This window comes from Motacilla alba, chromosome 13 (assembly GCF_015832195.1).
Source record: "Motacilla alba alba isolate MOTALB_02 chromosome 13, Motacilla_alba_V1.0_pri, whole genome shotgun sequence".
In the NCBI taxonomy this organism is placed as follows: domain Eukaryota; kingdom Metazoa; phylum Chordata; class Aves; order Passeriformes; family Motacillidae; genus Motacilla; species Motacilla alba.
In genome coordinates, this window is record NC_052028.1 from 3,501,558 (window position 1) to 4,381,596 (window position 880,039).

The 880,039-nt window shown below is 42.2% G+C and overlaps 8 protein-coding genes across 24 annotated transcripts in view; 4 read left to right on the top strand and 4 right to left on the bottom strand.

The window, feature by feature from the left end:
- The window catches only part of DOCK2 (dedicator of cytokinesis 2), a 161,370-nt gene extending 28,239 nt beyond the window's left edge, over positions 1–133,131 (bottom strand). For both annotated transcript variants that reach the window (XR_005258503.1, XM_038149792.1), the window contains exons 1-34: positions 132,810–133,131; positions 125,343–125,426; positions 122,522–122,562; positions 120,833–120,888; positions 120,593–120,689; positions 119,394–119,542; positions 117,620–117,755; positions 116,107–116,261; positions 115,422–115,503; positions 114,787–114,922; positions 114,193–114,268; positions 113,165–113,241; positions 112,716–112,841; positions 111,445–111,569; positions 108,922–109,020; positions 107,442–107,514; positions 107,263–107,366; positions 104,941–105,124; positions 104,741–104,838; positions 103,681–103,770; positions 103,342–103,442; positions 100,755–100,889; positions 98,421–98,529; positions 91,974–92,044; positions 91,604–91,710; positions 76,229–76,377; positions 69,648–69,740; positions 33,500–33,598; positions 32,342–32,436; positions 18,611–18,689; positions 10,363–10,463; positions 10,162–10,220; positions 8,736–8,884; positions 3,404–3,489 (exon numbers count right to left, since the gene is read on the bottom strand). Coding sequence is in view for 1 of the 2 variants with exons in the window: in XM_038149792.1 (XP_038005720.1) it covers positions 3,404–3,489; positions 8,736–8,884; positions 10,162–10,220; positions 10,363–10,463; positions 18,611–18,689; positions 32,342–32,436; positions 33,500–33,598; positions 69,648–69,740; positions 76,229–76,377; positions 91,604–91,710; positions 91,974–92,044; positions 98,421–98,529; positions 100,755–100,889; positions 103,342–103,442; positions 103,681–103,770; positions 104,741–104,838; positions 104,941–105,124; positions 107,263–107,366; positions 107,442–107,514; positions 108,922–109,020; positions 111,445–111,569; positions 112,716–112,841; positions 113,165–113,241; positions 114,193–114,268; positions 114,787–114,922; positions 115,422–115,503; positions 116,107–116,261; positions 117,620–117,755; positions 119,394–119,542; positions 120,593–120,689; positions 120,833–120,888; positions 122,522–122,562; positions 125,343–125,426; positions 132,810–132,846 (3,458 nt within the window). In the remaining variant the exon portion in view is untranslated. The remainder of the gene's footprint in view (positions 1–3,403; positions 3,490–8,735; positions 8,885–10,161; positions 10,221–10,362; positions 10,464–18,610; positions 18,690–32,341; positions 32,437–33,499; positions 33,599–69,647; positions 69,741–76,228; positions 76,378–91,603; positions 91,711–91,973; positions 92,045–98,420; positions 98,530–100,754; positions 100,890–103,341; positions 103,443–103,680; positions 103,771–104,740; positions 104,839–104,940; positions 105,125–107,262; positions 107,367–107,441; positions 107,515–108,921; positions 109,021–111,444; positions 111,570–112,715; positions 112,842–113,164; positions 113,242–114,192; positions 114,269–114,786; positions 114,923–115,421; positions 115,504–116,106; positions 116,262–117,619; positions 117,756–119,393; positions 119,543–120,592; positions 120,690–120,832; positions 120,889–122,521; positions 122,563–125,342; positions 125,427–132,809) is intronic.
- INSYN2B (inhibitory synaptic factor family member 2B) lies at positions 33,631–69,635 on the top strand. Of its 2 annotated transcripts, none has more exons than XM_038149793.1 (4): positions 33,631–34,832; positions 54,137–56,274; positions 58,932–59,006; positions 62,462–69,635. In XM_038149793.1, the coding sequence occupies exons 2-4, from the start codon at positions 54,899–54,901 to the stop codon at positions 62,646–62,648; spliced, it is 1,638 nt and encodes a 545-aa protein (XP_038005721.1). In that variant the 5' UTR covers positions 33,631–34,832; positions 54,137–54,898; the 3' UTR covers positions 62,649–69,635. The 2 variants fall into 2 exon arrangements, with proteins under 2 accessions (XP_038005721.1, XP_038005722.1); XM_038149794.1 differs by having other exon boundaries at positions 62,467–62,601.
- Positions 133,132–136,737: 3,606 nt separating the features above from the next.
- SPDL1 (spindle apparatus coiled-coil protein 1) lies at positions 136,738–157,285 on the bottom strand. The gene is made up of 13 exons (XM_038150405.1): positions 157,066–157,285; positions 155,921–155,968; positions 153,991–154,169; positions 151,771–151,947; positions 151,269–151,463; positions 150,816–150,965; positions 150,029–150,127; positions 149,106–149,216; positions 146,157–146,297; positions 144,537–144,646; positions 143,794–143,981; positions 142,387–142,732; positions 136,738–137,573 (listed from the first exon to the last, which is right to left on the bottom strand). The coding sequence occupies exons 3-13, from the start codon at positions 154,147–154,149 to the stop codon at positions 137,426–137,428; spliced, it is 1,824 nt and encodes a 607-aa protein (XP_038006333.1). The 5' UTR covers positions 154,150–154,169; positions 155,921–155,968; positions 157,066–157,285; the 3' UTR covers positions 136,738–137,425.
- A 56,695-nt stretch (positions 157,286–213,980) lies between these two features.
- SLIT3 (slit guidance ligand 3) lies at positions 213,981–689,700 on the top strand. 3 transcript variants are annotated; one of them, XM_038150221.1, is made up of 37 exons: positions 213,981–214,303; positions 214,487–214,735; positions 235,735–235,806; positions 238,362–238,433; positions 258,268–258,339; positions 453,730–453,801; positions 478,791–478,862; positions 500,084–500,155; positions 504,436–504,599; positions 519,019–519,160; positions 532,922–532,993; positions 538,189–538,260; positions 547,351–547,422; positions 559,345–559,488; positions 561,989–562,152; positions 575,499–575,649; positions 576,763–576,837; positions 584,603–584,746; positions 587,192–587,335; positions 592,279–592,442; positions 594,599–594,731; positions 603,270–603,338; positions 604,403–604,474; positions 604,655–604,726; positions 610,094–610,165; positions 614,620–614,783; positions 618,579–618,703; positions 633,987–634,084; positions 640,121–640,260; positions 654,563–654,656; positions 659,501–659,638; positions 665,103–665,343; positions 667,883–668,013; positions 682,412–682,566; positions 684,765–685,050; positions 687,160–687,368; positions 689,373–689,700. In XM_038150221.1, exons 1-37 carry the CDS (start codon positions 214,215–214,217, stop codon positions 689,612–689,614), a joined length of 4,719 nt encoding a protein of 1,572 aa, XP_038006149.1. In that variant the 5' UTR covers positions 213,981–214,214; the 3' UTR covers positions 689,615–689,700. The 3 variants fall into 3 exon arrangements, with proteins under 3 accessions (XP_038006149.1, XP_038006150.1, XP_038006151.1); XM_038150222.1 differs by having other exon boundaries at positions 689,376–689,700; XM_038150223.1 differs by having other exon boundaries at positions 213,981–214,735.
- Positions 689,701–701,344: 11,644 nt separating this feature from the next.
- Positions 701,345–724,343, top strand: PANK3 (pantothenate kinase 3). Of its 3 annotated transcripts, none has more exons than XM_038150047.1 (7): positions 701,345–701,950; positions 710,589–710,941; positions 711,756–712,009; positions 712,117–712,293; positions 714,222–714,345; positions 716,592–716,717; positions 718,008–724,343. In XM_038150047.1, the coding sequence occupies exons 1-7, from the start codon at positions 701,911–701,913 to the stop codon at positions 718,056–718,058; spliced, it is 1,125 nt and encodes a 374-aa protein (XP_038005975.1). In that variant the 5' UTR covers positions 701,345–701,910; the 3' UTR covers positions 718,059–724,343. The 3 variants fall into 3 exon arrangements, with proteins under 3 accessions (XP_038005975.1, XP_038005976.1, XP_038005977.1); XM_038150048.1 differs by having other exon boundaries at positions 701,346–701,855; XM_038150049.1 differs by having other exon boundaries at positions 701,869–701,983.
- A 15,676-nt stretch (positions 724,344–740,019) lies between these two features.
- LOC119706386 (rho GTPase-activating protein 7-like) lies at positions 740,020–786,338 on the top strand. Of its 10 annotated transcripts, XM_038150014.1 has the most exons (13): positions 764,466–765,010; positions 771,093–771,164; positions 772,644–772,725; positions 774,063–774,126; positions 775,315–776,666; positions 777,021–777,191; positions 777,892–778,051; positions 779,369–779,567; positions 781,594–781,813; positions 783,517–783,631; positions 784,031–785,129; positions 785,835–785,913; positions 786,199–786,259. In XM_038150014.1, the coding sequence occupies exons 1-11, from the start codon at positions 764,719–764,721 to the stop codon at positions 784,046–784,048; spliced, it is 2,745 nt and encodes a 914-aa protein (XP_038005942.1). In that variant the 5' UTR covers positions 764,466–764,718; the 3' UTR covers positions 784,049–785,129; positions 785,835–785,913; positions 786,199–786,259. The 10 variants fall into 10 exon arrangements, with proteins under 10 accessions (XP_038005943.1, XP_038005950.1, XP_038005941.1 ...); XM_038150015.1 differs by lacking the exons at positions 764,466–765,010; positions 784,031–785,129 and adding an exon at positions 740,020–740,339 and having other exon boundaries at positions 786,199–786,338; XM_038150013.1 differs by lacking the exon at positions 784,031–785,129 and having other exon boundaries at positions 764,465–765,010; positions 786,199–786,338.
- RARS1 (arginyl-tRNA synthetase 1) lies at positions 786,166–802,805 on the bottom strand. 2 transcript variants are annotated; one of them, XM_038150025.1, is made up of 16 exons: positions 802,710–802,773; positions 801,127–801,226; positions 797,484–797,618; positions 796,782–796,970; positions 793,471–793,582; positions 792,388–792,488; positions 791,849–791,970; positions 791,415–791,535; positions 791,009–791,138; positions 790,579–790,683; positions 789,535–789,713; positions 789,084–789,193; positions 788,356–788,461; positions 787,461–787,633; positions 786,664–786,911; positions 786,166–786,315 (listed from the first exon to the last, which is right to left on the bottom strand). In XM_038150025.1, exons 4-16 carry the CDS (start codon positions 796,932–796,934, stop codon positions 786,206–786,208), a joined length of 1,770 nt encoding a protein of 589 aa, XP_038005953.1. In that variant the 5' UTR covers positions 796,935–796,970; positions 797,484–797,618; positions 801,127–801,226; positions 802,710–802,773; the 3' UTR covers positions 786,166–786,205. The 2 variants fall into 2 exon arrangements, with proteins under 2 accessions (XP_038005953.1, XP_038005952.1); XM_038150024.1 differs by lacking the exon at positions 801,127–801,226 and having other exon boundaries at positions 802,710–802,805.
- Positions 802,806–803,386: 581 nt separating this feature from the next.
- Positions 803,387–870,283, bottom strand: WWC1 (WW and C2 domain containing 1). The gene is made up of 23 exons (XM_038149978.1): positions 869,878–870,283; positions 839,885–839,994; positions 834,807–835,010; positions 833,088–833,164; positions 832,098–832,177; positions 831,067–831,196; positions 830,572–830,718; positions 829,469–829,542; positions 824,110–824,352; positions 822,572–822,661; positions 819,744–820,282; positions 815,595–815,703; positions 813,806–813,886; positions 812,833–812,919; positions 811,324–811,516; positions 810,386–810,538; positions 809,823–809,923; positions 808,921–809,068; positions 808,084–808,248; positions 806,560–806,652; positions 805,484–805,714; positions 804,642–804,763; positions 803,387–804,140 (listed from the first exon to the last, which is right to left on the bottom strand). The coding sequence occupies exons 1-23, from the start codon at positions 869,994–869,996 to the stop codon at positions 804,074–804,076; spliced, it is 3,363 nt and encodes a 1,120-aa protein (XP_038005906.1). The 5' UTR covers positions 869,997–870,283; the 3' UTR covers positions 803,387–804,073.
- Positions 870,284–880,039: the final 9,756 nt, after the last annotated feature.

An 880,039-nucleotide genomic window follows, 5' to 3' on the forward strand; every position in this document is an offset into this window, starting at 1 on the left:
AGAGCAGTTTGATCTCTTCTGATAAAAATACAAGAAAGGGAATTTTATAATTTGGTATCATCAGTTTTCAATTTACATTAACAAACATTAGCATATACTGCTTCTAAAAAGTGCTGAAGTGATTTAGGAGTAGAGATTTCACTTTACTGTCAGAGTTTTGTTTTCAATATTTAACTGTTTAAACATCATTAAGTGATTACCTACATCTCGCTAAGGAGTATTTTTTTTCTTTGCTTAAGAGAAATTATTTATTTCATTGCTTTTCTTTTGTTTTCTCTACTTAACACTGTGGTTTTCCATTGGGATCCTCTCTGACAAATTGCATTTTTAATATATAATATATATATATATTTATATAAACACACACATACATTTATTTTTCACATATATAATTATAGATACAAGCACTGGGTCAGGCAAACATGCAGTTAATTTTCTCCAAGGCAGTCCTGCTTTGTGTTGGTAGCTGGGAAGGTTCTGACCTCTTAGTACTCAACCATCCATTGAGCTCTACATCATTGTTTTCAAGACACCCAGGTAAAAAAAAAAAGTTAGTAATCTTTAGGCACAATATTTTTTAAAACTCTAAGTACTAAGTATACTGTTTTAATTAATAGCAAACCAATTTTTTTTACTCCTCATAATTATTTCAACCTTTTTCAGAAAATACATATTCATATTGACTTCAATTGCAATCCTCAAAACTCTGGCCTAGAATGGAACCTCTGCAGAATACTCAGGAATAAAGTTCCAACTCAAGCGAGATAAAAGCAGCATCTAACGTTTATTCCTTGGATTGTGCAGCTCCAGTGGAGTCACTGTCCTGACACAGATGGAATGTGTATGTGGATGTCTGAAAGAACATTTATGTTGTGTAAGAAAGGAGGGACAGAGGCCAGCAGATAAAACCAGAATACTCCAATTGCTATTGTCTGAAATATTTAAATCAATAACTGACACATGGCTTATAAAATGCACTGCAAATGGAATGGAAACACTACCGGGGCTAAGAGCTGACAACTGACAGAAAGGGTTGGAGCACATTAAAAGGTGTTTGTGGGAAAGAAAGTAAGAAAGCCTCAGAAACACATAGGAGACTGGAATATTATACAGGAAAATGTGTTGTTTCACGTCTACAAGTATCAGAAACTGTGTGAGTCACTAATGAAGGAAAGTACAGCCGCCATTCAAGTGACGATTATGGATTTCTGCCACAGGTTCCCTGGGAGTAACAGCAAACAAGGCAGAGCTGTGAACGTTCCCTGACTGCACAATGAGCACAAGGCACCAAGACATCACATTTCTTCCCAGTACAAGCTGAAAAACATTGACATAAACCACAAGCTATTGCTGGGTCTCACCCAGCACGAAGTACATAACTCCAGTCACTAAAGAAAGGTGAACCAGAGTCCACATAAAGAACTACAAAAGGAACAGGAGTGAAGAATGCTTGTCTCTTGAGGGAAGATTCAAAAAGTTGTATTGCTCAGCTTTATACAATAATCCCAATAAAAAGGATCACAAAACTTCAGAAGATTTTTTTTTGCCCCCAGGAGAGAGGGAGAAACCTTTGAATTTTTAAACAGAGCCTGAAAAAATTAGAAAATTTTAAATAAAAATATATTTGCGATAAAGCTCGAGAAAAACAACTGCGTAGCATGGGCCACTGCAATGCTGGGGAACTGGGAATCTGCCAGGTGCCATTTCCTGTTGAGCCTGTATTAGGAACTAAGACATGCCAGAACTAATTTTCTGAGCCTGAGGACAAGTGGCATGGCACAACTTGTGCACTGATTCTCCTGCATTTCCCCAGGCAGGGCAGCCTTGTCTACTCTGCCTGCTGAGAACAACCTCTCACCTGTCCCACATCCCCCACTTCCCCTGGGCTCTGGCTAGGATGGGTCACAACCCCTCCTGGACCTCACTCACATTTAGGTCTAGGGACAAATGCAAGGCACTGCTTAATTAAAGTACAGCTGAACCTGTTTAGTTTATTATTATAACAAATAATAATATTATTTATGGGCATGGGGAAGTTCCCAGCAACCGGCAGCGTGGGCAGATGCTGGTTGCAGAGGTGAGCAGCAGCACAGCAGTCAGTGAGTGCTGTTAATATCTGCCTTCAGGTGACACCTGGAACGGTGCAGGGCTGCAGACAGCTACAGGAGAGCAGCTGATGAAAAAATGACCAAATGAATAAACGTGGAGGCAAATTTAAGTGGGTCTCACTCCAGTTGGAATAGGGAGTTGGGAACAGGGGCTTGAAATCCCTGCTTTGAAAAGTGTAAATGGAGGAGGACTTAAACCAAACTACCTGAGAGAACAGATCCTACCACAGGCAGGTCACCAGCCTCTGCTCCAACACTCATCTGCAGGAGTCATTCAACAAAATCTGGAGATAAGATGAATTGTCATCTTTAGAAATGTGGAAACTTTGAACCTGAGGCCTTCTAGAAAGTGGGACAGTACCAAGGGGAAAAGCCAGATCTGTCAGAGCAAGAAGGGGGCCTTGCAAAGGCAGGAGATCAAAAGCTCTGTGCTGTGTTTGATGGCACTCCTTGACTGCGCTGCTGAAAGATGGGGTTTAACTGGATAGTGCCACTTTCCAAGAAAAGCTCTGGAATGAAAGAGCAAAGTGCAAACAAGGCAAGCAAATAATGTTCCACAGCTCAGAAAGAGTGAACTTCAAAGGGTCACATACACAAGATCTGAGGGAAGCTTTGCTTTTTGCATAGATAAATCTCAGTTTGAACACTCTCTCCAGCTTTAAGGCAATGTAGTATTTCAAACTAGATGGAGACATTGTAGGAATGTCCAGAAAACATATGATAAACTGAAATGCTGGGGTTGTTTACCCTAAGGGGAATCCTGAAGGAAACGAGACAGCAACATTCAAATTTGATAAAAGCTGCTGCAAAAAGAAACAGAATAAATAATTCTTTATGTCCCCTGTGTGTGTACCCAAAGCTTTCATGGTTCATCTGATGAGAGATGTGACTTTGCAAAGACTGCTGCCCCTACCCAGAAATACAACCCATACAGGGTAGCAGGCTTTGAGGAAGTAAAACATGCACACAACATCACAAAGCCTTATCTAAATTCAGACTTGTCTGAATAATCTCTTGGATTCCAACCTAGACATGTAAAAATGCAGGTTAGCTATAACTTCGTCATAATTCAGCTGAAGCACAAAACAATGAAAAGCAGCCAGGAAAATAGTTTCAATGAGAAAAACTGCAATGCAAACCAAGTGTAGTGAAGCATTATAGTATTTCCAGTCCCTTCATGAAAAAAGTTGCTAAGATTCTATTTTAGGTAAAGTTACCAAGCTGAGAACTGGGAACAATAAGATAGAAACACGACCTGAAGGCATCTGTTCTATTTATTCTCATGCACTACTTACATGGACTCAAACAACTGCATGTAGTGTTCATCCCCTCGTCCTCCTTCCACCTCATGATCCAACTTCAAAATGATTTCATTTTCAAACTAATAAAGAAAGAAAAATCAAAACACTGAGCAGCTATCCAGAGATCAACACACTTCAACATGGCATCAAAAATGTATCTTTTGTACGTATATAAATGTATAATTATGTCTCATATTCCCAAAGGTTAAATGCTTGGGCATATTCTGGTCTGGGCTTTTGGCATGGCTGAAAGCCTGGACACAGATTTTCACAAAGCTTTCCCTGCACTGGGCACGTGAGACACAAGCTCAGTGTGTGGCAGCTACAGACACTCTGCCCTCGTGCAAACAACTGCACCCTGCTCAGAAGGTAGGAAAGATCTATCTCGGGGTTCTTGACAAGTCATTAACGCATCAAGAGGCACACAGAGAGCATTAGTGGAGACCTACATCGAAATAAAGCTCAGTTGCTTTACATAGATCTAATTATTAAACCGCTGTAAAAATGACAGAATTCATTACTGTGCTAATGCAGCAAGTTTTCACGTTCTTCTTTGATACAAAATTTCACACAATTGTCAGTACATGAATAATTCTGTTTCTCCCTGGAGTGTTTCTGTGTAATTGAGAGCTTTGGCAGGCTGGGATCCAGATCATCCCATCAGAGGACTGGAAGCCTCTCATGGTACAAAGAATTACTGTAGTATTTCAGATATGGCTCTTTCAGATAACTGCAATGCAAAATATTTTACCTTATTTCAATATATCCTCATCCAAACATTCAGCTCTGAGCTGAATAAGCCAAGCCAGAACTACATGGAGGAAAGCAGTCCTTCCTCTTAGAGCATCAGGCAGGTCATGCATCTTTTCAGATGCGTTTTTAGAATTTCTTCAGTTTTAAAGAACATGACATTCTAAAGGAAAATATGTTACTAGATGTACTTCCTTCAAGTAGGTCATGATTCAAACTCTCCACACAGAAAAATGATTCATCATTTTTCAAGAACAAAGGCCTAACTTTCTTTCCTCTCCTTCCTACATTGTCCAACCCAGATCTATTGGCCACCCGGATCCTGCAAAACTGCTCTTGAGGCAGAAACTGAAGTCGCTGCTGCTTCTTTGAAGGAGCTGTGAAAGAGCATCTTGAGCAGCCAAACTTCCCCAGCGCTCACACCAAGAGCAAAACGTGGGCTCAGAGCAGTGGCAGTGCAGGTACTCTCTGCTCTGGAAAGGGGCAGGGAGGAAGGAGCCATTTCCACCACTTTGCTACTTGCAGGTTTTGCTGCTCTAATATTAATTCTTTCTCTGTAATTAGAATACAAATGAAAGACTGCCTGTTGAACAGACTATACTAATTTAGAGAGTAAAGAGCTATCATTGAAAAATAGCTTAACAGAAAAAAAGTAAAATTGCTCTGTCTCGTCCTGGCTGAAATAGAAGTATAAAGGGCTCAGAGTTAATTTTTATGTGCAAGTAGGATGTGTATTAGTATTTAATGTGGGTAACACAGGTGCATGGTAGTTTCAGGGCAAGGAAATATGGAGCAAAAACATCCAATCCAGCCATTTTCTGTGGGCTTACTGCAGTAAGACAAATCTGTGAATATAGTGCAGGTCAAGCAGCAGTTAAATCCACCTCTTAAATCCTTCCTAGTACTTATTCAGCAGGTAGAGAATTGATTACTTCTCAAAGAGGCAATAATTTCACATTTCTGGATCTGAACAAAAAAACTCTTCCTAAGCATCTTTCCTGCAGTTTCTCAACAACCTGCAAGAAGTGAAAACATCAGTTGCTTGGATCAAATGAAAAACTTGGCAGAAATATAGAATAAAGTTTAAAAGTTTCTTTGCCAACATTAAGCTCTGGACAGCATCCTTCTCCTCACTTAAACAGGGTGTGCCTAATTGTCACTGGCACCAATTTAGCTTTAAACCCACCTGCTTCTCTAACAGATCCAGGGAATCTCCCGTTGGAGAACATGTCCATGGATCTCTCTGAAGCACCAGGCTGTACAAACTCAGCCCTGCTGCTGATCTCACATCCTTCTGAAACCTTACACATAGCAAGATTTTGAGAGCAGGGAGAAAGAAATGTGGCTATTTCCAGCAGGTGAATGTGCTGTGCCAGAGGAGCTTGCTGGGGACACCTCAGTCACCCTCTCAGACCCTGTGGGAGCTCAGGACACTGCCCTGGAGTCAATGGCTGCCCTCCAACATGAGCCTGGAAACCCTAGCACACAGCAGCAGCCAGCCCCAATTTCTGACACTGTCCCACAGCAGTCAGGAAGGAAAGCAAACACAGAAGCTTCCCCAGATGGCTCCAGCAGTTGGCAGAGCCCACGAGAGATACTAAACTGAAAACGCTAAACACAAACAGAATGATTTATTTGAGCAAAAATATAAACACAGATGAATTAATCTTTCCTAAGCCAAGTTAAATCCTCAATGTAACTCAAATCCATGTTTATCTAAATGATATTTTCATTTACTTTGCAAAGAGCTAATTTTCCTTGTTTGTTTGTTTATTTGTTTCTTTAAGCAAGCATTTTCTAACTCCTGGCCTCAGATCACAGTTAGAAGAAGCAGGAAGAGGTCTCTTGATGATGTGTCTTCCTTTGGGAAGTCTCAATAAAATGCACAACCTGTTCTTTCAAGGAAAGGAAAGGTTGGCTATCAGCATTTGGAGGATGGGACATTTTTAACACATGAGCAAAGAGCTTGTCTCACATAAGCAATGAGATTCTCTTTTTATTTGAAGGAGAAAAGAATACATTTAGAGGACTGAGTCTATCCACAGACACTGAGAGATGAATAAATTGGCTTTCCAAGATTCCCAGCTCTCTGAGCTCATGATAGGCAGAGCCTCCATAGCTAAAATTAGTAGATATTAATGGTTCCCTCTCTACATCTTCAATTAGAGTTAAAATTACGAGCTTATGTAACACTGCTCTGGGTGAATGGAAATTACATGTGCAAAGTAGAAGAAAGGATTGCAGGAAAGTGTCTTACTGTGTCCTACACCTACATACAGATTCCAAGCCATTAAATGTATTTGTAGAGCAATTCATTCTTGAGATAACCACAGGTGGAATTTTGTTTTCTCTGGGATTAGATGATTTCCTAGAAACAGCTAAATAAAATTAAATTTTTGCTGGAAAAATTTAAATGACTTTACATCCTTACTGCCTGTATGTTGTGTGCATAGAGCAGAACACAGCCCCCAGCTCCAGCACACCCCCTGTGCCCCCAGAACAGAGCCCTGTCCCAGCACAGCACAGGGATGTTAACACAGGCAGGATTTTTGGGAAAGGTTATTAGTACCTTGTGTTGGAGGTACTAGGCAAGCTCTGGTTCCTGTGCTGGCACAGGCTCAGCTCACAAAGATGTTTCTGTTTGTGCTTTTCCCCCCTCTTCTCTCATTAGAGAAGATTAGATTAGAAATAAATTATTCATTTTAAAAGTTCCACAAAATTATGTTTTAAGTGAATGTCATTCTGGGCTCCTGAGTGCCCAAGGCACTCTTGAAATAACATGTTGTCGTTCTCAAAATTTTATACTAAAGCTTTAAAAAACCATCCTTTATACTACGAAATGTCAGTTTGCAAATTAAAATTGCCCACTACCAAAACCTGGAGTTTATGTGTTTGTGCACCCAGTAACCATCCATTCATGTTACTTATTTGCTCCTTTAAATCAAGGTGGTAACAATTTTAGAACATAGAACTTATTGTGCCTTTCCTTTAAAACACTTATTTTAAAAAACTTACCAGAATGGCTAAACTTACAGAGGCAAGCTTTTTATCTTAATTACCTCATTGATAGCAAAGGAGAGGACAAACCCCATGATTCTTGATGAGCAAATGATCACAATTCCTAAAGCAGAACATTAGAGTCCAGTGAGACTCAGCTGCTCAATTATGAAATAGTTTTTGCACCATCTGATGAAAACTCCCCTTTTTCCTTAAGCTGCAATAAACCCAATGTCCTTGTTCCCTGGCACTGTAAAATACCACCTGAAACTTCTTTTTATGGCAGGAGAGGTGATTCAGTGGGCACTGGAGTGCTTGGCCTCTCTCTGCCAGGCTCCCAAGCTGCTGCTCCTGTTAATCAGGCAGATGAGTGATGAGTTTTCAGGATTCCTGGGCTGCACAGATCTCTGTGTCTCTCCCAGGAGATGAGGTATAAGCCACGAGCAGGAAAACATTTTTAAGAAGGCAAATATAGGACTATCAGGACACAGAGGGAACAGATGCACAGAAACAAAGTGGTTTTTAATCTTGGCCTTGAACCAAAAGCTTTGCACTGTGGAATACAGACCAAAATGGAAATTCCATCTGCTCATTTGTTCCACACTTCATTGACACAGAAATGCCCCAAACGATTTGAAGTATTAAACATAGCTGGGTACACAAGATATTTATATTTACATGTGTCTAAAATGATGCCTTTTTGTTTGTCATTTTCCCTTACACAGATTGCTCTGAATTAATTATTTGTGTAACTGCAGAGCTGAATATCCAGTTTATAATTTACTGTGGGAGGCAGTGTGCAAACACTGAACAAGGTGATTCCATGCCCAAAGAGCTTGAGGAGAATGGAGATGTCAGACAGGGATGAATATTCCACTGCCCAGGCAGACACAGCAAGCAGTGGCAGGAAATTTAGATTACAATCCCTAGTGCCCTGCCTCACCATCCCCAGTTCTATTCCATCAATCAAAAATATTTCAGAATACTGACCTAAAAATTCTTTTTCCTTCTCAAAACGACTGCCAAAAACCCTCCTGGAATTTCAGTTCCTCACTGATTATTTTTTCTCACAACAACATTTTAAAAGTTACAGTTTCCTGATAAAGCTGATAACATATAATTAACTATTCACTGCTACTCCTGTCAGATACTCTGTATTAAAACCTGGAAGTTTTGGCTTACCAATATCTATGTCACAAGGAAGGGGTATAAGGAAATATTTAGATTATAGAGGATCCTTAGAGGTCATTTAATTCTATCTCCTACTTAATGAAGGGCTGACTTCAATGTAAGTCTTGCTGCTCAGAACCTTTTCCAGTAAAATCCTGAAAATTTGGATTAAGATCCTGCAATCTCTCTGGATCTCTTTGCTATTCCATCTATTTCTTGCTGTCAATGCAACAAGTTTTGCCTAAGTCAAACTAAGTCACTCTGGAGATCCTGCTCTTGCTGTTTCTTTGGTTCTTAATATTTGGGATTTCACTTTGTGTGAGCACAAAAGCTCACTTGACAAACATTTACCAGAAATACTGAGCACATGACATTTAAATGCATTTTCATGCAGAGCATTTGCAATTACCTTTTTGAATTCTCCTGTCCTCTGATATTCACACAGCATCATGTCAAAGAAAATTGGGATCGTGGCTTTTCGTAGCTCAACTTCTGGAATAAGAGTCATTTCCAAGATGGGCCCAACCATACCCGGAATAAAGCAAATTTTATTCTGGCCTGAAACAAAACCAAAAATTGAATACTTGAAGAGCAAACTGCATATTTTTAGGAAGACATCTAGGAGCTGCAATCATTTAAAGTAGTGTTGAATCCATCTGTGTTGGTCAAGTCTTACAACTCAGTCACTTCCCTTCATTTCTTCTCAAAAGCTGGGGGCCTGTGAATGGACACTGTCTCCTTCTAAGGTGCCAGAATGCAGTGCCAGGAGTAAGCAGGAATGCCAGAGAAGTTGATATTGTCAGTGAAGAACTCGATTTTTAAAGTTTTTGATATCTCCTTATAAATATTTAGAGTAGAAAGTAATAACTTAACCTAAGACCCTCCCAAATTCTACCAGCAGGACACGGTAATGTGGAGTAACCTTCCCATGAAGGAGAAAACCATTACTGACTTTTACAATACAATTAGACATTGCAACAATGAATCAAACCAGTCAATGCACCAAAATCAGCAGCAGTAACAGAAACACCATCCACTGAACTCAGCTGCTGACCCCACACGGAATTATCCGGCAGCACCAGGGTTCCATCAGCTGCAGCAAACACCCAAATGTGCAGAGCCCAGCCAGGCCCCAGGCGTGGCTCAAACGCTGCCCTGGTAGCTGGAGCAGAGCAGCAGCAAACCCAGCAGCTGTGAGTGTCAGGGCTGCCTGAACCTCGTGAGGAGACAAAAACCTTCTCATCGATAAAGGTGACACTTGTTCCACACTAAGGAGTGCCTGAGTCTGATGTTCCTCTCTGGTGTGTGCCATGTGAATTGTCATTGCGAATGCCACACCAAAATTTAGCAAGAGAAAACAAATCTTCTATCTACCTCAGTTCAGTTAATAAGAAATGATCCCAAAGGAGTTAATGAGAAACTCTCAAAGGAGGAGCAGCAGAACCTGGCTGGATGACAAATGTAAAATTTTTTTTTTGAATTTTAATCCAAGCAGATTCCAAATCTGAGTCTCCTAATTTGCAGAATCATAGGCTCAGGCTGAGCAATAACCTTCTCAGGGAAAATTCATCCAGTTTCAGTCCTGCAAAATAAGGTTCTGAGATCTGATTTCAGTCATGTTTGAAATCTGAGAGAAGGTTTCGAGTTCTATCTTAAATACAAACCTGGCAGTGGTCCAACTTTATCTCGGCTCCAAGCTTAGTCACAGGAAGGAAAACATATTTTAAGTTCAAATAGCAGAAATATTTTCAAAAGCACTTCATGTCAGATATTTTTCAATAGAAAAAACATTATGTGACAGATTCAGTTGCAGTGAAGCGCAGTTTGCTACTCACCAAGTTTGTACCACATGTCACGGATTGCAAAGCCAATTAAACGTCTCATATCTCCATATCTGGGAGGAAAGAAATAGGAAAGGTATTTTTATCATTACCTTTTTATCATTTTACTACAAAAGTAAAGATATAGATATAAATATAAAAATATAAAGATATAAAATATATAAAGATATAAGATAAAGAATGTATTTTGCTTACTTGCTCTGGATTTTGTTGTATTTTGCATGGGAAAAGTTTTCTAGCTGTAGTGAATCTTGGGTAATAAAAGCCACAGCCAAATGAAAATAGTTGTTCCACAGCTGTAAATTGAATATAAGGAAATTATAATAATTTTGAGGAAAGCAGGAATAATATTAAATGATGCATAATGCAGAATAATTTATGAAACCAAACGATGCAAGCAATATGATATTTTTATATTATGCAGAGATGTACATCATTAGTATTATGCAATTAGCAGAAAAGCAAGAAAGATGAATTTTAATAACCACTACTACACATTTACTCTTGATAACAGAGCAGCTGAATAAATATTGTTTAAAAAAAAGATTCACATGAGATTCATTGGCCAACAACATTAAACCCTGACCCAAAGCAGGACTGGGGGAACACGTGACACGTGCTGGTGGAGCTGTCCAAACTGGAGCTAAGGCACCTATGTAATTACACTGCATTTGAGCATCACTTCAAAAGACATCTCCTGCCTCCTCTTGGATCCTAATTCAACAGCCATTTGTATGAAATTCCAGTGTAATTTGTGAAGAGCTCTCCATATGAAAGAAGGACAAAATACATCCCTAAATGACAGCTGATAGTACTGAGTCTGTACTTGAAGTAGACAAAAAGCCTCTGTGCTTACAGTGCACAACCCTTCATTCCTGAAAGCAAACCATTCGTTCTACAGACAATTAAAAACAAGCACTTCTCACACTAGAAAGGGAAAAGAGAAACTTCCCTAGGAAACACAAATTTAAGGAAGGAAATACAATTTTCAGAAGCTTTTAGGAAGTCAGCAGCAGCTTTAAACACTTAAAAATGCAGCTGTAGCTAAAACCAGTGGTAGGGCTCAGTGAGAGAGCAGAAGGCAATGGGAAATGTATTCACTGGTGGTTCAAAGGATGGAACACAACACGGGACTGAGCTCTTCATTTTGTGTGGTGCAATACAAACCTGGGTTGGGCACCTACACTGAACAGCCTGGAAACAAAATATTCCATCAAAAACTTTAGTGGCCTCTGCCCTTCGTAGCCTGGAAATCTCTGGTGTGCAAACAACCAGGGAAACCAGATCCCACCACACAAAACCACACCCAGAACCACAGACATTTCCCATCATAAATACAATTCTCAGATGTCCTCTGTACTTCAAGGATGATCCTGCTGTTAATTTATGCCTGCCTTGGAGGCTGTGCCCAGCAGAGCTGCTGCCCTGCACACACCACCCAGCTCTGCAGCCAATGCACAGCCTTGCTCAGCAGCACAAATGTTGTTTATGCCCTGAAAGACCTGTTTTACTCTCTCACCAAATCTTTTAAGAGGTTATTTTGGCCAGTGTGGAGTTCTCAGCCCCTTGAGAAGTTGTGTTTATTGGTGTGCAGGGAGCACACTCTGTATGTGTCAATTAGAGCAGCGAGATGGAAAATTCCTCAAATTGTTCTAGACTGTGGGGAGAAAAGTCAAGGCTTATTCCCAAATGGTCTCTTATTTCATTTAATAGCTCCAAGTTCAGTGCCACCTTTGTCAGAGACACACCCCACAGACTCAATCTTCTTATTTATAAAAACTTTTCCTTCCATCCCCAGAGTTCCACAAAATGGCTGAAAAAATGGGATCCTTTCCCTTTCAATTGCATATTCAAATTAAGGGCTCACAAGATTTTAAGCACCAAAACTAACTTTAAAACTCTATGAGACAAAGTAGTCTCTCTCTGAAGTAAAACAATATGGAAACAGATTTTAAAAATGCAAAAAATATTCTTATGAGACACGTTTTGTTTTCTCTTAACCCCATAATAACATTCCAAGGTGTTTTGGACATCTGTCGAATTGGAAAAGGTGGAATTAATTTAGCGGGAAATTTCCAGCCATCTCACGAAGAAGAGATTTGTTAGTTATCCTAAAAAATCATCCAGGAGTAAAGGCTGCAGCCTCCACCTTCACACACCTCTGAAAGCTGATATTTGCTGGTGGAAGGATCAAACATGAACTTCAAACTCTGTAATTTGATAATTTTACAATGCAGAGTATGATATGTAATATATAAAAATTTAACACTTTAATATTTCCAGTATAGTTAATTCTAGCTAAATTTCCCAATGGTTTCATTCCCTATTAACCTCTGCATTGTTTCTGCAATGTCTGTCACTGTCATACATAGATTTTTGCAGTGTGCATTTTCCCCCTGTGTATTTGTAGTGCCCGGAGGGTTTTGATTTTGGGGTTTCTAAAAGAAGATTTTAACATAAAAAATAAACTGCACAAGTCTGTTTGTGAATTGTGTTTGTTGAAATACATTTCATTACTGCTGAGTTATTAATGGAGCACAGCTCATACAAGAAGGGCAGGAAAACACAAAAGTAAGCGTTTTCTTTCAAATCAGACTGACATTAGATTTTGGATTATGCCTTTTATAGTAGAATTCTGTGGCATAGGTGATTAATATATGAATTACAATCACTCTAACAGCACGGATATAGAATTATAATCCTTTGTAATGCTCTGTAAATGTAGTGCTAATGGAGGAAGGGAGGGAGGAGAAGGAATCAATAACCTGCATTTCCAGAGCAGAGGCTCTCCAGCAGCTGTGTGAGCACAACAAAACGATTTGGGTTTGGTCACCCTGCCCTGCCCCGGGGGTGTCAGGCGCTGCCATCTCCAAGCAGGGGCATTCCCGAGGGAATCCTGCTCAAAAGCCAGCAGGAATCCAGTGGCACCAAGGGCGGGATGGTCACAGGGCAGGTGTGTTCCCTCCTGCATGGAAACCCCTCCTGTGCAGAGCAAGGCTCCAAACCAAAGGTGGTGGAGCCAGGAGGCAACAGGGACAGCAGAGTGAAAATGCTCTGTCCTGGACAGGGTAACACCTAGCAATGACATCAGCTGCCAGCAGAAACAAAAATGTCCTGGAATTGTCCTATTTACCACAGATGGCCTCTTCTCCCACAGCTGTTGAGGATACCATGCATGTGTTGCATAAGTACAGAAAATCACATAGTTCTTGTCACAATTAAAACAAAAACACCAGGGTGACCTTCGGGGAACACTTTTTCAAAAATATATTCCACAATTTTTAAGATTTTTTGTTTTTTGTTAAGCCTCTTTTGAAGAGCCCATCTCAACTCCTGCACCCTAAATCCAGAATTTGCACCTTTTGATGGTGTAGCTGTTCTGCTGCCCTGCACAAGCCCAGCTGCAAAGTGGGGTCTGGGCATGGTGTCCAATCTTCACATTTGAAATTGGCAAATCCCCAAAGAGCTGTTACTTGATACAAACCAGCAAAAGTCCCAACACTGCGATATCTTTTAAGACTGGATGTTATGCCAGTGGCTGAATTTCCTTTGTCTTTACTGGGAGAAGCTGATAATGAGCCCTACACCACCAGCACTCCCCACCTCCAGAGAAAAGGAAATGTCAAAGGCAGCCCACAACAAATCCTCATACAACTGCATAATGTGGTCCTGGCTGGGGGCACCAGTGGTGCAGATACTGCCTGAGACAGCTCTGCAATCAACTAAAGAGAATCACTGGGGATATTATTTTAAATAATATTGAGAGCAAACAGACAAAAAGATGGAAAAGAGAAAAAAAAAGGCAATTTGCTGTCACACTGGTCAGATTTTTGTTGACATGAAATGCAACAAAGAAGTCAAATGAGCAATAAGACATTGATTGTCATGGTCTTCAGGGGAAAGTCTAACCTCAGACCTGCTTGCCTTTTTTTCCTGTATACCATCAATATATCTCCTCCTATTCTCTCCATAGGGTCATTCTGAATTGTCTTAGGTTGGAAATGGGGCTGTGTATTCTATTCCTATCTGTCAGAGCTGGGGCAGTTCTCTGCTGTTCATGGGGCAGGTTTCTTTATCTCTCCCACAGCCAATCCTCCCTCCAGGAGATCTCTGCTGTCCATGGCCACTGAGTGTCCCTGCATGGCTGATCCAATTCCATCATCCCATGGGGAGATGCTGCGCCCAGGGCAGGAGCCAAGCATTCCTACCTGGATACAATCTGAGCCTGGAACACCCCAGCAGCCTTTGCCCACTGCATTCCCAGAGGAGCAGCTTTCTTCTGCCCTGCATTGCCAGAGGAAGAGCAGGCCCATCTCCAGCAGCCCTGGACCTCCAGAGGAAAACTCCACCCTTGTCCAGGATCCCTGCTCCAGCAGAACCACAGCTGGCACTGCAGGAGGGCTGAGCCACCACGGAATGGCACTGTGCCACCACCCTGACCCACAGGGGTCAGCTCCTGTTCTGACTCTGGCAGTGTTGTTTTGTACAACTGCATTGTTTATTTTATTTTTTATTTTCTTCCCTAACAAAGATCTGATATTTCTGCTCCCATATCTTTGCCTGAGAGCCCCTTAATTTCAAAATTATTACAATTTGGAGGGAGGGGGTTACATTTTCCATTCCAAGGGAGGATCCTGCCTTCCTTAACAGACACCTGTCTGTTCAAACCAGGACATGAATACAGAGTCTTAAGCTAGAATACTTTCCACAGTTGCAGGCCTTCAGACTTTTCCTTATAAGCTCTGAATGTGTCCCTAGAAGGACACCTGACAGCTCAGCTGCTCCAGCTCCACGTGCCAAGGCAGGAGCTGCTAAACTGCTTCAGACAGGGCAGCTGCTGAATTCATTCTTCAGAATCCTGGAATGAGAAAATATTCCCTGCCTTTCTAGATAACCTGTTTCAATATTTAACGTAACCTCTTTATAGCTAACATAAATACAAGAAAATAACTTGTTTCAAATCCAGGGACATGAATAGAATAGAAACGGCTAAATATTGAGGGCTTTTACCTACTCCAATAATTCCTGCTGAAACTCCAGATTTCTGTGCATTAAATCCTCATGTTCCAGTTTATGTTCAGTACTAAAGAATGCAGAGTCATGCATTATGCAAGATTCTGTCCCTGTTTGTACTGTAGGCACCATGAATATTGGGAGCTCTCCTTCACTCCTACTTCACGGTTTATTTTTGGTCAATCACTTAATGAAATTTCACTCTCTTCTCTCCTGCAAAATTATTTTCTCTGGAGCTAACAGCTTTGTTTTATCACCACAGCAGTAAATATTCCATAACAGAAGCCCTCCAGGCAGACCTGGTTTTGTTGTGTTAGGTTTTGCTGTGTGCTGACACTGGAGAATCTCTGCAGGACATGACCTCTGAGTGCCACCGATGTACTGAATCCACCCTTTGTGCACTCTGCATGCAAACACAGAAAAAAACCCAAACCAAGGAGAACCACACCCCACCCAGCAGGCACAAAACCTCAGATATCAGCTGATTTTTTACCTCCAAGACCAAAGATCCCCAAGCCAAAGGCCCATTGTGGCCCTTGCTGCCTTCCCAGCGTGATGGCAACCTTGGTGTCAGAGCTCTGGGCTTAGGGAGGGGCTCCCTGCCAGAATGGGAGGGTGGATCTGTGGGAGGGTGGATCTGAGGGATGACTGTGCTAAGGCAGGAAATTTAACAGCCCTTCACTGCTGTGCTGGGCAGGGGTTTGGCATTTTTCTCCCTATCCAACAGCCACAGCACTGAACCTCTGGCTTTAAGGCAGTGCTGAGCTCTAAACTGGAGGGACTGGACCCACTCTGGCTCAGACAGAGCACATCCTTGCCCTAAATAGCCCTAAAAGGTAACACCTCTTTCCCTGCTACCTGAATCACATAAATGAAAAAAGCAATTTGCTTTGCAAACAAGAAAGAGGCCAGGAACCTTTTTGTTTTCCTCCATTTAACAAGCTCAACTAGGTAGAAAAAAAATTCTCACATTCCTTTAGATTTAAACCATGCTTTCTTAGATGCTCAACTGCTTCACAGCTGACTTGCTTTGTTTGCTTTGGTTGTCTACTATTTATTGCCATGGAACCACTCAGCCAAGTGAAAATCCTCAGATCTATTTCCCTGTGCTTTAAACAGCTTTTCAAATTTTCCTTTTAATTAAGACTTTGCTCCGAATCTTAATAATCTGATCTGAGAACACCATCCTGCAAACAGTAAAAATCATGCACTTGTTTACACAGAACTTAAAGGTGTGGCATCTTTTTATTTTAAATAACACTCTGACAGATTTGCATCTCCATTCTCCCCAGCCCACTCAGTTCCTCCTGCAGTGGGCTCAGGGACCTGCCCCAAACCCACCTGAGGGTTGGGATGTGAGGGGCTGGAGATGGGGATGAACAGCCCGTGTGATTATCAGGCTGCAGCTCTTAACAAACATGAAAGTTACACTCTTCCAAATTTTTTCTCAATTCAAAATAGAAAAAGTAAGTTTCTTTGTCTCATTCTCTTTTTCTTTTTTTTTTTTTTAATTGGAATGTAAATAGAAATACAGCTACACAGTAGCTGTACTGTAAGGTGAACTATCTTATAAAATACAGGAGTTTCTCATTTACTTTGTGTCAGCCACTGCTCAGGTTTGCTTACAGCCAAGATATATTAATACAAAAAATACGTACTGTGGGAAATCAAATTTAAATTTATACTTAAGGATATTAGGCAATGTGCTTTGCACTATTCAGACCTTTTTTAGTCCAGTAGCAACTTTTTGAATAATTACATTTAGGCAACTTTTAGAAAGTTTGCAGAGTGTTTATTCATGAAAGAAAAGGAAGGTAACACATTGATTTGTACTTTAAAGTCTCTCATGAAGACTATAAGGGTATTACAATTCTTTACAGGGCACCACTTATTTATTGTAACATTGTTTACTTTACTCAGAGCCTCCAGGTATTTGACAGGTCATGAATAAAAGAGCGTTAATGTATCCCCTTGAACTACAAGGTGCAGTGTTGAACCACAACATCCCTGGTTGTCTGATAACCCTTTGGAAGGCACAGAATTGCCACAGGAAAAAGCTGAAATAAAGGCTCCAGATCAAACTGCTGCTTTCACTTTGAAAAAAACAATGTACACCTTAATAAAACTTTGACAGATCCAGTCTTTATTAATAGTCTGTGTGATTCTGGTACCCTGCAATGTGATGTCTTTCAGGCCTTTGTTATCTACTTTTAAAAATTACTGACACATCGTGCATTAAAATTGATCAAGTGCTACAGAGACAATAGTTTATAAACTGCTTGTTAATAAACTGATAGAGCCTAAGACAGATTATATCATAAATATGTCAAGGGCCTGAGAGTTTCCAACAGGGATATTTACAAAAAAAAAATCTATTTTAAGTTCGCTGGAAGAAACATCTTTCATTGAGATTCAAAAATCTTAATTAACATCATACATATGAACATTTGTACAATCACACCTTTTGAAGGTAAAACATTTTAAAATGAAATAAAGCTGGAAAAAGCTCTACATTTCCTGCTTGGGGCCACTGTAACTGAGTGTGAATCTTTCACCTTTCTGCTCAGTACTTTCTTCCTGTGCAGCCACTTCTGTGGCTCCTCTGCAGCTGTTTGGGACCAAGGGGTTTTGTGTTGAGGACCAAGAGACCAATTCCCAAGCAGTTTTCAGCACAAGTGGAATGATTTAAAACAGATTGAAAGCTGTGAGATGAACCATGAAATATAAAGCCCTGAACTTTATGTAAAGGGTGGAACAGGATAACTTCACACACCATGATCAGGCAGCACTTCGTGACAAATCCTGAATCTAAAAGTGTATTTACATTTTAATACCAATTTAATGAATGAGAAAACTACAGATAGTTTCATTTTTATCTAAAGGAAGCCAAACATGATAAAATGCATAACAAAACAGTTCAGTTGCACAGAATGATATTGAATAAACAAAAAAACCCAACTAACCCTAATTAAAAATGATTAGAGAAAGAACTAATAAAAACAAATAGATGAAGATAGACTTGTCAGGGAAGACTACAAGTCAAAAACAAATTCTAAATGCTAAATACTCTAGGAATCAGCAAAGTTAAGCTCTTTCTGTCCTACATCCATAGCACTGACATTGCAAAGGCTCCATGTGTTACATCTGAGATTGGCTTGCTGAATTCACTTGGCTAACTAAGAAAAAAAAAGTTTTCTGCTTGCCAGTCCTGAGCAGAGTTACAGAAGAAAATAGCCTGGTTGGGTAGCTTATCATAAATAAGCAAAGCCCAGCTCGGATGTCACATGGAAGATGGTCCAATCCTGCCCCACCCAAATCCACAGCCCATCTGAAACTGCAAATATCAGTCTGAAATGGATACTGGCACCAGGAGGGGCTCTGGAGACGTGCATGTGCTGCTTTGGCTCAGCTAAGAACCCCAAATACTTACTTGGACTTCAAAATTCATGTTCTCCAAAAATTTCTGGTTCATTGTCTCTGCAAATTTGTTGATGGCTCTCAAGAAGACCCTAAAAAACCAAAAAAAGCAGTGATGCAGATGAATGAATGTAACCTCTGGCAATCAATACCCACTGTGTGTGATACTGGTTGCAGCACATTTGGCACTGAGCACACTGGGAGCATCACACATGAGCACAGCAGGTGTCAATCTGGACAGTGGCACGGGATTTATAATGTTACCCATTAAAAAATTACACAACTGTCAAAAAAGTTTCTCCACCTCTGTTGTAAAACTCAGACAATAGAATTTTGTTTCCCCTGCTGCACACTCTGCTGCATTCCTGAGAAAACAGAGCAATTCTTTCAAATCCAGTGTCACCCTCCACCAAACCCAGGTGGTTCACAAGGGTGGCATCACCTCCTCTCGGGGTCTGACAGCTGAAACAGCTCCTGTGCTCACATCATCACTTAGGAACTGCACTTCAAAGATATCAAGTGCAGCTTTTCAGTTTTCTTACAGGTGGGGAGGGCAGGACAACACCTCTGCCCACCTTCCTCCCCAGGTGGGTTATAAAAACATTCCAAACAGTGAAAATACACATTCAAAATACTATACAGTTACTCCTTCCAAGAGTAAGAGCATGAGCATTACCCCTCCAGCCTGAAAAGCAGCACCTATTTAAGCTCTTGATTAATGTAGCATGATTAAGTCATGTTTCTAAAGCTAATTTCTTTGTCTGACTTCCCAGCACGGGACATTCGTAAAACAAAAATCAATTGTATCTTTAAATATTTATAAAGTTTATTTTAATAATTCAGTTGTTTTCAAAATTGGAAATTGACTGAAAGTGATCATTTGCCTCTGCTTCATAGGTAATTTTTTAAAAGCTATTAAGTGGAAATATTTCTATGGAAAACACTGTAAGGGCAAACAGAATGGTGAACACAAAGGAAAACCAATCCTAATTGTTCAGATATAATGATTGGCTGTCAACTAGATACTCCCAATCAGGAGAAAAATCTAATAGTTACAACAGCCAGGTCCAGAAATCCCCACCATCTCAGTGATTAGCAACATCAGAGAAAGCAATAATTCAATAATTTGGATTATCAGCAAAAGATTAAGAAGCCACAGGATATCCATATGTTGCTGTCCAAGGAATGCTGTGTCCTTGTGCTGGGTTCTCTGTGGTGTTTTGGTGTCCCATCTCAAAAGGATAAACAAATAGAAAAAGAAAGAAGAGAGAAGAAAACACCCAAATAATTGTGACACAGAAATGACCCTCAGGGACAGTGTGACACAGGAGGGAGGTGACAGGACCTATAAAACCCAAAGTAACATGGAGGTGAGAGACTGAGTGCTCACAGCTTCTCAGGGAAACACCAGAGAGCCCTGAACACAACCAGGGTGTGCATCCAAAACCAAGCAAACCCAGGTTCTGTGTTAATTTTGCTCAATTCTGCAGCTCAGTGGTACAGGGTACAGTACCAGTCCAGGCAAATGCCTGGATTTTACACTGGCTCAGAAATGATCAGACACATCAAAGACTAAACTGAAGGGAACACCATTAAATGCCATTGGTCACTGGAGGCTGGTAGAACACAGCAGACAAGCTCGGCTGTTTCACTGCTCCCCTGGCAGCCCTCTATGAGCCACTGGAGAAACAGAACAGTCAGGGAACGGAGTTTTAGTCTCATCACAAAAAAAAGAGATAAATCAGAAGGGCTAAGTTCAGTTTCTTAATGAGGGAGGTAAAGCAAAAGTTCAGCTTTTGGCAAGCTTACAGCAGGGAATCCCACGCAGCCACTGAGCAACCACCCCCAGGAGCTCCCTGCTCCATTAGAGCAGTGACTGGCTGGAGTGAGATCCTGTGTTGGGGGTGAGGTTCTCCAGGAGGAAAGTGTTCTTTGTGAAAACCTACAGAAGAATTTCTTTCCATTTGTGTAACATTCCCCCGTATTGCTGATGGGATCATGGAAATTCAGTAATTGTGCACGTTGTCACATCTTGCCAAGTCCTTTTTCTTAAGGTGACCAGAGGGACTGCAGGAGCTGTGGCAGGGGGAGGTAGCAGATTTCTGGTGGTGCTGTGTCACTCCCACATCACCCCACACACTCAGCTGAGCTTCCTCCCCGTGGTCCAGGGCATCCTCTGATCCCATCTTCCAGACTGGCTCAGCTAATCTTGCCAGCTGAATTAAGGGGCTGGTTTGTGACAAGCCAAATGGCATCAAATCTCCTCCAATTCCAGAAATCTCCTTTTGCTCAGTGCTGCTCTTGCAGGCTGTCACTGCTCGGCTGAACACCTTGTGCTTGCTCACGGGGCTGCTCTGTGCCCCCAGTGCCACTTCCCAGGCTCTGCCACCTTTATGTGACCAGCTCCTGAATGGGATTCCTGCTGAGAGCTGTCCTATTGTATTTGGGTTCTCCCAGACGGAGGAAGGAATGAATCTGACTCCATGTTCTCAGAAAGCTAATTTAATATTTTATGATACTACATTATATTAAAGAAAACTAGACTAAACTATACTAAAGAATACAGAAAGGATACAGACAGAAGGCTAAAAGATAATAATGAAAACTCGTGACTCTTTCCAGAGTTCCAACGCAGCTTGGTCCTGATTCGTCAATAAGTCAAAATAATTCACAGCAGAAACCAATAAAACAACCACCTGTGGGTAAACAATCCCCAAACGCATTCCAAAGCAGCAAAACACAGGAGAAGCAAAACAGATAAGAATTGTTTTCCTTTTTCTCTGAGGCTTCTCAGCTTCCCAGGAGAAAAATCCTGGGCGAAGGGATTTTTCAGAAATTATGAATGCCACACTGTCCACAAGCAAATAAACACATTCTTCCCTAAAGCTCCCCTCACATGGGGACATTCATCTCCTCCAAGCTGCCTCATACTTGACACAAACAGTTTAAGATGCTGCAAAAAGGGGGATTCTAGAAGAGTGATTTATTTTAGGCAGCACAAAACCCCACACAGCTTGGCAGAATCAAGGCAGGTTATTATGTTTCATCATCATCAATATTCTTCTTCTGAACAGGAATTTTAGGTCAAGGCCTTGCCAGTGTTCAGTTTTCTGTAGCTCTGTATTGCTCCAGACCCTTGGATTTACAAAGTTTATTTCTTGCCAACTCACATAAGCAAGTTCTTGAGCTCCAGCTGCTCAGGGAGAGCATTTCCCTTCACTCAGAGCTTTTGGCTGGAGCAGCAGGGGGTGTCTTCCATTTCTGAGGCTTTTAGAATTCCCAAATTCTCTGCATTTCCACACTGCTCCAACACCATGGCAAACCACATCACCTAAATATCCAGTTTAGGCAGAATCTGTATAATCTGGTGCTAATAACTCCTCTTCCAATAATAATAAAAAAAAAATCCCACATTTTTCAGTACTTTACTCTTCAAACAGAAATATCAGGTGAGTAGAAATACTCATACCTTAAACACACATGAAATTTATTAGTGGTAACCTATTTCCTAGTATGGACATATTACTGGGTATAATGAAAATTTTTGTGAAGAGCTTTATTCTATTTTACTTTTAGCCATATAGAAAAACCTCAAGGACACCTAAGAAATACTGAGGTATTAATGTCAAGTAGACATCACAGAAAATATTAACAGTATTTACAAGTTTTTATACAATAAAATTATATGTAAGCTGTCTTCTGTAAATATCCCTTTCACTTTCACAAATATTTTTATCTGACAGACTGAAAGCACACATTTTCAGGGAGCATGCAATATTTCCAGGCTGTCAAGTTGCAAATATTTTCATTCATTTGTGTTTTGCCTAAAGGGTGTATCTATTCCTGTCATTGGGAGTCACTTAGGTTTGAATGCTATTCCTGCCTCCTGCCAATGCCTCAATGATTTCACTGTCCTGCCCCAGCCCCCACTTTCACCACAAAGGGGCATTAATTAAGTAGCCACAAGTATGAAAATAAACAGGCACTTGTAAAATAGCGTGAGATTTTGTTGAAAAAAAGGAGAAAATATAATTTCAAACACTAAGTTTTAAAGACATAAATTAAACTGTCACATTTTCAATTAATTTTAATGAAACAATAAATTTTCTACAGTCACAACAGAATTAATTTCTCATCAGTTTAAATAACTGTGATCTAAAACTGCTGAAATTCCTTTACCCACAATAACCTCAATGATATTTCCTGAGTTTATGAGGATTGATGCTTCTAATGTACAGCTCATATAAAACTCTTGGGCCTAAAGATTTATGGAAGATCTTCAAAGTCCAAAGTCTCTGGGCTAAATCTGGGAATAAAAATGCAGGGTTTTGGCTTAGGACAGCAACAAAATTGTCATGGTTCAACTGCTCCTGTTTCCTCTCTCTCTCTGAATTTCCTGCTGTTTCTGCTTTACTTTATTATATTGTCAGAGACATTTGTTAAAAATTTTGGCCAGAAAGGGAGCCCAAAGAATAGAAACCTGTGCAGCTGTACTCAGTTTCACACACTTAGGTGTCTGTTCAGAACAGGGGAGAACAGTACCTTAAGTAACACAGAGAAATAATTTGAGGCAGAAAAACCTGAAAATTCATGTCACCCTAAGATCAAAATTTGATTTCAAGCTGATTCTCCCTGAAAATAAAACAGAGGGGTTGAGATGAAGCAAGGAAACAATTCTGTATTAATAAAAAACATATTAATCAAAACAAGATTTCAAGGCTATTTCTCAGTAGATGATGATTTTGTCTAACAGTAAAATAGGTCTGCATGTTGTCCTTGCTTTTGAAGTGCAAATAGGTAATAAACCTAAAATTCAGATCTGCAACTCCAAGTTATTTTTAGCAAACTAGTTAGAATTGTTACATCAGCTTTTTGCAACATAAAACAGAGAATTTAATCAAACAAACAAACAAACAAACAGACGAGATCCCCTCCCAAAACCCCAAACAAACCAAACCTTAAATTCACATTGACTGTTCTTAGGTGGCTTTGCAAAATCTGTGCACCTTGTTCCAAACAAAGAACATTTCTGGGTCCACAACATGATTTTGGGAAAGGTGCATAAATCACATCCAGCACTAGAAACATTTCCAATATAATGAACAGCCCTTTCCTCAGACTCTTCAGGTGAATTCTTTTAAAGCAATGAGATGCTCTTCAATGTCTTGTCAGGTTCACATGACTCTAAAATCTGGGAGTTCACTGCTTCAGCTCTGAGCTGAGTAACCCAGATCCTGAGGTGAAGGCTGAATGAATTCACTCAGGAATTTATGAACCTCAGCTCCAGCTCCTGCCTGCTGTGGCTGCTCACGCCGTGACTGCACTGAGGGAATGACAGGTGCAAAAAATGAATCAAGTTCAAACTTCTACTGGATAATCAGACACACAAAAATAAATTTTAAAAGAGCCTATTTCCTGTGTTGTGAAAACTTATTCAAAGAAACCATTAAAATGATGGCATATATGGGGTTTTTTAAGTCACATCTGGAAGCCAGTGAAGACATGAATAGACTTTAAAATTCAGAACTTCTTTCCACAAACCCAAAGTGCTTTTCCTTCAGACAGTTGGGTCCAAAATTCAAGCCAGAAGGAGTTACACTAAGTTCAATGGTTTTCTTTTAATCCCGAAAACTGGTCACTCAGGATTTTCATCAGTGAATCTTCTACTTGAAGAGACAAGTATGAGGGAAGTTCTTGCAAACCCTGGAGGATGTACTGACTATTATTTTTAAAGATCTTTCCTGATTTTGGGTAGAAAAAGTTTGGCCATTATGCCAATTCTGTGAGATGTGGAGCAGGGAATAGCAGAGGCAAAATAATACTCGTCCATAATTTATAGCAACTTCTTAGTATCATCCTCAGAAAATGTTGTGCAGAAGACACCTGATGGGTACTGTAACATAAGGGAAAAGCAGCTGAAGTCAAATGACTCTCCTGTGGGCTTCTGTCACCTTTTCCCTTCCTTGTTGTGTGCAGAACATGCAGAAGAAAGCATGTTACAGAATGAGAAGATTCTAAGTGTGGGTCAGACCCAAACCCCAATGCTGGTCATTGTCAAGGACTGGAACAGTGAATGGCAGCTATAAACTAATGCTGGAAGGTACAAAATACACAGAAGGAAGACCAGGCAAGCAATCAGTGTGACAGGAGAGATTAAAACACACAGGCACTACAGGTGAAACAACAAAAATCCCCACAAAGCAACAGCAGAAATGGTCTCCTAATACCATGGCAATGGGTGATTTAGAAATGAAGGGTAATGCAGGATGGAAAGAATATTTAAAAACCTTGTGGCTACATGAAATCTAATTATGAGAAGCACAATAATGGCAACACTGGGGAAGAAATCCACTTCCATGGTAACTGGAAAAATATGGCCAGTGGCTCAGAGAAAGGAGAATAATTTCATCATATTTCTCCCTTGTGTCAACTCAGCTCCGCTATAGACCGAAGAAGAATTTCTTGAACCATTCATATTGAATTCTAATGATAGAGCAACTGCCATATTCCTAAATTCTCTCCCAATTTACACCCAGAGTGTAACTAAACAACATGGTCAGAAAGCAACAGCTTCAAAATGGCTGTGCCCCAGCTGCTCCTGTCTCAATTATAATATTGGGGCTTGTCTCAATTATACATTGTGATTTTCCTTATTAGCATTAGCTGAAAATGTGCATTAAACAGCTATGCCAAGCATCCAGAATACTGCATGCTGTAATGTGTCAGAGTTACTCTGACAGCAGCACAATGAACTCCCAGAGGAAGTCAGCAATGTGCAGTGGTTTTTTTTTGCCAGAAAAGCCAAGTTTCCATGTGAGGGCCTTCAACAGGCTCTTTGTATGTGGCTTTTCCTTCAGCATCTACCCCAAACTTGCTTTAAACACTGTGTAGCTCTCATTTAGGAGCCAAAATAGATTTTCAAGTCTGCAGATTAGGTGCACATTTTATGTCAAACTCCTGGGAATGGGATGTTTTGAATGCTTTAAGGAACTTCATGGCTTGAAAATGAAGTGTACAAGGAGCTGCCAGAATGGGCTTTAAGTAAATCAGCTTGAGAGCTCTCAGTACTTCATTACTTCCACTAATTTTGCTTGTATTGTGACTTCTTTCTCACTTCTGTCTCCTTTGCTTTTCTGTGCATTCCAGACAATTTTTTGCATAGTAGAAATATTCTGAATTAATGAAAAAAAATTAACAATCACATGTTGTCTTTAGTGCTAATCAAGAATGGGAATCAGACACAAAGCTGAAACCCTGTTCTTAAAGATGAATGTAATGTCTTAACATGGTTGTGTCAGGATGTCACACAGTAATTAACTCCCACAGCCTTCACTTTTGAGAGAAGTTTGAATTGATATTGCAAAATTGCTTCTCCCTCCTTCCACTGATTTTCGTTGCATTGAACCAGCAGACTATGAATTTTAAAAGAGATGATTATGCAGCAAATACATAATACACCAGCAGGGTTATTTTGTGATGCTTCTGGTAAAAAAATATGAAAATTAACTCTTCAAAAATAATGTTAAATACAAGGAAATTGCATGTATTTTATTTCCTGAAAATCCCGAATTAGATGAATTCCAGTCAAAGTCACTCAGAATGGGGAACACAGAAGGATTGCTCAATTGCACTTACAACTAATGAAAATTGTGAGTATTGAATTTTTAGTCTTTTCTGTAGTGACAAAGAACAGTTTGTGAGGGTAATCTCTTCAATGTCTTTTACTCATTTGCACACATATTCTACAGAGGGCAAAATACTGCTTGTTGTCTTAATCCCCAGATGTTTTATTAAAATTAAAATACTTGAAAACATTTTATAGCAGGCCACATAGCAAAGAACCTTAGGGGTTTCTATCTGCAAGTCAAAGTTGTATCTAGGAAAGTAACAGTTTATCTCACTGACTTCCTGAGAACATCAAATTACCAAGATATATATGGATAAATAGATATATTAACAATATAATATATTATATATTATCATTATTATATACTATTATTATCTAACATATAATGATTGTATATTATTATATGATATTGAGGTTTGGTTGGGTTTTTTGTTGTTCTTTTCATTTGTTTGTGGTTTCTTGTTTGTTTGTTGCTGTGTTGAGTTGCTCTCTCCACTGAGGGCTTTTCTTTTAGTTCAGAGAGCTCTCAGTGTGGGAGTGTGAGCATCCCAGCAGCTGGTATCAGGAAAGATGAGACACTCTGCAGTGGGAGTGGGAATGGGACATCTCCCTGCACGTTTTCTCTCTGCATTCAGATAAAGGATGAAATAAATGACTGCAGTTAAACCCACCAGGCATCCACTCTGCTCCATGACCGCCGTGGGCAGCTGCCTCCCTTGCTGAGCAGATGATCTGCTGCAGCCAGCACGTAATGAAGTGTTTGGATTCCTGGTAAGCAGATAATTCCAGGACACTGAGAACAACCAGCAACATGCAGAGCTGGTGCAGAATAAGCATCTCTGTGCTAGGAGGATGCAGGTGATGGCAAGGCAGGGTGACATTGGCCCAGGCAGGTGGAAGTGACTCTGTGCCAGGCTGGGAGCTGCCAGCAGCACACGGAGGGATCAGCCACAGCTGGCAGTGAAATTCTCCACAGAAGCAAAGCACAGCCCACAGGGAAAGCCAAACTACTGCCTCTGCTCTCACCTGCCTCACTCCCTGCCCCAGGACTGCTTAATGTCATTTCCCTGATTGCAGACATTGGCTTTTGTAGAGACTGAGAAAGACAATGAGGAAACAGAAGAAGCTGGATTTAATGGACAGGAGATACAAAATACTGAGGCATTACGTACCAAATAACCAGCATGGGAAGAAACAACAACAAAAAAATTTCCCTCTGAAAGGAACTTTATATTAACAGGTAAACTGCATTTCAACAAGGGCATTTTTAGTCTCATAACAAAGCCAAACTGTCCAAGGACACATCCTGTCACTGTACACAATTAAATCAATGACTAAACAGTAACATTTGTTTGCACATGTTATAATGCCCTTTGCACATGCTGTTTACCCTTTTCTGCAACTGTGCATAAAAGAATATTTTTGTTAGACGTTTATACTTGTTGCTTAAAATATTTTTTATACATTACAATTGCAAAGTTCTGCAATATGCCATAAGCCTGTGTGTAAATGTATTCTGCTCCCCTGAAAATTCAAGCCCTTATAAAAACAACAGCATTTCTATAAGAAAATGTTTAAATCAGTCAAAAGTTGCAGAGGAAAACAAGATCAAAGAAAAGAGTTACTTGTATGCAGCAGATCAGCCTTCTTAATTCTGCCTTATTTGCACAAAATAAACCATAACACTGCCATCCAACCTTAGTTACATAAATGAATCAGCTTCCAGGGTAAAACTAACCTAAACTATTCATCTGGGGGTTGGTATGGGTTGTTTCTTTGTTTGTTTTTTGAATAGATAAGTTTTATGCCTACCAACAGATAAATGGAAGACTGAGAAGCAGCTCAAATATTTTAATCAATTTGAGGTTTTTCTCCCTTTCAGCTTGAGTTCATTGAATCCCAGATTGGTTTGGGTTGGAGGGGCCTTAATGCTCAGTTCATTCCACCCCCTGCCATGGCAGGGACACCTTCCCTTGGGGCAGGCTGCTCCAAGCCCTGTCCAGCCTAGCCTTGAACACTTATTCCGAGGCTGTGTCCAGGACCATGCATATATATAAGTGGAAAACAAGTTTTTCAGGAGCCACATAACCATTCTCTGGTGATCTATGAAAAGAAAAACACAAAAAACCCCAACAAAACCCAGGCCTGCAATCCCTAGTGTCCTCTCTTGAGCAGAAGTCCCAGCAGTCCCTCTCTGGGCACCAAGGAGGAATTCCTTCTGCTCCCTTTGCTGCCTGGCCAGGAGCAGGAGAACTGAGAGAGCCCAGCCCTGGCAGGCTGAGGATGCAGAGTGCCTGGGGCTGCAGGTGACACTGATGTGAAGGCACAGTGAGCTTTGCCTGAGTTAATAACAGTGCTCCAAGGGTGAGCTCCACGAGAGCCACGTCTGGAGGCTGGTACGAAGCAGTTCATCAGCAAGTCAGCAGCTATTTTTAGTATGTATAATGAAAGAAAATTGACAACAATTCCAGCTCTTTTGCCAAATACCTGCAGTGCTAAACCTTTCAAGTTAGACTTAAAAAGCACTGGGGAAGACTTGACTCTGACAGATGTCTGAAAACACTCAGATACACAGGTAATGAAAACATATTTTAGAACAAGCCAAACTACTGGTGCTAGAAAATACCCTTCAGTGTTATCTTGCAGGACTTTTTTCAGGGAGTAGGATCTGACCTTGAAATGTGCTGGTGAAACCCTGTTTCCCTTTATTTATAAATACCTTAAAATAATGTGGACAAGGCTCAAAAAACCAATCCAAATGGACACGCAATCAAAGTGCTCACAGCCCCTCCAGACTGGACACCAACCCAACTGATCCTAGGTACCAATTGTGATAAGATCAAATACTTTCAGACTGCCCTGAGGAGTTACCATTTCAAAGCCTACAGGACAGGAAGGGATGTGAACACTTTCCCTGCAGTTGCTAACCCTGCTAACTGTTCCTTTTACTCAGCGAATCTCAACTCCCCATGCACTTCATGTTGACAATAAAGTACATGAATTTCCTGGGAGAAATTATCTCTCTCTAAATTAAAATTATGAACAGCTGGAAGATAAACAGACTGTATGGTATTGCCTAAACCAGCCAAGCATTTCCCCACAAATGCCGTGTACTTAGGAATTACTGCTTTTAATAAGTTAATAGCCAATATCTGAGTGTCATGAGTGGAATAAAGTGCACATACAAGCAGTAGTAACTAATAAGAAGAAAGCAGTAAGCAACTTTAATTAGAACAAAAGTTAATTAAATCCACCATGGAGGATCACAAAAACAACTCAGATATTATATCCTCATGACCTCAATGATGATGTTACTGTTTCCCAAAGTGTTCTGCCCTACCTAGCATGCCATAAAAAAGTGTTCTTTCCATCTTGCTGTTAGTGGAAGGGGGGGGTGGAAACAGGAAAAACAAAAGATATTTAATGATTTCATTATTTCTTTCCCCCTTTTCATTCTCTGTTGTTCATTGAATACTGCCTGTCACACACAGCCTCTGCCTCCCTCAGAAGTGCTTTGGGCTGAGCATGCTTGGGAAGCAAAGAGCACTTTGTTTATCTTAATGATTTAAAGTAATTTGAGTTAAATCATTCCATCCTGACACAGACAAAGCTCTATTAGTAAGTTTAGTCAGTTAAGCTTCTACTCCAATTCTTTCAACTCCCCCACCAGAATTTCTCCTGGACAAGAATGTGCCCATTCTCCCTTCCTCTGGACCCTGTAAGTAGTCACTCTCTCATTGCGTGCCCCCACCTATGCCAGACACCAAACTTTTAGCTGAAATCTCCCTGATATCATTCAGGCACTGCCTGGTTTTACTTTCAGATATCAGGAATTGTCCTGCTCAGCAAACAGGACCAGACCTGCAGTGCTGATGATGCTCTTCCCTCTGCCCTGCTCTCTGGAAATGCACAGATTTCACATCTCTGTGCTGCAGTCCCTCCTACAGCAAAACTCCTCCAATTCCCACTTTCCTTGCAAGCCACAAAACACACAGGATCATGCAGGGGAGCTGCCAGGCTGTGCTGCACTCCCTGAGGGCACCAGTGCCACCAGCTGCACCCTGCCAATGCCCAGGTGACACCGCACACACAGATGTGCCCCGCAGCCCTCACCAGGCTCCTTGCAAATGCAGAAAGGGGAGACTCGAGGCAAAACACCTCCTCAGGGAGTGAAAACCCTGCATGGAGCCTCCTGTTCATAACAGGGCAAGAGAGAATGCAAAGCTTGCACTTGCTGGTATTTTTTGTGTTTGGTTTGTTGGGGTTTTGTCTTTTCTTCTCTCGGTGTTATTACAAGAGACCTAAGCCTGATCCCCTGTGACTTTTTCTCAGCTACTTCTCTGGTTTGTGGTAAACAATGTTAACAAGCCAAATCTAGAAAACTAAATTAATCTTCAATTTATTTTGTAGAATATCCATTCCCTAAAAAAAAAAAAACCACCCCAAAACCCAAACAAAGAAAAAACCAAAACCAAAATTCTATAAAGACTGATAAAAATCCTCCCTCTCAGTTGTTGATATAACATAAAATTAAGACATAAAGTAAGATCAATAACTCATTTCCTTATGCATTGCAGAGAACAGCAACATAATCAAGGAGTATAAACAGTGCCAAGTCATTTTAGGTAAGCAATGTGTTTACAGGAGAACTACTAAATAGCTTCTAAACAAAATTTTTTTAATGCTGACTTATTTCTTTACACAGGATAAAGCTTCGAGTGGCAAAACCTGCCTGGAACAACTCGTCCACAGAGTTCAGAGTCATTAGGAGGCACATGAACACAAATACAGTCCCCCAAAGCAATTTTACCTGTCAGGACCTGACTCAATACAGACACCACCAGGTGAAGCCCCAAGCCCCAAAGACATTCTTTGACCAAGGACAGACACTTCCCATCCTCACAGAATAAAAGAATCCCACACTTGTGGGTAATGCAGGTGTCAGCAGCATTTTCTAGATAAGTGAACCAGTTTTACATATGAAAGGTTTGATGTGCTGACATTGCCAGATGATTGTAAGTAGTTTAGTACTAAACTGTTATTTTTTAGAGTAACCCTTGCTACATCAAAACTAATTGCAATCACAGCAGCAGCAACATAGGAATGTGCAAGGAGTTAGAGTTTACCTGAGAGGCCAAAGACTGGCTCAGACAGAAAAACCAAGAAGGATGAAACTCCTGTAATGTACAAAATATTACCTGAATTTACACATCCACCAGCACATCTGTACCTGCCCTCCTCAAAGGAGTCAGGGATCCCTCTGCATGGTCAGAGGGGTCAGGGATCCCTCTGCATGGTCATTAATGCCCATGAGTGACAAAGTGAGGTTTGGACACCTGACTAGAACCATCTAGAACATAATCTTCACTTCTGAATCATGGAATACAAAAAAAGCCCCAACCAACCTTTTCATTTAACTTAATTCCATTCAAATCCCAGATTAAAACATATCCAATATTGAAATCTGGTATCACAAAACTGTACATTTTATTGACAAATCTTTTCCTCAAGACTGAGCACTCACAGGAGATAATGAACTTTATTAAGTATCCTCAGTCCTCTCTTTTTATATAGTATGAAAGTGGAAGAACTGGGTAACTGTGACATTCAATAAACAGCATCTGTGGATTAAGTTCATTCAAATGTATGCAATTTTGACACTTAACTCTCAGACCTGTCTCTCTGCAACTTCTAGAAAACTCAGTGTTACCACCATCTCTACAAAAGTAAAATAAAGACAGTACAGGTGACAGAAATCCTGCTTAAAAAATGTATTCACTTCATAACACAATCCAGCATCTAAACTCAAAGTGCTTCTTTGAAAACAAGAAGCCAGAATAAAAGCAACAGTAAAGGTAACATCCAAATAGATAAAAAAGTATGTAATTTTCCCTTTCCATTTTAAGTGGACAGGCAATTTTCCCTTTCCATTTTAAGTGGACTTGAAGCACAGGCAACAAGCTATTTAATGGGTTGTTTCATATGACCTTCTTGGCATTCCTCAGACTGGAATGATAAAGCAATCCTAGGCCTCACTGAAAATGTTTTGTAGGGTATGAAAGGAGTGACTCTCCAGCAGCACAGAGAGCAGGAGCTGGGTGCTGCTGCCCTCCTTACCTGTTCTGCACCATGCTCATGGCCATCCAGTCCGAGGGGTACACGTTCTTCCCGATGAGCTCTTTGAACATGATGAATGTTTCCATCAAGAAGTCCTGGAACAACAAAATGCAGTCAGGCTGGGGCTGTGGAACACACACTTGGAAGAGTTTCTGTGGGATTAAGGAGCCAAGATGGGGGGGTTCCACTTTGCTCTCAGTGAAGTCAAGAGAAGAACTCCTGGTGATATCTCAGTGAATCTGAGATTGGAGCCAAAGTTCTGTGGAACAGCAGTCTCAGCTTCCAAATGGAAGCTAAAAGCCATTACATTAAAGTCATCATACAGAGCTCTTCAGAAAATAGAAGGCATAAATGAAGGGAATGAAAAAGTTGTAGTACTTCTGAGTAAAATTTGGTATCTTTATGAATTAGTATCACTATGTGTAAGGATGAATAGGCTTGAAAAATGCAGATTTTTTTCCTTTTTTACTCCATTTAGTCCATACTTAAAATTTCAGTTATGGCACCAATCTGACTTTAATGAAGGAAGGAAAGTGATCACTTCTTGACAAGTGCAGATATTTCCTCCATGGACTAATAGCAGATGTAATCCAAACCTGTGCCACTACCCTGACAGCTACAGCAGCAGTGTAAAAGGACACACATGGGACTATGGAAACCTTCTGGTACCATTAAATTCTGGCAGAAAAAAATTGCAATAAAAGGATGCACTACAAGAATAGGGCATTTATTGCATTTAGCTTACAATGTTATTTGCACCAGGAGTTGACTCAACAGTGAAAATGGAAATGGATCACCAGGTGTGAAGTGTGGAGGGAATGTTCAACTAGGTGAGGATAAGTTTTGCTGTTGTTTTGTTGTGAGTTTATTCTTTTTCTTTTCCCCTTTCTCAAAAGAGTACAGCACAAAGATCCTATTACTTATTCTGGATCATTACATCACCCCCTCAGTGTCAGGATCAACAGAGAAATTTGTTTCTTTCCAAATTTCTGATTACAGTGCTGTCCACTGCCACCATTAGAAGAGGGAGGAAGTGCAATAACACAGAGGCAAAAAAGGTGCAGCAGCAGAATTCATTCTAGGATGAGTCAGACAAGAGATTCCAAAAAAAAATCTGCTGATTTTTCACTATCAACTCCATGATCACTTAGTACTCACCACTAGTTCTGAACTTGTCTGGAAAGTTTCAATGTACACTGAATAATGCTGGTCGTTCATCTGGTTTAGGATTGCTGTCATGCACGCCACAAAATGACTCTGAAAGCAAACCAGGAAGAATCAACACATGTGGATTACTGAAGATATTGGATTGTATTATTTCTAAAGTTGAAGCATGTGAAACGTCTGAAAATCCCTTTATGTATGTAAAAATAAATAATATTCAAGCTTTTGCAAGCCCAGATGAAAGAAACAAACTAAGAACTCCAAAAGGATTATTCTAAAACTGCCTTGGCAAGGACAGGCTCTGGTGAGAAAGCTGCATCATTAATGAGGCACCACATAAACACACATTGTGACAAGAAAACTTATATAAAGTGCAACTCACTATCACCTTAAGACTCCAAAAAGGCATGTGATGTCCCCTAGGATTCTTCTATTAAGAATTCATGGGAAGAAAATATATTAGAATAAAAAATTTCTAATAATTCTATTATTCACAGGAAGAAATAGTGCAAGAAATGCCATTTTTCACATTCTGCAGGTGTTTAAACAGCTATTAGGGAACTCTCAAACCTCTATAGAGCATTATGACCTTGACATCTCAAAACTTCATTCAAACTTTCTCACAAGGAAATACTTAGTCTTTCTCAGTTCCTAAAGTGAAAATGCTGAAAGACACAGTGAAAGCTCAGGGCTGGAAATCACGTATGTTACTGAAAGCCACAAAGACATTTCTTTCCCCAGCAACAATAGTGAGTTTAATGATTTGCACTCGTCCTTTAAGACGGAGAAGATTCCTCCTCACCGATTCCTTTTAATGCGCTGAAGTTGTAATTCTTGCACCCTTAAAAACAAGCCTGCTTTCACTGCTTTGATTTCATTTTGACGACAACATTGCTGAGCAGGCAGAATAATTTCCTGGATGTCCCGGGCTCCTTCCAGCGGCCCGGGGCTGCGAGCGCTGGGGGCGCCGCTCGGATGCTCAGTGTCACCCGGTGCCGCTCGGGCTCGCTGTGTCCCCGCATCACAGCGGCACCCAACCATTTTGTCCCCATTCCAGAGCAGGAGCAGTCCCTGCTCAGCTCTGCCTGTCACCACTAGAGGTCTTGCGCTTCCCTCCACGAGCCGCTCTCCGCTCCGTGCTGCTGGGCTTTATTTATTTATTCCTACGCGAGCAGACCCAGCACACCTCTCGCATACAAAGAGTGAAATTACAACCTAAAGGACCTATCGAACCTTCTTTTGGAGTAACCTTAGTGCTAGTGAGAGCCTTGCCTACTTTTTAAGGCTAAGAAGACTCATTTTCTGCAGGTAAACCCAAAGCTTTCAGGTAAGGAATCGTGTGCTCTCGGGTACTGATGCTCTTCTCAAAGAAATGCTGGATTTCCTGCAGTAGTACTTCACTTTTACAGTTCTGGGGCAGACAAATCTTTGCTGTGGTGTTAAATGCATAGCTGAAAGGAATAATGAATTGCAAAGGATTCTGTACTGAAATTGTGTGGGGGTTTTCTTCTCATGTCTTGATTTTGAAAAAAGATTACCAAGTTAGGGAATTGACACAAAAAGCAGCTTGTATTTTTAGTAGTTACACATTCACCACTGAATGCCTTTCTAGACTCAAGTTAAATAATCACTGCTTGAAATAAGCAGCATTTCTTCACAAGCATTGCATAGATGTATTATGATGCTTAAGGGCAAAAAGACTTTAAGAAGGTTATTTCTTTTGTTAAAACCAACTTCAAAAATGTGTCTAGCTATATCTGTGATTGTGGTACAGCACAAATGCCTCAGTGACTGCATGTGGTGATTTTAAATTTAACAGATGATATGCCTTGAAAAAAGCCACTAGGAAAGATCACATCTTGCTGGCCAGGACCTCGCATCAAACCTGTCAAATTCACATCAGCTGGACTGAATGATAATAAAAAAAGATGTCAGTAAAGATGGTCTGCTGCAAAAACTTCCTCCATCGTTTCCATGTAACTGTAAAGCAGGGAAATACAAATACTGTTTGATCTTTATTCGTTTTCTTGCCAGCAATCTCAACTATCAGAAATCATCTGCTAGCATCTTTATAGGTTTAAAGCTTGCCCCTCCCTCCTAATCCCCAAATGGCAGCAATGAATATTCACTTCTCAGAGGCAGCCTCAGATCTCTGAAGTGCCCCTGCACCCCCAGCACTGCCACTCTCCCTGGCAGGACTGAAGGGTGGCTCAGGGCTCTCCACAGCTCTGCTCAAACCTGCAAATGCCTCTCTGCATTCGCTGAAATTCTCCTCTGGGGTTTAAGTGCCTCTCACTGGAGAGTGCAAAGAGCACAAACTGCCTGTGAACAGTAAGTTCTGCACAAAACCAGCTCTTGTGCCTGGCCACAGCCTGTGTGTTCACAGCATGGGCAGAAGAAATTCAGAATCACACAAGAGTCTATTATAAAACTGATTTCATTAAAACAAACGTTGTACATAGGGATGGAATAGTTAGAATAGGTTAGAATAGAATAGGATAGAAAAGGTTGTGGCAGACAAGGTGAAGTTCAGGTAGAATCCTAGCAAATCATTTTAGCTGTGCTCAAGCTTGTTAGGATTTAGGCAGTGAATTACAGCAGAAAACATTGATTAGAACTAGGTCAAATGTATGAAAAATGAATGTATCAAATAAACACTTTAATGCTGAGACAATATGAACCGAAAAAACCCAGAAACAACTCTGCATGACTGTAAAGAGCTCTAATGAAATATTTCCCAATTTCAATACATTAATTTATTTATGAACACAAAAGAATCCAAAACAGTGAATGCACTGAATTCTATTTTTAAATGATACCATTTCCTGCCAGACTTTAAAAAAATGTGTAAAGAAATAGGGCAATTGATAGTATGAATGCTGCACTGCTGTAAGGAGCAGGAACATGAGTAAATAGGTGTCAGATGAAAATGAAACAGAGGAGAAAATGGGCAGGAAACATTCAAATTCTCTGTTCACTTAAAATCCCCCATAATTAGTACCATATATAAATGAAATAAAGTGCTGGCTTTAGTATAAACACTGCAAAGTAGTGGGTAAGGTGAAAGAGGTGTTGTTTCACTTGAGTATATACAAAGTACACCAAAAGGAATTGCAGACTTATTCTGTAAAACAAACAGGGCTTCCTGAGGTCAAGCAGGAAGATGTGGAATCTCTTACACTGCTGAAAAAGTGCAGATTAGCTGTGGATGCAACATGTACAGGAAAAGAAACAGCTGAGGAACATCAGGATCATATGAGTAAGATGACAAACTTCAACACCTAGCAACTAAGCCCAGCACACTTTATAATAGCAGATGGTGACAGGTTGCCGTAGTAACTTCAAATAGAGCAGCAGCACAAGGATGAGGCAAATGCACTGGAAAAACAACAGAAATAACATGGAATGAAGCTACATTTTGATCTAATCTAGTAGAAGGGTTTCAGTGGCTGCAGGGTAGGCAATCCTCATGCAGATGCACTTCTGGAAGGACTCAGGGGGATATTTATTTAATGTAGTCACTTAAGTAGCATTTACCTCATTAATAGAGCACTTTGCCAGCACAGAGCCTGACTGTAAACACAAAACCACATGGACAGGCTCGTTTTGCTCACCCTCACAGGCAGGGGGAGGCAAGGGGGCTCTGCAGCATCCTCACAACCTGTGACCCCACACTAATGATGGTTCATGTTTGATTAACACATGACTTTCTGTGTGAGGCAAAGAAACTGATTCAAACAACCCAGCATTCTCGTGGTGTTTGCAGCAGTTTTAATAGCTAAGATTTAATTCTGAACTCCCTTTTAGGGTAAGCCAGAAGTTTCAAACTTCATTGCATGTTAGAAACAGTAATTGTAAAAATAATAGACATAAAGAGAGTGACCAAGAATTTCATTGGGCCAAAGAGTTCTGCTTTGGTTGTTTTTTTTTTTTTTTGTTGTTCAGAAATAAGTACAAACACATTTCTGGAGGAAAAGTGAGAAATATGTCATCTTGAGTGTAATTAAAGAAAAACTAACCAATCACCTATTTTAATCAAGTGTTAAAAATCATCAATATTTATGTTGTACCACAAGTTTGTTATTGAGAATATCTCCAAAAATACTGTCTTCACAGAATCATTGAGACATCACAGCTGTTCCTTGTCATGAGCTACAGAGCAACACGAAAACAAGTATGGAAGATGCTCAGTGATGCCACAAAGAACCAGAGTAGCTTGAAGCCACAGTTCCTCAGAAAACCCCATTAAACTTTGAGAACTGTGGCATATGTAGAGCTTGAGACAAACATCTTGATCATATTATGCAAATACTAAACAATACCATTCTGAAAGGAAAAATAAGCAGAATTTCAAGTGAATTGCTAATGCAGTAGTTCTGTTTCTCTCCAGAAATAGATGTCCCTGCCAATGCATGTGCAGTCCTAAAATGTAGTGTTTTGGGCTGGAAAGGCACAAATACATAAACATTAGGACAGGCTGCTATGCAGCAACCTCGAGTATCCATCACGTGTGAAATGGGGAATAGCTCCCAATCCACGCAGACTTGGAGCCTGCCAATGAGCACATGGTGCTAATAATTCACTTACAGTAACATTCATCTACTCTTAGTGGATCTGAGTTTTTAATTTTGCATTTTTACATTCATTGGTTCTGTCTCCTTGTGTTTTATAGCTGACTGAACAGCATCCTGCTTCAGCATCTCACTGACAGCCTTGGATTTCTGACTGAAAACATGCTGGGCTCTTTTAGCTTGTCCTACCATTTCCTTTATAGTCACAAGATTTAGCTAAAAGGATGCACAACTATAAAAGCAGCAGACTTCCAGGTAGAATAACACAGAACAATTTGGTAGCACAATGAGAGAGTAACTGCAGCTGCTCTGTGCGATTTTAAGATTTGTTACAAGTTAGACAAACACAACAATTTCAGTATTATTTCATTCAAGACTTTTCCAGACACAGATAAAAGCAATAAAATAATGGTTCATGGTAGGACATAAAAGTAGCTTGATTTTCGTGGAGTATATCCTTTGCCATCCTTGGTTGTTTTTTTCAGGGTTTTTGTTTTAACGTTGTACTGCTTTTCCAGCAATATTCCAAAAAAGAAGATTTTTCATTCTCTGCAATGTTTTTTCTGCTGCTGGGTTTTGTTGTTTGGCTGGTTTTGTGCCATAAATCCTCTCCAGAATTTCGGCTACTGTCTCTGGTTGATATGAACACTCCACTGTAATTGATTTAACTTCTGCTGAAGTCTGTGTTCAAACACAGTTGTCTAATTTACTACTTTCCTGTAATATTAACTTTATGTTCATCTTCAAAGCATATTTACAAATAAATTATGAATAACAATAATCAGTGGGGTCAGAAAGCACTGAGTTGAGCTCAGCTGGTCAGAGCATGATGCTAATAATGCCCAGGTTGTGGGTTTAATATCTGTGTGGGCCTAAAGGGTCCTAAAGGGTTGAACCCAATGATCCCTGTGAGTCCCTTCCAACCCAGAATATTCTGTGATTCCTCTATGTGCTGTGATCTGGAATGAGCAATCATTGCTTGGAAACTGAACTAGTCCAGGGCACAGTTATCAAAGACAAAAAGAGAGAAAATAAAGGATCTGTTTCACCTCCTCACTTAAGCACTGCTGCCACACTCCTGACCTCAGCTCTGCTCTAGCAGATGAAATCTGCCATACTTTGCCTGCAGGGATCTGTGCAGCTTTTCCCTCCTCCTCTGCATCCCACTGATTGCCTCCCCACAATCCCCTGACCTGGTCCCTCAGGCCAGAAGGACCTTCCTGCCCTGGTCCATGAGATGTGCACTGAGACACCTCCGTGTCCTGGGGCTCTCAGGCTGCTCATTTCCCTGATTTCTTATCCCAGGGCTGCTGCACTGCCCTGGTGCCACTAAAGCAGATGGGCAGCCAGGCAGGCAGAACGTGGCTGGTGCTGCCCAGTGTCCCAGTGCACTCATTCCCAGCTAGAAAGGATGAGAAGCACTGAACTACAGGCAAGGAATCAGATTAAAAATACCACCCGTGGTTTATTTCCTGTACAAAGATTGGCCAATCTCTTCCATTTGATAGGACTGGAAACCAGCTTGGGAACTTGCAGGAGGTGATGGAGGGGCTGGGGGAAGGGTTCCCTGCCCTGAGGTGCAATACAGAGCAGCAGGAACCAACCCAGCCAGGGCTGCAACAGGAGACTGCAGAGCAGAACAGAGCAGCTGCCAGGGAGAGCAACCCTGGGGTCAAAAAGAGCAGAACTGAGCAATCCAAGCTCTTCAAAGTGCAGTTGCAGCTTTTATTGCTAAGCCATGTACTTTAAATTTACACAATGTGAAGATGAATGCCTTGGATGATGATTCACTTCCTTAAAACGAAACAGAGCCACCTCCTGTATTCCCAGAACTATACCACTCTATTGGATTTTGTTCTTTTTCAGCTGCACTTACTGAAGACAGAAAAATTAAATTAGATTTCAACTACTTGATCAGAGATGAGACTAATAAAATATATTTGTGAATGGCAAAAAACAAAGCTTTATCACAATAGTTCTGCTTAAAACTGTTGAAAGTCATTTCACTGCAGAAACTTCCTTCTTACTTTTAAATTGATCTTATGGAGAAAACAGGGCCCAATAAAAATAATTTTCCAACAAATTACATCCATTAGACTAACCAGTCTACCCACAGTGTTTGTTTAGGATTGATTAATAGCAACTAGCAACTGTTAGAACAGTTTTAATTTGCATCTGAAATATTTTTCATATTTAGATGATATCCAGTAGGGGCTTCTATGAAGTTTTTAAATGGTTTTGTAACAGTTTTTAAATGGTTTTGGGCTCCACTTTTTAGCTTGAAAAAAATCTTGAAGCCTGGTTAGCAGAGTAATGGGCAAAACCAAAAAATTCATAACAAAACCCAAAATCTTTCTAAAGAGAGCTTGTCATACTGAATCTTGGGCAGGTTGCTTAATGGAAAGCAGAGGGGATTCTCCATGAAAGAAAACCCTGTGGAAACTCGTGTATAAAGATGAAAGGATAAAACTCCAAAGATTACAGAATGACCTGCCAATGGACACAACCTACAACCCACAACCTATAGCAAATGATGCATCCTCCTCAGGGGTGGGTCTCTTCAAGGGATGTCACTTATGTCCCAGTTGGTTGAATTTCAATTGTAATGTAACATAAACAGGGAATCTTGATACTCTAATAATATGCAGATAGAAATTTCCCAAATAGCATTTTCGGCATCAATTATTTGTGCATATGCTAATCTGTATTTTTGAGGGAGATTCTAACACATTATCCCTGGGCTCTGGCAGAATAAGGAATACTCCTTTAATAACTTAGCACCAGCCCAAGGGCTGGATTCATTAAATACTTACAATATAAGTAGAATGAAGAGGAGAGTTGAAATTTCTTTGAATAACTAAATCAGGGATTATTTTAGCTCTTGTTTTTACTTCCTTTTCTTTTTTTTTTCTTTTTTTTTTTTTTTTTTAATGAGAAAAAGAAAAAAACAGTTAAAAGCCTGTAAAAGGTAAAGAATTCCAGAGTGCCCTGGCTTAGGCTCCATCAGGGGTGTGACTGCCCTTTGCTTTCTCAGTCACTGCAATCCAGGAGCCACTGTATCCTAAAACCACAATGGGACAAGACTGAACTCCAGCTCTTGGGCTGTTTGGAGAATGCACCAGGATAGTAAAAGCCAGCACCTCTTCTCCCCAGGCATTAAACCCCTCTGACATAAAATGGTATCCTTATTCTGAAATTAAAACTTGCTCCCCCCCAAAAAAAAACCAAACATAAACCATCCTCAGAAAAATGAATGAGTATTGATGTAACAGCACTGTGTTACAACAGGTCCTGCCCAAACACAAACTGGGCTTCAAACAGTTTTCAACAATTTCCCAAGCATGATTATCAGAATGTTTTGTGGTGCCACGTCATCTGACCATCTGAACTCCTGAGGATGATGGCTGTGTGCCAAAGGGACACTTCTTTGTGCTGCTTTACTGCCAAAATATTCAAGGCTATCAGCAGAGATTTATTTTTCCTCATCTCTAAGCTAGGATTTCATTCAAATAGATTGTCTTGCTAAGAAGCCAGGGTACCAACACCTCCTCCTGGACAGAGCAAACAGAAATAATGAGTGTAGATACATGTTAGGGAATTGCAATCCTAACAGGAAACAAACAAAAAGCAGAATCACATGCATAAAAAAGCAAACTTGATCAATGAGAGTGCCAGAGAAATAGAATCTGTTATGCCTCTGATATTCAGAGTTTGCATCACCTGAGCAGTCTTAGAGTCGCTTATTTTTATGATTAGTCACTGCAATACAGAGTGTGTGGGAGCATCAGTACATATCTAACAACACACACAGGGAAAAGGTGATGATTAGAAACATTAAAAACTACACCTCCACTGTATTTTCCATATTAGTGCTGTTGGGTTTGATAGCAGCTCCAGGACTGTGCTACTGAAGCTGTTCAGAAAAGCTTCTTAGATCATGGTTGGTAGTGTCACCTTTGTTCTAGTCCTCTCCTGAAGTGCCACCAAAGGACCTGTTGGGAAGCAGGTTATTTTCTGTCCTTTTAGTTCTAGAGAGCTGAGGGACAGGACCAGCATTTGGTAGATGCTAAAGAACTTCCAAGATATTTCAGGAGAGGTCTCATATCTTGACAACATCATTGTGGTATGTTTTATAAACAAATTCTTCTCCCATATTAGTTAACATAAAGCCATTGTGCTGGATGTTCCTTTACAGCTTCCTAGACCTGGATCTTGTGATCTATTGTGTGGTTCCTGGGCAAGGACTCTCCAAACTATGGCTGCGACATTATCATATTAAGGCAAGAGTCTGGGAAGCTGGAGGGACTGGAATCAAATTTTCCATTTAGATTATTATCAGTTTTCAAGGCATGTTCATTAAGAAGAAAAAAAGAAAAAAAAGTAACTTGTTCTGCTCAGTTTTTGTTTTAAAGGAAGTCGCTAATATTTTAAATCTTAAAACAAGATTTCCTAGACTGCAGAGCTCAGTGTCAGGAATCCAGTAACGGAAAGTATTACTTTCCTAAGTATTTCCCTTAAAATAAATTGTATTTCTTATATTCAGAAAATATGAAAATAAAGCATTTTCTACTAGATCAAGGCCATTTGTCTTTTTTGAAATGGCTCTGTAGTCACATAAGGTGAAAGTGTCATTTATTTGATCTCATCTTGGTACAAGGTTTTGACCTCCAAGACTGTTAAGTACAACAAACATTAAAATACTTTAGTAATATTTAGGAAATAATTAAAAATCATTTATCTATGATAAAAATATATAAAAATATATATATTTAGAAAAAGGTTATAACCAAATAAGGGAACTGATATTGTTCATAAGTTGATTCTGAATGAACAAGGCAGTAGAGAAGGAGGGAATTTGGGACACAGGAGCAGTAGTGGAGCTCCCTTAGCCCTTCCAGATTATCCCAGAATTCTGCCTGTGCTGCAATTAGAGAGTTCCAGGACATTAGGTCGGCCCTAGCAGGTTGTGCAGCTCAAGGCACAGATGCTCTGGAAGAACAGAGCATCCAAGCATGAAAACAGGAAACCAGTAATGTGGTCCCAGGGATTTGGGAGAAGACAGAAAAAGGAACTTGCACTCGGCTGAGTTAAGAGCACTATCCAGGATTTCACAGCAGTGTGAGGGGAGCAGGTTCTTAGGTGGCAAGGAAACTGGGAATGCAAATGTGCAGGATGTGGGCATGGGCTGGCAGCAGCTGCAAAAACCCAAAGGGAGCCCTTGTTCAGATGATTTCCCTGCTGCTGCCTCCAAGCCCTACATCAGTGGTGGCCCCAGAGGTTTGGGCACCCCAGTGCTCCCAGACAGGCTAACAGGGAAACAGCCTGATGTGCAAACCTGGGGGACATCCTGGGGACATGCAAAGGGCATCAAAATAAGCCTTGTTAGTCTGCTAACAAAATCTTAATTATTGCAACAGAAATAGCTCTGAGAGTGCTGTGATTTTCTGAAAGCTCTTCACAAAACAGATGACACCAGGATTACAAACATCTCAATCAACATATGAAACATATTGTTTTTAAAAAGGAAAGGTGCTCCCACTGAATGAGGTCGCTTCCTATTATACAAGGATACACATGCCCTCAGGCTGCCAGCTAGACATTCCTGCCTCATAACTCTTCTTCTGGACTTAGGGGAATAACAAGGCAATCTTGACAGATTACACATGGCAACATTTCTGGGGCTTCTGGCATTTTTTAAGGTGTTTAGTAGTTAGTTTAGTTCTTTTTTTTTTTCTCTCTTTTTTAAAAATTATGTTTAATTTTACAAGACAAACCAACCTACCAACCAAAACCTGAAGCACACACCTCATTTTATGCAGCTAACACATTATATAATAACCCTAACCCAAGCCTCTGTAACAGCTTCTGGGTTGCCTGCCTGCCTCAGCTTTGTTGTAAGGTATTAAACTAATTTGGTTTCTTCTTTAACTTTTTCTGGAAAACGTTGGAAAAACTGCATGTCCAGTCATGTCTGAATTGAGACACAACCACACCTATGAGCTCCATGTTTTACTTGCCTTTTTAATAACACAGGTTTGCATTGCAGTATTTTGCTTGAATCGCACTGCTACTTACCCAAATTAAACCTGAAGCTATTCCCAAGGAGACCTTTTACATTGAAATTATTCTTTAAAATAAAAAACACCACAGTTTGCTGAAAATAACCTCATTGCAGGGCCATTAAAGCAATACAGTGCTCATATGGAATAATGAAGGAAGGAAGTAACTTCTATAAAATTGCTGATATTTCACTAACAGGCCCTGGGAGATCATCCCAGGGATACAAAAAAGAAGAAAGGTCATCTTTGTTGCTGAGACAGGGCAGGCCATATTCCGTATTATGTAACAACTTCAGAGACTGCTCTTTTCTTCTCCAACTAGAGATGATACAATCATGTAAAATACTCAATTACTTGGGCCATTCTGCATTCTTATGCTTAGAAGAGGATCAGAAAGTACAGGGAAAGTGAGTTTAAGCCAATATTTAGCTTATGTAATTAACTTACGTATTACTTTCAAAGGTCTTCACATATTTCAAAACATAGGAGGACCTGAAGTTGCCATTAATTTGTACAGAATGCTGCATGTCTTCTGTCTCCTGTTTTCTTTAATATTAATTGACCTCACTGGTGCAAAAATAATTTGAGCATACAAAAATTTCTTGAAGATACTTATTTCCAAGCAGCCTTTTAGTTTAGGCTTATTGCAGTTCCCAAATGGAACTTCTGGACTTCTTCAAACTGCCAGCCTCAGTAAAGACTGAATAACAAAAACCCCAACCCTGAGTGACAAGCAGGTGGCACACAGCTCAGGACACTGCAGATTTATTAGACAAATCATCAATTATTAACTTCTCTGACTATCTCTGACTATAACTTTGTAAGCTAAAAATAAAATCTGAATTTATACAAGATATAAAATCAGATATAAGCTATTGAGAAACACCTGAAATGGGAAAGGCAAGGAAACAAACAGGCTTTTGTTTTGCCCTTGACATCACTGGGACATGAGCTTGTGTTGCCCAGAGAAGCTGTTCATTTCTCCAGCAAGGTTCAGAGCCCCTTGGAGTGTCCAGAGATGTTCATCTTCCCTTAGTGACCATCAGTAGGTCACCAAAGGGTCACCTCCCTCCCTCTGTGGTGCCATCTTCGAAAATTGACAAGGTGAAGCATCACCTTTCCCAAGAGGAGAGTGAAACGTTTATCTACACTTTGTGATTTATTTTTGTAAACCACAATTGCAACTTGGCTCTTTGGACACGTTCCAGGACAGACCAGACATAAGATCCATGATTCTAAATGTGCCCAGCAGACAGAAATAAACCTGTGGGATACTTTAGTGTGTTACCAGATCACTCTCTCTTCCCATCTCAACACAAAATAAAGCATCATCATCTCACTTTTTCTGCTATGGGACTGAATTCCTTTCAAATACAAGTGTTATCTCACTACATGCAGTAGCTCCTCCTCCTAAGGCCCCAGAGTTTCAGAGAATTTCCTTCATTCTCTGTTTCTGCAGGAGTTCTGCTCTGTGCCAAAGACCCCCAGCTACTGAATCTCAGCCCTTAACTGGAGGTGTTGTGGCTTCTCCAACAATAACCTCAAAGTGCAGAGTCTCCACATGGAGAGTTTATAGATTTAAGAAATGATTTACATTAATATTACTTGGATATTAGGAAATAAAGATTATCAAGTTTAAGCGCTGAATAGGGAGGAACAATTACTTACAAGGTTGATAAAAACCTATAAATTTATTCTTTTACTTTTAAGGTTTTTTTTTAAGATGTCACCTAAGCCCTTCAGTCATCAGGGACATCTGAGTTCCAGCCAAGTGTCTGGTCCCTTTGTAACTCTGTTTCCAACTTCATGATACTATACAAGCTTTGGATAAAGGAGAAACACACATTTTCTTTTAAATACCAGGAGAAAAAGTTGCTAGGCATTTTTTGGAATGTTTCATCTTCCACAATTCCTTAGCACCTGTTAGTACTGAGACAATTTTAGCTTTCATAATCTGCCCCAAGCCAGCAGTAACCACCAAAAAAAGTAAAAATAAAAGAATATTATTCAGATAAAGTGTGAAGAACAAATTAGTCAGTTGTTTGTCTTACCCCAGTGGGACAAGTTTTGACTGAATTTTTATTCAATTGCTTTGAAGAAAAAACAGTATCTAGCCATAAATATTTTAATAATATAAAATAATGCTACACATGGCAATAATGCTGTAATTTAGAATGGGTGTCTCTATCAAAGCAGAAGCTGCAGAGAAACTTTCATTTTCCTGGTGCTCCGTATGTGGGGCGTAGTGCCAAGCTTGGAGAGCAATTGTAAAGCTACATTATTTTTCAGGCTATAAATAATTAACTGAAGTGGGATTCTTTTAAATCCTCTCAAAAAGCAAGGCTTTTCAAAAGCAAGTTCTCTCCACCTTTAGAAAAGGTAGTCAGGCAATAATGATGCTACAATTCAAAAGTAAAGGCACCTGCCCTGCATAATAACAATCTGTGCATCTCTCAAACAACATTAAGCTGCAGACTGTTCAAAGATACAGGGCAGAAGTGGTGTATAAATTGACAGCATAAAGTCAGAGAGAATTATGGATAAGTTGGTGAAGCAGACTTAAAACACAACTCTAAAAACTACCTTTACAATGCTCATAAAAGAGAATAAACCTTTCTCATGGATTTAGAGAGAAGTACTGCACAAGGGAGCAGACACAAGTTAAACATACCTGTCCTGTCCCTTCCCATTATTCTATTGCAACAGATTATTCTATTTAACAACTCAGCTACTGAGTTGTTAAATAGACAGTCATGATACCAAGAGTTGTGTTCTTACCAAATATTTGTCTTATAAATCTGAACTGTGAATTTCCTTAACGCCTTTACTATTGATGACATGAAACAGAACTAAAATTTGCAACTGCAAAGTCAGAAGAAGAGAACAACCATTCAAAGATTTATCATGCAGTTCTCCTCCATTTAATTGTAACCCCTCAAAAGACATGTGACTCAACTCTCCAACATCAGCAGGCTGGTGTATTTTGATGTAAAATAGCAGGGACTCAAAATAAACTCTACTCTTCACTAATCCCCCTTCAGAGTGGATAATTCTGGCTCCTGACAGGTTGAGGATAGAATGAAACAGATCCCACACAAGAACCTGAACTACCAACCTTGCTGCCAATCATACCACAGCTCCATTTTGCAAACATTCCAAAGGAGATGTGCCAAGGCATCAGCCTGGTGGAGCAGACCACACTGCAGGGTGATAGAGCCTGAGAAAAGCTTCCTCTGACACTGAAAACAGCCGTGGCCATCACTGAGCAGAGATTTTCTCAGAGGACTCCCCAGCTCCTTCTATCCCCAAGCTCCATTTCGCCTCCACCTGTAGCTTTTTGTGCCAGACTTTGGGAGCCTGTGGGAAGTGCCAGTCTCTGCAGACACCCTGCCAAAGCCAATAAGCACAGTTCCAGTCTCTCCTGCATTTACTGTCAGCCAGTGGCTGCTAACCCAGTCTGAGCTGCCCTAATTCAATTCCCCCACACCAAAAATATTTTTCAAAACCGACATCCGGGAAGGGGCACAGCCAGGTGCGTTCAGCTGAGAGCACAAAACACATCTCTGGAGGATGAAATATCCAGTTACTCACATTCCTGATGTCATTCACTGCTCTGGAGGAACACAGGTAAAAAAGCCTCGGGATGCAATTTTAAATTCCAGCCCTATTACCACAACGAGAGCTGGCACAGTGTTCCCACCCAGGTTCCAGTGCTTCCACAGGGAACAGAAACCATGGGACAGTGAGTTTCAGTGAGAGCTTGGCACGGTTTCTGTGGCATTCACATTCACTGAAAAAATTCCTTCGCCCAGGATTTTCTCCTGGGAAGCTGAGAGGCCTCAGAGAAAAGGGAAAACAATTCTTATCTCATTTGCTTCTCCTGTGTGGAATGTGTTTGGGGATTGTTTACCCACAGGTGATTGTTTTATTGGATTCTAGTATGAGTTGTTTTGACTCATTGGCCAATTTGGGCCAAGCTGTGTCAGGACTCTGGAAAGAGTTTTCATTATTAATTTTTAGCATTCAGTAAGTATCTTTGCTGTATTCTTTAGTATAGTATAGTACTCTTTAATATAATATAGTATCATAAAGTAATAAATCAGCCTTCTGAGAACATGGAGTCAGATGCATCATTCCTGCCTTTGTCAGGGCATTCCCAGCAAATACAATGCTGGTTTCTTCTCTCGCTGCTTCCCCAAGTACCCAGGTTTGTGACACAAGTGAGAGTAACAGTTGACTCCTTACATTTACTGAAACTCCCACTTACTGAAGTGGCAAAAAAAGTTCTGGACATCCTAAAGAAACATAACTGAACACCCAGTGCTTACAAGGCATCCCACACAGCTGCAGCGCAGCAGACTGCTAAATACTCTTGGATGAAGCTTTGCCATGTCATTCTTGATCTGAAGTGATGAATTCATTGGAAAAAAACCCCAGAAATTAACTGCAAGCTAAGGGGCTGCAGCAAGTACACTCAGAACTTGTTTTTTAGGATTAAATAAATGCTGTCATGATGAAAAAAACCCAGTGTAGAAGTCACAGTCTTTAGCAAGCACTTTGTACTGGTTTTAAATGGTGTTTCTTATGGCAGTGTCTCAACAGGAGAAAGGTGCTGGGCAGCGGCAACCTGTCACACAGGAACCATGAAAATGCAGCTTTTAAGTTTGCTGCTTGGGGAAAAATAGTAAGATTTTCTGTTTTAACAGGCATAGTCAATATAATTGACAATCAAAGAAAAAGTTCAAGAGGTCGAAGTTCATTTTTATGAACTAAAATTAGTTCATTTTTATGGTCTAATCTGTCTTTAACCAAGTGCTGAGGCCTGCAAGGCAGCACAGGGTGCAAACCTGCCTTGCACTGGTTACCTACAGATCTACATACAGCTCTGTTAACATTTTATAAAGCCTGAATAAAAACCTTCAATAATCTAAAGTGTAAAATGCGTGCACACTTTGATACAAACATCAAGTACTTAGCAATATTTTTTCAACTGATAAGATTTATACAAGGAAGAGCACTGAAATTTTGTGCTGTGAACCAGCTATTTGGACACTTTCCAGCTCACCAGCCTGTCACATTGGATAACTTCCCTCTCCCTGTAGGCATTCAAGCAGTTCTTCAAGAGAAATTTCTCAGTTTTAAGTACACTCATCTTTGCAAACTAACACTGAAAAAAAATCCAACTTGTGTCTGTATATAAGTATGTGACTGAGATGCCTCACTCTAAAGTGAATAAAGAGTATCTTACCTCCTGACACTAAACCTTGCATGAACAATTTCCAGCATATGCTGCAGAGGAAATACTGAGATAAAAATATTGTCTAATCCATGAAGACTTTTTTTCTGACAGAGCAAATGGAATATATCATCTTTTCATAGGAAAAGAACTTTTATTTTTATTAAAGTAGAATAGAGGAATTTCAAGTACCATGGTTCTGAAAGTTATTTCAGAAATAAGATCATCATGGTTTTAGCTCTTCGTGCATCTTCAGCACTTCATGTGCAATGGCATTGCATCATCTCAATCAAATCATAGGCAAACCAGACCCAATTTTCATCGCTAGAACTTGCTTAGCTAAGTCCATTTTCTGCTGCAGTAAATATCACAGCATCTTCTCTACCCAGTCTCACCAACCTGAAGTAATTTTCAGATTTTGCTCTAAAATTAATCAGAGACAAAATCCTGTAATCTCTTCCATTACTGAAATGTTCCCTTTCTGAGGACAGAAGCTTCCATCCTACCCTGTATTCCCTATCTCTGTTAGATTCTCTTCTCCAGTCACCTTGATCCCCCCTGGAGGTGGCTTACAAAACCCACCAGTAGGATTTGTATAAAAGTTCTTGCCTTCTTCAGTCCTTTTTGCTCAAGCAAATTTCCTCCAGCATTACCAAAGCACTGCTGTAGGGGAAAGCTGAGCCCATCCAGGGACATCCAGAGAACTCCTCTGTGGCCATGCACACCAACAGAAACAGATATTCTGTGTACTGCCCAACTAGAGTAAGAAATAGAAGAATATTGCACTAGACAAGCTGTGCTCTGGAGAAAACTCCAGGTACAAAACTATATTCCACAAATTACTCCATCTCTTATAATAAACACATTTACTTTCATAAATAGCTTTGTGCTTCATTCTGTGGGACCCAAAGCAATAAGACTCCTTGTTGTGATCAACAACAGGCCCCTGTACAGAGAGGCCATTTAAAAATCTCTCTCAGCAGTTTAATCTTTCCTGTTCCCTGCCAGCTTTTCCTGTGTATCACAATAAGCTGTAAATTTGCACTTCTGGGGGACTGTTTCTACTTTATAGGCTCTGCATCTGTCACCCATTTTCATCTGAAAATATTCCCTTCAGAGGCCTCCTTGCATGCAGTTCCTCTGGAGCTCTGAGCACATTTCCATCCATTTCCCTCTGCAAGAAAGAAGGACAGGAAAAAGAGGTAATTTCAGCATCATCCAATTCCAATGGTTTCAAATCCATCTCTGGCTCTCTGTGCTAGCTGGTGATGTATGTTTCGCTGCAGTCTCCAGGGATTTCAGAAGCATATCTAAACTTATCCTCAACACATCTCATTATTTTGAGGGAAAAAACCCAACATGACTTTTATGCAAAGAAGAGTTATGAGTGAATTAAGCAGCTTGGCCAACAGCTATTGCTGAAGTTTCTGATGGAGACAGAAAATGAAATGGAACAAAAGCAACATCCAAACCACCACAATTAAAGCCTTAATTCAGACTTGTTAACTAAAAATGGTGCATTTCCGATATTCATTTTTTGTTTTGAAAATTGAACCTGCACAGGAGGAGATGTCTGCAGTGGCCAGGCTGTTTGCAGCCACTGACAAGCACGCAGTTCACAGCAGCCCCCACATGCAGCCTCTGATCCCAGCAACACTTTAGGAGCCCTGGAAAGATTTGCAACATGAAGGGAAAGTGAGAGTCACACAAATTTCTTAGAACCTGAGAATCTCCTGCCTAGAAAGCAGCTTATTATCAAGCACAAACCATAATTAAATACAGCATGCTGCCTCTCTAAACTGAAAATGTCCATCAAATGTGCACCGTGGAAAATCTGTTTTCTACAGGACAAACCACAAATCAGACATGACAGAAAACTGTCCAGTCAGAATAAATTATTACAGTTATTACAGCTGTCACCTGTCACAGAATCAGAACAGTTTATGTTGGACAGCACCTTAAAAATCACCTTGTTCCAACACACTGCCATAGACTGAGTTGGGAAATTTAAAGTGAGGATGCTCAAAATTGGAAGGCCAATGACATTAATCATCTTCCTGTTGAAAGCCCCCACAAGCTCTCTCCAAGTTCCTTTATTTATTGGAAAGGTTCTGTTTAAACATTTAGTTTCAAGAAATAGTGTTTTTAAAACATGCATAAGGGAAAACCAAAATTCTAAAATACACGTCACACTTTTATTGTGATAAAAACATTTATTTTTTTAACCAACTTCTCAAATGAAGACTTAAGGTTTCCAACTACAGCTGAAAGTTTGAAAACCATGTGAAATAAGTAAATTTTGCCACAAATTGCAGAAAGCCCCCAGAACCACCACTCTCACACATCTGCACTCTTCCAAAATCCCCACTGTCTGTTGCTGCATGGTTTTTCACTCCATGCAATTCCTGTAATCTCCATTTATCCTCACCACTGCACTTCTCTACCCACGGCTTCAGCCATTAACCTGAAATATGAACCCAAATATACGTTTGACTCTGTTGAAGAAACTGGGAAGGCAGAGGCAGGAAAGATGGAAGAAAAATTATATAGAAAAATATCTATGTCTTGTCAAACTTCCTCTGCCTGGCAGACTGACTAAGCTGTGTGTGCATTTCTGAGAACTTAGACCCACAATCCCCAGACTGGAAAAGCAGTTTTATTGCTGTTTGGAGGGACAGGCTTTGCACCTGAGTGTTTTTTAGGGGGTTCACTGGTTACACCCTGGGATAGAATTTCAATGGAGCAAGGATAAGCTTACACTGAAGAGGGACTACCACTACTAAGAGTTGTGTGTGCAAAGCATGCAGAGATCTTAAAAGTCAAGATTTTCTTTCACAGCACCAGCCAAGCCAAACAGAAAAAAAATGCAACATCAGTCAGATTCACATATTCAAAACATTGAAAAGAGGAGCGTGAAATGTGCACATTTTAAAAATAACATCCAGCACCTCATGGGGCACTTACCCAACAGGGGATGGAGGGACTGGAAAAACCCACAGAGTTCATGGAGCAGAGCAGCCAAGGAACAAGGAAGAGGCTGCAGAGCTGGATCCACGGAACATTAAACACCAGTAAATTTTTTCTACTGAAACTGTTAGTATTACTACCAGACATTAATTTAAAACTGAATTAATCTTTCTTTATGAGTGAAATAAATTAATACATTGAAAGTGCTTCTATGAAATGGGTCCTTAGGATTTTTCCTATTTCAGTCAATGTCAAATAATGAGCAAAACAAGAACTTTAAATTGCTGTGTCAGGAAAGAATGAAGAATTAGATGCTGGGCAAGGGAAAATGTTATTTAAACTTAGTAATTGGCAATGTTGAACTGATTTGTTAACTCAAGAACAGACATCTATAACTCATTGAAATTCACCAGTCTGGGTTTTCAATCCAAATATTTGAACATTCCTAGCTATGTATTTTTTTTCCTTTCAGCTTGATTCAATATAAACAACAGCACCAAAATGTTCATCACAATTCATAGTAAACCCCGAGTATTGGATGACAAGGTAGCTAAAAATCAACAGAGTTAAAACAGCAATTTTCAAATTAAGAATGCAGGAATGTAGCTCAAATGCCTCTACAGCCCAAGGAGAGAGCTCTCCTAAAACCCTTAAGGGCTTTTTACTTTTATTTAAAACACAAAGGATTAGCTTTCTAAAGCTTCTTTTGGAATTTAATTGGGCAAGTATAACTCTTAAAGTAGTCCATCTGCCTGGAGCACAGCAGCTGTGATGGGGAGAATGCTGCTGCAATATTTGGATAAATTCTCAAACAGAACTGTTAAAGTCTCTGGTAATTAGTGGGTGAAATGAGAACTCAGAACTTGGCACTGGAAGGTTGTTTGCAGAAACTGTTGGACTTGTTTACTGTGATTCTTGTTTCCAGTGCACAATCAGCACAGAGATTTCCATGACTTCATGAATATCACAAAAGTAAAATTTGGTATTAATGCACATATTTATTTTCTCAATATCTTATGTGACATTTCTCTCTGCAGTGAAATAATCCAACACTCATTTTCTTCTAAAACTTTATAATAGAGTAATATCACATTATTACTTTGCTTAAATTATATTACAGTGCCTAAATGTTACATGATGCTGCATAACAGTTTGCTATATTCTGTAACAAGATCTTTCCCACAGCACCTATCTCCTCAATTCTTGTAAATTAAATATGGTAAAATCTGTCCAATGCTTAAATAAAAGGTTCTGAGCTAATGGAAGTAGTAAGGCTAATGACATGACCAGTGAATTAACAGGGAACAGGATCAATAGTAAATTACCACTGTACCAGCAATTTAGCTGCAATCTTGTACTCAAATCTCAACACCTGAAAATTTATGACTTTAAAAACAACAACAAAAAAATTACTTTTGTTCAAACGTCAATTTCCTCCAAATTAACAACTCACATTTGTATTGTTTAGTTTTGGATATTTCATCCATAACAGGATTTAGTGGCTATTCTCAAATCTAACTGCCTAAGTTTTAAGATCTGCATTTGGGACCAGATTCGGGCTTATGATATTTTGTATCTGTTCTATATAAATATATATCTCCATTTTTTGAGCATTGTATTTCATATGAAAGAAACTTGAGCCACTTCAAAATTCTGAAACATTTTTCAGTTTCCGTACAAGTATCTCCTTGCCAAAGTTACAGAAGCAGAGATGTTGGAAAGTGCCTGGGAGACAGCAGCAGGAAATCACACCGTTTGCCACTTTGCTCAGCTACAACTGTTGTCTTTTTATTTTCAGGAAACGCTTTCTGCTCTTCTGCTTTTTCTGGTTATTCAGCCTGGACCTCTGTCCTGTTTACAGAACTGAGGCAAGCCCTTGGACATGATCTGCCTTGTGTTTGCAAGAATGGCAGTAACAACTACACATCAATAACTTTCTCACTGAATCCCTCTGGATGCTGTATTTTGCCCTGGTCATAAGTGGTGACATTTTCCTTACCTCTTTGGGAAGATTAGTTTCAACAGGACATTAAAAAGATGGCTGAAGAAGAAAAACTATCTCTAAAGAAAGCAATTCAGTTTGGTACTAAAGGATATATTCCATCAGGACAACTATGCATCAGAAATGAAAATTCCCCCAGAAGTTATTCTGCTTGTTTAGACAACATGCAAATAAAACACATGTGACTGGTCCATCAGAAAAAAAAAAGCTGGATCCCTAATGGAGAGCTGCTGTCAAATGAGAGCCTCCAGGAAAGCCATAGACTCAACCTTACCTTTAAATTAGTTCACTGAAACAGCCTGTTGCAATTTTGTAATACAAAGACCATGTTAGCTGCAGGTAAAAGGATTTCTGCATTCCCGAGCGACAAGAAATCTTTCCTTAAATTTTATATTTAATTTATCTTAGTTTTGGTCTAAACAGCAATTAAATTTGAAAGAGGATCCCTAAAGAGAACATGCCAGTTGAAAATATAGATAGTAACAAGGAGAAGAATGATAAGCTCCAGGAGTAAGGTGTTAATTTGCATCTTAGGAACAATATTAACATACAGGTCAAATGTCAAATGAAATGGGTCGCAAAGAAACACGTTACTTACAGACTTTAAATTGTGATTCAACGGCCCAGCAAAACATGAAAATGAGACCAGTGCTACTGAAAAGGAACAGTCTGGACTCAGCAGATTTTATGAGGCACCCCCAGCACCGCAGGACCAAATCCCAGCAGGTCCGCTTCAAGGATGATGGTGTCAGCACCAAGGCAGAGCTGGAGGCTAATCCTGCCCCAGACACTGCACTCACTACTGGCAAAACAGAAATATTTAGGGATCACAATTTTTTGCTAACTCAGTCTCCAACTTTTCCAAGGGCTCACAAGGGGCTTCGGAATATTGCCATACAAACTTCTCCCAGCCTCAGGAAACACTTCCCTGTTTTTAAAAGGAAAAAGTTGACAGTAAGCAAATCACTGACAGAAATGCCAGCAGAGCCTGCAAACTCTATCCAGGTAAATGGCAACCTTTGTGAACCAGACATCCTGTCCTCAGAGCTCTGCTACTTGAGGATAAGTCATCACTTGGAGGATGGGTGCAGGAATAGCGAGGTGGGCTTGGGTCAAAGGTCATCAAAAGCACAAAGCAATGGACCGAGGTACTCGGGGGATTTCTCGGTGTCAGACAAGACAACTGCGTCCACACAGGTGCCTGAATACATTCATGTGAGTTTCCCACAAGACAGAAACGTTCCCCTGGATGCACCAGACACAACCACAGCTTCAAGTAACTCACTGCATTCTTCTACTGTCATCAACAGCCACGAAAGTCATGAAAACAGCACACTGTCATCTGATTCTGACAGAGCAGAGCCTTGCCTGAGCAATTCTGGGAACTGCAGTGAATGTAACCCCCACTCTGCTGCTCCTGAAGAGCAGAGAAGTGATTCTGAGCTGCCTGTAGCCAGCAAAGATGCCAGCAGTAAGGAAGGAACTCCACTGTCACCCCCATCAAATCACAGCTCATCTCCTTGTTTCCTCAGAGACTGTCACCAGGCAGGAGAGCACAAGCCAGGTTCCAGCTGTGTGACGTTCCCAAGCGATGATCACCCACCGGTGTCAGTGCCCAGCAGCAATGCATCAAAACCGTGTCTGCCACGTCATGCTGAGATCCAGAACAATTGCACCCAGTCAGATGTTTCCCAGTGTAACAGCTGTCCAGAAGGATTTCACACAAAGTCTTATCCGCCAAGGAATGAAACAAACCCGCAAAGCAACAAAGAGATTAATGAAATCAATCAAATTCACTTGGCACATGGAGAGCTCTGTGCCCTACAAGGCAGGCTGCAGTCTGTAGAGGAATCCTTGCAGTCCAACCAGGAGAAGATTAAAGTCCTTTTGAATGTAATCCAAGACCTAGAAAAGTCCAGAGCCCTCAGTGAAGGGTATGGTTCATTTTTAATATTAGTAATTCATCAGAAGTGTAAAGTAGATGTTAGCATTCTTTTAACCTTTGCTACTGAAAAGCACAGCTCTTCTGATATTTAAAGATGAGTTTGCAAAAAGTATCTTATACCCTTTTTGTGATGTTTGGGCCTCAGCAGAGAAGCAAGTCCCTTTATAGCTTGGCTTTAGCTGACACGGCCTTTAAAAAATCCAGTGCGAGACCCAGCTTAACAAATCCTTCTTGTATTTAGATTTAGGGTGCTCAAAGCACGGCAAGGTCAGACACACACAGAGTGCCAGACTGAGAGCTCAGGACAGAGCATGAGAGGGCTGCCAGCAAGAGCTCACTTCAGACTCTCAGGTTTCAGAGTGGGTCCCTTCTCACACCCACAACAATGTAAAAACCCCTGTATTTATTGTCACTATGGTGACATGGACTGTGGCAAGGCTAAAGCAGTTTTCATGCATTATTATGCATTATAAATAATAATACCATAAATGCAACTAACATCTAAAGGCAGGACAAAGTTAAAATAGAATTTTAAACATTTTTATGCTCAAAACAGGTTTCAAAATATCCTAATAGAGCTTTCCAAGCTATCAACAGCATCTCTTACTTACATAAGTGCATCTAGGGCACACTTTAAAGTTCTGTTTTGTTATAAAGTAGTATATCCTTCAAACAAATTTTCTTTGAAAAACTCAGAAAAAAAATCAAGGGAATAAAGGTTCCATTTCATTTTTAAAGAAAAAAGAACACAAAGAGACTATGCTACCATAAATTTAATCTTTTGCACAGGCATCTCATGCATGTAGATAAATCACTTATGCATGCAAAACTGCTCTCTTAATTCTAAAATTAGATCACGTGTATCAGCTGTATTTGCTGGTTACAATAATGACCAGATCAGGTATTCCACATTTGCACAAACCCTGCAGACACCACAACAAGGAGGCTGCACTGAGGGTTTTGTGCAGGGGCAGCTGCAGAAGGAGCCCAGAGCACGACGGTGCCTTGCTCACACCACCTAGCATCAGGACTCTGCCCTTGCTGCCATGGGGGCAGAGCTCTCAGGAGAGAACTAACAGATGCTACACTTTATATACCCCAATCATCTTACAACTCCCGAAAAAAAAAGAAAAAAAAATCTATTTTGAAGAATTCTTTCTTTTTCCAAGTATTTTAGCTTGAAAATGAAGTTAACGTGTATTTCTGTTGAGTAACATTCCAACTCAATATTCAAATAAGAATTTACACTCATTAAAAAAATAAAACAATATAAATCAGGTTAGAATGTGATTTTACTCCACATATATTATCATTTTTTATCTGGAAACATTAATTGGTAATGTCCATCTGGCTGTTAGCATGAAAATACTTTTATTAGCTTCTACTATGCCCACAGAAATTCTTGTTCTAGTTAACATTTCTCCCATATAATTCAGCTCCTCCCTCAGTGTTACATACCCTCTCTTAGAGCCTTGTTTCATATGATTTTCTAGCACCAAATTTGTAACTGCCTAAACACAAGAGACAAAATCCACGTAGACAGACTAACAGCAGAAATGCAAAAAATATTTACAACACTCCAGACCAAAAATTCAGGTAAGAGGCATGATTGGAGGCAGAGATCCAAGTATGTCTCAAACCTAAGCAGTTATTTCTCTGTCGTAATCTTCATCCAGACACCACCTGACTGTGGTTCCACAGGAAGGGACAGAAAAGAACAGCCACTCCTTCTGCCCTGCATGCTGCTCTCTAGGAAAGAACCTGAGTTTCAATTATGTTTGTGAATCTGCCCATGGCAAAGACTAATTTGCAGTAAAGCACTGTCAGATTATCCAACAATATTTATAATCCGTTTCTGTTTAGTTACCACTGAAATAGAAAAGAAAAAAATTGTCAAATATCTTGAAGTGTCGCTCTGAGATTCAATGAGAAGCTTCAATCCACCTTGGCAGATTCACCTCACAGGAACACTGAATGTTCCAAGCACTTTTATTGATAGCACAACAATGCACATGAAGAACTCCCATTTCTCCCAAAGCAATCAGAAAATTATTTTGGTACCAACTGATGTCCCCTAATTCAAATAAATCTGATTAAGAACATTCTTCAGATGTAATGAGCCACCAATCTCAACCTGTTTCTAATGCAGGCCTCTCCATCATAAAAGTATTTCAGCTCTAGTTAGTGTTAAGCATGAAAACTTCCTTTTCTTGTTTTCTCAGCACTACAAATCTGTAACTTATCAGCAGTAAAAATGTGACTTGGTTATACTCACATAAGGAAACATGAAATGGGAAGACTGGAAAGCATAAGGACAGAGATCAGACTGATTCAGCAAATTGCATGGATTTTCAAATACTTGAAAGTGTGTTTGTTAGAAGCAGTCTCATGTCTAAGTGTTTTCATAACAAGTATTCATACCAGAACCAACAACCAGAGCTCTTAACAGCATGAGGTGGGAGAGGTCAGGACAAGGCTCACAGGGTTTGTGTGTTTTCAATGAAACCTTCCAGCTTAGAATTTGATACTAGAATTTTTAGTAGAGCTACCAGAAGGGGTGAACAGAATGGTTTTTGTTCACAAACAACTCAGAGCTCTGTCACTGGGTCTTTAACTGCACATCTCATGAACTGCTGTCTGTTCCAGGAGGAACTTCTACCACACTGGGCAGGACCTCAACAACTGCAGCACCTGCCAGAACACGGCGTGCATCATCTACAGGTACCCTGCTCCCCCCCACAGTCCCGTCCTGCCTGCACACCCCCAGCTGCACAAAACACTGCTTTGCTCACACCTGTAAAATGTCTCAACTGTGACTAACCCAGTTCTTAAGAAAAGACCAACTGGTTTTTATGAGGTGCTTGGTTTGTTCCCCAAGTAGAAAACTATTCACAGAGGTGCTAGCTGAAAGGAAAGAGGGACTGGACCTGGGAGAATTCAAACAGAAACTTCCCTCTAAAGTTGCACAGTGTTATTACTGGCATGCTTTGAAGACCTGCAATGCCATTTCTGATGATGGAATTCCTCTGTGTGGTATGTTTTTAAAGCTAGAGTTTCTGTAATAATTTTAAATGTTGGAAAAGATAAACTCAGTTCTCTCAATGCCAGCGAGCTACAGCAACAATTCATGTTAACCTGCAAAACAAGCCCAAAATTCCCACATTTTCACCTCAGCTGTTAATAATTTCAGAGCATGCAATTTGAGTGTAGGCTACTTCAGATTTAAAGTGCCGTTTATGCTAAACTCTTATGGCCAGAGAGATTTCAGGGCCGTGTTCTGAGAGCTGCACGGGTTTCAAATGCTGTGTCTGCACAAACACACTGTAAGAGCCTTCACTTGTCCAGACATCAACCCCAAAGGCAGCAGGTCCAAAGTCTTGCTTGTGCTGCACATGTACCTTGTCCACTCAGCAAGGGAATTTATAAAGACATTATCCAATCCCTGCAAGCTCAGTTACAAGGCAGAAACCCCACACAATGGGTTACTTGATTACATTTACAAAAATAAGGAGTAAGAGAATTTCTCCTTGAGGCTGAAAGCTTTTCCTTCATTTCAAAGAACATGGCAGATCATTATCTTCAACAGCAATCACTATAACTTCAATTTTTTAATGGAAATAATTTAAAGAAAATACTTACATGGAAGTGTTTTTCACACTGCATGTTCTGCATGAACCAAATTTACTGAAGAGCTTTATAAACTAGACACAGCACTGGACCCTATTGTTCAACATGCACTTCAGTCCCATCATCATGTCCTAAACCTCTGCTAATGAAATTTCCAAGTAATTAACATGTCACAAATTAAACACCACAGCTCCTCTGAGACAAAGCTGTAGGTCTTCTTCACAGCCCCCTGGATACCCTGGGAAGTTACATGACTTATCCAAGAGCACAGCCTGTATCCATAAAAAAAAAAAAAAAAGAAAGAAAAAAGAGATTTCCTTTACTTGATCATGGTCTCTGAACAAACAATCTCTGTGTGTTTTATGGGCCTAGACATGAACAGGTCACTCCCCAGAATTTATGTAAGACCACCCTTGACCACAGGATGCCTTCTGTCTTTGCAAAAATACCCTTTGTCTGTAAGTTTACATGGTTTCAGTGCAGAACAGATCTTGAACAACAAGCACCATCATTCAAAGGAAAGAACAGAGGAAGTAAGAAAAAACTCAGGGGCCTTTTTGATTTACCAGGTAGTTTGCAGCAGTAATGGTGCCTGGAGGCTCACACTGCAATGATTAATAGAACGTGTACAGAACACAGGTGCTCTAAAAAGTTTCTACTTTTAAGAGACAAAGAGGAAACAGTAAGGAAACAATAGTTTTTGATTTACAGAGGTGTTCCACAGGATGTGGTTATGAAAAAAGCATTCTGAGTGACTAATATTTGAAGTTCATTAGGCAATATTCTAAGAGAAGCAATTGTTGTCAGTGTTTGCTCCAGGAAAACACACAGTTCCTGTGTTTTATGTGGCCTGAAATGTCCATGCAAGTATTTTCCCCTAAGACAGCATCACAGCTGTGATTGAAATCAAGTGTTTTATCTTGCCCCCAGTTTTCCTGCTCCTAAAGAGCCTCACTCCTCACTGCTGCAGGCCCTGCACGTGCAGAGTGCTGGCTGCTGTCACTGAACCATCTTTATCACACAGTCCTGAGTCAAACAATGCATGAATCTCACAGAAATCCCCCTGTGGATTACACTGATCACTAAAGTAATAAAGAGCTTTTCAGCCTAACAGTGGCTGTAAATTTGGCTTTATTAACTACCCAGCAGGGATTCCAGGCTTGGGATTTTCCATCCAGGTCGTGTAATAGAAATGTTGGTATTGTAATAAACAAATGCAAGTAGCAACCCAAACCAGTTGTCATGGGTAGTACTAAATGAAGACTGAATTGACCTCTTGCCTCTGCAGATGATATCTCCAATATTAAATTAAAAACTCTGAAGAAGGGTGGAGAAAAGGAACATGAGCAGATTGGATGCTTACATGTTCTATAAACCAAACATTTCATTCTCCAGCACCCTTGGTCTGTGAATATTGAATGGCATTAAGTTGCAGTTTTAGTAATAAGCTGATGAAATGCAAGAAGCACTGATTTTATATCACTTCTTTCTACCTTTTAAATATTTATTATGCATTGCTTCTTGTTCAAGAGATCCTTCTAGTCTTTTCTAAATGAAAATTATCCTCCTGCTTTCTGTTTACCCATTGAGTTATATGATTTCATGAAAAATCCCAAGACACATGAATTAAGGGAAACAATCTTCTAGTTAATTCCAACACACTATTTAATGATATTTATTGATTTTATATAAAAATACGATTAAAAGTTTTAAAAGATTTGCACATTTACTAACTTTACAAATGTCTTCTGATCTGGGCCAAAATCAGCTTCAGTGCCTTGAAGGGACTTCCAAACCCCCTTAAATTATGCTCTTTTCTTCCCATCATGGCAAATTCAACTTTTCCACTCCCCTCTAAAGCCTTCACAGCAGACACAGCTGATACAAATCACTCTCCTGCCCAGAAGAGATGATTGAAAAAAGGAAAACGCACACAATACTGCTTAAACCCTGTCCACACTGACACTTCTGAACCTTACATTTATGTCTATGTGCTCATCTGCTCTTATCTAATTAACATCTTGGCTCTTGTTTGACATCAATGATAATTAGGGCTTTCAATTGAGGGAATGAGTGCTACTTTCCTCTTAACTAACACCACTTATCTCAAAGACTTACATGCTGTTTCATTTCATACATTTTTGTTCCTAGCCTGTGTCCTAGTGGCAGACATTCACATTTAACAAAGTTAAGCATGTGAGAGTTTTTAATTACGAGCACATGACTGTCAGATTATGGGATCAAAAGCTGACCTCTGAATAAAACGTATTGAAAGGTCATCCTGGTACGTTTCATTTTTGTCCCGTTGCTTTGGGCACAATGTTGGAATTCTTAACTCACTTAAAGTCACATTTTTCACTCAAAGAAAAAAAAAAAAAAAAAGAGGTGAACTTATTTTCAAAGGAGCAGCCCCTTAACCCCTTGTGCTCACCCCAGGCTGTATCACTGAATAACACCAAGTTCTTCTGATGAGGGACCAGCCTTTGACATGTTCTTTTAAGGGGGAATTTCTCACTTACTAGCATAGGTCTCTCAATTTTTTTCCATAGTGTAGAATATGACTTCAGACAACAAGAAGGAAGATTTCATCAGATTTTGAAAACACTGGACAATGCAGAGCAAAATGCAGCTTCAGCTTCACCGCAGATGCCACCACCTGATCCTCCAGCTCCCGAGAAAAAGGAGTTAAGGAGAAAGACAAAAAAAGTGAAAAGAAAATGCTTCTGGTGGATTTGACTTCCTCATGCATCCTTTTACATTTCAAAAGACTCTAAAGCAGAAAGAGCTTGAGAGCACACACCTGAAAATGTACTATTATGAAATCACACAGGTTAAAAATGTTTAATTAGAGTATCTGAAAAATCAAAATAATTAAATTTAATTAAATTAGCTCACTGAACAAAGGTGCATGAAGATACTATTTTCAAGAAAAGAAATGGATTCTTTGAAAAGGAAGTTCTCTTTTTTTTTCCAAGGACACTTTCATATGCTTTGTAGAGACCTTTTTTCAACTTTCCAAAAATAATAAGGTTCAAATCTTTACTTTAAAAAGCAATGGTAGACAAAGCTAAGCATGCCACACAGCCTTTATTTCCCATTTATAAGCAACATTGACTAAAAGGAAAAATCTGCATCAAGCTTTGAACAAACCACATTATCAAGAACAAATTCAGGGAAACCTAAATTGTTCAAACAAATCTCTCCTCAAAGGAGACAATTATAATTATTTCACATCCCCACTGAAACATTTTTGTTGCTGTCATCTAATATTAAATAACAAACAAAATATTTCAGTTCAAGTTTTAACTCTATCCTTTTCTTTGTTCATTATAAAAAGACACCATTTAGGAGTCATTTGATGGACTTCTCTGAAAAGAACTGGGCAGAGAATGTCACAGTAATGCTTGTCTTAAACCCCTGCTCAAGCAAGGTCCAGTTCAGTGAATTTGAGTTGTGAGTATCTCCAAAGACAAGAATCCTCAGCTCCTTGGGGAAGGCCGTCCCAGGGTTTTTTCCCAACACCCAATCTGAATTTCCTGCATTCTGATTGTGCCCATTACATCTTGCTCTGCCCAAGTACACCTGCAAGAAGAGCTACATGGATGATGAGACCTCTCTCCTACATCTTCACTTCTAAAAGACTGAACAAACCCAATTTTCTTTGCCTCTCATCTCCCATGCTGCAGCCACAGCCACCCTGGTGGTGTGAGTTGATGTCTTTCATACACCTGGAAGCCTAAAACTGGACAGAACCCCTCAGAGGTCACACCCAGTTGCTGGGAAAAGAGGAATTACTATTTTGGCTACTGTCTTACTGAATCATCTGCCCAGTCTATCCATTTAATACCTGTATTGCTGTACCAAAATATCCTGAGAATTTTTTTTTTTTGCCTTAAGATGTAAATTAATAGATGATAAAAAACGGAACATAAAAATAATATTTAGTGAACTGATCTGTATTGCACAAAAAAGATATATATATATATATATGTTGAAAAGATTTTATCAAATGTCAATGCAGCTACTTCTTCCCTCCAAAAATACTCAAGGTACCATTAGCACAGGGTGTGCCAATGGAACCCAATTTATGACTGGTGATCCCATTATTTTACTCATGAAAACATGGTCACCTTTCATATGGGGGCAGGAGGGAAAAGGTTTTCCAAAGCAAGTTGAGTGGAATGTACTGCAGACCTTTTCTTAGAAGTGGCCCTGGTTCAGGGTATTCATAGATTAATCCCTGCATCTTATTTTTCTAAGTAATCCTGTATTAATTGTGCAATGTTAGTTTTAAATGTCTGTACACTTTTTGTACACTTCTGTGTTCCTTGAATTCCTAGGGTTAATTACACATTTGAAAATACATTAAAAAGAATTTTGCACAGAAGAATTTTGTCTGGAGGAACTAATTTCTTTATAAAATGAATCTTTAAGAAGAAAATTTGCAATATGCCATGGCTTAATTTATCAAAATTCTAAAGGACTGGCACTTAAAAACCATTTCCATGTTAATTTCTGTTAGTACAGAAATGACAGGAACAAAACTATTGTTACTTTAGAGGCTTTTCAGAAGGAAATTATTTTTTTACTAATATCTTTCGATGCCTTGAGTGAAACAGAAAAACTCTTCAATAATAAGTTGTGGTTATAAAAAAGGTAAGAATTAAATGACTCCATCAGAACACATCACTATGTTACACTCAAGCACTGCCTGTGCTGCTGTGCCAAGAGCATTCCTTTGTTGCTTTAGTATTTATAATTGATGCAGTGAAGGATTTATTAGAGTATAAATTATTCTTGTGCATTAAAATAATACTTTAAGACCAATATCCCTTGTGGCAAAGTATAATAACAAGGAACACCAAGAGTTCTAGCATAAGTAAAACCAGCAAGTTTTTTTTTTCTGTATTGAACCCATTTTTACTAATTTATGATACAAAAGCCATCCTTTTGCCTTTCTTTTTGTTGACAAGCACAAAAAGTGCTCATTTTAAGCTATTTGATTTTGGGTTTGCCCATATAATGCATATAATTTATTTTCAAAGGTCCAGATAATTTCATTTAAACAAACCACACCCCTTTGGTTCACCACATGGCACCAATCAATTCCTGGGGTCAGGAGAACTATGCAAAACAGAAACACTCTCTAGTTTAAGAAAGTCCAAGCAAAGGTTGTTACAAGTAAGGTTCTAAGTCTTTCTTATGACCTGAAGAATCATCAATACTCACAAAAATCTGAAATACACTGATTTAAGTGCTAAATCTGAAATACACTGATTTAATTGGTTACAGGTATCATATTTTAACATCTGAGCTTGAAGAGATTCAGAACCATAACCAATCTTTAATCCTTATCCTCCCAGTGACCATTAGCTTTTGTTTTCCAGATTCCTGAGTTGGTGGGTTTTGATTCCTCTCAGTCAGTAAAGGCTGGACCAGGCAGGTGTGGATGTGAAATTCTGTTTGTGACCTGTGCCCCCAGGGCAGCAGGGAAGCTCAGGAGGTTTCCAGGCCAGCCAAGCCTCAGCCCTGCAGGAACATCCACTTCTCTCAGCCTTCCTGCCCAGAGTTTTCAAACTCAGCCCCTCAAGGCATCTGTTTTCCTGGACAGAAATATGGAATTTCAGTGCTCTGGAAGCACCTTCCTTCAGGAAGGCTCCCCACAGTGCTTGACACTTGAAAGGTTTTCTACATCAAACGTGACAGAGATCATTGGAACAAAATGTTTTTGTCCCACCAAAAGGTGGTGGTGAGGAGGTGTCAGTGGTGGGTACAGGAACAGGGTAAGGCTGCTTAGCTGCTGTTTTGTTTAGATTTTAAAATGTGCACTCCTTAGCAACATGAAAGAATTAAAATCTAAAGCTCTGTAATACTCAGCTGGAGAATCTTGGCTATATGAAAATATGATATGAAAGCACTGGGGTTTTTTATTGTTTAATATTTAAAAATATTTTATTAACTAATTATTAATTCCTATAGGAAATAAAAAAGTACCAGATACACACCATGCAATTTATAGTGTGAAGATTGGAAGAGCAGTAGAAATTGGTAGACTGTTGAAAGATAAAAGTACTGGCTACAAAAAACTTTCCTAGTTTACAAAATTACAGCATGATCCCTAAAACTATCTCACAGAGTAGGAAAGAAATGTTGGAAATAGAAACACATTCCTAAATAAAATTTAAAAAATACCATACAAACCCCCCATAAACTGTCAAAAAAATCCCACCAAAAAACCCAAACCACAGCTACCTGACAGCACTTGATTACAAAAATATTGTGAGTTTCTGAGAAATATCTATTTAAATGATATATGCTATATATAAAACATTGCACAGAATGCAGTATATTCCAGAATTACTGTATTTGAAATTGTTGTTTCATGGAGTCAAACCAACCTTCTTTAAAAATTAAAAATATATGAGTAAAATACTGATTTGTCTCCTGTAACAGCAGTTCCTGTAGGGCTTCTGAGGGTTCTGTGCACTGTAATAATCCTGCCAGCATAGACACACATCTTCCCAATGGCACTTGATCTGTAATGTATGTTTTGTATATTTCTAGGCCTCTTAAATGTGGTATTATCTTTTGCAATAAAAAGAGATTTTTTTTATTAGGTTTCAGGAGTCAATTATTAATAAACAACGTTTAGATTACAAAGGAAGGGAGCAGCTGTTCTTTGGGGAAAGAAAAATTAATGGAAAACTAACAGGCATGTTGTGTAATCATTCTGCAGCATTTCTAGGCAGAGCAAGGATGTCAGTTTGAATACCAAACAAAAAAGCTGTAGCTTTTAGCTAGACCATGAGAATATTTCATCAAATTCTCCAACCATGGCAGCTCTGCTAATAGTTTCTGTGGTCTTTGTCTTCTCTAGAGTAGGTCTGTTTAACAGAGTTTTACCTTCTGGGTAAAGTTTTATTTGTACAACATTATATACAAATACTGTCTAAAAACATCTCTGTGTAGCATAGCTACACTTACTTCATCATGTTAAACTGATATTGTGAGCAAAATGAAGTTTGGAAGTACTAAAGGCAATCTTTAGGGTGCATATGGTGGATTTATGATATTTCTATTTGTTTAACCAGGCCAAGACTGAAAATAAGTATCTCTGTGTTCTATATGGTTTATAAATTTGACTTCTATAATTCCTGTAGGAGGACTTGACTGCATGACAATGACCTTTATCTAAAAGTCTAAATCTTGTGAAATTTTCAAGGTAAAGCTTGAATAGCCAGCTTCAGACAACAAACTTGTCCCTCTTCATGGAAGTGTAGATGCACTTTGACAACTACAAACAGTCAAGGTTTTGTGGGGTTTTAAGAGTGAAAACAACCAAGCAGCTGTTAAAGCCTTCAGCTGCTAAAACACCACAGTGAAGGCAAGAATGGCATTTAACTAAGTTCTCCCTGCAGTAGCTGCAGAGAGCCAAATTACCTTTCCACCACCACCTCCTTCTCCTGGGGAGATTATTTCTTTCTGAGCCTGACTCTTCTCAGTAATTACACTAACACAGCTCCCAGCAGGCACTTACCAGCTAAGCCCAAGGCAGAACCTCCCTTTCCCTTAACTGGCATCACAGCACGAAAAGATCCAGGCAACTGTAAACCCAGATCTCTGCCAACAAGCAAGAAGATTGTGAGAAGAACACCTGAATATGAAATTTAACCTGCTTTTCCCTGTCAGAAAGCAAAAAAACCCTCTCAGGTAAACCAAATCCAGTTATCTGTCAGGCGCAAGGCATTTAAACTTGCAAGGAATTGCAGGTACTGTAAATGGTAACCATTCTTATCAGGATAAATCAGTGTTTGCATTATTTTCCACAGCATTTTCAAGTTATAGTAAATGACACTGTAGAAGTTAATAAAAACACTAGCAATGTTCACAAACACAGTAACAGATTTAAAACCTAAAGAGTAACCTCCTGTCCTCCTGGAAGTGATAGATTTAGCCCCATTTGAAATGTCTCTTGTACCTGTCTAACCTCAGCTACACAGTCCAGCTGCAGAAACTCCACATGTCTCACCCGTCCTTGCAGAATTCCCCACAATTTCAGCAACTTGAGCTCATCTAAGCATTCTCCAGGACATCATTCTTCACTAGCTGCTTAATTTTGAAAAGATCAAGCATTCAGGCTTTCACAGCAAGATTGACCCTCTCAAAAGTGTTAAAGCAAACCTGAAAATTAACTTGGTGAACTAAAGTAGCACACAGAGCATAGTAAAAGCTTCTTTTGCCAGTTCTTTCTGAATACAAAACACTTTTGTTCGTTAAAAACAATTTATTTGCATGTGAAAGGCTCTTCTGTTAAGAAGTGGTGCTTCAGCTGTAGAAAATGTAGCAATTTATTGGAATAGCCCTTTGAAAAACCTCTAAAATGCCCACTATACACATATGCAGAGGTGCTCATGAACATAATTGGAAGCAAGGGAATGACATTTCAAAATTCACACTGAATTTGTTCTTTTCAGGTCAAAACAGCTGAAGAAATTACAGTAGATGGGAGGGGGAAAAAAGAAACAGATTTTCCAAGCCATTTCAATTTACTGTAACCAGCTTGTTTCCTACTGGTTTCCTAATGGATCTTTTATGCAGGATTAAAACAGCTTCATTTTGCTGTTTCATGTGCTGTTTATGGTATCCAGAAGTACTCCTTAACAGACTGGTCAGGTCATGCACAGCACTCGTATCATGCTTTCCTTGTACAGAAAACAATTTCCAACACCCTGGAGAGCTGTAAGGGTCACTGGTCTTCGTTTCAAACCATCTCCTGTTGTGCCCATGGATGTGCCCAAGGGTTCCACATGAACAGCAGCAGCCTGGAGCTCAGATAAACAGCTACAGAGATGTCTCAAACCTGCAGATGTACCACCAGGGAGTTCAAAGCTCCCACTGGCAAATACTTCCTCTGAGGAACTCGATTAGTCTCCTCAATTATTAGGAGCCTAATCATTAGGAGGCACACATGCTCTGGCTGGCAATGATCTAAAACTGTTGTTTTCCAATAGAAGTAAAGAGGGGAACACAGGACGTTTCAAAAGGCACAAAATGTACCTCTTGAGGCCAAAAATCATCAAGTAAATGATGCTATGATTTTGTAGAATAAAATAAATCTCCAAAGAGAAATCATTAAAAACCATCTTGCCACAAGTGAACAGTCTGAAGGGCAAGCTCCAAATTCCTGATGAATCCTTTGCATTCTCACAAATAGTCCAAATCCAGAGGAGTGCTCAGGGGATGTGTACTTAAATCTGAATAAATTGCAGAACCTATTCTCCAATATAACTCTTAAATCATGGAACCTCCACAAAAAAAATCTCTGGTAAGTATTTAGTGCAAGCACATGCCCAGATATTTTTTTCAGTTTTACTCCTACAATTTCACTTTAGGATTTGTAGAAATACTCTTTTCAATGTCTTAAACCATGTCCTTTATGCAGGTTTATAAAACTTTCTTTTTTGCAAATATCAACTAACTTTCTATTTATCATTTGTTCTCTTAAAGAATGCTCAAATCTTGCAACTACACTTCAAAAGACTGTGACTACAGTGTCACAGCTGAACGAAAAAAAGAGTAAAGCTTGAGACTTCTAAAATTAAACAAATAATTCACAAATATATTCACAATATGCTACATTTTTTCAATAATTCACAAATGCTATATTTATATTTTTTCCAGGATAAGTATAAAATGAGTTTCAAAGCACTGAAAAGGCATTAAGATATTACTCACAATTAATGGATCTCGTCCCATTGTAATAACAGTTCTGTTCACTGTGCGTAGTAGCTGCACCATTATTTCTTGAATGTGGTGATAAGTGGAAGCCTGCAAATGAAAAAAAACCAGAGTTTTGATATTAAAATCATATCTCTTTGAAAAGTAAGAAGAAACTAATTATTCCCATTTTGACAGTTCAAGTTGTGCAATATAACAGCCTTATTGAAGGAGCAACTCTAATTCTTCTTGCTCACACTGCTCCTTAATTCCTGCAATTTCAGTGGAATACCTGTGTCCAATTGCAGCCCAATCTACTCCACAACTGTTTTTTGTTCCAAACAGTCACTTCATGTCTCTCACTCGGAGGATTCCTGTTCTGCCCATAACTGAGCAGTCTGTAGCTTAACCCTGGTACAGTTAACTTAAAGCAAATTCTCTCACAGCTCCCCACTTCTGTCAGTGCTCTCAGGGCAGGCTGGAGCTCAGGAATGTCACAAATAAATAGCTGGCAGTCACAAATACAGAGTTATTAAAGGAGAAAGTTGTCCTCATTTACCTGAGCTGCTCTGGGAGGGCACAAACTGGACACGGTGGGCCCACGTACTGCTCTTGCAAGCTGAAGGAGGTTTGGTTGTTTATCCTAAAACCCTGAGCAGATGGGAATGACATTCTGCTCACCAGTTTCACTGACCTTACTCTGATCACTCAACAACTTGGGAAACCAGCATGCAACAAGAAAAAGAAAGTCTAAGCAAATCCAGTGGAAAAGAGTGAAAACAGATAGAAAGGGCTATTTAGCTTACACCAAGACACTTATTTAATGTCATATATAGCACAGAAAGAACACCAAAATCACAGAAGCCATGCTGAGCTCTTAATATTGTTTTAGGTATCTGAGCCCCAGTACTATCCCAGGAGAAATTGCTTCAGGTCCTGTTTTCCCTCTGAGTCAGCCAACACTGTCTCCTTTTTCTTTCTCCAACTCTGATTGTTCCAGGACTTCCTCACACCTGGCAATTTATCCACTGTTACATTAAGTGCTCCTGTCTTTGACTGTCACAGCACATGTCACAGTGGAGATGGCCACATTACAGAGTGTCACCATGCCATTTCAGAAGGCTTCAATCCATACAGAGTAACATCAGACCACATCAGAAGGCTTCAAGCATCTGCCCTTCTTGTTCTTCAGCCCAGCCTTTTATCCCCTCGTGTTGATGCAGTGCCCCTGTGTGCCCTCTGCTCCCTTTGGTGGTTTCAGTGTCCCTGGGCACTCCATGGCTCATTGCTGTCACCTGCTCCTCACAGCTGTGCCCATGGGGATGGGGCTGGGCCAGCCCCGCTCCCAATCACACAAACTGTGTGCCTGCATTTGACAATGACACACACAAGCTGAAGCGATCTCCTCACCTGTGACAGCATTTCAGATGTTGTATTCTATAAATGAACAATGCAGTCACAGAATAATTTGTGTTTGGTGTTTCCTTCTTTAAAATTTCACTTTCTCTGGTACTGTCTATAACACAACTACACTTGAGAGTGGCTGCACTGAAGACACATTTGTTGTTCTTATAACATTGTGTACCACTATAATTTAAAAAAATATTATCAACAGCCAAGACTGATAAACCATGTAGGAGCACTTAGCAGAGGGCTGTAATTTGTTCATTAGTTTCCTGTTTTTTTAAATTCAAAGATGAGGGCTCATACACTGTAAGTTCACTTCCACATTTCAGTATGTGCTATACCATAATTAGTAACAGTTCAGAACATTGCATAATGAGTTTTAACATTTAGCCCTGACTCCACCATTACAGATGAGCTCTATTCTTAATTTACAAGTAGCACATAACAAACCTCTCCTGGAAAGACTATTACATATGCTCAAGCACACAAAGGTTATTTTCTGCTAGACCTTTGAATTTTCAGAGAAGCATTAGCAAATGAAATAAAATGGTTTCTCTATGAAACTGAGACTTTCCTTTCTTCTTGATAATCTAAGAAGCAATTAGGCATTCAATACCGACACTGAGAAATTAACAAAAATTGTCTTCACACATTGTCAATACATGAGATTTCAGCTTTTATCTTACAGCTTCTAGCTTCAGAAGATAGTCTAACAACCAACTGCAACATGTTCTTTTTCAGATCACACTTCTCTTCACAAGGATGACATGGGAAAACCCACCATCATTTGGCTTCAGTCCCCTGATTAGGCATAAGAATTTTTTAGGAGCTAAATTAACTACTGGTATCATATATAAATGTTCCCTTGGAAAACATTAATTGTATTATTCCATTTAATTAAATACGGTGATCAAAAATGTTTGTCTTCCCTGTTGAAAAGATTTGCCAAGGCATGGAAGAAGCAGAGCTCATGCTGTGTAGGCAGGTCAGCAGGAGGGAGTGTTCTCACAGAGCTCAAACACCTTCAGGTTCCTTCTTGGGCTGGATGGCACAGCTTGGTACACAGATTAGTTAATAGAAAATCCAAACCAAACAAAATTTCACTCTCTTTCAAAAATAACTGTGTAAGGTAAAAGCAGACAGTGTTTGATTTAGCTCTCATCTTCTATTTAAACTGCTACAGGACTGGGACAGGAAAAGCAATTCTGTTGTTACAGAGTCAACCCTGCACTTCAGGTTCTGATGGAGTGTTCATTTATTTGGACAGTGGCAAACAGGGACTCACTGAATGGCTGTGTGGAATTACAGCATTACACCACCTGTACTTGAGATACCCACTGGGAGGCACTTCTGTCAATTCATTGCAGCTGTCCCTGCTCTGTGCCCTCCCAAACTCTCACCAGCTCTGCCCTCCTCCCTGCCGTGGGGCTCAGTGAGAAACACTGGAGGCCTTGGCACTGTGCACTGTTCAGCAAGAACTAAAATTTCATTGCTGCATGGTCAAGACTGTTCTGGTCACAAATCTAAACCATGGCACTGTGTGGGCAGCCACAGAGGAAACGGGCTCTGCACCAGCCAGATCCTGTGTGCTCACTCCCTGGTGCACCCAGTTCTGTAACTTATATTCCTTCTTTGAAACACACACACAAATAAAGGCACAAATAAAAGGATAACAATTTCTTTTTTAAACCATAACTCATAATCCTGCATTGTTCTGGCTGAAAAGTCTCTGCAGAAGACCTTAAGGTAATTGGCCCTGAAAGAACATGCAGAACTCCTGACAACATTCCTTTGAAATTCTCTTTTGTTAAAGCCTTAAGATCTGCCATAAGTTAGGGAAATGCTTAAAAATTTCTTTACAATTCTAAAATGCTTCCAGGCTTGTTTGCCAGCTTAAAATGCAACTGCTACCAATTACTGACAATGCAGAGACCAGGAAAGGATTCTTCATCTCTCTTGCACTTATAGGCAACCAAGATTTCGCTGCATATTCCAAGACAAGGCATTTACCATTACATTTAATTTTGTAAGCACTATAAATAAAAAAATTGTTCTGATTCAGTAAATATTAAAACATAGCATATATATCAGATTAGAGACAAAGTCACCTCATGAAGGACTGCCAGACTGCATGAAGCAAAGTGTTGTAAAGAGGGAAAAGGGAAGTGGTTTTAATTAAAATAGAAACAAAAAATCACTGATTTCACCATGACCTTCATCAATTACTCACTTGCAGTTCTAAGATTTAACTGCATTTCACAGGTGCTTGAAGCCCAATCTCAAGCTACAAAGCTAATTTCAGACATGATTAAATCAAAACAATGCCATTTATGTCCAAAAGTTGTTTGCTGAAGAGGAATCTTAAAATCAAACCTAGGCATCTCACTGAGATACCCAACAGTGACTGTCTAGTCATAAAAATAAACATACAAAAACAACACAAACCAGAGACTTTAACAACATGCTGGCTACCTGCAGAACCCAGCAGTGAGGCAGCAGCTGAAGAAAATAGCATTTGAACACAAGGATCTGATGATTCCCATGTTCCCACTCGCTAAACAATGTGAGGCACAACAGTAGAGCAGAGCTGGTAATATCAAAATATCCTTTCCTTTGACAAAGAAAACATATTCTTCAAAAATTCTATAACTGCTTCAAAGATCACCTCACAGTATAAATTTTCACCACATGAAACAGAACAACTACTGCTGTTTTTTCTTCCCTGTCCTTTGTGTGCCTTCTATTTCTGGTGACTTTCACAGAATAAATGCAATGCAAAAATATCAAAGTTTCCAAAAAGTTTTGAATACTAGTCTGAAACAAGGTTTCTCGACTGAGACGGAAAAAACAGAAGAAATAGGGACAAGACATTAGTGTTATTAATATTGTAACATGATTCTGCCAGTAAAGGCTGAAGTTTTCTCCCTTAGCAGGTCAAACCATCCATTTTCTTAGAAGGAGGCTCAGAAATGGTAGGGAATGAATTGTTGAATAGAAAACTGCATTCATCTTAGGGTTCAAGTGCTCAATCCCAGCTGAAACAATTTGGTTAATTCCCAAACCAAGTGTCTGTATCTAGATCACAGTGAATAAAGGCATCCTGAAGGACACTGCCCAAACAATAACTTCGCCATATGTGAACTCTTTCGATTGCCTACAGGTTACAAAGTATTTACTGCTGCAAGGCAAACACAGCCTTGAAACAAGAGTTCTCACTTTAGCTGGAAAATAAACATGTGTGTTACACTCCAGAGAAATCTGTAGTGGCTCTTAAAGACAAGTGACTGTGTGATCCTTGGATGCTGCTGTGTTCCCATCCTTTGCTCCTTTTTCCTCCTTCAGCTAAGTCATCTCAATAGAAGATTTTCATACTGAAGCAGGATCAGTGTTTGGTGAAAAAAAATGAGGTAAGAATCCATGGATTCCTCTGTCAAGGAAGGAGAAAGCTGCACATTTGCTGTTGTGGTTACAAAGGCCGGTGTTACAGTTAGTGACACATGCTTTATATATTTTAAAATCCAAATTTGCTCCTCTTATTGCCAGAGGCAGGCCAGGGTATGGACTTTCTGCAACAGAAGCATCTGGTTCTTTTGTTGCTACCCCAACTATTCTACAATATTTCAATGGAGTACGATGCCTCTAGAGGGCTCAGCACGTTCTGATACCACTGCTGGACTTACCCTTATCCCAAGGGGCTTTTCTCCTTGTATCAGAAATGCATCAGTGTTCACTGCAAGCACTCTGCAGATAATGGTGACCCAAACACCTCACAGAGAATCTCCAGTCTACCTTCCTTGAAAGAAACTATTGCAGAAATGCCACTTCTGTTGAACAAATTTCAATATCTTTTTTTTTTAAATGTATGTATTTTAAATTCTCAGCAATTCTGCTGTTCTGCATAATGTTCTCACTCACACAAAGATGAGCTACGAAACCATATTTTCAGTAGGCTTTAATGAGTCTTTTACATGTCAGCAACTGCTGCTATGGGCAGCAACTGTTAAATTCAAAAATAAACTTCAATTATGTGGCACACACAGAGAAAGTATTAGTGCATCTTGCTTTACAACTGTGTTTTACCTTACAAAGGATACAGTGACAAAACTGGTTACTTTGCATTATAGCCTTATGAGATGATGGCTTCAATTTTTGCCCTATCACGGTTTCACCATTTATCTTAAGAATTACATTTCAGATTTAAATGTTCCAATATTTCTTTTGTATCCCCTTGGATCAATCCCTCCTGAACTGCTTAAGTCTAAACCAATGAGGCAAATAGCTCATAATACACATGGAAAGATTGCCCTGTGCAAACTGAAAAGCCTCAGCAGTATCAAAGATTTTTATGAAATCAAGATATATGCTGTAATGATTTCATTTACTAGGAAATGATCCAGGGAGCCACAGTAAAAAACTTCTAAAATGACAGCTTGCCTTAATCCAAAGTCTGAAAAGTTTGAGCACCTGTATCAGAAAACTATAGTTGAGGAAAAATCAGCATATATTCACAGGTTAAGGAAATTACAGCTTTCTTAAAGCAATTTATTATAATGTTTTCTCAGAATAAATTCCTCAAATTATTGAGAAGTTTCACTGAATAACCTACTGCTTATTAAAAAGTTAGGGAATAAAAAGTCAATTGAATGTTCTCTCAAATGAGGAAAAAAAGAACCACCCAGATGAAAATTTCAGTGATCCAAAATGTCAGAAGTCTGATAAAGAAACTACAGTCTCCAAGTGAAGTATAGTAAAGAGTAATGTGTTTTATCCAGACACTGCTGAAAGCAGAAACCACACCCTACAACATTTGTACAGTGAAAAGCATTTGTTTCAGAAACTACAGGGTTTTTTAAAAAGGAGCAAGATGAAATTTGAAATTTATTCTGTATAATCAAAACAATTACAGAATAATTGAAAAGTTGTGGTTGGAAGGGACCTTGCAAGGTTGTGTAGTCCAACCCCGTGCAGTGAGCAGAGACATCTTCAACTGAATGAGCTTACTCAGAAGTCAGTATTCATCTTCAATACCTCAACTGCCCTTTGGTTTGAGTTTATGAAAAATAGAAGAAAAGTTCAATTTGCCACTGACTTGTACTAAATATTTGAAAGAGATTAATCATCATCAATAATTTACTTCCTAATCAGCTCAGGCTTTCTACAGGCTTGGGCTCTACATCATCATCAATACTTACAGGGTCTTGACAGCTCAGAACCTCCAGGATGCTGTTAAGTAATTCAACACAGTACTTCCTCTCCTGCACCTGGAGCTGCTGATCCTCCTTCTGTTCCAGTAATTCCCTCAGCTCTTTTGTAATCACAGGAAGCAGAATGTCCCTGCATTCTGAAAGAAAGCAAATTATCTTAACTACAAATATCAATGAAATAATATGTGCAAAGAAACCCTCCCCCAAACAGTGACACAAAATATGCTTTAACAGCCACAGTCCCAACGTGGAATTGTTGATTTTCCAGTCATGCCTTGGGAATATTCCAAACTTGTGTGGTATTTTCATAAGTCAACAGTATTTTCATATATCAAAACCAAAAGTTCCCGATAAAAATAATTTTCTTCAGTTAAATTCTGAGCGCTGTTCAGCTTCTATCAAACACTTGGAGATAAATTACTCATGTACAAAGCATCTTGAAATCAATTGTGTTTAAGTAATGGCATGATTTTAGTGCAAGAAAATTACTGTATTTATTAACTTACTTCTGAAAATAAGATTCAAATGGCAGAACTATGTACATAATTTTTGAAACCTTTCTTTTGAAGGCACATAAAGGAATGCAGACAAAGAAAAGACTAATGAAAGGCATATCAAACCTGTGCTAGTGAGAGCTGTGCATACATTCATCCTTATTTAGATTTAAGGAAGCTGACTCAAATATGAAGTTATGTTCCAAACTCACACATACACTGACTTTTTAAGAGGGAGGTGCTTATAGGAAATGTCAGGAGTACAAAATGCACCCATTTGAAATAACTTTAATGACAGCAATATCCATCCAGGAATAAAAAAACCCCAACAAAATATACTTTTAAAAAAGAATGATTTAGAGCACCTGGACACACAGTGCACTCCCTGATAAAGAGTGGCAGGGTGAGATATGGTGAAACTTTATCCAATGGGATTTAAAACAAGCCAGGGGCTCAGAATGCCCCCAGAATAAGGGCATTAGTACAGGAAGACAGAAGGGTGAGAGAAGGAAGAAAAGAAAGAGACAAATAGAGAGAAGAGTAAAGGGAGAAAAATACAGGAACGGGGTGGGGAGAGAGAGACAAAGGGAAAGAGAGAGGAGCCCCCGGAGTCAGAGATCAGTCCTCATGGAGGTAATGATCAATGCTCAGTTTATTGCAAATCTGAGGGCACATTTATACTAGTGGCATGGGAATATACTTGACTGGATACAAAGCAAGGCAGAAAGCTAACATAGACTTAGTCACATAGCAGATCTTAGTAGAGGTATCAGTAGAACATTTTGCTCCATATCTTCTTTGCTCATCCTCGGAACATCCTGCTTCACATCCCTTCTCCTTGGGCACATCTTGGCAAGTGTGTCCATATTGTCTGTCCAAGGGCAGCACATCTCTGCTAGCACGTCTCTCTGCTAGCAAGCTCGCACGCAGGGTTGTGCAAGCAGGCCTCTCAGAGTAGGGTCTGCATAAAATGCTTTCTTCAGAAGAGAGAAAGAAAAAGAAAGAAAGGAAGAGGGAAAGGGGGAAAGGAATGGAAAGGAATGGAAAGGAATGGAAAGGAATGGAAAGGAGGTGATAACTGTCTGAATTTTGCAGATGAAGCAACAGAAGCAGTCTCTGCAGATTATTCTTATTTGGAGTAACAGTTCCAAGCTACATGAAGCCAAGAGCCTTTAATCATGTCTGAAGAGCAGCATAATTTCTTGCCTCAGAAAGTATCTCTACTCTTGGTAACTTTTTCTACAACTCTTATTGCAAGCTACAAGACAAATCGAACCCAATAACTAAATTACAAACTCACCAGTAAGACAGCAGTTAAAGAGCACATATCAACATAAGACCTGTTTGAACAGCAGCATAAAAATGAATTTCACAGAGCCTACAGTTCCTCTATGTGCCCAATTCTGCACAGGCATGCTGCCTGCTCTTCCTGCAGGCCACAGGCTCCCCTCTGCAGCAGCAACCAAAGGGCTGCTCTCACAGAGCACAGAGTGCAGCCCAGCAGCAGGGGATTCCAACCCTCCTAAAGCACTTCTGTGTGAGTTTGTGCTCATGGACACAGAGAACCTCCAGAAGGCAGGACTGGGAGCTTTGTGGTCACCAGCTGCAGACAGCAAATGTTATCAGTTTTCTGAAATTGAGATGTAATTCAGTACCTAGCAAACACTTTCTTGATTTGCTCATATGAACCACTTCTAACTAATTGTGAATGAAACAAATGCAATGTTATTAGCTGAAGCCAAAACTAAACCAAGGAAACAGCATTAGCAACAAATAAAGTTACACGCAATACCTAAAAAACTTGCTGAAATGTGATAGAACCTTTTAAATAAAGGGTTTATACATTCAGTCAACAAAAAAAGTGCAAGTTATAAAAGAGATTATTAGCTCACTACTCTTGGAAAAGCTACTAAAAAAACCCTGAAGTTCTGTTTTCACTATTATCTGTGGAAACAGTTCTTCAAAAGTCTAAGGTTATCCAGGGAGGAAACAGATCTCACTATGATCAGTTCAGAATTAATTCATTCAGATTCTGACCAGTCAAAAATATTTAAGCTATATTTTGGATATTTTGGATATAGCACTTACTGCTAACCAAGTTCCATTTAATGATGCTTAGCAGAAGGACCACAAGTGTAAGAGTCTTACTGAAAGATGGCACAGGTTTAACAGATTTTAAAGTGGATCAGATGAAGTAAAAAATGGAATCACAAGCCAAGCAAGCAGTTCAGGCTGGATGTAAGGAAAAGCCTCTCCCTCACAGGGACAGCCAAGCTGCAGAACTAACAAGTTGCACAGTCTGTCCTGGAACAACCTGCTCTGACCTCAGAGCTGACCTCATGCTGAGCTGGAGGTTGGACTGGACACATTCCCAGATTCCTTCCAAGTATTCTTCAGCTATTCTAGGATCCTTGATTGCCAAAACTGCTAATCAGAGGTGGTGTGGCAGGAGCTTGGTGCACTGCAAATGACCAGCTTACAATGAAAATTCAGGAACTGAACAGAGAAGACAAGGATAGCAACTAAGTGCCACAACACAGCAAGAAATTGACAGGAGATCCCGAATCTCTGCAAAATGGACCGAGACTGTCAGGAAGTTTGGAACAAAGTTACATATATGCCTGTATACATAAATAATGACATTTTTGGAGCTTGTTACTGTGGTCTCAAACGTCAAGGTGTCCTATATCAAAAGAGATTATATCAAACTCATTACTCTAAAGGCAGATAGGTGAAACCCATTTCTGGTCATTTCAATCCCGAGAACTTGCACAGCATCTGTAGTGAGGCATAAAAACTGTTTCACATATATTTAACCTGTATGGAATTAAATATATAGTGAAATTTCTATTTCCTGGTCTCCACTCTGCTCCATCCCTGTGTTCCTTTCCAGATTCTCTGACTGTGTGCAGGACATGCTGAAGGAATGATTCAGCACCAGCTAAACCCCACATTCCTCTACAGCATTGTGGATCCCATACACCAAGCAAACCCTGGGCAGTAAAACTCACCTGCATCCCCCTCCCTACCTGAACTCTGCAGTTACAGCAGAGTTCTACCCATGGCAAGACTGTGCCACAAGTTCTCTGCTCTCAACGTGCTCTGTATAAATTACACTTTGAATAAGGATTCATAACCTACTCTAACAATCTGCAACAGACACAGTAACAGCTACAACTAATTCAACATGAAGATGAACATATTTAGACAAACACATTCAACCTTTAACTAATCTGCAATGACATGTAGAAATACAGATTCCAAATCAGCAGCATGTGAGAAATTCAGCTGGCAACTCTTTCCCCACAACTACCATTCTTAAAAATAATGCCTTGAAAACACTTGCACTTCAAAAGGCATCAGTAGGGAGTGCTATGCTAACAGGCTGCTCATAACAGCAAAGTTCAAAGCCACATCACATTATGTGACATCTCAGCCACTTTTCACCTCTCACAAAGATGATGGAAGATTCTTTGCACATTCCAGTCTCATATCTGCCAGGATAAACATACTTATTGCTCTCACTCCTTCAAAATAATATCCAGCTCAATTTTAAGCTATTAGATGTCCCTTTGAACTGTCTGACAGTTAGCAAATACAAAAATTCCTTTGGGGTAGCTTTCAAAGTTACCAGGAGCAACTGGATAATGAAAACCTATACCTAATGAGCTTTATTTCAAAAGCAAAGTAAAAGACTAAACTGAGAAAAGTCATTGACAAGAGGAATCCTTTCTTCTAGATAAAGTACATTTTTAATTTGTCCTCATATAGAAAATAAAACCCTAGGATTCAAGGTAAGTGTTATGGGTATATTAATCACCAAATTACACCTGACTTCACATGCCAGGGATGCCCATTTGATCAACAAGCAGGAAACATAAATGAGATCTTAACTAACAACTTGCACCAAACACCTTAAAAAGGAGTGGGAGCAAACTATATTGAATTTAAAACTCCTCCACAGCAGCCTTCAGAGGTCACTTAAAGCTTCCTCCCAGAATGCAAAATGCCTGCTGCTGTCTACAACTCATTTAAAACCCACACACATGTATTTTGGTGAAAGAATCAAGTCTTTGACATAATTTCTCTCCCATACAGAGCCATTCCATACTCTTTAAACATGGAGAAGGCAAGGTTTCTTGTCCTGACCAAATTTTCTTATTGTACTGAGGGAGCAGCTGAGGCAGAAGGTACAATTGGTTTCCCCCAGTTTTTAGAGCTAATTATTCTGCAAGCTTCAGCAATCCCAGCTGTACTTGGCAATATAAATTAAGATTGTATCCATATTTGATACATATAGAATCTCTTAAACGGACTTAACATATGCAGCTGATCAATTATTTACAGGGTATTTTCAGATGTGAACAATGTTGAAGTGTCAAGCTACATGGAAATTCAAAGGTTGTTTAACTCTTCTTAGCTATATTATTTCCTTTTACAAAAAGTCAAACTTTCCATCAATACTAATATGAAAAGAATCAATAGATTTTAGTAAGAAAATTAATTTTTGGTGTTAATTAATTTGGTTAGTATTAATGCTTTATGTATATATTTTTTGACTGGCTGCTAGATGAACTCAGCTTTTTGATTTTACAGGAAAATTACTTAATTTTTGTAATGTACTTCTAGGACATTATTCATAAATAGAAGAAAAGGAAAAACTAATTAAGTTTTAGAAGATCCCTACCAGTTGAAATAATCCCATATGAGGATGAACTTCTAAGATATTCTGAAAAACACATGCTATCCATTTCCAAAAATGGAAAAAAACCCAGTATTAGTAGCAAGATAGGCCTGAGTTCAGCCCAAGCCTGCAGGTGGACTAAAGTAAATATAGACCTGTAGTTGCTTCCTTGTATCTTTGAAAACCCAGCTAAAACTATTTCACTAGGGCATGACATAAAATATGAAATTCTTGTACTATCTTGGGGCAAAGAAAAGGTTATTGAACCAGTTTATAAATTTCTGATTCCAATACTAAGGTATCACTGCACAAGTTACGTAAGGAAAACGAGCCAAGTGCTTGTTTAAACATCAGCAATTCACTGGCCTGGGAAAAGGAGAAAAGAAGAAAAGAAAATGGTGGAAGACTGTAATTGAAAAAATAGCTAAAATAAAATTCAATGTTATAGTTGATGATTTAGGCTCATCACTGGATGCACCCCAGCAAGGCTGCAGACGGCACTGAGCTGGGCAGGAGGGCTCTGCAGAGGGACCTGGCCAGGCTGGAGGGATGGACCAAGCCAGCAGGGGGAAGTGCCAGGTGCTGTGCTCCAGGCAGGAGGGACCTGGAGAGGCTGGGGACACCTGAACATGGCCCAGGTGTGCCCAGGTGGACCAGAGGCTGAGGGCACCTGGCCTGTCCCAGCCAGGGTGTGGCAGCAGGAGCAGGGCAGGGACTGTCCCCTGTGCTGGGCACTGCTCTGGCCACACCTTGAGGGCTCTGCCCACTCCTAGGGCAAGAAAGGCACTGAGGGGCTGGGGCCAGGCAGGAGAAGGGGATGGAGCTGGGAGTGGGCTGGAGCTCAGTCTGATGAGGAGGGGCTGAGGGAGCTGGGGGGTTCAGCCTGGAGAAAAGGAGGCTTGGGGGGGACCTTCCTCCTCTACAACTCCCTGAGAGTGTAGAATGTTGCTCTTCTCAAGTAGCAGAAACTGCCTCAGGGGGTGTCCAGTCCTGGCCCAGGCTGCCCAGGGTACTGGTGGAGTCACCAGCCCTGGAGAAATTTAAAAGATGGGTGGAAGTGGGGACACGGTTTAGTGGCAGACTTGGCAGGGTTATGTTTACAGTTGGACTCATTCTTAAGGGTCTTTTCCAACCTAAACAAATTTCTAAGTCTGTGATGAAGCAATTCACATTCTCACACCTCCTTCCATGCCCCAAGAAAGCTCAAGACAGACAAGGGAGAGACATGGAGAGGGGAAGATACCTATTTAAAAACTAGCTGCTTTCTTTGCTGGTTGATAAATAATGTAAGAACATTGCCAACAATCTATTCTTTAATGTTCAAAAGCATGAAAAATCCCAACTGTTCTGGCTGGTTTTATTCTAGCTGCCCCAACTTTTATTTGAACACATAAAACATCAACATACAGTTTGAGCATCTTGCATTTTCTTCATCAAGGTCTGTCAAAAGATTTAGTATTGTGCATATTCATCAATCCCAAATTCCAGCCACTTCTTGGAGAGGTTCCCTGGCAGCACCTTCCTGCATAAGGACAGGTAGATCCATTGTTGTCCAAGATTAAGGAGTCATGTGTTTTCTATTTTGGGTTTGGTTGGGGTTTTTGACCCTTCTATTCACCTCATTCCCTTTGGAAGATACCTAATGATTTCTTATGTACCAGGTAAATGAAATTCAAACTCTTAAGTCATTAATGCAATCATGTCATTAAAAAAGACATTTGGGTCTCCTTCAGCAAAAATCACAGACGGGTTTCATTCCTGACTGCCTCATACGTGCAGCCAAAATGGTAATAAAGATTTAACACCACTTTTGTCTCCCTTAGGAAACACTTCTCTTGATTCCCTGGCATGCCTGTAGTCATATCCATCTGTTAGGATGGCTTCATGCCCACTTAAAAACTGGCATGCCAATTTAATAAGGACATAGGTGTCATCTGAATACAGATTTAGAACAAAGCCTTAAAAATAAAGCCAGTGAACAACATTCTTTCAATGAGGTGAGACTTCTGATGGCAGCCAATGCTCAATTAAAGCACTGTGCTTCTTCACAAAGGACATCTGTTCACAACTGCAGCAATCTTTCTGTTAAAAGTCTTCCCTCTTTGTTGCTTGCAGTTTAACTCTTTGGTTTACTGGGAAGGCCCAGAGTAATGATTTTAAAATGGTATATTTTTCATTCATTGTTGAATCCTAATTAAAAATTCACAGCTTAGATAAGAGCCACAGAAAGGAAGGTATCACAGGTTGTCTCTGTCATATTTTCTGAAAATTCCCTTCACCAGGATTTCTTCTCCTGGGAAGCTGAGAAGCCTCAGAGAAAAATGAAAACAATAATTATCTGACTTACTTCTCCCGTGTTTTGCTGCTTTGGAATGTGGTTGGAAATTGTTTTATCCAACATGTAAATTGTTTTTACTTAATGACCAATCACTGTCCAGCTGTGTCAGAGCTCTGGAGAAGCATGAGTTTTTCATTATCATTCTTTGTAGCCCCCTGTAAGGATCCTTTCTCTATTCTTCAGCATAGTTTAGTAAAGTAGAATAGAATAGAATAGAATAGAATAGAATAGAATAGAATAGAATAGAATAGAATAGAATAGAATAGAATAGAATAGAATAGAATAATAAATCAGCCTTCTGAGAACATGGAGTCAGATTCAGTAATTTCCTTCTTCATCCTGGGGACCCAGAAAATACCACAGCAGGTCACCTACAGATTCTGACAGCACTGCAAGATGCAAATTCTCTTTGTGCCCTGGACTCTAACAGGAACATGAAGGCAGGAGAAACACAGGATGCTGGGAGGCCAGCACTCAGCAGCTGCTGGCAGCTCAGTGTCAGCAGGTGAGGCAGGACACAGAGCAGCACCCCCAGCCCAGCTCAGCACTGACCCAGGAGCAGCTGCACTGGTCTGCACCTGCCAGCTTGCAGGTGTGTGTTGAAGTGTCCCCACTTGTGAGGGCTGAGCAATGCCAGGCACTCCAGGGCAGCCTGGACTTCCAGCACAGCTCTGCTCTAGCCAAGAGAGCATTCCCAGCTCTCGGTGCTTTTCCAGCTTGCAGGCATTGCAGGCTGCCAGGCAGGCACAGCCTTGTCAGCACATCCTCTCTGGCACATTCACATCTTAGGTCCCTTCCAACCCAGGCCATCCTATGATTCTGCGAATTTTCACATTTCCTCATTTCATTTTGCTGACACCCAACATGTGTCATTATCAAGTGCTTTAATATGTTTTTGATCTCTCTTTTCTATTGAAAGTAATTATAAACCACGTTTTACACATACATTTAGAAGTTCATTGTTAAAACTAGTTTGCCTAATTTGATTCTCCTCCACACAACAGGATTTTAAAAAAATGTAACTGCAAAAAGGCCATAATGGGTCAAGTCTAACAAAAAGTTATCAGTTGCAATATCAAGCAAGTCTCCTACTCATTCATAAACACAAGTAATGACTTTAGTCCACATATGTTCATCACAAATGTATGCAGATAAACACCTACAGATATGTAGGTATTTATGCCATACTTATCTATACCAAAATATTGCAGCAATAGGACTGGCAAAAGATGAATGCTTGAAATATAGGACTTGAAGTAATTTTTCAGGCAAGGTACCCCTGAAAAGCACTCCAATAAATAAAAAGCCAAATGCAAAATTCAAGACTGAATCTACAGGATAGACTGAGTTTCTATACAGAACCTTTTTAAAGCAATATATGATCAGTGACTGATTTCCATTTTTTCCCAGTAGCTAAAAACAGCAGAGTCAGATGCAAGTTCAAGTATTTAAAAAATGTTTTGAAGTTGTGTTGAACACAGGGAAGGGGGAAAAATCAGAGAAAACCCCCAGAAAACCCCGAAAACTTAGGCTTAGGAACTCTTGTCAGTAGGAACCAACCTGTAAGATCATAATAGTAAAAATCAATATCTGACACTCAACCCTGACCAAAATAACTAAACTGAAAGATGCTTAACCAGAAATTACTTCTCCTTCTGCTTTTTTTAAACCTTTTTTCTTAATAACCCTGAAGGTAAAAATGATATGCTATACCAACACAAACTAGCAACCATATTCAGTTTGTGAAATGAAACCAAGTATTTCACGGGTAAAACTCAGTAATGTCCACAAGTTGGGAAATCAGTGTGGTTAGGGGTGTGTGCAGTACTTCTCTTGTTTAAACAGTAATTGAATAGAAAGAGTTCTTCAGTGAGGAAAAAAGAAATTGCTACAGTCTCAGCATTTCTTCTGGCAGCTGGCAAATTAACCCCTGGTGCTAACATATGTCTGTTGCTGCTGTTCTTCCAAAATCAGCAAGTGGTTTGCATATGCTGAACATGCAGCAGCCGTGTCTGGAGCCACAGCCAGCACAGGGCCTGCATTTCCAGCCAAGACAAGTCCAATTCCCACCCTGCCAGTGACCATCTGTGTGCCCTACTTAGAGCTCCTGCTCCTTGGGGTGATCTCAGCTCTGCTGCAGCACAAACACCTCTGCAGGGCTGGACCATGAGGGAATACATCATCCAAAGCACCACTATCAAACATACACCTTTCATCCTGTGTTGAAGCACTTCATATTCATTTCTCACCAATAAAAAACAGTTCTCTCAAGGCTATTCATTGACAAGTTTCAGCATGACATTGTGGCCTCAGCTTTCTTTACAGAGAGCAGCAGGCACAAGTTTCCCAAGGATTTTTCCTGGGGAAGGCAGTGAGAACCTCAGAGAAGAAGGGAAAACAATTCTTATCTCTATTCACTGCTCCTGTTGTTGTTGCACATGTGGAATGTGTTATGGAGATTGTTTACCAAAATTGATTTGTTTAATTGGACACTGGTGGGTGTTGTTCTGAGTGATTAGCCAATCACTCAAAGCTGTGTCCTGGCTGTCTCACACAGTCACAGGATTTTCTTTAGTGTAGTATAATATGATATCTCTTTAGTATAGTTTTAATATAGTATTAGTGTATATAGTATGGTTTTAATAAAACAATTCAACTTTCTGCATCATGGGGTCAGATGCCAATCATTCCCTGCATTGGGGGCTCCCTGCATTCAATATAATGTCAGTAAATATTCCAGGCCCAGTTTAGAATAAACAACTAGCTCCAAATGCTGTAAACTCAGCAGCACTAACTACAATAAAAACTCCATGTGATTTATGCACAGCTATATCTTAATTTGTTATTTTCTCAGAAACAGAAAGATGGTGGGAGAATTTTGGCAATAACTTTCCTAAAAATAAACAAATGAAACAGTAACTCTTGAAAAGTAGTTTTACACAGAAATTAAACAATTCTAACAAAACCTCTTCACAACAGGGAGAGAATAATCCATTACATCCTACTAAACAGAGTGACAGATATGACAGGAGACAGTTTCTTACATCATAAAAGAGACTCTAAAATCCCATTAGAGATGTTTATATGAGACAAGGCAAGCATTTCTGTCACTTTGACATTTTTAAATAATAAAATATCAAATAATCTAAAAGCAAAGTGTCAAAAATTAAGCAGATTTCTTCTGACCAAAAATGACTTAATATTTTCTAAAGACAAAACTGTATAAAAGTCTGCTCACACATCCTGTTAGAACATCCCTAAATGCCTCTGTGAAAGTGCACAAGCAGTGGAAAGCATCCATCATCCTGCACTCAGCCCCTCAAACACCTGCACCCCCATAACTTCTCCAAGCTGTTGTTATAGTTGCAGAGTGGGAACAAGAAATCAATGCCTCTACAAAAAATGGCAATGTGATTTAAAGGTGTCTAAAAGTGCCTTAGTGCTGCAAGGCCTTTGAAGATCAATTACAGCAGAGGTGCACGGGACCATTTCCTATCTGATGAAAGCACTTCACAAGTCTACAGTGGAAATTTTGAATGCCTGGGAATACCTAGCAATAAATTCAGTTTACCCTCAAGGTTTCCAACTTCAAGTTCATGTGTGACTTATTTAATAAAGGCAAATTTCACTGACTTTTAAAATTTTTCTTCTAAAACACTTTCCCATGTTTTCACAAGTCTGCTTCTTTAGAAAATTCTGTGAATATCAATGGGTCAAAGAATAGAAATGTCAGTATATGCACCAATCGAATTATAAAGATAACACCTCTGGGAATGGATGTAAATTAATTGACCAACTGCAATGAACTACCTGGAAAGAGACTAAAGTCTGGAGGAAAAATGGATAATCTGAAACATACTCAAATTAATAGACTTCGCTGTAATTAGCAGTGTAGTTAAATATATTCCATATTCATGGCAGAAAAAAATACTACCTCTTCTAGATAAATGTGAACTTTAGTTAATGATACTGTTGGCAATCTTACCTTAATTATCATGCTGCACCCTATTCTGAGATAGCCTACATGTGCTTTCATTCTTGTTAATGACCTTCCAGCTCATTGAGTGCAGTAATGAATCAGGCGGTGTCTACACCCCCCACACACTTGGTTCTCTACCCAATTAATTTGAAAATCAATTGTATTTAATGTACAGCAAAAAAAAAGCACCTTTAGAATCTTCTATTTTAAACCACAGCATTGTAAATGAAAAAAGATTTGTTTGCTATTTACCGTGCACAGTATTACAACAGCACGGTACAGAAATGTTTCCATACCACTATAATATTATATATTGTATAAATAGATTTAATAATAATGTAATAATATTACATTTTATATTATGTAATGATATAGATACTTAATTGTGTATTGGTCTTTTCACATTCTTCAGTGCCTGCACTTAAACATGATGACTATGGTATTATACATATTATATATATATATATATATATAGAGATAGAGAGAGAGAGAGAGAGAGAGAGAGAGAGAGAGAGAGTATATATAGAGTATATATACTATATTACCCCTAGGGTAATTACAATGTGAAGGTTGAAAACAAAACAGAAATGCAAATAATCAAAAATATCATTTAGATAAAAAACCACCCTGTAATTATTTAAAGGATGATTTTCTGCTGTTAGTGATGTAGGGGGAACTCCAGAATTAAATACCCTAAAGGGTACATGGTGACAGCACTGAGGCAGCAGGAGCATTGTTAGCTGGCCATTCTGTGTTACAGGAATGGCAACTTCATGGAATGGCCTCAGGAAAAGGAAAATATTTTGGCAAGAGTCTATTTGGCCCTGACCAGGTTGCTCCAAGGATGGTGTAAAGGTATGCCTGCTACTCCAGTAAGAAAAAATAAAGTAAGAAAGCAAAGTTGTCCATTTCAGGCATTTTAAATTCTAAAATAATGACACTTCTAAATCCTACATTACCAGCATGGAGTGTTTTATTCTGTCACTTCATCAAACTACTGACATGCAAAATGTTTAAATGAATATTTTCTAGTTGGCAAAAATATTCTCTTGTTAGTACTATCATAACATAAGTCATGATATTGCTAAAACAATATGTCATGATTAAGCTAAAACAAACAGGGTATATTTAAATTTTATTTTTAAATGACAGCAACTTGATTTCTCTATTTTGGGCAAGTGCTTCTTCAGAGGACTTCTCTTGTTTTAATCTAATACATGAAAAAAAAAAACAACAATCCATTTCTCCAGACTCCTCTGAAAAGAACACAGGTAAGTATTATTATGTAATTATATACCAAGTATTATCAATTATTAATACAAGTATTAAGCGTCACAGTAAAAACATTTTAAGGTAGATCTTGCACATGTAATCCCCACAAGAACATAAACAAGCAGTTAATTTTTACATATTATGTAGTGGAGACGCTTTAGCTGCCAATTGCTAATGCAAGTTTGGATCACAATCCCCAGATATGCAGGATACAGGTGAAACAGCAGGGCTGGCAAATCCATCCAGTGTGATTTGCTGCCTTCATGCTCTCAGCTGCTTGGTTCTGCTGTCAAGTGCCTGATGTTAGCAAAAAAATGCTGGAGAGCTTTTGGGCAATACATTTTTTTATCTACAAATTTAAGACTAAATGAATCCACTAACTACCTGTCGGGGAAAAATTAAAATGTATTAATTATCTGATCAGCACTATGCAAAACCCACCATTTATTGGTTTTATAAAAGGTCCCCAGAATTAGAAATCCTCCTAGCAAAATTTCTTATTCATTATTACCTAAAAAATACAGAAACAGAAACTGTGCCCTCTGTTTAGAATTCACAATGCATCCTGAGGTAGACAATGCCATGATAGACCAGCTATTTATTTCAAGACATCAGACAAGCTGCATTTACAAGCAACCAGCAATCTATTATTATTATTTATCTGCAGTAGTAAAAGCTTGAGAGAGTATTTTGCATTAACAGACCTCAGCTAAAGGAAAGGCCTGTTAAACACGTGAAACAAGCACCACACTAAGCAGACTATAATGAAAGATTCTTGGGAATCCAAACCTCACTCTTTTCTCTTCTGGAACACACATGGGGTGGAAGAAAGGAGGTGTAGGATGCACACTAGTGAATAGAACTGTGAAGCACACAGTTATTGGATGCTCAACTGTTTCCCTTCTGAATATTTATTAGTGTTTATTCCTTATTATACAAGCCTGGGATCTGCTGTCCTGACCATCACTCCTGCTCTGTGAACCAATAACAACTGAGCTTTTTAAAGAAAAACTATTGAACAAAAAAAAAAAAAAAAAAAAAAAAAGTTTATAGCTTACACCTAATCTCTCAGTATTAAACACAGGGGAGCTGTCTGAACTCTAGTAAGATCAAGAGTTCAGGAGAGTGCCTTATTTATACCCAAGAGTCTTTCACTCTTGTGAGAGGATGTTTCTCCTTCTGGTCTTAATTCTGCTCACCACAAGCACCACAGATAAAACTGAGGCTGGCACTCCTGAGTTTAGAAGCAGCAGCAGTAAAGGCACCTCATACTGCAGTGATGTATCAGACTCTGCTTGTAAAACAGAAATACAGTCAACCACCAGAGCAAACTGGGAATGCAGGACTAAAACTGTTTGAAAATTAATTAGAATCTGCTCTTAATAGTTTGGATCAATGTCTGGAGATACGTAAGCTGCAGCTACTTGTGTTTCACCAATTCAAAGCAAATGTGAATTTACACATAGTTAAAAAATCACAGCTGTTGACCATGAAACTATTAACATAAAGAAAGGTTAAAATATTGTTTAATTTAATCTAAACATTAAAACCATCTACACTATTTTCTTGACTTTTTTCCCCAGGAAAACTACAATGGTCTTAAAACATAGCAGACACAGCTAGTTCTTGTTAAAGCTTACAATGTACAATTCAGTCTCAATGGAATGCAACACAGGTCTGAAAATAAAGTGTAATTTTTTATCTGTCCTGGCTACTTAGAACTGCATCACTCTCCTGGCAACTGAGAATGAGGTGAGCAAACCAATCCTCTCTCAATCTACTCACACACAGCACTATTTGCAGCCCACTGTTGTACTGTCAAGTTCCTGGAGTCATTATCTCTAAGCTGTCAGAAATTGGAACTCATCTGAGGAGTCCGTGTGCCTTTCAGGTTCTGAAGGTTATCTACACAGCCAAAAGGTGCAGAGAGAGAAGCAGCCATCCAGTCCACAGGAGAGGAGTCAAAACACTTGACACTGAGCTGAAACTAATCATGTAAAACTTAGTTACTCTGATAGGATTTCTTCAGCAAAAATTCACTTCCTGTGATAATATGAAAGAAAACTGAGCACAATGGTGATAAAGGCATTTCAGTATCATTAACACTCCTGAGAGCTGAGAAAGACACTAAGTTCTGTAGAGGGTGAGAAGCATTGTAATTCCTGTAAGTGGAAATGCTGCATTGCAGCTCAGTGTACCACAGCACAGTCAGATATTTTTTTGCCCTCATCCCAGGTAGAGGCCTTATACAACATCTGTGTTCACAAGGTTTCACTTCCTGTTCCTATTCCATTATAGACCTTAAAGTGGGTTGAAAGGGTGTATAGCTCACCCACCTAACCGCTATAACACAAGAAAACCACACAAAACTGTTCCTCTGAGCCCCACCTGTTCCTTGCTCTAGGCCAGCAATCACACTTTGCACAGCTCTTGCCATCCTGTGGAAAGAGCTGAATCCCCTCCAGAGCCCAGGCTCCTGGCATTCACACTCTTTCACTCTTTGTTTCACTCCATTTCAAACGTGAATTGCACAACATGTAAGCCACTGAAAATGTTCACACATTTATTCGAAGCCTCACAGGCATTTTGTATTTACCTTGTTTTTTAAAAAGGTTGCTGCGTACGATTTCCTTCATGGACTGCACTTTCTGCTTCTGCAGTTTCACTGGTGGAATGCAAGTGTAAAATTCATATAGGAGTTGGCTGCATGAAAAGGAAAAATGTCATAAATACCATACAGATGAATTCATCAGGTGCTAATAAGGACAGAGAGACAGAGCAAAACATAACATATTTCTAAACATTTATCACTTTTTAAGACTTATATTTATTTATCTATCACAAATATTGACAAGAGACCAGTAACAAACTGTCTTGATCAGTAGGAACTGGTGTAGCTTTGTGGAACTAAACTGATATACAAGAATTAACTGCTGACAACTAGGAAATGTTCAAGAGTGACTCACCTCAGTAACTTGGCATCAAAAACCATTTCAACATCATGAAGAACTGATGGTATGTACTTCAAGGCAGCAACCTGCATCGACAGACAGATCATGTTAATCCTGTGTGTTTATACATGCACATGAACAGCACAGACCACACCACTGAGACACAAAACAAACTGATAAACTTGGACTTCTTTCCCCAGGCTGAAGTTTTACATCACATTTGAATAAATTTCGTCACAGAATTGCATATGCTGAGGACATACAGAGGAACTTAACTACCATAGCTCCAAGTGGATCTGACTCTCTTTGCAAGAGTTAGACCAACCCAACCTGTGAAAGGGTCCAGGCTTTGGAGCTTATCTCCTTGCAGACCACTAAAAGTGTCATTATGATGCAAATAAGTAAACCAGGCACGGATCAAAGCAGGAGCTGTATCAATTCCATGCCAGAAATGTGCCATGCAGGAGGCAGAAGTCAGGGTAGCAGTCGCCCACCCCCGCCAATGCCACCCTTCCGGAATAGATGAAAAGGAGTGTCATGTCCCTGCCCAACCATCTGCAGCCAAGCTGTGGGGTGGCTTATCTCCTCCTATCAGTGCCTATTGAGACAGCATAGTGGCATAATCAAACCTTACTCTGACAAGGCTAAGAGACAAGTTACTCTTCTTACATGGACAAGAAAACTTCATCAGGCAATTTCAGGCTCAAAATCACCACTAGCACTTAAGGCTAATATGCATAAAAACTGACTTGCAGTACTTTACTTCACTGTGGAGCTTTAGGGTATAAATTCCTACCAACATTTTGCTAAAAAACTAAATTACAGTGATGTGAAGCCTTGTATTACTGATTATTCTGATTCTTTTATTACTTCTATCTGATAGAAGCCTATCTAGGTTCAATATTTCTTTTACCTGTACACAGAAAGCTCCCTGTTTAAAGCTTAGTCTCTTTCTTGAGAGTAGGGGCTTTGAAGACAATCAGAGCACAGCTTTCTTTGGCTCTCTTTTAGACCTTTTAAACACAATAAAACTATAATTTTATTTGTATGAACTTCCACTGCAGTAGCCAATTAAAAAAAACCACAAAAATGAATTATGTCTTGATTGAAAAAGAGAGATTAGTCTGCAGCATGAGCGAATACAGTATTTCAAAGAGACTCAGTGCTGGTTTAGGACACCTTCAGATAAAGTCCTTCTCCTGCAGATCTCATCCCACACTCATACACAAACCTAGAAAGGTTAAAGGAGTTGTTTAAAAGCTGTTGCAACTTAGTTGATTGTACCTTCTACTGATCTGGGGGAATCCCTGGGCTATTTAAAGCACCCAAACAATCACCTGTGTTGGCTGGGAACTGCCTCCAGCTTTAATTCAAACAGGTGCTGCTCCGTGCTTTTCAAGCAACAGATACTGCTTGAAGAGACTGCACAGCAGCATCTGAATTTCATTTTACAGCAGTTCACAGGTACTGTGAAAGATATTTGATAAAAGATAGAGCCACCAGTGGCTACAAAATATTTCAAGCAGTACTTCACTGACACCTGGGTTATTGTGCTGTCTGACTTTCACATATTCCCTGTTCTACACTTGCATAGGAGGGAAGGATAGAGATGCAACCTCTCTGCAGATCCACAGTTCCAGCTGAAGTACAATAATGAGTATATCCCCTGCACTATTTTAGACTCCCAAGTTTCATTTGCAATAATTGCTTCAAATGATGCACTATGGACACAATTGAGCACTGCCCTTAATGAAGCCATAAAAATCTCCTAGTCAGCAGTACAAGATGTTCTGCATTCTTCAAACCTTAAGAGATTAGGTTTTTAAGCAGGATACAGATAAACCCACAGCACTGCAGAAAATTATTTCTTACATATACAATGTACAGTTAAATTTATTTTAACCTTTACTCCTGACCAAGCTTATTTTTAGCTGCCCTCTTTTTGCAGCATTACATTATACATATTCATGAAATTCGAGTACCCATGAGATGAAAAGTACATTCGAAGAAATCACTGGTGCTCTGTTTCTTAATCTAATTTTACTGGCCATCAAGGCAACTTTAAGAAGTTCCTGTGCCATCCCCCTTTGTGCACCACAAGCAAAGCATCACTATCGGGACCTTTCTAGGCTTGCTCTCCCTTAAGAAAAATGTACTGAGATGCATCAAGTCCTTAGAATCTACCGCAGCTGTAGGGTGGATCAAAATTGTGTGGGGAAGAATGAGAGAAAGGCAGCAGCTTCATATTCCATTATTTTTCATATTTTTCAATGCCACAGACAATTTCTTTTTCTAGGTTTCAATGACCTTGAGAACATGTCATCTAAGGTTTCTGAAAGCACGCACAGCACAGGGAGCTGTGTTTTCTCAAATCAGTGCCTAGGAGCGAGCTGGGGAGAGCTGACATTTGCAGCAGACAGGACCATCTGCAGGTCAAACGTGGTGTGTCAGCTGGGGAACAGAACAGTTGGGAAGGGAGCAGGGGCTTGGTTTGTAAATTAAAGTTGAGAGCACAAGCTGGTCAATGAAAGGGCACACTCATAGATTACAAATCAGAAGTCAACAGTAGGACAATCTAAAAAACATATAATCTGAAATTTAAAAATCATTCATTCAGTTTTATTCCCAGAGATAGAGGGTGATTTAAACAGACACAAAACACATCCACTAAAAATGATGGTTTTTTTTTCCCTGACTGCTCAGGCAAAGAATAGAAGGTACTGATACCTCCCCTATTCCTTCACCAAACTCTTTGCAGATTCTGGAGACTGATTTCCAGGTTTCCAAATTTCAAGGATTCTGTCCCCCAGAAGTACAGACTTAATGAAAAAATCTCTCTAAAATCTACAAAAGTCATCAGTAATGGCTACAGAAAAGCAACTGATAAATGCAACCAAGCTGTAACATCATCCCTGCCAAAAGGAATTAAAGAAAGGTTTACATCTCATGCCTAGAAAGGCCTACCACTGTAAGGACAGTGTAATTATGAACTAATTGTTTTAAATCATTACAAGAAAAATCTGGTAAAAAAACTCTAAAAAGGAGGAATCCTTACCCTACAGCTGCACCTTGTTTCTTGTACTGGTGAATTGAAACCAGTCCAACCTCTACCCCAAGGGCCAGCCTTGCAAAGCACCAGGACCTGTGCCCAGGCCCCTCTGCAGTTCAAATGGCTGCTCTTAAACATCAGCACAGTAGGAATATTGAAATTATAATCCTAATTGTAGTTTATTTACTTCATACAATGCTGAAGCTGAGAAGCATTGTCTGCATCTTTAAACAAAAAAGATAACTTGACCAACTCCAGAAGATTTTTTTAAAAAAAGGCTAAAGTGTATTAATATGTACATTTCCAGTTTGCCAACAATAAATTAACAATTCAGTCTTCAGCTCTTCAAAGCTTATATAAACAGTACTCAGAACCAGATATCTGCCCTTCCCAAAGCTCAGGCACTATAGTAAGACAAAGTCTCAACCCACTTCAGTCAGCTTTACAACAAGGACTAAAAAGAGATTTTTTACTTTTTGTAAATGTATACAGCATTTAACAGATCAGGAAGTAAGATATCACTCAGTAGATAAAGTTAAATTGAAACAATAAAGTGCTTCTGGCACAGATGAGGCTGTTCCATATAACACATTATTTTATAAAAAATCTTTTCCTGAGTGAATTAATTTTCCACACTGTCTGAGGGTGATTCTATCAGTAAAAACAACTGGGAAATTACTACTGGCTAGAATACCAAGTTCCAAATTTAAAAAAAAAAAAAAAAAAAAAAAACAGAGACAAAAAAAAAACCCTTCAGGTTTCAAAATAGTTATTTAAATAATCTACAGTTAAACCTGATACGTATGTGGACAAACAAGGATGAAATAAGAGTTAAAAATTCATGTTCAAAGGCTCTGAAATATCCTGAAAAACCCAATTTAACTTTTGTCAGGGCTCCTAAAACTTTCTTCTCTGATATCTTCAGACCATAATCTACTTGAACACATTCAATTGATCCTACCAATCTATGTTCCACTTATCAATGATAATTCCAAGTGTGACAGATTTAAGCCAGTTTTAATATTCTGATTGTTCCTGTACTTTTCCAGCAAACTCTCTGAACTTCCCCCTCTGGGTACCCAAACTGTAACATCCATGGAGTCCCGTGTGTCTGTAGAATCACTGAATAACCACCTGTCCCTTACTCTGCAAAGTTAATTTGTACTACTACAACATCCATCATTGTCATCTCAAATTCCCCCAGGGAAATCAGTGTTGGATTTAGGCAGAGACAGATTTATGGATTTCTTTCTACTACTCTCTCCTCCCTCCCTGCGGAAATTATCTCCATTTTCTGGCCTGCATCCACCTACCAGAGTAGGAGTCTCAAGTGTCAGCACTGAAGTCTCCTCCAAGCAGGCACAGAAATACTGTTCCCTGCGAAAGCTGGGGCTGCCTATGGAGTTCATGATCAAGTGAGAGGGAGTGCTAATTTTATATTTTTTGCCCCCAATTAACTTATTTCCAGCAGCCAGCACTAAACTACTGAGCAGCTGGACATTGCTCCTTCCATGCCTCTCCTATCAGAATTTTGTAACATTGATACAGTAGTTTTTATTTATTGTACCTAAAGCAATTTCTTTGTAGGCTTCTCTCAGAGACACAGCTGTGTGAGTCATTAGTATTTGGAACAAGAGCAAAGTTATGCTATAAACCAGAATTTCACATCTGCCATAACAGGTTCCTGCTAAAAAGAAGTTTTTCAGTACCTTATGCAGATTTAGAGACCCAAAAGCCCACCAGTGCTTCAGGATTATGAATAAATGGGACCCATTTTGCACAACTGATGGCACTCATTAGAAATCAAAAATGTTGATTTTCAGTATGGAATTGATCAGAGCACAACTGTTTAATAACTAGTCTGTTCATGAAACACACTAATGTGCTCTTTAAAGTTAGTGTAGATTTCTTTCTATTAGTCCTCCTCAGAGATGCTCAGCTCTGTTTTCAAGGTTCTGCTGTTTCTGAGGAGCACCAATCAAGATGCCATGAATGTTTGCCAGTCAGGTACAACACTGGGAGCTGGCATGAAACACGGAAGGATGGAAATGAGGCACAGTCACACTCTTCAGTCCATGCAATGCTGTGGTGCCACTGGCACTACAACCTGCTCTGAAACACTCCCAGCAGCCCTTCAGGTGCACTGCTGCCCCTTGCACACCCAGAAATTGTTAAGGAAGAAGTTTCTGTGAGCCTTTCTTGTCGCTCTCAAGAAGAAAGTGTCCTGCTCATCAGAGGAGACCCAGCTGGACAATCCCACACAGCCCCTCTGAGATCAGGCAGGGCAGAATGCAGGGATGTGACACACTCTCCCCAAAGAGCTCCAAATCCTCCAAGAGCTCTTAATTAGTACAAGTACCATAAGAGCAAACATTATTATATAAACTCTTTCAGTATAACTTTAAAGAAGCCTTTTTTCTTCAGAAGTTTCTCCTGTTTCTGATGCAGTATTCAAATGTGTAAACTATTCCCAGGAAGGCCCCTACAGAATTATCAAGTAACAGAGTATCTGATTGATTTTTAAATGCATTTAGAATATTTCTGTAACCATGGTATTATATAATTAACTTGGTATTTACTTTCTCAGCTCTTTTGCAGTTGCATGTTAAACACTCCATGCAAAGTGCCAGCTGATACAAATCTCAACATCAGCCACCTGAAGTTTTATTCAACACAGACTTTTTCATGGGTTTCCATCTCTAATCTGGGTCATATCAAAAGGAATCAAAACACAAAAGCAGAGGAAAATTCAAGTCCAATGCATACAATGAGGTTTTAATAAAGAATGTATGAAGCATCAATATTGCAGCTGTCTAATAAAGCTTCTACATTTTACAGAAAATCTTGATAGTTTTTCATCTTCATATAGAACTGCAAATTATTTTATATTAGTGATGTTAATAGCTCCTTGTTTTCTCCTTTTCTTTAAAACCTTTGATTCTGAAGTGTTAGAATAAATGAGATTGACATGAATGGCAAAAAAAAATTCATTTTTTAACAATGTAGCTCCCAAAGATTGAGACAATAAAATTTCTTTTCCCAACGAAGATGGTGAAATCCCTGTTTAGCATTATCTGGAGAAGCTCAAGAATTAAACATTCAGGTCCCAGGAGGCCTTCATGTCATTAGATTGCTTGAAATATTCCAACATCTGTGCCTTGGTTCTTTCCTTGACTACATTCACTGAATTTCTGTAAGTGTATCTTGTCCTGACCTTTTCAAACTCCAAATGCTCCAAATGCTCCAAATTTATCAGATAACCTGCTCTTCCAACAGAGGGTAATTACAAGAAGACATATTGGATACATTTCCCAAGTGTCTTTTCCTCGATTTAAAAAGAACAAAAATAAAAAGGCGATGTACAAAAACCATACAGAAAACCAAATCCAACTGGTTTCTGAGAACACACCAACCTGCAACAAAATGGCAGTTTTATGCTGGCTTTTCATCAGGTTGTTGATGGATTCAAAGAGTCTCCTCATTGATTCTTCAAATTCTGTTTGTTCTTTGCCTTCATATAATCTGTTGAGAGATGCATTAGGTTATCCTTTCAGGTTTCATTCTCCCAAATGCAACAGATTTAACATTAAATATATATTTCAGAAGCTGATCCAATATTATGTACATAGATATTTCCCCAACGGGTTATAACTGCTATTTACTGTATCATGTGGGAATTCTTCAGTTTGAACACTACAATAAACACTTTCAATTGTTTTAAAAGCCTCTAAACCATGACACTCCCCAGATTGGAGCTTATATAAATAATTTTATTTTCAAAGTGACTTACATGCAAAAAAAATTTGTTTTGTTTTTTTTCCTCACTACAACTGAGCTACTCCAGGATATTTTTCACAAATTATGACAATTTCTGTCTTCTGCTGCTGTTGCCACTCTTCCAAGAGCTATTTTTACTGGCCCCATTAACCAGTCTGCTTTTTGAAAAAAGTTTCTATTTGACACTTTAAAAGTGCATTTAAATTGAGCTCACTCCATTATTTCTCCATTCCCTGTTCTAAAGTTTGAATCCCTCAGATTATCTCTCCTGTATTGTTCATATTGGCTCTTAGTACTAAACACTGCCTACATAAAAAGTAAAAACACGGGTGACATGTGAAATTAGTTATGTGAAACAGCTGTCAAGAGTTAAAGAAAAACAAGCTGAGAAAAAAGCCAAGATGACAAGAGAATCCTGAAATGGGAGTAGGATACTGTGAGCTGAGTGTTGCCTCTTCTGCTCCATCAGAAGAGAAAAAATCTCTTTTTAAAGTTATATATTGCAGTGTAATTTGATTTTCTTTTCAACTTGAAATGTAAGACTGCCTACAATAATAATAATTGTCCAGTGAATTTAGAGTTTCAGACCTCTAGTTAAGCAGGAGTAGATAATACGTAGCTGATCACCTGAATATGCTACACATTGCAATAACCTACTTTATGACAGACTGTCTAATGAACACTAAGCTGCAAGATAACATGAGGCATTAAAATGAGGACCAAAGCTCTCCCTGAAACAAACCCCTTCTGCTTTCTGACCTTCATCCCAACATGAAATTTTCCATAATCCTCTGCACAATGCTTCCTTCCCCAAAACTCTAATATACCCTTCTGCCATGACACCCATGATCAAAATATAAGATGAAGTTGAATTCTGCTCTCCTGAGCACCTTATCCATCCTTATACAGCTTTACACCTTGTTTACCTGTATCCATCTATAAACAGTAAGTTCCTAGAGGCAATAATATTTCTAAGGTACTATCCATGGCAGCAAAGTCCTTCTGAATCTGGTACTTCAATCAAAACATCATAATCCAGTGAATAAAATTAATTAAAAAAACTATAAATCTACATGGATTTTTTTTTTTTAATGGGCAGTGCAATATCAGAGAAAAATTGTATTAGAGTACCCATTGAGGACAAGACAGCTAGAGCAGAACCTTCCTGTTCTGGTGCATGGCAGCCACAAACATGACAGCCAACCTACAACTCTCCCTACAGGTCTGAGTCTGCCCTGCCTGACCTCTGCCCCTGCAATCCCTCAGCCACAGAGCAAAGGGAAATCAGAACAAGCTGAAGGGAGAGACCAGCTCAGGATAAATGGAGAAAGGTGCAGCAGAAAGCAATTGAGGAAGTGGGTCTGGGGTATATGAGGAGAGCACAGTTACCAGTGTGTAAATTTTTTTCCTTCCACTTTTCATTTCCTTCGCTCTCCCCTCCTCCTTTCCCTAAACCTGAACACCACTTGTAAACACCCCACCTCAGTTTGCCTGAGCTACACACATCCAGTCCATGGAGTCCTCCCTGTAAATTCCTCAAGAGGAGGTGCAAAACTCTAAATTCAGTGTGACATGGCTGCTGCAATGACTCTGCTCTGTGCTCAGTCTGAGGGGCTGAACACGGTGTTCTCAAGGACAAGTCTCCAGCCTCCAGCCATCTGTTGAGACGTTTGGCCATGCACTGGTCTTAGGCCAAGCCACCTGACACAAAGAATAATCACCCTTTGAAACCTGCTGCTATTACTAAATACATCTCTGGAACTTACACTGAGAATCAGAAAGCAGATTTTTTAATATTCCCTCTACAAATCGTATCAGCATTATTTGTATTTTAAAGCAGTTGCCAGTTTTTATGTTTTATTTCTAAAAATAAAAAACCAGCTCTCTTCTAGAATCAACTTTTTCTGTTTCTCAGGTCTCCTATGCCTGATATTAAACAGCTAATTAAATGCCAATATCTGAGTACTTACTGGGAAAATAATGTCCTTGATCTAACAATGAACTTGAAAACATATTCCAGTGCTTTCAGAGTTCTGAGGATAGGTTCACATTGCTCTCCTCGGCTGGAAGTATCCAAGTATGTCTTCAGAACACTCATTAATTTCCTGAAGTTTAAAGACATTTAAAAAATAATTTTCATTATTATTTATTAATTACCTTCTTTAGCTTCTTTGGCAACTCTAAATATATGTTCGTGCTTGGTCAAGCACATACAAGAAAACAGACTGTGTGTATTTCTGGATTTATGTTGCACAAATTCTGTCAGTATAAACAAATGAGGAACAAATTCTTGTCTGCACAAGCAAGAGAGAAATCTGAAATCCCAGCAGAGCAGCATGACTTCACACAATTCTGGAAGCACCTTTACAGATGTTTGTAATACACATGCGCAAGGTATCGCAAAATATTCCTTCTGCCCACCTCCACTGAGCAGTGATTAAACACCACTGCATGCTCTAATTAACAGCATGTAAATATTACATGTAAATAAAGCAGTACACAACAACATCTGCTTAAATTATTTATTTCATTTAAACACTTCCTTACTCTGTATTTAAAAGCAACTTTTTGCTAAAGACACAGCTGGCTACGAAAGAGCAGAAGTTAATCTAAAACTAAGTCCCTTCATTTGTAGTTATGGAATCATCTTAAGTGATTAAAGCAATACTAATGATGCAATTTTGATCTTAATGCAGCCATAAGACCTAAGATAAGGGTGGTTGGGGGGTTTTTCCTACATCTTTACCAAAATAGAGACCTGCTGTCCCCTGCCCTAAACAAACCAAGCCAGCAACCAACTCTCTGTGTAACTAATACACATCCCCAGCCTAACTCACATTTCAGAACCAAAATGCTGTGCTTTCAGCCTCTCAGCCTCCTGGGCATGACATCCATTGTGTGTTTCCATTTGCTCCTTTTTACAGCTTCTCTGAGTTGGAACAATATCTATCCAACTTGAACGTAGGAGTAGTGCATGTTTAGCCCTCTCAGAGCTCTCTAAAAGCCAGGAGAAGGGATGACTCAACAGGAACTGAATAAATGGGTAACAGTTTGGCCAACCAACCATATCATGACATGGTTATAATATGTCTGGGACACAGTATTTCCTTCCTAGTTAGGAGTTAGCCCACACACACACTTGTTTATTTCATAAATTATTCTGGAACCAGAATAAATCTTCCATGATGCGCCTCGAATCAATAATGCCAAGAAAACACATGATATGGGGAACAATCATAAACATTCTTATTTTGCCTCTACCACATTAAGTCATCAGATACTTCCAGCCAGGTAAGTCTTAGAAATATTTTGTGCAAGTAAGGCTGTCCTGAGAGGTTCTGCACCCTTCCTTTTCTTCTTTCACAGTACTGTAAAGCATTAAATTACGTGTGCTTATTACTGATGGAGTGAGAGAGGATTGAAGAAGAGCACATAGTTGGTGCTTGAGCTTTCTGAGCCCACTAATGCTCACTTCAACTTTACTGAGGTGTGAGAAAGGGCTGATTTTGCACTGCTGCCGTTCAGCTTTAGGAAACTCATGGTCTAGTGCATGATTTTTGTGACATTTAGTGTTGAGTTAGAACTGATGCAAATTCAACACAGATAGTGGAAGATAGCCCCAGCTATTCCAAACCTCCAGCTCAGGTCTTTCCTGTACTATTCATGTTCCAAATTAAAGTTCTGCTTCAATCTGCCTCTCCATTAAGCTGCCAGAACGAGACATCAGGTAGATTAAAAATCCACATCCACTCTCTTCGAGCACATCACAGAGATCTGCATCAGCTGAAGATGTTACCTTCCTTCATAATTCAGTCATTTTATCCTACCATCATCTGCAAAAGCCTATTCTAAATAAAGCAGGGATCCAGGATTAAATTTGGTGTGTAACATTTCTGCAGTTTTCACTCTTTTCTATGAGTCCATGTCTTCCCATCTGGGTGTTGCGTAGAAGCTCCAAAAGTTGAAAACAAAGAAATAAACAAGTTCATCCATTGGCGTGACCATGTAACAAATACTAAAACTCCATTTCACAGCAGGACACGTAACAAATATCAAAATTCCACTTCACTGCACTGAACCCCTCCTGACACAACATCAGACTAAAATGCATATGAAGACTTGACAGCTCCCAAACAATTCTTTTTCCTTTGAGTCTGCTTGATGTGGAAAAAAATGTGGAAAGCTATGTAAATGGGCTAAGGAGAGCCTCAAGTCCTCACCTGAGGCATTTCTCCTTAAGGCCAGGGATACAAATGGAGAGGCTTCACAGCAAAGCATCTTCTGATAAATTTGACAGGATACAGGTGAAATGCTCAGACACAGCAAAATCCAGGTGACAGAAAACAAATGCCAAAGCATCATTTAACCCCAAATCATTTGCTACGGGTTCATTAATTCCACTTATAATCAAATATGTCTCAGAGGCAGATAAGCAAACAGCAGCATCAAAACAACAGTCACCATAAATTACATCAGAAAAGTCACAAGCAGGATTTACTTATTTTACATGATGGTGGAGGTTTAGGAAAGAAGAGAAAGAAGAGAAAACAAACTTACTTGTATGCCAAGGTTGCACTAAAGTGCTGTTGGATGTATGCTTCCAAAACAGTGTTAAAGTGCTGAAACTTACGGTCTGCAATGAGCCCTATGATATAGATCTAAACAGACAGAGACACATTGAGTCACATTGCAAACTTAAATATTCACTTTCTTAAAACATTTCTGGTAATTTTCTATTTAAATTTTTAAAGAAATTTGATTTTCAGTCAATGAGTAATATTCCTCTGTTCTATAGAGACTTAAAGACTGATTCTCTGAACTGCAAAACTTGATAGTTTGTTCAAAATTCTAAGGTTCTTTACTTTGACAAATAAATTCGTTGGTGCTGGTTCTTACCAGTGCATCAAAGACAAGGATGTCATACTCATTACTGTGGGAATGTTCCATCATGATGTTAAACAGGGCATCCAATGTATCCTGGAGAAACTAGAGAATGTGAAAAGACAAACTGATAACCAATTCAACTTGAAAACCTCACAAGAAAATTTTCTGATACCAGACCTGGTTTCCATCAAGTTAGAATTTTACTATCTTTACTGAAGCATCACTTAAATTGAGAAAACATTTCCAAGGGTTTAGGCCCTAGTTGCTTTAGTTTTAAAAACCTGCATCCTTAGACACAAGCAATCAATAATACATGCTTAGCTCAAAGCTTATGGAAAAGATAAGAATATTATATAAATGACAAAACTTGTTGAAACTATGCTCCTTAGTGACACAGATTAGTGGTTGCTATTTTCACATATACATGTTGATTAAAAAGACTTTTCCTGCTTCTGTGATCTGATTCAAATTCTGCTTTAAATCAAAGAAAAGTATCTCACTGACTTGGGACACAAATCTCTGGTTAAAAAAACCCCCACTCCTCTTTCTTCCTCTTTTTTCAAATTTAATTCTTATTCCTTCTCTCTGGAGACATCTAATGTTTATGCTTAAAGACACAAAGGTAATGATATATGCCATTTTCTAAAATACTAGCAACTTTTATTCATATACTCATTAAGTTAAGCAGTGCTTTGTTGGGCACATAACACTTCTTGGATTTAAGATCAACATGTAAATTAATATTAAGAACTGCAAAGAAAGCAGTAGGAATTGTTTGTGATACTTCAGATAGACAAAAGGAAACAGATGGATAGAAATTGTGGAAAATCATCATTACTATCTTCATCTGCTAATAATAATCTTGGAAATCTCCCAGGCCAGCAATAGCCAATACCAGAGAATGAAATTAAAAAGTAGGAGCAAAGCTGGCCAGCCCTGTGAAGGATCCTGCCCAGGTGTTGGCCTTCTTGCTCCCTCTAATGAAGAGCTTTGCTCATGAACTTTGCAAACTAACAAAGGCATCATGTGCCTGAAGAATAACTATTATTAGAATAAGGATTTAAGGATTTACCTTCACTACTTCCTCTCCATCCACAATCTTCAGCTTTTCCAGGTTCTCCTGGAGCAGCTCTGGCTTCATGCGCCACTTCAGGAGACCCAGCAAGCCCACTAATGGAAAATGAACAGACAGACATTACAATTTAACGTCTGATTTATCAACTTGTGCACACGTTTTCTTTCTCAACTCCCAGCTGTTTAGAAGGTACATACCATTCTGAGTTAACTTTGTAGAACAAACGAGAGTTGAAATGTAAAATGAATCTCTTGTGCTGACTGAAAGCCCCCCAACAATGCTTGAGCTCCTGACCAAGGTTGCTCCCTTGTTTTCCGTGTGCAGACGTGTAGAAGGCAATGTCAAATAAGCACCAGCATCCTCCATTTTTTTACTGTCTCCCTGAAAAACAACACACCATTCATTACATATTTCATACCCCTGGATTTATGTCTAATTTAAAATTAGACTTATTTTGTACTTTTGTACTAGAGAAGTAAATAAAACTGAGGTGCAGGAGGGGACTTTGAGGGTTGACACCCCATGCAGAGTAAAAGCAGGAGCCAATCTCTCAGTAAAATGTCAGTGGGTGTGGAACACTGCAGAATATTGAGCATCACCTTGAAGACTGTACACAGGATATAGACAACATGATTATATTGTCTGCACACAACTTAAAAGCAGAAAGCAGGACTGAGTAAGGAAAGAACAGCAGCGCTGTTTTGATATCCTCCTTATAATTTCATACCTGGACCTTGAACAGAAAAGATCAGGGCATGGTAAGATTATATTTTAAATCAGACAGTATGCTGCAGTAACTGAATGACATGGAATATGTACTTTTCAATAGAATGAACAGTACAAAACCAGAGAGCCAACAGAGATTTTTCCCTCCTCTTTTTCATCAACATCTGTGCCACAATCCCACAGATTTTCTGGGTCTTATCTTAGGATTCCCCAGACAGGAAAGAAGTCTTAGACAAAGACAATAAAAATCACGCTCCTCACTGTTTAAAGAACACAGTGTTTCTTTAACAAAACTCCAGAAATTTTCCCTGATGATGATGTCTCTTAAAGCTACAACTCTGTGGCAGATATGACTCAATTGCAGACCTTTAGTCTACAAATGTGGATAAGCAAGGAGCTGCAAAAACCATTTTAAAGTTTTGGAGTTTTATCTGGTTCAGTGACTGCTGCTTTCTACTTTGTATCAAAGAGGCAAGGCTAAAAATTGACTCTAAGAGACCTAGAAAAAAAGAAGCAAAACCTTTATACAGCAAAACACAGAGCAGCATCAACATCTATGATTGTATCAGGCTTGCTAAATAATTACTTCCCAAATATCTGGAAGCAAAATAAACTCTTGACTTCCTTCTTTTGGGACAAATCATATAGACAATGGGAAAAAGATGAAGTTTTCATCCAAAAGTCTCTCAAAAAAGATCCAATGCCTAAAGACAGTTTAAACTTAGGAGTTTTCAAATTACTTATTTTGAAAGGCCAGGTGTATGACTGCTTTAAACACTTACAGCTTACAATTACTGTTTTTAATACTAGAATAGGCAAGCATATGTCAGAAAATCTGTTTCTCACAACCATAAAGTAGGTCATTTCCATTTAGCATTTCTCACCCATGCTGTCACTTCAAAAAAATTACTGAGCTGATGCAGAAATGAATTAGGTGGAATTTCACAACCAACATTAACCACACAGTCCACAATTTTCCTTCTAGTCTCAATATTTTAAATGATAGTTTCAATGAAGAGAAGATAAATAACTATATGCTGCCATTAATCTCTTTTGGCTTGCCTAAGCAACTTGATTTAGTTGCATGCATCTCACTTGGTATTAATGATACAGCAAACTTGTTTACTGAGAAGAGTGCTGAGAAGCAACTGAAGTGTCCTTTGTACTGGAAGTGATTTCTGGTTCTTAGCTCTTGCTAGACTCCATTCTCCAAGAGGAGAAAACAAAAAACAAAACAAAAGAAAAGTCAAAACATCTGTTCCCTGCTTCCTTTGCAAAGTTAAAGATGCTGTTTCTAGCTAGGGCCAACTAAAGCTTTTCTTCACACCCAAAACCAAATTGCTGAAACTTTCAATTTTGTACCTGAGGAACTACGCAGCAGTTTAAAACCATCATTTTCCTAAGACTGCATTCCCAGATTATTCATGAGATAAAGATTCCAAGTGGATCAAACACTTCCCATATCCAGCAAGAGGAATGGTACCCACCCAAGCACAGAGCTGCAGCACAACTTTCTCTATGCTACAGAAGGCCAAAAGCACAAATACCAGTAAAAATAAATCATCTCTCATCTCTGTGCTTGGATAATATCTTTTTGTCATTAAAATTCAGAGCAATATTTACTGACAATGGAACAGAGTACACCTTTCCATTTTGTTCAGATGGAAAACACAGTATCATCTTTGATAGAATAATAAAATCAATCTAGCAGTAAGCAAATACACAATGCAGTCAAAGGCAACAGTGGGAGAAAAGATGTCTTGTGAATGAAAGAAATAAATCTGAGCCCATACCTTTAAGACTAACAAATCATGGATGCCATCATGGAGAGTTGTTCCATCCTCCTTCATTAGTCTTATGTAGGCCATTGCAAAATTCTTCTCTCCCTTATCTTTAGCTGCAAAGCAAAAGACTTTGGGTTGACTGCCCATCAATGAATTAAAATTCACGGAAGTAAAAATTCCCTACTTACACTCCTGAGCCGACCTGTGCCTGAACATGAAGCGCAGATGGATCCTCTGCATGTCCTCAATGGGGACTGCCACCTTTGGTAAAATCAGAAAAGAGTGAGGAGAGTTATGAGGGGTGGTTTCACATGTAATGGCCCCCAATTTTAGAATAAATAAGCCCCACTTCTTCTGTTTCCATGGTGCCTTTTGGAGGCCATTTCAAACTGTTGAGCCTGATAACAGAAGCAATGTGGGGTTTGATCAGCAATGATCTGTTAGACTTTGCTCAAAGTCTGGCACCAGCAAAGAAATGAAGCACAGAATCCAGAGTTATCACACACAGGTGTTAGAAAATAATCACAGTGCAGTCCTACTGCTCACCCTTTTAACCCCAGAAAATTAAACACCCCTGCACTATGCAAATCCCACATTTCAGATATAGAAATTGACAACTAATTTATTAAACAGGTGAAAAGGGTATGAAAATTCCAGCAAAATAAATTGATGATATTTTAGTGATTAAATTAATTGTAAAGCATTGAGGAGAATCACAGGAACTTGCAAGTGCTTTATTCTTATAACAGCATACTTTAAGTCAAACAAGCAACAAAAAAGGCCAACTGTGTAAGGGAAAGCACAATTTTTCATATTATCAAGTTCCTAGTTCTAAAAATTTAAGGATTTGAACACCTTTGTGTGCAATCACAACTTCACAAATCTTACTAAACAATGCCTTAATATTAATGATGTTTTTAAAAAAGATCTGCTGTTAGTGATCCTGTACACAACATTGAATTACAGAATAATTTAGCAAGGAACTAATATAATAGGCAATAAAAAGAATGGGTCAATGTTTTCAAAACAACAAATAAGCTCCTGTTTGAAATCATGCTTCCATTCCCTCCCTGTCCTTCACCATCATAGGTAGCACACCCTAAGGTAATAATTGCAAGCTTGTCATACATATTTATTTTATTTTGTCTTAAAAAAAGCATGCAAGCCTGTCATAGTTTGTAAGAACTGTTTCTGGCAGCTTCTGGGCATATTCCAATCATGGACATTGAAGCTTGATTAGGTAATTATTAGTGTGTCTCTAAAGAGAAGTAAGACAGTTTTTTCTTTTTGAAATCAGAAGAGGAGGTTGGTGTTTTCATTTGGGTTTTGGTTTGGTCTTGTTTGTTTTTTAATTGAAGCTCCTCGTATCCATCGCTTCGCCAAAATAGAACAAATGCAGTATTTCATTTTTGGTGAGCCCTGTTAGGACATAAGGTTGTCTAAGATGATCTCATTCGTTTTGCTGAACAAAACCTACACATCTCTTTCTAGGCCAAATTTCAAGCCTCAATGACCATGTATCTCTAATAACTGATGTATGACTAAGGCTTCATGCTTCAGCTGTAGTCAGGGACAAGATGGTTTTTGGAGGGAAGCTGATACTGTGCAACTTTTCTGTGTGAGGCATTAAGAAATGAAGAAATAAAGTGGGAAGTTTTCACACCATACCTTCAGTGTCTCCATCCATCGTGGCTGCTTGACCTGGTAGTAAACAACGGATCTGTACTCGCTCACGGGCTTGTCCCCTGCTCCCAGGCACACAGCATTCTTACAAAAGGAGGGAACAAACACTGCTTAGTGCCCCTTCATTTGGGTACGTTTTGGAGCAGTTTTGGTAAATTAACTTGAGCTTAACCACAGAGTCCCCAGAGAGCCTCCCCTGAGTCCTGAGCTGGGAGTTCTCAGCCCTGGAACGTGGCCTCCCCTCACGGCTCTGCTCCCCGCCCTCACTGCGGGCTGGATTTGGGTATGGCATCGTCCAAAGTTAAATAATAATGACAGCACCAAGAGAGGGGAAGCGTGAACATGAAAACACTGCATTTTCCAAGCCTCTGAACACAATGGAAATAAACATTTACCATAATCTATGGGTACAGCCAGTGTAATTGCATTTTACAGGACCCACACACAGTGGGCTCTAGAAGATGTGTGAAGAACATAAAATTGACTTGATTTCCCCATCTGATAAATTTAAGTAACCAACATCTCAATTAGCTGAAGAAATACAAAAGGAAAAAAAAAATCTAGCTTCATTATTCTCTTTATTTCTCCATTTATTTTTAAATATTTTCTTCCAGCAGAGTCTCAGAAGCTCTAGGCCGGACACCAGTGGTGACTTCCAAACTGGACAACAATAAACAATTAGAATTTCCCATTCTCCAAAGACTATCTGAACTAGGATAGAGCCAAGTGAAAGACTTCATCAGCTTCAAAACTTGTGGTTTTCCTTAGTGAGTCTGTGAAGACTTGGCCTGCATCTGTTTGCCCTGGCTGACTGCAGCTGGGCTGTACACGCAGAGTAAAAGTTACTGCTGGACAGGGAGGCACCAAGATCCTGATATCTGCCAGACATGAAACCAAAGTCCCTGAAGGAAGCAAACGTTAAATTCTCTGCTGAAGGCACTGATTCAACTAATCCAATCCAGGCTGCACTCACTGCTGCAAAGGTGCAATAATCCTGCTGAAAATCCAGTGAACCTTAAAAGCCTGCTTCAAACACCAGGGTGCCCTGTGACCAGAAGGGTGTGATGCTGGTACCTGAAGATGATTTGTATGGTCTGGTCAGAGGGATTTAACTGCAGAAAGCAATGTCTCATCTGCCTGAGCAGATATTTTTCAAGGTTTATGCACCTACTTGTTTGTCACCTCTGTGACATTCACTTGGAACAAAAGTCCTGTTCCTTGTAACAGTAAATCAAGGGCTAGCTCTGCAACTGGAACTCCTTTGATACCTGAACAGAACCAACCAGTTTCCTGGGTAGTGAACACATTCCTGTTATGAGAAACATTGATATAAATTGATGGGTTTGAAAGCCTATTGGTTTGGAGTATCTTTATAGGCCAAAATGAAAAAACAGCCACTTTTGTTACTACATGCATTCAACAGCATTTCAATGACCTCCTCAAAATTGTTGCTTAAATATATCCAAGGCATATTAGCCACAGAAAGCAGGTGTGACATTTCACCTCAAAGAAAAGGAGACAAAGTCACTTTCTCCTAAGATTTGCAGAAATTCTGTATCTGCAGAACTGAGCATGCATAATATTGAAATGCAAGATTTAATGCATGGTAATAGGTTTATTTCTCTAAGGAATATTTTTGTTTATATGTGATTCGATGGAATACAGAATAGAGTTAACGTCTGTGCATGTGAGTCATGGTCAGGTGCTGTCATAGGTACAGGCACTGTTTTGTAATCAGGGCTAGAATTTGTTGTGTGGACCTTAAACCTTATGTGGGATTAGAATTTTCTTTACTCAAGCTTTCAACTTACATTTTAAGCAGTTGCAGTTCATAAACAAGTCATGAACCACAGTGTTTTACTCCATCTTTATTTTATCTCAAGAATATCTTAATGATTTCACCCTCATGATCCCAACACTATAAAGCTCAGAAAATGACAGGTCAAAAATCCCCCTGAATACCAAACTAGTGACAAACCCTAAGGAAAAGACAAAGGATCTTCAAAATGGGAACAGACAAGCAAAAAGACACTGTAAATATTTATGTTGCATTTGTAATTGTTGTCACTAATTTCATTCTTTGCCATCTACTCAATTCAGTGACAGTGACACAGACTTCCTGGCACAAATGAAGCATTTTTTATGTAGCAGAAATGGTACTTCTAACATTTCAGTGTGCAAATTGCATTCCTCTGGGAATTTCCTCAAGAAAAACCCTAGAGTAAGAATGCAGTAATTGTCAGAATCAGCACTTGCTCCTTGGCACAGCTAAAATAGGTCATTCAATGTTATTCCTTGTTACATTTTATACAAGACTTTTATAGGGCTTTAATAGATTTTAATTTTTTAAAAATCATAAAGCTTATTTGTCACAATATGTCACAGGATGACACAAGGAAATTGAGTTTTTGAATAGTGGTGTTTTATTAAATGTGTAAGTTAAGCCTTACATCAAAAATTCAGCTCATGTTTCTATGCTCCTCATTAGAGAAAAAAAGGAAAACTTACTGGCAACACTTTTCCTTCTTCATCACAGACACACATTATCACTTCTACATTTCTCTGATTTGTTTTATTGTATTTATCAAAATCTCCATACAGCAATGTAATGTATATGTCATTTCTTATGTCTCCTGAAAGAGAAATTGAAAGGTTAAAAAGCAATTAAAATGCTCTGAGAGCATAGGATCAGCTGAACTGCACGAGTACCTGATTGTTTGCTGTGAAACAGATAAAAATGTTATTATTTTCCATCTGAACTTAAATTTTCAGTTCGTTATCTTTGCTAAAGCAAAACTAGGAGGTGAGGAGAAGCAAATGAAAGCTCAGTGTGACTCGATGCAATTCTCGTCCTGCCCCGACACCTGCTGGTGAGGTGGCAAACTTTAAACCTAAACCACAATATTTCCCATCTTGCACAATCTCTAAAACTTGAAATGGACTCAGGCTTTTCCAAACTTCTGAAATGTACAATCCAGGAATTACCAGTGAAAGCATTTGGAAACTCAGAATTCTTCAGCAGCAGACAGCAACAAGATCTGTCCAAGCTTCCCTTTGCTTTTGGTTTCATTCCCTTTATTTACACGTTCTCTGCATTATTAGATTATTACAGCATATTGGCAACTATTTGAGTTCATTTTGGCCAGTTCCATTTGCTACTCTTCTGCAGTCAGAGGAGGAAGAAGCTTTACCTTCTAACTCCCATCAGGAATTTCCCCCAAATATCCAGCTCTCTCTCTGGAGGGAGCTTCCTATTTTAATTCTCTCCTCTGAACGAATCCAAATGAGTTTTAAAAGGATTGAGATTTTACTCGAGTTGGGAAGAGGGAGGATTTCGTTGTTTGTTTTTTAAAAAGGAGCCCAGCAGACAGTGAGTGATTTTGATTGGAAAATATCTTGTCATACATACAAATGAAATGAAGATATTTCACAGTGCTTTGTTGTTATTATTTCAAGGACAGGAATAACTTTCAATAAAAACAAGGTTCATTTAAAATTCAAGTGACATCCACCATAACCTACAAGTTAAGCACAAGGAGATAGGTTTATCCCTCACTGTCTGGATTTTATTTTTCCTGCTTAACTAGTAGAAACGACTTTCCAAGGATTTCATTATTTTGTATAACAATGAAATAATATGGAAAGAAAACTAACCATGAGTGAATTCTAAAGATCCTCTGAGTTAGCCATTACAGAAATCAGTAAGGCAGCAGCTGATGCTTATTAACATGGGGAATGAGAAGAAATCCCTTCCTATCAGAGAACAAAGCACCTCCTACCTGGCATGATTATTTCAGGGAATCCCAGCTTTCTAGCAACAACCGTGGTTCTGTCTACAAGGTGTGGGTAATCCTTTCTAGTCTGAATCACGTCTCCAACCAGCATTTTCACTGTTACCCACAGACCTATGAAGTGCAAATAAAGAAAAAAAAGTTACATTTTTTGGTAGGAAAAGAAAGAAAAATCTGTCTTCAAATGATTGCCTCTTCTACCCACCAAAACAGGGATAAGAATTTGCTTTCCCACTTCCTGCAGATGAAAGTAAAAGCTCTATAATGCAAAATTGTCACTACTAATTTAAATAGCCCCTAAGATTCTTTAACAAACTCATGGTTCCTCAATTCCAGCTTCAAAGCTGACTCACCTTCATGGTGGTACTACAGCTCCAACATAAAGTTTCACAAAAATACTGTGTTACTTAAAATAAAATAATAAAAATGTGCTTTACCTTGTCCACCACTGTCTCCTTTTGATGCAGTGATTTTGCTTAGGAGACTGTGTAGAAAGTCATTCTCTGCCACTACCCTGCAAGAGAAATAGCAATGTCTGCTCAGGAACTGAGTGCTAAATATATCAGACACTATTTAGAACATAAGAGACTAACAGCCTCAGCCTTTGCAGTATTGCCTGATTGTGATATATTCAGTATTTTTATTATCTCTCACTCAAGTGACAGCCCACTCACATTCAGTTGTGTGTACACTGAAGTGAGGAAGATTCAGTCAGCCACCAAGAATGGCGTTTTGTGACAGTGACAATGTGAGTGCACTCACCAACCTGCCACTCCAGCTCAGTCCACTTTCCCTGACAAACAGCCAGATAAATGAACTTGGAAATTTTATCAGCTGCTTTTGAATTTAGAAAAAAATTCTCACAGAGCAAACCTGTTGGGTCAAATTAGAAACAAGTGAAATGGTGTGTCATACCTGAGTCTTTTAGAATTAAATTTACTCTCCACAGTACATAGCAGCAGTCCAATGTAGGACACACAAAGTTATTTCCAGTATTTCCACTGGTATCTCTGCATTTGATCTGTGAGCATCACATTTTTAGGCAGCTGCTCTGGTATTTCTTCTGAAGATAGTATATGATAATTCTGTTACTTTTTAAAGGAAACACAGATTTTACTCAGATTTTTCTCAAATTCTAAACAGAACCAAACTCATAAAATAGTAGTTATCCTTGCTTGTAAATCTCACTTGTAACTATTTGACGTGGGTTTGTGAAATCAGACATGATACCAGCTGTCTGAAGGAGCCCATTTGTGGAATAATTCATTAATTTAATGTGCTGTGGTACCTCTGCAAGCCTTAAATGCCATTTAAAGTCATACCTAAATAATTAGCACTATTGCAACATAAAATTTTTAAAGGAAAACTCTCTTATTCTTTAACCATTTCACAGATTGTTTCAGGAACAGAGATAGATAAATAAATACTTTCACATATTAAAAAAAGATATCTATGACACTCTTACGGATGAAAGGGAATGAAATGCTGCTTCTCTTCATCGCTTTCAGATTTTCCTTTTATGATATCTGTAATATCCATGACTAGAAGAATAAAAGAAAATTCATCAGAACATAGAAGAGCATCTCAGAATATCTTCTCTTATCTATGAACATTGTGCCTCAAGGTAAATGTGGATTTTCCAGCAGCAGGGCTGGGTTTGTGGGGCAGAGCATTTTGTGCAAAGCCCTCACTAAAACCATGCTGCTGTGGAGAGAGAGGGAGAATTCAGAAAAACTTGGGAGTACAAGTATCAGAGCTTTGGGGACATAAGCACTGACTTTATTTCATCTGCAAAGGCATCTGTTATTGAATTGGTTCAGTGCTTTCACTCCCACAGCTTGGCACTCTGTGAATAATTAGGAAATGAAATTCAAAAGTGGATTTTGGACTTGAACTAAAACGTCCATGTAAGTGCAGTCTTTACAGACTTCAAAAAGTACAGAAACCAATTGATAGAGCTGATGGGTATTCCGACTCATCTTGGTAGAGACTTTAATAGTCCAGGGCTGCAAAAATCACTGATATGTTGGTTCAACCATAGCACAGGAGACACCAGTACCTGCCACGCCGAAGGGCCGCCGCAGCCCTTGTGTGTATTTCTTGGAGTTACTGTCCCTCAGGTCCATCCTGCCCACTCGTACTATCTGGCAAACTAAATAAATTTTGTCTCTGCTAAGGTCTTTATTTCCAAGATCCTAAGATACAAACAAAAAAGAACCATGGTGTTACTTGGGTAAAAAGCAAGTTGTGAAATTGAAACAGGAGCTGCAGCAATAAACTGAATCTTAGCAATCACTGGGGGGAAAAAAAGTAAACAAAACCAAACAAACACCCAAAAACTCAAAAAATTAAAAAATCTGAGCACATCAAAAGGAGGAAAAAACAGACAGTTTAAACTTTGATAAAAATATAAGGTAAGATAAAGTGACAGAATAATAACAATCAACAGATACAGCAGATAAGACTAAATAAATCAAGTCATCAAAAAATTCATGAAGCAGCAAAGTGATCTAAAGAAAGGCCACTGAATCATTGTCACTGCCCTGAAGAACGTAGTGACTTGTCACCTTGCTCTGTTTCTGGGATTACCTCTCCCTTCTTCATCTTGATTGCTCTTTATGAGATCTGACAGTGAGCACAGAGAGGAGAATGTCATTTGCAAATACAAAGGGAAGCAAACTGGAAAACACTTACTGTGAACACCACTTTAAGATTGTTGAGCATATCAATTTCCTTTGGAAAGCCTCGACTCCCCCATCTCACCAAGTAGTTCTCACTGTTTGGAAGATAAATATCTCACTGTCAAGGGATTAAAAAATTCTCCCTTTACACAGTACAAAAGTTGCATAACAGACAGCCTGTGGTGATGATTCAAGTCTAAGACCAGACTAAAAAGACAAGAAAAACACTATACAAGTATCACCAGTAAGTTTTAAAAGAGTGACTTGAACATAACACAAATGGGCACCTTTTTTTGAGGCAACTTTACCATCATGATAGTCTGTTTGATGGGAATACTCAAGAGAATCTTAATCTACCCATAAATTTATAAATTTAATTCTTTTCCCTCTCCTCCCCCTTCAGAACTTTACTCCAAACACCACAATATTTCCCATCCAGAGCAATCTCTAAAATTTGAAATGGACTCAGGCTTTTCCAAACTACTGAAATGGTCAATCCAGGAATTACCTATGAAAATAATTGAAAACTCAGAATTCTTCAGCAGCAGACAGCAACAGCATCTGTCCACGCTGTGCTTTTGGTTTTATTCCTTTTGTTTACATATTCTTTGCTTTACTACAGCACATTGGCAATTAATTGAGTTCATTTTGGCCAGTTCCATTTGCTACTCTTCTGCAGGCAGAGGAGGAAGCTTTACCTTATAATTGTTGACTTCTGGGGGTCGTACAGGGACATAAAGAGCTCTGCATCCTCTCCAATTCTGCAGACAAAATTCCTCACAAACACATACAGGCTGTGGGTGGGGGATGAAGACAGCCGGGAGTACGATGCATAATCTGGCTGGTCCTTTGACTAATCAGGAGGAGGAAAATCAGTTAATAATAACCCAGGAATTAAAATGCTGCTATACTACAAGCAATTTTACATTAGGTATATGTAATAGTTAAAATTGAAAAGGAGACCAGGGAGTTGGACTTAGTAATTATCATAATTCTCTTCCACATTGAGCTGTTCTGTGACTCCCATGGCTTAGGCCAATTCTTCAGCCAGTAGGCAATGATGTAAAGGGGGAAATATCCCCCCCACTCTTAAAGGAAAGAGCAAGTATTAAGATGTCAGCACAGAGACAAACCTACAAGCCTGAAGGAATTTATTTTTGAACGCAGTAGGCTGCAGCAGAAGGCCTATGATCCACATCACAGAGGGGTTGCAGTGTGCTAGAGCAGTAGCAAAATGAAGTCAGTCTCTTTGAAGAGGAGACAAATAACATGCTGAGATCAGGACACAGCTGAGCAGGTTCACTGCCTCAAAAATAGGCTCCTGAATTCTTCTTACCTCCCATCTTAACCATCAAGAAGCAGCTTCTTAACATTTCTAAACCTATTGTTTGTCTCTGTTTTAAAAATAAGTCACCACAGTCTACCACAGACTTCCAAGTTTCATTTTCCTTATATTGTCAGTTAATTACAAGGTGCTTTCCAGTGATTTGTCATGGGTGTTATTGAAGTGTCATGACAAACCAACTATTTTCTCTTTAGTGATTTACTTGCTGTTTTACAGTTCACTTTCTCATAAATGGAGAAAAGAACCAAAGAGGCTTACAAATCCTTGCAGAGGTTTAATATTGCAAAAGGTCAAGGAAGTGGAGTCACCTGCTTTGCATTTAAAAAGATTTAATTCATGCACTTGTCAGCTTTGCTTTGGGACATGAACTTCTGGTGTCCAGAAGACTATGCTGAATTCACTCTAGTTCCTCTTCAGTGAGCTTGAATTCTTCAGCTCCATCAGACTGACTAGCAAGCAGCAACACTTAGCAAACAGCCGGTGTAGTCACAAGAGTTTGTGAAAACAAGTTGTGGTCAAGTGCTGCTTTGCAGCCTGAACTCCAAGTGTGTGACTATTCCCTGTGCAATTCAGACTATTGAGTAGTCCAGGGATGGAGTGGGGACATTTTTCAATATAGGAGTTCAAGAACGGATTTAGAACCAGCTTTAGACACGAGCTTTGAGCCCAGCCCACAGCTCAAACCCAGAGCACAAATGCAATTCAATTTGAGGCTTAGCCATATTTTTTTTATAACACAAGACTGTGGATCTTGTGTCAGAGGAAAAAATTTCCACCAAATTTTACAGTTCCATCCTTCAACCCTTACACGAGTTTTTGTTTGGATTTTAGCAAGGGAAGAATCAAGTTTAGCCAGCCATTCCTACCATTTCCTCCTTAATTCTCTCAGTGATTTTATTAGTTGCTTCTTCATGTGCATGAAACAGGCTGATAACACTGGTTTTATCTGGATCCAAGATATTTCCATCCTCATCTCTAACTATCAGGTCGAGCTCAAGTACTCTGTGAAAATACAAAAGGCATAATGGTAGGGTTATTTCCTTCCCAATAAAGAAAGCTTAGAAATGTAACAAACAAGGAGACACTTAAAGATTTAAAGTTATAAAATTTAAATACATGCAACAGTATTTAATGAAGAAAAATCTAACTATACCCCATGATTTTTTAAGCTGCTGTCCAATACTTAGGAATTTTTAGAAATGTCACCAAAGCATTGAAATGCCTCTCACACAAAATAGATTCACCCTGCTCAATGATTTCTAGCAGTCTTCATTGCTTTTTGCTTTCAACACTCAATGTTTATGATCAAGATGTTTAGGGTCTTCCTGTTACCTTCTGCTTTTATGTTGCTCCCTCACTCTTTCTGTCCCAATGCTTAACCCTGCTGTCCTCTGCCCTGCTCTCACACTAATTGTGCCTTTTTTTCTGCCACTCTTTTTCCCTCTCCCACAACGACCCCTTCAGCCCTCATTGTCATTTCCCCTTTTTTCCTTCCCCACAGTTTGGCAAGTTTCCTTCACACCACACAACTCAACCCCATGCTTTCAGGAGCTTACAAACACTTTCCAGCTTGCAACCCCAATTATTTTAAACATCCCTTTCACCCTTACTCTTCCAAAGGAAGCACTTCACTGTCTCATAACACGGAAAGAATGTAAGACTGACAAAACAGAAGTCTGAAAGCAAATGAATTTTAATGTTGTTTTAATCTCAGCTGGGCTTCTTTGATTGGAGAACGTGAAAGTGAATTCTGGTTTTGAGTGAGCATTCAGCTCCACACAGTGCTGTAGGATATTTCACAGTGTGCTCTGTATGAATGCAATGTATTACAAATTTGCATCCAAGTCACAGTGAACAAGTTTAGAATGTTTTAACGCCTTGTGGTCATTTTTATGTGCAGCCACAGGTAATTGTAGACTTTCAGCTGCACAGAGGCCTTCAGGCCACAGCAACCACAGTCACTTAAAACAGCAAATCACAGTTTATAAGCAGATTCTAATGCCTCTAAAAACAGTACTGTGAAGATTTTCTTACCAAGCTCTCTCTCCCCAAACCTCATCAGATGGTGGGACACCATTAACCTCACACAACCCCGCAATTTTTGCTAAAAAGCATGTTGTGTTGCAGTGACTTTTTATTAGCAAGGAGCAGACAAGACACTTTGTCAAGTAACTTTTCTGTCCCTGGTAGTTTCACTTCTATTACCAGAACCAGAGTTCTGCCTGGAAATTCCCTAGTGAATTGGGTGTGGATGTGCTTGTTTGCACACTTACTGCAGTTTGCCAGCACCACTTTTGAGGGTCACTTACTGGACACAGGCCATGTTTGTGACAGATGGACAAGTTTTGGGCCCCAAGTACGCTGGTAATACAGGTACACAGAGGCTGGTTATCTAACATCAAATCTTCCCAATTCACAGGCTCATGCATTTATAATGAAGAAAGAAATCAGTATTTTGAAAAAGCATTTTGCTATGAAAAGCCTCATGGTATCCACTATCAGCACAGGAGTTACAGGGAGAAGCCTGAACATTCTATATGAACAACACTTTTGAATTCCAACCTGTGAACATGAAAACTTTATCCTCATCTCTTTGGTGCTGTGCTTTAAACTAAATCATGCTTTCCAGAAGCCACTTACTTGTTACCATAGTCAATTTTGGATGTGACTTTCTGCTTGAGTTCTTTGAGCTCATCTTTTGGCAAAGTCCCAGACAGAAGCTGTGACCGCCACTCCATCAAGTCACACATCATGGACTGCACCTGCTGGAACCTGGCTTTCTTGTTTGTCTGAGAGAGAAAAAAGCATCAGTGAGTTTCAGGCTTTGAGCTGAAGTGAAACACTGAGCCTGACAACTAAAGGCCACATGTCATATTAGTGCTAAATGATGGCAGGAACAAGAAGTAGGCAAAATAATGATGTCTCATCCCACAAATTCTTAAGGACAGAATATCCCACATGATCATAAAGAAATAACATGACATTTTGTATCAGGATAAGGAATTATGTTATTTGTATTTTATTGTGTTGTTTATTGTATTAATTGTGTTGTTTTAAAACTCTTGAACAAATTCTTATCAAGAGAAAACATTACAAAAACTATTAATTTCTGTATGGAGATACTGGTGGGAACAACAACACTTGAGTGTGGTATTAATGCATTTAAGAGATAAATGAGAGAATACACAGAAGTGACTACAGCAGTTCTAGTGTTATTCACTGAAAATAAAGCAGAGTTTTCATTGCTGGCTTAATCAAAAAGTGGCATGTTTCAGGAAACTACTGCACATTCAAGATCCCTTTGCCCCAACAGAGATAAAGAAAAATCCAGTGGCTGGGATCCTGGAACAGTCAGCACAATTCTTGAAATTGCCAATTGTTAATGGCTACTTGCACCCAGTAACCCTTGAACATCTTCTGTTCTAGCAGTCCCTGAGCACCAGGAATCTTTTTCAAATTCATCCCAATTATCTTTTATTCTCCTACCTGGAAACTTTCCAATGCTACAAATCAAAATTAAGAAGAATTTATCATGCACAGGATACAAACAGGCATGAAGCTACACCACTCCCCAGCAATGCCAGCTTTCCCTTTACAGAACCACAGAGCCACCCAGGTTGGGAGAGACCTCCAGCATGATCCAGTCCAAGGCTGATGGCTGGGCTGGATTTAAAGTCACTAGGCATTTAAAGCCACTGAAGAAAATCTTAGTGGTGAGAAAGCAATTTCTTAAATCCACCCAGAGCCTGCCCCAAATGTAGGAAGAGATTAATTTGAACAAGGCCCCAGTGTGCATAAATAGGACTGAGAGGTAACAAACAGCATGTAAAACGTCCTACCACATAGAGCTGCTTCCAGATGCTTCCCCATTCCCAGAGAGTAGTGGTAACTTCTTGGACTAAGGGAATCTCAGCAGGTATGACATTTTCTGTATGTCTAGGAAAGGGAAGGAAAGAGCAAAAGAGTGTCTGGTTTCATGGGTGTATCTTATACTCCCTGTGGGTGAGGTAAGAAATGCCTTAAAACTCATTCTTTAGCAGACAAGCTCAATAATGTAAAAAACCAGATAAATTCCATACCTTTTCTTTTCAGCAGCAGCTTCCTTGATGTAGATGAAGGATTTAGGAAATATTCCCTGATGAAGCAGAAAAATTTATAAATCCACATTTATTCTCCAAAAACATTTAGGTAACAACCATGGCTGTGAACATAAACTGTAATGACAAACTGTAATATCCAAACTAACTCCTGGTTATTTAGCTTTCTGTTCAGATGGATGCATTTCTATTTGACAGACAAATAATTGAAGTTTTTCATTTCTCTTTAGATGTAGAATGCATAGGCATCTTTCTTCCTAAGAAACACCATTTTCCACCCCAGATAACAATTCAATTAAATAAAATTTAATAAAATACAATTTAAATTCAGTAAAGAAACATTGTGTCTGTGCATCCTCTCATATCTATTTTAACTGATCTCTGTAGAATACAAACGGGCACCAGACCAGAAGTTCTAATGTGACTTTCCTTGCTCTTCAAAAGCTGAAACGTCTCAAGTCATCCTGAAGGAATGTTTGACAGTCACTCTGTCCATGACAATGCTCCCCTGAACTGGTAACCTCACCATGGTAATCCACTAGATCCTTCCTGGATTCTCTATTCAATAACTCACATGTGGTACTTCAAGTACCATGATAATTCAATAATTCAAAGAAGTATGTGCTTCTTTAGAAAGCCTTTCTCTGAATCAGTTCGCAGCTTTTATAACCATTTTCTTTTAAGCACTGGATCTTAATCAAAACACAATTGTGTCTTATCACTTCCACTTTTTTTTTGTTAAGATTAAAGTTCAAAAAAGTCTGTGAAGGACCAAAGCAAAAGAAGAGGGGCCCAGTAATGGTAATTTTAGTGATATCTTAGTACATGAAATTAATAATACGTTTTAAAGAATGTTATGCATGATGATCTTGAAGCCCTTTAGCAATATTAGGAATTAATCAGGAATTAGTTAAAAGGAAGTTGTTAGTTCTGGTAAATATTTTCCCTTTTTATTTTTAGGCTAAATTTTAATCTATAAAAATAGAAATGTTATGTAGAATAAGTAGTTATAACATTTTCAGTCACAAGAAATGTCAAAGTAATTCAAACACTGGTGCAGTGTTTTAGTACATTTGCATTTCTGCTCCCTAGAAAATATTATACTGAGAAGAAATTACAAAAAATAATGCTTTTCTTATAGAAAAGTGCAGTTGAAACTAGAAGTAATTTTCTTGCTACTTGACTCAGGAGTCATCATACTCAGGGTAAAAACTTTGCCTCTGTGGCTTTCCATTTTCAAGTCTAAGAATATTGACCTTTAAAAAAACTAATATGATTTTTGTACATAAGAGATATTTAAGAACTTAAGCCTCATACAAGTTGTTTGTGCTGTTTTTAACTTAAACAATCCTTGGAAAAAGTACAGAAACAAGCACATCTAGCAGCAAATTGAGTCAAAATTCAATTGAAATGGTGGCTTCAACAGCTGTTAACCTGAAGGCACAGTCATTCTTCTTCATTGATCTGCTCTTCCCAGCCCTCACTTCTATTTACCAACACCGTCCAGGATGGATGCTGATCATTTTATTCATCTTGAAAGGAAAGAGTGGAAAGAGCTGACTTGAGAGATCAGAACAGAGAGATCAGGACTATCTAGGCAGAAATTTCAAAAACCCACTTCATGGGCTGCCCCCTTCAACAGTCTCATAGGAAAGGACAACGTGATCTTACCTCTGCTCCTTTGTACCTCACTAGGTAACCCCTGTACCAATCTAAAAGGAAGAAAAATCACTTGGTATGACAAAAAAACCCGTGCATTACAAAGCACACAATAAAGTCATGGGGTTTATTTCACATAAAAAATACTTAGCATGGTATTTATAAAAATGAATAGTTACTTTAAAGATACAGAGCTTCGAGTGAGTAGCAGGGATTATATTGAGCATGACTTGCATATTATCAGATATGATTGTGTTGTCTGCTTTCAAGCCTTGCACAGTAGGTACGGATAATTGTACACAGAATTTAACACCCCATGCTCACATAAAAAAGGTAGAATAAGATATTTGTTTTGCAGAGTGATATATGCACCCTTAGATATCTACATTAGCCAAAATCCCCCATGGTCCTGGGTAGCCCATGAAGCTCTTACTGTTCCAGGCCCAGTATTAATCCAGGGCAGCACATGGTTGTTACAGATCCAATTTCCTTCAATGTGATCAGGTTAAGTCATTTTTGTGCCATGAGAAACTATGGCTTTTGGACACAACCATAATAAGCAGCTTCTTGGTGTAAATTAAAATTAGAATGTCAAGAAACCTCAGGGCCATTATTGGGCTCCTGCTGCATTTGTAGCTAGAAAACCTTTCTGAAATGCAGGAGTGCAGAACTGCAGCAAGTTAAAAATTCATTCAGGGTTTCTTCCATCTATTCCACAGTTAAGTCTCAATAAACTACAAAACCCACAAAAATCTTGCCCAATAAGATCAGGGGCCGCACCCACTGTGCATACACCCCTTCATGAAAAATCACCTGCACAGCAACAATGTTTAACTCTGTTGAATACTACGTTTTTCATCCACAGAAAGAATTTATGACCAAAAGCAGACATTTTCTAATTGTAATTTCATGAGCAGATATGATCTCTTTGCTCTCACCCTTTCTCTCACAGGTGTTGCAGCCACACAAGCAAAGCATAAAACAATAAAAATAAATCCCAACTGTCAAACAGTAAAGTCAGAAAGGCAATGCTAAAAGTCACAGGATGATTGCTAACCTAAAAGAAAGACTCAGGACAGATTTTTTAGGTTGTTCTGCAGTGGGATTATTTTCTCTCAGTGTTTTATCAACAATAAAATTCCATCTTACTGCTAAAACTGAATTATTTGCACATAGACTCAATTTACAGCCAAGTGTGTAAAACTGGTTTCATCCCATTTGCTGTGACAGCACATATGTGTTCTGTGCATAAATTTTGTGCCTGCAAAACCAACTAGAACAGGACATAAAAGGAGCACAGGAAGAATCCTGTCACCGTTGGTTACTCGCCAGCTGCAGCTGGCAGCACATTTTAAAGATATCTGATAAAAAATGAACCTCACTCCCACACTGAGAAGGATTCCACTTCTTCATTGACATATTTCATAAACATATATGTTCATTATAAACATATATGTTTATGAAATATGTTCATAAACATATTTCATAAAGCAAGGCATGACAGAGCACATCAAGGGCAGGGGATTCAGAAAAGACTTTTAGATAAAAAATAACCCTGTAAGATCAGCACTTCACTCACTAGGCTGGGCTGACAACAAATGGACCCTAGGAATCCAAAGCCTGAAATGCTATTTCTGCAACTAACAGACAATACAGGGATGAGGAGGTTCCTGGTTTGAGTGGGTGTCTTCTTATTCATTTTGGCCAAAATGTTTAGAATGGAGGCTTGAAGAATTACTTTTTTTATGAGAGGACATTGTGACTCCATTGTCTTCTGAGTGACACCAATCTTTTCACTGATGCTTAAAGATATTGAATTAATCTTACAAACAGAAGAGAAACAATTATGTTTTTGTCCTCCAGGGCTTTGTAAACATGGTTTTTCAGGTGCTCCTCCCTCAAATCCTTTGCTGTTTCCGGATGAAACAACCTAGAGCTCTGTGTGGTGGAACAGGCTGGGGTCAAACTGCCTCCAAGTCTTTGCAGCCTGGTGCCCACAACACACCAGGTGTCTCAGCACTGAGCTGGCTCTGCCACTGAGCCATGCAGCCATTGGCCTCTCTTTAACATAACTGCAGTCAGTAAGACACGCGTTCTATCAACAGAAGTGGGTTGAGGAAGATAATTTTACAATGTATTTTTCAAAGCTTTAAGCAATTTGTAATTTTTTAAAAACTTTTGATGTGGTCAAATAGAAAATAAATTACCCTTGCAGTGCCATTTGCAGGTACCTAACTGCTGAGTCAGTAATAATAACTCCACTGTCCTTCCTTTATACTAATGAGACCTCAGCAGCTCAGTCAGACTTACAGAGAATCAGTGGGATTGGGAAGGTATTGACTGTCCATCATGCACAACTTGGCTTGGACTTCTGCTGCTTAACATGTTCAATATTTTGGATGGCTTTCAGAACAGTTTCTATCATGCTGACACTCAGATTTCTTTAACAGGTTTTCCTCATTATACAACAGGATGATGAGGGTGCTCAATATCTCCTAGCAACAAATATTTAGTTTAGAGGCTAAAAGTGTACTCCTTTCAATCTTAAATCAAATTTAATGTAACTTCCCTGAGGTATATGACAAGCTGGCACAAACTCCACAAACTCTACATTCACCTTGATGACTTCCTCATTTGGTAAAGGCATCCCTGAAAACCACATGTACTGTAATATATCTAATTTTGGCTCTTCAGAAAAAAATAGGTTCTTCCTCAAAATACAACACACCACAAAAAATAAGGGCATTAGAAAGCTACTGATGTAATAATACAGGGAACTGCTGTGAGGTGAAAGGATTATGTTATTCACAAAGAAATGGAAAATGTGACTTACCTTCACAGGACTCCAGGATATGGACCACATCACCAATCTGTAGAGATAGCTGCGGTACCCCTGTGCCTTTGAAATTGTATATAGCTGGAAAATTAAAGGATGAAAACAATATTTTTCAATACAGTCACAGAGCACAGCGAAAGTGAAATCCACACGTGGTTATTAAGGTTTGGGTACTGGGATCAATACACCAGGCTAGACAAACAGAACTATAATTCTATCAAGAAGCTCCATTTGTCAGCATTAAATAATCTCTTTTCTCATGAGAATGGAAAGGTGGTGAAAAGGGCCAGTGCTGAAAGCAAAAACCAAACAAAAGAACCCCCCAGAAAACTCAGCAAGCACAGGGACACCAGCTATTGGGCAGCACTGCTCTGCACAGGATTTAGGAGCCCTGTTTAGATGCAGGTCTTTGATAAATACACAGTCACAGTCCTGGGGAATTGTTTATCTACTGGCCCAAGGATTTAAGCACACTGTTTATAGAAATTATGGCTACACTGGTACGAAGGGTCACAGAGATGCCTGTGAAAACTGAATTTACTGAATTCTTTCCTTGGTTTAGATGCTTTAATTTAACATGAAACTGTGTTTCCTATGGAAACAGAAACAAGGTTCATAATTTTCTGTATTCTCTGTATGACTCTGAAAAGAACACAGGAGCAGTGGATTTTGAAAATGTTCTAATCAGAAACTTATCTACATGTGGTTAAGAAACACCAACATTTCAGAGAGAACTCAGAAAATGAGCTCTTCACCAGTTCTGTTCCAGGGCTACAGGATGTGGGCTCCTATGGTAACCATGCCTCTGTAGGTTTTTTCCTCCAGCATTACAGCAGGAGAGATGATTGAAGCTGCAGTCACAGAGGGAAAGTGACTAAAATACAAACATCTGAAACCCCAATTCAGGTGTGCAGGTGGGAACAGCTGCTGAAGGTGAGCCCAGGTGTGCAGGAAAGGTGCTGGGCAGCAGAGCTCTGCCTTGGCTGCTGGCAGTGCTCCCAGCCAGCCACACCCAGCAACCAAACCTGAAGGATTTTGGATGAGGGAAAGCAGATCCATAAGGCAGAGTTTACTATCAACACCTTCCTGCATTCCTTTTGCTTCCCCTCTCCAGGTTTCTAATGCAGGATATTCATCTTCGCTAGTCCAACATGTATAATGATACATTTTATTTAAACATTTTGCTTATTTTACTTAAATTATTAAAGTCTCAAAATAAATTGCCTTCCAGGAAAATGACTGAAGTAGGAGTGTAGAGCTAAATAGATTCATCCTCTTCACTTTACAAGTATTCCATAAATTATGTGTTTTTTTTTTCTTTTGCCATCATTTTATTTGTTATATTTCTGGAACAGAAACTGGAAGGAATTTCAGATTGAGGAGGCATATTAAAACAAGAATAAATTCTTGGTTTTTTTGACATAAAGAGGTTCCCAGCAGTTTCTTCTTCTGAGAGAGGAGAGCAAGGCTTGAATCATTCAACATATGGGGAGCAATAAAAGAAATATAACTTTGAAGTGAGACTCTGCTGCTCAGATTCAGCCATTTATTCAAAAGAATGTTGAAAACACTTCCTTGGAGCTGCCTTAGCCCAACACAAAATTGAGTTTAGGTGGTGTAGTACACGTGTAATTCTATTCTGACTGGTCTCTTCCAGAAGTGGAGGGTGACAAACAACCCTGCAAAGTTGTTAAGATACATTTCCCTGGAGTGTTTGGGAGGCGGGGGGATGTGGGGGCATTCCCATGCTCTTATCCTATCGTCCTGAAAAGTCCATGGAGATCAGGATTACTGTTGACCAGTAAATACTTTAGATTTCAAAATATGCACTGCTCTACTTAGTTGTAGCTGTCTCAAAATGCAGATGCAAATGACTGAGTCATATGTTTACACTGTACTTCAGTTTTGCTCTCTTAAAACTTCATTAATAGCCCTGAATGTATTGAAAGGCGCAGCAACAAGCTGGCAAAGGAAGTGGCTGTATCAGCTTAGATATTTCTAAATGAGTAAGTGGAAATTTAACAAGAGATATTTTACTGTAGAACTTGGAGCGTTTGGTAGGATGAGTTAAAAAAATCCCTGTACAAAGTTTTGGGCTATAGACCTACCTACCAAACCACATCCCAAACCACCTTGCAAAAAATGTAACAAATAACCCAACACCAGCAACTACATCCACAGGTCTTATCTACAGCACCAGATAGCTTGATCATCACACCTGCTTTTCTTTTAGTTATTAACTGTGAATAAAATTTTGACTATTATATGCAGTTATTATGTTTTCTGTCAGGTGTAAGTGGTGTCATTTCCCTTACAAACTGGGTGATGTATTTGTGTCACCTCAGAGCTCACCAGCCAAAAGCAGGGCTCCTTTCCTGCACCCTCTTACAAGATCCTCGGGGCTGCACAAACACATTTCACTCATTATTCTCTTCAAAAACAGTACATGAAAACCTCATGAGGAATTCAAGGTTTTTTTGGTGGGATACTCACAAGGGGTTGTTGGCTTTTTTAAAAATCAACTCCTCAGTGAGTAGAAATAAAAGCCCTTTCAAATCACTCTGAAGACCTCTCCTGCTACTCCTCTCCCTGGCATCCTGCATCCCAACCACAGATAGAAAATGAGTCAGCATCCTCCAGGCACAGTAGGGACCTGCTTGAGGGTCACTCCAGAGCCTAACAGCAATTAGTGACCTCAGGAGCTGCTGAAGTCATGGCAATAAGATTACAGGGAGAGATTTGGGTGGCAGCTGCCCTCCCCAGCCCCAGGCTGAGGTGTCCCCAGCAGCAGTGGATCTGCACACAGGTGCTGCAGGATTCCCCCAGGATGGCACAGAGGATGCCCAGAAACTCCAATTTTACAGCAGCATTCCTGAACAGGGACTTTACAGTTCACTGACAACACAGTTGGAAGATTTTCCCCTGAATGAGCGAAGAGGGAAACCATCTCTTCAGAGCTCACCAGAACCTCTGTGGTGATTTGATGGCACGCACACAGCTCAGCAAACAAACAATCAAACAAACAGCCCGGTGCAAACCCCTGGGGTTGTCACCTCCCTGGGAAGCAGAGCTGAAGGCCAGCACACCGCAACATCTGTGTTCCTCAGAGAGCAGGGGGAAATGCCAGCTCAGAGTGCTGACAGAGCCAGCCTTCCAAAGTGACTCCTGTTCCAGCCCAGGGGGCTTTGAATTGTCCCTCAGGGGTGGGAGCAGCTCCCACCGTGTCTGTGAGGAGTGCCCAGATCCTTTCCTGCCCAGCCAAACACAAAGTGCTGCAAACACAGTGACCCTCAGCACCTCTGGGGTTTTTCTGTCAGCCTCACACCCAGAGCTCGAGCAAAGACATCTACCAGTGTCCATCTCAGCAGGAAACACTGAGAGAAATCCCTCTGTTTCCATTGAACTCCACTGCAGCCAGAGCTGCTGGGTCTGATACACGTTCTCCTCACCAGACAAATATGTGAGTGCCCTCCTGCACAGATGGATGTGGAGACAGAAAACAGTTAACCGGCCCTAATTTAAATTACATGTCCTCAAATTAGAAAATGGCCAGGAGAAAAAAACACCCCAAAAATCCCTCATACTGTGGACCTTGTTAGGGAGTTTTCACACACAAAACACTCTAGAAGAGCCACAATATCCCAGGTAACAGAACCCCTTTCTCAAGAAACTACATTTACTCAGAGTTAAAGCCCCGCATTTTTGCCATTTACATGATTAACCTGTAAGCTACTGCAAGATGGGAATGGTAAGTGAGGAAAATCCCACAACCTGCAACACTGAAGCCACTTATTAGCCCAATAATTTTAAGGGTCTTTGCTGTCTGTCTTCCTTCACATGCACCCTGTCCTAAGCTTCATAAAAAATACAAGCATTACACTGTTTCATTTTGAGACTCACCTTTCTGTCACAAGCCATGTTACAAGTTGTTTTCCTTGGCTACTTTTCCACTCTTACAAAAAATTCTAAGGTATTGCAGAAGCAGCTCCTAAATTCACTTTATCACAACAGAAGGACAATTTGGTCTGATTCTGGTGCAATAACTCATGATGTGTTCTGTATATTCAAACAATTGCTATTTAATAGGCTCAGCAAGCACCCTGTTTTATTTAGTATGCTGCTCCACTTTTGGGAGCTTATGGGTAACCAAGTACCCATAAAAGATTAGTTCTTGGTGTTCAGTTACCATTTCCTTCCCGTGAGAACAGGGTGAAATTATTCAGCAAGGACTCAAATAAACCCCAGGTGAAAATATTATACAGTCCAAACAGGATTTCTTGACTTCTGGAAAGAAACCTGGAAAAAATGTGCTCCAGTATTCCAAGTTAAGGAAATCCCCCTAAAATCTCACATAGCAAGCGTCCAGAACATGGCCACAGCTCTAAGACAGGCCAGAAACTTGTCCTAAACCTCTGAGGGGGGGAGTTAGAAGCTGATTAAATGTATTGCAAATCATGCTCAAAGGGTAACTCTGCAGTTCTCAGGTAATGAGAGAAAACAACTGAATACAGATTTCCTTCCTTGCTCACCCATGGGGCCTGATGGAGGTTTTAGCTGACCTGAGCAATTTATTTTCCTTCTTAAACATGATAAAACCAGGATGGATTACAATAAGCATGAAAATCTAACATACCAAACTAGTCATATAGAGATATTATCTCTGACTCTTTACCTTCTCAGATAAAATTGCAGCACAACCACTTTTCTTAGAACTCTTCATGAAGAACAAGATATTTAGCTGTGATTTTTCCTTTCCAGGAAGGACCATGGATACAAATATTATTTCCCCAGCTTTTGCTGCTTCCCAAGGAACTGGAACAGTTTGTTGGGTTCAGAGGGTGCATTTCATGGAGGAAGCCTGCCCTGAACACAGCTCTGCTCCCTTACATCTCAATCTATTCAGCTTTCAGAGATGTAGAATAATCTCAGAGGATTTCAGCAGAAGAAATCAGACAAACTGCTCTCAGCCCTGTGTACTCAGGTTGAGCATGTGCTTTTCTACACCTTGAAAGAAGTCACCCACTCTTCCCCGTAATTTTACTTCAAAAGGAGACACATTCATTTTGAGATTCAGCAGAACAGGAGTAAATCTGATTCTTGAGTTTAGAATGCCAACATTTCACCAGTTTGTAACTTTGCTCAAAGTCTGAGCAGATGGCAAAGACTTTCCATCAGGAAACTGCCACGCAAAGCCACCAGCCTGCCACGACTATTGCATCCTGTCCTGTCCATAGGAATAACACAAATTTATGCTGGAAATGCTGCAAGACTAAGAGCAGGTTTCCTGTGTAAAATCGGGATTGTATTTTCCTAGTACAAAGCTGAGTATCTGCTGCCTGGACTACTCTATTTTTAGTTAAGTAAAACACAAAAGTGGGCACAACAGACTGCAATTTACCATGACCAGGGGATGGTGAGATCTTCCAGATCCACCCTGCAGTGTACTCTGCTCATCCAGAGCATGATGGGCCCAATGTTCTCAAACTGAAACTCTGCTCATCAGCAGAAACTGAAGGCATCAGGCACACTTCTAAAAAGAGACTTGAAAATTCAACGTGAGGTTTGTAATCAGAGACTTAAACCCAAAGATTTTAAAAAACACAGAAGACAACATAGCCCTATATGTTCAAAAAGCTTCCAGTGTGAATTATTCCAAAAGCTCATCAACTTTCACAGAATTTATGACTCAGAAGACTCAGTTTGCCCATTTTTCTTATTTCCCTCAGACACAGGAGGCATGCTTACAACAGACTGTAAATTCAAAAGCCTCTTCATTTGTGACCATAGCTGTCAATACCCCTTGTTCAGGCCTCACTATTCTGTGAGTTTAATTTACTTGAAATTTGGCAATCACACTATTTTCCTTACAATTTCTAATAATATAAATTTAGTTAATTTCTGGAGCAGGAGAGCCAGTGATGGTGATACATGCTTGTTTGATTGGTTTAGTTATTCTGGGTGCAAGAGTCTCCCATTTTTTGTCACCAACATATATAATGAAATACATTTGGTTTCCAAGATAGAGCAAAATAATCAGTGAGCCAACAGTTCAGCTAAGAAAAGGAACTTCTAGGTATAAGCTAAATGCTGTTGAATTTGTTGAAATCTATTAAATCTAGCAATTGTGCAAAAACAGACAGAGAACTCTCTTACTGAAGAAAACCTACCATAAGCCACACGTATGCCCACTTCCATTATTACTCTAATAGTGTTGGGAAGTCCATTTGATTGCTGTTTATTTTGTTTTGTGACACACTAAACCACAGACACCACTACAACTGTGATGTTTACATACAAATATAAGGAGCTTTATAAAGTGTTTAATGGAAAATCTTTCTTTAGCCCAGGACATGGACCTGGGGCCCTCAAGTGGCAGCAGTGTCCCCACACTGCAGGACACAGCGTGCCCAGATTGTCCCTTACACCCAACTCTGCTCCCAGTGAGAGCAGCAGGGGAGCTACAGAGGGGAAAGGAAATAGCAGCAGGGCTGCAGTGTCAGTTCTTCCCAGTGACCCACTCTAGAGTAAATTGTACTGCTTTGGACGTGAAAACAAACATTGCTGGACTGTCATTGGTTTTTGAAAGATTCTATTTTAAAAGGTGTTTTTTTACTGTGTGAGGTCTGCTGTACCTTTCAAATACCACAGAGACTACTACAAGTGCAAAAATTATATGCTTTCTACTATTTGTAAAATTGAAACAGAAAATTGACACCTTTTCTTTTGTAATGTAAACTGCCACCAGAACAGGCTACTTCCATTTTGCAGTTCTGCTACTGCTGGACATAGACATTGAACACCACATCATTTTCTTCTTATTAATTTCTTGGTCTTACATTTCATTTCATGAAGCCAGTTGGGTTTTTAATGCATATCACAAAAAACTATGGCCTACTTAAAATAGAAAATTTCTTTTGGAAGCATTTCGAAGGTTAATAACTAAGTAGTAGCATGCATCTTTCAAGTGCTTTGGCTTTGATTCCTACTTGTTTAAGGCTTTTTTAAAACAGCAATTCCATCCTTCATACAGATTAACATAATTCATTTCAAGATTACTTTCCTTCCAAAAAGTACAACTTACTAACTCAGACACAGATTTCTTCTGTAGCACTGACCATAAGTGATAATTTTGCAGAAGCAGCTGTAGGATTCCCCTTCCCCTGCATTTGTTCCCCATAACTTCTGGCTGCTGCACATCACAGAGCACATTATTTATTCAGTCTGCTTCTAACACACCAAGGCGGGCAAAGCTGCGTTACTGTCGAAGTGGGAGAGCTGACTCTAGTGTACTTCGTGCCGTTCTCTTTGACAGAACAAAACTTTGTACAAATTGGATCCTTTCAGTTACTCCCCGCTGGTGAAGGGGACGCTGCTAACCCATCACAGCAGAGAAACACCTGCCCACATCCTGCTCGGAAGACAGAAAGACACAATGCTCAAATGGCAGCTCCCGGAGCTACTTACCCACGCCGCTCTTGTCTGTCCTGTGCCACTTTGCCATGGCACGTGAATCCGAGAGGCTGCCAGGGATGGGCACCCCGAGAGCCCAGGCTTGGGGGTGCAGAGCTCGGGGGGTGGCCGAGGCAGGCCCCGGAAGCGCAGTGGTTCCCCAGCCCCGGGACGAGCTGTGAGGGCTCTGTGAGATCTGCTGCCTCTCTGAGCTTCCTTCCTCTTTCTCAGCTCAGATACCCTGCCCGTGTCATGGGGGAGGGGAATCCCAGCCTGCTGTTGCTCGTGCACCGTGGCAGCTGTGAACACAGAAGCACAAAAGGACCAAACCCACGCTGGGACCATGTGGCACCACCCCTGGACTTCAGGTTGGTGCAGTGACCATCTCTGACCACGGCTTGGGCCAGTGCTGGAGATCAGACAGCACTAGGCTGGAAAGCGTTGACTTCAGAGGATGCTACCTCTTAAAAACTCTGCTCTTCTAACCTGTCCTCAAGCTCGGATTTGAACTTTTCATGTCACCTCTCCAAAAAGAAACGGAGTGAAGACAAAGCCACATTTCAAACCACACCCAGAGGAAGAAGTATGAGACTCTCTCTTCTCTAAACAAAGCAGTAGCTTTTACTAAAGACTTATTGTCAATACAAAACTGCCAAAAGCAATTTTCAGTATATTCCATGGGCTGTTGTGGGAATCAGCTTGGGTGCAGACATCTTGGATGTGCAAAAGACCAATCCAAGTTGTTTGGAACACGAATTAAGAACAATATATGAATTGAAGGCACTATATCACCTTAAAGCACAAAGTCTGTGCTTCACTCATAGTTTAGAGTTTAAAAAACTCAAATTAAATCCTTGCAAGATTTACTGTTTGTTTGATCTGCTCAGTACAACAAATTCAGCTGACAATCCTGTCCTCTGGATATACCACTGCAGTTTAGCAGTCATTGTTTATCCAAATTGTTTAACACTGCCATGCTACATCCATCTCCTGATTTTGGACAACCATCTCCTCTGGTTTTGATAACACGGTATCTTATTTCTCGATTTTAACTAGCAATCATGGAGCACAGACTGCCAGTCTCCCTCCTTGCATGTGGAATTCTCATATATATTTCTACAGGAAAATCACTTCAACCTTTACCACAGATTTGTTTGAATTGGTCTAATCTTAACCATACTAGCTTAGAAAGGATTCAGCTCCTTACTCTGCCCTAAAATAACTCAAAGTCATGTCATGTTTACTAAAGTCAGCTAAATTCCCAGCAGCTCCTATTATTTCCATTTACAGACAACAAGCTTCATCTAAAAGTTCTTAATCTTTTCTGTCCCTGGAAAATCCACTTTGTATTGTTATTCTGTCAAGAACAGATCTTGAGGCTGAATGATTTCTTTTCGTTATTCTGGGTTGAGTAGTAACTTCCTAACCAGTGGCAGTTATCTTCCTCACTCCTCCCAATCCCTGTTGCAGCGAATTCCTTCTTCCCATTCACTACTTGGCCTAAAGGTTGCCTTGTTTTTATTTTCTTGTTCCACCTTGCTCTCCCTTACTGTGCTTCCCTGTAAAGCAACAGCCCAGAGGAAAACTGGCACTCATTTACAAACCTGCTCCTCCATGGATGTTTAATATATCTAGTTAATATTATTGTCATTTGAAAGTAAATTACCTAAAATAAAGACATTTCACCTGCAAACTGGGATCCAATTTACACCACCTTTCTGATGGCCTGATGTGACTCTGCGGAGCACAGTACAAAGGGACTGAGCTCTGGCTAGAGCTCACATCCCCTCTTGTACCCTCTGGACTCATCCCAAAAGCCAACTCCAAGGCCAAAACTCCCACAGGAATTGCTGCCTCCCACTGTCAGCCCCTTCCCCTCTCAGCACTGCACAGCTGCTGGAACTTCCTCCTGGGCAGACTTCCCTGATGATGCTTTTGCAGCCCCTCAGGCACTGGAACCCACTGCCACTTCATCTCGCTCAGCTCCCACCTTGTCTGGCTGTGTCTGAAAATTCCTGCCTCTAACTCCAAATGAATGGACTGGGGAAACAAATCCTTCCTTAGCTGCAAGAGGAAAGTGCATCAGAGCAAAGCACACACAATAACCCCCAAATCCTGTTCTTACAGCAGAGAACAAACCCCAGCACAGGTCCAAGGAATCAAGGTGGGCAATAGTTACACCCTTTGTCTGTGGAGGTTTTCAACCCAAGTTGGTTTATTTGTGCAGTTATTTCCACACTGATATTCCACAGAAAACAGTGGGCAGAGTCATCTACCTCACATACCTCACCATTCCTTCCTTAAGTCTTTTTCAGGACAGAAGGTTTCCTAAGGAAAATAGAAAATTCCTTGTTTCCCTGGAAGATGAAACTCTCTGTGGAGGAAGCTCACAAGAAAAAATTACCTTTTGGGGGCTGGGGACAAGCAGAAGAGAGACAGTTCTTGCTTCCTTCAATATTGCTATCAGTTCCAGAAAACAAGACCTTGTAAGATGATGAGTAGCCAACCACCCATTTTTTAGCTAAGCTAATTTCCATTATAAAGAATTTGAGCAGAACAGAGAAGTTGCATTTAACTGCCTCTAAAATCTATTCTATGCCAAGATCTGTGAGCACAGTTGCAGAAAAGCAACTGATGAGACAAACCAGAACCAAATAAGAAAATACAGCAAGAACTCTCATGCACAGTAACTCAAGTGTGTTACAGCAAACCCAAAGCCTGGACCCCAGACACATTCCCCCACTTGCCCTCCTGCAGGAGGATGTGCAAACACAAATCCATTGCATAAGATGGTAAAGGCTGCACACTCCAAGTGAATTCCAGCAGCACAGACTGTAAAGCAGACCCTGGGGGTAATTAGATAATCCTAATCAGTTTCACTTGCTTGTTGAAATGACATCCCAGTTTTGTTTGTCACATAAATTAACAAGTTGTTTCAACCTAGAAAAATTTTAGGAATGCCACAGGCCCAGTAGCTCAAAATAAAGTTAACATAAATCAACACACAATTAACAACATATAATTAACTATCTTAGTAGCCAGTCTACAGCTCAGTACTCATTTAAACACACCATCCCTTGTCAACTTACCACAGGTTATCCTCTAAGTAGAACAATCATGTACCTCAGTTGTTTTAGGCTATTTGTGTCTCACAGTAGTGACAGTAAACAAATGTAGCTTTCATCATTTGCACAAAAAAGGATTTTTCTAACATTTTGTAGCATAAAAGCCTTCTTTGTTAAGTCAAGAAGAGCAAGAACTATTTCATGGCTGTACATCTGCTGTCAGTAATAATACCTCAGTAAAAGTTAACAAGAAGATATTCTGTTTATGTAGCTTCATTAACAGACTGAAAAAATCAGCTACATAGCAAATTTCTTACATCAGCAAAGTGACACAATCTGATTCCATGACTCACAGATTTCTGATTATTTTGTTCAAAGGCACAAATGTACCATGGGCTATGTCTAAACAGAACTGTGGAGAAATGATCTGATAACGAGATGGAGCTGCCTGGAAAGGGAGAAGATGGGGTCATTCAAGGTGACATTCCCACCTTTTTAGTCACTTCTGCTGTGATCAGAACCCAGTTTTTGCTGAGGTGACTGATGAGCTAAAGCCACCCACATGGACAACCAGAGGTAACAAAATCCCAGCACCACTTCAGACCTGGCAGAACTGTCAATAAACCAGGGGGTTGCAAGATTGCTCCCCAATGTATTCTTTTCCATGATGGATTTTTAAAAAAGTCTCTTTCACCTTAATTACTGAGCTTTTCACTTAGAAACTGGCTAATCCATTCATCTCAGTGGGCTCAAACTGTAGGGTCAAGATTCAAATGGAACAATCCAACTTCCATACAAATACCTATCTTAAAAGGTCGCCTCAGAATTTTTCTTCATGAACTTCAAGAAGCTACAGATTTGTCTACTAAAAACATGACACACAGCACCTGCATTGCACTTTCTTATCGTTTATTGAGAGGTACTTTTTTTTAAACAAAAAGTTCTACAAAAGACATCGCCCTCATTTTAAAAATGGATACATGTTTCTTCTCAAATACAATACAGGCTACATTTTATAAAGAAAGAAATAAACCTTTATTTTAATTAATAGTACAAATACAAGAATCCATAACATTTCAAACACTGACCAACAAAACACATGGAGTGATTCACATGCACTTTTGCAAATAGGTCAGCCTTCAAGTTGAAAAGTAATACATTAGGAAGAAAAATATGAAGAATTCTGAATCTGGAAACTGGAAGAAATTTAGGAGCACATAACTTAGCTGAGTTCTCCATCAACCCTGTCTAGTCTGTCTTACCATATAATAAAACCTCTCTTAGCCAGAACTTCTCCACAACAGCCCTGTGCTTCAAAGAAAGAGCAATGAATGTTTGGAGACTCTGCCAAGAGTGGAGAACAAGCCACACCTCCTGTCAAGGGCAGGGAACACAAGAGGTGCCCTCAGGGAAGGCATCAAAGGTGCAGCTCTGCCAGGCAATCACCTTCACAGCAGCAGGCAGATCAATATGCAAGTTAGCAACCTGTGCACTGATGTGAGAGCTCACTCAGCAGCTCCTGCTGAAGCAGGACCCCAAGGTGTCCAGGTTCCCTGCAGAAGTGACTTACTGCTGAGCACACTGAGTTTCAGAACTTGCCTTAGAAGATACATACAATGTGGAATGTCTTTTCTTCTGTGTTTTCTTCTCTGTTGAGATTTTAGTTTCTCTCTTATCTTCTTCTGTAGCTTCAAATCTGGATTCAGCTGTTAACCTATAGGCAAAGCAACCATTCTAAATACATATTTAGTTAATATAAACCAGGACTAAAATAAGAATTTTAGGCAAAATCAACAAGCCAGCTGGCAAATAAGACCATCCATATACAGAGACAGAGCAAGCACAGTTTAAGAAGAAAATGAGACTAAAACAAAGCATTTTTATATCAGTCCTAACCACATTTCATCACTTAAAGCCTCCCCTCCACACCTCAGCTGCTGAAATGTTTGGTAAGAAAGAGTATTGAATATGTGAAGTGGCTGAGATCAGCCTGCAGAAACACCAGTGAATGTGTCACGCACAGAAAGGAGATCCAGTCCCCAAAAGCAGAACTCCAGGTGAAAAGTCTGAGCAACATCATACAAATGGGATGAAATCAAGCTTCTTGCTTCTACACCACCAAAAACCTACCCTTAAAATAATTTGCTCCTTTCAACCTCATCCTACACTACTATTGCCTTCAGCTTAGTGCTTGAATATCTTCAGTTGGGGGAAGATTTATTTTCAAGCTCTAAATGATATCATTTGTCCACTGACAGGTTTTAATTCTGCTATGAATGTAAATGGGGATAAAACTGTCTCATTGCTGTTAAAAAGATAATTTTGAAATCAAAACATCAGATTGTGCTCAGATGCCTAAATCTTATTTTTAATTTAATGAACATGCAAACATGCCATTAGAACAATTGATGAATAGTGATATTTTACCCAACCAAATTATCCACAGCCCATTGACTGTTACACATGATTATTTTCACAAAGACAGAAATTATGGAAAATGAAGTTCCAAATTAAACATCACTTTATATAACAACACAAACTCTACACTCGTTTATCAGCACATACATTAAAGCAATTCTCTGGTGACCTTGAGGATTTTTAGTGATCTCAGGAGCCCTCAGTGAGCAACCCACACCATGGACAGCTGCTTTCAGTGATGTTTTTTCCAAAACAAATAGCTGTTACTCAATTGTTAGAGACTTATTCTCAATACAGAAAGGTGCAGCTGAACATGAGGACTATGAAAAGAGCTGTAACAAAAATATTTGGGGAAATTCAGCTACAGATTCAGACTGCTGTTCAAGTATGATGCATTGCAGGCCTTGTGCATCTTATTCCCTATAAGCACTGTCTCAACAGGCTGAAGAAAACCAGGCTGTGCACCTCCTCAAGATCAGGGTTTGCTCCACCATGTGCTTTGCATTAAGGCCACATCAGTAACTCTGAGGCTGAGCACCTTCTGTCCATGGTCACCTTCACTTTGAGCTGGACAAATCTGCATGTGGTTACAGCCACAAGGAATTATTCCAGGAAGAGAGAGAGTGTTCTCAGTAGCCATCATGTGGTTTGCACTTCCCCAGCAGCTGCTGTCCATGAACCTGCTCCTAAGGCAGACTCCCTTCATTAGTACCTCCCACTCTTCTGCCTTTAACAACCCCTGTCCAAGGCCACCAAAACCACTACTCTAGTGGTCAAAATTACCAACGGAGTGCCCATAAACCAGCAGAAAGAACTCAAACCAGAAGAACAAATAAAACCCACATTCACTTCAATTGCATCCCAAAGCAGCACAAGTGGATTTAGACACAACATCGCCCTTTATGGTATAATACAATTATCTTAGCCTGTAAGGTAACAACTCTGGCAATCACATTCGCCCTGTGCCTCCTGGGGAAGAGGAGATAGAAGTCAGGACTGAGGGAGTGAAGCTGAGCCTGGGAAGAAGGGCTGGGGCAGTTTTCTCTCTTTCTCACTGCCTCACTGTCTTTAACTGGCAGGAAGTTAATCTTCCCCAAGTCTGGTTTGCCCATGACCTCTGTCACCTTTACCCACAAACTTTTTCCATCCAGTGCTCTCATTTGTCTATGGAAGAGAGGGAGGAGCAGCTGATGTGCTGCTGGCAGCAAGCTGAGGTTCACCCCACAGCCCTCAGACAGCACCCCTTAGTGCACTGCCCTGGTTCATCAGGTGTCAGCACAGGGGATGGATCAGAAAGAACAGACAATGGTTAAACACTTCAAGTAAATGCTGGTGAAATTACAGCATGATTCAAGCTTTGACTCTACAGACTCCAACACCGAGATATAACTGAGGCTCCTTCCACCTGTTTAAGGATGATGAACTTGTTTCCTCAGGTGGAGCTTTACCTCCCAAGGCTGAGGGCTGTGCCAGAAACCCCAAAGAGTATTATTAGTTTATCCAGATCTCCTGCTGAGCCAAATGACCACAGGCAATTGGACAAAGCCCAAGTGAAGTAGATTTGGAGTATGTAATCCAACGACATAATTTAAGGGAGCAAATAAGCTCTCAGACATCCAAGCTCTTCTTTAGATCAAACTCAGGCAAACAACCTCAAATCTCAATGCAATATAAACCTCAAATCTCAATGCAGCGAAGGCTAGAGTCTGCTATTTCAGTTTAAGAAAGGAAGAAAGGCATTTCAATAGAGAAATGTTTATTTCTATTGAACAGTTAGTTGGCCAAACAAAAGATATCACTGCACATAACCTTCGCATTGCCAGAACTCCAGTATGCATTGAGAAGCAGTAATCACCACCTGAATATTTAAATCTGTAGCATCAACACTCATATCATAACCTGATCAGTGTCATCACCTAATGAGCTGCTCCAGTGCTGGCTGCAGCCCTCTGGAGGGACAGAGGTGCCCTGCACACACAGGTGTTGGCTGAGATTATCCAGGTGTACCTGCTTAAACCACCTCAGCAAGGAAGTCTCTTCACACAAGGGAGTTTGTCACCTCTACAAGCACACCCAGATCACTTCTGACCACTTCCTCATTGCCTCTTGGGCTGAGATGACAAATTCAAACCCCACTTTCTAGAAATTGGGTTTGCAGTCCTTTCACAGCTACAGTGGCTCTGTTCTCCCACAATTCATGGGCCAATGTCAGAGTTCCACTAATTACTGCACAAAACCAACCCTCAGAGATCACAACAACCTTTTTAGCTGCAGCATTACCTTTTAGTTAACACAAGGTGAAACACTGACAATTATCCACCCTTATTTTTTCCTCCCACAAACTCTCTCTTTTCAGGTCCCCACTCCTGATCAATTGGCCAATATTTTCTGTGCCCAAGGCTCAGCCACATCCATCACAAAAGAGTCCAGAGATTCTTTCAGTGTTTAGAAATCCAGCTTCTCAAATACTCAGATTTCAACATGACTTCCTATTTTACAGCACATCATAGCAGATCAGGGGTAAATAAATCCCTAATGCTAGCTTAATATTATGACCAGGGGTTTTAGTAGTTCATTAACACAATCAGAAACAAACAGAACTTTCTGCCTGGATTTGCCTTTTACAGACTCATACTATCATTAAAAAAGCTTAACAGCTTATATGGAGTTTTGTGGCAGCTTAATTGTGTTCGTGGTTTTTATTTTTCTAATATTTTTCATCTTTTGTTCCTTATTTAAACCAACAGCAATGGGTACAAGATTAGAAACCTCCCTCTGAACTACGGTTTCACCTTCCTCTTCCACTTTTTCTACTCTCTGTGCTTTCCAGCATCAACTCCATAAATAATTTCCACTCCTCACCCCCTCTCCAGTAGGTTCCCCCTTCAGCTCCCATAAACCATTTCCAACAGTTTCCTGTAAGCAGACATTACATCTTCTTTTCCCAAAGCAATACGAAGAATTAAGTTAAACTTTTCTTATCAGGTTACATTCTGCCTGTTCCTTTATGTGTAGAGGACATTATCAAAACCCAATACCATCACTAAATTATCCCAATCTTTCCTCTCTACTTTCATCCACATCTGACCTTCCTGATCTTCCCTCCTCACTAACAATCCCACATTTTAACACAGCTGTTAAAACTGCTGTTTCTGCTATATCCTCTCCACAGTTTAAGAAGACTGCAGTGTTGGCTACTTTAAATCTGTTAATTACATCCATGCAACCTTGAGGAATTGATCCAAGAGCCAAAACATCAATCCAATTACCCTGAATGCCATGAACATTGGCTATTTCTTCCAGCAGATATTCGCAAGTTGCAAGCCCAAAACCTCTGGACTAGCTTAGACTTTTTTCTACCCCCAAACACTCTCGTGTGTGTTTACCAAGAATGTGAAGAGAATACAAAAAGCATTAGTTGAAAAAGCAGAAAATCAAAGTCAGCATTGTTTTCACTAGGATAAAAAAGCTGGAGATAATGACTGTTCTCAGTTACTTGACCATCTAGCAAAAAGTAACTTCGATTCTCAGTTCAGGGGAAAAAATTCGCCTTAATCTGGCAGTTGTGTTTCCAGCTATTGTGCATCCAGACCCTGTGTCTGACAACACAGCCAGCCAATTAATTCTCTATTATCTTGTACAATGAAAGTTAACACAATTCAGGTGAAGAATTACTTAAATAATTTTTAGGCTTTTGGCTAAATCTGGAAGTTGCTGGGGGCTGAAAATAGGTATGAAACTGGAGCATGACTCCAGCTGCCTTTATTACCTTGAGCTGTAACAGCTGTGTGGCAGTTTTGAGAGGACCAAGAACACAAAGTTTCTGATGCTGGAGCAAACCAAGTGAGCTACCTGCACACCTTAAATGTCTTCAAGCAAGGGGAAAGTTATTTCAGAGACTGTTTCGAGAGTCTTTTTTATTAGTCAGTGCTTTAGTCCTTCTAAAAGGTAGTGAGAGGCTGAGCGTGGGCAGCCGGAGCTGAGGAATGACACTGCATGCAACACTGAGGAAATAGATAAAGCAGTGGAGAGCACAGTTCATGCAGCGAAAGAAAAGAGATGCAGGTCTGTGCTGAGTGCCTTGGGCAGAGACAGAAGCTGACACTGACCTGGGGACAGCTGGAGATGAGGAATTGTTTCCACTTCTGCTACTTGAAGTAAAGGTGATGTGATTCTCATCTTGAATTTTAACTCTCTTTCTTTCTCTTTCAGGTTCAACAATGTTTCTTATTGCCTGGAGAGCTGTATGCAGTGGGGATGCTTGGATAGGCTGTCTTTTTGGAGAAGCATCACTTTGCTCCAGGTTCTTGGTAGTCATCTTTTTCCCTTCCTTACTTGGCAACTGAGTGAGTGCAGTATCTTTCACTGGAGTATTTTTGCTGTCAAAGTATTCACAAGTCGCATTCACTGGAATTCTCTCCCTCTTCTTTTTAATTTTAGAACCTTTAAGTAATTCTAAAGAAAAAAATTGAATATATTTTTGAACAAAAGAAGCTGGAGATGACTTGTCCCCCAACACACTCACAATAAAAGTAGGACTATTTCACACAACTTAAGAGCTTGGAGTAATTCTTAATAAACAATTTATATCCCTTAAAGAATGTTTCTTCATATAATCTGATCATCCCAACAGAAGTTAACTTGAAAAAGAGACAACATCTTTCTCCTAATCTACTCTGTCTTTTCACCAAGGCTTTAAATTAAAGGCTCTGAACTGCAGGTTGCTGAGGTAAGCTTCCACAAGTAACATTTTAAAGGTAAATCCTTTGGGTGTGGACAAAACCAACTTTCCTATCTGGTTCATGGAATCCCAGAATGGTTTAAGTTGGAAGGGACCTTGAAGCCCATCTCATTCCCTCCCCCTGCCCTGGACAGGGACACCTTCCACTAACCCAGGTTGCTCGAAGCCTCATCCAACCAGGCCTTAGCCACTCCCAGGGATGAGGCAGCCACAGCTTCTCTGGGCACCCTGTGATATATTATCTCTGACCTAAACTTGCTTCCTCCAGAGCTCCCTTGCTTTGCCCATTCTCAGGTATCAGCTGTTTGTCAGGTAGGTCTCTCTAGCCAAAATTTAATCCATACAACCTTGAGCTACTAAACTGGTTTCCTGTAAATGCTTTGCACCTTATTCCAAAGCTCCCATCCTACACCCAGAGAGCCGAGGCTTCTCATCACCACAAAGACACTGCAGCTACTATGGGAAACCACTGAGATTTGATCCCACCCACTTGAGTCTGGCTATCTACCTGTGCTCTATAAAGCCCCTGAGCACTGCCATTTTTAACTGTAAAACTGCATTCTTTAGTCTCCTCCAGTCAGTGTCCACATATTCAAGTGAGGTCTTGAGCACGGCAGGGCTTTTCTACTTCAGCTCAGCAGATTTTGCATCAGGTTATTTCAGAAAGTCAGCTATTTAAGCATTAAATTCTGGAACTAAACCAATGTCTTCCTGTTGAATGTCATTCCATTTCTAAAGAAATTTATATTTTCCCAGATAGAAAAGAAGTATTTACCTTCAGGTTCATATTTCATTTTCAGCTCATCCAGCATGACCCGCAGGTTCATATTCTCACTCTGACAAGCTTGCAAATGCCTCTCATTTGTGAAGAGCTTCCTTTCAAATTCCAGGACCCTTTGGCTCTCATACAGAGCTTTCATTCTCTGTAGGGATAGCTCATTTTTCAGTGTTTCAGTTTCCTTGCTGGGATGGGAGGAATATTATAAAATCAGTCACACTTGGACTAGTTTGGGTTTTTGTCTTTTATCAAAGCAAAAGCGAAGCACTGAACTTCACCTTAAATTGATATTTATACATCAGTAGGAAAAATCAAGCTTTTTTGTCCTATAAAACATTTTGAGTGTTATTATCTCACTTTTTATAAGAGAAATCAACATACACAGCCTAAAGACTAAGACTTTTTGTACAGTTTCCTTGGAGATTAACTTTTAATTTATTCAAGTCTCAACTGCCCCGTATCTAGGAGTATTGATGACATTTATGGAAGAAAGCAATAACCAAAAACAGTATTTTTGCTGTTATCTTTTAAAATATAAATGAAACTACAAAAAAACCCAACTCTCAGTCCTATAACGAAGTCAGGTTGGTTCCACAGCATTAGAAACTGCAACAGGAACAAAACCCATCTGCACATGGGTATGTGCAGTAAAATACAACAGTAACAAAAAAGGCAGGATAAAAACAAGTACCTAGAAGATAACCCTGCCACAACCAGGGCCTCAGGCTGGAAGCACTTACTTTGAGTTGTCAAGTTTAATTTGCAGTAAATCTGCATAGTATCCATTTTCAGAATCGCTTCCTTTCGCTCCATTAGCAGGTCTGGACTCCTCCATATTTTCATATAAACTCTGATAAAGAACAAGTGTCAGCTTGTCAAGCAGTGACCTTTCAGAAGCACATTAGCTTAGTTCTTAGGAGACATTTTCTATGCATTTTGATGGTGAAGCCTTATCATAGAGGGATTTAAACACAGATGATAAAACTCAGCTGCTCTGAGAACTCTCATTTGTTACAAATGTCAAATAGCACTAAAACTGACAGCTCTCTCTCATTCACTGGAAAAAAGGAAAAAAAAAAGTGAGTTATCTCAGCTCCAGAAGGTTTGCAAGCAGCACTGCAGAGCAGCTTTCCTGTTTTTCACTTGAAAATACAGGGTATTTAGTTAACCTACAGGGAATTTTTCTCAGCATTTATTTCTAGGCTTCAGCAGCTGGACCCCAGAGGAATATCAGCCATGCTAATCAACAGTCAAAATCTCAAAATCAACTACATATTTCAGATGAGGAAGTTGGTTCATAAAAAAGATGTTATAACATGTGACACTGGGGCTTTTGTTTGGTGATTTTTTTTCCTGAACAAGCAGTACTCAAATTTAATCCTGTCCCAGAGACCTCCCAGGGCTCTGTCAGTCACTGCCTACAGATAATTTTGGTGGTTATTGGAATTAATCATTCCATTTCCCAACACTGCTTATTTATGGCCTAGAGACAGAAAAAGTACAGATCAAGCTTAAACATGACAAAACTGGTAGAACAATCAGGCTTCCTCAATTATGGCTAAAATGGGTTAAGCCTGGCTTCACACCAGGTTATTGGGTTAAATACAGGAGGCTGTCCTGGAAAGGACAGTCCTACTGCACAAGCAAACACATCTCAGTTTGCATTCCAAAGCTCTGATAAGAAAGGGCCAAACAAGTCCAGAAACATGCCAGAATTAAGAAAGGCTGCAGTTTTCCACTCTGCAAACACACAAACATCAGTAGTATTACACTGGTGTATATAGAAATCCTCACGTGCTTCTCACCTCTCAAAATACTGACAAGAGGTTTTCAAGTTGCATAAGAGGGCTGAAAAAACTACTTTACAAGGATAATTAGGCACATCAGTTTTGCTGGAAAAGAGCATGCTTCAGCTGCAAAGTTGAGACACATCAAGAAAATAAATACCCAGGAAATTTCATAGAGCTGAGACATTAAAAGGCTAAAGCCTAAGCACACACAGTGAAAGAGCCAAATGACTACACCTGCCCAGAGAAAAATTGGATGTCACAGCTCAGTGAGCTTTGACCAAGTAACTGAGTTTAAAAGCTAGAAGTGACTATAAACGATATGAAGGTGCTTCACACAGGACAAAAAAAATTGTTTCTTCAACCCAGGTGTTGCGTGGGGTATAATTTTCTGCTTCTCTGCACTTGAGGAGTCTAATATTCTCCAGTTGCAAAATACAGGTCAATGATAGGAGTCAGCATTTGGATCCCTTTTCAAACCTGAGCATGGACTTCAGATAGTTCTCCTGATTCTTCTTGTTTTCATGTTTTAGCTTCCAATTACAATTTTCTACTTAATTAAAAACCACATACCTTAAATTTTTCTAGCTGCCTCACTTTCATAAGAAGATCTTCTATTTCACCATTCTTTTGCTCGAGCATGGACTGTAAGCGTTCCAGCTGATCAAATTCTGCCTGGGAGCCTTTCAGCTGCAGCAGTGTAGCCATCTGCAGCTGGAAAGAAGCAAAAAACTATTCACAACAAGTACTGGGATAAGTGACTGAAAATCCCAGCCTTTTACACAAAACTGTTTAGGTACTCCAGCCTTGTCATTCTAAACCTGAGTATAGAAGAGCACTGGATGCTTGAACTCAGTCTCCATGACACAATCCTAGCAATTATCAGCACAGACACCCCAAGGCACGAGGCCAGCTGAGATCTCAGAGAGCAGTGCAGCCCTGAGGTGTCCCACTCATCTCTGCACTGGCTGAGGAGCACACAAACACTCTGCCAAGGACACACACAGCATTCCACACCCACACCATCAGCACCAAGCCAGCCAGAAGCCAGTCTCAGTCCAGGCTGATTTGTCAGAGCTGAAATGCACCTTGAGAAGTCACTTAGGAAAACCCACAAGCTTAACCCCCTATTTTTTTCAGTTCTGCTTTTCAGGTATAACACCACCATGTTTGCTTTCTACAGTATTAACCAAGAATTTCAGCTTTTTCTGCTTCTCCAATGGAATACCTCCTTTGAGGCAAAAGAACACCCTCTGTCATTATAAAGGAGAAGTTATAAAAATCTTACATTTACAGCAATATTTCTCTTGGTGTTAATAATATTAAGGTACAAGGGTCTTAATACATTCAGTTACAGGTGACACATCAGACATTTAAACAACAAGAAACAGAATAAATGAAAAACTTCACAAGGTGTTAGTGAAAACTGAGGCATTTTTATCAGTCTAGTCAGTACGGATAAGGTAACACTGGGAGAAATCACAGGGAAAGGATCAAGTGAAAAATTAGATTGCAGAGGGAAAGCGAGAAGAGCATTGACCCTATAGAATCTCTTATGTCAGCTAAAGGGTATTGATGATTCTGTGCACAAAGTAGAGCTAATGAAAGATTCAATCATCTCCTCAGAGCTTCTACAGGTTGTAAGGGAGGCAAAATTGTAAGCTCCACCTCACTGGCTGACTAAAATTACCCTCATGGCTCCCAAGCACAGACACCCAACCTTTTTCCCTTTTCCCTGAAAAGCCCTCTTGCTAACTGTCAGAACTGCAACTTGCAGCTGATCTACATAACAAGAAACTTCAAGAAACTGGAATGGATGCTCTGGACTAGGAAAAATACACTAGCGGTGGGAAAGCTTTCCCAGGAGTGCTGTGTACATTCTGTTCAGGAGTCAGATCCTCAGGATTTACCAGTGACTACCACAAAATGAGATTCTTCAACTAAAGATGCAACAGCAGTTACCTCTCCTGTGGGGTAAGCAGCTTTGAGCGGAGAGATCAGCTAAACTCAGATTGAGCTTTAACTGGCAGCATCTCAGTGCAGCACAACACAGAGAGGATGCTAACAGGGGTTTAAGACAGCAGCTAAAGCAAAACAGCTGTCCTAACAAACTACTCATCTCCAGTACTATCAGAAAAAATTTAAAAGAACTCCAAATAAAAGCATTAAGTACTAGTACAGGGATACCAATTCGCCTCCATTTTTGGTACTTTTAGTATCAGGTGTGTTTCTTACGCCATTCAATCGGCATGTGTGAGTGTGTGTGTGTGTGTGTCTCTTGGGGCATTCAATCAGCGTGTGTGTGTGTGTGTGTGTTTCTTAGGCCATTCAATCAGCGTGTGTGTTTCTTAGGCCATTCAGTGTGTGTGTTTCTTAGGCCATTCAATCAGTGTGTGTGTGTGTGTGTTTCTTAGGCCATTCAATCAGCGTGTGTGTGTGTGTGTTTCTTGGGGCATTCAATCAGCGTGTGTGTGTGTGTGTGTGTTTCTTAGGCCATTCAATCAGCGTGTGTGTTTCTTAGGCCATTCAGTGTGTGTGTTTCTTAGGCCATTCAATCAGTGTGTGTGTGTGTGTGTTTCTTAGGCCATTCAATCAGCGTGTGTGTGTTTCTTAGGCCATTCAATCAGTATGACTGACTTACCCCATATCACAAAGAGAAAATTTCCAAAGTGATCCTACCCAATGACTGTTCTCATTCAAATCTTTGCTGTATCATTTTTCTTGTCCATTGTTTAAACTATTTTCAACTTACTCCACAAAATCTAGCTAATTCAAAGCTTCAGTGCAACTGATCATAATCACCCTTGTTGTTTCAGCACTCTCCTCAAACTGCATGACCAAGAAGTTGATCAAAATGAAAGGACCCACTTTAGCATTGGAAAAATCTTGAGACCAACATAAAAACAGTTGGCAGCTCTGCAGCATTCCCTTGGCATTATCGTGTAAATCAGTTTCTGCCAACTAGTCCTCAACAATATTAACCACCGGGCTCCCATCCTATTTAACTTAGTTATGAAAGTTATGACTTATTCTCACACCAAAAATAGAGAAAAGCAAGAAGAAAAATGGACAAAGACAAGAAAGCAACAGAGAGGTAGAAAAACCCAAACCCCTAGAGTGTGATGGTGGTAAAAGCATGTCTTTTTCTTTATGCTCATTCCTAACAACCACAGTTAATGTACAAATACTTGATTCATGTAGTACAAGGACTGGACAAGAAAAGAAAAAACAATAACCAAGACAAACGGAATGCTAGTTTGACTGACAGGAGTTGTGTTTTACTTTTATCCATTAAACAACTACTGCCTAAGTGAGCAAACATGGTGCCTTCACTGTAAGGTGGATGCTGTTGGACTGTAGGAGTCAAACAGCACAACATCATCTCACTTGTTTTTTCTCCCGTTTCCCTCCCCCCAGACTACTGCACCATATTTTAAAGATAACAAATCCCCTGGCCTGAGCATTACAGCAGTGCCTTATCAGACCCAAGGACACCCTGGAGTATTACAGGAATCATCCTACCTTCATTCTTTGCAATTGTTCTCTACTGAATGCATGCTGTTTTTGTAGGGCCTGATATTTTACTTTCACACTGATCAGCTGTCGTTCCATTTCTGCCCTACGGTCCTCCACCTACAGAACATTGTGAACAATTATTACTGTGAAATCACAACACTCGCTGTCACTTGGATGATGAGTTTGATAAGGACATGCTGCCTAGCAATTGGTGTTCAGTCTGCAAACACTGCTTTTCCAGCAACAGTACTTAAAAATACAGGCTACTGTCTTTGCCCTGTGATAGAAGTGAGTAGACAGTACCACTGAAGCCCAATCAGTGAAATGCAACAGATTTTTCTTTTGATATCAAAATAAAGCAATATATCATACACTTCAGCGTTGCTGTAGAATGGTTTTGTCCACTGCCACAGAACAAACAGTTTAAAATAATCTGAACTGTTTCCCAAGTTCATCCATCCCCTGGATGCTGCCATGAAACATAATGCTCCCTATGCATTTAACTCTTACTCAAAAGCTAATTCCAAAACCCTCCCAAAAGCTCAAACATCCAGATGTTTTCAGGAAGTGTGTCAGGCAGCTTTTAACAGCAACTGTTAATATTTCACATACTGTCTTCTACATTAAAAATGGATTTGTCAGCTGAACAAAACTTAAAATCAAGAGCTGCAGACAGAACCATCATGAACCCTCAGTCACAACTTTTGATTTGATAGTCAGATAACTTGAAGTGATTCCATTAAATTTACTAACTTCTTATCTTCAGGGAGAGCATGAAATGGTTTTCCACATGTCAGATCAACACTGAAGTCATATTTGAGGAATAGAGCTACATCTGGCCAGATCAGGTGCAGATACTCCCATATTTTCAATACAATATAAGAAATAAAACTGAAAATACTTCTCAGGCATCTGTTGCATAGTTGTACCTCAGCAAAGAGAGAATTGCCTTTACTTGTAGGGTCCAAAGATTGTTGCACTGCATGATCCAGCTGAACCCGAAGCTCCTGATTAGCCTCATGAGCTTTCTAGATTAAAGCAAAGAGGATATTGGTCATTTAAGCATCTGATGTACTGCATACACAAATTTAATCAGATAGCTTTAACTCTTTTTGATTTCCTATACTTTAGCAGAGATTATATTGTACTGAAGTCCTCAACTGTACATACAGTTCTAGTAACATGAAGTATGTGTACATAAAGTTCTAGTCCTTAGCTGTACATACAGTTCTAGTAACTGAGAGACAAATTAATTTCATTTCACTAGAACACTTAATATTCCACTTGTTCTTCAGGACAAGAGCAGAACTAAAAGCCTTTAAGGGTAAGCTTTGATGTTTGTCAACTGGATTAATGATATTTAGATCACTCTCCCAGCTGTGACATTAGTGACAAACGCTCTACTTCCCCCTACAAGATTCTCCAAGGAATTCAGCAGAAACTTGAAATAAAAATGAGAATCCTGCCAGTGGCCTGTGAGAAGGTCCCCAAGAGGCAGAACAGTGCCATGCAAAGGCTCTCCTTTCACAGCTGCCACAAAACAAGGCCAACAGAGAGCTTTTACCACCAGGCAACACCAGATGTGACCAACCACTATCCTTCTCTTTCCCCTCCCTCTCACATGTCCTCAAAACTCCTCATTCACCAAAAACCTGGCAACACAGCTTGTGCAATTTGGGGCTTATCTGCCTGTGAAATAAAATTAAGAGAGAATACCTCTAAAGCATTGCAGTAAAAGACAACTTCTTTTTCTCTCTCTTCTTTCTCCCCCTGCAGCCGCTCCAGCTGGTTACGTAAGTTACTGTTCACAAGCTCTAACTGTTCCTTACTGCACTGCAGCTCATTCAGCTTTTCTGCATCGTTGGCCTAAACGAAAAAAAAACCAAGCAGGAAATGAAAAATATTTAAAACAACTGGAAAACAAGCAGGCCTAAGTAAACCAAAGTCATTTGTTAGTAGTATTTAGTTTTAATACAAAATATTATCTTGAAGAAGAGAGAGTATTAAAGCCTAGCTCTTAAGGCTGTAACTTTTTGCTGTGCACACTGTCTGAATAAAAGTCAATCCCAACATGGCACTGTAGACAGCACACTGAAAAATGAAATGAGCACAAGGACAGAATTTCATCTTCAACTAGTCTACACTGCAAATTTAGTGCTACTCACACACCTTCTGACTCTGGAGCTCAGTGAGCTCTATCTGCAGGTTGAGCATTTCTGAAGACATGGTCTCATGGACACGCTCAGACATCATGTGCAGTTCTTCTGATTTGGCAGCAATGATTTCCTTCTGATGCTCCACTTTTTGCCTCAGTTGTTTCTCTGAGAGTCGGGTTTCGTCCAGTTCTGCTTTCAGGTTCTCCAACTTAAAAACAATTGATAACTAAATAGTATCATTTAATGCTAAATTCTTGAAAAGCACAATACTTCTGACTGCTCCAATTACAGAAAATGTCTTGGAAACACATGAGTAGCTTTTAAAAGTAAGCATTGAAATTCAATGCAATTCATAAGTGACTACACAGATATTTTTTAAAAACCAAACCAAACAAGCTACTATACATTGTAACAATTTAATATTTCTTGGGGTAGTTAAGAGTGCAATTATAAATTAAGCAAATAGTATCTAAAATAGTATTAACAACCTTTCAGCTATGTATTAGTCACCAAACCTTGTTTTTAAGGTCACTGATTTCTTGTCCATAGGCTCTGTCAAGCTGTTCTTTCTGCTTATCCAGTTGCACATTTTGCTGCTGCTTAAGGGAATCGCACTCAAAATTCAAGCTTTCCAACATTCGATTCTTGAGTTCAATTTCTCTCTGAAGTGTGTATTTCTCTTGTTCAAATTTCTGAAAGAAATGACACACTAATAAATCTAGATGTAATTGCACACTGTTCCCTAAGCGTTTATGAGAAGCACAGGCTCAGAACCAAGATGCTTGTAGCTCATTTAGTCTTTTGCTGAGAGTGCCAATTAGAGTTGTAATATCCATGTTTTAAAAAAAAAATAAAAAGAACTGTTCTAAAACATTATGATTTATAAATGTTGTGTTTATAGTTTGTTTGTGAAATATTCTCTTCTTCATGGAAACTCTGTATTTCTTTGCACCTAACATGAAAGGTGTGGATATCTTTTCTGCAAGTGCCATAAATTTAGCCAGAGTTTACACTCCCCTTCTACCACTACAGAACCCAATTATGTCAAAAATTACTACAGTCCATCAGGCAGAACAGCTGAGTTCAACAGTTTTTTTAAGACAGCTAAATTGTCTGTTTCATAATAAATCCCATCAATTCTTCCAGACTGAAAAATAATTTTTTAAACAGCTTCTATCTATGCTTGATTGCATGTTTGCTAATTACAAAGGGTGGCTTCATTTTACTCTTCCATTCAGCCAGCAATTAAGGAAAAGAAAAAGAGAATTTTGAAAGCAAAAATGTAACAAGGAAGCCAAATTAATCTAAACACCCAGATTATTTTTTTTTTCTTTTTCAAAATAACCTAACTCTTGAGACACCAACAGAATTAAATAAAAGACTGAAAGCTGTCAGGTATCAAAGTGACCTCTGTGGCCTAGACACAGCTTATCAAGGACAGCCTTAGCTCGCAAATACCCAGGGCAGGAGCTTTAACACAAAGATAAAGACTGGCCACAGGACAGGTTTGGGAGTGCACTGCTTGGCCAGAGCCAAGAACAACAAAATCCCAGCAAGAACCTGCCTGCACACTGCTACAGAAGAGCACACAGAGCTTTCTGAGATGCTTTTGTGCCTGCTGGGAGAACCCACACTCGTGTTGACAGTAACTGCCTTGAATTACTTGCCTCAGAGTGCACAGAGGAGAGCCAGAGAGAGATTCAAAAGCTCTAAAGAATCTCTTGGGTAAGCACAGCTGCCACACAAATGTTATTCTACTGTATGAAGGCCCACAATTCCTACCCTCCACTCCAGGAATTCAAGTTACCAGCCAGGCTCAGAAGGTGGCTCCAGCTTCTCACAAAGGATCACAACCTATGGGAGCAGCTCAGTACCTGCCCTCTGTGCTGGTCAGCACGAAGGGATGATCCTGCCCTGGCTTCCTTGGAACCTGTGCCTTCAGCTGCCTCTCACACAAAACTTACTAATGGTGAACCAGAATAAAACATTCTGTCCATTCAGAACAGCTGGGTGCTGCCACAAAACAAACCTTTCATCTCTATCCCAGGAGAAGGGATGGATGCTCAACCAGAAACAGACTAAGTGAAGATGAATAATTTATCTGAAACACAAGCTGGCTGAACACAAAGATGACCATGAAAGCCTTCATGAAAAGTGGAAGAGATTTTCCCGACTGAAATTTTCTCAAACAATTACTAAAAAGAAAACTGGTCAGCTAAATAACACCTCAATAATTCAGCACTATACTACTCCTTTTTCTGAGCTGCAAACAAATGTGCTAAAAAGTTCAGAACCTCTGGGTATTTGGAAATTTTGAAAACTTCTCTAGTGAAGAAATCAATTTTACAGTCTTGCTGCTAGCATTCTTCACATAGCCTTTAAGTGATATAAAGCTGACTGGGAGAGCATACATAAATGGATTGCTAAACAGAGGAAAAACATGCTCTGAAGCAAATTTACTTTAGCATTTAGCACTCATTTTACATTAAAGGCAATTAGTCCTACATGATACTGAACACTCGATGCACAATTAGCTATGAAACTCTCTCCCAGTTAGATACAATTATGCTCAGTGTCTTATAGATGAGAAAAAAGCCCTCTCTACAACTACTCAGAGATTTATTAAAATTAATCTAGATGCTAGAAGGCATGTAAAACACCTGTGCCTTTCAGAAAACAGTTAAAATAAAACAAAGTTCTGGTTTTGAACTTTGAGAAGAAAAGGCAGTCATCACCTCAGTTTTCTCAGTCAATTCACAGCGTGTTTGATCCAGCTGATTTTGAACCTCACTTTGGGACTCCAGTAAATGCAAACCATATTGTGCTGCCTTTCTTCGCTCATTCTCCGCTTCCTTGAGTTGCTGTTTAAGACTTAAAATGGTCTCTGCCTCCATTTTTCCTTTTTTATTCAACACTGCAAAGAAAAAAAAAAATTAAAAAATATATTGTAGTAAGTACCTTTTACAGATAAGAGCAGTTATCTCGAAGAAGTTATTGGATTTCCTTTCTTAACCAGGATAGAATCATGTATTTTTGCAATACAAGAAAATACAAAAAAAAAGCTCACAAGCAGACCAGTGAATAGTAAAATATCAGTTATTTCTTCATAAACTTGGTTACTGCCTTATTTTTGATTATGTCTAACATGCAGCAAAAGCACTCCTGTGCACCCAGCCTGGTTTCTTAGAACAGCACAACCAGAGTTAATTTAGGATAGAGCTCTCTTGCCAAGTACAAGACAATTAAACAACCTTAGGAAAACACTGCTATGCACTTGGCTGACACTATTTTCTCTGCATTATAAACCAAGCCCCACTAAGTCCAGCATTTCTTGTGTACACAAATAACACCTAAGGTTGGCGTAGGCAGCTGCCTTAGCAGGACAGTGTACTCCTAATAACATTACGTGGGATAGAGAAACTGATAAAAGGTAAGGAAGAGAAGAGTCAAAAATAGAAGCCCTGTTAAAATAAATGGAGTTTAACACTCTGGGCTTTGCATTTCTTTAAGTGCATAATGGAGTCTTTCAAAATTTAGTTGTTGCAGGCAACTTGTTGGTAGATAATCACCTCCTTGTCACATTTCAGAAAATTCATCCTTTTCTAACTGTAGAGCATAACGGAAGGCAGAAGGTGAATTTTGCAAAAAAAGTTAGTCAAAGTATATCCAACAAACCAAACATTTAAAAAAGATAAAAGTCAAGTCAAATTAAGACTGTAAGCTTGCATGACTGCTTGCTCCCAAATCTGCCTAATCAGCCTGCTGCAGAAAGATCCTATTAAGACAGAAAATGCTAAGTAACTCGGGTTTCTGAACAACATATGCCGAGAGTTTTCTCAGAAAGTAGGAAATAACAGAGAGACCAACACACAAAAGAATTTGCAGTTGATTTCTCAAAGTCAGGGCCCATAACTTTTATATGATTTCAGAACTAAAGTACTTCTGTATTGAAGATCTGACTCTTGTTTTTTGTTCTCACAGTAACAATTTATTTGTTGCCATTTCTTACTGGCACGTACATAATTCTTATGAATGCTGTAATATCCATCCTTCACTTTTTTTTTTTTTTTGCTAGCTTTTATTCAACATGAATAATTCCTAGGGGAGTTACTCAGCTTCTCCTAATAGAAAAGAATTTAATTAGCATGCAGAAGTAATTGTGCCAATACCGTGCCCATTCCTTTCCAAGGCACAAGATGGAAGTGATCACATTCTGATTTTTGCATCTCCTCCTCACTTGTTGCTATCCAGGTTTAACACATACAAAGAGACTTCATCCAGCCAGGCTTTGAAACCTCAGTTTTCACCTCTAACCACACTGCAATGCCTGAAATACTAGTTTTGCACTTATACTAAAATAAGCCAGTGAAACACAGGAATTTTGCATACCAATAATTGAGACTCATCAGTATTATACTAATGCAGGGACACCACACAGAAATTAATAATGAAGTGTTTAAGGCAAGGTGTAGCAATGCAAGAACATAGGCAACAACTTCTGGTGTGTATTTCCACTAGTAAAGAGGATGAATGGATCATTGTTCACTAACATAAACAGAACTTTAAAAATAGCTTTATTTTCTGATCAGACAATAGTATAGAGGCAACACAGCCATTTGGCAGCTTCTAGTTTACTAACTTAAATGAATAACATGTTTGACTCACCTCCAGAAGCCCACTGAAGTATCTCTTGACCTTATTCTTCCATTCCACCTTTAAAGGAAAAGAAAGCAACAGTTGCCTAGTGTGGATGAGTCTGAGCTGCCAGCACAGCCCAGCCCTTCAGTGCAGTCCCTTTTCAGAACAGGCTTGACCCTGCTGGCTGCCTCATGAACATGCAGATCACAAGCTAAGCCCCCACATAAATGCAAATCTTATTCAAATCTCAGTTAGGCAGCTGTCAGACAGCTTAGAAACAGCCAGATCATGCAATTCTGCCAAAGGATGGATGCTCTGCAATTTGGCCAGGGTCATCTTCTTGTGGTACACCTGTAATTTTTAAGGGGTCTTTTTGTCCCACTCTCTCCTACTTCTTCAATCTCTTTTGCATTTTTCTTCCAGTTTCTCATACAAGAACTTTGAGCTCCTAATAAATTATTTACTAGACAACAGAAAAAAAAAAAAAAGTATGGTTCTTTTCTTAATTTTGTAGTTGAGGTATGGAGAAAAAGAGAAATAGCTTCCCTATTCACACATTCCTGCTGACTATTAGGGAAAATAGCAAGTAAACCTTTTGGAGCACAGCCAACCTCAATTTTTCCTTGTCAATTCTGAATGAATCAAACAAGTCCAGGTAGTTTTGTTCAAGAAGCTGTACATTGAAATAATTGCCAGTAATTTAATATTATAGACGAGGCTAATAAATTACTCTGAAAATGTTTTAAGATCAATTGAATGGGGAGCAAGGTGAGTAGGCAGGAGGGAGGAAATAACAGACATCAGTCCTCATTTATTCTACTGAGCTACAAGAGTTACTCACTTCTGGCTAAATATCTTCAAACATTTAATGAGAGATTCTATGCAGAGAGCTGCACACCTCGATTATTCAACCATTCAAAGCCTTCTTCACAAAAGTAACAGGGTAGGAGATAAAAGGCAGCCTCCTGGCAGGCCAGCTTTCTTCTCCCACTGTAGCACAGTTCTCTGGTTAAACTCCTATTCCCCAGGGCCACAGCTGGCTGTGCTCTGATCCTGTAACAGCTGGCAGTGTTAGCAGCACCTGGGCACTTTTCTGATCAGGGGCACAATCACCAGGCTGGTTTTTCTCCCTCAGCCCAGGCATTCCCAAACAATTCCAGCCAGTTACTTACACAAGCCCGTGTCTGCACTGACCACGCCGCACACTCAGGCTGAGAGCTTTCCGGAGCTGATCGCCTTCCACAAACAGGCTCTTGGGAGGGTCGGTACTACAGAGAACAACAAATATCACACGACAGCCTCATCGCTCAGCCAGCACAGAGCAGGCTCCGGCAGCGCAGTCTGTCACAGCGCCATGTCCCCTTGTCCCCTCCTTCCGGGCCCGACCCGCTGCAGACCGGGTCTGACCCCCACGCCCGGTACGGCCCGAACGGGCTCGCCTCACTCCTCCGCGGGCCGTGGGGCACCCAAGGGCCCCACCCGCTGCAGGGAACGGCGGCCGGCACGGCAGCAGCGCCCCAGAGAGCGAAGCCCGCTCGCCCCCGCTGCCCGCCCTCACTGGCCGCCCGCACCCGCCGCTGCTGCCGTTCAAACCGGGCTCCGGCGCACCGCCCGAGTCTCGCGAGATCCGCCCCGCCCGCTCCCGCCCCGCCTCCCGCGCAGGGCGGCCGTGAGGGGCCCCGTGAGGGCGGTGCGTGCCCGCGGCTCCTGAAGCGCTTGCTCCCGGGGCGCTCGCTGTGACCCTGTCTAGCGCTGCCGCCCCGTTTGTTGCTGTTATCACGCCACAGCGTTGTCCCGACCGCGGGAGCACACCGAGGAGAGCGATCTCTGTGTTTTATTCGAGTTTGCCCGCAGTAGGAGCTGGGTGGTAACACGCGAAAGGCTGGCTCGCCGGTCAGCACGACTTGGCGCACTTCAGCAAAGGCGTCAGCACTCAGTGGTTACGAATTCCATAACTTTGCTATTCGTGAGTTCTCAAACCGCTGTTTGCTGTCACGCCTCTCGTTTCCATTGCCGATCCGTCAGCTCCCCTCCTGAGGGGATGTCACCTCCTGAGGGGATGTCACCTCCTGCCTGCTCAGCCCAGCCTTTCCCTCTTTTCTGTGCAGCTTTGCTGTCCAAGCTCTCTAGTTTCTCTCTAGCTTGCTCTAGTTTCTACTCATCCTCACTTCCGTACCAGGGAGGGATTTTATAGTGCTAAAATGTCTACTATTCACAGATTTCCTAAGCAGTGAAGACCTGAGTGATATCCACAAAGAAGACCAAAATCCATCAGCAGGAGTGTTTCACCATGGCTGTTTGGGAATTCAAGCACAAGTGTCTACATTTTTTGGTTTTGTTTTTGTTTTCAACCTCAAAAGAAAACTTTAGTAATTTTTACTTTAGCCAGTGATTAAATTTTTAATCTGTTCTGCAAGATTCATATATTTTTGTACTTATTATTCTCTCGATGTGACATCCCTAACCAAAGTCACTGCACGTAAACATGTGATAGCAAATTCTGCCTTTAGTGAAACATCGAGTAATGCAAGGTTAAATTCAAGCAACAGGCTGTAAGTAGGTGCAAGGATAACAATCCTATTTGGAGCAACTGGAACAGAAATAGATGCCCTAAGAAAAAAGGGGATTGGAAAATAAGCGGAGTCTAAAATTTGACAGAGGGAGCCAAAACACTACCACTATCAAAATTATGCTACTTGTACTTTCCTATCAAAATGGGAGTCTAGCTTTTGTCAATGGAAACGGGATTAAAAATTAATTACAGAATGGTCTAGACAGGCGAGAATACCAAGTTGATTAAAACAGGGACAGGAAACGAGACAATCCTGTTCTAATCCTGATTCTGCTGCGTTCACTGTGTGATTAACCACTGCAAATACCCACAGCTAACCCCCCTTGTTTTAAAATAAGGATAAGAGTGACTTAATTGAGAGCTCCATATAACTCCACTGACAGGGAGTGAGTACATCTCAGAAAAAATAAAATGCTTTGTAAATTCTAAATATTAACATGGTTACTCCACCCTCATAGCCTGCTAAATTCTAAGAGTTAAAATAGCTGCTGCTTCCCCCTCTTTGGTTCCACAGTCATCTATGATAGTTGATGTTTAATACATGGAATATTTTAGCAAACTCCATAATATTTTCCTCAGCTTAGAATTTCCGTTTATGCTTTAAAGCAGAGTTGGGAGCTTAGATGCAAAGTAACCAATTAATTATTTAAATAATCCATTATCCTCAGGCCTGTTCTCTTCCCCTGGCTGAAATGGCAATCACAAGGACAGGTTTACAGACCGTATCTCCAACCTGTGAATAGAAAATACAGGCACGGGTTGCTAGCAAGCTGTCAGCGGTCTGTCAGGGGGAGTGACCCTCCTGCCAGGGTGCCGCAGGAGCATTCCCTGGTGTCACAGTCTCTCGTTCTGATACACACCGGTGTTCCTTAGCTCTGAAGCTGGAGTTCGCTTTAAGAGGCTGTGAGAACACAGGATGACAAGGTCATTATGTATTGCGTGGGTCTTCAGGGCAGTCAGGACTTGGTGAAGGGAAGGAGAGATCTTGACTCCATTTCAGAAGGCTGGTTTATTATATTATGATATATATTACATTAAAAAAACACACTATAACTATACTACAAAGAACAGAGAGAAAGAATCATCAGAAGGCGAGACAGGAATAGAAAGGAATGAATAACAAAGTTCTGTGACTCCCAGAGAGTCCGAGAGCTGCTGCCTCCTGGATTGGCCACCAAGCAGAAACATCCCACACTGAGCAATGGAGGAAGCACCTGCTGCATCCCACAGCAGCAGATAACAAATTGTTTACACTTGAAGCTGAGGCCCTTCAGCTTCTCAGGAGAAGAAAATCTTAGCAAAGGGATTTTCACAAAACATCACAACCACAATAATGTCCAGTGGTTGTGGTAAATATGGCGTTATGGAAACAAAAACTTTAGTCCTACTTTTCCATGACAGGACTGTCACTTTTCATGGTTTCTTTTCAGTTAAGTTATATTTTAGTCCCTGGCTTGCTACTGTAACCATAAATTTACTGTTAGGAACTTTTCCCCTGCTTCTAACCCCAAAAACATCTGCTGCCCTTTAGAGATTCTACAAATCCAGTAGCTCCTGAAGCATAGATGTTTTTAAACTGTGGAGTTTGTGTACTTTTGTTTATTGACATTTTGTATCAGCACTGTTAATTAAACCTGTGCACTGCTGACCCTGTATAAAATGGAAATCCATGGTTTGTGAGTCTTCTCTACCAGCAGGCAAGAATTCCACATAAGTAAGGGATTAATTGCAGCAAGTAAATGTGTTGGTGGTTCTTTTTTTTTTTTTTTTTTTTTTTCCTCTAAGGAGAAGCCTTGTTGCTTTTATCTGCATAAAAACCGATGAGTTAAAAAAACCCTCTTGGTCTTTCCCTGCTAATTGCTCAGGGTAACATATGAGCTGACAAATGTTTCACTAACTGTGCCTGAGATGCCAAATGCCTTCTCTGGTGAGAAGGGCTGATGACTGCCCCTCACTTTGGCACAGCTCACCCAGGCTTCACCACAACCATAACTTACTGGAGCATTAGAGGGTGGTTCATTTGTTCGTTTGTTTTTACATGTTCTTGCTCTTCATTACTTAAGAACACTTAAAGCTGCACAACTTAAAGCCGTGTTATTTACTAGTGCAGCTTTGTAAAAACCCAGGTGCAATTCTATCCAGGTTTTTCAGCAGGTAAATATGAAAATGTTCTGGTTTTGGTGTTTGGGTTTTTGTTTGTTTGTTTTTTGGGGGTTTTGTTTGGTTTTTGTTTGTTTGTTTGTTTGTTTGTTTTTTGAGATGGGACACTTTCACCTTCCATTCAGCAGAAGCCAGAATATTAATATATTCTAATTAATTACTGTGAATACCACGAGCAGTACTACCAATACCTGAGTTGTTCTGTGGGGAGCTCGAGTAGCTCAGTAATTACAGCAACAGATTGAGGGCCAGTGACTGTTTCTAATCCTCTCTAAACTATTAGACACTGACCTCATCCAAATCACTCCATCTCACTATTTCAGTCATCTTAACAAAACACGTCTTTACTTAGCATTTTTCTCACCGGTCTGACCTTAAATAGCCTTCTGTGGCCACATGTGATCACTGCAAAATCTGTCAAGTAGGTGTGAGAGTTACAAAAATAAACTCGCAGGTTTGTAATTGCCTTACGAAAAGTTTCCATTACTTTTATTTAGATTGGTCACATTTTTACTGCTTGTTTGAATGGGACAGGAGCCTCACAATCAGCTTCCTGGCTTTATGTAATCGAGGAACCCAGTTATGAAAATATACTTTCTTCAGTGTGCAACATATTCTTAAAAGAAAGGGTAAAATTTGATGCATCTTTAATATTTTCCAAATACCCAGGCTTAAAGTCACAATCGCAAGATGTTGCTAAAAACAATAAAATAACAATACAAGTTTTCTGATAACCTCAGGGTTGATTTTTTTTGTTGGTTCATATCTGGTAGCTCAAGTGATCAGTGAATCCCAGAGCAAGGTTGCCAGATCCACATGCAACAGAATCCGGAGCGTAGGGTGACTTAAAGTTATTTTAACATTTTTAATAAAGTTTTTTAACTTTTTTAATAAAGTTTTTAAACTTTATTTTAACTTTTAACTTTTCTTTAGCAGTTTCTCAGCCACTTGAACTTCACACCCAGCATAACTGCAGATATCCAATATTACCATAACGGAGGGTCAGAACCTACACTCCTTTCTCCCTTATGTGTTAACTTGACACAAGTTCACATTCAGTTTGTTGCACTGATGTATGGCTAATTCAGCGTTTAAATGCTGCTCTCCTGTGGCAGCAGCATCGAATGAATACATAAAAGCCAGATTTTGCGATATAAAAATACTCACATGTATCACCACTTCTAATTGCACAACCATGAGCCAACCGAAGCAATACCCATTCTCTGAATCTCCTTATTAATTACTGCAGTTCATGTGCAGTTTTGACTCGCCGCCGATAGCGGAGCTCTCTATCCCGTGACCCGGCCCCTTGGTGATCCCGGCACTGCCGAGCCGGTGCCGCGGCTCCGCGGTCTCCAGCCCCACCTGGCGGCCGTCCCGCGCCATTGCGGCTCCCGCTGCCGCTTCCCGGCCCGGGAGCCGAGCGCGAGGAATCCGATTAATAACAAATATAAACGGGGAAAATTCTCTCATCAGCTAATACCGTTCCTTTGGAGCGAAGATATTGTTCAAACTAATTGTCATGGCTGCACTTCCCCCCCTCCCTGCCCGCTAAACAGTTAGACAAAGGGATTGTCTTGAATTTTAATTGAATTAAATTTCATCTAGATCATCGGCTACATTGGGACGATAACTTTAGCACAGTCACTGTGAATTTCTAATCAAATTGAGTAAAAAGTTTAATCAGCTTTGCCAGCTGAAGGTCATTAGCTATTTCACCATCAATAGCTTTCACCTGGAGCTCGTTTCAGGCCTCCTATGAAAGAGCCTGTCTTCCCCTAGAAATGTGATAGCTTACGTAGGCTGTGTTGGTAGCTATGAAAAGCAAGGTAATTTTTGGTTTTTTAAATTTTTTTTTAAATATATAGTATTTTTTGTGTGAAATCTGTTAAACTGTAGACCTTTTCTTAAGCATTTTGAAATGTGGGATGGTATGATTGTGTTGGAGTTCTTGTAAACTTATTGCATCAATTTTTTAAAATCTATTCTGTAACTTTGAAAATGTCTGGTTATTTATGTATATATATATTTGATGCTTACAACAATAAAGAAAAATTCAAAACAAAAAAGATAAGTAAAATGTATGAAGTTAAAAGAGCTGTAGGTCACTGCAAAAATATTTAATGGCTTGAAAAGTGTATTTTACTTTTGAGGTCAGCTTTTACTAGAAAACGGTGTTAGAAAATGTTTAAGCTGAGCTTATTATAAGTTATCTGTGTCTAAGGTTGTTTGTAACACTGGTTTTATGATTACTGGGGATCACATTTATAGCTTAATTTAGATCCTCTAGATGCAGGCTTATATAGAAATACATGACAAATCATCAGTTATGTTTTCACCAGTTGGGGTCTTTTGATCTACAGAAACTAAAAGATTAAACTGTAGAACACTTAGCTGCTATTGTGTTTTTGAGGTATTATTCTGTTGCTGATAAGAGAGTAATGAATTGTCTTGCAGTAGTTTAGCTTTGTCTCCATTCTAGGCTTTCCATTTTTAAGACTGCTTTTAACAATGATTTTTTTGTTTTATCAGAACTCTTGATTCTGAATTTCACCCCAAACCCTGTCCTACTCCATCCCCCTTAAAGAGTGAACTCAAACCCTTTATTTAGCTAAACCTGGGGGGTGTTTTCTTATTCTTGAGGGAACTTGGCTGGTCCTGTTTGTGGCTAAGCAGTTCTGCTCTGACTGTAGAGCTGTAGAAATTGATGCTTTAGAAGCTAACTAAACTAACAGTATTTGATATCTGGTTCTATAAAGAAGTAGCAGATGCAGAGTTTAGTGGCTTTCAGGGACTTTTCAGGCCTGTAGGCACCAGTTTTATCTTCAGCTGCCTGTTTTCTGCCAGTCTCCATCGTTACCCACAGTGCTGGCCAGTCTCATTCTGGGACTGCTGGGCTAAAATGACCTGCCCTGTTAAGTCTCACCACAAAGCAGATAGATTTTTGCAAAGCTTCTCAAAAATGTTTGTTAAAAACCAAACAACCCCCAGCCTTTTTGTGGTAGTTTGGGTATTTTTTTCCTTGGTGTAATTGTTTTCCCCATACACTTACTTTTGAATGCAAAATGAAAAATAAAAGCAGTGAAGTGAACATGATCGAGTAAAATGGGGCAATTTGGAGAGATGAAACAGAAGGGTTTAATCACTTAAATATGTTCCTTGTTCTTTCTATTTGCTTAGCATGGTAAAATATTCTGACATTGAGAATCCCAGATTCATTTTCTATGTAATTATACTAATTAATAGCTTTACTGGCAGATCAACAGCTTGGAGCTTAGTTTTAATTTTAAACACAATTGGCTTTTATTTCATTGTTAAGTATTCATGCTGTATTTCAAAATATAAAGCTATTTCATCTCAAGTGCAAGATCTCACAAAATGCTTCAGTGAAGAGGGCCTGGAACCATATTTAGTGCTTTGTGTCTATGATTTTGGTACTTTAATAATAGAATTGATCTGTTTCCACGGACCAATTGTGCTACTGAATGGCCTAAAGTATGTGCTCCAGCAAGCTTCCCAGTCAGGGAACTTACCGTGGCATTTGGTGAGAAGCAGCGTGTCACACTTTGCAAAGTCTTGCTTCAGCCAAACTCAGCCTGGATAACCTACTCAGACTTTGGTGGATTCACCCGAAGCTTTTAGGCTTAAAAGTACCTCTTGAGCAAACTTATCACTCTATACCAACCCTACTAAAATATCAAGTTGCACACATTTTCTTGTTTAAGTCTTGACTTGGGCAGTGTTAACTGAAAAATGCCAGTGCGAATTTGAGCAAGTTCTCATAGAAAATCTCAGCAGCAATGGCTTGTAGCTGTTTCATTAAATTAAGGAGAAATGTGAATAGTTTTGAGCACTAAAACACTTTTCTTAAAATACTGCTTTTAAGGATTCACTCAGAATTAGGAGCACAGCAAAATAACCACATTGTTCAGTACTCAGGGCTAATTTTTGGTGGGCCGAGTCTGCCCCATCATAGAATGGCTGAAATTAAATTGCTGGGGTGCTGCTTTCTGCTAATTAGTTCAGTATGAAGGGAAGCAGCTCTTGTAAGATTCTCACTAGTGATCAGTAAGGTAAAAGAGTAGCTCAAGCATAAATGGGTGCAATAGAAAAATGAAGTGAGAATGTAGGATTTACCTGGGTTCTCCCATACTCCTTATAAACATTGGTGTACTCTGGGGAGCTGGGCAATAATACTATCAAAAGGTTAATTTCCACTTCATTTCCTTATCTTTTTATAGCTTTTAAAATATTTGCTTATTGCTTTTGTTACATTATTTTGGATAGTACCAAATTAAAAAACCCCACATATTTATGTGTTTTGAAGCTATTTGTTGAGCTTCCTAATAATCTTGGCAAACCCTTAACATGGTAGTAGTGCTGTGACAGGCACTGCAGCCTTTCTCACGTGGTCAGAACAGAGCACTGAAGGTGCCTTTTCAAGGGTAACTAAGCAGCACAGTGAAAAGCTTTTGGCTATTTGATCTTTAGCAGCAATATTCCCATACTAAATATGCATCTAAACCCTGAATTACAAATTAGGGTACTTATGCATGTCTTCATTAAATAACTGTTTATTCATGATCATAGCAATGAGAGCAGAGTTAACTTCTGTTAGGCATTTGAGGTCGAATGCTCTTTATATTTTAATTGTCAACAGATTTTTTCACACTGATTATATCAAAGAGTACTAATATTAAAATTACAATAAGCTGCCTCTTTTCCTGTGGTATGCAGAATGCCTTTGTAGTCTCAGGATCTGTTTTAAATTGTGTGAGCTGATTTGAGCAGCTGGGATCTGGCTTTTGTTTAAGTTATCATGTTTAGATGAGTAATAGGACTTCAGAAATACTTTTGAAAATGGCAATTTTGAAACACATTCCTGATTTAAGTAATGAACCATGGGATGACACTGTCCTTATCCAAGTGAAAAGGTCAGATTTTCTTTGATAGTGTGGTAAATGCTGGCAATTACTGATCTTGACTTCTTGTAGACATGGCTTTATATTCAAAGGGGTTATGAAGAAAGCTTATGGCTTAAGGTTAACAACAGCAGGCAAGGTATTTTGACTGGAAAAATAGTAGAGACCTGCTCTATGATCTGATGTGTCACAGATGTGTCAATGCAGGGAGCTTGGTTAGGAGATGAGGGAGTAGGAGACAGAGGGATGGATTCCTACAGGAAGGCTGCCTGCTTGGCTGGGCCTTGCCTGTCCCCATTTCCTATGCATAATCTAAAATTAGAATACAGGTTCCACTGGACTTCAGTGCCTCATCAAAACTTTTTATTTTATTATTAGCGTGGATTTTTATATCTGCTGATTGTGAGGTTTGTATTCATGATGTTTAGTTACTGTTGTAGTTCCTTCTAATACCTTGGTATTTGTTATATTTGGGCAACTATTTAAATTAGGTGTTTTTATAACAGGTTTGTGCTTTGCCTTTAGACTTCAATTTATTGTATTTTATTATTCAGAGTTGAGTGGGGTAAGACTGCTCTGCCTGTGTCGTTCTGTGCTACTCAGTTTTCAGTAACTTCAGAGGGAAATTCTTCTAATAAAGTTTTTCATGGAGAGACCGCTAATGTGAATGAAGTTAAATCAGGTTTCTTTTCAAAAAGATGTATAAAAAATCCTGTTAGTTCAGACAAAAGATTTGCCAGTTTAAATGCTGCTGCTACTGCACTGATTTGCCAGTTTAAATGTTGCTGGACCAGATGAAATCATGAAGAAAGCATTGAACGTGCCATTTTTTGCTGCACAGTGCATCATCTGTCCAAGGTGGTGAGACAGGTGTGCTTTCCCCAAGTAACTGAAGTTCTGTGTGGCTTGGACCTCAAGTTGAAGGCTGTGTTTGTCCCTTGAGCTGTGAAAATGTTTTCCCCCTCTGCTATGAAAATATGGCAGGGTGGATCAGAACTGGTACTGTTTCTTTTCTAGTATCAATTCAATTGTATATTTAATTTCTCAGTCAACTTTCAGTAGTGCTGCAGCTGAAGGGCTTGGCCATTGTGTTGGCTCTTTCCTGTTCCTGCCTGGTTGCCCCTTCAACAATTTTAGTGAGAGATTTCTGTAGCTCCTCTGTGACTTAATTTAATTTACAACTAACCATGATTAGCTTCAATTATGATACAGGGTAACTGTGTAACTGGAACAATTCCTTGCTGCTTGAATGACTGATTGTGAAGATAATGTTGGGTTTGGCTTTTTTTTTTGTTTTTTTTTCTGTATCTCACCTTTCTAAGCTTTACTGCACTGCTGTATCATTTCCCACAAGACATTTAATCAAGTCTAAATCACAATACAGGGCAGGTAGTATTTTTTCACAGTAAATAATTATATACCACATGAAGTTATTAGAAATTTTCCCCTTGGATTCTATATTCTAATGATGTTTTAAGTGATTCAGGCTTCAGAAAGAGCAGCTCAGAGGTTTTGAGAGTTGTGATATGCAAGTATTTTATGTGAGCTGAGTAATGCTTTGCTTCGTGCTCAGGGTTCATGTGTGCAATCAGACAATAGTTTATCTGCCATTGACTTGTTCCAAAACAAGTTCACAGACTAATCTGAGCTTTTCTGATCTGCCTTGGAGTTGCAAGAATATATGAAAAAGAGGAGGGAGAAGAAAAAATACATCTTGTACAACACAAACAATTGCTATTTTTGCCGTTATCTTACAAAGAGTATTGGATATTAAAGCTGACTTTCACAGGAATTAAAGCCCTTTTGCCTTGAGGTCTCTTCAGTGATGTAAAGTATTACTTTTTATTTGCAAAATTAATTAGAAGGCAAGGTTATCAAAATCGAAGATGTAAAGCTTTAATCTTTACAGACAGTGAGCTGGGCCTTTAGTATCCATCTCTTGTGAACTTTAACTGCAGCTGGTTTTTTTTTTAAGAGGTTTGCTTGATCCTAAAGTGCTGTTTCATGGTGTGTCATAGCTTGTGACTAAAGTTAGACTGAAACAGGTTTTATTTGGAATTACCATGAGGGTTATTCCCAAAAGCTATTACTATACAAAAAGTAGAGGGTACTTCTGATATTGTGACTTTATTAGTGTGTAAGGATGCTTCCAAGAGGTACATCTAAAAAAGACTTATTTGTATCAGGTAGTGACAGCTGCTGAAATTAGGACTTTAAGTCTCCATTGCTTCTTTGGGTTTCTGTGGCAGTGAATGCTGTGCTGTGCACCGGCTTTGAAAGCAAAAACTAATTAAACCCTGATGTAGAAGAAGAGTCATCAATTGCCAGGTTTAGGGGAAGAGATGATTCATTTGGCTGCTTCTAGTGCCCAGCCTGGAAGCTGCTCATCAGAAAACTCCCATCACTTCTGGGGGGGAAAGTGTGCAAGTCCCGTAATTAGTTCCAGCAGACACTCATTACCTAATGTCTTCTGCTGAGGCTGGTTTTTACACACTTAGCAGATTTTAACATTAAGATTTTAACTCTTGAGGTGTAGATTCTGTACAGTTGACGAGATGAATTTGCTTAAGCAATTCACTCTCTAGACCTTGTGATCTCGGAGTATTGCAATGCCTTATCCAGTTTGATCCTATTCCCTTTTTAGCTTTGACTACAAGGTTTTCAACACCTGTATTTGAGAATTAAAGCTCTTTTGGAAACTCTATGCATTTCCTATCTGAATCTCTGCTGTTCTAGTTTACTAGTTGAAACATATTGATACTCAGTACCTGCAAGAAATTTGGGGCCTGAAGGAACAGACACTCCATAAAAGTTCTTCATACTGAAATTTCTAACAGAAAAAAATCAGTCTAGGGATTTTTTTATTATTTCAGATGCTTTTACACTAGACCTTGAGTTATATCTCCCTGCTATTGCCATAATTGTGGAAGATGGACAGCCTAATCTGAGCTTCCTGAATTCAACCATATCACTATATATGATCTATATGAATATTGAATGATACTTTTCTGTCTTGTGCTTACTCTTAATTCAGTGTATTCTTATGGTTTCAAGGTTTTCTTCTGCTGCTGATTAGCTGGGCAATTAATGAAAAGTATAATGAAGCTTAAATTCAGAAACTTTTCAGCACAAAATGTGAAACTTTAATAAAAGAAAATCTATGAACATTGTATTGTATATATGAAGTTAGCAAAGATTTTAGTTGTAGTTCAGTATATTAGAAACCTGAACTAGAAAAATTACTCTGCTTAGAGCTGGCTTGAATTGTGGGAGATGGATGCCTCTGGAAATACAGTGGTCAGACCTCAGCTCTGCTGAGCACTGCTTTCTTTCCTATAGTGAGAGGGTAGGATGGATCTACACTGCCACTGGAATACTTCCATGAAGTAGGTATTGGGTAGATTATTCTCACTTCTGTCCTCCTGTATTGCACAAGTACAGTACACTACCAACCAGAAGAATAACATAGATTATCTCTCTCTTAGTACTTAGGCCCTACCTTAAATTAAGCAGCTGCAGTGATTTTAGGTCACTTATATAAATTAATTTTTTTTTCTAATGTCTAGCAGAAGCAGTTTTGGCAGTTGCTTCCCAGTTTGAGGAAGCAAGCCCAAATTAAGGCTTTTCCTTAGGCAAACTTTTCATGTGCTGGGCGGAGCAGGAAGACTGATCCCCTGAGTCAGTTGTTTACCACAAGTTTTCCTTCCTTGGAGAGCACTTGTGCTGACTCCTTATACACCTTTGTAATGATAGCTGCTTATTCCTGCTTTTCCTTCAGGGGAGTAGAACTAAATGAGCTAAAGTTTTAGGCAGAAAACTGGCAAAAGTTGATGCAATTAATGCTCCTTCCAACAGAATATGAATTAAAATGAATTGGAGCACATTGGGTTTAATCTTCTTGGCTGACATCTTCAAACAAATGAAGTGTTTGACACAGTTACATGTTGAGCACCTGCCTCTCCTCAGGACTCCTGAAGATCTCAGCCTTTAGCTCAGTCACATCCTGATTGAAGATGGCTGCCAGAGAATTCCTTCTTTGCTGATTTTTTTTTATTTTTTTAGCCCATTATGGGCAGCTAATATCCATCACAGAGCTTGTGTTATCTCTTAGAGCTGCCTCCTCCTCTGTCTCTGCGTGTAGTCATCTTGCTTCTGGATTTGCAGGTGAGTAAAGCAGGTTAAAAATTACAGAATGGAAAGCAGCTGGATTTTAGCTTCATTATAAGTGTGGTTTTGCTCTTGAGGATAGAAGAGCAGAAGGACCTAAAAGGTATTTACTATAGCAGACTTGTCAGGGAAAGGCATTCAGACTATTAACAATTAGATTATAGTGGAGTATGAATGAGAGGAGAATTTGTATTTAAGCTACCATTCATCATTTAGTACACTTTTATTAGTACAGAAACTCTCTGAAACAGTTCTCAAAAGACGGCTGTTTGGAATCATGAAGATACACTTTGTTTTGTAGGCATTTGGGACATGACTTGGTGTCCATTCTTTATCTTCTTTTTCTGCCTCTGTCAGGGATGGGATTGAAAGCGCTCGAGATGGTATTTTGTGTTTGGACTCAGATGTTTATTATTTCTTATCTATATCCCAGTCTTACTAGCGGTGAGTTCTACAGCATTTCACTAACAAGCTACAAAATGCCCCATATATATCTATAAAAGGTATTTTAAAGAAAAACTATCCAATTAAGAAATGACACCTAAATTATTTTTAATCCAATAACTGATCACTCATGTCCCACTATGTGGGCTTTTCTGTCCAATTACAAAATGCCACCCTAACTTCAGAAGAAGAAGGACCAGCCACCACCCTAAAACCTCCATCTTAGCCTTGTATATATTACTGTATTCTAAAACCTTAAACTAATTTTTCCACCCTGTGATATTACACACTTCTATTCAAACTACACACCCATAAATCCCAGTGCTATCATTCAATTTTGAAAGCCTTCTCCATGGCCTCAGGTCAAATGTAGTGCTCTCTTGAGGGTCTGTGCCTTTCAACACAGAAAGTCTAAAATTCTCAGCATCCAGGGTTCCAACGACTTGGAATGAGCAAAATGCGTGTGTAAGTCTGGATTAACTTTAGCACCAAGCTGGGAAATAGTGTGCTAACACTGAGTACAGAGCCTGTATTAGCAAAGCTACTTGTTTATACTTTTAGTACCTTGTGCTGTGTTTTTACTCCAGCATGTCGTGTTACCAAAAGTTAATGGACAGCTGTGCTTCTGCACAGGCTGAGGAGCTCTTCAGTAATGTTGCTGGAGTCCTAGATGATGTTTATATTGATGCAATTCTGAAGTATTAGGGATCAGCTTATCCTGACAGTCTGTCCACTCCAGTTTTCAGTACAGTACTTTGTTGAGTGTAGGTACTAAAGGTGGGAAATGAAACTTCTGCTTTTCAAGAGCGGTAAAATGAAGGATGCTGAATGGAAGCTGGGGTTTGTATCCCAGTCTGTTTGAAGGGTTCACTCAGTACCAGTGGTGTTTTAATGACTTTCACAAGTGAAGTGCATGGGTTTGCCAGTCAACATGGAAATAATCACCAACTGAAGCAGCAGCTCAGCTGTCTTCTGCTTCAGATTGTTTGTTTATTCTACAGAAAGGGATGTGGCTCTAGTAACTAACATGGAAGTAAAACATTGTGGAATGGATCTTTTCATTAAGCATTGACGTACCTCATTAAAAAACCCCCACAACTTATTTTTCAATATTAAATATGCAAACAGGGCTGAAGAAACCATATTAAATATCCAGTGACTTTGTGCCGCAGGTGTTTTTTGTTTGCTGTTTTTCTTCCAGTTGAGATGTATTTTTTTCAGAAATCTGTGTGTGCTGTGCTTTTCCTTACTTATATAGCTTAGTGTGGAAAACAGCAGTCAAATCCTGAGTTAAGTGTTATGAGATCACACTCCATGCAATAGCTATTTCCTTATCACTAAATAGATGAATTGCATTAAAATGTTGTGCTGTGGCACCATTTCATTTTCTCAGCAAATAGAGTGAATAAAGCTGAAATGGAACTGCTCAGAAAGATCTTTATCTTTCAACTGCATGCTAGGAACAGAAATGATAGCTGTCCATCAAATGTGACCTTGGTGACATGCCACGGAGATGGCTCTTGATCCTGAAATTTCATTATGACCTCGTATATTGGCAAAGGGGTTGCTCATTAGGTCAACAGATTGCTTGAGATTGTGACTGAATTATTGCATTTATTAGGAACTCGGGAATCTTTGGGTGTAATTGCAGAATATTTTATTGTATATTAGTCAGTGAAGTTACATTATCAGACAGGGAGTTGATGAAACTCAGGTCAGTTCACATTTTATCTTGCACGCTGTTGGTTTGCACTGATCTTTGTGCTGCTGTTGTAAAGGAACCAGTTTAGGGGTGAGTTGAGAAGATCTGCACAAGTTCAAACCCATGAGTGGTCTCACTGCATACACTCAAGGGGGTTAAAAAACAACAAGAGACCTGTTGTGATAAAATTCTAAACTTTTTAACATCTATCAGCAAGGTGTGCTCCACCACACTGCAGGAGTACTAGAGACGGGTGTGAAGAAGAAATCAGTATTTTTCATGGACTGTATGTAGTGGGCAGTATTGGGGGATTATTCACTTGCCAGAGGCTTCTTTTTCTACTGAAGAACAGAAATGAGTTTGTTCTTGGGGAGCATAAATGCTGTAAGGTTTTTCAGTTGTCCTCACAGATTTGGGCATTTGGATATTCCTTGTGCACCCATAGTCCATGTGCAACCTTCAGTGTTTCTCCAAGAGCTGCTGTTCAGTGAAGTATTGGCCCTAGTACAATGTTTAGCACTTTGCTTTCTCTGAAGGCCCAGTAAAACCATTTTAAGTTTGTTAGCTCAGACTTTTGATAATATTTTTTGCTCTTTTATCTATCTTTTGATAATATTTTTTGTCTGGAAGCTAATCTGGAGATGGGGAAGTGAGAGAAAAATATTTAGGCCTAGTGCAGTTATGGTGGACATATGATTTACACCTCAGCTGTTGTTGAAGTGTTTCCTGGCAAATGCTACTTTTAACATATCTCCTTTTGCCATAAAGTCACCTTTGGATTCAAAACTTTATAGCTTGGAAGGAGTTCTTGTCTGCCTTCAGCAATAAAGCTGAATAATGTTTTTACTGAATGACAGAAACTGAACATTGGATTTCATGGGGAATTTTCAGCTGTTCTACTGAACCTGTCAGTATCTTCTGAACACATATTCAAATATTTGTGGTGGTTGGGTTTTGGGATTTTGTTATTGCCAACAAGAGGCCAAGAGCCAGTGAGATGTTTGGCATTGGTAAACCTGTCCCACCTAAACAGCGTTAGCTGAATTTCCATCTCTGTGCAAATAATCCTAAATGATAGGCAGCAAGTGCTGCCTAAATACAGCATTTCAGAATGTTTAGTCGGTTACTGTTTCTTTGGCATCTGTTGATTATTCTGACCATAAACCAAGTGGGAAGAGAGGGCATATCCTAGGTCATTCTGGAGAATATTCTGTGAAAAGTCATGTCTGAGACATGTTTGACTAACACCTATCATGGGGGAATATGAGAAAGTGCTGAAGTTCTGTCACAAGGGGAGACAAGTATAACTGGGAAAAGGTCATGTTTTGCATTATCCATGGTATGATTTCTCCTTGATCCTGTGAACTCTTGCAGTTTCCAAATAGAGTGTAATTAGAAAGCATGTGGATGTCCATGTGGTGTAATTGAGAAATATGTTTAGAAGAATAAATCCCTACCAGCTAGCTTTTTTAGCTGGTGCTTTGAAATTCTCTAATTGGATTATTAGCAGATGGTGCCATTTCTATTGTTTTGCCTCACAGCAGTCTTTTCTGAAAAAGGAAGAAAAAAGTGCTGTATTTCTAATTAGAGGACTGTTTCATCTGGAAAACGTTGCCTTTAGTAATCTGCCTCACAGCTATTGTCAAATAGTGCTAGATAAGGATTTCACTGATTCACAGATCTTTCCTGGAGAATATGGATTATAAGTTGTTTCCAGTGAAAAGTTCTCTGGTACTTACATTGAGAAATGATGCCACTCTAACGTTTGTGCTGAAGGCCTTTTGACTGACTCCTTTTGAAGCTGAAATGTAGCTTAAATTTATTTTTTTTTCTTGTATCTACTTCACTAACAGCTGAAAATACCCTTTCATTTAGGAAATGAGCTATCTGCCACATTCAGGCACCAAATAGCTCAGACTATTTCTGTTGTAAGTTCTGTGGAGGTAAAAAGTTCTGCTTGTAACTAATTAATCTTCCTGAATGCTGTACAACTCATCATTTGTTTTTTGGATATACATAATTAATCTCAGCAATTGGAGCATGACTTTGCAACAAGACTTGGGATCTAGCCTCAGACTGAGATCTTGATTTTAGTATGATGGGAGCAAACAAGCAGAAGTTTAATCTTGAATCAGTTACTTTATTCACACTCTATTTACTGATCAGTTTCCATTTACTTTACCCTATAAGCCTTGGTTTTAATTTTTTTAGTGTGTAATAAGTTCATTTTGACAGTCAATATGTGGGCTTTAAGATGCCTGATAGAGACACATAAGTTTACCTGTCAAGTTAGGGCTAAAAGTTCTTGTGTGTTTTCAAAACCTTTTCTTGCAGAATGCTGCCTTTATGAAAAACTTCATTAAAGTTTCCTCAGGGAAGCAGGAGAGTCCTGTAACTAAAATGTACAAGAGTAGAGAGGATGTGCAGTTGCCACTAAAGCAGCACATGAAGAGCAGACATTCCCAAAATCCTGAACAACCTAAATTTTCTAAATGTCAAGGTTAATTGCAGTGTAAGTTGCTTAACTGAGTGAGAGTCTGATAGTGTGCATGGTTGGGACCTTTGGGGTCCTGACAGCATTTAACATTTTCTGTCCTTTCTAAACAGTGGCAGGACTTAGATGTGTTGTTTGGCTCTGCCAGTATTGATGCCGGAGAAGGTTGTGGTAAGTCCTCTTGCCAGCTGGAAAATAACTTGGAAAACAAATGCAGCTTTTAAGCAGTTCTGTTAGAGCTGTTGCTTACAAATGATAGCTTTTTGTGTTAGGGATTCGACCCGTTTTGATTATATTTGCTCACTAATCTGGCCACCAAAACTGTTAGAAGTGAAATGTGAATACTTGCAGCTGTTCATATTGCCCACATCTCATCAATCACTTGTAATGATTGTCACATGGATACAGCATCAAGCAGTTATTAAATATTGCCCATTTAATCAAATGCACGTAGAACCTGTTGCAGTGCTTGCAATTTCTGTAATGGATAGGGAAGCCACATTTCTTTTCCAATCCCTTATATAGATGTATTTTGCAATGAAAAGGCAACATTGCAAATTGGGGTTGTTTACTGGAGCGATACCTGTGATAAAGCTGGAGAGGAAGAGCTCTATTAAAGTAAGCCTTGATGGAAACGTATCAAGAAGCCTGCCATTTGTGGTGTTGACCAATAATCTTTTCTAGGCTTTGTTACAACTTTCTAACCTCTGTGTCTGGGAATAGTCTCAAAAGGAAATATAATGATTCCTTTTCCTTTTATGGCTCTCTGGTGGGCTGTGAGCTCTGGAGTTTGTGTTGGTGATTAAATGGTCCTCACTACCTAGACACTGATTTTTACTGTGGAAAGGCACTGCTGTCATGTCCTTGTCTGTACAAACACTCGGCTGTTTGGCTGCAGTGAGATCCTTTGGTACATCCTGGATGCAGAAGTGGCTTCCAGGGCCTGATCTCTACAGCATCTGCTCCTGCCAGCAAAATAGGGTTCTGAATGATCAAGGTCAGGTAATGAAATACCACATGAATTCACCTAAACAAAGCACCTGGACTTGAGCTGGAAACCAAAGATTTAGAATTTGGATAAAATGAGTGAATTCTATTGTTGTGTGCTTGTGAGTTTTTATTGTTTGGAATTAAGAGTTACTTTAGCTTTATGTTGTCATCTGCTCCCTTCTGAAGGATACAGTTATATTTCTTTTTTGGACAGCTGTAGTAGTGACTTCATTGCTGCAGCATGTGTTTATGGAATTATCAGGCTTCAAACCTGTTATGAAGGTTTTGTGCCTTGGGTCACTGTCTGGTTTTTCAGGACGTATGCTGGGCTCTCTGAGGTGATGCTGCAAAACTGGCTGTTTGATTTGGATACTGATGATTTGGAATGTCCTGTTTCAATGGGTTAAGCAAGCAAAGTAAGAGCAAGTTTTGAACTTGTGTTGAATTTGTCTGTACATACTGGAGTTGCTCAATGTTTCTTCTAGCCAGATCCAAAGAAGGGCCCTCACAAAGGCCAAATTGCACCAGTAGGCATTGCACTGTGAGTGCCACTCCAGCTGTGCTTAAATATCAGTGCTCAAACTGGTGCACATTGCCATCCCATTTGTTGAGTGACTTTTTTGCAGTGCCCAAGAAAGTATTCTAGGCAAGAGAAGTAAGCTAGACAAGTACAGAATGCAGCCTGATTTTTCTTTCAGGAGCTGGTAAACACTTTTGAAAAGAACTTGATGGTTGAAGCCCCAAAGACAAAAGCTGCTTTTAGGTGGATCCCTGGGGTTGGTGGTGGAAGGAAGGGAAGTGAATACCCAGTGGGAAGAAAGGATAAGAAAGAAAGAGGAAAGGGCAGGCTCACAGCACAGGTAATTCACATGTGCTCCCTCATGCAAGAGGAGGGGCTGGGACTCAAGCAGCTGTCTGCAGAATGAAAAGGAATCTGAGAATTAAACAGAGAATGTTTTTACATGCTTGGTTTTGTCCTGATATTTTCCTTTCTGATGATATGCTGTTTTATTAAATCAATCAACTTATCAATTTCCATTAAGGAAATTAGTTCACTCAGAAACCTGTATCTTCTATCAGCTTTCCCACAATTCAAGATGGGAATTTCACTGAAGTTTGATAGCTGGAAACATTTGAAATCTAGACCCTGTTGCTGTCAAGTTTAGCCTGAATTTTTGTTGGGGGATGATGCTTTTGTAATGATAATGCTATTAGAATGTTAGTAAATCCTAAGTCTTGAATTACTTCTGGAAGTTTGGCTGTTACTGATAGAACAGCAGACCTCTTTCTATAGCCTGATTCTTCCACTAAGTCTGAGTATTTCAATAAATAGTTAAATTTGGTTGATTCACATCTCCTCCAGGTCAGGGTGAATGGTTTGCCTGGGCATCTGTGGCAGACCTTAGCTAGTGCGTCTCAGTCACTTTTTGTTACTAGACTAAAACTTTCAAGTGTTGATTTTCTCCTTTATTGGTAGATTAAAATTTCTGAGTTCAAAGAAAATTGTTGATACTTTGTGGCTGGTGACATAAAACTCTCCCAGCGTTGTTCCACTGTCTCCGCTTTCTGTAGTGGTGTCTGCTCCAGGACCAGCCTAATTTCCTGGACTAGAGCAAACTTAGAAGATCATTACCCAGGCTGGCCCTGCTACTGCTACACAAGGTAGCCAAACAGTTATTATTCTGCATAATTGTTCCTGTACCACTTGGCTTCACCAGTTCATGTGAATCTGCATTCTAGAATCATTAAGCACTTTTTCTCAGGATACAGAAATCCAAATTTTTACCCAAGAGAACTGGGTCTCTGTTCTTGGCAGTTCACCACACTATTTCTAGTGTAATTTTGAGTCTGATGCAGATCTGGTGTTGATCTTAAAGGGTTGAAATCTTTTCACAGAGGAACTTTAAAATATTTGAATCCTTAATGGATTAATTCTTTTCAAGCAATCCAACTCCAAAAGCTGAAAAGTGAATCACAGACAAAGTGCCATTTCTTAGACAAAGACAGATAAAGATATGGATGTGTGCCTGAATGAAAATTCTGCTGAGAGCTTATCTCCTGCCTTCACCTCTATGAAATTGTGCCAGTACCTTGAACAATGAAAGCTTTTCTTCCAGCAGTGAAGTCATGGTACTATCCTGCAGCAAAAATCCCCTCTTCCAGGTTCTGAAAGCAATGTTAAGTAGTATGCTAAGTTACTGAAAAGCTGGCATAGCAAAATGAAGGTGTAAGACCTGATCAAGCAGTTTGAACCAAGTCAAAATGTTCAGTTGGTTCTGTAGCTGGCTCATCTGCAAGCATTGTGGTCATGGAGAAGGGCTTAGAGCACACAAATGGGAAGAAACAGAACACTCGTGTTATTTATCCCTGTTCCTCTGGAATATTTGTGTGCGATAGTAAAGCAGTGTGTGTTTTGAAGGAATTCTTGATATACATTCATGTTGTTTAAGTAATTAGTGGTGGTGCACCACCAATTATCACTATGCTTGACCCTCATTCTGTGCTAAATTTCACAACTGGCTCCTTTCATTGAGGTGTGAAATTCGAGGAAAATGCCATAGTACCTGGTAAATCAGGTATTGCTCTGCTCTCATGTTTAGCAAGCTTTATTTGCCAGCTCCCCAAATCAGATAGTTAGAACACGTGCAGCTGTTGCCAGAAATGTTTAACACCTTTAAAGTTCTGCTTTTCTGTTTTTCAGTGTGTGTCCTTGCTTTCTGATAATTTTTTTATGTTATCAACTCCCATGGGACTGGAACAATTGCTGTGTAGCAGGCAAAAGCCAATCTGGAGACAACAGGGTTGCATCTAAAGCTTTGTTTTAAGACAAGGCCCAATAGATAGCACTACTTGTGCTTTTGAAGCTTTATCTTGCTTAATCAAAACTCAGGCAAGATGAAAATGCTTTTTCCATGCCAGATGCCCTGACTGGCAGATGTCTCCTGATCCTTTAGGGGGCTGAGTGGGTTTTGTCTCTCTTTTTTTGTTGTTTTTGTTTTCTTCACAGAACTCTTTAATCATAGCAAGTGTGACTGAGGTCTCAAACACATAATACAGAAGTGTTCCAGTGCTTATGAATTTTTAAGATCTTATCCATCTTATGAAAATGTAATTAGCTCTGCCAACTCCTGAATTTTCCTTCCTTGGGTTCTCTTTAATGTTAGTGGGGGGTCCAAAGCCATTTGCCTTTGTGTGTCTGTGGAATGATCTTTTCATCAGAGTTGGTAGGTACTGGCTGTTTTTCATGAGACTGAAGCCTTGACCATGCACAAAAGGAATGCCATGGGCAGGGCAGTGACATAAAAAAAGGGTTTAAGGAGGTGTATAGAGCCTGGTGAGCTAGACTAGACATAGTGGGGTGGAGAAAAATGAAAATAATAAAAAGATTGTATAAGAGGATAGCATGAATTGTATTAACATCACAACAAGCTGTTTACTGTAGAGCTGTACTAAAAATTGATCATGAGTTCTTCAATTTCTGCTCCAAAATGCCCTGCCAGTGCCAAGTGCCTCCTGCAAACTGACATCAGCAGTGTGGGGTGGTGAGTTTTGTTTCATAGGGAAAAGGGCTGGGGTTCATGTCCAGGGGCTTGTGGCCCTGAGTGGGCTTCTGCCTCCTAAAATTCCCAACGGTGCAGGATGTCTCCCAGCCCCAACCTGCCACTGTGGCCATGAATGCTGTGCTGCATGTCTTGGGCACACCATGTCTAAGGCTGTGATGTGACTGATGTGCTGTGACTTTGTCTCCAAGGGTAGATTGGTGAAATAAGAATTCATGGTTTTATAAATGTCTATAATGTACAAGGGACTTGTGGTGCTCAGTGCACTTGTAACGAACAAATTCCCCAATTCTCTGCAGCTGATTGACATCCCCTGGCTTGTAGTGCCCGGTGAATGCTTTTGGAGTGACTGGAGATGAAGGCAAGTAACTCTGAGGACAGTTTCTGCCTGCTTGAATGTATGATAATCTTCTGAGTGCCATGATAAATCAGGGCTGTCACAGCTTATTTGACATGGCATTACTAATGGAGAAATAAGTCTTTCAAATTAATCGAAGTGACACAGAGTTTGTCATCTTTACAGAACTTTTTGACGATGAACAGAATTTTGAACAAATCAGAGTATCTCAGATCAGGATCCACAAGAAAATGTGTTAGGCAGTTATCCATTATCAAAGCTATTTTTGCCAAGTGTGGTTTAAATGGGATAGTAGAGATTACTTAATATACAATATTAGGTCTCAATTATCAATGTGAATTACTCTGCTTATTTTCTTTATTCTAGCCAATGTCTGTATATCTGTATGTGGAAAATCATAGAAATTAACACACATGTTTAACTGGCTCTGAGGAAGGTTTTGACTTGGAACAACATAATGTAATATACCTTCAAAAGCCGTAAGTTTTACTTCCCATTTCATAGGCAAATTTGAGACCGTTAATAGCCAATTATCTTACTTCTACCCTTCTATTTACCTTTATTTTTACCCAGCTGCCACCTTACTGTCTCTCTCCCCCAACAAAAAGAGAAAGTCTTCTGAATTTAACTTTCTGTTGATTGTTTCCAGGAAAAGAAGATTGATCCCAAATTACTTATAAACATGATTTCATCAAGGGCTGAACTTGTCTAATGACAAAACAAAACTTGGGGCGTAGTTTGAACTGCACCGTTAAGAGGGCTTTAATTCAGAGAAATATTTTCCTTTAATCTTTCTTGCCTCAACATGTGTCCTGTTCTTCCTCCCATCATTTTTTAAAATCCTGATATAGACTTATATGCAATATCCTATCTTGTTAATATGTTGAAGTTCTGATGAAAGGAAATAGTACATAAAGCAATTTGTTTTGGCAAGAGTGTGTGCCAAAGGCAAGCCCTCCCTTGATGTGTCAGTAGAGAAATAAACACAGGAGGGAGGAAAAATGCTGGAGAAACAAACACAAATAGAGTTTGGATATAGAAACACTATAAGTTTACAAATAGTATCTATTAAACAAACATTAAGACTGGAAAGTTAAACAAAATGAAGTTCCCCAGATACATGAAAGCCCTCACTAGTAAGCCTTAAAACAAAACAGAAGATATGAAATTGAACTGATGAGGTGATTGTTTCTCTTCCCAGTTTGCATTCTTGGAAGGCTTTAATACATGAGTTGCTCACATATTGGGGAAAATTCAAGATTCTCATTTGGGCTGTGATTATAATTTTCCTGTCATGTCTATCCATGAGCCAGCATTTGGCTTTGTGGAATACTTTGAGGACAGAGGTTTTGGTTTATTTCATATTACAATAATTTGCTTGCAAATCAGGCTTTGTGGCCTGTTGAGTGTGTGGCTTCTAGAAACATACCTGTATCTTGTAGGAGTGTTGGGTCACATGAAAAGAAATAACCTCCATAAAAGGTCTGTGGTCATGTGAGGCTCTCCAGGACACACAGGTGCCTGAGAAATGGTGGAGGAGGAGGTAAGCAGTGAGCAGATCACCTCCCCAGGGACAGCATGAGCCACAGTCTGAATGGGCTTGGCTGCTTTTTGCTTCACAGCTTTCAAGCACAGGGAGAATTCTCTCGAGACCTCTGGAGCCTTGTTCTGGCACAGGCTATAGCAGAAGGTGCTGCCACTTTACCATCATCACCTCAGCTTAGAAGGCACTGAATTTCAGGGTGTCAGGGCAGGTGAACTCCTAAGTCTGTGCTTTGAGCTGTAAATGCTTTGACATTCCAATTCTAGTCCTTGAAGGGCTTACCAATGCACTCCCCATTAATACAAACAATGTGAAAACACAGGAATAACCCCTAGTTTAAGTGTTACAGATATAAGAGTTATTCAATGTTCACAAGAACATTGCAAAGCAAATCAAAGGAAAGATAAGCCATTTCACCAAGATGGTCTCTTTTCTCCGCAGAAAGACGTGATGCTGTCGCTTGGTGCCACAGAGATGTACTAACCTTAGTTTGCCAAATGAATACCCTGGAACTTACCCTGGTGTTTTCTATAGGATGAATAGTTCAAGTGAAAACAACTTTTCCGATTTTGAACACCAAGTGATTGTAAAAGAATTGAATCTTAGAGAGAGTGCTAATTGCAAATATGAAGACCAAAAAATCCCAGGAGCCTGGCTCCTCTCTGTACATTCCTTGTGCAATAATGTAACATGACTGATGTGGATTTAGCTTGCTGGAATTAAAGAAACCCTATGCAAAGGGTTCATTTAAAGTTCTCAAATGCTTTGAACAGTTCTTTAGCTTGTATTCCAACAAGTGTGGCTGCAGCATGTCAGCCTCTTTGGAGGCTGCTGAGTAGCATGTGACTGCTCCATGACCATCAGCCGTGAGACCCTTGCAGTTCATTTTTTACTGCCTGTAGGTGTCTAGTAGGGTTTTGTCAACTTGTTGGTTCGAGGGATTTGCAGAATTGATAGTTTCCCCTGGGGCCAGCAGTGTTGGGGGAGGGGAGGAGAGTTTTGCCTTTTATTCTACATATCTGTTATCATGATAGCATTTAAGCCACCACTCATTCATGCTCTTGAGAGGACTGTCTAAGATGTTCTCACCTGTTTTGCTTCTTGGGGAGATACAAGTTTTAGGAAAACAGGCTGTTTGGCTAATTTAGGTGCATGGCTCCTTGATTAATTTCTCTTTAAAAGCAACAACTTACCTGGGAAAACTAATGAAATTGTCTTGCTTTCTGTAGTGTCTGCAAAATAGACTGGGAATTACAGCACCAGGAATTTTCATCTTTGCAAAAAGTCCTGTGTATGTACCAAAAATCCTTACTTAAATGAGCTGGTTTTTCCTGCACAAGAGGGAAGCTGTGATCCTGCCTAGTTTTATAGTCATGTATTTGCTGTTCGGGTGCCTCTCCCTAAAGTAAACTGAACTCAAATGCTCAGTTAGGACACTTCACTCCAAGAGTAGAGCCCTGAAGGGATGGGAGGGAGGGAGCCTTGCCTTCTGGGAGGTATTGTACCCACAGAAGGGCTGTGAGATCAACAGGAAGGGCTGCTCCAGAAAAGGGCACCAAGGATGGATCAAGCAACCTGTAGATGTACCTTGAGCAAAGCTTTTCAGTGTGACATTCCATCCCCACCCTCCCACCACTTCTCACTGCCAAAAAGAAAAGGGCTTTCTGGTTCAGGACTTTATTAGAAGTGGTTTGGAACTATAAACAAAGATTGTCTTTTTTGATTTCTGCTGTGTTGAGGGAAATACAATAGTGTGATGTAACTATAAAGAGGAGGGTAGCATCAGATGCCAGATTCCATTATCTTCCTGTGGAACAATATGTAGGCACTGCAGGTTTGGCTCCCTCAGTTGAAAGTGAGATGACTCATGTAAAATCTTAGCCTTAGGAGTCTTGTTCATTCTGATAATCAGTAACTTAATTAATGCAAATCTCTGAAAACTAATGAAAAGCAAACAGAAATGTATTTGATTTCCCACTCCTGTAACTGACTCTCCTTGAGTAGGAGCACGATTAGTCAGCTGCACTGCAAGATGCAACAGGCTGAGCTGTGCTTGCAGGGAAGGTGATCACTTGGAGTAATTATGAGACTCTGTTAACAGATAGCAGTCCAAAGACTTATCCACTGATGATAGTGAGAGAAATTGATAATCCACCTGTTTTCTTTTGCTTTAATCTGTTTATGAGTCATGGCTAGAGTGGGCTTCTGTGGCAGTTGACCTAAAAATGGTCAACAACTAACCAGGCACATGTACCAGCTGTGCATTCCCAGAACTGCATTCTTCCATGTGCTGGCTGTTGACTTATTCATTTCCTGGGAATTACCAGTTTCTGATGAAACTAATAGTGGTAGAGGGTGGTATCAGGTTTTGATATGGAAGAATCAGCTTGCATTGCTGCTGTCACCAAATTAATTATAACTGACAGGTTTTCCTTAATTTAGTTTTATTTTAAAGCTGCTCTATTGCAAGTTCTTGATGCTGAGCTGTATCCCTCCATCTGTAAAGGTAGTGCTTAACTATGGAAAGAGCACTAGAAGGTTTCTACTTTAGGCTTGATAGGCATCTTTCAAATAAGAATAATTGTTCAGAAGACGTGTTTTTTTTCAGAAGCATTAAGCATAAACAAACCTAGACAGATGATATCACAGAGTTTGAAATCACCGCACTGGCTCTAGTAGGTGCTTTTTACATGAGAATTGGTTGTTGGCTGATCTTAGCATGAGATTGTTTTTTTCTTAAATCCCCACTTTTTTAACCTCTATTAAGCATTTAGGATAGATCAAATACATACCAAGTCTGTACAAAGTGTTGAAATGTACTTTGAGGAGTTTGTCCCACCTAACCCTGACCAATAAAAAAGGTAAAAAATCCTTTTAGTGGTGGAAATGGGGTAAGCACAACATGATGTGGGGGGAAAGGAGCAGTGAGAATCACTTACTCTCACAGGAATAATGAAGTGCCATCTCTTCTAATGCTCTTTGCTGCTGCTTCTGTCACTTTGCACTGATACAAAAATACGAGACAGACACAATGGGCTTAAAACATTTTGGTGTCTGCAGCCTTTGTGGCTGCTGTCCTGCAGCTGAGGAAAGTAGGAAAATATTCAATCTCTTAAATGAACAGTGTAACTACAGAATATCCTGAGTAGGAAGGGACCCACTGGGAATGTCAAAGTCCAACTCCTGCACAGGAGAGCCCCAAGAATCCCATCCCACTTCCCTTCCATTAGCCTTTCTTTAGCCATTAACATAGCTTGGGAGCTTTGCCAGCTCTGATGCAGAGTCAGAGAACTGCACACATGACATGGATTTTTCAAGTATTATTTGCAGTTGTTTCTTATGAGGTCCTAGTCCCTGCAAAATGTACAGCAGCTCTCACTTCAGTTAGTTTAGCACATAGCAAAATGTCATCTCTTGTGTGGGTCCATCAACTGCAGCACTGCCAGAATACTGATGTTCAGAACTCATTTGCTGAAGTGTTAGGAAACAGTCCCTGGCTCCAGTGTCCTTCATTTTTATTGCCTATCTTGTTTGGAAGCACAATAAGCTCGGGCTTGGCCCCTGTTATCAAATTATTGTACGAGATATTGACTGAGCAAAATGTTCTCCTTTTCTCTTCTGTGCTATTACCCAGATAAATTTTGTATGTATTGAACCTCTTTGCAAGTACTGATAGAGACTTTTTTTCCCTGCAAACATCAGTTACCCTGGGATAGATGCTGCAGATAAGAACATGAGCTGATGAGAAACAGTAGTGTGGAAAAAAATTCAGTAATGCAGAAATGGTGTGTTCTCTAGGAAGAGTTTATTTTTCAGTTCTTATCAATGCTTATCACTTTCTACAAGAAAGTGATTTATTTTTAGATAAATAGAATGACAGCAGTGGTTATTATCTTTGTCTCTAATATATAGGTTTCAGAGGTTGTGTGTAGCTTTCAAGGAGTTGGAATGGCAATATGTTGAATTGTCAAATGTATTTTGAGTGTTTTTTTCTGACTCAGAGCCTTTGGGGAGAGGAGGACACATCCTTTTGGCTGAAAAGTCAAAGGGAACAAAAATGCACATAAACACTTAAGGTGTGACCCTCGGGATGGATCGTGACACGGGGTCCTCCTTTAGTCCCCTTAAACCCCCAAATCACTTATCGAAGACCTTTCCAGTTTCTAAGAACTGCAACTATGGGAGTAAGCTGCTAAAATCCTCCTCAGCATGGTCATTTATAGCTTGTCGATCAGGAAGGGTGCAGGAGAGGAGGGCTTTAATGTCACAGTAAAACTCTAACAGCAATCAAGACGGAGCTTTTAACTGCTGAAATTTGAGCATGGGCTGAGGAAGTTTGGAGAGGTCAGGTCAAATGGACAGGAAAAAAACCATAGCTGCTTGTAACTCCATGGGACTCACTGATTTGAATGCCCTCCCCTTCTTCCCCGCTTAGTAAGGGATCAATAAATACTTCATAGCAAGTCTTGGAGATGTTATATTTCATAATATTATTGGATAACTATACTTTTCCAGTTAATTCTGAGCTAAATAAATAATTTAGTTGTAATAATTTTACACTGAAAAGTTGACGTGAAGCCTTATTCTCAGAAGTCAAAAATTCCTTCAGTGGTTCTTGGAATGACCACGATGAAATAAATGCCCATTAACTCAAAAACAGACATGGATCCATTTGGCCCCAGTGCTGTGAATTCTGGGCACTTTGTTATCAGCCTTTCCTGCTGTTTGCAGTAGCTGAAGCATATTTGTTTGTTTTTCAGTTGTTATCAATGCTTATTGCTTTCTACAAGAAATGGATTTATTTTTAGATAAATCGAATGACAGCAGTGGTTCTTATCTTTGTCTTTAATAGATGGGTTTCAGAGGTTGTGTGTAGCTTTCAAGGAGTTGGAATGGCAGTATGTAGAATTGAACAGGATGAAGCAGCTCTTGTTGAGAAGCTTGACTCAGAAAAAGCAAAACGTTTGCATGACTTTTATCCCATGCGCTCGGTGGGCTCCTGGATGTCCTCATGTCCCCAAGTGCCACTGACTGAGGTGCAGAGCTTTCACTGCAGTGCAAAGATGCACCTTTTCTGTTTGCACGTGGATCAATGTGCAGAATGACAGTGCAGGGCTTTTCTGATGATCTCTGCAGCTAAAATGGGCTTTATTGACTGCTTCCATTGTACCCACGTAACTGAAACATCCCAATGGGAGGGGCAGGAGACACAGCTGAACTCTTTCATCACTTTCCTGGTCGGTTGTCCCTGCCTTGATCCCCCTCCCAGCCTGGACACCAGCTCTATCTGCCCCCTCTGCTTTTAGGCTTCTATGCAACATTTAACAGAGGAACTTGGTAGCTTTTTCTTCATGTCTAAAAAACCCATAGATTTTATTTCTGTGAAAAATGGTGTTGATCCAGAAGCTTTTAAGGTTTAGTTGCTGTGATCTGGAGCTTAAAAATGCTATCACAGGACATTCTCCTCTGTAACTAACAGTATAATTTATGAACTGTTATTAAACTTAGTTTTCATATTGAAAGGAACAAGAAACTGAATTCCAACAGCTTCAGAGTTCAAGCAATTGGGTAAAATATAAAAGATAATTTTAATGTATAGTCTATGAAAATAGTTTTTTTCTGAAATTTTCTCGCTCAGACCAAAATATGCACAGGTCAATTTGAAGAAAGCATTTAGGAGCTGTCTGCCACATGCACTCTAGTGATGATTGCAGTGCTGGCAACTCCCATTCCATGGAAGGATCTGATCAGATGATCCTCCAAGGAGTGTGCTGCTGATGGCTCTGGGCAGTGTCCTTGGATTCCTGCACTGAGCTCTGGCTGTGCTCCTCTGCAGAAGAGTCATTTGCGAGTCTCTCTTCCTTCATCACCTTCAACAATCTCACCAGTGTTCCAGAATTTTGGCTGTGCTTCATCTTAGTGTCCATTTGTTTTCCTGCAGTCTGTCACTTTAATGCACAGCAGTTAATAAAATAACAAAAATGTCAAAAAGAAAAATACAGTATGAGAGAACTGAAAATGAAAATTGAAAAATGAACTTGAGCAGATTCTAAAACAAACACAACTGCCAGCAGAGAACTGAACAATTACCAGGATCTGGGCAGGGGCACTGAGAGCTGAACTTTCCCTTTGGTTGTTTCTGGGAAAGTGTATTTCAACTACTCACACTGGAGGTAACCAGGTACATTCTTTCTCACCTGCCCAGAACATGGGGCAGGTGAAACACCAAAACACCTGGATTGATGGAAGTTGGGAAGATCCTAGATTTCACTGAACTTTTTGTGCTGTGCTTCCTCACAACTGTGACTTTGAGGATGCAGCATTCACAAAGACAATTTACTGATTTTTTTATGATTAAATCAAAGTTTGATCCATCTTAAACCATAAGAAGAAAGTGAACAAATGCTTTAAGCAATTTAAATGGGCATCAGCACTGTTACAAATGAAGCTGAAGGCTCAGTGGATGTGGATGCTGAGGTTGGAGTTCATCTCTCCTTCACCTTCAGGATATAATATTGCCAGTGAATAGAGGCATGGAGGCTGTGACTAATGCAACAGGGAGGGTAGGTAGGTTAGGAAATTACTTTGAGATAACTTGGAGGTCAAGAATAGTATGAAATGTTTGTTTTAGGGGTCAGGAATTGTGATTTTTCAGGTACAAATGGCACCAGCAATGCTGGTGATCCCCATGGGGCTGTAGCTGCTACAGGTAACAGCTCCAAGGTTTAAACCTTTAAACAGATCAGCAAAAGTATAAAGGTGTCCAGAGGGAGTTATTCTTTCTGTATTATAAAGTTAAGTAAAATTTCCCAAATAGAAAGTTAAATCCTTGGCAGCTTTCAAAAAAGACATGTCTGACACCTCTTCCGTGGTGTGGTGTAATTGCCTTTTATGAGAGCTGACACAGTGGCTATGCAGGAACCAAATTCATTTTAGAAAAATGGCTGTGTATGAATGACATCAGCTCTGTCTTGCTGTGGAATGGATGTCTCAGGGACTTAATGGATGGAATGTAACAGCAAACAGAGAACAGGGAGAATTATGAGCTTTTATGGTTTTTGTAAATACATGAGCAATATTTTGAAAAGCCAATTTAGTACTCCACTGAATATTGATGTTAGTAGAACTATTTTAAATCGTTCACTTTATCGAAGTAGAAAGTGACAAACCATTTAATCTTACATTGTGCAACAGAAAAAGCATTATTATCTAATTTTCATCTCTCTTTTAAATTGTCCTTAAGTCAAATAGTTCAGTGCATTTGTGCCGGCCCCATTCAATTTTATATCCATTTAAGAGAAATAGAAAGCAAAAATGCTTTTATGAGATGTAGTTGTGATGATTGGAAGGCCTGAACTGTGGCCAATTTCTGTGCCTCAACTGAGGTCAAAGAGTGTGAAACAGTTAAGGCAGCACTTGATCAAATTTAATTTAACATAGACCCATGCACAACCCACTGAAGGGTTAAATGAGTGAAATGAGCTTTTCTGTTACAACTGAAAAGCTCTCATTGGCTGGAAGGTGCAAATGAAGTGTATCTTTGGGAAAGGAAAAACAAAAGAGAAAAACTTAATTTTCCAACAAACCATTCTCTAAGGCAGGACTCTGCCAGGCACTGGTCCCTCCCTGAGCTGCACGGGAGGTGCTGCCTGTCCTGAAGGAGGTTTCAGATGCACTTTGGAGCATCTCGTGCAGAGGTTTAATGGCTCTTGCTGCTTTATTTCATATATAACACTGCTGCTGTGGAAATTGAGAGCTCAGAACATTCACGTGGACAGAGGTTAGGTGTTTCCTTGAAGCCATCCTCAGCTCTAACTGGTGTGTGTGCCAAGTTACAGGGAGAGAGAAGAAAACTTCTTGGTTTCTTTGTATCACTTGCTATGTGAGAAGTAACAACTAATTTTCAATTCTTCCTTGTTGTCATTAATTTCAACTTTCATTTTAATGGATGTTTATTAGAAGTGATGATTCTAGTGCTATTATACATTCTTCTTATTAAATATGTAAGTTCTATAAGCAATAGAAGCACTGAAGTGATTTTATAGAGGTTGGCAGGGTTTTTTGAGGTTTTCTCTGATATGGATCACTTTCCAGCCTTTCCCCCCCCACTCCTGAAAGCTGGATTTCAGGGTTTCATTCTGCCATGTCAGGATAGCTGTGGTTTGTGTGAGCCTCCTCACAAGCATGATGGGCAGAGTCATTCCAGCTGAGCTAGAAATACTCAAAACCAGGAAGATTATTGCCATTTGGTAAGTTAGTTGTTAGTGTAGTGAGTGGATTATAAATGTAGTACAGAAGTTTCAGAGTATTAACAGAAGCCTTTATCTTGGGACTTGGTGGACTGTGTGAGTAAGTAGCTGGCAATTTCATTGTCAGGCCCAACACAGTGCTAAATGAAGTGTTTAGATTATTAAAAAATACATCAGTGTCACTGTGTTTATTACCCAAAGGTTTTACTCATTCTCTCATTTTGGAGAGGAGATTTTGGCTCTGGGCAGTGCCAAAGCTTTGGAAATATTCCCTCAAGCTCTGAGCCTTAAAGCTTCAAACAAATGGAGAGCCACAGTTCCATACCAAACTTCAGTCTCAGACTTCACTGAGATCATGACAGTGGTCACTAGGAAACTTTGTGAGATGAGCATGGCAATGTAAAATATTCCTAAAGAATACCCAAACTCGACATTTCTGATGGCAAAACCAGGCTCTGCTTAAGAGACAACAGATATTTTTTCATGTCCCATAACTCCAGTGTTTAACAATACCCCAAGAAGAACCAACTAGTTGTCTAAGGTCTTCTTATCCTCCAAAGATGAAAAATAACTTTGAGGCTGGGCCAGGAAAACACAAAATTGATTTGTATAACATATAGGTAAAATATACATGGGACAGCTGTGCTTTTGGACTTTGTTTTATCCAACTTCTATTCTATTTTCTCAGTGGGCTGTAATTGTACAGTGCCACTTGGGAGGTCTGCTTCCACCTCCTGGCTCTCAAAGTTTAGGTAGGACTTTGACCTGTAAATGCAAACACAAAAAAAATCTTAAAAATATATGGCCACTTCAAATACTGGCCCATTTTTATCATTTTCTCTTTGATAGTATAATCTGTCTGCTGAATACAGAGTAAGAAGGAAGTATTGAACAGTTATTACCACATTAACAATAAATAAAAATGTGTTACCAGGAGATGGAGATCAGTATTTTAAATAAAGAGTTGAAATAAAAATTAAGAGTTTTTCTGCTGAATTCATAGTGGTATAACTGTAAAATCTTGAAGCTTGTGGTCTTCAACTTTCAAAGTGAGATAATCTATGAAAAAAATCTAAATTAAATGAATCTGTCCTTATGCTGTACTTATAAAAACCATCTAAGTACCCAAAGCAAAAACCCAAACTCCAAACCAGAACCCTAAAGGCTGTAGTAGTAGAGTATATATATATATATATATGTGTGTGTGTGTGTGTGTATCTCTCTAATACCTACAAGTTAGGATGTTGTGTCACATTCTCAAAACTAATAATAATTTGAGTAATAAAATGACACTGTGCCTTTTTCTGATTTTCTATTCCTGAACCCTTCCAGAGGTGTTTACTGTGTGCCTAAATGCTGTTCCCTGGTGGTAAACAACTACTGGAATTGGTATTTCTCTACCCATATTGGACTAATGTTCCTTAACATTAGTCAAGGATCTGTCACAGTAGCAGATGAAAGTAACTCCTGGTGCAGTGCTGAGTATCCACCAGGCAGAGAAGGAGCTCTTCTGATGTCTCCCGAAAGAAACCCTGGTGTGTTTATCTCTGTTACCTCTGTGTGTACTCAGGTTTGCCTCCCCTTAGGCTACACTCCCACTCAGTGGGGGTTGTCTAAGTCATATTTTGGTGCTTGTTCTCCTGCCCTCTTTGGAGTGGTTCTCATTTCTCTCATGAGCTTGGCTGGACTGTATTCAGGTTAGGGTGGGTGGGTGTGTTCCAGCAGTAAGCTGGTTCCCTCACTGCTCTCTCAAGGGTATCATCTCAGGGTTTGTTATCCCCTATTGCCCCTAACTATTGTTCCCTCATTTTGCCTGAGTTCCTGATTAATTGTTTGCAGGAATCCGGACTCATCATTCCTTAACAGGCACCATATTCATCCAGACTATCTGGTTAGTTGTGCATTTTAGTATTGTTCTTTTCATTAATTCCAGATACTGCCAGCAGCATGCTTATGAAGTGTGTTTGATTGCATATAATTGGTTGAATGAAAATAAAAATCATTACTGCCTTGAATAATATTGGAGCTATGTGGAGTTCCTAAAGGCAGATACTGTGTTAGTGGAGCAAGAGGGAGCCTGGGGAGTTTCAGGGGCTGTTGAATTAACTGCACAGGGGAAAAGCCTTTAGGTTATATAAAGAATCCATAGGAATTCCTATCCAAGGTGAATTTCTCAAAGATGTTTTGAGCCTTGGTAGCTTGTAGACTGTGATGCCCAAGCTGAATCTTAGTAGATTCTCCCCTATCTTGTTACAATTTCTTTATCTCTAAAAATACTCTCTCTGAATGAAATGGTAGTGCAAGAAAACTCATTTCTTGCACTTCGCAGAGTTTTTTGTGGTTTTGAAGCTCTATTCCACATATTCTTACCAAAGGATGTGTGCAGTAGGTGTTTCCCAGTATTCTGTCATTTACCTGCCATCCCTGAGGGGTGAATTGGCACCACTGAGTGTGACACTGGCTTCTGAGTAAGATTCTGCTTCCCTGACAGGATTTCTAGAGTTCTGAAAAACATTCACACTTGCTTTGTTGTGGCTTCTACAGCTGTTTGTGATGAGGATGGGATTTTTTTTTACTTAGTGCTAATAAGTTAATTAGATCTTTAAAATTATTTTCAGCCTGGTTTAGTTCATGTCCTGAGGGCACAGGAAGAAGTGCTCAGAAATCAATTTATTGGTTGCTGATTAACCCACACCCTCAAGTGGAAGCAAAGTTCACCTATTTACATGTTGGTTACTTAGCAAGTTATCCTGTATGTAATTTTTTTCCTTTTTTTTTTTTCCTTTTTTTTTTTTTCCTTTTTTTTTTTTTTTTTTTTTTCCTTTTTTTCCCTTTTTTTCCCTTTTTTTCCCCTTTTTTTCCCCTTTTTTCCCCCCTTTTTTTTCCCCCTTTTTTTTTTCCCCCTTTTTTTTTTCCCCCTTTTTTTTTTCCCCCTTTTTTTTTTCCCCCTTTTTTTCCCCCCCTTTTTTTTCCCCCCCTTTTTTTTCCCCCCCTTTTTTTTCCCCCCCTTTTTTTTCCCCCCCTTTTTTTTCCCCCCCTTTTTTTTCCCCCCCTTTTTTTTCCCCCCCTTTTTTTTCCCCCCCTTTTTTCCCCCCCCTTTTTTCCCCCCCCTTTTTTCCCCCCCCTTTTTTCCCCCCCTTTTTTTCCCCCCCCTTTTTTCCCCCCCCTTTTTTTCCCCCCCCTTTTTTTCCCCCCCCTTTTTTTCCCCCCCTTTTTTTCCCCCCTTTTTTTTTCCCCCTTTTTTTCCCCCTTTTTTTTCCCCCTTTTTTTCTTTCTTTCCCCCCCTTTTCCCCCCCTTTTTATCCCAAGTTTTCTTCTCTTCCTCCTGAATTCTGAGAATCTTGTCCTTGTGATCCTGCTAAGATGCCTTTTGGAAGAATGGATGTTTCCTATCTTTGGGCACGATTTTCAGTTCAGACCAACACGTTTTCTCTGTTGGTTGTGTTTCCACAGCCCTCTCAGTGTGTCAGCCACTGACCCTCAATTTTGCTGCCAGCCCTGTGTTACCGTCTGGTTTTGGCAGAGACACGTCTGCCAGCCTGGGCCACGTTTCTGTGAAGTAGCTGTAATTCAGTCTACACAGATAAATCACCATTTCTAGAAAAACTGTTTTGAAGCTTTCAACTCTCCCTGGTGAATTTTTCCTCTAATATTCTAATTATCTGAAATAGACTAGAAGTGTAAACATAAAAATAATCCTGTCAGCTCTGAATTCCTGATTCTCAGGGTCTCTGTTGAGTAGAACAAAATTATTTCTGGGTGAAGATCACCTGAGGAAAAAAGTTTAATGCAGCCCTTACTGTCTTGAGCTCCCTGGGCGTCCTTTCAGTTTTTCATTTAAAAAAACTGAACAAGCAAGAACCCTGAATCTGTTACCTTGTTTTGCTTTTATTAATTTCTAAAAGCTCAGGAAGAGTTTTAGTTACAGCGGCAACTTGTTAGTAACAAATATAAGGAATGTTACTTTCAGTTGCCTTTGTTTCATTTTTTAGTGCATTTCAAACTGTGAAATGTATCAAAGAATAGCCTTGCTATGGAAAAGATGGCTAAATAGTGCTACGGAGCAAGAACAGAAGCATAAATATGTATTTACAGGGTCTCCATATCCCAAAGTGAGCCTCAAAGTAAAAAGGTAAAGGAAGTTGGAAAAGGGGAGGTGTTGGAAGACCAAGGAAATGGTTGCAGCAAGCTGCCCTGGATCCGGGGAAAAGGAAGCAATTGGCAAGGGATCAAAGTTTCTCAGAAACTGTTAAACTGTCAAAAAACCACAGAAGAAATAGTGAGTGTGAATACTTTCAGGGTTTAATATTTTGGGGTGCTTTCTTCTTTGCTGACTTTGATTTTATGTGTTTTCCAAGATAATAAATTTTCAAACTGTGCTGTTGTACAGCTACCTTTGGATCTAAGCTTCTTCTAGCTCTGGTACAGAGTTGGGGAAATGGGCTGCAGCGTGTGTGCATCAGTTCAGAGAGCACAGATAAGCTGGGTATACCTTGGTAGAACTCTTTTCTTGTTCATGTCTTACAAAGGATTGTCCTTTTTAGGTTGGATGGATTTTGTCTGGGTTTTGTTTCCGTATTTGGGTTTTTTCCCATCCCCATGGAACACAAATTTCCTGTAGCAGGCTTGGTGTAGCAGCTTTATGAGCTCAAAGCTGGATAAAAGTGATCTCATAATTAGGCTCACAATTACAGTAAACAACAGGGCAATAGAAAGCTTTGCAGCACTAGGTGATGAGTATTCATGACTTAAGAAACACAAGGAAGTCCTACAACTATTAGGATGTGAAATTGACTGATTGTTCACAATATAATGTTAGAAAAGCCCCCCTGACCTCTGAATCAGCACTGGGTGTCATTTAGCAGCAGTGCACTAGTTAAACTCCCAAGCAGTTAATGAACAGAAACTTTATTTTCCTGTTCAGTCAAGTCTAGGATGCTACCATAGAAGAGAAGTAAATTTGAGCTCAATTTTAGTCTTTCTTGTTTCAGCTGATAACTCAGTGTCTCAAAATTGGTTTGCGATTGTTTTAATCAAGGTTACTTTTTTGATTTCTGCAGGAAATTGCTTTTGGTCCTGGTATTAAACTGTCAGTGATGTGCTACTTTAGCACTTCATAAAGGAAGTAAACATTTGTCTTGCAAGAAGTAGTGAGAGTTTGTGAGTGCCAGCTGGCTCTTCTGGGCATTCCTCAGAAAGAAAAGGGAGCTTGAAAGAAAGAAATGACTTTTTTTCCCCCTTTCTCTTTACCCAAGATGTATCAGTAACACATCCATCAGTAATTAGAGGAATGTCATGATCTGAGAACTTTGCTACTTTCCTTGACTGCTACAGCTGACAAGCATGTGAGGTATCTTAGACTTACCCCCAGGTTATGGAAGCAGGAGTATATTGGCCAGTTATATTGAAATGTAAATGCTGAAAGAGTTAAAAAGAAAACTTATCAATTGCACACACAGTAAGGATTTGGTGCAGAAGATGCTCAGCTGTCTGCGTTGGATTATTTTGGGTCATTGACCAAAATATGTGGAGAAAGGAGAGTAGAGGTGCTTGGAGGAGCTACAGATACCTCATGCTACCCACAGTGTCTGGATTTGTGACTGTCTGTTACCAATTCACATTTCCCCACTCCCTGCGTGTGGTTTCATTCCACTGGAACAATGAGGGAACTCGTGCTCCCCAGTGAGCCCAGAGAGCAGGACCCATCCTGCCAGGCTGGCCACGACTCTGGAAGGTTCCTTAGCTGAGAACTCCTCCTGCAGATCTGTCAGAGGGATGTGGAGTGAGGGATGTGGTGTGTGCACCGGCTGAGAATGGGAACAAAATGGTGTGAGCCAAGTGACAAGGACAGCCTCACCTGTGTGCCCCTCACCTGCTTGTGGCACCCAACACTCAGCTCTGTGTGCAGTGGGTGTAGGGATGTGCTTGGTTAGCAGGAAATTCAGATTTGCTGGGTAAGAGACCCATTTCACTCCTTCCTTCCTGTCACATTTACATTTTCTGAAAAATCCCTTCACCCAGGGTTTTCCTCCTGGGAAGCTGAGAAGCCTCAGAGAAAAGGAAAACAATTCTTACCTCATTTGCTTCTCCTGTGCTGTGCTCGTGTGGAATGTGTTTGGAGATTGTTTACCCACAGGTGATTGTTTCATTGGATTCTGCTGTGGGTGTTTTGATTCATTGGCCAATCTGGGCCAAGCTGTGTCCAGACTCTGGAAAGAGTCACAAGTTTCCATTATTATCTTTTAGTATTCAGTAAGTATCCTTTCTGTGTTCTTTACTACAGTATAGTATTCTTTAATATAATATAGTATCATAAAATAATAATTTAGCTTCCTGAGAACATGGAGTCAGATTCATCATTCCTTCCTCCATCTGGGGGCAATGCAAATACATTCCCTTCCAAACAGGCATGGGGTGGGGGCTCTGCTGGGGCAGTGCCAGCCCCGAGTGAGGCACAGGCACAGACCAATATTCCCCTGTGCAGAACAAAGCCAGCAGTGCCAAACTGGCAACTGTCGGGTCGTGTTGGGACCAGAGGGGTCTGAAATCGGCGCTGCTGGCCAGTGTGGAGGATTTTGTGGACAGTTGGTTGGCTGAGAAAGGTCACACAGACATAATACTGTTGGTTAAGCTAGAAGGAGACAAGTATAGGAGTCAGCAGTCAGTGTCCATATAAGGCAAGGGCACTGTGCCCTTGGTGCAACAACAGGATAAGGAAGAGGATTTTTGTTTAGAAATATGAAGAATCTGCAACAGAATAACTACAAGAACGCAGAAATAGGCATAGTTGACTGATAAGTAACTAACCAGTAATGAGCTCGCCTTTTGCAATATGCATTAGCCTGATTAACACCAATATAAATATGTGTGCCTATCAATAAAGTTTGAGACTTGCTGATTGCTCATATTGCGTGCTGCATTTCTCCCGCCGATCCAACAGGCCAGGGCTGGTTTCCCTGCTTATAGCAGGTGTGTAAACTGTGTCATTTTTTCCTCAAAAGATAATATGTAGCTACATAATATGTAGCTACAAACTAGGAGTAGTCTTTACCTCAACCACACCTTCAAAAAGGCCTATTATGGGAATAAATCACATGGGACTCTCTTTTTTTTCATGTGGATAAAAAAGCTCTTCTTTACTCACAACTCCTTTTTTATACAGTTTTACAGACCTGTGTGTGACTCCAATCGGTCAGCAGCCCTCTTGTCAATTACTTATTGGTTAGTAACAAGTTGTTATTCTGTATTCATTGGTCACACAAACCCCCGGTGTGTCCGTGCAGGAAAAGTTGTTTGTGAGAGATAGTTTTTTCCCTGGTTTAGATGGAAAAATTCAAACAGTTTATGGAGGTGCTGGTTGTTTTTCACACAGGAACAGATTGTTATGCTAATGAACTGCTCACACCAGGATTGCTTTCACATGGGAACTTGCAAAGTGCTAGTTTTGACCAAGCCAGCCATTGATTTTACCAGAGCAGGCTTGATTTTATGAGGCCTTTCTTTGTAATTTTTTTACCTTACTACAATACCTATGATCAACAAATGAAACTGAAGTTTTCAGTGTCCCTTCAACTGTCACATTTGGAACACTGTCACCACCTGCAGTCCCCCACTGTTCCACCACCGCTGGCATTTCTGCAGCTTCTTTCATGGCTGGATCAGTATTGCTTAGATGGAATACTTGGAGACACTGATTTACAATGTCACTTGTAGGAGCTGAATGACACTTGAAGCAATAGCTCTTGCTGTCACTTTCCTCTGCAATCTGCTGGGATAATTTCTCATGCCCAGACTACTGTATAAACATTTCTGATGGGAACATCCATCACTCATTGCTTGTTTAGGTGTTACTAGACACTAAAAAAAAAAAGAAAAAAAAAAGAAAAAAAGGCAAGCTATTTATCCTAGTAATTAATTAAAATCTTCTTAAATCTTAAACCATTGGAACTTTATGGAAGTTGTGTATCCTGCAATTGGATGTGGTTGTATGGACTTTACCAGCATTTTTCAGTCTATAGTAATCCAACTGGTTTTAATATGAAGTTGAAATTTCACTCTATTTCAACTTTGAAGTATAGCTTTAGGAGTCTTCTTTAGAGTTCATGTAAAGAAGTAATTCCATATGCAGTGTGTCTCCATAAAAACCACCAGTGATTCTACTAAATATTTAGACTGCATGAAGTGTTATCATTCATCCTGAAATTTGATAAGCACACTGAGAGTTTTTCAGTGCAGGAAGGAAGGAAGGCAGATATTTATAAGGAACACTTAGCACAGTTTTACCTTGTGTGTTTTTCAAAAGCATCATTAATGAATAATTTTTTTTCAGTAACACAAGAGTTATTATTTGTTAACAAGAAAGAATGAGAATAGTATGAGCATTGTTGTAGGAGGTTTTATTGTTAGGGGTTTTTTTCCCCAAAATGAGAATTCTGCATTATCTCTTAAGTGTATGATGTTTACAATTTCAGATAGTTATCTTTGACTTTGGAAGTAGTTTTAAGGCTAAGACATGTGGAAGATAAGCCAAATTTTCCCTCCTTATTTCTTTTTAATAACAAACCCAAAGACAACACAAACATGGTTCCTATTTGAAGATTACTTTTGCTGGCTGCTTTGGAAGTGGCTGGTTTAGGGGGTGAGGCTGGATACCTCAGTGACTTAACAACTGGCTTCAAAAGGAAACTCCAAATATTCTGACAAGTCTCTCCTCTCCACAGTAAGTGTGTGTTCACCCTGGTAGTGAATGTTTCCTGTCTGGTCCAGTGAGGGTGTTCCTAGGATATTTCCCAGTCTTTCTGCTGTGTTTGTGCCTTGTTAATAACAATTGTTTGAGATTTCATGTAGGTATTTATTGTCAGAAATCGTGCTTTTATTATGCCAAATACCTGCTTGTGACTACAAGAAATTCCCATTTGAAATTGGAGGAAAAAATTGTCAAGTGGGAAGTCCATGAAGATAGGTGGACAGAGCTTGGCCAGGTCCTGGAGTGTAACGGGAGATTAACAGATCCAGTTTCTTGTGGCCAGAATCAGTGTGGGACAGCCTTGTACACCAGGAGAGCAGAGAAGCAGGACTCTCAACTCTGATTACTTGGTTCAGTTTAAGATTCATGTAGAAATGTCTTAATCAGACAGGAGAAAAAGTGTGTAATCACAAGAGAGTGCTGGTTTTAGTTTGAAATTTCCAACACCTATTCTGCAAATTCAATGCCATTAAATGAAAGTCTACTAATACCTGGTTCCTTCTCAGGTAAGTTTTTCTTATGGGGTAGGTCAATACATCTGAAGACATCAGACCCTCAGCTGAAAGATGTGTGTGAATAATGAAAGCAAAGCATGCATCTGATCTAGTTTGAATCGAGTATTTTCAAAGAAATCACCTTACCACAACAGGTTGGGTTTTTTATTTTTTGTTTTTTGCCAAAAGCAGTTCCCTCATGGCAATATTTACCCATACTAATGTTCTCACTCAGAATATTGTTAGCATTGTTTGGTTTTGGAGGGGTTGCTATTACAGAAGATGTGGTTTCTAGTAATATAGTAAATTAATTTTACCTTGGAGCAGGATTTAGTGCTAAAGCTGAGCCTTTCAGTGGCTGTTTGTTCTTGCACTGTGAGAGTCGTGCTGTTCTGAGGGTCCCTCCTTGTATGATAATTTTCTTTCCATGAGCGTTGGACCAGGGAACTGAAGTGCAAAGCTCCTGCTGTGTGTTCCTTGAATTTGTCCTTCATCACTGTTAAAGGATTTGTCATCCTGCACATTGCTCTCCTGCTCGTTCACCTTGAGGCATCTCTGCTCCTTGGGTCTCACCTTGCTGCTGTGCTGCTCAGGTGAGAAGTGAAAAGGCTTCTCTTCTGGGCTGTTGTGCAGCTGTGATCAGGACAGGTTCTTTTAGTTTAAGCAGTGCTTGTGCACTAGGAATTAGGATCTTTCTGTCGCAGTTGTCCCCTGAACATGAACTCCTGTGAGGCTGTGGAAGAGCTCTGTGCTGTTGTACCACGTGCAGCTCTTCAAGGAGAGGCTGGGGTGAGGTAAGGAGGCATCAGCCCAACAGCTGGGGCTGCTGGAGCTGTGACATGGTTCTGGGAGCAGCCTGAAGCTCCAGAGAGGATGCACACAGCAGCACACATCTACCCTTCGCGTGAGGCAGGAAATACTGAGTCACGTGTGGAAAGGACTTCACCTCTCTTGCAGCACATTGGGCTGTTACAGCTCATTCCTAGAAATATCCTGGAGCAGAGTGGATCTGTAAAATCTGAATTCATGGCATGCAGCTGAAGGCTTTGTTCTGGTGTCTGTGCAGGGGCACAGGGGTTCCACATTCAGGCAGATGGGATTTGGGTGTGTGCTCACACTGAGAACAGGGCACAATGACTGGAAACTCACAACTCTGCCTTGGTGGTGCTGCCTAACCTTGGCATTTCTAAATTCAGAATGGAGACTTGGCTACAGTGAACTGAGTCTTAAGGAGGTTTGTGGCATGAGACTGAAAAAATAGCAAATGCAGGCAGAGAGCTGCTGTTGGCAGCATATCAAATGCTGAATTCATTCCTGGACTTTGTGCTCATCAAAACGCTCCAAAGCAAAGAGCAACCCTGAGCTGGGAGGGCCCTCTGGGATGGTGAGAGTAGCTGCTGGAGGCAGGTATTGAAAGAAACTTTGAAAAATTATCTTTTTCTAAAGTTCAGTGAGCCTGGTTGATAACCTGTGATAGATTAGTAAAGATCTGTGAAAAGGGCTGGTTGTTCACTATTAGTGAACCTTGCCATTCCTTCCATAAGCCTTTAAAGGCTAAATTCCATGTTTCCATTTACTTTCTATAGTTTCCTGAATATTTTGGTAAAGAAAAATAATCTTAATTTTCTTCTATTGTATCAATGTGATGAGCACTGATCGCAAACACTCTGTACTGAACACAATACAGCAGTGAAAATGATCATTGTCAGGGCAGTGAGTGCAAAAATTCAGGAACAAGTTGCAATTTCTGCATTTTTTTCCTCCTCATATTGGATGGAAATAACTTGGTGGAAAGTGTGAAAAGATCTAGTTATGGTATTGATTTTTATTCACATAGGTGATGCATTGTTTTTATTTTTACACTGCATCTGAGGGCTTTGTTTTTACATGGAATAGATAAAAGAAAAAAATATATCTAAGAGGTAGTTAAGCAATAGGTAGTGAAAATTACATTACATTTTTCACCCAGGAAGGCATCAAAAGCTAATCCAGATGGGTGCTGAAATAACTCTGCAGAATTTATTGGTTAGGGCATTAAATGGGCTGAGCTTCCTCTGCAGCTCAGGAGCACCCTGAAGTGATCGTGCTGCAATTTTGGAAACCACTTTCAGATGAGTGATGGCTCAAGATTTATTCTTTTTGTGTGCAAAGATAAATAATGAGCACATACAGGTACTCATTAGTTTGATCCTAAAATTTTCCAAGTCGACAGAGTTACAAAGCAGGTAATTTAGATGCAATGCACTTTGAATATCTTGTTCAAGGAAAGCTCTAGGTATCTATTATCTGAAAAGCAATTTGTAGCAATGCATTCAATTTGACAGATGGATGTTGAACTGGTAGCAAAATGATGATAATGGAACTTTGATAAAGTAAAATACAACTTTAATAGTTAAAAAATAAAGCAAAAAAAAAATGCCGCTAAAAAGAAAAATCCCCAGAAAGCCACAAACTTTCTTGTGATTTTTATGAACTATTTTCATGTTCCTGAAAGTATTTGCAGTCTGAATAAAGGTAGTCTTACAGTTGTTAGAGTTCTTAGTTTCCTTCAACGTCTTTGAAATTATGTCTCCAAGATCTGAAAAAAGAGTGAAGTAATCAATAATTACAACCAAAATATTTACATTAAGCAGATCCAGAACACTTCAAGATTTTGGCAATAATTCTATGGAATGGGTCAAGAGGCCTACTACAAAATCTGGGTATTTCTGTGTCTGTATACACAAGTAATACCCAAAGTACACAGCTTAACATATTTCATCGTGGTTGCATTTCTTCTTAGTCTGCATTTTGTAACTCTGTTGCTCTCTAAAATAATTCTCTGTCATTTCTTGGAATAGCTCTATTATTGCCAGGGTGCTTAAGAATTTTAAATGAGGCTTTATGTGTAATAAACTTCAGCAGGAAGAACAAATCTTTTCCTGGTGTATAATCACAGAACTTAAGGACTGAGGAAGAAAAATCCCTATAATTCTAATATGTACTTATTTAGATGAGTGATTTCAGAAGTTTATTTTGCACAGTTAAAGATCTCTTTCCACGAAGCTTTCTGGGGCAGCAATAAGATGGTAGAACAGCGCTTTCAAACATTGGATTTAGTCTTTGTAGTGTTGTCCAGGTTTAAGGGGAGGATTCTTCCAGTTCCTTCTTTCTTTGAGAGATGATGATCAGGATGGGAAAAAGAAAACTGAATTTGTGGTACCTCCTGAACTTAGCCATGATCTCTCTTGCACTTGCTGTTTAGATGATGCCTCTTTAATATTTGTGCATACAGAAGATACTTGTGAGCTTTCATTTCTGAGTTTTCCATGCTCTCTTTTTATCTGGACAAATGGTCTGTGCAGTGGGAGCACAATGAACTGCTTGGTATTTAGTTCTGCAGCAGCATAGAAGGCAGAGAAGTTTCTTTCAGAGGTGAAAATTCTGGCTCTAATTGCATTGAATTCAACCTTGCTCGTGTCTTGGAGCTCAGCAGCATCTCCAGATGGCTGTCCTGAACCTACTGAAGGAATTGCAGGTTGGTTCAGAGCTGCAACCCTTATTGATGCTGAAAATTCACTGTGGTTCCCTGTTACACTGTGGGTCATCATTTCCAGTAACATCTCTGTCTGGGTTGCAGTGAGTGTGAAAATTCCAGATGTTCCAACACCTAAAGCCTGTTCTGGAGGTCAGATAAAAATAACTCCCAAGTGCACCATGATGGAAAGCTGAGGGAAACTGATGTTCAGGTGTGAAAGAATGGCTTTGTGGCAGCAGTGTGTGGTGTCAGCACGGGTAACTTCATGAAACTTCATTTCAAATACTGTGGTTTTAGTTTATGTTTGGAGGGTTGAATGTACACAGGAAGCCCTTTGCTCTGGGTGTTCTCATTATCTGCTCCTCCTTGTGTAACTTTGGTACAGAAATACTTCACTTTTCTGGAGAGATTTAATATTCTCTAAGGAAAAAAATGAAGTAGAGCAGGGCATTATAACCAGCATACATCTCCCTAAAATGCTACTAAATATGCCTTTCATTTGAGTTTTTAGAAACCTTTTTTCCCCCTACTCAGTCCAGTCTCTAATAATGCTTTTTGATCACATCAATCAAATCACAGGAACAGAGGATGGAACAAGGCATTGGCACCAGCCCAGAATTCAGGAGCAGCTTGTTCTGGTCAGGCACTAACCAAGGTCAGCAAGGGAGAGCTGAGCCCCTGCCTACCTGGGCTGCATCTCTTGCTTTAAATACCCAGCTTAGGGAGCAGGGGTAGTGTTGGAACCCTGGATGCTGAGAATTTTAAACTTTCTGTGCTGAAAGGTGCAGACCCACAAGAGAGCACTGCATGTGACCTGGGGCTGTGGAGAAGGCTCCAAAATTGATTAATAGCCCTGGGATTACGGGTGTGTAGTTGGTTAGAAGTGTGATCTCACAGGGTGAAAACACTTAGATTTGGGGTTTTAGAATATGGTGATATATGGGAGCCAAGATGGGGAATTTTGGGTGTGGGTTAGTTGTCTATTTTGCACCTTCTTCTTCCTTCTTCATGAATCTGGGTGGTTTTCTCTAATTGGATAAAGGATGTCTGCATTGTGGGTTTTGGGTGATCATAACTGGGTTAAAAGCATAAATAATGTAGATGTCAGCTGTTTATTGGGTAACTGGGCTTAAATAGCCTTGAACAGACACCATTTTAGCTCACTTTCCCAACTTGTGAGAGAGAGCTCACAGCTCGTGAGTTTGTAATAGACAAGGATAATAAACTTCAGAGCGAGACTTCAATGTCTCCTGAGTTTTATTCACCCTGACCTTGGAGCACCAAAGGGCTTGAAATTCCAACAGGGTGGCAGTGACAGCAGGGATGACCCAGCTTCAGGAGCAGATTGACCAAGAATTTGGTGACTGTGAGGGCACAGAGGTGCTCTGGCATTGCTGGGAATGTCTTTCTGAAATGCCAGCAAAAGAAGGAATAGCAGTGAGGATCAAGGTGAGTACCTGGAAGGAAACCTTGCAGTCTAATTTGGTTAAGTGCTGTCTCAAAATACACGAAGTACAAAGACACACTTCCTTTGTCTTTATGTGGACATGGTAAATTTGACAGCACTAAAAGGTGATGGTATTAAATCCTGATGCCAGGCTCTACAGAAAGGTTTGTGACAGCAATGGCTGAAGCTGGCTGGCCTAAAAGCTGCTTTGAGAGAAAGCTACTGCCACAATACCCACCCAGACTTGAATGTGTCTAGCCTCAAGAATGATTTTGAGTTCAGGATGTATTTTGTACAAACTTCAGGAGTTAATGTTAGCTGAACACTGGAAAGTGATATGTGGGAGAGAAGTGAAGCTGATGTTGAGTTTGAATAATGGAAGTTAGAGCCATAACATGGAACCAGCCAGAGTTGTTGGCCTTTTACACTTGGGCAGTAGTAATTTATGTCCTGAGGAAGAGACTTAAGGTGTCAGTCAGCAGTGATGTTGTTAATTGTAGTCAAAATACTTGACCATATCCCCACTGGATATGTTGTTCTGATTAAAAAAAAAGTCTCCAAACAAATCAAACCCAACACCCTCTTCTGTTCAAGGAGCTGGCTTTTGCCCCTGCATATTTATTCTGCCTAATTACACTGGAAAGATTTCCAATTCAAAATGCTGGGTCAAAAAAAAATCTTGTTTGTGTGAAATGGAGAAGTGAACAGTTTAGACTTACAACTGAAACTTCAAAGTCTTTGTTTGACATTTTCTAAATCTGTTTCCTGGCTGTTTTAGGCTCTAAAAATGCTACTTCAATAATTAGATTGCCAGAAAAATTCCCACTAACCACATAAATTTGCACTTGATGCACTTGAACCTGTTCCAGGTTGCCTGTTTACAAAGGACAAATTCTGTCCTATTTCTGGAATTACTGCTTGCATTTTGGCACAAGGAAGCAGTTGGATGACAATGAGATGGTGGAGAAACATTCATCCTAATTCAAACTGATCAAGAGTGACCAGGAATCCAGGCTTCCTACAGCAATTACTTTCCACTTTCTTATTGTAATTTTTCTTATTGTAATTTTATTGTAATGTCCAGTAACAGAACAACTCTATTGCTTCCTTTTCATGGTCATATATTTTGGATTTAGTTCCCTGAGATCTCCAACTGCTTAATGCTTGTTTAGTCACTTTCTTGGTTGCTATCTCCTGTTCCATCTACTTCGTGAGAGTTAAATACCAAGCCCAAGTGGCCCAGCTGGTATTTTGAGCTCAGCAGCTGGTGCAGAATGAAGGCAAAGCTGTCACAGCACAAACAGCCCCGACCTGGGAGCTGCCTCCCACCCCAGCCTGCCTTGAAACTCCAGATAATTTCAGTAATAAGGGTAATAAAAAAGTGGATCTTTATTTGAAGGCCTTTAGGGGCAGTTATGGAAAGGTGTCCACAAAAGCCTTCAAATAAAGATCCACTTTTCTATTCCCTCCTTGCTAAAATTGCATCAAGTTTCATTTCTAGATTAGGAGAAAAGGCAAAAGGCTCAGTGCTGAGCTGTGCTCCCTGAAACACAGAACTGTTGGGCATGGTGTGGGGGGGAGGGGCAGTGCATCCTACAGAGTGCCACCGAAATTCTACTGGCCAAGCTAAAATGAGAAAGAAGAGGCATTAAAAATCAGATTAATGATGCAAATGAAAATAATGATTGGAAGTTATAAGTAATTGTTTGACAGTAGTTATGGAGGAAAAAGGCTGTTGCCTGATATTTAGCTGCTGTATTGAAACTTAAAATATGTTTTCTGCACAGCATCTTGGAAAAGAATTCCATCTGTGATGTGAATTTTGATTTTCTCCATGTTTAAGGGTAAATGATTGTATTTGACAGACAGTAAAGAAGGTACAAGTTCCAGTAGAAGACATTTTAAAGAAAGGGAATAATAAAGCTACATCTTTTAGACTATTCATAATGAGATAGTAATCTACAATATCATTAGAACAATTTTAGTGGTGTAGAGTAGGTTTCTAAGGCATAAAGCCTCAAGCTTAGAAATCACTCTGGCTATGAAGCCAGGGTTTAGAGTCACTATAGGCTAAATTGGTATTTTGACATTCAGAGACCTTTTTCAAGAAGTAAAAGGTTAATAGCACAAGGCCTTTTCTTTTGTAAATTGTATTCTCTGTGAAGAGGGTTGTTGAGGGTGAATCATAAAATGCTTCAGTACTTCTTGAAGAGAGAATGATAGAAAAGCAATTAGGTTTTGGAATCCTGAGAGTTCACATATAAAGTTACACAATTTCAGGATTTTTCTCCTATTTCTTCCACAGTGACACTGAATGATGTCATAAAATTAAACTGTGCTTGAAATTAGGCCCACTGCTTGCCACCAGCAAGAGAAGCTTTATTTTCCAATTCTGGTCGTTTCTATATTTTGTATGCTCATTATAGGAAGCATAGTTGCCCTTTTAATCCCAACGTTTCTAAACAATTTCCCTTGAGAAAAGACAACCATGATCACAAGGAAGTTTTATTTCAAGGCCCAGCACATTATTTGCTGATCTTTTTAACAAGGAATGTTAGCATTTAAGGCTTTCATTTGTACTTTAAACATGTTTAAATTCTCCTAATACTTCAAAAGTCTGAGCAGATCAGTCTTTTTGTGCCTGAAAGTGGAAACAAGATTGGAAGTAGCACTTTGGAGTCTTTTGTGCCCATCAACCTCATTAAACCAACAGCATCTGGTTTCCAATTAGGAACCACATTGAATACAGACTGCTCTCATTCCAATGGGTTTTGCAAATTTTCTATAGCAAGTGCAAGATTGAGCTTGAAATCTTCAATTCCAATGCCTTAGAATAACCATTATGGCGTTTATTTCCAAATTCCCTAGGAATGAATTAATGTGAGGAAGGCTGTGCAGCCAGAGACCAGCCAAATCCTTTCTGCTCTGTGCAGTGGCTGGTCACAGTATTGTCCCGATGGTTTTGGTTTCATTGGGAAATTTCTTGTCCCTTTTTTTCCCCCTGGGGGTCGGGGATGTGAAATCAGAAAGCTCAAACATGCAGAAACCTACAAAATGAATTAACTAGATATGCAAATCTTTTGAAGTGGAAAATTCCATAAAATACTCTCAGATCCTTCATTCTTTGGTGTTCCATGCCTTGCATACAACATGCAGAGCAGATATTGAAGGGTGCTGTTAAAAATACTGCTCTACAGCCTTCCAGATCAATGTACATACATATGTAAGCACTTACAGGGAAAAGTTGGAATTTTTTACAGTACTTTGCTTTCAATTACCATATCCATTAAAGACATCCATAAGGGAAAAAAAATTTTCTACTGTCAAAGACCACAAAATGTTCACATTAATAAAACATTGCATATTTACAAAATACTTTTAGTTCTTTATATTAAATGTAGACTTTAACTTAGACAGAAAAAATAATTCTTGAAACACGCTTAGAAAAGCTCGGACTGCTCTATAACCTGGTGTGTATTATAAATCTTTACAAACTACTAAATGGGGGCCAGAAGGCTGGCTTGCCAAGGTCATAGCCCCTAAGTAACACAAAAACAAAATCCAGGTTTTCTGGTTCCTGCTTTAAGCACTAGATATTTCCTCTCTGTGCTCAGAAGAATTTTTAATGTGAGTGTGTTGGCAAAATGGGGATTTAGCTGCCTTAGCTTTGCACTGAACATATTTTTTAACTTCTGACGTTATTGAACTTTTCAAGTCAATGGTAGGAAACCACTCTGTTGTGAGTAGGTGAAGACCTACACCCCTGCTGCCAGCATATGCTAAATGATATTTTAACTTCTCTTTCTGCATCTTTTGAAGCAAACATTCTAGGAAGGCACTTATACTTCAAAACCAGACAGTTCTGCTCGACACATTGGTCATGTGAAGCATCCAGGGTGAGGTAATGGAACATTTCACACTGTGGCAGTGGCACTGCTCTAAGTGCTAATAACATTCAATCACAATACACATGTGATTTATAACAGCTTGAATGCTTTATTTTCTCCAGAGATGTCAAAATTTGTAGCTTAGTTTCATCCTCCAAGACAATGCAAGGTAATAAACACTTTCTCCATGTGAAAAGGCCTTACTTAGGGTACATCTTACCCCATCTTTCTGATTTGGGTTATAGTAGAGGAAGTAATCAAATATTTAAAACTTTATAAAGCTGATGGTCTCTATCCAAAGCTTGGAGTTGTTACCTCTTGTCCAAGGGCAGTGTTCACTTCTGAGCCTGCAGCTCTGAAGACTTCAACATTTAACACCCTTCAGTGGTGGAGCAAGAAGCCTGCATTTAAATTTCTAGCCGTGATTTGTGCCCCTCAAACTGCTTGGGAGTTTTAACAACTGCTGGTGTAGACAGCCCTGAATAATGAATTATTGCCTTGAATAATGAACTATGCCTTGAATTAGAAAAACAAAATTAACTCTAAATGTCCTCTGAGGCAGGATCTCTCAAAATTGCTCAGTGGCAATTTCTAGCTGAGGCAGAAGAAGCTGAAGCTGAGGAAGCACTCCTTCATGTGGTGGTGGAGGTCATGGGTTATACACTTTGGCTCTCCAGTCTCTCCTGTAACCATTGCCAAGCCTGCTATGTTCTGTATCCAAAGTAACACCCTCAAGCCTGAATGGATGCCATGCTGTGACCTCCTTGGCCTTTTCTATGTTTCATAAGTATTGAAGTTATTTAGATTTCCCAACTAATTTGGTACTTCCTTGCAGGATTTTATACTCCCTGTAAACAGAACAAAACGTCTCGAGTATTGCCTGTTACATGCAAGCCATGTTCTTATTGATTACAGATTTAAGAAGAAAATGCTCATTTACTAGGAGGCTTTTCTGGGATAAAAGCATATAATAGTAGGCTTTGCTTCCTGTCTTTTCCTCCTTTTGGTCATTCATTTACTCAAATGCTGAGCATGAAGCAGAAAAAGCTGTAGCAATTTGTGTGTGCATCAGACAGGTCACTCAATAGTTAATGCTCTAGAGCTGATGGAATATATGGCAGGGTGAGCGGCAGAGGGGATATAATGTGGAAGGCTTGTTTCTGATATAGGATACAAATCTAATACAGAAAAACCTAATTGAATTTACTAAGCTTTTAGTGGAACTACTTTTTGTTTACTTCATAAGCTGTAATTTAAAATTCTTTAACACATTTAAAACATTTTCAGCAGCTGTGAAGGTGCATGATCCCATCTCAGTGTTGGCTCTCTGGTACTTCCCACTTTGACTACTGAAGCAATAGCAGATTAGAAACTATCATAAGGAGCAAGTGAATTCAATACCATCCATTATTAGAATTAAACTGGCAGAATAAACTAATTTCAAATTTCAAGGACAACTGCAATTCAGTCTCTGAATCTAAGCAAGAGAGAAAATAGATGGTTTAAGTTTCATTCATGATCTTCTACATAATTACTGTGCATGAGAGCTCTGTTTTAAATGGAAGATATCCCATTTAAATTCTTTGTTGCCTAAAGTTACCACAGTTTTTGTGTCCTCTGTGGTGAATCCCAGGTGTGCCAGGGGACAAAGTGGCAGTACCCTTCTGGCATGGAGTCATCTTCTCTCAGTGGGAGTGCATTTATGAGCAAAGATGTACAGGTTGCTGATATTTTAACCTGTTTGAAGGGCACATAAAGCTTCTTTCCTTGGCTGGCCTTTGTAATCTCTTTGCTATTTCAGAGGAAGCAGTAGCTTTCACTAGTGTCTCGGATCCGATGACTGCTTTCATTTTACAGTATTTCAAGAGCGGCACATGCTTATTTCATTTAAAAACGGAGGCACGGGTGCAAACACTGTTTGCTTCGCTTAACTCGCCCTTAACAAAGCAAACAAATGGCTGTTTTCTCGGCGAACGCGAGGAGCGGCGGCGGGAGGGCTCGGGGCCAGCGCGGCGGCCGCGAGAGGGCACCGCGACCCCGAGGAGCGGCGCGCCCGGGCCGACCGCCCCGAGCCGGCTGCTCCCGCGGAACCAGCCCCGGCTCCTCGGCCCGGACAGCGTGCCCGAGGGCTCGCCTCGGGTCCCTTTTAGGCAATGTGCTCGGAGACTTGATTTGACTCGCTGTATGTCGCTGCTGCTGCGGTGCTTGCATCAGGGGCTTCAAAATCGGGCGGGGTTTGAAACGCACGCATCAGCCTGGTCATTGAGGAAGCACCGAGCGATGTGTCTGATGGGCCTGAGAGCTACTCTTTGAGCCGTTCAGAGAGCCTTGTGACTTGTGATAAGATTCAAGGCTTGATTCCTTTGAAATGATCGCAGTTAATAATTTCCTCTCCACCCTCCTGGCTGCTGCCGCTGGTGGAAGCTCTGCTGTGCAGGCAGTCCTGCAGCACTGATGCTCTTTTGCTCTTCAACCAGAGTGCCCCGTGCTTGGATTCCTTTAACGGGTCTTACTATTTGCCCATAAACTTTAAGATTTCAGGATTTCATCCAACTGACCAGTTCCCACCAGGCCTCTAGACAACTGACTATTGTGCATGCTAAAAAATGAGCATTTGGGAGCCATCGGCTGTCCTGCACATGTGCAGGCCACATGCACAGCACCAGTGCAGCGAGCCCTGTGCTTCTCAGACAAGCCACACTTGCTGCACAGCGTGTGTGCCTGTGCACGACTGCCCAGGAAGTCCCCAACAAGGGACACGGTGACGTTATGCATGAGACACCATGTAATTTATCTTGAAATTAACTGCAAACACTTGTGCTTGCGTGTTTCACAAAGAATGTGTTGGAAGCTCCAAACTGTCCAGATTTTTTTTTGGTTATTTTTGGTTCTGTTGGGTTTTTTTGTTGTTGGTTGGTTGGTTTCACCTCACCTCTCCCCTAGCAGCTGCTGTGATGGTTCTGTCTGGTTCTGCCCACCCTGCTCCCAGAACTCAGCTTTCCTAGGCTGGTATGGAGGGTGCTATTTGCTATTGCGAGGTAATGTTGATGGTGGATTCTCAAGAGAAGGCAGCTACAGAAGTACTTAGGTGGCAGCACTGCTTGAATGAAGATATACTCTGAACATCTGCTTAGTAAATATCATCCCATGCTAAGGGGAAAAAAAACAAAGCTATTTTTTTTCCTTACTTGGAAAAAAATATTTATGTATTAGTCAGTTTTCAAAGATGTTCTAAGTAGTGAACTACTAATTTACTAAGAGAAACTAAATTTCTTTGTAGTATATTTCTTATTGCAGAAGCAGCAGGCAAGATTTAAATCCCTGCTGAGCAGACAGCACACCTTTGATAGTAATCTTCTTTGTAAGGGGTTTTACATATATGGAAATGTTGGTAGTGTCTAATACTGGAGGAAATAGTACAGATAAAAGCTGTCCAGCTTTAGATGGCTCCTAAAAATAACTTGCCTAAATTTGTATTTATATTAGGAAGAAACACTTTCTTTATTCAAATTATTCAATAATTTGTAGCTTAGTGCAGTTTTGTGTTACACTTGCTGTGCTGACCTCTGCCAATGCCCTAGAAAGAGAATGAAGAGTGACTTGTTTGCCAGCCTGTGGCAATTGCTGTGAGCCAGGAGCCATAGGATGTGTGTGAAGGAAAACCAACAGAGTTAACTCCCTGCTCCACTGTGGGGTGTCCTGATATTATGTGGCCAGCTCCCTTTAAGAGCTGTTTTAACTGGAATGCAGGAGAATGTGCCTCTTAGCTTTTATAAAAATTAAATATGTTTCAAGGATAGGCTCGGCTTTTGGCTCATCCATTTTCCTGCCGTTTAATCAGGTTCACTTGTCTTTCAGGGAAATTTTATTGTGAGGGATTACCACTGAAGCATGGAATATGTCAACTGCTTTGGATGACAGTGTTGAAGAGGCTTTAGGGATATTGGTTTTTGCTATGATGTCTGCATTACCTATAATCTTATTGACTGAACATCCAACTGCTTCTGTACCCCATCCTGAGGCGAGGGGTGTGTGCCTCTCCTTAGGGCTATCTTCAGGGCTGGGAAGATGATTGCTAGTGAACTAGAAGAGGAAAAGAGCCTTTCCCTGGGATGATGTTGCCTGGCTGCCAAGAGAAGTCAGGTTCCAACAAAAGTATTTTCACTGTCAGAATGAGCTAAGGGCGTACACCGTCAGTCTGTGCAGAGGAGACTTCAGAGCTTTGCGAGCACTTTGTCTTCCTAAGCAGTGCAATTTCTGTCTTGCCTGGTCTGAACCAGCTGTTCCTTGTTCAAGAGCTGATCTCTTGTAGGCTCACACTTGACAGAGGGTGCTGGCCTCAGAATAGATAGTGCTGAGTGTCGGTGACATGCCTGGAGCTGGCTGTGCCTGGGCCTCTGGAGAGGGAAAAGGAGAGGGACGCGGCTCGGGCCCCCTGGTTATCTCTGCTGCTTTGGGCACCGTGGGGCTGCACAGGGCTCTGGGGCTTTGCCCCTTTTCTTCTGCTCACGCTGCTGGCCAAAGTAATTCCCCCCTGCCTTTTGATCTGGGAAAGGAGAGGTTAATTTGGGAATCCAGGCGGGGTGATGCACGCCTTCCCAAGCTTTTGGTCTCTGTGGATTTGGGATGGATGAGGGGATAGTGTTTTCTAATAATTTCTGAAGCAGCATAAAAAGCTCAGGGGGTGACAGCCAAGGCCCTCTGGGCATTTTCCAACCTTGTGTCACTTGCCACTGAGCCTCTAGGGCTGGATACTGCTGTAGAAGGGCCACTGCACTGAGCTTTGGGTTCTCATGTAAGGGGTTCAAGGCTTGATTAAGGTGGTTTCTATAAACAAATACAATTTTTCATGCAAATAATTCACTTTTATATGAGAAAACAACTTTCTTGCCTTTTCAGACAAGTACCAGGAGAGTTGAAGGTTAACTCGTGGTTGTGCTCTTTGACAAATTTGCCTTCACGGAGAAACACTTGAGTGTCAAATGTTTGCTTGTTATAGAAGGCAGTAGACAAGTAGCTGCTTTGCTGGCTGTGAAGGGGGATGCTTCACTGGTTTGGGCAAAAAGAGCCATCCAGGAGGGCAGGAATGCCTCAGGTAATTCCAAACTTCAGTAATCAAAACATGAGGAAAACATTGCCAGAAATGAACAGGTTATTTAGGATCTGCCGCTGCAAACTGGAAGGCCAAATCCACAGCTTGTGGTGAACTACTAGCTACTAGCCCTTCACCTAAAATACTAAATATTTGTAGAAAAAAGATGAGCACGCGTTTTGGGCACAATCTGAGACCCTGAGTCCTAATGTAACTTAGCCACGTCAAATCTTTGGAGCGTTGTGAGGGTTTTGTGGTAATGCTAGCCATGATCCTTGTTGAAAACTTCCTTACCCACTGGATCAGAGCCTAGACTCCATAGTCATGGACCACAACTTTGTGATGCAGATAAAGAACAGATTATCTGTGTTGCAAAGTAAGTTAGTCATAAACCTGTCTTTTGAACTATTTTTAAGTCTGTGAAATAGGAAACAAGGTTTATTGAAACAGGCAGATGTTCGTGATGCGCAACCACCAGCTTTATTTTGGGTCAGGAGGTCACTGTGTGTATGGTGTACTGTGGGGAGACCCTATCTGCTGAGGGGCCAAGACTTACCTTAAAAAAAAATGCCTTGTGGGAGGACTTTGGAGGTGTGCTGCCTTTTTTGGCTCTCTTTAGGTAAAATATCTGAGCCTTAAACCACACCAAATCAGAATGACCCTGCTTTTGTCTTATTAAGCAAATTTTTCCAAGTTTCAACTTTAGGTGCTGAACTTCGGCACTCGAAGCCCAGCAGTGACCCCAGCGGAGTCCCGGGACGGGAGGCGGGACAAGGACGGTGCCGGTGCGCGGGGAGCACAGCCCAGGTGTCCCCGGCGGTGCGCGGGGAGCACAGCCCGGGTGTCCCGGTGTCCCCGGCGGTGCGCGGGGAGCACAGCCCGGGTGTCCCGGTGTCCCCGGCGGTGCGCGGGGAGCACAGCCCGGGTGTCCCGGTGTCCCCGGCGGTGCGCGGGGAGCACAGCCCGGGTGTCCCGGTGTCCCCGGCGGTGCGCGGGGAGCACAGCCCGGGTGTCCCGGTGTCCCCGGCGGTGCGCGGGGAGCACAGCCCGGGTGTCCCGGTGTCCCCGGCGGTGCGCGGGGAGCACAGCCCGGGTGTCCCCGGCGGTGCGCGGGGAGCACAGCCCGGGTGTCCCCGGCGGTGCGCGGGGAGCACAGCCCGGGTGTCCCCGGCGGTGCGCGGGGAGCACAGCCCGGGTGTCCCCGGCGGTGCGCGGGGAGCACAGCCCGGGTGTCCCCGGCGGTGTGCGGGGAGCACAGCCCGGGTGTCCCCGGCGGTGTGCGGGGAGCACAGCCCGGGTGTCCCCGGCCGAGCAGCCGCCGCCAGGGGGTACTCGGGGAGAGCGAACGCGGGCAACAAAAGGCGGCGCAGCCTCGCCGGCCGCAGCGGCAGCGCGGAGCCGCTGCGCTCCCGCTCCCGGGCTCCAGCCCGCACATTCCTTCCCGAAACCCGAACCGGGGCCGGGGTGGGGGCTCGCCCCGGCTCCGGGAGCCGCGTTCCCCCACCGCCGCGCCGGGCGGGGAAGGGAAGAAGGGGCTGCGAGGCGCCGCCGAGGGCCCTGCGCGCTGTCCCCGGGCCGGCTCCGCTCCGTGCTGTCCCGGTCCCCGTCCCCGTCCCGCTCCCGCTCCCCGCGGGTCTCGAACTCGCGGCGCTGCGGCCCGGCCGGGCGGGCGGTGACGTCAGGCGCGGCGGCCAATGGCGCGGCGGGGGGGGCGCGCCCCGCTCCATCCCCGCTCCGCGCTCGGCAGCGGCGGCAGCGCTGCTCCGGCACGGCTCGGCTCGGCACAGCCCGGCTCGGCTCGGCACAGCTACAGCACAGCCCCGCACGGCCCCGACACAGCCCGCGGCGGGGGCGGGCCCGCGGCGGAGGGGTCGCTGCGAAGCCCCGGCCGTCCCCTCCGCGGGTTACCTGCCCGGCCCAGGTGGGGCGGTGCAGAGCGGAGGAGGCTGTTTTGGAGGTTGCCGCCGCTCCTGATGGATGTTTTGTGTGTGTTTGCCTCCGCTCCCGGGTTCTCTTTCATCTGAGGACGCATCTGGCTCGAGCTCTGTTAAACTATCTGCCTTCTGGTACCGTTCGTAGATAACAGAAAGAAACCTGAGCCCGAAAGGCAATTCCCCACCTTCTTCCACCTAACGTGACCTTCTCGGGCGCCTTTGAAGCTTTGCTGGTGCTCCGGCGATGATGGCAGTGGTGGGTTCCCTTGGGCTGTACTAAGAGCCTCTTGTTTTCTTTTCCCTTTTTTCTTAGAGGCATTTCATCTTTAAGGGCCGGCTGCTCGCCTCACTTTTATACCCACTGAAGCGATCGAGAACCATGTTGCTCGGTGGGAGAAGCGCGTTTCTGTGCCTCGGAACGATCCTGAGCTTTTGGAGCTCCGTGAGTTGGATGCCTGTTGGAGGATGCCCACATAAGTGTACGTGTATTGCTTCCAACGTGGATTGTCACGGACTGGGACTCAAAACTGTGCCGAGGGATATTCCCAGGAATGCGGAGAGACTGTAAGTAAAAACCGTTAAGGGCTTCTCGAGCACTCGTAGGAACACCTGGGACGAGTTTCCCAACACCTGCCTATCAGTGCAGAGCGCTCGGTAACAGGAGTTTCAGCAATCCAACACGGATTAATGTTTTCAGGGGGGAAGGGGGAGGAGCTTTTCGGGAGTTCAGCGCTCCTGCCGCTGTGCCTTTGTACGAGCCATCGGTTTCAGAGTTTCACGGCAACTTTCAGCTGCCGCCCGGTCGGGTTTTGCAGTGACTTGCTTGAAATGGAGTTCGGAGCTGTACCTGGAGTGCTCCCGGCTGTAATCGCTGTCAGTGCAAACACCAATTTAATATGCAATTAGAAACCTGGATGTTTTCACCTGGCGGCTGGTAGCAGTTTCTCCTTACTTTCTCAGCATGGTGATTTCATCACCATGGAAAACCGACTGCTTCCATAAACTAATTCAAACGGAGAAGTCACATTAAACAGCCTCTAATTTCTGTTTTAAACTGCTGCGGGGAAGCTGGGTATTCAATTTTTGATCTGCCTCAGGGTTTATGATAGCAACGTAACGCTGTGGGGAGCACGGAGAATAATGAATGTGTTCGTAGCGAATCCCCCGTATTGTAAGTTCTCGGGAGTTTTTTTAGCTGACTGTTTTTACTTGCTCAGTGAGTTCCTAGGGAGAAAGCTGAAAGCAAAGTTGAGTTTTCTGATAGAGTTCTGGCACTCGCTCGGTGCAGGGGACGGCGTCTCTGACGTGCCTTAATGCATAGCAGATGGCACGGCTCGGAGAGTGCCCGGTGCGAGATAGGGACACGGCCTGGGGGGGGGGTTGTCAGAGGGACACAGCCGGGGGGGGATGCCAGAGGGACACGGCCTGGGGGGGGGATGCCAGAGGGACACGGCCAGGGAGTAATGTTACAGGGACGCGTCCAGGGGGGGATGTTAGAGGAACACGTTCATTCCAGGGGGGTATGTTAAAGGGACGCGTTCATTCCAGGGGGGTATGTTAGAGGGACACGTTCATTCCAGGGGGGTATGTTAGAGGGACACGTTCATTCCGGGGGGGGATGTTAGAGGGACACGTTCATTCCGGGGGGGGATGTTAGAGGGACACGTTCATTCCGGGGGGGGATGTTAGAGGAACGCGTTCATTCCAGGGGGGATGTTAGAGGGACGCGTTCATTCCGGGGGGGATGTTAGAGGGACGCGTTCATTCCGGGGGGGATGTTAGAGGGACGCGTTCATTCCGGGGGGGATGTTAGAGGAACGCGTTCATTCCGGGGGGGATGTTAAAGGGATGCGTTCATTCCGGGGGGGATGTTAGAGGAACACGTTCATTCCGGGGGGAATGTTAGAGGGACACGTTCATTCCAGGGGGGATGTTAGAGGGACACGTTCATTCCAGGGGGGATGTTAACCGGAGCCCCGGCCGGGCTCCGCAGCGCGCTCCGGGGTGACCCCAGGAGAGCGCACTCGGCTGTGCCTCGTGTGGGTTAGCCCCTGACTTGAAATGGTTTTGAACTTGAAGTCAATGCTGTAGATTGTATGGCCCGACTTCCTGTTTTATTTCCTTCTGGGTCATAGACTTGGGGAAACTTCAAATTCTCAGGCAGTTTTTCCTCCGAGGAAGAAAGCTGGATGAGGTTACTAAGCAAACAAAGTTTGTGTGCAAAGAGCACTCCTAAAGGCTAAGGTCTGTCCCAGAATGAAATTTTATAGAATGCTTGGCTGTTTCTAAATGCATTTTATAGCGCTGAGAGCTCTTAAATGATAGCAATATGCAGCTTTCTTACTACACTGTTCTACAACCTTTAATGTTTTGTGGCCATATCAGCCCTCCTTTTAACCTCAGCTGTGTGAGCAATAGCTTTCAGATGTCAGTGCTAGAGAAACCTTCTGTGCCTGAGATCGTGTACTCCAAATTGGTGGGTAGCAACCTGGCATCTCAGAGCCAAAAAACCCCCAAATCTGGAACAACAAACCCCACAACAAGCCAGTACCAGGGGAGCATGCCAAGAACGTGTGATAACATGGGTGGTTTGTGAGCTTGACTGGTGAAGCGTGTGAATGGTTTAAAGAGTTAAAAGCTAGAATTAAACTTTTAAATTGCAGGTTAAAGTGATTCACAAGCACAAGGTTAGTTGGCCACCTGAGAACCATTTCATAAATGGTAATTTGTTGTAGCTGGCGTTTCAGGGGGGCTGAATTCATGTTGTTACTGGGTTTCATTTGCGAGAACGAACATCACGGAGATGTGAACTTTCCTTGCCTGCTGCAGGAAGCTGAGCCAGAAGAAGAAGGCTCTTGGCCTTGGCAGTTAAAGTGTTAAAAAAAAAAAAAAAAGAGAGCATAATCACTGTCTTGGTCTTGTTCTTTTTGGTGTTATTTACAGATTTAAATTTCAGATTAATGGCTTCGAAAAGAACAATAGTAGCGATTTCACAATATTCAGTTTGAACAGTTAACCTCAGAGATACCACCACTGATAAATGTGAAATGTAGCTGTGTTGGATGGTTTGTTTGGGGTTTCTTTACATATATAAATAGTGTATTGATAGATCATTCAGTGGCTGAAACCTTGTGGAAATAGGATACAGAAGGTCATGTGGTAACACTTTAATCTGTATTTTAAATACTGTTTTCAGTTTTCATTTCTGTCAGTCCATTGTGAGCCTTTCACTGTTTCTGTAGCGTTCACCAACATCTTCATTACAACTGTTTTAAAGCTTGTATCAGTTTCTTCAAATCTAGATTTCTACGAATTGCACCAACTTAGGCTTTATGATATAAGCAGTAGAGAAAGACTCTATTCCTCTGAGTGTAAATTCTGCTCCTAGGTGAAACATCAGTCAGCCACAGGATATATCAGAGTATCTCATTCTGCCCCGTGGTCCGCTGCAACCTGTAACTATTTATGACATAACAGTGGGTTGATGTGTAATCTTCTTACTAGTATGTTTAGCATGTAAATAAGACCAAATTGATCATATCTGAAATCACAAAAATATTTTTAATCTCAGAGAAATGTTTATATGTTGGGAAAATAATTGTAACAAGTTTCTTGATGGCCACACACGAAGTGCCTTTTTAAACTGTTGTGCTCTGGAAAGGTATTTATTTCTCTCTGCATTCTCCTGAGCTAAAAATTCCACATACCTGTGTTCAAGTCGGAAACTTTTTGCTTTAATTAGTAAAAGATCTAATGGCTCCACTTAAAATATTTTGCCACCAAGCTTTTAGAGTTATGTTTGGACAAATGTTACAGATTGTTTGGGCTAATGGAGCCAAGTTAAATATTATTCAAATTTGTGTTAATATGAAACCCAGGAAAACTGAAAATATAACATAAAGGAAACAATGGGAAATATCTTTAGGGGAAAAAGAATTTCTTATTGCGAAGTTCTGTGAAATGAACTAGCTTTGATTACTGATTTTTCATGAGAAATGAGATGCATGCTTGATTTCTTTTTTTTTTCTCTGAACACTTTGAAGGCCTGTAGGTTTGTACCTGTGATTTCTACCTTGAAGGAAATCCACAGATTAAGCAGTGATCACAGAAACAGAATTATAAAACAATCCCATACTTGTATTTTTAATTTTTACACAGACTGATCTTTAATGGTAACTTTGCAAATCTAGCAAGCAGTGTTAGGTTTGTGCTGCAGTTTTTACCTTGTGATTACATTCTATGATAGTCTCCTAATTGTGTGGTTGAGATGGAAGCTTTGGCTCACCTCTCACGAGGAGCTAAAAAGAGATGAAAACTGTGCTGCTGCACAATGAAATTACTCAGTCTGGAGAAAATAAGTGGTGAAGCAAATCCTTGTCACTTCCAGGAGTGACTTCCAATTATGCTTGTTCTGGAGAAGGAATGCTCAGGATAGCCATCATATTCCATATTTACAATATTTCCTCATGTTGCAGAATGTGATGCTCCTACAGGGGTCCTGGAGCAGGATGGCAGAGCTGCTCTCGTGGTTGTTGTTAGTGTTTACTTATCCCTTCCACACTTGTGAGCAGCCTTGCACCTTACCAAAAGTAGAAGTTGATAGAATTTTTGTGTTTTGGAGAAAAACTGGTAATTTATTAGCTAACTTCTGGAGTGGACACAGTGATTCTTATATTTTAGCTGGGCAACTGATAAGACATTTTGACCTAATACAGGAAGAAAATTTAAGGATATGTAAACATATCCGTGAGAATTACAAATATTTTACCTTTTTGAAATGTTCCTTAGGATTGCTCCATCAAACTCCCATAATCAGAGTTTCCTTAGCTGTCCTTCAGTTCTCAGATGTGGTTATTTATATAGTTTCCTTCAGTGGAAATGTTTTCTATACATGTAGACTATCATGCATGTGGCTCTTTATAACATTAAGAATGCTGATAGGCACGTTGTGTTGGAGATGATGCATAAATGCAGATCAAAGCCTGACAGCTGAGTTTTTCAGCTCTGAAAGGAACCAGTGATACTGAGAAAGTGCTCAGAAGTCTTCTGGGTCAGTGTCTGCCTCCTGTTTGAATGTGAAGCATGAGCCTTTTGATTTTTCTCCCGTTCATGCCTGGTTATCTCCAGGTCTGTTAGCAGCACATTACATATGTATAAAAGCTTATTTGGAGAATTTAACCGTGTTTGAGTTCTTGATGAGTTTGTTTGGTGACTTAGGCTCTTGTTTAATTGATAGCTCTCCTGCGTTAGTCATTGCTTTGTTTTGCCTTTCATTTGAAGGATTCTTTACCTTGCTAAATTGATAAAGCTTGCAGGACTAATCTGTTCTGTGCTTTGTCTGAGCAGCTAAATTGAGTGTGTCCACATTTAGGTGCAATTTAGAAGCTTAGTCATCTGCTTACTCCTGAGTTTTCATGTGGTCTGGGGTTTCTGTTACACAAATATATTATTATGGTGGTTTTGGCCTAGGTGCATGGAGCTGCTGAAGTTGCACTGGCTTGTAATAAGTCTTCAACTTCCTCAATTCTGTCTCCAAATTAAATCGAAGCTCCTGTCTTGAATGCTTCCATATTCCTGCAGAAGGCGATGTTAAACACATGCAAATATAATTATGTGACTCTTACACTGACATTCTGCTTTTCTAGAGTTCTTCCCACTAGGGATTACCACTCATTTGTTTGTAGTAATTGTCTCCAAAACCTTGCATGGAGCATTTCTCAGATAGTTTTTTCCCTAGGTCATGTGTCAGTGAGTGGATGTACATGGCTTTAACTTGGAAAGCTTACTCTTGGAGGGACTGATCCTGGGAAAACTCCACTGAGTTCTCTGATTTTATGGGGATAATTCCCTTTCCCAGTGTAACTCTGACTAGAAGTGCTTGAGTGGATGTTGGCACAAACCTGGGTAGGATCAGTCTGGTGCTATTAAATTTGTGACATGGTTTTGAAGTGTTGGGAGCAGGAAGGAGGATGGAATTAGCTTTTGTAAATTGGTAGCTGCAGAAGCAAGTAGTGGCCATTGTCATGTTGCCTGTATTTATTTGCACAAATTTGGATTAGATTTTGAGATGAAAGAGACCAGGCTACTTCCTGCAGAACTTTTAAATGAGCTTCTCTGAGACTATTTACTTTTATTCATATTCTTTTGCAGCTGAGTATTGATTCATGCAAAGGAATTAGGCCAAAGGAAATTTGCCCCTCTAAAGAGCAGCTGCTGTCTGTTAGAAAGTCCTAAAATACAGATGATGAGTATTGTTTTTATATCCCTGGAATTTGTATGGGTTTGGGGGAGCATGTGGCCAAGAATACAGATACAGCTTACCTGTAGGGATGTGAGGCCAATAAAAGAAGTCAATCCTGATACTCTTTTATTGGCACTGTAATTGTATAAAATTCCTTGTGTTTTACACTGTCACTTGACCTTTATAGTGGGAACTACCTGTCATCTTTTGCAATGTCACTGCCAGGGTACAAACATTTTCAGTCATGTTTAAAAGAAGTAGCTTGTCCTGCATGGGCACTGGGTTCTGGTATTTGTTGTCTGTGTTTTCAAGAGTTTTTAGGCTACTCCTCAACCGACACAGAGCAGAGAAAAATGATTTTTTTTCCCCCAGAAATCTCACAAGATGCTTGGGGATAATGATAATAGGAGAAAAGGACTTGGCTCTAATAAGGATATTCAGTGAGTAATTTCAGTGACTGCATGTAAAGAAGGGAGTTTGTTCACTGCAGAGACTATTCAGAAGGCTTAAATCAGGGTGTGTTCCCTCCCAGGAGCTAACACCCCAAATGACTTGAAGCTTAATTTTCCCAAAACCCTTGATAAAGTTTGTGTTGCTGGATTTCCCACAGTGTGGAGCAGCAGTAGGAATCCACTCACACATCCTGTGGTCCCACTGCCCTCTGAAAGGGCTTCTCTTTTCTTGTTGGGCTTATTTTCCATCCTGCAGGACAAAATAGGGAGGAGGAGACACAGCAAGTTTCTAACATAAGTTTGGGGAGCAAAGCCAAAGTGAACCTCAAATGGCAAAGCTTTTCCAAGAGGAATGGTGTTGGCAACATGGTGGAGAAGGGCTGACTGCAAGGGACATAGGGCAGAGCTTCCTTCAGGAGATGGTCAGTCTGTCCATCCTGTTACTGGGAGTAGATGGAGCAGTGGTGTTCAGAAAATGTTATAATAATATTTTTTATATAATTTTATATTAGTTTATAATAGTTTTATTCCCTGTCCTCTTGTGAGGTCTGAGGGACAGGCTGGTGGAAATGTGCCTCCTGTCCTTGGCTCCTTTGTGCTGCTGGGGTCCCAGGAAGCTTCCAGAGTTCTCATTGATTCACTGCTTCAGCATGACACAGTATGGATTTTGATCCAGGACTGCTCTGGTGACTCCCATCCCTCTTGTGCTCACCAGCTGTTTGCCAGTGTAAAGCAATATCAGTTCCACTTTTTTGTTTGTTGTGTAAGTCATACTTAGGATAACAAAAGGCTGGGTTCCAGTCATATTTGGGTTGCAATATGGCCCAGGCTCTGTTTTCAGTATTTTTCAAGTCTTTTCTTCAGAGATCTGTAGTGCTTTATTTCCAAGTCTGTTTTCAGTGTTTTCTAGTCAGACATATCATCATTTAAGATCTTGAATGGATCTTGTCAATAGCAAGAACTGCTGCTTCCCCATTAGCAAATGGCCTTGTAAGCAGCTGACAGTTTGTCCAATGGTATTAAACACATCAAAGATAGGGGAGCAGGTCTGTGCTCTGTACTCAGTCAATTTGAGATTGAGTTGCAGGCCATCTCCGCAGAAAAGAGAATTTAAGAGGCTGATTCTTACCTCTGCCAGTTATTTTCAGCTTTTTTTTTCCCCTGCAACTGAATCTGGTCTGTCAGTTGTCTCTGTCAGAATAAATTTTTGTATTTTGCTTTTACACCATCTGCTTGATGGCTGCAGTGTATGATTTTAATCTTATGATTGATAGATTTCTGGAGCTTTTAATTAGAAAAAGTAGTAGATCACAAATAAAAAGGTAAAAATCTAAGACCCTAATTTTGTCTCTCAGGTAGAAATGAGACTGTAGCCATTGCTAAAATCTGCTTTGCTGTCACTGCTGAAGGGAGCATTTACAGTAAACATGAGCGTGGTTTAAATGGGGCAGAAAACTCAGTTTTAAAGCTGGTCTTGTCCTGAATTTCCATTGATCAGCTTTCAAAATCTATATAAAATTTACTTCTAAGTTGCTTATAGAATTGATGTTCCCAGCAGTTCATGTTTACCTGTTTTCCTCGACAGTTGCAATACTGTTGTAGAAATGATTCTTAACTTTCTGTCCAAGGGACTCCTCAGGAGAGTCCTGTGTTCTTCCTGCCTGCAGGATGCTGTGCCTGTCTTTATTCCTGCTTCAGCTGCCTGGAGAGGGATCAGCCTGGTGGAATTATTACCAGGATACTGATGAGAGCTCTCAAACACCTGTAGATGCTGTTGGAGTGCAGGCAGCACTGAGGATTTTGGGACACATTGTCCCTGCTGGTTCCTCGCTGACTGCCCTGGTCAGTGTGGTTTGGGGCAGCAGTGTTGTATTTGGGAATTAATTGGAATTAATGTTGTATTTGGGAATTAATTGGAATTAATGTTGTATTTGGGAATTAATTGCCCCTCCTCTGTGGTGTGGGACACAGTGTGCTGTGTCTGCATCCCTGCAGTCACTCACAGCACAGGACACAGGAGCTGCCTGCTGTTCTTCAGGATGTTTTCTCTGCACCTTTGCTTCTGCAGAGACACAGATTGGTGATTCTGTTTCAGCCAGGGCTCTGTGGAAGGGGAGGACAGGCTGCTCTGGAGGTCAGTGATTTGGGGAGCAGTAACCCATTTTTACCAGCCTGTCAGTGTGCTTGTAGAAAATGTGGGGAGGATGGGGCTGAACTCCACTTCTGATAGATTTATTCTTTTGTTCCTTCTATTCTGATGCTGTTTCTGGAGAGGAACAGTCCTTGTTAAAACAAAACAAAACCAACAACGACAACAACCCACAACCCCCACAAAAAACCAACAAAAAAAAACCCTCCCAAAAACCCCACAATAATAACAGTTTGTTTTACAAAACTTAAAAGGTACTGTAATTTTAATTCTATCACTTAAAAATACAGAGTACAAGTTAGACTGTGTTGGATTGAGGACAGTGCCTGCTGTGCTCACCAGTTCTGTTTCATCTTGTCTTCATCCCCTTGCTCTTTTTTCTTTGCAGAAAATCCCTTGGGAAATCTTTGTTTGCAAAGTGCTCAATGTAAAGGAATCTTGAGCTATTGTAAGGGTGCTTCTAGGCATGATAACAGAAATGCTAATAAATTTCATATTAGTGGAGCTGAGGTTCTGATCTCCAAAATCACAGCACAATCAAATGCAGCTTTTAATGTGTGTCTCCAAACTTTATTTCAAGAGCTGGATTCTGTCAAAGTTGGCTATTTCACTGGGGGAAAGAGGGGCACAGAATAGAGGTGAGGAGTGTGGAAATCAACTTTCTTGTGAAATGTGTCAAAAGATAAGCATTTAACTGTTAGGAAGATAACATTTTGAGAGCAGAAGCAAGGCGCATGCTAATAGTTAGGGGTCTACTCCTGAATCCTTGGGCATTGTTTTTCCATTGGTCTTTTTCCTTTTCTCCAGAGGCAGGTAAGAATGGGATAATTAACTGGTGCAGAATACAAGTGTTAATGGACTGTGAGGTATTACTAGTGTACCTAATAAATAATCCTGAAAGTTTCAAATTGATACTTGAGTTGTGAGCCTTCCTCACTTTCTCAGGTCAGAGTAAAACCAAGTATTTTAAGGCAGTTTAGCAAAACTGTCCTCCTCAATTGTCATCTCTGACATTTTCTCTGGGTGTGCACTGGGCAATATTGAGCACTTCTTCAAATATTTTAGCAGCTTTTTTTACTCTTGGAGTAGTACTTGGTTGTCTGTCTGCCCAAGAGGGTTTTGGGTGTGAGCATTAAATGCAATGTCACATGTTACAGGATACCAAGCTAATGAAAAAATGTGACTTGGAAGAGCTTTTTTCCACAAATAATTTGTCCCAAAATAGAAAATTTTCCAATTCCTAACTGCAGATTTCCTTTGAAGATTACAAAAGGCTTATCCAATAATGGATGACTCTTCCTTAGAATTTTATATTGTGTTCCTTGGGAAGGGCTGTCTTATCCAAGGTGAAAGGACGAAGAAATCCTGCATTGTTACTCATTCCCCATATAAGAATATAATTTAACTTTGCATTAATGATTTTTTCTGCTCTCCCAATAAGGAAACAACAAACGGCATTTTGCCCATTCTCTCTGGTTTAGGACAGAGTGTGTAGCATAAAAAGTTCACATAACAGCTGTGATCACAGGACATCCAGCCCATTAAAGTAATCCTGCATATGTATGTACTGCATGTCCACAGCTATGGAGACAGCAATGTTTAATTCAAGCAGTTGTGTTGTTTAAATATGACTCTGAGAAATTTCAGCAAGGAGAGGATGAGTCTGGAAAGCAGTTTGTGTCTTGTCCCTTCCTGTTTGTCCTGAGGCACGTTTTGCCTGGACTTCAGTGGGAACTTAACTTATGGATTTTCTCCAATTTTGTCTTTTGTCTGTGTGATGGCTTTGTTTAGGCTGGGGAGGCATTATATTGGGAAGGTTTTTTTGAAATGCTGATTTTGGCAAAACCTGGATGAAACATCTTTCTTTGGGGAGGGCAGCAGTGGTTACAGCATCGCTGAGCAATGTGGGAGCCTCTGGGTCACAAGCTTGTGTGAAATTGTTGTAGAGTGGTGAGAAGAGGCCCTGGCAGTCTCATCCTCTTGAAGTGGTAGAGCTGGTTAGAGGTGGGGTTTGGAGAGTACAGCTGGGCACAAGAGAGAGCTCATTGGGAGGCAGTGGCACAGGGAAGCAGTTGTGCATTTCTGAAATGCCTAGAGAAATGCAGCAGGGAGGTTAGCTGGAGACCAGAAAAAAGAGGTGAAAAAAAATATGATGGAAGGGAAATTCTTGAGCAAAGAGAACTTGTTTTCCAGAAGTGGAAATAGATACTGAGAAATAAGGCCCTAAGGGAAAGGCTGGTTCTTCAGAGAGATGAAAACACACATCTGGATATAAGTTTCTCAGATAAGAATGTGAAAGTGTAGGAAACAGCCCAATGATCCTTTGGAGCTTTGAGTTTTAATAGATAACATGTGAAAAGGCAGCAGAAGATAAGGAGCAATCAGAAGGGTTTTATGGATTTTTGGGGGCTGTTTGGCATTGGTTTTGGTTTTATGTTCATTTTTTTCCCTCTGGAAAGTTTTTTAGCTAATTGCTTATGAAGTTTTTTAGAAGATGAAAATGGATTGTTCTCAGTTAATCCCAGTTAACGTTAAGTTCATTTTATAGAATAGATAATTTATAAGCTGGTTCTTCCATAGCCCTCATGTATGCAGCAGGGTTAGTACAAAGTGGTTTTATAAGCACGAGGAGTTTCAGTAACTTGAAACATCAGATTTCTGTGCGAAGGCTTTAGGAAAACTTGAGTTTTGTGTTCATTTAGCAAACACTGTGAAATCAATTCAGCTTTACTGCAGCAAGTAAAAAACCAAAAGTGGGATGAGGATGGGGGACAAGGAAGGTGGGAATCCACTCAAGAGTGAAGAAAATTGCTTGTAAATTGGTTGCAATGTCTGGTTGCTAACATCAAGTCAATACAACCCTTCCTTCAAAATTCATTTTACATATTAAAACTGTCCTACGCATTTTATTGCAGCGTTTTGGCTTCCTCTGCTCCTCAGTGGCCTCTGTAGACATGTTACACTCAGCGTGGTGGTGCTAGGAATGAAGAGAGTTGGTGAAACTGGATGCTTTTTACATTACAAAACCAAAGCCCTGAACGGCAACAAAAAGAAAAACCCCAAACATAAACAGAGATCTCTCTTACCTTTCCAGGAAAAGATCTGGGAAGGGTTTCTAGTCCGTGCATGTCTGAAAGTGAGCAGGGTGATGAAATCGAGGCTTGATTTTCATGCCAGGCTTCACTAAAATCATTTGTTTGTTAGTAGGATGTCTTTCCAAGTTTATCAAGAATTTACAGCAGTGAGGAGCAGGTGTGAAATATTGCAAGTGTGAAATATCAGGTTGCCTGCATTAGTGGAGGGCACCCAAACACTGCAGGGTCTTCACTGTGATCTGTTCAGTCACACACCACACTTAAGTGAAATACAAAATTAAAGCAATGTGTGTTTTGCTGACGTTTGCAGCAATGCTTTTTGCCCAGATGAGTCCAGAAGTGTCAAACACTGAAGCACATCTCTGTTGATATCCTGATGAGGCTGTCCATGTGGTAGCTGAGGGAAAATATGGCCCAGAGAATGCTTGGCCTGGTCTGATTTCTGCCTTTGTGGCAGTCTGAGCTTTGGAACAGCACTGGGCTGGTCTGGCCACCTGAAATCCCTGTGACCAGCTGGTCCTGCTGGACATGGAAGAAGAGCTCCAGCTGGAGGAGTTAAGTAGGAGTGGCTAAACAAGGTCAAGAATTGAAAAGGAGTAAAAAAGTGACCTTTTGTATGTGCAGTTCTTAATCTTAGTGTTGAATTTTTAGCATGAATTAAAATGATGCTTGAGCTCCTCTGACACAGAACTGTGCTTGCTCCTCTTTGTGATGTGCACATCCTGCCTTCTTCATATTAAACCATGTCTCTGTAGCAGCTGTACTCTAAAGCATTTTCTATTTTTTTATACTTCATATTTAAAGTTTTTTGCCATTCCTTCAACTCCCCCCAAAACAAAAGACAGCAACTACTTGTTTTACCTTTTCCTTAGCAGGAAATGTAGACTCATGGAACCACTAAGGTTGGAAGGGACTTCATGAGGTCTCCTGATTCAGGCTCTGCTCAAAGCAGAACACGTAATTCAGACAGAAAATGTCTGTTTGTGTCTTGAAAACCAGAAGTTGCCTCCTGTGCTATTTTCAGTGACTTTTCCAGTGGCAAACTGAGGCTGCTGCTGAGCAGCCTGCCCTTTGCCATTTTGTGCTTTTTAACCTTTGCAAGGCAGAGGTGACATTTGCCTGTGCTGGAGGTGTCAGGGCAAGGCTGAGCTGGATCAGCCTGACCTCTGCCCCAGCTGCTGTGTCCTGTCTTCCTGCAGGCTTATTCAGGTCAGGAGCTCTCAAGAGATGTTTGACTTGATCCCCTGCCACTCCTGGCCTGTTCCTCTCCTCTTGGACATGAGAACATGGGAGGCTGTGCTGGTGAAGGCTCTGAGCACCTCAAACTGTCACTGAGCCATCACATCTTGTTTATTATTATTTTAGTTGAGGTGTTAGGGCATGGGTTGGACTCGATGATCTTGAAGGTCTCTTCCAACCCAGTCATTCTGTGAATTCTGTGAATTATTTTATAGCACTGCTAGGAGCTTTTCTTGGTGACCCTTGCCAGCTTGAGCTCCAGATGAGCTCTGACTTTGCTCAGACCATTACCTGAGGTTTGGGCACTGTTCCTGCCCCCCTGGGTGCTGTTTGTGCTCTCCCTGCTGTGCTGGAGCTCCTTCACCAGGTGCCTCTTCAGCCCAGGTGTGCACTGGCCCACGAGGAAGTGCCAGGACCCCCGCTCCCCTCTCCTCCTTCCTGCAGTGTCTCTGTCTTTCAGCAGGGCACAGGTGACACTGCTAGGGGAGATCTGGAGCACATCAAGAGCAAGTTCAGACTCTGGGAACAGAGGTGAAGGACACAGAAGTGTAAAATGTACTGTTAAACATTATGCTGTCAGCATAAGGATTCCTTTATGTGGGTAATGAAACCTGTACACTCTGATTATTAGACAGGAATTCCTGCAGGCTGAGACAAACATGGATTTCCTTGGAAGAAGCAGAATACTTGAATTACTCAATCCATTATGCTGCTTTCTGTGGGCCTTGGTGTGACATCCACTGCAGTCTGCTGTAGGGAATTCAGCCTGGAATTCAACTGTACAAGTTGCAGAAAGTGAAGGGTTTTTTTCTCCTGGACATTTCTTAACAGTTTGCCAAGTCTTTTTTTTTTTCTTATTTTTATAAGGATGAGGGCAGAAGTGTGTTGTCTGCAAGCAGTTCCAGATCATTTGGACACTTAATGTGTGTTATTAACCAAGCACTGCTGTAATGGGCTTAAGAGTGGACAGCTTATTCACAAAATTAGGGCACTTAACCTCGAAGGTCCCTTTTTCTCATTGTTCAGACAGAAAGAAAACAGTCTGACTCATACCTGAAAACCTTCTCTAATCAGAACAGAGGATCTAACCTTTTTTGAATTAAAAGCTGTCGTGTAGGTGTGTTACAAAACTATGATGGACTGCAGCATGGGATTTGCACACTCCAACTATTGTGTGGCTGTTTAATTGCTATTTGAATTTTCCTGAGGACTGAAACTGTCCAGGGTCACAGCAAAAATTCAGAAATGTTGAATAGTGAGTTGATTGTTACTCTTGTATAAGATGTCCACATTTCTGGATCCCAGTGTTGCTGTGTGGATCTGGGCAGTTCTTGTTGCTGAAACTGTGCAGAATATTTGGAAAGCAGTGGTGGTTGTAGCAGGGCTTGTTTTTTTCTCTCTTAATATTTCTCCACCTGTGTCTTGTTCTTACTGCACATCAGGGAAGGGGGGTCTGTAGTCTCCAAGCTGCTGGTTATAGTTTGCAGTAGGATCTCCCCTTAACCTTTCTTTAAGTTCAACAAACCCAGGTGTCTCAGCCTCTGTTCAAATGTCACCAGACAGCTTCCTGAGAATCTCTTTCCTGTCCTGAGAGCCTGCACTCACCCAGGATTGCAGATAGGCTGTCAAAAACCCACAGGACAAGACAGCTGTGAAGTCTTCCAAGTTCTCAGCCCCTCTGTCTGTGGTTCAGGTGGCCTTTGCTGCTCCAAGAGCCACTGCTGGAGTTTTGGGGCACAGTGGGGCTCCAGGAGACTTTGCTGCAAAGCACCTTCCTGCTCATGCAGTACCCCACCTGGGCTTGTGGCATGGGTTTATTTCCTCTTAGATGGAGGGCTTTGAATATTTTTCTTCTATTGAACTAAATGATGTGAAAGGTTCAGAGTGCCAGTCTTTCTACAGCTCAGTAGAAATAAAAATAAATTCTCGTGCTCCTTTGCAAAGTCAGCTGATTAGAAGAAAAAAATAACAAGTCTTATAGAGATGAAATGTACTATTTTTTAAAAAATTGAATTACCTCAGCTGAATATGATTTTGAAGTTTTTGTCTCTCCTTAGAAGTGATGTTCATACTTGCCCATGTGATTTGGAAACTAGTGGAATTTGTGTATTTCATAAAACCCAGTCCCAAGAATTCATTTCCTGCGTTGCAAAACTTGAGATGAAAATATGTTCAATCTGAAGATATGCAGATTGTGCTGCCAGAGGGCTTCAGGATAGTGTTATAATTGAGTAGTTTATCACAGTAACTTTGAAGTTCTTGGATTGAAGGCAAAAGAGAGAATTGCCAAATGCTTTCTGTTGGGAATTATGGTCATTTAAGGTTAAGAGGCTGGTGGCAGTTCATAACCATTAGAGAAAATTAGCTGCACAGCAGAAATCATGGAAAATGGTTAAAATAATAAAACAGATACTGGGTGTGTGAAGACTGGAAAGGGCAGCCAGAATCTGCTGTGTGGGTACATTCACACATGGGAGTGCATTTTTGTCCCTTTTCTGGTCCTGGTTTTAGCATGTTCCCAAACCAAGAACTAAAGCACTCCTAAAGAGGGGAGGCTTTACTGAACCTTCAGCTTTTCCTCCAGCTTTCAGCTTTCCTAAAAATCAAGAAGGTTTTCCTCATGGCTTTAAGTTTCTGGAGTGCGAGAGATAGCCAGGTCAAGAGTGGAAAATGCACTGCTGTGGAAAATGCAGGTTTGTTCCAGCTCAGGTGCTGTGTGTTACCTGGGGTGGGGAGGGGATGGGGAGAACAAAGCACAGAAAAACTTCCAGGGGATGGCTCAGCTGCCACTCAGGATGCTTTGGGCTGACAAAGTCCTTTAGCAGTGCCGTGGCACAGAGAAAGCCTTGTTTCTCAGGAGTGAGGGCTGCTTCAGTTACTGGGAGGAATTGGGCTAATGAAAAACATCAGCAACTCCTTAGATCCAAGAATCTGGATTAATTCATTATCACTTGGATTTTGGCTCCCATGTTTTCAATGTTGATTTGCCATTTAAAATAAACCCTTTGGAATGTGGTACAGATTAATCATAGCAAAGGATGTGTGCTGTCACTTCAAAACAGGTGCTCTTAAGTTTCTTGGGAAATTATTTTTCTTCTGTTCTTCATGAACATTTGGAAATTGCATGAATTCTGGCCCAGGTGAAGTTTGTTTTGATGGGAATTCTAGATGGTGTGTTGGATCCTGACCTGTTTTTGGGGAGAACAAGAGAGGTTTTTATTAGTTCCTAGCTTTGTTCTGTGACACACAAATTTTATGCATTCCTTCTTGGAAAATACAAAAAATGAGGTGAAGAGAAATTCATCTTCCCTGTAGATTGTGGGCTGTTGGTGGCATCAAGATTCCTTTCAGTGTTGGGTTCTGGGCTGATTTGTTTGTCCCCACTTTGAACTGGTGTGTGGTAACCACTTTGAAAAGGTAGCAGGAACAGAAACTCAACTTTGTGTTTGAGGTTCTGTGACTAGAAATGAATATTTACCTTACTTAGGAAGCAGCTGGACAGGAAAGAATCCTAGTGCTGTTTAACTTGGGTAAGAGCTGTTTTTTGAAGTGTATGGCAGTTCATTTTTCCTTAAATACAGTTTCCCTACTGCTCTTATTGCATTCTTTATTGATGTAAATGAAGAAGTATCTGAGGACTGCAATTAAGTCTGGTGCTCCTTCTCCTTAGATGGCAGGTTATTTTTGTTTTCCATGGATTTTCATTTTGTATAATGTTGTCTTAGGTTGAAGACAAATAATATTAATTAGATAGTAGATATTTTTCAAAATACTGCCCATCTAGGACTTGTGTTCGTCGCTGAAATGCAAAATCAGCTACTGCCATGAAATTATTGGGCATCAAGGATCTTCACTTTTGTTGTTAGGAATGTCACTGTATGCCAGATGGGCACCTGAGAATTCTCGGAAACAGAGAGAAATTTGTTGTTCTTGAGCACTTACTGATAATAAATGGCTTTAACCAAGTGCAACAACTGTGTTCCTTCTAGAAAGGGAGCTAAATTTAGGCAAGTTCTTTTCTGACCAAAAGGTAACAGAATTAGGCCTGAAGTCTGGTAGTTTTTCAGATCAGAAAAAAATATGGTTTTTTGGGTTTTTTTTTTTTTTTTTGTTCTTTTTTTTTTTTTTTTTTTTTTTTTTTTTTTGTTTTGTTTTGTTTTGTTTTGGTTTTTTTTGGTTTTTTTTTTTTTTTTTTTTGTTTTGTTGGTTTTTGGTGTTTTTTTTTTTTTTTTTTTTTTTTAACAGAAAATAGAGCCTTGTCTTAAAGCAAGCACAGCATTTACAGTAAGAACATCAGAATGAGTGTGTTTTGTGCCTGTGAGCTTGTGCCCATGTATCAGAGGCTGCTACATTACAGAGCTGTAGAGAGAACACTGGTTTGTGCTTTAATGAGAGTCTTCAATTTGGCTTCTGTGCGCCTGGAGAAGCACAACTGGGCAACCAGAGCTCTGAAATGAGCAGCTGAATGAAGGACCCTAAACCCATAATCTTGAAGATGTTGAGGAATTAAGTTAGGGATTGACCTGAGTATGTTTAAGATTCACAACTACAAGGAGGGTCCAAACTTTATTATCCAGTTCTCTTGGATATTATAATAGAGAGAGGGTTCAGATGGTAGCAGAATAACCTCTGACTACAATAGGAGCTTGCTACAATCTAGTAGTGTTGCTTTGAATTTCTGCATCCTTGTATATAAGAGGATTTGAACGTTGTATAAGGTATTTTATTTATACATACCTACTGAATTATTGAGCTGAAGATTGTGCAAGACTGCAGCTGATTGCTGTTGTTATTGGCTCTTCTGTAAGAGCTGCTCTGCTCATTGTAGGGGTGATGGGGTGTCAGACTCAACCCTGGCTTTGTGCATCAGGGAGGGGAGGGAGGCTCCGAGCTGTCCCGGGTGAGGGGCTGCGATTGCCAAGGATGGAGAGCCTGGAAGGCAGAAGCCCAAAGTGTGAAGAGACAAGTGGATTTACCTCTCCAGTCATGAGCTTCATCCAGTCCAAGGAAGAGGGTGGGGGCTGAGACAGCGTCCGGATGTTTTGGAAGAGTTGAGTGGCTGAGCAGAGTAATTATCAACTGAAATTTAAGTAATGTAGCAGAGGAAATCTGTGCACTCCTGGGAATGCTGGTGCTTTAAGACATTGAAAAGTCTGTCTTAAATTCACTTGATTGTCTTTAGAGAAGAATGAAAGATGAAGCAATTCAGAGGAATTATTGCAATGAAGCAGGATTTGCTCCAGTTGCTCGAAGCATCCCTGTTTGTAATAAGTGTGTACGTTGTGTGACTCAGTCTTCAGCATCTACAAAATATGTGTTGAATTAAATTGTTATTAGAACATAGCAGGGCATGTTTATGAGTAAAGCTCCCTTAATAGCTCATCTGAACTCACTTTCATGATGTCTTGTACCATTCTAGTCCAATTCATGTTTCTATTCTCACTGAACTAATTCCTTCCACGTCTGTTTTCTTAAAGCTACCACTGTAGCTGCACTGTTCTTAGCATGCTTTATCCTACAAATTATGCTAAAATAAATTAATAAATTGACAAGGCAGACCTAATGTCAAGAGCTTTACCAAAGCTGCTATAGATGTCATTTCTGATTTATTTTTAATGGAGTGATAATCAACTTTGCTGCTGACACTCCAGAAGAGACCTGTATTCCTTAATGGAGTTTTCTGAGATGTTTTTAATTGATCATACTATCTTATTTGAATGTGACATGACCAAGAGTAGTAGCTGGCCCTGTGGGAGAGATAAATGTGTTGAGTAGGATTCAAGATCTGCTTGGCCACACATATTACCCAAAATGCAGGAATTTTACACAATAAGAATATTATGTAGAATTATTTCATCTGGACATAGATACATGTTGAAGTGAAATATAAATAAATTTCCCTGCATAGTATTATTTTCTTCATATCTTAGACCCAGATGATTTCTTTTCCAAGAAATCTGTTTGGTTCCAAGAGTCCTTTTGAACACTGATGTGTTTGAAAGCCAACCAAGATTACATGTTAAGGTTTAGCTCTTTGTAGTTGAAACCCACTAGTGAGCCCATAATCAGCTGCCAAGCTTTATAAAGGAAACATAAAGTATTATGTTGCCCACAAATACCAGCTGTAAACCACTAATGTCTGCATTAGTTCAGTAACTTCAGAGTCACAAAGTTTAATTGACTAATGGGGTAACCTGTGGCAATCTGGTGCTTTGCAGCAGCATTAGACCTACTGTGAACAGGAGGAGAAAATTTTACATAGTTCATCACGGTTTTAGTCTGTTTTTCTTCAAATGGCAGATAAGCCTTGAGGCAGAGCACGCTGGAAAAAGCAAATGTTCAGAAGGTAAACACTGTTTTTTAAAACAGACAGAGGCTGCAGTTATGGTTTGAGCAGAGTGAACTTCGTGAGGAATGTTTCTCTTAAGGTTAGGGCATGGTGCAAGTAATTGGAATAACAGAAATGGAAACCTTTCACTTAGACACTAAACTTTGAGAGTGATTAATAGGATGATTGATATTGTGTATACAGGATAGGCTGTGCCAATCTGCAGGAGGAGAGGAAAAAGCAATCTGAAGATATGTGTTGATCAAGGAATGTTGAAGTCTTTCAGAACAGAGAGCTGCAGATTTCCCCAGGGGAAGAATGCTGAGTGTTCCTGGGAAATTGTGCTCGTGTGTGGGACTGCTGTCTCAGACTGGGTGTGGTGGAGAGCTTGCTGTGTGGATGGCAGGAGTGGTGGTTCTGCATGCATTGAAGCCAAGTAAAGCTGTGCTGGGATCAAGTCTTACCAAAATACACAAAAAACAGGGCCATGGACACCGTGTTGCTCTATGTCCCTTGGCTGGCTCCTCTCTGCCTTGGGGGATTCCATCCAGCTTAATGCTGTGTTTTGCTAGAGCTTCTCTGAGATAAAGGGAAGGCTTGTGATGGAATGCCATGAAAAGCAGATGGGGAGCAACATGCAGGTCAAACACCAGCTATTTACGCGTTGCTTACTCCAGACGTAATTCTTTCCAGTGTTTCTTGCAATCAGCTCACTGGCACACCAGCGAGTACTTAATGATGCACCAGGGTAGAAGAACTGAACTGAGAACAGAAGAGGAAATTAGGCTGGAAAATCTGAAAGATGTAGGCAGTGATTCAAAGGTATTCTTGGGGAAAAGCATGACTCAGTCGGGAGGACAAAGACAAATGGAAGAGAATGGCTGGTATGGGCAGTGAAAGTGCCCTGTACAGGCTTGGTGGTTTCTTTTCTTCAGTGAGCCTTTTAAAATACAGCTGACATAAGTCAAATAGGGGTACAGGCTGTCTTATTCGTATAGCTGAAACATGGGGACCTTTTTCCCCTCATTTCCTCATCTTTATCCTTACTTTCCATCTGTGCTTTCCTGACAGGAGCGTGTTTCTTGAATTATAGAAATGTCTCGTGCTAAGATGCACGGACTAAGGCCTATAGTTTGTGAAATCTGTTTATAATCCATTTTATGACTTAAGGATTTTATTAGTATTATTTTGATGTCTGTCAATAACCATTACAAGTAGATTCCAATATGCTTAAACACTTATTTCTGTTCTCTAGTGCATTACATACTGCTCCAATCCAGTTAAGGTCTTGCTTGTATGTTAGACGCATAGAAAGCTTGATGTCAAATGTTCAAAAAAGTTATGCCAAAAAATATTATACATTTTGTATCTACATGCCATATTTTTGATGGCATGAAGACCAGAAAGGAAGACCAGCTTGTCTTGTCCCTGTTGGATAGCACTAGGTCAAGGAGAGCAGTGTGGACAGGACTGAAAACCATCAAATATCTACAGCCAAGTAACAGGACGTGCTCAGCTGGCAGAACTTCAGGGGTGCTTGGCAGAGGCAGGTCTAGAGGGGACAAAATGGCAAACCAGGTCCTGTGGCACCAGTGAGTGTTCCAGTCAGCTGGGTAGGAGCACACGAGGAGTCACTGAACTTAGTTGTCCTCTTTTCAGGCTCTCTGTGGCCAAAGTTCCTGCAGCAGGTTGGACTCACTTGGGTTTAGAATAATAATTTTGGGGCCCTGTACACTTGTTTCAGCTGTTTTGTACTAATTTGGTCTTGGATATGCACAGCCTCTTATAGAATTGTAATCTCAGAGGGAAAGAAGCATATAGTGAGCACTGACACTAGAACTAAGAATGGGAGAAACTTCATCTGTGAGAACAACTTGGAGGAGGAGGAGGCAAAATGCTTTGGGATCGATGGCTTGTTATTTGGGATTTTGATGCTTTTAATGTTTGTTTGTACAGTTTGAGCAGCTGGTGGGTGCTCCAGTGATGCAGATACTTTCTGCTAATGTAATTTTGAGTGTCAGTTATGGTGTCTGAATGCTGCTTTCTTTTTCCTCTGCAGGGATCTAGAAAAAAATAACATCACCAGAATCACAAAGACGGATTTCACGGGGCTGAAGAATCTTCGTGTCTTGTGAGTATAACACAAAACTTGTCTGGTTTTTGCAAGACTATTTTAGGGTGCTACTAAGAATTTCCTTAATTCTAGGGATCAAATTCTAGTAACTTTGGCACATTATTCAGTTGTTGGTATTCTTTTAAACCAGGCAACCTGAACGGTTTGCCATGTGAAACAGTAAATTTTAGTTCTATACTAAAGTGACTGCAGCTTCAGAGCTGTTCAATTGTTTTTTAATAGCTTTGAATAAGTCATGTGCTAAAGTTTTTGGTCTACTTTGCAATCACTCAGGCATAAATCACTTACATTGTGACACTAGCAAATGGGACTTTCAGATTTTGGCCACTCTGAGGTACAGACCCATTAACAGCATTTTGCAAGGTCTTAAGCAGAAGTTGATCAAGAATAGCTGTAGAGCTTGAAGACAAGGAGACTGGTTTTTGGTCTAGAATACAGTCATAAATACAAAGATTTCAGGTGGTGCTATCTCTGTATCTCTCAAGAGCTTAGCCATACCTGTAGATAGGCCTTGAACATCGGTCTGCAGACTGTCATTCCTGGTTTCTGTTTTCTCTGCCCGAACCTCAAACAGCACTATTGAGTTAGTGATGAAAAGTTTTCCTCTGAGTATCTTCTAAAACAAACCCCTAAAGCTGCAACTATTGAACTGCTACAGTTCTTTAGTTATAATTCAAGTAATATTTAAGTCCTGCTAAGGAAAAGGTGAGTCTTTGCTCCTGCTACCTTCACACTTATGAACAAGTTGTCATATTCTAAGGAAACACCTCAAATCTATGGGAAGGCTTTTTGTTCTTGTGGTGTTTCTCTCATCTCTAGCAGAAGAGTTATTTAGATTTCCTTGGCTCCCATCCCAGCTGTCATTATCATTTTGAGAGTCTATTAAAATACATGTTCTATACTGTAATAAAGCTAATAGTTCTTTCACTTTGGTTGGGTTTTCATAGTGTCAGACATTGCTTAATGCTGCTGCAGTCTTTTGTGCCTTCAGGAATAACCAAAATGTACAACTGCCACCTTAGAGCTTTTTTTGAGCTTTTATCCTGTGCTCATTCCAGGTCTATGTAATTCATTTGCTCGAACTTTGAGTAGTGTAGTGTCTGCCTCAGAAGTCATTGGAATAAAACATCCTTCAGATTTCTCTTAACTTTTCTTTGGCTTCTCTTATGGTTTCTTCATAACTCTGTTACTAAACCCCTATTTTTCCTTTTTTCCTCCCTGCCTTGTTTGCTGGGAGGTGCAGTGGGAATACAGAAATCTGCAGCCTGTCCCAGTGTTCCTACAAAGGTAGCATAATTCTGTTTGCACACATCAGAATGAGGACTAGGAGCCAGTCACCTGGAAACATAGCCCTGTACAGCAGAAAAAAAATCCTCCAGTCCCAAGCAAACACCACACATTAAAAACATCTCTTTGTGCATCTTCTTTCATCCCTTCCAGCTTCATCTTTTTCCCTTTTCCTCACACAGTTTTCCTCCCTGTCCTTTAAGCAGCATGACTCTCTTGTTCACGTGCTGGAGTTTTGTAGTTTTATATTTTCATCTCCTTGGTGTGACCTGTGCAAAACTCTCTTGCTGTCTGTGCCCTCAGCTCCGACCCAGTCCAAAGCTCTGAGCATCCTCAGAGGATTGAGGGCAGAGGAGTGGCTGTTGAACAGGCAGGAATAGTGTTTTTCCCTGGGTCCAGACTGTTCAGAGGTGTTTACACAGAATGTTCAGAGGTGTTCAGTGCTCTCACAGAAGCAGGTATGGGTGAGTGCTGGAGGGAGGGAAAAGGTCACCTCAGATGGGACTGTTGGAGTCTCTCTTCCTTGGCTTCCTCTTCACCTGTCAAGAGCACTTCTGCTGTGGCAGAAATTTTGGCATTTCTGAATGGCAGCCATCCCCTGAACACTGCAAATCACAGAGAAATCAGTCTCCTTTGCTTGTACCGTGTCCCAGTGTTGGTGTCAGGTGGAGAGAAAAGCAGGATCAGCCCCAGTGGAAAGCTGGAGCTGTCCCAGGTGTTCTTGCACCCTGTCCCAGGTGGTTTTGCACAGTTTTTGTACAGTAGGGCTGTAGAGTTGGGTCACAGCTGCTGTTCCTGAGGGTGGAACCCCTTGGGAGCACTTAGAGAGGATTTGCTCCAAAGCAAGCCTGAAATCAGTGCAGGGCAGAGTCTGGACAAAAAAAGGACATTGCCATGGAGTGGGTTCCTGTTGAGGGCTGTGGAAGTCAGTTACCTCAATCGTGGCACACAGATATCCTAGAAAGATGAGGAATGTCCCAGGGATGTAACCACCAGCCTCCAGGCCAGCACCTTTCTGAGCAAAATGTGGTTACAGGGGTTTAGGAACAAAAATATTTATCAAATTTGGAGGTCAGGAGGAAAATTTGGAATCAATTTCCTGTTAGCGACCAAGAGAAACAGTGTTCTTCTGCCCTGATTATTTTAATAATCTCCAATTAAAACTAGTATTGATTCTTAGGTGAAAAGAATTTTGATAATGTTTGACGAGAAGTGGGGATGCTTTTCTATTTTGTTAAAATTAACTGGTATTTCTGGAATTGCAGGCACTTGGAAGAAAATCAGATCAGTGTGATAGAACGTGGAGCTTTTCAGGATCTGAAACAACTTGAACGGCTGTAAGTATCTGTATTTATACCCATGGAAAAGCTGCACATTTTCTACCTCACTCTTAATGCTCATCCATAATATATAATGATAATAAAATTAACTTTCTTTAAGAAAGAGAGAGATGAGTACCCACCTAAATTAAAATATATTCTTAAAGACAGCTGAATTTGCATTACATGATAGCTAATACTTGAAATTAAATGTTAGAGTGACTGCCAAGAAAATAGAACTGGAAGTGAAACCAGAGTCTCAATAACATTACCAGAAGGACATTATCCGGGCAAGTCTTAAAATTGGTATGTGGGGGAAGGATTTTTTAAAATAATAATTTCATATTATTGTATATTTTTGTATTTGATATATGTCTATGCTGATGGAAATTTAGTTTTTTTTTCCTTTGAGAACCACAGTATTTCTAAAACTGCCTTTATATTTAGTTTTCTGATTCACTTCATTTCCTCTGAAGTACTGTAATGCCAATGATAGCAGTGGATTCCAGGGTATCAAGGAGGACTTAGTAGAGGATGGATTGTAGAGTTGCTCTGCTTTTGATAGCAATTAAGTTAATTTCTTTTCTTTTTTGGAGAAGGTGAATATAAGATATCTTTTAATCTGGAATCAATTTATAGGAAACTCCTGGCCCTGCAGGAGTATAAATTTAAATATTAAAAAGGACAAAGTTAATTCTGCACCCAATTGCTGCTCTTAGGTGGGTGTGCTCCTTTTCATCATCATTAATTCTGTCTGTTTATGGTGGGAGCAGAACAAAATCTCTGTAAAACTGAAATACCTTGGAGAATTGTTCTTTGTTAGAGGTAGGTGACCAGGACAATATCCCAAGCTGGTTTGGAATGCAGGCTTTTTATGCTTGATTGGTAACTGTTATCTGCAAGGCACTTCTTGTAGGACTTGTTATTTTCCCATTGATATTTCCTAAAGCAGCTTTCAAGAGTTAAGTGCCCACCAGCCATGATTCAAGAAAAGTCTGGAGTATTGAGCTAATGCTGTACTAAAGCTGTTTCAGATGATCTCAGGCTTAGATTTGCATTTGAGTTGTTTAATGAGTACGCTGAACATTTAAAATTAATTTACCCAGTACTCTTTTCATGAATCAGAAAGCTCCATCTATGGCAATAAGGGAGATGAGTTTTAAATTCTAACAGATTTTCACCTATATTCAATTAAAAAGTACTCTCAGGTGCAGAGTTTTGCCATAGCTGATTTATTTCAGCAAAAAAAGCTTTAAAACCTAGCTTAATTTTCTAAAATTAGACATAGCCTGACATTGTAGAGTAGTTTTTCACATTATATCTCATCTTGAAGAGTCAGTATCCTAACTACCAACTGCTAGTTTTAAGCCCATTTATATACAAGTGTATACATACATAAATAAATCTTTCTCGTACCTATATTTAGATAAAGATCCATGTAGTTTTCTCATACCTTTATTTAGAGAAGGGTTCACGTAGTTAAATTTTGAAAGAGTTTTGAAAAGCTTCCAGGAGCAAGGCTGGCTATTGGTAGCCGGAAGCAAAACTCAAGTGTCGTCTGCGTGTTCCTGCAGAGCCTGCTCTGCCAGCAAATGAAAACAATACATATTGTGAAAGCAGAAGGCAGGAAACATGATACCTTTAATAGTGTCTCTTTAAGTCTGTGATGTTTGAAAGTCTCAGCTTTTTTTTTTTTCCTTCCCTGTACGAACTCTTAACTTGGCCTGTTCACCATACTGCATCTCTGCTTCTCTTTTAGGATTGCCTGTCATTAAAATATTTCCTAAATTAATGTAGTATGAAAGGGAGGTCTGGAAACTTGCAAATTTTTGGTATTTTAGCTTAAATCATTTTTAGGACAAAACTATAAATCTGGTTTTTTTTGCTATGAGTTAGCTTTGGAGAATGGACTGTGGAAAGTTTGGCGTAACTCACAAAGGCTAAATTGCAACATTTTAGGTAATATTAAAGTTATTTTATTAAGTATTGTCAAACATTGCAAAATGTTAATGAAGAAAGTATGTTGGTTGCATTTAAAAAAAACCCTGGCTTTTTTCCATTTAATTTCTTTCAAATAACAAATAAAAATCACTTATATTGCTTCGATTTTTGGAATAATGTTCTTTTTTGATCTATTGAAGTGGATGCAAAAGTAATCATTAACTTATTTTTAAACAAAGCAGCTGTACTGGGTCAAACTTTAAAGAACAGGAGTAATTTCTATTCCTGGCAGAATACCACATATAAAGGTTTTCATTCAAAGTAAGAGGGGAAGTATGTTCCACTCATGGTAGGCTTCCAAAGGGCTCAGGCTCAGGTGAATATTGGAGCTCATTTTATTTTCACTTGTCTGGGCATTGAAGCACTTCCATCGTTATTATCTGATCAAATTAGCAGAATTTTTTGTCCTGTAAAAGTAAACTTTAAATAAAATGTTTTTAGAGGTGATACCCACTGCTGCCAAATCTGCCATGAGGGTGGCCCTCCAGTTATTTGGATTTCCTCAGATTTTTTTTTTTTTTTTTTTTTTTTTTTTTTTTTTTTTTTGGTGGGACATTAATGCCTAAAATGCAAGTAAAGGAGAATATTGTCAGAATTGAATCTTGGCTCAAAAAAATCTGGCCATATCAGTTGAAGAAAGAACATCATCCAAGGTCTCTCGAATTGACAGACAGCACAAAGCTGAGAAATGAAGCATTGTGGAAGTGGAAGGTAGAAACCACTTCTTTTTTTGGCATGTTTGTACTCAGCACTTGGAAAATGAAGGACTGTAACCCAAAATTCAGTGTAAGTTCTGCTGAATGCTAAGATCCAGAATCCTGAGAAAGACCAGTGGTACTCACCACAGCGGAAAAGCCAAAACGTTTCCAGTGCTTTTATTGCAGCAAGGTTGTAGAGCTTTATTCCAGAACATAAAGATTAGTGGTGAGGTAGCTGACCCCTAGTTTGGATTTTAGCATTTCACTTTTATGCTTTGCTATTAACACAGTGTAGGATTTTAAGATGAATGATTATGAAATTTCACGTGCCAGGAGGATCAAGAGGCGAACTGGTGGGCCTGAAAGATGAACTGACATTTCTTCCAGAGCCAGATGTATGTCACACATTGATGTGAAAAATGAGGCAGGATATAAGACACCAACAGATCCTGACTTTTCCACGGCCAACTGCCAGAAATTGTCACGTAGCTCTGTAATCTTCAAAAGAATGGACTTTGGCTGATGGCTGCTTCTTTCTACTCAAATTAGTGTCTTTAGCAAGCATAAAAGATCTCAACATCTGAAAACACTAAAACTGTGTTTTTGTTGTTTAGGGGAGGGGGGAAAAATGTATAAGCGTGGCCAAATCAAATCTTCTCAAAGTTGGGAAAAATAATTAGCTCTAAGAAAATAGCAAAAAGCTAGAATCCAGATTTTAACCCTGGTATGGTTTTGGTTTGGTGTGTGTGAAGACACAGGTCAAAATGGAAATTAGGTTTGATTTTTAACTGCAGTGATGCTACTGTGTGTTGAGTCCTTGCAAGCAGCTTCACAAATGCTTGATTGAGGTATTAAAGTGTATTTATTTGGCACAGTGTACTGTAAAATTGCTATTAGTGACCAGAGATGCTAAGGAAAAGAAGAAATTGTAATGTGGTGCTTCACAATCTGGCTTTCATAAATTGAGATTGGACAGGCTTTAAATAAATCATGTGATACAAAAAGCATCTTCCACAATTACCATGCTGAGTGGAGAGATTGGTAGGTGCTTCAGAGTAGCTGGGAAAGAAATAAAAGCATTGGGCAGCTCTTCTGCTGTAAACAAAGGCAATCCTTGGCAGCATGGAGGTGTTTACACAAGGTTGTGCAGTTTGGATGTTCCTGCTGGAGCTGCATGCACTCCACGTTTCAGAGGCCACAAGGAGCTGTGAAGATGTCACACAGGTCAAATGTAACCTGTCAGAAAAAAAATCCTTCTTGTTTTCAATCCCCATTTTCCTGTGGCATTGTGGGTAACACATCCCATTGGAAATCCATGCTCATAAAATGCTTATCTGGAAATGCAGGAGAACAAAGACACCCCAAAGGGGGTTTAGAGCTGTGACTGGGGATTTAATTGGTTTTAGCAAATGTGTTTCTCTCTTGCTGCTCCAGCTACCACAGGTGGGTTGGTTTAGTAGCAGGTGTGCTGCCAGCCTGCCCAGGGGCTGCTGGAGGTGTCTCTGCACACTGGAGTGATGGATTTCTCTGCTTTTACACCCAAGACAGCAGCATCCCCCTGGCTGCTGAGGAACTGGGTGTGGGATATTCAAAACCTGAGCTGCACTTCCCTGCTGGGCAGAACTACTGCTGCAGGAGCTGCCTTCATGGGAGAAAAACACTTCTGTGGTGTCTAATCCCAGCTCACAGTCTGGGTGCCATCTTTTGTAAATGGGGGGGGGGGGGAAACAGTTTTTATCAGAGACCACTTGGAAACTGAACCACTCCTTGTGGGAGCTGAAAGAATAAACAACACTGAAATTCAGGTTGTGACACCTGGAGGTGTGCTCTGGTCTCCTGGTTAGAAGGACAGATTAGCATTTAGTTCTTGAGCTGCCTGCAGCTGTGAGCTAAGCAGTATAAAGCTTGTTGTTGCATTGGCTGATGCCTGCAAATTTAAGTAATATTTATTGATATTGGTTAATATTTAATTAATATTGTTCATAATTTTCCCCCACATCCTCTGAGAAATTATTCGAGTCATCAAAAAAAAATAAGAGTCCTGTAACCAATATCTGACAAAACAATCTCTCTTACCTTGTATTTTCAAGCCAATTTAGCTTTGCTTTCCAAATGAGTGTCTGTGTGACTGTTTACGTTGTGAGAAGCCCAACATGAGGAGCCAGAATGTTTTGGGTGGGAGTATCTGACAGGGTGTTACTGGTTTTATTCCTGGATGCTGATGGGACAATCATGGAGATTGGAGCACTTGGTGCTACAGAATTTTTATAGTATTATTTGAGTACCTTCCCTTCATTTTTACTCTCCAGTCTGGGGTTTGTTCAGGGCTTCCCTTTCAGGCAACATCTCTGAAAAATACATGGTGAATTAATTAATTTATTGGACGGGACTAATTGTTTTTAACTTGCATGGGTAGAGCCTGACTACTTTGTTCAAGAATTGTGTTGATTTGGAGCGTGGCTCTGCAGTTTCTAAGGGCTGTAATGCACTTTTTACTGCTTAAGGATGGGCCATGTCATCATCACCACTTCATCTGCTGTTTTCTGACCCTGATAGCAATAGAGTAGCAGCAACACCCTCATGTAGCAGCTTTCCATGTTCACGAGTTCCTTCCTCACATTATTGCCCAGAGCTGCCCAGTTTGATCCTGCTCTGGCGGGAGGCTGGATCACACTCAGTTGTACCCTGGGGGATGCTCACTTACCCTTGCTACAGAGTGCACAAATCAGACTCTTCCAGGGCACCTTCCCTGAGTGCACCAAGCCCCAGCCAGCTGAGAGACCCGGGTGGGAAAGGTGGAAGGCTGGCAGAGGTGTAGAGGAGGGTGCTCCGTGCTTGTCCTGTGTGCAGCTGCACATTGGCCCTGCTGGAAATGGGATGTGCAGCTGGCTGGGCTGGAAGTCAGCCCCAGAAACGGAGATTTGCTGATTTTCACCTGTTGCAGGAAACTGAAGTGCCTCTCTTTTCCCAATCTAATTCTGCCCTTTCTGGACCAGCTGACCACCACTAAAGTCTCAGAGATGGTCTGTCCATTCCATGGGGCAGGGTGAGGTGCTTTGGCAATCCTAAATAAAATTTTAAAATAAATCATGTTTTATCATGCCCGGAGCAGAGGAATTTAATAGCCTCCCAGCTGCCCTTCACCCCTGCAGGAGCTCACACTGGATATCTGACTTTAGAGGAAGTCACCAGTAAGGAATTCCTATTTCTTATAAGACTTGCTTAACAAAACCCAGGCAAAATCAGCAGCTTCCCTGAGGAATGTGAATTTAAAACAAGAAGATAGAATAATAAATATAAATTTTATTCATGAGGTATGATGGAAACTGCTATGCAAGAGGCAGAAGGTGGATTGCTGAGCTGTGTGGTTGATATTTTACCTTTAGAGTCACTCAGGACAAAGCCAGTAGTGAGGACAGAGTAGCTCTTGAGGATCTGTATGGGGGACTGTATGGCTACAAATAAAAGGATAAAATAGTAAAAGAGATATTGACAGATGGATTGTAAGTAGTGCACTTCAGCCAGCCACAGGGGAGGAATGCAGGTATTGCATCCAGTCTCGAGCTGACAGCTCACCTTCGTTAGTTCTTGGAAGGAAGGAGGAAGCTCATTAATTAGGTATTGCTTTTGATTCAGCATTATGTGCTGCTCTTGGCTCAAACAGGCAAAATAAATGTTGCAGGATATGGCTCACATGCTTCCCTTATCTGCCAATACAGTGCACTGGCTGCTCTGGAAGATTTCACCGAGATGTGTTTTTCTTGCACTGTTTAAGTGCCAGTAATTGAGAGAAATGTCAGTCCATCGTGTGAGTGATGGATCAGATACGGTCAGGAATGATTATTGTTCTTTTTTCTTTAAAGGAGCTCTCTTTTTGCTGTTCCCACACTTCAGAGATACAATCCATACAAAACTGGGGGAGGAGGGGGATTTGCAGCTCTTAGTACAAAAAGTCATTTTTTCTGCAAGGGAATGTTGCAAGATGCCTGGTATGTACATTTCCATATAGAGTAAAGATTCTCACAACAGCTCAGGATGGGAGAAAATACTCGAGTAAGGGCTAGTTCATCCCAGTTCATATGGGGAATAAAGTATTCTATAATTTATATTAATTTTTCAGAAGAAAGTATTCCCTTATTTTGGCTGTAGTACAGTGATAGCAACCAGGAATGATAAGTAATTTTCCATGTACTGTGAGCAGTAAATGCACATCTCAAAATGAAGCACACTTAAAGCTTTAAAACTGTCTTAACATTTTTATAGTCCAAAATACGTGAATTTCCCTTTGAATTTTGTTGATTTCATATCGGTAGCCACCAGTTTTGTCAGGAATTATTCCTAGCAACTTGCTGAATTTTCTTCTAAAGATATACCACGGGGCTGAGGTAACTAGAACCTTGAAACTAGAGAATTCATGTTATTTTTTAGAAAAGCCAAATAGAAAAATTGATTTTTTTAAAATTTAAACTCTAATGATATGAATTCTGTTCATGGTTAAAACTGAATACTGTGTGATATAAATGTGTCCCATAATAACCAAGTGGTTATTCACACAGAGACACTTCTGTAATGCCCATGCCTCAGTATCTCCAGATTAATTAGTGTTTACCTTCTCCTGCCAATAGGGGCTTGCAGGTAGAACTTGTTTATTTTTTGGGAGACACAGTGGTTCAAGTGTAAGTATAGATCACTAGTGGAGTAAGACTGTGGTGAAACCACAAACAAAAAAAAGCTTGAAATGATTTCTAGAAGCAAAACCTGGGTCATTTTCAGGTGCCCCCAGTCTGCGTTTTGCTTGTACAGAAAGCCACTGTCCTGTTCAGTGTCTTAATAAAGCTGGCTGTGGTTCTGTTCTAAGTATTTCAATAGGTTAAACCACATTGTGAAAAGGTCAGCTGATTTTCAGAAGCATCACTAGGAACAACATGACTTACAGAAGCGAAAGGAAAAGCTGAAACATGAAGAAAAATATATCTGGGGCTTTTTTTGGAGGCAGACTTGGTCATTCTGTGGGCACTGGGTACTTGGAAAAGAGCAGTGCTCAGCTGTGGCACGTGCTCTGGGCAGGGTGGCACCTCAGATGAGAGGCATCTGTGGCTTGCATCTTGATGTTGGGGGTTTTTCCTTATATTAAAAATCATAACTTGAGTTTTTATTTAAGTTAATCAAGCATTACTGCAAGCATTGAAATATCTATCTTTTCTGCACGGGTGAGCTGGTGGTGTTGAGTACAGGTTGAAAATATTCTGTATTTCTTATCATCCATTTAGAAAAACCTAAAAATTGCCTTTTCCTGTTTCACCCTGGTGAAATCATGGCAAGCTGTCAATTTGCCAAAAAAAATCTGCATTGTCTGCACTTGGAGTTTGAGGAGTGCAGATAGGTGCAGATGAATGGAGGAAATCCCCCAGTCAGCCTGGCAAAACTTGCTCCGTGTGTCAGCTGTGGGATAATGTGGGTTCCTGCACCCCAGACACTTTTACTGGGATTGTGCTTGGTGTGAGGGGCACAGACATCCTGAAATGGTACAAATTTTATCCTCCTGCTATTGATGAGTGCCTTGCACAGGGCAGGGCTTGTCCACACAATCTGGTGGTAAAATGGAAAGAACAGGTAAAAAAGGAACCAGAGAATTTTGATCAGCTGATGCTTTGTGCACTACCTGCTGCTTTGGGTTTCTACTGGACCACCTTTATTTAGCAAAACAAAAAAGCCCCAAAGCCAACCAACCAAAAAACCACTCCAAAAATCCACCACCACCAAAAAAAAGTTAAGCCTGTGTTATAAATTAATTCAAAGATTAATCCCTCCACTCTTTCTTGTCCATGGGTTTTGTCCAAGAACCCTATTTCTGTGTTTATTGTCATGGGACTCTTGTGAAATAAACTTTAAAATGGTACAGTAGCTGTCACTTCCTTACCCTTTGGGGACTTTTCAGTGAATGAAATCATTTAATCATTTTAGGAAACCACTTCTTTGAACATGTGTGGAGGTGATGTTTTCTAATAGGGTATGTGCAGTTGGAAAAATGATAGTTCCTAGTTACTGTATTTATGTCCTGTGGGCTCCTAGAGGGCACTAATACCATCAAATTTCATGGCTTGCTCTGTCTGTAGCACATAATTGCATAGTTACACATTACTCAGCCATTGCTGGACAGCCAAGCTCTTGGTTATGGCTGGTCCAAGAGCAAACCTTTTCTTTCTTTTGCAAACATTATTTAAAAAAAAAAATTAAAAATTGGTCCCTCTTTTCCAAGGGAAGCCATTAGCAGCTCTGTCAATAGGCCAGCACAGGAGGAGTCCAAACACAGGAAAAGTTCAGGGGAGGCTGAGGGCAGGAGCAAGGAGCAGGATGCAATGCTTCAGTGAGAGGGTTTGGTTTGCATTAGTACCTCCGACCAGGGCCACAAAACAACGAGGTTTATTTTAACAACATGAAAATAAATGAACCTGATTTCATCAAAAACGTTTTTGTAATAGGTCACTGACCCACAAGAACTCATGGAAAAACAAATTTGGGTCTCATTTATGCAGACAAGAGGTTCTGTAACCACAGGATTGTTGAGCTTCCGAAAGCAGTGGTTACAGAGCAAGTGGGATGAGGACACTTCCACTGCAGTGAGCCACAACTCACTTGGAATAGCTGATCAGCACTGGACATTGCATCAGAGCTTTTCAACATTATTCTTTTCTGTGGCTTGTTTGTTTGATTTTAGCAGGTTTTTTTGTTCTTGGTGAAGATTTATGAGGGTATTTGTTTAAGCAAAACACTTCAGGATTTAGCAGTCATTTCTTCCAGATCTGTAGGAAATGCTTAAGTGTCTGTGTTATTGTTGGGTAAGAATTGCTGCATCAGTGGTCTGGAATTATTTGGGTGAACTTCATTTAGCTTAAATAATTTCATCAAAAGGGTTTTGCTTCTTTGAGCTTCCTCATATTAGAAGGATTATGCTGCTTGCAGTCCCAGAAATACCATAAGTGTTGGCTGAATTTCATGCTGTGGAGCACAGCAATCCTTAAATAATCCTGCTCCTGAGTGAAATGATGATGAATTCAAAGCACTTAACCTCCTTTTGTTCTTGGAGAATACATGAATATGTAGGTCTTGAAGTCTCTCTGCCATGGAGCAGATCAGTGCAGTCTTGACTTTGCTTTTCCTGTGGCACAACTCCATTTTAGCTGTGTCTGTTGAACTGGAGCTCCCCTCAAGCTGCATCTTCCTTCCACATGGAACAGAACAAACCAATCCATGTTGGCTAAAATTAACTTCAAGTTAGTGTCATGCTCTCAGTTCCTTGGAGATAATCTCTGGATCCTTCTGCTTGTGTCAAAGCGTTCTAGTATGAGGTTCCCAAAAAAAAGAGAGGATTTTTGGGTTCATGCAGGTGTTGTGGATGTTCCATGTACATTTTCATACTTGTGTTTGTGACTCTGAGTGGAATAGATGTTCTGTAGTATGTCAGGAATACAGGAGAGAATTGGGAGCTGCTGGGTGCTGAAACACCTCAGAACAGCTGACCCCTGCACTTGAAAACCTTCTGGGAAAGTGGAAGTGGATCAGAGTAATTATCACAGAAACTGGGAGCTCAGCTTTTAGGCAAGGTGGATTTTGTGCCTGATTACCCTTGTGTCTTCCTCAGGAGATGCTGTCCTTTGGCTGAGTTGTGACAGGTAATTCCACTGCTGACACAGCAGTTGAGAACTGTTTCTATCTGATCTGTTTGAGCAGGGCAATACCTTCTTGGTACTGGCTTTCTGCTTGTCACATTGGACTCAAGTGTGCCGTGTGCTCCTTGTGCCACTTCATCATTTCCTTGTAGTCATTCCATGAGCTGTTTTTAAAGCATCCAGTCTGAGATGATCCTGCAAGTCTTCCTTTTTCCCTGGTTCTGCTTGGCACAGATCCCTGGGAGAAGGAGCACCACAGTGCCCTGAGCATTCCTTACTATATATGGGTGGTGTGGGGAGCAGGGCTGGTGTTGCCTTGTTCAAACAGGAGCAGGGTTCTGCTCCTTCTGCTAGAAATGACAGTAAAAGTTGTACTTAGAAGTTTTCCTGCTAATTGTTTGCAGCAATTTTGACTTGTAGAAATAATATAAACTTTTAAGGCTTGTCAATAGGGACAGCATGGCTTGGAGAGGTGAATGTTAAAACTTATTTTTTCCTTTCTTCATAGGCTTGCAGCCCTTGCAGCCCTGACCTGGAGAGATTACTCACTGGTGTAAAAAAATGGTTTAGTCATGTCTGTGTTATTGTCTTTACAAAAATTGATGAAATATTAAAAGTTATGGGCATTTAGGGGTACTCCAGCAGATTATGCTTCTGTTCTTTTCACAATAGTCAGTGGAGTAATGAAAAAGTAACCCTGTTTTTATCATTCTACAGGAGTGTTTTGAAGTTACACAGTGTGAGTTCCTAATTTTTTCTGATTTGAAATAGGAGAACTTTCTAAAAGCTTTTCGGAAACTGAGAAGCAGCTTCAGCAGAGACCATCTCTGTTTGAGGGTTTATGGAGTTTATGGATCAAGCTTTTTTGGCTTCTTTGAATAACAGTTGTTAATTTTTTTTACAATAATTTTTTCTGAATACAGATATAAGCTACTATAGTGCATGTTTGTAACTCAGTAGTTGTGTAAACTTGCTACTGTGTTAAGAGACTGGGCTTAAACCTCTGCTTGCCCCTTCTGGATGTAAAGGATTTTCTTGCTGTTGTCATTAATAAACACTCTGACGCTTTAGAGTCTTTATTCTCATCTTCACTTAGGTTGGTACTAAGGATTGTGTCCATTTCTGTATCACTTTAGGGCATTGATAGCAGTTTTTGATGATCACAAGAATGTAATTAGGATGTTTTTGTTTCTTCACGTTGGCTTTGGGAAAAGCTGAAATTGAAACCTGTCCCTCCTGCTTCCCTTGCCAGTGTTAGTAGTTTGCTCCTAGCCAGAGACCATCTGTGTAGTTCTGTCCTCCATCCTAATGTCAGATTTTTTCATATGAGGAGATAATTAGGAAAGAAAAGAAAAGAGAAGATGGATTCTAATATTGAAAGCTATGAAGTGTTACAGAGCCACAGTTCCTGTGCTGCTGAAATGCACAGACATGTACTCTGCACTTCTGAGAGAGGGGAGGTAATCTTTCTCAGTCTAATGAGAAGTTGGTAATAAAGGTTATTACTTGTGACAGCTTTGAAAATGTGAACCAGGACCACCCAGCCTGCTAAGTTTCTAATAGGGGATCTCAAAGTTATAACTATTATAAACAGTTTTCCTTCAAAAAATGTCCCTTAGCAACTTGCAGTGGTATCTCTCCCAGGTTTTTTGTAAAAGCTTCTGAAATAACACATCATGTGGATGAAGAAGTTCATTTATGCCACACCATAATCCTGTAATATGGTTGTTCTGGGCTTCCTCAGAGTGCCCTTATTGAAATTCCATTATGGATCGTCTGGCTTTATTTCCTAGGGCAGTAATATAGAGGTGATGACAGAAAGTAATGGATAAGGTTGACTTTTTTTTACTGGGTGCTGCATCTTGACTGTTTTTCCTTACCAAGAGGAAGTGATATGGAGCAAAGGAGAAGTTACATTAATGATCACAACGGATTTCTTGACCCTAATAGGATTTTCTGGTGAAACCATTGCAGGCAGTTGGCTGTGCTCCTGTTCCTGCTTCCCAAGCCAGTGCTTCCAAAGAAAAACTTAGTTACTCCTTGGAGTTCAGTAACTCCTGTCTTTCTGTTTGAGTCTTTTATGCATTAAGTCATTTTTATTGCTTATTGGTTCTGCCCAAGCTTGTGATGTAACCACTTCTTCCTTAAAGTAACTTGTAGGAACTCTTTTAACTGCATCATGTTCCCTGAGCCACATCTCCAAGGATGATAGAGCCATAGAGCTCTTGACAAGAAAGGAGAAAAAGGGACCTTGCTTAGTGCCAAAAGGGAGACACGGATGTGTTGAGTGTGAAATAAAATAAATGGCCAAGCTGGGAAGTGAACCCAAAGTTACTTGGATAATTTCTGGATATTAAAGGCTGAAGTAGCAGGACTGGTCCCTTAAAGCTACCCATTAAAAATTTAAAACCACTGTAGTCTTTATTTTTCTGTTGGAGAATGAATTGTGTAATAGGCAGCAGTGTGAATATGGATGTTGAACTTGAAAGTTGTTGAACTTTTGTGGAGAGGAACTGATTGCTCCTAACTTCATGAAAAATATGAAGTGCTTTGATCTAGGTCAAAGCTGGCAATGCTCAGTAGAAAGGCAGACAGGATTTGGAGGCTGATGGGTATCACACATTTGTGGGGTTAAAACCAGGTAATTGCTCTGTTTGGAGACAATAATAAAACTGTCAGGTTTAAGTCAGCCTGTGTATCAGCTTAAACTTCTGGGTGGAATGTGTTCACTAATTTTAGTGTGATACTGCAAGATACTGTAAATGAAAAACACAGATGTGCAGAAGAGATTTTTGCTGTGAGATTATCTAGCAGAGCCAGGTGCTTTGCTTTTTCCTCCATAGCCATGTAAATGTGGTGATTTCTGCTCAGGCCATGAATATTTGCAGTTTGCCTGAAGTAACTCATGTTATGGTATTCAAAATTTTCAAACTGAGTCAGTGGCATGATGAGAAATCAAATTGCTTTGGAAAACTGCACAGTTTGCTCAGTTTGAATAAATGGTACTTGCATTGCTTTTACTTTGGGATTTCATGTTGATTCCATAGTCCATGGGAAGCAGGCAAGTCTCTCTTTGGAGGAACTTTGAAGGAGGAAATTTCTCGGGGAGTGAGTGAGCATCAGCTCACTGAAACTTTGCAGAAAGGGGGGTTTGGGTTTTCTCTCATTGTTTCTTACTCAGAGTAAAACTGTCCTGAAGCTGTGAGAACAAAGCATGAAGCTGAAAAAGCTCTGTCTCAAAATACTGGCTATGGATATATTTGGTGTCATCTCCTAATGTTGCTTCTCCAACTCTCTCCTTGTACACCTTGTGAATTAATGAGTGAGAAGTCAAGGATAGTGGTTGCACTGAAGCTTTTTCATGTTATCCCAACTAATTGTATAAGAAATGCATAAGTCTGATATTTTAGATGTTCTTTTTACCTGGTTATTTTTGAACCCTGAAATTCTGATTTCTGAACCCTGAAATTCTTCTGAACCTTCTAAAGCCTTGCTCTGGTGATATTAGCCCTGAGAAGGAAGGGAGGTTCTGCCTGTGAGGGGTAGAACACTGCAGGATTGCTGGAACGTCTTCTTTTGCAGTAGCAAAAAATCTGGTTTAGATTGTTCTTGCAAAAAGATTAAAATAGCTGCAAGTTGAGCAATGTTCTCGTTCTGCTTCCATATGCATTTTGTTCTTTTTAATCTATGCTGATCATGCCTTCAGTAGAGATTAAATTTAGCTCCTCTTTGCTCTTATTGTGAGTGGAAATCTGTGAGACAACAGAACCAGAATTGGATGTGACCCTTCCAGTGGTGTGAGCATGAGGGATGCAGCTGAAATCTGCAGTCACAGGAAGGCTCTCCTCCACGAAAAGATCACCTCTGCCTTGAGAACAAACTGAAAATTTTCCTACCAATATTGAGGGTTTTTTACTCACCCAGAAGTTATCCAGAAGAAAAGGAATAAAGCAAAATTATAGTCAATATTAAAAAGTGTAGGTCTTCTGCTCCATTTGTTTCAGAGAATGATCCTGATAAACATCTTCGGGCATCCTCTAGTCTGCTAGCATTGTTTCTTTCCAGGCTTCAATGGTTGTTTTTCACTCTGTGTTTTAATAATCAGGGGAATTTCAATAGTTAAGTTTCTCTCCTATCCCAGCTTCAGACAGAGGAAGGAATATGATTAGCCTGGTTGGAGCCAGGAAGGCAGGAATTTCACAGTTAATAACTTCTCCATTGTTTTTTTAAGGGCCCTTGATATTCTGTGATTGACACCGAGGTTGTTTCCCTCTCCCCCTTTGCCTTCAGGACAGAGGAACCCCCAGGTGGGCAGCAGGCTGAGGGAGCAAGGGGAAAACCTGGCACTCGTTTATATGAGCAAAATGGCTTTGGGAGGTGAGAGGAAGTGTTGGAACAGTGTGTTTGATGCTGTGTGGGGCTGCTCTAAAGAAAACATAATAAACCAGAGGGCAGCGTTGTATGTATGGACTTAGAAAGGTCACAAATACTACAAGTCTGCATTTTAGGCCATTTGAGTTACAAAAAAAGAAAATGCAGTTTGTAACAGGATAAAGCTGTGAAGTACAGGCATTTATGTACTAATTTTATGTGAGAAGTCAACATCCAGTATTAAGAATTAGCAAGCAGCCATTATTAAGAATGTACCAGTGATAGATAATAATTTCAGAAGTAGCAATATTTGACTTTTGCACTGAATTCCTGCAGAGAGAACTATGGGCTTTTAGCTTTTATCCTTTACAGCTCCCTAAACATGTTCCAGCAGAACCAGGGTGACTCTGAGCCTCGTGAGAGAGCAGAGTCCTGCTCTGAGGGGCTCCATGGAGGTGATGGATGGGCTCCTGGAGACCCTGGGCTTGCACACCGAGGACTTTGCGTGTACTTGGTGCCTGGTCAGCTCTGTTGGGTCACTTTTGGGGACCTGAGGAGCAGACTAACAAAACAGAACGTGCCAAGTTCTATTTCCTGTGCGTAGCAGTGGTTAAAGGAGTCTGGAAGATGGAGGGAGCTGCAGTGTGTGGGGATTGTTGACTGCACAGCCAGCATGTGTCTAATCAGAGTTAATAAATTTGACTCAATGCAGGTATTGCCAGAGCTGATATGACTCCTGGAGAGCCTCTCTGCACAGTTCTTCAGCTTCCAGGAGGCTTTATTAGTCTGGGCTCCATGCTGTGCACATCCAGAGCCGCTTCTGATCCAGCACTGGAGCTAATCTGTTCGTGGCACTCGATGATTATGCATCATCCTGCCCAGTGCTCCGAATTCCAGGAATGCTTTGCAGGTCTTATTAGCTGTAAAGCATCCAGTTTGGAATACACTGGAGACTGAGCAGCTGCTTTCCCATCCAGCAGTCCCAGGTCACATTATGTGGAGCAGATCTTGGCTGGCTCTGTGCCCCAGGTTCTCCCTGCCCTGGGTGTGCCTGGGTGCTGGGCTACTGTGCTCCCAGCCTGAGGGAAGAGCTCAGTTCCAAGGGTTTCTTTTTTGTGCTGCATCCCAAGTGGCCTTCCTAGTCTGAACAGTCCCAGGGATTTAGTTTGAAAATGACATTTTTTAAAATTGTAGTCTACTGTTCATATTCACAAAGCTGATCTGACATTCCTCCGTGATGTAGCCAGTTACAGCTGCAAAACTGGCTTGGGTTTAAATTCATTTTCCAGGTATGTCCTGATGTTGTTTCTATTTTAAGTCACTAATTTAAAATCAGGAATATCTATATTTGTTAATAAAGTACAGACCCAGGAACAATGTCCACAGAATCATTTTACAAAATTCTGGCTCATTTTGTTTATGAACATTTTACAGGGTGTTTTTATTTCACTGTTCTATGGCTTCACCATTTCCAAGATACTTGTTATAAAATCAAAAATAGTGCTGCAATTAAAATTGGACAGCTGACAGGATTTAGATTCGTGCAGTAATGTGATGGTGACAGGTCTAGGCAAGCAGGGGGCATTTCTGTTCCTCTCTGAGGATCGCTTGGTGTGGAGAGGGGCTGCAGCCCTACACATCCCTCAGTGTGCCCAGGTGTGCTCTGCCCCTCTCCCGAGGCACAGCTCCATCCCTGTGCTGGCATTCCCAAGGTTTGCTCCACCTTGCACTGCAAGTTTCCCTCTCTGTCCTAGAACTGACACTGAGAGGTGAGGATAAACTTCAGTTCTTGTCAAATGATGTGTTAGGAACTCGTCCACTGCATTTCATCCGTGTTTGGCACCTCTTTGTCAAACCAGAGGAAACAGTGCTTACAAATGGCCATTCAGAACATTTGGTCTTTTCATTAAATAATCTTTAGGCATGTCTCTGTCTCTTTCTTTGGAATTCAAAAACATCCTGTCTGGTACTTTGATACTCGGTATTGAGGACTTTCTTAATGGCCTTTCTCCCAAGCCCAGGAAGAGAAATAAGAGGTGTATTTGGGATTTTTTCCTAGGCTATTGGTGGCTTTCTGGCACATAATAAATAGGAGCATGTTAAATATATCCTACATCAAGTGTGTCTAAGTTTCTATGAGGTGATCTAGTCTTATATTTCAGTAGGTATTGCAGTAGGAGTTATAATACAGTAGGTGATGTTCAGCAGAAACACCCCCCTGCTCATTCCCACAGTTCCCCTGAGAATCAAACTATGAGTAAAATGACTTTTGGTGGAAGTTTAAACTTGAAATAAATCTTAGGAAGTGGTGGAAGGTTTGGAGAGTCCCATAGCTTGAAACAAGGCATGGATAGACACTTGTCTTCAAGTGTTTGGTGTTACATTAATTTGCTTCATTATCAATTAATAACATAACCTGGCATTAGAGATCTGTAGACTCTGGCTTGTGGCAGATATAAAACTCACGTGAAGCTTCTGGAGGATGGAATCTGTGCAGGAGCACTGACCAGCAGTGCTGGGGGAGTTTGAAAATCAAGTTTACATAAGTTAAAGGCAGAATTTCATTGGGTTCTTGGCCTTGATACACAAGTTCGGTTTGCTTTCTGCTGCAGTGTAAAAAGCATTTCATTTATAACAATTTCATATTAAAAATATTAAGTACATTTAGACCCATACCAAATGTTTAGTGCTAGTGCAGAGCAGCTCACAGTGGGAGCTTTGCAAGGGTCCTTGTGTGGATGTTACTTCATATAATGCTTGAAACAAAATCAATATGGAGGGAACTTCAGGCTGAGATATTAAAATGCTTAGGAGAGTTAACAAGGGCACCTGACAGCTTGGTCCTTTTGCTATCACAATTAGGAGAGTGTTGGCCCATATAAATAATAGGAAATAATATAAGATATTCAATCTTCTGGATTAGTTTGATAGTAAATTAGAGAAAAACCCTCGATGTTAGGCTTTTTTCCCCCTCTGGGTTGTTTATGTCACTGCAAGTTGTAAATGTTTCACTTCTCAGGCTGAAGCTTGCTAACCTGGAAATACTATTTCTTGTTACTACATATATTTTCTTGTCTGCTTGTTGGTGTGAAACCTCCTGTTCTAGAAATTTATTCTGATTTTGATTAACTTCTTTGGCTTAGAACAATAAGCATAAGCTCAGCATTTGTGAAACCCTTACAAGTAGAGAAAAGAATAACCTTAAAACATATTCCTGGGATGTTGCTGAGATGAGTCAGATGACTTTGGGTTGACAGTGCATAATTATGTGTACATTTTGAGATCTGAAATGATAATCAGACACAGGAAAAAACATTTGACACCGTGTGTAATAGATGCATTTCACTGGCACTCTCGCATTTTGGATGATAAATGAGTTGATTTTGTTCAGTGTGTCTCAGTGACTAGTGGTGGCCTTGGTGAAGGAGGATGGATGAGGAGCACTAAGCCCTGAATAAGTTCTTTTTTTGTTATATTTCATCCTGTTATTCTAAAAGATAAACATGATTAACCGAAGCAATGACTCCGATGAGGGCTAAGCAGCACATTGCCATCAACCTTGAATTAAATAAGATTGTTTACTTAGGTATGAAATTGTGAAATGTCACGTGGGTGTAAGGGAATCCAGTTTCAAATCTTCCCATGTACTTTCTCAAATGCAAAAGTAGCATCTCTCATATTCTTTAAAAGTTTATTTGCTGTTTTGTCCATTTATCTCAAAAATGTGATTGAGTAGTTGGTAGAAGCCACAGAAAGTAACTTCAGCAGATACAAACATTGGTTCTCATGTGGTGTGTGTAATGCACAGTGCTCAGCTCTGTGAGCCTGCAGATGCAGCCTTTGATCTGTTCTAGGTGTCAGAAAGAGAAGTTGAAATTCCCCTCTCCTCCATCACCCCTTTGTCTCACAAGACACGTTCATATGGTGGCCATGTGAAAACTCTGCCATATGAAACCCCACAATGTTAGTTTGATCTCAGGAAGGCCTTTCAATTCCAAAAATTCTTGAATTCTGATAGTGAAATTACTCAGCATGCAAGAGAACTGGAAAGCAGATATGGGGTGCTAAGCAGCAGTGGGTTTATAAAAGTTCCAGGAGTCTTTGGAGATCAAAACTTCACAGAAATAGATCTGCTATCAAAGTTAACCTGGAATTGGGAACAAAGGGGGCACAAAGCTCATAGATGAACTTAGAGAACAACTCATCTGCCCCTTTATGCAGTGGGGTTGTTTGTAATTAGCTCAGGTCAAATCATTATGCAAATAGCATTCATTAGGACTGTGAGAGCAGGTGACTTTTCATTGAAAAAGAATTGAAGAACAGGATTGTGTTTTACAAGCAGAAGTGCTTGCAGATTTTGCAGGGCTGTCACACATTTTATGGAGAGGAGGCTCATGCTTTTTATAGTTACAGGGCTGGAATTGCTTGGAATGGTTGTTTGCTAAAAACTGGCAAGTTGTCACCAGAGTAAAAACTTGTATAGTGAGTGAGTAAAAGGGACTAATGTATAAACACTAATCTGTTCTTTAAAATGTTCCTGGAAGAATCTTCAGAATTAATATTCTATTTCAAATCACCATGTAGTCATCTGGTTACCCATATGTTCATATTTTCTACAACAGTGCTCAGGTTTTCCAATTGAAGTTTCAAGAAAATTCTTTTAAAAAAGCAATTATGTATACTACAGAAATAATGGCTAATCTGGGAATAATCTTGGTTGGTCAAGTTACTGAGTTTACTGTGCCTACATTTTTTGAAGAAGAATGAAAATCCAGATTCCTGCCAGCAGCTGTTCCTGAAGCAGAGTGAGCTGAATGTACGATTTTCAGTAGGCATCCAGAGGAAAATTTAGAAGTCAAGTTTTTGTACTCATCCATATTAAAACTTTGTGGTGCCTGTCCCTTGACTCCCCACCTCGTGGATGTGGGCAGGTGCTCTACAGATGGCACAGTTTGGGCTCCTGTATGAAAAAATGCACAAGGCATCCAGTGGCAGATTCACAGCATGAGGTTTAATGCAATGGGAGCTTCATGTGTTTATGCATAATAGAACAAACTTCTTCAACTGGAAGATAATCTAATCTATTTTTTTATTCTGTTTATAACTGTTTAGGCGTCTGAACAAGAATAAATTGCAAGTTCTTCCCGAGCTGCTTTTCCAGAACACACAGAAGTTAACCAGGCTGTAAGTATAACCTGATTTATTTTTCTGTGGTGTGTTTCTATTTTATGTCCCTTGTTGTGCAGATTCACATGTTTGTGTTTTGACTGCGGCGAGAGGTTTAATTTCTGTGATATTAAGCTGCCAGTTAGTAAGGGTGTTTTAGGGGATGTGTTATATTTGCTTGTGTGCAGTTGTAATTTGGTAGGACATAAATATCAGAGGGAAGAGAAACCACAGAATTTTCGTGTTCCTCATCTATTCACCAGGATGACGTCAAGGTGACTTATTTTGAACTCTGTCGGTAGAGCTACAGAAGCCATGGAAAGTGCCAGGTTCACGTATGTGGTTCAGGCTAGGTGTCCACAAAGAGAGGGTGAATATACTTATTTTAAAATAACGGGGGTAGCTACAAATTCTTTAGTTTGGAAAATTATCTTTTGAAGTGAGTCAAGGCTTTGCCAGATAAATCAGCAAAGTTATGGCTGCTGCCTCGTCAGGCAGGAAGAGGAGAAATTTTGGAGAAGTAAATAATTTTTAAATTTGAAATAAAAAAACTGTGTTAGAAAATGTTTAGATGGCATCAAGGCCCACTTCAACAGCAAGAGAAGGATATCATGAACTTGGCATTATTTGGTTTTGGTGGGAGGAGGGAGAGGGTGGTGTTAGAACAATAACTGGATGATTTACAAAATATGTATTTTTAAAAAGTGTAAAAAAATAAAATGGGTGGGTAGGTGCCTGCATAGTTACAATCACATAAGAGTCACCTGCCTTTTTAAAGCAGTAGTCAAAACTGTTCAAAATAATTTTCTGGATCCTGCTGAAGTTAAACTCACGGTCTGCACTGGCTTTTTGAAATTTGGAAAACTGATCTTTTAATTCTTCTGTTTGTTGATGGAAAATCAGATCCTAAGACTTGTGATTTGGTCAGTGAAGTTGGGAAGTTATTACAGGGTGGCTTAAAAAGTTCTCCATTCATGTGGGGATTTTATAATGGTTTTAATGCATCGATGTGCAATCAAACCATTTAGACAGTAAATTTTTCTTCCTGTGGAAATACAAACCACATGGTGATAGTGCAGTATAATTTTGGAATCAGATGACTTTAAAGAAGTAGGATCTTGGTTTGAGTTTAAAAGAGACAAGCTGAAAAGTGCTGTGCAACAAATGAAACTGAAATTTTGAAGAAATTTGCTAATGAAATGTGTTGCCCAAACTTGCTCATGAAAAACTGTACAAGTCACTGCCATTATTCTGCAGATGTAAAAAAATATATTAAAAATATAAGCTGTAGATGTGTTTTAGTCTTAAAATCTGCTTGGAAAAATCTTTGTTGGACTTGTTTTGCAAGCTTTGTCATGACTTCTGAGTTCCCTAGGATATATCTGCTGAATGGATTTGCTTGAGCTGGACAATTTGGTTGCATTTCCTAATGTTCTTTGCATGGTTTTGAAATTTTACATCTTCAAACTCTGCTTGAGTATAAAGTGTGAGCTGGGACATAATTGCAGATACCTTGATCTGGTCTTTGGATCTGGTGCCAGTTGTATTTATTTGTTAGAAGACTCGCTTTAGGTGGATTGCTTCTCTAAGGATATGATGATGCTTTCCAGAGAAAAGCTTTTATAGAATTTACCTGGATCTCCACAAATTCCAGCTTTGTTGAAAATTGCTCTGTGAGTGGTCTCATTGTACCTGGATGTCATGAGAGGAACTCTCTGGTAATTTGTGGTTTCAGTGGAATGCTGTGTGTGTTGATAACTTGTGTGCATCTGTCCTCAGGAACCTCGCACAAGGAACTGAAGTGAAAGTAGCTGAGGCTGCTGAGTACCACAGAGTGTGCTTTTCAGTAGGTCATGTAATCATGACACATTATAGCCCTTAACAGCAAGGGCAATAATTTTGGTTTTAGAATATAAAGATTGTAATAAAGTTCCATAGAATGGAGTGATTAATCTGAATGCTGTGTTCTGTAATGCCTCCCAACGGGTGCTGTCGGAACATTTGTCTTTATTCACTGACATTCATTCAGTCTTGCTTACTGTTGAGCAGTGCATTAGATAGATCACTTTAACACTGTTTGTCAGAAGAAACTCGCTTTTTCTTTTGAAGATACAAGTGTTATATAAATACAGTGTGTATTATAAGCAAATAAATCTTAGCTCAAGTGAACTGCTACAGTTCCAAGGGTAGTTTGGTTGCGTGTTTTTCCGTCATGGGATAAGAATGAAAAATTTGCTTCCTACTAGCATTTGTAAAAATACACCCACTCATATATATGGTTGCTCTCTATTGTTTCATGTTACTCTCTTGGTCCCACTGCTGGTAGATTCAGAGCTGTTGTTTCTTGCTTCTGCTCTGACTTGTCTGAATCCAGCAGTGCCCCTCTGCTCTCAGATGCTTGAGTGGAGGGGCAGTGGTGCCTGCATTCCTCCCTGCAGCTGCTCTGACCCAGCCTCTCCAGAAGAAAGCAGAGCTGAGAAAGTGATGAAAGGGCATAAAAACAGTGAAAAAAAATCTATAAGACAGGCTGATGCAGGGGTGTGGTAGATTGTGTGGAATTTACGAGCAGTGAATTTAAATGAACATTAAAATTGTAGATAACGCTGGTCTTAATTTTAATTTTCCATGGTATAGCTGTAGTACTTCTGCTGCCATATTTTCCAGCTCTTGACTCTGAGCTACTCAGACATTACTCCATTATTTTCTTAATAATTATAATCCTCATAAAATAGAAAGTCCAAAATTTTAATTGTGTAAACTTGCTATAGCTGAAACAATGCAAAATTTCCAAGAAGTAAATTTTGGTGCAGTATGTCCGGGTTGTAAGATTTGGGTTTATTCATTGGACTGGAGAGCTCCTGCTCTTGTTTATGAAGGAAACAGAGATGAATTCTGTGATTCTGAAGCTGCCCTCTCCAGCAGGCATGCAGTGGAGGTAACAGTCCACGGCTTTGTTAATGAAGGTAGGAGCTAGAATTTTTCTAAGATAAAGCTAAATAGAAAGATAACATTCTAAGTTTGGTTGCTTCATGAGAGTATGAAAATTGAGCATATTTATTATCATGGCTAAAATTTGGTGAAGATGGAGGGACTGATCTCCTTAAACATGCAGGAATTTTGTGCGCTGGAGGGTTTTTGGGGAGGACCCCTGTTTCAGGAGTAGTTAAAGGCTGAAAAAGGAACTGAGGGCTTTTCTGTGTGTTCTGTCAGCCAGGCTGAAACCTGGGGCTTTACTGGAGGAACCAACTTTGTTTCTGTAGGTTGGTATCACCAGAATCTCTTCAGCCCTGCTGCTGCTGGCAGTCAGAATGTAGAACCTGTTTTCATGTCCATGATGTGCTTGAAAAGCTGCTGGACCAACCTGGGGGTTCTCGTGCTGCTCCCTGTGCACATGGCTTGGGACAGCAGTGCTGTTGTCCCTGATGTCCCCATGTGTGTCACCAGGTCATGCACGATGCATTTCCACTGCAATCCCCTTTCTGATAACTACTGAAATTGAATTCAGAATATTTCTCAGATTATAACCTCAACCCTCACTTCAACTCCAGATACCTTTGGCTTTTTTCTCCAAGCCTCTCCTAAATTCTGAGCTTCAGGATATCCTTGCATCTTTTACAGGGCTGGTTGGGCTTCGTTGTCACATCTGGTTGATATTACAAGCAGGAATATATATAGTGAAATAAACCTTAAATGGAATGTGAGGCGTCCCACAAAACGAGTTTCTCATAAGGCTTTGAGCCTTTTCTTCTAGAAAGAGTGGCTTTGAGACTCATGGATTTTGTTTGCTTTGGTTTAGATAAGGGTTTTAAGTTTAAGTTGGAATGGTGAGTGAGCCCTTGATTGGATTCTCTAGTGGAAATGTTTCTCATTGCTCTGTTGCCTTCACTGCCTAGGTTTTAAAGCTTCTCAACTGTTTTATCTGGGATAATTATCTAATAATTCAAAATGCAGGCACTTTTAATGAGAAAACTGAATCAAGGAAAAGACATTTTAAATGAATTGAGAAATAAAAGCATGAAAGATAATTTTTAATAGTTTCAGATACTTACTAATATCTATCCAAAAGGAACAGGTATTTTTAATACAAGTGATTAAATGAACAGAAAAAGTATAATAAAATGAAACATGTAATTTAACAGCTATGAAACTAGATTTGGATTCTAAGTCAATTATTTTCTTATATCCAAAACAACTTGTGAAATTTATCCACAAAGGTTGTAAGCAAAGATTTGTGCCTGCTTGGATCCTGTTTTCTTTGTATGCAAATCTGGTGTATAAAATGATTGTAGTGCATCTGCTTTTCACTAAAAAAAACAAGTATTCTAGGGGTCCATGAGATACTTATTTATCCTTGAAAACAAAGGGGGGAAACAAGCTCATTTTCCCACAAACACCCTGTCATGTAAGAATATATTTGTTTCATTGTTGAAGCCTATGGACCTCAGGCTAGCTGCTAAGTAGTCATGGTAAAGCTCCTTTGTGTGTGTGAAAAAAACCTCTTAAAAGGGCTCTAAACTCAAGTCTTGCAGTGAGAATTAATGCCTGTACCAAATTTATAGCCATGGACCATTTGTTAGGTCTATTTACTTTTAATGAACTGTCTTAGCTGTCGCTTGACTGTGCAAACCAGGCTCTGGAAACTCAGATACTGAAATCTGACACCACAATATCGGGATAATGGGAGCACCATTAGACTCTGAAATGAATTTGTTTAGTTTTGAGTACTATCAGAATCTAGATTTTATTCCAAAAACGAGTGTCTCAGTGTGGGAGCAGAGCCCTGTGATCCTGATCTGGGACAGTTTGGGTCCATGGCTGAGCGTGCCCAATACCTTTGTGTTTATATTTTCTACTCGTGGTGTTCCAATGTTTTATCATATTCATTTACAGTTATTTCTGAAGTAGGTTTAAATAGCATGGAAACATAGACAAGTTATTTGTTTTAATGAAATGGCATTTGCTCTCAGTATCAGGAACAGCCATTCTGTAACGAGTTCCATGCTGTTAACATGGTGGAAGTATTTGCAGCACTGTGAGATTTGTCAGAGCTGGATCAGTGGGATGCTTATTTCTTCTCTAGTGGAATATTTTGAAAGCTGATTGATGGATGGGTAAAATAGTGAGTAGGTACTTGCAGCAGACTTTGCAAATTCCGTGAGTAGCCTTAAAAAGAGGCAATATTCAGTTTTAGCAGAATCCCAGAATGGCTAGGCTGTGTGCTGGGCTGACCCTGGCAGGACGCTGCTGCCCAAAGCTGCTCTGTCACTGCTCTTCTCAGCTGGGCAGGGAGAGAAAATATAATGAAAGGCTTGTGGGGTGAGATCAGAGCAGGGAGAGATGCCTGACCAGTGTCTGTCACAGGCAAAGCAGACCTGACTCGGGGATATTAACTTTATTGACAATGAAATCACAGCAGGGCAATGTTTTATTTTTAGAAATTGCTATTTGCCATCTCTTTCCTTGACTTGTTCACTTCCTTAATATATCAGTGTGTGTGCAGTGTGTGCATTTGATTTTGTGTAAGTACTTTCCTTGGATAATTCCTGGTAGAATCAGCTGGATCTATTTAGTTAGTGCTCTAGTTAAGAAGCTGCCCTGGTTAGATGTAAATATGAAGGTGTTCTCACCTTCCCTGAGGGACATTGCTGTGCTGCAGTGCCCAGGTGAGTCAGTGCCTCCTGCCTGGGACTGGATGAGTGCAGTGTGTGTCAGATTTTCTCAATGTCTGCTTTCCTCTGATTCCTGTGTAGCTCAGATATTTATTGTAGCCAGGGGCTTGCTGCACATGGCTGTGGTTTGCCCAGGATTTGCTGCTGGAAGCCCTCTGAGAGGTGTCACTTGTAACCCCTCCTCTCCAGCCCCATCCTCAGCCAGCTCAGACCATCAAACCACAGCTCCTGGTCAAACTCAGCCTCTTTCATCTTGGGGGTGTCATTAGAAGCTGTGCTTGGAAAAGCAACCAGATCATACATTTTCTTAGTGTCCTCTTTATTTCTCTGTTTGTTCTCTTTCTAGAAAGAAAGCTCTCCCAGATTGCTGCCTCAGAGCTCCATTATCATTTCCCATGAAAGCAGGATCCTGACAATTCAATTGTTGCAGGAGTTTGAGTTAGGGTGTTGCCATGACAAAAGAGCATGGGCTTGTAACAGGGTGTTTTTGTGGCTTCATCCACATCCAATAATTGTAGTTTTACTGTGTATAGATCACAGCAGCTCTTTTCAGAAGACAGTAAATAATTACAGTAAGTGTTTGCTGGTCTCTGGGGTGCACTTCTGGCTTGGGAAAATGTGCATTAGGTCAGGGGCTTGTGCTGCAGATAGCTGGATGACATTTACACCATTTATCAAGCTGAAGTCATTCTACATCTTCTTTTGGGCTCTGCTTGTGAATAATGTATTTAACCTTGTTTTTTAATACAAGTACACACCAATTTTATTTGAAGGGTCTAAGGACCTTCTGTCTAAATTAGTGCAGAAGAATAATTAAAAATATAAAATACTTTAAACTTATTATTATTTTGAGAGTAGAAAACAAAGGAGAACATGTTGAAAAGCCAGAAGGCTTCCTCCTCAGCGCTGCCTTTTTCCCCTGTGTGAAATTGGTTATTTGAAATGATAGTGTGCAGATGTCTTGTTTCCCCTCTTAGGGGAAACAGGCACGACTGGGGAGGAAAGGGTGTTTTCTGTGGAAATTACTGCTGGGTTTTAGTGGCGTCTCCCTTCTAAGGAGGCTTCTATTGCCAACTTCTGTGATCAGGTCATCTTATTACAAAGCTATTTAAGGGAGTTTGTGGCAAAGGATTATACATTTCCAGAAGAAATGCCACACATGCAGATTAAGCTTAAGTCTGCTTTGGAAATAAGTTGTTTTACTGTGTTAGCTGGGTAACTACTGCCTTGCATTTCCAATGTTTTTTCCTTTGCTACTTGAAGGGTGACATCTTTTCACTGATATTCAGCTCAAGAAATCAGGAGGCTCCAAATTAGTGGGATTAATTTGCCTTTTAAGTATTTGATAATTATTTGGTAGCCTTAGCCATGCTGCTGGGTGCCCACTTTCCTGAATCTTGGGGTTTTTAAAGCACTCTCAGATATATTCAAGTTTCAAATCACATGGCTTGGAGATAGAACATTAAAATACTGTTAATATACTGTAACTGGCTGCTCAAAGCAATCCTGAACAGCAAAATGCTAACACCAAGAGCAGCCTTGTGAGCTCACTAAGTCCACTTCATGGTTTTGCATCGAGTCCTTGTAAGTAGTTTCTGATGCTTCTTAAAATTTGCCATATTCTCAGTATCAAACAACTGAAAAATTCAGTGTGTGCTCACAATTAGACATTAATTCCCATTAGAGTTGATTCTTTTTGAGAAGATCCTGGAGGTGCTTAGCAAAATCAGGCTTTTCTGAACTCCTGCAGAATCTGCTGCTGCTTTGAACGAGTCCCAGCAAGGGCAGCTGGATGGGGGCTCCATGGTCAGTCAGCACCTGGAGAGCTGCACATGAGGGTTCTGGGGGTGGCTGTGCGTGCTCTGCCAGCTCTGAAATGTGTCCTTATTAACTGCCTTCAGCTTCTGTCCTCAGAGTGATGAGTTTAAATGGGGGAAAACCAGTGACAGCTTCTGGTTACCAGGGCTTCCACATGACTGAGCTGCTATGTCTCAAAACACAGCAGTTGTGGGTGGGCATTATTGGCTTGCTGGTTTAGATTAGTCTTCAGAATTTGGGCGTTTTTGCTTCTGTGAGCAGCAGTCCAAGTGCTGTAGCTCCCTGCAGTGCTGGGTTCTGGTTCCTGGGGTTTGATTTGTGGTGGTGGCAGGGCCAGGGAGCTGCTGCTGCTGGTGGCCCCCGCAGGGTGGATTTGTCTGTGGCACTCACGGGCTGCTTTCGAGCCTGACGGAGGATCGAATGGCTGTGGGTTTGCAGCTGGAGATTCATTAGGTTGTATCACAGGTATATTATTACTGGGGGATTCTGACCTGATGGTTTATAGGCAGTTTCTTTTCCGGAAACTGGATAACCCCGATAGTCTGGGCAGCTCGAAGTTTGTCAGGGTCAGATTTACTGCCTTTGCTTTGTTAATGTGGCTTTTTTTGGCCTTACCATTAGAGCTAGTCAGCAAATCTCAGCACATCACGGTGTACTTGCACTCAGTATTGTGATATGGATATTGCTTTTCTTGTTTGAAAACTTCCTTTGAATCAATTAGTTGCTATGTGAATGTTTTTGCCTTTCCCCTTTGGCTGTGCCCTGAAAAAGCTGAAAAGTGTTTTCCTGAGTGTTCAGGGCTTCAGAGCTGCTGGAATGTTGTCCATGGTTAGAATGAGCAGTGGGAAATTCACTTGTAAATTGTCATTACTGCAACTAGGAGACAATGCAGAGTGAATATGACTGTCTTTTCCTTCTGGTGAACAGAGATTAGAATGCATTTGGCATTATTTTCACACTGAGGCAGTTTCCTCACACAAAGCGAACGTAGGAACAGATTGAACTGATGACCTGAAGTGCAGACATCTCATCTACGCAACAGGAAAAATATCATAATGATAATGTAAATATTTCTGCTGCTTTCCATAATAGACTGTCATCCTGAGGCCAGAGAGGAGTTTACATTCATCGTCTTGTAAAAGTCCTTTCAAACACTTTGGAAATATGTTGCAGATAATGAGAATTTCTTTTAGTCTGTGTGTATGGTAGAAGTAGGGGGCATGATCATTGGTGCAGAGATACTAATGAGTGTTAAATTACAAGTGCTGTATGGGAAGTCTTGATTTCCATCAGTGTCTTTAGAAAGAAAAGGCCATTTCCCATCAGCAGTTTTCTGGCTTTAGTTCTCTTGGTTTTTCATGGCAGCAAAACCCTGATTTACCTACAGAGATTTATTGCCCAGTCAGAGTGCCCCATGAGTTAAGGGTTTGGTGGGTAAAATGATGCAAGGCTAAATACTTCTGTGTTTTAATTATCATTTGGTTTTCTTCTTGAAATCTGCAATGTGTACAACGGGAAGTTTAAGTCAGGCTTTCGGGAGCTTTTCCATGTGTTTCACAGGGGTAACAGGCCATGCCTGTTTAAAGTATTTCAGACACTTAAAGGTCTTGAAAATGAAAGCTGCTATTACTTTTAAATGCACTGGGTTTGCTTTTGAAATACAGTCATAAATGATCCAGGATTTCATTTTGATTCCAGTCCCTGCAGTTGGGAGAGCCGTGGGATTGTAGCCTGGGGCGTGTGTGTGCCTGTCAGGAGGGTCAGAAGCTGAACCAGGGGATTTGATCTGGAGCCTGACACAGCTCCACGTCCCCAGTGCCGGCTGCACCGTAAAACTTACAAGGGTAGAAAATATTCATGAAACAAAATTAAAATAACCCGTGCAAGTCATTAAATGTTACAGTGCTATGAGAATAGGTTGGCAAGGCTGGTTTATCATCAGCTTGCTCTCATGGCTGAGGCAAGGATGTTGTACAAGGTGTGCCTTTGAACTGCTTTTATTTCTTCACTCAGTGTAACACACTGAAAACAAAAAGTTACAGCATATGTGTTACACAAAGTCCATGAGCTGATTTTTAATGTTTCCCTTATATAATACTTTGGAACTTAGTGAGATTAGTCAAATATACTGTAATTGCCACTGTTGAATATTGAGATTTTCTACTATGAAAATGCAAATACTATTGAGAAAATTGACTGAAGCATATTTGAAATTAAGTACCTGCCTTTTGCTTTGCTCTGTTAAACTCCTGATGGGCTGTTGCTAAAGACATCTATGAAATGTTTTCTTCAGGAAACAGCTGATATGAATTTAGTCCATTCCTACTGATCTATGAAGGAATGTAAAGTTTAATGTTTTGAATGGTTTCCATGCATGGTACAACATCAGTGCTCGGTGAACTGTGAGGGGAAAAATGCTGACAAGAAAAGCATCCAATATGAAACCAAATATTATTCTTATACAGTTAGTTTCTTTTGTTGAGAGAATAATCCTGTGTCCTGCCAGACAGCCACAGCAACAGAACTGCCTGTGAGTTCTGATAATCATGAGAATCAGATGAAAAATGAAAAATCAGCCAGCCCTGCCTTGCTGTCCTTTCTGGGAGTGAAGAGGGTTGCTGAGTGCGCTGGGATATTCAGTCTCTGAGCCCCAAACTGATTTCTTTACAACAAGCATATGCACTAAGTGACTGTATGTTCAAAAGCACTGGATGGAATTTTTGCTTTTCTCACCTTGAGTTTGTTCTACCCTGCTCTACTTTTCCCCAGTAATTACTCGATTAACCCCATACCTTGGAATCCCTTGCCGGGAGCAGAGCTGATGCTGTGCTAGGTTTTTTATTAGGACTTTTTCTGCAGAAGTGGCAGCCTTTGCAGTGTCTTGGTGTTATTTGATCCCAGAACTTGCTGGTCTACAGGAGGTATTTCTCTTAAACACCTCCCCTTCCTTGGCTCCAGAGGCCTCCCGTTGCTCCTGCTGTAGGAAGGGCTGCACTGGAAGCACCGCCCTGGGACAGAGCCTGCCACTGGGCTGGCTGCAATAAAACCCCTAAACCCGTGTCCTTTGCTGGGTTTGTTGGGAGGACACGATGGCACATCCCAGTGCGAGCCAGGCATCTCAGTGAGGCTGTTCTGGTGTTTCCCATGGGATGGGAATGCTCAGCTGTGGTCCAGAGAGTCCCTGCCTCTGACAGGAGCAGAGTCAGGCTGACATTGCTCAGGTGGCTGCTCACTTCGGACTTTCAAGGCAACATTTGTAAAGTATTTTGATAAAGTGTAATTTACATGCATCAGTAATTGCAGGCTCCAGAGGGACCATGGTATTTTTTTCCTGACAGGACAGAAAACAAATTTCCCATAAGCCTGGGGAATGCAACATGCCTCTTGCCCCAGCTGGTGGTGAACTTCAAAGGAAAACAATGTTTCTTTTTTACTGGCCTCGGGTTTTGCACTATTTTATCTTCAAAACTGGCATTTCAATTGCTTGAAGGGAATTATTTTTCTTCACTGCTTGTTGCTCTATTTTTCCCAAATGGCATTGCTGGTTTTTAAAAATGAGGACCACCTCACTCCCATGCAGCTGGAGCTTATTCCAACTCCTCTTTAATGAGGTAAACCCATTTCATTGTGTTTAAATAAGCACATGAACAAAGGGCCAGTTGCTGGGTCGGCCTGTGGATAGCTGTGGCTTACAACAGGCCATGTGTCGGGCGTCAAACTTGGCAAAAATATCAGCTAGACTGTTTTTCACTTTGTAGTTAGGGTTTGTAAATAAATGCAGTTTTATGGAAAGTGTAAATGATATACCTTTAAAAGTTGAGACTTCTTTATTACCAGTCTGTTTTTTTCATTTCTCTAAATTCACTTGAGAGAGTCCTTGCTTGCTAAAGGGTGAAATGAAAAGGAGAAAAGGATTCCCCTCTTCCTTTAGGGCATATTAAACATGCCACACAATATGGAAAAGTGAGGACTTGTCACTCTGGCTTGACTCTGTAGCCTTGCCCTGAAAATGAGGAGGGAGTTGAGTTGGCAGAGACTTTCTAAGGCATTTTTGTGTGTGTGCCCCAGTGTTTGAGTGTCAGATTGGCAGGACGAATTCCAGAGTGAGCTGCTCTTTGGGATTTCAGCCTGGCCTCTCCCTTACGTACGGTGACCCGAAAGATTAACACAGTTAAATACTGAGGGGAAGCAATTTTTCTGTATGAAAATGTCCAATATTCATAAAGAAACAAGCTCTAGCAGCTCCCAGTGAATATTCAGGAGCCAGAGGGTTGCTGGGGATGCTGCTGTGCTGAATGGCCAGTGACAATGCTTCTGTGTAACTTTGAACTGCATTTCTTAAATTATGCAGCGCTTAGATACTTCACTGAGGTTTTTTCTAAGTAAATTTCCACAACTGCCTTCATCTGCACAGGTTGGGGGGGTTAGCTGTAGAAATAGTCAGTGGCTTGTCTTGGATCAGCAGTCACTAGCTTGTTAGGAGTTGTTTCCCCACTAATGTGCCTGCTTTTTAAGTTTTTCGTATTTAGCATTGTGGTAGCCAACCCGTTTGTTTCTTTCTCCTGTAGGAGATTTTTCTGGTTTTCTTGCCAGAAATACAAGAATATATATACAACACAATATAAGAAAGAATGGAGCATATTAACCTCATCAGCACTTGGCTGTGTTCTGAGTGGGAAGTTGAACCATATGACCACAGAGGTCCCCTACAACCTGAAGTATTCTGTGGTTAAATATGTTATTTGCAGTATTTAATGCTAGGGCTTGGAAGCTTTTAGCTGGTTCAGGGTTTGGCAGATACTGTGGATGGGATGCCAGACTGTGGAGTTTTTCTTTTTTTGTCTTTCTTCTATTCAGAAGGAAAGATTAAATGTAGTAGACAGGGTTTGTGGGTGCTGGAAGAGCCTGTGCCTAAGAGGTGCAAGATTGTGCTCATCATCAGGATGTTAGAGTATGAGATGTTGGTTTTCAACTCCCACAACCCTGGAAAACCATCAGGAGCCAGAACTGATGAACTGCTGCTGAGGAAAGTAAATTTTAGCTGTGTCTCACCCTAAATTGTGCTGTTTGGATCCACTTTTAATGTTGACTTTGGTGTCCTTTTCAGAGGTAGGATGTGCTTTAGTATTCAGTGTTTTTGCATTTCATCATCTTGCACCTTCTTGTGGGAGGAACTTACTCTCTTTATCCCTCTTGGAATGTGTCTGGTTTCTGCTTTGCTTAGAACCAGCCTGGAAAACAAGAGTGCCTGTGCTGGGGTCATTGTGCAGCACAGGCAAAGAGATTCTGTTTGAAAACAGTGTGAGAAGGAAAAAGGGAGGACAGTGGAACTGGCTCCTGTTCTCAGGGTTTTCCTTCCCAAGATCCTGTTTTTAAGTGGATTTGGCATGGATGGAGATCCAGGTTTCCTACAGGAGGAGGGATTTCAGGACTGGCCTGCTCTGTGTTCACATCCAGTAGTAAAATCTCCAGAAGGGCACTTTGGGCTCAACCTCCCATTATCTAAGAACATAGCTTTACAATTTAAATGTTATTAACTTAGTTTCAGGTTGCACCTACAGGAAAAGGTTTGTTCTCTTTCTCATCTTAATCTGATGATCTTGATTTAATTTTCGAATTTATTTCCAAACAGTCTCTAAGGTAATGTTTCTACATCAGCAATCTATTTGAATTACAGAAAAATCCCAGCTATTTTTAAAAAAAGTGGTTAAAAGGAAATGATGTCTGAATGAGCACTGGGTTATGCTGAATTTCAGGCATGTTTTAGGCTGCTGCAGCACTATGCCCGTGTCACAGATTGGGTTTGTGTGTGAAGATTCAAATGGGCCCAACCAATCATTTCATGATTTTGCAACTTTTGGTGAAGCTCCAGCTGAGGAAAAGACAACACTATTTCTTGCATAGTGATACTGGTGATGCTTCCCTCTGACACTGAAGGGAAGGACTTGTTAAAAGTGTCTTCAGAAGGGCTCAACTTGACTCAATGAAGTTACTGAATTATAAACTTTTACTTAAATGTGTTAATCAAAAGGGTTTTTTCAAGTAGTGCTTTCTTCTTTTTTTTCCAAAAAATGTTTTTTTGTAAGTTTTTCTGGCAGTCATCTGTATACAAAATATTAAAACAGAAATTCCAAAATCTGACATTTGTGTTATGCAGATTAATTAGTTTGGAGTTCTTGGCTAGTTGGCCAAAGAAATGATTTATGCTCTGGAAACTGCCAAGCCAGGGACAGGTAATAGGTGAAGTAACTGTTAACTATGTGGATGAGACAAGTACTTCAGCTTTAGGAAGATTTATTTTTGAAGAAATAATGAGAAATTTAAAATGTTTTTTCTGATTTAATTTTATTTTTGTAATAAAAGACAAATTCAGTTTGTGAGTTGATTAGAGCCATATAATATTATTTAGAGGTTCCTCATTTTATAGTTTCACAGACTGAAGACAGACATCACCTCATAGCCCTGCATCTTAAATAATTCCAGATAGCATAATTACCTTTAATTACTTAATTATTAAATTATTCTCTACTTTGTCATTCTGAAGGGATTGCTAGTAATTGAGTACACACTTTGCACAGTAACTTCTCATGACTCCATACATCTCACTCCTTACCATGTAGTGATTATTGAGATTATTGAGATTATTGAGACTAGCACATTATTGATTAACATTTCAGAGGGTTATGCACTTCGTAATTCCTAAGAGAAAATGTAGAAATTACAGATGATGTGCAGTGCTCTTATTCCTTTGAATTACCCCTAGGCACACGAATATTTGAATGAAAGGATGGAAAATGTGGGGGGTTTTCCTTATTGTCAGCTATCATCCCTTGCTAAAACACATTTAGAGACTTTTTATGGGACTTATGGCTCTTTTTTGCAGAATTTTGTGTAGGTGTGAAAAGATTGGTAGCATTTATTTCACTTGTAAAAATGTTGGAGGACAGAAGAGTGATCCACATACTGCAAAGGGGAGCCAGAAATGGCATCTGCCAGCCTGGAGGAGGATTTTGTGGCACTTTGGGTTTTTCCAGGCTAAGCCATGGCCAGAGGAGCTGGGTGAGGATGCCTGATGCAGGTGCTGGTCCTGCAGTGATCAGGGTGAGCTGTCCCTGGGCTGGGCCAGGCCTGCCCGTCTCCTGCAGCTCTGGAGGCTCTGCAAGCACACATTGCTTAACTGCCTGAAATCAGCACTGGCAGCAAAGGCCGTCATTAGAAACCCCTGGGAAGAAACACAGTCCTTTTGAACTTCTCTTGACTGTTGAAACAAACCCCACCCAACCAAAAAAAACTGAAATCAGACAACTAAAAAAAAATACAGCTCTGTCTTATGTTGTTGCCTTTGCACAGCAGAGGCCATGTTCTGTGGACCATAGATATATGGATACATGAATATCTATATCTATACACCAAGTTACAGAGTCAGGAGAGCAGCTGGGGCTTAAATTCTGCATTCCTGGTGGTTCTGACTGTGTCTCTTTGCACTGACCTCACTCAGGTGTGTGCACAGTCCCTCTCCTGGAAATCTGACATTGTTCTGCTCAACATTTCAAACTGTGGTAGGCAATAAAAATCCTGCATGGAAGGACATTGCTCCAGTGACTATAAGCTGAGTACATGGACTGATTTTTTTTTTTAAAGTCCTGTTAGAAAATATTAATTATTAGATAATAAGGCAAAAAATTACCTGATAAGGGCAAGGAATTTTGGAATGTGGTGGGCAAGACTCTGTGTCCTGATTGGATTTTCAGTTGTTGAATTAAGTGTATAATTTAAACAGCTTGGATTCTAGAGGATTGGATGGCATTTTGAATTAAGTAACTTTGTATGGGTTAGTTTACTGTTAGACAGCACTGGTGTTAAGAGCTGGTGATTTATTTCATTGTAGGTAGCCAAACATCTTTGTGTGCTGGTTGTTCCACATACACATACATTTTACTCACCCTCTTGGTAGGTACTTTTTTCCATCCTTGCATATGTTGTGCTGCTGCTGAGTTGCTCTTGGAAACCATTTCTTAGTATGGACATTGGGACTGTTTTTCAAGGAAATAATGCTTAATAAAAACAGCATGTAATGCAACAGCCCAAATGATTACCAATGTGCATACTATTATGTATTCCATAAAAGTGTTACAGTAATGCTGCTCTTTGCCTTCAGCTTGTTGTATTATTGGCATATTATATAAATAGCCAGCTCTTGAGATACTTGGGAATTTTTGAATGGAAGTTTTTGTAGAATTAAAAATCGCTGGGTTTGGGTTTTAATGGGAATATTGGGAAAATCAGACACTACTTGAATTGTCTGAAGTCATTACAGAATAAGTAAATTCTAAAAAGACTGCATTGTGATCGTTCCTGTTCCTGAAGTAGTGATGTTTTTTCAGCAGTTGTAAATCAGTCATTAAATAGTCTCTTGGTATAGAGACAGGACACAAAGGGTTCAGCTGTGCCTTGCCTTGAAAAGTTGATGGAATTTTTTGGTTAAACACAATGAACTTGAAATGGTGAAATCTGAGTGAGTGATCTAAGTAATTTTGTTGCAATTTTCTTCAACACTTACAATGCCCAATTTTTGTGGCATAATAGAAGGACACAGATGAGAAATTGAGTTATGGCTCCTGACAAAATGGTTCCCGATATTAATAGAAAGGAATAAAATAAATGGGAGCTGTTTTTATGAACCACTGAAGAGAATGTGTGGTGCTGAGCCTGGAACAGCAGCCAGGCTGGAACAGAAACAGGCCTTGAGTTTATGAGCTTGAGATAAATATTTAAAAATGCCATTTCACTACGTGCAGAGTGTATTTCTCACATTTAAGTTTGGTTTCCTTTTAAAGTGTGTGTCAGATAAGAGCACCTGCTACTGCTGCTGGTGGGCAGGTCTGGAAGGCCAGAGGTGGCCAGGGAATGGCTGCAGGGAATGGCAGCCAGGAGGCAGAAAATGGTTTCAGTATGGGCTGGGTATTGAGGCTGAGAGGGCCAGTTTTGGAGAATTTCAGCTATGTCATGGGAAATGGCCACAGCCAGACTTGTGATTAGCAAGAGAGAGCAAATTCTCTGGGTCATTGCCAGGGTTCAGGAGGGCAAAACACTGCTGGGCTATCAAATTGTTGCCATACTTTGCTTAAAGAAGAAAGGGTGGGGAAATATAAGTGGGGAAAAAAACCCAAAACTAACAAAGAAGCAGATGATTTTGTTGGGTGTCAAATATGCCATCATTTTAGTGTTGCTGACATGTACATCCTGAGGACAGAGAAGGGCTGGACCAAGTGCATTCAAATATTGAAGGTGTTGAGGAAATTTGAAAAGTTAATAGCTACTCACTTGTTCAGAGTTTTTTTTTCTTTGGATTAAAAGAATCTTCTCATAAATTGCACTGATTTTTTTTTCTCCTTATAAAATGTACCTACATCAAGGGTATTTATATATTACTGATCCCAAAATGACTTTAAGTTGATTTTTCTGTATCTTAAATGCAAAGCTATCATGTGGCATATTGAGGGAGTATGAAAAAGTATTTTATCCTTTTTTTAACAAATAACAACAGTATATTTGAAAGGACACTAATTAGAGCCAAAAGCTAAGTGGACAAGTGAGAGTACTCTCAGGACACTGAAATCCATTCAATTTTTCTGGTGTGAGGCAAGCTGTTGTAAATACCTGCTGTATTGGTCTGACCTGCTGAGTGTGATTTGTGAGGGCACTCAAGCAGGAGTTTCCTGGTCCTGGGACATTGCAGCTTTCCAAGCCAAACCTCTATTCATTCACCTCAGGTGAGTAAACAGAGGTGTTTTATTTTGCCCTTCTGTGGTTGCTCCCCAAACCACAGGGCCAGGGCTCTTGGAGCAGCTCTTGTGCCAGAGTGGAGGAGCCTGTGCCACCCGAGACAGGTGGTGCTGACCACAGGCAAACCCTTGCATTTTGTGCTCACCCCATTTCTGCTGCACTCCTGGAGCATTGCAGCCTGTGGGCTCAGGGGAACCAGCCTGGTTCAGTGGGAACCCACAGCCCGTGGGACGAGGCTGGATCTGCCTGGATCCCTGCCCTGGATCACAGTGGGTTGGGGTGAGGCTGGATCTGCCTGGATCCCTGCCCTGGATCACAGTGGGTTGGGGTGAGGCTGGATCTGCCTGGATCCCTGCCCTGGATCACAGTGGGGTTGGGGTGAGGCTGGATCTGCCTGGATCCCTGCCCTGGATCACAGTGGGGTTGGGGTGAGGCTGGATCTGCCTGGATCCCTGCCCTGGATCACAGTGGGGTTGGGGTGAGGCTGGATCTGCCTGGATCCCTGCCCTGGATCACAGTGGGGTGTCTGGGTGCTCCCTGCAGAGCACCCCAGGGCTCAGACTGCCTGGGTTCCCCCTGGCAGGAGCCTCTGTCTCCATGGCAGTGATGCTGCCCTGACCCTCGTGCTGGCTGTGGTTTTGGGGTGCCAGGGTGCCCAGGGCTGCCTGGGGAACTTTTTCCTCTGGATGCTCAGCAGAGGGAGGAGGAATCCACTGGGGTGGCAGAAGAAAACCCCAAGTCCTTTGACCTGGGTTAGCCCTGAGGGTCTCCAGCCTTGTTTCCTGATCACAGGTGTGGGTACTGCCAGCCAGGGCAGGGACAGTTGATGGGTCAAAGCTGATTGTGCCAGACCTGGAAGCGACAGACATGCTGATGAAACTCTTCCCAAGGAGCCTTACAGTGTGTCAGGCCTTACATAGTGCTCTGATTTATTTTCTGATCAGTGGGCTTTTATTTATTTCTTGTTCCCTCACAATACTAATGACATTTCCAGTTGATCTTTCTGATTTTTCATTTCCTTACATGTTTCAACTTTCAGTAAATACAACTCCACATTATTTTAAGTTACAGAAAACTTGCCCTAAAAGTGAGTCCCTGCAATTTGCCTGTCAGTAATTATATTTTGCTGTTTTAATCTGATTGTTTGAATTAATCCATCCAAGCTTTTTCTTCAGTAAATGCAGAACACTTACAGGTTAGTGTTTCAAGAATAATACTGCAAATGAGCAGAGCTTTGCAGACTTCTATGCCAAATGCTGTCTAGATGGAGAGTTCTTTCCCACACAGAGCTGTCCTTCTCCCACTCCTCTGCAGCAATGGGAATCAGAAGCATCACCCATGACTGATGGCACAAAGCTTAATATCTGCTGTGGAACCTTGGAATTGCATCTGCCTTGGCCCCAGATATAAATGTGGGGCTATTTGCTGACCAGTTGAGAGTTTATATGGATGGAGGACAGCATTCTAAGTCTGCATGGTGACAACACTGATGCATTTGGGTTGCCTGAAAACCCAAACCTAGGAAGGTGTAAGTAGTATATATTAGGTATCCAGTGTGGATCAGGGTTGATTTTGATACATTTCTTTGCAAGGTTAGGTTGAATGTCAGCAGTCAAGTAGGCTCTTGTTAGTGCTTAAGATTGATGGGTTGTCTCTTAAAAGAACTCAATTTCCTAAAGGAGAATTCATTCACTCAGCAGTAGCTAAACCAAGTCTAGAAGTAATAGCCTGGTTTTTCCCAGAAATAAAGCTGTTCACTTGGGGTGACACCTGAGTCTGGTTTGGCCAGAGACTTTGGGTTTTAGGTGTGTTTGATTCCCAAAGGATAAATGGAATGGATAAGCACAAAGTGCTTGTCTGTTCTGTGCTGTCCCCAGCGGCTCCATGAGGACTCTGTTTGCACAGAGGGACATGCAGGGCCTCAAAGGTAGTTCTGAGGAAATCTCACCCTCTTAGCTCAGGGATTAAGAGGTCACCACATGAACCTCTGGGCACATAACCCTGGAGTCAGAGGCTGAGGCAGTGCTATGCTGTAGTGCTGGGTGTTTTCCAGGGCAACCAGTGACAAAATGTTACTGGTGCTCGTGGCAAATTTGGGGATGAAGTGAAGGGAGGAACAGGTATGAATTGTGGGACAATGCTCTAAGGATGGGGAGGTAACAGAGCTACCTGGAAACATATAGGAATTTCTCAAAGTTTTCAGCATTCTTAAAACCAGATGAAAGCCTAAAAATGCCCAGATATGTAGAAGAAATTTGCAGTGTGAGTGCATGAATACCATAATGATTGACACAGCCACTTTGAAGTATGTTTTTAATTATGTTTTTTCGTGTAGTGCTGCGTGTGAAATGTTTTGATCTCACATAGGAGGAAGAGTTAGGTCTGTAACAACCGCATGAATGGTGTGAGAGTGCTGTGCAGTGTGTTTCTGTGCCTGGAAAAACTGGCATCTTGTTCCCTGTCATCAGCTAGAGATGCGAAAAGGAAATGTACAACTGCTGAAAGTTGTGCAAAGAATCTGGTGAGGAATCTTCTGTCTTTGAAGATCTCCATATGGGAGGTATTCGTGCATGTTTTGAAGATGACTTGGTTCTTGGGATTCCTGAAGGTATTAAGGAGGAATGTGTGTAGCAGGCTTGTGTTTGGCAACAGCTGAACAGCACAAACCAAATCACAAATGCATAAATATGGTAAGTTATTGTCTCTATCAAAACTGAGCACAGTCAGAAAGCTCTGTCCAACTGTGATCTGTGTGGTCTGGCTCCTGGCAGTCAACATACTGAAGTGTAGAAGTTAATGTTCCAGAAACTTATCTGCAAGGAGCTGTCTGAGCTCCTGATGGGCAAGGTTTGTGTTGTCAGAGATCAGATCCTGTTGTTCTGATAGCAAACCATCCATCTTGTTCCTGTTTGCTGCCTTGTTCAAGTCAGGCTAAATTTCCAGACTAATGTGCCTTCCAAGCACTGAGAGTGCTGAGGTTCAGTTGCTGGAGGGAAAGGTGTGCTCAAGGAGCCATTTGATGTGAAAATACATGGCTTGAAAATCATGAAAAGTTTCTAAAAGGAGAATGGGAAAGAGTAACTGGACTTCAGAGAGAGACTATAAATTGCTCCTTTAATGGAACTCCATGCTGGGCTCAGAACTAAACCTATAGAAACAGGTAGTGCACCCCTTAAAAGTAAGACAAATCTGCTTCTGTCTCAATGCAGTCTTTCTCTCCTGTATGCACCTTGCTGTATTTGTAGTTGCACCCTGCAGCACCTCCCCATTGCTCAGCTCTGAGCTGTCACTGCCCTCCAGACTCCTCCTGCAAACCCTGCTGGTTTATGGCAAACTCATCCCAAATAGCCACGATTTTTAATCAGTTCTGGAACCATACAGAGCTGCGTGATGCAGTTCATCACCCACTTCCATATCAAACTTGATAAAGGTAATTAAATTTCAATAGCAGTTGCTGCAAATGTGGGAAATACTTTGTGTGGCTTTGAGGATATTCTCTGAGAACAGAAGCAGTGTGTGGCAGAATGAGAGAGATCCCTCCCCTCTCCTGCAGGACAACAATGGGAAAGGAAAAAAAGGGCGTTAAAAAGAGAGGCCAGAGTCAGCTTCCATTCTGAGGCTGGTGGAGCAGGGCTGTTGAGTGACCATGGGAAAAAAGCTCCTCAATTGTGAGAATGAGTGATTTTCACAGGGCAAATCAACCCCTTAGTCAGGGAATTGTGTTTTTGTAAACAGGATGCACTAGATTTACTTTTTAGACATTTATTTTAATACTACTTCAAGGTCTTCCAGCGTTGCCTTGATTTCCTTGGGGCTGATTCGTTGCTGGGTTTTGCTTTGCACCTCACATCCTTATTTGGATTTTTGTCTAGGTTTTCTCTATTTCTTCTGAAATAAAGTCCCTGAGGGTTCCAGTTGAGAGCTGCTCTCCAAGTAACAACCAGCAGAAAGGGGGAGAGATGATGATAATGGACAAATTGGGTTCTGTGTGTGGGTGGTATCTAAAAGCATTTGCCCAGACTTTTATATCATGAGCTGCAAGTCAATCGTGTGCATTTCCAGTGACTGTATTCTGAATTAAGGTGAGCTGGTAGACATGCAGATTTAGAGCCTAAATGGTTCTTAGCTACAGTGCTTCTGGTGAAGTTCTGCTGTTTTGCCACAAAGCAGATGGAGCTTTGCTAAGGTGTTTCATAAAAATTCTGGGGATGGCTTTGACAGACAAATCAGGAGGAGAATTTAGCACTCAGATGGCTCTAAGCTGTCCCAGGAAATTCTGAGCAGAATTCTCTCACTCAGGTGATTAAAAAAATCTCCTGAGAGTAGGGACTGTGAGTGTTGGATTCAGAGAAGAGTGCTGCTTCTGTAGCAAGGACACATAGTGTTTAATTCACAAGAAGGTTTTCTAAATGATATTTGGGCCACAGGAAGAGAACTAGGCTGTACTAATCCAGGTGGACATTTTTTGAGGAGTAAATTTGAATTTTTATCTGATGTTGAGCATTAACATCGACTAGGCTGGGCCTGATGGTGAAGTGTACTTATGGTTTTAGTCCTGTATTCAGATTATTACTTGTATTCAGTAAATGTCTTGTAAGCAGAAAATGTACTCCACAGCTTGGCCATCTCTGCTTTTCCTGAACAAAGCCAAAGCTTCATTTTAAGCTATGGAAACCTTTTGTTCACCTTTGCATAAAATGATTGAGTTTGTCAATTCCTTGCAACTTTGGTTTGTTCTTGTTATTTTTTCCTCATTTGACTTCTTGCTAGCAAAGATTGTCTCACAAACCTATATGTCTCAGTAAATGTTGTGTGAAATTAGAGTTCTGTAAGCTCGTGGTTTTCTTTGTCCATTCCAGTGTGTTTGGGTAATGAGAATGAGCTGTGTGATGCTGTTCCTCAGTCGGCACTGGGAAATCCTGCCAAGCAGAACTGTTGTGGCAGATGAGAAAATATTTCTCAGTAGGTGTAAAATCAGAGATAAGTTAACTTGAAATACTGGTTAAGTGTGGGGGAGAATCTTTGGGAACACATGAGGAGTTTGGAGGTGAGTGACAGGGAGGGGCAGAGGTGGGTTTTGTGTAGAGCCTCCCTTGCCTGGGTGGGGTTGTGGGGCTGACTCCATGCAGGTGATTAGGGGTTCCTGTGGAGCATTTCCATCTGAGTTCTGGCTCCTCCGGGTGGTTGCAGGGTTTAGGGGTAGGATTTTCCTCTGAGTACATGGTATTCCTTCAGTGGTACAGGGTATTCCTTCAGCTCCACAACCTGAGTGTGGAATGAGGTGGTGACTCCTCAGGGAAGACTGACTGGAGGTGTCAGCATTCCTAGAGGTGGAAGTTCTCCTGGAGTCTTGCAAGAACATCAAACATTGATCTTTTCAAAATAAAAAATAGATGTGAATTTGTTTTAACAGGCTGATCAAAGCATTAATCTCTATGGCTTTAGAAATTTAAATTAACTTTAGCATCTTTTTAAAACTGCAACACTGAAATGAAGAATTCCTTCTATAGTGTTAGAAGTGTTAGAGTATTGATTAATGGCTTAACTCTAACCTGCTTTTGGAAATGTTCTCCCATATAAATGTGAAAATGGGAAAATATTTAGGTAATACAAAAAAGTGCTGTTCCCCCATGGAGCCTGTTCTGCCTGTTGAGGTGTAAGCTGTAAGAGTTTGTCTTTCAGATATAAGAAATATATCTGTTCTCTAAACTAGGGGTGTGTTATCTCTGCTATTTCCATTGTGAGTGTTGTTTAGCCTAACTTTGACTTGGTTGCAATATTTATTTGTTATTTGTTTTCTGATGGTAGTTTGGACTCTTGATGTGAAATGTACGATGGCTGTACCATAGAAATGCCAAGTCACAGGTGTAGTTACCATGGCATCTCTCTTCTGGGTTAGGGAGTGTGCAAATTTTACTTTGCTGCTTCATTTGTAAGTAATCTAAGGCCAGATAAAATTTTCCTTCGTATACCTTAATGTAAATTCATTTTCCCTTGTCTATTTTATGAAATTTGCAGACTATTTATAGATCTGTATCAAACAGATTCTACATACAAGTGCTGCTAGATTTTTTCCCCATTTATGTTTTAAATTGTAATTTCATCTGATAGAAGGTAATCACTGCACTTTTAGACACAGTCTGTACATTAAAAATAACCCTCTTTGCTTGCTGCAAAAAGAGATTATGCAGAGAAATAGAAAAGTAAATATAAACTTAAAAAGGAGATGAGATTACATCTCTGACTTATGCTTCGGCATTTTAGGAGGAGGCCTGCTCATCAGCTTCACTTCAGAGTGGATTTTTGCTATTAGTGAACTTGTGATGCAGAAAGCTTCAGTCAGTCTTTAAATAGAAAAAGAGTGTACAGCTGTTTGGGTTTTTTTTTCTCATCCTAAAAAGGCAGACCGACTTTTAAGCCCAGTTCTGCAGCTTCTCCCTTGTTTGCAGAATTATCAGAGGGAGAGATAAGAACGAATTTTGTCCCTGCCCCTTATCAGCGACCCTCCCTTAGCTGAGCTGGCCCCTGCAAAGAGCTGCCAGACGGTTTTCCTGCTGCAATTAAAAGGGGAAGTACTGAGACAAACGGCACAAGCACAGACACAACTCTGCTGCAGGTGCCTGGGGCAGGGAATTCTGGCCTGTGCTGCTCCTGCCAGCCGAGCAGTGAGGCTGAGTGAGCCTGTCCTGCTCGCGATGAACAAACTCAGCTGCACAGAGAGCCAGCTGCTGTCCAAAGGCTGGGACTTGGTGTAGAGTGGTGGAACCCGGGGTGGTTCAGGTGGAGAAGGGTGGTAAGTTAATGACCATTCCTCAGAGGTGAGCAGGGATGCAGAGCCTTGTAATGTAAATATTCGGAATAGTTGCTTTTGGAAACGCATGTGTGTTTTTCTTCTGGGCTTTTTTAAATCCAGTTAGCCAAATAACCCAAACAATTTTCTTGTATTTATTTAGGCAGGAAGCCAGCTGCTCAATTTGTCCATATTAACTATCTGAGAATTTAGAAGAATAAATATTCTATGTAGTTTTCATTCTCTTGAAGTATATAATATGTTAAAAACCTTCCCTGTAAACGTCCACCTTACTTTAGTCTACAAATCAACAATTTCTAATTGAAAAACTGCCTCATTTCAGTACAATTAATTTAGCAGCTCCCAGCAAACTAATGGTACTTGTAACCTTTGGAGAAAAGGGTCTGATTAATCATAAGTATTTTGTGTGCAAAGATTCACAAACTTCTGTTGATTATAAAGTAGGAAAAAAAGTCAGTTTATTTTGCTGGAATTCTTTTTAAAAGCTTTTAATTTAGTGCATCTCCCTTTCCAGTAAAAAAGCTGCTACTTCTGTCACCTTTTGACTTCATAAAAGTTTCCCAAATAAAGTAGCAGTGTTTATTTGGAAGGTAAATGTTTATTTTTGTGCCTGAGGACAGGATGTGTTTGTGCCTCCTCTTCGTGCTTAGGAGGGGAGGAGGAAAGGAGCTCCTGAAGCCTGGCTTTGGTGTTTAGGAATCATCACAAGGGCTCAGTCGTGGCAGAACTGCTGGAGAGGGGTGCCTGGACCTGATGGAAGGCTGCTCTAGAACAGAGACTGGACAGAGCTAGAGAATAAAGCAGGGATTTATCAAAAGGCCTCAATGGATCCACCTTAGGCAGCACAAGAGCCCAGCCAGGGCTGCACCCAAGATGAACCAGAATGGGCACAAAATGCACAACTGGTCACAGGTTCTCTCACTTTGATCAGTTCTGCTCCATTTGCATATTGGAACTAATTGTCCAGTTCCAGCTCCAGCCCAGGCACTCCCATCCTTGTTTTTCTCTCTCCAGCCCACGCTGTTTGTGCTCCTGGGCTGAGGTTTGGATCATTTGTCCTTGGTGCCCAGCTGGAACAGGAATTGTTTTGTCTCCCTGCTCTGTGCAGAGCTCACCATCCCCTCACGTGAAGCCCAGACCCACACACTAAAGCAGCACAGAACCTGAAACATAGAAAAGCTAAACCTGAGGCATCAGGCCCACCAAGTCAGAGCTGATACTTTAGGCTGCCTAAGGCCAGGTAATAACTGCAGGGACCTGTTTGATCCCACGGGGCAGCTGCACGAGTGGGTCAGAAAATCCTCTGAGATGAACAAAGCCACAGAGCACAGGAGCACCAGAGATCCTGCTCCAGACAGAGGAAATAACAGAATATAGACTGGAGATACTGGGGATGCAACAGATCTTAGCTGTCAAAGATTTATTAGGTAAGAAAAAAGTGGTTGAAAGAAGTTTGTGAAATAATACTTCTCAAGTGAAAGGAAGCTTCTTGGTTTCAGTCTGGGTAATTAGTGCAAATAAGCAGCAGTTTGGCTGGTCAGCAGGGGATGCTGTCATTTGCACAGTTCCACCTCTCTCTGAGCCATGGCAGGCTGTTCCTGCTGCATGTTTGGTGCCCAGGGCATGCCCAGGGTGAGGGCACTGCCCACTTGTCACTCCCTGGGCAGGAGCTCAGTGCCTGGTGCTGCCAGGGGGATTGCAGATCCCTGCACACACCAGCTGACTGCATGGACAGGATGAAGAGCTGGCAGGGGAAATGGTGCTTGGCTTGTTTGTTTCCCAGCAGCAGAGTTATAAACTTGTGTGTATTTGATGGTTTTAAGTGTGAAGGCTCTTTGGAATCTTTAAAACTTGCATTAACTGGTGGTGTTTAGGCAAGCATGGTTTTATCAGTGAATTTTGCAGAACAAGCAGTATTTGGGAGATCACTATTGATTTCAGAATTTGCTATAATAAAGCAGCTGGTTCCTCTGGGCTTTTATTTCTTCCTGTTTCTATTATTTGTTTTTTTTGTGAGTGAAATTCCCTTTTCTGTTTGCTGTCTTGATGTGACACCCAAGCTAGGCAAGCCCCATTGAGAAGATTGGGGCCTTTCTGTATAACCTTACAGGAGCTGAAATGGAAACCAGCCACTTGAGTTGATTGCATTCAATTTACATTTGTTGGTGTTGATATGACACTTGCAGCATTGCTGTATAAAACCTCCTTGGGTAAAGCACAAAGAACAATAATATCTGACTGCTCCAGCAAACTTTATTTACTGTTATCAGGCAACTTGTCTATTTATATATTTATTGAGGCTGCATTTTCCTGACATTTTTGCTTGGTGAGGGTTTTGTGTTGTTTCCAAAGCCATGTCTGTGATATTTGACAGATCTGAATTGTAAAGCCAGATATGTGTCACAAACAGCACAGAGCAAATTTCTGCATTTCTAAATATTTATCAACATTTATATGAAGCTACCTGTCTTTCTGTCTATAGTCACAATTGTTATAGGGTTCAGTTTAATCAGTAATAATATCAGTTCTCAGATGTACCAAAAGATTTTGCAGAGTCAGCTCAACTGTAAAGAAAAATCTTCCTTTTGTGTAAGTTCCTAGTGAAATTCAAAATCTGGCAGTAATTCCAAGATGAGCTGAAGTGTGGGTTAGGGGTGAGGGAAAGTTGCCTTGGAAATGAGCTAATGAGCATCTGGCTCTAAATGGGAAACTCACTTTTGCATTTAGGAAATAGGTCAGGCGGGTTAACAGGCCATTATCTGAAGTCAGCCCTTGTTTGTAAATATATTTGTGATTCCACTGAAGAATAATTGTTGGGTGGTTTGTTTTGGCTTTGTTTTTTTTTTTTTTTCTTTTCACACACAGAACCATTTGATAACACTTTGATCCTACTTTGGTCTTCTGTAGAATCTTTATTTAAACTTTTCTGAAAATGAAGAATTTGGTCTTAGTTCCTCTTGTGGGCAAACCACAATTTTTTCATATGCTGCAAATGGCCATTTAATTCAATATTTCAGTCTTTAGATGAAGATCAACTTTTTCAGGCACGAGAACTAGAAATCCATCCCAGGGTTTTCTAAGTTTGGATACACAGAAGGTGGTGCTTTCTTACAATAGCAGGTTGGATAATGGCACTTTTCCCCCTGTAGTGGAAGTTCTGGCACCTGATGTGCAGGACAGGACTTGAATTTAGAAATTGCTGTGTTTTTAGCTATTGCTTGGCTGCTTGCTGTGAGGAGTGATATTCTGTGTGCCCTGTATGAGGGGCTTCAATAAAAAACTGCATTTTCTTTCCTCAGAGGACTATGAATGCAGTGCTGTCATTTGCTATCTTTGAAATTTAAATTTTAACTGAATGAACAAAAACACACTTTGAGGTTTTTGCACTTCTGGTTTTGTGTGGAAAAGCAGAAAGCAATAAAAGGTATGGGAGAAAGAGATGCATGGAGGAAATGTTTTGTTTCATTCCTTTCCTCCTCGAAATTACAGTAATTTGGAAAAGGCTACTCTTAGCCATCAGAAACAGGAACAGAAGTGGCTGGTGACTTGTTATACAATTTTTTGCTACCTTCTATTCAAATAAATAAAAAAATTAGAAAACTAGTGTAAATCAAAACAACCTCCCTCAAAACCCGAACCCAAGAACAGAAAATCATCTCTACATCACTCTGTTTTAATGAAGTCACTTTCTGCATGGATCTTCCTCATGGTTTTTGACTTTTTAATCTTCCCTCTTGTAGTTGTGGATACTGTAATTGAAGAACACTTCTAAAAATCTGTGCATTGCTTGGTCCTTTAAATATCCAATGCAAAATTGGGAAATTAGCTATGAGCTATGATGAGAGTACATATGGATTCCAGAGTTTTGTCTTTATTCTCCTTCCTCCTCGAGGAGCTATATAATCCTGCATGAGGAGCCTGAATGTCGATGGAGTTTTAAAATGAATGGAAATTCAGTGTTTGTGACTATTTGCAAGTAAATCTGGAGAACACTGTGAACTTTGTGCATGTGGGCATTGGCTCCCTTCAGCAATTAACTGAAACTCAGCTACCTAAAGCTGTGCAACCCTGTTCAAACACAGTGACAGTGAAATGCTGACTGGGGGGAGATCCCCTGCTCTCTCTAAAACTCTGCATTTGTTGTACATGGCTTATTTTCTTGCCAGGTATCACAAACTCACAGCAAGGCTCTGTCCAGAGGAGAAATACAAGCATTGAGTGGTTAAAATGAGCAGTGTTGCCTGTGTGTCTTAGAGGCATGGCAGATTTGGAAGAAGAGCTTATCTCCCATGCAAATTTAGTGTCTGCTCTTCAAGACTCTGCTGATTTGTAGTGACTTTCATGGAAGCTGCTTCTGATATTTGGTAACCAGTTGTTAATAATAAAAGCAAACTAAAGGAATTTTTGAAGCATGATGTTACAAATTGTCTTTAAGAAATAACAATTGACTCCTTAACTTCTACCTACTGAAAAAATTTAGGAACGGAGTATTTTGTGCTGTTTCTGAAGGAAACATGGTTATTGACTCATAGGCTTTGCAATGCTGGTATGTAATAACAGCTACTGCAGATAAATGGTGCTGTGAGGTTTTACTGACAGCTGTGGTGATGGGTTTGGCATCACCAGGACTCATTGTAGCCATGATCTCTGACTTTCTTTGCTGATGCATTGTTAGGATGACACCTCAGAGGAACATTGATTGTATCTTAGACTGAATTATTGGAGATTAAATTTTTGCATTGGCATCATGGTTTGTGTCCAGTTAGAAAAGCTGACAGACTCTTGTTAATGGAAAAAAGAGCTATAGTTAAATAAAAATACCCCAGCAACAAAACAAAAACAACCCCCACAAACAAACACTGGATCTTTATAATTACAGTTAAGCTATTCAGGTTTTATTTGTAACAATTTTTAAGGGAGATGCTCAAGTTGAGAAGTTAGAGGCTGAAGGAATCCTGGGGACTGTTCAGGGAAGCTCCACAGAGCTGTACTCAGTGTTGATATATAGTTCCATAATGTGCAGGAAACGTGTCAATTCACTTGGTGCTGCAGGATCAGGGGAATAATCCATCTCACCCACTGTAGTGTGACGAATCAAATCACGGTCTGACAAGATCTGCTGCTTGGGAGCTCTGCAGAGATGAAATGAGGTCTAAATTCAAGGGCATGTGAGAATAATACTTTAGAAAATACCTGGGGATGAGAATTAAATGTACCAAAAGAAGCTAAAATGTTTAATTTTTAAAGGCATATTTGCTGTGTATAGTTCAACAAGTTAATGCTTTCCATATTCTGTGCTCACAAAAAGAAAAAGCAGAATGTGTGTTCTTAAGCAGTTCCTCCACAAGGGCTAGTCCCATTTCTGTCATTAACGAAGGATAATGTCTGGAGTGGCAAAAGTCCAGAAAAAGCAATCCACTATAAAGGCATATTTACTTCAGTCAGAGAATTCGAGCTGTGGTTAAAGTATCAATATTAGCTTAAGAAAGTATTTGGCAGAGAGAGGGTCCAGAACACAACTGGTTACCTTACACTGTGTGCTTTGCTGCGCCTTGCCCTGCTCGTCACAAAGCCACTCTGGAGCAAAAGGATACATCTTAATCCCCTCACTCTGCTCAGCTCTGAGGTTGGTTTACAATCATTTCTGCAAGCCCTGGTGTTTAGTGGCCGTGTGAGGCGCAGGTGGAGCAGAGCTCTGTCCTGCCCTGGAAGTGTGTCTGGGAGAGGAGGAAGCGGCTGGCAGGGTTTAACAGCCATGGTTTACCAGTTCCTTCCTCAAATATGAAATGCCTGAGTGAGTGTGTCACCCGTGGTGCACCATCTCACATTCTGGCTCTCTGTGACACTCCTCCTTGATGCTTGTGGGTTTCCTGTAAATTCAAGGCTATGGGATCTGTGCATGAACTGTTTGCTGGAAGAATCCCTTCCCTTTATTAGTATGCTTGTGTAACCAGTTTCAAGCTATCAACACTCCTTCACACCCTGCCCCCATGTAGATATTTAAAAATAAAAATGAACTCAGTCTTGAAGTGGGAAGCATAAGAACCTTTTATGGGTTATTCCAACTACGTGAATGTATCTGGGGCTGAGTATTGGTCAGATAGGAAGCCTAATTTCCAATGACTCCTTTGGGAATACCATTCTGCAGGGGAACAGTACTCTGCTTGATCCAGCTAAGTCATGTTCACTGTCAGCATTGCTCATTTGCTGTAGCTGTGTTTCAGGTTATTTTAATGTTTTGGCCACGTTTTACCTTAGATATTCAGCTCTGAGGGTCTTTATGCAGCTTCCAGTGCTGTGGAGCTGTGGTAATTTGTGTTCAGAATCAAAACGTTTTCTGTCTTGTACAGAAAGGGACTGTTCTGACACACCCTTCAGTGTTTGCTAATTACAACTTCATGAAATGCAGAAATTCTTCCTCGTAAACAGACTATGTAGTCTGATGCAGAGAGTAACTGGAAATGTGCTGGAAGGGGATGTGTGAGCGTCCTGTGCCCATTCTCATGCTGTCATTCTCAAGAGTTGATTCTGCGGTGAAAAGTCAAGAGAGGTTAATCTTCTCTTAAATGAGATTAAGGCTAGGGAGCAACATGATTCACATTCCAAATATAATTAGCAATAAATGCATAAAATGCACAATTACTTGCTTTGATTGGGATGAAGATGATGGGGATTTTTACTTTTGTTTTGTTTTGTTTTTTGGTTTTTTTTTTTGTTTTGTTTTTTGGGTTTTTTTTGGGTGGGTTGTTTTGGTTTTTGTTTGTTTGTTTTTTGGTGGGTTTTTTTGGTTTTTTTTTTTTTTTTTGAAAGCAGAATCAATGCAATTTTGGAATTACTGGATCAGGATCATAAGCTGATCCAGTAATGAGTAAAGTTAAAACCAGGAAACTGCTAATTAGACTGCATTTTGCATTACTGAACGAAATTTTAATTTCTTTAGGCGTGTGGTTGTTTTGGTTTGGTTTGTTTGCTTGTTTGTTTCTTGGCTTTATCCCTTGAAGTTTTTTTCCTTGAGTAAGAATTTCAGATATGGATTAAATTCAGGATCATTGGTATTGAATGCATTTTCTCTGAGCACAAGGGTCTTTATAGAAGTATTTCCTATTAACTAAAGATGATGGTATGAAATAAGTTCATCGTGTATATTAAAAAAGTTCAGTTCTCAAGTGGCTTGGCATAAAGGATGTTTCCACAATGGAAGAAGGAGGGTATCTTGAACAATATCAAGACCAACAGATTTCCCTTATATTTTCTCCTTTTCAGTGCCCAGATCTCTTCACAGTGCAGAGGGTTTTGGGTAACCCAATTAAATTAACAATTTATTAGTTTCAGGATTTTGTTTGCCTTTTTTTTCCCAATAGTTTTATCTCTCTTGAGATGATTCTAACAAGAGAATGCACACCATTGTAGTGTTATTTTGACTCGATTATTTTGTGAGAGATGGCTTTGGCATTTTCTAGTCTCATCCTTCCAAACTATTTTGAAAGATTTTGTGTTCGTAATAAACATCTTCTCTCAGAAACTGATAATAAAGGTCTGTTAAGAGTAGAAATTAAAAATGTCAATTTGTTTGAACAGCTTGTGTTGTTTTAGTACAAATTGTTTGGTGAGTACACAAGGCTCCAGTTCCATCTGAATGGCACTAAATTGTGCTGAACTAATTATATTCTTGCTTTATGTAGCCTGACATTTAATTACAGAAATGAAATTCTCTGTGCACACCTCACCCCATGAGTGCATGACATGCAGCTCTCTTTCCTGCAGCTTCTTCACCTGCTTTATCTTCCCATCAACTTCTCATTTGCAACAGAAATGTATTTTCATGAGATCTTTTACCTGAGATGTTGCCTTCAAGTTGTAGATCATAAGCCATGGAAGCAATTGGCATAGGTGCCATTTTAAAATTATTTTCGAAAGTGTGTATCAGTCTTAACTGATGGAGTTGAACTCTTTTCAATAAATTATGATTTGACCTTTTTTGTTCTCCATGGAAACCAGCCTTTTATTAATGCTACTGTTCTCCAGCAGCTTTTGTGATGGATCTGGATCTGTAAGCAGATATTAGAGGAGAATAATTCCACACCAACACTCCCTTCCCCCCACTAAAGAACACCATTTATTTTAAATTGCATTTTCAGGAATGAAAATTTCGATGAAGCATTGGACAAAATGGTAAATACATCAGCTGAAAGCTCTGTGGAAGCAGGGACTGGTGTGGCAGTCAGTTCCCAAAGGATTGCTCCTGTTGGGAAACCTGGATTTGCCCCTGCAAGGAGCACTCCAAGGAGGAGGAATATTCCAGGGTGTCCCTGCAGCGGAATTAGGGCAGGGTACAACTGTATGAAATGCATTTGCACTGGCTCACAGCATAGGAAAGAAAAAAAGTTAATTTCCTATAAATATGTTAAAACACAAGCAGATCACCAGAAGTTAAGTTTAAGCACTTAAAACTTTATATGTTGTGCTCAGTACAAGTTTTGTGCTGTGGTAATCTCTTAAAAATCTCTCAGAAAATTAAAAGTCCGTCTTTGTTATTATGCTGCGCTTTCCTTTGCACTATTAACTTTCAATTAAATTTTGGAGCTAGACTTAAGCTCTGAAGTAAATCTGGAGATCAGCATGACACACAATGTCCTCTGGCTCTACCTGGAGTCATTTTAAAGTAGGATCATGATCTTGTCAGATAAGTTTTTTCTGACATCATAATTAGCTATCTTTGTTTTTCTGGGTGATGTTTTGCACTTTTGAGATGCCTTGGACTCTAATGCAGACTTTAAACTACCCTCATCTGTAATCACACAAAAAAAGATGATTTGGTTTTTTTGCAGCAGTGTCTGGGGAATTCGGAAACTGATGTTCATGAGAAAATAGCTCTGTTCCTGGATGAACAGGTATTGTCCCAAGGGGTCATTGCAGAGTGAAAGAGGACTGTGGTGTTGGTCTAATCAACCAGCCAGCTGTTAGTTTGTGACAATTTGATTGCTTCATCTACAGAATCATCAGCTTCATTTGGATGTCAGTCAGCTCATCATTAGTATAAGATGCTCCAAAGCAGAGCTGTAGCTGCTGGAGAATATTGGAAACAGTACCTGCACTTTGGAGAGCAGCTGAAACATTTTAGCCCATTTTCAGTGTTCTTTTGCTTCAGAGAGGATTTTAGCACAATGTCTTCCGTTCAAAAGCATTCTAATTATGGTCATCTGAGACAAAACACCAGAGTTGGTTTTGGTTTTGTTTTGTTTTTGTTTGTTTTTTGGGTTTTTTTTGTTTTGTTTTGTTTTTTTGGTTTTTTTTGGTTTTTTTTTTTCTTTTTAATGCTGCTGTAGAATTAACAGCTTTTTCTTTTTCTCTGTGAATGTCAAAGAAAATGAAGTGTTCTGGGATCTAACATATTGCTTATTGAAAAAAAAATTTGTGTCATGTCCTGAAGTACTTTGTCCAGATGTAGTTTAAAAAGACAGTACTATATCATGTTCAAATGTTGCTCTTTGGAGCGCACAAAATGGGCTCTTCAAGCCTTTTTTTGTAGACTCAAGATGTTTTACCTTTTTGGAAGGACTGTTGCACTCTCACAAGTGAGAAGCCTGGGAAGCACTTGTGTGGAGCTCTGTTGTCAGTGGGCTTTAGCAAGTTAGAGAATAAGCTGGAGCACAAGGGGCACAGCAGAAGCAGAGAACATTCTGGGCACGGCAGGGTCAGTTTGTAACGTGATTGATGGATTTCCCCAGAGTGTGCACGGTGACCTCCCATGGCTGACCCAGGCTGGAGGACCAGGAAGCCTTTTTCACTTTGCTCGCTAGAGTTCATGTAACATTAACTTTCTGTGGGACACAGAACAGCAGGAGGTGCTGGGGGTGCTGGGTGTGAGGAGAGATGTCCAGAGGCAGTGGATGGGTGTGCTGACCATGCTGGGGGTGGCTTTGCCAAGGGGAACCCAGCAGGAGCATGAGGTGGTTTCAGAGCTGCTGGGAGAGTGGGGCTTGCGTGGCTCCGTGCATGGGTTGGGTGAAACTGGGGGAAAAGCTGGGAAGGGAAGATGGCACTGTGTGTTCATGAACAGCTGGGCTGCAAATTGACCTTCAGCCTCACGGAAGGAGCACGTTTGGATATTGATGAGTTTGTGAAGTCACCGAGGTGCTTGTGGGTGTGAAGCCTTCACAGCCCCCCTTCTGATGTTAGGGAGGCTTGTTTCATGTGGCTGCTGGAATTCTGCAGAACAAAAATGTGCTAAAATCAAGGAAAAAAGGTTATATTCAGGTGAGAATTTTCAGGCAGGCTTACTATGAGTTGCACAGCACATTTGTTGACCTGAGCATTGCAGTCACTGCACAAGTCCTGCAGTGGAGTTGTGTAAATAATAAATTGTGTAAACAGGGACAAACAGAGTGCCTGCAGCTGCATCTGCAAGTGTCACACACCTGGGTCTTTATCATGCTCTTACCAGTACTAGGAACCAACTGGTTAATCCTTTCTTAGCAACAAATGAATATATTTAAGCTGAAGTTTCATGCATTTTGGGGTCACATTGCTAGGAAGACAATTGTGTTGTGTTCATTTTATTTTGTTATACAAAAATAAACAAAGGAGGAACAAAGTATGGACTACCTTTTTAAGTTAAAGCAAAAGGTAAATGATGACAGAAATACTGGCTAGCAGAGAAGTGGCATACGTTTCCCAAACTGCTTTGAATCTCCTGGAAGGGATTACAAATTCCTGCAATTTATTTAAAGTAAACAAACCCAAAACTTATGTCCTCTTTCCTTTCTGTTGTGTGGTCTTTTAATGAGAGACTTTTTTTTTTTTTCTTTTCTGGTGGCTCCAAGGAGAAGGTTTTCTTGTGCTAAAGATTGATTAGGGGGAATTCAGAAGAATAGAGCTTTCCAGTTCAAGTTACAAAATATACAAGGCTGTTCAGTAATTACATTTCCTGGAGCTGCTGCCTGCACTTGATGCAGAGGTTGGTGTAGAGTGGGAAGGACTCTTGAAAACCAGTATCTTGAAAATGTGGCAATTCAGTGCCTTGAAAGGGGACTGGTAGAAAATTAAATCCATTCTAGAGATACGATGGTTATACTTTGTTGTTTTAAGGGAAAATTACCCACACAGTTACAAATTCTTAGTTTTGATTTGAAAGGATCATAACCTTTCTAGGTCAGAAATTAACCAATTAATGCTGCAAGAATGAGTGAAAGATGCTAAAAGCTTCTCACAGTGGAGCTGTGTCAATCCAGAGAGATGATGACACTGTGGCAGGGCCCTGACTTAGCTGACACAGCACAGGTGTGTGATTATTATTGTATAGGACATTATTTCTGTGCACAGAATATCCCAACTCTGAGGTTAATATTGAAGTAAGGTTCTGTCAGAAATTTGTATTTTAAGCATTGCCAGTGATTTAGAAAGAAATAATTTTTGCAATGTATGGGTTTGTTTTGTTTGTGACGGGTTTCTCAATGAATCTGATTGCAAATATGAAAATATTATAGATACTGCTCTAGCAGTGATCTTCTTTAATTTAAAAACCCACAGGTTATTTAGATAGGTTCAGAGTGATAGAAATCTTTCAACAGTAGGTGAAAATCCCAACTAAAATTGCTTTGGCTGAAAAAAAATTGCCTTTGGGCAGAAGGATTTTGAAGAAATACTTAATATATGTTGTTATAACATCAAGAATCTGTAGGTTAAACATTTTGGCCTGACTTGGGGCTGATTTCAAAGTGCTCAGTGCCATGTAGGTGTGAATATCCAGCAGTGCCCTGAGTGGCAGGGCAGAGGCAGAGCCAAGGATTGCAGGCACAAAATTATTAATTCTGGAGTGCAGAGAGAGGTGGGTGAGGCCAGAACAGGCCAAGGAAATGAAAGGGGAAATAGAGAGGAATTACCAAGTGTGCAGGAGCACAGAAAGGAAGGGACAGAGCTGTTGTGAGAGGGTCTGGCCACAGCTGAGTATTTGCTTCCCTTTTTAAATTTTAAATTAGCTCAGAAATTTGCAGTGTAATATGTAATCTTTTTGTTGTTGTTGTTTTTGCTAGGAAATAATTTGTGTGAACCAAATAATGCGGGCATTTTTGGTATTTGGGTTTGTAAATTGCATGTGAACATACATCAAATTGATTAAAAAATAGACTGCAGGGCTCCCTATCTCCTTTTTTGCCACTGCTCCAAGAAGTCTTGAGCTTTTTCTTTAGAGCACTGAGACCATCAGCTAATTTAATTTGGTATCTTTCAAATATCCAATTTCCAAAGTATTTTTGTTGAATGCAACATGTATTTTTCTTCTCATTATACATTTTTATGGTTCCTTAAGTTTCAGAAATTTAAGAATGCTGCACTAAGAAGGAAATCTGAGTTTAAATGATGTTACAGAGAAACATTAGCTGCAAAACCAAGCAGTGATACTTTTTGCTCAAGCGGTTTTTATTTTGGATGGATAAAATTGTGCTATTTAAAAACATCAAGGTATTAGCTTGCAAATGTTTGAAGTCTTTGACAACTGAAGGGAGTATCAAAATATGGGAATTGGATTCAGAGGACATCTTTCTGTGCAGAAGAGAATACATGTTTCAGGCTGGCTTTTTGAAAGCTCAGCTAGAGGATTCCAGGAGATAAAAAATCAGAATAAATCTAGTCTTGCATAAGAAATATAATCTCCCAAGAGACAGCATTCAGTGGCTGAATGCTTTGTAGTTTTATGGTGCCTGAGACCCTGAGGTGCTGTTTAAGCAGCTTTATTTCAATTTCTGTATATTCCAAGCTCTCCAATTCACCTGGATCCCAAAGCTGCTGCTCCTGGGTCCCAAATTCTCTAAACCCAAAGCTGCTGCAGCTCGATGTTTTATTGATCATGACAGGGGAGCTGTTGCCAAATAAGCAGAGACCATTAGAGCAGCAGTTTGCAGGACCTGAGAGACTTGTCCAAAAATGCTACACCCTCCTTGAGCTAGATGGGTCTTCAGTTACAGAAAGAATTAGAGTGAAAAGCCCAGTTCTATTTAACAAGCAGAAAACATTATTCAGAATCAATGACCATTCTCTTTATGGAGCAAGGTTACTCTGATGAAAAACCACATTGTCACCCATGTGGTCTCAAAGCAGAGATTTGTACTCCTCCTTACCCTGCCACGTGTTGTGGCTAACCTATAATAATTAAGAAGAAATAATGGTAATTAAAAAATCATCATATTAAGCTCAACTAATAGGAAAGATTTTTTTTTTAGTTAGTTTTAACTGGGGTTCAAGAGGAGGAAAAAAATCTTACTTCTCTCCCAGCTGAGCAAGAGAATTCTCAGGGCGTGAGACTAATTTTAGCCATGGTGTGAGTGTAGGTAAATAAATGTTGATAGTGAGTTGTAATGTTGAACATTTAATCACACTGTACTTCCCCCTTTGACTGTTGATTGTTAAATGTTTGCCTCTGGCTGCTACAAATTTCTGTTCCTGTGTAAAATTTGTAGCAGTCTTTTAGTATACAAGTTTTACATCTTTGTCTTTTTGATCAAATGGAAGATTAAGTTTATTTCTGAAGAAATCAAGGATTTAAAGAAATCCTCTTTGGTTTAATCTGTTTATATCAGCACATCCCAGAATTCCTTTTTTCTTGAGGAAGCAGGTGTTTTTGTTGAAATAGCTAACTGTAGATAGCAGTCCCTCTGCAAATGTTAAGGCAAATCATTAAAAAAATCCAGTTTCTGTTAAGTTCTTTCATGCTTTTGAGAGGCTCTTCCTGCTGGAAATATTGGAGCACTGATATACCCTAAGGGCCCCTGCTGTAGGCTTACAGCTCAAAAGGTGAACATTAAAGTCCATTATAACATTTGGGGTCATGAGGGTTTTCTCATGTGGTCTCTGTTTACTTTGGATGCTCCTTTGAGGCTTTTGAGTGTGAAGTGGTGGAAGAAAACACACAAATCCAAATTTCAGGTTGTAGGAGGACAAGTAGCATGCTATGGGAGAGTTCCTTTGATGAATGCTCTCTGCCGTTGATATAACTGTGAGATTTTGGGGGAATATTTTATCCTTTGAAGCTGTTTGCCTCATTGTCTCTCTCTTTTCAATTTCTCATTAATTTTATGTGCTGTGTACCAGTCATCAGTTTGTATTCTAGATTCAGGTTTAACTTTCATTACATGGCAACATGCTTTCTCCATTTCTCTTGGTAAGCACTGCTCCAGACTCTTTAAAGAGAGCTTGCTCATGCAAAAACTATGCTGAAGTGCAAATCTGGACATATTCAGAGAGCTGTTGGATTCATTTTCCTCAAGGTTTCAATTGATTTTAAGGTATGAAAACCTGGGCTTTTATCCAACTGGCCAGGCCTATTACACCATCTGCTTTTGCAGATATTGCACCTTTCTTTGGATCTGCTAGTGATATATTTAAGGTATTCACAGATGCTGTGGTGAGAGGCACCATTGTGGATGTCATCAGTGATGGGGCAGTGGGAAAGCTCAGATCTGGTGAGGTGTGATGTGACTGCCTTGTTTTTTTTTAAAGCCAATCCAAAAGAACAGGATGGTTAATTCCTGTTTCGGATAAATGTGTCATTAGCACTGGGACTGAGGGAGAAAAATGAATTTCAGTGTTTCTGTTAGGTAAAATGATGCTGTTTTACAGAAAGTCAGTGTTCAGCAATGAGTGTGTGAGAATAAAATGTTTTCTGATAAACCACAGGAAGTTAGTCCCAAACTGGTATTGGTTCTTAATTCAGCTCTTTGTGGATCCTTCTGTGAAGAGTTTCCTCTGATTTTGGGGCAAGTAAGTTCCTCCATGTTGGGTTTGCCAGCTTAAAGCTTTGCATGTGGTGGCCTGAGTGGCTCCAGGGCTGGCTCTGTGCCCACAGGTCCATATGTTCTGTGTGATTTGACAAGTTACAGTGAATATCCTTCTCTCCTGTTTCTTTTTGCTTGCATCACAATCTCTTCAACAAAACAGCGTCCACTGGCAAATGTTTTTTACATTTCAAGGAAAATACTTAGGCCCGTGGGCTCACATGGTTACACCACCTTTTCTTCCAGGGAGTTTGACACCTGGTAATATAAAACTGCCTCCAAACCATAGCTCTGGTTTATTTGTGCATGAAACACTTGTGGAGTCATCCTGTGCACAGCACAGATGGAAATCTGCATGCCGTGGAAGGGAAGCTCAGAGATGAGATCCTTGAAATTTTGGGTCATTCTTTGAGCAGCAGGGGAAAGATTTCCTGCAGGTTTATTTGATGACTGATCAGCTTGTGCCAAAGGATGCAGTTCCCTGAGACTTTGGCTCCATCTGAGAGGATGGTGCAGGGAGAGAGGCTCCCAGGTGTAGTGAGAGAGCACAGCAAAAAAAGAAACAAGAGCAGCAGCTTCTCAGGCACTGCTTGCAGCAATTCTTGCCAACTGAATAAAGTACATTTTAAGGAATGAAATCATAGGGATATTAAAAAATGTTTAGGAAAAAAAGCTACATACTGTCTATTTGAATTAATATTTAACAAAATATAAGATTATTCTTTTCTCTAAAGCTTTAAACTGTGTGTTTCACATGGGAAAAAATGGAGATACTTAGAGATGCCTGGAAGTGCAAGTGCTGTTAGCTAAGCTTCGTGGAAGGATCAGCCCTAAGCCAAGGTGAAGCAGGAACATCATCAATGAACAATCTGGATTGAAAATAGTAATGTGTGGATGACTGTGTAGAAAACAACATGATTTATGTCAGTTTGAGCTAAATCACAGTTAACAAATCTCACATCTATCAGGTGAATTCAGGCTTGTTCTCCTGAGGTGAGTTTGTACCCTCCCGTGGCAGGCACTATCAAATACAGAGTAATCAGCAGAGGCTTGGGTGACCAATGCTTTGTTCATTTACAGCTTTAACCCCAAATGAGTAAATTTGTTGATTTGTGGATCTGCAGCTCCGGCATGCATTGCTGCATGATTGCATCTGCAGCCAGGCATGACCTGCAGCCTTCCTGGAATGCACACAATGACAGCACCAGGCCCTGCACAGCAGAGTTCTTCCCAAACATGACGAGCAGCTTTTCCATTTTTAAAAGAATTTTTTTGCCAGCAGAGAATATTTAGCAATGTGGAGAGCAGTGCAGCTCAGATTACAGATAATTCTGTAAATGACTGCTATGAATGGATGGACAAGCACTGCGAGACCACTTTTGTCAGATTTGGCAAAATGCAGCCTGTGAAATAGGCTTTATTTCACCAACATTTTTTGCTCCAGGAAGGAATGTTGATAGACATTGCTTCAGTATCGCCACTTGCCCATGTTTTGACATTCCCATCAGCTATGTGCTATTTGCAGGATTGTTTGCTTGCAAATGGTGTTGCTTTTTGGAGGTTTTTCTCATCTACATGTACTTGTATTTTAATTTTTTGGTTCGTAGGGATTTTTGGAGGATCTCAAAATACACAGGTTTTGTTTACATTCAAACAGAATTTCATTTTGAGGTATTTAAGTACTTTTCTAAATTTTCTTCTGACATAAAGTTTTACAATGTATCTTCCCCTGTATAAGGGTATAATATGGGTGGCCACTGTGCTTTTCCTCTGTGACTGACAACATCACATTGCACGGATTTGGGCAAAATGTAATGTTCCAGAATTGAAATTTCTGAGATGCATGTTAATTTTTATTTGTGCACAATAATTATTTTCCAGCTCAACTTCTATAAACCCTTTAACAGTTAATTACTTCTAAGTTCCTTTAGTATTATGCACTTGAAATTATCATATTTTAACATTTACAAAAGCTTAAAAATTACTTCTGAAATAGGGAGATGTTAAATTTTTTTTTGGGAGAGTGATTGATTAATTAGGAGCATCCATTGTTTTTCACATGTGCAGATTTCTTTGAATTTTAGTCCATTCTCTCAAATTTGGGAAAAACAGGTCTGCTAAATGAGTTTCAGAAACTGATTCCAGGCCTGATTTCTTCAAGCAAGGGATTGGTATGGGAGGAATGCTGTTATCCTGCATTCTGTGGCCTGGAAACCTCATGAGGATTATACAGTCAGAGGATGCTTTTTTCCTTTTTTAAATGTTTCTGCACTTCTCATTTTTCCTTTATGATTAATACTGGGAGAAGTTGTTTGCTTACAGATATTAATATATTCAGTGGCACTTGATGGCTGATGCTCCTGGCTTATTGCAGTAATGACATGTTTGTGTGTGCTTTGAACTCCTCTAAGATTTGTCTTGTTCAGCCTAAGATCTGATGATGACCAAGATCTCACTAGAATAATTAGAATTTCAGGCGAGTCTCTGGGAACTCTGGTTTATTTGCAAAAGTGGACAGAAAAGCATTACCCAGGTGGTGCCATTTTGCAAAGATTACTTATCAAAGAAAGGAAGAGGGATTTGTGTGTGAAGAAAAGAAGCTCCCAAAAATACTACCCTGAATGTAAGGCAGTCTTGTTTTAATTTCAGTGGTTGCAATAATAACCACGTAAGGAGCATAAAATAGGCAGTCTGTGTTGAGCAGGGAAAATTGTGGGGTAAGACCTCCATTTGTGTAATCAAAGCGTGTAATAGAACTCGATTGTACACAAATTTATACTTAAGACAGCCTTCATTTTACATTCTATTTAAGAGGACCTCTGAATCTGAAAATGGGTAGCAGGCTCGCCCAAAATAAAATGACTTCAGAGAGGATGCTGCTTTGTAATGCATTCCCCAGCCAGCCTAATCAGAAGCCATAAATCAATAGGCAAATAGGACATGCCACTAATTAGTCAGTAGAAAATTGTACCAATGTGTTTTTCAGCAGAGACCTGTGCCAAAAACTCCCCCACTTGTTGAAGGCATCTTTTCAACTTCAGTGCGTAAAAGACAGATCTGTTTTTTCAGAAGGGAATTTATGTAAATGGTATGAGATTTGTGTCTAACTGGAGTAAACCAACGTATCACTAACTGAAATCAAATGTTTGTAGAAGTGTCTCTGGGATAAATCTAATCCTATCTGATTTCTATTAGCCGATTTGTTTTGCAGTTTAATGGCTGTCAAATTTGGCCCTCAATGTCAGAATCCTATTTAGCCAAATGTCATTGCCAAGGCAATCTAACAAGCAGTGCTCTTGGTAAATAAAATTTGGCAGAAGGTTCATCAGTGCATGTTGTGGTTCAGCCAGCTCCAGTCTGTATTTCACACATGTGTGAATTCCTCAGTGTATAGTACCTCTTATCAAATAAGCATATTTTAGGTCCATGGTTGCCAAGTTCTGTTGAAAGTGGAAAGGTCCCCTCGAGTTGAGCTCTGCAGCACACAGGATGGAGTCACAAATACCTGCTCCAGTTCTATGTGTGAAAGCATGCAAAGACTTTGTGGATGCCAAATATGAATCTAATATTGAAAAAGCTATGAAATAAACATTCTTTTTCTTTCACGACTGTTATTTAATTTAAATTGTGTTATTCTGTGGTATTCTGGTGTCTGCGCCCAGCTGTTAATGAGGACTTTTGACATGCACGGCTGCAGGGGTGATCCCTGAAGGAAATATTTTCTAGTCTTTCACTTTCTAAGCACAATTTATGTCTTTCCAGTTGAGATACTTGCATATAAACTGCTATTCTGATGCACATTCTTGCTCAGTGGCTTCATAAGTCTTCTGAGTTGCTTCACAAGAATGAATATGTGCAATCTACATACAAAAATTGCTGCATATGACAAAAAAAATCTGTTAAATTTATGAATTTTCAGGAAAGAGCAAGCTTTAGGAGAAGCAGAAAGTTTTGTGAGATATGGGATAATTTTAGACTGTAATTTCCCCTTTTTTCCCCTTTTTATTTTTTTAAGTTCAGTTGCAAGCATGTTATTTCTCTTTTAGCTGTGTGCCGGAGGATTTTTGACTTTGAAAAGAGTGGAGATTTTATTTATACTTATCTCATGTTTTTGTGAGGTGGCAGCACCATGTGATATGAGAGAGTATCTGTGAAACACATTAGTGCCTGAATTTTATCTTTACTGATGCTGAATGTCAGACATATCCCAATGGAATGTGTGTAGGGCACTTAAGTCCTCCAACAATTCAGCTGTACCACAAAAAGGACAATTATTAAGACTCATTGGAGCCTGAAACTTGTAAATCAAGTAATGTGGAAATTCAGTCTCACAAATACATGGAAATCTTGCTCAAAATGCATTTATTTAATCCTGTTGAAATGAACAAACAAAATCCCACTAAAAAGTCTAACCAAAGAAACCCCCATGAGCTCCAGCCTCAAATCCGTGCTAGTGGACTGGCTAGTTCTTCACTCCCCAGTGAAAATATATTAAAAAAAAAAAGAAGGAGAGGCAATAGCTTAATCCTTTAGTAAATAATGTGGATATTGCATTTTACTTCCATAAAATAAAACTTTTGGCAGAATGCAACAAAAGGTGAACCAGAGCAGGGCACTCCAAAATGTGTGGTTTGTTAAAGTAATGGTTTTTGGTTTTTTTTTAATGAGGTTTTTGGGGTGGTTCTTCAACTCTAGGAGGAAAAGACAGTGGATCAGCAAAAGTCTCCTGATTTTTCATTAGCTCTTTCCCCTGATGCTTGAAATTGGAGATTGTCTCCTGCCATGACTCAGCTGTTACTCCATCACTGGGTCTGCTGGGCTGCTCCTGTTCCAAGGTCTGTTTAAAAAATGTGCAATATTCCAGTGTAGGCACGGACACAGAATGCAGCTTGTGTCTGTCAGTGTGTCCCAGGTGTGGCAAGGAAGGTGTGTCCCTGGAAATCCATGCTGGGATAACAGGAGGTGACAGATCCCACGGAGGGCAGCCTCCCTTGTGCTGAGCATTGCTGGGGTCACTGTTGGCTTAAGTAAACAGCTTGTGCAGGGTATGTAAAAAATTTGGAATCTCCATGCTTGTTTTCCTACAAGAGAGGATTCTTTGAGGATTTTGTTGTCCTCCTTTTGATAAAACGATTCCTCAGTTTGTGTAATCATTGTGCAACTCAGGCTTTTGTAAAGGGGTTTTGTTTATTGTGAGGAAAGAGGCAGATGTTTTTTGTAAGAATTTTTTTTTCCCAGTGCTTTATAACATAAAACCACAAAGTTTGTTACTTGGTGCTGTAATCCATGACCAGTTGTGCTGCTTATAACTTTGTGCTCTGGTTATTTCACCGGTTGTGTGAGGTCGTCATTGAGGAAATAAAGCCATTGAGGAAATAAAGCTCACAGTCTCATGGCTGTGAGCAATGCTCAGGCATCAACACAGTGCTTTTGGAAACACTACAGTGAGAGCTGAGAAACACCCTGAAGGATTTGGAGCTGCTACTTTGGATATGCTGTTGGAGATGAATTCCTCCCTGCACACCTTGCACTCCTGTTGGTTGTATTGTTGTAGGGAATGTGGGAATGGTGAATCTTGAGCTGCAGAAACAAAGGAGGATAAATTATGCAGCTGGGTTTAGGGAGAAAATAAATGACTGATTTTCACAAATGACTGTTTCAGTATTTGGCATCAATGTCTGAGGGAGTAGTGCAGGTGTGTGCAGTGCACCCCCAAAGGGCTGTTAGACGCCTCCTGTTCTTCCATCATCGTGCCCGTTGCTCCATGAGTTCTTAAATGTGCTCCTGGAGCTGTTGGAGATGCTTTGGACAGGACAAAGATGACTCCCAATGTGGTGAAATAATCTCTCTGCCTATTTTAGCAGTGGTGTTTTGGGATGGATGGAGTTCCCTTAAGGGCTCAGTTGGGAGAGTCTGGCTGTAGAATTGCCATATTGCTCTTTTCAAGAGTGCCAGGAGCCAGGCATCCTGTCAGTGCCTTAATCAGAGCTTTGCATCTCTGTGCATGTGGGACACATTGGTTTGTTTGCAGTGCCTGTTCCAGGTGGTCAGGCAGGGAACCAGCTCCCTGTGAGCAGAAACCACACGTACACCAAGGGCTGCAGACGTCGAGCGTTTGTTCCCTGCCTTCGCACTCACCAAGCAAGGGTAGTTAGAGGAGAAGACTATTTCTGGCACAACAAGGGTATAATTTGGAGGAATAAACTTGTGCTCTATGTTCTAGCCATTTTTTAAATGCAATTTGATGTTTCCCTTAAATATGCCATGAGATCTTTAGCTCTGGCAGGAGATGAATGCTATATTCTCCTAAACAACATCAGATACATATGCATCCCCGGATGTGGTAACGCTCGGATTTCCTCCCAAAAATTTCATAGCAAGCAAATGTACAGAGTAGGAAGTGAAAAATATCTTCCAGTGAAAGATTCCTGACATCTTTCTTGCTAGTAATGCAGAAAAGGAATGATCTGTAATCACTGCTTTTCATGCTCATAATGTAGCAAACATTAAGCAAGATGTTTAAGCAGTGATGCTTGAGGTAGCTTGTAGGGAATGAAGAAGAATAAAGATCCCATATGTTATTGTGAAAAAACCCAAACTCCTCATGAGAACAACAGCATTGAAAGGTGTGGAGAGGTTTGTTTTTTTTCCACTTACTCTCTTTTGCTTCACAAGGCTCAAGAGCCCAAGTTGTCCAGCCCAGCATTCAGCACTCCATTTTTGCTCCTGAAGTGTGTCCTGCAGCTGAAAATTCAGTTACAGAATTTCCTATGCTGAGATACTCCCTTTAAAAGGGAATTTAAGAAAGGTTTGGACCTAAATCCTCCTGGAATGAAGTAACAGTTTCTTGGCTCATAGGTTCTGAAATCAAGTTGAAGGGCCAAACTTCTGAAGCAAATTAAATCAGTGATTTTTTTTTTTTTTTTTTTTTTTTAATTCATAGTCATGTCAAGACCTTTACTGGAATAAATTAAGAGGCAAATCTTATCTGAACTGCCAGTCTCTATGATCTTTCCCAATGCTTATCTGCACTTTTCTATTGAGAAAACAGAGATCAGACTTTGAGTTGTAGATTTTCCAACATCTGTCTTCAAGCAGTGCAGCACAGGTGTCTGCGAGGAATATTTTAAACAACAGAATTGTATGTCACACATAGACTGCATTGTATTCAACAATGGCTGCAGTTCCAAGTCTCTTCCATGGTCAAGGATCCTCTTCTCTTTCCCGGTTTCCAGAGGGTTTCCATTGGTGCAGTGGTGAGGGTGTTCCCTGCAATATTCACTTTGGGTTACACAGCATTAGCAGGGTCAAGGTTCTGAGCTCCATTCCCTCTCTCTAGAGAAAATTATCTGTAGGGTGTTCTAAGTTGTTTTGGGCTCTTTGTTTTGATTTTCATGTGTTTTTTTGGTTTAATCAAACCAGTGGTAGGACCAGTGAGGATTGAATATTGTTTTTTTTCCAGCCTTACTGTTGCCTTTATATACTAAGAGCAAGAAAAGAAGACAAAGTGTTTTCCAAGTGTACCACTGGATCATTTCTTGTGTGGGCCTGTGCTTTGAGGAAGGATGAAGCACCCTGTTGGACACATCCAGTGGGGTTCTACTTACAAAAAAAATCTCCATTTTCTGAGGGACATATTGCCATGGTAGTTCAGGGAGCTTCTCCAGCAGGAACAGGAGAAAGGCTTGGGAATAACAGAACTCTGAGACTTGTGCTAGCACAAATTTCTGATACACATCATGTTTCATAGCAGCAGGAATTGGTTTTGTGGGGTTTATTTTTTTGCAGAGTAGTTCTCTGTTCTTTCTATGTCCTTCCTTCTTTTTCTTCATGTTCTCTTCATTTTCCCTTTGCAGATTGCAAGTGCATTGAAAGTTTGAATTGACTTTCAAAACTGCTATTTTTGAGTATAAAATTAGGGAAAAGAAATGTGTGTTTTCTCCGTGTCCTCAATGCTTTTGCAGTGGGCAAAAATGACATGGTTATATGGAAGAATGGGGAGGAAAACAGCACATGAGGAAATCCAGCAGCTGAGAATCATAGCCCAGATGGGGCTGGCAGGGAGAGCCAATCCAACCTGCCTGCAGTTGTGTCCAAACAGATTTTGAGCATCTTCAAGGATGGAATTCCATCACCTTCCTGGGCAACTTTATTTAGAAAACACCTACTGCAGCTGTTTGTTGTTGCAGACAGCAGCTTACTTGCTTAATTGCTGGTTTATTTAGGATAACAAAAAGTTTGTAGACCAGACTTTTTGGCAACTTTATTATGAAATACAGCTTAGTGAAAATTCTGTCCTTTTAAATGAACTAATTACAATGAAAACAGATGTTTGTATTTATCTGTGGAGATGAAAACTTGATGCAAGATATTCTTAGTCCAAAACTAATTGACTTAATAAATGTTTGAAGATTAAGGAAAGTATAGCTATATGCAGCTTTAAAAAAGAGTTTAAAAAATAAAGTTATGTGAATCACAGAATGGTTTGGGTTGGAAGGGACAGTAAAAGTTTTTTAGTTTAACCTCTTTGCAATGGACAGGGATGCAACTCACTGGAACAGATTGCTCAGGGGCCCAACTTGGGTCCAACTTGGCCTTGATGTGAAGCATGAATAAATAAATAAAAATTAGTTAGCAGTATTTAGTTTGGAAGTTAATAAGCTACTGTTAAATTTAGTATAAATATTTTGAATTATTTCTTTTATCGGAGTTTTCTTGGAAGTGAAAATAATTGTATAAACCTCTTATATAGTGTGCATTTTCCCTCTCATAGTGTGTCTGGTGCTGCAGCAAAACTCTTCCGTCTAGAAAAGTCATTTAACAAATTGGATGTTAAAGGCTGCAAAATGAAAGGTGGGAATTGGAGGTATAATGACTGAATTAAGCACCATGCACAGTTATGTAGTTAGTTATATATGTTATCTAGTTAGTTATATAGGTTCTATAGTTAGTTCTATAGGTTCTATAGGTTATATAGTTGTTTATATAAGTTATATATTAGCTTTATAGGTTCTATAGCAAGACTGGTGTTATTTTTGGAAGAGTCTATCTTGGAGAAGCAGGGTGTGTGACAAGTTCTGAAGTCTGTCCTGCCATAGTTCAGCCAGAGCCCGGAGCGCTGTGAAACCTCTGCTGTGTCCTGTCCTGCTCCCAGGGCTGGGCACAGGGCTCACAGAGCTCAGCTCTGCCTTCTCCCTCATCCCCCTTCCGCTGTTCACCCCTGTCAGAGATAACCAGCCAACAAAACGCACATGGAATGTTTCTGATTGGTGTGACCTGAGCATCCCCGTCCCAAACAGCCCTGGAGCCACATCCCCTGCAGGAGGGGAGGTCCATGTGCTCAGAGGGCACAGCTGGCTGCTGAGAGCTGCAGCTGAAGAAAGCAAAATCCAGCACCACTCTGCCGGTCCAAACTGCTGCCTGGATTTGGAAAGAACTGCTGTTAGAAGTGAGATGGGCATGATGGGTTTTCTGCCTGCAAAAACAGATGTAAACAAGTGCCAAACCACTGAGTCCATCACAGAAACCTTCCTCTCTGTTTTTTGGTAGGCGGGATAGTGGGAGAGAAATTACACTTTTAGAAATTTCATTCTTATATCAGATGTATTTTTGTTTTCACAGCTGTGTACTTCAGGAAGATTTATTTGCTGTGAAACTGTGGAGTAGTAGCCTTAAAAATTACCAGCTCTTTGGCAATGTGCTCTTTAGTAATGAACCAGGAGCCTGGGCACCGCCTCTGGGTTATGAGGCTCCCTGGTTTCTGTGGGATTCCTGCAGGACTCTGAACTTCCTGCTGGCAGAAGCCTGTGGTTTTATATTGGAACAAAAGGGAAATATCCTGGTAGAAGTGGAGCCTAGGCTTGCATTTCAGGCTGGTGATGTGTGTGCAGTGCAGGTGGCTGGTTCCATGCCCAAGTGTTACTTCTGTTAGTCCCTTTATAACCCTGATGTTTTCCTGTTGTATCAATATGTTAGTAGGTTTATTCAATTATTAATCGAGGTGATGGATTGTTCTAGAGAGTTTTTGATGCTGAAAGTTTGTTTCTTTTTTTAAAAACTGCTCTGTAATGCAGAAGCTCCTTTTGTAATTTCACAATTTCTTGAGCTTCTTGAAATCATACCAGGGTTGTGCTTGAGATTGGCAAGTTTTAAATTGTAGGACTGCCATAGCAGTTTTTGATAGCTGGACTAAATAAAGTGGTGCTGTAAAACACTTCCCTCTTTCCAAAAAAGCAGTGAGAAGGTAGCCAGACGTTGAATGGCAGTTCTTTTGCAAAGCAGTTATCTTTATAACATGTTACTTAAAAATATGTAAATGTGCTTAGACGCTGGCAAGTGTAAATTTAGTGGTGATTAAGTGAAATCATAAGTTATGCTTTATAATATATTTCAGTCTCTTTTTTTTTTTTTTGCTTTCCCTGGGCAGTAGCAAGTTTTTTTCTAAGGTGCCAAGTTTAGATGATAAATTAGAAATGTGTAAGGAAAGAATGTTCCCTGCACTGACTCACTCTGGTGTCTGGTCTTTATTCCAGGCTGTATTGATGACAAAGTATGCTATAAATTTAGAACATCTACAGCCCTGGAGGTGGCAAATTGCTTTCTGCTTTACCTCCAGTGTTTGCATGCTCATCAGGCTTGCTTCTTGACCTTTTCTATACCAAATTGTTCTTGCACAGCAGAGCAGTAGCACAGGTGTGCTCTTTAAGGGAAAAATGCAGCCTTTCTGGGATATCAGAACTCCTGCTTGCCTCCCTTTGCATTCAAAAGTATGAGTTTTCTCTATTTTGATTTTTTCTAGTACTCCTGAGAGCTTATATAATTGATAAACTTTCAAAATACCATCTGGAAAGTAATAAAAAAACGAGGTTTCTGATTTTTACATGTTTTTGTTTAATGGGAGCTATGCTGGCTAATCAGAAATCACTTCTGTTAAAATTAAGTCCTGAAGTAAAATATTTGAACAGTCTCTAATCTTAACATGGGAATCCACCAGAAAGAGAAATGGGAAGAAAAGCCATGAGAGTGCTGCTGCATGTGACCCAAGTCTTTGTTCCCTTTTCCTCTTTGGGAGCCAACCTGTTCAGCTCTGTGGGGTGCAAATCCGTGCCCCCTTGGAGCAGCAGGCTGAGCAGCTTCCCTCACATCTTGACCTTATTTGGTATCCCAAAATCTTCTTTTGTACTAGCTTTTGGGGAGAAGAAGCTGTCTGGATCTGTCGCTTGATAGGTAGACAGGCAGTTGTTAAGGAATTTTCCTTCCCTGCTCATTTTCTGTTTGCCGTTTGTGCAAAGAATTGGCTGAGCACCCTGAATTGGGGACTTAGGTGTTAGACTTCAAGTAGGTTTTTGAAAAAAGCCATTTTTACCTGAATTGATGGTGTGCATAAGTGTTTTATAGGTGGGATCTGGTTGAGGGTGAATGCCAGAGGGTGCATCAATGCCTCTGAGAGATCTGCAATTAATTGGTTTCATTTCCTCTCTTGACTAGATCAACTAGACAGCAGTTGCTTTCCTCTCAGTAGCAAGGCTCAGACTAAATTAAACTCTGCTGTTACACACCTAGCTCTGCAAATTATTTCTGCAGTCATCTATGAGTGGTTTTTCTCAAAGACAGATAATGGGTATAGAAGAGGAGAACATCTCTGCAGAGAAGCTGCTGCAGCAGCCCTGGTGTCCCTTGTGCAGTTTTACAATGAATGAACTCTCAGCAATAATTCTGTCAGTCTTCACCTGGAAATTTGGGTTTATTGCTACATAAATATGGGCTTGGTTTGGAGTTGTCATTATCTTTGTTCTGGGTAATTGTCTACAGATCGATCAAATTCCTAAAAATAGCACCTGATAAGATATGGGACATGCTCTTCATTTTTTATTAATCTGAGGTGGTGCCATCAAAGTAGCAATTACATTTCCATGGACTAATTTTATGGAGCTTGAATCTGTAGTTTCTTTCTTTCACCTTTTTCACCATTTTCATACTGGAAATATCTTTTAAAACTTTTACTAAATTTAATTCTTTTACTCCTGCTTTTTCATTTCTCCACAGATTTGAACACATTTCTCATCTGTGGCATTCAGTTCAATTACATGATTTTCACAGACCTTGAAAAATCTTTTAGGACTGTACTTGAGGGGTTTTTCCAATAGTTTTATATATTTTTATGCACTAAAACACATTTGTGCTGTTAGAGTATTGTGGTCTATCACCAAATTCATCTGTACTTTTTTTTTTTTTGCTAGCCTGACACTACTACTGTAAGCTCACAGTGTCTCTTTTTGGCATGACATCATGTTGCTACATAATCAGTTGGCATTCTGGTTTTTGATCCATTGATGGATTTAAGCTGAGGGGTTTGTGCCTGGGCTGGAGGAGTGCACAGAATCCTTGGAGCAGCTGAGGAATGTGGTCCTGCAGTAGGGAGGAGGCTCCAGCAGGCAGGGCTGAGTTCTGCAGCAGCCTGTGACATTTCCATGCCATCCTGACAGTGTTTTGCCTTCCCTGCTGTGCACGGGTGGAGGGCACGGAGGTGGATAATTAAACTTTGAACCAGTAAACAGAGTTGAGGGGCCAGGGCTTTGAAGAGCAGGAGATCACAAGGACAATTTCCTGTGGGTTGCTTTGCCTGGGATGCAGCTTCGTGTGGAGCTCAGCCCCAGCCCCTCCTGGCACCAGCAGCAGCCTCAGCAAATGTGGCACAGGAGCTTCATCCCTCTGCAGCCACAGTCCAACTCGTTAAGGGCTTTTCCTAAATTGAATGGTTGATTTGTACTGCACTGTCATCTGCTTCCTCTTCCAAAGCTCTTTGGTTTTTGCTGTAGCAACAATTCCAAAATGAAATTTGCCTTTATTACATCATTGCTAAACTCATTAAGTTAGAAAAACCTACACCCCTTCAACATTTTATCTTCAGACAAAACTGGGGGCAAACCAGACTAAAAATATTAGAATCCAGTCTTCCCTTTCGATGCTGATGTAAGTGCTTTAATCCTGCAAATGAAGCTCTGCATGTGGAAGTGTTGCCTGACATTCCCTCATGGTCTCTGTCAATGGGGACTCTGCCATTCCAACCCCATCTAGAATCTCTCTAATTCTGTCCTGCTAACAGAGTGACAGCCCAGGAGTGACTGTACAGACTGAAATACTCAACAAATACTGAAATACTCTCAAACACACACACACAGGCTGTGCACATAATTGTATCTAGACACACATGTATGCACAGGCTTTATAGCAACTCTTAGCTGAAAATGTCAGTACTGAAGGTCAGTCTGCCCTGTGCAAATGAACTTTTAATTCTTTTTGGATGCAAGTAGGGAATATTTGTTTACTATTGTCAGCCTTGAGCTTATATGTGTTATTCACTGTCAGGAAGATCATTCTCCAAATAACAAATAGACCTGCCAGAAAACTTCTTACCTACCTTAAAAATATCCTGTAGGAAAAAAAGTGTCTTTATAGATTAATACATGTTTCTTGCTGACTTTGTAAAAGAATTTGAGGGTACATAGTAAACTTTTATTAAGAATTTATGGTTTCCTGGCTTACATTTATTGTGTATTGATAAGAATAATCTCATTGTTTTAACGTGGCTCTGTTGGCTTGTATTCTTTTCTCTGCCTCCTATTGGTGTTTTTTTTAATGAGTCAAAAAGAAATAATATCCCTGGGGAGGCCTTGAGAGCAGAAGGTAAAGTTCAGAACCAGAAATTTTTTTCTTGTATGGGACAGCACCTGGCTGACCCTTTGCAGTTTGAATGTGGCCTGAAATTCTTTGTGGTTGGAGTGTGAAACCTTTGCCTGCCGTTGCCCTCTGGCAATTAGCAAGTCAGCACAGAGCTGGAGATTTTTGGTGTCAGAAAAGGAGCAAGGGGGTGGTGGTGGCTGCAAATGCCCTCAGCACTCTCCCTGTGAGAAGAGGGCACAGGCTGCATCCAGGGGGACAGGGACATGAGCAGGGTGAAGATTAAACATGCTGAAATTTTTTGTGTCTTGCTGCACCTTGATCCAACAGAAAATATCCATTTTCTCACTGCCTGGCTGAGATAACTGTCTGGTATCTGGGATGGAGTGAGGGCATTTCATAGCACAATGAGTGGGGGGCTATTTTTTGTTTTCTTTTTAACTTGGAGGCAAAGTGTGACCTTCTAATGCCTTTTTAACCTCTGAGCACTTTTTCAGCTCCAAAGCAATTTAGTGGCAAACAGTAATTAACCTGAAGGGAAACACATCTTAGGGTTTTATTGTATCTCAGTATATGGGTCAAATTAATAACACTGCAGAGGTATCATCTGTGGCATTTGAATATTTTAGTAGAAAAAAATCAGCAAACTTAATTTGAAATTAATATTTTCAAAGATCTAAGTAAGAAAACTGCTTTATTAGAGCAGTGGTGTTTTGAAAGCTTAAAATTTTGGTGGTTTTAAAAACAACTTTACTCTTTTGAGGTGGTGATGGACGTTGGATGAAGGTTTGGGGTTATTCAGGTTTTTGTTTGGTTAGTACCTGATTTCTGATATGATTCCTTTGTAATGTTTCAGAGACAGTTTGTTAGTGCAATCTAACTTTTGTATTTATGAACAGAGGACAAAGATGCTGTTACTTACCAGGGATCACAAACCCCACTAAAGGGAGTAAATTTTTAGCACCTTAGATTTTCAAAGCCTGTTATTAAGTCTTCAGAGGAACTAATATAGCAAAGCATCCTCAGCCTTGCTTTGAGCATAAGAAGATTGTCTTAGAAGGGGGGAAAAAAAATCTGAACACAGAGATTTGTGAAGCAGCATCTTAGGTTTCAAAAGATCAGCTGTTTAACAGGTTGACATCAGGCACAGTGTTTGTAGGACACAGAAGTGGGGCCTCCATCTGAGAGTGTGCTCAATGCTCCTCATCTGCTCTGGGGTTTTTTTCTTAAAATCACTTTGGCATCATCTCTGCTGCACAAATGGGGTTTGAAGGTAATAATGAGCCAACAGGACTTTTCAATGACTAATGACCCTCCTCACAGAGAGAACAAGAGGAAAATGGTGGTGGGAGGGCAGAAAGAAGTCTAAATTCACTCCGTGGTTTTTACTACCTGAGAACTCTCTCCCAAGCTGTTTATAAAATATTAGGTTTGCATTACACAGCTGAAGGAATTCACAAAATGTTAAAGCTGTGACTAAACCCAGCCTGTTAGGGTTTTTCCCTTTGGTGCTCAGAGAAATGGGAGTTGAGGGAATTGACAATGAAACATTGCAAGTTTTCTGCAGGAATATGGCTAAGAATTGATATTTGAAATGGGGCGGAAGGGAATTAAACCCAAACACAAACTTCAGCACCATTACCCCAGCAATGTGTGGAATGCACTGCTCTGGGAGAGCTCCTTCCCTTTTTGCCCCCACCCCATCCTCGAGTCCTGCAGCTCTGCACAGCTCTGCTCAGGAAAGCAGGGAGAGATGGTAGGAAAAAGCCAGAGCTGGAAACTCTGAAGAAGGGCCTTTGAAAGGGGATCATATTCGTTCTCTGGGCCACACAGCATTAGGAATTTCCACAAGGGTGAAAGAATTTACGAGGTGCAGCCTATCCATGAGCGGCTCCTGCAGCCCGTGAAGCTCGGTGTGTTCTCCCTCCAGGAAGGGCTGGGGATGTGTCCTGCTCACCTGGGGCTGGGGATGCCCCTGGCTGATGCCATCCTGGCAGTCCCCCACTGGGGCAGATCCTGGCCTGCTGTGCCCTGTGTTGGAAATTTGAAACCTTTCTGAGCGGTGTCACGGGTTAGCAAGGGTGGCATTGTCACTCACATCACCCAATGCTTCACCATGACACAAGCCTCCCTCTGAAGCTGAGCATATTTAATAATATTTGCTATTCATAATATTTGCTGAGCATAGCAAATATTACCCAGGTTCACTGTTAAAAGCAGATTTTTAAGAAATGGTTTTAATTCATGGTTACTTTTGATATTCAAGGAGCATGTTTAGTAACTTCATTGAGACACCTAAGTAGCTGTAGCAAACATAACAAGTTATACTTCACAGCAGGGGTGTTTCCAAGAATGCAAGACAGAAAATATTGGAGGTGAATGTCCTTCAGTTTACAGAAGTGAAGAACAGCAGCCCAGGTTTCATATCTACAGTGTGACCCTCTAGTCTTTTCAAACCACTCTTTTTGGCAATCCATCAGGAGAACTGAGTACTTGGGCTTAAATGTCATAAAGGTCACACAAAAATCCACTGGCAAAACCAGTAATCTACCTTGGAATCTTATTTCCAGAGCTCCATTTAACTTTGAGACTAGGCATTTTTCTCCTGTCACTACTCATTCCTGGCTGAGTGGATCTTTTTCTTCAGCAGTTGTGTCAGTGACCTCCTGCCTGGCCACAAATGCCATGTAGTTTGTTCTTGTCCTTAAACCTTTGCTCTTCATCAGCTCCAGCAGAATTTTTCCACTTTATGACAGGAGTGTTGGGAAGGATTTAGATGGTCCTTTCAGGATTTTCGTGGTGTCCAGCTCCAGGCTGATGTCTTGCTGTGCCATCTTTGCCTGCAGAAGGCTCAGTGCTTTTTTCTGGAAGGTTCCAGCTGAACCAGGGGTGCCAAGACCAATGACAGGAGCAATCCTGGTTTCTGCTGGCTGCTCCCAGTTCTCCCCCTCCACCTGACAGACAAAACCACCTCAAGGAAACAAACACAGCCCCTTGTCAGGCACAGGTGGGGATAGCAGAGGAATAATCCTTCATTTGCACATGTTGGAGGTGGGAATGTGCTTTGGAGCCATGGCATTGGTTTGGTGGAACTCGAGAGAGATTTCAGTCCCAGAGAAGCAGCTGCTCACCTTTGAGTAACCAGACCAAAGCACTGGCCCTTTCAACACACTGCAACGTGGAGAGGTCCAAAAGAAAAGCACTAATTTTTCAACTCAACAGAATACAAAGGTCAGGATATTTCTAAGTTCATACCGTTCAGTTTCTGAAATGCTTTGTAGTGAGCTGTAACCCTGTGGTTTCAGAACAGAGCAGTTATTCAGGTTTAGTAACATGAAAAGAGTTTTATGAGGTTGAGTATGAAGAAGTATTTCCAAGCCATGCTAGGAAGGCATATATAATTACTTTTGAGACTGTTCTCAAAAAAATTCACTTGAAATACCAGATTGATAGATAGATGTAATTTTTTAATTTTTTAAATTCTTTTTTTTTGTTTTTGTTTTTTTTTTTTGGTTTTTTGTTTGTTTTTTGTGTTTTTGTTTGTTTTTGTTTTGTTTTTTTTTTGTTTTTTGTTTTTTTGTTTCCCTAAATAGCACTGTTCTGCAGTAAAAGTACAGTCAGTTGCTTCAATGATTAAATATCTGGAAAAGCTCTGGAATGGCTTTGTACAGGGCAATTTCCTGTTTTTTTGGAGTTTCTCCTGTGGACAGCTTCATTAGCTTTACTGGTGACAGGAGTTTCACTTCAGCACAGGCCAGTCTGAGTGATGCTGTAGAGGATTCAGAATGGAGCTGATGTGCAGGATTGAGGTGCTGGTTGGTCTGAATGGGAAAAGCATTGCTGTGTTTAAAAGCATTTTATAAATTGGAAGTATGATGGCTCTTGTAGGTGGCTGTGTGATCACATGAGCTTTGTTTCAGAGTAAGATCAGCATTTTCAAAGTGTAACTTTTAATTCTACCATCTTATCCTATATCAAGATTAATTAAGAACACAGAAATTTTGAGTTTCCTCATTCTCTGAGAAATTTTTCAATGGAAGAAGTGAGCGATATCCTGTCACATTTCCTTTCGGTGCATAAGAGTGCTAAGAAATTCTAGGACATAGAAAATGGAATATGTAATTCTATTTCAGTTTTTGGAATTTAATTATGTAAGAGGAATTAAAAACACTGCCTTGGAAATATCAGACTATCTGATTTGAATCAAAGTAGTTTCATGTGCTGCTGCAAGTATGCTGGAAAGAAAAAGGGAGATAAATCTCAGTTAAGAATAAAATCTGATACCTGATCCCGCCTTTAAATGTGTTTAAGTGATATATTCATCTTGAGCATGGTCTTGCTTCTGATCGTTTTTGCCCTGTGGTTTATTTTGCAATTGCTAAAGCTATTCCAGATGCCAGAAGTGTCAAACAGACAAAGCAGTGATTCCAGCCGACTTAAATTCAGATTATTGATTTAAGGGGTCAGTAGCAGCATAAAAATACATTATACATTTAATGTGTGAACTGACATATAAAGTCTTTGAGTGGCATTATTTTGGTGACAGGCAAATATTTAGTATGGTTTGAGTTCAAAATCCATCAGTTTTTAAGCTAGGGTAGGTAAAAGTGTTTGTAAATATTATCTAAAAATGAAAAATCAGAAAGGAGGATTGTCAGATTTTGTTACAGGGCTTTGGAACCAGAGCCATTCTGCATTTATGGTTCAAGAAAAAGTCAAACATGAGTTATAGGATGATTGATGGGAATCTAGGCCACGACTGTAGTGCAAGCACACTTTTGTGGAAAAGGTTTTTCGCCATCATGTGTTTTCCTTTTCTTTCCAGGTATGTTTAGCCAAAGATTTTCTTTCCCTTGCCTGTGCTCTAGGGTTTTTGCCCCTTTGAAGGAGGCGAGGCTGTTAGTTAGCACTGCTACCTCTGTAATGCTGAGTTAGGTCCTTTAGGGTATAAAAATAAAGTAGAAAATTACAGCAGTACTTATGTAGAATTATCTAATACTGATCATTGTTATCTCCTGAGAATCCACAGTGTGAGGGCACATACATTTTGTATGAGTGGCCTGAGACTTGAAAGCTGCTCCATGTAGGTTTTCCCCTGAGGATTTATTGATATTAGGTGAGGAGCAGGCATTGAAATCACCTCTGGCTAAGGGATCAGCTGGCATGGCCAGTGCAAAGTGCAGTTTAGACTGTGAGTAATTCTAGTTGTCTGTAAAGTTTTTGGAAATCTCCTTTTCTCAGTGATGCCAGTATTTTAACATCACCCTTACTGAGAATTTGGCTTTTCTATTGCATCCCCCACCTCCTTGCCCCAAAACCTCAGTCAGAATTAAACAAATGTCTCTAGCTTTATAATATAAACCCATAAAACTAGGAGTATAATGCTTGGAGACCCCCCAGCACCACACACACTTTTAATTAAGTGACTGTGTTGTTTCCAGATGAGAGGAAAGATGACTCATTTGGTGATTTAATCTTTATTTTGTATTCAGAAAGTTAAAGCTACATTCTAAGAATCACTTCAAGTTGCACGTTAGCGGCTGCATCATAATTGGATGTACTGTGTTCTCAAACTAAAATTTTTCAGTCTGATTTTTTTTTTTGTGTAAACCCTAAATTTCTAGAGTCTGAACCTAAAATTTTAGGTTTAATGAAGTTTTAACCTCATAGAAGCAGTGTTTTAGCATGGAAAATACCAGGCATCCACCAGGAAATTCTAGTGATGCCTTCCGTTATGATTGTAAAAGAGGTATTATTGTAGTCATGAGTCTTAAAATAGAAGGGAAGCCACTTTAATCAATACAAGACTTCACACTGGGATTCAGTTTAACCGTGTGGTCATGGGCAAAAAATATTACTTATAATTGCTCCTGTGCCATTATTTACTTTTATTCCATCAGTAGCTCATCTCCTTGGCTTACACCAATGTTACCTGCAGTCTCTGCCCTTGGTGTGATGAAAATGATGACCCCTGGCAACAAATACCAAACCTGAAATGCTTCAAAGGGCTGCAAAGCTGCAGCTTTTCCACTGGAATACAGGGATTTATCTGGAAGCAGGGATTGGCTGATGGAAAAAGCACAGAATTGAATTGACTGTACACCTCTGCACAGATTTTAAAATAAAATCTTGATGGTTTCGGTGCATCAATATACAGTAGTTGCCATATTCTTCTTTTATTGGAAAATAAGGAAAAGCTTTTCAAAAACTCCAAGTTCTGCTTTACACCCTTTACTCTTTAATTAACCTTGGAGGGTGGTTAAACACCTCTGGGTAGTTTTTGGGTTGACAGTTGCATATTTATCAAGTTCAGTGGGATGGGGAGACATTAACGATCCCCTTTAGATGTCAGGACTTGGACAGATGCAGAAAGATGTGTCTGTTAAACTCAGTTTAAAGGAGAGACATGTAAAGTGTTTATTGCACCCTGAAATTGAATTTTTGCATTGGTGATGGTGCACTGAACTTTTCATGCTGTGACTATGGTTATAATGAAATTTTTAAATAAAATCTCTCAGTAAGTGTGTGTTTTTATATGTGTAGCACAGTTTTATTCTTTGACTCCTTAGCCATGCTGCAGCTAAAGGAACAGGGGGAACATTTTCCAAAATGATGAATATTTCCTGAGTAAAAATGAGATGTTGTTGGGAATGTAGGGAAAGACAGACTAAATCTCTTCTGTTTCCAGCATGCTGTCAGCTGGGCTGAGTCATAAATTCTTCAGTCAACAGCAGTTCTACAAATGCTGGGAACAGAAATGTTAGTCTTGTACAGAGAGTAAAGAGCTGAGACTTGCAAGTGGACTGAAAGGACTATGATTCATTAAAATCCGAGAAAAGTAGAGGTCCACAGGTGAGAACAATATATTCTTGTCATGTGCCCTTTCAGCACAGCACAGTCATTCATCATTCTGCTCCTTGCTGTATCCAATGTGTGAGGAGCTGTGTTTCCCTTCTAGGCATCTTTTCCTTTTTTTCCTTCTTCTTTCCCCCACCCCCACCCAAAAAAAAATGGCAGTGGAATTTTGCTGAGATATTTGCTTCTACTTCCCTTGTTGAATCTTCCATAAATCTTTATCTGTTGGGTCAATTACAAGTCATTACTCAAATAATTCATTATAGACTTCAGTAAAGTTAATATGGTTAAATTATGAACAACTGGAGGTTGTTTTCTTTCCTGAAGTTTTCCTTGAGGCTGGCAGAACGGTGTGAGGGGCCACTGGGGCTGAGGGAAGAGCAGCCCTGCAGCAGCAGGGACAGGGCTGCCTCCTGTCTCACTGACCCTTTGTCTTTATAACAATTACACCCCTCCTATTTTTATTCTTCATTATTTAGTCTGCACATAGAATAGAAGGATTTTTTTCCCTGTCTCTTGTTGAAGTAAAAGGTTCCCTTAAAGCAAATTTATTGTGGATTTACAGGCACAGGGGAGTGGTTCTTCCCAGCCTTGCTGGCAGAAATGTTCCAAGCACACAGTTCACTACTTCGTGTGACCTAATAGGGAGAAAATACCATTATTCTTCTTAAAGACTGTCATTTAATTAGCTTTGTAATGGATTTCCTTTGACTTCCTCTGCATGAGAACTACTCCATTGGTTCATTACTATGATTTAAACACAGCTAATTACAATCATAGCTAAATAATTGTATTCAGGTATTTCAGCATGTTTTGATTCTCATATTAGCAGTTTCCAGGCAATGCATCTCACTTGTATCTCATTTGTAGCCTTTTTACAAATGAAGTGATGGTAACATAAATGTCTTTGTTTCTATAAAACAAAAGGGAAAATCAGTAATGTCATCTATAAAGAATGTAAGTGTACCAGCATTGAAAATGATATAATGAGTGTGAAATGACTCTGGTCCACTTCTGAATGAGAATATAATATTCTTCAATAGCAGTTGGTATCTTCAGGTTTACTGGAATGGAAACCAACAAACAAAACTGCCTGGTGGAATTTCAGTCCCAAAGCCTGTAGGGTACAGACTGACGAATCAGGCAGAGGTTAAATGCCTTTATTTTTACATAGTGGACTGAAGATAAATCAAAAGTATTTCAAAAGTGGAACAGGTAATGTTTTCTCTTGGTATGATGGTTACTAGGAGCTAGTAATGGATTATCCTGTTGTGTAGAAAACAGAGTAACTAAGCAGAGACTCCTTTCCTGTTCAGTGGAAAAGACAAGTCTGAGGCTGCAAGGAGAGTATTTGTTGGTGTGGGGAGTAAACTGATGCTTCATAGGTGAGTTGTGAGAGCAGGAAATGGGGGTGATCTCAGCCATGGAGGAGCTGTTCCCTGCCCCTCTGTTCCTGCTCCTTTTCTGTGTGTGGAAATGCAGCCTTGCTCTCTGGGGTTGGGATTGGGGTCTCAAACACACTGCTGCCAAGTTTGTGGAGTCTGTAGATTTTCTGAGAATACTTTCCTCCTGATATTTTGTAGCCTGAAGATCTGGTTGGGTGGGGATTTGATGTTTATTATGCCTATTCCAGCTTCCCTGATGTGCCTCAGGATAGTGCTGTCAGGAGGATACGGTGTGCTGGTCATTAGGATGTTGAGGCTATCAGGATATTGAGTGCTGGGCTTGGTGCATTTTAAGTGTGTAGATCTTTATGACCATAGATGTGACAGTGATTTAAAGTAGACTCAAGTCTGTTTTGTTTTCTCCATAATTTTGGTATGGGAGGTTTTCCAGCATGAGCATATAGTGAAAACTCAGAAGGCTTAACTTGGAAAAACCCAAAGCTTTGCAAACTGTGATGTGGCTGAGTTTGTATTAAAACTGTGATATTAAATACACATTTATAGCACAAACATTTGTACTGTTAATTTACTTTGTGTCTTTGTGCTCTCGGAAAGCTTTATATGTGTGAGTGCAGTAATGCTGTGGAGTGGGGAAGGCAGGTTCATAAATCTAAACCAAGCCACTTCTAGGTTGCAGATGTGTCTGCAGGTCATTTTCCATTTATGCAGAAGGAACAGTTGCTGTAACTGGGATGTGGTGTGGATCCTTTCACTGCACTGGAAATGCTTTTGTACAAATTGTGCAGATGACAGAGCGGGAGCAAAGGTTTATAAAGTGACTTGTCTCCTGAGCTGCCAGAATTGGGCTGCACCTGCAGCCCCTTGCCCCTGCTGTCACCCCAAACTACCCTGGAATGCTTTGGTGCTCCAGTGGGAGTGCTGGACCTTCACCCTGCTCACCCCTGCCTTCTAAATTGTGATTTACAGGGTTTACTTTGTTCAGAAAGTCTCACTAAAACATGGAAAGAACAGCACAGGGGTTTGTGGTTTTGAGAAAGACATTGCTTGTTCTCATGGGCAGCACATTCTCCTTGAGTTCAGGTGTAGATGGGGATGATTTCAGGTGAGGGAGAATGGGTTTAACTTCCCTGCTTGGCAGCCATTCTAACAAACTTTTAGCAGAGAATGTTTGGGATTTCACCCCCTCCAAACCATGCTCGAACAAAGTTGGTAAATAAGAAAACAAATACTTGAAGGAGAAGCAATTCAGGTATTCTGCTGCAAGTGCTTTGGATAGTGGAAGGGTTGGTCTGACTAGAGAGCAAACAACAAGGCTGTTACTGGTGCTAGAACTTAAACTTCCATCTCCATTTGAGTGGAATCTTCATGGGGAGAAGCAGAATGGTTTGTGGTGTGTGCCTGTGAGGTTCCACCATCACACAGGGGAAGGCAAGCTCCTGCCTCTTCATGTGGGACACACGCTGCAGTTAATTTGCCCTGTGGTCTATACAGGGCTATTTTTCAAAACACCAAATTGTAATGTTATAGAACACACCACATGTTTTTGTATTGCAGTTGTAGTACAGACGTGTCCAACTTTCATTTTTAGTGTATCCATCTCCCTGTGGTTGATGCTGTAATGTGCCTCCATTTTGTGAAAAACTCCTTTGCCCCTTGTTGCAGCAACATGAAGGATAATGTCAGCTGTTCAGTATTTTTTTAAAAATGCTTATTTTTTCTGCAACTTGAATATAATTATGTTCAAGTTACCAATTTAATAGTGCTGACTTTCAGAATAAAACTTAGTTTTACTGTTTCTTTTCTCTGTAGCTTATTAAAACACTGTCTCTATTTTCATACACTTAAATCCTTGTACACATTTTCTGATTTTACAGAACAAATTAAAGCATGTTTTCTTATTACTGTACATCATTTTTATAGTTCTTTTTCTCACTCTATAATCCCAGTGGGATTTTTTTCCTGTGCCCTTCAGTGGCTTATGTAATAAACCCTAAATGAATGAACACGTTGCCCTTTGCTAGTAGATAATAATTAAGGAGGTGCCTCAGATAATGATTAAGAAGGTGCCTCAGAATATTTCTAGAGTTGAATCTCAAGGAAATGTCTTAATTTTAGCATGCAGTTTGCTATTTTTTGATGAGCTATATGGCCCTGTTCTACTTCCAACACTTAAAGAATGTGGTCTGCTAAGAACAGATGGTGTCATTTAAGTTTTATACTGATTCTACTTAAACTTTTAAATGAAGTCCTTATGCTTTTAAATGTTTAGTTAAGACTTACTGATTGTTAGCAAATTGAGAAAAGTTGGTCACAACTGATTACCTGTTTAGAGACTGAAAGAAGTAATTGTCTCAATTTTGAAAACTCTGTAGTCATTAACATCATTAGTGGATTCCTGTCATCTTCCAAAGGAAACAGTGAAGCTGGTTCATGAGCTGGGAATCATAGGTGGACTTGGGCTTTTCCAAAAGCCAGGAAGTGGTAAAACACACATGTGGTTTGCTTTAGTTGGGAAATTAATTTGGATTCTCCACCAGTGAGGCTGATACGAATGAGAAATCACTAATGTATGTGCTCTGCTGTGACACTGTCAAAACGGATTATTTGAAAGCACAGAAGTGATGTGTTTTTGTCAGCTGTTTGCCTCCCTTTATGCAGCTACAGAAGCTGTTGTTTGTGTAAACTGACTTTCACATATTTCTCAGTTTTCAGAGTTACTGAAGAATATTGTTCATCATTTACACTATTTGCTGGATAACTGCATTAATTCAGCTAAACTTTCATTTAGAGACCTATGAACATTTTTTAAAAAACACCAACAACAAAATCCCCAAACCAAAACCCACCAGACCAAACTCTGAGAAATCCTGAAAATGGAGTGCCAGAATGTGTCTTGCAAGAGGTGAATGAATAATTTCAGCCCAACACTCTGTGGTAGTGGGCTCCCAAATGCATTGCAGTGTGCCTCTGGTTGCTTCCCTGGGACGTCCTGATAGCAGACCTTGCGATGAAAGGAAAAAAAGACTGCATGCCAGCTGTTGCTCCTGCCCTTCTCATACAGTTCCCTCTCAAAATTCAGCCATCCTGATTAAGATATTTCAAGGTTTTTTTTTTTCCACACCAGGCTGGGGAGAGGCAGCACTTTGCATGTGTGTTCCCTGCTGTGAAAAGTCAGCCAGTGAAGAGGACTGGGCCAAGCCCAGTGTCTGTGCAGTGGAAGGGATTATGGAGTGCTCACATGATAATTTGTGCTGTCAGAGCTCTGATCTCTGGCAGGGGAAAAGGACAGTATATCTGCTGTGAATAATTTCCAAAGGGATCAGGTACTCAACTGTTCCATCATCATGAATTTGTATTTCAGCTTCTTTCCTAACTCCTAGGGCTGCAGAGGAATTTTAGGGGTAGCCTAACAATTTCTGTGGTCCCTGAAACATGTCAGCACAGCTCTGTGTGCCCCTCAGTGAGAAGCTGTTTCTGGCTGCAAAAATGTGTCTGTACTGGCTTTTGACAATACAGTTGAACATTATTAAGTGCTGCTCTTTGAGATTTGCTCCACGGTTTGTGGTGTTTGGTATTACCAAAGACTGTGTAACTATGAAGGATTTGCACCAATAGTCAAGACTGTAGAGTTCATTTCAGTAAAGGGGTAGAAAAAATAATTTGGGGTGACAGAATACGAACCATTGCATTGCCATGGGCATTGTGTGGTTTTGCCAATTAATTAAATGGTTGTTGGTGACATGAGTGTGCTGAGTACCCACCAGGCTGGTGTGGTTCCTTGTGGATTAGCCTTGGCTCAGCCTGTGAGAGGGGAACTGCTGCTAATGAAGAAGTGATTCCACTTAAGGAGATGCAGATGTGCCATGAAGTGTCTGTGAAGCAGCATGTTCTGTGTTGTTTGTTTGTGTAAATAGAATATGGGCTCCTTTTGAAGCAGCAGAATAAACTTAATCAGCTTCAGGAAACTAATGAACTGACACTACCAAAGGGGCAGAAATATTGATTCAATCACTAATAAGAAAAACTTAATACTGAAATGTAGCCTTCTATTAATGTGTAAATGAAAAGCAGATGCTGAAGATGAATGAATGCATGGATTAATATTGGGTTTTGTTGTCAGAATTTATGTTGATGGGAAATGGAGGAAATGTACCCTTGCAGAAATATTTTGTAGTGGTTGTTAACACCTTATACTCTTTCTAGGACTTGACTGTTTCATGCACTGTAGTATAAATGTGTAAGCTGTTAACAGCAGGATGAACATTCAGCAAGTTGAACAAGCACCTGCTCCCATAACTGAATCATTGTTTAAATTCCCACTGCATTTCACAGGTTTAAACCCTGACAGGGATTCAGATTTACAGGGCAAGACATCACAGGGAACTTGCAGTGCCCTGCCCCAACCAGTTCTTGCATGCTTTGTGTATCCAGGGTGGCTGCAAGGGGATTGTGCTGAGGAAGGCTGAGGTGCTGTGGAATAGGGTTGGGCACCAAATGGAGCGGAAAGAACCGTTCCCCTAAAGTTATCAATAATGAAAGACTGCAGTGGCATGAGAAATCCCACCCCCTGCTTGCCCCAGGAAGGTGACTGTAGGAACAAGAAAACTATTTCAAGAACTCCAGGTAGTAGTAAGGCTCAGCCCCTTCCAAAGTTCTGTTGTCTCCTCAGCGTTGCAGCTGACACTGGTGATATTTCTAAATCAAGTGCTTGTTACTCTTAAGCAAATATACTGTGTGTAAGTCGTTTAACCTTTAAAGAATGAGACATTTATGAAGTGCTTGAATAGAAATTTAGGCTCATTAAAAAAAAACAACAAAAACAACAAACCAAAATAGCCCCTCCACCAAGAAAACCCAACACTTGTTTGATTTAGAATGCTTCAGTTTGATATAAAAGTAATTTAAAGCCTCGAAGCACTGGATTTCACCAGCTGCTTTGTTAGTGGGCTCTTAGGACAGTGGTTTAATGTTTTTCCAGTGCACAGCCACCTCTGCAGTGGGTGCCACTCTTAGAAGATTTGGCACTTGCATGAATTCAGCTGTTGAGTGTTATCTCTATTTAGTTGGTCAAGTTAGCTATTTGGTCAAAGTTAGTCATTTGAGAGTATGTATTCTATATTTGTATGTATTCTATATCTGTCAGACAAATTTCTGTGCTTTAAGAGTCATTAGCTGACTCAAAGTGGTAAAACAGCTCTTTGTGCTGCTTTAATGACACTTATCTTTGTCTAAGTTGGACATTTTTCTCTGTTATGGTTTCAGAGCATTATTGCTTTGTGATCAGCTCTGCCTGCTCTGCCTTGCTTTTTACCTTGTTAAATTGGTGGGAGAAGAGTACAAAAATGAGAGTAGACAGCGAGTAAAATCTCGTATTTAGTTCCACATTATTGTGAAGAACCAGGTAGAGACATGAAGGGTTGATGCTGCAGTTGAGCTGTACCTAATAAAATCATGATGTGCATGCAGGAATTCTGTGACTACTAGACCCACACAGAAAAATGTTTTGTATTTTTACCCTTCTTTCAAGCCTTTGCATCTAGGAAAGCAGGTAGCATCTGCTTTAGACTGGGTGATGAGTGTGTCAGGGACCTGATAGCACCATTCTTCTCTTTTATTCCTCCCTTAAGCACAAAATGTAATTACTGCGGTTTGGGCCAGGCAGCTTCTACATGACATTCCTATCCTGGTTCTGAGGGATATTCTAATCCTAGCATTGGAGTTAAACACCTTTCAGCAGTATTCCTAGGATGCTGTAGATAAATTTTTGCCATCAGTCCATCTTTCACAGGGTAAATGGGCATGTTAAAAGGGACACAACCCCTGTGCATGTTATTTCAGGCTGACTGGAGAATATTTAGAGATAGCAAAACTCGATCTCATTGTCATAGAGCAAGCATTTGTCTGATTTGCTAATCCAGAGGACATAAAACAGTGTCTAAGCTAGGATTTGTCTGACCAAAAGCATGTAGGAGCTGGATTTGCCACATGCACACGATTCTCTTCTGCCTGACAGTTCTCCAGTCTGCATTTCCAGGCAGTTGGCTTCTCTCCCTCCCTCATTCCAGGTACTGCTTGACACCCCCAGCCCTTGCAGTGTCTGTAGAACTCTCTGGATCTGGGGTGGGGTGGCTGATCCAGTCCCTTCCCTGTGGGATCTGAGGGCTCAGTGGGTGTGCTGGAGCCTTGCTGAACATGGAAAATCCAGCTGGGAGCTGCTGGGGTGCAGAGAGGTGACCAGACACTCTTTGAGGTTATCCCGCAGAACATTGCTGCTCCTCTTCATTGCTTCCTGCTGGACTCCCTGCTAGAGCAATGTGCTTGACTTTTGGTACTTGAGGTACTTGATTCTTCCCTGCAGACATTTCTTTAACTCCTGTTACCCACCTATCAGAGCAAATTTCTCAATGTGTTTTTTCTCTTCAGGCCACTGTCCCTCGCATTTCCTTTCTCTAAATCTTGGTTTGTCGTGCTGACAGTGGAGCAGGGGGTGTAGGAAGCCTGGTCCTTGTGGAGCCTGTTGTAGCCTGGGCTGGCACTTCATGTTGTTTCTGTTTAGTTTCAGTCAGGATAGGGTAAGGCAAAAATAATTCAGAGAAATTTTGTTATCCCCAAAGAAGAATGAAGGATGGGATTTGATGAACAGGCAACAGACAAGCCCTGAAATCCCAACAAGACTTCAATGTTGATTGATTAACTTTGTTTCTAAAACCTATAGCTGACATGCTAATGCTGAGATAAAAGAAATGTTTAAAAAAATGATTTAGGATGTGATCTTTGTAATGCTGATTCACTGTAATCTGTCAGAATGTAAATTGTATATACTTAAATCCCAGATAATCCTGTAATTTGCAGCTCTTCATACTTCAGATGATTTGTTATATATTTCAGAAGCAATACAAAAATCATATTTGGGTTTAGTTGTATTGCTTTTATTAAGATAATATTTAGAGACTCCAGTGAAGAATGGAGTACCACATGTGTTCAATAAAAATATGGTTTGTGTTTAAAGGAAGTAAATTGGGAAAAGACCCCAAAGTTCTCAAGTAAGCCCTGAGTCAACTGCTCTGAAGAGAAGGCTCATGTTCCTTTCAGCTTCATACCTCAATCCTGTGTTTATTTTATGGATGAACAATCATGATGTTACCTTTTTCAAGTTGCTCAAATTGAGTTAAATGTCATCTCCTGTAACGTGGAACCCCGAAGAAGCAGCACTGGGTGTTTAACAGCAGCAGGACTTAGGCTGGGTCCCATTTGCAGTTTGCTCACATGATGCTGGACCAGTCCTCCCTAATGTTATTCCAGGAAAATAGCACGTTCAGGTATGCTAGGAGAGTCTGCCCTTGGTCATGATTACAGTCTTTTGTGGATGTGAAATGGCTTCAAATAACTTTGCCAATTTTTAACTAAATGTTTAAATATTTTACTTTACGTTACTTAATTTACTTTACGTTCGTGACTGCTCATACTGTGTGGATTCACTTAATAGGAAACCTGTCTCGTCTAATCTGGTGCTGTTCAAGCTTTTTATTTTCTTTTTGAGTTTAGGAATTCCTCAGTTAACTGCTTTTGTGTGATTGCTGATGAACCAAACATCAATGCAATTACAGGCTAGAGGTGCAAATGCCCCTTGCCTTGGGAGAAACAGGTTTCATCCATCAATTATAGAGGCATTTAAGCGTTCCCAAGGTAATTTAAATGTTTTCAGCCAGTAAGGCCAGCTAATTCTCAGCCTTCCAGCCCGAAGGAGCCCTGGCACTACTTCCCCCAAGTCTCCTCACATCTCTCCAGGTGGTCGAGGCCCCGGTGCTGACCCAGGCAGACTCAGTCCCATGCCAAGATGTTTCTGAGCACTTCCACTGTTTAGTTAGAAGCAGCTGCTCTTCAGTGTGCAGAAAACATGCATACTTGAACCTGCAGTAATAGCAAAATGCTTTCTATTAATCCTTTCCAGTTAATGAAGCCAAGCATAGAAATAGCTCAAAGATTTAGATATAAAAGTCTAGGTATGATACAGCTGACATAACAAAACAAGACACGGGTTTTGATTGAAACAGTTTGGGATGGTGGAACAAGAATCCTTACTGTTTTCTGTAAGTTGACAAATATCCCTTCAGTTCAAATATTTCTTTTAGAAATTAATTGCCGTAGCTTTTTATTAGCTCGAGTAAAAAATAATAAAAAAAAGAGTCTCATAGCATACAAATATTAGGTTTCATTTTTGGCTTTACCTGTGTGTACTTTTAAGAAAGTATTCCAAGTTGTGGACTAAAATCCCAGAGCATTCCCCTAGTCTTGATTTAGTTAAGAAGTTCCTTGCTTCAGAAACTGGCTGAAATTCCATCACACCTCTAACTTGCTATTTCTGAAGCTATTAAACTTGACATTCAGCTCTTTTGTACTGCAGTGCTGTGTCAAGATTACTTCCTCGGCCTCTTCTCTATTTCTAGTTGCATTGATATTGTTAGAAACTATTAATGTAAAACCATTGCAAAAAGATTATTTTATGTATTTCTTTGGTTGATGTGATGCTTGGATTGCTGCAGGCCTAACACTGGTGATTTAACTGGGACTCACGCAGATGCTGTTGACTTTCCCAGTTTGTATTTAGTTGGATTGCCTTGTATTTGCAGTGGCTGCCCTTTGGAAGTGAGCAAGCATCACTCAGTGTGCCAGAATTAATCAGGAAGCAGCATGGGACAGCCAGGAGGGCTGCATTGGAGTGCACCAGGATGTCAATGGGAATTCAGTGGGTTCTGCAGCTGGCAGAGCCAAGTGTGGCCACCAGCAAGCAGAGGGGCTGACAGATGTTTTCAAGAGAAGACATTTGACTCCTAGCAGCACAGAGAGCACCATCCAGGATCCCCCTGCTGCTGCAGGGATTTCAGCATGCTGCCATAGAGCATCCACTGGGTGATTTCATGCTGAGCTTGATTGTGTGCTTTGCTGAGCTTATCCCTGGGATAAAGGGAGGGTGTAGGGGATAGTGGGGTGCTTCACATGTGGTCCTGTTACAGTGAAATGCCCAAAGATTTCAAGTCAGTTGGGCAAACACAGCAAAATAAATTGGATTTCTACATGAGGAAAGGATAATTTTGCTGCTCTTTTCAAGCACAGTGCTAAAAGTATCAGCCTGGCTGCTGCACCCTGCCAGATCACTTCCATTAGTTGATGAAAACAGTTATTAAATAAAAGGATAGCATAAGTAGTGTGAATGTTAAAACTCACCCATATGAGTTTTGTCTGAAAGCAAAGTATTTGCTGAAGCCAATGCATCTTCATTTATATTTCATTTAACCAGTGAAAATATCATACCAGCTGCGCCAACACTTAACAGTGATTGTGAGAAGTGCCCAGCTATCTGCTTTGTTTGCTGAGGGTTGAAGACCGTGGTGAGGTGATGAAATCCAGTTAGCATTGTTTTATCCTACCCTGAGTATTCAGTGCTATTATAGAGCCTGTGTAGGCAAGTCCCTTGGGTTGACATCTGAGTCCTCTCTTGGCAAGTGATGATTCTGTCTGTTGTTGAGATAGTTGATGTGGGAATGTGGACAAATTAACTAAATGTCCAAAGAATCACAAAGCTGCCTGGTTTGCAATCAGATATGGCTGTTGTGTGGACAGATCCTTTTTTATAAGACATGCATTAAGTACAACATTTCTTTTGAAGATCATCCACTTCAAAATGTATTTGGTTGTGTGTGGTAATTTTAGGTGTTTTTGTATACAAAGAAGCTGAAAGTCAAGAGCTAGCATGGACTTTCACTGGATCATGCAGAGGGTTATTCTGGCCAGAGCACTCAGCAGCTTGACATAAGGCCTGGGAGCTTTCTCTGAGGAAGATGTGGTGTTGGATGTGTGTGAGCTCTGCCACACTCCATGTACATGTTTTTCTTACTCAAGATAGAATCAATTTCAGAAAACCACCTTAAATTAGGCAAACAGTATGCTTAAATAAAAGCTTGACATCACAACAGCAGCAGACAAAAGCAGCAGCTTTGCATCGGGTGGTGATGAAAGATCACTTCCTAAGAAATGCCTTGATAACCCTAAATAGTCCAATATTTGCTTGGAATGCCTTCCACACGCTCGGAGTTTATCTCCAAAGGCTGCTGGTCTGGGACATGATTTCAGAGGAACAGATGACACCTGGATGTGTAACCCCAGTGAGTTATGATTTCAGAGTTCTCAAGATGTGGTAAAACCAGTCATCTCTCTTTGTGATTGGCTTAAAGCAAGGTCTCCTTGCACTGTGCACGTGGCTTTGAGCTTGGCAGCTGGAAAAAGCCCCTTTCCCTGCCTGAATGTCTCCTTTTCCCGTCATATCTGAGTGGATGGAATGACACTGCCATCTACAACAGCAGGACTGGCCTGCTTGATGAGGAGTTGGTGTGTCTTAGCACTGGCACATGGTACAAAATCAGGAGGCAGAACTGTGATTTTGAAGGGGAAATCATTGCTTGGTCACTTAAACTCTCTCTGACAGCTGAGTTCTGTCAAAATGTCTGTATTTGCAGAAGGGGCCATCAGTTGGTAATGACAGGAAAAAATAGGCTGCCCTTCTTTTCTTCACTCTTGTTACACTTTCTAATGACTAAGGAGGCCAAGGGAAAACCTCCCACCTTGAAGTGTTTAACCAGACTCCAAAGTCCATGGGTAGGTCCGAGGAGGAGAGACTTGTGATCTTAATCTGTGCACTTAATTGGTTAGGCTGGGCTAAGTTTAATGGGGAGGATGGTAATATGTAGATGGCTCCAGATTTCATAAATCTGTTAAATATGACTTGATTCCTTTGTAATAACTAGTAAAACAACCTGATCTTGTCTTGGAGGTATTTTCTGTAGTTGAGAGTACGAAGATGTTGCAATGAAACATCTGGTGTTCCTTTCACTCCCTAAAGGAGTAAAGATATAGAGGCCTTTAAACAAAGGTTAATTTGTTCCTTTTTGTGTAGTGTTTGTGTGTTACTTGTCCTACTGTTTTAGTGAAACAGAGTACTGGTGTAGTGAAACACCTCACTGTGTGAGGTGAGGTAGCAGGGGCTGCATCACACAGGTGGTGTCACACACCAGGTGTGTCACACCCTGTGCCCATGCCAGGTGAGGTGTTATGGAAGGGTAATGAAGGTGTGGTGGACAGGAGTGTGTTTTTCTACAGGAATTCTCTGGTGGGATCCATTCCAGAGGGTTTTCTGCATACAGCAGAGCACAGAGATGTGTCTGCCCCGCAGACCAGGGTAAGGCTGGATCGCAGAGGGATTAGGGAAGCCTGGTGCTAAACTGCAGATGCCTGAGATGCTTAGGATGTGACTCTTTTAGAGTGTTTCTCAAGTGATTTCTCATCTGAAGAGTAGGAAAAACCTTAAGATTTTATTCATTTTTTTTGTCTTCTGACATATTACTGCTTTTGAAACTGTGCATTGAATTTCAGCCTTAGGTGTACAATAAAATTGCAGCTGGGTATAATTAAAATTATCTGTGTTAGGATTTTAAGACTCCAGCTTCTCCTTTTATTCTGTGTACAACGCGGATCAAGGATTTCCTATAAGCTTTTCTGGAGCCCTAATTTCTCATTTTTCTACTTTGATCAGTTTAGCATTGATTTAATTTGTAATGACTGTTTCCTTTATTGCTAGATTGCAAGATAAGTGTTGCCAAATTAACTTTATTTGTGTGTTAAATTGGAATTTTAGAGATGCTTTGCATTCCTTTGCAGGGAAGGTTTGTCACATGCCACTGTAAGTTGTTAACAGACAGCTTATTTTAAGAACTGATGGGCCTGTCCCTGCCCTGCCTGATTATCCCTGTGCCCCCTTAACTGCTGTGTATTGATTCCAATTAACATGACTGACATCCACCACTGAGGGTGAAGTTAATCAACCAGAGGATCTCCTGTTGTGAATTCATTTCCTCCTCTGAGCTTGTCCTGTGCAGTTGAGCATTTAAAGAGACTAATGCAGACACTGCACAGAAACGTCCAGTCTGGGCAACAAGTCTGAGCCCTGGAAACTAAAATAGCTTTTTAAAAGCTGTGCTGGCCAAAAAAAGTTGATACACTTCTGAAAGGTCAAGCAAACCACCTTCTCCTTCTATCTTGATTATTGATTGCTGGAAAAGGTCATCAAACTTGGTCAAATTTCAGCAAATATGTTTTTCAGCCTAGCAGTGACTCAGATGAAACAATGGAAGGTTTTGTTAGTGGTGGTGGTGGCACCAATTTGTATATTTGTGCCTTGGATGGTGAAACATGAACAGATTTTGGAACCTGGACATTTTTAGGGTGGTAGAAAAATAAAGGTTGCTGAAGTAGAGACTTTCTTAAGTTGTTAAGATATATGATGGATAAAATGTTTATAGAGTGAAGTTGTAGCTGGAAGGACTGAATACCTTCAACACACACGTTCAGATTGTCTGCAACAACCATCCCTCCTTCATCACTGCACCTGGCCCTACCTGGAGTATGAAAATCACCAACTCTGGCCTAAAATGTCTGTCTGGGCTGGCTTAAAGAGTTAAAAAACAAGTAGAGAGGGAATGGGAGACCTGGGATAATCATAATGAATTGATAACTATCTGGTTTTCCTGTGCCAATTTAGCAATTTGTAGCTGTTAGAATGTGAGCTACCATCTGGCTTCACAGATCTCTATCTCCTACTAAATTACCAGGACTGGTCCAGTTCCTACTGAAAGTTTGTTACTCTGACAAGCAGCAAATAAAGAGAAAACTCTGCTGAGCCCACAGATAAGGCTGATACTCCCCTCTGGAGGAAAAAAAATGCTAGATTTTAATTATTTCGTAGTTAAACACTTAGAAAGCTCAGCTCTTTGTATAAACTACAGCTCTGCACTGTTTGTTTTTCTAACTGCATAGCTCCAGTGTACTCATGTAGGAATGATGCTTGCTACTGTAGGATCTCAGCTGTCAATGGAAATGATGCTTTCAAGTGATTTTTTTTTTGTCTTGACTGAAGCATTTTAGTAAATCTTGGCCATGAGGGAGAAATATTCAGCAAGTACTAATGGCTCAGTTACCTTGGTGTGGTTTTATGCATTTTGGCTATGGCTGGTATGGTTTTGTCTTCTCATGACGTCATGACATGGATAATAGCAACAAGCACAGTGATTTGATTTGGATTGTTCTTCTTCTTGACCAGACTTAGTGTGTGTAACAGGTATACAGTAAACTATCGTGCAAATATATAAACTCTTTATGAATATTATTAGGAGCATATTACACAACTAGCCACCCAGCTGAGTCTTGCTAACTAATTCCTCTGCTCTGTCTCCCACTATTTCCAAAAAGTTGATATATTTGATGAAAAATTCATTACATATAAGCACATTTATCTCCAATTCCACATGAAAACTTGCAGAAGTTTTGGGCTGTGGAATGCTCTCCTGTGACTGAAGAACTGCTTAATTCAAGGTGAATTGTTTACTTGGAGTAAATGTGGTCATGCATAAATTTTAAGTTTTGTTATTTCCAGTTAAAAACTGAAGTTATATTGAACAAAGACATAATTTTTCTTGAAACAAGATTTATGCTTAACACTGAATGATTGTTACATCAGCATTTGTAAATTAAACACTGTGATGGGAGATAAAAGCTTTTCCTCTTCCTGAAAGTACAACTCAATACCTGGATACTGAAAGCCAGTCCTGCAGAAAATACCCCTGGTTACCCTCAGCCACTGAGCAGTGAAGATGTGGGTGTTGAAGAATTCCAGCACTTTTTATGTTTAACTGGAAATTTTTATAGTCCCCCTGTTTATTTTAGTTTCCAGCTCATGCCTGGTATGTCACAACAGCAGGCACTGCCCTGTCTGTGGTAGCTTATCCAAGCAATGGATTCCTTAGTGGTGGCAGGCTGAGGATGGGGAATGAACCTCTATTTTCCCTTTCCCTGCTCCCCTTGGAGCATGACTGTACTGATTATGGCTAGCAAACTTTGACAACAGATGTTAAAATAAAGGCAGCCTGTATTGGAGCTTCCCAATTCAGAGTAGCTACGAGAGAACCAGGAGAAACAGGCTGGTAGTGTTTGGAGAAGGAGGTGCTGTTTAGCACAAACTCAGGAGAAGATTTCTTTATAAATGGGTAGATGGTAACACACTGTTGTGTGCAGTCTTTGTACACTGAATTGAGGGTTTATATTGCAATTAAACCCACCTTTTGTAAAAGCTCTGCAGTCTCCTGTGAGTATTCCAGGCATTTCCCTTGTAGCTGATTGTTAGGAAATTGGATCACCAAACGAAACAGGTTTGTGCACACATCTCCAAATTACTTAGGCTAATTTTATCAAGCTAGAGCTGCCACTGTGTTAGCCTGCTCTATTTTAAAAACAGACTATTGCACATTGTATTGTGTTGGAAACTTCATCTTAATAGTTACTGCCTGTTAGACAGCACAGAGTGAAGGGCTTGTCATGACAAACATTTGTGATTCTGCTTCAGAAATGCCAGAGTTCCCTAAACAGAAGGAGAAAGAGATTTATTTTTTATGATCACTGCTATTTTTTTGGATGACTGTTTTTCTTCTCTGCTTGTTTTTGGCTTGCTGTGGGCAGCTGTAATAAATGATGTAACATTGTAGCAGTAGGAAATGACCTTCTGTTCCCTGGCTTAGATACTACAAGCACAACCTCCTGAACTGACAGGAGGAGTATTTTCCATTTTGATGAATGGGTTCAGATTTTATCTGGTTTCCCATGGTTACTGGGAAGCAATAGCACAGTGAAGCACCAAGGGGGGTCCTCTGCTATTTATAAGTCCAAAATCTCATCATAAAGATTTCTATCAGAGTGTTTCACAAGTAGTCTCTCAAAATTCCATCTTCTAAACAGAGGCAAATACAGGTGGTGGGATGTTAAAGAAACTGGGCATCCAATTGATGGGCAATCCATCACTGGGTGCCTTAGTAACAAGATGTGCTTTCAAATGGACAGAGAATACTGGAGAGACATAAATCCTGTTGAGTGATGTCTTTTAAAGCTGAGTCAGAAAACGTGGTCGATACTGTGAGGCAGGATGATCTTATAAATTAAAGTTGCATTTCCTGTCATGTAGATTGCATATAAACATCATCCATAGGCCAAATGTCTACATTAGTCTTATATGGCTCAGTCAGAGGAGAGGAAGAGGGAATAATCCTTTCCTTGTGTTTCTCCTTTATTTTTTCCTCCAGTTGGGTACAATTGTTTAAATTTGGCTCCTTTGTAATTTTTTTTTAATTTGACCTGTTGTCAGGAGAACATGAGAAGTGGAGGAAGAGGAGTGTGGCACTGAGAAGCAAATCTCTTGCATCTTCTGATTCTTTGGGTTTTTTTAGGTGCTTTCTGTGAGCTGGGGTAGGAATTGGCTTCAGTCTTTAATTACTCTCATTCCTACACGAGCACCATGCAGAACCCGTGGCAAATGCAGCACAGGCTTCCTTCCCTGTGGGGGAGAAGTTGTTGCTGTAAGGGCAGGAGTGATTTCTGCCTTCCAGCCCTACCTCTGTGTTTGGTGTTGGTCTTCTGGAACGGATGGGAAACCTTTGAAGAGTGTATTTTGATTAAAGCTGTTGGGTATGTGAAGTTTATTTGGTGTGCTTCAGGTTACAGTTTTTGGCTTTGAAGGGGGACTAAATGGAATCCAATTTTTTTAATCAAAAGTTTAAAGAAATATCAGCATTTTTAATATATAATAATTTTTATTATAATAGGCAGGTGATTTGTCAGTATTATCAATCCTGTCATTTTCTGTCTAACAGGCTTTGTGGCCATCTTATGACTACATTTAGATAAATATAAGACCCCAAATACATAAAATGTTTGTAAGCATTACATTTGTAACACAGTTGCAGCCACAGCAGGCAGGCACTGTGCTTGATAAAGACTCTTTTTAGATCATGTGTCTTTGATAACTTCTAATGCAGGGAGAAATAAATTGATCTTTTAAGCAATGATTTAATAATGTCGCTAAGAACTTTTTTGTTATGTAGAACAGTTCTTCCTGGTCTCAGTTTTGACGATTAAATTCATTTTTCATGAATTCACAGTGCTGCAGGCTCCTGTGAAACCTTGCTCAACTTCTGAGGATTTTTTTTCAATGTGTGATGTGAATTGTGTAAAGCCTTTCCATAATCAGAAAGGTAATTTAGGCCTTTCCTGACCCCCTTTCCCCCCCATTCCTCTGAAGAGGGAAGTTTCAATAGAGTTGGAAATTCTCCAAAGGCTCTTATACAACTGGCACATTCTGCTTTAACATAATGCAATCTTTCCACATTTTCTGTTTTTCCTTAATTAACAGGCGGATGGAAGGAGTGTAAGATTCAGTTTCACAGAAAGATTTTATGCAACCACACAAGACAGTGTGAAAAAAAGAGAAGGAGCTTTATAGCAAATAGTATTTTTGAAAAGTCAGCTGCATTCTAGCAGAGTGGTTTTCTCCTGCTGCATGTTATACTTCATTGCTGAAACTGTGTGATTTGGTGAGCTGGCTGTCACTAATGGATCAATGGAAGGGGAATTTTTTAATGAATTGGCTTATTAAATAGGACATTCTCTGCTGTGGAGTGGGATTTGGGCTGCCCAAATTGCTGCATTTTGGTTGAGCTGCAGTGTTGCTGTACTGCAGCTTTGGGTAGGTGTTTGTGTAAGGAGGAAAACTTCCAGGTGGGGAAATGCAGAGCCTTTAGCACCCAGGTGCAAATGGGGAAGCTTTTCTGCAAATCATCCATGCAGAAATGGAGAGCTTAAAATCTGTGTACAGCAATGCATGTCTGTGAAAGCAAGGGGAGTGGCTGGAGATGAGAGGCTGTAGGAGTTTGTGAAGTTAGGAAGCATCAAGAAAGGGAATATTTGACAGCTTTAACAGATACTAGCGACAGAGAAGGAGTGAGGGGGAGGGAAAAATCAGGACTGGATGGGTAAAATTTTAAGTTGCTTGTTTTTTAAAAGAGTAGGTAGTTCATGGAACTTAACTGGGGAATAGGAATATGTGTCTGATTGTCTGTGTTCTGCATAGAGCAGACTCCAGCCAGCCGTAAAATAAATGCTACCTAGATTACCACTAACCTCTCTCCCTGCAAAGCAGAAGTCTGTTAATTAAATAACTGGGTGTTGCTAGATGCAGTTCTTCTGTGTCTATAACAGATATTCCTTCTGCAGACAACTGGAAAATGTTAAACAAAAATCCCAGATGGAAGACCTGGAGGGAAACTTCTCAGCAAAATCTTGTTCTAGTGATTACACTGTGGTGTGGGAGTGCTTGTATGAGGGAATTTCAGTTTAAGGAAATCTTTGATTTCTGTGAAAGACATTCTGGTAGTGTGGAAAGGAAATATGTTGAACTGCAGACTACAGATTCACTTTAACTTAGTGAATCCAGAACTTCCCCTCAGTTTGTTGTTCATCTAACTTTGCTTTAGCATCCAGATTCAGAGTTGGAATTCAAGGGGGTTGTTGACCCATCAGATGGTTTTACTACCATTTAGAGGGACCCTAGCCTAGAGAAAAAGGCCAAGGTGTTAATGGAGCTCAGCAGGTTCCTGCTCCTGGGGAGGAGCCATGCCCTGCACCAGGACATGCCCTGCTGGGGAGCAGCCTGGCAGAGAAGGGCCTGGGGCATGACATGACCATAAAACATAAAACTGTGCCCTTGGGACAAGGCTGCCACAGGTGGAGCATCACCCCTGGGCTGGGGAGAGAGCCTGGCCCTCTGTGAGCAGGGTGGGACACACCTGTGCAGGGCTGGGCCAGAACTGGGGTCGCCAGTCCCAGACAGGGATGCTGGAGTGAGTCCAACAGGAGGGGAGATTGTTAGTGATTGTTGGAGCTGGTTGCTGGTTGAGAACTTAACTGGGACTTGTTTCTCCTGTGCTTCTTGCAATAACTCAATAGGTCCATCCTGAGTCCTCCTCACTGCCACCTGGGACGGGATGTGGGAGGGTTGGGTGGTACCAGTTTGGAAAAGTTAGTTTATGGTCTGGTAGGGTAAATCCTGGTATAAAAGAATATAAAAGGTTTATCCTGGTAAATTCTGGCCTAAAAGAAAACAGCTTCCTTGTGCTTGGCTGTGTTACTGTTGAGTTTTGCATGAGGGACGTGACTGTGGTGCCTGTTTCAGAGGATTTTAATGAGAGAGGGTAAAAATGTAGGTATTTGTTTTCATCTTCATAAAATCGGATTTTTACTCTTTCCCGAAGTTCAGAGAAACAGCTCTTTCAACTATGAATTAAATATCAAAACAGAACAAACAGGTAAAATTTCAATTTCTTCTTAATGTATATTTCTGTAAGAGAATTCCTGAAGATGAGCAGAGCCATCACACTTTTCACTTTTTATCCCTTAATAAGAGGTAACATATTGAGATCATAAGTTTTGTGGGGTCTTTTGAGATTTTTAATCCAACACTTTTCTGTGAGGCTTTGTGCATCCCTTAGAGACCTCTTCCCTGGCAGAGGGAGGAGCAGGGGAGGTGCTCTTCCAGCTGGACCACAGATGAAGAAATCCCTGGGAGCTGAGTCCCAGTCCTGCTCTGCACTAAACATCCCCTCCTGTCTCAGTGCACAGGACGTGTCAGTGCCAAGGCACAGGAGGCTTGCATGGGCAGAAAGTGTGTGTCTGCACAATCACAGACTGTGGCAGTGTGAGCAGCATCAGACAGAGTATTTTTCTTGTCTCGCAGTTGAATTTATTTTGAAACTTGTAAATATTTCAGTCATTCATCATCCATGTAGATACTAAAATCAAGCATTACTGAAATTTGGGTGTATTATTTTGAGACAGAAGGCAGATTAACTACTGTTTTATTAATCCAATATACAGAGATGGTGGAGGTATACACAAGCTAAAAGAAATACTCATTTTGTTGAACCAAGCTGACAGGCCATGATTACAGATCATCTATTTTTGTGATGCTGACTGGAAATTAATATAAACAGTGTGGACCAAACCAGACTTATGTTTTGCTTGTTTTTGATAGGAGCTGTGTGGTAGGGCTGTCTCTGTAAATCAGCCCCAAGATTTATTCAGTGTTGTTCTGTGAAAACAGCCCAAGTTAGTATTCATTTCTGGGAGTAACATTTTGCTCTTTAGAATTTTAGCTTCGAGATAGGGAATACCACAGCAGCTTGCATTAATTGTTGAGTGTGATGAAATGTACAGTGTGTATAAAATCCAGTGTTCCCTAAATATCAGATCAGATAACAGACACAATTCCAAATATGTAAAGAGTGGGCAAACTTTGATGACAGTATGATAAATCCTGTGGTAGTTACAGCTAAAACAGGCTGCTAATATGCATCTGAGCTCAGGAGATATTAAACTATATATAGATTCTGCTATTCCTAACAGATTGTTGTTGAGATACCTGACACATTTTTGATGTTACATGCATTCAGAAGAGCTGAGCTTTACATAATTTCTGGTTAGTGTTAGTTATGTGAAAACATATTAAAATGAGCGGCCTAGTTAGGAAACTCTGTCACATACGCAGAAAGGCAGGTTGGAATATTTCTGCCAAAAATGCAGGAACTCTCTCAAAACCAGGATTGGGTTCTGTAGATTTCTTTTGAATGTGGCAGAGCTTCAAACTCAGGGAGAAGTGACCTGTCCCAGCACCCAGCATTGGAATAAGAGGACCTGAGTGTGTTCCATTTTTGTCACTGTCACCTGCCTGTCCAGGCACTGGCAGGGTGGGCACAGGGTCCTGGCTCCTGGTAGCTGAACACCAGCCACTGGAGAAATCAAATACATTTGATCAGCCTTTGGCTAAAAGCTGCCCAGTGCAAACCACCCGAGAACATTGCTCAAACTCCCGAGAGCTGTGTGAGCATGGGTGGGGTGAGATCCTTCAGAGGCTCAGCTAAGCTTAAAAGCCAAGAGAAAAGATGGTGCTGGGGTGGGGATTCCCTGGTTTTATGCTCTGGATTCTGTCTGAGGATGAGCCTGGCTGGGGTGAGGGGGGCAGGATGTGTGCACTGGTACTGACTGATGGGGTGCTTGTTCTTCATGAGGTGCTGGCACTGCTGGAGGAGCTCAGGGCTTTTGGCTGCACAGGTCCAGCTGCTTCAGGCCAAGAGAGCTGCAGAAGAATGTATTATATGGGCAGCTAGCTCCTTCTAACAACCTTTGGGGAAATTGTGCAATCATTTCTGCTGAAGGTTTTAGCTAGCTTTGCAAAAACCAAAAGCAGCTGGGAATAGCATTGTCATCTTCAAAATATTGTGTGGTGCCCCTTATCAACTCTGTCCATATTTTCCAGCATTTCACAAACCATGGCTAGTAAATCTAAAGATTTTTTTTTAAATATTGTCCCTAGAACAGTGTGTTTGGTCTGTGCTTACAGCCAAAGCATTGCTTTGGGTTTTCAACACCTGAAATGTGTCTAAGTTGACCTTGCTGTTCTCTTTGGGTATTCAATTGCCTGTCTTTGATAGGTGATGTAATGGGTCATATGCTGTTCAAGTATTTCTAGGTCTTTATGTCTATTTATTACCTTCTAAACGTTTGCTTGCTGGTTCTGTTCTCTTTGCCAGGGGCTGTTAATCACAGTAGTTTATATTTAACCTTTAGCACAGAGACAGGAAAGTTCCATATTTTTCTTACTTGCAGGACAATACCTGAGGCAAGTATTCCTGGCCACTTGAGGAGACACATTGCTGAGGCAGATGGGGCTTTGCTTTTCCTCCTGGGTGTCAGTGTCTGATAGAAATGCTGTCAGAGAACCATTGTAATCTATTTCTTGTTTGCTTTGTACACATTTGGGGATGTATGGATTTTCCAGCTCCTTACTGAGGCTTTACTCAGATTAACAAACTGTTCCACCACTCCTTTGGAAGTCTCCCATCTTTTGCTCTATGGAGTGGAATAATAAAGTCATTTAACTCTTGAGAACCATCTGACTTCTGATCAAAAAATTGTGTGTTTGTAATGATTCACCTGGGACACCAATTTGCTGTTGAGCATTTTCACTGTTAGTGTGGTTAATTTTGAGAGAAAAAGTACCAGCAAATAATACAGATTGTGGGGCCAGTGAGCAGCAGCCTGCACTGCTAAACAGCTCCAGTCCTTTGCTAGGGTCTTACAGGAAATTTATTTGATTTTGTACACCACAATAACAGCAATAAGTGCCAGAGGATGGAAGTCACAGAAGATATTTTTGCAGGCAGCTGTGGGGATGCACCAGGCTGGGACTCCTGGCACAGCCCTGTCCCTCTCCTGCCACGTGCCAAGGGCTCATCCGGGAGGGGCTTCAGCTTTCCAGAGAACCCCTCTGCCTCCCAGCTGTGGGTGCAGCCACACTCAGATCAGCTGCTGTGCCTCTGGGTCTGCTGAAAGGTGATGCTGGGGTCTGGGAGGCAAAAGGGGCAAAGCCTGTAGGATCCAGGGTGTCCCTTCACCACCCACCTGATAAACACCAAAGAGACAACATATTAAGAGTGTCTGCTCAGAGGAGAAGATGCTGACAGCTCTTGGATGGATGACCCTGAAGGCCCTGAACTCTGGTGTCTGTGACTGATGACACTTTAGGGAGGATGCTGTTTTTGACACGGTGGGGGTTTGGCTGTGAGCAGTATTTCACAGAATTTCACAGAATTTCTAGGTTGGAAGAGACCTTTAAGATCATCGAGTCCAACCCATGTTCCAAGACCTCAACTAGATCATGGCACCCAGTGCCACATCCAGTCTGTTTTTAAACACATCCAGGGATGGGGACTCCACCACCTCCCTGGGCAGCTGATTCCAGTATTTGACCACTCTTTCTGTGAAAAACTTCCTCCTTAATTCCAGCCTGGATCTCCCTTGGCACAGCTTGAGACTGTGTCCTCTTGTTCTGTCTGTTGTAGCCCGGAGAAAGAGACCGACCCCAGCTCAGCACAGCCCCCCTTCAGGAAGCTGCAGAGAGTGATAAGGTCACCCCTGAGTCTCCTTTTCTCCAGGCTAAATAACAGTACACACACTGCAGACACCAGCTCCTGCTTGGCTGCTCTGGTTGGTGCAGAAACAGCTCATGGTGTGTTTCATGTTGCAGAGGAGATAACTTTGCTGCATCATCTTCTCAGTATGACCTCAGAGACAGAAAAATAAACAGTGACAAGACTGCTTGGACTAGAATGTCCATCTTGGGCCTTGGAGTGTGTGGCCCCTGGCCCTCTCCAGGCTTATGTGAACAGGTCCTTTAACAATTCAGAGCTGCAATTTTTGTTCTGAGTACTCTGGAACTGTGCTTCAAGTGGTAGTAAAAAAAGCCAGTATCATTCAATAATAAACTGAATTTACTTTGAATGACAAAAAACTCTGTGTAAAGGGAACCTGAATTTGGGGAAAAAACCAAGAAAAACTGGCTCATGCCAAAATATCCCATGATGCTTCAAGAAAACAAAACATAACCAAGGATTGAGTTATAACGTATTGTATCTTTAATTCCTGCTTCAAAGAGAAACGTCTTTTGAATGAAAAGAACATATCTATCTGTTGAGAAATCAAATGCTCTATATTTACATTTTCTTATGAAATGAGGAGTGAAGTCATTGCACTACCTTCTCTTTTGCTTGACTGACATTTGATTTCACACTTTTTAGTTCACTCAAGTTGTACTTTCCATAAAAAAACAAATTTATTTTCCCTTGCATAATTAAAAACTATTGCTTCCTTTGGGTCTTCAGCCCCAGGGTTGATGGGTTTATTTTTTTTTATTTCTTTAATTTTTTTTTTTCTATGTTACAGACTCTTCAGGCAAGATTTTTTACTTTTTTTAGGAGTTTTTCTTACTTTCATAGACTGTAAAGTTGCCCTGGATGGAATTTTTGAGAGCAGTTGAGACTGCCATCCTTTAGTCATTGGAGCACAAAGGCAGCAGAAGGAGATTACATAAAGCACTTTGATCTCTGTTATGCCAAGAAATTCGGTAGTGGTGGCCCAGGCAAGGTCTCACAGAGGCCCTGGACACATAGCTTAGAAATAGTTTCAAGTTCTGGCTGGCACTTGGAGCATCAGAACCTGGGAAACAACTGCAGCTGGGAAAGCCCACCCAGTTCTTTTTAGCTTTTCTTTTTCCTTCTCACTAGGGAAATATTTTCAGTTTGACCTCGTGTTGTGGAGATTTTTCACCTACTTGCCTTAGCTCAGCACTGCCAGAGCTGGGGCAGGACAGTGCACAGCCCAAATTTATGCTTCAGAGGGCCTTTGTTTGCTTGTTTGTTTTGTTTTTCAAAGAGCCAAGCTCTCTAGTGCTGCACATCAGAGCTGTGTGTTATTTCTGAAGGTGCACTCAGGCTGTAACACCATGTGCTTGATGTTTGGCTGGCAGAGGCCAGGAGTGAAAGCACTAAATCCTGCCCTGAGAACTGCTAATGCCTGTTGACATAAATGAGTATTGAGGGTTCTCAGCAGCACTGAACCTACCGTGCCACTGCCAGAAGCCAGCTTTAAACAACTCAATTTTATTCCTACTTATGTCCCCAGCCTGGAATTTGGATACAAGCTATTGTTGTTATTTCATAAATTGTATTTTAAAAGGGAGGCTTCCTTGCTTCTGATTTATTTCATCTTCATGTCTGCTGTCTTCACAGGAGCTTCAGCAAGTTGTTCTCATAAATGATTTCAGATGATTTCAGGGTATTTTATTGTCATGTTCTCTGGTGAACCAGGAACATAATATTCTTAGTCTCTGTGGAGGAATTCTAGGCAGAGCAAATAATTCATCTCTGCAGAATATTTTTATTATTGTTTCTATTGCAGAAAGCTAAAATTGCCCTATTCTTAGAAATTACATAAAAGAAATCTGAAGAGATTTTCTTAGAAGCACAAAAAAAGAAAGAATGTATTTTAAAAACAGTATTCCGCACTAGGAGAAGGGTTGTATCTGCTTTCTTTTCTAAAACTAGGTGCTGTGAAATATGGTGAGAATTAAGTGAGTGCAGAATCTCTGCTGCTGTATCCCATGTTTGGGTTAGGCAGTGATGCTCCATCCCCCTGAACTCATACACTTGGAGAAAGCCAGAATGCATTGATACTGCTGTAAATACAACGAGCTGACCTTCAATGCATCAATATTGGTAAAAACAGACAGCAGAAGGGGTTCTGTGGCATGAATCTTGTTTTTGCCAAGGAGGTTTGTGTGGTCAGGCATTTTTATGGGGCTCTCGTGCAGAAATAGAAGAACAGAAAAATTAAATATTAACCCTGGCATTTGGAGTGAGTGGTGATGGTGGTGTGTTCCAGGAGTGTGTGGAGAAGCAGCTGAAATGTCTCTGTCCCTTGGAGGATGTTGATCACTGGTAAGAGATGCCCCAAGTCCAGCCAGCATGAAAGCAGCTGTGAGCTGTGTGTGTTTACCATAGCCGGGCAGCAGCTGAAACACACACCTGCTTGTTGGCTTTGGAGCTCTGCTTATTTTCATAGCTTGTGGCCATGGCAGAGGCTCCCTGCCAGAAAAAGTTAAATGCAGAATACCCAGGAATTTAGCTGAACAACAAGCTCTGTCTTTGCATGGATGGGAATATTTGCGTGGCACAGGGGTGCTCCCATTGGAAATGTTGATAAAGTTGTAACCAAGCTTATACAGATTTCTCTTCTGATCCCTTCTTGGTATTGGGGTTTGAACAGAATGAGTAGGAAAAATATATATGAAGGGAGAAATTCTTAATGAGAATTTTTTTTTGTGGTAGAGTAGTGTGGAGCACTCACTTGGACTACTTATTTCCTGCAGTACTTGAGGAAATTTCAGTGCTCATTAGGATTTTACAAACTGTGGAGATTTCCATGAGATTCTTAAATCACTCATGAGACAGAATGATAAAAGTTTTAATTTCCTTTCTCCCAGTCCTTTTATAATTGAATGACTATATGAATATAATATTAATAATATATATGCAACAATCTTAATTGCATATGCATAAATAAATGAGGATTTATATCAGAATTCAGGAATTGTGATGGAACATTTGAAATGGAAAATACAACTTTATTTGATCAGTAAGGCCGCAAGGCTGATAAAGGGTAACTGCTGTGATGTTGGCAGATATTTTAGGAAATTCTAGAAGTTTGTGTGCAGTAGGGTAGAATGTGCTTTTGTCTCAGCTGTAAGAAGAATGTGATTAATTAAAATCTTATGTGTCTTTCCATTACTTGTAAAAGTGCCAGTGAACAGCCACTGATGCTTGCAAAAGCATAACTGTTTTGTATCCCAGAAAGCAATTGCCTGCTGCTTCTTCCTCCAATCAGCACTTGTGAATGATGCATTAGGAGATGTAATTTTGTATGCTCTGGACTGAAAAATGCCAGAAGTAAGTGTTGAGTCTGAGTGAAGAGATATAAATGACTGGAAGATGCTCAAAGTTTCTGATTTGGTTGCCTGGAAGTGTAAAAGTGTAAAAAGATTTTGTTTTCTGTGAGGAATTTTCTCATCATTCAGGTAATGCAGCAGATTATTGCATCCCTGTAAATCCATGGCAGGAGACTGGAAATGTGAGTGTTCAGAGCAAGGAAAAATTGCAAAAGGTTGAGCACCATGAGATGATAGAGAAAAGCAATGTTTGGCAGGGCTGGTGTAGCTGTGGCTCCCAGAGCAGTGTGTTAGACTGTGCAATTATTTCTCCTCCTCTTTCCCCTTGTAATTTTCCTTTTATCATTCCACAGAATTTAGGATAGATGTTCTGATCTAAAACCCTCTGCTGTTCAGGCCTCGAATGTGAATAAAGTGTGTTGAATTCATATAACCCTGGTTGCTCAGCCAGGCCACAATATTTTAATTTTCTCTTGTGCAACAACCTTTTTTCCATCTTTCTCTCTTTGTGCATGTGTGTCCTTCCCTGAGGATTGGGGACAGGAACTGGAAGCAGTGTTTTACAGAAAACCAGCCTATTTTACAGCAACACTTTTGCTCTTGTGCCATGTGGGGAATCCCCACAGGAGCTGCAGTCATTTGCTGCCGAGGCCTGGGTGCATTTACCTGGTTTCTGTGGTGGGACACAGGCACACAAACAACCACACTTTGGTTGAAACAACCTTAAATCCAAATTGCACAACTTATAATTGAGAGTCTGTAAACAGCAATTTCTCTCTGAGGCAGCCTGACGTTGTAGGCCCCAGCTGGATCCAAGCCCCTGTATCCTCAGTCGTGGGATCACTTAGGGCTGATGGCATTTGTGTTAATTTTATCTTTAAGAGAACAACTTGGGTTTTTTTTTCAAAGCAGAGTATTATCTAGTAGCCATTATTTCGGGGAAGATGTGTGAAGCTGAGTCCAGCCTGCCCGTGGGGCTGGCAGAGCTGCAGGACAGCAGCAGGGCGGGCAGGATGCCGGGGTTTGCTGGGAGGTGTGGAGGGCAGCTGTGAAAAACATTCACTGTCCTGTGAAAAAGTTTAATAAAGGACAGTAGGAGACAAGGACCACAAAGCCAGGTGCATCTTGGCACTCAGCTAAGAGCACCCTGTTATTCTCGGGGATACCCCATAAATACCTTTTAATTACATCAGCCTGTTGCATATTCATAGACCCTTATGCATAGTAAACTCTTCCCCAAACTAGTTTACATGTTCCAAGAATTGTTTAGCATATCTTCTCCTTGGGTCTGCCTTTTTAGAGCATGTGCATTCCTTGTTTGAGGTTTTAGTCCTTTTTTATCATCACCTTCAGTTTTGGGCCCTGGCCCACACTGCCTTCAGACAGTGAGTGCTGATAGTTGGCAGATCTGTAGCAGTGTCCTCATCCTGTGTTCAGTGGATGTTATCCCATCCAAGCAGGCATTTTAACACAAGCATACTTATATCAGCTATTTCACTAAGCTTAATTAAGAACAGAAATAAAAACTATGGCTTTATAACAAAGTTACTTTAACACCACACGTATAAAATCCATTTTAATATTTACAAAAGGCCAATATTATGATATGCAACCATAACAGCAGGGATTGTTGTGTCTGTGCCCATCACAGCTGGGTGCTACCAGCACGGACAGAGCCAAGAGACCCAGCAGCACCTGCACAGGGGATCTGCAGCACCAAAGAGCCTCCAAGAGAGCCAAAGGGAGCAGCTTCCCAACAGAGCCTCTCCCAGGGCGAGGCAACTGAGCCAGGATCCCACCATGCATCCCTTCGGGATATGTTCCATAGCTGGATGGTTTTTTAAAGCTCTGCATATTCTTTTTACATTCACAAATAATATCTTGAGTTCAGCATTCATTCAGGTTTATGTGGCTTCGTAAAGATGTTTCATTTTTGAGATACTCAATAGGGTGAGAGGGGGATTTGCAGACAGAAAAGATGAGGGTGGTTTTTTTTGGGAGGAGCTTTTTAATGTTTTTAGCCTCGGGCTATGAAGTGCTGGAAGTGGTGCAGAATTCTTTTTATTTTTACTTATTTTTATCTGTGCGCCAGGCACTCGTCCATGCTCCCTGCCCTGCCAAAAAGGCTTCAGCATTAATGTGACAGACCACCCTGCCCGTGGGTGAGGTGTGTAATTCTTTCTTGGAGCAGAGATCTCAAGCAGAGGCTGCTTGTTATGTCAAAGTGCATGTGGTTTTCTCACACGAGTTACTTGGCAGTCCAGAGAAAATATTAAACTCCACTTAACTTGGAAAGACCAGGAGGTCTTTAATGCATAGTAAAAAATGTCTGCATTTCATTTTTTCTTCTCGATCTCTTATGGAAAGTCTTGGCAGTGGAGAAGAGAGATCTTCCCTCCTCTGAAGTACATCCCCATGTTTCAGTGTTCTAACCTGTCTGGGTCAGGAATGGCTGCTGGCATTTGTGTAAGAATTTTTTTTTCCCCATGGTTGCCTATTGAATTTATAAATAGAAATTAAAACTTACTGGTATTATGAAGGAGGTAAGCTCCCAAATCCAATGTTTGGTCCTGGGAACTACTGGGAAAGTCTGTTCTCCATTTTTGCAGGTGGCCCTTGGGCCTGCTTGTGCCACACAATTTTCAAAAATATGTTTTTCACATTAGAAGTATGAATATTTTTCAGCATCAGTATTAGTACTTGTTATTATGAGAAGGTAATTTTTTTCATTTAGTAGCTCTCATTAAAGGTCATAAATTAAAGTTTTTAAAGCCTTTTGCCCATTAAAACAAACAAACAACTTTCAGACTTTAAGACATATTTAATTATTGAAAATCATTAGAAATTTTCTCCGCTAAGGATTTTATTCCTTTAATCAAAATTCCTACTGACAACAATGGAAATTTTTCTTCTTGTGTGGATAGCCGTTTAAACAAATGCTGAATATTTACCTTTTTACTTTCTACTTTTATAATAATATTGATATTAGAACGCAGTTTGGAAAAGTGTTCAACTTACAGGGTTATTTTAGTCAGAATTGTGCCGTTGTGCTCTGAACACTTGTGAGAAAGTCAGGGCTGGGACATTCCCTGCTGCCCGTTCCCCTGCTGCAGCAGGCTGAGGGAGGAGCTGGGCTTTGCACCTGTGGGGTGCAAAGGATGGGAATTGGGATGGGATGGGATGGGGATGGGAATTGGGATGGGAAGTAGGGTCGGATTGGGATGGGAATTAGGGTGGGATGAGGATGGGATGGGAATTGGCTGGCTGTGTGAGGGGTGGAGCAGCTGCTAGGGCGGGGAGAGAAATTCCCTGCATTCGATGTGACAAAACACAAAAGCAAAGGAGGGTCCAGGGGAGCAAGGGTCAGGCAGGTCTGACTGCTCAGCACTTCCCAGAGTTCACAGCTTAAACCCAAAATCCTTACAGGAGCAATCCCAGCGTGTTCTTGCTCATGCTGCAGTGGGAGCCTGTTGTTCAGCAAGTTTTCTGTGCTGCCTCTCCCAGTGTGCCCGGAAAGCAGCCTTAATGTGGAGCTCCAGATGTTTAGAACAGAATTGGGATTTTGGGCTCCATGCAAAACAGACAAGCCCCTCTCTGAGTCACTGGCTGTCAGTAAAGCTTCTCAGCAACCAGGCTACTGCGGGACGCCTCTTGAAGTTAAATCCTTCATGCCTTGATTAGGTCTTTGTGTGTTACACTTATTTGGACAGTTCTCCTCTTGCCAGCCTGGTGTGTTGCAAGATTTCCCCCTCTCAGACCCAGAGAGGGCTCTGAAACTGCTCCTGGTGCTTGGTGTTCCCAGAGCCAGTGCTAAGCCACAGGGCAGCCACCTTGGGAACCCCTGTGGCCACAGTGGATGGAGCAGAGAGCTCATGACCAAAATGCCTTTAGATTCCAATAGCAGGGAGCTGAATTTTGAATCTCAAGGAGAATAATAGGAAAAACAGCTGCAGAATCTCCTAGCACTTCGTGTACAAGCGCTCATTTTAAAAATGAAAAATTACCATTTCATCAAACTGACATAAAATTGGCTTGTCAAGCACTGAAAATAAAATGTGTTTTTCCTTTATGTCCCATTCCTTTTAGTTTTTCATGATACAGTTCAGTTTTCAGCTTTTCCTTGTAAAAAGCAGCCACTCCTAGAATCTTTATGAGAATGAAAGCCATCAATTTCATGTGAATTCACAACTCCAGAAACTGAGGTTTTTAGCCATCGGCCACCAAGACTTGCTCTGGAGTGGCTGTATGTACCCAGCAGGTCTTGGAGCAGTCTGACTGTGGGTTCTCTTCATGCTCTGGGTGAATCAACCTGGTTCATTAGAACTGTTAAAAGCAAGCAGCTCCAACATGTGCCATGGAGCCAACACTACAGAGCACAGGAGTTGAAATGAGTAAATAGCAAGCAGTTGAGCTTTGATGTAACCTAGATATGCCTCTAGGAATCTCCAACTGCCTCTGAATTCCCTGTTTAATCCACTGTATGTGTTTGAACTCATGCAACAACCTAAATATTTGGGTGTTGTATTTTAACCATCGTGTTTTCACTGGGTTTTGGAATATATGCTTTCATAAAGTACAGTCATGTTCTCGATGTGTTGATTGGAAACTGTATTTGTGATCTGCCATAGCAATAATGATGTGTCCAGATGTGGATAGCAAGTGCCATTAAACTCCTGCTGCATTGTACAAGCTCCAAACACCAGGGCTGTTACAGAAATGGGAAGCATGTTTGTGAACAAGTTATTCCCCTCCTTCTGCCTGCTCAGACTCTGCACCCAGTGCTCATGTGCTGCCCCATCCTCATCCTCTGTGGCACTGCCCTGACACAGTGCCCGTGGAGCAGTTGCCAGGACCATCCCCCAGCTGGAGCTGTGCAGGACAGGAGGCTGGATGGTGGCATCTTTGATCATGGTTCATTTCCTGTGCACCTCAATTCACATCCTAGGCCAGCACTTAATTTCTAATCTTCTCCCTGTACTCAGCTGTGGAGAATACACAGGTGGAAAAATCCTTAATATAATACATCCCATTTTATGGAACTTTAGTAGATCCTGTTTTAAGTGACTTTAGGGTTTTTTAGAAGGGAGCTGTTCATTCTGTGGTTGTTCAAGATTTCTGGAACAAAAATTTCATGTTGAGTGGAAGCACAGTTGAAGCAATGGGCAGGGTGTGAGCCTGATTAGGTGCCCATGGCCCTTGCCAGCCATGGGCTGCTGGAATGTCCTTGCCTTGATGCAAACCTGGGAAAAGCAGTTCTGATCTGTTGCCATCAAAATGAATTCATAAAGACTTGTTTGCTGCCTTCTCTGTGTTAATACTGATGGGATTTTTTACAAGCATTTCCCAAAACTAGGGCGTTGTATAACACTGGGTGGTCTAACACTGAGGCATGTGATTTTTAACTCTTCCTGGGTTTCCTGCAGTGGAAAATGGTTCTATTTGCTTTAAAGCAGCTTGACTTGGACTTGGCAAAGGTGCTGGATCTGTTATGATATGCACTGCTAAACAGAGCTAGAGCTGCAGAATTCCAGCCAGCAGCCCTGTTTGCAGAGGTGGGGATTTTGTTGGAGTAGAATTTTATTAAATTTACAGAATAAATTTAATTAAAAGCTTGTAATTTCTAACATCTTATTTACAGTGTGTACAGATTTAATGCATTGATAGCTTTTAATTTGCACTTGGCAATTTGTTGAAGTAATTTACTTTGTAATTATTTCATGATTGCTAACACTTTGGTGCCATGCCACTCTCTGTTGAAATTTTGTTGTTAGCTTTGTGACTCTGATCTTTGTACCACATTGTGTATGATAGTTCTTTATACCCTCTCCTAATCTTTGACTTTGTTCTAATTTAGACTTTATTCTATCTTCCTTTGCTCTACTTTTGTCTGTTCCTGCTCCATCTGTGTGTGGCCAGCCTAAGAGAAAAAATTCAACTTAAGTTATAGTTTTGGACCAGTCTATGGTCTGTTTAGATGGACAGCATTTCTGGGCTGTTTTTTACATAGCAATATTATTTCCTATGCCACAGGTACTTTCAAGGGCAGGGGGTTGTCCCCAGTGTGCTCCAGTCTATAGGATTACAGAAGTAGAAAGGATGTTCATGTAGAAATTCACTCGAGTCATCAAGGTGCATGTTATTTCTGTGTTACGTTACCTGCTCCCTGTGACAAAAAAACGTTCTTTGTCCCTTAATGATAAGTTCACCTCACCTGAATTCCACATGGATTTTTAGGTTCAGTGCTGGGCTCCCTTACACAGCAGCAGCTTCTGCCTCAGAACCCAGCTGGTGCTGGAGGAGGCTGCTCTGAGTGCCTGGAGGGGAGCAGTGGCCAGGCTTGCACGTGTGCTCAGGGGGAAACAGAGCCTGGATGGAAAGTGAAGCAAGGCCAGATGGAAGGGCTGTTAAATATCTCAAGTAGCCCAAGTCTTAAAAGCTCTGTTTTCTTTGTAAAGCTTTCCTGCTATTCCTCCAGCTTGGGAAATGTATCCCCAGTGTTGTTTAGTGCAGTCACCAGTAACAGATGATGTGTTTGCAGCCAGAGCCAGGCATGGCCCGAGGGGCTGTTCTGCTCCTTGGCAGTGACAAGTTTGTACCAGACTTGGGTGAAGTTGTGTCTTCCTGCTTAGACAAATGCCAGTGTCATTTGGGCAGCCCTGGGCCTTTCCAGAGCTGCTGACCTCAGATAGCTCCCCTGCTCCAGACCCGGGCTGGACTTGTTTATCTCTTAGCTCACAGGGTGCCTTTTACTACTGTGCCTGCTGCTTGTCTTGAAAAGGAAACTTGAAGTGGTGTTGCTTGCTTTTCCTCTGGCTCACACTTCAGTCTCAGCCTTGTTATTCTTAAACATACTTCAGAAAACTGCTAGAAGGCTTGTACAAATCTGCAATGGTTTGTGGGCTTATCTCGGATGTGTACTTTAGTTTGAAGTATGTGAGATTTCTTCTTGCCCGTTCTCCACTAGATTTAAAAGTTACAGCTTGAGAAGTGACTGTTGGTAATGGCAATTTATAACAGCCTGTGTCCTGGAGTATAATTTATGATGAAAAGAGCAGAGGATTTAGCAAGTTTAAAGCCTCCCTGTCTGTTGCTCTGTTTTAGGTATTCTGGGATAATCTAGCATATGCTTAGTTAGTCACTGCTTCAAATGGAGATGTATTTCAGCCTTGGTACCTAATGTCTTTTGCAGACAGCTTAGATAATATTGCCTTATGAGGTGCAATGTGTTCTTATGTTTGCTGTGCCTGCAGAAGAGGAGGAGATACCTGGTGGTCATTTTGTTTTTGCTGTGGAACATGGATTGTTGTTTGACTGGTGTTGCTTGGAACCAGGTGCAGGAATCAGACTGAACGTCTCCTGCTGGGCTTTTTGGTGGCTGTGGGGTGATGGGCTGGGTGTGAGCTCTGGGCCTCACACTTACACCACAGTGAGCCCTGCTCTTCTGCTCTGGTAAGACAATGTCTGGGACAGGTTTGCTGTGCAGTCTGGGTCCCACATGGTGCCTGTGGGGACCTGGCTCCTGCTGTCCTGCTGCCCCTTGTCCCTGCACTGTGAGGAGCCTGAGGGTCAGGGGTGGCATCACTGTGCCCTGCCCTGTGCTCCTTGTTTCTGGTCAGCCCCTGGGTGTGCTGTGTGTCCCTCCCCACTGCCAGCAGGTTTTGCTTTGCCAGGTTTTACCTTTGCAGAGGTTGAGGGTCAGCCCCTGCAGGTTGCTGAGGTGAGCGGGGAGCTGGTTTTGCAGAAGTTGTTCCTTGGATGCAGTCTGGGAAGAGAGCAGATGTGTTTGCACCTCCTGAGTGAGCACTGCTGTGCAGGACTGATCTCACCATCAGCCCAGTTTACACTGCTGAATTCTCTTTCTGTGGATTATTACTTCCTTTAGGTATCACAATAACACATTAAACACAGAGTTTCTGTTGCAGTGATTTATGCTAAGATAAATTACTCGATACACAGGGGTTTGGTGTCTCAGTTTCTGAGTCTGGTTATTCCCCATGCATTAAATTACTGTGTCCTTTGAAATGACAGCAGCTGAAATTCAGTGTTTTATTATTTCTTGAACCATTTTGACAAACTTATCAATGTGGTTTGAAGACTGAAGCTGTTACTTAACCAATACAGATGTGTTTGTTCAACTTTACATATAATAGTCCTGGTTTCTTTCAAGTTCATGACCAGCTTTGCCTCAGATTTAAATATTTTGTTTTCCAGATGCAGGGAGACTGAAAGGGTAGGTTTTTCTCTACCTTGCAAGGTCACAGGACAGAGTGAGGCAGCAGGAACAGAAGCCTTGCCAAGGCTGGCAGAGCAGCACCCTGTACCAAAATGCCCATGGTTTAAAAATTCTGGAAGCCAGTTGGGTTTTCCTCAGTGCCTGTGCTTGCTCATGCACCTAGAAGCTTGATAGTGAAACAGAAGTTCAGAAGATAATATAGCTAGAAAAAGAGTACATAAATTCTCCTTTCTTCCCCCATTTTCTAATGGAGAAATAGTTTTATTCAGGTTTGGTTAGTATCAATAACTGAGCTGAGGTCTGGGTTATAAAGATGCTCTGATGTACTGGATGCTTCCAAATGACTCCTAATTCTGTGAATTAAGTCTATTTTGTTTATTAGAATCATCAATGTGTTTAGCTTTTCCTCATCTAATATAAGCATTTTAACATCTGCACTTCTGTATAATGATTTCAAGATTTTTCTTCTTGCCCACATTTTACTGGACTTTTTGTTAGCTTGATTTATTATCTTCCTAATCTTATTTCAAAATTCATGTGGCATGTAACTTCCTTGGCAAGTTAAATGTCAGGCAAATGGCATTGCTGTGTTAATTTAAATTTAATCAATAGATAATGTGCTGCAGCAGGAACACAGAAGAGCTCAGCAGGTCTCTGACTGGAGATGTGAATTTTCTAATTTTCTTTCTTAAAGAATTTGGGGGTGCTGTGTAAGAAATGGATGCTTAATATTTGGCTGGGAGGTATTGTCATATAAAATCTCTGAAGTCAGTCTCTTTCAGTTAAACTTGGTTTAGTTATAGTGCATACATTTTATTTTATTTAGGGTTTTTTTGTTTGTTTTTGGTTTTGTTTTTTTTTTTTTTTTCGTGGCTGTTGTCAATATTATAAATAAATCTACCTTTGAGTACAACCCAGCTTGTAATTTGGTCTGGGGACAGGAATTGTGCCTGTTAACTTGGCTAAAAGCTGTGAGTATGGCTTTAGTAGTCATGAGTGGAAAATGCTCAAAAACCGAAAGACAGAACAGTTATTTAATTTGTTTTGAGGGTGAAATTTGGGTGGTACCGTGGGTTTTATTTGAGTATAGCTGTTGGCCTCTACAGAGAATAAAGGACTTGATAGACGGCAGCATGTGGATCACTGTTACCTGCCAGAGGAGATGCAAGTAGGGCAGGATTTTGGTCTGCTTCTGTACTATCAGATCACTTTCTGCCTGTTTTTGATGCAGCAACTGGTTCCTTTTTAATAGCAACTGAGGAATGAATAAGGGTATGATAGGATAGCTGTGAGTGTTTGCATTTCTATGATTTCAAGTGCCACTCTTGAGTGGTACTTTTCACTTTTGAGAAAAAAAAATGTGAGTGGAGTAACACATTTCCATTGATAAAATGAATAAATAAAACATGATAATGTGCACGGACCAACCCTTCCTCAGCACAGCACGTAGCAGGTGATCCTGCAAACAGCAAAGGAAATTAAACCAAAAGGAAGCTCTTCTGTTTTAAATTTTGCTCTATAACAAATATGCCATGGGGACTTTGTCAGTGAGTAGTAACTCTTTGTGTTCCTTTCATCTCCATGAGCTGGTTGCATGTGTGGGAAGGAAGTATGGCTGAGATCACCTCTGAAGTTTTCTGTTTAAAGGTGCAGATTTAGATTAAATGAAGCAAATTGGCTGGTGAACTCAAGAATCACAAGCTGACAGAGCTGGTATTTCTTCATTTCAAAGGTTAAAAGAAAATCAGAGAAGCTGTAGCAGAAGTCTTGAGATTTAATTGGATGAGTAACTGTGTCAAAGACTTGGAGCTGGGCAGAGCCACTGTAATAGGAGCAGGCTAAATACAGATGTTGGTACATTCTGGAAGGTTTGCCATTGAAGTTGTAGGTGTTTCTGCACTTGAAGAGTGCTAATATAAAGTCAAAATAACAAAGCTTAGAAATATGGTAGTTAAATGCATTCCAAGAGAATCTGTTAAGCTTCTTAGAAGTATTTTTCTTTCTGCTCGTTCTGCCATAAATTTGGCAGCTTTATATTTCTTACCACAGAACTGCCTGTTGGTGTAGAGAAAATCAAATTCCTTCTTTGCTGGTCACCAGCAACATCCCTCATAGCAAAAGGCTCAGACCTGGCGTAGGTTTTCACCCTGAGTCATGTATTTAGTAAACATTTAATTCAATTTGGGTATTCACCTAGGGAGGAGATTAAATGAGAGAGGTCAAGCAGCTGCTGAGTGTTGAGTAATTCTATACTTTGGACATGTTGAGATTTTAATAAACATCAAGGTAAATGGTTTGAAATTGGAGCTGGGATTTGAGACTCCAGAAAGAAAGGGTTCATCTTTCAGCTTTAATTATGAAACCAAAGAGACCTCTATCCTCAAGTCCTGCAAGCTGTAGGAAGGTATAATAAACTGTGTTCAGCTTTGATTCTGTATGTGAGAATATCCTTCAGCTACAGATTAAAAAGGCAAATGTCTAAAAATATGTAAAAAATTGTTTTGGAGGCTACCTACCTATTTCTGTAAAGAGCCTGCAGTGTAGTAGATGTTCAGGATTTATAGACTGTCTGCATTACCAAGTTAAAAAAAAAGAGCAAACAAGACTTGGGTGCTGTGTCTGTGATCTCCTTGAGCCTGATCATGTGTGTGTATCATTCTTAAATTCAGTCTTTTATTTACATTCATACGAATAAATACAGATTTGGATCCATATTTCCATGTTTACTTTGCATCATTCCTTTTTGTTGGGTTGAGGAACATGGTTTGGCTTTCTGGTGTCAGCTGAGGATGCTGCTGCAAAGGTCATTGTCAGTCTGCTGCCTCTGGCGTGTGACAATTTGTTTGCTGTGACAGGAGGTGGAGTCCCTGGACGTGTGTGGTGCAGAAGCTGTTTGTCTTCAGTTGCAGAAGTGAGGGTGCAATCCATCACCCACTTAGCTTGTGAAACAAGACTTAGTTGCCTTCAGTTTTGGAGTTTTTAAACAAGTTCCCCCCTCCCACACTGCCCTTACACTGGGAAGGAACTGAGCTCCCTGTAAACACCTACCGAGCCCTTCACTTCTGCTCCTCCACATCTGTCCCTTCAATTATCCCTTGTTGTGTGTCCTGATGAACTCAAGGTGCCAAAACCCTTCCTGTCCCACTGACCTGTGCGGGTGCTGTTCCCTCAGAAGTCCCTCCAATGCCTTCCTCCTGTGCCTTTGGTCTGCCTTGCTTTTCCCTTGTGATATATTATCCTTTGCCATCTGAATGTCATCTTGGTCTCTCTTTTTATCTTTAGCTGCTTGGAGTCCTGGTGTGTAATTTGCAATTTTTAAGCTACAGTGACGATGGATAGCTTTGCACCTCAGATCCAAGAGATCAGAATGCCGTTGTAATAAAAACTGATTGGAAAATAATTTATTCTCGTTTCCTTCCACATGATGAGATTTATGGGAGCTTCCCAGGTGTAACAACATCTGCCCCATGTGACCTTCAGCTGGAAGTGAGTCTCCTTTGGTTCATAGTTCAACCTTGAAGCTATGTTTTATTCAGCTCCAGAATATTTAGGATAATTCATTCCACCATGAAAAAAAAATAAATTTGCATTTGAAGTTCCCCCTGCTGAGTTCTTCTGCTTGTAGATTCACTGTGTAGGTGATGTGCAAGTAAGAAAAATCAGAGAGATTTGTCCCTACTTTGAGTTATATACAAAATACAGGCAGAAAAGTTGTTAGTTTGGTTAAATCTTCGTGTATTTTGGTTTGTGAATAAAACCACTATGGCATCTCAAGACTAGCTCTTTCAAAGAATAAACCATTCAAAACACACTTATCCAGACTTAGAAAATCTGTTTACAGTGCTGACTTTGAAGTATTAACCTTAATTATTGTTGAAAGTATGCAGTAATCAGCAAGTGATTTGAACTTTGTTTTGCTGAATTGATCCTGTTAAAATACTGCTCTCAGGGTGATTTGTGTGGGTAGGGCTTTACTGAGCCAGCAGAGCAGTGAGCACTGTCCAACTGGTCAGACCAGAGGTGTTTGGTGTGTCAGGATGGGGCACACGAGCTCTGTTTACACCTGCCTGGGGCTCTGCTGGCACCCACAGACACGATACTGAAGAGATTCCACACACACAAATAGGAGCTGCAAGTTTCATTGGTTTTGTCTGGTTTGGGTTTTGATTTCCATCTATATAGTTTTTTTTTTTCTCCACAAATATTTGCATCCTGGTTTTGAGAACAAGTTTTTTTTTTGTTGGTTTTTTTTTTGGTTTTTTTTTTTTAATTTTATATTCACAGGGTCTTCTCACAAGAAGTTTTATGCTACTATGTGCTTTATCAAAAAAAAATTTTTTTTTAGATGCACTGGTGCTTTTAGTTGATGTATTCTAATTCTCCACTTGTGAGAAGCAGTAAAAAATAGCTCTTGTTTTCTGCTTAGTATTAAATGCAATCTCAGTGTACCCACTGTCCAGCCTTTCCAAGCTGGAAGACCACAGCTGGCTCTGTCCTTGTTCTGAGAGCATTCCATATTTCTTGAGTTTTCTTGTTGTTATCTTTGTTTGGAGTTGTGTCACACTGAGCTTCTCAATTTTGATAAAGGCATTTTCCACTTTATCATAGTCTCTATGTATGAGGAGGCTTCCTGCTGCCCTGAGCAATTATCTGATTTTTAAAACATTGGAAAAAAATCTGAATCATCCACCAACATTGTCCCTTCGTTCCGTGGACATGCTGATCAGCACCAGTGCCCTGTTCCCCCATCAGTGGGGAGCTGCCCCATTTATTCCCAGCTTCTGTGCCTCACTTTTTAATATTATTAATGCACACAGAGACCCTTTCCTTTCATCCTGTGACTGCCTAGTCTTTGCAAGTGTCTTTGGTGAAGGACTTTGCAAAAAGCTTTTCAAAAATTAAAATACACTTGTAACAGCAAGGTCACCTTGAGTAATAGGCTTATTGGCCACTTCAAATACATTTTTTTTATTTTGTGGTAAGACTGAATTCCACAGACACCATGCCAGCAGGTTTTCACTGTATTAGGTCAATATATGTCTAAATCCTGATTCATGTTAATCCAAATTAAATTGGATTTCAGGATCTAGTTCCTTTTCTCCTTTGAATTGCTTCTAAATATTGTCTTTGCCTGTGTCACCTTCTGGTTGTTTTCTGCTGAAGTCACTCGAGCTCTGTAGTTGTCAATGCAGAAATGTTGTGCTCGTGTTAAAGAGCTAAAAGCAGCTGGGTAGAGTAACATGTGAAGCTTATCCTGAGGTAGTGAAAAACAAAAAATATGCCAAGGTATTTGTCATTCTGAGTCAGAGCTGCTCTTTGAATGACATCTATTGCAGGTGATCTTTCTGTGATTTTATCAGAGTTGTAAAGCCTCTTCCCCTGCCTTTTCATTTCTGACATTTCCTCTGGTTCCCACCTGATTTAAGGGAAAGCTTCAGAGTGGGAACTTACTGAACTCCAGTGTAATTATTTCCACATTTCTCCCATGGCCTTAAGTCTCAGGGGCATATCTGTTGCATCTTTATCATCTTTCTGCTCCTCTGCTACTACTGTACAGCTGTTTTCTTGCTTTTGAAATCTATCAAAACAGATTTAGTAGTACTTTTTATACCTTTAGCAAGTTTTTTACCAGAATCCAGAATCTGCCTGCATTGGATCTCTTTAGTTTTAATTTATTATTGAAAAGATGGTATTTCTCTTCTCTGAGATCCTTATATGCATTTAATCAGTCTTTATGCTGCTTGAAACACACTTTTTTTTTTTTTAATGTATGATATCTAAAACTGGATAGCATCTGAAATTAATTCCAATCACAAAATGTAACCTATCTATAGTAGGACAATTTCCACTGCCAGTACACATCTGAACATGCTTTTTTGATTTTGGTGTGGTTGCTTGTGATTTTGCTCTTAAATTAGTGATTAACTGGCACTTGCCTCCAGTCTCCACTGCTGCCTGTTCATTTCGACTCGACATTAAATTAGGATGCTGCAAAATTACTACCTGGAGTGTCCTTTGGTCAACCAAATTGTTTCAGTGGTTGGAAATTTCAGGACCTATCAATTTAGAATCAATGGAAGACTGTATAATTATTTAGATAATTTCATGTCCTTTCACTAAACAGAATTATCTTAATATCCCTGTGCAATCTGGCAGTGTACCTAAAATAATACTTTGATGGGCTCTATCAGTACAGCACATGGCGATTTGAGGATCACATGCACCCAAGTGACTGCACCATGCTACCTGTGAGTTGCGAAGCCTCTGGAGAATCCAGCTGCCAGGATCAGCTTTGTGTTATTCTGCTGCTGACCTTTATACCAAGAGGAAATATTCTAAAGCAAATTTGAATCAGGTGCCACTGCTTGGTTAAGTGCACCCTGCAGATATTTTGAGCTTAAAAATAACCTGCAGAAAGGAATTTTCAGCTGCCTGTACCTTTCTCTTGTGTGGCTGATGAAAATTTTAATGAACTTTTACTAAAAGAATACTCAGGTTTCATTATGGCTCTTCTTTTAAAAGTTACCTGTTGCTGTCTTGGCTTCCAGCTGCAGCTCTCCTCATTCCAGTGTGAGGTTATTACCTGCTGACCTTTGCTAAGGTCAGATTACTTTGAGCTTTATATCCTCTGTGCTGGAGGTTATATTTGTGTAATCCACAGGTAAAGTTTCATTGCTGTGTCAACATTTGTTTTCAGCTGGGCACAAAGTGGTTGCTTGCCTATCAAATAACTCAAGTCAGCAGCTGATTTCCATAAGCAGTAGAGTTACAACTGCCCTTTTTTCTTACTGAGCTCAGTGTGTTCTCCCATCTGATGTTCAAACCAAGCTTCAAGCAACATTGAAAAACAGAAGGTTTTGCCTTCTTGTACATTCATGTGTTTTAGACAGTAGCTGGAAGCCCTGGCACAGAGCTGCCGAGGAGCACCAGGCATTTCCCCTGGGGCTCAGGTGGCCATTGGCTGTGAGGGGATGTGAGGCTGCTCTGTTGTTTTTACTGCAGCCACCTCCTGCACAGACCACATGAGATGGTCTTAACACACATCCTTGTATTTTCCTTGTAGAGGGTAAAGGTGTCTTCTGCTTCCTACAGGATTACAGATTTCTCTGTGTGGTCCCCTGGTGTGCAAATAGCAAATATCTGCTGTTCTTCCTAAAACAGTTCTATCAAGATTATTAATTGCATCATTATAATGTATAAATAAGACTTGTCATATGACTTTGATTCTCTAGCTGAAACTGTAACATATGATGATGTGCTCTGGTAGCATGCTGTAGTAAAAGCAGTAATTGAACCATCAGACCACAGTTTCCTACTTACATATATTCCTTGTAATTATATTTTTCCATGGCTTAAGAGAAAATTCACAAGGGGACAGTCTGACTCTTTGCAGGCCTTGCTGCCTCATACATCAGTGTCAGCATTTTGACTCGGGGGCTTGTCAACCCACCGAGCTCGTTGTCTCTTAGCGGGTGTCCGTGGCACAGGAAAAGCTGAACCAAAAATAGTCCAACAAGTTATGCTTCCTCCAGAAACAACAAGAAATAAAGACATTCTAGGGATCTTGTGACTTTGAGGTTTCTTTGTGTTTCTGGTTCACTCACCAGCTTTGCACAGTAGAACACTGAGCTTTGTGTAGCACCCCAAGATTCCAGGTTTCCTAAATTATAAGTGTCCTGGATTTAAGCCCATGTGATCAAGGAGGCATCAAATGGAGAGAAGAACTCAATTCCTCCTGGCCTACGTGAGGTGTAGGGCTGCTACTGCTTCATTCTTCAGGGTGAAATCTGCTAGGAGAGGCAGAACTGTGATGCCAGAGGAATTAATGAGGCGGGCAGCTTGTGTGGGGGTGATGAGTAGAGGGTTCTCATTAGGTAGGGAAGAGAAAGGGCAGAGCAGAGCTTGCCCTCCCTGGGATGGAGTGAGCCCTGCCCAGCAGAGTGCACAGATCTGGGGCAGGAAGAGGTCGTGGGGCTGCTCTAAAGCTCCCAGGAGCCCTCACAAGGTTGGGGCCAATGAGCAAACAAGGGACACTGCACAGCCAAAGCAGAACCCCCAAACCAAAGTAGCAAATTAAAACAGTCTAGAATAGAGAAGGAGGAAAAAAGGAGAGGGAAAAGTGCAAAACCAAAGAAAAAAGCCCAAAATATCAGCAAAGAATATATATTCCTGTAAAAAACCCATCTATTTTTAACATTGCAGCACAAATATCTAATGGTAAGTATTGGATCTTATTCTTGTCAACAAGAATATTTCATTGTCTAGTCAGTAATTAAGAACATCTTTCACTGCAAGGCTCCTAGACTGCCAGTAGTAAATAATTAATGCTAAAGGAGTGTTATTTCTCTAAGTGGTGAGTGTTTGTTTCCTCCTTCTTCCACTTATGGGAGTAGGTGAGCAGTTTTCATCTCACATCAACTTTAAAGATTCATATTCTTTTGGTTTAAAAATCAGTTTAGACTTTTTTCAGTATGCAAAATTTCATTGAGCAAGATGGGGAAAAGAAAATGCTGAGAGGAAATAGAAATAATGAGAGGAATCCATATTAGCAAAAGCAGCCCTCACTTTACGTGATGCAAAATGAAAATATCTGTAAATTGCTGTTCATTTTCTGGATGATTCAGCATTTGATACTTAAATATTGGAAGGGGTTTTTTATTTATTCGCCTTTGTAAAATCAACAGAAAAAATATGGTGAAGTCTCCTTTTCTGTGGCTTTTTATTTATTAAATATGTAGGCTGCAGCCCTTTGTTTTGGCTATTTGCATCTGTGCCTTCAGGGAAATATTTTTCTAAATATCCTCTAAGACTCTTGCCACAGCCAGGGGAGTCTGGATGTTTTAATGGACGCACCTACAGAACACATACAGGCAGTGGTAGTTACTTCATGAGCAATGCACTTTTTTCCCTTATGCAGTTTTCAAGTTATCTCAAAGCATTTCTGCTGAGGGGAAAAAAAGAGATTATTTTTGGATTTTTTTAAATGCAAAAGTTTTGGCAAACAAATTACCCTTTCAGTCTTAAATGAGGATATGCACTGTGAAGTTTCTAGAAAGGACTACATCTACTGCCTTAAATGACTTCAGAATGGGTGTCTGAAATGGCAGTGATGGCAAGCAACAGCTTTGCTTTTAGACCATTAAACCAGTCAAATGCCAGAATATTCCCTGTGAGTTAATGGGCAGGTGCTGGTTTACGGAGCTGCTTTTGTGTGCAGTGGCTCACAGGCAGTAGAACACCTTGGGCCAGCAATGTTTTGGCCACCCAACCCCATTCCCAGGGTGTGGAAATGTCTGTCCAGCCCCATCCCAAAGGTGTGGAAATGTCTGTCCAGCCTCATGCCCAGGGTGTGGAAATGTCTGTCCAGCCCCATGCCCAGGGTGTGGAAATGTCTGTCCAGCCCCATGCCCAGGGTGTGGAAATGTCTGTCCAGCCCCATGCCCAGGGTGTGGAAATGTCTGTCCAGCCCCATCCCAAAGGTGTGGAAATGTCTGTCCAGCCCCATGCCCAGGGTGTGGAAATGTCTGTCCAGCCCCATGCCCAGGGTGTGGAAATGTCTGTCCAGCCTCATGCCCAGGGTGTGGAAAGCCCCTCTGGCCATGCCCAGGTGAAGCTGGGCTGGGGTGGCTGCCCTGTCCTCGTGCCCACCCTCAGCCCCTGCAGACAGAGCAGTTGTGTGTAGCAGTGCCTCAAGACAGTTTCATCAGCTGGTTTGCTCTTCTTTCTTAATGTTTAAGAATCTAAGTATTATTCCCTGTGCTGTGCCCCTTATAATTTCTGCATAATTGTTTTCTACCTCCTTAGATCTGTAAAACATCTGAGCCACCTGGGCAGTGCTGGTAACGCTGGACATGGATTCCATGTTGTGCATTTGCCCATGGCCAGACAACCCCCTGGTAGCCTCTTTATACAATTCTAGGCAGTTTTAGTGCCTTTCCCCCCTTTTTCTGAGGTGTGAAGACTGAAGGTTTACAGATTATGGCAGGTTAGTTTTTGTCCATCCCATCAATGCTGTATATTGGCCTCTGTTCTTCTGATTGTTTGTACAGTGTTAGTCTTTCCAGTGATCAGATGCCAACACATTTGGAAGAAGAGAATCTCACTTTCATTTGTTGTTAACTTCTTTGACAACTGTGGTCATGATGAAGACTTAGTGCTCTTCAGATATCCTAGTGAAAAATGGTCATTGTTAAATTTGAAACCTCAGTTTCATCAGCAAAAATAAAAGACTTCAGTATGCGTGTAGAGAGAGAAAAATAATACTAAATTGCCTGTTCCTTTCTTTTCCTGCTTCCAATAGGTCCTTTGCCTTATTCAAGAGATCAGTGACTCACTGAGCATTTGGCAACAACTCTGTGGAGCTGGTAATCCCTGTTAAAGCAGAGGCAATTTACAAAAGTTAGGCTCCCTGATTTATGAGGAAGGGTGTTGCTTTCTGCCTTTCCCCTGATGCTCACATCAAACTCTATCTGTACGAGAAGGCTTTGTTTCATCTGGAACATTTCGAGCCTGTCTTCTCCCAGTGCTGGAGCAACACGTGTAACATGAATTGCCTCTGGCAGCACACAAGTGGCTTGGAGCTGAGCAGTGTGCTCATGCATCAGACAGTTGTTGCAGTGAAAATGTGTTATCCCTCACCCACAGCAGGCAAAGGTCAGGAATTGGCTTAAGCTGCTCTTCCACGTGCTCCTCTGTCAAACACAGGGGTTTTTTCTTCCCATTTCTGAGCAGGTTGCTCAGTTTGGCGGTGGGAAAGGCCAGCAGCCTCTCCTCCTCAGATAAAAGAGAAACAAGAATCTGTGTGTAATTTGCTTTGGAAGTCAGCCCTCCCAAAGTGGCTGTGATGAGCACAGCTGAGCAGTGACTGTGCTGTGGATCCCTGACGATCACACTGTCACAGCAGGGAGTGCACCTTGCTCATCAGCTCCATTACACTATCCCAGCTGAAGCAGAGGTGTCTTCCAGCTGCCAGGTTGGTTTTCCATAGCAGTATCATCTTCAGTATCTTTCAGGCAGTATCTGTTTAATTATCTCCTGTGCAGCCTGTTCTTGAGGCCTTCAGCTGGCAAAGGCTGTTTATGTGAAATGTAGTTTGTGTTTGCTTCTGGAGTTTGTGTTTTAGAATAATAACAGCAAAACACCAGGTGAGGTATTTGAATTTAAGAATTATTAGCAATAGGTGGTCCCTCTGAATCAATGTGTTTTGAGAGTTTGTTTCTTTCTTTTATTAATACTTACTGTAGCTTTTTAAGAGAAAGCCATAGGTAATAAGCTTCAAGACATGGCTGGTACCCTGATAATCACTTTAATCACTCATTAGAACTGCAGAATCCCATGTTAACCTCATAGTTTTGTGTGTGGTTGAAACAGTCTTGTAGTTCAATATGAAGTTGTAACTATGTCTGGGTAGAAAGAGAGCAAGTGCCTGTGATGCTGAGTGACCCAAGCAGAGTCAGAGTTCCTGGTGTGACCAATCCCACAGTGCAGGCAGATGTCACCACGTTATCACAGCCCCATACCTTGACTTCACACAGAATCCCCTTAGCTTGCCAGGAATGCAGCAGAGACAACTCATCTCCCATTCCTGGCCCCAGAAGGAAGAAAGAAAGGACAGAACCCAACCAGGAGCTCCCAGGTGCTGAGGGACTGTATCCCTGTGGTCCCAAATCCGTCCTGCTGCTAATTCTGGCTGTGGGACAGGGATCAGCTCCATCAGCTTCAGCCACAGCTCTCTGCACTAGAGCAGAAAAGGATAACTATTGCTAAAAGCCATCCAGTGATGTTAATTCTAATCTTACAGAAGTAACTTTCATAAAATTCTTGTCCCTATCATCAAAGCATTACCTATGAATAAAGCTTTCATTTGGAAGAGAAGAAGCTTTAAAGCTCTAATGGATGTAAGAAGCCTAAAACCCCAAATGCTTACAAGTGCCCAAGCTGAAAAAAAATTTGGTGAATAAGGTGGTATAAAATCAATAATAAGACCTTTTCTTAGTTCTAACTAATTAGTTCTAGCTAATATTTTTTCAGTTCTGTGCTTTATACTATTGAACAATTAGCTGACTGTCAACATTTTTCATAAACAATACACGAAGCCAAGTCCCCATTTGTGGGACTTTAGAGATTCTTACACCACAACTGTTTCCAAGATGGGATTGGAAGAGTATCTAGGAGAAATGTTTTGCTAAGCATGAATGTGCAATTCTCAAACCATTTATATGTAATTTTAATGTATTATTGAAATCTATTTTGCACTTTATTTTTTCTGTGCGTCATTCATAAGGCTTTATCTAAAATATTGATTTCTTGGCTTGCTATGCTGATTTTGGTTTTATTTTTCACATGTGAGATAAAGAGTAAAAGTGACTTAATGCTCAAAAGCTGCGAGGAATGTTGGATCTGGCACTGAGAAAATAGTTGGTTTGCAGTTGGAATGGCAGGGAAACCAAATATTTCTAATGCTTCCTAAAAGAAGAAAAATGACCAGCTGATGCTGAGGACTTACTACTCCTAAGCTTTTATCTCAAATAACTCATTCAAGTGCTTATGTATTTTTTCAGCCATTTTTGCAGTAGCTTTAGGTTGGAATAACACATCACCTGCATACTTCACTTTTCCACAGAGAAAACTGAGAGTGGCAGAGAGTAAAAGCGCAGGTAAAGTTTGGCTGTGCGTGGGCTGCCAGCCCTGGTGTGTGAGTGCCTTTAACAGCACCAACGTGTCTTGAGTATAAACCCACTTTGTGTTCTGGATTGACAGCGCTGCTCCTCATGAGCTGTGCTGCATTTCTGTCAAATGCACCAGTGCAGAAGCCCTGCCAGCACCAGAGCACCAGCACACCCAGCTTCTGCCTGAGAAAACACAGTTTTAAAGTCCCTTGTGGAGACGGCCTTTAAAGCTGGGATTGGGAGAACTTGCTGTGCTTCCCATTAACTTGCTATAAACTGTTATTCATTTACTGAGCTCCTTCAGGCAGGCATCACAAGTTGTGGGAATGAAGTTTTACATGAAATTGGACTGGTTTGCTCACGAGTTTTAACGCAGTTGAGATAGGATTTGGTTTGGCTTAAACATATGCTTGATATTTGTGGTAAATCTAATTGATGGTTACTGTTTTTACGGCAGATATCTCAGCCTATTTTTGACCAAAATGTAAAACTAGTTTGTAGACATCCTTTCTAATCTCACTTTTGTACTCCTACAGCCTTATATGGGTTATGATTAGAGTACTTCCTGAAACTGGAATGATTAAATGTTGTGTGGAAAGAGATTGATCTTTGCTGTTCTTGCATTATTGGTCATGTTTCTGCACCAGTGGCTGCATAACATATTAAATATTTCTGTCCCATAGTTTTATATGATGTTTGTATTCCTACTAAAAAAGTAATGAGAATATCTTTTAAATGTCTCAAAGCAAATATTAATGTTACCCTGGCTAAGTGTTCCTGTGCTATAACTGCAAAAGCTAAAAATATCAGCTAGAAGGCTTAATACCACTGGGAAGAACACAAATAGTTTTGGGTTTTTTCTTCAGTTGTGTCAGTTATTGAGTAAAAAATTGTATTTTCTATAGACATGGTCTCAATGAAAGGTTATTGCAGGCCATAATTAGATGTCTTATTGGTGACAGCCTTAATACCAAGGCTGTGCTTTAAAGTAGCATGTTATAGGTATTGTGTGAAAGAAAGAAAGAAATGAGAAAAAGGCAATTTTCAATGCAAAAAGGAGTCAGTCCTTATGATGTTTTGTTAAAGCCAGGAGTGGTTAGAGGCTGCTGTGGTTTTTTGACTGAGAAATCTCCCCAGGCACATGATGTGATGACTGCAATGGAGATGGCAGGGCTGGGGCTGGCAAGGTATTGGCTATTCACTGGGGGCAAACTTGGCATATGCCTGGAATATTAACTCTTCGTATTTACTCCTGTTGTACCTGGCAGGGAGCCTTAGGGGTTGCCCTGTTGGTGTTGCTCAACTCCAGCACCTTTGTTGTTCCTTTGATTAATTTGACAGACCATTGCCAGGCCCGAAGCCAGACCAAGCAATTTTCTCAGCAGCAAAACATGAGAGTAGGAAAAGAATCCAGGCAGCTTTTCAGTTTTGCTTGCTTTCTCTGTAGTCCCTGTATGTTAATGTGCAAATTGGTGTGCACTGAACACACAGCCGTGGTGTAAGTCCCCCTGGAATGGAAATCAAACAAATCTTCTCTCCTAACATTTCCTAAATCTTTGCAAGTGGCACAAAGATTACACTCCTGCTTTGGAATGATGAAATGGTTTCAAGATGATCTGTAGAAAATACTGGATAATGATTTGGGCATTTAATAATTTCTGTAGAAAAATTATATTTGTGTTATTATTTTTCCATGTTCTTTGCCTAAAAGGCGGGTAAAGTTTCTGGCACTTCCTTTGATGCAATTCACACAACTCAGGGAATTAAACTGCAAAAGAAAGGAGGAATGAATGGCACACATGGTTCTCATGTACCTCGTGGCTGCTTGGCAGTCGTGCATTTTCCTGTGCTAAGGTTTTGGTACATATTGGCTCGTAAGATGAGTTGCTGATTGATTTGCACCTGAATCACTGGCTGCTGTGAGGGTGTCCACAGAGAAATGGTGTCACCCCTGTTACATGTATGACTTGGAAAAAAATGACTTGCAGGGAAGGGAAAACATGCCAGGCTGGTTTATACAGGAGAGGAAATGCTTCCAAAACTCACAGTCCTCATTCACAGCAGTAAAATATTTCCGTGTCGTCATTTTGCTTCTCGATTTTGGGCAATGAAACTCAAGTATTAGTAGTGTTATTTTGGAAATAGAATAATTTGGCAATTCTGAATACCAGAACCTGCAGGAATATGTCATTCAAATCATATTGTCAGTCAAAATCCAGCCAGCTGGATTGGGTTGACTGAGGTCAACTTCTCTGTGTAAAAAGGAAGTTTGGTTTCTTGGGTTTTGGTGGTTTTTTAGTATGACAAATTATCTGTTGAGTCAGTCTGCTTGTAACTAATTGTTAAAAGTTTTTTGAGAACCTTTTTCTGAAGTCAAATATAAAATTCAACAAATTCTTTTCAGTTAATTCTCATCAGTGCCAGTTGTTCTAAGTATCTCAAGCATTGTCAAGCTAAATATCCTTCCTTTGAACCTAAAATTTTTATATGGTTGAACATTTGTCACCAAAATTTTTAGTTTCTTCTTCCCAGAATCTTTCAACTTCCCCTCTGTTTCTGTATTTCATGTTCTCCTTTAGGACAGGATTTTCAAATGCAACTGAGGAATACAGATGGCATTAAAAATAATGTAAACTTGGCTACCAAACCATATTCTTTGCCAGTCCCACCATTTTCTGTGCATTGAATTTGATGAGTTCTCTAGGAAATATTGCCCTGCGTGCTGACTTGGTGAATCTCCTTCTTTAGCCATTACTTTGAGTGGGTGTCCCTACTCCTTTTGCCTTTAAATGCTGAGGGCATCAGAGGATGGCAGATGGGAGCCCTGTCTGCACCAGAAGGTCTGAGCTGGGCTGAGCTTTCACAGAGTTTGTATAATGTGTGTGAACTTGGACTTGTACTGCTGTCTCTGTACCCACAGTCACAGTGTGGACACAGCGAGGTGACACAGAATTCTGAGCAAGTGAGAATGAAATTTTGAGTCATGTTTTTTCCTGATTCTCCTCTCAGTATTTGGTCAGCTCTGCTGGGGTTTTATTCAGAGCCGCACCTCATCATTCCAGTGTGGAGGCTGTTGCAGGGGTGTCCTGAGATGAAAATGGAAGTTTTTTCTGGTTTTGTTCTGGTGTTATCTCTGAATGCCACATGTATGCTTTGATTATTGTGTGGTTCTTTAGGCTTTCTGCAAGGCTTCTTGCTTTTGATAAATGAGCATGTCACTGCATTTGAGGATCTCTATGAGTTCTTTTGGGTTTTGTGGGGTTTATTTACCCCCACCGAGATGTGTTTCTGTACTTAATCTATTGGGCTTTGTTGTCCTTCCTGTGCCATTTGGACCTCTTGATGCTTTTTGTAGAATATTTTCTTCCTTGAACCAAAGCAATGGCTTTCTCTTGGTCCTTCTGAAGTTGTTTCTGATATTTTCTTGAACCTTCAGTGCAATGTCTTTAAATAGTTTCTGTGCTGCCCACCATGTACTTTGTGTGTCAACTGCCTCTTTGAACTCCTTTTAGATAATTCAAGGTGCTCTTTTTCTTACATTCCTGCAGTTTCTGCTTCTAAGTTAAACAAAAAAATCTGCTTAGACACATTCTGACTGTTCCTGCAAGGCCGTTGTATTTGAGGCTGCTGTGGTCAGTGCTGCAGAGCAGCTCTGGTGCTGACACTTCCCCAGGTGCCACACTCTGCTCGGGGGGAACTGTTGCTCCTCTCTTTGAGGGTTCCCTGCCCAGCTGTGCAGATCTGCTGCTGGTCACACTGATGCCTTAGGATTTGAGCTTTTATATGCTTCAAATCCTGAACTGCTTAGGGTATAACTCTAAATTCCATGTAGAGTGTTATAAACACATACCTGTCTTCACATTTTGGTGAGATGAAACAATTCCTCTGGGCCTGAGATTCAAGGACATCCTACTACCTCAGGCCACGAAAAGTACAAACAACAGTGAATTGGGGGGGAGCAAACTGGGGGTAAATGACTTCATTACCTGAAGCTGTAATTGGAGCATTAACCCCTGAGATGTACATGGCCCAAACAAAATTGTTTGAAAAACTCATGACCGTTGTCCATCCTGGATGTAGTCCCTCTCAGAGGCTTTTGACTACCCAAAGTGCATCTGTAGAAAGCCTTTAATAAATACCTTCTTTTATTCTCTTAACCTTGTCCAGCCTCTGTTCTAGGTAGCCACTCCAAGGCATCAACACCCTTGGATGTGGCTCTGCCCTTCCTCCTGGTGTGACGTTTTCCAGTTTCCATGCAAGGATCCCATTACTGTTGAGTTTTTTCATCCTTTGCAACATTCTGCTTTCTTCCTGTATCTACTTAGATGCTTCTATTTCTGGGCTTGCTGTTGCTACCAGTGGCACAGCAATGCCAGGAATCATTTAAAAATATCCAGAAGAAGCCTTGTCTGGCTTGAACCTCAGGTGCAATCTCTGGTTACATTTCAAGGAGCTTTCAAAAGATTTAAATTTAAGTAAGATATGGTGCCTGCTAGCTAAAACCAGATTGCAGGACACACCCCTACATTCTCCCTAGCACAGGAAATAGAATTATCTGATAACTCATGTCTAAATACTGATTGCTGCTGTGCTTCCCCAGTCTCCCTCTGCTTTTGTTGCCTGCCCATGTGTGCCAAGCTCTGCCAAGAGCTGTCATTGCTGTCAGTCAGCATCACCCAGCACCAGCAGTGCCAGCAAGTGTTTCATGGAACAGGACTCTGCAGAGGGGCTGGGGGAGCTCAGCCTCCTCCCCTCCCCTCCCCTTGTGAGCTGGGGCTGATGTGACAGCAGCTGGGGATGAGGCAACCATGAGAGACATTGCACATCCATTGGGCAGTTAATAAAAATGTGATACAGGAAAAATTAGGATGGATTAGGATGGTGAGAGCAGGAGGAGAATTCCCCCAGCTGTGGTGCAGAGCTGTGGAGCCCTGGGTGTGTGTGCAGGATGGCTGGGCAGGCTGGCACATCATTTACTAAAACTGCTGATCCCCTGCCTGGTGGAGGAAATGCTGCTTGTGCCGTGCTGTGGGTGGGTTTTGATTTGATTTCTGTGGAAGCCCAGCTTGCCCTGCCATCTTCTCTGGAGTGAGATTCTGCTCATCTCTAAAAGAGCCTGAGAGCACAGAACCAGCTGGAACAGAGACAGCTTCTCAGCTGACCAGAATAAGGACAGGGCTGTACCAGAGGCTTGGTTTTCTTTACAGCAACATGTGATTTCATTTTTAAATGCTACAGTTTCTGGAAAAGAGGTTGAATTGATTCTGGCTTGTTAGTACATGCAATCATGGGCAGTCCTTTTTTGCTCACAGGTATCTGCTGCTCTGCCCTGTGTCCCTGCACAGAGAGAAGTAGCAATTTTACTTTGCTCTGCTGTTTGCAACTCCTTCTGAAGCTGGCAGAATTTCAGGAGGAACAGACTAAGAAACCTGTGTTTCTGAACATGGATTTTCTTTTATGGACAGATGAAGAAACTGAACAATGTAATTTGCGATTAAAACCAGAACAAATTTACACTTCCAGTTCCTGATGAGTTCAGCTTTTTATTTACATTAAAAATATTTCCTTGAAAAGAAGAATCAAAATTTGTATTTTCCTATAAAACATAGTTACTTTTAACTGATTTTAGAGGCCTGATACCCTTGAGTGCCCTGTGACACCAGGTGCTCCATGCCAGCACAGCTGTCTGTGGTCCCTGACATGAGAATGGGGGGAGCAGCAGCCATAGATTGCTTTGCCAATTAATAAAATCCATGTCATACATTTCAAGTTCAAGATGAAAGTTTTGTAAAGGGGGAAAAAAAAACCCAACCTACAAGCAAGAAAAGAAGTTGAGAAATGAGCCTCATGCTGGAGATGTCTGTTCATCTCATTATTTTTATAATACGAAACTGGTTTATACTTGTGAATTTTCTTTGCATCAGATTTATTGCAGAAATTTTCCTTTACCCCACTCATATGCTAAGCTGCTCTCTAAGTATAAAATGTATTTCTTTGTAGCATGTTTTTTCATGCATTTTGTTTGTTGGGTAACTTCATAATGCTTTTAATGTAGTTTGTTTGATGTGTTGAGGTAAAAACAAGATGGAAAAATGTGAAAGAAGGGTTGGTATTTTAATCTTCTTTTGCTACTGAATGCACTTTGCTCTTACTGTGCTTTTATTAAGAAAAGCTTAAAAAAATTGCTAGTGACACAAATTTCCTGGAAGCTTCTCTACTTCTTTTGGGCTCATTATTTTCACTGTTGAAAAAAAAAATTAATATAGGAATTCTGTGTAAACATCTGCAGCTTTTGTTCTTCCCATCTTGAACATTGGTTTTATATTTTTTTCACATACATCTGTCATAGTCCTTTCTTTTCCTTCAGTGTAAGAACTTTTTCTGGAGGTATATCAGTAATTTTGGAAAGAAGAGCTATTTCTAAGGTAGCAAATACCTCCTTGGTTTATTTTTAATGTCTTTTGGAAATGAGGAGTAAATTGTTCATCAGGGCATTCAGGAGCTATTGCCTGGATGGAAAGGCATTAGTGAAGGAAAAATGAAGGAAAAGTAGAACTGGGCACTTTTTTTTTTTTCCCCCTTTGAGCTGCATATAGCATTTCCGTGGAAAATATTTGTGTTTTCATTTTTATTTGTATGTCTAATTGGTTTAAGTGTGGAGAAATATTTAATTAGGGATTAATGAAAGACCCTTTTATATGACAAATGAACATGCCTTCGAGCTAATTTCCTCTGTTTAAAGCTCCACATTTCTGAACTTTTAATTAAATTTTGAAAGAAGTAAAATAAGTGAGTACAGTTCTTTATGGAGAGGTATATGTCTAAGCCATACACGTCTCTGCATCCTTTCCATTCTGTTTCAGTAGGGTTAACACAGTTCTTCAGTGAATTTGTGCCACATTTGGCTTTTCTCCAACTCCTTGGAGCCACAGTAAGGGACCTCTTACCGTTGAAGTGATTCTGTTGTTTTGTGACGTTATTTCCATAAATCCAGTTCCCAGTTTAGCAGTCAAACTGGAATTTTGCTCCTCATTGACCATGTTTACCTCAAATAGCCATTTGGGGGACTCAAAATGCCAGCTCTCCCCCTGCCCTTCTTCAAACCACGGAGGAGCAATGCAGGTCTCAAGGCAACAACTGTGAGGAACCAGGCTTGGATTTCTGGTTTGCCAGCCTTTGCTTGAGATGACAAAAGCAGCTGGGAAGGGCTGTGTCACAGATCTTCCTCTTTGTCATTGAAGAGCAATGGGATTTAGAGTTCCAGGGAATCCTGAATCACTGAGGAAGGATTTCGAAGGGATTTTTAAATAGGTGAAAGAGCATTCCAGAGCATGTGAGCTGTGATTGTCCATGTGCATGAGCACCATTCACAGCCTTGCTCTTCATAGGCCTCTGGAGGAATCTGAGTGAGCCTCAGCAAGCTTATTAGTTAATTCACTCCACAGAAACATTTATTTTCCCTGCCCCCTTTTCTCTGTCGTTTTGGTTGGTAGGGAAACCCAGGGATCTGACAGTGAACTTTTGGTCTCAATAAAGCAGTTATACCGAGTTTGGGTGGAATTTCTCTGAACTCCACTAAGAGGGAGAAAATGTGGAAAATGCTTCCTCCAAGCAAAATATGAACAAAATGTTGTGATTCATTAAACTCCTTCCTACTTGCCTGCAAGTGAGAACCTTACAGTTATTCAGCTGAATGGTGCATGGCCCTGAGGGGGCAGAGCCAACAGAAAAAGAGATGGCTTCAGTCCAAAGAGCAAAATGCATGTTTTCAGGGAAATCAGGAAATTTTGCTTCAGGCACATCCCTACTTGCACAGTGAGTTTGTTATGTCGGGATTTTATGTTGCTGTTTACTTTGGTTTTAAATAAGAAATGAAAGCTGCCTTTGGTGTCGCAGAGTGTCTGGAGGGTGCTCCACAGAGCACAGACCATCTGTCCTCCTGGACACCCACTGAAAACGTTCCCTGTCTGTGAACATACACTAGAATGTGCGCAGGATTGTCTTGAAAAATAAAAATCCCCAACCCAATAACCAAGACCAACCTTTTTGTTATCTGGGGAAAGCCTGCTTCTTGAGACTACCCTGTGTTTGTTTTATATAAAGTTCTCAATTGTTTCAGAACTTAAGCCGACCACCTACAGGTGAATGTGGTTAATTCCAAGAGACACGTGCAGAAAAACTCCGGCAGATACCACCACAAAGGGATTTTGCATGAGAAGTTAGAAACAGAACGCTACTGGCTGCTGAGAGGACATGGGAAGAGAAATCCTGATGCCACATGGATCGATTCTGTGTTGTGGGAAAAGCGTTGACTTGGCTCCAAATGGTGAGCAGAGAAAGCCATGAGTGCTCCAGGAAGGAAGGAGCTTCTGCAGAGCCCAGGGAGGGAGGCAGGGAAATGTGAACAGCACACGGATCAGAAAAGCTGATCTCCTGCAGGGGACTCATGGTTGGCAGGAATTTGAGTCCCCACCAGACTGCCAGTGGGGTGAAGGGAAAACTTGGCCAACTTGTAGCTACTACACACAGTGAATGGTGGGATTTGTGTGTTCTTTCTTCACCCAGAGACATCTGATAGAAGCTGTTCCATTACACAGCTTCCTTAGGAGCAAAGACAAAAATTCATCCTTGTTTTTTCATCGCTCCTTTGTCTCCAGATCCTGTCAATGGAAGCATCTTTGTGCAGGGTCTGCAGTCAGGTCATTGGATCACTCTTAGTCCTGTGCAGATGGGAATTCTTAGTTTATTTTAAGCTTTTGTTTTCGTAGATGAAAATGATTGTTCGGCAAGTTGAACTCAGTGTTTTAGAATGACTTTTCTTGAGCACATTACAGCACCCACATCCTATTGAATCACACTGTGTAGGCTCTTGGCAGCAGCAACTTCACATCTGTTTTACAATTTTTGAATCTCTCTTAATATAATAAAGATAATGTTTATGAGCCTTTAAAACTGTGGTGTTGGAAAGGGTCGGCTGACTGCTGAAAAGCTGGTGTGATGATGAAAATGAAATAACAAGAACAGACAGGGTCTGTATTATAAAAACATGTCTGACATGAAAACAATGGCTTCTTCTAATCCTTTAAGGCTGTGACTACGGGTTGTCCTGTAGATGCTGCCTTCAACTTCATTTAACTTTGGCTTGAAAAGGGAAAGACTATATAAATACAATAAGTTGATCTTTGGTGGGATAACTTGTGGTGCCATGCTGCTATCAAAGGGAATGGGGACCCCAGAGTGTTGCTGTAGGGCATCTTCTCAGCACTGCAGCTGCTGCGAACGTGTCCAGACTCTGCTGAGTTGGCTGTTCATCAGGCAGAGGAGATGAAGACACTCAGACATTCAGTGAGCAGTGAAATGGTAAATGTCAGATAGTTTCAATACGGGTTTTTGATGTGATTGCTAATGTTTGTGGGTGAAGTTATGAATTAACAAAGGCCAGCTCTGCTGATGTGCATGGAAGAAATGCTAACTGGGTAATGCAAACCAGATAGGTGTAATTAGCATGCAGCTAGACTTTGTTAAAACATATGTGAAAGAGTCATTTAGCTTAGTAAACAAAAACAGTTGTTGGTTCAATAAGTATTTCAGCAAGCCTCCTTCTTAACAACCAAATTTCCTTCCCTTCTGTGTCACATTTTCAAGAAAATATTGGGAAAATGTAATTGTATTGATTGTCCTCTATTGATGGGCCTGTTTACTGTATTTCCCTTGTCAACTGTTGCAGTCAGTCAGTAGCACTCACTTTCCGGTGAACTGATTAAAAACCGAGTTAGTTATTCCTGTGCAAAAGGAAAAACTTTTGCTTAAACTCCATGTTTGCCAAAATAAATTGTTTGTATTGATGAGGCATGTTTTCTAAAAAGAGGGAAATTGTGTGTTCTTATTGGGAAGAAACAATCAGTAAAAATTGTTAGAATGTCCAAATTTGGACAAATTTGATTGGTGCTGTGTGTAGCCATTGCTTGTGGCTATCAAGGAATGGACCTGGAATAAAAAACCCCAGGGTTCTTTTTAAAAAAAACTTGTGGAACCAGAGCTGAATGTGTTTTCTATCAGGTGTTTCCCACACTGCAGAATCCATATAGTTTTCTCAAGGATTTCTCAACAGCATTTAGAGGGAGCACTGGCTGTAGCACATGTGGCTATTGCTGTTAAGTTCAGAACTTTTTGTCTCAGTTGCTCTCAGTCACCAGGCAGCCAAAGCAACCAAAGGCTGGATCTCAAAGTGGGCTCAGGAACAATTCTTTACCTTCCTTTGTTCAAGAATCTCTAAAGACATCTTATGTGTGCAGAATAATCTCACTAAATGTTTTTCTCTGTACCAGCTAAGATTTCATTCTCATCCTGTGTAAGTAGACTGGCAGATGTGTTGGAAGGGTTTTCCCTGAGAGAAGTGGAGCTGTTTTCACAAACAATTTTGATTCTTTTCTTGCATTTTTATATCTGTCTCACTGTCTGAAAAAGGTGTGATATTCAATGCTTGGGTTTTACAAAACTGAGTCAGGAAAGCTGTGGTTTGCCAGAATGAATTATTTCAAGAATATATTTTTAAAATTACATGTTTTTTTCCTGAAGGAAAAATAAAATGTGGTTGAGAATTAAATAAAAAAGGGGTCATTTGAACCATGACAGACATTCTGACAGTGATTTCATGTTCTGTGGCATTGCTGCTGGTGCAGCATTTGGCTCAGAGTTGCCCTGGGTTGGCTGTGTGGGCAGCCATTGCCAGTGTATTTATGTATTTATATATTCAAGGAATGGATCTGGGATACAAAACCCCAGCGTTCTTAAAAAAAACCCCAACTTGTGGAACTAGAGCTGGATGTGTTTTCTCTCAAGTTTTTTTTCCCAAATGTGGTCCCTACTTCTTACCCTTTTGAGAAGTTAAGATGCAGTCTATGATTATTGCAGCTCTGTAATGATCATAGGGCACTGTAATTATTATGGGCTACAAGGGGTCAAAGTTTGAGTATAAACATAATGCAATTGGAAAAGTTATTTGTTTACAGCCAAGTATCATGAGAAGCATCTTAGATACATTGAAGGTAAACAAACAAAACTGATCTCTGAGGTTAGCCTGCTGCTCAGAGTCATCATTTTTCCTTGGGATTGCCCCAGTTGTTTGGTAAATTCAATGTTCTTTAATGTAATTGGCTGAATTGGAAAGTTGAGAAATGTGAAACTAGAAAGATGTTGATGTTCTTGACAAAATGGATGATATAAACTCCAAGGCTGAGGCCAGCTCAGATAGCAAGCCTGCTCACGTAATTAAAATTGGTTGGACTTGCAGGCAGTTCTTTGGTTGTTTTACAGGTCAGCATCAAATATCAGGTTCTGTTTTTTTAGCTTCTTCCTTGCAGGAGCATAAACACCTCACTCTCACCATTTCAAGAATTTTTGGAGCAAAAGTGTCTCTTTAAATCTTTTGAATGTATGCACCTGCTCCAGCCACAATGTGAGCACCTGACTCAGGTGTCTTCAAATCCTAGCAGAGAGGTAACAGTGGAGGGGTTTGAAATCCAGAATGAGCAGAACTAAATAATCACCAGCTTCAGATTCTGATGGAAAAGACACCATCTGTCCTTTCCTTGCAGAACATTGCAGCTATCAGAAGCAAGCTTGATTATCCTTGCAGAGGGGCTCCAGCAGGGAGAGATCTGGAGCTCTGAAATTATAAATGTTCCTGATTAACAGGTGGCCCCCAACATTTGACATTGCTGTTGATCAGAGGGTGCATTGCCCATGTTGTGTCCCAGACCACCAGGTGCTAGAGAAAGGAGGTAAAACCAACAGAAATGTATCATTTTTTGCTTTCAGTGGTGGCAATAACCTCACTAAATAAATATTGTGAGAAACCAGACACCAGTACTTTTCTGCGTGAAGACTTAAAATTTCCTTGCTTCAGCTCAGAATTAATAAGTAATTCTCAGTCTGTTAAAAAAATAATTCCTTCATGTGGTGGTGGTCCAAGTCTCTCTGAAGATCTGTATTTCAGTCACTGATGAATTTCCATTGTTCATGAGCATTGCTCATTTTCAGGCTCAAGGCACAAAAGATCTCCTTCAGAAAATGGCCAGTGGTGGTGGGAGAACTAAGTTGTTCCCTCAGGAGTGCCTTGGCTGTGGGAGGTCTGTGGAGCAGCACAGCTGATGGGGACAGCGCTGCACTGGAAGTGCACTGGAAGTGACCCCAGGAGCTGGCAGCTTTCAGGGTTTTATGTATTTGTCATCTCTGCTCCGTGTGTCCTACAGAGCTGGGCGCAGGCAAGGGCTGCCCCAACTGCTCATGCAAATTTCCCAGTAAAGAATGAAGGAATGAATGAATGAATAATGGTGCAATCATTTGGCTTTCCTGGGAAAAGCAATAAAATGGATGGAGAGGCATGGATTATGTGTGTTTGCATTAAAAAGGAAAACAATTTTTTGAAACCTGAAAGTGTGTTTCCTGAAAGTGTGCTGACCTGTAAACTGCTTGATTTGTACTGCCTCCTGATGCTCCCTGAATCTCCAGTGAGATGAGAGTGACATGAAAAATTAGAACAGACTAATGGGCATTATTTTCCTATTGTATTATTAGTGTCTGTTAGTTTTTATTGTAAGATGTGTTTCATTTATGGAATTCATTGTTTGTCTTCAAATAATTTCTCTATGGGTAAAATGTGTCATAATTAATATCACTATTGGAACACTCGTTTGATATATCCAGTTAAACCAAACAATTACTAGAGGACTATTTGTAAATTATAGTAGTGGCAGAAAAATCAATTAGATGCTTGTTGCAAAAATCATTACATTGATTGCATTTTATTTTTTCTTTCTTTTGCTTAATGCAGAATGGGAATGACAAGAAAATCAACCTACCCCTTTAATAGTTTTCTGTAAGACTAGCAATTATACTTGTTACTGAATTTATGATCTCATTCACAATTTCATTATTTTACATTTCAGTACACACAGCCAAATGCGATAGCTATGAGGATTGTGAGTTTCTGGTTGTGGATTTCTAGTATGTTGCTGCATTCAAATTATTTTAATTATTCATTCTGAAATGGTGAGTGTTTCCAAGTCTTGGTAGCTATTAAGAGGGGAAAAATAGAGCTACTTCATAATTCAGTCAAATAATATCAGATATTTTAGCATCTCAAAAGAGTTTGAAAGAAAACTGAAATGCAGTTTAATCATATTTATTATATATAAAATATATATGATATTTATGAAATAAAATTATAAATAAATTTATAATAGTATGGCAATAACCACAAACTCCTGAATTTCATAGAACCATAGCATGATTTCTTCCTTTTCCTCCTCCTTGGTCTTAGTGTAGAATTGTGTGTGTTTCTGAATGACTGAGAAGGATCTAGAATTCACCAGGGAATTCTGCCATTCCTGATGGCACTGAAATCTCTTAGCTACATGATGGATATTTCTTTTTCACAGGGATGGCCAGAGATAACAGATCTGGGGTTTCTACTCCTTATTTAACCATATGAAGGGGTTAAGTAGACCCAAATTAGTGCTAATTGAGCTCTTATTGCTATACCAACTGTTCTCCATCCCAAATTGCTTCAGATCTGGCACCTGAAGACTCACATGAGCTGCTTTTCCTCTCCTCTGCAGAAGACAGATAACAGCAAAGCTCTGTGAGTAGCGTAGCATAATAAATACTGTCAGATGGTATGTGAAAAATCAGCTTCTGAATTTCACAACAAAACCAGATTAATCTTCAGGTAGGTGAGCTGTGGACTCCAGAGTGCCCAGATTGTGCACTCTCCATCCTCAGAGGGTTTGAAGACCACACAGGACAAAGCCACAAGCAGCTATGTCTGACCTTGGAGCTGGCCCTGTTTTACACAAGGGACAATCCAGGCTTCCCTTCCATCCTGGATTGCCCTGGGGCTGTAGGGCCCTGGGTGATGAGTGGGAGGAGAAACAAACCTAATTTCTGCTGGTTTTGGATGCAGTTGGGAACAAGACACTGCTGTGGAAACCCAGACATTTTTTCTGGCATAAGTATTTTACTGATCCAAAATATTTTTTCCCATCTATTCCTTTTAATTTAGTGTTATTTCTGTCCCTGTGAATACACTTAGTTGAAAGTCGTGCAATTAAACTGAGTCATCCACATTAGTCACTCCATTTTTATCGTATGAAGAGATTTCCTTACATTTTCCTTTGCTGGCTTTGTTGTGACCCTCCTGAAATGACACATTTTCATTTGGAGAGAAACAGAAATGGCCAGTGAATCTGGGTTTGCAATGTGCTGGGATTTCAATTAGTTTCTGAACTAATTAATTTCTGAACTCAGAAACTGATTTCCAAAGCAATCCTTCTCAGGCAAGATTACTGTCTTGCCTTCTCAGTGCATTTGGCTTTCATTATGAAATACAACTTTTTAATCCAAACCTAGTAGGATGATAACTTTTTTTTTGGAGTAGGCTTCCAATCCATCTTTCACTTTTTCCGTAAGCTGTCTCCATCTGTTTTGGGAGATGTTGTTTAAAGAAGGAGTCCAGTGCCCGATGGTTATCTGCTCTGACTGAGTCAGGGTAAGGAATGCACAGGCAGGAGCACTGCTCTGGAATTACAGCACTGGAATGGCATCTCTGACCCTGTGCAAGCTGTGAACCTCACACCACGCTCCTTGTGTCACAGCAGCCACTTGGAATTCCAGCAGGTACCTAATTCTGTGATTAATTGTGCAGGGAGGCAAATAACTGCAGGCAAATAACTGAAGAATTTCTTTCTTTGTTTGTACACTCATCATTTCCAGTGGGATTTAATGGAGAGATGTGAGAATTTGTGATACTCAGGCCACATTCCTGTGTTAATGAGTCACCTTGAATGCTTTTGCCGTAATTGCACTTGCACCATATTTTGTTATTCAGCATGCTGCAGTCTGGTACAATAGGCAGTAAAATCAAGTTTTGAAAAAGAAATGGGTAGAATTAGTGATTTAAAATGAAATTTCAATAGACTTCTGGTTGGGTTTGGTTGGTGGGGATTTGCCTTGTTTTCTTTTGTTCATTTTTGCTCGGGGTGACGGCGACAGTTGTGCAGAAAATACAATTTGAGTTTAGTGGTGTTCAGATGGCTCCAAGAGCTGGGTGTTACTCCAGCAGCAAGGTTCAGTGATAGCATTGCCACTGCTGATATCAATATCACCTTGGAACGCAGCCAGCCCCAGGGGGGAGACCTTTCAGCTTGGTTAGGCTGAACCATTCCGTAGTTTAGATGTTAATATTTCTGGCCACCTCTGAACCGTGGTGCAATGCTCATTGGAGAATACAGTTTAATAGAGCATAACAGTATCAGTGATCATGCACTGTTTATCCTGCAGGAGTGAATGATCGTTCAGTGTTTAATACAGAATGTTGTGCATCTGAATTTTTACTTAAATAGCATCAGTGTTTGTTCTCCTACCCTGGTAATTGGAGAATCCTTGCATTAAATGATCAGTTTCAGCAAATATTTATAATTCGATGAAAGACTAATTTCATTTGCTTGCATTTAATGGAAATGATGATTTGTTTCATAGGTTCTGCCATGAAATAGGACTGGGGGCCTTGGTTCTGGGAGGTGCAGAGGGAGTCAGGCAAGCATGAGGACTGCTGTCTTCATTTGTGTTTTCCTTTTATATCATTTTGTAGGTGAGCATTAGTAATCCTCTTTAAACTGGCAAAAAGAAGTATTTCAGATGTTTTTCCAAGCTGGGCAAACTGTGTGGTGCTGTTGGATGCATCTGGACAGGGACAGAGCCTGCCCATAGCGTGCTTTCCCCAGAAATCCCTGTTGTGTAGCTTGCTTTAAGTTTCTGTTAATGTCATCTCGTTTACATTAACAGTGGATGTATTCAATTCCTTTAGCTCTCTGGATGAATTTCCTTGGATAGAGCCATGAATTTTTTGGGATGGAGCCTGTGTGGCCTATTCCACTGAGCACGAGGTTTATCAGAGGCAATTAGAGCTGTGCTAAGAGGATCTGGGTGCAGTAGCTCAGCTGATCACCCCGGAGCTCTCCCGGTGTGTGAGAGCCTTTCCTGAGCGTGCCCATAAATATTTCTGTGCAGATGTAAGTGTCTCCTGTGTGTCACGTTGGGAGCAAGGTACAGATGTCTGGTGGATCAGTTTGCTTTGTAGCCCCTCTGACTCTTTCACCAGATGACTGGGAGCCTGCTCTCAAAGCCGTGGTGAACACACAGACCAGGGGGAAGCCACTTGCTGAGTGCCTTACATCAATAGAAACAAATGTATTTTTGGTTACTTACAAATGTGTGACTGCTTGAAGAATGAATTTCCAAGGAAAGGGAAGTTGGAATATAAGGATAATGGGTTATGCAGGCTTCTGGCTGGAGACCTTCAGGGTTTGTTTTATGTGTGTCTTGTTTGCATTCAAGTGCAATGAGAAGAGTACAGAGCTTTTTTTTTTGCTGGACTGTGGTGTTAAGCGTTCACTGAAAATGAATCTCAGGAACACTTTTTCACTGCAATAACATCAAATCTATTCAAGAGCTCTTTAAATATTAAAAAGAAGTTCTGGATTAAAGCAGAACCAAAGGTATACAGAAAATACGGCAGGATTCTTTTCTTGAATATCTTTTATCCTGGATTTGTTCCACAATGATTGCTTTAGAAATAAATTTCAGCAATAAATATATGCATGTTGTACATGGTGAAAATACAATGAGCTGAAATGGAAGGGTGCAAGTTGAGCAAGTAACCATCTTAGAATTATTCAATTTGAGGAGCAAATAGTCTACACAGGGATGCTTTTGTGGCTGGGACTGGTTGTTTTAACGTTGGTGATGTGAAGAGTTGCCAAATGTGTTGTTTGTGATTCCCATGCCTTCCCCACGCAGAGTCTAAAGAGAAACAGAAACCCCCAAAGTAAATAAGAGCCGGGTTTGCACAGAAACAGTTGTGCAGCTCAGCACTGTGCATCATCAGCCAGGCAGGACGGAGCCAAGAACAGCATTTTGTAGCAGATGCTGTGAAAATCAATTGTTTTAAGTGGAGATAGCTATTTAAACATCTTATTATAGAATGGGGTAATTGCAATAGATCACCAGATAAAATAATAAAAAAAAATTCTCTGTTAATGGTGTTGCCCTCAATCTAATAACGAACAGACAGCACACTCTGTTGGTGAGACCAAGCTGTCTGCAATTTTTCCAGGCATAAAGATGGTACATCACAGCTCTTCTGCATGAAAACATGCAAAGTGCTGAGCTTAAGTGCCTGATAGGAATAATTTTATAAGTCTCTGTTAGAGGAAGAAAACACAAGCAGTCTAACAGAGGGAATAAAGCAATAAAGGTATTGGATACGGTACCTGTGATCTTTGTGAAATATTTGTCCTCCTAGGTGACAGAAGCATCACAGAGCCCATACAGAAACATTTCTAGCCACGGCACTCAGAAACAACTTCTTGTTATTTTGGCTTTGTCACAATGTGGCCCTTTCATGCAATTCAATTATACAATTAAATTTTATGCAATGAAGGGAATGAAAGGGAGGATGAGGGAAAGTGCCTTTTTCTCCTAGAATTTTTTAGGAATCCCTGTCTTTGCAAATAATTTCATGGAGTCTAAAGTCAGACTAAACAGTGTATTAGAAATGTATCATTGTATGGAAGATTGCTTCTGCCGTGGTAAACAGAGCAGGGATAGAGTTGCTCTTTGTTTGATGTGATTTCTAACCTCACACAGTACATTTAATTCTTCCCAGAACGTACCAGTGCGAGCAGGGCTCTTTTGAAGGTTTCCCTCAATGCCTGTACCCAAATTGCTGAGCGGTTACCAGGCACACACACACACAGATACACAGGCAGAGGCACCACAGGCCTGCTGCTGCTGCTCTCTGAACCAAGAGAAACATTCATCCTGCTTTTCTCCCCTGCCCAGCACTCCAGAGCACAGCCTGCTTTTATTAGAGGGTGTCAGTCCTCTCCCTCCTCCTCCCTTCCCTTCTTGTTTTTCTGTGAGGTTCATGCACCATCAGAGACAGCCCTGATGGGAACAAGACCAGAAGCTGGATTTTGGGGAGCTCTGGGGGTTGGACTGTAAAGGGAGGGGAAAAGAACAGAAGAAAAGGGGTTTTAATACAGCTAGGGAACAGGATCTTGGGTAGCAGTTTGGTGGAGAGTTAAAAGATCAGACAATAAATTTACTTAACAGAGACTAATCTACTGGGACTGAACTTCATATCCTGTTTTGGGATAATATATTTCCTTCTGTGCTCTGGAATGAATCTGTCATCTCAAGTCTAATAATGAGAGGCAGAGGATTTTTAATCTCTGACCCCCTTCCATATAATTTAATAAAGGCTAGTTTCTTTATTTTATTTGGAAGCTAACTTATTAAACTTCTTCTTAACTGCTCCTCTGAAAAACACAATTCAGGATTTTGTTTTTTCAGGTTTTTAAAAATGAAATTGGGGTTTTCTTTAACGGAGAACAACGACGTGCTTGCAAAATATTTGTTACGGGCCTGGATTCAGAGCATGTTTGTCTCAGCATCTCTGCTGAAATCAGGGATGGGAAGCAGAGTCAGGCACACTGTTTGCACATTCTTGGCTCCACATCCTCACCGGATTCCATCCCACTGGGGCAGGCAGGGACGGGAGACCCAAAGCTGGCTGGGACTTTGTGCAGCAGCGAGCGATCGCTGTGTGGGAAGCTGAGCTTCAAATGTGGTAACCACATGCATAAATAGCTACAAAATCCCAATGCTCCCCCTCCAAAGCTGCTCCTGGTGTGCCAGTGGCTGCCACTGCTGTGGAGGTGCCACACCACTGACCTGACACAGAAGCTTTGCCAAGCCCCTCGGTCCTCTGCAATTTGTTAGGAAAAGCTCTCCTCACCCTCAGGCAGCCCCCAAACATGCTGAGATTATAAATCACTCCGTGGGCCTGCTGAAAGCTCTTGCTCCCAAGGAATGTGGTGGCAGGTCACGCCGAGATCTCTCTTCTTGCTCTGCCTGATGAAGGAAGAGTCAGTAAAATCCAGCGAGGAACAAGGCTGCCTTCCCACTGCACAGTTAGAAATACACTACAAAAGGAAAAAAAAAAAAAAATGAAGCCCTTTCCTTAAAGGTTTGTCTGCAATTTAAGTCACTTAAATTAAGGGCTGGTGTCCCCTCATGGCTTCTGTGCCAAGGCTGTCTCTGGCACCAGTCAGGCCCTTCTCACCACAGCCATGTACATGTGAGATTCAAGACACTTCTGAAATCTTGCTTCTCACAGAAGCCTGTTTACCATGGACTTTCTATGAAAAGCCTTTTCATATAACTTATTTCAGCTTCTGAGTTTTTACTTTATCTTAATTTTTTTTTTCCTCTTACAAAAGGACCAAGCATGACAGGGAGGAATTTCATATTTGCCACAGAGAATTCTAGAGGCTGAATTAGAAAGGAGAGTGCAGGCCATGCAAAAAAATTTCTTAGATTTCTAAATAAAAGTGTAGTCTTGACAGTGATTAAGAACTTATTTTCACACTACCCAGAAATTCCAGTCTAAGCAGGCAGCTCTTGAAACTCAGGGCTGAAGTTGTTCCTTTCCTTTTAATCTTGCAGGTTGTCGTGTCCTGTGTTCAATTCACGTTCTGAACACCTTTGATTTGCAAATGCTGCTGAGGTATGGGGGCTCGACCACCTTGCAGAGTGATTGCACATTCCTGTGTTATTCAGCCCCTGCCAAAAAAGAGCTTTAAAAAACGTAGATACAGCTAATCCAGCGTGTTCTTCTGAGAGTTTGTGTTCCTTGCATTAACATAGAGGACAGCCCTTTGCTTTTGAGCGCTGAAATTCAGAATTTAGCAAATTCAGATGCTGGAGTCTCTTGGTGAAGAGAATGATGGGTTTGCAACAACTGAAGTGGAGCTGTGCTTCTTGATATTTCCCACTCAGTCCTAGTGTTGGGGACATGTGAACTAATGTGGCTCTTCTGCAACTTTCCAGGTGACTTTTTGTGGATGGTGTAGGATTAGTAAATTTAAAAAATCTTGAATTTAAAAATAGGATCAATTTAGGGATGGCAGTCCTCTAGGGATGGCAATTAAAATGGGAATATTTTGTTATAATCTCTGGTTTCCATAGTAACAGCAAGTTATAGACTCATCAGATTCCTGGTCTCTCTTGTATCCCACTGTTACCTTGTTGTTGAACAGCTTTCCTCTTCAGAGCAAAACCCAATAACTCTTATTTTCCACTAGCTGTGACAGGTCCAGTAATTAGAACAGTAAATTTTGTCCAGTAAACAGGGTATGTACCTAGCTGTGCTAATGTGGTTTTACAGCAGAAGAAAAATGGTGGCAGTGGCAGCTTTAGAACTGATACGAGTATTTTTGTGTAATTTAAACAGCAGTTATGGAAAAAAATTAATAGTTTTGCTTCACCTTGATAAATGACATATTATGCATGCCTCCATAGTACTTTGTCTTTAGAGACAATTATTAAAATGTTTTCTATACAAAGGACATTTGCTCTTTCATTTTGATTTTAAGTGGAAGAAAAAAACCAGATAGATGAGAATTGACTATCCATGAGTGGTAATGGGGACAAAAGTGCAGATTGAAAGACAAATGGTGTTTTTTCCTTGGGAAAGGTGATTTTCTGTAGCATAGAGACAAGAACCCAGGACTAGAACATCTGGAATGTTTGGCATATCCCCATTAATCTTGAAAGTCTATCTTGTGACTTCTGTGGATTTACATTTTCCCTCCTTTTTAGCACTCTGAGTCATTAGATTGTCTGCTTCATTTTACACATTAGTACATCACACTCCATAAATCCAGACAGAAACTGCTATTCTCCTGAATGTGGCTGTTTTTTCTGCATTTGCTGTCTGTGTGCATTCATATCCTATTTTTTTCCTCACTTTTTTGAAAGTTCCAAGCTTAGCTGTTTGCTTAGTGACAAAGACCTAAATCCACATCAGTGACCTCAGGGGGGTCTGATGCTTCATTCAAAGCAGGCAGAATTTCAAATCACATTTATGATGAATTCTCTCAACTGTTGCTGGACGGAAAGCTTTTCACACACTCTCTCTCTTAAAAAAAAAAAAAAAATAAAAAAGAATAAAGAAAGGGAAAACAAATGTCCCCAGGGGAATGGGAAGCACGGCACCCTGTTTCACCTCTGCAGGGTGTCTCTCCAGGTTGGGTCTAAGAGGATTTTAACTGGGCTCCTGGGGCAGGTGCTCATATGGTTTGTGCTTGTTCTATGAGTAAATAAATTACTTCAGTCTCCAGGACTATCTCCAGGGCCTTTCAACAACACAATAAACTCTTATTATCCAGACAAAATCGAAACTTATTTCTAGTAGAAAAAGCAGGTCTTTTGTTTCCTTTTTTTGTTTTCTTTCTCAGATTCTTTTGAGACAAAAGAAGCTAGGCAAAATTGCCTAAAATATTAAGACCTTCAAGCAGACTTTGTTCAGCTCCCTGGCTTGGTCTTCTGGAATTAACTGGGTAGCACGTGGGGCTTTTTTCATAGGGAAAAAATTGTGTGTGACTCAGCATTCCTGGTGTACCCTACAAATGCTATGGAGGGCTAAAAAAATGTCATTTTCAGTGTATTTTAATCATCTGGAATGTCATCTTAGCATCAAGTAGACTTGAGTGATTCTGTAGCAGGAGAGGAGAGCCAAATGATTTCTGCTTTCTGATTTTCCCCTGCCTAGGGAGGAGGAGAAGCCAGGGGAGGCTGATGGCTGCCTGGTGCTGGATGTCATATCTGTCATCAGTGACATCTGACAGATGTCACTGGTGCCAGTTTTTCTCTGTAAGATACACTTTTGGGCTGTGCTATTCTGAATTTTTAAGTTAGTGGAACTGTTTAAATTGCAATAAATCATTCTTCAGGCTGGCCAGAAATAGGAGTTCATGGGCTAAACTGTGAGTATTGGAATGGTAAAATATTTTTCATGTCTTTATGAGCATTTTCTCCCAAAGTTTATATTTGCTGTATTCTGGGTGTGTTACAAATGAAGGGGTTTTAACATTTTGATCTCTGTCTGAAGGTGGAAATAAAGTCTGAGCAAGATCATGACTCTGGAACTGGGCTTCTTTGGAGGTTCCTTCAGATTTATCAGGGTGTAATGAGTAGGAGATGATGTGAAAGCATGTTAAATTCTATTTAAATTATAGAATAATGGTTTGTGGATCTTTTCAATAACTAAAGAACACAATTACCTCTGTTTACAATGATGGCTGAATGCAAAAAATGTCTTCAAACCTTGTGGTACCTGCCTTGAGCTCCTTGCAAGCTGAAGGGCTCTCTGGACACCTGGGATGGAAGAAGGAACTGTGAATTTTGAAGATAGAGAGAGACTGACCTGGTTGTTGCAGATATTCTTGTCCATCCAGAAGGTCTTACTTTTCTTGATAGAATTTTTCTTTGATTTAAATTACTTTTGTTAAAAATGTGTTCTACATTTATGGTAATCATGGGAAACAGTGCAGAGTGTAAATACTAACTCGGGAGGGAAGGAAAAAGATGAAGCTATAGCAACACTGCAAGGCAGACAGACAATAAACACTCTCTTGGAGCAAGAAAATGTGATTTATGGAAAGGAGATAAGTAAACACAAATGGCATATAACTTAGTGTAGTTGCTGTAGATATTGCATTATTTCTGCAGTGAATATATAGTGAACAGTGAACCTGTGCTCTCTGAGAACTTCCTGAGAAATATTTCAGCTGTAACTCTGTATTTCAGTCACTACTAAGAAAAAGATGCTTTTATTTGCTTTAATGTGGGAACAACATCCATTTGTTTCATACCTTCACAGCTACAGGAGTGAATAAAGTTCCCTGAAATAACACAGCTGAAAACCCTGATATTAAGTTTCCCATTGTGGTTCACCTTCAAGTGTATAAAATATAAATTATAACCAAAGTAGTTACTTTCAGCAAGTTTGGAGGATGTGATATTTGTATTATAGGGAAAGGTGTAATGTGTCCATCTCCATCGCTCTGACTTCTCCAGGCAGCTTTGTACAGTCACACTTGATCTATCAGAAACTATAGTTGCTGCAAAAGTTATGAAAACATCAGCTAATATTTTACAGACTTGAGTTTATTTTTCCAAGGATTTTACCTTTCATTTATCCCAGAGCCTTTCTTCAACAAACTGGGTGGCGAAAATATCACATTACACTTGAATGATGGCACATTGGGCCCAGCTTTCCCCAAAATGTGTGATGGATGGCTTGGAAGTGTGTGGCCACTGACTCACTAAAGGGGTTCAGACGTGTTGAGCCCGAGCTGTGCCCCGTCCCTTCTCCTGTGCTGATGTCCCAGGGGTGCTGAGGCCGAGCTCCTGTCCTTGCTGGAAGGAAGGGGGTGGCATTTATCTTGCAGAAAACAAATGCTCCAGTGCTGGGAGTTGTGTTGGGATGGTTTGATGAAGGCATTTCTACATCTGAATCAAACATCCCTCATGAGCTCTGGTGTCTTGTGGGTGGAAGCTGCAGAAAGGAAGGGGAGAGCAGGGGGTTGGTTTTATCTGACTTTATCTACTTATTTACAAGGGTTTTTTCTCTTTGGCACAGCAAGGCAACTCATTATCTGTGAAATTCCACCCACTGTCAATATTTTTGGGTAGTGTGGGTTGGTAAATATTGTGTTTCGTTCAGTGAGATTTCTAATAGAAAATTGTATATTTGCTATGAATCACAGATAGTTCTACAGTAATCTTGCATATTGAAACTTCTAGTTACAGAAGCAACCCCAAAATGTATTTGAATCTTAATTTTCACTCCTGTCAATAGTCAAGACAAGTTGGGTTTCTTTTTTTAACTGCTATGACAGAAGATTCACGTAGAATACTTTTATTGACCACAACCAAGACGTTGTATCCCGAATCTGAGAGTTAGAAAAAGAGATGTTCATTTTACACGTGTATTCTTAGACTAAAATCTGTGTGAAGCACAGATGTTAATTCAAATTCCACAGTGCCTGAAGACAAGTACTAAAGAATTATGATTATTTGTTGTGATAACCTAATTTTAAAGTGAGGTTTTAATTTTTGACGATGGAGTCATTCACAGCCTCCAACCTCAAATATATATGGATTCAATTTTTAATATTTGAAGCACTTGAGGAAATAATTTCAACATTTAATTGTGTCAGTGTCAAAACTATTATTTGTGAAGTCTAATTGGCTTGTTTTTCCATTTGATAAACTGGACATATAGAATAAAATATATTTTAAAAAATATTTCTTGTCAGGGCAATTAGGAACCTTTTCTGCAACGGAAACTCTTGTTCTTGAGAATGAGAGCTCTGTCATGGTAGATCATCAGCCCTGAAGTTGCCAGTTTAGTACTGTGAATATTGGTTTGCATTTTGATTTCTTAACCTCGAGAGATAGAATACTCTTTAGAGTACTTAGGCAGGGTAAGAACTTAAAAATACATTGGTTTATGGCTTTTGGGTTTTGTTGTGTTTAATGCACACCCTGGGAGCCAGCAGTGGCTGTGAGTGACGAGTCCAGATTTCAGCTCACAGAGCTGTGAGCCCTGCCTTTGACACCTGTCCCAGCAGCCTGCAGAGCTGTCCTGCAGGGAATTTCCTTCCAGTTCCTCATGGGGAAGGAGCCCCAGCATTTTTTTTTTCTGCTGTAAAAACACATTAGCACAGCTAAGTACATTCCTTATTTACTGGAAAGAGGGGCAGTGCCAGAGGAACTCAGGGTGTTCTTCCTCAAAGCAGCTGCAGTGTCCCAGGAGTGGAACTGGTGGGTGGAAGCTGGAAAAAGGAAGGGGAGAGCAGGGTGTTGGTTTTGTCTACCAGGTATATGCATCTCAGATACATATATCTCATATCTCTCATCTGCAAGGGTTTTTTCTCCTTGCTGCTGTAATCTGCTTGTGCTCAGCAGCATCTGAAGGTGAGGAGCCGTGGTGGCACCACAGGGTCTGACCCCGCTGTCCCACCCGCTGCGTGGGCACACCCATGGGGCCCTGCAGACTCCTTGTAGAGGACACCAGTGCGTGCCCTGGGCTCTCAAGCAGCTGTGGAGTGGGCCCAGCTGTGGCTCCTGGTGGGCTGAGGCACTGATCAGCAGAGGGCACCAGATCAACACAGCTGCACCTGCCGGGATGGCGCAGGTTGGCCGGGATGCAGCCAGGGATGCAGCCAGGCTTTCATCTCCTGGCTTTCATCTACTCAGCGTGCCTGCTTTCCTGGAAGGCTTTGGGGCCATAAACATTATTTCCATCTTAGACTGTGTTGTTAAAAAGAAAATCTCACGTGAGTGAGCTGCTCCAGTATTGCCTTTCCAAAGGCTGTGGGATGCCAAGCTACATAGTCACAGCTGCTGGAAGCTCAGATGATCTGTTCTGTCATTTCAGAGATTAAAATTTTTCAGTCATGACTTAACACTTGGAAAAAAAAAAGTTTAATATTTTTCTCTTTTTTTTAAACAAAGGTCCAAACAGCCCAACAGGAGATGACTTTGGAGAGGTAGGATGGTATTAATTTCACATTGCCAGAGTTGCTGTGTGAGGAAGGGAATCAGAAAATGAATGAGCTAAGCTTTTCTAAAAGCCCCACCAATTTCTGGATTGTTTTTCTTTAAGAGTTGCAAAGATATTTAAGTTTATCAAGATTAACACCTGAAAGAACAAGAAAAAAAAACCCTAAGTATTTATTTGGTGAAGGGCTCACAGGTTGCACTGGAAAGTGCCAGCCCTGCAGTGCCCCAGTCCTTCCCTCCCTGTCTCAATACAGCAAAATATCCTCAGCTCCTGCTCACTTTTCCTAAAGGCCATGCCAGTGTTTAACTAACATAAAGCTCTGTTTTAGCGGGATAAAATGTTGGGGCTTTTTAAAAATAAGAAAGGAAAGGCAGAGTAGGTGAAGGTGCAGACATCAACTGTATTTTTCAAGCTATTCAAGTTGACTTTAATGTTTTCACCAGAGTGCATCACCCCACATAATTTCTCTATTTTTTTATAGCTGTGCTAATGATGTTCTCATTTCTTCTGTAATCTGTTGCAGTCCTACACATTAGATTCAGTGATGACTTTGCAGAAAACACAGATTATGGTGTTGGCAGGAATTCCCTTCCCTGGAGGTATGAGACATTTGAGTTAGGTGAGGAGGGCAGAGTTTGCAGTTTTTCCTGGCAGTGGTTCAGTGCAGTTCTATATTTATTGTGACTCAAAAAAAGCCTTTTATTTAGTCTGTGTATGAAATGCCTCTTGCCTTTCTTTTGGAATTAGTGAAAGTTGAGAGCATTTTATATCCTCAGAGATTGTACATTTTTTACTAGTGAATGTCAATGTGACAGAAAATTTTGATTAATAATACCTATGGCAGGGGGAAGCCACTACAGGGCTTGAGAGAGTTGCAAATTATTTGGGGAGAGCAGGATTAGGGTATCAGTTGCTAATCTGTCTACTGCTACAGCACTAGAGCAATCTACGTTTAATTTACTTTTTCTGAGAATGATATGAAAAGGAAGAAATAATTTTCTAGGCCAGAAAATGTGAGTATGTTATTGTGCTAGGTTGTCATGGAAATGTTTTAAGAGACTACAAATAGTTAATAATACATAATATTGTAGATAATGCATTAGTTTAATCAATGAGTGATGCGGGTCAATGAACTAAAACTGATGTTAGAGGGAACTGAAAAGAAAATTAGTAATTTGAACTGTACTGTATGTTTTACATAAAGCTGAATATAGGCAGAAGAGATGAATAGAAGGAAATAGAGACATAGATTATTTGTGTAATTCTTCCACCTGTTCCTTCCAGTAAATAAGAAAGCCTGCTTTCTGTCCTAGATCAGCCTTCTTTACATAGATTAGCTTCTGCTCTGCCTCTTTGTCTTCTCAAAACATTTTTCAAATGTTTAATGTCTCAAGAATTAAAAATCCCCCTGTAAACTAGTTGTTTTTAATAACTCGTGTGCTTGGTTGTGAGCAGCACATGCTCTCAGCACTGGGGCTGAGAAACCAATCCTAAAGCAATTGTGTTTGTACTTTGCTCACTGATTTGAAGTGAAACATGTCAGTGACTGAAATCCATATACTTCTTAGGGCACCAGTCCCTCATCTCCCCCAGCCTCATGATATAATGCTTAGAAATGACTCTTTGCCTGCCTACAGCAGTCAGGCTGTTCAGTCACTGCCTGGGGAAATGGAACAATGGTGGAAGTGACTGGGGGACCACAATATCCACAATATCCTTCAGGGTCTCTCATCAGCCACCAGCAGGGCCACGGGGAGCAGATCAGGTGCTAAGTGTTACTCTTCAAAAGGTTCTGGGGAGCAGCTAGAGAGCATGAAGTCATGCAGACTTTTTTTATTAACTACTTGTTTAGGAAAGCACAGAGGTATTTTCTGCTGTAGCCTGAGCACCACCTCTGAATACCAGAAATCAAATAAAATTCCCTATTTCCTGCCTTTCCAAAGGCACTGCATTGCCTATAAACCTTGTTTAACTTTGGGCTGTGATTAACAATTCCCCATAAGAAAGGATTTTGGATATTCCAAAAAGGAAAGGCAAAGCAGTGATATGTGTGCTTCTAATATCAATGTGAGAAGAGTAAACAAGGAAAAATATTTCTATTTCTGTGATTTCCCATTTGACGTTTTTGTTTACAACTTAACTAGTAATGGATGGGATGAGAAAATGTTCAAACTGTGATTTTCAGTGGAGAATAACAATAACTGTCAGATTTGTACATATTTCCAGTACATTTTTACTTTTTTTTGCTAACCCACATCCTCATTTATGTTCAGCAGAGTCTATCTACGTACAAGTCAGCTGTTTTTTAATAAATACCTGAGCATCAATACTGTGTGTTTCCTACAGGATTTTTTACCACCACCACTGTGGGGTACAACTGCCTGTCCCTGACTGTGAGTTTTGTGTACTCCTGAGATTTATTTTACATGTGGTCGGAACGTGGAAGAAAAGGTCAGGTCAATGAGTGAGGTGCAGGAGAATGATGGGCTGCATTCAAGCAGAGCCTCCTCAGGGCAGTTCCTCTCCCTGGCCATCCTAAGTTTGGTTTAGTTGGTCTGCATCTTCTTTTTCTCTGTCAGAGTATTAAGATCTTCACAGACCTGCACTCTCAAAGCAGGAAATGCCTCAAAGTTAAAGATGTGGTTCAAAAGAGGGGGGGGGGGTGCTGCGTTGGCTGTTTTTTTCTATTTGTTTTGTTTAAGATGCCAAAAATTGGTATTTACTGAGTGCCCAGCATTTAGGAATGATGAGATGTAGTTGAGATGAGATTAATCATATCTCTCCATACTGAATTCTGGTGATTTATTAGAAAGAAATTACACTGACAAGCCATGAGCTTGTGTGGGCAGTCTAGGATCCATTCTTGCTTATGGCTTCCTAATAAACAGTGAAAAATCAACAACCATTGTTTCAATTCCAAGGGTAGAGCATGTCAGTAGTGAAAAAAATCGTTGCTAAAGGCAAACTTACTAGGTTTTGCCAAGAAGCTTGTGCAAATGGCATTAATTATGAAGAGCGTGATTTGTGTCATAGAGCATTTATGAAATTGAAACAAATAGACAAGACATTTCATTTTATACAAAATCAGCACCAATGTTTTAGACTTATTGGTCAGGTTAGGTGTTCTTCAACAGTAGAAGAATATTCTATTATTCTTTATTCTAATATTTCTACCCCATAGACAACAAAAAGCCCCCCCATGAAGAAACTCCAAAGCAGCACAGAAGGACAAGGGGATGGCCCAGTCTTCCTCATAACCAGGTGCCAGAAAATGGAAGAGGCTCAAGTGTCTTTTAACCCTGAGTTCATATTCTACATTTAGATTTAGAAACTTTGTACAGGTGCCACTTTACAATAGTTTGTTTTGTAAGTGGAAAGTCAAGCAGTTCTGCTGAGTGTTTTCCTGTCATTTGTGGTTTGTGTGCATTTGGATAATGCAGAAATATCCCTTGTGAGCTGCTGGGCCGTGATATCAGAACATCTCTGCCTGCAGTCACACGTCGACAGACAGGGAGATGGCTTTCTGCATATGATTTTGGAGAGGTTTAAGGAATTTGAAAGTTAGTGGAAATAGCATCTGTCAGCTATTATTGTAGTGTTGTTCTTCCTTGTTTAGCAAGTTGTCAACAACTAAATTGACAGAAAATCAGGCAAATGTATTTTTGTGTACAGTCCTTGACAAGTGGCGGAGGCCCATTTGTGTCTTTTCTTGGCAGTGACATTGTAGGTTCATGTACAAAATCTAAGCAAGTTATCACTTCACTGAAAGACATTGAGTTAAGACAATCAAAAATATTTGCTTTCTGTTATAATAACTATTTAATAATTCTACTGTAAATAAGAACCATTTGGAAAATAGAATGTAGTAGCAAGATACTTCAACTGTCTCTGAAGTGAGCTAAATGCTCCTTTTAGCAGTTAAGCCTTTACAGATGTCAGCTGAAGAGAACAAACATCTTCATAATTTATTTATCACAAGTGAAAGCTGATTTTTCTACTTGTTCATCTAGATATTACTTTCCTTTTTCTGTCTCCATCATGTCCACTTCAAAGCAAATGATGAGATTCTAAAATAACTTCTTTTTTTATGGATGCTTTTGAAGCTTCCCACAAGGTAGATCTTAGTCAAGAGAATCTAATAAGACGTTGTCCATCTGCAAAGCTTTTCAAGGAAATGCTCTTTTTTCTTTAATTTCCATATAATTTTGTTTTTGTTTAAGTCACCATAAGAGCAATGGAAGTTTTTACTGTCTCCTTCAGAGATTTCAAACCAACTGTTTTAGAACTAGATGTGTGCAAGAATTGTATTCAGGGCTATGGAAGAAGAGGAGCTTGGTCACAATCTTTTGGATTGACTGGTTTACTGCGTCTTCAGAAACTCTTTTCACCACAGGTGACCAAAAAGTATTTTTAAATTCTGGGATTTTCAGAGTGAGTGGAGATTTTAGGCTAACTGCAAGAAGGCTTGTAGGAAAGAGCTGTTAAACATGAAAGAGGTGGGGGGAGCACAAATCCCAAAGTGTTGCATGCTCCCTTGTTCCCTTCTAAAATTCTGTGTTCCTATTGCAAGGAAATATTTCTTTGGAGTGTAATGTTTACTTGGGGAAGATGGTGTTAAAGGAAAAAAACCCCTTTATTTAGCTGTGACATTCTTAGGACCATTTAGCTGCTAGATTGGGCTGTGCAGTGTTTGAAAAGAGGCAGAAATTGCAAGATAAGATCAACTGCTCACCTGGGGAGACTTAGAAAAGTTTCATATTTGAAGCACATGTTCCAAACGCTAGTCAGGAATGGATAGCATTAAATTCTTACATCTGGCATAGAGCTGCTTGCTTTTATGTTGGTTTCTTTTCTTGTTTTATTGTTTAAAAGGATAATAAAACCTCACAATAATATCTCATAATCAGTATAGAATATCTCCAGGCACCTCTTGAATGGTGGCTTTGCCAAGAAGAACATACGTCGTGGTTTATTTTGCCTACAGAAATGCTGAGGGTTTTCATCTGGATCCCCTTGGAAATAAATTTATGATTTGTACCAGTGCAAAAAAAGGAAGAGGAAAATATTCTGCACTGGCTGAATAGATGGTAATTCATTTTGGCTGTGTGGCAAGCAGAATTAATTATCCAAGCAACGTTACACCTTTGGCATGGCTTCAGCTGTTGCATGTTGCCATAGTTGCTTCAAAGCCAAGGCTCCTGCCATTTCCCTTTGCTTTTGGTATGGTTCTGTGGTTAGTAACTGGATACGAATAAACTGAAAATCCACCTTTAAATGAACAATGATTCCAACTTGTAGGTTTTTAGTGGGTTTTAAAGCAAATTTTAGCTGTACTTCACACATACTGATCTTCACTGCTTGGTTTTAGGATTGCAGAAAACGAAGTAAGAGCAAGGAAAAGACTTGAACAGGGAATGTACAGGTGTCTTCATGAGAGCTTTCTCTTAGAAATTCTTTCCGAATATTCCACGTCGTTTCAGTTAATTCCTTTTTTATTCTCAAATCTAATTCAATGCGGTGTTGATGGCAATGGACTGTTCATTTGATGTGTTTGTTGCTGGCAGATGTGTGTTAGCTGGATCATGTGTGCCCTGTTTGTCCACTCCTCTCTGATATTGGCTGTGGCCACTGTTGGTGACAGGTGCTTCAGCTCAGACTGGTTTTACATCTCTGTTTCTGTGGCTTCTGTTCTAGATTTTTTTTTTACCAGTTCAAATTCCTCTATAATTTTCCAAAGTAACTGTTTCCTCAGGACTCTGAGGGAATCAATATCCATGCATCCTTTAAAAATCCTAGTCACAATGCTTCCAGCTGGTGATTCCAGGTTATTTTCTTCCCTTCAGTTACAATGACATCTCTGAGGATAGTCCTTCCTACAGACAGTCTTTAATCCTCCCTTTAGTCTAATGGGGCTGCTTTTAGTTCTCTCTAAAGAAGTTCTTTTTTGAAGATGTCAGCCAGAATTTTATCCCAGGAATGTCCAGATGGTGTTTCCAGGAGGAGGAAAGCCACGCTTTGACTGTGATGTTTGGTTGGTCACACTGCCATGTTCTGATATCCCTTTCTGGAGGCAGAATCTGGGCAGTAATTCCAGGACTTGTGCATCCCCTTGTCCTGCCTCTCTTTAGGCCCTTTCACTCTGTGGCCCATCTCAGTGAATCTGTGGCTGGGTTTTTCCAGATTTACAGTTCTGTCAGCTTGACTTTGCTTTGATGTTTGGGTCTAACCACCTAGAACAGTGGACTACTCATTTTTCTTACTGTATGAAGAACTTGTCCCTATTACTAACGTGGTTTTTTACTATTTTCTTATAGAGGAACTATCTGGAAACATTCTGAGAATAGGCTGCAGTTCCAAACAAAGTTGTGATTACCTAAGCAGTTGGGTTTTTGCCATCAGCAAATGATCATTCACTTACTAATGTAGTGAACCATTTTAAGAGAATTTGTCTTGTTTGTCTCCTGTTACTGTTGGTTATAATCATTTGTCTGACTCAGTCTCTTAACTCCTTGCAAATTGTTCCCATCAAATTAAATTTTTAATCTATGACAATGCTAAATGCAGTTAATTGTTTATGGAATGTTCTATAGCATAGTGATAGAGATCATTTTGATCAATCAGGTGGCTCTAGAGCATACAGATATAATGCTGCATCACTGTATTTCAACAATCATTACTGTTGCTTTGGAAAGTGCCAGTCATGGTTAAAGATGTCAGCAAATTTAAGAGAATGACAGAAAATATCCATTTAAAAATCTTGGTTTAATTTAAAAGTTAATGGTGAAAAGTGTGCAATTGGAATTTTATTTTCCTTCTGGTACACCCAGTGATTACTGTCATGAGAGCAATAGGCAAGACATGGGATGAAAATTGTGCTAGATAAGTAATTTACTAACTACCATTCTGCAGTTCTACTCTTTCTTTAGACTGCCAGCTTGAACTATAAACTTGAGAACTCTTACACCTCTAAGACATTTTACTAAACAAATATTAATTTGATATTAAGGGTTACAGAATGGAAACTATTGCCTATACAGTACTCACAGTATTAAAAGTACCAAATGTAATATAAAAGGCAATCTTTCATAGAAACACATAAATTGAATCCTTAAAGAAATACTTTGCTTCTGATTCTTTTTCTGTAGACAGTTTCATCAAGCATGCTCCCAACAGATAATGTGAATGTCAAGGTGTAAACATGTCCTGAAACAACCCTTTAATTTGCCATGGGAAGTTATTATGGTGACTGTAAATTATGGGACTTCTTCATGCTAAATAAACCCAAACTGAAATCTAGACAAGCCATTAAGGAAATAAAGCATTGGTTTAATTCTATTGCATTCCAGCATTATGGAAAGACATCTTGGAATTGGGATTGATTGGAACATTTTAGACTGAATATTTTGACACTGAAATCTGATTATTTTCTATAATGCTCAGATATAGCAACTTATGCTGAGCTGCCAGCAGGATACCATGAGGGATGTTTGCATCTCAACCAGCCTTTCCTAGATCCTGACCCTGCATTTTCCTCTGCTGTTATGGATCGAGGCTCATGACTGTGGAATCTTTTCTATGTCTGAACTGGGTTTTTTGTTTTTTTTTTAACCAGGACAATTATGTCCTCCCAAGATTCCTGGAGAAACACTTTTGGTCTGCTTTGCTTTCATACAGGTCTCTACCAGTGCCTGAAGTCCTTGTATTTCATGAGGAGCAGGTCAGGCCTTACAAGGGCTCGTGTCATCCATCCTCCTCTTGCACGTGCAGGACCTCCAGAAGGTTTCATTCAGCACAAGGGTGTCTAGTGTAAGGTTTTAGCTGGGATTGTCTTTCCTTGTTTGACTTCCTCATCTAAATTTTAATTGTGCTGGATGAAATAAACAAGTGTGGCCATGTTTAGAACTTCAGGTTGAGATTTTTCTAAACAACTCTGCTCACATTTAAAATGTGTTAGGAAAACAACTTGGAGATGTTTTTGTGTCTTTTAATTACTGTATTGACTTGTGCCTCAGTAATTTTCCTTAAAATTTCTGATTTATGATCAGTGAAGGTTTTGTGAAAAAGTAGAAGCCTCATTTTTATTTCAAACCATACATTTGTCGTCTCAACTTGATCAGTAACAAGCAAACTTCACTCTTGATATTGGAGGAGTTCAAAGTTTAGCCTGTGTGTCTTCTTAAGCATCACATACGGGAAGGAAAATCTTATGTACCTGATAAGTTACTTTTGTTTGAAATATTTTTCAGGTGGGATTTTTTTTGGGGGTGGTCATTCGCTAAAAAACAAAATCATTTTATTAATGGTTCAAAAAACACCCTTGCCTTGGGGTTATTTGGGTTTTGTCTCTAACTAGAAAAAGGAAACACTTTTGCCAAATAGAACTGAGCTTCCTACAATACCGCCACATGGCTAAAATTGCTAAAATTACTGGGCAATTTTGATAAGTAGTTATTATATTAAAAAGGGGGTCTTCAAATGCTTTACTGATCAATGGGTAACCAGGGCCATGCCACAAAGAGATTTTAAAGAGAAATGGAGCAGATCAGTCTGTGTGCATTAGGAACTGGTACCAGGTGGCTCAGGAAAAGCGTCCAGGGTCACTTCGTGCTGTTCTGGCTGAAGGCCTGGATGCCTCCTGTGTCACAGCTATGATACCTGCAGTTTTGGGTTTACATCCACAAACTGGACTTCCTTTTTAATTCTGTGAAACTGTCTGCTAAAAGGAGAAACATTGTGTGTGCTGTTTATTTTTTTATATATATTCAGGAACTAAAGAAATATCTTGGTCTTCCTCGTTAAGATAAAATTGTCAAAACTACCTCATCTTATAAAACTCAGTAGAACAGGAAAATTCTGAGCTGGTGTTTTTATTTTCCTGTTGAAATATTTTTAGTGTCCAGAGTGTATATTTGACTCAATTTTCTATAACTACTCAAAGCAGAAAGCCCTGAGTTATGCGTTATTTGTAAGGTATGAGCAACAAAAGCAAGGGTTAAACAGAGCCCTGAAAAAACCTCAGGTTATGTAAAACCACTTGCCAAGTTTCTAAAGTGAAAGGCATGAAAACAGGTCATAAATCACTGTGTCTGCAGAAGATGAAGTCTCCAGAATGTATTTTATACGCAGCATTCTGATTTGCCCAGGAGGAAGCTCCTTGTTGGGATAAATGCTGTAACTATAGTGATAACACACTTGGACCTGCAGCTTCCAGTGCGGGGCACAGCCAGGAGAGCACCACACCATCCTCTTGCTGTGCTTCCAGATAGGAAGGGGAACATTTGTCTCACAGTAATTTCGTTTTTTAATGGGAAACTATATGTAAACCACAGAAGAAAAAAGAAAAAAAAAAAAAGAAGGTAAAGAGAGGTTGCTAAAATACTTCAAGGAAACTTGTATACTTCTTTTCCTTACGTATTGCCTAACAGCAAACAAGAGCAAAGAGACTGGGGTTTTTTGGTGTTTTTTTTGTTTTGTTGGTTTTTTTTGTTTTTTTTTTTTTAAGAAAAAGCTTTTTTGGGAAAAAAAGTTTTAAAATTTCTTTTCTAAAGACAGCTTTTCAAATGTTTCTATGTAATAACATGCTGGGGTTATTTTATATGTGTGCATTTGGATCGAAGTATCTTTACAGCTCTGGCTAGATCCAAACACTCTGAGGTAGAGGTGAGATCCCCCTGTGCCTCTCTGGACCCACATATGCTTCTCTGCTCCTCCAAGTCCTTTGGGAGGAGCCTGCCAGATGGAGCAATGTGAATCTATGCACATACATTCAAATAAGTAAAAAATCCAGATTTGATACATATCCCAGAGGTTTCTGAGTGATCTGAGGATGTTTTGAAGGTTTTCTTGAGATCGCTTGTTTGTTTTTTACGTGTTGCAGATAGCAGCTCTTTCACTGCAATCTGCTGGCTCTGCAGCTCAGCTCCCTGTGCTGGGTGGTTCTGTCAGTCCCCTCTTGTGCTGAGTCTTTGTGGCTGTGAAGAAAAAAAATATTACTCTTCAGGAAGATAATAGTCACTGAAGAAAAGCCCATTATTTTGTGACAGACAGACTTTGTGTCTGCAGGGCTTGTTCAGCACTCAGGAAAGAGGAGCTGAATTCTCACCTGGACCTTCTGTGGAAGGGACATATGGGGAGATGAGATGGAATGGCACTTGTAAAATTACTTACTGTTCTGAGCTACCAGAACTGTAGCTCTGTGATTTTCCTGTGCTTGGCTTGCATTTTGTCTAAAAGTATCAAGTGAGTTTTTATTTAGAATGACACGTTCTGATACATCATATGACAGTAGTTTATGCACTCTAATCAGTTGTAGTTCAATCTCACGGAAAACTTTCATGTATCTTTTCTTTTTCTTTTTCTTTGCTAAAGAAAGGTTTGATATATCAATGTCTAATATGAAAGCTTGCTTTATTCTCCCCCAATGGTGTTTATTCCTCTCTTCTCTCTGTAAGAAGTTGCTATGTTCTCTGGGGACAGCACCAGAACCAGTAGTCTGAATTCTTGGGTTTTATCCCATGTCTGTTCCTTACTGCATTTCTCCTCAATAACTCACTTTACCTGTCTGTGTTTCTGTTCATCTCATGTATAAAGTGAGAATAACAATATTGTGACTTCCTTGGAAATAAACTGGGAATTTCTTTCTGAAAATCAATAAGTAAAATCTCTGTTAAGGGCCAGTCACTGTTTTCTCACTCTAAATAAGATGTCTTGAGAATTTGCTTCTCAACTTGGACAAGATGCCTGTGGAAGTACCTTGTCAAAATAGTAAAAAATTTTGCCTGGAGGTATTTTTTAAACTGCGGAGACAAAACCAAATTATTTAAAAAGTTTTCTGAGAGATGTATGGTTTCTGTTTGCAGGAAGAGAAGATAGAATTTTATCCTCTGTCCACATTAATGGAAGTAATTTTCAAACATAATTTTGCCCACAGACACTTCCCCCCACACCATATTCCCTAATTCTGCCTCTCACAGACACTTGTGGCCTTTTCTGAGCAAGCTTTTCCAAAAAACCAAGATGTAGCAAGCCCTTGGTACAGAAAGGTTGGTGTCAGAGATTCATTCTCTGCCATTTCGAGTGTCTCCATCTTGGCTGGGTCCCTCTGCCTCTGGCAGAGGTGGATGTGCAGGCAGGGATGGATGAGGAGGCAGGGATGGATGAGGAGGCAGGGATGGGTGTGCAGGCAGGGTTGGATGTGCAGGCAGAGGTTGGTGTGCAGGCAGGGATGGGTGTGCAGGCAGAGGTTGGTGTGCAGGCAGTGGTTGGTGTGCAGGCAGGGATGGGTGTGCAGGCAGAGGTTGGTGTGCAGGCAGAGGTTGGTGTGCAGGCAGGGATTGGGTGTGCAGGCAGAGGTGGATGGGAAGGCAGGGATGGGTGTGCAGGCAGAGGTTGGTGTGCAGGCAGGGATGGGTGTGCAGGCAGGGTTGGATGTGCAGGCAGAGGTTGGTGTGCAGGCAGGGTTGGATGTGCAGGCAGAGGTGGGTGTGCAGGCAGAGGTTGGTGTGCAGGCAGGGATGGGTGTGCAGGCAGAGGTTGGTGTGCAGGCAGGGATGGGTGTGCAGGCAGAGGTTGGTGTGCAGGCAGAGGTTGGTGTGCAGGCAGGGATGGGTGTGCAGGCAGAGGTTGGTGTGCAGGCAGGGATGGGTGTGCAGGCAGAGGTTGGTGTGCAGGCAGAGGTTGGTGTGCAGGCAGAGGTTGGTGTGCAGGCAGAGGTGGGTGTGCAGGCAGAGGTTGGTGTGCAGGCAGGGATGGGTGTGCAGGCAGGGTTGGATGTGCAGGCAGAGGTTGGTGTGCAGACAGGGATGGGTGTGCAGGCAGAGGTTGGTGTGCAGGCAGGGATGGGTGTGCAGGCAGGGGTTGGTGTGCAGGCAGAGGTGGGTGTGCAGGCAGAGGTTGGTGTGCAGGCAGAGGTTGGTGTGCAGGCAGGGATGGGTGTGCAGGCAGGGATGGGTGTGCAGGCAGAGGTTGGTGTGCAGACAGGGATGGGTGTGCAGGCAGGGGTTGGTGTGCAGGCAGGGATGGGTGTGCAGGCAGAGGTTGGTGTGCAGGCAGAGGTTGGTGTGCAGGCAGAGGTTGGTGTGCAGACAGGGATGGGTGTGCAGGCAGAGGTTGGTGTGCAGACAGGGATGGGTGTGCAGGCAGGGGTTGGTGTGCAGGCAGGGATGGGTGTGCAGGCAGAGGTTGGTGTGCAGGCAGAGGTTGGTGTGCAGGCAGGGATGGGTGTGCAGGCAGAGGTTGGTGTGCAGGCAGAGGTTGGTGTGCAGGCAGGGATGGGTGTGCAGGCAGGGATGTGCAGGCAGAGGTTGGTGTGCAGGCAGGGATGGGTGTGCAGGCAGAGGTTGGTGTGCAGGCAGGGGTTGGTGTGCAGGCAGAGGTTGGTGTGCAGGCAGGGATGGGTGTGCAGGCAGAGGTTGGTGTGCAGGCAGGGATGGGTGTGCAGGCAGAGGTTGGTGTGCAGGCAGGGATGGGTGTGCAGGCAGGGATGGGTGTGCAGGCAGGGATGGGTGTGCAGGCAGAGGTTGGTGTGCAGGCAGGGGTTGGTGTGCAGGCAGGGATGGGTGTGCAGGCAGAGGTTGGATGTGCAGGCAGAGGTTGGTGTGCAGGCAGGGATGGGTGTGCAGGCAGGGACGGGTGTGCAGGCAGGGATGGATGTGGAGGGCAGGGATGGATGTGCAGGCAGGGATGGATGTGCAGGAAAAGGAGCTGCAGTGTGTGAGCAGCAGAGGACAGGATGAATGGCTCCTGAGGGTGAGCAGCTTGCACAAGACAAAGGAGAGAGCACTGCAGCTCCCAGGGAAGAGGCAGCATTTCTCAGTGTGATGATGAAGTGCTTCCATGGAGCTGCAGCAGCTACAATAGCACTTCCATCTGGTAACTTCACTTTTATGGAATGCTTTTGCCAGATTTTTCAGTATTTCAGTGAACATGTGTATGTTTATATTGGAGAAAGGAGTTTGCTTTAATGTCATCTCTTCTGAGACACACTCGGTAATAAACAACTCCAAATCACACCTTACGTTTTTTATCAGGAGTGAACTCAAAATGTTAAGCTGAATTTCAGACTAAAGCTATTCATCACTTGAGAATGCACCTGGGTTTTTGATAAAATATGTGTATCTCAATAGAGGGTTAGTGTGGGAAATTCAGGCACCCCAATTTTATCTAAACATGGGATAAGTGTGTGAAATTCAGGTACCTCCTGTTTGTTATTTTCTCAATTTTAGGTCACGATGTCTTTTGATTTCTGTCACTGAAGTGATTAGAGCTGAATGAATTTTCATGCGTACAGGTTGGGGAATGAGAGGAATTGGTGCCATGTGTTTCCCATTGTGGGAACCTTTATGATATCATCGACAGAGAACATGCTCAATATGCCTTCCAGACTTGGCCTGCTATTTAGGTTGTGTGATTGCTTTGGACTGTGTCAGGAAAATATTCATATTCCCCTTGGTACATGAATATTAAAATATTTAAAGCATTTAGTCAATAAGAGGAATTATTCCCCCCCCAAAAAACAAAAAAAAGAGAACCTTTACATTCCTGATGAAAATATTTGCAGTATCTTATTTAACATCTAAGTCTCATTTTGCCATGGGCACTCTCAGAAGCTCCCTATTCAATGGAGCACTAAAGCTCACCTATGCATCCTTTGGTATTCCCAGAAAAAACACATTTTTGGTCCCAGTTGCTAGAAATAAAGTCCTCCTTCTGTCAGCATATGGGTAACAGCTGTCATTACCACCAGCCAGTTATATTGTCTGCTGTCCCAGTCCTTTATCTGTCCAACTCCAGACACTAATTCAGAAAATCAGAATAAATAATCAAGGCATGTGGAGCTGGGGCCAAGTGTTTTTTATTTGCAACACCTGTTGCCTTTTGGAGGGCACAGTCAGTCTGAGCCACAGCAGCTTTCTAGATTTCCTAAGTGGACTTCATGAGAAGTGTCTTTGCAGGTTTGTTTTATTTTTTTAGTGTAACTTCTCATTTTCATTTTCATTACAAGTTTAAAACCCAAAATAACACCACACATCTTCAGCAAAGGACTGGGCAAAACATTTGCAGTGGGTGGAACTATGCCCATTTTCACCTTGTGATACATGGATTGTGTTCAGCTGCAGAGTGCTGTTCCCCCAGCTCTTCTGCTGCTGGGGCAGGGGACATGAAGCATCTCAGACAGAAAGCTCTCCTGTCCTCCTCCTCCTTAGTCTTTTTTTTCTTTACTAGTGTGTATGCTCACTGCAGTTCTCTTTATGAATCCTTGGATTTTCTCATGTCAATTTTCAAAGTGCAGTGTGTTTTGGTTGAGGAGGGAGGTACCTCTCTTCCATTTCCTCAGATGTTTCCAAACTCTTAACTTTTTTTTTAATTTCTGCCTCCTGAAACCATGTCAGTTTAAGCTGAGATGTTTTTCAAGTTTCAGACAAAGCAGAGCTGGGGTGTCAGTGTTTGAGTGCTCAGTGATTCAGTGACGGGGCTGCTGGCTTGGCCAGGTGTTTGGGGCACCTGGTCCTTGTTGTGTGAGGTTGTAGTCACCCAGAACAGCTCAACACAACCATGCACAGCTGGGCTTCCTTGGGTGTGAGCTGAAAAGAGATCCCTCATGTGAGTTTTTAAAGAATTTAAGTTTGTTATTCTTAGAGGAACTGGTAGAAGATATGCTTTGGAGGATACAGCCTCTTGTGCAGGTCAGACAAATTATCTCTTTTTCAACCAATTAGTTGAATTAGCTAATCAGTGTAATAAATAATATTTTATCTGTCCAGAAACCTTGAATTACTTTTGTCTTTAAACTGTCACAAAAATTATATCTTATTTAATCAGGTTTTCAAATCAGTTTTGTATGGTGAAATTTAGAAAAGTAGAAAGAGGACTACACTGTCTAACAAAATTAATTAAAACTCAAGAGTAATTTAGGCTCTGAAGATCCAATACCTCTCTAAAGCACAGTTAATTATAGTAATTTAAAAAAATTACTATTAGCTCTCTTCTGTAATGGGAAAACTATAAACTCAAAGCCTGAAAAATGGAATGTATTTCTTGCAAATGTATGTAGGTACATACATACCACACACATATATATACATATCATATATACATATATATATACACACACACACACACATGGTCATAGCATCCAGTTCTATTTTCTACAATGGACTACAGTGTCCACTGTGAGGTATGGCTGGCTTTGCTAACTGTATTAACAGAGGTAAAAAATTCTGCACTTGAGTTCCCAGTGTAGGTGATTTTCTGTACTATTTTAAAAAAAAAATTAATTTTTTGAGAATTGATTGGTCTCTAGGTTTACAGTTACACAAGTACAGGACAGAAAGGAGAAATGAAAATACAGCCTCTGTATGCATACAGCTATATGCATGTATTTATCTTAATTTGAAGTAATTACTTTCTTGCAGAACAGCCAATGATTTCTCATTTCTGCATGTAAACAACATTTATTAAAAGTTAGAAAAGATAAAATACATTTTGGATAAAAAGGCTCTTAAAACTCTTAAACTAAATTAGTTTTGTTCTAGAAAGAACCACCTTTTCTTCACTGAAAGTTTTTGGAGGCTCTGTGAAATAGCTGTTCATGCAAGGCTTCTGCTGCTTGGGCTTTAATCATTTTAACAAGGTTATAACATTTATTATATTTAGTATGTACTCCATATCTATCTATAAACCTACATATTGTACTCAAATCCAGAATCCATACAAGAGACCTCTGGATATTCAATTTCCTGGCAAAATGCCTCAGTGGTAAATGAGCACGGCCAGAGTTGAAGTGGCTTCAAAGCAATGCGGGACCAACAGGCTGAGCCTGCACCCATTTCAGTGCTGCTTGGGTGGAAGGGGCAAGGAAAGAAACAGAGAGCTGAAGATGTTCAAGGAGTCCACAGAATAAAACCCACCTGTCTGTTCTGAGGTCTTTTCAAAGACCTTGAGTGCCTCTAAGTGGCAGGAGTAAATAAGAGTGGCAGAGTTAAATCTTCATGTAGAAGCGCACTCCAAATGGGATTAAATGTCAACAAATCCATGCTGAAAGGATCTCTCTCTTTGCAATTTCCTGCATGGGAATTACCACACTCTGGAGGGGAAAAACAAAAATGCAGACATGGTGTGACCTGGATGTGAGGAGATGCTGTGACTTCCCTGGGTGGAGTTTATATTTCAAAACTCCCTCAAAGATACCCATTTTTAACAAATATGAAGAATCACACCTGTGTTTTTCACTGCCCCCAGAGTCGTTATTTGTTCTTCAACCACTGAGACTAACTGGAACAAAGTGTAATACTAGTTAGGGTTTGTTTCTTAGTTTCTTAGTTAATGTCCTGACAGTCCATACAGTATATTTTCTGTGATGGGCAGTGGCTGGGGGTGGCTGGCAATGGAGTCAGGCCCTTGAAAAGCTCTGTGGGCTCAGCAGCTGCTCCCTGTGGGGCTCATCTTTGTACCAGAATGCTTTTGGAACAGGCAACTACCGCCAGTGGAGCCCTTCCCCTCTGCCACAGCTCCAAACCTCCCCTCTGATACAGACACTTCATTTTGTGATGGGATATATTGATTTTGTGTGCTGCTGCTATGATTTCACCCATTACCACCAAATCCAATCTTCTCCAACAGTTACAAGCCCACCCCAAAGTGACAGGTCTCTTTGGAGAGCACCCAGGAAGAAAGCTCCCATTTTCTGCAGTCTTGCTAGGGAGTAGTAGGGTTTTTTCCCCCTACATAAAGGCTTTAATGAGGTATCTTTTTCCTTTAAAAAAATCATTATCTTTCAGATTTCTATAAAGGTGACAAAAGAGGAGCATTTTCTAAATTTAGATGTTTTGCCTTCCTGCTAGGAGCATTATTCCCCATGCTCTGTGAATGATCATTCCTTTGGTAATTACGTAACTTTTGTTTTGCTTTCTAAGGTTTTATTTCAGGTCCATGTATAAATGCTAATGTGAAACAAGTATTTTCTGATTAAATGAGATGGCTTAAATAATCTTTTTTTTTTTTTTTCTCAATAACTGAATTGCAAGGACAAATTTGATTCCCTTAATCCTAAAAAAAGTCCGGAATTTTGTTTTTCATTAATAGCAGCACTATTCCCTCAGGTTTTAGAACAGTGCTTAAGATAAAAATGTATTTTGTGTGTTCTCAATTAGTGTGAAAATGTGCAAATGTCACAGGTTGTTAATTACTTGAAGCTAGGAACCTGGAAGGAGGACAGGAGGGGCTCTAGTTTTCCTTTGATGAAATGAAATTTCATGGTCCCCATAACTCAGTGCTGAATGAAGGAGGGGGTGTCTCCCCAGTGATAAATTTGCTCTGTGTGGCCTGAGATTTATTGGAAGCTGAATCCTGGCCATAGGGTCAGTTTAGGAAAACTCTGCCAGCAGAGCAGTTCTCTGGGCCTGGTACCACCAGCATGATATAATTAAATATGTTGTTTGGCCAGCAGATCAGAGTGGGAGCTGGAATTAGGGTATGAGAGCAGTGCTAGCACAGCCAAACAGGCAGGGTGCAAATCAGCCCTGCTCGTTGCATTCTTCCTCATTTAAAAGGAAGGAAAAAAAAGAAATGGAGGTGAATAAGATTTGTTCATGTTCTGATTACCTCCCTATAGAAGGTCTTAGAAAGTCTGACACTTAGAGGAGAGGTAGGAGGGCAAGACAGGGTGGAATGGCAAGGCAAGATTGATCCTTGAGAGGCTCAGGGAGTGGGGGGAAACATGTTACAAATGGTAATAAGGCAAGTTAAGAAAAATGATACCAGATGTGGCTGTAATGCCAACAATCAGCAAAAAATGTAAACATACATAAAGCTGTGGTAATAAAGCTGTTACAGCTGTAATGTTCAGGATGGAAAGAAAAATGAGGTCTCCCTTTTTATCTTCAGCTCTATCACGTTCTGCCTTCTCCTGAATCTTGGTTTTCCCCTCATCCACTCTATCCTGTTAAACCTGTGATCCATCTTCATGGAAATTTGGTAGAGACCATTTCCAATGTTTTGTATAAAAATAAAATGCAATGCTGCCAACATCTTTTACAATGAACGGTTCTATTTATATCAAAGAACACTTTTGAACTCTTCAGCATATTTCACAACCAATTAAATTTCTAAGTGTGTGGAAGCATGTGAAAATTGATCCCATTAAATCACAAAGTGTGAGGGTTCAGACAAGCCCTGTGCACCACTGGAGCCACACATCTGTGTGTGCTGCCTGTCCTCCTCTCCTGGATCACAGTCCCCTGATGCTGGCATGTAAGGCCACCCAGGAGGCCACAGGTCTGCCAGGAATCTGCTTCCTTTGGATTGGTGGCTTCCATGGTGTACCTGACCAGGAGTTTAAATCTCCTGCCTCTTGTTCCAGATACACCAGACTCTGCCCCAGAGCACCTTGAAACCTGTTGAGAGCTGGGTGACCATTTTAAGGGCACACCTTATATTCTCATCAGTTATAAGATCTGGGAGTTCTTGTACTTTGTTAATTTTTTTTAATATGCAGATCTATACAACAAACATAAAATTTCAAAAGGCCACAAAGTTTGTGTGTTCCTACAGACAAGGGATCCATGCCTGCAGAAAGCTTTGTTTTTCACTGTTTATGAGCTCAGTGATTCAAAATTTGATAATTAAGGTGTTTTCTATCGATCCCATGATTCTTCCTAGTTTTAATGATGCAATAGCTCTTGGATCACTTATTAATAATGATGAAAACTTTCAGGACTTCCAGTTGTTCCCAGCTTTCTGGGACTCCCTAATAACTGGATCACATCAGCCTAGTGAGTTAGTGCAATCCTAATGCATCCTGAGCGTGAATGACTAAAAAGTCACGTGGCTGCTTTAAGAGCTGTAAATTTTGCATGTAACTGTGCAAAAAAGTACAACCTTTTATGGTTTGTGGTCTTGAATCACTAAGTTTGTGCCACACTCCTCTCATTTTATGGGCTCTTGTACATATGATTAAAGGAAATATTTTTTAATAAGCTGTTTTGTAAAACTACACTCTGAGCTTGCAGGGAGTGGATACATTTTAATAGTGCTTGGAATTTCCAGTCCTGCTTATTATACAGAGTTACTCAGTCCTTTCCTTATTTAGTCAGAAAGTTTTTCAGATTGTCTGTCAGATGTTGTTCCACTCAGCCTCAGCATTTAATTCACATATTCTCACAGTTCTTATCATGGCATAAATACTTCCTGTCTTCTTTTGTTCTGATTTTTTGACTGCATCCCTTTGCATTCAAGTGGGGAATATCCTAATGCCCAGGCAAACCCTTAGGATTGTTCCCATCAGGAAGGACTCAGCTGTGGCTCAGCTGGGAGGCTGTGCACTGTTGGCATGACTGCAGCAGGATTTCATGCCTGCAGTACAGGAGAAGTGTTGCTGTCAAGAGGAGCTGTAGAGAGCAGCAACGTTGTCTGCCTGCTTGTCTGTGTGTTAGGTGCTGGTTTTGAGTGACACTTTGATTCTTACTCACATGGTCACCCTTTCTGAGGCATACCCATTTCCCGAGATGACACGAGATCTGAAATTTGTGGCTTCTACAGGTGTATCAATCCTTTCATTCCAGTTGATTTCTTTGTTCTGTCCCCTCAATACTGACTGTATGAAATGCCTTCAATAATTCAAGTTTTTGAGTCATGCTTTGGAAAGAGTCAATTATCTTATTAGTGATTGAAGTTTCCTTCCTATTATTGCTTCATACCAAGTAGAATCACTGATTCTGTCTGGGACATCCCTCACGCACCTCTGTTCCCGTTTCCAAACTTGAGCTATGTGGAAGAGGCAGTCTTAAAACAGGAATGCTCGTCAGGAGGAACCAAGGCTTTTGCACATTGCTGCTATGGCCCTGAGAGCACAACCTGCAACCTGGCAAGTGCTTCCTACTGTGTAGAACATCCATCTACGAGCAGAGTCCTCTTGGTGCCCCTTTTGCTCCTGTTTGATCCCACACCAAGCCCTGAGTGCTGTCTCCCCTGTGGTCGGGCTCTCACCTCCCCCCTGCTCACGTGGCTGTTGGGGGGAAGAGCTGCAGCACTGCCTGGAGCCCTGGCTGGTTTTGGGCAGATGCTCTGCTCAAATCCCTTCTTCTGCCAATGCAGCATCACCTGCCCTGCAGTGACAGCTCCATGAATTCGTCTGGAAAGCATCAGTGATCTGGAGTTGCAAAACAGAGTATTTCTGCAAAGAAGAAACAGAAAAATAGTCATATAAGGGAAAGGAAATAGGTGTTGAAGGAAAAAAAAAAACCTGTTACAGGATTGTAATGAGCCACTTTTCTCAAGTGTTTGTACAAAAATATTCTCTAGAAGACTTCAAGGTGATAAAAGTAATGGCTTCTGGGAGTTGTTTGGTACTGACTTGAAAATAGAAAAAAAAAAAACAAAACAAGACTCCAAACCCAAGAAAAAAGCTTTATGCAACCCCCCTCAAAAACACAGTTCTGAGCTATGGACAACAAATGGAGTCAGAGAGGAAAACTGCTGTTGTCAAGTTAAGTTACTGCTGAGCAATTCGCTGTGATTTTTGTTGATCAGATTTATAGTAACTCAGGATAAACATTTGAGAGGACACTGTGTTCTCACAGGTACCTCTGCAGTTCCTTGGAACACTGAAATAGTTGTTCAAGATGCAGTCTTTATTTTCAGAGAAGCCAACTGTCTAATTAGGGCCACCCAGAGAGCGAAGAATTGCAGTGACTCCCTGGAAGTGCTGGTTTAATCTCTTGTCTCCATTCTGTGCCAGGCTGCTGGAGCTGCTCCTGCCCCACACAGGTGCCCAGCCTGCACCACCCACAGCAGCCCTGGGCACACAGGAGGCTGTGGAAGTTCCCATCTCTGAGCCTGCTGAAGGGGCTTTGGTTCCTGCATCACAGCAGAGGAAAATGTGGGTAATTGAGTGCAGGCAGGAGCCCCCACCAGTCCTTTGCCCTGGAGATAAGAACGAATAAATAAATAGTGACGCTGTGGTCAGGGAGGCAGGTAGTTCAGAAGGGAGGCAAGAAGTCAAGTGTGGGAGTTGTGAAGCTGGTGCAGACTGGGAGGAGGGTAAGAAGAAAGCGTGGGAGCTCATTGATTCTTTTTTTGAGTGCATCATTCAGTTTCAGTCTGTAGTGAAGACAAGCTACAGAGTTTTTCACAGGGAGTTTTAAATATGTATGTATCTACATGAAACAGCCTTAAAAATCCTCATTCTTTCCAACATGTATTTTTTAGCCCAAAATGATTATTTGAATAGTACTATAATCCCTCTCATGGCCTCTTATTTTCTCTTAGGATAATATGTTTTTGTGAGAGGAATCTTCCTCCTGGAGTAAACCAAGTTTAAAATTTGCATTACCATCAATAAGAACATGAATATCTCTGTGCTTTTCATGTTTTGGGTATGAAATGATGACTGCACTGGCTCCTCACAGCAAATCAATGTCACTCCAGGACTGAACACAAGGCTCAGCTCCCGTGGCAGTCAGTGGACTGCCAGAGGTTAAAGTTTCAGTGTAGAGTTTTGCCCGGGGGGTTTCGAGCCGATCTGATAAGCTCTCAACACCCCAACACTACACCCCAGAATAGCTCAGCATTCATTGGGAAGCATAAAAGGAGCAGGAGGCTGATGTGACAGCGTCAGGAACAAAAAAGGTTTAATAAAGGCAAAATAACAAACTCAAAGCGATCCAGGTGCCACAGGCTTGTGCTCCTGGTAAAGACACCTCACAAAAGCGATTTGGCTTCTTTGTTCTGTGCTTTTCTACTCAATGGCCCAGGCGGGACCTTTTGGCTTATGGCAAATTAGCTGTCCCCAAACTTGAGGTGAAGTTCCCAAGGTCCTATCAGTGACTTTTCTACCTGATCACCGGGAGAAACTTTCTGGGCTCTTTCCTTTTTGGGGGACAGAGGAAGGTTCTGTCACTCTGTCCATAGGGGGCACATTCCTACATTTCAGCAGGGATGCCTCCATGCAGGTGGAAGGCCCAGGTGTGGGCGAGGGTTTGGCCCCAGCTGAGGGCTCAGCCACCCGGTACCTGAGCAGAGGGAGGGAGCTGTGCTCATCCCGCCTCTGTCTCCCCCAGGTGTCACTGTTGGTCCACACTGTGGGTGCCCACCCTCCCTCACCCGTGGGTACCTGTGGCACAGGGACCTGAGGCAGGGCATGTCCTGTTAGAGTGTGGGCAGAGTTTGGTGGCAGCCACGGAAATACCGCGGGCTGTTGCTTCGTTCATGTGGACATGTATTGTATATTTTCTGCTCCATTCAAGGGGTGTTTTCCATCAGTCCCAGAGCTGAGCTGCGGACAGAGCTGGTGGGAGAATCAGGGGCCTGGAGCAGGACGTGAGCTGGAGGTGGGACTGTGCCTGGACCACCGTCCCTCTCCTGTCCTCAGCCGGCTGAGTGCTTCCCTGGCTCCGCAGGGATGTGAGGGAAGCAGGACACAAAGGCTTTGTCAGCAACTCTGCCAGCGTCCCCCGGTCCCCACTCCGAGCTGCCCCTCGCTGGGGTGGCCCTGTTGTCACCCTGTTGTCACCCTGCTGCCGGCCCACCTGGCACTGCGGCTGAGGGGACAGCGAGGAGGGAGGGGGAGACGGGCCAGCGCCCTTGAGGAGCCAGAGCGGATCCATTCTGCAGTACCCCAAAGCCGGGAAGTTACTTAGCTTCTAGTTACCAAAAACGCAGTGCAAATTAATGTTTTCCTAAAGATGGTTTTAATTTGGGCGAGGCCGCTGGTGTCGGTGTGCGGCCGCCCGGGGGAGCGGGGCAGGGAGCGGCCGAGGGCCCGCAGCGCTGCTGGGCGTCCCCGCCAGCGGGGCCTGCTGCCCTAATGAAATAATCACAGAATGCCAGGCTGTTATCCAATTAGGCTGACATTTCACCATCGCTGGCCGCTAACTGGATTAGGGCCATTGTGAAAGGATTAGCTGTGCAGCAGAGCCCAGCGGAACGAGCGAGGCGCCGGCGCTGGGCACGGCGCTCCCCGCACGGCCGCGGGGGAAGCGACTCATTACACACAACAACACAAAGGGTTCCAAATCTGTGACACCGGCGTGGAAATCCTCTGCGTCCTTGAAACGGGTTTTTCTAATAAATAATTCAGGGATTGTGCATTTATCTGACTTTTCTCGCCTTGTAATTGCTGCCTGTTGCCATCTGCATTGCCATAGGAGCTGATGTGCATTTTCTGGAGTGACGAAATATCCCAAATATTTCTGTATTAGAAAGGTTGGAGTTCATTTTATATGTAGTAGTTTGTGTGGTGCTACGCCTTCTCTCATAATTAACTATTCTCAAAAAACATTAGACTGATTAACAATCACTTCAGTAAGTTCACAGCAGGTTCAGTATTTCCCAACCCCATGGCTTTTCACTTGCATTTTCTTCTCCTTTGTCTCTCGCTTCCTTCATTCCGATTTGGACTGGTATAAACACTGAGTGATGGTTGTTATTAACCAGTCAGACTGTGCAGATTTCAATTTCCAGCCTTGCACTTCACTCACACTAACCATTCTGTCACTAAATGCAGTTCTAGTTTGATTATCATCATCTTCCACGCATGATGGGCCTTGGTGTGTTTTCTATGTACAGCATTTCCAAGGCTGCTGAAGAGCTGCTTTTCTATTGGAGTACAAGAACTGCATCAACAACAATAAAGGAGTAGGAAAAGGAAAAAAAAAAAAGGAAATTAGTTTGTCAGAGTTGAGAAAGGAAAACAGTGCATTAAAATTGCTTTGAAACTATTTCGTTCTGCTTGTCTCTCTCCTGCCAAGTCGTACTCTCATTGAAGTCAATGGGAATTTTGCCATAGAATTAAATAAGGACATAATGGAACATTGCTAACGTCACTGCCCTGGCTTTCCCCTCCCCTTCCTAAAATGGTTTTCTTCCCTTCTTTCATTTCTTTTTTTTTTTTTTTCTTTCAATGAAAGCCGGCATAATAATTATCTGGAGCCATATTTAGTGAGTGTAATTATAGTATCTTTTTTCATGCATGTATTTACTTTAAAACATTAAATCTGATTTATTTTCGTTCTGGAAAAGATTTGCCGTTCCGTAGGCAGTACTAGATGATGTTTTTAAATTACATTAATTGTTTCAGCATCTTATGAAGTAAGTATTATACTCTGTGAGGAGAAAAAAAAAAGTTAATGGCTGTGAATGAGGTGGCTTTGAGTGCATTGGAGCAGAGGCTGCCAGCCCAGAGCTTTCCTTCCCAGACCTGCGCTGTCACCAGCTTTAGTTCTACACAGTGTCACTTGGATGTGAAGCCTGGCTGTGGAAAAAAAATCTAATTGTCTTGGATTTTCTTGGTGGAAGTTTGGATTTGATTCACTACTACTAATGGCTTGTTAGTTGTCTTGTCTATGGAATTTGTACATTTCCAAAGATTTCGTTCCATATAATTATTTGGAAATTTTCGAAGTAAAAACGCTTCAGGACTTATTTTGTTGTTTAATTAAAAAGTCTGCTAAAATGGAGCTGTTCCTGCCGACATTTTCTAAATGAGATGTTAAATCTGTTAGGAAGATCTCAGATCTATTTCATGTCAGTGTTCCAGTTTCTGCTGTGAACACGGGTTTTGAGCTTAACTAAGTGTAACCTTTCAGTCTTTCTAAACGGGGCTATAGTTCAGTAGTTCAAATCTAGAAATTCATGGAATTTGCTGTGAAAATTGCAGCTCTTGCTTGTGCTTTAGCAAGGCAAGTCCCTTCCCTGATCAAAGGCAATCAGCACCGAATGTGTACAGATTTCTTTTTGCTGGGTGACTTGCTAAGGGATTGAAGCTGTACTTCCTTTTAGCTGCTGTAATGGAATAGGCGTAGGAAATAAGACATGCAGAAAGATTTCTGTTGAAGTTTTCCCAGATTCAGCACCTAATTTTCCTTTAAAGTATACAGCTTAAGCTGCTCATTTTTCCACTTCATGCAAAATAACCCTAAAGTAAAGCAGATTTGGGGAAATTCCTCCTCCCAGTGCCAGCCAATGGACAATCAGTGCAGCCTTTCCAAGCAGGTTACACTTGACCCTTTGGTAACTTTTTTCCTACCCCTCTCCCTACTTTTCCTCTGCCATCATCTCATAGTTTTATGGGTCCTGGCTTCCCCATTTCCTAATTATGTCCGTGGAACTTGATCATGATATGAGTAATTGGAGTTCTGATACAGGCTTACAGCATGCATTACAATGTAATATGAAATGTAGACACTTCTGCTCTAAGTGGAAGTGACAGATCAGAGCTTACAAATTGCATTCATTCATTTAAGAACCGCCTGGGACCTCGAAATTGATCACATGTGTTGTATGGATTATGTAATATTAATTAGAGTGGTATCCAATAGTGCAGCTGTGCTCTTTGATGGTTCTATTAAATCTCTGTTTTCAGGGGGTTGTAATTCAGTTCTGCAAGTCTCTTATTTCGCGGGAAGAAAACTTGAAGTATAATTCTTTCTTCATTGAAATTAGAGAAGGTTAGCATAGGTAGAGATAAATTCAAGAGTGAATCAAAGAAACAACAATATCCATGAGGTCTCAGACTTTCAGGTATTTTTACACCTGTACTCAACTTTTATATTGCTAGAATGAGCATTTTTCATCTCAAAACTGAATCTTTTCTGTTGAAAATAGAGATAATAATTTCTTGCCCAGCTACTGTAGTGTTAATTATTTACATAAGCTGATGGCACTTTTGCGTTTCATGATGCATGTTGTCAATTGTTGCTATGTAGTTATGATATATAAATATGTTCCATAAATATAAATATATACAGTATATAAATATATACAGTATTTATATATACAGTATTTTTGAGGTCCATATGTGGTCATTATTTGTGCAGGATTAAACTAAGGCAAGGGTTGGTATGTTGTTTCTCCAAGGCAACATAAAAAGAAGTTACATTTTAAAGTGTAAGATCTTATCTTCATGATTCCTATGCTCAGTTTTCCTAGGTTCAGCTTTTCAGCACGATTGACTTGATGTTAAAATATTTGTATGAGGATGCAAACATGCTGCCATTATTTTGTGCCATATTTTAGCTGCTGCTGGGTTGGGTGCTTGTACTAGGCCATTTGTAATGTTAATGTTTTGAAGTTAATTAGGATTACTCACAAACTTTGCTCTAAAAGTTAATTTCTCTTAAAACTCCCAAGCTGCATTCTAGGGCTGATTTAATTTGCAGTATGAGTAGTGCATCTTCTGATTCACACCTTTAGGCTCCAGTCTGTCTAACAAAAATACTGGATAGTCATAATGCAGAGAAATTAAAGGGCTGCATTAACTTCCTACAAATTATATTAAGCATTTAAAAATGGCATTTGAGCTCTTTAGGATTATGAGCCTGGCTGGGTGTCATTTGCAGTGAGGCTGCAGATAAAAAAAAAATTTGAAAAAATTTGAAAAACTTTTTCCCCTTGGTGTCTAACTTCCAGTTCAGAGCAACAGCAAACTGCTCCAGGCAGGATGCTCACAGCCCTTCCTGGCTGCTGCAAAATTAAGACTTCAGCAGTATTGTCTATAACACGATGGATTTTTATTGTTTTCCCCAGACAATATGTGCAAAATTTGTTATTTAAGGCTTACATAAATGCTTTTTGTATGCAAAGAAGTTTCATATTCTAGTAGGTTGGGATAAAAATCTGTGATTTTGGAGCTATTTTTGATTTGTTTTGGGGTTTTTTTTCATGTTTCTCAAAACATACATTAATATTCATGTTGAATTTATGGGCTACATGTAGCAAATCTCCTTTTGGAGCCTGTTTTAAAGGAACAGTGGCCCACATTCTCTTCTTGTCCTTCTGATTAGTCATTTTTTTATGTTTGATCTGAAGTTTAGAGAAACTTTTAATAAAGTAGTTCTTTTTTTTTCCAGTTACTCTCAGTATCTTCCAGCCCTGAAGAGCTGCACCAGGCCCCCGTACACATTGCATTCCTCCCATGTGCAGCACGAGTTATTTCTCAAAGCAACGATGCTTTTTAAGTTTGCAAAAGCATTGCAAAGCAATCTTCAAAGCATTCTGGATCAACCTTACTCCAGTGACATGAAAATAAGATAGTTTTCCTTTTTTTCCCCTGTTTGTGCACTGCTTCAATTTCAGTATGTTCAGTGTAACGAAAAAATGGTATTTTTTTGATTTTTAAAACTACAAAAGAAAACTTTGGAATGATCCACTAGAGTGGGAGAAAGGTACAAGTTATCCACTGGGATCACTTAATTTGCATCATGATTAATGCTCAGATGTCTTTTTAGATGAAAATATAAAAGAATCCATGTGGATCACCTGCCTTTTTATAAGGATTTTCATTGTGAGGTCTGCACTGATCCACTGATTCACATATTTATATTGTCAATCTTTGTGGTTGATAGAGACAATTAATTTTGTTCTAATCTTTTGCCAAATGCTAAAGATTATCCTTCTGTTTAAAGGAGCTCTTTGATTATAAGTGTGATTTGCATCATCTGGTGAATTAAGTTTTAGCTATATCACAAAACATAATTAGAAGCAGAATAAGCTCTTACTATCCTTTAGTCTTCATATTCTTCTGAATTCATTTTGACTCAGTTGTAATTTAAATATGAACAGATACCACCTTTGACTTCTTAGAAAGTAACTTTAAAAAAAAAAAAACAACATTGAAAAAGCTTTAAAAAATTACTTAAATGCCTACTGCAGTGTTTTTGCCAATAGGAAATATCAGTTCTGCATGGAAACACAAAGCATTGCCTTATGCTTATGAAGGGAGCAGTGTTTTCAGGAGTGCTTTTGTTCAAACATGTGCTTGATGGATTTCATTTATTGGAGCCACTGTTGTTTCCTGCTCCCCCAAATATCAGGAAATCCGAATTCCCTTTATGTCCAGGACTCCGCAAGGAAGAGGTGGTCATCCCTAGTGGATACTGGTGCAGAATTTCAACACTTTAGCTCTCAGGTAATTTCCTCTCTACTTCTGGATAAATTTTCAGTCTCCGCAAGGAACTTCCATTTCCATGAGAAATCAGCCTTTTTAAAAAAATTTAATTTAAAAAGCTATTAAATAGGTAAGCTGGACAGCAGCTGTTGTTGTGGTGTGTGATCAGTCTGGAAATGTGTGAAAAAGGTTTTTTAGGATTTAGTGAGCAGGTCCTTTCTAGTACACCACTCAGCCTCACAGGTCCCCAGCATCACATCGCTGCAGTATTTACCACTGCAAAATGACCTGTTGTTTTCCTGGAACTTTCTCTTCAGCTTATACTTGTCTAAAATGAGTATAATTGTGTGCATTTGAAATCCTTGATTGTTTCTTTCACCTCTTTTTCTTCTTTTAATTTGTAATGAAGTAATTTCATAATTATCATTCCTACATTTCAAAGTAAGGTGCTCCTCTGAGGCTGCCCACCCTCAGCCAGGGGTATGGGGAAGGCTTAAAGCGTGGTTTAAAACTGCTCTCATTCCCTTTTTGCTGGTCTTAAAGCAGCTTTGCTATAAAATCTGGTGGATTTGTACAAGTTTTAATCACCTGCCTTAATAGGATGGCTCTTGTATTAAATACCTGCAGGGCTGAACCTTTGAACCATATTGCACTGCTGGAAAATCCCCCCCAATGAGGTCTCACTGAAGTTAGAGTGGTAGAAGGAAATAAAGTTCAGGGGAAATTGAACAATCCACTGTTTGTATGGAATCAAAATAGCTTTGAGGAGTAAAGTCTTTTAACTTGAAATGCTGAAATCAAAGAAGTTAATCAAATAACCTCTTATTACTGAAAATTTTACTTAATACTATTTGATGTCTCAGCAGCTTCATTTTCTTAAAACTTTTTCTTTCTACCTAAGGACTGAATTTAGACATTCCATGATTTTGTTTTCCATGAGGGACTTTAGGGCTATTTTTGGAAGAGGAAGTATGTTGATTGTGATGTGTCAATGGCATTTCCAGTCTGTTTATCTGTTTTGTGGCAATTTCCCTGCACAATACAGGCTTTTGAAGCATCTGAAACACCTGAAGACCTTGAAGATCCCAGAAGCTCTTAAGTAATTTAAGGCACATCTCTATTTTCATTCAACTAACAAAAAACAATTTGATAGAGTTGATCAAGAGTAAGATTTCTTTGAGACAATAGTTTGTATTTTTTATGCCAAGAAGTTTAATTTAAAATAATTTTAAACTTTATGCATAATGAGAATAATGTTTCAGCATCCAACATAGATTAAATAGCATGAGTTTAGTTCTTAAACTATAAACAATTTTTTAAAGAATGACATAAACTATTAAGTAGTTTATTGTGTCCCCTCCTAAAGGCAGCAGAGAGGAAATGAACCAATAAGAAATGCTATTATTCATGACAAATAGGCAAAGCAACCCCAGTAAATAATGAGACCACTGGCAGTTAATGGGCAAGCCACAGTGGATTTTAAGATGATAAACCAAATTATTATATTGATATTTATTTGATTTTCTCACTGTAACAATTTGAGGCTTTAACACAGGAGTTGCCAGGCTGCAGATCATGTTTTACTGTGTGCAATGATACCATTTGTTCTGCTGTCCCTTGTTCAGGGTCAGTTCAGATGTTTCCAAGTTTACCAACCCTTTCCTGTACCTCCAGCTAAATGTCTGGCACTCACATGATCTATTTTCTCTCTCTTGTTAAGCATCCTGGATTCAGGTGTAGTCCCTGCTGGATATCGAGGTAGTTCCATAGTAATTAAACCTTTTTTTGTCACTTTCATGAGCTACTTTTGTTATGAGGAAAATCTCCTATCTTCAGTCTTTTTCTGTGGCCAATCTTGGTTTCCTGTAGCTGAAATGCAGTGTCTGCATCGGTCATTGGGGCACTCAGTGCTCTATCCACAGCTTTCTTTTCATGCTGCATCTAAACTCCCTGCTTGTACTCATCTTTCTCTGGTCAATAACTACTCCTGTGAATAGTGAAAAAAGAGACAATGGGAAATGGTGACATTTCCAATGTTGTTTCTTGGCTCTGTGACAGAATTTCTGATTTTCTTTGCCATGCTCCTCCTGGCACCTGTTATCATTCTCTGTCTTTCCCTTTCTCTACAATGTGAGTATCTCAGCCCAAAGATGCTCCAAGCTGAGCTGGATTCCCTTCCTGACAAATCCTACTCCTTCCAAATAGTACTAAGATATATTTACCTGATGATTTCTTTCTGACATGTATTAAATTTAGTACTTCCAGTATCTTTTGCTTGAGCAGAGTCCTTGATTTAGGTAACATTGTGTATTAGTTTGTTCAGAAACTATATCTAAAAATGGACTAGATCATGTAATCTTGCAGCAGAATGGGTCATTCATGTAGCTGCTAAATAATACAATTATTCTATAATTTGATAATAAACGACTTTCTGGTAAATATATCAGTCATCTGTAGTCATGTTGATGTTTCAGCTATATGGAGAAACATCTCTGTGGGCTGGGGGATGTTCACTTTAGGAAGCTGATCCTGGTGAGTGAAGCAGAGCTTCCCTGGGTGAGGTCCAGCACTTGCAGTGTGCAGTTGTGTCAACAAATGCCAGTAAACCACCACAGGGCCTTTGCACTCACCAGAGTTACTCAGACAGTTGAAAATCCTTCTGAATTCAACGTCAAGAAAGTTTTTCAGCTAAGTTCTTCCTTTTAGGCCAAGTGGCTGGGCACTAATGCAGGCAGTGCCACATCCAGCATCCCTTAGGCTGAGCAAACCCTAAATCACTTGTCCCACTGCCCAGGGCAAGTGACCTACTCTGAAGGGACCTGCAGTCCTCCTGCTACATCCTGAGGGAATATTCCAACATAGTTTAGTGATTTCTCAACAAGTCACACTGGCAAGCAAGCAAGAAAAAACCTGAAATGTTTATCAGCATAAGTGAAGACAAACCCAACTTTTCTGCATGCACTTGTGCCACATAAAAGTACTTAAAATTACAGAAATGCTGAACCAGGCCCTAAATAATGGATGTTTTTGCTCCTTTCACCTTTAACATTAGTTGAGTGAAAGGGAGTGATAGCTCTGGAGAATTATGTGGCACTTGCAAAATGATGTTTTGCGTCCCCTTCTGCCCCTTACGGGATTGCTAAATATGAGGAAAATGCTGAAGCTGTGGGTGTTGGAATACAGACTGTGTATTGGAACTCAATGGAAATATACTTTCCACCAGACTTTAGTTGAGCTGCATTTTTAATAATTAAATTAACAAATTTCACTTACTAACTCGGCTCCTAGTTACAGTATTTGTGCTAAATAATACCAATAGTACTTATGCTATACTAAATGGAAATGTTCATCTTGGAATGCCTTGTCTTTTGTAAGCCAGAATGTCCCTGTTTGGGTAAGTAAAATGAGTCTTGCAGACTCTTCTGGCAGGATGAAATCCAGGCTTCAGGGGTATTTGAAAACTTAGACTAAAAGTGAATTCTCCAAATCCTTCCTTCCTTTTTAAAACCCAAGGACAGTGTTACAGTACAGGGCTGCTGAAACATTTGAGCTTTCACTCTAATCTACACTTCATCTTTAAATGTCATGAATTAAAGTAATTAAGATTAATAGAATCCAGTTCTGAGCAAGACAAGGCGTGCAGGCTCTGAACTCTTGCGTGTATCTTTCATTGTACCATGTAAGGGATATTAGGAGTACTGAATGGATTCCCATGAAATAAATGTGTGTAGTTTTACTACTATTTTTTGCTTCTTTTTGAGGGATTTTCTAAGCAGCACAAACTATTTTAGACAATAGAAATTACTGTGAAGGGCAGGATTTTAACAGATGTATTAAAATTGAAAGAATTTTGCTTTTGCAAACTGATTATTTCACAGTTTTTATATCTTTAAAAATACATATTTTTCTCTTTAGCAAACTGCCAAATGTCTCTTAATGTGAGCTTTTTGCAGTGTCAAGGAGAAATTTGGGAAGGCAGAAGGTCTGTTCATTGCTCGTTAGCCAAAATGTATGCCTTGCCATGCATGGGAAAGTACAGGTTGAGACAAATTAAATTCCTAGAAAACATCATGAGTGAAGAGATGACAGAAAAGTGGGGTGGCATTAGGCAGAAGTTTTAGTTAATGATTGAGGAGTTTTTTATGAGGCGTTGTTTCGTGTTACCTGTGTGTGTGTTGCTGCAGAGTGGTTTTATCTGGTTGATGATGCTGCTCTGGGAGGGCACGTTTGTGTGAAAGCACATTGAAACATACGTGACCTTAGGAGGCCCAGTGCTGTCAAGAAAATAAAAATAGTCCCTTGCACATCATCTGGCTCCTGAAGGATTCAAAAATCCACCAGGTTTTTGAAAACATGGCTGCTTTCAAGTGGTAAAATGAGCAGAAGATAATTACAATCTTTTTTTTTCCTCCCAAGGGAGCACACACAGCAGTTTTTGTGTTTTCAATTGCGACAGATTAAGATTTTCTGAGGAGTCTGAGAGTGTTTTCACAGAGGCATTATGGAAAGCATGTTTTGCCATGTGAGATTTATAATAACCCTCTAAGTGTTTGGTGCGACTGAGGCCTGTTGGATCTCAACAGCAAACCCTGTCCGTGGCAGTGACAGGACGGGGTGATGTTATCATGTCCAGAAGGCAGGGGTGACACTCAGTGTGGAGCTGGCTGAAGAGCTGTTGGGATCAGAACAGTCACAAATTGCAATATCAATCCTGCCCAGGCAGCCCTGCCCACTGTGGGGTTCAGAGTCCCCAGGGACTGCTGCTCATCTCTCAACCTGAGAGGAGATATGGGGCTCCACTGAGCTCAGAAAGCAAGGCCCCTTCTTTATGACAACTTAACATTCATGCTCATTTGAACTCTGAGAAAACAGCTTTTTGTTCTCAAGTGGAGCTGCAGTTCTTGCAAAATCTCCCCTATTACATGAAGTACTAAAGGAAAGGAATTAAGGGAAGTAGTAAAGTCATGATGACTGAACAAATCGTTGGGCTCTGTTCTTGCTTTCCTCTCATCTTCAGGCTATTACAGAGTCAATTGAAATGGAAAAGCAAGCACGTAGCAACTGCTGTGTGTGTTGAGAGGAGATTGTGTGCTTTCCAGCTGATGGTGCTCTCAGGAGTGGGGTGAATCTGTACCTTTGTGTTTGCAGTGAGCCCTGTGGGAGTGCCACGGCCTTGGCCAGGGAACAGCCCTGGAATTGTATTTCTGTGTGTTGGTGTTACCTCATGCTGCCTTCATTCCTGGGCACGGGGATATTACAGGCAGGGAGGTTCTTTCAGGCTCAGGTGGGTGTTTGAAATAAACTACTTTTCCAGTGTTCAGCTCCCTCCTTGAATTACATTAGGACTTAAGATTTTCTGTTCTATTGTCGTACTTTCCTGTAAGAATGCAATGATTCATCAGAAAAAAACCATTTTGTTTTAACACAGAAGAGGTGTTGAATAAATTTAGTACATGGAGGTGATTTTTTTTGCCTGGTATTTCTGTCTTTTGGGAACAGGTCAGAGCAAAATCTCTTCTCAGCATGGCAGAAGATTAGGCTGTGTTAGTAGCTGTGTGTGCTGAGTTGGACTCCTGAGTTATTTCAAAGTAGGCAATAGTTTTTAATTATTACAAGGGGGAGAAAATATTTCAGAAAATCAGTGTTGGATCTTGGGGACCTAAGACTCCAGTGGACTTTTCCTAGCTCTGTCAGTACTTTGGTTTGCTTCCGCTGGGAATTCATGATGTGTGAAAAAAAATACCCCTGAATGTTGCAAAGTTTATTTTAACATTATTACAATATTTAAATGCATTAGTTGCCTGGAAGAAAAAGTATTATAATTATGATGTTTTGATTTTTGCATGCCTGTACACTGAAGAAATCCCTCTTAGCAGGCACAGTCTCATAGTAAATAGCACTGGAGGGCTGCAGAGAAAGTGGATGTGCAGTAGCAGGAGTACCAATGTAATTATATTTTGTTCTTCTGTGTGGTTACTCCTAGGGGAGAAGGAAGTTGGTGATTAAAGTGATTAGGTACCAATATTGTTGTGGTGTTAGCTGGCACCCAGGCAGTGCTCAGAGCTGTGTCACTTCATAGTGGAGCTTTGTATATGAATTACTCAAGGTAGAAGTATTTAGAGTAATTAAGGGGAATAAGAGCTTGGCTCTTTAGGGGTGACAACTACAGAAGTAGCAATAGTAATGGTATTTTGAAACACGTGGTGACAATATGGCCCTCTTTATTTCTGCAAGGGTATAGTTAGAGCTCCTGGTAGTTTCTCAGCAACTGTATTATTTCTCTAACTGACAGATCTTATGCAATCGAGCACCTTATGCTTAACCTCTGGTTGTATTTCCCCTTATTTTTTCCTGACCTTGAGTAAATGATTGTCATTTTATGTTCCAGCCAAAGTCCTTGAAATGTTCCTCTCCAGAAATGGACTCAGTATCGCTGTGCTGTTCCCTGAAGATTGCTGGGTACTGTGAGGGTGGAAACCATTTGCTATTACTTAATGAAAAAATGTCCTCCATAAATCACCTCTTCAAGTGGAGCTCACAGTGAAACAGCATGAGTCTTTAGCACTGCCAGCACTCTAATAGACTTATATATCCTGGGTACTCATTATTTGCTGGTTGTTAATTATAGAGTGTGTTTAAGACAGGAAATCTGGTGTGCTTCTTAAGGAAAAAGCAGCATGCCCCATCCTACAGATGAGAGGGAGAGGGAGCAGGCAAAGGAGGGGAAGGAAATGTCTTTTAGTTTAATTTAAAGGAATGTACTATGTATTTCACCTACAGTGAAACCAATCTGACGTTTTAATGCATGTAATTGCGTGTTTCTAATTTTCACCCCTGAATAAAGAGGCTAAAGGATTTTTAGACCTCTAGAAAGGTTATTGCTGGGCCAATTTGGGTGCATCTTTTGGAGATTTTGTTTGCTATTATGGTAACAAAACCCCAGAACTCTTTGGGTAGATGTGTGAAGGATGTCCCTCAGGGGGGAAGCTGGAGCTTTAAGATCTTTACACAGCTCCCCGCTTATTAGATCTGTTAATCTAATTAAGTGGTTTACTCTGACTTCACACAGGCATGAATCAGAAGCAATTCATCTCTGAAGTCAGTTGTGTGCAATCATTATCCTGGTGGTGGGAAGATGAGGGCTAAACCCAGTGCCTGTGAGATCACCTCTCCTCCCTGCTCCAGGAGATCACATTCACATGTATGTCACTGGGTAAAGTGTATAAATAGCTGTACAGCAAGGATTGACAACTCAACTTTTCCTTCCTCCAGGCAACTCTTTTTACCGGCTACTTTCTATTTCTGACTTTCTGGAAGGTTTAATTTTCTTCCTGACAATGGCACAGCTTCAACAGGGAGGCCAAAGGGCTCTGCCAGCAGAGCCACTCGCTGTTGGGGACTCCCTGTTCTGTCAGGGAGTGGCAGGTTTTGAACCCTCTCCAACAGGAGACAATTTCTGATGCTCATTGCCTGCTTTCCAAGCTGTCATACAGAAGGAAAGTCCTCCTCCTTTGGCTGAAAGGCTGCTTCTCCAGTTTGAGAGGGAAGAATTGGAGGGTAAATGGAAAAGACAGGGAAGGTGGTGTTCACCTGGTCTTTGAACCCAGGCTCTGTCATTCAGCTCTTTACATTTGTTATCAATAACCATAAAAAGCCACAGGTTACTTGCAAGTTCACATGTGGTCTTGGAAATAGTGAAATGTTTAGCTATGGGGGAATGGAAAACTTACTGCTCTGTTGGAGATGTTCTGTGTGAAGCTGTCATACCCATGGGAGCAAAGAAAATAATTGGAACAACAGAGGTTTCTCTTGATTTCTTCCTAGCTAATGATCGTCATTTGTCAAAATGTAGGAGGGAGAGACAGCATTCCTTTCCTTGGGAAAAATCTTTCTGTATCCTAATTTCTGATAATGTCTACACACATTGTCTATTAAATCTAAAATTTTCTTCCATACATTCCTGGCTGCTCTCAGATCTCATTTCACGTGGAAGGTGCTTAAAACCCAACTTAATCATGCTGGAATAGTCTGCATCCTGTCCAACCCACGTGCTGTGCCTTGGAGCAGAAAGGAGCTGACATAAAGCTGTCTCTGTGGCAGATTCTTGTCTTCCTGCAAGATGTGGGCTATACAGAGTCCAGTGGCTGTATCAGACCAGGAAATCTGCAAAAGAATGGGTTAGAACTGGAGTGCTAATTAACATAGGGAGCTCCTTCATAGAGCAGTATTATTGTACTATAGGCTTTAATAGGGTTAATTACATGCAATTTATATCAATAACCTGTCAGGCTTGAAGACCAATAGTATTAGAAAACCTGTGTTAGGAGCCATTATTTCCTTAAGGATAGTTGGCACCTTCAAAAACACCTTTTTTTTTTTTTTGAGATAATTAATATCATAAAGCCAATATGTATCTTTTATTGATGTATAGATGTATATTTATATTTACAGCATATAAGCTTTATATTTTTGCAGGAGGTGAGTGATTTTCCAAAGCCTTTTTAAAAGGGGCACTGGCATAGCTAGAGATCAAGACTTGTCTCCAACAGAAGTGGTGGAAGAAAAACTTCTCAAATTACTAAGAACCTAACTCCAAAAAAAAAGAAAAATAAAACCAAACCAAACCAAAAAAAAACCAAAAACAAAATAAAACAAAAAAAAACCCCAAAAAAAAAAACCCAAAAAAACCCAAAAAAACCCCAAAAAAACCCAAAAAAACAGAAAAAGAGATATAGACTTACTGGAGAGAGTCCAGCAAAGGGCCACAAAGAGGAGGAACTCTTTAGAGGAGAAGCTGAGAGCTGGGGCTGTTCATCCTGGAGGACAGCAGGCCCTGAGGAAGGTTTTATCACCGTGAATACCCCAGATGGGTGGGGGTTGTGATGAGGGGCTCAGGCTCCTCTAAGTGGTGCCCAGTGCAATGGACACAAATTGAAGTACAGAAAATTAAGCAATTTGGAAATTGAGTCACCCATTCTAGTTGACCTTGCTCTGAGAAAGGAGATCTACATGAGGTTCCCTCCAAACTCTCCTGTGACTGAGATGGCTTTATCTGATGATTGTCTATGCGGCTCTGAGATACCAGTGCAAAGATACTTAGTGGTATTTTGATTCTCTCTTTACACCTGTTTGTTTCTTCACCTTTCAGGGCTAATTTTAGACAGAAAAATACCAAGGTTGTGTTCTGACCTAGAACTGTAGCACCATGCTGCTAATCAGGGGTCATTCATACCTCCTGCTCCATAGGTTGCTTTTTTCTTAAGAGCCCTCCTCTAAACATTTTTATTGCTTTCAAGCCTTGATGAGGAAAGGGAAGCTTGGCCTGACAGTTCAAGAATGGCTGTTCTGTATTCAGACAGGCACCAGCTGCATAACTGCTGCTGATTACCCAAGATTTCTGTAAAAAAAAATAAATCCCAATTTTGTAGCAATTTTCTATGACCTTTGCTTACTCTTCACCTCAGTGTTGGTTTCCAGATGCCTGGACTCAGGTCCAGGGGGTGAGCTGGAATGTGACCATTGCCTCAATCAGCAGCATTACCTTACCCTGTATAAATGAGGGCAATGTTGGCTCATTTCAGTGGGCAGAGCCCGCTGGGCTGTTCCATTGGGCCCTAATCTCTATGGGACTGCACTGGTGAGCAGGGATGCTGCTGGTAGGAGAACAAACCTCACCCTGTGTCTTTCCACCACGCTGTAATCACTGCAGGAATCACTGCTTCCCTGTCCCACAGCCAAGTGCGGTGCTCCTGGCACATTCCTGGAGGTCAGAACTGTCACACAGCGAGGTGGAAGCCTTGACAGAGCACAGGGGAAGGATCCTTGATGCTGAATTTGGCACTGGGTGGCTGGCTTTGCTGGCTTTGCTGTTTGTTAGTACCCATGCAGTTGTGAAGTTTGTGTCAGCTGCTCAGACCTTTGCCCTTGCAGTGATCTCTCGTAGGGGTAGAAGGCAGAGCTCTGGACAAACATGCCTGTGCTCATGTGGGACACTGCTGTGCAGGCTGTCACACCTCCAGCTGTGACCTCTGCAGTGAGTTACTGCCCGAGGTGGTGACAGCCCTGGGAGAGGTGCTGGAAGGGCCAGGGCTGGCAGGGTCAGGGTTCACCCTGCTTTGGAAAGCTGTGCCTAAGAGTTGGCAATCCATAATAGCTTCCTAAGGCAATCCTTCTGGCAGGATTTGTGGAGGGACTGATACTTGCAGCCTGAGTTCCTGAAGGCATGCTGGAGATAAGGAGACTGCAATAATCTGGTGGCAGCAAGGAATAAACTCTCCCCTCCAGTGTATGCAGAATTTGGAAAGGTCCAGTTAGGATTTGAAAATATGCTGCAGGGAGAGAAGGTGGAGCAGAGCCTTGTGGCCTGCAAGCCCTGCTGGAGAAAAATCTGCTGGTTTGCACTGACTGGCTCTGCTATCTTCCCATCCTACCAACCAGAACCACAGCAGAGTCTCAGTAAGTTGAAGGGTTTAAATGAAAATTACTTGGTTTTCAATTTATTTTTTTTTCAACAAAAATGGTATCTCTGTAAGGGTTTACACAGGTAACATAATCCATCTTCTTCCATTTTCTTCTCAATAAAGAAGATTTTAAAAGCTGTCTTGAAATGTTTTTGGATCCAGGCAGTGAAGTAGTTTGCTGTCACCACAAGGAGGCTGAGGATCCTTCTGCTTTCTCATGTGCTTTGTATTGTCACAGCCTCTGGAGGTTATCCAGAGCAGAGAGGGACTGGTATGTCTGATGTGGAATATACTAATTCTCTGCAAAAAATAAATATTTGTCATGTTCTGGCAAACTCACAGCAAGCACATAAGAAATGTGCATTTTCTAACTGAAAACACACTGAACACCAGTTCAAGTCCAGCAGGCTTCTCCCTTTAAATTTTCCTCAGAACAAAAAGATATTATGAAAAATACTTTTTTTCTGTTTCCAAGTGAAGCAGAGATTAGAAGAAAAAAGCCCTATCTTTCTTTTTTTCCATAAACTCCTCCTGAAACATGCTTGAAGCACTGGAAAAATTAGTAGGCATATGATAAATGGCCCACAAGCAGCAGATGCAGTAATCTGTGTGCCTTTCTAAAATAACTGTCTTAAGGGGAACTTTTATGTCGTTATTTCTTAGCCACTCTGGTTATCAGAATGGCTCTGCACAGCAGCATATATCATGCTTTTATTTTAATTAAACATATCTCAAAGAAGAGCTTGTAAAAACCTAGCTAGAGGTATTTTATAGGATTTGAACCTGAGGTCATTTTGTTCTATTCATCTCATTTGCATTCAGGGGTTTCTCCACGTTCTGTGAGCAGAAAGGTTGTGGGGCACAGGATGAGTAAGGAACTTTTTGTGCAAAGGGGCTGTTTGTACATCAGTAGAGTTCTTTTCAAGGTAGCTGCTATATAACACATCTTCTTTTGCTGCTATATAACACATCTTCTTTTGCTGCTATATAACACATCTTCTTTTGCATGGAGAAGTGGCCATTTGTTTTAGGAATTTTACCTTTCATTTTTTAAAGCAGATTAATAAATTTTCTCAAACACCTTTGGTCTGCAAGCTGTGTCTGTATTTTCCCTCCTGAAAGCCCAGCCAGCCTTGTCAAACACTGAAGGCTACAGTTTTGATTATGCTGAAACCTTAATATTTCTAGAATCACCTTTTAACAACGTTTTCTGGTTTATTCCTTGGTAGCAAAGAGGCAGATGAACAAAGTGCCCAGTTCCTAAGAATTATCTGGGAGACAGAGCTGAGTGCAGTAGTTTCAGTACAAGGTAATATTGAAGTAGATTGGCTCAATGGGGCTTTAGTGGAAGGAACATTCATAAAGAGCTGTGTGAGAGAGTGTATTAAATGGACTGGTGTCAGGATTCATTTGTTATACTTACCAGGGATTTGCCTGCTTACTACACAAGTACCCTTTATTACTGTATTGAATTTAGATATCGCCCACTCCTTGGCAAGATAACTATTTTTCCCTTTGTGTATCTGCAGTTTGCTTTTTATTCTCTTCCATCTGCTATCAAACCAACAGCTGATGTACTTTTTTATCAGTGTGGTGCTAAAACAGCAGATCCAGAAGGTATTTCAGTGCAGTGATTTCTGCGTGGTGTCTTGGTAGTTTGGCTGCTTCCCTTGCAGAAATCCAGGTAACTTTTTACAGGATCAGTGGCTGACATTTGTGACATGAATTTATTATGATAGGATCTTGTTAGCTGTGTGATCTTTAGCAGAGTAACTTCACACAGACCTTGTGCTGGCTTTTAAAACAGTTCTTGCAATAGACACCACGGGATTAATGCTGAGGTGTCTGCTTTCCAGAAATCTCACGAGAGATTTCTACATTCACTTAGATACAGAGAAGGTATTCTTTCTTCAAACTACAGCACTGTGCAACCACTGCTGAACTTCACAGGGCTTTCTGTGACAATGTTGAAGGCTGAGACCTCAGCCACTCTATGGAAAAAAAAGCTTCCTTCAGGCAAAAAAAAAAGCTTCCTTCAGGCTTGAAGGTTAAAAATGCATACACATTTTAAAAGCATTTTGGGTGTATCTGTGTAGTGTATAAGACAAACAAAAACACATTATTTGTTTAATTACAACCACAGATATCCTTCTAACCCATATTATTTTAGTTGCTTAGTATTATAAAATGTGAAATGAATATTAAAAAACTCAAATCTTTCATATGCATGAAACCTGATCACAGCATGCATGGTTCAGGAATCTAAATTCTGGATAACTCAGGGGTTCTGGTATATTATAGCTGATTTTTTTTCACAGATGGAGCTATATTTATTCTGAAATCTTACAGTAATGTGGTATGGTTATTCTTGATTTTTAAAATATTCTTCAGTGGTAACTGTTCAAGAACTGGCTGGATGTAGCACTTAGTGCCATAATCTGGTGATCACTCAAAGCTTGGACTAGATGATCTCTGAGGTCTTTTCCAACCTAAATGCTTCAGTGATTCTGAATTTAAATACTCATAACAAGTGTAGGCTTAGACCTGCAAATTTAGCAATGAACTATTAGCTTTCCTAAATAATGGTTGCATCTTCATGAAGGGTAGCTGTTCTGTGTTTGAGTGTCATAGCTGTGTTTTAGAGCTTCTGACTTATTAATCAAATGAGATCTGTGATAGCATTTGAAATATATCAAGTTTATATATGCAATCTAGCAGTTAATAGGATATTTATGTATGACCACACATGCAGGTATGTTACAGGTGAAGGGGAAGATGTGGGAGCCAGTGTTGCTGAGCTGATCCAATTCTGACCTGCATTTTAATATTCTTGTCACCACCTAATAATGCTGTAACACACCATGGGGGGCTCCTGTTACTGAGTTTTGCTGGTTTGGGGGTATCTTGTGGAGGTTTTGTGTTTGTGGTGTCATTTATCCTGCTGCTGAGGGCTTCGTTCAGCGCTGCTCCCTGCAGTGCCAGCCATGGTCCCCTTCAGCCTGGCTGCAGTAGCAACAGGGCTGCTGATTCCAGAAAGCTGGAATTGCTCCAGCCTGAGCCAGGAGAACACCTGGGTGTGACATTCAGCAGAGCCACCTCTTCCCAGCTGAAGAGAAGTACGGCTGTGCTGAAAATGTCTGAAAGAATTCATACTGCTGCTCCCTGCAATATATCCAGGATGTATTGTTCCGCTGGCTATTGGGGTTTTACCACCTTCTAACTAATCTGTATGAAAAAGGGATTGAAAATGCAAATAGCTTCAGATAGCTCAAGCTGAAAGAGCAGGGAGTTTTCTGATCCATTAATACTGTTCTGGATAGAGGCTTATCTGGCACTGGGTTAATAATGCACATCACAACACTCCCAGCGCCTTGCAGTTCCTTTGGCTTCTGTTAGCAGCACAGCTGGACTCCTACACTGCTTTTACCTTATTTAAAAAAGAAATCTAATCGGTCATTAAACTGAATTAGCATCTGTAATGAGCCCATCATCCCTTTTCAGCTTTTTTCCTTGCCTGTCTTCAAGAAGCCTCTGTCGGCCTGTTTGATGTGAGCGTTAACACAGCAGTGTAGTTAAATGCAAAATTTTGTTCTAAGAAATGGTATGATAAAATTTTAATTAATCTTGTTGTTTATTCTGGTCCCTCCACAGAAAATGAATCTTTTCTCTGCTGTATTTACTAGGGTATGGATTTATTTGAAGTTCCAGTGCTTCTGTGTTAAGATGAATAATTTTTTACTTACTAGAGTAAAAGACATAGGTGTGATATAAAGGCAGTTATATATCAGTCTTCGTGTTCAGAACCGTTCTACCACTTGAATATTAGACTTTTTCTTACTTATTTCATTGTAACCTCATCCTTCTTTTCTGTCATTACCTGATTTCATGTAAAACTTTCTTCATGTGGTTCTCTTTTTCTTAATTCATTAGATTTGGCATGGCTGTTTATTGTATCATCTTGGCATCTGGCTAGTGTAGCTCCTTTGAATCAAACAATGTGCTCCAACAAACCCATATAAAATTAACCCTTTTGATCTAAGCAGACAGGTGCATGCACAGTATGACCAAAATACTTGCTCTGTAAAACTTATTTAGTGAAAGTAAAGCATTTTTGTCTCTCTTGAGCATTTTTGTTCTCTCTTGTTAACTTGTTTTCATCCAATGGAACATTTAACAGCATTTTCAAAACATTTTTAGAATTTATTATTTACATCTCCTAGTACATCTAGAAGATTACATCTGCTGTCAAAAGCAGTACCTCTTAACTGGAGGGAAAAAACCCAAACTAAAAAGAGGTCTGCAAAGCTGCACTATAAATAAAGCATTTCAGTCTTGTTTGGAAAGTTGTAAATCCCTGTACTATAACAAATGTTTTAGGGGAAGTTGTAAATCCCCATGCAATTGAAATATATCAGAAGTATCTTTATGCTATGGTCAGAGCATAAAAAATTCTACATGTTTTTGTCTGTGGTTTTTAGGTTGATTAGGGTGGGGTTTTTTTACTTTCTCTGTCATATTGTTGGTTTTGGTTTTTTTTTTCTTTTTTATCTCTGAATTCTATCATTATTATCCTGCCCAGTGAGGGGTTTGGGGTTTTCCTTAATGATTTACAGCTGTTCTGTGTGAGAAGGGACAGACATGCAAACTAAATATACAAAAGATATATTTTTTAAAACAAAACGCCAAGGAGTGTTAGAGCACTGTTACAATACCAGAACTCCCACCACAGTCCTCATGCATATGCATGATATGAGACCACCACGTGGGAGAAGCAATATGAGCAGGGGGGAGAGAAAATGAATATTGATAAAACATGTCACAAACTGTGAACAGCCCACAGGAAATATCTAATCTTGGTGGGTGTGCTTAACTGAGACAGATTAAAATCTAAATCCATGCAGCTGATAATGTTTTTTATCTTGAAAGGTCAACTGGGTATTTGACACTCCTGGTCTGACCAGGAACCTTTGAGAAAGACATTGGGGAGGGTGTCTTCAATACGTTTTATTTAGAATGGACATTTATGACTGGTCGTTGACCTTGGGATTCCATTAGCAGTAATGAAGGGCAGCAGTAATGCCTTGAGCTGAGCGCAGCAAATGATGCATAATACACAGATGAGAGCTCCACGCTGGGCTGGGCTGTCCCACAGTGCTCTCCCTGCATTCCTGGTGCCAGGGGGATAAAAGGAAGCAGTTAGTGACACTAAAAACAGTGGCACTGCTTTGGAAATATTTTTAGTTTACAATGCGTTGGAGTTGTGCTTTTTTGTTTCCCTTCTTCCTTTCTCTCCCTTTTCTGCCTCCTCTCTTTGGAAAACATAAGACAGAGTTTCTAATTCTCTACAGAAACGAGGACAAACTCTGTTTGCCTACTGACATATGAGTTCAGTTGAGGGCTGTCAGAAAGATGTATTACCAAGCACAACAAAATATTTCCAGAGCGCCCTTACATGAAAATGTTTTAAACTCCATTTATTTGTAGAGTTTCTAACTGGCTCTGGGTGACATTCATTGTACCAGAAGCACAAGTGTTGAAGGATCAACAATCACAGAGTGGTTTGTGTTGGAAGGGCACTTAAAGATCCTGTAGTTCAAACCTTCTGCCATAGGCAGGGACTTCTCCAAGCTCAGCCAGCCCGCCCCGATGAGCAGGAATTCAAGCAAAGGTGCCAAGGAGTTTTCAGACTGAAATACAAGGTGTGCAGGAGGTGGAAGCAGGGAAAGGAGACCAGAGAGGAATACACAGATAATGTCTGTGTGTGTGGGATGGGACTGAGGAAATCATCCTTGTGGCTCTCATTCTTCTTGTTCCTCTTTGGTGGGACTTGAGACTGGTTAGAGCCCAGAGAACTTCAGAAGGAACTGAAATCAACTTCCTAATCCCATGACTTCCCCATCCCTGTGATGTTCTTTAGTTTCTGATAATGAGAAGTCCTGAGTTAAACACAATATCACCAGTAATCAGGCTGGCTTATATGTGATGAAAGCACAAGAGGAAAAAAAAAAAAAACTAAATTGTATTCTGAGCTGCAGACGTTCAATTTATGGTAGTGGTCACTGAGAATAGAATATTGCACTCCTTATTTGTCATTATAGTTGGATTTCACCTGAGACAATTTTTAATTCTCTGGATTTTCTTCCCTATTCCAAATTAATTTATTATTAATGTGAGAGATTTTGTATGTTGGTTTCTCATACAATCAAATATTTTCAAAATGTCCCAGAACATGAAATTTCACTTATTTAATATCAGCTTGGTAAAAATATGTATAACTGCATATACTTCAAATAATATTCTTTAGATAATACCTCAGTCTAATCTTTCTTGAAAGGATATAAAGTACCTAACTTAAGTATGAGATTGTGAGCTGCTCTTGAATTGTGAAGAACAAATGAAGTTATGAGTTTCACATTTGAGTGACTTCTATTAATTGTTTGTCTTTCCTGTCTGCACTTGCCTAGAGAAAATAGCTCAGCAAAAATTTGTTTAGCCTAAAATACTAATAAATTGCACAGTTCTATCAAGTTCATCTTAAACCACTGATTTTTCTTGCCCTCTTTTCCACCCTTGTTATGCAAGTTGTTTATGAAATAACAAATTTTTGATATATCACTAGAAGACCCAAACAATTGGCATTGTCAGCAAATTAAAACCATAAAGATAGCAGGCATTCAGGCTTTAGAAAGAACATTGTTTTCTTACTGGAATAGGTTGAAAATAAAAACAATAAAAGTTGACCACTGAGCCGTGGCAATGTTGGCAGAAGGATGGAGGTTTTAAAGGTCATATTGGATAAATCTTATTTTTAAATGTAAAGTCACCTGAAAATCATACATTTCCTTGGGAAAAGAAAGTTTGCCTTTGGAAACAAGGCTTGCCAACCTTTATCATTGTACCGAGCTGAAAAAGCAATTGGGAACCCCCTACGACTCACATTTTCCCTTTCAAAACAAAAGAGGGACAGAAGAGAGAAGCTGCCGCGACCCAAGCAGCAAACTTCACCCATGGTCTGGTATCCAGCGGCTGCCACCAAAAAACCCTTTTCCTGAGTCAGAAGGATAATTTCTTCTTTTTTTTGGGGAGGCTTTGGAGCATTGCTGGCGGATGGGCTTTGCTCCTAGCCAGCTGTTGTTGGATTGTCCCATGGCAGAGCTGGGATCTAGAGGAGCAGCATCTCTGTGGGGTTTGGGTGCCCTGAGCACAGTGTGGAGCCAGCCTCGCCTTAGGACAAGCTCACCTGCTTTAGTGAGGGGTCACTGAGAAGATCCATGGAAGGAAGTGTGAGGAGACAGGAGCAAAAGGCAAATCTTGACCTCTTCTTCCCCACTGAACCAGAGCGTGGCACCTCAACCATCCATAAAGGCCTTGCTTTAAATTAGGTGCAATATTTTAGTCTTCTCTCTCTCTTAGCTGAACCTTTTCAAATTTGAGCCTGCTGAAGGTGTCTAAAGAACCCTTTTCTGTTCATTAACAAGTTTCTGAAGAGAACACTCTGGTAACTACTTGATATATCTGTTTAGTATTTTGTTACATCTTTAATACGTGTTACAAAAAAACATTTCCTTTAATGTCCCCTAATCTATAATGCTCTAATGCAAGCTGGGTACTTCTGGGCTGGCACTTCTGCCTCTGGATCAAGTGCTAAAAGTTCCCATTCAAAGTGCAAAATAAGAAATGTTCGCAGGGTTTAGCTGTGCTGTGCTGGTGCTGGGGTGTGAGGCAGAGTGGATTCACTTTGGCACAGGCAGGCAAGAGTTGTTACCATGTTATACACAGAGAAACTCTGATTTTTTTGTCTCACCAAACCTTCCAGGAAGGTGGAGCACACTGGGTACTTTGCTTCCTTTTAGTATTACCAAACATTTATCAATACCTTATCCAACAGACACTGGCTGTATGCATCCTGGGCTCACTTAATCTTAGCTGAGTTTAGACAATATTTGTAACATCTTTTCTCTTCTAGCCTACAGAACAGTACTTAAGTGAAAATTTTAGCATGACATGCTAAAAATCGGTTTGTTACTGTGACTGTTTTCTGCATAATTGCATACTTAGATTTGAAGAAACATCTTTTCTCTTTTAAATATATTCACAAAATAGATATATTCTAATTATTTGCTCTTGACATGTGTGTGTTTTAATAAGAATGTGACATTTAAGTGAGAAGTACCTCTTCATCTTGTAAAACTTAAAGCAACAACTAATTAAGGCAGTAGTTCTGTTTTATTTGAAGGGCAGTTATTTCTTTTGGAATGTGTTGGTTTAAAGTAAATGAGCAGTGTTTTCTGTTTAGGAAATGGAAGTGTTGCATTCTGAGGCCCTGATTTGAAGGTCACTGCAGCAGTTGGGGCGTGGTGTGAGCAGTGGTGCTCTGGGAGCCCAGGGACACCCAGGGAGGCTCCTGGGAGTGGATTAATTTTGGTTTTTTTTGGGGGGGGGGGTTTGTTGATTTTTTTTTTTTTAATTAAATATATTGCTGATGCCTTCAATTGTGAGTTGGAGTACTGTAAAGCACCAAAACCTGGAGAAACTTCTCTAGAAAATATTTTCTGATGCTTCTGCAGGACGGTGGTGCTACAGCAAAGCTGGGTTTTCTGCTGCTTGTCATTCTCAGAAATGCTGCCTTTGAGATACTGCTTAAAATATAGGAGCATCCAAGCAGCTGGGTTTCATGTTTCCATCTGAATTGTCAAAAGAATCCTGTAACATATTTTTTTTTTAATAAAAAGAAAAAAATCCTGAGCAACTTCTTCAGTAATGAGAAAATCTGCTCATTAGGTTGTTCCAGCTTTGATTCTGTAGTTTCTGTGATTTGGAGTCAGATACCCAAAACTTCAGTCTCATTAACACTGAGGAAAAAACAATCTTTTTCTCAAGTGCTTGGCTCTAATCAGTCAAACATTTAAATAGCCTAATATCACTTCCCTGTTAAGAATGACTTTTGGTTGGGTTCTGCATAAAGTCTTTTGATTAAATTCTTTTCTTTAAATCCATGAACGTCTCTGTTCATCCTTTTCCAGGAAGACCACAGCATATTTTATAACAAAGTTGTGTACCTGGTTTAGAATGAGTACCAAGAAGAAAAATTAAATTTACTCTCTCTTAACCAATCAAATCCTCCCATGATTCATAAATGTGGAACACTTTTGTGTTGTAGGGGTTCAGCTTTGCTTTGCATTATTGCTTGAGCTGAAATTAGTCCTGCTTTTCATTTTTAGTGCATGAAAAACTTGGAAAATAAATGCCTTTTAAGAAATTACATATAACCCAGCAATTTGTTACAGTTTTTTTGCTTCATGGATTCTGACATTGCCTAGGAAAACTAAGATTTAAAGTTATCATGTAGATACTGCTGTCTCTAATAGTGATGTGTTGAGATGTCACACCTGTCAGCAATTTTTTATATAAAATATTCAGTGTTAAATGATGTCAAAAGCAAAAGTTTGTTTTTGTTTAAATAAAAAATATTACTTTTTCATCTGCAATTTCACAAATGAACGTGAGAAGGACATTTAGGCATAAAAGAGAAAGGGAGATATTCTGAGAATGTACCATGAGTTAATAAACCAATTTAATGTCATCAGTGTAGAAAAAGGGGAAAAAATGCAGTTCTGAATGTTGAGGGAAGAAAAAGTCCACATGCACACTCTCTGTAATGAAGAGACTCAGCTGTGGAGAGGTCACAGCACACAAACCAAGTGGGAAAGCTTTGGCTTTTTTGGTTTATAACCTTTTTTAGGCCATCAGCTGTCTGGAATGGGTAATTTTTTTCCTGAAGTGTAGTTTATTGGTTATAAATTTAGCAAGATGTAATGAATGTTTGATGTTTCTTTAGCCCAGCCTACCCACTGCTGCAGCAAAGGGATGCAAAGCTCCACTGAAACGGTCAGCTGGAATTTTCAGGATGTAACCAAACACTCTAAGTGAAATGATGCCATTCCAACAGAAAGCATTTAGTTGTAGTTCACCTATGTGGAGAAAATAGTGGGTGCCAGAATCAAACCAGAAGTTACTTTCTATTTTATTTAAATAATAGCAGTTCAGTACGTGCAAATCATTGCCGTAAATAAGCAATTTCTGCTTGTGTTAACTGAAAAATCAATTCATGTCATAGATATTTGTAAAAATAATGGGGAGGGGTAGGATGAGGCTGGTAAAAATTATTCCTCTTCTTCTTTCCTGACATTTCAGCCCTTGTTCTTAAGGTTGGTTTTTGTTTTTTTTTTTAACCTAACAAACTCCTTTATATCAAGGAGTTTATCCTTCACTGTCACAGATGCTGGCATGGAATTCAGCTAAAGAAATCGATTTAATGTTTTGATAAAGGAGAAAAATTAAGTTGGCTTTACAGAGAAAACATTTAATAAGGATAAGAAATAAAGTCAAAACACAAGGTTTGTCTCTTAGTGACCAGAAATAAGACATGAAAAAGCACATAGCTGCTCCATGTCTTGGTTCTGGAGGACCACTGTCAAGTTGTATTTGGTTTTAATTATAGTTTAGTTAAAGGTCTTACAAAACCTGGTGCAGTTCATAGAATAACTAAAATAAATACTTTCTTGAAGTATTTACAGGCAGAATCTCTTCACTTAAATAGGAACCTGAAATTTAAATTATGCAAAGGCTTGAGCTGGATATTACTTTTCAAATAAAATTCAGTAGATTGTTCAGCTGAGAGGAAAGGTGAAGGACTAAGAAATGCTCTTTTTTTACTTAGTTGTTTTGTAGTTGAAGCTCCATGGGATGGTTTCGTTATCTTCAATTTTTCTGTATTTTTTACCAGGCAATGAGAGAGAATCACGTGTGAGCAGAACTTTCTCCTTAGTTTGTTTTTGGCAGAGAAAAGGTGCTTTTTGTTGGCTGACCTTCAGTCCTGCTGGGGGTGTCTGAGGCAATTGCAGGGAAGGCACTTTTGCAACGCTTCCCACTTGAGAAGGTATTTCATTATTAGTCAGGCAATTCTCACATATAAATCCTTCTCTTAGAATATCCTGAGCTGGAAGGGACCTACAAGAATCGCGAAAGTCCAACTCATTTACTGTAGAACTGTGTCACTGACACAGCTGATGGCTTTGTCAAGGTTGCAGAGTACATTTAGGATGGAAGCAGGAATTACGCCAGGAAATGCAGCATCCAGTGCTTTTTTTGTTTTGTTTCCCCCAGAGAAGGTGGATACAAAATTGGAAGCAGTCCAGGATGGGAGTAGAAGTCCCCATTGCTTGTGGTGTAAGATCCTTGTGCTTCCAGGCATTTATGCTGCCCTAGTCTGACAAGAAGTCTTTGTTGTTAACTGCATGTCTGGAGAGAAAAGTTTTTCTTTGTTTTTGCTTGGAGGACAGGCATGGTAGTGAGCCTCAAAGGGGAAAAACCCTATAATCATTTAGGCTGAAATGCTTCTTAATTCAAATGGTGTGCTACTTAGAGAACTTGATAAGAAGGATTAGAACTGGAAAAGAAAGGCATTTTTAAAAGCAAAGCTATTACAGGGTTCATTACTTTATTTATACGTTCTCCAAAATCACATGAATGAAGGGAAAAAATGAGGAGAAAAAATACTGGCTTCAGTTCAGAATGTCAATTACTACTTTTTTTAATCCTCTTTTCACAATTTATTTGACATCTTGAACAGTAGCCAAAAAAGCTATTATAACTATAAAACATATTCATTGGTATAAATCTCATTAAGTTGAGCAATTTAATTAAGGTATTGACATGCTTAATTGATACGTGCAAGGAGAGACCATTTTCATATCTAATTTCCATACGTTTTCTGCTTTTAAGAAAACTAGCTCCGTAAAAATGTTATAGATTCAGCTAAGCCCTGTCATCCCAAAGGAGCACTTGCTGCCATTTACCTTGATTTAGAGCCAACTACTCCTCTAAGTGGAGCTCCATTAAATGGATCTGATGTATGTCTGACTCAAACATGCGTCAGCTTCTCTTATGATCAATAGTGGAATATTTATATTAATAAAGCACCAAGTTAATTAAATAAAATAGTCTTCTGGGTAAACTTAAGATACTAGGGGATGGGCAGCGAATCAATATACTCTGCCATTTGAACATTAACTATGTGCTCTGAAATTTTATGCTACCTTAGCAAAGATGCTTGCAGTGTTGGAGTCTTGGATGCACAGAAACCCCCAGGGCAGGAATCTGCTAAGCATCCTGGGCAGGATTTGTTTATCAAGGTAAAAAAAAACCAGCAAACAAAAAACCTTGGGTCAGTTTGGCTTCTGTGACTTCATTTATACAGACACATTGGGAATCCTTTCTTCTGGATTAGGACTGAGCACAGTCAAATGGGTGTTCTCCCAGTTGCCTGACCTATTCCAGTGGTGCCAGAGAAGGGGCACCTGTGACAAACTTGCCATGTTAAAGTTTATCAGTGATGGTGAAAAGTCATAAGAGCCCTACAAAGAACTTTTAAACACTGCCTTTAAAATGTGTTGGCCACTTGTGAGCATGTCTACTCCTGGTGCATTGCATGTTTCAGCCCAAAGCACAGCTGTCCTTCAGCCTTTTCCATCCCCACGGGCTCTGTCCCCACAGGCAGAGCTGGGAGAGAGATTTCTCCATGAGTGAGTGACCTTTGACCACTGTGGAAACCTACCCCTGCTGGAGATGCATTCACCAGTCCCAGGTTCACGTCACCATTGTGCCCTGATAAGCAAACTCTGCTGTCCCTGTGGCACTGCTGCTATTTCTATAACACTCAGATGGCTTTTGAAGGAAGCAAGTTCCCTCAGGTACTGCTGCAATGCACAGCTTCCACTTCATCCTACCTTTTATCTACATTTTAAAGTTTCAGTGCAATAAAGTGAAAAATGTGCTTTTTAATCCTGCAGCTTTAATGAATGCCTCACTTTAATAACCAAAGAAGATGCTTGAAAGGACAAGAAAATATTAATTCATTATTAATAATTTGTTCAGTCAGTTTAGAACTTGCTCTGTGCAAATATGCTTCCATCTCTTTAGCCAGGGGCACCATGACATTGGTAAAAACATTGATATTTCTGGTCCAGGCAGTGGTTGTGTGCCAGAGTCCTCAGTTCCTGCATTCCTTCTTTACTCAAAGGCACAGGGCTCCCTTTCCTTGGGGTTTAAAGGAGCTGAGTTACAGCTGAGGGAATTAGAACATGTTCATTTGGGCTTTCTCTCCTCTTTAAAATCTCCCATGTGTGGGCTGGACTCTGGTCCTTGCTGAGCCTGCAGTGACTGCTGAGCATCCTCTGACCATAACCAGAGGTCAGAAGATTTCAGTGAGGGGATTATTTGCTGACTTCTGTGTGACAGACACTGCCATGGGAAGTGAAAAAATTAGAATGTAAATCCACAGGGAGGTAGCTTATGGAATAATGTACAGCATTTAATAAAATAATCAGTAGTAGTACTTCTGGGCCATTGTAAGAATAGGACATTTACATTGAGGTGAGGTGGGATTCTGACCTGGTTAAAATGCTTCTGATTACCAGGCACTAGGGACAAGCTAAAGGAATAATCTTTGTCTTGGAGTAAATTGTCTTCCAGTTCAGCATTTACTGAAAATACTTGGTTTAAATTCTATTTTTCTAATTATGTAGAACCTTCTGAGGAAGACAAATGTATGGTGTGTTTAACACTTCCAAGTACTCTTCATCCATGAAGAAATAAATGTAGACTCTTATTTAATATTGCTAATCAAAGCACATGTAGGTTACAGCTGACAGTTGAAAATATTCAATATATGTAAAATTACTTCTGTACTGGTATTGTCCTTGGTAAAGTGTTGGTAATGCATCCCAGCCCTAACATTTAGTGTTTGTTTTGCCTTTTTTCCTTTACATCATTCTGTGATTCAGAAAGACTGAACAAAGAGTGCAAGCTAGAAAGAGCATTGGAACCATATGTGTTATAGTTGTATATAATCTATATCATAATTGTATAAACTTAACAGATTGGGATAAGTTTAGTAAGAAAACCACTTTCTGTGTTAGCCACAGTTCCCTGGTATTTAAAGTTGTCTTTCCACAAATTTAATGTTCAAAGAAAGGAAGAGAGATTGCATCTGAGCTGGGATAAAAACAGGTTCCATTATGAATTCCTTTCTGGAACCAAACAAAAAACTTTGTGTATGGAACTGGGATGAGGATATTCTTGTGTATTTTTTGACTGACTCTTAGTTTCTGTCTCTTGATTGTTGGTTTTCCACATGACATCTGGAAGTAATGATGTGAATAATATCAGGATGTAAACTTTCCAAGTCCTATAATGAAGTTAAATTTCCTTTTCTGATAAGATAAGACTGTTTTTTTCATATGACCCATGACACCCTTTTAGCTAATTGTTTTTTCAAAAGCTTGCTAAGGAGGTGCCATAAATTGAAAAAACTTCTGGGGTAATAAGTCAAGTTTTACTGTCAGGCATACTTTCTCCTCACATAACTGTGCTGGACTTTGGAGAAAGTCATCATCATTCCCAGCAGTGATGAAATCAAATCATGCTGGAATTTGATGTCCTTTGATTTGAGAGTGCCTCAACAATGAAACAGCAAAGCGTGGACACATTGGAGTCTTTTGTGCAAGGAGCCACTCCTCCCACTTCCCTGGTCAGCTCTTTTACATTTAATTCAATTTTGTGTGTGCTGACATTGTCAATCTGAAATTCAGCAGTGCTTGACAGGGAGTCAGAGGAAAGCCGAGTTCATTTCTGGAAGTGGCTTTATGCAAATGAACTCGTCTGGGTCTCTGTAAGGAGGCAGCTGCTGTTCTCTTCTCAGCTTTGGGAATAAAGCTCAAAAAACACCACAAACACCTTTGAGAGTTGCACTCCCAGGTCTCTCTATGAGTATTTTTGGGTGTTTGAGCATTAAAAAATGAGTCTGTTCTCAAAGTAGAATCTGGAGGATTTTGTTGTGCAGTGTTTGGGTGGATTCAAGGAAATTAATTCAGCTTGTAACTTGTTCAGGCCAGAGTGGTTTGAAAGTGGGAATGAATTCCTAGGAACACTGGTAATTCCCATGAATTGTCTCGATTTTAGCTGTTTTCAGTAAAGGTTTAGGTCTTTGGTAGTTGATTTACTGAAACACTCAAAAAAACCCCTAAGTAAGCTGAGCACAATGATTGCGAGTTTAGCTTCTCTTTTGGAAGAATTCACCACTTTATGTGCACTTTAGCTGAAAGCTAATTTTGGTTTAGATTTGTGTCGTGTTAGCATGTTTGTTCTGCTAGTATACTTGGGGTTTATTTTCTCTGCTTAAAGCACCTAAATTCCATTTAAATGCCTTTTTCTAAAGCGTGGCATTATTGAATTATAAACTTCCTGTGCACGGAGAGGGATTCTCAAAGGTGCTTTACCTACGTGAATAGTCATTGAAAAGAAGAAATTATTGCTTATCTTCCAGTGAACCTTTTTTTTTTGGTGTGGATAAAGCAGGAGAATGAGGTTTGTAAGGGTGTGGTGTCATGGTGACCTGAAGAGCTGCTGGGTTTGTGGATCCTCCCAGAAAACAGAGAGCTGCTATTCAACATGTGCATGAATATCCCCACTCGAGAGAACCACTTTGTGGTATTACATCTTGCTCTAATAAATCTAGATGTCACATCCACACAGAAAAATGAGTTCTGGCTGCAAACCAGCCTGAAGTGGATCTCCTTACATCTGCAGTGTTCCACTGGGACTCTCGGGGCTAAACGATCCATAGCAGGGAAGATCCATAAAGGTGAAGCTGTGGGAGAAAAAGAGAAGCTAAAATATTAGAAAAAAAGGGAAAAGGTGCATGGAACTCCTCTGTCTTTTGTCTTGGCATTCAGTACCTGTTCCTGCAGTCTGGTGAATATCAGCAGGACAGACATTGCTGGTCCAGTGTTATAATTTAATTTTAAAACTTCGATTAAAGCTCAAGTACCAGTGTGCACCTCTTGCACAGGTGCACTTTTTACCACAGAACAGAATAAAGGCCCTCTGATAACTGAGCCTGAGCTATAAATGATGTTGTTTTTCTCACTGCAGTGCATTCAAATACTTTGCAACTCATTCCTACCTCACTGGAATGAATGAAAATTCAAGCTGGTTTTACTATCCACAGATTCTCTATCATTTCTATTACTTTTTATATAGCCACAGGCATGTCTGCAGTGATCATACAAACAAATTGTATAATTGGCCTTTTTCAGGAGAACTTGGTAAAAAATAAATCCTAGATCTTTACGCATGTAATTGCTACTTAATCCTAGGAAAAATCTTATTTTCTTAGCTAAAGTACAGGATCACAGCCTGAATTAAATAAATACTATTGTGATTATTGCTTTCTTTCTACAATGTGATGATTAGGTACACAAAAATATTAACTGGCAGGGGATTTTTTCTTTTAATATATTAGTAAATTGCAAAAAAAATCTTTAGTGTAAAAATATTCATCATTAGCAAGATTAAGACAGATCAGTCAAAAGAGAGTCTTGCTCCAGATGCTGATCAATTATCCAAAGACAGTGCATGTTTTATTCCTTATGATTTCACATGTTTATCTTCTAAAATAAAAACTCATCATAATTAAAAAATATATGACCAATGAACTGCAGATTTCTTTTTGTTTAGTGGTCAGGCAGGGCTGTGGAGGCTGCTGTCTCTGTGGGGAGATCAGAGGAGGGTGATATTGCCTATTGAAGTTTAGAAATGCAACTGCATAGGATTTCTTTCCAGTACAGTTTAACAGACAAAAGCATAAACCCCCAACAGGTCAACAGTATAAAACCAGTGCTTCTTTAAATTACCTTAAAATAAAGGTACCTCCATATAGCTACATTTCCACTTTAGAAAGTATTAAAATTAATAAGCAGTGAGAGAGCTTTTGAATTCACACTGGTTTAGCAGCAAGAAAATATTGACAAAAATAGAAAGTGACGGGGAGAATCATTCCTTTCTTCTGGTATCAGTTCCCCCTCTCTGAGGTGTGTGGTGTCCCCACTAAATCACACGAGTGCCTCTGTGTTCTGATCTCACTTCCAGTGCAGTTGGAGCACTTGGACTGCTGTGGGAGCAGCATTGCCCTGGGAGCCTTTGTTTTGTCAGAGGTCCAGTGGTGCAGGAGAATTCCAGAGGAAAGGTTTTCCTGTCCAAGTGGATCTGTCCCCAGTGGTGCCAGAGCTGTCTCTGCTGGCAGAGCCCCCTCCCCACACACGGGAAGCCTCGGCAGATGGATGGCACAGGGTGGAATTCCTCATCCGTGGGGCTGACTGGGAAGGGTTTTTCTGTCTCTTCCCACACTCTCTGGAGCACCTGGAGTCCCATGCTGCCTCTCTTTGTGCTCCTTTGTCTCTTCAATCAAAAGGAAGGATTAATTATATTGATACATTTTCTAAAGCACTAAACCCCTACATTAAATACTGCTAACAAAGACATCTTCTTGTCATTTATTAGTCAGAACCCTATCCTATTTCTAGTGGGCTGCTTCTCTTCAAGGGTTTCCTCTGAGTCCACTGGCTGTTACTTTCCAGTTCCTACTCCCTGACATATCCAAAACTGAGTGTGAATACTGTGAGGAAAGATTTTACTTCTGTCTCTGTGTTCCAAAAGACAAAACAGATGCTGCTTTCTGAAATGAAAGCTCACCATCAGTCTCAAGGTTTTAAAATAGGAGTCTCCTCAATGCTGTCTGATCACTATTTGCTGAGCATTTTGGAAATGGCAGGAGAAGGGAGAACTATAAAAGTCATAAAGACAACTGCTGCCTTTGATTGGACATTGGCATTGATTAGTTTTATAGTTTATTTAAAATGATATAAAAATATTTACTCATCTTCTCAGAGATATTCTGATAGATTTTTTTGATTTTTTGGGTGCATCAACAGACAAATATTGCTCTGTGTCTCAGTGAAACAAGGTGGGGTTGGATTTTTTTTGTTTTGTTGTTGTTGTTTTAAGCAACCAAGAATTTTAAAAACCTCTAATGCAGAATTAAGTAATCACAAATGAGTATTCTCTGTTCTTTTAAACATTTAAAAAGATTTCAGCATTGGCTGTGTGATCCCTGTGGTTGTGTCAGGACAGAAGTCATGAAACTGCACAACTCCATGCAGCTTGGATCCCTTGAAGGATCTTTATTAACAGATGGCTTTTGAATTGTCCTTGGAGAAGGTGGAAGATGATGATAAAATAATCATCTTCTGCTGAGATCTGTTTCCTCTGACTCCTTAGTGAGCACCCCTCTCAAATCTTGAGGCTCTGCTCAGTGTCCTGCTCTCACACTGAAGGTGTGTGTGACTGGGGTTAGGGGGCTGCCTGGGGCTTTGGGCAAGTGCTGAAACCCAGAAGTACAGAGCTGACATCTATCACTTCCCAGTGCAACTGGATCAACAGAGAATTCGTGGTGTTTATCTTCTGGAGGCTTAGCAGCAGTGCTTGTGCGGCAGTGCGTGACTGTGTGAAAGCACTGAGCGCTGCTTTAATTGGGATTTTGGAGCTAAATTCCCTCCTCAAAACAAACAAGACAAAACCAAACCTGTTTCCCCTACAGCCTCCCAGAGCAGGAACTGAGAGCCAGCTGCATTGTATTTAGTAAAAACACAGTCACCCTGCCCAGGGTGCACAGCATCTGCAGGACCTGCTCTTGTTTTGCAGAACTCAGATGCTTGTCGCCCTCTTTACTTTTCATGCACTAGTAGGAGGAAGGGATTTTTTTTCCTTTTAGAAAATCAGCAGCAATGCCAAGTTTCCACTGAGTAATGCTTTACAACACTGCTGTTGTTAAGCTCTTGCCTTGTAGCCCATCAGCAACAACACTTTTCATTTTTCCTTCAGACGAGCTACAAGTTCTGCTTTACAGTAAATACCATTTTTACACTGACCCTGCTGAGAGGGAGAATCCATTCCTGCACTGAGGACACAGGTGCTGATGAGTGTCAGACTTGCCACAGCTTGTTCTAATTACTGGTGGAGGGACCTGATTTGGGAAATGCATTTCCCACCTGGAAGATGATAAATATCTTGAATTTAACTTCCATATTTAAGAGACTCAAAATTTCTGAATTGTCCTTAACTGTTAACTCAGCTATTTTTTAATCAGTCTGTAGAACAGGAAAAACTCTAACACTGAACAGTTTTGGAAATACTAGAACACTATCTCCTAGGTAAGAATAATACTTAGTTGTTGAAAATGCTAAATATTAGTTTTAATTTGAAAAAAAATAAAAGCTGCCATATAATTTTGGCAGAGCAGAAAAAGTCCTTTTGTTCCTTGCTGTAAATGAAATGGATAATATTCTGTGCTGGAATTTTTACAGATACAATTAAACTCCTTTTTCCCCCTTATTTCCTTGGTCTTTCTGCCTCATTTTCTCTTGCAGACTCTTCCCGTAGATAGCACTGGTCCCCCTGCCCAGTCTCTTCTCTGAGTGTAGGAGTTCTCTTCCCTCAACTTTTGTTCTATGATAAAGCTGACTTGTATAATTCCTCACTTTATTGACTTGCTTATCTTTTATTACATGTTACTTAGAGATACCTATTATCTTTGGATTATACTCTCTAATTTTCCCCATCTGTTATTCTTTAACTCCTTAATTGTTTTACTTAATTCAGTAAAACATTGCAGGATAGAGTTTATGTGTAACATGTTGTACAAATTAAAACTAATTCTAATGAGACAAATTGCAGTGACCACATTGTTGAGTATGTGACCTTTAGTGGAGCAGTTCAGTCTAGTTTTAGTCCACTTGGAAAGAAAAGTTAGATTGAAGAGCAGTCATTAAACTTTAAAAGTGCACAAAAACATCAGGAAGGTTTTATTTTATTTAATTTTAATCCGTGCATTGGACTGAAATGTCTTAAACTCAGGAATCCTAATTTGTGAAAGAATCTAAACAAGCTACCAACAGGAATGAATTAATTCTCATTTCTCTCAGCTGCACATTTGTAGCCAGAGCAAAGCTGATGGGCACAGTGCTAATTTCTTGGGATTGGTGGCAGCTGGCCCTTTCTTAAAATCAGGAGTAGTAGCTTTCAGTAGTTCTGTTTTGAAGAGCAGGTGAACAATATTAACTTCCCAGTATTATTCTGGCAAGAAGAGAGGATAGGAAACAGTTTTATTTTGCCCTCAAGTCCCACATCCAGTCAAAGGAACCAGTGTTTGTCTTATGGTTTTGTACCAGCTGCCACAGAGAGCTGTGTGTGAGCTCTCCCGACTTACTCCAAGGTGCAGTTGAATTGTGGATAAGCTGAAATGCTCCTGAAGAAAGGAATCAGGTTTGGTAGGCTGGATTTTTCCTGCATTTTAAGTAAACCATTGGTTCCATGTGTTAATGGTTAATTCTGTGAGTTTGCAGTTTTACTAGGGAATCAACATACAATAAAATACTGGGGAAGATAAAGGTTTGGCTGTGCAGAATTTGCTCTGGGTGACTTGTTCTTTAAGTCTTTGCATTAAACTCTTTAGACATTAAGGGCAAGCTGAGTTCTTTATTGGATAAAACTGCATGGCGATCTCTCAGCCCATTTGAGTGGGGGAAATAATTAAAGATTAGTGTTCAACCACATTAAATACTTCTTAATCAAGCTGTTTTTCAGGCAGTTGGAAAAAAATAGTCTTTTTAAATTTTCAAATCTGTGTATTAAAAAAGGTTGGGAAACTAACTGGTAAATCCTCAAAGGGTGTTTTGGGTTTTTTTGTTGTTTGAAAAGGAAGAAAACCTAAGCATAATGCCATCACTGCTGATTTTTTTGGTTTTCATATAATAGATGTTATTTTCAGTACCTTTGTAATTTTGCAAGTTGTATTTAAGTAGTTGGTTTAATGTTTTAGATCTGTAGTTCAAATGAAGATTCATTCTGTGGATGTTCGTAGGGTCTGTGTTCCAATTAAGTGATTTATGTTCTCTTACTGGCAAAATAATAATAATAAAAAAGTCTTAATGTATTCTGTTGCTCTGTTAGAGAGTTGAATTCCTACTCAGGATGCAATAGGCAGCAGAAGCTAAAACCAGCACTACAGCCAAGACTGCAGAGGCACTTAGGAAACGTCAGCACTTTTGGATGGGTTTTTTTTCCCTTTCCAATCCTTTTATCAGTGAGGCACTTACAATTCACATTGGAAGATCAAGAAAACAATATTAGACTTGCAGAGGGAGTTCATCTGTGTCCAAAGCATTTTAGCTAAATTAAAATAAAATCTAAGAAAGGTATTGGCTTGTGCCAGCTCTTGCAGGAGTCCGGGTTGGGCTAACATGTGCTGTGAGCCACAGCTGCTGGGTTTGTCAGCTCCTGCCTCTCTCCCCTGTGCAAAGTGCCCGTCCAAGCTCTTTAACAGCTCTGTGGCTCCATTCCCCCAGCTCAGAGAGGAGGATGCTGTTTCCTCTGGGGGTTGTTTGCTGTGGAAGCTGTTTTGGATGAGTGTTCTGCTGTTCTCCCCGAGTTCCTCTGGGATCTGCTGCCTGTCTGGGCTGTCCCCACCACTGCAGTGCACCAAGCTGGGGCTGGCTGCAGGCTGGGTGTGCTCTGTGCCCTGCTGCAAAGCTGTGTGCCAGGTGAAACTGCACAGAACCTGCCTGTGTTTATCAAAACAGGAAGCACAATTCAATCTAGAGGTGTTTGCTTATCTCAACACATCTGTTTGACCGGGATGCAGATGAGCATGTTCTGGTTGTGTTGGGGGTGTTCTCCCAGCACAAGAGGGACTCTTGCAAGGAGGGTGCTGCTGATGGACTGGCACATTCTGGTTTGTCCTCAGGTCAAGGGATTTCAGCTCTCTAACCTGCCTCTTAGGGTCAAGGTTTTGGGAAATCTATTATTCCTTAAGTCTGGAATTGCTCAGATTTCCCCTTTCCCATCATGCTCCCCTCAGGTATTGGACTTACCTTCCATTACAGAAAATGGGGGCTTGGAACTTCTGTCTACGAAATAGGAAATCTATTAGTAACCATCACTTTTTTTTTTTTTTTTGGTTTTTTTTTTGTTTGTTTGTTTGTTTTTTTGTTTTTGGGTTTGCTCTTTATTTTTCTTGATTACTGCCATATTTTTTCCATCTGCTTTTTAGGTTTTTGTTTCGGCCTCACATTAATTTATCTGGTTTTCTACAGTTACTATTAATAACTAATATTTATTTTGCACACCATTGCTGTAAGCTTCCTATCATGTCTGCCATGAGAAGCAGGGAATAAAAAACTGGAACTTTAAGATTAAGATAAACTCAGCAGACAAGTTTCTTGTTACAGCCTTCTGTTACCTCAGAACAAATTTTGTGAAGTGCACAGGCTGAGCCTGGTTGGGGTTTGCTTGCTTATTAAACATGCTTAACAAAACTCTGGCACAATGACAGGAAGCAGAGAAAAACACTCCTCTTGACCACCTCAAGACAGGATGATTGTAATTGTGAGAAGGCAGAAAAAGAAACATTGGTGACTTTTCTTCCATGCTGTGTCACTAATGCCACACAGGCTGTCAGTTCTTCAGCCCACTGGAGAGATTTATGGAATCAGTCCACGATCCAGGAGATTGAAAGAGGCAGGTTTGTTAGCTAGAAAAGAAAGCCTTATAGAGAATAGAAATAATACACTTTACAAGAAGGTTTTCAGAGAAAACAGATGAACTTCCTGCAGTCCCCTGGTTTTGCCCGGCTGCAGGTTAAAACTTGAGCATAAGGACAAAGCAGAGATCAAATATATAAATTAGCCCTTGTAGAACACAACAATGTTATGAAATATCACTTGAAAACCTGATTTACTTTTACACATGACTTGAAATGCACAATAAAATACCAGACAAATGCAACTTGAGGCGGTGGATTAAGTGTGGTTTTATTTGACCACACAATTCCACTTTTTCAAACCCTTTTTGTTCTGCTTTGCGTGTGTCTTCCTTTCAGATCTTACTAATTTTTGCCTTGCTAAGCCGTTTTGTCACACTTTTACCACAGCTCTGCTGTGCCTTAGTGTCACACCAAAGTGACAGCTTAAGACTTCCTCCTTCTGGGTCTGAAACACCCCTTACCTTGTCTCTTCTCTGTCTGAGTTCCCTGATCATTTGTCTGGGTTGAAGGTCTGTCTTTAAAGAACTAATATTTTGTTGCTGGCAGAATAAAGGGAAGGTGAAGGAGGGGTCAGAGTGTGGATCAGTGTTAAACAAATTGTGAGGTCACAAAGAATTTTAATCTGACTTGAAAAAGAGACTTGTATCCAGCAGCACATTTTTGTTTGCGCTCGTCTGAATGGACAATTGTGGCTACTTTGAGAATTTGGTGTAGACTGCATGACTGGTATAAATTGAATTAGTCTCGTGACAAGGACATAGTCCCCTTTTTTTCTTATCTGCCTGATGGAAAGCAGAAGAAAGCCCTGTGTGACACGTCTTGACCCGCAATGTCAATGTGGGCTTTTGTGACAGGCTCTGATTTTTGGCCTCTCATTTGATAAAACCAATTTGGTGGAGGCTAGAAAGGAGCTGGCTGAACACTAAATGTACTTACAGAAAAGAGTGTCTGGGGGTGACTACAGAGGCCTGCCAACCCCTCCTAATCATCATTTCAGAGCCAGAGTTTCTTTCTGAAAATGGGGCAGAGCCTTGGGGACACTCTCACCCAAACAATGCACTGTGCATCTCTCTGCAGGATCACCTTTATTTGTCCTTTTGTCATCGCTGAGCCTTCCCTTTCCTCCATTTGCCTATTTCTTACATTTTTGTTTCCCACTTCTCTGCTTTCCTTTTTTCTTCTTCCATTCCTGTCTTGCCCCCCCCTTTGTCCTTTTAACCAGACTGAAACCTCTCCCCCTTCGTGCTGATGGGGCACCAGCAGGAAAGTCATGGTAAATGCTGCTTTTCCTCAGCATGAAAACAACCCAGCTTTCTGGTTTCATGTCCATTTCCCACCCATTCCTGATGCTCTCCTTCCAACCTCCACTGCACTGCTAGAGGGCTGTGAACCTGGAACTATTCCAGGTTCATCAAGGGAAAAGCACTCAAGTGTGGGCTGGGAAACAGGAAAATGTTACCTGCACTCACAATGCAGTTCAAGCCATTTTTAGCATGCTTTAAGTACTAGAAAGACTTTTTGAATTGCTGTTGGTTGTTTAGGGGTTTTTTTGTCGTTGGTTTTTAAACAAGGTTAAAAATTCAGTTTTTCCCATTGGTACATAATGCAGTGGAATTTTAATGCAGTAGATTAGGATCTTTTCAGTTTAAATTTAAAAGGCTCACAAGAGAATGATTGTCATGTTTTTCCTGAATATTAACTTCAAATAAGAAGTTGTAATCTGAGCAGGGGTAGCCAAGTAGTTTTGCAGTCTGTAAACAAATATAGAAGCATGCTGAGAAAATTACATTTACACTACAGGGTTGTGATTCCAAGGCATGAGATTTGGCTGCAGGTACTCTGACAATGAATCATGGCATTGTGCCAGCATCACCAGCACATTTGAGTGATGTTTGCTCAAAATTCTGTCATTTGTATCAGGAATTCTGGTGGTTTTGGTTGGAGAGTCATTTCAGCTCATTCCACAGACCTCTAGAGGAGAGAAACAAAATTGAAAACACCGTGTGGTGTAACAAATCCAGCAATATCTACTTTTCCAAGCACGTGGAGGTTCCATTAGCTGATGCAGATTTGAGAAATGTGTTCTCTTTGTTAACACGATGTATTTTTTTTTCTGTTCTCTTATTCAGAGACCTGAGTGAAAACCAGATAAAAGGAATCCCTAGAAAGGCCTTTCGAGGAATCATTGATGTGAAGAACTTGTAAGTGACAACTTCATTAATATTTGTGCTGAAAACCTTTCTCCTCTCATTACATCTGGCTGCTACTCTCAGTTTGGGTGCCTTGTATCCAGCTCTGTGCAGCACCAAAGGGACCCTGCAGGTTTTTGTCGGGGGACTCTCAGGCTGCTATGTTCCTCATGCCCGTGGACACACCTGGGGAGGTTTTGAGCTGAGGAAAAAGAACAGATTCAAAGGCTTCACCCCTTCCTGCAGGACTGTCCTAGAGCAAGATGTGCACAGGAAAAATTACTGGTAGAGTTTGGACATGGAATTGAAATGTTTTGCTTAGTTTAAGTTTTCTGCCCTATCACTTCTGTCAGAAGTTAATGTGACAAACTGTGGCACTCAGGCACGGGTGTTAAGCACAAATATCAGAAAATGAAAAAAATGATACGAGCAGTTAACTGCACAGGCTTTGACAGCTTGCATTTAAAATTAAAGTAATTTATAAAAGCCTTTTAAGAGAGAAAACAGGGCTGTGGTTTTGTGCTAATGAAGCCAGTCTGTCCTAGCCTTTTTCTGTAAGGTAGACTGAAATATGTGTAAAGACTTTGAGCTCTGAACTTCCAGAGCGGCTGGAGGCTCTCACACATTATGTAACAGAAACCCATTTTTGTGCACACCCACACTGTAAGCCACCCTTGGCTTTGCTGGAGTCAGCACGGGGTGAACTGAGCAAGGCAACAACAGCCCCTGGCTCGGCAGGCTCAGGATTTCCTGGGACAACCTGCAGCTACTCTCAGAAACATTTCAGAGCAATTAGGGTTAGCACTGTGTTACCACACCCGTAGCTGAAAACTGATCCCCACTGTGTTAAATACTGGAAGCACTGCATAAAGAATGTAGATTTTTTTTTTTAAATTGAGTGGAAGAAACAGCTAAAGGAGATCTGAAAAGAAACCCTCTTCTACAAACAGTCTTGCAACATAGCCATGTTCTGTTTTCAGATCTTGCCCCAGTGAAATGCTCTCAGACATGTGATGTGATTCCTGGGGCATCCTGAGAATGGCCAGGAGTTGGACTCGATGATCCTGATGGGTCCCTTCCCTTTTATCATGTTCTCAGGAGTTTCACTTGCATTGTGTGATCTACAGGAACAATAGATGGTATTTTGTTTCAGAAAATCGAACTTTCCCAGTTATAATTCACTGTTAGATGTCTGACTTCATGCCAAATAACAAAGTTTGCATTCAGAGTTTAGGTCTCCTCTGACAAGCTGTCACAACCAGAACAGGTGTTCTGATTTATGCACCCACTCTCAGTGCAGAAGGATCCAGGGTTTCTCCTTCCCATGAGCTGGTACCAAGGGATGACTGGCTGGAGTGCTTACAGGAATGCATAAATGTTGGGATTTCAAGCTTCAGCAAAAACTTGTATCTGTCAAGTTAGGCAGTGTCGACTGTTCTGCTGTAAAAGACACAGTATCAGAAGTATTTCCCTGCAGCTACAGTTTCTGACTTCTGTGAGCACTGAAGTTATCACAGAGTCATAAAATAATTCTGGTCTGGAGTGGTCAGCCAGTCCAGCCTCCAGCTCAGCAGGAGCACAAAGCTCAGTACTCTAACAGATTGCTGTTGTGAGGCACGAGTACTGATTATTGAGATAAATAGCAGGAGAAGCAGACTTTTCACTCACATCTAGACATTCTTTCTTGATAGGAAACGTACAAATCCTGTGCCCAGGGTGGTCCATGGGACTGCTGCTTCCAGACACAGATGAGTGGATTGTGACTGCTGAGAAAAACACGGCGCAGCCTTGAGCCAACTTGCTGCTGGAAATACATTAACATTTCTCCAGCAGTGGCTGTAAGGGTGTGATGAAAGCTGAACCAAGTCAATAGTTAAAGCTCTTTAAGCAGTGAGCTCAAACATGCTGATTCCCATTTTCAGCCTGTGTTTGGCAGCCAGGTCTCTCCCTTCTGGGTCCCAGGAGTGACCATGGCAGCGAGCAGGGGTGTTCACTGCCTGAGCAGTGAATGAGCCTGTGCCTCGGGGTGCCAGCACCTGCCTGGTGGCTGTGACACACAGGTGCTGATGGCACAGCAGCAGGGTTGGCTGTTTCTATGGTTATCACTTTGCAGATTTATTGTGCTGTCTCAGTGTTCTTCCACTTTATAAAGCGTGTTTGTGAGGGATCTTGGAGGCTTTTGGGCACAAGAAATAAAGCTACAGATGGTCACATACTCCCCAGCCCTTTCCAATTTCTATTTAGGATTTAGGAAAGGCAGACATTGGAATGGTCTCTATTTTCATGGCTTCACCTTTAACATGGCCTCAGATTCTTCCAGGTTCTTTCAAAAGTGTCCCAACATCATAGCAAAAAAAACCAACTCTGGAGATATCATAATAGGGACACAGCAAGTGCTAGTCCAGATGAAAGTGTCCAGATTAATGCTGTCTTTAACAGCAGCCTGGAAACCTTCCCTCAGGACAAAACACAGAGTTGATGTGATAGACTGAGCCAGGGCATGAATTCCTTTTGGAAACCAGCTCTGAAACATGCAGCCTGAGGGCTCAGTGTAAATTCCAGTGGGTGCCATTTGGAAACCCTGTGAGAATTACCCTGTCCCAGCATGGCCACGGCAGTGATGGACACAGAGTGACAGGTTGTGTCCAGTTGGAGCAGACTGGTGTGAAAAATCTTCCAAAGGCAAAGGTGCTGCTGCATATGTGAAGCAAGAGTCTTTGGTGATGTCCCCCAAGCACTGGGGCTGCAGAGCTGGCTGATACAGGGAAAAAATTCTTTTAAAAATTGTTTAAAATTATGGGGAAAAGGTGGGGGAGGGGGGTGGGGAATGTTATAAAAAGCATTGTTCCAAGATGTTTTTCACTTTGTCTTTCTTTTTAAATGGTAAAAGCTTTCTATCTTTTATCATTCTCTTAGCAGAACAGTGAGCCCAGGAAAATGGGCTTGGATCAGGGCTGTGCTAAAGAATTTTAAATGTCAGGGAGGCCTATGTTTTTGCACAAGACAAAGCCAAAGCAGAGGCTGGAGTTTTTCAAACTCCTAAGTAGGGGAAGTTTTGTTGTGTGAATTATTTTCATATGAAGTGTTTTCTGCTGTTTGAGTACAAAAATCAAAGAATCTGCACACAAATAAATTAGTCTATTTCTAACTGAAATGTAGAAATAATTATACAGCTTTTAGAAAGTTTCATGAGCACATCATGTCCATTACCAGTAGTGAATTTATTTGGGAATTTGGCATAAAATGCCACTTTGAACACATTGTGGAGTAGATGCATGAACTCTGCTCAGTGGCCCTAAGAGCTGAACAGGAGAGGGCAAGAGAGGGCCAGCCTGCAGAGCACACCTGTATTCAATTTCTGTTACTTATTACTCAGAGAACAGGAAATGTTTCTTGCAGGAATCTAGCCCCAAGTAAGCACATTTATTTCAAGAATTAAAGTATATGGGTTTGGGTCTCATTGAGCTTTGGGCTAACTCAGCACTGTCAGCCATGGCCTTCCATCATAAAAATATATAGAGCTGCTTCTTGGATTTCTGCACGTTTCTGCTGCTCCCATCACATCTTGGCATGCAGGGGAGTGTTCCTCTGCTGAGGCATGCCTGCAGTTGCTCAGCCCACCTCACTGAGGGCAGCCAGGATCCCAGTACAGGGGTATACAGAGCTTGATGGTAGGAAGAAATTCCTCCCTATGAGGGGGGGCAGGCCCTGGCACAGGGTGCCCAGAGCAGCTGCGGCTGTCTCTGGATCCCTGGAGGTGTTCCAGGCCAGGCTGGACAGGGCTTGGAGCAGCCTGGGACAGTGGAAGGTGTCCCTGCCCATGGCAGGGAGTGCAACAAGACAATCTTTATGATCCTTTCCACCCCAAACCATTCATTGAGTTTATAAACATCTCCCAGCCAAGGAATGGAAAACAGGAATCCATGTGCAGTGTGGATGCAGGGCAGAATGCCAAAGCAGCAGGGCAGGGAAGCCACCCTGACCAAGCAGCCACCCTGTGTGAACACCACTCAGAGCTAGAGCCACACAGAACGACACAGACACTGCTTTTTCTGTCAGGGGTTGCTGCAGTTTCTTGTTCTTGATTCACTGGAATGCAGTTCCATCCATGTTCAGCTCCTGCCTTTTGTCTCTCACAGGCTTTTGCTCCAAGATTCTGTAGCAGGGGGATTCAGAAAAAAAAAAAAAAGAAAAAAGAAGTTAACAGATTCATGTGTCATGATAACACAGGCTCATTGCATTTCTGTCTGAATGCTTCTCAGCCTCACCTGAGATAAGAGCTCCTATCACTGGACCTGCAAGAGGCTTTCCCTGCATCCTGGGGCCCCTTAGCAATTTGTGGGTAATGTCCTCCTTGATAGCCCTAAAGGTTCTTGTGGAGGAAGAAATGAAGCATTTAGATTTATGTTTTTAAAAATACGGAAATACATCAGCACATATGTAACATTTAACACTTCTGCAAGTCAGTACACATTTATTTTCCTAGTGGTTAAATTACCTCTGCAGTGTGGAAAATCAGAGCTCTCTGAGTACTGTAAAATATTGTTGCACCTATTAGTTTCAGTTCCTTATTTGTTAAATGGCTTTTCCTGGAAGAGTCTGTTACTTTTTCTGCATGCATCTACTATTAGCATCAATCCACGGGACTCTTACAAAAATGAAACATCTCAATTGCACATTCAGGTTTTGGAAAAAGCTGAACTTGCTCTTTACATTGAGAGGTATTTTTGCATTCACCTACACAAAATATTAAAATGTTCCTAGATAATTTTTTTTAACCATTACAGCCAGCTCTGCAGAGTATATTTGTAGCTTCTGCCATTCAGCCATAGGAAAAATGAAACATACCTGTCAAGTTAAACTGATGAATAAACTAATGAATAAAGGAAATAATGGTTGATTTGTGTGTAGCCATTTCACTAGAAGAAAGCAAGTGGTTGTGAGTTATTTGCCATACATAAATATGCAGTAGATCTTAATGAAATGTTACACTACAAACCATAACTCCTTTAGTCTGGGTTCTCCAGGGAAGCTATTATCCAGAGCCCTCTGAAATTCCTGGCCTTAGTTTCTTGACATTTGTGTACAGTATTCAGTGTTACTCTTGCTGTTTGCAGTAAAATAAAACTAAAGGAGGAAGATAAACAGTTGGCTGGATTTTCCATTCTTTTGGGTAAAATCTGGAATGAGCCTTCTGAAGCCAGGGGTTGGCCTCAAATAAAAGCAAAGAGATGCCTAGAGGAGAATCGATTATCATGTGTTGGGTTATGGATTTGCTTTTGTGTCTCCCAATGGACTGAACAATATGTATCTATGTTTGATGGTGTGCATTAAAAACTCAGTATATTTTAAATAGCAATACATGAAAATTTAAGGAAAGGATATGTTTCTATTATGGAACAGATTTCAGGTTGTTTTGACAAAGACCTAGCTAAACAGGTCAGAGGCACGGAGAGAGCTATTTTGAATACTCATTGGAGACAAGCCTTTTGCACTCTTTAGGGGCAAAAAGATCACATTACTTCAACTGTATAAATTTGTAAATAATTTTCCTCCTCCTTGTCCGTAAATTCACACTGCACTCAATGTATTCCAACAGTGTATTCCTTTCTATCTTCTGTAATTGGTCTTCATTGTGATAGTGACCATAATGAATTCAAGAGAGATCTCTGTGGCCATCACATTTGCTTTCCTAGAAATGTCATTGTCATGCAGCATTATTATAACAATAAAATAACAAGTTCCCAACTTACCACCTTCTATGGAGAAACACCACCTGCAGCGTCAGTTAATTTTATGAATACATTAGTTTGAGCTTTTGCCATCTGTTCTACCCCTTATAGGAAATGCAAGAAGCATATATTTCACAATTAACTCATTAAAAGGTTATGATTGATTGGAATGCACACACATGTTCCCTGCACCATGGTTAAGGTGAGATGTGCAGAACCAACCAAGCACTCAGAGTCGTGGCAGAGGACATTTTGTGAGACAAGTGCTTCTCTCTTGACATCCTCAGCCACACACACGGGGCCAGCACATCAAGTGACACAGAGGGGTGACTCTGGTTCTCTTGAGAGCTGTGGCCCAGCCCTGCAGGGGCTCCCTCGTGGTTCTGCTCAGGGAGCTGCTGCTTTCCTGCCTGAGGCCACTGGGTGTACAGTAACCCTTGGTCTGTCTTTCTATTCTGTTCTGTTTGGAATCACTGACCTCTAAAATTTACCTGTCCTGATCTTTCTAAATAGCTTCCCTTGTCTGGCTTATAGTAATAATAAGAGAAAAAAGCAAGAAAGCTGAAATGGTGTGCAGGCTGGCTTTGGGCAGGAAGGAAGGTGTAGGGAGGAATTGTGGGGTTTTTGTCCCTTTCCTGCTCACTCTGGTTCCATCAGGAATGTCACAGCTGCTGCAGCCACAGCCAGGGAAAAGCCTGTTTGGAACATGGAGATGAAAACTTGAAATTTAATTCAGAAACTTCATTCTTTTAATCACAGTTTTTCCTCTGCCTCCAGTGAATCAGCAGAGGCTTTTTTCTCTCTCTACTGCACTGGAGAGATGATGTGTTCATCAGCAGCATCTTCCTCATGGTCTGTGGGAGCACAGGATCCTGGGCACAGGGTCTGTGCCCCACCTGTGTCCTGTCCTCGGGTCCCTTCCCTTGCAGAAGAGTTTCGTGCTGGATGGCTGAGGGTGAGCAAAGGGTTTGAAATTAAAAGCTATTGTGCATTTTTCTAGAATTTGCTGCACAGAGGCAGTGTTTTCTGAGTGGCTGTGCTGAATAATAGTGCTCTCTGGCAGTTTATTGGTATTCCCATAAAATACTGGGGGGGTTAAGTGTTTTTACAGCCCTGAAACTTCTGTGTGTCTCTTTTGACATCATAAGGAATAGTCATTATTCAGAATTTCCTTCTTGGGAAGAAAGTTTCATAGGATTTTGCAATGTGCACTGATGCTAAGAGATACCAGTTCAGCAGTGATGTTGCTAGGGAGTGAGCCAGTTTCACTCTTGATAGTGTATTTTTGTAAATGCTTGGCATCAGTGTTAGCCCTTTAGGGAGTGTTTTACATGGGCATGAAGTGATAGGACAATGGGGAATGGCTTTAAACTGACAGAGAGCAGGTTTAGGTTGGATATTAGGAAGAGATTCTTCCCTGTGAGGGTGGGGAAGCCCTGGCACAGGTCACCCAGAGCAGCTGTGGCTGCCCCTGGATCCCTGGCAGTGTCCCAGGCCAGGCTGGACACTGGAGCTTGGAGCAGCCAGGGACAGTGGAAGGTGTTCCTACCATGGCAGGGGTGGGGTGGGATGAGCTTTAGTCCCTTCCCAAACTGTGCTATGGCTCTGTGATCCTGGGGTTCACGTGGGCCTCTGGAGGGTTTGGTCCAGCCTGCAGGACGTTGCTGTGTTTAAGGACAGGAGCTGTTAGTGGGAATGCTGCTGCTTGCATTATTCCCTAACAGCCTGGGATGGCCCCATGTATGGCCTCAGGGAGCAGTGGAACAGACATGTGCAGGCTGACACCCTGCAAAGCCTGCAGCACACCTGATAAACACTGGTCACCCCAAAACCATTCCATGAAGTGTTTAAACCTGTGCCGTATTTGGTAGTGTGATCAGTCCCTACTTGTACTTTTTAAAGACATTTGGGTTTATGTAATCCCCTTTCTCTTGTCTCTTGCTAATAACTGAAACACCAGGTGGACAAACCAGCACAGCACGATCTTAAATCTGTTGAATGTGCTAAACTGTGACTTGGACTTCATGTGAGATTGATTGCACAGACCGAAAATGTGCCGCTGATTTATTTTTTTCTATGTTTTAAATGAAAACATCTGCAATAAGTAGGGTGGATGTCTGCTCTGTTCTCTTGTCCACTTGCATTTCAGGAAGTGTTTGTTTTCATGGATGTCTGTAGTTGTGGGCTCAACTGGCCACAAGGGATCTGTCACTGACAACTTATTAAAAGCTGAACCATCACTCCTGAGGAACAGATTTCCTCAGTATAAAGGTTGCTTCCCCCAGAGTAAAATGTCAGATACATAAAAAGCTGAAATATCTCTTGAGTGTGTTCTACTTATAAAATAGAAGTACATAAGCCAATAGTATTTAGTAGTGGAGGATGTATGTTTGGTGGCATTTAATATTTTTTAAATTTTCATTTTACTGAACTAATTGGAGCTGACTACCTCCATGATAAGGTTATTCATAATTCTGATATACCCAATTTCTCTATCCTGGATATCCACGGCAGTATATATTGGTTTTAGTATTAATTTTTGGACAAACCACAGATTTTTGAGTATTTCTTGTAGAAGTAAGGCAAACATCAATACCAATTGTTTTCTCCTTTTCTGGAAATACATCTCAAGCATTATTGAATGCCTGCACTTTAATTGTTTATACGGTAAAGTCCTAATGCTGATGACAAGGAAGATGAAGTACATCCCACACAGGCCTAAGTCATCCTTTCCATCTACTTCAGATTCTCTTCTGATCTTCACTATGCTTTATGTCTTGCCTAATTTATTGCCTTCTCCAGCCTGAGAGGGGCTCCTTCTGCAGCCATCAGCAATGAGCTCTGTCAGTGGCCATTGGTGGGGTCTGAGGAGTGACAGGGGTGTGCTATGTCCCCTCAGGAACACAACACAACTGGCACAGGGATGGGAATCCTTTGCACTGGAGACTGAAAAAGCCCAGCCTTTGTGTTCAGAACCTCAGGCTTGATGGTCACTTTTACAATTTCTCTTTGATTAGGTGGAATCTGGGAGTCTGGAGGTTTAAATTGTATATAGCTCACTTACCTAAATGGGACATGGGTGGAATTTTTTAAACAAGATCACAAGCTCCAGGTCCAGAGTTTGATAAAAGAAAACCTCATCCCTAATCCTGAATGGGACCCGTTATCTGGATTTTGAAATTTGCTACAAAAAGTCAGGGTGACTATTGCTATTTCCAGAGATTACTTATCTGCTTACTTATTTCACTGAGCTCTGCTCGCTGCTTTCTGGAGTTGTATTCTTTTATCCTAATGAAGCACAGATACATTCTGATGCAGCACCCATTGCTGCAGCACTGCCTTTGTATGAGGAGTAATGAAGAGCAGATTTGGCTCTTTTCTTTTTCAATAGACTTACAAGAGTCTCTCTGACAGAAACAAACTCCAGAAAATACCTTGATTTAAAAACAGGCTATGTGGTATCCTTACTGTCCTTTTGATATAAAACTTGATTAAAATGGGATGTGACATCAGTTGAAAAAGTATGAAAATCAAATTTTCTTTATTACGTACGTGTTTAGGCTAACCTATGCCTACAGTTTATCTTTGTGTAATTTATGCTGTCTTTGTGCCATGCCTTAATTTTGAATACATTTGTTGAAGATTTCCTGTAGCATTCATCTATGATTGTCAAAAGGAAGTTTTATTCTAAAAAAAAGAGATAGTACTGGTTTTAATTATGAATATAAATAGCTTCATAACCAGAGTGAACTCTGAATTTACATCATTTTTATGATAGCCACACCATTCCAGGTTTATTGATTTTGTCATTTGCTTCATTACATTTAATGCAAACCTTTTGTATGAAATTATTCTGGTGCTGTGCTGGCCACGGCGGGGTCAGCATGTGCAGTCTCTAGCCAAAACAGCACAGCAATATCATTTCAGTGCAGACTCCATGGAGAAAGGGGGGCTGTAAATACTGTCCACCAGCAGAACAAAGTTTGCCTTTTCCACTTGACCTTCCCAGCTGGACGAAGTTAAAACCACAGCTTGAGTTTTCTTTTTTTTCCCACTCTTCTTTGCTCTCCCCCTGTGTTTGGCTTCAGCTCTTTGGTCAGTGTGACAAATGCCTGTTACTGGCCACAAAAAGGAGTTTGGGGGTGGGTTTGGGCAGAGCCTGCTGGGTCCCTGGAGGTGCCAGGCTGTGCTGGGAATGCCTGGCAGCAGCAGTTCTGTGCCCATGGGGATCTCCCAAAGGAGATGGTCTGCAGGAGTGCTGATCTCCTGCTCAGAAGCTGTTCTGAAGAGCCACTAGCTGTTTGGCTTTCAAGGCAGAGACACTGGGTTTCTGGGGTCTCCAGTTGTTTTTCCATTTCGCTGGGATTAAATTCTGATACTTGGTTTTGTGAAGAGGTAACAATGTGCCTGATTTGCTGTGCTTTTTAAGGTGTCCCTGCCCATGGCAGGGGAGATGGATCTCGGTGATCTTTAAGGTCCTTTCCGACCCAAGCCAAGGTGTAATTGTATGAATAAAACCTCTTGAGTTCTTAATTAATAGTGCATCACTTTCTCTGGGTAACACAATTATTCTTTTTAATCTAACTTCATTTTAAAAAGTGGTGCAAACACTATGCAAAACAGGTGAGTAAATGGATCCTTGTTTTCCCAGAAGGCAATGACTTAGGCTCAAAAATTAATTTCAGTAATTGATTGGGGGACCAGATTTCCTGCACCACTCTTCCTTGACCACAAAATGAGATGGATGTCTCCCTGCTTTTGACCCCAACTCTTACCTCGGCTGCAGCTTTTTTCCTGACCCAAGCCCTCAACTCAGCTGCAGCTTTCTGTGTGAGAGCAGAGCTGCCTATTTCAAACAAGCCTGTGCAGCTTCTTGCCACATTTAGAGCCCAGAAGGGAATGATTACATTCCTCATTCAGTGATTCAGTCTGCTCCATGACTTCGCTATCCTGCAGTTGGGTGGCTCCATGAGATAAAGTGTAGAAAAACAAAGCCACCTGCAATTCAATTCAATACAAAATTGATATGCCTTGAAAGAAAAATATTAAACTGTCATGGTATAGCTGTAGTGTAGAGTTTTTTCATCACAAATTGTTTTTATATGAACATATGCTCTCTGTGTTTGTACAGCAAGGGATGTTACACAGTTCTTTTAAGCAGCTCAATTGCTGCATGACTTGAAAATTTCCTCAAAAGAAGCTCAGGTCATGTAAATCCTACATGGATATTAAGAAAATCCTATGGAGGATCTTAATTTTATTCAAAAAAACCCACCAGTGTTTTTGGTTGGATCTGCAGTGTTTTCTCCCTGGGTAAAATAAGGATCTAAATCTGAGTAAAGCACAGAGGGAATTCTCAGGCACTCAGATATCTGTTATGAGATTAATAGAAATAAAGTTGATTATCTAGGTGCAAATCTGAGAATGGCTTTAGTATAATAGCTTTGAGGTAGGCAAGAATAAAACCCCTTTTGTTTAAGACCAGATGACACAGGGGGAGTGGAGACAGCAGCAGTGGAAAAGGCTGTGAGATGATGGTCTCATTTGTACAGCTGATTTCTGCTGCTGAATATCATTTCCCTCTACTCTTTTTTTTTTCCTACCAAAGGCCTGTGGGATCTAATTTTGCTTTTGTTTACCCTTTGGTAGTCCCGTAAATGTCAAAGAAACAAATGAGAGAATTCCATCTTCATGAGGAAGTAACCTCTGCTCCAGTCTTTTGTGGGTTTTTTTAAAGCTCTTTTTGGAGTTATTTTTCCAACTCATTGAGCAGCACAGTAGCACTGTGGTAATGTGCATACACAGCTTGTCCAAGGTGCATTTTCACACTTAGGATTCTTCTTCCTTGCTCTTGTTTGACTAGGGAAAGCAAGGGTTTTGGAATTGTTTATTTGGAGGAATAGCAGAGTTTCATGAATGAACAATCAATATTATTTCTGTGTATAAATTCTGCATCAATGTCCTGTCAATCACAAGTTGCTTATACAGCAGCCCTGATACCTTAATGCTAGAATATATAGAGTGGTGCTTTTCAAAAAAAACCCTCAGAAAAGCCCCAACCCAAAACCAAATCTCCAAACCCTAGAATTTAACTCATTTAAAGAGATAATGGGCTGTATAAAACTGTGATGTGGTGCACAAGAAATCTTAAGGCAAATGATTTACATTAAGATGCCCATAAGCAGTTCTTGCTGCATTTCCATGAACCCAGCTTAAGCATGCAGCCTGCCTCTCAGGGCAGCAGAACAGGACTGTCTCATACACATTAAAAAATGGCATTTTGTGGCATGGGGTGGGAAATTGAGCTTTCTGGTGTGAAAATTAGCTTTAGAAATGAGATTGACTTTTTTCCCCTTTTTTTTGTATGACCCTGCAGTAGCCTTATATGTGAGTGTCACCCTTGAACCTACTTTATTTAGTATTTAATTTGTATGCTTAAACTCGGGTCATATGCAGCAACAGCTATTGATTAGGTCCTGCTTTTAAACCCAGTCTTAGAGGGAAGATGACTGCGGCAAAGAGGTCAAGTGGTTTGCCTGAAATAATTCACTGAGTAAGAGGGACTTAGAATTATCTGAAGCATTTGAGCAGGGGGTTGTTGTTGGGGGTGGATTTTTAGTTTGGTTTTTAGCTCTCTGCCTGCAGCCCTCGCTGCTTTCCAGAGATCTGGTGCCCTCCCTTCCTGAGGAGCAGCTGAGAACATAATTAAGGGTTAATGTTCAGGCGGGGGGAGCAGCCAGCCCTTCACAATAAGTTGGGCAACAAGCAGCACTCTCAGGACAGTGACTGAGAAGGATGGGAGAAATGTCCTGTGAAGCCAATTGTTCAGGTATCCTCTTTACCTACTTACAAAAAAAAATTGTTGCTTTGATTGCAAAAATGGAAAAAAAAATTGGGATAGGGCTTTTTTCTGGCCGTTTGATTTCAGTGCTGGCACGTCTCAGAATGAATGAGGGTTTTGAGGTTTTGTCTGAAGGTCAGGTGAGGTAGCTGGTGTGATCTTGTGATCCAAACTTGCTGCCTGGTCCTACCTGGGACGCCAAGTTTTCCTGCTTGTGGCATCTTCTTTGTCACAACACCACTGGCAGAGGAAGCAGATGTCTCTTTATGAATGTATTTATGGACTAATATCAGGAAAAAATACTAATAAAATATGCACCACCTAGCACGGAAATTTCAAATTCATCTGGATAAGTTAATTTTTAAGGTTCTTTGATAGTGGCTTCGAATTTGTAAGACTTGTAGAATCTTTATTCAGTGACTAGTGAGTAAATGTGAATGAACATTTCAGAATGTAAGCATTTATATTTAAGAAATCACAATGTCTGGGATTACTTGAAGGTTGTTTTAATGATTTCAAAAGGAAATACTTTTCTTTGAAAAAAAATTAAAAGTAAAATTTGTGGAGAAAAATATTGAAGTCTGTAACTTCTAGGAAATTCTGTACATAAACCTGCCTCTAAACTATTTTCTGTTGATATCAGAAGTGCAAAAATTATTTAATAATACTAACCATATGTCTTACAGTAAGCCATCTTCTATCCATATTTTTGTTTTTAAATTGGGCATGCAGTTATCTCAGGATGCTGGTGTTACCAGTTTTTGATGAAATAATTCTTTCACACTTAACATTCATTACAAGTCCTGCATTTATAGATAAAGTACAGAGTTTTAAGTCACTCAAATCTCCTGCAAGATGGAATAAATCCCTTTGGAGGTGACCCATCCTCCTGCTCTTGCAATGTGTGTGTTCTGGAGATTATGGTTGTCCCTTGGTGCTTGGGTCTCTGCACTGTGATGTTTCAGCTCCCAGGTCGAGTCACTCCTTGCCCAGCAGTTTATCCCTCCAGGAGACTGGCAATCCACTAGGAAAGCTGGAAGACCTCAGCACCTGCAGCCTGCTTTTCAGCTCTCCCCAAGGATTAAGCTTATGTGAGGATATACCAGTAGGGATTTGATGACTTTTCCTTTCAGGCACTGCAGCCCAGTAAAACACCAGTGCTGTTATACATCTTTGTAAAGGCACTTTCTGGCAATAATAACATCAGTAATGATCTCTTGCACTGTGTTCAGCCCTTTTGATATAAACTTTCCCTCCTGCATGTGGATGCTGACAGTCTGGTCAGAGAGAAAGTCAGATAAACTTTCCCAGGCATTGTTCTGGGGGAGCAGGCTTGATTTTATGAAGCCTTTCTTTATGATTTTGCTACCTCACTGCAGCATCTCTTGTTTTTTGTCTATTTAAAAAAAGGCAAAGCCCATGCATTCTGATGTGAAAGCAGTTGGTTCTTGTGAGGATATTATTTCATTAAGGTTATCACTGGTTATCAATTAGATATGGGGTAAAACACATAAAAACAGATTACAATCAACAAAACTTATCCATTTCTCTCATGTATATTAGCATTATACCTGTCCCAAGGCTAGAGAAGAACATTCTAATTTGGAAATTATGTCGGTTAGTGGAACTGGAAGAGATGAATTCAGTTCCTGAAATTTTGTAAAACCTCATGGTGTTACTGACAGCTCTGGGGAGGAGGAATAAATATATTAAAGGGTAGGGGACTCAAATGCTACAGCCATCCCGTAAATGCCAAAAATAGATGGATGCCATTTGTTTTTATGAATCAAAAGAAGCAGACCTATGGTTACATGTAGGTGGAAAGAAACTCCCTGGTGAATATGCACAAGTGCTGTCACATATGCTCCGTGCCATGTTCCTCAAGGATACGTGGCAGTGCCACATTGATTTGGTAAAACATTGTTTGGGAAGTTGAAGATCTGCTAACAAAAACTGAATGTAGTCATCCAAACATATTGGGTGCTTGTGGTTCATATGGGTGCTCAAATAGAACATTTGTTGCAAAGTGCTTGTAAACAGCAATCTGCAGGATGGATTGCTGTCCTTACCTCGGGTGACAAACATTTCACAGATGATGTGAATTTGGCTGCCTTGAAAACAGGAAAGCAAAATGGCTGTTTTTGTCAACTGTGATCCAGTTTGGTGTTAATTCCAGAGCATTTTCTAAAGTTTTTAAAAACTGATATAATTCCTAAAGTATTTAAAAGCTGATGTAATTTCTAAGTTCCTAGATAACCAAGAAGAACATTGATTTTGATTCCCATTTAATTTATCAGGTAACTTACTTATTTTGGTTCTTACAATATTTTTTGAGCTTTATTTTACTTTTCTTAAAGATTTCGTCTTTTTTTTTTTTTTTTGTTCTAGAAACTGGTTATCTTTCCAACCACTTCTTGTTCTAGTTAGTTCTTTTTTAAATGTTTTAGGCCTTAATTTTTTAGGTGCAGGTGTTTCACTGACAGAATAGGTGAGTTTGGGAAGGGTTTTAGACCTGGTGTGGACAAAGGAATGTGGTGGCAGAAGGGAACACAAGTCACAGAGGCAGAGCTGGTGTGACAACTTCAGAAATACATCACAGGTGATTGATTTGGATATGGACAGCTACTCAGGGAAGAAGAATAGGTCTACAAGTTCATGTCCAACTGCCCAACAAACACTCCATGTCTATGAGTGGACCTCAGAAATGGAGATAATGAGGAATTAGGTGCAGGTTGGCCTGCCCAGGACTTTTATGTGACAGGATAGCAGATTTTAGTGCTTATTGGAACCCTTTGCCACTCCTCTTTATCTAAGGGAAGTGTTATTTGCTTACTCATATATAAATACATGTATATGTAACTACCTAAATTACTTACATAAGCACACAGAGTGCTCAGAAAGTGCAGAGTACTATTTTTGTAAACTTAGTACAAATATAAATCAGCATATAAAAGCACACAGCAAGATTTCACCCTTTCATTACAGTTTTTGTAGCATAAGCAGGTAATGCAGTCACCCAAACCAAGTATTGGGTTAACTTATTTGTTTGAAATCGTGCAGAACAAGCAGATTTGGGGCGCTGGGGTATACAGACTGTAAAAGTTATTCCAGTGGGACTCTGGATGGGGAACTTGAATTCATTGCCTTGAGTAGTGAGAATGAAGTTTGATGTAAGTGCCTTAAAGGCTCGTGAGGTTCAGGCTGGATTCCCATGTGTCTCTCTCACCCTTAGCACCAATTCATCTAAACTCACCCCTAATCTTATCTAGAACTGATTACAAGTCAGCCACAGCTCTGACTTGCAAAATGGGATGTGATGCTAAGAAATGACAAATATAAAGACTTAAAATCAAGGATCGGGGCTTTGCATATGCATTGAAGCAACAACTGGACAACAAATTTCAGTGGTTTTTACAGCCATTGCCAGCCCTGTTTTGCATCAGTAAGAGGGCAACAGCGCAGGGTTGTAGTTATGTGGGGTACTTGTGGCTGCTGCTCTTCCTCAGCTGGCCTGAGAAATCAACCAGCAGAGCAGAGAAAGGCTTAGGAGTCAGGATTTGGAGCTGCATGCCATTAGAAGCATTTTTGTGTTAAAAACAAAACCTCTGATAACACCCAGGCAGGTCATCAGTGAACAGCACAGAACTGGAACTAAGCCTAATGCCTCTTTGTCTTAAAATAATTCAAAACACTTTTTTTTGTTGTTGGTTAGTTTGTCAGTGGCTGATTTCACAACAGAAATTACTAGAAGGGGATAAATTCCATGTCTCAAAAGCAAGCTGCTGTTGCCTGATCAGTATATAAGGAAAAGGGCAAAACAATGCAAAATCCTGGACTCACACCTTCCAACCCTGCTTTTCATCTGAAGATGTCACTTATTCATCCTAAAATAGAACCCACAGCTGTGTTAAAGATGAAATGGTCTGATTTGGAAGCCCTTAGAAAAGCTTCTGAGCCTGTGTTAAGCATGGTCAGGGCTGGAAATCCCTACCAGGAGGATTTAAAATTAATGCAGCATCTTGAAATACATGATTTGTTAACTGTTCTCCAGTGGCTGTGGGAGTTGGTGGAGGAACTGAGTAGGAACATGTTGAGAAAAATCCCCCAGTCCAAAATGGGATGTGAAGATATTTAGAACTGTGATTCCTTCTCCAGCTTTAACTGGTCATTTTTGTTTTTTTAAAAACAGTCTGATAAGACAGGCTTTGACTGAAAACTTATTGGTGTGTTATACTAAGAAAGTACCATTTATAACTGCAAGCTGTTAATTGGATAGTATCCATAAGTTTTTAGTTGTAATTTTCCAATTACAAAAGGAAAAAAGTTACCAAAACAAAACAAACAAACAAAAAACCCCACAAAACAAAACAAAAACAAAAAACCACCAATCAAACAAACGAAAAAAACCCAAAACAAAACAAAAAAATCAACTGTTTTGCCCAAATTTACCAGCTGTGCAGCAAGGCAGACACGGCAGACACTCTGCCATATACTCCCAATATTTGGTGGTTTGGTATTGCTTCCTCCTAATTCTTGTCCTGAGAGCTAAAAGAACATATCCCGAGTGTGACTGCGGGTGGTAGCACTAATCTAATGTGATATGGGATTTCAGAGGGGACAGATGTCTGGAGATTGAATGTCCAGATTTCCTTTTGCTCTGTCATCCCCCTAACCATGTAAAAAAACCAGGCACTTCAGGGCCTTGCCCTGGGCATGTTCACCTTCCCTGCTCTGCACTCGCCCTCTGCCACAGCCTCCGTGCTCCACACATTTTCATGTTTGCTGGTCAAGTCCAAGCTTCTCAAAGGCAGGAGAGCCTTCATTTTCCTCTCAAACCTGAGTTTTGTAGGTTTTTAGACATAAAAATGTGTCAGCAAGGAACACCACCGGAATTAACAGGCTTTTTGCTGCGTGTCTCTGTTAAACAATCTCGCGGTGAGCTCTGTGCCGCTGGCACGGGCTGGGCTCACGGGCAGGGCCAGCTCAACCTGCAGTGGTGTCCCCAGGGCAGCAGGATGTCACCCATGTCCAGAGCATCTGTCCAGCTCTGCAGCTAGGAACCAGAAGAGCACCAGCCCTGCCTTGTTGTGTCACACACTGGAGAGTTTCTTGTAGCCCTCTGTCCTACTGAGCCCATTTAAAAAATGCCAACAAATTTTGTCTGTCTTTGACAATGATACACTTTTTAATAGGAAGGGATGGAGCATTTTGGGTTTTTTTTAAAAAGTTTTGGTTCTGTAATGAATCTGTTGCAGCACAGAATGGTTTTTAGGAGAAAACCCCAATCCCAGCTGATGCTGCTGCACTGATGGGCGGTAACAGCTCCCCTCTGGGGTTTGTTTGTTTTGCCTTGGGAATGAGTGTGACTTCTGTGCTGTTAGCTCCACAGAAGTGATGCCGCGATGGTGCAGGAGCCTGTGTTAGCACTGGCCTTGCTCACAGGGCACAGATTCTGGGTGGGCTTCAGTGCTGCTGCCATCCTGGGCTCGGGGTGGGGCACGGGCAGCCGGAGCCTGCAGCCTCCCCGTGCTGTGCCCCCTTCCCTGGCAGAAACACCCGAGAGCAGGGGGCTCAGGCTGTGGTGGAACAACAGCCCCAGGTGAGCAGAGCTCAGGGGTGGAAGGCACAGTTCCTGCTCCACCTGCAGCAGCTGGGGAGATGGAACCACCTGCACGTCCTCTGCCCCGAGCTCTTTGCACGTGGCAGTTGTCTACTCCTTATTTCATTTTAACAACTGCGTATTTTTTCTATGCCTCGCTTTCGGATTTTCCAGTTTCATAATACTGTCCCTAATTATGTGATTTCCTATTAATATTCCTAATCTGATTCCCTGGTATGATTTCTGATTAATAAGGTCAGTTAGTAACATTCTGGACTAGAACTTTCCTTTACGTGTGGTGTTTGACACTTGTCAACTGAACATAAGAATAAATAAAAATTTAAATAAGTGCAAACCTTCTAAAACTGTAAAGAACAACACGGTAAGTAACTTTCATTTTCTCAAACACCCATTTTATCTTTCTCTTTTCTTCCCCTTTTCCCCTTTGGGGCTGTGGCAGAGGAGAACAACAGATGGTTATCAGTCAAGAGTAACTAGGGAAACAGCAAAACCTGCCCCAATTGCTATGGAGACAGCCATTTCTGTGCTTGGTATGCACTATTTGTTACATCAGCAACCAGAGAGAGTTAAAAAAAGAAAAAAAAAATGTTCTAAAGCACCTGATATTGAAAGGAAATCTTTGTTTGTGTATATTTGTCCTTGTAGCAGGAGGAGTCTCCATGTTTGTTTGTCACTCAAGTTTTGCTTTGAGCTGATATTTTGGTTATTTTGTGACAGCAGCATTTTGATTTGTGAGTTAATGTAGTACAAACACTCAGAGTAAATACTTAGTAATTTTAAATAGTCTGCAGAATAATTATTCATAAGCAATTCTTCCCCTTCAAGTTAGATATTCCTCCCTCCTTGAATTAAACAACCTGGCAGCACAGGTTGGGTATGAAAAGTGAAGACAGAGAATATGACTCTGCCCAATTATCTCAGGCAGATGAGCTGTTTTTCCACAAAGCCTCAGCCACAGCTTTTGGCAAAACTGCATCCTTGGGAACCAAAAAGAAATGGGAATTTTGAAACACTTGTAAAAATCTCAGAGTGAGATTGCAGCTTGATCACAACAGCTGTATCAATCTTTTATATTTTCTAATTTAAGCAAGCTCTTATACAGTGATTTCAGTGAAGAATAAAGAGTAAAAATTAAAAGGGAAAAATGCATTAAATCTACTTTGAAAGAACTTCACATTATTTCAATTTAATTGAATTTAACATTATCCCAAAGCACCATCTTTCCCCATTTATTGGGGCTTCCTCATCAATTCATACAAGGATAAGGACTTTAGTTTGGTATGTGAGAAATTTTAAATAGATGTGTTGGTGTCACTTTCCTTAGATATTTTAATATTCTTGAAGTTACATAAGGGCAATAAATGTTTTAGACTGTCTTTCTAATTCTTACAGATTATGGAAGAACTTAAATACTAGAGTGCAAACTTTACAGGAAAGGGATGACATAGAACCAGCAAGTCTGTATTAGTAACAAAACAAAAAAGGAAATAGAAAGGGAAAATGTTGTCCAAACAGAGGTTCTTTTGAAGATATGATTAGCAAAATGAATTATTTCTAAAAGTCATTCTGTAATAATTTACAGTGCATTTACCTTCCTGTGAAATCACGATTGAAATTCCTTTAAATATTTAGATGATACAATTCCCTAACATGGATACATCTGGTTAAAAATGCAAGGCTTTCCTCAATGAGGAAATGGCACCTGCCTATTTTTTATCTGCAAGTGTAGATACAAGCTATAACAGTAATTTTCTCTCAGTAATAGTAAACCTTAAATATGCAACTAGTATAACACTGGTTTTTTATGCTAAATGTGAAATATGAGAAAGAAATTTGAATAGTATATATTACAGTAGTCATTAATACTGGCTTTTATTTAAATATTTAACTAGATTTTTGGCAAAATATAGAAAGGGGTTATAGTAATTTAACTACTGTCACAGTATAATTAAAAAATAGATTATCACTTGAGCTCTGCAGTGGCCTTGGTAGTGTTTGAAAATAGAAAAAAATGCCTTACTGCATAAAGTACAGAACACAGGTTTTGAAGTCCATTATTGCTAAACGTTGATGCTTGAAGGGCCTCTTCTTTGTGAATGTGTGGCAAATTGCAGAAAAAATGCTGAAATCTCTTATATAGTAGGTGTGCTGTGAAGAAATCTTGCTAGTAATACAAATGTAGGGTTTTGAACAGAAATATTTTAATGTTAATTAAAAATAGATTATTACAGTTTTGGTAGATTTCACCCTGCATTAATTCAATTATTTTATGTTTTGGAATAATTCTGTGTTTTAAAAAAAATCTTAAAACTAGTAACATGATAAAATTTTATCAGCTTTGTTGCTGGGGATTTTTATCTCTCAAATGCATTTGAAAATTAAATATTCCTTATTGTTGTGATCAACACCTTCAAGGCCTGGTATTTAAAGGATTATTTCAAATGGCAAAAGAATATTAACCTTGCAAAACCCTATTCTTTTTAAATAGTATTTGAAATTTAACTCTTATTTATGATAGATAATGCACCAGTCTAAATGGATAAGCCAGAGTTACACTCTGTCAGGAAAAAAGTGTTTTAAACATTTGAAGTGGTATTTTAGCCAAGCCATAGATTCTCCTGTGATATAAATCTGTGAGGATGCAGTGTTATTTCTCATTTCTTAGAAAGGTGATTTATGTCCTAAGTTTTTTTTTGCTTTAAAACATCAATTTTAAGTTTTATCCATCGGTTGCAGATAATGTACTCACATAATTTTCCGCTTTTCAATAAAAACTGAGAGTAGTTATTGAGTCCACATTAGAGCCAATTTACAGTAATACATGTGGCTTTATGTATTACAGCTCTGCCACATGAAAGATGTCTTTTCCTCCCAAGACTTTTAGAAATTCTTGGATTGTTTATAAGCATTTGTCTGTGTCACACTCCAGCTAAATCCCATTTGCCCATTCAATATTTTCCTTGCTTGAGTGCTTTGCTCTGTTCTCCGAGGTCTCTGGTATTGCTGTCTTTCTCTCTGGGCATTGTCTGGTTGCTAATTGCCTGTCACGGAGATCTGGGATCCCTGGAGCCTCCGGGGTGGGGTCAGGGTGGATAATTCAATCCCAGGGGAGCTGCTGGCTGTCCCAGCCGGGGTTCTCAGCTGACCTGCTCTGACAACATCGCCCAGCTCAACTCCAGGGTCTGGGTCTGCTCAGCTTCACTGCTTTGTGTCTAATGCATGAGAGATTCAGCATTTGACCCAAACGCTTCGGCCCAAATCAAAGCTAGCTAGCTATGTAACTCAGCAAATTTTGAAAGTGTCCCACAGCTCAGTTACTGTGGTTTCATTCATCCTTCAGCAGCTCAGTATTTCTCTGTGAGGACATTTTTTGGTCAGAAGCACTCAAGTCACTTGGTAGGTTTAGATCAAGTCTGCCCAGTGCTGTATTCCTTCAAAAGGCAGAGTAAATGAAGGTATGAAAAGTGATTTTGTCCATGTATTTTTAAAATTGCCTCTTAAATCCGAGTTTGTGTTGTCTGACCTTTTAGCACCAGCATGTTGCACCACTACTGTGCATAACAACCCATTTGCAGCCCATTTGAGGAAAAGATGTTTTAGAAAGGCTATGAGTGCTGACAAATAGAGGTGCCATTTAAATCTGAACCAAGGCTTCTGCAGCCCAAGACCATTTTTAAAAATTCCCCTGTAAGCCTGGAGCAGGTGAGGTGTGTCTCGGGTAGCTGACCTGTGCTCCGTGTGCCTGAGAGCTCTGCTCAGGATGCAGGGATGGAGAGATGAGAGTGGTGTCACAATGTTCCTCCGGGAAATGCAGGTTCCACCTGTTCTGAAATATTGGGTTCTTTTTCCTTTTTTTTTTTTTAAGCTGAAATTTTATCTTCTCTGCATATGGTTAAGTTTATTCAAGTAAGATGTTCTTCTCAACAAATGTTAGGGATGTCTGTTTGTCCCCTCGAGGAGCTACAGGCACAGCCTCCCCACACTGAGTGTGTGAGCTGGCTGCTAGTCCACATCACAGGGGGTTTGTTTTGTCTTCATAAAAGATGTGCTGAACACCTTGGCTTTCTTTAAGACTTAAACTTTTCCCAAAACTTTAAACTTATCACTTTGTCTTGGAAGGAAGACATGTAGATTTAAACTCTCAAATTTCTAGTCTTGGCTGAACGGCTCACCAGGGCGCTGTACAGTTGCACAGAAATAGGATTTCCATCTTTACACACAGAGAAATAAATAGGGAGGCAGAGGGTCTTAAAATCTAATTTCAAGACAACTAGCAGTTCTTTTCCTTTTGAGAAGAAATTCTCATGTTTCAATGCAGATGTAAATGTGTTGGGGTGATAGATACCAGGAGACATGAGCTCTGTGACAGAGGAGCATTAAACATGCGAGTTTCACCCCAGAGACTGTGAAGAATTGGTTATGGGCCACAGAATCGGGATGTATCACTAATGAATATGTTCCCTATTTACTGATAGCCCTGCTAAGTGTGTGTCTTCTGAGCATTGAGAGGTTTCCCTTGCTGTGATCCCGTGCATCGATCACACAGACTAAACCTGGTTGTTGGCAGTGGCATGACTGGACCTGTGGAAATATGATTAAAATGGTCATTACGCTTTTTCAACAAAAATCAATCTAGGAGAGTAGTAGTTTTTTTTTTAAAATACAATACCCACCAAGGAATCCCTTTAATCAGAAGGCTTTGAGAGTAACACACTGTGGGTTTATTTGCTTATTTTAGTGTATTTGGCAGAAAAATCAATATCATAGTATAACTCCAATAAAAATCATGCAATATCTAGTACTTCCTGTAAAAGGAGAGGGAGAGGTGATTCTCAAGTTGAGGCTCCATTCTTCTCATCATGTTAATATCTGCCAACCTTCTGCTTAATAAAGCTAAGTGTAAAGTACTTAATCATGCAGACAGCACTGTATTTAACTCATGTGAAGTTTATTCCTCTTCAAAATGCACCATCCCTTCTGTTGGAGCCACAAATTTTTGTCAATTAAACAGGGATATCAGGACAAGTCTTCTCAGCAGTCAGAAAAAGAGAGGTTTTAGGATCTTTCACAGATGGTCAGAGAAACAGAGAGAACATAAATATGTATGTATACATTTATCCAGAAATGTATATATGCTGTTCATGAACTCCTACACACAGAAAAATCCCTTTTGGAGGATTGTACATCCCACTGTCTGCCAGTATTGGAGACATTGCTGAAGTTTTGCCAAATTCACAAAGTTCTCCAAAGTTAGTAAATGCTATGAGAAACCTTAGTTGGGGCTTTATGGTTCCTAAGGTTTTTAGTAGATCTTAGAGTGCGAGTGGGTTTTCCTGTACTTCAACTCATAAAAAATACAATGTTCATTGATACAGACTGCATCACAAAGGGTAAGTGTCCCATGGTTGTCAAAGATGTACATGTCCAGGATGTTCAATGTTAGCAGATCAAACTCAGTCTTTAGAGGGGTTCATAAAGATTGTATTTGCCCTTTTGTTCTTTATTGTTGTATAATGAGAAAATAGCTGCAAATGTCTATTTAGACCAAAAATTACATACAGCGAATAATTGGAAAGTAGCTGGTGAAACTATACAACCATGCTATACATAGGTGTAATATATTTCCTATAGTTGCATATATTATATATATATATATATATATATATATATATATATATATATATATATATATATATATATATTTCATAAATATCAAAAACTGCAGTGTATCTTTATTCAAGATACTTTACCCACATAGTACAAAAGCTCTCTGCCTCACCAAAACCAAAGTTTATGCTGGCAAAGGGCAGTAACAGATAGTCAGAATCTTGTATCTATTTTTTCATGAAATGCAGATATTTTACTTGCATGTGACTGGATATGTAATTTTATTTCTTTAAGTGTAAAATTTAAGGGATCAGATGTCAGAAAATGTAATCACTGAATTTTAAATTACAACTTTAATTCTTTTAAGCAGAGGAGACAGATGTAGCTGTCTTGCTGTATCCACATGTATTGCAAAATACATTTAAATCATGCGCATACAGGGAGACAAATGAGAGAACTCCGCCACCCAAATATTAAATTACATGTTTTGAAGCAAAATAGTGTTTTAAGTGTACATGTGTATAATGCTTTTTGTCACTGGATTGCTCTCCCTGATGCAGTTAGACAGAATCTGTATTTAGTCAGAAATCTTTCAATAGAAAGGGCTACCAGATGGGACCAGTAACAATGCAGAGAGGCATCGAACCACCACAGACATTTGGTGCTTAGAATAATAAAAAGACTATAAAATTAGATTAGTTGAGTCTAATTTGGAATTGGTATATTCCCTATGCACTCTCACAGCTCTTGGGTAGATAAAGCCTGAAGATTTAGTACTGTCAGGACAGAGGACTCCAACTTCCAGTAAAAGAAAAAACGGCATTCTGTGAGGTCACGGAGGGCAGCCCAGTGACCTCCAATGATTTACAGGCCTTTAGCTTAATGAAATTGTTTCAGTGACATGACGGTAAAAGCTCATAATGGATTGGATGCCCTAATGTAATGAAATTACTCCCTTCTGCCTTAAAAAAAAAAAAAAAAAGAAAAAAAAAAAGAAAAAAAAAGGCGCAATTAATATTTACTGAGACCTGACAGGCTTCAGTGTGCGGGAGCGTGCAGCGCTGTCAGACAGCCGCGAGCAGCCCCGAGCAGTGTGGCAGCTGAGCAGGCGCTGCGAGGGGGTGGAGGGACACCTCGCTGACAGGGAAGCCCCAACCTGGCGCTCCGAGCCAGCCTTCATCCTCTCCCTTCCTTTCTGCAGGCAACTGGACAACAACCAGATCAGCTGCATCGAAGATGGAGCCTTCCGAGCCCTGCGCGACCTGGAGATCCTGTGAGTTGACTTGGTGCCGGGGTGGTGGGGGGGTGGCTGTCCCCACAGCACCGTGTGCTGCAGTGCTGCCGAGGCTGGGGGCTCTGCAGCCTCGCTGCCCACCTCAGCAGGTGCAATCTCAGCCTTCCCCGCGCTGGCGGTGCTGCTAATTAAACCACAATAGACGCCGTGTGCGCTCTGAGGAGCGCAGAGATCGCTGCGCTGGCTGCTGCGTGGAGCAGATGGGTTCAGCAGCATTCCCAGCGTGTCCGGTGTGTGATCCGCAGCCAGAATCCTGCCCTGATGGTGAGCACGGGATGGGTAACAGGTTCACGGGGAGCAATATTACGAGGAAGGTGACCGCTGCCCTAGACAAAAGCTGTTTCAAAGGTGTTTGGTGTGTAAGAGGGAGGAGAGACGGGCGCTTGGCAGGCTTGTTCAGTGCAGTCATTGGCTTTTGGGGAGGATCCTTCTCTGAAGGCTGAAATAACACCACGTTGTGCTCTTCATGTACCACAAACTTTACACATAGGCTGTTAAAGCTGCAGCACATATTGAAAAAAACATTTTGACAGTGAAAGCTGACTCTACCAGAGAAGCAGCACATTAGATTTAGAGCGCTGTCATTGTAATGTAAATCCAGTATTACCCTGAACTTGGTATCTGTGCAGGTAATTTGCTTATTACTAATTATAACTTGTTCACTTAAAGACCTTTTCTAGAATAGGTTTTCACAATGTGATCTGCTGTAAAGCTTTCTCTGTCACCCAAAAGTTAATCCTGCAAAGCTGAGTGTCAGTACTCGTAAAAGCACATAATTCTGAGCCGAAATGGAGGGGGGCGGGAGGGACACGCGACCTCTCCAAAGTTCAAACCCTCCTCATCCACCGTGAGTTAATGGGAGAGCAGCCCTGACCCAGTGCACACCTTCCTAGAGCAGGGAAGGCCTGCCTGGCTGCTGCAGAGCTTGCCCTTAAATTACATGGGATGAAACAGCAAATGGTAGGTGGATGAAATGAGCACCTGCCTCAGACACTGCTGGCACCTGGAGACTCAGCAGAGTCACGACTTGTCCTGGGGCTCCTGAGAGGAGGCAGAGCAGCGGGGCTGGATGGGCAGCCCTGTGCCACACCACGGGGGTCTGAACGCTCTGGTGATGCACAGGGCTGCTCCCAGGGGCTGGGTCCAGCTCAGACCGATGCTCAAAGGAGCTCTGCCCTCTGTGTCAGCACAAGCTCAGCTGTCTGAGGGACCTGGTGGTGGCAGTGTCTGTCACGGCCCCTCTGTCCGCTGTCCCCTAGGCTGGGGTCCTGATGTGGATCAGATAGTATGTGTTGCCCATATTGAGCTAGCAGAAGGTTTCTGCAGAGTTTCTTATCTGGGAACTAATGTTTTCAACAGTATTGTTTGAATTCTATAGTAATAGCACTTTTCAGGAAAAGTAATGTGTTACCACTATAAAATTTTACTTGTCTGTCAGATTGAAAAGTCTACTGTGTGGTGAAAGAAAGGAAGAAAGGAAAAAATGGAACTCCTCTAAAACTGGCTTTTTTTTTTTTTTTTCTTTTGATGGACTGATTGTCTGTATCTGCAGAGAGTGAATCAGTCCTGCACTGACAGCAGACTGTGCTATAACTTTCACTAAATAGGCTGGACAATAAATGGAGCCCTTTTTTGCAATATACGGAGTTCTGCAGGCTCTGCAGAAGTTGCCAGGAATGCATTCCTTCTCCCCAGGATGTAGTAAATGCTGAATTAGTTTATTTACATCTCTGTTTTTTATTTACCAGTCGATCAATTGGTTACTTCTATGTCAGTTATTTATGGATGCAAAAAGATGAGGAGATGAGGATATATAAAATAGATCCTAATCACTTATTTAGTGCATTTTTAATTTTCAGCACAGACACACTGCTACAGGAAAAATAATCAATATTGATTCTAAAAGATAAGAAAAAGCATTCATGGTATCTATTTCTAAGCTTATTTTTCTTGCAGTCACAAAATGCATGTTTTATATTTCCAACATAATCTGAATTTTTCCCACATTTTTCTTCAAAGAAAGTCTGAGAATTTAATCCATCAAAATAAATTTGCTAAATGCCCCAGAGAATATAATAACTTCAGTTGTAAAACAGTCATAAATGTTAAAATTTACAGCGATCTGAACCATCAAAGAACATTAACAAATGAAACCAAATTTCAACCTTTCAGACCCACTGTGTATTTTATGCAGATGTATTTTAACATCTAATGCGGTATGTAGAAAACATTCAATGATTCTTGCAAAAATAAATCTAATTATCTGTTTGAACATTTTGCCAGAGTACAAAATAATATATTTCTTCTTTATCTTACTGAAGTCTTGTGATTTTTTGATAATCAGTTTCCATTCCTGTACTTTTCTCCTCACACATGGCCTGTCTACAGAATTCTAAATTTTTTCTATAACTCGGGGCAGAGCCATGCTCAAAAAATAAACTAAGAATTCTTTCTTTAGAAACACTTTGGTTTCTGGATTGCATGTTTCATTCACCTTGAGCTCCTCAAAAAACATGACTGCAAGGAGCTTGGTGATTCAGTAGCTCTTCAGTAGAAAGAGAAGGAATTTTTGTGCAGTTGTCCTTCAAAACGCAGAGCACGCCATGACCCGTGTGGCTTATTTCTTCTTACCAACAAGTTGTTTCCATTACTATTCTCATTTTCTTGTTTTGCATTATAAATATGTTCCTGTACCAACTAATAGCACAGAGGCAGAGAGGAAAACAAGACTGAAATTTGTGCCTAACTTGAGAACCTGGCGTGGTGCAGGGAGCTGTGAACTTCAGCGGCAGCTGGGAGCAGCCCAGGGCGCGGAATGCGGCTGCCAATGCCATCGCGCTCCTGGTCACTTCTGTGTTTAGGAGCCTCTGTGTTCCCATGACACAAAAAGTGTCACTGATTCTATGGCCTCACCTACGTAGACCCTAAAGCAGGTGCCGAGTACTACTGCTGACTCAGTTTTGGGTTAAAAGACGCAAAAATGTTGAGTATAAAGCGCTTTGGTGCCTTCTCTTGATTGTCTTTGCCTGTGCAGCAAGTTGAAAATAATGTCTGAGAAATGACCTGCAGAACTGATGGACTTAAACATCCTGTCCTGGTAGTTCTGCGTTGGGGCTGGCTTTTTCATTCTTGTCTCAGATTTTCTGAACAGATTCTCATGAAGGGTTTGGTTTCTATCTGTTGATAAAATAGGAAATTTTCCTTGTTGACATAATTCCAGTATCCCCCTTTTTATAAGACGATAAAATATATTTCAATGGGTTTGGTCTTGCATTCCAAGATGTAGAAATGCGTGTGCAACAATTGGAACAGCAATAAAATGCAAAATGGGCATGTGTTTGTAAATGAGTGGCAAAAGTTATTAACTCTCTTATGACTTGTTGGCACAGAAATGCACAGAAAAGTTGAAAAAAATTGGTGGGAAACCTTTTCTAATTAAAGATTTTTTTAGTAGGAGAAGGTCTCTGCTCTGCTTAATTTTTACTTACATCCTGTGGCAATATCTGGCAATAACAGTATTATTGAGAAAGATCTGTTACTGTAGCTGAAAGTATGATTAAAGGTTATTAAAAAAACCTCAAGGCCAAACCAAAAACCCAGTGCAGTCTTCAAAATGATCAGCCACTATGCCTTGTGGTGTGACAATATGCTGTTCATATACTTTGTAGGTTAGAAATTAGTCCATAGTTTTATTTCCAAGTGCCCAAAATTATGAAGGACATGCGATAAAACATGTCTAGGATTCAGAATTTCACCTCTAGTCTCTTAGGACACATGAATAAAAGAAATTGATTTCAGGAAGGTTCAACAAGCTCAAACTGGATAAACTGGTAATATTGAGTGCCTGGGCATCCTATTGTCATTAGACTGGGAGGGCTGAACCATTTTTCTCAGTGAGAAAGAGAACTCAGTTTAGCAAAAAGCCCATTAATTTATTTGTCATTGTTTTGTCTCTCTGGGGTAACCGGAAAACTGTGCGGTGGCATGGGAGTTGTGCTGTGTGGACAGCACAGAAAGAATTATAAGTCACTGTTGACAACTTAGGTGGAGTGTTTCCTTTTTTTTATATATTGTAAAAGCTGTCTTTCTCTTGCTTTATAATGATAGCCAGAGGGTCCAAAGCTTGAACATATTCTGTTTGTTGCATAAGATTTTATCATACCAAGGGCTAATCCTAGGAGGTCTGTGGGTAGTATTCTGTTAAAGAAGGAAAATGGGTTCTTGCTGTACAGAGCTAGTACAGAATGATTTGGGGGTTTGTTTGTTGTTAGCCACATTAATTGTGCATCTTTCATATCATATGGCTGAGTCTGAAAATCCTTCTTCCTGAGTTTCACCTGCTTTTGGAATGAATGAGCACTGACTGCCATTGAGCCCGTAGCCGCACGCGCTCAGGGATTCACCAGTCCACTTTGGGTGCCTTAGTGTGAAAAATCATACCAATTGATCCACAAGTAATGATAAAAAAGTGCAAGTATAGTCAAATATTTGTGACTTCAGTTCCAAATGAGCCTTAAATGTATTATATCAAAAAGATAATTTCTTCTGATTGCAAAATGTAATAAAGGTAAATAAAAATGTGCCACCTTTCCTTTCCTAAAATCTTAAAGTAATAAGAGAAATTTAAATCCTTCTGTCTTGTATGCAGAACCTTTTCTCTCCAAATATTTCTGCCACACTCTTCTTCCTGCTCCATGGCAAACCCACAAATACACAGAGCTGTAAGGGCTGGGCTGATGTTTTCGAGCTCCAACTCAGCCCCAAGCCGTGTTGGGTGGGACACAGGCGGTCTGTCACACCAGCCTGGCCTGCAGCCCCAGTTCTGTGCATTGTCTGCCACATCCAGGCATCGCAAGCATTTTACCAGTGGGTAAAATTTTGGATTATTCCTGCCATCCTTGTTTGGATTCAATAAGTTCCTGTTATAAACAATTCTTTGATAAAAGGTTTAGTCTGTGCAATTTCTAATAGAGATGTTGTGGGTGAGTGTGATTATAATGCACACTGCCTTTTGTCACAGCAAACTTTTAAGAACTTTTCTGAACGTGAATCAATATTTTGTGCCACAGCCAGGATTTAATTGTTCCTAGGGCTGCCTCTGTATGCTGAACACTCAGCTATATAGTCAGTTTTACTTATTTGAAAAATGCTATTCTGGGCTTCCAGTCTTAACTAGATAGAAGATTTTTATTTGCTTGCACAACTTGGAGAGACAGGGAGCGAAATTCATGACATAATTCTAAATATATGAGATGTCATTGCTTAATGAAAGCCTGAAAATGCCACACAAATGTGATTTCCTCCTCTATTTTGCTGCAAATTACAATCGGTTGAGACAATCAGGATCAAATTTGAGCTCTGTAAATCACGTTCCTGTAACTGATACCAAAATGCCTAAATACAATAATGAAAATGAGAATTCTTTGTCAAATGATGTGCATAGCTAGTTTACTTGTACTTGAGTACAGTGAAATTTAAGTTATTGCAGTTTTTGATTTATGTTTTTTGTGGTTAAGGTTTTAGGGTTCTTTGGGGTTTTTTTGTTGGTTTGTTTGGGGTTGTTTTTATCTGAGGGTGTGTATTAGCTCAAATGTATGTAAACTAATAAAAGCAGTTTAAAATCTTTACTTATTTCATCAGTCAATATGGAAAAATGATACATGTAATAAAACGTAATGGAAGGGAGTAACCAATGGCAGTTAATTGAAGTATGTACCTGCTTGGTGAAATTAGGTGAAAAACAAGGAGTTTGGCATTTCTAGGAGTATCCACAGTTTTCTATGTTGAGCTTGTCTCACAGTTACCAAGTTATGCCAGAGGAAGTCAATAGTTGGTTTGGCAATAGAGAAATGGTGTGCCCAGAGTACAGAGGTATCAGGAGACAGATGGGAATTTCCCCTTCTCTTCACTCTGTTATTTTTTAGACTGTCCCTTAGTTTCGTCTCTTCCCATTCTTCCTGCCTCCTGTGTCGCTGTCTGCAAGGGAAGGAGAAAGGCTCCCGGAGAACCTGGCTGTGGTTACTACAAGGTTTCAGTTACATAAATAGTCAGAGATAAGGTTAACTGCAGAAATGCCTTTTTTTGGGTGAACTTGTAGAAAGTGGCGTGCCCCCCCAGTGCACCCCGGGGAAAGGAGATGCATAATCAGCATGACGAGTTGATGGAGGGAAGATGGGCTGCATACGTGGTTCCTTGATAAGAAATGTTTTTATTTGCTGATGCATGTCCGTGGGAGATCTGGTGTCCCTGCTCAAGATGTGGAAATGAAATCTGAGATAACCTCTGTTGTACAGCAGATTACAAACGGGAGGTTGGAAGTACGGCATGGTGAAAGGAACACTATCCAGATGGCACCATGGTGACAGGCTTTATATCAAAGACCAGCCCAGACAAAATAAGAGTGGCTAAGAAAGGTCTCTGAAAATCACTGATGCCTGTTACAGATGTAATGTAACTCTCTCTTTATGGGGAGAATATATTTGCATAAATTCATTGATCAATGATTTTGCTAATCCTGCCATATTTCAGGCATGTCCTTGCAAATTGATGAACATTTCTATCAGTCCTTGGTCCGGATGCCTAATTATGTTACATATTTAGAAAGATGGATTTTTCCCTTCCTGAAGCATATGTAGTAGTTGAATGCTGTGCTCATTCTCCTTCCCTGCCCCATTAGGTTGGAGGATTTTTTCCCTTTAAGAACAGCCTGGAGCCATACAGGCTGCAGAACTTACCAAGATAAGAGCAGTGGCAGGTTAGAATTATTAGTTTCATGAATCACTGACCAGTATGCTTTTTGAGGGAGCCCAGTTTTATGGGTTGTGTCGTTTAAGCCTGGTGCTGCAGTCACTGCTCCGAGAGATTCCAAAGTCAAAACTCCAGGAGATACAGAGATTTCTGGCACACCTTCTCTCCCATGATATTAATTGTTTCATTTGCATGCTCTGCTCATCTTGTGACCTGCCCTCCCTCCCCTTTGACTAATACAGTTTCTTCGTCAGTAATACAAAAGATGTAGAACAAGCATTTTGACTGTTGAAAGTCAAATGAATGTGAACGACTTAATCCAGAGGACACTCAGCTGTGTATTTCATGCTGATGTGCAGCTCAACACCTTAACCAAGAGCTGAACTGAAGGCTAGGATGGAATAAAACTCCTCGCTGATAAAGTTGAGGCGATGACACACTTCTGAGGGAACATGACGAGCTCAAGGTGGATGAGCAGTCATTTTATGCTGTACTCTGCAGTCCATTGTTTCTATGACTCCCCAAGGCAGCAGGGTGACGATGCTCCGGGAGCTGGATGTGGTTCTGTCGGCACCAATGCAGCCTCTGTGGCTGGGGGGAGGCTGCATGTGTGTGCACCACAGGTTCCTGTGATATCACTGTCAGGTTTCCTGGGATGTCCTCAGCCCTCCTGCGACACCAGGGTCCAGAGGTGGTGGTGTCTGTGGGAACTCCTGCTTCCTCTGGGCTCAGGCTTAACAGTGAAAAATGATCAATACAAAAACATTTCAAAACACATAACTGTTTCCCTTCTTTTTTTTCTGTGTGCAGCTAAGGGCATTGTTTGTGACCAGTAGGGGGGCAGATGGTTTGTCTTTTGCAGAGGTTGCTTTTGTCCCTCTGCTGTGCTAAGTACAGCATAGACAAAGGCTCTGAGCTATAGCCAGTCTTTGTTTAAGGGAGGACTCAGAAGCCTGGAAAGAGAGAGTAAAACTGTTACGGCAGCTCTGAATACGAGGATTGTTGAGCTCCCAGTTGAAGCAAGATGTCAGATATTTTACCTTAAACTGTAGCTGCAGGGACCAGGGTACTATGCATTACATATTACTGGCATTATCCAATATTTTTAGCTAGGACAATAATATTGTGCCTGTAATAAATTAGAAATCAAATCAGTAATACGTAGATAGCTTGGAACTTCTTGGAAGTGAAGTAGATAACTATATCTGCACCTGAAAAAAATGCATTGGTAAAACCTGTTTCTGATCTAAAGATCAAATAGTGCCTTTTTTCTTGCTGTTCAAAAGGTTATGCATGCAATGTAGATATATATGTGTGTATATGTGATGTTGAGAGCATTTTAAAATTAAGGTTAAATCAAGAAAAATAATTTTTAAAACTTGAAAGGTAGGAAAAAGATAAATATAAGTTAGATTTTATTTATGCAGCTTATCTAGTCCTGGGCTTAGGAATAAAGAAAATTTAAGAGCTGCTCTTGGAACAGAAGTAAAAAATAATGTCAAAGTCATAGGAAGACAAATACTCACTATTTCTATGTTTATTAAGTTATCAAAATGAAGCCATTTCTTGTTAACTGGTTCAATATTTTTGAAGCAGCATTACATTTCTTTACGTTTAGAAAACGTACATTACATTTCTATTTGGGTGAATAATCTGAATGCATTGGTTTTAATCTTTACGAGCAATGGATGGCCATGCTTGGGACATCTGCACATCCTTAGAAACAAATCTAAAAATGCTGTAAGACCATCCAGAAACCTTTGTTATAACGTATCATGTTGCTGGAGTGTTTTAGAGAAAATAGCTTGGTCAGTTGAAAAAGCATCAATGGGTATATAAAACCATTGATGGAAATGATGTTCAGTTGTGCCATTGACTTTTTTAAATTGTTTGCATGCCCCTTGTCTTCTCAGTGCTGGGTAGGGTGAGGCTTCTTGTTCTGCAAGCACCAGACTGTCACTTGCAGTGGGCTTTATTTGAGGGTAAAGAGAACACAGTGCAAGCCAGGCTGATGGCTGTGCTGGAGGGGTGAAGCAACACAGACTGGGCAAGGTCTCTGTTCGCCACCAGAACCTTGGGTTGTGTCTGGGAGCAGCAGGGCTTTGCTGGAGAAGGCAGTGTGGGGCACGTCCCTGGTTGGTGGCCCCCAGCGCTGGCCGTGGCGCTGCGATCGATGGATTGCCGCAATGCAGCAGCTCTGCGACGGCGCCTTGGGGGCCGCCAGAAGCCCCCGTTGGTGCAGGAGGCGGCTGCGGGCTGGGCGGGCTCTGGGGAGGGGGAGCCCACGCCGCAGCACCCACGCTTCCTACTGGCTCCTTGGGCAATTCCAGTGGTGTCTTAAAAGGGTTGGGTCCATCTCGTCTGTGAGACATCCCATCTTCCCGTCCGCGGGAAGGGCGTTAGGAGCCAGGTGAGGCACTCCAGCCGAAACGGGTAGGACAGACCCTCCACAATGGCAGGTATATTTTATTTTGGGTGCATGCAGAGAAACGGTCATGTGTGGAGAACAATAGACTCCTTTTATTTAGCTACAGCTCGCGCTTGTAGAATATTCCTGAACAAATCACGGGTGCGTCGAATTTTTTTCTGTGTGTATTTTATTTTCTGCTTTTTCTTTGTGGACTGGAGGCAAATGAAACACTGTGAGTATTTTCTATTCAGATTGTTATGGTTTCTTACCTGTATTGCATGGATATCAGCAGGTATTGCTGCTTCTCGTGGGTAGAAATGTAAAAATTGGTAAGATAGGCATTTTTAAACATATTGACCTTTTTCTTGTGTGATACACACAAGCACTGTCTAATGCCTTATTAAAATAAAATCCTGATGGAAAGCAGATCCCTTTCCAGCTTTACCAAGAAACGTAATTGTCCTTGTCTAGAAACTATGTGTAGTCTTTGTTCTTCCAAAGCATTTCTTTCCTCTAAAAATGTAGCTTTTCCTTAACAACTGCCCATACATGCAAACTTAAAGTCACAGAATGTGTGTGTATCACACATTCCTTATTTCATTCATGTGGACTTATACTAGCCTGTATTTTAGCCTTGATTTCCAGCATGGATGAATTGCAGATAGGTGCATGACATACCCTTAGAATATAAAACTGCTCCACAAATACCATCTCAGTCTCTTGCACTTTGGGGAGGCAATTTTGGCAGTTAGGTGAAGTGTTCTCTCTTTAAAAGATTTTCTTATTTTCCTTCCTCTGCTGTCCAAAGCCAGGAACTGCCTTTGCGGTTCTGTGCCCCACCATGGCCATTGTCCTCTCGCTGGAGCTATGGAAGATCTCTTCCTGATGCTCTCTCCCAGTGGGAATGCCAATGGCCTTGGCAGCTGAGGCACTGAGATCAGAGTGGCTGCTCTGGCCAGAGCAATAAGGGGCATTATTTTGCCTGCAGCACCTGCTGGTTCTGCTGCTGGGAGAAGATTCAACCCAGGGATTGATTCTGGCAGCTCCCTCTCTGTGTATTCCCATCGCCACCTCTCACAAAGTGTTGGTAGAACCTTTTACACCAACACTTGGCTAAGCTGCAAGCAGTGGCGTGTCACTGTGGGGCTGGTGGCTCGTCCCTCTTTGTTCCCAGCGGGCAGCGCGGGCCCCGCAGGCTCCCGCAGTCCCGCAGGCACTGCCGCATTGCGGCATTGGGGTGGCCACGGGCTGGCACAGTGACCATCCCAAGGAGACTGAACATGGCCACAGAGCACCCACAGTGGATGCAGAAGACCATTTTCTCTCTTTCCCTACCTCAGAAAAGGCAACTAATTTCTGTCTGCCACTCGGAATGGCTTTTGTGTTGGTGGTGTGTTACTCGGAGGAGCATGGAAGCGGTGTTTGTTGTGTGGGGAAGGCTGTAAGAATAGAGAATAGAATAGAATTTTTTTACCATAAATCTGTAGAATTAAGGCTGCAGTGTACTGCAGTGACAGGACAAATTTAAACATGGATTTGAAGAATGATACCGTTCCTTTCTGATCCAATGTTAATCAATTTCTTTAGAATGTCTTTTGGTGAAGTCCTGTAAGGAAATAGTAACACTCAGCTGTCTGAATGCTGAAACCTTTTACCTTGGAAATCTCCATCATTAAAAGCCATCAGCCTGAACAAATGATCAAAGTTGCTTGCTCCTTTCAAATTTTGGAGTTAAACTGTGTTAGTTTGAATTGGGTTGTGCTTATAAAGCTGTTTCAGCTTCAGAAAAGACTAACCTGAAACAACTCTTTAGGCAGAGACCTGAGAAACTGCTTTATTTTGCTGAGGAGCTGATGCAACAAATTTAAGGTTTGTATAATCTGAGTTCATGTTGTGGATTCTTTTTCATGTTTTCCATAAATTCACTCTGGTAGCTTTCAGACCTCTGTATGCATTGAGAACCCAGTCCTGTTTCAATTGATTTTGTCAGGAGCAGCACAGAATTCATAAACCACAGTTCCTGACACGCATGCTTTTGGGGGACATCAAGAGGCGTGTTTGGTATGAGAGATCTCTGTATAACCTAAAAAAAACCCCAAAACCAACTCTACTTAACAATGACTTTATATTAGAGTGAAATAATTGTGTTTAAGTTTATTGTATTCATTCATTGAACAAGACGTTTTCAAATGAATCTACAAAACAGAATTTAGGGGAATTTAAATAGAATGCAATTATATTTTTGATTTCTGTAGTTCCTGTGAAAATCTGTGCCTAAATAAATGGATTGCAGGGACCAGATTCTCTCCCTGCTGAAATCAGCAGTGAGGTTTGCTCTGACTTCAGCAGGCATTGGTCTGGGTATTATGACAATTGGAATCATTCCCAGTGGTTTTAGGCAATAATATCAGCCCTGAAATTTGGTACCATAGAGAAACATCAAAACCACCCTAATGATGCAAAAGATTTACTCAGTGTTCACATAAATACTTTTATTTATTTTAGTCCCAATCAAAATTGTGGATTTAATTGGGACTTAGAGCCACAGCAGGCATTCCCAATACACTGTACTGAAAATTGTGTAGCCTTTGGGCAAAGACCTGGGAAACTTTCTTGATTCAAAAATAAAAAGGAAAGCCAATGTTTCATTTTCAATTTTTGAGTTTAGAAGAAAAACTCATTGGAGAATCTTTCATTCAAAAGTAAAGCAGTGGCAGAATAATTTCAACCTGCATTCTCTTGTCTTTACACCAATGCTTTTATATTTTAATTCAGGCTGAATGGAATTTGTATTTTCTGCCTAGAATTAAAGTGCCATGTAAAAGATTGAAAAGCTATTGAAACTTCTCAAAAAAGCTTTTTCAACTCTCACTAGGCATAGATGTTAGAAAGAATTGGGAGATGCAACTGGTACATGTATTTTGTACAGCTGATAGAGGTGATTTGATTGTGGGGGAAAATAGCAATGTCTTTCTGTGCACAGAAAGAGCAACTACCTCTAGGGGAAGCAATAAGACATTTCATGTAAGAGCACATGAATGACATTCTTGATTAACATCTAACAAAGTACACAATTAAATTTGTATCCACTTTCTCTGTATAAACTTTATTATGTTTTATTTTACCTTATCCTGTTCTCTGCTTTATCTTGTTTTGGAATATTTTATTTATTTGAGTGTTGATGGAAGTAAGCAAATTCAGGCATAATTATATGTATGTGCATATCTAAAAATATCTATAAATTATCTATAATTATCTATAATTTATCTATAAATTCATGGCTAAAGGTAACACCAGTAAGGTTTGGCAATATGTTGCCAAAATCCTTAATTTTGCTGATGCTTGTTTTTTTTTTTCTGACCTCTTGCCCATTTCCACTGATTCCCAGTCCCAATCTCTTTAGCTGGATAACTTGCCCAACATTTGCTTGCTTCAAGTTCTCTTTTTCCCTCTCCCCTGCTCTTAAACTCAGCTCTTGAGCTTGCCCATCCCAGAGACTCCAGCCAAGGCACAGCCAGACTCCAGGGAGAATTAATGCAGTAATTACAGAACTTAAGTTAATATGCCCTAAAGTTATCACTGTGGGCAAGCGTGAGCATCCTGGTTCCTGCCAGGTGACAAAAGAGGCATTTTAAATGAAGAATCTGTTATTATAATAACTCAGTTTCCCTAAAGCCTGATGTTCTTGAAAGGAATCTCACTCCTTCAAGGGGAAAAAAAAATCTGCCTTAAACATCTGGCCTTTATAATAAACTTAAATAGCTAAAATCTGACAGTCACATGCAAATTAAAATTAGCCACAGAATGGGAAGAACCAGGCAATTGTAGCAGTAAACACTGTCGGCAGTTTTGTGCATAATTCTATGCTAAGCTTATTTACTTTATTTTTTCCATACATTTCTAAAACCAAGATTTTCTTTTCTCTGTATCCTTGAGATGTTCGTATTTCTGCTGTCAGCTTCCCAAGTTAACGATGCTGGAGCCTCTCACGTTGCTGTGACGAGAACATTTGTGAGCACATTGTCAAAAGACTAATACTAGAACAGAAACCACAAATTGGCAACCAGTTATTTTTGTTTCAGTGGCTTCTTCGTGTCACCTGGAGACTATTTAGACCATTATTTGCCTGGGCTAACGTTGTGTTTAAAAATAGCACTTTTCTGGTGCCAACTCATTTTAGAGTTGGGTACAAATATTGAGACAAACCCCCAGCTGTTATTGCTTGTGCTGCTAATTTGAGGTGTCAGCTCAGAGCTCTGTGCTCCGTGGCAGTGAATAAGGCCCCTTGTGAGATCATTATGTTTCCTAACAGTGCCGAGGAACGGATTAATCAGTGCAGCATCAGTTGCTTTCATTATCTGCCCACATGGTAGTTGTGGGCTTTGACTTAAACAGTCTGTGGTGAGATCAAGGAATTGAGCACAAGAGGCACTCGGGGCTCACCACAACTCAGAGGGGATGCAGTTGGGTTGTGGGCATTGCCTAACAAGCAAACCTTGGATGCCTTGAAAGTCGAGGGTGGCTGCACTCAGTGCTGAGGGATGGAGGGCTAAAGCCACTTTGCTTTTTCATCAGAGGCCATAAGAAACATTAAATATTTAATTCAATACAAATTCCTCTTGACCTGTGTGAAAAATACCTCTTTACAGCTATTGGAAATATAGCTCCTTTTGCCCAGCAATCTGAAAGTTAATTACAAACATTAATTATGGCAGTGTGTGAAACTCAAGTCTTGCATTTATTACTAAATATAGATTTAGCTTCACTTTTTGGAATTGTTGCTATGAGTTTTATTGGGTGCTGTATGAGGGCTGTAGGGGGTCAGAATTTGTCTGGGGCAGGCCCATCCAATGCCACTCCTGACAGGGATTAATTTACTATTTTATTACAGGCTTCCCTCCCAGTGGCTGCACACTCTGTAACAGCTCTTTTTGGTATTTTTCCTGTTCTTATTGTAAGAAAAGAATCCCCTATATCTAATGAAAATCCCTCTTTCTGAAATTTAAACCTGTTAACTGCTTTGCTTAACCCCTGTGTACATACAAGCAACAGAGGATGTCTTTTTCCTTTGCACTGCATTTTATGTAGTTGAAGGGAGGTTTAAAAGTGATGTGAAACTGCTAACACAGAGGTCTAAGGCAACGACACTGTTAGTGCTAAATTATGCTGCTGGTCAGCTCCCAATTTCATGTTTCATCTCTGTATTCCAGACAGAACCCGGGATCCTCCTTTTATGTGCATAAATACTGATGGTGATGTCTAATCTTGCACAGACTCTACTGTTTCAGTCCACATGTGCACTGGGAAAAAAATTCTTTCATTTTTATTTCCCAACACTACACACAGACACCCCCCAAAGCTTTGGGGTCTTGGATAAGTCATGTTTCTGGTGCTGCCAGGAACAGAGTGGTGTTGTCTTCTGAGCTCCACTGGCAACTTAGGCAGAGCTGTTCAGCTTTTTTTTTCTTTTTTTTTTTCTCTTTTTTTGCCTCACTTCACCCACTTCTGAGTAGATGTAACATTATCAAAAAAACTATTAGCACGAGAGGCTTAATTATGCTTGGAGATGCCTTGGTTAAGTCTGAATGAATTTCCTGGTCTCATTTAGTGGATGTATAGTTGCACTGGGGATAGGAGCTGGGAGCCATGGCAGTAATCTGGGAGTATGACAGCAGTTCACTCCTGGGAGCATTCCCAGCTGCAGACACACCATTTGTAGCTATCCATTGCATGCACATGGATAATAATCTTGCATTAGGCCCAATTACATGGTGTTGTGGACACACAACACGGGGATTACACACCCAGCCAGGAGCACCCCATGACAGAGCAGGGGGGTAATTGGAGGAGACAGAAGGAAATGTTGGTTGTTAGAGCTCCCAGTGCTGCAGGGCCTGGCACAGCTCAGCCCCACCAGCCTGCTCCCCTCGGCTTTGCTGCTCCCTTTCAGTGTCTCACTTTCAAAACCCAGGTTTATCACAGGAGGAGGTAACCCAGTACCCCCTTTTCACAATGTGTTGAGAGAGTTTTGGGTGGGAAAAGGAACTGAACATTGTTGTTTGACTTAGAGTGAAGCCCACAGACACATGGAAGCCTGTGCTGCCAAAGAAAGGCTGGAGTTTGTAGGATTCCTGATATCAAATCCTGTGTTTTAGAAACCTGTAAAAAATCTGAACTGCTCAAACATAAAAAGCATTCAAAACCAGCAATAACCTAGTGCATGAGATGGTGCCTTTGCAGAGCTCTTCCTCCATTTACCTATCAGTAAATGGGTCTGAATATTTCTTTCTAACTGAGAATTTTGCAAATGCTGTGGTGTCTCGTGGTCAGTCAAATGTGACACAAAAGCAGCCTGGTGTGGATCAAAACCCCGAATGGCCAGCACAGCAGGCCTCTAGTAACTATGGGAGAGGATTATTAAGCCTTGGGGAAAAGTGTTTTCCCAGTTTGAATTAAGTTTGAATTAAAATGTCTCAGTTTGATTAGCTGTTTGCTAATCAGCTGCAGATGTGGAATGGGAAGGAAACCAGTCCCTGTTACTGACAAGTAGCAGAGGGCATCTGCAGCATCCAACATCTCCCCTGCCCCTTCGCTTGAATCAGCTCAGGTTGAAACAGAAGGAAGCATCACTGTGGCTATTGCACTGGACTGATGCAGGTTATGAAAATGCCTTGTACTTAGAAAAATGGACATCTGTATTGGGTTTTTTTTTTCCCTTTTGTCGATGATCTACTAGGATACCAGAACTTTTCTTAAGCTTGGATATAGCAGGTGGTATTGTCATCAGTGTAGTGTGTTAAACAAAAAAAAAAAACCAACCCTCCTATGCATTTTCCCACTTGAAGTGTGACTGGAAAACATTATGACAGTCACTTTTTTTTACTAGATAGTTAATGTTTCAGATATTTCTGTTGTGTTGTGTAACATTTTCTGTCAGAGGAGATCCTTTTGGTACTAAACCAGATTAAAGCATGAGGACATGTTGTCATGAAAGTGTGATTTCAGATGAAAAAGTTGACAGGCATTCTGATGTTTATTATATGCTCTTAATTATATTTATTGAATTCTAAGTAAGGGAAGCAAAATCTTTGTGTGGTCTGTGATATTCAGAATTGAGATTGAATATTGACCTGACAGCCTGGGATTTCCACTCTCTGAATCAGTCCAAGGGACCTAAAAGGGTGCTTAGAGTTTCTGAATATTTAAAATAAAATACTTGTACTCTTAGTATGGTTCAAAATTTAAGTAGTTTCCTTTTTTCTCAAGGACTCTGCCATAAAAGTTGTGTGATTGCTTCTAGAATTAGGAGTATTGGTTTTTTTCTGACTCTAATCAGTCCTATGCAAGGTGGAGAAAGGTGTAAAGGACAATGCATAAATATTATTGAAAAAACCACAGACATGACAGTCATTTCTGCAGGCTAGTGATTTTAATGTATTTACATTGAGTCTGGAATTACCAGCTCTGTGCCAGGAAACTGCAGTGGTGTTCATGAATTTGGAGCAAGTCAGAAGAGAAAAAAATGCAACTGCATGGAGTTAAATTTGCACCAGAAGTTTGAGGAAGGAGATAAGTAATTGTTTTCAAATCGTGACAGGATTGCAGACCGAGCACTTTCCTTTAGGAAAGTTCTGATTAGTAGGGGCAATAAATCAGCTTTATTTTTCAGAAGGAGGAAGGCAGCTCCACGTGTGCCTGCAGCCAGTTTGGGTGCCTGGCAGAGCGGTGAGTTAGGAGAGCAGCTCCTCTGGGGCTGTAAATTGGAGTCAGTGGGACTCTGACAGCTCACAGCCCTGGAGGATGTGCCACCTCAGAGACTGCTGAGCTCACCTTATGCATCTTCCAAGTAGTCCTTGGAGGATCCTTAGGGCTGCTGCAGTCTGCTTCTGCTTACCCTGCAAGATGTGACAAGGATCACAGCCCAAGGTGGGAAGTTGGCTGGCATTAATAATATTGTCTGTAACCCCAGTTTCCTGAGTCAGCATTTTGGGTGTGAATAGTTTGCAGGGAGAGGACTTCTGAATGAGAGGACTTGTGCTTTGTCAAGGGACGTGTTGGGATCTGGATGAGGTGGGAGGTTTATGGCTGAGGACCACTCAGCAGAATATGTGTCCCCATATGATGTGGGAGCAGTCAGAAGATTCTGGAATTCCTATTTCTCACAGCTTCCTGGTATTTACAAATCCCTTTCTATGGATTTGAATTTTGGGTGATCAGTCTGAGGCTGGAACCTTGGAGCAGCCAGCAGACAACTGGAGCATCATTTATTTTTTTCCCTTCATGTACTAAAAATGTACTGTGTGTTCACCCCTGCCAGGACACATCTCTTAAAGAATCATTGCTGGGAAGGAATCATGTGCATGATGGAAAGCTTTGCAGGATGTCCCTAGAGCACATCTCTACCTGAACACATTCCCCTGCCAGAGTTCCCAGTGCCTGGGAGCTGAGAGCTGTGCAGCCAGAGCAGCAGGGCTCCATTCCTGCAGCTCCAGCTGGGCTGTGGTGCAGACAGCTCACTGGCAATTAGTGCCCTTTGCAGTGTTTGGCCTCCTCTGTTCTGAAATAATTGCTGTTATCATAGATGTTTTATTGCCTTCATTATGGTTAACATTTAAATATCAATGAAATAGTATTCTACTAAGTTATCTGTGCAGTAGCTGTCTGCTAGAGTTATCCCTGAAATTTGTGTGTAAAGGGAATATTAATTCAGTACTGATTGAGGATTCTAAGGAGGGTTATATATTTGTCAATGAACTACGGGGAACCTTTGCTTATTTGAAAATAAGCAAGCATTTGAAACCTTTGCAAAACCTGAGCCACTCTCATTTGGTATCTTGTGAGCAGAAATGCTGTGTGATTAGAATAATGCTCAGTCTGTTAAATAGAAATATTTAATGAACTTGTAAAATATTTTTGAATCATCAAATCATAACAGGTGACCTTTCTGCATGCAGGTGAATTGCACTGGGGGACAGGGATGTGTTCTCTGTCCTCAGTGCAGGAGGAAGCTCACTGTCACAGCCTGCTCTGCCTGAATCCAATCCACATCCTTTAGAAACCAATGGAAAAATCTCTCTTGAATTCCTATGGCCCCCATTGACTCCTGTAGTGCCATATGTGACTGATTCAGACATCAGCTACGTCTGTGATTTAATGTTTGTGAGCTGACTTCACATGTGGCTTTTATTTATCACTGCATACCTAAAATCTTCCATCCCAGTGCATAACTCATTTTAAAGTAACAGGCAACCAAGGCAGAGGGCTGCCTCAGAACTATATTTTTATGTTTATACGGAAAAAAATGGTGGTGCAATTATAAATTCCATTTCTGAGCCCTGTTTGAACTTCCCAGCATGTAAAGAGCAAACACGTACAGATACTGAAGGGTGGGTGTGTTGATGTATATATTCATGCACTCTCAGTGGGATTGTTCCCTTTCTGAAATTGTTGTTCAGGCTTGTTTTTGGCTCATTGACCACAAAAGACTTTGGTTCCATCACTGGGTAAATAAGGTAATGGAGCACTAGCATTGTATGACAGAGAGGTTCATTTGCCTCCCTCCCATCTGCCTCAGTGGGATGTGAGCTGTCAGTGTGACCTCAGCAGGGATTGAGGCAGGGCTTGCAGCCCTAGCACTGGTGCTCAGGGTGCCACAGCACGGCAGAGCCCTGCAGGCTGGCAGGCACAGCTGGCAGAGGGGCTGGCAGCTCCAAGAGCTGACTTCCAGCTCTTCTGCTGAAGCTGACAGTGTTTCCCTCTTCATCTTGCCCTTTACATTTTCAGTAGGCTGCCTTTGAGTCCTTGGATATTGAGAGCCTGAATCCACAAGCCCAGTGGTTTGTACACCCATCGGTCCCAATACTCGGCTGTGTGTTCCTTGTCCAACTTTTAATATCTTTAAGTTTTCCAGAGGATCTGGAATGAATACTACATGTTGTACTATAAGTTATCATGTGCTAAGACTGACAGCTCTTATCAGCCTGGTGTGTGAACGTGTGTGACTTGACTGATACAGATCTCTGGCAGCAGATCTTATGAGCACATTCCAGATTTCCAAAACTCTGCTTTTACTGACATAACTCTCTCTGCTCACAGATTTGGAAAGGAAGGATAACTTTGCTCTGTTGGTGCAGTTTGCTGTCATGGGTATGTCAGCCCCCAAGCTGGCTCCAGATTGCCAGTGCATCCATCTGGTGCAGCACTGTGCTGGAATACCAGCTCTGGAGCCTGCTTGGGTGCTGTCCTGCCAGGATGCAGCACAGCAGCAGCAGCAAAACAAGCTGCCAGTGTCAGAGCTGCTCCCACCCTGCTCCTGAGTGTGCCTGTGCAGAGCCAGGGTACCCTGCAACCTCCTGGCTTTGCCAATGTGTGTGTGTGTCTTCCTGTGTACCCAAAACCCTGTCTTAATAGGGTAAAATGTAATTAGCTGTAATCTGCTGCTGTTTTAGATGATGGCTCTGCCAAAGGATTTCTAGGCAGAATTGTAAAAACGGTTTTTGAATTGGCAGATGACCAAGAAAGAGAGTCAACTCCTGGAAGACTTTTCGAGAGCTTTTGATTAAATATCCCAAATAAATACATGACATTGGAATAGCTGAGTAGTTCAGGGAAGGATGAGGTGCTGTTAGGTTGCTTCAGCAGGTATGAATTTATGTATTCTTCAGCACATACATAAACACACAAAAGCACTGTCTTCTGCCAAAGTGACCTTGTGGAATTCTGTGCCCCTTGTAGAAAGTAGAGGTTTCTCCCTTCCCTGCTGCATGTTTCAAACAGGCAGTGGCAGGACTGGTCATGCTGGGACACTGAGTGACACTAGTCCTGTCCATTCTCATGACAGCCTGGGCTACTGTATTTGCAGATTTGGTGCACTTACAGCATGGCTATTATGCCCTGCTGAAGTGCTTTCCATTTCCTGTGCTATCTTGATAAACTTTATAGCTTCTAATTTGCTGGAGAGTCATTGATATAATTATGAGCTGCACAAATGGGAGCAGCACACTCAGCTGATGGTAATCTCAGTTCATTCTTCCTGAGAAGCTCTAAGGGGGTCCCTCCAGCAGCCCAGATTTTCTCTTTAGGCTCAGCTTTGACAGAGCAGCAGCAATCCTTCCATGCCTGGGTCAGGACATGCTTTATTACAGGCTGCTCCACTCCCCATTTATTTTTTCCTGAGGGAGGGGAGGATTGGGAGCCCATCCATCCTTGTGTTTCTGAGGAGCAGTGGTTGCTGTCTGTCCATGTTAGCAGGCTGTGCTAACAAGCCTGGGAGAGCCAACAGCTTTCTTTAGGTCACAGTACTTCCAAATCCTTCAAACTGCCTTTGCTGGGAAATGCCCTGACAAAGGCAGGAATGATGAATCTGACTCCATGTTCTCAGAAAGTTAATTTATTACTTTATGATACTGTATTCTATTAAAAAATACTATGCTAAAGAATACAGAAAGGATACTTCCTCAATGCTAAAAGATAATAATGCAAACTTGTGACTCTTTCCAGAGTGTGGACACAGCTTGGCCCAGATTGGCCAATGAATCAAAACACCCACAGCAGAATCCAATGAAACAATCACCTGTGGGTAAACAATCCCCAAACACATTCCACACGTGAGCACAACACAGGAGAAGCAAATGAGATAAGAATTGTTTTCCTTTTCTCTGAGGCTTCTCAGCTTCCCAGGAGGAAATCCTAGGCGAAGGAATTTTTTCAGAGAATGTGAATGCCACACACTCAGGCTGCGCCAGGTTTTCAAAGTGACAGCTGGACAGACAGGTCTGGATCTGTTCCAGTAGCTGATAAAAACTATCATCTGTACCCCTCAATACCCAGAGGCAGCAAACAGTGACCTCCAGCCATCCTGATGCTGCTGTTGGTTGCTTTCCCTGAGCAGCATCTTTCATAGTATGTCACAAATTGTCACAGCTATCAGGGAGTGTGCCTTGCTGCTTGCCAAGAATTTTAACAGGTTGTTTCTGTAAAAGGTGTGTTGGTGAAGAGATGCAAATTATTGATCAACCTATTCTTTTTTTTTCTCTCCTAACAGCACCCTCAACAACAACAACATCACCCGCATTCCTGTTACCAGCTTCAACCACATGCCAAAGATCAGGACTCTGTGAGTAGGATCTTCTCATTTTATAATGCAGTCCTGGTGCTGTAAGCCAACTTCTTGGCTATTTGTCATCTGTGATAATCTCTTTTCAGTCCCTCAGGCTGCCTCAGGGGCTGCGTGGCTGCAGGGCTGGGGAGCCCCTGGGGAGCTCAGGTGAAGGGGGCTGGTGCCCACAGAGCCCTGAGAGCCACTGTTCTGGATCTGCCCAGCATTAAGTAACAGTCAGTAGTATCAAGATTTTGACTTTACCCAGAAAATAAACTGGCTTTTTTTTTTCCCCCATGGGAAAATCCATAATGTGAAATGTGTTCTAAACTGGAGCATCAACGAGATTGTAAAAACTGCTCAGATGGATCAAATTATTGAATTTTGTTCATATCCTGTGTTTAAATCCCATTTATTCTTTCCAAATTCAGAATGCTAATTTCTGAAACAAGGCATTTTTAAAGAAGATGAAAAAAGCATCTTTCCAGATACTTTCTGAAACAAAATGTCACTTATTCTGATGGATATTTTTTTATAAAAGCTTCTCTTATATCAAATCCATTTGTTTTTGAGCTGCATGCCATTGCACTGGAAAAGCTCTGTTCTTTAGCAGATCAAAATACAAAGACTGTGAAATTGGACTAAGCATTTTTATAATTTAGCCATAGCCTACCAAAGCCATTTCCTTAAGTAAATTATTTCTTTAAATTCCTTTAGGGAATACACAGCTTCACGAAAAGTCATGTCTAAACAAAGCACCCCTGTTTTTCCTTCAGATTCTCAAACTCATCCAAGATGTATTTAATTCTAAAGGCAAAGAAAGGGAAATAGTAGCTAGCCTAAAAATTTTCTGTGCCACTGAAAAAATACAATACTTCAGGGATGCTATGCATGCATGTGTAAAATCATATTAAATAAATTAACAGAACTGAAGAAAAATGGCTCGTACTTATGTCAATCTCTGTAAGATAACCTCTGAATTAAATTTGCATTCTTCATCAAATGATGGCATTATTAAATCTTAATGTAAGTAATTAAATGGAAATTAGATGTTTGTCTTTTAGAAGAGAATGGCTAAAGAAGATAAAGGTATAGAGTTAAAGTTCCTGGAGTTTTGCCTTTTCTTATTCAGAAAATTTGCCTGGCTTTTCCAGATTAGCCAATCTTGTCTGTTAGCAGAGCTCAGTGCCTTCAGTGTCTTCTGCCATTTTCCCTTTAGTTTAATTTCAGACATGGCTTTGTATATAGCTCCCTGGAGACTTACACTGACTAATCCCCCTCTGCTGTAATTAAGGGGAAAAAAGAAAAGAAGAAAAAAAAGGAAGAAGTCATAAACAGGATTTATAAAGGGAAGCTTTCCTATTGAATTCTGAGACACGTTTTATAGAACATGAATGCTGCCCCACTCTAAAAGGATTTGCTGGAAATTTAATTTTGGGTCTATGGATAAAAGGGCAACTTTAGCAAACTTGCATTTGTATTCATACACCTGATGTTCTGTAAAGTCATTTTCATCAATATCAAATGACAGGTTTCAGTCTCCAGACTGCCATAGCACCCCTAGCAGGGCAATGTAGGAATTTGTACAAAGATACTGTTTGGAGGAAGATGTTAATATTCTCTCAAGTTTCTTCTCGGAGCATATAATGAATGATGTTCCTCACAGTTTGGTGAATTCACTGTTTCCTTCAAAAATGGTTATCTGTGTGTCCACCTTCTCAAATAGCTTGACACTTGGATGTGCTTTTTTGGGAAGTTTTTTGTAGGAAATCCCTGCTCTGAATATTCCTTAAGTAGGGATCATCCCTTTTTCCAATCAGCTGGGGCCCAGTGCAGTGTGGACAGTGTTTTCCTTTGTGTCTTTTTGCACTCTGGTGAGATCCATTAGCTGGATATTTGAGGATGCTCCAGCTGCAGCTCGTGTGCTCTGATGGTTCTGTGAATAAAGAGATTTTCTTCATGGCTCTCAAAACAATCTGCCTATTGTAGAATGGAGAAGAAAATGTGTTAACCTTCAACACAAGCACTCAGGGGAAAGAAGAAAAAGGGTAAAATGCCAGGAAGTTTTGAAGCATTTGAAGAATTCTTTGCTAAAATCAGCTCTTCTATGCTAGGTTTTTTTAGTTAACTGTCTTTTCTGTTCTTAAGTTTCATCGATTTTTAGCCTTCATTGGAAGTGACAGGAATTAGCTTTTATTGATCTGCTTTCCTTTGCTTGAAACAACTTTATTTATGATAAAGCATGTTTCCTCTACCTATTTGCTTAATGGTAAGTGTCCTGTTGTCTCTGCATCTGTGAATTACTGCTGAGACAGTAATTACATTATTTCTTTTCATTTTTTTTTATTTAAGGGTAAACTGAAAATGTGTGAAAGCACTTCAGTGTTTTGTGTTCCCAGGAAATTGGTTTATAATGTTTTTGAAGTACTGTGAAAAGTCTTCTTGAGGCTGTATTTATTAGTATAATTATCAAACATACATTCTGATAGGCTGCTTTGTTAAGATAGGGTCTCTAAATGATCTCCTCTCCAAGGAGAGTAGCTGTGCCAAAAGACAAGGAGGGCTCTGCTGAGGCAGAGAGCTGGTGGTTTGCCCTACAGAAACAGGAACCCCCAAAACCCAGATAAATCAATTTATTGAGGGGGAAAGACCAGCTCACAGAACTGGAGAACTGCCTAGTCCTGCCCCTTTCTGTGAAATAGTGCTTTTCTCACTCATGCCTGCATGCAGGAGGTTCAGGGAATGGCATGGGATGAGCTCAGTTCCAGAAGGAAGGAGATCCTGAGTATCATTGTTGATTGCTGTGGTGGGAAGGATGAGACTCTGAGGACTTAAATGAAACACTGACTCTCTTAGATTACAACAAATTCTTACTTAGGAGGATTTCTGGTAGATTATATTTATGTATTTATTTGTTCTTCAACAAAAAGGCAGATTAATGGTTATGAACCATTAATCTAACTTGCTGCACTTCAATTAAAGAGCTTCACAACCTCTAAACTCAAGGTCTTCTAGCTATCCTTGTAGAACAATTACATTTTACAGTACTCCCAGGAGATTCGTGCTTTCCATCTCTACACGATAAACTCGCAGTCCCAGATCTGTGGGTTTTTTTTCTTTTCCTTTATTGTGGTTGTCCACCCCAGACATACAAATCTGGGGACTGTCAGCCTGGGCGCCACTGCTGGGCTGAGCTGCTGCTGGCTGTAAGGACAGCTCACAGACAGACAGTTCATTTTTTTGGAGCATGGACAAGGCTAAATCTGGTGCACACCAATTGTGTGCCTGTAATATTAGTGAATAATGCTTTATCTAACTATTTCTGACAGGATTTTTAATCTGGTTCATGATTTCATTTGGTGCAACACTCCAAATGCATGAGTCACTACAGGAATGAAATAATTAATGTCCTGGACTTTTGTTTTGACCTAAAGTTTGGTGGCTATTTAAATGACCAGATTTGTTCCCTGAACCCATCATCATTTTGCAGATGTGATAATGGTTCTGCAGGTCCTGGCAGGGCACTGCCCATGAGATGGTGGGTCTTTCATTCCTGTCGAGATCCTTTATACTTGTGTTAAATTACTACAGGAAAAAGAGCATTGATGAACTTGTACAGGCAACACAGGAACAGAAAAGGTATCAATAGCCTCTGAAGTTTTACTTTGCTGTCTTTTCCCAGAATATTCTGAGTTGGAAGGGATCCATAAGAGTCATCAAGTCCAAGTCTTCAGTGAATGGTCCATTAAGGGATCAGACCCACAACCCTGGTGTTATTAGCACCATGGAGCTAATGTGGAGAGGTTCTCTCTCTCCACCTCTCCCCAAAGGATGGAGAAGAGGGAAGAATCACTCATCATCCTGTTCTTCAGCCTGGTCCTCATGTTCAGACAAGCCATTCTTTGAATTCTCTCAGAGATATCACAGTGAAGCAGTTCTTTCTGATGTGAAATCACAGACAAAGCCATTATGTGGAGCAATCTTAAATTCTGCGTATTTTTTTCTCTAGAATGGCCAGCTGCAGGTGGATCACCGTTGAACTGAATTTTTTTAAAACATTACAAATAATAGCACAAATTTATATCTGACCTTTGTATAATATTGAGGACAGCCGAGCCCTGACTCATCTGTAAGCAAGAACCAAGGGTGATCCCCTGAAATGGCAGCAGAGAGCGGGGCAGGCTCGCACTTGATGGCTCCCTTTGTGGGTTTTGTTTAGAAAACCCCAGTAACTGTGGCTTTGCTGTGGGCTTTGTTTAGAAAACCCCAGTAACTGTGGGTTTGTGTGTGTTTTGCAGGCGGCTGCACTCCAACTTCCTGCACTGTGACTGCCACCTGGCCTGGCTGTCGGACTGGCTGCGCCAGCGCCGCACCATCGGCCAGTTCACCTTCTGCCTGGCGCCCGTCGGCCTGCGCGGCTTCCTCGTGGCAGAGGTGCAGAAGAAGGATTTTGTCTGCTCTGGTAATGCTGCCAATCCTCCTTTATCTATCTCGTATCTATCTCATATCTCATTTATCTATCTGTGTTTTTATGTTCCTGTAAAAAAAGCGGCGTGGAAAATGGCTGTGTCGCGTTTGAATGCAAACAGCAGCAATCCTGTTTGGTTTTGTCGTCGCTAAACTATATGGGAGGAGATCAAATTGTTGGTTTTTTCAGCTTTGTGAGAATTATTGGATTCCAGTTAACATTTCGGTTCTCAAATTACTTCTTCTGCTTTAACATTGCCAATGATATCAACATAAGAAATCAATTATGTGTGGATAATTTGGTATTTCTCAAGGGAAGAGCTCTACAGCTGACTGGAATACAAAAAAAAAAGGAAATAGAAAATGCAAATCTGAGTCTGTTGACAAATGATTGGACTTTAGAACGTGAGGAGCAGATTTTATCCCAGGGACTGAAACAGGGATTCTTAGGGAGCCAATGCACTTTGCTGTTGTACAAGTTTCCACGTTGATAGATGGGGCTGATGATACTCACAAATCATGTGTCTGTATGTTGAGCCTATTCATCAAATCTCTGGAACTGCACTTGGTTCTTGTAGGATTGAAATACATTTTCCTGAAAGGAGAATTAAAAGAACAAAAGAAAAAAAATGACCAAAAGTGGAAAAAGAAATCTCTGAGTTGGGTTGAAAGGAAGGATGTGCTGGAGGAGCACGGCAGTATGTATGCTGTGGAAAAAAAAGTGATACCAGACATAAGTTTGGCGGTGGTTTTGCAGCCCCTGTGGTGACACAGAGGGCTTGTTATGGAGATGATATGAGTCTGAACATTGATAGACTGTGAGTCTTGTGCTGTTTTGTTCTTTATCTCTCACAGCCTGAGAGCCCTAAAGCTTTATCCTATAGATACATGGATTGGCTGATGGAATTACAGTAGAACTGCTTGGGCCAGAAATGTTTTAGGAATGCCTTTTTTCTGCCATTCCATTTACATGTGACTAAGAGAAAGTTGCATTTAGAGAAAGAAGAAAGGTTTGACCCCACTCAAGCATGGTTAATTAATGCCCAGCCCAAAGGTGTGCTGAAGTGTTATGGGCACATGGAAAATGAAGTTGTGCATAGTGCCCATTGAGACATGATATTTCAGATATTTCAGAGTGCTGAGAAGCTTCTATACTGTAGTGGAGATGATAGGCAGAATATCTGATGAGTTATATCAAAAGTTAAACTAAAGAAAAGTTTAGAAATGTAGCAGTCTTGGGAGAGGAAGGATGAAACAAATGGACAAATGAATGAAGCTATTAGCAGAAGCTAATTTTGCCAAAGAGGGAACCACAGCTTTTTTTTTTCTTTCCTCTCAAGAAATGAAGTTTCAGATGGAGCATGAGTTCAGCTATTTGGATTTATGATACAGTGAAGTGGAGGAAAATGAGTTGTTTAAGTCAGGAGAAGAGATAATAATTGCTGAATGAGAAATGTAATGTGAACAGAACTCATTTAAATGGGGCTGTCTGTGCAGACTGAGACTTCCAAAAGTGACAAGGTTTTTAACAGTTCCCTGTAGGACTAAGAGGATATAGGCGTTCTCTCATGATCTGCCTGCTTTTGTAAAAAATACAAAATCAGGAAAATTCGAGGAAAGAAATTTTCAGTGAGACAGTCCATCAACTGTATCCCTGTAACTCTCATTTGGGAAATGAAATGAAATGTACTGAAAAAGAAATTCATTTGGAGAGCTCATTTTAGTGGTGGATTTAGCTGAGAACTCAGCTTAGTACATGCTAGTTTGATAAAAACCTACACGGACAGCTAGTTTAAAGAGGATATAAATCTTCCCTGCTCCCCATTACAGCTCTTATACCTGATTTTACAGCATAATTTGTTAATGTGTGAATATGAAGTCAAACTAGGACAGGCAGTAAAGGGAGAACTGAACTTGTCCCTCTGCAATGGAATTTTGTAGAAGTTAAAGTTATGTGAATTACCGTAACCGGCCTCGAGCTGGCAGGGAGAGCCACCTTGGCATCCCACTTAGGAAGAGCTGAAATTCAAAGTGGTGAGCTGCTCTGTTGAAGTACAGGTTCAGGACATCAAGCACTTGTGTTTTTAAGGCAGTGGGAATATCACAGCAGCCAAAAAAACCCTCAGCTTTTCCTTCACTGTGAAATGGGCTCCATCAGAGCATTCCAACTCAAAACTAGTGCTTCTGGATGCTTCCGAGGAGAAAGAGTAGATTCATACTTCGGGAAAAGAAACTCAACAGTGGAAAACAGACTCCTCTTTATTCTTTGAACCCTATGCAAAAATAGTGATGTTATATAATTTTATGAGAAATGTTTATTTGGAAATAGATTTTGAATGCTACATGCCAGGTGGGCAAAGAAGAACTGAAACAATGATAGAGAAGTGCCATCAATAGAACCCAAGTGGCTGGATTCCCTGTGGACGTGTCCTGCACCATGGTGTTTGCATGAGGAGCAAAATTTCTCCAGATAATGTTGCTGAAATCAGAGTTATGTGCAGATATATTGAGGTAAAATGAGTCATAACTGTGTAACCTGGGTGTCAGTCTTTCAAAAATGTTGTTCAGCTTGGGTTTTACAAATTAAAAAATTATAAATTATTATATAAATATATTATATATATTATAACTATATAAAGTATTATTTGTATTAATTTAAAAGCTGATTGAAATGGGGCATGTAGGTCACCTGTGAGCAGTGGAGAAGCTATTCCAGGTTTCTCCTGTTTGAGCATTTGGCTCAGAGCTGGTGGTGAAGATGTAGGATTCAACAGTGCACAGTTGCCTGGAGATAGGCTTGGAAATGTGTCTGGTTGTGTTTGTGTTACTGAGGAGAAGGGGAAAGATCAGGGACACAGTGAGGCTGGGACTAGATGGCTCCTCACTATCAGGGGAGAGTGCCAAGTGCTACTGGCACTCCTGTCACCCACCAGGCTGGCTCCTTCAGCAAGCTGTCCCCTCCCTGCAGGGGAATGTCTCCTCCAGAGCCACCTCGGCCAGAGCAGCCTTCCTGGGCCTTTGCCTTCAGGGCCATCTGTTCCTGGGGAAATCACCAAACAGCCTCTTCTCCTGCATGGTTGGTTCTGGAGCTCTGGGATGCCTTTGGTGACAGTCTCCTAAAAGGTGGGATGTGTAGAAGGGGAAATTCTGTGGCACCAGAGGACGAACCCCTTGTTGATGTGTTGCACAAAGGTAGCGGGCTGTATTTCACCTGCATAAGGGCTGTATTTCACCTGGATAGCAGGGTGTATTTTACCTGGATAAGGGCTGTATTTTACCTGGATAAGGACTGTATTTCACGTGGATCATGGGCTGTATTTCACCTGGATCATGGGCTGTATTTCACATGGATAGCAGGGTGTATTTTACCTGGATAAGGGCTGTATTTTACCTGGATAAGGACTGTATTTCACGTGGATCATGGGCTGTATTTCACCTGGATCATGGGCTGTATTTCACATGGATAGCAGGGTGTATTTCACATGGATAGCAGGGTGTATTTCACCTGGATAAGGGCTGTATTTCACATGGATAGCAGGGTGTGTTTCATATGGATAGGTGCTGTATTTCACATGGATAAGGGGTTTATTTCACATGCATCATGGGATCCATGTGAAACACAAATCGTGTGGATGGCAGGGTGTATTTTACATAGATAGGATGACGTAGTTTTCCTCTCCACCACAGCTTTGCCATTCACTGCCATGCTGCTGTGATGAAAAATCAGTGCAGTAAGCAAAGACAGTGTCAGTTGAAATGCTACCTGTATTCTGGTCTTTGAGTGATGTTTATTTTTGTATTCCCTTAGGTAGCAGAGAAGACTCTGGGGGTGCTGGCTTAGGCTCAGTACCTCTTAGAGCTTTCTCATCTTTGCCTGGATCAAACCCAGCTTCCTTCCTATGCTCAGATGTTTCACTGTTGGACTGGCTTCTCCTTCTCTGTCTGTGTCTCTCAAACACATTCTCTCTCTCTCTGCCTATTTGTCTGTCTCTTGTCCTCTTCTGACCTCCTCATGATAGTAATTTTATTTCATTTTCCTCTCATGTAAGTTTTATTATGGCTCTTTGATTTTTCTTCTACCTGCTCCTTACTTATTGAAGTTGAAATTAGCTTATGTATTGATCAGTTATGTCAAGTTATTATGTGTTTTCTCACCTGCAACAGCTGTAAAGCTTTGCAAACAAAAGAAGTGGGTTCATGAAGTTATGCCATCAGCAGCACCTTCGTTTTTTCAGGCCTCTCTATGCAGAAGCCACTGGAATTTTTTGAAATTTTTTTGAATTTTTTTTTAATTTTTTTGCAGTGATGAATTTCTGGTTTTCCTGAGTATATATGTGAGGATATCTGTGCATCTGAACTGGAGCATTGTGTCTCATACTCTAATCTGTCACATACTTCAGGTGCTGGCCAGATTTGTTCTCGTTTTGGCCAGTAGCTTGATGGTGGACAGTGTTTACACTGGAGTATGAAGACTGGGTAAGATTTTTTAGGCTAGACCAGAGACTGATACTTCTAAGAGCTGATTAAATTTGTAAGTCTAAAATATGTGGTTATTAGTACTTTTCTAAGATTGTTTTCTGTAATAATGAAACATGCACTGTAGGGGAAGGAAGGTGAGGTGGATCCATACAATGTTATCTCTTAGAAACCATTTTCTTTGATTCTTGATCCTTAGTTCCTGTTCTGAGGGTCTTGAAGAATGTAAAGAAAATCAAGATGTATAATTTGGACTAAATAACTTAAATTTCAGTCTGAAATTGACTCGAGAGAAATTATTACCATAGCCAAGTGTTTTCTGGCTAAGTAAACTGATACTGATTTTGAGAAAACACTGGATTGACCCAAATCTCGGTTGAAGATCTAGATTTTCTGATTTGTGTGGTGAGATTGCAGCTGAGGTATAATAAAGAGGAAAATAATTTAGCTTCCTGCTGCTTTATGCAGACTGGAAGCCCTAATAAGGAACCAGATTTATTTGTTTGGGTGAGGTCAAACAGTCTTCAAACATAGCTGTTACTCTGGCCAGACCACGGAACTCAGGAGATTGTCTTGTTCCATTTCCTGATAACTTCATAGCAGGTTGCTGAGGAGACAACCAGCAATGAGTAGCTAATAAAATAAAATTGCACTCCTCAGGCTTAGCATCTTAATGAGAGCATTCAGAGATGCCAAAGGAAAAGTGTGTGGGGACAGGAACTCCCCCCATCTGCTCCTGATTAAAACACCCTGCAGTCTGTGTGTGCACAGGCAGAAGTGGCACAGGAGGCACTGCCAGTACAGGGGATGGGTGCTCCTGGAAGCTAAACAGGGGCAGGGACTGTTTGCAGGGCTGCAGGTTGTGTTGGGGGTGCAGGTTGTGTTGGGGGTGCAGGTTTTGGTGGGGATGCAGGTTTTGGTGGGGATGCAGGTTTTGGTGGGAATGCAGGTTTTGGTGGGGGTGCAGGTTGTGTTGGGGCTGCAGGTTGTGTTGGGGCTGCAGGTTGTGTTGGGGCTGCAGGTTGTGTTGGGGGTGCAGGTTGTGTTGGGGGTGCAGGTTTTGGTGGAGGTGCAGGTTGTGTTGGGGGTGCAGGTTGTGCTGGGATGCAGGTTTTGCTGGTTCAGGGCCGTGGACCAGGAGGGTTCCTCTCCATGCAGTCCATCCCTGTTCATGCAGATGAGCTGCCAATGGCCCTCGTTTTTAAAGAGCTGGATAAGCAATCCAGGAGGAGGAGGAGACCTTTGTGTGTGTGTTTGAATGGTCACTCTCTGCCTCGTGGGACTCCCTCATTGTACAGCTGTTTTATTGCTTTTAGAAGGGACCTTAACCACTTCATCTAACTGTGACCCCTTTCCAAAAGAGTGACCTTTGAGTCACCTTAGATGGTGACAACTCTTTTCTCACTGCTCTTGCTTTTTGTGACCATCCACTGACCCAGTAAGTGCTCTTGCAATGGAGTCTAGGAAGGATTTAAAGACTTTTAAAGCCTTTTGATAAAAATTGCTGTTTAAATTTGATCTTGGGAAATTTTTGCAGAGCACTGATGGAATTTTTACCTCCTGTTAAAATTTGCTACCACAAACTTACATTAACATTTAATCTGAAGAAACATTTCAGTACTGTGCATTTGTTAGTTGCTCTTCAAATGAAATTGTAGAGGAAGTTTGGAGAGATACTAATCACTATTTATCAGTTTGTTTGTTTTCAGTTTCCGTGAAGTTTCTTATTACAAATCTAAATTTACTCTAGCACTAGCAGTGATGGTGTTTCATATTGCAGGAATTTACTTCTTGACTTGCTTAGTATGTGAGATGCCACATATGGTGTTTTTCATTTGGGGGACCATCTTGTGAATCTGAAGGATAAATATGTATTTATTACAGCACTTAATATTTCTTTAAAGACCAAAGCTGAAAATTGGCTTTTAATTACAGTAAATTTAGTTTTATTACCGAAAATGATGACTTACCTTTCAGTATAATTAGCCCTTTTTTCTGGAACTCTCTTTTCCCCAGAGCAGTATGTATAGCCCTTTAATGCTTATTTAATGATGGCAGGTTGGGATATAATTATTCAGCCACTGAGCTTTTGAACTGTTGCTGTAAAAATAATAACATGATTAGCTTTTATGTTAATGTCCAAAGCTGGTGGTTTGTTTTATGAGTAGTTATGTTGGTAGTGTTTTGGTACAGAAAAAAAATGCTTCATGGCAGTACCCCAGCTGTGCTTGGAGCTGTTTCACAGAGAGCAGTTGTGGAAAATACAGAGCAACAGGGCTGGCTTTGAGTATGTGGAGGAGCCTGTGCATGAAATCTGTTACTTCTTCTGTTTAATTCATGTAGGTGATTGGCAACTCATTTTTCAATTCACAATTAATAAGAGTAATGAAAATAAGCATAGAGCTTACTTGCTTATAAAATAATTCTAGGAATTAATAGTGGGCACATGCAAAGTTGCATAGAGTCACCACCAGGTTTGTGTGAATTTCTGCTTTATTGACAGTGAAATTAGTGATGTTATGTAGTGGCATTACACCTGTGGTGGGTTGGCTGCTCACACTGCCCCTCCTCACAGCACTGAGGTGAAAGCAGCATCTACTCCAGCACCTCCTTCCCTGTCTCATTCTCCAGCTTGGCTGCTCCCAGGGCTGTTTCTCACAGCTTTTCCCTCACCCCCTACTGCCTGGCACCTCTGTGCCCTTTCTCAGGTGCCCTCTGACAGGGGCACCAGGAGCTGCAAGGGCAGGCTCAGCTGTGGAGCCCGTGGAAGCAGCCAGAACTGCCCTGGCCTCTTCCCACAGCAGCTTCCCTGGCAGAGCTGGGCACCAACACCCGTAGCCAAACTGAAGGGATCTCCTGGATTGTTGAATTTAGCGCTTGGAATGGCAGGCTAACATGTTTAGCTCTGAAGATCTGTAAGAATTTTATTCTGTAATTTTCGGACACCCTAAAGAGATTGAATGTACCCGGGGCCTCTTGCAAAAGACCAGAGGCAGCAACCCCAGCCTGTCCCAGGAAATGTCTTTATTTTCCCTGCCTTCCTTAGCATGTTCCAAATGCCAAAGAATCTGGTCTGTGGAATCCCAAGGCAGCCCAGGGAAGGGGATGGTGACTCACTCTTCAGTTCTTGCCCACTGACCTGGAAAAAAGCATTTCCTCCCTCCAGATCTGTCCGTGGGGAAGCTCATGACCAGACTGGAGCCCTTGGATGTCATTATCAGGAGACATGTCTCACTGTGTCTGCCGTCTCTGAATGGCTGTGTCAATCTGTAATGCCTCTGGCTGCAGTGAATCCCACCCTCCTCCTCCTCCTCCTCCTCCTCCTCCTCCTCCTCCTCCTCCTCCTCCTCCTCCTCCTCCTCCTCCTCCTCCTCCTTCTCCTAAGGAGAGCAGCTTCAGTGCCAAGGCAGGGACAGCCCTGTGCTGCTGCAGCAGGATGCAGACAGGGGGGCAGAAACAAAGACAAACATGCAAGCAAGAAAAATCATGTAGTATTTAAAACTCCTTTTCAAACAACAGTAAATCAAAGCCCAAGGACTGAGTAGTCTTAAACTATTTCTGTTCCTTCCATAACTTCATCAAACTTCATCGTGGAGCAGTCCAGGATGGATCACCTGTTTGGAACTGAACTCCCTTCACTGGCTCACAATTGATCATGACCATTATCTATCTTTTAACCTTGTGCAGGTGGCATCCTTTCACTTAAATATTTTATGTTCCCCTTCATTTTTATGCTTGAATATATTTATAAGTTCACTGTATTATTTCTGGACCTATTTTTAAATGTCACTTCATGTGCACCTTCAAGAGTGCTGATACAAATTGTGGAGTTGGCATTAATGAGGTGACTGTGCATGGGCACCATTTGAGCTGCAGGAGCACTGCATCTTTTAAGACCTTCTGTTAGAATTTTTTGAGTCTTTGGAAGAGCAGGCAGTGTCCAAAGCCAGAGAACCAAATGCACACTAGTATCCTTCCTTGTGGTGCAGTAGTTAGAAAGTAAATTCTACCTGCTTTAAGGTGAACATGTCTGTGTTGACAGGGTTGGAGAAACACCTTGGAAAAAAGGCTCAGAGTGGGCACAGGGCATAAGAGATATTTTCTACCCCTCCTTTGGAAGGTTTAGGTGGAGTAAATTTCCCTGAGAGAAAAACACTTTTGTCATAGTTTTATAGACTTCAGTTGTCTCACAGGTTCTGTTTTATTAATCCTTCAGAAGAAAAAATTCACCTGCTCAGCCTCAGTTGTTATGGTTGAGGCTGCTTCTTTGTTCTACTTTTTTTCATTTTTCTTAGTTGATTTTTCTTATTCCATATAATTGTGGCACTATTATTGTTAATTAAATAATTGCAATATTAGTGCTTTTAGGATAAGGCAGTGTGAAGTAAGGTCTGATTTTCAGTGGTGTTACTTTACTGATAGTTTGTGAAACTAAGTAGGATTTTGTAGAATAAAGTGGGCTTCATTCATTAAGCCAGACTTTCCTTTCAGTGTAGTGGATATTTCCAGTTTTATTCTTTGACATTTATTTGTAAACTGATTAGTGTTGACTTTTGCCATACAGAACTGTTGTGCTTATGTGCCATGAATTTTTAACAGATAAATTTACTCTTTGGGAATGTTCAGCAAAGCAGAGAACTTGAATCAAATAATGAACATTCATGACTGGCAACTTTTTGCATACCATGAACTCAATGCTATTAACATCATTTAGGGGCTTAAGTTACTAATCATAAATCTTAAAGCTGTGCTCAGCAAATAGCTGTTGAACAACCATAGATGGAAATATTTGCTTAAACCATTTGCTGTAAATTTGTTTAGCATAAACAAATTCGTACAAATTCTGTCCATTAGAGGGCTATTTGCCCTCAATAAGGAATGTTAATTTTGCATATGGTCAGTTGTGGTTCCCTTGCCCATCTCTCTCTGCAGGACTCTGAGCTCAAATGTCCCTTTAAACTGGGATGCAAACATCAATCAGGAGCAACATCTGCTTTAGGTGTTGTGGAATAAATTAGTTCATATCACTGGCAATCTAGTGCAAACTACAGTTCATGCAGTAGGAATTGATTTCAGATATCCCAGCATGATCAGAACTTCCGATGGGTTATTTAATTAAACCCAAAAAGGTCATGCTATATCCATGGATCTGCAATACTTGTAGTGTTTTGTTTATTGATCAATAATTTTGTGTCTGATATACTTCAAATGATGTAAAGTCAGCACAGGTTTTTAACCAGGAAGTCCTGTCAGATTTATCTTAAAATCCATTGACATGTTTTACAAATAACTAACATTTTACTGGTGGAAAGGAGCTGCTGCAGAGGTGATTGGATAGGTGAGGAGGTAATAAAACACACTGCTTAGTGTGCTGTAATTGGGTGTCAGTGCAAATGAGATTATTTCGTTTATTTAGTAATTGCAAAATTTATTTTAGATGCCTGTGACATTTAAACTGTTCATTTATACACCATAACAATTCTATTCTAATTGTAATATTACTCTGTTTGCTGCTTTTAAAAGAGGCCAATGAGGAACTTACTTGGAAAAAGCATTTGAGTTCTCCGTAAACTTCTGGGTCCTAAGTCTCCCCTCTCTTTTCTCTTTTCCCCTAACCCAAAGTCTGAGGCTGTAAATTGAGGAGGTGCCAGATATTAACTACCATAGTTATTGACACTGTCATTCCACTGCATCAGGTAAAAAAAGCATAGTAATTTTTCTTAATCATGCTCCTACCCTGGCTTCCACATTTTGTTAGTGCTTTTCTTTTACCAAAATGTATGATTGAGTTGATGATTTTTTTTTCTCAGAGAAAAATATAATTAACATGGTGGAGAGCTAGAGCTACCATGTATTATAAAAAATTTGCAATGGCAAGATGACAGATTGTGAAAACAACTTGAGAAGGAGAATAATGTAAATGTAGCTGATTTGTCAGTGGCCATTTCCTTCTGCTGCAGCCATGCTGTGAGGAGTTTACTACGCTTGTGAAGGACACAAAGAGAAATCTTGAAATATTTCTGCCTTTCCTGTGTCTTTTCTTTTGAAAAAGAATTGGCAGCAAAAGGAAAATTCATTTTTAGGTTTCAGATACCCTTCTTTACAGGCTGTGTTGCATCAGGACCCTTGATCATCTGCATGCTTATAACTCTGCAAACCTATGCAAGTCATAGCCAAATTTTAATAACTTTATATTCCATATCCTACTTAGACTTGTTTTCTTGACCAGTCTTTTTTTTAAACAGTTCTCCACAACAATACAAACATCAAACTGATTAAACTCCCTTGGATTTTTTTTTTTGTGATTTAATTCTATAGATCTGCAAACAATGGATCCTCATTGAAGTGAAGCCATTAAATCCAAATCAGATTTGAAATTTCTGTTTCTAATGTTATTCAAGAAACATTCACCTTAACAGATGATTTTTTGCGTGAGAGCTGATGGACCATGTGCTGGATGCCTGTTGAGTGTGCATGTGCAATACAGTATTTTGTTCTTTGCAAAGCAAAAACATAAATAAAAGTATTTATTCAGGATAACAGCAATTTATACACAAAGTCTTTTTATCATTAAAAAGCTTATAAACTTACAGTCTAGATCTACTTTTGCTTATGAAGAAGATAGAAATGTGCTTGTTGTGCCTTGGGGACATGGTTTGGAGGTGGACCTGGCAGTGCTGTGTTGATGGCTGGACTCAGTGCTCTTGGAGGTCTTTTCCAGCTTTAATGATTCTCTGACTCTACTGCTGCTACCTGCTTTTTGTTCCACAAAGACTTATTTCTATATTTTCTCCTTTTTCAGGCTGCTTTATCCAAGCCCCCCTTGCGTGCCCTGCCTTTCCTAGCACTCTGCAGTGCTGCATCACCCCAGCTGGGCGGTGCTGGGCTGAGCTCCTCTGACCCTGCTGCTGTGGGTTTAGCTGCAGAGGTGTCAGCAGCAGACTCTTAGAGCTCCACCTGGCCCTACATCAGCTTTTGTGAGGCTGTGCCCTAACGAAAAGAGGGTGTGCTACTGTTTCTCCAACCCACAGTGATAAGTTGTGGTGTTATAACCATACAAAATGCATTTTTCCCCTGCTGCAAAGCCTCTGCAGAAAGCACATCAGACCTGGAGATGTTAACGGTTGTGTGGAAGATTTGACCTTGTTGCCAACTCTTTATCTCTCAGAGAACAAGGATTGCTCTGAAGTTTCTTCCGAATTTGATAATTTCTCCCTGTCCCTAAAAGCTTGCAGCAGCTCGTTTGCACTCACTCGTCCTTCATTTTGTTTTGGCCATTTTTCCAGAGGGTAGGCAGGCAAAGTGTAAAATGTTGGTGATCAGGGCCAAGAACAAACCTCTTGTTCTTACACAAACACAACAGAGAGGTGTGTGCCTTTTGAGGCAATAAACTACTTTTGGAAGTAGTCACAATTAAAGTCCTACAGAAACCTTAGACTCCATGAAAGACAAAGCTGGCAGTGCTGTTGTGCAGATTTCTGTTAATTTTGCAGGAATTCTAATAACTGACAGTGGTAGTATGTGTGCCCTGCATTTCTATGGCCAGAAAACAAACCCAAGAGAGCTGCTTGTCCTGGCTGTTGTACATGTACATGTTTAATTAGTGACATTGTTTTTTCCTCTTTAGTTCAAATAGCTACCACTTAACTACTGTGTTAAATGCATGGTCACATGTATAGACTGTGTTAAGCCAATAATAAGATTTTGAAACTGGAAAAAAAAAATCAAAGTTCAGGCTGCTTAATAAATATGAATTTGTTTCTTTGGACCATATGCATATGGATTTGGATTTTAATTACATTATTGAATTCTTTCTACATTAGTTTTTTAGCCCAGATGATTCTCCAGGGGGACACTAAAATGGTCCCTGTCATGAGATGAAAAACTCATGATGGAAAACTCCTTACCTGCAGCTGTCAAGGTGATTGGAGAGTGGACTATAAATGAGAGGGTATTTTAGCAGAGAGAAAGGGTCATTAGGATCATCTCATGGTGGAAGCAGCTGCCCACTCTCATAAAGAATGTATTTGACCCCTGCCCATGCACAAATTTCCTGTGAGATCCATTTATTTCTGCATGGTCACTACCTCTTCAAATCTAACTTCTGGATGCCTGGATTGGAGCTCTGAGGTCTGGACTGTCAAAATGCAGCCACTCAGAGCTCTGATTAACATCAATGTTAATTTGTTCATCTAGGAAACCCAGAGTTTTCTTCTGGTGTCCTGACAGAAAGTCAGGTGATCAACCAATGAAAATATTTCAAACCTAGTATTTGAATTTGGCAATGTTTTGCCCACAATTGAAATGGAGATTTTATCCTGAAACTCAACATTATATTTTAATATAAGGCAGTTCTGTCATCCCTAGTTACAAAATAATATTTAAAGAGGATGACAGCGTGCTTGAACTTAAGGAAAGTCAGACAAATTGAAATTAATTCCCATCAGAATTCAACACCTTTCCAATGGAAGGAATGATTCCACAGTAATTGTGTTTTGCTTTCCAGGAGGGCTCCCTCTGCATGTGTAAAGTCACCTGCAGAAGTTTTCAGCTGATGTCCTTTCAAACTGTGTCTGCCTTTGAAAATAATGAGAGAAAAATTAGAGATGCCACTGCAATCTCTTTGGGATGTTGACTTTTCTGTGCTGTTTACAAGGTTGTGAAAGCAGGGAAAGCTTGTAGCTTTCTATACAAGCTGACACTGCTGTGCAGAGTTAAGAGCTAAACCAAGCAGGGATGGAGGCATAAATCAAGAGAGGAAATTTATAGGAATGTTGTGTTTTTATAAAATTTCTAATTGTCCTAATGAAGATTGGACTGCAAGCTGGTGCAGTTGGTTTTTTTTTAACTTTTTGTCACTTGTAGTTAGAATACTTGAAAGTATTCATCATGGGTCTTTTCAAAGACAAAAAACCCCAAGAATGAACAGCTTTGTGAATAGTATTTTCACATTTTTGTATGTATTTGTATTTTGACAACTATGATGTTTTTATTTTTCTACCCAAAAGGCCAATCTTTTACGATTTTTGTCACTTCTTACCAGCACAAGCCTTCACATTTAGCCATCTGTATCTCAGTATAAAGATACTTGAGGTTTCTTGTGTTCCATGTACTTTGGAAATATGACTCACTATAAATAAACCAATAACTGCTACATCTTGATAACCTCAATTAGCATAGCAAACCCATTTTATCTATGGCTAAATGTATGCATATATCAAAACTTTAAATGTAGGAATCATAACCATTTGAGTAAAATTGACATAATTGCTACAGTTTCAAAAAATGTAATGACACTTAATTAAGCCTGAATCTAATGAATTGACTAGAATTTGTACAGAGCAATGTCCTCTTGCTACACCTTTGCTCTGTGTGTAGCATTGTGTCTTTGTGTCTAGCTTAAGCAAGGGTTTGAAGGTTTGAACTCATGTTTTTCTAAATCCTTTTTATGTTTCCATTAACTGCATTGTCTAATCTTAAAAAAAAATGGCTTTATATTCCCAGTCTTCACGCCATAGCAGGTTTCCTTATTTCAAAACCGTGAGTTGTCTCTGATGAGAGTCTTCTCTCAATATGTAAAAGTACTCAAGAAGTGTTTGTGTAATGGAAACTTCTAGACAAAGATAACTTTTGGAAATACTACTTGATCCTAAAGCTTGATTTAAAAATCTTTGAATGAATTGATATGGGTGAGCATGAAGGTGACCAAGGAAGTGTTCATGAGGGAAAGAGATTGATAGAGGGGAGAGTCTGAGGAGGACTAAGAACGCACCTTACATGTTTTCTCTGCAGTTGATTTGTAGAATAGTATATTCACTTTCAAATAAATTATTACTTTGTATAGTAAGAGGATCTGCAAAACTCAGAGCCTGATGCATTTTGTTGTTAAAGTCTCAGAACCATTTTTAAAACCATGGGATGTGTTCCTTGTGCCCCAGGCTCCCAGGCCGAGCCCCCGTCGTGCAGCGCCAGTTCCATCACCTGCCCCTCAGCCTGCACCTGCAGCAACAACGTCGTGGACTGCCGGGGAAGGGGCTTGACAGAGATCCCAGCCAACCTCCCCGAGGACATTTGGGAAATGTAAGTGCCAGTCTCATGCACAAATCTTTTCCATGTCTCTCCGTTTATATTCCATTTCACGGCCTCCTGTGTGGAAGAAAGGTGTATCTTTTACAAGCTATTCTAAGTAGTTGTTAGGTATATTGTAGTTGTCCTCTCTGATTTGTTCTTTTGATCTAAAGGCTCAAACAATTTTTAAATGTAAATTGAGATAGTTTGGTACTGTCCTCCCTTAAAGGAAGATAAAGTTCTTGGGGCCTTAAGTTCAGATTGTGTTTACATTTCACAAACCCAGAATTGCAGTTCTGTAATCAGTAAATAAAAATACACAATTCTTTCTTATTTCTAGTCAGTGATTTCCCCATGAGATGGAGGGACATCTTTTTAGCTTGGCAGGATGCATTTATAATGAATTAGAACATCAGAGCACATTGTCTCTGCTGATTTTACCTTCTGTATCTTGTCTTCCCCATTGTTATTTCTGGTTCTTTAACAGTTTTGTGACTTGTGTTGTGGAAGCAGATGCTTGTTTTATAGACTTGTTTGCCGTTGCTACCTTTAGGAATTGGAACCATCTATTTCTGTGTCCATGACTTCATACTACTGTGGTCCTGAAATACTGTTACATTAAACCATTTTACTTGTGGTCAGTCCACAGGCAATGCAGATCAATTATTTTCCTATTTAGGTTCTTGTAATACAGAGTTTTCTGACATCTAGCCAGCTTTTGCAGTCTACACAGTATAAATTCAAGTATTTGCATGGTCACTGGACTTATCCACTTGTTGCTGTAGAAATACTGGTACACAGCAAAATTTACCATGATAAAGCATAAATTTGTAAGACTGTGTAATGTTCTGGGTTGGAAGCAATCCAAAAGACCATCTACCATGGATAGGAACATCTTCCACTATCCCAAGTTGCTCCAAATTCCCTCCAGCCTGGCCTTGGACGCTTCCAGGGATGGGGCAGCCACAATTTCTCTGGGCAACCTCTGCCAGTGCCTCACCACCCTCACAGGAAAGAATCCCTTCCCAACATCCCATCTAACCCTGCCCTCTGGCAGTTTTAAGCCATTCCCCCTTGTCCTGTCACTCCAGCCCCTTGCCAAAGTCCCTCTCCAGCTCTCCTGGAGCCCCTTTAGGTACTTTCCCTTTAGGAAAAGGCTTTAAGGTTTTCCCAGAGCCTTCTCTTCCCCTCAGCTCTCCCAGCCTTTCTCAGTCGCAGGGGGGCTCCAGCCCTCTCCTTGTCTGTGTGCCCTCTCTGGACTTGCTCCAGCAGATCCATGTCCTTCTAATGCTCCTTGGGGCATAAGAACCCCAAGGAACATTGCATTCAACTTGTTCTTGTATTTCCCCCTAACTCAGTAGTTCCTTGTAAGCCAAATTGGTCTGGTAAGAACACTTGACTTACAAACTGTTCTACAAAAATGAAACACACAGCTGTTGCTCTAACAGTTATTAAAGGTGACCTACATTTCACTCTGTTTCAATATTAATTAAAGATCTTTTATTCAGCCTTCATACCTTTCTTCATTAACATGGGTAGGCAGAACCTTCTCTGACAAAGCTGCCTGAAACTGTTTTAGTTGGTAAAAACCCATCACTAACCAGGAAACTCACTTGTCGTGGGACATCAAACAAGCATCATATGATGCTAATTTTCCCTCTTCCACATATGACTTAGAAATCTGTTGTGTTACTCTATTACTCATCGAGGTGAAGGACTTCATTGCAAGAATGTTTGCAACTAAGTAAGAAATTTAGGAAAGCTAGAAATCTGTATCCCAGACTTGCTTTTTCATAATTTCATAAAATAGGTAGCAAGAATGTAGAGAATGCAATTTGGTTTTTTATAAAGCTTCTTGTTCAGTTGGGAGCTGACAGCAGCAGCCAAATTGACTGAGGAAAAATGAGTTATAAGAAATTGAAGCTGAGGAATACAGACTGTGTGCTGAGTGTTACAAAAGAATCTCTGCTTACAAAGTGGTTCTGTTTTGCTTTTCAGAGGAGAAATGAACAGTTTGTGTCATAGAGAAACACGTGAGAATAAACACTGAAAACTTTTTCATTACTATTTGGGTGAAAACAAAAGTCATTAAGCACCTGGAGGCATTTAATGAAAAGAAATACTGACATGCATATGGTGTGGTGGTTTGCTGGTACATGAACAAAACAGTCATTCCCTATATTGGGTCAGCATCTACAATAAAAGGAGAGGTTGCAATTATTTAGAAATGGTGAGAGAAAATGCATGCAAGGTAAGCAGGGAACATGGTGTGAGTGCAGAATGGGCTCGATGCTGGAGAGGTGTAGGGAAGGGGGGATGACCAACAGAGAGGAGACAAAGCCTCCAAATAATCTGTTTTTCTGCCAGACTTATTCACAACCTTGCAGCCAGTGCCCACAGAGCCAGCAAAGGCAGGCGATAGCAGAGACCTATAACCACATGGTTTGGGTCTTGGGTCAGGACATGGGCTGCATCGATCCTGTCTCAGTCATTAGTGATTCCCTGGCACAAATCAGCCAAAGGACAGCTTTCCTGCACGTGCAGACATGGGCACTGGGGGTGAGGGCACTGCCAGCCCTGGCTGTAGTGTTTCTAACATGGTTTGCTTCCACGAGCTGCCTGCCACGTTTGTGTGATGCCTCCCAGTAGCAGTAACCCCTCTTGATCTTTTCCCACCTCACAACACTCTTCCTCTGCCCCTTCTTTAGAAGGAAGTTTTCATGCTGTTTGTCTGCCTCAGAGTGATGCACTCATTTTTTATTTATCACTGCAAGCGAGGCTATGTTTTAGGATGTGAATTTTGGGCAGGTCTTGTCTGAGAATGTTGTACGCCTTAAAACAGTGGTGCAGGGACTACCACTTGTGCCTTTGTGATTGATAACAGTTGGTGCAAGACTTTTCTGGGTGAAAGCAGGGCACAGCCTCCCAAAGGCAGGGCACAGCCCCACTCCTGCTGCCAGAGGGTGCTTGTGCCTGGAGGCAGATGCTGGAGCAGCAACCACTGGCACTGGGTGCTGCTTCTCTGAAGGATCTTCAGATTGCTTAAAAGAAGGAATTAATTATTTGCTCTAAAGCTAAAGGCTGGATTGTGGTTGGGAGGCTTGAGAGAATGTAAACAAGCTGAGCCCAGTACAGAAAGTGATGGAAAAAGGGCGAACTCAAATGAGGAAACAACCAAACACATGGGCAGAAGAATTGGGAACAAAGGAAATCGAGACAGGCTGAGCAAAGTGCTCAGTGAGTCTGAGAAAGTGAGGAATATTTGGTGATAAGGCCTGAGATTGGTGCCACAGTGGACACCAGCTGTGTAGGGTGGGCTGTGGGGTGTGGCAGGAGGGCTGGGACACTGAGACTGGGCTGGGACAGAGGGACACAGGTGGAGCCAAGGAGTCTCTTTCCTTCAGAAAGGACATTTACCTTGGAGAGCCTTCCTGCCTCCTCACCATGTACTTGGGAAACCCAACAACAATTTGAGAGTCTGTCCCTGTGCATTAGGGACTACCTAGGCACAGATTAACTATTAGACTACACAGAGAGCTGCTGTTTGCACTGCTGCTGTTCCAGTTAGAGAGCACTACAGGGGTCTGGGATTCAGACTTCTGTTACACTTGAGTTTCCTTGTGATGGAATCACTAACTTCAGCTTTTTGGTTTGAGACCACTGAATTAAATATTTGGTTGTTTGGTTTTTTTGAAGTAAAAAGAAATAAATTGGAAAATGCTAGAAAATGCCATAGAAAATGCCAAAGTTAATGTTTGTAGCTGCAGTCATCATTTGAAGCTTTTGTATTTGTGCTGGTATTCACTTCAACAACAGCACAGTCTCATGCTGCTGTTGAAAGCTTGGATCCATTTCTTGTTGTCTAGGGATTCATCAGGGATGTGTAGGGAGGGAGCCTGTGTATATAGATAGGGTCTGTTCACTTGTTGCAGAAACAGGAAAATGGTAAAATGGGAACTGTGGGGAAGATAATCTCATGAATGCTGTTCAGAGAATTGGGTTGTGCCTCTTCTTGCCAGTGGTTTTATAATTGATTCTGGGCAAGTGACTTGCACAAACTTTCCTTGGGTGGTCACTGGTGATGTAATCTTGGGTTCTGGCTGACTCAGCTGAGACATTCAGAAGTGTTGAGGACTCACAGCTGCAGCAAAAGTCAACAGGCACTGTGCTTTGAACACTTTGTGCTGGGCAGTGTTAATTACTCTGAGAAGCCAAGTCTCAATCATCTGCAGACTTATAAATCAAACTCCAGAATGTAAAGTATATCCTTAAATATAAAACAGATCTGAGATCTGCTCGCATCAAGTTTGCTTCACCATTGTCATTTACCTGTACCATACTTTGTGTCTGGTGAGATTAAGAGAAATAGGATTGAATGAGCCAAGATAAAGCTGGGTAGGATGTACCTGAACCAGAAACAATCACAAACCATTTGTTCAAATGCTGCTGCAATTGCTCCAGACAGTACAGAGGCTGCCTTGCTGAAGGAAAAGTGCATTTTAGGCACCCATATCTGCTGAGATAATAGCCACAGCTTCCTCTGACAGCTGAGCAGAGCACACAGGGATGGCAGCCCTTCCCCCAGCATCTAGGCTTGGCCTAAGGTTAGTTTTAGTCACTTGTTCTTCGTGGGTTACTTTAGCATTTTCACTTTTGATAGCTGAATTGGTGGCTGATGTGTTTGCAGGTATGAGTAGTACATGATTTTGGTGCAGAATTTCTATCTTAGGAAAATTTCTAGAGTTGGAGCACAGGAAAAATGAAATGTTGGTTTTCTCCTGGTTCTGGCAAAATGAACACAAACCTAATTTTCTGCAAGATGATCGCTTTGTAATGTAATGTTCTACTTGTTCCACCTTTAATGAATGGTTTCCTGACAAATTTAATGTCACGAGGGTACCACTGTGCTGGGCAGTGTTGCAGACCTGGAGGCAGAGAAGTTTGCTGTGTTTGTTGTTTCAGGAATCGTCTCTGGAAGAAATTGTCTTCTCTGTTCTTCAGTACCTGCAGGAATGTGCATTTCAGACCAGCTAGGACTTCAGCTGGGAATCTTTAGGAAGCTTTTGTGATTTGAAGAGGGTGATGAATAATTTCTAGGTGTTTAAGTTACTGGTATATTCAAAATTAATTTTCCTCCAACTAAAATAAAGTCAGAAAAGCTATTACAGAAAGATTGAGCACCAGTAACTAGTCATTATAATAAGAATAATTTTTGTTATATAAATTAAAAATTAACTACATGACAGCATTTTCATGTTTATTAACAATTGGCTTTGAAGTTCTCAGTTTCATAAAGGCAAGAAGTTTTTCTCTTATCAAGAATATAAATGTGTAGAAACTATAAACTTCATGGAAAAAGGAATGACAGTTTTTAATTCAACATTGTTCTTCCTCCTGAAAGAAAATTATAATAATTTTCCCAGGCTTCCAGTAAATACTGCAGCTGAAGCCAGCAGAGTATTTTTGAACAGTAAATGCTTCATAATTGCCTCTGGTGGCAAGTTCTCTGGCTGGGGAATCAGGTTGGCTCCTGTAGTTGAATCATATAATATGATTTTCATTCCCTGCTGTAAATTGGCTCTGGACAGCTTTTCATGTCTAACCTGACTCCTATTTTCTGGATCTCACCAGGCAAACCGTGTCTTGCGTTTCACAGAAGTTTATTTTGTCAGGCCAAAAATATGTAGAAAATGTTTTGTTGAGTTCAAAACACAAAACCAATAATGAAATAATAAATATTTTAGATTGATAGTCAGTGAAGAAAATATAAATATATGAAAAACTATAAGAATAAAGGTGTTTTCTGTGCTGAGACAAATTAAGGAAAACAGAAAGCTGCAATTCACAGTTTTAGAAACAAGCAGCAACAGCAGGGAGTTTCTGCTGCAAGATCAAGGCAGATTTATTTCTTACATCTTTACTTTTATTTCTGAGGTTGTGTAACTAATGTCATCTGCAGGCACAAAAAGGTGGGTTTATTTTGATAAATTTCTAGATTTCATACACACGGTAATTTTCATTTCAGCCATATCAATTTTTTTTTCTTCACTGCTTTTTATGATTGGGAGATTTCTTTTAGAAAAAAAAGTTATGTACAGGTTAATTTACTCAGGCAAGCTGTGTAGGATTAAACTTAAAAGGTTTGTCAGTTTGAGATTGTTTTGGTTTTTAGTTTGGTTTAGGATTTTTTGGGTTTGTGTGTGTATGTCTTGTCTCTTTTTCCCAGAGACATCACTTCAGTCCAGTATAAACACAAATTAATAATTACTAATAAAAATAAATGGTATAACCAAAAAGGAATATTTTTTTTTATCTAATACAAATTTCACTGCAAAGCTCCTGTGTTGCCAAGCAAAATAAAGAGATTGCAATATATAATGAGTATATACATTCTTAAAGCTGATTATGATGAGGAAAAGCAATTACAGAAAATAAAATAGAGAGCATAAAATCACAACTTTGACATAAATTATACTAATCAGACTTTTTACTGGATGAAATACTAATTGTCTTTTGGCTAACACATGTTCTGTTTATTTTGCTTAAAAAGACTGTGAAAATAAGAAAGGATTTGAGGAATGTCTATTGTCAAATAACAGAATCTGTTGAGAAAATATTACAGGTGGCAGAATTTCAACTACCAAAAAGCTACTTAATTTTCCTGCTAATTTCTGGTGTTCTGCCTTTTCCTTGTCAGTATTGTAAATGTGCAATAAAACCAGATGTACAGAATTTACACAGCTCCTAACAATAAGTTAGATTAGAGATTAAAAAATAACTTTTTGGTTTTTTCTGTCAGCTTACTTCTATTTTCACTAAAAGAATAGTTTTGTGTTACAATTTGACAAATAAAATGCAAATCAGCTTGAAATTCTCAGATCCCTGAGCTAGTTACAGCATTGTGAGAAAACGTGGGCAGCGATCAGGGCTGGAAGTTTCTTGAAATAATTGGAAGCCAATAGAAGGTGGTCAGGACTGACCTCCTCAAGCAATAATTAAACAGCAATGTGATGTGTTTAGGGGTCAGTCTTTCTGGGACCTCACAGAGCTTCTCAGTGAAGTAAATATTCTGGGTCTGGCTTGTTAGAAATGATCCTACAGGTTTGTATTTATCAGGTTCAACCATTGGTGAATGATTGCTTTCACTGAGGTGCTAGAGAAACTCACAGTCTCCCTTCAGAACAAAAAACCTAGCCTCAAAACAACCCCCCTAAAAAAATTCCAAAAACCTATCAGTGAAAAGTGCTCAGCAGAGGTGTGAGAGGGGCTCAGAGCAGAGGCTGGGCTGGAAGGGAATTCCAGAGCTCTGTGCAGCACCCTGGGGGATGGTCTCTTTGGAGCCTTCTGAACCAAAATCCCTGGGTCTGAGCCGGAGTCCCTGGGTGCCAGGGTGTGGGATCTGTGTCCTGCTGTTCACTACCCCACAGCATCTCAGAAACACCAACACTGAACTCATGTGCTGCTTGAATGAGGTGTGGAATTACCAGCAGGGACCTGGAAACTGCCAAATCTCTCCAGCCTAAGGACTCTGCTTCCTGCATTTGTGTCCACAGCCACAGGCCTGCACAGAGGTGAAATTCTTCCTGCAAAGCCTGATCCTGAGTCCACATGCCCCAGTAAAGTCAGCTGAGATGGGAAGTCACCTGTCTAGCCTAGAATCAGAGCAGGGAAGCATTATTTTGTGTTCTACCCCAAAACAGCTTCTGATTAACCCTGAACACCCTCACAGGTGATGGCTCGGGGGAGCTCAGCTGGGCTTTGTCATCTGGGCACAGCCCAGCAGCATTCCTGCAGGCCTGGGAGGGAGCTCAGGGGGAGCCTGCACCCTCATCCAGGGATAAAGAAAGGAAAGTATATGAATGAGACTGGCAGGGACATTGCAATGAAAGGGGATGAGAAGGGCCAAAATTTCCCACCACGAATGTGGAGTGTCTTTGAGGTTTGGCAGAACAATGCTTCATTCTGGTGTTAATGTGGTTAGAGAGACATTGGTGTTTTGTCAAAAGATGTTTTGTGAAATACCAGTCTGAGGATTTCTCTGGTGTTTCCTGATTGTCTGTGCTATATTTAATGCAAAATTAACATGCTGCAACAGAGGGGATGGATTTCTAATGTGGCTGCCATCACAAATTCAGTGGTTACCAGCTGATACCTGAGCAACTGCTCAGCTACACAGCTGAAACTAAATTCACTGCAGTGTGTCAGAAGATCCAATGTCACTAGCACTGCTTTTAGAATAACACCATGGTGTCAGGGAACATATCAAAGCATCTGTTTTCATTCTGAAAGATGTCTTTTGGTGAGCAGAATTATCTGTGTAACTTCCTAGGTAGATTTATGTTGACAAGTCACTTCACTGCTGATGGGATTTTGTCTCTTGAAGATCTGCCCTCGGGTGAGTTGTTAGGAAGCAGTCCTGTCTAAAACTACAGCAGGAGCTCCAGCCAGACCTGAAAATCAACAGCAAAGGGAATATGAAGGGAAACTCCAGTTGTCACCTTGTATTAATACAGGTGGATGCTTTACTGGCTCTCAGCTCTCCATTTCCTGAGGCAGACTCCAGAAGAGGCATTTATAATGTGTATTATTAATTTTATTTAGAAGTCATTCAAGCGCTGTGATGAAAGGCAGCAGAATAAAAGTCTTGGAGGACCCTAGTTGTTATGGGGTTTTATAGTGTGGTAGAGTCTGGCTGGGTGGAGGGTGAAGGCTTTAACTGTTAAAACAAGCAGTAAGGACAGACATCTGAAATCCTCCATGTCCTGCCATCCCAAAGCACTTTGTTTTTTACCTGGGGACTGAGGGGTGAGAGACACAAAAAGCTGTTCCCTGGGATATCAGGCCATGAGCACTTTCTGAAGCAGCAGGACTGCAGGTTTTGGCCTTGCACTGTGGCTGTTTCAGGTTTTGCTGCTGGATGAGCTGCAGGGCAGGATTCCTCCCTTCTCTCCCAACCAGGGCATCTCCCATCCAGGGCTGTCCTGGGTAAATACTTCAGTGCAGCTACCCAAACCTGCTGTGCATGCTAGGAGTAAAGATTGTATTTCAGATGAAGAGGCAAGAAAGGTGTCAGGGCAGGGATCAGATCCAGCTCATACCTGTAGTAAGAAGACCATGTCTGATGGTGATTTATTTAGTATGATTTATTCACCTTGAATACTGAAAATACACCTGTGGACTTTTCTTCATCAGAGACCAAAATGCATGATAATATATGAGAGCCTGAATTATGAGATAAATGTAGAATAATGGCCCAAGTAGGTTTTCATAATCCAGTTGTTTCAGTCCCTGGATTGATTGTTGTGTTCCCTAGAAATTTCCTCCTTCCTGGTCCAAACTGTTCTCCCCTGGCTGCTGTCACCATGGTGCATGTGAATGCTCCTTCTTTCCCCACCCAGTTCCCTGCAAATCCCTGCTCATAGGGCAGGAGGAAAACAAGGATTTTGCCCTTCCCACCACCCTTCACACAGGCTGTGTGTGTCCTGCCAGGTGCCACAGGTGTGTTTCCCTCTCTCAGAGGTGGCTTTGGCTCGGGGCTCTTTGGTCCTGGCAGCCTGAGCCACGCCAGCCCAGCAGAGCCCAGGGAACAATCTGGCTCATCCTCTCTGTGTCCCAGCAGGGCCTCAGTGCCTGCCCATGCCCAGGGACGTGGGTGACACGGCTCAGGCAGGAGCTCCTGGCACTGTTAATAGAGCGTGGCTGTCTCATTTGTAGGCACTATTCATCTGACAGCTGAGAATTAGCAGTACTGATGCTTCACTCCCTCTCTTTTTCTCCAAGGTAGTGATTTGTCTATGTTATGGGTAGGTAAGCTTGACAAAACATTGCACATTAGCAGCTGAGACAGTGTTTGAAATGGGAAAATTGCTAGCAAACTGCTCCATTAGAGACCCAAATAACAAATTCTTTCTTTCCCTCAATGAAAGGGAGATAGTTAAAGCCCAAATTAATACGTCTGTCTCCCCAACTCTGCAGGGGGAATCACTCTTCAAGACGAATGGCTTCATCACCCCTGAGTGTGAGCTGGCTCTGCTAAGTCCCTGTTAGGCAGAGTTTTTTATCCTTTTGTGTTTTGCCATCCTGGGCGTGAGCAATGCAGGCGCCGCAGGAGGAGGTGATGAAAAGATTTGCACCTCAGTGAACTTTGAGATGGATTAGCATGGGAATTTGAGTGCTTGTTCTTTACCCTGGGATAGTTTTTCATCTTTAACTGCATGGTTTCCCCGGGTTCGTTTTGTTCTGGTTTTTTCTTTGATATGTTTACTTTTTGCTCTCATTGCTGCAAAGTCATTTAGAAAAAAAGTGGGAAGAAGGAGGACTTTATCCTGTCTAGCATCATGTTATTACAAGAAAAAATGGATCTGAATCCAGTGGGCCCTCATACTTTCCAATCTCTGATGATATATTAGAGAAGAGAAAGGAAATTGTTCCTGTCCTTTGATGTTGTTGTCAAAGCCTCTAAAAAAAAGCTGGGAGAGGCAGACAGAGCATTGCTGTGTGTGGGAGGGCAGAGATGTCCTTCAGTCCATCTCAGCACTCAGCTGGCAGCAGGCAACATGGCACGGCCACAGGGGCAAGAGAGGAGCAACAAAAACCTCTGGGAGTTTGAACAGGGGCAAGAGAGGAGCAACAAAAACCTCAGGGAGTTTGAACAGGACCAATTCACTTTATCAGTTTTGTGAATTCTGCTCGGCAAGTCTCTTAAATAGAGCTGAGTATGAAATACCACGGGAGAATCAAGAAAAAATTTATTGAGTTGTAAGAAACCTTTAATGGGAGGGGAGGTAGTTGTTTAAATCATGAAAATTTAGCTTTTTTAGGACTGTGTGTCCTGCACAGATTTCTCAAATGTATTGTAAAATTATTTTATAGTATATTCAGGTAATACCCCCCAAAAAATGAACTCCCAGATGTTGCTTTGCACTAGCATAAATGGTTTTATGGTGTATGACAGCACTCCATGGTATAGGGATACTCCATAAAAACCACAGTTTTCCAAAGGTCATGTTCTAGGTAACCTAGGTATTCTTCTCTGAAATAAACTGTGGCTGTAAAATTTACACTTTCTCACTTTTTGGAGGAAAAAAGGCCAATATTAGGTAAGAATACTACTTTTCACTTTATTTCAAAGATGGCATCTCCAGCAGTTTGCCACTGTATGATTTCTAATTAGGCCTTCATCACCCTGAAATTGCCAGCACCCCTCCTGGCAGAACCTAGAATTTCTTGAGATCTTTAATTGTCTGCTGTACTCAACACATCGTGTATGAGCTGAACAAGGTGAAAGAGTAAAGTATTAATACAAACAAGGTGTTTTCTGTTATTTGACTTGTGAAGCTGCATAGTGTTTTTCAGGCTAGGTCTGCCATTCTATGGCATGCATTTATGTAAAAAGCAAATAGAAGTCAGGTTAGTCCTTCATTCTGTTAAAGCACAGGCTTATTTAATGCAGCACTGGACTTGGTGCTCTGGTTTGTGCCCAGGTTGGAGCCCCCTGCCATCACACCCTGATGAGGGCCCATGGTGCTCCTCTGGTACCATCTGCAAGGTGCACTGAGCTGAACGTGTCGTGAGCATTCTTTAGTCCTTCATTTGCAGAGGGCTTCGTGGAATTAAAAAATGTCAGGTGCTGTGGTGGATATACAGCAGCAGATGACAAGAGCCTTGTCCATCTATTTCTGTACAGGCTGTCTGCTCCAGATTTTGTAGGAAAGGGTGAAGAGTTCATTAGGTAGCTTCAGAAGGCAACTCTCAAATAACTCCTGTTTCTGTCTTCCTCTCTGCTTTTTCTAGAAATTTCCTTTTTTTTTTTTTAATTTTTATTTTTTTATTACTTGGGACCCGTGGCTGGCTAGTCCAATTTTGGATATTTTTTTCACCCTCTCTGGGTAGAAAGCTCTGTGTATATTTCCACCCTTGAGTTACTAAAATTGCCTGGGAATTTTGCTTGTAAAAAGCTCCACGTTTCCCCCATCCCTGCGTTTGGGTTTCCCTGTAAGGACTGCATGCTGCCCTGGTGTGCAGCATGGCTGAGCCCCCAGTTTCCATCCCCAGGGCCAGGAAATCGGGCAGGCATGACCCTCTTTTGTTCCTAGAAGTGCCTGCACAGAAACACTTGGGAGGAGTTAAACACCCGGCTGGCAAGCTGACAAAAAGCCTTTATGGGAAGAGTGTGTGCTGCTAATTCTGGTGACAAACACCCAACAATAGTGGCGTGCTGGAGCTCACAGCAATTTGCATTTCACTGTGGACTTGCCAGAAATGAAATGTGTTATATTTAGACCAACTGGAAGGGAAATCTCAGACACTAATTCAAATCACAAAACAAGGAGTAGAATTAACTCTGACCACAACCTTTAAAAAATAGATGGCTACAGATATAAAAGAGGGCGAGCACATCGGCTGTACAAGCTGACTGTGCAAATATCAAAATATTTGTACTTAAATAGCTTCTTAGAGTATAAATGAGCTGGCAAATTGTCTTATTTTCAAGGGGATGTTTTTCTTTTGCTTATGAAAGCACAGATCACCAGAGGGTTAGAGAGCTTTCACATTTTCTCTCTACTGTTCCCTTGTACTTTGCAAACCTTGATTTACTTCCCCCTTCTCCCATTTCACTTTATTGTCATTCCTGGTTCTAAAGTGTTTTTTTTCCTCCCATCTGCATTGCTGCAACAACTTGAAATGACTGGAGTGCCTCATTTCATCATTCCAATATGTTTTTGTATTTCAATTCTAAGCCATTTTCAACCACAGATTTTTACTACTTAAACTGTTACTTTTTAGGACACTTCAGGGGAAAAAAGACACAACATTTCAATAACAAATAAGAGCAAGGTGAAACCACATTTTGGCCTCGGTCCCAACTCAGTAGCTATTTAGCTACCATGGTCAGTGGAATTTGTTGTTTAAGGATCCATTTTACATTTCTAATGGAGATGAATATTTAAAGTTCATCTGAGGAGAAGCCATTCCTTTTAACAGGAATTCAGGGAACTTGCTGACAAATACTTGAAAGTACTATGGGGAAGGAACAGAAATTTATCTCAGTGGTTGCTGTAGGCAGTGTCTTAAAGCTGCTTACATTTTATGTTAGTGATACATGCATTTATGATACTTCATAAAGAATAATTCTTTCAAGTCAAACACAAGAAATAAAAACAGCAGACTTTTTATGTAGTCTGGACCATATTTTAGAAAAAACTTAAGTATTTGGTAGTTGGAATTGGAAGATGCAGTTCTCTTTTTTTACCCTTATAGCATTAAACGCTCTGCCACCCTCTTAAAAATCTGAATTCATCTTGCAGTGAATCTTTGGTTTCTAGCATGTTCCCAGGTTGTTGCTCCTGAATTGGTCTGATTGTGCTTTTAATCTGTTTACAATGCTGTCACAGCTTAGCCTAGGTGTCCGTGTAAACAGCTACATTCTATTTACAACAGCTAGTCAAGGAAAGCATCTGTATTTTCTATTTTCTACCTTAACTTTAAAATATGCCTGCTATTATTTATTAATTCCATGAACCTTAAAAGTGCATTTTCCTTACCTTGTGATATTTCTTCTAGACCAATTTAGCAATCAGAGAGATTATTTTATTTTTCTAAGTAATTTTCTCAGTATTTTTCCATTTAGTGCACTTCAAAATAAAAAAAAACATGTTTCGTATAAGACCCTGTAAAATTGCTTTATATTTATTTAAAATTGCTGTAATATTTAACGTGATTCCTGTCCTGTAGCTGTGTAGTTAACATGTATATTGCTTTGTTTGTTTTCAGACGTTTGGAACAAAACCTCATCAAAATCATTCCCCCTGGAGCTTTCACCCAGTACAAGAAGCTGAAGAGAATGTAAGTTTTAATAAGAGCAACATGCAAGAGCAATCACGAATCTTCTAGCTTCAAGTTCAGTGTCTTCATTTTAGAAACATATTGGCAATTCTATGTTGAAATCGCTGGGGATTGCACAAATCATCTCTTCAGAGTGTAAGCAGCAATGGAATTCGGTTCAGGATGCCTAACAGTGCATGAAATCCTTAATAATGCTTAATTTCACTTCCTATTATAAACGATGTGATTTAATTAGTTGTTAGTCTGTTCAGACCTCAAACCTGCTTCCCCAGGATAGATTTGAAGTTCCGTTTCTCTTCTCATCCGTTTCTCCTCTGTTTGCAGCACGTCAGGGTGGCTGACCCCAGTCAGAGCAGGAGCCACGTTCTTGCAGAGCAGGGAGGAGTTCTTTGCAGTGCCTTTGATGGGCTGATGTTGAAACGCTTTGACTGTTTACAAGAAAACAAAGAAACCTGCTGCAGCTTGTTTTCTCTGTCACTTAATCACAGTAGATACCCAGATAATTCTTCCTTTTATTGCCCCTTGTGTTGTCTCCCTGGGTTAAAAAAAAAAATCATAATCCTGATGTGTAGCAGTGCTATCATGCAGATAACACGAGGCATTCCCCCAGTCAGGTTTTTCTTTCATTTTTGACTGACATGTGAGAGATGATGTGACAGTTCCACGATGATAGAAATGGTAAAGCAGCTTACCCCTGCTGCCCCACAGAATGGAGATATTGCCGTTGCCACTGGAGCAGTAACTTCCAGAAGTCATTCAGGCTTTGTAGATGAGTGCTAATGCTGCTGAAAAAGTGCCTTTGCAGCTCTCCTCTGATGTGAACAATGCTGGAATTAAGACACTGTCAGCTCATTTCAGAGAAGACACTGGATTATCAGATAGCTTTGGGAAACTGAAGTCAGCTTGCACCATATCATTGATTTAAGGGCAAAATTGCTGTGTTTTCCAGTCCCAGCTTAGCAAGTTCCTAGAGCTGAAGAGCTGTAAATATGGATCTGAATATTTAACAGGTCAAATCATCAATCTTAGATGGTCTCTATTCTTCTGTCTCACTTTCAATATAGCTGTATGTATTTTTAAAGAAGTACTGTATTGGATAGTAAGATGGTAATTTCAGTGAATAATGATGGATCCCTTTGCAGTGACCTAAATTGTAACTTTTTTATTATTAAAATCACTACATAGTTCCTTCTAAGGTATGACCAATTTTAGACTTTTGTGATGTTTTACTCTTTTCATTTTTCATTGATGGGTGTAGTTTTATGGGAGTTGACCAAAAGATATTCTTTAATGCACATAGCTGCTCTATCCAACGTAGCACTTGCTATGTGAAATTATTAATGTTAGAATTTTGCAGCAGAATTCCATTAGCAAGTGGTGCTAACAGCTTTTTGGGGTATAATTGGCATACCCACTGAGAATGAAATAATAAGTTATTGTGCCAGATGATCTGTGCCAAAGCTTAGTTAGCATGACAGGATTTGTGGGAGAACTTGGGACAGGTATTTGGGCTGCAGAATGTCCCATAACAAACCTGATGTTCTGCCATTTGTTTATCCACCTGTCTTCTTGTTAAAGTTTAGTTCCTGCTGGACAGTGAGGCCCTGGATTGATCAATAGTTCTGTTACACATAGTTTTGTTGAGGACATTTGTTTCAGTATTTAAAGAGATTATTGACACCATCTTTTCAAGATTCCTAGTCCTGTTAACACAAAAATATACTTTGGTGAAAAGATTATATCCTCAAACAAAAGAATCATCCATCCTTTTCCTTTAGAGGAAGGATAAGTTCAGTATCACTGAAGTTTTGTTAGTGTTTCTTTGTTTCTGTCACTTTGATTTCAATGAACGGTGCCATAGCAGGAAGAGTATCAATTTAATTAATGGATGCCCTGCTGGGGGTACAAATGCAGAACATTAATATAATTGTTGTTATTGTTACCATAAACTACTATAATAATGTTTTATATCATTCAGAGGATAGTATTAGCATAACCCTGTAAATTGTATTGTATTTTTCTCCTGGTGAAAAAATATGCAAGAATGCTAGTGATAATAGTCCTCATTTGCAACTCTGTACTCTCTGTATCTTGATTCTTTACTGAGTGTTTCCTGCAAGATAATGAAGTTTCCCTTCCTTAGCTAATTGGATAACTGAGATTAATTATTAAATTAGATCCACTTGTCCCACATAATTTTGATATGACTTGATATTATTAGGTCAAGATGATAGCAAAAAATGTATATTAATTCAAGTGTTATACTTGCATATAGCTGCATTTTGCTGTTCAGAATTATGTCTTCAACAATTTCCAGGATGGGAGAGTTATTCTGGTGATTAGGTTTAGTAAAGGAGCTGAAACCTATTTTGTCTTGGACTTAATCAGAATTGCCCACATTCCCTGTCTCTGCTCTTCTCAGGCTTTTAACTAACAAGTTTGTAGAGCAAGAGCAAGAGCCAAGTACATGGAATAACTTTGAAGGTTGTGGTTGCACCTCTCTAGCTCTGGTGCTTGTAGTGGCATTTCATGTTGTCAGACTAATTTTACCACATTTTAGCAGAAAACACATTGAGATTTCACAGGCTTGCTAGTAGCTCTGTGGAGTTGTGACATTTTTAAGCAGCTTCTACAAACGAAACCGTATATGACATGGATTTTGCTGAGTACTCCTGTCAAATGAGAACAGTCCATTTGATATGTTGGAGATAATCAAGTAATCTGTTTTTAATAATGTTAGTCAACAAGAGAGTACTCAACCAATGCTATTAATAGTTATGCATTTGGCTGCATCTAAAAATCTGTTTTGTTTCAAAACCTTTTACAGTGAAGACATTTAAGCCATACAGTCATGTGTTACTCAGCAACTTGCAGGCTATCCTTGCTCCCCTGGTGCAAAGTCAAAACCAATTTATGTCCCCAGTGGTGACTGAGCACAGCCACCCTCCAAGGTGTGTGCAACAACCTTTTCAGAGATTTCTGTCGTGCTGTCAGAGGTGCAGGGAGGGAGTGTGAGCTGGCTGATATCATCCCTGCCTGAGTGCAATCCTGATAATTTTATTGCATTTCCAGTTGAAGAGGCACACTTTCCCTGAGTGATTCTGAGATACCCTAAACTAAGAAAATGAGCCTCATGTCATCTAAATTGTCCTAGTTGTGCAGCTTAGAAAAGCCTCTCCCTGTCTTGATGTAAATGAAAGACAGAATAGGGCAATCTCACCACAGCAGGCCAAACACAGGGAGCAAAAATACCAGGACAAAATTGAACCCCTTTCTCTCAGTCGAGTCAGAAGGAGAGGGAACCTCCTTATCTGACAGCAGTGGAGCTTGGGCTCTAATGGAAAGGAAATAATGTGTCTAATTGTCTTCTAATGCTGATTGTAGTGCATCTGCATGAAGTGAGAGCGCCGAGCCCAGCGTGGCGTTTCTGCGCGCTCAGGCACCATCAGTTACACACTCGTTAGGGTCCAGCCAAGGGGAGACAGGAAGGGGGGAAATGCTGGGATGCAGCAGTTCACTAAAACACTGCTGAAATACTTCAATCACAAACTAGATCCCCATTTCACATGCTTCTTGTTGTTGCTCAGCAAACTCTCCTTTTCCCGTGATTTTGGCAGATTTAAATTACTCAATATTTAACATTCCTCAATAAATAGACAGGACTGATCCACTTCATACTTCTGCTTACTAGATAAAAAGCAGCAGTCAGTCTAAAGAAGTTTCACAAAAACCTGTATAAAAATAAAAACAAATGTTCCTACTTTCAAGGTGACAAGTTTGGCTGCTGTAAGTTGAGCTGCAAAACCAAAAATTTCCATGAATCCTGTCCTGCTAGGCAGGATGTTGTAGCAGAAAACATCAGTAGATTGCAAAACAATTCTTTATGAGCTTTAAAAAAGAATCAAACCTTAGAAAAGTTACCAAAAAACCAAACAAAAAAAATCCCACTTGACATGGCTAGATTTGAAAAGAGTTTGAGGATCTCATTAAAATTTTAACCAACATAATTTGAAGCTCAAAATATGTAGAGAATGGAAAACCTCTTTACTTTCTGATTCGTAAGTTCTCATTCAAATGATGTTTTATTTAGAGTCTGCTTGGATCCACAGCATGTGCCCCAGTGGAAATACCAGTGAAGATGAACACGAAATACTGCATTGCTACAGCTATCAGTGAAGAGATTTGGTACTCCTGACACAAGCTGATATCAGCTATCAGGGAGTGCAGTGAGGTGGCTGAAGGTTGTGTCCCAGCTGAGCACCTGGTTGAGCTGATGGACAGAAAGTCTGGGTGACAGTGACAGTCACGATGAGGCACCCAGCTCTGAGCACCTGGGTGCCAAGTGTAGTAAATTGGGATCCTTGTGTAAAGTTCCTGTGGCACAGTCTGTATTTATCTTCTTGTTCTTGGCTGGTTATGATTCAAATTGAAGAGTATTTTCCAAACCAGGAGCACATTTTACTTTAAAGATCCAGCAGGCAATACTGAGTCAGTCCCACTCACAGCACAGCCAAAGGGTGGAATCTGGCTGGGCTCCCTGGCAGGGTCTGCAGTGGGCTGGGGTCCCCCCAGTGCTGCTGCCTTCAGAGCTCCACAATTCCCATTCAGTTGCTTGAAGGCTTCCCCCAGTGTCTGAACTCCACCAGATCAATGCTGAGTGGATTTTGTGCTGCTTGTGTTTCCCAGGCCATTAAAGCCCAGACCTCAGAGGAGCAGCTGAGCTCCCTGCTTTGGGGTCAGGGGCTGGGCACTCTGCATGACCCATTCTGCTGGTACCAAGCTGGCCTTCCACGGCTGCATGGCAATCTTCAGACCTCCTTTGTGCCTTGTCACAGGCTGCTCCTCGTGCTTGAGGAGGGTTGCAGTGCCATCTCCAGTATTAATGGCTTTGGGATGGTTTCATCAACATCACTGTTGTTCTTTGTAAAAACCTTTTTTTTTAACATCCATAAAATCAAAGCCCTTATTAAGAAGGGTGCTCCCTGTTGAGGCTGTGGCCTGTCATACTGGCTGATGTTTTCTCATCCTTCCTGGAATTTGCCTGTCTCTGCCCTTACATAGTTCATCATTTCTCCGAGATAATATGATCATTTACTTCTGGTTTTATATCAAGTGTCTTCTTTCAATACAGCTAAAATATTTTCATTAGATTCCTGTTAACTAACATTCTTTTTTACCCTTCTTTCTTTTCACAGAGACATCAGCAAGAATCAAATAACTGACATTGCACCTGATGCATTCAAAGGCTTGAAATCTCTCATTTCATTGTAAGTAGAAAATAGAACTGAATGGGCATTTGGGGAGAGCTTGCATGTAAGAGGAATAAAAATGATAATGTGCTGTCTGGGGGAACATATGTTTCTGTGTGCAACTGCCAGCTTGTGTGAAGCATCTGATCTCTTGTAAATGAAAAATTTTGTAAATGAAAAATGAAGTTCAGAAAGGAGGACTGTCTACAAGTCTCTCATAAGGCTGCTGACTTCTGCACTTCTTCAAATCAGTGCATTATTCAATCTTCTGTACCCGTGCACCTGCAGGCTGCTCTGTGCACCCACCCTCCTCATGGCACACCAAAACCTCACCTTTGGCATGACTGGTGCTGTTAATCAGGGAAGAGTTGGGGAAATATTTCCATACTGGATTTTTTTTCCTATAGTAAAGAAATTACACTCTCTTTGGAGTTTTCTGGCTTTGTGTTGTGGGGTTATTTTGATTGGTTTTTGGGGTTTTTTTTTTGTGGTGGTGTGTTTTGGTTTGTCTTTTTTTCTTCAAACTAGTTAGGGAAAGACCTAATCATAAGAAAATGTTGATATGCCTTAGCTGTAATTACTGCTTTATTAAGCTGGAAGGGGACTAAAATATTATTTCATACAGAAGATAAAAGGAAGGTCGGATCTCTTGACAGCCATTTGTTTCTCTCAATAGAGCACAGAAAACTGATTTAGCACCAAGTTGAATCTACATGCAGCTGTATTTCAGCCTAGGTACCCACAGCACTATTAAAACTGTTGAGCTTTTAATGGGTAAAAAGACCAATACAAGGTCAGAAGCTGCATCTTGAGAATAAACTAGAAGAGAAAGCCCCATGCTGAGACAAGAGGGAAGCACAACTAGAATGATATTTACCTGTGTTAATTTTAAAAACAGTATGGAAACAGTTATCTCATTATTATTTATATAACCAAGCTTGGTTCTTAAAAACTGTAGTTTGTTTCTACAAGCTGACATAAATTTATTTTCTGAATGCTGGATAATTCTGAGAAACTGAACAAATTTTTGGCTAGAAGAATATCAGAAAGTTATTAAGTACTAAACTTCCATGTTGCAATAAACCTCTGAGCCAGAATGCAGAAGGATTGGCCCTTTTCTGTGCCCTGAATCCAGCTGGGAGAATGCCAGAAATATATATTAAGTGTTGCTGGTGTTTGTTAAATAGTTCAGGCAGTGTTACTCAACATGCTGTGGAAATGGTCAAATCCCTCACTGCTGTCTGGAAACAATTCAGCAAGAGAGTGACATTTACTGAAGGCTACAGTTTTGGCTTAGTATGAAACTACTGCTGATGCTGCAGTGCTGCAGCTTCCTGGTCCTGGCAAACCTCCTGGCTGGGAGTGAGCTGGATGGGCAGGACATTTCCACTGGGCTTGACTTCCCAAGGCAGAATTTATTCAGCTTTAGCACAGTTAATTCAGATACCCCCAGGTGGCCTCAGAGTGTGGGACAAAACACATCAGAGTGGGCAGGGAGGAAATGAGAATATAAACTGGGCAGGAGTTTATGGTGTTTTGACTTGCAGACAGAAGCAAGTGACATGACTGTGTATTCTCTGCCCAGTCATTCGGGGCAATATTTTAAGTAAATGATGTTTGAATATGTTCATATCCAAGTGGGTAAAACAGTGCTTTAGTAAATGCCAGTAGGTTATGGCAGGGAGATGACATGCAGCACAGCAAAGGCTGCAGCGAGGGAACTGCCTCCAAGTCTTCTCTTTGTTTGCCTCAGTTTCCCTCCACCACAGACACACAAAGCTGTAAAACACAATTTCTCCTCTCCTTGGCAGCCTTGTTTCTAGGACAGTGTCAACTCCAGTCTTGAAGTTGTCAGCCTCCTCCTCTAGGGTCAGTTATCAGCTGTGTTTTCACTTTCTTTTGAAAGTTTTGCCAGTGCTGTTCATTGCAGGTAGGTCTTAAAAATGTTTTCCCTATAGTTGCCAAGACATGTTGAGGGTCATTCATGACCTGCTACCCAGACCTGGCAGGTTCCTGCCTGTAGTTCTTTCAGTTTCTGAGCCCTAGATACTTTATGGAGCAAGATGATACGCTGGTCAGGAGAATCTGGGTTTCTCTGAAGAAAGCTTCCCCAGGTTTCTACCCCTCCGAAGCAGAGTATCTTCTTGTCTGAACTTTGCCACAGCCACCAGCCCAGCTCAGGCAGGCACAGAAAGACAAGTGCAGGAGAAGAGGACTCCTTGGAGGTGCCAGCCCTTGACACACTGCCAGTGACACTGCCAAAGGGGAAAGAACAAGGAGGCAGGAATGAAGTGAGACAGGGGCCCACCAGTGTTTTCCCTCTTAGCAGCTCAGATTTTGGGTGCCCAAGGCCCCAGTAACTTCACTCAGCTGTGTGCCCTGAAGGAGCACTGCTGTGCATACAAGGAACAACTCTTTCTGTTCCTGCACCTCACTCAGGTGGCATTGGTGCAAAATTTTAATGAGACATCATCGAGGTTTACTCTCTGCACTGAACAGCTGGACCTTGCAGCTAGCTGAGTTCAAATCAGAAGAAAGGAGGGGAAAGTATTAATGCATAAACGAGAGTAAGCAACTTGGTTTCCATTAAAAATTGAGTGTTGCTGTTCAACCTAACATCCTTGTGCTTTTTTGTCTGTTTTTATTCACATTTTGTGCTCCTCCCTCTGCTCCCTGCTTGCATGCAATCACAGTGCTCCCTATGGGTCTGGGGAGCCAGAGTGCTCCTCTGGAAGGCAGCCAATGTTGTTAGTCTGCTGCCTAATGCGGGCCTGGAGTTAGTGGGTTCTGCTCTGCTTTCTCCTGAAGTCAGCTTGGCTTGGTGTTTCCAGGCAGAAATGCTTCTCAGAGCACTCTGCCTGTTGTACCTGTGTTGAGATGGTAAAAAAAAAAAGTGTATTGCAGTTTTCAAAACATGGGAATGTTTATAACAGAAGCTGTTTCCTCTAAAACTTAAATCTTTTAAAAGTGCTAAGTGATCCATGTGCTAGCAGGTCATAAGTTTTTATTGTAAATCTATATATTTTCTCTAATAAGAAATTCACCTATGGGAGTCAAACAGGACACAAAATGATTATACTTGAAAGCAACCATTTCTACCTTGGGTTTTCTCTGCATTTAGCAAAAAAGGCAAGTTTTTTTTTCCTGTAGGGTACTCAAGACTTCTCCATTCCCCACATGCAGGAAGAAATAAGTCATTTTCTCTTTGCCCATTTTTCAATAGGATTTTGTTCCCCATTCATATTACTCTTTGGATCAATAAATTTCTACTTAGAAACATTTGGAGATGCACATAACTTCTTTTTTTTCCTGGTTGTTACAAAATAACGTGCTGGAATCATTATGCTTAAAGAACTTTACCCTTCTTTTTCCTGGACTTTCCTGGCTTTTCCTTTTCTTCTTGTTGTGCTGGAAGAATTCGTCTTGCCATGAAATACTTCCTTCATATGAGAGCAAACAGTACCCTTGCATTGAGCAGTGTGGCAGAATTGGTTGGCTGCAAAGCAAAGTATTACCTGAATTTGAAGGAAAAGTTTGAGAAACATTGTTTGCAGTACCTGGTGTTTGTGTTCCATGGTTAGCAGGGTCTCTGCAGGAGCTGGAGTGGTTAATATCAGCCCAGAGCATGGGGGACAATAGCAACAGCTTCATGTTTCAAGATTGCTGCACACACTTTCTAAAGTAAATTAATTTTCCCATTTTGTCAACTCAGAATCTGTCTGGTATCAGTGAGAGAATTGCATCAGCATTTGGTTATTGTTAAAAGTATCAAAGATAAATGTGATTCCTGGGGTCAGTAAATGTCCCACAAATGTAGGTTTGGAAGGCCATATCCAGACTGTCTGGGGACATTTTATGAGATATGACAAAACAGTCTAAGCCTTCAGGGTGTTAAACTGCATGAATAAGTTTCAGACCACTGCAGACGGAGAATTCCTTTGGTTTTGTTCAAATACTGAATTAAGCTGGTGAACACTTTAAAAGCTTAGATCAGCCTGGGCACAAAGACAAGAGACAGCTTAGGTTTTGACATAGCAGTCCCATTTAGACCATCATCTCCTGGGTGATGATGTATGGGGTGTCATTCATGGTGATTTGAAATCTGCAATAAAACACTGTCTATTGCAATAGCTGACAAACTTATTTTAAGGTAACAAATTGCTTTCTGTGATTTATTTATCTTAGCTTGTTCTGAAGAAATATGAAATAGTGCAGGGAAAAAAAATTACAAGTCTAAGTTTCTTTTAGATATTAGAAATTTATTGCTGTTTTTATCCCTATCAATTTGTCCTCTTCTGAAAACCTGAATTCATGTTGAGCCTGTGCCATTGTACATAGCTTGGGAAATATAATTCTTCCTAGCAAGAATTGTTTTCACAGTCTGAAGGAAAGTTAAAAGCATTCTGAGGACTGAAAAAGGCATTGCATAAAGTCACAATTTGACACTTCAGTAAGAATGTTTCAGCCCAGCCAAAATAAAGGAACACTTAGCTGGAAACCATATGGTCTAAAGTAAGGGATTCTGTGCTAGGCTTTCATACCTCAAAAAACTCTGTGTCACCTTCAAGGGAAAATCTCTGTATTCTGTGATCTGACTTAATGAAGCAGCTAAATTGCAGCTACATTTGCAAGTAAGGAAGCTGAGGAGCAGAGACATAAAATAAAGAACACAGCAATTATTGTTTCACACCCTTCGAAGGTAGTGTGATAAACTTCAGTGCGTCTGAAAGGCCACGTATTGGTAAAGTCAGTGCAAGTTCCCTCTTTTTAAAATGGTGCAAGAGGTCAGAATAGATAGAGACTGTGAAGAATCAGTGTAAATTTCATGTTTTAAGACCCTTCTGCTGAAGGTTTGGTCCACCATTGATTATATTCTCACCCAACATATGTGTGGCTATGTGTGGCTCCTGTGCTTTCTTTGTGTGTGGTGTGTCCCAGAAGTGCAGATCAATCTATGCAGTGACTGTTTTCACTGTTTAATCTTTATTTTAGAATATCATGGGTTAAACAGCAAAACTTGAAGCTTAGTAGTCACAATTAATTATTTAATTGGAAATTTAATATCTAATATGTCTTGGGATAGATACATCGTTAGGGGACTATTAAAATATCGTGCCAGAATCTGCCTAAAGAAACACAATGCCTCATTTGTGACTGTTTTATATTTGTATAACTTCTTGTTGCAGATCCATAATGACTCTTTAGGGTGCTGCCCCCAGGGATTTCCAAAGCTTTCAGTGCTGCCAGGGGTTTGTGCTTTATGTGCTGTGGTATTTGTCAGACCTGTGGCTGACTTATGCTCCTAAAGATGGGGAGCCAGTGAAGAATCAGGAGCCCACACAAAAAAAAAAACCTTAATAATATTTTTGGTGTTCTAATAAATGCTCTAATTCACTGATTCACTGTCTATTGGCAGCAATTACTGAGGCACTTTTATTTTTATTATATGTTAACTTTGTTAGTGTGTTCTTAATTTAAAAAAAAATTTGTGTCTAAAATTTCAGGCGCTTTGGGATAGACAAAGGGTTGTGTTCCTGTGCCAAGCTTGCACATTAGCCAGGACACCTGCATGTCCTGCAGCACGTGTGGGGGAAGCAAGTGAACACCAGTTTTAGAACATGTAATGCCAAAGGGCAAATCTCCTAAAATTCACCTCTGCTGGTAAAAGCCCTGGAGATTTAAATGAAGCTCTTGAATTGAATTGGTCTCCTATATGGCTTTTTAAAGTTGGTGTTTGTTCGGTTGTTTTTTAATTTTGTTTGGTTGTTTGTTTTTTGTTTAGTTGGGTGGGTTTTTGTTGGTTTTGGTTTTTGAGGATTTTCTTGGTTTTTTGACTTTTTGGTTTTTAGTTGGTTGGTTGGTTTTTTGTTTAGTTTTCTTTTGTGGGGTTTTTGGGGCATTTGTTTTATGGGTTTTTTTGTTGTTGTTGGTTTGTTGATTTTTTTTGGTTTCATTTGTTTAGTGGGGTTTTTTGGGAGTGTTTGGGTGTTTTTTTTTTTGTTTTGGTTTGTTTGTTTTTGGGGTTTTTTTGTGGTTGGTTAGGGGTTTTTTTAGGTGGTTTTTTTTGGGTTGTTTGGGGGTTTGTTTGTTTGTTTGTTTGGGTTTGGTCATTTTTGTCAGGGTTTTTCTTTGGTTCCCTTTCCCCCCAGAGCTGCTGCAGTGGAGCCCTGGGCTGCAGAGCAGGGAGGTGGGCAGTGTGGCAGGAGCAGAGGAGGCTCCCTGGGGCTGCAGGGCTCCCAGCCTGGCTGGCCCCATCAGCCCAGGGCAGCAGCAGCAGCAGCTGGCTGAGAGCAGGAGCAGCCCAGGCCATGCTCCTCGGTGGGATGTGCTCTCCTGGCTGACACAGATGGGAACTCTGAGCAAAGCAGGTTTTCTGTGCTTCTCCCCGCAGCAAAGGGCAATGAGAGCTGCCTGAGGAGCTGCAGGGCAGGGCAGAGCTCCCTGCCTGTGCTGCCCCGGGTGCCTGCAGCCCAGGCATGGCAGGCAGACATGGCATCAGCTCGTTTGGCTCTGTGCAGTGCTGAACATGAATATGAATTAGAGACAAGTGCCTGAGCTCTCATACTGACTTTTGTTTAGCTGCTAATCTGTTTGAATGCTAATGTACCACATGCACATAAGCCAAATTAGTTTGCAAAATGCTTATTTTCCTTTTCATGGCTTCTAAAAATCAGAGTTTTGCTTTATTTTATAAGTTACTTTGATCTATTTTCTTCAAAATAATAAAGAAGATGTACAAACACATCCAAGGTTTGAAGCCCAGTAGCACACTGCACTATAACCTTTTGACTCTCAAATTTTAAAAAAAAATTCTCTGGGGGTCTTATTTTGATATTTGCACTCAGTAGTGCCATAGGACATGAGTGATGATATTTCTTTAAGGTTTTGTTTTACCTCTACAGCCAGGATAACCCTTAGGCTGGAGTGGGGATGTTTTTTACTTTCCATGGGCATTTTGTAAAACTTAGCTTCTCAATTCCTCTTTGCAGTTGCACTATGCATTATTGATGAGCATAATGGTGATCCTGCTCCTTCACAAAACTAAGGAAGATGTTTTTCTGACATCCCACAGTTTGCAGTCTAAACTCAGTGTACAGATGACACACTAAAGCTAAAGGAAGCTAAAGAAAGGCTTTTCAAAAAGACTGGGGGGTGAAGGGGAAGCATACTGGGTTCTGTGGGCATCGATGTTTTAACCTTTTACAAATATTTTATTTGCAGAGGTTTTGCTTCTGCTTCCTCATACAGGTGCACACATCTTTGTGCAGAAAGAAATCTGTGAGTCACCCTTTCACATGTTGGTTTAGAGCCCAGTGAATTCCAGGGACTTGAATGTTCGGTCTAAATGATCCTGTTAAACCTTTCCAAGTCCAGCCACCATTTCTGTCCAGCTTTGGACAGATTATAAAAATCTTCATGTATTGCATTACCTTTTGTCGAAATAGAAAATTGTTTGTGTCTTCTGAAGCTAAAGTTGAGAAACAGTCAGAAGAATTTGGAAGCATTCATTGCTCACAAGAAACACAAATGGGAGCAGCACATTACAAACACCCCCGACTCTGTACTAGATAGAGAAATTGTTACATTTATTTAGAGAAAACAGAATGCTGGATGACCCTGAGTTTCTTGAGTAGCACTTCAGTTCCTGCTAAACTGCAAAAGTAATGAAAAATTAGGTTTCAGTTTAGGTTTTGGTATTTAAATGGTGTTACTGTGTTTAAGCTCAGAAATGAGCTGCTCTGGGAAGGCTCCCACAGGGGTGATGGACTCCCAGTGACTGATGAAGAGTAAACTGAAGTGGTGATGCTCTGGGAAGGCCAGGGGGTATTGGAAATGGTCTGCCGTGCTAAGAGTTTGGTTTTCAGCATGTTCAACTCTTCTTAATATTTCAAACGTCGTCAGGCAGGGTAAGCCAGGATTTCAGCCAACATCCAAGCCTCACATGGTCTTTTGATTCATTGCCAGCCTATTGTTCCACATTAAAAAGTGAGGGAATCAACAAATTTAGTGACACATAAGCAGCAGAGTTTTGGCATTTGCTGGTTCATAACCATTTGCCATGCCCTTTGTAGAGCATAAAAATTACATAATCTCTGTTTTTTTCCCAGGTTTGAAATGTTTAGGTAAGGCAAAATGTTGTCAGAGGGAACCTCATCATCTTCCCTTTTACCAGGACTCACAAAAGCTCCTCAGCCACTCTGGTTTTTACAAATGATACCAACCTGCAGAAATGACACGAGCTAATACTTCAGCCATGACTGAATTTCTGGTGTTCCTGTCATACAGGATTTTGCTCTGATCACTGGGTAACACATCTCAGCATAATGGTGGTTCTGTCTCTCTTCCCCCTTCATTCAGCTTCTAAGGATAATATATGTGCATTTCTCCATCAAAAAAAATGAAATATTTTTAATGTTAAAACTGAATCATGGATATTAGGTCATATATTTATGGCTGATTAAATGTACACAGTGGCTCTCATTTTTGTTACTAAAGATTTACTGATTTTTATAACTAAGCTATACCTAAATTATTTTTGAGTTCCTGAAATATATGTCTATTTCCAGTTCAGGATAAATTTCTTTATATTAGTTCATTGAAATGGTAACAGCAGCTGGTGAAGCCATAATATTTTATCCAATGATGCCTGTGTCACATTTCATGCCAATTACTGTATCTTAAGAGACTCAGTTATATGAAATTTTATCGACAACCAGCCTGTGCTCTCTGGCTTTTAAATTCAGTATTACTGAGCAGAATTCTAGGGTTTTGCATCAGACAATGTGCCTTTCAGTGGCTAAAATATTTCTAAAGAGGATGGAAAAAAAAATCCTTTAACAGAATGAAAAATATTTCAGATACAGTTTTTGGATGATGTCCAGTTTCTACATTAAAAATGCCTTCCAACACCAGACGAAGCCTGAATCATAACGACTCATTTAATGCCATGTGCTCTCTGAAAAGAAAATGAGATCAGTGGTTAAATGAAATGCCCACAGATCCTGGGCATGGTGCACCATGATCAATAAAGATGATAATGCAGAGATGTGGGAGGACACTAAACTGGGCTGTTATTCAAGATTTATTTTGTCTTCCTGAATCTTTCAGAGTGCTCTATGGAAACAAGATCACGGAGATTCCCCAGGGCCTTTTTGATGATCTTGTGTCTCTGCAGCTGCTGTGAGTATGATCCCTTCCTCTTCTTTATTTTACTGACTAGCTAGATTTACTGTTCTTTCAGCTTCTGACATTAATAGAACCACCTTTTCCACTGAGAACTCACTGGGATGTGCTAGTCTGTTGTTTCTGTGTCAGGCAAGAGGGAGGCAAGGGCTGAAAAAACTAAAAAAGGAAGGTGTCAACAGTTTTATAGCACAGTGTGTATAATGGATAATAGGCACAGAGGATTTAAATGTGGGGAGGAAATGAGAGACTCGGTCCAAGAAAGGAAATTTGGTCACCGGCTGATGCGTGGGTGGGGATGCCATCTGATTGTTTTTACACATTTAGCACTTGTGGTTCAGTGTCTGCATCCTTGAGGGCTTCTGTGCTGCAAGAACCTGCTGGGGCAAGTGAAAGGGCAACGGGAGAGCACTGATTGCTGCAACTCGTGCTCAGTTCCACATTCTTATGATGTCAGATGGGGCTTAGTTGCAAGAGAAGTGATTTTACAATAGATTGTTATTGAAAGTATTTTATGCCATGTGTGATTTAACTTGCAGTCATGATCAGGGTAAAATATATAGAGAGATATTCATTATGTATTAATGGAGCAGAAAACATTTCCCAAGCTAAATGTGAAACTGCAAATTTCACTCACTCTTGTCTCCATGATCACATTGGGAACCAGTAACTCCTTCAAAGGGAAGGAGTTCAGCCAGTCAGTAGAGGGAGCAGCAGGGAAGTGAGTTCAGTGTGTATTCCTAATATTGTGATTACCATCATGGATGATACACTCCAAAAATAAAGGTGATGTATCAAAAGTGAGTCAATTCTGGTTTATGTCACATGCAGTCCTCCACCCCAAACAGTAAATAATATTTAATACAGAATATGAAGTAGCTTTTAGACATGTCAGTTGAAGCCTTTCTGACAACCCTGACGTAGCCAGCTATGAATTTCCCCAATTGTCCTTGCCATTGGATCTGTCACTGTGATTGCAGCCTTTGCTGCCTGTATACAGGATATCAAAGTAAGCTTAGATTTAGATCAGCATTCATGAGCAAAGCCAAACAAGTAAAATGAAGTCACTGTAATGACTCTCCATGCTGAGTGAAGGACTGCTCAGATGTGTAATTCATCCATAAGACCTTAATTGCAGACATGGACCACCCTGTTCCAAACCCTTTGGTTTGGCTGTGACAGACCCTGAGCTGGGGCAGTGGGGAGCTGCCCATCCCTTTATCCTCACCCTGTGCACCTTTTTCTGGCAGCTCCTTTCCTCTCTCCTGCCCCAAACCTCACAAGTTTTCTGGTACTTCAGTGTTTCTTTGCCTGGGCAGTAAGATAAATTTTGAGGATGGTTTCCCAGATGTGAGGACAATAATTATGAAAGTGCAGAGGAGCTGGGACTCATCCTACTTTGAGTAAAAAACTGTGTATTTTAAAAAATCTGAGATTTAAAACCATCCTCCCCAGCCCGAATATTTTACAGTTGCAAATTTGAAGCGATACTCCTCAAGACTTGTTCTGTCTCATCCAGGACACTCTACAGATAGAATCCTTCCCAGGAGGAAAATATAAATAAGAAAATCACTCAACACATGGATCACCATGTGCTATAAAAATATGGGTCTAGAACTTCTGCATAAGGCATTAAGCAATTTTTAACTCATTTATAGAACAGTCCTAGCGTGCATGTGGAGCAGGCCTTCAGTGAAGTGCATGTTTAACACAAGATACAATTGTTTTAAGTCAGAATTGGCTCAAGTGATGCCTTGTTATTAAGGAAAAAAAAAATCTGTGTGCCAGGGAACCGCTGAAAGGTGCTGTGCTTCAACTATTTAAATATTCTCAAGCTGAGACAATGCAAGTAGGTTGCCCTGTTTTGGGATTCCCAAAATACCATGACCCTGGAGCTTTCCAGGGTCTTCTTGAGAGTGTTTGTATGTAAAGTATCTTTTGGCAAGGAGAGCATTGAATGATCATGTTTTAAATGCAAACAAATGTCTGCAGCTTTTTGGATTGTGGCTTTGAAGCAGCTGTTCTGGGATTGCTTGTAGTATTTTAATGGCTACTGAAAAAATAAATAAATTGCATTTGTTGGTCTTAGACCTGCTGTTGAAGAATTGGAAAGAGTGCCCTATGATTAGATCTAATTTAGTGTTCCGTGGGCACTAGATTGGATTTCTTCTTATTAGTCTGGAGACACTCTGATAAGAACACTCTGATTAAGGTATCCTGGTAGCCTGTCTGATTTCCTGAGCTGGAGCAGGAGCAGTTTAGAAATTGTACTAGCTTTATGATAAAGCAGGATACAATGAGAAAAAGGGGAGTTCTTGTGTATCCTGTGTTATTTAGAAGGAAAAACTATTATTTAGAAAGAAAATATATTATTTTAAAGGAAAAAATAATTACTGTGAAATTTCAGAACAGATAATATTGTTGTTAATTGTTTTGGACATAACTCCTCAAAGTTTATCAGTGTTATTTAGAAGGAAAAACTATTATTTAGAAAGAAAATATATTTTTTTAAAGGAAAAAATAATTAGTGTGAAATTTCAGAACAGATAATATTGTTACTAATTGTTTTGGACATAACTCCTCAAAGTTTATCAGACATGTAATTATTCTTCAGTTTAAATATACTGTCACAATACAGGCCAGGATTATTCTGTATTCTGGCTGAATTCCTCTCTGTAAGGGCCTAACAGCTTCAGACACTACCACTGGTGTCAGGAGCCCCAGAGCTGGATGGAGGGGTTCTCATCTCAGGCATGGCCACACCCTCAAGTGTCCTGTTTGACTTTGGTGCAGGGGAAATGAATTCAGAACAAGTTTCAGACCACTTGGCTGGCATCAGCATTCCACATTTTTGCCCTATAAGGCAGAGGTGGTAAGCCAGTATTATATTATCTTTGGCAAGAAAATAACTAGGCATGGTCAGATAATAAGGGTTTGGAGGATTTTTGTTGAGGGATTAGGGTGTGGTTTTGTTGGGCTTTTTTTAAACCCTGTGGGTTTAATTCAAAATGTTGTTTCTGAAGTTTTCATTATAAGTAACCACCTTAAGTAGTTAACATTACCCACAAAAATAATTGCAATTGGATTTTTGTTAAATTGCTGATTTCACAAATCTTATGTGTTTCTTAAGCATGCAATGGTAACCAACAGAGCAGCAAAAATCATTCTCTAAGTCCAGCTACACATCTGTTCTGTGGAGCAGAAGCTTTTCTTGGACCATGTAGTTTTCCTTATCCTGTTTGAAGGTGCCAGAGGAGAGGATGATAGAAAGCTTTGTAGCTACTGTACCCTGTCCTCAATACATTCTTCTTTTCAGCAGGCTGTATCAAATGCCTTCTGGGAATTTTAGGTCAATTTGGGTTTGAGAGATCTATGTTGTTTTCCAGAAAGGGATATCTGTTTTTCTAGCTTTTGTGGGTTTTTTTTTTAATACAGCGAACAGAAACTTTCATTTTATCAGGGGATGTGTCCAAGCTGTGAAACAGTGTTTGATTAATTTAATTGTTTGCATTTCTAGCATTTAAATACCAAAAGAATGGCAAAGGCTTCAGCTTAAGGTGGAAGTTTTCGAGTAACCATTAGCTGAGGATGGTTAGTCCAGGAGACCTTCAACTGACCTTGGGCTTTCTAGAAGATGGAAGACATTTAAATGTCCTGCTCACCTGTCCTTCAGTTCCCCTGGAATGTGGACAGGCTCTTACAGGAGCCCCTGAGCTTGCCAAAGTGCTGCCAGTCACTGCAGGGGGGGGCTCAGCATGACCCTGCAGCTCCTTCCCTTGGGCAGCCCTGACACAGATAAACCCTACAGCAGCCCCTGATGCCTCAGGCTTTAGCTTTTATATCTTCCAGATTCTGTGCTGCTTTAGTGGGTGAGTCTGGGCTTCATACTAGGGGATGGTGAGCTCTCTTCACAGAGTAGGGAGACAAAACAATTCCTTTTCTCCAGCTGGGGACCAAGGACAAATGATCCTCAGGCCCAAGAGCAGAAACAGTGGAATGAAGAGAGGAAAACAAGAAGGATGGGGCTTCATAACCTAAAGCTGTAACTGGACAATTAAATCCAATATGCAAATGGACCAGAACTGATAAAAGTGTGAGACCCCGGACCTGTTGCCCATTTTTTGTGGCCGTTTTGGGTTGTGCTGCTCCAGGTGGATCCATTGAGGCCTCTTAATAAATCCCAACTTTATTCTTTAGCTGCATCTAGTGTCTGTTCTAGGTCAGCCTTCACAAGGCATCACCACGGGCACCGAGTTTGTGATATTTGTCATATCTAAGGAACACACTTCCCTCCCTGCAGCCAGATTAAAACAAACATTCTGGGAGCCTTTTGTTACGGCCGTGCGCATCACGGCGCTCTGCTTCCTGGAACAAGGAGCTGCCATAAAATCTCTGCTCTTTAAAGAGGCTGCAGAGCAGAATAATATGAGGGACGAATTCTCATTTTCCAAATGTCTGGCAAGTATCAGTTTTCAATAAATCCTTTTCCTTGAGGAAATTTACTTTGCATAGTTACTAATCATACAAGTGCTCAGGAGTGTTGATCCTAAATCTTCTGCTTGTGATCCCCATGTTTTACTGAGCAAGAAAAATCCCCATGGTGGGCTCTGTTTTGATGTTGCTAAACATCAGGAGATCTACTCCTGTGGTACATATATATTAAAATCAGAGGCTTGATGTGTTTCTCTCTCAAAAAAAGAAGCCAGAAGCTGACAGCCTTCTCCTCCCTCACCTAATATCTGGCCATTAGGGAAAACTCAATGCTGCAGTTGGAAAGGACCAATAGTCTTACTGGTGCCTGGACTTTGACATATTGACAGATAAAGTGATGTCAAAAGTGGTGACAAATTATCAGTTATCTAAACCTGGGTTAAAATTGGAACTAGATATAATATTTACAACTTCAGCTGACCCTAAAATAGACTTGTATGAAGTGACAAGTCATGTGCGTCTTTCAGAAACTGCTATCATCAGTCTTCCCAAAATTCAGCTGGTCAAATTTTGGTTTGAGTGATTCTTATTTTTTTTGTAACTTGATTCTTATGCTGTTTTTTTCTGGGATGAATAAGGCAGATACTTGGTATCCCCAGCTCTTTTCTGGTGAGGTTGCTTGAAAAGTATGTTCATGGTGGATTTGCCAAGTTTAAAGTGCTTGTGTTGATTTGTAATTCTAAACTGAATGCCAGTACTGGAGAGCTTAAAGCAGGATCTACCAATTATTTATTGTGTACTTTTGGGGCTTGATAGAATATCAAAGAGAATGCTGTGATGTACAAACTCATACACAGTATTTAAAAACAACAGAATGTACATCAATTCCATTGTATACATTGCACTGTTGCATACATAAATATATTGACCAGCTATGTAAACAGTACAGAAATGCCAGAATAAAGAAAGTGCAGTTTTCCATTTACAAATCTTTAATAGCACAGTAGTCTCTTCTCTTCCCAATAGTGATCTGGGCTTTAAGTGATGTATAAAATCTTATTCTGTGGAGTTCTTAATTTTTCCCATGGAGAATAGACAACAGGCAGTAAAAAATAAGAGCCCTTGTGACTGATGTAAAGGGAAAAGTAATGTCAGGTAGTTGGAGTAGGCAGCTCAGAAAGCTGTACATCCTCTGTCCTTCAAGGTTTTAAAGACCAGACTTTATCCAGACTGGATAAAGCTCAAGGTAACCCAATCTGACCTTGTAGCTCATCCTCTTTTGGCAGCCTATCAGGACAAGCAACCACTAGAGCTTCCTGGAATTCTGAATTACCCTGTGATCTGGTGGAGTGCATTAACTGTGCATGAATGAGTCATTCTTTGAGTGGGTTTCAGACCAGATGACCTGGAGATTCTATGCAACCTATGTCATTTCTGGGATCTGTGAAGCTAAATTGTTAACAAAATGGCATATGAGCTTTTCTCTTGATTACTCAGAATATTTCTGGCTACGTAGAGACTATGTTACCCTCATCCTTCCAGTCCAGGAGTGAATGCTCTCTGCACAGACCTGTTTAATAGCTTTTGAATTGCTTTCCAGCCATTTGCCTCAAGCTTTTTTTCCTTTAGATTTCTGCATTTAGGTGGCTATTGTGATAATGTTACTAAACTCAATAGCTGCTGTTAAAAGTGAGGAAGCAGCATCTGCCAGACTCAGAAATGCAATTACAGTTAAGCACTAATGACAGAGTGCAGCAGCATCTGCCTTTCCTGTGTCACTGGTGTAGCCTGGCTGCATGCATCTTCCCAAACCACTGCTCATCCCTACGTCAGTGTGAGCCAGCAGCCTCTGATGCCAGTGCTCCGAGCTGGACTCTCCTGACAGCAGCTCTTCCCGTTGTTATTACACACCAGCCTAACCCTGAAAGTTGTGAAAATGTGTTTGCTCCGTTGTGCATCTGAATTATCGTGCGGTTGTCTCGAATCAGCTGTGATCTTACCAGCAGGCAATTTGTTGAATTTCAAATAGCAGAAGTCTGGGTGCAGTGACAACACGTGTTTGTAATTCTCCAGGTAGTAACAGAAGTACCACAGGATTGTTTTGTGGGTGGTGGTCAACCAGAGTTGGAGACTTTTGGATCAGAAAAGGAATTTCTGAAATCTTTTTCTGAATTCCCACCAAAACAGCACTGTCAGACTCTGCTCTGTACTTCCTTCTTGACTCACCATCAGCTTGCAACTTTTCCATTTTAATTTACTGTGAATAAATTTGTCATCACCGTCATCGAGTTTCCTGAACAGGGAGAAGCACTTGAAGCTGGTTAAGCAAGCATGATGATGATTTCATGCTGGTTATTATCAACTGAAGCAGTGACAGACTCTTCAGTGGTCAGTCATCACATTAGAAAATGTAAATTTTAGTAGATGTAAATATCTCCACACAGTGAGAGACAATCAAAATGCTCCCTGACAGTCCAGGCCATCTTAAAATCTTCCTGAAACTTAATATAATTATTTTGCCAATAACTAGGCAGGGGCACACACAATTCTGTCTTTAGATGTTGCTTTTCATTGGCTGCTGGGATGACCAAGTGCTTGGCTAGATATTGCTGTGTTGACACTTCAGCTGTTCTCCTGTGAAAAATTGTGTTAAATCAAGGATGCCACTTGATTCTCAATAAATTTCAAGAGAAAATTCTGAAAAATACATGCTAAATTATTCTGAACTTCTTGTAGCAGGTATTGTATATTCAAGGAAAGCTTTCTGCTGAGAATTCTCTCTTTGCTGCCTTATAGTGCCTCTGAATGGAGGTGAAGCCTGCAACTATTGATATTCTATAAAGGTCATGCCTGTTCAATTTGTATTCTGCTGTTAGCCAGGCAAAACTGTTACCCAGTTCTCCTCTCCCTTACAAGTCTCCTGTGCCTCTTACATCTGTTTTTTCTGGTGAATTCTCATTTTCCCCAGTGGAGTCTGGCATGTGGGATGTGCCAGCCAGTTCATGGGATGCCAAACATTTTCATTCTCATCGTGTTGTCGCTGCTGTCAAAACACAAAGCTGGTGAAAAAGGAAGAGAAGCTTTTCAGTGCCTTGGTGCAGCTTTTCTCCCTGACACTTTCCTTTAGGCTCACTGGTGTATTTAGGATGATTCCTGCTCTATCCTGGAGCACCAGAGGCCAGCCTGCAGTCCCTGGCACGTGTAAGGTTGCCAGGCTGCTGTTGATTCTCCAGGTTTTGTCATTATTTCCTGATGGTTTGATTACTTGACCTCACTGAGATAAAAATACAAACATGGCTAAGGGTAAAAGCCATATAAACATTCCCATTTGCTCTTAAAAAACAATTTTTTCAGTCATTTTGGGTTTGGAGTTCAGAATGTTATTTAAATGTTAATCACTTGAAGCTGTGCTTGGGCATATAATTCAATTATGGGACCATCTTAATTATGCAGATGGTGCTTATGAGCAGCTGATACAATTACAGAGCCAATTCAGTGCACATTCATTTCAAGGGCTTAGCTGAAACACGTTATTATTTCAGTGTGTGTGGACAAATCCACTTTTTTCAGGAAATGGGTTCGTGGAATTGTAATAGTGCTCTGCTCAGCTCGTTGTTCCAATGGTGTGCAAACCACAAGGTTTTTAACCATTCTCCCTTATTCTGTGGTGGCCTAAGGCTTGTGAGAGGTTTCTTCATGTTTTTTACATATCCAGAGGGATGAAAATGGAGACTTGAGTTAATAATCCATCATCCCTCTGGGTAGCAGGCGGTTTTAGTTCTACTTGAATATTTAACCTCCTTTCCAATGGTGCCCCACATCTGGAGGCCGTGTGTAAATCTCATCCAATCAAGCTGATAACAAAATAGGAGAATTAGTGGAATTTACTTTCACCATGAATTGCTGCAAAAATAAATACTGTGTAATTCCTGCTAAAATAGAACTCCACTTTTAATGTTGTTCTTTCTTTTGGTGTAAGTCCAATAAAGGAACCCTTAGAATGCTTTATGGCCTGGTTCAGTGCTCAAGGAAGATTCTGCTTCCTGGAATATGCTTTTCTCATCTGCCTTTGTGTTAGTTTAAAAAACCTCTTAAAACCACTTTTAACTCCATGTGAGGCCTGCCTTGTATACTTAATTAAAAATTAGATGCCATTAGTGGAGCTGGGATAATGAAGAAAGATTAAATAAAGGACTGAGATTTATAGAGGGGACTATTCATAGCAGATATTTTAAAATAACTGAGAGTTTTGAAAGGAATATGAACCTGAGTGATTCTGGCCAAAAGTCATCGTCTAACTCACTGTAAGTAGGAGGGGAAAATTTTTAGGGATGATATATTCTGCTTCTTCATTTTCTTTTCTCCCCCGTTTCTCACTGATTCTGAGCAGAAATAAGTCATTAATGTATCTCACCACCCACCTCAGATGGCCACACCTGTATTCCTGTTGAGCAGACTATCTGTGATACACAGGATAGGTGTTGTCACCTCAGAAAAGCTGTTTAGGACCTGAATTCCCACTTCTAAACAGTCTGCACAAGCACTTTTCTGTTCCAAATGACTCTGATGTTTAAAGAGCGTGTGCCTCTGTATTTGTGGATGTATAGAGGATCAGTTGCTCTCATTTTCAGTGTTTGGCTCTAAATAAATATCACAGATTATATCAGTATGAACATAGTCATCAAAAATTCATGCCAGGAACCTCGTCACATTGTAAATTCTATTTTCCAGCATGGGGTTTATGCACGTTTTGTTGAAATTAATGGGAGAATGAATCTGGATCCAGTGTATTCACTGCAGCTGCAGGTCAGTTTTGCTCAGAGGGTTTTTTCAGTGGGATGGATCAGTAATGTAGACTTTGTGCCTGATCTTTGCACAGGAGGGAGCAGCATCTGCCCAGAGCAGCTCTGCTGTGCACTTCCGAGGCATCCCAAGAAGATATACTGGAAATACAATTGTAGTTCAGTTGTAAATTCTCTTATTGCTGAGATTGCTTTCATTTTTGCTTTATACCTTGTTACAAGTACTGCTTGCAACATAAACCATTACTATAATACTGGAAAAAACTAGCACCTAGCAAAAGAAATGGAAGTACATACTTGTTTTCAGTTTTGTTCCTGGGTAGCTCAGGTGCCAAGCCTCTGTCATGGGACAGGAACAGCCAAACCAAGCTGCTGTGCATTCCCTAACATCGAGGTGACACCAGTGCAAAAGGACAGGGGGTAGAAACCAAAGGATTTGTAATGCCTAAGGGCATGTCTAGGGATACTGTTCAATATTCAGTACCTGGTTCTGCATCCTAATACCTTGCTAAGCCATTCTTTATGGATAAGGTACTCTACAAGCTGGAAAGAGAAATGCATGATGTGCGAGATCTGAGAGGAGGAGATTGCTTTGCTTTGGTTTACAAATGGCTGTCAGAAGCAAGCAGGAGGAGATGGCATTTGCTGTTGGAGTGAAGGAGGAGGAGCTGTTCCTGTGCCCAATGGGAAAATTCCCCTTTTACTTTTGGGGGAGCCAGCAGGAGTGTGGATTAGGTGTCATGGAAATACAGATTCCAGAGGGGTCATACTAGTGCTGCTTATGATTTCATAAAATTGTTTTAGCTATTAGTTCATGCAGAAATGTAACCTCATTTATCCATCATTGCCTTCTATGGGATTTTGTCTTAACTAATGTCAAACTTCATTTTCCACAACATTTAAAGGAGGAAATTGGGGTAAATTGATACTGACTTTCCTGTAGGCTGGGGAGGGGAGTTCTCCTTTAGAGCCCTCTCATTCCAAAGCATTCCTGTTCTCCTGGAGCTCTCTATGCTGCCCAAGTCTGCCTTCACCTCCTGTGTATCACAAACACTGTCACTTTTGGCTGCAGCAACAAGGCTCTGCCAAAACAACAGTGGGAGCAGAGAACTGTAATGAGCCTGTGATGCTCCAAAGGTTTCAGGAGTGTAAAGGCAGAGGAAGCATCTTCTGAATTACTTTTTGGAGAAAAGAAAAGCATCACATGCAGCTAGCAAGCTTGAATTTCTTCTTGAGTGGCTGCCCTCTTGTCTTTAGTGGTGTCTGTGCAGTTTGTTGAGAATGGAAGCTCCCTGTGCTGCTGTCCTTAAAATTATGCATTTGCTTGCTGAGAAATTAGAGGATATATTTTCCTCTTTGCCTATTTGTCTTCTGTTTTTGCGTTAGTGTGCTGCCTCACAGAGAGCCACATTGATGCAATATTTAGTCCTTTACATTCATTGACAAGGGAAGAATTTTGTGCTCAAGAGAACTGAGTTAACAACATATACTGTTTGCAGTTTACCATTTTTCTCAGTAGTTCTTGGTAGCAGTCAAAAGATGTGGATTTTGGCTTTGCTAGGTAAATAGGTAATTTCCTGCCTATTTCCCTTCTAAGTGCAGGATACCACCTATGCAGATGACAGTGACAAATCAAGTGTTCTTGTGTTTGATTGTCTCAGCAGGAGATGAGGCTTGTTGTTGGGTTTGTATACACTTATGACATGGGGCAGAACTCTGGATGGATGAGCTAAGAAAACTTGCACAAGTACTGTCCAAGATTTTCTTGCTGAACTGATTAGTTCCACCAGCTGGTTGCTGTGTCGTTGTAAAATATATGGGTTTTTTAAAATAGTATTTAAATTGCCTTTGTGCTTCTTTTCCACACCTGCAAAGGACTCTGGTGTGACTGGAATTCATAGAATTGTGGGACAGCAGAGGCTGGAAGGGACCTTGAGTGATCACTTGGCAATAGTCTGGGGAACCCTTGCTTAAAGCAGAGCCACCTTATCAGGTCAGAGCAGGTTGCTCAGGGCTTTATTTGATGTCACTTTAAAAACCTCCAAGGGACAGGGACTGAGGACACAGCTCCTGTGGCAGCCTGGGCCCCTACCTGGCTGTCCTTGGGTGTGAACTGGGCTTCCTTTCAGTATGTTTTAGCCCAGACTTCTCTCTTTTTGTTTCCCAAGAGAAATGTCTTTTTAATCTTCCATTATCAAATTAACCCTACACTCCTTATCAAAAGATTTCAAACTCCCAGAATTTCAGTTAAGACAGCTGCCGGTAGAGAAAATTGAAAAATAAGGGTTCTTCTCATTGTAGGCTGTATATGCATGGAATAGCAAGGTGGGGAGTAATTTTTTTTCCTGTGTATATTAAGCTGAAGGCTTCCTTAAATATTTGTGTAGAATTTTGAGTAAATTGGGAGAGGGCTAAGCATACAACCCCCCACGCCCTCCCAGCTTGTAAGTATTTTATGATGGCTAGCACTGTTATATGTCTGTATATTCCCCAGCTATGAGAGCACTCTTGTCCACTGTGAGTTTTTCACCTTTGAAATGTAACAGGCAAATGAAGGCTTTACATGTGGTTTAGCTTTGGTGACTAAGTTAATTTTTTTTTTTTTTAGATTTAACCCCAAAGTGCAGTCTATCTTTATTTGATTATTACAAGATTAATGAATTCTAAACCTTTCCTCTGTTTTCAGACTCCTCAATGCCAACAAGATCAACTGCCTGAGGGTAAACACGTTCCAAGGTCTGCATAATCTCAAACTGTTATCTCTTTATGACAACAAACTGCAGACCATCAGCAAGGGGCTCTTTGCACCTCTGCGATCAATCCAGACTCTGTGAGTATGCAGGCATAGCACAAATGACAGCTCTCCCTTTCCCCACCAAAAATGTTGCTTGTCGTTTCATCTGACATTAAGACAATTTGGAAGAGACATCCATGTAGCAGCCCCTCCCTTCCTCCCTGAGAGAAAAGGAGCAAGAAGAAGAAGAAGTGTTGCATCAATTCAGCAAGGGCAGGATCGACACAGCCTGCCCTTAGTGACAGAAGTGTCAGAGCTGTGTGAAGCTCGGGCTGTTTGTTGGGGAGATAATGTGTGCATTTGACTCTGGATAAGATATGAACAGCACATTCTATTAGGATCATTGCCTAAGAGTTTTTAATGAGCCAATGAGTTGGCATCTCTCCTGCCTGGGTCTGAGTCCTGCTGTGCAGTTCGTGACTTCTGTAACCACATTTCAGCTGACATTCCACTTAAGGGGAATGATGTGTTGTATTATTTGATCCATTAAGAAAATCCACTCAACAGTTTTGAATTTGGAGGCATTAGAATAGGCATCAGAAGCAAAAATACAGAAATGATTCAATATTTTGTAGAAGAAGGTCTCATCCTAAAGCTGTGAGTAATAGGATAATAAGGTAAATAGTACTCCTTCAGAGCTGGAGTTGGCAGCCAGATATTCCAGTATTAAAATATCTATGGGTGTGTGTGTATGTGTATATATATATATATATATATATATATATATATACACATCAGTGTCTGTGCACGCACACGCTATAGTACTGCAATTTTTGTATGCAAATGCACATTTATATATTTTAATACTGGGAATCTATTAGCTGAATTAGTTGTAGAAATGTTTCAAATCATATACAAATGAACTGATAGCAATGATTTCTTGCAGCAAAGTTTCTGCCACACCCTCAGGCAGCCACAAACATAACCTGAATTTCCAACAGATATTTGGCCAGTATGTATTGCTGCAAACCATGAAGACATTGGAATAATCATGTACAGCACCCCCAGTTCTGCCTCTGCAGCTCCACCATGCTTTCTGCTGCTGCAGCTTGCTGTGTATATACACACATGAACTGGGGCCACAGAGAGGGTTCTTTCACAGAGCTATGTAAGGTTTTTCAGGTTAAACAACAGGCTTTTTTAATGTTTATAGGCCTAAGGTGTGAACATCTCCCGTTGGTTTCCATAGAGCTTTCCTGGTGTTCCTGGTGGCCCTTGCTTAGAACGGACTTGTTGCTTCACACCAAGAAACTTTGTCACAAAGTTTTGATTCATTCTCCCATTTCTAGAACTCCAAGTGATTGCCATCTTCTGTGTTTTTCTAGAGCTGCAAAACCAGACCCAAATTCTGTCTCTATGTGATTCTTTGGACCTTGCACAGCAGGAATGGCTCTACTGCAACGGGAATCTTGAGTTTCTTCAGACCCTTTCTGCTCTATGTGCTCTCCCTTCCCAGTCCTGAACAGCCATTGCCCTGTTGTATTTTACACTTATTTTGTTCAGTGGCAGTTCATAAATATAACTGCAAACAGAAAAGAAGTTTCTACAAGTGGAAAACAGTAACAGAGGGAGAGAGTTCTTGCGAGGCTATAACTTTATACCTCTGTCCAAACCAAATTGAAACATCTGTCTTTTCTTAACCTGTCTTTGCAGTTATTGGAGAGCTAAGTTCTGCTCCCTTGGAGGTCAGAGGGACTCATGCAAGTTAGCTGAACTGAGATTAGAGCCTGGCTCTGGGAAAGACCTGGCAAACTCTCCTGCTACAGTGCTCAGCTTTGTCAAGCAAAGTAAATCAGAACAGCTGCAGAAAAACACTTTCTCTCTGAGATGCTCCAGCAGATTTCTGTTACCAAAGCCTAAATGCCCACTTAAAATCAATGCTATAGTACCTATTTCCAATTTCATAGGAAACAAGCTGAGCAAACTTTGGTGAAGGATAGAGTGCAGTTGTACCTTGCCTAAACATTTCAGTCTTTAAATTAAAACCTTTTGCTTCAGGAAAAAATACATATGAAGGAAGTACTGTTAGAAATGATGAGCTTGTTCAAATATTAATTTCACTCTTGTGAAAAGATTTTGGACCACTTCTGCCTTTGCCCAAAGATCCAAGGTGCTTTACTAATTCACATTTTGAGCTTGCTGATAAAATTTCTTTTAAACCAGGATACAAAATGCTCTTCAGGTAAGGTGCATTTATTTCAAGAGGCAGCACGTCAAGCTCTCAGGAGAAACCGTGGGACTTGGGAGACAGCAGCAGGTCTATGTCCTCTAAAGGGGGCTTTGCTGTCTTAATTTTTGTTTCCTCTGTGCGAGGGCTTGCCGTAGATGTGAGCGCTCACAGAATTCTCCCATTCGCGTGCGGCTCCGCGCGGCTTCCGCCGGGCCTGGGCTGGTTTTTTTTCAGGAGCCGATTCAATTACTCCACTCTTCAGCTTCGGCGCTGGTGAAAAAAAAAAAAAAAAAACAAAAAAAAGAAACAATGCTGGAGCATGGTGTCACAGGTCACTCGTGATTAAACATGCCATCCTTCTCGCAGACATTTAGCTCAGAACCCATTTGTGTGCGACTGCCATCTGAAGTGGCTGGCTGATTACCTGCAGGATAATCCCATCGAGACGAGCGGCGCGCGCTGCAGCAATCCCCGTCGCCTTGCCAACAAACGCATCAGCCAGATCAAGAGCAAGAAGTTCCGCTGCTCAGGTAATAATTCATTTATCCAGCCTCTGCTGCGCTCCCCGCGCGGGGATGAGCGGGTCCAGAGAGCTCGCTAATCCAATCTGCGGGACAGTGTTTGCTGTAATGGATATTAGGGAGCATCTTTGGAAATTGAATTTGGGGAAATTCGGTTAGTTCGACAGAAAGGCAATTACCTTATGGATTAAAAAAAAAAAAAAAAGAAAAAGAAAGGCAGTCTATAGCTGTCTTCTCTTAAAAAACAAAGAAAAAATATAAAGCTTGTGACGTTTATTCATAAAAAAATACTAAATTATGAAATATCTAAGCAAAACAATTAAAATATATATGCATTCATATGGGAAATGTTATATTTTGACAGGATTATCAATTGTGTTTAAGCAGAGCTCTTACTGATCTAATGAGAATTGAGCTCAAGTTTAGTTCCCACACCCAAAAGGCTGAGAACAGTATGAGAGGTTTTCATACAACTGGCAGTGAGCATTTCTGAGCTGGGATGGGAGTGAATCCGGGGTGAGGGAATGGCATTGATGCACGTGCTTTCATACGTTCATTTTCCTTACCTCCATAAGTAACACACACTAGCTCCAGTAAAATTGCCATCAAAGTTGGTAAGGTTTTTGGTTTCAGCCATCATTGAATCAAAAGGTGCATAATAATTTAGGCAAAGGTTTTGTGTTGTGAATGAAACAGAAAAATGTTTCCACCTGAAATTAACCTCCAGTGTAACATAAACAGCTTTTTCTTAATCTTATCTATTCTTTATTTATGGTTCAGCTGTCAGTAAAAGGATATTTCTTGCCTTACACAGCACTACTAAGCAGATGACTACTTCTTTGTGTGTTTTTCCTACTGGTTATATTGGTTTTATCTATTTTGGATTATTGCCTTTTTGTATACTGTAAAGACAAGCAGGTTTCAGTAAGCAAATCTATTAGTGTGTACTGAGGAGAAAAATGACTGTTATTGATGGAGTACCTTGTGGTGTTTTCTGTGAGAATTACTATGATTTTTCTTTTTTTCCTCTGAAAGGCAACATGATTAATTGTGTTCCTGGTGGTAAAAGATGAATGGCTCTAGATGGGGATGCAGCACGAAGCTGAGTGGCAGCAGCCCAAAACAAGCCGTTGTGCTTTGTGCATCACTGTGAGCAACATGCCGAGCTAAACCTTCCCTTTATGGGGGAAACAAAATAAAGATAACTTCATTTGCAGTCAGCTTTCCTTGGGCAGGCTTGTTAAGGTCTTCAGTCCCTTGTGACTCAAGCCACAACATTTAAATCAGGCCTGAAAATACGACGTACTTTATCTAGGTTTTTGGATTGTGTCCATCATAGTAACAATGTAATTAGCCAGTAATATCTATATTTAAATAAACTGGAAATGAAAATGCATAAATATAACTTAGACAGGAAAGCAGCCTGCAGAAACAGATCTGTATAAACCTGTACCCAATTTGCCATTGTTATTTCCTTCTGCTTTTATTAATGGCTTAGAGGAATTAATGTTATGTGTGAGCATGCATGCTTTGAACAAAGGTACAGGCGATTGGAGAAGGCAAACACCAGCTGACACCATTTAGGAGAGGTCAGAGCTAAGAAGAGCTACAGTGAAGAAATCAGTACCTGGTGATGCTGAGAATAATATTTTGTGTGAGTTCTTTTCTTGGGGGTCCTTTCCTTGAGGCATTAGGCTGTTTTTCCCTGGGTCTCCAGCTCTACATCTATATCAAAACCACATGGAAAAAGCATAAACCTGACTTATGAAGGAGGAGAGCAGAGATTGAACAGCTTCAGAACAAAGATTTCAGCTGGATGAAAACTAATGCTGTTCATAAGCTCAATAGAGAAGAGATCCTTGCCTGTAGAGTTTCCAGATGGTGATGAGATACATTGAACTCGACTTGCTGTCTGCTCACATGAGACAGGGAACATCTAATGGTTTAGAAAATCTTAGCTTGTAAATCAATCCAGGGAACAGACATCCTTGGCACCTGTTCTGCTCAACTTGTCCCTTTGAATCATGGCTGCTTCAGGCTTGGCATTTAGCAGGAATTTTCCATGTTTTCATTTTGAGGAATATGTTTCATCCCAAGATCTAACACAGCACGTCTCTGTGCAGAAATGTCCATGAGGTATGAATCTTCTTTTAGAGCATTGGGCAGTGCTTTGTGTCATCCAGGGATGACACAATCCCACTGGGATGGCAAGGCTTAGTAACTTGTCTGTGTCCTCACTGTCTTTGGGATTCTCTGTTCTCGTTTTTACATCTTCTGCTCGGTGTATGACAAAACAATTTTTCATTTTAAATTCTTTTGTAAATGTGCATCTCTTTCTCAAAGGGCTCTTTTTCAGTATGCTGGTATTTTCATGTGCTTTGTGTAATATATCTAGTATCTGTCAATGGTCAGAAAGTCGTTTTTTGAGGGGAAAACACAGGGAATGTGAGGGGCTGGTTAAGGAAGAAATGTGAGGGATTTTATCATCACACAGTCTTTGACCTTTGAGAAGAGATGAGGATGCACAGAAAAATTGGGCTCTGTGGGAGCAGAGGTGCTCAGGCAGTGTCAGGATCACACCCAGGAGTAGTTAAGCCTAGGAGAGCTTAATACTTTGACATCAGGGAAAGGACAGTTTTAAAGTCATAAAATTCTGAGGTTGTCCTGAAGTGGTCTGTGTGTCTTCCACATTCCTTTTGACAAGGGCACAAAGTGATAGGACAAGGGGGAATGGCTTTAAACTGTGAGATGGTTGATTTGGATTAGATGTTGGGGAGAAATTGTTTCCTGTGAGGGTGGTGAGGCCCTGGTTCAGGTTGCCCAAAGAAGCTATGGCTTCCCCTGGATCCCTGACAGTGCCCAAGGCCAGGTTGGACACTGGGGCTTGGAACAGTGGAAGGTGTCCCTGGCCATGGTAGGGGTTGGGACTGGATGATCTTTAAGGTCCCTTCCAACCCAAACCATTCCATGATTCTGTGATCATGAAGGGGACTATCAGAAATGACCTTTTATGAGAAAAAAATGTGACTGTTCAGTAAATTAAGGGAAGAAAGGGAAGTGCTTTTTCTCTAAGAACAGAAGAGAGGAGTGGTTAGCAGGAACAGGGGAGAAAAGCTGAGATGTTTGAAGTTTCATCAGTCTGAAGTGGCAGAGGAGCATCATGAAGGAAATGTCAAGAGGACACAAGCAGATGGGCTAAATAGAACTGTATTTGATAATTAAATGAAGCTGTGAAGGCTGATCTACAGAACTTCATTCTGCACACTCTTTCCTTCAGTTTTCATCACAGGTCCCCACCATCCTGCTCAATAGCATCCAGCCTGAAGTACTTACCTTCTTTTCTGAATGATCAGTTCTTTCAATTGAGGCACTTTTCCCAGATGCTATTTCCTCACAGAACCTAATGACTCGAGCTTTTACTGATGGCAGTGGAGCAACATCTGCAAAGGTTATGAGTGGCCATAGGAAGCAGCTTCTGTGCAACAGGTAGATAATGTACATAATTCTTTTTAAAAGGAGAATTGGAAGCATTATAGCATGAAATGAAGGAACAGCAGGGAACAGGACATATTTTTGCCCAGGGCTGTGAGACAGGCAAAGCTTTTGAATATACCATCAAATATGTTTAAACTTCAGATTGCAATAGATGCTATTTTCTGTGATTTTTAGCTGTCCATTTGATGCAGTGCACCACGATAATAACAAATCTCCCCCTTGCCCAACTGTCTCCCCACAGCTATACAATCTGAGATTAAAAAATCTGAGATGTTTTCTTGAAAGAGAAGTCATAAGTACAGGCTGTGACTAATTCTCTCTCTCTTCTGTTTAGAAAAGGGAATTTTTAGAATGTTTAGAAAATGTCATTTTCAGTGGCAACAGTGAAATTCTGATGATCATTTTCTTTTTGGCTACATCTGCCCACTCTGACCACCTAAGGATCCAGTGGTGCTTGGCAGCCTGAGGTCACTGGAGGCTCCCATTCTTAATATGAATAAGGGGGAAAAAAGATCAACACAAATATCCTGCCCAGAAGCATTTGATTAAGTTCACTACAGAGCAGTTTTGTTTTCTAAGGCAGCACTGGGCTTTAGGAGTAAGGGAAATGAATCCATGAGCAGATTGTGTTGTCTCTGTGGTAGCTTATTGTCACTTCAAGACTTGGCAGGTTCCTTGATTGCTGTGTGACACTGTGTATGAAATAGCTTTTGGAAAGAACTGCCTTTGCATTCAGCTGTATATCTATTTCTCCCTGTGATGTGTTTGCATTTTCCAGTATATTGTGCATTTCAAAAGCAATGAAAGTTCCACCTGCTGTACTGACACAAACTATCTCTGATAATGATCAAAGCAATGTATTTCTACAAACATCACATCACAAAAGCTCTTTATCTTCTAATTCCTAGAAATAAGACTTTTATCAAGAAGATTGCTATTTGAAATACTCTGAAGTGAGCCTGTCTTATTGCTTCCTCCTGCATACATTGTGACTAACTGCCTTTAATTAGTTACTTCAGTTCCAGACAGTGCTGTGCAATCAAAAGGACAGGGGAGAACAGGAGGAGCAAAATGAACCATCTGCCAGCAGTATTCTCTCTTTTTTGGACACTACCTCTTGTTAACCCAACCCAAAGCAAAGGCAGCCTTTTTGGTACATTTGGGTCCAAAAATGGCATATTTAGGGCTAGTGTAATTTCTCTCATGTTATTCACAAAATTATTACGTGGTAATGTCGCTGCTTTTTGTTCACTCATAATTTTGAAGGCATTTGATGAAACCTCTTCTCACTAATTGCAGCTTTTCTCCTAATTCTTTATGTTCTTTTCCAGTCTCTCTCTTCATACACACTCACCTTCCTCAGGTTACCTGTCTGCTTTGGAACACACTTGCTGTTTCTTGTAATCACCTCCAATTTCCTCCTCTCTTCTCTGCATTGTTGCACCTTTAGTAGCGCAGAAGTGCCATGGATGGAGTCAGGGGAGCACAGGCTGCATGTCAGGACTTTTTGTCTGTGGCAGTTCACACATTTTGTGTCCCTTGGACTCCTTGGGTTATCCCTTCCTCTGCTCCTAGTGATGTGTAAACACTAGGATTTTTAGCTCTCAAACTGAAAGCTGCAATGCATTGCTATTCCTTAACCAGTGTTTAAAAGTCATGAAAAGCAGGTGAATTTGACCCAGATCTTGCATCATTTATCTGATTGAAACACTCTCCAGTTGTTCCCATAATTTGCCAATAACTCTGATGACAACTTTGCAAATTCCTTTCATTTTTAATAAGCAAATAGTCATTTACAGACCATGGGCTCACGCTCCTGCCCTTAGCATTTTCTGTTTGGTGGAAAGCACAGGTCTCCACCTGCTCCTGCCTGCCTTGTTGCAGTGCTACAGGGACGTGTTTTTGGGGATGTGGTGATCCTGCCCATGGTATGTGGGGCTCCAGCAGCTCCTGAGCAAGCCCCAAGCCCTGAGAGCCTCTGGGTTTGTCCTGGGTGCTCCAGAACTGCTCAGTGTGGTGGGAAATCTTATCTGAGGCCAAGCTCCAGCACTTTTCTCACCATGGCTTTGCCCTGCTGTGAGGGAAAGGGATAGAAAACACTGGTTATGATTCTGCATTCATGGCTATGATTCTGCATTCATGGCTATGATACTGCATCCAGATTTCTGTCTGTGGTTTGGTTTGGTTTGATTTAGTTTGGGGGTTTTTTGTATGTTTTGGTTTTATTCAGTTAAATTCTGTGTTTGTACAACTTTTTTCCCCCTGAAAGACTCAAAGACTCAGCAGAACTACCTTTAGAAACCCTTTGAATATACCAAAACTGAGGATATGTTTGTGGTGCATAAGAATTATTATCGGAATGGAAGGTTGTTTAACACCAATAAATTACCTGCACATTAAATGCTACACTGAATTTGTAATTATGAATATGAATTTTTCAAGGTACACTGAAACTTAGTATATTTGGGCTTTGGTTTGCATGAATTCTTCCTGAAGCTGAAGTCATTAGAGAACACAATACAACTGCTGTGACTAATAGCAATGGAGCTGGGTTCCCTTGTACTGTGGAAGTGTTGCTGTAGTTAAATTAATTTGACTGTACTGGATACTGATTATAGCCCTCCCTTTTCTGCACATCTTTGACAGCAGTTCAGGTCTTTGTGCTAAAATTTGTGTGAGTTACTCTGAGCCCTCACTAGCCTGTGAAGAACACGATGGTGAAGGTTTCTGGTTCTGCAGTGGGGGAAAGAATGGAAACCATTTCACTCAAGGAAGCAGAAGCTTAACATAAAGCAAGTGGGTCTCTTTGGCAGAGAGTATGGTTCTTAATAAGAAAGTGAATTGACGTGTTTCAGTTAGGAAGTTTATTTTAGGCTCTGCCTCATTTTAGTTTTGAGTTGAAGTAGTCTTTAAAAAAGCAAAATATCTGAACAGCTTTGTTACCCACCAACATCCTTATTTGCAATTACAGTAGAGGCACTGGGAAGAGGGAGGATGACTCTTGAGTCACAGATGCATCCATAGGCATCCAAATATCACAGTTATCCTGGATTCCCCATGTAGGCAGAGTGCAGGGCTGTGTAGATTCCTCCCTTGCGATCTGAATTGTCCTCTTAATTAACCATGTCAGAAAGCTGAGTGATTGATTGCTCTTTTCACCTCAGAAACTAAGGTGGGACAAAGTTTGCTGTCCTCTGACGTTGCCATTGCATGTGTTGAGGTTCAGCTGAGCAACACCAGGGGTGCCAAGGCAGCACTTTGTGTGTGTGTGTGGTGGTCACTTGAGCGGGATACAGAAAATAACTGGGAGGTGCTGGCATGAACAGAGCTCATCAGCTAAAAACCAGTGCAAGGGTGTTGGTGCTGCAACTGGACAGCAAATATTTCCTCTGACTATCCTGGGACTGCAGCAGTCCCCTGAGGCATTGCAGCCTGATGGGACACTTAAAAACAGGGCCCTGTGTATGAATTCTTTACAAACTGCAGGTTCAGTGACTGATTAACAGAATGTGGATTACAAGAAGTGAATGAACACCAAGAGCAAACCAAACAATGCTGCTTGTGTGTAAAGTATCTCAAGGGATGGGTTTTCATGGAAGCTGGCACATAGCTGGAGATGTATTTCGTTTTTCAACTTCTTTTTTGGAGACATTTATGCAGGATGATCTTATGTACATCCAAAGGCTTATGGAATTTATTTAAATGTAATTTATAAAAAAGTATGCTTTCCTGGTATTTCTGCTCTTCTGTATTCTAGGGACATAAATTAGAATTTTGACAGATTTCTTTGTGTGCTGGTACTACTCATTCATTGCAGTTGATGATTAGTTTAGGCAGTTATTGTAAGTGGTGTTTAATTAGTGCAGCAAAGGAATAGAGACTTGTTCAAAATATTCTCATGGGGTTTCTCAGGAAGGTGTTTGCAGAGCTCAGGCTGCATTTGTTTCTAGTAGGACTGAAAGAGTTCATTGACACTGAAATTACTGAGTTTATTACAGATATCCCACTTAATACTGTAAATCAGTATATAATATAAAAGTCTTTGGAAGATATGAACTGTTACTTGTCATTGTTGAACAGAGTACTGTGGATTAATTTGTTTGAAGAGCCCAGGCCAGAATTTCTGCTTTGTTAAAGCAGTGTAGGAACAAGGATATAGGGTTCTACATCCTTCTTCACTGAAGCCATACAGAATTATTGGCAGGAATGCTAGTTATAGATATAATTTCTAAGTAAATGAGGTGTGGATTCCAGGGTTATACATACTTTGAATTAATCCGGCGAAAAACTTAATGTAGTTTTGTGCCACATTGCATGAGTCACAGAAGAAAATTAATAATCTAATGTTTTTATCAATTCAGACTCGGGCTAGTTTGGCAGCTTGTGGAGATTGAAGATTTGTGTTAGGTTCTCCTAAAAAACTGCTTCAGTTTATTCCTTAGATTGCAAAATCAAATTGCCTTACTTTCATTGCTGAACCAAGCCCCCAGTGTGGGGTGGCTAAGTTAACACTGTGCTTATTTCCTGAAGTTCCCAAGTAACTCAGTGTTGGCTTTTCTGCACAACAGTGCTGGGTTGTGGCAAAGTGGGGAAGCACAGACCCCTGCTGTATTATCTGTCATCTCTGCTCAAGCACTTGCGTTGTTCTCCGTGTAGGTAATGAATAATCTGCTTGGTGCTGACTTTGTTCTTTGGGCAAATCCCTTACTAAGGAAAGTGATTTGTATTTAAAAGCACAAGCACTGACCTTCACTGAAGTCCAGCAGAACACTGAGTGAGCAGTTGCAGAGGACAGCCACTTCCTCTCTCATCTGGGACTCCTGCAAGAGCATTTGAGATGTGACTTTCAAAATCATTGTCCACTGGCACAGCTCTGCAGACAGTGGAGCCAGGGAGAGCTTTATTCCAGTGGGAGCAGTCAAGCCTGAACTGAATGTTCTGCTTTATATGTCAAAGTTGCAGGAATGAGTTACAGGAGCAAAGCTGTTTGAAATAATTCAGGATGTCGGAAATAGAGAACGCTCAGCTTCCATCAGAGAATGATGTACAAAACCCAACAAATATGCTCAGAAAAGGAATAACAAAATGCTGTCTGTGTCTGCAGTAGCATGTGTGTGCTACTCTGCTGGAAAGTGCAGAGGAAACCAGAAAAATAAAAAAGAAAAGAAAAGCAGTGGCAATTTCAGATTGTCAGTGTAAGTGCCACCAGCATGAGGGGCCTCTGGGAGCTGGGATCAGGCTCAAAGGGCACTCAGGGAGCATTTAAGGCCAGAGCTTGGCCATCAGCTCAGAATCTGCTGTTGTTTGTATGGGCTGCGGTATTTCTACAGTTGCATTTAAATAAATGGAGCAAACCTAAATGGCATTTTTACTGAAAGGAGACACCAGGAGAGAGTAAGTAATAAAAAGCAGCGTAGATTGGGCATTCAGTGTGTGGTGGGGGCTGCACGTGCTCTCAGGAAGGAGCAGTGAGCGCTCCTCTGGTCGTGTTTTCTGTCGTGTCAGCTCTGTCTCTGAACTCGCCGGGCTCTGTTCGTGTTCACTAACCCCAATTGTGCTCCAGGGTGTTCCTGCAGTAGCATAAAGGATGACCTCTTGTATCCAGCACCTTTTTGCATGGGTGGAGTGGAGAGCAGCTCTCCGTGAAGCTTCAGCTTGTGCTTCTCCATGCCGCTTCCTCTGAACGCTCCTCTCTCTTTGGCGCTGCCTAACTCTGACTCTGGCTGTCCATGGGGTTTTCCTTTGTGCTTGATCTAACCATGTGGTAGAACAATACAAATGGAACATGGTTCTGTCAAGCACCATGGAAGGCTGCATACTCCCTGCAGCATGGCATGCCTGGATACTTCTGCTGGGGCAGAAGCATCAAAAGGTGAGAGATTCCCTTTCCCTCTCGGCACGGTGGAACTGGTGAAGTGTTGCTAACCAGGCTCCCAGGGAGCCACAGTGATGTTTGCACAGACTTTCCACAGGGCTTGCATGCAGAATAACCATTTCTAAGTAATTAATCTTTTTAATTGCTCTCACAGTGAAGGAGTCAGGCGTTCTGTTGGTTGATAATATTCAAGGGGGATTCCAGCTATACCTACAGAGATTAAAAATCACTTTTGTCTCCTTACCTTGTGCATAATGTGACCTGTATCTGTCTGTTTGATCTGTCCAAGGAATCCTTCTACTTGAGATATAATTTGGATGCCATTTCTGCTACAAGACACCTGCCACTCAGTGTAATTTGGACCTGCTCTTAATGTGCTGGCATTGCATTGTGAACAAATATAATGAAAAAAAAACCCCAAAACTTGAGTCTGCAAAGCATTGTTTTAATCTCTTGAAAATGGCATGGCTAACATGGCCTGTTTGGGAACACCACTATCCAATAATTCCAGAGGGCAAAACTGAGTCAGCAAATCCAAATGTGCCATTTTAGCTTTGACAGCTTAGACAAGATCTTCAAAATACTTCTGCCTAACTCCCCCCTATACAGAGATAATGACTCGTATTCATAAAGGACTTTGAGAGTCTCATACAGAAGTTTTCTTACATTGAAATATTTCCTTGTCTTGCAAATTTGTCACATCTCTATTGTGGAGCTGTCAAAAGAAGGACATGCAGGATTCTTAGATTTTATCTGCAGTTACTGATAAAAACTAACACTAGAAATGTGAAACTATGACCCAAAAAAGCACTTATTTTTTATTCCCTATGAGAACTGTGGGTTGTATGAAGAACTTTTGAGATTCCTGGGCTTTTCATTCAAGTTTTAGACCAACTGATCTCAATGGTCATATTTTTGGTGCCAAATTTTAGGCAGCTGGATCATTTTCTAGAATGAATGTGTCAGGTCGCTTTTGAGACAGACTGATTTGTAGCAGAACAGATCCTCCTGAACTCCTTTGGACGAAGCTAAGTTTTAAAAACTGAAATCAGGTTTTCTATGTTTTAAAAGAAGAGGAGAACAAAAAGGTATTTCTCTCTGTTGCCTGATTCTCCATGTGGGTATCAGAAAGGCACAAAGAATGTTTGAGCACTTGGAAATGTGATGTTTCTTTATCTCAGTGCTGCTGTTCTGTAAAATGCCACGGTGTGTTTGTTTTCTGATAATAAGAAATCACAGTACTTGATAGAAGTGTGACAATGGTTGTGAAATAAAAATGTTATCAGAGTAACTAACAAATCAAATAACCACAACTGCCCTCAGTTACACACAGGCCTTGCTGATGCCTTGGCTACTTGTTTTACAGCAAGCTTTAATTCTTCTTAATTTGGGGAATTGCTGGAGACTCCCAGGTCATGTTCTGTCCTGTATCTCTTCTCTGTGACTTTCCATGGATGATTTTTTAGTGCACAAGAAGTATTCCATGCCTGTGGTGTTGAGCTGTGCTTCCTGAGTCCTGTTGTGTTCTCTCAGAGCCTGGCAGTCAGGAGGAATGGATATATGTGCTTAAACAGCTCTGCAAGCAGATGGCTGCATTTCACATTGCTATCCCAGATGGGAATATCTTAATAGAGCAGCCACCTGTCCAAGTGAACTCAAGGCTCAGGTCAAATAGTAAATTTTATCTCGTCTTTGGCAGGTGATTCCTGCTGTCTCTCAGGCTAAGAGATGGCTGAGTACTTGCTGAGCACATGCAGGCTGTTGATCACTTTTGACTCAGTGATTACCTGAGTGACTCTTGCTTAAACTCAAACAGAACAATGAAAAAAAAAAAAAAGAGAGAAAGAGAGAGAAGGAACAAAAAGTGTGAAGGTGATGTTAGCTCCCTTCCTCTCCTGCTGAGCTGAGGCCTCTCCCCAGTTTCAATGGTGGTAGCTGTGGACAGATGCCCAGGCAGCATCAACTCCTTAGGGCTGCTGCAGTGTGGAAGGTCGTGTGCCTCACCATCAGGAGGGTGGGTGCCAAGTCAAAGTGTGCTAAAATTCTTTATTTGTTCGGCCAAAAAGCTTGAGAGAAAACCAAACATTTATTTTTCCCCCTCCAATGTTATACAATGCTTTTTCTCCTTCATAAACAATTCCACTTGTCCCATCCCTTTTTTCCCATGGGAAGGTGAATCTTGTATCCATTGGCAGACTAAAAATTTTACTTAATAAATGTTTGCCCTGTGTAACTTCACATTGTTTGTGATTATTTTTTTCAACAAAAGCTTTTACTAGGAAGCTTAGTAATGCTTCTTCAAGGTTAAAGTTGGAGATTTCCAAGACACTTTCTGATCACTGATTATTGGTGGGTTATTCAATGTGTACTGTAATTGTGGCCGTTTCAATAAACTCTGGTTCTGATAACTTTGTCTTTGGTATTGTCTGTTTGTCTTTGGCATTGTTTCCAAGGAATCATAAACAACCAAACATTCTGACTACCCAGCTTGGAATGTCTACAGCTGGAAATAAAATTTTAGATTTTTTTAAAAGGATAAGTGTTTAAATGATAACGGTGTGGGGAAACTCTTAGACTGTATTTTTATAATGCTTTAAAATGACCACTGGTCCTAATACTTTAAGTGCTGTGCTGTCAGCGAAGTTGCACTGTAGATCTATAATTTATAATAAGCACAAAAACCAGCAAAGTATTTAGCACCACTGAAGTAGTAAGGTACAAATCTGTATGTCAGTGTTCCCATAATCCAACCTGGAATTACAAAACTAAACCAAAGTGTGTCTGTGGGATCAAAGTGTTAGATTGCCTGTAGAATTGCTTTTTTTCACTGCATCTCCCTGTGGAGATAATGCATAACATAAATTAAAATAATAGTGGATTTAGGAAATGTCTTTTTTCTCTCAGAAAATAGTACATGGTCATAAAATGGGCAGTGGTGTATTTATCAGTCAGGAAGGGGAAGCAGGTGATGAATGTTATCAAGTCTCCATAAGCAAATATCAGCTTGGGTTTAAGTTTTTGTTGATGTTTTTGGGTTCTTAAAACATTTGTTCAGCTCCTCTCTCTGAGAAAGCCTTGTAATTGACTTTTAAAAAGTCAAAATGAATGCTTGAAAAATGCTTTTTGGTAATTACAATCCCTGGGCCTTGCACAGGGCTCCTGCAATGGTTCTGGTGCTTCCATTATGAAATACGAAGTGAGTGGGCAGGAATTGCGTGGTGGGGGTTTGGCAGCACTTTGCTTACACACACATTTATTAATCCTCCTGGTTCCTTGAAGCACTGAGATCGAGTTTCCAACCTGCTGCTATTAAATGAGAAAAACCAAACCTGAAAAGGACAGATTAGTTCACTGAGCCTAATTGGAAAAGCATTTCATTAGAATGGGTCAAAAACCCAGTCAAAGAGGTCTGGCAATCACGGTCTAATGGTACATCAGGGAGTGCTTCTCACTAAGTATGCTCTACCCATTCCTTAATTAAAATGAAAATGATTTAAACTGCTATTACTTTCCTTTGCTGTTTGTTTAATATAGTTAATAAAGATATCTAATTGTTGGAAAGTTGACAAGGTTGTCTAATAAAAGATTGCTCTGAAAAACAGCTCTAATAGCTGAGGTCTGAACATTTGGGACTTGCAAATGATATCTTTAAAAGTCTTTTGTCATTTGAATTCTTTCATGAGATGCCTTTTCCTTGTTGCTGGACTAAATTCCAAATGGGAAAAAAGTGACTTTGCTGGAAAATACCTTAACAGGTAGGCTTGTTAGACAAGGAATTATTCTGTTAAGGGGAGAGTGAAAAACCAGGGACGAGTCTTGGGAGTCATTTTAAAAATTGCTGAGCACAATTCCTTGGCAAGTATTAGAACTGTGTGCAGGAGCTGGGGGGTGACAGGAGGCAATGCTGAGGATGGATTCCATGGTACCTCCGGTCGCTGCAGTTGTCAACAACTGTTTGCTGGAATGTATTTTCCTTTTATTGCAGGCTCAGAGGATTACAGAAGTAAATTCACTGGGAAGTGCTTCATGGACCTTGTCTGTCCTGAGAAGTGTCGCTGTGAGGGGACAGTCGTGGACTGCTCCAACCAGAAACTCACCCGGCTGCCCACTCACCTCCCTGAGTACACCACTGACCTGTAAGTGTGCCTCTGCCAGGGCTGCTCAGCTGCGCCTGTTGGCTTCTCTAACTTTTTAAGGCTGTATAAGGGACTCAGATAATTAAAGGCACCACCTACTTTTATCCCTGTGTGAAAATGGGAAAGCTAATATTATTTCAGAGTTGCACCACAACTCTCATTCTCTTGGCACCAGCCCTGTGTCCTCCTGGAATGCTAGCCAGGCCCAAGCTGTGTCCTTCCTGTCCAGTCTTCCTTGGAGTCCTGTGCCTTTGTACCTGGCCATTTTTATTTAAGAAATGGTTTTAACCATTTGAGTGAATCTGTGACTGGGAGCTCATTCCACCTCAGCATTGCCTGCTACTTGGGTGGAACAGGTCTTATTAAACTAATGTAACTTTAAGATATTTGAGTATGAGAAAACATTTTTATTGCTTAGCAACTGGAAATTCCGGTTCTTTTCTTGCATTAGTAGCTCAGTCAAACAGAACTTTCTTTTTTTTTTTTTTTTTTTTTTTGAGTTAGTGTTGTATTTATTGTACTTATTCTATTTAAAAACTCATTAAAATTATTGATCTGAAGTTAAGAAAAAAATATGACACATCCAGAAACACAGCAAAGACTCTACATAGCAAAATGGAGCAATGTGCAATCAGAGAAAAAATTTGACATCCCAAGCCTGCCAAGAAAGTGGCCTTCACATTCATTTTGAAGATCAGCAGACTTTTATAGGAAAGGACCTGAAATCAGAGCCCTTCTGGTTACATGGACCCCATCTCCAGTTGTGTCTGGTGTAGCAGAATGCCCCACAGAGGCTCAGTCACGCACAGGACGTTTGTGTGTAATGGATTAGCTCAATGATTCCTTATCCCATGCATTGGGAGATGAAGGGGCTCTGACACTGTCCTTTGGCATTACACTCTTCAGGGAATCCTAAGCTTTCACTATAGATACTCCTCTATGTCCCTTTTCCTTCCAAGCTAAACTCTTTTACCTGTAGGAGTCTGGGGGAGATGGCAAAGAGTGCCTTGCTAACAAAGGTCATGGTTCTCTGGGTGGCAGCCCTGAATGTCACAGGGATGTATCTACAGACATCTGTGAAGCATTAAATCTCTCTTTGTTTGTTCCTCTCAGGCGTCTGAATGACAATGATATTTCTGTTTTGGAAGCTGTTGGACTCTTCAAGAAATTGCCCAACCTCAGGAAAATGTAAGTCTGAGTTGCTTTTTAGGATACATGCAGCCTTGAACTGGAAGGAAGGAGGGAAGGATGAGTTTTTTATATTCAAGTACTGCAGTAGGAGAAATCACTTTTTTAATGTGAGTTTAACGAAACTGAAGGAGTTCCCTGTTGGATGGACAGGCACAGTTAAACCACACTGACAGATGAAGACCCCTAGGCTGACATTTCAGTGGGTTTTTAAAGCTACATGTCTTAGTCTTTCACTCATAGAGACTGACAGGAATTCTATCCCAGAGTTTATTCCACTGTATGCTTATTGTTGGAGATTATTATGACATTTAGCGTTTTGGTTTTGTCTCTCAAATGTATTGTGTGCCTCCAGCTGTGGTGTGGTTGTTTCAAATAGTCAAAGGAAAATGATATTATGAGATATGGACAATGGCAGCTTCTGGTGATCATTATTGGTTTAGAGAGGAGAATAAATTAGCAAACATATAGATCAGTCAGTAAAATATAGCTGTATAATTCTGCTGACAGTCCTGGCACAGTGCATTGTATATATTTAATAAGAGCAGTGTTTTGGAAAGAGAATAATATGTCAGATACCTGCTGATAATCTTCAAAATGGATCCTTCTGAAGTTATTTAAAGTTTTAACCCTATGGACCCATTGCTAATGTCGCATTTAACTGTTTTAAAACCTTTTAGTAAGGTTTTATTGTCTGGATCAAGCTAATTTAGGGAACCCTACCAAACCAGGCAATTTGTTCTGCATTTGTTTCACGTGGTTTCTGCCATCTGGAGCTTCCTGGCCATTTGAATCCCTGTGAGATCTCAGGGGCTTTGGAGACAACTGTAGTGGGATTCTTTTTAATTCTGCAAGAGTTTCAGATGCAGCACTGCAGGCTTGGGGTGGGGTTGTATTTGTGTAAGTACAGCCTGTCAGGCTTGGGGAACTAATCACAAACATTTGCCTCATGTTTTATGAATGATCAATAATTCGTAGCTACAGTGCACTCAGAAAATGATGTTGACATTGTTAAGTGCTCTGTTCCCTGTGTAAGTAGATAGTAAACAGGAATGAAAAATGCATGCTATATAAGTGTATACACAAACTGGAAAGCATCTGTCCTCATCAAACCTTCAGGATTTATGTTTTGAAAATTGGAATAATTTGTTTTTGTTTAAAACTTACTGTAGGGAAATACAGTGCTGTCCCTCCTGTCCTCATCGATCACTCAGAGGGAGGGTTGCCTCGACAGGGGCTGTATTTTGAGCATAAATCCAGCATGAAACCATTGTGAGGGTATTTTTAAGAGTTTGCTTCCTGTGAAACCAAAGATTCTTTTATCTGTCCTTGGTAGCTGCTGAGATCAGAGGTGTGCAGGAGCAGGTCAAACTCATGGCAAAAAGAAGCTGCACCCTACAAAGGGTCTCTTGCTGGGTTTTAGTGGCAGCCTCCAAGCAGAGGCTTTTTAGGAAATCTTTGTAGCTGAGCTCATTTCTTTTGTTCTAGCTGATGCTCTAAAGAAGTTTCTCCATTTTAATTAAAGGGATTTTCTGAAATCACTGGTTTTTCGTATGAGGAGACCAACATTTCAACCACAACTTCACTCAGTGGCCTGATCCCTAAAAAGCCAGATTGAACTTTTCCTGTTTCTTCCATTTTGTGAAAAAAGAGGTTACCAGGAAGAAACAAACAAACAAACAAACACCCCTTTCCTTCCAAGTTATTATTTGGCCTTTACTAGGCCAAATCCTCCTGCTAATGAAAGGCTCCTCTCCACCCAGCAAGGAGGGAAATGTGGGGAGTGCCTCAGATGGGATTGCTGCTGCTCATGGTCCTGCAGCAGCAGCTCTGAGTGGCAGGCACAGGGTCTGCACTGGGGCTCACTGCTGCTCTTAGATCAGAGAGGAAGAACTTTGATCCAGTCCCCATTTTTAGTGTGTATAAGGGACAAGAAACCTAACTGTTATTGGATTGACAGTTTTGACTCTGTCTCATCATGCATTCCTTGTCTGCTTAAGTGTTAAAGGCAAACAGCAGGTGGAGAAATCTGTCTGGAAATTGAATTACTTCCTAGGCTTAAGAAAACAGCTCAGAGCTTTGCAGTGGCAGGGCATTAGCCTAAATCATATAGTTGTTTTTTTTTCTTTATTTTTTCTCTGAAAAGCTCTTTTTCTCTGAAATGAATCTGAATATCTGTAATATGGATACCTGAAGGGTATTTGAATGCTTATCCTCTGGTTGTTCTTCACCTGAGTTGAGGACTACTGACAGATCGATGCCAAGGAACTGTGAAAGGAAACTTCATTTCAGAGAGCCATGGTTCCACTGTGGCTGGTAAAGCTCCAGCAGAATTCCAGAGAGAGTCAAAATCATGGGGGGAAAAGGGAAGTGTCAGACCACCTTTGCAACATGTGGTAGCACCAACCCCACCTCTAATTATATAATAAGAGTAATTAGTTGTTGTGATGTAATTTGTCTGCAAATAGTCCTCCTAAGCTGAACCTTATTGTATGATGTGTCAGCCTGGAATTTAATACATTTTAATGCAAAACCAAATTGAATTCTTTATATAAAAATGTAAAGGTCAGAGATACATAATGCACTGTGATGCCACATTTTACTTAGGAATTAAATAGCTAAGATTACCCTGCTAGTTTTTAAAAGGTTAACATCTCTGCATGTGCCTTTAAAAAAATAATCAACTGCAATAATTAGCTGCAGAATCCCATGTACACAGTGTGGTTTTCACAACCTAAATTTTAATTTTCTTTGTGTTTAATGCTTTTTATAGCAGAATGACAAGATTTGTGTAGATTCTTCTAGACAGATCTAATCCAGTCCAGAAGTAAATTACTGGGTTCTCCAGTGACCTCTGTTTTGCTTTCATTGTGTTTTTACTGTATGGCCTTACCTGATCTCACCTGTGCAAAAGGAAAGCTGAAGGCTCTGAAGGCTGAAGTCCCATCCCCATCCCACTGACTTCAGGCTCCAGGGAGTGTGTCGCTGATATTTTGCAGTGCTTAGCAAAGAGCACTTTGAATCTGCCTGGAGTGCAGGAGAAATACAAGGATGCATTTCTGAGCTCTTTAGGAGTGGGAGCAGCTCCAGGACTTGGACTTTTGGGGGTGTCCTAAGAAGGCTCCAGGAGCTGCTGCCCTCCAGCCATGGCAGCTGGAAGCTGCTGCCTTTCACAGGAAATTATGTTTCCAGTGGGAGATCTTCTCACTCAACACATCAAGGTCTCACGTCAGGTAGGGAGAGGGGAGACCTCCCCATTCACAGAGGTGAAGTTTTGACTTCTGTAGGAGGGAGGAGTTAATTTCCTGCAGCAACCACCAAATTCAGCATGAAGCAAATGCTGGAAACCCCACCACCCCCTGGCAATACCTCAGTTGTTAATTAGAAAAAAACCCTTCCAGTTCCTGGGGACTCCCATGGCAGGGGGAGCCTGGAGGGGTCCCCTGGCCATGACAGGTTCAATGTCCAAAACCCCCTGGGTATCTGACCCAGAGGGAGCACAGAGAGACCCTTGCTTGCTGAAATGGGATACTGACCCACAGGCAGAGGCTGGAGCCCCCACATGCCATCTCTAGAGCTTGCCCACTCCCCTGTACCTACAGGAAATCAGTGGCCATTCCCACTGAGGTCCCAGCAGCTGTTTCTGCAGGGAAAAAAATCAGCAATGAGCTCACATTCAAAATAGAGAGGTGAACTGCCATACTTCATGCACTGCTGGGGAGAAAGGGGACTGACCTCTTCTCTTGAGAACAAGAGTAATGAAAAATGTTTACCTCAAAACCTGAAAGGGTCATCTAACAGTTCATTCAGTTAAGTCTTGCCAAAGTTACAAAGTGAACATATAATATGGTCTTTATTATAAGAAATGTCAGGCTGTCTTGCCAATAGCTGGTACTGCCAACCCACCTCCAGCATGTAATTGCCTTTGGAGGCTTAATTTGGCTGTAAGTATTTCTGCTAGATTGAACTGTATGGGGTGTCAGACCAGGATCTGAACATTTTACATGTGAAATAAAATTGAATCATGATAAAGTTAGTGGACTAGAAGTCAGCTTCAAAACCAGGATATCAGGTTTCTGGGGGAGGCAGAAGTAGTTTGTGCCCTTGGAAACAGCTGTTACCTGTTGTTCCTTCCCCTAAGCATGAATTTTGCCATGGCAAATGAGGTTGCAGTCATTTGTTACACAGAAACAGATTTTATTTTCTGGAAATGGGGTTGAGGAGAGTGTTGTGCTTCGTGGCATTTGGGCTCATTGTGTTTTTTACAGCAAGGCCACCAGTCTGCTCTGCTGGAAGGGTGCAGGGGTGTCACTGGGTGCAATTCCCTGTCTGTCTGCAGTATTTAAGGCTTTCAGTGGCATGCAGCTCCTGAGGACAGCTCACACCATCAAACCCAGCCAGACTATTGGTAAAGGCTGTAAAACCCCCTCAGCATCCCCCAGAGGAACCCAGCAGCCCTGGCTTCTCCTCCTCACATGTGCTTAAGGATTCCAAGCACATCTCCAGCAGACAGAAATATTCTAGGGAAACCCCACTCAGAACAGGCTGGATTTGTGATAAAACTGCAGGGTGGGAGGTGAGACCAAGCAGATCCCTCATGGTTGGGCTGGGCTCAGGGGTTTTCCAGATGGGAAGGTGTGTCAGCAACTCAGCAGTGGGGAGCTGGAATGCTTAAGTTGCCCCAGCAGGAACAGCAAGGTGAATGCTTCTGTTAAGTCTGAATAGAATCCAGCTTGCTCTTGAAGTTATGAGATCAACAGAAATAATATTATTATAAACTTCAGCCATAAAGTAAATAAAATGTGACTGAAAAGTGAGCTGTGTGAACAATGTCACCTTGATAGCTTCTTGATCTCTTCATTTCCTATTCACAGCCCCCCATAAAGCAGACCCAGGCTTTCTGAAAATTTATTTTGACCTCTTGCCCAAAATAAAAGTCTAGAAATAGGATTAAATGTTATCACCAAGGTAAATCAGGAAGTCCTTATGGAAAAAGCCTTCAGGAGTGACCAGGCTGAGGTCAGGCTGGCTCCCATTTGGGTCCTGCCAGAGGGCATAGGAGTCTCAAAACTCAGTTTCTTTTCCACTGTCTTCCAGGATTTCAAGAAGAATTCCTGGTAGAAGCTCAGTGTTGCAAGAGGATGGGGCTTTTCTGCAGTGGGAGTTTGCTATAAACTGTCAGTAGGCTTTTTCTGCTAAAAAAATTCCTTGTCAAGTGTGATGATCACATATAAAATAATGTTTTAGAGCTGGGAAGGATGGAGTTAGAGGTCTCAGAGTTGCAGATCAGGCAAAAGGTTACAGTGCTTTCATTTTTTAAGCTTTATACCAGCTGATTATTTTTCCTGGTAACTCTAGACTGAAAAGTATGTAATTTCTCATGTTTATTATTCTAGCTGTTCAGACTTTAGGAGGAAACTTTTTCTTTTTCCCCTTTGGTGACTGAATGTTGTCATCTACCGTTTTTTGTTGCTTTCTGATACGAGAAACTCCAGTTCAGGAAGACAAATAACAGAATCCAGGTTGGCAGAACATCTGCTTTGACAATACTCCAGGCAGGATTGCAGGACTGTAACATCTTTACCTATTTATTACTGCAGAACTTCTCTTTTCTTTTTTTCTCTTTTTGCAACTTTGATCTCAGCATAATGTTGGATTTTCAAATCTTTTGCATGGGAAAGGTATTTATAATTGGCTGCTTCTGAGACTGCTGGCATATTTATGGGTAATTCTGTCTTGCTGAAAAGATCAGGCATTATTAACTCAAATGAGCAGAGTTGCCTATCTGCTGAAGTCCTTTGGCAGCAATTAAAATTCAGATGTTAGCACTGTATAAAGGTGCCAATTCCTTTGCAGATGGTGGCCAGCTTTTGTCTCCAATATTTGCTATTTTCTGCCTTCAGTATCTAATAGACCATTAAAATTGCCCCCAGGTTTTAATATATGTACATAAATATCTTTTATATGGTAAAAAGTAACTAATAAAACTTTACAACTACAACTGTAGGTCAGTTTGCAATCTGCAAAGTCTTTGTCTATTGTAACACCCTCCCTTCCCACCACAAACATTTACTTACTTATTCTGTGCAAATATGCATCGTGGCATGATCTTTACCAGGAGGGGCATCTTTGGGAGCATTTATTTATGCCAGCATTCAGAAGAGATGCTGAGCTATAAACATTTCCACTAGAGAAATAGCTGAGCCCCAAAATTAAATGCATATGTCAGAATATCCTCCCTTGACTTGCTTTGACACTGAACATAAACTCTTCATGTGAGCGTTAGCACAAAGCACTAAACTTCTGGAAAGAGAAATCTGCCTGTAAGTATTTCTAGATGTTTTTATGTTATTTTTGGCTGATTGCTGGCGTGCTCCTATTCTTTCTGATCACAAGAAAGCACAAGAGGTGATGGGCCACATGCTGTAGGGCCCACTCTCTGACAGTTGTTCAGCAGACATAAACCAGTGTACTCCAGTTTCCCACATGAAACATATTTCCAAGGCTCTTTTTTTTTTTTATTTTATTAAGTGATGACTTCTGAAAAGAGCAAGACCCACATTATTTCTATCTGAGGCCAAGCTGTCCTCTTTCCATGTCTTCTGTCAACTTTTATCCCAGTAAGATTGCCAGCTCTTCTGAGCAGAGTAGCCCAGGTGTTAATCTGATACCTTGTCATTTGTTTTATATCACCTGGAATTGGATTTTGAAACTATTACTCATGCTGTGTCTGTACTGGGATCATTTCTGGAATAATGTGCTATTCTGCATGAGTAATGGTGTTGGAATTTAGCATCTTCTTGGGAGCAAAAATATATCTTGTACTTTCTCCTTTTTGTTGTAGATAGTAAAACAAAGACCAATGTTTCCTGTCATAGACCTCAACAAATAGAATTATTCATCATAATCTATACAGGACATCATGGGAGATATCTGAAGGACTCAGGCTCAAAGTTTTAATGTGCTTAAGGCCTTCTCTGTAAATGTTTTAAATAATTAAATGCCATTTATTGTTATGCATCTCTGATGGCACTTTTATCATTCAGAAATTGTCTGTTCATGGGGTTTTCACAAATATGAAATATTCAAAAGATTAATTTTGCATTTTAGGAGAACTTCATTTGACTTTGTAGATCAAAGTTTTCCAATATGGATCTATAAGCAAACATCTTGAGACTGTATAGGCAGAGTAAATATTTTAAAAATAATGCTGTGTATTGCAGTGGCTCTGAATTGACAATTAAGAGGTACTTGTTTCATTTTGAGTGGTGGTTTTTTTATTTAAGTGCACATACTCAAGTTGCTATCAGATACACAGTACAGTGAATAAAAGTGGTGCATATTTCAATTTGTGACACTGTTTTAATGGCAGTAACATTAACTGACTCTTGCCAGATGAGCACCCACAGCCGAGCATTGTCCATAACTTCATGGACATGAATCAGATGCTGGAAACTCCCAGTTACTGTTTGCAGAAACGTGGATAAGAAACAACTACATGAGGCATTAAAATCTGGTAGCTGCATTAATTTAAATTATCTTGATATAGCTATAATAATTTTGGTTTTGATGAGTGTGAGGGAGCTATTTGTAAGAACATAGGAATACCTTTGAATTTCTGGAAGCTCTCCTTGCTGAATGAATAGATAGGTCTCTCTAGATAGCCACTAAAAGGAACAAATTCTTCCTATCTCCATCCCTCCAATGTGATGTTTGGAATAAAGCACTGCTGATTTTCTTATTGTCACTGGGTGCGTCCTTCCAGAAATCTGAGCAACAACAAGATCAAGGAGATCCGGGAGGGCGCGTTCGACGGAGCCGCGGGCGTGCAGGAGCTGATCCTGACAGAGAACCAGCTGGAATCCGTGCATGGCCGCATGTTCCGGGGCCTCACGGGGCTGAAGACCCTGTAAGTGAGAGCCCTGCCTTGTTCCTCCCTGGGCAGGCTGGGCGTGCTCAGGCTCAGCAGTGCCCGCTAAAACATCTGTTGTTACACAGCCAGTGCTACTGCTGGGCCTTGAGGGTTTCAGTAAACCTCTAGTCCTGGGCAGGTTTGAGATTTATGAGCTATTTCTGTAAAATGGACAGATTTTCACAGGACTGACATGATGGGGAGCCTGTCATGTGTCAAATTTGTGCACTTCCAGTCATTTAATGCTTTTATTATTTCGTTATTTCCTGTGAAACAAGATGTGTAGGAACGTGTTTGCTGTCTCCTTGTCCATCCTCCCACTGTTCCTCCACCCAAACTGGAGCTGTGATGAGAAAGAAAGGACTTGACTAGGTGGGGCTGTCAAGAAATAGACTCTAGGAATCAAATTACAATTAAAATCTGCAATTTATTCATTAGCAAAAAAATACTACTTATGTTGCAAAGTATCATGACACAATTAGTACGGTCCTTACTCAAGTGTAAAAAGAAATTCAAGTTTAATTTCAAGGACTTTGTTCTGTAATGACAAATATGGAACTTTTGCTGTTCCATTAACATTTTTTGTGGTTGCAGCCATCTGTTCTTCAATTTAATGTATGCACTTTACTAAGGGATTTGAAAATACTGCCCATAGATATTAAATTAATTTTTATACTGTAAAGCAGCCTGTGGCAGTGCTCCTAAACAAAATTCAGCATTTTTTAATAAAAAGATGCTTAACATTCAAGCTATCCTGCTGACCTGACCTACATTTCCCCTAGCTGATAAAGCAGTCTAAATACACACAGCATGATATGAGGATTTGTGAGTCTAAGTGTTCTTTCAGGAAGGGCACACAGTGCATGGTGAGCCATGATATGAAACCAAAGGGTTTGGCTTGAGGGACGTATATTGCTACCCATTAATTGACTTTCTTTCAGCATTAAAATTGTAATCTTTTGCAAAGGGGCTGCATTTGTCAGGGTCATGGTCCAGCTTTTAAAAGGCTGTATGTTCCTGCAATGTAAGAAATCACTGTGCAGGATATATTGGCATTCTAATTCATCCATCCCATCCTGCAGTTCTGCTGCCTGATACATTCCATACAGGGCAGGAGAAGTATTTCCTGCTGCTGCTAAGCCACTAAGGGCCTTCTTCTCTCATTTACTGCCTGTTCATTTTAGAGCTTGTGCTCTTGACCTGGCAAAGGTGTGTCTCTGTGCCCTGTGGGTCTCTCCTGACACAGTTTCACCCCAGCTGCATTCCCAAAATTACAGAGACCGTGGTGCCTCTGGTGGTAACTGCCCAGAGAGCAGTGATGCAAGAGCAGCACCGTGCTCAGCCTCAAACAGGCAATGGCTGTGATGACACTGTCAGTGTTTTCCCAGCCATTCTAAACTCTCTCTGGTGATTTTCAGGTAGCTATTGATGTAGCATTTCAATGCCCAGCTGGCAGATACCAATCTGAGATTTAAATTCAAACTCCTAAGGGAGTCTGAATTTCCATTGTTCACTGCATGAGTTTGATACCCAGGAGTTAACCCTCCTCAGTTTGGAGGATCAATTCACTGCAACAGCAGCAGGAGCTGCATGTATTTTGTGGGTCTTTGGTAGTGTGCTTTAATTACTGAATGATTTTTCACCTAAGTAGGAATATCACAACAGTGCAGTGATGTTTACAGACCCAGATATTGATTGGCATGCAGTGTAACAAATACACATGAGCCCGTTTTGCAATGGAGTGAAACAAGATACTCCAGTCTTTGAGATTAATTGGTCTTTATTGTCGAGTTCATTGTTACCATAACAACTCAGAGAGATGGATCTTCCAAAACACAGCACTGATTCATCTGGTACAAGCACCAAGCAAAGACCATTTTATAGAATGATTACTGGGTTTTGTCTTCAAAATTAATAATGATAATGACATTCCAGAGCCTGTGCCAGGTCTGGAAATCTTTCCAACGATATTCCTGGATTTTTGATGAGGATACTGTTTTCTTCTATACTTTTGTAGTGTGGATTACATAAAACATCCAGGACATGAGCAGAAGTAATGCAGCCAGTATTGTTATTGTCACACTCTTCTGGCAGTCTTTCTCAAATGATCTCTGAAATACATCTCAGCCTGCTCTCAGATATTTATTAAATTGAGCCTTTAGTTTTTATCTCAGGTTTGTCACTAGTAATAACTTTAATTGCATATTGCTTTCAGATGTGCAGCTCCCATCAGCCTCTAATGTTGAGTGGAAGAGATGCATTTTAAATCCACAAGACCATGTTTACATGAACCTAACCCTCCTCTTGCTGTGTTCTACTTCAGCAATCAGTAAAAACAGAATGATTTCCAAAGCATCTCTTGATGCCCTTGGTAAAGCACCTCCCATCCTGAAATTATAGCCCCTCCCAGTGGTTCCTAATTCCCTGTTTTAACCCTTGTAGGATGCTGAGGAGCAACTCTATCAGCTGTATAAACAACGACACCTTTGCTGGCCTGAGCTCAGTGAGGCTCCTGTCTCTGTATGACAATCACATCAGCACCATCACCCCTGGAGCCTTCAGCACTCTGGTCTCTTTGTCCACAATGTAAGTTATCTTTTTATGGGATGAACATGTCATGGTGCTGGTCTTCTGTGCTTTCCTTTTAAAAAAGTCAATGTTTCAGTTTATATGGAAAACCTCATCTAGGGAAAGAAAACTCCATCCTACTGAAATCACAGGTTAGGGGGATACAAGGTGTTATTTTTATTTTTTAAAAAAATTGGTTAGTGTCAGCTGCAGTGGCTGAAAACTCTTGGAGGTTGCCAGCCTCAGGCAGGATGACTGTGTTTTGCTGTGTCATAGCCCAGTGCAACGTGCAGGAGAAGGTCATGTAAAACAATTTCTGCAGATTCAAAGAGTGTAGCTTATCACACACTCAGCTCCCTGAAGCTGCTTTAGTGTCAGTAGAGTCTGATTTTGCAAGAACAGCTTTCTTGGATTTCAGTTAAATTAGTTAAACATCAGAAGTCTACTAGCTAATTCTTAGATTTTTAGAGCATCTGAAGAAGACAAAATAGTCAAGTGAATTTGAAAATCCCAACCTAAGCTTTATTTTAATTCTCTTACACTTCTCAGTCATTCTTTGAAATATTTCCCATGCTTCTTAAATACTTTTAAATGGGTTTTTAGTGTGTCCGTTTTAATAAAGTACAGACTGATAAATATGGAAAGAAAGTCTGGCTTTTGTTTCCAGCTGTGAGAGGGGACCCTGGTGTTGCTGTTAATGGAAATTGTCTGTCTTGAAAATACAGCCTAATTGTCCAGTCAAAATAAACTCTCCTGAAACTGCATTTCAGGATTGGAAAGCATTTTTCATCATGTTTGGGCAAAGAAGGAAGTGTTGAATCTCAGCTGTTTTGTTGCTGACACTTTCCCTTGGCTGTGGCAACTTTTCACCAGCAAATCAGTTATCATTTTGGCATTAGCTCCATGCAGCATAAGGAACACAGAATTTTCTTTCCTTTTACATTGTGCAGTCCCAAGAATCTCCTTGAAATTGATGGACAAAGAGAGAAACACAAGCAGATTATTTTTATTGACTGTTTTCAAGTCTCTGGTCAAAGCAAGTGGCACTTGCTGAAAGCTTGTTGTCACTGAGCTGCAGGCAGTGCCTGCTGCTCCTCTCAGGGGTAGCTGTGCTTCCCTCCGTGGCTCCCTTTGTGCAGGGACTCTCTGTGAAGCCCCTGCCTTGCTTTCATAGAATTTTCCTTGTCATAGTTTGTTAAAAAATAGCCCCCTTTTTTTTTTCCTCTGTGGGAAAAGATTGTTACACTTTCTAGCAAGAGCAATTAAAGCTGCTGCTAATTAGAATGCATTGCTTAGGCACTGATTTATAATCCTGTTGGTTCTTAGCTATGTCTTGGTGGAAGAGTTTGTTCTTTGACACATTTTCAGTCTGTGTTTGATCTACAGGCAGAAAAGGTGTGGTTTTGACTTCTTTAGACCCTGGGTTGAGGCCATGGTGATTTTTGCCATATAAATGCAGAATTCAGCTTTGTTCATTTCATAGCAGCACTCCCTTGTAGGTGGATTTATTGGATGACAAACACCACTGAAGTTAGATGGTGTGACTGTTTTCCCTGTTCAGCCCACACTTTGGGAGCTAATCGGGTACTGTAATGCCTTACTTTTACATCTGTCAATGGGAGACAAAAATTCATGCAATGTTCCATTTCCATTTTTGTATTGGCATATTTGCAGCACTAAAGAACATTGTTCCTTTTGTTCTTACCCTTTGTGAGTCAGTCTCGTTGATATTCTCAAAACATGGACAGCTCTGAAAATAATACCCTATCTAATGATTTTCAATAGAGGAATAACATCTACTTGGTAGGAAAAACTGCAATTTTTATTTTGTTGTTGGTCAAACTAGGCACTGTAGTATCTTAATTTGAAGCGCCCTTGCAGTTCTTCACACAGAAAATTCAGTCATGTCTTTTAGTACTTACACAGTCAAGGGAGATATTTGCAAGCAGAACTGCTTTTCCATGGATTATTATTAAAATAACTGCATAACTGCATAATGCCAGAATGGCATAAAACTATTCTTGTATAAATTTAACCTGAATTCCAGAATATATTTGCAATCTAATTTCAAAAACATCCAGATGTGTTCCAGCATGTTTTTCTAACAGGTCACTAGAATCCATTTAAATAGTTAATATTCTATGACTTCTTTGTAATTTTGAAGAGGCACTTGTAGTAGGATATACATATTTCATTCCTCAAGACTTCTATTTCCCCTTGATTTTTAAAATATGTCTATGTCCTTGAGTAAACACTTCTGAGTTTAATGTTAGTACAAAATCTCTGCTAAAAGTTTGATTGCTGTATTTCTGTCTGAGTGGGTAAATCACTATTGTATGTGTAGGAACTCTGATTATTACTGATGAGTTTTCACATCAATTTTTCTGCCCAACATTACTGTTTCTGATTTGAGAACTCCACTTGAATAGTCAGTTTCTTCAGTAAAGCTTTGCCATATAATTAGCCTTTCCAGACTTTCAATTCCATTTCAAGTCAAGTAGGAAATCTCTTTATCCATGTGATGCTTTAAGGAGAGACTTCATCTTACATTTCTATCAAAAGCTGCATCACAGCCTTGCCATGGAAAGAGTATGTATGTAGGGACATTTGTGAACTTCATACTGCATTAAAGCTAGAAATCCCTGCTCTGCACTTGGAAAAGGATAAAATCTAGATGTTGCTGAAGTGGCAGAAGGTCATGTGAAATTACTGACAAGATAAATTTGTCCTTTTTTTGCCTGGAGTGATTTGAATTTCTAAATGGGAGATTTATTTATTTATTAATTTTATCTGTAACAACCTATTTCTTTCTTACTTCCTAAGAAAAAGCATAATCCAACTTCTAAACTAAAAAGTCCAAACATTTTACATCACACATTAACTTGTGTTTGCCAAGGAGAAAAGGAGGCCTTGTGGATAGTTACATTAAGTCAAAAAAATCTCTTCTCTCTAGACAGGGATAATTACTATTTTTTGATACGGAGCATTTTGTAGATGGAATGTTTGGGAAAGTTTTTGATAAGTCTTGGTAAGATGCTCTCTAGATGTTCCAAATGTCCTTTACCCTCAGAGCTGCTGGTTTTCCAGAAACCTGATTATACACACCTGCTGTTTGTTCCCAGTTGTAGATTATTCAATTCTGAGGGTTTGTGTCATGGAAGCAGTTCTGTGAACATGATCTCACTCTCTTCCATCAGTGGAACAAATGGCCTTTGAAGCACAGCCTCACTCGGCGTCGGCGGTTTAGACATTTGGTTCAGGCACTCTGCTCATGCCAAAGTGTATCAGCGTGGAAAATATACAAAGCATCCTGCATGTGGTGCCATTATGGATTAAAGAAAATGGAAAACAATTCAGAAGGAAAGCAGCTAGAATTAGAGTACTGCTTTCAGTGCTTTTTTTGCACCTTCTGTATGAAGGCTCTTGTGTTGGTTTTCTCACCTTTCTGCTGCGTTTGAATCTTAGTGTGAAGCAGGTGGAGTGTTTTTATAACATTATGCGGAGTTTTCTGCTCCCCCCAGTTCTCCTTTCTCCACAATGTCCATAAGCCTGTGTTAAATGCACATGGGATTAACCCCAGAGCTCCAGGGCAGAGCAGTGATTGAAGGAGGCTGTGCTGCAGTGCTGAGAGCAGCTGTAAATCATATTGTGGCTGTGTGATTTTGGCCTAGAACCTACAGAATTTAGGAGCTGCTTTGGGTTTGCTTTCTTACTGCCCCACCTCAATAGTGCCACATGTTTTTGTCTTCAGTACTATTGTTTTCTGAAGGAATTGTTTGCCTGAAGTCTTAATGTGATTTTGACTGCATATTTAGGTTTGTGAAAGCATCTAGTAAGTGAAGACTTAAAAGCTACTTCAGCTACTACACCTGCACTTGAAGTGCCTGTTTCTTGCCTTCAAATTTCTTGTCTTAAAAGATATGCTATGAATTAAAGAAATTTCATTCTCGTATTTCTTTCTGTGCTACCAAAATACTAACTCTTGGGCACATTCATCCATGATGTGAATATTCCATCAATATTAGTTTAGAGACTTCATTTTCCATGCACAGGCCCTGACAGCTCATTCTTCTTCCGTGAGGCAGCCTCAGACTGAGGCTGTTGATTCTCCCTGTTTCTGTACATAGCAAAGACAGCTCTCCCTTTTTACCAGGGATCTCAGCCTCTTTCCTTCAGCTGAAGTTTAGTTAGGAAAGAGCTGCTGAGCCAGGCTGTGTTCAGGCTCCATCTCTCTCATGGAGGTTTCAGATGATTGCTTTGGGGGCTGCACACCACAGCACCACGCCTGGGCTGCAGCTCTGGATGGAAGGTATTTCAGGAGCTGGAGCAAGATTTGAAGCAGACCCCCCAAAGTTCACAAGGCAGCAGAGCAGATGCTTTTCACTGCAGGTACCCAGACCTGAGAAATCTTCATAAATGGCTCAAGATGACAGTGCTGCTTTATATAAGTATATATGTACATGTATAGCACTATCCTTGCTGTTTCAATAGGAGCCCCAAATTCAGCTTGCCAGTGGCTCCCTCCTGGCTCTGGTTTGTGTGGGCTGGGACAGAGGCAGAGGGAGGGCATGGGAATGCTGGGGCAGGTACATGGTCATGCTGAAGATCATGCACACGTGGGTGCAGTTTGTGAGGTGAGTTTAGACTTGGGTGTGAGCTGTAGCTTGGGTTGAATTCCATGATAAATCCAGCCCTGGTAGTGATGCAAGTATGTTTAAATAATAATTTTAAGCACTTGGGTTTATAAACGTATGTTTATATATGCATAAGTATATATTTTTTTATTATAGTCCCAGCCCTAATATAAAACCTGCATGGAACTTTCCAGATCTGCAGGATGGAGAAGGGATCTCACAGGAACAGAGGAAAGAGCCTGGACTTGGAGCCCCTCATCTTTCTGTAGTTATTTCAGTATTTCTGTATGTTGATGTGTAATGGGATCATGTTTTGTTCCCTTTCAGTAATTTGCTGGCTAATTCCTTTAATTGTAACTGCCATTTGGCCTGGCTGGGGAAATGGCTGAGGAAGAAGAGAATTGTCAGTGGAAATCCACGCTGCTTGAAACCCTTTTTCTTGAAGGATATTCCAATCCAAGATGTAGATGTCCAGGACTTCACCTGTGATGGTAAGAGAGTCCAGTTTGATTTGGCACTTGTGGTAATGTTGAGTAGGTTTCTCCCTACCAAGCACTGCTGCACGGGAAACATTTTGGTTTGCTGGTGGAAAAGGCAGCCACCTAGAGCTGAAGATCATCGTTCTCTGTCAGTGATACATTTTTGTTCTTGATTTCCAGTTTCTGAATTTCTGCTCTCTACACCTAAATATAAGAATTAATTTATTGTAGAAAAGTGCCCTGCTTTGTCTACTCCTCATGTAATTCTGGGCCTTCCTTACTCTCAGGTAACACTCTAAAACCAGTGGGAGTTGTGCTTGCTTGGAAAGTCTCTTAGATTTGGATACTGTTCAAGGTCACCAGTAAAAGGTGAATACAGGGAAATAAAAAAAGCCAAAAACCTTAGACATTATTTGAAATGACTCAGTGATGCTTCATGCTTTGTTGGGTCTATGTGGGTTTAAAAGAAAATACCCTGACATTTCTTTCATTCTCCAGGTAGTTTTTGTCTTCTGGTCAAGCAGACTTTAGAGAAACTAGTAAGAACATTGCTTGATGAATGCCCTGCTAACTTGACTTGCAGCTTGTTGAGACTAGAGAGGCTGGAGGTGCAGTTAGTCATACCTCTAAAGAGACAATAAGAGTGATAGAAGTTCCCTACTTAGAGTAAAAATTAATTCCTGTCCTAGTCAAGCAATCTGGCAACAGGCCCAGGTTCTTGAGCTCAGAGCTCCAGAGACCCAAGTTTAGTCATAAAAGAATAATTCACTTTTAATTTGAGAGAAAAAAAGCCCCAAAACCAACCAAAATTCTGGTCCACAGACTGACATTCCACACTTGGGAGTAAAGAAGAATCCTGGTGCACGAAATGTCATTCCACAGTTGGGAGCTTTCTCTGTCAGGCAGTAACTTGGAGTCGAGGCAAATGGAAAGTAGGTGGTGGCAGGGTGTGAAACACAGAACACAGGGGAAAATTAAATATGCTGAAAAAACATGCTCTTTCTGCAGGTTTATGAAGGACTTTGAATTTTGTTTCCAGTCATTAAACTCAGTGGGGAAGAAAAGAAAAAAAAAAAAAAATCTTCTCTGTTCTTCTGTAGTCTGGTGGTGCCTCCCCAGCCCTCTGAATGCAAATGATTCCTACCCATACAGTCAGGGGTAATTCTGTTATCTTGTACCAGAACTTCCAGTCTTTTTCTTTAATCTCAATGCTCATGGGTGCTTCCAGCAGAGAGAAGAAAGAACCAGATCTGTCTCAATTAGTCCTTGCGTCAGTTAGAAGAAAAGAGCAGGCTGGGAGCTCTGGGTCTGAGCTCGGGCTGCCCGTGCTCACACACAGTTGTGTGCTTCCCCTCCCTGTCATCCCCAGAATGTGCCACTAAGTGTTTCCTTTCACATACATCGTGATCCTGCAGCAGGCATGTGCCTTATGTTTTGCAAAGCCTGTTGCTTTTGGGGAAAATCCATGCTTTAATGTTCTTAGCTTCAAAGCGATGGTTTCTACTGCAGAAACCCTATTGTTCTTCAATTACAAGATTTAATCTGCTGTTTATGGACCTTTGAAACCATTTTTGGGGAAAGTTGATATTTTTAAGTGTGCACAGATGGATTGCCAGCAGTTGGAAGTGTGCTGCTTCAGTTTGTTGTTTGCCTGGTTATCGCTGTTGAAAACAATGAGGCTTTACAATTCAGATCATAAACAAAGTGCCAGGCTGACTTTGAAAAGTAAAAAATAAGCATCTAAAAGCTGAATTTTAAAAAAGTCTTCCAAAAGGAGAGTACATAGGGAATATCATCTCTCTAGATGAATTTAGGGCAATGTGCTGGTCAAGCACTCCATTTCAGCTGGTGGAGGGAGGACTTGGGTTCATACATTGGATAGCACTATAATTTGCAGAATTACGAAGTAGGTTCTCCTTAGAAAAATATTTAAAATACATTAAAGAATATTTTAAAACATTTCTGTTCAGTTTAAGAGCTGTTCATGTTGCCTAAAGAACTTGCATGAGGGCAGGGTGATCCAAAGCATTGGATCCAGTGTAAAATGCTGTGATGGTTACCTTGGGTTCAGGCTGCTCCTCCCTGGTCCTTGTCACCAGTTATCTTCAGAGTGAGTGCCTTGGGCTGGAAGGCTGATCCCCTCACACTCTGCCTCTGTCCCTGTGCAGGTAATGATGAGAGCAGCTGCTTGCTCTCCCCTCCTTGTCCTTCCCAGTGTACCTGTGTGGACTCCGTGGTTCGCTGCAGCAACAAAGGGCTGCGGATGCTGCCCAAGGGAATTCCCAAGGACGTGACTGAGCTGTAAGTTACCTTTTACCTATCCCCTCTCTCGAGAAGTTCATCAAACTGCATCCTAGTGAGGCTTTGTGGGTCCGTGGGGGGTTTGCCTTTGACTTTAGTCATCTGTGCTCTGGTGCTTCCCGTATGTTCTGACCATTATTCTTATTCTTAATTGTCCCTTGACTGAATAAATCGCTTTGTAATGGGAACAGAGTTTATCTGTCCTTGCACCCATTAATTCTGGGTGTAGGAACAAATGCATTTATTCGTATCAAATAATCCTGTAGTGCTTCTGTGAGAGCCTCAGCTCACAACAGGCAGTTTGAAGGGATGATGAAAATATGTTCCTGAGTTACGCAGCTGTGTGCTAATTATCCTCTGAGGAGATTAAAAAAAGGAAAAAAAGGAAGATGGTGGTGGAAACAAGGAATTCTTTTCTCCAAACCTCATGAAATGCCTAAAATAACAGATAATTAGATTATACTGCAAAGTAAATTCATCCTAGTTTAGAACCATCTTTCTAGTTGTCTTTTCATCTACGCTTCACTAGGAGTTTATAGTGGATTTTCTTTCCATGGAAAGAAAATATCCTGGTGGAACTGCTTGGCTTAAGCAGTTGGCAGTAGAAATACTGAGCTTTTCCCCTTTAGGCCCTTATTCAAATCTATCCCAGGTGAGTCATTACTGAAACTTGTTACAATCTCATCAACATTTCTATGTGAAAATAATTGGTTGAGTTGGTTGGTATGTTTGATGAATTTTATAACGAACTAAAATCTGGTTCTGCTATTTTCTAGTACCTACTATTATTTTTACTCCCTTCATGGGGGGAGAATGGGGTTCACACTGTTTTTATCAGTGCTGTGGACAAATACAAGGCTTTGCTGGTGAATGCGGGTACTGGAAGTGCCTGGGGTAACTCAACATGAAAACTGCATTAATGAATGCATCCTTGGAGCACCATTGACCAGGGTGTGGTTAATAGTGAATTGAATTGAAAAGCAATTCCTGGCCTGGATTCCTTTATATATTGCCATCAGTGTTACAAGGTCTGCAAGGTCATCTCTGCTCTGCTTTTGTTCAGGTTTCATTGCATTCAAATGTAGCTTGCCAGCAGTAAGGTATCACAGATGTTACTTTGATTTCCACTGCCACACTGAGGAATTTTATGTTTAAATTTTGCATATTGAGTTCTGCTGATACTATCTGATACCCTGATGACATAGCTTTCACAAAGAGTAGAATTAATCTCACATTCTTAAAAACTGCTATATTTCTTAACCATTTCTTGGCAAATGAGGCAATAGCCTGGAAGTGAGCAGTTTGAGTTCATGGGAGTTTACGTGACTGTCATCTTCAGTAGGAGCCTCTTGGCTGTGCAAAGCTCTAGTTCAGCTTTCTGCTTTCCATCCAGAAATGTGTCAGCAGAACACAGACAGCCATGGACTGCCTGGCTCTGAATATTTCATATTCTGCAAATATAACCTTTGAATCTGTCCCAGCTGTCTCAAAATTCAATCCTGATCTCATTCTCCTCTCAACCAACATAAACTGAGCTCCTTATTTGTTTCTAAAGCAAAAGATGGGTTGCAGGTACTGAGGCATGAAATTTCATGTGTTTGTGGAAACTGTGACGAGAATGAAGTAAGTAAATAAAAAATAATCAATCTTGCTTGCCTTTCTTCTGCTTCCAGATTGAGATAGAGATATTGTCCATAACCTGCTGTATCATGCAGGTTACAAGTTACCAGTGTGAAGTTGCACGTTTTTTTATTGTTCTGTGTTTGACAATTGCCACTGTTGCTGTGATAAGCAGCATCTCCAGTGGAGCCCAGCTTCTTGCCCCATCTTGAGGACAGCTGGAACCTGGCAGAGGGAGCCCAAAAGCTTCCTGGGCACAGGGTGGAAGAGACTTGCCTTGTTCAGTTGCCCAAGCCCAGAGTCTCAGGTGCCAAGGAGGTGACAAGGACATGCAGGACTCCTGTCCCTGTGTCCCACAGCTCCCTCCCTGGAGGAGGCCTGAGCAGGGACAGGATGCACAGGAGCATTTCAGTGCAGTTTTTATGAATGCATCAGTCTGACATTTATAACCTCCCATTGCTGATGTATTCACCTGCCAGGCACATTGGTCGCAGTGCTTTTTATTAAACTGCAGTGCTTTTGTGCAACATGGTTTAAGAAAAAGAGCTGTCAGGTATCTGCTTAAACCACTCTCTTGTGGCTGAATGTAGCCATCTCATAAATTTCTTTAAATTCTCTTAGAGGTCTTAAAATAGTCTTAAAAGGGGAATCCTTTCCCTGTAACAGGTATTAAATAGCACTGTGCAAAAATAAGCGTATCTCTTTCACAGGCACATAGGGGGAATGTTACCCTTTCTGGGTCAAATTTCACTGTACACTCAGCAAAGAAGATCCCCAGCAAAGTTTTATTGCAGGGTGGACAGGAGACACAGGCCTGCTCCTTTCAGTGTTCACTCTGAGTTTCTGTTTCAATGTATATTTAGACAAGGCATGTGAAAACCATTATCTCCTTCACATTTAGAGCTTGGAATGATAGGAGACATCCCTGTGTTTGGTTTGTACCACCCTTGGGAGCAGGGATTACCTTGGCAGGGAAGGCTTCCATCTAGAACAGAGCTGAAAAGATCACTCAGCTTTTTAGAGGAATGATGATGCAAGAAATTTCTATTTCCCAGTTTTTCCTTCAAAAATTGCCATCATCATGGGCGAGCTCACTTCCAGCTTCTTGGGAATAGGAAAATATTATGTTGTTTCTCGCAAATTCCTTCACTGTATATTCCTCCACTGTATATTTACGTACTGCCTACATTTTTTCCCACTGTTTGCTTGCCCTGAAGAGAAACTTTGGTTTTTTTGAACATGTTTAGTTTTCTGCTCCAGATGTTCAGAAGTAAAATGTTCCTGCAATGAGCTAGTTTGGAACTCAGCCTTGCTGCTGCTTAGTGTTTTAGCTTTCCTTTAATTCTGTTTTTTTCCCCTAAATCTGTTTGAACTTAGTTTCCCATGCTCTTTCTCCTTTCATGTATTACCTCAGTGTGTGAACACTAGATTTTTCCCTTTTATTCACAAAAGTATAGTATATTTCTAATAAACTCTTATCTGACAGCATCCAGCTGCTTTTATGGACCTACAGCAAATAACATTTTGCACTGGGGAAAAACATTGGAGGCAATTATGTGGACGGTGTGCACAAGCTGTAACATAATGAGCATGGTGTGTTTTAGAATAAATACGTACCAATCATGTCATCTCTAGACTCCAAATGTTGTCATGACACTGAGCTATAGGATAGCACTGGTGGGATTGTTAGAAAAACCTGCACTCATACATCACTGTTAGTGATTATTTTTCCTTCCATTTATATTAAAGCAGGCTAATATTTGCATTCCTTTTGCCATTTCTCTTTCTCTCCTCACAAACCTCCTCTCTCCTGTTGCTGTTCCTTGTTCTGCCTGGTAGGTTCATGTATTTGACACATCAGTTTTCATATTTACTTGGAGGTATTTACCACCAATCCCAGCCCTTTTTTTCCAGCTTCCAAGGCACTTATGATTTCCTTTGACTTGTGACTAAAACCAGTGGCTTTCACCTGGGCTGTGCTGATCGATGCTACAAATATGCCCGGAGCAGTTTTGATAGCTGTGGAACATTGAAACAGTTTAGCACCATTTTTCAGCTTGCCTGTCTTGCTGCTGATCAAAGGGAAACTCTGGAGTGAGATATTTGATGAAAATCACCTGCTTGAGAATGCAAATGCTCTTGCTTGTCTGGCAATTCACAGTTTTACATAATGACCCCCAGCACAGGCTGGGGATTTTCAAAAATCAGGGGATTTTCCTTTGATAATGAAGGGTAGAAACACTTAGGTTTATGTGGTGCTGCTCATTTTCTGCAGAGGGGATTCTCCCATTGAGAGAAGGGAGAGTTCTGTAGAGGATATTTTAGTTACAGATGACAAAGAGGAATTAATCTGCATTTCAAACCTGATAGTTTAGAAAAAGTAAATAATATCAATATTATCAAATAAGGTGTTCAGTGACTGGTGAAGTTTGGGTACATATCAGAAAGGTGACATTGGCACTAGCAGAGACTAAAGTTTAACTTTCTCTCAAACACAGCTAAGTTTGTGTGTGTCAGACATGGAGGTTGTGCTCTGATGTACAAATATAGCAAAACCCAGAGTCCAAATTTGCCAAAGCTTATGATCCAAGATCCATATTTGAACCTAGATCCACACTTAATTTTTGTTTCCTCTCAAGAAACTGCAGTTGAAGGTCTTAAAATTCATGTTTGTAGATGTTTCATCTTTCACAGTCCAATTCTTTTCTAGACCGCCATCTTTAGGAAATGAAATTTGACTGAAAATTTTAGGATAATGGGTATGGACATTAATAGTTTTGGAGTGTAACTTAATTTTAGAGCCACATGAAATTGCCAAGTATCTTGGTTTTTGTAATGTAGCATTCTTTGTGGAATATTGAAAGGAAAATTTTGTGCCTTTTCAATTACTGCCTGAGAACTGATTTCTCTCTCCAGTTTCTCCTCTTAGCACGGATTGCCACTGCAAGCTTGACTTTATGCTGAATAGACATCTCGGTTCAAAAAGGATTCCAAGTGATTCAATTGTTACACGATGCTCTGGCACCTTGGCCTGGTTATATCACCTCCAATCCAAGTGGTTTCAGTACAAAAATAGACAAGTTGGACAAAGAGCAGCTGTCATCTTTTATGCATAGTTTTAAATCTTTTATGTGCAATGTTGGTGTGTGTGGAAGATGCTGGATGAGCCCTGGGGCTGCTGCAGGCCCTGTCCCACAGTGCCAGCCCCCCTGGCCATGCTCTAGCAGAAACCTTGCCAGGTAGGAAGGTGGTGGCTTTCTTTGAGAGCTGAACATGTATTTTGGGATTTTCTGGTTTGGTTCTTTTTCAATTTTTGCTCTAGTAATTGCTTGTTGGTTACAAGTCCTTATTGAGACTTGAGGATTCTCAGCAGCATTCACAGGGTAAAGAAAACACCAAAGACCTCCAATCTGATGTTTAAACAGAGCCTAGAGACCTTAGGAAGCAAATGAGGTTGTTTTGGATAGCAGTCAGTGTCTATTTTAAGGCAACTGACACTCAGTCTTGACTCTGTATATTAATAACTTGATTCCCAGAATTAAAATTAGACATGTATTTTTCTTCATTCATACCAGAATTTCTTTGCATACCAGACACCATGGACATCATATTCCTTTGGCTAAAGACTGGAAAGAATTAAAAATTTAATCTTCCTTCCACATTGACTCTTTTATGGCTATTTTGAGGGGCTTTTTGGCAGAGCATCTGGAGCTTCATCTCTGTTTTTTTATTTATATAGATGTATTCATAAATACACAACGTTTTGTGTCTCTGCCCATTTGCCCTCAGGAATAATTCTTTTATTCACTCTGTCCAGCTTCCAGCCTTCTTGCAGCCCCCCTCCACCCTGCTGAGCCCAGCAAGGTGGGGAGGGGGTGCCCCTGCACCCCCAGCTCTGCCAGAGGCACCTCCCCTGCTGCAGTTGTTTGCCTCAAATCCTGCATCCCAGATCCTCCTGATACTTGGCAAGCTCTTATGCCCTAAAAGCCTTGGTTATTTCAAATTCCCTGCACTTAAATGTGTTTCAGAATGAATGCCTTCAGCTTAGAAAATGCTGCCATGCTTTGGATAATGGGGTGAGAGGTGTAGCAGTGGTGAATTGTTCTTATGGATGCATGAAAAGTGTGTTATCAGTGCTTTTTCAGAGTTAAATTGTGTTTATTCAGAAACTGTACCACTGGTATGAGTATTGCAGTTTTCTGCTAGCACATTTATATAACCATCAAATTGCTGCAGAGCAAATCCAGAGCTATTCAAAGCAGATCTTCTGTAGGAGTTTAACTCCAGGGGTCTGCATGTCTGGGTTAGTCTGAGTCATGAAGCGCTGGATTAAAATGTGCACCCTTGACTTTTGATTGCCCCAGAAAGCAGATGAGGAGGAAAAAAACTTTGGCTCAGTACCATGAGTTTGTTTAAATTGCAGGCTGTTTCATATTGAGATCAACAAGAGAATATCCTGAAAATATGTTCCTGAAGAATTCAACATATTGCAAGAGTCTCCTTTCCTAAAGGAAAATCATATATAACTTCCAAATACATAATACATGACCTGCTTTTGATTTCCTTTAGAAATCCTTAGAATTTTACATTTGGAATAAAGACTATAACCTTAACCTGCCCTCTTGCATGGGTTTGAGATTTGTGATTTTCTGGGATGAAGGGGAAGGCACAGACTCCCAGCATCCTTCTGCATCCACAGCAGACCCTGACTGGGGGAAAGAGGTGTGGGTTGCCCTGTTAGAAATGTGACATGCGTGTCTAAAGACTGAGAATCTCCTACATAACAATTTATAGTGGGAAATTACCAAGGAACTCCATTTTCACAATAATTTAAGAGATTTAGCTAAAATTAAGCAAGTGGCTTTCCACTTGTGGAAAATGTGGATATCCATGGGAGGTGTAAGTGTGGCACAACCAGCCTGTCCTCTGGCTAGTGAGGCTCTGTCCCTGCTGTGCTGGCTGTGCAACTCTCTCACTCAGAGATCATTTGCAGGGGAGAGATTAATTAGTTCAGTAGGGGTTTTTTTAATTGAGAAAGTAAATTTCTTTTGGTTAAAAAGTTAGAAGCTAGTATTCCCACATTGTCCAGCCTAACCCTGGTGAGGAGTGAGGTGAGCTCCAGTGCATGCTCCAGGGTAACTCTGCCAGGGTGGGATCCTGTGCACAGGCAGAAGGGATAACTGTGAGCCTGGCTGGAGCACTTCAGCTGGAGTTCAGTACAAAAGAGATTTGAAGCAGCAGAAAATGTTGAGAGGTCAATAAGCTGAAACAAAAGGGGGGGGAAATAATGCCAGCTATAAAAGTATATCATGTAAGAAATTCTGTTGTTTTTTAATAGATTTTAGTTTTTGAATGATGTAAAAATAAAGTTTGTGGGGAAATATTCTTGGATTTAGTTTACACAAGTATCTCTGTGCTGTTACAGTTAGTGTAGAAAGGGAACATAGAGCACAAGGATAATCTATTATTATTGCTGTTTGCTATACTAAGTGCAGAATAAGTAGGCCTGTTGCCAAAGGCAAGGAAATTGTATGTGTGGAATAAAAATTCTTAACATGATTATCGGATTCTGTTTTCAGCAGCAGAGGCAGCACATTAAGTGTTCTGGTGTCTGTGGGCTGCATTTCCTGGCTACGCTTGGTTATGTTTCAAAACATTCCATATCAATTGCATTGCCCCGTGTCTACCTCAGGAAGTATCCCTGCAGCATCATGTAAGGAAGGGAAATATCATTTTCTCTTTCATCCCACCTATGGAGGGAGGAATGCATTCCTCCTGCACGGAGCTCTCTGAGGATGGGTTGGTTTCTCAGGCAGATGTTGCTTCTGTAAGATGTCTGGAGAAACATCTTGACAGTGACATGGTACCATAGTAGTCACTTTCCATTGGAGCCTTATTACTTTGGTATCTTCCAGGGGTGCATAAAAGCCAAGGTTAAGTAAAAAACCTCCAGCTCTGTCTCTCTTTTATTGTGATAAACAGGGAAACACCCACATCCCATTGCTGCCCCAGTCAGCTGTGCAGACTGGAGTACCCATGCTGTCTTCTAGGCAAGCTTTTTAAAAGTGTTGTGTTTTTTATGGGGGTTTTGCTGAGTAACTCACTGATCACGTTCCTTAAGTGGAGAAAAAGTGCAAAATGGAGGCTCTATTTGCCTGTATGAGGACTTCAGATTATCCCCAAAGGCCCTTCCATGCCTGTGTCTGTATAGAAATAGGTTCAGTGGTGTCTCAAAACAACTTCCACACTGGAAACACAAGGTATGTTGTTAAATATATTTAGTGCATGTAGAAGGACTCTCTGTTCCCAGAGAGCTTGGCCTTTGGTTTTTAATTTATACCAAGTTTTCCTTGTGTACCAGCGTGCTGTGAAAAGGAGAGGTAAGGAGGGTGTATTGCTGTGATGGATGTGCCATCAAACTTGTGGATGTTTGCATTGATCCTGGAATTGGTGGGACCTTTTGCAGCACAGAGATCTGGGAGTGCAGCTCCTCTGGCTGCACAAGGAACTTCCATGCCCAGGCCAAAGCCTCCCTAGCAGGGTCAGGGAGCAGTCAGCACTGTTGGAGAGACTTGGGAAAGGTAACTCCAAGTTCAGGGCACAGGCCATGCAATTTTTCTCCCCTTCTTCAGCTGCTGTCACAGAAGAACCAAATGGTCATTTCTGTTTGCTGTAGGCCAGAGATCATTTATGCACTTCCAAGTTTTAAAACAAATAAAGTAAATCAATAAGCTGCTGTCGTGCTTTGCATGTGGGGTAATTAATTTGTAAAGTAAAAGCTGTTAGAGTTTCAAAGCAATGAATCAAAGATAATTTCATTAGTGACTGACTTTATATTGTCCTCGTTCATGGTGCAGATTGAGTGACGTGAGTTCTCGTTAACGTGTTTGTGTAATTGTCAAATCTGACTTTTTTCAGATACTTGGAAGGAAACCATCTGCCTGCTGTGCCGAAGGGGCTCTCTGCCTTCAGACACCTGACACTGATGTAAGAAACACGTGGTTTCAATGGCAGGGAAATTGCATGACTCTTTCTGCACTGTGCTGTTGGTGGAACATAAATAATTGGTATTTGGAGTGGGGGGAGAAAAAACCAACACCAAACCCCAAAACCTTCTGTAATTTGAATTTGGAAAGAATTTCACAGTGGACACTGCTGCCAGTAAATGTTCATAAAGAGTGAGGTGCCTGAGAAGCCCCTTGCTCTGCAGGACCCCAAGAGGACAAAACTCTCACGCAGGCTGCTGCAGTTTCACTTGGCAGATTTATCTGTAAAGGTCATTAGCAGAGGAGACACATTCATTTGTGCTGGATGAGGCAGTATTTATAACGCTAAGGCAATGACAATTTGCATTGCTCTTTCTTCTATGAACAGTCATGCAGACAGGGACACAGCAAGACTTTGTTCTGTAAATTGCTCCCTGAAATACACAGGAGTGAAATTCCCTGCCTGAACTATTTATCAGGAATTTTCAAATGCAGTTGGAATCAGCTGTGCAGATACTCCAGTCCAATGGTCTGGGCAACCTCAGACAAAAACAGCATGGATGAAAAACTGGAAAGCTTTGTTTTAAGGGTGTTTTTTATTTAGAAACATCTCTAATTTTGCTTTTCAAGGGAGATCAATAGCAAAACAAAATGTTCTGGTTGAGCCTAGAAGACCTTTTTTTTAAATGAAAAATGAAATTTTGTTCTAGTAGCTCTCAGTATGATAAGCATATGGAAGTGGGGTGCCTGGATTACACTGCAAAGCAAGTTGGAACAGTAAACATTCAGCAGTGCTTGTATCATTTATTCATTTGTTCTTTTCATTGAATGCTGTATGCTGGAAATATGCCTTAATGCTTCCCAGGCTGAGGCTTTTTAGGGGAGTCTGATATGCTTTTCCTTTAGAGCTCATTCAAAGTTGGTCAGAAAATACACCAGTTGATAATGTGTGACTTTTCAATTGCTTCCAAGCATTTTGCTGTGCAGATATTATGTAATCTTTTCAAAAAGGCATTTTTTAAAATTCATACACGTAAATGATATTTTCTCTGTGTGTTTCTTCAGTGATTTGAGCAACAACAGCATCAGTGTCTTGGCCAATCACACCTTCAGCAACATGACTCAGTTATCGACGCTGTAAGTAGCCCAAAGTTTTGATAACAGCTTTAATTGCTTTTCCAACACCATCTAAGCTGTTGAGCAATTAGCGTATCTCTTGTTGCTTAAGCATGTTGCTCTCCATGCCTGTCTGTGGTTGAATTAGCAGTGAAATAAGCAAAGCCAGCCCAGAGTTGTGACTCTGCTCTCCCTCTGCAGCATCCTGAGTTACAACAGGCTCCGGTGCATCCCCGTCCACGCCTTCACCGGGCTCCGCTCGCTGCGAGTGCTGTAAGTGCAACTCCTCCCCTGCAGCTGGGCTGCAGCTCTGGCAGGCTGCAGCTGGGGCAGGGAGGGTTCAGTGGGCAGGTGGGCATGAATTTTCACATCACTGGTGTCAATGTATTTGTGCTCTGCTGTAGTTTGTCCCATAGAGGCCAGAGCGGGTGAGTGCTAAAGGCACAATTACATATTTGCAAGAGGAGCGCAAATTCATTTGTTTGAATTTCCCTCAGGGTTTACATTATGGAGCTTTTCTCTGAGAGCTCTGGTGTAGGAACTGTCATGAAAACAGGTCTCCAAAAAACTTCACAGAATCTGTTTCTGCTGCTTGAACAATGTTTCGGTGCTCCTCAAGGAAAGACTTTTCTCTTTGTATACATTTGGTCATAGAGTGTGAGTTTCCATTGGATGCTTCAGCAAAAGTGTCTTTGTGGAAAACTTCTGTGCATTTTCAGAATATTTTCCATTGATTTAGATTCATGCAGGCAAGCTAGAATGTGATCTGACGGGAAGTTAGAAGCCCCCACACTACATCAGTGAATAAATCAGGCCAGTGGCTGGGCAGCAGTAATGCTGAGACACCACTAATGTCTCAAATGTCCTTAAGTTGTGAATAAAATTACACCTCATATTGACTGGGGGCCTTCTCAGTGATATCCATGTGTGGTTTATTTCTTGGGAGGTCCTTTTCTGCACTCCTCCTTTCTTTCCAGTGTAGCTGCTTTCAGCAGCTTTCTGGTTTAAACCATTTGTTTACAATCTCTTGTGAAAGTCATCCTCACATTGTCTCAGAGTGTGGGCTGTGGGCCTGTTCCTCACAGCAAGACCCTCCTCCCAGCTTTCCTCAGGCCTCTGCAGCACTGGCTCCTGCTTCTGTCTCATATCCACTGCCTCTCACCACCACAAACAAACCTGGGTTGGTTTTGTGGACCCCTGGCCCCACGTGCAGCTGTCAGGAAGGTGGAGAAAGCACCTTCCCATGGCCCAGAGACACGAGTGGGCCACCAAGGCTTGCACGGTAGCCCAAGGGGATAAATTAAATAGCTTGTCTGTGGTGAGTTTGTTCAGTGTGCTGAAGGAGAGAGAGCTCTGAACACTCAAAGCTCAGGACAGAGGTGCTGGTGATTGTCCTGAGTGCTTTGAAACGTCACATTGATAGTTTCCATTAAAAAAAAAAATTAGGTGATGTTCAGATGCAGAAGTTCATGTTAATTTAAAGAGCAGTGGTTGTTGTGTATTGGTTCTATAAATGTGGAATCAAAGTGTCAACATGGGCAGTACTGGGACTGAGGAAGCAACAAGGCAGAGCTGCTTGGCTGAGACCTTTCACTGTGGTTTCAGTGCTAAAACAGATATCTCAGTTTCAGCCTCCCAAATTACAAGACAGCTTTGGATTCCCACTTTTCATTAGCAAAAACAAGAAAGATACGTGATTTGGATTTGTTGCTTTAAGTTTGGCTTGGGATCCTGATTTCTAGCACACTAGGATGGTCACATTTGAGCTGTTACATGAATCCTGAAATTCAGCCACAGATTAATATATTCTGTTTCATGGCCAAATAAATTATTCCATATGGAGTTGTCTTCTGGCCTGCTCCTGATATGCAAGCTAGCTTGATTAAAGCTGGTGTGAGGCTCTCTACCCTGAATTACAGTGTGGATAAACCATGCCTCCCTCTTTCCAATAGCCACAATTTGTCTTTTCACTTCTGTTCTTGCAGGCCACATATGGGCAGGAACAGAGGGCAGTATTTTAATGACAACTGTTGTTTTTTGGCTTTTTAAAACGATTTGCTGATCAAAAAGTATCTTCTTCCTTCAAGGGAGAAATCCCCCACTCGTTTGCACAGAGCAGTGAAATGGGAATCTCTGCTCCCTGCATTTGGAAGCCTCCAGATTGATTTGATTTATTATGGCCCACAAAACTCTGGTATCAGCTACAACTTTTGCCACGTGTCATCACTGTTGCTACTAAAAATCAATTCTCCAAAGAGAAAATGGTTTCCAAGAGACAATAGGAAATCTGTTACTGTCAGTTTTTTATTATCCATGCTCTCAGGGGAACTTAAAAGAGAAAACATCAGCAAAACAATTTTCACCTTTTTTTTTTTTTAATAAAAACAATATAGGGATCTCATTACTTTTGGCTGTGCATGCCTTTGGAGGTAGCAGATCCTTCTCATGAAGGTTCTCCAAATTCCTTTGTTTTCTATATTTTTTTGCCTCTGTAGTAAATACAATAAAAAGTGCTTTGAAAATCAGAATAATCATAGCTGTATGATGCACTTGGTCTTTGACAGATAGTTCATTCTGAAATCCCTTTCTTAGATTTTTCAGCACAAGCCCAAGTGAGAAAAATGCAGAGTCAACATGTTTATGTTTAAGCCTTAATATCTATCAGTGTTTACACAATCAGGTCTTTAATCTCAGCCTTCCCATGGTTTATCCATAACAGCAGCCAAAGGGCACAGGGGTGCACAGGACGTAAAGTCTGCAGAATTTTTTTTTAATAAGCAGAAGTAGGTTTTACAAAGCTATTACAGTGAAAATTGTGGATTTGTTTTTCAGTTAATTTGTTCAAAGCTAGTCTTCTTAGAAACTAAATATAAACAGATTAAGGAAGCTGAGATTGAGACAAATTATAAGTATTAGAGCTCTCTGAATGACCTGAACAGATTATTTTAAAGATCATTGTGTAATCACATATTTTTATATGTGACTTAGTTAAGAGGCAAAGTCCAAAAATCAAAATACTTTCTAATGTCACTAAATAATTGTCCATGTTATAGTTAGAGGGAAAAGGGATAAAATGACCTACTGAATATTCTATTAACAGATACTCCAGTTTTACTGAAAACGGATGGATATTTCCTGCAGCTCAAAGCTCAGACAAACGCTAGTATGTGTGATGATAAAGCTGTCACCAGTAATCTTTGGGCACAAAGTCTTTGCAATACACTTTTGCTGTTGGGTGCTGCACTGATTTGACCTAACAGAAGCATCTGGCTCTTTTGTATGGGGTTTTTTTGGTGTTTTGTTTTTGTGTTTTGGGTTTTTTTTTTCTTTCATCAGAGAATGATTCCGTGTATTAATGCAGTCAGTTTGTAAAAGCTCTGCTGTTGTGAGCGTGGAGCAGTGGCACCGTGGCTTTCCCTGACATCTGAGCTCTGCTGGCTCCTGCAGGCTTTGGCACCCCTGGGGGCTCCCTGTGGGTGTTGGCCCCTGATGGGATGTGGCTCTGAGAGCTCACGTTTCTGTCTTCACAAGGACACATCCCCCTTGTGTCGGCAGGAGCCCAGTGCTGGGGACAATGGGCTGGCAGGCAGGACGTGGGAAGGGTCCATAAAAGAAAAACAACCAGGAAACCCCAGCCCAAAAGGATATGTAGAATTAATTTCCTTCCCTGAAGACAAAGGAATAAGTTAGTGGATTCTGTGTCAAAGGAGGTTTTGATTTCTAGAATTCTCGAGTGTTCTGTTACTCTGTCCTCCAGAGGAGATCCACATCCCCTTAAATCCATTCCCCTGCTGTTTGCTGGAGTTCAGACAAGAGGATCTCTAGAAGTTGTGCTTTTGAGGGAGAATACACACATCAGTGTGTGCTTTAACTGTCCTAATGTGAAAGGTTTATTTGACCATTTGCTTATAAGGAGATTTGGTATAAAAATGTGTTCCTGATGTTGATCCAAGAGGAAAGATTTTGTTGCACTCTGTTGAATTCTCTTGCCACTATTTATTATTGTGAGTTTTAAGGGGGGTTTAGCATTTGTCATTTCATTTTAGTTGCAGGAGTGATGATGTTGCTGACATGATTTTTTTATTAAAATGCAGACACTTGCATCCATGAAACACCTCAGTGTTTGGGACATGTAATAAAGCAAATCCTTCTAAGGTTTTTATTTGATGGGTTTAACTTCTTACAGATAAATGGCTATATCATTCTTCAGCTTCTCTTGGATGTTTCCAATACACCTAGAAGAGAAAATGTACTCCCTTCACAGGATAAATGGGACTGATATAGCCTGAAGATTAATGTGTCTGTTTACAGAGAATTGTCTTGCAGTTTAAAAGAACAGCAATAAGCTCATTATGAGCAGCTGCTTATTTAGATGTGTTCATTTCATTGACCATTTCGATGACAAGTGGTTGACTAGGTCTCCTCACACCAACAAAATACTCCTTGTTTAATAGCTGTGGGTTTGTCTCACTCACTTGGTCATTCCATACAGAATTGGTGAGTGTGTTTTATCTGGAGTTACTGTGTGGGAGCTCATATCCTTCCTGTTCCTGTGCAGATTAATTTCTTGGAGATCCACCCTTATATATGGCAAGTTGTTAATAATAGTCAAAACCAAGAAAAGCTTAAGGGAAAATTTTAGAATCAGGATGTTGGAAGTGTATCGTGTACATCCTGGTACAGCTGAAAGTGGTGTTGGGGAAGAAAGGCTGCAAAAAACAGATGCCTTTTTTTTCACTTAGGGCAATTGTCTGTTTCCATGAGTTGAGATTTGGGTTGTTTTGAACCCAGTGTTTTAAGAATAGGTACACTCACAGAAATAAAAACTGTGATTGCTGTGTCAGCAAATCACCTGGTAAGTTAAAAAATAAATTACTTGAGGGCAAGAGCTGCTCCAAACCACACAGCAGCATTCTGTTTTCCACCCTCTTCTGCCATCTCTGGAGCACTGACAGGAATTCCCATTTATGCTTCCCTATGTAACCCATGCACAAATGTGGGTCTTTTCTCAGAAAAAAAGATAAAGTGGTGCTTAAATTGTCCTGGAAACAGTGGAGAATCCTTTTATTCCTTTCAGAGGTCCTGGAAATGCTGCTAAAAAATGATAGTTTCTGTGCACAGGGTGAATAATGTCCTAAAACAACTGATTTCAGGTGCTTTCCTTGGTAGCACAGAGAGGTGTTTTTTTACTGTAAGAATGGGAAAGTGTGGCTGTATTTACCCTCAGGGACCCTTGCTCTCTCTCCTAGGATCTCTCTGAAGTCAATAGTTAATTTAACTTTCACAATTCTTATTTCCCCTGCTCTGTTTTTGCTGTGCTTCTGGCTAATGGGATTCTGTAAGAGAACACAGGTCTGGATGTGAGGGTCCACTTGTCATCAATACACTTTTAATGGCATAAATGGTATGTCACCGTTTTAATTTACAGCAGCACTCACCAACAGCTCTGATTGCATCATTGTTTTAAATGCCAACACCTAGAGGCAGAGGTGATAAAGCATGGAAGTTCATGAGTTGTGAAACTCACAGAAACTCTCAAAGAATCAAAATTAAATACCCTTTTTAAGCAGCCATTCCTTCAGGTGCAGGGAGCAGACAAAATACTGTGGTTTGTTACCTTCCTGCTTCTCCCCCTTCTAGGACACTCCATGGAAATGATATTTCCAGTGTTCCTGAGGGATCTTTCAATGACCTGGTGTCCCTGTCCCATCTGTAAGTACTTCTGCCTGGCTGAATCTCTTGCATTGATGGTTTTAGATTTGTTAAACAGCACATATTGGTAAGATTGTATAGCTTTTTTTGGTTTTCCTGCTCACTTTTCATAATGTGCTCTGGATATTCATAGTGCATCTGTTCAAAGGAAATAAAAACTTCTAGGACCTGTTGTTATTAGTTATAAAAATATTTTCTTAAGGAAAACCAAATGAGCAAGTGTGACAGTTTTCTCTGCTGTGGACTTTGTGTTTAAGGTTTTCTTTCAGCATTGTCGATGTGAAATGCAGAGCATATTATGGTTTAAGAGTGAGGCAGGAAACCTCCCACAAAGAGCAAATATTAAGCAAATGTGAATTCTTTGCTTAATAAGTGTCATATGTTTTGCATGCTGGAATGTTGTCAGTATATGGACTTGTTGATGAATCACTACTACAGACATATATATTTAATCACATGGAAATTGGTCATTTCACAGCATTAATGCTTCATTCCATAGTTTGCAAAAATTATTAGGCATTTCAGCTTTTTGAGGAAATTGCTATTACACTGGTAGAGGGCCAGGAGTCTTTCAATGCAGTTTAGTTGATGAAAGAACAGACAAAGAGCTGCAATGGCTCCAAACTAAACTTGAGTGACCTGAAAATGCTTTTTCACTGAGATAGTGTGTGATACTTCACGCTATTAGATAATTGATGTAGGAAAAGCAATTTTGTGCAGCAGGTTTCTTGATTACTGTCCTCAGTTCATCAGAGGGCTGAGCATGTGTTGGTCCCTCTGTGAAGTGAGTGGTTTCACAGGCTGATACAGATGTTTTCTGCCCTGATGCTGATGTACACACAAGCAGATATGTGTGCATTTAACATAGGTTTATATCTATTTATTGTCTCTTTTTAACCTTTAACATGCTCTCCAGAACACCTCCCTGAACACCAGATTCAGATTGTATTGAAGTATTTTCTGGGTAGCAGATACATCCCTGGCAGCTTTCTGTCTCTGTTCCTCTGTGGACAGCAAAAAAGAAAAATATCTCAGATTGGTAGGGACAGAAATCATGAGAGCAACTTGAGCAGAGAAATAATCTCTGTTTCCAACTTATACCTTAGTATCATTGGTTTTACACATATGTTTTTGCTGTTCCCAGTTTAGTCAAGTCTTTTTGTGTGTTTAGGATTGAAAGTCTGGCTGAGCTGAAGCCCTGTACCTGCTTTTGGGAGTGCAGTGACACTTTCCATACTGGGAATCTGGCTGCTGGGAGTATTTTCAGAACTCCAGGAATAAACATAGCATGTTCCATTTGTTTGAATTTCCCTCAGGGTTTATATTCAATGAAGTGGAGATCCAATTTTCCTGGGTAAACTGTTCACCTTAGGGAGTGATAAAATCCCCTTTGGCCCAATACAATCTCTGCACTCTTTCTGTTTAGATGTATGTGCTGCCAGAAATGTAAAATACACAAAGCCCAAATGAACAGTAATAAATAGGATCCATAAAATAAATAAGACCTGTCTGGGGTGTAATTTGCACAGTTGAGCAGTTGAATTTTACAGTGCAATTGTGCTCTCCAGTTTCTTAAAGAGGATCCTGAAACTTTTAGCAACCACAACGAATTTTTTCGTCACATGCCCGAAAAAGCTGTGCTTACTCAAAAACTGAGTCATGATAATTGAAAATAAATGCATTTTGAGCCCCTCCTGATACACAGATCCTCAAGGAGAAAGCATGAACTTGGAGTCAGTTTGAAAATCATACAAGGACTTGCTACATCAAACTCTTAAAGCATGGGAGAACAAAAATTTGTCCTAATTGTGCAAAGTATGGGGCTGAGGGTGGGATTGGTGTTGTGGCAGGGCAGAGCTGAGTGCCAGGGTGTGGAAAGGATGCTCAGCCCAAGCCTCCTGTGGCAGGACAAGGGGGACATCAAACTGGCTTTTAGAATTGCAGAGAGATATTTGTGTAGCAGAGACAAAACTATTGATTTTAGTCAGTGCTTTGCAATAGTTTTGAGTTGGTCTGTAATTGGAAGAACAAAAGTGAAATCTAGATGGTCCAGTCACTTTCTCCATAGCTGTTAAAAGCCTACAGGAGCATTTTCACCAAATTTCCTTTATGTCATGAACATCATCTCACTGTAATGGAAATATCATAACAAACTATGCAGCTTTAGTTCACTAAATTTGGAGGTAGGTTTCTATGTGCTGTACACTGCTTTTGTTTACTATTTATGACTTCATTTAGTTGAATCACATACATAATTGTCTATTTAAGCCATGACTCTACTGACATTTTTAATCCAGGGCAATGATAAGAATGCGGCAGCACTGCTGTAGGATTGTGTATGATATTGCTTAAAAAGAGCCCAAACTCTGCTGGGATGGAACTGGCACCTTCCCAGTTAGGTCAGTTCCTGCAGGTGCTGTCCTCACCATTCATTGATTCAGTGTCCCAAGCACTGCCCACACAAACTGACCCCGTGGCACTCCAGGGATTCCACAAACCCTCAGGAATGGATGATGTTGAGTACAGCAGGTATTTCCAACATATTTCTCATAAACAGCTCAGATTTCTAATCCTGCTGAATTTTCTTCTCATTACTCAATTTTTTATTAATTGCCTATAAAAATAATTTGTCCTCTCCTCTTTTTTTCAACATTGTCATGGATAGAGTTATTTTAATTGACTTTATTCAGAGTTGCGCCTAAACAAAATAAGTGTCTGAACAGAAATATCTGCCCAACATTTTGAAAATGCTTCCAGTGGTATTTCCTTACAGCAGAAGATATTTTTACCTTCTGGAAATATTTTGCTATAATAGGCAAAGAAATTGAGAAAGTATGTTAGAACTCATGAATGAAAATACAAGAATTATCTCCAGTTCCTGGAAATAAATTTTTTAAAAAATCCAAAAAATAACCTCAAGCCAAACCAAACCAAAAAAAAAAAAAAAAATAAAAGGCAAAAACCCTCAAACAAAGCACAAACCGCAAACAGAAGTGTGGAAGGATACATTTCTGAAGTTGTCAACAATATTATTAGTAATCACTTTTAGTAAATATAGAGCAGCTTTATTTCTAATGTAGTTTATAAATATTAATTAACATGGTAACAAGCTTTCCGTTGTCCTCCCACTCACATTTTATATATGGCAGTTTCTCAACACTAAAAATTTCTCAGCTTTCACTGCTGCATTTTGTTTGACCTTGGACAACTGAGCCAGTTGATCACAGTTCCAGGGTCAAAAAGTCAACCCAGTAGTTTTTTTCCATTGTAAGCAATGGATTTACAGGAGGAGTGGATGGGTATTTTTTAATGCTGAGCTGCAGTACACATTTAATTTTGATGAATGAGCCCCAGACAGGGTTTGAACCCATGAACTCTCATTATGAATCTGTCTAGGGCACAGTGGGTTCATTAGTCACTCCAATAGAAATGTATCAACAAATTTACTGAGGTTTCTATCTCAATATCCTGCCTGATATGTTTTTATTTGAAAGATGCTTGAGTTTACAGTACCATCTTAAAAATAGTTTATAGCATATGCAGAAATTTTAAAGTCTAAAAACCTATTTGAATCATTGGTTTCTTTAGTATCTCTTCCTTCTGCTATCCTTTATTTTGTTTATTTTCCTTTCATGTCAGTTCAGGTGTTGTACAGCTGAAGTCTTACATTGACTTTGAGCAAAATAAATACAGACTTTCAACATGCATTTCTTCACATTTTAAACAATTAGTTGGCTTCAAACTGATTTTTCTGAAATGTGAACTTTGTTTGTAATTGGCTGGTTACCTAAAAAACCACTTTCTTCAAGAGAAAGAGAAGTACAAATTAGTCAAGGTAGTACCTAAATTTAAGGTTAAAAGGTTGGTTTGCTTTTGGATAGATGTCCATGAATAAAGGAAAAATTCTGAGAATTAAAATGTCATTATATAAATGCATCTTCTACAACTATTTGACCTAACTCAAATGATGGATCAAGCAGCAAACGTGTTTTAAAAGTCATAAATAAACTTAGCAGACACTGGGTTGCAGTTTGGAAAATGGAGGTATCTTCTGCATATGTGTTTCATCTGGTGAGGAGTCATTAATGTGAGTCATCAGATCCAAACTAAATTACTCAATTCAGGGTTAGAATACGCTCAGGAAGGACAGAGAATTAAAGGGAATCAATGTGATGAATTTGATGAAAGCAATATGTCTGGTGACATTGCTCAAGCACAATTGTTTGAAAAAGGGATTTCTTCTTAGGTGTTTATACAACTTCCCTAACTAATGATGGGAAGAGAGGAGAAGAGCAGGACATGAATCTAAAATCCTTCCTGAATACTCAACAGATCTTTGCCTAGTTGGGAAACAATAACGTAGAAATGTAGAATAAACCGTGCCTTGATGAGATCAGAGCTGTTTGCTGTCTTTGCCAACCCAATAACCTGTGCTAATTGTTCTGCACCTCGAGGGCTCTGGGCACCAACCCCCTGCACTGTGACTGCCACCTGCGCTGGCTCTCCGAGTGGGTCAAGGCGGGCTACAAGGAGCCCGGGATCGCCCGCTGCCGCGGCCCCGAAGCCATGGTGGACAGGCTGCTGCTCACCACGCCCACACACCACTTCCAGTGCAAAGGTAGGAGCCCTGGCACCCTCTGCCCTGGCCTCCCCCCAGGCTTTGCTCTTACACCCTTGGTTTTGGACATCGTGGGGGAGGTGGGGTTGGGGTTTGTTTTCCAAAATGTCACGCTCCTTCCATGTTGTGTTCTCTGGTGTTCTTCCCCAAAGTGCAGTTAGCAGCTCCAATGGCAGGAGAAGCAGGGAGCCTGAGAGCAGTGAGTGTTCCTGATGCTCACACCAGGTTATGTAAAGGCACATTAGCATATAGGGTGTTGTTGGAACTTATTGGAACAAACAATTTTTTTTGGCCTGTGACTTACCCCCCGAAAAACTGAGAAAACAAGAGGTATTATAAAAACATACAGCACTCTACTTATTATGTACATTTACTTGAAAACTGAGAAACAGAGAATTCTTAAAGCAAATATTTACCAAAAAGTACATTTTCATCTGCAGATCTGCAAACTGTTCCCATCAGCAGTGATTCAGAAGCTGCAGATTACAGAAAACATGTCATGTCTGAATTCAGCGTGCATTCATTCAGGAGAGGGTTGAGGGGCAGCTCTGAACAATTTCGGGTGCTCAGTGGCAGGAGTATACTGCTTTAGAGAGCACTCAGACAGATTATCCACTTTTTTATGGATTAAATAAGTAGCTCATTAGTGAGTGGTGGACATTAAGACATATCTGTATGTTCTTGTAAAAAAAGAGTTTCAGAGTTTTGCTCACTTTGCTTACCAGCAAGTACTTGAAGATGGAGCTATATTTATAGTGGAAAAGATGGATCAGTAGCCTCTCTTAGAAATGGAAATGAGGGCATAAAGCCTGTTTTTATGTCTCTCAGAGTGCCATGCCCATTTACAGTGCTGCCTGGCAGGGTGATTTTATAGGTGCTGGAATTAAACTGCTGAACAAACAAATGGTGGTGTTGGGGTGAGTTTAAAACACAGGTTCCCAAGGCTGAGCTGAATTTTATATCCTTTCAAATATCTCTTTAATAACTGTACCCTTATAATTTAATTACTTTAAAATGTCAGTCTCAAAACTATCAGAACTCAAAATTATCAGAACATAATTTTGTTATGTAAAGTCTCTGATATCAAACCAGAGACTTTACAATAGTCTCTCAAATTTGAAGCACAAATATAAGAAGTACTAAAAATGCCAAATAATGCTCTTGCTCCCATGAAGTGAACCAAAGAAAATAATTGATTTTGTATATTACACGGGATCTGAAAATTAAACCAGAAGGAAAGGCTGTCTTCTTCATTCTGAACCTGTGACATATCAAGAGTTATGCTCATTTTCTCTCTAAACTAAACAAGCAACTCTTAGGCAAGAGATCAGTGTATCTGTGATCCAGGATATTAGATGTAGTTGTATGCTTCCTATGTAAATATTAGATTGGTCCACTAGAAAGCTCCTGTTCTTTCTAATATCCCAAAAGTCCCCATAGCTTGTTTTATCTGAACAGTAAAGGAGAAAAAATGTGTTGATTTGGAGTTGGTGTTTGCACAAGCAGAAACAGTTGATGGTCTGGACAAGTGGCAGTAAAGTTCAAGAAGCTCTAGGCCCTTGACAAATTCACCTTTGCTCATGAAAATACAAATATTTTGAAAACCAGGGCATGGTTTGGCAGTCTCACTGCACCCTGTTCCCATTTCAGGGAGTGCAGAGCTCTGACCCCCAAAACCCTGGGTCCCAGCACCAAGAGTTGGCCCATGCTGGGCTGGGTACCTTGAGCTGCTGCGTGGAGGTCATGCTCAGATGTCCTCTGTGACCTCCAGGAACTTTTACATTAGAAAAAAATGTAAAAAGTAGTTTTAACTTATTCTTGTTAAAAATATGTTTTTAGCCTGTGCCTGAGCAGGAGGTTATGTCTCAGCAGAGCCAAGGAAATAAAAGTGTGTTATGTGCAAGTCATGCAAACTCAGCTCTGCTTTTTATTAACTTGCCCTCCCAGCTATGCAGTAGAGGAAAGGAATGTGCTGGGCTGAGGGCATTTTGCTATATGGATTTATAAATCAAATCCACAAGGGCAAAGTAATGAACTACTTAAGTGCTAGGAACTAACACTGTTCTTATTAGCTCCTCCATTGATTAGCTTTGATCTATGCCGTGGAAATAAATGGAAAATGTACACGTATTATGAAATAAATAGTAGAACAAATTCTGGCTTACTGACCTCTAAATCTAAAAGAGCAACACTGCTGCCTGTCTCAGGAGCTCTCAGAGGAGCCACCTTTGTTTATTCTTTGTTTATTTTACCATGAAGACAAATGTAACTCAGATATGTCACGTTCCCTGTCAGTGCCAGGAATTCAGGTGTGATTTCCTCTTCCAAGGTTAAAAAACATGTATGGTGTGCAGTTAGACATAAACACAAAGATAGAATAGGATGACAACAGTCCTTCGTTGAATTTTTGGCATTTTTTTCTTCCTGTGTACTTCTCCCTCATTGCTGCCTGTGCACTCCCAGTCAGTCCCTGATGGCACCACCACCACTACAGGACCAGGACACAGCCCAGTGCTGTCACCTGAGACCCTTCAGCCCCCACTTCTGCCATGTTCTTACCCCTGCTGGTGCTCTGCAAGCGTTCAAAGTGAACATTTATAACTCGTGCAGGACAATTCAAAGCAAATCCCTGGCTGGAAGGGATTTTTTTCATTCCTAGTTCTGGTAACTCTGGAGCCCCACCTTCTCTTGAACATCGAATTTAAGCTTCTTTTCTTCACTTTCAGGATGTTTCACAATTTATTCCTTCTTGCCATTTATCATGCAGTAACAGAAGCTCTGTGCCCACTTTTGATTAGTACAGGACCGATTTTAAATTATTTTAAAAGGTTATTTCCTTGAAAATGAAATAAAATTACTTTAAGGTCTTTACTGCCTGATATAATTTAAGCCACTTTAAAGTGCTAGGTCTTATTTTTTTACATATAAAAGCCAATGAGTTAATACTTGTTATTATTTGAAATGTAGCCATTTAAAAAATCACTATGTTTTAACTGTGAATATAACTATGAATATAACTGCCTAAATTAGCTTTCTGTAAAATCTCAACCATAAAGTATTGATTGACTTGGGACCCCAAATGTAATTAGTGTTGGTTTAGTCTGTGTTTGTTTTCCTGCTCACCTGCAAACTTCACTACTTCTCTGGAAGATTTCTGCTACAAATATGAAGTTTTTTTAGATGGTTTAAATATGGCCGTGTTATTTACTTGCATACATTTACGTCTTTGTATATTAGGTTTTACTGCACTTTGCTGAGATAGGACAGTGTTGATCATTCTTCTGGGCAGAAAGGGAAGAAAATAAGTTTCAGACTCTGGTAAAATTAAGGATGGTAGAGCACTTTGCACCTAAATATTCCCATAAGCCTCTAACTAAATCTGTCTTGTACATGGTTTTTATTTATGTTGTTGCATCTGCACTTTCATTCTTGTTATCAGCCATAGAAATGTCAGGCTACAGTTCCCTGGGGTTGCTGCTGCAGGATTTCCAGGACTGAGAACAGGAAAAATTGCTGAAAGCCATATATATATATAACCCACTCCCTGGAGGTTCCCAACATGCTTTTTTCAGAGCATATGTTTGCATCTTCAGGAGAATATGAGCATCATTGAGACTTGCCTAGCACTTGATTTAAGTACTTAAAGCCTCTCTGATCCCTGGGAATCCCATGGTGTCGTGCAGTGCACCTGCAGCATGTGCATTTGTGCCAGTGCTTGGGGGAAGATGTTGCTGTGTGCATGGAGGTGCTAATTCTGCAATCCACTCTCTGCTAACACTCTCTTTGCCTCTGCAGAGCCAGTGGATCTCAGTGTCGTGTCCAAGTGCAACCCCTGCCTCTCCAGCCCCTGTAAGAACAATGGGACGTGCAGCAGTGACCCCGTGGAGCTCTACCAGTGCACCTGCCCCTTTGGTTTCAAGGTATGACTCCAAATGAACTCCATGAGGAGCAAGGAGCTGTTCCCCATCACTTGTGGTTCTTGAATTGTTGTGCTGTGAGAAGGTAATTTTACAAGCGCTGGCCTCCAAAGTTCCTTTGCTCAAGCAGGTTGTGTGTGACTTTTCAGCTGTGCCCTGCCACAAATTTCATCCTGTGCAGTTGGAAGGGCTTTGCTTTGTGCTGTGACTACGCGGATCACCCTGAGAAACTTGCTCTAGGTGGCCCTATTTTGAGGAGAGTGGTTGGGCTGTACCATCTCCAGAGGTCCCTTCAAGCCGTGGACCTTCTCTGATTCTGGGACAGAGACATCCATATAAAATGCCAAGTTGGTTTTATCCTCCTTTTAGTTTCTTGTTTTCTGCCAGCAGCAAGATCACCATTTCATAGGCTCCCAGCCAAAGGGAAGGCAGTTCAGATGACAATTCAGGGCCAGTTTGGTCCATGGTGACAGAAAGTTGACACCTGGTAGTTTACACCCACCTTCCACACACTGATGAGCAGAAGGGTGATCCCTGATCAGACACAACCCCTAAATCATCTGTCTCTGAATTCAGAGCACTGAAGTCCACAGAGGGATCTGCAAACATGAATCCTGGGGATTCCAGTCATTGTGGGCTTCGTGACAGCACAGTGGGAAATGGGGAAAGGGTCATTGAGTAAAGCACTTTCTTCAGCAGTGATGGATAACTCCCCTTGTTCACCCGGCACTGTGAGAGCTTCAGGACACCAGGGCACTGTCCCTGAGCTGCTGTAGCTGGACGTCTAGCTCAGGAGTCAGTAGCTGAAGGATTAAGTATAAGTAATAAATGAGGCATATGATCTGTTCACAGCCTGGGGGGTTTCAGGTGCTATGGCCAGCGTAGGCTGCATCCTGCACACTGGGATTTTATTATTGGCCTCTTTGGATACTACTGACAGTCCTGGTCAGTTGGAACAGATGCTCATAAAACACAGAGTAATAAGAATTATAGGGGAAAAAAGGAGGACAAAACCAGACATACATGTGGGAAGCACAAGTATGTGTATGTTACATTTCAGGTAGGATTTAGGAATTAATTGGTTCTGATGATGTCACCATCTCCCTTCTCTGTTTTCCTGGGATGCATCCCAGGGTAATTGACAGAAACATTGGGAAAGGGAAAATATAAAGCTTATTTCTTCTGTTTCACCCCAGTGCCCCTACTCAAGAATAATAACAGTTCTCCCAAATAATTGAAAAGGGCATTGGAAATTTCTTGTCATTAGAAATCTTTCTACCCAGTGGCATATCAATGAGAAAATTTTCTAGGATTTAAAAGACTGTATTTTCAAAAATCTGTTTACCTGAAACTACTTGACAACAACCTGTTTATCTCCTCAGGTTAATAAGAAAATGCTCATTTTAATTTGATTTTTAACATAAATTATGTTGAATTCATCAGGTGGGAACTTGAAAAGTAAATTATTTCAGAACTAGCAGGTGAACACATAAGTCTTTGCATATACCTTACTCTGTAAGACTTGTATCATGGAGCAGGTACCCAGGTTATTCTAAGTAAAAATGTGTTATGAGCTTATCTTCTCTTTTTGGCCCTCAGATTTTTGTTTGCTGGTTGTTCCTTTGGCTTTTTGCAGTATCCCTTACTCACTGGGATAGATTAGAAAGTTACTGGTATAGATGCATTTGTATTGCTAAAAGATATGTTTAGGATGGAAGATTTATTAAAAAGAAAAATCCAGAATAACCCTCCAGTTTATCAGCATGTTGTAGTGTGCATGAAACCCCCGGATGCATCGTTGTCCTTGGAGGGGTAAACATTGGTAAACACTTGATGTGACTCAGTTTCAACATCTCACAGGGCATGCAGCTTTTCTCCTCTCTCACAGACTTTCTCAGGTGACATCAGTGTGTGAATGCAAAACCCAAAACCACTGTGAGCTTGCAAGCACCAAGCGTGGCAAAGAGCAAACAGACCAGGCATGGCACTTGGAGCAGGGTTTAAAAATACTGGCTGACAGTTCAGGGAGAATTGGTGGAAATTGAATAAGCAAAAAATGAACTGTGTGTCTTTACCACAGGTTTTTGAATAAAAATGAAATATGACAGGTCCAAATGCAAACCATATGAAAGGAGCACTCTATCTACCACGCAGTTCTCCACCAGAGATTCATGCTAATTCAATAACAATACCTTGCTTCCTTCTCACCAGCCAGCACCAAACAGCTCCATCCATCTGGAAGCTATTTCCCAGACCTTGATAAATTGCCCTAAATCTGCCCTCTCAGCATTTGTTTTTCCTTGTTTGATGTAGATTTTAAAAAAATCCTGTGTGGAAGAGTGCATCAATAAAGTGAAAAACCCACCCTTTATCCAAATTTAAGCTGACAGCTTCATAATGTTCCCTGTGAAGGGGCAGGCATTACAAGCAGCTTTCCGGGGTTCCTGTGCTCATGCCAGCCTTCAGAAAAACACAGGGCAGAAAGTCACCTCAGTCACCAGCTGCCAGAGTGGTGCCTGATGGATCAGGACACTCTCCCAGTTATCTGCATTCTCCAAAGCTTGTGGTCTGGTTTGCGCTGTCACACTGATGACGGTTCCATCTCTTACTTTTCATGCTCACAGAGATGTTTTGGCTATTGAATGTATACTTTGTGGGGCTTTTAGCAATTTTAGTGCTGCCCTTGATGGTTTGGGTAAACTCAAAGTGAGATAAGTCATGGACCACCTGAGCTGCAAGGCCAGAGGGGCCCAGGGGTGTTTGATGAGGACAGAAACAGAGATTGCTCACCAGGACCGGGCAAGGCTGAGCTGATAATGATCTTTGCTGCTGCTCTTTCTTTAAAATGGGTGATGAAAGTGCTTGTTGGAGATAAACCATGGCTGACACAGTGCTGTTGTGGCTGTACTTTGGGGAGAAAGCCCCAAGGAGTGGGGTATGGCACCTCCAGCATCTGACAGGAGCTCCAGGGTGCCACCAATGCTGGCAGGAGCTGGCTCTCCATGTTATAAAACTCATGTTTTCATATTAAACACAGGCATAGGGGTCATTTTCCAGTGGGTTGGTTTTTTTTTTTTTCTTCTCCATAGCATTCTGTGAATGATGATTTAAATAATATGTGTGGTTTAGATTGTAAAGTCTGATTGTAAGTAGAGAGATGGAGCTTTCTCCTGCTGGAAATGCTGCTGGCCACCTGCAAAAGGCAGTGAGTGTGAGTGCAGCTGGGGCTGGGAAATAGATAATGAGAACCTACCATTGATTCTGTAGAGTGTGTGGCTTGTAAGTATTCCCACTGATACTGCAAAACTGACTCCATGGGTGTTGGAATTTAAGAAATTAATCAAACTTGCAATCAATAAGCCATTGAAAAAACTTCACTTGAATAACTGTAGCAAAAAGTAAGGTGAGTGGAAACAACACTCCATGTATTTTGTCATTGCTATATTCTGAATATGCCCTTTTGGGGCTTTTTGGCCAATTTTTGTCTTCTATACTTTCTTTTTCTTAAAATTGAGGTAGCAATAAATACAGAATAATTTGCTTACTTTCAAATAGAATTACTTGTAGAACCGGGGAAATAGTCTAAAATACATTTTTGTTTTGCCTGAAATGAAAGAACATTGCCAAGCCAGAATAGGAAGTGCAGTGCCTGCCTAGGAATGTCCACAGCCTCTCTGATTGCTCAGGTAAAGGAGCCAGAGCTGCTAGAATGCAGATGTTTGTCACCTCTGGGTTCTGCTGTCACTGGCAGCTGTCTGAAATGGAAAGTGAAGATAGGCAAAATTGGCACAGCTCACATCCCACACTCCAGGCACCAGATGCTGATGCATAACTGTGGCTCTAAATTTTACCCAAATCTATTCACCTCCCTGTTGAGTTCAGCCAGTGTCCTGGCTTTTCTTGCAGACCTGCGGTGTCTTGAGGGTTCAAGCAATTTCACCAATCATCCAGAATGACAGATACAATTGGAAAAGTCCTGGGTAAAGCTCCTGGGCTTTGGAGAGACAGCATTCTTTGCAGCCAGATTCTTGTGGTGGGAGGCATTACAGTGAAGCCAGAATGATATTTAGTGAGGAAGCTGGCTCCACATTTCTGCTAGGAATTTGGCTCTTCCCCCTCCCCACCCCCCACGCCTGGTTTTTGTCCCTGGAAACAAGTTTAGAAGTGGAGGGTCCCAGAGCAGGATGTCTCTGGGAAATGGGGGATTCGCACAAATCCCATGTTGTGCACTGGTTAAAATTCTGTGCCAGCACTTGGTGGAGTCAGTGCAGCTGAGCAGGAGCTGTGGCTGCTGAGCACAAGGCTGACAGCAGGTTTTCTCAGCACTGTCCCCATGCCACAGGTGCTGCCCTGGCTGTACCCCTGGCTCCTGGGGTGCACTGATCCTGCCTGTGCTTGGAGCAGGGGAAGTTTGCTGTTGATTTATTTAAATAAATTTGCACTTTTATTAATTTAAATAAATTTGCACTTCCCCATGGTGAGGTTCTTCAGGCTTGCACGAATAATCTGTGAGAGCCCTGCAGCAGGGACAGCCTGGGGAGGATTCAGCACAGAGCCCAGCGTGGCTGTGGTGGTGTTTGCACACCTGGGGCCAGACAGACACTGTTCCAACAGGGCAATTTCTCAGTGATGCTGACTTGGGTGGGGTTGAGGGGCTGTAACCCAGTGTAGAGTTTGGCTTTTGCTGTGTCAGAGTCCGTGCCTGGTTTGTCAGGCTGGTCCTGTGTGCAGATGTAGCTCTTTGGCTCTATTAACGCACACGTGGGTCCCCATTAATGTGGGAAATTTAGGACTCCTGAAGTACTGACTAATAGGATTCAGCAGAAGCTGTTAATTGTTTACATTACACACGTATTTATAAATTCTACAAAATACTAAGTACACACTTCTTGATTGGTGCCTTTGTCTTGTTCACTTGTTTTCTGCCTGTATTTCTCAGAGTAGCGATTGGTTACAGCCCAGGTGTTGCACAGTCCTCTGTTACCCAGTTCTTGCAGTCTTGGTATTTGGTTTCTCAGCCTCTTCTTTCCTAATTTAGCACAATTTAAGTTTCAACAGTCTTGATGAATCCTTGAGGCTTTGCTAACAAACTTAGAAGCAGGCTGGCTGGTGCACACCATGGCCTAACCTTTATAAATACATTGCAACACCCCCTGTGCATCCCTCAACACACAAATAAATCCCCGAGCTGGAACTGCAAAGGGAGAAGGACTTGGAAGGGACTCTAAGCAGCCTGCCCTCATCCACACGAGCCAGGAGAAAAAACTCCTCTCTCTGCCTCCACGTGCTGCTCTGCCCTGGCCTCCCTTCTCTCCCAGGGTCAGGGTCAGGGGACAGGCAAGGGAACGTCAGCTCAATGCCAAGATTTTGTGTAGAAAAAAATCAGTGCAGCAAAATGCTGTTTGTGTGAGGTGGTTCTGCCTTGAGCTTTCAGTCTAATAAATTCTCCTGGAGTGTGTGTTTATGTGATCTGGGGTGTTTTATTTTCGTTTGATTGTTTTAACCATACTGAAAATGCCTATTAATGAATGTCGGAGAAGCATTTTCCACTCATAGTAAAACAAAAGAGAAAGCCTTTAGGGATGAGAGGCAATGGGTGGCCACATAAAATGAGTAGATCTGTATTTATGTGTGGATTTTTAGGGCAAACACCAGTGTAAGCAGTAAGTGGTTATAATTTCATATAAAGCTCCCAGAGCAGAAAAAAAAAATACAGAAATCACAATACTTTCTTCCATGTGCTTATTCTGTAAAATTTACCATGCACCAGTCAGACTTGTGTTACCTGCTTTTTGCCCTTTCTGTTGTAGTAGGTGTAAAGAAAACAGAGATTTACATGTAGAAGAGCATAAAATGAAAGGCTTAGGGAGGGATTACTGCCCCAGTTGCTGGCTGAAGGCATCGAGGCAGGAACACACCCACCACAGGCCCTGTAAAAACCCACTCATGTAGTGTGGCAGGCCCTAATGAGGACTCTTAACAATAAAGCAAACTCTGAAGAAGTATTTTGATTTTTGTTAGGCCAGCAAGAAAGCAGATGTTGAGCAGCTTCAGGCATTCCCTGTGTTTGAGCAGTTCAGGGATGGGGAGCTGCACCCACAGGTGGGCACTGACACATTCATCCTCCTGTCAGTGTGGATTACTCCCCCTCACTGTGGTTTTACTACTGTTTTCCTGGTCTAGTTCTAAATGAGTGACCAGACTTCCAATCTGTCTTTTCCTAGGGTAAAGGAGAAGTTTTTATTGGCATTTAATCTGAATTTCAGGCTCTTGTTCTTATGTTTGCCTGGTCCTGTTGCACTAATTTTTCTTCCTCTGTGGTTTTTCTGCCTTTCAGGTGATTGCTGGTTCCTGTAACTCTGCTTAATCACGTTCTGTTTAACCAGATCTTAATTTTCTGCATCCCACCATTTCTGATTGAACCAGTTGACGTAGTTGGCCACAGCTGAAAATCCTTATTGTAAATTTCCTTGTGATTTTCTGTCATCTGTTATCCTTGAGGCTTTCTTGGCTCTGAGTGTACTCAGAAATGGCTTTTTGGGTTTCTTTTGTTGTCCAAGAACATGAGCAGAGATTGTCCTGGAGGTTGATTGCCTTATTTTCTCCTTTCCTTTGGAGATGATGGATTTGATGAAGTTGCTATAAGCAGGCTAAGATGAAAAGAAGAATAAAGCCCCTCCTGTTAATAGAAATGATCTAATGCCAGACTGATTTGGGAATTAGATTGGGGTTAGATTAGTGTGTAGGGTAAGTGCACAAACACTGTTGTGTTAAGGTTATCCCAAAGCTCTCTGGCCCCCGTGGTCCCTGGGGTTCCCTCCTCATACTGCTGAGAAGCTCTGAAATAAATATTGTGCTCTTGCTCACACAGTGGCCATGCTTCACTCGTTTAGTAGACAGAAAAATTCATGTGCATGTTTGATTCTGAAATCACTGCTGCCTGCCTGGGTTACCTGCCCACTATCAGATTGATTTCACAAAGGATTGCTGGTGTCTCTGAGCTGGGAAACCTTGCAGGGGAAACTTTTCAGATCTTCCACAAGCAAAACGGATTACACTGACATTTCTGCTGAAATGGTGTGTATTTCAGTGGGAGACCTTTTATCAGCAGAGAGCTGTTGCAAACCAAATGCCTGCATCCTTAACAAACAGGGATGTGCCAGCAGAAGGTTCTTCCAAGGGACTGGGACTCTTCCAGCATCCTTAGCTCTATTTATTTCAGAAACCCAGAGAGCTTTTTGGAGAGATTTTTTAAATCACATAATCTCCACCTCATGTTAGGCTTCATTGGGTTTCTGTTTGTAATGATTGTATTTTTTTATCTATACAAATGCCCAGTCTTTATAACTTTCTCTACAGAGTTCATATTGAAAAAGAGGCTCTGACTTTGGATAGCCTGAAAGGGAAAGTTTTATTGAAACTGCAAAATGTGCTTTGAAATAAATAGGCACTTAAATATTTTGAAGGTACTAAAAGCACTGTTCTCATTCATGAACACTGGTTTAATTAGAGACTACATCGGAAATATTCAGTGTTGGATTTACATCAAATACATTGGGTTGTATTTTATGTATAGAGCCAACCCTCAGCAAAATTAACTATTTTCAGGGTCCCTAATTTTCTTCTGCATCTCCCAAAATGTTCACACAATGGTATGGATCAGTCACTTGTAACCTTGGAAGCTCTAGAGCACCTGTCCCATCCTGTTTGGCACCTCTGGACTCATTTCAGACATGTGCTGTGTGAATTGACTGGTGATGGATTAATGACATACCTCCTGTCATTGATTAAAAGCCTGAAAGACCATTGAAACCCAAAGTGCTTATGTAAGGAGAGGTTTGGAAGGGCAATCAGGATTTGCATGGTAATTAATATAATTACAAAATAAACCTCAAATGTCCACAGAGAATTAAATTCCATACTCATAGGAAAAGAACCAGAGTTTTTAAGAAATAATATGATGAATCCTTGCACTTTGACTTTGACAGGCATATTCTTGATTACTAGCTGGAGAGGTAATGGAAGGTGTATTATACCCTGGAGGGTCATAAATCTTTCTGATTGAAATAAAATGAGGCTTAAGAGAGCAGAGTTTGCCTAATTTGCTATAAATTGACAATTGTGATTTATTAACAAGGACAAGAAAGTCACTAAGAAGTGCTGCTGCCATGGCCAATTATTGTTTAATCAGATGCCAGATGAAGCTAGACTGGCATAGGACATAACTATATAGTGGGTTTTAAATATTGTCTGTATTTTTACTTCTGATTGTAACCCTGAGAAAGTTTGCAGAGGGTGCTAAATCAGCTGAGTGATGGGCGGGGCAGCACAAGAACAATATCAGTTCTTCTTTTCATAACCTGCTTTCTGTGCCATCTAGCAAATAGTATTTCTCATGTTTATGAGCAGCAGGCAACTCTGTTGTAGTATGGATGTGTCAGTGTAAGTACACCTGTGCAAACAGAGATGCTGAACTGAAAAAATAATTTTGATTGTTCTAGGTAAATTTGGATTTGTATTAAAAAACTTTTATTCCAAACTAGAGGTGGATGAAATAAATTGTTTTTTCATGTTAAATTAATTGGCTCCTGAAGGCACATTTTTATTACCCCATTAGGATGGGAGACTGAAGAGAAAGAATTAATTCATGCCCAGTGTGAGTGGGGATTTATCCCTGAGGTGTGGGTCTCTGTAGCAAGGTCTGTGTTCAGAAGGAGGAGTCACAAGTTTTTTTGTGAACAGCAGATGATCAAAATCTCTCAACTTCCACCTGGCAATCTAAAAGCAGTCTGATCCAAAATTGCTGTGATATTTTCCATGCCTTGCCAAATAATTTGTAGATATGCCTGAGCAGATGGATCTAACGCAGGCCCTGCCAGCTCTTCTGCTTGTTTGACCTTGCCAATGAGCATCAGATACATCTTTTCCAGACTGAGGCTTAGCCACTATGTCCATGGCCAGAAAGAGCATGAACAAGGAAAAGAGTATCACCTGGATCTGCTGAAGAGCTTCCCACTGCTGAGTGTGGACAGCAGGCTGTCAGCTGTCTGCATGTATCTGAACATCAGTTTCAAATGGCCTCACTGGTAAAATAACACTCCTTCCCAATGCTGTGCTGTTCAGCCCTCCCTTTAATAGAACTCAAGTCAATTTTATATTTGGAAGTTTACACAGTTTACACACAGTTTACAGCATCTCTAATTATTTGGTAGCATTCCCTTCCCCAAGCTGTGTTTGCAGGGATCCATCAAGTCCCTCATGCTGCAGTGAGCACCACATGCCCTGCTCGCTTCCATAACTGCTGTCAGCCTTGCAGGACATGTAAAACTTCTTTTTATGATCCCATTATAGCAAATACTGGGTTTCCCTGCCTTGAAAGGCTCTGAAATATACAACCATGAATAGAACTTGAGAGAATTTTTCCTACCAAACTTGTAGCTTAGCGTGTTGGCTGCGAGGCTGAATTTATAGTATTGTGTTTCCTCGGTTAATTATGCAAAATTCTTCTTGTTCCCTCTTTGTATTTATGGCTGCTAAATGTGTTTATTACAGGGGAAACTGCTGAATGCTTCATTCTTTTTTCCCAGCTTAATTTTCTAGTGGAATTGAAGTTGATGTGATAAACTTTGTTCCTGAGACATCACATTCCCTTCATGCCCTGGAAAATTTCAATTTACCCTCCAATTTTTACTATTTTTGGTAGAGGGATGAAGGTTTCAAGTGATAAAAGAAGTCACTGGTAAAAAATGCTATTAGGTCAAAATTAGCATCAGTTTATACTTTATTGGATAGCTGCATGGCACAGCTTCAGAACTTTGATCAAAGTTCTCACTTTACTAAGCATGAAAGAAGTAAAACTCAAAGGAAAAAGCTGCATTCAGAAGTTCAGACTGAATTCTCTTTCTGTGCTGGATGTCTGTGTCTTCTACTGCTTCTGGACTTTTCCCCCGCTCCTTACCTCTTGTCCCATCTCATATTTTTCATACAAAGCATCAGGAAATCACTGTTGCACACCACATTTAGCCCTTCCCTCTGCTGTTGGATCCTGCAGGTCTGAATTTAAGGGGAAGTCTCACTGGCATATCCAGGTGTAGCAACACTCAAGTGTGTGCATCAACCTAGATCAGAATAATTCAGAAAATGATAAAATCCTTGCCACGCTGTGGGAGCAGAGCACAGCTCAACAAAGTGGCTGCCTTTGTCCATTTAGTCTTCATTTCCCAGGATTAGGAGGTCGAAATGTTAAAGCTGGCCGATACTTGTAGGTTGGAATAACATTCCTGGGTATGCTCATGGAACACAGTGTTCTTCTCAGTTATCTTCCTGCGCATTTTCCTTCCAGCCTGTCATGAAGTGGAAGATTTACTAAGCCTTTTCCCTTAATGTAAGGGTTTCTTATTAACTTCTGACCAGGAAACCCATAAGACAAGTGTTTAAATGTTTGTGAGACTGAGGGTTGGATGTGGATGCATTACTCCCACAATTAGGAATGTAAAGGACAGAGTGTGCAGTAAGTGTCTTTGTAGATGTAATTTTGTCTGTTTTCCCTAAAAGCTTTTGCTGTATTTAGACCTTGATAATTAAGTTGTTTATGAAAATTTCCTGGTTCTTAATTTAAAGTCTCTATCAGCTATATTTGTCTTCATTTAGTATTTTTGCTAAACACATGAATGCTACCATCTGTTCTCCACATATACCATCTAACTAAAATTTATTATGAGCACATTGTATGTTGTTAACAAGTCGAATAAACTTTGGTATTTCTGTTGTAGAGCTCATTTTTCCAGCATGCTGTGAAACACTGTAGTCATTGAACAGGGCTGTAATTAGCTGCAAAGAGGTCTCCCTATTCACAAACCAGTGGGGCTGGATAGATTCCTGCCTGTCTGCAGGTGTCTCCCTGGCTGCCTGGGTCATGTTTCTCCTGCAGTCAGCAGTGATGGTTTTATACACCAGGAGGTTTCCACCTTCTGCCTGTGGCGTGGTGGTGTTCCCACCCCTTATCTGTGCCCTACTGCTGATAAAAACAGGAAGAAGGATCACATTGGGATGGATAAGTTCAAACCTCTGCCACGTGGGTGTGAATGAAACTCTTGATCTACACAGACAATGCTTATTCTTGAAAATTATTGAAAAAATTATTGCAGTGGTTGAAACAGTGTCAAGGCAAATGAATGCTTCTTTTACTCTATTATCCCTTGTTCTTCCTGCTGAGGGTTCTTATTAGGTTTTGCTACTTGTTATTGGGTGTTTTATTGATCATGATATAATGTTCCCAGTATTGGATCCTTGTAAAAGCTGGAATTTGGCACAGCAGTGCTGAGGAACAGCTTGTAGATATAGCAATGCTCAGTATGGGTAATTTCAAACAAAAAAATTATTCTTTCTAGGTATGGTGACTAGTTCTGTTCTCATTCACTGAAGCATGGAGGTGGAGCAGCCCAGATTAAGTTTGGACCAGCTGAGGTACTTCAGCTTTAAAGGGACAGCTGGACTCTGATACACGTCTTCTCATAAGTTGCAGAAATTTCCTGTTTCAATGCCTAAACCTTTCCACTCCTACAGAAAAATTAGAGAAAATATATAAAAGTGTTTTGGATCTGATGCCTTCCTATCAGCCTAGACAAAAATTTATTGTGTCCTAAAAAAGCTCTAGAAGTAAAATATTGCACACAGAGGGACCTTCATCCTCCTTCTGTGAATTGCTGAGTCCTATCTTCTTGCCTGTCCTTGAAACAAGTCTGCACCTCTATTTCTGCTTCAGACCTCATTAAAAGGCTCTTTAGTCTTGAAGCAAATAGACAATATTCTCCTTTGTAACAATAGTTATTTCCAGGCAATGTAACTCGAGGAGTATTTCCCAACTCACAGATAAATTAATTTTAGTGATGCTTGACAGCAATTCCATTTTTCCAGTAAGAAGTCTTACAGTAAATTGAGACTGGAGAATTGCGTTATTCATTTGAAAGATGTTTCTAGAATGTCTTTAAGCTCTTCTGGGTAGTGACAGTCTCATACAGAAATAAAATGGCCTTGCTTTGCTGTAGATTTATTAGTACTACTAATTTCTGCAGCTTCTCTCCTCTCAGAGTTGCTTGTTTTCCAAAGTCTTCCTTGTTAGAGAAGTTGTGCTTGGTTTGTGGGCTCGCAATGTGCTATTGATGAAGTCAGCTCTGAGAAGATAATCCTCAGAGAAGGATTAAATGTTGTTTGCCCATTTATTACAATGAGTAAACTGAGTCAGAGAGACTCTGATTGTCTTAAAGGCACATAGCAACTCATTGTTACAGTTGTCTGGTTCAGCAGCACATTCTAATGGGTTTCCATGCTGCCTGAGGCCCAAGAAGCCAATAATTCAGCCATGTTCAGTACAGAAATGAGAGCAGAATTTGTCATGCGAAACTTCATGCGCCAGTGCAAGAGACTGAAGGGGCCTTGCTCTCATTTTAACATTTATCTTTATTAAATTTTTACAAGAACATTCAAATTAATCTGAGTAATTATAGGCGAAGTGATGGGCCTGTTTTACATGGTGTTCAACTGTGACAAAAACCTTCAGAAAAACAGATGCTTTGCTGCTTGCTCCGCTTGGCTGCCAAGGGATTAATATTTTAATGATGCAGGGGTGAAGAGTTTGTATGAAATAGAAGAAGCTGATGTTAGTGAAGTAGCTATTTAATAATCAATTCAGGGACACAGGAAAAGTATAAAAAGCAAAAGCTTCCAGCTTCACTCCAAGAAGGGGGTGAACGCCCAGGATTCAGGGCACAGATGGACGAGGGATGGGCAGTGCTGGAGCAGGGTGGGAGCGGATCAGTGTCACCGCTCCGCGGTTCACATCCGCAAAGCGCTGCGGGCCACATGGTGCCAAAATAAAACCTGCGTGAGCTTCCCTCGGTGCCATCCCAATCCCTGCCTGAGCCATTTGGAGACTGGGGATTTCAGATGGAGAAGGACAGGCTGCTTGGCACACGGAACACGGATGGAGCAGAACGCCTCTGTGCCAGGCCTTGGGTGAGCGCCGTGCATGCTGCCGGCACTGCTGCGCTGGGGGATGAACTCACTGCCAGGCACGGTGGCCAGGGCTCTCTGGTGGCTTTTGGAAGTGTTTCTCCTCTGATGCAGCCATGGAGAAGTCTGTCCCTCTTTCCTCGTATTTGCAGGAATTTTAAAATGCAAAGCTGCGTCTCCTCACTCTGGGGAATGCTGGAGACAGAGCCTCAGGAAATACAGCTTTGTTAACAAAGCTCCTCTGTGGTGGTGGATGAAATTATAATATAAAAAGTATAATATATGTATATATATACATACTGCTGGAGGCAAACAGTATGAGGCTCAATAAGGTCAAGTGCTGGGGCCTGTCCTTGGGTCACTACAACCCCTGCAGCTCCAGGCTGGGGGCAGAGGGGCAGGAAAGCTGCCAGGCAGGAGGTGCTGGTTTCCAGAGACTGAGCATGACCCCATGTGCCCAGGTGGGCAAGAAGGCCCGTGGCAGGTGGCTTGTACCAGAATCAGATTGTCTCCCTGTACTCAGCACTGGTGAGGCCACTCGAGTACTGTGTCCAGCTCTGGCCACCATCACTGCAAGACATTGAGGGGCTGGAGCGTGTCCAGAGAAGGGAATGGAGATGGGGAAGGGTCTGGACAGTCCCAAGGAGTGGCTGACGGATCAGGGGGGCCCAGCCTGGAGAAGAGAAGGCTCAGGGGGGACATTGTCCCTCTCCACAAGTCCCTAACAAGAAGGTGCAGCCAGGTAGGGGTCAGGCTCTGCTCCCTGGCAGCTGGCAACAGGACAAGAGGAAGTGGCCTCAAGCTGTGCCAGGGAAGGTTCAGGTTGGATTATCAGGAAAAACTTCTTCACTGAAATGGTTGCTAGGCGTTGGAACAAGCTGCTTAGGAAGGGGATGGAGTGATGATCCCTGAAGGTGCTCCAGAAACAGCTGGGTGGGGTGTGGCACTCGGTGCTCTGGTCTGGTTGTCACGGTGGTGATCAGTCAAAGGTTGGGTTTGATCCTGTAGGTCTTTTCCAGACTAGTGATTCTGTAATAATCCGTGCACCTCAACTTCTTCACAATGACTTCTCTGTTCTTCTCATGATGGCCACATGTCCTGCCTGCTGCAAAGTACTGAAGCTTTCAGTGGTATTTGGAGGACTGACCCATAGGATGTGGGTCCTGCCAAGCACCAGGAATGGACAGACCAGATCAATTGAGCCCTTTAGTAAAGTTCACACTCATAAGCTGATTTGGGTTTTTTATGCCTTGGTTAGGCTTAAAAAAGCACCAATTTCAAGACAAGCACTCTAGAGACAAATTAAGACAAAAAACCAGCTACCTGGACTGAATCTCCCAAGATATTTTTCTCCTCTTGACTGAAGTAATCTACCAGCTTTCCAGTAGATGAGCTGGCAGAGGTTCCCTGCTAGCAGGATCTTCAGCAGGAAGAGCAGAGTGATCTCTTGAACTTCTTGTGATTGCTCGGATCCTTTGAGTATTGAGGCTTTTGGGTGGCTTTACCCTACTGTGGCAGTAACTGAAAAGCTAAACCAAGCTCTTCAATGTATTTGCCAGTTTTACAAATAGCTTGTCCTTATCAGCAGAATATAATGAGCAGAGAAATATGTTTATGCCTTGAAGGGCCAGTAAAAAGTCAGTAGCAGTGGAGGTTGCTCAAGCTGGTGAGGTTCAGTCAGAACTGAGGTGTATTCTAGGGAAATCTTAAAGAATGGAACTGAGTCAATGATGAAATCTTGGTGTGTTCTGTGCAGAAATTCAAGCTCAGCTCCCAGCACACAAAGGGCCTCTCCCCCGTGGGTTCTGACTCTGGTAACAAGCAGCATGTGCTGTTGCAGGGTTTAACTGAGTGCCTGGTAAATGCAGTTGGTGAGTGCTGACTCCACGTGGGCCTGTGCTCACTGTGTGTGGCCTTCTGCTTACCTTTGGTCCTGAGTCATTATTTTCATTGTAACTAACATTAAAGTGTGTTGGAATGATGGTGAAACCAGCTGTTTCCTTAAAACACTCCAGTGAAAGAGTTCATTACAGTCTTGAACCTGAAGTGATCCTGAGACACCCACCAGTCCCATTGGATAAAGCAGCTGCCCTGCCAAATTCTCCCTGAAGTAATGAATAAATCTGATCATCAATAAAGAACATGAGGGGATGTCATGGGTCTGAAGACCACAGACCTCTTGTAAGTGGTGCCACGTAGAGTGAAGGAACAAGAGACCCTGATTCAGATGTCATGAGTCTTACTAACATTGTTTCTTTTGAATTTTCCCAAATAGGGTCGAGACTGCAGTGTGCCCATTAATTCCTGCATTCAGAATCCATGCCAGAATGGAGGGACCTGCCACCTCACGGAGGCAAATAAAGATGGATTCAGGTAGTAGCACAAAGTTCATTGAAAATGAGATGATAAAATTTAATGTGTTTCTGCTTTGCATTAATGAACTGTAACAGCTACTTTATAGAAACTGCTGCATGTGGCATTTCCATTTGCCATACTAAACTATTGCTTTGGTTTCCTTGGTGTGACATATCGTTTCCTGTGAAACAGGCCTCCTTATTTCCTCATAATGCAATATACATTTAAGAGCTTTTGAGCAGTCTCTATGTTCTGCATTGTGTTATCTGTATCCTAATTTTCCTTGGGGCATTTCAGGCTCACATCTAAGCTGTTTTTGTATTTGTAAAGTGAGCATCTGTTGCTTGACAGCCAGATCCAAAATGTTTTCATACTGAAGAATCTTGCAGACAAACAGGCTTTAAAGAAACAATTAAAAAGCACGGGGAGATTGCCACATCTTAAGCATTGTGCCTGCAAGAGAATAACCTCTGCTGGATAGATAGCTGGATATTGTGGATTTCGGTTTGCCCTTATAACAAAGATCTAGCATAGGTGGGGATACTCTGAGAGAAGTCCAGAAATTTTAATGAGATAGCTGGGAGATCTGCACTGCTGCAGGCACTTCTTCACAGCTAAGAAAATACAAGTTTGAGCCTTTGGTCACTCGTTGTCATTCAAGTTGATAGAAAGTTTCTTTTTTAAAAAAACTGCTAGAATTTTCATAGATTTGCTCCTCCATGTTTATGCTGTTTCTTGCAAAAGAAGAAGCAGTAAACAGAAGAAATGCCCCAATGCTTCTCTCTGTGCCCACCCTCAAGAATTCCCTGCTTCCAGAAGCAGATGCAGCACAGGACACTGGTGATGTTACAGTGGGAAAGCACAGGTTGATGGGGGTGAAGAGACACTGCCAGGCTCTGTAATGAACAGCAGCTGGAGGTGTTCCAGCGTGGAGAACAGGAGCAGGCATGGCCCCATCTCCAGGGGGGGCAGCTCAGAGCTCAGCTGGAGCACCTGTGGCAGCCCCTGAGCAGAGGAGTCTCCTGAGTCAAGATGTGTCAGCAGGGTCATGGTGGTGGGAGAGGAGGGGGTGGCTCAGCAGGTCACAGCACGTCCAGGTGGTCCTTCTGCTCGACAGACTCCGTAGATTGTGGTGAAACCACTCCTCTGATCTGATCTGATCTACCTCCTCTTGATTCAGATTTTAGCAGGCCCAGCAATTTTTGGAGTAAAAGCTCACATTCAGTTTCTGCTTGAGAGAATTAATGGTCTGGTGGACTTCAGTTCACTTTCCATTCTGGTCACTCAAGCTTTTTCCAGCTTGTGCCAATGTAAAACTGCACCATACTAGAATATCTGGAGTTTGTCACTCAGTATCCATTTTTCAAAAATATAGCTGATACTAAAAATGCAGTAGTAAAACATTTTATAATATCCATAATACTAGAATGAGAGCCTTCAACATATATTTTGGATTGGGTTTTTCTTTAGCATTTTTCTCTTGTTCTGTGGTAGTAGATAAAGAGTTTTGAATGGCCTGAATTGAGAGCTACTTCTGCATTTCTCTTATGAATTGAATGAATTTTACAATTTCAGAGGCTTTGCCTCAGTTCCAAATGAGCATTGTTTTTGAGATCCTTTATAAAACTGCAGGGGTGGTTTTGTTGCTGAACAACATTTGAGGCTTTTTAGGGAAGGATTCTGCTTTTTATAGTTATTTCTATAGTTTCAGTTGGTCTAATAAAAGACACATAAAACCATATCTCATCAAAACCCTGCTGCATCAAATTGAATGTTCAGCACATGCGTAGCTCCATTTTCTCCTTGTTTTTAATTCAGTCAGTCCATAACCTCTGTGGCCCTGCAGGACTGTGGAGCTTTAGCATGGCTTAGGGATATGTGGTAGGGAGATGGAACAGTCAGTGACAAGGAAGATACAGAAACATTTCAAGATTGAACTTGGTTGGCTGGGTTGGGTTTTTTGGTGGGAAATCTCTCCAGTGGATGGCAGCAGTCATATTAAGTGCATATAAATTGTGTTCACCAGGATGGGAAAACACTGCCCTACGTTACGTGCTGTGAGGAAGCGGATGTCAGAAACATTTTCATGAGAGGCCTCCTTGGATTTTTTTTTTGTTGTGTGGCCTGTAAAAGAAATTATATCTTCTGTATATTCTCTTCCCTAGGGAAATATATTCATACACAAGCCCTGCTGCCAAACTTGTCAAATCTTTACTCTTGTAAAAAGGAAACTTAAGCCAAAGTTCTCTCCCTATGAAATGCCAAGCTGTTTAACTCTCAAGTTTCTGTGGCCTAAGACAAGAAAATTACCATTTGAAATAATGCTAAGGTGGTGATGTTCCCCCCAAAGACAGGAAGCTCTTAGTTATGACTGAGATTCCAGCCCAACGCCCCCGCTGTGCCTGGTGCCCCCAAGGGCTGTCAGCAGCAGGGGCCCAAGGCACTCAGCTTTGCTGGAATGGCAGATCCTGGTGGGATAGCCAAGGGCAAAGGCTCAGCTGGAGTTACTCTGTCCTCTTTTACCCTTGCACTTTTTCAATCCTGAGTCATTTTCATATTCTCTTCCTTCAAGTAGGGGTGACCTCTGTGTTGAGGAGTAGGTAAGTGACACGGTACGGCTCAGAGGGGTGGAAATGTGAAGTTCTTCCTCCCTTTGCATTGCTGATCTAATCTGTGCCTGCCTTGACAAAAGGTTGCCCAAAAAGTCACTTATTAAGGCTGATGAAAGAGATGGCGAGTGAGACATGTCCTGGTGGTTCAGCACGTGTGGAAGGGAGGCTCTGGCAGGAGCAGAGCTGTCAGCTCTGCTGCACACAGGCAGCAGCTGATCCCCACTAACCTGCGGTGCCGGGACACAAAGGCTCTGGGTTATTTTAACTTTTTCCCATATAAACGCCCCTCCGGTTCCCAGATCGCTTTTTTTAGCATTTTCCACAAACTGTAAGTGCCCTCATAAATGTAAAATCCTGGAACTGATTAACTGCCTAGTGTTAATTCTGCCTAGTTCAAGGAAAAACATTGCACTTCCAGACTTTCAGGCTACTCCATTGGGATCTAGACATAAAAGGCATCTTTACCATGAAATTGTAATATTCCTGAAAGAATTTACTATATCTATTTAAAAGCATTTTTTTTGAACCTTGACACACTGTTTGGATATCTATTTTAATAAACAGATGCTAAATTGTTTCATTAGAGTTTATTAAAAAAAAAGTAGTACAGTAAACTTTAAAAATTGCCAGCTTCAAAGAAAACTTAAAAAATGCTTTGAGTCCAAAAGTTTACCCCAAAATGTTTTACCCCAAATGCCATTTGTGTTCCCTTGAAACTTCATGAGGATAATGGGATGTTATGTAATTCTTGTGTCAGAACACAACACCAATCCCTGAACAGGAGGAATAGGGAATTTGGACTTGTATTAAAACACTGTTGTTTCCTGCATGGCTCCATTGTTTCCAACATTCACATGAAATGCTGTCTCACACTGCTTCACTTCTGAATCACTGCAAAGTTTTCATCATTGTCTCTGGAATTCATTTTCTCCCTCGGTCAGCTGGAACCCAAGTTTGATGACCTTCCAGTCACTCAGCAGACTTCATTTTTTTTCTAAGCTTTTTCTGGGATAGTACATACAAACAGTCCCAAACTGCAATTCTTTCAACATGTGGTTCAATCCAGGTCCCAAGTTGTATGTTTTATCTTTTCATTTCAGGCCTCATATCTGGTACATTTGAATGCAAATCAAAATAAAGAATTGTACGTAAGCAATAATGTAAAGACTCCCTATACTACATAAGGACCAGTAGCCAAATGTCATCAATTATTCTGACATTTCCCTGAGTATGGAATGTGTCCTAATTCTGAGCAATTTATGTTAACAATCCCAAATGAATTGCTACTAATGGTATCTCCACTGTGAGCCATTACTGTGATAGTGTTTAATAATGTCATTTTTAATTGCATACATCCAAGCAGTCCCAATCCTTTTGTGGAAGGAAAATGGTGTTATGTTCACATAAAAAATCACCAGCACAAAGCCACTCTTGTTGCTTTTCTTTAAATGGAGACAAAAATTTCTGTTCCCAAACTGAGACCTTGTCTTCCAAGTTGCAGCCCGGAGCATATTTTTATGACCGAGTTATAAACCCCTGAAAATGGGGTTTTGTAATCAAAAATCAAGACAGGATGAATGTATCACTGTATTTAATTAGATATCTTTAAACCCCTCCCTGACACTTGCATTGCCACAAAAGATGGTGTGCCAGCTCTTCTTTCTGCCTCCTCTGGCTCTGGGTCAGCAAGAGGACATGTTTCATTAGCAATAATGAGCTTGAGACAGGAAGAGAAAATATTCCTTATTGATTTATTGTGCCCTAAATTGGATTTATTGGAGCAGTTTGGTTTTGGTTATTCATGGTGAAGGTTTTCTAACCCTCATGACCTGTGGATGGTCCCTGCAGAATGAAGATGACTCTGAATGTGACCAGTGTCCCTCTTCCATACCCATCTGGGAGATCTTCCTCTTGTGGTGGCTCAAGACACATTCCCTTCCAATTTCTTCTCCTCTTTATTACTCCATTCTGAGACTGCACATCATGAGGGATCTAACCCAACCCTCATGATCCAGCCTGGAACTACTGAGGATGGATGCAGAGCTTTGTGCCATCCCTCCCTTGGGAGTTCTGCACTCTGCCCAGGCTGTGGCACACAGGAGGAAGGGAAGGGAAAGTCCTGCAGCTTTCATCAGGGATTCTGAAGAGCTCCTTTTTCCCAGGGCTTTCCCCATCTCCTGCATAAAGCAGGATAACCACCTCAGGTCCTCTTTGTCTGTCAGAGCAGGAAACAGCACCCTGCAGCTATGTCTGCCTTGGAAATCCTCCTGGTTTCCAAAAGCAGTGGATGGCAATTAGTGTGACTGCTGTAGTGCTTTCTGGTTTTCATCCTCATCAATCAGTAGTGCTTTTTATTTGTTCAGTTTCTTTTCTGCCACCAGAGCCTGCATAAGAAAGGAAATGAACAGCAGACTGAATGTGTAGTTTGGACTGGGACTGCCAACAGCCCTTTCTGTGACTACTGAACAGCAATGCTGGCACTTCAAAACTGACATTTCAAATATCATTGCTGGCTTCTCAGAAACCCCTGATATTACTGGAGCACTTAACTCCTGCATTTAGACTCTCTTTTAGGAAACTCTGCCTTCCACCTCTTCATCACTTACAGACAGTTTAAAATATAAAGGTTCTGTTTGTAACCATGGCTTCTAGATGTAGAGAGGAAATGGAGATTGAAAAAAAATCAAGCCGTTCTTCAACCATTTAGTTTTCTATGTTCCCTCTAGGGACCATACATCACACTCCTGTGAGATAAAATGCCTAGTGCAATTATTCTTCACTAGTGTCCACATCCTCACAGAACCATTACTAGCTGTGCCATGCTCTGTGTTTTAGTTGAATTATCTGGGCATCATCAGCTCTTCTCCAAATAGATGTTGAGGGAGCTGAAGTCTTACAGCACTTTTAAAAGCAATCATTCCCAAACATTTCATGTTTGGATAAGTGACAAAGCAGTAATGAGAAGAAAATGCTCATGTCTGTAAACTGAACTCAAGCTGCTGTTCTTTGAAGAGACTGAGGTATCTAAGGGCTGCCAAGCTGTCCTGTGATTGTGCAGTCCTCAGCAGGCAGATGTCCACATCTCACAAAAATATTAACAGGGAGGCCAAGGATTTGAATATTGTGATGCATGTTTACTCTCCTGCCCTGGAGCAGCTTACTTCAGCTGAGGGCCAGAGTTACCAATAAAGAAGCAAAGGGGGCATGGCAGAGGCTGGCTCCTGAGCATGGTTTTTGTCTCGTGTAAACAATTACATGACCTCAGGAGCCATCAGACTGCATCTTCCACCAAACACTTGGGGTTAAATTGCTCTATGCCTCACAGCAGCAGTGAACTTGGCTCCAACTGACTTTTATAAGTTTTCATTTCAATTTTCATACCTTAAACCTCCTGTCCCTTTAGATCCTTGCTAACTTTTTTTTTGTTTTTCTTTCTCCAAAGCTGTTCTTGTCTTCTTGGGTATGAGGGGGAGAGGTGTGAAATAAACCCAGATGATTGTGAAGATAATGACTGTGAGAATAACTCTACGTGTGTGGACGGAATCAACAACTATGTGTGTCTCTGCCCTCCTAATTACACAGGTAAGAAAGGGCCTCAACCAGAGAACAGGAATCCAGGAGGAGTGCCTGAAGGGAAGGGTCCAAACTGAATAATGTTTATTTAGTGCATGAGCATATAATTAACTGAAAATCTAGTCCCCTTCTAAACAATCTGAATCTCTTCTGGGAAAAATGTTAATTTTACTAATATTGCAATATATGGGCTTACAAACATGGCCACTTTTCTGAGTCAAAATATTGATACCTTATTGTAAAATACATTAAAAACAGTATTTAGGGGATCAGATAAGTGTCTACATCAGTGTGTACATTCGCAGTACTAAGCCTGATATACACCTGTCCTGAACCTTGCAAAGCCTTGGCTTAGAGGGCACGGCTTTCACCTGAGGTGCAGGACTCTGCATGTGTTAAATACAGTGAGCCTGATGTGCTGCTAAATTCCTGGTCTCCATTTCACAGGTGGGTGAGCAAGGGCTCTGTAAGAGGCTGCAGGCTCAGGTGTTGTCTTCAGTGAGCCAGGTCAGGGAGCAGGGGCAGCTGCTGGGTCCGTGGTCACAGGGCTTGGTGATGGGGTCACAAATGGGACGAGTGTCTCCAGTACTGGCCTGCATTGCAGATAAATTCCCTCCTAAGCCTTCTGCAGGAGTGTCTGGGTTTGAACAGACAGGTGTCTGCTAAGGGAGGCAGGAGCCTCCCCTGAAATGGAAAATGCAAACCCCCTCCCTCCGAATTGTAATAATTTTGAAATTAAGGGGCTCTCAGGCAAAGATATGGGAGCAGGAATAACAGTTCTTTAGGGGAGAAAATAAAATAAAATAAAATAAAATAAAATAAAATAAAATAAAATAAAATAAAATAAAATAAAATAAAATAAAATAAAATAAAATAAACAATGCAGTAATACAAAACAACACTGTCAGAGTCAGAACAGGAGCTGACCCCTGTGGGTCAGGCTGGTGGCAGCAGGGCCATTCCATGGTGGCTCAGCCCTCCTGCAGTGCCAGCTGTGGTTCTGTTGGAGCAGGGATCCTGGACAAGGGTAGAGTTTTCCTCTGGAGGTCCAGGGCTGCTGGAGATGGGCCTGCTCTTCCTCTGGGAATGCAGGCAGAAGAAAGCTGCTCCTCTGGGAATGCAGTGGGCAAAGGCTGCTGGGGTGTTCCAGGCTCAGATTGTATCCAGGTAGGAATGCTTGGCTCCTGCCCTGGGCTCAGCATCTCCCATGGGATGATGGAATTTGATCAGCCATGCAGGGACACTCAGTGGCCATGGACAGCAGAGATCTCCTGGAGGGAGGATTGGCTGTGGGAGAGATAAAGAAAATTGCCCCATGAACAGCAGAGAACTGCCCCAGCTCTGACAGATAGGAATAGAATACACAGCCCCATTTCCAACCTAAGACTGAGAGCAGAGACTCTCCTAAGTGGAATCTAAAAATGGTTTTGCTCAAGGCATTCTGGAGCATTCCATGGACTCATTCACACAGCCCAGCCCTCCTGGCTCAGCATGGAGGGTGAGGAAACACCTGCAGGAGTTCCTGCTCCAGCCTTTGAAATGGGGTTATTGCCTCCTGAGCAAGGAGAAGCAATGAAGGGCTTCTTGCATGCTGGAATATATTACATGTCAGGGGATTTAATGAGGATCAAGCTTGAGTGGCTGAGTAAGGCAGGAGGAAAGCTTCTAGAATTTCCAAACTCTTAAAATACTTTTGTGGCTGATACAAAGGAGGCCCATGGCAAATCTTCAGCTGAGAAAAGCCTTCTGACTCAAATGTACATTTATTGGGTCTCTAAAATGATATTTCTGCCAAAACCTAAAAAAACTCAGCTTAGCAGAGTAAAGAGTTTTGCTTGTAGGATGTTGAGCCCATTGTGCTTACTCGTGCACTATTTATGTCAGCTGCTCTTGGGTGGTTTCTAACAGAACCCAAGGCAAGGAGGCAGAGTCTTTACATTTACAACAGGAAATGGATTTGACCAGCCAAGAAAAGACAGATCCAGCAAGGAACTGAATCCAGCATATATGCAAATGCACTTTCCTTTCCACAGGATTATTGCAGAATCTTTTTTTCCAGACAATAAAGGTAGGAAAGAACTAGATTGAGATTTCTTCTCAAGTGGCCATCTGGATAATGGCTAGGGAACTCATGTGATACTTTAGAAATACTTTTACTCAACTTCCAGTGGGTTTTGTTTTGTTGATTTTTGGCTTTGGTTTTTATTTTTACCTGATGCTGTGCCCCCACTGACTAGCAGGAGTTTATCAAATACCAGAGCTCACTGTTGCTATGTGGGTAATATACAACCACACAAAATGTGCTGTCATAGTGCAGACAATAAGCTTATTAGAATTGGGAAAAAAAAAGCAAACAAAGAATTCTTGAAGAAAAGAATGAAATACTTCCAGAAAATACAATATGAATCATAGATTTAAAAGGTTGCAAAAATAGGGGTGTTGCTTAAATTAGAATCTGAAGGGTTTCAACAGGTCGTGTTGCTTAAAATAGGAAGAGTTTGGTGAACTGTGACACCAAAATTGCCTTAACCTGCTTTACCTCCATTTTGGAGGGGAATATTTCATCAAACCTGATCAGTCACCTGGCAGGACTGACTGCAGTGCAGCTGGCTGGGTTGAAATGTCCCTCAGAGCTTCCCCTGGCCTCGGAGCACGACAGGGAGCAGCATAAAATGGCTGGAAGAATTGAAGCCATCAGCCAAACAAAAGTACACACAAGCCAAGCAAACCTGAGCAATGGTTTTGGGAGTCCTTACAAGTTAAATCCAAACACAAGAAATGGGGCATCCTGTGAAGTTGCTCAACCAACTGAACAAAAGTGGAGGAAATGCCATGGAAGCACAGAGGGGTCATGACAGCGCACCTGGAAATGGTGTGTGTGTCTGACCTGGAAAGAGAGGGAGCTGCTGGCCAAAGAGTTGGACTGAAGTCCCCTGTGGCATCCAGGGCATCTCTAGGTATATTCTCTTCAGATGAACCTTTTTGTACTGAAGGAATATCTGACACTACTATGGCAGTATCTGTTAAAAACAACCAAGAAAAGGAAGGTGCAGATGAGTTCAGTATTGCACAGAGTATCAAGGCCAAGAGTTCAGAGAGAAAGCAGTTCACTCCAGGGGTCAGGAGTGCTTATTCCAGTGCTCAGAGCTGCGTTTTGAGGTACCTGCCTCTCTCTGGTGCTAAATGTTGAGTTACCAAACTGTGTGTGCTCCAGCATTGCCAAGTGTATGGATTTGATCTCTTTCTTTGAGCCAAGAAAGGCAGGGGTGTACAGTCCAGGGAGCAGTTTTCCTGTGAAGTAGTCTGGGGGACAATGACCTCTCAATGCCTGAAAGGACACAAACATCCACAGCCAGGCTGTATCTAGCAGGGCAGAAAATGTAGGTGGTATCTCTTTTATGTTGTACCCAAATAGTATCCTCAGTTCTGTTGTTAACAAGTAGTAGGCTGACAGAGTAAGCTTTTTTTTGCTTTTTTTTTCCTCACCAATGCTTGTATGGAAAATCGAAATTTCTTTGAAAGGTTGACTGGCAGAGTTTTGTGGCTGAACAAATCCAGACCATCCATTTGTATCAGTGTAATTATGCAAGAGCTGTGGGTTCTATGTACAAATGGGATTTCTCAGCTGCAGTTTACCCCCACATTCAGTCAGGAGAGGTCTGTCTTGCACTGGAGCTGTTTCTGCACTCACAGCCTGGGATGTCTGCAGTAACCTGAGCTTAGAGGTGCCCAGCTCAATTGTTGCAGATTCCTGCTTTTCTCCCCTGCCAAGCAGGGAGCCTGAATCCCTCATCACCCCTGTGCTCTTAGGTGCCACAATGCTGCTAACAGTGCAGTGATACTCTGCATTTATAGAACAAATGTATGCTGTAATACAAAAAAAATAGTCTGAATGCAGGGAAGAAGATCCAAGAGTGTGTCTGTGTGTTGTTCTGTAAGAAATAGTTAGGGTCCCCCTCGGCTTAGTTGAGTAATGGTTAAATCATGAGAGTAAATCTTATGTTCCTAAATGAAATACAAATTAAAAATGAACGTGTTGAAAATCTTGACTATTGACAGAGTCACAGTATCCAGGCTTTGGTTTTTTCCATACCTTGGTGTGTTCCTGCTCTATCTGCTGTCTGCCTGGTGTTACTTGTTATAGCCTTTTTAGGGAACAATATCCAAAATTATGATGCATGAATTTTGCTTTCATTGGTTGGAAAAATGAAGGCCAAAAATCTTTCTGCAATTAATAAGATTTTGCAGTGTTTTCTTTTCAAATTCTTTGACAGTCTTTCCCCCGACTCAGAGTAGATGAAAAATGGCCAGTTTGTTAAGTGACTGCTGAGGAAGGAATTTCCCACACTCCAGCCCCATTTCACTTTCATTTAAAAAAAGAAAAAAACCCACACCAAAAAGCAGCCCACGCTCACACAATAACCTCCTTCCTAGTTCTTTTCCATCTATTAACTTTAAAACAATGTGGAATCACAAATGGATTCCATGAAGTAGTAAATGCAAGTTAAAGAAGACAAAACTGAGAGGAGGCAGACAGCTGAATGCCATAAAAAAGCTTCAAACCTGTAGCCACCATCACCAGGTTTCCTCACCATTCTTAAAATCAATATTTTCAATATTTGTTGCATGTATTTAAATAACCAAACCAATACTCATGCTGTAGCAGAGTCCTGATGGCTTTAATTGTCAGCTGATGTCTTATTTTTCCTCTGCCCCAGTGGTTATTTTAATCCTGAAGCTGAGTTATAAACATGTAATTCCTCCAGGACAATCATGTACCCAAATCCAGCCAGCTCTGAGGAGTCTGGGGCTGGTTTACAACCTGTTGGGACTTTTGGTGGTTTACAGCTTCTCCTTGCACTTTTGTAGGCTCTCCTTCCCTTCAAAAAGAAACATCCATAGGGACATCAAAGGAGAAGGATATGCATTAGATCAGTCACCCTGGCTCTTGCCCTTTTTGTATTTTCCTAATCTCTGCCTTTTGGCTGCAGCATGGCCTTTCCCCAGCTATTGATGCAAACGTTGTTTTCCCTTCAGCTTTGTGGTGTAGGAATGTGGGGCAAAATTCAGAGAACTTTCCCCTTCCATTCCTTTTTCCTGTTCACTTCTGTCACAGATCTCCTTCAGCCCAGCATTGCTTTGCTCATAGTCCTACTCAAACACAGAATCTCATCCCTCCAAAGAGATCCTGTCCTCAGCCTCACTGTCCTCTGTGCCTCCATGTGGAGAGGGGTCCAAACATGCAGAGAGGAGCAAATGGGCTGCACCAAACATGCCCTGGGTGCTTTGAATGCTTTGGTGCTTTGCCTGCTGGTTTATTTGGTTTTGTTGTTTGCTATGACTTTTCCTCCTCCTGTCTGATTTTAGCAGACGCAGAAATATGTAGCACTTACACACACACACAAAAAAAAAAAGAAACCCAAAACCAAAAACCAGGAAATATATTCATATTTGCCAAAGATTCTAAAAAGCCTCAACAATGCCCTCACCTCTTTGTTGTGAAACCCAAAAAAAAAAAAAAAATTGTGGCTTCCACTACTGAAAATAGGTCTTTACTAAAATACCCAGTAACCCATGGCAGAGAGAGGGCAGGAGCAAGTGTTTTAAAATAGTTTGCTTCCCTGGGAAAATGCTGCAAGTAGTTTGTATCATTGAAAAAAAATCTCTCTCAAAATAAATGTAATAAAATAAAGCTAGGCACTGTTTCTGGTTTGATGTGTTTGGAAGAGAAGGCTAAGATCTGTTTTACCGTAGGGGACCCTGTGGTGTCCTGTGGTCGATGGTATCTGAGAGTTCTGCAGCTCTTTCAGAGCCCAGTTCCCTGTTAGGGATTAGGGGCTCTGTTCTGGAGTGTCCCACTGTGGTAACTCTGTCTGGCAAAAGCCCAGCACCAGTGCAGCCAGAGAGCTGCAGGGAGAGCTGCACCAGTGCAGCCAGAGAGCTGCAGGGAGAGCTGCACCAGTGCAGCCAGAGAGCTGCAGGGAGAGCTGCACCAGTGCAGCCAGAGAGCTGCAGGGAGAGCAGCACCAATGCAGCCAGAGAGCTGCAGGGAGAGCTGCACCAATGCAGCCAGAGAGATGCAGGGAGAGCTGCACCAGTGCAGCCAGAGAGCTGCAGGGAGAGCTGCACCAATGCAGCCAGAGAGCTGCAGGGAGAGCTGCACCAGTGCAGCCAGAGAGCTGCAGGGAGAGCTGCACCAATGCAGCCAGAGAGATGCAGGGAGAGCTGCACCAGTGCAGCCAGAGAGCTGCAGGGAGAGCTGCACCAGTGCAGCCAGAGAGATGCAGGGAGAGCTGCACCAATGCAGCCAGAGAGATGCAGGGAGAGCTGCACCAGTGCAGCCAGAGAGATGCAGGGAGAGCTGCACCAGTGCAGCCAGAGAGATGCAGGGAGAGCTGCACCAATGCAGCCAGAGAGATGCAGGGAGAGCTGAACCAGTGCAGCCAGAGAGATGCAGGGAGAGCTGCACCAGTGCAGCCAGAGAGATGCAGAGAGAGCAGCACCAGTGGAACCAGAGAGCTGCAGGGAGAGCTGCACCAATGCAGCCAGAGAGCTGCAGGGAGAGCTGCACCAATGCAGCCAGAGAGATGCAGGGAGAGCAGCACCAGTGGAACCAGAGAGCTGCAGGGAGAGCTGCACCAATGCAGCCAGAGAGCTGCAGGGAGAGCTGCACCAGTGCAGCCAGAGAGCTGCAGGGAGAGCTGCACCAATGCAGCCAGAGAGATGCAGGGAGAGCTGCACCAGTGCAGCCAGAGAGATGCAGGGAGAGCTGCACCAGTGCAGCCAGAGAGATGCAGGGAGAGCTGCACCAATGCAGCCAGAGAGATGCAGGGAGAGCTGAACCAGTGCAGCCAGAGAGATGCAGGGAGAGCTGCACCAGTGCAGCCAGAGAGATGCAGAGAGAGCAGCACCAGTGGAACCAGAGAGCTGCAGGGAGAGCTGCACCAATGCAGCCAGAGAGATGCAGGGAGAGCTGCACCAATGCAGCCAGAGAGATGCAGGGAGAGCAGCACCAGTGGAACCAGAGAGCTGCAGGGAGAGCTGCACCAATGCAGCCAGAGAGCTGCAGGGAGAGCTGCACCAGTGCAGCCAGAGAGCTGCAGGGAGAGCTGCACCAGTGCAGCCAGAGGGCTGCAGGGAGAGCTGCACCAATGCAGCCAGAGAGATGCAGTGAGAGCTGCACCAATGCAGCCAGAGAGATGCAGGGAGAGCTGCACCAGTGCAGCCAGAGAGCTGCAGGGAGAGCAGCACCAGTGGAACCAGAGAGCTGCAGGGAGAGCTGCACCAATGCAGCCAGAGAGATGCAGGGAGAGCTGCACCAATGCAGCCAGAGAGATGCAGGGAGAGCCCAGCACCAGTGGAACCAGAGAGCTGCAGGGAGAGCTGCACCAATGCAGCCAGAGAGATGCAGGGAGAGCTGCACCAATGCAGCCAGAGAGATGCAGGGAGAGCCCAGCACCAGTGGAACCAGAGAGCTGCAGGGAGAGCTGCACCAATGCAGCCAGAAAGCTGCAGGGAGAGCTGCACCAGTGGAACCAGAGAGCTGCAGGGAGAGCTGCACCAATGCAGCCAGAGAGCTGCAGGGAGAGCTGCACCAGTGCAGCCAGAGAGCTGCAGGGAGAGCTGCACCAGTGCAGCCAGAAAGTGACAGAGAGAGCTGCACCTATGCAGCCAGAGAGCTGCAGGGAGAGCTGCATCATTGCAGCCAGGCAGCTCCAGCTGTGTGGGGCTTGTGGCTGTCCCTCTGTCCTGGAGCCTCCATGGCTGGCTGCTGTGACACCCATGTGGCACCTGTGTGGCTCTGTCCCCAAGCCACCCCTGGGCAGGCTGAGGGCGATCATGGCCCTGAAGCTGCTTTTTCCCCCTGAGTTTTTGCTACAGGAACAAGGAGGTTTGAGTTGGTGTGGTTCAGCCTTGTGGTTCCACAGGGATCTGGACTGCCTAATAAATGCTGAAGGCTTAAACAAGTACTTAGCTATCAATTCCTTTTAAATTTTGAAACTTCAGCCATAATTTCCTCAAGGCAGAGAAAATTGTGGTCAGAGTTTAGTGTGTTTTCTTCCTTTTTATTTGAAGGAGTTCTGCCTTACATGGAAGTTTCTCAGTTTTAGTTACTTGGCAGATGTGAAGTGTACTTGCTTTCTACATGAAACACAAAAGGGCACCCACATTTCCCAGTTGTGTAACTGGGAATGAGAAGTGCTGGAAGACCTGAAAGTTTTGGGCTTAGTTCAAGAGCCTAAGCCCATTTCCAGCCCTGTTTTATGAAGAGAGAAGCACATGTCATTGCTATCAGATTGGACTCTTATCTGACCCTCTGGGAGGAAATAGCACAGCAGCTGGCAGTGCTGCAGCCCGTCTTCAGCCTCAGTGTGGGTGTCCTGCTGGGCTGGAGTGCTCAGCTCCAGGATCTCCTCTGGTCAAACTCCCCTCTCTGAAATGTAAAGTGTCATGTTTGTGCAATAAGAGATACCAGAAAATTCCTCCTTGTTCACCAGGACGCAGCATGTCTGCAAGAAAGTGGAATGTCAGCTACTGCTGTCCTTTAGGATGAGCAGAGTGAATTCATCCTCAAGTGGGATCTGAGGGTCATTAAATCCAGTCTGTCAAGAAACACAGTGGGAAACAAGGAAATCAGTCAGCTCCTGAAGAACTGTGTGCTGTGGAAGGGACCTAGGCTGGAGCAGTTCTTGGAGAGCTGCAGCCTGAGGGAAGGGGCCACACTGGAGGAGTCCATGAAGGACTGCCTGGGAGTTCTGCGAGTTCCCTGGGAGCAGGGAGCAGTCAGGAGGAAGGAGTGCTGGAGACAAAGCATCTTAACAGGCTCCAGCCCCATTCCCTGCTCAGACCAGCAGGAATACACAGCGTGTCCTCTCTGCCAGCCCAGAAGGAACATCTCAGATAACGTGTGGCATCTCAGGCATCACTTGCTGCACTAGATTGTGTGGATAGCTGAACTGATCCTCAGAGGAGTCCATCCATATGAATAAATACTGCTCAAAAATGTTGGGTGTCCACAAAAATGAAGATCTTCCCCAGACACAGTGGTTCTGAGGAACAGTGCTTTAGGCAGATCACCACCTTGAAGGGGCACTGGAAATTGTCTGGTTCAGTTAATGTTTCACACACTGTATTGTGTGGCATTTGGGGTGTTGAATATGGTTTTTCATACTTTAGCAGTGCATAGAACACATTCTTTCTTTGAGATTCTGAAACAGTGAAAGGATCATTATTTCCCTGCCCAGATCTGGTTTTACCCATGCTCCCTTTGTTGAACCTTAAGGTTAGGGAGAATTGCTCCTTGAATCTGAAAAACAAAACACTGTGTGAATCCCCGTGTGGAATTGAACTTAAGGGTTCCCACTTAACCAGTCAAAACCTGGTAAGTGAAAACTTTAGTGTTTTTAACAATTAAGACAGGAGGAAAAGCATAAAGTAACTCTTTGCCTGTTAAGTATTGTGGGCTGTGTTTGTCAAGCAAGAGCATACTTCAGTGATCATGCAGAATTTACTCTGCTACAGTGCATTTCAGGTGATTTCTTTTATGTTTTTGTATCTAACATAGTAGCATTTGCTGCTGAAGGATTTTCAGAGTTTCTCATTTATTCATTGCAAGCTGAAATAGTTTGGAAGTAAAAAAAAAAATTTTTTTTATTTTCTTAGATGAGCCTCAAATCATTTTCATCAAACATCAACAACATTCTTTACTGAATTACTTCCTTGGAGGAACACCCTGTCTGTTCCATCCAACCATTTTTAGGTTCAGTGTTCTGAAAATTCCAATTGGCACTGACTTCTTTTTAATGACTGAACAGAGAGAAGGGGAAAACAAAACAAGAGCAAACATTTCTTCCAATACAATTTATTAGATATAAAATGAGTAATCTCCTATGAAGAAACAGCACGGTGTTTTTTATTAGCAGCAAAGAGACAAGTTCCATTCAGACTTACCTGGCAGAGTTCAGAATGTTGCAACACACTATTTAACCACTCACCCTGTGCAGCCTGGAAAAGTTTCCATGCTGTGGATGCAGGCCAAGCTTTCTCCATCCTTCCTTCACCATAAGCACGTTCCTTTTCTCCAGTAATATTGTGAAATTCTCAACAGCATTTTTACTGCCAGTCCTGCAGGCCCTACTAAAGCTTCTCTTGCATTAAGGATGGGGATATTTTCTATGTTGTTTTGTCAGTATATTACAGCAAAGTATCACCCAACTGACACATGGAACAAAAGAAAAATCGTTGAACTCATTGGTTGCAAATTGCTGCTCTACATTGTCTTTTCAGAACTGCAGTTTCACTTAAAGATAAATAAGTAAAATACTTTTACTGCATCCAGCTTCTCTTTTACTGATTAGGGAGGAATAGTGTAGCTTGGATCCTGGTTTTAAAAGTCTAATGGGGCATGAAATAAATTGCTCTCATGACAGCACAGAACGGAAAAAAGATAGATGATTATTAAACTGTGTGTAAAAGTCATCTTTATTGCCCTATTGTTGTTTTGGCTTTGCTCTGAGATGTGGGGAAGGCTACAGAAAAGCCTGAGCGTGTTTCTTGGCAGCTCTTCATAAGCAATGAGCCCTGTGGAAAGCCCCGTGAAATTCATGATTCTGTTGAAAAATAAGGGCAGGAAAATGTTGCAAGAGGCAAAAAAAAAGAAAAGAAAAAAAAACCAAAAAATCCTGTGTTTCTTTAGGACAATGTCAATGAAGGTGACAAGGGAGGTGGTTTTGAAGGAGCAGAATTCCTTGGATATTATTCAGGGATTTTTTTTCTCTATATATTTTTTCCTTCTTTTTTTTTTTTTTTTATGAGTTAGCAGCAAAGGGACATCCACCTGTTAAAGTTCCACCTGTCATTATAACTTGGTTCTAATCTGAAAGCTGCAATATTTTGTGGTATATCAGACTGCTCTCTTCATCTGTCCAACATCTGCTTGCATGTTACCTATTCTCTTCCGCTTTGATTAAAGAGAACAAGGGTGCTTTGATGGAACAAAAGCATTATTTGGGATTAAAAGAGTTGTTTAACTGGTTATAAAAGAAATGTAGCTGTGGTTTTCCTGTCTGTTTTATAGAAGCCCTTCAGAGACCTGTGCGTTCCCAAATTAGAGCTGTGATTTGAGAACATGTAGGAGAGAGGAAGATGGGGAGGTTGGATGGTTTTCTACACTTGAGAAAGCATTACACTGAAGTTCTCTCTTGTTTTAGCATGATCAAATATCCTCCACAAAGAGAAGCAGTGCTGCTAGGAGTTGGCCTAAGATGAATGTCCAGTCTGTTTTTAGGTTCACATAACTATCCAGTGAGAAATTTGGACCAGACCTTTAATTGCTGCACAGAGAAGCAGCCCTGTGTCACTCCAAAAAAAAAAAAAAAAAAAGAGGATCACATTTTTCCTCTGATACTGACATTAAAGCGACCAATGAACATTGAGCTCTCAGGTCTGAGGGCAGATTTTTTGGCCCAGATAATTTTCTGAGCGAATAAAATATGAGAAAGACATTGTGTAGCTGGTGCCTTGGGTTTTGCTTCTCAAAAAGTGTTTTATTTCCCTGGCATGCTTTCTGCAGCATCTACTGAACATTGGTGGAGCCTGAAATAATGACCAAGAGGTATTTTCTTCCTGAGATGAGGCTGCTCTAGTTGCAAGGCATTCCCAAGTGAGCTCCCTAATGAGTGATAGATGGGAAAAATAACAGGAAGGATCACTAAATGTTCCAAGTTTTGCATGAAAAATATAATTTTTTTGGATGCTGTGTTTGGTACCTAGCCTAGAATTCTCCTACATTTTGATAGTGGTGTCTTCAGAATGACACAGTGAGTCATAATATTTGACATTTGGGGAGGTTTTTACTGGATCTCTAAGCTCTTGTCAAGACTGTTCAGAAGAATACTTAAAGAAGAATTATTATTTCCTTTGAGAGTTTTGATACTGTTCATATTTTTTTAAAGCCTGTTTCCTTTGCTTCAAAACAAAACAAAAGAAAAAAATAGAAACTTCAAAAGTATGCATTGACCATTTTTAGTGAAAGTACAGTTAAAGGCATCTATCCACACTCTCTTTACTTATTAGATGGCCTTCCAAAATTATTTCCAGCTTTAGCTCATTTGAGCTCTTTTAATGTCATCAGGCAGTTAATTTTTCTGATGTTTATTTTCACATAAGATCCATAGCACACGAGGGACATGGGGAATATCAAGATGACAAACTGGCAGTTCTCCAGGCTTTGTAGCGAGGTCTGACCTGCTCATGTTCAGGTCTGAGGGAGTGCCTTTGTTAGTTTTTGGGAGGGTTGGTGGCCCGTGGACTTGGGGATGGCAGTAAACAGACCTGTCCCAGTTCTGCCACCTCAGAATGTGTCCCCAGTGTTCACAGCTATAAGAACTGAACATCTCTCATTGCTTTTGAGGAGCAGCAAAGTACAGTGGCCAACCCCAAGCCCAGATGTGTTCCTTGGTTCCCATGCATCTGCAGTGTTCAGTTTCTTTGGCACATCCCCTTTCCTGAGCTGGATACACTCATTATATTTGCACAGGGTTTGTCCAGGGCTGTGAAAAGACTCGGTAGCCTTTAACAGTGGTGGCTTCCTGGTATTCCTTGGCTCCAGGTGGAATTGCTGGTCCTGTAGCTGCTGCTGTGCACAATAAACTGCAGGATGCCGTGCCAGACTCCCCTGGCAGTGCCAAGCCCAGCCCAGCACAAAGCAGGAGGGTGTGTATGGCCCACGAGGATGGGGTTTGTGCTGGCCATGCCCCCACCCATGGGTTGGATTTGCTCTCATTTACACTTGACAGCTCTCGAAAGCAGATCTAGGACACATTCCATGTTTGAAACACACAAAAACACAATTGAGTAATTTTGGCAAGTGCATATTATACTTCCATTCTAAGAGGAAGAGTCATTTCAAGAGCTGTGTACAAGATTGTACTAGAGGAAGGCTGGACACGTGGGAGGAATAACCTGACAGAGCAGTAGCACCTGGGGGAGTTAACAAACCACGCCGACCAGCACCAGAGTCATCCTCAAAACTGTGTTCTCAAACAGCTCACCAGATCACGGAACTGATAAAAGATGGATGGTTCTGATTTGCATTTTCCATCTGAATTTTGATCTTTGTGTTTGCTTGGCTTGTGTTTTCAAGTGTTTCTCTGTAACCACTAGAGTGTAGAGAAATGTAAGGATTTTTGAAAATGGCATTTCTCCCAGGACAGGTGGAGCTGTAGCTCCATGAAAACCTTCCAGAACAATGCCAGCCCACCAGTGCCTCCCACATTACCCTTTTTCCCCACTGTTCCCATGGCCTGTTGCTTATGTGATGTTGTGTACCATGTACAGGCACAGAAAACGTGTGTAACCTTGAAACCCTGCAGATGTGCTCCTCTGCTGGAGCTGCACAGGGGGCTTTGGGACTGCAGCTTTTGGGGGGCTCCATGTTGAGATTATCCGACCTTTGCTTTTCCTGCAAGGCTTTGGGAGGAGTGGGATAGGTTTCTGTGTGATTCTAGGGAAGGCAAAGATCTCTGTGGTCTTTGGCTGGATCTCAAATCCTGGGGTACTGAAGTGTGACCTAATAATTTAGGACTCAGAGAAGGATTGTATTTAAATAAACTATCACGGTTTGAATGTTCTACAGCTATTAATTATTAAAACTTATACAAATCCAGGGAGGTTCGTGGCATGTTACACACCAGACCTAGAAACAGCTGAGCTGGGCTTACATGAGGTAGATTTTTTTTCTGAAAAGACATCATCTCTTGTGAGCACAATAGAGCTAGTACTTCTCTTATAAATAGTGAATGTTTTATAATTGCATGCAGTCCTAAAGCTGGTTCCTATTATGGAGAGTCACAGAGGTTTTGGGGGGAGGGTTTGTGGGTTGTTGTTCTTTCCCAGAATGATGTCCAATCAACTTCTTTGGCAGTGTATTAACCATGGCTGAAATATGTGCCCGTGTGAAAATGTTAGGGTCTAATGAGCAACTTCACTTTTGTGTCACTTTCTTGCTTTGAAATAAGAGGTTCTGGGTCAGGAGCTGCCCATTTGATCCCTTGTCTGTCTCCAAGTGGAGTTCATACGTCAGTGCTTTTTATACCAGGCTTTCAAACCCGTGTGATAGAAACAGTGTGGTCACTGTAGGTCAAAGGAGCTGGTTTAATGAAGTCTCATGTGCCCTCAACAAGCAATTTTGTCACTTCCTGCTGAACTACTGAGCTGTCTCCACTCTGGGAGATTGGCCATCCCTGGACAGCATGGGTGTTCAGGATTGTTCAAGCTGTGTCACAGCTTTTTTGCTTTTCCTTTGCCTCAGGTGAACTGTGTGATGAGGTGATTAACCACTGTGTTCCTGATCTGAATCCCTGCCAGCATGAGTCCAAATGTGTTACCCTGGACAAAGGAATCAGGTAAGAGTGTGTGTGTTGGTCTCTGCACAGAGGGCACATTCATCCATTGGCTTGACTGGGGTTGTGCTGGCAGTGAGTGGGGAGCAAAAACCACCAAAATTAACACAAATAATGCAAGACTATATACATTTCAGTCTGTGCCACATTTTAACTTTAATGCATCCATACATACTTTCCTAGCTGTCTGTGGTTTACTGAAAATAATGGATGTACCCTCAGAGCAGAGGAATTATTCTGGAATAGAGCATGGCAATAGGAGAATTTATGGAACAGTCACTGAAAAGTACCTTATCCTACAACACAAACCAAGGACAGTTTCCTTACGTGATCCTTAGGGCACTTATAAATTCAAGCAGTGTAACAGGAGCCTGAACAGATCTAGAGCTGGATGGCTCCAGCTCAGGAGCTGCCTTTTCCATTGGCTTTGCTTGGCTCATCTGGGGTTTGGTGACGTTTGTGTTTGCATTTTCCTGTTGGGAATGACACTGACTGTGTCACAGGAGGGAGAGAAAGCCTCGTGTTCTGGATGGCAGCAAAGCACCTGGAGCTTTGGGCTTGTGGACTTGTGGGAGGTGCACAGTGTTCATGGCTTGTCTGAAGAGGGACTTGCAGAGCAATTTAGCAAATAGAGACAGTCAGCAGGAAAGTCCAGCTCTGTGAAAACCTTGTCAGGAAAAGATCTCTGGAGATAAATCCAAGAGGGTTCAGTGCAGAGTGAGCTGCTCTCTGCACCTTCCCTAAGGCTGTTTTCACGGGCACAGTGCAGCCCTGGGTGCTCACTGGTTCCCTCCTGGGGTTCTGTCCCATGCCCAGGAGAGGGAAGGTAGCAGGCTTTGTTCCTCCTGGTAGCTTCCAGCTGGGGCCAGAGTGTGTCCTGTGAAGCAGCCAGCATGTCAGAACAGTGTAAACTGACACACAGGACATTTCAGGAGAGTTAGAAGGAAAGGACCCAAAATCTTAGAGAGGGTAGGTATCTCAAGGGCAGCTGACTCTCTGCTAGACAGTCAGACAGTACAACACAAGCCTTTCTTTTGGCTGAAAAGCCTCCAGATAGAAATGTTTCCAAACCTTGAAGAAGATGAAGCTATTAAACGATGAGGATGGTTCCTGAACTGATGTGTCGACACTAGACAAGGAGGTGTGAGCCAGTGCATGAATAATCCCTGATGTTCTTTCCAGGTTTCATTCCCAGTTAATCCATCAGTTGGTTAATCCAGCTACCTTCAGTAGCTACATCATGTTATGAGGTGAAGGCTTGTAACTCAAATTGCCTTCTTTTAGAGCATGAAGGGGCGCAGGCAGCTGTGGCCCTGAATGGTTTTCCCTTGCTGGAAGCATTGTCATTCCTGCCACCCAAACAATTTGAGTAAACAAGATACTTTTCCTCACATGCTTGCAAGAAAAGTGTTCTTCACAGTAGGGCCACTAGCCCTTGAGGGGAGCTAAATAACTGCTTTTAAGCATATTTCTGCTACTCTTTGTTGTGTTATTCTTCCCACTATTCATAGAACACTACAGAAAACACCTTTATTTCTTTACTCCTTCTGTCCCATTTTGCTTTCTAGCAGCCAAACATGAGAGGTGAAGGAGCCTTGAATGTAGAGGTGTCCAAGCATTGCTATTTTTTTCTTACTTTGGTGGCACCAAACCATTCAGAAGTGAGCCCTCAGCAGTTGTGCAGGGATGTATGGATGCTGCTGGGGCTCACTGAAAACAGCAGCCTGTGCTCCCATGCTGTAGCTGGTCCCCTGATGCCCTGGTGGTGCAGGATGATGCTCCTGCAGGAGGAGTCTGGCTCCTGTCTGTCCTGTCTGCTTCAGAGGCAGGGAGTGTCACTGGCAGGAGTGCCCTGGGCATGGGAGCAGGACACACCAGTCTGTCTGTCCTGCCCTCAGCTCTGGTCAGTCTGCAGCTCTGCGGAGGGAAGAAAAGATGACAAAGGGGAAAAAAAATAGGAAGCCAAGTTATTTATTGAGGTGGGGAGGGAAATTCCTTTCTGGCCCTGCGATAGAAGCTGTGATTCACAGCTTTAATACAACAGACATTGAGTGCATGCAGATGCAAATCCCCTCAGATAGGCCAACAATTTAAATACCACTGGACATGTTTTAGGCTCTCTGTGATACTGGGAATGTTGCCATCACTACAAGGCTGTAAGAGAAAACAAGATTTCAATTGTAGTGGTGTCAGATGGTCCCTGGGAAATGAGATATCTAATTGCGTAAATTACTCTCTTACCAGGATCAGAACATGAAGGTTTCTTTGCCACCTTCTTTACTGCATCAGAGTTTTACTGATTGACCCTCAGTCCCCTGCTGGCATGTGTGGGATTGTGGGATAAGGATGGCGTTACCATGCCACCATTCCCTGATGGCACAGACCCTGAGTTTCTAGGAGGAGTCCAGATGAAGAACTCATGGGGCTGAATTTCTCACCTGCTGGGCTTCAGGCAGGCATTTTTGGTAGCTTCAGCTTAGATGTGACACACTAAGAGCTCAGAGAAGACTGACCCAAAAGGAATTCCATGCTTCTAAAGCCAAGCTTGGAAGCAAACTTTCAGTGTGCCTTTGGCTGCACAGAGCTCTTTCTTCTGGAGTTAAATTTGCAGGTGGCTTTCCTCCCTTCCAGCCTCCACATCTTTAGTATGCTGTTACTATATAGAAGAAGAGTAGCTTTCTGTATGCCAGAAAACAAAACAAAACAAAAAAACCACAGTCTTTAACACAATGAAATTACTTCCAAAAAATAACTTCAAGAAAGGAGCATGTTTTTCCATTCATTGTATTGATGTTGGAGCATGATATAAATATACTTTATTATTCTAAAGCTTGGAATTATTACCTGACAGCTTAAAATGCTGATTTAATGCAGCCCCGCAGAGAAAAGTGGTGGTTCTGTCATTACTGAGATAGCCAATACACATCATAAAATTGATGCATGGCAGCCCTAAATAAGGAACTGCACATTGTTCATTATTACATCACTTTATATTAGGACTGCAGGGATCAATAAAAAACAACAGGATTAAATGCTGCCAGTTCCCCTCACAAAGTCTTTTGATTGACACTATTTCTTTGCAGGTGTGTCTGCAATGCTGCCAGAAAACGCTGCCCATTTCTTAGGGTTTGGGGCAGGAACACTTCTTGTTTTTTGCTCTTTGCTCTGATTTGCCATCTCCATTATGTTAATCACAGTATTCCCTGAGGCACCAAGGTGGAAAATGGCAATTCACACGTGCAGAGTGGGAGATGGACCCTCCTGTGGCTGCCAGGCTGGTGGTGGGGGCTGTCCTGCAGGGAGGGAGGGTTCTGCCTGCCCCTACCCCTGCCCATGGACAGCCCAGCTGAACAGGCCGTGCCCCATCTCCTCCAGCTTCAGCCAGTCAGGCCATGCTCTGAACGGGAGACTGGAGCTCACATTCTCTGTGCCTGGGCAGGGTGGCTGCTGTCCCCCTGCAGCCTCTCCCGGCCATTGGCACTCAGAGGTGACACTGTTGATCCTGCAGTGTCACCCAGCTCAGCCCTGGGACAGCCAGGAGCCATGTGCTGTCACTCGGGATAGCAGCCAGCACAAGGATGCTGCCTGGGAAGTGGAAATGCTGTTTCCTCATCACTCCTGTGTGTCCAGTTCCTCTGAAGAGGTTTTCCACAAGGTTTCTTCTGCATTTACCCCACCAGGCTGCTGGCAGGGAGGAGGAGGAGGAGTAGACCAGCTGAAGAGATTGATGGAGCTGTGGTGTCTCTCCTCATGCCACATCCTCAGCTTTATAATGTCTCTCCTCTTCCAGCTCTCGGTGACTAGCACGTTGGGTCCAACCACAGGCTCTAGCAAGGCACAAACCTCTCTTTTAGTGCTGAAATTCTCTGCAGCTCTTCCCCTGATTTGCTTGTAGTGGTATGCCTTTTGTTTTCCAGATGTGCAACATCCAGCTGGGAGGACTAAAATGTGTTTTATGGACTAAAGAGTGTTCATGACTAAACATAGTCTACAGTATAGATTCAAAATAAGGCTGCTCAGCAATCCCAAAAGATCTGATCCAAGTCAGAGACTTTGGGATGCATTTTCTATTGTCAGGTTATAAACTTCTGCAGGACTTATAAATAGAAATGCTGATGCAGCCTTCATACAGCAAACTTAAGAATTGTATAAAATAAAACCAACAGGCAATGTCTGCAGGTCTGGGTGCATTCCACCATGCTCCATCCCACGGTGTCACCCCACAGCAGAAAGTGCAGTGTCACCATGGCAAAGCACACACTGCAAAGACAACTTTCCACTGTTGCAGCAGCATTTTATCTTTATGAATGCAGGTGGTGGTCTCAAAACTTGGTCTTTCTCTCTGAATTTGCTGAGGTTTATAGCTTGTTAACAGATTGTTTCCATTTGGAAGGTGGACCCTTCCTGTGCTCCATGAAGCTGCTCAGGGCCAAGCTCAGACACCCGGCAGTGTGCAGGCACTGGCAAAATCACACTGTGGGGCATCAGAGGCACTGCCCTTGCAGAATGCTGCCCCTTAGTGTGTAAGGTCAGGGAGAGGATTGTCACCTTTAGCACAACTGGGACTCTGCCGGGAGAACACACCCCTCTCACAGACTGGGCTGAGGAGAAGCTGTAGGATGGTGGTGCTTTGCTCCAGTGCAATTTCAGCAGATTGCAGAGCCTCAGATGCAGCCAGCTAGGAGGGACCTGAGCCTTTCAGGTGGCAGGAGCTGTGCTTGATGCCGCCAGGAAGAATTGCAAACAGGAAGAATTGCAAACATCTCCCCACCCCAAATCCAGCAGGTGCTAGGCTGCCGGTGTGGATGCGGAAAGGAGCCATTAACAGGGATGTTGCTGCCTTTCAGATGCGAGTGCTTGCCGGGCTACAGCGGCAAACACTGTGAGGTGGATGATGACGACTGCCTGGGCCACAAGTGCCGGCACGGAGCCGCCTGCGTGGACGCGGTCAATGGCTACACCTGCGTGTGCCCGCAGGGCTTCAGGTAAGCAGGGCTGCTCTCTGGGCCCTCCCATCCTCACAGCCTCCAACAGCCCTGATCTGACATCCTCAAAGCCTCTAACAGCCCTGATCTACACCCTTGCAGCCTCTAACACCCTGATCTACACCCTCACAGCCTCTAACAGCCCTGATCTACACCCTCACAGCCTCTAACAGCCCTGATCTACATCCTCAAAGCCTCTAACAGCCCTGATCTACATCCTAACAGCCTCTAACAGCCCTGATCTACACCCTCCCAGCCACTAACAGCCCTGATCTACACCCTCCCAGCCTCTAACAGCCCTGATCTGACATTCTCATAGCCTCTAACAGCCCTGATCTACATCCTCACAGCCTCTAACAGCCCTGATCTACACTCTCATAGCCTCTAACAGCCCTGATCTACATCCTCATAGCCTCTAACAGCCCTGATCTACATCCTCATAGCCTTCAACAGCCCTGATCTGACATCCTCACAGGCTCTAACAGCCCTGATCTACACCCTCACAGCCTCCAACAGCCCTGATCTACACTCTCACAGCCTCTAAGAGCCCTGATCTACATCCTCACAGCCTCTAACAGCCCTGATCTGACATCCTCATAGCCTCTAACAGCCCTGATCTACACTCTCACAGCCTCTAAGAGCCCTGATCTACACCCTCACAGCCTCCAACAGCCCTGATCTACACCCACACAGCCTCTAACACCCTGATCTACATCCTCATAGCCTCTAACAGCCCTGATCTGACATCCTCACAGCCTCTAACAGCCCTGATCTACATCCTCATAGCCTCTAACAGCCCTGATCTACATCCTCATAGCCTTCAACAGCCCTGATCTACATCCTCATAGCCTCTAACAGCCCTGATCTACATCCTCATAGCCTTCAACAGCCCTGATCTACACCCTCATAGCCTCTAACCCAGCGCTCATCTGACATCCCCCTGTGAACGGGTGCCTCAGGTCCTGTCCCCGCTCAAAAGGAGGTTTTAACGTTTCTCTGTGATTCTTGCCTGGAAAGCAGCGATTTTGGGGCAGTGCTGTGTGAGTGTGCCTGCCCCAGCCATCCCTGCTAGCACACTGAGCACACCACCTAACACACCCACCTAAGTTATATGGAGATAAACCCTCCATGTGCAGAGTGAGCAAAGGATAATAAAATTGTGTTTATGAACCCTCCCAACTGGCTGCAAGGAAAACGTGAGCCTGAAGATTTTGTGGCAGTGTCTCTGTGCCTCTTGGACGAGCTCAGTATGATTCAGGCTGTAAATTTCCAGCCTCTCATTCTGACAGCTGCCAATATATCTGACTCCTGGAAATCTCTGTCTGTCAGAGATAAGTGTGCTCCTCCAAATGGATTCACTAATCATTGCCTGGGGCTGGATACTGGCTTCCTTCCAGCTAAACCTTCCCTGTGTTTGAAATACACACATGAGACAAAGAAGGAGTACCTGAAAATATCAGTCTTGACAAAGCAGAAATTGCATGAACACTTATAAATCATCTTCTCTGCTTTGTATCTGCAACTGTTTTCATTCTTCTTGCTTTCATCCTTGCTGGTTTGGGTTTTTTTCCTTCCCTCTCAACACACATTTCTGTTGCAAAGCAGACAGCCTTCCCTGAATAGGCATTGATATATAACATGATGTCAGCCCATGGTTTCACAGAATCAGACTTGTTATTTACAAGGTATCAGATATCCTCTGAATTTCAAATTCATACCCTTCTCTCCATGTTTCACTCCCTGCTTCAGTCCATTTGATGGCCTTAGGGATCCTCAGATTGGTGCCTGGTAAGGCTGACGTGACTGTGGGATGTAAATCCTCAGTGTTATCTAATTGTTAGAGCTGAGAAATGGGATTGGAAAGCCACGTCTGGAGTCAAGGGTAACTCGAGCCTGTCATCAGATGGGACTGGCTGGGAGACTTTTGCTGCAGGTCCCCTGATTATTTAAGGCCTGTAAGCACTAGGCAGTGATGAATGTGAGGGTTTTTTTTCTGGGAAAGCAGAGTCACAGTGTTTGTCAGAGATGTTCTGAGTTGACACAGCTGGGTGGAGGAGCAGGGGCAGGTGGGAGGTTGGTCTGGCCCCTTCCCATGTACCAAAGAGCTCTACTGGCAATTTAGGCAGTGCCCCACGTTGTCTGGTCTCACAGCAGGGGCATCAAGAGCAGGACCTGGAACACTCCAGTCTTCTCTCGTGATCAAATGAGGGGCTCTCATTCCACTAACAGTCCTCCAAGTAGAGGAAGCAAGCTCCAAAACTCAACTACCAGCTTAGACAGCGCTTCACAGCCCAAGGCAGCCATGGGCAAGCAAAGTAATTCCACTGCCTGTCAACAGCACAGCCGGGGTTAACTTGAGCTCTCCTGTTTGCTTTCTTTTTTTTCCACCAGTCCATGCCACTTCCCTAAATTTCCTGTGCAAGATGCAAGGAAGACAAGGGTCTTTGGGGAGGAAAACCTCACACTGAGCACTACTACACTCCCTCTGCCAAGGCAGACAGCAAGATGGAGCCCCATGTGTTCTCCATGCAGAACAGCCCCTGATCTTGTTTGATTTCAGGATTAAAATTCTGCTAACAAAATATGATCTCATTATTCTTCCCATGACTCAAGCCTTTTGTAGTTTAAAGGCCTGCTGCTCTGAAGGGGGTTCTGAGGTTTGGGCTTTTTCCTGTTGAGATTACAAATGCAAATATGGTGATTGACAGAGTTCAGCCTTCTGATGTTCAGGGTTACAGACTCCCCTGTCCTCGCAGCTGCCTTGGGCACGGTGATGTGTGGCAAGGAGATAACTGTGCAAGTGTTTGAAGGCTCCAAGTGTTGATGAAAAGGAGAAAACATGAGGGGTGGTCTGACAAAGGTAACTAGGAGACCTAAGATGATGATTAATAAAGTTTTTTGGCTAAGTATCAGGAATCATTTCCCAGCAGTGCGTTTGCAGAGTGCCCTCCCAATTATCCAGAGCTTATGCTGTTGTAATAAAAGCACAGACCTATAATCATTTTATGGTTGTCACTACACTGTGTCAAAGCCATTTGGAGCCACACATTAAAAAGATGTTAAAACTTCCATCCTCACACAGCTGAAAAAATGGCACTTGGGTAATTCTGAACAGTGTAGGTAGGGCCTCATGCACAGTGAGGCTCTCATGACAGCCCCAAAAATCAATAGTGCCACATGCACACACTCACTCTCCTATTTCATCACTTCCCATTCACTGGTCAGGTGTAGTTGTTCTCCTTGCACCTTTCCTTAGCACTCACCAACTTCTCCCAGCTGCAGAATATGCTTTCCTCCTGTAAAGTTTTCAGTGTTTTCTTCCCAAAATAGCACTCATTTGCCCCCTGCAGATGAAAACATTTTAGAGAACTTGTGAGCCCCGCTGAATAAACCCCGAGTTCTCAAAGCTTCCCTCCAGCAATCAGCCTCACAGTAGTGCTGCCTGATAAATGCTGCTCTGGTGGGGAAGCACACATTAAGCTGCAGAGCCTGATGGAAGCACTGCTCCTCTGTGGTGCAGATGCTTCCGAGTTCTCCACTGGGACAGACTGCTGCAAGGAACTCACAGTGATTATTTAAATAAATGAGATTGTACCAGGCAGAATGGACTTGGCCAAGCAATTGAAGTCAGGCTGTGTTCCACATTCCACTGCTGGGGAAATAAATCCCAATAATTATTTCTAAATATATGCTTATAAAAATGTTTGAAATTAAAAAGGAAAGGGCCTTGACAGGCCTGTCACTAATGTAAGTTCTAGGTGCCAGTATCTGGAGAGCTGCCCTGGTAAAGCCACACACCAGGGGGTTTCACAGCGAGCAAGGGTGTGCAGGAGCCATACCAGGAGCTTGGGGAATCTTTCAGAACAGCACTAAGCACAGACACTCTGGCTTCTTGCAACATTTGCTTTCTGTTAGTGGAGGCTGTTGTGGGTCACATGGATTTTTTATTATGATTATTTTTAACTTCCAAAAAATTAAAATTATATGCACTGATTTTCCTTCTGTTTCCTACTTGCTGCCAAAGACAAAACAAAACAATGGGCATTAGGTAGAATGGAGCTCACAGGCTGAGTTAGCAGTGCTCTGTTCTGCTGGTACCTCTGGAAAGGGATTCCCTTGGTTACAGAGTAAACTCAAATCACAGATGTAGGATGGGGAGGGCTCAGGTTTGGGCTTAAATGGCTCACAGACTTCACTGGTAACCTCTGCAGGGCACAGTATGGGTGGAAGCTGTTCCAGCCAGGCTGCAGTGCCTTGCATTGCTGAGGAACCAGTGTAAGGGCAGTTCAGGCTGCTCTCAGTGTCTGCACTGCCTTGTTCACATCCAGCTGGGGATCCCTGCCAGCACTCAGCTGGGCTCCTTTCACTTTGGGCAGGAGGCACATGGTGGCTGGACCTCAGAGACACTACTCCACAGCAGAATGGCAGTGATGCCCTAGGATTTCAGCTTTTATATTTCTCACATCCTGCACTGCTTTAGTGTATAAGTCTAAAACTCCATGGCCTGTCAGGTACTGTTCTCTCATTTCATTGAGACAAAACAATTTCTCCCTAGGCCTGGAACTCAAGGACACCTCACTGCCTCAGGCCCCGAGAGATGTAAACAACAGTGAAATTGGGGGGATAACTTGGAGTAAATGACTTCATTACCTGAAGCTGTAATTGGAGGATTAACCCCTGATATGGAAATGGACCAAACTTATAATTACCTGAAAAACTCATGACCATCTTCCCACCTGGGTCACCAGAAGCTGATGCCTTGGAGTTGTTAGGAAAACTAATCCACAAACACCAGAGGTTTATGTCCAAAAAGGAGACAGAAGAGTCCTTTGACTCTATTCGAATAAAGGGAGAGGCCATGGAGCATTCCCCTGGGATTCTCTCAAATTTTTGGAGGACGCAGCCTCCTTTTTATCCTAATTTCCTGGCCGTATTTCCCTTCTCTCTTTCCCCATTGGCTGAGGTACTTGAGAGGTACAGACTTCCTGGTATGCCTGGTACTGAAGATTTCCCTCTAATGTATAACACTCCCTTTAAATTTTTAATTATTATTGAATTTAGGGTTTTTTCTTCCCCATTGTTTCTTTCATCTTTCAATGTCTAATTTCATTTGTCAGCAAACCTGAAGTTTATTTGTAAAAGCCAGTATCTTTTTCCATTCATCAAACAGTGGAATCCTTCCCATTGTTTCTTTTATCTCCCGCTGCTAGTTTTATCTACCAGCAGAGCCACAGCTTGTTTGTAAAGACAAATCTGCTGTTCCTCTCTGAGTGGCTACCTAAAACAGAGGCTAGACAAGATTAAGAGAATAAAAGCGAGTGTTTATTAAAGACCTTCTGCTTTTACTCTCTTAATTCAGTCCAGCCTCGGCTTAAGGTAACCCCTCCAAGGCATCAGCAGCACCTGAAATAAAACCAATGAAGTGGTGGGGACTGAGGCAGTTTTCCTTCCCTTTGCTGTGCAGCGGCCTGTTCTGCGAGACGCCGCCGCCCATGGTGCTGCTGCAGACGAGCCCCTGCGACAACTACGAGTGCCAGCATGGCGCGCAGTGCATCGTGGCGCAGCACGAGCCCGTGTGCCGCTGCCTGGCCGGCTTCGCGGGACAGCGCTGCGAGAAGCTCATCACCGTCAACTTCGTGGGCAAGGACTCCTACGTGGAGCTGCCCTCCGCCAAGATCCGCCCGCAGGCCAACATCTCCCTGCAGGTTTGTCAGAGTAAAGGCTTAGCTGGAGGCTGCATGGGTAAAAAAGTGATGTTTGTTGGAGATACCAGTGATGCTGTGTGTCACTGTGATATTTTATGAAAATCCTTTTGCCGGGATTTTTTCTCCTAAGAAGCTGAGAAGCCTCAGAAAAGAAATGTCAAAAGTAATTATCTGCTGCTGTGGAATGTGGCAGGTGAATCTTTGATTGGTCTCATGTGAATTGTTTTTACTTGATGACCAATCATGGTCCAGCTGTGTCGAGGCTCTGAGCAGTCACAAGTTTTTATTATTCATTTCTTTCTAGCTTTCTGATTTATTCTTTCTCTCTATTCTTTTAGTATAGTTTTAGTATAGCATTTTCAATATAATATAATATAATATAATATAATATAATATAATATAATATAATATAATATAATATAATATAATATAATATAATATAATATAATATAATATAATATAATATAATATAATATAATATAATATAATATAATATATCAGCCTTCTGAAACATGGAGTCAAGATTCTTATCTCTTCCCTGTCCTGGGGACCCTCAAACACTGTCACAGCTGTGTCCTCCTGTAATTGTTGAAAAATGCATTTTCTAATCTACTGTTGTGGAAACCCAGGGCACTGGGAATATTTGTCTGTCTGCTCTGGGGTGCCCTGACCCCCAGGGGAGCACTGACTCTGACCCTCATTCATGGAGAAAGTTTCCTAGACTTCAAGATAGGCTAGAATCCACAAAAAGTGTGAAATAGATTTTAGAGAGTAGTGTAGGTGTATCACTTGGTGAGAAATTTAGGTTTTGGGATTTTTAGTATGTTGTGGATGGAAGCAAGATGGAGGGCACAGGGTGACATCCTTGGTTTCTTCTTCATGTTTCTTCTTCCTTCTTCTTCATGGGTTTGGGTGGCATTTTGTAATTGGGCAGAAAAGTCTGCATTGCGGGCTCCTTGGGATCAGTTATTGGGTTAAAAGGGAAAATAATCTAGGTGTCAGTTCTTAATTGGATAGTTTAGTCTTAAAAGACCCTGTAACAAGAGATTGTTGACCATTTTGTGCCTTCTAATGAGAAGCTGCCAAACTCACAGAAGTGAGACTGTTTTACTGATAAGAAATAATAAACACCTGAGTCCAAACATGGACTACCATCTCAAGTGCCTTCAATCCAGATCCAGAGAAACCCACAACTGGTACCGCCACAACTGCAAAGTTTCAGTTTCTGGTGAATTTTCTCTTTGCAATTGTTCCAATTAATTATTTTCTTTGTTGATATCTAGCATTATATGACTGTACCAAGACAAAACAGTGAATTTGTGTGGATTGACAGCCTGGCCAGAGAGAGAAAGCTAGATAAGTTTCCCCAGAATCAGCCCGGGAGACCTTAGGGAGCTGGAGATAAACAATGATAGCCAATTATTAAAAACAACCTGCAGGCAGTGTTTTTCTAATATCCATTTTCTTGTTATTCTCATAAGATTTTTCACAAATGGGTGTCTTGTTAATTAGCCAGTCAGGTGAAATGTATTGATTAAATGACCAGTCAGGTCCAGCTGTATCAGAGCAGTGTATAAAAGAAGCAGTTTCAGTAAGGATGGTGTGCTTTTGCCATTTCATCTTCTGACTGTCTTTGTGTCATTTGTGACTTAACAGTGCCAAATGTGTAGGGTTAGACTGCCTCAAATAGGAGGAGGAGGGCTGAACTCTTCTACAGGGGGAATATTTTTAAGGAAATTCTTGCCTGTAACAGTACCTACACAACCACAAAAGAGCACAAATGACAAAGGTAAACTGTAGAGTAGTTTGATCTCCAGACAGTTGGCTTTTGAGGATATGAAATCCACAGGTTTAATTCACTAGTCACAAGAAAGAAAAGCAAATGTCCAAGTGAAATCCACACATAGAGATGTTTAACCTGTAACATGCGTGTCTCTTGTGCTGATGGAATAGGGGCTGCTGGCCAAAGTCCTGGATAAACTTGTGAGCCACTTGTCTGCTCTAAAATCAGTGAAATGTGGAGGAGCAACCGAGGCACCAGGGTACCTTTGTGGGCATACATTCTGCCTCCAGGATCCCTCCACACTCTGATTCCCAGACTGGCAACACAACCAGGGATGATTCAGTAATGCTTTGTGTCTTCCTGCTGATTCTTCCTACAGCACTCTGTTTCATCCTGTACAACTTGGTGTTTAATCTCATGGTGCTTCTTAGAACAGGCTGCTCTGAGTGGCCTCTCTGGACATCATTTTGCTTATTCAGCAGACAGAAGGCCTAGGATTTTGTTACTGGTCCAAGGTTCAGAAGACAAGTGAAAACTGGCTCTTAAGTGAAATGGGAAGTTAACCTTTGTGTGTGAACCCACCCAAGGGCACCAAGATCTTTCTGTGCCTCCTGGCTCTTGCTCTCATTGCTGCTCATATATATGATGTATTAAAGTATATTTGAATTGCATGTGTGATTTTGGTTTGATTTTACACGTTTATTCCTTTTATTAGTCATTCTCAAGCAACCTTACGTGGTTATGAATGTTTCACAGGTAGCCACAGACAAGGACAATGGCATCTTACTGTACAAAGGAGACAATGATCCTTTGGCTCTGGAGTTGTACCAAGGACACGTGAGGCTCATCTACGACACCCTGAGCTCCCCACCCACCACAGTATACAGGTAAGAGGCTAAGCTCTGCCAAGACAATTGACTTCCAAAACTGGTGGAGGAGAGGCAGGATTTTTCTAAGCAATGTGCATTGGAGAAAAACCTTTTATTTTACTTCAAGGTATCTCTTTTAGGCATGTAATTAGATGAGAAAGTCAGAATAAAGACTTAGCTGGAGGCTGCATGGGTAAAAATTGACATTTATTGGCAATACCAGTGATGCTGTGTCTTCCTGTAATTGGAGAAAAATGCATTTTCTAAACTACTGTAAAGTTTCAGTTTCTGGTGAATTTTGTCCTTGTAATAGTTCCAATTAATCAGTTTCTTTGTTGATATCTAGCATTAAGTGACTGTACCAAGACAGAACAGTGAATGTGCAACTGCAGGGTTAGAGTGCCTCAAATAGGAGGAGGAGGGCTGAACTCTTCTACAGGGTGAATATTTTTAAGGAAATTCTTGCCTGTAACAGTACCTACACAACCACAAAAAAGAACAAATTACAAAGGTAAATTGTAGAATAGTTTGACCTTCAGACACTTGGATTTTGAGGATATGAAATCCATAAGTTTAATTCACTAGTCACAAGAAAGAAAAGCAAATGTACGAGTGAAATCCATGCATAGAGACATTTCTATAGGAAGGAGGAATGTGCTGCCCTTTTCCTCCACGGTTCCTTCAGCATCCCTCTCCCCTGGTTGTTATTTTCAAGCTCTGTTGCTCCAGTTTGCTCTGAGCACAGATGCAGTTGGGACCACACAGAGCATTTTGGGTTGAGCACAGACTCCTGGCACGGTGTGAGCAGCAGAGCTGCAATTCCCAGCCCAGCTCATGCTGGGGAAGAGCATCCTGCTGGAGCAAGGGACAGGATGGATGTCACCATGCATCACCCACCTCGCACGTCTCTCAGAAAGTTTTCTCAGCACTTGCTAACATTTGAGCCTCCCAGGGACTTTTCTTTAGGGAAATGGTGACATTTTTAAGAAAATGAAAACATTCTTTCTGTATTAAAGCAAACTGGATAATACCAATGCAGACGTGTTGCCAGCAAGAGCACTGGCTTGTCCCCTGTAGGGATGAAGGAAGTAGTTTGCCCATGGTTTTCACCAGCTGGATGGATAGGTGTGAAAAACATCTCTGTGTGCGGCAGCTGATCCTAGCTGATCAGCTGTTAGAGCAAAGCTGGAGTTGATAAACAGTTACGCTGATTAGAACAGAAGCAAAGCTCAGTATGTGTCGGGGGTGACAGATCCATGTGGATGTTTGCTGGCCATGGTCACCACGGCAGAGTGGGGACAGCAGCTGCTGCCACCAGCACACAAACAACACTCCATGGATCTGCTGCCTCCTGGCAGAGCCGCCGGGGTGGCGGGTGCAGTGTCCTCCTGTCCCCGCCCTTCCAGGGATCAAGGAGGAGGGCTCCATTCACACTGACACCTCATTACCATAAGATTAATGGCCTGTTCACTACGTTTTCTGCACCGTGGTCTGCTGAGATGGGAAAGAAGCTGCTTAATACGATGCCCTTTCCGAAATGTCACTCTAATCTTTTATTAGTTTAAGGAGTGCAGCAAAATGGGATTAGCATGGAGCTCGATGGGAAAAGATTAAGTTGATTGAGAAAAACTGCAGCTAAAGAATGTCAGAAAGGGCCTCTAAATAGATTAAAACTCTTGTTTTCCTTAAAGGCTGAAGAAGGAGCAGGAAAACCTGCTTGTCCCCTTACAAACATAGGATTTAAGGGTAGAAGGCATAAGTGGATCAGGTTTGACCTCTCTGTTTGACTTTTAGCTAAGGCATGAGCTCTGTTTGGCCTGACACATGACTTCCAGCTTGGCACAGAGTTTTCACAGGAAAACACCAAATAACAGAAAATCCCCCATTTCCTTTTAGCTTGGACAATGGTCAATTATTTCCATTACCCAGGCATTGGCCATCATTTCTAAGTTGTGTCACTAATACCTTCTGGATTGTTTAGAGGCTTTCTCAAGGGAAATTAAAGTCTACTTATACCTGGACCTGATTCCCAGGAGTTTATCTGGACTTTTATTTGCATTTTCTCATAATCTGCATTTTGATGAAATGAATGGCTGGTTCAGTGTGATGCATTTTATCACAAGCTGAAGAATTTGGGAAACTCCTTTCTTCAGCTTCTACAATTTTCGTTTGTCATTAAAAACCAGGTTGCCAGGAGAACCTGTAACATCCTGACCTCACTATTGGTGAAACAGTGTCTTCCCTACTGCCTTGTACCTGCTGTCTTGTTTAGACGCCTCGTTTCAGTTTCAATCTCAGCAAAAGTGGACTGTTTGCCTTTGCAAAGCTCTGTTGAAAGACTATGAGATTAATTTTCACAGTCACTATCATGTTCTGCTCCCCTTCAAAGCAGTCCACTTTTTGGACTAGATGAGCAGGGCTTTGGCTCTTGGTTTTTCCCCAGAAGAGTCTGCCAGAAGAGGAGGAGGCCTTAAAATGCTGCCTGGTGGGAGCTGTGCCAGCTACAGCTGCAGGAAATCTGTCACTGGCCTGCTCCTGGGCTGTAACTGAGATGTTTTGCTGGCTATTTCAGGTACTCCCAGGATGGGATGTATGTGGGAAGTCATTGGCAAGCCACATGATCTGTAATTCCTCATCAGAATCTCCATGATAAGATTTATTAATAGTACTTACAAACAGTAAAATTAGCAAAGTACTTGGCTAATACAGGTAATATCCTGTAGGGATAAGATAAAAGCTGTTGTTTGGGAAGCCAGCAGTGAGTAAGTCACACGTGGTGGTATTTTTCCATAGTATTCCACAAGGATGAAGCAGCCCCAGCCCCGTGGCCAGAGCTGGGGGAAGGTTTGCAGCAGACACAGAGCTGCTCTCAGCTTGCTGTGAGCTCTGAGCGTGGCTCTGCTGCAGACTGCTGTGAGCACTGCAGGGCAGGGATGTGCCACAGGAGGGGACTGCCAGGAAAGAGAGGTTCATTTTAACTCCTCTGGGAAGGCAGGTTGTCCCTGGCTGCCAGAGGAAACCTGTTCCTGTATTTTAGTTGCTCCTGTGAGCAGATTGAACCAGAATTGCTTTACAAAGTCAGTCTGGAAAAGCCCAGGATAATTGGCTGTGCATTCAGGTTTGCTTAACATGTGTTTGTTATCCACCTACCTGTGGTAGGTTTGGATAGAAAGGTTAAAGTTGACATTGGGCTTCTCTTTCATTCTAGTCAGGTAAAGGTCAACACATGTCCAGTGGAAATGACTACCTAAAATTCCCTGTCATTTCTCATCAAGTTAGAGAGAAATACAAGTTAATGCAGTAATATAATATAATGCAATGACAGAACTCACCATTTAAAAGAAAATCTGACTGATCTTTTACTGGAACATATCACTTGTGAGCTGCAGAAAAATGTTTTCCTGGACACCAGAGTAAAGCTCTTACAAAAGATCCATATTTGTAACAGGATTCCAAGTTATTGTTTCTTTTATTCTATTTAATGGACAAATAAGTACAGGAATATTTTTCTGAATGCTTTATTGCCCTCCTGGTTTCTGCACTGCTCAGAGTTACTCTTCCATGCCATGACAGTGCTTGGTGCCACTCCAACAGTGAGTTCTTGAAATGCAGTAAATCTTTTACACAGATGCTGTACTTTAATTTAAAGATGCCAACTGGTAAGGAACACGTTGCTTTTACTTACTACCACAATCCAATTGTTAAAAGTTTGAATTAACAAAGAGCAGTTAATTCAATAGTTCCAGCATTCAGCCATTGACACTGCTATCTGTTTAACTGTATTCTCTAGGGAGAACTCCCTCTTTTCAGTCTTTTCCCACATCTATTCCTTGAGCCAGAGATAAGACCTTACTTGTAAACTTTTCTCTGATAGATTTTATGCTGCCATACAGTCATATTGATTTGGATGCTGAAATAATCCTTCCTAATACAAATGGAAAACAGAACTTTGACACAAACTGCTGATGTAATTCCCTCCAGAGTTCCCAGATTGCCATGTTGCATACAGACTGTTATATCTGGTAAAGAGCAAGATGCAGGCGTTGTTGGTGTAAAATCATATGTTTTCATGCAAGATTCCTGACAGCAGTGAAAAAGGAGGCAGTTAGGAAAAGATAAGAATGAATTATATTTGTCTTTCTGTAGAGACTACACCCAAATTACATTATAATCCCTTTTAAAAGTATCCTTGCATAATCTGCTTTCAAAAATGCTACATCATTAAAAATATTCCTTGTAGATTGTATCATGCAGTTCTCATGCTCTGGCTGACTCTTACATAGCATAGATGGATGTTCTTGTGGTTAAAGCAAAAGGCCTGAAATAAAGGAGCTTACATTCCTACTGTATCTGTTTCAGATGTGATGACTGCAAGACGACAAATTAAATCTGGTTCCCTGTGCACACTAAAAAGTAGAGAAAGGCACGAATAATAGAAAAGGTGTTTCAGAAATGTGCTGCAGGTCTCTGGAGGGTGAGGTTCCTGCCCCCCCTGTCCCTCCTGGCTGTGGAACAGCACAAGGTTCTTTATGCTGGTGGCATCTGCAGACTTCTGTGCCCTTCCATTCCCTCAGGCTCTGCCCTTGGCTGTGGAGCATGGGAGCTGCTGGAACTTGGTGTCCAGCACTGTCCCTGGCCATGCCACTGCTGAAAGGATGTGCTGCTCCCCAAGAACTTGGGACCTCTACTCAAATTTCTGCTGGTCCTTAAGTTGAACAGTTGCCTTGGTGGTGAAAGAACATCCACACCTTCCACAGAGGGATTTTGTGCCATTGTCTCTTTAGCTGGGATCGCTTATCTGCAGAAAAGCCTAGGAGGCTTCACCATTAATTCTCTGCCTTCTGGGGAGGAATGTGCTGGAGGAGTGAGAACATTAATTATCCTTAGGATCATTATTAGAGCTTGTCAAACTCAGTTTTTGGCAAAAGTGTCTTTGCAGAATGCCCTGCATGACTGCTCCTGTTCTTCCTAACACCTTCACAGTCTGCAGCCCATGCTGTGCCCATTCCTGGTGGGATGCCTGTTTGATACTCTGGATGGGCTCTAAATGGACTGTTTTTTCAGTCATTTCTGTGAGGCATCACTGAGCTCTTTACAATTCTGCATATTTGCAATTCATTTTATTCTATCACGCACTGTTATTTTTTCAGGTACCCCTTAGGGATTCTGTATCAAATATAATGAAAGAAACTGGCATTAGTCTCTGACCTGCACAGGAAAAATTGTAAAATTTGAATGTACTTGTACATCTTGCATGAGTCAAGGCAAAGGACAGCTGAGTTATTTTTTTACCTTTATAAAGGGCTCTGGAGTACTTAAATGGGAGAAAAATGGCAAGAGTGTGAGTTCTTGTCAAGCTACAAACATCGCATTTCCCTCGTTTCTCCTGGATTTTGTTTTTTTTTTTTTTTTTGCAGTAGGACAGTGAAAATGTAAGGTCAAGACCTTAAAATATCATTTAATATTTATCATGAAGTTGAGAATCAAATATTTGCTTTCATGAAATGCGGAAACTTTTTCCTGCTGAGCTGAAGCTTAGGAAGGGTAAAGTTTTGTCCTTCAGGCTGCTGAAGGACTTAGCAGGAAAAATCTTGTTAAGCTGAATTAATTTTTTTCTTTGTAAATCTGTCCAGTATCTCTTGCAAGAATGACAGTTTCTCATCCCCTCTCCCTCTGAGAACCCAGCTCATTCTCTTCAGTTCAATGTCCACGTACCCAGAAGCTGGGTACACTTCATGTCTCACACATGTATAGAGTGTTTCAGGGTGAGCTTTTCACTAGAAGCAAGCCAAACCTTTTCACGAGGCTGGCCTGTCTGTGGTACCAGGTACAGGCAGTTAGGAATGGGTCACCTAAAGCCACTTGTCCTGTGGTAATGACAAAAATAAAAGTTACATTCTCCAAGTCCCAAGGCACATTATGTAGGGGCCAAAATCTGGAGCTGTGGGTCCAAGCTACATTCAGACATCCCCTTCAGCAGAGACCAGGCTGGAAAAAGGTTGCAAATGTGTTTTAAAGGCATTTTCCTGCCTTTAAAGGTTGCAAATATGTTTTAAAGGCATTTTAAAGGTTGCAAATATGTTTTAAAGGCATTTTCCTGCCATAGGTTGTTGGTCCAGTAGTACATTGCCAAAGCTGGTTAATACTGACTGCATCAGAGGAAGGTTGAAGTGTTTTCATAATAGACAGTGATGGAATAAACCTAATCATAGTCAAAATGACTTTATAAACTTCCTGAGCACTAATGACTGGCTCATGTCTTGAATTGTGAGGGTTTTTGCCTTACAACAACATGTAGCAAGCTAATATGTTTATTTTTTCCTGCCTGTAAATTTCTTGTGAACATGATGAGTAACACAAAGTTTAGATGTGTGCCATGTGTGATAGATTCCTATCCCATCTATCCCAAGTGCTGAGCTGGCTCTGGATCCAATCGAGGCAGCCTCTGCTGGAAGCAGCACACACAGACCTGGAGCTGAGGGACACGGTGGAGGTGCAGGAGGGGGCTGTGCCTGGTTATTTCAGTGCTTCCTCACAGTATGGAAATGGCACCCACAGCTCAGCAGCATGCCCCAGTGCTGGGGGGGAAGGTGGGCATGGCAGCTGCTCCGTGGCTGTCAAACACGATGGGTTTGGTCATTTCTGTGGAAGAAGAGGATCCAGCTATAGGTATGTTGCTGTAGATGAGGTGGAAAGAATTTCTAAATAGACATGACTTCTTTTTTCTAGGGGTTTAGCCTCCAGTTTCAGGTAAAGCCCATCATTCTCTGTCACCTGGCTGGATGCCCTGTTAATTGTACTCTGCAGTGGTCCTGCTCCCTGCTGCTAATGGGCAGATACCTGCATATTTTCCAGAGCTGAAAAGGGGATAGATGGTGTAAAGTATTGCCTGATGTAACAACTCTGTGAAGGCACCTGGTGGTTTTTCTCATCAGAATCTGCAATTTGATAACCAGCTGAATGGCAGAGCTGTTCTTCTAGAAGGTGACCCCACCACCCTGCTCTACTCCAAGCCCTGGTGGAGCCAGGGGCTGTGTCACAGCCTGTCCTGGTGTGTGACACTCAGCTGAACCCAGGCACTGCTGGGGAGGATGTGGCACTCAGGCTGCCACTACCCTGCAGCTGTGCCAGGGCCTGCCTTCCCCTCTGCTTTTTGCAGTGTCATTTTCACAAGGATACCAGATTTCACACCGACCCAACAGCAGTGCAGAATCTCTGATTATTTTTTTTTTTTTGCACTCTGTATTTTGTGGATTTGTTATTTTGTCTGATGCATGTCACAGGGAGGACACCAGGACATGGTAGCTCGTGACACCACTGTGTGCAGTGAGGAGCCAAGGCATCCTGGTGGAGAGGGTGGGCAGGGAGCAATGATCTGTCACTCAGGAGAGGCCTTGGACTTGAGGAGTGCATTCCAGCTGCTTTTACTGCCACGGCACTTGCTTTAACAGGTTCTCAGCAGAATGAGGTATCCAGCTCTGCTGGTGCGAATGCAGGAGACAGCAACTCCTGCTTCCAGCAATTTCTGCTCCCAGCAGCGGGGCTGGAGGGAGCTGTGGGACCTCACCCAGGTCTGTGAGAATCTACTGCAAGCAAGCAATGTTTGCCCTGGCCGGGTGTCTGACCCGTTTATGAATCATCTAGGGAAAGGGGTCAGGATTGTGTTAATTGCATGTTGCAGGGGTGTAAAAAAGGTCCTTGCTTTTCTCTTAGAAGGTCTGTAACACAGTGACTTTCACTGCTGGCAGGGGTGCTGCAGGAATTGAATTATGGCTGGAAATTAGATATGCATGGCCTGGCCAAACGATCATTAAGGGAGATATGGTAATCAGCTGCCAGTGTTCAAGGGCTGTAAACACCAGGAAGAGAAAGATGGTTTATTTGGGTGGTCTACAAAGTCGTAAGTAGGAGAAAAGGTATAAAATGGAGGTATCAAGGAAAAAACTCTTAATGTTGAGTACTCTCAGCCTAACAGACCTAGCACTCAAGTCATGTAACACAGGATTGAACATAACAAAAGAGTATATTTCAAGCTGAAAGTGAACTTGAGTGCTTTAATATTCCTTTCACCTCTTATTTCCCTAGTCCTGTGTTTCATTAGCATTTTTCATACTTTTTTCTCAACATGTGGTTTTTATTCAGCTCCTGAAGATGATAGTGCTTGAAGTGATGTGTTATTGTGGAGGTAGCACAAACACCACTCCAATTATGATTTTGCCTTTGTTGCCATGGAGAAGTTTAAATCTATTTTAGGCCAAGGACTGATTATAGCTGGAACTAAGGGTAGGAGGTAAGTGTAGCTTGGAAAGGTGAAAACCCATCACGGCTGATAGCTGCAGTCAGCCCAGCACAGTGTGAGTTTCACAGCTCCCAAACTGCTGACATCTCAGCACAGTTCCCTGCAGCTCTCACCTTGAGTTTTTTTATTTTGGTACCTCTTTTCTGGTGCTGCAAGCTCCTTAAGCTCTATTTGGGCGTGTATTGTTGTTTATTCCCTTCTAATTCAAATGTTCTCAAAGATTATGTAAGTTCAGCGTTCCCCATGGCCTTCACCCCCAGTCTCTTGCCATCCTTGTGTTTCCTTTGTTTTGTGTGTCAAATGAGGCATGTCCCCATTAAGACAGAGGTCAGGAAAATCTGGAGACTGTAGCTAATGAATTAATGTTCTCATTTGCATAATTGATGGTTATATATCTCCTCAGTGACATGGTTTGCTGTGATACTTAAAGCTATTTTTGGTTTTGACTCCTCTGCCCTGTTGTTCTCTGCTGTCTGCAATAAAGGTGTATTACTAGACAGTGAAAAAAATCTGACCCCAAAGCCCAAATTTTACAAGTTCCAATTGAATGCTTTAATCCTTTAATGCATTTCTGTTCACTGGCATATTTATAGTGGCTCAGCTCTAAATCTCTCATGGGTGTTAGAGCAAGGGGAGTCAGTGCTTGAAACATCTGTGTGTGCTTGAGGCTGGAGTACAGGGGAAAGAAAATATATGAGGGAGAAGAGAAATAGCTGAAAAATGAGAGTGGAAATCAGTTCTTTCCTGTATTCCCTGAGGTTTTATGTTTAATACACATCCCTTTCCCTTCAGTTCTTTGCATCCTGGAGCTGAGCTCCCAGCAGAGGCCATGTGCACTGTGTGCAGTGCCCTGAGCTCTATTGGCTCACCCTGCTGGAGCTGCTCTGGCAGAAGAGGCCAGCTCCCTCCCACGGGGAATTTTAATCTCTCTTCCACAGAGCCCTCTCTAGTGGCCTCCCTTCCCTGTGAGGGCAGCTCCAAGGGAACAGAAGGTGCTGGACCCAGGGCTTTGGAAGCTGAGCTCTCCTCACATCCCAGCATTTTCCTCTTTTTTTTTGGCCAAATTTGACCATGTCCAGCTCTGTGAGGGTAACCTCAGTGATAGCAATGTGCTGGACTGTGCAAGGCATGTAAAGTGGGCTGTGAAAAGATGAGTGTGATGGAGAAGAGAGAGTGGAGGGATGCTTCAGAGACTGAGCACAGTGGGAGGAATGCCTGACCAGGTGGGTCCTCACCAGCTGCCGAGCACAACCCCGAGCAGCAGTGCCTGGCTTCTGAGGAATCCTTCTCTGTTATGGGGAACTTTCGATTCCTTTTGCTGCTTACTTTTCTGTAAGTTTAATTATGAAATTCCTGGAAATCCTTGCTTACACCTTAAGTGTTTAATCATAATTCCTCCCTTTTTTTTTCAACGAGGATATGTAGGAAACTATACAATATCCAATGGCGGTGGCACAATGTGCTACAGCTGGAAGTCAGCTAAAATTCCCTGTCTGTATTAAGGGCTTGGAAAGATCTCAGGAGCGGCACATGTTTGTTAGCGCCTCGGGAAAGGCAGCTGGTGCGGCTGCAGCGGCGCTTGGGCTCTTCCTGACGCACCTTCGGGTGTCCCTCGTTGTGCTCGCACCGGCTGATTCGGTTTCGCCGGGAGCGGAGCCGGGAGCGGAGCCGGGAGCGGAGCCGGGAGCGGAGAGCCGGAGCCGGGGCTGTCCCCGCTCGGTCACGGTGCCACGGCGCCCTCTGCTGCCCGTCCGCGCCGCTGCACCGCGCTCCCGGCCCGCATTCCCGGCTCCCGTCCCCAGTTCCCGGCCAGCATCCCGCATTCCGGCTCTCACCCTGAATTCCCGGCCCAGACCCCGCATTCCCGGCCCGTATCCCGGCTGTCCCGCTCTCACCCCGCATTCCCAGCCCGTATCCCGCCTGCCCCGCTCTCACCCGCATTCCCAGCCCGTACTCCACAGTCCCTGCTATCATCCCGCACTCACGGCCCGCATTCCCCGCTGTCATCCCGCTTTCCCTGCCCGTAATCCCGCATTTCCCGGTCTGTATCCCGCACTCCCAGTTCCCATCCCGCTTTCCCTGCCCGTATCCCGCATGTCCCTGTCTGTATCCCGCACTCCCAGTTCCCATCCCGCTTTCCCTGCCCGTATCCCGCATGTCCCGGTCTGTATCCCGCACTCCCAGTTCCCATCCCGCTTTCCCTGCCCGTATCCCGCATGTCCCTGTCTGTATCCCGCACTCCCAGTTCCCATCCCGCTTTCCCTGCCCGTATCCCGCATGTCCCGGTCTGTATCCCGCACTCCCGGTTCCCATCCCGCTTTCCCTGCCCATATCCCGCATGTCCCGGTCTGTATCCCGCCACGCTCGGTGCGGGGTGGCCGGAGGAACCGCAGGAATCCCGACGGACTGGAGGCGGGTACCTCCATCCCGCGGGCGGTTCCCGAGGGAAGAGCCCTGGAGGAGCACCTGATGCCCTGTTTCAGGGAATAGGGAATTCAGCCGGGGTCTGACGGGAGCCTCGGGTCTGGCCGGGCCCCGGCGGGGAGCGGAGCGCAGCAGCGAGCGCTGCTCAGCGCCTGCGGCCGCCGCCCTTCATCCCCGGCCAAGCCACTGTCTCCGGCTGTCTCCGACGATTGCCGGGGCTCCTGAGGGCCCGGCTGCAGAAGAGGCTCTGAGGGGAGTTCGAGCAGCTTTTCTCTCACCACTGGTCTCTCCCCCACGGTTGTCTCCATCTCAGAATCCCAAGGCGTCTGAATGCCTTTCCGTCAGCAGCAGCAGTAAGTGCGTGCTCTCGCACAAGCATCTGCTGGCTGGGGATTTCCTGTCATCCTGCCTGTCCACAATCAGCTTTTCTATCATATCTCTGTGTCTTCTCAAACAGCAGATGAGTGCTTTGCCTTGTTCTAACTTTATCTGCTTTACAAAGCTGCAGTGTTGGGTGATGGCTGTGAGTTACTTTGTTTCTCAAAGTTCAGGCAAAGATTATTTCATTCCGGGTTAAAAAGTGAAAGAATCAGAAAAGAGTAATGCTCATCCACGTATTCCTGCAGACTAGGACCTCTCACTCCCTTTCCAACAAAAATACCAGCACTGGGTATGCTGAAAGGCATGAGCACCATGTGGGGTGGCTGCTTCCATCCCCAGGATTTGTTTGCCTGCGGTCAAGGCATAATCTGGAAAAAACACACCCTGTGGAGAGTAGGTGATGAATGCCTGTGAAATCCTGGCTCTGGGAAGAGCCAGTCCTGCCAGATGTGATAATGTTGTCCTCTGACAAATGGCCATAGCTTGGCCTTCTGCAGATAACCGTGTGGTTTGTGTGTTAGCTTCAGCTATTGATCCTGCTGGGGACGGCTCCCTATCCTACAGCTATCCATCCCACCTCCATAGTGCTCAGCTCTCACAGCCCATGGGGTTTGGCTCCACTTCTCCCTTTCACTGGCACTTCTGCGCAGACTAACAATTACACATGTGCATTACCATTTATCTCACACCTTCCAGCTGAAGTCCAAGTGCTTTCCCCCTCGGGAATCAGGCATTGCAGAGAGCACTGAGATAAGCAGGGAGCACAGAGGGATCACCCAGTCGGCCTTGCTGTAGCACAGCTGCTCCTCGTAAGGCAGCAGACACTTAGCAGAATTCCTGAGTATCCAAACACAAAGTTCAGACCAGCTGTTTCCAAACTTACTTGAGCTGCCAATGCACAAAGTGCTGTGCTCGAGGTGTGGCCCTGCTGCAGTGCCCTGGGGTGCAGTGGGGACAAGCCTGCCCTTCCCAGGGCACAGGCTCAGCCCCTTGGGCAGGGAGGCCAGCACACATCCTCTGCCTCTCATTCTGACCCACACAGCCCAACTGGAGCTGCATTTTTGTTCACTGTCAAGCCTCTATGTTTTTTCTTCAAAACACTTTGAACTGTACCATCAGCTCCAGGTTCTTGAGTTCCCCCCAGGGCTCTGTCACCATCTTGCACATGGCAGCAGCCACAGCCCAGTGCTTCCCTGCAGGTCAGGAATGAGTGATTGAGCCAGCAGAGCATTCCTGGGAACCTTTCTGTGGCAGAACTATCTGACTTATTTATGTAAAGCCACACTGTAAAGGTGCTCCTACATTGCTGCCTGTTACCTTATGACCTGTGTAACCTTACGTGAACTTTTGAAGGCCTGTGTGTTCATGAAACCTGTGGGGAGAGCAGCAGTGCAGAGGCACGCCAGCTCCAGTGTGGAACAGCAGTGTGCTCCTCTCAAACAGCACATTCCCAGTCAGCCTGCAGTGCTGACTTGCTGCCTGACATTGCTCAAGTACAATTGGTTATGTCAGGTCTACCATAAAACACTATAAAAATGAAACTTCTTCCAGCAACAACTGAATTCCAGTAATCTCCAAGGCATGTAATTTGTTTGTGAAGTTGAGGCCCTGTTTCCTTGCTGCAGTAGCCTTACACATCAGTTCTGCAGGACTGGGCACTAAAGATGGGCAGTGTGTCATCTAGGTTGAGAGGTGGTCACATCTAAAAGGTGATTCACCCTCAGAGATGAGTGTGTCTCCTCCTCTCCACTGACTGTGAAGAAAGTGTGGGTAAATAGCTCAGAGACATTGACCTTGCAAATTTACAAATCACCTGAAAGGTGTTTTTTTAGCTTCCTGTGAGAGGATGCTGAGCTTATGGGCCTTTGGAATGAGCAGAAACCCAAACTTTGGCACTGTGCTGTGGTGTGCACCACATGTGCAGCAATCCCTAATCCAGGCTGTTGTCCAAGCAGTATCTCAGGATGCTCAAAGCTGGTGTGTTCTGTCATTATCCACACATAACAGCACCCCCAGCCTGCAGGGAGGAATCTAGGAAAGGGTGCTCGCAGGCAACACTCGCATGTGGGCAGTTCACAGAGCCCACAGGCAATTCCAGAACAACCACTACTGTTACCACGTTCTTGTTGTGTTCCTATGTGCATCTGAGTGCACATGGAGCAGATACTGTGCCTTTTAATTACACCTAGAGCAGTGGGGAAATCCCATCAATCTAACTACCACCCTGGTTTGAATTTGCTCAAGAGCAGGCAGTCCCACCCTTGCCCCTCCCTGCTTGCAGGAGTGCATGAAACCTTCGGGTTGTTTTAGGGAATTTCACCGTGCAGCACTAAGGTTTGAGAGCTGAAGCTGCCCTGAAAATAAAAAAATGATAGCATCATGCAAACGGAATGATGCACCTTATGATGGCTGGGGCAGTTAACAGGAGATGAAGGTGAAGATTGTTGGAGGTGCAGACTAGGAGGTTGCTGCAGGCTTGCTGCATCTGAAAAATCAGTGTTAAAGCAATAAATACACACTACTTTGCTATCTTGTCTGCTCAGATGGCTGCCTGCTCCCTGCCCCACCACCCAACAATTCCTACTGTTTTATCCTCAAGCTTCAATTTACACCTTCATGTTTCCCAAAAAGTAGTAGCAATGTGTCATTTTTCCTTGTGTTCAGGTTGGATTGTCTGATATTGAACAAAGCACACTTGTCATTTATAAGCCAAAACCTCCTGAATTCTTTCTCTGACTTTGAGAACCTCAAAGTCTGTCCTTATTCCTTGGTACATAGTTCCAAGACACTTCTGCCATGAGGAGATGCTGGTTTCAGAGGCCTCTGCTGTCTCACCCCAGACTGCAATCTCTCCTGACCCCTGTGAGATAATTTGAGTTTAAACTACCCATAGGAGAAGAAATTATTTCAGTGATCCAGCCTGCAGCACGAGCTCCAAGCAGTGTGACAGAGGGCAGCCAGCTGTGGCTGAGAGCTCAGAATGGGATTTTTTGGTAGTTTTGTCCCCAAAGCCAGTGTGTCATGTAGCTACACACTTGCTTCTCTGCCCTGGGAAAAGGCAACTGGAGCGGCTGCTCTCCTGATTAGCTGGCCTCTGAAGCATTCCACATGTGTCAGTACTGCCTGCCCAGGATCAGCTGAGGGTCAGTCTGTACCTCCCAGCTGGAGGAAATGCTGAGAACACCCTGGCTGCAAACTCCAGAGCACCCCAGAGCTGTGCTGTGCAAGGTGTACCACAGGGACACAGGATGTCACAGAGGCAGAGGCTGTTCCTTGTTCATCTTCTAATTTTTTTTTTCTCTTACTTTTTAGTGTGGAAACAGTAAATGATGGGCAGTTTCACAGTGTGGAACTCGTGATGCTGAATCAAACTCTGAACCTGGTGGTGGACAAGGGTGCTCCCAAGAGTCTGGGAAAGCTCCAGAAACAGTCTTCTGTCAGCCTCAACACACCCCTCTACATTGGAGGTACTGTGAGTTGCTCTAGAATTGAAGTTTTAACCTGTTTTCTCAGAAGCAAATCATCTGCCATGCTATGGAGAGGACTCTCACACAGCCACCACAGGAACGACCTGCTTGGCACTTCAGAAGCTTCAAGAACTGGCTGTCACCAAGCTGTGATGACTGAAGTGGAAGTATCAGTGGGAGTATCACAAATTGTCATGGCAAAAAAGCAAATAAATAGTCAGTAGGTTTAAATATGCCATAACTGAGCAGTGTTTCTGCTGGAAGTTTTATAGAGGTCTAAAAATTGTGGGGAAAAAGGTGTGTGATTAAAAAACATATTAACACACAAGCTAGGAACACCTTGGTTAATAGTCTTCTCACTGGAAACTGAAGCCACAGTTTTGGACAGATATTAGAATTGCCCAAACCTCAGTTAAGAAATTTTTTCCCATTAAGAACTGAATCTGGAGGGAAGAGGCCAAATGGGATGGGGAACAATGCCCAGAATAATGACTATACCACTGATTAGGTGTCTGGTTACAAGACACAGAACAAAGGCTGGTCTCTGCCCAATGGATTGTTTTTGCCAGAACCCCCCTGGTTCTATTCTGGACTGAATGTTGAAATCTCTCTCTCAGTGACACGGAGTTCTTGAATTTTTAGTCAGCCTATTTCAAATACAAAAGTCAGCAGAATGGTAACAGAAAGTCTTTGAGCCTTTTCTAATGAGATAATTGAAGCCAATAGTAGAAACTCTTACCAAATTCAGTTGGTGCTGGTCAAGGCTTTTCTAAATAATTTTCTTTAATAACACTTTTCTAAAAGAACCCTGAATATTGCCCTTGTAAAACAGAAAACTGGCTAATCTTGCTTTGTACAGAGCTGAACTTTTATAATTGGCTCCTATTAAGAATGCCACGGGCTATCAAAAAGCATTGTGCATCAAAGATAATCTGCTGGTGCAGAGGCCATCTCAATTTCTCCCTTTAGCACAGCACAAAAGATACCAGTCCTGCAGCAGTTTATAACCAGGGAACTTGGGAACTAATCCCATGGAAAAGTTTTGTTAATGGATGAGCATCATGGATCACACTAATTCTCCAAAGGTACCTAAGGAATTCTCAGGCAAAACCTGAGGTCTGGAATGAAGGACTGTTGGATGCCAGGATCCATGGCCTCAGTAAAGACTTTTGCTGTTGCCTATTAAAATTCTTCTTGCTTTTTTCTAAACCCTCCCTGCTCTTCATGTGCCACCTCTTCCTGTGCAGCCCTCCCATGGAAGCCAGCTGCCCTTCCTCTGCAGGTGGTTTAGTTAAATTAGGTGCCTAAATTACCCCAGAGCAATTTTTCCTGACCTACAGTAAGGTTAACACAGGCTGAACCTTCAGGTGCTCACAGTTTTGTCCATCTCACAACCACGTCACCTGTTCCAGCAGCTTTCCTTCTAACACACAGTTTAACACCCAGTGAAACAGGTGCTGGATTTGTTTTAGGACCACCTTTAACAGTGGCATAACTTATAGACACTGAGTTCAGAGGCCTCACGTGGCTGAAAATGGGAGCACTTGCCTGTGCTATGGAAGCTCTACATCCAAGCTGGCATCAGTAGGGAAGGCATAAAACAACAGCCAAAAGAACCTGCTGGCCATCCAACCATGTGAACTCTTCCAAGTACTTGAACAAGATGGGAGGTGCTCACCACAAAGCCTTGGCCTGGCCCTTGAAGTGCTGTTCCCTGTCTTTAGAGCTCTCCTGCACTACTTCCCATGGGATGCACTCTTAGCACCCCCTCTCTGAACACTGTGACCCAGTCAAGCCAAACTGTCCTGTTGCATCCCAGAGGGGGATGCTACCTGCTGACAAATGAAGGCATTCTCAAACCTTTCAGAAGAATAATTGCTATTAAACTGTAGAGAGAAGGAACATTATCTAAGGTTAGGAACATGTGGCCACCAGGCAAAAAATAATAGTTTGCTTTTTGTTTTTGTTTATTTTGGGTCTTGTACTTCTTACAGAAGATTGGGCAAGTGAGTTTATTTTTTTCCTCCTTTCCATTTCCAGAATGAGGACAGTGAGATTGTGCTACCTTACAAAGGTCCTATGCAAATTAATTATTCAAAGACTTTAAGGGGCTGTGACAAAAGAAGCTTTAGCAATTATAATTTATATATTACCATTGTAAGTGTAAGTGAACCTTCCTCTTTTGCTTTTATCTGAAGGGATCCCAACCTCTACTGGATTATCATCCCTGCGCCAGGGTGCAGATAAGACACCAAATGGTTTTCATGGCTGCATTCACGACGTCAGGATCAACAACGAGCTGCAGGATTTCAAGGATTTACCCCAGCAGTCACTGGGAGTCCTTCCTGGCTGCAAATCCTGTAACATCTGCAAGCACGGGATTTGCCGATCCCTGGAGAAAACGAGTGTGATTTGTGAATGTCACCCAGGCTGGATGGGCCCTCTGTGTGACCAGGAAATTGGAGATCCGTGTCTTAACCACAAGTAAGCTCAAACCACTGCTGATGGCAGAGCAAAAGCTTTACAGCTAATGCATATTTCACATTTCATCTTGCAAAACCACATCTGACTGGTTTTGGAGGTGCTGGGTCCCCACACGAGGTTATTGACAGTTGTGAGTCTGCATCTGTGGCAGCTCTCAATTTTCACTTCTTGTTCAGACGTTGCTGACTCGCCAAAGGAGCTTGTGGTCCTGCAGGAGCTCAGGTGTTAATGCTGCAGGTCATACCTTCAGCTGTGACTCTACACATTAAAATACAAAACTTCCCGTTAATGGGCATGGCTTAACCCCAGGAGGTGAGAGCACAGATCCAGAGCAGAGCTGCCTGTGAGGGGGAGGTACACATTTCAGGGGTTTTCTCCCTGCAGCACTGAGCCCAGGCTTCAGACTTACTCCCTGAAGACCATTATGCACTCCAGTGTGAGCAGTTTTAAATTTCCCAAATAGCTGACTTAAATATTACACTTTGAAACAGCCCTTTAAAGTGCAAGTTTAAAGGATAGTGTGGTGTTGCATGTGAAGGGAGCATGAGTGTAAAGTATTTACAGTTCAAAGGCTCAATAACCACATCTCCATCAGAAACACGGGATGAATAGCTTTCTTATGGCCAATACACAGGAAACACTCTCGTGCAGAGCAGCAGGCTGCATATTTCACTGTTGTTTCATAAGCAGATGGAAGTACTTTTGTTTTAGAAGTTCCTTCGGTTGCTCTCTTGGAAGGCGCTTTTCACGAGCACATACTTTTGACAGGTAAATTGATGCAGTGAATAATCACTCTCAGAAATTTAACCTGGCAAAGGTACCATTTTAAACTTGCTTCTGGTCCTAATTCTGCAAAGTACTGAAGTCTGGAGGTGTTGAAAAGCACCTGACAGTTTACAAACCAAAGGTATGAAGACCCAAATGTTTCCTTGAGTTTCCAATGTCAACACAAAGCTGTTGCGGTTGGACAGAGAAAAATAAGGGAGTTCCAGATGTTTACATGATGAGGGATTGTTTCTCTCATAGTCCAGGGAGGGTAATCATGAACATAGTCCCTTGCTGAGGAAGGTAGCTGTGTGTATTTTTAACGCTCACACACTGTCCCACCTTTCCCGAATCACTTCAGCCTCTTGGAGCTGGCTCTCTAAAGCCCTGCCCGGTGTATCCAGGGGAGTGTGGAGCCCTGCTGGCAGGTGTCTGCTCCACCACTCACAGGTTAATCTCACTGAGGAAATGTACCTGTAAAGATCAGGGAACCTCTGGTTCGTGGGGCAGAAAACACTGTTCTATACAGACTGACTCCCTTCATTACAGTATTTTGCATGTCTGGAGCTGACTGAACCTGCTCTTGTAATCTGTCCTTTTTAGTTCAAAGCCTAAAAATTAAATGTACAAAAAATCAACATAAACAGGGAATCACTGTAAAGTACTAGAAAGAAAAGAAAAATAAGAGAGACATGTGCTTAGGTCAAGTTACATTATGCCAAAGTTTTTCCTGGGCTGGAGAGAGTTGCTTTCCTTGCTGTTCTCAGCCCATATCAAGTCTGCTTCTGTCCCAGAAGTGGGGACAGTGTCAGAGAACTTGCTCAGGATCACCACCCCACCCTGTGGTGTTCCTCGGAAATGCCAAAGCTCGCTGCAAACCCCAGGAGCCAGGGAACCCTCAAGCACAGCTGCCCGCTGATAAGTCTGTGCATAGCTTTGCCACGAGCAGCTTCATTTATCACGCTGGTTTTCATCGCCTGATATTATTTGTACAGTAACTCTGCTCAGGAAGCCTGGGCATGCAGCTTGATTGTTGGCACTTAGTTCCACGTGCTGCTGCTGTAAATGTGAGCTGTCTCGTGTGGGTGCCAAGCCTCGGTCTGTGCTCACGGAAGAGCCTAATGTTTTCTACTTAGGTTCACAAATTCTAAATGTATTCTCTGAACGTTATCCAGTATTCACTGAAAACTCACACAGTTTTCTCCAGAGTGTTTGACACTGAGCTGCTGTTTTTGGATTAGTATCCTGGAATTAAATGGGCAGAAATGCCAAAATCAAACATTTCTGGGAAAAGGAACTTTCACATCCAGCAAAGACCAGCTCTAAATGCTTCTGTTTCTCCAGGTGTCTGCACGGTAAGTGCATGGCGGCCGGTGCTGCTTACACCTGCAAGTGCATGGAGGGCTACTCGGGCATGTACTGTGACAAGAAGAACAACTCCTCAAACCCCTGCAGGACTTTGAAATGCAGCCACGGGCAGTGCAAGGTCTCGGAGCATGGGGAGCCCTACTGTGAATGTGACCCCGGCTACAGCGGGGAGCTCTGTGACAGAGGTATGCTTGGCCCGGGAGCTGTGCTGCTGCATTCCTGCTTTACACCTAATTTACACCTACTTTACTCCTCTCTTCCCTGCCGCTTGGACCTGGGGAGGAATGGCAAATAGAAGATAAAGCTAAGCCAGCCTCTGCAGAGCAGTACAGGGAGAACAGAACCACATAACAGTAGGTAGCTGCTATCACATAGAGAAACGGGGACATGGAGTGAAAAGTTTTATTCTCTGTCTCCTGAATCCTCAAGGTTTGCTGCTCCCAGGTTTTGGGTGGGATGTTTAAAGAAGCGGTTGTTGTGAGGTTTACCCTCAGCAAGCAGGGATCAGTTATTTGCACAGCAGGAAGGGAGGTCTTACAAGGAGGAACCACTCACCTGAAGTGGCATGAAAGATTCTCCTCCTCCAGCTTGAGCAGTTTTCCAGGGGAATCCCACAGATCACGCTGGACTTTCCTACCAGGGCAGAGGCCCAACTCTTCTGCCCTGACCTGAAAAGACTCCCTGGAAACTCACTGAGTTTTAACTGCATCCTTTCTGTCTTTTTTTTGTTCTTGTCCAGAAGGAAGGAGCTGGATTTTATTTAGGTTGTCCCTTTCCTGTGCATGGACCACAGACTTTCCAAATTTTACACATGCCCATCACCAAAATGTATCTGGCTGCAGCACAGGGACTGCAGAACAGCACAGACACTTTCAGGTGTCCCAGACCACTAGTGTCACAGAGAGCAGGCTGACCTTTGCTCCAGAGAAGCAGACATGGTAAAACTAATTCTTATGTTGCAGGACTCAACACTCAGCATTCATTAAAACACTTCCAGGCTGCTGATCAAAGCCAGCAGGCCTGCTTGGCCCTGGCCTTGCACCGGATATTACACATTTGTGTAGACACGCTCTGGTCTGGTGGCAGGTACAAAGCAGTAAAAGATTAAGGTTCTTCTCATGCCATCTGTTTGTCTTGAATCACATCATGAACCCAGAGCCACTCACTGATGTGTGGGGAATATCCAGAGTGACAAACATGGTCACTCTGCTGTGAACATTTTAAAAGTTTAATAAAGGACAACGGGAGACAAGGACCATAGAGCAAAGGTTGTTACAGCCAGGTGCATCTTGGCACTCAGTTATCTTTGGGGATCCCCTTAAATCCCTTTTCCCTTACATCAGCCTGTTGCATATTCATAGGCCCTTATGCATAGTAAACTTTTCCCCAAACTAGTTTACATGTTCCAAGGATTGTTTAGCCTGGCTCCTCCTTGCATCTGCCTTTTTAGAGCATGCATATTCCTTGGTTGTGGTTTTAGTCCATCCATATCACCTCCAGTTTTTGGGCCTTAATCCACACCATCTTCAGACAGTGAGTGCTGATAGTTGGCAGATCTGTAGCAGTGTCCTCATCCTGTGTTCAGTGGATGTTATCCCATCCAAGCAGGCATTTTAACACAAGCATACTTATATCAGCTATTTCACTAAGCTTAATTAACAACAGAAATAAAACCAATATCTTTATAACAAAGTTACTTTAACATTACACATATAAAACCCATTTTAATATTTGTGAAAAGCCAATATTATAATATGCATCTATAACATCTGCCAAAATAGTTACTGTCGTAGCTGGGCGTCCCCAGCTGGGTAATAATTAGTATTGACTCCATGATTCTCAGAAGGCTGATCCATCACTTTAGTGTACTATTCTTACCAAGAAACCCATCTCCCTTACAGACAGTCACGACACAGGTGGACCCGATTGGTCCTTCAATCTAAACACCATCACCATTGGCCAATTGAGAAACCACCCTTTGGTAAACAAATCTCCATGACATATTCCACATGTTCACAACAACAAGTGCAGCAAGTGAAGATAAGAATTGTTTCCCTTTCTTCTCTCTGATCTTCTCACAGCCTTCCCCAGGACAATGCCTGGGGAAGTTGTGTGTTGCTCTCTGTGGCCAGAGAGCTGCTGCCGCAAGTTACCACATTTCTGACTCCTTCCCACCTCTGTTGCCCCAGCAGAGAACCTCTGCCAAGGAGACATCATCCGGGAAGTGGTCCGTAAGCAGCAGGGCTACACCTCGTGCGCCACGGCCTCCAAAGTGCCGCGCCTGGAGTGCCGCGGCAGCTGCGGCGGCGGGCAGTGCTGCGTGCCCCTCCGCAGCAAGAGGAGGAAATACTTCTTCCAGTGCGTGGACGGCTCCACCTTCACGGAGGAACTGGAGAGACACGTGGAGTGCGGCTGCTCCAAGTGCTTATAAGCCATCCTTCGGTCTCTCGCCACTTTAACCGACTCAGAAGCATTATGGAAACGGGACCTATTTACTTGCAGAGTGAAGAAGAAGAAAAGAATTATTAAGTATATTGTAAAATAAGCAAAAAATAGAACTTATTTTTATTATGGAAAGTGACTATTTTCATCTTTTATTATATAAAGTATCGCACCACTTTGGGTATATGTATCATATAGTGAGCTATTTTTACCATGAAACTTTTTTAACAGTTGTAAGAAAAAAAATTTCAAAAGCTAAAAGGTTAAAAAAAAATTATATATATAAAGAAAACATAGCCTAACAGGAGAAACGTGGGGTGACTTTATGTGTATGCACAATGAACAGACGTAAAGGTGTTCCGAGGACCCACTGCCAGACTGATTTGGGCTGAAGAAAGCTCCGAGGCCCTGGCTGGGAGTTCCAGGTGAGCAGATCCCCGTGACTGACTGCATCCAGGCACCCCAAGAGCCTCCTCAGCCCCTTCTCTTCCCTACACTGCCAACCCTGGTTTGCTCCTGTACAGTGGCCCCGCTTGCTGTTCATGAACTGGTTCCCTGGAGCACACAGGCACTGCCGTAGCTTGAGGCTAGTTACATTATTTGACTATTGTAGTACTATAATACATTTTTTGCTGTGTATGTTGTATTTATCTGTGTTCATGTTATATTCTGCGGCAACTGTATCTATAGAGCACAGGCAGCTTTATCCAAAAGAAGGGTGCAAAGGGAAAGGAAATGGAGAAATTTATGTTGCTTTGGGTAATTTGGGGGCAAAAATGTGAAATAAGTGCTAAGTGATGCCTAATAAATGACATAGTACTTTTGTGTAAACTCCTCAGCTATGTTATTTCCCAAGTTTGTGCCTTCTTGCTCCCAGTCTTGAGCCCTTTTTTGTACATGAAATGTAAGGAATGCACTGCTACATAGTTTATCACACCTTGACACTTTAACTTGCAAAGGTTGTAAAGAGCATGAAAATACTGCAGGTGCCAGAAGGCACCTGCAACATATCAGCTTTTACTGCCACTGTCACTTGAGCCAGGGTGTGAGCTGGGCCGTGGCTGCTGCTCAGCCACACGCTGGCTCCGGGCAGCTGCCTGCCTCCCCACAGCTTTCCAAGCGAGCAGAAGTTGCACTAAATCCATGTGAAGGTGTTCAGCTGACACCTGTCCTGCAGGGAGAGGTGTCCCAGCTCCACCCAGTGCAGCCTGACCTGCTCACCAAAGCTCCTCCACTGCTCCGTGTCCTGCACTGTGCCTCCCCAAGGACTCCCACTCACCTGAGCTGTGCTCAGAGCAGCTGCTGAGCAGGGATTGGAAATCAATGCAGGGATGAATTCTCACTGTGGATGTGAGGGAAAAGTTGACTCTGGGAGTGAGTTTGATTTTTGAAGAGTTTTTGTCAGGGCTGCCTTTCAGGGTCAGGACATACATGCAAAGAGCACCATGGATACCTTGAATTTTCTCTTACTGTAAGCTTCAAACCTCCTCATCAACAACTGTTCTATTACCTGTAAAATTTCTTTCTTTCTCTAATGGAGTAAGTGTTAGGATCCTTTCTTCAAGTTCTCTGTCCCTAAGGAAGGTGGTCAGAGATGCTTCCTAGCAGCCATAAAGTCCTTCTGGGAACGCTTACTGGTCTCACCAAAAGGCTCTCAGATCAGGGCATTCAGCAAAGAATGAGTAGGAAAGTTGAATCAAGAGAATGGGACAGCTTTGATTTGGGCTTTGGAAGGATGCACAGAATGCAACCCTGCCTTGACAAGTAGAAATGTTTATTTCCCACCAAAGCTGAGAGACCATCTAGCTCTAATGCAGCCAGAAAGCTGTAACATGCTTGTTGTTCTTCTGCTATCTCAGTCTCTCCTTAACTGCAGCAGTTCATTCATACTTCTCTGCTACGACCAGAACAATGTGAGCATAAGGGACAGAGCCCATTTAACAGGCATCTCCAAAAAAATCATCAAAATAAATATCAGTACATGGAGCTGGCAATCAGTGACACATAAAACAATCACTGCTTAATGTGCCAGACTCTGATTGATACAGTACAGCTCAAAAGCCAGGGAAAAACTAACCCTGGTTGCAAATACTGTGGACTGCTTTTTATTTTTAATATAACATCAGCAGCTCACAGCAGCTGGGGATTGTGATGTACGACAAAAATCACCTAAACCACAACCCCCACATTTTAAAAATTCACATGAGTGACTGCAAACACTTGTACAAATACGTGCCAGGCACACTACTACCATTAATGATTCATTCCTGCGTAAAAACATTTGAATTTCTAAAGAAGCAGCTGCTGTGGTGTCAGGCAGAAGAAAGCCAGCCTAGCAGTGGCTCAGATTTGTAGCCCCTGGACTGCCAAGGCCTGCAGAAACACAGCCCTTCTTGAATCTGTCCAAAGCTGTGCTCACTCTGTCACCTGAGCAGCAGCACTGTGACAAACAGGGTGACATTTACGGGTGGCCTCACACCTGCTGCAGGGTGCTCTGAGAGCAAAGGCCTGGCAAGGCAAAAGCCATCAACATCTTGTTAACACATCACTCTGGGATTTACTTAAGCCAAGCCTTGCAGCAGAGGGACCAGCAACAACTCAGCAAGGCCGGCCCTGTTCCTGGCCCTTTTCTGTCGTGGCACTTCAGTGTTAAGCGTCAGGATAAAGAACTAAGAAAATACCTATTTTGTAACCAAATGATGCATTTTTGTATGCTTTTAGGCAGCACTAGCCACTGGAGAGTGATGCTTTATGTCCATGATTCTCTGACTTGCTATAGAATTATTTTAAGAAGAAAATAAAAACAGCATTCAGATGTGCCAAAAATGTGAGGTTGACTGAAGTGTAATTAGCTCTGAAAGTTCCTTTGTAACCTGCCTAATGTTACAATCGATTTCAAGAACTGTGGGTACAATGCAGTAATTTTTACCTCCAGAAAATTTTAATATAAAGTGAAGAAAGATGCTTACCCTTTAAAAATGGCAATGCAGACTGGTGTGAACTGGTGTATTTTATTATTAGATTCTCATTGTGATGTAAGTTTAAATAAATTGTTGGGTTATGGAAGATTGTAACAACTTGTGATGCAGATTATTTCTCTGTGTATTTGAGGTATTGAGTCCAACCTTCAGCGTCTACAAGGTAGTTCACAGGAAATTATGGGGGAACTACAGACATTCCTCTTGGACAAAGTCAAAGAACAGCTGTAGTTAAAGGTGGTACGTACAATAGTCACCAACTTTAATGGCATCACAGCCTAGTATTTTAGGAGTCTTACATGCACAGGCAAAGTAAGCCACATAGTTTTTGATCCTGGGCACTTTCTTTAATTAAAATCTTTATTTGCTATATTTTTTTTAACTGTTTGATAAAGACCTGCAGCAAAAACACACTCATTAATTACTGTTAGAATAAATGAAGAAATACTGGGAATGGAGCTGGAGGAGGTAGGGCTGAGGAAATGGAAGTCACACAGCCAACTGTGGATGGAAGGGATTCTGTCCTGACACACATGCACTCCAAATCTGCTGCCATGCCACTGTAGATGATTATTTAATATAAGTGACCCAGCAGCAACAGACTTCTGCTGTTCATTGCACTCCAGCCTTAGCACAGAATAAAATAAAGCTCCCACCTAGTCCTCTGCCTTCCCTCGCCCATATCCCTGTGCAACACTCCCATGTTGCTAATTATGCTTCAAACTATGGCTCCTAAGAGTTGCCTTTGCAGTTCCACGCAAAACTGGCGGCAGCAGTTAGCCAATAAAAACACTCAACCTTAATGAGCATCATTAAGTCTGAACTATGAAGGTTAATTACATAATTGTAGCAGATGGCAGCATTTTCACCTAAAGCAAACCCAGCTGAGCCCACTAAAAAAGCTAGCAGGGAAGTGTTCAAAAATGCCTGGGTAGCGGCTGCCCTGCTTTGCTCAACAGTTTATTTGCATTGCTCGTGGCTGTGCAGCTTGGGGGTTTCTGAGCAGGCACTCGAGGCACTGCAGCCTGAGGATGCAAACACTCCTGCTCGTGCTTCTGCTTGCACTGCCCCAGCACCGCTTACCAGCGTGGCATGAGGCAAACAGTGCTGGAAACTGTCGGGTCTCGTGCCCACCCAGGGATGCCAGATGTGGGGTTTCAGCCCCGGATTGGGGTGACCCTGAAAGATGGAAAAGTCTCTCCTCCAACCCATGCCTTCAAAGAAAGACTCAGTAGTCTTCTGTTGTCTGTTCTCAAGGTTGTTTATTGTTGGTTATCTAAAAGATTCTTCTCTTGAGCTGCTGTGGCCCGTTCAGCAGGTCAGACAGAGGCACACTGCCCTCCCAGGGGCTGGTGCCATCTTTTATATCACACATTACGTGTTGCATGTTTATACCTTTTCCCCAATGCCTACTATCTATATTGAACAGTGACTTTCTACTCTAAACCAATCTGTGAGTGCCAACATCACCAAAGACATGGAGGTTAGGAAAGAGAAAGATGGAGGACAGGGCACACCCAAATCCCTCCATCTTAGAACTCTTGACCCCCATGTACAAAACTTGGACCCCTGCGTACAAGGCTTAAACCCCCCTGTACAGCACTCAAAAATCCTTCCTTTCACTTTGTGACTACTTCTACCACAATACCCAAACTTGTGTGGCTTGTAATTCTTCCTACAGAGTTGGTAATTTGCTCCACGGGCTAAGATCAAAACCCCACGTGTCTTTGGCTGCATGCCAGGGTCTGAGAGCCCCCTGCCAGCGGCTCAGGCTATCCAGGGCACCCAGAGGGATGTCCTGGGTTCCCACAGGAAACCGTCTGTCCCACCTTCCTTTACCTCTGTGCTCTCTAGTCGGCAGGGAATAGTTGGATGGAGCTGCTGCTTGCACGGTGGTTGGCTGCGGGGTTTGGGTTGTTCTCTGGGTCCTGTCACTTCTGGTCTCTGTGACCTCTTTTAGGAGTTATCTCCCGGTTTCTGCTCCAGCTCACGGCAGGCAGCCCTGCGGTTCAGCAGGCTGGACAGGTGGAGTTGGCTCAGCTCTGCCGAGCCCAAGGTACTCCCGATACCTTGGTTTGAGGCCCAGCGAGATGTCACACTGGGTGCCAGTCCGATATCGTTCTGTGTGCGCGCTGAGAGTGTTTTCTGATGTTTTCCAGATGTTTTCCAGATGTTTCCCGGGATGGGCCCCGCAGCTTTCGAGCACAGCGGAGGTGAACGGGGTCCGCCAGCAGGTGGCGCCGCAGGGCGGCCCGTGCCGCTCCGCTGGGGACGGGACGGGATGGGATGGGATGGGATGGGATGGGATGGGATGGGATGGGATGGGACGGGACGGGACGGGATGGGATGGGACGGGACGGGACGGGACGGGATGGGATGGGATGGGATGGGATGGGATGGGATGGGATGGGATGGGGCGGGACGGGACGGGACGGGACGGGACGGGACGGGACGGGACGGGACGGGACGGGATGGGATGGGATGGGATGGGATGGGATGGGATGGGATGGGATGGGGCGGGACGGGACGGGATGGGATGGGGCGGGACGGGACGGGATGGGATGGAATGGGACGGGATGGGATGGAATGGGACGGGATGGGATGGGATGGGACGGGACGGGACGGGATGGGATGGGACGGGATGGGATGGGATGGGATGGGATGGGATGGGACGGGACGGGATGGGATGGGATGGGATGGGACGGGATGGGATGGGACGGGATGGGATGGGATGGGACGGGATGGGATGGGATGGGATGGGATGGGACGGGACGGGATGGGATGGGATGGGACGGGACGGGATGGGACGGGACGGGACGGGACGGGATGGGATGGGATGGGGCGGGACGGGACGGGACGGAACGGGACGGGACGGGACGGGATGGGGCGGGATGGGATGGGACGGGATGGGATGGAACGGGACGGGATGGGATGGGGCGGGACGGGATGGGATGAGATGGGATAGGACGGAATATTTCCGTGGAAAGGGACCCATAAGAGCCATTTCAGCAACTCAGGGCTGACGGAGTCACTGCCCCTTGTTGAGGGCACTGTCCAAGTTCCTCACTGCCAGGCCTGGGGCATGACTGCCTCTCCAGGAAGCCTGTTCTAGGCTTTCCTCAAAAAATGCTCCCTAAAGTCCTGTATAAACCTCCCCGGTGCAGCACTGAATCTTTCCCATCCCTGCTGTCTGGATCCTGGGGAGAAGAGCTCAGCACTTCCTTCTCCATGTCTCCTCCTCACAGGAAGGAGAGTCCAGAGTGCAATGAGGTCATTCCTCAGTCTCCCTCCCTCCAAAATAGGCATGCCCAGGGCTCCCAGCTGCTCATCATGGAAGTACATGTATATGTGATACACACATTTTCTGGGAAGATTGAAATAATAACTTCTCAGGTTTTATTGATCCTGAGCCATCGACCTCTTAGCATTGCTCACCTGTGACGACAGGAGTCCCTGCTGTCCCCACAACATGGCATGGGATCACCCTGGCTATACCCCAGGAAACTGCATGAACTGGCACCAGGACAGGCCTGCTGAGCCCCGGGAGAGCATGTGGGACCTGGGGGTCTCCAACACTTCATCAGCACCATCCCTGGCAGCAGGACAAGGGCTCCATGTGCTGGCATATGGGACAGCCTGTGCCCATTCACTGAGGCAGCCTCAGGACAGAGGTCTGATGTCAGTGTCACACGGCTGCTGTTGGTGTTGATTATTTCCATGCTAACACCTTAGGGAATAGCAACTGATTCTGCTGTTCCCACCCCAATTCTGCTGCTGTTTGCTCACACACACACCGAGATAAAAGCACTGCATGCCTGCAGAGTTTGTTACCCAGCAGGGTCTCCAAGCTGGCAGGCACACACCCCACAGCCCGTGACACCTCTGGTCTGTGAAGAAAGCACAGCTGCTCCTCCAAGCACCCTCACCCTCTGAGAGCCCTGCAGGCAGCAAGAAACTCCTGGGGCATGGAACAGAGCACGCAGGCAGTACAAGCAGCAGCTGTCAGTGTGAGGAGCTTCACTTACCCGTGATGCAGGGGGCACCCTGCAGTCTCACAAGCACGAGCAACAGAGCTGGCTGTGAGATTTGCACAGCTTTGCATCTTGTTCATGTGTGATCTCTTGACCTTCTCCTTTCCCAGGGCTTCTGAGCTTTCAAAGTACAGTGATGCTCAAGGTAGTCTGGGGATGACAGTGCCTTGTCTGAATTGTCTATGAGGTTTGTCCCCACGGCACAGGGATGATGCCTTTTCTGTAAAAATAACCTTTTACAAAGCTGTGTCTTATCTGGGGAGGAAAAGTGCCCATCCTATCTCTGAGGTGTGGGAGGGAGAAAGCAGGTAAATGAGTGTTCAGAGGATGGCTCAAAACTGACAGGAATCAGGCCATTTTCAGTGGTCCAGCCCTCCAGTTAATCTTCCACCAGCAGCATTTAACCAGCTCCTCTGCTGGAGAAAGGGGGGATGTTCAGAGTGATGGTGTTCATCTTCCCAAGTCACTGTCACATGTGATGGAGCCCTGGTCCCCTGGAGATAGCTCACCCACCCACCCATGGGAAGCAGTGAATTCATTCCTTGCTTTGCCTTTCTTGCATGCACACTTTTTACTTTCCCAGTTGAACTAATCCCAAGAGTTCTCCCGCTTTTACCCTTCCAGTTCTCTTCCCAATGCCACTGACAGGGCAGTGAGGGAGTGGCTGTCAGGGGTTGGACTGCTGACTGGGGTTAAACCTCGACAGGCAAAGCCTCAGCCCTGCCTTTGACACTTCTTGCAGAGCAAGGTTACAGGAACCAAATACCACAAGGTAATTTAGGTGGGGACTTTGCAGCACACGAGATAATATCAGGCTTTCACCTAGCATGTGATAAGAGCAGGCACAACAGGCAGTTCTTATAAAGCAGCTTACACTTCCTTAATTACACACCAGCATATTTTGCATCTCTTAACCTGCCCTAGTTTCTCCTGGTAAAGCACTTATTGAACTGTTGGGGGGGTGGGGGTTTAATATTTTTCTTATTTACTAAGATGAGGTAAACACCAAAGTATGATTTACGGGACCAAGACGCAGACTAAGTTGGTCACGCCAATAAATAAATGAAATTCTTATATAGCAATGAAACAATTTTCATTTCAGCCCAGTAATAACTGATTTTTTTAAAAAAGTCCTTGCCTTCGGGTACATCATTCATATAGAATCCTCTCATCTGGAGATACTGCATAGTACTTTAGTAGTTGTTTAAGTGTGTGTATATTTTTTTACATATATATATATATATATATATATATATATATATATATATATATATACACATTTGTATTTATATGGCTGATCATATATTCACCTTCAGATTTATTTATTCTTACTCAGGGCCTTTTCCAAGCCATGTGTTAACTGACACACAAATAATTCCCATTTAAAGGTGCTCATAACTAATAAATCAGTTGCTCTGAAAATTAATGCAAGTACTGAGCCTCTCACAGACCTGTGTTAAACTTCCAGTTTAAGCTAAACCTCAGCTCTGAGATGGACTAAAGATAGCTGAGCATTGATCTCAGTTTCATTTTTTGGAGTTTCATTTCACATATTCTGTCTTAGCTGGAACATTCAGATAAAACACTGCAGCTTACTGTGAAGAAACCAAAACTTCAGATTTGCTGACCTTGTTTTTATCTGAATAGCCCTTAGCTCATTCATTATCACAGAGCCCTTTATCTATTCCAACTTTTCACAAGGGGAGATGAGTTAAGAGGGTTTGCTTGACACAATAGGTAAAGTAGGCAACCAGTGCATAAAAATTCAGACCTTGCTCCTAAAACCCATGCACAAAATATGCATTTTTGTCCCTGACAGAATCCAAGGCTGGGAAAGCAGTCAGTGAATCTGCATTGCTGGAAAGGGAGAGTTAGCATTTCCTCAGTGAAAGGCTGGGTCAGGAACTTCTCTGCCTGTTTCAAGACAGCAGGAATCAGACAGCTGTCAGGCTGCACACTACGTTTTTTCTTATTTTTCTGCATGCATATATTTATTACCAGCACTTCCCAGGGATGGTATTTCATTTCCTCTAGAGTTAGAAGGTGGGTAGGAAACACTCAGAGTGTCAGTGCTGGGAAAAAATGCGTCAGAATTAAGGTAATAAAAATCTCCCTGCAGATCTGTTTTCCCCATCCCCACCAGAGATGTCTGCAAGACACCGGATAGCTCATTTTACACCAAACATTCCACACTGCACAGTCTGGTGACAGGCAGGAAATTAAAGACTCTTTTTCAACCACTGTGTATATTTATGAGCAAGCTGACTTCCAGGTAGCAGCTAAATTCTTGTATTCCCTAACATGTATGTAAATGCTTGTGTTTAATGTTTCAAAAGTAAACTACATTGCAGTGAAAAACCACAAAACCACACCAAAATTTCCTCACTTTAAGAGTAACACATGGGAATTTCCACAATTACACGTAGCTTACAGAAAGAGAGAAGTTCAGCAGCCTTGCTAATGCACTCTGAACTTCCTTTAAAGGATGAGAAATGAACACTTAGAAGACTTCAGAATAAGTTTTCCAAATTCAGATATTTCAGAAAGGATACATGATAAATGGGAAAGGGCATCCACATGAGAATTTTGTCTTTTTAATGTAAGATTCTGGATTAAAATGAACAATAAATATATGACAGGTTTTACATGTTTAGGAGCACTGGGGGAATGGAGGGTGAAAAGATGAGGCTCCTGTTCTTACACAACAGGTTTGTGAATAAACCTCGTGCCCAGGAAGCATTTAGTCTTTCTTTGGTTTGTGAACAGTTATTTCAAAAGAGACTTTTGCACAAGCTAAACTCCAGACACAAAGAAACTTCAGCTTCCAAGACAGAGATTATACCCAAATCCTCCTCCCAGACCAGAGCTTTTAAGTTCATCCTAGGTCACCATAACTGATCTATAATTACATAGCACTTTATCACAAAGGAGAGGGGAGAAAGTGGAAAAAACCCATGATGAATTCTGGCTGGAAAGCCCAGGGTTGTGAGCAGTCGGTGGGAGACCTCACCATGTCCTGCCACTGGCAGTGCCCAGTGACATCCTGGCCTGTGCCAGGAATAGTGTGACCAACAGGACCAGGGCAGTGATTGTCCCCCTGTGCTGGACGCTGGGCAGGGGCACCTCGGTTCAGGAAGGACATGGAGGGGCTGGAGCGAGTTTAGAGAAGGGAATGGAGTTGGAGGTGGGTCTGGAGCAGCAGGAGCAGCTGAGAAGGGGCTCAGCCTGGAGAAAAGGAGGCTCGGGGGTACCTTGTGGCTCTGCACAGCTCCTGACAGGAGGGGACAGCCACAGGGGTCAGGCTGTGCTCCCAGGGAACAGGGACAGGAACAGAGGGAACAGCCTCAACTCCACCAGGGGAGGCTGGCTATAACAAGGAATCTCATCACAGAAAGGGTGATTAGATATTGGAATGGGCTGTCCAAGGAGGCAGTGGAGTCACCGTCCCTGAGGGTGTTTAAGGAAGACGGGACGTGGCACTTGGTGCTCTGCTCTAGGTAACACGGTGGTGTTCAGTGCTAGGCTGGACTCGATGATCACAGAGGTGCTTTACAACTGATTGTGTGATTAAACATCAGCCTGTTGCTCCAGGTGAGGAAGAGTTTCCAGGAAAATAAAGTTATTGGTGCCATCATTGGAATCCAGGCACAGGAAAGATGCCATTTCCCAACCGGTCCGATGCTTAATTGCGAGAGCACTTCAGTCCGAGCGAGGAGAAATGAGAGCAAACGCCAACTGCCCGTTTATACTTTACAACATTCACATGGCTCTCGCAGCCCCGCAGAGCGCGAAGCCCGGGGCCCGACACCGGCTGCAACCGAGGGTGTCACAGGGTGTCACAGCGGCGCGGGGCCTGTGCCCGCTGCCCGTGCCCTGTCACTGCCCGTGCTCTGTCTGTGCCCGTACCCTGTCACTGCCCATGCTCTGTCTGTGCCCGTGCTCTGTCACTGCCCGTGCCCCGTCACTGCCATTGCTCTGTCTGTCTGTGCCCGTACCCTGTCACTGCCCGTGCCCTGTCACTGCCCGTGCCCTGTCACTGCCCGTGACCTGTCTGTGCCCGTACCCTGTCAATGCCCGTGCCACTGTCACTGCCCATACCCCTGTCACTGTCCGTGCCCTGTCACCGCCCGTACCCTGTCACTGCCCATACCCCTGTCACCGCCCGTACCCTGTCACCGCCCGTGCCCTGTCACTGCCCGTACCCTGTCACCGCCCGTACCCTGTCACCGCCCGTGCCCTGTCACTGCCCATACCCCTGTAACTGCCCGTGCCCTGTCACTGCCCGTGACCTGTCTGTGCCCGTACCCTGTCAATGCCCGTGCCACTGTCACTGCCCATACCCCTGTCACTGTCCGTGCCCTGTCACCGCCCGTACCCTGTCACTGCCCATACCCCTGTCACCGCCCGTACCCTGTCACCGCCCGTGCCCTGTCACTGCCCGTACCCTGTCACCGCCCGTACCCTGTCACCGCCCGTGCCCTGTCACTGCCCATACCCCTGTCACCGCCCGTACCCTGTCACTGCCCATACCCCTGTAACTGCCCGTGCCCTGTCACCGCCCGTGCCCGCTCTCGCTGCCCTCGGCCCAGGCGCGGCGATTGGCGGCGGGCTCTGGGCGGCGGCCGCGGGGCCCGCCGGGAGCTGTAGGCGCGGCCGGACTGCGGCTCCCGGCGCGCCCCGCGCCGGGCGGGGGCAGCGCTGCGGCAGCGGCGGGGCGGGCGCGGAGCCGCCCCGGCCCCTTTGTGTGCGCGGCCGCGGCTCGGGCGCCGCCGCCATCTTGTGCCGGCCGGGCCCGTGTCCGCCGGGGCTCCGCGGGGCAGCGCCGGGGCCGCGCTCCTGCACGGAGCGGGCGAGCGGAGCCTCCCCGCGCTCCCCCGCCCGGGGCCCGTCCCGCGGCCGCCGCTCGGCTCCGTCCGCTCGGCGTCTCGCAAGCGGAGCGCGGCCGCCCCGCCCCGTCTCCCCGCCCCAGCCCGAGCGCCGATGCCGCCGCTGGAGCGGCCCCTGCCCGGGCCGCGGGCGTAGCGGCGGGCGCGGCCAGCGCCGCTCCCCGGGAGGCGGGCGCCCGGCGGGCGAGGAGCATCAGGAGAGCGAGGCCCGGCCCCGCGGAGCCGCCGCCGCCGCTGCCCGCCCCATCAGGCGAGCGGCAGGAGACCCGCCCCGGCCGGCAGCGAGCCGGGCCGCCGCCGCAGCGCCATGAAGATCAAGGATGCCAAGAAGCCGTGTAAGGCCGGGCCGGGGGAGGGGGCGCGGGGCCGCGCGGCGGGCGGTGCCCATCCATGGATCCGGGAGATGCCCGCAGAGACGCGTCTCGCTCCTGTGCGTCCCTCTGAGGGAGGTGTCGGGGTTCAGGTGATCCTCAGTGCTGGCGTCGGGAGGACTAGAATAGAAAGTGATATAATCAGTTTCTTGGGGATGGGTGCTCTTTTTGATGAACCACTTAACCACTGTGCTCAACATCTGCGCAGGTGGCCGCAGTTGCTGCAGATTTGTTTTTTAATCAACTTCTAATTATTTTTAGAGTATTTATTACTAATATTTTGATACAACTCTTTCACTAAAATGTGCTGAATGCTCCCCTTTAATAATCACAGCTGTAATAATATTTCTGGCTATGTGTTATTCTGGAGTGCCATGTTTGTTTTGGAGGGTGGAAACGTGATTCAGACTCAGGTGAATATAAACAAAACGTCTTAAGATTACAGCTACTTCTTAGCAAGAGAGATTTGGGTTGAATATGGTTGATCTATATGCAGTTGATGTGCTCTCAGTGTAACAGATGCACAGCTGTGCAAGGCAACACACCTGTCAAGCTCATACAGGTGTGTCTTAGCTGAAAAGGATGCAGGTTTTTTTGCTCCACTGAGTTTAGCATCTTTTTCTTTGCCATCATACTTAAAGGCCTTACTTTCAGGATGAGTTACTGTATAGAAAAGATGGCTAGTCCCAAATGCCTAGGCCTCGTGTGGTTCATACAGCGTGACTGGCTAAGGAATAGCACGCAGCTAAGAGAGGATATTGGAAATTAATGCCTTAAATTATTTATTGAGCAGCCCAAAAAGAAGAAAATCACCAAACACATATTTAACACAGGAAGTATAAGCACAGCTCTAGAAATAGCTATAAAGGCTTTCAAAGTACGTTGTTTCCTGTGGTCTGGTGGGGAAACCCTAAATATGCATCTTGTAGCACGCAACTAACGATCACCTCTTGTGAGTGCCAGTGTGTGGAAATTGCTGAATTGACTGAAACGATGTTTATGAAGAGTAAAGTTCAGGCAACTTTCTTTTCCCCTGGTATAATATTAAGAAATCTCATCAAAACAGCAGTAGCAGGCTGTAAAATGTTATTTATAGTGGTTTGAGAATTGGAATGGGGAGACTGTCTGCTCCTGCTGTAGAAACCTGCTAATTTCAGGACCGTCTTTGCTGGACCTCAAAGCCTTTGTTTTCTGTAGTGGTAGATTTAAGCCTCATTGTTAAATAACAGTGCAAATGTTACCAAGAAGTTTTAACTGCTCAAATATGCTGCAGTTGTAGTTACACAGGAGTTCCAGTTCTTGAATTTGAACTTTGATGTTGGTTTCATGATGGGAATTAGAAACAGTTGGAGCTGCATAAGCAGGAGGGGCAGGATACAGTGTCAAACTACGTTGTTTATTTTTTCTTGACTCTTGAACACACTTTGGAGCCAGTGACTTTTTAAAAGATAATAGCACAGAGTTTCTTAGGCAGTGAACTTTAGACTCTGTCTGCAGATTTCTGCTCATGGTTAGTCACACTGAGAGAGCAGCTGAATGTTTGAAGAGGACCAGGTGCATAGAAGGCCCTGAAGATGGAAATTGATGCTCAGGGTCTGTGGTACCCAAATTCTGCTGTAAGTTTGGCTTAAATGCTCACATGGACGTGAAAGCTGAGTTGGGCTCACAATTCCACTTACAGACTGCTTACAAATCATTTGGCTAAGACACTTGTAGACACTTTTCAACACAACTGTTGAGTGTACATTCCTTAGACCAAGTGAGTACCTGATCATCTGTGATGGAGCCAGATGTGGTTCTGGGGAAAGATGAATAATTGTTACTTAAGAACCTGCAGAGTAGAATTGAGCAGATTGCTTTAGTCTACCTGTACCTTTGTCTGTGATGTTCAGCATCAGGAAGGAAGGCCTGAATGCAGTTGGCTGGCATGAGAGAGGTGAGGGTAAAATGGAAACACCAAACCAGTTCAGAGTTCCTGATGTGGCTACCCTGCCTAGGCATGCCTGTGTGGACCTCCCTTCCAGATCTTCACTTGACTAGTGCTGCCACTAATTTGATGGAGTAAAAACTGTGTGAAACACAGCAGAATTTATGGAACATGGCTTCTGAGATTGGCTGTCTTGGAAGAGGCTAGTAAAGGGCCATTTAGATCTCATCTGCAGATGATGAGAGGATCAAGCATTTTTAAGGAAGATAAGAGAAATTCAAATCGGGAAAACCTTGTACTAAGTCAGTGCAGCAGTGGGAGCTGGAGAGGTTGTGGAGTGTCCATTCTTGGAGGATTCTTGAAAAACTTCTGAGGCCTCAAAGTGTTGACTGGATGAAGCTGTAGCTGACCTCATCTGGTGCTGGCAGTTTTCCTGCTGGTGTAAGAGACGTCAGACCAGATGACCTCCAGAGAAGCCTTCCAAGCAGCAGTTGCGTGATAGCTCTTCTGAGGAAATGCCCATGGGGAAGAAGGGCTGGCAATTTTCAAGGAAATTTCCAAAGGTTATTTGTGGGTTGAGATGATAAATGTGAGAGCAGCAAGTGTTGCAGAACTGCTTCTGTGTGGGATCTGCCCAAAGGGAAGAGAGCAGGAGCTCATTCAGCGAGCTGTGCATGTTGGCTGGGAAGGCGAGAGGGCTGTGCCAGCATGCTGTGCTCTCCAGGGGAGCTGGAGCCCTTCCTCTTGGCTCTGAGTGTAACCCAGTGCTGAAGGAAGGGCAGACTTGGAGTACTTGATACACTGTGTGTGTTGCTTTTTGCAGTTTGTTCCTTTTGATTGTTTATTGAAAAGAGTTTGAGAACAAATGCCTGTATTTCCCTTGAGGTGAATTGAGACACACTAATATATGACTGTGCGTTGCAGAGATTTGCAAAATCCTGCATCAGTAAAAAGGAAAGATGAAAATTTCAAGTTTATTTTCTCCAATACGGTTCTATGGATGCATACAATCATTGTGGACACATGGAGACTTATTGTAGTAAAATTGATGAAAAATCCATTTGGATTGATGGAGAATCCTGTATAAATAGATGGATTTTTTCCCCCATGGAATTTGCTGCATAGTTAATTTTGTATCCTAGCATTTTCTTATTAGTCCTTGAAAGCTGATTATTAGCCCATAGCAGATGTTAGAGGCTCTCACTTGATTCCAGTTGAAAAATGTATTTCTAGTAATGGATTAATACTGCCAGGAACAGCGTATACTAAAAGTGTTATACACGGTGCATCTTTAAGTGTTAAATTATGCCTCTGCATTCTGTATCTCACCATAATAACACCTATCCCCAAAGAGAGGGCTGCTGAAATGTCAACAAATTACCAGAATGAGCAAGGAGGGAGAAGCTGAAAGCAGCGATATTTTGTCTTGTATTAAGCTTTATGTGGTACCCAGAGTAGAAGTGATACAGCCCATGAAGAGCAGTTACAGTAATTGCCCATTACCACCTGTCCTCCCACTGTGAACGGGGCTGTTCTGGAGCGTGATTAGAGGTGGCTGAGTGGGAGTTTGCAGAGCGTGATGGAGTTTTCCCACAAGGAAAATGGGAGGATGTGCCAGGGTGTGTCAGATACATATAATTTGCATGTTAATTCTGTCCAGCCCAAATATATTTTGAGCCGGACTTGGGATATTTGAACCAAAAACCTGTTACACAACTTGTTAAGGAGAGAAAGTCTCCAGTGTCTCAAGGACTAAGGACACTTAAGTGCAATTTTGCTCATAGGCCATGTAGATTGGTGTTCATGGGCACAGCAAAGGCATTTTGCTGCCCAGCCCTCAGGTTAATCTTGTTTAATTTAACAGTTCAGCAAGCTTTGGTGTGTTTTCTCTTAACTTGTCCCATGGCTCACATTAGCTGCCTTAGCCCCCCAGCTGATTTAGCTGTTAAAATTTGCCATCAGGTTGTACTTCGCTGCATGCTGATGTTTTAGGGAAATGCTGAAAGAATGGATGCACCTGCGAAAATGTATTTGGAGAAACTGCAAAATGCATTTAGTTTATGTGTTTATAAACACTAACTGTGTAATAGTTCAGTATAACTTTTAAATAGTTGTTTGCCTTATCAGTATTCAGATAAGAATGGGATCAAGGTTAGTTTTGTTGCCAAAGACTACGTACTAGGCTGAATTAGATGAGTTTTGGGCATCAGAACTGATGATGCTGCTATCTTCCATAAAGAACTGTTGCAGTGCTGGCAGAAGTGAGTTTAAGTTGTCCTTTGTTGTATTTTAAGGTGGTATAGCATCATGAACTTTGGCACCCTTTGGCAGTTGTTCCCCAAGCCATGTTTGTACTTGGAGTGTGCAACAGTCTTATTTCTTAATAATGCATAAGCTTTCTCACAGAGATGACACAAAATGTGGTAGGCTGTTCTTTGCTGTCACTGACAGCTGAGAATTTTTTTTTCCCCATGGTGCCAAGCTCCCAGCTTGAATTAGGAGTTAGCTACTCTTCTTTGAAGGTTGGATCTCATTAAATTTATGCAGGATTGACCCAGAGTGTTGCTTTATCTTACAGGGAAAATGAAGTATTTCAAAGGTGTTTGTGTTTCAAATATGTCACTACATTCATAGGAAGGAGGTTGACAGGAATCTGTTTCTCAGTCTTTAAAAGCAAAATACAAATAGAACAGTAAACTGAGGAATCTTAGGCTTGACTGAATAAGGGGGGTGTAGTTAAGTCTTTGAGTGTGTACTTCCTGCAGTTTTGGATCCAGAATGGGTGTACAAAATCAGAATACAAGTGTATGGTCTGGGTGGAAAGCTGCAAAGGTCCCCTGAAGAACCCATGGAGAAGGAAAACACTTCAGCCTTTGTGCTTGCATTGGCACAAACAAGACATGTACTGTAATTATTTCATGTGGCATATAAAGACCTTATATGATAAGATATAAGTAACCTTAAGACTGTTGCCAGTGACTGTACAGCACGAACTTGAGAAGTGCAGACACAAGAGAATGAGGCTTCCCTGTGTTATCTCTAAAGATGATTAACGTTTGAATAACAAACAACAGCCACACCAGCATGGGTTTTCTTACTCAGCAGAACTGCTCCATCATTACGTGACCACAGCACTCTTCCCTTGGGGGAAGTACTTTTCTAATTGCAGGAAGCGGCTCTAGGGAATCCTTTTAAAGATCATGGTTTTTTTTTAATTCTGAGCAGGTTGCCCCTCAGAGCTGTCTTCACAGCATGTACTGAGCAATCTGTTGCTTTATTGCAAGGGCTTCTGGTTGCTGTGTCTAGGTAGGGACCACAGTGGCTCCTGGCAGAGCTGGGGAGTGAAAGAAAATCTGGATTTGTAATTAAGGAGGTTGTATGTTATGGTACTCCACTTGGTGTCCTGAAGATAGTTAAATTTAGTGTGAAGTATCACATTAAACACCATATGGGTTTTGACTTCCCAGTTAGTGTTCTGCTTCACGTATCTGTCTCTTCTTGGATAGTAAAGATCTGTAGTTTGTGTATTCTTAAGTAGAGCCTGGCCTGACTTCCTAAAAGCAAAATGAGTGGTTTTGAAATAATTTTATGTAGTTTATGCAAGGTAGTTTGGCTTGTTAAATAAAAAGCTAGATTCTTACTTTTTTCAAATTATTACTGACCACTGCAGACAGGAGGTGAACTTTGAAAAGCTGGGCCCTAGATTTGTTCTTGAATAGCAGTTAAATTCTCAGCAAGGAATATCTCTGAGCTGTACATCACTTTTTGTGGAATATTCCTGGGAATAGCAGTCAAGAGGAAGAGCTAAAAAAATCTTTTAATTATCTAATCCCCACAGAGCTGTGGAAAAAGTCCAGCTTTAGTGCAGGGGAATTGACTCTCCTTATGGATTGGAGCTGTGGAATGATGGTTACAGTTGTGCAAGTCTTCAAACCTAGTATCTGCAGACCTGTAAGCTTGAAAAAAAAAGTTGTGTAATTGGCATCAGCCTCATCCAGACATGCTTCTGTGACTGCTGAAAGGATCAAGCTGATGTCTGGGGCTATTTTTTTCTTAAGGTTTTGCTGCTGGCATTCTGTTCCTAAATCTCTCAGAAAAGCCTGACCCACAAATATAAGTATAAAAATACCTTTTGTAGAGTCATTTATGTGTCCCTGCATCCAGATATGATGGATCCTGTGCCAAGATCTACACTAAGCAAACCTGCAGCAGTAAGAGGAAGGTTCACGAGGTTTCCTTGTTGTGTCCATGTACAGTTACATTCAGATTCGGTAGAATCAGTGTGTTTCTATTATTTAAGGACAGCTCAGGCATAGATAAATCTTGTATCCTTGCAGTCCCAGCTGATTGTGCCTTTGCCATTTGTGTGTATGTAGATCCCCTCTGTGTTTGGAAAACAAAATGGCTTTCATTTTCCTGGCTGCATCTGTAATAAAATCCATATAAATCAATAAGAGTGGCTTGCATGCACAAGAATCCTTGTGTAACACCTTCTTGCTGGTATAAGGACTAAGTGAACAGTACGTGGGCCCAGTTGCTTGTCAGAACTCCTCCACCTTGCAAATGAAACTTGAGCAATGTACTTGCCAGCCAAATCTTCACAAATTTTCAACAGAAAAATGTAAAACTTCCTGGGGTTTGTCACAGGTGAAAACTGACCTATTTCTTCAGTTTCAAAGTCTGTAAATGACTGTTAAGATCACTCAGTTAACCCAGAAAACTGATCTTGTACAGCATGATCCCATTTTTCAGCATACAATGTGTTCTCATTTAAATTATGGACTAAACGTACAGTTCAGCTGTTCTTGTTTTACTTGGTGTACAAGATCCTTAAACCTTAAGACTTACAGAGGCGTGACTAATGCTGTATTTGCAAAAGCTTTTTGGATCATTTAACATGGGATGGAGTGGATCTTCTGACAAGCAGGCATGACTTGCACCAAATCATCCTTAAACTCATCACATGAGCTTTCAGCTGTTTCCCCTTCTTTCCTCTTTTGGAGGACAAGATCTCAGGTGTTCTCTAGGTAGAATCCAGGCAGTGCTTGGGTTGGGGTGTCCTAGTTAAATTCTGCATGGGTTGGATTGACTCCTACAGGCACGTTCTGGTCTGCTGGGTGAATGAATTGCCCTTCTTCAGTTTTGTTCTTGTGACACCATTCATGGCAAGGGGTTGAAACTTGGTGAGGTCACTTAATAAATCCTCAGCTAATTGTGGTCAAGCAGTAAGATGACAAATTTTCCTAAGTCCAGAGTCTCAGGGTGAAGAAGGCTGGTATGCGGTCACAAATTCAATTCATTGTGTCTCTATGCTTAGTCTTATGCTTAACCCTCAGTTTTATGGAAAAGATACCAGGTTTATATTCCACTTCAAACTAGACTTTGCTCACAGAATTTACCTTTGTATTTAAATTTAGTTTATCAAGGTAAGATAACCAATTAACCAATAATAACCATAACCTTTTTTTTTTGTTAATATCTGGCAATATTCTCTTGACACCCATTTCTGAAAGTTGAGGCATCATTGAAGTTTCTTTTCTTCTTAACTTTAACACTCAATAAATAAACTGACACACAGTCAGCCTTGCCTAAATACATTACTGTATTTTGGTAGGTCATTCTTCTCAAGCATAGATGCCACTGGTAATGTAAATACAGTGTAATTGCATCTTGCTCATGATAAGCATATTAACATCTTTCTGGTTTTGTTCCCGAGTTTCATGCTTCTGTAAGATATAAATTACATCAGAAGAGATAAATTGGAATGCTAAAAAAGAAAGAGGAAGCAAAACCAAGCAAGTTACAGTATCAGTTAGGAAATAGAATATGAGCTTCCCAGCTGGATATCCAGGATCTTTTTTAAGCTGTTTCTGGGAAATGACAGTGGGAAAGCTCTCAGTTGAAGATGTTGTCTTTGCTGTGGGGTTTCTAAGTATCTGTTTCACTGCACTTAGTTAGGAATATTTATTGATACAGGCATGTTCAAACTTTGGTCCTGCATATCATAGACAAAGTCCCTTTTAGGAACTGCAGTCATTCCACATAAGGGACGAAGGCAAAGCACTTGTGGTTTAGTGTTGTTAATTTGTGGTACAGAAATTCCCTCTTCCTAGCCAAGGTACCAAAAAAAAGGAAAGAAACCAAAACATGGAACCTAAATTCAGTAATATTAATTTTCTCTTTTGCTTGCACTTTTTAATAGGACATTTTGTCATCCCTTTAACTTCCAGAGATAGAAATTTGGCATCTTAACTGTGTCAATTTTTAAAGAGCATGCACATAAATTAAAAGTTTCCTCTCAACAGCCACATTACGCGAGGGACTGTTAGAGGAGGAGTACCTGGGCTGCCCCTGTTGTCAACTGTAAGGTGTAACCTGCTTTCTTCAATGTGCATTGCAGTCTTTGGGCTGAACTACGTCAGAGCTGCTATTTTAGAAGTGAAGGTTATTTTAATACTTTGTTCTCAATAAGAAAAAGTGGTTGAATTTTGTTTATGAGTTGGTCTAAAAGATAGGGTATAGTTTGGGGAGTTTTTAGTTGAGCTTTCTGAGCACCGTACAGCATTTAAATGTGTAGAGTTGCTCATTTTTCCATGAGGCCAGAGAGACATTTAAGGTCAGGTGATTGAAATGAGCGCTGGTTCTTTTTTCCTGTTAGGTTTATTGTTAATGTCTGTCTTGTTGAAAAGTACAGCCCGGGTCAGTCTTAAACTCCATGTGTGGCTTTTACTCTTCCACAAACCTAGTGGCTCTTTCTTGTATCTTCACAGCTTTCCCATGGTTTGGCATGGACATTGGGGGAACGTTGGTCAAACTTGCCTATTTTGAACCTATTGACATCACTGCAGAGGAGGAGCAGGAGGAAGTGGAAAGCCTGAAGAGCATCCGCAAATACCTGACTTCCAACGTCGCCTACGGATCCACTGGCATTCGGGATGTCCACCTGGAGCTGAAAGACTTAACCATTTTTGCTCGAAGAGGAAACTTGCACTTTATTCGGTTCCCAACTCATGATTTGCCTACCTTTATCCAGATGGGAAGAAACAAAAACTTCTCAACACTACACACGGTGCTCTGTGCCACCGGCGGTGGCGCCTACAAGTTCGAGGAAGACTTTCGCACAGTAGGTAGCCTGGCTCGCCTCTGCCTGAAGCTGATGCTGAAAGCATTGCTGCTGATGGGTTAAAATAGCCTGTAGTTTGAAAAACTGGAGAGCTCTAATATATTTTAGTACTAGTTTTAGTATGGTGAGGGGTTACAGCCTTCCTGGAATCCATAGCATCAGTTAATTGTCTTTGTGCTTTATGAGATAATGGCAGCTTAAATATCACGTGCAGAACCATGGAAGAACTGTAGAGAGCCTTAAGCCCTGCAGAATTTCTGAGCTGTGGTTTTCCTGTGATCCTTGGAGTGTTAATGAAGTTGCAAGGATAGTTAGTACAATACCATTGAGCTTTTTATATGCTGATACCTTAGAAATTACTGTTTTGACTTGTAAGATGGGGGAGGAACCCAACAAACCTTGAATGGATTTTCAGATGTGAGTTCCACCAAGATGACGCACAGTGGGGCCTCTAGGGAATTTGATGACCTTTTTATTGATTTAAATTGATTAAAAATGTTGCTAATTTTTCAATGGAGTAATGTCTTAGTATTCAAAAGTGATCTTTGAGCTTACCAAAGCAGATACTTACACTGCGTTTCTCTTCTTGATTCAGGTCTGAGATCAGGATTTACACTCAGATTAACTTGCTAGTTTATGTATTCAGAATTTAGGTCTGAATTCTTTGTTGGCTTTATAGTGGCATTGAAATTCCTGAATTAGTCATGTGAGATAGCTTCTTAAAGTTGGGCAGTACAAATATAGTCATAAATTTGTAGCACATTTGTGCAATGTTCAACATGTTGCCACAGTCTTTTTTTCTTTCTTAACACAGATTGGAAACCTCCAGCTGCACAAACTGGATGAGCTTGACTGCCTTGTCAAAGGCTTATTGTACATAGACTCTGTCAGCTTCAATGGCCAGGCAGAGTGCTATTATTTTGAAAATGCCTCAGATCCCGAGAGATGCCAAAAGATGCCTTTCAACCTGGATGATCCATACCCATTGCTGGTTGTTAACATTGGTTCAGGAGTCAGTATTTTATCAGTCCATTCCAAAGACAACTATAAAAGAGTAACTGGAACAAGGTAATTTTAAAACCTACATTGGGGTTATTACTCTATGGGGCAATGACACAGGGATCTTTCATGTGAGGAAATGCTGTTTGAAAGCAACTGGTTTTCTCTGTCCTTAGTCTAGGTGGAGGGACCTTCCTTGGGTTATGCAGTTTGCTGACAGGCTGTGAAAGTTTTGAAGAAGCTCTGGAGATGGCATCCAAAGGAGATAGCACACACGCTGACAAGCTGGTTCGGGATATTTATGGTGGAGACTATGAAAGATTTGGTTTACCAGGATGGGCTGTAGCATCCAGGTAAGCAGGAGTCTCTTTGTGGATTCTTCTGTTGGTTTGTGGAGCTTTGAAAACAAGACTTGAACTATTCATGCAGAGAGAACTGCTTTTTTGCAAGGTTTTATTGTATTCAAGATACATTTTTATCCTAAAAGTATGTATCCTCAGCTTTCCTGCTGGTTCAAAGCCATGTGCAAGTGCAGGTGCCTGCTAGGACAATATTGAAGAAACCTCCTGGGGTATTTCATGCCCAGCTTTGTGTGAGTCAGAGGGAACACGAGGTGATAGCAGGAGCAGAGTGCAGAGGTGGTGTGCTGTAACCCAGCAGGCATTTAAACACCACTCAGGCACACCCTCCAGTGAGATGGGGGAGAGAACTGGGAGGAAAAAAGTAAAACTGATGTGTTAGATAAAGAGTGTTTAACAGGACAGAAATGGAACAGAACAGAATGGTCTGCTCGCCACTCCTTGTGCACCCCCATTGTGCTCACTGGTGGGATTGCAGTGAGGAGCAGAAAAGGCCTTGACTGCTCAGCAATAACAAAAACATCCCTGTGTTATCAGGAGTTTCCAGCACAAATCCAAAACACAGCTCCATGGTAGCTACCATGAAGAGAATTAACTATCCCAGCTAAAACCAGCACACAGCTACTAGGAAGAAAATTAATTTTGTCCCAGTCAAAATCAGTACTAGAGAGGGGAAAAAAAGTACCAATTTCTTTTTATATTTCCTAGAGTCTTTTAGTAGAGCTGTTGTCTAGAGGGAAGGTGAGTGGGCAATGACTTTTGTGTTGGTCTTGCAGTGGAGAAATTCCTAATTTTTTTGGAAATGTGGTTGTCACTACAGACACCTGATGTAATGTTTTAACTACTTTTCTCACTGAAGAGGGCTGTTGAACACAAACAGTTTGCACAATGAGAATGTCATTGTCATCAACAGAGGACTTTGTAACAGCTGCACACACCATTTCCATTGGAGAATATTATCAATGATATTACAGCTTCACTACCCTTATGAAAGATAAGAAAAATAAACTCTGCAAGCGAAACTAATAGGTACATAAGAGTGTTCATTAAATCTTTGTTGTTATTCCATAGGGAGTCATAATTCATGGCAACTTAATTGTTGTCCCTCTCCAGGCACCTGAGTCCAAGCCTCTTGAGAGCCCATGTGCTGAGAGGTTTTAATATGTGTGAACTTTACACTTCAGTCAATAACATTTTAACTTGCTTTATGGTGGTACTTTCTGTTCTCAGTTGCTTTTTAAGATCCTTAAGAGCTTTAATGGCTTTTTGAGTTTTAGAATAATCAGGATTCTTGCTCTTCAAACTGACTTAGATCTGGCTCAGAGTCCTTGGTGGTAAAATATCACACGTAGCTATGAATTCTTGTCTTTTCTTTTGTGCTGTGCATGGTAAGGCAAGTGCCCTTCTGATCCAGAACTCTTTAATTTGTGCAGCCTAAATTACATTCTGTCACTCTTCATTTTGTTTCAGAGGGTTGAGTTTCATCATAAAATCATTCAAGTCATGGTTTTCTTCTACTTTGAGAATGAAAGAATGGATAGGTATTTGTGAGGAAGCAAGCATGAGAAGTGGAGGGTTTACCAATCAAGCAGTGACTTAATTTACAGTGACTAGATTTGCAGAGTAGTCTTCTGTGAAGAATAAAATTGTTTTACTGTAGGTGGTTCTTCATGGAAGTTAACAATCTGAACAAAAATAATTTGCTGGGGGGCTGTTATTGTAACACAATTGACTGTTTCCTGTGAAGGAATAAATATAGGTGTAGTGTCAGACTGCTGTATTTAATACAGACTTAAAAAGCAAGCTCCTCAAAGAGGAAACATGCAACATAGGTTTTGTTACAGCATAAAAAAATCCATTTTGAAATTATTTCAAATGCACATGAATCACTTTGTAACTCATGGCCTTTTCTCCTGTTCTAGTTTTGGGAATATGATCTACAAAGAGAAGAGGGAGTCTGTCAGTAAAGAAGATCTTGCTAGAGCCATATTGGTCACCATCACCAATAACATTGGCTCTATTGCCCGGATGTGTGCAGTAAATGAGGTAAAACCTGACAAGGAAATGATCTATCAACAGCTCTGTTATTTGTCTTCACATGAAATGACTGCTAAAATGCTGTATCATTTTAAACCTTTTAATACATTCTCAAATGAAATGAGGAAATGCATGTAGTAGCTTTGAGCTGGGCCTGCAATCACCCTGCTTTAGCAAGGGGACTTCACGTCCTTCATGCCAACGTCCTGTGCTTACCTGCAGCTTTGGGCTCCATTCTTTAACAAAGCTCCTCATCAGGTACCCTCCCCTTTGGCAAAGAGATCCTTGTCCCACTTCTCCAGAGACAGTCAGAATATTCTGAAGCAGTTCCTAGTACTTTAACCACAGAACAGCCAGGCTTGCAAAGGACTCCTGGAGATTATGTAGTCCAGCTCCTGTGCCAAGGCAGGGTCACCTAGGGAATGCATGCAGCCCTGAGACGTGGACTCAGAGACAATCTGTGGACTCTGTGCTTGGAGATTTCAAAATTCATTACTTGAGCAACTGCAGCATTTAGGCTGCTGAAAGTCTTGCTTTAAGCAGTGCATAATGATGGCCTCCAGTTTCTCCAAGCTGAAATTATCGTCTGATCAAAGCCTTGTTTCTAGATAAACATTATTTTTTATTTTTTTCTAGCTCTTGAGACTTTAAAATTGCTCTGACACCTCTTATCTTGCATGTTGATACAGAGAAGGTTTCCTGCCATCTTCTGTTTCTCAGAGTTCAAAAAATAGCCAGTATGTGTTCAGTATTAGTGTGGACAGCCAAGAAGCTGTGTAAGAATACTGAATTTAGGCGTAGAAGACATGAGAGTCTGAGCAGCAGGGATTTCTTCCTTCATTATCAACAAACTTGGGATAAAATGAGGTTTAGTAATAGCTTTCTTGGGGAAGACTATGGGTAACTGAATTTAGAGTTCTACTTAAAATCTTTGCATGTGATGGTCTCAGAAGTACCAACAGCCCTGTTAGCTGCAGTAATCCTCCTTTTGCTTGGGAGCCAGATTAATTATATTTTCTGGTTTTAATATTGTACCTTCTCCCTCAGTTTCATTATCTTTCTCTCATGTCTGTCTTGGAGAATGAAGATCGTTTTGTGAGTGTTAATTGTGGCTTTTTGCTTTATGGCAATGCTTAATAACAAAAGAGTTAAAATGAAGATGAAGTTGAAAGTACATTCTACATGTCTTAGGCAAATTATGCAATCTATATTTAAGGGTGGGAGTAAATGAGGACAAATCAGAACTTGTAAACTGCACAAACTACCTTTATTCCGAATGGTTTTTGGTCTAATTCCAGCTATGTCACAGAACTACAAACCATAAGAAATAGCTAATAGGGATACACAAAGTAATACCTTGAACTGATGTCTAAAGATGAAATAAATGTAATTATTTTGATTTCTTGCAGTAGAGCAGAATTACATTTTTGTTTCTTAACTATGTGTCTACTTTGTCTTCACTGGAACTAATCAAGACAGTTAAAAAACAGTTGCATATGAGACATTTGACTACAGGTTGAATTGTCATATTAGTTATTGTAATAACTTGGAAATGATCATTTATTTAATGCAATTAAGTGCTTTTTAAAGCACTGTGCTAGGGACTAACACAATTACATTTTCTTTGGTTCTTCCTCTTGGGTCATTAAACCAGTGTTTAATGTTTTAGCTTAGTGCTGGATTTACTCCAGTTAATGGGGAATATTAAGTGATTTTCACTTTTTTACATTTGACTGGATTAAAATTCACAGCTCACTTGTAGTATTCAAGGACTCTTAGTGTGATGCCAGGCTGAGGTATGCTGAGGGCTGAAGATGAAAGGAACATCTGTCATGTCTTACTGCCTTCGGCTTCTTTACAGTGCTGCCTTGTTGCATATGGATCAAGCAGCATTGTACAGGGCTATGAAGGCATTGAGTCTTCTCTACCAAACAGAAGTAGCTTTCATTTAATTTCTTTCTTAGCTGGGTTCTTTCTTTGGTGTTATTGCTGAAAATGCTCACTTAATTTGAAACACAAATGCTACTTGTCTGTAAATTAAGTCCTTTAATTCTCGAGGGCTGCACCGTTTTTCCTTCTCCCCATGTGTGCTGTGCTTTAAATTTTGGAACCATGTTTTAATTGTGGGTTGTTTGGTTTTTCTGTGGTTTTTTCCTTACTTTGAGACAGTCTTCTCTTTCATAGCTTAATTTTTCAAAGCTGTGTTAAACAGTGAAAAGACTTAATCCTTTGCTGGTTTTTTTTTTTTTTTTTAGAAAATAAACAGAGTTGTGTTTGTTGGCAACTTTTTGCGTGTGAACACTTTGTCAATGAAGCTTCTTGCATATGCACTGGATTACTGGTCAAAAGGTCAGCTGAAGGCCTTGTTCCTAGAACATGAGGTATGCTGTGGCTCATTTATCTCTGTGTGCTGTTTCACCATAAATTAGAAATGCCTCTGAGTAGCTCTCATGTGTGATATCCTGAGGCACCAAGTGCTCAGTAAATATTAGAAATAACAGGAGGTTTGTCTTGCTGAATTGGTTCTCTGGGAACAGTTTTCTGCCGGGGAAGTACTTCAGTCACTTTGGGGTTTCTCAGTTCGTGCTGTGGATCTCTGGAGAGGGACAGCAAAATGTTAAACTCTGTGCTAAGGGTCAGCAGTCTTCCTTGGGTTTGGGTGGAAACAACAGTGAGTACTGTGTTTCAAAGAGGGCAGAAATGAAAGCTTGGCCCTTTGAAACACTTCCATTGTTCTCAGCTGAGCTTGAGCAATGTCTTGAAAGTCAAGACTGCTTTGACAAGGCCTGTTTTCATTCCACAACAGGCCCCTCAGAGCTATTGTAGTGATTTTATGCTTTGAGAATAACTTGCTTTTGGGCAGCTTCTGCCATCTGGATCAGTATGCAGTACTGAGAGCTTTGACCTGTTCTGGTTGAAATACAGGCAATCAGTATTAGTTACAGGTGCAACAGTTGCTGACTTACAGCTTCTGGGCAGTGGGTTGGGAGTTTTTGTCCTCAGTTTCTTGGTCTGAAAACTCTTTTCCTTTATTGCTTATCCCAAGACTGTCTGTTCTGATGGCCACAGTAACAGTGGAATGGTTCCTTGTTAGTTCTACCCTCTACAGATTTTTCTTGGGTAAATTTTAAACTCGCATTTGGTCAAGTGTATATTTCTAAACACCTGAATACTTCTTAGGTTTAGGGAGGGGGACGATTTCATTCCACAGGGGAAAAATAATTCAACATGAGAACGTGGTTATTTGCATGCAGGTAGTTAGACAGTCCAAAAGTGTGATATGTGGATATAATTGGAGAAATTTTTCACTTTTACTTTAGGAATAACGTTGCTATGGGTATTGAAGATGTTTTAACATGCAAAAAATGCAGCTTCTCTAGGAAGAAAAAACCAAACCTGATTTCCATGCTTTAGAAGTCACTGCTACCTGTCTTAGTGGTCCTGCAGTGTATGGTCAGGCTTGGCAGGAAACCTCCTAAAGTCAAGCTAGATAAGAGGGATAAAATGTTTGTTTCACAAAGCCTTAAATAATTACTGTGAAATATTATATATTAAAAGTATATCATGTTCTTTCTGTAGCATTGATTGATCAGATGATTGTTGTCACTAAAATATGATTAGTGCAGAATTTAATACCCTACTTAAACTTGTTTGGTTTTTTTTTTTAACAGGGATACTTTGGAGCTGTTGGTGCTCTGCTTGGGCTGCCAAATTTCAGTTGAGATACCAGATGTCACTACACTGAACTATTTTCCACCTGAACGATGCTTGTTTATGTCGATGGGAATCAAATCTGGGGAGGGGAGAAGAAAATAGTTGATTTTCTGTAACTCTTTTGTAAGAAGTGATGAAGCTACTGAGTATTGCTGTTGTAAGGAACGGGGTTTCACTCTGCTGGGCATTGGCAAGTGAACTGTTTGTGGCTATTATTTATGTTCTTGGGTACGTGTAGCCAGTAGTGAACTTCTAATATGCAATACATCCTCTGAAAACAACTTTCCAGAAATGCCAGGAAAAGGAATGCCAAACCCTTAAGTGCTCAGGATGCAAATATTGCAGGTTTATTCCCAAGGCTTTAGGCCCATCAGTTTATATATAGAATTGATGACCGAATATTTCTTTTCATTAGTTATACTGTTATTATCAGCACAAGTTTTATGTGTGCTTACAGAAAACAAAAGACAGCCAGGTACTATTGACAAGATGAGGAAACTGTAGACAATTGCTTCCCACAGTAAACACAGTAATTATTTTATTTTTATGTGTAATGGAAATAATATTAATGCTTTAATTTACAGTGGAAAGAACAGAAACACAAAGAATCAGCCAAAGCAGCAGATTAAGCAGTTGATATTTTGAAGGTTTCATGAAGATACCTTAATTTATTGGAAGCTGGTATTTTGGGAAGATTCCTCTGTCTTTGATGTGTTTTAGAAACGAGTTCAGTGATTAATGAAGGCAGGTTTTGGGGGGGGAAGATTTTTTTAAGGGTTTTTTTTTTTTGGGGGGGGGACATGACTTCCAAAATGCCTTCTGGATTACTTGTTTTTTTCTTTTTTGCCTCACAAATTCTGCCATCATGAATCATCATTTGTAAAGGTACCCTAAAGCCTGAGAGAATTGAAGAAATCTTTATAAAATAGACTAATTTGGGATCTCATAATTCTGATGCTTTGGCTTATTTCTGTAGAGGTTTGGAAAAAATTTTGCCCCATCCTCCTGATTTGAAGTTGTGATTTCCCTGTAATTTTGTAAGAGTTGATCAAAATTCAAGCAGATGATGAAGTTGAAAGGTTACTTTTGGATTTGGAAGTTTGATTTTGGAAGTTGAGGACAACATCAGAGTTTGTATTGCAGCAGCAAATGGACCAATATTTAATGCACTTGCAATATGGAACCATTCATCAAATTGTGGCCTTGGGATAAAATCCATACTCTGGAACTGATTTTTGGGGTTTTCTGTAGAGTTTTAAAATTTACAGTTGTGATTATTACAGTAACTTCAGTCCTGAAGCCAGGGCATGAGATCTTAAACTTACAGGACTATTACAGAGTCAGTAGCTATATGACTTTTTGTGGACTAAAGCTACCCAGTTTTGTGATATTTTCCTGTTCAATTTATTTCCTGTAGGTGCATGAGGAGCAGCCAGACTCAAACATGTTCATGTCTTGGGCTTTAAGGTTTTTAAAACGGATTGCTCAAGTATTCCACAGCATGGCTGTGTTGTATTTACAGATACATCCCCCTTGTGTTAGAAACCCCTGTGCTATTTTCACTCTTCTCTTTCTTAAAATTCAAAGCCCCAAACTAACATCATAGGTTTTTGCTTTTCAAATTTTCTGTGGTCCTTTAAGAGTACAGTACCTTAGAGTAGGCAACTCATGAAGTGCAATGCTAATCACAAATGCAGTTCCATTTATTGTTGCTTTTCCTGGTACTTGTACTACATTTCCATTGTGCTTGCTTTGATGTTTCACTATAGACATAAACAACTAAAAATTACACTCACAGTTCAGCTGATCTAATGCTAAATCAGAGCACTTCAGAAAATGAGTGAATACACTTTTTCTAGAATGTCTTTATAAATGCTGTAAACTGTTCCTTTTAAGTTAGGATCGACTATCAAAAGTAACCTTTATTTGGTTATAAAACTGTGTATAAACTTAATTTTCTGAATGTTCTGGCAGCCTGCTGAAAATTTTGCAAACTAACTGCATATTTTACTTGCAAAGGGTGCTTTAGGAGACTTACTACAGCTCCATTAGAAACAGTTCCTTTAATCCATGTTTATTGCTACTTCACTTCGTTTGTGATACTCAGAGTCCTCTTGAAGCAGTAGTTAGAAGCTACTTGTGTATTTAACCAAAAGCACATATAGAAGATGATTACTTAATACCCATAGTTCTTTAAACCAATTGAAGTTGATGTGACCTAACATACATTTTTTTTAAAGTAAACTGTACAGAGTTACAAAACAAGCAAATGGAGTAATTCTTGAATAGCTGTACTGTATAGAAACTACTGTGAGAATCAAAAAGTATGCCCTACCTCTGTTTTATTTCCCTTGAGCTTCTAAAAGAATTGGCTTCCTGTTGCTAATTTTATCAGCACAATTGTTACTTCATTACAAGAGCAACCACAGCAGTTGTCAAGCCCTACTGTAAAGCCCAGGGGTCCCATGTTTAAGCCACATCTTTGGGTTTCATCTCATTTTCTGTCAGCTTAGAACTTGTTACCAGAGTCTCCAAAGATTGACTCTACCACCAGGAGAAATGATAGGCATCACCAATAGTTGCAAGATAAGCCTTACTGTATTTTCTTCTAAATTCTCTTGTAAACAGGTTGAAAATGCTTGTTTCTTTTATATGAGTCACTGAAGTAAGTTGCTTTTTCCTAAGAGAGTCTGTTTTTCCTTTCACCCTTGCCATTTCTTTTCCTTAGAGCTAATTGGTTGAAGCAGCTTTAGGGAGAATTGATTCAGAGTGATGTACTACAGTAGAGAAAATTTGGGGTTTTCTCAGGACTACTGTTGTCTTCTCAAGTGGAACCACTTTGTAGAGGAAAGTTCTGTGATAGTTCTTGAAAGTAAAATGTAAGACCCATTTTGAATGTGTAATCATTTGCAGCTTAGTCAGCCATGTGAGTGCCTTTTAATTTTTTCATAGAATGCCAATTTTATGGTACTGGGACTTTATCCATGAGGTTTCCTAACCAATATACTTATCAGAGAAATAGCAGGTAATTTTATTGGCCATGGAGATGATCCCTTGAATCTAGTGGAGCAGAAGATACCAGGAAAAAAATCAAGTTTAGTCTTGGGGTAAGGATTTTGCATTTCTTGGTCTTACCTCTCCAGCTTGGTCCTTTCAAGTATTATGCACAGTTTTATTGTATCATTATCTCCCTAAAAATCATGCAAGTTTATAATGAGATAAGTACTGTTTATTTCTAGGTAGAGAAGTTCAATCTTAGGTGAAGTTATTCCAAGCTATTAAATGTAACCACTTTGACCTTTCCGTGTCTACTTGGGTAATTGCAGTTTGAATGAAAGGGGACCTCTCACAATACATCTTGAATAGTTAACAGGCTGGAATTAAAACATCCTCAGTGTTCTTTACTGAACTGAGCAGAGGTTTAAATACAAACAAGTTTTCATTCTTTTTAGTAAAGTCTTTATACATTTAGCAGTTCAGAGAGAAGCTGCAGTGATGCACCCTGTGTCTTAGTTTGCTCAGGGTTTCCAGAGTATGTTCAGGTGTCTGCCCTGCCTTTTGAAGATGTTTAAATCCCTCAAGCACTTGTGTGATTCTGCCAACAGGTGCTCATAATTGAGAGTTACAGGGTGGAAAGCAGAGAGACCACCCACGTTGTCCCACTTGGCCTCAGCTGCATATTCAAAAGCTCTGGCTTCTCCTGGTGGATCATCTGCTCCTTCAGTGGTACTGTGACATTCCTGCTTGCACTTGAGTTGGTAGTACAGATGCAAGGTGCCTGTAAGGGCTGTAATACTCTTTTGCCTCAACCCAATACAGATTTTCAGGAAACACCTGCTTCCAGATCCGTTGAAATAACTTCTCATTTCTAAGTATTTCAGAATAGCAATGGGGTTTTAATGTTTGGAACTGATTAAAGGGTCTTTCATCTAGAGTAGATCTCTGCTAGATTAGATGGTATCTTTCACATCGAGTCAATAATTTTCATTAATGAATAAATTTGCAGTCAACCTGTTTTTAAATATCACTTCCATTGTGGACATTCTGGATACCACTGTAATCCTGAGGAAGCAGTGACTTCAGAGCAGAGGCAAAGGTCAGTGTGGTTCTGTTGAGCTAGTTCTGGTCAGTTCTAGTTATAACAAGACTAATTCTTCCCCTTGTCACTTTTTTTTTTTCTTATCTGCATCTTTTTATGTAGGCTTAAAAACCCTATAATAAGTAACAGAGCTTTGCTGAGGTTAAAAAGTGAACAAACATCTGTGGGCCAGGTTGGAAGTGTTTGAGGAAGGCCTGTCGGTCCCAGTGCAGAGCTGGGGACACTCAGTTTCTGTTTGGGTGTGGTAATTTTCTCACTTCCTGTCAATGCACAGTCAGAGCTGGTGGGTGTCACAATCACTGTGAATAAAATGGAAGAATTTAGTCCTCAGACATGACCATGGGAGATTAAAAAAATGCATTTTCACAGTGTAGAAGGATAATTCCCGCTCAAAGTTCTTTAAAGTTTTACAGATGTATTCCAAAGTACATCACCAGTATTTTCTCAACTGTGGTAAAATTAGTAATTCTCTAAGTTAACAAAAGTCTGCAAATAAGCCTGTTTTATTAGTTTCATTTGCATCACACATGGAAAGCATATTAAGTATTCTTAAAAACTCACTTTTGAAAACATCTCAGATGATGCTGTAATATGTCTGTAATTATTAATGTGCAAATGGAATATGTTTGAGCAATCTCAGTTTGCATAACTGAGTGTCAAGTCCTGCTCACTCTCTAGTTACTTCAGTAAATCATGCTTTTAAACTAATGAGTGAGATTTGACCTCAAGGTCTTCTGCCTGGGGAACACAGTAATGCTACTTTGCATATTCCTGCTGGTGCTAAATCATCTGTTGAAAATAAAGATTCTAAATAGAAATTGTAAATAAAATATTTATGGCCTGGTCCTTTTGACAGACTTAAATTTTATCATTTGCCAATACTTTTTGGCCTTATTTTGACTTTCCCTTTTGGGTTTGGTTTTTTTGACTGCGTGGACTGTGTGTGTTAATGTGGCAAGTCATTGGCAGGTGTGGCTTCCTGTGCTGCTTTATGTGAGGCCCGTGGCACATTAGGAGACAGATGGGATTTCATAGCTGGATTTCCATGTTATCTTTCATCTTGTTTTGTTACTGTAGCTCTTTGCACAAATTTGTGTCAAGTAGAACACAATTGGCATTTGTTCTCTGCTAAAACTTCCAAGAATGTCAGCCACTGCTGAAAGTGTTTAGGAAAGCTGTTGAAAAGTCAGAAACACCCATTTAAAGTCATTTTAAAATCTAAATGTACTAATTAGTGTCGCCTATAAAATGAACTGGAATATAGAGTGCTGGTTGCTAATCTTTGCTATAAATTGCTGACATTTCACAATTCATATTTCTGGCATCAGTTTAAGAAATTGTAAATACAGGCTTTGGGAGGAGGTGTACTAGTTTCAGATTGTGCATTATGAAAGACTAGTGAATTAGTATTTTGAGACATAAAATTACAACAGCTAGAACATGAAAATTAATGTTTGTGTTAGGGTATAGAGGGCTTTAGATAACCTGCACTTTTACATTCTTGAGTTTTGGCATTTTAACAAATAAACATTTAACTTTCCATTTACTGTCTCACCATATGCAGGCCTTGTAATCACCAGATGCTGTCTTCAAGTACTTGTTTTAGTTAGCAAAGCAGAGAGGCAAATTTGTAACTTGTAAACCCTGGTAGGATGGAAATTCTCTGAAGAGCCATTTGGTTAAGTTGCCTTATTCTATTACATTGCACTCATGGTATGTCTCTGCTTCCTTGTTTACTGTTCAGACACTGAAGATGTGATGTAAAAATATGTGCTACAAATTTTTCATCATAAATTACTCATGAATACCTTTGTGTCACCTGTTAAACAGCTCTTGTAAATGATGCCTTTATGCCATCTGTAATACAGCTCTTGTAAATTGTTTAAATTATTTTTCTTTTTATAGATTCTCATTATTGAATGTACAGATTAGATCCCTTTAATATGTCACTGAGCAATTTGATTTGGGCCCAAATATGGACAATGCTGTAATTCATCCCATCAAAACTGTAAATAATTCTTTACTGCTTGTTTGCATGAGTGAAGTTTGGATTTCATTTGCTTTGTCATAAACCAACTCCTCTGTCATGGGCCTACTTTTTACAGTTTATTTTCCTGGTTTTATTGCCATTTGTTCCGTACAAATGTTGAAACAGTACTTTGTCTTTTCCTAATAAATAATTTGAGATTGTTCATTGTTGGCCTGCATTTGTGGGTTTTGTGGGAGGGATTTCTGGGTGTGTTCCTTTCTTTTGGCATTGTAAATTTCTGCAACATTTGGTACTGGGGGTTGTTGCAGAATATCTTTAACTACGGCAATGTGACAGCTGTGGTTTCATGCTCTTTTCTTCCTCTCTAATTCACAGCTCTTGGATTCAGGTGCAGTTTTCAGAAACACTGGATGGGCTATAGAGCCCTGGTTTGCAGTGTTGAAGAGTGAAGTGTGCTCTGGAAGCACTCTAAGCTTTCCCCTTCCAAATCCACCTGGGAGCACCTGCTGCTCCCTGCACGTGGATGGGGAGCTCAGTGTCGTGTTTTACTGAAGAAAACACTTCATGTGCCAAGTGCAGACCATATATATCAACTCCTCCTCTCTTGGAATTATTACCCTTTGCTTATGTTTTGAAATGCCAGATTTTGTCATCCTGAGGTTGTCCTAACTGGATCCCACAGGGCGGGAAATTGGGAGCAGGGGAATGTGTGCCACAGCAGCATCCTGGCAGTGCAGCTTGTGACAAGCTTGCTGTGGCAGAGATGGTCCTTCAGGGTTCTCTGCAAATATTTTAGCCATCCAAACCACAAAGCTTTGCTTTAAACCACCAGAAATGAAAACTTTCTGTGTTGTATCTCCAGTGAGCTCTGCACCACAGTGATGTTTTTTTAGGGGAACACAAATTCTTTACAAGTTTAGGGAGTTCTGATTTGTTCAGTATGCTTTTTTTTAATGCAGAAATACCTCGTGGAGGGAATTGCAGTAGCCTTTTGTGGAAGCTGGTCTGCATTTCAGCTGGGGTCCTTAGCTGCTTCTGCTGCAGCCCATGTGCAAGCTGAGGGGACAGGATTGACTTTAAGCTTCATTTACTTCTTAGCTGGTGATCTGCTGATCCGATTTTTTTTTTGAGAAGTTTGTATGAAACAAGTGACTTCCTCTTACTGTAAAACTATTCAAGCCAGCTGTATTTGAATTTTTGTTGGACTCAAGAAATACAAACCTCTAATAACACTTGTAACTTCCCTACTTTTTGAAATACAGATTAAAAATTAAGTTTGCCCTTAAATCCTGGAGTGGAATCCCCTGCTCTAAAGCCCTGTCTGTCTATCTGCAGGTGTTCTGCAAGCATATCCACTTTTTGCCATCTTGGGGTACAGTACAGAAGTGTCAGGAGTACCAGGGTTGGCTCTGCTGTGTTGTTTCCAGGCTGGAGGGAGCAGGCATGTGTTAACCAAAATCTACAGGTTTGTGAGTGCTTGTCAGCTTGGAGAGCCTGTGCAATCCCTGACTGATGTGTATTCTCACTTTCCTGCAGGGGCTGTGTTAAATGGATCAAAGGTTGAGTCTTTCATAACCCAGATGTGTCCAGATATGTAAATTACTGAGCTGCCTCCAACGAAATCTGTTCATGCACTTTTTATACCCCAGGCTTTGGGCTGGTTTGTGGAGAGTTACTGATGCCCTTTGATAGCAGACAATAAAACTTCCCAGGGAAAATTCCCTTGTGGGGTGCACAAGGGTTTACAGCAGTAATTTGAGGGAAAGGCATCTCTTTTCAGGTCCCTGCTGGAGAGCTGCACAGGGTGTGGGCAGTGCTGAGCTGCTGCTTTGGACCCTCCCCTGGACGCCTTCCTCCCTGCTTTCCACCCAGCTGCTGGTTCTCCTTTGTCCCCTGGTCCAGCAGAGGCTTCAGGGAAGGATTTGTCCTTCAGGAAAGGCACACTGCTGAACTGCCGGTGTGCACAACCCCCTGGGAGCAGAGCACAGAAGGATAAGGGGGGAAAGGTACAAGCCAGACCACACTGAAACCCCCACATGCTTTATAAGCTGATCCCACGGGAATTGCAAGTGTGCAGCACCTGATAAACTCATCTCTTTTCTGGCCATTTCTGGGTATTTCACGGCAGTCACTTTTTAAGACATTCGCCATCCTCTGGAAACCACTGCTTTCCACCACTGCCTTTCCCAAGCGCATTGTGACCCACAGGCAGGGCCACAGGTGCAGTTTTAGGCTGAGGCAACATCAGGAAAGGTGAGGAATTCCAAGAGCCTGAGACCTTTTGCTTATAAAAGGGAGCAGCTGGTCCTTTCCAGCCTCTGTAGCCATTGTTTGCATAAGGTGTTGCTGACAGCTGGGGGCTGCTCTCTCAGCTTTTCCCAATTCATCTGTTTATCTCTGGGTAAACACCCCAGCTGTTTCTGGTATTTTCAGGGTGTTTGTCAGCTCAAACTGAGACCTGCATGAGACCAGAAAACACTTTGGTCCTGAAGTTCTCCTATCCTTTGAGCATTAGGGTTTGATTCTGCTACCAGAGGAAAACGGACAACACAGAGAAGGACAGAGTGAGAAGACAAATAGATACTCAGCCCTGCTACAGGGCAGTTGTAAAAAATGTGTTCCAGCTCCCACCAGGAATGTGTTAGAGATGTTATAAGCATCTTTCACACCAAATACGGCTGCTCTTTGCTCTGAAGGGTGAGAATGGGGCCTCTGGGGATCTCATAAGAGGGGTGTGATTTCAAGTTCTCCATTTTCAGCTGCTTTTCTCCCTCACACTGGGACCTTGAAGAGGGGCAGAGATGCCAATGCAAACAGCTCTGCTGCCAGACCAAGAGAGGAGCTTTAGGCAAACATTGCAGTATGCAGGAGGTTCCCTGAGCTCACAGATATGGTTACAAAACACTCCACAGCATGTTCCAGCCTCAGACATTAATGTGGTATTTATTTTAGGCTGATTGGTGACAGTTCACTGGCTGTGGCTGCACTTCAGCTCCGTGTCCATTTCCTCTGTAACAACTAACAAACTCAAGATTAATCTTGACACGAAAATAACTTCTCATTTCCCCCCAAGGCTCTGCAGGCACTATAGGCTCTGCCCCAGAGCCATGATTTTCCCCATATTTTATCTGGGATCTGTTTGGGTGGGTGGGAGTCCCCTCTTGCCTGTAGCCCAGGACAGTGACACGAGATGCTCCCCCCATATGGTTTTGTGTCACACAGATGTGGCACTTGGGGACATGGTTTAGTGATGGGCTTGGCAGAGCTGGGTCAGTGGTTGGACTTGATAATCCAGAGGCACATGTATTTCTAATCTAGCTCTAGCAGGCCTGCTAGAAGAAATCTAACCATAGGTGTTAAAAATATACAAACAGTGATCCCCTACAACCCAGGATGCTTTGTGTGAGACCTAAATCCCCCTTACTGTTACACTTTGGTGTCCTTTTTCAAGTCTGCATCTTCTTACCATCATCTCCATCATTGATTTTATGTGCCAGCCATCAAAAGCATTTAAACTTTGACCAAAACACATTTTTGAAAGCAACCTCTCACATTAAAACTGGGCAGTTGTTTAACCAGCCCAGTAAACATACATGACTCCCAATAATCCCCCCAGCTCTTCTAAAGTTTTCTTGCTTTTGCTTCGAGAGTTTTCATCCCCTTTGCAGGTAGTGACCAATATTGGGGACATGGGCCTACAAATGTGTGATGCTGACTGAAACTGAACCCAGGCTGGGTCAGCTGCAGCTCCTGCTTGTGGGGGTCCCTGCAGCACACCAGGTCCCTTTGAGTCACCAGCTCCTCCACAAATGCCCCTGTAACTTTCAAGGAGAATTATTAAATATCTTGTGCAGAAAAAAAATTCTCCAAGTTTCTTGATAAGCAGGAGTTGTGTTCATCCAAGCAATGTGTTTGCAAGAGGAGTCACAGCACTAGCCCCAGTTCTGGAGTTGTGCCTGAAAACTGGCACGTCCCTTGGCTGTACTTGCAGGGGTTGTTGTGGCTCTTCTGGAACAAGGGAACCCAAATTTGCCTTGACCCCCACCCTAGAGATCACCTGTTAGTTAATGCTGAATTCTGCACCTCTGGTTTGTTCCAGGGGGGCTTTGCTGAAAGGCAGAAACCACTGAAGAACTGAACTTATCTCAGGACCATTCTAAAGTTATTTTCAAATCTATTTGCTAAGTTTAATGCAAGCTAGACAGTACTCTAGGCTTGATCTGGGAGCATTTCCAAGGACACTGGGGGCTGGAGCATCCCTGGGGTGTGTCCCCAGCCTGCAGCCCAGAGCAGCTCAGGGCACAGGGGGGCTGCACCTTGCACTGGCCCTGGGGAGCCTTTCCCACCTCCACAGGGATGGTGCAGACATCCCTGCTCATGAATGATCCTGCAACACCTTGGGTTCCTTTTGGGGCAGGCGGGGGCAGCCCCTGAGGCCGTGTGAGCTCAGGTGACCTGTGCTGCTGCTTGTGCTCCTGCTGGCAGCAAGCCCTGCACAGCCCCAGTGGAAACACCTCAGGGGAGAGGCTGAGCCTTTGCTCCTGGAAGGTGGATCTGGCTCAGACATTACCTTCAACAGCACGTCTGCTCATGAGAGGCAAAGGTGGGTTTCACACTTTATGGGCTCTTGTGCTGTTTAACCTCAAAACCAGGTTACAATGTGATTTGATGGCACAGCAAGGCTTTGGGTCACTCCTCACAACATTTAATTAACACATGGCTGGTCTCTACTCACTGTAATTATTGGAACATATTTTTTTTGAATCAGAGTGTGTCAACAAAATACTGAGATAAACATCACACTTGGAGCCTCCCTCCCAGTTGCTGCAGCTCACGCTGATGGCAAGTGTTGCTGGAGGAAAAAAAAATTCCTGCATTTTTAGAGAGATTTCCTAACAGCCCTTTCAACAGATACGAAACTAGACATGTTGAAGTAACACTTGTCACTTACATGTTTGTCTGAAATATGATTCTCATTTAGAGTATCATTCACGATTTCATTCAGATGCCTGTGTTCCCTGAAGAAATACGAGACTGCTGTCCTGCCCTCTCCAGCTCCCACGCCTACAAGAACAGAATTTCATTCAAAGGGAGTATCTCTTTCAGACTCTAACAATGTGCTGCTTGGCTCTTCGTTCTCTGTCTTCAGAGACGTGATCTCTTGAGCTGCCAATTTTTAGCTTGGTATATGCTTATAAATGTATTGTTCTGAGACTCTGAACACTGAAGTGTGTTAGGGGTTTTTTGCACAATATTTTTCTTTCAGAGGATTTAATGGGAAACTGAGTCCCTCTTATTTTAAAAATAAAATCACTCCTTCATCTCTGGACTCTTCCCTGCTGTTTGGCTATGGATAATATTTGTGTAGATTACTGGAAAACATGCCTTCATTCTTAAAATATTATTTTGCAGTCCCGTTTTATTAAACAGGTGCTGGGATTTGTTTGTCAGGTGACTCCCTCATGCCTTCATGGAGCAGCTCTGCAGGGCACAGCCTCTCCCCAGTGTGTCACCAGCCCTTCCTGAAGGGCAGAAGTGCTGCTGTGGGGCTGGTGAGCCCTACATCAGTTTATCATTGCTGGCTGCAGCTGCTCCTGAAAGCCACAAAGGTGCCTGCAGCACTGCATTTCTGGCCTTGGCAGGACACACGTGCCAGTGCTCAGCAGGGCTGCTGAGCTCTGATGTGGCCCCACTGGAGTCCAGAGCCACTCTCAGCAGCCTCCACAGTGCCCTCAGAGCCAGGCTGTGCACACAGCTGTGGGGTGAAGGTGGGCCAGCTGGTCCTGCTGGAACCAAACACCCCTGGCTGCTCCCTGTGCCTGGCCAGCTGGGCTTCCGTCACACACAGAGAGTTCTTTGTGCCAAGGTGCCACCAAAGCCCTTGTGAGCCTGCCAGCATGTGTGTACAGAGAGCAGAGGAGATGTGCTGGGCTTTGGCAACCCGGGGCACCTCCCCTCACCACAAACCTGCCCTTGGCAGGGTGATGAAGTCAGCCTGCTCCAACAAGTTTTCATTAATGAGTGAAACTTAACAGAATCTCCCTGAAGCCTCTAAATTGTTCCCACAAACCCTGCTCCTTTTAAGTCGTCTATTGCCACCTTCAGCCCCGTTGCTGTCATTGATGTGGCTCTGTGTTCCCTCAGCACCTCCCAGAGCTAATACCTTTCCTTCTAGGGCAGCAGCTCCTGCTCACGGCCAGGGCTTCTGTTCTCACCACGAACTCCTGGTGGCAGAGCTGGAGGAAGTGCCTCCAGCTGGTGCTTACATTCAAATGTTTGCTCTAGCATGTTCCCACTAGGCTGTCTCAACAGCAAAATATTGAGTTCAGTGCACTCTCACTACTTGATGTTTTTATCGTTTAAGGCTTGAGACAACTTGTAAATGCTTAAAATAGCGTGAAAATCCCTGTGCTGGCACAGGCTCCCAGCTTATTGGAAGGCTGTCTGCTGTTCTCCTGGTGTGGAAGTTTCATGTGTTCCAGAGAACAATTATGGAAGACCAAAATTTTAAATAAGCAAGGCTATGTGACAGTTACAAGTTAAAAAGAAATTCATAGCTTAAGGGTGTCAGAATAACAAGCTGATTTAAAAATCAGAATTGATGAGCAACCAGGTGTCCATAGATGAGCACCTTGGCTGCAGAGTGTTCCATTATAGGATCACCATCGATTTCCACAATTTTAAAGGTATTAAATGCCACTTTTTTTTTTTTTTTTTTTTTTTTTTTTTTGTATAAACTACAAATAGCTGCACGATTTCCAGGTTCTGCATGTTCCTGGAATGCAATATGTAATGTAAACTTTCCTGAGCGAAGGAAGGAGGAAGAAGGGTTACAGGAGCAGCTGAGTGTTTGCTCCCTGCAGCTCGGCTGTGGGAGCTCATCCTGGGACAGGGAGATGAGCTTTGGCAAGGGCTTCTCACACAGTCAGGCTGAGCCCACCCTTCATTTTATCAGCCCTGGCTTGGGTTTGTTCAGGGCTCCATTCTTCCAGCAGCTGCTGCTCCGGGCTGTGTGTTCCGTAGGGTAAAGCTAAAGCAGGTCCCTGCAGACCTCCTCCCTGCACAGGTACCAAACTGGCAGGGCTGTGGCTGCAGCCCTGGGTACCCCTTGGCTCTCCCTGAGCCCTGCAGGGCTCTCACCCTGGCCAACAAGGAGCCTGTGTTTGCTTAGGAGGCGAGGGGAGCAGTGGCTGTGTGTGAGCACTGCCCCAGTCTGCCCTGCCAGGACCCTGTGAGGTAGCTCAGCTCCCACAGCCCCTCTGCTGCTGCTGCTGCTGCCTGCCACCCTCTGCTCTGGTGGTTTTGGGAAGCAATGCATCCAAAACAGGATTAGCCTGAAGACAAGGAGACTCAGAGGTGATCTTATCACCCTCTACAGCTCCTGAAAGGTGCCTGTGCTCAGCTGGAGCTGGGCTCTTTCTCCAGGCAGCACTGACAGAAGCAGAGCACATAGCCTCGAGCTGCACCAAGGGAAATTCAGGTTGGATATTAGGAAAAAGTTTTTCTCTGCGAGAGTGATAAAGTTCTGGAATGGCTGCCCGGGGAGGTGGTGGAGTCACCATCCCTGGGTGTGTTTAACAAAGCCTGCATGTGGCACTGGGTGCCAGGGTTTAGTTGAGGTATCAGGGCATGGATTGGACTCAATGACCTTGCAGTCTCTTCCAACCCAGTGATTCTGTGAATTCTGTGACACATGGAGCAGTCAGGTGGCTGCAGTCCCCAGAGCCTGCCCAGAGGGTGGGAAGTGCCAGTCCCTGTGAGACAGTGTGAGGCTGCTCCCTCACAAGGGACAGAGGACTTGCCCAAGAAAATGATGGCCAATGTACCTGTCTGCAGTCACACAGCGCTGCTTGTCCTGCCTTGTATAAATAATCTTAAAATCTTGGTTGAAAACTCTTTTGGAGCAGGGAAGAAGTGACCTCTGTGTTATTATTTGCAACAGAGGAATGTGGCTGGGGCTGAGAGAGACCTGGACTGCTTTCACCACTGTGGGGCTGTCACTGGGGTTTTGGACAGCAGACAGCAGGTCTGCTCTGAGAGCAGGCATTAACTGGGGATATCTGACCCAGTCACAGCCTCCCTCTGCCAGGGAAACCTCTCCCTTGGTATGGCCTCTCCTGGGAAATGATGGCTTCAGCTGCTAGACTAGAGGGGAAGGAAATCTCTCATGTTGGTTTCTACAAGTAGAAATGGCCAAATTCTTCATGTAAAGAAAAATCAGAAATGCCTTGTCCTGCAGACATTCCGCACGTTCTGCCATGGCAGAAGCACAGGACACCCCTGGGCTCGCTCAAACAGCGTGCCATGAGTGCTGCCAGAGGCCTCTGGCTCACTGATAAGCTGCTTATCTTCAAACCATCCATTTTTATTTTACTCTGAATAAATACTCCTCTGTGCTAGCTAATAAAGATGTCTTTTTGGGCAGAAGAATGACTTGAGTTCAACCTTAGCTGTTAAGTTTGTTCTTTATCTTTTTTAACAGCATGCACATGATCACACACTCCTTTAAATCTTCCTGAGAGAGAGTGGCAGTATCCAAACACATGGTTACCAGCTGCAGCCAGCAGTTAAAACATCACACCCACGGTCTCTTCAGGTGCAGATGAAATCCAGATGCCCAAACACTTGAGTTCTCCACAAGGGAAATGCTAAATTGTGCATAAAGCCAGTTGTTTTATGGCCTTTAATGCTATGGACATATTCAGATGATTTTTGCAAGAACCCTAATGACCAGTTGCTAGCTTTTTTTTTTTGCTTTTTTTTAAAAGTATGCTGTTTTACCATTCTGGATAATTAAAAATGCCAACATTACTGAAACACATCTGCTGAGGGAGGATGTTTGCTTCATCTTGAAATGGCCTGATGTTTCGGGAAATGTTTCGGGCCTCACAGGAGTCCCAAGGCGGAGATGTGAGTGTGAGAAGCTTCTAGGAATGTGGAGCTCTTTGCTGCTTTTTCCTAGCACAGCTTTATTTTTAGCACGCCTCATGTTTAAGGGCCGTGTCTGGGAAACAACAGGAGGTACTTTAACTCCTTTCTATGAACAGCCTGGCTGTTCATTCTTGATTTTTTTGGCTTTATGAAACAGATTTGCTTCTTTACAGCTGTGATAGCTCAGTGAAATTGTAGATGATGGCCACAGACTCACTGGGCTCATCAGGTTAAAAGTGAAATGAAGCAGGATGAGTTTGTGCTCTGAGAGGCACCAGACCTGGAGCTCATCCTTGCTGTCCCCACATGGAAGGTGCCAGATGCCCACAGCAGATGTGTGTGGGACAGGCAGTAGCACGTGCCCAGCCCTGCCCCAGCCCAGGGGGGAGCAGAGGCAGGAGAAAAGCTGCCGTGGGAGGAGGCAGGTCAGCCACGGCCCCTGTGCCCCTGGTGGCTCCTTCCTGCCTTTTTCTCATCAGCTCAAGGGTAACTTGTGCCCCGGGGCCAGGCTCACAGCAGAGCTCTGCAGGAGGCACAAAATGCATTGCACCACTTTTAGAACCAAAATGCCCTGGGTTTTGTTAGCATAACTACAGTGGGAGGTGACACTAAAGGGATTAAGCATTTAGTGTTCCAAAATGAACAAAAAAAGAGCATAATATTGTTACTTTGCTGTCTCAATCCCAGCTTCTCCTGGTGCTATTCCCCTCACCTGAGCAACAGCCATGTCCAAAGGCTGTGTGATGTCCCCAGCTGCCATGGCCCTGCCAAGGAGCTCTGCTTTGCCCTTATAGGGTTCAGCTTGTCCCCATGTCCCCCCATGTGGCTCACTGGGCACTGGGGTGGAAAACAGCCTCTTTCACGTGTCTCTGCTATTGGTGCTCAGGAGGACATTTATGTAATTTTTTTCAAAGCTAAATGCCTTTGTCATGTTAAGTCTCATCCTTGTGAAAGTGAAATTCCCTGTGATGCATCCTGGAGGTGGCCACGGATGTGTCACCCTGGGCAGGACAAGCTTCCTGCGAGGAGGAGTGGGGAATGGCTGCTTGCACGGCCTGGACACTCCTGCAGTGATAGCTGGGCATTGCATTTGTTCAAACCCAAAGAGCCTTTTGTAATGGAAGTGTCTCTGTCATATTATCTGAAAAATCCCTTTGCTAGGACATTGTCTCCTAGGAAGCTGAGAAGCCTCAGATAAAAATGAGAACAATATTACCTCATTTGCTTCTCCTGTGTTTTGCTGCTTTGGAATGTGTTTGGAGATTGTTTCTCCAACAGGTGGTTGTTCGATTGGTCTCATGTGAATTGTTTTTACTTAATGACCAATCACCATCCAGCTCTGTTGGGACTCTGGAGAGTCACGAGTTTCTCATTATCATTCTTTGTAGCCTTCTGTCTGCATCCTTTCTCTATTCTTTAGTATAGTTTTCGTATAGCATTCTTTAATATAATAAAATATAATATAATATCATAAAATAATAAGTTAGCCTTCTAAGAACATGGAGTCAGATTCTCAATTCCTCCTTCATCCTGGGGACCCCACAAATACCACATGGAAGCATATCTTTAATGCTTTCTCCTCATCCTGATACTAACTTCAGGTGTTACACAAAAAAAACAGTCCTGCGTGTCAGTTTGTTGTCTCAAACGCATTATGTGTGGCTGAGAGCTGCCAGGTGTGCTCTGCAGGTCTCTGAGGAGGGGTCCTGGTCCCCCAGGACTCTGAGGAGGGGATGCTCAGTGCTGCATCTCACAGCTCAGAGCAGCTACTGTGCCTGTCAGCCTTGGGTTTCCTTCCTCTGGGGATATTAATTAAGTTGTCTTAATCAGGATGCAGGCTTGCAGCATCAGTCTCCCACACAAGGAATCAGCTTTAGGGACTCCCAGGATGCTCTCAGACCTCTCCTGGGTGCAGGATGTGCTTGGTGAGGAGCATCCATGCAGCTGTGAGGGCTGGTGATGAACCAGCTGGGGTAGTGGTGAGTGTGGCAGGGATGTGTGTGTCAGGGACATGTGTGTGTCAGGGAAAGCTGTATGGCAGTGATGTGTGTGCTGGAGCAGCTTAGGTCCAGTCCTGTGTGCTGAACTCACCTCAGTAAACACCACTGGAATTCACTCCTGTGCGATACTGACCCAAACCTGCTGCCAGCACCAGAAGTGGTGGACGTGTGACATGTAACACCAGCTGCCACCTGCAACCATCTGCCATTCAAGTCACCTCTCCATTGATTGCTGTTCTTTTCCAGGACTGGTTTTACCAAGGAGCTTCACCCGTGCTGAGCTAAGAGCCAGGTATTTGCTTTTTGGACATACATACTTCCACTGTAAAGATGTTTCATTCTCACATCCCAAATGGGGAGGAAACATAAATTTAATGGTTGCATGTGCTGGGAAGAACATACTTGTGTGGGCACTATTTCCAGGCACGTAACTGAACAGGTAAGTGGCAGAGGATTTTTTTATACCCCCATTGCTGCTTAGAGAGTGGACAGCACAGGAAAGAAGTGCCTTTGGAGTGGAGTTTGTCTTTGGAGAATGTTTAATCCAAGTCCTCTTCAAACAGAATGGTCTCTGCACAAAACAATCACTCAGGTAAATCCCCTAACACAGGAGAAACATCCTATTCTGCCTCTAGACCGATCTTCTCCGTTCAAAATGAACCAAAATTAAAATCCCAAGCCCAAGCAAACCCACCCCATGTGATTAGGAGCTGTGTGCACACAGATGACGCAGGGGTTGGGAATGCAGAGGTGCAGAGCTCCCGGGATGTGCGTGGCCTCTCTCCTTAGCTCCTTATTTATCCTCCCTGTCGGAGGAACAGCTGTGTTTACAGGAGGTGGGAGCTGAGCCTCGGCAGGGCTGTGCTCCGTGCTGGGACCTGCTGGGGGCTGCTGCCCTGCCTGCTCCTGCACAGCCATGGGCAGGAGTCACCTGCAGGCCTCTCCTGGGCTGGAGCCCTTCCAGCCCACCTTCCGAGGCAGGAGCTGAGAGGATGGATTTGCCTTGGTCCTGGCCTGTGGCTGCAGTGCCAGGGCTGGGCTGTGGTGAGGATGAGGATGGCGGCGCGGGCGAGGCCCCACCTCAGGAGATGCCTCAGTGAGCACCCCGGGGGCTCCACCAGCTGGGCCTGGGACGGCCTCTGGAGAACAGCCAGGGAAAAACGCCTTGCAGGTCAGTCCAAGGGCAGCTGTAATCCCACACTGGTGTGATTCAGGCATCGGGGCTTCAGCCTTGATCAAGGAAGGAAAATACCTTTGCTTTTTTGGCGCTCCTTTAACGTCGCTGTATTTTCTGTTGCACCACAGAGCTGCTTTTGCCCAGGCTGCTTTTTCACTGGGGGACCATGTGGGCATTTTGAGCTGATGATTTGTACTCAGAGCTGGAAATACTCGAATTTATACAGAATTACATTTTATCCTTTTTGTTTCGCTGGAGTTTTGTAGACACTTGAAAACACGACAGTGTCAGTCAGCCACACAGTGCCCAACAACCACAGTGCCCCAAAGTGACCAAGTCACTTTTAAACCTTCATTTTGATGCTTACAGAAACTTGTTAAATTGAACCTGCATGGTTTTTCAGGATGCCTTTCTAGGGTGTCAGAAATAATCCCCCTCAGTGTCCAGCCACCTTTCCCCAAGCCTTGCACCCCGGGCTCTCCAGCTGTGCATTAGCATGTGCAGAGGCGGGCAGAGCAGACCCTGGGGCTGTGTGGGGATGGAGGCGCCTGGGGGTGGCAGGTGAGGGGCTGTGAGCCGTGGTGAGCACTGGGCACAGGGCCTGAGCTGTTCCTGCTCTGGGGTGCATGGTGCCCAGCAGGGATCCGGCAGCATCCCCACCAGGGCAGGAGCAATAACTGCTCCAGTCACCGAAAATGGCTTTCTAGGTTCTTTTTCTTTCAAGCAGCTCAGCGGGCTGTGTATAGCTCTTTCCTCCTGGGGCTTGTGTTCATCTCACAGAGACGGGAGGTTTTGTTGTAGCATTTTGATTCTGGCCAGATGGGTGTCCCTCTCTGCATCCCTGAGAGAGAGTTCAAAATGAGTAAAGGTATTTCTCTTTTCCCCGAGCCCACAAGCTCTTCACTTGTTACAAGCAGACCTTTCAGAGGTGCCGAGGGGCTGGATTGTTATTGTAAACATCCCTGTTCCTCTGTCAAAGCAGGAGCCAAGTTACCCTTTGGGCTGAGGTTCTTTCAGTTCACAACTAGGATGGAGCAAAGAGGCTGTCAGATTAACTGGGGACTTTCCGTGGAGAGCAGCATGTTGGGAATTGCTTTCGTTACAAGATCTGTGATTTTTGTGCCTCCAAGGTCCTCAAACCACTTTGAAAATCCTAGATTTAATTTGAGTGTGCTGGTCATGCCTTTGGGCTTTTGTGCTGGGCTGACGAGCAGCACAAACCCAGTCACTGCTGGCATCTGTGGAGCCCATCCCAGCAGAGCAGCACTCCGATCCACTGGAAGCAGTGGGGGTTTCATCACATGTTGGTACGGGATGTGTTGGTCAGGAGGAGTGTCAGGCATGGCCATTACTGAGAGCTGAGTCACACAAGTTCTGCCAGGGGGATGGTCTCTTCTGCAAACAACAGCCAGAACTCAGATTGCAGCTCTTGTCTCCAGATGGTGTGGAGAAGGCTCAGCACCATCAGGGAGCCTTTTGAGCTGGGCTGTGAGAAAGCAGCGTGGACATATTTTTAGAAGTAGACGGGACAGAGCTGTGGGTGATATTTGCCACCCTGCACCAGGTGCAGGAGCTGTATTACAGCTGCTTCTTGGTTTGCCACCCATTCTGTGAGGTGCCAGGACACCCCAATGCTGATGTGAATTGTGTGCACCAACTCCAGGTGACTTCCTGGAGGAGCTGGAAAAGGTTGGCTGCTTTTCTGACAACTGATGCCACTGCTCCTGGACTACTGTCCTCAGCTCAAACACCACAGTTCAGGAAAGAAATTGGTACAGTGGATAATGCTTCCACTGGAGACTGCATAATAGATCCATCTGGTGGATCCCTGGGATTCCTTCTGGCCATGTGGTGACCAACAATGGCAGAGGGGAGCAGCAGGAGCCTGTAGAGCTTCTGCACTGGTTTGCTACTTGGGTGTGTGCTGAAACTCTCAGCACTTGAAGGAGCCCCAGAAGAAGGGATTTAAAATTTACTAAATTTTTATTAAAGGAAATTTATCAAATGCTAATTAAAGGAAAGGCGAAATGGTGGTGTTTTCCTGGTGCTCCTTGTGGTTCTCCTTCCATCTCTGGAGCCATCCTTTGCCCTGCCCAGATGGTTGCCAGCTGCCCCGCTGCCTGCATGGCTTGCGCTCCCTCCCTGCAGGCTGCACACAAATGAACTGCTCTGTCTTTGTAAACAGGCTAAAAATACCGTGGTGCTGCTCCTCCGAGGGCCCGGAGTTCAGAGAGGCTGGGAAGGAAGCCGGGGTCAGGCGGCCTCCGGGGAGCGGGCGTCACATGGAGGCACAGAGCCACCAGAGGGGCTGGCTGCAAAGGCAGACACACATCAGCCACAGCCCTGCTGTCCTGCTGTGCTGCTGCCCTGCCCGGGTGAGCCAGCGTGCCAGGTCTCCTCAGATTAGTGTTCATGGTGTGCAAGTGTGCGAGATGTGACTTGGAACGCTCCAGGGCTTTGTGCTCCTCTTTTGAAGAGGAAGTGTTGTCTTTTCTACTCAACTTCTGTGCTAGGTGTTGTGATGCAGGGACCAGTGTCCTGCAGAGCGCTGGCTTCTCCAGGCACTGCCACCCCAGTCAGCTGGGCCCCTTTGCTGAGGGTGTCCTGCGTGAGCCTCGTGTGCCCATAATCTCTGGGAAAGGAAGTCAGGAAAGCCTGTTCCTTCAGACATCCCATTTCAGAAGGCATCAAAAACTAATTTCTGTTCTCACCACACCCATGTACCTCCTTAAGGGATGTGACTATCTTAACCACACCCTGGTCAGGGTGATGAGGACCTGAGTCTGAATGTCCCCTTCCAATGACACAGAAGCCAGTTCCAACCAGAAGCCTCATCAGTGGTAGCAAATTTCAGTTTGAAACATATGTGTTATAGGCATTAACATCTGGAATATTCTTATATTTTGCTTCATTAGTGCTTAACCTTGTTAGTGGTGCGAGGCTGCGTGACACAGGGTGAATCAGCAAGGAGCACCAGTGCCCTGTCAGGCATCCTCTGTGTGCTGTGAGTGCTGAAAACACAGCCCAGGGCCCAGCCCTGGCCTGGCAGCAATGGCAGCTGCGTCTCTGCTGTTGTACCCTATCTGCTTATTACCCTCTGCGCTGTAACTTAAATGCAAGTGTCCCATGTGTGAGCTGTGGGAGCCAGGGCTGAGCTGTGGGAGCTGCCTGCTGCTGGGCAGCTCAGCCACAAAGAGGGAATTCATGCAGGGCTGAATAAATGCCTGTGATGGGCAATAACACCTTAAAGCCCAACCACAGCACCAGCACCCTCCACCTGCCAAGGCACACAGCTGAGCTGGCTGGAAGGTGGGTGCTGCCTTCCATGCACCCCAGGGACTGCTCACTGCAAGGGAAGTTCAAACCATGCTCAGCTGCCTCTGCTCCAGACAGAATGAACTCCACAGAGACTTTGTTTTAAAGAAAATAACCTTGGCTGTGCCAAAGAGCTTCAGTCTAAAAGACTTCTGGGGCAAAAGCAGTGGATTTAACATGTTTTTCCCATTGCCTCTGGCAGACCTGGAGCAGTGTCAGGGTGGTGTCTGCAGTGCAGCACTCAGCAGTGGGCTTTGCACTGAGCTCACTCTGCTGGGCCGTGCTCCAGTTCCTCGAGGATTCCTCACTGATGTAACTGGAGTGCCTCGAGTACCTCTGTGCTCCATTCCCCTCCATCCTGCACAGATCCAAACCGTGTGCATCCCGTATTTATCCTGCCAGTATTCCTTGGTGGCACCCATGCCACCCACACCTCCACTGCCCAACACCATCCCTGTGGCAGGCTCAGCTGCAGCTGCTGATGAGAGCTGGCAGTGGGAGAGGCTGCTGCAGAATTCCGAGGGGGAGAGAAAGGAAGCGGCGTGTCAGAGCCCCGGCGGGATGCGCAGAGCGGCTGCAAGGAGCTGTGACCGAGCTGCTCTTTCCCAGGGAGGATTCTCCACCCCGTCCTGGGTGGGATCTCAGCTGTCCTGCTTAAAGCCGAGCAGATGGGGTTGGAGTTCAGCTGCCCCAGGCAGGACTTGCTCGCTTGCAGGGACACGGGAGTAACTTCTGCACAGGACAGTGACCCGCTGCAGTTGCCTCTCCCCATGGAAGGTAGGAGGAGGTTTATTTTCTTTCCTTGGTTACTCTGTTTCTTTAAGGTTTTTAAACCAGCAATCAGACTGTAATGCAATTAGCCAGAAAACAAGGCACGAACTCGGGAGGGAACAGCAAAGGTGTGGGTCTGGCTGTTCCCTCCTGGGATGTGCTGCTTCTATTGGGCTCACTTAACAGAAAACTGAAAGTTTTTCCATTATATATTTTGTTTAGAATTTAAAAGTAAAAAATTAGTTTCTAGGAATTTTTAGATCTAACACTTCAGCATGTGCAAGTCCTGCAGTCGGTGGCACAGCACAGCTGTCCCTGGAGGGTGGCAGTGTGGCAGAAGGTCCCTGCCTGGCAAAGGTTTGTCCTCTGGAGGGGAGCAGCCACCCATCCTGCTGCCACCTGCCTGGCTGCAGCCCTGCTGCTCCCCAGGGAGCACCAGGACCCCCAGTGCTCCCACGGGAGTCTCATCCCTGTGGTGTGAGCACAGCCAGGGCAGGGGATGGCTTTCCCATAGGGACCAAGTGGGGTGGCAGGGCTGGGAAAAGAGCAGCAGCAGGAACACTCTCTCTGGGGACAGCATGTCAGGCCTCCAGCATCAGAGGAGCTCATCCTGAGCAATCATGCATTTTTCCTGAAAAGCAATAGCAAAAGGGATCTGTTTTCTGGGAGGGAGGAAGGCGAGAGGGGACCTTTGGGGCGGGTGCCTGAGCCTGCAGCAGTGTGTGGCTGTCACCCAGCACGAGCAGGGGCTGCAGAGGGACAGTGCTGCGGCTCCAGGCCTCCATGCTCAGCTGTGCTCCCACGTCCCTCCCGTGTCCCCCGGGGGGTTCTGTCTCAGCTGGCTCAACCCTCGGTTCCTCTCTTGCCCCATTCCTGCTGTGCCCAGATCCCTTTGCCAGGGCTGGAGCTCCCCAGCAGCAGGAGCTGGTGCCCCATGCTGGGGCAGTCCTGGCATTTCTCTGGCCATCAACTGGGCCAGCCCCAGCTCCTGCTTTTGCCAAAGGCTTGCTTTGTAATGCCCAAAAAATCCCACAGCAACTCTGACAGCTCTGTAGGAGGGTATTAAGCTCTGCGTGTCAGAACGTGGCCTTTACTTTATTGCTTCATGTAAAACACTTTGTATTCTCTGGGCAGGAGAGGCAAGGGTGGCAGTGAACGTTTTCAGAAAGGGAATTAGTGTCATGTCCCTTCCCAGCGACGCTGCCCTGTCAGACAGACCCTGCTCAGGCTGCCCAGCATCACCAGCAGCTCTGCTCTCACATGGATCTGCAGGACTGTTTGCCAGGACCACAACTGGGAATAGTACTGCATTTCTTGTCCTTTGCCTCTCTATAAAATAAATCAAGCTGAGTTTTCAACCCTCTGTTTGCTGATGCTCTCTGGCCAAGTTTTGAGTCCATTTGTTTCTCATTGCTCTGCGTCACCCTGGCAATGTGCCGAGCACAAGAACTGGGGACAAACACAATTAGTTTGCTGCATCTCAGGCCAGGGCTGAGCATCCATCTCTTGGTTCACACAGGTCCCCCCGGCAGTAGTAGAGGTGTACTTTTTAAGGTAGAAAATGACTTGTGTTTTGGAAATGAATAAACTGTTGACATAAGCTGAGAGTCATGAGACAGGGATGGGCTGTGTTGCCAGGTATTCACCACAGGAGCATTCTGCCCTGCAGTGCTGCTGCAATGACCACTGTGGGCAGTGACCAGAGGGGTGCTGGCTGGAGGTCAGGGAGGGCTGTGCCACAGGGAAGAACCCTCCTTTAGCCATGACTGTGCCACAGGGGCACTGGGCAGGCAGAAGGCACCATCCACCTGCTCTCTGTGGGCTCATTCCCTGGGGACAGCTGCTGGCAGGAGCACCAGGCATGGAGCCCAGCCTGAGGTGGGCAGCAGGGTTGGAGCAGCCAGGTCCAGCAGTACCCAGGGGGGCTGTGCAGTGCTGAGGAAGCTGCTTGGGGGCTGCTGGAGTCAGCACTTCTGGCTGGCAGCAAGGTCCCCCCTGTCCCCAGCACCAGCCCTGTGATCAGAGAGCTGTTGAGAAGTGGGGAGGTGTTTCTGGGAGTGTTTTTGTGTGGGTTGCTGTTCTTTTTGATATAAATTTGCTGTTTCAGCTTCTGAAGTTCACCATTTCCAGGGTTCACACTTCCAGGGTTAATGTTATCTGACACCTGCCAAAAATCCAGATCTCCAAAAAATCTGACACCTGCCAAAAACTGGTCCAGCAAGCCTTGTGCAGCAGGGGGCTGAGCACACACACTGCCTGCTGTTCCCATCCCTCCTCCACCTCATCCTGCTTCCCTCAGTGCTCCTGGGAAAAGGCAGGAGCTGGAGCTGTTGGAAGGAATGCTTGTGTGGGAAGGGAACTTGGCTTCTCTGGTGAATAAATCATATAGAATGCGTTTTGTGCATTAAGCAAAGCTTTATGAAAGGCAGATACGAAGGAGAGGCCCTGCTGATGGCTCGGGAGGTTTTGCTGTGGTGCCTGACATCCTCTGGCCCCACTCGTGGGTCTCAGCCTGCTCAGACACCTGAAGCACCTGAAGCAGGACTGGTGCTGCCCACCCTGGTTTCAGCTTCCCAGGGCTCTGACACCACTGACTTTGCTGCTGTTTCCATCATCCTCCAGGAGCTGGGAGTTTGTGGGGTCAGGTCTGTGGTGGGGCTTGTGTGAAGGGGCTGGTGCTCATGTGCTGCACAGCAGCTTCCCTCTTTGCTGCCCAGTTCTGAACTCTCACACAGGAATGAGGATCTTCTTGAAATGTGACCTTTTTTTTTTCTCAGTTTTACTCCCCATATTTGGTATCTGTCCCTTCTTTCACAAAGCAGCCCAGTAATCAGATGACATCCCTGACTCATGCTGCCCAGAGGTGCATGATGGGGCCTTTCTACTTGTTAGGAAAAGCCTATTGATTTAATTTCTGTATCATTATTTAGCTAATATGGAATATGTCACTGATGGTTGTGCATAAAATCGAACAGAGTCTGCAAAAAAGGGTGAAATATTAAATAAGCCTTGCCAAAGGACAGGGAGGAGGTGGAGGTGAATGTGCAGGAAGGAAACAGGGTGCCCTGTCTGCTGCTCCAGCTCTCTGATCTGTGTGCCCCTGGCTTCTGGGAAGTGTTGGCAAGGCCCCCTGAGCTGGTCAAACACCAGCACTGGTCACTGCTGGGGGACACAGGTTGAAAGCCATGTCACAAATGGCCCAAGCTGCACACCAAACATGGTCCCTGTCACCTGCACACCTCAGCCTGAGCAAGGAGCTGTCACACTCTCACACCTACTCACACACACGTGCAGCACTCACTGGCACACAGAAATACAGGTTTAGATGTACAGAGGCACCTCAAGAGCCTGTGACAAAGCAAAGCTGTCTGGGCTGGCTGTCAGGGAGCTCTGGGAAAGGCCTGTCAGACACAGCTTTCCCTGGGCTCCGGGGTAACTTGCCACTAGATGTCACAGTGGGCTTGGGTTTGCAGGGACCAGGAGTGCCACTTGTGCTGGGGACCCCCAACCAGCCCACCCTGGGCAGGGAAAAACTGCTTCCTAAAGTCCCTTTGCTGGACCAAAGCACACAAATAGCATCTTTTTGTCTGTTCTTGTCTTCAAGAGCATTTTGGAGACATTTCATGTGCCACTCAGCAAAGTCTGAGAGACCAGCAGGTGACTGGAGAGGTTCACATGGTGGCAGCCCATGGGGGTGACCCTGGTGTGACCCCTGCCCTGGCAGGTATCAGTGGCCCTGCTCCCACTGCAGCAAATGCCAAACTCTGATTAACATCGGGTGGTGCAGCAGGAGCCCTCTGTGTCCCAAAGCTCTTGCTCTAAGAGGGGACAAGTTTTGTCCCTGCACCAGCACAAGGCAAAGGAGGCCAGCACTGTGCAGCTGCCTGGGGCTGACCTCTGCCTAAAGCATCCCAGTGGCTATTTATAGCACACAGGAAACCGTGCTGGACCCTGCGCTTCCTCTCCCATCCAAGCTGAATCTTTAATGGGCTCAGTAGCACAGGGAGCATTAATTGTGGGTGTTTTTCCAGTGAGCGTTGTGCTGAGCAGGGGTAGAATGTGTATGTGGTCAGCTTTGGGCAGGCTGGTGATGGGACAGGCAAGTCCTCTTCTGAACTTGGGACAGCTCTGTAAAAAGCTTGGTATGTTATTAAAAGACTAGGAGTGCATAAGAGTGAGAAGCATTTGCTGAGTTAACTGAAGCAATGACAGCATTTAAAGCCTCCTGTTTGAAGTGGTTTATGAACAGAGCCAGACTGGTGAGGCCACCCCACCCACTGCACCCAGGCAGCTCTTGGGTGAAGTGTAGCTGTTGAATTCATGATGGCATCACTCTGTGGCTTTCATTTGCCACCAAAATCAAGCACAGCTTTCCCAATCTAAGACCAAACAAACACAGCCAGGGATGTACAGTGGGATGCTTTCCTTGTGCTCTCTCTGATCCTGAGATCAGGCTCTGCCCAGCCTGAGCAGGGATGTTGTGCTCTGGCTGCTGGTCCAGCCTGGGGAGCAGCTCCCCTGCAGCTCCTTGTGCACAGGGAGGCTGGGTGGGCACAGTGAGGGAGGGGAAGCAGGGCTGTGCTCGGTGTGTGCAGAGAGGAGCCACTGCCGGTACCCCTGAACCTGGAGAACTGTAAATAGCAGCTGGTGCCCTGGCTGTCAGCCCCCGTGCTGCCCAGGCACCCAGCAGGGTGTGCTTCCTGCCACAGGCAAGATGGATGGGCTGGTGCTGCAAGCCTCTGCTGCTATTAATGTTCACCTCATGAATCTTCCTGACCAATAACACAGGATTGCTTTCCTTTGTCTGGGATTGCCTTCTCCCCTTTCCTTGGCACCAGTCCAGAATATCTACAAATCTTGCTTAGCCTCAGTTAGTGACTGTGCCTCAGTATCAGGAGTCTCCCAAAATGCTCCATGTGCTGCTCTTTCCTTAGAGAGCAAGAGCTGAGCACGCTGTCATTCCCATGCCCCTGCAGAAGGTGCTTGAGCAGAGCTGGGAGAAGAAGGATTTGCTGTGCTGGGAAAGCTGGAGCCCAGTTCCAGCTCTGGGGAAGGGATGTAGCCTCACAGCATTCCACAAAAACACAGCCACAGCCTGGCTCCTGCTCCAAGCAGCCAGGTGAGGCCACCTGCCCAAGCCCCAGAGACACCCCAGAGTGCTCCTTGCTGTGGCAGAGGAGGGTGGCATTACAGATTCACTGCTGGAGAACAGAGCTGGGACTTGGAACAACAACTTTTTGAGAAAAACCTCCAACGTTAAAAAAATTAACATAAATCTAATTTTCTGCAGTTATCACCAATCTCAGATTAATTCTGCAGCATGACCAAACTGCTGCAAGGCCCCACACGAGTATGTTAAATATGTCCCACTGCATGCACTGATTGTGATTTCCAGACACTGAGGGCCTCTGGAGGAGGGTGCAGATAAGGGTGTGCTGGCAGGCAGCTGCCCAAGAGCTCTGCAGGAGCAATCTGGGGGCACAGACACATGCAGGGCCCCAAGTCTCCTTTCACTTGGGTTTTTTCACTCTTTTTCTGTCCTGTCACCCTCAGGTGTGCCAGCTTTTGATTTGCACCAGCAAGGAGCTGGATCTGGAGCCTGGCTATGGAACCTCTGCAAGCAGAGCCCAGGCAGGGTGGCTGCTGGCCCAGCTTGGGGAGGTGGGCTCTGTAGCAGAGGGGCTGCAGGGTAACTCCCTCGCTGTCCCACTGCCAGAGGGCTTGACAGAGGCTTTGGCACCACTTCTCTCCTTCCCTGGGGCTATGTGGATGCTCCTGGAAACGAAGTGCATTAGCTTCTCCACCTCCTGAAGGCACAACTGACTTTTTCCCATTTATCCCAGTGCCCTGTTGGTTGGGAATGCAGCACAGACCCCAGCTGTGCTCCCCAGGGCTGAGTGCAGTGCCCCAGAGCTGGGATGTGCCAGTGCCAGGGAACTCTGCCCTGCCAGCAGTAAGGAAAGTACCTCCCCACTGCTTCTGGGCTCTGCTGCAGAGCTGCCCCTCTCAACATCAGTCATCTGCAGGGAGTTTGTCTGTCCAAAACCCCGGGGTGTGATGTCTGCTGAGGGCAGCACTGCTCTCCCAAGGAGAGGAGCTAGAGCCTGGCACTGAGCAGTGTCCTTGGATCCCATCCCAGCACCTCAAAGTGTCCCTGGGTCCTGCAGTGGGGCTGGGCTGGATGCACCTGCTTCCTCCAGCATCCCAACGGCAAGGGAGGGCAAACACAGACCCAAATCCTGGGGTGTAGGGCTTGTCCAGCTCAGGGAAAGAGAAATTCCTCCATGGGGCCTTTGCTGGAAGCAGCTGGAGGTGGGGATTGGGATGGCTCTGCCCCAGGGGCTGCATTTTCCCAGGTGAGGGACAGTGAGGATGGATGCCCCAAGTGGGAAAACCCCTCAGGCCCTTCTGTCCCAGGGACAGTGCACAGGGGAGGAGCTGCCCAGTGTCTGCCTGCAGTGTCTGGCTCAGCATCAAACCCTTTGAGTCAGTGGGCATTGCTCTTTTTGGGGGTTGACCAGAGTCTGGGATCCCTCTGCACAGGCAGCCAAGGCAGGGAGCTGGACTGGGGAGCAGCAGAGTGTGAATAGCAAGGGCTTTGCCTGGGATCCCAGGACTGCTGAGCCTTTCAAGGCAAGCCCTAAGTGCACACAGGCAGAGCCCACGTGCATCCCAAGGTATGGGATCCACCCTCAGCCTGTTCTGGAGTCACTGCAGCAGCTGGCACAGGAGGGATCTGCTGCTGCCAGGAGCAGGGAGCACACGATGTTCAGGGAGGAGAGGTCAGGTCTCTTCCTGTTTAGATGTTTTCAAAAAATGCTTAAGCATTTTAGTGGAAAAATGACTGAGGGAACCATCCAAATTAGGGAAACAGGAAATACTGCACTAGAATAAATAGAATTTTGACAGCTGAAACGAGAGGCAAGTGGTTGCCACGTAGGGCTGGTGAAGGTGCTGCTGGGCCAGCAGCTGGTGGGGAAGCTCAGCAGCCCAGGGGCAGGTTCTCACTGGGACACACCTACCCAGCAGTGTCATGCCAGGTGCCAGAGCCAAGTCACTGGGTGTCTCTCACCTCAGGGTCTCCCAGCACAGTGCCAACAGGCAGCAAGATGTGTCCTTCAAGTGGAGGACTCCTCATGTTTCCAGCAGTGGATATACTGAAAACTAAGGCACTAAAATCAGAATTTTTATGGAGTTCAAATAGCAGCAGACTTCCCTGTGCCAGGCTACCTGTGTGATATTAGCTGCTCAAATCTAATGCCAGCCCTGCTCTTGACTCTCTCTCCCCTTCAGCAAATCACTGAAGCTCCCCAAGCCCCTTTCCAGCCATATGTTAAGTTGATGTAATGCTGCTTCTGAGTCTGTGCAATTACTCAATTACTGCTGCATCTGATTGCAAGTAATATGCCCCCAGGGCTTTGCTTCTGTTCTGCCCATTGATTTGCTGTGTGACCTTGAGCACCACATTAAATATACTTTCAATATTCAAAGGAATTTTGCTCATTTACGCGCATGATCATGCTATCCAAACTCCTACTCTGCTCCCAACTTTCCAAGCAGTGTCTGTTTGCTATTTATTGCAAAATTTAGGGATAGAAGCTAACCTAAAATACAAAAGAGATCTGGGGGCCTATGTTACATTCAAATTCACCTCAAGCAAGTTTCAATGGAGCTTGAAGAGCCTAAGAAATGTAGAAACTTCTGAAAAAGTCACCCTAGCTGTACCTGCAGGCTCTGACATTCCACAGACACCTGAATCACTCAGGCGAGTTCCCCTTGCTGATCCAGCCCGTGGCTGCAGAGCTGGCAGAGCATTAAATATTAAATACGCACACATTTAATGGCTGCTGTGCTGGAGGGGGAGGACACCTCAAAGTGAAAACTGCTGTGCATTCAAATGTGTTCTCCAAAGCTGAGACGGGTCTGCTCATCCTCGGGCTGAGCAGGAGCAGCCACCCCTGGCTGCTGGGGCAGAGTTTGGAGGGGCTGGGGGTGCTGCTTTCCTCCTTGCTCTGTGCACAGGAGGGGTGGGCTCTGGGATCACGGAATGGTGTCTGTTTGCACAGGGGTCCGCTGCAAAAATGAGCAAAGGAGAAGTGTGGGCAGAGCTTACCCTGTCTCTGGGGGTGGCCCCTGACTCTGATGGTACAAGGTTTGGAGAGTTTTCTCTTGTGCATGTTGGTATGAGCAGCAACTGTGGTTTTCTCTTTACCTTTGCTGGAAGATGGCTGTAAAATAGCATGTCAAGAAGAAAAGCTGCTTTCTGAATATTTTAAGAACTTTTGCCTCAGTTTTCTGTGAATGTTGATTAGGAGTAAATGAGACTTGGAAAAACAGCCAGTATGGATTTAACCTGGGACCATTCTGGGAATAAGCACACAAAAATAGCCCTTTCCTAAAAATGTTCTTTACAGCCCCACCCTTCAGGAATGATCTTCCCTGCAATGACCCCAGCCTGGACAGCCCTGGCAGACCAGGGCTGAACTTCAGCTCTGGTTCACACTCAGCAGTTCCTTCTTACAGTGCAAACAGCTCCCTGGAGCCAGGGGAGATCTGCTGGGGACTCACGTAGCAGAGTGGGTGAGGACTGCAGAGTCTGGCTGCCTGTCACCCAGCCCAGTGAGAGCCATGGCCTGGGGACTGGGGAGGGAGTGACAACAGCAGCAGCAGGATCTGCTCCCCACCTGCTGTTCCTCTCTGTACCTGCAGTGCAAAGAGGTTAAAGTGTAACAGGAGTTGCAGGTAATGTCAGCACACCTGTACCCAGGAGCTCTTCAGTGCCAGTCAGCTCTTGGAATCTGTAAAGTGCTTCATGCTCCTTGCCTTGTGAAACAGCACTGAAATAGTGTGGTGTGTAATTTCTACAAATGCTCCAGCTTCTAAAGACAAGCCTGAAACTACTGAAACAACCACCCAACATCAGTGAAGACGAGGGCAGTGATTGACTTGAATGCTTTAAACAAGTAAAGCTACAGACTTCAGCTGTGCTCTGATTATTTTTTTTGAATTTGCTTCCTTTCCACTGCTTTTTTTATACTGAGACATAAATAATCTTAAATTCCAGATCACCCATGGGTCCAAAATTTAGCTGTAACAGGGACTTCTGCCAACTTCTACAAAAGGATTTTGCTAACATGAAAGAAAATAACTCATGCATAATAAACACTCCTCCTGACCCACGTTATCCTTTTGCATTTAAGGTCAACCATCTCTGAAAGGGAGGGGGGGGAAGATAAAGGAGATGCAGAGAGTCAGCTGCAACAACAAACGAAACCCCTGCATGAAGGTCCTCCTATCAGGGCTGTTCACAGCTGCCACTACATTTTTTCCTTGGCCTGAATAATGTAAATAGTGGGCTGGGGAGTGCTTTCTTTTACACTGGTGTAAATCTGGGCTGGAGATCCAGCCCTGACCTGGCCATGCCCGCACTCTCCCCCTGGCAGCCCTGCCCTGGGGTGAGGGGACCTGCTTCCCCAGAGGAGCTCACCATCCTTTGATGCTGGCTGCTGTGTTGAATAAAGGGCTGAATTCCTCTTGTTTCTTGAAATAAACTTGAAAACCCCTTGACCTTCCTGAGCTGGAAGAATATGTTTACAGCTTGTTTAATTCCATTTGTCTTCCTGAGTGTGTGAGAGGAACAGCAATGTGGTTGAGGGAAGGGGAGCTGTACTGTGTGACCAGCTTCTTTTGATATCAGAGACAAGACACTGATGAATCCCATCCACTTTGAAGGGCACAGCCATTCCCATTACTTTTTTGGAGGAGGAAGGAAAGGAATTATTTACTGGAATCTCCTGTAATTTTGCTTTATATAAATTCCATGAGGCAGCAGTGTACTCTTTTGTGTTTTGTTACCTATTCTCATGACACCTTCCAGGACACCGGTGCTTGTAGACTTGTAGAAAAATACCAGGAGGTAATTCTGCAGCAGCAGCTCTTTCCTAGTGTTGCACCATCTAAACTCATCTCCTTTACACTTTGATTGCTACCTGAAGTCAGGGGAGCCAGGAGAAACAAAGCTTATCAGAGGGCAAGAGGCAAAGCACAAGGAGGGGAGGTTACTGACATACCTAAATTAAAGTGTAGAGCTTTATTTAAAGGCTGTAGAAGCTGGAAAAAAGCTCTTTAAGACAGAAACGATTTTTTTTCCGAGGCCTGGGAGGCACTAGGAGGCCTCATGGGTGTCATCACCAGGTATTTGTAATAATGTCACTATTTCCAGGTCTTGGCACAAGCAGCACGGCAGGAGAGGAATTGTGAAGGGTAGCTGACTGAGGATAATGGATAGTGGGATGAAATTGAGAGGAAAAACTTAATTGGAATTAACTAGCTGAGAAAAGCCTCTTGATCTGTCAGACAGTGAAATTGCCTCCCAGGAGCAATGGTACAGTCTCAACCACGTGGGCATTTAAAGCCAGTCTAATGTCTGTGATTCCCTGAGTTAACTGGAGTATCTCAATAATTGGAACTGACACAAAGATTTATCTTCTTTGATTGACTAGCTTTCATAGAGGCTCATCTCTTTGTGGTGCTGCACAGGGCTTTCAGGGCAGCTGTTTGCACTTAAACTGCCAGGAGCTGACAGTGTGTATCCATTTCAGCTCTTCAAATGTGTTCTTTGAAAAAACACTTAAATGGCTGGAATAGACAGTGCTAATCAGTCTGCAGGAAAATGGAGCAGCCTCACCTGGGGCTCAGTGCTATCAATCTCCCCGTGCCAGGGCTCGGCCATCCTGCAGCAGCACAGCCATTTAGGTGCATTACTGCCAAATGCCCAATCTGCCTGAAAAATTGGGCTGATTTGGCCGAGGCAATAAAAGGGAAAGGTGTTTTGCCAAATGTATAAAAACAAATGGTTGGTATTTCAGCAGAGCGGGATTAATCACACTAGGATGATGGAAATTCTCACCCATGCTCATTTTTCCTGATTTCAGAATAGACAGCGTGTGGCTGGCCTGAAGGGTGAGGCTCTGGAAGAGCTTTTCTATTTGGATTTGCCCATTATTCCCCTGCTGTATGCCCTTGTGCATATCTCCTCCCTCACTTTGCCTTCTGTAGGTTTAGACCCACAGAAAAGGGCACATCCAGACTCTGGCCTGGCTGAGATTTGGGTTCCTACTTTGTATGTACTGGCAGCAAGTTGGGAAGGGTGTTTGGAGTCCTTTCACTTCTCTGCCAGTGACAAACATAGGGATGGTGCCTGCTCTGCAAAATAGATTTAGATCTTACTGAGATGGCCTTGTAGTAAGCAAAATATTAGAGGAAGATGTTTTACAGAAAGTGAGAAATTGCTTTTCTGCAGGGCACAACTCACAGGTGTTTATGTGTGCTGGTATCCCAATATTGACAGGAAAATGTGCTTTTTTCTTGCACCTTTTATGTGTGGTGGCATCCTAATATTGACAGGAAAATGTGCTTTTTTCTTGCACCTTTTATGTGTGGTGGCATCCTAATATTGACAGGAAAATGCGCTTTTTTCTTGGTCCTTCTAAAGCCTTTTACACAGGGAATGCAAACTTGACTTATTACCTTGCCCATGTAGCTGATATGTACCTTGTTCCTTCCAAACCTAACTCTGCTCCAGCCTATGACATTCCTCCCAAGTAATGTTGTGGATACTTGGCAAGTAGAGGAAATGCATGTGTGTTTGCTGCCAGTCTGACTTAGCCACCTTCAGCCACCACTTCACCTTTGAGAAGAAGGTGAAGATTTGCAATGTGCTTCTTCTCACTGATTTGAGAAGAAGGTGAAGATTTGCAATGTGCTTCTTCTCACTGCTTTGAGAAGAAGGTGAAGATTTGCAATGTGCTTCTTCTCACTGCTTTGAGAAGAAGGTGAAGATTCCTCCCAGGTAATGTTTGGGACAGCAGAGCTCTTCAGAGGAACACCTTCCCCTGTACTGTGGTCCTTTCTGGATAGTGCAGGTAGAACCTTGGCCACCAAAATGCCTCTTCTGCTATGGAGAAGTACGGCACGTTGGAAATCAGAATTTATGGAGATGTTAACTCCCAAGCTGATCAGTGTGTGGATTTACAAACCAGGGATAACCACATCAGGCTGGACACAAGAGAGGAACGAGCTGTTGCTGCCAGGGATGAAATCCACTTGTCCTGTTTGCTGGTGGCAGCCCCAGAAGCAGCTTGAGGTCACAGCTTGTGGCTGCCTGCATGGCTGAGGCTGTGGAGCTGACTCCTGACTGCTCAGCTCAGAGGAGCCTGGCCCAGCACAGCAGCCTGCAGGCATGCATTTCTGAGGAGTTACACAACTCAGGCTGCAGGCTGAGGAGCCTGAGCAGCACTGCTGCCTCTCCTGCAGGTTTCCTTGCAGCTCCAGCCCAAAGACACAGGTTCACTCTCTCTCCAGTGTCTGCCCCACCTGGAAAAATGGAGCTCTGTGCCTTGAGATTTCCGAAATGCTTCACCCTGACTGAAGTCCTGCTCTGCCATTAAACCTTCCAGGTCACTAAACATTTCAGGTTCTCAGTGCTCAGCTGGCTCCTCCACTGGCCACAGCCACCACTGCCTAAACGACCTAGTTAGGGCAATTAATGTAAATTAAATATGCTCATGCTTTCCCTGGAATGCTGTCAGGTATATGAGGATAATATTCTGATTTACTTTTTAAGGGCAACTGGTTATAAAGGGGTTTTCATCCCATTGGAACATTGTTTTTCAAACCACTCTTTCTTCTGCTATGAAAAGTTCAGATTAAATATATCTATACAAAGCCAGAGATAAAAGAAACTGAAAATTTAAAGTGAAAATTAAGAAGGCAGTTGATGATAAATGGTTGTTTAAAGATGGGGGATGGGGGAAAGAGAAAAAGAAAAGAAACTGAAACTGAAAATTTTAAGTGAAAACGAATGAGGCAGTTGATAGTAAATTGTTATTTAAAGACTAGGGTGGGGGGGAAGGAGAAAAGGAAAAGAGTAAAAGTACACTTTGAGAAGTGGGCTTTGGGTAACACATGCAAAGCTAAAACTGATTGTTACCACTTATTACACTCTTCTATTAAGTTTCTTCATTCACTCTGTTGTTTTTAGAGTCTCCTCAGGAGATCATCTGTTCTGCTGAGCTGGACTTGGTCTGCATATGGGCTCTGGGGTTACCAAATAAATCCTTTTCTCAGAGAGCAAACCCCTTGCAGCCCAGAAGGGCCCCACTGAAGTGGCTGGGCAGGGTGTGACACAGAGCCCTTGAGCTGACCCACATGGACCAAATCCAGCCCTGTGGCCACCAAAGTGTCCCTGCTATTCAGACATGCCATGGTGGGAGCAAGGAGCATCCTCTCTCTTTGCTGACCTCTTTGCTTCTGCCCCACCATTCCCAGGCTGCTTTCCCACACCTGTTCTCCTTCAAAAAGTCCTTGAAGAGCACTGGCCTGAAATGCCAGCTCATCTTACAAGCCACAAATCCTGCTGCTTCTCATGTTGTGCAAGAGTGCAAACAAATATTAGTTGTAAAATTATTCAGTCTTTATGAAGCCCAGCTAGACCGTTTGGCTTTTAATAGCATCAGCCCCGAATTACACGTCTGGACTAGACACAGTGCAGAGATTAATTTCCTTTAATTTGTTCCAGAGTAACTCACAATTTAATTTAACTGAGCAGTTCCTTGTTCTCTTATTCTGGAATGATGGATTGTGAAATGCACTCCCTTAAATTAATCCAGACACTTGATTTTTGTCAGCAGAGTAATCTTTCTCAGCGGTATGCTAAGTATGCTTTTAAAAGGTATGGTGAATATGAATGATATGCACTTTGTCGATGATTTAAGTGTTTACACTTTCCAAACCGTGCAGAAAAAACAAATATGGCTTAGCTGCATTTTGTTTTATAACCTTTCAGAAGTGATCATTCAAATAACATCAAAAGGACTTAAATGGATTTCTAAATTTGATGGTACATGTGAGGGCAGCTCCCTTCTCATCAGAGAACCATGATTTTGAAATGGGACTGAGCAAAGCTTAGACTATTTCTGATTACAGAGCTTCCATAGATCATCCAGAAAGATTTCTATTGGAGCCATTAATGGTAAAATATTTCATGTGGGTGCTGTCACTGCTTACGCTGGCTTGATGTTGCAACAGAGCAGTGTCCTTTCCTTTTTGTTTCCGTTCCCTTTTGCTGTTTTTATTTCTTAAAGATGAAGTGAGGCATCTGTGGAGAGGAGCAAAGACACTGTGTATGAATTTTTTCTATACTGCCTCCTTTAGAAGAACTGCAAAAAGTTATAGTGCAGTTGAGTGAGTGATATTGATGTAAACCAACCCATCAGGTCCTGTCAGCCCAGGCACTCCCTCACTCTCTATTATCAGAGGTAAGGACTATCTGAATGCCACAGCAGAAACTGCACAGCATTCCTGTGTCCAGCTGGAACCTGACAACAATAGTTATTCTTAAATGTGGGGAGACAAGGCAAAGCCTCCTGTCACAGAAATATGTGGCAGTGCTTTGTGGGCAAAGGTAAATGTCCCTAAACTTAGCAACACATGAACTGCAGCCCACACCTACCCATTCATTTCTGGAGGGTTTGCACCTACAGAAAAGGGCACATCCAGCCTCTGGCCTGGCTGAGATCTGGGTTCCTACTTTGTATGTACTGGCAGCAAGTTGGGAAGGGTGTTTGGAGTCCTTTCACTTCTCTGCCAGTGACAAACATAGGGATGGTGCCTGCTCTGCAAAATAGATTTAGATCTTACTGAGATGGCCATGTAGTAAGCAAAATATTAGAGGAAGATGTTTTACAGAAAGTGAGAAATTGCTTTTCTGCAGGGCACAACTCACAGGTGTTTACATGTGCTGGCATCCTAATACTGACAGGAAAATGTGCTTTTTTCTTGGTCCTTCTAAAGCCTTTTACATAGGGAATGCAAACTCAACATGCCATCTTTCCCATGTACCTGATATGTACCTTGTTCCTTCCAAACCTGCTCCAGCCTATGGCATTCCTCCCAAGTAATGTTGTGGATACTTGGCAAGCAGAGGAAATGCATGTGTGTTTGCTGCCAGTCTGACTTAGCCACCTTCAGCCACCACTGCTTTGAGAAGAAGGTGAAGATTTGCAATGTGCTTCATACTCCTTGCCAGCCCTCTCTCAAGACAATGCTGTGGTGAGCTGGCAGCTCCATGTCCCCTCAAAACCTACACAGCCAAGACATCCCAGGAAAAGTTGTTTGGCTCAATAAAAGGCTGTGTTGAGCCTGAACACACGTGAGAATGGATGCAGCCTCCCATCACAGGTAGACTGGCACCAAGCTTTGCTCCAGCCTTAGGCAAGGACTGAGTGCTGCTGAAATCTGAAGTGAGCTAAAGCACATCAATGTCTTCTGATGTGAAGTGCTTTTATGAACAGGTTTGGGTGCTTCAGTGTCAGTATTTCTATTTTGAACATCTTAGCAGCAATCTTCAAATTCAGAATGTGTGAAACACTCCTCTGTTGAGTTCTGAAAGTCTGTTATAGCCAGATATGACAGTGGTAAAATAACCAATGCAAAGGCTTTTGGGTCTCAAAACCAAGCTTTACTGGCCTTGCTTCTTTTTCAAAGCAGAAATTGATTGTTGAATTGGTTTGCAGTATTGCCTGGAGAGCGGATGCCTTTACACCCATCACCTGATAGTGGAGATGTTATGGAAGATACAGCCATGTATCCTAAATGTGCATTAAATTAGGACTAAAATCCAACTGGCTTTTGTCTCCACACTGCTGTGTGACAGGAGCACTGGCTCAGTTAGCATCCAGACTAACCATCAGCTCCATGTCCTCTAAAACCTACACAGCCAAGACATCCAAGGAAAAGTTGTTTGGCTCAATAAAGGGCTGTGTTATGCCTGAACACACATAAGTATAGATGCAGCCTCCCATCACAGGCAGACTGGCACCAAGCTTTGCTCCAGCCTTAGGCAAGGACTGAGTGCTGCTGAAATCTGAAGTGAAGTTAGTCTCCAGACTAACTGAGGCTCACAGCCTTTCTCAGAACCAGCAAAGCTTTGTTAGCCAGAATGGGTGCTGCCAGCTCCTCCAGGAGAGGATCTGGGAGCAGTTGAGAGACGTCACAGAGATGAAAGGACCAAAAACTGGATATTGATGTCTTCAGCAGTGCCTTTGGGCTCTTTGTTATCCCCCAGAATGAAATCACAAGTACACCAGAACCAAGGCTGGGTGTCTCAGGCAGTCACACTCCATTCCCAGCCTGTCTCACGAGAGCCCTCTCGCCGGGGTGCTGAAAGCTCCGCGCCGCTTGCCAGGGGCTGTGCATGAGCTGGTGTGAGCTGCAGGCCACTCCACAACTCGGCACTGCTGCAGGGCTCTGCTCAAAGTGGGCCAGCCAGCTCGGGTACTCTTGACATTCCTGGATGTCTTCTAAATATGTAATGCTGATAGAAATGTTGTTTAAATATTTGTGAGTTATTTAAAAATAGTGCGTCAAATAAGCAGCCTGGTGACGCCCGACAGATCTCTGGCTCGGAGGAGTGCCTCGGTGGAGAAGGGGGAGGTCAGCACGAGTTATGTACACAACTCAGGCTCTGACGAGAGACACTCTGCACCCCTAGCACACATATCAGCATATTTATCATCACATTTATCATCACAGCACACAGAGCTGCTGGAAGCCCCCGTGCACGGGGGTCGGTGCCTGCAGTCCGTCCCGGTGCTCTGGCCCCCAGCTAGTCCATGCCTAGGGCAGGAGGTGCTGCCCCACGTTGGGTTTGGCCATGTCCTGGTTCCCAGCAGCTGGGACAGTTGAGTGTGGAAGCAGAAATGCTTTCTGGGAGGACAGGAAAACTGCCAGCATCCCCATCCCACTCTGAGCTGGTTAGGCTCTCTTTATAGTTCCTCTGTTTGGTGCCCATCTGTGTATTTAGAGAGCTAAATTTTAGGAAGGGGGAGTCAATTTTCCATTCAGCCATGACTGAAGTCTTCCAGTATTTTCTTCTCAGTATTATTAGACAGAACATTTTAGGTCAGTACAGGTGGGTGCTGGAAAGAGGGGAAATCTATTCCTCAACAGACAAGAGAGCTGGACATTGTCTATTTATTATGTTAAATATTTATCTCCAAAGCTCTAATATACTCCTAAAATATTTTAAAAGCTGGTTTTATATGTCAACTTTATTCTCATCTTTCAGTAAACAATTATCATGCAGAGAATAAAACAAGCTCCCAGGCATTGCAGAGATACACTGTAGTCTATTAAGGAGGCTAAGCCTACTATAGTATATGAATCTGCTTTTATGTTGCCTTTAAATTGATTTGACATCAATTCCAGGCCTATTGTAAAAATGAGATACATGATTAAAGCAACACTGTCATCTTTCCAAGGTATTTCCACTTTTTAGAGCTGCTGCAAAGGAAATTATTTTTAAAGCACTCAGAATATTGACCCGTTCCTTGGCTCTTGTCGCAATCCATGGGAGGGCTGCAAGGGGAGCTCCTCAGTAGCTCCCTGACTAGACAGCACGTCTTGTACATTTGGAAAATGGATTTGAAAGAGTTGCTCCTGCAGTATTACACTTTGCCTTACAGATACCGATCTGCAGTTTCCTTTTTTTTTTTCTCCTCCTCATTGGTTGCTTTATTCTTGCTCCCTTTGACATCTTCTTCTCATTTAAAGTGCCAGAGTGAAAAGCCAAAATAAGCCTCAGTTTCTCTGAGGTCCAGATATGAGCTGTGCTGCTTTTCAGATGAAAATGCTACATATATTGATGGAATCTGTTGAGGCTATTTATCAAAATCTTTTGGCTGTTATTTCTCCCAAACAACAATTGCATTTTCAGAAGTTGACCATTGGCCTAACATTAGTGATTCAAATGAAAAGCTTAAGCATCTGTCATAGAAATGAGCACATCACCTCCTCAGCCAGGGATGGTGAACACTGCAGTCTCTTGAGGAATTTCCCTCTTGAAACTGTTTCCCTGCAAACCAAACTCAAACCCTGGGGAAATGGTGGGGCTGCACCAGGGGAAGTCTCCTGTTTGTGCCAAGGCACATGGCTCACACTGCACTGGCTGGAGAAAAGAACAGCTCACTGTGGGTTTGTGAACAACTTCACACCTGCTCACGTCTCAGGGGGACACAGCAGCACAGAAGTGGCTCCTGTTGGTTATTTTATGCAAATAGTTTTATTTCTCAAATGCCAAAGTGTTGTTTCTAGAATGGATCACCCATTCATGCCTAGTAAGACATAGAGTGAGCGGTCTGGGTTTATTTATTTAAACAGCTGAAAATGTGCTGGTGAGTTTGTTCTATGAGCTGCTGAACTGACAGTCACTCTGAGCAGGAATGAGGCCCCCCAGGTGTGCCCAACCTGCAGAACCCTTCCAGAAGAGAGAGGACATCACTGACTGTAGATTGTGTCAGTGCTGAGACAGAGGTGAGCTGCTTCTGTCCCTAACTTCTCCCTCCATGTAAAATATCCCTGTTGAACAGCAGCAGTGAGGGCATCCTGGATGTGGAACTCCCATCCAGGTCACCACAAGCAGGCAGTGGGCAGAGGGCTGTGGAACAAGACTTGGTGAATCAAAATCTGTGGCTTCTTCTGTGGGAGCAGTAGAAAGAAGATACTTTTCTTTTCCATACAGTTCCACACATACTACGTAGAGGAACTTCATACATTTTGTGATGTTCTGCCTGCTCCCATGTGTTTGTCTGGCTCTCCCACGTCATGTAATGTCTTTGGCAACGACCACCACCGTCCAAGGCAGGACACTGTGTTCACTAATGCCTGGGACACGTGCTGGTTCTGTGGGGACTCACTCTTTTGGATTTGTTCCTCACATGAAAACCCTCAAGAGTTTCCTTCTAAGGAACATTAGTCTCAGAAATGTACTCTGGAGAGCAGCAGATTCTAGCCAGACTGCTTTGCTTGAGAAAACATTTGTCATGTCTGAAATGATGTTACTTTGATTAAAAAAAACAAGCATTAGTGACAGTGCTCCTGTGTGGTGCACAGAGGTTAGAGTCATCTATTCCCAAATATCTCTGGTCCAAATATAAGCAGGTGCAATCTAAAAGCTTCCTCAGGACCATTTCAGCAGCTTATTCATTCCTCTATGAAGGGCCTGCTCTTGCTGGAGCATAAATAAATCAAGCCCAAGTTCTGTTATGATTCTAGAAATGCATTTTAATAACAGAGATGACAAAAGCTTTTAGAGAAAATACTGGGAGTAGGAAATATAAGAGATTACAAGCAACATTTTCTTTTTTTCTGAAACCTAGGCAGAACTGGTTTTTTAAGTTTGGGCAGTCAGATGTTGACTTTAACATGAACTTTTTTTGCAGTATGCTTTCAATCCAGTTATAGTTATCCAAAGCATGGACTACATTTTGGAAGAAAGAACTGAAAAAAGCCTCCAAGGCTGCGTTATCGATCAAGGGCTTTCCCTCCTTGGGAAGGTCTGGTTGTGAGCACAGATTCTGCTCTGTTCCCCAAGAGCCCTGGCCAAGGCTCTGCAGGTTAAAGCTTTCATGTAGAGACTTCAGAAGTGTCCGTGGCTCTGCCTTCAATGTCACCTTTGCTTTTAAGTGGCTCTTGAGGTAGAAGTAGTTAAGTGATGAGAAAATCAAAGTGCTTACTCTGCTCATTTTCCATGGCTGGCAGGGGGTCAGAGCTGTGATTCTGCTCTGGGTACCCCATTCCCTGCACTAGTTAAACTCCTCCACACTCTGTTCCTAGACATGAACATTGGACATAGATTTCCAGCTCCATGCACCCACTACATTTCTCCTGAGCTTTTTCATGTTAAATGGTCTCTGTGAATCTCTGAAACAAGAAGTTATGGGTTTTGTTGCCACGTTCTCTCACCCACATTTTAGGAACTTCAATAGTTCTGAAAGAATTCTTTGATTTGTTTAGTCTAACCCTAAAAGTTCCTCAGAAAATCCCTGGAATTCCTTATGATAGCATAGTGTTTTCCTCTCCAAAAAAATGCTTAACTTTTAACAACAGAAGGCAAAAGCTTGAGATTTGACCTGCTCTAATGAGAAACAGATTACACTATTTTAATGGAAATTGGGGCATCAGAATTTGAAGGAGGAAAGATCAAATCAATTGACACCTGCTGGCTAAGACAACATTGTGTTGTTTTCCAGGAGCAACAATTCCACAATATTTCCTTTCATAACAGCATTATGATTATCACAGGAGCAGGTAAACAGCCATATAAAGGCACAAACTTCTCAGGGACACAGGAATAACCAGGACATTTTACATTTCCATTTTAAAAAGGGCTTGTCTTTGAATCTCAGTTCTGTTGTCTAGTATTAGAAGGGGAATTCTCCCTGGGTTTTATTTTGCAGGAATTTCCAGAAGAGATAAGGGAGGGTAGGGTATGGGTAATTCCCTACCATTTTGTGTTGTTGTCACCTTTTAATTGAAGGCTGGGTTTAGAAAGGAAGATGTAAAAATCAGAATTAACAATGACCTGATCCTCTTAGGATACATAGCAGCATTTTCTAGAGTTCTGCTCTGTGAAAGTAAGCTTGGAAAGGGGATAATGCTTTATCTGCTGCAGGTTTCACTGGAATGTCCCAGTGAAAGCAGCCAAGCAAAGTTCATTGGGAGGTGGAGAAAATAACATGAAAACCATTTCAAAGTTTTTAATCATGTTTTAAGATTTTGATGGTGAAGCCTGGAAAATCAGGTCTAAATGGTTTTGAATGACTACAGAGGGACAAAGCAAGAGAATGGGCTTCCTGTAATCCAAGAGCTTTCTGAATGACTTGGACCCAAACCATTTTATCTTGACTTTCAGGGAAAAAAACTATTGTTAATTTCAGGGGGCCACTGAATGTGCTTATTTTCTCATACTTCTGTTCTCACACAGCTGCTTTCTGACAGGAAGACCAGAGTGGTAACAAGATGCCACTTCTATAATATGATGGGTTTAAGTTTTGACTTCACCTCAACAGCATTTCAGCATATCCAAGAGTCTAGATTTAACAATATTATTTTCCTCTTTTTAAAAAGGGTTAAAGACTTTATTCAGCTTACTCTTGTCACCAGAGAGGAAAAATAGTGACACAGTGTTTCTGCTCATACATGTTTCCCCCTGCAGTACATGTATGTGCAGTTTGTTTAACCTCTCCTGCATCATAGATTATAAAGTTCCAGTCTTTGTCCCTGGAAAAGTACTTTTCAATCAATGGAGTTCCTTCTCAGGAATTTTTGGTTTTGTTAACCTATCTTTCCCCCCCTCCCCACTTAATTTCATCTAATTATTTTCAATTTTAAATCTTTTTCTAATGAGCTTATTAATTTTCTTCTTTCTAACTGACAGTTATTCCCTACCACCTTTAACATCCCCCTTTATTAACTGTCTCAATGTATTGCCTGCATTTTATTCTGCATTTTTCCTCCTGATTGGTCTAACTTGTTAATTAATCATTTGGCTTCTCTCTGAACGACTTGTTTCCATAGAAATATCTTTCTTGATGCCTCCTAGTGTAGTCACAGCTGAAGTTAGGTTCCTTGATCTCCTGTGTGAACTCAAGATGATCAGAGAAGAAAAAAGAAAACAATTACTCTGAGATCTTACCAGGAGAAAGTTAGAAATGAAATGTCACTCAGCTTTGATTCAAGAAAAGTGTTGAGGGAGGTGGTAAAAGGGAGAGAGCGGAAGAAAGAAGTGAGGTGATCTCTTGTAAATGTAAGGGAAATATTCCAGTGACAGGAATTAAAATATGCAGGGAGCTTGGCTGTAATGGGAAGTGACTCCATTGCTTGGCACAGTGACTGTCTAAAACAACTTTGGAGACTTGAGCTTCTGCAGAGTTTTGGTAAAGCATGAGTGAGGGGTTCAGCAGCAGCAGGCTCATTTCTAAAAACAATTAATTTTGGTCATGCAGTACTTTGTGAAGTTGTTTAAAAGGACCCTCATTGTGTTCTCAATGTAAAAGTGTTGTTATCTTATTGCAAGAGTCCCATACCTTCTCGGTGATTTCTCATGGGTAGTTCTTCTCAACACTGCTCCTTCTTCTTCAAAGTCCATACAGTAACTGACTCTAGGTCCCAGTTCTCCCTGTCTTACAGGACTGTTCTTCCTTATTGGTTCCAGCTGTGAGTCAAGCCTGTTTCTGATCTTGGATAATTGGCCTGGCTGCAACTCTTTGGGGGTAAAGCTGCTTTTGACACATTTCTTATACTCTATTCCCACCACAGACCCTCTCTAGGGTTGTTTTCACCACATTTGAGTGAGGTGGAACGTGAGTGGTTTGGAGCTGCTGTGGGCAGAATCCCTGCATGTGCTGACTACAGTCAGGGGTCTGGCCAAGGCTTGGAAGGAAGGCCAAGATCAGAAAGGTTCTGGAGAGCCTTCAGCGAGGCAGGTGGGTCCAGAAAATAGGAAATCAAGCAACAAGGACCATTTGAGGAAAATGATCCCATTTTCCAGGTGTCAGTCCCAAACAATGGCATAAGCTTTGAGGCTCTAGTGATGTTATTGTGGTGCTTGGCAAGCTGCAGAGCTGGGAACTGAAAAGGTGAGCAGAAACCTGGGAACCCAGGTGAGCAGGAAACCTTTTCTTGTCTTTTCCTCCAGCTTGGGAACCTCCATCAGCAGCCCCACAAGTCATGAGCCAGGCAGCTGAAAGTGGAGGGTTTGACAGGCTGTGAAAATACCCAAATGCCCCTTCTGAAGCTGAGACATCCTCATTGCAGACACCCTTTACTCCAGCATGTAAGCCTCCTGTGTGTGGGCTGGGCCTCCTCTAGTGAGAGGCAGATGCCAGGATTCCCTGGGTTCCTTGTCCTACAGGAGACAAAAAATGGTCAAAATGGAGGAATGTGATTCCTGCCTGGAAAGCCTTCAGAAATTCTTCACTCACTGCTCTGTTGGACTGAAGGAGTTCACCCCTAAGATTTTATGTGGGTCTTCCCTTGGCTGGTAACCCACACAGCTCTAGGGAGCTTGATGGTAGTTTGTTGTTAAAGAGGAAGAAAATGAGCATTTTAGGGTTATGCACTGTCATCTCATGGGAAATGCCCAAAGGAAAATGGGTGGGAAAGAGAAACTGCAGGCTCTGGTTGGAGCATTTCTATGGGATGGGAGCAGCCTGCTGATGTTATCCCCAGGTTTAAATGATACATTCTGTCTTCCTAATCCAAGCACATAGCTGCAAATTTAATCAGAGCAGGGTGTGTACTTTTTATATGGCTTTGGGTGGGTCTGGCAAAAAGCATTTTCTTAGGTAATCATGGCTAATGCCATATATCACACTAGCCTAATTTCTTTAGTATTGTGTCACCCAGTGCCAATATCAAACATCTTTTTCATTGTGCCATACAAATTGCCCATTTAGGAAGCAATTGCACAAAAATAAATCATAGGTCTGTGCAAATTTTGCATTTGGTTGTTATACAGAAAACTAGTGATAATGAAACACACCCATAAATTATAACTTCATTAGGGTATAAGGTCCCTAAATGAGATTGGGAAAAAGAAGATTTCTTTATCTATAAGAATTCTAATTTTAATTTAAAAATTTTGCTTATCCACTTCATTCAAGTTCTTATTTTCGCTGCTGTGTTTTAGGCACCAAACTCTAAGAGCCCAAACACTGCATGAAGTTGTTTTACAGAAATTTAGAGCCTGGTCTGGCTTCCTGAAGTTGTTCACAGAGTCTGAATTACCTTTCAACCTCTGTAAATTAACACAGCATCCCACCCTTCCATCTGCCCTATTGAACTGTAATGCCTGACAGCAGATATAAAATTATTAGGGATTTAAAGTTAACTTCTAGTGAAATAATTTTAAACTTTTGATATGTTCTTCTGAGACCAGCCTACCTGCCACTCTGTACCTGTTGATGGTTGTTCAGGCTGCAAAGACTGATCAGGGGTTTTTATTAGATTTTGTGCTGCATCATTAAAAGAATAAAGTCAAATCATAGCAGCAATGAACTACAGCAAAAGCAAAGAAGTCGAGTCTGTTGCAGAGGTTGAAGAACATGCTAATATGATTTTAGCACCCAGATTCGTTGCTCAACTGCATGTGAGCTTTTCAGACCACAAATCCTTTCTAGTCAGACTAAGTCCATATCAGCAAGATAAAGCCCAGGTTCTGTCTGATCCATGAAAAGCGCTGTGGCGAGGGACCCCACTGCAAAACAACACTGCAGAACAGCGTGAGGCTGGGGCACACTCGGTGGCGGGGATGAGAGGTCTGTTTTAGGGATGAATCCCCAGTCCCAGCTCTGCTCCGTTCCTCCTGTGCCGCTGGGCACAGCATCTCCTTTGCGGGATGCAGCGTGGGTCCGGTTCGTTTGGGCAGGGTAGAGGCAGCACGGTTCTGTGTATTTGGAAAAAGAAGGGGGAAAAAAAATAGCTGATTTTGTAAAACTTTGAGGAATGACATTGGCAAAACTTTAGCCAGCAAGGGAACCAGGGGATGTCGGTTTGCCTTGATCTGAACGAGTGCGGGGCACGGGTGCGGGACAGCGGCTCTGAACAGCCAGGGACGGGCAGGGACAGCCGGCACGGACGGGCAGGGACGGGCAGGGAGCCGGGCCAGCCCTCCTGCGGCACGGACAGCAGCGGGGCCGCAGCGGGGCCGGGCGGGGCTCGGCCGGGGAAGGGCGGTGCCGGCGCAGGCAGCGGAGCCGGGCGGCTGCGGCGGGCAAAGGGCTGCGGCACACGACAGCCCCGGGTGAGCAGCCCGTGGGTGCTGATGACATCCCCAGGTGAGGATCCAGTGGGTGCTACGGCAAATGACATGCCCAGGCGAGGATCTAGTGGGTGCCATGGCAGATGACATCCCCAGGTGAGGATCCAGGTGGGTGCTGTGGCAGATGACATCCCCAGGTGAGGATCCAGGTGGGTGCTGTGGCAGATGACATCCCCAGGTGAGGATCCAGGTGGGTGCTGTGGCAGATGACATCTCCAGGTGAGGATCCAGGTGGGTGCTGTGGCAGATGACATCCCCAGGTGAGGATCCAGGTGGGTGCTGATGACATTCCCAGATAAGGATCCAATGGGTGCTGCTGTTTCCGCCACTGCTCTGTTAGGGTGACAGTGGCTCTCCAGCTGTCACCACTTTGGGTCATGCTCTTCTAGTAGCTGCTGCTTTTGCTGACTTGTTGGATGCACTTGGAAAGTTCCAGGTAGATTGTCTGACTTTGTTGCATATCTTGGAATATCAACAAGCTCCATCAGGGCAGAGTGACACAATGAAAGTTTGTCCAGTGCCCTGGGCTCAGCAGGCTCAGCACAGCCCAGCCGGGGCAATAATCCAGCTTGCTTTTAGTTACAACCATTTACTGGGCAGTCTCTGTTGGGTTAAATAGCTCCTTACACATAGGTCGGACCTGTATCACGCTCTGTGGTGTTACTGGCCTTTTGTGTAATTAAAGAAAACTTAGTGCTATGCAGTGAAAGAGCACAGACAGTTCACTTGTTTTGGGGTTTGTTACTTCTGTGCTATAGGTTTATTGGTATTGGCTCTAGTGGCAGCAAGCAGTGCCCTCCCTGCTACAGTTCCTCCCAGAAATCTTGCATCAAATTTTTCTCAATCGTGTACAAGGGTCCTGTGAAAAAACATCCATAAGGAGCTTCTGCCTCAGAGAAATGTGGGATCTGTTCCTGCTTCGCAGCCAGCAGGGCTGAAGCACAGTGAAGCAACATATCTGGGATTAGATGGCAGGGAGATAAACCCCTTCCTTACTTGGATAAGGATTTTCCAGTGTGGATTGGAAATTAGAGAGTTACACTCTCATTTCTCCTGAAGTTGATGTGAATTAGGTACCAACTTTCCTCAAGCCCTTCAAAATTCCTGTAGAGCAACCACTACCTTCTCTAACATACTCAGAAGCAATTCAAAGATCAGCCAGTGCTGACAAGCCAGTTAATGTGGTCTGCAAAGTAAATTCCTTTAAACTTGTCTGGGTCCCAGGAACCAACAGGGGAGGAAAATGACAAGGACCCAAGTAAAGGCCTTACTATCAGCTTGGGAGTCCTGGTAATCAGCTTGGGAGCTGATGCCAAGGAGCTGGATAAAGATGCAATTAAGGTTGCCACAAAGTTCTGGGATACATTGCAGTTCCCAGCTGTGATAACTGAAGAGTTGGCTGCAGTTCCAAAACACCAGCATGATAGTAAAGTAGGAATGAAAGGACAAATATCTTGGCCTTTTCATTTTCCAGACATTTATGTTCACTATCTGCATGGAGCCTAAATTATCCTGGCTAAATTCCAAGCTGTAATATCTTTTTTTCCCCCGTCTTCCTCGAGTGGGCTAGTAAAGTACAATTAAGCTTTGATATTTTGCATTGCACAAGAGAAAACAGAATAAACATTTCCACTTATTTATGATCCATCTTAGCTCTTGGAGAGTTGGACAGTTTTACAAGTCCCTGACTGCTTATCTTGGTCAGTGCAAACACCCTACTTTGAAAGCATAGCATTTGAGCCTTCAGCATGGAGCAGACATCATGCTCCAACTCTCTTTTTAAGTAAAAGGATATAATGTAAATAAAAACAGTTATTAAAAATCCTGTCACAGGTAAAATGCAGTTCTGAACGTCCAGAAATCAGAGTTGTAGCACGGCAAATGCATTTTTCACAGGGTATGTGTAAAATGAAATGCCTCATTAGCAGCTGTAAGTCACAGGGAAGTTACATCAATTCTTACAGCCCTAGGAAGATGCACAAACCAGAAAGATGTGATGGGAAAGTCATCATTTGAAGTTCAAATGGAACCTGAAAACCTCTTGTCGCTTCCAGCACAAGCAGCAATGACAGGATCTAAGTCACTGTGTAAAGGACCTGCCAGTTCCCAGCCCAGGGCTCATGAGCTGTAGGAAAAATGTGTGGCAGAGTTTGACATGTGGCTGCCAAGCATGCACTGTTGACTGCAGTTCTGGGGAGGCTGGGGGATGGCAGTCTGGGGTGTCAGAGATGAGGGGAGGCAGCAGCATTCCCCTGGGAGGCACAGCTGGCCCTGCTGCAGCACAGCAGGCAGGTTGGCAGGTGGCACCCTGGGCACCTGCTTCTCTGTGGCTGTTGAGGAGGATTACTGCCATTTAGAGACAAAAAAAACCCCCTAGATCTTCCTGTGTAATGACAGAGGTTGGGAAAGAGCAAAATCCTTTGGGATTTTTTCTGTTTCGTTACAGAGTGGTGCAATGTGCAGTCAGTAAAGGGTCAGTCCTACCCTCTGTTCTGTTCTCCTGTCTGCTGGGCATGTTGAGAAATCCTTTCTTTGCCACGAGCACCACACTTGCATCCTACAGAAAAGGGGACAAGGAGGGTCCTGCAGCAACTAATTCAGGAGTGCTGCAAACAGCAAGAAAATCTCTCCAATTGTTCTTTTTCCTGCCATGGTTTTGGAAGGTGTTCAGATTTAAATCCCTTTAATTAATGAATTCCTGATCACCATGTGACTCTTACCTGTTGAAACTGGAAAACTATTTTGGATGGAGATAGAAGTAATGCATCTACCATTGGTTTTAAAAATCTGTTTAAAAATTGCTTTGAAAAAGACCTGCCATGAGACACCTCTGTGAAAAACAATACGTTTAGGTAAAGGTTTCACAGTAGGCTGAGCTCCCTGGCCTGGGCAGGCAGCTTCCCACAGCTCTCCCTGCATGGACCCACCACTGCCCTTGTCCTGCCACTGGAACCTATCAGAGCGTGTGGTAGCCAATTCAGAAAGCTAAAACTTCTTAAATCTCATCTTGCCCAACAAAAGTGACTCATTTCCTGCCAGTTTGGCTGCTGGCATTGGCTCGGGCTGTCAGTGAGGGGTAGGAGCTCACAGCTGGGGAATGGAAGGTCTCCTGCTTTGGCAGCAACTGAAAGTCACACTTCATCCTGGCAGCAAAAAGAAAGTGATGGTGCTTTCAAAAAGAAAGTGATATTCTCCCATTTTATGTAGAGTATTTTAAAATTTGAAGTACAGTTTGACATTCTTCTTTCACTGAAGTTTGCATGACCTCGCAGTAAGGCTGACTGGCCTGTTTGATGCACAGCTGTCACTGGTTTGGGCTGCTGCCTCTGCCTCATTGTTAGGAAAGTGCTTCTTGTCAGAAAAACATCTCAGAGACAATGCCCAAATCTCAGCACAGATGTCTTTCCTTTGTTGCAAACAATCTGGTTAGCAGTGCTGTTCATTCTGATAGGGATTTAATTCACACTGTAGCACCTGGTTTGCAGGTACCTGAGGAGTGTGGGTCCTGCACTCAGGACAGTGTCACATGGGACACACAGCTTCTCAGCCCAGGTGGCTCCCGGAGAGGTGTGACAGCCCAGCTGGTGGAGGCACTGGGGCTCCAGGGAGGAGGGTGCATGGGGAAGGGGCAGCAGCTGTGGAGGGGCTGGGCTGGGGCACAGGCAGGATTCTGAATGCTCTTTGCTGGGGACTGGGCTGAGTCCTCAGCACAGAATGTACCTGTGGGACACAGTACAGCCAAAGGGTGGCACAGCCTGTGTGCTCTGTGTTGTTTCTCATAAACATCTGGTGGTAACCTACCACCCCCTAGCCCGTGGGGAAATAGGTAGCTTGGCACGGAGGAGTTGCTGGCAGCCTCTAAGCTAGGAATATTGAGTTTTACAGGATTTTTTTCCCCATCTGCTTAATTATGAAATCAGTTCAGGAGAAGGAGGTGACACATTTAGGTCGCTCTGCTATTTCAGTTGTGCAGATAGCACACAAAAGCTGTTAAAAAGTTGTCATCCTCTTGTCTAGGCCAGGCTGCTCCAAGCCATGTCCAGCCTGGCCTTGAACATTTCCAGGGATGGAGCAGCCACAGCTTCTCTGGGCACCCTGTGCCAGGGCCTCAGCACCCTCACAGGGAGGAATTTCTTCCTAATATCTACTCCAAACCTGCCCTGTGATTGTGCAAAGGTATGCTAAAAGGCCTGGAGATTCACATCATGAAGAAAATTCCCCCAGCTCCTCTGTCCTTGCTATGGAAGGGGCCCCCTGTAAGTGTGTATTTTCAGTTGTATTCATTGAAAATAGCCTCACTAGGTGCAAAATATTTTTCTGCCTTATTTTTTCTGTTCTAATTTGCATCACTTTTCATGGCTTGGTTTGATCTAAAAATGGAGTTGTGTTTTTAATGTGTTGGGATCTGGGGAAGCTTCAGCCCCTAGAGAGTCCCTGTCTGAGCTCAGGATTGCTGTGCACAGGCTCTGGCTGAGTAGGCTGTGGTCTGGAATGAGGACAGCTACAGTTTCTCCACAGCTGAGATGGCTGAGTGGATCTACTGGGGTTTTCTAAATGAAAATCAATTTGTGAAAACTTTAAGTGTCAGACTGGTCATCCTCCTGGCTCTTTTCTACAAATAGCTTTTCTTTTCCTCTTTTAATTTGTGAATACAATGCTTGTCTTTTATTGTCTCCAGTAAATGCTGTGTTTGGTAAAGATTATGATAAATTGTGGCACTAAGTATAGCAATAAATATAGGCATAGTGTATATGGGCTGTTGTGGAAGAAATTAGTTTCTGTTCTGCAGTATGAAAAAAGACTTTCATCCATCTGTTTTGTGTGAAAATATCCTGGTCTTCCTGTGGAATCACTTTATTCTCAGATGAAAAAGCCATACAGTTTTGTGCAGGGAAGCCTCTATTAGAACAGCATTGTCCAATCTGATTAAGTGACAATGGAAACAATTTTAAGTTTTGAAGTAGAAAAATAAAATCATGGAAGTTGTGTGACATTTTTGGTTGGTGTCTGATTGCACTGATGACTTACAATTGAGAAGCCCAATTTTGCTTGGGCAAAGCAAGCAGTGAATTTGAACAGGTATGTATGTGAAGTGCCCTGGAATCCTAATCTGTGAGTGTATGTGTAAAGAAAATAGTTTTAAGGAACAGCTCTGTTCCTCTGGCCTATCATGCTGCTCTTTAAGGTGATTTAAAAACATTTCTCTCTACTGAGCATGCTGGATTTTAAGGTAGCTCAACAATGTTCCTTTCAAAGAAGTCTTTGCTTTTAGGTTGGTGGCTGCTGTAAGGCACGCTGGGGGGCACGCAGACCTACAGAAAGTGCATTTGGGAATCCCCTCCTCTCCCACAGACCCAGACACTTCTGTGCTGGCAGAGATCAGAGCCTGGGGGCATGCAGCCACGCTGACCTGCCTGTGTTTTTGAGGAGCCTGGTGTGTGATTCTGCGAGGCTGTGCTCTGCTCTGCCTCTGTGGGAATGTTTCAGCAGTACTGGCCACAGGCCTTCCCCCGTTGTCACAAAGTGAGCAGCGAGTTCTTGACATCTGCTGTGCTGCACTGGCTGCCAAGCTCTGTAGGTAGTTGGCAAGGAAATAAATATTGATAGACCCTAGCAACAGGTACTCCTGAGAACTCTTGTTCTGGGAATGCTTAGGCCGTGGCCAGTGTTATTAAAGTAGGGAGAGCGTTTTAAGTTTATTTATAGGGTTTGTTTGTGTCTTATCACCATCTCTGAGCGCTGGAATGCATGAGCGGGCTTTGCCACGGATGTGTGCCCCACACCCTGCTCTGGTCACTTATTTAAATGCTGCAGATGCTCCACTGCCCCCAGCTCAGGGACAGCTGGTTTGCCCCCCTGTGTGACATCCCAAGTATGTGTTCAAATCAATCCTGTGTTTGCTTCTCTCTCCTATAGAGGAATGACTATTGCAGAGCTATGTGCATGTAAGTGCATTGGATACGAGGATTTATTCCTTTTTAGCAATATCCTAACAAAACACTAACACACAAGATTCTCAGAGAGTGTGCCAGGTGAAATTAGGCTATCACTGACTCTGGTGAGCACTGTCCATGAACAACTGTGTGTTCTCATTGCAGAAATTGAAGCCAGAGAAGCCTGCGACTGGCTGAGAGCTGCTGGATTTCCCCAGTATGCTCAGCTGTTTGAAGGTATGATCACAAAGACTTGCCAAGCAGCTGCCACTGAATTTGAGTGGAATTGTTCACATAAATAATGTATTTTAGAACCTGACACTTCTGATGGAAGCACTTCCAAATTCTGTTATATCTTCATGCAAACCTGGAGGAAAGAAGTGACCTGATGTGTTTTCTTGCAGAAGGGACATCTCATCAGGGACTCAGTACAATTCTTTAAAGGACCAAATCTTCCCTGGTTTTCTTTTCCTATTGTTAGACTGCAACTCAGTCAAATTTCTACTTTTGTTATTTTTAGTTGCTTATAATTTTTTCAGGCTCTATTCCTTGGGGTGCTGGAAGTGATGTTTCCAACCACTGATTGCAACCAAAACTCCTCTGAGGCTCTCCAGCCTGTGATCTGAGTGAGACTGCTTTATTGGTCTTTTGAAAAAGAATGTTGGAAAAAATCATCTTGCAATCATAACTGTTCAGGAGGAATATTCAGCTGCAGCCAGCCAGTCAAAAATGCAATTTCAGCATATTTTCATGCTGTTAAAACTACAAAGTGTGCTTATTTCTTGGGAGGAGATATGGATTTGTTGAGAGCTTGTATAATTTTTCAGGCCACACTTGTGCATATACCCTAAAACTGCTCTTCTTTAAAATATGGTTTTTGTTACAATTATTGAAAGTAACAAAAGCTAACCTATTTTTAAGAAAGATTTTATCAAAGAACTACAGTTAAAAGAACAACATTAACTGCTCTCATTCCCACCTCCCCTGGTCACTGCAAAATGGAAGATTTGAAGTCAAGCCTGTAGAGCTGGGTTTGACAGCTGTATTCCATGGAAGCTGGAAATGCTTCCTGTCTGCCCACAGCAGATTGTGTTCTGTAAGCCGTTTGTTGGAAATGTGCATTGCCATGCTTCTGGAAAATGAATCCCCTGCATTACCTTGCTGCTTCTGCAGGGTCCTGACCTGGCTAGGAAAACAAAGCTTATAAAATAAGCTAATAAAATACATATGGACCTCAGTGGTTCCCTCATGTGCAAGGTTAAATCTCAGGAGCTGAAACACTGAACTCTTCAGCTTCCAGCCCAGCATGGTGTGTCAGGCTCCCTAGAGCTCAGAGAGTGTATCTCGTGCTGCATTGCACCTTACCATGGCAAAGGCTCATGTGAAACAATCCCTGCTTTATTCTGTAGAACGTGCAGAGAACCAAAGCAAAATCTAAAGGTTATTTTGTGTTTCTTGTCTGTGGCACTCAGTGACTGCAAGCTCCTGGAAGTGTAGAAGGGCCTGTCCACCTGTAATACCAGCAGCAAGCAGATCCCTGCATTTGTTCTCCCACTTGCCCTAAGGAACTGATCCTCACTTGCTGGAAGGATGTTTGCACGAATGCACAGCTATAGAAATAGAAGTAGTTTCATTTCACCTGTGATAAATAAGCTGCAAACCTGAAAGTCTTTGCAATTACAACTCAGATTTCAGATTCAACTTCTTTGTTCACAGATATGCAGTTTCCCATTGATGTAAAAACTGTGAGGAGAGATCATGAATTTTTAGATGGAGATGCGATTGAATCACTGTTCAGGTAAACATTAATCATGGATCATCTTTGATGCCCCCAGCCCCCCAGTTACTTGTTACTCATCTTTTCATGCCTCTGCTTTTGTCAGAGGAACAAAGTCACCAAATCTGTGACTGAAGGAAATCACTTCAGCACACAGTTTAGTGTCACTGAAGTTGGTTGTTTTAGGAATTAAAAGGTAAAGTAAGCACATGTCTGCACTTCCTCTTCAGCCAAGCTCTCAGGGATGTTACACTGAGCATTAAATATTTTTTTTGGGATGTGAAATGGTTGCAAGCTGATTAAAAATAACCAGTTCCCTGCAAGCATGGCAGGTTGCTGTCTAGGATCATGTATAATGGAGTGCAGGAATTTCCTCCAACTTCTGTTCCAGCAGATAGAGAAAAATTATCTGCATGAGATCTGTTCTGTTTTCCTGAATATTTTTTGGGTGAGAAGAAAAGGTGCTGGTTTGAAGTTATTGCTTTGCCACAGCTGTTCAGAGCACACAAGTGAACCTGCACTGTCAGTGCCAAGTCAGACTCAGGGCCCTGTGGAATTTCCCCATGGAGCAGCGCCAGGATAGTGTGAGGCTCCTGCTTCAATTGGTAGTGCAGTTACTGAAGCCTCCTCAAGGTGAGATTGTTTAGCAGAGTTTCTTCAGCAGAAATGATGATTTCTAACTTAGGGCACTGCAAAGTTCCTCTCCTGGTGAGGAGTTCTGGTCCTTTTCTGTGCTGTCAGGTCACCTGAACTCCAGCTCTGCCTGTACCACACACGTCTCTAAAGCACAGCAGATATTACAGAACTTGGGGTCTGTTTTGTTTCCTGGTATCACTTCTGTCCTGGGTGCGCCATGGAGACTCTCGGTGTGCCTCCTGTTGATGCCACCTATTGTTTGACAGCTAAGTGACTGACTAGTTTGGGGACCTTACTAATTCCACAAGCTTTAATGAAAATGATAGATAATGCAGTCCTTCCAGGGATACAGGTTAATGTCTTGATTTTTAATTTTTTTTTCAAGAAGCCCACACAGAATTTAATTTATTTTCAAAATGTTAAATCAATATGAAGTTTTTCACAACCAGTAAAGTTAATAATATGATTTTTTAAAAAATTAAATGATTGATTATAGTTGTTTTCTCTAGTTTTAAGATGGCAGAACTGGAAGTGTGAACATCGTGGTGTTGTTATTGGTGCTGGTTTTGAGGGCCAATGTATGGAAGCCTCTAACAGAATGTCAGTCTTTGACAATAGTGAAGACTCCATGGTAGAAGATCACGACTAGTTTGGTGCATGTTTGTTTTCAAGCAATAAAATAGTTGAAATTTAAAACTCCTGTGTTTTTTCTCAAACCCTAGAAGGTTGAACACATTGAACAAGTATGCATCAATGAAAGTGGAAATAAGCCGTGATAGGAAACGGGTATGTCTGTAACATACAGTTCTTGTTGTAATTGAAGATGTGTTGAGCTGTTGTATCAAACACCTGGGTTCAAAAATGCATGAAGGATTAGCAATGTCTGAACTTTCCTTTCAATTCCATCCCACAAAGCTCTGCTATTTGCATTTTATGTTGAGAAAACATAGGGATGGAGATTGCTACTATGTAATGTTTGAAACTTTGCAAGGTAGGTTAGGGGTGGCTTTTGAAACACTTTTAAAATTTGACTTGACACACGTTACTGTCCAAAAATTCACTGGGGGGAGGAGAAGGTGTCCCAAAGCCCCATCTCAGCATGGCTGTCATTGATTTCCTAAGTGGTTTCCCACCTTATTTATGTGCTGAAGGTGAAATTTCACTCCTGTTGATGTAAAGAAATTAAGAGGGCAATCCAAATGTTCAGCCAATACAAGCTGGGTAGGTTTTAGCTGTGCTGTCTTTGTGCTCTGCCACTGCAGCTAAATCAGAGTGGTGGCCACAGCTTGGCTGGGCAGCACCAGCTCTGCAGAGCCTCTGAGCCACCGTGGATTAACTGCAGGACTAGCGAGAAAATAATGCCATCTTCTGGAAAAATGTCTGGGTTTTGGAGAGTTCTGCTCTCTCTTAGAGCAGAATGGGGCAAGAGAAAAGACAGGTGATTCCCATCTCTCCAATGTTTCACTGTCCCAGTGTTGCCTCAGAGTGGGGACAATCCAGCAAAGAGAGCAACTGGTGCAGGTGGCAAGGGAGGCTGAGGGCTCCAGGAGGGTGCCACAGATACTGATGCTGCCACAGTCCTACAGCTAAACACTTCTTTACCTGAAAATGGATGAGTTTTTGTCACAAAAGTGTGAGAGTGTTTGATTATTTTGACTTTAGGAAAGGCAGTGTAAACCTAATACAATTGTCTTTCAAAACCCTTGGATTTGCCACAAAACAGGATTTTTCACCCTTAGATCAAATCTGTCACCTTTTCCTGTGGTAAACTTCCCAGATTTGTCAGCATGTTTTTCAACTAACTTAGGGCAGATCATCAGTGCCTGAATGGTCACATTTCCCTGTGTTGATCGTGGGGGTTTTGGAAGACGGCATAAAATTTAAGTCTACTTTTTATGTTAAACTGCTTTTTGTAATTTAAAATTTGCCAAACTCTGCCCTTGAACTGGTGTTGTTTTTTTTTCTCCTTCTAAGAGTGACGACTCTGAAGATGACGAGCCTTGTGCAATAAGTGACAGATGGGCTTATGAGAGGTGCAGCCAGCGGTGGTCTCGCATCGGGAGCCTGGCAGCTTTCCCAGCAGAGGAAGGTGCTGGTGCTCCCACCCCAGGCAGTCCAGTGTTGAAGATCATCAACAACGAGGACAGTGTCTCTCTGGATCATGGTGAGAAGCACGATGTGTCCTCAATTCACAGCACGAGCAGTGCTGACAGTGACATTGTTAACTCCCAAAAACCTTTTGAAGATGTGGAAACCAGCACGAGCTCCTCAAGGTGTTCCTCAGTTAAGGTACCTTCGCTGGACTCTGCTTTTAGTTGTTCTCCTCCCCCCAGTGAATTTTTAAATGTCACTGGTGAGGAGAAAATTTTGGATAAGTCACCATCTAAAAAGAGGAAGAGCCTTCTAAAGAAAATGGAGAAGCTGCACTTAAGGAGCTGCAATTTAAGGAGCGGTCAGTCAAAGGCCAAACCCATAATAAGTGAACCTGTTCTTCTGGAAGGACTTAATGAAGAAAAGATGAAGATGCTGAACTGTGTAAATATTTCTGACCTCTCTGGCATCCGAACAAAGAACAGTTCTTCCTTTTCTCCCCGGAGCTGCAATAGCAGCAATCAGTCTGTAAATAGCAGCACAGGGAGCACTCCAAGCCCTGTTATAAGACCAGGCAGCCCCTGTGAAGGAAGGGGGACGTATGCAGAGCACATGGACACCAGCAAGCTGCTGCTGGGGAATGATCTACCCCAGCAAAACCTAAACAATGACATGACGTTACAAAAGAGCCAGATGTTTCAAATACCACAAGGCCACAAACCTGGCACTTTCCCCACAGTACTCACAGATAGCTCCCTGTCTCCAGCAGACAGCTCTTCTGTCAACTGGAGAACTGGGAGCTTCCACGGGTGCAGGAGGAGCCGGAGCAGGAGCGGTTCCAGGGATGCCAGAGGTGCCAGGAGCCCCGTGCTGAGCAGGGATAACAGGCTGAGTGTGTATGACAACATGCCCAGCCCTGAGCTGCAGGGTCTTGAGGCTGGACAAGTCGGAGACGACGACGTTTTCTCAGAGCTGAACAGTGTCCTAGCAGATGTCAATGGTCTCAAAAAGCTGGTGGATCAGTGGACAGAGAAGTTCTCAGATGATGGAGATTCTGACTTTGCCAGTGACTTGACCTGTCTGTATCCACCCTCCCCTAAAGAAAGCTCTGTTGAAACAGAGGGCTCTGAAGATAAGACAGCAGGGGAGGCTGAGGGAGAGAGCAACTGTGGCCTGGGCAAGGAGATTGGTTCTGCAGACCTGGCATACATCACAGACTCTAAAAAGACCAACAGGTCAGCCATTCTTGGGTTTGCCTTAGATTCTGTCCACACAAAATAGAATTGATTTGCCAGAACAAAGTATTCTAAAGTCTGTCCTAGGTAGCAGAGTCTGCTGGTGGCAGGTACTGCTCCACAGGTACCAATATCTGACCTCTGCTGAAAGTAGGACACTCATAATCTGCATGAGCACTCAGGCATTGGAATCAGGGAAAGAGTTTGTATCGCCCGAGGCCCTCCTGGATGGGAAGTACCTTGTTTAAGTGCAAATTTAGTGCAGGTCATTTAGAGTTTGGGTGCTTCACAGATGCAGGTAGGAAACAGGGATGGTGGAAATGCTCCTAAGGTTAAGCAATATTTGTCCCATAGGCACGGGAAGCAGCACTGGTGTGTGGAAGAGAGCATGAGCATGGAAAGCCTTTCCCTCCAGACTGATGGCCAGTCAGCTGCCCAGCTGGCCCGCACACAAAAGCTGGCATTGTTGAAGCTCACAGCTTTAATGGACAGATATTCCCCATCCAGTAAGCAGGGCTGGAACTGGTAAGTTGTCTGATATTAAAACAACCTGAGCTGGAAAGAGAGGAGTTGATGTAAGCATGCGAATTTCTTTGTCTGCCTACATTGCACGTGTTCAGGATGAAGAATTTCATCCTGTTAAATTGCCAGCAGCTTTGTGGTTATTTCCATGGCTCCAGGATTTCCTCTGCTGTGGGCTGTACTTTGGCCCCTCGCTGCTGGTCGTGCTGTTACTGATTTTAAGGCACATCATAGCTTCTCTTTGAATTTGCCCAATTGCAGGGCTTTTTCAGGGGACCATCCCAGGGACTGTGGGACTTGAGGTGAGAGTTGGCTGGACTGAGAATCCAGCCCTTCAGCACTGAGTTTCTGTTTGGACTAAACCAGTGACAAATTCAGACACTCAGAGGACTTATGTACATTTTGTGATAGGGAGCTGGTACTTGAATGTAGAAAGAATGAAAAAACCCTGCAGTCCTGTAAAGGGATGGAATGCATTTACCATGAGGATGCTTTATTAAAGTTAATTTCAGCAATGAAATTAGGAAGTCATCCCTGTAATTGCCTTTGCTGATTTTCTCTCCCTCCTGATGCTGTGTGTGCGGGTATGGCAGAATTTGGGGTTGTGACAAGGTGCAGCTCAGCCCTTTCTGATGAGTGTAAAGCAGCAGGTGCAATGTGCTGGACACCTAGTAAGCTGCATCTACTTGGTTTTTGTTTCCAGGACCATACCAAAGTTCATTAAAAAGCCAAAAGCCTCAGACTACAAGGACAAAAATGTGTTCGGGGTTCCTTTACTTCTGAATGTGCAGCGAACAAGCCACCCCCTGCCCAATGGCATCCTGCAAGCCCTGGAGTATCTGAGAAGCCACTTTCTTGACCAGGTATGAACTCGAGGCAGCCCAGAGGAGCTCTGGGCCATGAACAGATCTGCTCCAGGGAAGCAGAAGGTGAAGGACTTTTATACTTTTGTGAAGGACTTTTTTACCCCCTAAGGCTCTGAATAGGCAGAAGGGTATAGCTCTGAGCAGGTGGCCTGTGAGGAAATACCAGTGCTGGTTTCCTCTGGGAATACCTTTAGCCCTGTGCTGTGTTTTTGTGCCTTCCCTCACTGAAACCCTCTTGGTGCAGGCAGTCAGGCTGTCTTTGCCTGGGGAGGTTCACGTCTCTGCTCCCCAAGGAGGCAAATCTGTCAGACAATGTCATTGTTCCCTCTGTGGCTGCTGGGCGTGCCAGAGCTAATGTGAAAATTAGTCTTGTTTCAGCTGAAATGCACCACCAAGCAGAGAGAAAACATTACAGCAGTGCTTGTTACAACTTTTTCTGGAGCCCAGCTGTGTATTTATCCTCTGAGTGGAGACAGCAGAGGAAGTGTGTGCTGTGTATGGTATTTCCATAGCATAGCTGCAGACCTTGTGGCATAAGACATTTTAGTTAAAGAGAGGACTTTTCTTCCTGTGCTTTTCCATTGTCTAGATGTGTTATATGATGCCAAAGTGCAAAAGTGTGTGACTTCACTTCTGTGAAGTGACAATGCAAGTGTTTTTCATTTTGAGGTTATGGTATCCATTCAGTTCATATAAATAAACCAGAGAGTGTAAATACTGTCTCAGGGGCACAGAGTAAAGCTGTCACCAGAAGTTTTGGTGGGTTGAGCTCATGGGAAACTCGTAAATCTCGCTCTGTTGACAATCACATTAAAAAGAACATCAAAATTTCCCTCAGAATGGCATCTGCCCTTTGCAGCCTGTGGAAGAATTAGATGCATCAGGTGTTACAGGGAGCCTTGTGGATCTCACAGTCAGTTTGTGTCAGCCAGCACTCGATGTATGTTTGTGTTTGGTGGACACACATTGGTGACTTTGAAACTTAGAGTTCCCATGTGTAAACACAGCCTGCCCAAGAGAACAGACATATGTCAACGGTAGTGATTTTAAAAGACAAAATGAGTACTTTTGTATGAAATAAAAGCCAAACAAACATGAAGATTGGTATGTCACAGCTGATTCTGTGGCTACCAGGCATAGCTTGCCTCAGAGAAATGTCCATGTGACTTCTAACGATATAAAAGTACTTTGGAGTTCATTGCCACTGCCATAGGATATTTGCTATTCGAAGGAAGGTGAAGGATCACTTATTTGTCAAAATTTTGATTCCAAATGACTCCTCTCTTTGTCTCCAATAATTTCTTTTACCCACAGGTTGGCCTGTTCCGAAAATCCGGTGTTAAATCCAGGATCCTGTCTTTAAGAGAAATGAATGAAACCAGCCCAAACAATGTCTGTTATGAAGGGCAGTCAGCATTTGACGTGGCAGATATGGTGAAGCAGTATTTCCGAGACCTTCCTGAGCCTATATTCACCAGCAGGCTCTGTGAATCCTTCCTCCACATCTACCAGTGTAGGTACCCAAAGCTGCCATTTTCCTGTGCTGGCAGCTCTCTGCTCACAGGGAGCAGCAGGCAACTTTCCCAGGCGTTGTCCTGGGAAAGGCTGTGAGAAAATCAGAGAGAAGAATGATAAACAATTCTTATCCTAACTTGCTGCACCTGGTGTTGTGAACATGTGGAATGTGTTACAGACATTTGTTTACCAAAGGGTGGTTTCTTAATTAACCAATGGTGATGGTGTTTTAATTAAAGGACCAATCAAGTCCACCTGTAGTGAACTAAGATATAAAAAAGCAATGAGTTTCTTAATAAAAAAGAATTAGCCTTCTGAATGACAGAGTCTATATGTCATCTTCTTTCCTGTCCCCTATACCTAACACTGACATTTTCCAGTGCCTTGGATATCTTAATATTCAGCTGTACAAGGCAGTGGCCAGACCAGGACTAGTGCCAAGTTCCCCTGCAGTCAGAGGAGACGAGTCAGGCAGGACATTTCTGACAAGATGAGTTCATTTGGGCTCTGGACCTGGGAGCTTCCTGTCTGCATCCTATGACCCAGCTAGTTCTCCTCCCTCCAGGATGAGTGTAAGGAAATGCTGCAGCAGCCCCCTCAAACTGTGCTTTTAAACAGTCATTTCCTCATGCAAAATTAAGAAATAACCTTGTCCCCTTGTTCATGGCATGGCATAGCTCTTTGAGTGAGAAGATATTGATGACATTTCTTTATTAAGGTGCCCAAGAACAGCTGCTGTGAAACAGCTGGGAAATACCAGCAGCTTTCTGCCTGTGCTCACACTGTTACTGTCCTTGAGACTCAACCCAAAAACCAAGGAAACACAAAGCTGAAATATTGCATTTAATACAGTTTAAACAGGTTCTATTTCCAGCACTTTGCCCTCAAGGAATTCACTTTCAAAAAGCAGATGGATTGGGGAAGGAGCTTGAAGTAGGGCTAACAATGTTGTTGGGACAAACAAGTTTCTTCTGCTTTGAGAAAAGGTTTAGAAAGACAATTTGTGAGCTTTCTGAGAGGACTGGTTTTGCAGCCTAACCCATGTGGCTTTTATTGACCTAAGTCAATGAGCAGCTGCTGTTCTGTGTACAGTGTAAGTTCTTTATTAAGGTGGGGTTTTGTTTCATCACATGCCAGGGTTTTAAAATTTTGTCTGAAAATGGTTTATTTGTTTGAAATCAATTTTCTTCTTGCATTCACAAATCCTGCTTTGTAAGGAGGTCTACAATTCCCGTGTCCAAAGGATGTGTAACTTTTCCTCCAATTACTGTAATCTGGCCACTGTCTACCTCCTGTCTCTTGTTTTGGGAGAGAAACAGCAAATGCCCAAATTCTATTCACCCCACTCACCCATCTTCTGGAGCAAGTGCACAGATTAAATTATTCTTTTGGAGATAAGAATTGTGCTGCTTTCACCAAGAAGTGTGTTTTGTTTGTTCTGTGTATGTGCTTCTACCTGAAAGGGAGGAGAAGTGATCTTCTACCCTTTGCAGTGGTATTAATTGGAGAAATCCTTGTGCTGGGGATGCATGGCAGGATGAACCAGACCCGCCCTCCTGCCAGAGCTGTTTGGCCAGACAGTCACAGTGAGGGTTAGTGTGAATTAAAATGTGCTGGCAAAACTCTGGTCTCTGAATTGAGTTATCTGAGAGCATCTGTTCTCTTCGTGCTCGGAGCTGAAAGGAAAAGACAGTAGAGCAGCACCAAAGTATCACTGCAGAGTAATATTTTATGGGGAGACAGGTCCTTATTTGGATTGTAACTGAGTTCAGGATATGTTCATTAGCATGATGTTCAAGATAAAGTGCAAGTCAGGCAGCAACATCCCTGGGTGTGAACATGCACTTGACAGGCAGCAGGAGAAATGGCTCATGTTTGATGGGATAATGGCCTTGCCTTGTCTGCTGTGAGCTCAGGACAGGGAAATGGATGAACCTACAGGCTCAGTGCCCTGCTTGGGACCCTGCTGATGGATGCTCCTTCTGCAGGTCACGAGTGGTTTTTGTCATGGTTTGTGTTTTCAGACGTGCCGAAGGACGAGCAGTTTCAGGCTGTCCAGGCTGCTATTCTCCTTCTCCCAAAGGAAAACCGAGAAGCTCTGAAAATCCTCCTGTTCTTCCTGCGAGACGTGGTGGCTTTTGTTGAGGAAAACCAGATGACCCCAACTAACATCGCCGTCTGTCTGGCGCCTTCTTTGTTTCACCTCAACACCCTGAGGCGGGACAGTTCCTCCTCCTCAACCAGGTATTGGCATCTGATGCTGGCACTGCTGCTGTCCACAGTGCTCTTGCTGGAGCAATGCTTTCTGTAGCTGGCCTAGGCTCAGAGTCTGATTTTGAGGGGGAAATAGACTGTGTGTGCCATGGGGTTTGCCTTAAATCTGGTTGCTCAGGTGCAGTAGGAGCTGCCTGCAGTGCATGGAGCAATGCTCACTGCCCAGGGCAGGGTGCTAAGGCTCCATTGCTGTGCTCCTGACCAGTCTGTGTGTGTCCCTCACCACTGCTGCACTCCCCTGGTTGCACAGGAGCCCAGCATGGGGCCCACTGCTAGCATTAAAGTGGTGCTGGCCATTGGAAATGTGCTCCTGCGCTGGCCACCTGAGCCCAGGTGTGGCCTTAAGGCCCTGCAGATACCTGGCAGACTGAGGCAGCTACTGGCACTGGTTCTGCTGGGTGATAAGGGGATCGTTCCTGCCAAACTGAGCCACAGGGATGCTGTAAATTTATCTTAATAAGTAAAAGTATCTGGGTTGCATAACATCCCCTGTTTGTACGTGCAGGGAGGAAGGTGCCCTTGGGCCAAAGTAGACAAATAATCTCTGAGAGCATTCATGCCTTATCTGGCCTCCTGAGGCAGGGCTGTTTGCTCTGCTGGTGCTCCTGGGCTGTGCACAGACCATCAGGGCAGGAGAGCACAGCTGGCTGTGCAGGAAGCATCGTGCTCCCGACAGCATAGCAAGCTGAGCACCTCACTTGGGGATCTACAGGGGAGGACTAGTCCCAGAGCAAAGCTGTCAGATGTGCTGTTGGCATCTTTCAGGCTCTGGATAGCACAGGGGAAGGGAAAGAAAACACTGAAGGTTTTCTTTTGAATGTCACAAGACATCAAAAAACGCCTCAGGCATCCCTGTGCTGAGCTGGCACACAGCAAGGGAGCCACAGGGCCACTGCGAGGGCACCTGGGGATGTGATTGAGTGGTGGCAGCAGGTCCTGCTCGATTGCTGTGCTGTCTGAGCTCCTAGGAGTTACACTCTGGGACTTGTTCCTCTTTGCTTTACATCAACGCTGCTCTGAAATGTTAGGACCAAAGATAGCAATGGAGTTTTCTCTTTGTTGTCAGTGTTTAGAAGCCAGGATGCTTTGAAGCTTTAGCTCTGCTGTAACTGTGCATTAATGCCTTGGTGCAGGGTTCCCACTTCAAAGGGTTCAAGCTGACAGGTCTGACTCTAAAGTGCAGCACTGAGGACTATTATCTTCCACCCAATTTTCAAGCCATTTGGCAGGAATGTACATAGATAAAAGTTTCAGAAGCCAGAACTAATGATGTAATACCACTAGCATGAATTAAAAGAGGGGACTGGTTTTGAAATGTGTTGGGTGTGGTTTGGGCCAAAGGATTTAAAAAGTTCTGCATGGGCTTGGCAGGTATCAAAGGAGCTTGGTATTGAAGATTATACACAAATAAGCTTGGGGTCATGGTTGTTCTTGGCTAAGTGTGTGATGATGTGTTTGGGGAATAAATCCCTTGACTTGCCTTTCTTGGGTGTCCATTGCTACTGGTCAGTAGTGCCCTGGACACCTTTGGGATGTGCTGGGAGGGAATTGACCTTCAGTGGTCACATTGCATGAGCCCTGCATGGCACGGGCAGGTCCTTCAGTGCAGAGTGTTTTGTGTGCTTCCCAGCACTTTGCTCACTCAGCTTTCCTCTCATCTTCCCCTCTCCTAGATCCAGTCAGAGGAAGTGCAGCTTGGGGAAGCCAGACCAGAGGGAGCTGAACGAGAACCTGGCAGCAACTCAGGGCTTGGCCCACATGATAATGGAGTGCAACAGGCTCTTCCAGGTACGTCACTCACTGTCACCAAGCAAAAGCTCTGGGAATCCTGCGGGGGAGGCTGGCTTGGAGCAGTAGCTGGGCAATGTCCCTGCCAGCCCAGCTGCTGCTCTGTGCCTGTGACAGATGGGCATCCTGCTGCTGCCACCAAGGAGAAAATGAGTGTCATTATTGCACTCCCGCATTCCCCCCTCCATCCCCAATGTGATGGGGTTCACTCCATGGGCTTGGGGACAGCTTAGAGAGCACTTGTGGGGCAGTGGCTGCCATGTGCCCTGGCAGGGAGGCCCTGGCCATCCCTACTGGAGAGTGGGTTGAAGTTTTGTTGCTGGGGCCTGGCCAGAGCAACAGCCATGCCTGTGCCTGGCCATTGACTCCAGTAATCTGAACCTGGACCTTGGCCCACAGACTGACTTCCCAGCTTGACCGCGGCCTTTGCCCATCATTATGGACTTGCCTAGTGATCCTTAGACTGTGGCTAACCCTGGTTGCTGTCCCTGGACCTGATCCTGACCTCCCTTCCTGGCTGGCTCACCTCCCTGGCTCCACCTCGGACCTCATCGTCGTGGATGTGTCTTATGATCTTTACTCTTGGCCGACCCTGGCTGCCACCTCTGGCTCAGCTCCGGCAGTGTGGGACAGGGCAGCTGCCCTGCCAGCCCCATTGCTCCCCCTGACCCCTGGCCCCTTTCCCTCAGGGGTGCTGTCCACACTCCAACAGTCAGCTCAGACCTTCTTATCCTCTGCTCCAGCTGCTCGTCAGGGCAGGGCACACTGCCCCATGGCTCCCCTGCACTGACACATGGCCCTGCCCCAGGGCTCCCCCAGCAATGATGAGGGCCCAGGGGGTCTGATCCCTGCATGGCATCAGTCTCCAGCCCAGACAGGGCTATAAGTGCCCCTCTCCCTCCCCAGCCCAGCCATGGACCTGTTTCCCCAGCAGTGGCCTGAACCCCTGTGCCCAGCTCTGAGGCCCCTTGGGGTGCCCTGGCAGCACTGCCTGCCCTGTACCCTCTGGTCAGCCCTGGCAGCGCAGAGCTGGCCCTGTTCCTGGCTGCATGGCCCCATGGAATAGCCCCATGGGAACTCTGAGCTACCCCCGCACACATGGACACTCCACACACCCCTGCTGTGACCACTGCTGGCTCCAGCCCTGAGCTGTGGGACTGCCCCTCACGCCGGGGAGCCGGGGTCCTGCCCGTGTCACCCCCTCCCTGCCGGGGTAGGCTGAGACTCAGGGACTGCCTGGAGAGGGCTGTTCCCCTTCTGCTGGAGGCCACAGCTCAGCGTGGCAGCCTCTGCCATGCCCGTGCCTGGAGGAACACCTGGCTCTGCTGCTCTGGACCCAGAGCTGCACTGGTCACTGTGGCCGCCACCGGACCGCGGCCGACGCTGCTCCTGCCACTGAAGCTGAGCGCGCGCGGCCCCGCGAGCAGGACCTGGCTCGTCACCACTGCCACCCCGGCCTCGTCACCACCGCCACCCCAGCCTGCTGGCGTGGCCCCAGGTAGGGTGGGACAGGGCCTGGCAGGCGAGGCTCTGCCTCAGCCCCGGGAGCAGGGACAGCACAGCCATGGCACGGGTGTGGGTGCAGCTGGGGGACAGGGAGCACAGCACACGGCCTGGGCAGCTGGTGACGTGGTGTGGCCGTCACCCTGCTGGCACCGTGGCACCAGCGCCAGGCCTGGTGGGTTTGTGGGCAGGGCTCAGCCACCGAGGCAGTGTGTTTGCACAGGTCTGCACTTGGTGAAGTGCCAGCTGGTGCCACATGAGGTGCTGGACACTGAGCAGCTGTGAGAGCCGAGCCCTCCCCAGCGCTCTGGCCATCAGGAAGGACCTGATACAGATCTCTGTATATACAGATACACATATACACACGATGTACATACACACACGTGTATGTCAGTCAGCACCTGCACCAATGCAACACCTTCTCTCCAGTGGTACCACAGCTGCAGTTTTGTGCTGCTTTAGGACTCTGTAAGTTTTTTTGGGAGGCTCACAGCAGAGCCTCCAACAAACCCCAAGGCAAAGGCAGGAGCTGTGGCTCCTTGTAGTTGCCCACGATTGATAGGCACTGCACAAAAAGGTTTTCAACTCTGTAGGGATTCAAAACATTGCTGCTGAGGGGAAAGGCATTTCCCTTGTGCCTTCCTCAGAGGGAATGCAGTTTAACTGATCTGCTCCTCCCCTGGGCTTCCTGCTCCTCCAGGTAAAACTGCTGCCTGCCTCCCCACACCATCACAGATGACATAAAAGGCTGGGTGACCTGCTCATACCTGGCACCTAAGGTAAAGTGGGTGGAGGGAGTATTGTTGGCTCTGGGAGTGTGGGTGGGTGGAGGGTTTCCTGGAGGTACCTTTGGGTGTTCTAAGTTCAAGGCTTTGGCTCCTGCAATGAGAATTGCTCAGAGCTGTGCTCACAGCCACATGTCTGCCTCTGTATCTGCAGCTGCTGAAGCCACACTCCTTTTCTCTCCTTTTCCCTCCCCCTCTACTTTTTTTCCCATACCACAACCCCACTCCAACAGAGAGAGAGAACTGCAGTTGTTTAGTCCCTTTATTGTCATTCCACAGGGAACTGCTACATCCTCTGCACAGGCTTAATCCCCAGGATGTCGAATCCTTTGGCCATGACAGTGGCAGTGGCTTCGCACAGCAGCAGCCTCCACATGTTCACCTTCACGATCTGGCCTGGAAAATGCAGACAGAGGAGCTGGAGTAGCTGCTCAGAACAACAGCCTTCCCCAGGGGAAGCCCCTCCACCCAAAACCAGGCTCTGGACTTGCACATGGAACCCTTCCTGATCTCCCCAAGCCATGCAGACTGACCACCCCTCCTGTTTCCAGGTGCCTAGCTGCTCCCAACTCCACTCAACCTTCCTGCTCGGTCATAACACAGACTCCCCTAGTCTCCGTCAATCCTCCCACATGGACACAGTAGTGTGACAACAGCCTTTCCAATACAGGGTAACACCCTGGAGATGGATGTAACCACAGGATGTGACACAGGCACAGGCAGCACCCCGTGGCCAACACTCACCAGTCTGCCTGTCCTTCTCAACACAGTAGCAGCTGTCATAGAACTCGGTGAAGGTAGTGGCCAGCTCATACAGGTAGTCACAGAGTGTGTGCAATAACAAGTCCTCCAGGATCTTCTGCAGGATCTCAGGAAACCTCAGGATGCACTTGCCCAGTTTCCACTCCTTCTCATGGTCAAGGACAAGCACCTCCTCCCTGGCTGCCTTGCGCAGCATCTGCTCATCGATATTGGCCAGGCGAGCAATTGCCCTGGAATGGTCCAAAACAGAGTCTGCTTGTGAGGGTGCCAGTGCCCAGCCTGCTCACCTGGCTGGCCTGCCTCAGGGCTGATGGCCTCCCTTGCCCAGTGCTGGGTGACCAGGCTGAAGAGGACAGTCAGCCCTTGATCCAGGAGGGCACTGCAGAGGAACAGGGAGGGATGGGCTCTAGGCACCTGCAGCAGCAAGGACAGCTGATACTGCCAAGCAAACCACGGCTCAGGGTGCCAGAAAAACTGGGGTGTGGCAAAACTTGAGCTGAGCAGCCGCTGGAACACAGATGCATCCTTTTCCAACCATCTAAATCCTCTGCTTACCAGGAACTCCCACAGTTCCCTCCCGGGGCTGTGTGTCACACAGAGGAGCCACTTCGGGTGGCACTGGACACATGGTGTGCAATGACAAATAAAATCTTGTCCAGGGTGAATACCAGTGTAGCTGGCTTCTCTTACCAAACACCCCAACAGCACTGATGTGACTGTCCCTTTGTGACACAGATGCAGAGAGCCCCAGCTCCTGCAGCTCCCTGCACCCCACGCACCTGATGCGTGTGAAGGCATAGAGCAGATAGGCAGCTGTGTTCCCTCGGTCGTCCAGCATCTTGTCAAAGGAGAACACGTAATCATTGAGTCTGTTGTGGGACAGATCTGCATATTTAATGCATCCAAAAGCCACCGACGTCTGGGCAGCTTTCAGCTCTTCTGGCGTCAGGACCTGGTGCAATTTCCAAACAGGCAACAGTCAAGAGGAAGAATGAAGCACAATGCACAGCCCTGGCCTCTCAGCAGGGCTCAGGAGGAGAGCCCAGGCTGCTGAGGGCATTTACCCACCTGGTCCTCAGCTCACATGCACCTCCCTGCTTCAGGGCACCAGAGAACCCCAAACCCGCCCCTCACTTCTCCTGCAATCCACTGGCACCACAGCCCTGCTCAGGTTAGGGCTGACTCCCTCTTCTGACTGCCCACAGGACCTCTGTGCCCCACAGCCTGCCAGGTGTGATGTGCTCTGCTCCTGCTTCTTCCATGTACACGGAACAAATGTTGGTCCTCCTACCCTTATGGAGCATTTTGGTCAATCCAAACACTTACAAACCCCTCTGTGCTGGAACAGTGGCAGCAGGGCAAAGCACTTTGTGCCTGACTCCTATGAGCCCTTCAGAAATTTTCAAGGTTTTTTTTTTCCTTGCTTCCTCGTGTTCCTGTTTAAAAAGGAACTTTTCACTTTTCACTTTCACCCTACACTGTCCTTCCCAATTCCACTGCCTCACACTGTGCTTGGACAGAGTTTGGCCTTTCTGTTACATTCCATGTCCCACACTGTTCAGTTCTCTGCAGGCAGCAAGACAGACAGAAATCTCATTAAGCAATGCAGAGACCATAAGTCTGGGAACACAACTGGGAAGTTCTCAAGAAAGACAAGCAATCTGGCCCAACTACCTTGTCCCGTTCCTTGTCTTTCAGCTTGTCCATGGCTCGTTTCAGTCCTTCCTCCAGCAGGTCTATGAGACGCACTGTGTCCCCTGAACGAGTTTTGAACTTCTTCCTAAAAACACACAGCCAAAATGACCACCTGCATAAGGGGCAAAACACTTCCACCCTCTGCCTAGTGCCCAGCAAGCTTAGGAAAAAAGCACATGGCAAATCCTTTTGTATTGAAGGAATTGCCATGACATGGACAGCTCCAAAACTGAGACAGCACCTACAGCATGGTCAGCAGGAATGGCCAGGAAGGACTCAACAGCTGGAACTGTCCAGTTCCAGGCATTAAGCAGCACACAACAGCAGTGCCAGACTTTTCCCAACTTTTGTTTCATCTACCATGAAAGAGAGTAGAAAGTAATGAAAATGATGGCCTTTACCACTGCCATCTCCCAGTGCCACATTAGCTTCCACCAGCCAATCCAAGTGCCCCTCGCCAAATGCCAGGCAGCAGAAGCCAGGCTCGAGAGGGAATGTGACCACAGCAGCAATGACTGTGAGGATCAAGGACAGTGACAACACAATGACACAGTTACAGGTAACAGCACAGGAACCAGTGCTTTCTTTTGGGGTTTTTTTGGTGTGCCACATACATGCTTCTCAATGAACGAGAGCAAATCTCCTGCATTCACTCAAACTTTCTCTCCAAGGTACAGACAGAGGAAAAAGTACACCCAGACACTTACTTGTCTTCTCCCAGCACCACTCCAAAGGCAGCATGGGCCACTCTGGTGACTTTGGGATCATACCAGCCAATCATCTGTCCAGCTGCAAACACTGTCTGGAGATGCACAGACTGCAAGAAAATAAAACACCAACAACTGGTTCTCAATCCACTCCTCCAGGTGTAGTTTCTTCATAGCTTTATCCTAGTCACAACGAAGCTCTCACAAGAAGACTTAAGTGTTTCCAACTCCACAGACAAAATCTGCTTTGAATTCTTCAACCTTTCCAAGAGTTTTCCAGCTCTACAGAAGCAGCAACTGGCAGATTCCCATCACTGCTCAGATAAGGAGTAAATACACCAATCACACAGAAGACCCTGTGGCGTTCTACCTGTGTTACTGGTGCATCCATCATTTCACACACTTTGTGCTGACCAGCACCAACAGTTACAGCAGAGAGTGCTGAACTCACCTGGCCACTATCAACAACGTAGATGAGGATGTCACCCTTCTCTTCACACAGCCTGTGCTTCAGAGCAGCCAGGTCTGACGTGTCGTAGGTGTAACCTCCGTCCGATTTCATGATTGTCAGCGGCACAGGGAAACCCGGGACGAACACCACCTTCCGGCCATCGTCAACCTGCACAAAGCCTGCCAAAGCAACCAAAAGCATTCTGTGCTGAACAAACCACGGAGCTTCTGGGCCAGCAGCAACACCTCCCCTCCCTGCTGCTACCAGAGAGAAAAGGCCACACACTCACATCATCAAAAATATGAAAAGACCTACATGAGTACTCCCTTGTCAACACCAGTCCCATTCTGTACAGCACTTCCAGAACTATGCACAAGGAAGCGATCTGCACAAATGTGACCTTACCAGGAAAGACCTAATTCAAAAACTCCCATAATTTGCATCCACATCTGCCTGTACAGCCACAAACTCATCACAAAATATGGCATTAAAGGCAACAGAAACTCTGCAGAGGTATGGTGACAACTCTGCACAGAGTCTTTCTGAAGTGAGACAGTCAGAACACTTCAGATGGTGAGACTCAAGAACTGCAAAATCCAGACAGGAACACATAAAACCAGAGACTTTTTATGCTGCATTTGGATTCTTGCCAGTTTCAAAGTCAACATGATCCCAAAATCCCACTGTCTTCACAGAGATTTCTCAGACAAAGTTTCCACAGTCACAACACTACGACTGGGAAGTCTGTCGTATATTGCTCCTTGACTGTTTACTCAGAATACAATAAATTCCAGTAGTATCCTGTGCTACTGCCTACAAATATCAGAGAAAAACTGCTTTTGATGTCAGCAAGAAAGATCCAGGCTTTCTGGAATGAGGAAAAGCCACAAAATGTCCTCTTAGGAAACATGGCTGAGAAAAAAAGCAAACGTGGGGAAGATGCAACTTGAAAAGCATCAGCCCTAAGCCCTGCTGAACAGGATTGAGGTTACCATGCTCATCCTCACAGCTGCAGAACTTCTGACCCGAGACCAAAAGCCTCACCTTTATCTTCAAATTCTTTCACAATATCTTTCATCATCTCATGGTAGAAGGATTCCCCTCTTTCTACGATTGTGATGTCCAAACAGTTGTAGATTTTCTGGAATTCTTGAGGGAAACAGAACATAATACTTACATTAAAGGCACACAGTGGGAACCAGTGGCATGTTTAGCAGTGAGTACAGCAAGGCCCAAAAAGCATTATCCATTTCTTGGTCAAGGCATCAGACTAGGACTCAGGAGACAAAAGATTTAGCTGAAAGTCTCCACTTAAGACAGCCCAGTACTTTGGTTGTACTGGCTTTTTGCTTTCAGCTTCTCTTAGCAGTGTGGCAGTGGTTTTTCAAGAGAAAACAGAAGGGTGTGCTCAGACATAAAGTGAGGAAAGCCACATTGTTGTACAGCTGAGACATTCCAGATGTGGCGAAGTCACCTCTGCGTGACACGTCACAGATGAGATTCCAGGCTTTAATGAAGTCGGGGTTTTTGCTCTGCAGCAGCACCACACATTGGTAAGCTCGCTTCTTAAACTCCTCCTCTGTGTCAAACCTCTGCTTGGATTCCTGCAGGGAAACACATGGAAAAGCACTGCTTTCTCCCCTGAAACAAACCACCACTCCTAACAGGCTCTCCAGGTATGCTCACCTCAAGACAGAAAGGCTCTGTGCTTACAAAGGCCTTTGATCATGCCCCATACCGACAGTTCAATACCAGATACCACAATTCATCACCCCGTGGCTGGTTATCACAATAATCTACTAACAGTGATTTAAATCTTCCATTTCTCCACAACTATGCTGCAATTTGTAAAGCTTCTCAATCTGCTTTGCTACACATACCTTGTAAAAAGCTTGGAGATCCCCAATGGGAGGAGAAACACTTAAGTAATCTGGAAATTTGTCCTGGAGGTGAGCAATGAGCATTCCAAACTGGGTGCCCCAATCTCCTAAATGGTTCAACCTTGGAGCAATTGAAGAGGACATTAATAATCATCTCTTACACATATGCTTTAAAATACACACATTTTTAAAATATATATTCTAAAAGAAACACACATAATACCAGAAACCCTGCCCAGGCAAGCTCCCCAGTTCCACTGCACTGAAGCTGCTGCCCACCTTGATTCCTAACCCTGCTACACTTGCCCAGCTTAGTATCTACTACCCTTAAAGGGTTATTTGCTATGTGCTTATAAACTAAGACCAATACAGAGCAGAACAGAGAGACAGGGACTGCACAAACAGCCCAGCAAGCCCACCACACCCAGCCTCACCTCAGAACATCATAACCCACGAACTCGAAGAGCCGGGACATGCTCTCCCCGATGATGGTAGAGCGCAGGTGGCCAACGTGCATCTCCTTTGCAATGTTGGGGGAGGAAAAATCCACCACCACCTTGGGCACAGAACCAAAGGAACACATGAATAAAAGGCCATTACCACACCTCGTGTGTTTGATCTGGGTTTTGTTATGGGGAGCAGTGGGAAGGAGAATCACCTCTGCTGACCCTCAGCAGGAACATCAGAGCGAGGGTTGCTGCAGCCCAGCTGAGGGTCAGGGATCACTCCCTGACTGACCTGGGCACAACCCCCACCCCCACAGAGCCCTGTCCCTCAGCCACCAGAGACCACAGCAAGTACAAGTGACCTACCCCATGGCCCCCAGTTCCTATGCCACATCCCACATACTCCGCTCTAACACCCTGCTGACATGGACATCTGCTCTGCACATCCCTTCAGGGGGGAATTTCAAAGATACTGCAGCCCAGAACAAGTCCCCTGTAGCAAGGTGGCTGTGTGCTTTCTGCTGTACCTTTTTCCTTTTGCCAATAGCTGGTGGTTGAACTCCATTGATCAATAAACTGCTCAGCTGCTTCGACACAAAATCCTTTCTCAAGTGGACATTGATAAAACCTTTGCAGGAAAAAACCAGCAGTGAGTGCTGGGGCTGCAGAAGTGCCTCAGATTGTTTTTTGTTTCCTTCCCCCCTGGATTCCTGTTTTCATGCATCAAGCACAAGAGCACATGAAGTCAGCTTGACAAAACATTTTACAAAGCTGTCACTTGAAGACAATTTCTGTTCCCAGATTAGAAGAGTCTGTTCACATCAGTATAGCCTTTACTGCAGGAGTCAGATGCTGCAAGCTACACCATGGACATAACTCCTTTTTGTACACTGCCACTCAACAATGAATTTATAGAAACAATTTTTTTGTGAGAAAATAAGTAATTTGGTTTCCAGAATGCAAAACCAAATCCTGCTTTATCTTTTTATTAAAAATTAATATCCTAAAACATACGGTTTCATCTGGGATAATTTATGCTCATGGTATGACACTGTCTTATTTCTCCTGCTTCCCAGAGCCAATGAACAAGCTCTAGCCCTAAAAGGGCTGTGCCATGGGATTTCTGTGTTTATGCTGAAGCCCTAAGGAATATGAGTCCTTGTATTTTTCCCTGGGTCACAGGGACAAAACAAAGGCAGCAATTAATGACCTCCATGCTCCTCCAGCTTCTCAGTTCTGAGAGGACAAGGTCTCCTCACCACGCAAGCAACAGCGAGAAGGGCTGTCCGTTTTTTCTGTGATTTCATGACTCTGGCTTGATTCCTATCACCAATATTGAAAGAGGAAAAGCTGGTCCCCTAGGGATCAGTGGAAAAACTGCTAATTAAAGGGCTCATGATCATACCTGCCAATTCTAATTCAGAAGTAGATTCTCTGCTGCTGCACAAGTCTGAGCTCTACAAAGCTCACCAAGACAGAAGAAGCTAATCCACTGTGAAACTGCAGTTTTAAAGCACAAAACAGTAGAACTCAACTCAGCTTCTCTCTCACAATATAACTGCCCTTTTCGCTTTAAGATATACAAAGTGTGTAAAATGAAACTATCTTACCAGGCCCAGCAATTTCGACCTTCTCAATGCATTCATTGGCAGGAATATTTTTTACTATTTTCTCGGCGATTTCTCGTGGGCTAACCTTCTGTTCCCTGGTTTTGAGCAGTATCTGGAACACAACAAAGATCAAGGAAAATTCAGTCCTCTGAAACATTCTAGAGAGCAAAACAGAGAGCACAGGTACTGAAGCACTGAAACATCCTCATGGTCCTTCAGCTTCATAATACAGACATGTACACAAAGAGAAACATCTCTAGCCAATTTTACAGATTAGATCAGTTCTCCACAGCACAAGCCTGACTGAACCCAACACGTTCACCTCCTTCTGCTCAGAGCAGTCCCTATGTCAGAGGAAAATCTCCCAGGCTATTTTACAAAACCTGCTAAGTGGTTTGGTAAATATGTGTTTTTCTAAGCTAAGTAAAAGGGACAAACCCTTTAAAAATCAGCATAGCTGACACAGTCCTTCAGTGCTTCACAATCCTGTGGATCAGTCTCATGGGTGTCCTCAGCTCTGGCAGCATCCACATTTGAAGTTCTGAACTGTGCCTCCAGCAGATGCTGAGTGTGGTTTCAGAGCAGGTCTGTTTATTTATGATTAAACAAACCAAAGCAAACTGCCTTCCGTCCTGTCTTAGTCTCAAGCTCAAGCTTAATAAATAAATAAGTGAATAGATTAATAAGTGAATAAATAAATAAAATCCAACGACCAAAGCAAACAAAGATAATCCCAGCACTACCCATTTTTCTTTAAAGAGCATCAGAAAAACTGCTGTTAAAGTAGCTTTCCTTTTCCCTTGGAGACATGAGCAGCCTGCTGTGAGGAACTCAAAGAACAGGACTCAAGTACACAAGTTTACATACAATGATAGTATCAGAGTGGTTTGAGTTGGAACAGACCTTTGAAGATCACCTAGTCCAACTACACAACTTCCCTGTCCATTCCCAAAGCACCTTCTCACATAGCTTTTTGCAAATCTTACAAAAACACCCTTTAGGAGGATTCTGTAAGCTAGCCCAACCCATCCCATGCAAAACACTATGTTCACACTTGTATAAAATTACAAGTATTTGTTTCTGAGCATATGATTTTCCAGCATTACTGTGATGTGTTTGAAAACAACTCCACTGAGGCCACAAAGATGGTGTACCTCTTTGTCAACTCAGAATTTACACTAACTGCTTGTATTTGCTAACTTACAGTCTGCTCTAAAATGTATTTCTACTAGAGTTGCAGTTTTCTGTTTAACCTGTCATACACAGGATCCTTACAAGATGGTAAAGGCTTAAGAAGGTCAACAAAAGCAAACCTCAGCTTTAGTGTTACTCAAAGTGTAAAGTACAGGAAAAATAAATGCAAACCCAGATTATGAGCATGTTATACCAGATTACAGGCACGTTATGTGAACCATTCCAGAAATGGTCACCACACTCCTGTTGGAGCTCCTGGCTGAAACCCCAAGCATTAATATGCTAATGAGCTCCCAGGAAAACAACAGGCATTTGTGAGGGTCCTTTCCACATCAGCACGCCTGCAGGGAGAGGCTGCTGCCTGGCACGTACCAGTGCTGCCCCAGTCAGGGCACTTCCCACTCTGCTGGCAGTCCCAGTGACCCTGACCGGTGTTCCAGCTCTGCCTGGGGACACCCTGGGAAGACCAGCACCCCAGCCAAGCCCCTAAAACAAGGTGACAGAAAGTCTCCAACCTGCTGCTCTCATCCCCTGGCTCTGCCATTCTGACACATTGCCTATGTGAGTACGGCCAAACTCCAGCCCAGTGCACAGCCTGCCAGCCCAGGAACAAACTCCACAGCCAAGGCCAGCACTAGGAACCCCTATTCACCAGCACAGCTGACAACCTGGAACTCAAACCCTGGCTGGAAGGGGACTGCTCAGACACCCAGTTATGTGAACCACGTCGGTGCTGGGAAGCCTGGACTGCTCGAGAATCCCAACTGCGACTTAATTGGGGTAACGCGGCGGTCAGGGAAGTGGCAGCGCCCTGAATCCCGTGTCAGTGCAGTCACCCAGGGTGGTAGCACAGTGACAACATGCTAATGAGACCGAGGGGAGACACGGGATCTGGGAGGGCAGTTCTGCCTGGCACCGCAGCCCAGAGCCTGCTGCCTGGCACGTATTGTGCCCCTGCTGCCCGAGCCACGCTCATTGCACAGGGACAACCTGGGACAGCACAGTTCCACGAGTGGCAGCGCAAGTTCAGTGTCAAAACTGCCAGTCTAATGGGTTAATAAGGGGGAAGTGACAACAGGAGGTGTAAAAAGAGGAGTTGTTTCTGTTTAGATTGCCAAATAAAAGACCTGTAATTACAAAGTGTCTACTTAGTCACCCAAAGGCATCAATGCACTGAAAGTTTGGGTGCTTCAGCACCTAAGCTAGAACACACACACCTTCTTTCTCCCACACCTCCTGGATTTACTTCAGCACAGTCCCAGCCCATTGAGCAACTGCTGAATTGTCTCTGATTCTATTTGGGTCCTCTTTGGTCAAACTCCCTGTACCCAGGGAATTAACAAGATATGTTAAACAAAGGACTGAGCCAGAGGATCTGGCCAAGCAGCAATCCACACCTGGCTGGGCTCTGAGAAGGCGCTTCCTGAGCACGTCCAGGCCTGACAATGCCCAGTACCTTCTGGCTGAGCTCAGGCAGGGCAGTTTGGGATGTAAGACACAGATCCAAACCCAACAGAGCACACAGGGCAGCACCTGGGCTGCTTTGCTCTGCCATGTGTGTCTGTGGGTAGGAGGAAACCGCAGCACCCACAGCAAAGGGAGGTGTGAGCCAAGAGGGGAAGCTGGAGATGCCCCTTTGTCACCTGCCCTGTGAGAAGGGGGTACATGCACACAAACGTGTGAGGATATTTCCTGGCACTAGAGAAGAGCAGTTAGAGCTATGCAGGTGTTTCTCAAGATTTTGCAATTCTCTAGAATCGTGATTTATTGTTTTGGTGTTTTCAGTTCCAAACATACAACTCACTAATTGGTAGTTAATTGCACATCATTAGTAAATCGATGCAGCACTTAAATCCTGATTTGATTTAGATCCCATGAACCAAGCAGTTTTTCTGTGCCACACACATTAACTCTCTCATACCAGGCACCTGAACAGAGGTTTAAAGGCCAGCTCTGTAAAGGCCAATGCTTCCCTTGAAATGCCATTCAATACTCACTCAATTCTCAGCCCAGAACAAGTCCCATATTGCAACTCTCACCGTGCTGTCTATCCCTTAGCTTCCAACAGACAACATCCCTGGTTTTGCTTCTTTGTTGAGATTGTTTCCATCATTTACCTGTGATATGCCCATGGCACTGTTACACTGGTAGTCCCCAAATTTGGGCTGCTGACTTGGTGTCACCACCAGAGGAGGGTTTTCTAAGTCTGGGTAGGCAGCCTGAATGGCAGCTCCAAAGATCTCCTGGAGACAGCTGTTGATATTAATCATGCTTTTGGTTGATTTACTTCTTTCCTCTTGAAGGCTCTGAAAAAGAAAACCACCAAAATCCAGAAGGCTGAATTCCCAGCATCTGAGGAGCTGTTACATCCCACTTTTCTCCTTGGCTGCCTGGCAAAGCACAGCTGACAGATTTGGCTGACACCTCCAGGCACAGGAGCAATGTATATAACATAAAAATCCATGATTCTCCTGCTGAACCATTGCTCCCAGCACAAACCTCCCCCTGACTGCAGGGCTGCATTACTTCTCACACCTGGGTTGGTGATCCTGGGACAGACCTCAGCTGGGCCACCTGGTCGAAAACTGCCCCAGCCATGACCATGTGGGCTTAGTGACCTACTGACATCTCCCATAAAACAGGTTCCTGTTTAAGGAACGAAGAAATATCGGATATGCCATCAATTAAGGTGTCAGAATGCAGAGCAAGCATGCTGTCACACATCAGAGCTGTGACGAACTCACACCATTTATTTAGGTTGTCCTAAAGACAACAAAAAAAACCCCACAAGGTCCAGCAATGATTTTTTATTCCCTTACCTTCTTCAGGAAGTTTAACCGGTACTTGAGTTTTGCGTTTTCGTCTCGCAACCCTTCCAAACTCGGGGAGACTCCCAAGCACCCAAAGTTCTTCAGACGCTCAATTTCTGCAGTCAACAACTTGATCTCGTTTTCCTGAAAAGAAAATTGAGCTGTGTTTCAATTACACAGTAATTTCTGGAGAGGGGACAGGAGGTGAGGAGCTGCAAGATCTCAGGCACAGTGCTAGTTTGCATTGTAAATGCAATGACACGTAAGCTGATTAATTCCAAACAATATTTGAAGATTGTTTCTAGTTGTGTGAAAAACAAGGATTCTGAAATACTCTTTAAAAAAGGCAGTAAGAAAATAGTCTCACTTATACTGACAGAAGTACAAGAATGACAACAGGACATGCTAATGAGATAGTCCCCAAATAAGCACTTTCTCCAGATTTTTAAACAAAGATATCAAATTATTTGACTCAAAATTCCCTTCAGCCTGTTTCACCATCTCACAGGCCACAGCTTCAGAGGAGTAAACCATGACTACTACACAACCCCAGCAAACTCAAACCCCACCTAGAGACAGGAATGCCAGAAGTAGTGTGCTGCTCCACAGGGGCATTTCTGCAGTGTGCACTCACTTCCACCTGGCCACACAACCTTTCCTGCCCTGTCCAGGAAGAAAATGTCTTCTCCCTTAAAACTGACACAAGGCATTCAGGAGCACTTGGGAATTTCAGGAGGGCCTCTATGTTCCAAACACACTTCCCTGTGTCCCAGCAGACTTCACAGCCCCAACTCAGACAAATTTGTTAGCAGCAAAAAGGTTCGAAGCTGCTGCAAGGAGCAGGAATCTTCCTCACCCCACACCCTAAAGAAACCAGAGCCGAAGTTTCGTCTCTGTTGTCCATCTCTTGTCCTCCCCATAACAGGCCCTGAGCCACAAAGCTGGCTGTGACACAGAATCCTAGAGGCTACTCAAGGTTTGAGGGACTTGGTGCTGCCATGGAGGGAGGCAGTGAGCACTGCCCACCCTGGCTTGTCACCTCCCTGGCTCCCTCATCCAGGCTCTCCTCTGCCAGCATTCCCACAGCAGGACGCAGCTCAGGCTATTATTGCAGGCCACCAAACCTTATCAAAATGGGCTCATTTCCTTTGCTGCTCTTCAAACAATCAGACTATTTAATTAGGAAAAAAACTGGGCCATTGAATCTCTTGGTCTTGTATGTCCACCTGAACAACAGCTCCCAGGAACACTGCTGTGACTAACTGCACATGCTCAAAAACCTAGGCTGAGGCAAAACCATCTTGAGATTGGCCTGTTTGTGGGCCAAGCTGAAAATCAGTACTTTTGAGGTCATTCTTCAGGTGTGCTTCAGTTTATGGCACACTTCTGTTACAACCTCAAGGTCTCCTCTGCTACAGAGGAGAAAACAATGCTGCTTCCTGCAGTTTGGATGTGAAGAAACAGGACTTTGAGAAAAAAACCCAAACCTATATCAAATCCTCTGGTTTGGCATTTACACAACTAAAATCACTGAACAGCACAGCTATACATTATAATCAACTCACTTCAAATAGTTCCCATTTCAGCTTTTCTTTTCAAAACCCAAGGCAGGTGTACCAAAAATCAGTTTTTCTCTTATTTACATACATACACAAACCTTCCCCCATAAACAACAGCAAATTGATTTGTTTATTTTCAACTTTTCTTCCTGGCCTGATTTGGTAGCATTTCACATAATTTATAGACCCATTTGTAAAATCTTCTATACTTCAAGTTAAAAAATAGCACAAGAGATTTCACTGTGTTTTCACAGCTGTGTCACTGTAAGTTTCAGTGCCATTATTGCTATAAAACATCAGAGCAGTGACATACATAACTCACCCCCCAAGCCCAGAATGTGCTTTAAACATAAGTGCAAAGGTATCTTCAGCCCCTAATATCACATAATCTGTAAATTCTGTGTCCATGCAGTATTATCTCCCCTCTAGTGAAGTCACCAGCTCCAGGATAGGCCTCCAAGACCCCAGGGAGAGTTCTGCATCGAAAGCAACATTCTCCAAAACCAGAAAATCACATTCTGCTTTTGAAACTAAAATCCCTGCAGGTCCAAGCCAACATGCAGCTCACAAGTATTCCTTCTGCATTAAAAGATTCCTCCCAAGCTGTAACTGGGATATTTCAGTACCACTGACAAGCTTTACCAAAGAGGAATCTGAGCTGGATTTTCCTATGTAATAACAAACACCTCTGGCCACCCAAGGGAAGGCTCCCAGGAGGTGACATGACCAGTAACCTACTGGAGCTTCTTTCCATACTGTTTCACTGCAGGTGAGGATGAGGAAAGAGGTCGTGGTCAGAAGCCAGAACTACAGTGCCCAGGAATCACTGACCTCTGGGCAGACATCTGGCCCAAAGAGCTCTTAGAGTGACTGTAGTCACTTGGATTTGGCCAGGAAACAAAAAACTCTAAAGTACTGCCACAGTTCAGCAACTCTCGTCTAGTTTTTTCCCATGACTGCATCAAACCAGCAAATTCACAGCACTGGCACACGGAGGCATTCGGGATGGCCCCATCTCAGATGTGACCAAGCCCAGACTGTCACCCCAGACAGTCACATTTGTCTCTCCTGTTTAGTGCTCCCCTTCTTCAGACATTTCCAGCAGCAGTCCTTGTGTTGTTACTCGAGTGTGAACCAAGAGCAAAAGGTTTCACCATGGTGGTTCACCTGCCTACTCCAGTGCTGCTGCTGCCATTTCAGTCTCCCTTTTATTGTGCTCACCAACAGCTCATACAGATGATGAAATGAAGTTCTCATTCAAAAGGACCCAGCAGAAAGGCCTGAACTCAGCAATACTTACACTGGGTCCCAGACTGATGGAGCTGAAATCCCAGCAGCTGGGCTGGGACAGCCACACAGCCGAGTACAGCTTTCATCTCCAAACTGGCAATGGGGGCACCCCTGTTCTGGGAACACCACCCAGCACTCTCTGGTGAGCAGTGACAGGAGACAGGAAAATGAAATGCAGCTGTGTCAGGGGAAGTCCAGACTGGTTCACAAAGGTTCTTCACTGGGAGGGTGCTGGTGCACTGAAACAGGCTCTCCTGGGAAGTGGTTGTGGCACCAAACCTGCTGGGGTTCAAGGAGCATCTGGAATATGCTCTTAACAATATGCTTTAGTTTTAGGTAGCCCTGTGATGAGTGGGGAGGTGGATCTGATGATCCATGGGTCTCTTCCAACTTGAGGTATGCTATGATTCTGTGACCCCCACACCCACAGCAATGTTGCTGAGCTTGCCTGGAAAAAAGGTCTTCAGATACTTACATCAGAAATGCCTCTGACCACAGCACCCTGTGATAAAGTTAATTCTCTGGCAAAGATCTGTGAATGCTAGATGTTACTGAAAGGACATGAATGCTACATTCTTCCTTAAAAACAAACTACTCTGCAAAACTACAGCTAAGCCTTGTAACAACTCCTCTCTCATGGCACCATCCAAGTGAGGAAGGGAGACAATGCCAATACACCTCTGATCTAAAAGATGTGAGACTGAGAAAAGGAAGGGAAAAGCTGCTGTTCAGGCCAGCAAGTGTCACCTCCTGGCTCATTCCACCTGCACTGTCTGGCACAACTTGTCAGTAAAGGGTCATACCTGATGACCACCTCAGGAGGAGCTGTGGGAATTACATGAGGCCATGCTGACATCTCCAAGGGCTCTTTGCTCAGGTGAGTGCTAGAAATCTTCCCCTCACCTGTGAATATAAAAAACTACAGCTTTTTCAAAGGACCAAAAGCATCCTTACATTTTCCCTTAGCACATAAGACTGTCTTCCAAGAACCCTACTTGAGCAGGTGGGTACCATGAAACTTGCACAGGCTTCTGTCTCTAGCTTTTACTATGAAAGAGCTTTTCTCCACCAAAATAAAAATAATCATAAAGGAGAGAAAACGGCCTGAGAGAGCATGGCCAAGGGAGCAGAACACCTCTCTTCCTTCCCCTCCTAGCCTCCTGCTCAGTTTTATCTCTACTCCTACTCTGCCAAGCCCTGCTGAGCCAGCTGAGCACACACTGCTTGCTCCTTGTTGGGTTATTTTCCTGCAGGCTGGCTCCCCACAGGCTCCAGGGCATGCTGCAGCTGGAAACAGGGAGCATGTGGCTGGGACTGACAGGCAGAGTGAGGCTCAGTAATTCTGCATGGCCTCCTGCAGCCTCCCGGAGCTGGAGCTGAACACTCCTGCTCTGCTTCCAGTGCCTGGAATCTGCTTAGGGACTACAGACAAAACAGCAGTGACAGCAGATGGAGAGCCACCTTGCCAGAATACCTGAGATGTCCTTCCTCTCCTAGCAGCAACAAAGGAGAAAGGGAAAATCAAAGGCAAGAAGGAGGTGCAGAGATTCAACTGCCAGATTTATTATCTCAGTGCCTGTCGTATATTTAAGATTTGTGAGCAGGAAACACACTCAGAAGTTGCTCAAGAGCACGCAAGTATGGCAGGCAAAAACCCAAAGGCCGAAGTCCAGAAGCTCTCAGCTGGATGCTCCAGAGGAAATGGGCAAGGTATGAGAAGTGACCCTGGAGGAGTCAAAGCTTTCCTGAAGCTGCCTCTTCACTCTACTGTCAGTACCGGCCACTGACCAGGACAGACCTGGCAGTTCTGGTTTTTATTATTATCGTCACTGAAAGGCAGAGAGTTGTCACCACCTTTTCCCAAACGTAAGCACCTTGTGGCTGAGTGAAGCTGTTCGAGGAGGCCAGCGTGCCAGCACACAGGAGGCGCATCCCTCCCCGGCTGCCAGGGCTCCCGGGCCGCCGCTGGCCCCGCCGGGTGATCGCTGCCCGGCCAGACCACGGGCCCGGCGCGGTGACAGCGCCGTGCGGGGCCGGTCCCGCTGACCGCTCGGGAAGCTTTTTCGGAACGCTGCCGCGATCCCGCCCGGCTGTGAGACAGGGCAGCAATGGAGCCCTGCCCTCAGTCCCGGCAGACACGGGAGCAGCCCGGGAAGCGCTCCAGCCCTGCCCGCTCCGCCTTCCCTTCCCAGACCGACCTCCCGCTCCCGCGGGGCCCAGCGACCCGCCCGGGACTCCCGCCACTGCGCGGGCTTCGGTACCCGGGCAGCGCTCCCGGGGCTCGCCCGCCACCGGAGCCCCGCGGAGCCCCGCGGCTGTGCCGGTCGGGGCCGTCCCGGCCCGTGCGGTGCCGTGCCCGGCTGTCCCGTCCCGCCCGGCCCCGCACCTGCCGCGCCAGCCTCGCCGCGGACTGCGCCACGCGCGCCTCCATCCTCGGGCGGCCGGAACCGGGACTGGCGCCGCGGGAAGCGGAAGGCGGCCGGAGCGGCGCGGCCGCGGCCGCAGCGCCCCCGGGCGGCGGGGAGGACCCCGGCGGGGCGGCCATCGACACCTGCGGCGTGAGGGGAACGGGGAAACGGGAAAGGGAAGAGCACCTCCACACCCTCCCACACCCTCCCATTCCCTGTCACCACCCACCAAACGCGTCCCATGCCCAGCCGCTGGGTACAAAATGGGCACAGGGAATGTCCAGGCAGGGAGAAAACCAGCAAGTACCCGAGGGAACGGCCGGAGATCAGGAAAGGTTCTGCTTCCCCCAGAGGTGCTGGCACTGCCCAGGCTCCCCAGGGAATGGTCCCGGCCCCGAGGCTGCCGGAGCTCAGGAGCATGGGGACAGCGCTGCAGGGATGCACAGGGGGATTGTTGGGATGTCTGGACAGAGAAAGGGGCTGGATGATCCTCGTGTGTCCCTTCCAGCTCAGGACATTCCATGATTATATGAAATGTGTCCATTAATGCATCTCTTGTGACAAGACGTGAAAAGCTATATGCTTCCAGCTGGCAACACAAAAGAACCCCAGTTCAGGTGCCAGGGGATGAGAAGATTCACTCAAGACAAAAAGCAAGAAGGCAGGTTTGTCCAGAAAGGTCACTTTATTGGAAAAACCTAAAATGGACTTTAAACCTGCAGCCCTCCTCCCACAGCAGTGGTTTCAACGGGCTCCCCGCGTTACCTTAACAGACCCATTACAGACATGAGCTGCAGTACAAACGTTAAAAGTGCAAGTATTCTGAACTTCACACCTACTTTTATGACCTGGCAGGAAACACAAATGCTTCACAGCTCACAGAGAATTCGTTCACAGCACTTGGGAGTCCCAGCTGGCTCCCAGCATTCCCCACAGGGTACAAAACACGTCACTCAGGAGAGTCCGATGGAGAACATCATACAAGGTAGGGGTGAGGTTCCTTCAAATTTATTTTATTGCAGTAAAACCTCTAAAAGGTAGAGCTGTACAAAAAGTCTAAACAGGATTATTTAAGAATAACAGCACCTTACGCTGCATTTGTTCTTATTTAAAATTCTATTTCCCAAAAATACATTCCTAAATATACAAACTATACAATCTTGTCACTTTAATGCTGGTTTCTGTGATGATATAACTTTAACCTAAAAATCTTCAAAACATCCACATACTGACAAAAGCTCTAATATACAAATGCCTTGGTACCTTCATAATACCACATAAATAACTTCAAAACCCAATCTGCATTTGTAGAATTGTCCAGAAGGCAAATACTTTGTGGTGATCACACATCGTCTGCAGAGAGCGTTGGGATGTTTATTCTTGGCCTTGTGAAAAACGCCATTTTCTCTCTGAAAAAAGATGATCAGTTGTTAATGCAACAGAAATCCTGCCAGGAATGTCCAGCATCCGCAGAATTTACCCCACCAGCTGTCCCCACAGGAGCAGATGTACACCCTCTCACTACCTACACCTTTTATTTCCTTATCAGACATGCATTAAAGTCACAATACTGACCTTAGCAAAAGCCATTTCAGAAAGGCTCAGGGCTTTTTCTTTTCTGGGTCTGTTACTCAGGGAAGCAAAGGGCTGCTTCTGTGTTACAGAATTTGTTGCCAGGTGGGGAATGACTTGGAGAATGCTGCTTGCTTTGATCATGTGCAGTCCTGCAACTAATTCCCCTGAGTCAGACCTTATACTTTGATATGAAAATACAGATTTTCTTATTTAAGCAGAACAGTTAACTACTTCTGCAGAGATCAGTCTTCCTCATCAGCATCTCAATCATCCATAGAAAAATCATGGCAGTAGTAGTAGGAGGCACCTCCTGCCTCCCCTTTACCTACGATTACCTGAATGACTGCACTTCCAGAGGCTCCTTTCGACTCTGCCCTCGCAGCCTGTGGACGTCCTTGGCAGCAGCTCTCATCATTTTATCAGCCTTGAGCTCACACTTGTGTTCTGGATTTTGCACCTAAATGAATAATGGAGAAGACCTGTTTGTGTTTCCAGGAGGAATTATGTTATCCTAACTGACCTCCAAACACAGCAGTATTTCAGCTGCAGGTCTGAGGGCTCTGGAGACTGTTGACTCTGGAAGTCACAAGCCATAGAAGCTAAACTGAAGCTTGACAACTAACCATTCTAAGGGAGAGAGCTTTTTGTAAGGTGTCCTTCCTGCCTGTGGTAAGAATAATGGCTTCTGTCAGTTCTCTCTTTGTATCTTCTTGATAGATCTTTTAAGGCAGAAGATCAGCACACACAGCACCCTGAGGAGCAGCTCACACCAGCTGCCTCCTACACCTGGTGCCAGCAGCACAGCTTGGTCTCTGCCTGGTGCCAGCAGAGGTACTGAGAAATCCCAGAAGCTGAGAAGGAGCCCTGTGCATGGGGGAGGGTGTGATGTACAGTAAGGTAGGTGCCAACCACCACACACCACACCTCCTGCAGACTGGGGGGACACACTTGGCAGAACAGATGGCATTTGTGACTTCTCGTATTCACACCTCTGCTAGGGCAGCAAATCTCTCTGCTGGTGAATGCAAGGGCTCAGGACTAACAGCTTGATAGAGCTGTATGTGGCAGACAACAGTGACTAACAGTGCTCAGGCTTCATTTACCGACTGTCCAAAGTCCCCTGTTTCCAAAATTTCTCCACCGAGTGGAAGGAAACCCCAAGGCAGGTATGACTCACTCGTTTCTCCACAAGCCTCAGCAGCAGTCGAAACCTCTCATCATCCTTCACCCACTGTGGCAACTCTTTTTCACCCTGACTTTGAGCTTGTTCCAGCTGTTCCTTCAGTTCCCTCAGCACTGAGATCTCCTGAACCAGCTGGTCGTGCCAGGTTTTCGAAGCCTGCAGGTCCAGCTCCAGGTCCAGTGAAGTGCGGATCAGGCGCTCTGTACCGAAGGACTTGATCGAAGGCTGGAAGAGAAGGGGTGTGTGAGCACACTGAGGAAACTGTCCCAAGCACTCCACCCAGAAAGTGCCAAACACATTGTGAGACCCATCCTTCTAATGCTTCTCTTCACACAAACCATCTCTATTGATCCTGCTTTCCAGTCTGTCTTGAGACAGATACCACAAACTCCAAGAATTCTTATAGATAAAGTGTTTTCATTTCTGTGCTTCCACTCAAGTTCTCCCTTGGCAGCGTCTCCAAATTGAACAAGTCTTGCTTGCACACCTTCCTCCTAAGTTTAATGTCTCATCTTCAGATGAATCCACAGTGCTGCAGAAAAACCTGTGATTCCTTTTTCCAGTAACATATTGCCTTCTGCTAGTTTCAAACACAAGCTGTCCCAAGAAAACCATCTCCTAAGGAGTTCAGTGTCAGTATCCTGGGGGAATGTTAGTGATTGCCATCACAGTGGGCACAGGGGTTTATTGTGTGCCATGGCATCACTACAGCAGGGTCACCTGAGACATCATTCTCATCTTCTTTTCCAGCTCCTCAAATTTATTATAAATACTTATGAATCTTACAACAATAAACACAGCAAAACTGTTTGTGCTACTTCTCTGACAAGATGGAAAATACCAGGAACCATTTTCCTAAATTAAATGTTTTAATTGAGTTCTAACTTAAATGTTCCTGTCATAATCTGATATTTCAGAGAATCCTTGAGAGACTTCTCACACACAAAGAAAAGGTTGTGAATGAAAGCATGTGGCAACTGATTTATGTTTGCAAAATTTTCTTTCAAAACAGTTTTATGATTTTTGCATGTGTCTGTGTTAGAGGAAAATAAAAGTGGTGATGTTCTTACCCGTTTCACTCTGACACTTCGTCTCTCCATCGCATTCCGAACGAAGGGGGGCTTTTTGGATAGTGTGGAACTGTCACTATCACTGCGATTCAGCTGAAAAGGAAGGTGAAAACCACAAATTTTTCATGAAAGAAATACAAGCAGTGCATACACACACTGTCAGTAAGACCAGAGGTTGTTGTAAGCAGAACTATGAGGTTCTGTGAAAGGCACACAGCTGCCACCCCAGCCAGAGTACACAACGTGCACTGGCACAGCCAGATCCTGCCACGAGCCTTGAACTCTGTCCCTTTTTGGGAATAGGCTGTGAGCAAGGAGAGACTAAGTTAGAGAGGCTAAGAGAGTAAGAGAGGCTAAGTTAGGCTATGATATGGGACTCTGCCCCACTGCTCTTCTCCTGTGCAAGTAACTAGGCTGGGCAAAACAGCCCAGAAAAATAAACTGTAAGCAGTAATGATAATAACAACAACAACAATAATAATATTCTTTCCTATCATATGTAAAGCATGGGACTATTTTGTTAGAGATTTCTGCTTTCTCTAATCTGTATTTTAAGCTAGTGGTGGAAGAGGCAAGTTTACCTGAAAGCTCTCCCCCTGGGTTTATCAGCTGAAGAGTTGCCATGTTACACACAGCCTGCCTTGTTTTGTGGCTGTCTCTAGACCATTACAAAGAGCTCAGCTCAAGCAGGGTTTAGTTCTAATTCCCTTCTCATGTCCCTTCTCAAAGCTGGGGGAGGAGAGGAAGAGGCACTGGGATCTGCATGTACTGGGACACAGCACCTGTACCACTCTAGCACAGGCCACTGCTGCAGAATGAGTAAGGTTTGCTCCTCTGGAAGCACCAGCTGCTGGACCAGGGAGAACCTACACAGCAAGTCTGGCCTAGCTGTATTGAGGGCTTGCCCACTTGGGACAGGTCATGTGTGGTAAAAGACAGTGCTTGCTTGTTTGCCAATTCCACTTAAAAGACAAGATATTTATAGTTTATTCTGACCCTCAATTCAGGAAATAATTGTGAACAAATATTTCAAAGCAGGGGAAGTGACATCTGATCCAACACACGGCCTGTTCAGTTACCTTCACACAAAGCACACTGGTGGCTTTCAGGTTTCCACAGTTTTTTTGCTGGTATTATCAGGTTCTTACCTTTCCATTTCTATCTAGGTTTTATGTTCATCTCCTCTGAAGTCAGGTGGACAGACCTAACTGAGTTAGCACAGAACACTTCAAGCAGCAGGAGACTGTTTAATATGCAGCTTATTCATCTCTGTCTTACAGCAGCCCTCCAGGGAGGTTTGGGCATCTCAACAAGCTGCACGTGCCACAAATACATGTGCACATCTATATCTGATAAATTTGTGCTTAATGCTGTTAGTTCCAAGGCAAGATACTGTCCAGGAGGTGAGGACAGAGCAACTTCTGAAGTCAGAGGGGGAGAGAAGAAAGCATTGTTGGGTTTCTGTGAGAAATACAGACTGAGGGAAGACAAGCACTTGGAAGCTCAGGGTTTCATTCTCCTTACCCGACACACGTACTGACTCTGTGGTCCTGGGGAAAATGTTTTTGAGCGGATGATGGTGCTACCCCTGACAAACTGACTTTGGGGTGGATTTGCTGCTCTTTTGTCTTTTGGACGAACTACAGTCGAGGACTGTGCAAGGCTCTCTGTGTTGGTCTCTTTATCCACCTGAAAGACACACAGTGCAGTGTAAATGCCAGCTTTCCGTGTGCCCAGGACACCCCCCAGGGCTGTGTGACAGCCACCTGTGCCATGTCTGTGCTTGCTGCATTCAAACCCAGACATTCTTTAGCCCCTCTCATGCAGCGTGCCCTGACACTTCACTCCTGGAGCTCTGCTGCATTAACTGGATTGCTCCCTAAGGACTCTGCATCCACTGACTGCTGTACAACACAATTGATTCCAATGGCCTTTGCCTGTGGATCCACACATCACTGTGACCTGGCAATCCCACAGAGAGCAGGTACGATTTTAAAGACCATTTTCTTACTTGTGCATCTGCAGCAAAGATCCAAATCAATGTACAGAGAGAGCTGTATACAGCACCCCCCCGTTTGACTACAGCTACGTTCAGAATTAAAGAAGGTCAAAACCACTGTCACATTAGTGAAAACAGTTTTCATGAGCAGCAAAAAGAAGGCATGAAATGGTGCTGTACTAACTGTGGGACAAAATGGTCACACAGAGTTGTTTACAAAGATTTCAGGTAGATACACATTTAATCATCAATGGTGAACTTTCAAATAACTGCTGTAGCCTGGCTCAGCTCAGCAACAACCCAGTCAGCTGAGCAATGGGAAGCTTAAATCATGTTTCTGTTCAAATGGCCCTTGACTGTACCTTCACTGCTATCTCTGTGTGCAGCTGGGAATTCAGACTTTCTTCTGTATCCCACAGCGATTTTCCAGCACAGAATTCTTCCTCCTCCTCTGCTTCATTTTCACTGATCTCATCCTGTTCTTCCAGGTCAGGAACCTCTTCGTCTTGCCTGAAAAGAACAGCTTTTTTATTGAACTGGCCTGTTGTGGACAATACTCTGGTGCTGGAGCAGGAGGTACCTCCTGTAAGCTGCTGGACAGAAACACGTCCCCAAGGCAGCCAGGTGTACCTGAGAGGCCCTGCAGCCACTGAGATTACACAAACACAGGCTTAGAAAGGAGAGAAGCTGCACTACAAGACCACATTACTGCCAAAAACTTCATCCTGATCTGCCTTCAAAAGAAGCAAGATGAGGATTCAGCCATGTGGTCCGAGTTTAAGGCAAGTGCATCTTGAGGGGAGCTCTCAGGATGACATTAATCTTAGTTAAAAAGTGTCACTGGACAAAACTGAAGCACTGTTTTAACCCGCTTTTCAGCTCCCTTGAACTCACAGCAGGCTTCTCCATCAATCCCATTGGTCAGGCTTGCTTTCTATTTCAAATGTTGGACTTCTCTAAGGAAATCTGAATCTGAACCATATAAAGAACAGCCACATTAAAATTCAAGCAAAGCCTTGCACCACAGAGTGGAGTTTTCAGGGCATCCATAGAAGACTGTACAAATAACAAAATTAGCATAGTGCTACTGACAATTTCCAACACTTATCAGTTTTGTTCTCATTTTCTAAGCACAACCTCCAGAACAGGATTTTTCACCAAAACAGCGGAAGAAGCAGCCTCCTACAGCTCAGTATAATCTGCTTTTTCCTCTGCACCCAAATGCTCTGATCATTCCACAAGAAGACAGTGGGATGGCACCTACCAGCTCTCTCCACTAGTTAAAGTGCTTCTGCTTTCCTCCAGTTTCTTCTCCACAGCTTCCAGTTCAACAGCTGTCTGCTCTAAGAGTGCTGAGACAGAGTCCTGAGGAGAGAAAGCGGCTTTTGGTGAAGAAATAACTCTGAGAGACTGCAGAGTGAGAACAGCCCCAGAGCAGCACCCAGCCCCACTGCACAGAGCTCAGTGCAGCCCTGTGAGCCCAGCACGTGCAGGTGTGCAGCTCCAGGCTGAGCACCTTCTGTGCCCTGCATCTGCAAACTCTGTCTTGACCTGCCCAGCAAGTTCATGGCAGCGCTGCAGGAAGGCTGGAGCTCACTCATCACTTACTCATCCCTCAGCTTCCTGAGCAGAGATTTCAGAAAGTGTTTAGCCCAGGCCGAGGGCATATCTGGAATCAACAAATTAATTGTTTTGCTGCACTTAACAACACATTCAAGTTGTAAATATAAACACAGCAGCCTTCACTTCTCTATAGTAACAGCCTCACAAACCCTCTGGCTAGTCCTGTTTAGAAGAGATTTGTTCAATTTAAGCAGCTGTTCTTACTGTTTTTTCAGTGCCGGGTACTTCAGAGTGGCTGTTTCCTTGTTTACTTTTCCTGTTTTGCTTCTGCTGATATTTATAACTAAGGAGGTTATACCAACGGGTTGATTTCTCTCCGGATCTACATATTTCAGCAAGGCTGATTTGTGCTCCACCCTATTGAGAGCAAAAACACAGCTTTAGTGTAATAGTAACATGAACAGCTACCACACCAGTCAGAAAAAAATCAGAATGAAAATCTAGGACGGCTTAATTTTGGCAAATTTAACAAAAAGAAAAATTGCCTGTTTATCCCATTTCAACACCACTAATAATGCTTTATGTTTAATTATTTTTAGCACTGCCAAGGGCTTCCAATGTAAGTAGCAAGTGTTTCACTACAGCTCCGCTGTACAAGAATCCAGAAGAACAAAGAGTGCTCCTGCAGGAGGGAGAAATCACAGCCAGAGCTTCAAGAGAAAAAAAAAGGAACAGGAGAGGATGACTCCCTTTTAAGAAATTTGCAAGGCTGACAAAAATCACTGCCCAAACCCAGATGTTTTAGCTTTGTATATCCCATTTCTCTTCATCTGCTGTGTCGTTTTTTAATAAATTACATTTAGCACACAACCTGCTGTGTCCAAAACCAAAGTAATTTGTTTTCAATTGCAATACCATATATGTTTCCAAAAGGAAGAAAACTAGTTAGAGTTTGACATCAGATCATGAAGGAGAACTATCCAGTGGTCTGACAAGGTAGTTCTGTAACAAAACATTTATCTCATAATTGTTTTTCCTGATGGAAATTGTCATTGCAAAGAACACTGTGGGGGAGAGACCACATAGCTGAAGATTATCTGGAAAGCTTTCACAGAAACTGCCATACCTCAAGAGTGTAACATCGTGTCTAATTAAAAAGAGGAAACAAACACAAAGATATTAAAATAGAGCTGGATACTCACCAAACATTCTTCAAGGTGAGACTTATCTACAGTGCAAACATCGACTCTTAAAGTCTTCTGGCGCAAAGCTGGGTAGGAGATGGAGACCCAGAACACTTCATTGTACACGAGATTGTCGGAGGCTTCAACCGGCCGCGTGCGGAACAGGCAGCTCGTGCTCTCCGAGCAGGGCAGCACCGCCACACGGATGTTCCTGTGGGGACAGCACTGCCCTCAGCACTGCCCTGCACGAGTGCAGCTCCCCAAAACCCCTCACTGAAAGTCAGCCTAAGCACTGTGGACACTGCTGTCTGTGGAAACACAGGGCACTGGGAATATTTGTCTGTCTGCTCTGGGGTGCCCTGACCCCCAGGGCAGCACTGGCTTTGACCCTCATTCATGGAGAAAGTTTCCTAGACTTCAAGATAGGCTAGAATCCACAAAAAGTGTGAAATAGATTTTAGAGAGTAGTGTAGGTGTATCACTTGGTGAGAAATTGAGGTTTGGGGATTTTTAGTCTGTTGTGGATGGAAGCAAGATGGAGGGCACAGGGTGACATCCTTGGTTTCTTCTTCATGCTGCTTCTTCCTTCTTCTTCATGGGTTTGGGTGGAATTTTGTTATTGGGCAGAAAAGTCTGCATTGTGGGCTCTTTGGGATCAGTTATTGGGTTAAAAGGGAAAATAATCTAGGTGTCAGTTCTTAATTGGATAATTTAGTCTTAAAAGACCCTGTAACAAGAGATTGTTGGCCATTTTGTGCCTTCTAATGAGAAGCTGCCAAACTCACAGTAGTGAGACTGTTTTACTGATAAGAAATAATAAACACTTGAGTCCGAACATGGACTACCATCTCAAGTGCCTTCAGTCCAGATCCAGAGAAAGCCACAACTGGGACACCCACAGCTGTCCTTTCTTATTCTCTGGAGCTGCAGTCAACTGAGAAAAAAGGAACATCTCTTCACAGCGTCAGAGATGTGAAGTGGCACGAGTTGCCACATACTTCATCCTTCTGAACTGAGACATCATGGGATCCTGTTTTACGTGGTTGTTTACATCTGTGCAACCTGTCACACTGCTCACACCCTTCCGTAGGTAGGAACAGCAAAAATGAATCCAATTTATGTCAGCTTATTCAGCACACAGCTGAGTTTAAAGACCTTGTGCTTGGAATGAGTCTAGCAGTAGCTGCACATTTTCCCAACCCTGTGCGGGTGTCCAAGGAGTTCTGCAGCAGGACAAACTCTCCCTCTTCACTCGATGCAGGTGCTCAAGGCACTGCCACAATTAACAACCTCACCAGCCAGTGCTAATTCCAGGCAAGTCCTTCCCTAGCAAATACAGACCTTTGAGGAAGAAACTGCACCTTATTTCAGTTTACACGATTATTAGTTCGTGTCACCACATGATGTATAGAAACATTTCAGGAAAGGTAAATTTTTAAGAGTGTGAAAACTCATAAGCCAATCTCACTTTCATTCTCATTGGGATCCAACACAAATATATCAAATGCGTTTGTTTCACCCACTTACACTTTCTGATCTTGTTGTAACAGCAGTGCTGGAACATTACTCAGCTGGATGACCAATATTGCAAATTGCTTATTTTTGTCATCATATCTGAATCAGAAACACAGAGAAAAGCATTATTATTAGAGAATTCTGCCTTGGACTCTGTGGCTCAGTATTCCACACAAACAATATAAAAAATTTACAAACAAGACAGCTCTATAATGTGACCATGACTCGCCCACAGTTTAAACAAAAACAGTTTCCTATTACATCAAGTTTTGCTACCAGAATATCCACAATATAGAACAGTCAAGAACATCCAGAACTTAAGGATTCAGATACAATGGACTGCAGATTTGACCTAACACACATTGCTTTTCCAGGGGTCTAGTTAAATTGCTGCATTGTAGCTACAGTTTTTTGAGAGGCCTTAATGGCTGCAATATGGAAAAGTTACAAGTAAAAATACTTGAAGTACAACAGTGAGGATGTAATGAGTATGAGTAACCTTTTGCTTTGGATGGCCATGACATATGAATTTTGTACTACCTCTTTTTCTCAAATCCCACTTAACTTCCAAGAAGTCATTTAAGGAGGATGCCTCTGTGCCTGCCCTCCTACACCTTACCCACTATGTGGGACCCACATGAGGTCAGGGATTGTGACTGGCACTTATTCTCAGCAGTTTTCTCCACCCAAGCTGCACCCTTAAGGATTCTGCAATGCAGCCAAAGGCTCTCTCCAGCCCAGCACTGCCAGGGCTCCTACTGCTGGTCTGCACCCTCATACCACAGTATCATCAGCTGATTTCCACTGAAATGAAAGTGGGCAACCAAGAACCTTCTGGAGTCAAGTGTAATTCTTAATTACACTAAAAAAGGGCATTAGTTAGTTAATACTAATAGGACACGAGAAGAAAACAGCACAGAAAGCACTATCCCATTTATCATTCTTCCCACTGGAAGACAAATCCAGTAAAACATGTTGCACACACCTCATTGCAATTTGCACTTTGGCTGTTCCAGCTGCTTCTGCATCATCACTGTCAAACACCATCACTTCTGACACACACGGTCTGAAAGGAATCAACAACAATTAAGGATTTGATTTGTCTCCTATTGAAGTGTTTGCATTTAGCTGATACAAGATCTTTTCCCTTCCATTCAGTGGTTTGGTATATGGATTTTGTAAAATTAGCAGCTAAAAGAAAGCCCATTTAAGAAGTAAGTGCAATCAGCCTTAGAGGTATGTATTACAGTGCTTATCAGCAGAAAGTCATATGTCTTTCCTCTTCACTGCCAAAAGAAAAAAAAAAGCCACACAAAAGACTGCAAAAATAAGGCAGTGGGGGATTTTTAAAGGGTTCCCTTGACTGCTTTTTAGCAAAAATGGCTGACTGCCCAGCAAGAGAAATGTGACTTAACAACTGCAATCCTGTCCTGCATCATGACAGCAAAAATTCCCAACTTTTACTAGATTTAGGTAATTCCTTTGTTTCTTTAAGAAATCAAACTTTCTTAAGCACATTAAAAGTGACAGAGTACACTGACTGGCCTTGCTGGAAACAGCTATCCTGCATAATTTCCCTCCCAATGTATTCCTCCTCCCAAGTTTTATGCACTCAAAGTCCCCAAAACTACATTCATTGTCTAATTGCCTCAAGAGGCTATGCTGTAGCACATGAAAACAGGATTAGCATTCTTCTAAGTGTTTTCCATATTACTGCTTAGCCTTCTCTTGCATTTCGTTACATTTCAGCTGCAGAGGGTGGCTCATCCCACCCTCACCACTTGGACAGGCACCAAAATGACACTGTAGGCACCACAGGGGCTGGCAAGCTGATAACCCAAACAAGACTAGCATCAGACATGTGAGTGTCCATGGGATGCCTTCTGTGACTGTCCCACTGCCCTCTCCACAGAGCTCCCTACCCACAGAAGGGACACAGGGGCCCTGGGCCACCCAGCTGTCTGACTGCTTGAGCCCAGGAGCTCAATCTACTGAAGCACTGCACTCCCTCGTCCAAGTATCGTGCTGTAAACATAACAATTACTAATTTATCTAGAGAATTAATGAAGATTACTAATGAATAGGGGGACTCTGAGATGAGTGATATTTCACCTCTACAGCTGTGTTTTGCAACTAACGACCCTATAATTCACCTGAATGCTAATAAAAACAGTAGGAAAACCCACATGAGATGCAGGTACCAATAAGATCAGTGCCTTCCAGGGAACATTTTGACAAAGCCCCCACAGACAATTCAGAAAGCCAGCAAGAGCAGTGACTCCGAGCTGTCCCCTTAGTGGGAGAAGCCTTGTGGGCATCACATCCTGCTCTTGCTTCATGCACTTGGGAACTGCATCACTGCACGTGCACATCCATCAGGCAGTTCAGGGTGCTTCCTCAAACATCCCAGAGTCCCCTCATGCTGGCCGAGGGCTGTCACTGACTGAGAGGAGGGGAGCTTTCCACCTACCCCAGATGGCTCCACTTCCCCCTGCCAAGGCAGCACCCACAGCTGACCAGCACCTTCACAAACAGGCCAGCTCTTCAAACAGCTCTCTGTGAGCTTCCTTTCAGCTGCTTCTATTATGGGAAGCATAGGTCATTTTGATAATCAAATTCAACCTGCTCATAGTTGTTTCAGAAGTATTAAGAAACCTGAGATTGACAACTTTAGCCACCAAATTACAAACAAAGGTCATAACCAGCAGTATTGCAGCTGACTTTTGGCAAAGCTGAGTCATTGGCTTCATCCTGGAGAGAGATCTGATGTCTACCTTTGTACAGATGCCTCGTACACCCCGCTGTCTCCAGCAACAGATTCATCAGACACTGCAGCTGACACACCTGCCACCTTCAGTGCTGTCCCTCCAGCTGTGTTTATACCTATCAGGAAAGCACAGAGGAAAACAAAAAGCTGGTGTTAATGAAAACAAACTGTCTGGATAAGCAGCAGCTTTTCTTCTTATCCTCCACTTGAATTGCATGTCTTTTCCCCTGCCAGCTATTGTTAAGCAACAGCACATTTCTGAAGACATAGGTAGGGCAGGCTGGGCTCAAAGGCGGCCTTGAAATGAGGGAATGTGCCAAACTGCCCTGAAGAACAAAAAGTCCCATGAAAACAGGAGGAATAGACTGTGTGGTGGAGTTGAGAGAGGATTTCATTGCACAGTGAGTGCCCATTTATTCCCTGCAGCAGTGTGAGGGCTGAGATTACACACGGGCGTGTTACAGCTGCTTGCCCTGGCTCCTCTCTGGGCACGGGTCCTTGCAGGAGATGCCAGGAGAGGTTTCCAAAGCCCTGGAAAGGCAGGGAGGTACCCATGACATGATGAGCAACATTCAGAAGCAGCAGGACTTCTAAATTCCAGTGAATTTATAAATATGGACCAATAAAGCAGCTCCTCCTGCAAGGCACCCTTAGGCAGGCAGCAATCATTCTGCTCCCAGGCACGCAGAGAGCAGTGGCTGGGCACCAGTGCTGACCAGGCTCTGGCCAGGTATGCATCATGAGGAGCTGCATATCCCACCTGGAGAGCTCATACCAAGAGGGGAACAGCAAAAAAACCACCACCTAAATCCAAATGTTTGTGGACACAGGAGAAAAGGCAGGTCAGGAAAGACCAGGTTAACTAGCTGAACATGGAGAGAAAGATTTACTGGATTCAAAAGAGCAGTCACATGCAGGAATACAGGGAAAAGGGGATAGGGAAGAGAAACCAAAGAAGGTGAAGGAAGTTTTGCATAGAGGTGTTATCTCACATAAATTTCTCGTGCTTCAAAACATGGAAAGATTCTCCCTGGAAACCTGCAAATTCTGCATCTTTCAGCGTTTCAGCGGAGAGGAGCTGCAGCCAAGAGTCTGGAGAATTCCATCTGCCAATGTGGCTAACAAGTGCTGGGCCATACCCAGCTCTTGGCTCCCATCCTCAGGGATGTGGGAGACCTGCTCCAAGAGTGAGGAGGTGCCATGTGCCACCCTGGGAGCAGCTGGAACCCCACAGCAGCAGAGCAGTGCACTCCTCTCCAAAAGGCTTTTGTTTTTCAGAAGTGGTCCTGCTTTCCCATAGACTTGGACAAGCACATGCCCCCAGCCAATATATGGTTTCCAATGCATATTTTCTTTATTACAAAGCAAGTTTGGATTCTGGTTGGCTTTCTGGGGTTTGAGTTTGTTTTTTCAGATTTTTTTGGTGTTGTTTTCTTCACAGTCTCCCAAAGCCACTTAATGAATTAAATCCAGCTTTGAATAAACTGGTGGAAAAGTGTGCAAGGCTTATGGAATACCATAAGGACTTGTACTGACATAAGGACTTCTAAGCCAACAGCAGAGGGTGCTACAGGTAACCCCAATCCTTTGAGACACCTGTGCCATTTTGGGCCCATTTATCCATGGAATTTTTGACACCAAAAAATGGCATTTCTCATCGTGGTACTCCCACGGAGCCACTGGACAGAAATAGAATGTCCGGACCTTTTCCCCAGAGGCCAATCCACATGAATAGAAGTTAGCACCTGTAACACAATGTGTCAGTCATTAACTGCAACCAATGGATCCATTTAACACTGGCATTCCCAGTTTAATCCATCCTCCCTCCTGCCACATGCCAGGGCCAGGCTCCTGCAGTGCTGTGGATCATAAGCTGTGCTAGAGGTACGTGGGCAGGGTCAAAACTTCTTTCTTCAATTCTCCCTCATACCTCCTAGTCCATGGTTTTAACAGGAAAATAACTTCTTCCCCACTGGCTGGCTTCCTAAATCTGATTCTTTGAGTTTTACACACTAGAGCTGCTCTGGGAATCCCTTTACATGGGACTGGCTCCCTGGGAAAGGCACTGCAGGTTGGCCTCCACACACCAAAGCTCTCTTTCTCCCTCAGTTCCCAACGCCATGGAGTCATTCCAACACAGAAAGCCTCATTCTTGACCACCTCCCCCCAGCACCTCAGGGCCAAGGGGGTGAATACAGAAAGTGCTCAACAGTGAAGTGAGCTCTGTACAGCAGGGTGTTACAGTGTGAAGCTGAGTAAAGATGAATGGTTCCCTGACAACAATTCCAGCCACCCCTTTCCATACTGGTTTCGCAAAAGACTTGGAAAGCTCAGCCCTTTCATGCAGCTAATTAACAAAAGATTTGGACTTTCAGCTTTTAGCCTTAAGTCTCTGAAGAGATATCACACTAATAAGAAAGTTTATGGAAGAGTTCAGAACTGACTCAACTCTCCTCCATTTTTCCACGCAGGTGGACAACACTACCTTTGGTGTTTCACTTTTTTTTTTTCACTCACACCAAGAATTTGAAGTTTGCTCTTCTCTTCCCGCAATGGGCCTTGAAGAGCCATGCCATGCACTGTCCCCACATCCACATTTACTCAGAGAATGCTGGACTCTGCCAGATTCCAGGTTTTGCTATTAGATTCCCCTAAATCACTCAGGAGTGCTTCAGGCGAGAAAGGCAACCTTATTTCAGTTTCAAAGCTAGAGGAGGTTCTGCTCTAGCAGAAGGCAGCAGCAAAGCCCTCAGCTACAGGGTTCAGCTCTGCTTCCAGGACATGTGAGCGTGCTTTGCCCAGGACTGACCACCCCAGAGCCATGTGGCTCCTGCATTTCGGGTGTCACACTGAGCCCCCACCCCCAAAATGCCTGAGGAGTAGAATCTCATCTTGTTATTGCCCTGAAATAAACTACTTATGGTGATTATTTTGTCTGCTGACTGGCTAACAGCAGTAATCACTTAATCTGCTTAACACCTGAGCTTTCACTTTAACAGCCTTGGCAAATCTTGAAGAGCTAAAAAGGTTAAAACTAATCAGCGTCCACTTCTAATAAGAATAATTAGTGTTTCCTACTCAAATGCATAATACCTCTTGCTTGAAGGAAAATGGTAGCTCAAGGGGGAAGACTTGCACTTGTGTTTTTTATTGTGTTTTAAATATAGTCAGCCTTCTTAATGCAGAAGGTGGTGATAACATGGTACTAGTTCCCTTTATTCACACAGGCTGTTCAATAATCCCACGAAAAGCAGAAACAAACTGTACTGCTGGTTCACAGGGCTGTAGCTTGCAAGTTTATATTGCCTTTAAAGCTCTTCCTCACTGCAGCTACAAATCCAGTCCTTTCACTCATTGGATTGAACCCAGCTACAGTCACAAGGGCTTCAGACAGGCCCTAGCACTGTGCCCTGGCTGTGCCAACTGCTTTCCATCCGCTTCAGCCCATCCATTCCAAAAAAGGATGAACCCTTCCCACCCACCAACAAGCCATATGCATATATGAGAACATCCACTATCTCTAAATGTCTTATTTTATCATGCTTACAATCTAAACACGTTTTTGTTGCTAAGAGACCAAAACAGCAGAATTCAAGCACAGCCTTGACGTGTCTGCTCAGCTGAAATTAATAAATTCATTGCCACTGATTTACTGGGAACCAGAGCAGGATCTCATGCATGCTGAGGTAGTGGGGAAGGATTATTATTACTATAATTTGTAACTATTAAGCTAAATGGCTTTTCCAGCCCTCCTCAAAAGCCTGGTCAAAAACTTTGCATCAATATGGCACTGTGTGTCTCCCAGACCCAAAACAATACATGACATTCTGAAGAGTTTAGTGCCAAATCAAACCAGGAACCCCACCATGACCATCTATATTTGCACATGAAATCCTTGTGATTTGTGTACACATGCATCTATGTACAATAAAAACACACCTAAATCAGTCTCCTGCAAGACTCATTAGATCAGTATTTCTGTCTACAAATTACAATACCAACCCTCCCTCCCAAACAAGACAGAACACAGAGCTGAAAACATTTTTCAACATAAAGATAACAAGATGACAGCTTCTGAAACACTTGCTTCTCAATGCTTTATGAACTACATTAAATATAAATGCATGCAGTGCATGCAAATCTTTTCTTACCATACCTTGACCTAGATGTTTATCTCCTGCTCGAGGCTCTTCCAGTCTACAGTTGCCACTCCCAGTGTTTAGGGTGAGTTCTGACAGATTTGCACTTATCTCTGCATCATCAAAATCCATATGGCTTGAAAAGGCATCACCAGTTAGGAGTGGGTCTATCACCAGCGGAGAGCAAGGTGGGGATGGAGAAGAGAGAGATGACCTTGGGGACAGTGATGTCATGGATTTGGGAGTACCAGACAAGGACCTCAGAGCCTGCATGCGACTCGTGGCATCTGCTTTTTGAGTTTTTGCTACTTCATTCTCGTGAATAGTGGTGATACAGCCTGATGGCCTAAACCCAGTGCCTCCTTCTAAGAGCAAGTCAAGCTTGTTTTGATATTCCGAGTCCAACTGCTCCAGCTGCTCCAGGTGCTCATAGTATAGATCAGTGAAACTGGCTGAGGTGGACGAATCCTGGCTGGAGGTGGCGAGAGATCCTCTGCTAGATGCAAGAGAACCAGGGCTGCTGCTCGAGGAGAGGGAAAGCATGCTGGTGGAGAGACTGAAGGAAACAAGTCAGAAAACCATGACACTGTATCTTCTGATTTCTCATGAAAACACTGCAATGTCACCACGTCTCTAAGCCCACAGGGTGCTGCTTTGTTAGCTCAGGCCACACGCATTAGTCCCCAGAGCAACCCAGAACCACAGTCTACAACAGCAGAAACGGTGGGTCACTGCTCAGTGAAACAGTATCCATCATACACAATTTTCTACTCACCATATCAGACTACTGAGAGTCCTTGTTTAGCCAAAAGTACTTTAATGAACGGTTTCAAACCAATTAAAATTAGTGCCATCCCCCTCCTCCCACATCTCTCTGGAAAGTATCTATGGCTCCTGTTAATCTCCAAAGCAGACTGCAAAAACCAGCAAGGCCCATGCAAGAAGATGAAGTTATTGCAATGAACTGTCTGACCATATGGAAATTTCCTTCCATTTGCCTCAATCTTGGACCTGCAGCCAAAAGGCAATATCACAGCTGCCTGGAACTGGCCCTCAGAGATCACAGCAGCCAGAAGTTCCCAGAAAGCTGGCAGGATTTATCCATGTGAAAGACTGCTACATGGAATCCAGGGCCAAGAGAGCAAGGGAAAAAGCTGGGGCTGGGCTGTGAAATCAATTCACACGCCTTATTTATCCCTAGAGTTCTAGGTTCAGAACATAACTGACAACAAAATTAATTTTAAGCAGGTGCTGAATAGAAGTCTGTTCAGATGAGAAAGTCCAGACACCACAGCACAGTTTTCTGCTCAAGAGACTCAGCAAGTATTCCAGTAGTCACTACAACATGTACCATCTCTAGAAATTCCATTTAAACCAAGACTCCTGCTCTGCATATTGAAGACCTTGGTCATTACTGACCCTCACTTCAGATAGGGATTAGCTACTGAAAAAATTCTGAATATGTATAAGTGCCTTAAGTTGGCCCACTGAAGAACAGTGAGATATTAATAAGCCTAATAATCCAATATTTATTATTTAAAGGGTAAAAGCTGGAAGCTACATTTGTATAATTATGTCCATGACCTTATGAGAAAAAGGCAAGTATGCTGTATTTAGTATAATTTTGGCAGAAAATGTCCTCTGACAGATGTGCACTGCAGCACATTTGCTCAAAAAAGCTTCTGATAGATGTTTTTGCATACTGGCAGTATATACACATCTGTTGAAGCCTAATGAATTTACAGCTTTTCACTGTACTTTACTATGAAAAGGGAGGGATTTAAAATTAATCTTTTCCCTGTCAAAAAACTGGGCTCAATTTCCTTTTGTACATGCCCTTGAATGCCAGACATTTTGCATTATGGGGTTAATAACAAACACTTATTCTTATGAAGGAGCATGCCAAGAACATTGGGCACACGGTTAGGAAGAAATTAGTTTCACATGCTTCTTGGTCACCTCAAAAGAACCCTAATCAGCTAGGTGAAATGAAAATATGATGCATTTCCACTGCATAAAAGCCTCACAGATAGCTATTCTCCATGCTGGCTTATTTACATGTCAGTCTTGCACTATGATTTCTTTCCAGTCTTTTCGGTGTCATCTTCACAAAATGAAACAGAATCCAAGTGGAGCAGAAGCTACAAACAGAGTAAATTCAGTACACACTGGTAGGAAAAAACCTCAACCAAACAAAAATCCCACCAAACTTTCTTGCTATCAGAATGATAAAAATATACTTTTAGCAAAATGATTTGACCTTAGTGCCTGCAGTCATGCATTAGTCTGGACATAACAATCCTGTCTTCTTCCAAAACTACAGCCTGAACTAGAAGTCATTCTTTACACCATATGAACAACAACAGATTGAGGGATATCTCTATATACTGTCCACACTGTAAACCACAGCACACTTGGAATTAGAGAAATATGCTCATTCATCCATTAACGTGTAATTACATTAGTGAGATTCACTACACTTGCTGTCTGTTAAGCTGTCTTTAACATACTTTATTCATGTAATACTTCAGTAATTCAAACTTTAGTGAATAAATCTCAGCTACCTGCGGTCACCTGAGTATTACTGAAATAGAAGGGACTGTGCAAACTCCTGCTGTGAGACAGAGGCACCACCAGGAGGTTGCTCATCCCCTTGCAAAGCACCCATCTAAACAGACCTATGATCCCAAGGCTTCTCCTTCCCCTGACTGCACAGGGGCCTGAGCTCACTACTGGGACTGAAAGGCCTTTCAGCCCTCAGCCGGGAGCTGGAATGGTTAGCAGAGAAAGGCAGTGGCACCACGTGCAGCAAAAGCAACCCCAGCTGCTGGAAAGGGTCACCTACCTCTTCAGCTGGGTGTGCAGCATGGCCACCAACCGCGTGGTTTCCTCCAGCTCTCGGACAAGCTGATTTCTTTTGCTGTTCAACTTCAATCTAAGAGAAGACCAAAGCAGGAGATGAGCTAAAGCAGCATTTACTATTTTAAATAAGGAGTAAAGGAAAAATCTACTTTTTTGCTGTGAAATCCTACAAAAGTTGATAGTAATATCCAGGACAGAATTTGGTCAAGATGTTTAAGTGTTTACCAACTTAAGAAACTTTTAAAATGCAGAACTCAGTCCTGAAAACATTCACAACAAGACAAAATAATTATAGCTGGTACCACAGAAGTTAATGTTTCTGGGATCAGGCCTCAAAAGAGCTGGGCAGATTTTACTCACTATACACTATTGCATTCCTATGGTTACCGGGCTAATAGAAGTTTAAATGTCTTCATTTCCTTCCACTGAAGTCTATGGATGATTAAGGGTAACCTGATTTAGTTATTAGCCATCTCATTACAGCTTTACATTATTGGCTTCAGCAGCATCTCGGCTTTCTTTCCCACATGAATTGGTTTGACACAAACACATGTGCATGTGGGTGCTCACGCCCTAACTGAACAGGCCTCGGGACACAAAATCCTTCCCCACACGTGTTATGACTTGGCACTCTAGAATGTGATCATATTCCCAAAAATCCCAAAGGAAGGGGTTCACCTTATGGCAAGACCAGAACCATTTGTCAAACCACAGATACTTCAGGCAGGTAAAAGTCTCACAGCTGAGACATTTACAGTTCTTCCAGCATGATAAAACCATGAAAAGCCAATGTAGAAAACTGGTGTCAGCTGGACAATGACCACATGGAAGAAATGAAAATATGGAGCCAAAGAGAGAGTGAATGCAGTGTGCCTATTCCATATATGTTCAAGAGACTGCAGCTCCCAGAAACACTGCTGAGCCACCCTCATTAATGCATCCAGACTGTAAAACACCTGTAGGCAATGCCTAATGCAGTATTCATCCTCACTGTACATTCCCATGAGAACACCCCCTGCAACACAGGTAAAATTAGGGAAGAAAGTTGGCTTTTTTTTCAGCTAGTTTAGATTCACAGGAAGCCCTGCAAGCCCCACAGCCCTGTCAAATACCAGATCCTACAGGAATCACATACAAGGATGCTCAGAACAAACAGCAAATTTAAGAAATTTAAAATTCCATCTGCTGACATTTACCAAGGCCCAGACTGCACAGCAAGTGTAGAAGCTGCTGTGAGGTGCTGGCTGCATACAGAAATGTGACACTACACTAACACTCCACTGGGCTATTTTGAGCATTCTTTACATTCCCATAAAGGATCCATTGTAGGAACAGCAACCTCTCCCCATTAACACAGTAAGCCTTGCAGATGGGTTGTTTGGGAGCTGAGTTCAGAAGCTCTCTGAGTAGAGTGTCTGGGATTGTGAGGGCACTGCTGTGGGCAGTCAGCCAGGGGATGCTGGCGCTTGCTCCCAGTTACCTCTTGTCCAAAAAGGCCCTGCTCTGTGCCCACTAACCTACCTCTCAGTGAGAGCTTTGCTCTGAGTGTCTCTAGCAGCCTGAAGGTCTTCCTCCAGGCGCCTCCTCTCTGTCTCCAGTCTCTCCACCTCTCCTCGAGTCCATTTCCTGGGGCTAATAAATCGCATTTCTTTCAAGAGCTCCTCCTTCTCGTTAATCAGTATCAGACGGTCCCGCTCCGAGTCCAGCACGCCAGGCCAGGCCTCGCTGTCCAGCTTAGCCAGCTGGATCTTCAGGTTTGCTATTCTGCAGGGGAAAAGAAAATGCAGTTATTCCCTGAGGATTGCCTGACCCCCTGCTCCAGACATGCAGAGATGCACCCTGACCAACCACACCTTCCAGAGCCCCGAGGAAGGCTCTCAGCTCGAGGACAAGCACCCTCATGTCCACCTTACCAGAATGGTGCCAAGTGACAGCACCACTGCACATGCAGAATGGGACTTTAACTCACATTTGTTCACAATGGAAAATGAACTTTCTGGCTAATATGCCGTGTTCACCAGTCAGGGAATAATACAACAAAAATTCTGGATGTCAGAAAAGGTGATCAGATATACTATAGGTGTTTCATATGCATTACAGCTGTGACCTCAGAGTAGTTTGAGTGGAGGGTATGATGTGATAATTACCTACTCTTTAATCACTTTTATGGAAATAACTGTGTCCTCCCCATGCATGATTCAGATAAAGATCAGCGGTTAGTCAAAAGCTTAGAAACTCTTTTTTGTGTTTACAATGAGGAAGTGAATCATATCTCCACACTGCTACTGCAAGAATCCACCTGTTGATTCAACAGTAAGCACTCTGGACACATTAAGGAGCTTCACTACTTCTGCTGCAACCTGCACTTGAGGATGTGAGGAGTTGGAGAGGCAATGTGATCCCACCAAAATCCAGAGCTGCTTATCTGTATCAGAATCAAAGCCTATTTTCATTACAGGTATCATTCCAGATTTCAGGTGTATCACCACTCCTGCAGCACCACACCACATCAGCTCAGGGAGGAAGATAATGACTAAAAGCAGCAGCAACACAGATGTAGAATTTAGCAAGAGCTCTGATTGACAGAGGAGGAGAGCACAGCTTGTGGCAGGTAAGGAGACTGCTCACTCCAAATATCTGCCTGTTCCAAATTTCCCACATATCTGACCTGCTCAGTTAGGTCCACAAATGATCAGCTTTGCAATGCAACACACAGAGAGAAGCAGAAAACCAGCAGCAGGCCAGGATACAGAAGCAAGGGAAGTAATGCCAGTCTTCCCAAAGGAAGCTGCCTCCTTTGTATTCACTAACCTGCAACTCTTTAAGACCTGACCTCTTTAAGGCTGATCATGGTAGTTTGATGAGAAACAATAGTACAGATAAATCTGAATTAGAATTACCAAGGACCTGTGTTTCTGAACTCACACAATCCAAAAAATCAAGTGGGATGCAGGGAATGGGAAGGACAGAATGAGCTGGCATGAAAAAAATTTGAAAAACTTAGAAGGCAAACAAAGAGAAAAAGTACTTTGTAAGATATTTGCAAAAAAAAATTCACCTGACTGAACATCAGAGAGGCAAGGCATATGTGCCTCTTCATGTAATGAACTCAGGTTAATGCCTCACTTGGGTTTAGCAAATACATAAGAAATGGAAGTGACATGTAAAATGAATGTCCAATATGCTTCTCTCTTTGAAAAGGGCTTTGTGATCTGGTGACAGACTTACTGGACCTAAATCAGGCACAGCAAATAGTTGCAGGTACTGATGTGGATTCATCTCTCTAGAACTTGCTTTGTGCTGCAGAAGGGCAGAGGATGGTGTGTTCTTCCTCCAGCAAACCAGCACACAGGCAGGCACAGAGCAAATTCAGTGCCAACCAGCAAAATCAAAGTGTGTGGAGTAAGCAATAAGATGCAGATCTGCAGCAGCAGCTATGAGGCTCCTGAATGGCCTTCAAGAATAAAGCTTCGTCTTCCAAGCTCCAGAGGCCAAGAGGAACCTGAGCCCAAGAGAGCCTGGGAAGGATTAGGCTCACAGACAGTGACCTGCCTCCACCACCACAGGAGACAGACATGAGATCACCCTTCTGAAGAGAAGCATCACTTTCTGTAAACCCATTTCCCACAGCAGGTTGCTTACTCTAATAAAGTTCCATAATTGATAGATATTCAGCTCAACTATTTTTAGGTCGTCTTAAGAGCTGTTTTGTTTTTGAGTGCCTGATTAAGTGCAATACTGTGCTCCAACGAAGAATTAAGTGGCATTAATTCATAATCCAAGAATTCCTCAGTGCATTTTGAAGGGATATGAGTCTAAGAGGATTGGCTGGCATAAATCTGATCACTTTTGGCATACATTTGCATGCATATGGCTTTTCCACTGGAATTTGTTCTCTATGCATTTCCGAGACTAAAAGCTTTGTTAAACTAACCTCCATTTTTACCTTTGGTGCATGATCATTATTTTCCCCCTTCTCAGTTAAAACGAGGTTTATTATTCTATTTTTCCAATAAAACAGCACCATCACAAAAGAAACATGTTGCAGAAGGTCTGCACTTGGCTGAACACTCCGGCCCCTCAGCATTCACTGCCTGAGCCTGAACTCATCAGTGCTGAGCCAGGCTGGGCTTGCAGTGCTGGCCTCAGCTCACAGCACCTTTCTGAATGGCCACCAGACTGAACAAATACACAACAGGAAGCTCAAGTTTTATTTGATTGTTCTCTTTCTACCTAGAAAAGGCAGTTAGATGACTTATTCACTGTCATAACAGGGCTCTTTTTTGTTAATTAGGGAAAGTTAGTACTTTCTATTATCATACAACACAGGCATAGCACATAACATTTTAGTGTCTCCAGAGATTGTTCAGAGCACATGTATCTCCATAGGAGCATAAGACGTGTCTCTACAACCAGTAATTAACAATCCTGTACCAGATAAGCTGAGAAAAAAGCCCCAAGCTAAATGGAAGGTGTGGTTTAAAAACTGACCAGTCAAATACCCACCACAGCTGTAGTGTTGCTTAATGTGACATTAAAGTATTTCATATTAGGAGATTAAAAAAACATACTTCTAAAATCCCTGAGTTACCACCGGTCACACAGAACCCAAGCTGAAAGTTTAACTGCTGAAGAAATTAGAACAGTGCAGGGTGCAAGTGCCACACAGCTGAGTTACTGCTATGTGTCTGCAGTTGTACAACATAATTTAATTGCATCTCTGATTACATTTATGCTGCAGCAGCTATCTCCTTGCTGAGACGTAGCAATGACAACCTTTTTGACATGATACCATTCTCAGTTCTGAATATAATTAAGCCAAAGATTTGTCACTGTAGCTACCCTATGTCTTTTTTTGGGTTTTATATTATCTGCTCTAGGGGGTCTGCTGTCTGCCTGAGTGTGACAGGAAAGGAATTAGTGGTGTGGAAGGGAACTGGGTCCTGGCAGTTCTGGTGTGGTGAAGTTCAGTCATATATTCACCCACAGCTGAGCTTTTAGTCTGGTCCACAGCAATGCTGCAAACAGTGTCTGCCAGAGCCTGCTTTCTAAAGCATCAGTCCCTTACAGACCTATGAGGACCATCTTGATTTCAAACCTTAAGTTTTGGCTTTCCAGATACCACAGAGCTGATAAAACACATGTATTTCCATTGCTTGGCCTCTTCACAGTTCGTGCGTGGGCAAAGTACTTAAGTCTTCTATTGTGTTTTTGGAACATTTTAATGCTGCTGTGGGGACAGGAAACACTTCAAACCTCACAAGGAAGAATTTTCACAGGAACAGAAGGTTCCTTGTGAGTCACTATATCCATAGTATTGTTCCAGCTTCAAACCAGTCGAGGTATTTGTTTCTGCAGCTCCTACTAAACACTGTGACAAAACCATGGTACTTTGATAGCTGGAGATCTTTCCATTTTAGCATCAACTATTCATGTCCATTTAGAGCCACCTTTCCTCATGAAAATGTTTTTTAAACTTTGAGAAAAACCTACAGACAACCTGCGACAAACATGGGGTATGAGCAGCAAGTATTCTTTAACTGCAAGGTGTGTTGTATGCCCCTCATCACCACTTCAAATGAACCACTGTGCTGTCTTTATAAAGTTCTCTCTCTTTATAAAGAGCATATTAAAAGAGCAGGCTTGTCATTATTCACTTGCCCCTCCTTGGAAAAGATACAGGATAAAGGAAGAGTATTCCTCTTCAATCTGAATGTTTGTAAAGTCAGTGTGAATTAAACTGAAGCCTTCAGCAAAGCTTAAAAGTAAAAGGCAATTTAAACATGCTAAATTAACCACTGCATCTGAAGGAATGGTATTTTTAATGTTGCTTTTAAAAGTCACTGAATCATTTGAATGTCAAGGTGGTTTGGCAAATCTTGGACTGGCAAAATAAACATTTCTGATAAAATTGCTCCACCTAAGAAAAGAAATATAAATTTGTGTCAGAAGCAGTTGGGCACACAGTTTTTGACAACTGCCACAGACACAGATCAAATTTTGTGCCACTGAGAAGCATGGCCTACTGGCCACTCCAGTACACCAAAATGAGAGCATTATGAGTAACATCAGCCTTAACCTCTTACTTCTAACCAGAGGCTGGAGAAAAAGCCTTCTCTTTGCATATATCCCAAGCACAGATTGTACCACACACCTGAACTTTGTTATTCTGGAGTTGCAAAGTCCCTCTAGAGCAGTTAAAAGTGAAGAAAATCACCACCAGCAATGGTTACATCACTGAACAAAGACTAGGCCAGCCAAAGTCTAAGTAATAATTCTTCGTGGTTTTTCATTTAACTATGCAGTTGTGTTAGCTATTATCTATTAAAAAGTAAATCCTGGAAAGCTTTTGCTTAAATTGGCCTGTTAAGTAGATAGATTTTTTTTTTAATCTATTCTTCATTCATTTGAGATCAGAGGGCAAAGGTGAAAACTTAACATTCTTACAGACAGGCTCTGGAATTGCAGCATTGACCATATTTTGATGTAAGGTGTTAACACAATATACATTTCTCCTTATCACAGTTAGGCATGCAAGCATTCATTCATTTCAAACAAGGAAAGGAGATGCCTTGCAGTACAGTCTCCTTATTAGGAATGGGGAAGCACTGGCAACAGGTAGCAGAACCACTTATGTCCCCATAGGTGTGGCCAGACTGAGTTCTTTATGCATTAGTCACGCCTTAGTAATTTCTAGGATGGTTATTTATTTCTTGAAAGATAACACTGGCCCAAAAAGCCTATTGTCTCACTGCTCAAAAATGACCACATTTACTTAGCAGCAATGCTGGGTTTCAGTCTGGTGGCACCTCTTCTAGTGAAACTTATCCTCAGAATGAGCTGTGTGACAACCAAAGAGGGCAGTGGGCCAAAGAATTACCTTCTCTTTGCCTCTTCATACTGCAGCCGCAGTCGCACCTTCTCGGCCAGCTGGTTACTGCTGCTGCCCATAAACTGAGACAAAAACATCACATCAGCAACTCAGCAACCACTCCTCCCTTGATACTTCCTTGACACTGTTACAAGTGACACTTGATCTTATCAGTCATTTCCTAGTTAAGCCAATCACAACACAGGAACATGCTGCACTTAAATACATTTTTCATTATGTCTTCATATACTTAAACCCCAACAAGATTCAAAAGCTCTTTCGGGCCTAGAAAGAAGAGAAAATCCACCACATCTGTCTTGGGCTTCTATTTCTATGAACACACAAATACCTTTGCAATCCTTCTTCTTCTTAAGTGCTTTTTGCATCCTTAATGAAGCACTGCATTTTGGTTTGGACGACATCTTGCTTTGGCTGTAAAGTCTTAAAGACAAGGGACATCCCACCATGCCCAAATCTGCACATCTTTACTAACATGCGTGGCCCTGACTGAAAATGGCAGCAAACCTTCAAGTAAAGGCTCACAGGAGAGGCTCTGTGCTGTCCTGTGAGAAATAAGATGTACCCCCAGCACTGATCGAGTCCTTACCAAGGCTGGGACCAACCTGACACTTCTGCTCTCCTGGCATGTGTGGGACTGAAGGTTTATGAGCACTACAACTTTGGTGGCATCAAAATAGCTGCACATAAGCTGCTGTTGTCACTTGTAACCCAGTGAAAGGCAAACACTCTTAGGGGAAGAGTCTTCATTGGAGCTTAGCCCAATGCTGCTCAATGTTTCTTGTCTTGTAACTTATTGCAATAAAGAGCTAAAGGAGTGTTTGTATCGCAAGAAGCTACACCTACAGGCAAAATCAAACTTCCTTCCCTTTAATTCCTACCTGCGTTGCTCTGATAGAGACTGTGGGGAAACATCAGGTTGCCTTCAGTGATACATTAAAACTGCATACAGAAACAAAGCCCCACTGCAGTTTAAACCAGAAGTTATGATTTCACAGAAACTTGACCATGCTTGGAAACTCATGGTGAGGCAGTTCTACACACACTTCAGAGGAATGTCTCCACGTGCACAAGGCTTCTCACACATTACTCACATTTCCTGAAACATCTGTCTGGGAGCTGACATCCAGGTACTGCCGGGGTAGCAGAGGGCTGGAGCTTTCCACAGACATGCTGCTGGCCCACAGGTCTGACTGGGATCCTCTGTCATTCACAAAGCTGTCTTTTAACCTGGCTAAGCTCTAAAACCACAAAAAAAAAAAAAAAATCATGAGGTGAGCTCACTTCTGCCCGAAGTACCTCAGTAGCTACGTAACTCCAGCCTAACCCCATGACTCAGATCTGACCATGTCTGCTGTGCCCACTCAGACTCTGCAAACTCGAGGTCAGGCATGGCTGGACTGTATTTTACACTTCTCATTTCCAGCATCTGAAGAACTGCAGAGGCTGTGGTCCAACCACAACACAAAACTAGTCTAATAAAAACCTCAGTTACGTATCTGAAATACAAAACACTTGAATTATTTCTCAGAAATTCAATCTTCTGGCAATGGTGACACAAATACTATAAAGTCATCTTGTTTCAATACCTGAATGAGGTCTTGTTTTTCCTTCTCCCCTGACGTGATGGCCTTCTTGAGAGCTTTCATTTCACTTAAAATGGCTTGTGCCTCATCCAGTTTGTAGCCACCTTGAGTGTCAGACATTTTCATGTCAATTCTGTATGGAAATTTTAATAAACAGTTAGCTAACACTTAAAAACATCCAGTTAATTGAATCATCCTAGATGCATGTGTCTTGACATGGATTTTTAACAAAAAACACTTCAAACTGTAACAAGGACAACAGAAAGAACAAAGGACCCTACTCCCCACGGCCTAAGTTACTCCACTCAGCAGTACAGTAAGCTAGAACTCTGATTTCAGCAATATCATCATCTCTTTGAATCCTTAGGGAGGACAAAGGTGCACACCAACCCCCAAAACAGTGTGTTAGGGCAGACTGCTGCTAACTGCCTTGTTCCTAACCTAGAGAGGATCAGCTTAGCCATCTATGAGAATTACCTTATTTTCAGGCATGATTTCAAAAGCCAGGCACAGATTCACATGCACAGATGCATTTGCTTGCACAATTGAATTACAAGCCACTTCATCCTTCCCCTTCCTCACAGGAATTCTACCAGGGTTGACCCTTTTAATAAATATTTATCTGAAAGATGCCAGATGTCTAGTCACACAAAGGTAAGTACCTGAAACTTTTCCTGCCCTTCCACTCTATCTCCAGTTTTTCCTCAGTGCCCTCAATCAGTGGCTCTTATAATTATGACAACAGGCTGAAGTGTCATCCATATTGAGCAGCACTGAGTAAAACAGAGTATCAGTTAATTGATGAGATCCTGCTTCAAACTCTTTTTGCCATGAAGCCAGTTCTAATATGGTCAATCCCATAGAGGCACTGATTTGAGAGAACTCCCCCCTGGCTGTGTACTGCTTTCAGCCTAAAGATACCATCAGCAGCATATTTCAGCTTATGTTATTTAGGCAGCTATTTATAAATGTAGTGGGGGATGCATTGCAAGCCAGAGATGTTCTGAAAAAAAAGATCTTGAGAACACACTTACTTCTTCAGGGTTTGAAATCCATGCTCTTTGTACTGGAGCTCTTGCTTCATGTGAGCTACTTCTCTCTTGAGTTTATTAACCTGCAGCAAGGTGTCACATTTTTAGAATGCTACTTTATATGAGTATTTAGGTACAGCACTACCCATGCAATTCAAAACTTATTCAGTGTAGACAGTACTCTAAACAAAGTTTCCAGGCAATCAGCTCATTTCAAGAGCAGGAAACAGCCCTGACTGCCTCCTCATCAGGACTTTATCACTGGCCAGGGCTGTATCCAATAGCTGCTATCACACCTCTTAACAAGGGGCTCAAGGGAAGCTCCAGCCATGTAACTGGAAAAATTGAGAAAAATTCAAAAAAGAGAGCAATGAAACACATGTCAACTTTGCTCAGAAATGTTTAAAACCTTCCCAGTCATTAAAAAAACTGCTGAGCATCAGGAGAAGAGTTACCCTGCAGCACCTGAAGCCACCCTGCAAGCTCCCCAGAGAAAAGACCCCACTGCACGAGTAACCCAGCAGGATGATAATCCATATTGTAAATGCACTGACCCTACAGCTAGCTGTTTTATATTCCTCCACAGAGGCCACACTGACCTACTTTACTTTAGTCCTTTCTTCCTCCCAAACTGAGCTCTGCATGAGAGCACACCCTCCCCTGCTGACAGCCTGCACTAAGCCCTGCACGGAACAGCTGCCAGTCCCTGGGGAGGACCCCAGCTCTCCAGCACTGCAGGAGCCAGCATGCAGCTCCACATCCCACAGCCATCCTGCACTGCCAGCTGCCAAGCCAGCCTAGTCTAAGGTGGGGAAAAAAAAACTGTTTTAAATTCCTAAGACTGCAACTGTTAGAAAATTGTGATAAACGACCTCCTAAATGGCAACATTATCTCTTCCAAATGCTTTGGCATCTCCTTTCAGTATTTGCCATGAGGTCTGGAAATACCTGAACATTACTCATGACAAGCAAAGGTCCATTTGTACTACTCACCCTGGATTTTGTAGTAGCAATCTCTGCTTTGAGGATCTCGGGGTCATACTTGGAACTCGACGAGGAGCCAGAAAGCACTGGAACAAACACAGAGCCAGTTCAGCAGCTCTGCCTTCCTCCCTACACTTTTACCAGCCCCACCACAGATTGAGATCTCCCATCACTCCTGCACACCCACACCTCCACACACTGGGTTTGTTACCCAGTTTCCACTGCTCAAAGACAGGGCAAGGCAATAGTGCAGTCAAGTACTCCACAAAAAGTGCAGACTGAATGGGCCAAAGCATGTCCTACATCTCCAAAGTCTGGATTTGTTCCAGGTTAACACACTTAACTCAAACTCCCAAACACGTTCACTCCATTCAGTGGTGTGGCTTCCTGCATTTCCAAAGGCATTTAACAGAACTGAAGGGACAGGCATTGCATGAAGGTTTACTCAATTTATTTTCAGACTTCCTCATTGAGCAAACAATCCACTGAATGTTTAGAAACAAAGAAAAGCAAAGAATGAGAAGAAACTGAAAAATGTGTTGCAAGCCTTTTCACAGCCTTGAGGACATGACCAACCATACAATGTGTCACACCAGATTAAATCAATGTCCCATTAAGAGCAGAACTCTCTTCTCAGCAGCAGTTAAACCCTTCTGCCTCAGAAGGTACAGAAGCTCCCCAGTGTGCAATGTTGTTAGAAGTAGCTGTAGGCAAGGGAGATATTCTGATCCTTGCAGCCATCAGTTTATGCCCTATAAAACATGGGAAAGCATTTCTAGTTATTTCTGTTTGGTTGTATTTTTCAAGCCAGATCCCATCTCGCCCATGTAACTCATGTTCTCGGGGCATTGCTCTGGGTAGAGTACTCCTAAGAAAAGAGCAAACCCAGTTCTTTAGAGATGAGGGACAGCATCCTTGTCAAACAAGAACCCTTCAGTTGACAGAAATCTACTTAAAAATTTTAACACCAGGCACAGGATTAGCCAGTGGAATTCTCCACCATCACACACAACTCACAAGAGTGAAACACGGGGAGGTTCTTGGCTGGCAAGAACACAGAGAATCTGTAATACTGAGGATTATAACAAAAATTCTGGAATACGTGCAGGAAATAAATCCTGTTCTGGACATTTTCCAGCTCCTAACTAGTACCAGTAAGGAGGAAATACAGCATTCTATGAAGATTTCTGCACCAAATCTTGAAGTGACATTGGTATTGATGCGTTGTGACACAGAATATGGAGCACAAACTGCTGTTCTGCACACACAGAGAGGAAATCCAGCAGCAGTGACTTGGAACATGGCATGAAATACAGACCCTCAGCTTCCCTAGACCATCACTTGACTACCTGGGATATAAAACTACAAAAGGGCTTGGGAATACCACCCAAGATGGACCTTCTCACAGTGTTTCTGTACTTTAAACAGGGGAATCAAGGAAAATACCATGGAAGTTAACTTTTTCACACTGAGCCAACCACCACATTTTTTTAGCATTTATTGAAGCCCATGCAGAAAATCTGCACATTGACTGCAGTGACTGAGCCACACACAGGAGTGTTTCACAACCATCAGCCTTTACCAAACAGGTGCTGGGCAGATACCATTTCTGAAACAAACTGACCATGGCACACCAGCCCAGGGCTCTATCCAAGGACCATGCCTCTTACTGTCCTACAGGGTGCACAGCTGAGGCAAGAGCTGGTTCAGAGCTCACTAAGTACTCACAGCTGGTCTGAGAGCCCAGTTTGTGCTCCCAAACATCGTGCAGCTGCCGATACTCCTGCTGGGCCAGTTCAAGCCTCTGCTGTTTCACTTGGTAGATCTCCTTCTGGGCAGCAATGGCCTCCTGGGCCAGGACAAGGTAATCCTTCAGCATGTGCTCCTGCTCCCTCCTCCATTGCACCCGAGGGTCCTCTATCTGAGTTGTTTCTTGGAGAGAAAACAGAAGAAAGCAAGATCAACAGAATGCAGGTTTATTCTGCTACTTGGAAAAGCTCCACTGCTTATGACATTTTAAAATAGTCTCTTGCCCCATCCCTGTGATGAAAAAGTTGAATAAAGACATTTTCCTTTTTTTCTAAGGAGGTGACTGTTGATCCACAATGAATTCCAATGCGTTCTGCCATGCTGGATAGAATAATTCACAACAAATCTGTCATGTAACTCTCCAACTCCTCTGCTGCTGAAGCTGCCCTGGTTTTGGCTCTTAAAAAACATCCACCCAAGAATATGCATGCACAGTTCTAAAATACTGGCATTGACTGTTATACTTATCTTTATTGTAACTGCTTTATAACATTACTAATAAAATACCTCTACTATTTCACTGATAAAACTTTCAGAATGTATCACTGCCTCATAACTGCATTATATTGCACCTGACAACATGAAAGCAATTACAACTCTGCCCATCCTCTTTGGCTGCCAAGTGGCTTTTATTGCAGGGGGGAAAGAAAACCTGCTCACTCAGATTCCAGAGGCAAGTAAAAATAAAGTCTGACTGAATCACAGATTTGTGAAAGCATCTTAAATGACATTATATGAACAGAATCTCAGAGAGGAGTAAACATTTCCTTTAGGGAAAGCAAGCACAGCAGTAAATGGCTGAAGGATATGGGAGGTGGAGTTTAGGGTAACATAGGGAATGCAGCAGTTACAGCACTTCCACCTCCGTCACCCCAACACAACCAATATATTCCTTTCCAGGTTTCTAATCATGAAAAAGGGGTAAGGTCACAGACATGCAGCTACTCCTAATACTAACGAGGTAAATTTATGGTCAGTGCTTGTCTCTGTTTTGTGCAGAAGTGCCCAAAACATTTTTCATTTCTATTTCAAGGCTATTACATGTTCTTGCTTGGAGCAGGTTCCAATATTTAGTTGACCAAGTGCTCTGAACTGTCTAAACTAACATGCTTGAATAAGGATGCCTAGTTACCACATAATGAATAATTAATAGAAAGGACTTGCTTGAAACTATCAGTGGGAATCTAATCTGCATATCTTAAGAGCCTCTTTAAATATTTAGCAAAAGCTGCCAGAGTGGAAGGTATGAGCAGCTCTTAAGTGAGTCGGGCGTAAGACCAACACAGCAGTACACAGGATGTGGGGAAGAGAAGTTAGACAATATTCTTAGCAGCAGAACTAGAAATAAAGGGTTTACCCAAGGGATGGACACTCAATCCTTTTCACAAGCTGTCCATGATCATGCTGAGGAGAAAATTAATTGGCTACTCCAGCAGTAAGTTGTTTCTAACAATATCTCAAGACCCAAAAGAGCACATGGCACTTCAAATTACATGGCAAAACTTGGAGAAGCCACAAAATGCATTAAAAAAACCCTAGTATAGTTTGTAGAAGTATTTCAACAGAGTCTTTTACAGGTCCTGCAAGCAGAAGCAGTATTTCAGCTGATACAATATTAAAGCTAGGCCTGGACCTAAAAAGCTGCCCCAAAATATTATGAGGGAAAAGCAGCTGCTTGTACCAGCTGTAGGGGCCCTCATGGATAGCACTGTGGTCTTAGAGGGAACAACAGAAAGATCAGGAGGGCACAGAACCTGTAAGACTCTGACATCCCCATGCTCCTGCCTCAATTTTTGTCCCCAAATCCCATTTTCCAGATAACCATTACACACACCCAGATGAAGCAACTGCCTTTTCTCCACAGCTGAACCAGAAAGGAAAAGTCTGCTGTTACCCAGGGAGCTGCCCCCACATTCCCAGACATGCAGCTTCCTTGGACACGACTACACAGTCACCAGCAACTGAGACTTAGGGCTCTCTAATTTCCAGCATAAAAAGTATGTTGGCAACGTGCCCGTGGCTCTTCAAGTCTGATGCAGGACACTGGATCGTAAGTCTACCTCAACATAAGTCTTCAAGCCTGGTTATTTCCAGTTTTTCCTTAGACTAGCAGCCCATTCTTCCTATAATCCCAAGAAGGGTGGTAGAAGCTGCTGCAGGAAAATTCCTCTATTATAAGCAATGAGGAGGAAGACTGCAAAAGCCCCCAGTCCTGAACACCTCTGTGAGGGGGTGAAGCACTGCCAGTGCTCCAAGCCCATCCACAATCTGGCCCAGGGAATGCTCAGCAGACAGCTCAAAGAGAGGATGGACAACACAATGAGGTACTGAAATGCTTTGTGTCCAGATTTATTCTAAATATTCACCTCAACCTTTTCAGTAATCAAAGCACTAACTGTAACCCCTTGATTGCAGCTCTGAGCTTTGGTTTTCAAACATGTAAAACCAATCAACAGAAGTGTTGGCCAAGGGCTCTCACTGAGCCCAGCTACTGAGAAATGCATAATACATTCAGAAGTGAGATGAAAGAACTATACAAATGCAGGCTATTACATCATTTGTTGTCTTGTGAATTCCTAATTTAATGTTGAGTTTGTCATAAATAAATTGGCTTGCTTCATGTTGGAGGAATGCAGGTTTACAATGCTAACATCAGCATCATTTCTTTGTGTAAATCACACTCCAAAGTTCTCCCAGAGAGGCACACTCAAGGCTATGCATTAATACTTTATTAGGAATATTCTGGGTACTCAATTCAATTTAATTGTATTTATTTTCCCTCAGAGAGGTGGTTACAATTGTTCTCCATCTTGCTTCTTTTAATGGCTCCTACCTTTAGATTTCATTTAAGACTATTCTTGGGCTCATTTCTGATAATTAGTCTCAAATACTTGTGCAGTATGAGCAAGACCCAACACAGCTCCATTCCCTTCCCACCCTCAGCAGTTCCTTCCTGCCAGGGAATCTGCCAGACACCTTGGAGAGGAAGAAGGTTTTGGACACTCTCCAGAGGATACTTCAACATGAACCACAAAGCTGAGCTGCTTGATTAGGTTAAGGTAAATGGATGTGTTCTGCTCTGTTGTGATCTGGATTAGAGCTGGCACAATAAATATGTCATGAGCTTGTTCCTCTTCCTCTTAACTTTTTAGCTGGAATTCTCATTTAAATATTGAGGCCTCTGACATCCCACAGAAGTGTAAGTTTTTAAAAGGCACTGTTAGTAAGCAGGTAGGTGTAAGCACAGCTGGAAGGCTTCTCTGCATGCCCCCAAATCTTGTGGTGCCTGTGAGTGGCACAGACCAGGGGTAACTGCCCCAGACCTGCAATCAGATCTCTGCATGCTCGCCCTGCACCAAGTCAAATGTATAAATTAAACCATATTTGGTTTGTCCCAACTGCATTCAACCATTCAGGCTGGAAAAGGCCTTTAGGATCACTGAGTCCAACCTCAAACTTAACAACGCTGGAGTTTCTGCTAACTGAAACACCCCAGAGGTCCAACAGGCTTCCATGTCCCACAGCTCCAGGTCAAGGATATTTTCCTATTCCTAGACTGAAATGGACACCTGACCTGGTCTTACAGACCTGCAGGAGATCCAAATTTGTGCCTTGCAACTTAGCACCTTCAAAAGCAAAGTTTGTCCACTCCTCCCCCTGCAGATCTCCTTTGTGTGATCCTGTAGACTTGCCTACCCTTTCCAACTCTCCAATAAAAAGAAAAATTAGCATCCCCTACCTCACAGAAAAATAGTTAAGATGAAGCCATTTAAAGATATATCATCCTAAGATCACAGGATTTACATAAGTTCTAAATAAAAATATTTGTGTCACCTTTACATCTGGAAACTTCTGATCTTTGTATTGTGAGGGTCAGTTGGAGCTTTTGGGAATGGGCTTTTTTCATTCTGCATTTTTAACACCCAAGAGAAGTTGCTAAAGCTTGGAGGGTGCAGTCTCAGGCCAGGTGAAGTTGTGGCAGTTTTGAAAAAGGGAAGGGGATGAAGATGAAGATACCCAAGGAGGGAAAAAATCCAGCAACAAAAAAAAATGCACCAGACTTCCATATTTTTATTTTAAAAAAATCATGTAATTTTCAAAAATAAAAAAAAAAAGAAAAAAGTTTAAGTTCTCAGTTGAAGTCCTAGAAGTAGATTTTTAAAAACCCACAACTTAAAAGCACTTCAAGGCACTTTTGTCTTTTAAAAGTTTCTCTCAGCACGAGTTGCAAGCTCCCCTAAAAGGACATGGTTCTGCTGTGAATTTCTGGGCTGCAGCTGGAGCTGCTCTGTAAAGAGAATCAAAGTCACTGATTTGTTCTGCTTATTACTTTTCCAGGGGATTTGTTCTAGCCTAACCCATTACAGTTATTCTAGTAATGTCTGTGATGATATAACAATGCTGTATTTTCCTATAATTCAAATGAGCTTACAAAATTAACTTTTGGTCTATCAAGCAGTCTAGGAAAGGGTGTAAGCAGTGGCTTAGTTTGAGGGCACAGGATAAAGACACCCCAAGCCTGAACCCTGAACAGGACATCCCAAGCTTACTTGAGGGTTTTGTCTCCAGCAAAGGCAGTGTGAGCTCCTGCAGCCAAGGGAGCTCCTGCTCATTCAGCTCACCCCTGCCAGGGAACCAACACAAGACCTTTGCACTGTTTCTGATGGTCTTGCCACAGGGACAAACTCCAGGCTAAGAACAAACTCCAGATCACTGCTACCCAGCTGGACTCCTCAGCAGAACCAAATCTGACAGAGGTGTGTCCATAGTATTGGCTTGAACGTGGCTGCCAATTTGAAGATTGCAACCCAGAAGGTGTCAAATTCCTGTTCAGAGAGGGAAGTATTTGTATGATGGAAGAGGAAAGGATTTGATTTCACGAGCTGCAGATCTCATTGACTCTAAAACATGCTGTTAGCAACTCTGTAGTTTTGTGTTCAGTAAACTTTAATAGAGGCACAAATCACTCTGCAAAAACACAGTAGCATGTCACTTACTGGTGTTGTGGTCTATGTAATAGACTCCAACCTGAGGGTCATAAGCTTCTTCCCATCCTAAGGGCAACTCATCACTGATGCAGTCAGCAAAGGTCAGTGGTTTAGTATACCTGAAATGCAAGATAATATTTAGCACAAATAAAAGAACACTCCCATATGCCTGTTCCAAACAACTGACCAGAAAACAAATGCCACAAGGGCTTCAGTATCAAACCAAACAGAATTGAAAAATATTTTAAAGACTTTGTTCTTATTAAATAATACACCACCAACTCTTCCCTTTCTCCATCTGAAGTTAGAGCAAGATGAATTCATTCTGACAGAGCTCCGGAGCCTTGCCTGGCTCAGCCAGTACTCGCTTGACAAAGGAACATTAAGAACTTTGCCAGAAACAATTCCTGCCTCTCCAGTGAAAGAACAAGACTGTTTGCAGGCAAGTCCTGTACCAAAAATATGTAGACAAGAAGGAGCAAGATGAGAAATGCAATTTGCATAGCATGAATAAGTAAGACTGAACAATCAATAGCAAGTGCTGAGGACTGTGGGACCACTTGTCATGCAACTTCTCTCATTTGCATTGCAATATGCTCTGTTTCATTAATGACAAACAAGATTAGTTTCTCAGTATCAGAAAACGTGTAACCCACTCCGTCCGAACAAGGAAGTATTTCCACAGCACTGCTCTGATGCGTTTTTCTATTACAGAGCACAGCCAGAAACACTCTGAAGGCCTGTATGGGTAAACACAAAGCTGAGAGTACCCACTCCTTGAGTGACCACACAGATTTTAATCACCAAAACCTCGTCCCTTTCCTCCCTTTCACTCAGAGTTAATGAGGTTCAGCTTGCACCAACAAAACTGCAAACCAAACAGCACTGCAGGGAGGCACAAGCCAGGAGGAATTAATCCTGCAGGTGCCTCACAACCCCAGCTGCCAAAAGCACAATGTGCCAGAGGCCCAGAGATCCATCACACAAGCCTAGTGCTCGGCATGGTGTATGGATGTATGGATGGAAGGGGGTTGAGTGTGCCTTCCCAGAGAAGCCCTCGTGGCAGAGAGCACAGGACACACAGTACAACACCACAGTCCCTCCAGGCGGGCACACACAGAGAGCAAAGGGGTGAGCAAGCACCTACAGAGCTGCACCCAACTCTGCCACATGCAAGCAGCCCATCACAGGGAGCCAGAGGGGGACACAGAGCAGCTCTGCAACCCACTGCAAGAGACTGGACAGCTCTCCAGCAAAGTCTTCCCCATCCAAGGGTAATTAAGGAGGGCTGACAGACAAAGTTTTACTAAGTTCTGAGGAGACGTCATCTGGAGGCACTGAGAACCACCTGGTACTCCCATATTAACATCTTACAGTCACCCATTGTGAAGAGGAATTCTAGGGAAAAAAGCCTTCACCCAGAAGATATTGCCTTCAACTAATATATAAGCCTTCAACATAAAATCAACATTTAACAACTAATGTAACTCCCTTTAAATATGACCTATAAGTCTGGTATGCAGTAAGAATGGGGTGGGAACATTTTTGTAAAAGCCATGTAAGCCACTAACACCTCTAATTTACCTGCTGTTGCATTTCCCTTTCAAAGTATTACCTTTGCCACATAAAGCAGAGTTTCAGTCACTATTCTCTCAGAAAATTTCAATTTAATTTAAAGCTCTGCTGTGCAAAAGAACTCAGACATGGAACTGTGAAACTTTCTCAATAAAGTTACACTGCAGGGTTTATTTTTACAGTTCTTAATCTAGACTGTGTACCAAATGTGTGTTTGTATAGAAAACAGAGATTACCTGAAAATAAAATAGAATCTCAATGCTTGTGATTGCTATGCCTTATCCCACGCTCTTCCCTGTGGATCAAGCTGTCTCCTCTGCCTGAGTATCCAATATGTGCTGCTCTGAGTTGATCAAATCAAAGATGCACAAGGGTAAAAATGCAGAGCAAGGTCAGATACAAGCCATTCTCTGGAGATAACAGAGATGAAAGTGCTGTAGCAAACGTGTTGGCAATGTTAAGTTAAACACCAGGGTTAACACTTTTCCCCTCTCTGAAAATGGCATCTGCTTTTATTTAACCATTGTGGTTCATGTGGAAGCAGCACAGGTAGGGGAGAGGGAGGGCACAGGGCTGAACGCTGAACTAGATGGAGCTGCTCCCATCCCTGAGAGGGGCACAGTCATGCTGGGGTGACAGAACCATGAAATATCCTGAGCTGGAAGGGACCCACAGGGATCACTGAGTCCTGGCCCTGCACAGACAACCCAACAATCCCACCCTGTGCATCCCTGAGAGCATTGTCCAAACACTCCTGGAGCTCTGGCAGCCTTGGAGCCATAACCATTCCCTGGGGAGCCTGGGCAGTGTCTCACCACCCTCTGGCTGAAAAAACTTCCACCTCTATCCGACCTAAACCTCCAGGCTCAGCCTCAGCTGTTTCCTCGAGTCCTGTCATGCTCATGGTGCAGATGGGTGCCTGCCCCTCTGCTTCCCCTCACAAGGAAGTTGCAGACCACAAGGAGGTCTCCCCTCAGTCTCCTCTTCTCCATGCTGAGCAAACCAAATGCCCTTAGCCACTCCTCATGCAGCTCCCCCTCCAGACCATTTACCATCCTCATGGCCATCCTCTGGACACTCTCTGATGGTTTCATGTCTTTGTTTATACTGTGGTGCCCACAACCACCCCCAGGAATCGAGGTGGGGCTGCATGGCACAGGAAGTCCCAGGGGTCTTCTCCAGTGCATCATTTGGTTAGTAACACTCTAAATACTGCTGTGAATTGGTAGCATGACCGCTGCTCTGCCACTTCTGTAGAGAGCTTTGTCAGAAGAGGTGCAATTCCTGGGTTTGCAGTCCCCGGCATTGCACACCAGCTCCATCCAGCCCTGCAGAGTGATTAAACCAGGAGACAAGCCTCTCCCATGTCCCAGCTACACTGCTCAACAGTTTTGGTGAAGGATCCAAGCAAGAATCCCTCAACATGGAGCAGCAATTAAACCCATACTTAAAGTACATTAGGTGAGGGTGTGCTGCAGACATAAAACATGTCTCAGTAAATTAATTTGTGTTACACACTGAGTTCAGTTTCTCACACAGTTCTGCTCAAGAATCCCATCTAATATTAATATTAAACCCTGTCTTGGTAAAAAACAAAAACCAGTGTGGAGCTGCACTATCAGCCCTAGGTCTCTGGAATATGTTCATCAGGGAATGGCACTGTAGTGCCAACTTTGGTGCTCTAAAGTGTAACACCAAACTTATAAAGCTTCTGTTCAGCTTTTGTCCAGTCTTATTTTGCTAGAAGCAGCTGAATTCCTTATAAAAGTGCTCAGAAACTGTCAGACTCAATAGGAAGCCAGGACCAAGCAACTGAAGGATGCTTATTCCTCTTTTCCATATGAAATGCAATGCATGAACTACATCCAGCCAGTTCTTTCAGTTAGAGTTTTGGAAAAAGGAAGAAAAAAGCAAGGCAGGATCAGTCTGCTATAGCAATGACACAAGCCAACTGGAGACTTGCCAGTTACTAGGGCTCAGAAACAGACAATTATTTCACTTTTGAGACTGATAATTTCAGCATCTCTCACAAGGAGCACCCATCACCAAGACCAATGCCCTCCTTCCTGGCTGCCCAAAGCTTCCAACTATCCCATTTGTACAGAGGAGAAATCTGTCATTCAACTAGCAAACAGAATCATTATTAGTTTTATAACTAAGAGTGTAATTCCACTTGTTATAGACAAAATAGCTATTTCCCCAAGTAACTGCAGCTTCATAACCATATTACTTACTTTTCTAAGCTCTTTTCCCTAGCTGTTGTGGGAAAAACTGTCACAAATCAAAGTAGCAATGGTACAATTAGATGAAAGACATATAATATGTTGCATAGCAAGATTCTGAATACAGCATAAAAAGAAAAAAGATATTATTTCCTTGTTTTAAGATATGATTTTAGGGGTTGTTATGAAGACTAAAATAAACCAATTTTCCAGAAGGGATCCAAAAATGCAGTGTTTCCCCAAGCATACTCACAATGACGGATTAAAGAGCAAAAGGAGAAGCTTCTTTCTCCCAGCGGGACATGATTTAGTTAGTGCATTACTGCTGCATAAAACAGGACTGTTCCTCTGCATGTGGGAAGTTAAAGCTAGGACACATCTGCAGGACTATTCCTTTGAAACCTCTCCTTTTCAATTCACAAAGCTTCCTAGCTGCCTTGAAAAAAAAGCTCAGGCAAACCACATTACCACACAATAGGTTCTCCCTGTAGCTGGACTCAAAGCAGCAGTGCACAAAAATGCTCCCCTTTCACCACCTGCCTGTAACTAAGGAAGGACACCTGCAAAATGGTTTGTGCATTCCTCGCCCTCCTTCCTCAGGGAAACCTTCAGGTGCATTCACCCAGATCTCACACGAAAGCAATGCACCCAGAGTTCCGAAAATCCTGGCTCTATGACTTCTGATCTCCAGGCACAAAGAGGGAACCAAGGGGCAAAATTAAGGTCTGTACATACAGCACTTTTTACAAAACCCAGAAAGAGAGACACTTAGGGACAAGAGTTTGTTTGCATTTCCCAGCCACGCTCCCTTTGCTGACACCCATCAGACATCAGTTAGGTCTGAACTACTCCTCAAGCGTTTCATTTGCTTCTAAGCTGGAGGCTGAGCTTGGTGTAGGAGCTCTACAAGAGAAACTAGCCTGAGCTAGAGAAGATACTTGTAAATCATAGCCTAACGCTGGCCTTCCAGCTCATCCAAAAGTAACCCATACATTCACCTCAAAGGAACTCACCCATATCTCACATTCATCATCCCTGCGACTGCCATTCCCCCATAGGCTGGCAATGTTTAATAACTTGGCAATGTTTAAATTGGAATAATTGAATAATCAGTATTTTGAAAAAGACGTATCAACCTACAGTTCTCCATTTCCATGATATTTTCTTATCTTCCAGTATGCAATTTTTATATTTCATTTCATTCAAGAAATTCAAATCTACTTGAACAAGTGCCATTCCTCATTAGGACACCTGGAAAACAGGTACCCACAGCAACCACCACACAGAGCAAGTCAAGGCTGCTGTTCAGAAACTAATCCTGGTAACAAAGCTAAAAGATCAGCATCACCCAACTTCCTAATCTGAGAAGCATCTGACAGTCTTCAGGCAGAGGCAGGATGAGGGTAAAGCCACTGCTCCCACCAGTCATGGTGAACATCCCAAGACACTTCCATCTTTGCAAAATGTTTGCCCACAGTAGCTCAACTATTTGTACAGCAAATGATGTCCAAATCCCACTCCCACAGCACCAAATACAAAGTTAGCTTCCCACCTCTATTTTCTAAGTCACATTACTTTAAAATGAGAAGGTTTCTATATTTCTGATTTTTGATCACCTTCAGTTTCTATCACAGATAAAACTAAAGCCAATGCTATCATGTGCAAACAGTATTAAATGAAAGCTTGCTCATCTTAGATTCAGAAGGCCTTTCTATATTCTTGAACTCCACTGTTGTCAATCAAAAACCTCATTACATGGCAAACTGAAGGCAAATAATCCTTGTATAACCAGTTTTTGATTGACAGAAGGTTTGTTAAACATGGCTGTACAGAGATTCCTAGCAGGAGCTGGAGATAGGTGACCTGCGCCACTTACAAATCTGGAGTTAATACTGCAGCAGTAACAGAAATCAATTCTGAACTGCCTAAACCAGGAAATATTATTTTGTAATTACTGCATTTTGGTATCAATTGGGGCCTCCAGCAGCAAACCACGAGCAGCTCCTGGTGAGGCTCACAAGCACGAGGACATAAGTGCATGCAGGTGGATGTGCACTTAGCAAACATCCTGCTTGGGTCACCGAGAAGGGAAGGTTTATAAACCAACAGCCAGGGCCAGGCTTCCACAGCGTGCATAAACCCACTTAATCCCTCTATTTGCAGGGCTCCTCAGAGCCCCTAACAAAGTAAAGCCATTTAAACAGGAGAGCCTTACTGTAATCAGTTCAGGACAGATCACATGGCCTTGTATGAAATCCTTCATGACTATGGGTGAGAGGACAGCCCAGGGGATTTCCTGCAGTTTGCTGTACCCACAGCAGCAGCTCACTGCACCAGGAACAACGGCAGCACCTGAATCACTCAGGGCCATCATGTCAGCTCCTCTTACAGCCACAGCCTGAGCCACCAAACCCTGAAAAACACCCTACCAGCCCTGTTGAGCTCAACCCCTTCCCTCCTGCACTCACAGGTACACAGCAGCTGTGAGGCAGACAAGCCCTTGGGCAAGAAGCCAAGCCAGAGGACACAATAATGAGTTGTGGCAGATACTTCCATTCATCCCATTTCTCTTACAAAGCCAAACAACTTTTTAACCCAGCATTTTGCAGGAGATGCTCAGAGTCAGGTTTTATTTTCAATGGCTTCTGTTTATTTATTTTTTACACAGCATATATTCATTTCTTGTTTGAATAAAACTCACTGCTCATTATGCGCCAGGATGTGCTACACAGACCAGGATGAGCTAAAGGCACCTCAATTCCAGCTGTGACACTGGCCTTCTGTGCACACGGAGTTTTGAGGAACTCAAACTTCCAGCAGAGCTGCTACTGGAACTCAGAAGGCTGCTGCAAGAATCACTGCCAGGAGGCTCCACACGATGACATACAAGCTTCTTTGTTTTTAATGAGGTCATCTCATTCTCAAGACAGACGATGATTATTTTTAAACTTCAGCACAGAAAAACCTATCACTTTGCTGTAGTCCTAGAAAATTTGTCTGCAATCTCCTCCTCACAGAAGCTTTTAAAAATAGACACCTACACATTTATTACTCAACTTGGTGATCCAGCCCTCAAACACACCAGGGCCATTCGTCACTATAGTAACTATTTTCCCTGGGAGCATCTTCTCTCACCGCAGGGAGGATTGCCTTTGGAGGCTGCAGGTGTGGCAGTGAATGTTTTATGATCTTGCTGGCAAAGCTTTTCTCAACCCACCTCCACACACCTGCGCACGATGAAATGCTCCCTTGGATTCCCACTCCAACAGCAGTTTAGGAAACAGGCAATGGGAACACCGCATCCCCAACAGCATCCTCAGCAGGGACACAGCAGTGACACAGCAGGCAGCTCCAGACCAAGTGACACCTCAGTGGCACCAAAACCTCACCAGCTGCAGGGGAGCTGGAGGGGGAGACCTCTACACCCAGAGGAGCAGAAAGGCCCAGGTCAGGACCACCATTAGCAGAGGGGAACCATGAACACCAATGTGCTTGCCAGGTAGCACGGAGAAGCTTTCAGAAGTAATCACAGATTTCAGAAGCTTCTTAACTATACTCCAAGGAGAGTATAGTTATGAGAGATCAAACACAACATTTCACAGTTTGGAAGAGAGACATTATGCCAAAACCCACACAAACGCCCAGTCACCTTAAACTTCTGGTTACCTCAAGCATATGTCATTTCAGTTACTGCCGGTGTGTGGTCCTGGTCTTGCTGTGATAAAGGATTACTGGGAACAGAATTACACTCTTACAGTAAAATGGGGTCAACTCTGAGAAAAAAAATTTGCCTAAACTACTCAAGAACTCAGTGATGTTTTCTGGCCGGGCCGTGAGGGTAACCTCTGTATCTCATTAAGGTGATCTTGAGTTGTGTGTAATTTGCCAATTAGACCCTTTGCTGCTTTCACATGTGCAGGTAACATTTAAATTCTTCCTTTATACAGAAATTAGTCACATACTGCCCAAGTAGATTCTCCACAAAGGAGATCAGGAGATACCAAAGGCACCTGAAAGTCAGGCACCAGTCTGTATTTCAGGTATTCTGAACATAAATGCATTTACACATTTCTATTAGTCAAACAGTTTCACAGAAGCATCAATCTATATAATACATGGGGTTTATGACCCCACCAGGCACAAAAAGTATGCCTAGAGCATCAGTACAGTCAGCTGCTTGCTTGTTCCACACATTTCTGCAAAGGCCTGCATGTTTACAAGCTCTACTCTGCGCACACTGACAGTCTGTTTGTCTGTGTATGTCTCTTCAGTGCAGATCATTTACCTCTGGAAGCAAAGAACAACGAAGTTATTTGCAAAGACAAGGCTATCAAAAACCACTTGCACATTTTAGATCATTCCCAGTGATTAACAAACCGGTTCTGCAAGCAGGAGGTCAGTCATACCTTCTTAATCACTCAAATGCAAAAATTCCTGGGATAGTTCAAGGTTAAAAAGTCAAGAAATGGGAGATGAGGCTTCTCACAACATTAACTTGCCTGCCAGCCTCTATATCCTGCATGCTTTCCTGAACCAATTAAGCAGAAAAGATATAAAAGTGTAAGGAACAACTTGATGAGAACAGTACAACACTACTGAATTAAAAGCATGCAGGAGTTGGAATTTAACCATGCAAGTAATTCAAACATCTTTAATTTTAAATAGCTGACATTGGTTTTTAAGTTTGCTTTCAGTTCTTCTAGGATGAAAAGCAGTCTTGCCACAAGCACAGCCTGAGCAGATTAACTAAAACTAAGTCAGCTTTCTCTTCACTTGGAAGCTCAACTGTTCTTGAATAAGGGGACTGGTCACTTCAGAGTATGGGGAAAATTGCCTACCAAGCATCCAGAGTAGTCAGACTAGTTCCCTGACATATCTGGGAGATTATGAACTGGAAGGCTCTGTCTCTGCTCTTACAGCCTGCATTCCTGCTTCCCTGAAAGGCTGCCTAGTGTGGGTGGCAGCAGTTTATATTGGCAAGATGCCTCGAGATAAGGTGTATAGGACAAACTCCCCCCACAGTACAGCTCCTAGAGCAGGGAATCAATAGCTACTGTCAGAAAAAGATAAATATTTGAGATCTCAGCAAGGAGGCAAGTATGGAATAACTGCCCTACCTCAGCATTCAGGAACACGTGCAGTGCAGTGAGCACTGGGCTGACCATCCAGGCAGGAATGATGGGGAAGAGATTTGGGACAACTGGGCTTCATCAGACACTGAATTTACACTTCATGCACAGTGCTTACAAACCTGAATTCTTTCAGAAAAAAGCATGTACTTCTCACCAGCATCTGTGAACAGCAAATTCCTCCTGCAACAGCTGCCTCTTGTCAGCTCCTGTGCCCTTTATTCACATGACATTTGAAGTGGGAAGATAGACAACCCCAGGGTGGCCTCACTGGACTCATCTCATCTCCCCAGTGTAGAAAACAAGCATTGCTAGTATGAAGCCTATTTAGAAAGGACAAGGGATGCACAGGAGTTTATTTTACATGCACATGGTTGGTGTGCTGCTCCCTGGTTCACCTCCTGCCAGCACTGGGCTAACTGCTCATCCATACAGCAGCTTTGGTAGGGCTGCCTGCTTGCTATTTTTGCATGATAAATGTTCTGACTGAGGTATAGAGCTATCTGATGGTCCCAATGCCCAACAGCAACACTGGCAGGCTCTCTGGTCTGCACCCCTTGCAGAACACAGTCTATGAAAGCAGCAGGGCATCACCAGAGCATCTTCTGCTCCTTGCCCTAAGTCACACCAGCTGCAGGCACTCAGCTCTTCTGCAGTGTCTGAAACCATTACTGCATGGCTCTGATCTGACATCAGCCTGCCGCCTTGGAAATCTGGCCAGATAGAGCAGAAGCCTGCTACACAGAGGAAACTACCAAGCCACATGAACCCCCGAGGGGCCTCAGGACACTCACAGGGCCCTTTCAATGCCATTGTAAACTCAGCAGTACCAAGTATGGACAGCAGTATTTCTGGCTGCCTGCAAGAATCAGAGCAGATGCCTGGTCGAGATGATGTCAGAGCAGTGGAGAACACAGAACAAAAATCCTTCTGCTTGCAAAGCAGCTGTGAATTCCAGATACAGAACACTCACCGGAGCATAAGCACAGCCCTGCAGACTGCCATCCATGCCATTCCTTCAAGAGTGGCAAACCAAAACTATTTCAACAGGCTCAGCCTTGTGAATTAGCAATGAGGACAGCCTTTGGAAGCATTGCAACTCACTTCTGATCCAAAGAGGAGAAAGCCCAGGTTGCACAGCCCTCAGCTCATGAATGCAGCACTTGGAATTCACAATATGAGCTTTACAATCTACTGCTGCTGCTGAAGGTGTTGAGGCAATGTGTTCTCAGATCCTGAAAAGCCATACTGAATAAAAATGAATAGAAATGTCAGAATAAGAAGAAATTTCCAGAACAACCTTCTGAGGGTAAAGCTTTAGGAGATGTAGAGTTAGAAGGTAAGAGTATAAAATTAATAGGTTTAGTATCTTTTTCATCCAAAGTAACAAAGCCTTGATTTACCATGTAGTTAAGCCACAAAAAAAATCAAGCCAAACTGTGTTTATAGGCAGAACTGTACAAAGCACTAAACATAGCTCAGTACTTCACACGTTGCAAGGGAGTCGATACAAATCAACAACTATTGAAGGCTGCTCACGCATCTGAGGACAGCAAAAGTGAGATTTGCATCACCAAGTGAGTTTGATTGATTTACTCTCACAAACATCGTTTATTTTTAATGATCCACTATGAATATATTTTGCCAACAGATCAAATTTGTGTTAACATGGAAGTTATAATGCCACTTGCTCTCTTGCATTCCCCTTTCCCATCTATCTTGGATAGTTTAAAGCCCACTTAACAGTCCTTCTGCCAGCTCAGAAAAGGCACAAACCAGCTGAGGATTTGGTTTTTCAGTTATTTCTCAGTTCAAAACAGACAGCATTTCTTTCCACTAGGCAGAGACTCAGCATACATATCACTTTATCACTGCTGCTCACACTTCATGCTCTAGGTATGTGCCAGAGACACACCTTACATAGTCTCATTATTAATATTTAGCTACTCTTTTACTTTAGTTTATGACCAAGAGCACAGGAACCTCCTTCCTTCCAAAGGAACAATCTTCCTCCTTCCAGTATACCCTGGTGAAGGTGGCTAAACTCACAGATTGTTTGTATCTTTTTGCTGTCTCTGTATTCCCACTTTTCCCATACCTGTGCAGTAGGTATGTGCCTCAGTCAAGCTCCTGGCTGGTCTGACAGCAGAGACACCCGTGTCACTAGCACCATCCTAGCTGTTCCACACTACAAAATGAAGAGCACTTAACAGGGTGCATTTCATCCCAGCTTTACCAGCCAGATAACCCCAAAGAAAAAGGCCAGAGATGCCAGATTTGTCTTAAGCATTGTGGCAAACAAAAGCTGAAGGTGTGGCATGAAGCTCAGAGCACTGAAGAAGCTGGCAAGCCAGGCCACCAGCTTTGGCAGAAAAAGTGTGCTCACACCATGCTGTGCTTTGTTCAGAAGCAGGCTCTGGACACGCAGCACATCCTCTGTAATCTCACTGGATACAGCACATGCCAGCCTACACCAACCCTGGCAACTCTGCCACTCAACACAACCAAGTACTGTTTCCACAGGAGCATCAGAGGAGGTGGCATGGCTACTCATGTCACTCCTCAGCAAGCTGATTCAGCTACTCAACAGGGAAACAAGTCCTCGTGTACTACAGCAACGGGACTTTCCCCATCAGCAAGGGCAAGTTCCACCTCCCTTGGGTGAGTTCCAGCCTCCCTTGGGCTGAGGCCACCCCATTCCACAAGACATAAAAACAAATGTCCCAAGGTCATTAGTACGCATCCAAATTCCTAGATCCTCTAAAATTGAAAAAAAATTCAGAACTTGTTAAGTGAGATAAGGTTTTATGCAAATGCTCTAAGCTAAGCATTTAGAAAGGAATTATCGTAGACATCAGTAAATGCCTGAATTCCTCCAACAAAAAACACGCAAGGGTATGTTCCTATAGCCATGGAGAAAGACAGGTTTTATTCTATCCTTGTCAAGAGGGAAAAAAACCCCAGCACAAACCAATGAATTTTAAGTATCTGCTTCCAAAGCTGCAGTGCAGCCTCAGCAACAGAAGTGCCACAGTCAAGCTGTAACAATACTTAGATTTTACTCAGGAATGCAGCATTTTTCATTTTACAGCACATATTCATAGTAGTAAGTGTTGATTACTTTTTTGCACTGCAAGGATTGCTTTATTTGAACAGTGTCACTTTCCTGGGACATGCTTCAGGATTAGAAGCACCCAAAAAGCATCTTGGAAAAGGATCAATTTCTAGGAGATGCAGTTATTTAACCTGAATTAGCATGTGACTGTACAAGTGCATGCGTTAGAGGAGGGGAGAGAGGGAGAATCGTGTTGGATCCACAGCACAAAGACATCAGCAACTGAGCTGATGGCTAAGGGTTCGTTGCTCCTGTAAAAAGCATCTCTCCCACCTCTCCCTACACAGCTTTTCCTTGCTCCTCTTCCCAGACCAGCAGCTCTGCACCATCCAAGCCCTCCCAGGAACTGTTTCTGCTCAGGAACAGAGCAGCGCAGCACCCAGACCTTTCTGACCAGGGCATCCCCAGCTGGGCTAGGGGGACTCAGCAGTCCACAGCGTGCCAGGGACAGAGGAGTGTTGGAAGCAGAAGCAGCACAGGGGAAAACCACAAACCCCCTTGCTGGCTGGGATGAGCTATCTGGCTGCTCACCCAATTTCTGAGCACCAAACTCACAGATGAGCTTCACCTGCCACGGAATCATAATTAAACCTGGTCCTCTCAAGTGGCCCATCTTCTCCAGCTGCCAGAGCTAGCCCTGCTACTGCCTTCAGGCTCGTTATTACTTATAAATGCATGGAAACAGTCAAAGGCAGAAGCCGATCCCTTCGATTGGCACAGCCTGAGCCCACGGCGGCGCTGGGGGGACAGCCGGGCTGAGGGAAGGCGTCTCCCGGAGCCGCGGCCGCAGCGCTCGCTGCCAGCCCGGCCGGCCGGGCGCTGTGCGCGGGCAATTCGCTCCCTCACTGCACCTTTTCATCTCGATAAGGATTTTCAAGGTCACGCTCGCTGCCCTGCTGCCGGCTCCTCCCCGGCTCCAATGAAATCCCAAGCACGCAGCCCTGGGCCCCGGTGTCTCCCGGACACCGGCTCAACCTGTCGCGTTCCTCCGGGCAGCACAGCCCGGCCTTGCCCTGCCGGCATCGCTGTGCTCCCGGCCCAGAAACTGCTCAGTGCCTGTGCTGCAGGGCCGGGAGAGCTGTGCAGCGAACCTCGTCACCTCGGCGATTAACACTCCTCAATTAAACACTGCAAATAAAAGCGGGCTCCAGTCCGGGCCGGTGCCTCACCGAAGCCACGGGCTGCCGCGGTGGCGCAGGCTGCGCGCACTGTCGCGCTTGGCTGCACCATCTGCTGAGCCTGCCTTCGAGGGCACTGCGGGGGGACTGCCTCGGGGACAGCCCCTGTCCCCAGAGCAGCCAGCCAAACCGGCCCAGCAGCAGCAGCCAAGGGGAAAAGAAGAGCTGCTGGCAGCCCAGGGCTCAGCGACAGGCAGAGGTGGTGGCACTGGGCCTGGGAAGCCTTTCTCCTGCGGGCACAGGGCATGCAGCCCCCTCTCTTGTGCCCAGCAGCCATCGCTACGTGGAGACAAGCAGCTTAGGGACCCGCATACACTCCCTACACCACACAGGGTTTTTAGGGGGCTACCGGAGAATCATACGTGCTGCCAGCTTACAAAGCCAGCTAATTATACAATCTGTTAAGCATGTATGCGCACACAACAGTGCTTTGAGTCATTAGAGGACGGGATTTATACTTCACTGCACGCATCTTGCTCTTTGTGAGTGCGTGCCTGGATACAGCCAAAAGGAACACAAGTATCTGGAATGTCTGCAGCTCGCAGGCCAGCGCATCTGAATACAAAGCTGAGCCCTGCGAGGCTCACGCTGGCTGCTGTGACCCTCGGCTGCACACATCGCTTCCCCAAAGAGGCTAAAATCCTTACTCCCTCTTTTATCACGCTGAGCATCTGGCAGCAGGCTGCAGCACAATGTTGAACCCGTATCCCGAAGATGTTAAGAGGGGTGCTAGGGAGGACACGGCAGCAGTGCAGGTGATGGGCTGTGAGGACAAAGAGCCCACAGCGGGGCTGTCCCCGGTTCATCCCGGCAGAAGGGGATCGCGGTTCCTATGGCAGCAGCCACTCCTCCAGGGCCGAGCCCACGCCAGATGGAGAGCCCTGTCCTAGGTGTTTGCCAGACAGAGCATGCTGCAGCACACCAGAGATGTCTGTTCCCTTCAGCCATCACCAGTTCATTTACTGGTGCCCGGTTTTGCTCTGCAAGGCAGCAGCTCTCCCCAGAGCACCCCAGGTGAAGCAACAGCAGCCCCGGGTCTGTGGCTCATACCAAGGCTCCCCTCCACGCTGCATGTGGCCAAAACAGCCAGGGGCTTTTAATGCAAAAACTGAGAGCAATAGCTATGCTTTTCATGGATTATATTATGTTTCTGGCAATTCTTGAATTTCTTCTGCTGAGGATTTCAATTCAGGTTCCCAAATCTCTAAATATACATAACATGCTCTAACCACTGCAGCTGGCTTCATCCACATGGCACAGCTACATCCTATGGCCAGCCCCATCCTAAGCAATCACATATCTACAGTTTATGCTATACTTTCAAAAGGATGTATTTGGCACAGAATTTTCCATTTTTAATGGCCTATTATTTAATGTGAACTCCAAAATAGGATTTTAAGCATTTGGTGCAGAATGCACAGAATATTATTTTGGAGTTTTGTAACAAGTCAAGCCAAACCACCTCCGTTTTCACATGTTTTTCTTCCCTGCAAGTTGAGGGAACCAGCAGAAGGCACAAATCTGTAAGAGTTTCAGCTTTGTCTTGGAAAATACAAGTTGGTCAAAATGAGCTCTTAAAATCTAGTAGAGGCCACACAAACCTGGCATAGTAGAAAATCACTTTTCTTTCTATTGTGCCATATCAAGCCTCAGCTCCTGCTGATCTGTAACAAGGTATTTTCTTTCAGTTTTCAGGGGATGTAGTCAGGAAAAGAAGATGGTGAGCTACACCTATGCTCTCCTCACAAAAATAAGCCCTCTTTGTAGCCTAGCAAACAAGTTGCAGGATCTGCAAGTGCTTAAAGGCACAAGACATTTCACTCCTGAGATTTTTCTTGTGAGGCCTGGAATACCCCAGGTCACTAGTACCTTCCCCTGAATTTAGAAAGCAAAGTTCTGAAAAACAAGCTACCTCAAAGTCTATGGATAATTCAATTTTTTAATAGATGACACTTAGACATTCCTGTCCAGCTTACCTCAGTTGTGCTTTCCCTTCTTCCATCCAAATAAAAAAAGGAAAAAAGCTGTTGGTTTTTTTTTCCAGACAGTGTAAAATAGTATTTCTTGCCAAGGTCCCTCAGTAACACTTTTTCTCCATCACTATCAGGTTTCGTAGCCTTTATATATGCCAAGGGATAAGGAGCAGCTGAATCAGTCAGTCTCCCTCAGTCTAAACCAGTATATGTTGCAAGACACTTGAGGTAAAACTAAAGCAGCTGGGGAGGGGAAAGTGTTATCTGAACACCCACTCCTCTGTGGGCACAGAAAAGGAGGAGTTCGGGAGTACAGCCTGCACACACCATGTGTGCTGCTCTCCAGGCAAACCACACCAGACACTCTGCAAATCCTGTTGCTTGATCTGGCCTCAGCTGAAGCTTGTTTGTAACTCACTGAAGCTGCTCCAATACAAGCATCACTGTTGCTCAAGGCAATTACCTAAAATATCTCAGCTATTCATTTCCATCCTTACGTCAAAGCTGTGTTTAATGGATCTGACACTGTGCCTTACAGTACACCTGCTATGAGGCAAGCCATCATGAGAGCTTACATGTTTGAAATTTGCTGCTAAACTCACTACTACTTCACCATCAGCACATGAATGAAATGCAACTCCCATGCCAGTATTTTTTTTCAGCAGTTTCACTGTGTTACCCTTTTTATTCATTTCTACCCAAACGCTGATCTACAGCACCAAAGCAGGATTCACAACATGCATATTAACTTACTCCCACCAGCTCAGCTAAATAAATCATTATCCACAGTTCAGCTCACCTGCAAGGATCAAGATGAAATTCTCTGACGAACAAAGTACTCCTGCTGCCCTTGTCTAGTAAGTTAAATCTGATCTACAGACTGATCCAGAGAGCCAACTTGCTATCAAGTTCCAAAATCAGTGATGAATCAGCCGAACTATTAAAAACACAGACCTTTGGGCAGAGGTGTTTGAACACTCCTGCTTTCCACTAATAATGTCCTTTGGTCAATGTCCTTCTAATAATTGCTAAATCAATGGCATAAACAGATGCTTCTACTGTTCCAAAGCACTGAAGACAAAGGGTGGTGACACTGCAGAAACCGCAGGGGTCAGGATGAATGAAATACTACACTGAAATTCCAGCAGCACTTCAGAGAAAATATTGTTTTGCTAGACTCCCAAGCAACTACACGGTGAGCAAGGCCAACAAGCAGGTAAAATGGTGCCTCCAGTTCTGCATGCAGGAGGCACAGGGAGGACATGCAGGAGGCAGCACATACCTTTTCAGGTGTCACCTTCACCGTGTCGCAGCAGATGGAATTACAGCCCGCAGCGCAGCGCTGAGAAAGCATCAATCTGATATTTAAGCTGTCTGCTTTGAAAGACAAACTGCAAGTGACACAGCTGCCTGGCTGAACCCACACTCGCCACCCGTGGTGCCAGGCAAGCACAGCACAACTGCACTGACAGCAGCTCAGGAGCGAGCTGTGACTTCCAGGGGAACCATGCTTGGCAGGAAGGTCACTCCCTCCTCAACTTGTCACTGCTGCCAGATAGTCCTTGGGCTGTTCCAACTTACTGCAGCAGCAGAAACTGTGCCCAAAAAAAGAGGGAGCAGTTTTTTGCATGCCAGCAAAATCAGTGAGGAGTCAGATGGGCACCCGGGCTAAAGGAATGGCCACCTCCCACAGCAGGATGGCTCAGTGGCTCCTCAGCCTGCTCCAGCCCTGCCAGTGGGACTTGTGCTCAGGCCCACAGCCAGAACTAACCCCTAGGGCAAAGATTTTTACTTCTTCCACCAGCAAAAATGCAAGTGGTCACAATACTGTAAGAAATGGTTCACTGCAACCTTCTGAGGTCAATCCAGAGGCAACCACTTATCATTACTAAAACAGGGGAAATCAAATTCACCTGCCATCCAGCCTCTACCTGTATAGCACTCTTTTAAAACATGGGATTGTTGATAACTTTACCTCTTCTAGCTTTCCTCATCAACATATAATAAAAAATACTGGCATGAAACCAGCTCATACATCTGGTCACAGTAATCAGAAACATCAGAAACATCACAGCTCACACACCAGCCATTCCCCTGTGTGCATCTGAACTGCTTGGTGGGTGAAGTGCCCACCCTATAAAGCCAAGAAGTCACCAACTCAGGACTCGGCTTAAGGAGAACTGGGTTTGTTTAGCTCAGTTTTGTGCTTCTTACAGAACTACACCAATTCATATTCTTCAAGGACTCAGTGCTGTATCTTCACACGCATATGTGACCAGCCACCAGCGTAGACACACTGGTGCTCTGAGAGGGCAGATGATACAAATTCTCAGTGCTCACTGTAAAAGCAGCAGCTTTTCACAGTTACCTGGAAACATTTCAAATCAGCTGAAGCACAGCTTTGTACAGCAGAACCCCCAGGCACGGGAGGGACAGTGCCTCTGCCACATGCCCCCTGATCACAGCACAAGACAGCAGCAGGGGATCCAGGGCTCTTCTCTGATCACCAAGGAGCAGAAACTACCTGTGACTGAATGAGAAAAACAAGTAAACAGGACTAAAAGGGCAATTTGCTACACCTGTGCCAGCCAGAAAAATGCACTTATAGTCCTTAGTGAGTTGAGTGCACTGTTCTGTCTTCTTGTTCAGCTCAATCAAAGCATCCCACAGGTGAGCTGTTACAGAACAGGAGCAGGAAAACTAAATCAGACAACACAACTTTCAAAGAGGGACTAACCTCAGTGGTGAAGAAAGAACGTGAGAACTCTACTGGCTTCTCCCATCCAGCATCGATGTACTTTATATTCTCCCAACACAAAACTATGCACAAAGGATAAAGAGCTCATAAAGCTACAAAAAGGAGCAATTCCAAAATGTGCCATCAGGAACACCAGGCGAGCGCAGTAAGAAACACTTTGTGGTGGTCCACATACAAGAACAAACCACAGCGTTCCCAAAGAGTATACAGGGAATTGACCCAGCTGGAACTGACCAGGCTTAGGTGCAGTTCTAGGAAGTGAGAAGAGCTCTGGTTCGTTGGTGATCATCCGTAGCAACACAAACACCAGCCACCACAGAGGCCCAGTGCCACGGGGCCACCACTCTGCTGCACAAGCAGAGCAGCTGGGGCTGTGCAGGGGACACTGTGTGGGGGCTGCCACTTCCAGCTGTGACAGGCTCCCGAGGAAGGTGAGGGCAGGCACAGAGCACAGAATCAAAAAGTCCCAATCCCATCCTATCACAGGTGTTGGAGGCACAGGCTGAGCTCTGTTTTCTCCAGGATGCCTGGCAGCTGCTGTCCCATTTCAGAGTATCATTCAGGGTGATGACTGACAGGCAAGATAAACCAGTTGCATCACCACACCCTGCCCAGGAACGCAGCACTGGCACTGAGCATTCACCGCCTGCATTAAACAGTTACTCCATAGCAGCGTTTTTCCCTGTTCATGATGTTAGAAAGGATGTACTCCATCTACAATACTTAAAGACTTTTGAAAACCAAAAGCATTGGCAATAACTATTCATATCCATCTCCTAGTGAAGAACTGCGGCTACATTCTTTAAAGGCAATTCACTTCCACTTGCACAAAGCTACTTATTTAAGACAGCTGCACTCCAAGCTGTTACTAGTTCAACTCTTTGCTTACCTGTGGGATATGAAAGTTTAGGTAAAGGTATTTGACATTAAAATCAGTTGAGAAAAACATCCTAACAAGTTCTTAAGCCTATTTGCTTTTCTTAGCATGACAGGCTTTACAATATTTCTTACAATTCTCTGCTTCATGCTTTGTTCAAAACTTCCTGATTATACTAATAAAATAATGCCCAAAGCACACCAAAAATCTTTTAATAGAGTCAAAATTAAAGTATCGGATCTATTACACCACCCAGCCTTTCCCCTCCACTGGAGCAGCATTAGAGCCTTTGGACATCTCATTCCAACAAGCAGGTTATTTAGTTCTTGAGTTCGGAGTAAAGTATTTAATCACCAAAGGATTTGCAAATTACACATGAATATGCATGTAGCCCTTCTCACCATGACATAAATCCTATTGTATATTTATGAATGGATTGCTTTGCCTCCAGCTTCTACATGTATATAAACACAGGTTTTAATCTTCAATTCCTTCCTCCCTCCCTTCTTTTTAAGAAGTTGCTTATACAAATTTGCATTTTTGGAATCTATTACCTACAGCGTATTTCTTGCCTTTTTATTTTTTTAGACTCCACAAACCTTCTTCTCCCATCAGGCAAAGTGCTTACTTATGAAAGGCTTTAAAGACCCTGTAAACACAGCCATAAGGGAAATAAGCAGCAGTGTTATATGGCTTGGGAAAGAAAAAGTTGAAGCAACAATCACTGGAAAAAGGAGTGTACCAGGGCTGGGAACACAGAAGTATAAAATGACAGGTCAACAGCTTGCCTTTGACTGCAAAGCCACTAGCTTGGGGGGAGTAAACCCTCCATAAATATTGAGAATGCAACATGAATAATAAAACTGTTGTTGTGAAATCCCTAATTCATACTGACATAACCTCATTATTCCCTACACCTCTGGACAGGCATCAAGTCTGGCCACAAAGCAGCTGGACCAAAGCAGCAATCCAGCCTGTCTTCAAAAAAGACAGGTAAGAGGCAGTACTGTCATTCAGAGTTGTTGCCACACAACTGCCCAACTACTCCAGACAAGTAATTCAAACAATAAAGCCTTTAACGGGCATTGTTAAAATTATTAAACTTTGGTTATTTCACTGCCAATCTGCTCAGTATTAAATCTGACTGCAAAGGAACACTTCCAACGTGCGACACTCCATCAGAAGCGAGTGCCACAAGCAGATTTCCAAGCAGAAGGTTTGGATACCCCTTGGGCTGTTCTCATTCTTGTTACTACACACAGCAAAACCCCAACACGCAGGAGCTAACTGCACCAAGTGCCACCTTCTCTCAAGGACCTGGCTCTGGTCAGAAAACCAGAGCAGCCTCCAGGCCCACCTTGCTGTCTGGGGCTGTGGCAGCAGCTACAGAGACACCACGGGACAGGGTCTGACACAAGAACAAACCCTCCCAGCCCAAACAGGCAGGTCTAAACCTGGCTGTGAACTGCAGCGTGCTCAGCTGCAGTCAGGTGTTCCTCCACCCATGGAGGGAGCTTTTCCTGACAGAAGAAGAACCAGCACAGCAGCTGAGGAAAGCCCCAGTGCCTGCACTGGAAGGGACCCCCAGCCCAGCCAAGCTACGGAAGATGCAACACAGCTTGTCAGAGGTGCCACCCAAAACTGCAGGAGCCTGCATCTGGGGAGCAGATAGAAAAGAAACCAGGAAACACTCTGGGGTATTAGCTACAGACTACTGGACAAATAGAGAATAAAGATGAGAAAATTCAACACAGAACATTTGCTTTAGGGATAAGAGTGGCATTTACAAAAGATGTGTGAAAACAAGCCCGAGTGGAAGACTATGTGTGACCAGTTCAGTTGCAAATTTGTCTTTGCAAACTAAGATTTTTATCCATGCAACCCTTTTGCAAATGACCATGTCAGGCTCCTGCCATGCTCCTCTCCCGTTTCCATCCATACAATCTTCTCCTGAAAAGAAATCTTAACAAGGAAGTGAGGAGTACTGCCCAAGGAATATAAGAGAAGCAAATGAGATGTGCTTTAAGAAAGTATTCACATGCAGGTTATGCTTTCACTAGCATCAGGCAGATGAGGGCAGATGCATTCTAAACTGAATTATCAGTCAGCCAGTTGTATGAGAAACTCACCATGGCTGCCACACAGCAGTCAATGAATAATTAACAGATAGATGACAATATATCTACCTTTACTCAGAATTATAGACCAACTCAGCCGAGTTTTCACATCCAAATTAAAAAAGCTAAAGATAGAAAAGTTAAGAAGTCTAAGTTATCTTACAAAACTTTAGTGCCACAGAAAACCATGGGACATGGCAGAAGCCAAGACATTTCCCTTCCCTCCACATACAGATTAAAATAAGATAGAGTAACACTCACTGATCTCTTTGCCAGAATGTCCAGAATACTGGAAAACTTTTTGAGAACTGTTAAACAGCCTAAAGCCTTCTATGTATGTGTCCATACAGGAATTCAACAGTCCCGTCAAGGCAGTAACTTGTTTTAACTCAGATGATTAGACCTTGTGGTGTGCCCTAAGAAAAGACAAATATCAAACCTGGCTTACTGCCTTGCTGGCTGACAAGCTGTTTAGGTTAGCTGGATGTGGAGATGACTTTAAGGAATTTCAGAAAAATCTCAACAAGTGGGTCAACTGACAGCTGAAGTGGAGAGAGACCAGATGTTGAGAAATGTTGAATAATATACTGAATGGGAGAGTTTAACCTCCTTATTCTCTGCAGGGTTAACACACCACTAATCAAACACACCTGAGCATCGCCACATCCATGCCCCAACAAAAAAGTCTGTTCAAAGTAATGATTGAATTTCAAGTTGAACCATGCCAAAAACTCTACAACACCAAATGTTATTCATGCAAAGAATATTAAAAAAAAAAAAAAAAAACTAATATGAAAAGCTTACCTGGAATTAGCTACAGTACAGGTCATCAGAATTTACATAAGTCTTACTATTTTTTCTAAAAATACCCAGCACCACCCAAGAAAAGGCCATCAGCCTGAGATACCTCATAGGAAACAAGCTGGATAATTCAAAGAGCCGCATCACACATGACAGCCAAATACTTTCCATTATATCTCCACCCAAATCCCCTTTGAGATAATTTGCATAAGCAGCTCAAATATATACTCAATGTTTCAAACAGTCCAACAATGGAGCCAGTGTCCAGGATGAGGATGCCAGGAGATGACTCCTCCTCTTCACTCAGGTGCTGTGGTGTGACAGGTTTCTGCTGCCAAGCCATGGTGCCAACCTGCCTGAGCCCCTCGAGGAGGTCCCATGGGATTTATGCACCTGATGGCCCAGAGGCTGCATGGCCAAGGGGGCAGCCTGTGCAGCTGTGCCACCAGCATGTCTTCTAGCGGCTGCAGAGGCCCAACTGGCTCATGGCATCCAAAGTTGTGCTCAGCACAAGCAATATTAACCACTAAATAATCCACAGTACAGTTTCACACAGCACTTCTGGGGTTACCTACATTTTCCTGTGCTGCTTGAAGGGTCCAGAAGGTTATTTTACCCACTGCTGTTCCTCGGCAGGCCATCCTCCCTGTGGGGTAGGGTTGTGAAGGATGAAAGAGCAGAGAACCCTCTGCTTGGCAGGGGACTGCCCTTGTTCTGAGTACAAGGCTATTAAGGTAGTTGAAAGTCACATATGAGAAATCTGCAAGCTGTTGCAGGTTCATTTAAGCAATAGCTTCACTTACATTTCGGTTCAAAGTAGCTGTGTGACCACCTTACATCTCAACTCTGCCCAGAGCAGATATGAGTGACTGCCTCTTGAAAGCAATACTGTTTATTGCGTGCTTTAAATCAATAAAGCTTCCCTCCACAGAGTACATTCTTCTAAAATAGTAATTAGGCATTTGAGGAGAACCAAACAGTTTCACTAAACAATACCATTAGTCCTGAAACGTCAGTTTGACATCTCAGCCAGAAAGCATTTTGTCAGAACTAATTAATCCCTACAGCACCTCCATGAGATTGAGAAAGCAATTCATCTGTTTTTTAAATGTGTTGGGTACTTATGCTGCAGAACATCGTGGCTGGGGTGGAAGCCGTAAGTATCAGCACAAACTGAGAGCAAACCAAGCCAGGAGAACCCATCCAAGAGCATAAAAAAAACCAGAGAACACTGACAGCTGTAGGATCTGGCTTCTTTGCATCTTCCTGTTACACGCCAAACCTCCTGTGACTATCTGGAGAGTCTTCCAGATGCCACTTCACTGAATGAGTGGCAGTGAAAAGCAGTTACTTTTCTGCAGGGAGCAGTTTTGCCCACTGTTTGTTCAGCCAATTATCTACGCATGTAGCTTTAAAGGGAGGAGGGAACAGTAACCTTAGGCTCTGTGAACAAGAACTGAGCTTAAACTGCTCAAATAAAGCCAAGTCCTCATTACCACAAGCAAAGCATGTAACCTTACCAAACAGGTCTCACAAATGGCAAGCAGCCAGCATGAAAAGTATTTCTCTCCAAGGAAGTGGTCAATCTGCATAGCTCTCCTACAGGTGCATGCAGTAGCACTAGTCTACATACCTCCACCTGACTCTGCCAAGCTGCTGCTGCTGCCACCCCTCTTTATTGATTAATTATTCCAGCTAACACTTGCCCTGCTGGTGCAGCACTCAAGGCCACCGGGTTCAGCCAGCTCTGGCACAGGGACACCAGCAGGGCTTTCCCAAGCCAGCTGTACAGTCTCTCCCTCTCTCTGAGAAAGGCTTGAAGGTGTCCCACACGGCAGAGGCGAGAGCCAAGGCCAGCCCAGGCCGTTTCCCTGCTGTCAGAGGTGAGCTCAGCGGTGTCTGCGAGGCGCAGGAACGCGCCGTGGGGCGGTGACGCTGCTCAGAATGCTGAGCACAGAGCAAGGACAGCCTGGGCAGCCTGCAGCCAGCTCCAGGAGCACACAGCAGCAATCATTTCCCAATAGACTCCTCCAGCAACTGAGATTAGAACCAGTCCCAAAAGGTGGGTCAGTGACAGGACCCCCCTGAGCTGCCTAGCAAACATCACTTCTTTACGTACAAGTGATTTCATTAAACTCCTTTGGACAAATCTTCCCATGTCTTCCAGTAAATTTTCTGGCACAATCTAGAGAAACCTAAGTCCGGTTCAGACATGGAAAATTTTGCTGCAAACTCATCTTCCCATAACTGTGAAGAACATCTTTAGGAAATGCTTTGCCTCTATGCCGGTTTCACATGGGCTCCAGCAAGTAAAAATCCATTCTTCCTGTAAAACTCAATCAGAAATCATGGGGCAGAACTAAGCACCTGGGAACACCTCTTCAGCTGGGCTGGCAGAGAGCCTGACCAGGTCTAGTGCCTGGGGACAGTTTCACAAGTGCACCCTCAGCAGCATTCCTGGGTTGCCACCAGGGCCAGCCCCACTCCCACTCCTCCAAGCCTCTCAGCTCAGCCCCAGCTCTGCACAAGCCTACACAACCTGGATCAACTGTTTCTGTAAATGAACCCCGACAGCAAAATGACGTTTTTCAGCCAGACCAGCGTCCAGACCTCACTCCCTGCACTGATACAGAATTTTACCCTGGCAAAAACAGCAGCTTAAGGTGCCCCAGAAAAATCAACAGCACCAAGCAGCTGTCCCAGATGCCCAACACTGCAGCCACCTCTCCTGTCATACCCACATCTTCTGGAATTAACTAGCCAATTTCCTGCCTTTCCACTGGATGGAGATCAAGATAACTATGCTGATATGAAAATATATGACCTACATAGGGATTGAATTGTTGATTCTGTTGCCAAATAAGTTTCCAGTCAGTGGCAACTTCTAACTTCACACGCTGTCAGTTTTTGAGGCAAAATTAAAGGAGTGAGCAAGATGACCTTGCCAGAGCAGAAGATGAAGCTCAACCTACATACTTCTAAACAATGTGATAAGTGGAGATTTCTTCAAAAGCATTTCTGATCCTTTAAGACTCAGAATTCCCCAAGATTCATTAAAAAGCTGCTGAGCTGAACAAAGCCTCACTTTTTTTTTTCTCATGTTCCATAGGGAAGCAAGAGAAAATAATGCTTTTTGTCACTCTAAAGTTACTGCCAACATCCTCTGTCTCCACACACGTGTGCATACCACACCTTTAGCAGTGATGCCCATGTTAAAAGCATCACACCTGCTGTTTTCAGTTCCCTCCCCAGTGTGAGGTGAGCTTACACAACTGAGGATGCACACTGGCTCTGAAGGCAGCCCGTGCAGTCTTCAAAACATTCAGGCTTGTCTGGGGAGTCCAGGGGGAAAAAATAAAAATCAAGCCAAAACCCCCCCAAAACTAAAGTCTGATATTTTGTAACTGAAGCAGTGTGATGGATTTCAGCTCCAACCCACTTTTCCAATCTACAGGTGCATCCTGAGCTAACTCATCTTGAAAGACACTTGATATTAACAAATTTAAATAATTTCAAGTGTCACAATAATCTTAATTTCTATCCTTGCCTCCTTATGTATTAGCACCTACATAAACCAACCATTATGGCAAAAAGTGAGAACAGCACAAATCCTACACATTAGGACACCTGTTCCAAGAGGTGGCATTTGGATGACTTTGAAGACTGCATTTTTGTCACTCCCTTCTGCACTCACGGAAAATGGTCATCAGCAGTTTCTATGGGCACACACTAAGCTCCTGTTCCTTACAAAGCTGTCAGCTATTTTGGGGAATGCAAACAGGAGAAAGCAGCAGATTCACATATATATGACAGGGTGCTTAGCTAGATACCAGCAAACAAAGGCAACAACAGGCATCAAACTAGCAGCCTTCAGCTGCATGACCTATGCTGTTGGCACTGATGAAAGAGCATTTCTCTCCCCTGGTTTTTCTATTTTGGACAATTTTTCTCTCATCTCCTTATGCTTACTGATTTTCATCTACAGAAAGCACAACGCCTTTTGTTCCTGCTGCCTTTCACTGCCCTCCCTTCTTCCAGCCCTTTTATTTTGAAGGATTCTCACACTTAAGTTAGCTATAGCAGCTTTATTCCAGTCATTAAAGTTATTCCACGTTTAAGCAAGTAATCTGAGGAGTAGACAGTTACATACGAATTTTCAGCACAACGCTCACATTTCCAAATCTTTAATAAAGGCAGTTTGTAGAGCAAGTGTGCAGAGCAGACTGGGGATGAAAAGCTTAAAGCTCGGAATAATGCAGAGGAGACAATACTCTGCAGCACTTCTCATAAAGCCTAGAAGGGCATGGCTAGATGATGGCGCTCTCCATATTATATGCCTGGCTTTTCTCCACTAAAATCCTTAGGCTCAGCAAAGCTGAATCTTCCTGAGGAAATAGGTAGCCCTAACATTTAAAACAGTCAAGATCTTACACATGACACCACACGCACTGGCCCTCAACCTTGGCAAATCTCTCCACCAAAGCTCTGCTTTGGAGGTTCATACTGGAAAAACCTCCATATGGAGTAGGAAGGGAATTTAGGTAGGAAATGCAGAATCTGGGCTTTTACTTAATGAACATCTCCCAGCCCCTTACAGCAACAAGAGCCTTTAATAAATGAAGGGCCATCAACTAAGGCACTGCTGCCTCCCAAAGTATCTGATGCTGTTCAGTAATTTCACCAAATTTAAGCTACAATTGCTCCTATTTCAATAGCTTTCATTCTCAACAGGAGTCCAGAGATAGAAGTGAAATGAGAAGTCCAGTCAGCTCCTTTTAAAATAACCCAGAAAAACCTGCTTACACCACCAGGCCAGTAAGAGAGTATAACACAAGTATTCAAGAGTGGGATGGATCATCAGGCATGGCCGAATTCCCAGTGCATCCTGAAGCTTCTGTGTTGAAAGGCAAGGAGAAGTTAAAAAATTGATCCACTTACAAGACAGCCTCTGAAGGAGGTTGTAAAGAGCCCAAGGACAGCTCAGCACTGGAACAGAGACTCCCATCTCTAATCCTCACTTCTGATGAAAGCTGAAATGTCACTCAGGGCACTCTGTTGTTCAAGTGCTGCTCATGCTGATGCTTAAGAACAGGCAGCAGCTGGTGCTGAAGTTTTGAGATACACCACTGGTATTTTCTGTTTGGCCACCAGCACAGCAGCTTCCAGAGCAGATGCACCCTCTGTGTTAAGAAAGCAACTGAGCTCTCTGGCATGGTTTACCAACTGGTATGTACTGGTGCTGATCTGAAGGGTTATGCTTAGTTTTAAAACCAGGAATGACAAATTTTCTCCTCCAGCTCAAGAAGGTTTGATCTCCTGTCACACTGTATTCAATTCCTGAATTACCTATTTCCAACAGATCTAGCAAAAAGGCAGCTATGTAAGCTTCCTCTTACAAAAGGGAAAACACAGCAGGGTTTTGGTTTTCCCCCTACTTGCTCAGAAGAATTGCCTTAGAGCTTTTTAATCTGAAATTCCTGTAATGCAAAGTACCTTGATTCTTTGCTGTTACACCACACCACAGGGACAGGAACAGTTAAATCACAAAATTCTTCAGATTATTTAATCTTACACGATTTCCCAAAATGTTCCAGCATCCAAAGGTTTCTCAGGACTAGCCTGAGTCTTAAAAGGTACAAGGTAAAAGTGCTCTGACATGCCCCTGCTTCAGCCAGGGCTGCAGGCACCTGGGCATCGCTCGGCTCAGCTCTGCAGGACAGCGAGGTGCCACCAGGGGCCAGGGATCTCCTCCTGGCAAAGTCCAACAGCCCCTCTCACCAACAGCCCAACTGGAGCCATGGGTTAAACAAGAACTGGAAAAGCACCAGCCCAGCTTCTGATTTCACAGCCCAGGCCCAGCTGAGGTCCCACCTTTCACCCCCTGCCTCCCCATCCTTGCTGCACACCCTTGTGTGCCCACAGCCAGGTCTGCTTCTCTGGCAGCCTGTTAAACCATCTCAACAGGACTGCAAACCTGCTGTCTCTAAACAACGGGATGGCCCATGCCCTGAAGCTAGATGGTATTCCTGCTCATGTTTATTTCCACTAAATTAAGCTAGAATGAAGGGTTTAGGGAAGGTTTAAAAACCTGTGTTGTATCTTTCATTACTAGTTGCTACTCACTGATCAGGATTACAAAGTCCCCACTGACACTGGGTTCAGAGTGAGCCCTGACACACACAGTTCTTCCTCCACATTCCTCAAACTTGCATTTCTACAGCCATGTTACCCACTCTCTGTTGCTTTCTGCTGGGTTACAGACAGAATGTGTAAGCACAGCACACAGAGCACTGTAGCAAATTCACAAACTCACGTCTCAGCTGCGGCAATTTTAAATATGACTTGTAAAAGGCTAACCTTTCAGTCATTTAAACTTTAAAATACAGTGATAAAGTTCAATGCTCAGTGTGTAAATCCAAGTTTACTCCCCTGCAGGGAACAGGCATCTTATGACCTGAGCTGATGAGAAATCCCCCATCAACTGGGTTTCACAAGCAGTGGTAATTACTTGGAAGAGAAACTTCTTCCCTGTACGGCAGAGGAAAATTTCAGCTCATAAAAGCTCACGGTCCACCAGATGATGGGTGTTTTGTCACATTGTTCTTCTACTGTGGGCCACTAGATTGTTCAAAACCTTGTGGATTTTCAGGGGCAGTTTCCTTGGTAGCACTACTGGAAGATGACTCAGACACAAAGCTCGTCAGGGCCACGTGTATCCAGGTGTATTTCTATGTGCACAACAAGTGTCATGTGATAAGAGTTATCAGAATGTGTTGGATTATTCTCCTCTAGCAGTGGTGAGCAGGTAATGATTCTGTGACAGCTCAGTACACATGGCTAAATAAGGCACCCATTAAGTAATATCTGTCATTCTTGAATCACTAGCCAAGGACACACAGGAATTTTTATAAGCCTGCATTAGGCCTATTAAATTTCTCACTCGTCTTCATCCTCTGAACAAAATAAAGATGCCAGGAAAGCACTTCTAATTTAAGCTTCCATCGACTTTTATGAAGGTTAAAGAAACACCTTGGAACAACTCTGTTACTGGCCCTTCTCAACCACATTCCTAAAACTGAACCCCAAGATGAGTTCCAAAGCCCTGGCTGGCAGCAGGTTACATTTGTGTACAGTACACACAAGGATTATTCCTGGAATGCAGAACACTCCTTGAAATCTCGTAAAACTGGACAATCATTCACTTCCATGAGTAAGAAAAAACCCATCTAAGTAAACGGAGAGAAGGCAAAGTCCTGACATCCCACCAAGAATGGAAGCCCCTTGAACTGATTGCTGGAACAAGGGAAAGAAAGGAACACAGATTCAGAAATCGCCCTTTCTGCCCCACAACAAGGAAAACGCTCACTGTTAGATGGGGAAGTGTGTGAAATTTATCAACAACAAACTGCATAGTTCAGATTGCTGGAATTTCCAACTAGGAAATTCACTAGGATGGATTTTTGAGTTCCTGTTTCTGGGAACTGCAGCTAACAAAGCATTAAACGAGAAAGTTAAAAACTTCTAATTTCAGTGGTGATGCAGCAGTTGAGCTTCCCGCACTGGAGTCCAAGCTCCCGTGCTCTGGCTCACCATGACTGCCTCAAGCATGAAACTACAACATGCTAGGACAGAGTGTTGCTTGGAAATGACCCCGGTATAGAGCAGCACCCTGTTTTCTGATTATCTTACTTTTCTGAGAGAGCGCTGCAGGAAAAGAACAACTCAGAGCAAGCAGGAGCGAGGAAATACCGCAGGGAAGAAGGCGGCAAAGAGGGGCGACCAGAGACACACCCTGAAGTCTGTGACCTCCGCGATAGCCAAGCTCGATAAGGCCACGTAGCTGCTGGCAGAGGTGGGCCGCGATGCGGGAGAGGGCCCGCCGACCCCTCTGCGAGCCCACCCCGTGCCTGCCCAGGGCACCGAGCTCCGCCGCTCCCCTGGCGTGCCCAGGGCGGGCTCCCAGCCCGCAAGGGCCGCATGGCCGCGCCGATCGCGGGTCCGCGGCACGGCCGGGGCCGGCCAAGGACGGACCCGAACGGCGGCAGCACAACTCGCTGAGCCCCCTCCATCCCTCCCCTCCTGGGCAGGCGCCGCTGCCGGGCCAGGCCCGCAGGTAACGCCACCGCCGTCCCGCCCTGCCCTCCGTGCCGCGCAGCCCGAGCGGAGCCGGGGGACGGCAGCGGGGACCGGCCGGGCTCCGGGGAGCCGCGCCGGGCTCAGCGCGCACATCGCGGGGTCCCCGCCCGCCGCCGCCCACCTGTCGCGGGGGTCGACCCAGCTGGTGGTGCGGCTGCCGTGGTCGATGTAATACACCTTCCCGTCGTAGTCCCGCGCCTCCTCCCAGCCCTCGGGCAGCGGCAGCTCCTTCCGCGGCATGGTCCGCACCGCCGGCCGCGCCGCCCCATGCACCGCCGCGCTGCGCTCCGGGGGCCGCGCCGGGGCTCCCCTCCCGCGGGCGGCGCGCAGCGGTGCGGGGGCCGCGCCGGCCCAGCCGCGCAGGGAGGCGCCGCCGCCGGGCAGCCTCACATGCCGGCCCCGCGGCGGGGGCGGGCCGGGGCGGTGCGGGAGGGCGGCGGCGGCGGCGAGCCCGCGGTCAGCGCTGGGCACGGAGCCGCTCCACCCGCTCACGCCTCCATTTCCTGCTCCGCCGGCGGCCGCCCCGCGAGTCCCGCGGCGGCACCGCCCCCGCCCCGGCCACGCCCCCGGGCCCGCCCCGGGCACACCCACCGCCCGGCCACGCCCCGGACACACCCACGGGCACGCCCCCGGACACACCCGCGGGCACGCTCCGGCCCCGCGGGCTGCGCGCCCCCGAGCTGCGCGCCCCCGAGCGCCCTGTGGCGGCGGGGCCGGGCGCGGGGCCGCGGGGCCGGGAGGGTGCCAGCCTTGGGGCTCGGGGGCCCCGCGGGGCTGGAGCACCGGGCCAGGGCCGGGAGCGGCCGCCAGAAGCGCCGAAGCGCCGAGGGCACCGCGCGGGTGGCGGGGAGCGGGTCGGGGCTGCTCGGTGCCCTGGAGGACACGCCGGGGGGTGCCGGTGCTGGCGTCGCACGGACGAGCGCAGCAGCTCGGGGGCCCCTGGGGCAGGAGGGGGCCCTGCCCCGGAGCGCTGCCCGCGGGTGGCCCGGCTCAGCCGCGGTGCGCTCCCCGCAGGGGCTGGCGGGCAGCCGGGAGCCGTCGGAGCCGCCCAGGGGGTGACAGGGGTGACTTGCTGTGGGTTCCAGAGGAAAAGCTCCTGGCAGCCGGAGCCCGGGTACGCTCGGACCATGGGGAAGCCGAGTTATAAAAGCAGTTCGGGTGGCACAGACAGCCCCCGGTAGAGCCACACGCCGCCGGGAAGGTGGCGGTGCCCACCCCGCGGGCACGGACCCTTCTGGGCAGCCGCTGCCGGTAGCTGAGCGTGGAGGACGTGCCCGCAGCCTGCTCTCCCCCACACTTCGGTCACCTCGGCTTGAACAGACAGCCCATGACAAAATGTCACAGCAAGAGCTGACGCGGTGGCACGCCATGGGGCCGCGAGCTGAGGCGGGTGGCGTGCCCAGCGTGGCACGGGGGCAGCTCTGTGAGAGGTGGCACTTTCCCTGGTGCCACCAGCCAACGCCGGGCTCCTGCTGCCCAGGGCGGGGGGAAGGCGAGAGTTTTGTAGAGCTGCAGCTATTGAAACAGCAGAATGGAGCAGGGATCCCTGCCAAGCACAGGGGTGGAAAAGGAAACTGGAGGATGGGAAGAGGGGAGCCGCGAAGAGCTGGAGAGGAAAAGTAAAAGTGAAAAAGACAATTAGAAATAACATCTCACTTTTGTGCCAGATTTTGTGGAATTTTTTTTTTTTTTAACCCGGCTTTCTGACAGCCTGCTGGGAGTCAGAGCTGCTAATTCTCTGGAGGCCGAAAAAGAATGTGGTAGCAGTTGGCTGATGAAGTGGTTGAGCAGGGAAGAAAATGAAGACAAGGAAAACTGAAAGTGAGGCCTTTGGAAAATAGCCTGGTTTAACCCCATTTTATCTGAAGCCAGATTTCATGTGGGCTACTAAATAAGTTGCCTTTATGAACAGCACTATACACTATGAACAGTTTTAAATTAATAATAAGAGAAGACTAAATGAATAAAAACTGTTTCTGTCCACAACTCTAAGCGGGGCTTGTGGTTTCTTTCGGTGGGGAGCACTGGGAGCACTGGGAGCCGTGGGGGCACTGGGGACACTGGGAGCACTGGGAGCCCTGGGATCCCTGGGAGCCCTGGGATCCCTGGGAGCACTGGGAGCCGTAGGGGCACTGGGAGCCGTGGGGGCACTGGGGGCACTGGGATCCCTGGGAGCACTGGGGGCACTGGGAGCACTGGGAGCACTGGAACACTGGGATCCCTGGGGGCACTGGTATCCCTGGGAGCCCTGGGGGCACTGGGAGCACTGGGAGCACTGGGAGCACTGGAACACTGGGATCCCTGGGGGCACTGGGGGCACTGGGAGCACTGGGGGCACTGGTATCCCTGGGAGCACTGGGAGCACTGGGAGCAGTGCTGCTCCAACGAGCAGACCCTGGCAGCGCCCGCAGCCCTGGGCGAGGGCACTGCATTTCTGCGGGGCACAAGGCTGCTCACTGCAGCTGTTAGTTTCTCTTTTCTGCTTTTAATTTCATGAATAATGGTGTTTCTCTCTTTGTAAAGTGCTCAGCAAAGTGTTTGAGACATTTCAAAAGGGGAAATGTGGCAATAGGAAAAAAATCAGCAGCAACCAAGGTTTTTAAATACCACAAGAGAAGTAAACAGCAAAGTGATAACAAATTATTGTGTATTTTCATGGTCCTGTATTTGTGGTTTTATGTTCCAGCACAGAGATACTTCCCAAAGGTATGTTTATTTTAAAGATTTTTTTTCAATTTTTCTGAGCATATTTAGAGCACATAGCAAAAGGCTGTGTGTGAAGAATACCCTTTCTTTTGACGGAATGACCGAATACCCTTTCTTTTCCAGATGTCATCAACTCTATTTAGGAAGAAAGTAGTTGTGTACATTTTTAAAACATAATTGCTTTTGGAAGAAATACCTCAGAAAATATTTACAGGTAGTTCTGACTCAAGTCAAAAGATTTTATTTGTCCACTCCTCTTTATTTATTAACTCAGAAAAAAACCCAGCCTGTCATTGAACTGTATGAATTTATAAATGTAATCAGGAATGTGCATATGTAACTTACTCCCTTTTACCACTTACATTCACAACAAAGGAATTCAGTGTTATCAGAGTCTGTTTGAACTGTAAAACAATAAACAAACAGGTGATTGTTTTCTCATGAGCAAAGAAGAGGAAGGTTTGGTTCATAGGTAAGCTCTTAGCTATGCGAAAAGGAAGAGCAGAGCAAAGAACAAAGTTTGCAGAAAACTTTTTTTACCCTGGGGGCAACATCTCCAGCATGACCTCATGTGCTGCACCCCCCGATCCCCCCAGAGCCCACAACAGGCTGGTTACAAACTGCCCAGTAACAGGAGCTGCTTTTATCTGCTGCCTGTCTCTGTTTTAGAGGAGCTGGCTGCTTGATACTCGGGTTTCTTTTTTCCTAATACATTCAAAAGTCTCTAATTTTGTACTTGACACCTGAAGCTCTATTCTTAATTGAGTGCAAATAACAAAAAACTCAAAGGTGAAAAGTGGCTGAGGCACAGTATTGTGTCTTAACCAACACCTTCAGATATCTGAACTCGAATAGGAGGAAAAATGGGTTAAAATTCAATTACCATGAAGCAATTACATTTAGCCAAATGCTACATTTTATTTAAAACCTGGAGTATTTTTCAACTTGAAACACATTATCATTTCTGTGGAGATCTCGTTACTGTTCTAGAAAGCCTCTTCCTATCCTGCCCGCCTCCAAACTGCATGTCAATATTTTTCCCTTTCCAAATGGAATTTCATTTTTTAGAATGGTCAAAACCTGCTTTGGAGCAACAGAAAGTTTCATTATGGAAGTAACCTGAAGCCTTGCTGCTTTCGGAAGCTGTTTCCAGCCCAACAGGAAGAGCAGAGGTGCCCAGGAGGCAGGGAAGAGAGCACACAACCTGCTGTACTTTCAGTACCAACATGAAAGGGATTTTCTGTAAACACTGGCAAAGCCACTTCATTGTTTTCTTTCAAACTACTCCTTAAAAGACCCATTGCTGGAGGCCTTAAATAAAAGGAGAAGACAGCTGACATCCGCAAAGCCATCCTGTTGCTGTGGCAGGTGCTGGCTGCACCATGCCTGGTGTCCCGCTGGTCCCAGCACCCTCGTTCCAGACGTGGCATCTGTCCCTGTGTTCTTGTGTAGGCAGCTGTCCTTGTGTCCTTGTGTTCAGGGCACAGGGAACATGTGGCACAGGGCTGCCCGACACAGGGAGTGTGGCCAAGGAGGGACGTGAGGGATGGGGAGGGTCACAGCTTCCTGTGGCCAGGTGTCCATTAAATGCTGGCCATTAAATAGGAGCCGTGCAGCAGCTGGGGTTCCCGGGACACCAGGAAACCTGCTAGCTGGATTCTGTCTTCTTGAAAGTGGGTCACAAGAAGTTTCTATCTAGTTTGTTCATGAATCAAGATGCAATGGAACCACGTAGATTCATTGAGGCTGGAAAAGACCTTGAAGGTGATCAAGTCCCAGCGATGGGGCCATTACACAGGGCTGCTATTGCCCGGGGTGAGCCACTGCAGTCTGTGGGACAGTCCCCAGCCACCCCTGACTCAGGGCTCTACCGAGCCACGGGTCAATATTTATCCTGGTGCAAATGTTCAGGCCATCCCCTGCCATGGGCAAGGCTGGCTATAACAGGGCAGCATCCTTGCCAGCATCCTTAACAGGGCAGGAGAGCCTCTGTCAGCTGAGCTCTGCCTCGGAAGGACAGGATACATTGCAGGACAGCTTTGACAGCTCTTGTGATTCCTGTCACAAACACGTCACTTGGCTACAGGTTTACTCTGTGCTGCCTTCCCGATCCTTGGCACTTTGTACACCTGCATCAAGATCTTTATCTTTCAGCAAACAAGCCTGCAGCGAGGGAATAAATTCCTGACTATGACCTTTGGGTGCTCAGATTTTTTTTTTTTTTAACCTATGAACAAAACAGTAAAAGGTGGATTTTTACCCCAAAATAACCCTTGTCTCTGTTGCTTTATTTAGCCCTTTTGTGCCCACTGGAAGCACCGTCATCATTCCTCGACATTGCTGGGAAGTTCAGGTGTCTGTGTTCCCTGAGTGTGTGGACATGCCTCGTCACAGGCTCTAGGAGCTGAGCGTGTCTGTGGATCTTCTCCCTTGCAATAACCGGGGACTGCCTGACCCATCTGGGAGACCACCCCAGTGAAACCGGAGCTCTTCGTGCCCACTGTCCCCTGCGGGGCATCAGCAGCTCTCGGCAGATGTTGATGTCACCCAGGTGTCACCCAGGTGTCACCCAGCCCTCAGGAGCGGCCGTGGGGCTGGCCCTGAGCTCCTCAGCAGAGGCAGAGGCAGGTCTGCCCTCAGCTGCCAGCCCTGGCCCTGCGGATGGGAATGAGGAACGGGGCCAGACAGTCACCCCTTGTTATAAAAGTTTAAAGATAATGGTTAATAAATTTCCGTCAACCTGTCACGGAGATCAAGCCTGGCAGAAAAATGAATTGGTTTGGTATATATTGCTTTTATCACCGGCTCATTATTTGCTCAGAAGTCAGGGAGAACTCCTCCCACCAGCGGGATTGTCCTGGTCACACGTCAGCTCCCGAGCCTCCACCTTTCTGTCCTGGAATGAGAACTTTGGCATTCCTGCCAGCATGCCGTGTGGCTGCCCGAGCCAGCGTCCCGTGGCACCGGGCGGGACAGGGACAGGGACAGCGGGACGCGCTCAGGGCACGGAGCCCATCGCTGCCGGCGGGACAAGCGCCCTTCGCTGCGGGCGGGAAGGGAACTCCTGCTCGGGGGCAGCTTGCGACAGAAATGTGCCCATGGGACAGACGCTGGTGACGCAGCCTGAGCTGCACAGACGCCCCGGTGCCACCGCGGTGTCCCCAAAGCCAGCGGGGATGGACGCGCGGAGCGGAGCGGCCGCGGGGCCCCGCCGTGCGCCGGAGCCGGGCGGGCGGGCAGGACGCGGCTCTGCCCGCTCGGATCGCGCCGCTGACCCGACCGATGGGGCTGTGCCGCGGAGCGAGGCTCGCCTCACGCCGCGGGGGCAGCGCCCTGCAGCCGGGATCCACCGCGCAGCTCCCGGCAGGGCGAGGAGCAGCGGGCTGGGGCAGGGCTGTGGCACCGCCGGGCCGAGGGACAGGGGCCATCGTCCCCCTGTGCGGGAAGCGGCCGGGCGAGGGACACCGGGCTGTTCCTGCTGCCTGGCAATCTGTCCAGCCGCACGTCTGCAGCTGCCGAGGGCGGGGCACAGCGTCCTGCCCTCCCCGGGGTGCCTTGGGGGTCGGTGGAGCAGGGTCAGTTCCAGGACCAACAAAAGGAACGTGGACATCCCTGTGACCTCCGGGGACGCAGCCCGGAGAGCCGAGGGAGCCGGCGGATGGCACTGCCAGGCTGCTCCCGGCTGGCTTGGAAGTGCCATGGCAACTGGGGGAGGCTCGAGGCAGAGCAGCTGACAGACCAGAGGGTCCTCTGCCACCCAGGGGCACAGGCTGGAGAACGGGGCTGATGGGAGCCTCATGAGGACCAGCAAAGGAAGTTCGGAGTCCTGCACCTGGGGAGGAACAACCCCAAGGACAGTAGGAGCTGGAGGCCACCCCGGTGTAAAGGAGCTGTCCAGAAGAGGACCTGGGGGACAAGGAGTTGATCCTGAGCCAGCACTATGTTCTTGTGGCAGAGAGAGCCAGCAGCAGCTTGGGCTGGGTTTGCCAGGGCATCACTGAGGGGCTGAGGAGTGATCCCTCCCCTCTGCTGGCATGCTGAGTCTGGTTCTGAGTGAGCAGAGTGTACAAGACAGACATGAACGTGCTGGAGAGAGCCCAGCAAAGGGCAGTGAGGTGCTGAAGCGTCAGGAGCATCTGAAACAGGGGGAGGCTGAGGGAACTGAGGCTGTTCAGCCTGGAGAGGAGGTGGCTCAGGGGTGATCTAATGATTGTGTACCAGTATCTGAAAGAAGGGGTAATGATAAGAGAGCCAGGATTGTCTCAGTGGTGCCCAGTGACAGGGCAAAGGAAAAAGGCAAAGGAAGAAATACAGAGAGTTTTTGTTAAAGATAAGACATTCTAATTTTGCTGTAAGGCTGACTGAGCACTGAATAGGTTGCTGTTGCCAACCTTGAAGATCTTAATATCTCAGCTGGACATGCTCTTAAAATGGGATTGTCCTCACCTGTCCTGGGACACTCTGGGCTTCAAGCCCTCCAGCAGCCTCCACCCACACCAACCCCTGCTTTTCAATAAGGGCCCTGTGCTAAGTGTGACAACTTTCCTCTCATGTGCTTTGTCCCAAGGTTTTTAATAACCTGCCTTCTCCACCTGGGCACAGACCAAGGCATTGAGATGGGGATGTTTTCTAAAAAAATCCCTCAGCCTTCACAGGCAAGCAGGAATCTGGTTTTTATCTCTACAGAGAACTTCTGACAGATAAAAAAATCTGATTTATCAAATAGCGCCTAGTGAGTCAGTAACTGTTGCCAACAACTAAAAATGAGATAGGTGAATTACTGATTTATAACACTAATATTTCTTAATATTTTACTTTCATTTATGTGGTGGCTGCAGCTAGTGGAGTTTGAGGACAGAGAGGCATTTGACACAGTCACAAGGCCTGGGTTTCAGCAGCATAGTCAGCGGTAGAGCCCAGAGTCCTGCTGGCCGATTTTCCTTTTGTATGCAACCACCAAATTAGACTAAAGCCTGCCAAAAGCTGTCATCTAAAGATGAAAAACTCCTGTAAATACAATTTCTCCAATAGCAATGCTGCTGAGCTGCTGCTGCAGAGCACAGACAGCATTACAGAGCACTGCCTGCCACCTTTGGTACTCATGATGGCTTAACTGCCACTTCCATTGTAAATCCTATTTGTTAAGGATTTATAAATTGGCTGCATTCATTTGCTTGTCTGAAAGTTGGCCCACAGTTCTCTCCCGTGGTGTTTTTACCACATTTTGCTTTATTACTTGCTTTTTTTTTTGTCCCCCTCCTTGGCTCAGAAGCAGACTGTAACCATTAAATCCTCCTGAGATGCTACCCAAGTATTTTAATGAACAAGGAAATGAGGGGAGGACCAGCCTGGGACTTTAGATGTGTGTTTTGAAGAGTAACACCCCATTCCTCTGCAGGAGGTGTGGGGAAGCCTGGGCAGGGCTGGTGGCACCTGCTGAGCTCCAGGTGAACTGGAGCACATGGGTGGGTGCAGGGCATCTGCTGGGCACTGCCTCTTGCCCCTGGTGCAAGCCCCACACTCAGCAGGTTGGAAGAGGCTCCTGGGGCTGGTGGTGGAGAAGGCTGGGCAGCCTGCAGACCCCAGACTGTGTGTGGGAGAGGCTGGCAGGGTCAATCCCTGCCTTCCCTGCCAAGCTGTTTTCCTGCTGGTCATCTGGCTGCATGCGTGGCTTGGGTACCTGAGCACACCACACAGGTGCCTCCACCTCTGTGGCTTTGCTTATTTTTGGTGATTGTGGTGGGGAGGCTGAGCTGACGCAGCGAGCTGTCAGTCAGCTGAGATTAAAATTACCAACTTAACCCCTGAGTGTGATGGGCCCTGCTGTGAGGGTGCTGCAAAGCATTCTGTACCTGTATCTGTGTGACCCAGTCTCAGCTGCTTGTTAAATGCCACTTGCTCTTCCCAGCAGCTCAGGTAATCACCTGTCAGGTGTTGCTGCTATAGGCACACACAGCTCATGACCACAGCTCCAGTGGTGCCCAACACTGCTGTGCTGGCTTGGGCAGAAGAACAAAAGGCTTTCTGAACACAGGGGAGGTGGTGCTTTGACACTGGCAATGGTATTTGCCTTCCTAGAGCTCTTAGTCATGCTCAAATGTTGCTGTGCTCACGGGGAGATGACAGACTTACAGGGGGAGGAAGACAGAATTGTTCTGATACTATTGACCTGACCAAGCAGTTCCAGCATACAATATATGTCTGTAAATTGGTACCAGCAGCAGCAGAGCCTTCAGAGACAGAACCTGCCCAGTGGAGCCAGGCCCAGGCTCCTTCCCTGCTTTCTGTCGGCCAAAAGTGGCTCTAAGGCTCTGAGATCTTGCTGCCAATTCAGAGATGTGCAGGGTAAAACACCTTTTGCAGCTGTGTCAGCATCTGCACTGTGTTGGATGCTGACTCTTTTCTGTAGCACAGCCCTTGGAACCTGGTGCCACAGAGGTGGAGAAGTCAGTTTGGTTCCAGAGGAGTTACAGGTTTCAAATGCAGTGAGTACTGTTTAAACTAAGTAATCCTTGTAAATAAAGAACTTTTATGCTGCAGGCTGTACTGAAAGATGCTGGGAAGGAACTTTTATTGTTGGCAAAAAAGTTCAGAGGCAGCTCAGAGGCAGGGAGGTCCTGGTACCCATTCGTTACATCTGCCTTAATGTGTAAGGTAAAACCCCCGCTTTGAACTGAGTCACAGTTCAAAGGTCACTTGAATTTTTACTGACCTTCACGTGGGGTTCTCATGCAAGACCACCAGATGAACACAGGACAGTACAATTCAGTGACTGAAACCTTTACCTTTGGAGTTTCTTAGGGCTGTACCCTCGAGGCTGTGTGTTGAACATACTCCCATGTTTGATCATTACTGAGTGCTTCTTTGAGAACTGTTGCGAGTCTGATGTCAAAGGGGTGAACCTTACAGAAATTACAGCACAAAGCACTTAATGCAAATTATGCAATGGCATTCAATCCTGATGTGGTTTTCTCAGACTCTTGAACAGGAAATGACCAACAAACATGAAGAGCCTTGGAAGGCAGTGTCATGGTCATGTTGAACCTGGACTACATGAAGATCAGGGACTTGGCTTACAGAGGTGTTGGCACAGTCCTTTCTATCAGGAAGTTTTTGAGAGGCTGCATTTTCCAAGGGATGGGAGGTGAAAACTGGAAGTGCCAGAGCCAGGCTCCCAGGCAGGTTTCAGTCTGGCTCTGAGCACTCTCAGAGCCCAGCCCAGTGTGTGCTGTGGTGTCAGCCTGCACTACAGGTAGCAAAAAAAACCCCAAAACCAAAAACAAACAAAAAAAAAACCCACCAAAAAACCCAACAACAACAACAACAACAACAAAAAAAAAAAAACAAAACAAAAAAAAAACCCCAAAAAAAACCCAAAAAAACCAAAAAAAAAAAAAAGAAAAAAAGAAAAAAAAAAGCCTAAGTGACTCCTTCCCTTTATTCATTCCCATGAGAGTTTTGTGGATGCACTGGTCTGGCCCAGCTTCAGGAGGAATGTCTGCGTGTGCCTTAATCTGAGAGAACCAACCCCTAAGGAAGGCTGACAGGGCACTGCTGGGGACTGGTGTGGGCAAGGC

What these genes read in the sequence shown, in the direction of transcription:
- SLIT3 (XM_038150221.1), top strand. Translation starts at nt 214,215, where the DNA reads ATGTTTTGTGTGTGTTTGCCTCCGCTCCCGGGTTCTCTTTCATCTGAG. An exon ending in ACACAGAAGTTAACCAGGCT is followed by an intron (nt 258,340 to 453,729) that starts GTAAGTATAACC and finishes TCTCTTATTCAG; the next exon opens with AGACCTGAGTGAAAACCAGA. An exon ending in CCACCCACCACAGTATACAG is followed by an intron (nt 668,014 to 682,411) that starts GTAAGAGGCTAA and finishes CTTACTTTTTAG; the next exon opens with TGTGGAAACAGTAAATGATG.
- WWC1 (XM_038149978.1), bottom strand. Translation starts at nt 869,996, where the DNA reads ATGCCGCGGAAGGAGCTGCCGCTGCCCGAGGGCTGGGAGGAGGCGCGG. An exon ending in TACGAGGCATCTGTACAAAG is followed by an intron (nt 813,887 to 815,594) that starts GTAGACATCAGA and finishes GATTCCTTTCAG; the next exon opens with ACCGTGTGTGTCAGAAGTGA. An exon ending in TTACAACAAGATCAGAAAGT is followed by an intron (nt 811,517 to 812,832) that starts GTAAGTGGGTGA and finishes CTGTCCCCACAG; the next exon opens with GAACATCCGTGTGGCGGTGC.
- RARS1 (XM_038150024.1), bottom strand. Translation starts at nt 802,754, where the DNA reads ATGGAGGCGCGCGTGGCGCAGTCCGCGGCGAGGCTGGCGCGGCAG. An exon ending in CTATTGGCAAAAGGAAAAAG is followed by an intron (nt 791,971 to 792,387) that starts GTACAGCAGAAA and finishes TCTGTGCCCAAG; the next exon opens with GTGGTGGTGGATTTTTCCTC. An exon ending in ATCTCCAAGCTTTTTACAAG is followed by an intron (nt 791,139 to 791,414) that starts GTATGTGTAGCA and finishes GTTTCCCTGCAG; the next exon opens with GAATCCAAGCAGAGGTTTGA.
- PANK3 (XM_038150047.1), top strand. Translation starts at nt 701,911, where the DNA reads ATGGATCCGGGAGATGCCCGCAGAGACGCGTCTCGCTCCT. An exon ending in GGATGTGTGCAGTAAATGAG is followed by an intron (nt 714,346 to 716,591) that starts GTAAAACCTGAC and finishes TTTTTTTTTTAG; the next exon opens with AAAATAAACAGAGTTGTGTT. An exon ending in CCTTGTTCCTAGAACATGAG is followed by an intron (nt 716,718 to 718,007) that starts GTATGCTGTGGC and finishes TTTTTTTAACAG; the next exon opens with GGATACTTTGGAGCTGTTGG.
- LOC119706386 (XM_038150013.1), top strand. Translation starts at nt 764,719, where the DNA reads ATGTCGGTTTGCCTTGATCTGAACGAGTGCGGGGCACGGGTGCGGGAC. An exon ending in AGTTCCTCCTCCTCAACCAG is followed by an intron (nt 781,814 to 783,516) that starts GTATTGGCATCT and finishes CCCCTCTCCTAG; the next exon opens with ATCCAGTCAGAGGAAGTGCA. An exon ending in AGTGCAACAGGCTCTTCCAG is followed by an intron (nt 783,632 to 785,834) that starts GTACGTCACTCA and finishes CTGCTCCTCCAG; the next exon opens with GTAAAACTGCTGCCTGCCTC.
- INSYN2B (XM_038149793.1), top strand. Translation starts at nt 54,899, where the DNA reads ATGTCAAATGAAATGGGTCGCAAAGAAACACGTTACTTACAGACTTTA. An exon ending in TCCAGAGCCCTCAGTGAAGG is followed by an intron (nt 56,275 to 58,931) that starts GTATGGTTCATT and finishes TGTCTGTTCCAG; the next exon opens with GAGGAACTTCTACCACACTG. An exon ending in ACGGCGTGCATCATCTACAG is followed by an intron (nt 59,007 to 62,461) that starts GTACCCTGCTCC and finishes TTTTTTCCATAG; the next exon opens with TGTAGAATATGACTTCAGAC.
- SPDL1 (XM_038150405.1), bottom strand. Translation starts at nt 154,149, where the DNA reads ATGGAGGCAGAGACCATTTTAAGTCTTAAACAGCAACTCAAGGAAGCG. An exon ending in GCAATTCTCTCTTTGCTGAG is followed by an intron (nt 149,217 to 150,028) that starts GTACAACTATGC and finishes AATGTTCTGTAG; the next exon opens with GTGGAGGACCGTAGGGCAGA. An exon ending in ATTAAACTTGACAACTCAAA is followed by an intron (nt 143,982 to 144,536) that starts GTAAGTGCTTCC and finishes CTCCCATCCCAG; the next exon opens with CAAGGAAACTGAAACACTGA.